Raw genomic sequence first — 1013449 nt, 5'->3', positions numbered from 1 at the left:
CCCTAACCCTAACCCTAACCCTAACCCTAACCCTAACCCTAACCCTAACCCTAACCCTAACCCTAACCCTAACCCTAACCCTAACCCTAACCCTAACCCTAACCCTAACCCTAACCCTAACCCTAACCCTAACCCTAACCCTAACCCTAACCCTAACCCTAACCCTAACCCTAACCTAACCCTAACCCTAACCCTAACCCTAACCCTAACCCTAACCCTAACCCTAACCCTAACCCTAACCCTAACCCTAACCCTAACCCTAACCCTAACCCTAACCCTAACCCTAACCCTAACCCTAACCCTAACCCTAACCCTAACCCTAACCCTAACCCTAACCCTAACCCTAACCCTAACCCTAACCCTAACCCTAACCCTAACCCTAACCCTAACCCTAACCCTAACCCTAACCCTAACCCTAACCCTAACCCTAACCCTAACCCTAACCCTAACCCTAACCCTAACCCTAACCCTAACCCTAACCCTAACCCTAACCCTAACCCTAACCCTAACCCTAACCCTAACCCTAACCCTAACCCTAACCCTAACCCTAACCCTAACCCTAACCCTAACCCTAACCCTAACCCTAACCCTAACCCTAACCCTAACCCTAACCCTAACCCTAACCCTAACCCTAACCCTAACCCTAACCCTAACCCTAACCCTAACCCTAACCCTAACCCTAACCCTAACCCTAACCCTAACCCTAACCCTAACCCTAACCCTAACCCTAACCCTAACCCTAACCCTAACCCTAACCCTAACCCTAACCCTAACCCTAACCCTAACCCTAACCCTAACCCTAACCCTAACCCTAACCCTAACCCTAACCCTAACCCTAACCCTAACCCTAACCCTAACCCTAACCCTAACCCTAACCCTAACCCTAACCCTAACCCTAACCCTAACCCTAACCCTAACCCTAACCCTAACCCTAACCCTAACCCTAACCCTAACCCTAACCCTAACCCTAACCCTAACCCTAACCCTAACCCTAACCCTAACCCTAACCCTAACCCTAACCCTAACCCTAACCCTAACCCTAACCCTAACCCTAACCCTAACCCTAACCCTAACCCTAACCCTAACCCTAACCCTAACCCTAACCCTAACCCTAACCCTAACCCTAACCCTAACCCTAACCCTAACCCTAACCCTAACCCTAACCCTAACCCTAACCCTAACCCTAACCCTAACCCTAACCCTAACCCTAACCCTAACCCTAACCCTAACCCTAACCCTAACCCTAACCCTAACCCTAACCCTAACCCTAACCCTAACCCTAACCCTAACCCTAACCCTAACCCTAACCCTAACCCCTAACCCTAACCCTAACCCCTAACCCCTAACCCCTAAACCTAACCCTAACTCTAATCCTAATTCCTAATCCTTATCCCCTACCCATACCCCTAACCATAAACGTAACCCCTAACCCTAACCCAAACCCCAACCCCTATTCCCTAACCCCTGACCCTACCATAACCTCTAACCTTAACCCCTAACTCCTAACCCTATACCCCCTAACCCCTAACCCTAACCATAAACCCTAACTCAACTCCCTAACCCTAACTCTTAATCCCTAACCCTAACCATAACTCCTAACCCCATACCCCCTAACCCCTTACCTCTTTGCCCTAAACCTAACCCTCACCACCGCCTTCCTGTGGTAGGGCTCGCCTGTCCTGGTGGTGAGCCACTGCCCTCGAGGTGCACCCTTTCCCCTTGACCCCTGGCTCCCTGCTCACCCTCGCTCCTCGGGGGCTCCCACCTGCAGCAGCCCGGGAGCTGAGCCCAGTGCCGACCGCACCCCACCCGAGCCCACCCCACCCGAGCCCAGCCCACCTCCCGCTCCAGGTCCTCCCCGCCTCTGCGCTGTCCCATCTGAGTCTTGGCCCCGTGGCCCCTGGGCCCGAGGCTCGTTCAGCCGGGGTCCACGTGTACTGACCCCGCTCCAGCAGAGCAGGCGGGCGCCACGGGTGTGGACTCGGGTCATCCTCAGGTGGGATCCCCCAGCAAGCTGGAAACCGGCTCCCGTCCTGCAGACGGGTTAAGGAGCCTGAGCCCTATAAGGGGAGAGCGGGTTCCCGTGGCTGCCGTGACAGGTTACCCCAACCGGCGGGCGGGGGGGTGACTCAAAACACCACGAGTCCATCCTCTCAGGGTCAGGCCCGGAATCCCAGGCTCTGCGTGAGCAGGGCTGGCTTCCTCGTCCTTCCCCTGCAATGTGGACATGAAATCTCCACATGACTTTTGTCTGAGGCCCCCTCCCTAGTCCTCTCCCTGGGACATCTCCGGGGACAAGCTCTGCGCCAGGCAGGACATTCGGGCATGGGGACAGCTGCGGGGGGTGGTGGCAGCAACACCGCGCAAGGCGGGGCAAGGGGAGCGTGTGCTGCCCAGGGCAGCACCACGGAGACCCGTCCCCGCATACCCCTGATGGAGATTTCAGGGGAGGAATTGGGCTTTAGGAACAAGTTTGGGGGAGAGTAACTAGATTTAAACAGAAACTTAGGTCAAACTAGGGCCTCTAGGCGGGGAAGTCAGGAAGCCCCAGGCTTGCAGGACAGGGGCATGTGGCCAGGGTCGGGGGGCCAGCAGGTGTGCAGGGGTGACCCCACAGGAACGGGGGAGCACAGCCTCAGTGGGACAGAGCATCCAAGTGCCAACACGGCCCAGGGACCGGGAGCCCTGGTCTCACACTGGATGGAAAATAAGAAGATCCTCACGTGGACACGCAAGCCTCTACACCCGAGAGCGAGGCTTCCGGCCCCACTCTGAGTTCTACGCACACACGCATGCCCAGGCGGAGGGCGGCCTGCACTCAGCTGTGCCGCCAGCCTGACTCCCCGGACCTCACCAGGCTCCCCCGGCCGCCGGGAGGATGGGACCGGGCCAGGGGCAGGGGAGTATTGCCGCAGGCCTGGGGCGCACCCCCGCAGGGGACCCCGCAGCTCAGAGGACTTGGGACACCGCAGAGGGAGGGGCCGTGCCAGTGCCAGCCGGAGAAGTGGAAGAGGGGCTCCCTCGGCACCCAGCGGGCACTGCACACCCTTGCCTCGCGGCCTGGAAAATCCCAAGCCCCCAGGAAACGTCTGCTGACAGGTGCTCCTGGTCAGGAAGCCGGGAATGAGGCTCACGGCCCTCAGCGCCCCCGAAGCTGCGCCCCTCTGGCCCAGGCCCAGCGCCCCGAGGTCCCCGCGGAGCCCGACAGGTGCGAGGTCCCCGCGGAGCCCGACAGGTGCGGGAACCCCGGGGGTGCCCAGCGGCCACACTCTGTGTGAAAAATCGAGACGCCTCTCCTGGACATCCCAGACTCGGGGCTTCCCGGAGCAACAGCCAGCTGGGCTCACGCCGGACCCTGGGCCAGGTGGGGGGAGGCCCCCTCCCGCTGCTCCGCCCTGTCCCCGCCCTGGCACCGGGGCCACCTCCCTGAGATCATTTGGGACCAAGACCATGCAGCCTGGATACCACCCTGGGGAAGCCCGCAGGCAAACCCGGGCGGTGCATTCCAGGGGGAAAGCGGGGGTCCGGGGGACACAGTGCACAAAAGGCCACACACCTGCCCAGGGCTGGACATCCCGAGCACGGGCACGGCATGTCGTCCCGGAGAAAGCACAGCCTTGGTCCGTGCTCGGCCGCAGCGAGGGTCGGGCCCACGCCACGCGGGGCTCAGGTCTGCTGCTGCCCACCTGCTGCCGAGGCTCCTCTTGCGGTGGTGCCCGGGGACACCAGGTGGCCTCGCCTGACCTCCCGCCACAGGGGAGGGAGGGCTCCCCACCTGTGCATGGTGAGCAGGCCCTGACCCTGACCTGCGCCCGCCCTGGAGCCTGGAGGGGGCCGTGAACCTCGCAGAAGCCGCAGCCCGGACCCCTGCGGAGGCGGCGCCACCTCCCCAAGCCTGGTGGCCACCGGCGTCCCCGGACCTCCCCCCACGCGGGGCGACTAACGGCACCAGCACCAGCACCGGCACCAGGATGAGCGGAGGGGCCGGGATTCCAGAAGCAGAGCTGCCGTACCATGCGCCCTCCAACCACAGATCCGCAAGGACATCTGCTCTGGCGGCCTCGTCCTGAACAAAGCCCTGTGTGGCCGTGGCTCCCTAATGCGTCACGGTGTCTCCCAGCTTGACAAGGACACTGGCCCGCTCCTCCCTGCTGCCCCGGGCCGCGCCCGCTGGTCCGGCGCCAGGGCCCTGCCCCCCGTGGCACGTGTGCCACCCCCTTGCTGTCCTGTGACCCCCCTGTCCCTTCTTTTCTCCGTTTTCAAGTGGATTTTGCCTTATTTCCCGTAAAAGCTTTTTGCATATGGTAGACCTCTGTCACTTCCCTGGCAGTCCCTGGACGCTTCTTCCAAATTCGTGTCTGGCCCACCACCTCTGCTCGCTGGCTGCCCCCCTGCCGCCGAAGACCTGCATCTAGTTTTACCTCGACCACCTCATCTGATTTGGGGTTTTGGCGGGAAAAGTCTCTTCGGAATGTCACCGATGTGACCTCTGGGTCACCCTGAGCCGTCCACTGGACCTGGGAAGGCCGGGCAGGAAGCAGGGAGGCCAAAACCTCTGCGGCGCAGACTGCAGGCTCCCGACTACCGTGGTCGGGTTTCCACACTACGGACACTTCACCCCCAACACCATCACGAACACGAACACCTCACAGCGTGGGAGACAGGACACCTGACGGCCTCGCTGCCTCGGGGTCGCGTGCCTCCCGGAGATCCCGCTGCAAACCCCGCATGAAGGTGACGGGCTCACACGCTGCTGGCTGTGGTCGGGATGGAGCCGGCTGGGGGGCGGCCGCCCCTGCCCCTCCAGGGCTCCGCCCCTGCCCCCAGGGTCCCGCTCCTCCAGCCCCGCCCCTGACCCCAGGGCCCCGCCCCCAGGCCCCGCCCCTGACCCCAGGGTCCCGCCCCTCCAGCCCCGCCCCTGACCCCAGGGCCCCGCCCCTCCAGCCCCGCCCCTGACCCCAGGGCCCCGCCCCCAGGCCCCGCCCCTGACCCCAGGGTCCCGCCCCTCCAGCCCCGCCCCTGACCCCAGGGCCCCGCCCCTCCAGCCCCGCCCCTGACCCCAGGGCCCCGCCCCTCCAGCCCCGCCCCCAGGCCCCGCCCCTGATCCCAGGGTCCCGCCCCTCAAGGCCCCGCCCCTCCGGGCCCCGCCCCGCCCCTCAGGCCCCGCCCCTGCTCCCGGGGTCCCGCCCCCTCGAAGGCCCCGCCCCTCCAGGCCCCGCCCCTTTCCAGGCCCCGCTCCTGCCCGCTCCAGGCCCCGCCCCCTCAGGCCCCGCCCCTCTCCAGTCCAGCTCCTGCCCGCTCCAGGCCCCGCCCTGCCCTCAGGCCCCGCCCCTCAGGCCCCGCCCCTGCCTCTCCAGGCCCCGCCCCATCCAGGCCCCGCCCCTGCCCCCCTTCAGCGCTCGGTGCCAGGCAGGCAGAGCGGGTGCCATGGCGGGGTCTCGCCGCTGTTTTAGGGCCGGCTTGCAGGGTTAGCCTTCCCGAGACGCGGGCCTGCGGCGCAGCGCGGTGTCCGGCAGCTGGGGCGGTGACGGGCTCCGGGGGCTGGATGGGCGCCCGGGGACCCGCGTCCGCCAGTGGCCGCTGCCGGAGCCGAATACGCTCCAGGGTCTGCGCCGGGCGGAAGGCGGCTCTGCTTCCCCAGCCGCGCCGGCGAGGACGCCCTCGGAGGCCCCGGGAGTGAGCTCCGTCCCGCTTGCCGGCGACCTGGGGCGCGGGGTCGGGCGGGGGGGGGGCGGACGGGAGCAGCGCCGGGGGCAGGGCGCACGCGACGGCTGGGCTCTCGCAGGCCGGGGCGCGGCCACCCCCGTGCGCCCCAGGGCTCCCGGGGCCCCGTGGGCGGCGGGGTCCCTTGCCTGCGGCCTGAGGTCGCTGACCCGTCGGGAAGGCCTTCGCTGGCCGCCTGGAGCCCCGTGGCCACAGCCGCTTCTGTGCAAATGCCCGGGGGCCCCAGGCACCGCAGCCTCACCCGGACTCAGGAGCCGGAGCCCGAGGGGTGGTCACTCCCCCTGACCCGGAGCACTCCCCAGCACCCCTGCCCCCTGCTCCCAGCACCCCGCCCCTCCCAGAGACCCCGTCTCCTGAAGCTGGCCCTCACCCTCTCTGGAGGCCTGGGGGCAGCACCAGGTCACCCCCAGAGCCCAGGGGCCCTTCCCTTGGGTCCCATACCTCCTATTTTCAAGACATGGAAGTGTCTGCTTCTAATTTTTTTAAGCTTATTTATTTATTCATGAGAGACACAGAGAGAGAGAAGCAGAGACACGGGCAGGGGGAGAAGCAGGCTCCCAGCCATGCCACACCCTCCAAACCCGGCCACACACCAAGGCCTGAAGGTGCTGCTCCTGGAGGTTCGGGGCTGGGGGCACTGGCCCCTCTGGCCGGGCCGTCCCACCTGGCTCTCCCTTGCGTGTCGTGCTCCCAGGCAGGCAGGCTGGGCGGGTGGGCAAGCACAGGGAAGGAGAGAACGTCCTGACAGAGGCCAGTGTGAGGGCCCTGGGGAGGGGGCCCAGCGGCCATGGGGACTGTCCAGTCCTCATGAACACGTGCTCCCCCACAATGCACCAGGCCCAGGACAGAGCTCGGTCTCTCAGCCTCAGAAGGTTCCAGAAGCTGCTTCCTGGCCAGAGTGCTTTCCCCATCTGGAAAACGTTGGGCCATGGCCCCCAGCCAGGACTGGCCAAGTCGCCAAGGCAGGGCTCTCTGGGCCCCACAAGGTCACAGCCACTGGCCGCCCGGGAGGGAGTGGCGGTGCTAAAACACGTGCTGAGCTGCCAACAGAGGCCTGGCTGCCACCCGGGCCCGAAAAGTTGACTCACAGGCTGAAGCTATCACCGTCCCAGGCTCCACGGCAAGTGGGCTCGGATGCTGGAGGGGAGGACCAAGGGGCTACAGGGTCCCCCCGAGGCGGCCACCCAGCCATCCCCGCACTCATGGGATGCCACAGCAGCCTGAGCCTGCCGTCCTGTGGTCATCCTGCCCCGGGGCCGCGACACCCCAGAGGAGGCGCAGATGCTGCAGCATGACTGCCGGGACCAGAGGCTCTCAGGGCAGCGGGCCCATCGTGGTTTTGCTTCCCTAGCACAGCACATGCCCAATAAAACCTAAGATAATTGGATTACACATTTCCTGCAGAATTGTCCTCGTATCTTCAAGTTTTGCACATGAAAGCGTAGGGTGATGGCACTAACCTGCCACCAGCCACGGCAGGATGCCGGAGCTCGAGGGGCCCCGTCTGTACTCCCGTCCACTCCGACCCGCACACGGAGGCACGCTGTCCCCAGGACAGGAGGGTGCATGTCGGGAGTCTCCACCCCAGGAAGCCGCCTGCGGGGGGACCCATGTAAACCCTGGTGCACATCCAGGTCCCTGGTTCATGACCCAGAACCTATCAGGAAGCCACACGTGCCCGTTTCCATAATAGGAGGAGCTCGGACCACGGAGACCGCGTGGGGTCCTGGCCATGGCTGTGACTACACCAGAGGCCCCGAGGGCCTGGGTCACGTCAACCCATGGGACCCAGACTGCAGCTGCCCTGTCCCGACCCGCGAACCCAAGCCCACCGCCCCTGCTCCTCAGCCGCCCACTGTCACCACCGCGTTCCATCCTTTGTGACACAGGACCCTCCTTGGGGGACCGTCTGGCCTGGGTCGTGTCTCTTTACTGGGTTTGCTTTTTGTTTGGTCGCAACGCTCTGACTGAGTCAGGAAGGGGAGGGGATGAGTGCACTGTCCGGTCGTAGGACCCCCCCCCACCAGGGAACTACGACCCCCCTACCAGGGAAAACGGCCTAGTGATGTTGGGAGCCGAGCAAACTCCTCGCAGGGCGTTTGCAGAGCTGACCGCCCGCACCTGACGCGGAGCTTGGACGCCCGGCCACCTGAGAGAGCAAGCGGCCCTCACGACACCACCCGTTGTCACAAGTGACTCGGGAGAGTCCAGTGATGAACAGGCTGCAGAATGTGACCATCGTCACCCTGAAATAGCTCAGAACCGGGCACCCCTCTAGGCGCCAGGCCCCAGCCTTCCCCTCCCTCGGCCGCAGACCATCCTGTGGTCGACATGGATCCCAACTGTGCTGATGGGCCCTCTCACCAAGGACTGACCTCCTTCCTCCTCCCTCCCTCTCCCCCCTCACCAGGGCCTGACCTCCCCCCACCCGTTCCCCCCTCCCCTCATCAGTGGCTGACCTCCCCCCTCCCCCCTCCCCCTTCCCACTCACCAGGACCTGACCTCCCCTCCTCACCCCTTCCCCCTCATCTGGGACTGACCTCCTCCCTCACTCCTTCCTCATCAGGGGCTCACCTCCCCACTCTCCCCCTCATGGGCAGCACCCCTACCTGAGGCTGGGCCCTCCTCACCGGGAGCCCCTCGGTTCTAGGAACGCAGGGCCATCCCAAACCTTCCCTGTGCCCACTGATCCTCAAAACAGGCTGCTGGTTTCATCAGCCCAGCCCAGGGTCTCCCAGCCTTCCCCAGGCAGGAATCTGTCACAGGTTCAGGTTCCAGGGATGAGTGGCCACAGGCCCACTAGGAGTATCCGTCTCTGATGCTCAGATGTCAGATTTGGCCTGTGGGACTGTTTCAAACTGGCTTCTGGTCTTTGGACGGAGTTTTGTGACCCTTGAAAGCTCCTTCCTTCCAGGCTCCTCGTCCACCTTCACTGTCCAGGAACGTAAAACACACAAATGGTGCGGTGACCAGTCATGAGCGGTAACAGCAGCTGCCACGGCAGGGGTGCCCTTGTGCGTGGAGGGAAGAAGGGGCGCACCCACCCTGCCTGCTTCCAGCCGTGCACAGAGGGGTAGGGTGTGGGGGACCCGGTGCTCTGCCTCTGGTCCCGCGGGGAGGTCACCCGGCCTTCACATCGTCCGAGCGCACTGAGCTGAGCTCCTGGGTTCAGGACAGGTTCTCACACGGAAGTTACGTCCCAACAGGGAAGGTCTTTAAACTGAAATGCAGCGTCAGGGGCTGCCTAGCTGACCCTCACCGCCACCACGGTTGGGCCCTCGCCCTGGCTCCCACACCTGCTGGGTTGACGGCAGGTCCCTCTGCAAGGATGGCTGAGCAGGCCCCTGGGCTTCTCTGCTGGGGCTGGAGGAGGGCAGGGGGTCCTCACCGCTTCTCACTGGGGCATCCTCTCTGTGAGTATCTCTGTCCCCACACCAGCCACAGTCCTACCGTCCCTATGCTCCTTCCCCCACCCCTACTCTGCTGCCCGCCAGCCTAGGGGAGCAGTGCCAGGGTGGCCTTGCCCTGCAATAGAAACGCCCACCAGGGAGGGTCCTCGTGACCAGCAGGCAGTGGAGTCCCGGGGCCAGACGGGAGCCGCATCGGAGCTCTGTGCCCAGTGCGAGTCTGCCGGAGACCCTTGCCCCTCCCCACTGAGCACGCTCTCTAGAATAAATAAATCTCTTAAAAAAGAAGAAAGTAAAAAAAAAAATCCATGAGGACACAGCAAGGTTAAATGTTTGAAGGACCGACAAGGGACACGTGCACAGACCAGCATGAGAGCTGCTGTGGGTACCTCGGGGCCCAGCGGCACTACCAGGGCAGGAGGGGGGTCGCACCTGACTCGAGGCCTGTCCCACAGCCACAGCGCAGCCACCGTCCAGCCTCTGCCCCCACCAGACGGGGCCGCAGGAGGCACGCCTCCCCCCCAGCCCTTCCGGGGCTCAGGCAAGGCCCCCGTAAGGGACTGGCCGCCTTCCTGGGGTTGGTCATGGACTAGGGCCCACGTCAGCACTACGTGGCCACGCATCCTTGCCTGCCTGTGACACCGACAGAGCTGTGGCTCATCACTGGGCGGGTCCTGGTGGTGCCCGGCTCCAGCCGCCTGCCCTGCAGCCTCTCCCACAGGCGGCTTCTCGGGGGTCATCCCCCAGGCCCCGAGTGGGGCAGCAGCCTGCTGGGCTCCCCAGTGGACCCTGCTGTCTGGCCAGGCTCCAGGCAGCCCCTCCTTGCGGGGGGGAAGCCAACTCTGGGGATCCTGGCCAAGGGCAGCACCCACTCCCCGCGCAAGCCCAGGAGGGGAATGGGCCCCACTCACAGGGGCCATGTCACAAGGGCCGCCCCCACCGCTGCTACCCCGGCGCCCCGCAGCCCTGGCCAACAGTCTCAGCATCCCCAGTGGGCTCCTGGAGGGCGCTGGGGGGTGGCCACCCCAGAAGACGCGGAGCAGGAGACGTGCAGCCACCGCGCTCCACAGACAGTGGCTGCTCTGATCCCCTCCAGCCCCTCTGCTTGCCTCCGTCTCTGCAGCAAGCAGCATCCCTCCCCGCTGTTCTTGGCTTCAAGAGAAGCGCGTCGGCACGTCCTCGAACCTCCCCTGGGTCCCCGGGAAATGCAACAATCCCACTCAGGCTCAAGCGGCAACCGGGCACAGGTCGCAGCAGCGCTGGCACAGGACGGGCTCCGCTGCTCGCCAACCGTGTTAAGTAAAGAATTATTCTGACTTTTAAAGACAAGACCCCTCGAAATCCCATTTTGTCGTGGTCTCAGGATGATGATCCTGCAGGACAGCGTGGAGCGGAAGCGTGAAGGAGGTGAACAGCAGGGCCTGGTGCCACCCGGCCGCAGAAGGCAGTGCCCCCGCCGCCTCTGGGAGTTCCCATTGCTGACATCACTCTCCTGATGAGGCACAGAGGCCGCCTGCTGCCTGGACGCCTGCCGCCCTCACCAGGGACCACTAAGATCTGCCCAGGTGCCGACCCCCCACTCACCCAGCCCTGGTGGGATTACAGTGGCAGAGTTTTAGAATTTTCTGGAAAGCCGATGAGAGCAGCTGTACTACATGATAGGTGTGCTTTCTAATCAAAGGCCACAAATTGTCTCTGACCTTTCAGCTCAGAGAAAAGATGATGGAAAAGCATTTCAGGAGGGACGGCTCAAAGCCAGGAGCCCCGCTGGTGCAGTTGGACCGAGTGGGATTTCGGCTGCCCGCCAATGGCCTCAGGAGGGCTCCGGGTCCCTGCAGGTGCCAGCCATGTGCCAGGCAGGTGCCGTGATGACGGCGCGTGGCCGCCCTCCGGCAGAGGCTCGGGGAGGCTCCACACCCGGCCCGTGTCCCGCGTCGGTGCAGGTCTTGGACTGTTCCGAGTCCCAGCTGGTGGGGGCCAGTCTGCTGGAGCCCCTCCCCCTGCCCCGCAGGTGGTGTCCTTGGAGGCCTCCCTCCACCCTCAGGGCCCTGCTCGTCCCCACACCAGCCTGAAGCTCCTGCCACCCGGCCCACTCCCTGGGGCCAGGAAGTGTGATTCATTCCTTCAAAAACCAGGAACTTGTTTGCCTTTTGAGGCCCCCAGCATTGGCAGAACGACCAGTAGCTGCAGCATTAAGATGTGTCCGCCTCTGGTTCTCTTGGAGACGTTTAGACATTCCGTGTCTCTGTCATCGACTGTGCTCCCAAACACAGTCATGGCTGCATCAGAGCGAGTTAGGCCCAACCTGGTCGTTCAGGCTGTACAAGAGACACATGTGGAATCTGGTACAGGCTCAGGTGTGGGCTCAGGTGCAGGTTCAGGTGTGTGAGTTTGGGTGTGAGCTCAGGAGTGGGCTCAGGTGTGGGCTCAGGTGTGGGCTACACGACCCAGGCTTGCCATTGGCATTTTAACTGGTGCCTGTGAGCCTGAAGTGTCCCATGACTACAAAGGTAAGCATGGTGCTCAGAACACCTGAAATACTTGTGTGAGTCTCTGCCACAGAGCAGACTGGGGACCCCGGGACCAAAAGTCCGCGCTTAACTCCCTCAGCTGCCCAGGTGCCCCTGATGAAACTTAATCCTCAATGAAGTAACTATTAATGATTTAATGAACTTTAGCTACTCATAAACACTAATGTTAATGATGGTGATGATGGGTGGGGTTTGTTGGGTTTTAACAAAACCATCTGATTAAACAGAAACAGTTAAAACAGCTGCAACGCGTCCCCCCATCACAGGGCTGTACACCGCCAGCTGCCACACGGGGGCGCCCCAGGACAGCAGCTGGAGCAGGCGCCGGCTGGAGGAGAGGCCCGGGTCTCCAGGAGGGCGCAGGGGGCGCGAGGGGACCAAGGTCTGCAGCAGGGGGCAGGGGCATTAGGCGGGGGCCCAGGAGCCAGAAGAGGGGGCGGGGATGGACAGGGCCCATGGGACCCCGCGACCCCGGTGCCCTTACTCCCGGTCGGCGGGCATGGACCCCTCAATCAGGACAGACGCAGGCTGCAGACCCTCTCCCTGGGCAGACCCTAGTGGGCAGCGTCCCTGAGCTGACAGAGGTGCCTGGACGGGTCCCCGGGGAGGGACGGGTGCCTGTAAGCATCCTGGCCCACAGCTGGCCCCACAGGATGGGGTCAGCTACCCTGGGACCCCCGCAACTGCAATGTCCCTGGAGAGTCAGGCTGCCGTTCCCTGTCCCTGCCACCCCCTGCCGTTCCCCCGGGGAAGCCCCAGAGCCGCAGGGCCCTCTGTTCAGGCCTGCTCCTGGTCAGACCCACCCCCAGCCAGCCACCCGGTGACGGCTTCACACCCAGTGTACACAGGACACCCGGGGGGGACAGTGCTCCCTGCCCCAGGACAGAGGGCTCTCACCGGTGTAGACAGGACCCGGAGGGTGGGCAGCGGGTCCCAGCCCGTGCAGATGGGGTCCTGCAGAGTCCAGCTTCAGGTGTCTCCTGGTGTTAGAAGAGCTCCTGTCCACACGGGCTGGGCCCCCAGTGCCGGGGGAGCCTTCTGGCTTCTTCTGCTGGGCTTCTGTGAGCAAGTGAGGAGGAGGCGGAGGGAGAGGGGCAGGGACAAGAGGTCCCAGTGCAATGTCCTCACCTGCGCCCCCTGACCCAGCCGGTGGTGCTGTTGCAGGAGCGGGCCGCCCATGCCTCTGCCAACAGGAGGACCCAGGTCAGGCCTGAGGGCAGCGGAGAGCCCTGGACAGGTTCCCAGACCTCACCCCTCCCCGGGGCCAGGCTTCCCCAGACCTGAGCCCTCCAGGCAAATCCCCGCCTCCCTGGGGCCCTGCCCAGAAGAAGAGGGTGTGGGGACCCGCTGCCACCCCACCCTGCTGGCACCACGCAGCCCCACACCCCCGCCCCTTAGAAGTGGGCCCCCTGATCTTACCAGACGGAGAGGCAGAGTGAGACCGGCAGGCAGGAGGGTTCTGACGCGCATGGACGGCAGGTCTCAAACCACATCCCTGCTGCAGACGTCCAGGCCCCAGGGCCAGGGACCCATCTGCAGGTGCTCGGCCCCCCTCGGGTGGGTGTGCCCTCTCTGCGGGAGTCAGAGGGACATCAGATGGGTGTGGGGGGGGGTGGAGGGGCACCAACCAGGGCTGGGGGGGCTTTAGTCTTTTCCCACAGTCGTGGGGAGTGCACCTGCCACCCGCTCCAGGAAAGCCCCGGGGGTCCACATGGGAATGTGGCTGGTGCCCTCCAGGCAGCGGGTGCTGAGAAGCCAGAGTGGTTCAGGGGCGTCCTGTCAGTCACACCAGGCCTGGAACCCAGCGGCCCCCAGGGGAAGACGTGTGTGCAACCCGCCCCACGGGGACCGATGGGGACAGTGACCCGCCCTCCACTCCCTCCCACCTCTGAACCTTCTCCAGGGTGCTGGCGTCCACACAGCCCAAACACACTGTGATTTGTTTTCCTTTGAACTTTTATTTTATTGGATTGTAACACTCATACAGACCGGCACCGGGCACACGGGCGGGCAGCTTGGCGGATAATCACGGAGTGAACATCCAAGACGCCACAACTCACACCAAGAGACAACACACACAGAAGCAGGAGATGGAGGGGAAGGCTGAGGCCCACCCTCGGGCGGGCAGGGGTGCCGGGGGTCCCGGGGTGCGGGCAGGGGTGGGGGGGTCCACTCTCCGCGGCCTGGGCAGCCCTGCTGGAGGGGTGCAGCAGGGACCCGCAGGGGGCGTCAGGCTTCGCGCGGGCTGTCAAGGGCTGAACTTGTACAGGTACATGATCCAGAGGATGCACACGGTCATGGACACCCAGATCCACACCTCCTCATAGGGGTCGAAGCGCGGCGCGCAGCAGCCGTCGTCGCAGCACAAGTCCTCCTCCCAGCTGGGCTGGGAGCCAGACCTGCTGAGCCGGGCCCTCGGCGTCCTCCTCTTCTTGTAGCCATGGGGGGCCAGGCCGCTGCTCTGGCGGCCGCTGGCAACCGAGCCGGAGCCCTTGCATCTGATGATGTCGAAGACCGAGAAGGGGATGGTGACAGGAGCCCTCGCTGATGGTGACGGGCCTACGGGTGCGGGTCCCCGGAAGGGGTTGCCCGCCAGCCGCAGCAGGGCCATTGCCGCCACCCTCTTTCTCTAGGTCTTGGGTGCTTTTGTCTTCACCAGTGAAGATGAAGGGGAAGGTGACGGAGCCGTTGATGTCGGGGAAGTCCTTGTCTCGGATCATGTCGGCCAGAGACGAGGGGAAGGTGACAGAGCCCTCTCCGTCATCCGTGAGCCCGATGATATAGGACACAGGCTGCGGGTTGCTGTCGGCGCTCTCAGAGGCGGTGTCCTCGTCACTGTCGGAGGGGCTGGTGATGGAGCCTTGGCCCTTGAAGATGAAGCCCTTGAGCTGGAAGGGCTTGATGCTGCTGATGAGCAGCCCTCTGCCGTGGAAGATGGGGCACCGGATGTTTACCAGGAGGCCTCTGGCCTTGGACGCAGCTGAGGAACTGGCCGGCAAGGACATGCAGCCCTTGGCGATGACCAGCGACTCACAGGGGTCCACTGCGGGGCGAGAGCCCTGCCCCGGAGTCACCCGGCCCTTGTCCCTTCCCACGTGCACAAGGGAGAAGGGGACGGTGACGATCTCATCATCTTGCCTGAAGAAGTTGCTGCTCTCAGAAATCGGGTTCCTGATGAAGTCGGACACGGAGAGGGGGATGGTGATGGAGTTGGGGGTGTAGCCCCGGGAGCGGTCAACCACGGGCCCGCTGCCCAAGGTGAGCAGCTGCTTGCCGGCCTCCAAGGCATCGGCGCTGCCGCCCCCGTACAAGGTGTACCGGCCCTTAATGGTAGTGGGGCTCTTGACCTCGGGCCCCCAGGCCGGGTCTGGGGGCTTCTGGAAGAAGCAGACCCCCAGGTCGCAGGCCTCGCAGCGCTCGCCGAAGCAGATCTCAGGGCACTGGTCTGCGCTGAGGCTCTCCCCGTAGCACTTCTGCAGGATGAACAGGACCAGCTTGTTGAGGAAGAGCCGGATATTCAGGAGGCTCACCTGGCAGTCGGCCCGGATGCCCGGCGGGCACAGGCGGCACCGCTGGCCCCAGATGCGCATCTTCACCAGCCCCAGCCGGCTGTCCTCGTCCAGGCACATGTGGAAGAGGATGTGCACAGTGTGCCGAGGACCAGCCCCACTGGCAGCGGCCACACTGCAGCCTGCGGGCAAGAAGGGCGGCAGTGAGTGGAGGGTGGCGGCGGCCCCCCGCTCAGCCGGCCCCTCGGGGGCTCCGAACCCTGACACCCCTGCCCGCCGCACATCATCTGAAAGGCTGAAAAGCAAATTCCTTTTTGTCCGATTGGCACCCAAACCCCACGCAAGGGCCCAGCCCGGCCTGACACCTGTGGGGGGGGGGGGGCGTCGCTGCACCTGCTGCTTATCAGCTCTGTGACCCAGGCTTCACTGCCCTGCGGACACGTCACCAAGACTCAAAGGCAGCCGGTGGGGGGGGCAGGGTCCACATGGCTAAGCTGTGCGGACTCACGGGGCGGGGGAGGTCCCGGGAGGAAGAGCTCCATCCCCAGGGAGAGAAGCTGACGTAAAGGGGGCAGGGGGCTCTCAGGAGAGCTGGGGTGGGCTGGGACCGGTGAGCTCCTTTGACGGGGCGGCCCCAGCTGCAAACGTGGGAGCGGGAGAGCCGCTCACCCCAGGCCGTGTGCCCCAGGGCCGGGCAGGTGGGCCCGTCTCCAAGCCCCCAAGGTCAGGGCCCGGCGACCACACTCCGGGCGTCCCCCAGCGGCGCCCTCCCCTGGAGCTTTCTGCGGTGGTGAGGGTGGCAACGTCGGGCAGGCCCCGCCTCTGCGGCAGCCACAGGTGCCCGGGAGCTGACCTGTCAACCGCATTTCGATGTGATCAGGCTCCCGGAGGCCCCGTGGCTGTTGTGCCTTGTGCCCCCCTCCACCGTGTCCAGCTGCAGGACAGCAGAGAGCCCTGCCCCGGCCACTGAAGGCGGTGTTCTCTCCTGCTGGGCGGTGGGAGCCATCCCGTGATTTGGGGCGCTTCCACACACACCCCGGGCTGCTCACTCACCCACCCCCCGCCACGGGGAGCTGAGGGGCCCATGTCACAGGGTGGCTGCCGGAGAGTCCCCGCGCTGACCTGCCGGTGGGCCACCTCCCCCACTGACCCCCTCCCAGCTGGCCCCCGGAGGGTGGGGGAACGCCTGGTGGGGTGGGGCCCCCGCGGGTCTGGCCCATCCCCGCCACTGTCATCATGACAATGAGGAGCGGGGCCCCTGCTGGCCCCCACCCAGGTCATACAGAGCCTCTCCACCCCGGGCCTGTGCCCCTTGGGCCCCTCTGCAGGGAGGGGTGTGAGCCCGGCAGCCGCCCCTCCCCTGCTCTGGCCGGCAGTGCTACCATGGAAACCAGGAGATGCTGCAGTGAGCGAACAGGCCCTTCACTTCACGTGTGGGTGGCATCGTCGCCCCCCAGCCTCTGCTCCCCTCCGCAGGACCCCGACTGCAGTGGCCAGCACCAGGGGACTGCACAGAGGTTGTCCCGGGGCCCCCACCTCCTGGAGAGGAGGGAACACCCGGCCCGGCTCCCTGCTGGGGTAGGGGGGGGGGACCCCTCTTCCCAGCCCACAGGGCCCTACCACACCAGCCCGGCTTGGGGACCAAGCAGCTCAGCCCTCCCCCAGCCCCCCCAGGAGCCCCCCACCCCAGCGCACCTGGAGAGCCCCCTCAGCCGATACTGAAAATCGCCACTCTCCATGACCCCGGAGGCCAGGTTCTCCTCAGGGACCAGCTCCCAGGTGTCCTGGGGCTTCCTCTTGGCCATGAGCTGGGCCAGGGTGCTGGCCCACGCGTCCACCCCGTCCATGCTGGCACTTGGCTCCGCACTGCGGTCTGACAGCTGCGCCGGCTCCGCTCCGAGGGAGCCCTGGGATCCCACATCCTGCATCCTCCCCAGCCAATCGCTGCCTTGACAACCGCCCAGTCTCCATGGCAACCGGGTTCGTCCCCCAGAAATGAGAACTGGGCCTTGTTCCCCGTCCCCTTGAATATTTCTTATTACGCAGGAGATATATTTTCATTTTAGAAAAAACCAGAAACAGATAAACACAAAGGAGAAACTGATACAGAAAAAAGTCATACATGATCCTCCCGGTGGCGCTGCGACTGCGCGTCTCCCCAGACACGCGTGTGTGAATTTTCACAAACAGGAAATCACAGCGAGCGTGTTTTCGGACAGCCTGGCCTCACTGGCCCACACGTCGCAGGCAGCGTTGCGCACCGGTTGGCGCCTGAGCGCGGCATCTTGCGGCCCAGCCTGCGGCCCTGCCTGCACCCCACGCGCCCCGCGCTCCTTCTTTGCCGTCAGGGACGACGCCAGGAGCGACGTTATTGAACACAAATTGTTGCAGATTTTCCCACGGTGGTTTTTTCTCCCAAACCATATGTTGGCTGGAGCCGCCAGACATGTGCGTGGACGTGGCTAAAGCGCGAGGCGCAGCCTCACGGGTGCAGTTAGGACCTGGCCCAGCCGCTGGGGAAGGGCCTCCCGGGCTGTGCGCCCTGCCTCGATGCGCCCCCGCCACGGGAGGTGCCTCCCCCTGCTGCTGCCTTGGGCTTTGTGTCAAGGACCCTGCGTCGTGTGTGTGGGGCGCACGGCAGGGTCCGCCCTCCCTGGACGCATCCCCGCAGCAGCCGCCCCCTGCGCGCCCACGCCACTCTGTCCCCCACGTGGGGGTCCCTGCGCCCCCCATGCCGTCCTCAGGTCCAGGTCTCGGTGCGCCACCCCCCCACACACTGCGACTGCCAGCCTCCCCAGCCCCACCCCTGCCTCATGAGGGCCCCTCCCTCGCCCTCCTGCCTCACCCCTCTGGGGGTCCGGGCGCCCTGCTCCACCCCTGCTGCAGGAAGTGAGCCAGGGAGCCCAGGGCCCTGCCCAGCACCGCCTTGCCCTGGCGCCCCAGCCCCCCAGCCTACCCCCTGAGCCGCCACGGCCCCTCTGTCCCGCCCCGGGGACACGCTCCTCACTCCTCCACGGCGGCAGATTCTCTGCCCATGTCCGTCCAGCCTGCTGATGGGCTGATGTTCTTTTCCTGTTTTGCGTTTCTGAGACACCTGTCTGCCTCGAAGCGAGGAGCGATCGTGGGATAGGGGAGGAAATTGTGGGGCTGTGCTCCTGGGAAGGCTCCTTCCTGCGGGGCCAGCGAGCTGGGGAGGACCACGGCCCCCGCGCTGTCCTCTACATCTGGGCATTGATGCAGATGTGACAACTGGCACTCCCGCAGCCCCCTTACACCACAAGGCGAACCAGCAGATGGAAGCCATGTGCGCAGGAAGAAGGCAAGCCTGGACCCTGGATGACTCGGAGTCACTGTACCACCTCGGACACCTACCTCTGGATGTATTGTTCCCGAGAGAAGCGAGCCTCCAGCAGCCACTGTTAGCAAAGACCCTGTACTCTGGTTCATCGGCCATTCTGACCGCCATGCTGGGGCTGTGCCCGCGGCCCCGGGTCGTGCCGGTTGGTCTGGGGCCACAGCGTGGAGGCGGGCATGCGTGCGGTCCTGCTCACGTGCCCGCACAGGGCTTCAAGGGGACGCCCTGGCCTGCTGTGCGGAGCACCCACCGAGCCCTTCCCCTCCACGTGGCCTCCCTGGGCCCAGCGCCCTGACGCCCTCCTCACACTTTTGGGTGTGGGAGCCGTGCTCTGCCCGGGGCCGTGCCACAGCCCATCCACCTGCCCTACTGGGCAGCCCCCTGTGCTCGGAGACCCCAGCCTGCCTCTGAGTTCAGGGAAGAGTCTTGGTATGTGACTGGCCTCCACCACCCAAAAATGATCTTTGTGGTTAAGAAACTTGCTCACAGGGACACCTGGGTGGCTCAGGGGTCTAGCGTCTGCCTTTGGCTCAGGTCATGATCCCGGAGTCCCGGGATCGAGTCCCACATCAGGCTCCCCACAGGGAGCTTGCTTCTCCCTCTGCCTGTGTCTCTGCCTCTCTCTCTGTGTCTCTCATGAATAAATAAATAAAACCCTTTAAAAAAAGAAAGACAGAAACTTGCTCACAGCTCTCCCAGAAGACTGCCCGAGGGGCCCAGGGGCAGACCCCAGCTCCCCCACACCTCCTTTGTGTGCCTGCCCGTCTGCCCCCAACCGGCACCTCGAGCTCTTTGCCAACAAGCCACTGGGCCATCCGCGTGCCCCTTCTTTACCAGAGGGTGACGGATGAGGCCGAGCCTGCGCGGCGCCTCCCGAGTCCTGGGTCTCCTGGACCCTGAAGCTGGTGGGCTGTATGTGGTCCACCTGCCCGGACGGGCGCCCTCCGAGGACAGACTCAGGGAATGAGTGTTGCTAGCGTCCCGTCAGCCCCACTCCGCCCTCCGCCCAGCTCTCTGTGACCAGCTCCGAGGCACAGATGACCGCAGGCTGGCGTGGATGGACAGGCTGTCAGGCGCAGCCAGGTCCTGTTTCAATGCTACTGCCCCCACTGACGAAAGCGGTGCTCCCCGGTCCCCCGGGGACTCTCCTTTAGGTTGCCTGCCTGTCACTCAGGCTCTTGAGTTCAGCTTTTGGAGCCGGTGGCTGGAAGGCAGGGGTCACAGCCCCCTCCACCGGGTGGCCTCCAGGATGAGCATCTGGAAGCAGCCTCCCTGGCAGCCCAGATGTGCCACGAGGACAGTCTCCTGTCCCCCTCTTGGCCTAGGGATGGTCTGCGGAGGTTCCCCCAAAGCCACTCCATGCGATGCTGGACCAGAGCAGTGCCAGCTGTGGGACGACAGCACAGAGAAAGCAGAGAACCCCAGGGTCCAGCTCAAGGCCAACCGGCTGACGGGGCGGCTTGGCTCCATCAACAGGACCCCAACTTGTGTGTCTGAAGGAGACAAGGTGAGAGACAGACAAGGAGAGATAATCGGGTGGAAACAGTGGTGTGGGTTCACTCCTGCCTGCCTCCAAACCTCAGCTCGAGGGAGACGGGGGCCCCAGGCCCCACACAGCCAGGGAGTCCTTCCCACCCCCGCAGCTCCTGGCCCCGGTGCACACCCCGCGGCTGCCTGGCCAGGGCCAAGTCATGTAGGCGTAGCCCTGCAGCGGCAGGGCGGGGGGGGGGGGGGGTCACCCTGGAAGGAGCAGCGCAGCCACAGGGAGCTGCACCAGGCTGGGAAGGGACGGCCCAGGGCCCTTGGGCCGCCGAGGCAGGGCACGGGCAGCCGCAGACACTTGGCTGGAAGCACGCGTGCCGCGTGACTGACCGGCCTTGTGGCAGTTCTGTGAAGGATAAACGAGTAACTGGCTAATGCTTGACCTTAGGACCGTGTGACCATCCTATCGCCTCACAGTTTGGTTTCGTTTCTCCACTGAAGGAAGTGTGCGCAGAGCTGTGTGCGCGGAGCCGGGCAGGGTCCAGTCCCCTGGCGCGGGGCGGCTCCCAGATCGCAGGGGGCCACCTGCTGAGGCCTGGGGGGGGCTGCCCGGGCCCCCAGGTGACCAGCCCCCACGGGGCCTGAGCGGTGGTGGCCGGGCCGAGAGGTCAGGGACGTGCGATCACGCGCACGCACCACCCACAAAACACATGCCCGTGAACACACGCGGAAATGAAGAACGCAAGCTCACATCCAACAGCAGCCTTCTAGAAAGTGGGAAGAAGGGGAGTCGGAAAGCTCCCGTGGCGCCTCTACCTTGCAAAGGACGCAGCCTTCCTTGCTCTAGCGAATAACCACCGGTGCCATATTTTGTGCAAATTTTTAAAATCAGTTTCTTCAGTTGGGCAGATGGACTGGGTGTTCTTTTTAACTTCTGGGAAACGCTTCAAAAACAGGATAGAACAAAAAGTTTTTATTTGCAAACACTATTAACCATTTCCTGTTCCAACCTCAGAAATAGCTGTGAACCTGCTGCCGCCTCCCGGGGCCAAGGCGGGCACGGTCCCGGCTGGGTGACATCACCTCCCGGTGCTCAGAGCAGCTTCACAGTTTCGGGATGATCCTTCTGCTTCCTGTGTTTTACCATAAATGGAAACTTCCCTGTGAGTCGGCCGCTGCCTCGGGAAAGCGCGGGGGGATCCCCGTACCCCCACTTTCCATCGTGCTGGCTCATGTTCCGGCTCCCCCGCCCGCCCGCACACCCCTGCTTGGCGTCACCGCTGGGCCGGCACCTTGGAAACCAAAGCTCACGCCGGGGAGGGCGAAGGGCCCAGCAGGAAGCCTGGCGAGCAGCAGACCCTGCTGGGGGCACAGGGCGCAGCACCCACGGGCGCCCGTGCAGCCTCGCGGCTGTCACCCACCGGGTGCCTCGGCCCCAGAGAGGCCTGGCGGGACAGTGGCAAAGGGGACCCCACAGGAGACGCGCTCCTGGCTGCGGGTGGGCAGGATGCGGCTGCATGAATCCCACGCCCACGGCTACGTGGGGATCCTCCCGAGGCTGGGCCGGGCCGCGTGGACAGGACGGAGGCGGCTGTGACACCGTGTGATGGGGCGTCGGGGCGCCTGGAGCACAGGACGCATGGGCCATCCCACAGCTGACGCAGTGCAGCGCTGACCACACGACACACACAGGAACTCCAAGTGCACCCAGGGGATGCCACCCGTGGCAACAGCACAGCTGTGATATCCCTGGTGGTCGTGCAAAATGTCACCGACAAACCCAAGCCACGTGTGAAGCTCCCGCCCTTTCCCCCCGCCCAGAGAGAAGCTGCGGTTGCTGCAGGGACCCCACAGGGCATCCTTCTCCCCGGGGACCCCACTGGGCCTCCCCGACCTGAGGCGGTGACACCTGGACACAGGGCAGGGAGGGGAGGGCCAGCCAGCAGGGGACACAGGCAGGGGATGGATGGGGTCCCTGACCTTCCCCTTCCCTCCAGCCAGGGAGCTTGTCGTGCCCCTAAAGACAGATAGTGAGGGAAAGGGACAGTGAGTGTGACAGGGATGGTGAGTGTGATGGGGACGGGGAGTGTGACAGGGACAGTGAGGTGTGACAGGGACAGTGAGTGTGACAGCGATGGTGTGATGGGGACGGTGAGAGTGACAGGGACAGTGAGTGTGATGGGGACAGTGAGTGGGATGGAGCAGTGAATGTGACAGAGACGGTGAGTGTGACGGGGATGGTGTGACAGGGACGGTGAGTGTGATGGGGACAGTGAGTGTGACAGGGACGGTGAGTGTGATAAGGATACTGAGTATGTTAGGGAGAGCGAGTGTGAGGGGGTTAGTAGTTTTAGGGGGACACGTGTGTTCTGCAGCAATAGTGAGTGTGACGGGGACAGTGAGTGTGAGGAGCAGTGGGGAGCTCCCGGTGAGGGAGGCCCCCCCACAGTCCCCAGGCTCCTGCCCACCGGCCGCAGAGTGTGGGGCCCCTGGGGACTGTGACCCTCCGGGTGCCCCATCCACCCTGCAGACCCCACCGTCCAGGGGCCACTGCCCACCCCAAGGTGCCGGCAGGGGGGCGGGGGAGGGGGGGAGGAGGCCACACGGGCCGAGCTCCTGCAGGGGCAGAGGGGCGGGCAGGTCTCAGTACCCCCCCCCCCCCCGCGCCCCCGCCGCCGCCTGCAGACACCGTCTTTGATGCTCTTTTTCCACCGTTTTGGGTTCTTTAATGTTCCCGCGGCAGCCACGACCTGCCCTCCGCTCCCCAGCGGGACCCACGCGCCTCCGCCGCCGTCAGCACTTTCCTGTCCCGCTTTCCGCGCGCAGCACCCGGGCCTGCAAACCGCCCGCTGCCCGCCCCTGGGGACCCCAGGCCGCCCCCCTCTCCCGCCCCGGCCCCCCGCCGGAGCCAGCGCTGGGGGAGGGGCCCGGAGCTGCGGGGGAGAGGGAGGGGAGGGGAGGGGGGAGGGGAGCGGAGGGTTAGCGGAGGGGGAGGGGAGGGGAGGGGGGAGAGGAGGGGGGAGGGGCGCGGAGGGTTAGGGGAGGGGGAGAAGAGCGGAGGGGGAGCGAGGGGAGAGGAGGGGATGGGAGCGCAGGAGGAGGGGAGGGCAGGGGGAGGGGGAATGGAGGGGAGAGGAGGGGAGGGGCGGGGAGGGGACGGAGGGGGGCCTGGCCCCCGCCCCCAGGCCTGGACCGTCCAAGGGCGCCCAGGACCGAAGCGGCCGGGACTCGGGCGACCCTGGCGGCCGGTGTCCTGACCTCGCAGCCTGGGGCAGGGAGTGGGGGTCCCACCCGTCCAGGGGCACGGGGGGGGCGAGGGCAGGACAGCAGGCCTCCCGGAGGCCCCGGCGCCCCTCCCTGAGGGTCCTCTGCGCCCCGCCCCCCGCACCTGTGCCCGCGGCTCCGCTCCGCTCCCCCCCAATCCCCACCCACGTGGAGGAGGAGGAAGAGGGGGCGGGGCTGGGGCGGCTCCGGGCAGACTCCGCGGCTTCCTTTCCGCTCACACCTCTGCGGGAGCCGCCGGGGGAGGCGAGCAGGCGGGCTGGCGCTCCGGGCATGGGGAGCCGGCGGGGGCCCTGGCCGCTCGTCTGGGCCGTGCTGCAGCTGGGCTGGTGGCCAGGATGGCTCCTAGGTACCGTTGGGGCTGGGGATGTGGGGTCAGGGCTGGGGATGTGGGGTTAGGGCTGAGGGGTACAGGGTCAGGGCTGGGGGCTTGGAGTCAGGGTTGGGGGGTACAGGGACAGGGCTAGGGAGTATGGGGTCAGGGCTGGGGGATATGAGGTCAGGGCTGAGGGGTCCGGGGCCAAGGCTGGGGATATGGGGTCAGGGCTGAGGGCTTGGAGTCAGGGTTGGATGGTACAGGGCCAGGGCTGAGGGGTACGGGGCCAAGGTTTGGGGCTTGGGGTCAGAGCTGAGGGGTACGGTGTCAGGGTTGGGGGCTCGAGGTCAGGGGAGACCTATGTACCTGGTACCCAGGGAGGAAGCTGTGTGGGGCCGGGCCCTGAGGCCCAGCACGGCCCCTGGCCGCTCGCTGTGTGGCTCTGGGCCGGTGAAGTGCCGTCTCTGGACTCCAGCTTCTTGCCTCCTGCCCTCACCTGATGGTGAGCCTGGCCGTGGTCTGTGGGCAGGCGGGAATGTCCCAGCTGTTCCTCCTGGTGGCGGGGACAGGCTTGCTCCCCATAGGATGGCAGGGCCCAGCCCGCATGCCTCACGTTTTCCCAGGGATGGGACCAGCCTCCCAGGGGACTGACGGGCTGCTCCCCAGGCTGGAGGGCCAAGCGACGTTTCCAGTGATATCAGCAGGGGAACCATTGGTGTCAAGTCCGTTCGCCTGTACCCACCCCACCTGCTGGGGTCTGGGGCTGCTCAACGAGAGTCGTGGGTGTATGTGCAGGGTGCTGAGGGTGGGTTCCCGCAGGGGGTGTGGCCCCGAGCCCCCCTGCCCGGGGCTCTACCCTGGTCCGAGTCCGTGCCCAGGTAGAGGGGCCCACTGCACGCTTGGGTGCGCTGGTGAAGGTGCATCCCTGGGATCCAGCTCTTTCCTCTGGACCTGGCTGGGCCGGGAGGTGACAGGCCCAGGAAGGAGCACGACCAGGTCCCCGCTGGGGCTGCCCATCCCAGAGTCGTGGTGCTACACTCGGGCCCGCTCGGCAGTGGTGGGTGCACCAGGCCCCCTGCATTTCCTCCCAGCCCAGCTGAGGTCCACAGTCCAAGGGCCTGTACCCAAAGGTGCCCCATGGGGGAGACTGGCAGGGAGCCCGGGCACAGAGGCAGAAGGGGAATGTGACCCCCGGATAGGGAGCTGAGGCATGGGGGGGCCCGGACTCACCCCGGTGGCCCACGACCCACCGGGACCCCTTCCCAAAGCGGGGGAAGATTAGAACGAGATTCTCCAGGTGCTCTCCAGAGTCAGCAGAGCCCACTGGTGGCTCAGCCTGCCTCAGTTTCCCCACCTCAGCCCTGAGCCCTCTACATTGCCTACTCGGTTCCCCCGGGTGCAACCCTTGATTCCGCCCCTTCCCTTTCCCTTCCTAGTGTATTCAGTACTTACTATTCGGGTCACCCTCAGGGATGTCCCCCCACACACACACACCTGTTTTTCTTGCATTTTATGAAATGTCCCCAACCCGGTCGTTGGCCGCCCCCTATGCTGGGGCACAAGCGTGAGGAAGCGGGCAGGCTCGGACACAGTCAAATGAGCGCATGGGGCTGAGGCCTCCGGCAAGTCCCCTAACCTCAGTGAGCAGCCGGGGTCCGGCCGGCGGCCAGGGACACGGGGACACTCCTGCCCCCCTCGCACTGGGAATTAGATCAGATAAATTACAAAAACCGTCCGCACAGCCTATGGTATGTGTTTTGAAACCAGATTTGTTTTGTTTTAGTTATTTCTTTAACTTATAGTCTTTTTTTTTAAGATTTTATTTATTTATTCATGAAAGACACAGAGAGGCAGAGACACAACACAGGCAGAGGGAGAAGCAGGCTCCATGCAGGGAATTCGACGTAGGATTCGATCCCAGGTCTCCAGGATCACGCCCTGGGCCAAAGGCAGGTGCCAAACCGCTGAGCCACCCAGGCTGCCCCATCTTTAACTTATAGTCTTGAAAAATGTCTGAAACGTACGGGAAAGTCACAGTGACCACCCTTTACCCAGAGTCCCCGGTTGACGGTATTGGCACATTTGCTTTGTCTGGGGCTCCCGGGGGGCTTCAGCACATTGGGTCGCCGTCTGGCAGTTGTGGAGGTGGGAGGTCGGAGACCAGGTGAGCGCGAGGCTGGCTCCATCTGAGGCCAGGAGGAGGGTCCCTCCCAGTCAGGCTCTCCCCGCGTCAACCCTTGGGCTTCTTAGCTTGTGGACGGGTCACCCCATCTCTGCTCCAGAGTCGCTCTGCTCCTGCATCTGTGTCTGAAAGTCCCACCTTCTTGTAAGGACACCAGTCATGTGGGATTAGGGACCCCTGGGCTCCAGTTTATCTTGAGTAATTTCATCTGCAATGACCGAATTTCCTTTTTTATTTTTTTTAAGTAGGCTCCTAACCCAGTGTGGGCCTCAAACTCACGACCCTGCCATGCAGAGTCACAAGCTCTCCCAGCTGAGTCAGGCCACATAGGGCAGTGCTGGGGATGGGGGCTCCAGCACGTGGCCTGGGGAGCACGGTCCTGCTTGCCGCCCTTGCTCAGAGGTCAGGCTCCTCTGCGGACCCTCCAGTGGCTCCCCCGCCTCCTCCCGGGACGGTAACTTTGACCCAGTCCCTTCATCCAGATGCTCCCGAGCACCTCGGTCCAGCCGCCCTTCCTGATGGGAGCCCAGGGGATGTCACTGCCTCAGCGTCTCCAGGCGCAGGGGGACCCCAGCTCTCCTGTCACCAGGCCTGGCACTCTGGAGTTTTTTTCTTCTTTTTTTTTTTTAAGATTTTATTTATTTATTCATGAGAGACACCGAGAGAGAGAGGCAGAGACACAGGCAGAGGGAGAAGCAGGCTCCCTGCAGGGACCCAGACGTGGGACTCGATCCGGGGACCCCGAGGTCACGACCTGGGCCAAAGGCAGATGCTCAACTGCTGAGCCACCCAGGCGTCCCTGGGTATTTTTCTTCTTTAAATCAAATCTCAATTTTACTTTAGATACAGAAAGCTCAGAATCAGGAATGTCTTCGCGGAGTCCAATTAGCAGCCCTGTATTCGTTTAGGGAACATCGTGAGACGACTCACGGTTTCTGTGTCTTGCCGGATGACCCCCCGGTAAGTCCGGTGGGCACATAGTCCCCACACAGTCACATAGTCTTTTCTCTTATAATGAGAACTTGGGACGCGCTCTCCTTGGCCGCCTGCAGATAGGGGATAGCACAGGATCCACTACAGTCGCCCTGCTGGGCGTCACGGCCCCGTGGCTTACTCGTTTCATAACTGGAGGCTTGTGCCTCTGAACCCGTCCTGCGTCTGCCGACACCCGCTCCCCACCTCCGGCCGCGGATCCGTTCCCTGATATCCAACTTATAACTTAGAGTTTTTGTTCTTTTCTGGTTCTTGGTTTCTGCCTCCGCAGGTTCATGAGATCACAAGGTGTTTGACTTATCTGTTAGCGTGGTGGCCTCCGGACCCACCCATGTCATCCTAAATGGCAGGGGGTCATGTCATCCCCTTTAGGGCTGAGTGACGTCCCCCTGTGTGTGCTCACGTGTGGACGGAGCGAGGGCTGCTTGCGGATCTTGGCTCAGGCGGCGAGGGCCGCAGTGAACACGGGGGCACAGATGCTGTTTCTGTTCTTTTTGGATTCACGCACAGAAGTGGACTTGCCAGGCCGTGGGGCAGCTGTGTTTCCGGCCCCTCGAGGCCCCTCTGTCCTGCAGCCTGGCGTGGCCGCACCTGCTGGCGCTCCCACCGGCGGCGCGCCGGCCCCTCGCCAATCTTGCCATTTCCTGTCTGTGCTTCCAGCCGATCTGACAGGTGTGAGGCGGCGTCTGGTTGTGGTTTTGAGCTGCGTTTCCCGACGATGAGTGACGTGGGCCATCTGGACGTCGTCTTTGGAGAAATGTCGTCCAGGTCCCTGCCCAGTATGGTTTGGGGGTTTTGCTGCCAAGTTTCGGGAGAGTCCGCGCGCCCGGAGACTCAGCCTTCATCAGATAAATGGCTTACCAATACGCCCCCCCACTCCGTAGGCTGCGTTTCCAACGTGCTGACGGCGCTCTCTGCTGAGCAGGAGCTTCCGAGCTTGGTGCGGTCGCACTTGCCTGTTTTTATGTTGGGGGCCCCCAGGCGTGCGCGCACATGCCTACGGGGCTGTGACCTTTGGGGGCGGTTACAGACCCGGAGCAAGGAGGTGAGGGCACCCTGCCCACCTCCCAACGAGCAAGCGACTTGTGGGGTGTCAGATCCCGACAGTGCGGCGGGTGACACTTTCGGCCCCACAGACGGGATTTGCCCGGACCGGGTGCCGGCGGGTGGACGTGGTACGTGTGGTGTCCGTGGGAGCCAGGCTCCCGCCGCCCTCCATCCACCCCCCAAACCAGAAAGAAGCCCTGGGGGCCCCTTGCCAACATTTTATTATCAAGTACAAGGTGTTTGGTGCGCTTTACATTCGAGCGTTTGGGCCCCAGCAACCTGAGACCCAGTGCACGGAGGGTGCCACTGTCCCAGCCGCTGTTCTCAGAAGCCAGCTCCCCCGCAGCGCTTCTCTGGGAGGCAGTGGGGTGACGTGAGGCACGCAGCGTCCAGGCTGCTCCAGGAGCAGAGCCCAGGGCCCAGCTGGGGAGGGGTCGGGCCCAGGCTCCGGCCCCCCATCCCCTGGACAGTTACCCAGTCCCGGCCCTCGACAGCCCCGCACCCCGTGATGGCAGGGAGCAGGCAGTGCAGCAGCTGCGGGATGAAGGGCAGGCTGCATGCGAGCCAGGGGTGCGAGCCAGGGGTGCGAGCCAGGCTGCCCCGTGCTGCGAGGGGGGGCCGGGGGGGTGGGAGGCTCCGAGGAGATGCAGGTGGGGCCGGGAGTCCACAGGGCACCAGCGGGGCCAGGAGGCTGCCATGGGGGACCAGGCAGAGACGCGGGGCCGGGTGACAGGGCTCCAGGCAGCACCAGGAGGCCTCCTCGCCAACCTCAGATGCCCGAGGGCCAGCAAGCGGGTGACCCAGGGGTCGCCAAGTCAGGCTGGAGCGGGGCAGTTGAGGGCCTGAACCAAAGCCACTCCGGAGCCCTGGGGAGGCCTGCGGGGCGGTGGGGGGACTCCATGCCCCACGTGGACCCCCGGGGGCCAGCTCTCGGGCGCCCTTGTCCCAGGAGGGCAGGGGTCTGTCCACAGGCCTCGGTGGCGGGGGTGTGGGCCTGGGGGTGGTGCCTTGGAGGGGGCTCCTGGTGGGCGTCTGTGATAGGCCAGAGGCAGGCACTTCAGGTGGGGGCCCAGGGGGAGGGCGGCCTGGGCATCCAGATCTGTGCCTTCCTTGCACTGTTACTCACGTGACACTTCCTATGGCCACCACGTGCGCTTCTTGCATAAACATATGAAGATGTGCGTTAGAACCGCGAGGAGTCCTGCCGGGGCGGGCTGCTCGTGTGTGGTCGGGATACGCCATCACAGACACCAAAGAGGCCGCCCTGGGCCCCCCACTGTGTCATCCCTGGGACAGCAAGGGCCAAGGCTGCACCAGCCACCCCCCAGCCCGGGCCTGGCCCCCTCCTGCCCCTCCTGGCCAGAGGCACGCGGCCTCTGCAGAGCTGCGGAGATGCAGGGACGGCTGCCACCCTCCCTGCACGTGGCCACCCTGTCCACCGGGGTCAGCTGCACACGGGGGGCGCCCACGTCCAGTTACTGGATGGGCTTGTCGAGGCAGGGCCTCAGCTACAGGGCTGGGCATGTGACTGCCCTGTTCCTCCATCAGTGGCCAAGAGAGGCACCGGGAGGGAGGCCGCAGGGGTTCCAGGCTGGCCAGGTTGGCTGGGACGTAGGCCTTGGGGGGGAGCGGTAGACACCACCCTGGGCGGTCCCCCAAGCAGGGCCGTAGACACCTAAGGATGCAGGGGGCACTTGCGGCTCCCCCTGACCCCCCCACCTGCCCAGTGGGGATGTGTGGGAGGAGTTTGGGTCACCTGGACCTGGCAGGGCTTGTGAGGGTGGGCGCTGGCCCCGGACCCATCCCCATCTTCCGGAGCCAGAGTCACTGAACGAGCAGAACGTTGTGTCCACAGAGGCAGAAGGACCCTAGCTGAGGGCCGGTGTCCCCACGTGTGAGGATCCCCGCCCAGCACGCGTGGCCGTGGGAGTTGGAGGCTTGCATGGCCAGAAAGAGCCCAGGGACACGGCTCGGGCAGGTGGACACACAGCCCCGTCCCCGCACTGGCTTCTCTGGTCATCACGGTGTCTGGGGAGCTGCGGGGTGTGGGACATGTGGGTGGGCCAGGAAATGACCTCATGGGGCAGTGTCTCAAGTCTGGGGGCTCCGTCCGCAGTGAGGGGGCCCGCACCTGGAGCAGGTGTGGCAGGGGCCCAGGAGAGGGGCAGGGGCAGGCCCTCAGGGAGGGGGCTGGGAGCCCTGAGGATGTTCCCAGGCCAGGCCCTAGCAGGTGACGGGTCCTGGCGAGGGTGGGCCACAGCCCTGGGGCGGCCTCCATTTCTGTCCACGTGGGGGTGATGGCCCAACTGGCCTGTGAGCTCGGGTCTCAGTCCGCTGAGGGCACAGAGGGCCCCGCCCTGACCCAGCCCAGCCCGAGCTTGTCCTGAGAGGGGCCCAAGGCTGCTCCCTGAGCTTTCGTGGGAGGCCCCCCCGCCCAGCACCCGGGTGCCCACCCCCTCCATGCTCACGGGCCAGGCCCCCGATGAGCCCGGGATTGGGGAGCTAGGAACCTGGTGGCTGGGCCTGCCGGGATTCGCATCCTGGAGACGACACGAAGAGGGGGACGGCCCTAACCACTGTCGGGGTGGACTTCGGGGTGAAACGGGGGGCCTGGGGGTCAGAGCTGGAATACAGCCCAGGCCTCGGGTCTCAGGGCAAAGGATGGAGTCCCGCGGTGGAGTGGCCTGCTGAGAAATGAGCGCCTCGTCCCCGGGGGTGTGCAAGAGAGGTTGCCAGGCTCTGAGGCGGGGTCCCGGCGGGGGCTGGGGTGCAGGGCGCAGGGGAGGAGGGTGAGGGCCAGCGTCCCCACGGCCCTGTCTCACTGGCTGCCGGCTCTTTCCCCCGTCAGACTCCCCTGACAGGCCCTGGAGCCCGCTCACCTTCTCCCCGGCGCAGCTCACGGTGCAGGAGGGAGAGAACGCCACGTTCACCTGCAGCCTGGCCGACATCCCCGACAGCTTCGTGCTCAACTGGTACCGCCTGAGCCCCCGCAACCAGACGGACAAGCTGGCCGCCTTCCAGGAGGACCGCATCGAGCCGGGCCGGGACAGGCGCTTCCGCGTCACGCGGCTGCCCAACGGGCGGGACTTCCACATGAGCATCGTCGCTGCGCGCCTCAACGACAGCGGCATCTACCTGTGCGGGGCCATCTACCTGCCCCCCAACACACAGATCAACGAGAGTCCCCGCGCAGAGCTCTCCGTGACGGGTGCGGCCCCGCTCCAGCTCTGTCCACCCCCAGCCCGTGGTGGCTGGTGCCCAACTGTCGTGGTGGGCGGCACCCAACCCCCTGGTCCTGCCAGGAAGGTGCAGCCTGCGGGAGGGTGTCAGGGGCAGGCGCCTCTCAGGATACGGCTGAGCAGGGGTGCGGCCTGGGCAAGGTTGCTGAGTGCAGGACAGACCAGGCACCTCAGGACTTGGGGGGCTGTGTCCCCCCGAGACCCCTCCCCGTGTCCCCCCATATCCTAAGTCCCCTCCCCAAGTCCCCTCCCTGTGTCTCCCCTATGGCCCCCCAATGTTCCCTCCCTGAGTCCCTGTGTCCCCCCGTGTCCCCCCATGTCCCCTCCCCCTGTCCCCCCAGGTGTACCCCCATGTTCCCTCCCTGAGTCCCTGTGTCCCCCCGTGTCCCCCCCATGTCCCACCTGTCCTCTCCCCATGTCCCCTCCCCCTGGCCCTCCCAGGTGCACCCCCATGGTCCCCCCATGTCCCCTCCCTCAGTCCCCGTGTCCCTCTATGTCCCACCTGTCCTCTCCCCATGTCCCCTCCCTCTGTCTCCCCCAGGTGCACACTCATGGTCCCCTCATGTCCCCTCTCTGAGTACCCATGTGCTCCCCATGTCCCCCCATGTCTCACCTGTCCCCTCCCCATGTCTCCCCCAGGTGCACCCTCATGGTCCCCCCCATTCCCCTCCCTCAGTCCCCGTGTCCCTCTATGTCCCACCTGTCCTCTCCCCATGTCCCCTCCCTCTGTCTCCCCCAGGTGCACACTCATGGTCCCCTCATGTCCCCTCTCTGAGTACCCATGTGCTCCCCATGTCCCCCCATGTCTCACCTGTCCCCTCCCCATGTCTCCCCCAGGTGCACCCTCATGGTCCCCCCCATTCCCCTCCCTGAGACTCTATCCCCCTCCCCCTCCAGAGAGAACCCTGGAGCCCCCCACACAGAGCCCCAGCCCCCCACCCAGACTCAGCGGCCAGTTGCAGGGGCTGGTCATCGGCGTCACGAGCGTGCTGGTGGGTGTCCTGCTACTGCTGCTGCTGACCTGGGTCCTGGCCGCTGTCTTCCCCAGGGCCACCCGAGGTGAGGCCCTAAACCGACGGCGGTCTGTCACCGGCCGAGCCCGAGGCCCCACCCCAGCCTCAGTCCATCTCCCTGTCCTCCCCATCCTCCCCGCCCTCCTCTTCCTCCCCATCCGGTCTCCCCACACACACCCACCTCGTCCACTGTGAGGGCCCCTCAGGGCAGGGCTGGGGCTGGAGCTGTCCTCGCAGGTTCAGGGCCCCCGCCCGGCACCTGCTCTGAGGCGGGTCTGAGGGCAGAGGTTGTGGCCCAGGCGCAGCAGAAAGGCAGACGCTGCCCCCACAGGCTGAGCCCAAACCTCAGGCCACAGCTCAGCCCACAGGACACTGTGAGGCAGCTTCTGGCAGCCATGGGGCTCTGTCGGGACAACCACAGCCCCCAGGGTGACCCCGTCACACACCCCCCCCCCCCCCGCCACACACCCCGACTGTTCTCCATCCCTCTGACAACAGGGGGCGGCCAGGGGCCAGGAGAAGCAGCCCTGAGGGGCCAGGCAGCCAGGGGACACAGGGCCAGAGAATGGGAAGCCCCACAGGATCCTGGCCCAGCCCCCCACTGCTGGCCCCGGACCCCCCACAAGCACGCCAGGCCCCGCGGGCTTCACTGCTCCAGGGACTTTCCCCCTTCAGATATTTTTGAGGCTGTGTCAGCCGCAGGTGGCGGGTCCCGGGCACGGCCGCGGGGCATCGGGCAGAGCCGCTTGTTGCCGGTCACTGATGGTGCGCCCGCCGAGCGCTGGGCGACAGGGGCACTCGGGGTGGCACGGGGATGGCACGGGCGGTGCAGCCAGAGGGGGCGCCCGTGGCGGGAGCGCCCGAGCCCGGACCCTCAGGGTCCTTGGGGGGTAGTGGGTTAGCCTGAGCATCGGTGGGCGAGAGGACACTGGGTACCCCGATGGCAGCTGTGGGACCCCGTGGGCGGCGTCACTGCTGGTGCCCTCCCCTGCAGGTGCCTGTGTGTGCGGGAGCGAGGACGAGCCTCTGGTGAGTTGCCGGTCCCCGCGGCGCCCGGGGCACTGGAGGGAGGGGTCGGGAGCGGCGTGCAGCTGAGCCTGCGCACCGGGCGGAGGCCCCGGGAAGGTCCGGGGTGCAGGGCCCTGCCGCAGCGCGGCCCTGACCCCACCTCCTCTCTAAAGAAGGAGGGCCCCGATGCAGCGCCCGTCTTCACCCTGGACTACGGGGAGCTGGACTTCCAGTGGCGAGAGAAGACGCCGGAGCCCCCGGCGCCCTGTGCCCCGGAGCAGACCGAGTATGCCACCATCGTCTTCCCGGGCAGGCCGGCGTCCCCGGGCCGCAGGGCCTCGGCCAGCAGCCTGCAGGGAGCCCAGCCTCCGAGCCCCGAGGACGGACCCGGCCTGTGGCCCCTCTGACCGGCCGCCTCCGCTGGCCCATGTCCTGCAGACTGTCCACCAGGAGCCCAGCGGGCACCTCCCCTGAAGCAGCGAGTAGTGGGGGGCCGGGGGGCTGCTCCGGGGCTGAGCCCGTGACCCCCGCTGCCTGTGGCAGCCCTCATGGCTCTCCTCTCTCGACTCACGACCTGGGGGCAGCGGGTGCCCCTGTCCCTGCCCCTGTCCCTCTCCGGGGCTGTGCCTGGGGAAAGGAGGCTCGCCCAGGACCGCAGGCCCGGCCCCCTGAGCCAGATGGGCCCCCCCGCCCCGATTGCTGCCCCGTGCTCCCACACGTGCCTCCCTGGGGAAGGGGTCCAGTGCCGCGGCCCCCCGGCTGCCTGCATGTGGGGACACAGGGACACTGGCCAGAGACCCCGCCGGGGACGGCCTGCTGAGGTCCCCTCTAGCCCAGAAACCCAGCCCAGCCCGGGGGTCCCACCCTGGGGCCGGGGCCCCGGAGCTCCTCTTGTGGGGAGGCCTGGGGAATCGCTCCTGGCAGGGCAGAGGCAGGGCACCCAGGGGCCACCTAGCAGCCCGGACACGGGGTGCAGGGGCGATAGCAATGAGGGGAACAGGCAAAGCTGGAGTGACCCCGGCTGAGGCCGAGCTGGGGACACCCAGGAGCACCTGCCCCTGGCGCCCACGCATGGTGCTATTTAAAGGGGCCTCGCTGGGCATGGCGCAGGTCTGCTGCCCGGGCAGGGAGGCCAGTGGCTACCAGCTGTCAGGGACTCAGGAGCGCACATCCTGTCTTGGGTTCCACGAACACTCAGAAGCCCCTTACCGTGTTCTATTATATTATAATTAAATAATGACAAAAGCTCTAAGGAAAGCCTGGTTCTCTCCTGCTCTTGTGACTGTGGGGGGCAGGGAGGAGGTCCTGCCTGAAGGGGAGTAGGAAGGACGCGCCAGGCCTCCCCAGGCCCAGTGCTCACCCTCCGGGCCTCACCCACGCCGTCCCCGAAACACGCAGACCCTCCAAGGCGCCTCCTCCCCATTACCCCCCACATGCATGGGGTGCCCGCCCCCGTCCCCAGCCCCCCCGCACACCTAACAGCCCCTCCCAGAGCATCAGAGCCCCGGGCCCGGCAGGCTGCACAGGCTGTGGGTGCCAAGGTAGGAATGGTCCCTCCCACATGCGAGGGGGCGTCTGCTCCGGCGAGAGGGGGTCTCAGTTCCCGTCCCCTTGCCCCTTCCCAGGGCGCCTTGTGCAAACCCCGGCACCCCCCAGCCCTCTACGTGCACCCACTGGTGCCCGCCACACTGGGATCCTGTCCTGGCTGGCGTGGGAGGTAGGATCGCAGGCCCAGGACAAGGCGCGGATGTGCCGCTTTGCTCCAGACGTGCCAGGCCAGGCCTCATGGCAGGGGAACGCCGCCGGGGAGGTTTGCAGGTGTCACAGGCTGGTGTGCCTGGAAAACCCAACAGCCTCCGTGGAGTCACCAGAAAAGGGAGTCGAGCAGCGCGTATAACAGTAACACCCAGAAATAAATAGCTTTCATATATCCAGACAGTAGCCAGTCGGAAGAAAAATTGGCAGAGGATCTTCTACCCGCAACAGCAACAGAAGAGCTAAAATGCCCGAGAAATGTGCGAACCCACGGGGAGCTGGGCCCGAGCACGGAAAACCCTCGACACCATCCAGAGGCCCGTTGTCCCCACGTTCACCTGTAGACATGACACGATCCCAATAAAAACCCACATCTGTGCAACTGAGCAGCTCAGACGGAGAAATCGCAAGCCGGCAGGAGCCAAAGAAACCAAGAAAAGAAAGTGAAAGAGGAGCAGCTTTCTCAGATGAACCACTCGTGATGGAGACGGATGGAGGCGCCCGCGCGCCCGAGGACGTGGGGACACGCTGACGTGGTCAGAAAGGGCGTTCACGGCCACCCATACAGGTACGAGGCCAACTTGGTGCAGTTTCTGGATGTAAAGGGGGTCTGTGGGGTCCGGGGCTGACGGCCGAGATGCCTTGTGGGCAGAATGGGGGTTTTCTCAAAGCCGGGGCGGGGATCGGGGGCACAGAGAGCCGGCCCCGCTGCCCCTGCCCGGGGCTTGTCAGGGGCACGTGCTCCCCTGCCTCGGCGGCTAGCGTCGGCCCCGGCCCTGGGTGGTCTAGTGAGTCGGGGCTCCCTGCAGAAAGGATCCCCTCCACCTCCCCAGGCATCCATCACCGGGCTGTGGGGACATCGCAGGGACGTCTACTGCATCTCCGCGTCCTGCTGCCTGTTGCCCACATCACTCACTTCTCACGCCGTGGACCCCGCACAGATCCCAAATAGAACTATAAATGAGAAACCCTGCAAGACGCAGAGGGCAGGGGCGAGTTCCTTCACGGAGGAGCAGGAAAACCTTCCTAATGCTGCCTCGAAATCAGCAGCATAAAGAGAAGGTCGAGACAAATTGGAAAACACTTTAATGTGGCAAAAAAAAAAAAGTGTCAAAGCGAGCTAAGGGAAAGTATTTGTAATGCTACATAAAAGGTCAGGGCTGCGATTATGTAAAGATGTAAAATACGGAAAGGGCAAGGGCACAGGCACAGTGGGAAAGTGAACAGAAGATATGATGAGGCAGTGCTCACCTACACACACAGACACATGCACGTGCACGCGGACACGTGTGCACACACGGACACCAGCATGTGCACACGCGTGCACGTGGACACGTGTATGCACATGCACACAGACACATGTATGTGTGCACATCACACATGTGCTCATCCACACGTGTAGGCACACCACGTACACAAGGACACACACATGTGCGCATGCAGCACACACCATACACACATACATGTTTTCCATGTATGTATATATATTCTCTTAAGCAGCAAAAGGATGTTCATTGTTACTCATAAGAAAAATGCAGATTACAACCACCGGAACCATGAGGATGCACCCTAGAGGGGGGTGGGGAGTCGGGGAAGCGGCCCTGCAGGCATGACTGGAGAATTGTGTGTTTTTTTTTTTTTTTGGAAGATTTTATTTATTTATTCACGAGAGACACAGAGAGAGGCAGAGACACAGGCAGAGGGAGAAGCAGCTCCCAGCGGGGAGCCCGATGTGGGACTCAATCCCAGGACCCCAGGATCACGCCCTGAGCCCATGGCAGACGCTCACCAACTGAGCCCCCCAGGTGCCCGAGAATTGTGCTTTATCCGGCAGTCAGCCAAGCGTCTGTCCCTTGACCCAGGAATCCACATGGAGAAGCATCTGCCAGGAGAGGCCCCGGGAGTGGGGGGAAGCAGAGCAGGAAGGCCTGACCCAGGCTCTGAGTGAAGCGGGGGCTGCAGTGCTGCTCAGTGTGGGGTGCGGGCCCCAAGGAGGGTGGCAGCTCGCTGCCCCTCAAAGGAACTGAGTTCACCTCCTATCAAAAGATAAGGGAGCCCTGGGACATCCGGGGGGCTCAGCAGTTAAACGTCTGCCTTTGGCTCAGGGCGTGATCTCAGGGTCCCGGGATCGAGTCCCACATCAGGCTCCCCGCAGGGAGCTGCTTCTCTGTCTGCCTGTGTCTCTGCCTCTCTCCCTCTGTGTCTTTTATGAATAAATAAATAAAATCTTAAACAAAAATAATAGATAAGGGAGCCCTGTGAGCCTAAAAAAATACCAAAATTACAAGTAAAAATCTAATTGATTAACACATTTTGGGTATGCTTTTTAAAAAAGAAGTTCATATTCTGAAAAAAAAAAAGGACAAAAACGCACAAAGCAGAGAGGGCAGGAAGCGGTGGCCTCACCCAGCCACCGGCCGGGCCACCCGCTGGCAGCACGGTGGCTCAGATAAGAAGCGAGGGCGCAGGGCGCAGTCAGCACTTTGCTGCTCATCTTCCCGGAACCGGCCCCTGCCCCCGCCCCCACTGTTTCCATCACCCCCCCCCTGCCAGGCCCAAGGCCTCGCTGGGGCAGCTCGCCCACGCCCACCCTGCAGGTCCCTCCTACCTCACCCAGGGTGGCAGGTGGCGGGGGGGGGGGGGGGGGGCTGCAGGAGGACCTGGTACCAGCCTGGGCTTTGCAAATGAGGCTTGAGGCGGTGGTAGAGAGCTCCCAGCCTAAGTAAGGCCTGTGGCCACCCCAACAGCGGGGCCAGGGGAGCCCTACGCAGGGAGTGCCTCTGCCCAGGTGCAGATCCCTCCTACCACCTGAGCTCACCCCTTCCCTGTACAGAGCTGGGGACAAGAGCTGGCCACCTCAATACAGGAGTCCCGGGTCACGCAGGACAGGAAGGGCAGGTGTCCCAGCCCTACCTGGAAATCCAAGGTGGGGGCCCTCGAGGACCGGGGTGGGGGGCATGGGCAAAGGTCTCCCGGCAGGACAGACGTACCGACCCCGAGGGGGACCTGCCCTACGACTGGGAAGGCAAGGCTGGTGGCCCGGGCCCCGGGGTTTTGGCCCCGACAGGTGGGTAGCAGGTCTGGACAGATGCCCCTCCGTGCGTGGGTGAGGCTCCTGCGTTCTTGGGGAATTGGGTGCAGATTGGGGGCAGCCTAGCCAGCACCACGTTGACCCCCACTGCTGGAGCCTGTCAATGGCTGCTCCACCGTGGCCTCCGGGGTGTCCCGTGTCCTCAGACCCCAGTCCCACGGTCCCACCCACCTGTGGGGCCCATGCGCAGGGCTCCAGAGCCACTGCCTCAAGGTGACAACATCCAATGACATTTCCGCGAGTCCGCGGCCCGAGCACCCGCCCAGTCTGCAGCCCTAGCCGCGCACCCTCTCCGCTCACTCTAAGGCCCGCGCTGCTTTAAGGGACCAGACGTGCTTTAAAGCAGTTTAGGCTCACGGAGCAATGGAGCAGTAGTTCGCAGCCTCCAGCACTGCCCCCCCGCTCCCCCAGCCTCCCCGGGTCAACGGGCCCCTTAGACGTGCGACCGTTAGTGCTGAGCTGACGGTGGCCCGGAATCCGTGACACGCTGGGCCTTACTCTCGGTGCTGTGTACCCCATGTCCCCGCCAGCCGGGGCCACACGGCGCAGCCTCCCTGCCGTAGGACCCCCAAGGCTCCACCCGCTCATCCCTCGCTCCCACCACCTCCAGCGACCACCGGCCTTGCCCCCACGTCACAGGCCTGCCCTTCCGCGTCACCGGCATCACACGGTGGTAACCGCCCGCACTGGCCTGACTTAGTGACGCGCATCTCGGCTCCCCCATGCCTCCTCTGGATGCACATCCACGTACTCAAGGGCCCCCTGCTTCCCTGCAAGCTTTGGCAACCGTGAACAACGCCGCCGTGAGCACTCACGCGTGGGATCCCATGTGGACGTGAGGAGCACAGTGCCGGATCCCACGCTGCGACGTTGCTTAGTTTTATAAGAAATGGCCGAGCTGTCTCGCGGCTGGTGCCCCGTCCTGTGCTCCCACCAGCCTGAGGGGCAAGTCCCAGCGGCTCTCATCCACCCTCGGGGCCCATGGCGCTGCGGGCGGTCCAGGTGCCCGCGTCCTGACCCGACCCCGTGGGGTCTTGTTTGTGGGCTCCTTCCCGATGACATATGCTGTGCAGCATCTTTCCATATGCTCGGTTGCCAAAATATACAAACAACTCTTAAAATTCACCAATAAAACAAAAAAAGAGGCAAAAGCTCGAAATAGACACTCACCAAAGAAGGTGCACAGATGGCACAGCCGCTTTGGGAGGCAGGCTGGGCAGCTTCCTGCGATGCGGAAGCACCGGATAAACCAGCGCGAATCACCCCGAAATGCTCGACGGAAGCCACATCCCCTGGGGTTCTCCTGGTGTGTGGGTTTTGAATTATGGATTCAGATTCTTTACTAGGATTCTTCAGATTTCCTATCTCCTCTTTAATAAGTTGTATTTTTCCAGGAATTGTGCATTTAGTCTACATTTTCAAGTTTATTTGCATAAAACAGCTCCGAACACCTTGAGATCTTTGAACATCTACAGGAGCCCGGCGGGCCCGCTCTCACTCCTGATCCTGGTTCTGTGCGCTCTCTCTCTCTCTCTCTCTAAATCATCAGCCTCATCAGGGGTTTATCAGTTTTATTAGTTTTTTAAAAACCGGATTCTGGCCCTATTTGTTCCTTCCACTGCATTATTTTTCCTGCCCCGTCTGGTTTTGTTCCTGACTCTCCTCTTCCTTCTGCTTCCCCTGGACTCGTTTGTTGCCCCTTCCTCAGGTGGGGGCATCCGCGGGCCCCCCCCCCCATGTTCATCTCCCAGACCGTGTGTAGCGTTCGCATAATTTCAAAATCTTTTCTCATTTTCATTTTCTCATTTTCAGAAGCCATGCGGCTTCTTCTTTGAACAAGGAGTGACTCGGAATCATGTTTCTTAATCTTCAGACACAAGGAAGGTTTTTAATTTCCTTTCGTTTTTATTTCACTGTAATTTTCAATCCTCTGAAGTCTTGCAGAGACTCGGTTGCGTGATCCCACGTAGCATCAATTTCTACTCCTGTGTGCGTGTGAACATGCGGTTCCTTCTGCAGTTGCTGGGCGCACGCGTGTCTGTTAAGTCAAGTCTGTTAGTCAAGTGGCCAAGTCCGTGTCCTCACTGACTGTCCGTCTGCCCCGTCAGGTTCCGAGACGTGTGTCTACAATCTTCTACTACAACTAGGGATCTGTCTTCTCCTACACGTCTGCCCGCTCTCCTTCCGCGCTGTGGAGCGCACCGTCAGGTGCCCACCGCGGGTATGGCCCGAGCGCCTGTCAGGAAGGCTGGCAGCGCTCCAGGGGCTTGTCCCCGGGGGGGCGCGGCTCGGGGCCCCCGCGCACGTTCTGCAGGACCTCAGCGAGGGAGAACATGCAGAAGGAGATCTCCTCGTAGGAGACCCTGGCCCCACTCTCATACAGACAAGCAAAGGTCAGGGCTCCCTTGGGGGTGCGCCCGACGGACGCCAGGTCAGAGTAGCCACTGGGGCCCTCGTAGATCACCCAGGGCTCCGTCCAGCTGTGGGGGTCCAGGGGGGAGCGGCTCAGGCGGATTCCCATGTGGAGCCGAGCCCTGCGCCCCGCCGGGTGGGAATACAACAGCCAGGTGGGGCTCTGAGACAGGGTGGCTGGGGGCCCTGGGAGCTTCGGGGTCTGGGCCTTCCTGGGGTTCCTGAGCCCAGGCCCTGGGCCAGGCTCCTCAGGGCCGTCCCTGCACCCCTCCATCCTGCTGAGCCCCAGGTCCCCTTGGGGGTCTGTGGTGCCCTCCTTTGACGGCTGCTGGACTCCGGGACAGAGGCGTGGGGCCTGGGGGTGGTTTCTGGCACCCGCTGACCGTCCCTCACCCCTTGGCCCGCTGGAGAGAGGGGCAGGAAAGCCCAGGACGCTGCCCTGGCAGCCCCGGGCGGTCTCAGCCAGGGCGGGCACAAGCTCCCCGGGCAGGAAGGAGGTGCCCCCGTCTGCACTGAGCGCCTGCACGCGGCTGCCCAGGGGGCTCCGGGCGTTGCAGTAGAGGATGCTGCCGGCCTGCCCGCCATCCACCACGGCCAGCTGGCACTCGCCCGAGCGGAGGTTGGGCACGAGGCCTCCGCGGTGCCAGGTGCGACCGTGGTCGTCGCTATAGAAGGTGAAGGCGTGGGGGCTGGTCCTGCAGATCCTGCCGAAGCACTCCCGCCGGTCCACGCGGTACGTGTAGGCTGGCACCAGCAGGCGGCCCGAGGGCAGCTGGATGCCGTGGCCCGGGCCCACAGCGAACGTGGCCCAGTCTGCAGGCAGAGGGGCGGCTGGTTATCCCAGCAAGGGGACAGCTGCGGCCGCAGCCACGTACGGTCACCCTGGGGGTTGGGGAGGATCCAGAGCCAGGGCCTCGGATTAGGGGACAGCTCCTGAGGAAGCCACTACTGACCGGGCCCCCTCATCCACTCTGCTGCCCAGTCTGCACCCCCCAGGGCTGGACAAGCCTCTCTCCACCATTAGCAGGAGCAGGGAGCCCGGGAAGGCCACTCGACCAGGTTCTCAGCTGGGAGCAGACAGCCAGTACCTGAGCGGGGACACACAGGCTCAGTCCCGACAGAAGGGCGGCAGAAGGCAGAGGGTGTATGAGCACCGTGGTGGGGCCTGAGCCCCAGAGGAGTAGGCGGTCGCTGTGTCCTGTCCAGGCCTCAGAGCCCACCACACCCTTGGGCTCAGATCCTACCTACAGGGCCAGTGACCCCTCAGAGCGCCCTGGGTGGTCAGGCCCGAGGGGAGGGCGCAGCAGGAGAGCAGGGAAAGCTTTAGGGCCAGGCCGTGTGTCCAGTCCTGCACCCCCGCTGCGGTTCGCAGGCAGAGGGACAGTGTGAAGGAGGGACCTGGCCGCGGGGTTTGGGTGCTGAGAGCGAGGGACCTCGGCGCTCAGGCTCGCGAGATGGCCTGGTCCGCCCCGGCCCAGGGGGTCACCCACGGTCACCCCGTTACAGGCCCCGCGGTCCCGCGCAGAAACGCAGTGGGGGGCCCTGGGGCTTGGGGCCCAGGAGGCAGGACGTGTGGTGCCCTCCCCGGCCCCTGCACCTCACACGCCCCACCCCTGCTCGGGCCCGCCCCCCGCCCCCCACCTCACAGCCCCACCTACCCTGCTCGGCCCCGCCGCGCCCCCCTCGCGCACCTCACCCCCCATGTCAGCCCCAGCCCCCGCCTCCGTGCCCCTCACTCCCCCACTTACCCTGCTCAGCCCCGCCCCGCCCCGCCCCCCGCTCCCTACACCTCATACCCCCACCTACCTGCTCGGCCCCGCCCCTCCCCGCCCCTCCCTGCACCTCACACGCCCCTCCCCTGCTCGGCCCCGCCCTTCCTCGTCCCCCCCCCGCGCACCTCACACCCCCCCTCAGCCCCGCACCCCTGCCCCCCCCCGCCCCTCACACCCCCACCTACCCTGCTCGGCGCCGCCCACCGCCTCCTCCGTGAGGTCCCTGGCGGCGCCCCAGCTGCGCCCCGCGTCCCGGCTGGTCACGCAGCAGAGGCGAGCGGCGTTCCTGCCCGCGGCGATCTGCGCGGCCTCGGGCGTGCGGCCCCGCACCGCGATGAAGAAGAGGAAGACGGTGGCGGTGCGGGCGTCGTGCACCGGGCAGGGGTTCATGGAGCGGTGCTCCTCCAGGGCCGCCGTCGCCAGCACGCGCGCGGCGCCCCACTGCGCGGACACGGGGGGGGGGCGGCAGGGCGCGCGGCCTCAGTTTACCTGCGCGCGGCGGTGCCCCGTCCAGGCCCCGCCCCCGTGCGCCCGCCCCGCCCCCGGCCCCGCCCACGCCCCGCCCCCCCCCCCGTGCGCCCCCGGCTCACCCGCACGGAGCCCCCGACCAGCGTCCCGCTCCGCTGCACCAGGCGGTGGGCGTGGGCGTCGTCGGGGCTGAGCCGCTGCTCCGCGAAGGCCAGCAGGGCGGGCGCGGGGGGCACGGGCAGCAGCGCGGGCACCCGGTAGGTCAGGCCGCTCCTCTCGCGCCGGAACAGCACGGTCCGCTCGGGGACGCGCGGGGCCCCCATGCTCTGCGCGCCCCGAGCCCCGGGGTCAGCGGGGGCGCCCCCGCCCGCCTACGCCCACCCGAGACTGCCCTGCAGGTGCACCCCCCCAGCCTCCATGGGCCCGCCCCCCAAAGCCCGGCCCCCCCCCTGCGCCCCTGAGGCCCGCAGGCACCCTGCCTCCTCTCCGCCCGTCCTGGGAGTAGAGCCCGGCCCGGGCCCCTGACTCTGCGCACCCTCCACCCTGGGCCCGGGACGCCCGCCCAGCAGGGGGCTGGCCACGTGGACGGTCGGGGCCCACACCGGTCGGGTTTCCCCAAAGAGCCCCCAGACCACAGGGTGCAAGGGCAGGGAGACCCGACCCGCTGGGCGCCCGGCTCACTCTGTCCGACAGGCGCTTCTGGGAGATGCCCTCCCGCCCCCCCCCCCCCACCCCTCCCCTCCCCTCCCCTCCCGCCCCCCCCACCCCTCCCCTCCCCTCCCCTCCCAGATCCGGGAATGTGGGGTTCTCAGGAGTGGCCAGGAGAGATGGGGAGGAGCCTTGCTGAAGCCAAGAGAGGGGAGCCGTGGGTCTCCTGCAGAGAAGGGGCCTGAAGTCCAGGTCCTAGCAGGACATCCGCGGCGGTAGGGGACCGGCCACCCTGCCCCTTGGGCTTCTGAGCAAAGCAGGGATGTGGGGGGCGAAGGGTGAGGTCCAGCAGAACAACCCCACCCACGGGGTGCCCCAGGTGCCTCCCACATGGGCCTCGAGGGAGCTAGAGGCAGCACAGGCTAGAGGAGCAGTGAGAGTGACCCCAAGGAGGCCTTGGACTTCACCACCCTGCTGTCCTGCCCCGTCCTGGGGAAGGGGGGCCAGGCCAGCTCTAGTCTGGGCGCTGGGGGTTCCACTGGGAAAGAGCTGCTCCCACACTATAGGAGGAGGAGACGCAGCCCACAGCGGAGGCTGCAGCCAAGACCCCTCAGTGTCTGACACCTCTGTGTCTGAGCCCCCCAGCTGTGAGCTCCCCAGCCTCTGAGCCCCCCAGCATCCAAACCCCCCAACGTCTGAGCCCCCTGTGTCTGAGCCCCTCAGGGCTGAATCCTGCAGCCGAGCCCGCAGCTGGGCACAGAGACAGGAAGCCAGACTGGGGGAGGCGGGCTGAGCCTGGGGGTTCCCGCAGTGCAGGCTAACCTGGGGGTAGGCAGAGAGGAGCCAACCCTCTAGGCATTGGGGGGGGAGAGGAGCCAACCCTCTAGGCATTGGGGGGGGGTCGCCCCAGCTGGAAGCCACCAGGACGTTAGCATGGCCCCACAAGGCCCTCCTTGCCGCTGTCCAGGCCTCTCTTCCACAGCCCAGCACCCTGAACCCTGGCTGGGCTCCTGCTCCCCCTAACCACCTGTCAGGGCTCCCGTCCTTCAGAGGTCGGGAGGTTGCCTTGCTGCTGCTGGGAGTGTGCTCCCAGGGAACCCCACGAAGGGGCACACGGGGCAGGGGTGTGCACCTGGGGTCTGCAGTCCCCGCTGGGGCCCTTCCTCCCATGTGCACAGCAGCTGTGGGCTGGCCCTGGCCCCGGAGGGACGTGAGTGAAGGCGCGTGATGAGGGAGCCCCGCACAGTCGGGGACTGCAGACGGCAGAAGGTGAGGGCTCCCGGGCGGGACTCGGGGCAGCCAGGGCCACTGCCACTGGAAGGGACCTGGGACTTAGCACCGAGTCAGATGGCAAGACACCCCACATCACACTCGGGAGCATGGCTCTCAGGACCGGACGGTGCACGTGCAGGAGGCAGCGGGATGAACAGGGGACGGCTGGGGACGGAATGAACCCCCCTATACAGCAGTGGCCATGCTGGGACCCACGGGAGGCCACACTGGCTGGCTCAGCCTCCACCCCCGAGGTCCCCCCCACAGGCCCGCACCTCAGGCCACCTGTTTCCAAGGCCACCTGCTCCTGAAGGCCCCCAGTGGGCAGCGCACACTGAGTCCAGCAGACACCCTGCCAACCTCAGCTCTGCCCCCCGCAGCCTCTGGGGCCGTGAGAGCCGCTCCTGTGTCCTGCAAGCCCTGGGCCACCCCCCGGCCTCCAAAGGGTAACTGTGCCCAAGTGCAAAGCAGGTGCAGCTGCCGCGTGTCCCTCCAGGCTGAACAGACATAAGGGGACATTGTCTCCACTTGGCTTACTCCACAGGCCCTGAGACCCCCTGGACTCCAGGGCCCCCCCCAGCCCCCCTGGGGAGCCAAGCAGGAGAGATGGAGGCCGCACAGACCAGCTGCTCACACTGCCGCCTGCACAGAGCAGGACAGGGCACCCCGGGCCATCCTATGTGGGCCCGGGTCTCTGCAGAGCCCCAAAGTCCCAGGGCGACCCCCTCAACCTAGGAGGAAGAGTTCTCTTCCTCAGGGGCAGCTGGCCAGGTCTGGCCACATCAGTAGGTTCCAAGGCTTGGTGTGAGCAGGGTAGGATGGCTGTGCCCAACATCCCACCCTCCAGACAGCTGTCCCCCGACCCCCACCCTCCTATCAGCAGGTCTCCGCCGCCGCCCAGGTCAGGACCCCAGCCGGCTGCGGGTCACTTAAAGTCACTTAAATGCGTGCCTATCAACAGCAAAGGGTTTTGCATACGTGTTTGGCCTTTTGGCGGAGGGGCCTCCTGGCCCTGTCACTTCCGGAAGGGTCTCCAGTCTGGGTGAATGTCCTGGGCCGTGCCGGGGGCCAGGACTCAGTTACAAACCACTGGCCTGGGGGAGCCGGGCCCCACACTCCTGCAGGCTGGCCCGCCCCCACTTTGACCCGCAGCCCCCCAGCCAGGTCACCGGCTCTCCGCGGCTACCCCGGGGCCCTGCAGGGCACCTGCCGCTCTGACCAGGAAACTGTCCCACGGGGACACCGTGTGGAGCATATGGCCGGGCGGCCCTCAGCCCGCGAGTGTGCCCCGCCCTTGCCCAAGGGCAGCCTGGGGGGACAGAGGAGCCTTGAGGGGCCGGGGGCAGGCGAGCAGGGAGGGGACTCACCGGGTGTCGCAGGAAGGTCGTGGAGCTGGCTGCGGGGCAGCTGCAGTTGCTTCTGCTTCTCCAACCCAGTGAGCGCAGCAGGGACAAGGGCTGGCTGTGCGGGGCGGGAGCCTGGACTGGCGGGGTCCCAGGGCTGCGTCCTGCCAGCTGTGTGGCCCCCAGAGAGGGCGGTGCAGATGGGCACGGCGGGAGGGGGGGAAGCCCTCTCTGCCCTGCGGTGCCTGGAACTAGGGGCTCACCTCCAACAAGGCTGGGCTGGGACCGCGGGTGCCAAGGGCCGCAGCTGACCGCTGACCCCTGGATCTCTGCTGCCTCCAAGCCTCCTCCAGAGACCTGCCCCTGGAAACCCAAGTGAGCACTCGTGACCCTCCCAGCACGGCTCGGACACCCAGAACGCAGGCCCCTTGGGCTCTCACTGGGCTTCAGCCCCGTGTCCATGTGAGGTGGCCGGCTCAGACTTGGAGGGGACAGCCCCCACCCTAGCACCCATGGCCTGGTCAGGACTCCCACCCGTGGCCTGGTCAGGACTCCCACCAGCTGGGCCCTTTCACCAGTGACCGTGTCCAGGTGACCGCCGCCCGGGGGCGTCAGGGGGGCCCTCAGCAGCCCAGGTGTGGGTGAAAGGGCTCTCTGGAGGGCCGTCCTGCTCAGGCTCCCTGCGCCCCACCTGTACCCCCTTGACCTGCCCTCTGACAGCAGGACCACGGGACAGACCCCAGCACCTGACCTGGACTGCCCACCCGCGTGCACCCGCTGACCTCCCTCCCACATTCTTCCTGAAGCTCTTCTTTCCGGCTGGTCTCTTAACTCGGGAAAGACCCGGCAGGTGCCGCATCCTGGGATGGACACTGAAACTGGCCCCCCTACCCCCCGCAATAACCTCGGCCCGGAGGAAGAGCTCTGGGGGCCCGACCATCCGAACTGTGGGAGCCGCACCCCCGACTCACTGTGCAGATGGACCACGGGGCACGGGCGACCGCACAGTCGCCCTGACCTCATATAACACTAAGACCCCTGCCCTGGGAGGACACGAGCTGCACAGACATCACACACGACGACTACGTTTCGGCAGGTTTCCTTAAGGCACACGCGTGACTTTACGCCTCTACAGACAATGACAAGGCTCCCCTTCCCGAATAGTCCTCCTGACCCTACATAAAAGGAAGCCATCCACCCTGGCTCGGGAGTTGGGACAAGGTATTCCCCTCGATCCCCTTACTGCCTACAACCCAAGCTTCCTTTGGAGACCGCCTACCCACCCACCTGCTCAGGTCCTCGGGAGACCTGGGGAGAGGAGCAAGGAGACCCCCAGGTCAGTACCCTGGGCCACCCGTGCCCAGATGCAAGCCCAGGCTGTGCTGTGGACGGGAAGGGGGAGACGAGGATGTGAGACAGTGCATGTCCTCACTCCGGGCAGCCCACTGAGGCCCTGGAGGAGGGCACAGTGACCCTCCTCTGGGGGTTCGGCGGCCTCCATGGGGACACCTTGCCAAGGGCAGCGGGCAACCGTAGCCTGACCCCCCAGGACCTGCGAGTCCACCTGAACCCGTAGAAACTCCTTAGGAAACTGGCTTTCTCTCCCCGCAACACATGTGGGTGCTCCTCCCCTGGCACACAACCCCCAGTGTCCATCTGGAGGGGCTCAGGACCCGGGTTCCGGTAGCCGGTGCTAAATGACCCTCTCCTAACCACAGATGGCCCCCTGGCTCCCAAAGTCACTTGGCGACTGGGCTCTCCCTCGCCCCCTCCCACCTCGGGCTGGGACAGCTCTTCCCACGCCCGCGTCCTGCCCCTGGGCTTTCACCTCTGCACGCCGACCACGTCTCTTGGTCGTTCGATCTGGACCCCAGCGTCTCCACATCAGACACGACCCCCCACTTCCCAGGGCCTCACCCAAACCGTCTCCCTTCCTCTGTGCCCAGCGTTCGGGCCTCCCGCTGCGCCCCCAAGCTGCCGCACGGCCCGTGCAGGGGGGCCCTCCGGGACCGCGGGAGGAGGCGGCCCACACACCGGCCTCATTCCCTCTGCTCGGGGACTTGGGGTTTGGCTTTGCTTGTTTTACGTTGTTAACACCGAGGAATGCTTGAACGACAAACACTTCACCGTTTGAAAAGCTTTTATTCATAGACGCTCCCAAAAATACTCAAAAAAAATTTAAGTATGCTCGTAATGATCTTTCCTGTCCACTCATGGAGGGGAGCGAACGGCTCCTCCTAGGCCCCCATCCCCTCTCCTCTACAGACACACGAGAGAGCTGGGCGCTCTGTTTTGGTTTTTTTGCTTGTGACAAACGATATTCTATTAGTTTGAGGCTGTATCGTCTGTGCTGAGGGGACAGGAGCACGCGGCCACCCCACCGTGTGTCCGCAGACAACACAGCTGCGCCCCTCTACGCGGAGCCCTCAGCTGGCCCGAAGCTGGAAGCTTGGAGCTCTATCCCCTCCACCTGCTCACCCCCTCGCGCCCCCACCACCACCCTGATAAATGTTTGCATGAGACACCAGCCGTTTTAAATGTGGAGATTTCACAGGAAAACCTGTATTTCCAGCTTCTCTTGACAAATCAGAAGGTCCGCCTCCTGGGCTTCCTCCGTGGCAGGGGCCCCTGCCCCCCGCGGCCACCTGTCGTTGCCAAGGCCTGGGTGTCCTCTCCGTCCGGCTGCTGAAGGGAGTCTGTGCCGGAATCCTGTGCCCCGGGGCTTCCCTAGGCGCAGAGACTCGGGTGTTTGCATGGTTTTCCCGGCTGTTTGCCGACACGCCTCCCTCCAACCGTGTGCCCTTTACAGTGTAACAGTATCCCGAATTTCCTTCTGCGGAGACAAAACCAGTTTACATTCCTGCCAACCAGAGGCAAAAGCAAATACCCTCGATTCCAACCAGCACCTCCGAGTTCCTGCCCCACATGCAGCTGGGAGCCGAGCCACGTCTGTGCCGCGGGGAGGGGGCAGTGTGTGCCCTGGGCTGGCGGCTGGTGGCAGCGGGCACGTGGGCGCCCCTTTCCCGGAACCCGTGGAGCCCGCCCAATGCTCCAGGCGCTGAGTGTGACTGGGGTCTCTCTGTGGTTTCTTCCCCGTAAAGCCTCACTGCCTTTCAGGGACGTGGCGGCCTCCGGTTTCCCTGCTGTGCTGACCCTCGGGGTCGTGGACGAGCGATCCTAGGGTTCCGTGGCTCCCCGTCCCTGTGCGGGGCTGGGGAAGTGGTGTTCGGTGTCCAGTGTCCTCTTACTCGCAACATCTCAGCAGTGTGTCCTCTAATCGCACTGAAAACTCATTCCTCCTACATCTCCCTCCATGAACCTGGGAGCTGCTGCCTGTTCTGACCACTGGGCTGGCCCTGAGGGGTGCGGCCAGGGCCCCACACAGAGCCCCTCCCCAGGTCCCTGGCCGGGCTCCTGGGGTCTTCAGGGCCAAGGACCCTCCCGTGGGAGGAAAGGGACCCCGGGCGCCCAGCAGATGGGCCGGGCTGAGCCTCTGTTTCTTGGGCACTGCAGGCACCCAGCATCTCTCGGGACCCAGGATCTACAGCCCCCGTGGGCACCCCTGCCGGCTCTCACCCGTGGGCTGCCAGGCAGCTGGGACCGCGTCCCGCTGGGCAGGAGCCCCCCAGTCCCTCCCCACCATTGACAAACAGGGACGGCCTCCAGTGTGTCTCCGGGACGACGGCGGGTGTGAGCCACGGGCGAAGGTCCCGCAGGTCAGACGTTTCCTCCTGCGCCGGTCATCCCGGGGGGCCATCCCAACAGGGAGCTGGGCTCTGACCAGAAGCGGTTTTCACATTTCTCAACCGAAACCCAATCTTCAGTCGCAAAGAAGCCGCCGACAGCCAGAGATGGGAAGCTGGACGTTCCGGATCCCTACGGCCTCCTGCCAGCTTCGAGGCGCTGCCCGCGGGCGGGGACTGCCCGGCATCTGCGACCAGCGCCACGGCCCACGGCCCGCAGACCCCGGGAGCTGCCGTGGACTCCTCGGAGGCCCCCCGACCCTGCTGTCCAAGCCCTCTGGATTCCCTGGGTGGGGTCCCTCTGATGGCCAAGGAGCCCGTGTATGTTCTTCCATCAACATGTGATTAAGTACCACTCCCTTTCCCACCTGCTGAGACCACCCCACCTGACGCACCAGGTCATCCCCACAGGCTGGGCGTGCCCACCACCCTGGACCAGGCTCCCACGGCAGAGGCGCCTCCAAGGAGGTGGATCACGGGTGGGTGCCTCCATGGGGGTCTCCGCCTGGCCAGCCACTGCCCCGGCAGCCCCCCACCGCGAGCCGGTGTCTCGGCGACGACGGGAGCGATGCCGGGACGGGGGCCTGTCCCTGGCGCTGTCCCTCTACTGGGGGAAGGGGATCTTCTTGAGGGGCTTGTTGGGGAACTGCAGGGCGTACAGGTGGGCCATGTACTGGAGCTCAGGCATGACCATCCTGCGACACACCTGCTGCGTCTGGTTGTCCAGGTCCGGCCGGAGGTTGTAGCCCAGGATGCTGGCGTCACCCGACTGGTAGGGGTGCAGCCGGGGGTCGGTGATCTGCGTCTTGTTCTTGGCCACGCCGTCCTGCAGGCACTGCGTCATGAGCTCCTGCCGCCGCGCCCGCAGCCGGGCCACTTCGGAGCGCAGGCGCCGGGGCCCCAGCTCGGCCTGCACGCGTGCCCAGAATGTGCGGTTGAAGTGCTGGTACAGGCGCCAGTCCAGGGCGCACCAGCGCTTGGCGCGCTCCTGGGCCTCGGGCGTCAGGCGGGTCACACTGAGCTGGCTGCGCGAGTTGAGGCGGAAGGCCACCACGTCGTCCAGCTGCCAGCGCAGCAGGTGCCGCAGCAGCACCATGGACTCGTCAAAGTGCTCGGCGATGAGCACCAGCTGGAAGCGCTTCTCCACGTCGGCCAGGCGTGCGCGCACGTAGCCCTCCTCTGCCGGCGCATTGTTGTCGAAGCCCAGGTCGAACCACATGTTGTTCCTGGCGTGGGCGTTGTGCAGGCCCCCTTTCTGGTTGTAGTAGGTCCGCGGCGAGGCCAGGAAGGCGTCCAGGGTCCGCACGTTCCTGAACGCGGGGACGTAGCCCCTGTAGTAGATGAAGGAGGACTCCAGCTGGAACACGGGGTTTCTGAGGATGGAGAAGTAGAACGTGTCGTTGGGCATGATTTTCTGCACCTGTTTGGAGACACGATGGGAAGGGCTGGTGGCTGGCGGGTCCCTCGGGCACCCAGGCGGGAGCTGCTCTCCTCTCCCCGCGTGGCCGCCAGTGTCCAGAAGGTCCCAAAACACTTGAAGTGAGCCCCACCTGCCTTCTCCCCACCCAGCCTTGGGGTGGCAAGTCAGGGACACCTTCCCCGGGAAGTGACCTCTACCCTGAGACCCCAGTGACCCAGAGGAGGAGCTGTGAGGGGTGTGCCCTCAAGGGGGACCATGTGCAAAGGTCCTGAGGAGGAAGAGGTGGGGGGGCAGTTGGGGAAGCAGGCGTCCAGGGACGCAGATAGAGAGAGCGCAGGCCACCAGGGTGCCCCCTGCACTTCCAGGAGCAAATTGGGGCAGCTGTCGGGGGAGGGAGCAGGGTGTGCAGCTCCCCCTGTGCCCACGGGAGGCTCTGGCAGGGTCTGCACGACAGTGTCTAGACCACGACCACCCCCCTACGGTCACTCCTCAGAGGCACAAAGTGCCCCCTCCTCCGCTCCCCCCCTTTCCCAGCCCCACGGCCCCGCAGTTCCCCGCACCTCGGGCAGGTTGAACCTCAGGTGGTTGCACATGATGTTAAAACGCAGCTGCAGGCCGGGCTTCGAGCCCTCCCAGCCCTCCACGTAGCGCGCCAGGAAGAGCCAGGGGTACCCCAGGTGGAAGCTCTTGCCTGCGGGCAGCGCCACCGACAGGTTGTGCGTCTCCGCGAAGCGGAAGAGGATGTTGAGCACCGTGCTGCTGGCCGTCTTGTGCGTCTTGAGGAACATGACATTGATGATGGGCGGCCCCTCGGCCCGGCCCCCAAGCAAGCTGGGAGGGGAGGACAGCATGGCCACGGTCAACCAGGGAGGGTCCGTGGACGACCCAGCCATGGGGACCACAAGCCACCTTCCGTCACCACCCCTTCCCTAATCTGAGATCCTCTAATCCACACTTTTTCTACCAGTGACTCCCAAACTCCGCACCCCAGCCTCAGGCCATCGTTGTGCTTCCATCCACCAGGAGGCCCCGAGCCATGTGGCCCCCCAGGTCCCACTGGCACAGACCTGGTGGCTCCCTGAGTGGCTGCAGCATCCATCCCCCCTCATGCCACAGGTTGGGCCCCTGGGTCCCTGTAGCCCCTCTGGCCCCCAACCTCCTGTCTGGTCCCCAGGGTGCCCAGCACGGCTCTGGTCCTGTGGCCTGGACAGCACATCCAGCGCTTCTGGCCTGACCTACAAGCCTGTACTGGCCAACCTGACACCAGGGCCAGTGGGGACGCTGGTGCCCACTCTCGTGACCCCAGGATGGCACCCACCTTGCTATGACTCCCGCCTGAGCAGCAGGCCCCCTTCATGCCCCAGTGCCAGTCCAGTAAGGATCCAGAGGCCTGTGCCAGCCTGGGCAAGAAGGGGGACCAGCAGAGGGACCCAGGGACCTGTGGTACCCTGGGAGATCCAACCCGAGAGGTGGAGGGGCGGGGGGAAGAACCCTGGAGCCACAAGACCTCCTGGCGGCCGAGCCAAAGCACAGGGCCTAGGGGGCCATCCGTGGACCCTGGGCCTCACATAGGATGAACCTCACATAAGATGAACCACCGGCAGGCAGGGAGCAGGGCTCCGGACCTTCCCAGACCTGCCATGGACCCCAGCCCTGCCTCCTGGCACCTGCTCACCCTCTGCACACAGCAGCTCTGCCCGAGACACGCCAGCCCGGGGCCCACCTCCACCCCCGGAGCCCTCCCAGAAGGAAGCCACAGGAAGCCTCCAGAAGGCTATGGGATCCCCAGAAGGAAGGGCCCAGCCCTCCTCCTACAGGGAGGATGAACTGTCAGGACAGCCAGCCAGGGCTGGCTGCCACCCAGAAGGGGCCACGGGGGTGCCGTGCCCAAACCAGGGGGCACCCGGGGTAGCACTCACGGTGTGAACAGCCCGGTGTTCATGTACAGGATGCTGGCCAGCAGGAGCAAGATCAGGGCCAGGAGAAGGGCCTGGAGGCACCTGTGGGGCAGAGGGAGCCCTCAGCACCCCACCAGGGGCACGGGAGGGGCCGGCGCCTCCCCCCACCCCATCTGTCATTGCATGTCAGTCCGTACTGAAGTATAGACCCGCACTCACCCGTGGGGGCCCTGGGCGGGGACCTGAGACCCAGGAAGGGCCTGCATCAGCTGATGGGTCTCAGGCCGGGTCCCCGGAGAGAGGCCCCCAAGCTCGCACCCCCAGGGGCACCTCAGGGGAGGTACCCCACAAGGGGACCTTTAGAGGGCCTGCTTGGGTGGGGTGCAGGCATTGGTCCCCCCAATCCCCATCGCCCAAGGAGGATACTATGACCAGATCAGGGAACAGACAGGGCTGGGACACGGAGTACCCTGTGGCACCGGGGGGACCCCGTCCTGCCATCCCCTGACATGGAGCAGCAGCAGCAGGGCCACCATTCCAGCATCCCCTGCCCCTTCCCTCCACCAGCCAGGTGCCCATGTTAGGGCAGGGCACCCTAGAAAACACCATGACAAGGGGCCCCTGCCCCACTGGGGCCACCTGGGAGTTCAGGAGGGGCCTGGGAGAGGGGAAAGTGCCTGCGGTCTCCTCTATAAATCCTACTGCTGTACAAGCCACCCCAAATTCACACCTGAGGCCTGAGCCAGCCCCCAACCTCCAATGGGGTGTCTAAGGCATCAGGTCCCAATGTGCCCCCCAAGCCCCTTCCCCTGCTGGACGGGGCTCTCTTCTGCCTGGTCTGGGCCATCTGTCCCACCTTGTCTGGAGCCCCATCTGCTCACCTCCTCCTGAAAGCCTCCTGGGATGGTGGCAGCCTGCTGCCCTGCTGGTTGGCTCCTGTCCTTGCCCGGTGGCCCCGCTACCTCAGCAGCCCAAGTGACTTGGATTAGAAGGCCCAGCGTGCTCAAACCCACACCCTTAGTTTAAAAGGCAACGCTTGGGGCCCCTGGGTGGCTCAGTGCTTGGGCGTCTGCCTCGGGCTCTGGGCGTGACCCCGGGGTCCTGGGATCAAGTCCTGCATCAGGCTCCCTGCATGGAGCTGCTTCTCCCTCTGCCTGTCTCTCTCTCTCTCTGTGTCTCTCAGGGATAAATACATAAAATCTTTTAAAATAAATAAATAAATATAATCCAAAAAAAAAAAACCCACTTGCTCTTGAAGTTTAATTTAAAAAATGGGGTGCCTGGCTGACTCAGTTGGTAAAGCATATGTGACTCTTGATCTCAGGGTTGTGAGCTCAAGACTCACACTGGGTGTGGAGCCTACGTTAAAAAATAAATAAATATAATACAAAGCCTCTGGAAGTTTAACACAATTCCCAGAAGAGAATGTTTAACTAGCAAGTCAGTTTTAAAGTTCAAATGGAAGTAAATCATACAGTAGGGGCCAGGAAAATTCTTTTTTTTTTTTTTTTTTTTTATCACTGTATTTCATTCCTGGCCTCTGGTGCCCCTGGCACATCCCGGCCATCGGGGGGACCTCCTGGCCCGGGCCTGGAGCTGGCCGCACCTCCCAGCAGCCCTGGGTCCTACTGCGGGAATGGTCTTTAGAGACCACAGTCTGGGGCCTGAGGTGCTCACTTCTCGGGAAGGCAGTGGCTTTGGGGCCCAGTCAGGTGACAGAGCAGGACGCTGCTCACATGAGGGCAGAGTCCCAGGGTCCCTCGTGAGCTCTCACTGCTACGTCGAACTGCCTCTCAGCTACAAGCCCAGGGCTGCGGCTTCCTGCAGGAACCCCTGCCCACCCCCCCGCCACCCGTCGTCCCCCGTCCTGCACGGCGGGCTGCTCTGAGGAACGGGAGGTGGGGAGCTGCAACGGCCCATCATGCCTCATCTGCTCCATCCACACTGCATACACTGACAGCAACGCTAAGCCATTTCTCGGCAGTCTGCCCCTTTTTAAAAAAAGATTGTATTTATTTATCCATGGGAGACACAGAGAGAGGCAGAGACCCAGGCAGAGGGAGAAGCAGGCTCCCTGTGGGGAGCCCGATGCGGGACTTGATCCCAGGACCCCGGGGTCACGCCCGGAGCCCGAGGCAGACGCTCCACCACTGAGCCCCCCAGGGTGTTCCTATCCTGCCCCTTCTCCACGAAGGCAGGAGACCACCAGCCAGCACAGCATCAGGCTCCCAGCTGGAGGTGCCGGGTTCCCAGAGGGCCCGGTCATCTGCGTCCAGTGAGAAGCAACAAGATCTCCCAAACCCCAAAGGGATACCCTCTGGAAGGCCACACTGTGGTCACGGGTCACAGGGTTCTTGAACCAGTCAAACCATTTCTTTTAAAGATTTTTCTATTTATTTGAGAGAAAGAGAAAGAGTGTGTGTGTGTGTGTGCGCGCGCGCGCGCACGCAGGGGGCAGAGGCAGAGGGAGAAGCAGACTGTCCGTGGAACAGGAAGGCCGATGCAGGACTCGATCCCAGGGCGCTGAGGTGGTGACCTGAGGCGCAGGCCGACCCCCATCAGACTGAGCCCCAGGCGGCCCTTGGAGCTGCTTCTCCTGAGGCCTTGAGACCCTTCCAGGCAAGACGGGTTGCTGCCCCTTTGGACCTGGTGCCTGTGAAGCCACAGTAGTTTTATGGCCCCACATATGATTATTTTAACTCCTGGGCCCTTATAGCCCTTATAGAACCATTTGAATGCCTGTTGGATAAGGACCCTGTGAAACATTAACCAGGCCAGCCTGTAGGCCCGTGCTCTTCCTCAGACGGCGTCGTGCCGTGAGACTCCCTTCTGCACAACACGGCGTGTTTGCTGGCGCCTTGCCGGGGACCTTAATAAAAGTCCAGCACACACCGACCATCTGTTTGAAATTTCACCTCTAACATTTACAGTCGCCCCTGGCCCGGGGCGTTCGTCTCGGTCCTTCACAGCTGCACAAGCAGAACAAACAGTCCCCGGAGGAATCGGTTGGTTTCTATCAAGAGAGGCTCCTCCTTTGCCAAAAGATCCTCTGGTCCAAACAGCCCCAGGGTCTGCGGTGTCCCAGGCTGCAGAGGCGCCAGCGCGCCAGGTGGCCAAGCCTCAGGGCCGCGGCCAGGAGCCACTGCAGGTGGGCAGCGTGCTCGCCAGGCGGCCAGATTGGGGGGGTGCGGGACGCCGCTTTGGCCTGCATGTGCCTCACACCCGGGAGCTGCTCACAGACAGGCGTTCTTAGCAGAGGCCAAGGGACACGCAATTCTAAATGACTGGGTTGTTTGGTACATGAATTAAATGTCAATAAAACTGTTTAGAACGATAAAAAATAAAAAAAAAATTCTTAAAGAGCTCAGCTGCCATGGAAATTGGAAGCCAATAACTGTGGGAATAAATAAACACAGCTGGAGAGGGGGTCCGGGCTGACGACATTGCTTCTGAGGGGCCTGGGCGGACGGGCTTCCTTCCTGCCCTCCCGGGGTGCTCGCCGTGCCAGCACAAGGGTCCCTCCAGAGCAGCCTTTCCATCACAGGGGGGGCCTGGGTTGCTCAGTGGACAGATTTTAAAGAGTCTCAAACATCCCGCATCTGCAGTCACTGGGGGATGGGGGTGCTCCGGGCCCAGTGTCCGGGTGGCGGGCCTGCTGCCTGCCTCAGGAACGTCTGCGAGGCTGGTGGCCGGCAGTGGCAGGGGAGCCAGCAGGCTCCCGCCCAGGCCTCGCCAGAGGGGCCGCAGAGTCCCCGCGAGTGACACCAGCAGCCCTGCCAGCGGGGGCCTGAGAGCCGACGCCACCTGCCCGGCGGGGCTGGTCCAGTCCTGCTGGGCCCCAGGGGGAGTTCAAGGTCCATGAGCCCCAGGTGAGCGCCCCAGGTCCTCGGGGAGAACCCCCGGGCACCTGGGTAGGAGCCCTAAGACCTCTGGGATCGTGGATCACTCGTCCATCCTCAGCTCCGGGAGCTTCTGGCTCTGCGGAGCTTCTCTGCTAATGAGGGAGGGAGACTCACGAGGGTCTTTGTGGAAATGGGTTTTTACCGCATCGCGCACACACAGCCCTGCAGCTCCACCTGAGCAGCCCCTACAGACGGACATCCGCCTCAGTGGCATTCTAGAAGGACACAAAACCAATGTCTGACGGTCGTTTGGTGGCCAGACAATTTCAGCCAAAATCTAGAAAAACAACACTGAGCCTAACCTCAGGAGCTGACAAGTCAGGCAGGCAGAAGCCCCAGAAGGCCCTGGGCTGCACCCAGCCCCCTGCCACCCACCCCAATCCCGCTCCACGGTCCCGCGGCCTGGGCAGAGCAGAAGCACCAGGAAGGAGCCAGCCCGCCTCACACATGTGTAGGCTCAGTGGTCGAGGGCTGCGGAGCTGTGTGTCCACCCGCCCTCTGGACCCGGCCAGGGGCCTGCTGGGAACCCACTCTCCTCGGTGCATCCAGGGCCCCAACCGGAGCTCACGCAAGGGATTCAGAGTTGTCCGATACCCCCTCCCCGCACCCCCCCGCCCCTGGTCATCCATGCATGTCAACCTTGCCTGGGCCTCACCAGGCCCCAGGTGCACTGCAGGGCACAAGGGCAAGCCGAGGGTACGGGGGACAACGAGGGGACTGGTCATCCCTCAGGTCTCCCCCCGACAGCCAGAGGCCCAGCCTCGGGAAAGCAGGGCCCCGGGCTCAGCGGCCCAGGACGCACAGTGAGGGGCTGGCCTCCCGAGCCCCAGGGAGCGGGATCCAGGTGGGGCCGGGCGCAGCGCTGCCCGAGGTCTCCCCAAGGCCAGGGACAGCTCCCAGTGCTGGGGACTCTGTCCCCCGGGCGTGGGGCGGGGGGAGCAGGGCAGTGCCCCGGTGGCTACTCGGCTAGGCAGGGACCCCTGATCTCAGCCCAGGTCCTGATGTCACGCCCTGAGCCGAAGGCCGATGCTCCGCCCAGGAGCCAGCACCGCACTCCGACGTGTCGGGAGTGAACGGCAGCCTCGGACGCAGGAGGGACCCGTCACCCCTCTCAGCAGGGACTTTAAACTCCTGATGGCGAATGCCCCCCCTCCCCGGTCCCCCCGAGGCGTGTGTACGAGTCCATCTCTGAACCTCGTCCTGCTGGTTGCCTGAGTCAGGACGGGCGTACTCTGCCCCGAGGCGGGTCGCGGTGCCAGGTGAGCCCCGGGCGATGGCTTGACTCCCGGGCGTTCCACACCCTGTCCCTTTCCCTCCAAGAAGGACGCCACACCTGTGGCCACGGCCCGGCCACCCAGACAAACAGTGGGTCCACCCGGCCCACCTTGGCCTGAGCCTCCCGCGAGCTGAGCAGCTCCCCAAACCCCGAGCCCCAGGCCTCCGGGAGGGCACTCCCTCTGGGACACAGCCTCCCCCCGTGGCCAGCACATGCCCCCCTCATTGGCAGCCCAGTCCCCCCTTCGCTGACCCCCCGCCTCGGGCCCGAGGCCCACACGCCGTCCGCATCCCCAGGGGCGGGTGCAGGGGCCCCCTCCTTGGCCCCGTGGGACCCGGCCCCAGAGACCCACTGCCGGAGGGGCCCAGGGATGGGTCCTTGACCCCAGCACAGACCTGGGGCCTCCAGAGGGGCGGCGGGATCCTGTCAGGGTCTGAGGGGGTGGAGGCGGCCTCCGGGGGGGAAGCATCAGGGCAGTCAGCAGGCCCCACAGCCCGCCCCCTTGCCCACGCCCGCCGCAGCCCCGCCTCAGGCCCCCGCGGCGCGGCCACCAGGCGCGGTCCCAGACGGCAGGGTCCTGGGTGGCTCCAGCAGGCGGGTGACCGCGCGGCTGGGCAAAGGCGAGCAGAGCACTTGCAACCGCCCTCCCAGAAGCTCCAGGACGGGTTGCCGGCACCCCCGACACCCAGCCCACTGGCCACACACGGGTGCAGCACCCTGGCAGCCAGCCATCAACCCCCGGCTGGCTCCCGCTTGGCCCCCGGCCCTTGGCCCACGGGATCTCCGCCCAGCCCACCCGTGGCCAGCACTGCTGGGCAACAGACGCTTCCCAGGTCCCCCGGAGCCCCCACGGCTCTCGGGACTGGCCCTCGGCCCACAGCCACAGCCATCGGGTCACACACCTTCCAGGGGCTCACACTCACTGCGGGGTCCCTTGTGGGGTCCTCAGGGCCCCGCCCTCTAGGGGATATTCGTTCCCAGAAACAGAGCCAAGCCTCAAACCAGAAACACAGGTTTTCAGGAGGCCCCTCGAGTGACGAGTGACGTCCTCAGGGCCCCAAGCTGGGACATTCAGGTTTCCAGTCCAACCACCGAGACTCACCCCCCGGGGCTGCTTCCCCAGCGACAACGGGAGCCCTGCTGGGGATGCCGTTCAAGTCGGGGGTAAGGATATCGGTGCCTTAACAATCACCATCCAGGGGCCTGACGACACCACAAGCCCCCCTGGCGGGGAAGGTCCTGTCCTCGCCCCCAGCAGCTCCCCTGACTGCCCCCCACCCCCGGCCACGCCAGCCTGGGACTGTCCCCCTGTCCTAGGGCCACGGCTCAGTCTCCCTGTCAACGGGCCAAGCACGCTCGGCTAAGCGGGAAGAGCCTCCAAACATTTGCACAATTCAAGGAAAATAAACATAAGGTTCTGGATGTTCGGGGCCTTTTGAGGCTGCGGGGATGGTGAGTGGGACTGAGCGACCCAGGGAGCCCTGGCTCCACGGGCTGTGACCTGGACCAGTGAGCCCGGGGCACACCGAGCGGCTGTAGCTCCAAGCCGTGGCAGGACAGCCGTCCCCGTAGGTCTGGAACTCACTGTACCGCTGCCCCATGGGCAGGCCGCCTCCTAGGACTCCCTGGGCCCCTCCTCTGCCTCCAGCTAATGGAGTGACCCCCCCCAAGCCTTTATGCCTCTTCCTCGCCGAAGGGTGACCACCCAGCTTCCAGAGGGGGGACACCTGACTGCCCCCCCGCTGGCTCCCAGGGGACCCCTGGCCTCACCCAAGGGAGGGAGTCACATCTTCAAACAGGCTGGTCATGCCTGGGGCCCGCGGGGAGGGCACATGTGAGGATGAGGCAGAGAAGGAAAATGCAAAGCATTTCCAGACACACCCTCCTTCCCCTAAACCGAGTGTCCAAACACCCACATCCCTCTGGGTGTACTCTGGGCACAGAGCCACAGGGCCGGGCACCAGGACCCCGCGGGGGGGCTCACCCTAAGTCCCTCGGACTCCCCCATGGGCACCCCAAGGTGCACACGTGGGTACATGGCCCCGAAGTATTGGGGCCCGGCTGGGAGCCCCACCGAAGCCAGGGAGCAGCCACAGCAAACGGGGGTCCCGGGATGACAGCCAGGGGACAACGCCGGGGCCCTGGACACCCAGCAGCCGCCCACCCGGGCCTGAAGCCCATGCAGCAAACTGTCATCCCCTTGGCCCTGAGCCTGTGTCCCCCGAGAGGCCTGGGGGGACAAGCCGGGGTCACTCGGGGTCTGAAAGGAAGCCCCAGCGTGCTGAGTTCGGGGCAGGACTGCCAATCGGGTGACTTCCTTTAGTTTTATTCTAAGATCTTATCTCTCGGAGAGAAGCGCGCGCGAGCAGGAGCAGAGGGAGCCGGGCCACTGGGCAGGGAGCCCCCAAGCGTCCCGATCCTGGGCCCCAAGGCCATGAACGGCGCCGTCCGGCGCCCTGGTGACTTCCCTTTAAAGAGATGCCGAGCGGCTCGTTTCTGCCAGGTCAGGACGGCCCGGGAAGCCAAGAGGTGCGCTGAGCGAGCACGGGCCCCGGCCCCTTACCTGCGGTTGCCCCCCGGTGCGGCGGGCATGCTGGTGGGCCTGGGGCGAGCGCGGGGTGCGGGCTGGGCAGACGCAGGCGGCCGGCTGGGGCTCACGAGGGTGGGTGCGGCGCCCACACCGTGTGAACGTTAGTCCTGGGAGCTGACCTGCGCTCCGGTGCCAGGCCACACCCTCCGCCGCCCAGCTCGAGCTCCGGCTCAGGAAGAACCAGACCTGGCCTGGCCGGGTGTCTCCCGGTTCACCTGCAGGGCACCCACCTACTGCCAGGGGCCCCTCTGCCGGCGGGGGTGGTGGTGGCTGGGGACCCTCCAGGACCCCCAGACCCCGATGGCACATTCACGTGTGAGCTGAAGGCCGCCGGTCGGTCGACCCCTCGGAGGGTGAACGAGGGAAACACCGGATCAAATTCGAGACTGTTTGCTTCTCCTTCCCCAAAGCTGGCTTTATGTTAGGGGAGTTTCATTATTTTATTACATCTCGCGTGAAAAAAGAACTTTAGAAAAAGGACACGGTAATGCAAGACAGAAATACGAGATTTTTTTTTTTTTTTTTAGATTTTATTTATTCATGAGAGACACAGAGACACAGGCAGAGGGAGAAGCAGGGTCCCCGCGGGGAGCCCAATGCGGGACTCGATCCTGGGACCCCGGGGTCCTGCCCTGAGCCCAAGGCATCTGCCTTCACCACGAGGTCTCCGGGGGCCCCAGAAATAAGAGTCAGCTTCACTGCAGGCAGGTCCATTTCCCTCAGGAAACAGGTGAATGGACGTTGAAGTCATCGACCGGGGGGGGGATGGGCATGCCAGCAGCTCTCCACGGGTGCGGAGTCCCACAGAAAAGGGCAAAACCCAAGCTTTGGGGGGTGGCACCGGGCGGAGGCCCTCAGCACACCTGCCACCCGCCCACCGCCCCACACGTGCCTTAGAAGCAAGGTGGGTGTGCCGGGGGCTCGGGGAGGGGCCGCTGTGGGTGAGGCCAGGCTGGGGTCCCCCCGTCCCCCGGTGCCAGGACTCGCAACCCCAGGGGGCCGGCAGGAGGCAGCGTGTTGCTGCTGTGCATGCAGCATCGCATGGAGCTCCTGGCTCCCGCTCCGGGGACACGGGGTCTGCACCTAGGACGACCCTCGACCCACTGGGTGGGGGGTGAGGCCCGTGTCCTCCCCCGGGGGCCTCCAGGAAGGATGTTGGGGAGGCAGCACGTAGGTCACTTCCACGATGGGGGGACCCTGCCCAGGAGAGCATGTGACACCCAGACGCTTGCTGACGCGTGATAAACGCCCCCAGGATGCAGAAGCTGCCAGCAAGCGCCCGTCTCGTGCTGGTGGCTCGCCCGCCGTCCCGCTCAGGGCTGGAGTCTGTTCTGCGCCCGAGCAGCCACAGCTGCGGCTCCCCGCGAGGAGGGTCACGGCACACCTCATGCCCCGTCTCCCCGACCAGCAAAAGTACACGGCCAAGCCCCAGGCCGGGGGAAGGCAGTGGGGCCTCCACGAAGCTGCGGCCCATGCAGGGTAGGGAGCCGCTCCCCCACGGGGCCCCTGGGGCTGGGGGGTCATCCGTGGGACACCCCGTGCAGCGCCCCAGCCCCAAGCCAGGTGACAGGTCACTGGATGGAGAGCAGGCGGCCCCGGGGATGCTCACAGAGGGAGGCGCATGGCCCTGGCCCGAATTGGACCCTCCCCTGCATCCTGAGGTCCCCACCCCGGCCCCTCCTGGGGGCTCCTCTGCTTCCCCGGGGCCGTGGTGAGGCCGAGGTGCAGACAGCTGTCACCGCAGCCTCGAAGTGTCCCTCATCCCGGTCACCAGGGCCCAGGCACCGCGACAAGCACCCAGCTATGGGCTGAGCGGTGGGAGAAACCAGAGCTGCCTGCGTTGAAGGCCTGGCCTGGCCGTAACCCGGGCAGCAACCTCGGCCGTGACGGGGGCGGGGCTCGGGCACAGGACCGGGGACGCCGGCTGCAGGGGCAATGCCCGGTGTCTGAAGCCACGAGCCCCGGCCACTGGGGGCTGGGGGGCCCGCGGGGTGGGAAGGGGTGAAGGACGGGGAGCTGGCCGCAGGGGCGGCTGAGGGTGCGGAGGGCCAGGGTGAGGACCGGCCACGGGGTCGGGGAGAGGAGATGCCACGCAAGCCACGCTACACAGGGCGGCCTGGGGACGAGGAGCGGACGAGACACACGGCCAGGGTGTGGGCCCCCGCCCCTCTGCTGCTGCGTCACGAGGCTCTGAACCCTCCTCTGATCCTCCAAGGCCTGGGGACGGATGAGGTGGATGAGGGGCCTAGGGCAGACATCAAGGTGGCGGGCTTCCTGTCCGGCCCCCAGAGGTCCCCATGGGGGGCCGGGTACCCCACAGGCAGGACGGGGGCCGCCCAGCAGCCAGGGCAGGAACGGCGCGTCTCAGAAGGCATCCTGCTGGTCCTCACCCGCGGTGCACCCCGTTCCCCGGCCGGACGGGCACCGTGCCGCCCACCGCAGGGGGTTCAGGGGACGCCCGGAAGGCAGCATGGACGTGGGCCGGGCCTCACGGGCACCAGAGCCCCTGGTTGGACCCCAGACGCCCCGCGGCCTCCCTGCCCTGCTCACCTGTGCCTGCGACCCAGTCACGATTCTGGTGGCGGCAGGTGCACAGCTCTGCACCTGCAGGGGAAGCGGAGTCCTGGGTCCCGCAGTCACCCTTCTGCTCCTCGTGTTGACCAACGGTGGGGCCCAAGGCACCCGATCTGGACAGGGACCGTGGGCTGAGGCCGGGGGTGGCGGCGGTCAGGCCAGGGGCTGCGTCCATGTGAGCACTGTCACTGGCCAGCGGGATTGAGGTCAGAGATCAGGCACATCACACTACGGCCCGGCCCCTCCTCCTCTCCACAGGGTCAGCACCTGGACGGGGACCCCGCAGGACCCCGCGACCCCCAAACTCTTCACCTGAGCCCTCAGAGTCCACAGCCCCGAGCTTACAGCGGGTCAGCGCTGCCCAGGACTCTGCTCCCTGCCGGCCACACCTCCGGCTCCTCAGGGCCCCCCCAGCCGCGCCCTGGGCAGGGAACCCCCGGGTCCCCCCCATCCAGCAGCTCGGGCCCCCAGCTGGGGCTTCCTCCTGGCTCCTCCTGGGGCCCCTCCAATGGGGGCCAGCTCTGGGTGATGAGGCTCCGGCCCTACAGGGGCTCTTCTCCGGTCGCAGCGGCTTAGAGGGTTAAGCGGAAATCCTAAACTCTTCCTACCAGCCCTCGGGCTCCGAGCACATTCGGCGGCGACCTTGGCAGAGCCGCACCTGGCCCAGCTGGTCCCAGGAGGAGCCGGTTCGGGGCTGGAGACGGGCTCGTGTCGCCGCCATTCCTGACCGCCCGGCCCCGGCCCTGCTCGGGTAACGTCTGGTGTGGCCACGTGGCCACGAGGGGCAGGGTGGACATCGTGGTGCTCGGACGCGCCCGTGTGCTGGTGACGGCAGCATGAGGGTCGTGGCGCTGTCCCCTCGAGTCTGCATCCACCCACAGGCCCAGACACACGTCGCTCCCCCAGACTCTCCCACTGGCTCCTCCCACGTGCTTCCCAGGTGTGAAGATTCCAGACCGCGAGGCCAGGCACACGTTTGCCGCAGCCAGCCCTCGTCCCTGGGCCGCACCGCCAGGCAAAACTCCACGGACTGGGAGGCGGCCCACAGGAACGCCGGAGGGGCCCAAAGGACAGGCTGTGGGATCCGCAAGTGGCGCACGCAGCAGGGAGCACCCGGTGCAGTCCCGGCCCTGCTGCTGGGAGCCCTGGGAGCTCACGCCCACGGCTGGCGGGGCACGTCCACCCTCCCGGGGTCACACCGGCAGGAAGTGCTAGACGCATACCTCTCTCCACCCGGCAGGGAGGCCCCGGCCTCCAGCCCAAAAACCTGTAGAAAAAGGCCAACTGTAAACCTGGCTTCAGAGGGTGGAGGCCAAGCGCCAGGAGCCACCTGCTGACCTGGAAGGAAGGGGGACGGAGCGGAGAGTGACCACGGCCTCAGGCAGCCCCGCCATGCCGTCAGGCACCCTGGGGTCGTCCTGGGTGCTGGGTGCCTCGGGCTGCCCGTGGGCTCCCGGTCAGGGGAGAGCGGCCACGGTCACAGCGAGCCAGGCTCCAGAACCCAGGCCAGCCCACGGGCAGGGAAGGGAACCCATTTTAAACCCCAGCAGAGAGCAGGAGAGCTGGGGACGGCGAGGAGGGAGGCCGCCCGCCCCGCGTGTGCTTGGGCACATACGTGTGCTGTACGTGTACACATGTACGCATGTGCCCCGTGTGCACACGTGGGGCAGGGGAATCTGCAGAGCGAGCCCCACGACTGAACCACAAGCCACTTCACATCCAGACGTCTGGGACCCGGGGTTCCCCCTACCACTTGCTCCCTGAGCCCCACCCGTTCTCTAGCAAAAATCACCTAAAGCCTTAGGTCTTTTAATACCTTGCACCTTGTTTTAACTCTGCACCATAACCCCTTAGTGACACGACCCCCGCTAACAGTCATCCTGCGGCTGCGGCCCCCAGGCCTCCACGCTGCATGTCACCAACACGAACTGCCTGCCTCCCACGTGCAGCCCCAGGAAACCACAGGAGACCAGGCCCACAGGTCTGTCGGGGGTGTGCAGGGGAAGGGGTGAGGCCAGGTCACGGTGTGGGCCCTGGCGTCCTAGTGCTCAGGGGCAAGGCACACAGGCACCTCGCCGCAGACCTCACGAGACCCTCCTGGTAACAGAAGCAGGGAGTGTTGTGACTCGTTCCCATCTTTACTAGAAGTTCAGGGTGGCCAGAAACACAAATGCAACCTGCAGACCTGCCGGGGGCCCCAGGAGCCGCCCCACGACCCAGGGCAACAGGGCTGAGGGGGTCAGGGTGTCGCACGGGCGCCCAGTCCGTAGCCTTATCAACACAAGCTTGTGCACACCGGGGCTTCCCACCCCAGCCTTGCTGATGTTCGACTGCAGCAGAACGACAGATGCGTCTCCGTGGACGGATTGCCACAAACCACCCAGTGAGATATTGCCAACATCTGACAACTGTCTTGGCAACGGATGAGCCTTCCAGAAATCGGGAGAATGATGCCTTCCAGGGCAGAGACCACGCCCGTGACTCACACATGGCCCTGGTCATGCACAAAGCCCCCAGTGACCCAGGCTGCAGGTCAGAGCTGCAGGAGGGCCCCCACGCTGTCCCACGGAGCTCATCACCTCTGTGGAGGACTCGCAGCGTGAGGGACCCTGTGACAGGACCACCCGTCACCCCATCTACAGCAGTAGCCACAGGCAGCGGGAATGCAGCCTGGTCTCCTGAGTGGGCGGAACTGCCTGTCTGGCCCGGCCCAGTCAGGGTGTGCGCGGGAGGCAATCTCCCGGCCTGCAGAGGGGAGGGGAGGGGAGTGGGCCCCTGGACGGAGCCCCACGGAGCCCAGGCCCGTCTGTAGGCCCCGTCAGGCCTGGGCAGGCAGCGTCTTGTAGGGGTTCAGGATGCCCTTGGGGTCCAGGAGGGCCTTGAGCTGCTGCATGAGCCTCAGGGCCGCGGGCGGCTTGCTGTAGTGGAGAGCGTCCTTCTTCTTGAAGCCCAGGCCGTGCTCTGCGCTGACGCTGCCCCGCTGCCCAGCCGTCCACTCGTACACGTAGGGCTCCAGGGCGTCCAGCAGCGACCGGCTGAAGTCCTCAGATGTCACGTTGAGGTGCAGATTCCCGTCTCCTGCAGGGACAGGACCCCGGGTCAGGCTGGGCAGGCTGCGCCCCCTCCTTGAGACCCGGTCCTGCCCCTGCCCTCAGCGGCTTCCCCTGCTCACAGCCCGGGTCCCTGCCGCCGTGGTAAGAGCGACCTGCTGGCGACCGCCGCTCCCCTCCGGGAGGCCTCCCCAGCGCCCCCCTCTACCGCTGGGCCCCTCTGAGGGCGCCCAGCCGACAGTGCGGGCCTTTGCCCGGCCAGACGGAGCCCTGGGGCCGGGCCGCATCTCCCAGCGGTGCCCCGCCCCCGCCCCAGGTCTGCCCGACGCTCTGCGCTCTGGCCTCCCAGGGACACCCCGACGCGCCCTGGCTCCAGCCCTGGCTGCGGGGCCAGGCTGGCTCACGACCCACACGCGCGGGGATCAAGGCGGGCCGGGCAGGGCAGCGGGGCAGCGGACGGACGGCAGGAGGCGGCAGGACTCCGGGAGGCACAGCCGCCGGGGTTCGCGGCCAGGAGGAGCCCGCCCGCAGACGCAGGGCCGCGAGGACGGCGGCGGGGTCCGGGGACAGCCGCCGCCCACCGAGGGGCAGGGGGCTCGGAGAGGCTGGAGCACGGGGAGCAACGGGGGACAGGCCTGGGGCCTCCGCCGGGCCCGGGCTCCTCCTGCCGCCTCCCCCGCGGCTGGGACGCAGGGAGCACGGCGGGCCCCTCCCCCGCTGCACGGAGGGCAGGGCCACCCACGCCCGCGGAGGGGCCTGAGCAGGCCCGAGAAGCGCCGCTGCCCCGCCGAGCACACGAGGGGCAGGTGCAGGGGGCTCCGCCGCTCCTCCCCCCGCCCCGCAGGCCGCGCCAGCCGACCTGGCCGGGAAAGGTCCGCGGCGTCCGGAGCCTCCGCGCAGACGCCCGAGCGCTCGCAGGGCCGGGAGCCCAGAACGTGAAGCACCGGCCCGGCGACGTCCTGCGCCTCTCGACCGGCCCCGCGGACGGGTTCCGAGGCGCATCGCCGCTGGCGAGCCAAGGAGAGGTCACGCCGGTCGGGGCGGGGGTCACGGCGGGGGGACGGCGGGGGACGGCGGGGGCGGCCGGTCGCAGGAACCCCGAGGACCGAGCCAAGCGGAAGGACACGTGCCTGCGACGCGGCGGCAGACGGCGGGCCGCCGGCCCCGCGCACCGAGAGCCCCGATCGCGACCGCCGCGCGCAGGAGATCCGCGACCCTCGCCGCAGGGCCCGCAAGGCTGCCACGGGGACCGAGCCCCACGCACAGCCACGTGGGCACCGCCGCACGGAGCCGGAGACTCGCCGCAGACCCGCGCCGGGATGCGCGCCACCGCGGGGCCTCCTTCCGGGGAGGGCTGCACCCCGGGGCCTGGCTCGTCCAGAGGCGGGGGGCAGCGGGGGGCTGAGGCCAGGGGAGAGCCCACGGTGTGCGGGCAGGACGCCCCTCCCCCCGGGACCGCGGTCCCCTCCGTCCCCCGGCGGACTCGACGGGGCCCACCCACGCGGCAGAGCGCGACCGCTGACCCAAGACTTCCCAGCGACACGGAGGCGGCGCGGGCGCAGCCTGGCCAGGGCGACCCGGGGTCAGCCGCCTACGCTGTCCAGGAGGATCGCGCTCCCGACGGCTTCCAGCTGGGGACCTGAGGCGCGCGGGGCGACCCAGGGCCCCACAGGGAAGCAGACGCGCGTGCGCACCGCCCTAAGCCGCAGGGCTGTGACTCCATCCACGAGCGAGCCTAAGGGAAAGGAGCCGGTAGGTTAGGGAAGCACCGGGGTGGCGGGCGGCGAGGGTCTGCGGCGTGCGTGCGTGACGGGCGGGCCCCGCGGCGTGCGTGCGTGACGGGCGGGCCCCGCGGCGTGCGTGCGTGACGGGCGGGCCCCGCGGCGTGCGTGCGTGACGGGCGGGTCCGCGGCGTGCGTGCGTGACGGGCGGGCCCCGCGGCGTGCGTGCGTGACGGGCGGGCCCCGCGGCGTGCGTGCGTGAAGGACGGGGCCCCGCGGCGTGCGTGCGTGACGGGCGGGTCCGCGGCGTGCGTGCGTGGCGGGTCGCGGAGGGGCCGCCGCACGCTGAAGGAAATAAACGGGGACGGACGGGGGGAACCGCCCTCCGCCCTCCCGTGCCTCAAAGCAGGACGCGGGCGCGCGGCGGCAGTGGCCCGGATGGAGGTGCCCCGCGGGGGCTGCGGGCCCCGCCGCGATCCGCGAGCCCGGCTTCCCCGCACACACGCCGTCCTCGTGGGCGCCGCACGAGCCCGGGCCGGACCCGCGTCAGCCTCCCGCGGGCTCCAGCGTCGGGGGCCGGAGCCGACGGCGGGGCAGGGACGGGGAACGTGCCCCAGGGCGCCGACGCGGGCGCTGGGATCGAGCCCCGCGGGGCCCCTGCGCGGCCCGGCTTCCGTGTCCCCTCCCCGTCTCCGTCTCCGACAAAAGGTTTAAAAGCAGACGAGAGGCGACCCGCGGCTGGACGGAGCGCACCGGGGGGAACGGGAGGCACGAGGACGCCGGGGCGGCGCCGAGGACAGCGATCCTGCGCCCAGAGCGTCGGAAAGGGCCGGGTGCCGCGGCGGGGGGACGGGGCGGGGACTCGGGCGGCGGGGGCGCGGGGCTCCTGGCTGCCCCCCCCCCCCCCCCCCCCCGCGAGCACCGCGGGTCACGCGCTGCCACCGAGGCGGGGCCGCCGGCTGCGGACCGCGGGCCGGGAGCGACTCAGCCGTCCTTGTACAGACCCTTGGGCAACTCTGACCGCCTCGGGCCCCAGACGACGGCCCGGACTGAGCGCCTGCGGGAGCCGGGCGGGGCGGCCTCAGCTCCCGAGGCCGGGAAACGGGGAGCGGAGCGGGCACCGCGGTCAGTGGCCCACACGCCAGCGCCAGACGACGCTGCCCGGTGCGCCCCCAGCCGAGCGCACGGACGCCAGGGCGGCGTGAGCAGGGGCCGTGCTGGCCCGCGGGCCCCGAGCCCCCACGGGTCTGACGAGGACACGGACCCGCGACGTCACGACAGCCGCCCTGGGATCCGCGAGAAGGCGGACTCCTAGGATGAGAAGAGCGGCTGGACGTCAGGGCCCGAGGACCCCGGGCTGAGGACGGCCGAGGGGACCCCAGCGGAGAGCGAGCCCACGTTCCCGGCCAGACTGCGCGACTCAAGCTGCGACCAGGGCGGACGAGAAAAGGCAGGAGGGACAAACCCCAGTGGGATGGAAACGGGGCGCCCACAGGTGCTGACCCAGCGCAGGAGCCAGGGCGCCACAGATGTCGGCGCGCACGTTGGAGGTTTTAGAAGCAATGGACAAACTCCCAGAAAACAAAATGACGGACGGCTCAGAAGCAGGGGAGCGAGGGCAGCCCTGCGCGGGAGAAGACAGTGGCCTGCGGTCAGCCCCCCCCACGACACAAACCCCCAGCCCAGAACCTTCACCGCAGTCCTGCCAGACCACCGAGGCGGCCCTGAGGCCCACCCCTCAGACTCCACCGGCCCAGAGGGAGAGACCACCCCACGCTGCCGGGGGAGTTCACAGTGTCCAGCGTGGACGCAGGGCAGAGACACAGGACGGTGCGGCCTGGGACACAGGCAGCCGCAGGGGCCGGAGGGCGCGCTGGGCTTACCCCAGAACCACAGCCCCCGCAGCAGGGGCCCAGAGGGAACGGCCTTGCTGACATGGGGAGACCAGCCTGGACGCCCACACCCACCCCGCCCCCCCAGACCGAAGAAGCTCTGGCTACACCTCAGGCCACAAGCCTTCCCCATGGGGACGGAGGCTGCCTCAGGGCCCCACCAGGAGGAAGACGGCCGAGGCCCCCAGCTCCCCATCCACAGCCGGCAGCCTTGCCACCTCCACGCCCGCTCAGGTGCCACCTCCCAGAGGTGGCATCTGCCCTGGGCCTCCTCTCCAGCGCCGGGTTGGCAAGCCCCGCGTCCCTGTCCCTGCATTCCCGGGAAGACCAGTCCGACAGCCTGAATGGAGGCCTAACTTGGCAAGCTCCTCCTGCAGGTCCCACTGCCCATGCCGGGGACAGGTGCTGCCCTGCTCCAGGTCAGGCATGCTCTCCCGTCCCCGTCTAAAACTCAAACATCGTCCTCCGTGGGTGAGAAGTATGTGCACGTGGACACGCAGGGTGTGGCGAAGGACTTCGGTGCAGATACTGGGCACCTGGAACCCCCACCATGCTCTGCGTCCAGGGTGCTGGGCAACCCCCTGCTCCCACCCACTCTGGGGGGCACCGTCTGTCACACATCAAGCATCTCAATGCGTCGTGTGCTGACTGGCTCTCAGGAAAGGCACGGCACCAGCTGAGAAAACTATCCTGATGACAAGTCCTGCCACACCAGGTGCTCCGGGGCCCCGGGTGAGCCCCGCCCAGGTAATGCCCCTGTTCCTGCCTACCAAGCCCTCACCCCTTCTCCAGGTCCTTCCCTGCAGACAGGCCAGTGGAGGCTGCGACCACGTGGCTCTGCACCCCCCGGTACACGGGGCTTTCAGATGTCCATTTCCAGGGCACCAAGAATTGGGAGGAACGAAACATCTCCTCCTAGGAATTAATCCCTTAAGACGTAAAGGGGGAACAGGAAGGGGCTCGTGCATACCAGGCCTGGGAAGGGCGCCAGGGCGGTGGCCAAAACACAAACAGGTGCTTTCAGAATACCCCCAGAACCCTGAGGACGACTCGGGGCTCCAGACAACTGGGGTCCCCCGTCACCACCTGACCCAGGGAGGCTCACCCAGGTGGCCGTAGCCCACCACGCGCTTGGCTTGGGAGCCGAGGCGGGCACGCAGGTCGGTCACAAGGTCGTACAGTGTGTCGGTGGGCAGGGAGAGGTCGTATTTGTACACGTAGCCATCCCGGCTCAGCGCCTCCGAGATCCTTTCTCTCAGGGCCCACAGCGCCTAGGGGGTCAGAAAACACGGCAGAGTCAGAGGGGAGGCTGCCACGGGGTCTGCGCCAATGGCCCTTAGGACGTGGCTAGCCTGAGGTGACCGGGAAGGTCACAGGAACTCTGTGGGTAACACAAATGTTCCGTGTTGTGACAGGCATGGGGCTCTGATCCCAGAGTCCGTCCTGGACGAGGCCCCAGAATGTGGCCCCAGCTCGTCCCAGGACACACCGAGGCCCCCTCTCCACGAGGCCAGGGGACACTCTGGGGGACGCGGTGGGAGAGCCCGGTCGGGTTGCTGGCCGGTGAGGGAATCTGACGATGGTAGGGTCGGGGCAGGACGACCCTGCAGGGGGGACGGGGACAGGGCCGCAGAGCTGCGAGGACTGGGGTGCTGGCAGCTGGAGCAGGCTGGTGAGAGGCTGGGGTGGGGGGCCCATCACATCGCTGCCCTTCCAGCAGTGAGGTCACCTGGCAGGGACAATGGTACGGTGGGGACCCAGACCCCAGAAGGATGAGAGTGCAGGCGTGAGGCCCTGCATCCGGAGATGGGGTTGGACTCCCTACGCTTAATATTCACTAAACACACAAGATAACCATGAAAGAGATTTAACGATAAGGTAGAAAAGGAACCCAAAGAGGCCCCTTCTGAGACCCGATCCCCACTCTCCCCAGGAGCGCCCGGAGGCACACAGCCTCTACCACCCCCTGCTGCCCAGCCCCACGCCCTCCCTCAACCCTGCCCTGGCCAGCCGCTCTCTACACTGCAGCCCAAGGACGCCGGCGCACAAACAGGACAGGGGCTCCCGCCACCCCAGGACCCCCACGACAGTGACAGCGGCTCCCACAGGGCGACTCGGTTGGTTAAGCACCGGACTTCTGGTTCTGGCTCAGGTCATGATCTCAGGCTTGTGAGGCTGAGGCCCGTGCTAGGCTCCATACGCAGTGGGGAGCCTGATGTTCTCTGTCTCCTGCTCCCTCTGTGCCTCCCCTCACTCACACACAGCATTCTCTCTTGCAAATAACTTTATAAAAAAGCAAATTAATTAAAATAAGTTAAAACAAAGTTTAATTTAATTTAAAAAATGCCACTGATATTTTGGAGACTCAAAGTATGTTTCCCAAGAGGCAGGGACAACTGCTCACGTTCAGACACACGGCAGCACGTAGACGTCCTGGACAGCTGAGCGTAAGGGAGGCAAGGAGGCGCCAGCAGCACCCACGCACCTTGAGTTTCATCTGGTCCGTGGCAACGGTCCCATCGGTCACCAGGCCGGAGCGCAGGGCCTGCTCCAGGAAGTCATTCAGCTTCTCAGCATCGTGCTCTGCTCTGGAGCCTGAGGTCTCAATGAGAACATAAAACGGACTTTCTGGAAGGCACAAAAAGGAGGATGAGCCGGGCAAGGTGGTCAGACGGAGGGTAGGACGGGTCTGGGTCCGCCTGGCCGAGCATCTCTGATGGCCCCTGTGTGGCTGACAGGGCCCAAGGCCCAGAAAGCAGGAAGATTCTGCTCAGGCTATATTTCCAATGGCTTGAAACACATCTTTCATGGGTGCCTGGCTGGCTCCTCCTGGTTGGAGGAGTGTGTGACTTGAGCTCAGGGCTGTGAGGCCAACCCCCACACTGGGTATGGAGATTACTAAAACAAATAAGCTAAAATAAATAATGATAAATAAAAATAGGTCTTTCACTGGAACAGAAACCATGCTCCCCAGAAACAGGGACAACCCTGAGTGGCACCGTGAGGGCCTCGCCACTGGCACCTGGATGGGGCTGTGGGCAAGGAGCCCCTCTTACCAACTGCAGGTGTCCCCAAGACCACAGGCTAAGGAGAGGCCACCGTGCCTGCGATGGCCCAGGATGCCCACGATGCAGAGCGCCACGTGCAAAAACTACATGCTTTTTACCCAAGATGCCTCTTTTTTAAAGTTTAAAAATAGGGATCCCTGGGTGGTGCAGCGGTTTGGCGCCTGCCTTTGGCCCAGGGCGCCGATCCTGGAGACCCGGGATCGAATCCCACATCAGGCTCCCAGTGCGTGGAGCCTGCTTCTCCCTCTGCCTATGTCTCTGCCTTTCTCTCTCTCTCTCTGTGACTATCATAAATAAATAAAAATTTAAAAATTTAAAATAAAAATTAAAATAATTAAATAATTAAAATAAATAATTATTTAAATAATTAAAAAAATAAAAATTAAAAAAAATTAAATTAAATAAAGTTTATAAAAGTTTATAAAAATAAAATAAAATAAAGTTTAAAAATATTTGCATTAGTAACTGTAAGAAAATTTTAAGCTTGTCCTTTTCTTTAAGGCTACAGTGAATTTATTTGAATTTACTGAAATCAATAAATTCATTCTTCCTTTAAGCACTACAGTAAAAGTGGCTGCCAAAAAAGTACTACGAGTACAGCAAGTCTTTTCCAGATGTTGGCATTTTTCCATGCTGAAATGCAAATTCTGCTCTTTACCATACATCATAGAAAACACCGGGAGCATTTTAATTTCTATGGGCTCCTTTTCCAATTACGAAAGTAAAACATGCTCACATAAGAGGATTTGGCAAACAAAGACAAGTAGAAACAAAAAAACACGTCCCAGCTTGCCAGATTACAGTGGCTGAGCATGTTTGACAGCGCTCCTTCCTGCCTTCCAACCAGTAGAGGAGCTCTGCAGGCTGAACCCTACCCAGGACGGCAGGGGGCCTGGCCTTTGCCCTGAACGTGACCTTAGGAGCAGCTTTCTCACCCGCATGCCCAACGGCCATACAGCACTCCTCCATCCGCCCCCAGAGGCCCTCCCATCCACCCCCGGGGACACCCCATCTTTCCAGTGGTTGTATCAGCTTATTTCTTTACTACTGGACATTTAGATGGTTTCCTAAAAGTAGAACCTACTACAAGGAGGATCTCATTAAAAATTTAAAGCATAAAGATCTTTCCATATTCATGCTTCCTAGGGACAAAGTTGAGATCGCCCCAAATTCCCACAGGGAAGCCACAGCCAACGTTACTGTATTTAGAGACGGGGTCTTCAGGCAGGTGATTACGGTTACTTTAGCTCATAAGGATGGGGCCCTGATCCCACAGGACCGGTGCCCTCCTAGAAAGAGCGAGAGGCACCAGAGATCTCCCCTGCACACAGAGAAGAGGCCACGTGAGCAGACGGCCAGAGGGGTGCCGTCGGCGAGCCAGGACGACAGCCTCGGCAGAAACCGGCCCTGCTGGCCCCTCAGTCTGACACTTCCAGCCTCCAGGTTGTGAGAAGCAAGCGTCCTGTTTACACCCGGAGCCAGGGCAGCCTGCGCTAACCCCCCACTGTTGCTGTAGGGTAGGTCTCTGGTGAAAGTACCAAGATCCACAGCGCAACGTTTCTCGTCTCGAGGTGCCAAATTGCTTTCTGAAACGTTGAGTCGATGCTCCTGTTTGCTGATTTGGAAAGAACTCCCTGGGATCCTTCACGGACCGATGGCTTCTCTCCACTGAAGAGAAGCGGGTCTGGCCAGTGCACTGGGGCTTTTCAGAGACCCTGGAGCTCTGGCACAAACGGCGGCATTGCCTAAACCAGCTCTGGGGGCACATTTATGACAAGCATCTGGCTCTGGTGACGCCAGAGCTGCAGAGATTCTGGCAACCTCCCTGCCGCTCCCCACTCTGTGCACAGAACAGCCTGTGAGCATCCCTACGGCCCAGGGCACCCAGGCAGGGGCGGGTGCTGCCCGCCAGTGGGGTCACTACCTTGCACTGGGCTGGTGAGGTGCAGGTGGTGCCTGACCAGCCACATGCACTCGGCGTCCATGAACTCGTACGCGGACAGGATCTCACCCAGCAGCCCCTTGCAGGTGCTAAAGGTCTGCAGAACCTCGGCGAAGCCTGGACAACCTGCAGAGGCGACAGGACTCAGGCACGGGCGCCAGAACCCCAGCCAGACGCACCCAAGCCCCCCGTGCTGCCGCTGTGCTGGCGAGCTGGGCAGCAGAGCCCTGCCCCGGGGGGCACCCGGCGCCGGTCACCAACAAGCACACGATGGCTGTGACCATCAAGGCAGGAAATGCTCGTCTGAGAACCCACGGGGCTCAGGAAGGTGGGGGGACCAGGGGAGCCGCGGGGCACGTGCAGGCCAGAAACGGGCTCGCTCCTCCCATCAGGGTGAGCACGCAGGCGTCCGGCAGCCCGGCGTAACTCCTTCAGCTTCCCGACGACGAGATGCCGGGGAACCGGCCGTTGAGCGGCCGAGGAGACCTGACCCCGTGCTGGGGAGGGTGTCTCGGGGCCGAGAGGGGGGGGAGGCATGGAGACGCCCTGCTGGCGCCGGGGAGCGTGTCCGCAGAGGGCAAGGCGCCTGCTCTGCTCGCCCAGGAACAGGCAGAGGTCTCACAGCTGGACGCGGGGCTGGATGCGGCAGCCTGGGCCACACGGACCACAGCTGAAGGGAACATGGGTGAACGGAGCCAGAGCGGAAGAAACCTCCCAGAGCGCGACAGGGGTGGAGAAGGTGGAGAGACCGAGAGCACGGACTGCAGGGCTGTGGGCACAGCAGACGGGCAGCTTCTACAACGGACAGGATACCCAGCCACAGGCTCAGGAAGTTCGAAGACCCGAGATAAAAACGTGCATGTCGGCAACATACCCCAAATCAGAAACACCCAGAGAGGAGAAAACCTTTAAAGTGACCAAAGAACAAAACGCCAGAACCCCTGGTGGCAGCAGCAGGCCTCCCAATGACCAGCCGTGTGAGCCGCAGGTCAAGGAAGCCACCTGCAGCCTCCCTTGTGCACTAGTGACAGTGTCCTCTGGGGGAGCTGAAGGTGGGCAGATGGGCCCGGGGTGGGACGACCCCAGCGCCAAGCAGTGGAAACGGCACATTTCATTTGTTTGATGCTAACTGGTCACAGCCAGAGCTCAGAGACGGAGGACCCTGCATCCTGCTGCGGCTCCAGGCACCGCTGACCAGGGAGGCAGCCGCCGTGGTGACCTCGAGAAGACTGGACGCCTCCCCAGCTTCTGCGCTAGTGGAGGACAGGCCCTAACGCTGCCCACCAAGTGGAGGCGAGGCTGGAGGGACTCGGGGGACAATGGAGACACAAGGTCCGTTCAGGGTCTGCTGGCAGCAGGGACCCGGGGGCCAACAGGGAGCCCCGTGGGGTGGAGAGGGCTCCCACACCGCAGCATCACAGGATGCATGGCACGCACTGGTGGGGGCAGCGGGGGCAGGGCAGAGACGGGCAGCGGACGGGCTGGGCAGTGTGTTCCCATGGGTGTGACTGGTCACCCCACGGGGACGAACACACCGAAGTGCCTCCACTTCCCTCAGAATCAGCGAACAAGATGGCGCGGCCGCGCTGAGCAGAGCCCCCGTCCTGTCCCAGACTCCAGGGCACCCCGCCCCAAGATGGGAGAGGCTCTGCTCTGGACTCCGCAAGCACCAAGCCCTGGAAACAGCGAAGCCACGACCGACGGCGAGCCTCCCTCGCGCCCACGGCAGCGCAGCTGGTGCACCCCGACAGCCGGCCTACCGAGGAACGCCACGTTGACCGCCTGGGGCTTGGGAGGACACTGGATGGACACGGCCGTGATGACTCCCAGCGTGCCCTCCGACCCGATGAAGAGCTGCTTCAGGTCATAGCCCGTGTTATCCTTGCGCAGGGTGCTCAAGCAGTTCAGGACGGTGCCATCAGCCAGCACCTAGTGGAGGGGGACAGGAGCCGAGTCCCAGGCACCCTCAGAGGGTGAGCCAGGCCTGAGCCCCCAACCACCCCAGTTGGGTTGAGGGGTGCTGGGGCACCCGGTGACGCCAGGCCCAAAGGTGTCCAATCAGCCGGAGAGGAGGACCCTCACGCCCCCACCCCCAGGGAGCTCAGGGACACAGCAGGGCGGCCCTTGGGGCGGCGGGGGAGAGTCACGGTGTGCCCCACTCACCCCGTGGACTCCGCACCCCCAAGGCGTCCTGATGTCACCCTGTACCACCCCGGCCGTCCCTGAGACCTGGGGACAATGCCCGAGGACACACGGCGTGTGCCAAGACAGGACAAGGCCCTTTGGCAGACCTCACAGCCAAGTGCACTGGCCCCTGCGAAGAGGCTGGGGGACAGAGAGGAAAGGGGGCCAGAGGCCCCAGCTCACCACTTCCAGGCCCAGGACAGTCCCATGAAGCGAGCCGTAGCGCAGGAACCTTAGGCCACCTGCGTTGGTCGCCACGTTTCCCCCGATGTGGCAGCTGCCCTTCGCCCCCAGGTCCAGGGGCATGACGAAGCCCCTCGCCTCCACGTACTGGCTGAGCTCCTCCAGGATGCAGCCCGCCTGGCACACCAGGGTCCCTGCCGAGCAGAGGAGCTGCCGTGGGTGCTCTCAGCTCAGGACAAGCTGGGAGCCTCACCGCGGGGGCTCTGTGGGGGTTAGCCGCCGGGGGGGCATCCCCCTCGGAACCTGGACCCAGGAAAAGGAGCGTGTCCCCCAGAAGGTACCTTTAGGATTTACCACGAAGAAGAAGAAAAACACATACAGCCAAGGTAGAAAAGAATCCTCACGTGCACACACTCTCGCTTGGGGAAACCAGGGAAAGCATGGCTGCATGGCTGGGGCCCCTTGAGCAGGGGTGATGTCACTACCAGGGCACATGTGACAAGCCTGAAGACGCTTCTCCTGTGGGACGCTGCTGGCCTGGAGCTTTGGGGCCAGGGCCCCCAGCATGGAGAATGACCTGCCCCAGGTGCCCAGCTGGGAGGCAGTGCTTCGGGGTCCACCAGGCGGGCAGCGCGCCCACACTTCCCTGCACCCCACCCTTTATGTCCCACTTACGAGGGACAAGGGCCGTCCAAGCCGAGTCAGAGGGGCTGCAGCAACGGCCCCGCCCCCACCTCAAGCCCACGGCACAAGTCACCCAGTGACCCTCTCAACTGCATCCAGGGCAGACGCAGGCAGCAGGCCTGGCACAGAGCAGGGCCTCTCCCTCCCGGGCGTGGTCCCCCAGCTGCGTGGCTGCAGCACTGGCTTACCAGACACGCTGTGGAAGCTGATGACCTGGTTCATCAGGGCAGTGGACAAGATGATCTCATCGAAGACGGGCACGCTGCCCCCCACCATGCCTGTGTTGCCCCCCTGTGGGTTCACGGCCAGGTTCCTCTCGTGACAGTACCTGGGTGAGCACGGGACGGGCATCAGGGCGTTCCTCCCTACACCTGCACGGGCATCCCCGCAGGGCGAGCCCACCCAACCCCGAGTCCTCTTTCCCACGCCCATAGCCTCGATGGGGGGGCCCCCCAGGCGGCAATGGCTACCACAAAACTGTGCTCAGCGATGAGGCTGGCACTTTCCCAGACCCTGGATGGGGTGGCACACAAGGCCCTAACATCCTAGGAGGCCACTCTCTAGGTGCCAAGACCCCAACGGAGGGCCCGGGTGGGTAAGGATTTGGAGAAACGCTGTGCCTGCTCCTGGGAAGAAGGCTGTGCGGGCACATCCCATGAACCCCGTGAGCCGGCAAGCCTCCGGCCGTGGCCCCTACAGGAAGTGCGTGTGCCCCGTGTTCCTGGGCTGGGGCTGTTCCACGTTCATGTAAAACTGGACGGCACCTGCGCATGGTCTCTGGTACACTGCAGAGCGCTGGTGGGGTGGACCCTTCCACGCGTTAGACACGGTGTGGAAGAGATGACATGGGTGCACCCAGAGCGTACGACGGCTCAGTGGGTCAGACAGGCGGGCACCATGTGATCCCTACGTGGAACTCAGGCGAACAAAACAGACCCGGAGCACCAGAGGCCGCTGGCGGGGCGCGGCACCGAGGACGCAGACTTCAGCTGTAAGCAAGTCCCAGCCACAGGGCACGGCACCCGACGGGGACAGGGACGCCGAGGTCACCAGCGGCACAGGATCAGGGGCTCATGCGTCGGAGGACAGACCACGACAGCAGCCACCAGGCCCATGGGAACTGTGGCACGAAGGCCGAGGCCCTAGGAGCGGGCGCAATACGGCCGAGCGGGAAAGAAAGCGCTCCCAGCACAGACACCACGTTATGGCTTACTGGCCGCGCACACTAGCGGAGGGGACACTGGTGGGGGCTGCCTTTGGAGGGAACACAGCACTTGGTCATTTTTCCCTTTACGGCTCTCTGTTTCCCAACTTTTCTAGAATAGACCTGACGGTGGATTGTTGGCAAGGAGAGGCCGACCCCCCTCCCTGACGGGCGCCCCCAGCAGCCACCAACCACCTCCCGTACCTGAGGATGTGAGCCACCTCCTCCGACGTCCGGGGCCGCAGCAGCACTCTGCTACAACCTGCAACACCGAGGAGCACGTCACACATGGCAGCTGCGTGGGTCTCCGCTCCGGAGAGAGGACTCCCTGGCCTCCGTGAGGCGACCTGCTCGGCCAGGTTACCAGCCAGCCCGCAGACCCCAGCAACCCGGGCAAGACCTCCAAAGTGGGCCTGGCCACGGACGGCAGGGAGGCCATGGCAGGGACGTTGAGGCCCGTGCCCAGAGCAGGGGCACCGCCTGGCTGCCTGCTGGGAGCAGCTGCTGCCCCTGGAGCTGCATGTCTGTCACGGGGAGCCACTTGAGCCTGGGCGAGCATCCTGTCGAGGTTCATGCTGGCACCCAGCACAGCAACCGATGACCAGCTGTGCCCCCAGAGGCCCAGGGTGGTTGCCCAACGGCCACGTCCCAAATCCATGCCTCCACCCATGGTTAGCGGACCTCCCACCACGTCTCATCAGAGCAGTGTACTTGTGACTGACGGGATGCCGGACGGGGCCAGCGGGGGCCCTGGACGCCCCCCGGGACAGGCGGGCTCGCTCTGCCCTGACTTCGTTGCACGTACAGAGGCGGGTGTGGGGCCTCCAGGAAGGCGCGAGCACAGGCCCCCACGGCAGCCACTTCTGCCTCGGCTCTGAGGTCTGGTGCGGTTCTTACCTCGTGCTTGTTGTAGGAACAGGTAAGTTCCAAGTAGTTATGATCCTTGTTTTAAATACGATTTAATCACCTCTTTAAATAACTTTCAACAACGGCTGTTTCACAACTGGCCCGACACAGGATTCTCACAATTCTCAGGAACGAGCTACCCTGAGCCGGGGCCGGCCAGCTCCAGCTCACGCCCGCCCCGAGCCTCCGGGAGGCCTCGGGATCGTGTCCACCTCAGGACACGGGCCCCAGGGAGGCAGCCACGGATGTGCTGCTGCTCCACGATGGCGCGGCCGATTGGGACGTGTGGCAGGAGGTAGGGAGGGAGCATCCAGGCAGCTGGCCCCGGGGCTCACTGAAGTCCACGTGCGCCCGGTCTCCCCCTCCTCGTGCTCGTGGAGCCTCGGAGGTTGACGGATGGACTTCGGGAACAGAAGGGGAAAGGCCTCGGTGCAGGAGAAGCAGAGCCAGGGCTCGGGAGGGGCAGGGGCTCTGCTTCCCCGGCCTCTGCTCTCCTCCCGCCGGAAGGCAGACGGAGCAGAGTGGGGGAGGCCTTCCAGGGCTGTGGCCAGCACAGCAGGAGGTGGCTGGGTGCCGCTCCCGCCTTGCCCCTCCTGGGAGTTGGGGACTCCCCTCCAGGGGAGAGGAGTGTCCTGAGCGGGGGGGTGGGCAGTCGGGGTAACAAATACAGGAGGGTGATGGAGAACACCCTGGGTCAGCAGGTCGTGCAAACAGGACATCCAGCAGGCCAGGACGGAGGGCGTTTCCCTGCACGGGTCCCGGGACGGCTCCGACAGCGCCCCCCGTGCCAGCAGCACCTCCCGGACGTTGTCCTCAGCCTCCTTCACTGCCCCACTCCCGGCGGATGCTTCTATCCCGGATCTTAAATGTTCTCCTCTGCTACCCTCTGTCCCTCTGGCAGCTGGCTGTGAGTCACGTCCTCGCACAAATGAACATTCTTCCCACAACGTCTGTCGCATGTGTGAGTCTCACCCACGGGGGTCACGACCTCAGGATCTGGAAGATGTGCACCTGCCTCACGCTCTGACACTCGGCCTGTGCGTCTGCCAAGGACTTCAGCTTGGAGCTCAGCGAAGACCTCCTTCCCCGCCAGACCCACGGGGCCGCCACCTTGGCTTGCTGTGCGCCTACCTGAAGTCCGTGATTCTCCTGAAAGCCATTTCTCACTCGATTTCCATCAGACGAACCAGGTTTGCCCTTGGGCCCCGGTCCTGTAGGACAGCACAGTCCCGCGAGGCTCGCTCGGGGTGCCACAGGGCTTGGGCTACGAGGGCACGCTCCCGCGGCACGGTCTGTCACCTGCCACAGCAGGCAAGGCCCCCCTGCCGTCCTCCGGCAACCACAGCACCCACGGCCGGGGCCGGGTTCGTAAGCAGAGCGTGTGGAAACCGTTTGATACCGTTCGTTTGCTGTGGCTGCTTTCAGACAACTGGACTGTGGCAGAGACCGAGTGGCTGCAAGCCTCCAACCTTCCCCGTCCGAACCTCCGCAGGACACGCTGACCCCGGCACGTAAGACTCTCACCTGCCTCTTCTCTCCCAGCGGCCTGCCCTCACCGCATGCCAGCTGCTCAGGCCCAGGGGCACGACATGCCACCCAGGGGATCCCACACTGCATCTGGCTCCCCAGGCGCGGGGAGTGACTTTCCAGCCCACTCGCCCCAGCCCTGCGCACCCATCTCTCACACGTCTCCCCCGTCCCATGGACCCCAGCTCCCACCTGCCACCCCTCCATGCACACACCTGGGCAGCGCCCACCTACTTCTGCACATGCCCCTGAGACCGTGGCCCTTCCCTGGGCCCTCCACGCCCACACCCTTTTCCACCATCCCCCATTTCTCACCATGCTACCAGTTGTCCCCTCACGCAGATCATTCCCATCATCCGACAAACCTGCTGCACTGGCAGGCTCATCCGAAACCAACACCAAAAAGGAAATAACCTCTCCTCTTGACCCCATCCCCACCTCCCACCTCTCTGTCGCCCCTTGACGGCACCATGCATCCACCAGATGGGGGGTCACGTCCACCACCCAAGACCCCACAAGCGGCTCCAGTGGCACAGGTGTCCCTTTCACGTTATGGACAATCTCCTGCTACGGTCTCCCACACAGCAGCTGCACCTGACCTGGTGCCCACTGGTTCCCCCTCCCTTCACACGGCTCTAGCACATACTGCCCCTGGTCCTCCTGGGCCCCGGCCACACCTGCTCGGTCCCCCTGGCTGGTGCCTGCCAGCGCCCGCTGACCACAGCAGTCACCAGCCTCCTCAGGACACCCGGTCACTGTGTGGACCCTGCCCTGGACCAGCAGGCTTCACAGCCCAACGGCCCCCGGCCCATGTCCATCTGGACTGCTCCAGACTTTGGTTTCCCCAACAGACCCGCTCTTCCTGCCATTTTGCTCAGCAGACGGAAGGCCAGCTCAGGCCCAGGGTCCCTGCACCCTTGCTCCTCTGACACCCCATTACCCATCAGCAAATCGTAGATTCTTCCTTCTGCACACAGAACCCCATATCTTCCCCGAACACCCCCTCGAAGATTCAGGCTCTCCTCCTTGCTTCCACAACTGGGCCATGAGTGCCTGTCCCCGACATGGCAGGCACAGTCAGGCCACGGGCCCGCTGCCCAACAGCTTGGGGGAAATGCCAGGACTCACAAGACCCCGACTCTCTGACCTCCCCCTCATGCATCTACTCCAGCTGCACGTGGGTCTCTGGGCTCCTCGAACACACCAAGCACGGCCTTGCTCAGAGGCTTCACACACCCTTCCAGGTGGCTTCCCCAGGCTCCAAGGACACAGCCTGCGCTGGGGACTCTCCTGGGCCCCCGTGCCGCGCTCATGCTGCTGCCCTCGGGTGAGCCTCCTGCGCATCTTCATGTTTGGGACCCCAACTCTGCACTCAGTGCAGACACTAAAGTTTAGGGAGTCCACCCCTGAGCAAATGATCGGTTGGACAAGATTTTTTTTTCTTTTTGGACAAGATATTTAGTAACTGTTTCCATTTAAAATGAAATCCATTTTTAAGAAAACTGTGAAGTCTTTTACTAGCTGTTTTTTCTATAGAACTCCAAAATCAAAATGTTAAATGATCGTAATCTTAGGCATCTTTCTCCCCAAAAGAAAGCCACATAAAGGGTTATTTTGACAAAAGTTCAACAAACTACTCCAACAGACGCCCCTTGGGACGATGCTCTGCAGTGAGTCCTGTGCATTCAGAGAAAAGCAAGCCCCGTGCGGCCCTCCTGAGCTCAGGGTGAGGGAGCCAGGAGGGGCCGTCCACGCAAGCACACACAAGGACAGACCGTCTAGCCTGAGGCTTCCAGGAAGAGCCCTCAGGAGACAGCGACCCCCTGCCCAGCGTCCCCATCCCAGGGACAGCTCCCACCTGCTTCAGAAGCTCCATCCCAGTTTGTGGGACTGGCACTCAGGCAGCAGTGCAGAGCCACGATGGGGCCTGCTGTGGCTGGAGGCGGTGTGGTCCCATATGACAGCAGCACCGAGCATGACACACAGCCCTCAGAGGGCCCGGGCTATGTTATCTGTCAATCTGCAGATCTCCCGCACTACTACTAAACTTATCTAAACGTTGTTCTCAGAACACGTTAAAGCCACGATGCAGCTTTTCTTCAGCCTAAGGAGGTGCCTGCGCCAGTGACCCCACGCTCCTGTGCCCAACGCTCCCGCATGCCCACCCTCCTGAAGCACAAGTGTGAACAGACCCTCCCTCACCTCGGACTGTCCTCAGCCAGTCCACATTCGAAGCTGCCAGCACCTCTGTGTCTGTGACGACTCTGCCAGGGATGATGCGTTCAAAGGCGGCCAGGTCGGCCTCAGACGGCGTGGAGAAGGGCAGCCGCTTCACGGGGTAGCGCTCCTGCGTCAGCGCCACCTCGGGGCCGCTGGCGGGTGTGGAGGAGCTGCGTCTGCAGACTGGGGGGCTGTTGCCCACGGCCCCCCAAGGGCCGAGCGGTCTGGGGATCGTGGATGCCCATGTTCTGCGCTGCACAGAGGCTCCCCGAGCGCACGCCGCCTGCCATTGGAAGAGCCGCAGAGGCTGCCGGGGCACCAGACGGCGCAGCATCGCTCTTGCCCTAAAAAGCAAGTAATAGGACCTGTAACTCTGGCGGACTAAGACCTAGGCGGAGCTAAGCACTTGTGCAGAGAGGGAGCCCAGTGCGGCCCAGGGGCAGGTGGGGTCCAGGAACAGGGGCGTCTTCCAGGGTGAGGCTGCAGGCGACAGAGGCGCTGGGTGGGCTGCCCTTGAGCCTGACCCGCAGGGTTGTCCTCCTGGGAACTCCCTGAACTGCCATCACTGCTTGGGGGCTGGCTGGGGACGGGGCTGGGGGGCCTGGCTGGGGACAGGCTGGGGGCCGGCTGGGGGGCTTGGCTGGGGCCGGCTGGGGGGCCTACCTGGGGGCAGACTGGGGGCATGGCTGGGGGAAGGCTGGGGGGCCCTACCTTGGGGGCAGGCTGGGGCACCTCCCAGTTCTAACCTTTGTGGTAACATAGCTCCTTTAGCGCCTTCTGCTTTGGGGCAAAACCAGGGTATAAGGCACTGAAAGGGCCGGATGCCACTGAGTTATACAACTTAAAGTGGTAGAAATGGTAAATTCTAGGTTTTACGTACGTGTTGTCACACGTTTAAAAAGTACAGAAGTGAAACAGGGTGAGGAGCTCCCCTGGCTGCAGGCGGGCACCGCCCCGTACCAGCTGCCCCTACGGCCCACCCTCTGCGGGCACCCGCCGGGCCGAGCCGGCACCTGGGGCAGCGCGGCCGCCAAGTGAGCGGCCTCCGTGGGGGACGCGGCCGTCGGGGCAGCCGGGGCGAGAGCCGGACCCACCCCCGCGCCGGGCAAGGGACGCGGGAAGGGACGCGGGCCCCGGGCTCGCGCTCAAGGACGGGCCGCTTGGCCGCCCCCCGCCGCCCCGGATCTCGCGCTCGCCCCCGCCGCCCCCGCCGCCCCCGCCGCCCCCCGCCGCCCCCCGCCGCCCCCCGCCGCCCCGATCCCCCGTCACCGCCCAGAGCCCCGGCGGCCGCGCGCGCGCACTCACGTCCGCGCCCCCGGCGTCGCAGGCCCGAGCCAGGGCCGACTGAGCCTGCGCACCGGCGCCGCTCCCGCCCCGCCCCGCCCCCGCGACCCCGCCCCGCCCCCGCCCCGCCCCCCAGCCGGCCCCCCGCGCCCGCTCTCCCGCGCCCCCAAGGGCCGGCCGTGCCGTGGCCGCTCTGACTGCCCCTTTCCTCGCCTGCTCCAGGGCTTATCCCCGGAACTCGGCTCCCCAGGGGCCTCTGGCTCCTCCCCGCCCAAGGCCCCCCCCTGCCCTGCCCTGCCCTGCCCTGCCCTGCCCTGCCCTGCCCTGCCCCTGCCCCACCACAGGGCAGACAGCCCGGCGGGGAGCGCACGCAGCACAGGCTGGGCCGCAGACCCGCGAGGTCAGCCGCCGCCTGAGCTAAGGTCCAGGCCCGGGACCCCACTCCCAGGCGGGAGGCAGAGGCGTGCCCTTTGACCTGTGGTCTGTGGGGCCTGCAGGGCCCAGGGCCCTGAGGAAGACAAAGGCAGGACCCGATGGGTGTTCCTGGAGCATCACCCCAGGAATGGCTCCCAGCCTCATCACATGCCCTCGGGGGAGCCGCCGCAGGACGGCCTGGAGGTCCCGGCGGGGTGGGTCCCAGCTCCACAGGACCCCCCCCTTCCCTGAGCTCGGCAACACCTGCTCCCCACCTTGCGGGGCTTCCTGCGACCATCACCACCTCAGAGCCCCCGCCTTTCCAGCCAGCGCTCTCCCTTAAGCTGTTACCCTAACTAACCCAGTTTCTGCTTTCCTGGTGCAGCACCTGGCTCATCTCGGCCCCCCGGCTCCCAGCCGTGCTGCTGAGGCATCTCTGGAGCCTGCGAGGCAGCCGGGGAGGCCGCTCTGGGGGTGAGATAGCGAAGACGCCTGGGCCAGGGGCGGAGGCCGACCGCGGAGGCGCCCTGCGGACTTTGCCAAACAGAACAAACAGATCCTAGCAGTCTTGCAGATTGGCAGAGAGAACCACCACTTGCCACGTCAGTGACTGCCTGCCGTGTGCCAAGGTGTGCGCATTGCTCTTGCAGGTGTGTCACCGGGGTCATCACGCTACACCCTCACAACCTGCCCCCCTCCTGTTCACGTGTGCTAAGTACTTCACCACTGTATCTTCCCATCGGGGATGCACTTTGCCTTTGGATTGCCATCCTGGCAAGGGAGAGGATGTTCCAGACTCCTACCTGGCCCTCCTACCTTATCAGCCCCTGCCCCACAGGTCAGCGTGGAGTCCATGTGGGCATCCTGCCAGTTGTCATGCCTGTTTCAATGGCACATTCAGACGGGGGACCTGTGGCCGCACACTGACAAGCATTACCTGGCACTTGATCATGGTCGGCCCTCCTGGACGAGTAGTCCAGGGGCACCGCGGACCTCTGGGACTTGGTAAGCCCTCAGAACCAGTGAAGATTACACCGGTGGTGTTTCCTGGGCAGTCACCCCAACAAACGGCTGCAGGTACCCCTGGAGTGCCAAGGTTGGGACTCCGTGGATGTGCAGGCCCTCCCTCCAGCGAGGATGCTGGGTCTGTGAATTGGTTTTCAACTGGAAAACAGGTGAGATGCTGGGCCCCTCGATTGTGGTGACCACGTTGGGCTTTAGGACCCTGACCGTTAGCACTCCTCAAGGAAAAATGTCCTAAGGACTATTTGGCTCCAAAGGTCTGATGCCTAGTCAGACCCCGGAGGGCACACCTTCTGTTCCAGGGAAGGCACCTAATGTCTATAAAACAACCCCAAGTGCTCTCCCCTGACATTTCCTGTGAGCTCCTGACGCCACGGTGCAGCTCAGGCCACCGGGGGCCCCAAGCTCGCAGAGGCCAGGGTCCTGCCCAGGCCGCCCTGCTCTCACTTGCTGCACGCCCGCGCAGGCGGTACTTAACGCCTCTGGCCACAGCGCTGACGTTTTATCGTGTCCCAGAACATTTCATTCTCAAACGTTTGTTCCAAAAAATACTTTATTTATTAAACAATATATCCATAATCTATAAGGTGATCCAAAAATACAGATATACATCTTTACATTATTTAATAAAAAGATTTACAATAGTATCTTTCCTTTACAAAGGGAACATAGATAATTCCTTGAAAATAAAATGTAACATTCGTGTTAAAGCTGCATTATCTTTTTGGATGAAATGTGGTAAAAATGAACACCACAAAATACATTTGTAGAAAGAAAGAAACTTCATAGAACTCTCTCCTAATGAGAACATTTTTCTTAGACTTCCTGTTTCTGAAACTCCTCTTAGCACAGGGAACAAGGACCAGTCACGGCTCACTAACAATTGAGGAAAACCTTCCATGTCCAAGGCGCACGGTAAGGGTCCAAACTGTGGCTGTGGCCACACGAGGAAGGTGCTCTTCGGACAGCGCTCTGGCTCGAAGCCGTCCCTGCCAAGGGCCCCCAGCTCCAGAACAGGAGGCAGAGGGCCACGTGGCCCCTGCGATGGGCCCGGAGTGTACCTGGCCATCGTCCCCACGCACGCCAGCAAACCCCTCCATTACTGCGCGCACGGCTGTGTCTCGCGCGGCTGCTGCCCTGCGCGGACCAGAAGCCACCAGGTTCCTGTGGTCACGGCCAGTCTCCTCTCACGCCCGCCTGCCCGGGGACCCCAGGCTGCACCGTGAGGACAGTCTCATGGGCCTTGGCTCAGGGTCTGCACCCCACCAGCAGCTCCACCAGCACAGCCAGGGACGTGGGGGCTCAGTTGAACTACTTTTCTAAGTGCAGCATGTGTTCTCCTACAGGAAGCGAGAGGCTCTCCGTCAAACCGCCGACCGCTACCCTAGCACGGAGAACAGGAACACGCCGAGCCCCCTGCGCAAGGCGCTCCTTCCCTACAGGTAAACCCAGCAGCCAACGAGGGCCCACACCCTCGGCTCAGCTATGGCTGCAAGGGGGACCTCTGGGGCCAGCCCGGACCCCCCTCTACCCAAGGAACAGGGCTCTGCAGCCGCCTGGGGCACACCTGGTGCCTGGCAGGCAGACGGGGGCGGGTGGGAATCACCCCCGGACGCAGGCGGCCGGGTCTCAGGGAGCACCCCGTGCGTGGCGCCAGCCATCCCTGCGGGGCTAGAGCTAGGCCGGGGGCAGGACATCTTTCCCAAGCAAGCAGCCGTCCCCGCGTGTCGCTCTGACTTGCAGACAGCATCCACAGGCAGGGAGGGCAGCTGGTCGGCGCCGCAGCCCAAATGGCCTCACAGGGAAAGGATCTTCCTACTCGGCCCGCGCCGTGCCCTCTCCAAAGCACGACTTTACCGACAAAGTAAACGCTAGAAACAGGTAGGCACAGAAACCTGAAAAGGAAAGGTGGGCCCCTGGGCTGTTACACGGTCACGGAAGAACACAGGCTCCGCGGGGATGCCGCCCGTCCCTCCTGCCAAGGAGCGAGGCCTGGAAGCCAGGTGCTGCCCGAGCCCGCCCATGCCCCGCACCTCCTCAGTCACCAGCTGTGCTGCGACCGTGCGCTGGGAGGTGTTGAAGATGCAGGGCAGCATCAAGCGGGCCTCCCAAGAAGCATCGCAAACCGTGTATTGCTGTGCTCTCCACAAAAACTGGTAAGAGAGTGAAGAAAACACTTTTCCTCAATTTATTCCCCACAATCTTTAAACACCTGTGTTAACAAAGAGCTAAGTTACTAAGTACAAACGAGCCTGGTTTTCAGTGGCAGTGAGACCGAGGTGCTGGTGGCGGCCGGCGCTCCTCCGGGCCCCCGGCCCTTCTCTCTGCATGGCAGGAAGGCGTCAGGCCCGCGACAGAAAGGGCTGCCCTCTCCGAACCGACTCCCCTGCCGCCACCTGGAGGCAAGGCCTGCTCCTGGCGCGCTCGGGAAGGACAGCAGGACGGCACAGCTGCTGGCGCAGGCTGACCCGCCAACAAACAGGCGCAGGCACCAGCCGGGCCCCCGCCGCCCTCTGCCGCCCCAGGTAATGTCCCAGCTGTCCTTGACCGACAGGAGCTGGTCGGCGAGGGGCGGCCCATCCAGGATGCAGCCCCCAGGCGCCCCTGTGCCCGGAGAAACATCAGAGAACAGGAGAAGCGTGCGGGGAAGCAGACCACTGGAGGCACGTTCCAGAGGCCTCCTCAGAAAGGGACCAGGTTCCTCTTCATTGGGAAATTCTGCATCGCCACCCTACCTCCTGGACTTCTCTTCCTGGCTTGAGGACAGAAACAGGTTTCCCTCGTTCCTCGGGACTCCCTGGACTCCTCTACATGTAGGCTGAGGGTCTGAGAGTCCGGAACGCTCCCAGGAGTCCCGCTACGCATCATCACAAATGGATCTCAACACACCAAATGTATGCGATGTCCCCCAACTATTACCTAAAACACGGTTCAAAATTGATTCAGTGAATGCATATTAAACAAAACACACTGTGGTTTCCTAGCTTCATTCCAGAACTGCCGTGGCACGAGAAATTCACAAATCGCATCACATAATTGTCGTCCCCGTGGACACAAGCTGCTGAGCGGTGTGTGACAGGACAGGTTTAAAATCAGCTCTTACTGGACTGGACGCACTTCACGTACACACAGACCCACTATCTTCATGCTATTACGATAATTTCATCTTCACAGTAAAAACGTGGGGAATTCCCAGAGAAACGGAGCATCAGCCGGCTGTCACACGGCTCCTGCGGGCGGGTCACGGCAATGACCGCCCGGGGGGGCTAATGAAGAGCCGTTTACTCCAGAAGGTAAAACCCTCACGGAGGGAACTGGGAGTCCGGACGGAAAAGGCAGTGCACAGTGGAGCGGAGCCCCCTCCCCCAGGGAGCGCCCGTCCTCCCGGGCAGGCCGCAGGCTCCGGCGGGCGCAGAGCTCGGACGCAGAAGATGCCCTCCAGCAAGGCCTCGCGGGGACAGATGTGCGCATGGGGGAGCCGGGGGGGCAGCCCCAGGACGCCCTCGCCCCGGCTGCGGAGGGGCAGCTCGGCGTGCCTGCCACGCTCGGCGAGGGGCCTGTACAAAGTCTGAAGGGTGAAGTCACTGCGGCAAGTCCCCGGGAGATCGCTCCTCGTGCAAACAGGGCTCAGACGATTCTTGTTTGTTTTAGGAAGCATCCAGAATTACAACTGGCCACTGAGTTTTTAAATATTGTTTGAAACAAGGTAGTTTTAAAACGAAGAGAAAATATTGCAACACGAAGACGGAATACGTTAACTCGCTCTTCTGCTCTGAGCACCAGCCTTATTTCTTCTTCCTCCTCTCCTGAACGCAGCGTGGACAGAACCTGGGGAGAGAGGAACAGTGAGCAGCCGTGTGTGCGCAGACGCCCCGGCCCACCTGCCCGGGCGCCCTGGGGGGCCCGTGACCGTGCCAGGGGACAGCGCGCACTGCACACGGCCCTCCCGTTGGGAGCCCCCAGGGGAACCCCCAGCAAGTCCCCCTCACCAGCACATGTTCTGAGCTGACCATCAATGAGCGACACTGTTCCTATGCATGAACGCTCCTCGCGATCAAGTTACTTGGTCCCCTGTGTGCTCACGCGGTCGCCAGCGATGGAAGTGGAGGCCAGGCCGCACCCACAGTGGCGCCGGCAGACCAGAGGTGCTGGCGCCCGAGCCCGGCCAGCAGGAGCCCCGGAGACCGCACGGTCGGCAAGTGCTCCCTGGTGGCCCGGGGCAAGCGGGGTCAGCGTCTCAGACACGGGGCGGGGCGGCCCTCGGTCACTCCCGGACCCTGGCAGCTGGCAGTGACCCTAGGGTACGTTCCAGCTGCCCTCCAGCTCCGCCCTCCTAGCTCCCGATGCAGGAGGCCCGGAGGCAGCTGATGCGCACGTGACGGCGCCCACCCAGGCCCCGGCCGCCGCTCCGCGTCTGGTCCGTGCCAGTGAGCGAGCACTGAGCGCGCCGCCGCTGCCCGGAGGAAGCAAAGCTCCCCCAGCGCACATGCTCACATGCAGGCTCATGCCGCAAGAACATGTCAGAGCTGGAATCTTACTTAACAGGGAAGAAGCCTGACACACTGTGTTTCTAGAAAGACCCCAGAGAAACACGGAGTTAGATAGCAGGGGTGGGGCCTCCCTGGCCTCCCCGGCCCTGCTGGTCCTGCCCTGCTCCTGGCCCACGGTGGGTGGACCCCATCTACACGGCCCTCCCAAGAACAAAATGACTTTCTGTCGCCTACCGACTCTTCCGCCCAGGAGTTCCACAAACAGCCCAAACCCATGTCCAAACTCAAGTCAAATCTCCCCGCCTTGTGCCCCACCACAAGCCACACCTGCCCCCGGCTGGGCCAGCAGCCCCCAGCTCAGGTGCCCGGACCCAGCTGCAGGGCACTGTCAGGGGCGCGTCCCATCACTGCCCGGACTCCCAGAGGTGACCCAGTGTCAGGACCACATGTGGCTGCCGGACCCGTGAGCGCCCCCTCTGCCGTCACCCACGGACTGTCCTCCAGGGGTTTCTCATCTCCTCCGTCCACACGCACATGCAAACACGGAAAACCAAATTCCCGAGATTTCATTTCAGGACGTATGTCCATCTTAACCACAGGAAAATAAAACCTGGTTTTTATTTAAACAAAATCTCAAGAAAACACAAAACCTGCTACTGCCACTGAATCCAAGGCTCAGGAACAGAAGGTGCTCAAGTGCTCTGCACACCAACTACGCAGAAGCCCCGCAGCAGGTCCCCGGCCTGTGCCCAGGTGTGGACTTGTCCTAATGCTCATGCTCTTCACCTTTTCCCAAAATTTCTCCAGAGAAAAGAGCTCCTCATCTCACGCTTCTATTTAAGAGTATCGCTGCCTCAATCGGAGGAGTCAGAACAGCGGTTCTCTAGAAGAATAAGGCTAGCATCATAAGAGGCTGCGCGCAGGTGAGGTGGGCAGCAGATGCCCCTCCACGGGCTCAGCCCCAGGAACCAGGAGTGCTGCACCCGCAGTGCCCGAGGCCGCAGCCCAGGCCTGAAGGGACCAGCGCGCAGGACACCCCGCAGGCAGGAAGCGCAGCGCCCCATACTCACCATTTTCCTTTGGGTTTTGTGGTCAGATCCACACAGGCGAAGTGAAACCACTCAATAGGACACTGCAGGGCAGAGGGGAGAGCCGCAGTGAGGACAGACGTGGACGGCAACACACCCCACCCCGTCCCCGCGGGGGCAGTGCCTCAACCCAGGCCTGTGCCCAGCGCCCACACTCACGTCCGGGTTGTCACAGCCTATCATCTCCCCGTAGGACACCTGGTGGCAGAGGCAGTAGGTGGGCTCATTTGGGTCCACAGGCATGTCCAGCACATCAGAGGGATGTACAGACAGGATGGTGTCGGTGAACTCTGACCTGCAGGGAAACCACAGCTGTGAGCAGCAGGGGGTGGGGGGGGTACAACAAGATGCGGCGCAGAGGCACCCCAGAGGCACCCCAGAGGGTGGATGGGAAGCACTCACCACGCGGCACTGGGGTTTGGTCCCACTCTGGGGACAGGAACCCATTCCCATCTCGTCCCTCCCTCTGGACAGGACCTACTCCCGCGGCTCCACGCCCACTCCCCCAGGCCCGCCCCCCCAGCGTCTCAGGGGCCCTGTCCCCCGGGGCAGCCACAGACCCCTCACCAGCTGCCAGGGGACGACACTTGAGAACCCTGGACCCCAACCCAAGCTGGTCTGGTCGCATACCCAGTATACGTGCTCACGCACCTGCACCCCAAGACCTGGAAGCCACCAGATACCTGCCCCATTCCTGGAGCTGTTCGTCCTGGAAGCCCCCTCCCACCCCCCAGCCGCCCACCTGCCAGTGGGCCACTTCTGACCACATGCCGTCACCCCGCCCTCCCCGTGACGCGGGCCTGTTGCTGTCCCCTCCCCACAGACCCCTAGGTCACTAACCCGTGGCCCAGCCCATGCCTCCCTCCATGTGGGCTGCCCCCAGCCCTGCAGCCAAGCAGGTGGGAGGGCGCACGGTGTTCACCGTGTCACAGCGGGCAGGGCTGTGGCGTCACTCTTCCATGATTCAGGAGCCAGCTGCAGGGGAACGTCGACACTGTGCTCCAATCAGCCAAGAAAGGAAACCCTCCCTACCTCACCCTCCAGAACCAAGAGCACACGTGTAATTCCAAACACAACTGTGGGGAAACACACCGGGTTCACGCCGAGAACTTGGAGGGGAGGCTAAGAAACCCAGCAGGCCGCAACCATCACGCCGGTGACAGCCGCAACCATCACGCCGGTGACAAGCCTGCTTCTCCCATGCGGCCCGTCTAGAAACACTGTCTCCCCGCCATCAGACGCCCAGGCTCAGCCACACGCCACCAGGCCGCCGGCCCCGTGGGGCACCCCTCCACTCCACACTGCCCCCCAGGGTACCCCCCAGCTGTCCTCTGTGGGAGCACCCTCTGCCCGGGGTGAGTGTTGCCCACTGGACTAAGCAATGCCCCTGAAGGCCCCAGATTCTGGGGGAGCCTCTTGCCTCTACAGGCGAGCTGCTCTCGTCTCTGGGAACACACAGGACTTGCTCTTTTTATCTGAAATCTGCCCGCATCACAGACGTACGCTGCTCCATCCGCACACTCGCAGGCCGCGGGCTCCCCTCCGGCCTACGACGGGGTTTGCTCCGTTTTCTGCCAAACCTACGGAGAGTGCATCTCGCCCCCGCTGGCCCGCATCCTGCCCATCGGGGGCTCTCCTCCCTGGGACTCACCTGGACGATCAACCAACCTGCCGCGGGGTCCCCCACAGATGCACGCAGGTGCGCACCCTCCGGGTGCCGACCACGCTTCAGCCGCTCTGCGGGCTCCGCTCGCGAAGCTTCACACAATGTTCACACCGCGAGCTGACACCTGACCTGAGCGCCCGTCCCCGGGCTCAAGGCACCAGCCCACCGCAGGGAGGCCTCAGGGTGGCCCTCGGGCACTTCTCCAGTCTCCCCTGGGGCGCTCTGGGGCAGAGTGTGGAAGGGGGCCCAGGAGGTCCCAGGAAGGCCTTCCCCGCTTGCCTGGCAGGCTGCAGCCCCCACGTCCACTGCCCTGGCCACCACGCTCCGGCCCTACGGGGCGCAGGCCGAGTTCCCCGGACACCGGGCATCCCTCACCCTGAGCAGTGCCAGGGGCCACCAGTGCCTCAAACTCCCGATGTGATTCCCAAGCACAAGCTGGAACCGGACGTCCGGGCAGGCCCCGCGCCTTCACGCTCCCCTCACATCAGCGAGCCCGTCTGGCCTGTGCCAGCATCCGTACGACAGGCAGTGACAGCACTGCCGCTCGGGGGCACCGCGCAGAAGGGCCAGGTCCGGCCCGACCTGCCGAGGTGCTCTGCAAACATCCCCCCCGACATCCCCCCTTCTCAGCCGCGGCCAGCCCGACAGGAAGGCTGGGGAAGCAGCGGCCGAGCCATCCACCTCCTCAGGGCCGTCAGACAGCGCTCAGCGACGCGCACCCCGGCCCGGCTGCGTCCGGGAGAGCCGCGTGCCCGGCCGCCTCAGCGTGGGCACGTAGCCGGCGACAAGCCGTGCGGGTCACTGGGCAGCCTGAGGCACGGCCTGGGGCACGCGCCTCCGGGAGGCTCCAACCCCACCGAGAGCCGGGCCGCCTTCCCTGCAGGCGAAGCCCTGCTGACGAGGCCAATGAGGCCGCCTGCTGTCTCCAGAAACTACCGGGCCTTTGGGGTCTCATCAGCGAGGGGCGGGCCGACTAGAACCTCCTGCGCCAAGTCAGGAACACAAGCCCCGTCAGCTGTTAAGACCACATTTTAAAGACACTGGAGAGCTGTGGACGACAAGGGCCAGATGTGCGACTGCCGAGGGGGGCCCGTAGCCACGCCTGGGCTTAGCCGAGGGCCAGCGGCCCTCTCGGGGCCACCCCGAGCCAGCATGGCCACAGACACCAGGGCAGCAGCGACCCCACAGCCCATCCACTGAACCCGGGGGCTGTTTGGAGGCTGCAGAGGCTGAGCACGGGTCCTTGCCGTGTTCTCGGGGAGGCGGCCTGCCTCCGGCCTAGCCAGCCTCCTCCTCCTGACCTGCGCCAACCGAGAAACTGTGCAGGCAGGACACGAGAAAGGAAAGCCAAGCGCCACCAGAGCACTGACCAGCCACACAGGCCGCCTTCCGGGAAGAAAAAGAAACCGTGCGTTCTCATCAGGAACTGGGGAGGGCCTTTGACGCAGAAGGGACTGGGCCCGGGAACAGGGCCCCCAGCCTCCCTGCTGCAGTTTGCCTGGACCAAAAGCAAAATAAATGCCTCCTGGGCAGGGAGCTCACCCCGTGTGTTCCTCTTACCTCCAAACTGAGATGCTAAAAGCTATAGGACGAGAAAGGAGCAGGAAAACCTGGCTAAAACCCCGAGAGGCTGGCTAGCAGGAGCAGAGGCAGCAATGACCTGCAGTGAAAATCCGCAGACGCGAGCTTTAAGTAGCTGTTGCAGGAAAAATACGAGTAAGATGAATGCAAATATAGGCCCTTTTCAGAAAGGAACTAAAATCTACAAAAAAAGGAATCCAGTGGATAATCTAGAACAGAAAACGACAACATACGAAGCACCACACCATCGGTCTCCTCCCTGTGTAACTGCTCCCAGTGGCCACCACGGCACGGGCCCAGCAGCCCTGTGCACAGCAGGTCCCGCGGCCCCGCGGCCAACACCTCGCCAACCAGCTCTAGCAGGTGCACCCACGGGACCAGGTGTCTCCAGTCAGAGATCAAGCAAATCCCCCGAGGAAACAAGGAAGCGCGCCACGCACGTGTTTAGTAAAGATGTACTCGCCAGGTTTCCCATCTCGTCAACAAAATCAAAAGTCTGGGGGGATCCCTGGGTGGCGCAGTGGTTTGGTGCCTGCCTTTGGCCCAGGGCGCGATCCTGGAGACCCGGGATCGAATCCCACGTCAGGCTCCCGGTGCATGGAGCCTGCTTCTCCCTCTGCCTGTGTCTCTGCCTCTCTCTCTCTCTCTCTCTGTGACTATCATAAATAAATTAAAAAAAAAAAAAAAAAAGAATTTAAAAAAAAAAAAGTCTGGGAAACGCTAGGAGACAAAACAGTCCAGGTTCTTCAAAAGGAAAGTTGTGGAAAAAGAAAGGGATGGAGAAAAACTCACACATGAAGGATTTATGGAGCTTATCTAAAAGAGAAAAGAAAAAAATACTCACTTCTGACCACACAGCACAACAGGCACGACTGGCCCTCCCGCTGTGAACCAACCAGAAAACGACACAGCACGTGGCGCAGCTGTTCCCAGACGTTGGAAGAGGCGGCAGGCGGCAGGACTGCCACCCTCAGAGAAGGTAAACAAAGTGGGCCCTGCCATCACCTCAGCTTCCCACGCTCCAGGTCACCAGCAGGAACACCAGACACACCACGGGTGTCCAGAAATGAGGGAAAGGCCTCAAGTTCCAGGAGAGAGAGGCTTCTGGAATCTGGTGGCAAGGTGCCAGAAAGGAAGAAGGTAAAGTGGATGTGCTCCAAAAATCTGCAAAGGCATCCCTTTGAGGTTTTCACAAAAACTAAGCTGTGCACAGGGTGAGAACCCATGAGTCCAGGCAGAGAATGCAGGGGAGCTAGGAGCGAACTGCCACAGCTCACATGCACATGCCATAACATTTCCGCTCCACCTGGCCAGCATGGCGAGGCCTCAATCAGTTCAAAAGGTGTCCCGAGGAGAACCCAGAAGGGTTACACCGTGGGTAACACCGTAACAGTACAACTTAACTAACCTTAGAGAAAGGCTACCCTAACCTAGGGGTTGGCACGATACAGCCTGCAGTTAACTGGATGTTTTTTTTTTTTAAAAAAAAACAAAAAAAAAAAACTTTTATTCATTTGAGAGAGGGAGAGAGAACACAAGCGAGGAGGAGGGGCAAAGGAAGAGGGAGAAGCAGACTTCCCACTGAGCCGGGAACCTGACATGGGGCTGGATACCAGGACCCTGAGATCATGACCTGAGCCAAAGGCAGACACTTAACCAACTCAACCACTCAGGGCCCCTAACTGGATGTTTCTGTAAATAAAGTTTTTTTTTTTAATTTTTCTTTTAAATTTATTTATGATAGTCACAGAGAGAGAGAGAGAGAGAGAGAGAGAGGCAGAGAGATAGGCAGAGGGAGAAGCAGGCTCCATGCACCGGGAGCCCGACGTGGGATTCAATCCCGGGTCTCCAGGATCGCGCCCTGGGCCAAAGGCAGGCGCTAAACCGCTGCGCCACCCAGGGATCCCTGTAAATGAAGTTTTATTGAAACAGCCACATCATACATCACACAGCTACATATTTTCTGTGGATGTTTTTGATTTAAAAAAAAAAAAAAAAAAAGAATTGAGTGGTCACAACAAAGACATTATGGCCTCTTCCAAGCCAAAAATATTCACTATCACGCCCTCTTAGAAAAAACTTTTTTTTTACAAAGGTTAAAAACAAGCCTGCGAGGACACCTGAGTGGCTCAGTCAGTTAAGCGACTGCCTTCGGCTCAGATCACGATCTCAGGGTCTTAGGATCCAGTCCCGCATCACATCAGGGTCCCTGCTCAGCAGGGGGTCTGCTTCTCCCTTTCCCTCTGCTCTTCCTCCCTGCTTGTGTTCCCTCTCTCTCAAATAAAAAATCCTAAAAGGTGTGTGGGGGAGTGTCCCTGGGTGGCTCAGCAGTTGGGCGCCTACCTTTGGCCCAGGACGTGATCCTGGTGTCCTGGGATCGAGTCCCACATCGGGCTCCCTGCATGGAGCCTGCTTCTCCCTCTGCCTGTGTCTCTGCCTGTGTGTATGTGTGTCTCTCTCATGAATAAATAAATAAAATATTTTTTTTAAAAAAAGGTAGGGGGGACCTCCAAAATATCAAATTGATCCACGGATAACTAAAGTACTGAACAAAAATTAGAAAATAAAAAAAGTTCGGATGCCTGGGTGGCTCAGCAGTTAAGCATCTGCCTTTGGCTCAGGGTGTGATCCTGGAATCCTGGGATCAAGTCCTGCACTGGGCTCCCTGCATGGAGCCTGCTTTTCCCTCTGCCTATGTCTCTGCCTCTCTTGCTGTGTCTCTCATGAATAAATAAATAAAAATCTTAAAAAAAAAAAATCAACATCCGTTAAATGAAGACAACAAATCCAGATAGTCAACAATATAACATTCATAATGACTAACATCCAAAAAAAATTACTAGATATGTGAAGAAGCAAGAAAATATGACTTAAACCATGAGAAAAATCAGCCAGTAGAAACAGACCCGCCAAACTATTCAAACTGTGTATGTTAAATATGTAAAGCTTTTTCCATGTCAACCATACCTTAATAAATGGTTTTTTTAAGAAAGAAAGACACATACTTGGAAATAAATAGATTCAGAAAAGATGATCTTTCAAAAGCTACTATAAACATTTATGTTCAAAGACATAAAAAAAATAAAAATGTGGGCTCTGGGTGGCTCAGGGGTTGAGTGTCTGCCTTTGGCTCAGATAGTAATCCTGGGGTCCTGGGATCAAGTCCCATATCAGGATCCCCTGCTTCTCCCTCTGCCTCTCTGGGTCTCTCATGAATAAATAAAATATTTCAAAAAATATATATATAAATGTAATATAAGTAGAAAGTAAAATTAGATAGATAGATAGATAGATAGAACTTCCTTACAAGAGAATCTCTTATGTGGAATATTCACTAAAGAAAACTACAAAGAAAAAAAGACTTGGAAATAAAGTAATAGAAACTATCCAAACAGAAACACAGAAAGAAAACCACTGACCAAAAAAATGAGCACAGCCTCAGTGAACTTTGGGAAAATAGCAAGCTAACATACATGTAATTGGAGTCCCAGGGATGCCTGGGTGGCTCAGCAGTTGAGCACCTGCCTTTAGCTCAGGGCGTGATCCTGGGGTCCTGGGATCAAGTACCACATCGGGCTCTCTGCATGGAGCCTGCTTCTCCTGTCTCTGACTATGTCTCTGTATCTCCTGTGAATGAATAAATAAAATCTTAAAAAAAAAAAAAAAAAAAAAACTGGACCCCCATAAAAAAGATAAAAAAGAGAGCAAAATAAAAACTATTTGAAAAATGTCTGAAAATGTTCCTTTTTTTTTTTTTTTTTTTTTTTAAATCACAAGAGATACAGAGAGAGAGGCAGAGACACAGGCAGAGGGAGAAGCAGGCTCCCTGTGGGGAGCCCGGTGGAGGACTCGATCCCAGGACCCTGGGGTCATGACCCAAGTCAAAGGCAGACGCTCAACCACTGAGCCACCCAGGTGCCCGGAAAATTCTCCAAGTTTGATACAAACAACAAACTAACACTCCAAAAGGCTTAATGAGCTCCAAGCAAAATACACACAAAAAATACACACCAGGACAAATTACAATTAAGTTGTTAAAAGTCAAATTGCTGAATGGAAATCTCAGAAGCAACAAAAATAAATAAAGCCACTTATATAGAAAAAAATCAAAGGTAAGTTCTTATCACTAATTTCTCATCAGAATCAATTCAAGATGGAAGACAACACGACAACATTTTTAGTGCTGGGAGAAAAAAGTCAACCTAAAATTCTATATCCAACAAAAATACCCTTCAAGGGATCCCTGGGTGGCTCAGTGGTTTAGTGCCTGCCTTCGGCCCAGATCGTGATCGTGGTGTCCTGGGATCGAGTCCCACATTGGGCTCTTTGTGTGGAGTCTGCTTCTCCTTCTGTCTATGTCTCTGTCTCTCTCTCTGTGTCTCTTGTGAATAAATAAATAAAATCTTAAAAGAAAAAAAATACCCTTCAAAAAAGGAGATAAAATGGACATTTTCAGAGAATAAGTTTTGAGAAAATTCATCACCATGAGGAGATGTGCAATGTAAAACAATTTTAAAGGAAGTTCTTTAGGCAGGAGAGAAATGGCACCGGATGGAAATCTGCATCTACATAAAGAAATAAAAGCAGTGGAAATGGTACGTATGTGGAGTGACAATAAAACTCCTCATGTTTGAAAATCTGTTTAATATAATAAATGATTTAGACTTAAAATAATTACAATATGTTGTGAGGCTTATATTATGTGTAGAATTAAGACTTCTGACAAGAGCACCAAAGGACAAGAAGAAAAATACTTGTGGGGCAGCCCGGGTGGCTCAGCGGTTTAGCACCACCTTCAGCCCAGGGTGTGATCCTGGAGGCCTGGGATCGAGTCCCACGTCGGGCTCCCTGGCATGGAGCCTGCTTCTCCCTCTGCCTGTGTCTCTGCCTCTCTCTCTCTCTCTCTGTGTGTGTGTCTCTCATGAACAAATAAATAAAAATCTTAAAAAAAAAAAATACTTGTGGCCGGTTCTTACATTAAACATAAAGTAACATAATATTATTTGAAGTCCACTGTGTTAAGTTAATGAACAGTCTTTAAAAATGGAATATAAAAAAAAAAAAATTCCAAAAAATACTTGATTAATCTAAAAGAAGACACTAAGAGATGACACGATGACACAGGCAACTCACAGCAAGAGGATAAATTCAAATCCAATCATATTCAGTAATTATGCTATATCTGAGTACTCTAAATATTGCAGTGAAAGGGCAGAGATTGTCAGATTAGATAAAAAAGCAAGACTCAATTTTGCTGACCTCAAGAAACCCACTCTAAATACAAACACATAAATATGTTGAAAGTAGAAGAATGAAACAGGAAAAAGATACACATGCAAAAACTCACAAGACAACTGGAGTGACTATCGTATATCAGACCAAGTAGACTTCCAAACAAAGACCATTATAAGGAATAAATAAAAGAAAAAATTTCGTAACAATGAAGGTGTCAAGGTATTTTTAGAAAACCCTAAATGTGTATGTATCAACAAATAACAGAGCTTTTAAATGCGTAAAGCAAAAACTGACAGAAAGGAAAAATAGACAAATCCATAGTTAGAGTTGGAGATTTCAACACTCTTCCCTTAGTAATTTATGAATCAAGTAAACAGAATACAAGTAAGGACACAGAAGATCAACAAAACTACCAACCAAGCTGTCTGACTGACACCTGCAGAACACTCCACCAAAAGCAGCAAAACATGACATTCTTTTCAAGGGTATAGAGAACATACAAAAAGACAGGACCATAAACCATAACACATGTCTATTCAATTTCAGAGAATATTTATTACATGATGTTCTCTGATCATAGCAGAATTAATTTAAAAATTGAAATCTGAAAAGTTATCTGGAAAATCCCAAATTATCCAGAAGCTGAGAACATACATCTATATAAGCTATGAGTCCAAGAAAATCACCAAGGAAATTTTAAAAGATTTTGAATGGAACAAAAATAAAAATACCGCATATCCAAATTTGTGGGATATGCTAAAATAGTAATTAGATTCAACATTAGAAGAAAATTTATAGCTTTAAATACTTATACCAAAAAAAAAAGTAAAGTATGAAAATCATCGATCTAAGCTACTTCCCTAAAAGGCAGAAAAAGAAAAGCAAAATAAATTCAAGCAGTGGGAAGGAAAAAATAAAATGAGCAGTAATAGGGGCGCCTGGGTGGTTTAGTCAGTTAAGCATCTGACACTTGATTTCAGCTCACATCACAATCTCAGAGTCACAAGATTGAGCCCGGTGTTGGGCTCTGCACTGGGCGTGGAGCCTGCTTAAGATTCTCTCTCCAGGGATCCCTGGGTGGCTCAGGGGTTGAGCATCGCCTTCAGCTCAGGAGATGATCCTGGAGACCCGGGATCGAGTCCCACATCAGGCTCCCTGCATGGAGCCTGCTTCTCCCTCTGCCTGTGTCTCTGCCTCTCTCTCTCTCTGTTTTTCTCATGAATAAGTAAAATCTGTAAAAAAAATTTAAAAAAAAAAAGATTCTCTCTCCCTTGCCCTCTGTCCCTCCCCCCTAAAAATAAATGAGCAGAAATCAGTGAAAGAGAAAAACATAAGAGAAAAAATATAAAAACCAATAAAACCAAACTCTAATTCTCTGTAAAGATCAAGATGAGAGAAGACAAATTATCAACATCAGGTCTAAAAAGAGGAATCATCAGTACAGATCCTTCAACAGAAAGACAATCACGTAATATCATGAAGAACTTGATATCAATAAATCTGACTTATATAAAACTACCAATTCCTTGAAAGACACAGATTACCAAAACTGACTCAAGAAGAAACAGAAAGGCTGAATAGTCCTATAACTTAAAAAAAAAAAAAAAACTGAATACAGCATTAAACCATAAACTTAAAATAAGATTTTATGGTATGTGAATTATTCCTTAATAAAGTTAAATTTAAAGATAAAAAGAGAAAGAGCAAGATTCAACTACAGTGTCAAGACATGCACATGTTGGGGACTAAACGTCAAAGAATGGAAATAGGACATAGTCTGGGTCATGTTTACTTGGGGCAGAGGAAGGAGGTTGTGATTCCAACAGGGCACATGAAGTGCTTCTGGCTGCAGTCAATGACAGACGAGGATGTGCCGCAGAGCAATTCATTAAACTACAAGTCTGTTCTGCATTTGTACACTGCAAGCTGGCATTTGGGGTTTCTCTTAAAAGTTTAAACACCAGGCTTAAGAACCAAAACTCCCCTTTTTTGTCAAGAACTGACTGTGAGACGCCTAGGGGGCTCAGCAGTTGAGTGTCTGCCTTTGGCTCAGGGCATGACCCTGGGGTCCTGGGATGGAGCCTGCTTTTCCTTCTGCCTGTGTCTCTGCCCCTCTCTCTCGCGCGCGCTCTCTCTCTCTCTCTCTCTCCCATGAACAAACAAAACTAAAATAAAGTATAAATAAAATAATAAAATTAAAACAAAACAAAATAAAATAAACTGACTCTCAGATCTCCCCGTCAAAACCACCTTCCACAGAAGCCACCGGGTGCTTACTGTTTTCTCTGTACTCTAAAAATCACTTCTGAAAAAAATAAAAATTACTTCCATGAAGAGACACAAGAGTTTGGGGGTGGGGGTAGCAGGTAGGAGAAAGCTTTAAATGAAATATTCTGAAGTTCAAGGTAAATGACACAAATATTTAATAAATGCAGTCATGCAACTTGGTAACAAATATATCCAAAATATATATTTATACATAAAACAATGAATAGCTATCTATTTAGCTACTAAAGCATGGCTTAGCCTGAACTGTCAATAAATACAGTGTCGCTTAAAAGGCAGGACACACAGTGGCTAAGGCGTGGATTGTGGAATCAGACCGCCCAGGGCAAAGCCAGCTCCTCCGCACCTGGGGCGGGTCCCTCTCCCTGGGAGCCCTGGGGAGCTGGAACCGGCACTGGGAAAGCACGCAGAACTACACCCACCGCAGGCATGCAGGAGCCACTTCCTCGCTGTTAGCTGCCACTGGTGTTTCTAGATGCTACGGAAATACTAATGCTAAGTGATCTTTGGGGAGAAAGAGACAAAGAAAAGAGCCTCTCACCCTCCTTTATGCTTCTTTTTCTTTGGAGTATCTTCCTCTGAGGTCCTCCTGCCACGACCCCGAGAGCCCCTTTTTTCTTTCTGAGCTCGACCTTCTGAAAGACAACAAACATCCCAATTCTCTTCACCCCAATTCTCTTCACATTCTAATGCAGGATGAAAGTCACTCAAATATATTTACCGAATATTCCTAACATATTCATCACCAAAATTCTTCAAAACTCCATAGATGACAGTATCAAAATAAAGAAAAATTAACAGATTTACTTTTTAAACCTCGTCCTCCAGAGCTTTCAAAGTCACTGCCCTCCATCTTGTCCTTCAGATCCGCTTCGAAGCGTGCCAGGTCTGCATCCAGCCTTCGAATGTGTTTATCCACCTGTGCAAAAGGATGCTCACAAGTCTTACTTAAAAATGAGAGCAAGACACCTCAAGAATCACAAACACACTGGAAATCAACCAGGAAGCCCTTTCTTGCCCTTTAACTGGGTTTTTAATTAAGAAAACTCCTAAAAGGGATGCCTGGGTGGTTCAGCAGTTGAGCATCTGTCTTCAGCTCAGGGCATGATCCTGGGGTCCTGGGATGAAACATCGGGCTCCCCAGAGGGAGCCTGACTCTCTCTGTGTGTCTCTCATGAATAAATAAATAAAGTTTAAAATTATATAAGACACCCCAATGCCTGCTTCCTCCAGAAGCATCCCTCTATCAAAGCCTAACCCCCTCCACTTCAAATACACCATTTCTGAGCAGCTGGTCCCTTCCCGCGTGACAGGGAGGAGCCCGGGCCCTCAGCTGTCCCCCGGCCCCCCAGCCCCCTACCTCCTCACCATCTCATAGGTCTGCATGGCCAGCTGCACCTTATCATCACTGTACTCCTTACACTTGCTGTAGGCACTCTGGATCTTCTGCAGGTGCTCCACGCGCTGGTCTGGAGAAAGCGTCTTCACAGTAGATATATACTCTGCAGCGAGGATGTCGATCTCTGCCTTCTTATCTGATAGAGAAATGAGGGAAAAGCTAATCCCTGTAAGAGATTCCACGATAACAAGTGAAGCTCAACAATGCCAAGTTGCAGCAAAGAAGGGGCTGACTGAACTCTGAAACACCACTGGTGGGAGCATGGTGGCACAGCCATCGCACAACCCAGGATGTTGCGGAGTATAACTGCAGTCCAGAGAGTAAGCATTGTGACCTCTCCAACTCCCAATGGTCCCTGTTTGAATAACAAATTTCATGCTCACCTTAGCTACAACAACCCGGCTTTTAAGTACACACCCTAGATTTAGGATACATATGGAAACACGTTCATAAGTGCAGAGACCATGAAATGAGCCAAATGAGCAATCTACCGTAAAACACACCAAGAAGCTGTGGTCCATTCACACAGCAAAACACTACCCAGCACCAAGCAACACAACTACTATTATACATAGCAATGTGGATTAATCCCATAAAAGGTGGCACTGAGACAGAAAAGCAAGACACAAAGGACAACATGCTCTGAGATTCCATTGATACTAAGGGCGGACACATACAACTGTGAACTCTCTGGTTTAGGGAGGTGAGAACATGTGTTGCAGGTGGAAACTCAGGGTGGAAGTGCCCGGGGGAGGGTCACAGAGGGCCCCAGGCACCACAGGCTCCATCCTCCGTCTAGGGAGAAGTTTGCAAAGTCAGATTTTTTTTTTTTTTTTAATTTTTATTTATTTATGATAGTCACACAGAGAGAGAGAGAGAGGCAGAGACACAGGCAGAGGGAGAAGCAGGCTCCATGCACCGGGAGCCCGACGTGGGACTCAATTCCCGGTCTCCAGGATCATGCCCTGGGCCAAAGGCAGGCGCTAAACCGCTGCGCCACCCAGGGATCCCCCAAAGTCAGATTTTTGTTAGGCAATTTATAAACATACATGCTTACTCCTGAACGGAAACACGGAAACACTGTATTGCATAACAAAAGAATTCTCTGTGTTTGCTACTCAGAAACCACAGCTATTCTGATCTTACAAAACATGTGCCAGGCACAATGACTGGAAAATCACTCATAACCAAGCACATCACCATGATACATGAAGCCACGGGGACAAAGAGCAGCCCAGAAGCTGCTAAACAGGAGAGAAAGATCTCCCATATATAAAGGATGAGAAATCCAAACACCATCTGATTTCTCCCGGGCATCACAGAATCTGGCAGTGCCTTCCACATGTGGAGGAAGATGACGGTCAATCTGGAATTCTTTTTTTTTTTTTTTTTTTTTTTTTTTTTTTCAATCTGGAATTCTATACCCAGCTAAACTGTTCATCCAGGAGGAGACCAGGACAAGCATGTTTTCACACGTACAGGATCTTAAGAAAGCTACTTTCCCATGTACCCTTTTTTCAGGAAACTACTGGAAAAAAGGATCCAATAAGACAAGGGAGCACATCAAGAGAAAGGATGTTTACAACACAGGAATCGGGGTCCTGCACCAAAGATGAGCAGAGGCAGGGCCTGTGCCACAGCCTGAGAAACAACCAGCTCAGACAAGACCCACAAGACTGGAGTCTCCAGGAGAAAGGTCTGAGTGTAGAGAGCAAACCTGGAACGGGCAGATAACCTGTGCAGCAGACACAATGAAAATGTGGAACGTGTACAGAATGTGGAAAACAAAGCGATTATGAACTCCGAGAAAAATACAGGTATTCAAGAGAGGTCACATCAGCATAGCCCGTGATGCGTCCCAGCTGCAAACCACATCCACGGAGTCCTGAAGGAAACTCCATCCCTGGGATGCCCGGGTGGCTCAGCAGTGAGCCTCTGCCTTTGGCCTAGGGCATGACCCCGGGGTCCTGGGATCGAGTCCCACATTGGGCTCCCCACAGGGAGCCTGCTTCTCCCTCTGCCTGTTGTCTCTGCCTCTCTCTCTCTATCATGAATAAATAAAATTAAAAAAAAAAAAAAATAACAAAGGAAACACCATCCCTGATCTACCGCAGATTCAGATTCTAAGCCACAATACCAGGAGGGGCGGGAGGAGGCGGGAAGCAAACCTTCATGTTCCACGATAACAGAAAAAAGCCCAAAGCAAAAGGGAAACAAAGTAAGAAACAGCAGCAAAAATAGGATGTTTAGGGATCCCTGGGTGGCGCAGCGGTTTGGCGCCTGCCTTTGGCCCAGGGTGTGATCCTGGAGACCCGGGATCGAATCCCACATCGGGCTCCCGGTGCATGGAGCCTGCTTCTCCCTCTGCCTGTGTCTCTGCCCCCTCTCTCTCTCTCTCTCTCTCTCTGTGACTATCATAAATAAATAAAAAATAAAAAAAAAAATAGGATGTTTAGAAACCGAGAGCTAAATACCAGGAGGTCGCAAAGTGCTCTCTGTTTAAACTATCTGTATGTAGTTCCAAACCAGAAAACCTTTTAAAAGGAAGGGAAAGGGGGATCCCTAGGTGGCTCAGCAGTTTAGCGCCTGCCTTTGGCCCAGGGCGCGATCCTGGAGTCCCGGGATCGAGTCCCGCATCAGGCTCCTTGCATGGAGCCTGCTTCTCCCTCCTCCTGTGTCTCTGCCTCTCTCTATGTCTATCATAAACAAATAAATAACTCTTTAAAAGTAAATAAATAAATAAAAATAAAAGGAAGAGAAAGTAATGAGGAACGGATGATGGTCGTAAAGATGCTACAGGGAGATGTGCTAAAACCTAAGAAATGAAGTCTAATTTTAAAGTGTCAGCACTCCCCATTAGACGCTACACAATGCCCAATGCCGAAGGCCAGGCTCCAGCCCCACTGCCCTGGAAGACCAGGGCCACCCCCAATATCCTGGTGCCAACTCTCCCCAGCTGTCAGAGCCTACCAGGGGCTGCGCTACAAGGCCTGCACCTACCTTCTGTCCTCTGGTCCAGCTCTCGCATAAGCTGGAAGTTCCTCTGAAGTTCACACGGAAGGTTCTCAATGCCTGAAACAAAGAGACGTGTACTTGTCAGTAGCGGGACAAAAGCCGCCTTGCAGACTTTACATATAAAGTCAACAAATAATAATCTGACTTCATTTTCTGTTTCTGCTAGGATTCAGGGAACAGAAGGATTAACGTATATTTTGTGGATGATGAGTACGATACTGGTGAGACCGACAGGCTTGAGGGGCTGTCAGAGCTGGAAACGTGAGAGGACTTACCCGAGAGCTGCAAGCAGAAGCAGGGAAGGTGACCCATGTGACTCTTCCACCCCACACTCCCAGCCAGTCCTCCCCTCTCGATACCCCAGCAAAATCCTGGGGTCTGTTGGGTCTTTGCCCCGCTTGAGCCTGACACCCGCTGCATGGGGTGGCACAGGCAGTGCCGTGTGGCAGACTCCATGCCTGGTCGGACATGGTCTCTCTAAGCTACGCAACACAGTGGGCGGTGGCCACGCAGCAGCTGGGCACTGCAGTGGGGCTGCTCTGCTCCAGGCACTGAACTTCTCATTTGCTCAAGGTTAATTAATTTCCAGTGAAACAGACCAGGCTGGACCGCACCCTGGAGGACCTCTCCCTGCCCTGTTTTGCCCACTGCACTGCCCTTCTCCTGCTCCAGGCCAACCTCCCAGCCCGCCTGCGTAGCCTTGATGGGCGCGACCTGGGCTCCTGTGCGCGGGGCCAACCCCCTCTACTGTCCCCAGTTGCCATCAATCATTATAGAGCAAAATCTAGTTTTCCAAGGCTACCGCTTAAAGGTGCCCAGCTCACCGGGAGAACGGCACAAAGTCCCTCCACGAGGCGCCTCCAGGCTGGGCGCAGACCTCCCTGTTCTGTCCTACCCTGGGCTCTGTGGGACAGTGCCACCTCGGCTCTCTCACAACCTGCTGGGCTCCTTCATGGAGCTTAATCTGCTGTGATTAAAAAAATCAGTTTGCCTCCTTTGAAAGTTAAGTTCCAGGAAAATGAGGCTCGAGGCTACTTTCACGGCACACAGCAGGCGCTCAAAGATCAAGCCGCACCTCCAGTCTGAGCCTCGGCACAGGTGCCCCGTGCAGGATGGAATCACCTGGGGGGCAGGTACCGACAGGGCCGGGCAAGCCCCAGTGCTCCCCGCAGACAGCTCAGCGCAGCGCTTCTGTCGCGGTGACACGGGCGCGTCCCCTCCGGGCTCGGGTTGGGCTGGGCGACCACCCTGGGGGCAGGGGCTCCCTCCCTGTCCTGTCCGCGGCTGCAGGAGCGGGTCCCGAGCGGCCGGTACCGATGACCGACGGCCCTGTCTGTACTCCACGTCCTCCCCGAGCAGTACAGCGCTGCAGCGCACCCGGCCCGCCCCACCCCGGGGCCGACCCCAGCCAGGGCCGGGCCGGCAGGGACCAGGGCGTGACCCGACGGGCTCCTTGGCCGCTGCGGCCTGCACCGCCCTCGCGAGGCCAGGGAGGAACCCATCCGCGCAGGAGCTGTCCGGCGGCTCCAGGCCGAGCTGCACGACTGCGGCGGGCGCAGGACGCCCGCAGGGACCCCCAGGTCCGCCCGCGCTGAGCCTCCCCGCCCGGTGACACCCGGCCCAGCCCCGCAAGCGCCCTCCCCACGCCGCGCGGCACAGGCGCACCCCGGGGGCTTCCGCGCACCACGGTCGCCCCCAAGTCCCCGGGCCGGAGTCCCCGACCCCGACCCGAGCCCCAGGCCCGGCCCCGCGTCCGAGGGGGGCGGGGCTCGACCACCTGCCCCGGACCGCGCCGCGGGGGCGGGGCCGGGCCAGCGGAGGAGGCCGGGAAGGGCGGGGCGGGGCCGGGAGCCGGGCGGGGCCGGGACGGCGGAGGGCGGAGAGGGCGGGGCGGCCGCTGCGGCCGGGGCGGGCGGGGCGGGGCCTGGGCCGGGGCGGGGGCGGGGCCTGGTCACGCGAGCCCCGCCCCGCGCCCGCCGGCCCCGCCCCTCCGTGACGCACCTGGAATTGGCGCGGCCGTGACGGTGGGACCCCGCGCCGCGCCCCCCGCGCGCACCTCCTCGCGGCCCCGCCCCGCCCGCGCGCGCCCCCGCCGCCCTCGCCGCCGCCGGCCCGCCCCTGCCCCCCCGCGCGCCCTCGGGGTCCGCGCGCGGCGCCTGGTGCCCGCGGGGCGCGGCTGGCGGGGGGGCTCGGGGCGCGGGCGCCGGGCCCGAGGGCCGCGAGGGGCGCTTACTGTCCAGGTAGTGCTCCAAGTACATGGCGGTCGCCATCTTCGTCCGCGGCCGCGCTCCGGGTCTGCGCGGGCGGGCGGCGCCGCGAGGGGCGGAGGCGGGGCCGGCGCGCTCACTATTAATGAAGCTCGGGCGCTGATTGGCCCTCTGGCGGGGCGGGCCGCCGTCGGGACACGCCCCCGGACTTCCGGCCGCCGGGCTGCGCGCGATGTCGCGCGGGCGCGGGGCGCGGGGCCTGCGGGTCGGCGGGGCGCCCTCGGCCCCTCGCCGCGCGGCCTCCGGCCCTGCCCGCGGGCCCCGGAGCCCCGCCCCGCCCCGCTCCCCCGGCAGCTGCTCCGGCGGCGAGCGCGGTCCCGGGCGGCCGGCGGGCGGCGCACGTGCGGGCGCAGGTGCAGGTGCCGGCGCAGGTGCAGGCGGCCCGGGGCGCGGGGCCGGGGCCTCCCGGGCGCCTCCCCCGCCCGGCGCGCCCCGGCCGTGCCGTCGCCGCTTCCTCGGTGCAGACGCGTGTGTAGACGGGGAGCCCGTTCGTGAGCTCCCCCAAGCCCGCCAAATACCAACACATGGAGACCCCGCTTTGCCGACATTGCGGTCCCTGAAAACCCCAGTCTCCTTGGGAGCCGGCGATGCCCGACCCCGGACCCAGGCCCGTCGACTCGGCGTCCGCCCGGGTCCCGGGGCTCGGGCAGGTGCACAGGTGCCCACGGCGCGCCCCGCCCTCGGCCCAAGCCTGCTGTTTTCCTTGGCTCCATAGACTTTAGAAATAGAGCAGTTCCAGGTTCACAGGGAAATCGAGAAACGGGGATCCGAATACCCCAGACACGCGCGCGGGCCCATGACAAGCACGTGCACTGTGGCACGTTCATTATAACTGATGCGGTAACACGGATACATTATTATCACATGAGCCCCATAGATCGGGTCGGGGCCCCCTGTGCGCCCCCTGGGCCCCACCAGCGTCTGACCACCCGGATCGCCCTACAGGATCGCCCTACAGCCAACGGGACTGTCGCCGCGCCCCGCCTTCCCCGCAGCCCCGCAAGCGCTCCCCTCTCTCTGCGCTTTTCCCTTTTCCTGCATCTCGTGGAGTTGGGGGCGCACAGTGTGCAGACTTCAGGTTGGCTTCCACGGAGTAAAAGGCATTAGGTCTCCTCCACGCTCTTCTGTGGCTTCACGGCTCGTCTCTTCTTAATGCTGCGTAACACTTGATCGTCTGGATGGGCCACGGTTTACCCGTTCACCTACGGAGGGACACCTTGGTTGTCTCCAAGTTTGGGCGATTACGAGTAAAGCTACTATAATCACTGTTGTGCAGGTTTTTGTGTGCAAATTCCTTTGGTTGAATACGAAGAAGCGTAAGACTGTCTAGGTTTGTGGGAAACCACCAAACTGTCTTCCAAAGTGGCCCCATCCCCTTTCATCACCACCAGCGAAGAATAAGAGTTCCCATTGCTCACGTCCTCACTAACATTTGCTGCCAGTGTCCCTGATTTTGACCGTTCTGTTCTGATAGGTGTGGAGAGATGGCTCATCATTCTATTTGCAGTTCCCTAATGAGCATCTTCTCACACGTGTACTTGTCATCTATTATCTTCTTTGGTGAGCTGTCCATAACGTTTGCCCATGTCTTATATTTTTTAAAAAAAAGGTGTATTTACTTTAGAGACAGAGTTGGGGGGGGTGGGCAGAGGGGATGCAGACTCCCCACTGAGCATGGAGAGAGGCAAGATGCAGGGCCAGATCCTGTGACCCTGAGATCACAACCTGAGTTGAAACCAAGAGTCAGATGCTAAACCAACGGAGCCACCCGGGCACCCCATAACTTTTGCTCATTTTTTAAATTGGGCTTTTGGTTATCTCACTGATGAATCATATTATCCATTTTTCTACTATGTGCTTTTTTTTTCTTAGATTTTATTCATTTATTCATGAAAGACACAGAGAGAGGCAGAGGGAGAAGAAGGCTCCCTGTAGGGAGCCCAATGTGGGACCCGATCCCAGGACCCCGGATCATGACCTGAGCCAAAGGCAACCACCCAACCGCTAGGCCACCCAGGCGCTCCCTACTATTTACCTTTTTTTTTTTTTTTTAAGGTTTTATTTATCCATTCATAGAGACACACAGAGAGAGGCAGAGACACAGGCAGAGGGAGAAGCAGGCTCCAGGCAGGAAGCCTGATGCGGGACTCAATCCCGGGTCTCCAGGATCACGCCCCAGGGTGAAGGTGGCGCTAAACCGCTGAGCCACCCAGGCTGCCCACTATTTACCTTTTTAATTTAATACTCTTCACAAACATCTGGCCATGTTTTATTCAATTCTACTTTATTATATTTACTATATTTCATTGCCTTGGTGTGCCATATTTTAACAATAGATGTACATTAATTTTTGTTTCCAATTTTCATTAGCATAAAAACGCCCTGGTGAACATTTATGCATATGGCTGTATGTTCCAATTATTTATTGCTGCAAACTAAGCTACCTGAAAACAATGGTTTAAAAGAACGATTATCACAATTTTTGAGTCACATTTCTGCAAGGCTCAGCCAGGTGATTCTTTTGTTCTAACATTTTAGACCTCACTGGGGTGGCTAGAAGGGGTCACTCGGTTGGCATTATGGCCCAGCGTGCCTACATAGGACCTCTCCAGCGCCACAGTCCCCAGGTAGCGGTACTCGGTTTATTGCCGTGCAGGGCTTCCAGAGTTCCAGGACGCCTCAGTAGAAGCTGCAATATTTGTGAACTCTACTCAGTAGTCCTGACATCTCATATTTTATTGGTAAAGCAAACCGTTGGGGCTAACCCAGATCTGAAGGGAAGGGAACGAGACACGCCTCTCAATGGGAGGAGTAGCAAGGGTTGAGTCCATCTCTAATTTACACCTTGTCCTATTAGTTCTTTGGGATAAGTTCTTAGGAACAGAATTGCTAGGGGTGTCTGGGTGGTTCATGTCGGTTAAGCTTTGGACTCTTGACTTCGGCTCAGATCATGATCTCAGGGTCCTGAGATCGAGCCCCACATGGGGCTCAGGCTGCCTGTGAAGCCTGCTTACTATTCTCCCTCTCCCTCCTCTCTCAGAAAAAGAAAGGAAGAAAAAAGAAATGCAATTGCCAGCTCTAAAAGTATTGCATGTTCTAAGTGCTGACACTTCTAAACGAATTGCACAAGGGAAAAGTTATACCGACACTCCATTATGAAGGATGTTTTACACTTTTGTCAACCCTAGATTTTGTCAGGCTTTTTTAGTAACTGGATAGGAAAAAAATAACCAAAAAGCCAACACGTGTTTTAATTTGTATTTCGTTGATTTTACGTGAGGCTAAACGTACTTTTCCATATCCACTGGCTATTTGCACTTCTATCATTTTATGTCCTCTACGATCTACGAGGAAACTGATTTTCATGCCTTCATCTAGAAAAATAAGGCTAATGGCCTTTCATGTATCCGATATTGAGAATAACTTCTTCCAGATAGCAGTTCGTCTTCTTTCATCCACTTAAGAAAACTGATGAATCCTCTTACAAAGAGGTCTAGAAGCAACCAGAGAGAGGACTCCTTTTATTGTGATGTACTTAAAAGCAGGGTTTCTCAACCTCAGCAGTGTTGATATTGTGGGCCCGTAACTCTGTGCTGGGGTGAGGGTCGGGGGTGCTTATTGGGTGCTTTAGAGCATCCGTGGCTTCTACTCACTAGATACAGGTAGCACCCCACCACATTGTGACAATCAACATGTCACCCATCAAGAAACAGTGCTTTAGAGGAAGGCTAGGCCAGTCTAACAGAGTAACCCAATCAAAATCCAGTGGCTTAGAAAAGACAGAATTTTATTTATTGTGCAGAAGCCCCAATGTGAAGAGCCCAGGGGGCAGCAGCCACGTCCCTGGGGCCACTCAGGGGCCCAGATTCCTTCCAGCATGGGGTCTGCCCCCAGGGAGCTTTGTCGTCGTCAGTGGCTGAGGCTGAAATGCAAGGAGGGGGAGCAGTGGGCAGAGGGAGAGTTTTCTGTCTAAAGCAGCACACCCCACATCTGCTCATACGTACTTGGTGTTCAGCCACACGGCCACACAAGTGGGACGGGGAGACGTAGTAGGGCGCCCGTGCCCAGCAGACCCTTCTGGAGGTGGGTGAGGGCTGTGGACTGAATACCCCCCCAAATTCATAGGTTGAACCTGGACCCCCAACGTGACTGCATTTGCATAGGTTAACGGAGAGGAAGAGACACCAGACCTGTCCCCATCCTGCAGGGTGGGAAGACTGCAGCTGCTGGGAGCCCCTGGGCCGTGCTGTCTTGGTAGGGCGGCCGGCTAACCCAGTGAGGACTTTGATGACAGTCCTGTGAGGCGGAAGGGATGACACACGAGGAACAGGGAACAAAGGGCTCTAGTGTCTTTTTTTTTTAAATGGACAATCTCAAACGTGTAAGAGTAGGGGGCCCCTAATGGGCCCTGGGTGCCCAGCAGCCAGCTTCAACTATCAGCACCTTACAACCCTTTCTGGGTCCCCCGTCTCCAAGCACAGACACCAGAACACTGCAATTTCCTCCACCAACAGGACGTCCTTGTGCCCACCTAGGAGGCCTCCGTGGGGCTGTGCAGAGCCTACCTGCACGGCTCCAGGTGGACTGTGCTGAACACCGGGCCTGACCTGTAACCGCCCATGCAGCAGAGCAGAAAGGGGACTGCCGGCCAGATGCAAGGGTGCTCCTGGGTCAGTGGCAGGGCCACGAGACCCGCACTGGATGGGCGTGGATGCTGGAGTCACCGGTGACCGGGAGGGACAAGCTGGAGCAGCTCAAGGGTCTACGTGAGCTTGGACATCAGCAACCAGCAGAAGTGGTTCGTGGCTGCCTGACTCTGGCCTTGGAGCCACGGGTGGAGAGGGAAGCCGGTCAGGCTGGTGCTGCGGCACCGGGGTTGGCACTGATGTAGGAGGCACGATCTGCCGGCTGGGCCTGCAGCACCTGGATACCCGGGCTCGCTGGGGCTTCGGCAGTCGGGTGCACCTGCAGCACCACCTGCGGCACCACCTGCAGCACCGCCTGCAGCACCGCCTGCACCCCCCGTCCACGAGGCTCCTCCGCGCGCAGGGGCGGCCAGGCCAGCTCGGGGCCCCCCTGCGGCCGTGGTGCGAGGCTCCGCGCGCACGCTGACCCCGGGAGGCCGGGGGACGGGCATCCTGGCCGGGCGCTGCTCCCGGGGCGGCGGGCTGCATCCGGGGGGGGGGGTTGCTGTCCGGGGCTCCCGCGGCCCAGACGGCGGGGGCGGCAGGTGCAGCGCGGGCGGCGGCCGCCTCGGGACCCGGGGAGGCTCCAGCCGAAGCTGCGTCCTCGGGGAGCCGCGGGTTCGGGTCCCGCCCCCGCCCCCGGCCCCGGCCGACGGCCCGCCCCTCCGCGCCCCGGGTCTCCGCCGGGCGGGCTCCCGGCTCCCACGGCCCCGCAGCCCCGGGTTCCGGCCGCCCGCCCGCCTAGCCCGCCGCGCCCGGAAGGCCGGTCCCTGCCCGGCCGATGCCAGCCAATCCGGGCAAGGCTGGGGACCGGCAGCCAATCCCGGCGTGCGAGGCCGAGGGGGTCACTCCCGGAGCGCGCCACAGCCGTTTCCGGCCCTCGCCGCGCGCGCCGTGCCGCCCCCGCTTCAGCCAATCGGAGCGCGCGCCGCGGACGCCCGCCAATCGGAGCTCCGGGCGGCGCGGGGTCGCGGGGTCACGGCGGGCGCGGGCGGACGGGCGCGAGGATGGCGGGCGGGCGCGGGGCCCTCATCGTGCTGGAGGGCGTGGACCGCGCGGGGAAGAGCACGCAGAGCCGCCGGCTGGTGGCCGCCCTGTGCGCCGCGGGCCACCGCGCAGAGCTGCTCCGCTTCCCGGGTGGGCGCGCGCGGCGGGCGGGCGGGCGGGCGGGGTCCCGGGGCGGGCCTGGCTCCCGGGGCGTGTGCGGCCGCGTCGCAGCCCTCGGCGCTCACCCGCGTGCCCGTTCCCTCTTTGCAGAGAGATCAACGGAAATCGGGCAACTCCTGAGCTCCTACTTGGAGAAGAAGAGCGACGTGGAGGACCACTCGGTGCACCTGCTCTTCTCCGCCAACCGCTGGGAGCAAGTGTAAAGGCCGCCCCCGCCCCCCGCGCCCCGCGCCCCGCGCTGCCCCCGCCCCGCCCCCGGCCCCCTCCCCCCTCCCCCTTCCCCCCCGCGCTGCCCCCGCCCCCCGCCCCCGCCGCCGGCTCCTCGCAGGCCTCACCTCGCAGGGTAGCGTCAGGTTCCAGGGGGGCCCGCGGCCCAGGGCGTGACCCGGGAGCCCGGATCCAGGCCCGCGTCGGGCTTCCCGCATGGAGCCTGCTGCTCCCTCTGCCGGGGTCGCTGCCTCTCTCTCTGTGTCTCTCATGGATAAATAAAATCTTAAAAAAAAAAATCTGGTGAGGACTGTAGAGGTCCCCCCGCTCCGCGCCCCCAAATCTGATGTTGTCTTAGATTAGGGAGTTATATTTGTTTCCGTGGATAAACTGATGTGGGCACATTTTTTTTTTTTTAAGATTTTGTTTATTTGAGAGGAAAGAGGAGAGGTGCGAGCAGGGGGCGGGACAGGGATGAGCTGACAGTGCTGAGCACCAGGGAGCCCGAGGGCTCAATCCCGTGACCTGAGCCACCAGGCGCCCCGTGTTGACAGCCTGTTAACCGAAGCTCACAATCCACCTTAACACGCCCCTTCTGTTCTACGTCTTCTTACTGCTGCTGCTTCCCTTGACGTTTAACTTGATCAAGTGCCTGTGCTGTTTGCCTCTAGATGCTTTTGTTTCCGTTTATATACACACGACAGTGGAGTGTTTTTTGTTTTTTTTTTGTAGCATAAATAAATGGGGTCGTACTTACAAAGCATGTAGGAACTGGCTGTTTCTGCCTTGCGGAGCCCTGACTCCTAGCCTGGGGTGCTTTCCAGAAAGGCTGTTGCGCAGATGCCCCCTCGTGGTTCTGCACAGTTGCAAGCAAGCCTGCACCGCTTTCCTCCAGGCCTGCACCACTTTCTTCCGGCTAAGTGTGTCTTGTTTGGAAAGGCCTTCCCACTCCCAAGTATTAGAAGAAAATGAGATCGTCTGTCTTTATGCTCTTTAGTACATCTGGAAGTTATCTACCTCATTGTTCCAATTTTGCTTTTTGAGGCTTTGTAGAAAAATAATGTAGGTGTACATAAAAATGAAAAGTAAAAGTAATGCTGACTCCACTTCTAGGGATCCTGTGCTTGCCACACAGGCCTGTGTGCTTGCCGTCCACTCCCGCTGTGACCCCTTTGGTCATTCTAGCCACTGCCATTCGGTCCGTCAGATTTGAAAGTCCTTGGGTGACAGGCCAGATGCTAGGTTCACACGTGGCACCACGACCACCAGGCACACCTGGGAACCAGTGCTCAGTAAACCTGCACTGTTGGGAAGCACCTTGTGACGAAACTGGCATTTCCTCCAGCCCTTTCGTTGTCCACCTTTTTGCTCTGCTTTATCTTAACTGTGTTGGTTGCTGGTTCCTGAAGATACTTGTCCTTTGGCATCTTTACAGTCCGGGCGCCCAGAATGTGTGGTACTCCCGTCACAGAATGGGGCCACATCCTCCTTCTCCTCCCCTATCTCTGTTGACCAAAACCCAGCGCTCTCCCAGGAGCATCTTAAACACTACTCTATGCAGGAATTTGTTCCTAGAAATGAGTGATTTCTTTACTTCTGTTAGCAATCTAGCATTTCTCCTCTACTTTTGTTTGTTTTTAAAGATTTTATTTATTCATCAGAGACAGGCAGAAGGAGAAGCAGGCTCCATGCAGAGAGCCGGAGGCGGGACTCGATCCCGGGACCCCAGGGTCACCACCTAGACCTAAGGGGGCGCTAAACCGCTGAGCCACCCAGGCTGCCCACGTCTACCTATTTTTTTTTTTTAATTTTTATTTATGATAGTCACACACACAGAGAGAGAGAGAGAGGCAGAGACACAGGCAGAGGGAGAAGCAGGCTCCATGCACCGGGAGCCCGACGTGGGATTCGATCCCGGGTCTCCAGGATCGCGCCCTGGGCCAAAGGCAGGCGCCAAACCGCTGCGCCACCCAGGGATCCCACGTCTACCTATTTTTAAGTTTTTACTTTGGAATAATTTCAGTCAACTGGAAGGAAGAGTTGCAAGAACAGTGCCGAGAATTCCTGTATGCCCCTCCAAACTTCATCTGTTACTAATACTTTGCCACATTTGTGTTATCACTTGCTTCCTAATTTAAAATTGCAGGTCATTTATTTTATAAAATTCACAGTTTATCTGATATTTCCTCACGAGTACCTCTGCGTTTGTATTTTTGGAGAAACATCATGGAAGTGACATTGGGTTGGTCCTCTTTGGGACGTTGAGCCAGGAGGGATATGATGTGGTTTGGCCATCACTGGGTTGCTGGTGAAGGGTATGCTGGCCAAGTGACTTTATGAGTAGTCAAAAGGGGAAATACTACAAAACTACATAAAATACCCACTTTCTTATTAACCCTTGATTTTTCTATTTTTATCGTTTATTAATAATCCCACCCAAAGTCTGTTGTGATTCCAAATGGTGATCTTCCTAATTCATCACTTCTACATTGTTATTAGTTGGCTTCCTATGTAAGGAAGAGCTTTCCTGCACATCCCCCCCCCCCCCCCCCCGCCCCCAGTAGTCATCCATGCGTCTGCCATCAGTAGGGACGCGGACTCACAAGTCGTTTTTTACTAGGTGGGTCATACTGTCAGTTGTTTTGATGTTTATTTTTTTAAAAGATTTTATTTAAGAGAGAGAATGAGCCGGGGGCAGATGGAAAGGGAGGATCAGACTCCCCACTGAATGTGGACCTCGATGCAGGACTTGATCCCAGGGCCCTGGGGTCATCACCTGAGCTGAATTCAGGCAGACGCTTAACAGACTCAGGACCCAGGCGCCCCACGTGTTGGCGTTTAGATCGCAGATTTGGCCTCTGGAAATCTCTTCATGTTGGTTCCTGTGTCCATTTGCTGTGTTTCCAGGCCTCATATTTTGAGAACTTTTTGATAGAATAAGATGTTAGGTTTCTCTTGTGTTTTCTCCTGCTCCCGCCCAAGAACCAGCTGCACTTTTCTGTTTAGTGGAGTATGGGGTTTAGAAACCAACGTCAGGGTACTGGGTGCTTGCCTCTAGTTGGCGTCCCTGCTCCTGGGCTCCTGCATATACGTCTGTCTTTGTGTCTATTTGTATTTGTGATAAAACTCATGCGTTCCCCCTGGTACCTGCTGATCCAAGCTGGCCCCAGTGCTCTTCCTGACGCTCGGTGCCGTCAGCTCACGCACTTCTGTAGAAGCCTGCACAGAGGTCAGTGCTGGTTGGCAGCTCTATCCTCAGACCAAGGAAGGGCACAGTGGGTGCTGTGTTCAAGGTCTCCTGGAGCAGAATTTTCCCCTGCTCGCTGTGTGTTCATTTGGGATACTGGTTCATTTGTGTATGGTTTTAGGGTTTTTTCCCGTCTGGATTTAATTTTAGTTTTCAAACACATAAAACATTAAGTGCTTCTAAGGGTCAAAGTCCTACAAAAAGGTAACTGCCTTACGGCTCCCCCCCCCCCCCCCCCGCCTCTGCCCTTCCTCTGTGGGTAACATATTCCTAGTTTTCCTCCCCAGAATTTTTTTTTTTTTTTTTTTACATAGAAGCAGAGACACATGTGATGTCCCCATTCACCAGTTTGCCGCCTTCCGCAGAGCACAGCCTGCCGCGTGTACTGGTTTGTGCTCTGCTCTCCGGACACGAGGAGATGGTTGGCCGGCTGCTAGACACCCCTCAGGCCGCACACGGCTGTGCACATGCTCTGTGTACCTGTGCCACCGATTCTCTCTCTGTGAGCTTAGGTAGTCTTCATAGCGTGGGCTGCGGGTAGTGCCGTGATGGAAGCTGCGTGTGGCTGCCGGAGCTGTGCCTCCTCCCTCCCTGCCGGTCTGGGAGCCTTTCAAGGGCACGCATAACCAACATCTTTGTCCACAGAGCACTAGTGCCACTTCCTGCTGATGTCCAGCCCTTTGTGCACATGTTCCTAAGATCTTGGGGTGGTGGCGGTTGAGCTGCCGTCACCTGGTCGAGGACATCCTTGGCCAGCCTGCCCATCCTTGTCCTTGCCCTTTGGGGTCTAGGCCGCGAGCCTCCTGCTGTCCGGCTGCACCTGCTCCTGGGTGCTCCTTCCCAGGGTAGCCTGGCCCCTCTGCACCCCTGCGCAGACACCACAGGCCCTCCTCTGTTCGTCCATCTTCACGTGATCGTGTGTGTTATGCTTCCATGGATGCGTCGTCTTCACACCCCGGTGGCATCTGCTAAAGAGAAGCTCCAGAGCTTTTCTGAACAAAAACAAGGTCATGGACTGCTGTGCTGCAATCCCTCGGCTGTGCTGCTGTGTCGTGAGTTGTGCTCCGGGCCTGCGAGGCCAGGACCGCGGCTCAGAAGTGCTCTCTGTTTTCTAGGCCGTTAATTAAGAAGAAGTTGAGCCAGGGCATCACCCTCATTGTTGACAGATACGCGTTTTCTGGTGTCGCCTTCACCAGTGCCAAGGAGGTGAGTGCGCCTGGTCCCCGGTGGGATGGCGCCCGGTGGACTCGGTGCCTTCACACGCTGCCCCTGGGAGGGTGGGGAGCCCCCTCTTTGCTTGCACGTTGGCTCTTCGTTGCTAGGAGGAGCGGGCGTTCCTGGAGCTGCGGCTTCAGAACTGTTCCCCGGCCGCTGTTAGTCACCACCCTCCGTGGGCGGGAGGGTCGCTCAGCAGGCCCCCTCCGCTCTGGTGTGGTGCTGTCTTCCTGGCCTCGCTGTTCTGTGGGTGTAATGGCGGTGGCCGCACCGCCACTTGGTTCCGCTGCTTAGACCTTGTCACGTGTAAGCCAGCAGGGAGAAGGATTGGCCCCAAGCGTGTCCCCTGCCTCCGAGCCTTTTGGTGTCCCTGCTGAGCCTCCGGATACAGCAGCAGCCCCTTCGTGAACATTTCAGTTCACGTCCCCGAAACAACTTCTTATAAACATGGTCTCGCCTCAAACCTCAGGCATTTGGCGCTGCTGTCCCTTGGTCCGCGTGCAGAGTGGCCAGTGCTGTCGCCAACCGTCTGATTTGTCTTGTGTTTTTACAGTTAGACGGAATCAGGATCCTTTAGGGGCCTATTTGACGTGTCTCTTTAAGCTCTTAAAATACAGGCTCCCACATCTCCTTTTCTCTTGTATTAAAATTTTTAAGAATCTTACTCTGGGCAGCTACTTGAGGCAGCATTGGGCTCCCATCCCGAGACACAGGGTGTCGGGCTGCCTCGTTTGGGGCAATAGCCCTTGGTGGTTCCTGCACGAGGGGTCGCAAACCGATGACCGTTCAAGTCTGCCTGTCCTCCCCCCTCTGCTGGCTGGAAGTCCTTTTTTCATTTTATTTTATTTTATTTATTTAAAAATTTTTTTTATTCACGAGAGACCCACAGAGAGGGAGAGACACAGGTAGAGGGAGAAGCGGTCTCCATGCAGGGAGCCCCACATGGGACTCGATCCTGGTATCCCGGGGTCACCCCCTGAGCTGAAGGCAGGTGCTCACCCACCGAACCCCTGGGCGTCCCACCCTTTTTTAAAAGATTTTATGGGACACTTGGTGGCTCAGGGCATGACCCTGGGGTCCCAGGAGTGAGTCCCATGTCGGGCCCCCCACAGGGAGCTGCTTCTCCCTTTGCCTGCGTCTCTGCCTCCCTCTCTGGGCCTCATGAATAAGTAAATAAATCGTGAGAGACACAGAGAGAGGCAGAGACAGCGGCAGAGGTGGGACTCGATCCCAGGACCCCGGGATCATGACCTGAGCGGAGGGCAGATGCCCAGCCACGGAGCCCCCAGGCGCCCTGGAATCCCTGAACCACACTTGCCTGGAAGCGTTGCTCACTGAGGTCCCATCTGTAAGAGGAGGACAGGACGGAGGACCGTCGTGCCGCGGCCTGGCTCCCTCATGTCCCGACGTGCTGCCGCGTGGCTGGGGGCCGTGGGCCTCGCTCCTCAGCTGCGTCTCTTCCTGGGGCCTGTGGCTCCAAGCGTATAGCTGGGTTCTAACTCTGTCGTCCGAGCAATGTGGCCCTGAGACGGGGCCTTGCTGGCCATGACCTTTGCCTCCAGAAATGACACTATTTTGAAGTTCATGGAGGTGAACTGGGCAGAAGCGTGCAGGACTGGCGCACGGCGAGCGCTCACAGTGCGTCTCCAGCGTCCCTGGCAGGGGGCTGCCCACAGGTGTGGGTTCGGGGCTGGAGCCGGGGTCCGAGCCCTGGGCCCCCGGGGCTGCACGGCACCTGGTCTTTGAATGTTTATTCCCAAAGTCCAAGCAAACCCTCTGAGGTCTCAGAAGGAAGCGCCAGCGTCTCGGACAAACGGTAGATCATTTGTTCCCTTCGTCAGGAACCGTGAAACTGAACGTCAGGCCCGTCCCACCTTCTTACTCTAACCGCTGGGCTCTCTGCCGCAGGACTTTTCCCTGGACTGGTGCAAGCAGCCGGACGTGGGCCTCCCGAAGCCGGACCTGGTGGTGTTCCTGCAGCTGCGCCTGGCGGAGGCGGCCACCCGGGGAGAGTTTGGCCGCGAGCGCTACGAGGACGGGAAGTTCCAGGAGCGGGCCCTGCGTCGCTTCCACCAGCTGATGGCAGATCAGACCGTGAACTGGAAGGTGAGGGGTCTTCCAGGGTCGCCGCCGGGGCGTCTCCTGCAGCAGATTCTGTTCCTCTGTGAGCTGTGCCCAAACCGAGCAGTTTGGTGGCCAGTGGGCGAGTTGGGGAGACTGGCCAGCTGGCCCGCACGCAGCAGCCCCCCCACGCCATCCTCACCGGGCCCGGCTGTGCTGGTCGTGGGACCCGTGACTCCCTCCTCACTTGGCCTTTGGGCTCCTCGGGGCTCTGGACCCCCACCCCCTCCATAACCTCCTCAAAAGTTGGGTTGGCTGCTTCGGGGCTCAGCCCCACCCCGGGGAGTCATTGGCCGCCTGCCTCTCCGCCCTGTCTGGCCGCATCCGGCCGCTGGGCCCGTCCTCGTTCCCCTGCGTGGGGATGAGCTCCCGTCTCCACTCCATCTCCCAGGCCCGGGCCTCACGGCCGCCACCACACCCTGCCATCTCCCTGCACTCGGCGCCCCTCAGCCCTGCTGCCTCCACCACAGGACACTTCCCAGAGGGCACCCCCAGGACCGCCCCGTGGGGCCACACCCTGGTTGCCAGGGCCCCCCTTCCGTGTGGGCAACGACAAAGGTGATTTGGTGGACGGCTGATAAGTTCCACTGCAGAGAGGGGCTACAGCCCTGCCGCCCTGTGGAGGTTTGGGGTGTCAGCTGCTGCCTGCCCCCCACCGTCCACGCTGTATCCTGGCCGCTTGCTCCCCGGGGTGGCGCTCTGGGGGCTCCGTGTTTTTAAAGTCGGGTTTCACCCGCTATCAAGCTAGAGTTCCCAGGAAACTTACCGTAAGCAAAGGGGCATAAAGCAAAGACGCAACTACCATTAAATCACATGGAAACATTTTGGAATGTTCCCAGACCCAAAAAATCACCTTTCCTAGAGTTTTGTGACATGTCTTGCTCAGAGATGCACAGAATCGATGGACACGCCGTCCACGCCGTCCTGGACGTGGCTCAGGGCTCCGGCGGCCAGACGCAGGGGAGGCGGGGGGGAGCTTGGGGTGCGCGGCCCTTCCCTGCGCTGCTCACGTCAGCGCGGAGCGCGCGTGGCTCGTCTGACACCCTGAGAAGGCATTTCTTTGCCCAGGCGGAACCGTCAGTCCGGGTTTTGTACTGATAGGTCGCATCCTACACAGAATTGCAAAGTTCCGTCCCCTTCTTGTTTTTGTCAACCCGTTCTACACGGTTTAAGCTATTTATCCTTCATTCCTAACACATTTCAAACCTCGTGAGGAACAAGTCAAGGAGGAAGGAGCGGGAGCGGGGAGGGAACAGGAAGCCAGCTCCTGCTGCTGGGGCTCGCGCCGGCCGCCCCACTCCCATTTCCATCCTGTGTTGCTCCCTTTAGCTTAAGAACATCTTTTAACCTTTCCTGTAGGGCAGGTCTCCTGGTCTAGAACTCTCAGCGTTTATTTGTCAAAAAATGAAGTTTAGGATTCTTTGAAAAAAATGTTAAGCAATTATAAAAAAAAAAAAAAGAAAAGTTACAACTCGCTAGTACAGAAAACCCTCCCCAGAGACCTTTTGAGAACGAATTAGTGCCTGACGCCCCCTCCCTGCCGTGTGCTGTCAGACGTGGGACACGAGCACGAGCCCCTCGCTACCCTCAGGTCCCCGAGCCCCGTTTGGGTTCCCCCGTGGGTCCACTGCTGTCCTTTAACGGATGACCCCGTGTACAGCCCCCTCTTGTCTCCAGCCTGTGACCTTCACGACACTGACGCTTCCGAAGGTCACAGCAGTTGGATTCTAGATGAATCCCAGGTGGACCTTGCTGGTCGCCCATGACTGGGTCCAGGCCATGCGTCTTCGGCAGGAGGCTGGGGCAGGGGTGCCAGGTTCTCACCGCATCCTGCGAGTGTAGGATTTCACTTGGCTCTACTTCAGGTGACAGTCGCTTATCTGGGCGCTGCTGATCTTGGTGTTGGGGGTTTCAGTGAGCAGACTGCCCGGCCCGGCGCCGAGGTCCCTGCACACCGGGGCGCTCACTGGCATCCGCTCCGCAGCACTTAGTGGTCTCTGGGTTCGTCCTGGACTTGCCAGCCCATCTGGCATCACCTGTCTGGGCCTCCTCGTTGCAGAGGAAGGTCTTCTCGGTCTGTGCCCAGGGCCCAGGTGCTGCTTCGTGCGGCGCCGTCGTGGCTCCCAGGCCCTCAGAGGACCAGAGACATAGTTTATGAGTGATATGCCCACGGGACAGTGGAGACCTGTGAGCGCGTGCAGTAGGCCTGTGTGCGAGGCTGCACCCGGTTCACGGAGTGCAGCAGGCGGTCCCGGAAGCCGTCGGGGGTGTCACTGCGTGGGGCCCGCGGCTGTGCAGGAGGCCATCCTGAGCCATGCTGTCCGACCTCATGCAACGGTCGTACACGCCTCTGAGGGAGTCTACACCCCAGCAGCCTCTTCCCGGTGTCCCCGGGGACTCATTGTGCCGTGCGCCCGGCCTCGGCCATGAAGCAGGGCAGCCCGAGCCCACGGAAGCTCCTGGCCTGCCCCGTCCTTGCTTTGAGCAGAGAGCCGTTTCTCAGGCAGCCGGTCCCCTTCCCCTTGGGGACCAGGGGTCCTCACGCTTCCCACGTGACGGCTCGGCACCGATCGCACCGGGGCTGGGGGGCAGCCTGCTGGGTCAGGACGAAGCGACCTTCCCAGGGAGGACAGGATTCAGACCCGGCTTGGCTTCCGGGCAGAAGCTCCGGGAGCTCCCAGCAGCATCGGGCGAGGCCTCGGGGCGGGGGCAGGCTGTCCGCACGCTGCGCGGGATCAGAGCCCTGCAGGCTGGGGCGGGAGGGTCTGATCAGGAGCGAGACTGGGTGCTTCTCCTGTGTTGGGGCAGCTCCTGTGTCGGGGCTGCAGCGGGAGCTGGACCCAGGCCAAGGGCAAAGGTCAGCAAGGTCGGGCGAAGGACCCCAAAGGTGTGCTGTGCCCTTCGGAGCCCAGCCCCGTCTGCAGCCACCGCACACATGGAGAATCGGGAAAAGCACTAACCGTCCTTTTTCTTCTGCCTCCCGGTGGGGACGGACAGATGGTCGACGCTTCCAAAAGCATCGAAGCCGTCCACAAGGAAATCCACGCCCTCTCTGTGGACACCATGCAGGCCGCTGCGCAGAGGCCACTGGGGGAGCTGTGGAAGTAGCGGGAGGCGGACGTCCAGGCGACGTGCTCGCGGCACACGCGCCGAGACCACCAGCGGCAGGTCAGGGAGCTGGGAGCCAGCGGGTGCGCTGGGGACGCCGTGCAGGCAGCGCTTCGCAGCGGTGTCCCCCCGTCCTGTCTCAGCCTGGAGACCCAATGAATCACGGCCTTCGGGGAGTTTAATGACCACCTCTAGGCAGCTTCACGGAGATGGCGATCGGTCATCATTTTCCTGAATTTCTTACAGGGGCGAATAAAAATTAATTTAAAAAGGTGCTCGAGGGGATCCCTGGGTGGCCCAGCGGTTTAGCGCCTGCCTTTGTTTTTTTTTTTTTTTTTTTTTTTTTTTTTTTAGTGCCTGCCTTTGGCCCAGGGCGTGATCCTGGAGTCCCGGGATCGAATCCCACATCGGGCTCCTGGCTTGGAGCCTGCTTCTCCCTCCTCCTGTGTCTCTGCCTCTCTCTCTCTCTCTCTCTCTGATAAATAAATAAACCTTAAAAGAAATAAAAAGGTGCTCAAGGGGGCTTGCCTCCCTCCGTCCCCACCCGCATCGGGGCTCCCGGCCGCTGCCCAGCGTCGCAGTGGCGTGCCGGCCCGTCCTGTCTCGGCACCACTGTGGTGCCGGTGGGCGCGGTTTGCCGTGTGTCCTGCCGTGACCCGCTCTGGGCCACCTGCCGACTCGTGAGGGAAGGTGCGGAGTGCTGAGGGGCGGGCGCGGGGCACCCGAGGGCAGCGGCCTCCCCGTCTGCGGCTGGGCGGGGACCTGTGAGCCCAAGGGCGGCGAGCAGGCGCCTCTGCGTGGGGCCTGGGGCAGAGCCTGTGGCGGCCACGACGTCCCGCACGGCGGGGTCCGAGCGCGTCCTCTGGTGCCCGGCCCTCAGTCCCTGTCCTTGGGTGGCCCCGCGGAAGCGTGGCCAGGGGCAGGGCTGTTCTGAGGGGCCCTCGGTCCACAGGGCACTCGGGCGGCTCCGAAGGCTCTGCTCTTCTGCACCCGGACCACGCGGCACCCCGGGCACAGACGCTATGGGGGACCGTGCACAGGGTCACCCCCCGCCCCCCTGGGACGTGCCAAGGCCGTCCTTGACCACCCTTGTGCTTTCACACGACGGAGGCCACACACCCCATGACTCCCATGACCCTGGCAGCCTCTGCGTCCTGCAGCTTCGTCAGGGCCCTGGCCGCGTGGGGAGTGGGAGGTGCTCCGAGCGAGCTGTGGGGTTGTGGGGGCAGAGTGGGTCCCGTGGGGGCTGGCGGCGGAAACGGTCTGACAGACTTCAATACCTGGCCAGGGGGGCGGGGGCGGCCCGGCCAACGGGCACCGTGTGTGGGACCCATGCAGACCCCGTCTTGGCTCATTGCGCTGGGGGCGGGCAGGACGGCCTGAAGCCAGGCTGCGAGGAGACGCCGCGCTCCCTGCCCGGGAGGCCCAGGCCGCGCCCCAGGACCCGACCTGCAGAGACCTCGACTCCCACCCCTGCCCTGAGAGGAAGGCAGTGGCTCGATGCTGCCCGGCTCCATGTGGAGAATGGTTCCAGCACAAGAGGTTCCTTCCGGCGGCTTCTAGAGACCACGACATGGGGACCTTCCCTCAGCCCCTCACAGCGACACCGGGGGGCGGGGGGTCGCCTCCTGACGGGCCCTCCAGGGCCTCGGGGCGGGGCGGCCGGCCAAGGCAGCAAGGGGCCTCCCAACCCTCCCGAGGGGCCGCTCTGTGCTCTCCTAAAAGCAAGTTCCCTGGAGTTTTCCCCTTTGGGGACTGTGTGTCTGGGGAGGTGGCCCCTCTCTCCGTCCCTCCGTCCGTGGAATCTTCCTGGCGCATTGCGAGCCCAGGCGACGCCCCCCCTGTTCTTACCACGTCCACCTGCAACTCAAGGAAAATCAACACACAGACAACAAAGTGTTTTCTACGGAAACTGTTATTTGCCGTTAAGAACTGCCAACTACACTGGGGAGGTGAACATTCTCCGTAAGCCGCCTCAGAACGGCTCCCCGTGGGTCGGGCCGAGGCCCGTGTCCCCCACGTACAACAGCGTGGGCTGCAGCATCAGCCCCGGCCGCCCCCCGGCTGCACCGCTCAGTCGGAGCAACGCGGCTGCCTTTCCTGCTGCCCGGCTCTACCCCACGGTCGCCACCGAGGACACAGGCGGGAAATGGGAGGAAGTCCCCTCTGTGGGCCGGCAGGACGTGCAGGCACAGGGCAGTGCGCCCACCTGCCCGGGAGGACGCAGAGGCGGCTGTGGTGCAGGCGCCCCCCAAGCCCCTGCTGTGCTTCCGGGTGGGACGCAGGCCAGTCTTCAGGACGGACGGCAAACCCAAGCGGGAGGGGTGCAGTCTGGGCCTGGCCGCAGGCTGAGGGCACGGGAGCTGACGTCCGTGCTCAGGAAGGTCCGGAAACCTCCCTGGTTCGTGAGGAACCGTGGGGCTGTGGGCTCTACCCTCGAGCCTGGGCCTGGAGGGAGGCCCTGGAGGGCAGCGTGTCCCCATCCCACCGCCCCCGTCCTGGCCCGGGGCAGCAGGTGCAGCAAGGACGGCGGCACGGGGGCGTCTGGAATGCTGGGACCGGCACAGGAGGTGTGGAAAGGCGCGCCCCACTCAGGCTTTACCTGCGGCTCTGGGAGAGCAGACACGTCCCCATCCTGGTGAGTCCCTCGCACGGGGACCTCCCTGAATCCCACCACGCCCCACCACCTTGCTACTTCGCTCCCCGGGGCGAGGAGAAGCCTTCTTCCAACCCGATCCCCCACTGAAGTAGCCCCCGAGGAGCACGCCAGGCGGGGGGGCGGGGGGGCCAGGGGGCTGGCCGAGTCCGCGGGCGCCCCTCCGCCCTGCAGGTCTTCGGAGACTGACTTGGGACACGCCCGACAGAAATTCATGTCCTTGTAACTTCAAACAGGACTTTAATTCCAAAGCAAACCCAGAACCGAGCGCCCAGGAGGAAGCAGGGCAGAGGCGGCGCGCTAATGCGGGGCTGGCAGTGTGGCAGGGCGAGCGCTCGCGGGTGTGAAGGCTCCGCTCTCAGCAGCTCCCGGCCTGGCTGCACGGGGCGTCCTGCGGCGGCTCCTCGGCGGCGCCCCGGCCGGGCCCTCTGGGCCTGCGCAGTCCCGGGGCTGGCGGCAGGGCCCCCGGAACAGGGCAGTCCTCCGTCCCAGGGCGGAGGCGGCACGGGGCACGGGCGTTCAGCGGACGGGCAGGCTGGATGGATGAAATGCAGCGGCGCCAAGCGCCCCGAGGCAGGGCCGGGCTCTCGACGGCCCCCAGGGAGGGCCAGGGGACACCGTCCCCCAACTGCAGGGTTTTCAAAGAGACAAGATTTCAAAGTCTTCATCTTCTGAATCAAAAAATCTTTCCAGTCGCTCTACGTCAGAAGAATCTAGAAGAAACGAGACGACACGTCATCAGATGCCCAGCGTGGGGTGTCCGGGGTGTGTGCAGCGCCCACCACACCCTGCATCTGGCCCGCTCGCCCTCAGTGCGGCAGGAGGCAAGAGGACCCAGAGCTGCCGAGCGGAGGCCTCGGCCCCCAGGGCTGCGGGTCCCAGCAGGCGGGCGCTTCGGCTGGCGAGGGGAGGGCAGGAGGAGGAGGGGGCGTCCCTGGGGCTGGTCTGAAAAGAGAACACGCTTCTTGCCAGAGCCCGAGAGAAGGGGCGGGGCTGGGAGGGCAGGGCTTCCCGTCCCGAGAGGCGGTGGGCACCCCCGGTACCGTCTGGGGACTGGTGGGACGTGTGTCCCGAGTCTCCAGTGCGGCACCCTGGCTCCCTTCTGGGCCGTGGACGGCGGGCTCAGTCACCATCCTCCATGATCTTCTCAGAGGGGCAGGGACACAGGCCCCGTCCGCGTCAGAGCTGGACGGCTGCATGAACTGGATGTGCTCACGGCCTTCCTGCCGAGTCCCGGTTGTCTGTGTGCCACAAGTGGATTCACTTCAGGGAAACTGAGGGCCTGGGCAGGGAGGCGGCCCTGGGCCTAGAGCCAGTGGGCAGCAGGACACGGAGCCCACCTGTGGCCCACACTCCAGGGCTGGCTCCCAAGCCGGACCTCGCAGAGACACTGCGCCGTCGCGGAGAGCCTCGCTCGCCCTGGCTCGCCCAGACCCGGGGCCGCGTGAGGTGCGCGCCCGCTCCACGCCCGGGGGCCAGGCTATCGTGCTCACGTGAGGCTGAGGACAGGCACGGATCGTGCTGCTGCCCTCCCGGGCAAGGGCCAGGCTATCGGGCAGCAGCCGGTCCCACACACACACACCAAGTGGTCACATCGTGGCCTCATACAACTACTAAAGGTCAAAAGCAACAGGAACAAGACCTGGGGGAAGCAGCGACACAGGACAGGACAGCGCACGGCCCGCAGACCGCCGCAACGGCCGTGGCCCCGCAGGCTCCGACTCACCTAGGGACAGGTTCAGGACGTCGGGGCAGGCCAGGTGGGAAGGCTGCTGCTCCACCAGCTCGAACATGGGCAGGGCGCCTCCGAGGAGCGACAGCTGTCAGCAGACACAGCCGTCAGGCGCAGCGCGGGGTGCAGCCCCCGCAAACCAGCAGCCGCAGGGGGCAAGCTCCACAACGCTGACACCCGAAGCCGTCTCCGAAGGCCCACAGCAAGGTCTGTGCCACAAGCGACACTGCGGGCTGTGTGCCAGGTGCCCAGGCAGGCGCGACCCCCGACGGGACACCCCGAGATGGCCTTCCCCCAGCCCCCACCACGCGCGGGACCCACCACCCACCTGCCTGACTTGTTGGCACCAGTCATCGAAGTCGCCCTCGGTCTTACAGAAGAACCCCTGGAACAGAGGTGACGGCGGCATGTGGCACGCGCCCAAACAGGCCGCAGCAGGTGCAGCGTGGAGCCCGAGGGGGCCTGAAGAGGCCAGGGGACTGGCCACCGAGGACCCTCCGCCCTGACTCACCAGGCCACCTGGACCCACAGTGCGCGGCACAACTCACCAAGAGGGCCTCCCACCCAGCAGCACCTAGACCCGGGGAGCCCGGGGTCCCAACGAGGACTGTGGGTGGGGGTGGCACTCAGAGCCGCTACACACAAAGCCCCGAGCCCGGGACGCGTCACTAGGACTCTGGGCGCTGCCAGGGCTACAATACAATCGCGGGAATAGGAGCCCGGGGCAGGAGCTGCTCAGACGGGCGCCCTCCCGCCCCGAAGGCCACCCGGCCCGGCCCGGGCTTGGCGGGGGCACCCGGGCAGCGCTCCACGGGAAGACGAGTGCACCTGCAGCCCTCTTCCCACCAGGCGGGGTCGGGGGTCACTCTGTGCCCACTGCCGACGGCACTACCGGCCCAGGCTGCTGCATCACCTGAGCCCCCGCCGCGGTCAGCTATGGGGACGTGCTTGCTGCCTCGAGCCAGCCGGACAGGAACGCCACCCTGCAAGCTCCAGCCCCTCGCCCTCAGGCCTGCCCCCCGGGGCCACGGACCCACAGGCCGCACGTCCAGAGACGCCAGCTTCAAATCTGCCTTGTCTGTGACTCAGTTCGTCTCTCCCTGGGGACACCTTTACTTCCAGCTGTTTCTGGCCTCCTTCCCCATCAAGTGCATTTTGAGAGCACACAGGTTTGCATAAACCGTCCCAAATTCCTGCCTTGTGATCGGAGCCGGGAAGCTCATTCTGGGAATCATCTCTTGGATACGTTAGGTCTAACAACTTAAAAGTCAAACCAAAGACCCCCAAGAGACGGCAGAGAGCAGGGGGTGGGAGGCTGCGGCTGTTAAAGGGGCTCACACCCCGACCCTACCAAGGGGGAAGGCCACGAGCGTGGGCGTAACTAAGACACTGAAAGCAAAACCCTAAGATCGGAGGCCCTTCCCTTCCGTTGTGAACAGAACTGAGCCCCGAGTGCTCAGGACACCTGCCCACAAGTCACGTGGTCAGAGGGGAGGGAGGGCAGGACGGACAGGGGGACGCACCACGGCAATGGACGGGTCGAGCTCCCCGATGCTCATCCTGCTGGGCGGGTGCTGGCAGTGGAAGCTCTCGTCGGGGATGAAGCAGCTGTCGGTAAACTCCACCGCCGGCTGCGTCGTGTGGGGATCCAGGTAGATGAGCTCTTCACCTGGGGCAGGTGGGGGGAAGTCAGCAGGCGGCAGCACACCGGGGTCCCTTCAGCCCTGCGCGTGGAAACCCCAGGGCTGGACGGCAGGCAGAAGTGGGAGGAGGGGCGCATGGAGGCCAGCAGCAGCCAGCTGGGGACACCGCCCTCCCGGGAGCTGCTGCCGGACTGGCCACCGCGAGTCAAGCCAACACCCTAGGGACGGCTGGGCTGTCCTGCAGACGAGTCCCTGCTGCTCCGCCCCTGGCGGCTGGGGTGCGCCCGCGGAACCACCGCTCACCAACGTAGCCGATGAAGTAGTGGGCACTGTTGGGCTTCCCTCCGATCACTCCCAGGGACTGGGGCATCATGAAGCAGCGCTGCAGGACACAGGGCAGGGCGGCCGGCTCAGCACGCCAGGGGGCGCACGTCCCCTCCCGGCCAGCCCCGGGGCCTGGTGCAGGGACGGGGGAGGGGAGTGGGAAGACGGGCCCCAGAGAGCCGAGTCCGGAAGTAACGCGCAGTTGTGACCAGGAAAGCGGCGCACACGCAGTGGGCCTGGGGGGGAGGGGGGGTGCGGAGGAGGGGCGGGCAGGGATCCCCACCGCTGTCGGGGCTGCCCGGGTGGAGCCCAGGAGGCGCCGCATCGAGCAGCAGTGTTGCAGTCCCCCCGCGGGCAGGGAAGACGCACCTTCAGGGTCTCCACGTAGGCCTCATTGATGTCTGTGAGCCCCAGGCGCAGGGGGATGAGCAGCACCAGGGGTCTCCACGGGGCCAGCCTGTTGGTGACCTCGGCCCCAGCAGGGAACCCGTTACAGTGGCGGCTGGAATCCGCAGGAAGCGCGGCGGCCCCCGCACACGGAAGGCTGCCCCTGCACAACCTTCCTGAAAAACAGAGAAGTGCTTTCAAGGGCTGAACAGAGCCCGACGGAAGCTCACCCCAGAGGAACACACACATAATTAGTCTCCGAAACAGGTAAAAAAAGTCAAGTGCTTATTAACACAACACGAACCTAGGAAAGAAGTCTAAGGTTAATCCCGCCGCCCCCGGAGAGAAAAAAGAGCCAAACGTTTTCTGTGCACGTTCAGGTCAAAACTGTTACCATGAAATAATGTCTCAAGTGCAACAAACACCGCCGTGTCCCGGGCAGCAACAAGGAGCACGCCACGGAGCCACCACGCAGGCGGCGGGCGGCACTGGCACAGACACCATCGGGGACCAGCCCTCCCCCTCGTGAGCGCGGAGGACGACTCCTTCCTTCGAAGCACACCTGTAATCCCTCGGGGTGGTACCCAGGGCTGGTGGTGGGGACGGGGACGCTCCAGGGGCCCCCAAACAGCATGTGCCCAGGCCGCGGGCACAGGGAGCGGAGACTGCGGGGAGCTCAGCAGAACCAGGGCTCCTCAGGGAACCCGCTGGCCCCGGGCCCGCGGCAAAGGACACGGTGAGCCAGCCACCCTACCAGCCGGTGAGCTGGACGCGAAGATGCTTACAGAAGCACCATGCAGGCAAAACTCCACGCCACGTCCCCCTCGGCACCCCAGTCATCACAGGGAGGCGGAGGCACGGCCCACACGAGTGACCTGAGGACGCGACCAGAGGGCGGCGGCCTTGTGCCGTGGTGCTGAGGACAGCCACCGAGTATCGTTCTCAGGCAAAATGTTTACTCGGATCTAATCCTGACGCAGCGAATGCGTCGGTTGTGCGGCCCTGCAGCAAGCCGGCCCAGGTTCCGCAGAATGGCCGGGCTATGCAAAAGCAGGAAAATAACCCGGGATGGGTTTTCCGGATCAGAGGCGGCCGCACAGGTGTGGGGACCACACACAACCCCGGCCCCTCGCCCATGGCCTGCCAGGGAGACCCTGGGGGGCGCAGCAGGAAGGCGGGTGTGTGGCCCCCAACACTGCAAACGGCGGGATCTCCCGTGTACCAGTCACCCACCGGGGTCTCGCTCCTCTCCCAACACCCCGAGCCCACCAGCCGCCGCCTCAAGATGCCGACCCCGCCCGCCAGCACGTGCAGACAGCCAGGCCCGCGGGACCGCCTGGCTTCAAAGGCGGCTATGGCTGTCGCCATCCCCCGGACACTGGCGAAAGCGTCTGCCTCTGCAGTGGGGACGCATCTCCAGAACACACGCCCTCGAAAAACGCCTGGTTAAGAGCCTGGGAGCTGTTCAGCTGTGAAAACGCCCGCTCCTGCTCCTCTGCGCTCCCGGCCCCCGCCCCCTGGGAGCCCCACCAGTCACCTCTGCTCTACTTCCGCCGCCAGGCTCTTGGCCCCACACGTGGTCTCCGCGTGCCTGTGCGCCCGCAGCACGTCATCTCCAACCTGTAACTCCTCCCCAGAGTCCGAGCATCCCCTGGGTCTGCTGCCCTCACCGAAGTCTAAACCCATCCAGGGCAGGTGCTGGCGAAGGCTGCTTTGCGGTCCTGCGTGGCCCCCCAAGGAGGGCGGGCACATCTCAACCAGCAAGGCTCCCCCTGCCCTGTGCCGTCCCCTTGGAACGGACAGGGGAGGCGAAAAGCCAGCACTTTCTCTGGGAGGGGCTCCGGGGGCTCCTGAGCACCCTGGACGCCAGGACGGTCCTGGCTTGGCCAGGATGGGTTACCCAGCATCCGCTTTGCTGAATCAGAGCTCTCGCTCCCACACCGGAGACCTCAGGCAGCCTCCTGCGAGCCTGCCTTTGCTGGGGCCCTCGGTAACACCTACCCCCGGGGGCTCCTGAAGCCAAAAGCAATTAGCACGGCCATTCAGCATCCCCTTGCCTCACTGAACTGTGCCCAGGACCCCAGGTCCCAGGGTCTTCCCAAATCAAACCCAAAACGAGGACGCACCACTTGTGACTCAGGAGGGGAGGACTCTAGGGCCCCTGCCCACAGCTGGGAGACCAGACCCGCACCCCAACCAGAACAGACCCACATGCCCCTCAGACAGCCCTGGCTCTGCGCCTCGTCTCCTGCTCGATGACCTGAGACCCTGAGAGCCAGGAGCCAGGTCCGGGCCCCAGCTGACTCCTCCAGGCCCGAACCTGCACCTCCCCTCTGCCCAGAACGCAGGTTCTGGAAATCAGCCCGTCCCTCACCCCTTCCTGGCACCGTACTGGGGAGGCCTGGCTGGCGGGTGACCGGGTCGGCCCGGAGGTTAAGTGGTTCCCCAACACGAGAGGCAAGAGAAACGCCGCCTACTGGGAACAAGCAGCCCGACAGCAAAGGGCTGCAACGTCCCACCAGGGAGGATGCTCGGCTACCGAGCAAGGGCTGCTCTGAACCACAAAGCCAACACTGGGAAGACCGGGGTCTCACCATCAGTAGGCGCGGCTTCCGTGGTTTTCTCTATTCTCTATACATTTCCAGTTTCCAACGTTTCACAAAAATTTCAAGAAATAAAATGTGAGAAGGGAAAAACATCCTTCCTTGAGTTCAGACCCCTAGTTTGTCAGCTCTCAGGGGCACAGGGTCAGTGGGCGGGGAGGGCTGGCAGGGCAGAGTGCGGCTGTGCGCTGGGAGCCCGTCCACCCGTCCTCTGTGGGGCGCACATGCACACGCCAGCAGTCACGGCGCGAGGCCGGCCTCCACCCGACCAGCCAGTCCACAGGTAAGCACGCTCAAAGGGCTCCGTCTTGGGTAAAATTCAAAGCAACGTCTTTGGGGAAACGTGTTCCTAAGTAAAAACGAAGACGTTAGAGTTTTGTCTGCTTGGTTGTGTAACAGGACGTGACTCCAAGCTCCACACTGTCTCGCGAGAGGCCACGTGCCAAACGGAGCCATCACGTTCCTCTTGGACTAAAGTCTGGCATGCCCGGACTCCTTGAGGTCCCCAGAGCCCTGCTCCCCTTTCCTTAGGCCTGGGCTGCAGACGGTGCGGCTGCCAGCTGTCCTTGCCTCTCCCTGTGGAGCAGCGATGCCCATCAAGGCCTCAACCAGGTGTCTGCCATGAGGACACAGCTGGGGTACTAAGTAACGCAGCTCTGCAGGGTCCAGGCCCTTCCCCTAGGCCTGTGTCTGGGCCCCGCCCCATGGCCCAGGAGCCGCTGCCCGAGCCCCGCACCCCGTCTACTTACTAATGTCCTCCATCACCACCGTGTTGTCCATGGCTATGTGGACCGCCAGGGCGCTCCAGGTGTCGAAGACAGCCAGTTTCCTAACAGAAGGGGAGGACACAGCAGTAAGCCTTCACAGTTCAGACCTTTCACCTCCGTGAGGTAAGCACAGCAGAGATGAAAGTCCCAGCGGACTGGGAGTGAAGCTGAGGCTGCAGCCTGCTTCCCCCCACCTGGCCCAGGGCGCCTTCCCTCACCCCAGCTGCCGCCTGGGGACAGAGCCCTGCTGCGGGGCATCGTTTCCTGATGTAGCTGCATGAGGAGACAGGAAATGAAACACAAACCCTGTCCCAGACCCCGCAGGTTTCAGCAACTCAGGCAGGCCCAGCTCCACCTCACCCCAGAAGAGATGGACTGACCAGGGCAAGGGCGACCACACGAAGCCCCTCCTGGTGGGAAGGCCACAGTGGAGGCCAGGGGAGCAGGTGAGAAACTCCACTGGCCGCTGCCCCGCGGGCCACATACAGGGCTGAAACCCACTGACATGCCAGAGACAACGCAGGCTCCCTGGTGCTGCCGTTCCAGACAAGAGGAGGGTGAAAATAAGTAACTGTGTGGGCAGTGAGCACCACGGAGAACAGAGCAGTAGCCGGGGGCAAGACCGAGGCAGGGCAGGGAGGCCTTGATGCGAAGGCCGACCCCGAGATGCCGGGGAGCAGGTGCAGAGGCCCGGGGTGGGTGTGCTGGGAGCAAGCACAGGGCAAGCGGGGGAGGCAGGGCACGCCCACTACACCTGCAGTCAACTATGGACGTCCTCAGCAGAGAAGGGGCACAAGGCCGACTTATGTTTTATGAAGATCACACCTACCGGTATTCTAATTTTATAAGATTTATTGATTTAGGGGCACCTGGGTGGCTCAGTGGGTTGAGAGTCTGACTTCGGCTCAGGTCTCAGGGTCCGGGATGGAGCCCCACACCAGTGGGGAGCCTGCTCCTCTCTCTCCTTCTGCCCCTTCCCCTCCCTCCCTCACCCCCGGCTTGTGCACGCTACACTCGCTCTTCCTCAAATAAATAATCTTTAAAAAACATTCATTAATTTACTTTAGAGAGAACATGTGAATACTAGGGAAAGGCAGAGGGAAAGGGAGAGAGAAGGGAGACTCTCGGGCAGACTGCTCACTGAGCATAGAGCACGGAGCCGACAGAGTTGGGGGTGGGGGCTTGATCCCATGACCCTGAGGTCAGGACCTGAGTCCGAATCAATAGCCAGATGCTTCACTGAGCCACCCAGGCGCCCCAACACTTTACTGGTATTTTAAAAGAGACTCGAGAACGTCAAAGAGAAAAGACCAACGAGGAGGCGGAAGAAGGAGCTTGGAAAGGGTGAGGACAGGGAGGCCACGAAGGCTAGGTGCAGCCTAGACACGTCTGGATGGGATGTTGAGAAAAAGAACCTAGCACAATCACAATCCCAGTTTTTGGCCTATGGTCCTGGAAAGACCGCACTGCCTTCCCTGTAGAATGAAGAGGCCGGGGACAGGGAGGAGGGTCAGCTGTGGGTTTTGGCTGTTAGGCTGATGTGCCCCATGGAAATCCAAGGGCTGCTGCTGAGCAAGTATCTGGACCTCAGTCTGGGGTCTGGGCACAAGTCAGCACTGGACGTGTGACCCTGGGAGTTGTGCCTGTGCAAACAACAGCGAACACTGTGCAGACACAAGACAGAAGTGGCCAAAGGCCCACACCAGCCCTGCAGTGCTCACGGGCAGGTGGAGGGGCCAGAATGGAGCCATCAACCATCAACGGGGACCCAAGAGGGCGGCTGTACAGCCCAGGGTTCTGTGAGGACACCTGCTGAACCTGAGTAAACAGAGGGCCCACACCTGGCCCTTGGATGAGACCACGTGGACACCAGCCTGGAAGGAGCTGCTCCAGGGCAGCAGTGGGGGCAAAGGGAGCCCACCCGTAGACCACGCAGACACCCCTGGGTGCAGGCACACACAGAGCTACACGCGCAGACTTCTACAGCATGTGGACCACGCAACAGAGCACACGTGCAAACCACCCCCGCTGAGCACACACAGGCCACGCAGGGACTCTGCTTCCGAGCCATGCAGGCTGGACCCAGGGCTCTTAGGGGCGTGCGGCAGGGGCTGAGTGAACAGTGGAGGCTGGGTAAGGGGACAGAGAGACAGTGGGCAGGCTTGGGGATCAGCTAGGAGCTGGGTGTGCGAGCGAAGGGAGCGCCCCGGAGGAACCTAAAGAACCTGACAAGAGCAGCCAGCTGGAGGACAAGGCCCTTTGCTGCAACGAGGGCGAGAGGGCTGGGGGACGAGGGAGGGGAAGGGCCAGTTCAGATGCCACATGAGGAGCGCGGGGAGCAGGGGGCGGGCGGCAGATGCACGGGTCAGGATGCGGAGCTGTGGACACGGTCCGAGGTGGTGAGGGTGGGGTCAGCACAGGGGCAGGGCCCACGGCACCCACCCTGCACTGTTGCTCCAGGCCAGCTTCAGCCTCCCTGACCACCAGAGAGCACCTGAGTGCATGCGTCCGTCTGATGGACACACGGAAACCCCACCCAGCGAGTGCCATCGGGATGAAGACGCTCATCTGCCAGGAACGTTCCCCACGGGAGACCACCTGGCGCGCCACCTGAGGACTCCCAGGAGGACCGCCAGGGAAGGGAAAAACAACCCTCGTTTCCTTCAACAATGAGGATTCAGGAGAGTTCATGCTCCCGCTACCCCCGAGGAACCTGCAGGGACAGGGCTTGACACATACTTGAGCACCTGGGCGACGGTGTTGGGCCCGTACCACTGGCCGATGGACTTGCCCTCGCCAACTCCCATTTGCGCTGCGGGAAACACACGGGATTAGGCGTGCGCCCCAGCCGCCCGCCCCCGCCCGCCGGAAGAGGCCAGTCCTGGCCTCACGCAGCAGCGGAAACACTCCACAGGAAGCCTGGACAGGTGCACCCACCCCCGCCCCCCGCAGGAGCTCCTCCAGGGAGGACGGAGGCCACCTCAGGCCGTCCCACACGACAAGTCAGGATGCCAGCCCTCCAATACGGAACAGCCTGGAGGAAACTAAATGAGTCAAAGCTATAGCTTGACTTCCTTCTGTAAGTGAGAGCGTGACGCTCCACAAAGAGGCGCGCAAACAGCCCCACCCCAGGGCAAGGCCGGCCTGGCCCCAGCAGCAGCCCCTGGTGGCTACAGGCCGGGGCACCCACACCCTCTCGCCTCGACACCTGACAGCAGAGAAGCTGTCAGGGGACCCCACCACTCGGCCTGGTCTAGGCGGCAGACGTGGGCACACTCTGCAGCCTCCCACCTATCTGGTGAATGGAGTAGTAACTGTCCTTTCTGTCGATAAACGCGTTGAGGACGTTGAAGTAGCTATCCGGCTGCCTCTTCCGCTGTGTCCACCTCCAATCTGTCGGAGAGACACAGAAGTTGTTTTACCCAAACAGGAGAAAGAAGCTTTACGTTTATAAAACACTCAAGCCACAGGTGACAATACCCTCTTTTGGAACCTAAAGTTAAAAGCTAAATTCTCCAGGATTCCAAACCATCAAAAACAAGTCCATACAGAAAGAAAAAAAAGGTTTCAGTGACACGATTTCTAAAAGACAAACGTTCACCAGAACTCCTTAAACTCACTTTTTTATTTTTATTTTATTAAAAGTATTTTATTTATCCATGAGAGAGAGAGAGAGAGAGAGGCAGAGACACAGGCAGAGGGAGAAGCAGACTCCATGCAGGGAGCGTGACGTGGGACTCGATCCCAGGACCCCGGGATCACGCCCTGGGCTAAAGGCAGCGCTAAACCGCTGAGCCACTCGGGCTGCCCTAAACTCACTTTTTTAAACCAACGAAAACTAGTGGGTCACCGCTCAAGAAAACCCAGAATCGGGGTCTGTGTTGCGGTGGGGACCAGCTTTGGTTAAGCTAAGCCCACAGCCCTGTTGGCTCCGAGAGAGCTGGCACCCCGGGGCCGAAACTCACCGCGGCCTAAGTGGCGGCACACCAGGGCCTGGGCGAAGATCATCTGTCCGCACCGCAGCATGCAGCCCCAGCCCGTGTCCGAGGTGGGGCCGGTTCCCCCTGTAGCGGGGGACAAAGGAGAGGCCCCGCCGTCAGATGGCCTAGCGGGTCAGGGCTCCGCTCCACCTCAGGGGACAGGCCCTATAGGTCCTGCTCACGCTGGGGGCACACGTACTGGGCAGACCCGTCCTGCCAACCCCTCCAACTGGGCAAAATACAGGAACAAGTCAGTCACAGAGGACTGAGAATGTGTGGAAAACACATGGAAAGACCCTACGCCTCAGGTGTAACCGGGAAAGCTCCAAGCGTGGTCAGGAGGCCGTGCCCACCGGCACCGGAAGGGCACCAGGCGGCTGCTGGGAGAGCGGGCCCCAGACGCAGGAGGGCAGAACCGTAACCCGGGCTGCTCGGTGCCCCGGGGCCTGTCCCCGTCACGCCCACGGCCCGGGCCCCACAGGGACAGGGGACACCCGACATCCCAGCCAGCAGCACCTGGAGCCGAGGGCAGCCCCTCCCACACGTGGGTGGACGAGGTGTCAAGGGCAGAGTGGCAGCGGGCAGAGGAAGCACAGCGCTCTGGGCCTGCCGCGCCAGCTCCTGTACGCACCGGCCGCCTGCGGCAGGCACCCTTGCTCTCAAGGGCTCCACCAAACACAAGGCTCCCCTCGGCCCGACCTCACTGTGAGTCCCGATGGCAGACCTGCGGGACAGCAGGGTCCCTCCCAGGCCTGCACAGGCCCCGGCCCGGCGCCTCCACCCCTGCCTCCAGGGCGGAGCAGAGCAGCCGCAGAGCAGGTGTGTGAATCTGTGGCATGAACGACCCCCGGAGCGCACCTGCCGAATGCCATCATCTAGTGGCCTGTGTTGGCACCGGCCTCGTCTCCCCACACTGCAGCGCTCCGGAACATCGAGCACTGCGGCTACACCGCATCTGTCTCCCTTCCGAGAACCCAGGAGATCAGATCCCGGTGAGGGGCCAGAGACCAGCCGCCAAGGAGCTGGAGCCCCCCCAGTGCCGAACCTCTGGTGGCGGCTTCTCCCATCAGCAGAGGCAAGGCCAAGACTGGGGCCCCTCCTCTGTCCAGCTCCAGGGCCACGACAACGTACGTCCAGGGACGTACGTTACTGCCATGTGAAGACGTGGCACATCAGCCTCACCCTTCAGCTCTCCCACAACCAGGCATGGAACACGGGGAAAGGCGATGGACATGGAGCAAAGGCCTCCAAACATCCTGGACCTCCTGTTACAGCCGTGACCCAGGACACAGTTCAGACGCACAAACCGAAGCTGCCTGACTTCGTAACACACGATTCCATGGTCCGTTCGGCTCTACGTGCCTGAACGCCGCTTGTGAAACATCATCCTGATCTGAGGTCCCAGAAAGAAACCACGACTAGCATCGGAAAATCCTTGCCCTGGGGAGAATCCGGAGGATCGGACCCTGCCTCCGCCACACCAGGGGCCAGACCTCAGCCAGCGTATCTCGCCAGGGTCGCTGTGAGGCTCAGGATGAAGCGACAAGTATCCCACGCCCAAGTCAACCCTATAAACCTAAGTTTCCCTCCCTGTAAATCGTGTACATCACGGGTTGTGAGAGACGGCATACTTACCGATGGCTGGGAAGTTTTTCCTGTATGTAAACCAAAGCCTGGACGCCACGTCGGACAAGATCTCATCCTTTTCTAGGGATTGTTTAAAAGAAGAAAACACACAAAGCCTTAACTTCATAGATCACGTGTCATAAAACGTTAACAGATAACTATTATGACCACGAAATGCTTTTTGTAGATTGAGCCTGAGAGCACAGCAGGCTCCAATGTGGCCAATACCTGTGAAAATGCTGTATTTTCTACCCAGTATCCACACAGGCTCTGAGGTCTCCGGGAAATCTTCAAATTCAGCAAATCGAAGAGTGTCGTAGGTCAGAGTAGCTATTGAAACCAAACACACATTGATCCCACTTTTATAACGTCATGAAACAGCAGCGGAGATCCTTCCCAGCACTTCTGTGTCAAGAGCCCCGTGTAATTCTGTGTCCTGGTAGGGCCGGGACAACCACCAAGGACAGGGCAAGCCACGGGGCAGCACCTCCGGCCGCCCCACCCGAGCCCGGCCTTTCCGCGGAGGCCCCACGGAGGGAAGTACCTGATGTAAGTACTCGCTTTAAACTTAAACCTACAGGACAAAAGAAATCCTTGCGTCGCAGCGTGCAAGCGAGGCCACACCACATAACAGGTGGGGTTGGTGTCCCCTAGGAGCAGGTGTCCAGAGGCCGTGGGGAAGGGGGAGCTTCAGGGGCAAGAAACACAAGCTGGGGACGATGATGACAAGCAGCTGTGGAGGGGCAGGTACTACTCCTGGGTGGGACACAAACCCCCAGAAACAAACAGACCTTTCGGCAAAGTCCTTGAGCCTCTCCCAGCTGTTTTCACTCAAGATGCTCCTGGAAGAGCACGGCCACCAGCTCCCACCTGCTAAGAAGGTCGCTGTGTGTGGAGCTCACAAGACCTAAGCACCGTTTTGTTCTGTTGCCTCAATTAAGCTAGAGACGCCCCGTGTCCCTCTCTGTCCTTGGGAGCCGGCTGAGGAAACACCCTGCTCACGGTCCCCAGACTCCGCAGAGCCCAGACCAACACCCGTGAGGCCAGGGGCACGGAGCGTCCTGGGTCCCCAACTTTCCGGCTGCCCCTCACGGAAGCCCAAGCACACAGAGCTTTCACCTGCTGCCTCTCAAGCCTCAGTGGGACCCAGTCCCTCATACCTTCACCTGCAACTTCCCAAATAACTCTGGAAAATCAGTTAGTTATAATAGTTTCTCTCACAACTGAATTTAATTTTTAATAGCCCCACTTATTATATATGTTCTATAACAATAACATTCATTTTTAAAAACTCAAAGACCACAAAAACATTATTAAAAACTCATCTGCAAAACAAAAAACCATCTGCAGCTTCGCAGGTAGCTGGGAGTCTCCTTCCAGAAGTCTCTGCGTAGATCCACAAAGGAAACCAAACGACACCTGTGATTTCCTCCTCTATCCTAAATGACACAGTCACTCCGCGTAGACGCACGGCAGCAGCACACGGCGGCCAGCCTCACAGCACCGTGCTGCACAGAGGTCCACGCACCCTGTCAGGTGCCCCTCACGTGCCCGATGCGAGCACCCCCGGTGTCCTCCGGCACCGGGCACAACCCCTTGGGGATGCTGGGGTGCAGGGCGGGCTCTGGCGCCTGGCAGCAGAGACTCAGATCCCAGCTCAGGCACTCACAGGTTGTACGTTCTTTGGGGCCCTTGACCTCTCAATGTAGAGATTTCCTTACTCATAAAATGGGGGGAAAAAATAACAGGACACCCTCACAGTGCAGCTGCAACGTGTCCATGAACCTTCCCACAAGGTGCTCACATAGAAGCCGGCAGACACAAGGGTTCCAAGGTCAGCTACTGTCATTAATATTGAGGACGCAGAACTGCAGCCTCAGAGGCACGCAATCTTACGACACTCAAAAGGCTAAGCTGGATGCGCAGCTAATTCCCAGTCACAGGGCTGGGAAAGCAACGCTCCTGAACAAAGAAATACACGGCAACAGGAGACCATCTGCTGCTTCAAGCACTCTCCAGTTCTCAGCTCTGCCTTCCCTTCTTTCCATCTGAAACCTGACAGCGTCAGGGCAGTCCTGTGCTTCTGGAACAGGCCGCGCTGCCCGGGACGCGAGCGTGATGGCAGGCGCCGGGGGCCCCCACTGGCCGGGTCCTCGCAGGGGCTCCACTCAACGTGTCTGACTGCTGGTGCTTCGACGGAGCCAACCGAGCTGTCTACGCTTAGGAACCATTAAGCCTGGGTTTCTCTGGCCCTCCTTTCTTACATAAGATTACGTGTTTCTGGGGCAGCCCCGGGGGCTCAGTGGTTTAGCGCCGCCTTCAGCCCAAGGCGTAGTCCTGGAGTCCTGGGATCGAGTCCCACGTCGGGCTCCCTGCATGGAGCCTGCTTCTCCCTCTGCCTGTGTCTCTGCCCCTGTCTCTACCTCTCTCTCTCTGAGTCTCTCATAAATAAATAAAGTCTTAAAAAGAAAAAAAGATTACATGTTTCTGCACGTCATTATGAATGCTACGTTGGAGTGAAAATGCGTTCTATCTTCTTGAGGAGCTGCAAACATCACGGTGTTTCTGTTACTTCTCTATTGTCAGGACCTCCAGCCTTTAACCAACACGTAGATTCAAACCCAAAAGTTTACTCTCCACGAAGGAGGACGCAAACAACTTGTCTAATACCGAGTGATAACACAGCAGGACCCTAGCTCTCATCCTGCCCTACTGGAGCCTTGACCCTTCAAAGGCTGCAGCCGTGAACTAAAGATGCAGAGACGGCTTGCGACCCGGAGGCTACCGAGTGCTGTGGGCAAGCATCTCTCCGGTGCGCTCTGCAGGAGGGGCGCCGCATATGTCAAAGGACCACAACCTGGTATCTAAGGTGGGGCACCTTTGAAGTTGAAAGGTTTTCATCACGGAGGTGGCAAATGCAAAACAGGCGTATTTCTTAGGTTTACTAGCAAACTTTATAGGCAACCACGCTAACTTCAGACGGAAAGAAGAAGAGGTGTTCTATTAAGTTAACACTTCATCACCAAATTTCCTACTATAGCCAACTGAATTATGGGTTGTGTGGCCTCAGATTCTTTACTGCATTGGCCAAAAGCAAATAAGGCGCCAGACGCACTCAAAGGGAATGAACTCCTGGGAAGTGACCCCGGCTCTTGCCAGATTAGCAGGAGCCTCAAAGTGAGGGTACACATCCATCATCTGCAGGGTCCCTCAAGAGTGCTCACATGCCCATGTTCCCCCTCACCTGTCGCATCGCTGCTTTTCCTGCCTCTGCCCCCCCCCCCCCCCCAATCCCACCTCTGTTGGGTGCAAGTCACACGTGCCTCTGGAATTGCTGCAGACACACTCCCTCCATGGCACTGCAGCGTCCTTGGACTGGGACCGTGTCCCCCTGTCGGTCCCAGGGGACACTGTACAGGGAGTGTGTGTCCATCACGCCTGTTGAACACAGTCCCCGCTGGGGGCAGCACAAAGTCTGACCCTCATTCAGTGGAGGCCTTACTGTGCTCATCCCTCAAGGATGGTGTGAGGAGGAAACAGGAAAAGCTTTGCCCCATGCTGGGTGACAGTAGGCACATTTTGGGGTGGGTCCCCCAGAAGTCACCAGAACGAGTAAGTTGGGGGCGCCACCGTGCGGAATGAAGACCAGCCTCCACATTCTGTGACAGGTGTGCCACCCGGTGCAACATACACAGGACACTGACCCAAACAGGTAATTACCTCGGAACGCTGAATCTAAGCAACGAGCATCCTCCCAAGACTGGGTCTCGGGGGCAGAAGCCAGCCATCTGACACAGGCTGGCTCAACGTCCTTAGGCTTCCACCCTGGAAAACGAGCACGGAGTCCCACGGACCTCCAGCAGTTCCGACCAGGAAAGCAAGTGAAGGACGTCTCGTCACCGTGCAGCCGTCACAGTCTTGACCGGCCGTTGGTGGCTCTGCACTGTCCCACCTGCAGCAGAGGACACTGACACCTGACCGAATGCCGTGGCCTGGGCGCCCTCATGGCTCCTCACGGCTCCCTCGGGTGGAGGCACTGCTCACTCAGCACCAGCCGCCATGCCTGGACCAGGCCACCACACTCCTGAACCTTCCAGACCTTACCCTCTGAGGCAGAAAGAGGTTTTTCTAAATACCATCCACGCCTGATGCTCAATTTTCTAATCTCTATGAAGATTTGTTTGTGGAGACAAAAGAGCCCACTTGCTCGCTGTAGGATGCACGGCCCTGGTCCCCTGGCCACAAAGTGGGGCATGGCTGCTGGCTCTGCAGTGAGGTGGGAACGCAAGGCTAGTGCCAGGTCCCAGCAACAGTTTCCAGCGCCTCCTCCTCCTCCTTTTTTTGGTATTATTTCAAGCCTCATAATCTGTAAGATCAAACGAAATCTCCCTTGCCCCTTACAAAACGCCACTTTTATCATCGGCAGTCATTTACACAAAACACATATTAGCGCTTCTGCAGAATGAAAACCGTTACAGAACACCACTTCAGAAAACAGTTCAATCAAAAAACTAGTACTTTTCTATTTTTTTTAAAAAGATTTTATATATTTACTTTGGAGAGCATGAACAAAGGGAGGAACAGAGGAAGAAGGAGAAGCAGACACCCCGCGGGGAAGGGAGCGCAACACGGGGCTGGGTACCAGAATCCTGACCTGAGTCGAAGGCGGACACTTAACCACCTGAGCCACCCAGGGGCCCCCTAACTTTAGTTTTAAAACAGAAAAGTTTGGGGCACCTGGGTGGCTCAGGTAGTTAAGTGTCTGCCTTTGGCTCAGGTCAGGATTCTGGGATCAAGCCCTATGTCAGGCTCCCTGCTTCTCCTTCTGCCTCTGCCTGCCACTCCCCCTGCTTGTGCATACATATGTGTGTTCATTCGCTCTGTCAAATAAATATGTAAAATCTCTAATATATATATATATAAAACCTAAAGGGGTACCTGGGGGGCTCAGTGGTTGAGCATCTGCTTTGGGCTCAGGCCATGACCCCGGGGTCCAGGGATCGAGTCCTACGTCGGGCTCCCTGCATGGAGCCTGCCTCTCCCTCTGCCTGTATCTCTGCCTCTCTCTGTGTGTGTCTCTCATGAAAAAATAAAATCTTAAAAAACAAACAAGAAAACTAGAGTTCACAATCAGTAACATCTGCACAGGTTGGCCAATATCAGGAGGCCACTGCTTTCTCAACTCTGCTCAGATGGACCAGCTTCACGAAGGCTTGAGGCCAGGAGCCCCTGCATCCTTCCCAAAGAGAGCTGCCCCAAATTAATTAGGCCTCAAAATAATCTCATCACCACCACACATGGTATCGTATCATATATGAAACAGTTCACATGCCTCCTGAGTGAAAAGCAGTCAAATCTTGAAAAGAATCCCAGTCTCCAGACTCCCAGGAAATGGTTTTAACTTCCACTAAGATGACACTCAGGGCAAGCAATATTGACACGTGTCACCCACCTTAAGAATGAGGCTGTTTCAGAGGCACTTTCCCTCACTTGGTCACTTGGGTCCCAGACACTTGATTTTCTAGATTTTCCTCCAAGATGTCCGTGAGCACACCCGGAAGAGGAAGCAGAAAGCTTCACTACTACAGTAATTCCATTAGAAACAAACGTTTTAATATTATTTATCTGGCAGAAAAATGGAGAATTGTGCTCAATGGCGGTAACCAATTTGTCTCCACTTAGTACCAACCACACTGTAGTCACCAGGGAGAAGCACAAAACACACACCACTGCATTTCCGTTAGAGCTTACTGTATAATATCACTTTTCAAAGATATTTCCCCAAAACACCAATAGCTTCTAAGAGATTATGCTTTATAAATAAAACCAAAGGATTCTATCGTTTCTTTAGAAAACGTTTACATTTAAAAACTAGGTTTACTAAACAAACAACAAATAAAACAGGTTTACTAAGTAGTTACTTTCCATTTATTTTTAAAGATTGTATTTATTTATTCATGAAGAGACCCAGAGAGAGAGGCAGAGACACAGGCAGAGGGAGAGGCAGGCTCCCTGCAAGGAACCTGATGCCAGACTCGATCCCAGGACCCGGGGGGTCACGACCTGAGCCGAAGGCAGACGCTTAACTGCTGAGCCACTAGGGCATCCCAAGTAGTTACTGTTTAAAATCTCAGTTTCCCTGAAGATGCTGGCAGTTCAGTTCTGGATGAAAAAGAAGGAAAAGAAAAGCACCCGGAACATCAGCTATGCCAGAGTCCAGGAGATCTCACGCCCACGGGCACGCTGGACAGCACGCCACGCTGGGCCCGGCTGCCCGCAGGTGAGCAGCCCCTCTCCCCACTGAGACCTTATTAGCTAACAGACTACATTTACCCAACAGACTCTCTAAACTGAAGCTCTCACGGCGCAGAACCCGTAAGCATTACCTCGATTACCAAGCACATGCCAGACACAGCGTGAAGCCCTCGAGACGCTGGCTCTGTCCTCAAGGGACGGACAGCACAGCTATGTGACTGCTGGCACGCACAGGTTCCTTGAGCCCAGAGCGTGCCTGGACACAGTGCCGGGGCTCCGTGAAGAACACCACCAGCCTGCAGTTGGCCTGCCACTTCTGGACCTCCCCACGCCAGCCAGCAGCCCTTCTGTTTCCTCCTCCTCTCAGACCCTCCGCATCTCATCCAAAGTGGCTTCCCATACACTTCGACCTCAGCTCCAGGCCCCTGGACATCACCACGTAGATGTCTAACAACAGTCAACACGTACAGTCCAACAGCTCCCCCACCAAGCAAGACCCCCAAAGTCTTCGCCATCAGTTTCTCAGTTCAGCCCATGAACCTCAGCACTACCTTCCACTCCTCACCCCTGCATGCCCCCTCCCACCCCATCGCTTCCAGTGTCTACACAGTCCTGTTGTCTCAACCCTCAAATATGTCCACAACTCAACTTCCTCTTCCCACCCTGAGGAAGCTTCCAGAGCCTCCCACTTGGCTAACCCAAACAGACTCCTAGCTGGTCTCCTTGCTTCTGCCCGGGGCCCTCGGCAGGACACGCAGTGTGTTCTGGACACAGCAGCCAGAGCGAGTCCACTAGACATACGTCCAGTCACATTTCTCCCCCACTCAAAACCTTCCAAAGACTCACCAGCTCGCTTAGGATAAACAAACACCCGAGTCCTCACTGTGACCCAACAAGGCCCCACGACTTGGCCAAATCTGTGTCTTTGCCTTCGGCTCCTACTTGTCTCACTCCCACCTGCCGCATCCTGGCCACACTGACCCACTCACCCTTCCCCCTGCGCTGCTCCTGGGTCTTGATCAAACGTACCCCCATCTGCCCGGAGACTGTTCCCGGCCATCCTGGCCACCATTCCAACCCCCTCTAGCTCGGCCCACATCATTCTCCCACAGGACCCATGTGGTTTCTGTCTCATCTATTCACTTCTCTAGCCCCGGGGTCTAGAACAATGCCCAATACAAACCTCCCATTCAATAATAAACGTACTTTACTGAACGAATCCCTACAAAAGCAACTGCGGACCTCGCAAGACTTGGTCAAGGAAGGACGAACCTGGGAGTCCAGAGGCTACAGGAGGCCGTACCATCAGTCAGCATGGTGTCGGAGAAAGCTCTCCACCACAGTCTCCAAATACCACATGTATTTTCATGAGCAACAACGACGACCTTCAAATGTGAATACTTTCTACTTTGAAATACCCCTCAGCGTCCCGTTAGGATATCCTCAGCACGTGGCCACTCCTAACTTCAACCTGAAGACTGCCATGTGCAGGGTAACGCGACCAACCCTGAGCTGTGCGGCCACCTTACCAGGTCGCTCGTGTTAACAGTCTAAGGCATCCGAGCAGTGACGACTTCAAAAAAAAAGGTGGATAAATAGTTCTCTTCCTTTCTCCACCTCCAGCAAACAATAAAACACTCTCTGATGGTTTCTTTTTTAACAATTTTTTTTAAAAAGTTTTATTTATTCCTGAGAGACACAAAGAGAGAGAGAGAGAGAGAGGGAAAGAGAGAGGCAGAGGCCCAGGCAGTGGGAGAAGCAGGCTGCGTGCAGGGAGCCCGATGCGGGACTCGATCCCGGGACCTGGGGTCACGCCCTGGGATGAAGGCAGACGCTCAACCGCGGAGCCACCCAGGCGTCCTGGTTTCTTTTTTTCCTTTTTTTTTTTTTTTTTTTTTTTAACAAACTTCCCAAAGATAATGTGGTTAACATGCTCCGCTGGAAGTCAGGGCCGCGGCTGCTCCGGCACCTAACACGCGGATGTGACACGATGCCACAGGCCACTGAAATACTGGCCACACGTGCCTGCATTCGTTTCCAAACCGAGATCTGGGTACCTTTACGTGGCCACTGGCAGGAGAGGAAGCCCAAGCAAACAAAGCCGTCCGGGGCGACAGGTGGACCTAAACCAGGTGGCGGCGGGGGAGGGGAGGTGCCCGACCCGGGCGGCGCGGCGGCCCGCGTGGCGAGGCTCGAGGCCACCGAACAAAGAGCGCCAGCCGAGGCCGAGGCGCCCGCGGGGTCCGGGCTGTGCCCCCGACGGCGGCGGGACGAGCAGGCCCGGCCCCGCACATGCGCACGGCCGCCCTTCCCCGGCGCGCTCCGCCGCGGGAGCCCGCGAAGCTGAGACGTGACAAGGTGAGCTCAGCTCCTGGGCGACACGGAGCGCAGCCTGCACCATCTCCTGGGCACCGAATTAAAGAACTAGACTTAAAAAATAAAATAAAAATAAAAAAGGAAGCGTGCGCTTGAGTGTCGGGAGTCCGCTCCTGGCCGCCAGCCTCCCGCGGGGCCGGGGTCGGGCAGCCCCGGCCTCCTCCGCCCGCCCCGCCCCCCCCGCCCCGGGCGCTGCGGGCCGCGCTGGCCCCGCGCCGACGGCCGACTGTCAGCCCCGCGCCGGCCGCCCACGGACCCCGGCCGCGCCCCGCCCCGCAGCCCCGCGCCCCGGCTGCCCCCGCCGCGTCGCGCCGCCCCCCCGCGGCCCCCGAGCCAGGACGCCGCCGCCCGCCGCCTCCCCGCGCCCGCTCGGGCCCTCACCTGCGTCCATCTTCCCTCTCCGGCCGCCGACTGAGAGCCGCGTCGCTCCGACGGTTCCGCAGCGCGACGCGACGGGCCGCCGCCGGGGCCAATCCGGGCCCAGCGAGCGCGGGCGGGGCCGGAAGTGCGGGAGGAAGTGCGCGTCCGCCATCTTGGCGTACGGCGGGGCGCGACGCCGAGGGCCGGGCCCGCGCGCTCGGCAACTCGGCGGCCCGCGGCGTCCGCCCCGGGGACCCGACGGCGACGCGTCGGGCTGGCGGAAGCAGACGTGGGCGGGCGGCTGGGCCCCGGGGAGGGCGCGCTAACCCGCCGCGCGCCCGGGCCGTCGGCGCGGCCATCTTGCCGTACGGACGGCCCGGCGCGCCATGCCTCCGTACGGGGCCGCCGGCCCGGGGCGCTCCCGCCCTCCCCCGACGCCGCGAGCCGCGGGCCGCGCCCCGCCGGGTGCAGGGGAGCCCGGGCCGGCCGAGCCGCTGCCGGGCGGCGGGGCGGCGGGGCGGCGGGGCGCGCGCCGCCATCTTGCCGTACGGGAGCCGCGGGGGCCGGCTCCCACGTCCCGCAGCCGTGTCGCCGCGCGCCCTCCCCTCGGGGCGGTCCCGCTCGCGGCGCGGCGCGGCGAGGGCCGGAGCCTGGCGGCGGCGCGGCGGCCTGAGGCCCGAGATGGTGATCTGCTGCGCGGCCGCGAACTGCTCCAACCGGCAGGGCAAGGGGGAGAAGCGCGCCGTGTCCTTCCACAGGTAACGCGCCCCGCCGCCGCCGCCGCCGCCGCCCCGGCCGGCCACGCCCCCGCCCGGCCCCGCGGGGAAACTGAGGCCGCGCGGCCCGCGGCGGGAGGCCCCCGGAGCGCCGGGCCTCGGCCGGTCCCGCCCGTGAGTCAGCGCCGGCGCTGTGTGACCTTGGCGCGGGCCGCCGTCTCTGGGCCCCGCGGCCCCCGGCGCCCCCTCCGCCCAGCCCCCTCCCGCCGCGCGCTCGGCTCAGCTGTCCGCGAGCGTCGCCCCCGATGGCGAGGCCCTGCCCTCCCCGGGCCGTCCCCCCCTCCCCTCCCCTCCCCTCCCCTCCCCGGGCCGCCCGCGCCGTGGCCGCGCCGCGCGAGCTCTACCTGGCGGCCCGCGGCCGGGAGGGGGGAGGCGGGACGGGCTGCCCCCCCCCCGGGGGGCGTCCTGCAGCATCTGCGCTGGAGCGGGCGAGGCCGGCCTTCCCCGCGCCCCCCTGCCCTGCGCCCCTGCCCCGCACCACCTGCCCTGCGCCCCCCCACGCTGCTCCCCTGCCCTGCGCCCCCCCACCCTGCGCCCCTGCCCTGCGCCCCCCACCCTGCTCCCCTGCCCTGCGCCCCCCACCCTGCGCCCCTGCCCTGCGCCCGCCGCCCTGGCCACTTCTGGGCTGCACCTGGGGCAGGAGACGGCTCTGCCCTCTGGGCTGGACAGCGGGGAGACGGCTGTGCCTCCTGGGCTGGCCCGGCTCCCTTCCGGAGGTTTCCTGGACTCCAGCCTGATCCAGCGAGTCCTCCTCCGTCCTCCGTCCGCTCGCTCCCTGGAAAGCCTCCTGGCAGATACTTCTGTTTTGTGTTACGGGGAGTGAAGTTTTAAGGGCTCCAGTGGCCTGCTACCTACAGTCCGTCCCTCCCTGCGTGTTCTCTTAAGCTGCTACAATGTATCCGAAGAACTGGCCGCGGCGGGTCAGAGGTCAGAGGCCATGCCGTCTTGAGAGCTCTCTTCAGGGCCTGTGTCCCCAAGGCCTCGACAGGCTTTCGAAAACCAGGCAGAGCACTGCGGAGAAGGGCGCCCTTGGCGCTCGCAGTGCTCTCTGGTGCGGGGCAAAGGACGTGGGAACCGGGTCTTCGGGAAGTGGGGTCACAGGATCAAGGAAGTGTAGGAGGTCGTGTTGTCCAGAACTTCCTGGGGGGATAGTATCCGCCTTGGTCCTGGTTCTGGTCCACAGTGGCCTCAGGTGGGATAGATGACCTCAGGTGGGGCACGTAGCCCTCGGAATAATCACCCAGCCCTGGGTAGAAGTTGCTCCCGGGTCTCTGAAGACAGGTCTTGTCTAAATGAGAAGAAATGATTACTAAGTATCTCGGCATTGGGTGTTTTCCAGTTGCTGGTTGCTTTTTAAAAAACACTGTTGCTCCTGGCAGCCGGACTGTAGCAAGAACAGGGGACTGTTGCTGTTGAGTCTGACCTCTCCTTAGGGTCGCCTCGCATCCTGGACTGCTTGAGTCACAGCCCAGGCTGGGCCCACGCAGCATCTGGGACCCTCTCCCGGCCTCTCGCTCGCATCTCTGCTGGCCACAGCAGACCCGGCTTCCAACAGGGGGACCCGCCATCCCGGATTTAGCACCCAGCCTGCATCAGAGGCACACCAGGAGGGTGGTTTAGCTGTGTGTTTCTAGCAACTATTTCCAGGGCTTCCTGAAGCCTTTCCTGTTGTCAGATGTCATCCTGTGCGACCTCTCCTGTGGGACATTCACCACAGCTTGGGAGGAGTTCCCTTCATTCTTTCTGTGCTCTCAACTGTAAGCTCCTTAAGGGTAGGCAATGAGCCCAGCATCTTCTATCTCATGATGACTTCCAGGTAGAGGGTGCTTAAGTTTTTAGTAAGTTTTTAAACGGGTAAGGTCAATACAGGACTAGGTATTTGCAGAAACACTTGTTTTGCTTTAATAGTTGATAAATTTGGGAGGAGACATTTAGTGATTTCTTTCTAATTCCGTTGTCATGTTTCCTGCAGGTTCCCCCTAAAGGACTCAAAACGTCTAATCCAGTGGTTAAAAGCTGTTCAGAGGGATAACTGGACCCCCACAAAGTATTCTTTCCTCTGTAGTGAACATTTCACCAAAGACAGCTTCTCCAAAAGGCTGGAGGATCAGCATCGCCTACTCAAGCCTACAGCAGTGCCCTCCATCTTCCACCTGCCTGAGAAGAAGAGGGGCCCTGGAGGTCATGGCCGCACGAGGAGAAGGGTCACCAGAAAGGCCTCTGGGGGCCTGAGGGGACACGCGAGTGGGGCGGACGGGAAGGGAGCTGCAGGTTCCTCGTCGTCCTTGGGTGAAAGCCCGATGGCCAAGCCGGGGTCCCGAAAGGGGAAACAGGCTACACTGCAGGGTGAAACTACACCCAAAGCCTCCCAGGAGGCCATTGGTCAGGAGCGCACGCGGCAGGCCCTGGAAGGGACTCCAGGCGATGGTCCAGCCCCTGCGGCAGGCGGTCAAGGAGAAGCAGATGCATCTGCTATGGATGCTGGTGGTGACAGTGCCGCCGCCGCCGCCCCCCCGGACGGAGGCCTGGTAGATAAGAGTGGCATCTCCAAGGATGACTTTACGCCACCGGGGTCCGGGGCTTGCAAGTTTATTGGCTCGCTGCATTCTTACAGTTTTTCCTCCAAGCACGCTCGGGAGAGGGCCTCTGTCCCCCGAGAGCCCGTTGACCGAAAGAGGCCGAAGAGAGACGTGGAGCCCAGCTGCAGTGGGACCGGCCCGGGGCCCGACAAGGGCTTGGCCCAGAGTCCCCCGAGCTCATCACTCACAGCGACGCCTCAGAAGCCCTCCCAGAGTCCCTCTGCCCCTCCGACAGACGTCACCCCGAAGCCAGCAGCGGAAGCTGTGCAGAGCGAGCACAGCGATGCCAGCCCCATGTCCATCAACGAGGTCATCCTGTCTGCGTCGGGGGCCTGCAAACTCATCGACTCGCTGCACTCCTACTGCTTCTCCTCCCGGCAGAACAAGAGCCAGGTGTGCTGCCTGCGGGAGCAGGTGGAGAAGAAGAACGGTGAGCTGAAGACCTTGCGGCAGAGGGTCAGCCGCTCCGACAGCCAGGTGCGCAAGCTGCAGGAGAAGCTGGACGAGCTGAGGAGAGTGAGCTTCCCCTACCTGAGCAGCCTGCTGCCCTTCAGCCGCGGTCAGTACCGGAGCCTTGAGGCTCCCACCCTGCCCGGTCGTTGTGAGACCTTTCTGGCTGTGGCTGGCGGGCCCGGTCACCTTTGTGTGTTGCGAGCGCCCTGCTGTCTCGGGAGGAGGCTCTGCTAGCAGCTGTACGTCGTAGACAGGGAGTCCCGCTCGGGAGCTCACGCGGCTCCAGGGCCTGGAGGGGCATCGCAGCTAGCAGGGGCCAGTGGGTGACAGGGGAGGGGTGTCACGTCCACCGGGAGAGCCCGCAGTGCTCGCTGCAGGGTCCCCCGGCCTATCCGGGGGCAGTCCGCCTCTCCTGCACACCTCACTCAACCCTCGGTGCCGACTGCGCTAGCGTCTCGTTGCAGAACAACGCGGACATAGTGAGGTAGTAGAGAAACGGGAGGAGGCCCTTAAACCACGGAGAGTGTCTTGCGCTTTGTGTTTTAATGAATATCCTTGAAGGTAAATCATTTTGAATGTTAATAACTAACAAGATTTTAAGCCTCTCTTTGAGTAGGATATATTTGTTTTGTAAAAATTAGAATGCTACAGGAATACGTGGGCTAGGGAGTGGTGAAGGTTCCCGTTTCTCGCCTCCCAACTTGGAGTCCTTGCGGCCAGCAGCTTGTGTGATCTTTTGGACTATCTTCTACACTTTTACATACTTGTCTCTGTACCTGTACTGATGGGTTGGATATGTTTTATAGATTTATTGGCTACGTGTCTGCTTTTCATCTTATTTGGCACTTGTTAAAATTGCTCTCTAGATATTCTATGCATTTTGAGTATAGTTATCTTTTACCTGCCGTGTATCCATGGAAAATGTTTTCCTAGTTATTGTTCATTTAATTTGGATCGATATTTGTCTTCCTGGGTGTAATGAACCCTTCGGGATGGGGGAAGGCTCGCCGGGTGGCAGGCTGTTCAGGACCTTCTGGACCCCGGGGCAGTAACCATCAGCACAGCCAAAACAAAAGCAAAAAACCAGACCCACTGTGTGCATTTCCACCTTCACACCAGGGGAAGATTGGCTCCAGTGGAGGACCAGCGATGGACTGGCCTCCTCTCATCTCAGGCTGTTTCTGCAGTTTCTCCTAGCCCGCACGACCCTGCTACCTTTCTTTTCTCGTCAGGCTTCTCCAGCTGCCACGATTACAGGTCTTTCCAAACTAGCCCCTCGCCCATCGAGCAAGGCTGCATAGCTGTTTACAGTCCGTGAATCCTCGCTTCTTCGTTTCCTCGGTTTTATTTTGCCGTTCTGGCTACTGGAGGGAAGTTTGTATTTCCTGATACCTGCACTTTGCAGCTGCGTCTCTTCTTCTGTCCCGTGGGTCCCCATGAGGGTCTGTTTCGTGCTGCTCATTGTTGTTCACATCGGGATACTTGGTCCCTTGTCTTCACTCCCTCTTTAACTGAGTGATTTAGACGGGCATCAGCAGTTTTTCCAGTTGGTACATTAGGGGAGGGAGCTAATTTTTTGTGATTTTTTTTTTTTGACAGTTTCAAATATTGCATTCATTTATTTAAAAAATTTTTTTAAGTTCCAGTCTATTTAACATGCAGTGCTGGGTTAGTTTTAGGTGTTAGTGCTCATCAAGATAAGTGTGCTCTGATCCGCTTCACCTGTTTCATCCATGCCTCCCCTTTCTGTGATTATTCTTTTTTTTTTTTTAAGATTTTATTTATTCATGAGAGACACAGAGAGAGAGAGAGAGAGATGCAGAGACACAGGCAGAGAGAGAAGCAGGCTCCATGCAGGGAGCCCGATGCGGGACTCGATCCCGGGTCTCCAGGATCAGGCCCTGGGCTGAAGGCGGTGCTCAACCGCCGAGCCACCCCAGCTGCCCTGTGATTATTTTAAACTTTATTGCTTTAAGGTCCAGTGATATGGTCTCATAAAGATAGCTACTTTTTGGGCTCTTTCTTGGGATTTCATTGTGGCTTTTGTGAATATTTCATTGTGGTCGAGAAGAATGTATGGGCTGCAGCAGTTGGTTACATCTTCTGTGTCTCAGCCTGGGTCTAGCCGGTTAGCAGAGCTGAGGTGCCGGTTCTGCCGGGTGTGTCAGCACCCTGTGGTAGACGCTCGGGTGTTCCTGACAGTTACTGGCACAGTGCGCCCCTTTTTGTTCCAATTTAAGGGTTACTTCATTTTCTAATTTTTTAAACTTACATCTTTTTTTTTTTTAGCTATATTGTAACTCAGTCTTCAAGTTTTTTTTTTTTTGTAGAGCAATTTAATCCATTTACCATTGTGATTATTGGTTAAGTTGGAATCTGCGTGATGTTTTATTTTTTTAATTTGTTAGGTTTTCTTGTTCCCCTTTCTGCCCTTCTGGTGGATGTCCTTCAGCTTTTTTTTTTTTTTTTTTTTAGATTTTTAAAAATTTATTCATGAGAGAGAGAGAGAAAGAGAGGCAAAGACAGAAGCAGAGGGAGAAGCAGGCTCCCCACAGGGAGCCCGCTGTGGGACTTGATCCCAGGACCCCGGGGTTATATCCTGGGCTGAAGGCAAGCTCTAAACCTCTGAGCTACCCAGGCGTCTCTGTCCATCAGCTTTTAACAACAATACCTGATGAAGCCCATCTCTATAACCCTCAGAGCTGACCCGCTGCCCTGCACCAGCCCGCCAGCTCCTCCCTTCCGCTACCCTGACCAGGACCGTCTGTGATCCTGGGTCCCTCTTGGCTTTCCCATCAGGCAGGCATAATTAGATTCAAGCACACATCTGATCTGTTACTTTCGTCACCACCATTTATTGTATCCAAATGTTTCTTCTTTTGGGGGAATATTTAATGATATTTTTGGAACCCACCGCACAGTAGAATTTTGAGAGAAATTGAGTTTGAGATGCTCCTTAGGTGCCGATGCCCGGGAAGCAGCACCTGTCCTCTTGAAGTTTCCATGTTTGCTGTGTCAGGATGAGATCAGAGGCATGTAAAGCCGTGGGATTGAATAAGGTTTCCAGGAGAAGTTGTAGTTGGGGAAGGGGCCCAGGCCCAGCCCAGGAGCAGGCCATGTTTGTGGAGGTACAGTGGGAAGGGCCAAGGGGAGGAGTGGGAGCAAGGGTGTGTGGGGCGGCAACCTGGAGGGAAAACCAGGGGTGCTCAGCCAGGTTGGATCCAGCTCTGATCAGAATGAAGAAAAGATGGCTGGATTCAGCCACACGGGGTCACTGGTGATCACGTTCTCCTTGGAGCAGTGGGAACGCTGCTGGGTCTCTGGGGTGAAGGCGAGGTGGGGATGAGGCAGTATGTTGAGCCATGAAGGAGTAGATGGTAACCAAGGGGATCGTGGCTCCAGGGGAGACTTCGTTTGTAAAGTGGAGACAAGCAAGCAGGTGTCTGTGCTGCTGGGGGCGCGGGGGATGGGGAGGAGGAGTCGTGAGGGCCAGGAAGGAGGTGCCTGGAAGGGGGCTGTGGACAGGGTGTACCTGCACCTCTGCCCCTGTGCTCCCCAGAGGATGGGTCTGGCCACTGGCTGGGAGTGGAGGGGAGGACTGGCAGTGGAAGAGGAGGGCAGGGGGCGGGAGAGCGGGCTCCCTGGCTTGGTCTCCAAGAGCTGCTTGAAGCCGTCAACTCAAAACGTCTTCTGTCTTAATGGTTCCCAGCGCCATCATGAATTTGTTGGCCATCAAAGGAAACTTTGTAGGGGTTTTATGTCGAAGGGGCTATCCACGTGTTTCTTTGGTCCATTGTCTGTAGCCAGTCCTTTACCTGTGGACAGATTCCCCACAGTGAAGCAGCTGGGCCAGGAGCTTGGCCTTCCTGCAGGGCCCTCCCAGGCAGGAGTCTGTGGCTTACGTGAATGTCCAGTTGCTCTAGCACCATTTGTCCAGGAGGCTGTCTTTTCTCCATCAAGTTGCCTTTGCTCCTCTCTCTGGACTCTCTGTTGTGTTGTGTGGATCTGTGCATCCCCTGGCTCGTCAGTACCATGCTATTGGTTATTGTAGCTTTTAGTAAGTCTTGAAATATAGAGGACTATTCTTTTCCATGAATATTGTGTTGGCTATTCTGGGACTGGTGCCTCTCCATATGAACTTTAGAATCAGCTGGTTGATTTCCAGGAAATGGCTTGCTGGGATTTTGACATTGGGATTGTGTTGAATCTATAGATCAATTTGAGAAGAATTGACATCTTCACAGCATTGAGTTTTTGGTGTATCAACATGAATACCCATCCATTTATTTAGATCTTTTATTTCCATTGGAGTTTCATATTCCAATTGTTTCTTCTGGTATATAAGAGAATAATTGACCCTTTTTTGTTAACCTTGTGTTCTGCAACCTTGCTGTCATTGCTTAATAATTCCAGGAGTTTTTTGTCAATTCTCTGGAATTTTCTACATGGATAGTCATGTCATCTCCAAACAAAGGTGGTTTTTTTTAATTAATTAATTAATTTATTTATTTAATATTTTATTTATTTATTCATAGAGACAGAGAGAGAGAGAGGCAGAGACACAGGCAGAGGGAGAAGCAGGCACCATACAGAGAGCCTGACGTGGGACTCGATCCAGGGTCTCCAGGATCGCACCCTGGGGCTGCCCAACAAAGGTGGTTTTATTTTTTCTGTCCCAATCTGTATCCTTTTATTTCTTCTTCTTCTTCTTTTTTTTTTTTTTTAATTACATCAAGTAGGATTTCCAGGACTTTGTTGACTATGAGTAGTACCGATCTTAGTACGAGAGCTTCTGAGTTTCTCGCCATTATAAGTATGTGTTAGCTGTAAGGTTTTGTCAGGGATGTTCTTTATTAAGTTAGGAAATTCCCCTTTATTCCTAGTTTATCAAGAGTTTTTATGAGGAATGGGTGTTGGATTTTTGCCAAACACTCTGAGCATTGATTGAGATTATTGCGTGGTGGTTTATCTTCCAGCCTTTTGGTGTGGTGAGTTATATTAATGGATTGTAGACTGCTGAACCAGCCTTGCATACATGGGCGGAATGCACGGTCATGGTGTATAATTCATTCCTTCATTTTTTTTTTAAAAGATTTTATTTATTTATTCATGAGAGACCGAGAGAGAGAGAGGCAGACACACAGGCAGAGGGAGAAGCAGGCTCCATGCAGGGAGCCTGACGTGGGACTCGATCCCGGATCTCCAGGATCATGCCCTGAGCTGCAGGCGGCGCTAAACTGCTGCGCCACCGGGGCTGCCCCATTCCTTCATTTTTGGATTCAATTTACTAAATGCTTGTTAAGGATTTTTGTATCTATGTTCATGAGAGATATCTGTACTTTCCTTTCTTGTAACGTCTTTGTCTGGTTTTGGTGATTGGGTAATGCTCATCTCATAGAATGAGTTTGGAAGTATTACCTCTGCTTCTACCTTTTACGAGAGATTGTAAAGAATTGGTATAACTTTGTTCTTCTTTGGTATAGTTCATCGATAAACCCATCTAGGCCTGGTGTTTTTTCTTTTGGAAGGTGATTAATTTTTTTTTTAAGATTTTTATTCATGAGAGACACCGAGAGAGAGGCAGAGACACAGGGAGAGGGAGAAGCAGGCTCCCTGCAGGGAGCCTGATTGTGGGACTCGATCCCAGGACCCCGGGGTCACACCCTGGGCCAAAGGCAGACGCTCAACCGCTGAGCCACCTGAGCATCCCTTTTCTTTTCTAATATACTCATTTAGTGCTATAAAATTTCCTCTAACCATTGTTTTTACTGCATCCTACAAAATTTGGTAAGGTGTATTTTTCTATTTAGTTCAGATATTTTTTTTTGTTTCTCTTGAGGCATCCATCTTGTCCCACTTGTTAATTAGAAGTATTTCATTTAATCTACAAATATTTGGGAATTTTCAACTAATTTGCTATTACTGACTTACAGTTCAATTCTCTTGTGGTCTCAGGGCATACTTTGTATGATTTCTAGTGCGTTAAATTTGTGAAAATATGTTTTCATATTCTTGCTCAATGTCCCATGTGAGCTTGAGAAGCATGTGTGTTCTGCTGTTGGATGAAGTAGTGAGGATTCTCCAGGGAAGCAGGATCAGTAGGATGTGTATATACACAGATATAACAGGAGGTTTGCTATAGGAATTGGCTCCCAGGGTTATGAATGGCAAGGTGGAGAACTGGGAAAGCTGGTGGCATAATTTAGTTCCTGTCCAAAGGCCTGAGAGTTGTCAGGAGTGCGAGGGGATGGGGTGTAAGTCCCAGTCTGAGTCTGACAGAGCCTGAGGATGGGAGAGCTGATGGCCCAGGACGGGTGGATGCCCCGGCTCAACCAGAGAGCACGTTCATCCTCTCTCTGCCCTTTGTCCTCTGCAGGCCTTCCGTGCCCACCGCACAGGGGAGGGCCTCCACTCTGCTCTGTCACCAGTTCACATGCCTCTGTGAGGGGGTTTCCAGGAGTCTTGTTTCACTAGCTCTGTGCACATCTCGTACCCTGTCAAATTCCCTGACACCGTAGCTCACAGAGTTAGTGACATCCTGGTGACTGATGACGCAGTTCATCCAAGTCCTTACTGGTTTTCTGTTGCTGGATCCATCCATTCCTGACAGGGGAGTGCTGAAGTCTCCACCTGTGACTGGATTTGTCTGTTTCTTGTTACAGTTCTACCAGTCTTTGCCTCACCTGTTTTAGTGTTTGGTTAAGTGTGTAGACAGCAGCAGTTCTGGTGTCTTCTTGAAGTATTGACACTTTTGTCTCTATGTAACGGTCCTCTTTATCACTGATAATTGTTTTTGTCCTAACATCTGCTTGTCTGAAGTTAATATAGCTCTGCAAGCTTTCTCCCGGCGTGTATGAGCATGATGGATCTCTCTGTGTCTTTATTTTTAACGTGGGTATCTGAGAGATGACATATAGTTGGGTTTTCTTTTTTTTTTTCCAGACTGTCTACTCTGACAGGCTCTGTGTTTTCACTGGTATACGTAGACCGTTCACGTTTAAAGTGGGTATTGAGGGCAACCCCGGTGGCCCAGCGGTTTAGCGCCATCTTCGGCCCGGAGTGTGATCCTGGTGACCCGGGATCGAGTCCCACATCGGGCTCCCTGCATGGAGCCTGCTTCTCCCTCTGCCTGTGTCTCTGAGCCGCCCCCCCCCCCCGTCATGAATAATAAATAAATAAAATCTTTAAAAAATAAAAAAATAAAGTGGGTATTGCTCCAGCTGGACGAATATCCTTTGTGTCTGCAGCTGCTCTCCTTTGGCTTCTTCTGTGCTGTTCCTCTCCTTTTCTGACTTCTCTGGTTTTTTTTTTTTTTTTTTAATTTTTTTTTTTTTTATTTATGATAGTCACACAGAGAGAGAGAGAGAGAGAGAGGCAGAGACATAGGCAGAGGGAGACGCAGGCTCCATTCCCTGGGAGCCCGACATGGGATTCGATCCTGGGTCTCCAGGATCACGCCCTGGGCCAAAGGCAGGCACTAAACCACTGCGCCACCCAGGGTTCCCTGACTTCTCTGGTTTTGATTGAGCATTTTGTGTGATTTCATTTTCCCCCTTAGCAGATCAATTTTACTTCTTGCGGAAACTGGGCTTGGGTGCCCTGGAGTCTTCACGTTTACAACTCCTCTGCGTCCACTTTCAGATGCCGCTGCTTTCCTTGTAGTGCGGGCTCCTTAGAGCCGGGCAGCCCAGTGTCCCCCCTCATCCCTTGCAGCGTTGTCGTCCCTCGTTCCGTTTGTATGTGTGCTGGAATCACGCTGTCGTTAATCTGAGCAAATCCGATGGTCGATTAAAAATGAGAAAGGGGGCTCCTGGCTGGCGCAGTCGGTTGGGCGTCCGACTTCACCTTGGGTCGTGGGGTCAGGCTGTGCTCAGTGCGGAGTCTGCTTCAGACCCTCTGTCTATGCTCCTCCCCCCACACTCCCTCCTCTCTCTCTCTCTCTCTCTCTCTCTAATAAATAAATCTCTAAAAAAAAAAAAAAAAAAGATTTTACTTTACCTTCATGTGTTCCTGCTCCAGCACTCTTCTCTGTCTATGGATTCAGGTTTCTGACCTATATCATCCTCCTCCTCCCTGAAGAATTTTATTATTTCTTACAGGGCATGTAATTCCCTCTATTTTTGTTTGAAAAAGCCTTTGGTTCTTTTATACTTTTGGAGGACAGTATTTTTTTTAAGTTTTCATTTGAATTTTTGTTTCATTTTTTATTTTAGGTTTCATTTTAGTTCCAGTCAGGTAACATACTCTGTTGTATTTGAAGGGCGGCCTCGCTGGATATAGAATTCTACTCTTGTGCTCACTTTGGCTGCACATACACTAAAATAGAATTTTACTCTTTTTTTCTTTTTTTTCTTTTTTTAAGATTTTATTTATTTGGGCAGCCCGGGTGGCTCAGCGGTTTAGCGCCACCTTTGGCCTGAGGCCTGGTCCTGGAGACCCAGGATCGAGTCCCACGTCGGGCTCCCTGCATGGAGCCTGCTTCTCCCTCTGCCTGGGTCTCTCTCTCTCTCTCTCTCTCTCTGTGTGTGTGTGTGTGTCTCATGAATAAAAAATAAAATCTTTTTTTTTAAAGAAATTCTTTTCTTTTTTTTTTTTTAAGATTTTATTTATTTATTCATGAGAGACACAGAGAGAGGCAGAGACCCAGGCAGAGGGAGAAGCAGGCTCCATGCAGGGAGCCCGACGTGGGACTCGATCCCAGGACCCCGGGATCACGCCCCGGGGGGAAGGCAACGCTAAACCGCTGAGCCACCCGGGTGTCCCATAGAATTCTACTCTTGTTTGCTTACGTGAGCCGCCCACTGTGATTCTTACCCATTTCGTTGTATAGGTTAGAATTTTTTTCCTCCAACTTCTTTCAAGACTCTCCATCTTTGGTGCTGTACAGTTTCAATATGAAATGCTTAGATGTAGTTTTTTATTATTTATTGTGCTTGGTGTCCTCTGAGCTTCTTGGATCTGTGGTTTGCTGTCTGACATTAATTTTGAAACTTCTCAGCTGTTACTTCATATTTCTTCTTTCTCTCCCCACTCCTTCTGTCGTGTCCGTCGTGCGTACATACCCCTAGTCCTCCAATATTCTGTGTGTGCTGCTCTCCGCATCTCAGAATATCCTTGGTTGATTGGCTCTCTCCTCGACCTCATGTGCCACGGGCTTCACTTCTGTTGCAGCGGCTTTGATGTGCAGCCTTTCCTTTGGGTTCTTCATCAGCGTCCTCTCCTCCTGTAGGGCTCCTTTGTTCAGGCACATTGTCTGCTTCTCCCACTAGAATCTTTAGATTAATCATAGTTACTTTATTTTTTTTTTTAAGATTTATTTATTCATGAGAGAGAGAGAGAGAGACAGAGACACAGGCAGAGGGAGAAGCAGGCTCCATGTGGGGAGCCCGACGTGGGACTCGATCTCAGGTCTCCAGGATCATGCCCTGGGCTGAAGGCAGCACTAAACCACTGAGCCACCCGGGCTGCCCAATCGTAGTTATTTTAAATTCCAAGTCTGAGGATTCCAGAACCTATGTGACACCTGTGTCAGGTTCTGATGTTGTTTCTTGAGATTGAGTTTTTTCCTTGCCTGTCAGCATGGCTTGTAATTTTTTTGAAAGGTGCACGTGGTATAACAGGTAACAGAAGCTGAGCTAAGCAAGCCTTTAGCTTGAGGTATCAGTTGGCCTGCCTGGCAGTTGGGTCGTGTCCAATCTCTAGTGCCTTTGTGGTGGCTTCAGATTCCTCTGAAGTCTTTACCGTGTGCCTCAGGACTCCCAGCATAGGTACCTGGGACTCTTTCTGCTCTGATCCTCTTACCTGCGAGAGCCCTGCAGAGTGGTTTGGGGGACGGGGTGCTCTGCAATGTCAGGTTTGAGGTTCAGCCTCGTGTGGCCTGTGTTTCTGGGCTCTGACCTTCTCAAGTCCTGGAGTGAGAAGGGAAGGCTGGAGGGGCTTGTGGGGAAAGCCCTGCCCCCCGCTGAAGTAAAGCTCAGGTAAGATCTTCCCTAAAAGCCTTCCTTCATTCTGGAGAGTGCTCTGAGCTTAGTTCAGATCTGTTCCTTTGTATCCCACTGCAGAGACACACAGGATTGGTTCTTGGCCTTTCATGGTGATAACCTGTTGTGTTCCTGGGAGTCAGACCCGTGCAAGTGTCAGGCCCCCGGGATACTGTGTATCACACTCGTCTGTGCTCAGCTCCAGCCTCCTGCCCAGTTACCACCCAGCGTTCCTGTCTGCTCACGTCCACTCCCAGTGAGCCCGTCTCCACACCCTGGGAGGCCTGGGACCTCACTTCTGTGATGGGTCAAGGCGAACTCACTGGTTCTCAATTTGTTCCATGTTTTTCTTGTAAGTTTGGGAGTTAGGGCTTCCATCCTCTTTATAGGTCAGAGTTGACCCTCAAAGCCTCCGCCCTTGTTATTAATGTAGTTATTGTTAATATGCCAGAAAGCTCCAATTTTAATAGCTAAGCAGCCTATCAAAATTACTTATTCTAATAGTTTTTCAGTGGAGACTTTTGAGTTAATAGGTAATCAGCCATAATACTTGCAAATTAAAATTATTTGGTCTTCTTTTACGTCTTTTATATTTTACAGAAACATGTGCTCTACTTCCTGTCATTTGTTTTTTTTTCCCCTGTGTGCACATGCACCTTCCCATCTCATGGGTAATAAAGTGAGGGTCTTGCTATCCTTTTAAAACAACAGGGGATCCCTGGGTGGCTCAGCGGTTTAGTGCCTGCCTTTGGCACAGGGCGCGATCCTGGGGTCCCGGGATTGAGTCCCACGTCAGGCTCCCAGCATGGAGCCTGCTTCTCCCTCCTCCTGTGTCTCTGCCTCTCTCTCTCTCTCTCTCTCTCCCTCATAAATAAATAATTCTTTAGAAAAAACAACAACAACAACAACAACAGCTTCCTCTGGTGTGCCAGGCACATGGAATACAAACTGATCAACCATGCCAGGACAGCCTGGGTGCCCTCCCTGGTGCTTTGCAGCCAGTGTGCAACACTGTTGTCACTAACACTCAGCAGTGTGAGGGTGGGAGGCACCAGGAAGGAGTCCCAGTGAGGGTGTCTGCTCCCTTCCTGTCCTGGGCCCGTCTCCTGACACCTCTGCCAGGAGGCAGAGCAGGCTGCAAGCATCACCCGTTCAAAGCCAAGACAAGTGGGCCGCCAGCCCTCTAGGAGACAGATATCAAGGGACACGTCAGGAGTTCCCAGAGTGACTCTTCTAGAAGTGGCTTTTGCTCTGTGCCTGACTCCGCCCGTTTCCCTGTTACACAGGCCACTTCCCTCCGTGGTCACTGGTGGGAGCAGCAGCAGGCGGAAGCCCCACTCCTCACTCCCTGGCCTGTCCCACCTTCGTAAAATTCAGACTTGATCTCCTCCCAGATCCAAGGTTCGGTCACCTCTGGGTCTGTCTCCCCGAGGGTTTCTGGGGCACCACCTCCTAGGGTGGAACTACAGCTCCCAGAATGCCATCCTCAGCTTGCCATTCACTTCCTGCCAAGCTGCTGACAGCCAGGTGCAAGCGTTTTCCGTCAATTGGCAGAAAACAACCTTGAAGAACCTTGACCGCGTCTGGAGTTCAGAAAACTTACCATCACTGATGGGTAAGCCCACTTTCACTGTCTTGGACCAAAAACTGAAAATTTACTTTTCTTGGAGAAAATTTAAATTTTTGTTTTTGCATTTTGGTTGAGATTTTAATAAACGAAAAAAGAAATCAGAAAAATGCATATAAAAGCCTGTCCAGTTTAAAGAGGTTAAAAGTGGCAAATAGCCTTAACTCCCTTATTTTTTAGTTTTTTTTTAAATTTGTTTGACTTTTAGGTTCGTTTCACTTTTATTTTTTTTAAGTATTTTTTTAAGTATGACTTCTGTGGAGTAAATATACACAAATCCTAAAGATTTCGTTAGATGAATTGCAACATACATATGTAGGCTCTTGTGAGCTGACCTTGGGACTTAGGCTTACCCTCACCTTGCTGGTTCTCCCATGCAGCACCTCACTGGCAAAGAGGGACAGTGGCGGAGGAGCTGGCGGCGGGTGGGGGCAGTGGGGCCGGCCCGCAGGCCCAGCTGGCTTGGCGCAGTGCCTCCCGGCACCCAGGGGCGCTGCAGGGGCGGACCTGGAAGGAGGCGAGCTCCCTGCCTGCCCCGGGCCTCGCTGCCTGCCCCTCACTCCGTTACAATTCATTACAGTTGGAGAGCAAATACCCGCCAGCCGCCGAACACCCCCCCGCCCGCCCAGCCGCCTGTCCCCAGCCACGTCACCTCTCCAGCCCCTCTTCTGCGTTCTGGCTCTGGCAACCCCGTCCTCTGGGCTTCCAGCCCTGGTGCCCTTGGCCACTGCCCCAGCCCCCACCCCGAGCAGACAGTCCTCTGTCCCCTGCCTGAGCCCCCCTGGCACAGCACCTGCATTCAGACGTTGTCCCAAGGAGAGAGCGGGCAGGCTCGACCTGCGCTGGCGGAGCGCCGCGGCCCTGCCGTCTTGTCCCACAGCCCTGCGTCAGCCTCGGGGCTCGGTACAGGGGGGCAGGCTGGGCTCTGCGTCTGTCTGCGTTGTTAGCCGGGTGGTTGAGCACAGTCCCCTGCTCCCTGTCCCTTCATAGGACCCTCCCTGGAGCCCCTGTTCCTGACCCCTCTCTCCTGCTGGTGTCCCTTTGATTTGATGCCTGCGAGCAAACAAGGACTGAGGCGGAGGATCACCTTCAGGGCCTGGGCCCCTGGAGGGGTGTTGGGAGGACATCCACAGGTCCAGGCTCTGGCCTGGGACCGCTGTGCGCGTCCTCCCCTCCGGCCCCCTGAACCACGCCTCACACTGCAACCTATTGTTGCCATAATTCAGACACCTCTTTAGAAATTGGATATTTTAGCCCTAAATAGTTCTGGGTTTTCTTAAAATACCAGACAATCTGCAGCAGAAGGCCCTCTGCCTGTGGGCAGCAGTTGGCCAGCACAGACCAGAGGCCCTGGGAGGCTGGTGTCACCTCACCGCTCATCAGCCTGTGCTGTAGTGACATAGTAAACAGGTCCTGGGAAGGCGTTTTGGCCTCTGATTTTTTTTTCTTAAGTTTGTTTGTTTTGTGGAAGTTTTGCCTCTGAATGTTTTCATTGCAGTACAATTTACGTAAGTGAAACAGCCCTCAGGTGCTCCCCTCCATGACTTTGGATGGGTGCAGACACCTGTGTGACCGCGACCCCACCCAGAATCCCCGGGTTCTCTGGTGCCCACCCGCCCCGGCCCCCACCCGACAGCCTCATCGTAGCTCCATTTACCTCTTCTAGAATTTCATGCAGATGAAATCACAGAATAAGTACATGTTTGTGTCTGGCCTTTCTTTTGTGGCAAGGCGGTTTGGGCGGTTGGGAGGGAAATCTGATAGTGTTTCCTTGCTGCCTTGTGATCAATGTGGTGAGAACTCTGTACTTTTTGTAACTTACAGGTTTTCTCTGACCGTTTGTAAGGTCTGTTTTCATGAATATTCCAGAGGAACTTGAAGGAGTACTCCCTAGTTTTCAGTTCAGAGTGCCATGCCCCTGGTTGTGTAAGGCGTGCTGCTCACTTGGACACAGAGTAGGCCGGGATCCCCTTTCGTTGCTCTCCGCCAGCACCCGCGTGTCTGCCGCGGCTGCGTTTTGGATGCTGCTGCATTTGCTGCTGCGATGTCTCCGTGGTGACTTGCACCCTCAGTGTCCCAGAGAGCCGTTCTTCGTCTGGCTTAACGCATTTCGGCTTGAAGTTCATCGTCCCCCATAGTGGGATCGTGATGCTTGCTTTCGTGGTGCCTGCTTTTTCCCGGCTCCAAAACGCCTTTCTGAACCGCTTGGTTCCTGGTGCATCGTGCATAGCGAGAGTTGAAGGTCTTGCTTTGTGATACAGTCTGAAAAGCTTTTTCCTTTTTATGTGAGTTCAGGTGTGTTTGGCCTTAGTTCTGCCTTATTTTATTTTATTTTATTTTATTTTATTTATTTTTTAAGATTTTACCTATTCATGAGAGAGAGAGGCAGAGACACAGGCAGAGGGAGAAGTAGGCTCCACGCAGGGAGCCCAATGCAGGACTCGATCCCGGGACCCCAGGACCACCCCGAGCCGAAGGCAGACGCTCAACCGCTGAGCCACCCGGGCGTCCTTAGAGTAAAAACATTCCCCACTTGGCCTGTGCCTTGGTTTGCCCACCTGGGGGACGTTGCTGCTCAGGGGTGGACTGTGGGCCTGCTCGTAGCCCCTGCCCCAGCTCCCATCTTCCAGCAGCTTCTATGTGTACACGGTCAGGACGTCAACCGCCTGGGACTAGTCCCTGTTCTCCCGGCGAACACATCCAGGACTTACTGGGAATCCCTTTGCCGTCCCTTCCCCGTAGCCTCCGGGCAAAGCCTGCCCCGTGGCCGTGTCCTCAGAGGATTCGCAGGAGCAGACTTCCCAGCATGTTAGTGTTGAGACTGCCCGATGTGGCGCCGTCTGGCAGGAGCACAGCGTGAGCTCACATGCACATGAAATTGTCCAGTAGCAACACTGAAAAGGTAAAGAGAGGTGTGGAGAGAGAGAGAGAAAGAGAAGAAAAGAAAAGAAAAAAGAAAAGGAAGGGAAGGGAGAGAGAAGGGAAGGGAAGGGAGAGAGAAAGAGAGAAAAAGAAAAAAAAGAAAAGAAAAGAAAAGAAAAGAAGGAAGGAAGGAAGGAAGGAAGGAAGGAAGGAAGGAAGGAAGGAAGGAAGGAAGGAAGGAAGAGGGATCCCTGGGTGGCGCAGCGGTTTGGCGCCCGCCTTTGGCCCAGGGCGCGATCCTGGAGACCCGGGATCGAATCCCACATCGGGCTCCCGGTGCATGGAGCCTGCTTCTCCCTCTGCCTGTGTCTCTGCCTCTCTCTTCTCTCTGTGACTATCATAAATAAATAAATACCTTAAAAAATTTAAAAAAAGAAAAAGAAAGAAAGAAAGAAGAAAGAAAGAAAGAAAGAAAGAAAGAAAGAAAGAAAGAAAGAAAAAGAAAGAAAGAAAAAGATGAAATTAACTTTAATAATATATTCTGTTTAACTCGGGGCCCCTGACTGGCTCAGTCAGAGGATCGTGCGACTCTTGATCTTGGGTCGTGAGTTCAAGCCTTGTGGTGCGTATGGAGGTTACTAAAAACTACATAAATAAAAACTTTAGGGGCACCTGGGCGGCTCAGGTGGTTAGGCATCTGTCAGGTCATAGTCCTGAGGTCCTGGGATCGAGCCTTACGCTGGGCTCTCTCCCTCTCTGCCCCCTGCCCCCAGCTCATGCTTTCTATCTCGAATGAAAATGAAGTCTTTAAAAAAAAAAAAAAAAACTTAAAAAAATTTTTATTTAGCCCCATAGGGTCTGAAAAACATGATCGTTTCAACATATAATCACCAAAACCAAAAAGTTACTGGGATGTTTGACATTCTCCTTTATTCCTTGAGTTTTTGAAATCCAGTGCATCTTCCCCTTGAAGCACATCTGTGTGGACCAGCGACATCAGGTGTCAGGTGTGCACGTGTGGCCGCGAGCGGCCGTGTCAGCACAGGTCTGTAGCCCGTGTGTCGCACAGAGTTGTGGCAGCTACAAAGGCCTTGGTGCTCGTGCTCTGTGCATGTTGTGAGTGTGGCTGTGGCATCTTCTGCTGGACGCTGTCAGGAGCCTGGTGTGCTCTCCGCCCTGCGGACTTCCTTGCCTGTTCACACAGTCATATACATGGCATCGAGCGTGTGGCCAGAGTGTCTGGCTTTTTTCCCTTGGTTCCCCCACATGTGGCACGTGTCAGGGCTTCACTCCTTTTTATGGCTAGTGCTGTTCGCCGTCTGGCTGGGCCACACGCTGTCATCCACCCGTCAGCTGTGAGCAGCAGCCCGGCCCCTGGGGATGTGTGCCCTGCCGTCAGGGGGACACCTAGCAGCGGCCCTGGAGCGGCCCGACCCTCGCGGGGGCCCGTGGCACATGCCCGCAGCACAAGGGGCTCTCGGCCTCCTTGACTCTGTCTTCGTGTCACTCTTCTCAGGCCGTGTGTGGCTGGCTCGGCCCTGAGCCCCACACCGTCCATGGGGCTGCTTCCTGAGCTGCCTCCACGTCAGCTTCCTCGGGCTGCTCTGCGCTGTGTCTCCCCCAGTTCTTAGGGCTCCTGCTTTCTTGACACTGCTCTCCTTCGTTCTTTTTTTAAAAGGAAACATTACAGGGATGCCTGGTGGGGGGGGGGGGGCCTCAGTGGTTGAGCATCTGATAACTTGAGCTCCTAGATTCACTTGTGCCTGAGCAACCCCTGGACTCTTCATAGGGACCATATATAAAATTCTCCTCTACATCGAGTTGGATCTCTGATATTCGCCGCTAAAATGGCCCCAAGTATGGGCCCCTGGGGGGCTCTGCGGTTGAGCGTCTGCCTTCGGCCCAGGGTGTGACCCCGGCGTCCCGGGATCGAGCCTGCTTCTCCCTCCGCCTGTGTCTCTGCCTCTCTCTGTGTCTCAGGAATAAATAAATAAAATCTTAAAAATAAATAAAATAAACATTACTGTATATATTTTATTTGTTTTAAAGATTTATTTCAAAAACAGAGGAATTGGGGATAGGACAGGGGCAGAGGCAGAGGGAGAGAAGCAGCCTCCACTGAGTGCCCGAGGCCGCGGTCCTGAGGTCATGACCTGAGCTGAGATCCAGAGTCAGGGCTCCTCGGCCTGCGCCGCCGGCGCCCTCAGCTCCCTGGTTCTTCATCTCCCACCAGGGCTCTTCCTCCCCAGTGGCTTCGCCCGGTGCCAAGTCCCCGGTGCTGAGCCGGTGCTCGCGGCCTCCCCGGGCGGGGACCGTGGCAGGTGGCAGCCCCCGCGCTCTGCGCTCCTCCCGGCGTCCACTCTGAGGCCAACTCCCACGGCTCAGCTCCCACAGCCAGCGTGAGGGAGACGCGGAGCGGGCCCCATGTCCGGCGGCTGCTCCTGGCCTCGAGACGGCAGGCCCTCCCGCCATGCCCTCCGCGCCGTCCTGTCTTCCCCAGGGGGAGGCGGGCAGGGACGGGAGGGGTAGCTCCCTGTGGAGATGGTAACGACCGGCCTGCGACCTCAGAGCCCCGGGAACCTTGGGGGGGATTCGGGGGAACCCGGCGCGCTCCCACTCCGGGAGGCCCCCCGGCAGCCCGGCCCGGAGGACGCCGTCGGGGAGACGGGACCGGCCGTCGGGGAGCCAGGCGGGCCAGGACGGCCTTCCCTCCGTGCCGCCAGACCGAGTGCCTCAGAGGCCGCGGCCGGCTGAGAAAACAGAATTTCTCTTTATTGTGGAAACCTCGGATCCCGTTGTCCTTCACGCCCAGACCCTCCTCTCTTTTCTGCGTAGGAGCCGCGGACATGTGCTCATCACTTGGCCTTTTTCTCGCCCTCTCGACAGGTGGCCAGTGGCATGTTCGTGCTCACGTAGGGTTTGCTGTAATGGTGAGGGCGTGCTTCCACACGCGGTGTGCACATCCACACAAAGCAGGGCGTACGTAGGAGTCCACTGGATGCGGAGCCCACTGACCGCCTCTTCCTTTTGTCCTCAGAGCCCCCCACGATGAACCCCGTGGTGGAACCGCTGTCCTGGATGCTGGGGACCTGGCTGTCAGACCCGCCGGGAGCCGGGACCTTCCCGACACTGCAGCCCTTCCAGTACCTGGAGGAGGTGTGCATCTCCCACGTGGGCCAGCCTGTGCTGAACTTCTCGTAAGTGCCCCCACCCCGACTGCCTGTGAGCAGCACCAGGCTGAGACACGCAGGCGCCAGGCGGGTTGTGTTTCAGAGAGGCACCCTCTCCCTGCCCTGACTCTGGTCACACTTGGGTAATGGCACTTTCTGGGTCTCTCATGTATCTGAAGGTGTGAGGCTGAGCACAAAACCTCATCAGGCTTGTTTGTGCAAACGCAAAAGTAAGTGCTTGTGCTCAGATCCCTCGTTCCACGCAGTACCTGATGTGAAGTCACCCCCATGTTACTGAAAACAGAATGGCCTGGCTTTCTTTTAGAATCCCTCCTGCCCCTGAGCTACTTGAGGTCTCAGGGAAGCTGTCAGTATATGTAAGTCATCCCTATACCCAGCGCAGGGCTTGAACTTACAGCCTTGGGATCAAGACCTAAACTGAGATCAAGGGTCGGACACCTAACCTCCTAAGCCGCCCAGGCGCCAGACAGCTACGTTGTTTTATATTTGGAGGGTGGGGATGCTTTATAAAGTGAGAAGAGCGTCCGATACCTGGGGCTTCACCTTTCCTGCTGTCCACAGGTTCAACGCCTTCCATCCGGACACACGCAAACCCATGCACAGGGAGTGTGGCTTCATCCGCCTCAAGCCCGATACCAACAAGGTGGCCTTTGTCAGCGCCCAGAACACAGGTACGCCTCCCTTGGTGGCTGTCCCTGGCCTGCCCCCTGCCCGCACGCCCTGCATGCCAGCAGCGGGGTGGCCACGGGGGGAGGCAGCATCTGCCTCCTGCTTTCCAAGTGACCTCCGGGTGTGTCCGTGCTCATGGTCATGTTTGTGGGGGACGACTGAGCGCTTGTCCATGTGGGAAGCGTCAGGCGTTTGGACAGGCTCAGTGGGGCTGCGGGAGGGCGCTGGTGAGAGGAGGCTGATTCCCTTTTCTCCTGAGTTCCTCAGCAGCAGCCCACGACAGAGCCTGTGTCTGCCGCAGCTCACAGATGTTTCCTGTGTGAGTGAGAACGGGGGGCTCGCTGTGCAGCCAGACGTCCTCTGTCTGGAACTCTGCTCTGCCCCAGTGTGAGGTCACCCTAAGGTAGTTAACCCGGTTCGTGAGTTAGAAATTACTCAAGAACACCTGCCTGACCTTTACCTCGTTCATAGGCTCCAGTGAGTCTCACTTCCTAAAAGCTGGTGGACGATCAGAGCTAGCCTGTCCCCGCAGAGTGGGCCTGCCCAAGGCCTTGGCGAGCTAGAAATCGGGGGGACTTCGGCCCCTGGGGAGGGGGGGTCCTTGTCCTATTTGATGGGGCAGGGCCGGGGTCAGGGCAGTGACCCCCCCAGAGTGACCCCTCCACAGACCCCCTGCCCTGGCTGTGAGAGTCTTTCCCCCTTGATGCCCAGGAGGCTCAGTGCTGGAAGGGGACAGGTTGTTGCCTCACTGGCTTCAGAGTTCAGACCTGTTGAAGCCTTGGGTGCAAAAGGTGGTGGTAGGGGCAGTGGTACCAGGAAGCCATGGGCAGGCTGTTGAGGACTCCCGGCCCCCGCAGGCATCGTGGAGGTGGAAGAGGGCGAGGTGAACGGGCAGGAGCTGTGCATCACGTCCCACTCCATCGCCAGGATCTCATTCGCCAAGGAGCCCCACGTGGAGCAGGTGAGCCTTCCCTCTCAGATGCCATGTGCTCAGTAATAAGGGGGTCATGAGTCCCCCCAGCCGCAGGCAGCCTTTCCCCTGGATCTCGGAGGCCTGCGTGTGCCGTCATCTTGTTGCTCCCCCCACATGCCGAGGTGGAGGTGTGCGCGGCGGAATCGTCTGGTCCCCGGCAGCTGGGCCCCTAGGGGTCATCAGGTCGGCTGTGGTTCTTCTGTCACAAACATCATATTACATTTGTGGTGTTCTCTTTGGTAAATAAATCCACATCCATTGGGAGAGTTCAGAGGACAAGGACCTTTGGGATATCGACGCAGATCATTAAATTGCTTTCCTTGGTGGCCGCGTTCCCGCCAGTGCTGCAGGAGCACACCTGGTACCCTGCGCCTGTGTCCCCACGGCCTGGCTGCAGACTTGCTGGGGACGGTATCTTGTTTTACCTTAAGGTCGCCAGGGAGCATTGTCCGTGCTTGTTGGCCGTTTGTGCTTCTTGCCCCGTACGGCAGACGCTCGAAGTCCTTGCCTGTGTTTCAGTGGCTCTCATTTTCTTTCTGATTTAAGGGAGCTTTCTGTGTCCCGTGGCTGGTACTCTCTGCCCTTTACGTGGCAAATGTTTCCGCATTTGGTGGCTTTTGTGAGTTTGGTTGGGGTGCGCTCTACTCACAGGTTGTGAGCTTTCCTGTAGTTCTCTCCGGGGGTCTTCCCCTTCATGGGGTCTGGGTTTGGGTTTCTTTTTTTAAAAAAAAAAAAAATAGATTTTATTTATTTATTCATGACAGACACAGAGAGAGAGAGAGAGAGGCAGAGACACAGGCAGAGGGAGAAGCAGGCTCCATGCAGGGATTCCGACGTGGGACTCCATCCCGGGTCTCCAGGATCACACCCTGGGCTGAAGGCGGTGCTAAACCGCAGGGCTTCCGGGGCTGCCCTGGGCTTGGGTTTCTACTCAGATGATGACATCAACTCTTCTGCACCTTTGTAGCGTCCCTTTCACACCTCGACCTTAGTCCCTCCCAGATGTGTGTTCACATGATGCGTGCACAGACGGGTGACCAGCAGCCCCCCAGATGTGGAATGTCTTGCCTCTCGGGCCCGTCTCCATAGATGGGGGAGAAGGGTCCTGTTGTCTACTTTTTCTCTGATAGTGATTCAAAGTCGTGTAGTAAGTTGGGTTACCGTAGTCCTGTGTCCCATTTACTATCCGGGGCGGGTTGGTATTCTTTCCTCGACATTTTCTTGGTTAAGTGTTCTGTGTTCCCTCCTCTGGACGGACCGTCACGCGGGTCTGTCCAGGTCTGCACCCTTCACACCAGGATCACGTAAACACGTGAGTTAACCTGAGGTCAAGGGGAGTTCTGGTCAGTAGCCGTGTGAGTGGTGTGGTGCTGCGTCGTGCTGTCTCGGGTGTAGTTTGGGTGCCAAGTTACTTTTTGACTTTAATCATGCAGGTCTTGGGTAGTTCACGGCAGGGTATTGCTGTAGCACTTTCTAGTTAGTTTTCGTGGCGCTGGCTTCCGCTAGCATGTGGCTTCCACTCCATCTTCTGATTGTGTTGATGGTGGGGAGGCCTCTGGTTTGTGCGCGCCTCTGCTGGCCAGGACTGTCCGTCCTGACGGCTGGTCCGCAGGCACAGCCCTGACGGAGCCGGGGGGAGTCCAGGCTGGTGCTCACCCCGCGAGGTGCTTGCCCCGGGCCACACGGTGGCGGGCAGCCTGGGCTGGGTCAGGAGCCCCTGTGTCTGTACGGGGACAGTGATACTCAGGAATGGCCTTTAACTTTCATCAAATGCTTTTGCTGCCTCTTTTGGGAGGATTCTGTGTTTTTCCACTTGAAGCTGTTGATGCAGTGAATTGTATTAATAACTTCTGAGTGTTGAGGTGTGTCTGCTTTTTGAAGAGAACGCCCACTTGTCCTGATTCTGGTATCACAGTTACTCGTAGAGGCCGCTGGGAGCCTTTTCACTGTTTCTGTTCCCTGACAAGGAATAGAAGCCCTTGGAGATGGCCTGTTCCTTGTAGATGTCCTCGGGGTCCTCAGGACGCATCTGGGCGCCGCAGGCGGTGGGGGTTACCCGGCCTTCCTACCCCCTGCGACTGCAAGGCCAAGGCTCCCAGGACCAGGGCTCTTCCATCTAGATTTTCAGGGTTTGAGAAAGAAGGAACGCTTACTGCTTTCTCTGTCTGCATTCTGCGTCCCCTTTGTATTTCTGATCTTTTCTGTCTTTGTTTTTTCTTTTTCTTGCTCATACTTGCCAGAGTTTACTTTATCATGGTTTATTTTTTTGAGGGTGTTGATTTTCTTTTATATTACTGGAGAACTAACTTGGAGTGTTATGAATTAAACACAGGAATCCCTCTCTGTAAAAGGAGGGGAAGGAGACGTGAAGCCTATGGGTGGGGAGCATGGTGAGGGCAGGACCCCCGCGGGGGAGCACAGTGAGGGCAGGACACCTCTGGGTGGGAGCACGATGAGGGAAAGAGCCCCTGGGGGGGAGCACAGTGAGGGAAGGACCCCCTGGGAGGAGCACAGTGAGGGAAGGACCCCCTGGGGGGGAGCACGGTGAGGGAAGGACCCCTCCGGGAGGGGACCAGAGGAGGGCTCAGCTCTGCAGTGACATGGCTGACCATCGACCGGCTGGGTGTGCCTCGGTGGGCCTCCCTGCTGGGTCAGTGTGGACAGACCTGGAAGGGAGGGAGCCGGGGAAGAAGGCCTCTGTCCTCCAGAGGCTGGTGGCCAGAGTCCTGGGAGCAGCAGGTGTCGGGACAGGTCCCATTGTGTGCCGTTGGAGCCTGACCTCATCGCTTCTGTTACCTGCTCTGTGTGCTCGGCCACTCGAGACCCCACACGGCGCCCACGGCAGCCCTGAGACGCAGCGGGGCCACGCAGCACCAGAGAGGCCCCTGCCTTCCAGAGACTCCACCTGTACTCCGGTACCCTGAGGTGCTGCCCCTGCGGCCGGACTGCTCTGCTGGCCTCAAGGAGGCTCCCCTCCCCTCCCCTCCCCTCCCCTCCCTTCCTGGCAAGTCCCGTCCAGGTCCTCTGAGTGGCTCCCACTGCGCGTCCCCTTCCTGACACTTGCTCTTCCGTCACTTGGACGTGAGCCCCTCCTCAGTACCCTTCCAGTCTGTATCTCTTCATCTGTTTCTGTTGCTGAGAAACAAGAGTGCTTAATTTTAGGTGGTTCAGTTTCCTGGGCTCTCCTTTCTGAATTGTTTTTCTGTTTCTTGGTTAGGTAGGCTTCCTGAAAACAGGTCAAAAAATATATATATTCTCTCTTTTGTTTTCCTGGAAGCATCAGCTTGGCCTAAAACCTCCCCTTCAGGTCATTCATTCACCTAGAACGGAGTTTTGTGCAGATGAACATCTGGCCGTCCCAGGTGCCCTGCTTGCCTGCCCCCACCCCCACCCCCCTGCCAGTTCACGCTCACTTGCATGAATTACTAGAACTTTCGTCTTTTACTTAACACCCCCACCCCGTGGAGGTATAATTGGCGGCCAGTTAGTGTGCGCACAGCAGGTGTCCACCCTCGGAGCTACCTCAAGAGCCTGTGCCCCCTGGCCGGCCCCCAGGTTTCTGTCCCTACAGACCGGATTGGCGTCTTCTAGGACTCATTGCACACAGAGCCTTACGGTATTTGCTCCTTCGCTCAAGTTCATCCTGTCGCTTTCAGTGGTACTTTGGGTACGTTTGATTCTGAGTCGTGTGCTGCTGGGGCGAACGTTCCAGCTTTGTCTCCTCTGTTGGCAGACACCGATGGCCTCGTGCCTGGGCCCTTAGGAGGAAAGCTGCTGTGAGCATGTGTGCGCGTCTTGGTGTGCACGTGTGAGTACCTCGGGCTGCGGCTGCTGGGCCACGTGGGGGCACCAGGCAGGTGAGCAGGAGCCGCTCCACTGCTGCCCCCCCGCTCCCCCGCCCCGCTGCCCTGCTGGCCCCTGAGTGTTGGCTGTCCTGGTGGCAGCAAAGGGGCGTCTTGCGTGGTCACCTACGGTTCCGGGTGACTGATGTAGCTCATCCTCCCCTGGTGCATATTTGCCGCTTCCCTGTTGTGTGGAGGGTGCCGAGATCCTGGGCCCCCTTTTCCGGCGGCTTGCGGTTCTTACTACTGGGCTCTGAGTACGTGTCCGGGGGCAGGTTCGCGTCAGGTGCGTGTGTCCCCGGCTTATGACTTGCCCTCTCATTTCTTTTACGAAGTGTTTTACTTCTCATTTTCCACTATCAGCTGTTTTTTATACTCTGTGCTTTTTGTGCCCTGCCTTTACTTCTTTGGCTTAACCCAGGCAGCAGAGATTTTTAACCCTTGTTTTCTCCCAAGAATTTTTATGGTCTTTAGTTTTGGAATTTGTGTTTTTGAACGGTATGAAGTAGGGGTCAAGATTCTCTGACTTTCTTTCCCCCATAGCTGTTGTCCCAGTTTGTTGAAAAGTCTGCCCTCATCGCCGCCACCACAGGAAGGTGCCTTGCCCGGGCCCGGGTCTGCACGGTGCTGGACCCAGGTGATCCCTGAGGTCTGTGCCCTGAGACCACGTGGCCTGGGTTACTGTCGCTTCATAGGAATGTTTGCGATCAGATCGTATCATTGCCCAACTTTTTTTTCCTTTTCTGCAAAATTGTTTTGGCTACTCAAGGACCCTTTGCATTTCCGTATGAATTTTGGAATGAGTTTGCCAACGTCTAGCATTCTTTAGAATTAATTGAGTTTCTGGATTAATTTGGGAAGTACCATCTTCAGAAAACTGACTGTCCTAGTCCAGTACACGGGTGAACCTCTCCACGCGTGCAGGCATCTGTCGCCGTGAGTTGTTTGTAGTTCTAAGGGTGCAATTAGGTTTATGCCTGGGTATTTGTGGGTTTGGGATGCTATTATAAATGATTTTTAAATTTTCCCGATTATTGCTGCTAGCTCATAGAAATACATTTGACTTTTACACATTGGTTTTATGTCCTGTAAGCTTCTCAAGTTCACTGTTTTATTTTACTTATTTTTGTAATAGATTCTTTGGGGTTGTCTACACACTCAGTCCTGCCGTCTGCTATTATAGACGCTGTCACTTCTTTCTTTCCAGTCTCGATGCCACTTGCTTTTCTCCTGCACTAGGACGTAGGAAAGGATGGCCTACAGATGGTTTAGTCCAGGCGGGAGTAGACGCCAGGCCCTGTGCTCTGTTCACGGGAGCCGCTCCGTCTGTCACCACTGGCTGTGATGGTCACTGTCGGGTTCTGACTGATGCCTTTTACCATATTATGTTTTCTTATATTCATAGTCTGCCGGCTTTTGAAAATTGTAAATGAGTGTTGAATTCTGACAAGTGCTTCTGCTGTAACTATCGAGGTGCTTGTGTGATTTTTTTTCTCCTTTATTCTCTTAATGTGGTGAGTTATGGGAACAGGATTTCAGATATTGACGTTCTTTGGATAAACCCCACCTGACCGTGACGATTTATCGTTTTTATCTATTGCTAGATTTATATATTACTAAAATACATCATGTTGAAGGATTTTTGCGTCATAGTGTTTCTTTTATTCTAGTTGTCCTGAGTTTAATTTCCTCTCTTTTGAGCTCTTAAACAGGAAACTTACCTCATTGATATTTAGCCCATTTTTTGTGGTCCAGACCCCGGGATCACACCCCGAGCCAAAGGCAGACGCTCAACCGCTGAGCCACCCAGGCATCCCCATTTTTGGTTTATAATGCACTTTTGGAAACTATGAATTTTCTGCTAAGCTTTGCCTCAGCTGCGTCTGCTGGTATTACCTCCTAGCTCAAAATACCTTCCTGGTGACTTTCTTCTTTGAACTGGGTCACCTAGAAGTATGTTACTTACTTGCCAAATATTTGAGGATTTTCTGCATATTCTGTTGCTAACGATCTCTAATTTAATTCTGTAGAGCCCAGAGAACGTGCTCTCAGAGTGACTCTGTGCCACCACAGTACATGATACAACTTGGGGGGGCACCTCATGTGCGCTCCAAATAAATAGGTTTTTGAGAGTTGTTGGGTCTAGTGGACTGAAATGCCAGTTAGGTCAAGTCGATGGATGACATCACTAAGATTTCCTTCACACGACTGATTGTTTTTGGCGGAGGGGGTTCTGGTTCTGATTACCGAGAGGTGCTAAAATCTCCACCGATGATCTAGGTTATTTCTGTTCCTTTTTTTGGTGCTGTTTTTGCTTCATGACTTTGAAGCTCTGTCCTTAGATGCATACATATGATATGTAAATATACGCATTATATTTATAAAACGTTCCTCTTGGTAGCTTGTCCTGTTCCTGAGGTCTGTTGGTAACAGAACCACACCTGCTGTCCAATATTTGTTGTTTATACGGTGCATCTGTTTTCCTACCTTTTACTTATGTCTCTATATTTCATGGGGTCTTGCTTTTTTTGTCTAGTCAAAAATCTCCACATTTTAATTGGAGTTAGTCCATTTACATGTAACAGATATATTACTGATAGGGTAAGTTGTAAGACCACCATCCTGATTTGTTGTTTTTTCTTTCTTGTTTTTTTCCTTTACCATGTTCTCTTGGGTTAATTAAGTATTTTTAGCATTGTTTTATTTTTTCTTTTAACTCTTTTTCTATTAAAGTATAGTTGACATGCAATGTTACGGTGGTCTCAGGTGTACCATTTAGTGATTGGACAACTCTGTAAGCTCTTTATTACGCTGTGCTGCCCACACGTGCAGCTCCCACCTGTCCCCACGCGACCCCATCACCGGCTCGCCAACTGCTGTCCCCGTGCGGCGCGTCTCGACCCTGGGACGTGTGCTCAGTACCTGGAGGCTATAATTCCTGCTCCCCTTCACCCCTGTTGTCCATCCCCTTCCCTCTGCAACCACCAGCATGTCCTCTGTATTTATGGGTCTGATTCTTTTGTTCATCTGTTTTGTTTTTTTAGGTTCCACACACAAGTGAAATCCTGTGGTATTTGTCTTTCTCTACTTTCCTTAACATAATGTCTCTAGGTCCATCCATGTTGTTGCAAATGGCAAGATCTCCTTTTTTATGGCTGAGTGATATTTCTTCTGTTAGCTTCTTAGCTGTGTCTTTCTCATTTTTTTTTTTATTGGTTTCTTTGAAGCCAACAGTGTACACCCTAAACTTAACCAAAGTCTATTTATAATCTGTATGGCACCATCGCATCTCCCACTTCATGTTGATTTTGGATAATCTCCCTTACTTTACAGCTGACACTTTCCTGTTCCTGCTTCTCATATGTCGTGGCTTTCAGCTCTGTAACCCTGCAACCGTTTTTTCTCTGTATGTCACACCTGTAACATGTATATGTAAATACGTGTTTAAAGCATATACACACATACCATAAATCTTCACAGTATTGTAAGTTTTGTTTTATTTCTTAAGATTTTATTTATTTATTTATTTATTTATTTATTTATTTATTTATGAGAAATAGAAAGCAAGCACCAGTACAGAGGAGCAGAGGGAGAGGGAGAAAGACCGACGCTGACTCTCCACTGAATGCAGAGCCTGACACGGGGTCAGTCCACAACCATGAAATCACAACCTGAGCAGAAACCAAGAGTCAGACTCTTAACCAACTGAGCCACCCAGGCAGCCCATTACTTTTGCTTTAAATAATCCTCTCATGTTCAGAGAAATTACAGAGAGGGGGAGAGTAATCACTTCTCCTAACCCACTTATTTTCTGTCTTGTGTTCTTTTCACTTTCCTGTAGACGAGGGTCTACATAATATCCCTTCATCCTGAAGCCCTGTGTTCACACCTTCTTTGCAGTATAGGTCTGCTGTCTGCAGTTCTCTTGGGATTATATCACTTTATGACTTTTTTTTAACTGTGGAGTAAAATACATATGACAGACTTCAACATCCTAACCGTTTTTAAGGGTACAGAGTAGGGGTATTAAGTATTTTTGTACAGTGTGCAGCCGGCACCACCATCCATCACCAGAACACTTGCATCCTATAAAACTAAAAGCTCCATGCCCATTAAGTAGCAATTCCCCACTCTCTCTTCCCGCGCCCCGGAACCCTCCCTTCCTACTTTGTGTCCACTGGATCTGTCTACAGACCGTAAGTGGAATCACACACTACTTGCCTTTTAGTGACTGGTTTATTTCACGCAGTATAATGTCCTCGGGATTCATCCATGTTGTAGAACATTGTGGAATTTCCATCGTTTTTAGGCATGAGAGTAGTCTGTATAGTGTATGTATGTATTATGTTTTGATTATCCATCCATCCATCAGTAGACACAGTCGCCTCCATGTTTTGTCTCCCGTGAATAATGCCACCATTAACTTGGGTGGACAAATATATCTTCAAGACCCTGCTTTTCGGCATACCTGGGTGGCTCAGTGGTTTGGCGCCTGCCTTCGGCCCAGGGCATGATCCTGGGGTCCTGGGATCGAGTCTCACATCGGGCTCCCTGTATGGAGCCAGCTTCTCCCTCTGCCTGTGTCTCTGCCTCTCTCTGTGTCTCTCAGGAATAAATAAATAAAACCTTTAAAAAAAAAAAAAAAAAAAGACCCTTCCGGTTCTTGTGTGTACCTGCAGATGGACTTTCTACACCGTAGAGTAGTTTGTTGTTAATTTTTAGGGGCACTGCCATACTCTTTCCCCCAGCGGCTGTGCCAGTGCATTCCTGCCGGCTGTGCAGGAGGGCTCCGGTTCCTCCGTGTCGTCACCACACCAGCTGTTTTCTGGGTGTGGTACAGCAGCCAGAGTTCTGTTATCTTGGACTCCCTTATCAGATACATGACTCCCAAATATTTTCTTTCTTTTTGTGAGCTGCTTTTTTACTGTTTACAGTATCTTTTGATGCATCAGAGTTTTTTGTTTTTTTTTTTTAAGATTTTATTTATTTATTCATGAGAGACACAGAGAGACACAGGCAGAAGGAGAAGGAGGCTCCCTGCAGGGAGCCCGACGTGGGACTTGATCCCGGGTCTCCAGGATCACGCCCTGAGCCGAAGGCAGACACTCAACCACTCAGCCACCCAGGCGTCCTGATACATCAAAGTTTTAATTTTCATGAATTACAATTTGGTTTTTTTTCTGTTGTTGGCTGTATATTTGGCGTCACGTCCAAGAAACCTTTGCCAACTTGAGCATTGTGAAGTGTTTGCACTATTCTCTTCAAAGAGTTCTGTGGTTTTAGCTCTCACATTTAAGTCTCTGACTCATGGGAGTTACTTTTGGTGTGTGGTGATAGCATCCACCTTCGTCCTTTTGCATGCAGATGTCCAGTTTTCCCAGTGCCATTTGTTGAAAAGATTCTCCTCTCTCCACTGAATGGTCTTGGCAGCTTTGTTGAAAATCACTTGGGCAACCCAGGGGACTCAGCGGTTTAGCACCGCCTTCAGCCCAGGGCGTGATCCTGGAGTCCGAGGATCGAGTCCCACGTCGGGCTCCCTGCGTGGAGCCTGCTTCTCCCTCTGCCTGTGTCTCTGCCTCTCTCTCTCTCTCTCTCTCTCTCTCTCTCTGTGTGTGTGTCTCGTGAATATATAAATAAAAATCTTAAAAAAAAAAAAAAGAAAGAAAGAAAATCACTTAACTACATATGTGAGAGTTGATTTCTGGGTTCTCTACTCTGTTCCATCAGCCTATATGTCTGTCTTTATGCCAGGGCCATACAGCTGTGAAATCAAGAAGTGTGTGTCCTTCAGCTTTGTTCTTTTTCATTTGTTTGTTTTGGGGGGGCAGTTCTCTCTCAGTCTCTCTCTCTTTTTTTGGGGGGGGTCTCTTGAGATTCCATGTGAATCTTGGCATGGTATTTTCTGTTTCTACAAAACATACAGGGATTTTGATAGGGATGTCATTAATTCTGTACATGTTTGGGCAGTATTGATATCTTACTGATCTTAAGTTTTCTAATCCATGAGCGTTGGATGTGTTTCCATTTATTTGTGCTTTGTGGTTGTTGTTGTTTGGTTGTTGTGGGCTGTCCCTGTGCCCAGAAGCCACCTGAGATGTAAACAGATCTTCTTGGGTGTTTTTCTGACCCTCTCCCTGGGCATGTGCACTCCCTTTCTAATTTCCCCATGTTGTTTGTCCTAGTGTCTGATGTCTGGTTCCTCAAAGAGAGAAGAGTTAAAATGAAGTGGGGTGAGGGGATGCGGCCCTTCAGATCTCCTGTGAGTCCCTTGAGCTGGAGGGACAGGGTCCTTGCTGCCCCCTCTGGCCCCACAGGCTGCTCCAGAAATACCTACACAGCTGCCTGCCTCCCGGCTACTGGACAGGCCAGGGCAGGTGCGCCCCAGCAGGGAGACCAATTCTGGGGGCTTCCTACTCGACCATCTTCACCGAGTCCTCCATCACTCCCAGCTTTGAAGGATATTTTTACCATAAGTAAAATTCTGGGTCAACAGGTATTAGTTTTTAAAGTAATTTCTTTATCTTGTTAAATTGTCTTCTGACTTCGTTGAATTGAAAAGTCAACTAGAATTCTTCATGCCCTGTACATTATTTGTCTTTTTTTCCTAGTGGGTTTTTTTTTTTTTTTTTTAATCTTTGAGAGAAAGAGAGAGCATAAGTGGAGGGTGGGGCAGAGGGAGCAGCAAGACACCCTGCTGAGCGGGGAGCCCGACTGGACACGGGGCTCGACCCCAGGACCCCGGGATCACGACCTGAGCCAAGGGCAGACGCTGCACCGATGGAGCCACCAGCTGCCCTTTCTCTAGTCATTTTTGAGATTTCTTTTTCTTTATCTTCCTGGGTGTGGGGTCCTTGTGTTTGTCCTGTGTGAGTCTCCTGAAATTCTTGGATCTGGGGTGGTGGTGGTGTCATATTTGGGGATTTTCTGCCACAGTTTCTCCAACTCTTTTTCTGCTCCGTTCTTACTCTTCCCGTCAGAACTGCTACTAAACAGATGGTAAGCTGTTTAATGCCGTCCCGTGTGTCCCCAAGACTCTGTTCATTTTTCTTCAGTCTCTTTTGTCTACATTAGTCAAATTAGGTATTTTAAAGATTTTTGTTTTTAATCTCTGTGCCCATGACAGGGCTCAGACTCACAGCCCTGAGATTAAGAGTCACACGCTCCACCAACTGAACCAGGCGCCCCCAATTTGGATATTTTTTTGACCTGTTTTCAAATTCACAGAGCCTTTCTTCTGTCTCCAGTTTGCTGTTAACCTATTGAGTGAATATTTCTTCTTTCTATTGTGCCTTTTCTCAAAATGATCCTTCGTCCGAGTTTCCTCTCAGTGCCTCCTCTCCTCCCACACCGGCAGCCACCTGTCCTTGTCACCCGGAGGAGTAGGGCGGGGGTTTGGTTGCCGGCGTGGCACAGGTGTGTGTCCGAAGCTGTGGGGCAGCCTCTGGCCCTGGACCCCGTGGGTGACCCCTTCGCCCGTTCAGGGATGCGGACATGGAAGCAGCCTGCGTGCGCCCTGACGGATGAGTGGACAGAGCAAGTGTGTGTGTGTGCGTGCATGCGTCTATGCACATGCTCACGGAATATTATTCAGCCATTAAAAAAAAAAGAATTAAACCCTGCGGGGATTATACTAGGTGAAGTAAGTCAGAGAGAGAGAAGTACTTCATGGTTTCATTTATAGGTGGAACTTTTTTTTTTTTTTTTTTAATTTTTATTTACGATAGGCACGCAGTGAGAGAGAGAGAGAGAGGCAGAGACACAGGCAGAGGGAGAAGCAGGCTCCATGCACCGGGAGCCTGATGTGGGATTCGATCCCGGGTCTCCAGGATCGCGCCCAGGGCCAAAGGCAGGCGCCAAACCGCTGCGCCACCCAGGGATCCCGGAACTTTTTTTAAAACACAGAGTAGGGGGCAGCCCCGGTGGCACAGTGGTTTAGCGCCGCCTGCAGCCCAGGGCGCGATCCTGGAGACCCGGGATTGAGACCCACATCGGGCTCCCTGCGTGGAGCCTGCTTCTCCCTCTGCCTGTGTCTCTGCCTCTCTCTCTCTCTCTCTCTCTCTCTCTCTCTCTGTGTGTCTCTATGAATAAATAAATAAAATCTTTTAAAAAATTAATAAATAAATAAACACAGAGTAAGTAGGATGGTGTTGCCTGGGGCAGGGGGATGGCAGGTCGTAGGGCAGAGGGCACAGATGTCTGGGTGTAGGGGGAGCCTGTCGTGGGGGCGGAAGGGACAGTGTGCTGTCTGCAGTTAACGCCGTGTCGTGTACTTAAAATCAGCTAAGAGAGGAGAGGCGGTCAGGCCCCGCTCACGGGAGGGAACGGCGGTGGCGGGGCCAGCTAGTGGGCACGCGAGCGCCAGCCTGTACACGCATGGGTGCCGTGTCGGCCCTCGGGAAGGCGGTGCGCACCCAGCCCGGTCCTGGTTGCGGTGCCTGGCGGCGAGCCACCACCCGTGACGACGGGCCCAGAGGCCACTGGCACGCTGGGAGCCCAGGGCCACCGGGCTCAGCCGTCCGCCCCCCGCGGGGCGCGCTGGCCACTCTGGCCCTTCGTCTCTGTTTAGGGCCTGAAACCCTTTGTTTCGTGGTCAGAGCATCTTCCCCCCAGATTTCCTTTTCCATCGTTTCTCTACTGAATGAAACAAGATAAAAAAGTACTTCGAGTCCGCTCCACAGTCTGCTGCCGTGGGGCCGGCGTGGGCGGAGAATGCGTCTGTCTGGCGGGACCTTCCCTGCCCGCGGGTGCGCGTGGCCTTGCCTGCCACTCCTGGCCCCCCGGAAGCTCGGAGGCTGGCAGGGCCTCAGCCCCACGTCCCTGAGGGCCCGCGGGCTGCCAGGAGCAGACTCGCCCAAGGCGCCAGGCGGCCGGCACCCACTGGGAAGCTCGCTCGTGCCTCCCACTGGAGGACACGGCGCGTGACACCCCGAGGGACGGCAACCGAGGGGCCCGCCGGGTGACAGGAGGGCGGGGTGGCCGCGGCTGCCCGGTGTCCCTGCGGCGGGGTGGGTGCTCCCGGCTCCCCGTCCTTCCCAGGCCCCGGTGGCCTCGGGGCGCACCCAGCCCACGTCCCGCCTCTTGCTCGCCCCTCGTTCCTGGGCCCTGAGCCGGGGGCTGGGGGGCCGGCGAGCCCTGCCCTGCAGGAGCAGCGTGCCTGTCGCCGGGGCCCCGCACCACCTCGTGGCCCCTGGAAAGTGACCCAAACGTAAAAGCCTTTGTTTGTAGGTGAAATTCCAGAAAAAAATAATGTAGTTGAAAGATGCTCCCGTGGCGTGAGGGTGCTTCCCTGGCACAGGAAGTGTCCCCGAGCGTCCATGTGTCTGTCTTGGCCCCGGGCCCTCTGCTGTCCCCTCGCTGCCCCGTGCTCTCCTGGCTTCCCGCCCAGCGGCTCGTCGGCGTGCCGCCCACTGTCCCTTACTCACCGCGGCGTGCGGGCCGCGTCCTCGGGCAGTGGTAACCGGGTGTCCTGACTGTGGGACCTCCGGGACCTCAGGCGGCCCTGCCTCTGCGCCAGGGTATGCGGTCCCCGCGCTGCGCCCGGGCCAGAGGCGCCCCAGGACTCCGTGTCTGCCCCCTGCCCTGAGGCCACATGGTTTTGTGGTGTGGGGGGGGAGGTGTTTATCAGTTTTATTATTTTCATTTTGCTTTTTTGTCTTACATGACTCTGTTTTCAACGATGAGAAAACAAAACACTTTGCTTCTTACAAGTAAATACACGTGTTTTATGTCGTTTTCTTCGCATGAGTCAGATTTCTCACCAACAACACTTGGAAATCTTCCCTCACACTGAACACATCAGTAAACGCCTTTTCTAGAAAAGCAGGAGTGTCTGTCTTTAGGAGGCTCCCTTTGCCTAAGCAGGAGCCCGAGAGCCTTGTCAAAACCTAGACCCACGCAGCTCCTGTCACGGATTTTCAATCAAAATCAAAGAACTGAGATTCTGCAGGTCACGGGAGGGTGAGTGCACAGTGTGTGCAAACCAGTGTTGGACTTTGAACGTGGGGGACATATTTTCTTAAGATTTTATTTATTTATTCATGAGAGACACACAGAGAGAGGCAGAGACACGGGAGAAGCAGGCTCCCTGCAGGAGCCCGACGCGGGACTCGATCCCGGGACCCCGGGTCATGCCCTGGGCTGAAGGCAGATGCTCCACCGCTGAGCCCCCCGGGTGTCTTAGGGGAGATATTTTCAAAAACATGATTATGACTTCGGGCCCTTCCATGAGCTGGATGGGAGTCAGCTCTTTTTACACACGGGCCGCTGTTGGCAGAAGGAGAACGTGCTGCTGCCTCAGTTTCCCAACTGGAGCGCTTCGGCGGCAGGCACTGGGGCCCAGCCAGGTGCTTCATGGTCCCCAACTCTCCATCCATCCCCCCTTCCCTGCCGTGGGGTCCCTGCCCTGAGAACCTGCAGGAGGTCCTCTGGTATTTTCTCTAAGGGGAGGGGAGTCCTGCTGCTGCTAAATCATCTGCACAGTGTTTTTAGTCTAAAGAGGTCTTTCTGGGATGCCTGGATGGCTCAGTGGTTGAACATCTGCCTTTGGCTCAGGACGTGATCCTGGGGTCCCGGGATCGAGTCCCACATCGGGTTCCCTGCATGGAGCCTGCTTCTCCCTCTGCCTGTGTCTCTGCTTCTCTCTGTGTGTCTCTCATGAATAAATAAATAAAAATCTTTAAAAAAAATAAAGAGGTCTATTGTTTTTTAAAGATTTTTTTTATTCACAAGAGACACACAGAGAGAGGCAGAGACACAGGCAGAGGGAGAAGCAGGCTCCCCGCGGGGAACCCGATGCAGGACTCGATCCCGGGACCCCGGGGTCACGCCCGGAGCCCAAGGCAGATGCTCACCTGCTGAGCCCCCGGGCACCCCTTGCCTTTGGTTTTGAAGAGTATTTCACCGCAGCGCGAGTCCTTGGGGTGACAGTCCCGTCAGTGACTGAGGTGCCGCCCTTCTGTGGGGAAGCCCGTGTGGCTGGCGGGTCCCTGCCCTCCCCGGCGCCCAGGCGTCCGTGTGGCGTGTCCGGGGCAAGCAGCCAGCGTCGCTCGGATAGAACGTGGGCTGCTGCTCCGTCCTCGCCATGTCCCGGGATCTGCGGGGCGCGTCGCCTCCGGGGCCCTGCGCCCCCAGCCGCGTCTGGCCTGGGAGTCTTCCTTCCCGGCACGGAATTCCCGTTGGAGCGTCTCCGGCCGCCGCAGTCCTCGCCGGAGCCCTCCGTCCCGCGCCGGGGCCTGTGGCGTCGGCGCACCCACCGCAGGCGCCCTCCCCGGCACCTGTGCGCCTTGCTCTCGCCTCCTGGCCTCAGTTGGGGTTTTTCTGTCTGTTTTTCTCGGATCCTCGACGCCATGTGTGAAGAGCGTGGACGACGGCGCGGCCGTCGCTCGGGCAGAGCCTGTCTGCAGGCTGAGCTGCCCTGAAGCTGGCCGTCGCTGCCTGGCTGCCCGTCATGGTCCCGGGGGGACGTCGGGGCTGTTCCCTGGCCTCCCAGCCTCTTGGCCCCACTGCTGTCCCCTTGCTGTCCAGGCGGCCGCTCGTGGCCACACGTGCCTCCTTGTCCCCGGGACCTCTGTCCTGGCTGCGGGGCTGGTTCCTTGGGCCTTTAAATGGACGTTGTGAGATGTGGCCCCCCTGGTTTTCTGCGCCAGACGGCCAGTAGCCGGGTGCTTGGCTGTGGCCTGGAGGAGGACGGCCTCATCCGCCCTGGACCCCAGCGCGTCCCGCACACTGGCCCCTTGGTGGCCGGTGGCTTGTGTCCCGGCTGCCTCGGCCTCTGTGGCCGGCGCTCCAGGAGGACGGGACTTCCCACCGGCCACCGTGCTCCTTCTGACACGTCGGTGCTTCCGGAGGGGCTCACGCCGAGTCCCCAAGGACATGGGCGACGTCCGGTCAGGCTGTCAGCGCGTGAGGGCGAGGGCGAGGGGGCCGAGCGCGGGAGGTCAGCTTCCGCCTGAAAGGAAGTGGCCGGCTTGTCAGTGAGTCGAGACGAGCCCGAGGCCGGGGCGCCTGCTGGACGCCTGCGGATGGCGGCCGTGGGCTCAGCGTCCGCCGCCCCGGCGGGGCCACCGCACGGCCACAGGCCTCAGCGTCCGCCGCCCCGGCGGGGCCACCGCACGGCCACAGGCCACAGGCCTCTGACAACGGATGCGGCAGGTCGCAGCCTGTACCGAACCCTCGGTCCGGGGCGGGGCCGCCCTCGGAAGATAAAACTAAGGCGTTTGTTTGTTTTGTTCCGCTCAGATCACCCGAAAATTCAGGCTGAATTCCGAAGGCAAACTTGAACAGACCGTCTCCATGGCGACCACCACCCAGCCCATGACTCAGCATCTCCACATCACCTACAAGAGGGTGACCCCGTGACCCCGAGTGTGTCGTGACCCTTCGGCTTTGTAGACGCCCGCCGCAGGTGCGGGCGGGCCGCGGGCTCGTGGGTCCCAGAGTCGCCATGGGTCCCTGTAACGGCGTAGGAAAACCAAATAAAAGGCCTTTATTTTTATGACTGAGCATTTCGAATATTATCACTTGTGTAGACTGCGTTTCTTTCATCTGCCGGTGAGTACCCGTTTTCCAGCCTTTTCTGTAAAAAAATTAAGGAGTGACTCTCCTTTTTCTGCTGGCAGCTTTCACAAGATCTAAAGTATTTATGAGCCTCCCTGGAGGAGCCAGCCATAAGCTGCCGACGAACGTGGGACAGAAAGGGTCACGCTCGCTTCACAGTTTGTGAAGCTGACGGTCTCGGGCCGTGTCCACACGGATGAAGGGCGTCCCCAAGGCCAGAGGCGGTGTGAGCGGGTCCTCGCCCACGCCCCGCAGCCCACGGCCCTGCAGCAGAACGCGGCCCGTCTCCCAGAGGCGCACGAACCCTCCTGCCGTCACCACCCCCCTGGTTTCCCTCTAGCAGCTCCTCCTCGTCTGTTCTCCCTTCTATTTGCTGCCATATTTTTAAACAAATCCCAAGCATTTATCCCCAACGGCTTGTAAAAACAAAGCCGCTTTCTTCTTCCCAACACAGCAGCAGGTCCGGAGCCACACGGGGAACGTGGACGCTGCAGCGGGGTGAAGCCGCGGGGCAGCTGCAGCCACCCCCGCCCACCCGGGGCTTGGGGACCCACAGCATTACAGGGCTGGGGTCGCCAGGGCCAAGTCCCCTGCAGCTGGGATCCCCAGGGAACACCATGGTGGGCGGATGCTCCTGGGCAGCCCCGCCTGCGGGCGGCAAGCACGGCTCTGGCTCCCTGTCTGCACCCCGGACCCCACGGCCTCCCGGACGCCGTCCCGCGGGGCAGCGCAGTTCTCTGGGGCTGCGGCCCGGGTCCGCTCAGGAGAGGCGAGGGGTGCAGGCCGCTGCCAGGTCGAGGCCGAGCCTCGGGGCCACTTCGCCCTCGGGCTGGAGGCAGCAGAGCCCCCGCGGCTAGGATTTCCGCAGGTGGGCCTGGGGGGAAACGGGCCTCTGCGCTCGCAGCCCAGGGGTCCGGGAGGGCAGCACCCAGAGCCCGGGGCAGGCAGCAGATGCCCGGCGCGACCACCTGGCCGCCGCCTCCCGGGAGGCTCGTGGGGAAGCGGTCCCGTCCCGGCTGGGTGCTGGGGGGTCCGTCCTGGCGCTGTCCCGTCTGCTCCCTGCGGATGCTCTTCTGGGGGCCTCCCCAGCGCCTGTTGCGCCCCAGGAGCCTCGCGGGTCCGCCGGCCGCCCTTCACTGTTGCTAAAATGAAGGGGCCCCGCGGCGGGAACGTGGTTTCCTCAGCACCCACAGGGACGGTGCCTCCACGTTGTCCCCTCCCCACGGCTGAGGGCTGGTCCGTGCCACAGCCCGGGGCCCGTCTGAGCAGGGGGTGGCGCCCCAGGTGCGGGGACGGGCAGCGGAGAGCCATGAATTTCCTACAGCAGGTGCGTCAGGAAGGGGGTGGGGAGCGCCCCTCATACTGTGCGCGCCCGGCTCGTTCAGCCGCTGCAGTGTGGCCCCGGGGTAGGGCGGGTGTGGCCCCCAGACTACGGCCCCGCGCTCTCGGGGAGCCAGGTGACCCGGTCACCTGGCTGCATGGACCGACATTCTCGTCCTGTGGCCGGGGGGGGGGCGCTCATCAGAGACAGGGGGGCCTACAGAGGCCCCCAGAGACCCCCACGGAGACCCTGCACAGCCAAGGGCCGGGCCTCCTCTCACGGTGCTTAAAGCCAGGCCCCGAGATCAGGAGTGATGTGCTGTACCGGCAAAGCCAGCCGGGCGCCCCCGACCCTGGTCACATCAGCATTTGGGGACAAGTGCCCACAGGAGTCCCCGTCATGTGCAGCCGTGGGCCCTGGAACCACTTCCAGCAGGAAGCTGGCAGGAAAGAGCCGGCCTTCAATCGTCCGCAGTCTGCGCCCTGCTGTCCCCGGACACGCCACTAGGCCAGGGCGGCGGCCCTCCTGGGTGGGTGGCCCCCGCGTGCGGCCCGACCGGGAACGGCTCCACACCTACCGTGGCTGTGCCACCCGGCCGTGGCCCTTCCCTCACCGCGTAGCCTGGGAGCCCCTTCTGTGCTCAGACACAAGACACGATGCATCCGTGCCATTTCCAGCTCACATCTTGGGATCACAGAAGGTTTGACTTAAATTCTTTGATTTTAACTCTTCTGAGATGATAAGCCTTGGTTCTTCGCAAGACTAATGTCATTTGCTTTATCCTACAGATACCTGCAGTGTTTGCAGGATGATCAGACTGGGGTTAACAGCAGGACCACGCCTGAAGTTTGCAGTTTTTTCCTCTTTTTTTTGCACCTTTCCCAGCAAAGAGATAAGTCAAAATATAATGTAATGGGGGCAGCCCCCGTGGTGCAGCGGTTTAGCACCACCTTCAGCCCTGGGCATGACCCTGGGGTCCCAGGATCGAGTCACACGTCGGGCTCCCTGCATGGAGCCTGCTTCTCCCTCTGCCTGTTTCTGCCTCTCTCTGTCTCTCATGAATAAATAAAATCTAAAAAAAAGTTTAAAAAAATAGATTCTGTAGGCTTAAAGATTTCAATGTAAACTTAAAAATTGTAAAAATAAAAATATATATATATATAGTATAACGGGAATAATTCGTTTTCCCGGGTGCTCATCTCACCGACCTGACCTACATGCTCGTTTCTTTACTTAAACTCCCACAAATCAAGGGTTCTCGTGTTGGCTTTGCTTATGTGAAACCTCCCATGTGACTCCGTCAAAACTGTAAAATCAGGCCGACTTTGCTGGGCCGCGGGGGGGTGGGGGGCGCAGATGGTGCACTGGGCAGGTCCCCTCGTGCCGCACACCTGGCGCTTCCGGTCCCCGGCTGCTCAGATGATGTCACGATGACCCACCTGGCGTCCGGGGCTCTGCCGGCGGGGGCGGGGCAGGGGCCCGTCCTCACCGACCGGCCGCTGTGGTCAGCGCTGGGGCCTGCCAGCCTCCCGGGCGGGGAGACAGAACTGCCGCGTTGGGGTTTGCATTCCTCTTTTTTTCTTTTTCTCGTGGATTTTTGTAGCTGATGAGCTCTTTTGAATTAGGAACGTTAATCCTGATATTCTTAATGTTCAGTTACAGCTTTTTTATTGAGGTACAATGCACTGTTACGACATAAAGTTCACCATTTTCACCATCGTAAAGTGTGTAAGAGCTAGTGTACAGTCCAGTGGCTTTCGGTATGTTCACAGTGTTGTGCGACCGTCACCTGTGTCCCCCCCCAAACGCTGTCGCCCAGGAGACCCGTGACCCGCGAGGCTCAGCCAGGCCCAGCCTGGCGACCGCGCCTGTTCTGTCTCAAGTCAAAACATTTTCGAAAAATGTTGAATGTGATAAACATTTCGATCCAGTACGTGTTCTGTCTTTTATTGTGGCTGAACGATGAATCCTCCGCAGGAGTCCGGCCCACTCCCCGGCTACGGAGGACGGCCCCCACCGCGGGCGCGCCGCGGGGATCGCCCGGCCCGCGTCCGTGAGCGCAGTGACCGGCCGTCTGCCTGTACGTGTCAGCAGGCCGCCGCCGCGTCTGGCCGGGGCTCGCGTGGCCCAGCGCCCGGGCCCCCCTCACCTCCCCTTTCCAGGTTCTTCCTGGCTATTCTTTGCTTTTTTAAAAGAATCTCCTTCCATGAACTTTTATGATCAGTTTGTTTAGATCCAGAAAAACCCCACTGCGCTGAGTTTACAGGGAGGGCACTAAGTTTATAAACGGACTCAGGGAGAGTTGTCTTCGGGTTTCGGCTCCGGACCGTGGCGGTTCTGGCTTGTGCTCACGGCCCCGGGGCAGAAGGCGCCGAGTGTGTTGTCACCCAGGCTTGCACTCGTGCGGGTGGTGCACCGACCCATGTCGTCCCTGCTGGTGAGGGCACGGGGTGGCGGGGGGCCAGGAGCTGATGACAGCCTGGTGGTCGGGGTCCCTGCTGGGCTGTGAGGCTGGGTGCGAGGGCAGGACCCCGATGCGTCACCCGGGAAGGGGCACGGCCCCGCACCCGACCCACCACGCCCCCGGCCTGAGCAGGGCAGCCCAGGAAGGGAGTGGGAACTGCGGTCGGCACAGAACCTGCCTCCCGCCCTGCAGGCTCGAGCGTGACGTGCGTGTGGCCGTGAGGCAGCAGGCCCTGGGGGGACGCCGGGCCACGTCTGTGCTTGTGCTCGTCCTGGGGGATGGTGTGCCGTCCCGGCCCTGGCAGTGCCCAGGACAGGCCCAGGCAGCGGACATGACCCTAGCGGGACCCGCACACACCAACCTGGTTCGGGTGCGTGCGTTGCCGGCCTGTCCCTGCCACACAGGGACCCGCCGGGAGGGGACACGTTGCCCCGCCAGAGCGGATTAAGCAGCTGGTGTGTGGGCCCGCTGAGATCCCACAGCTCCTGCCGCCCGGGCCAGGCCAGCGTCCCCTTCTGCCCCGCGAGGCCCGAGCCCACTCCGCCCTGCCGTGGGCGCTTCCCGGAGGGGCCCCGGGCATGCGGGGGTGGGGAGGATGCCTGGTGTTCCCCACGCCCTGCCCTTTGGACCCGGGAGCAACCTTGACTTCTGGCTCCAGGAACGGGACAAGCGGTTCCGAAGGCCGGGGCCTGGGGACGTGGGCTCAGGGCAGGGCCTCCAGCCCCGAGGTGGGGCCCCGACGGCCGGCGCACTCCCAGGCCGGGCGAGGAGGCCGAGGCCGTGCGCGGGGCCCCGGGCTCGGGGGGCCTGGCTTCAGCCGGAGCGCACTCCGGCCGCTCATCTCTCTGGCAGCAGCACGAGGAAGGCGGCCTTCAGGAAGCGGCCGAAGCTGCAGAGCGCGGCCACCAGCCAGTGCGAGCGGAAGCCGGGCTCCGTGCTCACCACACACTTGAGGACGTCGGTCTGGAGGGGAGAGGGCGGGTTAGAGACGAGTGGGGGCCGCCGAGGCCTTAGGGGAGGTCCCCGTGGGGCAGCCCAACCCGGGAGGACAGGGAGGACGGGGAGCCCGAGGCGGCCGCGGGCCCGGCAGGAGAGAAGCCCGCTGTGCCCGTGTCCCCGCAGCCACCTGCTCCTGCCCCCGGGGCTGCAGACGCCCCCGCAGCCCCCGCCTGGGGAGCACCATGGCGCACTGCCCCCCAGAACGGGTGGGACCGGCTCCCCACAAGCCCGAGCAGCAGGCCCAGTTCTTTCTCCTGCTGGGAATGAAATCTGCCCTGCGCTCTGGACCTCGACCGCGGAGCCCACTGGCGTCCATAGCAGAGGCCGCGCGGCAGGCAGGAGGCAGCGGCGTCGGGTCTGTGCTGAGGACTGGCCGCAGCCCGGGTCCCGGGGGCAGCCCCGGCCCGAGCTCCAGCGCCCTCGGCCGCCACCCATAGGGGTGAGCTCTCCTGTGGGGGCTGCGCCCGAGGCCCGGCCGGGGTGGGCGGGCGGCTGCGGGCTCGGAGGCCGTGGTGGGGGCGCCCGGCGCGGGGCCTGGGCAGTGACGGGCGATCCCTCCCGGGCAGCTCCTGCCCCGCGGGGCCTGGGCTCGGGGGAGCGGAGGGCAGGTCGGCAGGGAGCCGGGCAGTGTGAGCAGCCGAGCCCCAGCACCCCCCCGCAGCAGCGCACCCCCCGGCACCCCTCACCCATCCTCCGCGCCTCCGCAGCCAGGGCGCCAGGGTCTTGCGCACGAACTCCCCGAGGCAGTCGACGAGCGCGTGGACCAGGGCGGGCTGGGCCTGCCGCACACAGTCCACCGCCAGCCCTGCGGCCACGGAGTACAGCGACACCACCTTGCCCCATGTGATGCCTGCGGGGAGACAGACGGACGCTGGTCAGCGGGGCCACAGCAAGGGCCTGGGGCCTGGCCACCTCCCCCTGCGCCCACTCCGCCTCCCCTCGGCCCCCCTGCCCCCCACCCCCGGTGGTTCTCAGCGGCGATCTCCAAGCCCCCGACACACAGCCGCGCGCCCGGCCAGCCCTGCCCTGCCCGGCGGCCACTGGAGGACGCGAGGGGACAGCGAGAACCCTCAGCAGGAAGGGGGCTGAGGCCGGGGCTGCGGGGACCCATAGGACGCCGCACGCACGCACAGGAGGGGCCCCACAGAGCGCCCGCCCCTGGCCCGGCCCTTCTCCTCGAGCCCAGACCCGGGTGCAGCCCCTGGGGGGAGGGTGCGGGCGCGGGGACCCATCACACGCCAGCGAGAACAGAAACCGTCCAGAAGTGTGCAGGGGGTGTCCGCGCACCCAGGGGAGAGGATGCAGGGGCAGCACCGCAGGAAGGGATGGGACACCTGCCACCGCGCGGGGAGCACGGAGCCTGGGCCACGGTGCTCAACAGGCCACGTGGGCGCATGGGCCCAGAACAGGAACCCAGGGTGACACGGGGGGCAGGGGTCGCGGGGGCTGGGTGAGGGGGTGTCCTTCCAGGGTGAGGAGACCGGGGTCGGTGGCCCAGGGGCCGCTGAACGGCGCGTTTCACGGTGCTTCACCGCGATGAAAGTTTCATCCCAATAAAAGAAAGACTGTAGAAGCCCCGGACCGCGTCCCTCCTGCGCCGGCCACTTCCCGACTCTTCCAAAATAAACCCAAGTTCTGGGGCACCCGCTGGCTCCGCCGGGGCGGCCCGTGACCCTCTCCACGCGCCACGCTGGGGCCGCAGCCTCCTTAGAGAGTGAAACCCCACCGGAGCCCCGGGCGCCTCGGGCCTGTCCACCACCTGGGTCCCCGAGCCCTCCAGGTGCCGTCCTGGTGGCCTGTCCCGGCCCCGCGCCAGGGGGCAGGTGAGCCCCAGGGGGCCGGGGCCCCGCGCTCTGCTCGCGTTGGGCAGGCGGCGGGTGGTTCGGCCTCCGTGGCCGCCCGGGGGGCGCTGCCCGCGGCTGCGCCGTCCTTGTGCGGGGTCACCCCGGTGGCTGAGGCTCGACGGCATCCCAGGCGGCGCCTGGCCAGACGCTCGTCCTCCCCGGAGAACCGTCTCTTCTGATCCTTTGCTCATTTTTGGTATTGGTTTCTGAGACTTGTTTATCTTTTGTATTTTCTGATCTTTCTGCGGTAAAATATTTTGCTCTTGTAATAAAAAACAAAACAAAAAAGCCTCCTGCCAGCTTCCACTCAGGGAGGGGAAAATCCCTTCGTCCCCGAAGGGGGCTGAGCAGCCACAGGGTCACAGCTGCCACGAGCGGCACCGGCGGCGTCTCCCCCACGGGCACGGCCACTCGGAGATGCCCCCAGACCCGGCCCGCGGCCCCCAAGACGCCCCGTCACCGCCAGAGCCGGACTCAGGCCCGGCCTGCACCTCGGGGTGGGGAGCTGCCAGGAGGACGAGCGCGGGGCACCGCGTGGGGGTCGCCGTGTGCTCGGCCACCCGGGGGCCGCGGGGACGGGACCAAGGTCGGCAGATGCCACGTGGCTGGGCCGACGTGGGGCGGACGCGGGGCGCGGGGAGGCCTGGCAGCCGGGGGGGGGGGGGGGGGGGGAGTGGCTGGAGGCACTGCGCACGGAGGGGACGTTCTCTCCCGCCTGGATGAAGACCCCGACTTTAACCGAAGCCCCCAAGTGGACAGAGCAGCAGCAGCCTGTGCCCGCCCTGCCCTAGCCCTCCCCTATCTTCCCCTCCCCTTCCCCCTGCCCAGGCCCTCCCCCATTCCCTCCCCCATCTGTCCCCTCCGCCCTCCCCCTGCGCCCTCCCCCTCCCCCACCATCCCCCCCCCCCCCCAGCGCCTCTCTGAACCTCTCAGGCCTGTACCGCCCTGAGCAAGGCCAGGCAGCTGGGGGGTGCTGCATCGGTCCCCTCGGTGTGGGGTCCTGTCCCGTGCCCCGCCCGTCCCACCCCCCCAGGGGGCCTCCCCCGCCCAGCAGGCCGCCGCGTTCTCACAGATAAGCCTTCCTTTTAAAGGCAGACCTCAGCTCCGGAGACAGACACAGGGCGGCCACCCACGCGCCAGCAGCGGCGGGGACAACGAGCCCCGGAGGCCTGAGGGTGGTCCTGGCCCACATGCCCTGCACCCCACCTGCTGCCCCCTCCCCTAGGCGCCGTCCCAGGTCACCCTCGCAGGGTCGCCTGGGACCCGGGTCACCACCCAGGACACGCTGGAGGAAACCGGGCCCCCCCACTGCCCACCAGGCACCCCCGTCACGGGGTCCTAGCCTTGCTGGCCTCTGCTAGGAGGTCAGTGCTGACCTGGCCGCGGCCTGGAGACGGCCGGAGGCTACAGCTGGCAGCCCCATGTCCCTGGCCGTCCCGTGTCCCCAGCACACTGGCCACAGCTGAGGGAAGCCGGTCCCGTCAAGCGCGGCTCTGACCCTGCTTGTCCTCCCACCCAGGGGTCAGTGGAGCTTCCATGGGAAGGTGCTGGAGGTCAACACGGGCCCCCCCCGGGGGCTGGGGTCTGCCTCCGATGGGCTGAGGCAGCTCCTCTAGTCCATCTCCTCTCCCGGGGGGGTCTGGGGGGGCCTCCGGCAGACTACAGGCTCCCTGCAGGGGTGGGGACTGTGGCTCCCACCCGGCCCGCACCCTCACGCCCTGCCCTGCTGCTGCCCTGGTCTCCTAGGGACAAGGACACCAAGGCCCAAGTCGGGCTGGCCGGCCACAGGCCCAGAGCTGCCTCCCGGAGGAGGGGGTGTGAGGCCTCCCTGCCCCCCCGGGGCCCTTCCAGGAAGCCCCAGCAGGAGGCTGGCCCGACGCCCATCGGGAACACTCCAGCTCTGCGGCCCTCAAGCTCTCCACCCCTGAGGGCTGGGACTGGCCGTCCCCTCATCACAGGGTCCCCTGGCTCAGAGCAGCGCCGAGAGGCACGATCACGGGCGGGGGGCGGGGCCAGCACCTGTTATACACGGGGATACAGGACGTGCGTGTGCCAGGATGGGACACGAGGCCGCGGGTGGGGCGGTACGGTCTGTGGACCACAGAGAGGGGACAAGGAGTGGAACACGGGGACAGGACAAGGTTCAGGGGGATGAGTCAGCCTGGGGGCGGGTGTACACACGGGAGGAGCAGGAGCAGACGTCACCTGCTCCGAGGACACAGACGGGCCACCAGGGGGTTCCCAGGTGAGTGTGGGCCAGCCAGGGGGACAGGTGAGGCAGTCCTCCCCGGACGCTCCCCAGCAAGCCACTGCACCCGGGCTCCTGCCCTCAACGTCCTGCCCTGACGCGAGGTCCCCCCGAGATGAGCCTCTGACCCAACAGAATGGGGCCGAGCAAGTGACGCTGTAACGTCTGAGGTGACATCACAAGAGCCTAGCGGTGGCCACCCAGGCTGGGACACTGCTGCCCGGGACCTGCTGCCAGGTTCCCCCGGGGCCAGGACGTGCGGGACCCACTCAGGACAGCCTGGCCCCGCAGCCACCAGGCAGCAGCACCAATGGGCTACGTGGCACGTGCAGCCCAGCTCCGCCCAGTCCCCGCGCAAGAGGCTGGCCGGGTCCCCCCAGTCCGCAGAACCCGGGGTGCCGCACGTCACGGTCCGAGTCAGCCCAGGCTGCTCTGTGCTGGTGGCTCTGGGGCCGGAGGCGCAGGGCCAGGCCTACCTCCAGAGAAGATCTGAGATGCCACCGCCAGGAAGGCGTCAGTCACCACGCTCTCGGACTGCAGGGAGATGTTCAGCTGGCGCGCCACGTTGCGGTAGACGCTGGGCCGGATCAGCTCCAGCTCATCCCCTGGGCAGGCGCACGGTGGGGTCAGGGAGGCCCGGGCCTGCGTGACCCCAGCCCCGCCCCCCCGCCCCAGGCCTGGGGCCACCCACTGCTCAGGGCCCCGGCAGCACCCGGCACCGACTGGCCTGACCCCTGACCCCTGACCCCGCTCAGCCTGTTGGATGCCCACCCCTGCTTGACCCCACCGTGGCCCGGGGACAAGAGCGAGTGGGCACAGCGGGCACCCCCGACCTGCCCCGCGGCCCGCCCCCCCCCCAATAAGCCAGCCCCCCGCCCCCACCCAGAGCCAAGCCAGCCGGGCCGGTGGGGCGGGATCCCTGGGACAAGCCGGGCCGTGCCTGACGGTGACTCACAGCCGCTGAGCGCTCGGGGCAGGCGGGCGGGGCAGCAGCCAGGGCCACGCGGGCAGGGGCCGTGCCAGCGCCCCCACGCAGGTGGGGCTGCCTTGGGGGGCGTCCTTGCTGGGCGCGGGCACCGCTGCGACCCAGGAGTGAAGGCCTCGCCCGGGGCCCCAGGCGCCGCCCAGACCCGGGCTCCCCGAGCCGCGTGGGCGTGTGTCGCGGCCCTGCCCGCTGCCCACTCGCCAAGGAATTCCACGCGCCCGGGCGCCGCCGCTGGTGCAGCCAAGCAAACGGAAGCGCCGTGGACCGGCGGGGCCGATGAGGGCGTCTGTGCCATCACGGGCCGGGCCGCATGCCACGCAGGCAGCCCGGGGTGGATGCGGAGCAGACCGGCCAGGCCGCGGGCGCAGGGGGGCATGGGAATTCCCAGGGCGGCTGTTCCCACGCAGACCTCGGGCCCGGGTGCCGGGGCACGCTGGGGGCACGGGGGCTCACGTGGAGGGCCAAGAGCAGAGTGCAGCAGGTGGGCATGTGCAGGAGGACTTGGGGGCCCGGGGGTCCCCCTCCTTGGCCACTGGCAGGGCTGAGTGCCAGCGACCGCAGAGCCAGGGCCGCCCCTGCTCCCCACGACCAGGCCCTAGGTGTCGGGGTGCCCGAGCAGGGCTCTCCAGACAAGTTTCAACAACAGGGACTCTGGCCTGGAGCAGAGGCAGCGCCGGCTGCTGCTCGCAGACTAGGACGCCGGGCGGCTGGGCCGGGGCAGGACGTCCCGCTGGTCCCCGGGCGCCAGCGGCTCTTGGGACGCCATCCTCTCCAGGGCCCAGAAGGTCCCCCAGCATCACGCCCACAGCCCAGCCGAGCACACGGCCGTCGGTGGCCGACCTCAGGGGAGTCCAGGCCCTCCGACCCCCGGGGGTCCCCAGGCCCACCGGCCATCCGCACCTAGGAGCCTCTCCCCTCCCGAGGCCCTGGGGGTGAGCACCCCTCCCGGCGGGCTTCTGACGGCCCCCCCTGCCCTCCACCCCCTCCTGGGCAGCTGGGTCTACGCAGCCCTGCTCTCAGGGTCCACGCGAAACAGGAACACAGTCAGCCTGAGAGGCAGGGTGTCCCCCTTCACGGAGCCCCCCTCCAACCCTGCCCACACGCCATCGGGGCTCGTGTTTGCTCCCCACTGCCCACTCTGAACAACCTCAGCCCTGGGCCGGCGGGGGGTCACCTACTCTGCGGGGCTGGCCCCACCCCTCTGAGGTCCAGACCCCCCAGAACGTGATAATGGTTACTGTGCTACGCGTGACCTCACTGCAACCAAGTACCCCCAGGCGTCCACACAGGCCAGCTGGGGTTCCGGCTGCCGCGACCGACCCTCGGCGAGCCCGTTTCCAACGCTAGCAGCCTCCAAGCAAGAAGCAGGCAGCGGGATTTCAGGCAGGAGACAGACTTTCCAAAACAAACATGGGGACACGTGGTCCCACAAAGGGTTCCTGTGCCCAGCTCAGTACAAGGGTCACTCGGGAGTCTAGCCTTCCGCCTGGAATCTGGGCCCCGCAGGCATCGCGGGGGCTGGGCCCGCGGGCAGGGGCCTGGGGGCAGGGAGGGGCGGGGGGTGCCCTGCAGGCTGACCCCAGCCCCGGCCCTCGCCCTCGCCCTCGCCCTCGCCCTCTCCCTCTCGGGGCCTCCCCGCACTCACCCAGGCGCAGCAGCACCGCGCACACCTCGGCCAGGCGGCCCCCGGGGGCGGGAGCGGCGCGCTCGGGCGCGGTCCAGGCCAGGCCGGCGCGCAGCAGCCGCGCGTGCACGAACTCCCGGCCCAGCGCCTTGGCCTGGGCCACCAGCTCCTTGTCGCTGGGCGAGCGGTCAAAGGCGTCCATGATCTCCGCGGCGAGGACCGAGGAGCGCCGCAGCACCTCCATGGCGGGGACGCGGGCCAGGGGCGCGGCACCTGCGGGCGGACAGGCTCAGCGGCCCGGCCCGGCTGGCGCTGGGGAGCCCGCCCCGGCAGGAGGGCGCCCCGGGGCGCGGGGAGGGGGCGCGGGGAGGGGGGAGCAGGGCGCGCGGGGAGGGGGCCCTGGGGCGCGGGGAGGCGCGCGGGGAGGGGGGCGCAGGGCGCGCGGGGAGGGCGCGGGGCGCGGGGAGGGCGCGGGGGGAGAGGGACGCAGGGCGCGCGGGGAGAGGGGCGCAGGGCGCGCGGGGAGGAGGCCCCGGGGCGCGGGGAGGGCGCGGGGGGAGAGGGACGCAGGGCGCGCGGGGAGAGGGGCGCAGGGCGCGCGGGGAGGAGGCCCCGGGGCGCGGGGAGGGCGCGGGGCGGGGGGCGCAGGGCGCGGGGAGGGGGGCGCGGGGAGGGAGGAGCAGGGCGCGGGGCGGAAGGACCCTTGCCTTGGGGACCCCGGATCTTTAAAAATATGGTGTCACATCCGTTCGGGTCCCGAGTTAAATCGCAAAGCTCCCCGCGGCCGGGATCGGAGGGACCGCGGGGAGAGGGCGCGGGCTCTGGGGCCGCGTGCCCGCGCTCGAAGACGAGTGCGCGGCGGCGGAGGCGCGGGCGGGGGCCGGGCGAGGCCGGGGCCGGGGCCGGGGCCGGGGCCGGGGCCGGGGGCGGCCGGCCTTGCGCCCCAGGACGGGCCCGGTTCCCGCGCGGCGGCCCTGCTCACCTCTGCCGCGGCATGTCGCGGGCGCGGGGCCGGGAGGGGCGCTGGCCTCGGGTGTCCGGCCCGAGCGATGAGGACGCGCCCGCCCGTCGCCAGCCCGTGCGCCCGGGGCCCCGCGGAGTGCGCCGGCCTGTGCGCCCTGGGGCGGCGGCGAGGGGCGCGGGGCGCGGGGCGCGGGCTCCGCGGGCGGGAGGCGAGGCTTGGGGCTTCGCCTTCTAAGGAAAAGGCAGCCCCCGGGGCGGAGCCGCGGCCGAGCTTCCCGCCGCCTCCCCGCCCCGCTTAAGGAGGCCCGAGCGAGTTCCCGGCGCAGCTCCGGAGGCCACCGGCCGCCGCCGTCCCCGCGACCCCGGGCGTTGCCGCCTGGCGCCGGCCCGCAGCTCGCTGCGCTCATTGTTTCCTAGAGGTTCTTTACATAGTGTGGATGCGCGCCCGGGCCTGCCGCGGGCCTCCGAGGGGGGCCCCGACCCGGTCCTCCTGCAGGCGCTGCACAGAGCTCCTTGCAGTGGGGGGCGATCCTGAGTAAAGTCCAATTTATTTGTCGTTTCTCTTATGATTAGTGATTTTTCAGTAGGATAGTCTCCGTTTTCTTTTAGAAGCTTAAATGTTGGGGATCCCTGGGGGGCTCAGCGGTTGAGCATCTGCCTTCAGCCCAGGGCGTGATCCGAGGTCCTGGGATCGAGTCCCGCATCGGGCTCCCCGCAGGGAGCTGCTTCTCCTTCTGCCTGGGTCTCTGCCTCTGTGTGTGTGTTTCTCTCTCATGAATAAATAAATAAAAATCTTTTAAAAAAATAAAAGCTTAAATGTTTTCCCACTGACATTTAAATCTATGATGGGTCACCGTTCTTCTGAATAGTATCTAAGGCTCTCTCTCTCTCTCTGTAAAATATGTATTTTAATATGAATATCCAGTTGACCCCACATCATTTATTGTAAAAGACCATCATTTCCCCCCTCCAACCGGGAAAGAGCCTCCATCATAAAAAGTAACTGTATATGTGACCTGCTCTGGACTCTTCCATCTCAGTGGCCAATCCCTCTTTCCATGAACCAGCACACGGTTAACCAGCTGCTCTGATTCACATTCATGCAGGTTCTTCCCATGGGCACATAGAATGTTAATCAAAATAGGGGCGCCTGGGGGCGCCTGGGTGGCTCAGTCCCTTAAGCATCTGCCTCGGGCTCCAGTCATGAGGCCACAGTCCTGGGATCCACCTGCATGCGGCCCCCTGCTCCTGGCTCAGCCCACAGTCTGCTTCTCTCTCTCCATCTCCTCCTCCCCCGCTTCTCATGCTCACGCTCAAATAAATAAATAAATCTTGGGGTTTTTTTAAATATTTATTTATTTATTTATTCAGAGAGGCAGAGACACAGGCAGAGGGAGAAGCAGGCTCCATGCAGGAACCCCAATGCAGGACTCGATCCCAGGTCCCCAGGATCACACCCCGGGCTGCAGGTGGCGCTAAACTGCTGCACCACCAGGGCTGCCCTAAATAAATAAATCTTAAAGGTGGGGCAACTGGCTGGTTCCACTGATAGAGCATCTGACCCTTGATCTCAGGCGTGAGTATGAGCCCCATGTTGGGGCTTTTTTTTTTTTTAACTTAACAATAAAATCTTTTTAAAAATGTTATTCAGGGCAGCCCCAGTGGCTCAGCAGTTTAGCACCGCCTTTGGCCCAGGGTGTGATCCTGGAGACCTGGGATCGAGTCCCACATTGGGCTCCCTGCACAGAGCCTGCTTCTCCCTCTGCCTGTGTCTCTGCTTCTCTCTCTCTGTGTCTCTCATGAATAAATAAAATCTTTTTAAAAATGTTATTCAGGGGATCCCTGGGTGGCTCGGCGGTTTAGCGCCTGCCTTTGGCCCAGGGTGCAGTCCTGGAGTCCTGGGATCGAGCCCCACGTTGGGCTTGCTGCATGGAGCCTGCTGCTCCCTCTGCCTGTGTCTCTGCCTCTCTCTCTAGGTCTATCATGAATAAATAAATAAAAATATTTTTTTAAATGTTATTCATTTTTTAAAAGATTTTATTCATTTAGGAGAGAGAGAAAGCAAGAAAGCACAAGCAGGGGGGAGGGGCAAAGGGAGAGAGAGAAGCAGGCTTCTCTCCCCGCCCCCCACCATTGATCAGGAAGCCCCATGTGGGGCTCAATACCAGGACTTCTGAGCTCACAACCTGAGCTGAAGGCAGACACTCAACTGACTAAGCCATCCAGGCACCCCCCCAAAAAATGTTATTCAAAATAGACCATATCCTGAGCCATAAAATCTCAACAAATTTCAAAGGATGAAATCATACAAGTGTGTCTTCTCTGAATTAATTAAAGTTTAATGTCAAAAAAACTATTAGAAAGCCTCCAAGTGCTTGGAATTTAAACATCACACTTCTAAATACTTAAGAGTCCAATAGTAAACCACAAGGGAAATTGTAAAATATTTTGCAGTGAACAATAGTGAAAATATGACATCAAACACTGTGGGATGCAGAGAAAGCTATGCTTAGAGGGAACTTTATAGCTTTAGAAGAAAGGCTGATGATTAATGTTCTATGTTCCAATTCAAGCACTAGAAAAAGAACAAATTTAACCCAACAGTGAAAGGAAATAATGAAAACAAGAGCAAAAATTACAGAAAATCAACAAAGCCAAAAGTTGGTTCTTTGAATAGATTAAGAGGATTCATCAACTCCTGGAAACATCGATTAAGAAAAAGAAAACGGGGGATCCCTGGGTGGCTCAGCGGTTTGGTGCCTACCTTTGGCCCAGGGCGCAATCCTGGAGTCCCGGAATCGAGTCCCACGTCGGACTCCCAGCATGGAGCCTGCTTCTCCCTCCTCCTGTGTCTCTGCCTCTCTCTCTCTCTCTCTCTCTCTGTCTCTTTCTCTCTCTATGTATATCATAAATAAATAAATAAATAAATCATTCAAAAAAAAAAGAAAAAGAAAACGTATCAGGAATAAAAAAGAGGACATCAACAGATACTACAAACATTAAAAGGGTAATAAGGGGCATCTGACTGGCTCAGTCGGTGCAGCATGGGACTCTTGATCTTGGGGTTTGAGCCCCACACTGGGCATAGAGATTACTTAAAAATTAATGGGATCCCTGGGTGGCGCAGCGGTTTAGCGCCTGTCTTTGGCCCAGGGCACGATCCTGGAGACTTGGGATCGAATCCCACATCGGGCTCCCGGTGCATGGAGCCTGCTTCTCCCTCTGCCTGTGTCTCTGCCTCTCTCTCTCTCTCTCTCTCTCTCTCTCTGTGACTATCATAAATAAATAAATAAATAATTTTAAAAAATTAAAATTCAAAGGGGCACCTGGGTGTCTCAGTTAAGCATCTGACTCTTGATCTCAGCCCAGGTCTTGATCTCAGATCTGTGAGTTCAAGCTCTGCATTGGACTCCATGCTGGGTGTGGAGGCTACATAAAATCAATTAGTTAATTAATTAAAAATTTCAAAGAGGATAATGAGAGTATAATATGAACAACTATGACAGTAAATGTGAAATTTAAATGAAACATAATTTACCAAAATTGACATTAGAAGAAATAGAATATCTGGGTAGTCCTATACCAATTAAGTAAAATTAATCCATAATTTAAAATCTTCCCACATGTGCTCGCTTCGGCAGCACATATACTAAAATCTTCCCACGGCGTGCGCACCCCACAGCCGTGTGCTGCGGGCCCGGCTCTGGGCCGGCGGCTCCTTCCGGGTCTGCGGCTCCTCCCGGGCGGCAGCTGCCCTGGAGCTGGCAGGGCGCGCTGCCGGCCGGGTTTCCTTAGGAGGCACGTGCAGAGCAAAGGCAGTCCTGGCTGCAGAGGCGGAAAGCATTACTTCTTGAAAGCGTATTTGCAAAGATTTTATTTTGAAAATCAAAATACGCAAGAGTGGGCAGTATGATGACCCCTCCATACCATGGTTAGTACACCATTAGGATTTCTTGGTTTTGAATCAATATTGTGCCTTTTAATAATCAAAAAATGCCCCTTTAAGGGACGCCCGGGGGCTCAGCAGTGGAGCGTCTGCCTTGGGCTCAGGTCATGACCCCAGGATCCTGGGATGGAGTCCCACGTCGGGCTCCCTGCAGGGAGCCTGCTTCTCCTTCTGCCTGTGTCTCTGCCTCTCTCTCTCTGTGTCTCTCATGAATAAATAAATAAAATCTTAAAAAAAAAAAAAGGAAGATCACCAACCATACACAACAAACGTGCCCAGAGACTAAGAAGGGAGCAGATGTTCACCACTTTATTTTGCGAGGCCAACAAAGCACTGGAGGCCAAACCTACCAAGAACATGAATAGAATCTAGGAAAGCTGTTCAACCTCTGGCTGCCTTGGCTTCTCCGTCCGTAGATACAGAAAAGAGCAATACCTGCCTTCTACGGTTGAGGAGAGGACTGAACCGGTGAATCCATGTGAAAATGTGCTTGTCACCTAGTGGGGCTCAGGAACTGATAGCTGTTTAGGCAGAAAAGCTTCTAGGCCTGCAAAGTGTGAGTGTGCGTGTGAACGTACTCTTCAGCTCAGGAGCCAGAGCATCAGGACAGAGTCTGCCTCTGGCACGTCTTTCTTTCTTAGATTTTATTTATTTATTTATTTATTTATTTATTTATTTATTTATTTACTTACTTACTTACCTACTTACTTACTTATTTACTTATTTTAGAGAGAAGGTAGGGGGAGGAGCAGAGGGAAAGGGACAAGCGGACTCTGCAGCAAGCCTGCCCTGGCGCTCACCCGCAGGGCTCAAGCCCACCACCAGAGATCATGACCTGAGCCAAAATGACAAGTTGGATGCTGGGACGCCTGGGTGGCTCGGCCTTTGAACCTTTGAGCACCTGCCTTCCGCTCAGGGAGTGACCCCGGGGTCCCAGCATCGAGTCCCACGTCGGGCTCCCTGCATGGAGCCTGCTTCTCCCTCTGCCTGTGTGTGTGTCTCTCTGTCTCTCTCTCGATCTCGTTCTCTCTCTCGCTCTCTCTCTGTCTCATAAATAAATAAAATCTTAAAAAAACAATAGCAGTCAATGCTTAGTGAACGGAGGCTCCCAGGCGCCCCGCCTCTGGCTCTGCTGCAGAGCACTCAGCTTGGGCTTCTCTGTACTTTACAGACGGAAGTAAGGGACTTGCCCAAGGCCTTGCTGTAGAACCAGGCACACACTGTGTACTTTGGAGCCTGACCCTGGGGTCCCTGTACTTCTGGCAAAGAAATTAAAAAAAAAAAACCAAAAAACAAAAAACAAAAAAACGATGTTTGCGGACAGGAGACGGGGCAGGGCGGGGCGGGGTGGGGGGGCTCCCTCCTGCTGCCTTCCCAGCATGTGGCCTCAGGCGACATCCTGCCCCACTCAGCCTCCTACACACAGCGGGACCCCGTCCGGCTGCCGCCTCTCCTGGGCCGTGTGGGTGGGTGCAGAGCGGCTCTGGCCTGGCTCCAGGCCCGAAGCCAGGGGACTTCTCCCAGGACAGGTCAGACCAAAGCCACGTCTGAGAATGTTCAAAACCAACGAGGGCACAGGAGCTGGAAATGCCCACGTGTTTACCAGGAGAGGAGGTTATGCCAATCATGAGTGGTTCGAGCGCAGACCCGCATCCCGACCTTAGAAAGGCTGCGTCACGCTGGAAATAGCTGAGGTCTTCCAGTCCCTCGAGGCACGGAGGAAGCTGGCCTGTCCCTGGGGTGGGCCTGATGCTGCACAGAGACGCTGCTGAGCTCCTCTGTGCGCGGGCCGGGGGCGTGGTGCCCGTGGGCCAGAGACCCAGGACCCAGGGGTGGGGTGGGTCTCCCCGCCCTCCTTGTTCTCCTTTCAAAATGCCTCCTAACAGAACATGAAAGACTCCTAACTGTGGGAAACGAACTAGGGGTGGTGGAAGGGGAGGATGGCGGGGGGTGGGGGTGAATGGGTGACGGGCACTGAGGGGGGCACTTGACAGGATGAGCACTGGGTGTTATTCTGTATGTTGACAAATTGAACACCAATAAAAATAAATTTATTTAAAAATGCGTCCTAAGAGCTACTTCTGCCCCTTTGCTGCTGCCCCCCCATGCAGGCCAGCACCCCTCCTCCGGGTGGCCTCTCGGCTCCGCGCTGCGCGGGGGGACACCGTCCCTTTCCAGAACCAGCCGATTGCATTGCTGCCCAGCTCCCCAGCACCTGGCTTCACCCTCCTCAACCTCCCCGCTTCCTGTGCCCCCTCCTGCCTCGTTCTCAAGGCTCCGCCACCCAGTCCTTGCAGATCATCAATGCGCCCCACACACGTGAGTCTCAGGGCCACTGTGCCTTCCTCCCTGTCACCCTCGCAGCTGTGCTCACGCATCGTTCCGCGAGAGATTTCCCTCTCCTGCCTCCCGCCTCGCCCCCGGCCCCTGTGAAAGTCTTTTGCACGCCCACATCCTCTGTGCAACCCGGGGCCCAACCGGCGTGGCCAAGGCTAGAGTGGGCCCGGAGTCCCCAAGAGTGTGACAGAGCCTGCCACTCACACAGCAGGTCTGTCCTCGGGACAGTCCACGCTGCCACTGAGGCACACACCACGATCTAGCCTCACTTTGTGTGGGTTCCCCTGCACAGCTCACGCTTCCTCCCCGGGGCCTCAGGGCCCCCCCCCCCGGCCCCGCTCCTGCCTTGCCCAGGTGCTCCGCTGCTCCTCCTGGACCCCGGGCACTGGGCCCAGACTGGGGCTGCTGGGACGGTGGCCCTCTCCCTTTCGGTGTGTTCGCTGGGTCATCCGTTTTTAGGGGTTCATGTCCAACCCCACGGCCTTCTAGCCCCTCTTCTCGTGAGGTCCAGGACAGGCCCCTGGCCTGGGGTCCTTGCCGTGGTGATGGGGTGCCCCCGAGCTTCTCTGACAGGAGAGGAATTTATGTGCTGACCATCTGGAAGGCGGGCAGGAGCCTCCAGGAAAGACAGAGGAGGGGAAGGAGCCCCCCAGACCCCGGCCTCTCTGGGGGTCCTGCACAGGGCCCACCTCACCCTGTGAGGCTGCCGGGAACTGGAGCAGAAAGGACACAGGATCCCGACCAGAAATCCATGGCACCCTTGAACCCTGGAGCCATGTGAAGAGTCTGGAAGCAGAAGCTGTCAAGTGGACAAGTGGGCATCAACCTGCGAGGCCTCGGCGTGGCCCGGGCACCGTCCCCAGGAGGGCCCTGGGAGGCGGGTGCGCGGTCGGCCATGGGCACCCCCAGCGCCCCGGGAGCACGGTGGGCAGGTGGGTGCACGACCATGAGGGGCTGGGCAACCCTCACTGGCGGCCGAGGCCCCGCTGCAGCTGGCCGGTCCTGCAGCGCTCAGGGTGGCACCTGGGGCTCGGCTCACAGGGGCGGCCCGAAGCCCGGGGCTGAGGTCTGGGGGCACTGGGGGCCCCTCCCAGCCTGCGGCCTAAACACGCGGGGGCTCCACTCCGCCTTCTGCTGTGGCATTTAGGATCCATTTTTGTGGATGTTAGGAAGAAAGATGGTGATTTTCTTTTTTTCTTCTCTAAACTGGGTTGCCAGTTTGTCCAGCACAGTCTGGTGCTTTTCCAGGACTTTTAAACTCCACGCTGAGTCCAAGTCCATAAGGCCTCCACGCAGGCCTGCCTGGGGTCCTCCTCCTTCAGGGGGGCGGCCAGGATGGGCCCGGGGGCGTACCTGTCCCCAAGAGCCGGTGTCGTATGGAAGTGATGCATCTGCCACACCGTACGCCTAAACCTAATATTACACCGTGTGTTAACTAAAATTTAAATTGCTTTTTAAAGATTTTATTTATTTATTCATGAGAGACACAGAGAGAGGCAGAGACACAGGCAGAGCAAGAAGCAGGCTCCCTGTGGGGAGCCCGATGTGGGACTCGATCCCAGGACCCCGGGGTTATGCCCCGAGCTGAAGGGCCCCCGAGGCATTCCCCCTAACTAGAACTTAAATTTAAATAAAACCGAAACATTAAAAAAATTAATTAGGCCTTTTTAATTTTGTAAATTTTCTTTATAGATTTTATTTTTATTTTATTTTATTTTATTTTATTTTATTTTATTTTATTTTTTTCTTTATAGATTTTAGCATAGAAGTCTTCCAGATCTTTGGTTAGTTTACCCTTCACATTTTTATGTTTAAGGTAAAAAATGCTGTTTTTTTCTCTATGTGGAGTTTTTCTTTTCATATTTTGATGAATATTTATGGATGCAGAATTGACTTTTTTTTTTACACCAAGTGAAGTGGATAGCACACTTACGAACTCAATAATTAACTTACTAAATAAACAGTCTGTAAATTCTGCTGGACCTTTTATGGGCATAATGATGCCATCCACCGGGACTGGCAATCTTCTTTCCCCCTTTCCAACACTCTATTCATTGGCGCACTCCTCTTCCTCTGTGGCTTTCTTGCACTGAGTAGGATCCCCTTGTAATGCTCAGCAGAAGTGGTGGTTTGGGGCCGTGTTTCTTATCCCTCATCTCTTTTCATCTTAAGATGAAAGCAATTTCTTTTCCCCTGCGTGTGTGATGACTTACAATGTTTAGCTTTTCCGATGTTAACATCAACTTACATTCCCATAATAAAAATAACTTATTCGAAGCTCCTGGGTGGCTCGTCAGATAAGCATCTGCTCAGGTCATGATCCCAGGGTCCTGCTCCTGTTCTCTCTCTCTCTCTCAAATAAATAAATAAATAAATAAATAAATAAATAAATAAATAAATAAATAAAGTCTTTAAAAAATTTTATTCACAACATATTAAATAAAATTGGATCCAATTGCAACAAAAAATTCCTCCTATTTCTAATTATATTTCTAATTCTGCGACGCTTGGCGCAGTGCATTCCACATTTTGGGGGCATTGATTGTGCACTTTAATTATGTACGTCCGTGGGCAGCCCGGGTGGCTCAGTGGTTTAATGCCACCTTCAGCCCAGGGTATGATCCTGGAGACCTGGGATCGAGACCCACATCGGGCTCCCTGCATGGAGCCTGCTTCTCCCTCTGCCTGTGTCTCTGCCTCTCTCTCTCTGTGTATCTCTTGTGAATAAATAGATTAAATCTTAAAAAAAAAAAAGCACTTCCGTGATTTAAAGAGTTGAGCAGCCCTACGAGGTCAGATGAAGGGCAGCCGCCCGGGGCCTCCCCAGAAGCACCATCTCGGTCCTGGGTGAGCCCGGCGGGGGGCTGCCATGCAGGCTGAGACCCCGCACCCGCCTCCCGGCTGCTCGGCCCTCCTGCTCCAGTGTCCTGGCCCTTCCTTCCCCTGGACCGCTCCCTCCTGCCTCCATCCCCGATCCGGTCACAGCCCCGACCGTGGCCCATCCGCCCAGGGGGTTCACCCCCGATGGGGCCTAGGCTGCCTCCACCCTCCGAGTGCCGAGTGCTAGGTCGGCAGACACCGTGCGGCCCGTCACCATCACGGGTCACTGTCCCAGCTGTGTCAGCGGCTGTCCTCCCCTGGAGGCCTCCCTCTCGTCATCTTGTCTCTGTGCGTGGGGCTCACCCTGAGTGCAGGTGGTGCCAATGGCCTGGGGTCTGTGCCAGCTTCCGGGGTGCCTCCCCCTCCCCCCACTGGTCCATACTGGTATTTGGCTCTGGTTTCTGGGAGAGTTCCTTACTTTTTTTTTTTTACTTATTTTTTAAAAATTTTTATTTATTCATGAGAGACACAGACAGAGAGAGAGAGAGAGAGGCAGAGACACAGGCAGAGGGAGAAGCAGGCTCCATGCTGGGAGCCTGACGTGGGACTCAATCCCAGGACCCGGGGTCACACCCTGGGCCGACGGCAGGCGCTCCACCGCTGAGCCCCCGGGCGCCCCAAATACGCGTTGTTTTAAGCCGTTCAGTGTGCGGCACCTTGTTTGGGCAGCCACGGGAAAGGCGTGAGCTCGGCACCCTTGGGTGCCGAGCTCACCTGTGTGTAGGCTCCGTCAGAGGCTGCTCGGGGAGTGCGGGGCCAGTTGGGGAGCTGACCTCCCCCCACCCCAGGGGGGATCATAGTCGAAGACTAACAGCTCGGCATCGTCAGAGGCCGGAAAGTATTGAAAACAAGTACAAGGATTTGCACGAGAGATTCATAATCCGGCTCCCAGGCCACGCTGCGGAACGTTCCGTACATTTCTCTCCGGCCTCAGGGGAGGACAGGGAAGGAGAGAGGCGCAGAGGGTGGAGTGGGGGCGGTCGCGAGAGCAGAGTGTAGACATTCTCCTGCGCTCCCTCTCCCCGAGTCGGGGCGCGTGTCACCCGCCGCAGCTGGACGACTCTGCCTCTGCCCAGGTTCCCGGGCTTCCGGGGCTACGAACTGCTACTACCGCTGGGTGTGTGCGGTGCTTGCGCTTGTACCTCTAGTGAGCAAAATCGCACCCACTGTCCTTAGCGCTCACGCCTGGAAGCGGTTGCTGGCTCAGCAGCGGGGGTGGGGGGGCATGGGGGACACCGCTGTCCCCACGGAACCCCACTACCAGGGCCCGGACACAAAACAGGGCCAGGGCTCTGAGCTCGTCAGTGCGCACCGGGCAGAGCGGGCGTTTGGTCTGGAGCCCGATGCCGCCTCGTCTCTGTCCGGGGGGCCGCCGGGAAGCCGCTCGGGGGGCGGAGGCCGGGCCCCTTGGGAAGCTCCTGAAGGCGCCAGCCTCACCAAACTGGGGTTGAGTGTTTCCCCAACTTACATTCAGTCTTAGAAGGTGGAGACGTAGCGTCTGTGGGGCCACAGAGGACCTGACCCAGGCCTGGCCTCGAGGGCACCTCCAGGGGATCCCCCCGAGGCTGCAGGGGTGGGGGGCGGCCGGGACCCCCGCAGCCCAGGTGGGACGGGAGCGGGCGCCAGCTGCCCCAGCTGTGCTCCGGGCAGGACGGGGACCTGGGCTCCGGGGTCCTTCTCCTGCCGCGCACTGTTTCTTTCTCCTACCTTCTCAGCACCTCCTGAGGCCCGAGGCCCACCTTCCTCCTGCCTATGTTGTTTTGAAGCAACCCTCGTTGTTCTGAGGTTTCAAAGTCATGGCAGCAGCCACAGGCCAGCTGTTTTTCTGAGTACAGAGTGAGACCTGGTCACTGAAGTACACTTGGAAGACCAGAAAAGCAAATAAAAATAAAATTGAAGATCCACGTCGCCGTGTATGGTCCCCAAAGTCCTCTCAGGTCAAAACACTCTGCACACGCGTACAAAATTGGGATGTGGTTCTACAACCTGGTCTTTCACTCACTGGCAAGCCTCCCTCCCTTCAGGGAAGGCCTGTGCCGGTCCCCGCCTGCCCCCCCCCCCCCGCAGACAGCTGCCTGGGGAAGTCCCGTCCTCCTCAGTTGCTGGCCTGGCTTGGGAGCGGGCTGCCTCAGCTCGAGCTGGACCCTGAGGCCTCCCTGGGGTTGCACACAGGCTCCCTCTGCTCAGGAGACAGGCCTGGCGCCCCACTGAGCCTCCCAGTCCTGGGGACCCCCGGGGACAATTAGAGCGCAGCTGGGGTTTTAGTCACAACCCGCAGAGGGCCCCGGTCTCCCCAGGATGGAGGAGACGCTGAGGCCCAGGAGGGCCGTGCCTGTCCTGCACAAAGCTAGAGTGGAGAGCGGGATCGAAGGTCAGGGACCTTAGGCAGAGACCCCGGGGAGCCCAGGGGGGGTGAGCGGGGTGCTCACCTCCCAGGTCCGTCCCACACCTGAGCCCAGCGGCCTCGAGACCTCCTCGCGCAGGATTCCCTCCCTGCGGTCTCTCAGTTGCCCGGACGTCCCAGGGCGCCCCTTGAGGCCCTGTGACACCTGCTGTCTGAGGGCTGCCTCCACCCACGGTCACCGGTGGTCAGTATCGTCCTGAGCTGCCAGCGCCCTCCCCTCCTCCATTCTCTTCAATGCTGGGTTTCAGGGTCCAGGCTGATGGGCACCCACCGTGTGACAAGGGGGCCCCTAGGGGCAGGTTCGGCCACCTGCACCCCTCCCTCCGGTGCAGCCTGTGTCCCAGGGAGGGGGAGCAGCGCTGTCCCCTGCTGTCCGCCCTCAGTGGCCGCCGCACGCTCATATCCCTGCCTGGTTTAAGGTCTGACAGGCCTGGGGACACCCCCTGGGACCTGCTCCAGGGGGCAAGGTGGATCCAAACACTGCTCACCCCCAGGGAGGCGGTTCCAGCTCCCCTCCCGGCCCCGGCCCCACAGCCCCCCGAGCTCCCGTGGCCCCCCGAGCTCCTGTGGCCCCCCAAGCTCCCGTGGCCCCCCGAGATGAGTCGGCCTGCGGAGCCCGCGGCTCAGGGCAGAGGCTTCCGGCTCACCTCCCCCAGCCCCGGGGCCCTGACGGAGGGGGCCCCCAAATTCTGGCCCCGCACCTGCCCCCCTGGGCCAGTGGGGTGGGCCGAGGCCCCGGAGGGCACATCGGGGCCTGGAAGTGCCCGAGAGCGTGTGCCCGAGGCGCTCGCGTCCCCATCTTTCTGTGAGGCTGACTCTCCAGTTCTCCGGGATGAACACCCGGGATTGGGGGGCCGGGCCATAGGCCGGGCGCACGGGCCACGGAAGCGGCCAGGTGTCTGGCGCCGTGTCCGGCGCGGCTGCAGCATTTTCAGACCGTGGCGACCTGTGAGGCTTCCAGGTTCTGCACCCTTGCCCCGAGGGAACAGCCTTTCTCCGCCGCCCAGGGCCACGGGGTGTCGGGGACGCAGGACTCGGCGCTAGAACTGCAGCTCCCGGGAGAGCTGGGGTGCTGGCCACCGTCGCGACTCTTTATTTCAGCCATTGTCACATGCAGGTAGGTAGTACCTCGCTGTGGTTTTATTTATTTATTTAAATATTTAAATATTTAATTTATTCATTCATAGAGACACAGAGAGAGAGGGGCAGAGACACGGGCAGAGGGAGAAGCAGGCTCCGTGCAGGGAGCCGGACGCGGGACTCGATCCCGGGACCCCAGGACCACGCCCTGGGGTGAAGGCGGCGCTAAACCGCTGAGCCACGCGGCTGCCCACTCACTGTGGTTTTAATTTGCATTTCCCAGAGAGTTCCCTGACGGCCAGCACCTGTTCATGGGCTGTCTGGCATTGATTTATCCTCCTCAGCGAAGCGTCTATTCAAGTCTGGTCTCATTTTGTTTCTTTAATTGGGTTGTTTTCTGTTAAGTTTGGCGAGCTCTAGACACACACATGTATATATAGTTGGATGTGTGATCCGCGGTATTTTTTTCTCCCAGGCTGGTAGCATGTCTTTTCATTTTCTTAGCAATGTCTTTCTGAAAGCAAAATTTAAAAATTTGTTGAAGTCCACTTTATCACTGCTTTTTTGGATTTGTGGTAAAATGCATGTAACAGGGTTGCCTGGGCGGCTCAGTCAGTCAAGCGTCTGCCTTCGGTTCAGGATGTGATCCCTGGGGCCTGGGATCGAGCCCTATAGGGCTCCCTGCTCTGCGGGGAGCCTGCTTGTCCCTCTCCCTCTGCTGCTCCCCCTGCTTCTCTCTCTCAAAAATAAATATTTTCAAAAAAATATTTTATTTATTCATAAGACAGAGAGAGAGGCAGAGACACAGGCAGAGGGAGAAGCAGGCTCCATGCAGGGAGCCCGACAGGGGACTTGATCCCAGACTCTGGGATCAGGCCCTGAGTCAAAGGCAGACACTAAACCGTTGAGCCACCCAGACATCCCACAAATAAACAAAATCTCTTTTTTAAAATAAATAAAATCTTTAAAAAATACACATAACATAAAATATGGAGTGTACAGTTCAGTGACATTAAGTAAATATGATGTTTTACGATCATCACTACTTTTCTTTTATCACCCCAAACAGAAACTCTGTCTCAATAACTAATAATTCCTCATTCCCTTCCCCAACCCGTGGAAACCTCTATTCTTTCTGTGTTTTGAATTGGCCTGTTTTGGATGCCTCATACATGTGCAACCATATAGCATTTGCCTCTTTGTGAATGGTGTATGTCCCCTGGCATGATTTTTTTAAAAGATTTATTGGGATCCCTGGGTGGCGCAGCGGTTTGGCGCCTGCCTTTGGCCCAGGGCGCGATCCTGGAGACCCGGGATCGAATCCCACGTCGGGCTCCCGGTGCATGGAGCCTGCTTCTCCCTCTGCCTGTGTCTCTGCCTCTCTCTCTCACTGTGTGCCTATCATAAATAAATAATAAAAAACAATTAAAAAAAAAGATTTATTCATTTACGAGAGAGAGAGAGAGAGAGAGAGAGAGAGAGAGAGAGAGAGAATGGGGGGAGGAGAGGAGGGAGAGAATCCCCGACCATGAGATCATTACTGGAGCTGAAACCAAGAGTCAGATGCTTAATGGGTGGAGCCACCCAGGTGCCCCAGGCATAGTGGGATTAAAAAAAAATTATTCACTTAAAACTTAGAGAAAAAAAGATGTATTTATTTGAGGGAGAGGGAGGGAGGGAGAGCGTGAGCTCTGCACAGGCGTTGCGGGAGGGGCAGAGTCTCCATCCAGCAGGCTCCCTGCTGAGCGCGGCTCCATCCCGCTGACACCAAGGCCTGAGCTGGGGCCAACAGTCGGTCGCTCAACCCACGGAGGCCCCAGGTGCCCCAGCATAGAGTTTTTGTTTTTTATTCTTATTTTTTAAAGAGTTTATTTATTCGTGAGAGAGAGAGGGGGAGAGGCAGGCCCCGTGCAGGGAGCCCGACGTGGGGCTCGATCCGGTCTCCGGGTCACACCGGGGCTGAAGGCGGCGCTGAACGCTGGGCCCCCCGGGCTGCATGGTTTTGAAGGCTCGTGTTGTAACGCGTGTCAGAACTCAGTTCCTTTTCTGTTTCATCGCATTTCGCGTAACTTACAACACGCAAACGATTACCCGCGTCAGCAGTTCTGAGGACTGAGCGCCCGGCGTCCAGGGCCCTCGCCTCGCGGAGAAGCCGCGGCGCCGATCGCTGACCCCCAGGCCCGGTGCCCGCCCCCGCCCCGGTCCCGGCTCCCTGCAAAGCCGACCCCGCGGGGCTTCCCCACCTGCGCCGTGGCGTCGCCCGCCCTGTCCGCTGGTCTCCCCCAGCCCGTCCCCAGGCCGTCCCGCGGCTCCAGGCCACAGGGTCCCTCCTTCCCCAGGCTGGTGCTCCCCGGCCTGCGCGCAGCACCGCTCGCTCCTCGCTCCTCCATCAGCCGCCGCGGAGATGCCCGGGCCGCGCGGCCGGGCAGGGCCTGGGAACAGGCGGCACCTCCCAAGGCGGCGGAGGGGACGGAAGGGAGGAGGGGGGTCGGGTGGGGGTCGCGGGGCGGGGGGAGGGGAGGGGCCGCGGGAGGACGCTCGGCCGGGGGCCGCCCCAACCCCGGGCTGCACGCCCCGCCCCGGCCCCGCCCCCCCGGCCCCGCCCCGCCCCGCGGCCTGCTGGGAGACGTGGTCCGCGGCCGCTCAGGAAGCCCGACTCCGAGTCCCGGCGAGCCCCGCGACACCGCCCTGCCGCGAGGCTTACCGGGACTTGTAGTCCAGCGCCCGCGGGCACCGGGACGCGCGGCGAGCGGCGGAACTCGGTGTCCCAGAGACCCCCGCGCTGGGCCACGACGTCGCGCGCCCTCTCGCCGTCGCCGCCGCTGGGCTTTCTCCGGCCGCCGCCGTCACTGCCGCTGCTCCGGGGCTGGAGGGCCCGGGCGTCCCCGGGCGCGAGGAGGCTGCGGGTGGGAGCCTTCGCGGGCGCTGAGGAGCGGGCCGGGGGAGGCCGGGATGGAGCCCCCCGGAGGTGGGCGCGCTGCCGGGTGGGCCCGCGCCTGGGGCGGTTGGGCGGGGGCCGGGCGGTGGTCGGCGGCGGGGCGGGCGGCGGGGGCCGGGGGCGAGCGGGGGGCGCCGGGGCCGGGGCGGGGCTCGCGGGGGGCGGGGCCGGGGTCGGGGCGGGGGGCGGGGCCTGCCGGGGGCTCGCGGGGGGCGGCGGGGTCGGGGCGGGGTCGGGGCCGGGGTCGGGTCGGGGCGGGGCGTGGGCGTGGGCGTGAGCGCGCGGTCCTTGCAGCGGCCTAGGCGGGCGGCCGGGCTCCGGAGCGGCGGGCGGGGTCTCGGGCCGCCGGAGGCCGCGGACGGTCGGAGGGCGTCGCGGACATGGCTCACCTGCGGGGATTCGCCAACCAGGTAGGAGGCCGGGCCGGGCCGGGCGGGGCGGGCGGGGCGGGCGGGGCCGGGCGCGCCCCGGAGGACGGCGGCTCGCGGGGCCGGGCGAGGCGGGTCCTGCCTGTGCCCGAGCCGCCCCCCGGCCTGGAGCCGCGCCTCCACCTGCTCCCGGTGCCGGTGCCGCGAGCTGCGACGCCCCGGGAAGGACACCCGCCGCCCGCGCCGCCGGCCCCGAGCAGACGCGCCCGTTTGGAAAAGAATCCTCGGGTTGAAGGAGACGAGCTCGCTTCCGTGGCGGCCGCTCCCCGCCTGGGCCGCGGCGACCCGCTGCCCTGCCCCGTGACCAGAAGCGCGGCCGGCCCTGCCCGCAGCCCGGGGCCGCCCGGAACCAAGCACCGCGTCTTCCCGAAGCGGACAAGCTCTCCTAGCCCGAGAGGAAAGAGGGCCGCTGGCGGAGGCGCTCCCGGGCCCCAGAAGCAGCCGTCGGGGCGAGGGGTCTCTGTGCCCGGGCTGACCGCGGTGGGCGGCCGGGCCACCCCTGCTGCGGGGCGCAGGGCTGGGGGCGCGGGGCAGGGCCCCAAGGGGGAAGCCGTCGTCCTTTAGAGGCCAGCACACGTGGCCTTTGTCCGGGGGCGGGAAGCCTGATTTTCTCAAGACACTTGTGCTGTGACCCCGTGGGGCGCCCCTGCCTAGCCCGAGGGTCCCCGCCAGCTGGTTCCCGCCCTGCCTGCTGCCTGGTGGTGGGAGTGGCCTCGCTCCCTTCATCTTGTGGGGCCACAGACCTGGCTGCTGCAGGGCTGGGGGACGAGGGTCTCAAGTCTCAGGTCACTCAAGCCTTGAGGGATCGTCCAGACCGTGTGCTGTGCGTGGCCTAGAAAAGCAGCCGAGACGCAGGAGCTACGCACCTTCAGCCAGGGGGCTGGAGCGGGTGGTCCCTGTGATGTGCTTGTGCTATCGGGCCTCGGGGCGAGGGTTGGGGTCGAGGCCTGGAGCTGCGGCTCAGGGCTCCGCGTGTGCTCCCCCGGGCCAGGGGGGTCCAAGCGCCCCGTGTGGGGTCTCCCTGGTTGGGCTGTCGTGGTGAACCGACCCAGCTCTGGGCCCTCCTGGACAGTGACATAGTGTCCTCAGCAGGGCTGACGGGAGCAGAGGCACGGGACGCGTCGCCCACGGAGGCCTGAGGGTGCAGAGGGGACCCCAAGGCACAGCGGTGCTGACTGGTGCTGCCAGGTTTTCTTAGGACAGAGAACACAGCGCCACGGCACCAGCTGGACCACAATCCCTGGGCAGCCCCCACGCCCACGCCTGGGGCGCTGAACACATGGGCCCAGGTGGCCAGGTCCCCTGTGACGTCCAGGACTGAGCAGGGGATCGCGAGCTTCCCCCCAGAGGCGGAGGGCGCTCTCCCGGCAGACGGCCTTTTCCTGCTGCCCAGGAGTTGCTGGCAGACCCCAGCCAGGCCTCTGAGGTCGGGGTGGGTGCTAATCGTGGGATCCACGTCCCCGTCCGCACACTGCAGACAGCCAAGCAGCTGTGACTCACGGCCACGTGCCTAAGTGGCCTTGGGTTTCTCCAGAGCGTGTGCAGCAGGAACAGGTGCGTGGTGGGTGGTCCCCACACCCGCTCCGGGCTGGTCTCGGCTCTGCTGAGGACGGAAGACAGCGCCTCACCGGCCCGGCGGGAGGCCCGCACGTCCATCGGCCCTGCCCCGAAGGCTGTGCTGCAGCACAGCCCACGGCCCGTGACCCGGAGTCCCAGCCGGGAGTCCCCGCCCCCGGCTCCCTCAGGTGCCCGGCACGGGCGGCCCTCAGTCCTCTGCCTGGAGCTCAGCCGCAGTGGGGAAGGGGCCGTGCGTGCCGCGTGGGCCTGCGCACCGTGGGCGAGGCCGCTGGAGTCCCCGAGCTCTGGCTGGCGGGGAGCCGAGGGGGCTCGTGTGCGTGGAGGACCCTCCTCGGCGCTGTGGGCACCCAGCAACCCCGGGCGGGCCTTCCCTCACAGGGCCCACGGCAGTCGGGGCCGATGGGGCTCGGGGAGCTGGATTTGATTCCTTTTCACGCGTGGCTGCTTTAGACGCCCTCCTGTGACAGGCGCATGGGCTGTGGGAGCAGGGCCTTCTGGCGGAGGCGCCTCCTGCGGGATGGGAGTCGCGGAGCCTCAGGAAGGCCCTTCTGCCCCCGTCTGGGCAGGACGCCAGGCCCCAGCCTCGGCTCCCACACTCGGCCCCGGGCCTCGGCCCTGCGGGGCTGGGGGCTCCCGGGGACCCCGTGGGTTGCCTCAGGGCCAGTAGTGGCCTGCGCCCTGGAGCCCGGGGCGTCAGCGCCCCTCTCGGAGACCCCGTGGAGCTCTGTTCCCCGTGTCCCGGTGCCCAGGCCGCAGGGTGCTCGCTGGGCCTCAGTTTCCATCTGAGGCCCGAGTGCGGTAGTCTCCCGAGATCCAGGGTTAAGCACCCGGAAAGCCTTGGTTTGCAGCTCGTGGCCCAGGGGTCTGAGGGCCGCAAAGGGAAGCCCCTCCTGGGCCGTGGCCTCCTGGCACCACCACGCGGGCCGGCTTCATATTCTGATTGATACTTTGCTGTTTAAGGGTTCTCCCGGGGTTCGGGAAGGCGGGCGCCGGTCCGCCCCTCGGCCCTGGGCTCCCCCTGCCGCTAGCATCCTGAGTCCTGCTTCGTGCCGTGTGTGGGTTCCAGGCGGGTGGCAGCGTGGGGTGTTCTCAGCCGCCGGACCCGTGGTCCACGAGGGGCTCTGGGTGCCGTCCCGCTGTCACGGGGTGGCCTCGCGGCCCCAAGTGCCCACTCCCTGCCCGCTCCCCCGTCATGTGGTCAGTGAGCGGCACCTGGTCCTCTCCACGGTGGGCTGTGGGTGGGGAAGCCGTCCTGTCTGCCTGGGCCTGCGTGTCTCGGAGGCTCTTTTCTCTGGGCGGAGGATACGTTTAGTTTTTCTGAACAAAAGGTGAAAAAAGAAGAAAGGAGAAGAGAACGTGGTGAGCTCCCCGGCTCCTCGTTTGGGATCGCCACCTCCCAGCCGCAGGGTCCCCGCAGCCTGTGCTGCCGCTCTGCTGACGGCCCGCCCCCGTGTCCCCGCAGCACCCACGCGTGGACCCTGAGGAGCTCTTCACCAAGCTGGACCGCATCGGCAAGGGCTCCTTTGGGGAGGTTTACAAGGGCATCGACAACCGTACCAAGGAGGTGGTGGCCATCAAGATCATCGACCTGGAGGAGGCCGAGGACGAGATCGAGGACATTCAGCAGGAAATCACCGTGCTGAGCCAGTGCGACAGCCCCTACATCACCCGCTACTTCGGCTCCTACCTGAAGGTGCCCGCAGGGAGGGGGCTTGCTCTGTGCTGGGCTGCGCTTGGGTACGTGCCGCGCCCCGCCGTGCCTGGCCCCCCCCCCCCGCCTCCTGAGAGGACAGTGCTGATGCCTAGTGTTCCGCAGGGTCAGAAAATCCTGCTCAGAGCCTGGGCTGGCGACCCCCCGGGGGCCAGTGGGGAGCAGAGGTCTGGTCTGAGGGGCGGGAGGCCTAGGCAGTTGAGCGCAGACCCAGCTTCACAGCTGCCCCCAGAAAACAGCCCTGAGGCCCAGGTGGGCGTGTGGGTCAGGAGTGGGGTCTAATTGCTCTGAAGTGGCCAGTGACCCATTGCTGGCTGGCGGCATCTCTCCCGGAGCTGGGGCAGCCCCCGTGGGGCAGGCGCTGGGGAGCCGTGCCAGGGCCACTCTGGGACCCCTGCAGCCGGAGCCTGAGGCCAGCTCCTGGGGGGCTGCCCAGGGGAAGGGGGCTGCCTGGGGTGCAGGTCCACAGAAGCCGAGGGCCACCTGGGCCTCCCATCTTCCCGGTCTGGTTTTTGATGGGGTCTCGGCACAGTGGACCCGGCCCCTGGACCATCTGCAAAGTGGCTGCGTGGGGGTGTGATGGGAGGGGGCTGGATGAGGCTGCTGGGCCCTTGCATGGGGGTCCCTGAGGGGCCAGGGGCCCGAGTCCGCCCTGCTGGGGAGAGTGTGCCCTGGGGGCCCGGCCGTGCCCCTTTGCTCTCCGCCACGTGCTGATAGGTGTTTTTCTGGTCCTAGAGCACGAAGCTGTGGATCATCATGGAGTACCTGGGCGGCGGCTCCGCGCTGGACCTGGTGAGGTGTAGGCCGCAGCGGGGGGCAGCTTGCCGTGGGCAGGAGCGGACCGAAGGAGGTTGCTGTGGGCGCTGTGCCGCGGCAGCCCTGGACCCGAGGACCCCTGGGTGCCTCTCCTCTGCTGTCTTGGCGTATCACGTATTAGTTAGGAGCCATCTAAGCCAGACGATGTGTGTTTGTGGTCCTGGGCCCACGGGCTGGTTGGCGCCCCCAGGCAAACAGGCCGGGTGCTGCGGCTGGGACCCCGCTTTGCAATGAAGAAGCAAGCCGCGTACGCGCTCCCCGCTCAGTGTGCGAAGCTCCATTTATTTCAGGAGTTGAGGGAACAGGAGGCCCCTGCACGCGGCAGGGCCCCTGCCCCTGGTAGAGCGGGGTCAGGTCAGGGCCCGGGCGAGGAACGTGGAACAGCGCAGGAGAAGGGCCGGGGTGTGTCGGTGGGGGTGCTGAGCCTGCCCCCCGCTCTGCCCGCAGCTTAAACCTGGCCCCCTGGAGGAGACCTACATCGCCACCATCCTGCGGGAGATCTTGAAGGGTCTGGACTACTTGCACTCAGAGCGCAAGATCCACCGAGACATCAAAGGTCCCTGTGCCCCCCATCCTGCCCCTAGAGTGTCACGGCGTGAGGTGGCAGGGAGGGGGGGTGCTGGGCGCTGAGGGCCTCCTGTCCCCGTGCGATGAGAACACTAGCCTTGCACCTTGTGGGAGAGGGGACCTCTTTAAACCGGAAGTGTGGACCTGGGGAGGCGTGGGGGGGCGTGAGGGCAGGGGTCACGGTCCCCTCTGCTGGCCATGCTGTGGCTCTGCTCTTGGGTTTGTCATAGAAGGCAAACGCCGGGAAGGCCCTGGAACCCTGCCGGGGGTGCCCACGGGGGCTCCTCGCACTGGCGGCTGCCCGCCTGCAGCGCCTGTGGCCCCGGGTCTCTGGCCCGTCGGCTGGAGAGGAAAGCCAAGGTCCCGGGAAGAGACGGCCACGCTTCCTCAGGCAGCCGTGTGCGGGCCGGGGCCTGCGTGGTCCTGAGGGTGACATGTGCTGTCCTGTGTTGAGCAGCTGCCAACGTGCTGCTCTCGGAGCAGGGGGACGTGAAGCTTGCAGACTTCGGGGTGGCGGGGCAGCTCACGGACACGCAGATCAAGAGGAACACGTTTGTGGGCACGCCTTTCTGGATGGCACCCGAGGTCATCAAGCAGTCGGCCTATGACTTCAAGGTGGGTGTGGTGGCGGGTGGGAGGGTGGCCGCGGCACGGCTCGGGGAGCTCCGGGTAGCAACGGTGCCGCATGGCTCTCTGTCCAGGCCGACATCTGGTCGCTGGGGATCACAGCCATCGAGCTGGCCAAGGGCGAGCCTCCGAACTCGGACCTGCACCCCATGCGCGTCCTGTTCCTCATCCCCAAGAACAGCCCGCCCACCCTGGAGGGCCACCACAGCAAGCCCTTCAAGGAGTTCGTGGAAGCCTGTCTCAACAAAGACCCTCGATTCGTAAGCCCTGCTCCCCGGGCCGGCTGGGAGGCGGCTCTGCGGCGGGGCTCCAGGGGACAGCCCCACGGGGTTCCCCGAGCCCCGCCTCACAGGGCGTGGGGCCTGCACGTGGAGCACGGTCGCGGGGGAAGGGCCCCGGGAGCAGCGGGTGCGGCCGTCCCTGGCGCCTGGTGACCGCATCCTCTCCCCGGCAGCGGCCCACCGCCAAGGAGCTCCTGAAGCACAAGTTCATCACGCGCTACACCAGGAAGACCTCCTTCCTCACCGAGCTCATCGACCGCTACAAGCGCTGGAAGTCGGAGGGGCACGGCGAGGAGTCGAGCTCCGAGGACTCTGACATGTAGGGGCCCCTACGGCGGGCGCGCCCCCGCAGCCCTGGGTGTTGTGCCGTGGGCACCAGGCGGGCCTCCTTGGCTGAGGGCCGTGAGGTTGCCTCCGAGACGCAGGCTGAGCGGGTGTGGGCCTCGGGCTCCCCCGGTCCCAGCCCCGTGGCCCTCACGGCCCTTCACCTTCCACCGTAGTGATGCAGATGCCGAGGACGGGGAGCAAGGTCCCATCTGGACGTTCCCCCCCACCATCCGGCCAAGCCCCCACAGCAAGCTGCACAAGGGGACGGCCCTGCACGGCCCCCAGAAGGTCTGACCTGGCGCGGGGAGGTGGGGGGGCTGCGTTCGGGGGGTGGCAGGCACCCTGGCGTGTGTGCTTCCACAGGGGGCACAGGTGGGGAGGGAGCACGCCTGCCGCCTGGGCGCGCTCTGCCCTCTCCCCTGCCCACCCTGCCGTGGCTTTGACTTCACAGTCCGCGGAGCCTGTCAAGAGGCAGCCGAGGTCCCAGTGCCTGTCCACGCTGGTCCGGCCTGTCTTCGGAGAGGTGAGGGCCGGCGTGGGGGTCGCCGGGGCAGAGGGCAGTGGTGCTTCTCTGCAGGTACTCCCCTCGGTGTCCCCTCAAGGGTCACGGTGACGTGCGCCGGCCAGCACCCCTCGGGGCCCACGGTGGTCAGGCCGGGATCTGGGGGCCAGGCCTTCTGAGCAAGGGAGCAGAAGGGGTTGCGACCACCCCGAGTGCTCAGCCTCCTGGGGGCCGGTGGGGGTCTCAGGATGACTGAACAAAAACTGTGTTTTGTGACCTTTTATTTTGAATTGCAGACACACGGGATGGTCCTGTTTAGGGAGCCTGGGAGGTTGAGTTCTTGGAGTTGGGTATCAGGCCCAGGGCGGGGAGGCCCCGAGGGTGACTCCCCTACGTGCCCCCTGCTGATGGGTGCTTGCTGACGCCCCAGGAATACAATGTAGCCAGGTGCCCGCACTCCCCACCCCAGGTGATGGCAGCCCCTGGAGCCCCAGGAGGGAAGATGGGACACTGAGTGCCTTTCCGAGACACGGGGTGGGGGGATCTGGGTTCAGGCAGGAGAGCTCCCACCTCTGGGGGCCTGTGGGGCGAGGGAGGAGGTCAGAGGGGAGCAGGTGACGAGCTGGACTGTCAGGGGGCTCAGCTGTGTGCTTCAATGGCCTGGGGCAGGTGCCCACGCCAGGATGCTCTGGGACAGGTGGGGGGATGGCTTCATCCCGCTTGTCGGGTGCACCCGCTGTGGCCTCTGTGGGCTGGGCCTGCAGTTGAGGCTGCTGGGGGGCGTCCTAGGGGCCTCCTGGAGATGCACAGGCTCTTTCCCCTTTTGTTTCTGGAGTGTGACACGGGCTTGACCTGACTGCTACCTGTCAGGTCAGCTGGAGGGCGTGGACCCTCCGTGGGCTTCTCGAGGCCCGGGTGGTGGGGAGGCCGAGCCTGACCTGGCTGTGGGGACCTCAGGGCTTCTGGGAGGGTTTCTCGAGCAGCGGACCTCCGCCGTGGCCTCTGCGGCCCGCAGTTGGGAGGAAGCCTGGGTGGCCCGGCCCGCCACTAACAGGCCGCCCTGCCATGGGGACAGGTGGGACTCGGCCAGCCCAGCTTTGTGGTGGGAGGGCTGTTAGGGCCCCTGGCGCCTGGGCTCCTGCACATGCAGCACATGCACGTGGCGGCGAGGGCCCGTGGGCGGAGCTCACGGGAGGCGGGTGCTGTCTTTGCAGCTCAAGGAGAAGCACAAGCAGAGCGGCGGGGGCGTGGGGGCACTGGAAGAGCTGGAGAATGCCTTCAGCCTGGCGGAGGAGTCCTGTCCTGGCATCTCGGACAAGCTGATGGCGCACCTGGTGGAGCGCGTGCAGAGGTGAGGCCTGGGGCGGCCGTGGGGGTCCGTCCCCAGAGGCCGGGCTCAGGGAGTGGCGCCCGGACCCCCACGCCGGCTGCCTCCCACCCGGCCAACTCTCCAGGCCTCCGTCCTCTCCGCAGGTTTTCCCACAACAGAAACCACCTGACGTCAACCCGCTGAGGCCTGCCGCTGCCTGAGGAGAGCCGGGAGGAGGGGCTGGCGTGGAGCTCCGCGGTCCGGCTGCCTCGGCCCCAGTCCCCGCTCCTGCGCTCGGCCACCCCTGCCTCCTGCAGCACAGCGTCGGGGGAGCCACCGCCGGACGGAGCAGCGGAGGCTGTCGGGCCCATCTGTCCCCCGGGCCCGCGGCGGCCGTGCTGGCCGTAGGTTTGCCTTGTGTCAATCAGGTACCGTGTCTCCTCCTAAGTACTCGGATCAGCCAGGACTTTTTTTTTTTTTTTTTTTTAAAGAAAACGGACTTCTCGCTTCCCCGACGTTCTGAGGTTGAGGTGTTTTCATAGAACATGGAGAGGCTCCTGCCACCTTCAATAAAGACCTGAATCGGAGCGATGCTGGCGGCGGGTGGGGCCCAGTTCCTGGCTTGAGTCCTCGTCGTGGCCCGCAGCGACCGCGTGGCCCGCGGGCAGGAGGGCGGGGAGGAGCCCTGTCTCGGGCTGCACAGCCGGCCGTTAGCAAACAAATAACAGTGTGTGTGTCCGTTTACGTCAGTTTATTAGGAAACCCTGGGGAGCCAGAACTGAGAGGCCCGCGGGGTGCGGCCGGCACCGCATGGCTCCTGTTGTCTGTCCTCCGCGGGCGCCGCCCCGGGAGAGGGGAGGGCGTGGCTCGGACACTCCCTGGCCGGTGCCTCCGTGGCCCTTAGGACACGCAGTCAGGGACGCGCTGACCCCGCTCTGCTTGCTCGTCTGGGTCCTCGTCGGGCAGGACGGGCTTCATGCTGCTGCCTCGGAAGGCCCGGCCCGCGCAGGCGAGCTACTGGCGCGCTCGATCACCTCCATCCACCTGGGGAAGGGGTCGGACGTCAGAGCTCCCGAGGCGCTCACGTGGAGTCGGGGACGCGCTGGGCGGCCAGTGGCCAGCTGCCAGTTTCTTCCCAAGGACACCCCCAAACATGGGGAGAACCCTGGAAGCAGCGCCGTCCTCCCGCGCCCTCGGCAGCAGACCCCGCCGCCGGCCCAGGCTTACCTCTCAAACGTGTACTTGCTCTCAGCCCGGAAGAAGTAGACGTGGGACTTGAACTGGAGCTTGAAGACGTGCTCCTTGTGGACGCCGTCGGCCTCCTCAGGGACGCTGACGCTGTAGCCCAGCAGCGGGAGGCTGGCCAGGGGGTGGTCGTCCTGCGAGGTGGCATGGGGCTGTGCAGCTGCTCCCCCGCCCCCAGCCCGGCCCGGGGAGCCCGCGGAGCACCCCTACCTGATGAGTCTTGTAGAAGAACAAACAGAAGTTGGTAAAGACCACCCAGAGCTTCTGCCAGCCGCTACTGTTCTTGAATTTTCTCAGCAGATAGCCCGAAAGCTGATTCTACAGGGAAAGAAAAAGCCGCTGACTCAGGTGCCACAGCCGCTCTGCTCCCAGGATGCGCAGCGGCCGCCAGACGCTGGCACTGAAGGCCAGGCTCTAAGTACGAGGAGCTACGTTTGTTTTCTGGATTTATACACAATCGGCCACGACTATGGCAGACCGCGTGGGGCCGAGCGAACGCAGCTCTGTCGACCACCCCCCTCCCATGCAGACAGGGTCAGCGGTGTGGGGCCCGCTCTCCTTGGGACCCTCCCTGGGACCAGGCTCATGGGCCCGTGTCCGTGCTGATGCCCACGAGTGGCCTGGTGAGCCCGCGGCTCTGACGGCCTCCTCCCCTGGCTCTGTGGCTTCATTCCGGGCCATCGCCGGCGCGCAGACACCACGCAGTGGCAGCAGCCCGAGGGCCAAAGGCCCGGAGCCCAAAGTGGCTCCTTCAGGTGATAGAGGAGTGGACTCCCAGGGTCCCGGCACCTCTGCACATGCTTCAGGGCTCCTGGCGGCCCCTGGGCTGCGCTGCTCGAGGGGACTTGCCTGACTGGTGTCCCCCACCCCCCGCCCGCCCAGAGACCCTCAGGAGGGCGTGCATGGCGGCCGTACCTCGACAGCCGCGCTGTGGTCGGCTCTGGAGACGCTGGTGTTGCGGTACCAGCACACGTGGACCGTGGTGTTGGCCCGGCGCTGGCCCTGCCCCTCCAGAGAGCCGTGGGGGCCGCCAGCCTCTTCTGCCTCTTGCTCCAGAGAGGCCTCCTCCGAGGACCCTGGGAGGAGTGAGGCCTCTGCTCAGAGGTGGCGGCGCCCTGGGCACCAGGTCAGCGGATAGCAAACCCCCCGCTGCGGCTGCAGAGGAGGGCGCAGGCCCTCCCGCCCCCCAGGGCCCAGGACGTTCCTTGTGTTGGGGACCACGCGGCCGGAGGCAGCCTGGGACCCAGGACACGGGTTTGTGGGGGTGCCCGGTGGCTCAGGCCCTGGTCTCAGGCTGTGCTCCCTGAGGAGTCGGGGATTCCTGAATTCGCCCCCTGCCCCTCCCCACTCGCTCCCCCCCAAAAACAGGATTGGTAGAGAAGCTTGCTTAGGTGCAGTCGGGGTGCCCTCGGGGGTGCCTTGGCCAGAACTCACTGTAGGGGGGCGCGCACAGCACGCTGCCCGGCAGCACCAGGGAGAGGTCACTCCCGCGCTTGGCCATGTCGATGGCGTCGTTCAGGTCACGCATCCACTTCTCCTTTTCCAGGCGGGTGCTGGGGGGAGGGCCGAGGCTCAGAGGCGGCTCCGCGGGGCCCGGGCCCCCAGGGGCTCCTTGCTGTGCCCGCGCCCGGTCGGAGTGCCTGGTCCAGCCCCCAAGGCCCCTCCGCCGGAACGGGACGTCTGTGAGGGTGGCTGACGCCGAGCGAGGACTTAAGGGGCAGGGCTGAGATGCAGGGCTGGTTCCTGTCTGTCCTGCTGCCCCGGGGCGCTCGTGTCCGCATGCTCTGCCCTCAGCTGGGACGCGGCAGGATGGGAGGCGAGGGCCAGACGCCCACCCAGGAGGCCCCCAGCTCCCACGGGAGAGCCGTGGAGCCGCGGCGCACCCTGGAGCTCAGGCCCCTTTCCCACCTGCTGTGACCTGGGGAAAGTGGTTGCTGCGCAGTTACAGCCCCGCTGGGGGGCAGGGTGCCGGGGGGCAGCGGCGGCACCCTGGCTGCGCCTGGGGACGTTCTCAACGGTCACAAGCCACCCACCAAAGGAGAAGCTGCTCCCGCGGTCCCGCCGCTGAAGCCCGGGGCTGGCACGCCCGGGGCCGGGGCGGACGGGGAAGGCTCTTACCTGGCTGCCACCACGATTGTTTTCTGAGCCGCACAGATGGTGAAACAGTGTGGAACAGAGCGTTCACGCTCGCCTTCTTCTACCTGTGGTGAGAAGAGGCGAGCGTCGGGGCGAGGGCGAGGGCGGGGCCAGCGCGACCGCCGCTGGCAGCACGACACGGGTCCCTGGGAGCCCTGTGCAGGTCTACGCTGACTACGAGGGGCTACCAGAGGCACGGGGACCCCCACGCCGTGGCACCTGCCACCCGGGGGGGTGAGCCCTGGGCCTCAGGGCACCCCACTACTCACCGGTGGGTCCAGCACTATTAGCTGAAAGTCAAGCACAGGAAAAAATATTGAGCATTTTCATTATTGAAAAGAGAACTGGACAATTCACTTTATAAACCTGTACTGGAACTTCCGAGCCAAAAACACCCTACGCGATGGATCGAGGTGAACTGAGGGGACTCCCAGGAAAACGCTGCCTAAGCAAGCCCGCAGCCAGCCGAGGGGGGCCTAGGACCACGGCCCCGCCTGCCCCTGGCCTTGGGTGAGCGCGGCGTCTCCACGTGCGGCCGCGCCTTCCCGCAACACTGGGGACGTCTGCCCGCAGCTCCAGGGGGGGCCGGAGGCGCGGCGGGCGTGCTGCTGCCCTGCGGAGTTCGGGGCGAGGCCAACGGACGCCCCCGCGGAGGGTCGGCCTGCGCGGAGCCTCACGGACACAGAAGACCGGAGATGAGCGGGAGCGTGGGCGGTGAGACCAGGTCGTGCAGACATTCCCCTTCGTCACCCCAAGGTAGCACGTGACCCCAACGTGACCGCAGGAGTCCAGGCGGGTTTGAGGGGATCTGTCCCAGTGATGCCTGAGTTTATATGGAAGAACTAAACGCTAGAGCGTAGCAAGGGGCCTTCTACGGAGGACGACGGCTCAGGGACGTGCCGCAGCAGCCACACGGCGACTCGACAGGAGACACGGCCCCGGGCGGCTGCTGCTGCTGCCTGGTGCAGGGGAATGGAACGGGAGGCCAGAAGGGGCCCCACGCGTCGGCAGGAGTCCAGCCACCCCCACGGGGCCTCGTGGAGGCGGCTCGTGAATTGGAAAGTGGAACCGGGGCCAACGCGACGGTGCGCTGGCAGGGAGACCCATACTCAGGACGGGCACCCCGGGCAGCAGCACATGCTGAATTCACCCCGTCCCCAGGCGCCAGCCCAGGGGCACCTGTCCGGTGCCGTGTCAATCCCACAAGGTAAAACTGAACTGCGGGAGAAGTAAAAAGGAATCGCTAACCGGGGAACGTACCCGTGGCCCCGAGCGCGGCTGGCACCTACAAACGGGCATCGGTAGAGGCCAGGCGACAGGCACACTTGTGCCATCGCAGGGGCGGCCCCGTCAGCCTCCCGGACGTCCCTGGCTGTGCCCCTCATGGGGCCACGGGGGGGAGGTGGGTAGAGGCTCCACTGGGCGTGTGCCCTACCCAGAGCCCTAGAGGCACGTGTGCCCGGCCCCTGGGCGCTGTGCTGGGTGCAGGGAGGAGTGTAGGACGAGGTCCCGTGGGGATGCTCCTGACTCTGAAAAACGAAATGGAGCCAAAGTGTCCGGTGCAGGGAAACTGAGGAAAGCTGGTGTGTGCCCTGCCTGCCCACCGTGCGTCTCTGTGTCGCAAGGGGTGGCGGGGATTGGGGGCCGACCTGAGCAGCAGCAGCAGCAGCGCAGTGAACGGGAGGCCCGAGGAGTCCCGCCCCCAGTCTAATATCTGGGAGGCCAGAAGGGCGCGGTGCGAAGTGCCCACAGCATGTGTTACTGGGGGCGACAGTCATGGATGACTTTTATTTTATGTTTTCAGTGTTTTCTACAATGAAAATACAGTTTGTAAAAGTATTTCAAACCAGCGGGGTGTGCTTCCGGTGTGGCAGGTGCGGTCACGCAAACAGGCCCCTTTGTGCCGATGGCTCAGGTGCCCAGTGGAAGGTGGGATGGCCCCGAGAACGTAGCAGGGGGCGAGAATGGAAGGGGTGGAAATTGAGGAAGACTGGCCTGGCCAAGTGTGACAGCAGAGTGGGGTCCGACCCCCTGACACCCGGACAGGAGGCTGTCCCGACACGTCCTGGACCCACAGCACGTTCCTGTGGCAAAAACCTGGCCGCCTGTCTTTGCTGCTGTGGCAGGTGGGCCCAGGCCGAGCGCGGGCTTACAGTCGAGGGCACACGCAGGGTGAGTCAGTGTGTGGAGCAGGGTCCACGACCTCCAGCGGGGTCTGCGGGGCCGTGCAAACTGGCCGCAGGGGTGAGGCTGGAGGGACTGAGGCTGTGATGGGGGCTGTGAGCGTGCTGACAGCATGTGGTGTGGACAGAGGGCGCGCCGAGCGACAGGGCCGCGGAGGGCCCGGGCCTGCTACGGTGACGGTGGTGCCGACGCAAGGTGACCCTCCCGCAGCCAGCTCACAGCACAGGGGAGGCCCCGAGCCTGGCTCTGGACCGTAACCAGCGGCTCGTCAGTGGTGGCGCCGTCCTACCGTTGGAAGGTGTGCGTGTGTGTGCATGTGCAACGGCGGGGAGGCTGATGTGAGGGGAACATGACTGCGGGGATGAGTCAGGTACGAGCCCAGGAACAGAAAGGCTCTGCAGTCTTTAGTGGTTCGGGTTTCACTTTCAAGAGCTGTGTCCGCTCCCTCCCGCAGGCGCCCAGCTGGGGTCTTTACACGCAGGGTGGGTCGGGCCTGACGCCTGAGAGGGCGCCACCCGCTGCAGGCGGGGTGTGGACACCAAGAACGGTGACCGCGACGGCGCCCAAGCACTCACCAGCATGCCGCGGAGTGGGAGGCGGCCCCGGATCCGGAAGCGGCTGGTGCCTGTGACTCCTCTGCTCGTGTACAGCAGCACGTCTGAGAACTAGACGGGAGGCCTGATCACACACAGTTCACAAACAGGTGACACGTGTCCGTGTCCAACGGTCGTTGGTTTCAGCTCAGGTCATGATCTCAGGGGCGTGAGACTGAGTCCCATGTGGCTCAGCACGGAGCGCTTAGGTTTGTCTCTCCGTCTCCCTCTGTCCCTCCGCTCCATGCTCTCCCCCTCTGCCTCTCAAATAAATACATACATCTTTTTTAAAAATTTAAGGTATCCCTGGGAGGGCTCAGTGGTTTAGCGCCACCTTTAGCCCAGGGCATGACCCAGGGTCCTGGGATCGAGTCCCATGTTGGGGCCCCTGCAGGGAGCCTGCTTCTCCAGCTCTGCCTGTGTCTCTGCTTCTCTCTCTCTTTCTCTGTGTGTCTCATGAGTAAATAAATAAAATCTTAAAAAAAGAAAAAAAAAGCAAAAAAAAATTTTGATGGCAGGGAGCTAGTAACCCAGGAGCGGCTGGTCTCCAGGGCCAGTGCCCAGCGCCCACCAGGGCGAGGCGGTGGGGCATCGTGGCTGACGGCTCAGGCACGAGGAAGGGAACTGATGCCGGGAGGGCCTCCGCGCTCCACGGCACAGCCAGTGCCCAGCACTGACGTTCCTGCAGCGGCAGGGACTCAGGCTCTCTTGTCTCCTGGCTGACGGTTCTGCAGACCGTGCCCGGGATGCCGAGGCAGGGGGTGCCTCACCCAACTGCTTTCTGGGGTCCCCTCGGGCTCCTCTCTGATGTGGGGCTGCTCGCTGGACCCCAGCACCGGCTCCCCCAACAGAGCCACACCCGCACCACATACCAGAAAGAACATCCTCTGCTGCAGGCCCTTCTTGGTGAGCTTGTGAAGGCACCCCTCGCGGATGAACTCCTGCAACAGAGCGACGAGGCCCTTTGGTGCCAGTCCAAGGCCGCGTCCACGGGTGGCGTGCGGGCGGGGCTGAGGGCCAGGCTCACGTCACCATTTCTGCTTCTCTGAGCCCCTCAGACGAACCCCTCGCAGGCCCCATGCAACCCTCCGACGGCCCCCCCCGCCCAGAACGCTCCATGCCCTGCCAGCCTCTTCCCTCCTGCTGGCTCCCGAGTCCGTCCACAGTCGCTCCATGTCGCTGTAGGCCTGCTGAGAACCTTCTGGTGAAGCAGCCCTGAGGTTCGGGCACGGGGATCTCTGAGCTCAGCTTTGAGAAAACCTGGGCAAGAGCAGCTGGAGAACGGCAGGGAGAAGGGTGCACGGGTCCTCATAATCCCTGACGGCAGTTCGCGTGGGCCGCGCCCCTGGCGCTGGCACGCAGTCCCTCCCGGAGCCAGAGGCTTCGCAGCCCTGCGATGACGTGGGGGCGGGGCTCCAGGAGGCGCAGGAGCTTCATACCCTGAGGACTCGCCAGAGGACACCCCCCCTCAAGTGGACCGAGTGAAGGCATCTAAAGGAGAACTTCACAGAAGCCTGCGGGCAAGGCGGAGATGGGGGCGCGCTCCAGCACGAGGCACCGAGGTCGCCCCCTGATGGGCCGGGCCCGCACTAGCTCGTGGTGTCTGTGGCTTCGGTGCCAGACCCTGCTCTTTGGCCGAGGGTGAGTGGGTAACCCGGGCCCTTCCCGCGGCCGCAAATCTTATTTGTGGGGGTTCCTGCCCTTGCAGAGCCAGCTCCACCCACCCCCCAGACCCGAGGACCGGGGTCAGCAGCCCTGTCTCCAGGGGAGCATGTCCCGGGCCTGTGGGTGCCCCCTGCCCCCTGCCATGCCGTGGGCCCCCCTTGGCAGCACCTGCACTGTGCCCCAGCTGTTTCCTGGTTCTTATGCTTTGGTACCTCATCATCAGCTTCCTTCCTAGTTAGCAGCCCTCGTTCTTAAATTCCTCTGCTCCCGTAACTAGCGTGGTTCCTATCTCGGCCTGACGCACGTATTTAACAGGGAGCCCGGGGGCCCTGGGTTATAAAGATGGGACTTTAGAGAGTTCAGCTAAAAACAACGAAGGCAGCAAGTGTCATACCAGCTACTTCATGCAAGCACTGGGCCAGGCCGCTGACGCCAGTCCTCTTGTTGCCCCAAGACCATCTATGTCACGGAGGTGGAGCCACCTGCCCGGGCCACACGGAGAGCCCACTGAACCCTGCTCTGTGGCTACTCTCCTTGTCCCCTTTGTGACAATTCCCTGGGGCCGCCATCTACAACACGGGGTGGGACGCTAGGAGAAGCCTCCTGCACGAGAGCCCTGCCGATCTCCGGGGGCTCCCGGCCAGCAGCTCCACTCCGAGCCCCATGGTCAAGGAGGGGAATGAAATGGAGCTATCCTGGCACCCAACTAAAGCCCTAACTCCGGGAGGTCAGAACCTTCCTGTACATCTCAGTGGAGCTCACTTCTTTGAGCTCATGACCCTCACTCTGTAACAAGGCTAACGTGGAAACACGACTTACACAGCCATGTTCTAATACATGTATGTTTGTGTTGAAACAGGAAACATCCCCATGCAACCCTTAAAATGGTTTCCTAATGTTGACAGTACTGAGTTCAAAGCAAAAGGCATTAGTGACAAAGTAAGCAGCGTAGACGTGTAGATCCGTGGAATAGGATTGAGAGTCGAAAACCTTGCACATCTGTGTCTGTGACAGTTCAACAAATGGTGCTGGGAACACAGGATATCACGTGGGACAAAATGAAGTGGAAGCCCTACCTCACTCCACACAAGAATGAACTACAAAGGGACCAAATCTAAACATGAGAGCTGAAACATACGAAGTTTCTAGAAGAAAACACAGACGTAAATTGTCATTCCATGGACCAGGCAGTGGCATGTCAGCTGTGACACCTAAAGCACAAGCAACCCAAGAGAAAATAGGTAAATTTGACTTCATAAAAAAAAAAAAACAAAAAAACCCACAAACTTGTGTTGTCAATGATACCATTGAGAAAATGAAAAAACAAGAAACTAAAAACAAAAATGAAGGGAGATGCCTGGGTGGCTCAGTGGTTGAGCATCTGCTTTTGGGCTCAGGGTGTGATCCTGGGATCCAGGATCGAGTCCCACATCAGGCTCCCTGCATGGAGGCTGCTCCCTCTGCCTATGTCTCTGCCTCTCTCTCTGTGTCTCTCATGAATAAATAAAATCTTAAAAGAAAAAGAATGGAAAAAAAAGTGAAAAAATGACTCACAAAATGGGAGGACCTATTTACGAATCCTGTTCTGGTAAGTGGTGTCCAGGAAAGAAAGAATCTCACAACAGCAAAAAAGGCAACAATTAAAAGGTGGGCAAAGGATCTAAATAGGCAATTCTCCAAAGAAGGCTCCAAGTGGCTGATAAACACACGACAAAAAACATGCCGTTGGCCATCTGAGAAGTGCAAATCACGGCCACACTGAGATACCACTGACCACCACCGCCACGATGGCTCAAAGGGATAAGATATGGAGGAACCAGAATCCCAACGCGCTCCTGGTGGGAATGTACAATTACCTAGTAACTTTGGAAAACTGGCAGTTTCTCAAAATGTCAAACTTCATTACCCTGTGACCCAGCAGTTCCAGTCCATCTACCAGGAGACCTGAAAGCACACATTCACTTAAGGACCCGTGGACAGATGCGCACAGCAGCACTGCGCACAATCACATCAAAGGGGAGCAGCCCCAGCGTACGTTCGCCAGCAGATGGCCGGATACACAGAGTCTGGTGTATGTATCTAAGCACGAGAGCTGAACATAGAAAGTTCCTGGAAGAAAACAGCACAGAGGTAAATCGTCCTACTGTGGACCAGGCAGTGGCGTGTCAGCTGTGACACCTACAGCACCAGCGACCCAAGAGAAAATAGATACATGTGACTTCATAAAAATAAAACTTCTATGTTGTCAACGATACCACCAAGAGAGTGAAAAAACCCACAACATGGGAGGACGTATTGGCAAATCCTGTTCTGAGAAGTGAATAGGATGGAACAGATTCAGCCACAAAAAGGAGGTGCTGACCTATACAGCATGGATCTGGAAAGCGATGCTCAGCGAAAGAAGCCAGACACGAAAGGCCACATCGTGATTCCGCTTACAGGAAAGGCCCAGAGGAGGCAAATCCGCCGGCAGTGGACTAGTAGCTGCCATAGACCGGGGAGGGGGACGGGGAGCGGTTTAAGAGAGAAAGGGGGGATCCCTGGGTGGTGCAGCGGTTTAGCGCCTGCCTTTGGCCCAGGGTGCGATCCTGGAGACCCGGGATCGATTCCCACGTCGGGCTCCCGGTGCATGGAGCCTGCTTCTCCCTCTGCCTGTGTCTCTGCCTCTCTCTCTCTCACTGTGTGCCTATCATAAATTAAAAAAATAAAATAAAAAAAAATAGAGAGAGAGAAAGGGTTTCTTTCTGGGGGACTGAAAACCCCCGTCATTACTGGTGATGATGGCACAGCCTTGTGGATGCACTGGAGACCACCAACGGCGCCGTGAATCCTGTGCTAGGTCACTAAGGTCTCAGTTACAAGCAATGACACGAACGAGAACAAGGCCGGAGGCAGCACGACCCCAGGTTGCGAGCTACACCGCAGCGCCGCGGTGATCAGTGTGGCCCGGCCGCGGAGATGGCCACAGACAGCAACGGAGCACAACCGAAAACCCAGAAATAATCCCACAGTTGTATGGTCAACTACTCTTTGACAACAGAAGCAAGAATGTGCGATGCGATGAAGAGTCTCTTCAACAAATGTGCTGGGAACCTGGACGGCCACGTGCAGGAGAATGGACCGGGGCGGGGCCACTTTCTTACACAAACAGAAAAATAAATTCAAAGTGTATTAAAGACCTACATGTGAGACCCGAGCCATAAAAATCCTAGAAGAGAACGCAGGCTGCATCCTCTCTGACGTCAGCCTTAGCAGCATCTTTCTAGATGGCTCTCTTGAGGCGAGGGAGACAGAAGCAAAAAGAAACTTCTGGGACTTCATCAGCACAGGCTTCCACACAGGGAAGGGAACGGCCGGGGGGCAGGGGAGGGGGTAGCAAGTGACCCGTCTGATAAAGGGTCGGCATCCAGGTGCACAAAGAACTTCTGCAACCCCACACCGAAAAACCCAATAATCCGATTAAAGATGGCCAAAAGACAGAAGAGACGTTTCTCCGAAGAAGACCTCCAGAAGGCCAACAGACGCCCGAGAAGATGCTCAGCATCGCTCAGCATCAGGGACGCAGACCGAGACCATATGAGCCATCGCTCCGCACCTGTCAGGACGGCTAAAGTCCCAACACGAGAGGCGACAGGTGCCGGCGAGGATGTGGAGAAGGGGAGCCCTCGGGCGTGTTGGGGGTACGCAGCCTGGTGCAGCCTCCTGGAGAAAGGGTGGGTGTTCCTCAAAAAGTTCAAAATAGAAGGACTGCGTGATCCGGTGATCACCCTGCCAGTATTTCCCCCCCAACCTTGAAAAAACCACTGATTTGAAAAGGCCCCTGCACCCCTACGTTTACGGCCGCGTTACCCCCAGCAGCCGGGCGTCCGGCGGGAGGAGGGGAGGAAGGTGTGCAGTGTGCCCGGTGGAACACTGTTCAGCCGTTAGACGGCGCCTCGCCACCTGCATCACCACCGACGGATCCGGAGGGCGACGCCAAGGGACATAAGCCAGTCAGAGAAAGACACGTGCCATGTGACCTCACTCACGTGTGGACTTGAGAAATGAAACAAACGAACCAAGGAAGAAAAGAGGCCAAGAAACAGACGCTAAACTCTGGAGGACACACTGAGGTCACGGGGTTGGGTGGGGTGGGGTGACACAGGTGGTGGGATTAGATGGCGCAGGGTCACGTACAGGTGCTGAGCCGCGACCCCGGACACCAGAAACCGACAGCACACCTCGTCCACACCAGCACCAAGCGATGAAGCGACCGTCTCACAAAACTCTCTTCAAGTCACTCACCCTGCCCGGGGTGACGAGGTTGTCTACACCGACCAAGTCCCGCTGCAGCTCCGTCAGCTTCTGGAGGTTCTCCAGCCGGGCGAGGCTGTGCTGGAGTGCGGACGTCACCTCTGTGATGGCCTGGAGGGCGTCTGTGGGGAGAGGCCCCTCAGCACAGGCGCGGGCAGGTGGGCACGGGCAACCCCACCCACGCCTCTGTGACAGGAACTGTCCTCTTACTTATTCAAAGGTTTTATCTGAGAGAGCGAGTGAACCTGGGCAGGGGTGAGGGAGAAAGTCACCCCCACCGAGCCGGGAGCCCAACACGGGGCTCGACCCCAGGACCCGGAGACTGTAACCTAAGCCGAAGGCAGATGCTCCACCACGGAGCCAGCCAGCTGCCTTGGGAACCGGCGTTTTAAAAGGCAGTTTTAGGGATCCCTGGGTGGCGCAGCGGTTTGGCGCCTGCCTTTGGCCCAGGGCGCGATCCTGGAGACCCAGGATCGAATCCCACATCGGGCTCCTGGTGCATGGAGCCTGCTTCTCTCTCTGCCTGTGTCTCTGCCTCTCTCTCTCTGTCTGTGACTTAAATAAATAATAAAAAAATAAATAAATAAATAAAAGGCAGTTTTAATTCAAGGAACGTGGGACACCGGGTGGCCCAGTGGTTGAACGTCTGTCTTTGGCTCAAGGCATGACCCCGGGGTCCCGGGATCAAGTCCCACGTCGGGCTCCCTGCACGGAGCCTGCTTCTCCCTCTGCCTGTGTCTCTGTATCTCTCATGAATAAATAAAATCTTTAAAAAAAAATTCAAAGAACATTCTAGGGACGCCTGGGTGGCCCAGTGGTCGAGCATCTGCCTTCCGCTCAGATCATGGATCGAGGCCTGCGTCGGGCTCCCCACAGGGAGCCTGCTTCTCCCTCCGTGTCTCTCATGAATAAATAAAATCTTTGAAAAAAAAAAAAAATTCCAGGCCCGTTCTCAGCCTGGCTCCCCCGGGACGGCCATCTCCGGTTTGCTGCTGCCGCTGCAGCAAGTGCTCCCTGCAGGTGACCTGAACCCCGGGCTTGCTCGGCGCATGCTGCGGTCACTCGTGGACGCTCACAGCTGCTAGAGCGGGGGACGGTCTCTGGGTAGCTCCGGGCCGGGCTGCAGCCCCGTTGGTTCTGTGGGAGGAACCACCTACTGCCTGTGAAGGGCCCAGCCAGCCGCGTCTCGGGACATCTGTCCTTCCCGCCGAGTGGAGGGGCGGGTGCTGACCTGGCGGGCCCGGGGTGCCCGTGAAGGTTCACCCCGGGAAGGGGGATGCGCCGCGACGGGCCACCCGGGCAGCTGCTGACCGGCGTGCTCTGAGCGCACCTTGTCTCCTTGCTAGAACACTCAAAATCTGCGCTCCTCCTGCCAGGACCCATGGACGCCCCGGACCCTGGGGCTCGCAGGAGGCGCAGCGGGGAAGCCCGCCCCCTCGGCTCTGCCCCCGCGGCTGGTTGCTCCCGGCAGGGCGAGGACGCCTGCCTCCTCTCAGCCTCGGGAGGACAGTCAGATAGGAAAGCACGTGCTTTGACGAGTCATTCCCCTGTAGATGACGTGTGGCACGGTGGCCACCATCGGGGCCACAGGGCTGCCCCCACACGACTGGCGCCCACGCGCTGCCCTTGGGAAGCCTACCAGAGGACAAGACCCCTTCTCTGGGCCCCAACTCGAGGTGCGGCCTCCTGCCCGGAGCTTCCAGCTCCAGCCCCCAAGGCCCCGGGTTGCGGAGCGGGAGGCCCCCGAGCCCCCTGGGCCCTCCCGGCGCTCTGCGGACGCCGGCTCGGACGCGAACCCCTCTGGGCCACGGGGCCGAACGAGGTTGAGTGAACGATGTCCCCGGCACATTGAGGAACCACCTTGCGGGGGCTTAGGGCTGCGGAACCCAGGCGAGCGCCACGCCCAGCCTTCTGCCCCCGCTGCGCCCTCCCGCCGCCAGCCGGAGCCTGGGGAGCCCGGGGACCGGGCAGGGGTCTCTGACAAGCCCGTCCTCCTCCAGCAACCAGAAAACACCCGCGTCTAGAGCGAGGAGGAGGACGGAGGAGGACGTCACCGCGAGACGGCCCGCCACGAACCCCGCTGCTCCCTTCCGGGCCTGGGGGACCAGCTGGGGGGGGGGCTCAGCAGGAGCCTCCGGCACCAGGCGGACGCAGCCAGGCCCCATCTGTCCCTTCACCGCAGGTGACGACCGAGGCCATCAGTGTGACGATGGCCCGACAGGCCGTCCCGGCCCGAGGGTTTGTTTTAGAGGCGAGGCTCTGAGGACAGAAATGTCTGCGGCAGCAGGTCGCTCTGAGCCACTGCCCTCGCCCGGTGCGGGGGGGCAGCGGGAGGACACTCCCGGGACCTCCCAGGGCGGCACACGCGGCCCGGCCGGGAGTGCCGGAGCGAAGGACAGACCGACCGGCCCCGCGCCGGCCCGAGCACGGCCGCGCTGGGGCCCAGCCTCGCACCCCTGCTCCCCGCGCCGGGCGCCTCCTGACCCAGGGCCCCGGGCGCCCACGCTCACCCCGGCAGTCCGCGGAGTCGGGGTGCGCGGGCGCGTACAGTCCGCACAGCCGGCTGAGCAGCAGGCGGTAGTGCAGCAGGCGCTGGACGGGCTTCAGCAGGAAGGCGTTCAGGGGCAGGTAGCAGACCCTCTGGAGCTCGAAGGCCCTGCACGCGGCCGCCAGCTTCCCGCCGCGCCGGGCCGCCTTCTCCAGCTCGCTCAGGACCTCGTCGTGCCTCTGGAAGCAGCTGGTGAAGTCCTGCGGGCGCACACGGGGCCTCAGCAGCGTCCCCGCGGGGATGTCACGCGCCAGCCCGAGAGCCCAAGGGGCACAGCACCCGGGCTGGAGCGGCCCTCGTGAGGCGGAGGCGGGACCGCGGCGCCCTCCCCCCCGCCCCCCCCCGCGTTCCTGTGGCCCGGCTCGGGGCGCACGACTCCGCACACCCCACGGACGCCGAGCGCCCAGCCCCTCCCCACCTCCCGGGGCTTTCGACGTGAAGTCCTTTGTTTTACAAACATCACGCACGACATCTGGGGACGACAATCGCCAACACTTGGGTGGATTTTGATTTTAAATCGCGCAGCCGTCGTGGAGGTAGAACGGCTGACCTGCCACCTGGCTGAGAAGGCCGAGGAGCCTGGGCTCCGGCTCGCGCTTCTGGGGGCGGGGCCTGCACCCGCGGGAGGTGGCACAGGCCCGGCGGGGGCGCGAGGCCTTGGGAAGCCAGAGTCCGCGCGGGGCCGGCGGGGCTGCCCGGGACGCCCAGCCACAGCCAGCCCCCTCGTTGGCGACCCCCGTGACGCCCGGTCCTAACGAGAGGCCAGCCTGCTTCCGCCGCGCTGCCGACTCGGCTCCCACGGCCCCTCTCCCTGAGGAGCCCGCAGGGGTGCGGACACAAACCCCAACACCAGCTCAGGCTCTGCGCATCCCGCGCGGCTGCTGAGCCCGGCAAGGGCGGCAGCAACTGCACGCGGAGTGGGCGGCGCAGGCTGACGTCCCACCGCGGCTCCCGGAGGAGCAGGCGTCGGGAGTGTGAGCCCGCAACATGCTACCTCCTCTCACGCTGTCCTGAGGGGGAGGCTCCGCCGAGGGGAACCCTGTCTTGACGGTTTACAGTCTAGTTGGAACGCAGTCCTCAGGGAAAAGCTGTCCCCTTAGGAGCGGTGACCTGCGGGGAACCCTGAGCTGAGGAGAAGCGAACCCTACGCTGTACGTTGTTCCTAGGAGAACACTGTCCCGGAGGAAAGGCCACTGTCCTGAGCAGAATGCTGCTCTGAGGGGAACACCGCTGTGAGGGTAAGACTGTCTTTGGGGGAATGCTCTTGGGAGGAGGACCCTGTCCTTTGGAGAAAAACTGCTCTGGGGGAGCACTGCTGTCCTGCAGGTAACACTATCCTGAGGGAGACCCTGACCTGAGGGGGGATGCTGTCCTGAGGGGAATGCTGTGCTGAGGAGAAAAATGCTCCGGGGGAGCAGTGCTAACCTGAGGGGGACACTGTCCTGATGGGGATGTTGCTCAGGGAATGCTGTCCTGAAGAGAAAACTGCTCTGATGGAAACGCTATCCTGAGGGGAATGTTGTCCTAGGGGGGACACCGTCCTGAGGGTAGTGCTGTCCTGAGGTGAAAAATTGCTCTGGGGGAGCAACGGGGTCCTGAGGGGAACACTGTCCTGAGGAGAAAACTGTTCTGGGGGAGTAACGCTGTCTGAGGGGGACACGGTTCTGAGGGGGATGCTGTCCTGAGGAGAAAACTGCTCTGGGGGAGCAACGCTAATCCTGGGGGGAACACTGTCCTGAGGGGTATTGCTGTCCTGAGAGGAATGCTGTCCTGAGGAGAAAACTACTCTGGGAGATCAATGCTGTCTGAGGGGGATATTGTCCTGAGGGGGACATTTCTTGGGGGATGCTGTCCTGAGGAGGATGTTGTCCCAAGGAGGACACCATCCTGAGGAGAAAACTGTTCTGGGGGAGCAACGCTATCCTGAAGGGAACACTGTCCTGAGGGGGATGCTGTCCTGAAGAGAAAACTGCTCTGAACATCACACTGTCCTGAGGGGGACACTCCTCCTGAAGAGAAAACTGCTCTGATGGAAATGCTACCCTGAGGGGAATGTTGTCCCTGGGGGGAACACTGTCCTGAGGGAAAAAAAATGCTCTGGTGGAGCAATGCTGTCCTGCAGGTAAGGCTGTCCTGAGGGAGGTGCTGACCTGATGGGGCACATTGTCCTGAGGAGAAAACTGCTCTGGAGAGCAATGCTATCCTGAGGGGGACGCTGTCCTGAGGGGAGACACCGTCCTGAGGAGAAAACTGCTCTGGGGACAACGCTATCCTGAGGGGGACACTGTCCTGGGGTGGGATGCTGTCCTGAGCATCAGTGCTCTGAGGGGGACAGTGTCCTGAGGGGGAACACTGTCCTAACGAGAAAAAATGCTCTGGGGGAGCAACGCTGTCCTGAGGGTAACGCTATCCTGACGGGGGCCGCTGTCCTGAGGGGAATGCTGAGGTTGCACTGTCAGCTGTGGAGTCATCGCACCAACCCACACTACCTTTAACTGATGCATGTTCCTGAGCAGGATGTCCCCGATTCGTTGGTGACCGGCTGTGGCATGGGTGTTGGAAGACCCTTCCCTGGAGCAGAAAGGGAGACTACGGTCAAAACCTTATGTAAGCGCGTGCGCCGTGCTCTGAGGGATGCTCACGTGCCTGGCTGCCCTAGCCACGGCCACAGAGGCAGGACATGGTTGAGGGGCAGGGCCCGCATCTGACAGGAACAGTGGTAACACCCGGACCACCTGACAGATGGCAGAGGCGACAGCGACAGCAAAAAGAGGGGTCCCCTGCTTTAACTTACTTCTCTCTCCCGGGATAGGATGAACTAAGCGCTCTTACAGGCTTACTCCTCCCACAAGATTAAAAAATAGACCTGAGTGGAACAATGGTGCTTGCGAATTAGTTTCTGGAGCTGGAAGTTCCTGGGGACGGGGACAGCGGCCGGGCGTGACGGGGCGGAGCTCCTGGGGCCCGGGGCGGGGTGTTACCAGAGCGCCAGCCTCTGCTCCACCTCGCGCAGGAAGCGTCTGTGGAACTCGTAGATGGGGTCTATGTTGGAGAAGAGCAGGGTCATCAGGTCCGCGGGCATGGCGTCCTCCCTGACCACAGCGCTGCGGAACCACTGCGGGGAGAGCGGACGGTGACCGGGGCCCGGTCCCTGCGGGCCTGCGCCACACTGTGCCCCCGCAGGACCACAAATGCTCTTGTCACAACGGAGGAAGCAATCCGGCGCGGAGGCTTCCCACGGACGCTCGTGGCGACCGCAGCGCCCCGGCCTTGGCCACGCGGTGAGGAGGCCAGAGAGGCGCCTGGGCTGCTCGGGAGGGGCCTGTGGCTGCCGCGGAGATCCCCGAGCGTGGGGCCGCATCAAGGGCTGAGCTTTCATACCACGGTGAGAACTTCCAAGTCCTTCAGGTACGTCCGTTCTGTGGCGAGCATCTCCTTCGCTATGAAGTAGGCCTCATCGGCTGCCGGGCCCTGCAAGAAGCACAGACGTGAGCGCCCGCGGGCGCCGCCGACCTCCCCGCGCTCTCCCCGAGGGGTTTCCTTCCGAGTAAAACCAGAAACCCGGTCGGAGCCGCCTCACGAGGGTTTCTCATGTTATTTTTTTATTTTTTTAAGAAAGATTTTACGTGCGGCTTGTGAGGTGGGCTGTGCGAGCGCATCCGCGGGCCGGGCCGGGGCCACCGCGGGACTCAGCCCTGGACGCCGGGCCCCTGAGCCCGAGGCAGCCGCTCCGCCACCGGAGTCCCCAGGCGCCCTACGTTCCTCTTTGTGAAGGAATCGTCCTGCGAACGTCAGCCTGTGCTGCAGCTCTTGGGCTTTCGCAGCGCCCCCGCCGTCGCCGCAGCTCGCCCGCCCCGTCTGCGCCCTCGGCTCCCCTCGTGGGCGGCCCCTTCAGGAGACCCACACAGGCCAACGTGTTCCCCCATCTGCCAGTGGCCCTGCTCGCTGCTCGGGGACCCCCGTCCACGCAGGGGGACCGCCGCCGCCGGGTCACCGCAGCCCGCAGCCCGTTATTCCAACCACGCTGGTCCCCAGGCGTCGGGGAGCCTGCCCCTTGGTCCTACCTGGGGAGCGGAGGTGGCCGCGTGATGGGCGCCATCCTCCCCGCCAGCCTCCGTGCTGCCGTCGCTCCCGACCCTGAGCGCGTGGAGGAGCCTGCGGGCCTCGCCTCCCCTCTCCCCCTAGACACACACGCCTCACTCGTCCCCTTCCCCCTACGACAGCCCCAGCACGGACCCCGGCCCACCCGAACCTCCTTCCAGACCCACTCAGCCGTGAGCCCCCAGATGGGGGCCCTGGGCACCCCCCTCAGCACCCAGGCCTCCCCCCAACGAGGGGGGGAGGGAGGGAGGGCGGAGGCCGAGGACGCTCCAAGGCCCACGTGCCCGCTTGAAACCCCAGGTGCCAGGAGCCGCCGCTATGTGAACCAGGAAGCCCACCCTTGCGCCAAGGCAGCGGGGAGTCCCAGGTGGCGGTGGCTCTGCGGGCAGATCCCACTGGGGGCCAGCGCCACCCGCGCACACGAGGCCCTGCCCGCTCAGGCTCCCCTGCAGACCAGGCCCACCAGCAGCAAGCCGCCTGCTGGGGCGGTGCCCACCTTGTGTCTCGGCTCCTCCTCGCCGTCCGTCCTGACTCCACCGGCGTCGCTAAGGGCAGGGCTCAGGAGGGGGGACGAGCCCTGCCCGGTCAGGCCCAGAGTCACCCGAGACGCGGGGCTCAGGCTCGGTGGGCTCTTCCGGGTGGAGGGAGAAGGCTGAGGACTCTCCGCGGAAAGGCCTGGAATCAAACAGGGCAGGGGATGGAGCAAGAAATGAGAAAGGGCCGCCACGCTGGCCAGAGACCAGTGCTCATGGCGCCCTACTATCAGCTGACTGCCTGCCGGGAGGCGTGGTGGCAAAGCCTTGGTCACGCCAAGTCTCAGTGCGACACGCAGTGAGATGGACAGGCTGGCGGCTGGCCAGTCGGCTCCCGGGTCCCACCAGGGCGGTCGGACACCCGGGCTCCGTGTCTAAGGGTTCTCCTCTGTCCACGGAAGATGCGACTGTGACAGACACGAGCGGCACGAGGCCCGTGAGGCAGAGGGCACGGTCACAGGGTGCTTCCCGCACCGTCACGGAGCAGTGGAGCGTGGGGGGGGACGTGGGGCGGGATGCGGGGTGACACCCCCGGAACACAGGAGAGCACTTAGCACACTCGCTCCTCGTCTGCTGAAAAAGACTCCCTCATGTGAACTCACCATACTGTTTTCTACTTCTCTCAGTTTTTTTTTCAATTTTTTATTAATGAGAGTTTTGTATTCGTTTTCTAGAATTATGTCGCGTAACAAATACTTTTTTTTTCTTCTTAAAACAATGTTGGGTTTTGACCAGTCAGAAGCCAGAACTCGGGCTGGTTCTAAGGCGGCTGCTGCGGAGGCCAAGTCCGTCACACGTTTCCCAGCAGAGGGATTCTCTCATCAAGAGTTAAGTCTTAAAGGGTCACTTCTTACGCGTTTCTTTGGGGCATCGGTCACCCATATGGCAAGTTTTAAAGATATCTTTGTAGCAGAGTTTGGAACAAGAAATTTAACTGGCTTAGAAGCTACCTGTGATGGAAGTCCACGCCAGGTTTACCACCATGTAGCGTCACGATGCCCACTGCCATGACCTGTGACCGCGGCTGAGGGAGCTCACACACGGCTGGCACAGCAGTAACTGGACCGGAGCCCCTGGCGCCTCCCCACGACCTGCCGCCGGCTTCCGCACGATCCCCTGACACTGTGGTGGAACTTGGGTGCAGTTGCCCACGGTGACAGTTTATGGAACCAACATTTGGCTTATTTGACCTAAAACGTGTACGCGTGGGGGCTGGCAGGTCAGTGCTGAGGAGCTCCTCGAGGGACACCGCCATGCCAGGCAGCGGCTCAGCAGGCGGGCACAAGCGCTGGTGCCAAGCAGCCCGCAGCACGGTCAGGGGGCCACACGGAGGGTCCTTATTTTCACATTGACAAACCGGGAGCTCCGGGGGCTGCTGGGAGCCGTCGGCGGTCCCGCCCGGACGGCAGAGCTTCCCCGTGGGATTGCTCACCACACAGGCTGGAACACAGGCGAACACTCGCCGACAGTGATAACCTGGACAAGGTCGAGTATGGAATTATTAACAACCAGTTTATTAGAATTTGCTTTTATTACATGTTTATTTAAAATATGCTAAGCAACCTTAGCATCACGAGGCACTCATCTCCCCGGCCCCACACGGCATGCAGGGGCCCGGTCACTCCGGACGGGATCAACTGGGGGACGGCTCCGCTGGTCCCCGCAGCAGGGAGGACGCCCTGCGCGGGGCTCGGGTGGGTTTCCAAAGATGAGCTACGTAGGATTCATACTCCAAACCCCCTTTTGCCCAGAATAGGCCCAGAATTGTGTAACGAGGTATTTTCTCACACAGAGAGAATTCAGAAAAAAGTCTAGAGGCTACTTTAGCGACAGCTCTCGTGTTTCCAGTGTACCGCTCGGAGCGAGACCCGACGTGTCACGCGGAACTAAGTTCGCCGTTCCAGCCTGTCCCCAGCGCCCCATGCAGTGCCTCCTTGAAGACGGGCAGCCCCCCGGCCGCGGCTGCGAGGCCGACTATGTCTACGGAGCAGAAGGGAGGGCTCGAGGCGGCGGTCCCCGCAGAGGTGTCGCGGCCAGGCTCCACGGGCCGACGGGCCGGTGCACGCTCATCGGGCCATCGAACTAGAGAACACGGCTCCCGACAACGGCCCTCGGTGATGAGCCTGTGAAGGGGGCTGCGCCGGGGCAGAGGCGGCTCATTTGGAATGAACTACTGCGGGTCCTGGAGCTCGAGTCACCTTTGGTATTTTCACTGCAGACACTTCACAAAAATCATCAACTCACAACTTCGTGAATAGACGAGAAAGTACCACAAACTACCATTGAACATTTGCTTTTATTAAATCCATCAGCTACGGTAAAAGTAAAACATCGTAAACAGACCGACCGCACGTCAGGTTCGCTCAAGTCCTACCACAGCAAACCCACGGGGAGGGGTTTCCGGGCAAGCGGCGTGGCGTGGACCTGTCTACGCTGGAGGCCGTGCGGAAGCACCACGGGCTGCGGCCTGTCCCACGCGGGCCTGCACACCGTGCGAGAGGTCAGCTGCGCACGCTCACGCGGCGAGCTCAGGCAGGGGGCACTGACCCGTCTTCAGGGCTTTTAAAATGCTAACATCTGGGGACGCCTGGGGGGCTCAGTGCCTGCCTTCAGATCAAGGCGTGACCCCGGGGTCCCAGGATCGAGTCCCATGTCGGGCTCCCCGCATGGGGCCTGCTTCTCCGTCCGCCTGTGTCTCTGCCTCTCTCTCTGTGTCTCTCGTGAATAATTAAAATATTAAAAAAAAAAAACATAAAATGCTAACATTGTTTTGGAGACCACAGAAGACACGAAGCCTTAACTGTTGCAGAAAGAATCTTAAACGTTTGTAAAAACAGACTCCTGCGCCCTAGGTCCTCCACTGAAAACCTGCAAGAATATTTTCCTGAGGGCAGCCCGGGTGGCTCAGCAGTTTAGCGCCAGCCTTTGGCCCAGGGCGTGACCCTGGAGACCCGGGATCGAGTCCCACGTCAGGCTCCCTGCATGGAGCCTGCTTCTCCCTCTGCCTGGGTCTCTGTCCCTCTCTCTCTCTGGGTCTCATGGATAAATAAATAAAATCTTAAAAAAAAAAGGAATATTTTCCTGAGTCACGAGAGTCCCTTCCATCAAATCCACTTAGACACGGAGGTGGGACTCTACTGACCCCGCAGATCAAGAATGACCCATTCCTGTACCCGTGGACAAGGGATTTTGGGAAATTATTTGGTTTCTAGCATCAAATTCTTTGAAACAGACAAACACGCACGGCAGTTCTGTACTCCTGTCTCCACACTGGCACGGGGGCAAGTCCGCACCGTCCAACCCGTGGTCCGAGCCAGGCTCTGCGCGCAGAGGGGCAGGTCAGAGGCTGGTCATCTTCAAGAACCACACTCACAACACTGCAAGCTGCCAACAGTAAGCAACTCGACAGGTGACCTTATTTCCAAAAATTTCTAAATATTTGTCTTATAATTTTTGAAATATTTTAAAGAGCACAGGATCATCCATCCGTGGTCACCTTCGGTTATTCACCTAATGAGGTAATGAAGATCAATATCAATATCACAGAGCAAAATTTAAGCTTATTCTCATTTCATTCCTTTAAATTCGTTTTCAAAACCCTGTAAAATAAACAATCTTGAAGATTTTGCCTAAGGTGGAAGAAGAACCAGCTTCGGTTTGGAAAATTCAAGGCCAAGTTTGAAGGTTAACACGATAGCAGGAGATTAAGATCTAGAAATTCCCTATTTGGCTTGAATAATGGATTAATTCCTAAAAGAAAAAACCTAAGCTGTACAAAGAATACAGGTAAATCTCCCATTTGGGGCGAGGACATCACGAGTCCCTTTTACTCAAAAATACCAGCGGGAGGAGACAGATGGCCGGTAGGCAGGGAACGGGCATTAGTGCATCCCTGCCTTCTCGGGGCGCCCTCCCCGCGGCCACACCCCAAGGCGGAGGGCAGGGGTCTGGATCGCGGGGGCCTGGGGTGAGTGTGCTGCCATCGACACCACGGAGCCCCCGAGAAGCGTTTTCAGAGCCTGGTTCTGTTCTTAACAAACAGGACTCTTCCGTGGTAAGGAAAACCTGTGGCCCAGCCCCCGCCCAGCCCCGGGGCCGCCTGCCCCCTCCCCGCATGTGGTTCTGCTAGACGATGCGTCCTGTCCACGGTCTCCTGAGCTAGCGGAGCGCCAGGGGTGAGGGACCCAAAACAGACCGCCCCGAGCCCCACAGAGCCTGCAGGGGATGCTCATCAGGAAAAAAACGTGGTCGGCATCAGCATAATCCAAAAATAAAGGCCACACAGTTTACACCTTCGTAAGCAGACACGGGATGGAAGAGACGCTTCTGGGCAGTTCCTTGGAATCTGGGTTTGTCGATGAAATCCTCCTGTTCACCCCGAGCGGGGGCCCTGGGGGGCGGGCGCGGACAGGCTGCCGCCCAGCTCCAGGAGCCCCCTGCGGTGGCTACCACCCAGGCCCCGGGCCCCGAGGGGTCTGGAGGCAGCCAGAGCTCGTGCTGGCCACGTGGAACCTCAAGTGAAGACTGGGTCAGGATCTGAGCAGGCGGCTCGCTGTGGCCGGGGGCCTACGGGGAAGATTCCAGGGCGGCTGGGGAGGAAGGGCTACGCGTTCTCACCTTCGGAGTCAGGACGCCCACCGCAGGGGTTCTGCGCACTACGACCTTACGGACCCCGTGTTCGTCCCCGATGCTGCAAACAGCGCGGCCCCGAGTCCAGGTCCGCAGGCCGGCTGCAGCCTGTCTGGCCCGAGCGAAGGCCCGAGAGCGCCGCCGCCACGCCGCACGGCCGCCCCCTTCGGTCACCTGCACTCCTGAGGACGGGCCGCAGGGCCTCATGGTGCCCGCCTGCTGCTCGGAAGCCCAGGAGGTGAAGGGGTCAGTGAAGAGGTAAAAACAAAACGTAGCTGTTTCAGGGATTCATTTAATACGTGAGACAATCTTTAACATGCGTCGATCAGAACTATGAACGCGGAGAGGAAAAGGAAGCTAAAAGGCCCATTTAAAAGTTCATAGTAAATATTTCCTTATTTTATTGAATAAACAATTAAGTTCTGAATTAGTACATATCTGCAGACTTATATGGCCATTTCAGTGAAAACAAATTTTGTAAGTACCACAACCAGGCAACACGGTGTTCTGTGGAGAATGAATAAATTAAGTGCATAAGGAAGTGCGAGTTGCTTTTCCCACATTTCCGAGGGGAGGGCGGATGCCTGCAGGTAGGAGGCGCACCCGGCACCCGCACACCAGCTGCGACAAGCCCTGTGACTCTGAAACCCCGGGGGGGGGGGGGGCCACAGCCTGGAGAGCACCGACTCGTCTCAACCGCAAGTGCCCAAAGGACGTTCACATTTTCATCTGTGCAGGGACTGTTCTAGAACCGGATTTTGTTTTTGAGGCTCCATGAGGCGGGAGGGAATACGCGGACCAGAGACACGGGCCCTGGGATCCAAGGTGGCGCGTGTGGCACACACGCACACACGCGCCCGGCGCACCAGGACTGCGCTGCAGCAGAGGCCGGAGGAGCTGCTACTGAAAATCAGAGGGCGACCACAGGACGCGCAACTCAAACAGGACTCTGTGAGCGACCGACGGGATCGGCTTAGCCACAGACCTACACTGAGGGTTTCCCATAACTGTCCAAAGTCTTGCGTTTAGTGTCCGTCCATCTGCATCGTTACTGCTTTTAAAATGGGCGCTGTCACAGGGAAGCAGGGGGCGGCGTGGGGAGCACCGTCAATGGCCTGGGGACGAGGCCGCGTGGGGTCACAGCACCTGCCAACCAGACCTGCTGCAGTGCTGTGGGGCGGCCAACGCCACGGGGATACCGTGCGCGGATCCTCCAATCACGCTGTGCGAGACCGAGGGGGCGCCACCCTGACTCCATCCTCGAGAGCTCCCCTGCCACACGGAGGAGGCGCAGAGCCACAGCCACAGCCACTGACTGGAGGGCACGCGGTACCGTCACCTGGCAGAGCGCAGCCGACCTCACTCACCTGAGACCCACCCTACTGCTGTTAGACTTCAATATTCGTACGTCGGCGTGCGTGACCTACCTGGACTTTGGAGACTTAGATACAAAAACAGACTCGATAACTAATAAAAATAGTGGGCCTGGCGCAGGTGTACGGGAGGCGGACTTGTCAGGGGGCAGTGGGCATGTGTGTGGCAGGGTGCCGTCGGGCGGGCGTCCTCCTGGCGGAGGTAGGGCTGCGTCTGGCCAAAGAGAACTGTCAACACTCTGCAGGCGCTTTTCAATTACACACTCTGCAAACTGGTCCTGCTCTAAGAAGCGCGGCCTCCCCCTCCGCGCGTCTCACTCAGATGCAAACACTCACCCCATAATCCAGGGGCGCGGGGCCACCCTTGCAGGGTGGCATCCCTGCCCAGCACGGGGCTTCCGCAGAAAAGGCAACGTCATCGACAGCCGTGAGTGAACGGAAGACAGACTTGACGCTGCTTCGGGGGTACGGAGCCTCCATCCATCAGAACTGTTCCAGATACTCCGCTGTTTCTGATAAAGCCGCTCTCGCTAGGGCAAGACAGGAGGCCCAGGTCGCTGCCTGAGCTGCCCGCGACACGCAGAGTGACCGTCTGCAGCAGGCCGTGTCCTCTGGGCTCTCCCCCCAGGTCTCTAAAGAATTCCCTCAGGGCGGGGGTTTACAACTCACCCGGACACGGGGGGGGTGGGGGGGCGCCTCCAAGCAGGGCTTCCCGACAAATGGAAATCTGCCAACTCAACCACATCAGGAACACCCCGCGAGAGAAGCTCCCACAAATGTCTCCAGATCTTGCTAAAAAGCTCAACTTGAATCTCAACAGCCCACCCGCGGCGATGCCCACAGAGCGCCTGGGCCCCGCGCCGCCTCGTCATGCGTGTAGCGGTGGCTGGTGTGGGGGGGCGGCGTGCGCCTCCGGGGGAGCAGGGGAGGGGCGGGCGGGCGACGGCACAGGCGGGGACACGTCCCACGAGTCACTGGCACCAAGCGGGGGTCTTGTCAGCGAGGAGGGGGAGGCAGTCCCGGCCACGTGCGGCGAGCTGACTGCGTGTGGGGCCCAGGCTGAGCAACCCGGGTGTCAGCAGGCACTTCCGGCGTCAGAGGACAGCAAGGGGCCACCGATCCCGTGACCGATCGTGGTGCCACGCGAGGACGGGTCCTCCGGCCGCCCAGGTGCAGGCGGAGGTGTGGGGGCGCTGCCCTGCACGTCAGGGCCCGGAAGCACCGACGGGCGGCGGGTGCTTACTCCCCTGCCTGCTTTGGTCTATTCTGAAAACTTTCTAAATAAAAAGCTAAAAACTCAGCTCCAGAAGATGAAGTTTCATTGAGGAAACCACGCGCCTCTCCAGGAAGGCCCACGAGCAGCTGCCGAGAGCGGCACGTACCCACAGGTGTGTCGAGGCGCCGCCGCCGCCGCCGTGCAGGAGGGGGGCTCTAACCCGCCCCGGAGGGGCCCGCGGCCACACGCCCGCACCGGGACAGCGCGGCTGGCTGAGCGCACGGTCGTCAGAGGGGAGGCCGTCGGGACGAGCTCTAGGAAGAGCACTTTCCGTGGGACCGACGGCATGTCTGCGCCACAGGTCCAAGGCTGGCCTTCTGAGTGACGCAGGGCGAGCGCAGAGTCCGGGACACGCTCTTCCACCCCGCGGTTCCCATGGCTGCCGCCCTCCCGCCCAGGTCGGGGTGTCTCTTCGCAGCCCCGCAGCTGGTGTGAAGCGGCCGCAGGCCCTCGGCGTGCGGGGGGATGGGGGGCAGGCCTCGGCTCTAAGGGGCGTCACAAGCGAGGAGGATGCGCCCAGCGCTGGTCTCTGCACGGCGGCGAGACACAGCGGAGGTCAAGGCAGCTGCAGAAACGGGGAATCTATACACGTTTAGCAAAACGCCCCTGCCAGGCTTCGGTCAATGCTGATGACCAAAGGCCATCCCCCGGCCCCAGACAGTTGGCTACTCGGTGCGCACAGGCCCCCGGGAGCAGGGACAGATGGGAAGCCTGCAGTTGGCACGGGACATTTAGGAAACTTCGCCCTGAACGTGGCATCGCTCTACTGGCCGAGACCAGAAGGAAGAACTACAGAAACCCAAAGAACAAAACCCAACCTGCAGACCCACCTACAAAGGCAACTGTCCTTCCAGATGGCCACGGTCTGCGCCGTGGGCAGCGGCCCTGACCTCACAGACGCACAGGCCACGGCACTCGCGGCTGCGCCCACCCGGTGGGCACGGCCACCTCAGCCTGCCTGCTCACGTGATCTCTCCCGCAGCCTTGGAGACGGACACCGTCCAGGACGCGGCCTGTTAGGGGCAGCCGGCGACGGCGTGTCATAGGCCACCTGACCTGAAGGAAACGCCCGGGCCACAGGCAGAGTGAGCATCTGAGCCCCCGGGGTGCGGACAGCGAGCCACCCAGCCCGTGGGTCTGAGGGAGACAGCTCTGCTGAGAGCCTGCACACCCCCCTCAGGCGCACGGGTACGTCGGTTCTGCTTTTTCTGCACCAAGTACCTGATATTCCAATTAAGCTCGATAGGAGAAAACAGTTCAAACTTACGTTGCGTTTTAAACCCAAGCTCCCACGAGCGCACTATCTACACACGGCGCTGTTTCTGGTCTGAGTCAGTGGGCGAAGCCTTTGGCCAGGGGCGCCCCGGGCAGTGCCAGGGACCCCGCCACGTGCAGCCGGAGCACCTCACTGCCCTTCCCAGGATCTGGGCTCTGCAGGGCTCGCTCGGGCTCCCGTGCGGTGGCAGGACGCACCAAGCCACACCTCCGTCCTAAGGACGCCGGAGCAGCGTCCTTCATCTTAAAAAGCAGCCAAAGGCATGAAACACAGATTCCGTTAAAGATCAGTGTGAAGCAGGACCGTGTGACACCCAAAGTGTAGAGCAGCAGGTTGTAGGCGAACCCAAGCCTCTGCCAGGAAAACCACGCTGTAAAGACTAACCCATCAGCCCCTAGCCGGAAACACGTCTCTATCTTAAGCCTTTTCCCATCATTCTAAGCAAAGTTGTATCCTTTGCTATTCAAACACAGAACCGTCAATCAGAGAATTAGGAAGAAGTGGAACATCTAGCCGTGAACACAGAATCACCTCCTACGTCTAAAAGCCAACAATCTGCACTCTCCCTGCACCTGAGTGGGCAGGTGGGTCGTCCTGGACGGAGCCCGGGGCCCGTCAGGCTGGGCTTTTATCTACCCGCTCTCCTGGAGTCAAATTCTTTATACTCTGCAAATCGAAAATGACTCTCTCTCCGCCTGTCTGTGCAAAAGGGTTGCTGAAGAAAAGGCTCATGTCTAGGGGGGCCCCAGCCTCGGCGCCCCAGGAATCTGTGTCTGTGCTGCTGGAGTCCTCGGCCGCCGTGGGAGGGTAGCTGAGCTGCTCTAACTGGTCGATGATGTCACAGAGCTGGAAGGCCGAGCTGGCCTCGGAGCGCACCGAGCAGGCTGGGAAGTTGGCCATGGAGCTGGCCTCGGACTGATTGGCAGAGCTGGGCGTGCGCACAGACAGGCCGCCGGGCAGGGGCACGTTGCTGAGGGAGCTGTTCTCAGACTGGTTGTTCCTCAGCGAGCTGGTCTCTGAGGCGCTCAGCAGGCTCTGCATCAGGCTGGCTTGTGCCTTCACCTCAAACAGCTCAGAGGTGTCTGAGGGGTGCACGTCGCCGCCAAAGCCGCCCTCCCCCTCAAACTCAAAACTGTGCTCTACGTGCACGTGCATGGCCTCAGTGGGGGACCTGTGTGGGCTGGACGGGGCGGAGCCTGGTTGACCACAGGACGGGGCCTGAGGGGCTAAGGCACAGTAAGGGAAGGAAAAGGCCTCCGAGCCTCCAGCAAAGAAAGAGATGTCTGCTGGGTCATCATCTATGAACTCCTCAGACACCTGCAGCCGGGTGTTTGTCAATGTGAAAACAGGCCCCCCCGCGCCGCCCTGCCGGCCCTGCAGGTGCTCCCCCTCGGGGGGCGGCACGGCCCCGGTCAAGCCACCGCTACCCCCACGGTCGCCTTTCCCAGCGGCTCTGCGCTCTCTGCCAGTACCCCCTGCTTCTAGGTCTACGGTGCTGTCGTGACTCTGCCCCACAGGACGACTGGGGCTGCCACTCCTGACAACACGACAAAACCCAACACCTTGGCAAGGCTGCGGTGCAGGGGGTCCAGGGGACTGGGCCCGTCTGGCGTCGCCGTCGGCTGCTGCTCCGCCGCTCCTCTCTGCAGCTGGCCTCTTGGCGTCGGGAGCCTGGGGCTCTGTGAGGGAGCCACTGCTGTCTTTGAAATCACACGGGCCTCGGGGGGCCAGCGGGGAGGTAGGAACTGAATAGAAGGAGGCGTTTGTTGAAGCTGGGGACGCGGAAGTCCTCATGCCCTCGGTGAATGAGATGCTCTGGGGATCACAAGCGAAGAAGAAAAAAGGAACACATAAAATTACAAATTAGCATTAGCAGGCCGCAGAGCTACCTGGAGCCGGCCCAGTACGTCCACACATTTCTATCCCAGCCTTTGCAAAGAAGGGCAATTGACCAGACTGCCCTGAATGAAGATTTGCAAATGCAGACAGGATTCCAAAAGGACCCAGGTCGCCTGTTTTAAATCCCTTATAATTTCATTTTTTTCTCCAATGCTACTGATGTCTACAAGGAAGAAAATCTCCATCATGAAGGCCTAGCCACGTGCACTCACGTCTCCTGGGTGTCCCTGTCACCCTGAAGTTGCATGAGGACGTGTTCTGAGGGCAAATGACAGTGAGACGGTGTGAGCTACACCTGTCAGCTAACAAGACCCCACGTGACACACACATCTAACTGCTGCACTTGGCGCTCACTGCCCAGCGGGTCACTGCCAGCGCCAGCGGCACAGGAGCCCGGCGCATCTCAGAAGTGCTGGCGTAGCCCCCAGCCTGAGTGAGAAGAGGCTCATGGGCAGGGGAGCCTGGTCCTCACTCAGGTCCCTCACAGGAGGACGCGGGCCGACCCCTCGCTACATGTTGTGTCACTTCTCACGCGTCACAAGACAGAGTTGTGCCTCCAGGAGGCTCCAGATGACACACACACACACGCAACACTATCGAGACGGTGTTGAGACCAAAATATCACCAAGCAGTCCTGAGTAACCGCGTGTGCGAGGAGCAGTGTGCCGTGCAGGCAAATGCCAAGGTGGAAGCCACAGTGGAAACCCAGCAAGAAACAAAACGGTAGCTCTCAGGCCACAGGTTAATCTGCTCAGATGCTCACCACATCACCTTTCCGTCATCCTTCAACCACACTCAGCCTTCTCTTGTGGTTGTTAAAAGAGAATATCAAAACTGAAAGTCTAAATGCAATTTTTACACTATTTATGCTATTTATTTTCTGAATAGGCTCCATACCCAACGGGGCTCGAACTCACGAGCTCCAGATCAAGAGATGCACGGCCCTCCCAGCTGAGCCGGCCAGGTGCCCCCATGTGTACTCTTTTAGACTATTCACAAAGCTGAACTTTGTTAGAAAAACAAAAGTTAATTCTTTTAGTTTCAACTGATTTAGAAAAAAGACTCCTAAATATCAAACATACTGAGAGAAGCTAATGAATGTTTTTATTTAAAAGACAGAGTTAATGGACGCCTGGGTGGCTCAGCGGTTGAGCGCCTGCCTTCAGCTCAGGGTGAGATCCCAGGTCCCGGGATCAAGTCCCACATCGGGTTCCCCGCATGGAGCCTGCTTCTCCCTCTGCCTTTGTCTCTCTTTCTCTCTGTCATGAATAAATAAATAAAATCTTTAAAAATAAAATAAAATAAAATAAATTTGTTTTCTGCTTTTCACCCTCATCCTATCAGCAAAAAATTTCACTCTGTGAATATAGTTTAATTAAGTAAACTAGTTCCCAAAGCTGGCATCCTCCACCGTTTCAAGCTTTTATAAAGGTAATAGTCATTCAGTTGTTTTTCTGAATTCTGAAGGCAGAGGGAGCCCAATGCAGAAAACTAAAAGTACAAAGAGAAGATAAACTTGCCCGGAGCCCTGTCACTCAGAGGTCACGGCACACGGAGGCCTCTGCCTCCAGCCCGGCGCTCTGAGAACCTTTCTACCCCGGGCCACTTGGCCACCTGCTAGCGTCCCCTGCTAACCTATTCTGTGCGCGCCCCTCGCACCCACTGCTCTCCTCAAACAAGCACCCCTCCTCGAGTGGGCGCAGCCGAGACGGCGCTAGGGAGTCGTCCTGCACAGGTGGGGGCTCCGGATTCCTGGCGTCACACACACCATAACGCGCGGCCCAACGCACAACGCCTTCTCCTGACTTCGGCCTCCTCTTCTGCAAACAGCCCCAGGACTGGAGCGTCCCCGTGAACAGCAGGGCTGATTCTACGACGCCCGTTGTGGCAATGCCAGCTTATCTTCCCAAAGAGCAGGTGATTAATGTCATGTGTGTTTCGACCGGAAGCACTAACCTGCCTTGGCAAGTCTGCAGTCAGAGCACGAAGAGACGCCCGCGTCTTGCTGTGTCTTCTGCAAACAGAGAACAAAGTGTGAACCACCACGCCGACGTGCCGGCTCCCGGGGCCTGCGGGGCAGGGCAATGTTCTCAGAACACGCCTCAGGCTGTCCGGCCGGAAACAGGCAGGGACTCAAACAGAAAATGGATGTCGCAGAAGAAGTACAACTGCCCCCCACACCGAAGAGAAATCTCACCCGCAAAGGAACAACATGAATTTCCAGAGTGAAAACCAACCACAATGAGCAAAGGCTCGCATGCGAGAGGACCCGTGCCCGCACGCACTACCAGGATGTTCATCCGTGATTGTTGGAAGAGAAGAGAAACAGGACTCAAGTGTCAAAATACATGTCTTTGTGTGTGAGATGATTTCTGTTCAAATAAAGGCTAAAGTATATAAAATACTGATTTTTAAAGCATATGTCTTGCAGCATGAAGACCACGGGGCTTACCTTTCATATGGAACTCTCTTCACCCCACTGTCCCTGACGTAATCCACCAGCTGTTTCTGAGTTCTTCCACTGTGAATAAAGGTTCGGATTTTAGAGAAAAGAACCAATTGAGATTCACAGCATTAATCTTCCACAAAGACAAGGTAACACTTGCCGACCCTCAAAGTTCACACATACGTTTTATTTATTTTTTTAAAAAGATTTTTAAAATTTATTCATGAGAGACAGAGAGAGAGAGAGAGAGAGAGAGGCCGAGGCACAGGCAGAGGGAGAAGCAGGCTCCACGCAGGGAGCCCGACGTGGGACTCGATCCCGGCGCCCCCGGGTCACGCCCTGGGCTGCAGGCGGCGCTAACCTGCTGGGCCCCCCCCGGGCTGCCCACACGCACATACGTTTTAAAGTTACACTTTGTAGTAAGCGTAACTGAATCTCTTCAGTTTTTAATCAAAGCCATTTCCCCACGGATTCACTTGATGTGCTTCCGCCAGTCCTGCTAGCTGCCTTCTGCGTGCAATTCTCGGACACATTTCACAGCCCTGTTTCCTGACAAGAACGCTACAGCGTCAGTCCCACAAAGCCCCCAGCGCCCCGCCCGGCGTGCAGGGCTGCCCCACCTGTATCTGAAGGACGAGCCCCTGCTGAAGAAGACGGCTTTAGCTTTGGCCTTAGGTTGATCGAAGAGCCTAAAGAAGGTGTGGTACTCCACACAGATCTTCCAGAAGTTCTTACATTCATCTCTACTGCCCAACAAGAACTCCAGCGTGTCCTGGTAAGGTCCCTAGAAACAAAACACAAAGATTCAAGGAACTAATTCAAGAAGAAAATTAAGGAAGCATTCAGCATTTTACTTCTGAAACTTATCCATAAAGACTTCTGGCACCATTTACATTCAAGAGAAGGAAAACGATATGTACACATTCACTGCAGAAATTACCAGAAAAACACAGTCAGCCACGATCACACAACTGCTGACATTTCCAAGTGTATCCTTGTGACACACTCTACCCTGCAAACCAGGGCATCGTCTCTGCCGGGGAATATCTGCTGCTGCTCAATCATCTCCCTGTGGGGTCCCGGGGGTGTTCTGGTGTCCAGGACACACAGTTTCAAAGGCTCACACGCGTCCTCTTGAAGACACAATGGCGTTCTCTCTCACAGTTATTGCTCAGGATAAATTCTTAGAAATGCTATACTGACCCTAAATTATGAACATTAAAAAAAAAATTTAAGTAATCTCTACCCCCAACATGGGGCTCGAACTCATGACCCCAGGATCAAGAGTCGCACACTTTTCCGACAGAGCCAGCCAGGTGCCCCAATAATGCACATTTTTGAGCCTTGTGACATATTTCCGAATTACCTTCCAGAGACACTATACTACCTGGACTCCTATACTCAGTCTTTGAAATCTAAGTGCCGCGGGATATAAGCTGCAGCTCTGCACGGGCAGGTGTGGTGGCCCCTTGGAGCCCCGAGCACCACGCTGCTCCGGCACGCTGCGCACGGAGTCCTCTCCATCCCGAGCTTGTAGGAACAGCCCCGGAAACAGTGCTCACACTCAGCAAAAAGCAGCCCTTTGCCCGCATTCTGTGTATGTTTTTAGCATTCCTTAGACTTTCCTTCCACCCCTACAACAGATGCTTGAGTAAGAGGCAAGCCACCCTTTCACGCTTCTACAGACAGTAGACGCACACGCAGCCCATGCACCTGCTGCGAGGCTCAGGTGGAGCCGCTCTGCCCACCGCTCACCGTCTGCGCTCAGACAGCCCCTCAGCCTCCTCCCCCAGCCGTGCGGCTAATCCACTCGCAGTTCCTGACCTCCTCTGTGCACTGGAAATTGTACACCTTCGAATCGCTTCAAGTACTGGATTTTTCCTATCAGACTGCATAGATATTTACGTTTTTCCACCTTTACCCATTTTCAGTAAATTCACATATAATGATGATTTTATTGATTGACAATCTCAAAAGGAAGGAGTATTTATTTTCTGAGAATCAAGGCTTCTCCAATCGGAGCCAGCGTAAGGTCAGTTTCTGAATGCACGAGAATACTGGGAACGTCCCTTACTCTGGACAGAAGCTCTGACGCTAATCTGCTGTAGGGCTTCGGATCACAGTGAAATACCTCGTGTCTCAGCCTCCTCACCTAGACGACCAAGAGGCTGCAATCGGCAGATTGTTCTAGCAGCCCCTGCAAGCTTCTCTCTCTCAGCCCAGACCTGCTGAACCTGAAAGCTGGCCCGGCCAAGAGTGGTGTGTGCAGCCCCACCCTCAGGAGCAAGGCCTGCTGGCAGGTTACCCGAGGCCCTTCCACAGCCCAATTCCAAACCCATCCTTAAATTCTTGTGGGCATGACGCTGAAGTGATTCATAAAATAATTAACGAGTCATTATCTAGCAGAAGAAATTCTCCTGGAATTCAGAAAGTCCTCAAAATCATACTTACACGGACCTCTGGGTGCAGTTTGATGAGAAACCTTTTCCTTTTGAAGCTGAGTTTTCGGACCCTGGACCAGTTGAAAGTGTTAATTTTGGTGGTGCCCTGAAATTCAAGAGATGGACACTCAGACACATTTGTAATCCAGACACACACCCATATACTTTTCATACAAGAGACAACGTTTAAATTACAGCCTTGCCAGATGGCACAGCAATGCCCCCGACGTTCTATGATTGTATCTGGAATGACTCTGAATTAGAGATGTCAATACTAAGCATAGGAATTTACTTGTTTTAGAAGGGTGACTTGATGTCTTTGGCTTTCTTACAAATTATTTTTTATCCGTGCAATAGTAGACACTAGTAAACACTTCTCGAACCCCATTTCTGCAGAGGTGGTCAGGAAAGAGCGATGGTGCTGGCCAGGCAGTGGCGGGAGCAGAGCCAGATTCTCACTGCCGGGAGGGAGATGCCGGGCTGGGCCGTGCTGTGCCGTCCCGAGGGAGCTGACGGCGGGAACTCCTGACACGCCAAGAAGCAATGGGCACACTGAGTGTACCGGGTCTTGGCTTTTAATTACGACGTTCCAATGGAAAGACCAGGGCTCTTTGGTCTTTGGGGTGAAGTGGGCAAGGCACAAACCGTTCCTGGAATGTCTTGCTAAGATAGTAAATAAGTGCTCTAGGGAAGGGATGTGCCAACCGGACACGAGAGCCTGCGCGGAGGGACGTCCGAGGGCCAACGTGGGGCAACTCACAATCAAGACAAAGACAGCAGCACATTATCAAGTGTCGGATGATAACCCGAACTGTGTAATTCAAATTCTGATGCGACTAGAATTCAAATCCACGAGTCCACGGTGATATGAAGTAAGCAAACGCAGAGAAAACCCTTCCAGAAGCACAAAAGATGGAATTTATGAAAACCATCATTTGGCAGCCATCAGAGTAATCCAACCAGGCGGGTGGGTGAGGTACAGACCTCTACAGGGCCCCAAACTCTCTCCACAAAAGGCTTATTAATCACAAAAGAGAACAAGTAACTTTAGTAGAGCAGCTTGTCAAATGCCATTCAGTGCTGACACTGCCAGCAACGGGACAGACGGCACCATGGGCCACCTCGCAGGCCGTACCAGGATCGTCGTCACTCCTGTGATTGGGCCAAGAAGCTCAGCCTAGGGTCCGATCATCAGCAAGTACTTGATGAGCCCATATTATGGTCATCACAGACTGGCCGGCCTGTAATCATGAGAATCAGGGAAAAAAGGAAGAATGTTCCAGACTGGAGAGAGCAGATGATCGGGCATGGTGCTTCATCTTAGATCAGATCTCTTGCAATAAACAAGATTAGGACAACTGGCGAAATCTGGATGGAGGGCTCGGGTGAAGGAGTTCTTTGTACTGTACTTTCCTGTACGCTGTGGGTTGTTTCAGAACAAAAACTCAGTGTCTTGAGACCCCCTTCCTGGTATTTTCCCCCTTCTCTTGACCACCATGATCGCTTACTCTTCTCTGCAAACTTGAGATAGAGCAGCAAGGTAGGGATTGAAGTTTCCCCTCAGAAAATCCAAAAACCCTTCAACCTTAGAAGGGGATAGGACGTGATACGTGTCAGCACGTGGACCGGTTCTGCAGACGCGGGAAGAGGCCCGGCGTGAGGACCTGGTTTAGGTGCGGTGCGCGGCAGGAGAGCCCGACGCAGGGTGGGCAGTGGGAGGTTAAAATCACTCTGGGTTACGCAGGCTGATGGCTGCGTGATTCCATAAACACGCTAAGAAAGGCGAACGCATCCTGGAAAGTGGTGAACTTTATCGCCTGCGAATCACATCTCCGTGAAAACAGTTCCCGCAAGCCCGGATAGCGATGTTTGGGTCTATGTGAGGACGGAAGCACCCAGATTTCCAAATATTGTGCGAACATCTTACTCTCATTTTTGCTCAAATTAAAATACTGGCAAATTTTCAACTATATTCTCAAAAAAAAGCAAGCAAAACGAAAAAAACCCAAACACCTAACAACAAGGGAACAGAAGCCTCTGTCCCTCCCCACCACTGTCTTTAACTCCAGACATGGTTTAGGTGCCTGGGCAGGGGCTGCGCGCGAGGCAGACACCATGCGTCCCCCCAAGACAGACGCGGGGCAGCTGACAGGTCTCACGTGCTGGTTCCACCGGTCCGCTACCTTTCCGCTTTCTCTTCCGGTCAAAATAAAAAAATGTTATATTCCAGAGTTTTAAGTATTGTCATAAGTCAAAAGAAAAACCCGATGGCGACTGCTGGAGCGATCCTGGGCTGTACCACCTTGACAGACTGCGGCTTTTCAACTTTTAAAACTGAACGGCTGGCTGTAAACACTCAGAGCTACCGCTTTCATCTTAACTTTTATCCAGTAATCCATGGCGTAATTATACACGTCAAGGAGGGCTTGAGACAAAACCCAGCCATTCGGGCCCTCCTGCCGCAACTCCCATCAGCAGCCCTGGCCCTGCTGGAACTCGGCCTCCTGAGCCCTCCTACACCCCCTCTGCAGTAGCTGAATTTTGAATTTTTTTTTTAAAGATTTATTTATTTACTTATTTATGATAGACATAGAGAGAAAGAGAGAGGCAGAGACACAGGAGGAGGGAGAAGCAGGCTCCATGCCGGGAGCCCGACGTGGGACTCAATCCCGGGACTCCAGGATCGCGCCCTGGGCCAAAGGCAGGTGTCAAACCGCTGCGCCACCCAGGGGTCCCCATTGAATTTGGCTTTTACATAATTGATCATTCGAGTACTTCTCACAGGTTGAGCCATGGTGAATCATAAGTCTATTTTGCTTCTTTATTGTCAACCCTCCCTGAGACACTAAGCACCTCTTCCATTTACTTAATTTTCCGTGTTCCTATCACTAATTCAGCCCGAACTCCCCCTGCAGAATTTTTATTTTTGAGAGCGAGAGAGAGAGAGAAAGAGAGAGAGAGGGAGAGAGGGAGGGAACACACACACACACACACACACACACACACACACACACACAAATGGGAGGGGCGGAAGGAGAGGGAGCGAGAACCCCAAGCAGACTCTGCACTGAGCACAGAGCTCCTGACCTTCCAAGATCAAGACCCGAGCTGAGACCTAGAGTCGGACGCTCAACCAGCTGGGCCTCGCGGGCGCCCTGTCCCTACAGGGTTTAAAACTCTTCAGTGGCTGTGACCCAGGAAGCCCTTCTCCCCATGCTGCTCGCATGCTGACGGGGGCTCCCTGCCCGCCGCTCCTGGTCTGCTCTTTCCTCTGCGCGTGTGCTTTTCAGGGTGCTCAGGAGTCAAACCTTTGAAAAATTGTGTATCTGGAGGATTATTTTCTTTTCTCTGCACAGAAGTCACATTGGGTGGGGCAAAGGGCCCCGGGTGGGAAGGATTTCCTTTCTCGTCTGCACCACTGCACGCCTCATCGTCTCATAGCTGCCGGTGTTGGCCCTGACGAGCCCGGTACCGTTTCCTTCGCTCTCGCCCTGGGAGCTCTCTGGGCCTCTCCCCATCCTGACATTTCCTGCTGGTGTGTCCCGCGGGGATCTCTGCTCGTCGGCTGTACTAGGAATGTGGACACACTTCCCATATGGACACTCGTGCCTTAAGTTCCGTACACGCTCCTCATGTGATTTCTGTAACGGTCTCCTCGCTGCTCTGGGCTGTGGCCTCTGGGCCTCCCGCAACGTGAATCCTCGATCTGGAGGGTTTCCTCCACTTCACCTTCCAGACAGCCTCCCCCGCCAGCGTGGTCCTCTCTGCGACCACGTTTCTAGATCTGCAAGCACCCCTGTCCTCCCTGTGTCTCCTGTTTCACAGATGCAGGTTTTCTCTTCTGTGAGGCTTTCCGGAAAATGTAAGGCAGTAATACGTCGGCGAGGTTCAAAGGCGCAGGATGCCAGGGTGAGCCAGCAGGGAAAAGCCCCCTCTCGCCCGCTGCCAAAGCCTGCAGCTGCCTCCCCAGTGGCTCCAAGCGCCACCTGTTTACTTTGTACAGGCTTAGGTAGTGTGTGATCCTCCCTCTTGCCCCACGAGCAGCAGCAGACGGAGCGCTCCACACGCCACGGCCCAGGAAGCCTCCCCAGTCTCTGCACAGTTGCCTGATGTTCCAGAATATGGACGAGCCAGCCTCCTGGTGGTCAATTACCAATAGTTTACTACTACAAATAGGGCTAAAATCTAAAATTATAAGACCAAAAAATCTTACACTTCTGATCCCTACACCTCACGAGCATGACACGGTGTAAAAGCACTTTTCTGGGTCTTGCCCGTCGGACAGATAAAAGACGGAATCCCCTGTGGATCCTATACGGTTTGTTTCTGCATTCCTTCCATTCCTGGCACAGGCTGTTTCTTCTGAGCACTACTTTGGTATCTGTCCTTGAAGAGATAGATTTCCTCAAATTTCTGGTGATCCTTGGTTATCGGCCTGAGTTTGAAAGTGAGGCCCCAGGACTGCACGAGTCTGGGGCCATCTGGTGCAGAGGGTGTGAAATCTAGGGGCAGCCTGGTGAGAGGATAACTGTAAGGTCTCAAGGTGTCTCTCACCAACTGCTTACCGACTGAAAGAGAAAAACCAGTAACCATAATAAATAAGAATAGTAACTAAGACTAGTAAGAACTAGAAAGCTGGAATCAAGAATTCACACCGCCAGTGAGGCTGGATGGTGTCCCCATCGTGACCCCGCAAGGACGTGACACCACCTGGGTGGCAGTCCAGCTGGGAGTGTGTCCTCTGAACCTAATCCCAGGAAAACTGCCGACAAACCACACATGGAGAACATCCTATTAAAAATAAAAAGGACTGTGCTCTTCAACACTGTCAATGCCATAAAAGATGAGGAAAAACGAAATGCTCCAGCTCCAAGGACCCAACAGGCGAGACAGCTAAATGCCGTGTCCGGTCCTAGACTGGGACAACAGCAAGGAGGACATCGCCTGGCTGGCTGACAGGACCAGAGTACGACCAAGCACCAGCTGCCTCCGTGATAAGGGTAAGGAGTATTCCAGTCTTAGCAATACATGCCTTCAGGGTCAAGGGCTCTGAAGTCTGCAACTCACCCTCAGATGCTTCAGAAGGCCTGCGTGCACCTGCGTGTTCACGTGTGCTTGTGCGTGCACACGGAGCGGGGGTGAGGAAGCAGGCCAGAGGGAAACACCAACCACAAAGCGCGTGTGTGAAATGCTGTAACGGGTGCAATCTAGTTAGGGCACACGGGGGTAGGGGGGGTCTAGGTGCTGTTCTCAGTCCTACAGCTTTGCTGTGAGTTTGAAAGTGTTTCTGAAAGGAAGTCTGGAGAAGGCTCTGAAATGCTGGCTGGAGGCCCCATGTGGGCTGGGGGGAGCCACCACGTCCACACCTGCCGGGCTCCCGTAAGGCCAGGTGGACTTCTGGACAGTCTCCTGTCTCCACGAGGTCAGCCTGGCCACCTCTCCAGGGGAGCAGAGACAGGCAGGGCCCGTGGCAACACGGAGGTTAGAGGCTTTCCCTCGCCCTCCGCGTTGAGCGGGGCACTTCATCGCTCATCCGAGCAGCCCCAGGACAGGGAGTCCCGTACCTGCCCCTCCGGGACGCAGTCAGGCTGTTTCCAGCCCCAGTTGCCATCAGGGCTGCCCCACATTCCCATCTGGGGACACAGCAGCCTGCCCCCCGCTCCCTTTCCAGCAGGCCCTGGGGTTTCAGCCTTCCCCACTCATCTGCCCGTTTTCCAACTCCTGAAACGTAGCTGACACTTGCCTTCTGTGGTTTCCTTCTCCAGTCTTTGCTCTTACTAGTTTAAACTTAAAAAAAAAAAAAAAAAAATTCCTTCATTGTCCTACTGGTGGGGGTTTGAAGGAGCAAAAATGAATACCATCTACTGTGTTTAATCTGAAGTCTCCAATCCCTGCTTTTAACCTCTTCCAGTTATAAGTATTTATCCTTTTCTGGAAAAATCACCCAGCTGATTGGGACGGATGTGTGATTTTTATCTCTGCACGATACAGGAGTGGTCATGGGAGTGAGCAGGTGTGGGAGGCCCTGGCTCCATGAGCTCACTGGGTGCTCCTGACGTGGTCTCCCCCCCCAGTAGAGGAGAACGCAAACAACATCCTGTTTACAGAATTAGATTCCTTCTTTCCCAATAGGCAATTGAAATCCGATGCCCGGGTTAAAAAAAGGAAAAGACAAAGAGGACACGTGTGGCTTGACTATGGGGGCCTGGATCAGCGAGCCATCTCAGGCGACCCCAGGTTAAGGGCAGCCCACAGCAGAAGGAGCCGCTAACGCAGCCCCCGACTCCCAGACACCCCGCCCGCGGCGGTCAGCGCGGAGCAGGCCTTTGCAGGGCGTCTACAAGCAACTGGGGCCCGACAGCTTCGCAAGGGCCAGCCCGGGGGGCTCCCAGGAGGGGCAACTGCAGCAGCAAGGGGGCCCCTGGGCCCGGGCAAGAGGGCGAGGCGAGCCCTTCCAGCATCTCTAGGGTGCGGAGGGCCTGCGCTCTGGCAGCTGCCTTCAGTCCTTCCACGCCACACGCACGCTTCCCTGCAGGCAGGACACAGTGGCCCCTTCTGGAACCATCTGCCCCTCCATACACAACTAACGCAGATTCCCGAAGACCATTCTGACGGTCATCACGCGCCTCAGCCTCAGAGTTGCCAGTCGGCCCTATTTCGTGTGCTGACACGACGACCGCAGACTCCTCGCGGCACAGCACGTCCAGGGCTGCCACGCGGAGACGGCAGGTGACCAGGTGCCCGGGGGCGGGGGGCAGGGGCCCTGCAGCAGTGGGGCGGGGGAGAGGAAGCAACCGCTCAGCTCCACGGGGTGAGGCGAGATCAGACGATACGCAGAGTTCCTCCTCCAAGTCCAAGACCTCACGCGTCAGGACCGAAGCTCAGCCTGCGTGTAAGGTCGCGGCGCGCCGCCCTCCCTACCTGGAACACGAGGACGCCCATGTGCGAGACAGCCAGGTTAATCCTGGCCCCCTCCCTGTCCGAGGCTGGGTGAAATCTGATGCCGTACATTTCCAACTTCCGGGCAATTTCAAGCACCTGGAAATCTGACTCGGCAGGCGTCTGGCCCCTGTAAGAAAGGACGGCATGGTCACAGCACCGAAAGCAACTTCGGGTCTTAAAAAGCCAAAACAGAGCAAAATTATCAGGACTGCTCGCTGTGGGCTTCTCCACCCACGAGAAGCGCAGCGTACCCGCGCCCCGCACGTTTCCTCCGGTCCTGCTGGTCCTGCGCTGCATTTCCTGACGGGGAGGGTGGTTTGTGTGCATTCGCGGGATGCTCAGCCGAGCACCTCATCCTAAATACTGACACGGTCGCAAACATCACATGCAGGAAGCCCCACAGAAAACGCTAGCATCTCATTCAACCCATTTCCATACTTTAATAAAAAAAATTTCATAATGTACAATTCCTACCGCTAGAACATACTTTTATAAGGATAAAATCATGAAACTGAATAAGCATGTTTCTCAAGTCCACAGTCCAGCCCCGCTCCCAGGGAGGAGCCCGTGACCTGTGTCACACGGACCAGCGTCCAGGAGGGCGCTGCTCAGACAGGGCACGGACGCCCCGAGGGGAGAGGGCTCTGGTCAGGGCCCCCACCCCCACCCGCACCCAAGGCCTGAGCCTGGCCCCTGGGGTTCTCCAGCAGCAGCAGCCCTTCTCCTGCTTCCGGATACCTCAGCTTCTGGATCTTTTTTTTTTTCTTTTTTCTTTTTTTTAAGATTGACTGACTTGGGTGGGGGCAGCACACCGTGGGGGGTGGAGGGTGCCTGAGATCATGACCTGAGCCGGTACCAAGCGTCCAAGGCTTATCCGGCCGTGCCACCCAGGGGGGCTCCCGGTGTTTGGATCTGTAAGGAACGTGGCTGTCTGGGTCGTGCCATTTCCATGGTTTCTATTCTTGGCCTAAAATCTCCATACTTTAAGTTTGAAAGGGACACCCGACATCAGCTTCCATTTTATAAATCAAGAGGGAATACCAGGGACGCCCAGGGGCTCCGTGGGTGAGCGTCTGCCTTGGGCTCAGGCCGTGACCCCGAGGGCCTGGGATCGAGTCCCACGTCGGGCTCCCTGCAGGGAGCCTGCTCCTCCCTCGGCCTATGTCTCTGCCTCTCTCTCTCTCTCTCTCTCTGTCTCTCATGAATAAATACAAGAATCTTTAAAAGAAGGGATGCCCAGTGTGTGCAATGGTGTCCTAATGGGGAAGATTTGCTTATTCCTTTTATTTTTTAAAATTCTTGGTAGGCTCCGTGCCCTCTGTGGGGCTTGAACTCCCGACCCTGAGATAGGAGTCGCGTGGGCTACTGACCGAGGCGGCCAGGTTCCCCAAGACCTGCTCGCGCCTAACACCTCCACTGCGGCAGCTTCGGAGGAGGGCGCCAGGCAGAGGCTGGGCGAGTTCTGAGGTGAAGCTAAGGGGAGTCGCGGAGGCCTGGGAAGAAAGAGAGCAGAGGGGAAGCCTTTCTTCTCAGGGAAGCCCCAGACCCTCGTGAACAGAACGTGGAGACGCGAGGAGGGTAGAGGCCGTTCTGGCGAGATCTCAGACGGAAGTGAGGAAAGTGAGATGGGCTGATCCTTCTTACGAAGCGGCACATCGGGCTGCCTTGTGTTTCTGTCCGTGTCTTGGGGGGGGCAGAACTTGCCGACAAGGGGACTGGACGTGTAGCGGAATGATCCCTAAGCCAAGTCCAGAAGGTGCGGCTGGGCTCCTCCAACTCTGGCGGTAAAGCGCCCGAGAGAAGCAAGTGTGAAGCAGAGAGGAAGCGGAATTTCAGATCAGAAAAACGCTCAGGCACATGTACCGCCGAGAACGAGGCCACGAAGGGTGCGGGCGGCCAAGTGGCTGAGATATGGGGGGGGGCAGCCGCTGGGTCAGGGCCGCCCCGCCCACCACGGGCCGCAGGGCAGAGGGCGGGGGCCCACGGCCTCCATCAGGCTTCCACGGAGCCAAAGAGGATTACTCCCGAGCCTTAAGGCCTAAGGCCACTTGCCCCGGTGGCTGTGGGCTGGCCCTGCACCTGTCACCCTCCTTCTTCCAGTTTCTCCCTTCGAAGGGGAGAGCCGAGCCCAGGCTGCCGCCCAGTGGGATGCCCTGATTCCATGGGTTCGCGGCCGCAGGACGGGCCACAGCCGGAGCCCCAGCCAGACCTCATCGGGCAGACAGGCTGCGGGCTCGGGAGGGCCTGGACGTCGGAGCTGCTGGCGTGTGTCGTGCATGTGAGGACGACGTGAACTGTGTGGCGGATGTTACAGGCTCAACGTGTGTCCTCCCAACTTCCCAGGCGCAGCCTGACCCCCAGGGTGACGGTTGGGGGAGGAGGGTGTGGGAAGGGGGCTGCGCAGAGCCCTGGCAGAGGCTCCTGGGAGCTCCCCGACGCTCCTGCCCTGTGAGGACAGAGGGAGAGATGCCACCCGTGAGGCAGGAAGCAGGCCTCCGGGGCGGGCGTCCCCCCTCCAGGGCCGTGAGAAACCAAGGTCGTGGGCGACAAGCCACCTGCCGGGGTGCTCGGAGACAGCGGCCCCGAAGAACTGAGACGCCAGCTTTCAAATTTTTTTCTTCAATCTCAAAGATCCAAAAGAACTGTGATAAAAGTAAAAAAACCTATTTCTTCAATATCTGATTCAGTGACTACAAGTGTGATCACTTCCAGGGGCCCAAGGAAGGTGTCACACACTATGTAAGAAAGTTCTCTTGGTTAAAATGAAGCTACCACGTTCTCTTTAATAATCCACCAGTTCACATTCCCACCAACAGTGCAAGAGGGTTCCCTTTTCTCCGCATCCTCTCCAACATCTGTTGTTTCCTGCCTTGTTAATTTTCCCCATTCTCACTGGTGTGAGGTGGGATCTCATTGTGGTTTTGATCTGTATTTCCCTGATGGCAAGTGATGCGGAGCATTTTCTCATATGCATGTTGGCCATGTCTATGTCTTCCTCTGTGAGATTTCTCTTCATGTCTCCTGCACGTTTTATGATTGGATTGTTTGTTTCTTTGCTGTTGAGTTTAATAAGTTCTTTATAGATCTTGGAAACTAGCCCTTTATCTGATACTTCATTTGCAAATCTCTTCTCCCATTCTGTAGGTTGTCTTTTAATTCTGTTGACTGTATCCTTTGCTGTGCAAAAGCTTCTTATCTTGATGAAGTCACAACAGTTCATTTTTGCTTTTGTTTCTTTTGCCTTCGTGGATGAATTTGCAAGAAGTTACTGTGGCCAAATTCAAAAAGGGTGTTGCCTGTGTTCTCCTCCAGGATTTTGATGGAATCTTGTCTCACATTTAGCGCTTTCATCCATTTTGAGTTTACCTTTGTGTCTGGTGCAAGGGAGTGGTCTAGTTTCATTCTTCTGCATGTGGATGTCCAATTTTCCCAGATCCATTTATTGAAGAGACTGTCTTTCTTCCAGTGGATAGTATTTCCTCCTTTATCGAATATTAGTTGACCATACAATGGAATATTCCTCAGCCATTAGAAACGACAAATACCCACCGTTTGCTTCAACGTGGATGGACCTGGAGGGTATTATGCTGAGTGAAATGAGTCAACCGGAGGACAAACATTATATCTTCTCATTCATTTGGGGAATATAAAAAATAGTGAAAGGGAATAGAAGGGAAGGGAGAGGAAATGGGTAGGAAATATCAGAAAGGGAGACAACATGAAAGACTCCTAACTCTGGGAAACGAACTAGGGGTGGTGGAAGGGGAGGAGGGCAGGGGGTGGGGGTGACTGGGTGACAGGCACTGAGGGGGGCACTTGAGGGGACGAGCACTGGGTGTTATTCTGTATGTTGGCAAACTGAACACCAATAAAAAATAAGTTTATTATTAGAAAAAAAAAATAATCCACCACTAAGGGCAGCCCGGGTGGCTCAGTGGTTTAGCGCCGCCTACAGCCAGAGCGTGACCCCAGGGTCCCGGGATCAAGTCCCGCATCGGGCTCCCTGCATGGAGCCTGCTTCTCCCTCTGCCTCTCTCTCTCTCTCTCCTCTGTGTATTCTCAGGAATAAATAAGTAAAATCTTAAAAAAAAAAAAAAATCCACCACAAAGAACAATTAAAAGAACTAAAGTAAGTGCAATAATCATCTAATGACCGTGGAAGACAGAGTCAGCACCGTGAGGGGGGCCGGCGGGCTCCGTCGCTGGGGGCGCGGCTCCTGATCTCAGGGTTGGGTCTCACCCGGTTTCTCCTCTAACGGCCACCACCCGCCCACACACCTAACACGCGCGCACACGCCCCGCCCAGGGCCCCGGAGCCCCTCGGCCCGCTCTCGCGCCTGCAGCATTCGCTCCTCGCGGTCGCCAGGCCCGGCGGCGAGCCTCGACCCAAGGGGCCGTGCCCCGTCCGGACACACGCCCTCGGCACGGGCCTGGCCCCGCTCTCTTCCCGCCGGCTCTGCCCTGTCCTCCGACGGGACGCGCAGCCTGCTGGCCTCCAGCCGCATCCCGACCCTCGTGCCCGTCGGCACCACGGCCGCGGGGGACGGTGACAGGGCGGTGCCCCGGCCCAGCTGCAGCGCTGCTCCCGCGGGCGGCCGTCGCCTCTGGGCGGGCCGGTGACTCAGGCCGCGCTGGGAGACGGCCTGCTCCCTCGGCCTGGCGTGCTCGGACACCAAGAGTGGCCCGAAGCGGGACGCGGAGGTCAGGCAGGCCTGCGCGCCCGAGAGTGCGGGGACCCGCGGCCTCCTGTCCCAGCAGCACTGTCCCCCGCCCCGCCCCCCGGCCGCCGCCTCCGCCAGGGACCCCCCGCAGCAACCGTCTGAGGCTAATTCCTCAAAGCCACCCACTGTCCTCTCGTCTGTCCTGTGGCGCACACGGCGCAGCACACGCCCCCTTGTCAGGCCAGCGCCTGCCCTCCCCCCCCCAACCCCCCCGCGCCAGGCACAGCACAGGGACTCCCTGGGACCTGGGGGTGGCCAAAGGCAGGAGAAGCCCACGGCCGCACAGGGGTGACGTCCTCCCGTGGGAGCTTGGCCCGTGTTGTTCAACCTGCCCGTCCCCCGGTGCGCACAGCAGTGGCTGACTCCCAGGTGGCACCCAAACCTTAGATGAAGACAGGGGAGGGCCCCCGGGGAGCTTCCCCACAGGGCTATCCGACCACAGCAACCCCCACGTCAGCAGGCCCCTTCTCCAGGCTGGGCCAAGCCGTCCCACCCCCTCCCGCCCGCCTCCCCTTGCTGGGTTCCAGATCGCGACTCAGGCCCCTGGCCCCGGCCCTCCCTCCACCTCTCTTCACCCCAAAAGAGCATTCGGTGTCCAGTCTTGGAGAAGCCCGAGCGAGCGGGGACAGAGCAGGGAGCCGGGCCTGCTACCCTGGCACCCACCAGCCGCAGCCCACCTCGCAGCAGGGCGCCGGGGCCCAGCACACGGCTTGGCTAAGAACGCTCCCGCACGGCTCCCTGATGCCCTGCCCCCGGGTCACTCCTGTCAGGGCGCCACGTCCTGTCTCGCCTCCCGCCGCGTGGCACTGTGCCCCCAGGAGCCGGGGTAGGGACCCCGCTCAGGCGTGCTGGAGCCTCGGCGGCGGCGGCTCCCACAGAAGCCCGCTCGTTCATCGTACGGTGTGGCGACGGGGGCCGGCGGCGGCCTCTGACACTCACGTGTGCTTCCGGTGGAATTCTAGAATCTTCTCAAGAAAGCGCTCCTGACTGGGCAGGTACTCATTGGCTTTGAGGTGCTCTCGGTCCAGGGTTTCATCATAATCTCCTATTTCCGCTGAAACGAGACCGTACCAGCCCGTGACTCTAACTGGCAAATGAAAGCACAAGCATTCGTACGTACAGATACGTGAACAGAGGCAGAGGAAATCCCAATCTGTAGTAGAAGAACACAGCCCTCAAGCGAGATCTTGCTCCTCACGTTTCCACATACCTTAAGCTATTAAAAGGCAAACCTAAAGGCAGGTAAAGAAGTTTTTTCCTGAGTTTTGAAGAACAAGGACGCTGGTGAAGGACCCCAGGGCGGCCAACGCGGAGCCACCAGCTTATCCTGAGGGATTTGTTGGGTCTTAGACCACTTTACCCGTCTGCGGCCTCAGGGCTGTGGTGACCTGTGGTGACAGGTAGCCTATTTTGTTTCAGGATAATGTGTTTTAAATCATTTTTTTCCCCTCAGGGCCCCTCAAATTCTTGAGGAACAATGTCTCTAATTTCCTGAACCTTGAGGCCACTGATGTTTCAAGAGTCAGAGTTACGGCCCAATAATCCTAAACAGCACACTGCTTTTTTGTTTTGCGACCACCTCCAATTCACAGGAGAGCTGCCCGCAGGCTGCCAGAGCCAAGGGCGAGTTGCGCACCGACCAGGACTGTCCCGCCCCCAGCGCAGCACGGCCCCGCAGCAGGACGGCTCGGCTCGGCTCGGCTCGGCTCGGCGGTGTCTGAGCCTCACGCCCTCTGCGCTTCACCAGCCGCCCCGTGCTGCCTTCCACCGGCAGACGACCCGGCACAGAGTCACAGCTGGCGGCCCTGTCGCTGCGGGTCCCTGCAGTGGGAACGCGACAGTCCCACGGGTTATCATAACTACCCTGCACAGCCGTGGAGCGGGCGGCACTGCCAAACACGCGCTGGCCCTGGAAACTCCCGTCCGAGAAGACGTCAGACCCAACAAAAAAACGTCACTTTGGGCAGCCCCGGTGGCGCAGCGGTTTAGCGCCGCCTGCAGCCCAGGGCGTGATCTGGAGACCCGGGATCAAGTCCCATGTCAGGCTCCCTGCATGGATCCTGCTTCTCACTCTGCCTTTCTCTGTGTCTGTATGAATAAATAAATAAAATCTTAAAAAAGTCACTTTGAGATCTTACGTTAACAAGAGGCGACACGGCCCCTCGTGCGGGATGGCAAATCTGTGATCACACTTGCTACCTACAGAGGTGTGTGGGGACCAAGTGAATCACAAATTAACCACATACTTATTAGCTGCTACGACTCCCCAAACTTTCTACATCCTGTGCTCAAAATTTCAGAAACTTTAGTTCTGCGCAGGGGCACTGTTTCCACCTCCTCCGTCAGCTGGGGCTCCGGAAAGCCCCGGCAGGCCGCCACCCGCGCTAGGACCTCCTGCACCGTGTTCCTTCCCGCTCTTCTGAGCCATCCCTTGCTGCGTGGGACATACTGAGGCAGGTGTTCTCTCTCCCCAGGGTCTGATGCCTAACTCATCGCCAGACGACGGCCTTCACCCCAGGGAGGTCTCTCTCCAGGGGTGCCGAGGGTCGGCTCCCGGACTGAAGGCACGTAGGGGAGCTCGGGGACAGGCACAGCGGAGACGTTCCCAAAGAAGGCGGTGGCTGCACATCTCGGCCTTCAGCCTTTCTTTCCTGGGCGGAGACCGTCTGCCTCAAGGACTCCCACCTTGTAGACGTTGATCTTCAGAGAAAACGGGCAAACCGGAGGCCCGACCTCCCACCACACGCACCAACCGTGAGGGCGCATCAGGTGCCGGAGGTCAGGGGCGTGGGCCCCTGCGGAATCGTACGTGCCTCGGCGGGGCAGGGAGATACTAACACTGCAGAAGGTGGGATGCCAGCAGCGCCGCCGTGGTGTCCGCGCAGGGCAGACGCTCCTCCAGGAGGTCTCTCTTAAGTTGCAAGGCAAACAAGTATCTAGAAGGGAGTTGAAAACACCACAGGCGTCAACTCCAAAGGCTCTAGAGCACACCCCCATGCCTCCCTCGCAGGAGAGCACAGAGCCCCAGGAAAGAGCAGAGGCAAAGCAGCAGGAGGCCCGCGGCAGGCAGCTCAGTGGGCGGGGTCACGCACAGCAGAGGCACACGCCTCCCAGACACACCACGCCTTCGGGGGGAGCTCACAAATTCACGTTACTTCTGTCATACACACAAAACTGCACGCTGCGATTGCGCTGCGAAAGAGCAGAAATATCCAATTACGATATAATTTAAAACGCAGCTATGACAGTTTTAGACCGACCGAGGATTTTGGTCTCGGCTAGGACCTGAGGGACGGGCACCCCTGGAGGGAAGACCGTACCCAGAGAAGGTAACCTGAATGGAGTCGCACATTCGCTCCACCGACAAGGAACCACTGAGCACGCACTACATCCCAGGTACGACCCCGGGGCTGGGGTATGAAGCGACACTAACTCCCCGCTGGCATCCACGCTCTAGAGGCAGCGAGCTGTGTATTCTCCTACAGTGTAAATGTGCTTACCCTCAAACTCAGTGATTTCATGTTTATGAAACTTTTCTGGAGAAATATTTTCCAGAGCTTACAGAGATATGTGGGCGAGGCTGTTTACTGGCAGCGACACCGTAGAGAAACCCTGGAAATAATTTAAGTATGCGCGGAGTTCAATGAGGGAGATGACAGCCACAAACTGCCGAGGAAAGACATCCGGGCCACGCTCTGGACATGCGGGCACAAAACAAAACAAGAAAGAACCGACCTACAGTTCTGTCTGATTGGTGGGCCTGCTTTGTGAAGTCATCTCTCTGGAGACCTGGCCCACTGGTATGTTGCTATGAATTCATCTGGAAGACACACTTCTGGGGACAGTGCGGCGGGCAGGGAGCGAAGGGGTACATTCGCTTTTTACATAGCTTTATGTTGAAGTTTCTCTTATCATAAACAGTGTATTTCTTATAAATTAAAAAAAAAAAAAGGAAGTTCTGCAGACACATGATGTGCAGCCAGGACCCAGAATTAGCTAAAAGCCTCCTATTTCATGTTATTTTCCAGGTATATTTATTTAAGAGTTATTCCTTCAAAGAGGACTTTTTGCTAAATCAGGGGCTTGATACACAATGACGATGAGTTCTGTGTTCACTCTTAAAAAACACTTTTTGCTGTCCTTGGGGTTCAGTCTCCTTACCCACAAAATGGGGGCCGGGCTAATGGGATCCCAACATCTCAGGGCAGCTGACAGCCTGTGATTCTGTGATGTTATACTGCTCTACAGAAACCTTCCAAAAAGAGGTTTGTGACATGCCTGTGATTCAGGGATGGATCCATCTGCAGCTGGAAGGGCTGTTACTACTACAGCGATATCACAGTTCTCTTTCATCTTACATCTGACCTTGGGTTTTGAGTCAGTTCATAAAACACACAGAAGAAAACTTCCATAATCTTTTGTCCAGATGAAACAACTGTAATTGTTTCTGCCACAAAAGAAATCACCTAAAATATTTCTGCTCCATATATTCACAAAGACACTTCTCCCAGCTGGGTGTATTCTGTGCATTTATGATGGGTGAGTCCTGAGAACTTCATGCACTTGCATGACCCTGTGCTCAGCTGGAGACTATAGTTCATCAGTAAACAGCACACCAACACATACCCCATCTCTGTCCCCGGATGTGCACCATATACCCTCTTCCAAGCTCTACTGGTATTTGTGTTTGTGCAGGAGTCAACTGCTCTTTTAATATGTGATCACACCTTCCATGTGTGTCACAGCATCATTCGTTCTTAGACCACACATACCTGAGGCCCTGAAGAGCCAGGTAATGTGGGAGGCACAGGTGAGTTCCAGGCCCGGCTGATGGCAGCTTCAGGTTCAGGAGGGCTGCGTTTTTTTTTTTTTTAAAGATTTCATGTATTTGACAGAAAGAGAGAAAAGACAGAAGACAAAAAGAGAGAGAGAAAGACAGCGTGCACACGCAGGGGGAACAGCAGAGGGACAGGGAGCAGCAGACTCTGGCAGTGAGCAGGGAGCCGGATGTGGGGCTTGATCCCAGGACCCTGAGACCACGGCCTGAGCCGAAGGGCCCAGACTGAGCCACCCGGGGGCCCCAGGAAGGGCTCTTTACCTTGTAAATTCTTCCTGCAACTGACCCGGATCAGGAGGGAAAAATTTCACTGCTAGACGAAGCAATGTGTTCTTTGGCCCTATGAAAAGAAACATTTTCAACTTCAAGTGTAAGGTCAATTCCACCGTTTTTTGAGATCTTTATATACTTGAGTGGAAGAAAAACGTCATCACTCACTATATTGAACCAGAACCTGATTCCTGTAAAGAAAAAGCACAAGATGCTGGCTCATCTGAGCATCTCAGTTTACTGGAATTTGGTAACAGCAGAGCTATGTAATTTTCACCATGCAGAAAAGAGGTGGTGGTGTGCTATGGAGCCACAAAGACCTAAACGGCCCTAGGTCACCAGTGACTAATGAAGCTACTGGCACCCATCCTTCTCTCCTCTAGGGGACCAAACAGATTGCAGGTGAATCTGGACCCCTGGGCACAGCCAGTAGAGTATGCGCTCCAATTTTAAAAATTTAATGGAGACTAACAAAAATAATTATGCTTATAATTACAAAACAGTATTAACTATTTTATTAAATAATGTCATTAAATTGTGTGTCAACTATACTCAAAAAATAACACTACAAAAAATAAAGTTTTCAAAATTGTTAAAAAAAATTAAGGAGCTAATTAAAGGAAGCACCTCAATGCCTTTTTATTTCAGGGGAGATGCTTAGTTTTGCATATTGACCAAAAGTTACAGTGACCCATCCAAGAGCATATCCTGTTACCGCGCAGCCGGCAGTCACTGCACTGCTCCCCAGAACGGGGACAACAAAGCTCTGAACAGAGCCGCAGTTTGAACAGTCAAGAAAAAGCAGCATAAATGAACAGAATTGTAAGAGTTAAAAAAAGGACTTACTTCGTACTTGCCTAATGATGGGCTTCATAGGTTCCAGCCAAATCTGGAGAGGATTTAAGAAAAGAGATCAAATCCATTCAATGATTTCTCTATTTAATAACTACATTACAAAACACAGAACTGTTTATAAGCAGGAGAGAGAGTTGAGGCGGGCCTGTTTGCCCTCGGCTCACACCCCGTCAAATCCTGACAGACACCTGGGAGAGGAAGAGGAGTGCCCGCCCCGGGAAGCGTGGGGGGTGGTAGGATGCCACGTAGGACAGGAGCCCTCCGCTGCTCACACGCTGGTGGTGCAGCACGGGTGCCAATAAGTACTTCGGGGCATCTGTTAAGGCCAAACAAATCTTTGGTACTCGCTGCACTTGTACACAACCACCAGACGGGAGTGCCGCTGCACGGAGGGGTGGACGGAGCCCTGCAGCGCTGACACGTCCACTCAGTCGGCTGATTCTGGGTTCTTTCTTTAAGTGGATTCCACACCAGTGTAGAGCCCAATGTGGGGCCTGAACTCACAACTGTGAGCTCAAGACGTGAGCTGGAATCAGGAGTCAGACTGCACTGATGGAGCCGCCCAGGCGCCCCTGATTCTGGTTTCTTTAAAACAGTTCTACGTGTAAATATTAAAGCTCCACGCTTTTTAAGGCTGATTTCGTCTGCCAAGTAGCACGAGGGATAACCAATTAATTTAGTAAAATGGTTTGCTCAAAATAATTTTCATGCAGACGTACTAGAGGTTGTTTCTGGGGTTCCCTGGCACGTGCTGGTGGGGAGAACAAATATAGGGAGGATGGGAACTCAGCTCAGCTCAGCTCAAAGGCAAACACAGTCCCCGTCTCCGCAGTCGAGCTCTGATACACGTGACAGGGTGTCGTGCCTGCACGCGCGGCAGGTTCTCGAGGGCTCTCCGTGGCCGTGCGCGCTGTCCGCACCCAGGGCGCACCTGGAGCCCGCTTGCAAGATAAGGCAAGGACACGTACCCAGTAGGACCGGGGGTGCTGCAACTCCAGCCCGAAGTAGTCACACTCCGTCAGGTTCAAGTGCCGCCACACCTGCGTCAGCAACGCCTGGCCATCGCGCTTAGGCTGTGGGGCGGGGGGGGGGGGGGGGGGGGGCACAGGAGGGTCAGGTGCTTTCCCACCACGAGGGTTTGTGAAACACTGTGTGTGCCCCGCCTCCCGCGGGGAAAGGCCCACCCTGCTGGACCCCACCTCCCTCGGCCCTCTCTACGGCTTATGGCCATCACCAAGGAACCAGAGAGCCTAAGGCTCTTCGAGCTCGGAACCTGGCACCCCGCGAGGCCAGACACCCCCTCAGTCACGTGCCCAGCCGTGTCCTGAGCCCTTTCCCGTGTAACCCGAAGCACTCTCAGGACGCGGAACCCATTTTCGGCCTCGGTAAACAGTTTATCAAACAATTTGATATTTACTAAAACGGTGGGGCTCGTGCTCCACCCGCGCCTGAGACCGCAGCGAATCCTTTATTATCCGGTAAGACGTCAGCGAGAACACGCGGGCTGTTCAAGCAGGAGGGGCAAGCGGCTCTCTAGAAGGAAATGCGGTTAGACCCCTGGTCTGCTGCTCACGAGAACGAATTCCAGTGGACAAAGGATAGAACAAAGCAGAGGAGAGCATTTCTCCCACCTGGGGTAAGTCAAGTCTCCCTAGTAGCATAAAGAGGGATTTGATTGAACAAAGAGAAGAATCTTCTGAGTAGAGAAACGGTGAACAACGTTACAGTGATGCTCTCTCTCTTGAATTAGATAAAGAAATACAGGGGCAGCCTGGGGGGCGCAGCGGCTTAGCGCCGCCTTCGGCCCAGGGCGTGACGTGACCCTCGGGTCCCGGATCGAGTCCCACGTCGGGCTCCCTGCACGGAGCCTGCTTCTCCCTCTGCCTGTGTCTCTGCCTCTCTCTGTGTCTCTCATGAATAAATAAATAAAATCTTAAAAAAAATACATTTAATTACACGTTTCTGTATGAACACACACACAGACACGCACCTACGGATACGCGTACATCCGCACACACACATACAGATACGAGACCCCCCTCCACCCCTACAGATACACCTACACTCCTGCAGATACGTGCACACCCATACACACATACACTCAGCTACAGATACACGCAAACCCACATACACACACCCACACCCCTGCAGATACACATACACTCGCACACACATATACACATGTATGTATGCATGTGTTTAACTCCTAAATGGGAGGACATTTTACTAAAGTAAAAAAGCTTTCTCGACTCAGTTATCCTATGTTCAGGCAACAAAAAGGAACTCTGTATTCCCCACGTCACCAGAAATACATACTGAACTTCTACAAAACTCAGCAGAATCAGGTGTTTTCACAAACCATCTAGGGACACAGATTTCCAGACCAGCTATTTATTTATTATTTAAAAAAATTTATTTATTTATTCATGAGACTGAGAGAGAGAGAGAGAGAGAGGCAGAAACCCAGGCAGAGGGAGAAGCAGGCTCCATGCAGGGAGCCCGACGTGGGACTCGATCCCAGAGCCCGGGGTCACGCCCTGGGCCAAAGGCAGACGGTCACCCACGGAGCCACCCAGGCATCCCTCCAGAACTATTTAAATTGGTCCAAAGCGTGGTGGGTGCTACTAGTGGTCTCTTCTAAATCTGCTTCACACAAACACATTTCAGAGAGAAAAATCCCAAGTTATAGGTATCAGTGAAAATATCCTGAGAAAGGGGCGCTGGGGCCTCAGTGTTGAGTGTCCGACTCTTGGTTCTAGCTCAGGTCATGAGCTCAGAGCCCTGGGATCGAGCCCCATGTCAGGCTCTGTGCTGGGTGTGGAGCCTGCTGGAGATTCTCTCTGCTTTTCCCTCTGCACCCTCCCACCCCTCTCAAAAAAAAAAAAAAAAAAATCCTGAGTAAAATATTAGCAAACATAATCCAGCCACAGCTAAGACTAATATTAACCAAGTAAAATTAATAAAAAAACAGGATAATTCAATATAGTATCAGCACATTTATTAATATATCAACAGATCTCTCAGAAAAAAAATCCTAGGATTATTCTCAGAATCAAAAACCTGAGAAGATACCTGATAAAATTCAATTTCTACTCTTCATATAAATTCTCTTTCTTTTTTAAAGATTTACTTACTTGAGAGAATGAGCAACTGAAAGAAAGCACAAGTTGAGGGGAGAGGGAGAGGGAGAAGCAGACTTCTTGCTGTGCAGGGGGCCCGATGTGAGGCTCCATCCCAGGACTCTGGTTTCCTGACCTGAGCCGGAGGCAGATGCTTCACCAACAGAGCCACCCAGGTGTGCACCCCCCTCCTTTTTTTTTTTTTTTAAAGATCTACTGATATAAATTTTTTTTTAATATTTATTTATTCATGAGAGACACAGAGAGAGAGAGAGGCAGAAACACAGGCAGAGGGAGAAGCAGGCTCCACAGGGAGCCTGATGTGGGACTCGATCCCAGGACCCCAGGATCACACCCCGGGCCGAAGGCGGATGCTCAACTGCTGAGCTACCCAGGGATCCCTAAATTCTTAATAAAAGAGGAAGTAAATGTGATTCTTTAACATTTCACAAGATGAGGAGGCCACTCCCAACAATACATTCAATCACTACTATGTGACACCAACATGAAAATGAGAGGTAAAAAAAAAACCAGAAAGAAAATAAAACTGTCATCTGTAGATAGGATAATTTACTTTGAAAACATAAGAACATCAACTAGAAAACCATAATGACTACACATACATCAAAACAGCCTTCATCTACACAGAATTCCCACCATTTTCAGGACAGAAAGGAAGACAGTCACATTTGTAGCTGCCACAAAAGAGTTGAAATATCTTGGAATCAACTTAACACAAGAAAGCTTCATGGGGAAAATTTTAAAAACACTACGATGATAGAAAAAGGGGAGCAGAGAAGGGGCGTGCAGAGGCGTCGGTCACACCATTTCCCTGCACACAAACACCTTCACAGAAGTGCCAGTGCTCCTTGAATTCAGCCAGATTCCACGTTGTCCTCATAAAAGGATTAAAAGGATTCTCGGAGGAACCTGATAGGCTAACTCTATGGTTGGTGTTTTTTTAATGCAAGCATGCCAAAGAAAAAGAAAATAGGAGAGGTCTATTCAACCTGCTGAAAAATCACAGTAATTGAAACGATCGGTACGGGTGCCTGTCCATAGAGACAAACCAGAACAGATGAGGCGGCGAAGAGATATAGCCAAATATGGAAAGTACTAGAGCGTCTGATAAACATGATGTTTCAGGTCAATCAGTGGAAGGAATGTACATTATCCAATACATACCACTTGGTGTCCCTCTGGATAGAACAAGCCTGTACCCTAACCTCACACAGTAATTTTAAGACGAGTAAGACCTCTAAACACAAAAACATCCACTCATCAAAGTTCTGCAATGAGACCGTTTTGTTTCATGCTCTGGGGAGAGTTCAGGACACACCACAAGCTCAGAGCCCTAACAGGAGGCTCGTGAAACAGGGGACACCAAATAAATGTCTGCACAAGCAGCAGCTGTTGTGGGCGCCCGGCTGGCTCGGGCTGTGAGTTAGAGCCCCACACCGGGTGGCTCAGTCGGTTGAGCGGCCAGCCGACTCTCGATTTCGGCTCAGGTCATGGTCTCAGGGTCATGGGACTGAGCCCTGCGTCAGACTGCACGCTCAGTAGGGAGTCTCTTTGAGGATTCTCTCTCCTCCCTCTGCCCCTCACAACTCTTTCTCTCAAATAAATAAATCTTAACAACAAACCAATCTTAAAAAAAAAAAGAAAAAAAACCTGTCCAGTCAAAGGCACAGAGGGAGGAAATGGCTCACGTTATATAGCAAAGTGTGAATTTCTTTAAAACACATCAGACTGGGCAGCCCCACTGGCGCAGCGGTTTAGTGCCGCCTGCAGCCCAGGGCGTGATCCTGGAGACCCTGGATCGAGTCCCACGTCGGGCTCTCTGCATGGAGCCTGCTTCTCCCTCTGCCTGTGTCTCTGCCTCTCTCTCTGCATCTCTATGAATAAATAAATACATAAAAAGTCTTAAAACACATCAGACTGCAAGGGCGTCTGGGAAGCTCAGTCAGTGAGGCAGCTGCTTTTGGCTCAGGTCATGATCCCAGGGTCCTGAGATCGAGCCCTGCGTTGTGCTTCCTCCTCAGTGGGGAACCTGCTTCTCCCTCTGCCTCTGCCCATCCCCACCCTGCTTGCTCTTTCTCAAGTAAAAAATAAAATCTTAAAACACACACACACACCAGACTGCAAACATCAGTAAGTAAAAAAGATTACGAGCTGAGGAGAACAATGGGCAAGAGGACAGGCTGTTCACCAGCACATGAGCCTGAGTGATGCTCACACACACAGACAGGCTCGCTGCAACTCATGACCAGAGATGCGTGGGTCAGAGTAAGGCTCCATCGAGCTGAGAGTCTGACATACCGTGTGGGCAAGCGTGGGCCAGGTGCTCCCACATGGGGCTGTGGGCAAACTGGCGCCAGCGCTGTGCAAGCCAGGTTGGAGTTACCTACCAAAATCTAAACGTCCACACCATTCTCTGAAAAATCTCACCCTAAGAAGGATTTCACAGGTGCAAACTCGTGTGCATAAAACAGTATTCGTTAAAATAATGCTTCTAATAGCAAATGATAAAACTACCTTAAATCTACCCGGACAGGACAGGTTAATAAACCGTGGCACATCCAGGGTTGCACTGAAATGGAAAGACCTCCAAGACACATTGTTGAGAGAACACAGAAAGGTGCAAGGCGATGTGTATGCCGCCATCCATGCGGGGCATGCACACAAAGATGTAAACACACACACACACACACACACACACACACACACACACACGGTAAATGCCCTGGAAGGAGCACAGTAACTAGGAATGGTGGTTGATTCCAGAGAACTAACCTGTGTGATTGCATATCCTTCCATGTATTTTAAAATTTGTATCATGAGCATTTACTAACCTATTTTTTAAAAAGTCTATGTGATTTTTTAAAAAATAAAAACATGGGCTCAACATGGGTTAGGGAGGTGGGCTGTTTGTACACAAGGGCCAAGTGCAGGATACGGAAGTGGAGGTGGGGTGAGCGGTCGCCCCTTAGTGAGGTGGAGGCAGTAAGAGCTGCACAAGACAGCAGCCCAGGGTAGGACGGGGAGCAGCAACAGGGACTACTTCTCCGTGGGAGGGCGGGCTGGCACGGAGAGCCCCAGCCCCTGGCTCTGCCCACTGACAGGTCCTGGAGGAGCAAGACTCGGAAGGTCAGGAGCACACTCCAACACAAGTCTCCCTTGGAGAACGGGCTGATGCTGGGTCTGCGGCAGCGAGAGCAGGATGAGTCCAGAGTGAACAATGCCAGAAACCAGATGAACTGCAACCGCACAGCACGCAGGCGAATGCAGTGAGGGCCCAGCACCCCATCCGAGCTTCCCTTGTATCTTAGTCATCCAGGCTGCGATGCCACAGACTGAGTGGCCCAAACAACAGACACTAATTTCTCAAGTTCTGGAGGCTGGAGTCCAAGATCACCACTGGCAGATTAGGTGTCGGGGGCAGACCCGCTTTTGGCTTCATAGATGGCTGTCTTTCAGCTGTGTCCTCATGTGATGGAAGGGGCTGGGCACCAATCCCGTTTGTGAGGGCTCCACCTTCATGATCTAATTCCCTCCCGAAGACCCTGCCTCCAAATAACCATCACAGTGGGGGTTAGGTTTCAACATATGAATTTTGACACAAACATTCAGTAGGTAACACCCTGCCAAAGACACACGACCCAAAGCCAGTACATGGGCTACCAGCAAGGTCCATCTGAGACTAATCTACAAACCAACTACTGTGATCTTTTGTCGTGAAGGTCACAGGCTGGAGACCAGAGACGGGACTGGACACTGGGTCATTTGTTGAAAAGGACAGTAGTGGGATCCACAGGGGAACCTAAACGGGGCCTGGGGACCTGAGGGTAGTGAGGGATCCGTATTAATGTCCTGAACGGTAATGATGAAGAACCTTCTTGTTTGTAGGAAATACATTTGAAGTGCACGAGAGTGTTGGGGCATGATGTTGGCAACTTGCTCTCAGATAATTCAGAAAAGAAAAAAATCTTTGTACTATTTTTTTGCATCTTTTGTTTGAGACTGCTTAAGTTTGAGACTGCTTCAAAATAAAAGCCTAAGAGAAATTTAAAATCCAGAAATTTAGTTAGCAGCTGAAAACAAAAGAACCTATATTATTACACTATTAGAATTAATAAAAGAACTTAGCAAGGCTCACAGAATGTAAAGTCAATGCACAAAAAGCAATTCTATTTCTGTAAACTGATAATAAACAGCCAGAAAGTGAAATCTAAGACATGCCATTTATGGTGGAAAGACACAGAAGTCTGCTCTACCAAAAATTTTAAAACAAAAGCTAAAGTCCATCTACGAATGTGCACATTGCTCCACATAAGACATCAGTGCTCCCCATGTAATCCATACATTCAATGCCATTCCAGAGAAAATCCCAGCAGCTTGCGTTCATAGAAACTAACAAGTAGATTAATATATATATATAAATACCAAAGCCTGGTAAGTAAAGACAACCTGAAAGAAGAGCAAAGTTGTAGGGCTCACACTGTCAGATATCAAGACTTACTCTAAAGCTGTAGTAATTAAGACAATATGGTATTGGTGCAGAAACCGACCTATGGAGCACAGGAGAGCCCAGAAACAGACCCCTGTGTGCACAGTCATTCGACTTACAGCAAAGTCACTAGTGTAATTCGGTGCAGGAGCTGAGGGAAGTGAATAACCAAATGGGGGAAAAAAATGAACAATGACCCCTACCTCACACCATACACAAATATTAATTTAACATGAATTATGGAGAGGCAAACCTTAATAAAGCTTGAGGTAAGCATGTTCTGCTCCTAAGGTCCGGCAGTGCACCACCACGTGGACTGGAGGACCCATACCCACTGCATATCCCCAGAGTAGTACAGGAAAGGAGACTCTCTCTGAACTCTACTGGAAAGGCCTTACAGACAGTGAAAGCACCGGCATCATCAACAGATACAACGGAAGAAAAACTTCCTTCACGACCCATTTCCCACTGAGATACACAGCCACCCAAATCAGAACTGTATTTCAACACTAGGCTGGAGGAGAAATGTCATTAAAAACATAATAGACAAAATACAGATTAAAAACCAGAATGTTTTCTTCAGTGTTCTCATTTTCCAGTTGGCCACAGTGTTATAGTTCTTCTCCCAGTTTAGACATAAAGCATATTGTTAAACATTTACATAGACAAAAGTACCATTAAAGATTTTGTCTGGATGGAAATGGGCTACAAAATCTCAGCTAACAAAGTACTTCTTTATTCTTTGTCTTAAGCACTGTGGGAAAATTCTGGAAAAAGCCTGATTTAGTCCTTCGACTTGTTTCATATGCCCATTTACAGCCCATTTGCCAAATTATAACTCCTTCAACTACCCAGATGCCTACTCCTATTATGTAATTCATATGTCTACCATTTCATTACTTAAATTTTTTGCCTAATAATTAGATCAACGTCAAATTTTCTTTTATAATATTATGTTGTATAATGAAAATAATCTTGAGAGCTCACAGGAAACTGTAGCTACATTCATTCTAGATTCTTTGAAAGGTCACCAACATTTTTGATAGGAATTTCAATCCCACTCTGGCACACTTTCAAATCTTAGGCTCTCACATATCCCTAAAATGCTGTGCACCAGAGATACTCAAACTGCACTGAAAGCCATAAGGACTTGCATTGAATTTGAGAGCCTGAAGATACAACTGCCACTTCTGCTTATCAGAGAGGGGACTCTATATCCTGAAAGGAGAAATGTATCCCTATGCATCCGGTGTTCCTAGATCAAAGAGATGATCTTGCACACAAATTATCTCTACCATAGGACACGGGCATAGCATGAGAGCTTATTTATCAACAGATCCACTGGTACCCAACTCTTTCTACAACAGTTTCTCTAAAAGTACTAGGAAACAGGACAATTTAAAATTCCCAAACTTGAACCTGCTAATACGGGTGAGCTAGGTATCTAATTAATGCTTCTCTGCTCCAGATCTACTCTTCTTTGCCTTGCTTTGCGACACTGGGGCAGGCCTCTGTAGACATCTCTCTTTTATAAGCTGCCCTGTCAGGAAAGGGAGTTGGGGAATACAAGAAGAAGGAGCTTCTCTCCCTGATTCTGGGGCTCTGGGCTTCCTTGCTGCTCGGGCCAGGAGGCAGCTTCCTTGCTAGCTGCGCGCAGGAGACTCCATGGCTGCACCTTCCTGGGACTTCCTCTTCTACTCCAGTCCTGTCAGGGGGCAGTTTCCTGCCTGCCACCCCGTTCCCGTGGCACCTTTGCCAATACCTCCACCATCTGGTAGGTCTGAACCTTGACCTTGGGGGAGGAGACCTCTTCCAAGCTTGTGTTGGTAGCTGTTCACTGCATCTCCTATTCTGTTTTCTTCAGGATTCTCTCTTCCCCAGTAGTTAATCCCTGTTACTAGTTAATAATCACTTTTATCACATTCCCCAGTTCAAATTACTGGTATATTTTGCCTCCTGACTAGACCCTGAGTAATTCAGCAGGGAGACCCTGGAAAATGCCCATGGTTGGCACAGCTTTAACATTTTTAGCCTGGAAAGAAGAGTTCTAAAATTGGGGAGAAAAAAGTCAGATCTACAGTGGCCCTGCTGTACTTTGTCCAAGCTCGAGTCGTAGTTAGCACACGTGCTGCACGATCATGGTAGCAGAAGCTCAGTAGGACCAGGTGAGACTTCCTAGCACCAGAGTAATAGTTAAACTGGGGTTTACTTAGGTACCTGTTCTGCTTGTTCTCCACTTAAATCCCCAAATTCATCGGGAAAAGAAAAAATCTGTGCCTTCAAGCGGCTCTCATAAATGGGGGAAGGTAGGTTTCAGTCTGAGAACAGAGAATCAGTAATAAGCTTAACAGAGGAACAGGTAGGAGTGCACAAAGGGGACCGACACAGGAGCCAGAAGGGGATGAATGTGAAAGACTCTCCCGTTTCAGGGAAGGACTGTTAAAGTCTCTTCACAGCAAAGCCAGGGCACCTCAAAAAGGATACACGCCGAGTGAATGAGGCCCAGTTGTGTGACATTCACTGTTTCCCCGCCGCATTTGCACCCAGTATACGTTATATACCAGTAGCCAAAGAAGGAAAGTGCTATTTCTGATAATCTTTAGAAATTGGGTCAACTCATTATTTATTTATTTTTTTAACTATTTGTCTTTAACTTAGCATCAGGGAAAAAAACAAAATGAAGGAAGGGTATCTCAGGTTGGCAGTAAATCTCTTAGAGCACTCAGCCTCTTGGGTAATTCCTTTCTTTTTTTCCTCATCAACAGAAGGGTTCTGGGTGGCTTGCCTGCCCTTACTTGTGTGTACTTGTAAAAGCTCATACACAAAAAGGAAACCTGTCTGTCAGCGTGTCCTACCCACTCACCCAGCCAGGAACTTGGTCACTCCCATGGCCCTGCAGCCAGGCAACTCTCATTTTCAGAAAGGAAGCCTGTCTGGGAAAATCAACCTGTGGCCATTGCAAAGGTCAATGAAAACAATACCGGTAAGTCTGGAACCTCACATGGACAACCAAAAAGGAGCAGACCCTGGGAACCAAACTCCTGAAACAGAGATATTAACATGAAAAGCCAAGAAACTGACCCCAATGAACAGAGTGGAGTATATGAAAGAAAATGCAGTAAGAAAAATTAAGGTCCTCAAAAAGGTCAATGTAATAGGCCACAGCATTCGTGAAATGAGACTTTGGGGAAAAGAGAAGCAACTCATGAATTCAAAGGAGACATACAAAGATAACTACAGAGATGAAACCCCAGCAGCAGGCCTGAAAAACAAAATGAATAAAGTGTGAATCTGAACCAGAAGCATGAAAAACAGAGGCAAATTTCTGGAGATATAAGTAATGAGAGAACAGTTCAAATTCAGAAATCTGTCTGAGAGGAATTGCAGGATGGAGATGATAAAGAGACTAGGGGTGTGGCGGGTGCTGCAACAATCCAGAAAACACGTGAGTGGCTTGTCTTTTGAAGATGGTACTGTAAGTTGTCATTTCCTCAATCTCTTGCTAGAATCATTCAAAATAAAAAAATAACAAAAATGTAAACCCTATTTCAGCAAAAGTAGGAAAACCGCTACATCCCGAATCAAAAAACTTGGCGGGAGGAATGTCACTAGCCAGAGCCAGAGGATGTTTGTTGGTATATATGGGAAGGCACAAACAAGGGATGAAATTTGCCAAGAAGCAAATTTCAGCAGAAGTCTCAAAGAGCACTGATCAACAGTGAAAGGTGGAACCTGCGGAATAAAACCTAAACCCTTTGTTTGCAAAAAGAGGGGTAAGAGACATTGGTAGCACAGTCCAATCTTGGGCTTGTCTGACTTGGAGAAGCACAGGAGACAGAACCAAATAAAAAACCAGAAGTAATCTCTAAGAGTGAGACGTAGTGTGAAAGATGGCTCTGTGAAACACCCCACTGCCAGCTACTATCACTGGCTAAGATGAAGTAAAGGTTTGTGCAAGTAGCCCATGCACAAACCTCAGGTCACTGGATAAACTTCAAATTTCAAGTAGGCTATAACCAGCCACCCACAGAAGACCTCCTGAAAACAGTCATCCAGAAACAACTTATCTTCCCCAATCACGGGTAGTCAAATTAGAACCAACCATCACTGCAAATATTCAAAAAAGGAAGAAACAAAATATGAAACAAGTGTAAGATGAATGCTCAATAGACAAATGTTGCCTCTTAGCAGATGAAGTTGTGACCAAAATTTTATCATGACATTTAAAGACGTTAATAAAGCAGCTGCCTCTGTAAATCAAGAGCACAAAGCAGAGATAAAAGAGCTCTAGAGAAGATAGTATCTATCAGAAATAAAAGGATCACTTAGGTGACAGTTCCTCTGCACCTGTTTTCTACTTGTGTGACCTTGGGCAATATTTTAACTTGGGTCATTTGTCTTTTTTTTTTTTTAATTTATTTATTCATGAGAAACACAGAGAGGCAGAGAGATAGGCAGAGGGAAAAGTAGTGTCCCTGTGGGGAGCCCTGATGCAGGACTTGATCCCAGGACCCCAGGATCATGACCCAAGCCAAAGGCAGATGCTCAACCACTGAGCCACCTACATACCCTGGGTCATTTGTCTTTATTATTGAGTTGTAAGTTATTATAAATTCCTTCTCAGATACAAAATTTGCAAATATTTTCTCTATTCTTTTTACCTTCTCAATAGTACTATTTCTAGCACAATTTTAAACATTTATTTTAATGAAGTCCAATCAATCCTTTTTTTTCTTTGTCATCTCTGATTTTGGTATCATACCTAAGTAACCACTGTCTTGTCTGGGGTCATGAAAATTTACTCCTACGTTTTCCTCTGAGAGTTTTAAAAGTTTTAGCTCAACATTTAGGACACTGATTCACTTTGAGCTAGTTTTTGTGTGTGGCGTTAGGCAGCGTTCAGCTTCATTCTCATTTCTGTGGAACTAGCTTAGCACTCTTTTTATGGCACTTTCTTGAACTGACCATAAATGTAAGGACTTATTTCTGGACTTTCAGTTCTATTCTATTGATATCTACATTTATATTTATGTCAGTACCACTATGAATTGACTACTGTAGCATTATAGTAAGTTTTAAGTATGAGTCCTTCAATTTTCTTTTTCAAAATTATTTTAGGCTATTCTGGATCTGCTGCATTTCCATATAAATTTTAAAATCAGCTTATTAATTTCTGCAAAAAAGCCAGCTGGGATTTTGATGGGGATCACATTAAATCTATAGATTCAATATCCATTGAGGAGTACTCAATCCATTGAGGAGTGCTGCCATGTTAACAAGGCTTCTCATCCACAAACATGGGATGTCTTTCCACTTACTTAGATCTTTAATTTCTCGCAACAGTTTAAATTATAAAACATAATTTATAGTTATCAGTGTACAATTTTTATAAAAGCTGACAGTTTCATGGGAGCTCACAGTATTTCTTTTTGGAATTCTGTTGGTTTCTCATGATCATTGGAATCTGGGCTGTCCTAAATAGGGTATGAGGAAGTGGAGTGATAAAATGCAAAGCATAACTCCTGGACCTTTACAGCTGTGCTTTAGGTTTAATTTTTATTGCCTTTTGCTAGAAGCACCAGAAGTAGCTGCAAATAAGCATTTATTATATTTTGGTAAATAATCATCCTAAAATAGGAACTAATAATATATGTTCTCTGAGCCAAATCTTTGCCTTTAATCTTTAGTATTTATTGAAGAAAAAAAAATCTCAGTGTCTTCTGACGTTTGGTTCTGGTGTTTAAAATTTCTCTTTAAAGATCATGTTTTTTTTCTCGAAAGTTATGAGGATGTATCCACAAGCACTGCCTCTGGGGAATGAAGCAGAAGTCACCATGAGACATACCAGCTCCTTTCATTGTACTTTCCTAGAACATTTGAGTGGTTTTGTAAGGCTTCTGTACTTCTTCCAAAATAAACAAACTTGTTACACTTAAAAAAAAAATAAAGATCATGTTTTTCATAAATACAGAGTTATTGAGATTATTTTTAGTAGCATGTAGGTTTTTTTTTTTTTTTTTTTTTTTTTTTTTTTATTCCCTAAGTAATGGATCTTTTCAGAGAACACAAAATTGGGTTCTATATCAGTACTTCTACTAGACAGGCCAAATGTAAATGCAGAATCAAACAGAGATTCAATTATTTTAGGACTTTACATATATTACTGTGTTTAGTTTTTAGGAAAACAATACTGAAAAAGGTTTGAAAGAATTAAATGGGTAAGATGATCAAAATGTCAAACAGGTTATTTCTGGGTGTAAGAGAATAAGAAATTAAATATTTTTCTCTGTAGTCTTTTTTTTTTTTTTTTTAAGATTTTATTTATTTATTCATGAGAGACAGAGACAGAGAGAGAGACCCAGAGAGAGAGAGAGGCAGAGACACAGGCAGAGGGAGAAGCAGGCTCCATGTAGGGAGCCCGATGTGGGGCTTGATCCCAGGACCCCAGGATCAGGCCCTGGGCCGAAGGTGGTGCTAACACGCTGAGCCACCCAGGGATCCCTCTATAGTCTGCTTTTTAAAAAAGATTTATTTATTTGAGAGAGAGAGAGTATGTGCACAAGTGGGAGGAGGAGGGAGAGGGAGAGAAACTCCAGCAGACTCTGCAATGAGCGCAGATACTGACACAGGGCTCGATCTCATTACCCTGAAATCATTACTGTGGCAGAAACCGAGCGTCGGATGCCTCGCTGACTGACTGCACCATCCAGGTGCCTCGCCTCTGTACTTTTATATTGACTGAATTTTTTTACTGTGAGAATATATTAATTTTATTATTAAAAAATATTAAAAACTTCCTAGGGCAGAAAATACAAAAGACCACAAAAACAACATAACATAAAACACTATTTTATGAATCAAATTGTATAATTAAAAGTGGCATTTATTTCTAAACTGCAAAAATTTACAGCAAAAAAAATTTTTGTTTTTCCAGAGCTTTATGGAAACAATTTTCCAAAACAAGTTTGCCCTCTTCTAGTGCTCTCAGGTCTCTCTACATTTGATTCCACTGAATGAGAAAAAAAAAAAATGGACCCATGGTAAAGCCTGTGTTCTTCGTAATTGTCTGTCAGTCTTGCAAGACGTAATATACTAACAAGTTTAATTTTATATGAGGTTACTACTTCTATATAATATATAATTTCATTTCATAACACAATTTGGATTCATTTAGGTCATGTTTTTATTATTTTGCATGATTTTAAAGATGTAAGATTGGTGTAAATTAAAGCCAGAAACACTCTCTGTGACTAACATAAATAAATAAAAATTAAAAAAAAAAACTTAAAAAAAAAAAAAAAAGCCAGAAACAAGCAACTGGAGAGCTGAATGGTCTTCATTTAATAGAAGTTTGATTTAAAAGAGCTCACTGTGTATTTTCAACATGTATGTTCCAACACATTTTTCCAGGGGGATAGCACTATCTAGAGCCTTAAAGTCATACTGAGGTGTCTTAACAAAAATTGCTTTAGTAGGAAAAAACTGGTTTTTATTCTGCTATAAAAATTTGACTTCACCAGTTTCAAGTACCAACTCATGCCAAAAAAAAAAAAAAAAAAAGAAAAGCAAGAAAGAAGGAAGGAAGGAAAGAAAGAACAAGCAAATGAACGAACATACTATCACATATAAGGACCAAACAAATCCAAAAAGTAAAATCATGAAGATATTAAGAAATATCATGAATATTTTAATACAGAATGTTAAAAAAGTATTTTTCATAATTAGGAACATGTGATTTATTTTATAAAACATATTTTTGAGTCATCAAATGAACTTATTTTTTAGAAGGCTAAATGGAAGCTTTTGAGAAGGTTATTAGTTCCAGGCAGGTGTTTAAGATTGTGGATTGAAGAAGAAAATAAAATATTTCTCTTTTTTTCAGTGTCATCAGAAAAAGCCCTTAAGTACAGGCTGGGATCCTCTCTGCCACTGTGGCAAAATGAAGCTGTGTTATATAAACTATAAAATTATACACATAAAAGCATAAGATGTGTGCACAAGAAAATTCCAGAACATTCCAATAACAGCGGTTTGGAAGCACTAACAGATGTTTTCATGTTTTTCTTTAACGACTAGTCAAAGTCTCTAAAAATAAAAGTCCACAATTACTGCCACCCAGGCACCAAGGACGGAGGATGATGCAAAGGGCTGCCTCCCTGGCCAGCGCGTCACACTTGGACACTCGCGCTTCGCCGTGCGCCAGGACGGCCAGAATCGGGGCAGCGGAGGCGCAGCGCCAGCGCCGTGGAGGGCCGCGGCCACCGGCCCGGGCAGGGGAGGCGGCCCGTCCGCTCGCACGTGCTCAGGCCCCCGCCCGCCCCGCGCCCCGCCTCGGCCCGGCGCGGCGCCCGGCTCTCCGGTTCCCAGAGCACGCCTTTTGCGCACGGCCAACCCAGGCCAACCCACCGGCTCCAGCTTCGGAAGCCTCGGGCCCAGCCGGGCGGTGAGCCCCTCCCGCCGCCCCTGCGGCCTCGCTCTGCGCTGCCCCGAGCGGCCTGGGGACCTTGCCTCCTGCCGGGCGCCCACGGGAGGACGGGGAGGACGGGAGGACGGGGAGGACGGGGAGGACGGGCACGGCCCTGCCCCGCTCGCCTGCGCTCGCAGCTCCCAGAGGGCAGCCTCCGGGGCACCCGACCCGGCCAGCGCACGGCCCCAGCCACGGCCCAGCCCGCCCCCTGGGCTGCACGTCCTACGCGCCGCTTCCGTAACCTTCCTGCCCTTTTCCTCACCGGGACTGCGACCTTCTGTGGGGCCCCAGCACTCCCTCTCATTTCCCTCTTGCTTTTTTCACTTCAAACACGACGGCGCATATTCGTGGACCCTACACCTGGTCGGGCAAATACCCAGAGCCTATGGGGAACCCTGGAAACTCAGCAGCAAAACCCCAAACCACCCAATTTAAAAGTGGGCCAAGGACCTGAACAGACGTTTCCGCACACAAGATCACAAGTGGCCCAGACACGCAGACGCCGGGCAGCACGGATCGCGAGAACCTCACGGCCATCGGCGCGGCGGCCGTCACGAACGGACAAGTCGCGTCGGGAGAGGCTGCGGAAGACCGGAGCCCTCGGCACTCGTGGTAGGAACGCGGTGTCGGCCACGCACGGGGGAAATCGGCCCGGGGAAGCCGCAAAAATTAACAGTAGAACTGCCACGCGACCCAGCAGGGCCACCCGGGAGACACCCCGGGCAAGCGGAGGCGGCGTCCCCACGACTCACTCGCCCCGTGGTCAGGGCGCCGTCACCCCCACGGCTCACGGGCGGGAGCACCCCGAGCTCGCCGCAGACGAACGGGCCGCGGTCGGGCCACGGCGTGGACCTGGCTCGGCCTCGCAGAGGAAGTCAAGAGGGACCCCTGCCGCGAGCCCCGTGGCCGCGACACGCCGTGAGGGACCCAGGCCCCGGGCACGACCGCGGAGGGTCCCGCTGACACGGGGCCGGGCTGTGGTCCGCGGTGCGGGCAGGCCAGCAGGCGGTGGGCGCCGGGGGCTGGGGCCTCCACGTGTCACGGGGCCGAGCTTCAGTCCGACGGGACGAAGGGAGCCATGGAGGAGGCGACGCGCGAGCCTATTTCCACGCCTGAGCCACGTGGTGAAGGCGGCGAAGAGGCTGCACTTCCTGTCGGGTTTTCTCACCACAAGAAAGAAACAAAACATGCTGGGGATCAAACACCAGAAAAAACCTCCCTAAACCCACAAAACAAAGAGCAACAAGTCTAATAAAACTGTAAAAAGCCGAAGCTCTTGCCTACGAAAGTGGAGATTTCATTAACAACTATTACGTGAAGAACCGACGAAGGGGGAGCAACGCGCCACGGCATGCTCGGGTGACAGAGCGGGTGTGCCCGGGTGTGCCCAGGTCTGCAGGAGCGACTCCTCCACACTAGTCACAGGCCTCAAAGGCCACACATCACCCTCGGACGCGGCATTGCCGCTTGTACGTATTTATCTGAAGGACACAATCAAGAATGTGTATAAAGATTACAGAGAAATTCAAAATACAAAACTGTGCAGCCATTAAAAACTTTAAAAAAGGAATTACAGGGGGGTCCCTGGGGGGCTCAGCAGTTTAGCACCTGCCTTTGGCCCAGGGTGTGATCCCGGGGTCCCAGGATCGAGTCCCACGTCGGGCTCCCTGCATGGAGCCTGCTTCTCCCTCCTCCTGTGTCTCTGCCTCTCTCTCTCTCTCTCTCTAGGTCTATCATAAATAAATAAATCTTTTAAAAAATAAATAAAAATAAAAATAAAAAAGGAATTACATAGAAAAATATTCATAATGTGTTAAGTTTAAAAATAAATTTTAACTATGCATGTAAGTCTGGTTCCAATTTTACTTAGCATACGTGGTAGATAAAAGGCAAAAGCAGGGTATGCAGAAAAATGTGAATGGCTGTTCCCTCTGGGAAGTTATCCTGTCATGGGCCATGTAAGTTTTTCTATTTTTCTGCAACAAGTAAACCCTATTTTTTTTTTTAAACCCTATTTGTATAATGGGAATTCAATCACCTCGCAGCTCAGCAACGCCCAGTGAGAGCGCGGCGAGCAGCAGAGCGGACCGTGGTCCGCGGAGGGACCTGAGGAGGGCGCAGCTTCACCGCGGGCGCCGACGTGCTGCCCACCAGGTGCTGCCCTGTGAACGCGTCGCTGTGAGGACAACAGGACAGCTACGCACACTCTACGGAGGTGAAAACGCAGGGGCACCCGGCTGGCTCCATCGGAAGTGTGTGGCTCTTGAACTTGGGGTCCTGAGTTTAAGCCCCGCGTTGGGCACAGAGATTAGTAAAAGAAAGAAATAAACTAAAACAAACAAACAAAAAACCCTGAAAAAGCCGAATACTCTCTTTGAAAAAAAAAGAGAGAATTCTAGTTCTACAATTACTTTCCTGGAGGACTGGTTGCTTTCTATGACTGAGAGGGATCTGTTTCCTAGAATCCCGTTCTTCACACTGCTAACGTGGGGCTGCTGTGACCTAGAAACGCTCCAGAAAAATGAAGCTCAGACGGGGCTCTGACGACGGGGGGTCATCTGTCTTGTCCAAGGAGATGAACTAACGAATGAACGGAAGAGCAGGCCCAGGAAAACAGTGTCCACAAAGGCGCTGACGGGAGTGGCGGTGGGCGGGGTAGATTCCAGGATGCACCAGCTCTTCTCCGAGCCACAGGCCGTGGTCCTGCCTGCATCTCCAAGGACCTGCTCGAGGACACAGCACGCCTGGCAGGCGCCCTGGGGCCCGAGTCTGCAGCCGGGCGTGGAAGGCCCCAGAGGCTGGAGCAGCAGCAGAAGGGAGGACTGTGATGGCCCAGCTGGTGGCGGCAGTCGGCCAGGCCCCATGACAGGCCCCGCACAGGCAGCAGCGCCTGTACAAGGGCGAGGTGAGGAGACGGCAGAAAGGCCAAAGGCTGCAGAAGCCCAGGGGATGGCTGGACAGGAGGACAGGATGGCTGGACAGGCAAACGCTCCGGGGAGGGCACCGCGCGGAAGGAGGGAACATACGACGGTATGGCCAGCTGGGAGGGCACTCCTGCGCGATCCGGGCTGGGCTACGATGGGTGCATCTCACGCCCACAGGGTCCACGCCAGGAACACCCCGGAGAAACCCACACGTGTGCCCACGACACATACAGCAGCCTCGGCATTCACCAATGGACTGAGAGCGGATTCTAGTACATTCAGAAAGCACTGGAATGAGCCAGGGCCACGAGGACCAGGGTGTGTGCCGGGCAGCTGAGGAAAGGCCCACAGAGGACGCCTGGCTTCACCTGCCACCCACAGGTGCGTCGTCCCACAGTCCCGATGGGGCACCTGACCAAAGCCGTTCCCAGACCCCACGGCACTTCACATGCCATCAAGCAGCTAAGGGCTGAGATTTAAAACTTGGTCCTAACTGGCCCCACGTGGTGATTCTTTTTTTTTTTTCCCACGTGGTGATTCTTTAGGGGCAGAGAGACGGGGCCGCTGTGGAAAGAAGAGCGAGCATGCGGGGCTTGGGGCCCCAAAGACAAGCTCCGCAGGCAAGCAGCACCCCCGAGGGGGCCAGCCGCTGTGGGAGCCGGGGTCACGGGCCAAGTCGGTAAATCAGGTCTAAGCTCAGCGCCCTGGCCCCCTGGGAACAAAGCCCACCAGGACCCAGCTCCTCCAGGTGAGGCACGGGAGCATCCGCGGGGTGAGAAGAGGGGGCGGCTCACGGCGCACCCGGGGCTCGCGCCATCCCTGCATCCCCACTCCCTGCCGGGGTCCACGATCACAGGAGAGCAAGCCAAGAGCCGCCACGCGGGGCCCTCAAAGCGGCACCCCACGTCCGGCTGGCCCATGTCCGCGGCCGCCCCGAGAACCCCGGTGGCTCTCGGGTACGGCGGTCAGGAGGACCTCGGCAGAGGCCGGGCTCGCTGCCGGCGTGCTGCGCGTGCTGGGCTGCCTGGGGAAGCCTGCGCCGGGGCTCTGAGCCGCACCCCTGCCCGGTACCACCTGCCACACGCCTGCGCACCGGGGGCAAAGCAGCGCGCCAGCTTTCTCGGACGAAATGACAGGCCCCGCGGGCGCGGACAGCCGCGTAATGGCTGCGTACACTAGACATACGGGAGAGCTTCTGTATAAAGCCTGTATTATCCTCAAATTCAGATGCCGAATTACTAACTTTTCTTCTGAGATCAGACCAAAATAAGTCCTGAGGCGGTTTATTTGCCATATTTAGGATGTTCATGTGGGAGCAATGACAAACATCTGGCTATGATACTTTCTGGAATTTTGACTATTTCTTCCTGGCCAGAAGGAAAACATTAAGTTTTTACTAGAATAGCAACTATCATGGAACTTCACGACTGAGATTTTGTCCTCCCACTTGTCACATATTTAACTAAAGCTTTTCCAATTCTTAAAAACAAGAAACAAGCCCACTCCCCAAATCCTAAGTACGATAAAAAGGGGAATGTGAGCAAACAGCTGGATAATCAAGAAAAACTTCACCCCCCACTTGCCAGCAAAGGCACAGGGTGTCCACTTCCATGGGTGAGGGCTCGCACACCCAGCCTACATCCCAGACTGCTCTGTTAATCACTAAATATCATCTCTTCCACATTATTAGCTTCCAGATAATAGAAAAGCTAGTTCACATTAGTTCTTAAACCTGGTGGTGAACCATCAATTACTACGGGTCTCTCTGTTCCAGAAATCGAGCAGACCTCACTGCACCAGGGATAACGTGCACACGCTTTCTGCGCTTACCACGGCGCGGAGCCGAAGGCATTTCCACTCCGTGACTTTGCACACAGGACAAGACAAGCTGACACATGGCTTCCAGATGGTTTCTTTTATGGTTCAGAAAAAAAAAAAAAAAAGACTTTCTAGAGCTGAGGCCAGATTTCTATTTTCAAGACCACAGAATTCATTCAATCAATTGAAAACAAATCAAGACTTTACTAGATCAGAAAACCGGCCACTGGCCTATGGGCAGCTAAAACTCCCATCGGTAAATGTAAAATGTCACTTAAAATGAGATGCTACTGAAGCCGCGGCAGCAGCCCCCCATCCTCCACCACGCGGGCCTCTCTCCCTTCCTCGCACCATTAGATAAATGCTCTTCTACACAAAAAGTATCTCAATTTCGTTAGTCGTCAATACAGAGAACCCCAAGGTGTAGGTTACCTCACTATCTTACGAAGTCCTGCTAAGTGTAAGGTGGTGGCAGCGCACGATTCATATGCACGAGAGTAATCGAAGGTACTGGGAGCGGTTTCTTACAAAGGAGAGAAATAACTGATTTAAAACTGGTGTCGGGGCACCTGGGGCTCAGTCAGTGAAGCGTCTGCCTTCAGCTCAGGTCATGATCCCAGGGTCCTGGGACTGAGCCCCGCGTCAGGCCCCATCCCCTTAGCAGGGAGCTTACTTCTCCCTCTGTCTGCCGCTCCCCCTACCTGTGCTCCGTCTCTTAAATAGATAAATAAAATCTTTAAAAAAATTGCAATGTCAATAAAAGTTCCTAGTTCAATAAATTTACGTGGAGACTCCAGGAAACGTTGAGCTTCTGCTCTGGGCCAGCGTCATGCCGTCAGGTGCACTGTGGCCGGTCCTCGGCTGTGCTTCCTCCGTGGTCCCCGCGACCCCGGGACGCAGAGAGGTTCGTCCCGTAGGTGTACTGGGCTGTGCGACGGGGCTACTTCGTACCTACTCACAACCTACCCGAGGAACCGCCCTAGATGACCGCTTACTGCTCCAATTCTGATTGGCTCAAAATGGTTCTCTAGCCACTAAACAGAACTCAGAATCTCACCTCAAGCCATAATGAGCTACCGCCTCATGCCCACCAGGCCGAGGAGAATTAGAAAGCAGGTAATACAAACGTAGGTGAGAACGTGGGCAGAACGGAGCCCTCAGGCACAGAGGTGGGATCCACAGCCCGCTGCTTTGGAAAAACTGTCTGGCGGGTCCCCCCAAAATTGAGCATAGTGACCACATGGCCCAGCGATTCCACTCCTAGGTTTACACTCGAGAGCCACCGACACACGTCCATACAGACCCTTGCATGTGAAGGCTCACAGCCGTGTTATTCCTAACAGCCAAGAGGTGCAGAGCCCACCAGCTAGTGATCGGATAAACTTGCGGCTCATCCACACACCCGAGTGCTACTGAGGCACAAAAAAGAAGGCAGCCCTGATGCACTCCGCAACAGGGATCAACCTCTGAATTGTGATGCTCGGGGAAAGAAGCCGGTCATGCAAGACCACATACACCCCCCCCATGAGAAATGTCCAGAGCGGCGTGACCTGCGGAGGCAGAGTACACTGCTGCTGCTTACTGCTGAGAGGGACGGGACGGGGCAGGGCGGGGCAGCTGAAGGCTAAGAGGTTTCCTTTTTTTTCTTTCTCGGAGAGGAAGGGGGAGGCTTGCTGGGGGCTAAGCAGAGGGAGAGGGCCCAGCGGGGAGCCCGACGCAGGGCTCGATCACATGACCCTGAAATCAAGAGTGGCCTCCTTGGGGTGCCTGCGTGGCTCAGCCGGTCAAGCGTCCGACTCTTGACATGCACGCATGCACGTGCGCACACACGCACACACAACGGGGCAGGGGCACTGGAAGAGAATCCTGAAGCAGGGTCCCTGCCCACACGGGGCTCAGCTCCATCCCAGGACCCTGACATCATGGCCTGAGCCAAAACCAAGAGTTGGACACCTAACTGATGGAGCCACCCAGGCACCCAGCATCCATCCGACTCTTGCTTTTGACTCACCACGATATTGGGTCACGGGATGGAGCCCTGCTTTGGGCTCCACGCTCAGTGGGGAGTCTGCTTAAGACTCTCCCTCTCCCCCTCCCCCCCGTGTGTGCTTACACACACTCGCACGCGTGCTCCCTCTTGAGTAAATAAATCTTAAAAAAAAGAGTTGCACACTCTACCAACGGAGCCAGCTAGGCGCCCCATGTTTCTTTTCAAGGCAACGAAGATGGGTTCAAACTGCTGTCCGTGCACAAATGAAAACTCGCAGAGGTGTACACTTCAGATGGGTGAATTGGACGGTATGCGGACTTTATCTTGAGATTGAATTTTTATCTCAAACACCCTCGAGAAGACTGCTAAAAAGTTTCAGCTCAACTTTATTAACACTTTAAACACTATTAAATTTTGTTTGGAAAAGAGCAGACCCCTGCTTCTGGCTTTAAGCTCTCCTGACTCATGGGCAGCAAGAATGAGACAAGGTCCTGTGATCCAGCCTTAGAAGGCAGGAGCTGAAACGAAATCCTCCCACATCCAGGGGACCCCCTGCCCCCCCAGCTCCTGTTTGGCAGTTTTAGCACAGTTTTAGCACTGGAAATACTGCCATTATCGTGGCGGTCTCACCGATGTCAGACTCTGGGAGACGGGCTACAGAAATAAAACTGCGGACTTGCAGCTCACCGATCTGAGGAAAATCTAATGAGGATGGCCAAGGCTGTCTTACTTGTTGAAGACCAACACGAAACAACACGCTGCACGGAAAGAGGCGTGGGCACCAGCAGGGAGGTCTTCAGGCTGAGCTGCTCTGTATTTTCACTGAAGCAAAATATAAGCATTTCAAAAATAACTAAATGTCCTATTCTTCCCTAGGTTAAGAAGGTCCCTCAGTACCAACCAGGGATTCTACACGACAGTGACCTGAACTCTGTGTACGCAGACGCCAGTGTTTTGCCAGGCTGGATGAGTGCGTCAACCCTGCAAGGTCACGGACACGACTGCCCAGGACTTCAGTAAAAAAACAGCCAAGTAAGCAGACCGTCAGATCCGTGTAACGCCCAAGCCCCCACACAGACCAAGCCACACACTCCCATCTGAGATCAGGAAACTCTGAGACGAGGGACAAATTCAAAACAGTCTTAAAGAAGGGTGTTACCCCAATCCACCTTTTGCTTTCCTTCATTTGACACATATTTACCGAGCAAGGAGCTGTTCCAAACACCGATGAGTCAGCGGTGCATCCAACAAAGCCTCGTCTCCTGGAACTTGCCTTCTAGGAGAGAGACCACGGGCAAGCTCTGGGACGGGAGGGTCTTCATCAAGACTCGCCTTCTGTGCTGCCCACAGAGACCCAGGCAGCGGCCTCGGAGCTCTGCACGCCCACCACCCCACACCACGAGCGTGCACCATCCCACATCAGCCAACACCACCAGACCACGGCCTGCGCCTCTTAGTTCAAATATAAAGGCCAGAGGGTGGCAGAGCCAGTGTCACCAGGTAGACCCCAGCACCTGACCTGGACCGCCCACCAGCGTGCACCCGCTGACCTCCCTCCCACATTCTTCCTGAAGCTCTTCTTTCCGGCTGGTCTCTTAACTCGGGCAAAGACCCGGCAGGTGCCGCATCCCGGGACGGACACTGAACTGGCCCCCCTGCCCCCCGCAATAACCTCGGCCCGGAGTAAGGGCTCTGGGGGCCCGACCGCCCGGACCTGCGGGAGCCGCACCCCCGACTCACTGTGCAGATGGACCACGGGGCACGGGCGACCACACAGTCGCCCTGACCTCGTATAACACTAAGACCCCTGCCCTGGGAGGACACGAGCCGCACGGACATCACACACGACGACTACGTTTCGGCAGGTTTCCTTAAGACACACACGTGACTTTACGCCTCTACAGACAATGACAAGGCTCCCCTTCCTGAATGGTCCTCCTGACCCTACATAAAAGGAAGCCATCCACCCTGGCTCGGGAGTTGGGACAAGGTATTCCCCTCGATCCCCTTACTGGCTGCAACCCAAGCTTCCTTTGTGTGACAGCTCACCTGGTGCTGCTTCTGTGTGGGACTCACCGAGGAGGGAGCTCACGGCAGCTCAGTTACCAGAGGTCAGGGGACAAGTGGTGGTGGATCAGTGGGGGGCCCCAGGGGCACGAGGCTCCATCTCCAGATCCTTTAAATCTTTGGAGCCATGGCTCACGGGAGACAGTGGGGAGAAAGAAGCAGAGCAAACCCACCTTCTTAGGCCAGCCTCTTGGAGGGCTATGGGGCAAGCACGTCCCCGCAGAGAAGGCCAGGTGGCTTGCTCTGGGACAGGCCTCACATAGCAGGTCGCCCGACAAAGGAGACCAGCCCACTGACAGGAGATACCAGAGCTTCAGAGACAGTCTCTTCCCAGAGACTACGTTCCCGATCCACTGGCAACAGCCGTTGCGTAGACTAAAAAAGGGCCACAAGTTGCTTGGCACCCACCATCAAGATAGCTTTGCTGCTCCCCACTCCTGAATCTGGGTTTGCCTGCAGCTCGGCTGGCTTTGACCCGTTAAGGTGGGAGCTACGATGCTTGAATCCCAAGCCTCCAGGCACCGCACAGCCTTCACTCCTGAGAAAGTTTTCCTTACCGTGCAGATAAGGCCGAGCTAGCTCCCTGGAAGGGTGACACTCCACACAGAAAGAGGTGCCAGCCGGGGTACCAGGCACGGAAGACAAGCCATCCTAGACCACCAAGCCCCTTCAGGCCGGCCCACACCAGAAGACCCTCCCAGGCCAACACCCCAACACGCATTCAACATTTGTTGTTCTAAGCTACAAGGTTTTAGTGGTTACTTAGCAAAACCAACTGATATGATTGTAGAGAACAGGGTGCTTGGAAGACGAACACAACTAACTTACAAAAATATACTGAATTTTAACTCTTCCTAAAAGGTATGCATCGGGGGTAACACAAGTCAAAAAGCAGCCCACCCAACTCAGGCATGTGGTCACAACGCGCTTTCATCTCTGGCGACCTGCGAGGCCTACCGAAACAGCACAGCCGCATGGAAAGGAACGTGGTGGTTACCTGTGATTAACGGAAGCCACACAGAGGCCAAGACCAGCCACCCCAGGTGGGCCACTGGGGCATGAACTCATTTTGAGTTAACAGCAATCAAAACCCAGCAGATTCAGGAAATGCTCTTTACTGCCCCATGACCTGCCTGCCCACCCGGGAGGGAGCTATGAACAGACGCTTCCCTTCACACAGGCAGCCCCTGTTCCCAGGCCTGTCCTCCCCCTGCAGCTAGTGGTCTGTCTCCCCTTCGTGTCCCAGACTCAAACCCTCTCCTGAGCTCAGACGAGCCTCCTGTTGCCCGACCACGTTTGGAGTTTCCTTGTCGGTGGATTCCCCGTAGGTACGCCACCAGGTTTGATTCTCTCCTGCAAATCTGTCTCATGTCAGTTCGATTCCTAGTCCGGCCGGAAGGACCTGGAAGGGCCAAGGAGATTCCTCCTCCCTGACACACGTCTCTACTTACTGCAATTCTGAGAATCTCTAAATAGGTTAAAACCTTTACAAAATGCTACTTCTGAGTTCCTGATGTATGATGCGACCCAGACACTTAGTAATGGTGTGTATGTGGGAGGCGGCTTACGTCTTATTTATGACTCGACAATGAATGCAAGCTTTCTTCTTTCTCGGTCCCAGGGTTAGCTCATAAAGACTAGTAAGCAGGATAAAGAAAAAGATGCTTTGAAAGCAAGCTCTCAGTAGTTCGGTTTTTCCCGTTCTTTTCTCCCCGCCCACTCCTCCTTCTCTTTCTTTCTTTTGAGAACTCTGAACCTGTTGCAAGCCTAGACCGTAGTGGGTGTGTTTATCAAAGGATGGCTCCATGGTGGAAAGTCTCATGAGCGTTTGGCTGGAAGAGATTTGGGAGCCCAGCTCACCTCCCAGACCTTTCACCCGTTTCCTGCAGGCGACTCACCACCGAGCGCCGAGCAGAGCTGGGAGCTGCTGCCACCGTGAGCCAACAGCCGACTGCCGGCTCTCTCGGGGGCAGAGGCTGTCTGTTCTGTTCTACCTTCCTGCCAAGGGCTGCCTCTGGCACCACAGGAATGACTTGGGAAGTTGGGAGAGACAGGTCCTACCAGTTTTGATTACTACTGCCCTGATGAGATGGTATTTGATTTCCTCTTCAAATAAGACGTAAAAGAAGCATTCAGGGTCCCCGGAGTTCAGATACGATGAATTTATGCACTAGTACTTAGCATCCAACGTTCACTCGAGCAAGAGAGGCGAGAGAGGACAGTGTGCCTGGAGCCCCAGGCAAGGCCTGGAGGGCAGCCCTGACCTCCAGCCCCCTCACCCCTGCACCCCCTTCCCTTCTCCCACGCACTGCATTTGCCATTAGGCCCCCTGGAGCCCAGAGGAGGCTTCCTATAGGCTCCTCTCAGCCTGGCCCCCAGCTCAACCATCTCATTTTCTGTGTAGCATCCTGACTTGACAGGTAACTCTAAGCACACATAAACGTAATGTCCTGCTAAAGTTTAATTCATTCTCTTGTCCTTTTTATGACATTAAGAACAGAAAAAAACCTTTAAAAATATTACTTTCAACCACTATGAAAATATTAGAGAAAAGAGAACATATCTATGAATTACATATAAAATAAATAATTTTTAAAAAATCACACTCATTCTAATACTATTTAGAAAAATCAGTGTTTTCTAAAGTACTATGTAGGTCTAAAAAGCATTACTTTTATATATATACACTTATATACTGTTACACTTTTTTGCTATATTTAACTGTTTTTGCCAACATTATCAGTGCGATCTATTAGGGAATTTTCAATATAAATATGTCAATACTGCTGATACAGAAAAACAAATCCTACACTAATACCGTGCAACACTGCTTGTATATGCGCCGGGCCCCCTGCATGGTGAGGACCGCGGCCACCCTGAGAAGGGAGGACTATATTCGCCCCGACGCTTCAGATGAGGAGCTAACACACAGAGGCTAACTGCCCCCCCGGCATCCAGGTACAATGGGGCAGAGGCCGTGTGGGCCCAGTCTGTGCTCTATAGCATTCAGCCAACCTCTCAGAAAAAGAATGGAAAGACCATGTTATATCAGAATTTTATTCTAAATTTTAAAAAAGATTATTTTTTTTAAAAGATTTTATTCATTTATCCATGAGAGACACCGAGAGATGCAGAGAGAGAGGCAGAGACACAGGCAGAGGGAGAAGCAGGCTGCGTGCAGGGAGCCCGACGTGGGACTCGATCCCGGGTCTCCAGGATCAGGCCCTGAGCCCAAGGCAGGCGCTAAACCGCTGAGCCACCCGGGCTGCCCAAAAAAGATTATTTTTTTTAGAAGATTTATTTTATTTGAGAGAGAGAGACAGAGAGAGAGCACACAGGTACATGCGCACATGTGCGGGGCCTGGGGTGTGGGGGACAGACAGAGGGAGAGAAGCAGATTCCCCGCTGAACGCAGAGCTGACTCGGGGCTCAATCCCACAACCCTGAGATCATGACCTGAGCTGAAATCAAGAGTCGAACACTGAACTGACAGAGCCACCCAGGTGCCCCCGTATCAGAATTTTACGAGAGAAACAGGAGAATACCACTTTCCAAAAAAAAGGAGAAACGCAGACTCACTGTTTCCAAGGGTCTGAGGGTTACCAAAGCCACCCTCGGTCAGCTTGATAAATAGGCAAAGTCTGATCAGCAGCATGGAACGTGGTGCGTTATACTGGACTTTTAGAAAGTAGAAGGAAATATTCTTTCGAACATTACACTTCTTACCTCGACGTCAAAGATTTCCACAGTGTTGTCCAGCAGCTTCACCCGGATGTGAAGGTGCTTCTCCTGCATCTTGGCTGACGCCCGTGTCGCTGCTCCCGACAGAGTCTGCCCAGGCTCGAGGGTGCTCACCCCCGCCAGGGTCTGGGCGCCCAAGCGTGTCCCTGGAGTCTGCAGGACTCTGTACGTTCCTTCTATCTCCCCCATTCTTCACCAGCTAACAAGGAAGAGTCCTTTAAAACAAAACAAAAAAACCCCAGAGACATCAATAGTTATTTAGATATCTAAACAATGTAAAAGAATGATCAGACTCACAGAAATTCTCTATTTCTGCAACCTCTACGAATCTTAGAGGTTATATCAAAACAAAGAGTTAAGGAAGATTACCTTCTACTCATACACAGATTGGCGGGGCATAAAATAACAAGCACCGTTCCCAAAGACCGTATATCCTGGTGCTTCTGCGAGCCAGCAGTGCGTCACCTCACCGAACTCACAAAACCGGATCCAACAGCGGCCTGTCCCTTTGTCCGGCTGCCTAGAGTCCCCTGCACAGCCTCCCTCCACCAGCCCAGAGAGTCACTGCGCTGACAACACGCGGTTATGTGCCACATGGAACATTTCAGCAAAGAGGAGCAGGTGCCACACACACCAGGCAGCGCCCAGCAGCCCACTCCCCTGTGCCGGGGGGTGGTGGTAAGTGCCGAGAACAGTAGGTGAGGACAGCCAGGCTGCTCTTGGCCGGCTTCGCACTCCCTGGATTTTTCAGTGGTGTCTTACCAGGTTGGACAGGCGCCATCAGTGACATGAGGCCTGCACACCTGGTGTGAAGGGCACTTGCCCCAGCATCACTTACCTGTCCTCACCATGTCCTTGTTCCCCTCACCACCCACTGCCCTCTGGATGCATGACAACACCAACGGCCCAGCGAGGCATCAGGCCCTTTTCACTCCTTATGCTGGGGTCACAGGAAAGGTCTCTAGTTTTAAGCCACTAAGCTCAACAGGGCTAATCTCGTCACTGTTTTTAACAAAGAAAGATGAGGGTAAGTATCAGCTAAAATCCAGTAATACTGGCTCGCTTTTCTTTGTATTAATATAGTTATCTTCTATTTATGGCAAATTTCCTTCTTAAATGTGTGTATTTTTTTTTTTAACGATTTTATTTATTTATTCATGAGAGAGACAGAGAGAGAGGCAGAGACACGGGCAGAGCGCAAAGCAGTTCCCTGCACGGAGCCCGACATGGGACTCGATCCTGGGATGGCTTGTCCTTGCTGGGCAGGCTCTTAAGTACGCAGCACAGGTTGTGTGGTGGTGACTGAGCAGCTTTTAAACTTAATTCAAGAGACAGAAGGTTCGGGGCTCCTGGGTGGCTCAGTTGGTCAAGTGTCTGCCTTAGGCTCGGGTCATGGCCTCAGGGTCCTGGGATCGAGCCCTGCATCGGGCTCCCTGCTCAGCTGGGGGTGTGCTGTTCCCTCAGTTCTCTCTCAGTCTCTAATAAATAAAATCTTTTTTTTTTTAATTTTTTTTTAAGATTTTATATATTTATTCATGAGAGTCACAGAGAGAGAGAGAGAGAGAGAGAGAGAGAGAGGGGCAGAGACACAGGCAGAGGGAGAAGCAGGCTCCATGCAGGGAGCCCGATGTGGGACTTGATCCCAGGACCCCAGGATCACACCCTGGGCCAAAGACAGGCACTAAACCACTGAGCCACCCAGGGATTCCCAATAAATAAAATCTTTAAAAAAAAGAGACAAAGTTCACAAGATGGTTCTTCTTGGTATCAAAATAAGCATGAAAAAAAAAAAAAAATGAAAGGGCCAGAAGACCCAGCAGTTATGCTGGCACACAAGGGACTGGATTGGAAATTAGTGAGATTAATTCTTTATGAAATTTACTACAAATTAGTAGAAGGTTTACCAAAGGCAGATAGATAAAATAGTTTTTGTTCCATTCTTTCTTGAATAAAAATCTGACATTTGTTTTTTTGACACACTGTGTTTTACTGCTACATTTTCCTTAGGGATGCCTGGGTGGCTCAGTGGTTGAGCATCGCCTTCAGCTCAGGGCGTGATCCTAGAGTCCCAGGATCGAGTCCCACGTCAGGCTCCCCGCAGTGAGCTGCTTCTCCCTCTGCCTGTATCTCTGCCTCTCTCTCTCTCTCTCATGGATACATAAACACAAAACAAAACGGAACAACTAAAAGTTCGTTAATATTCATACCACTAATATTAAACTTGGGACATATGAGGTTCTGAGAAGGAGAAGTATGAGACTTTTCATTTCCATTTCACAAATGTGAATAGTTAATGCAAAAGTGAAGGGATGTGAGTGAAGACCACCCACATGTAAGGTGTCTCCAACGTGCAGATGAGCGTGAGTCCTTGGTCTGCTCACAGCGTTTACCCAAGACTGAGGCACCAGGAGCAAGTCCTTCTGAACCAACTACGGGACGTCTTACCCTGGGCACCAAAGTGATCCTTCCCCTTTAAGTAAAGCTACAATTCTGAAAATATATACACACAACCAAAACCTCTTTTAAGAAGTCACTTCTCTTATTTACTCCACTGTATTTTCTTATTCAGACTTTTTCTTAATAATTTTGGATGGAAAAAATTTCTTCAGGTTCTTCCTCTTCTACTCATTATAAGAAAGTCCTAAGCACATACTTCTAAAACAAAATGGGCAAAACTCACCCGTAGCGCCCAGAGGCCACAGGTGGGTGTGCATGCTCTAAGAGCACGCAAGGAGACTCCGACTAGAAAACTCAGGGGAGTGGTCCCCCTGGGTGGGAGGGGTTCTGTCTCTGAGATGGGGTACTGGGAAGGGCCCTCTGGCGTGGCTGGCATGGTTTTATCAATTGACCAGACTGTGTTCACTTTATAATCCATTAAGCTGTATATATGGTTTGTGCAGTTTTTCTAAATCTGTGTTTATTTGATAATAAACATATTTAAAACCACGTACTTTTAACGTATGTTTCTCTCCTAAGAATAAGAGAAATACTAGACAAATGAAAACCGCCTCTTGGTCCGCGAGAGGCGTGCCTTCTCAGCAGCAAATGGACCTCCTGGCGACTGTCATCAGGTCCAGCGACCTCACGGTGGCTGAAGCCGACTCAGGGCTGTGAGACACCCTGACTCTGGAGGCTCATCGAGGAACTGACCCCATGGCCCCTACTGCTGATGTTCCAAAGAAAAGCCACTTGCTATTGCATAATGGTGACGTGGCATCCGTCACACATTTAATAAGTACTTGGCTTTAAGTTTAAGAAATCTAGGTAAGTAAGGAACTTGATAGAAAACTGTCACGGAACCCCAATGCCAACAGAGTTAGCCCTGCTCTCAGCGTCTATCAATCTGCTTTACAACAAGCAGCAGAGCTGGGCTCTTCGGGAGAAACAGGAGGCCACTCACTCAGCAGTCATTCGTGGCAGCCTGGCTGCTTATTCCAGCTGGCCATGGGACAAAATTAAAGGAAAAACGTATGCACCGAATGAATCTGTTTTACGTAAATTATGACCTAACAGAAATTAGTTTTGCCTCGTGTGCTCACACATAAATATTATAAGTCCAAGAGTATGCAAGACAGACTAGAAACATGGCAAAGCCACTAAGAGCCCTCGACACAGGAGCTGTTCTGTGGTCCCGGGAGCCCTACGTGTAGATGCTAGGCCCTGCTCACTCCTCCTGCCGCCAGAGAACCTCTCCAGAAATCCAGGGGGGAGCAGTGCCGTGAAGAATCAGGGCCCTACAGGGGACTCCAGCTTGTTTTCCCATCTTCCCTCTGTGTGAATGAAGTGCTTTGCTCTGCACTCTTCATTCCTAAAAATATTTCTGTAGCTGGATACAATTCCACTACTGACATTTAGTGCTACCTACTACAAACTCAGTTCCTAAACTAATTGAATGAAAAAAATTTAAAACTGCCTGGTCCCATATTTCCATCTTGAAGTCGGAAAAAAATTCAGCTCAAAAGCCAGTGAAGGCTTTGGGGGATGATAGGTCAATGTAGGTTGTAACAAAGGTGCTACTCTGGGGGGGAGGGGGGATGTTGGCAGTGGGAGAGACTGTATACAAGAGGGACGGGGGCATCTGGACATCTCTGTACCTGCACCTCGACTTTGCTGTAAACTCCACACTGCTCTAAAAAATAAAGGCAACTAAAAAAAATAAAAAAAAGTCTGCCACGGAACACATAACTCAGAAGTGACAGAGCCAGGACTCCAGTCCAGCCTGGACTTGGCCACGAAGCCTCCTCCCTCTCCACTGGAAAATCTGGCTCCCCAGACAAAAGCACAGTGCTCAGTCTGCAGTAAAGGGAGTGGGCTAAAGATGCTGTTGTGCAAAAAAACTCCCACCTTCCCTGAAATATTTTCAGTTGCCTCTTTCAGGAGGAATATAAACATGTTTATACCGACCGACTAAGGAAGCAGAACACAATGCTTATTTTCACTGCATTTTTCTAATGTACCTACAACGCACAGCAGCTTCGGCAATGAGGGTCAGATGGAGTTGTCACCCGGCTCCTGGCCCTGGGCTGCCTCTCCTCTTCACATTGCACGGCAAGAGATAGGTCCTTTTATTCTCTAACTAGCATGACTGGTAGTTTTTGGAACAAGCAACGAAGTATTCAATCAACATAAGAAATTAAAGACAAAAACGTCAGAACTGGTGCCATAAGGCAGTGCCTCCAAGAGCTGACAAGGAAGAGCGGGCCCGATGGAGGGCAGGCAGGGCATCCATAGCCATGCGCACACGTGCTGGCCGCACAAACACACCTCTCCCCCAGGACACAGCTCTGCTGGAAGGCGCCACGGCCGGAGCACCACAGAAATCGCGTTGGGCACTGGAAGCCTGGGGAGGAGGGTGCTGTAGAGCTCACTTGCACTCGCTGCTCCAGCAGGTGCTCTGGGATGCGGCATCACCTGTGGGAAGCCCAAGGACCGATGAGGACCTCCCTCAAACCTGAGGAAGGGCGGTCACCCACCTCGAGGAGCTCTGGTGTTGGAAGGGCAGCCCACACTGGCAGCAAAGTGTCCCCCGAACTGGGATACACTGTAGGCCCTGTGGGAAACCAGGAAGCGTGCAACCGCAGCCTGGGGGCAGAAGCTGGAAGGCAGCACAGCTGGGATCTAGCTCCAACTCTCACTTCCCCACTCCTGGCCCAGCGTGTATTCTGCAAAATGACAGGAGAAGAGTACGGTCAGATTCTCTTCACTCTAGGAATCTGTGAATCTGGGAAAGACAGCTCCAGGTGAAAGCAGAAGGGAAGGAGATATGCTCTTGACTCCAACGAATTAATTTTATTTGGTGGCCCAAAGCTAAGTACCTCCTAAAATCCTGTTATCCCATCTTTCCCAGCTAACCACGTGAAATAGACGCCACGTGTATGCAAGGAACGTCATTTTCAGACAAATTCAACACAGTATAAACATAGATTATTGGTTTAGAGATGACTCTGGACAGAACCAATATTTACAAACGTTTCCATTTTACTTTTACTCCCTAAGTTTTTAAAGGAATTGCCTTAACAATAAACAGATGTCAATAATTCAGACCATCAGTCTTCTGACTTGGTTGTTGTTGTTTTTTAAAAAAGGTTTTATTTATTCATGAGACACAGAGAGAGAGAGAGGCAGAGAGAGAAGCAGGCTCCTCACAGGGAGCCCGATGTGGGACTTGATCCCTGGAAAGGGATCACGCCCTGAGCTGAAGGCAGGCACTCAACTGCTGAGCTACCCAGGCGTTTTTTTTTTTATGACTATTTTTTAGGTTTTAGTATTTTTTTTTAAAGATTTTAAAATTTATTCACGAGAGATACAGAGAGAGAGAGAGAGAGAGAGGCAGAGACACAGGCAGAGGGAGAAGCAGGCTCCATGCAGGGAGCCCGACGCGGGACTCGATCCCAGGACCCCGGGATCACGCCCTGAGCCTAAGGCAGACATTCAACCACTGAGCCACCCCAGCGTCCCTGACTTGGTGTTAAACAAAAATCTATTGGCTGAAAAATAAAGTGGTTTTTTTTTGTTTGGTTTTGTTTGTTTTAAATAGGCTCCATGCCCAGAGTTGAGCCCAACTGGGGGCTTGAACTCACCGTCCTGAGATCAAGACCTGAGCTGAGGTCAAGAATTGTATGCTCAACCAACTGAGCCACCCAGGTGCCCTTCAAAAATAAGTTTTAAGAGCTGAAACGAATCTGGACTGATTCTCAACACTTTTTTCCTTTGGTATGAAGCTGCCTAACTGAACACCAAAATCTTCACAGACAAAAAGCAAGATTTCTATGCTGCTGCTTTTTTTTTTTTTTTTTTAAGATTTTATGTTTTTATTTATTAGGGGGAGAGACTGCACGCGGGAGGAGGAAGGGGGGAGGGCATAAGGGGAGAGGAGAGGCAGAGGCAGACTCAGTACTGAGCTGGGGGCTCTATCCCAGGGCCCTGGGATCATGACCCGAGCTGCAGGCAGATGCTTGATGGACTGAGCCACCCAGGTGCCCTGATCTCTACGCATCTTTAGTGTGAAGGGAATGAAAGAGCTGGAGTAGAAACACATGCATGTGCTTATGTTCCAACAATGGAGGATAAACCAAGCCTACAGACGGCGGCTGGAGGGAAGGCGCTGGGGACAGAGCACCGGAGACCCCTTCTTCCAGGGTGCAGGGCTTCCTTGGGTTGACCTGGGAACCTCTTGGATGTTTTCCATGATTAGAGAGCAACATGACATCAATGTCTTAGAAAACTCAAACTAAATGAAACATATGATCCTACTGTACATTAAGACAACAGCTAAGCGACAACGGGAATTACTTCAACTGACTTTCAAACTCAGAACCTCACTACCCATCACTAGTGAAATACATCCTCAGGATTAAAAAAACTGTAATACCACAATATAACATATTCTATAAGAAAAAAGATCTCATTTTAATAAATGGCACACATACAAAAAAAAAAGAAAAGAAAAGGGGGGGTGATAAAAACTGGTAAAAGATGTTGTCTGCCACCAACGCCCTGTGGACCTTGTTTGAACCCTGAATCAAGTATCCGTGGGACAATCAGGGAAATGTGGGCACTTCCTGGACATCGGGTGATTTAACAAGTACTGCTAATTTCCTATGTTTTAATGGTATCGTGTGTAGACGAAGGGGGAAAGTGTCTCTTAGAGACATTCGCTAAAGTACTTACAGATGAAGTAGAATAATGCCTAGGTCTACTTTAAGATAATCCACGGAGGTGGCGATCGCTAAAGGGGATAATAGGTCCCCCCCCCCCAAAAACCAATTGCCCATATGTTGACTAACGGAGTTGGTTTTGATATACGAACTTCTGTGAACGTTCGGAGTTTTCCGTGAGGCAAGAAAGAAATAAACAATTTTCAGAGTAGGTAAGGACCCAGAAAACCCTGGGGACAGTTGACAGGTGAGAGGAGCAGCGTGTCCACCGTGAAGGCCACAGATCCAACCCATGGAGACAGGCCGAGCACCCAGTGGCAGATTCTTTACAATTAAAAGACAAAACAGTTTGACACTAAAACAAACTGCACATCTCCGCATGAGCTCACTCTGTCCTATGTCACCTCCACTTTGTTATTGTATTTTTCAGTTCAGTTCTAAAATTCCTACAGGTTTCTTCTTACATCTTTTTTTTTTTTTTTTTTTTTTTTTTGCTATCTTTCCATTTGTTTCAAGAGTACCCTTACTTCTCAGGACATTTTAATAACCGTTGTTTTAGTTTTCATTGCAGCCTTTAACAACTTAGCAGCTTAAGGAAAAGCCTCGCATCCTCTCAGCGTCTGAGGGGCAGAAGTCCGGGTCAGTGTAAACCAGCAGAACACTCGACCTCGGGGCTCACGAGGCCTGCCCAACGGGACAGCTGGATGCTCAGCTGTCTGGGTGTAGGACTGAGGCCCCCGTCCCTGCTGGCCCAGCTGCTCTAACATCCCCTGTTCCTAGAAGCAGCACCTGGGGGTGAAGGTCACAGGAGCCAAGATTCTGCTACCCCAAGTCTGTCAGAGACCGCAACCTCTGCACCACCTTGGGCTTAGCCTGTCTTCTGAGCCGTGCTGTCCTGGTTCCGTGGGACAGCTTAATGCTGTGTTAGGGGACGCTGGGCCTTGTTTAAATCCCATGGCGAATGCTGCTGTGCCTGCTTCAGCAGCCGGGGGCCGGCCTGGGATCCGCCGCAGGCCGTGCACTCAAGCGTCAGCCCAACGCCCAGAGGCTCCTGCCTGTGCGCCATCACCTCGGGGCCAGTCTCTGGCTAGCGTTCAGGGTCAGAGCCACACTGTGCACGGCCCAGTGCTGAGGTCACTTTCTTGAGCAATTCTTCTCCCCAGTCTCTGCCTGGAGCACCCGTCTCTCAGTCCTCCAGCCGGAGACCTAGGGCTTTACCGGCTCTGCTCTGCCAGGCCTGTGCCTGCACCCTTGCCTGGGACCGGGGCCCAGGAAAAGAAAAAAAAAGCAACAGGGTTTCCTGACTCGCTCTGGGTTTTAGGTGCCTGACCCGAGGAAGGAAGAGGAAGGGGAGAGGAGAACAGCGGCCTTCTCCCGGTCTCTACTACAGCCCAGAGTAGAGGCTTCTCCGCAGCACCGTCTGCTTGCACCTGTGGCCCCCTCCGGCTCCCAGATGCCTCAGACCAGCCTAGGGGAACCCCGGAGGGAAGCCAGGAGACTCCTCGCTGGTGCAGTGGCCTTTGTCCCCAAGCCCCCGTCACTACTTGTCAGAGTTTTCCAATCCGGGCTGCATGCAGCCGTGCAGGCTTTACAGCTGTGCTCAGTGGGGGAGACAGTGTGGACTGGGCTTATTCCAGCTTCCAGGAACCAAACTTGACATTCATGCATTTTAAAACGTGTTTATAGTGGTTATTTTTGGGAGAGAGAATAGGGCTGATTTTTTTCTTTCTTTTTCCAATGTCCTGTATTTTTCAAATTGCCTTTAGTAACGAGTATGCATTACTTCTGAAATCAGATGGCTTCTCTGCAGACTCCTGCAGGAGTACCACCTGCTTTAGAAGCCGTAACTGGCAGGGTCACCCATGGTACATCACTGCTCCCCGCCCACGAGAAAGCGGCAACGACTACGGTCTCTCCTCTAGGAGCTGGGCTTGTCTTTCTAAAACAGTTCGGTAAAATAAAAACGGTTTTAAGCACTTGCTGGAATCGGTATCTTGTTAAGTTATTGGGACTTGTTTCCCCAACACACACCTTATTAACTACTACTGGGACTTTAATTATGGAAGCGACAAGACAACTTGTAAAATTCCGTAGTGTTGCTTCTTCCTTCCCAGACACACTCGCCGTCGGTGCCTGGAGATGCCGGGAGCGCCTCACCCCGTCTCTGCTGTGTTACCTGGCATCCAGCAACGGGCCAGAACTGCCCCTGCAGAAGCCTCATGATGCTGAAGCTGTTCTGCTTTTGGCTTCCGGGCCCCCGACGCACACTGGGCCCTTCCATGGGCCTCGGAAAGGCCCCAAGAAAGTGTGCCTGGGGCTGTAGCCTTAGAATTTACGGAACACACTCTAGTTGCCATCAACTAGGGCTGCCACCTCTTTCCACAATGTTCTTCCCTTTAGGTCAGGCAGGTGAGGAGGGCCTTCAGCATTTTGGGGATGCAGCTAAGGGCACAGTGAGCTGGAGATACGTTCAGTCGGATGCATTATGTTTGCAATTACTTCTTGTACACTTATCCCCAGCACCTCAGGGCAGGGAGGGCTTCTAGAACACTGGTGTCACCCACCCTGCCTGCCCACGGCTGTACGAAACGACGGTGCAGGCCTGGGGTTCTGCGACAACCTTACAGATCCAGCGGCGCCGAGCATGGGGAGCGTGGGGGCTATGGGAGAGAAATAAGGTCTGAAATGTGGGGAGCCAGATGCTCCTCTGTGGGAAAATGATCATCAGATGTGTTACACTGTTAAGTGGCCAAAATTGCAGTTCTTGTCAGAAGAATAACTTATTGTACTAGTATTTTTTTAACTTTTTTGAATGGAATTGTACAAAATAGAATTTACCAGAACCTGTGCTTCTCTGACACACGAACCTGTAGCTGCATTAGAAACAGAAATGTACATTATGTATACGTGGAATCGCGTTCTATGCATCCTAACTATCAAAAAATATTTGGTCAACTATGCTAGAGGGATCACTGAACTCTTTCTCTTCTCTCTCACATGAAGAGGCGATCTGAAAATACACAAGCCGCTGATGAACAAACAGGCTATTTAGTGATGTTTTCATTATTAGCTTTTTCAAATGTAGCACTTTTCCGCATTCTAAATACTTTCCAATTATTATAACATTGTATTCTTTTTTTAAAAAAAGACTTATTTAGGGGATCCATGGGTGGCTTGGCAGTTTAGCTCCTGCCTTCCGCCCAGGTCATGATCCCGAGGTCCTGGGATCAAGTCCCACAGCAGGCTCCATGCCTAAGTTTCTCTATGTCTCATGAATAAATAGAGTCCTTAAAAAAATTATTTATTTAAGAGACAGAGAGCATGTGAGGGAGCAGGGGGCAGGGGAGAGTCAGAGCCCAACTCAGGGGTCGACCTCCTGACCCTGAGATCACAACCTGGGCCGAACGCCCAAGCCATATTCTTTTTCTTAACGAGACTTCCCCCCCCCCCCCCAGCTGCATAAGCTTCAGGTGCTATAAAAGCTGGCACCTGCCCTTGCTTCAAATGAAATCTGACTAATTTACAAACATTTCTTGAGCACCTACTCAGTATCAAAAAAGTCTAAGTATGTAAGAACATGGGAGTTTACAGGCAAGAAGCCTCCTAGTCACAGTGGGAGAAGACAGAAGTGTGTTCAATGGCGGCTAGCACCACTGAGAAAGGACAGTGGGGCTGGCAGACAGGAATCTGGGGGTGGCAGGGAGGGAGAAGGCCTCCACAGCAGGGCACCTGGGTCAGGCCTCAAGACGGTCCTGCTGCGCCCCGCAACAGCCACAGGGTCGCACAGGTCGCGCTGCTAGGAGGCCACGCCACGCCCACATCGTCTCATTTGACCCTCAGGACCCCCGTCGCGTATATCCAGGAACTCAGGCTCAGAAGGGTTAGTGACTTGCTGATGCGCACGCAGCTCTGCAAGGGGCCTCAACCCGACCCGAGTCCGCGGTGTGCGGTCTCCTCCCGCCGTAGGGCACCCTGCAAGCCAACCGGGGAGCTCTGCATCTGTCTACCTGGAGTGAACGAACCCATTACAATCCGCGGATGCTCTGGACACACAGACCTCAGAGCACGACCCAAGTGACCTCGGCTGCACAAACTTCATAGCAGGGTTTTCCGGCATGTTCACCGCCACCTCTGCGTGCGCGATGCTCACGACCCTCTGAGTGAAAGGGGCAGCTGGTCAGCTGACAAGAAAGTGGGTAAAGGAACAACAGGGACAAACTGGAAAGGCAAGGAGCAGAAAGAGAACTGTTACCGTCTGACTACCGAGGGGGGAGTGGTGACCAGAAGCCACGACGTGTGGACAGAAGGGACGATGCCCGCCTCAGTCTTCACTTTGTCAATCAGGTCCTATCCTTCCCAAAGCAGCAGGACCCTCTTACGTCCTGCTGCTCCGCTCCACTGTCCACTCAGGTTATCCTTCGGCCTGAGGACACACCGGCTAACGGTAGGTAAGCACCTGCTGTGGACCAGAGTCTGAGGAGCAGCTCACCACAGACACGGAGCCCTCGCAACAACCATGCGCCGGAGCTGAATTTTAACCCCATTTTATTGATAAGGAAGAGAGATGACTGAACGTATCGCACACACTTCCTTTTTTGGGAAACAAATTAGGACAGAAGGACGCTGAAGCCCACTCTGAAAGGACGGTCACATGCACCAACGCGCCTGCAAACTTGCGCAGTTTGGAACCTGCACGTCTGCATCCAGTCCGGAGGCCGAGTGCAAACCGCGCAGTGGGAATCTGCAATAAGGCGCGGCGGCAGCGGCACGGCAGCGGCACGGCAGCGGCACGGCCAGGGCGCGATCCTAAACGGGTCTCTCCACCTCCTCTGCTCCCGCGCGGGGCTAAGCGACCGGCCAGGTCTCCCTCTAGACTGTCAGGGAGAGGGCCAATGGCATAAGCAGCGTGAAGCGCTTCACAACCCTTCGCACACAGTTCTCTCTCGTGCAGGAACTCACACGAATTTCAAAAAACAGCAGATGCAGAAAATTAAAATCCCATTTGGTCTACAAGTAAAGGTCAGTCCACGCCGCCTACCTCGAACGTCCTGCCCCGTCTCTCTGGCAGAGAGAAAATCTGTGTTGTCCGCCCTGACGCAGTCGGCCCAAAACCAGTGCTCTACCCCGATGCCCCTGATGGTACCAAACGTCTCCACGTGGTCCAGCAGAAGCGCCCGTGGAAAGAGAAACGAAGAGAGCAAAACCAGCCTTTAAAGATTCAGCCCTGGGTTTTAAATCTTCCATCCTCTTCTCACCCTGGGTGCTGACACTATTTCCTTCAACGCATGATTAAATGTCTGTTTTCCCAGCCGTTACTGCCCAGCACGCCGGGGAGCCGCGGGGACCCATGACCTGGGGAGACCAGGGGACGTGCACTCCCTGGGCCATGCTCTGGACGCCTCCCCCAGGCCTTAGCCCCATTCCGAGACCTCAGTGCCCTAAAAACACTGACACCTAACGTCTAGTTCCCACCTGTAAGACACGCCGTGAGGCTGGGGCCACAGCCAGCCCCAGCTTCCACCTGTGGCTCTGCCAGGGCTGACCCTCCTCTCCCCCCCCCTTACTCCAGACGCCCCAACGGACCCTCCCCTGCACCCCGGCCCCTCGCCACCCCTGCCCCGGCTGCCCCCCCACCTCAGGGCCGACTCTCCCCTGCACCCTGCCCCCCTCCCCGGATGCCACCCCCACTCTCCCTGGCCACCTCAAGGGCCCACCCTCTCCCACTCCCCCTCCCCCACCCTCCCCCACTCCCCCCTCCCGTGCTGACCCTCCCTGCTCCCCCTTACCCCCTCCCCCACCCTCCCCTACTCCCTCCTCCCCTCCCCTGCTCCCCCCTCGCTGACCCTCCCCTACTCCCCATCCCCCCCGCCGACCCTCCAAGGCCTCCGCGCAGGATCCCGCCCGCCCCGGGCCTCCACGCGGCCGCCGGCTCCGCAGCCCCGGGCCCTCCTCGCACGGGGCCCGCCGACCGCAAGGCCTCCGGAGCCGGGCCCGGAATCCGCCGGGGTCCGCGTCCCGAGCCCCCGCCCCGCCGCCCCGCCGCCCCGCCCGCGCCCGCGCCCGCGTCCTCACCCGCCGGCCCGGCCCTCGCCGTCGCGCCGCGGCCTCCGGGTCCCGCCCGCTCCGCCGCTCCCCGCCGCGCCCGACTGCCCGCGGCCGCCTCCGCGCCTGGCCCCGCCCCGCGCCGCGCGCCCCGCCTGGCCCCGCCCCCGCCCCCGCGGACGCGCCTCCGATTGGCCGGCGGACCTCCGGGCGGGGCCGCCACGGCACGCGGGGCTCTGATTGGCCGGCGGACGGCGCGGGGCGGGGCGAGGGGCCTCGGCGGAGTCGAATGCAAACCGGCCAGGCTCGCCTCGCGGGGCGGAGCCCAGTCCTGGGGGCGGGGCCTCGGCTCCTCCCTCCGCCTCCGCCCAGCCCCCTCCCCCGAGCGCTCCCCGGGCCGCCCGGCGCGGCCTCGGCCACCGACGCCCCAACCAGGCCCCGCGGAGGCCCCGGGGAGGCCCGGAGGAGGCGGTGCCGCGGTGGAGGGTGGAGACCGGCCCCTGGGGGGGTCGCCCTTTAGCTCTCGACTCCTGGGCCCCCAGGCCCGCGACCACCGGGAGCACACACCCCTTCCTCCAAGGACTCAGCGAACTCCTACACATCCTTCAAGACCCTTCTCAACTTGCCCTCAGGGCCAGATCTGGAGGTCGGAGAACTGGCGGTCCCCAGGCACAAGGGGACCGGGGCTCAGCTCCACCTCCAGTCCCCTTGTCCCCCACCACTCCCTTGAGACCCTTCCTCTGACTGGCCCCCAGCCCCATGAGCCCACAGGGCTGTCCTGCTGCCCCCAGGGGGGCACACACACGTCTCCGGGCTGGACCCCGCCCCCCAAAGGTGTGCAGGGCTGCTGGGGGCGAGGAGAGCCCCATCAGCGGGGAGGGACTCCCTGGAGGCTGCAGGGCCCCCACTGGCACCGAACAGGAGAGTACAGGCTGGGAGGCCAGAGAGGGTGGTTCAGGAAGCACGGCAGGGGCAGCCAAAGGGCCACCCAGCCACGGAGACCAGGCTAGCGGTCCAAGCGTTCAGCATGTCCCCTCCTAAGTCCTAGAGCGCTCACATCCCTCTCTTCTTAGAAGTGATGTCCTAGATCTTTTCCAGGCAATAGGTGCAGCTATTCCTACATCTATTCCAGTCGTTTATGCTTCTAGGTGTTGAGTAGTTACTGCTACGGTGAACAAGATCCCTCTTCCCGCTCCATTCTCTAATTTGTGAGTAGACATCACTGAACTCTGACTAGTGCTAATTTTTAGCACACGTCTCACTTTAAGTAGACGGTCAGATCCCCGCATCTCTCCCTAGGCTTTATGGCTCTCTTCTGAGCTGGGATCGCCAATGCAAAGTTGGGTACTGAGGTTATTGGTGCAAATAATTCTTCCTGATTTCATGCACAGTTGTTCTGCAGGGCTTTGAACCTTTCCCAGAAGATTTCACACCCTCATAAAGAACCACCAACTATCCACTTAATAGCCAAACAATAGTGCTTTATTGATAAAAGGTTAGTTTCAGTGAATACAAAATCGTCGTGTAAAGTAAGTTTTCAAAATACATTTCTATAAGTAAAGATGATCTCTTAGTAAAAGCAATTATCAGTAAAAGTATTTATTTAGATTTGGGCAGCAAAACAAAGGGGGATTTAGAAGTGAGACAGTGTGGGTCCACCCACCCCTGCACTACACTTACCAGGTGGCAGCTGGCCTTAGTAGTTTTACTCAAACACACACAGGGCCTTTTACGAGTGTACTTAAAGGCAAAATAACCCAACAACTGGCTTTGTACGGAGGTGCCCTAACGTCAGCGAACACTTCCTCCTGTTAGAACTTTGTACACCTGTGCCTAAGCCTAAGGCTGGTGCAACAGTGAGAAGACGAAGTTCCTGGGACACCTGATTGCTGTCTGTAGCCCACCTCCGTGACAAACGTTTCGACCATGTCACTTTATTTTGTCTGACTCAAACAAAAACCCTTCCCATCCTCGGGGGGAGACAGGGTGTTTTCTGCATCTCTATTCCTCCTGTTAGAGCAAACTGAAAACACCGCCAGCACCTGCTCCCTTCAGCTCTCCTTTCACCCATCACTTTCTGGGGACCAGTTTCCCATTGTCAGTATAAATGCTGAAAATAACAAGCCCTGGGGCCTCAGTGCCCCTTGGACGGAAGGGGAGGGCCAAGGGCACAGAGCACAGAAGACAGGTCTGATGGGTGGCGTCTAAGCAGTTGGACCATGGGGCAGATTTGAAAGGTCTCTTAGTTTCACCTGGCAGATGGGCAGGTTTGTAGGACATATAGGGAAGGACACGACAATGGCTAAAAACGGACAACAGTTTCCATATAAAATGATCGCTATTTGCCTCCTTTCAGAAAACTATTAAAAATTTTAAAGAACCAGTTAAAGGAAAGCCAAATCAGGAAAACCTGGTTGGCATTCAGGCATCATGGGGCCATGAGCCTCAGGCCAGGTCTGGGTTCAGAGGGCTTTCCACCAAGGACCCCGACGCTCACGGCTCAGGAAGATCTCGTACACCTGTAGTTACAGAAAGCACATCAGAGTGCTGTAAAAAAGCATAAAAAAGCTGGTTTCTAAATTTTCCTTAAAAAAGTAATTTTTCATGTTAGTTGAGTAAAAATCATCTATTGGCGCTCTCTGTATGGGTAAGAACGTTGTAACATGAAAACTGGAGTTCACAGACTCTTGCTGTCCACGGCGGAGTATAACCAGCATCAGTGGGGAACGCGACAAAACGTGGTTTGTGGCAGGTTCTCTGCAGAGCAGTTTAAAAAATGACCTAGCATCAGAATCCAGAGACCTCTTAAATTTTGAAGCAAACCGCCTGTTTTTAAAAGAGCTATTTTAGTATACACATATTAGATAATTCTGTTGTTTTACTTGGTAAAAAAAGTAAGTGTGCAGGAGTTAACAGTATTGGATTATAGCAGCAAAACTGGTTTCAGATGTTGTGCTCAAAGCAAAGCAAAGCAAGAGAGAATCTCCATGTTGGTGACCTGGTAAGTAAATGCCCTGCAGATGCCAGCTCACCTCTCTCTATCACTGGGGCCACATCACTAGCACCCAGGCACATGCTGGCTAAATCTGAATGTTCTAGAAATGAAATCAAGAGTGCTCCTCGACAATTATTCAGTTAGGCCAGCCAAATCAAAGAAATTCAATGTTAATTATACATACGGACTGATCCTGGAAATCAGTTCCAACATCAGTGGTTAGTTAAGGTGGAAGAAAAATGAAAATGGAAGGTTCACCTCACAAAATATAAAGTATAACAAAGCAATGAAATAGAAATGTTAAAAGTACTTCATACAAAACACATAGAAAGTTTAAAAAAAACTAAATTCTCAGGCACAGGTACTGTAAAATGTGGATGGGCACCCCCCCTCCAATGATCGCTCGGAAACACGCAGTCGTGATACTCATGCGGAATGTTCTCTGTATCTTCTGTATCTTGCAAAGCGTCTTCTGGAAAAGCAAAACACAACATAGTTCAATGGAAGTGGTGCAACAATGCTCACTGCTAAGACCATTAACATCAGTGTTCTCTGTATTAACGAAGGGCAAACACAGAGCAGAGGGTTGGCTCCTGTGACCAGAATTATTAAAATCTAAAAGTCATTTATGAGGCTCTTGGGAACCAGAGTACCAGCAAATTGCAGAGTATGCAAAAAAATAACTTCATTGTATCTACCTAAAGTGGAATCTTCATAATTTCAGGGTTGAAGTTTTCAAAAGAGAAGCAGTGAGATCAGAGAAAATGAGCAAACATCTGTCACTCCCTCCTGCCTCAAAGGAGCCCCACTGCTCAGGAGTCCCTGTCTCTTTCTAATTCACCAGCCTTTCCCTGCCAGGCGCCTAATCTGCTCCTGCAGAATCAGCCTCATGGGCAGGATCAGCCTCATGGGGTCAGGAGGTACTGACATTTCACCAGTTATACGAGTACAGGCAAATAATTTCACACCCTGACACACCATAGCGTCATTAGTGCTGTGTGGACTCAGCACACAATCATCAGGACTGCTCTAAGGTGTTCACATGATGCTGAAAGTAAACCATGAACACTAGCCTGGGTAGGAGGTTATGTGGACACTTCCGTTCCAGTAACTACTGGTGACACGGAACGTATGTATTTGAAACCTTTCCCCATAAGCCACAAGGGCAGGGGCTTTGTTTGGGCGGCCAACGCTCCCAGCACAGCCCTGCAGATCCTTCCTCTACCCTCGTGTGTCTGTATGGTGCACTCCTGACAGATGCTCCAGCCTCCTTACCCTCTGTCTCCTCGATCCTGCCCTGTGGCAGCTAAGCCCCAGCTCACTCATGTCCCCATGCCACCTTCCTCCTTTTACAAACATTCTCCTGCCTTTAGGACCAGGCCCCCGCCTGTAGTGGGCTCTGCACCTGCACCCCCAGCTCCCCGGCCCCAGATCTGTGCCTGTGGCCAGTACCGCCTTGGTCTGCCTAGCCCCAAGCGACTCTCTTCCACACAGAGCCATGGGCCTCTGCCCCAGCCCCATGTAGCTGCTTCCTCTTCTGGGAGATGGTGACAGCAGTCACCTAGGGGGCTCTGAATGCACACCTGTCCACAGGACAGAGGGAAGTAGACATTGCTCTTTTCCTGGTCCCAGGTCTCTGGTGTCTGCAGATTCCCTTCAAACAAGAGGGCCTGTGCACACCAGGCCAGACATCTCCATGATCCACTGACTGTGGAGGGGACAAGCACAGCTGTGGCGAACTGGTGGGAAGTCAGCAGTCCCCTTGAGGTCCCTGGCCCATCTTTGGTCTGCATAACCCGTTTTAAATAACACTTGCAAAATTCTCTCAATTGCATGACTAATAAATTTAATTTGTCTTCATTAATCGTACTTGTAAGCTCAGGGAAAAAAAGAAAGTCTTTACTAGACAGGCAGAGCTGAGAAGCTTCAATTTTATAAATGCCCAGTCTCCTTAAATGCTAGTGATAGATAGTGATAGAGTTAAAGAGCTTCAAAATGTAAGATGTTAGACTGAAGGAAGTGCCTGTCGTGACGTTACGCTGGGGCGTCTATGAGCACCCTGCCTCCTAGGCCTTACCGTTATCTTACACGTGGTGCCCGTGGACCCCACCGTCAGCATCCCCACCCTGCATCTGCAGCTGCATCTGAGCCTGCATCCTTGCGATCATCTCTTGCATGCGGCGGAGCTGTGGGCACAGGACACAGGGACACGTTACTGGGTCTCTTTCTGGGTGTTCTTTGAGTCCCAAAACTTCCATACTTTCCCAAAACATGACAAAGAGTTAACACACAAAGAACTCCTACGAATCAGTAAAAGAACAAATAGAAAAACTAAGCAAATGATAAAATACAATTCAAATAAGAAACAGAAATTACCAACAAACAGAAGAATTAGGAAAGAGAATAGGAGATGCTGTTTAGCCTAAAAGGTGGGAAAGAGGCTGCCACTCCCTGGTGGGGAGGGGGCCTGGGGCTTCTCCACGAGGCAGCAAGGCCCCCGCTGTTCCACATGGTGGATGCACCTCCTCTGCTACCCTCTTCAGTTTTCATCACTACAGTTTCCACTCGTTTGGAACAGCCTCCAGGCACACGTTATAAAAAATACTGACCTCAATTTTCTTCAAATAACTTTGTGGTCATGCTTTTTTAACATTTAAGTACTTTAATCCATATTGAATTAATTTGTCCGAAGAAGTGAGTTTTATTTTTGTTTCTAAAAGACTGGCCTATTTGAGGATTTCCCAGATATGCTTGGATTCCTCAGCTCTAACAGACCCCAATGCCACCTCTACCAGATGCTTTTCCATATTTCGGACCCACTTTTGGACGTGGATTTTATCAGCCCGTCATGCTTGTGCCACACTCTGGATTTCTTTTTTTAAAGATTTTATTTATTTATTCATGAGAAACATAGAGAGAGAGGCAGAAGCAGGCCCCTCGCAGGGAGATCAATGCGGGACTCGATCCCAGGACCCAGGACCATGCCCTGAGCCAGATCTCAACCACTGAGCCACCCAGGCGCCCCACACCCTCTGGATTTCTATGAGCTAACCCTCACTCTCCCCTAGAAGAACTTTGCAAACCAGACCACTGTGCAGGAATGGAATTCAGTTCAGAGGGAACTGTGAGCTCTGCAATTAAATTCTTGCCTACAGTCATGTGTCCATTTGCATTTTGAAAATTGTTTTCAGTAGGGTTTTCTAGTTTCTTCTCCATATAAGTCCCACACATTTCTTAAATTTTTATTAATGAATGTAAATGGCAGTTTCTTCGTTTATATTTTCCAATTCATGATTGTCTATGTATGGGAAAACGACCGTATTTTGAATACTTTACTAAATTAGTAAATTCACTAGACTTCTAGGACTAACATCACTAAATGTGCACTAGCCCAAGTTCTTCCCACTAAATGGCTGGACAGCAAATGGTAATACATGGAAAGCAATATCCATACTATACACAGTATATACAAAATAAAATAGATTCTGAGTAATATATTTCTTAAAAATATAAGAAAGGAAAACTGTAATGCTCTGTGCACGTACACCACCAATATGCCTCTCTACCTACCTCTGCTTCCTTCTCCAGCAGGATCTGATCTTTATTCATGTCCTCATTTTCTACTTTTCTAGAAGTTAAAAGGAATTACAATTACAATATTGTAACAAATTTAGGTGGTTATTTCTGATGACAAATATCCAAAGTAAAACTGGACTTCACATTTCTGAGAAAAATATTTAAAATTACATATCTATCACTTTTCGGATTAACATGAATAAATAAGAAAGAAAGATGAAAAAAAGCACATCACAAGATGGTGAATTTGAGAAACTTCTCTAACTCCAAACGGGGACTGACACTCTCGTCTTCACTTACTGGAGGAGTAGCAGCTGCCATCAGGAAAACACTGTTTTAATTTAAGTCCTTCTTAATGGACACAGGCTGTGACGAGCACACTTGAACAAGGAGCAGGGCCTGAGCGTCCAGGCTGAGGAGGCCGCTGAGCAGTGAGGACACAGCTCTTCATGAGCGCATGCTTTGCTTCCTCATCGGCCTCTAAAACCTTACTTAATATCTGGTCCCCAAGTAAACAACACAATAAAGCAAGCCTTAACGTTCCCCCGTATATATACACAAATCCACCAGACTTCAAAAATGTGAGTATTGTAACACACTGTAGTACAGCCAGGCCCCTTGTGTGTGGTTTCAGGGACCTGTGCTCGGCCGTGGTCCGAAGGCACATGATCCTCCTGAAGTGCCGCCAGAAGGTCAGCAGGAACCGCGCTCTGCATCACAGTGCCTACGTCACTGCCCTCACTTCACCTCACCATGTGGGCATTCTAACATCTCACATCATCACAGGAAGAGGGGTGAATGCAGGGCAAGAAGAGATTTTGAGAGAGACAGACCACAATCACGTGACTCTGATTATACTCTATCGCTGTAACTGTTTCCTTTTATTATTGCTGTTAACCCCTTACCTGTTCCTGATTTATAAATGCAACTTTATTGGAGACATGTATATACAGGAAATGGGTGTGTGTGTGTGTGTGTATAAAGTTGGACACCCTCGCCTCTTCCAAGCCACCCACTGAGGGTCACTCCTCGGAGCACTCCTGTGGATCAGGTGTGTGGAATCAACTGCTGTACAGAAAATTCTTGCTATAAATGATGCAGGAGGTCACTTATCTGATCCCTAAGCTAAGCAGAGATGTGGTGTGATCAGACATAAATCAGGTCACAAAACACAGATCTCAAATAAAACCTGTAAGATGGTGACGGAGGAAAGGCAAGGGCAGCAGGGTGCATCCGTGCTGACCAGAGAGCTGCATTTCTTTCTTCTTTCTTTTTTTCTTTCTTTTTCTTTCCTTCCTTCCTCTCTCTCTCTCTCTTTTCTTCTTTCTTTCTTTTTCTTTCTTCTTTCTTTCTCTCTCTCTCTCTCTTTCTTCTTCTTTCCTCCCTTCCTCCCTTCCCTTCCCCTTCCTTCCTTCCTTTTCTTTTCTTTCTCTCTTTCTTTCTTTCTCTTTTTTTTTTTTTTGAGACCTGCATTTCTTAATGCCAGGTAAGTCTGTCCTCATTTAGACAGAGCGATGCGCTTGAGACCAGTCTCTGGTCTTTACACCTAGGGCTGTTCTCTGCATGCAGATGGTCAAAGCTACGTTCAACAGGTTAAAAAAAGCACGACACAATTACATTAGCAGCAAGTACCTGGTAACAGCTTCTGAGTAGGAAACCAAATCATGTGGCTTACAGTCAAGAAGGGCCAGTAGGACAGGAAGAAGGAGGGACAGTGTGGCTCTGTGACACAACACGGACAGAGGGGGACTGCACGAGGTGGGGGCAACAACCTGCCGCCTCTCTTGAGCCTCTCAGAACGGAAGTTTTCGTAGTGAAGGTCCTGGGTCACCTCCTGGAGATCCTGCATGTGGGTGCTGAAAGACAGAAGGGCACGGCAAGGCCAGCTGTGTGTGGGAGCCTCTGCAGGGAGAAGCACCAGTACCCCCAACCCTACCCGAGACCTGCGCAATTGTCCACAAAGTTGCTGGAGTTTCAGCTACAGGGCTGAAGCTGTGCAGCCGTCTGTCTCCTCCCTCCCACAGCCAACAAGCAGAAGCCCAGCCCACAGCACCAGGCACTGCCAAGCTCCGCATGAGGCCGTCACCAGTGCACAGAGGTACAGATTTCAGCGGGTCCTTTTAGGTAAACAATGTCTGTTTTAGGTAAACGAGAACATACTTTTCTCAGAGAGCTTATGAAAAACATGCAATTTAAATACTCTTGACTTCTCAAGATGAAAGAATTGAGTAGTTTAAGCCATGGAAAAGACCATCAAAGTATTAATATTTTGGATAAACTAGAAATAGCACTTTGAATCTTCTAATCATATCAGAAAACATTCCTAATTTTCTTGGCTCAGCTTTTTCAAATACTTAAATAGCCAAGAATGAGTACAGATAACACATTCCTGTTTGCTCAGAATGTAGGGAAATGGAGTGATGGCTGAGGGCTGGTGTGCTGTCCCCCACCCTAAGAAACACCACGCACAGGAGGGGCTCCATCTGTACCTCCGAGACAGCAGCGGGACCATAAGGACCCATCCCTAGGCTCCTGTGAGGTGAAGGAATTCTATTTGATAAAGCTTAGTTAATTGTAGCTCCTGTGCTTTCTGTTCACTAAAAATTGCTAAACTAAGACATACACTTCAATTAGCTTATACATCAACTTTTAGTTACTCAAAATTTACCTAGATTGTCCATTCTTTGATGGATTAAAGGGCTTTTAGGTTTTAGCAATACCCTTTCTTCTAGCCTCCTGATTAAAGAATAACAGCAACTGCACTTATGTCACTAAATATGAACTTTACTTTTTAGAGGAAAACGTGGGTTTCTGCAGTGAGGTCTGTTGCAGGTGCTAAGAATGCACTGAAGAACGTCAGCGCAGCCCAGGGCAGACCTGGAGCGGTAGCGTGTTTCAGCCGGGAGTGCAGAAGCTGCCCTGCAGCCAGCCTGAACACCTGCCCCCAGAGCAGGAGGCGTCCCATGTTTGGTGCGGCCGTTCCACAGTTTAGACCCGGTCTATGTTCAGTGTCAAGAGAGCTGGGAGACTGGGGAGGAGGGTGTGCTAACCTCGTGAGGGACAGGCGGATTCAGCAATGTAAGTCACCGAGAGCCCCCGGGAGGGTCCCCGCGGGGAGGGCCCGCCTCAACGGGCTGCAGCAGCCCTGCTATGCAAGTACCACGGCACTGGCAGCTGTCCTGAGGCTGGGCACACCCTGCTGTCCGAAAGCTCTGCTCTTGGCGCCAGGCTCCCCGACAGGAATGCACGGGGGTCTTACATGAGCATTGTCCGCAGCTTCAGGAAGTCGTTGTGCTCCGGGTTCTCCACCTCCACAACACCCCACGGGTACAGGCGGCCTCTGACCTTCTTGCCCTTGGCTTCAATCAGCTGATTGGATCCAACCACAGAGAACGGTATACTGGCCTAGAAAGAGACACACAAGGTAGAGAGGCTCCACACAAGGAACTCGACTTTCGCTGTGAACACGAGAACCCAGGCACAGACTGTGTGCACTGCTGCGTACTACGTGCCTCCCTGGAAAGCTAACGGTATCGAACATTTTATTAAGAAGTAACAGGTATTTTTTGCATGGAAACAAGGATATGAAAGCAAATTAAACATGTAATACGATTTCTAAACCTTAGGGGACAGCTATGTCCAAATATATTTTTAGCAAAAATACGATTGTAACTGAACCTACCAGATGATCTCTCAAAGGCCAGCCTTCCAAGATGGGACCTTTGCCAACTCTTTCTACGGTGCTGATGACAGCAACAGGTGACTGGTGCTGGGTACCCGGCGACTGCTCTTACCTTGAGAAGTCTGGTTTGCTCTTTAAAGTCCTCATCTTCATCTGATTCTGCATCAGGTAAGTGGTAGATTTTGATGTTATGTTCTTCAATTTCATCCAGAATCTGAAAGAATGACAAACCAGGAGCAACCTTACCAAACCACATGATATTTCAATCAAACCCAACTATTAAAAATATATCAGAATTATCCAAATGTCAATACAGAATGAAATTGATTACTGATTTTCAAATAATTTTAGAAACTATTAGAGAAGTATTTATGCTTGCATCGAGGGGTCCACTGTCCAGAGTAAACAGCAGTGCACCACCTTTCACGTATAACGTGGCAGATGAACAACTCCAGGAGCGCCACTGAGAAAGCACACCACAAGCAGCCTCGGAACACCACATGCCAGATGCTGCAGGCGCCAGGAGAGCCACAAGCATCACCCGAGGAGTCAGGCATCTTCCAAGGACTGAGGAGGGAGAGGTACTTGGGGACCAATGCTGTTGAGGCTCAGAGGAGAGGACACCCAGAGTATGTTTCAGGAATAAGAAATAAAGGATGGCTAGAAAGTGAGCCTTCCAGCTGGGTAAGACGGAGGGACACCTGGAGTTACCAAGGGGAGCGTTCTCTGAACGCCAGGCTGGGCTCTGGGTTTTATTCAATAGGCAAAAGGTGTCAGCAGTAGAGCCACACGCTCCAACTAACCAGGTACGAGAGTAACCCAAAATCTGGGCTCAAACTGAAGGAAGCAGTGGTGCAGCAGCTGTGCCCAGCCCCCAAGCACCCTCCGCACTGGGCACTCCAGCAGGTACAGGCAGGCTGGGGCTCCACGTCCTCTGCGGGGTCCTGGACCCCAAGGACATACCCCACGTCAGCACAAATATCCCTGCTTTAAACCCTCATCTGGCAATGGTTCTTCCTAATGGGAACTCTCAGGCCTTCATGATCAAGGATGTCAGACTTAACATGCTGTGGGCACTAATCCGGGATTCATGAAGAGGTCCTTCTCCCTCTTCCTAATATCCCTTACCTTCCAACCTGACCATGTCCTCTCAACATTCCCATTCACAGCGGAGGCTAGGAGCCATCTCACCCGTGGGGAAGTTAGGCAGTAAAGCAGGAACCTGCTGCATCTCTTTCCCTTTCCGGCCCGTTACCCATCCCTGCTAGCCACATTTCCTCCACTCTGGCCCCATGTGCAGGGCTTACATTGAGGATGAGAATCGAGCTGAGAATGAGTCATATATAGGCTACTTTGAATTGGAAAAGAAGAAAAACAAAGTGATGAATCAAAACAACCACACATTTCTTTGGGCGACGGCACCAAAGATGGGCCCAGGTAAGGAGCCAGAGAAGCTGGGAGACAAGCTCAGGAGTGGGGAAGAGGAGACACTTGTTTACACACAGAATTCACATGCAAAAGAAGATTATCAGAGGGATAGAAGAAGCCACAGGAGTTGATATGATCAAAACAAGAACAAGTATGCTGACATTCAGGGGCTAGGCAGACAAGTGATACAACAGGCAGAAAGACAAGTCTTCCAAAAGTACAGCAAACCCCACTGCTGACGCCTGAGGTTGGTGGAGGGCCTGCTGCCTAAGCCCCAGAGAGGACAGCTGCTGCTGGACAAGGAGTCAGAGATGAAGGAGAGGGCAGGAAATGACGCCAGGAAGCATAGGACCAAAGCGGATCTGCCAGAGGTTCAGATTAGGGAGTGGGGGTATACAGGAGGCACAGGGGAGAAACCAGATAACGAGACGGGAGGAAGAGGAAAGAGGCCCAAGATGAACGTGGCAAGGGCAACACAGTTCAACTCAATTCATCTCAGACTGTGAGTTCCAGACACAGGATTAGAGATGAGCGTACAAAACCTTCTGGCTCTGACCCCAGCTCCCCTGCCTTTCTGAAACCCAGCGTAGAGTTCCCGTAAGTGGGCTTTACTAAAATACGTCCTGTCAAGCACAAACATGTCCAAGCTTTCGGGGGCTCTCCCAAAGGCCTGGGTATCTCCTAAAAGGCTGGCAGGCACTGAGACAACAGGGGAAAAGGCTGAGAAACATGCATGCATAGAACTGAAGAACTCGGGATCCCTGGGTGGCGCAGCGGTTTGGCGCCTGCCTTTGGCCCAGGGCGCGATCCTGGAGACCCGGGATCGAGTCCCACGTCGGGCTCCCGGTGCATGGAGCCTGCTTCTCCCTCTGCCTGTGTCTCTGCCTCTCTCTCTCTCTCTACTATCATAAATAAATATTAAAAAAAAAAAAAAAAAAAGAACTGAAGAACTCTACCAGGACAGGAGACATCAAGGACAATGTGGAAACGTGAAAATCAAAACTAGGTCTAAAAACATAATGCCCGGGCAGCCCCGGTGGCTCAGCGGTTTAGCACCGCCTTCAGCCCAGGGCGTGATCCTGGAGACCCGGGATCGAGTCCCACATTGGGCTCCCTGCAAGGAGCCTGCTTCTCCCTCTGCCTATGTCTTTACCCCTGCCCCCCCACCCCGTCTCTCATGGGTGAATAAATAAAATCTTAAAAAAACAAAACAAAAAAACATAATGCCCATAAGTCAATAAAAAAGCAACAAATGCAATAGCACAGGCTCAGAAACCTCAGAGAACACACTAACGGGGACCAAGCACCAGGCCACCTCTGCACTCACATCAGCAACCGGGAAACACAAACAGAAACCAGACACCACGTCCCACTTCTAGATGAGAGATGCTCCAGAAACCGGGTGACACACCCAGGTTGGTTCCAGGGGGCACAGCACGGAAGCTCACAACACTGCTTTGAGAATGTAAGTCACAAACTTGTCTTGAGAGAAATTCCAACTTTAAATGCCCACCTTTCAACACTTAAGATGCCCATCAATTTCCTTTCTAGGAACCTGTCTGACTTAAACAACAATGAGAAGACAGACAGGTGCCTACTCTGCGCCAGGTAGTGTTCTAAACTCTTGGAACATACAAGTGAGCTAAGCAAAGATCCTGATGCCAGGAATTGAGGGGCGGGGGTGGGAGGACCAACAGACACACTGAAGAAACATTCTGTGTGTGCTGGGAGTGCTCCTAGCTGAGAGTATGTGTGTGTGTTGCTCTGAGCTGAGTAAGTGTGTGGGGGTGTTTTCTGTGTGGCTGGGAATTCTTAGAAAGTCAAATGGCAGAGTAAGATGTATGCTATGGTCCCATTCTATAAAAACAACATAAACAGACTCTGCTCTAGAAGGGTAAGTACATAACTTTTAATAACTACTGCTTTTACGGATAATGAAAAGAACTTTTGGGGTGCCTGGGTGGGTTAGACAGTTCAGGGTTGGATTCTTGATTTCAGCTCAGGTTGTGATCCTTCAGGGTTGTAGGATCGAGCCGTGTTGGGCTCCACGCTGGGCATGGGGTCTGCCTGGGATTCTGGGTCTACCTGCTGCCCCTGTTCATGCTCTCTCTCAGAAACATAAACAACTTTTATTTGTAGTATTTAGCACATGAGCTTGGACTTTCTTAATAAGCATACAAATAAAAACAGGCAAATAATTAAAAAAAAAATATGTAACAAAGAGCCCACAAAGAAGCTTTATAGGATAGCAGAGAAAAAAAGCACCGGAGACCAACAGCAGCATATGGCTGCTGGGAGGTGGGGGCACTCAGGCTGGCGGATGGACGAGGGAACCTCTGAATGGTCAAAACACAGGCCCTTTATAGGAGGAGTACAACTAAAACATATTCCTAAATGGATTGTTTGTAGTAACATGTTTTGATAAACAGAACTTCACCGAGACGATCACACTCTCCCACACTCACGTTATTCACCTAGCACGTGCGGTCCCCTCTCCTCATTGAGGGTGTTCTTGGGGAGGGAGAATTACTAAGAGTAAGACCTCGATACCTTTGTACAGGGAGCAGATCAACAACCTACAAGCATTAGGTGTTCTTGAGAAACCATCAAGACTCGCCGCCTGCTCCCCCACATCTCAGACACACGTGTCCTCTTGCCGGCGCCCGGCCCTCTGCTGCCCCGAGTAGAAAGCACGTACTCTTTTCTTCAAGCGCTCCCGCTCCTTCAGGGTGAGGGTGTCAGCTTTGGCAATGACGGGCACGATGTTCACCTTATTGTGTATTGCTTTCATGAATGCGACGTCTAAGGGCTTAAGTCTGAAAGGAATGAGACAATGCCAGGAATTCAGGGGAAGAACGGGGAAATCACACATTTCTGTTCTCTCAAAATTACCTCGCTTCTTACGTTAAAATATGCAATCTGGGGGAAGCAATCAACCCATCAAGTAAAAAGGAAATTCTAAGTATGTGTGGGTTTCCATGGCGAGCGGTCCACACTTACCCATGTCCGAAGGGTGAGATGAAGTAAAAGCAGCAGTGCACCCTGTTATCGATGATGTGCCGCCGGTTCAAACCACTCTCGTCATGCAGGTACCGTTCAAACTGCTCGTCGATGTAGGAGATGATTGTCTTGAAACTGTGAGAAACATAAACACTGCTAACGATGGAACACAAAAGGCCGATAGCGCATAGCTTCAAAGACCAGCGTTTCTTCTGTTCCCTGCCTCCTTACCAAATATAATCTGATAACTCATTTATAAGATGGGCTGGAAAACGGACTCCTACGCTTGGGAAGATGGAGGTTTCTGGAAGGGTGCCAAGCATCACTTCCCCCACAAGGCGGGGGGAGTGTGTCAAAGGCCTGAACGGAACCGTTCAAAGCACCTGAGGTGACTGAGCGGACAGAGGGCCGCCAGCTCACACAAGGACCGTGACTGACTGCACAGAGGACGGGGTGGCAGGAGAGCACTGGGCGGGGAAGGAAGGAGACGGGAGGCCTTCCCCAGCCTCCCCTTTCTTCCTCACGTGCTGGCAAGCTGGTGCTCTCCGCTGAGGTAAGAGCCCACAGTGCCTCCATGACCGAGGTCCTCTCTGCGGTACAGGGGGCACAGTGCTCTTCTACCTGTAGGTCCCCTTACTTGGGCTAATGATGTCAAGGACCAAGTCTCTAAGAGAAAGGACTACGTCATAATCCTCTCCATTGGCCACGGTTCTTTCAGATCAAAGTGTTTCACTTATACCAGCAGTTGAAGGATAGTTGGTTCTAAACAGAAAAAATACCCGTTCTGTGTGAGACTCCTCACTGAAGATGTTATAGTTTCACTGCCTTATTACACAGCTGCCTCAGACCCACTCATCACCCGTAACGCTGTGGATCGTGAATGCGTCAGAACGACCACCAGCACTTGCGGGGCTGCATGTCCCCGGAGGCCATACCAGTCCCTGCAGTTGATGGCATCCCCGTAGCCGGGCGTGTCCACCACTGTCAAGCGCAGCTTGACCCCTCGCTCCTCGATCTCCACAGTCGAAGCCTCAATCTGGACAGTTCTTTCAATTTTCTCTAAAAAAGAAACAAACTTCATAAGAAAATATACCTAGTAATTAACCCAGTTTTCAAAGACGAGAGATGACCTGTTACTTTCTTACTCAGAAACAAATGACTGAGAACTTCATGACCTTCTTGGAGGATGGTTCTCAGAGGTTCACACAAGGACTGTGTACAAACGATCCCCGACCTGGCAAGGAAACCTGGCAGCTAAGATTAAATGCTGGCTTGGGAGGGCTAAAATGCCAATATTGAAAATTATGACCTCCGTTGCTAAGATAAAGAGCAATTTATGAATTTATTTAAAAACTGAATTCAAAGTTCCTGTGAGCGGGCTCCACATGCCAGCTGTGGCGGCCCAGGGCCTGGGCTCCGACCACGTGTGCTAACCCATGCACCCCAGGAACGTCCCTGGATGCACCGCAGCGCTCCCACCACAGGCGAGGAGGGCACACACCTGCTCCCACAGCAATCAGCTACGTAGACAACTCTTTTCAGGAGAAAACATTTTGCCTTGATCCTCCCATCAAACATAATACAGGCAGAAACTACTTCTATTACTTGATAGCAAAAGGAAACCAGCTCGGAGAGGATGGCCCTGCGGATTCATGCTCAGGGTCCACAAGCAGGATCCTAGGGCTGCAGGTGCAACCCCTTTCCCGACCAGAAGAACGCTGTGCTTGTGTTTACAGCAGAACAGAAGCACAAGGCTGAGGCTGAGGCAAAAACATCAATGCTGTGTTCTCAGCAGCGGTCCCGCAGAGAACTACGCGTACAGCACGATAGGGCTCTTGTACCTGCGGCTCCAGGTATGATTCTTTCTGGGTAGAGATCAGTCAGGAATAGGCTGTTTATGAGAGTTGATTTTCCTAGACCCGATTCACCTTTAAATGAAAATGAAAACATTGTCACAACATGACCCATAGGACATGGTAACCTACTGATTCACGGGAGGCCTAGCTCGGGGCTAAGTGCCTCACACACGTCATCGTCTACACTCCACACGACCCCTACCACTTTGGTATGACTCTCCTCACTTCATCAATGGGGAAATGGGTGTTCCAAGGTTAGCAACTTGCCTTTGCTCAGAGAGCTATCCAGAGCACGGCCTTGATTTGAACCCAGGCCTATCAGTCTCCAGAATTCCCACACAGTAAGACCAGAAACGCCCTCTTAGTTCTTCACGAAGGCGTGGAATGGACTTTAGCAGTGGGTCTTTATTTTTTGATGAATAGAATACAAAGTTTTCAGTGATGATTTTTGCTAACCGTGAAAGTAAGCACATTTTCAGAAAACTGAACACATCAAACCATGTCAACAGCACTCTGACTTGCCAAACCGTGGGAAGTGGAAACGGAACAGATGCCCAACATTGCCCTCTAGTCTGCAGCCTCCCTCCTGTCACTGAGGCGAAGCAGGCCACCTCTCCCCCTCTCCTGCTCGCACACACACGACCCGCCACTGCTGTCTCATGTCAGACAACCTGCCCGCTCAACACTGTTGAGTGTGTAGGACCAATTAAGAAAACACATACTCATTGCAGAATGTGATGAGTTAAGAATTCTTCAACTACTGGGGCACCCGGGTGGCTCAGTGATTGAGCGCCTGCCTTCAGCTCAGGGTGGGACCCCAGGGGCCCGGGGTCAAGTCTTGCGTGGGGTTCCCCGCGGGGAGCCTGCTTCTCCCTCTGCCTGCGTCTCTGCCTCTCCCCAGGTCTTATACATTCTAGGAAGCATGCACAGATTCCACCGTTTCACTGCAGGCCATTTACTAAGGCCAAGTTCTGCAAGGAGAAGTGCTTCTGCACTTAGTGCCTGACTGTCCCCTGGTCCCCTCGGTTTTAATCTCCCTCTGCCCAGTCCTGCACCGCATGTGGAAGGGACACACATCTGTTTTAAATATCATTATTTCTGGGAAAATGAAGAACAAGAGTGAATTCGAAATGTGTAGACATACAGAATAAGGACTCTGCTTTAATTAGATCGTAACTTTCCTATGTGGAAAGGAGTATCAAAAGGACAAAACCAGAATTACACGTTGAACATGTCCAAATAGGAGGACACCAAATTATCCTTTTAATAAACTGCCTAGCAACGTCCCCTTACGTTTTTATCACACAATGAGGAGATTTTAACAAATAAGTGCTCAGTCCTTTTGTGTGCCTGGCCCAGGTCCAGGCTCTAGGACATGAGAAAGACCAGAGTAGCTAAATCCCTGCTCCCGTGCAGCCTGTGGGTCCAGTGGGAGAGGACAAGTAAGCAAAATCACTCTGTCAAGGACAAGGTGGTGACAGATGTGGGTGATGAAGCTGAAAGGGACCAGGGCACAGAAGACACCTCAACAGAGGTATATGAGTTTCTTTTTAAAAAGTAGGGATACTCCAGTGATTGATTCTAAATTATAAATCTTCATTTAAAAGGTGGAAGTATCTTCACTTGGAATGACTTTCAGACATCTATAAGTAATAAACTCATTAACTCAGAACGTGCTGCTATACTTGGGCTGAATCTGTGGGCGGCTGGCTTTGTGACTGCACGTTACCAGTACCTCCGTCCCACGGGAGTGTCTCAGGTGCCTTTACATGGGGGACACAGGACTCAAGAGATCTGGAGCGTCAGGCCCACGGCACGGGACACACCAGGCTCAGCACCCTTCCGCAGCAGTCCCGCGGAGGTGGTGACAGCGAAGGCTGACTGGCCTGGGAGGGATCCGGGTTTACAAAATGGCTCGTGTTTCCACCAACCAGGGAGAAAAGACCAGGCATCAAGCACAAGGTGGCGCCACCATATGAAAAACACGTGCAGGTGACAAAGGTGAGCTTCATTTTACAACTGTATTCTCAAATCCTATTAGGCAAAAGGTCCCAGAAGCTTCCAATTAAAACAGGCTAAACTCCCCTCGCTCCCCGCCCCAAACGTAGGCCTTACCAAAACAAAACAAAACCCACGACTCTCTAACACGGGGCCCTTCACATCTTTACTTCTGAATTTTATCCAATACAACAACGTGCTCTCTCACACACGGTGCAGCCAGAGCCATTTGGGGGGGGAGGGGGCCCAGGGGGTAGCATCCGACGCGGTCCGCAGAGCCGGGCGCCGCTGAGGAGGTGCCACTTCATGGGAAAAGGACGCTCAGGCAGGCCCTGCGCAGCTCACAGTGCCCGTCCCAGGTGCAGGCGCCCTCAGGAAGCGGTGCCCAGAACGCGACTGCGCAGTTTCAGAGCACGTGAACCTGTGATGACATGGGCATATTTTTGCTGGAAGGAAGGTCAGTTTTCATTTTCTTAGCTTAGTTCCCAAGTTCTCAGTGTTCACTCCGTAGGCCCTTGTGAATTTGGCCACCCTAACCGACCTATGGACTTTCTACGAGGGCATGTATTTCCACGATACATTTTCTAATTTTAACCTTGCTTTTCTTGTGAATAGAGCCATCACCCCACATAATGGTGGGAGACTGGAAACCTGTTATAAACCACCACCAACTACGACCATTTGACCAGACTTCAGCAGCATCATGTTCCCTCACAAGTAACCCACCACCTGACCTCTGTCCTTGAAGTCTTTTTCTTTCTTTTTTTTCTTTAAGATTTTATTTATTTATTCATGAGAGACTCGGAGACACAGGCAGAGGGAGAAGCAGGCTCCATACAGGGAGCCCGACGTGGGACTGGATCCCGGGACTCCAGGATCACACCCTGGGCCGAAGGCAGGCGCTAAACCGCTGAGCTACCTGGGGATCCGCCCTTGAGGTCTAAAGAACGTATTTATGATTCTAAAATTCTTGCAAACTGTTGCCCAAACACTTAAAAGTTTTTGTTTTTAAAAAGATTTTACTTGAGACAGCAAGAGCACACATGTACAAGTGCGGGGAGGGGCAGAGGCAGAGACTGAAGCAGACTCCATACTGAGCACGGAGTGAGCCCAGGGCCCTGGAGCTCCATCTCAGGACCTGAGCTGAAACCGAGAGTCAGACACTTAATGCACTACTCAGGCTCCCCAATACTTGTCGTTTTTCATTTGCATATGATTGTTTTGTAAAATTTATTTCCTTAGAAGCATGCCACAGTTTTAAAAACAATGCCTTTTCTCTTCAATAGTCTCTGACTTACAAGTTAGGTGCACTGGCCCTTTCCCGATATAGATTTTCCCTCTACCCAAAAGTAGAGTGTTCCCAAGCATAAATGGTGGACAGCAAAAAAGCAAATACCACTAACTGGTATGGAAGCATTTTTTGACATTCTTAGATTACCCCCTCCCCCCCCCCCAAAAAAATCACATCTCAGGCTTTTCTTTTTCTGATACCTTAGAATATATCTTAACAGAGATGCAAAATTAATCGAGGTGAACCCCAGATGCCTGCAGACACAGTTCAGAACTCTGGCCGCGGATGCAGAGATGCTGAGAGTGGGAAGGAGCTCTGGGGGTGTGCTATCTCTAACTGCTCATGGCAAAACCCACGCCGAGCTCTTTTGCTTGTCTTTCGGTTAGTGAAAATGGGCACTATTGTTAGGTCTTCCATAAAAGGCATAATGTGAACTTTCAGAAAGCAGGGGATACCTGTATACCATTTTTCTTAAGCTGCTAATAGTTACAATTTGCAAGTTGAGGGTTCGTGTGGTTAAGTTACTAGTTGTTTTTATTATTATTATTTTTTTAAATTTTTATTTATTTATGATAGGCACACAGTGAGAGAGAGAGGCAGAGACACAGGCAGAGGGAGAAGCAGGCTTCATGCACCGGGAGCCTGACGTGGGATTTGATCCTGGGTCTCCAGGATCACGCCCTGGGCCAAAGGCAGGTGCTAAACCGCTGCGCCACCCAGGGATCCCTGTTTTTATTATTTTTTAAAGATTTTATTTATTTATTCACGAGAGACACACACACAGAGGGGGCAGAAACACAGGCAGAGGGAGAAGCAGGCTCCCTGCGAGGAGCCCGACGTGGGATTCGATCCCAGGACCCTGGGGTCACACCCTGGGCTGAAGGCAGACGCTCAACCACTGAGCCCCCTGGGTGTCCCAAGTTACTGTTAGTCACTATCCAGCTCACCCTTAATCCCCTATCTGCTTTACTTCCATCCCACATTACTGAGGTGTAACTTACACACACCTCAGCTCAAGGGTTACTTGGACTCATGCGAACTGTACTGATGGGTTAGTTTGCCAAAGTACCACTCAGGTAAACTCCACCCAAGACAAAGACCTCTGTGCCACCAGAGCGCCTCTGCAGAAGTCCGTCAGCTTTACCCCTCTGGCATCACGTACCAACCTTTCTGTCCCTACAGATTGGTTTTGATTATCCTAGAACTTCATATACACAGGATCACGCAGCATGCCTTCTTGTGTCTGGCTGCTTCTGCTCAGCCAATTAGCTCTGGAGATTCATCCACGCTGCTGCACCTAGCAGCAGCCCGGTTTCTTTGGATGCCTAGCACTTTTCCCTGATACAGACACACCACAATGTGCTGATCCACCTCCTGCTGGACACCTGCGTTAAGTCCAACTGGAGCTACTGCAGGAAGAGTGGCGATGAACATCCATCAACAGTCTCTTGGACATGCTATCATTTCTCCTGGGTGACCACGTAGAATGGGAACTGTCAAGTTACACGGGAATTGACAAGAAAGCACCAAACTGGTTTCCAAAGTGGCTGCATCACTTTATATCCTCACCAACCAGCAGGAGAGTTGTTGCCCATAACCTTGCTACCACGTGGGCTGCCAGACTCTGAGTGTGTGAGGGCATCTCGTGGGGCAGTGTACATTTTCCCTGATGACTGAGGATGCCGTGTGTGTCCTGGCCACTCAGCATCTCCTTGTGGCCCTTTTCTGTCACTGGGGAGTTGCCTATCTGACTAAACTTCCTCCTAGAATTCGGACAGCTCTAGTTAGGCCAACAACCCACCTAGAGGGAACTGTGGTGGAGAGGGTGAAGGAGGGCTTCATGGTCACCATCTGCCACATGACCATCTCCGTTACAGTGCTAGCTGCAAAACGACCCAGCTTTCCCCCTCTGCATCACCTTGGCACCTCTGCCAACTCAGCTGACCGTGTGCACGTGGGTCTACTTTGGGCTGTTGTTCTCGTCAGTGGATTTCGATGTCTACCCTTACCACACCGAGGTTCCTGCTGGTATGTCTTGAAATCAGACAGCAACAGTCCTCTACGTGGTTTTGTCTATTCCAGGCCCTCTGCACTCACTGCTTACACTTCAGAATCAGATTGTCCATCTCCATTTTTAAAAAGCCTGGTGTGGGGTGTCTGGATGGATCAGTTGCTGAAGTGTCTGCCTTCAGCACAGGTCATGATCTCGGGGTCCTGGGATCCAGCCCACATCAGACTCCCTGCTCTGCCTCTGCCTCCTGCTTGTACTTGCTCTCTCTCTCAAATAAATATTAAAAAATAAAACAAATCAATTAAAAAAAACCCATGTGACGTTGGCTGGCATTGTGTTGACTCTACCATCGCTCTCAGGGCACAAGGACACCATCATGGGCACTCCCGGCACACTGGCAGCTCTCACGGCTTACATGACCTTGTTTCTCTCAGCCATGTTGTCCTGCTGTCAGTGAAGGTCACACACACATTTTGCTACCTTACCCTCAGCAGTGCACACTTCTTATGTTACGATAAATGGTACTGTTTTTTACAGTGTTTTTATTACTATTGTTTTTGATAGTCTTGTCAAGGTCATTTAAAAATAACCTGTTGGTAATAAATAGAAATCAACCTTATTTTTGTGTACTGATCAGAACCTATAATCTTGATAAAATTCACTTTATTAGACCTAGTAGTTTGGGAATTCCTTAGAAGTAACATACACAAGTCATTACACTTGTAATTAAGAATGTTCTACTTTCTTTTTTCATGTGAAAGAGTAACATTAACTATAGGTTTTTAGAATATACTCAATCAAGTTGAGAAAACTTCCTTTTATTTGTAGATTACTAATTTTTAGAATCTTTAATGGGTTATGAATTGTTACAACTGTATGTTTTAGATGACCGCATGAATTTCCCCTTTAGAACCATGGGAACTGGGGTGCCTGAGTGGCTCAGTTAGTTATGCGTCTGCCTTTGGCTCAGGTCATGGTCCCAGGGTCCTGGGATCGAATCCCACATTGGGTTCTCTGCTCCGTGGGGAGCCTGCTTCTCCCTCACCCTCCTCTCCCTGCCCCCTGCTCATGCTGTCTCTCTCTCCAAAAAAAAAAAAAAAAAAAAGCACCATTGAAATTGGAGATTCCAATGTTAAACCACACGCTCTTGAGATAAACCCCACTTGTTAGGACATATAGTCAGCTTTATCCCAAACATGTGCCTCGAAGGTGAGAATTTGTCCCAACACAACTGATATGTTAAGAGAACAATTTCAACATAAGAGTAACGTTGCATCTCCCTATGTGTGATCTCGCTCATGACCAAACAGGTGAACACGAAGACCAGACCCAGCAGAACCAAGCCATGGAAGCATACTCCCGTAGGTGCACCCCTTGGCTCCCAGCAACCTCAGTTAAGCGGGTACCATGGGCCACACCCACTCACCTCTCCCGACACAGCTTCCCATCCGACACAGCTTCCCATCCGTCTGCACCCAGCCCTCCTTCCACCATTTCCTGCACTCACCCACTCTGACAAACTTTAGGGACTAGTCAACCCACAATGCTTCTACTTGGCATAGTATATGGTATTTTAACCAATTAACACGTTAGAATCATTTTTATTCCGTTCCTCTCTCCCTTCCAAATGTGCCACTGAAGCAGCTTTAGAGTCTTGTGCCCCCATTTTCTTCAGAAGCCAGTGGTTTCAACTGCATTGTTGCATAATGTTTTTAAGGAACATATGTACATTGTATGATAGCAGAACTGACTGTATTAAGCATTTTTATATATTGCTGGCCTTGCCAAAATTTTATTGAGATGTCTGTGTCTATGCTCATTAAGATTTAGCCTGTATTTTTCTCATTACTGAGTCCAGGATAATGCTGGCCTATAAAACACTCTCTCCATGAAGAGTAGCTTTGGTGAATGTTCCACATGCACTTGAAAAGAATGTGTTATCTTGCAGTTTCTCAGCCTAGTGCTCTCAATGCCAATTAGGTCATACTGGTTGATAGTGTTACTTTAACACTCTGCAACGTTACTGATTTTGTTTCATAAATTACTATGCAGAATGTTAAAAACCCATTCTTAGAGATTGATCTTTCTCCTTTCTGATTGTGCACTGTGCATTGTGGAGCTCTGTGATTAAGTATGTGCACATACAGCTGCGATGAGGTCATCCTGAACTGATTCCTACATCTTTCCGATACATACTTTTTCACTTTGGGAGTACCCAGGTAGTAGACCACAAGTCCACTTCATCTGGTATGAATACAACCACTTCAGGTTCTCATGGGGGGCTTTGCTTGAGGATTTTCCACCCTGGTGTCCAGGCTCACAACTGCCTGCCTGACTGTCACGGTCACGGCTGTGTCCCTTCTGCCAGGGTGCTGCCTCATCTCTTCTTTCTCTTTCTGCCTTCTTTTGGATTAAACAGAGGTTTTTGTGTTCTTGTTTATCAAACCTACTTGCTTTCAGCCAAACCCTTGCTTTACTTTTCTAGTGTCTGCTCCAGAGGTGCAAACAGGCAATGTTAACCTCCCCTATGGAATATCCCACCAGGTCAACCATCACAGCAGCTCCTCTACGCACCTTCCTATCTATGCTATCCTGGCTCACCGTACTCCAACATCATATGGTGTCAGCTTCGTTTAAAAGGCAATTATCATTAAAAGAAATGAAAAACCAAGAAAAGTGTTTATATTTACTGACACACTTGCCATTTCCAGGGTTCTATCCCTTCTGTCAATCTAAGAAACCTTGTTTAATAATCTTTCTTTTGGGGCACCTGGGGGGGGGCTCAGTGGTTGAGGTCCTGCCTTTGGTTCAGGTCATGACTCCGAGGTCCCAGGATACAGTCCCCCACTGGGCTCCCTGTGGGGAGCCTCTTTCTCTCTCATGAATAAATAATTAAAAAAAAAAAAAAAACACAACTTTCTTCTGGTGCAGATCTGACAGTGATAAATTCTCTCGGCTTTTATCTAAAAATGCTTGTATTTCATTTTTTTAAGTATCCATTTTTCAAGGTTATTTTTGATGAATTCAGAATTCTAAGCTGATGGTTTTATTCTTTTAGTACTTTGAACTGTCATTTCACATGGCTTATATGATTCCTGGTAAGTTGGTGGTTCTTTTCACCTTCAAACCTCTGTATGCAATGTGCTTGTTTCCCACCACCCACAGCCTTACTTGTAAGACTTTTCTGTTTATCAGTGCTTTTCACCAACTGGTTATTGTGTGCCATGGAGTGTTCTTCATATTTATTCTACTTGGTATCTGGATTATTTATTTATTTATTTATGATACTTTCTATTGAACTTTTCTCTTCTGCAGTGCAAAATTTGCTGTTAGGTCAGAAAAATTTCCATCTCAGTTGTTGTAATTTCTATTTTTTTTAACCTCTAGTTCTTTCTGTTAAGTCTTTTCTGGTTATCTTGTACTTCCTTATTGTATTGCTATTCTCCTTTACGAACCAAGAGTGTATTTAATTAAAATAGTAAATATTCTCTTTTACCAATTCTATCACCTGTCACTTCTGGACCTATTTCTATTGCCTGATTTCTCTCCTGGTTATGTGCTACATTGTTTTGTTTCTTTGCATAAACAGTACTTTATTACTGGATGCTAGCAAGTATCAATGTTACACTGTAAACTAGATTTTCTTTTTTTTTTTTTAAAGATTTTTTTTTTTTACTTATTCAAGAGAGACACACAGAGGGGCAGAGACATAGGCAGAAGGAGAAACAGGCTTCCTGCTGGGAGCCCAATGCAGGACTCGATCCCAGAACGCCAGCATCATGACCTGAGTCAAAGGCAGACACTCAATCACTGAGCCATCCAGGCATCCCATGTAAACTGGATTTTGACAACCTTTATAAACGAATGATGACTTTTACCCTGAAAAGTAATTTGTCAATCAGCTTGATTCTTCAAGACTTGTTTATAACTTTGTTAAGTGAAGGTCTAGAACAGCTTCCACACAGCTACTGGCAGGTCTCAGCTCCCTGCCTTGTGGAACTTTTATATAAAGCTGCTGGAGGGTCCTCACAACCCAGCAGATGGCATCCCCAATAGTGATTTGAGAGAAGACAGGGGCATGCCACCATCTCTTTTATGACCTAGTCTCAAAGTCACACACCTTCATTTCTGCTGTGTCCTACTGACTACATGTATAAGTGCTACTCAGTGAGGAGGGGATACAAAGTATCACAAATACCAGGAGGCAAGAATCAGTGAGGCCATTTTGGAGGCTCACTGGCACAAGGAGTGAAATCTTGCACACATACAAACAAGGAAGCCACAAAAATATGAGATTTTATTCATCAGCAAAATTTTCTAAAGATTTTTTTCCCCCAAATTCCCAGTTACTTGAATCTGACAATAAAGGAATTTTCCCACTGACTTCATACTATTACACCCTAAAGGTTGGGAAGGAGAAATAGGCACATATTTAATAAGCCTGAAGGTGTAAGTTAATTTCTTACCGACCACCATTAGTGTGAACTCAAAACCTTTTTTCACTGATTTTCGGTGAACTTGATTGGGAAGATTCGCAAATCCGACATAGCCAGGAGTTTCTGGATTTATAAACTGAGTTGGTTGTTGCTAAAATAAGAACAAATAAATACCCTGTTAGTTGCTATTAAGATATAATCAAACCTGTGACAAAGGTGTCATTAGTTCTCACACACACACACACGCAAAATACATATATCCACTATTCAAAAAGGCATCTCTATCAGAAAACTAATGGTATTCACTTAAGAACATTTTTTTTCAAAGAAAAACTAATTCAGTATCATTCCACGCCTAAGTGCTAATCTAAAATTACATCTTTGTTAAGGAATTAAGCAACACATAAGACAAAATCATCTTTGTACAATTCAAATTTCGACTTCGGAAATTATCTATAGAGTTCCAGGAAAATCAGTCAAAATTTACAAAGTAATGCCGCAATCGAAAGTGGTTTCACTGAACAAATTTAGCAGAATGGCTTCCAAAAGTAAATCCTTCTAGGTATCAGATATGATGCATTTGTGAAACATATCCAGGAACAAGCCATAAGCTATGTCTCTTATTTATTTCTAGCTTTATGGGACAGTGCCACCAAGGGTGAAGCAGGCAACTTAGGGGTGGGATGTGAACATCTAGCTTCAGACCAAAGAGTAGACGGGAATGAGAAACGGAACATAGCTGATGACCGTACAGGGAAGCATCAATATTCCTCAACAGGTGGAAGGACCGATGGAGACGCAATAAAGCAAGTACAAGTACAGTAAAGCTGTAGAATCTAGGTAGTAGCACACTAAAAATGTGAGGAAATCAAAGATACACCAACTGATTTATTAATTTAGAAATAATATTTCATTCAGGATTACCTTTTAGAAATGCATATTCAAATACACAGATGTAAAAAGAATATTCACAAAATGTTGCTAGTGGTTATTTCCAAGTGATAGAATTACAATTAATATTTGCTTTTTTGCTCATCAGTGTTCCACATTAATACTTGCATAAAAGTTAAAACTAGTATAAATGATTATGTATAACACCCAAACACTCAAAAATAAAAGCAAAGTAATAATCTTGCAATCATAAAACAAGTTCTGCTTTTCTCAGCATGTCTTTTAGAGGTAATTTATTTTCAGGGCTCTGGGCTAATTTGCAAGCTGATATAAGCCAATTTATCAAATATAAGAGCCCTATAGATTTCATGATGATAAATTATTAGAATTTGAAATTATTACTTGATTGGTCTCCTGGGAATGATGTAAAGGAGCTTAAACGGATTGTTACTGATTTATTTAGAAACAAGAAATTGGAAATCTGAAAAAGGAAAGCTCAAAGTTTTTAGAATGTCAAATTAGAACTGTCTCAATGAATCAAATATATCAGTTGTATTAAAAATGAGTCACATAAGTCTTGAGTATAAGCAGCTTGAAAACATAAAGCAGTTTCTCTTTATGCATGAGAAGTGAGATCTCTTACCTTAGACATCTTCAGTGAAGATTTCTCAATCTGTTAAAAAAGAAATACATACACATATATCCATGTATGCATGCACACACATTAGATTTAGCATGAACTGACACGTAAAGACTTACACATAAAGCATAAACAGCTTCTGTTTCACTTACCTTGTCAATTGCGTCAAATTACAGAAATGAAGAGATTATCTCATTTTAAATTAGGTATTAAAAAAGTAGGTCAATTCAATCACCCATAAATACATACATATATATATATATATAGACATTCTGAAATTCCAATAACATGCAAACTTTCTTTAGTACTGATGATATGCTAAGCACCAGGGACACAACAGGAGAAAAAGACATTCTCATGACCCCTGGAATTTCGATTTCCTTCCTCTCTCTGAAACCTGTCCAGAGGAAAGGGTGCTTGTAGAGCACTATGTGCTATTGGAGGTTCTTTGAGATCCTGAGAACTGGTTTTCGACAATGGGGCACACAGAGCAACATTTATAAGTAAAAGAAAAAGGACCTGAACACCCTGGAGTGCTGGAGGAGTGTGACAATAGCTTCAGAGACATTTGGAATTTTAATATGAATTTTAGAAAACTTGGAACATGGAGGGAACATGGAGTCTATTGGCTAACCTTTGGTAACAAAGTCAAAAGATATGAATGCAGTCAGATTTGATTCCCTTTAGAGCTTAGAAACCTATTAGGAAGTTTCATGTTCTTGCCTTCTCAGCCCCCAAACCTTAACATTCCTCAGAACTGTATACTCTCTTCCCCTCCTGAATGGAAATGTTCCCAACCACCTCTGAAGACAGGAGGCTCCTGCACCTCACGCACGGTATGGTTAGCTAAGGCTGACCGCAGTAGGGTTTATAGAATTCCACCAAAAACAAGCATCAGAGAGAGCCTTGGTTCTCCTTCTAGCGGCTCCCTGGAAGTCTTACTGGCATCTACCTGGCAGGAGAAGGGAGGCAGAAGAGAGCAGAGGACTCAGTGCAATCTGCAAACTGCTCACTGCTACCACCTGGGCTGAGAATGGAGCATGCTGGAAGGCTGGGCCACGGGGAAGAGCCACCAACTGAGGAGGTGTGGGAAGCTCCAAGCCCAGGTGGTGGAATGAAGGCAATCTGAGAGGAAAGAAGGAATGTTAGGCAACAACAGAGGCAGGAGATGAATTCTGAAGAACCTTTTGGCAAGGAAAGGAATCCAGAGGATGCTGGAAAAGCCTGGAGAACAGAGGTCTGGAGCGTGAGTACTCCAGGAGTAAGATGACAGTCTTACTCTCTTATATCTCCCTGCCTCCAACAAGAGCTCAACAGGCAAGCACCAGGAAGAGGAAGGCCATAATTTGAAGCAAAAAAACAATATCACTGAGAAGAAGATGGAAGTGCACTATTTAAAAGAAACAAAACTGGGGGCACCTGGGCGGCTCCACGGTTGAGCATCTTCCTTCTGCTCAGGTCACGATCCCAGGGTCCTGGATGGACCCCGCATTGCACTCCCTGCTCAGCAAGGAGTCTGCTTCGCCCTCTGCCTCTGTCCCCCACCCTGCTCTTGCTCTTTTTCTCTCTAATAAATAAAATCAAATAAATAAAATCTTAATTTAAAAAAATAAAATGAAAGAAATAAGACTTATTGGACCCTAAAAACCATGATTTTCAAACTTAAAGTCTGGTAACTCGAATTGAACAAATGGTCACAGTTAAGACTCGAACTGTGACTCGGAAGACCAAATACAAAAAATCTTAATGCACAGGCAGTAATACAGAGAAGGAAATCATGGGTAAAAGATAGTCTTGGAAGAACAATCCAGGCCACCTACCATGTTAACAATAAGAGTTCTCATTAAGTGAACGGACAGAGGGAGGAAAAGAATAGCAACAGAAGAACAGAGTCCACACATTACCCGACTATCTGGAGTGAATGAAGGTCTCTTGAATAGAAAGGACACCCTAGGAAAGTTCTATGAATAATACAGGATCAGTATTAAACTACCTCTGTGAAACCTAAGAGTTGAGGACAAGAGTGAGAGCGCAAAAGTAAAACACTCCAAAGGGTGAGGTGAGGGTCAGATGGAACACAGATGGTTCTGACAGAAGGAAGAGCAAACGACCTTTTTTAAATAGAGATTCAGTGTGACTATAAAAGAAAAGGTAACCATTAAAAAAAAAAAAAAGGACAGCGGAACTTCCAAATTAAGAGAAAGATACAGAATAGCAACTTGATGAACTCAGCAAAATCATGGAAACAAGAGAAAAAATAATAAAATCAATCATTAAGTGCAAGGATATACTTAAAACAAAGTAACAAAAGTTTTGAAAACAAAGGGACAGCCTAAAAGACACCAGGCTGGCCAAACACAAAGAAAGTAGGACGGAAAATAACATCAGCCCAGGTGAGATTTAAGGTAAAAATGTGATCCTGATAAAAAGAACGATTTATAGGGAAGATACAACATTCCCAAATTTGCACATACAAATCATTACAGCAGATAAATAACATAAAGCAAAGACTAGAAAAAATGCCAGGTGAACTTGATAAAAATACAAGTATAAGACTTTACTAGCATCCCTCAGAATTACAAATTCAGTAAACAGAATATGAGCAAGCAGAGGATTGAGTAATACAACCAATAAATTAGAATCTACAGACACAGAGAATCTTGAGTTAATAGCATAAAGAGAAGCAGTTAAAGAAAAAAAATCATGTAATTACTATAAAAACTTTAAGTGAATCTTAAAATATATTTTTACAATTGATGTTTTCAACTTGTGATCTGTTAAAACTAGGAGAAAAAAAAATACAACTCCCAATTATTTGGAACACTCTTGGATATCCCTTGGAGCAATGAGAGTAACAACAAAAGCAAAACCCACAAGCTATCTAGAAAGTGATGGAACACAGTAAAAGCTTCATAGACTGATAAGAATTTGAGTTTTAATTATTTTCATTAAAGAATACTGAAAATAAAGAAATTTGGTTCTCAAATTGACAAAGTTAACTCAATAGAAGGATAAATGGATTTAAAAACTACTTCTCTGAAATAAATTCCTCACAAATCCCACTAAGGGAAAAAAAAAAAAAGCAACTATAGAAAAGAAGGTATAATCACAGACTCAGGAGACTCCACATATCAAGATGGCCAGAGATTTGAAAATCTGGAAGAAATGGATGATTTCCCAGACACTGTAAATTACCAAAATGGAACAAGAACTGAAAACATTGACCAGAACAAATACTACCGAACAGCTGAATAAAATCTACCAATGAAGACGGGACCAAGACCGGACGGAATTAGAGCTGTGTTCCATCCAACCCAGAACGAATAACACTTAAACCAATTCTATGAGGACACTACAACTTTAACAACAAACCCAGACAGAAACCTAAGAAAGCTGGTTAGGTAGCGCTATGTCAAATCTCACTCATGAATATAAATGCAAACATTCTCAATGAAATATTTTCAGCTATTAGGTTCCATAAATATACTAAAAGCATCCATCCACCTATATGAAGCCATTACAAAAAAATTAAAAGAGATAATCCTATACGAATTGATGCTGAAGAACCTATGATAAAATTTAGCAACCACCTCTAATGAAAACACTAAGGAAACTGCTTAAATCAAATGGACACCGAACACCAATGACAAATGTTATTTTCTCAACAATGGAATACTAAATCTATTTAAATTCTAATCATTAATTAGGCATGTATGTCCATTACCACTGTAATTATTTTATTTTTTTTTAAAGTTTTTTATTTATTTATTTATTTATTTATTTATGATAGTCACACAGAGAGAGAGAGAGGCAGAGACATAGGCAGAGGGAGAAGCAGGCTCCACGCACCGGGAGCCTGACGTGGGATTCGATCCCAGGTCTTCAGGATCGCGCCCTGGGCCAAAGGCAGGCGCTAAACCGCTGCGCCACCCAGGGATCCCTGTAATTATTTTAAAACACTTATTCTGGGGGCGCCTGGGCGGCTCAGCGGGTTAAGTGTCTGGCTTCAACACAGGTCATGATCCCAGGGTCCTGGGATGGAGCCCCTGCTTCTCCCTCTTCCTCTGCTGTTCCCTGCTTATGTGCCACATTCATGCCCTGTCTCAAATAAATAAAATCTCTAAAAAAAAAAAACAAACAAAAAACACTTATTCTTGGATGGTCTCATTTTTTGGGTTGTTCATTTGAATAAAGAACCAAACAAGATCTTCATACTGCAACCTCACTATTGAAATTCATTGATAAGACTGAATACACAGAAAACACAAATAGTTCAGTTAAAAAGAATTCTAGGGGTGCCTGGGTGGCTAAGTCAGTTGAATATCCAATTCTTGATTTTGGCTCAGGTCATGGATCTTGGGGTCCTAGGAATGAGCCCCAAGTCTGGCTCTGTGCTCAGTGGGGAGTCTGCTCAAGATTCTCTCTCTCTGCCCCTCCCCACCCCCACTCAAATAAATAAATAAATAAATCTTTTTAAAAATTCTAGAATAAGGTAGTTTAGTAAGATGGCTGGATAAAAGCCAGATGCAAAATAATTCCCTTCTGTACTAGTAATATAAAGGAACAGAAATAAGGATAAAATGCGTTCTACAACAGAATTAAAACAAAAAACAACCAAACACGTAAGAACAATTCAGAAGAAAGCAGAGCCTGGTTGAACCAAATCATTTTTATTTCTCCCAAATAAGTATATAATGTGGTCCAACCCCAGGTGGAATCCTAATACGAGTTTTTTCTAAAAGGACTGGATAAAGTGACCTTCAAGTTTACGTGAAGAATAAATGCCTAAGGATAGAAAAAGAGTGGGAATGAATAAATAAATGAATGACTGAATGAACGAACGAATGAAAAAGAGTGGGCACTTGCCTTACAAGCTATCACACCTATCTTATTTCAAACAAACCCAAGAGGACTCAGGACTAACTTGGAGGTCTCTCCTGAATTCCAGACTTGCTTCTCCTCACTGAACCCTGGGCCTCTGCCTAGGTTCTGATCAACTTCTTTTGAGCACCCTGAGAACGCTATACCTGGAGCCCACCTGTGTTCACCTCATCCTGTTCAGCAGGACTGGGTTGTTTTTCAGGAGAGAAAGGGAACTTTCACTGCTCCCTATCAGTTTCCCGCTGAAAGGAAAGCAGGAAGACCTACTGGATACACACGTAGGGGAAAATGGAGAATACCATTACTGGAACAGGCTATGAATTATTTTAATTTAGCAAGCTTTTCTTGCCATATCCTATTTCTTTCACATTCAGGTTTTTTCCTGAAATATAATTTGGATCCACTATGACTTTCTAACAACATAAGCTACTAGCTAATTAATGTAAAATGAAGCTGAAAGAGGACCAAACCACGGAACTTTTGAAGCACCTGGTTTTCACTAAGAAAGCCTGCAACACGGGATGCCAAGCTCTGTGATTTACACCATGACTGCAGACCATTTGGATCCCCCACACTCAATGTGGTCAAACAAAAACTTCATTCTTTCATTTCAGGTTGTGCTCATTCTAGACGCTGGCAATTTAGACGTCTGTCTTTTCCTGAGCATGGCTTCCTTCTTCCACAGGGCAACACTCCCATCCCAATTCACACAGAACAAGGCAACTTTTCCAAAACAAAAGATGAAAAACAGATGGATAAAACTAGATTCTTGGCAATACGTATAAATGTATTTCGCTAGTGGTATTTCTACCAGCGGATTGCCCTAACTACCCATCACGGTCGTGTTATTCCTGCATTTACACACACGGCCCCAACCCACACAGCGACGCTGAAGAGGACCCCGAGAGTCCGTTATCCCTAATCCAAAGCTCTTGAGACACTCGACCTTCAGATTCTCTGGATCTGAGGGAGGCACGACTCCTACACAGCGTGAGCTCAGCGGCTACCGGGGCAGCGCGTCACAGACACCGACACGTGTGACCACCAGCACGACGTGGTGTAAACACAGAAGGTAAAAGGCCTTCGGCCCAATGCTGCAGCAGGTTCTGGTGCGCCCTTCTCTTAGCTTACGCCTTCGGAGTCGGTCTAGAAAGGAGCCTGAAGCGCACTCATGAGCGAGGACGAGGGCAGCCGCGCCCCCCGCTTCCCTGGGTCGCCCTGCCAGCTCCAAAGCAGTCCGTGCACATCTGACCTGACCCGGCAGCCCCGGTCGTCACCCGGGCTGCAGTGCCAGGGGGCAGGTCAGGATGCAAAAGGGGAAAAGCATGAGGATCCCCTGGGCGGCCGAGTGCTCCCGGCCAGCGTCCGGGCCGAGCCGGGCCCCGGGAGCGACAGGCGGCCTGCGGGGAGCGGACACACACGGCCCGCCCGGGCCGCAGCCGCACCTCCCGGGGACCCCGCACGGCCGCGTCGGAGCAGCTCGTCCCGGCGCGGGGCACGTGCCCGGTGCGCCCAGGGCAGGGCCGGACCCCAGCCCCAGAGCAGCGCGGGGCGGGGCGCGCGGGGCGAGGCCGCAACCGGGACGAGACCCCGCGCCGGAGCACTCGCCGGACCCCGCAGGCCCCGCCCGGTTCCCCTCCCCCGCCGCCCAGGCCTGCCGCGCCGGGTTCTTCCGGCCACGTCCCGCCGCGAGCGACGAGGACCCCGGGGCGGAGGAGGGGGAGGGGCAGGGGCAGGGACGGACCAGGATCCCGGGGAGGAGGGGCCCCCGGGGAGGAGGGGCCCCCGGGTGGAGGAGGGCCCCCGGGGCGGAGGAGGACCCCCGGGGCGGAGGAGGACCCCGGGGCGGAGGAGGGGCCAGCGGAGGACGAGGACCTCCGGACGGAGGAGACGACCTCCGGGGCGGAGGAGGGGCCTGCAGCGAACCAGGATCCCGGGCGGACCAGGGACCCCCGGGGCGGAGGAGGGGCCCGAGGCGCAGGAGAGCCCTCGGGGCGGAGGAGGGGCCCCGGGGCGGAGGAGGGACCCCGAGGCGCAGGAGAGCCCCCGAGGCGGAGGAGGGGCCCCGGGGCGGAGCACGGACCCGGGGGCAGAGGAGAGCCCGGGCCTGCGCCCCTCCCCCACACCCAGCGGGCCGCCGCCCGCGCCCCCTCCGCCCGCCGCCCTCCGCCTGCCGCCCTCCGCCGCCGGCCTCCGCCGCGCCCGCCTACAGCCCGCACCCCCCCACCCCGCGACGGCGGGGCCCCGGCGAGCCACTCACCGCCGACCAGACGAGCGGAGAAGCAGGCGCCCACCGACCGCGCCGCGGACCGCCCAGAGCCCGCCGCCCACCCCGCCCCGCGCGCGTGGCGTCATCACGTCGGCCCGCCCCGCCCCGCGCGCGTGGCGTCACCACGTCGGCCCGCCCCCTCGCCCGCGCTCCCTGCCCCGGCGCGACCCGGCCTCCTCCCCGCCCCCGCCCCCGCCCGCCGCGTCCGAGAGCGCAGGCCCGTCCGCGCTGGCCGCCTCTGCGCAGGCGCCGCGCCCCTCCCACGGCGGTTGGCCATATAGAGGCTGGGGGCGGGGGGAGGTCAAGCGGAGCCTCTTCTCCTTTACCAAGATGGCGGCTCGTCCCTGCTCCGCCACGGCGCCCACCTTATGAGCTCGGCTTCCTGGCGCCGACCAGAGCGGAACAGGTAGCGCGGGTCCTTGCCTCGCGGGTGCGCGGCGTGGGAGGGAGGGCGTTTGCTTAGCGCGAGCCGGGGGGCCGCCGAGGGGAAGACGGGCGGCCGGGGTGCGGCGCGGCCGCGGCCGGGAGCCTCCGCCTCCGCCTCCGCGCTCTCCTCCGGGAAGATGGCGGCAGCGCCGAGCGGGCAGCGCCGGAGCGGGGCCGGGGGCTGCGGCGGGCGGCCGGGCGGGCCGCTCTAGCCCCGGGCCGCCCGCGTCTCGCTGGTGCGGGGGCTTCGGCCCCATTGGCCGCCGCGGGTCACGTGGGCCGGGGCCTGTGCGCGAACCGGAGAGCGCGGCGGCCGTCCCCGGGGACTCGGGCTCCGGCCTGGGCCGGCGGGGGGCGGGGGGCGGGGCGGGCCCGGGGTGCGCCGCCCGGGCGCCCCTTCCCCGCCCCGGGACCTCGGCGCGCTCGCACCCGCAGGTCGTGGCCGGGAGCGCGGCCCCTCGCCCTTGTGCGCCCGCGTCCTTGGCCCCCGCTGGACCCCGAGCCCCGCGACCCCGGCCGCCCCGACCTGGCGGGGAAGCCTGCGGCCGCGCTCGGCCCCGGGGCGCAGAGGGCAGAGGACGCGCGCTGGTTTTTCTCTTCCCGAAGCAGCTCGTGGCCTGGCACGGGGGATTCGCCCGCGGGGATGCGCGGGCTGCAGTGTTTTGAGGGCAGCAGCGCACACACGGCCCCAGGTACGGAGATAGGAAGGAGGCGGCGCTGCGGTTCCACCCGGCCGTGGTTCTCGGTTCTCGGACTGGATTCGGAGGAGGAGTCTCGCCAGAACCGGGGGTTGTGATCGGGAAGACGAGCTTCTGCCAAGGGGACGCGACGGGCGGGAGGTCGAGCGGCTGGCCCGGCCCTGACTGTCCCGCCGCTCCCGTCCTGCAGGCCTTCGCGCCCTCTCTGTCCTCCAGGACGGCCCGGTTAGGGCAGGCTCTCCCGGGATTGCAGCGTCCCCCTGGGTGACTTACCCGCGTGACTCGCGACTGGATGCCATAGGTTCTGCACTCATGCTTCCCAAACAAAACTTGCGCATTTGCCAGGGTGGTGTGAGCAGAGAACACACTCCTCGGAGTCCCGAAGGGTGCTTCTGTTGGGTGCGGTCCATTGAGCCTACATCCACCCCCCACCTCCCCCCCGCCAGGGCCCGCGCTCAGAGGAAGCTTTGCCCTTTCTCATTAGGAAGAAATAACTAAGCTCCTGGAAGAAACAGCGCACAACTGAGTTTAGTTGCCAAGCTGCTGGCAAGAGGTCCAGCTCCTCGCATATTGAAAAGCTTTTGACCAAGTGGAAACCCAGAGAGCATCAGCGTGTCACAGTGCCTTTTCCTTTTAGTTATAAAAGCACCACAAGGTTCGACATTTGAAGACCAAGAAAATCAAACGGTCTTCATCTCTATGACCTTTTAGAAATTGAGTACACGAGTTATTTTGTGCCTAAGTTCTTTTTGTGTGTGTGTGTGTGTTTCTAAAATCAGACATTTTACAAGTGACAATCCCTAGTGGGCTGTTTGACCAGGCAAGCTAATGTTCCTTAAGTACTGCTAGAGACGAGCCAGGCGTGTTGTTCCAGACGTGTCATCTTGATGGCTGCAATTAATTTCATAACAGTACATTGACCATGTGTGCTCTTCCTTAATACATTTTATTGGCATTCATGTGGATTTTAAAATTAAGACCTAATTTTATTTCAAATCAAGGTTGTATCTTCAAGTAGTTTTTTAAAGGAATACTAAATGTAGGAAGGCTTTCAAGGAGACCCTGAATTGCCTTCCCCAGTCCTGTCAATTCTCCTGCAGAGCAGACACGTCCCCCTCTTGGTGGGCTCCTTTGGTCTCTGCCTCCAACTCTGAGCGGCACTTGCGCTCGCCTGCTGGTTCATGGCTTTCCTCTTGTTGCACGCCTTGTCTCCTCACTTAACCCTGAGAAGGAATGTGATGTCTGTAGCTTCCTTTTACCTTCCCTGCGTGCACACACGGCCGCCTGAAGCCCGTGCACCTTTACCTTGCTTAGTCCAGGTTTGAGTGTTCATGTTCTGACTCCATGGGGCCATTCACAGCTAGGCAGATGGTGTGCTGCGATTACTTTACCTTTTCCACGTCATCAGATTTTGTTTCTCCTGGTGTTCTTGTGAGTCTTGTTTTTTGTTTGCTTTTTCTGTGTATTTATCATTACGGTCCCAAATTGACCAGTTGTCTAAATCAGCTTTCAAGAAACAGTCCTTTTTTTTGTCTGATGAAATTCAGTATTTTATTAATCTCTTCTTGGATATACATCCTCCAGGCTCCCACCTGCTGTATTCTTCTTGCAGGTCCCCAACCCCGACCCCTTCATAGGGTCCTTGGTTTCCAGGACACACCAGTGTCCCTTTCTCTGGACTTGGCTACCCTCATTGTGGTGGAACGCTTCCTTAAGGCGTTGCCCGGGGGCAGATGAAGGGGAGATAAAGTTTCGAGAACAAGAATGTCGAAAATGCTGTTTCTCCCCGTGTGTCTGGGTGAGAGACACCATTTTGCTCTGACTTCTGTCTTGAGGGTTATTGTTGAAGGCTTCTGACATTTTGATTTTTCGGCCTCTATACGTGGATATTTCTGTTCTGAAGCTTAAAGGATTTTCCTCCCTGAAATGCACAACACGCAGCGCAGTGATGTCCCTCGGAGTCTGTTTCCATGTAGTGTCCTGCCTACTTTTTAGGCCCCTCTTACGTGGAAAGTCCCGTTCTTCAACACTAGACATTTTTAATTTATTGCTTTGATCTCTTCCCATTCACCTTCTTTTTGTGGAATTCAACTGTTGGGCCTTCTGGATGGACACTGATTTTGCTTGGGTTGTCCACTTTCTGGAAGGCGTTCTCAACTTTATGTGGGCCGTATTGTTGAGCTGTGCTCCATGCATGTCCCTGAGACTGTCCTCCTGCCCCCTCTGTTCCAGCCTTCTCACATCCTGGTTTGGTTTTGGTTCGTAGCTTGTTGTTGTACCTCCCCTTATCTCTGAGGACGTTCCTAAGTTTGGGGGGTTTTCTTTCTTTGAAGTCACAGTTTGCTTCAGGCTACTTTATGTTGGTTTGGGATTTTTGGCTTTCGTTTCAGGGCTTTTCTGTACTATCTGGTGATATTTTCCCATCTGTTCAAATGTCAGTAGTTGGGACTTGTCAGCTGTGGTGTTCACTGCAGAGATACCTGCTTGGGCCATTTCCTAAGACACCCTGTCACCGTCTTCCTGTCTCTTGAGCTTCTGCACAAAAATATCTTCCTGCCTCTTGCCTTTGTCCAGCGGGCTAAGTGAAGGAGAAGACTATAATCTTAGCAGTTACCATGGACGGACTTCCTCCTCTTTCTCCAGAATGATATCTCACCCTGCACTGTAATGAGTGTCCCCAGTCCAAAGATTCTGTTTCCCTTTCCAGCGGCAAAAAACACAGCCTTTGACCCGGCCTGTGAAAGGGACAAAACAAAACAAAACGTCCTTTTTAATAGTATTTTCTCCTCACTTTTCTGAGTGCCCACTGGGTGTGTTATTTTTAGCTTGCAACATGAATTTCACTTAAATTTGTGATTCTTTTATTCTTTGCTAGTCCTGTGTAGCCCAGCTGTCGATTTTGTTTTTGTCCTACACATGTGCTGAAACACCCTAGTAAAAAAGAGATGAACAGGTCAGTCTTCGTGGTCAAGAAATTCGAATGGCCAAGAAGCAAAGCAAGATTTCAGTTTTGCTGATGATCAGAGAATTGACATTGAAATCCTGTTTCCCCTACAAACTGGAAGAAACTAACACGACTATTTTAGTTACCAAAGGTGAGGGGGACACGTACAGTCAGATGTTGCGGGGTGTAAGTAGTTGAGCTCATTGGGAGGGTAATTATGCCTCTGCAGTGACTATCCCTACACCCTGTCTAATCATATAATTGTATTTCTAGGAACCCTTCCTGTAAGAGCTACTGGTTCTAGTGAGGAGAGGTTATTTTTTTCAACAGTGTTTGTAAAATCACACACACAAGAAGCATATGACCTCTGTAGAGAAGTTACTAACTTATGTTTATTTGATTCACCACGCACTGTTAATAAATGAGGTAAAATTGCAAGTGAACCATAGACGGCCATGATGCATTTTAAATGGAATTACGTGCAGCAAGTGGTGAAGCAATGCCAACAACATGATCTTATTCTTTCTTATTTATGCCAAGGACTAATACATCCAAGGAAAACCTTGGATAAAACAATTTTAGAGATACTTCCTGAGGAAGAATCATGAGGGATTTACTGATTTTTACATTGTTTTGTTGTGTTTTATAGTATTTTTATGCTGGAAGTCCTATTCCTTGGACTATAGCAGACTTGCTATAGTGTTAATAAAGCCAGTATTAATGCAGCCTTCACAGCCCCTGCCCATTCCATCCCAGGCTTTGTCATGGGGGCGGGGAGGGTCTTCCCAGAGGCTGAGCTGTGCCCCGAGGCCCCACCCCAGGGACTGCAGGCCTCACCCAGAGTAATAATGAGAGGCGGGAGCCAGTGTTTAGTTAGCAGGGGCCATTGAGCAATCAGTATGAATGTTTTCCAAATAAGCATTATGAAGTGGTACCTTTAGACATTCCTGAAGGTGGATCTTGTGAGGCATGCAGCCGTGCCTGTCCCTCAGTGTAGACCGCCAGGCATTGGTTCATTCTGCCAGACTTGACAAAGGGTCACGATGCCTGTGCAGGTGAGGAAGGCGGTCCTCGCCGTGGCCAGGAGTCAGGAAACCTGGACTTCACTTTGGGGCCTGTGCTTAATCGGGGTGATTCAGGGTGTTTCTTGACCTGTAGGACTTTAGCTCCTTCCTTTTAAAGATAAGAAAGCCGAATCTCTGAGATTTGGCTCTTCTTTTTATTCCTCTGGTAGCACAGAACACTTGGTCACCTCAGTTTATCGGAAATTGAGTTTTCAAGTTTGGAAGGATGGCACTTGGAGCTGATAATCACTCATGTAGCATCCCATTTTGTGATCCATTTCAAGGATGTGCAAGTGATGCGAAACACTTTGCGTAGTAAAGCTTTAATTTGTTGATTCTTGCATAACAGGCACCATGCCCTTTATTTCCAGCAATGGTTCAACCAGGCCATCTTGCCCCCCAGAGAACATCTGGCGGTGTCTGGAGACCTCTTTGGTTGTCGTGACTCAGGGGTGCTGCTGGCATCTAGTGGTTAGAGGCCAGAGGTGCTCCTCATCCTCTGGTGCCCAGTTCAGCTCATGACAAAGAATTGTCAAAAGGTCAGCAGCGCTGAAGGTTAGAAGCCCTGGGTGGCGCAGCGGTTTAGCGCCTGCCTTTGGCCCAGGGCGCGATCCTGGAGACCCAGGATCGAATCCCACGTCGGGCTCCTGGTGCATGGAGCCTGCTTCTCCCTCTGCCTATGTCTCTGCCTCTCTCTCTTTCTCTGTGACTTTCATAAATAAATAAAAATTTAAAAAAAAAAAAAAGAAGAAGCCCTTGGGGAGCCCGGGTGGCTCAGCGGTTTAGCGCCGCCTTCAGCCCAGGGCATCATCCTGGAGACCCGGGATCGAGTCCCACGTCAGGCTCCCTGCATGGAGCCTGCTTCTCCCTCTGCCTGTGTCTCTGCCCCTCTTCTCTCTCTGTGTATTTCCTGAATAAATAAATAAAATCTTTTTTTTTTTTTTTTTTTTTTTTTTTTAAAGAAGAAGCCTTACTTGGCAGGGTCAGTCCTTAAAAGGGCCCTGGAGTGTGGCTGTCACAGGCCTCATTTTTCAGTTGAGGATAGTAGAGACTGGCTGGGCAAAGCTCCTTGCAGGACTGTTGCCTGCAGTATTGGTCTTCCCTGAGCTGTTTCTGTGCCGTCTCTTGTGAAGCACCGCACGTGAGCTCACTTGGTCCTCACAGTGATACCACAGTGGATTTCAATTCCTTCTTACGGGCAGGAGACGGAGCACAGTCAAGATCTATTAACGATTTCATTCTTATCCTTGTTTTCAGTTTTAGAAGTTTCGTATGTTGACACACTGACGTAGTGTTTCCTCGCTGTCTCAGGGCTGCTCTAAAGCTTGGGGTCAAGAAGCCGATATCCTGTCCATGCAGCCTTTCCTGAGTCTTTTCCAAGAGTGGAGCCAACCAAACTTTTGGAGCAAGATATTCTGCTCTGAGATACATACTGAAACTATCCTGCATCCTTTAGAATTTTGAATCTTTTTCCTTTATTCAGTCATTAAGCATTCATTTCTCACCAAGTACATATCCATCAGTACATTTTGGGTAAGGAAGTGAACTAATGAAACCCCAAAAAAAGGGCAGGCCCAAAGTCAACAAGCACGCAGGGCCCATGTATGGGGTGACTTGCGGACAGCTGCTGTCAGCTGTCATCCATCTGGGGCTGCCCCAAGGGATCAGCTTTCTTCTCAGGACTCTTGCTGGACTGGTGTTTCCATCACCCCATCAGAGCACCCAGCACCAGCATCTCCCTGGCGACATCTTACCGGCATGCCTGTCTCTCTCCGTGTCCCTGGCCCCTGGCTCCATGTGGGTTTCAGGAGGAGCCCTTGGTGGGTGTCTGCTTGTTTGGGGGCCCTGTAGTACAGCAGCTATTCTGAACACTTGTCTTTTACTGACTTTTGGCGAGTTATAATGGGCTGCTGAATCCAGGACAGCTTTCTAGACTCAGCGACTTGCTGGACATAGTGATAAGTCAGTCCGATGGTCAGGTCTCCACACGTTGCTCTTGTGTTCTTCCACCACTGTTGAATTTGTGGCCTCAACCAACCAAGGAGCAACTTTTTCCTGAGCTTTGGACGTGCTTGGATCAACAAAGTGTTGTGATCTCCAAGAGCATCCTTTGCATGTGCCTTATGCAGTGGCGAGGCACAGCGTTTAGGGGCCGCTGCTGCTTGGCCCGGTGTTCTGGCATAAAGCCACCTGCTATGCTTGTCTTGAATGCTGTTCCCCTTTATCAGCATCAATCACACACCCCCTTTGTGTGATCTTCAAGTATCCCACCTTAGGTGTGCGGGTTGAGCTGGGGACCACATTCGTGAAGCAGAGCGGTAATTCTTGGCATTGCAGTGCTGGGTCAGAGGGCACCCTATGGATGCTACTGGGCTCTCACCTGAGAACTCCCGAGCAGGACACACTGTATCCCAGCCGTAAGCTTCATGATGTTGGTGCTTGAAGCTTCTAGGTAGAGTGCAGGCTGGACCAGGGCTACTTCTGGTTTCTTTCTGGAGAGGGAAGATAACTTCAGCACGTGTTCCCACCTCTGCCGCAGAAACTGTCGTGCCGTCGGAGGGAAGTTCTGTGCTGTGAACTTGGTGGTGGTACAGCGAGTTAGGTCTGCACGTTACTGGGCCTGGGCGCTGCCATTAAGTCAAAGGGGCTGGGAGGGAGGGCACTGCTGTGAGGGAGAGCCAAGAATCTTTTTGACTCTTCCCAGGGTCGGGCACAGGAGGGCGTGATGGCTGAATTTCCCTGGTTACTGGTTCTGCGGCATTCTGCAAAGCTCTGGGTGTGTGTGTTTCCTGGGGGAGGGAAAACAGTCTTCTCCGCAGGTGCTTTGATGGCTGCTATCTGCATGGCAACCGCTCCCAGCCTCCAGGAGGTTACATCTGGAGGCTCTGGAGAGAGCCTGACTCCTAAAGAGGTTGCCACAACAGACGACCTCAGGAGAGATGGCGAGGCTAGAGAGAACGCCCTTATCCCGGAAAAGACCAGAGCCTTTGGTCTGGTCTTCAAGTGAAGGTACGAGAGAGAAGGGAAACAACAGAATTGTGGAATTAGAAGGAATACTTTTGGAAAGGAGGTCATGTATCTGGCTTTGTTTTGCTGTTTTTAAAATTTGGTTAAGGTGAGTGACTTGTTGAGAAGTGTTTCTGCTTCTCAGGGCTCCCCCAATACAAAACGTGCGGTCTCTGACTCCTCGTTACATAGAGTCGAGAACTTTTGGTCCTCTCTTTAACTCTTTCTTTGGAAATTAAATTTAGAAAAATGAAAATAAGGGGAAAGGATGGCCCTTTTCTTTTGCACCGTTCTGACAGTCGTGAACTGTGTTACTCGACGGTGTCCCGTAACTGACAGAAGGCCCTGGAGTGTGTCTGAGTGGGGCTCGCCGTGTGTCCTTCCTGGTGGCGATAGCACACTGACTCCCGGACGTCGTGTGTGGACAAGTAGGGGCATTTGCCAGCTCTTGTGGACGAAATCAGATGTGTAGTGTTGCTCTTCATTTTACTTTTATGTGATATGCTTTCTGATTTTATTAATACTTGGCTCACTTGGAAATATCTTTCAAGTGGAATTTCTGAATTATGTGTACTGTTTTGACTTTTTCTGACAAGTGGAAGATCAGCTAGGTGGTCCTGTAGTAGTGGCTTAAAGCAGTGTGTGTGAGATCAATTTGAAGAATATTTTTTTTCTTTTGAAACAAGGCTTCTATTTTGATACATTTGCTTATGCTCAGAGCTGACTCGCCAGCCCATGAGACCAAAGTTGTGTGTCGCCTTTGTCGCCCGCCAGTGAGCTCAGCAGTGCTGCCAGGCTGCCTGTGCACAGAGCCCCTTGGCTCCCAGTGCTCAGCGTGGTGGTGTCTGGGATGTGCAGACGAGAGCCAGCTGCAGCCAGGGTGACCCGTCGGACTTGGTGGTGTCAGGGTCCATCGTTAGTTTATGCAGATGCTGGAGATGATCACCGTGTCCCCTTGAGATTTGTAAGTGCAATTCTTCTCTGAAAGATTGGGCAAACAGAAAAAGACGGTGTTACTTGGGGAGCATCAGCAGTCGATCTGTAAATCGTGGGTAGGCTCACCATTGGCTTTCCTTACGTTGTCTCCCCCAACTCTCACCATGTTGTCCTTGGTTGGCTGGGGCTTCGGGTTCCCTCCAGTCCTGAGGGTGCTGCTGAGCCGGAGACAGTGGGTGTACCTCTAGCCCGTCCATTTTTTTCCAACACGGACTTGATGGTTTCAGGTTCTACCATTAGTTTTAGGACTAAATCTTCCAGGAGGAAATGGCCTGCGAAGCACACAGTGGTGACGGGTGGGTCTTTCTCTTCCATCGGATCTCGTGGCATTTGACTTGAAATTCGGCGTCGGCTGTCAGTCTGGCATACGGCTTTATGGAAGGCTGTTTTCAATTTAGTCTATTTAGTACTGATTTCGTGTGCACTAAGAGGCTTCTTAGAGGAATATTTTAATTCCGGAATGTACTTTTTGTCTGTCTTCTCTCTTCACCCCATCCTGAAGTGGTGGTGGGGGCTGCTTTCCTTTCTCTTAAACCTGGTGCTGATTGACGTGGTCGCCGTCCTCCCCCCACCTAGATACTGCTCCCCTCGTCGTGGGCGGTGCTCCTCTCACCATGTCTCATGACATGGCTTGCCCCATCTGCCAGTGTCTCTGGGTCTTGCTCAGAGAACGGTCTGATTGGGCTTTACATTGTTTTTCCCTTGTGGGTGTGGTGTCTAAAAAAGCCGAGGAGCATTGAGGGGCCCTCCCAGGGGGAGTTGGTGGGGGTCCGTGCTGACACTGCTGCTGTTTCGGGTGAGCAGCTGGGCAGGTCTTAGTGCTGCCAGTGACTTCCTTGACACTTTCTCATGGTTTGAAAATCTGCTTTTATGAACTCTGAGAAGATGATTATAACAGACTTTAGTGATTAAAATTTTATTATGCTACATGGAAAGTGAGTGAAATATGCATTGATCTAAATAGATTAAATATATAATCACGTGTGTTTTGACTTTGAAGGATCACTGCCATTTGCCACCCCCTCTGCTATATTATATCAATATATTCATTTCCAATAGAAGGCATTTATTTATTTGTGTTATAATTTGTTTCTCAGACAGAATGAGTGAGACCATGTGCACAAGCAGGTGAGGGTGGGAGGGACAGAGGGAGAGGGAGAGAATCCTAAGCAGGATCTGCACTCAGCACGGAGCCCGACGGCAGGCTCGATCTCTCAGGACCCTGAGATCATGACCTGAATCAAAATCAAGAGTCAGACCCACAACCCAATGAGCCACGCAGGTGCTCAGGGATTCGTTCATTCGTTATTTTACTAACTAAAAAGTAGTACTATTCTCCATTTAATTTTATTAGGTGTCTTACCGAGGAGTTACAAGTATGGTACAAAGCATCTTTTCTGAACCATTTGAGAATAAGCTGGGCATATGAAACTTTATCATCCTTAGATATTTTTATGTATTTCCTACAAACAAGACTCTCCCCTCCTTAACCACAATACAGCCATCAAAATCAGGAAGTTAAGGAGGATGCTCTTTGCTACCTTGAGGCCCATTCACATTTCACCAGAAGGATCCAGTTCCGAATCACATGGTAACATTTCATTGCCAGGTCTCTGTAGTTGTCTTCAAGCTGCAGTGTTTACGCCTCTTACCTTGGCTTTCTTGATCTTGACTCTCGAAATGATTATAGGTGCTTACTTTGTAAAATGTCTGTCGGTGTGGGTTTTGTTTGGTGTTTCCTTTCTATTAGATTCAGCCTTTGCATCTGTGGCCGGAACGGCACAGAAGGAATGCCAGGTTTTCTCTGCGTTCCGTGGGGTGGCTCACAAATTCAGTGTGTCCCGTTACTGGTGATGTTCACTTTGGTCGTGGATTACTGTGGTGTCTGCCAAACTTCTCTCCTGTGGAGTCTCTGTCATTTTAAGTGTGTGTGGGGGGCGGGTGGGGGGTAACTTGTGAAACTAAATATTTGTCAGACTTTCATTTTTGTCACATTCCTGTATCAGCCTAGGCTCACTGCTTCCCGTTGTATTTGATGCACCCTCCCTCGTTATCTGTTGTAATGTTCATAGCCCTTAAAGCTGGCTCCCAGGTCCTTCTGATGCATCCCCCTTTTTCATTTAGAACATCTTGCTTTTTTTAGTACAGCAAGACACTCTGGGCTTTTCGTGTGCTTCCCCTGTCCCAGACGGGGAATCAGCCTTTTCTTCAAAGATGCCTGCTTCCTTTTGATGGCAGGTGGTGCTCAGAGAAGCAGACTCTGGACACCAGGTAGGCGGTTGTTGATGTGTTACTGACCCGGGCCCTCTCAGTGGATAGAGCCGCAGAGTATGTGTGTGTGTGTACATCTGTGCATGTACACACTCACAGGTGCACACATGCACACACGTGTATGTTTATAAAAACACAGTCGTGTGTATTCTCTCTCTCTGTTGGAAAACAAGGGTTCATTCCAGGACTTCTGATTCCAGTCAGATACCCCGGTGTGCATTCCAGTTTTTTCCTTTTAAATTGGTAGCAGTCTTTCCGACAGAGCTAGTAGTCCCTAATGTATTTGCTTGTTTGAGGAGCCAGCGCTGTGTTACGAGTCTCCCCTGCCCACTTCACCTGGGTGCTGATAACACCAGAGAGGTGGGCATCCTCTTACATGGAAGCCCACATCCCAATTTTAAATATTTTTTTTAAATTTTTTATTTATTTATGATAGTCACACAGAGAGAGAGAGAGAGAGAGAGAGAGAGAGAGGCAGAGACACAGGCAGAGGGAGAAGCACGCTCCATGCACCGGGAGCCCGACGTGGGATTCGATCCCGGATCTCCAGGATCGCGCCCTGAGCCAAAGGCAGGCGCCAAACCCCTGCGCCACCCAGGGATCCCACATCCCAATTTTAAAAAAGTTCTATCCTCGGTCTTTCCACTCCAGGCCATTACCTGAACCATCGCTTCACTGTTTGTGACAGCACACCTATTGTGGTTGGACGTGGCGCTATATAGTTAACCGCTTGTTCGCTGATGCTCACTCGTGTTCTTTCTAATTCCTTGCCTGCGAGCCTTCTTAGAGGAGTTGCACCTCTGCGTTCTGGGTTCTTCTTCGGCACTTCTGGGAAGGAGCTTCTTTGAAATGTGGTCGCTGAATTGGCGTGTGTCTGCTGTTGGTGAGGTGTTCTAGTTTTACACGTCTCAGTAGTGCCTTGCCGGTTTCTCCCGACCATTTCAAACATTGCATCACTTCTGTACATCTTTGTTGATCTCCTAAAGGAAGGGGTGACTGAAATTGAATGTCTGTTCATGTCTGTTTGCAGTTTGTGTGAATTTTCTGTGAACTGTGTGACCACAGGTCCTAGCCTATTGAGATATCTGCCAAACAGAAAAATTATTTGTATCCTAACTTCTCTATTAGATAGTCTATGCTGAGATTCTTAACCTCTTACAGGGTCAGATGAGTCAATACTTGCTGTGACGGTGTCTACAGCCTATATCCTCAGTAGGTCTTTGCACCCCCAAATCACAGGTTTTTCTCCTCAATATTCTAGCTCCTTAAGGCTTGATTATTTTTTTTTTTTTTTTTTTTTTAACTGTCAGATCTTCAAGCCAGCTAGAATTTATTTTGGAGTGTGGTGTGAGGCAGGAATCCATTTTTATACTTTTTTCAAAATGGAAATTTGTTATTGGCCCGCTTCTGTTTGTTGCTATCCTTCCTTACTAATTTGAAAGGGACTTGTATCAAATGATAAACTCCTGGATACTCACACATCAGTCTGTTTTGTTCGTACTTTTTCCTCTTATTTGGTGAGTACCGAGTCTAGTTACTATTGGCTTTGTAGTGCGTTTTGTTAATTTTAGGTGAATACTAACTTTTTGGGCCAATAATTTAGGCAGACTTTATTTTCAGGTGAATCTGGGAAATTTTTTTGTAGTTACAAAAGAAAAAATCCAACTGGGATGTTGGGTTAGTCTCTTAGGGCTGCAGTAATAAATCACCGCAAACTTAGTACCTTCAGACAACAGAAATTTATTCTCAGTTCTGGAGCCTCGAAATCTGAAATCTGGCAGGGCCACACACTCCCTCTGCAGCACTGAGCGAGAAACCGTTCTTTGTCTCTTCTGGTTTTTGATGGCTGCACCCGCACTCCTTGGCTCGTGACCACATCACTCCAACCTCACTCCTTGGCTTGTGGCCACATCACTCCAACCTCAGCTTTTGTCTTCATATAGCTTTCTCCTCTGTGATGTCTCCGCTGCCTGTGCACACTGTGTATTGCTGACATGCTGAACTTTCCTTCAGTTTTCTTAGCTTTTTGTTATTTTGGAGAGGATTTCTAGACAGACAGTCATCTGCAAATAGTGACATTTGTGTCTTTGCTTAGTTATATCTTAAGTTGCATGTTTGACAATCTGTGGCAATAGTAGACATCCGTGCCATTTTGTTCTGTATTTTAATAGGATACTTTCAGTTTTATGCTAATTATATTTTACTTCTGGGAAATACCCTTCATGTAACCATTTCCTTCTACTGGTATTAAATTCCATAGGAGGGATCCCTGGGTGGCGCAGCGGTTTGGCGCCTGCCTTTGGCCCAGGGCGCGATCCTGGAGACCCGGGATCGAATCCCACGTCGGGCTCCCGGTGCATGGAGCCTGCTTCTCCCTCTGCCTGTGTCTCTGCCTCTCTCTCTCTCTCTGTGTGACTATCATTAAAAAAAAAAAAAAAAAAAAAAAATTAAATTCCATAGGAAACAAGGAATGCATATTGACTTTCTTCATTCTTTTGGGCATTTTTTTAAAATTTTTTTATTTATTTATGATAGAGAGGGGGGGGCAGAGACATAGGCAGAGGGAGAAGCAGGCTCCATGCACCGGGAGCCCGACGTGGGATTCGATCTCGGGTCTCCAGGATCGCGCCCCGGGCCAAAGGCAGGCGCCAAACCGCTGCGCCACCCAGGGATCCCCGGGCATTTTTAAAGGGCCAACTATCAGTCATTTGTTATCTATCCTCTGAGCTACAAATTTGAAATGCATACATTTCCTAATATTGAATCCTTACTGTATCCCTAGAACAGAGCCTATACCTATTCATGGTATCTTATTCTATAAGTTAAATGCTGATGGGTGCCTGGGTGGTTCAGTCTGTGAAGCGTCTGCCTCCGGCTCAGGTCATGATCCCAGAGTACTGGGATCAAGTCCCGCATCAGGCTTCCTGCTCAGCGGGGAGCCTTTCTCTCTCTCTCTCTCTGCCTCTCATGAATAAATAAATCTCTTTTTTTAAAATGCTGGATTTATTGGTTAGGTGTTTTGTTTGAAACTTTCCATGTTTGGGACGCCTGGGTGGCTCAGTGGCTCAGTGGTTTAGCGCCGCCTTCGGCCCAGGGCGTGATCCTGGAGACCCTGGATTGAGTCCCACGTCGGGCTCCCTGCATGGAGCCTGCTTCTCCGTCTGCCTGTGTCTCTGCCCCTCTCTCTCTCTCTCTCTCTCTCTGTGTCTCTCATGAATACATAAATAAAATATTAAAAAAAAAAAACTTTCCATGTTTGGGGCACCTGGGTGGCTCGGTCGGTTAAGCATCCGACTCTTGATTTTTGCTCAGGTCATGATCTTGGGAGTCCTGAGACTGACCCTGCTGGAGATTCTCCCTCTGCCTCTCCCCACCCCACTCATACACTCATATTCTCTGTCTCTTAAAACAAACTCCGAACTTTCCATGTTTGTAAAGTAGTTTGCCGTGAAGAATCTCTTCTCTGCAGCACCCACTCATTGTTTGGGGAAGCAAACAGTGCCTTGATTTGCCTCTGGGGGCCACCCTTTCCACCAGGTACAAACTGTGTGTTTTGGATGAAACAGCCCAGCTGCATGGATGGATTCTGATTGGCTATGGCTATTAGATATATCCCATCTCCTTGGTCCCTTGACTATAGTTACCGGTCCCCTGGTAGGCTTAGAACCCAATTAATGCCAGTGAGATACAAAAATAATTTGTGAGGGCCCCATGGGGCAAAGAAGCTCATATTTCTTTGGAGCCACCTGAAGATATAATTACTGCCATTTGTGGTAGTTTTTATTTCAAAACCAAGCAAGGATAGTATTGTATCATTGAGCTTGTATTCTCTGTGTTTCTTTCCTTGGTCAGACTAGAAGGAGTTAATTGCTCTTTGTTATTTTCAGAGAAAATGATTTTGGTTTTGATTGATTGAGTCAGCTATTTTTGTTTTTATTTTCTATCCAATTTTTATTTTATTTTTATTTTTAAGTAGGCTGCCTTCGGGGCGTGAAGCGCAACATGAGGCTTGAACTCAAGACCCTGAGATCAAGACCTGAGCTGAGGTTAAGAGTCGGACACTTGGGCAGCTCCTGTGGCTCAGCAGTTTAGGGCCGCCTGCAGCCCAAGGTGTGATCCTGGAGACCCGGGATCGAGTCCCACGTCGGGCTCCCTGCATGGAAGCCTGCTTCTCCCTCTGCCTGTGTCTCTGCATCTCTCTCTCTCTCTCTCTCTCTCTCTCTCTCTGTGTCTCTCATGAATAAATAAATAAAATCTTTAACAACAACAACAAAAAAGAGTTGGACACCTAATGAACTGAGCTACCCAGGCGCCCCTTACCAATTCTTTTATTATTTCTGCTTTGATTTTTCTATTTGACATGAATGTTTAGCTCATTTATCTTCACTCTTTATGATAAAAGTTAAAAGTGTGATTCACCCTCTGAGCGTAGCTTTGCCAGCATCCTTATAGGTTTTGATAAGTATTTCTCTTTGATTCTATTTTTAAAGGCTTTTATTAGGAAAATGTTCAAACCTACCCCTAGACAGAAGAGAGTACTGATGACTCACATACCCGTAAACCAGTTTTAACAGTTCCTACGTTTTGCCATTTTGGTTTTGTCTTCTTCTGCACTCCCCAAACTTTGTTAGTTTTGAGTATTTTATTTTAAGCAGGTTTCAGATTTTGTGTCACTTGTAAATACTTTAGCATATATCTTTAACAGAGGAGGGCTTAAAGAAAACCATCCCTATGGGATCCCTGGGTGGCGCAGCGGTTTGGCGCCTGCCTTTGGCCCAGGGCGCGATCCTGGAGACCCGGAATTGAATCCCACATCAGGCTCCTGGTGCATGGAGCCTGCTTCTCCCTCTGCCTGTGTCTCTGCCTCTCTCTCTCTCTCTCTCTCTCTGTGACTATCATAAAAAATAAATAAATAAATATTAAAAAAAAAAAAGAAAACCATCCCTGACAAAATTAACTGTACATTGTTAATATCCAATATCTATCCTGTGTTCAGTTTTCTCCAAAGGTCACATAAGGTTTGTTTGAATCAAAACCCAAAGAAGGTCTCTCCACACTGCATTTGGTTGATGCCTCTTTTAAAATTTTTTTTTTTTTTTTTTTTTTTATGATAGTCACAGAGAGAGAGAGAGGGGCAGAGATACAGGCAGAGGGAGAAGCAGGCTCCATGCACCGGGAGCCTGATGTGGGATTCGATCCCGGGTCTCCAGGATCGTGCCCTGGGCCAAAGGCAGGCGCCAAACCACTGCGCCACCCAGGGATCCCCGGTTGATGCCTCTTTTGTCTCTTCTTTTCCTTTTCCCTTTTTCCAGAGGGAGAGTGCGTGTGCACACGCAAGCAGGACAGGGAAGGGCAGAGGGAGGGGAGAGGGAGAATGTTAAGCAAACTCTCACTGAGCACAGAGCCCTACATGACCCTGGCATGGCAACATGCCTCGTGACTTTGATCTCACAACCCTAACATCATGACCTGAGCCAAAAATCAAAAGTTGGACATAACCCTCTGAGCCACGTAGGCGCCCCTCTTTTGTCTCTTTTCAAGTCTTTTTTTGTTTTTGTTTTTAAGATTTAATTTATCCATGAGAGACACAGAGAGAGAGGCAGAGACACAGGCAGAAGGAGAAGCAGGCTCCATGCAGGGAGCCCGATTGGGACTCAGTCCCAGGGCCCCGGGGTCACGCCCTGAGCCCAAGGCAGACACTCAACCGCTGAGCCACCCAGGCATCCCATCTTTTCAAATCTATAACAGTTTTTTTCTTTTTTTGCTTTTATTGTCATTTATGAAAGCTGCAGGGCTGTTGGTGCTGTGGAATTCCACACGTGGTGGATTGGGTTGATTGTATTGGGGTAGGTAGTGCATTTTTATGATCCTCATAGTTCCTGTAAACTGGTAGCTGTGTTTAGATGCTTAATTTGTTTCAGGTTTGATTCCCTCCCCCCACCCCACCCTGAGGTATGTGGGGTGGGAAGTAGGGGCGGTGCCAAGAATATATCCTGGATTTTGCTGTGTACCCTATTGCAGTATACCAGGAGGCATGATATGTAGCTGTCATTTTGTGATGTTAACATCTGATCAAGGGTATGGTGTCAGCAAGGCCACCACTGTCCCCTATAGAGCTTTCTATCAACCAGTCCTCTGCTTGGCTTTGGGTTATGAAACCCGTGGCCATTTTGCTTGTGTCCGTTATTTCATCCGTGTGTTAGTGTACTTTTGCTGCTATACTAGATTACCGCAGATTTGGCTGAAGTGAGTCTCACTGGGTAAGGCATGGTGTCGGCAGGGTCTACTTCAGAAGCTCCAGGAGAGAATCCATATCTTGCCTTTGCCAGCTTCTTGAGGCTGCCTGCATTCCTTGTGGACCCTCTCTCATTAAAGTACACAATTTTAAGAATACTTGTGATTCCATTTAGGTCTCACCTGTATAATCCAAGATAATCTCCCCATCTCAGTAATCTCTTTAAAAAAAAAAAAAGATTTTATTTATTTATTCATGAGAGACACAGGCAGAGGGAGAAGCAAGCTCCATGCAGGGAGCCCGAGGCGGGACCCGAAACGGGGTCTCCAGGATCAGGCCCTCGGCTCCAGGTGGCGCTAAACCGCTGAGCCACCTGGGCTGCCCTCCCCATCTCAGTATTCTTAATTCCTCTGTAACATTCACAGGCTCCAGGAATAATGACCTGGATATCTTTGGGGACAGTGAGTTAGCATCCAGTTGGCAATTTGCAAAATGAAGAACTGTTTCTTTTTTTTTTTTTTTTTAAGATTTTATTTATTAGAGAGCAAACACGTGCATAAGCAGAGAGGGGCGGGGAGAAGAGAGACTCTGAAGCAGACTGTAATGTAAAGCCCAACTGTGGGATCATGACCTGAGCTGAAACCAAAAGTCCGACGCTTAACCAACTGCGCCACCCAGGCGCCCGAGATTTTTCTTTCTGTCTAGGTTTTTTAGTTGGCATTGTCCTATAAAGAATGTTTCTCTTCTCATTCTGATTACCCTGAAGTGGGGCTCCTCATCTCCTTTATTGGTGTCCAGAATGCACTGGGACTAGCAACTTCCTAAGTGAAAATGCATTTTTGTAGCTTTTTTTCTCCTAGTATCATCAACTCATGGGTATATATATAATTGTGTTTCAACCCACTTAAGACATTTTTTGAAGGTCCTGTTATTTCCCGAAGTTGGCTTCTGTGTCCTCTGGATGTGATCCCCATTAGTCTGTGACTCCTTCCTTTCTGTCACAGCTAGGTGCCCCACCTTGTCCCTATTGTGTTCAGCATCTGAGATCAGCCATTTTTCTGAGGAGCCCCTGGGTCCTTTTAGTGGGGAATGGTGTTTGGATGCCACAGTCCTTGTGCTAGGTAGGGATGCTCACTGCCACTGTGTTGTGTTAACCATAGAAATAAAGCAGTTATTCTACCAAGAAAAATGGATTTATTCAAGAATAACAGAATTGCATGCAATTCCATACATGCAGGATATGTATGGCCAAGTGGTAGGCAAGTCCAACAGAGAAGAGGAACGTTATTTTCTAGAGAAGGAGGAAGATGTTGGGAGAGGTTATTTTGAAGCAATGTCACTGGGGAGGATTAGGATGTCAGTTCCTCACTGGCTTCGTTGCCGAGGTTGCTGGTTTCTTACTGGAGCCAGAGCACATGTCTTTCCCTGTTGGGGCCTGTAAAAGACGATTCTTCCTGTGATTGACCTTGAGTGGTTAAAGTGGCTCCCCTTTATCGTCCCTACTCCAGTTTACTGGGGTTTCCCTTTATTGATTTTCACAGTTGTTTCTCATAGTAGATTTAGGAAATAATCAGGAGTATGATCATTTCTGGTTCAAATGAATATTTATATGATTTTTACTTCAGTGTGTATCTTACACCAAAAATCTTCATTCTTAAGGTTGTTAACCTGATAACTGGACCTTAAAACACATAACATACTTAGAATAACAATGCTAACATTATCAGGATATATCACTTGGAATATGCTGTCAAATTACGGCACATTAGTTACTTTCCTCTGATGTTTATGCCACCAATGTGACATTGTTAGATTTGTTTCCGTATTTTTTTTATTTTTTTCTTCAATTATAATAAACATAGAGAACTATGCAAATCTTTAGTGTTGTGGCTCAGTGGATTATCAGTAACTGAACCCATCCATAGAACCAGCATCAAGATAAGGAAATAGGGCATATTTTATTTATTTCTAGGGTTTGTACTTCTCTGATTTATGGTACTAAAAAAAATGGTGAATCATGGTATATTCAGATGAATGTGGCTTCCATCCCTTCTCTCTCCTTTATACGTTGTTTTCTTCTATCATTTCTTTTCCAGAAGGCAAACAGATATGTATGTTATCTACACCTATAGGTGTATACTCACTGGGCGTGTGTGTAGACCTACCACATTTCTGATTCTTTCTTAGGGGAAGGTAGCATACCCTGCACCTTCTGTCCTGCTCCCTGGAGACCACACGTACTAGTGTGTGGAGGTCTCTCCTGTGCCTTGTAGGCCACATGTTGCTTTAGTTGCATGGATATGGCATGATTTGTTCAATCTGCCGCCGCCTCAATAAAGTTGTGGTTGTTTCCAGACTTTACCTTTTTATTGCTTACAGTTTCTGCTGCTCCCCTACTGTGTTCCCAATCCCCTCCTTCGCACAGTAGGTGGAGTCCGTTCCAAGTGGCTGCTTAATGTCTGCTTGGAGTTGGCCTCAGCCCCTGAGTGTGGGGCTTCCATGCTGCTGCTGTTGGACCCTGCCGCCCTCCTGCTTCTCTTGGCTCCCTGTGGAGCCATAAACAGCTGGTCTTTGCCACATATCCCTCTTTGCTTGGCGCTGATTTTCTAACAGTGGGGTCAACAGTTTGTTCTTGCCCTGCCCACCCTTCACTGCAGGCAGGCCAAGTGCCTCAGCGGCCGCTCCCCAGATGCGCTTACAGCTTGCTGGCTTGCTCTGAGTCCACGATGGAGAGTAAAAAATACATGTCCAACAGAAAGGTGCACTTTATGCACCTTTATGTTGAATTAGTTTGTTCTTTGAGGGGACAACTATACCAGAAATTCTTGAAATCTAGAGGTGAGGTTCACTCCCTAGAGCAGACTCAGAAAGTACTGGAAGAGATGACGGAGTCCCACCTGCTGATTTGGCAAATGAGAAGACGGGCCAGGGGAAGAGATGTGACATGTCCAGTGTCACCTGCTTGGTGTCTACCTGGGCTTAATAACCCGGGCAGGAGAGAATCTGAAGACTTGATTTTTCTGATGTTTGTGTCTTTGTGAGAGAAGCATTACGTTTCTGTTTGGATAGGACTGATGCCAGTTCCCAGGTATTTCTACCCATGGCTTCAGCTAACTTTGTGTCTCTAGCATAATGATTTTGTTTGTTTTTAAACGTTTACTTTATTTATTCGTGAGAGACACACAGAGAGAGAGGCAGAGACACAGGCAGAAGGAGAAGCAGGCTCCAAGCTAGGAGCCCGACATGGGACTCGATCCCGGGACCCCAGGATCGCGCCCTGGGCCAAAGGCAGGCGCCAAACAGCTGAGCCACCCAGGGATCCCCTGTTTGTTTGTTTTTTTAAAGATTTTCTTTATTTATTCATGAGAGACACATAGAGACACGGGCCGAGGGAGAAGCAGGCTCCCCACGGGGAGCCTGATACGGGCCTCGATCCCAGGACCCTGGGATCAGCCCTGAGCTGAAGGCAGATGCTCAACCGCTGAGCCACCCAGGTGTCCCTCTAGCATAATGTTTTATAAACGAGCTAAGTTCAGTCCAGCTCATAGACTTCCCTATGTACTTGTAGGAAGAACATTTTTTAAGTATAAGTTGTTGCCCTAAGAATTCTTTTGTTTCTTAGAGTTTAAATGGAATTTACAGTCAGAAGATCAAAAGTATTTTTTTGATTGTGGAACTTGGTGGGGGTGGGGTGGAGGTACTGCCCAAGGCGTCCTATGCTGGTGTCTCGTCTCCGGCCAGGCCCTTGCTGTCCTCTTCTCACGCCACCATTGCCTTGAGGTGGGACTTGCTGTGGCCCCCAGTCTGTTACTGCTCTGAAACCTGTTCCCATGGCATTCAGAGACACAGATGGCCCAAGGGTCACAAGATCCATTTCACCTGGAAGCAGTGAGTGGTTGGCTCTTGTAAGGAAACAAACCATTTTATGTGTGGAGGAGACCACGGCCGCGCTGCAAGCGTGTGGTGGCCGTGCGCGGGGGTGCCGGGGGAGAGCCGCTCGGCCCGGCTTGCTCAGTGCAATCCTGGGGGCTTGCTTACTACGCTCACGGGCGTTTTTCTTTATGCTGAGGCGAGACAAACCCCTTCTGTACCGCCCTGCAGGTACATAAAGACAGTCTTGGGTGTCTTCCAATTCCCAGGGGCTTTCAGGGTGCGTGCAACCTCTGTAATCAGCAGTCCCTCCCAAGGAAATGAACAACACAGAAGTCTTACTTCAGACGTCTTGCTTGTACCATGGTCTAATAAACCAGTGAAGAAAATAATTCTTGTGACCCTGCCTTTTGCTGATCTGTGGTAGCAAATGCTGTTTAATAGTACGTCTTTGTTTCCCTCTCCAAACAGAAGGATCCATGGACAAAGTAAGAGCGCCCTATAAAACAGAGCTATCCTTCTGCAGCGGACTCTCAGGAGCGCTTAGCCTAGCTCTATCAGTAATTTCTAAACCTGTTAACACACACCTTTTTTTGGGTAAGTGGTATAAGACATATATGCTATTTTTACATGTGCTCACCTCTCAATACAGTTGCTGCTTTTTCCAGTCCGTCCTCCCTTACCAGCCCCCACGCGCTGCTCCCCAGTGCCTGGTTCTGTGCTCCCTCTTGGAGTCTCAGCAGCTTAGACGGCCTACAAGTAAGGCATAGGCGTTTTATGCACACGCAAACACGTTTCCTCGCAGAGCTGCCCGTCTCTCGTGAGTTGACCTGGACCCTGGCTGTATGGTTGAGGGAGGGACACTCGTTCACTCCCCCACCATCTGTACAGGGCTGAGACCTTGTATCTGAGGGGCTGCTGACTGGATTCTAATAATCTCTTCTTACAGAAACCAAACTCCCACTGTGTTATCTAGGGCATTCAGCATCAATTTCTTTTAAGTGGATCAAGAACTTAAGACAAAGCAATTAGAATGTCAGATTCCTTGAGGTTTTTAAGAATTTTTCACCTAAGTGACACAATTTTTTTTTAAAGCAATCTGTCCTCACTGAGAATTTCCGTGTGATAAGTTTAATATTCTAGGAACATTTCACTCTTCTTTCCTTATTTTGCATCATTTTTAAGTTGTGTAGTTACATTAACAAGTGAGCCCGGCATAAAGAGGTTTGGGAGCAAGTGCAGCGTCGCAGGTGGGCACTGCAGTTGGGGCACACGGAGGCGGTCTGTGAGTGGAGGGTGGCCTGCCTTCTCGGTTTGCCGGTGGGAGGAGACTTGCTCGCTCAGTAGGTTCGGTAGGAGACTTTGTGTCCCGCCATCATTGGTTTACCCAGCACCCTGCTAGAAACAACACAAGCATCCAGTCTTTTGCTCCTGTGAAAAAGCCACAGTACGTTTGTTTCTCGGCACCTACGTGAGCACACATGGGAGAGGCTCTAGGAATTACCGGGTCAAAGCACATTTGTGCTTTTTTAAGTTGCAGTGTGTAATCAGATTGCTCTCCAAAGAGGTCACGTCAGCTATTCCTCCAGCCACACCAGTTTTCCTGTACCTTCTCTGATGCTCATCAGACCTCATACTTACCGAACTGAGAAGTGTGATGTAGGATCTCTCCCACTTTCAAAGTGCATTTTCTTTTGTACAAGTCAAATGTTTTCTTCATTTCTATAAAAGATGTTTTTATTTTTTGCTTCTGTTTGGGTTGTTAATGGATTTTTTGGAGTCCCTGGAAGGAATGAAAGCTGTCCACTAAACTTGGTCACTTCTTCCCGGAAGCCTTTGAGACAGCTCTCTGTGCCACACGCTCCTGGGCGTCTGTGGCAGAGGAGACACTCAGGACGGACACAGTACCCGTTTTGTATTCCTTCTCGTCCTCTAAATTTATTTTAAACAAGAAATTCATAGTAAATTGATTTGGGTCTTGTAAAAAGAGTTATATAAAGTTTATTAATAAGAAAAACCTTTTTGTCAAATTCCATTTCTGCTTTGGTTTGGAAAACCCAACTCTAGCAAATAAGAGTTTCCTATAGAATTTCAAAATTTTTACTATCTACCTTAAAAATTTAAAAAGGAACAAATGACATTAAGTTCAATAATATAATTTTGTTTACTCCTGTCTAGAGCATTGTTTCATCGTGAATTCAGTACAAAGTCATCAGCAAGGTGTTTTTTTGCATGAAGTCTTCAAAATCCAGTGTGCCAGTGTGTTCTTTAGACTCAGAGCATGCATCGGGTGGAACTAGCCGTGTCTCAAGTATCGGTAGCCACATGTCACCAGTATATGCTGGCCAGCATGGCTCAGGAGCAGTTTTCCTTTCATTTCTATGGAAACCCATTAACTTACATTTTTGAACCTAACCTTGTGCCATTTGCTTTTTAAAAAGAGTTTTACAAGGTCTGGGGTGCCTGGATCGCTCAGTTGGTTGAACATCCTGCTCTTGGTTTCTGCTTGGATTGTGATCTCGGGGTCATGAGATCAAGCCCCACATCAGGCTCTGCACTTAGCGGGGCGTCTGTTTGGGGTTCTCTCTCTCTCCCCCTCTCCCCTCTCCCCCTCCCCGCTCATGTGTGCTCTCTTGCACGCTCTTTCTGTCGAATAATAAATCTTTTAAAAATTTACTTTTAAAAAAGTTACAAGGTGTGTTTATCTGACACATGTTCTTGAATTTGGCTCTAAATAAATGCTATTCTTTCCTCATCTGTATAAAGATACGTTAATTCAGTATTCATGAAATTAGTGGAGTACTACATTAAATGTATTCATTTAGTGGAATTAAATGTTAATATTCCCATATAGTGATATGGCTACTGTAGGGCAGTTTACCGTCTTTGATTTTTAACAATTTCCAAAGGCCCCAAGGGTTTACAAATGGGCAACTTTTAAAAGTTGAGAGCTTAAACAACTCACCCGGGTGACCCAAAGAGGATCTGAGCAAGACACTGAACTTCCTTGTGCTGACCACAGGTGTGGTGTTCTTCATTCGGTCTGTCTGTCCTCACTGTAGATGCCTGTGATGACTTAGCTGACACTTAGGTGAAAGAAATACACGACGACATCTGGGAGCAGGGTCACCGAAGAACGCTTGGTCCCCTTTTCTGTCTGTCGCTTCCTCAAGAGAAATGAACATGGATGCAGTGCAGACCGACCCACCGCCGTCTGGTTCCCTCCCGTCTGGACCGGGACGGCTGTCCTCTAGGGACCACGGTGCCAAGCTGGATGTCCCACGGTAATATAATTTCTGAGCCAAAGAAAAGGAACCCAGTTTTAATGTGTTCAGTATTAGAATATGCTCCCAGCCAGCCTGCCGCCACAGGTTACAGCTGGCCAGGCATAAATAAGCTGAATCATAAAGGAGTTCGTAGTATATTTTTCAGCTATCAGGAGAGATGGAAACACACTCCTAGCCCCGACCCGACCACCACACAGTGTGGGAGAGCAAACCCTGGGGACGCTCCTGCCCCTCGTCGCCTGCTGCTCCCAGGATGGCAGGGCAGGGCCTCTGAGCCGCCGTCAGACCTGGGCGGCTCCGTGGTGATCCGCCGACGGGGAGTTGGCCGTTGCCCGCACCGCGCTGGGAGGACACCATCCTCGCACACCGCTTCCCTGGACTCCGCGGGAGAGTAGACTCGAAAAGTGAGCCTGTCCCGGCGCCCGGCTGGCCCAGTCCTTAGAGCCTGCGACTCTTGATCTCAGGGTTGCAGTTGGAGCCCCGTGTTAGATGTAGAGATTACTTCAAAATAAAACCTTCAGAAAACGTTTCAAGTGGGATCGCGGTCTCGCGGTAGTTGTACCTTTAGCCTGACTAGGCTTTGTGAGTGGTGCAAAGGAAGGCCCTAGGCTTTCGCCTCCCTGAGATAACCAGTTTCCACACAGGCCTCAATTGTACCGCATCTAGAGGTTCACCTCGGGAAGCGTGACGGCTGTGTGAGGGAGGACGTGGGTGTTGGGCGCCTCTCGCCTGCCCCGTGGCTCTCCGTGCCTGTCCCTCTCCAGCACCACATGTCTGAATTACTGAGCCTGTAAAATCTTGGTATTGGGAAGGGCAAGTTCTCCCGACTTTGTTTTCCTCAGAGCTGTAATTGGCTATTCATGGCCTTTGATCTTTTGTATAAGATTTGTCGAATAAATATAATTATATACGTAAATATTCTAAACATTGTACATGGAAATATTATCTAAAAATTGCATAAAATCTGGTTGCAAGATTCCATACGCACACGCACACACACCTGCAGACTGCTTTCGAGGTTTAAGCTGCGTTTGCATGGATTTCGAGTCTGGTTAGGGAAGATGTATATAGTCTTTATGCCTAAGTCTTCCTAGATAGGTGAACATGTCATTTATTTTTTTAGATCTCTTCTGTATTTTGACAAAAGTTTTTAGAATGTTCTCTATAAACCTATTATTTTCTTATTAGATTGATTCCTGACATTTGTTGCTGGTGTTTTGGAACATGATTGTGTGTACTCATTTGGTTCTAAAAAATACTTGGCGTTCTAATGGTGTATCCATGGCTCCTCCTAGATCTCTTGTACGTGGACAGTTGTACTGCTTGGGAGCACCCCGATTTACCACTTCCAGTTCTCATACTTCTTGCCTTCCTGCCTAGGCTGGCATCTCGGGTATACCTAAGAATAGAGAAAGCGCTCAGTTGCAGCCTGTTGTCTTCATGATCCTAAAGTGAATGCTTCTAATGAGGGCCTCTGGTAGGCACCTGACATCTAGTTAGGGAAATGTCCTTGTAATTGTCCTTTTTTGGAGAATGGGCAGGTTATATCACATTCTTTATTTGAATATTGTTAGGTGATAACATCATTCTTGCCCTGGTGTAAAAATGTAGTGAATTACTTTTTCTGTCCTCCTTTTCGTTCTTTTTTAATTTTTAAGTGAGGCCAAAACTCACAAGCCTCCAGTGTGAGGCTTGAACTCACACACAACCCTGAGATCAAGACCTGAGCTGAGGTCAGTAGTTGGACGCTTAACCGACTGAGCCACCCAGGCGCCCCTACCTACTAGTCTTTCTAATATCGCATCACCTTGTGTTATTGGAATAGAATGGACATCATCATTATATATTGTTTTGACTTTCTAGATCAGTTTCCTAGATTATTAAGTATCTAGATGAAATTCATACATTGCTTTCTCCTGTTATCCTTGTCTGGGAAATACTAAAGTCTCCTAGCTTTGTAAGTTGGGAAGATAATTTCTCAGGGCTTCCTTACAAAAGCATCTCGGTCTCTCGGTTGAGATCTTTATATTTGTTTCTTTGAAAATTGGGGAGGATTGGTTACATAAACTTTCCATTTCTAACAGACGCTGTTTAGGTGACTTGTTTTTCTGAAGTTGCCGGTTTCCTCTGTCTTCAGGCTGTGTCTGTGTGTGTGTGTGTGTGTGTGTGTGTGTGTGTGTGTGGTGGTGGTGGTGGTGGTGGTCAAGTTTTTGATAATACTTGTCTCAGTAGAGTTCTTATGTGATTTTTCAGAATCTCTACTCTGGCTGTAGTTTTGATACTCTTGAAGTCTCAGTATTGCCTGTTTATATCTGTTCTTATTTTTTTCCATTGGTCATTTTTTTGCCAGAGATCTAACTGGTCTTTTAAAAGACTCAGCTGTAAGTTATATTTATTCTCTCTAGTAGGTATATTTTCACTTCATTAATTTCTTATCTGTGTTTCTTTTAACTTTTTTAAGATTTATTCTGTCCTTCTAATTTCAGGAATGAATGATTAAATTTTTACTTTTTCCTTTTCACTAATATGATGATGGCCTAAGGGTATAAAGTTGTCTCCAAGCAACACTCTGGCTTGATCTCACAAGTTTGGATATCTGACTGCTTATTGTGCTAATTATTTTCAGATTTCTTCTTTGACCCATGAGTTATCTAGAAGCAAGTTTTTATATTTCCAGGCTTCTTAAAATTCTAAGTTGGCTCCTAATTGATTGTGTTGTTTTTAGAGAATGTTACACTATTAGTTCTTCGCAATTGATTGTGTTGTTTTTAGAGAATGTTACACTATTAGTTCTTCGCCATTTGTTTCTGTTTTGCCCTAGCTGCTAGCCAGTGTCTATAAAAATTCCATTATGATTGAATGTGTCATTTCTAATAATTGGGTGAAGGATTACATAAATCCAATAAAGTTTTATTAACTACATTGTTTTAATATTCTGTACAGTTTTAATCTTCACAATCTGTGTTCCCAAAAAAGCTGAATCTGTCTTCATTTGTAATCCCAGATACGTCAACTTCTCATAACCTTCCTGTTTTTACTTTATGTATTTTATAGCCAGGTTATGAGAGATGTATATGATCAGAGTTGATTGGGGCTTTTTATTCTTGACAGTCTGTGTGAAATCAATATGGCTAGCTCAGCTTTCACCGGTTCGGATTTGCCTGAACTGATCTTCCATCTCCTTACTTTCAGCGTCTCTGTCCCCGCCGTTTAGGTGGCTGAATTAGCTCAGAGCTGGATTTTGTATTTACATTAGGTTATCACCACATTTGGATTCATTTTTTCCATCATATTTTGTGCTTCATTTGCCTTGCTTTTCCATCACTTGTCTTTTCCTCCTTCTGCTTCCTGTTGTTTTCTTTTTCCTCAATTTTCCTTAGTAATTACTAACACAAGGCAACGTAACTGATAAAGTAATCGTGTGTACTGTAATGAATACTTCTGAACCTACCACCGAATCCAAGATTTTAGAGTATTGCCAATAACTTGTTTGAATGGGAGTTTGGTTTTTTGGTTTGAAAGTTACAAATTGTGCTTTAACTATCACTAGATCATCTTTTTAAGTTTGTATCATTAATTCAACAAGGGCTGATACTAGTATTTCCAGCCTTCCCTCAAATAATGATCTGAAATATTGCAACTTCAGTTTCTTCCTTCCACCTTACATTTATTGCTGCTTACAATTTTAATTATATTTTAATTTCCTCCAGATTGTATTGTTAGTATGTGGTCAGTGCTTGTCTCACTTAATCTGGGTTACTGGTTTCTTTGTCAGTATTCCTTCTGGCAGCGCTCTGGCTCTCATTTTCTGGCTGGAGTGTGCCCTTCAGTGGTCATTTTAGCAGCCATCCATCAGTAGTAATAGCTTTCTCTCCATCTAAATGTCTCTCTTGCTCTTGTCCTTAATGAGAGAATTCTGAGTTGACAGGTACTTCCTTCAACATAGGTTACAGGTGTTAGTTCATTGTCCCCTGGTAGGCATTGTGACGTCTCTGTAGCTAACCTGTCTCTCCTGTAGTCGCTTTTAGGTTCTACTCTTGTCTTTGGCATTCTGCGGTTTCACTACAGGGTGTTTTGGGGTGGTGGATTAGTTGAAACGATGCTGCTAGGTTCTGTCTCTTGATGTGGGGAGAGGGTATCTTTACATTCTAGGATTTTCTCTGTTATTTTTACAATACTGCTTCTCTGTTCCTTGTAATTGCTTCGTTAAGAACTTCTATTAGACATATGTTGGACTTCCTCATTCTCTTTTCTGTAGTTCTTTTTTAAAAATTTTTTTAGAGATTTTATTTATTTGAGAGACAGCAAGCACATGCAAGGGGGTGGAGTGCAGAGAGAGAGGGAGGGAGAATCTCAAGCTGACTGCCTGCTGAGCGTGGATCCTGGTACTGGGCTTGATCCCATGGCTCTGAGATATGGCCTGAGCCAAATGATTTTGTCAGACGCATAACAGAATGAGCCACCCCGGTGTTCCTCTTACCATGTGGTTGGTTGGTTAGTTGGTTTTGGAGAGAAAGGGAGAGAGACTGCCAGAGAGGGAGCCTGCTGAGCTGAGAGCCTGACTGAGCCACCCAGGTGCTCCTTATCTCTAGTTCTTAACCCATTTGTTCCGTCAATTGAATTTTTTTAAGGCCACTTTCTTATGCCTGACATCTCTAATCACTTCAGGAATTTTTTACATTTTCAGTCTGATAGTTCTGTCATCTAAAGTTCTTGAGTCAAATCCAATTTCAGTCTTCTTTTTTGAATTTTGGACTTCAGCCTCCCTACAGTGTGGGTAGATTTGTGGATATCATTTGTAGCCTGGTGTGACGACGTTTGTTTTCTGCTGAGTGGGGTTTATCTCTGTTTTGGTAATTTGTAGATTCGGGCTAGGGCATCTTGGGAAAATGGGGTTGTAAGGATTGAGCCCTGAACCTTTATTGAGTGTTTGTTCATGGTTGCTAGTGCTCAAGAAGAGTTCTCACCACCTAGTACAAGCTGATTGGAAAGTCTCTAGGCTGGTGGGCTTGTTGTCCCCCCCCTCCCGTCAATGAAATAGCCTACCTTCTATTGAGAGTTAGTCCTATTGAGGGTCATGGTTCTAAGGGGCCGGGGGATTCTGTTCTAACCTGCGCAGGCCCACATCTTCTCCCCTGTCCACTCGAGGGCTGAAAACCCAAATGTCACAGACTGATGTTCACTTTTTGAGGTAGCCATAGGGGGTTCACACATTATCTGTTGTGACTGTTGCTGCTGGACTTAGGCCTCTGAAAATCTGCCTCTACAAACTAGTAGTTTCAATGCACTGAAGCTTGTTGGGATGAAACACAGAGAAGCATCCTGGGATGGTTTGTAGCACAAACTCAGCATCTGATTTTACAATATCTTTTGTTAACTGTATGTCTTTTACCGTCTTTTAAGGCCTTCTGTGCGAGCCTCTGACTGGGGTGACTTCCAAGCTCTATTGGAAGTTCCTCGACAGTCAACCCGCCAACTGTTGGAGAATCCCTCCCTTCTTCCTCGCTCTTTACCCCCCCACCCCCAGCCACACACATGGTACTGAGACTTCAAAAACAAAACACTCGTCTGAGTTGCTGGTTACTTAGTCCCCACGGATGGACGGAGTAACTACAAATACTAATAACCTAGTAGGGGAGGCTAGAGAGCTTGGTGCTTCCAAGTCTAAGGATATGCTACCTGTCGGGGTCCCATCCTAGGGAAATAATGGCACTGCTTCAACAATGATGTCCTTGGCTGGAAGGGATGGATTTTTGACTGCTTTCCATGGATTTCTCTCCCCCAGTGATCTCCTGAGGGTTTCCTGTGGGCTGAGCTGAGCTTCTCCCCTGGCCTTCAGCTCGCATATAGAGTTGCCTTCTTGACACCCGCACTTGGCCATCCCATGGGCATCTCTTGTCACACTCTGTGCCCTTTCCTGCAGGTCATCTTCAGACTCCCAATCTTGGTGTGGGCAGCCAAGAACCTCCCTGCCATTCTTAGCTCTTGTCATGCTCTGCCTCCACTTATGGGGACCTCTTGGTGCTACTTCCAAATCTGGCCACCTGGTTGATCGCCAGCCCCACCGGAAAGCTGGCGTCCTCTTCAGACTGAATGGTTGCAGCGGCCCAACCTCTTCCCCTCCCCCACATACTTTGTGTTCCCCTGAGGAAAGTACATCTGGTCCTGCCTTCTGCCCCTTCAAACTCCCCATCATCCTCCCATCCCAAGTACCACTGTAGGACTACAGGTGGTGCTGACAAGGCTCAGGCCTTCCTGCCTGCTGTTGCCATGGTCCCTGCCGCTTACCCTCTGTGGCCCAGGCTGTGCACCACCCTCACTCATGCAGGATCCTGTGGGGGCTCTGGACCCTTGGTTTATTTTTTAAGATTTATTTATTTATGATAGAGAGAGAGGCAGAGACACAGGAGGAGGGAGAAGCAGGCTCCATGCCAGAAACCCGATGTGGGCCTGGATTCCAGGACCCCAGGATCATGCCCTGGGCCAAAGGCAGGCGCCAAACCGCTGAGCCACTCAGGGATCCCCCGACCCTTGATTTAAAAATGAAACAGGGCAGCGATCGATTATGCAGGGATGCACACCTGGTGAGCCACTGTCCTGCTCTAGGGCCCGAGCCCCCGAGGGCAGGGCTTCCCTCTCCTGCTGGCTCTATGGTGGGACACGCAGTAGGCGCCCCTGCTCTTCCCTTCCTGCGGAAGTCATGCCCTCTTGACGGGCAAGGGTGGCCCCTTTTTGAAGGGGAGTCACCTGGACGCCAGGGAGCGGAGGAGGGCCCCAAGGCTGGGAACCACAGGGGAGGAGGGGGAGGAAGGTGCTCTGAACTTCGGGCCCTGGGTCAGGCTGCAGCCAGCCCGCGGCGTCCTGGGGAGCTGTGCGTGGGGAGGGGGCCGCGGGGCGCCTTGGTGTCGTCCTCCGCGGTCTCGGTCCCTCAGGGGTGGGCTGTCCGGCCCGGGGTGCGCTGGGGGTGCGGTGGGGGTGCGCGTCCCCTGCCCCCTCCCCCGCCCGGGGCTCTGGGGCTCTCCCGGCCCGGGGTGCGGGCCCTGCGCGGCGAGTGGGGACCCCGCGGGGGGCGGGGCGGGGCCGCGGGGGCGGGGCCTCGGCGCGGGGCGGGGCCTCGGCGCGGGGCGGGGCGGCCGCCGCCTGACGTGTCTCGGCGGGATTGGAGCCGCCGCCCTATATAGCCGCGGGGGCCCGGGCGCCGGCCTCGGAGCGCGGCCCGGCTTCTCCCGGCGGCCGGCGAGCGGGCGGAGACCCCCGACCCCGGCGAGTGAGCGCGGGAGTGAGCGGGGAGTGAGCGGGGCCGCGGGGCGGGGGCGGGGGTTGGGGCGCGGGCGGGGCGGGGCTGCCGACGTGGAGCCCGGCGGGGGAGGGGACGTGGCCGCTGCCCCCTCCCCTTCCTCCCTCCTCCTCCTCCTCCCCCTCCCTCCCCTCCCCCACGCGGCCCCCTCCCCTCCCCCTCCCGAGCGCCCCCTCCCCTCCCCTCCCCTCCCCTCTCCACCCCCACCCGCCCGGCCCGGACCCGGACCCGGCCCGGGCTACGTGTCCCAGTGCGCATGGGCCGCGGCGCCGGCCGGGAGAGTGAGAAACTTTCCCGAGTCCGCGGCTCCGGGCGCCCTCCCCGCCGCCCCCCTCCGCCCCGCGGCGCCCCCCGAGCCCCAGCCCCCGCTCCCCAGCCCAGCCCCCGCTCCCCAGCCCCAGGCCCCGCTCCCCGCTCCCCCAGCCCCCGGCTGCCCCGGCCCGGCGGCGCGCGCGGGGGAGGGGCGGCCGACCTGGGGCTCGGCTCGGGCGCTGACGTGGGCGTCCGGCGGGGAGAGCGGGCGGGGGGCGGGCGGGGGCGGGCAGGGCCGGGCGGGTCGGGTCGGGCCGGGGCGCGGGCCCGCCGCACCTCCACCTGCTGCCCCTGCCCGCCGCCCGGCCCGGGGCGCCTGCTGTGCCGGGGGCCGCGGCCGACTTGGACGCACCCCAGGTCCGCGCACGACAAACACATTACGGAAAAATACCGAATTTGGACGAACGGCGGGGAGGCCGCGCGCCGCTGCCCCTTTAAGCCTGTCCCCGCCCGCGGGCTCCGTGGCCTGTGGGAGGGCCTGCTGAGGTGGCATCTGCGGGAGCGCCTGCCGCCTGCGGGCCGGGGCCGGGGCCGGGGACGGGGCCGGGGCCGGGGACGGGAAGGGGACGGGGACGACGGGGACGGGACCGGGACCGGAGGGGGCACCTGGCTCACCCCGCGGCCCGGGCTGCCTGCTGAGGTGGCATCTGCGGGAGCTCCTCCTGGCCGGGCCGGGCCGGGGCGGGGCGGGGCGGGGGCGGCCGCCAGCACAGGCTCACCTGGCCCCGGGGCCTGGCTCACACGGCCGCGGCGCGAACTCGGGCTCCCGATCACGCGTGGGTCTTGGCAGGGATGTGGGGGAAAGTTCTGCAGGACGACTGTAGGGGTGAAAGCAAGTAGCTGTAGTTTGCAGACAAAAGAGAAGTGCTGGTCTCCACTGGAGGCGCCGGGTACCCTGTTGCTCAGTCCTGCCCAGGGCCCAGGGCCCAGATAAAGTTCTCCCGGCACTGTTAACTGCTTGCAGAGACTTTTCCTTTTTGCAGAGAAGTTAAAATTCTTCGTGTACGGGTTTCCCTGTGGTTTGTGTGGGGACCAGGTTTCTGTCGTGGTCCACAGTCGCTGGGACGTGACATTTCTCCCAGTGGTGGTCAGGCATGCTAGATGGTTCCCCGGGGTGGGAGAGGGCAGTCTCTGGTCCTGTCCATCCTCTTTCCTTTGGGTCTAGTTCTGTTCTGAGATGTTGCCCCCCCCCCCCCCACACACACACACACCTGGACTTTCACACTCTGCAAACTAACGGCAAAGTCTAGCGTGAGAGGATTGTGAGATTGGTGTTGAGCAAGTGGATCCAAATGCTTCCTGCACAAACTGGTTGAGAGCAAGCCACACAAAGGCAGAACTGGAGCGGTCCTGGGAAGAGCTGGAGGAGAAAGGGCTCCACGTGTCTGAGGTGGTCTCGTAGAAAAAAATGGACTTGTTCTCCACGGCAACAGCGAGGAGAAGTTGCAGGTCTTGGCACTGCAGGAGGCAGACCGCTGTGACAGCTGTGTATGTAGAAGCGGAGCAGGGCGCCCCTGGAAGACCACGCAGCTCTGGTCTGCTGGTGCTCACAGACTGCAGTAGAGCCTTGCCTCGGGTCCCTTTCAAGCCCGATTTGAGCGGCGTTATTAGATTCAGGGAGGGGCTGTGATAGCCTGTGTTTGGCCTCTATTCCTTGATAATGGGGCCTGTGTAAGGTGTCCTCAGAACTTTAGATAGCAGTGATCACTGGCGAGGTCGCCCAAGGCCTCAGTGAAGTGGGAGTCGTCTTGCTGGGTGTTGTCTGGGAGGGTGGAGTGCTGGTGGGGAGCACGTTTGGGTGGGCAGAGAGCTGTGGGTTCGGTTTCTTAGTGCTGCTTTGTTGAGGTTGAGGCAGGTAGACAGTCATGCTGAGCATGTTAGGAGGACCAAGATTGGCCTTTTATAAAATCTCACCCCGGAGCCTCACGTGGAGGGAGGTCTGTATTTACATATGGATCATAAGGTCTGTGCTTAAAGCGAGTTCTAAAAAAAAATGGGCTTTTTTGAGAAGTTTATAAGAAAAAAAGAAACCTTGTTTGATGATATCAGAGCCCCAGATGTTAACTCTGCTGCTCCTTGCAATCTATTCATTTACTGCCGCTGGAAATCTGAGGACTAGAGACCCAGTGTATCCTGTCAAACAAGTCTCGATTTTTTTTTTTTTTTTTTTTTTTTTTTGGAGATCCACTCTGTCCTCTTGCTGCCCAAGGGTCTGTGCACACGTGGGGGTGTTAGAGATTCTGGGACAGACTCTCTCCAACACATTGGTAGGTTCAGCTGGGTCGGTGATCCTTCCTTGAGCAGCTTGAGATCAAGCTGGAATTGACTTCTGAAAGGTGCATGAGCTACCTCAGACCTTCAGGAATTTGTCCCATCTCGTGTGACAGTAGGTGCACAGTGGGAATTGCTCGTCACAGACCTCTAGCTGGAGGGACGCAGACAGTGATCACACTTGGCCACGTTTATTGAATGGCTGTCACTGGGCACTGAAGATATGTCCTGTCTAGGAAGGCAGGAGGGCTGGTCCGTGGGAGCCCAGAGAAGAGGGTGTGAACATAGTCCTCGTGGGGAACCTGGGTTATTAGGGGGGTGGATGTCTGTGGGTTTTAGGAGGTGACGTGGCATGACCTGGAGTGGGAGGCTGTGGAAATGCAAGGTCGGTAGGTAAAAGAGCAGGTGCAGCCCAAGTAGGAGTTCTGAGTGAGGAGGGCAGGGTAGACGCTTGGATCCTGGCTTCACTGTTGGCACTTTGACCTAGAACACCTCCATCTCATGCCTAGGCTGGCCAAGTGTGCACTAGTCAGACCCTCGGAATTCCAGGGAGTTCTCACCTTTTACACCCGGTCAGAATCTACGTGTGGATGTGCTACTTTGATAATGTGATTTAATGGAAAAGTCTTAATCTTTAGATCTTGTGGGTTACAAGTTATTGAAGACAGATTCTCAAAACTATCTGGGTCAGTTTGCTTCCACTTTTCTCCCTCTGTCTTGCTACATACGAGTGTCTGGTGGGACTTGGAGCCCCAGACAGGCTCTGGCCCATGTGGCTGAAACCCTGCATTTAGAGAGTTTTTTTTTTTTTTAAGTCCTAAAATGTTGCTGGACAATGAGACCCTTTTACATCTGGAGTCTGCTGGTACATCCCTGACGACCATGAACTGTCCTCCTAGCTCCTGAAATAGTCGTATTATGGGCAAGGATTTGGGATGTTACTCTCCATTTAGGTGGGAGATAGGATTACTGTTGAGTCCCCAACATGACACCTACCTCATTGCACTTGACTGAGTGTGTGTGGTGTTCTGTGTAAAGTGGCAGGTCACCGACCTGGAAGCCTCACTATCCCAGAGTCCCCAAGGCAAGATGACCTACACCCTCTTACTTCACAGAGAACTTCTTGGTCTTCCTCAGCAGGCCTTTGAAGGTTCCTTCCAACCCTGCTATTTTATGGCCTGGTTTCTAAATCCCGGTGAATTAGAAGGGACCGAAGGCCTTTTACAGGATGACAGTGAGAACAAAGTAACTACAAAACACACAGCGAGCTCATAAAGATGGTGGATCTCCGTCACCATCAAGAGCTCAGGACCCCAAAGGTCCACGTACTGTTCTGTGTCATAGCACAAGGTCACAGGGTCTGCTGCTTCTGGCTCAGCAGTCAGAGATTAAGAGGAGTGCAGGAGAAATTACTCAACCATGCAGGAAAGCAAGCCACCAGTTTTATAAGGATTTTACTTCAGAATGGTTAAATTGAAAAGTTTTGGCATTACGATGTCACTCCCTCGAGTCCAGGGGAAAGTTGCCCTCTAAAAGTTGTGGAAGCTTTAGATTTTACTGTATATACTAGGTTTTGTTTGACGCTAATAGCCCAGGGGCAGAGCTTCCCTTTTTTTCCCAAGGAACTTGTCTAAATGTTAGTGTTGGTAAGCAAAGCAGTAGATGATGTTTTGCCCTCTTCTGGTTGGGATGTGAAAGAAAGGGTCTGGGTTCCAGAATGCAGATAAGTAACTTTGGTCTCCTTGTCTTCTTGCCGCCCCCTTCCTGTCCCACACCAGCACAACCTGGCAGGCTGGCACTCACCGCCTGAGGACGGACTCTCTGGCTACTGACCGTTTTGCTGGTAAGTGTGACTGCTCCTTCGGAAGGCTTCCCATCCCTGGGCCGCATGTGTGCCTTCTTTCCTTATGGTTTTTTTTTTCTTTCTTTCTTTCTTTCTTTCTTTCCTTATGTTTTATTAAGTTTCTAGTGGCTCAGAAAGACTTGCTGTAACTACACCTCCCAAGAGAAGCCCTTCACATGTGTCCTCTGGTTTCTACCTATTTTTAAACCTTTTCTTTCTTTTTTTTCTTTTTTTAAGATTTTAATTATTTGTTTACTTATTTATGAGAGAGAGAGAGAGAGACAGCACAATTTGGGGTGGGGAGAGGGAGAAGCAGACTGCTCGCTGAGCAGGGAGCCCAACCCTTGGCTCAATCCCAAGACCCCGAGATCATGCCCTGAGCCGAAGGCGATGCTTAACGGACTGAGCCACCCAGGCGCCCCCAAGCCTTTTTTTTTTTTTTCCTGAAATGTGAATAATGTTTGTTCATGATTATTTGAATTTGGATCCTCCTTCTCTTGAGGAATGCAGAGCTTAATTTTCTTGAACTTGGGAAGAAGTCTCCCAGAGCTGTGAAAATTATGCAAAAACTCCCCTTTATTCCATCACTTGGCTCTCTTAATACTTTTTTGCCATGGTGGTAGAAAAAGACACTTTGGTGCAGAATGGTGTGGAAAGAGTGGGTTCTTGTCATCACAGTCGCATGGAGCTCACCTAAAGGAAGGTGAAGGGAGGAAGCGAACACCCCTGCCTCAAAGCTGAATGAGCCCCTTTTTCAGATAAGGGGCTGTGGCTTTCAGAGCCCACAGTCCCCCCTGAGTACCTGGCACCCAGGAGTGGGATCTGGAGGCACACACTGCTTGGTTCCTTCCCTGAACTGAGGAACTCTGCCCTTGGGTTGGTTCCAGCTGCCCTGAGTCCCCTCTGGCCCCTGAGAGCTAGGACATCAGAGAATAACCAGCCAGCACAAGTCAGAGGCACTTAACCACCCTGCTTCTTGCCGTTACATTGTTGCCACGGAGCACCGAAGGAAGGATCTCACCAGCAGCAGCATCGCCAGGCCGGCTGCGGTGTGCTGGGCCTGGCTGACCGTGGCCACGGTGCCCGCCGTCCTTGCAGGGGCCATCTGATGGCTCCTTGTAGCAACTGTCACGTGATGGATTTTATAAGCATCAGGAGGCATGTGGATGAACAAATTAACAAAATAACTGAGATAGCTGTTAGGAGAACCATCCAGATGTTGATCTGCAGGCCGTCTCTGCAGCCCCTGGACATCGTGGGACTGGAGTTCTCAGCTGGAGCCTCTGGCTCCTCACTTAGAGGATAACTTTTGAGGGGAACTTCACTTGAATTTTCCTTCCTTTCATCATTTGGTGAAAGTTAGGGTGCTATTTTACATCAGGGGTTGTAAGGAAAATGATGTGGTTTGCTGATGAAACTGAATTAAAACCTTGGCTAAAATCCTAAGCCTAACAGTTTGGCTGTACCTTGACTGTCTTCTCTCTGACTCACTCCCTCCTGCTTCAGTGGCTCACCCGGATTGTGTGTAGGCGCGAGATCCACCATGAGCTCCGTTGCAGTTTTGACCCAAGAGAGCTTTGCTGAACACCGAAGTGGGCTGGTTCCGCAACAGATCAAAGGTGACCGCCCTTTTGTGCTCGTCTTCTCACTTTGAGACACTACTCTTTCCAAATCTTTGTCAAACCTTATGGCCTCTTAGAAGTGCCTTCTGGGACTGTAGCCGTGGGGTAGAGCCTAGGCTCCTGCTTCTTACCTGCTCTGTGTTGCACTGCCAGCCCGGCACTGCCCCTGCGTGCAGGGTGGAATTGGGCAGGAGCGACAGATATTTCTGGACACAGAAAGATTGGATGTGTGGACTACTTTCTGGAAAGCCAGTGATTTTGATCCTTGGTAATCAAAATGAGATTCTTTTGCAAAATTGCTGTTCCCCAGTGGTGTTGAATCCTTCAAAATCTGGTATGTATTTACAAAAACAGGATAACTTGATTCGAATGCTCAATTCTTATCTGTAATCATTCAACTGTGTGTAGATGATGAAATTTTCAGGAGGAAGAGTAGATTAACTGAGTCGACTATCAGTTCTTAAGTTTAATTAAAACTAAAAATTCACTCTGACACCATTGACACTGGCTGTGTGCTTTAAGTGCTTGTTTCTAGGGACAGTGGAGACCCAAACAGTGCAGTGCCTGCCGGGCTGAATCCTTGTACTTAATCCAAGACCCTGTAGGGTCTGCATTTCAGATGAGGGAAGCAAGGCATTGACAGGTTCCAGCTGCCTGTCCGCGCCATGTCTTGATTGGTGTCCCGGGATAGCACAGCCATGTGGCCAGAAGTGGTGAACCCAGACTTGGACGTAGGCCTGTCTGATTCCAAAGGTCATCTCCCTGCACTGTGGGCACATCCATTCAGAATGGTTTTGATTGGGCCCTGCCATTGCCAGGGCATTTGGGGTGATCCAAAACAGTCACGCTCCTGTTTTCACGGAGCTGTGGTTAATGGGACAAGAACGTGAATGATTAGGGCGCTGTGGGGAATGGAAGCAATTAATGCTCTGGGGGCCTGGTTTCCACAAGGCTTGTTGCTCCTGAGGATTGGAGCGAGGTGGCTAGGGATGGCAGCTCCCAAAAGGGTGATTTCCAGTGCTGTATACTACAGTGGGAAACGGCTGGAGTCGGGCTCAGAGGCAGTTCTGACAGGCAGTGCTGAGCAACAACATTATTTTATTCTGCAAATTTAAGGGCTGGTTATGTGCCAAACATTGTCATAGCTGTGATTTTTTTTTTTTTTTTAAGCACAGGATCAGAAGACTCGGGCTTAAATTCTTTGTGGCAAGGCCTGTTTTCAAGGGGCTCACCCCATTCAGGGGGGAGCAGGGCACCCGGTGTCTGAGCTGACCACTCAGCAGAGGCTACATGCAAGGGCAGGGTACTTGCCAGTAGGTCAGAGGCTGCCTCTCAGGCCATATGCGGCACCCGAGGGTGCTGGGCCTGGTGACCTCCTGGGGCTCTTGCCCATCACTTCAAGGAAGAGATTGGGTAGGCGGGGGTGGTGGGGTGCTCAAACAGTTGTCACTCAAACAGTTAACGTTGTTTTGACGTTAAAACTTACCAAATCTTTTTTTGGTCTAATGTTGAAAGCACTGTGCTTCCTTTTAATCTATGTTGGCCGGTCCAGTTGCTACTTTAAATTCGGAAGAGGAGAGCGACCCTCCAACCTACAAAGATGCCTTTCCTCCGCTCCCAGAGAAATCAGCTTGCTTGGAGAACGCCCAGGAGCCTGCTGGCGCCTGGAGTAACAAGATCCGGCCCATCAAAGCTTCCGTCATCACTCAGGTAGAAACTCCATTCTTTACCTGTTTCTCCCAAGTAGGAAGTGGTAGCACCTGAGAGAATGGTTTTTGAATGCACCACCGTGAGCGTGCTTTGGGCGTGTAAGGGGAAGAGGCTGTCAGAGTGAATCAGCCCCCCTGCTTCCCCCCAGCCCCGTTCCTGGGGAGCCTGTCGTCATGCCCACCTGTGTAGCCCCAGCACTCAGAAGGTTCTTCAGCCTGCTGCAAGCGGCCTGCCACCTCACCAGCCCCACAAGAACTTGTCTTCTCTGCCTTCTGTCCCACCGTGTCAAAGCGAGTTATCTTTTCTTGGCTTCTTTCCTCTCACAAGTCTATCCCTGTGCTGCCTTAATGTGGGGTATCGGCAGACATAGCACTTCTCTCTGACCTCGTGTTGGGTCGTGGGTGCTAATTACCCACCACCCATGTGCTGAGGAGTCCCCTTCCCTGAGCCCCCGCAACCAGTTGCATTCTGGAACTTGGCACCTTTCAGGCTCTCTGAGATGGGACTGATGTCTCCCCAGTCTTCCTCTCTGTTAACTGCACTATGTTCTACTGAGGGGTTCAGGCCCAAGGCCAGGATCATTTTGGTTCCTCCTGCATCTGCCTCCCTTGAGGAGCAGCTAGGGCAAAGCTGAGTCATCAGTCAGCCTGTACCCTTCGGCTTGAGCCCTTTGTCACCTTCTCCGCTTGGATTGCACCCCACCATGCTCACGCTGCTCCCCTGCCTACCCTTTTCCATTGCCCTCACCATTTTGCTCTTCTCGGTGGTCTTGGGTCTCCCGTCTCCCAGCTGTTTTCCCCACCCCCTGAGGGTGTCCTCTGCCGCTCTTCCTCACTGTCCATTGTGTCCATTTGTGAGAGTACTTCTCTTCCCTGCAGTGCCAGCTCCCTTACCCTCAGGCACTCTCTGCGTGGGCCTCCACCCCTGCTGCTCTGGCCTTGGAGTGTGGACGGGGAGGAGGTGGAGATACTTGGGAGTGAATGAAATGCCTAAACATTTACACGCCCTCCCAGCTCTTGATCTCTTTACCTTCCCTTTCTGACCTTTCCTGAGTAGGTGTTCCATGTACCCCTGGAAGAGAGAAAATACAAGGACATGAACCAATTTGGAGAAGGTGAGCAAGCAAAAATCTGCCTAGAGATCATGCAGAGGACCGGTGCCCATCTGGAGCTGTCTCTCGCCAAAGACCAGGGCCTCTCTATCATGGTGTCAGGGAAGCTGGACGCTGTCATGAAAGCCCGGAAGGACATTGTCGCTAGGCTGCAGACTCAGGTGGGTATCCCCAGCCTCATCCCCCTGAGCGGATGTGCTCCAGCCCCTGTACCACGGGCTGCAGCAGGTACGGTCGGGCTTTGTCACAAGCTGTGGCAGAAAGTCCAGAGTTCAGAGGTAGGCCAGCAACATTTGGAGTCTCGTAGCATTTTTAGTTGGAAAGCCCCAAAATCAGTGACAGAAGGAGGACACCTACTGATTTTGCTGTTTGAGTGAATGTACAGGAAGATTAAGGCTTGTCCCAGAGGTTGGGACACTCCGAGAAGCCAGGCTTGCTGGATGGTATAGTGAAGATGCCACCGTGGGTCACTCATTCCCAGGGCGCGGCTCAGGACTCAGCATATTGCTGTGTTACGTACACATTTCCAGGTCCTGTGTTGGGAGAGTGCGAGTTCAGGTGTGTATTTTAAGCCAATTCCCATAGTCCTTAGCAGTTTGATAGCATTACTCGGAATTTATTGGGGGAACTGTTGTAATAAATAAGTAAACCTATGATGTATTTCTCCATACATGGCATCACTTGAAGATCAGGGTAAACACAGAATCTTAATAAAGCGTCTTAGGACGGGTGCCTGGGTGGCGCAGTTAGTTGAGCATCCAACTCTTGGTTTCAGCTCATGTCTTGATCTCAGGGTCCTAAGATCAAGCCCCACATTGGGTTCTGTGCTGGGTTGCAGAGCCTGCTTGGAATCCTCTCTGCCCGTCCCCCCGGTGTGTGCTTGCCTATGTGTGCTCTCTCTAAAATAAGTAAATTTTTAAAAAAGTCTTGTGACAGGTACAACTTTAGATGGGTTTACTTAGAAATATGGAGGCCCATGGATTCCTGGCTGGCTCAGTCAGTAGAGTGTAAGTCTCGATCTTGCTTGTAAGTTTGAGCCCAATGTTGGGTATAGAGACTACTTAAAACTATAATCTTTTATAAAATGAGAGAAGAAATAGGGGTCCTCTCCACCTGACCCTGATGGTCTGTGAGCTCATCGGGGAGCTGGCTCCAGAATGTGGTGGCTAGAAGATGATGTGCCGTGGGGCAGGGGCCGGGGACTCGGCACAGAGGAGGGGATTGGCCCTGTGCTGCCCAGCCTCTCTCACTTGGACGTGCTGGGCCCTGGAACAGTCAGTCCCTAACCCCCACTAGCTTCAGGAATGAACTCATTAAGTGTAGGCAATTGAAAATGTGTGTCGATTGCTTCACTTTGTGGCTGGTGTGTAGTAAGCTCTCAGACTTGGGCTGTTTACTGGTTGGTGAATATTTGAGTATTTAGTGATTGAGCACTGAGCCCGGAGATCTGAACCAGTGCCCCCGCCCCCATTACTTTAAAGCAAGTCCCAGATACATTATTTGCTTATAAATAACTCAGTGTGCCCCCCTCTTAATGTAATCTACTAGGCTATTAACTTATTAAAACTAATAGTAATTTCTGAATATGTCCATTCACCCGTGTCTATTTAATGGGCTTCTCTCATTATCTGCAGGTGTCTTTCTGAGTTGACTTGTTGAAACCGGCACCTGAACCAGGCCTGCCTGCCATGCTCGTTCATTCCTCAGTACGGCCCTCTTCTCCTGTTCTTGATGCCTTTGATTTTTCAGGATAAGCAAGTGTTTGCTTTGTCCCACTCTCCATCACTGTTTCCTGTAAACTGGTGGTTAGATGCAGGGGCTTGGTTTCCTTCACGTTCAGCTTACTTATGTGGCAAGAAAACTTGTGGGTGGTCCTGTGTAGCTGCTGTTGATTCCAAGATGGATCACTAGACTTGGGAGTCTTCAGCAAATCCATCCATTAATAAAGTTCCCATTCGTTCTTTGGCATAGCAGTTGTATCCTGTCCCGCTGATGACAGCCTAAATTCATCACCGTGTGGATGTGGCTTGCTACCCCCGCTCTCCACCTGCGTTAGTTGGTGTCCTTGGGAAGAACTTCCCTCTGCCAGCTGCTTAGTCAGTGTTCAAGCTGCATTGGCGCTCTGGCATGTCCAGTAGGGATCCGGGAATCTTCTCCTTGTCGTTATGAACTTTGGATGTGTTTATTAGTCGTTAAGGTGAAATTGCATCATCTTTGGACAGTGGGACACCTTCAGGTTGGTACCCTGCGGCTTTATGGGGTGACCGTTCACGTCCACCATTTCCTACTCTCTAACCTGGAGACGAGCGGCCCAGCTGCGGCCACAGATCTGATGGCAGCTGTTCATCCAGGAACTCCACGCCTTTTTAGTAGGAAGTTGCAGGAGTTCATCCTGGTAGTTCTAATGAAGATGAAAGATGAGAGGGCTTTAAAATCGCTTGAAGGAATTTGTGCTCTCATCTTGAGCTGTAGTCAAGGTTGGTACACAGAGTAGTATAATAAGGTTCAGTCAGACACAGCCTCTGCACCCTGTCCCTCCCTCCCTCCCTTGCTGACTGGCTGTTCTTAGTCTTTGATGGACCCCTTCCCTCCTTCAGATTTGAAAATAGAAGTACAAGACGACTTGTCATAGTAAACCCTCTTCTGCACCTTGTCTTTTCCCGCATATTTTCTGGAGGTGTCTACATATCAGCAAATAGTGGCTCTGCTCCTTTCTTTGTACAGCTGCGAGATGCTCTGTGGGTGTGTTGTAATTTATTCAGGCATTCCTGTTGATGGGCATTTGGGTGTCTTCCCAACTTTCCTGTTACAAACTGTGTCTCAATAAAAACCTTGTGCATATGGGATTTCCTGTTTCACGAAGTGTGTCTCAAGATCCATTTCCTAGCAGTGAGGTGGCTGGGCCAGAGGACAAGCGCGTATTGTTATTCTGTAGGAGCTGCGAGCCCTGTCCCTCAGGTGCTGGGCATTGTTTGTGTTCCCGAGAGCCTCCCCCAGAGCCCTGCTGCACCCAGCAGAGGCTTGGGCTTTTTTGTCACTCTGAAAAGTAGCAGAGTATACTTTTAATTTGTTTTTTTCAGATGAGCAGAATTCAGTGTATCTTTTTTTATTTATTTATTCCTGAGAGACACAGAGAGAGATGCAGAGACACAGGCAGAGGGAGACGCAGGCCCCCTGCGGGGAGCCCGATGCGGGACTGGATTCGGGGACCCTGGGATCCTGCCCTGAGCTGAAGGCAGCTGCTCAACCACTGAGCCCCCCAGGCGTCCTTCAGTGTGTCTTTATTAATACCTGAGGGCTGTGTGCGTGTTGTCTCTGCAGTGTCTTGTCTTTGCCCTCATCTATCAACTTTAGAGTTGTCCACCTTGCTTGGTGTAGTCGAGCCTTCAAACCCTACATGCCTTACAAACCACCTTTCCCACTTCACCATTTGTTTTTTGATTTGGGTATGTTTTGCTATTTGGCTTTTTATTCTAGTGCAGTTACGTGTCCTTACGCTTTTGTTCTTTTGAGCTATTGTTAGGAAAGTTTGTTTCACTTCCGAGTTGTAAGAAACCTAGTCTTTTCTCTGGTGCATGGAAGGGCAGGGGGTTGAGTTTCGGATTTCTTGTGAGCAGTGCAACATGCAGACCAACTTTCATCTTCTCCAGATGTCTGTTAGGTAGCCAACACCAGTTATAAAAGTTTTCCCCCAGTGATTTGAGTGTGGTTTTTTGAAGTCCTAAATTTTCGTATTAACTTGGTTGTGTGTGTGGATTTTCAGTCCCAGCCCGGGGGCCTTCCCCTCTGTACTCGTGTTCTGTCCTCATGGTCATGGTCTTGGATTTCTATCTAGTACAGTTATCACCACCCCTCGTCGACAGTCCAGGGTTTTCCTGCCCTGCTCTTTTTCATTGTGCCACACAAGCTTGATAATCTACATTTTGCTCAGAATGGCATTAGATCTTTTAAGGAGTGTTTTGTAGTTTCTAATGCACATATCCCACCCTTTCTGTTGGGTCGTGTCCAGTCGCTTTGTCTCTCCCCCACTCCGCATCCGTGGGCACGGCCATCCTTCCCCGTTGCGTCTGCTAACTGGTTATAGTTAATAGGAGTTAAACCTGTTGATGCTGGGTTCTGATTTCCTTCTCCCCATTACAGACATCAAAAATTCTAGAAAGTTGTCGGTTTCTGGGGGTGCAGGCCCGTGCTCTCTTCCTTATCCGGTAATACTTGGGCCTCCTCTGCTTCCTCAGCTCGGCTCCCGTGGGGGTCGGGCCTCAGCAGGTGCTCCACTTGAGCACAGCTCTGAGTACAGGCTGCGCTGGGTGCATGTTGTGTCACATTAAGTAAATAACATTTGTATTTTCTTGCACGTTTTTAATCGTGAATGGATTTAAATTTTGTGAAGGTGGTCGCTTGGTTTTTTTTCTCACATGTCACAATATGAATTATGTAAATTGATTTCTGAATACTGAACCATTTTTGAAGTAAACATTTGATCAGTATGTTTGAGTTGGTGGCCTGTTTTCCTACACTAGTTGGGAAGTGAGAACCTTCTATATCGCTTCCATGACACAATTTAACGTTTTCGTTTTGAATGTTAAGTAGGCGGCTATAAGCTTGTATTCCTGGCTGGTCTGCGAGTCTCTGCTCTACCGGTGTTGGGAGTGCTAACACTTTGCCTTTTTTTTTTTTTTTTTTTAAGTCTTCTTGGCAGCTGTTTTCTGCACAGTCAAGAAGACTAGGAGTCTCTGTGACTTTGGGAAGTTACTTGATTTCTAGCAATTGGACTGTCATTGGATTAAGGGTTTGGATTCTTTCTATTGTATCTCCTCAGATAAGTTGTCTATTTTAACTGGTTGTGAAAGAGATAGGAAGAAGAGTTTATTACAGGATGTCGGGCTTCCCTCTGGGAAAAAAAAAATAGCCTATGCCTCGAAAAACAAATTAGTATGTACCTGCTTTCCTGCCATGTCCTAGGATGTGTTAGCAATCATCATAGTGGAAAACAAGACCGCATTCTTGAATATTCCTGTTCTCATGATGGCTTACTGGGCTGAGAAGATGTTGAACAAATAATCACCACTAAATCCTTACGACAAGCTCAGGGTGGTCGCATGGGGCCATCTGAATGTATCGCGCTTGAACTTTTCTAGCCTGGGGGTCAAGGTACGCTTCCCCAAGAACATGATGTTTAACTTGAGACTGTTCTGAGGGATGGATTGAGGTTGGCTAGGCAAGAACAGCCTTTCAGCCAGAGACAATGTCGTGGAGAAATACATGTTTTCAGAACCTACAAAGACAGCTACCATCTTTGGTTCTTTACCTGTTTTAGGCCTCAGCGACTGTTGCCATTCCCAAAGAGCACCACCGCTTTGTTATTGGCAAAAATGGAGAGAAGCTGCAAGACCTGGAGCTGAAAACTGCAACCAAAATCCAGATCCCGCGCCCAGATGACGCCAGCAATCAGATCCGGATCACCGGCACCAAAGAAGGCATCGAGAAAGCTCGCCACGAGGTCCTGCTCATCTCTGCTGAGCAGGTGGGGCCAGCTGAGGGCTTGGTGTGTGTGTGTGCCGGCCTCAGCCCCACAGCCGTGCCCTCATGCTTGTGGCCTGTCCTTTCCAGGACAAACGTGCTGTCGAGAGGCTGGAGGTGGAGAAGGCATTCCACCCTTTCATCGCCGGGCCTTATAACCGACTGGTTGGCGAGATCATGCAGGAGACAGGGACGCGCATCAACATCCCCCCGCCCAGCGTCAACCGGACAGAAATCGTCTTCACTGGAGAGAAGGAGCAGTTGGCTCAGGCTGTGGCTCGCATCAAGAAGATTTATGAGGAGAAGGTAACGATGGGGAAGAGAGCATAGCTCACTCTGGCGGGCTGTGGGGTCTGAACCTCATTCTTTGAGGTATGGAGGGGACTCAGGGGTCTTCACCTCTTGGAAGCTGCCATCTTCATCTGGGCATGACTAAATTCTGAGGTGATTCTTAGGAGGAGAAACCCAGTCCTTCTTGATCAGAGGAGTTTCTGCACATGAGCTCTTCCCCTTCTTCACTTTGTGGGGCTCAGAGGTGCGGTCGAGGGCTCTGCATCCTGTTCCCTCCCCTTTTGGTCCTCATGGGCCCTTCCCTCTAATGCCCTTATCGTGCTCTTACTTAGAAAAAGAAGACCACCACCATCGCTGTGGAGGTGAAGAAATCCCAGCACAAGTATGTCATCGGGCCCAAAGGCAATTCGTTACAGGAGATCCTGGAAAGAACAGGAGTTTCGGTGGAGATCCCACCCTCAGATAGCATCTCGGAGACTGTGATACTGCGAGGCGAGCCTGAAAAGCTAGGGCAGGCCCTGACTGAAGTCTATGCCAAGGTAACTGCTCCAGGAGTGGGTCCCAGCTCTGCGTGAAGGGCCGGACTCCTTACTTGCCCTTCTGGGAGCGCTCACGCACCTCGGGGTCCTAGCGGGCGGCCCAGCTCTGGGGGACACACGCACACAACCGCGACCGCACAGCCCCACCTTCTGCTTCCTCGTTTCCTAGGCCAACAGTTTTACAGTGTCCTCCGTCTCTGCTCCTTCCTGGCTTCACCGATTCATCATTGGCAAGAAAGGGCAGAACCTGGCCAAAATCACTCAGCAGATGCCCAAGGTGAGGAGGCATCGGGAATTAGTTGCTGAGTCCTTCTTGCTTTTGTCATCACGTTTCTGAGGTTTCTGTTCTGGGCGTGGCCTGGGCGTGGCACGTTGTGTGTGTGTGTCACGGTTTCCACAGTGGGCTGAGGAAGATGAAGATGAATTCCTAAAACTACCTCTGCCGTTCTTTCAACCTTTTTAACCAGAGATTGTGTGTGTTGTTGGGTTTCGTGACTACCCTAGCACTCGTCCCCATTGTCTGTTAGGGCAGGGTAACTTCCTGCTAGTTACGGGTGCGCAGCTCGTGTGAAGCTTGGAGTTACGGCCTCTTGATGCTTTCCACCTCCGTCCTTGATGCCCTCCCAGTTTTCCAGCAACCACTGCAGCTCCCAGTGAACATGTGTGGGATGGCTGGCCAGAGGACACGTCCGCTGGACTGTCCTCCTACTCACACTTGGTTTCCAAGTGACTTCTTAGTCCTTCCGCTTTCCTGGGCTCCGAGCCCTGGTGCTCGCACATGCAGTGGCTTCATGGGGCCACTCTCCCTACCACCCTTGTCCCATGTCACTGTCTTGCCTGGTGTGTTATAAATGAGGACAGGGCCCATGGACCACCTTTGGGCAGCTAGCTGTACGCAGATTAAAATTCCATCCCTGATCCTTGTCTCATTTGTTTTGCAAGCAAAGAAGAGTGGCCCCAGGGGGCCCCTGAGTGGTTCATGAACCACTTGTTGATTGCCGGTCAGACCTTTGATTTCAGCTCAGGTCTCAGGGTCATGGGATCGAGCCCCGCTTCAGACTGTACCCAGGGTGGGGTCTTCTCCCTCCCCCTCTGCCCATCCCCCTAATGGGGTGCATGTGCTTGCACACTCTTTCTCTCTCTCTCTCTCTTAAAAAAAAAAAAAAAAAAAAAAGGCCCCATAATAGTGGAAGTGGTACAGGGAATGGGGATGACAGTTGGTGTTGATGCGGTTTTATTCTGTGGCACATCATGGAGGATTTCACAGTTCCCATAGCTAGTGAACAGAAGAAGATTAGACCGTAATATTTAGTACCCGAATAACAGGTGTCCCCCCCCAGCTGCCCTCTTCAGCTTTCTGCGGGTCTGTGGACATGCATTTGTATGAAGCAGTGGGGATTGGCCGCTGCCTCAGCAAAGCACGCATGGTTCTTGGAGGGCACTGCCCCGTGCCATGCTGTCTTGACTGTCTCTTCCCTTATTTTGGTGTGGTAGGTTCACATTGAGTTCACAGAGGGTGAGGACAAGATCACCCTGGAAGGTCCCACAGAGGATGTAAACGTGGCTCAGGAACAGATCGAAGCCATGGTCAAAGACTTGGTAAGGTGCCCCTTTGCACGTCCTGGGTGCTGGTGCAGTAGGGACATATCCAGGTTGTCATTGCTTGGCCTGTGAGATGTCACATGGGTGGGCCAGCCTGGGGACGACCCCCGCCCCCCCAGGAGTGAATCATGAGTTGTGAAACCGTTCAAGTGGGCAAAGTCTGAAGAGTCATAGGTATAGGAGGTTTTGTTTTAGAGAAGGATCTTCCAGTGGGGCCAGAATGATTGTCTTGGAACAGAGACTGCCAGTTAAGTGACAAAAGGGGCAACAGCTGCCAGGTTGCAGGCTTTGGTGTGGCCTCAAGAGCTTGTCTGTGGACACATTGTGTTCTCTCCTTGCAGATCAACCGGATGGACTATGTAGAGATCAACGTGGACCACAAGTTCCACAGACACCTCATCGGGAAGAGCGGGGCCAACAGTGAGTGAGGGTGACCGTGGTGGGAGAAAGGCTCATGGTTTCTGACTGGGTGTCCTCATCTGCCCCTCGGGCTCTGTTTGGTCTGGAGGCAACCTTGACCGGCCTGGTCAGAGGCCACAGTGAAGGCGCCCCTGAGCCTGGTGGGGCGACATCCCTAGTTTTGCTGTCCTTCTGGAATCGCTGTTGAACGCCCCCCTGGCGGGGCTCCCCCAGGAGGAGGAAAGGTCCAGGCTCACAGGCGTGTCTCTCGGTGCACAGGAGGGTTCCTTGGGGGCACTTGGGAACACTGCGTCCCCGGTGAGCCCTGTCAGACCAGGAGTGTGAGAGTGGTTTGCTGGAAGCGTGCTGAGTGAGTGCTCTGCCCAGGTTGAGAGCATTATCTGAGACACACCCAGGGCCCTGCTTGCCTGTGAGGCCAGCCTGCACGCCACAGGTGCACTCCCTGTCCGCTGTCTCAGCTGCAGCGGGAGGTAGGTGAGAGGATAGCACACCTCCCAGCCTGCATCCGTCCAGGGGGCAGGGAACCCAGCTGTCTACACAGAATGCCCTGTGACTGGGCCCTCTTTGGTTTTTGCCTTAGTCCTGTGATTGTTCGTAGTAAGCGTAAGCTTGTCAGCTCTGCTGTATTTGGTGTCAGTCTTGAGTTCCTGGCTGCTTTACCCTATGGTAGTGAGAGTCCACAGAAGCTGCTGGGTGCTTCCTTGCACGCACTGTAGCTTGCTTTTGTTTTTGTCTTAATTAACTGGACGGTGTCTTCCTAAAAGACCATAAGGAAGTGTGGTTCTGAAGTTCATTTCTGGTGTCTGCTCCCTAGGAGTGTGGGGGTTTAGAATAGATCTGTTTTCTGGTTCCACCCCCCTTTCCTTCATGATCTGAAGTCTCCTGCTCGCTTCTGACTCCTTGGCTTTGGCTGTCTCTGCATGTGCTCATGACTCTCCTCGGCGACCCCGGCAGATCTTGGGCAGAGTGCTTCCCTTATTTCCTGGGATGAGGCCTCTCCAGGGAGTGGGGAATGGTTCTCTAACCACAGACCCTGGGCTCTGTCCAAAAGTGGCAGAAAAGGGGTTTCTCATTCCTCTTGTTTTGCAAAGACAGTGAAGTACTTGATTTGGATCTGGGCTGATAGTGGACTTTCTCTAGGCAGCAGTATGGTCTCCGTGGAGTTAAGTAAATGTAAAGTTAATGTAAAGCCTTGTGATTTTCACTGGTTTTACTTTTGGTTTTTGAGAGTAGTTTTGTGACTTGGGAATAGTGGTTCGGTTCCCAAACTTTTTGCCACATTAGAAACACCTGGGATCTTTATCAGTGGAACAGAATAGAGAACCCAGAAATAGGCCCTCAACTCTATTGTCAACTCGACAGGAAAGAACATCTAGTGGAAAAAAAACGGTCTCTTCAACAAATGGTGTTGGGAGAATTCAGTCACATGCAGAAGAATGACACTTTCTGACGCATACACAACAGGAAACCATCAAAATCCTAGAGGAAAACATAGGCAGGCACCTCTCTGACCTCAGCCACAGCAACTTCTTGCTAGACATGTCTCCAAAGACAAGGGAAACAAAGGCAAAAATGAACTATTGGGACTTCATTAAGGCAAAAAGCTTCTGCAGCAACGGAAACTGTGGACAAAACCCAGAGGCAGCCTGCGGAACAGAAGATATTTGCAAATGACACATCTTTGATAAAGGGCTGGTATCCAAGATCTTCACAGAACTGACCAAACTCAACACCCAAAAACCAAACAATCCAGTCAAGAAATGGGCAGAAGACATGAACAGACATTTCTCCAAAGCAGACCTGCACATGGCCAACAGACACACGAAACAATGCTCCACATCACTGGGCATCAGGGAAATACACATCAGAACCACCGTGAAATACCACCTCACACGAGTGAGAATGGCTAAAACTAAGACGGGAAACAAGTGTTAGGGAGGCTGCAGAGAAAGGGGATCCTCCTTATACTGTGGGTGGGAACGCAAGCTGGTGCAACCATTCTGGAGAACAGTGTGCAGAAGTTCCTCAAAGAGTTGAAAATAGAGCTACGCTATGACCCAATTGCACTGCTGGGGATTTACCCCAAAGATACAGATGCAGTGAAACGCCGGGACACCTGCACCCCCATGTTCATAGCAGCAATGTCCAGAATAGCCACACAGTGGAAGGAGCCACGATGTCCCTCAGCAGTTGAAGGGATAAAGGAGATGTGGTTTATATATGATGGAATATCACTGAGCCATTAGAAAGGATGAATACCCACCATTTGGTTCAACGTGGATGGAACTGCTGGAGGGCATCATGCTGAGTGACATACGTCAGAGAAAGTTACATGATCTCACTCCTATTTGGAATTTAGGAAGCCAAACAGGAGCATAGAGGAAGGGAGGAAAAATAAAGACGAAATCAGAGACAGGCAAACCATGGGAGACCCTTACATAGGAAACATACTGACGGTCACTGGAGGGAGGGGGTGGGGGGACACGGTCACTGGGGGATGGGCATTAGGAGGGCATGTGATGGGATGAGCACTTGGGTGTCATATAAGACCGATGAATCACTGACCTCTAGCTCTGAAATTAATGTACTGTATGTTAATTAATTGAATTCAAATTTTAAAAAGCTTTCTAATACTTTCCCTACTGATGAAAAAGGTAGTATCAGTGAATAATTCTTTGAAATGTGTCAACTACACGTTGTGTTATTTCCCAGGTGATCAGTACATGAGTAAAAGTTCCAAAGTAAAAAAAAAAAAAAAGAAAGAAATACTTGTGATCTTTTAAGTATTTTAAAGCCCCCACCATACCCCAGACTAGCTAAGCCCCCCACACTGAGGGGTCCTCACCATCCGCCGCAGGATAATGTCAGGGTGACACTGGTGTGGTTGATCCAGGTGGAGACCATAAGCAGCTCATTTGAGAGAATCAAAAGTCTTGCTGTGGAGGCCTAATCACCCTCTGCTTGTGGGGTGACTGGTAGGGTTGTTTGGGGTTCGGCCCTGTTCTGCTAGGTTGTTAGTCAGTGGTGGAACACAGTAGAAACTGAGTCCAAAATGTGTTTCTTTTTATATTCTTCAGTAAACAGAATCAAAGACCAGTACAAGGTGTCGGTGCGCATCCCTCCTGACAGTGAGAAGAGCAACCTGATTCGCATCGAGGGGGACCCACAGGGTGTGCAGCAGGCCAAGCGAGAGCTGCTGGAGCTCGCCTCTCGAATGGTAAGACGTGTGGCCGGGTCCTGCCGGGAAGGAGCGTGCGTACCTCTCTCTGTTGGGTGCATCTGTGGAGTAGCATTATTTTCACCCCCGGTTCTCAAGAATGGGTCTCACTCGGGAGCGTCTCTAACTCGCTGGGGCCTAGGTGCTATACGGAGGGAGGGTGGGGGGTGTTCAGCCTTGGCCCAACCCGAGTCTGTGATGCCAATTGAAATGCCAATTCTTAAAAGTACCCAGGAGACTCCCATGTGCAGCTAAGGTTAAAAATCCCGGCTGTGTGGTTGTCTGCAGCTCTGGGGGTGGAGATGGGTGGGCCTTGCCCCCGCTGCCAGACTGAAGCACTCCACTCCCCTGGGCTAAGCTGCCCACACTGCTGTGCCTTTCGTGATTGTGTGACTCAGGCGCAGATCACGAGCAGTGACTCTCTACTTGGGCTGCATGTAAGGGTCTCAGGGGCGCCTTTCAGAATCCAGAGGAGTTACATGCTGCCCGAGTGACTGTAGCTTAGTGTAGACTTGTGCAGAGTATCAGGAAAGCCTCAGGCAGGGCAGGGCAAAGCACGTGCTTCTTGGGGCAAGGAGCGAGGCCCTTGTGTCTGCTGCCACCTTTTCACCACCTGGCACAGGTGCCCAAGCCTGGAGCCGCTCCTCAAGGCCCCCTTCTTGTTTGTTTGTTTTTTAATTTTATTTATTTCTCCATGAGAGGCCGAGAGAGACACACACACAGGCAGAGGGAGAAGCAGGCTCCCTGCAGGGAACCCAATGTGGGACTCGATCCAGGCATTCCAGGATCACACCCTGAGCCGAAGCCCAACCGCTGAGCCACCCAGGCGTCCCAAGGCCCCCTTTTGACAGTAGGCTTTTCCCTGTGCTCCGCTGCAGGCCAGCGCAGGTGGCCGGCCTCCATTGTCTGGCCAGAGCCCCTTGGTCTGGAGTGTCCTGCACCTATGTTGAATTACTGAGCCCTTATTGCTCTGTCAGCCTGGTGCCAGTCTTTTTTTTTTTTTCTTTGCCTGGTGCCAGTCTAATCCAGGATCTCCTGAATCCTTTCACATGGTTGGCTTGTAGTGTTTTTTCCTTTATGCCAGGTCTGTTTATTCCTTTGTAGGTCTTGTGACATTTTAGTGAGACCTGGAGGAGGGTGAGAACCATGCAAGTTTAGTGCCCGGTGTTCAATTAGTCTTTCTTAAGTATCCATACAGAGCAGTGGTCTGAACCACGCTGTGTGGAGCAAGGATCACTGCCTGTTCTGTGAGTGTTAGGTCTCAAGGTCTCTTGTTCTTGTCAACACAGAAGCACTAGGTGAGCTGCTGGGGTGATGAAGGCTACTTGCTGTAGCACTTTCAGTTGAAGAGTCGGTCCTATGCTTGTTGAATTGCACCTCATTCAGGAGAATAACGCTCAGCCTGTGTTGTTGGGGAAACAGGTGTCCTCTAGTGGGTGCTCTCCACTAGCCGGTGACTCCTGGGAACGCTTCAGAGCAGTGCTGTGCTGCCCGGGCTCCCCGGGCTCCTGGGAGCCCCTCGCTCTAATGTCGTATACTTGAATTTTGTTTTTAGGAAAACGAGCGCACCAAGGACCTGATCATTGAGCAGAGATTCCATCGCACAATCATTGGGCAGAAGGGTGAACGGATCCGTGAAATTCGTGACAAATTCCCAGAGGTAAAGATCTCCCGGTGGAATTCTTCAGGCCCTCTAGAGGGGATTAATTGGCACTTGGAGAGATTCAGGATTTTGGAATCTAGTCGTTACCAGTAACCGAAGTTGAATTTGTGATGTTTTTTTGCAGGTTATCATCAACTTTCCAGACCCAGCACAAAAAAGTGATATTGTTCAACTCAGAGGGCCCAAGAATGAGGTGGAAAAATGCACAAAATACATGCAGAAGATGGTGGCAGATCTGGTAGGGGGATGTTTTCCATCCTCTGTTGTGATGGCGTTACCGGTGGCAGAGAGGCATGGGGCTCCTGTCCCATCAGAACCCCTGCTGCAGGGAGCACCCTGGGGCACTGCAGTGGTCTGCCGTCGACGTAGTGGTGCCATCCCTCTTTACCCCAGGTGTTTAGACTGGCAGAAACTGTTAGGACTTGAGTGTGCCGTGGAATTAAAGCGGGGTGCCAGGTTCCTTGTTTCCTCGAGGGCTCTTCAGCCATCTGGATAAATTGTCCCATCCCGTCAGGAGGGGGATTTGCATAGGCAGTGTGGAGAGCCATTCGTTGATTTGTTACCTTCTTAAGAAGCTGGGATGGGAACAAGCAGTTTGGAAAGTGCTGAGGGTGGTTATGGATGAGAAGGCTGCAGATGGGCTCATGCTTCTGTGGTTTCTTGTGGGGCTCGGGCCGAGCTCACAACTGCCCCAGAGCGGCGGGGTCTGTGTGCCACCTCGATGCGTGTAGTGGGCTCACTTGTCTCAGCATGGTGGCCAGGACTCCCTCCTACCCAGATGTCAGGTGGGCACTGGCACGTTCTAACCCACTGCTTCTGGGTTACGGAGCTTGCGTTGAGCCGGTGGCAAGTTCCATTGGGAGCCACTTTTTATAAAGGTGGCTTTGCGTCAGTCGACAGCAGCCCACCAGGTTAGCTAGTTGTCGGGTAAGCTGTCCTCCCGTGGGAAGGTCAGAGGTCCTAGTGGGAGACAAGCGTGTGTGTTGTAATAGCGAGTCCTGTCATACTCCCTTCCGGATGAAGGGACACTTTGCTGACCAGCATGATGGCTAATTGTGTCACCTCTTTTGTTTTTAAGGTGGAAAATAGCTATTCAATTTCTGTTCCAATCTTCAAACAATTTCACAAGAACATCATTGGGAAAGGAGGCGCAAACATTAAGAAGGTGACCCCTGAATCCTGGCTCCCCTCGCCCTGTGCCATTCTGGCTCAGCATCGCAGGAGGGGAGCCTTACTTTCCAGCCCTGGGCTCCCAAGTGTCTCAGCTGGGAAGCCGCTTCTCATGTTTCTCCGTCTCCTTGTAGATTCGGGAAGAAAGCAACACTAAGATTGACCTTCCAGCTGAGAACAGCAATTCAGAGACCATTATCATCACAGGCAAGCGGGCCAACTGTGAGGCCGCCCGGAGCCGCATCCTGTCCATCCAAAAAGACCTGGTAATGGGGTGTTGGGTGACCGGGCACGCACCGGGCTCCCCAGCCCCCGAGGTTGATAGCCTGGGGTTCGGGCAAGCGGGGTGGGGGAGGCCAGCTCTCCCCACGGCAGTGCCAGGCCCGTGGCGGTGCTCACTACCAGGCCTGACCAGTAGCACTGCACATGGGTGCTTGGAAGTCATCTGCTCCGCGAGGCAGAACAGTAAATTTCTTTTCAATTTTTGAAAAATTAATGTGCAAGGAACTGCTTGTTTACTAACGTGTACAGCTGGACGAGTTTTGACAGATGTTGTACCTCCATGGGCTCTCCGTAGTCCAGCTAGTGAGCACATCCCCCACCCGGAGATGGCCTCCTGCCCCTTCGGTACCTCCCTCTGTCCTGCCCGCCTCTGGCCCCCCTCTGCCTGTCCAGTCCTTCGTACTGCTTTCTGCCACGGGGAATTAGGTCCAGCTGCCTACATCGTTGTACAGAAGAAATCGTGGTGTTTGCTCTCAGAGCTCTAGGTGCTTTCACCTGGAGAAGTGTTGGGATGCGTCTGTGTTGTCTTGTGTGTCTGTACTGTTTTGTTTCGTCGCTGGGTGATAGGTCCCTATGTGGACATATCACGTTGCTTTTCGCCTAAGACTTACAGGTTTTCTTTCAAGAGATTTTTATTTACGATGTCAAGGTTTTTAGCATAGAATTTTTCATAATACTCCCCAGATTGTGCTTTCACTGTGGTGAGGTCTTTCATGTTCCTGATATAGAGAACTTACGTCATTATAAAATTAACCTTTTTCTACTTCTGGTAGTGGTCTTTGTTCTGAGATACACTTCTTTTCATTAAAGTAGGTTTCTTTTAGGCATCTTGCTTTTTTTATTCAATCTGATAATTTCTGCTTTTTAAAGACCTTATTTATTAGCGGGAGGAGGAGCAGTGAGAAAGGGACAAGCCGACTCTGCTGAACACAATGCCCCACGCAGGGCTTGATCTCATGACCCTAAGATCATGACCTGAGCCAAAATCAACACTGAGACCTTAACCTACTGAGCTACCCAGGTGCCCCAGTCTCTGCCTTTTAAATAGAGGCGTTTGCATTTAATTACATTAGTAATTCTTCGTATCATGTGTTATGCGGTACATGTTTCGCTACATATATGTAGTAAGTGTGGTTAGATGTCAGTTTTTAGCTTTTAGAACTGTGGAAAATGTAACAAAATTTACCACCTTAGTGTACACCGAGGGGCATCAAATGCGTTCACTGTTGTGTGACTGTCACCGTCATCTCCAGCACGTTCTCATCTCCTCAAACAGAAAACGTACATGTAAACACCTCCCCGACCCACTGGTCACCTTGACGTGGTAGTTTTACGGAGCTGGGTTTTGGTGCACCGTCTTGCATTTGTTTTCTATTTGTTCCATCTACTTTGCTCTCTTTTTCTGCCTGCTTTAGGATTTAAAACGATAATCTTATTCCTTTTATCTCCTTTTGTGGCTTATTGGACGTGGCTTTTATTGTAGTGATCGTATTAGGGTTTCTAGTGTCTATCCTCCCCCTAGACCCTGTCTCCAAGTGACTGTGCTGGTTGCAGGGCAGCCTGAGAGGCTGCAAGACCTGTGCCCTCACCCCCGCACGTCCCCTTCATCACCCAAGTCTCTCTGTCTGCATCCCCAGCCTCCAGGCCCCACAGCGTGTCGCTGCTTCACACTGGCTGCTTGCACTCAGTATAAAGTAGTAAGTGGGGTCATGCAGTCGCAGTGTGTTTAGCTTTGTAACGAAGTGCTAGACCGTCTTCCAGTGAGACTGTGCCTTTGAGATACTTTGCTCCTTTTCGGGCTCGCTCTTAAGACACGTGAGGTGTGGGGGTCACAGCAGTGCCTGGTTTTGAGCATCCCTGCCCACCCCCAAGCTGAGGCCCTCCTGCTCCCAGTGGCTCAGTGTTGATGGTGCTGTGCCCTGCGGTCCCTTCTCACGTGACGCCGGGCTCTTCCCATCCCACGCACAGGTCAGCCTGGGAGCAGTCTTCCACTCCCGGGGCTTCTGCCAGCCTGGTCTCGCCAGGCCGTCGGGTCCCCTTGCTTGCTTCCTGTCACCGGTGTCAACACCCCTGGTTCTTGTGGAGGGTAAATTTGCTCCCTGTTGTTTCACCTTAATGGAGGCAGGGTTTTAATAGGAGAGGCTCACGATCCGTGGGCATCTGGGTGGTGTCTCCTTGGGCACTGAGAGGACTAAAAAAGTGAAGCTGCTCCCTGGTGGGACCTGGAGACTTTCCTTGTATGCGGTGTGAACCGCTTGTGCCCCCAGCCCACGTCCACCCACACACGTGCCCACAAGGGCTCCAGGCCCCTCTGCATGGGCGTGCCATCCCGTGTCCCACACCTCACAGACTGTGTCCTTTCAGGCCAACATAGCTGAGCTGGAGGTCTCGATTCCTGCCAAGCTGCATAACTCCCTCATCGGCACGAAGGGCCGCTTGATCCGCTCCATCATGGAGGAGTGCGGCGGGGTGCACATTCACTTCCCTGTGGAGGGCTCGGGAAGTGACACAGTTGTCATCAGGGGCCCCGCCTCGGACGTGGAGAAGGCCAAGAAGCAGCTCCTGCACCTGGCCGAGGAAAAGGTGAGCCTCACGCCTGGGGGCGGTGACGCTGTGTCTGTCCCTTGTTAGAAATCCTTGCCTTGTCCTGGTGGCAGGTCAGGAAATTGCTTCAGATACCTTTGTGTGTCTTTGATTTTGCTGCTGCAGAACAGAGGGCCTTGGCAGGTCTAATGCCTACCTCATGTGATAGGGAAAACTGGTTTGGCTTACGGGGTTTTGTTTTGTTAACGTATATGAGAGCGAGCGAGAGCTCACAAGCAAGGGGAGAGGGAGGGGCAGGCTCAGTCTCCCCCCACCAGAGCAGGGAGTCCAGTGTGGGACTCGATCCCAGGCCCCAGAGATAATGGCCTGAGCTGAAGACAGACGCTTAAACAATTGAGCCACCTAGGCGCCCTTGTTTTTTTTTAAAGTATGGTTTATAGACGCTAAAACCTCCCTTTCCTTGGCATATACACCTGACGTTGGTAAGCATACACAAACTCACGTGACCATCCCTGCAGTGGCAGTGTTTTGGCCATCACCCCCTAAAATTCTGCATGGAATCACCTTTGCCTCCTTGTCAGGACCCACGTGTGGGTCTGTTTCTGGACTCTGCTGTGTCCCCGAAACGGCACAGGGAGGGGATGGCTGGCAGAGCCCTTCAGCTTCGTGCTCTGGCTCTTGTACATCTTTGCCTTTCTGTGCGGATTGGGAGCCAGCTTCACGGTTTCCGGGGGCGGGGGTGGTGGTGGTCCTGCTTGATTTCGGCTGGGACTGTGTTGCATCTAAAGATCAGACTGGGGAGAGTCGACAGCTCAAGAATTCAAGGTTTTCCAGTCTGCGTTCTTCAAGTTTAAGTCTTTGATTTTTCATAGGGGTTTTGTAGTTTTCTAGCATGAGGGTCTCATTCATATTTTGTTTGATTTAAATCCTCAGTTTTGCATTCCATCGCTGTCCTGAATGGTACTTTGTCATTCACTTTAATTTCCGGTTTCTATAGCATGTAGAAACACGTTCGACTTTTTTATATTGGCCTTGTCTTACGCATCTGGGTTAAAGTTCAGTAACCCAGTCACTTTTCAGTTCCAGTAACTTTTTTTGGTAGATTCTTGTGAGTTTTCTGAGTAAAATATATCTTCTCTGATTAGACAGCTGATGTTTCTCTTGCTGACCCGTATGCCTGCAGGTGTGGCCTTACTGTGTTGCCTGGGCCTCTGGCACGGTGGAGTAGCAGCAGGGAGAGGGGACAGCCGTGCCTCGTTGGTGAACTTGGGGGAAAGTGCTCAGTCCCTCACTTGAGTGGGAAGTGAGCTGTGGGTCTCCGTCAGGTTGAGGAAGTTTCCTCTTCTGCCACAAGTTTGCTGAGAGCTCCTGTGGGAACGGGGGTGGGACTTTGTAGGAGCTTCTCTGTATCTGTCCACACGATAACCTGGTTTCCGTTTTTTTAAGCATATGTATTAGATTTTTTTTTAAGTGTTTTTTGTTTGTTTAACACTTAAGCAAACTTGCGTTTCTGGGATGACCCCACTTGGTTTAGGTGTGCTGTCCTTCATCATGTTGCTGGGCTGGGCTGACCTAGCTCGTTAACTTTTTATTTATTTTTTAAATTTTCTTTAGATTTTTATTTATTCATGAGAGACACACAGAAGGATAGAGGCAGAGACACAGGCAGAGGGAGAAGCAGGCTCCATGCAGGGACCTCCAGGATCAGGCCCTTGGGCTGAAGGCGGCGCTAAACCGCTGAGCCACCCGGGCTGCCCCGTTCATTAACTTTTTAACACGCTGCTGTTTGCCAGTGTCTGTGTCTGAAGATGAGTCGATTTTCTCGAGGGTGTTTGGAAAAGCGGCATTTGAAAGATAACAAATTCATTTGTTCATTACTGTTGAGCATGCTGCAGACCCTCTTTTCTTTTCCTTTGTGTTTCCTCATGCCGTGGGCCAGGTTGCAGGACACAAGGAAGGAGAGGAAAGGGTGTCGTGTGGGTCTGAGTCCGCCTGGAGGCGCATGTGCTCTTCCTGCTGAATCTGCCGGAGGAGCTGGCGTCCTCAAAGGGTGTCCTGTCGGGGCCTTTGCTGAGCCTTGGCCTTTTGGTGTCAGATGAGGGCCTTGGCTGCCTTGCGTCTCTGCACGGCTGGCCTTGGGCTGCGCTGCAGCACGAGCAGTGGAAGGGCTGGACTCGGGGAGGAGCCAGAGTGCCGTGGGCTTAGCCACTGTGCAGATGCGCCCCCTCTCCCCAGCACCCCGAGGCTGCACTCACCGGTCCTCCCTGTGGACGGGAGTGGCCTGTGAGGGCTGGACCGCTGCGGGTGGTGGCCGGCCTGGGCTCTGCGTGCACAAGCTCTGAGCCATCTCGGTGTCTCTGGACGGCAGAGGGGGCTTTACTTCCCGTCTGGGTTTCGGTGAGGCCGTTGTTGTCTGGGCCTCCGTATTCACCTGCTCAGTGTACCAGGCAGGTAGCATCAGGCCAGTGTACCCGGGGTTGGTCTCCACAGCAAACCAAGAGCTTCACCGTTGACATCCGCGCGAAGCCAGAATACCACAAGTTCCTCATTGGCAAAGGGGGTGGCAAGATCCGCAAGGTACGTGACAACACTGGAGCCCGCATCATATTCCCGACGGCCGAGGACAAGGACCAGGACCTCATCACCATCATAGGGAAGGAGGACGCTGTCAGGGAGGCCCAGAAGGAGCTGGAGGCCCTCATTCAGAACCTGGTAAGGCCCGTGGAGCCGTGCCGTGGCGGTCCTCAGGCAGGGTCGGCGGGTCCCTTACTCTCCCTGCCCTCGATGCCATAGGACAACGTGGTGGAAGACTGCATGCTAGTGGACCCCAAGCACCACCGCCATTTCGTCATCCGGAGAGGCCAGGTCTTGCGGGAGATCGCCGAAGAGTATGGTGGGGTGATGGTGAGCTTCCCGCGCTCTGGCACACAGAGCGATAAAGTCACCCTCAAGGGTGCCAAGGACTGTGTGGAGGCGGCCAAGAAGCGCATCCAGGAGATCATCGAGGACCTGGTAGGTGTCTGGGAGGGTGGCGGGGCTCTCGGCCTCAACACCCAGGGGCAAACAGAGGGAGTGGCTGGGGCTCTTCGGTTCTCAGCCTCTGGCCTCCGTCTACTGCCCCAAACAGCAGCTTTTTAAAACACATGATGGAATCCAATCTGCACGAGGAACCAGTCTCTCCCTGCAAGGGAAGAAGGGAGATGGAGGGGGCGGGCCTGTCAGTGAACCCACCTGTTTGGGGTTTTCTACATCAGCCCTGAGGGAGCTTCCCTCTCCTGGCGCCCCCTTGCTGTGGCCTTAGACCTACTTTCCCGACCGTCAGGCCCAGCGCCTCCTCGTGGAGTCACAGCCACAGCAGTCAGGTCACTGGCCCACGTAGGCCACCCTTGAGGGGCGGCACCCAACGGTGATGTGTGCCGGGGGGCTCTGTGTCCAGAGACAGGAAAGGGCTGTACTCGCACTCTGGGTGGCGGCCAGCCTTGCTGCCATTTGCCGACAGTTGTCAGTACTTCCTTAGTCTCTGAGCAACATGGCACCAGGAGGCCTCCCCGTTGGGTCCTGCCCCGCACCCCTCCTCGGTCCACCCTGTCGTTCTGGAGCACTGGAGGTGTCTGTAGAGGACTGAGTGGGTGCAGATGTGACTGGCCCTCAGCCATTAACCTTTGCCTTTATTTTTTCCTTTCTTGCTGTGCCCACCCCACCCCACTCCACCCCACCCCCAGGAAGCCCAGGTGACCATAGAATGTGCCATACCCCAGAAGTTTCATCGCTCTGTCATGGGCCCCAAAGGTTCCAGAATCCAGCAGATTACTCGGGACTATAATGTTCAGATTAAGTTCCCAGACAGAGAGGAGAACCCAGGTGGGTCCCAGCGGTGAGCTCTGTGCTGAGTGGGGAAGCAGGTGTGTGCCTGAGCCCTGCCTGGGGCTGCGTCCTGCCCTGTGCTGCAGTGCGGTGGGCTGCGCGGAACTTGTTCCACAGGTTCTCTAAGGGGTGGGCTCTATCAGCTCCTGCAGGGCGATGGGTGCCCTTCCGGTGTCCACAGGCTCGCAGCTAGTGACCAGGCAAAAGGAGGGCAAAGCACCTGTGGCCCCAGAGACAGCGAACCCGCCCCCCACCCCCGACCCCCCACTCAGCCACGCCTTGAGTTTGGTTCTCAGTTTTCCCACAGGTCCCGAGTAACGTGTGTGATGTGCTGCTTCTGCTGCAGCTGCCTGTCCCCTGCATCCCTCCTTGGCAGGCCTCGTGCCTTGTGAGGCAGGCAGCCCCATCGGCCCCAGCGTTGGCTTGGTTCTGTGTGCCCCAGAGACGGGGTGGGGTGGTAGGCAGTCCCGAGGCGACGTTCTGAGAGCCGTCTCCCACTTTGTTGGCCGGTCACTGTTGACGTGTGCAGTCCAGTTGGTGACCATGCGGCCTCCTGGGTCCACTCCACGTGCTCCGTCCTCTCCGGAGCTTGTCGTGGCCATAGAAGCTCCTCTGTTCCCCTGAGTACAGATGCTTTTGGGTAGGTATGAAGGATATCGCATAGGGTAGAGATCTCAGTATCCAGACTGTGTTCTCTCCCCGTACACCCTTCACACGGTCACTCGCTCTGAGTCATTTGCGTGTACTTTTTTTTTTTTTTTAAGTTTTTTTATTTATTCACGAGAGACACAGAGAGAGGCAGAGACACACACAGGCAGAGGGAGAAGCAGGCTCCATGCAGGGAGCCCGACGAGGGACTCGATCCCGGGTCTCCAGGATCACGCCCTGGGCCGAAGGTGGTGCCAAAGCCACCCGGGCTGCCCCATTTGCGTGTACTTTTAACCCTTGTTTGGGAGAACTGGCACGCGCCTCAGAATCCGATCTGACCGCATGTGATCCTGTTCGCGAATTCTGTTGGTGTTGAAATTCTGTCTGGAATGTGTCTGCAGAGCCCGACCCTCCCCCAGCCGCGTGCAGGACCGATGGCTTAGGCCATCCTCTCTTGCTTGCTCGCTCTTGTTCCTGAACCTTGCTTTTGTGTTCAGGTGCACACTGGTCCCCACCAGCCGGCCGCGGCGGCCCATTTCATGTTCCTTCTCTCTCGAGGCTTGCTCTCTCGCTTCCTGGCACCAGAGGCTCCCCTCTTCCCTCCCAGCCTGTGTCACAGGCCCCTCTGTGCAGCCGTGTCCCAACCCTGGGGCTTGGTCTGTAGTCTCTGTGCCCTGCAGACACACTGACCACCATGCAGCACACTTCCCCTGTGCCAGCCTCCCAGGTAGCCTGGGCATTCGGGTCTTCCCTCCCCCACCTGCCAGCACGTGGCGGGTGCTCCACAGGTGTTGGCATTGAGCGTGCCGAGTCAGCACCTTGAGCTGGCCCCCTCCCCCCGTCTCCCCAGTTCACAGCGTCGAGCCGCCAGTCCAGGAGAACGGTGACGATGCCGGAGACGGGAGGGATGCCAAAGAGGCCGACCCCGGCTCCCCTAGGAGGTGTGACATCATCATCATCTCTGGCCGGAAAGAAAAGTGTGAGGCCGCCAAGGAAGCCCTTGAGGTGGGTGCGGCCTGCTGCCCTCGTGGAGGCATGGGCCTGGACCTTGTGCGCTGATGCTGCCCTGAGAGCACCTGGGCTCGCACTCTGGGGGGCATAGCGCCCGCCACCCACCCCGGGGGGTGTGGACTGGCACGGAACTGACAGGTTTCGGTGACAGCAGGGGGGAGTGTGGTCTCCAGCCTCGGTTCCCTTTTCCATAGCGTTGTGACCCCAATCTGGCTCAGGCTTGTGAGAATGAGCAAGTGCTTACCTGAGTGCCACTTACCTGTTGGACACTGTTTTAAGTGTTACAGGACCTCGGTGTGGAAGATCGTGCTTATGTGGGGTGGACGGAGGAGCAAAATAATCTCGGGTGTCAAGTGATGGTTAAACGGGACTGTGGAAGTGAAGGGTGGGTGGGGGGCGGGAAGCAGTGGGGCCGGAGCGGAGGCAGAACAGGGGAGCCGGTGTCCCCTGCTGTCGTCCCTGCAGCCCACCTGGCTTGGCCACAGGCTGTCCTTGCCGTCAGTGAGGCCGGGAGTCAGGGCCAGCTTCAGTGTGTGAGCCCCCTGTTCCCACCCTGGGCCTCGGGGTGCTCTGTGCTTCTTGGGTTTGGTTTGTTCTGTTTCTGGCTATGGCCTGCCACGTTTAAGAGCAGAGGCTTGGGGCGATGGTCTGAAAGTTTGCTCTGTTGGCATTAATCTTACATAATGGATTCCATGGGGTTTTTCATTTGAGAGAGAGCTTGTCTAGGATCGGGGGTGGGGGAGGCAGAGGGGGAGAGAGAACCCCAAGCCGACCCCGCAAGTGTGGAGCCTGCTGCGGGACTCGATCCCAGGACCGAGATCGAGACCTGAGCCGAAATAGAGTCCGATGTTAACCAAGTGAGCCACCCAGGGAGCCCCGCGTTCCATGCTCTTTTCTTCTGTTTTCCTTGAGTTAAAACCTGGGGGGCGTCCTGAGCCTAGGTGAGCAGCAGGGAAGGTTCCAGGAAGCTCTCTAATTCTCACGGGGTCGCTGTGCTCCGAGCTTGCTTTCAGGCCTGCCCCTGACCGTCTTCCCTGCAGGCGCTGGTTCCTGTCACCATCGAAGTGGAGGTGCCCTTTGATCTTCACCGGTACATCATTGGGCAGAAGGGGAGCGGGATCCGAAAGATGATGGACGAGTTCGAGGTACAGCAGTTTGCGGCTCTTCCTTGGAGCCCCGCTGGCAGCTGGCGCCCTTGGCCGTGTGCCCTGTTCCTGCTCTTAGCGCCGCAGCACGGTGCCCCCCTTTCTTCTCGCGGGACCCTGTCTGCATCAGGTCTGCCCCTGTCTCCGTGTAGGTGAACATCCACGTGCCGGCGCCGGAACTGCAGTCCGACATCATCGCCATCACCGGCCTCGCCGCCAATTTGGACCGGGCCAAGGCTGGGTTGCTGGAGCGCGTGAAGGAGCTGCAGGCCGAGCAGGAAGACCGGGTGGGTGTCCGTCGGCCGCGGGGGCGTCCTCCAGAGCCGTGGCCCTCAGCCCGAGCCCCACCAGCACCCTGGTCACGCTGCAGCCGGGTGGCAGGAGGCACACCTGGCCAGCCTGCCACGGTTTGCGTCCAGAGGCCTTGCTGTCAGGGGAGCTTTTCTTCAGACGCAGTGTTACGGGCGTGGCACTTTCCTCTTCCGTGTAACCGCAGCAGAGTTAGATTTCCTCTTAATTAGCGCTTTTTTTCCCAAAGTAAACGTGCCATGTTGTGGTGCCTCCAACCGCACAGGAAAGGTAAGGTTGGAGAGGCCCGGGAGCCGTTGCTGCGAAAGACCCCAAACGTGAGTGGTGTGGTCCAGGGCAGGGCGTCAGCGGGCCCACGTGGACCTTCCCACTGCACGGTTTCCCTGCCCTGAGGAGGGTTTGAGACCCACCTCCCCCCTGTAGGGCTGGTGTTTGAAGGGTTTCCTGCGTGGTGCACGGTGAGGCTGGGTGTCGTGACCGCCTGAAGCCCTGTCACAGGCGATGCGGGTGACGGGCTCCTGCAGGGCAGACTCCCTGGAGTCGTGAAGGGATGGGGCCCGCACAGCTGCGTGTGTTTCCCGGTCTCAGCCTCTGGCCTGCTCTTGTACCCCAGCCTTGAAAGACGCCCCGGAACACGCTCCTACTTACTCATCAGATCCCTGCTAAACCAGCCCGAAAGTTGAGCTTAGAGCTCGCCATGTGCCGGCCTTGTCCGTGCCCAGGGGTCCTTTTCCGAAGGGTCTGCGTACTTGGTCACAGTGGGTCCTTGAACTGGGGGTACAGGGTGGCCCAGTGGCCAACAGGAAAGCTGTGTCTTTTGTTCTGTCACTGAGGATACCTGGGTGGTCCAGGACCAAGCGGAGGGGGCGGTGGCCTGTGGCTGCGCGTGCCGGTGAAGGTCATCCTTCGGGGGTAGTTGGACAACTCTGCTCTTGTCTCGTCTGTAGGCTTTAAGGAGCTTTAAACTGAGCGTCACGGTGGACCCCAAATACCATCCCAAAATTATTGGGAGAAAAGGGGCGGTGATTACGCAGATCCGCTTGGAGCATGACGTGAACATCCAGTTTCCCGATAAGGACGATGGGAGCCAGGTGAGGATGACTGCTTGGGGCAGAAGGACTCTTGGAGCCTCCTCCTGACCCGGGAGCAGGGAGCGGGCAGCGGAGGGTGTGCCCAGGTGCGTGGGGAGTAGCAGGTCTCTGAGGAGCTGGTTTTGGCTCAGGCCTTGGGCCGCGTCTTGGGCCGCGTCAGCTGGGTGAGGTGTCCCTGTCCCACACCCCCTGGTCATTCCTGGTGGCAGGTGGGGCTCCAGCTGGGGCCTTCCCTCACAGTTGTCCTCACAGGTGGAGTCCCTCGGGGAGCACCACAGCCCCCGCCTCTCCACTCTGCCCTCTGCCCCCGGCCTGGCCCTGACCGTGCCCGCGGGCGTCCTTCTGTCTGCCTCTGCATCTCACCAACGTGTTTCCCCTGCTGCTGTTTTTTATTCCTTACTCTGGGCGTGAGCGAGCTGTACGCCCCACGCGGGGCTCGAACCATGACCCTGAGGTTGAGTGGCCTGCTCTGCCGCCTGAGCCAGCCAGGCGCCCTCTGACTTTAATTTTTAATGTTTTTAATTCTGAGGATTTAGCTCTTCCAGCCTCTCGCCTTTGCTGTGTCTCTTTCTTTCAACTTTTCTACTTAAGTAGCACGTTTTTAGTTGTTATTTGGTGCTCAGGCCCCTGCGGTTGATGTTCCGCGAGCCAGAGAGGGTCAGGCGGCCTCGTTTTCTTCATACGCTCTTCTCTATGAAGATGACTTTGTTGGCAAAGGGTCGTGGTCGGTGTCTGGGGAGGTGCCCGTGGGGAGACCGGCTGCTGCTCCGTCTCCTGGAGTCTTCGCTGCCTGTTCTGGGCAGGTCTCGAGGCTTCTGCTCTTCTGTTTTGTTCTCTGGTCCTTTGGCCCCACTGTCCTGCAGGTGCACTGGTCTCCTGCCTTAAAGAATGTGGCTGACGGGCGTGATTCTGTTCTCACGTTTTCTTTATGCCTCGAGTCGCATCTGTGCTCACACTGTGCACGCGTCTGTGGGAGGGAGGCCGTGGGCTGGGCGCGCTGGGGCTGTGGGGCGCCGGCCACGGGGCCTGGGACCCTGTGTCCAGGGAGGCGCCTCCAGGTGCAGGGCCTGGGGTCCCCTCCTGTGCCTCGTGTCGGCCCCGGCGCTCTGCCCCCACCCGCAGCTTTCGTTTCCTGTGCGCGTCCTTAGTAGGGGCGGGGCGGGGCGGGAACCGACGGGCTCCGTGGGCCCGGCACTCTTTGCGCCTGCCTCGCGCGGCCAGTGGCGCCTCTCGTCACCTCGCAGAGCTGCGTCTGCGGTGGTGGGGCTCCCAGCCTGGGATCCCTAGGAGCGTCCCCTCTCCTGACGGGTTTTTCCTTTCTCAGCCCCAGGACCAAATTACGATCACAGGGTATGAAAAGAACACGGAAGCGGCCCGGGACGCCATTTTGAAAATTGTGGGTGAACTTGAACAGATGGTTTCTGAGGACGTCCCGCTGGACCACCGCGTTCACGCCCGCATCATCGGCGCCCGCGGCAAAGCCATCCGCAAAATCATGGATGAGTTCAAGGTGGGTCCCGGCCAAACGTGAAGGGCGTCCTCGAGTCCTGGAAGCCTGGTGGGTGGACGGTGCGTGCTTCCCGCTTCCCGCTCTGCCAGGTTCTTCCTTCCACGTGACGGTTGCCGGGTCCCCGGGGACTGCCGGGCTGCAGGCGCCCGGCTCTAGGTAGGCGAGGCGGCGTCCTGCACAGGCCTGCAGGGTGCACGCCCCCGCGTGGATCGGCGGCGGCTGTAGCTGGCCTGGTGTGTGCAGCTCTGACTCATGACCTTTGTCTCCTGAGAAAACAAGGCTAACTTGGGAAAACTTACTAAAGATCCATTTCCAGCCACACATAACCCTGAGTCTTTGGTCCAGAGACCCCAGACGGAGTGCTCAGAGCCACCTCAGCGGCTGTGTGTGCTCCTTCCAGGTGGACATTCGCTTCCCGCAGACTGGAGCCCCAGACCCCAACTGTGTCACCGTGACGGGGCTCCCAGAGAACGTGGAAGAAGCCATCGACCACATCCTCAACCTAGAGGAGGAATATGTGAGTTGTCGCTGGGCCACAGGCCTGTTCGCGGGACGCCCTGCCTCTCACTGGCCTGGGCCGGCTGGCAGAGGCCATGTGCGTCTGCTCCCAGAGGCAGGCCAGGCGCGGGGGATCCCCCGAGCAAGCCCTCGTGCTCAGGGCTTGCTCAGGGGACCCCCGAGTATGTGAGCCTAAGCGAGCATGGCCGCGTGCGCCCGTGCAGACTGACGCCCCCTCCCCACCTGTGCCCACAGCTGGCCGACGTGGTGGACAGCGAGTCACTGCAGGTGTACATGAAGCCACCGGCCCACGAGGAGTCCAAGGCACCATCCAAGGGCTTTGTGGTGCGGGACGCTCCCTGGACCGCTAACAGCAGCGAGAAGGTCAGCCGTGCCCTGCGTGGTGGGAGCGCCTGTGGGCGGTGCTTGGCCCTCCGCTGGGGAAGCTGCTCGGGCAGGAGTCCTTACTAAAGCTGTGCCCTCCTTCCCCTGCAGGCTCCGGATATGAGCAGCTCTGAAGAGTTTCCTAGCTTTGGGGCTCAGGTGGCCCCCAAGACCCTCCCATGGGGCCCCAAACGATAATGATCAAAAAGCAGAAAGCTCTCCAGCCTGCTGACCCAAACCCCACCACACATGGTTTGTTTCGATCTGACCCAGCGGCTGGACCCTCCATACATTGACGCTTCCCCCTCCCCGAGGTCTCGCAGTGAAGCCGGGCGCGCCAGCACCGCGCGTGCGCTCAGGATCTGCTCCCTGACACCTTTGCTCTGGGACGGCTCGCCACTGTTGTGAACACTAACGAGGTAATTGGACATTTCCCGATAAGCGTCCTGGCTCATCCAGCATGTCAGTAAGGCTCGGGCCTCCGCGATGAGAGCTGCACAGCTGTGGCTGAGTCTACTTCCTGTGTCATGACCTCAGGAAATAAATTTCCTTGACTTTATAAAAGCCAAAATGTTTGCCCTCTTCCTTTCCCGCTGCCTTTCCTCCCTCTGCCTGCCGTCCAGACCCTCCTTGTTGAATGCAGTCCACCTTCCAGCTGCCAAAAAGCCCTCTTAGCGCAGACGCAGGGTGGGGAGGAGGACCAGTGTGCACGCTGGGAGCGCCCACACCCAAAGGAGAGCCGCAGAGGGTGACCCAGGTTCTCGGGCGGTCGTGGCTTTACACGCGTTGGGGCCTGAAAGCACCAAGTGTCTCCACTGCTGCACCACACGGCACTGGAGACCCCAAGCCTGGTGAGCGACGCCTGGAGGCTGGTCTGCCGTGGCTGCCACGGTGGCCCCGTTGGCCCGAGAGACATGACACGGCGGGGTGGCCCCCAGGGCAGAGGCGCAGCCCCCGCTGCTCCCCCGGGCCCACCCGCACACATGCCAGGGGGCAGTCCCCTCCCTCCTACCTCAGCCCGCGCGGCGTGGTCCCTGGCGCTCAGCCTCTCGGCTTAGCGGTTCCTGCTGGCGGCACGTCGGCTGCGCACTGGGGCCCCCGGGCTGCCCTCGGACTCGCGCCCCGTGCCGTGAGCGGCTCCCGGGACGTGGCTCGGAGAGGCAGGCTGCGTGGCCCCGGGGCAGAGAGGGGCCCCGTCGGCGGGGCCGGAGGAGCGGGTGCGGATCTGGGAGGCTCTGCCCTTCGGGGCTGCGCGGCGGGCGACGTTGGGGTCAGACCCGTGCCCCGAGGCCGCTGTGTCCGCTCGGAGAGGAGAGGCCCGGGCGGCGCCGAGGCACTCGTGTGCCCTGTCGTGTGGGAAGGACGACGGGCCGTCTGCCCGGGCCGCATCGCGTTGTCCCCCCCGTGGTGCTGGTGTTCCCGGCACACAGGCTGCGCCGCAGCCACGCCCCGACCCTGACGTGGAGCAGACGGACCGCTGCTTGACAGGTGTCCCTCGAGCGTGTCTGCGCGGCCCGCCGGCCTGCAGAGCGCGTCTCTGGAGCGGCAGCCCCGGGGTTGGGGGGGGGGCGTGGAGGGGGGAGCAGGGTGGGCGCTGCGGGCTCTTCCCCGGAGCACGCCTCCGGCTCGCAGGAGCCTGCTGGGGAAAGGGCACCGCCTCCGCCTGCGCGGGGTTCACAGCCTCCCCGGGGGCCGTCCTGCTCCCCTCCGCCGGCCCCCCGCTCCCCCGGCGTCTACCCAGACCCCTCTTTTCTACGGCGGCCTTCCGCGGCCCCCACCCCCACCCTTCCCCAAAGGTAAATTTTACATTTTCACAACAGGTTTTTGCACATCTGCATTTATTGCTAAATGTCCGTAGATGCGAACCACGCCCCTTCCGCGAACTGTATTTGGGATCTTGTGTGCTCTGTCTTCGGGGGTTGTTACTAAAGGCCGCTTGGTGACCCTGTGCCGGCCTGGCCTCCCGCAGCCGCTCCTGCTGCTGGTGGGCCCCGGGCAGGGTGGGCCCTGCGTGTGTCCATTTCCTTTGTCGAATGTCTTCCGTACCACGTGTGTCCATAGCTATGATCCGTCCCTTGGCCTTAACTTTGGAATCTGGAGATTATATGCAAACGTGTGTAAAGGCTTATGAATATGGATGACACTGGAATTTTATAAATTCTAAAATAAAACCCGGAATCGGATATAGCGTGCTAGAACTCATTTTATCGCGCGACACGTCTTGTCTTGGTCCTGTGGAACCAGGGCGTCCTCAACATGCTCTGGGGGGGTAACTGGGGATCCACAGATAGTTCCCATCTCATGTGATTCTCCAGTTGCATGTGGGAGACGGATCAGTGCCCTGGGAGCAAGAGGCAAGGGGCTGGGAGGGAGGCGGCAGGGGCAGCTCCGGCGTTGGCGCAGCCGGCTGGCCTGGGGAGGCAGGTGCGTGAGCAGAGGCCCAGGGTCACCGAGGGCGCAGCGCTCTGGGCTGAGAAGGGCCAGTGAGCCTCCGAGGTCTTTGGGGCCTTGGAGTCCCTGCTCCAGGTGGGACTGCCAAATTGAGGTGACCCGGTGACCTCAGAGGGAAGGGGCTGGGGGGGCCGGGCCGACTCCTGGCGCTGGGGGCTGCGGGCCCAGACTGCTCTCCGAGCCCGGGAAGTAGCCGTCCTTCGCTCCGTCTGCTCCAGAGAGAGCCTGTCTCCGGGGAGGGGTGCGGGGGGAGTCACGGGCCGAGGCAGAGCGCCGGACCCGACGCGAGCCACTGCTGGGCGAGGGAAGATGGGGGCGGGGGCTCACCCCATTCTCAGCCAGCGCCTGCTTGGCCAGGTAGTACTCCCGCTTCACTTTGACCTCCACGGACTCGGGGATGTCGGGGACCAGGAGGTCGAGGAGCCGGCCGATGGAGAACACCACGTGCTGGGAGCAGGACACGGAGCGTGGGAGGGCGCCCACCCCTCGTCAGACCTGGGCCCGAGGGCCAGGGCTGGGGGAGCAGCAGGGGAAACGGTGGGAGGGCGGAAGCCACGGCTCAGACCCCCGCCCCAGGCTCTGCGGCCCCGTCGTGCCCCGGGACACCAGCGCCCGGGGCAGGTCGCAGGGACCGGCGGGGGGTGGCGCCGTGGGTGAGGAGGGCATCCCGGGGCGGGAGGCAGCGGCGAAGCCCACTGGGGGGACCGGGAGCTTGGCCAACCTCAAACACGATGACAAAGGCCAGGCGGATGGCCAGAAGATTCCAGTAGGTCGGGGAATACTGTCCATCATCTTCCCTGAATGCCTGGTACCTGCAGGAGACCAGGAGCAGTGAGGCCAGCGAGGGGGACGGTGGGCTGGACTGTCCCACCGCCTAAGCCTCAACTGTGCCCGCGGCCGCAACCATCCTGTCAGCCGGCGGGTGTGACGATGCAGCAGGTGCTGCTGCGGGTGATGCCGCCCACAGAACACCCAGGGGTCGAGCCGCCTGCCCAGCGTGGCTCCCCCCCGGCCGGATAGAGGCAGACCCAGTTTTGCTCCTTAGTTCCGACTTGTCCTCTCGCCATCCTCTGACAGCTTCTCGTGTTTCGGAGAAGTTGCAACACTGTTTTGTGACATAAACTTAACCTGCTGTGCGCCCCGTGGAGCGCAGGGCCAGGCCCAGCTTTGTCAGAAAATCTTGAATATTAAACTGACTGAGGAAAAACCCGCCCGTGACTGTCACAGAGTGACAGTGGCTAAACCAGACACAACAGAAGAGAGACTGCGGGAACCCAGAGGACCCTGAGAAACCACGCCGAGTGCGCGACAGAGCCAGGAGATGTACTAACAGGGCCCTCGAGAGCCACGGAGGGAAAACAGGTGCTCCGAGGTCGCAGGGCTCGCAGCAGAACAAAGGGTAGAGAACTCTGCTCCGTCCGAAAAAAATGGAGAGGTTTTCAGAATGGGAGAAAGACCTCACCCTCTGAGGTAAAAGGCCTATACTGGGTCAGTGAGAAACTTTTTTTTTTTTTTAGTGAGAAGCTTTTAAATAGACTTTACCATGACACACCCGTGTTAGTAACGGAAGTCAGGCAAAGGGAGGAAGGAACTTTTCCGTGCTACCAGTGCTTCCTGCAGGAAAAGTCAGGTCACGGGACAGTAGCAGTCCCAAAGGGCTGAGGGAAAACAACCCAGCCCCAGCCTAGGATTGTGCACCTGCTCTCTGAGGGACAAAGACTTGCCGACATAAAACCCAGCAGAGCTCAGGGGTTGCCGCCCACACACCGTGCCTGCAGGTGCTATTCAGGGATACGCTTCAGCCAGAGTGGAAATGAGCTCAGATGGGAGGCAGTGCCGCAGAGGCCACTGGAACCTGCCAAGTCGACGTGACCAACAAATGACTAAAATTGTTTTCATGTTTTAATAGCGAAACTAAGACATCGTGTAACTATAGTAAGATGGAGTGATGGGTGCTCGGCGGGCAGCAGCGTGTGGACGTCCTCGCGACGCAGGGAAGGGAGACGATGGATTCCTACGGTCTTTGCAAGGGAAGTTTGCTTAGGAGCGAAGGCTGGAACTGTCCGGGCACCTCAGCTCCAAAGGCGCGTAAAGACGGAAGAGAACGCTTCCGCGCGTCCACCAGAAAGCAGGCGAGGAATAAAAGGAGAATCAAATGAGGGGGAAGAGGAAGCATCCACTAGCAGGGGAGCACGAGTGACCTTATTTGCAACGAAGAACCTCAGGATCCGTAAAGCAAGAGGCGACAAGTACCCGAAGAAACCGGGAACCCCGGTCCTGGGAAGATTCTCGCTTCCCCTCTGTCTCGGAAAGGAAGGGGGGAAAGTCGGACAAAGATTAGGAGGCTTCACCTCCTCAGCACAGAGAGCCTGGCCTCGAACCCCAGGCCCGAGGTCACGTGCAACAGCAAAAATCCACTGGGCAGGTGGTGGGAAGACTCGACAAACGCGAGATGTGCATCCCAGGGGCTTTTCGGGTTCTCTACCTCGGGGGGAGGAGGGGGCGAAGGGGGGTACGGAGCTGGGGAGACGGGGGACGGGGGGGGGTTGGCTGGGCTCCAGGCCAGGAACAGCAGGTGCACCACCCGCCGGCCCCGCCTCCGCACCCCACCCGACCTGGAGCTCCCCGCCCCTCTGACACCCGCGTACCCCCACCCCCCAACTACCCAGCTACCCCCCCAGCCCCACCTGCACGTGCGGTTGTGCGCCGCGGCAAAGGCGGGCGGGGCATGCGCGAGCGTGAAGTTGAGGAAGCCGCGCAGGTCGTGGGCGTGGGTCCAGCGGTAGTAGGTGCGCGGCAGGAAGTCGGAGGTGAAGGCCAGCAGGAAGGCCTGCGCGGCGGGCGGCGTCAGCGTGGGCACCCCCGGCCCTGCCCCCTGCCCCCCCACCGGCCCCGGCCGCGCACTCACGTTGCTGACCACCGCCAGGTGCGCGATGACCGCCAGGATGTGCGCCCAGATGCCGATGTCCTGCGCGCGCTGGGCCACCGGGCGCCGCTGCTGGCACACGAGCTTGCGCGCGTCCAGGCGGACCTCCACCCAGTTGTTGAGCAGCGCGAAGAGCGGCGCCAGCGGGCACGCGGCCACGAAGATGGTGACGAAGCCGAACTGCAGCACTGGGGGGGCGGGGTGGTCACCCGCAGGCCCCCGCCCCGCGCCCCCAGGCTCCCCGCCGCCCGGGCTGGCCCGTCCCCTCCTGTGGGAGCCGCACCCAACGTGGGGCAGGAACTCACAGCCCGACATCAAGGGCCCCAGCCCACCCGTGGAGCCGCAGGGACCCAACCGGCCGAGGTGCTTGCCCCGCGTGGCATGGGTGCCCCCCAACGGGGCGCGGGCTCCACGGGGCGCGGGCAGCGAGCCGACCCGGGAGACCACCCCCCATGAGCGGCCGTGGGCTCTGTGGGTGTCCCCACTGCTGCCCCTGCCCGGCCCCCCTTTCCCAGGCGCCCCAGGGAGGCGGTGGGGGCCCAGGCCGAGGTCACCCGGGGCCCCTACCCGTTTCCAGGTACTCCTGGAACAGGTCCCCACAGGGCAGCAGCTCGTAGTCGGCCTCCCAGGGGGCCCGGTCCGCGGCAGGCCCGGGCCTCCTCCTCCCGCGGCGCAGCCGGGCCGTGTGCCACCAGGCCTGCAGCTGCCTGGGACACGGACAGGGCCTTGGCCACAGGGGAACGGCGGGGGGAGGGGGGACGGGGGCGTCGCATGACTCCAGGGCAGCAGGCGGAGGCCCTGGGGCCGCGAGGAGGTGGGGCAGCACCCCGGAAATCGGCCTTGCTCACGGAGGCTTTGGGGGCAATGGCCAAGCAGGTGCGGGGAGCCGAGCGGGCGGAGCGGGCTGCACGCCGGGCGGGACACGGGGGGGGGGGGTGCGGGGGGGCGACTCACGGGACGAGGACCTCCTGCACGTTGTTGACGACCTGCTTGCCCACCATGATGACCAGGAGCTCCTGCGCCAGCTCCACGAGGCAGCCCCCGGCCGCGCACTGCGCAGCGGGCCGCGGTGAGCTCGGGGGCACGGGCCTCCCAGTGTCCGCCCCGCGCCGCGACGGTGGCCCCCGCCATGCTGCCAGCCGCTGCCAGACACGACTGCCGACACCCTCCCTTCCTCTCCGCGACGTCCCCGGCCCCCGGGCCGTGCGTAGGGATGACGGGGTGCCGCCCACGCCACCCAGACGTCCTCTAGGGACTGCACGGGGCTATGCGGGGCTGACCCCAGCCGGTGGCTCCAAGGGGCACAGAGGCCCCAGGAATCGGTGACCTGAGCTGGGAGCTCTGGGGCCACCCGCCTCGCACAGGGGCATTGAGCCGGGGGTGGGGGCCAGGTGGGGGCCGGCCTGAGCACGGCCAGGGCACCTGGAGCCAGCCGCACCTGAGCCCACAGGGCCCGGACGGTTTCAGTACGAGGCCCGGTGACGCCCCCTCTGGTGCTGAAGCCAGTTTGAGGCCGCTGAATGCCGCTCCCCGGTACAGCTCGTCACGCACGCTCACGGCCCTGGCCACGGCCCCGACCTGAGGAGCCCCTCCCGTCTCGTGGGAAACAGGACAGTGTCCCCCCGAGGGGCCCCTTAGGCCAGCCGTTGCGTGGGGTCACAGCCCAGACCCGAGGAAGGAGGGAGGCCATCTCCCCAGGAGGGACGAGTGAGGACCCTGGGGAGGCCCCACCTATGATCCCAGGCCCGCGTGGCAGCTCTTGGGGACGGTTCCGGGCCCCCAGCATGCTGGACTTTCATCCCCGGGACCCAGACGCACGAGGTCCAGGGGGCACAAGGCAGTGACTGGTGTCCCCTCCCCGCCGCTGCACGCTTCCTGGGGACGCCCGGGACAGGACCTGGCACCCCAGTGTTTCTCTGGGATCGGCTGGGGGACCCACACCGTGGGAGACTCGGGGCCCACGGTGGGGTTCACGGTTGGTTCTAGGGGCAGCGTGTGCTCACGGGGGGCGGCCCCGGGGGGAGCCGGGGCAGGAGCCACGCGGACATGGGTGTCGCAGGACACCCGCTCGTGACCCAGGCAGGACGGCTCGGCAGGCGCCCCCGGGGTCCCCCCTCCGCCGGCGGCCACCGGCCTCCCCACGCGCTCACCTCCTCGTTGCGGACCCCAAACAAGGTGTGGTAGTTGCCGGGGTAGCCCACGAACCTGGGGGAGACGCCGCCGCGGCTCAGGAGGCGCCACTGCGGGAGGCTGTGCCCGCGGCCCCCGCCGGCATCCGGTGCCCCCACGGGGCGCGCAGCCCGGGGGAGCCCGCCCACCTGCCCTTGAAGAAGGCCACGTAGATGGGCGACGAGTAGAAGTTGACGAACTGGAAGATGAACACCTTGAGGGTGAAGGCGTCCTCGAACTTGGTCTGGGTGCGGTGCATTTCTGCGGCACAGGGCGCGGCCTCAGGGTCCCCGCCGCCCGCCAGGACCGCGCGCAGGGGCCCGGAGAGCAGGGCACGCGGCGGCGGGGGCGGGCGGCCCCAGGCGCGGGGGCCCGGGTGGGAGACGCGGCCGCTCACCCCATCGCGTCAGGACGCGGGCCAGGGCCACGTAGATCTTGGAGAGGACGAGGATGAAGACCAGGTTCACCAGCGACCCGGTGAAGCTGGCGATGCGCGAGGCCTGGGGGGTCGGCGGGTCAGAGCGCGGCGGGGCGCGGAGGGCAGGGCCACCCCCGGCGCCGGGGCGGGGCGCTCACCCAGCTGGCGACGGGGGCGCTGCTCGACCTGGACACGAGGGCGGCCAGGATGCCGCGGCACAGGATGACGGACACCAGGCACATGACGACCACGGCCACCTGGGGCGGCACGCGCTGAGCCGGGCCCGCTCCGCCGCGTGCCCGCGGTCTCTCCCGGGGCCGCCACCCGGGGTCCCAGCCCCGGCCGCACCCCGGGAGCCCTCCCGGCGCCCCACAGCCCGGGCCCGGGGAGCAGGCGGCCGCAGGGGCGCCGCGCGGCCAGGACGAGGGGCCCCTCACCAGCATCACCACCAGCACGGAGCCGGCCAGCACCCGGCGCACGCGGAGCCGCCGCGGGAAGTAGGGCTCGTCCTCACCCGTGACCGGGTTCGGGGCCGTCGTGGGCGCTGAGGCGGCGAACTGAGGCCGAGGCCTCTCCTGCAAGGGGCGGCGTTGAGCGGCCTGCGCGGCGGCCCGCGGCCCGGGCGGGGCGGCCGCCGGGACCCACCTCGAGGTCCTCGTAGTGGGAGCAGCCCCAGCGGTGCGCCAGCGCGGCGCTCGAGCGCCTCCAGTGCGCCAGCAGCAGCGCGGCCCAGAGCGCCACGAACGCGCTGAAGAACACGGTGCCGCCGTGGTCGAAGAGGCGGCCGGCCTGCGGGGGCGCGGGGCTCAGGCGGGCGCTCGGGCGGCGGGCGGGGCGGGCGGGCGGGCGGGCGGGCGGGGCGGACCTGGGCCAGGGCGCAGGCGCTGGACAGCGGCCAGAAGGGGCAGTCGGCGCACCGCGGGCACATCTGCAGGTCCTCCGCGCTCCCGCACAGCTCCTGCCTTCGGGGCGCAGGGCGGCTTGCGGGGGCCGGGGCCGGGGGGCATCGGTCTGCCCTCGCCCTCGCCCCCGCCCTCCCACCACGGCCTTTGCCAGGCTCAGCATTTCTTTAACAAGTAGTATTAAAACATATACAACTGGGGCGCCCGGGGGCTCAGCGGGTGAGCGCCTGCCTTCGCCTCCGGGCGTGACCCCGGGTCCCGGGATCGAGTCCCGCGTCGGGCTCCCCGCAGGGAGCTGCTTCTCCCTCTGCCCGCGTCTCTGCCTCTCTGTGTCTCTCATGAATAAGTAAATAAAGTATTTAAATATATATAATAATATAATAATTATGATTATATTAATAGTAATTTGTGAGTTAACTTCTTGAAGTGAACCCAAGGCCGTCTGCTTTTGAGAAACGCGTACAACGACGAGGAGCAAGGGCGCGTGCCCGCAAGAGGAGCCCAGCAGCCCCGCCCACCCGTCGCCCTCTGGCCGCGTCTGCAGGGGGGCAGGCATGTCCCCGGTGCTCACGTGCGTCCCCAGCTCTGCGCAGCTGGCCAAGGGGCCCCCCACCCGCACGGCCACCTCAGGAGACTCGGGGCGAGTCCGGGAGCCGAGGGGACACTCACGTGGGTGTGTCCGAGGACACCATGCAGCAGCCCACCAGGAACACCAGCGTGCCCACGGCGGCCGCCGGCAGGAGCCAGGCCGTGTAGAAGCCTGCAGGGGCGACACGAGCTTGGCCGTCAGGGACCAGCCACCCTGGGGGCCCGTGTACCCTGCGCAGGGCGAAGCACCGGGTGGGGCTGCACAACCACGCCGGGCCCGGGCACCCACGGGGCACAGACCCCTGCCCCCACCTCCGGGACCGCCTGCCCCAGGTCCCTCCGCCTCCAGCGGCCTTGCCGGGAAGGGTCCCGTCCCCGGGGGCACAGCCTGCTGCGACCTCGGACACAGACAGGCGATCCGTGCCGGATGCTTCCCTGGCCAGGGCCCCTGGGTACCCCAGTCCCTCAGGCCGGCCCCCCACTGCCTCCGGGGGCAGCCCCGACGCCGGCCCGCTGCGCCACCTCTGGCCTCCCCGCAGCTGCCAGTGACCTGCGTTACAGGTGCCCCTGCCCCGTGCCCTCTGCGACCCCTGGCCCACCTTGGCCGTCCGGGCCCTGCTGCTGCCCGGGAGGAGCCCGGGGCCCTCACTCCGCTCTGCCTCGGCCCGTGGGCCCAGGCCACGCACCTCCTGCCCCCCGCACGTCACCCCAGCCCTGTCCCGGCTCGCGGTGGCCGTGGCCGCCTCTCCTCGCGCGTCACCCTGGCTGCCGTGCTCCATGAAGGAGCCGAGGGCACACGTGCCGCATCTGGGGAGGGGAAAGGACTGGGGCGCAGGAGGGGGTGGGGGGCGCTGGCCTGTGCGGGGAGCGGAAGGTCCGCGAGGCTGCCTGTGGGGCGGCAGGTGGCTGGCCTGGGCCCGGCGGCTTCGTGCAGCGGCTCGGGCCCCGTGGGCCGTGTCTGCTGGGCCGCGGACGCCGGGGGCTGCAGCGGGGGTCCCCAGAAGACCCCGGGTAGGGCCGGGGGCTGGCAGGGGCTGCAGGGGCAGGCCGGGGAGCCGGGAGCACTTTCCCAGGGTGTCAGCGGGCTGCGTGGCCGGGAGCCCGAGGTGGGGTGCGGGGCCCGGGCGGCGGGGCAGGCTCACCGAGCCAGGCGAAGTACAGGGCCACCTTCTCCCCGAAGTACCCGCGCACGTGCTCCAGGGGCTGGTACTTGCTCCACTTGCACCAGCGAGCCCAGTACTGGAACAGGAGCTGCCTGCGCCCGAGGCCCGCAGCCTGCGGGGACCCCGGGGGCAGCCTGAACGGGCCCTGCGGGCGGGAGGCGGCCTGGGCACGGGGCCTGGGCAGGGGGCCCGCACCCTCCCCGACCGGGCCGGAGCCCCCGCCCCACAGCCAACGCCCCGCGCTCACGTCGTGCAGGGGGAAGGCGGCGCTGAAGACCCCGTCCGCCAGCAGCTGGTCGATCCCGATCACGCCTTTCTTCTCGTGGCCATACGGGGTCTTGGCCAGGATGGCGAACAGCTGGGGTGGGAACGGCCTGGTTACCTGCCCCGTGAGGCCTGTGGCCGCCGCCTGCGGGCCCAGGTCCCCCGTCCCCCGGCCTACGCGCACCACGGCCCCGCGGTCCCACTCTATAGCTGCGGACACCGTGGCCAGAGTCCCTGGATTCGCGGGGTCAGGCGTGGGTCTGACCAGGCCCTGGCCGTGCGCGGGGGGAGCCGGCCCCTCGTGGGCACCGTGTCAGGGTGGACCTTGCCCGGCAGCCCCCGAGGCCCCGTGCCCGTCGGCGATCAGCAGGGGACCCTGGGCGGGCCTGTCCTCGGGGGGCCCTGCAGCAGCGGCCTGGGGCCCTGGGGGTCCTGGGGGACGCTGGGCCGGGCCCTATGCCGCAGTGAGCTGGGGGGCACCTCCCGGCCCCGGCCGCAGGCCCTTGGCACCCGGACCCCACTCACGATCTGGTGCCTGTCGGTGCTGCTGAAGAAGGTGTCTGGGTTGTCGCTCCCGAGGTACCTGCGGGTGTGGAAGGTGCGGAGCTCAGGCCGGCGCAGGAGCACAGGGGTGCACACGGCCCATCCCGTGCACGGACGCCCCGTCCTGGCTGCGAGGGGTTCTGGGGCTGGAGGTCACAGCGGCTTGTCCAGCCGGCGTGACACCCCCACCCCAGGGCTGGCGAGGGCAGGGCGGTGGGGGCAGCGCTGTCTGAGGCTCCGAGCGCGGGATCCGTGGCCGTCAGTCGTGTCTGCTGTGGCCGTGGGGTCGGCCGACCCAGGGGCCTCCCGGGGGCCCGGAGCCTTGGGAAGTCCACGGTGGGGGCGGGTGTCATCCGTGTAGCGGCGAGGGGGCCCCCAGCGCTGGCCGCTGCCACTGTTCCCCCCGCTGGCCTTGTCCACAGGCTGGGAGTGGCTGAGTCGCCTCCGGGAGCCCGTGTGCCCCCCGTTTCCACGTCAGGAGTGGGGTGCCGGGGCCCGAGGGCTGTGACAAGCAGGGCCCTGCCACCCACCGCCGACCCGGAGCCGAGCGGGGACAGGCTGGTGTCCCCCCGTGTGGGGGATGTGCATGTGCCCAGGGGACGCTCTGGGGCGGGGGAGCCAGGCCCCCACGCTTTCCCTCGTCTGGTCCTCAAGCTGCTCGTGCCCACATTCAGCCGCCCTGTCCCGAGGGGCTCCCAGGCCGCGCTCACCTGGACAGCTTGCTGACCTTGAACTCGCAGGTGTAGTACTCGGGCGGCACGTCGGGCACGTCCTCCTGCAGGACGTTGGGGATGCCCAGCCTCGCCAGCAGCCTCGCTGACCAGTGGGAGGCCTGGTTGGGCAGCTCCTGCAAGGCCCGGGCACGGCTCCCACTCTGCGGGGCCCTGAGCCGGGGAGCCCCGCCCCCCGGCCCGCAGGCCCCCACCAGGCCCGGCCTGCCCCTCTCTGGGGCCTGGGATGTGCTCCCCGCGTGTCCCCCAGGCTCGGGCTGCTCCTCCATTGGCCCAACAAGGCTTCCTGGGGCACCGGCGGGCGGGGGAGGCCCCGAGGACACAGCGTGGGAGCCCCAGGGCGTGGGCGGCCGGAACGGGGACGTGCCCGAACGCAAGTGGCCTGGGCCGTGGGCCCCACTCCGCCCCGAGCCCCCGGCACCTGCAGGGGCAGCTTGAGGCGCAGGTCCTCCGCGTGGTAGCAGAGCACGGCCCAGGGCGCGCTGAGCAGGACGTAGTGCACGGCGCTCGAGGCGTTGCGGACGTGGCGCTGCGGGGACGGGGTCCGTGAGGCCAGGCGGGGGGCCCCTCACTCCCGGGAAGGCACCTGCCTCTGCGGCCACGGGGGCGGCTCCGAAGGCCGCTCAGTGCTCGGCCCGACAGGGGACGCCGGGGTTGCGGCAGCCGCGCCCTGCGGGACCCGTGTGACCCCAAAGGCCGCAGCTGGAGCCCGGCCGCCCCGCCGCACTCTCCCGCCTGAAGCGGGCGGTCAGGCCGCCGTGTGGTCTGTGGACGGAACACGACGGTGTGGCCGCCAACCCGCCCCGGGGACCAGGTGACGTGAGGGCGGCGGGGTCCCGTCGTGTCCCCGGGTGGCCAGGCCTCCCCTGCCGCGGCGGGGCGTGCGCTCAGTGGGTTCGCTGTCCCCAAGCCCACAGGCCGGAGCCACACGAGGCCCACGCGTAGCTGCACCTACGCAGACGGGAGGGTCCTCGGAGTTTTCAGGTGGGTCTGAGGGCTCTGGCTCCGGGCCAGCTGGGGGTCGGGGCCCAGCCTGGGGTCAGCGGGCCTGCGGCCTCGGGGAGCCCACCATGCGGCGGGGCGCCCAGCAGAACGTTGGCGCCCAACGTTGGCCTCGGCGAGAAGCTCACGGGTCCCTGAGCGAGTACCTGGTCCACGTGTAGCCCGGCTGCGCGGAGGTTCTCCAGGAAGGTGTCCCTCCAGGCCGCGTGCGTGGCCGCCTTGTCCCGGGGCGCGCTGTCCGGCGGCCGGCCCAGCCTCAGGTCTTCCTCCCAAACGAGGACGAAGTCTGCGGGGAACCAGCGGCGACAGGTCAGGGCGGGTGTCCCGGCGGGAACCTGGAGCCTCCGTGGGAAGGAGGGGCCGAGCCCTCGGACCCGGGACCGCTCCTCCGTGCTCCCGACCGCGGCCCCTGTTCCGTGCTGCTTAGGGCTGGGAGGCCTCAGGGGCACAGGCTGCAGGAGGTCAGTCCCGAGCCCACGGGGGCTCCAAGGACCATGCTGCACGCCGCAGGAAGCCCCCGCTCTTCAGGTGGGTGACAGCTCTCCCCGGGGGCGGGTGTTCTAAGGGGGGGCCGGGAGGCATCGCTGGGGGGAGCGGAGGTGAGAATGGGGCTCCTGGGCCTCGGGGGCATTGCATGCAGAGGACAGAGCCGTGGCCTGTGGGCAAGGACCTGGGTCTTTGTGGCTCCCAAGCGGCTGTCGCACGGCGATGCCAGAGCAGGCAGGTGCCGGAGCCCCGGCAGGCAGACAAGGGGACAGCTGGCCGCGGCCCGGGCTTTCCCGCTGAGCCTCAGGTCACCCCCGGGAGGAGGGAAGGCACCTGCTCTGACACCCGCAACCAAGCAGCGGCAGGTCCATACAGCAGGACACAGCCCCGTACAGAGTTGACAACATCCGCAGAAACAGGCTCGGAGGTGACCCGTATGGAGGCGCTCTCAGAACGTAAGAACCGTGGGCAGGTTAGGAAAAGGAGTCAAGGGTGGGCAAATGGTTAACAGAATACTTGGAGCGAGAATTAGAATGTCTGAGAAGGAACCAAATGGACGCACGAAGGCAGCGAAACAGCACCTGGGCTCCCGACCTCCTCGGACAGGTGGACACAGCACTGCCAGACTTAAGGACAGGCCTGGGGGAAACATCCAGACTCAAGAGCGAGGAGGAAGGAAGCAATCTTTGAAGAAATATGGTCAAGAACTTCCAAATCTGGGACACCCGGGGGGCTCAGCAGTTGAGCGTCTGCCTTTGGCCCAGGTCGTGACCCTGAGTCCTGGGATGGAGTCCCGCGTCGGGCTCCCTGCAGGGAGCTGCTTCTCCCTCTGCCTGGGGCTCTGCCTCTCTCTCTCTCTCTCAGGAATAAATAAATAAAATCTTAAAAAAAAAAAAAAAAAGAAAAGAACTTCAAAATCTGATCAAAGGAATCACTCCAAAGGTTCAAGGAGCTCAGGGACCTCCAAACAGGGTAAAGCAACAGCACCGGGAGTCAAGATGCAGCCCGTCTCTGCTGTAAACTAAAGATCAATCCTTAAGAGCAGGAAAGGAAAAGGGAACACATCGTGGTTCAGGGGAACGACAGTGATTCATCCACTGGATTTCTCAGCAGAAACCACGGGAGCCAGAAAGACGATGGGACGGCATCGTTACAGAGCCGAGGGAGAAACGCCGCCAGGTAGAATTCCCTTTCCCGTGGAAATGCTCTTTGGAAACGGAGGCAAATGAAGGCATTCTGGAACAATCAGAGTCGGAGAGATCAGTCCCAGGACACCTGCTCTGCTCGTTGGTCTGCAGAAGGTTGGCCAGACGGACGGGCAAGAAGTGAACACACCTCCAAATAAATGGGTAAATATAAAAGTGAGGCTATTTCTAGTTACAGATGAAACGATCTTGTATCTAGAAAACCCAAAGGAATTCACTACAAAACTATGAGAAGTAGTAACAGGTTTGGCGAAGTTGCCGGATACAAGATCAACCTACGGAAATCCATCGGGTTTCTATTACGGTATCGAGGCACGAGCTTGACAGGAAAGGAGGAAAACCACTTCTGTGTATAACAGCGGCACAGAGGAACTATTTACAAGCAGATTTAACAGGGCAGCCCGGGGGCTCAGCGGTTGGGCGTCTGCCTTGGGCTCAGGGCGTGACCCCGGGGTCCCGGGACCGAGTCCCGCGTCGGGCTCCCCGCAGGGAGCCTGCTTCTCCCTCTGCCTGTGTCTCTGCCCCTCTCTCTGTGCCTGTCTCTCATGAATAAATAAATAAAATCTTTTCTAAAAAAGCAGATTTAACAAAAACTGTGCAAGATGTATACTTTGAAAACCACCAAACACTGTGAGAATAAGTCGAGGAGCTAAATAAATGCAAAGATATCCCATGTGCATGAATCAGAAGATTAATATTATGACAGCATTGCTCCCCAGATCACTCTACAGATTCAATATAATCTCTGTCAAAATCCCAGCTGGCTTGCTTTTTCTTTTTTCTTTTTTTTTTTCCTCCCCAGGAAACGACAAGTCTAAAATTCATCCGGGAATACAGGAGACCCAGAACGAATAAAAACACTGTTGGAAAAAGGAACAAACTTCCAGGACACACACTTGTTGACTTTGGAACTTACTATGGAGCTAGAACCACCAGGACAGTGTGGCGCTGCTGGAAGGACAGACACACAGACCGATGAGATGTATTTGAGATTCTGAAAATAAACCCGTATGTTTAGGGCTAACCTTATATTTATTTATTTATTTTTACCAAGGGGCCGCCGCGATTCAATAGGAGAAAAGCAGTGTTCTCAGCCAACGGCGCTGGAACAAGTGGGTACCCAGATTGCAGAGAATAGACTTGGACCCCTGCCTCACACCACACACCAAAACTAACGCAAAGTGGAGCTATGATCCTGAGATGAAGATCATAGACCCGAGAACCAGAATGATGAAGCTCTTAGGAGGAAATCGTTGTACGTCCTCAAGACCTGGTTTAGGCGACGGGGCCTTAGACATGACGCGGAGGCCTAGCAGGAAGGGAGAAGACGGAGGGGCCTCATCAGAATCCCAAACCTACGTGCTTCTAAAGCGCCACCAAGAGAGTGGAAAGTAACCCAGAGGGTGGGAGGGGATAGCAGCAGACCGAGCGTCTAACAAGGAACCTTCTCCAACAGACGGAAAGAACTTTTTCAGCTCCGCGTTAGGGAGACGGTGGCCCACTGTAAAACGCGGGCAAGGCTGGCGAGTAGAGCTTTTTCTCCGGAAGACGGACAAGTGGCCGACATGCCCGGGAAAGGACGCCGGCTCTCAGCCGCCCTGGGGGATGCCAGCAAACAGGGCGAGCTGCCGCCGCGTCCCCACAGCGTCACCTGGACGCCAGGCAGTGGGAGCGCTGGGGGCCGCCCAGACGTCGCCGGGCCCTATGACCTGGTCCAGGCACCCCGGGAAACAGTCTGGCGGCACCTCAAGTGTCCCACACCGAGTTGCCATGGACCTGCCGTCCCATAGTCCACGGGCCCGAGGACACACGCGGCCCCACGAGCTCGGGCGTGAACACTCCTGCTGCCGCATTATTCCCAGGAGCCTGGACGGGAGCGGCCACGGCAGCCGGCGCGCCCAGGGACACGGCGACAGGGGCGGGGGGGGGGGGGGTGTGTGTTCCAGTTTCCTCAGTTCTTGGGCGACACTTGCTACGTTTTATTTTATTATTTTGAACGGTAGCTGTCCTGACGGCCGCGAGGCGAGGGGCTCTGCTCGGGGGGCGCTGGGCTCCGGGCGGTCCTCAGACAGGCGGGGGCCCCGCCCCCGCCCCGCCTGGCCGCGCCCGGCACAGCTGGCGGCCGTGCGGGCTCCCACCCGTGTCCCCACCCCCCGGGGCTGCCAGGCGCGGGCGGGGCTCACCGATCTGGGGCTCGGAAGGACTCCCCACCCGGCTGGCCGCCTCCTGGCCTCCACTGCGCTGGAAGGAAAGGAAGAGGAAGGTGGCCTCCTGCCCCGGCGGCCCCGCTCGGCCCCCACCCCGGACCCGGACACGGGAGGGCGAGCGGAGAGCACAGCCTCAGGGTGCGGGCGCCGCCAGGCCGGTCCCCCCCTCCAGCCTCCAGCCACGCCCACCGTGGGCAGGGGCGGGGGCGCCCAGCGCTGAGGGCCTGGCGGAGGGAGCCAGGCGCCCCAAGGGGCTCTCTGCGTGGCCCGAGGCAGTGCCGGCGCCTGGGGGGATCTTTTCACGTTTCTAGAAGGTCCAGGAGACCAGAGACCTCAAGGAAAGGCTTCCAGCCTCAGTGGCCCCAGGGAGCGCCTGCCCCCCGACCCTGACCCGCCCGGCCTGACCCTCCAGGCACCCTGGCTCCTCTGGGGTCACTGCCGAGCCCAAGCACCTGGTAACCCCTGTTCTCGGGTAACCCCGTGGACGTGGCCGACGTCCCCATCCCTCCTCTGGGGTGGGGCCGTCGGGCGTTGCCCCCCCCACTTCCACGCGTCAGGACAGACAGGGGAGGCTCCGTGCATCGCAGGGACATGTCTGTTTGTCCACTTCAGGACACCATATGCGTCCCTGTAGCTTCCCTGCGCCCGGCCCCTCCGAGCCCGTCCCTGGGGCTGTCTGCACGTCCCCAGGGCCGGCGAGCTGGGGGGACCCTGGAGCCTCCCCCTTCCTGTCACTGGGGCAGCTGGAGGGCGCAGGAGGCCGGACACCGTGGCCAGGGGCTGGGAGTCCACAGTCTGGGGGCCCGTCCGGGCCTTTGCCTTGGCGTCCTTGAGTGTAATCGGGGGGCAGGGGCTGGGGCTCAGGCCCCCCCAGGTGGAGAGCGTCCTGTGGCCTGGGTCCCGGGGCGGGGCGTGAGGGGCTGAGCTTTACCTCTGAGGTGCGGGCTGTGCTCCCGTACGAGTCCCCATTCTCGGCCCCGGGGGCCACGTCGATCAGGATGGTACTGTCCTCCTCCGGGACCTGCCTCCGCAGCATCCCGCTCCTGCACGGCACCGTGGGGAGACCGTGGGGCACGGTGGGCTCGCGAGATGGGGTCCCCGCCTTGGGAGGGCGCGGGCTGGAGCAGCAGCCGGGCCTGTGCCGGGCTGAGCTGCCCCCTGGTCGTCCAGGAGGGTCCCCGGGTGGGCCTCCAGCTCCAGGAGCAGACCAATGACAGGGCGGCCTGCGAGGCTCGCTGCTATGTGTCCACCTGTCTAGGGTGGGCCTGTCTCCCTCTCAGCCCTGTGGGGCTCAGAGACCCCTCCTCCCTGCTCCCCTCCCATCGGGGAGGCCGGCCAGCCCGGCCCCGCGTCCCCCCACCTGGCCTCTGGGTCCCCTGTGTGGACAGGTGGGCAGAGTGGGGAGAGCGAGGGGAGCCCTGTGGCCCAGCGGGGCCACCTGGGGGGGCGGCCATCTGCCACAGCACGGCCAACGGGGCGCGGGCGGCGTCCCCGGGAGGTGCCACAGCGGGGTGCGGGGACAGCCCAGGCGGGCCCAGCGAGCTGAGGCTCAGGTTCGGGGCGGTCCAGAGCCAGGGCTTCCTGAGCGGCTCCGGCGCCTCCCTGGGGACGCGGCTCAGGAGTCTGGAGGCCTCGCAGGCGACCTGCCCCGCGGGGCCCACTGCACGGGCAGGGAAAGCCGACGCTCCCTGGGATCCGGGGTGCCCCCCGAGCCACACCAGCCCCCAGCCTCCCCCCGCTGACCACCACGGCCAGGCCCCTGGGTGAACCTGGAGCCTCCACCCACAGCGGAGGGCATCTGGAGGCCTGGGTGCTCCCCGGCCGCCCCCGCCCCGCCCCGCTGCGGCCCTTGCTGTGGACCAGGTTCCCACCTGGCGCGGCGGCTTCTGGAAGGGGCCTCTGAGGTCATGGGCGTCCTTCCAGGACGAGGCTGCTGTGGGCGGCGGGTCGGGGCCAGACCCGCAGGCAGAGACCTGGAGGCCAACGGGCAGGAGGGGCCCTGCAGAGCTGGCTGCCCGGCCCGGGGCTCCCCAGCTCCGGGAGCAGGACCTGCCTTTGTTTGAGAAGAGGGTGTGGGGCTGCATGTGCAAACGGGTGGCCTACGCGGCCCTCCCCAGGCAGGACGCCCGCACCTCGCCCCGCGTTGGCCCGGACGTCAGGGCCCCGTCGGCCGGCAGGTCTACCTCGGGGGGGTCCGTGCCCTCCCGGGCCTGGGCCTGTGCTCTTGTGCTTGTGGAAACTCGCAGTCGCACCCCTCCCAGGAACGTGCGCCTTTGGCTCAGGTCAAGACCTTGGGGTCCCGGGATCGAGTCCCGCGTCGGGCTCCCTACATGGAGCCTGCTTCTCCCTCTGCCTGTGTCTCTGCCTCTCTCTGTGTCTCTCATGAATAAATAAATAAAATCTTAAAAAAAAAAAAATACACGGTGGAAGTGGGAAAAAAACCAAGCTTCCAACTGTGGCTTAACAAAAAAGATCTTCATCCCACCACAGGGACTGGCCCCGCAGGCTGAGCCGCCAGCGCCAGGACTCGGCCCCGTGGCAGCTGCGCCCGCCGCCCCCTCGGGACAGCAGGTGCCGTGGCCGAGCAGGAGGCCCGGGCCGCCCCGGGCGTGAGGCACGCGGAAAGGGAGCGGATGGCAGGGTCGGGCAGGGCCGCTCCCTGGGGAGGGCACACGCTGCCTCAACCGGGTCTCCGCAGTGAGCGGCCCCTGAGCAGCCAGCAGGCGCCCAGCCTGCCCTGACCGGCACCCAGCCTAGGGGTGGGCAGGCTCCCCGCTCCCGCCTGCTAGCCACCCGCTGCCCCGACCCCAGGTCCCTGCCCCGATTCCGGCTCTCTCCCCCACACCCCCCTGCACAGGGCAAGCGGCCTCCTCTGCGGCGGGACACCACCTGGGGTGGGCGTGTGCCCCCCTTCCCTCTGCCCCGTGCTCCCCACCGGCAGCCTGGTCCACGCAGGCCCCTCCCGCCAAGTGCCCGAGCCCGCAGGTTGGGGTTCCCAGGCCTCCCTCGCCCGCCCCCCTTCTGGGGTGGTCCCTGCCCCTCTGCCCCGTCGGCCCCCGTGGGTGGGTCGCCCAGTTCTGCCCTCCGCGCGGCACCCAGCCCGGCCCACAGCCACCCTCTAAGATAGGACGGCCCAGGGTTGGGGCCCCTCTACGCCCTCTCAGGGCAGGGGGTCTTCTAAATCTGGAAAAAGTAAAAAAAAAATTAAAAGGCTTATTTTGTTGACTGAAGTATCGCAAGTGCGTCAGAGAGGGAGCGGCAGCGACAGGGCTCTCCCCTGCAGCCCCACTGCCTCGGCCTCGGTCCTTTGCAGGGCCGGGGGGGGAGGGGGGGACACAACCCCCTACCCCCCTCCCCCTCCCCCTTTGCCTCCTCTGCGGTGTCTCTGTCAGAGGGAGGCTGCTCCCCGCGCTCCCCGTCCCTGGCCCATCTTGGTGTCCCTGGAGCCCTCCCACCCCTGCGGACCCCCCGCCCGTGCACACCCCCGAGGAGCCCCCCTGCCCCTCGGACCCGCGCGTTCCATGGCCGTGGCCTCCTGGGCTTCCGTGTGGGTGTCTGGCTGCTTCCGAAGAACCGGTTCGGGCCCGGGGCTGGGAGGGGCGGCGGAGGCTCCAGGTGCCCCCAGGTCCCTGCGCGGCGCCCTCCGAACAGCCCGCACCTGGAGCTTCCTGCCTGGTGGATTTGGGGCAGGTGCACAGCGGGGCCGCCCCGACCAGGTGTGTGCTGCTCGGCAGCGGGGTGGGGGGGCTGACCCTCTGGCCCTCTGATCTCCCTGAACCCTCTCCTCTGGCCTTGGGCCGTCTCCACCGCGTTCCTCAGGCCTCTGCCGGTGTAACCGCCGTGCGCATCCCTCCGCTGGCCTCGCTGCTCCGGCTGCGCCGGGTCCTACCCGCATCCCATTTGCGCGCACGGACCACGGGGAGCCCCCCGGTTGTGCTTTGGGGAGCAGCCCCCCGAGGCCAGAGCCAAGTGTTCCCGCAGCCCCGTGTCCCGCCCACGCCGGGGTTCTGACCCCGCCCGGCCCTGCGGTCCTGTGTGCAGCCCCACGGGGCGGCCGCCTCCGGATCTCCAGGCCCTTGTCGGAGCCTCCGGGTTCAGCGGGGCCTCTGCGGCCACGGAGCTTCCCCGATGCGCCGCCGGCTCCTGCCCAGGACGGCGCTGGCTTCCGCACAACCCAGTGCCCCCAAGTTTCCGGCGTTGGCCATGGAGGCTCCAACAGGGTCCCCGTCCCGTCGCCACGAGGACGGGCCTGCTGAGGCCTCTGCCCTACTGTCCCGTGCGGGTTGGCTCGAGGCTCTTTGGGCTTCATTTCCTACCCGTGAGGCAACGGCCGTGCACAAGCGCCTGCACCGGGTCTGCTGCCACCTGCCGCGCTCTGCCCCCCAGGTTCCGCGGCGAGGCCCTCGTGGCTGCCTGCCATCACGGCCTCTCTCGGGGCGCGTCGGTGCCCCTGAGCGTGGGACGGGGGCTCCGGGAAGGCCGATCCCAGATCCCCAGATCTGCCCTTCCTGCCCCTGTAGGGCCATCCTCCCGAGGCCGCCCGGGCCCTTCCCTCCCCACTGGCTTTCCTGGGCGGACGCTCCGGCTTGAGGCCACAGGACTCGCCCCGGCGGGCGTCAGACCCGGGGACTGGGCGTGAGCTTCAACTGCAGGCCAACTGCTGCCACGGCGCCGGGGCCTCGCACCTGCGTGGGCTGCAAGGGGATGGAGGGAGTCGGGCTGCCCCCGGCGACATGCGCCTACCCAGCGCCTGGAACGTGGCAAGTGCAACCGAGGAAGTGCTTTATTTCATTTTATTGTAACAAATTTTAATCTGAAGCAGCCCCACGTGGCGTAAGTGGCCCGCACTGGGCGGCGCAGCTCTAGGATCGCGAAGGGACCCCGGCGGCACTCGAGTCCGTCCTCCTGCCGAGGGAAGTGGGGGACTGGACGGGGTAGGTCCTGCAGCACTGAGCGCAGACCCTGGTGCCTGTCGGTGTAAATCTCGTGAGCGACCAGCAGGCCCAACGACGGGTGAGAGGAGGCGACCTGGACCGCCGGCGGCACCGTGCAGCCGGGAGCCCGGGAAGCGTCTCCTCTCGGCCCGGCAGCCCCATCCTGGGCCGCTGAGGGTGGCGGGGTGGCCGGGGGTCTGGCGCATGCCCACGGCTCTCACAGCACGCGCGACCCGGCCGTCCTGTCCTGCGCCCACGGTTTGGTTCTGAAACACGTGTAATTAGAAAAACCCTGGCGTCAACTGGTCTGTAAGACCGAGCGGCTGTGGGCTGCCAGGCGGCCCTGGGGCCCCCACCCCGGGCAGCGCCCTCGCACCCACCTGGCCCGCCCTTCTCAGGAGGACAGACGCGGCGGGAGCGGCCCGGGCGCGACCACTAACTAGGAAGACCCGGCGGCGTGGGCGTCACACACGGCAGTCATCACTCAGTGCCTTTTTATTGCCATTGGGTTTGTGACTGCTGAGAGAGCGACGGCTCGAGGAGCGAGTGGATAAAAACCGTGGCTGGGACGTTCTTGTCGAGAGGGACCGGGCGAGGAGCCAGCCGGACTCAGAACCTGACAAAGGTGGCGTCGATCTGCCGCACGGTGGGCAGGGCCAGCATGATCTTCCGCCTGTACTGGGGGTCCTTCTGCAGGGGGTTCCGCTCCAGGTACACCGTCTCCAGGCTCTTGGCTGCTTTCAGCTCGTCCAGGTCGCTCCAGCTCTCCAGGAGATTGTCGTTCATCTGGGGGACACACACGCAGGTTAGGGAAGTGGCTAGCGCAGAACAGCCCCGGCCTCCTGCCCCACCGACTCAGGGCACCGCGCGGCCTTCCCAGGCCCCATGGAACCTTCTAGCACCTCCTGGGCCACCTTGCAGCGGCTCCCCTGGGGAACGGGTCCGGGTCACACGCAGCCCTCGGCCCCACCACCACGGGGCTGCCCATGTTAGCACGCGGCACGGCTCACGACCCCGCGCTCTGTAGGCTCCCCGCAGGTCCCAGCGTCCTTCCTCCAGACCCCCAGTGGTCCCCGAGGCCCGACTGTGTGCTCTGACCGTTACACGGCCCTCAGGGCAGTGTCCATGCCAACTAAATGTCCGTCTGTCCCATGAGCTGCCCCTGGCCTGTCCCACTGGGATCCCTGCTGCTGGCCTCGGAGGGAAATGCCGCGCCACGCGGATCACACCCGGCCCACACGACCCTTGTCCCCAGGGTGTGAGGCCGGAGGAGGGCCTGGGGGTCTGCGCGGCTCCAGGCAGCTCAGGGCCTCCCCCCGGCCCCCAGGGCCCACCTGGAGGGCACCCGCCAGAGCCAGGAAGAGTTCTGGACCTTATCATCCGCCGTCGGGACGCGGGCGCGGCGGGCACGGGGTTCACACCCGTCCTGTGGAGGCTCGAGGCTCCTCTGGGGGCAGGTGGGACTCAGGGAGGGGCCAGGCCGGGTCCCCGGGCCCCAGGGAACAGCATGGACGGACAGTGCAAAGGGCGGCAGAGGAGCCTGGGAGTGCGGGACGGGCACCCTGAGGCCCCGGGCATGCCCACGCAGCAGCCAGCTCCCAGAAAACTCCAGAAGCCCCGACGAGCGCGGTCTGCAGATTTCTGTGGTGTAATGAGGCCTCCTGCACGCCCCAGACCGCGGCACTCTGACACGGGCGCGGGTGGGCTGCCGGGAGCGCTATGCCCTCCGAGCCCCCGGTCCGGTCACGCCTGTTCCAGAGGCCACACTTGGAGCGACGCGGCCCCGGGGCCTCTGCACGCAGAGACAGAGGGCAGGGGCGCGCGGGCACGGGGACGGGGACAGGGAGCAGACCTGTCGGGTGAGAGCCTATAGAGCTGCCACGCGCGCCGTGGGAAGGACGTGGAGCCACTGCAGGAAGGCCAGCGCGGGGGCAGGCGCCTCCCCAGGCCTCCCTGAGGTGCTCCAGGTCACACTGGTCGGCTCGGAGTTCTGTGCCGCTGCCTCGTGTTCGGGTCTGGGACACAGGGTGACGGCCGTGGGGACCCACCACTGTCCAGGCTGGGCTCCAGGAGCTGGGGATCTGCGGCCAGTGACACGGGGTGACGTGGCAGGCTGGGGGCCGTGGGAGCGGCCGGGCGGGAGGACAGTGTCTCGGGCCACAGGGGAGCCGCGGACAGCAGAGGCCGGGTGCTGGGTGAAGCGGGAGGGCAGATGCGGGTCTGCACGGGACGAGCAAGGGAGGCGGAGAAAGAAGGACGATCCCGAGAGCCTGGCCTGACGCCCATGTGCCCGATGTTGAGCCTGGGGACGGGCCCAGCCAACATCGCCCCGCGCCGGGGGTGCCCCGGGGGTGCAGTTGTTGCTGTGGCCCCGGGGCTGGGGCAGGCCCTGGCGGGAATACGACGTGCGCGCTGGGGGCGCCCCGGGGGCCCGTGTGGACCAGGGAGGCTCCCTGGGGGAAGGCGCAAGACGGGGCCCCGCACTGCCGTGAGCCGCGGGAGGAAACCAAGGAGAACGCAGCAGGACGACCGACGCGTGACCGGGGACCGCGGGGCTAAGACCCAGAGGTCCCGGGAGCGGCGTGAGGAGGAAGCGCGGCTGCGGGTGCAAGGACGGTGGCTGGGGTGGAGGACGCTGACCCCAGGGACCCGGAGACGCCGGCGGAGCTGGGCCCGCAGGCAGGAGGGCACGGGGGCGGAGCACGTATGATGGGCTCACCTGGGGCCGAGGAGGCGGGGAAGCAAAGTCCCCGGGGAACCCCCAGGACAGGGCGACACGGAAACAAGGGTGCTGAAGGGCAGGCGTGCAGCGAGCACCCTGCAGCGGGCTGAGGTCTTGGGGAGGAGGAGGAGGAGGAGGAGGAGGAGGAGGAGGAGGAGGAGGAGGAGGAGGAGGAGGAGGAGGAGGAGGAGGGTCTGGAGGTGGGAAGGAGCAGGACCCACACGACCCGCCCCTGCCCCAGGCCACTGAATGCTGGGGGTTGGGTTCTCATCACTGATGTTCGTGAGCACAGGTCACAGTTCCCTATTGGCTCATCTGGTGACTTCGGATCCCACACTAGACCCTGGACCACACGCCCCCGAGGTGGATTCCTGGATGAAGGCGGCTGACTGTGCAACAAGCGCCTCGAGTCCTGGCTGGTCGCCTCCCAGCTGCGGCCTTGGCGTCCCGCTCGCTGGGCCCCTTGCACGGGGGGACCGGCTCCGAGCCGGGTGGAGCTGCAGGCCTGGGCGCTGGCGAGCTCTGCTGGGCAGGGCCGGGCCGTCGGCAGCCCCACGGCTGCCACGGGGTGAGCCTGCCGAGGGCGGCCTGGGCCCCGGCTGCTGGGCCGCGTCCTGCCGTAGACGCTGACCGGTGCTTCCTCAGCTCCGCGGAGCAGCGCAGGCCCCCCCCCCCCCCCGGCCCTGGCCACAGCCCGACGGCCGCCCAGCCGTGGTCTCGGACGCACATGCTCTGGACTCACCTGTTCCGGTGAGGGCTCCCCGTGGGCCTCGTGGGCCTCGTGCTCCGGCAAAGCCGGTTTGCACCCCCAGGCGTCGGCCCTGGCGGACGGAGGGCCCGGACAGCGAGGAGATGCTCTGCCGCCGCGCGGGCAGACGCTCCCTGGAAGGGACGCTCGGGAGGCGCCTCCAGGACAAACCCAAGCGTCGACCTACTCAGCACGAGTCCATCGGCTCGGCCAGCGCTCACACGGCCGCGCCTCTCCCCGGGGCTGCGGCTGCCCGGCAGCTACGGGCCAGGGCCGCGGAGGCGGGGAGCCCGACGGGGCGCCTGCACCGGCTACGCTTGCGCCGCCGACCTGCAGAAAGGACTGTCCTTTAACAAAAACTGAGGTGTGACGCTGTCCGCAGCACAGTCTGCTTAAGAGCGTCTTGGTGACGTCACGGTGGCCGTGGGTTGTGGGTTGGGCTCTGGCCAGGCCCGGAGCGCCGGCGCCTTGCTCCGCTCGCACCGGAGGTCGCCCCTGTCCCGCGGCCCGTCCCAGCCTGGGGGCCTGGTGAGTGCGGGGGGGGCCTGGCTCACCGGTGGGACGCCGGAACCGCGTCTGAGGCAGAGAGCCGGGAGCCTGCCCCTCGTACGTGTGTCACCGCGGGCACGTCACGGGGCGGGGCCGGGGCCCTTCCTGGCGTATCTCCCCAGAAGCTGAAATTTTTAGTTTCTTTTAATCTAGAACATTTCCCACTTCTACTCATTTTTTTTCCTGTTAAACGAAGCTTTTTCAAGAACCCCAGTTTAGTGCCACGTAGAGCATCCTCGTTCTGGACTCTTCCACTTGTCTCCTTCTTCCTCCAGCCCCCGTACTTCCCGTCGGTAGCTCTAAGGGCCTGGTGAGCACAGACGACTCTCCTGGGGGGTGTGCTCTATAGAGGAATCACGTCGGGCGACGCACGGCTCAGGCTGTCCCTCGGCCAGGGTTGGAGGCTTGATCACGTGGGTGACTTGGGGCCGCGTCTCCCCTCGCAGTTGGTGAATTCCACGCGGGGTGACACAGGGCGGACGCCCAGCCCCTCGTGGTCGTGGCGTCCAGTGACGGGCGCTGCCTGAATCCACTGCTGGGATTGTGCTGCACAGCGTGTCCTGTGCGAGGCTCTCCCGGTACCTGCTCAGGGTTTTCAGGACCCAAACCTCACACCTCGCCTCAGGACGGTTTTCCGGCTGATATTTATAAAGAAAACACACACTTAACTTCCCCCAAACTCAGTAGCATCTTCAAGACAGGGATGTGGGGGAAATCTCAAGATACGTCTCACATACAACCGGTAGATTATGAAAATCACCTATTTTTTGAACATCTGTGGGGCATTTCAACAAAGCGGACGCGCGCCCTGTATGTTGCCGGGGTCCAAAGGGGCGTCTGTTACTCCAAATCACGGTAGGGACTCGAGCGAGCCAGAAGGAGCCCAGGGTGGAAGCCAGCCTCCCCCAACCCGACCGCGGGGGCAGGCCCTGTTGCTACTGCTCTATGCTGCTTGCTAGGCATGAGTCAGCGCGGCCCACGTGTGTGCGCGGGCAGGGGCCCCACGTGGGCGCGGGTGCTGGGACCCGGGTGAGGGGGGACGTTTCCGATCGCCTCCTGTGGCTTCTAAGGAGCCATTTTTCTCCTCGTCACGGGTCGCACTGTCCTGCGGATGCGACATTACTTAGAGCCTGAGTCGTCTTGTCCTCCAGCGGCCGCCTGGCGAGCTTCCTGGTCCTGTGGCAGCTTGGTCACGGGCCCGGACAGTGCTTCACCTGCCCGATGGTGGCCGTGCCGGGGTGTCGACGGAGTTTCTGGGTGTCTGGCACTGTCCCTCCACTCTGGCAGGTCAGAATGCCAGCGCCTCTGCGTGCTGGGTGGCGCCTGGAACCGGCACCGGGCTCACGTCCCCCCACGGCTGTCGGCTGCCAGGACACGCGGGTAGCCGACTCGTCTAAGGAAGCCCCAAGCTGACCGCCAGGGCTTTGTCCTGTGCGGCCATCTCCCCGCTGCACCCCCGCCCAGAAAATGTTAGCCCCGGGAGCCCCAGCTCCGATTTCTGCCTCCTTCGTCCAGGGAAACAGTGGCTCCTTGTCTTTGCCCACTTGTCTGTGGGCCGCGGGGCCCCCACGCTCCTGCCAGCACGGAGCGACGTCGGCAGCCACCCAGCTTGCCGCTGAAATACACCCGCTCCTCCTTTTCTTCCTGGGGATCAAAGTGCTCATTGCCCCAAAGTGGGAGATACAGCAAGACAGAGATAGCTTCGTCTTAGGGACGACGGCAAGAGAGAAAGACGGGAGGCCGTGTCGGCCTCTGCTCGTCCTCCAGCCTGCTCCGTGAGCCTGACTACCTCTGCAGGAGGTGCGGCTCCAAGTCTTGCCCCTGGTTCTCCTAGAATATACTTTTCTGCACATTTGTTTTTCACTTATGAAGGAAACATGCTTGTTACAGAGAACTTGGAGGAACTGGGGAGTATAAAAAGTGAAGCCAGCTCTCCATTTGCAATCCAGAGGTGAGGGCTTCTCGATTCTCCACATGCACTTCTAGACCTTTCTCTGTGTGTCCAGGGCACTGATTTATCAACAGCTGCACCTCCTCCTTTTTCATCAACACTATCTCATGAGCACTTTCCTGTAATTAAATTCCTTTTACAAACTTCGTTGGAAGGCTTTCATAGTAGCATATTTCATCATATGGATAAGTCATCATTTATTCACTATTCCCTAAGTTGGAGAAATTGTATGAATAATACAAACCTAAAGCTTCAGAAGAAAGTCTGGGTAATTGTTTTTATAAGCTTTGGGTTTATGATCTCTCCTAAACTGGACACTACACACCAAAAAGCAAGGAAAAGGCAGACGTGTCTTCTTTGTAATCTGGTCTTTTGCTTTTTTTACAATGAACAGACAGACTTTATCATGAGAAAATACAACAAAGCTATTTCCACCGGAAAAAAACGAGTCCTGATATTTACGTATTTTTGTACATAAATCTTTGAATTTCTCATCATTTTGTTAGGGTGTTAGATGTGAAAGCATCTCGGCCCTGAAGACGCCACAGGACACATGCTGACGAGTCCCGCCAGCGTCCATGGGAGCGCTCGGTGCAGCACAGACTCCATTCTAGCAAAGGCTCTGCCTACCTGACGGCCACAACACATCTCACTGTTTTAGTGTATTTTAAAAGTTAATGAAATAGAAGACATTTTATGTATTTACAAGCAACTGTTACTTCTTATTCTGTGATGTGCCTGTTCATGCTCTGCCTCATTTATTTATTTTTTTTAGGATTTTATTTATATATTTTAGAGAGAGAGACTGAGCAAGTGAGCACAAGCAGGGGGAGTGGACAGGGGGAGTGAATCCCAAGCAGACTCCCTGCTGAGCGTGGACACCCCCCCCCCCCCCCCAATGCAGGGCTCAATCTCATGACCCTGAGATCATGAGCTGAGCCAAAGTCATGAGTTGGGACACTTACCCGACTGAGCCACCAGGCACCCTCCTACCCTCCTGCAGAGATGGCACCTCTGTAGGAGCCGTGTTTCATATATGGACATTAACCATATATCGTGTGTGCCAGCACGATTCTAGGGGCCAGTGAGGTAAGAGTGAGCAAACACAGAGACAGATCCCTCTGCCCTCATGAGGCTTACGCCCTGCAGTAGGTGAGTGACACAGAAAAATGAGATTAAATAAAGAAATAGGGCTTCCACTTCATGTGATGGGGCACTGGAGCTGGACCTGCCTTTGGTCATAAGCTAGAAAACAGGACAGACGACATGAAACCACTGCACACACCAGACAACAGGCAACACAGGGCAGTGACTCCTGAGAGCAGGAGAACGGGGAGGGGACCTGTGTGCTCATCCAGCCTTCTGCCTGGAGGCGCTTTGTGGACCCCGGGGGACCCAAGCTGAGACTGTGAGTGGTTCAGGGAGGCAGAGGTAGCTGGAATCCTCGGAGGGAGTGAGCTACGTAGGGAAAATAGATCCAGAAGAGCACCCGGGGTCCCCTGGAACCCTGGACTGAAAAGTGAGTGTGGACTGGCCCCGGAGCTCTGAGCTGGGTGAGGTCAGGATTCACGCAGGGAAAGGACATGTCTGTGCTCCCACCAACCCGAGGATGGGACCTCAGTTAAATGTACCAGAGGATTCACAGCCTAGAAACAGCCTTAGGAGGAGCCTTAGATGAAGCCTTAGGCTTAGGAGCCTTAGATGAAGCCTTAGGCTTAGACGAAGCCTTAAGCTTCTTAGATACGCACTGATAAAGCTGTAAACAAGCCTCAAAGGGATCAAGCAGTGACTGAACCCATACACTTTAAAGGAAAACAACAAAAATCCAAACAGTCAATAACTTAACATCTCTCTTTTCCACAGATTTTATTTTTATGTAACCTCTACGCTCAATGTGGGGCTGGAACTCACAACCCCGAGACCAAGAGTCACATGCTCTACTGACAGCCACCAGATGCCCCAACAACTTAACATCCTAATGGCCAGCATCTTATATAAAAATGACCAGCCAAGTGAGAAAGGAAGGCTTTCAGGAAAACATACATGTAAGGAGAGAAATAAAATCTACAGAAAGAGAAGCAAATTTTTTTTTAGAGTTGAAAAATATGACATCTGAGATACAAAAATTGACTACGTGAGCTTAACACATGAACTTTGCAGAAGAAAAGATCAAGATGTGGCAGAAACAGGAAAAGAAATTGTACAAATGGAGCACACAACATAAAAAAGCCAATGGCCCAGCTGCCGGGCGCCAGACAACATTATGTATCCATAACTGGGGGTTTGGGGAAGAAACTGGGGGAAGGAGGGGCGGAAAAATGTTTTGAGGAAATTATTTTCAAAAGTTTTCTGCATTTGATTTTGAAAACTGTACATTCATAGATCCTAAAAGCTCAATAGCACATGACATGCAAGTGACAAGAAAGGAAAGTGGTAACAAGAACATAAATAGCAGCTGGAGGGAGAAAGACACACTGCACACAGGTGAACGAGGTCATAGGAGCCGAGCGAGCCGGAGCAGGTGGGGACGCGGACAGGTGCCCAAGGCACTCCTCCAACCGTCAAACCAGGATCCTGTCCCTGTGATACTGCCCTTCAAGAACGAAAGTAAAATAAAGGGGCTTTTCCAGACCAAGCTGAAAGAACTGGTTCACAGCAGGCCTGCACAGTAAGAAATGTTAAAATTCTTCAGGTGGAAGGGAAATGCTGCAATGCAAACTACACACAAGAATAACACATGCCAGAAATGGTAAAACAAGTAGGTTTTCTTGTTATTCAATGTCCGTTGGGGCGCCTGGTGGCTCAGTCGGTTGGGCGTCTGACTCTTGATTTTGGCTCAGGTCATGATCTCAGGGTCGTGAGATCCAGCCCCGTGTCAGGCTCTGCACTGAGCGTGGAGCCTGTTTGGGATTCTCTCCCCTCTCTCTGCCCCTCCCCCCCACTCACTCTTTCTCTCTAAAAAAAAAAAAAAAAAAAAAAATTAATTTCCTTAACAGGTAACAGTGACATACCATGGAGTTTATAACCTATTAAAAGTAAAATTCAGAACAATGTTAGCTGCTGGGGGGACCTGAAGCGTACGGGTCCTACATTCTACGGGATGTGGTAATAATATTACTCGAAGGCAGACTGTGAAAAATTGAAAATATGCTTCGTGTATTTGTCACCAAAGATAAAACACAGATATAAACAAATATGTTGACAATGGAAATAAAATAGACTATCCACAAAATAATACTGTTTTTCCCAATCCAAAAGGAAGGCAGGAAAGAGAGAAAAAAGAACAAATAAAAAACAAACAGCAAGATGGTAGACCTGACCCCAACCATCACACAAGATGCAAGTAAATGTAATCGTATTAAATGTATGTGGGGTAAACACCTCGCTTGAAAGGCAGAGATGGTCAGACTGGATAAAACCCATGTGTCGTCTACGAGAGGTACAGTTTATTGATTATGAAAACACAGGCTGAGTAGATGGAGGGGGAAAGATACCCATGGGAACGGTAACAGAATCACACGGAGGCAGACCCCAGGACGGGAACAGAGGGCGGTGCGGAAAGGGACATTCCGCACGGTAAGAGACAACGCTTCAGGAAGACACTACAATCCTACCCGTATATGTAATGAAAAAAAAAAGCCCTTCAAGATACAAGCAGCAAAAGCTGACGGAGCGGACCGGACAAAGCAAATCCACAACCACGGCTGGGGTATTGCAACGTCCTTTTCTAATTGGCAGAACAAAGGGAACGTGAATAAACGCAGAATTTGGGTGATTGAGCCTTTATTGAGACTGGCTTCCTATTTCTTCGGAGCACTGCAAGCTCCGCCTCACTCGGCTGTCTGCGTGGTGGTCTAAGCAGCAGCTCCTCTGTGCGTTAAGGGCTCCGGGGCCATCCTCCCCCATGGCTGGGGCACCCAGCCGGCCCTAGCTGTGGTCTCAGCACCCCAGGTCCCCTGCCCTTATCCCCTGGCAGGCACGGAGAAGGAATCCGGTTTCAGAAACACTGCTTCAGGACCAGCTGGTGCCCCAAACCTACTCCTGAAACTTCCGGCCAGGCTCCCCTTCCCTGTCACCCAGGCCCTCTGCCACCGGGATCTGCATTTTTGCCTGTGGGCTGCTGTGTGTTGTTCCCCGGCCTCTCCAGAGCCAAAGGCCTTTGCTCTGGTCCAGCCAGCCTGTCCCCAGCCGTGCCCGCGGGGCTGGGCTGTGTACTACACCCGGTGGGCTCCATGGGGCCCGCTGGGGCCCCCAGAGTTGCTCTGGCTCCACACCCTGACACTTCCTAAGACCCAGTGATAGTAATAAGGGCCCAGGGGCGTTTTCACAGCAGGCTACCTGTGCTCCAGGGAGACCTGGATGATCTTTTAAGATGAGGAAAGAAAAGTGAATGGGCAGCGTGGCTAGACGAGGAAGGATCGTGCCTCAGACTCCGCACAGAGCCCGGTCAGACTGAGCACCTCCAGGAGCTCGCTCGCCCCGCAGCATCACAGGGTGAGGTGTGTGCAGTGATCCCTGAGGGGCCACCAGCCTGGGCACGGGCCCCCCACACGCCTGTGCGATCCTGACGCGGAGGACCGCAGCTCGGGGACCATTCTGCAACACCTTTAGACGAGTCAAGAAACTATGACTTCCTACAACCTGTTTCTCCCTGGTTCTGCGACTCCCAGGACCACAGGTGTAACCATCAGAACGCGCGGCAGGGTCCAGGACGATGGGCCGCACAAACCCGGCCACCTCTCCTCTGGTGCTGGGGCACGTCCGCACTGAACGCACGGCTCCGGTGCCGCATTTGCCCCTTCCAGGGTCTCCCCATCTGGGGTAACGTGGGGTCTGAGATTCTGCTCCCTGGTGACGTGGACCCACAGACAAAGCCAACACCACGCTCGTGACGGTGCCCGCCCGCCTCGCTCTCCTGGAAGCCCCGGGGCTGCGCTCCTGCCCTCGCTCACGGCACCCCACCTGGAGGCAGCACATCTGCAGAAGCAACGTCAATCCCGTGTGCATTCCACTTACCCAGAATTCCTGTAGCTCTGTTAGATGGCTGACGTTTTCAATCTTTTTGATTCTATTTGATGCAATGTCCAACATCGTGAGTTTGTTCTAAAATAAGGAGATAAGATTTTTCCTGGATTATCTCAGTTCAACAATGACTGTGAGATCACGCACAGGGCGTCAGGTGCCGAGCTTAGAGCTGCGGGGCGGGCCACCCAGTCTGCCCTCCTGGCACAGGAGCATGCCAACAGGGTGGTGACTCCTCCCCGCTTCCTGCAGCCCCGTGTCCTTCGCATACGGAACCCTCACAACCCCCGCATCGAGCGCGCACCATCCTTGGCACCTGACGCTCCCAGCCCTGGACTGCGGTGCACAAGGGTCCCTGTCCTGCTGAGATGAGTGGTCCCGGAAGAGCAGAGTGACACGGCCCTGGAAGTGGGGTGGGCCTGGGGCTCGGGGTGGGGAGGTCAGGGTGGTCTCTGAGGAAGGGGTGACATTTAGAGCAACGTCTACTCAGTTTATCTTGAGGACGTGCACCATACCTCAAAAATAATCCTTAAAATATTATTTTAAGTCAGGGATGAGGAGCCTGGGGCTCGCCACAGGGAGGACACTGCTCAGGTCCAAGCAGAGGTGGCACACTGGCCCCGGCCCATGCTCCCGGAGGACCGGGAGGAAGGGGCAGAGAGGGAAGCCCCTTGCGGGGGTGCTGAGGGCGAGTGGGTCTGGCGCCAGTCTGGGATTTACAGCTGACAGGACAGCGTCTGGAGCGACTGAGCACCGTCTGCAGGCCAGACGTTGCGCCTCCATGCAGAGACACACCATCCCCCTCTGAGGAATGCCGGCAGCCGCCGTCTCCCTGATACACATCAGCTAAGCCTCGGGAATACTTCTTAAGCTATAGTTTCAAGGTTCAACAGAATCCAAAAACATTGCAGCGGAAATGGAGTCTGTTAAAGCCTGCATTGCTTCCTGAACTACGGTTAATCCAACCAACTGGCACATTTTTCTAAAATCAAAAGGGAAACATTTAGAAATCGGTTGACAGCCACTCATAAAAGTTCATCCCCCCGCCCCCCCCCAAAAAAAAGTTCATTCCCTTCTCGTCTTACCCATTTCTGACTGTGGATCCCTTCTTACATTTTCTACTGCATTCCTGGGATTCTGTTTCCCAACCCTCCCAAGTTTTAAAGGAAAGTTAAAAATTGTCTTAATATAATAAAAACAAATCCACGCACACACACACATAAGCCCGCAGCCAGCAGCTGTGCCGGTTCAGCAGCTCTGGCCCCGGCCTCTGGCTCTGAGGGTCCACCCGCAAGGTCACCCAGCAAGAGCGCTGGTCCCTCTCTGGGGAGCCACGCGGTCCGCACCGCGTCAGGTGCAGGCTGGGCATTGGCATGCCGAGGAGGAGCTCCTTCGAGGAGCTCGTGTTGGGCCCATCGTGTGTGCTGTTTGCTGCGTGAGTGCAGGGTGCCAGGAGGCTCCTGCCCGGGGCCTGGGACGTCTGCAGCAAACAGGGACTTAGAGGTCACAGAAGAGGGCAGGCAGCAGGCGGGGACAGGCTGGGTCGCCACCGTGCCATCTCCAGCCCTCTGACCCCGTCCTGCGGTGCTTGGTGTCATCGGCCGTGCGAGTGGAAACACGCAGGCTCTGACCGCGGGGTGGGTCCTGTGGCTGACGGGACGGGCCCGAGCCTCTGAGCACAGGGGCCCAGTGATGTGCTTGACGCAGTCTTGTTTCTTCTGGGGAGCTGGACAGTGTTTTGAAAGCTCATCCAAAAGCAAACCAGTGAGAATTGCTTACAAAAAAGCGAGGAACCGGGTGAGGTAGGGAGCAAGCATGGCAGACAGGGCTGTCCACGGCGCCACAGAGACGGCATGAGGAGTGTGCGGGGAGCCGGCCCTGGCCGTGGGGGATGCCCTGCACGCTGCGAGGTGTCGTCTGTGGTGCTGGGCCGGGGGTTTGCCATTTGGGAAGGACAGGCACCTACTTCCTTACCTCCCAGAACAAAAATACATTCCAGAACCATTAAGACAGAAAACTTAAACGGACATTTGATCTGCAGTTAAACGAAGCCCTGAGGAGACTGTCACATCGGACCCTGATAAATGTTCTCATCACATAATAACCTTCAGGGCCACAACTGCTTTCTCTTAACGCTGTGGAGTCGAACCCAGACCCCAGCGTAGCAGCCTACTGGGAAAACCTACACTCTTGCTTCTTTCCCATCTGCTGGGGACCTGTGCTCAGGGGACCGTGCTGCAGACACAACCCTCCTCCCAGCCTGCGGGACACAGGGTGGGGAGACCCAGGGCCCCCCGGGGGGTGTGGGCCCCTCAGGCCGGACACCCCGTGTGCACACCCCGGCTGCCGTGCGCTCATGGCCCCCATACAGTCGGGCCTCTTACAGCTCTGCCTCCACCGACCCCTGCACTGCCTGAGCGTACTGCCCAGCACATGCTCCTAAGCTGTCGACTTGACTGCAGGGGGTAAGGAAGGCGACTACACTTATCACAGGTCACGTCTAACTCCTCGCAAATTCTAGGTAGTGGTAAAATGAAATTCAGAACGTGGTTTTTCCTCGAAAACATTACTAATGGTGACAACGATGACTAGACCGAGGGGCTGAGGCGCAGAGCCACAGGAGCCTGTACTAAGAAGTGCTAGGTGTACAACATGAGTGACCACGCTGTTACCTTTGCTGGCAATAAACAAAACAGGAAAAAAATACCCAGTAAAATATAATGAGAAAAATATTTTATTTGTCTTGAACTGCATGCAGTGAGGAAAAGCAGGCTCGCCCACAGGCAGCCGAGAAGGGCAGCGGCCAGTGCTGCCCCGCCCTCCCCGCTCAGCACACCTAAGGCCACTGGGCAAGAGCCGGGCTGTCCGCAGCAGGTGGACAGGCCCTCCTCATCCCTGCCAGGGCGGGAGAAAAGAGGAGGAAGAACACGCATGGCCCGTGGGCCGGAAAGCCATGGGCCAGGAAGTGCAGTGGTCAGGAGGGGAGGGAAGAAGCTGCCGACACCTGCCAGCCCTCTGCAGTACGGGGCACCTGGGAACAGGCAGGGCTTGTGTTCTCAAACTCTTCCCAAATGTCTGCGGCGCTGCTGGTGGCCGCACAGTGCACCCTGCCCTGGACGGGAGGTTGGGAGGTCGGTGCGGGCGCTGGCCGCAGTGGGGAGCACCGGCCCAACGCTCGTCCGAGGGGCGTGGGGAGACTGTATGTGGGTCACGCGCATCCCAGCGTGGGGACCGCTCTGTTTCCAGAGCGGGAAGGTCTCTACCATAAACCCCTAGAGGCCACGAGTCTCCTTCAGACCAGGCCTACCCCGTACCTGCCCCGGACAGACGAGCGGACGTCTTACATTGTTCTCCAGGCCCTCGATGACCTCGATGCCGTTGTGGCTCAGGTACAGCTCTCGAAGGTTCACCAGGCTCTGCAGACCCTCCATCTTGGTCAGCCGGTTGCTCTGCGGGAGGGAGGGCCAACAGCCATCAGAACAGCGTGGAGGATACAAGACAGTATGTTTCTCAGGGAAGGAGACCTCTCGTCTTGAAGCGTCCTGGCAACAGTGCGCTGCCTTTCGAGTGTGCCAGCTTGGAACTTACTCAGAGAAGGAGGTCAAAATTTCAAGTTTGTTGTGCTAAAACGTTAGCACGTGTGAGCGTTAGAGGCTTTTAGGTGAGGAACTCCCTTTTTAGATGTGCCTGGGGAAGGTCTACCCCCATAAGTTGGTAATTCAAGAATGTCAAATACACTATTTTAAAATAAATGACTTCTCATTTCAGTATATACGGTAACTCAAGGTACGGGGCTTCTCTTACAAGAGTTTGCGGACTCTGCTTTATGAGGCGCGAGCGGTTCCGGGAGACCCTCCACACCCCGAACACCCTCCCACACCTCCCCTCCAGAGTCTGACTCTACTCGTTTGCTTCAGGTAGGAAAGGCAGCAGGAGCCTAGGCAACGCCGGGTGCTTGCCAACTGCCAAACACAGGGCTCTGCTCTCTGTGCGGGCGTGGGACTGCGTCGCTCCCACCATCAGGCCGCATGCTTCAGGAGGCTCTAGCACCAGCGCTACCTTCTCAAGACGACCCTCGGGCTGGAAACCTCCCAGGGAAGGAAGTTTTATGTGTACGTACGTGTGTCTCTGAAACCTAACATTGCAATTGCTCCCTGGCAGTAGGAGCGTGGACTCTGACACAGTCAAAGACAAACGGGACAGGGGGTCCGGCGCTTCTGCTGCCGGCAGGGTGCAGCCCGTGAGAGCAAAGGTGGATCAGTACCTGCATACTGAGGACCGTCAGGTTGGTAAGTGCATCTAGGTTCTGAAGCTTAGTGATCTTGTTTTTCCCCAAAAACAAACTCTCCAGACTGGTTAACGTGTCAATATTTTCAATTGCCTGTGAAGAAGAGTAGCAGTTAGCACCGTGTGGCCAACCAGCTGGACCAGGGTAGGAAAGGTGCCTGGGGAGGGGACGCAGCTGCCTGGAACTGTGCCCTGAGCTGTGGGCAAGCTACCTTTCCACTCTGGAAATTCTCCAATGAAACTTCACTTAAGGTGGACAGTCCAAGGCCTTGTCTCCTGGGCTCACCCCAAACCCTCAGAGAGCTCGAGGTCAAGGGACACTCCCAGATGAGCAGTTGCGCCCCAAAGTGCTAAAGCGCTGCGCTGACAGGTTATCACGCAGTCATTCCATGAAGGGTTCATTAAAATGCATTCCAAGAGCCTAGGTCTTCTCCAGAGCAGCTCTGACCTTGGATGCCACCCAGGCTTCCTGGTAGCAGGCCCCGCCATTCCCTGGCTCTGTCCCCGCCTCGGGACCCACAACCCGCCCTCCTCTCTGGGATCCTGTATTCAACTGTCAGGTCCGGTGCCGTGTGGAGTGGGCAGTCCAGGACGCGCTGTGCTCACTGCTCTCCTCCCCAAGGTCCTAACTACCAGCTTCTCCAGCACACGCTAACAGCAGCAGCAGGTGCAGGAGGTAGGAGCACCTCCCCGTACGTCACAGCAGGACGTGAGGATGCAGATTCAGGGGGAGGGCGCCCCTCAATGCTATCGTCTACACTGATCTGTGACTAGAGACACCACCATATAGACAGACACTTGATAAAATGTTGACATCTGGGTCGCTCTTTACTTTTTAAAAAATATTTATTTATTTATTTACGATAGACATAGAGACAGAGAGAGGCAGAGACACAGGCAGAGGGAGAAGCAGGCTCCATGCAGGAAGCCTGACGCTGGGACTCGATCCCGGGACTCCAGGATCATGCCCTGGGCCAAAGGCAGGTGCTAAACCGCTGAGCCACCCAGGTGTCCACCACCCCCCTTTTTTTTTAACTCTTTACTTTTCAACGTGCGCCTCTGATATGTGGGCCACGTGACTGCTCACAGCTGTCACCAGAGGCCCTTCTGGGTTTGCATCCTGCCCAGCTCTCAAGGGCCAAGCTGGACTGATCACAGTGTGCTGCGAATGTCCAGAGCCAGGCGGAGGGCTATTTCCCACACAGGGGCCAGGGAAGCACCAGGCTTGGTGGCACGGCTTCCCAGGGACACCGGGTGGCCATCGAGTGGTGTTCTGGCTAGCAGATACCCTCATCACCGTCCTGGTGCCCCTTCCTCCTCCAAGGCCAACCGCCCTCCTCCTCCCCGTGCCAGTCCGTGTTTCCCACCATAGCTTCTGCCCAGCAGCTCTAAGTCAGATGGGTCGAGCAGACGCCCACGGACGCCAGACCTCTTTCCCAAAGCCTCTTGTCTACTCTGCCCAACGCTCTCAGAGGTCGGACAGCATGGCAGGATGCAAGGCTGCCAGGGGCACGTCCCGGTCATATGCAGCTGTTCAGGGAGGATGGGCCAACCAAGCAGGGAGCCGCAACGTGCTTCCTACGGCCCCCGTGTGGAGGTCAGATGGCTGCAAGCCACAACTCTGCTGTGTCTGGGACACTGTCCTCTCAGAGACTTGCCAAAGATCACAGCCCTCAGGACATTCAAAACCAAAGTGCTTCACCTCGGGCAGAACCGTAACTGGGGCGCTTTGCTGAGGTTCAGGTGGGATCTGCATGATGAGTGGAATTTACGTGCAAAGAAAGAGCTCAGGGCAGCCCAGGTGGCTCAGCGGTTTAGCGCCGCCTCCAGCCCAGGGCCTGATCCTGGAGTTCCAGGATCGAGTCCCACATCGGGCTCCCTGCATGGAGCCTGCTTCTCCCTCTCCCTCTGCCTCTCTCTCTCTCTCTCCCTCTGCCTCTCTCTCTCTTTCTCTCTGAGTCTCTCACAAATAAATAAAATCTTTAAGAAAAAAAAAAAAGAGCTCGACCACAGAGTCGTAGCCCGTGATATTAATACTGACCCGCAGTTAGCATTCTTTTCCTGGAAAATAAAATCACACCATAAGAAACACTCTGCCCAGCACACACCTCACACATACCACCGCCAGGCCCAGGGGCCAGGCCCTGGCCATGCACCTGTACCTACCCGGATGCGATTGGACCCCAGCTCCAGCATCTGCAGCTGGTGTAAGTTGCTTATGTTCTCAATTTTACTGATTTTATTGTTAACCAAGAAGAGCTTCCTCAGTCGCGTCAGCTTGTCAACTCCTTCAATGTTTCTCAGCAGATTGAAAGAAATATCTAGAATCCTGAGAACAAGCAAAAAGTTAGCTTTTTAACGAGCACAGGTGCCATGGAGCTCAGAACTCCACTAACCTGGAGGCAGGGCCCCCCCAGGTGGGCGAGCCCCCCGCCCCCACCCCAGCTGTCCGCCTGAGCTCTCGGGCCTGCGCCAAGGACAGAATTAGTGCTGTCCCCAGACGGGACCAGCCAGGAGCCTGCGATCGAAGGTCTGACTTGCAGGCTGGGACTGCGGTCAAGTCAACGCCACCTGTGGAGCCAGGCGCTGGGCAGGACCCTGTGGCAGAGGTGACCTTCCAGGGCAGAGAGCCAGGGCCCAGGGTTGGTTCTGGGGAGACTGAACAGGCAACTCAGGTGTACCCCGGAATCACGACTCACTCCAAATGCGTTAGCGCCTCCAGATTCTCAATCTTCTTGATTTGGTTGTCATAAAGATCCAGCTCTCGCAGACTCTGTAACTCCCCCAGATTTTCAATGCATTTAATTAAATTTTGACGGAGGCAGAGAGTCTGAGGGATGAAAAAGGACAGTTGACATAGGTAACAGAGAGGCCACCAGAAAAAGCCAGCGGTCACAGGACTCAGGACCAGCCTTCCAGGGCAGGGGGTGTGGTTTTCATTCTCCCACTGTTTTCTAGAAATGTGCCAACCTTGGATAGGATGGGCAGTCGCCCACAGGAGGCTGGAGGCAGGCCTTGCACTGGGCAGACCTCCTTGGTGAGGGAGGCATTAGTCAGGGTTGGGGGTGTGTGTTGTTTCCCAGCAAAGCAAGCTGCCAGTGGAATCAGCTTTGAACAAATTTAACTGAGGCGAGTTAAGGACAATACAGTCCAGGATGTGTTAGCTGCAGGCAGGCTCTGCACTGGGTCAGAGCCTGGCCTCGCCCAGCAGCCTCTGGGACGACTTTGCAAACCCCACCATGTTTAGGGTAAAAGGTGCTGATGGCAGTTCCGGACACAGGCCAGCAGCGTCTGCAGAAAGGACGCTCAGTTACGGATGTGTCTGTGGCCCTCAGGGGACACGGGCCCCGGGTATCAGCACCCCCTCAAGAGGGAAGACAGAGTCGCTCTCACCTTCACTTTCTTGAGCACCTCAAAGCCCTCAATTTTCCCAATACGGTAGTGATTCAGATCAATATCCTGAAATGAAAAAACGTCGCTGCAGAGAAGCTCCTGAAGACCTGCCTCCTGGAGCAGGAGCCAATGGGGGCCAGCGAGTGGGGGCGGGGGCAGGTGAGGCAACAGTGACACACAGTGACACGGAGGGCAGTTTGATGTAAAAATGCACATAAAGCCTCTAGCCCCGCGGTCCCCTGAGCACAAACACAGGCCTAGGTGCCCGCTGGCAGCCCGCTGCGGGCTCGGGAGGGGTGAGGGGGCCTGGGTGCTGCTCCTGGGTGGCCTCCCGCCTGCCCAGAGCTGCCGGTGCCCAGTGTGCTTCACATGTTGGGGAGGTCGAGGTCCTGCCACAGACAATGTGATCACCTGACCCGCTCCTGTCACTTAGGCGACCGAAAAGGGCGGTTCACGGGCTGGCTGCCCAACCCTCTGGTTACACAGAGCTGGGGTTTCAGTCCAGTCTTAGAAACAACAAGGACACAAGGAATCTGCCTCGGAAATCACTTGCTAATCTGCCAGCACCATGAACGATACCCTGACGGCCACAGCGGTCTGTCACCGTGCCCCCTGCGGCTGCGTCCAGCGGCGCATTACCTCTGCATCTCTGTCCAGGCTAATGGTTTCCATATCCACAGGCAGCTCTTGTCCTTCTGAAAAAAGGAGAAGAAATAAGCCCATTCAGAGCCCTAGTGTCCATGGTGCTGGGACTCGGGCTGCCCGGCTCACGGAGCTCAGTCACGCACAGGAGAAACCATGGGCGGTACGTGGAGGCCCCAGCTGGCGTGGTTAATGCCCTGTTCCAGGCACGGTCACCTTTCAGGCGTTCTGATGTTCCTGAACTCGGCTACTGGCAAAGGTCTCCAAACTTCCATCTGTGCCACTGAACTTGCCAGAAGGAAATGTAGCCTGAAGCCATTTGCAGGAAGGCGGGGAGGCCTCCGGAGCCTCTGGGGAGCCCCGTCAGTGGTAGGGGAGCCGCCCACCTTGCGGTGCCGCCCAGAGCTGCACAGCTGGCAGCAGCCTGCCCTCTCTGGGCCTTTCCTTTCTCGTCTGTGGCAATAAATCAGGCCATTTGAATATAGCTCATGCTGGGCATGTCAGATGTTCTAGGATGTGCCTTTTATTGTTCTGGAAAGTGGCCTGGTAGCTATAAACACTTATCTCTGCAAAGAGGAAAACAAAACAGCACAGCTCGACAGAGGGACTGGAGAGCCCTGACCAATTTGAACACACTCCTCCCCTGGGGGCGTGGCGCTGATCCCCGCAGAGGCCCCCTACCCAGCCCTGCCCCAGTGCTGGGGAGAGCTGTGAGCCTCGCTCAACCTGCGAGCTCACAGCCTGGAATCGGCTGTTTCCCGGTCCTCATTTCCCCCGAACTGAATGCTGTGTGCGTGTCTAAACAGGGCTCAACGCTTTAAAAAAGTAGTGGTGATTCTTGGATTTCATCAACTGACGATTTCTACCCCCATGTCTGCTTGTACTAGGATCCGAACAAGGTCCTATATTGCGACTGGATGACATTTCTCTGATGTCCCCTTTGGCTCCTGCAATTTTTGGTTGAGGAAACTAGGCCGCCTGGCCTGCCACGCTTCTGCCTGGCTCCTACCGCTCCCTCTCCCCTGCAGCAAAACTGCCCTTGCTTCCGCGGCGGAACGGGCTTGCTGCCCCTCATGCTCACGGCGCCTGCCGAGGACCGGGCTTTGTCCGAGGGTAGCCTGGCCCCTCGGCTGGAGGCAGCAGAGGCGCACCTAACATCGGACCCAGCAGCTTAACAAAGCAGCACTGCTCATACTGGCTGAAGTAGGTCTTCTCACTGTGCCTTTTCGAGAACAATCAACAATGACTAGTCAAAAAAATACGTCATTTACTGTAGTTTATCATTTACTAGAGTCACTTGCTACAACTGTACAAGATACTAACTAACCTAGGAATAAGATAAAAGGAGTTGGGCAAAACCACAAGATATACCCAAATTACCCCTCACCCCAAGACAGCACAAATCCAATGTCCACAAACCCTGGAAGTTGCAATGAGGGAGGCAGCACAATGAGGGCAGGTGTCCAGGCCATCAAGCGTCTACAGCAGGACACCTGAGAGCGCAGGGCAGCACTGCAATCGAGCAGGGCCAGTGGGTAGAAACTGGGCCTGGGCTCCTCAGGACAGGTGCCACACAGCTTAAAGTGGTTCTGTTTGTAACGACCCAGAGCTCAGGGCAGGCCCCTCAAAACAACAGCTTCACTGCTGAAACAGTTGCCAGCCCAGAATATTTTCCCAAATGTATCATGTATTGATCTTTTTTTAAAAAATAAGTTACAGGGACGCCTGGGTGGCACAGCGGTTGAGCGTCTGCCTTCGGCTCAGGGTGTAATCCCGGGGTTCTGGAATCGAGTCCCACATCGGGCTCCCTATTAGGAGCCTGCTTCTCCCTCTGCCTGTGTCTCTGCCTCTCTCTCTGCTTCCCTCATGAATAAGTAAATAAAATCTTAAAAAAAAAAAAAGTTGCAGAGAATAAGTAAAAGCTAACGGCTGATACGTTTGAATTTGTTTTATTTGAACTTAGGACAGGACTTAAATAAATACAGGTGTGAGTGAGTCCTGGTCTCCTAAGGACTTATAAAACTGCTAGTAGTCTGGAGGAAAGAAAGCTGGATTTGGACAAGCCAGGTTCTAGTCCCATTGTTCTACTTTGTGACTGTGAGCCCCTGGGTGAGCCAAGGGAGCCCGCGCTCACCACCCAGGGAGAGAAATCCTCAGCACAGGGCCCCACCAACTCTCCAGTCCTCTGTGAGCGCGGAGTGTTCAGCTGTGACAGCAGGTGATGCCCCCACTCGCTTGGTCTTTCTGTGACTCAGTAACGAGTGCTTTCCTCCATCACTCCCATGCATTTATTCCACCCACATCACCTCCAGAATATCGACTCTGGAACTCCAAAGTAAATGTGGCTGATACTTTTGTGGTAATCTCCCTTTGCCTTAAAATTAGGTTGCCATAGTTACCAATCATCTTCACTGGCACAGAGCACAATGTTATTTTAAAAATTAGTTTTGTTTTTTAGAAATTTGTGGGAAGTTTTATTACCATAACGGGAGTGCATGACTAGTACCACCTTGAAAGTCCGTACATTGTATATAAATTTAGAAAATGCAGAAGGTATGAGACCCTCTCAAAAGTGTTCTTCAGAGACCCTCAACTGCAGTTTGATGGGTTTTCTCTTTTAAGTATGTTGAAACTTACATGTTATTAATAATTTTAACAGACGGCCTTTAACATGCATAGTGTTTGGAAATTTGCAGCTCTCACCTAATAACGCGTCCTGGATACCTTTCTGTCTGTTCAGGTGCTCTCTCGTTCTTTTCAATGTAAACTGATTTTCCCTTTTCTTTGTTTTTAAAGATTTTATTTATTTATTCATGGGAGACACAGAGAGAGAGGCAGAGACACAGGCAGAGGGAGAAGCAGGCTCCATGCAGGAAGCCGGACGTGGGACTCGATCCTGGGTCTCCAGGATCATGCCCAGGGCTGCAGGTGGCGCTAAACCGCTGAACCACCTGGGCTGCCCTAAACTGATTTTTCTAACCAAACAAAGATCATGGTTGTGGAGGGTGAAAAACCACCATTATGGAATGAGAATTTACTTTTCTCATCTCTAAGTTAATTTTGTTATTGTTTTTAAACACTAAAATGCTAGGAGGCTACTGAGATATTTTCTGCATGAGACAATTTTCCTAACATCTAAGCAAGTTAGCAGCCAATCCTCAGGCCTCTAAGGATGGTGAAGCAGGACTTAGAAGTGACTTCTCTAAAGTGCTATTCTGAAATTACATTACTACAGTAGGAAACAAAAGCATCAGTGAAAATGTTTTTTTCAAATCTCACTTTCTGAACATATGGTTAATAAAACAACCCTGATTCCGTCCAGGATCACACACTAGTACCACTGTTATTAGTAGTAGCATTCGCCTTCAGGGGAACTCAAAACAAATGCATCCTGCCTGCAAGTGCCACAGATGAGTCAGCTCAGTTAGGAGCGCCTCAGGGGGCGCGCTGCTCGGAGCACCGGCCGCCAGCCCCCAGTGGGCCTCTAGTGCTGCATCAGCAGACCCAGAGCCAGCCAAAGGAATGCCCCTCTCGCACAGCAGTCGTCCCACTGCCCAGAGCAGCCCCCACTGCCCTGGCCTGCCCACCACCCAAGGCGGTGGGGTGGGGCAGAGCAGATCATGCGCCACACGGCTGCACCCTCCCCCCTTAGAGAGTTGAAGGCTCTTAACTGGGCCTGGTACCTTCTGGGTCCTCTTCTCCCCTGCTCCTCTCCATCCTTCAGGCTCTGCTCACTGAGGTCGGCCACTATACCGCTGCTCTGCTTCTTCCCTTCCTCATCGCCAGATTCTTCAGACTCGACCCGCCTGTCAACTGAGCCCACACACATCCGTAAGAATTCACAGCCACTTTACGTGACTCCCCGAGGAACATTTAACAGACGGACATCCAGCTGTAAGTCAAAAAGACTTCATTGAAAAACATCGGTTGAAGTCAGCTCGACAAACATTTGAGTGTCTTCCGCGTCTTGGGCGCCACCTGAGGTGCACGGTGCTGGGGACAATTTGTGTGTGGGAGGGCAGAGCGGGAAGGACACGCGGGTACTGAGATGAGCAGCTACTATTCCTGCCCTCGAGGACACTGTGAAGCATTACCAGGTGTTCTGAAAGCCCTGGGTCATTTGTGACCAGGTACTAATGGGTGACACACAGTGAAGCGCCTCCTGTGCGGCTTGCTTTTGGCCTGGATGTCCACGTAGAGGGGACCAGTGTGACCCTTCCACCACATACCTTCATCCACGCTCCACTATCCATTTGGCCAAGAAAACCAGCCCAGTTCACAGGCCCACGTTCTGAAAGAAATCAAGACTAACTCAAATCAGACTGTGGGCAGAGGGGGGGGCTGTAATGAAAAAGGCGAAGACAGCCAGTAGCGCCAAACGCCCCACATAAAGGTCACCGATGCCAAACATCAGCACACAGTGATACCAGCTAACTGCTTTGAAAGGCTGGTAAATAAGTACTTTCTGAATTGATAGATAAGGCAATGACTAAACGTGGCAGACTGGCAAAATTTCTTTGCTAAGACCGTCAAATAATCTTCCCTTCTCCAGACTTTTTTCATCGTCTCCGTTGGCGGTCTGTCTCAAAGAGCTGAAACAGGAATAAATCCCTGGGAGTCCTCAATCATCCTCGCTACGCCTCGTCCACAAAGGGGTGCACTCTTTGGGGGAAAAGTAGTTTTACTTCTTCTCTGTACCTCCTCCTGGGCCGAGAAAAGCGCGCCTGGGAAGCGACTGCTGGATAAAACCAAGTCCTTATGAACTCCGCCTCCCAAACCGCCAAATCCATTGCTTCTGCCCCCCTCTGGCGACTGCCTGGGCTCCCTCCTGGCCTCCTAACTGGTCTCTCTGTGGCTTTTTTTGGGCTTTGTCTCATCTATTCTGCATTCCCAGAGCATCTGATGCGATTCTAACATCCGAATCTGAGCTCTGACTCTACAGGTTTCTGGAATGCCGGGGGCTCCTGCTGAAGATTTCACGTTGCCCTTAGAGACCCGGTGCCAACAGGCTGTTGGCTTTCCCAAGCCTCGCTCTCTGCATCTGTAACCAGGGGGCTGGGACAGGCCCCACAGACCAGAGGTGCTGTCCGGACTAACGCAGAAAAGCCTCCGGGGCAGTCGGCATGTGCATGACCCGCACTAAACACTCGGCAGTTAGCTGCTACCACGCACGGGGCACTCTGTGGCCGAGGCTAAGGGAGGGCGCCTTCCACTGGGCATAGTGTGGCTGTGCCCAGGGCGGCAGGGACTCTGCCTGACGACGGGAGGCCAAAGTGCAACGCGGGACCACCCTGCAGGCAGCAGACGGTCGCAGCTGGGGCAGCGGATCCAATTATGGTGCAGTTTCGGGATCCGGGAGCAAGGGGCTGGCCCACAGCATGGGCAGTGGGAACGGAGGAGGCACTGAAGACCTGGAGATGCCAGGACGTGCTAGGGAGCTTGCTGGGTAACGGGATGGGTGGGGACGGCCGGGCCGGGCCGGGGACGGAATCACTTGGCTTTTGCACGTGCCATTCACCCAGACTCCGAAAGGGCGACGTGCGGCGGACGGAGCGAGGGCTGTCTCCTGGCTGCCAAACACCCAGCCCCTCGCGGGGCCGCCCCGGCCTTCCCCTGCCGCCCTCCTCCGACCGGGCGGTCACTCTTGGCCGCTTCCCTCCACGGTCCTTGCCTCCGTCCTCCCCCGGCCCCGTGTGCAGGTGCCCGGGCCCCCCCTTCCTCCCGGCACTTGGCGCCCGGGTGAGGGGCTGCCCCGACCGGGACCCCCGCCCAGGCCGCCGACGCGGGCACCACGTGCGGATCATTAATATTTTTTTCCAACGGAGCTAAAGAGTCGGATTTAGCGTCTTGGGGCCAGAGGGCCCGGGCCGCTCCGCTCCCGCCCAGCCCTTCCCTCCGCGCCGCCGCGCGCCTCAGTTTCCCCAGGAGCTGCCGGGCTCGGAGGTTCGGGGCGCGGCGCCCGCCAGCAGCACGCCCGGCGTACCCGGCCCCGCCGCCCGTCCGCGCCCCGCCGCCCGCGCCCTCCCGGCCGCTGCAGCCTCTGCCGGGTCCCCGGGGCCGGGGCCGCCCTGCCCTGCCCCTGCCCCTGCCCCTGCCCCGAGCCGGCGGCAGCTGTCAGCGCGCGCGGCGGGGCCCGAGCCGGAGCGGCAGCCGCAGCCCGGACGGCCCGCTTCTCTCAGGCGAGGCCGCTGCGGGCCGCCGCCCCCCGCCCGCCGGCCCTCGGGCCGCCGCCCCGCGGAGCCGCTCACCCTCCATCATCTCCTGCGACTGTTGCTGGCCCGCGCCGCGTTCCGCCGCCATGTTGGCTGCTCTTCCCCTTTCCGGAATCTGTGGCCTCAGGCCCCTCGGCCAATCAGGGCTCCCGGCTCGGCGCCAGCTCAGCCAATGGGCTCCCACGCCAGGCTTGAACCCCGACGCGCTTGCGCGGCCCCAGTGTCTCATGGGAATTGTAGTTCACGGGGCAGGCCATGAGGGCCCCCGCCGCGGGAGCAGCCCGCCTCACCTCCCCGGGACAGGTAGTCTGAGCGCGCACCGCAGGCGTCCGGAGGCGAGCAGCGGGGAGGAGCAAGACGCACGGGACCGTGGCTGCAGGCAAGCGGAGGGAAGCACCTGGGAGATGCTGGGGACGCGCGGGCTCGTGCAGGGTCTCCGCGTGGGGCTGCACCGTGCGGGCCCCCCGAGTGCGTGCCGGCCCCTCCGGGCTCCGCCGCTGCGTCTGCACCGCGGCTGACTTCGTCCCGACGTCGCTGCGCGGACTCAGCCCGTGAGCGGCGGCTGCCTCCGGTTAACGCTCCGCGCAGGGCGCCCGCGCTGGAGCCGGGGTCGGAGCCGGGGCCGCCCGCCGGCGGGGGGGCGCCCGTCGGGGTCCGGGACGTCGCCCATCGTTGCGGGCCGCAGCCTCCGCCGGCCCCGCCGCTGAGGGAGCCTCCCCGCGCCCCCCGCCTCCCGGGCTGCAGACGGGGAGCCCCGCGCCGCTCACCCTTCCGGATTCGGAGACCAGAGCTGCCGAGTTGGTCAGACCCGGTGGGCGGGGGCGCCGTCTCTTTTGGCTCCTCCGGGGCGCCGTAAGGGGAGACCGGTGCGTCCCTAGCAACCGTTAGCGCGGGCTTCTGGGCGCCGGCTCGCGGAGTCCCGCCCACAGGCGCTACTGGTTGGCTCGCGGCGCCTGTCCATCGACGCGAGTCGTTCTGCGATTGGCCGGTGCGGCCGATCAGCCCCTCCCCGCGCGGCGAGGCGAATTTGGCGGCTTGGCCCAGGCGGGCCGCAGGTGAGATGGATGCCTGCCCCGGGGGAGGCGGCCGGCGGACGAGCCCGGGAGCCTCAGCGCCCCCCGCGTCCCCTCCGTGCGGCTCCGCCCGGGGGGGCCCGCTGCCACCTTGCGGCCGTCTGCGGTGCCCTGGCCCGGGACCCGGGGCGACCCGCGTGTGTGGGGGAGGCCGGGGTGTGTGTGTGTGGGGGGGGAGGGGGGCCCGGGGAGACCCGCGTGTGTGTGTGTGTGTGGGGGGGGGCCCGGGGAGAGCGAGGGTGTGTGTAGGGGTGCCCGGGGCCCGGCCGCGCCCGCGCACAGTCCGCCCGGAGCTGGCAGCCTGCGTTCTCTAGGCGTCCTTGCCCCGTCTCCTGCGGGAAGGCGCGTCCCGTGGCAGGCCCCCCCGCCCCGCGGCTCCCCCGCCTCTGGCTCCCCCTCCCGCTCCCCCCAACGCGCTCTCCCGCTGCCCCCCCCCGCTCTCCACCACCCCCAGCTCTCCCCCCCCACTCTCCCTCCCTCTCCCACCCTCCGCCACCCCCAGCTCCCCCCAGCTCTCCACCCCCCCTGCTCTCCACCACCTCCAGTTCTCCCCCCTCCACCCCCTTCCATCCTCCCAGCTCTCCCCCACTCTCCACCACCCCCCCTCTCCACCCCCTCCACCACCCCCAGCTCCCCCCCTCCACCACCCTCTGCTCTCCCCCCCACTCTCCACCCCAGCCATCCCCCCAGCTTCCCTCCCTCTCCCACCCTCCACCACCCCAGCTCCCCCCCAGCTCTCCACCCCCCCTGCTCTCCACCACCTCCAGTTCTCCCCCCTCCACCCCCTTCCATCCTCCCAGCTCTCCCCCCTCCACCACCCCCAGCTCCCCCCTCCACCACCCCTGCTCTCCCCCCCACTCTCCACCCCCAGCCATCCCCCCAGCTTTCCCTCCCTCTCCCACCCTCCACCACCCCCAGCTCCCCCCCAGCTCTCCACCCTCCCTGCTCTCCACCACCTCCAGTTCTCCCCCCTCCACCCCCTTCCATCCTCCCAGCTCTCCCCCGCTCTCCACCACCCCCCTCCACCCCCTCCACCACCCTCTGCTCTCCCCCCCACTCTCCACCCCCAGACATCCCCCCAGCTCTCCTTCCCTCTCCCCCCTCCACCACCCCCAGCTCTCCACCCACCTCCCCCAGCTCTCCCCCCTCCACCATCCCCAGCTCCCCCCCTCCACCACCCCAGCTCTCCCCCCCAGCTCTCCACCCCCCCTCCACCTCCCCCAGCTCTCCCCCCTTTCCACCCCATCCATCCCCCCCAGCTCCCCCCCACCCCGCTCTCCACCCCCCCAGCTCTCCCCCCTCCACCCCCTATCCATCCCCCCCAGCTCCCCCCTTCCACCACCCCCAGCTCTCCACCCCCTCCACCACCCCCAGCTCTCCCTCCCTCCACGACCCCCAGCTCTCCCCCCTCCACCACCCCCAGCTCTCCCCCCTCCCCCGCAGCTCTCCACCACCCCAAGCTCTCCCCCCCACTCCACCACCCCCAGATCTCTGCCCCCTCCCCCCAGCTCTCTACACCCCCCTCCACCCTCCCCTCCACCCCCTGCTCTCCCCCCCACACCCCCGTGCACAGATCTGTGTGTGCACCCACTGCTGAGCAGTCACCTCCACCGGGGTGCCCCAGACAAACCTGGCTTTATGCTCAATCGTCTCTTCTTTTCCCAGATGAAGGCTGCGGCCTGAGCGTGACACTCGGATGCGGTCTTGACACCCTTCATTCCCTTGCTTTCTGCACCTCATCACCCAGTAAATCTAGGTCAGTGCTGTGCCACGTTTGGTCTACGGGTTCCCCTCTCCATCTTTCCACCCCTGTTTCCTGCTTGTATCGGTGTAGCCCCCACCCTCACCCCCACCCTGGAGCGCTCCTTGGACACCACATGTGTGGTCGTGTTGCTCCCAGCCACAGAGCCCTGTAAAGTCAGTATTTGGGAAAAAGTCCCAGCTGCCTGCCTGGGCAGGCATATGAGGCCCCAAGAGCAGGTACAAAAAAACCTCAAACCCAGAAAAACTTAATAAAAACTTAAGGCTGGACTGGCAGGTGTTTCTGGTTCACATTGGAATTAAACCCACACAAAGCAGAGCGATGTAAGGCCGCGTGAAGCTGGCCTGTGCCTGTGGAGCTGGAGGCCCCGGGTGGCTCTGCACAGGCCCCGGTCCCCCGTGGTGGGGATGTGGGGTGCAGTGTGGCCCTGGCTCAGGGCACAGAAGACACAAAGGGGAAAAGGATTCACCTTTCTTACGTCCACTCCTTGATTTGTCAGCTTTAGACACCGCTTGTCCCTGGCTTCCCAGGAAAGACCAACTTGGCCTTAACTCCTCTCCCTGTTACTTTTACAAAGTAAACTTTTATAGTATTTACAATGTACTTATTAGTAAACTTACAATGTAGTCTGAAGAGTCATGTTTTTGTTTTTTTTACAAATTAAAGCTCTGTAATGTCCACAGTGTAGTCTGAGGCTATAGTCAAGTCTCTGTGCTTTGTTGATAGGTTGGTTGTAGAAGTAGAAATGAAACTATGATCGTGTTGTTACTTATTTTAAAAATAATTTGTGGGGCAGCCCCGGTGGCGCAGCGGTTTGGCACTGCCTGCAGCCCAGGGTGTGATCCTGGGGTCCCGGGATCGAGTCCCATGTCGGGCTCCCTGCGTGGAGCCTGCTTCTCCCTCTGCCTGTGTCTCTGCCTCTCTCTCTCTCTGTGTCTCTATGAATAAATAAACAAATTAAATCTTAAAAAAAATAAAAATAATAAAAATAATTTGTCTATTTCGATGCTGAGAGAAAGAAAGCAACACATTCTAGTAGTTATTCAGTTTCTCTTTTGCTTCCTACCCTTTTGGTTCACAATCAGCTGTTGCTCTTCCAGCCATCCCACCCTGGATAGATACATGTCTGTACATCTCCTAACCTTTTAGTATATGCTGATTGATTCACTCAAAAGGATAGATGCGACATCAGTCATGAATCATAACAGTGAAGTGAACACATTTAAGCCCACTGCCCACATTAGGAACGGAAAGACCCCGGGCCGTCCTGCCGTCCTGCATCCCAGCTTGCCTCTGGGCCCTCAGAGGGAACCTGCCCAAGGTTTGTGTGTCCCCTCAACAATGTATTTACGTGGGGCGGTGTAAAAAGGGAATTTTGTGACTTGATTTTTTTCACTTATTATATTGCTAAGATTTGTCCTCATGTGTATAGCATTTGTTTTCATTGTTATAACTCGTAACATGAATACACCAGAATTTTGAAACTGTTTACTTGTTGATGACTGTTCTCTTTTCTTCCTTTTTTCTTTTGCCATTGTGAGCCAGGCTGCCCTGAACATTGCTGTATATGTGCAAGGATCTTATAGACTATAAACCGAAGAGTAGAATATACTGTCCTAGTAGGTTAGTATATGACCAGAATTATTTTCTGAAGACATTATATTAATTTGTTAGAGTTCCTTTTTTTTTTTTCTTAAGATTTTATTTATTTATTCATGAGAGACAGAGGCGGAGACACAGGCAGAGGGAGAAGCAGGCTCCATGCGGGGAGCCCAATGCCGGACTCGATCCCAGGACCCCGCGGTCATGCCCTGAGCCGAAGGCAGCCGCTCCACCGCTGAGCCCCTAGGTGCTCCTCTCTTCTCTTTTATTAGTATAGATTTTTAAAAATTATTTATTTATTTATGATAGTCAGAGAGAGAGAAAGAGAGAGAGAGAGGCAGAGACATAGGCAGAGGGAGAAGCAGGCTCCATGCAGGGAGCCCGATGTGGGACACCATCCCAGGACCCCGGGGTCACGCCCTGGGCCGAAGGCAGATGCTCACTGCTGAGCCACCCAGGTGTCCCTGTTAGAGTTCCTATTGATCTACATTTGTGTTGATATTTTATATTGTTAGAATCATTAGGTTTTGCTGATTTAGTAGGTGTGACATTGTCATGATTATGCTGATAAAGCAAAGCCTCTTCCTCATCTGTGAAATTTTTGTTTCCATTTTTCCATGGAACTGTGTGTATCTATATTATTATTATTTTTTTTAATTTTAGGTTATTGACCTTTTAAAGTATCCTGAGTATTAATTTCCTGGTTGTATATGTGGCAGATACCTTCTCCCAGTTTGGGGTTTAATATCGTTTTGTTTGTGATATTTTTAACAAACAAGCATTCTCAGCTTTAATGTTAAATTTATCACCCTCTGCTACAGCTAGAGGTTTTTGTGTCTCACTGAAGAAAACCTTCCTTGCCCGAAGTCTTAGAGAAAGTCTAATTTTCTTCTGGAAGTTTACTGTTTTGAGCTTCACAGGTGAAGTCCCTGATGTCCCAGATGTTGCTTTGTGCGTGGGGCGTGTGCTCGCTGTGCTCGCTGTGCTTCGGTGGTTTCTTGGCTGCCTGTGGCGCTGGCCAGGCATCCCCGCTCGGCGCCTGCGGGGTGTCCCGGGGAGGCACTGTCCCCGCAGCCCGGGGTCGGTGCTGGTAGCTGCGCAGGCCCTGGCGGGCCGTGTCTGTTCCCTTGGTTGCTTTGGTTATTCCAGCCCAGACGCGCGCACACACGCACATGTACACGCACACGCACACGCAGCTCACCACGGCTTCCTGTCGGGCTCTCACATCTGTGAGGCTGAGTTGCCCCCTCAGGGGCCTGGATCTGTGGATTCCCTGAGTGTGGAGGGTTGCTCGCTCTCGCTCCTCCTCTCCTCTCTCCCCACGTAGGTGTTCGGTTCTCTCTTTATCTCTTCTCTCTCGTTTTATATTCTGGTTTCCCTGCGTGGCGTTCTGGGTCATGTGTTCAGGTAGATCTCCCGATCCTCTAGTGTTCTCTTCAGCAATGCCTGCCTGCTCGTCCTACTCAGTCATCGGCATTAAAATTCAACTTTATTGAGACGATGTAGGCAATGAAACGTGCCGATGTTAAGTGCCCAGTTCAGGGAGCGTCAGGTGCTGAGCGCACACCTGCGGCCGCAGGTGAGTGGGGAGCCATCCACGGCCTCCCGCCCTGGGGGGGTGGGGGGGGTCAGGGGCCGCGATCTGCCCCTAGGGTCTGCCCCTGATGGGGCCTGCCTGCCCGCGCTCCCGCAGGACGTGTTCTCTGGCAGCCTCGGCTCTGGGACCCACGCGAGCCGTCACTGCCTCCCGAGCGTGCGTTCCTGCTGCCGAGTAGGGCTCCCTGCGTGGCTGTGCTTTGACTGGCTTATCTCTTCGCCTGTGGGGGGACATTTGGCTTGTTTCCTGTTGGGGGCTGTTCTGAATAAAGTCCACGTTTCCGTGGAAGCCCCCACGGTCGTGCGCTTTCCTCTCCTGGGTGGGAACTGGTGCGATCACCCTGTCCCGGGGGGACGGGCAGGCGGCCGCCCAGCGCGGTGTGTCCCTCCCCACGGGTTCCCGCTCCTGGCCCGCAGCCTGTGCCTCCCCTCTTGGCAGCCGCGGCCCCCTCGAGCGGGTGTAGGCAGCTCCTGTCGGTGTGACCGCGTTTCCCGGGCTGGTGGCGCTGAACATTTCCCAGGCGCTTCCTTGTGGTCCTCAGCCTTCCTCCGCAGCGTCTGTTTAAAGCCTTTATCCTCCACGCCCCAGAGAAGGGTTGTCGTCTCCTTAGGAAAACCCTAGCCCTTGCTCCGTGTCTGACCCCGTCGCCTGTGCATGAGACAACCTTGTGCCGCGGTTTCCAGCGCACGTGCCTTTTATTTCCTCTTGTCTCTGTGTGCGGGCTCTGCCCCCAGGACGGTGCCCGGTGCCCGGTGCCTGGTGCCCGGAGAAGAGGCCAGATGGGCTTCCCCGCTCGCTCCTGACCCTGGAAGGCGCATGTCCCTCACTGGCGCTTCCTGGATGCTCCAGGGCACCGGGGGCACTGGAGGATGTTCTCTCCTCCTAACTGTTGAGTGTTTTTTCCCACGAAGGAAGAGGGTGTTGGATTTTGCCAAATGCTTTTTCACATCAATTCACATGCTATGATTGTGGGATTTTTCCTTTTTTCTTCTTCTTCTTTAGCCTGTTGATACGGTGAATTGTGTTGACTGATTTCCAAAGGTTAAACCTTTTATTGCTGCGATAAACCCCACTTGGTTGTAGTGAAATCTTTTTTTTTTTTTAATTTTTATTTATTTATGATAGTCACACAGAGAGAGAGAGAGAGGCAGAGACATAGGCAGAGGGAGAAGCAGGCTCCATGCACCGGGAGCCCGATGTGAGATTCGATCCCGGGTCTCCAGGATCGCGCCCTGGGCCAAAGGCAGGCGCCAAACCGCTGCGCCACCCAGGGATCCCTCATTTTTTTTTTAATGCTGAAATTTAAAGAAGTTAATTTTAAGAAGCTGGTTTGGTTCTTTCAATATGAAGTTATTTTTGGGAAACCCTTGTCCTGCTCACTTTTGTGACTCCCATCTTTCACATTTTTTTTTTTCATCTTTCACATTTTAAACACGTGACAGGTATTTCTGATATCTGATGTTCTCACGTGTCTGAACCTGTTTTATTTTTCTGTAGACTCCCTGAAGGTAGCTTGTTTCCTTGTCTGCACCCCTGGAGGGGAGCGTATGTGGTCGGTCTTGCTCTTGGAAACCTGTATTGAGGTTGCTTTGCCTTTGGGAAGATTGCTTTAGCAAGGGCCCTGCTGCTGCCCGGAGGCCACACTTCCCCTCCTCGCCCCGCTTCTCTGAGGGGAGCCCCCGCCCCTGAGGGTGACTCTCACGCTTCCAGCTCCAGCTCGTGTGCACCTTTAGCTTCCCAAGTGTGTGTCTCACTCTCAGCAGCTCCGAGATGCCACGGACCGATATTCTCCGTGAGCCCTAGCCGCTCTGAAGGGCGGGGGCCACTCCAAAGTTATCCAGACCATCATAGTCTTCATTTTATTTTATTTTTTCCAGAACTTTCATCTTTTGTTTTTAGATCCACTTGGAACTAATTTTCGTGCACGGTGACTCACAGGGATGCAACTTTACCCCGGTGTGATGACGCTCATCCTTTTTAAAATCGGCAGCTCACAGCTATTTGGCATTTACCGTTTGTAGGCCCAGCTTAGCCCGTGGGTCCTCGCGCGAGCGCTGTGAGGTGTGCGTTGTCCTTATTCACATTTTGTAGAAAAGGGAGCTGGAGCTGGAAGGCCACGGCTGCCTGGCCCTCGTGTGCTGGGGAACACTGCTCGTTTCCCATTGATATTCACGGTGTGCCGGGCTCAACAGACCTTGGTCCGTTTCTCAAGTGGATGATGTCCTGTTGTCTGTTTTGTTTCCCTGCTGTACTGATCTCCATTTGCGTAGCTCTTTGGCGTGTTTTAAGCGTCCTTCCGTGCTAGTGATAGCAGGGCCTCCAGTTACTGTCTGCCGTGGGGAGCCCGGCTCCCCCACGCTCGGGAGCTGGCGGCTGAGGGGAGCGTCGGCCGGGCCCTCCCAGCTGAGGGGCCTGGGGCGTGAGCCTCCTTGAGGCCCCATGCCGTCATCACCAGTCATCACCGTATGCACAATTATGAATTGGCTCACAGACTGTTAACGGTCAAAGTCCCTGCCCTCCTGTCCTGGTGGTGAATCTTCACAATGACCTAAAGCCAGGAGAGAACTAACTGGTGGTCTGGGCCTCCTCAGTGCTCCTTTTTTCAGTGTGGTGGTTGGGGAGAGCCAGCACCCCCCTTTTCTGTAGCAGGTCCATCCTGTGGGGTGCCCCCGTCTGCTAAGCGAAGCTTGGTCTTCCCTGCAAAGGCAGCTCCCCAGCTGGGCCTGTGTGTGCCCGTGATGGAGCCCTGATGGGGGAAGAGGCCCGTGCGGGTCTCAAAACTGGGTTCCAAGTACTAGGAAGGTGATGGTGGGGAGGGCTCCCAGGTGCGGGGTGGGTGCCTTGCCCTGACACCTCGGACTCCCGACCTCATCAAGGCCCATGGCTGGGCCTCTAGATGGTGATTATGCAAGATGTCACTGCTGGAGGAAACTGAAGGACACCTGAGATTTTTCTGTATTTTTTTCCTTAACTGCTGGCAAATCTTTTTTTTTTTTTTTTTTTTTTTTACTGCTGGCAAATCTACTAGTACTTAGAAAATAAAAAGTTAGGGCACCCGGGTGGCTCCGTGGTTGAGCATTTGCTTTCGGCCCAGGGCGTGACCCCAGAGTCCCAGGATCGAGTCCTGCATCTGGTTCCTTGCATGGAGCCTGGTTCTCCCTCTGCCTGGGTCTTTGTGTCTCTCGTGAATAAATAAATAAAATCTTAAAAAAAAAAAAAAAGAAAGAAAGAAAATAAAAAGTTAAAAACCCCAATCTCTGGTGCCAGGCCCACCTCCAGACTCTCTACCTTGGCTTTGCCTTGCTGTTTCTGGATGCAGCTGGTCAGAGCCAACCACCGGATTTGGTGCAGGCTGGGGCCATGCAGAGCCTCACCGGCCGGCAGGTGCTGGGGGCAGTGGGAAGGTTCTTGGCCGGGGAGTTACTTCGGTTTGTGCGGAGCTGCAGCCTTGGCCTTCCGTCACGGCCCCTTCATACCCTGTTCTGTTCTTTCCCTGTTCCCTTCTCTTTCCCATCTCTTCCTCTGCATTTCTCTGGGAGAGCTCCTTCTAGCAGGACTGAGGTCCACTGGCCGTGCACCGTAGGTCCTGGCCCGCGTGGCTTTTGGGTGTGTGGGAGCCTTTTGGGGCTGAGCTGCACCCAACCTGGAGAGGGGCTCGTTGGTGAAACCACTGTCCTGTTGCCAATGCTGATCGGGTTCACTTTGTCTTCCAGTTGACGGTTGATCCCCTGGCCTGGTGGCTCCCGATGGAGGACGGAGGCCCCCCTGAGAGCCTGGCTGCACAGACCACCTGTGAGCCCAGCGAGTCCCTGTCCTCGGCCCACAGACACCTGAGCAGAAGGAATGGGCTTTCGAAGCTCTGCCAGAGCAGGACGGCCCTCTCTGGTAACCCCCCCACCCCGGGCACTGTGGGCATCAGTGTCGAAAGTGGAAGTGACGAGCCGCTGGAGGCTCTGGTCAGGTTTTCTGTTGTCGGGGAGGAGGTGGCCCATGTGCGCTGGTAAAGATGCTGGTGGGACCCTGTCGGGCTGCATTTGTGCTGCTGTGATTCTTAGGCCTGAGCCTCTCCTTGCTGCAGAGCTTGTGGAGCACAGTCCTGGGTGCGGCTGCTGTGCAAGTGAGATACAGTTTTGGTGATTTAGTTCAGTAATTTTTTACAGACTGCATTGCAGGCTCGTGCTTTCCTCCCGGATGCAGACGAGTCCCGCAGGTTTGAGGGCCGCCTGCTTCCTGGGGCTGCCTGAGATGTTGAGGCACCTGCTGGCCACTCACTCGCTTGTTTCTCCAGGTCATTCAGTGTCTCCAGAGCTCAGGGCTCGTCTGAGGGGTGCTTTAGGAGACAGCAGGTGTAGGCCTGCAGCTGGGTGGACCTAGGATATGGGAAGTGTGTTAGGACCACAAGGAGGCCCAGAGCCAGGGGAAAGTGGCTGCCGAGGAGGGAGGAGGAGAGAAGGAAGAGGAGGGCTGGAGCCCAGCTCCCACGCCAACCTGGGAGCACAGGGTGGGAGTGTTCAGAGGGAAGAAGATGCCGGGTCCTCCTGGCGAGGGCCAGAGGTTCCACGGGGCAGGTCTCTGAGGCAGCCAGGCACCTGCCCTCAGGAGCGTGGGCTTCCCGCTCTCTGCGTGGGGAGCAGGGGCAGAGCCGGGGTCGCAGTGCCTGTCCTTGCCACGAGGAGGGTCAAGCTGAGCTTGGGCAGCCTGGCAGGAGGAGGGCTGAGCAGATGGCCATGCAGTTTCCAGGCTCGGAGAATGGTCCAGGGTGGGCCTGTGAACTGAGAAGGGGAAAGGAGGGAACAGTTGTTCTTGTCTGGGTTTTGAGCTGCTGGAAGGATGGAGTTGCCAGTTACTGAGATGGGAGGGCGCAGAGGCAGGGTAGGGCTGTGAGTGTGGGGTGAGCAGCGCATTCCTGTTCAGAGTGTGTTCGCAGCCACCGAGGGGTGGGCGGGGTGGAGGGGAGGCCGTGAGCCCGAGCCTGGGGTCTTCCGGTGGTGAGAGGTCAGGCAGGTGCGGGGGACAGGGAGCCCGGCCAAGGGCAGGTGGTCTGGGAGGTGGGAGCAGCCCCCCTCCCAGCACTGCTGAGGGCTGGGGCCGGGTGAGTGCTGAGAATCGGCCACGGGGCTGAGCATCTCGGGACCCAGTGGACGTGTCGCCGAGAGCAGACTTTCTGGAGGGGTGCGTGCTGAGCCTGGTCCACGAATGAGGGAGGGGCCGGGACCGCAGGCAGCTCCTGGGTTGGGAGACTTTCCAGGAACGAGTGCAGGGTGGTAGCTGGAGGGGCTGTGGGTCTGTAAGGACACAGGAGAACAGCCCTCGGGGTGGGTGGGACCTCGGAGTGTCCACACGGGAACACCGCGCGTGGGCCGTGCGTCTGCTGTGGGCCGGGAGTCCGTGTGGCTGGACGGGCCGGGGGTGCTGGACGCACGCCGAGCGCGCCCTGCCGGCTGACGTGAGCCTGGGACCCTGTGCAGGCGTTGAGAGCAGGGCTGCGTGTGTGTGAGACGCGAGCTCTCGGCAGCCTTGTGGGGCCCAGAGCCGCGGCTTTTCTTCCCAGAGGACAGATGGAGCGCCTACTGCCTGTCGTCCCTGGCCGCCCAGAACATCTGCACGAGCAAACTACACTGCCTGGTGGCGCCCGAGCAGACGGAAGCGGCCGGGTCCCTGGGCAGCATGTCCTGCTGCTCGCTGCTGCGGGGCTTGTCCTCGGGGTGGTCCACGCCCCTGCTCCCTGCCCTTGTGTGCAACCCGAACAAGGCCGTTTTCACCGTGGACGCCAAGACCACAGAGGTATTTGCTTGGGGTCGTGACCCTGCCGTGAGCCCGTAACCTCAGACGGGAGAGTTTGTGGGCAGTGTGGTGCGGTCAGAGAAGCATCTGGTTCCCCCCGCATAGTAGCAAAGAGGCCTGCGTCCGAATCTCGCAGAACACATGGGCTCCTGGCATCAAGGCAGAGGATCGGGACAGGGATACGGTCACTCCCCTGTGCTTGCCGGGGCCTCGGCTCCACCGGGAGGGCCGGGTACTCACGGCCGAGGGCTGATGGGCAGGATGGGCGTTGACGTGCGCGGGGCCACGCAGGGCCGCGTGGCCAGGTGGCCGGGTGCTGTCCATCCCCGTGGCTTCCGTGTCCTGACGTCGTGGGGCTCGTCTCGGCGGCCAAAGGACAGGCCGGTTCAGTTGCGGTGCAGGCATTTCTCCTTCCCGGGGGTTAGGACCCGCCAACCGCAGGCCGCGGAGGAGGGGGCTCTGGGCCGTGCCCTCCTCACTGCTGGTGATGCTCCGTCCTCTCCTCTCTGCGCCCCAGATCCTGGTTGCCAACGACAAGGCGTGCCAGCTCCTGGGGCACAGCAGCCACGCCCTGATCGGCCAGCGGCTCACGCGGTTCTTCCTGAAGCCGGACTCCGACGTGGCGAAGGCCCTCAGCGAGGAGCACGTGGAGGCCGACGGCCACGCCGCAGTCGTGTTCGGCACCGTGGTGAGCGCCGGGCTCTCGGGCTGCCCCGGGGCCTCCCTCCGTGCGGGCGTGGGAGGAGGAGCGCGGCCGTGGGCGGGTGCTGGCCGGGCGCGGGGTGCTGCGGGTCTGCTCTGGTCTTACGCTTGGCACCCCTGAATCTCCTGTGTTCGGCGTTCCCCCCGCGGGCTGGCAGGGCTGGCAGGGCTGGCAGGGTCTCCCGGGGCGGTGGTCTTCCCTGTGGTCCTCCCTGTGTGACCAGCCAGCTGGGATGTTGGCGGATTGAGCTGCGTGTTAGATGCCGAGCCCTCAGCCCAGGCACCGAAGGGGGTTCGATGTGCCTGCTGCTTCCGAAAGCCACCTGTCCGAGGGACTGGCGATAGTGAGGACGAAAATGCAGGATTCATCCCAGTTTTGTGTCTGTTTCCTGAAGAAATGACACGTGCCCCCCCACCCTCCCCCCTCCCTGAGGAAGCTGATGAAAACGCCCTCTCTTCTGAGGAACGTCCACTCAGAGACTGGAGGTCCCACGCGGAGTGGGTGGCCTGGGCTCCGCGGAGGGCCGGGTGCGAGGCTGTGCGTTCCCGCAGGTGGACGTCGTGAGCCGTGGCGGGGAGAAGATCCCGGTGTCCGTGTGGATGAAGAAGGTGAAGCAGGAGCGCGGCCCGTGCTGCGTGGTCGTGCTGGAGCCTGTGGAGCGGGTGTCGACCTGGGTCACCTTCCAAAGCGACGTGAGTGCCTCTGGTGTCCAGCCGCAGGGAGCTGACCGTGTGTCGCCTCTCCCAGCGCCCCTCGCCCGCCTCTTGCCTTCGGGGCTGTCAGAGGCCCCCCCCGGTGTACCCCCTCCCCATGTGTGCAGCTGGGCGAGGACTGCAGTCTCCCATCGAAAGCTGGGATGTGACCGAGCTGCTCCTAGGATTGTTTTAGGGCGTCAGCAGAGTAGCACGTGTAGAGCCATCGGAGCGGGGGCTGCCGGGCTTCGCAGGAGGCTTTGAGAAATCGATAATCTGGGTGCCTCCGGCCGCAGGAGGTGATGACCTCAGGAGCGTGCCCGCCACTTGCACTTCTGCCCGAGGAGCGCTGCTGACGGCCTTGCTTGCGGCCTGAAGGCTTGGCGTTCAATGATGTTTGCAGCAGAAGTGACAGAGGTTTTTATCGCGATGCTTAAAAATGCTGGGTTTTTCTCCCAGGGAACCATCACGTCGTGTGACAGCCCCTTTGCTCTCCTGCATGGGTTCGTGTCCAGCGAGGAGGTGCTTGGGCAGCGCGTCACAGACCTGATCCCTTCTGTGCAGCTGCCCCCGCCCGGCGAGCCCGTCCCACAGGTAGGCCCCCGAGGACCCCTGACCACCACACCTCGCCGCTGTGCCTAGGGCCCCGTGGCCACTGATGTCTGCTCATTCGGTGCCCGCTGGGTTCTTAGGCCGGTGATCCTGGCGGCAGGAGCTGTGCGTGCACAGTGGACCCGGTCCACTCACTGCTGTCTGGGCTCCGAAGCCTTGACCTTGGGTCGGAGCCTGTGCGGCTCTCCACCCGGCCACCCCGTCTGCTCGCTCCTCCCCCTGGAGCCTGGAGCGGGCGTTGCCTGCGGGATGTCTCTTTACTGAGAGGTCTGGGGTCTTGAGGGGCAGGAGGACAGCTGAGGGCAGGTGCCCCCTGCAGGCAGGGTGACAGGCAGCTGGCGGAGGGCTGGCAGCGCTGGGGGCCTGGGGGCTTGAGGTTGGTGGGCGGAGGTTCCCAGCCTCCTGGTGCCCCATTGCCTACTAGTGTGCAGCCTTCACATGCGTGGCCCACTTGCAGTGAATCCAGCTGATGTCACACCCCGGTGACCCTGCAAAATCAGACTAGACGGTTGATTTTTGCCCAAATCATCTGCTGAGAGGGCATTCGAGATTCTTTTGGGATGTCCAGAGACGCTCCCTGGTTCTCTGGCTGGGCTGAGGCCAAGCCCGTCCTCTGAGCTGCTCATCTGCCACTTTTAAGCATTGTAGCTCACCTGGAGCCCCCGAGGCCCCCGAGCTCATTGTCTCTATGTCCTTTTCTCTGTCCCCAAGCTGGTGGGAGCATCCGTTGGCACAACCGCTCTGGGAGCCTGTGCTGGCAGCGTCTGCTCCCTCTGAACGTAGGCAAACCTCAGACCCACCCTAGGGTCTCTTCTTCCAAGGGAGGTGTGTGCCAGGAGGCACATGTGAGTGTGTTCTCAGCAGCACATTTGTGATGGCCCCGAACGGGGGCTCCGGACACCCCAGCAGCAAGCGGAGACAGACTCTGCACCCTCTTCCTCGTAGGACCCCTGGGACTTGGTGTGGGGAGCCTGGTGTCTTTGAGTCCCGGCCTGTATCCGGGGCGCGGTGCTGGTGGAGTGCAAGCTCCCCTGCCTTCAGGGCCACCCCCTGCCCAGGGGCCCCTTCTGATCTCCTGTCCCCCAGGGTAGACCCTAAAAGGGGCAGATGGGATTGGGGGAGGGGGTTGACACACAACCCTGGGCTGGCGTGCCATCTCAACGCCTTTGGTTAGGATGCTGCCTTGGTCACGACTTACTCGGAATCAGATCCAATCCAGGTATTTAAGGCAGGGAAATAGGGCAAGGATGTGGTTTTTTGGGTGATGGAGGTGCTGAGGAGGCAGATGGGGCATGGCCAGGCCACCCAGAGGTCGGCAACAGCAGGAAGCCACTGGCCCGCAGGCTGGGGGCTGGGGACCTCCGTGGAGGTGGGGCCCAAGGCAGAGGTGGGGGAGAAACATGCTGGCCCTCCCTCCCTGCAGGGTGGGCACACACACCTTGCACATTTCTTGGTTGCCCTGGTGTGTGCGGCCCTCAGGCCCTTGTGGAGTGGGGAGCAGCTCCTAGGCTGGCTCCCCCCGGACACAGCTCCTCTCCAGGGCTCTGCTTTCCCTGGGGCACAGGTGGGGTGCAGGGAGATTGGTGCAGGAGGAGCCGTGTGGGGAGTGAGGGGGTCCGGGCACGCTCCCCGGGACGCGTGGGTGGGCTCAAGTCTAAAGCTACAAAGATTCAGGGCTTGGGCCGCGTGAGATGCTGCCGTCGGCTCAGTAGCGTGTGTTTCTTCCAGAATCTCAAGATCCAGAGGTCTGTCGGGAGAGCCAAAGATGGCACCACCTTCCCGCTGAGCTTAAAACTGAAATCTGAGTGTGGCGGTGAGGCGGTGGGAGGCAGCAGGGCAGTCCCCGAGTGCAGTTACTCGGCATCCGTCTGGGTGTTCTCCACCATCAGCGGCCTCATCACCCTCCTGCCCGACGGCACCATCTACGGCATCAACCACAGCTTTGCACTGATGCTGTTTGGTTACGGGAGGACGGAGCTCCTGGGCAAGGTGGGTCCTCCCTGGGCGGCCGGACTGCGCTCCCCTGCGGGGTCCGGTCCATTTTCGCAGTGAGGCACGTGTGCCTGTCGCAGGCCTGGTACCTCCCTGTCTCCTGGTCTGGCCCGCTGGCTTTCCCCAGGGGGATGCTGGGTGCCATTCTCACTACGGGCTCTCGCTTCTCAGGACCCCCCACTGAGCACTCAGTGACCCCCCCAACCCCACCCCCCACCCCTACCCTGGGACTGTCTCCAGAGCCTCGTCTGTGTGCTGTCCCAGGAGGGGCCTGGGGCCTGGAAACCTGTTCTGAACAAGGTCTGGTCTTAGGTGTCGGATGAGTGTGTACGTCACAACCGTGCAGATTTGTTCTGCACCCAGAGGTGGGGGCTTGTCCACACCTCTGCGCTAGGGGCCATCATGGGAGGGCCTGAGGTGTGGTCGGGGTCCGGGGGGTGTTTGTATAAACTTCTTCCTTGGCGTGAGCTTTCTCTGAACTTCTTGAATATGGGGGGTGGGTGGGTGGGTGGGGTCTTCACAGCAGGAGGCAGGCCCGTCCGGGGCGTCGATTGCCCTGTTTGTATCTGAGACTGCCGAGCCAGAGCTGTCGGTATCTTGCTGCAAAGCACCATAGGCCTGGTGCCTGAGACAGAACAATCTTGTATTTAGGTCACAGATGGACCCTTTGGGCTGAGTGTAGCAGGATGGCTCATTGGGCTCCGTGTGGTGTCCTCCAGGGCTGGCGTCCTCCCGGGCCGCGTCCGCTCACATGTCTGGCTGGCCGGGAGTGTGGCTGGGGCTGGTGTCGGGAGCCCCTGTGTGTCACTTGAGGGCCAAGCTCCAAGGGCAGCCGTGGTGTGCCCCTCCTGGGATGGTCCCAGGGTCCTCCTGGGTCCTGGGAGGGGCACACGGGGGAAGGAGAGGCCGCTGCGTGCTGCGTCGACGTTGACGCCCAGCGACCCCTGTGCCCGTGCGCCCGGCCGGCTTGACTCTTCAGTGCCTGCAGCCTTTCACTGGGCGCCCTGTTCCCCATGGGCTGCTGCACGTGGAGGGAGAGTCCCCTCTTGTCATTCTCAGTGGGGCTGACCCCAGACCTAGTGACAACCTCCTTTTTTTTTTTTTTTTTTTTAAAGATTATATTTATTTATTATTGAGAGTCGGAGAGAGAGAGAGAGGCAGAGACACAGGCAGAGGGAGAAGCAGGCTCCATGCAGGGAGCCCGTCGCAGGACTCGATCCTGTGACCCGGGGTCACGCCCTGGGCGGAAGGCGGCGCTAAACCGGGCTGCCCGACATTTAACCTCTTTTGAGGCTCCAAAAACAAGTCTCTCTCTGAAATAGTAATGAGCAGATACGCTAAGATTTAGTTAAATGAAGGCAAGCTCTGATTGAAGTTAATGAAAACGCCCTTAGTGTGATTTGTGGACAAGTGATTCCTGCAGGAATGTTGGGGGCACGGGCCCTTTTAGAGAGTCTGTGGGGTGGAGGCGCCCTGCCTCCGACGTTGGACTGTGTTCTGGATTCACACGGCTGCGGGCACCGTCCGGGAGAAGGGCTCGCACGTGGGTTCAGAGAAAGCGCGAGTCCTTGCGGCTGTGGGCCTGGGACCCTCGTGCTGAGGCGCCTGCTGGGCCCCAGGGGCCGATTTCATGTGCCGAGGACCTCTTGCCCCTGCACTGGGCACCTGTCACTGCCTGTGAGCCGTGGAAGGTGAGGTTTGCAAACGTGGCTTTCAGGCCTAAGGGCAACATGGGGCCAAGGCCAGACATCTGCTTGGAAGACACGGAGGTGTTGGTATAAATAGCATCAGGGTCGTTAATTTTGTTTCTTTCATAAGAAAATGGAAAAAATCATGAATTCCACATTGAGTGTCAGAGGGGCTTTGTGGCTCAGTGGAAAGGAGTAAGAGCTGGAGTCTTTGCTAACCTCGTGCAGATACTTGCTCACGTTGTTTTCATCGTCTCCCCAGATCAGATGGGGGGACGGCCCTGTGGGTCAGCGTGCACCCTCTCCACTGTCTGCTTTCTAGAACATCACTTTCCTGATCCCCGGCTTCTACCACTACATGGACCTTGTGTGTGACGGTTCCTTACCACTGCCAGACCTGGCCGAACGCTTGGATATCGGCACTCAGAGCGGGCCCGGGGAGACAAGTGCGGGCCCCTGGCAGGGCCAGAACCTGGCTGGCACGGCCTCAGGTAAGCCCCGCCTCCTCTCCCAGGTGCACCGCACAGGCAGCCCCCTGCCTCGGGGCGAGGGGATGGGACGCCTGGGAGCACAGAGAGGCTCCCGGGGGCTTTCTTGTCACCAGGTGCCTGTATCAAAGACACAAGTCACTTGTTGGCCAGTCGATGTGTGTGGCCTTATGTAGCCTATCCCAGTAACCCCTAAGTTAAACCGTCCTAGCGATACGTGCTCATCATGTTTTTCCACCTTTTAACTTAGCATTTAATAGTATTCCATGTCCCCAGCACGTGAGCGTCCCAGGTGCCAGGTGTGTGAAGACTGTGGGCGCACAGCTCCTGCCCTCAAGGGTCCCGCGGTGGCTTCGGAGCCCCGGGCCACAGGGCCGCAGGGCTGGTGGCTGTGCTCCTGGGAAGACACTGGGGCCGCCTGGCCCCCCCTTGCTGCTCGCCTTTCTGTGGACAAGGAGCGAGGAGGAGCTGCTCCCGGTTCTGCCTCGGGAGTGCTCCCCGCTCGCCCCCCCACCCGTAGTCCTCGCCCAGCGGGGCTGATGCTGACCGTGCGGCCCTTGCGGCCCGGTCTCTGCTCTCCTGTGGGAGGGGCAGCTGGGGAGCGGCAAGCATCAGCCATCGCGTGTCTCGGGGGCTGTCCCGGCCCTGTGCGGTCACCGAAAGGCGGACTTGCTGTTTGCACACCTCCCTGGGTTTGACAGTCATTGACGGGAAGAGGGCGGCGCTCAACTTCCCGGGCTCTGCGGGAGATTTCCTCCCCCCAGCGGGTCGCAGTGGGGGCCTTAGAGGTCGGGCTGTGGCGTTCTGTTTTAAAGGGTGCCTCGCGGGGCTCTGATGCGCTTCGGCGACCGGCGTTCTCGGCGGAGCTTCCTGCGCCCGGTCTGGGTGACTCTCCCTTTTCCTGGCTCTTTCTCCAGCACTAGGTCACATTCCCCTTCCTCTTTACCCAGGATTCCAGGTTCTTCCGTCCGTGTGCGTGTTTAATGCATGTTCTTTGTAGGAAACGGCAGGGGAGGGGGCAGCGATGAGAGTTGTGTCCCCTCAGGGTGAATCCTTGGCAGTGGGTTCGTGGGGATGAGTGCTTGTTTGCGGTGGTGCAAATGCCCGTTGGAAAGGTGGGCACCTGCCCCCGGCCAGGGCGGGGGTTCTTTCTGAGGGCCCTGAAGGGGCAGGCTCCCGGCTCCCACGCGGTCACCCTGCTGAGTGCCCGCCCCAGAGCCAGTAGGGGGGGCGGTGACACGCGAGCATAGGTGCGGAGAAGCAAAGTGGGGGGACGTGGGGTGTCAGGGCCCGCCGGCCGGGGAGGGCCCCTTGGGGAGGTGGCTCTCTGTGAAGCACCGAGGAGGCAGGAGCGGCGTTCCGGGCACAGGGAGGAGTTCCAGGTGTGGCCGTGGCCTCTCCCCAGGGGCCCCGGCGAGGGTGTCAGGAGTTGGGCCGCGGGGCTGTGGGAGTCACGGCGGGGACTTTGGTTTTTACCCAGAGTGGGAGCAGAGCCCTGGGGAGGCACTTGCGCTGGCGCCTGTGTTCGTGGGCCCCTGCGGCTGTGGCTGGAGCCAGGGCCGGGACGCAGCAGGGGCGGGCGGGGGCTGCGGGGTGGCGGGGGGTGGGTGGCCCTGGGCCCCGTGGACAGCGGCTGGCGGGGTTTCTGGGATGGGGTCCCAGGAGGGGAGGAGGCCCGCTGGGCGGTGTGCCGCGGTCGGGACCCACCTCTCCTGCTGTCCCGGCCAGGTCCAAGGGCTGGCGGCACGCTCGCCGGAGACCGCGCTCAGCCGCAGGGTGAGGCCCCGGAGCGAGGGGGGGCCCTGGAAGCCGTCGTGGGCACCCAGGCCGCCGCGGATCCTGGAGACCGCCTCCCCCCTTCCCTCCCGCGTCTGCCGACTCCGACTCTGGGGTAAGTCGTGGAGGGAGGCGCGGTGGGCCCCTGAGCACCTGCGAGTCCCGGTGCCGAAGCTGGGGCGCTGCCGTCCGGCCATTGGGCCCCTGCGGGGCGCCTCGCCTCCCACGTGCCCTGCCCTGGTGCCCGTCCTGTGGGCCAGGAAACGGGGGCTCCAGGGAACTGCTGGAAGCCCAACCTTCCCGCGTTAAAAATCATTTGTATTCGTTTCCTTTGTGCATTTTTGAATGACAAAGTATTGTCTTGAGAGTAGAGCAGGTTCACACTGGAAAACGTGGAAATGGCAGGGGAGCCGAGAGGAGGCTCCTCGCTCACCCCTGGTTGGGTCGCATGGTCCCCGCGGGCCCGCCGAGCCTCGGGTGTGCGTGCAGCCCGTGGTCCTTGTCGCCCGTGCCCTCCGGGCCCCAGGGCAGCACGGGGGTCAGGGGGGCCTGTCCTTGAACTTGACTTGGGCGGTCCCTTATGTCTGGCTCCTTTTGCTCATCAGTTTGTGAGATTTCTCCATGTTGTTATGTTCTTCAGTTTTCTTGAAATTATTTAAAAAATATACCTGAATATGTGCATTTTTCTTCCCCAAGTGCAGCAGCGTAACAGTAAAAAATGACAGTCCCGGTGCCTCCCTGGAGGGAGCCCTGCGAGGCTCGGGGCTGGGGGTCCCGGCCGGGCTCCTGGCGGCTCTCAGATGGGATGTGGTGCGTTCGAGTTCTAGCGCCAGCCCAGCGCCCCGGTCAGGAGCCGTGACTGTGCTGCTTCACTTCGCTCACTTCCGCACACGCTCATTCACTCCCTCACTCATGCAGGCACACACTCATTCCTGTATTCACTCCCTCATTGACTCATTCACTCCCTCTCTCATTCACCCCTTCCCCCCTTTTTTTTTCTTTTTAAAGATTTCATTTATTTATTCCTGAGAGAGAGAGAGAGAGAGAGAGAGAGAGAGGCAGAGACACAGGCAGAGGGAGAAGCAGGCCCCCCTGCAAGGAGCCCAATGTGGGACTCGATCCCGGGACCCCGGAGGCTGAAGGCAGGCGCCAAACCACTGAGCCACCCGGGGATCCCCCTCACCCCTCGCTTATATGCTCACTCATACACTCATTCATTCACTCCTTCACTTACTCCCTCCTTCATTCACTCACTCGGCACTCGCTCGTTTACTTACTGACTCATTCATTCTCTCGTTAGTCGCTCATCCCCTTGCTTTCCCGCTCATCACTCACTCAACAAACATTGCAAAGACTTGAGGGCTCATCCCTAAGAAATACCCTTTAGCAGAAAATGAGCTGACTCAGTGAGACGGGGAGGTGGGAAGGCATGACGGAGGGAGTGTCCTGTGTCTGGGGGCCTGGGGTGGTGCTGGCTCCTGATCCTCCCACTTGTCCCAGGAGCCCTGGGAGCTCAGCCTTACTCGGGCTTATGGCCAGTTGATAATGAAGCCAAGTGGGTCGTTAGACTGTAGATCAGGTGTTGTGACCTTGAGTGAAGCACCCCTGAGCCAAGCTGGTGGGCGTCTCTGGTTCCCATGGCTCCCCTGCTGGGGGCCTGCCGGGTGCCAGCTTGGGCAGTTGAGAGGAGGGCAGGAGGGAGGAGAGGAGCCTCCCCTGTACTTAAACGCTCTCTCAGAAGCCTACTTACCACTTCCTCACTTTACCGTGGCCAGAATTTAGTGACCCTGCGACACCTGGCTGCTGGGGACATGAGGGATGGGATGCGGGTGCAGTGCTGCCCTGGCCCGACCCCACACGCCCACATTGGAAGATTGCCTTACCCTGGCCCTGGGCCTGACCCCGAGTGCCCACCCTGGAGGAGTTGCCTGCACTCCCCTGGGGCCTGACCCTGTTTGCCCACCTTGGAGGGGTTGGCCACACTGCTTAGAAAGGGGATTGAGACCTTTCTGTTCCCTGGGGGCTGGCACAGGGCTGGTCTCTTGGCTTGGGGTGGATGGATAGAGATCCATGTAGTGAGACGTAGATGACCTTGGCCTTTACACACCCTTGTCCCGCCCTGCAGTGTCCCCAGGGAACTGCTGCTGTTCCTCAGAGCCCCACTCACAGCTCCCTCTGTGGAACCTGTCCTTGTGCTGGGTCCTCCCTTGTGCCTCCTTACAGACCTCTGGTATAATGTTAGCAGATCACCGGCACGTCCGCCCCCAGCGAGGCAGGGCACAGCTACGTTCTGTTGGTCTTGGTGCTGGCGTCAGGCCTGGGGCTGCCCCCAGGCTGGAGCTCAGCAGCAATGTCTGGTGGGGCCACAGTGACCCACCAGCTGCAGGGGTGGGGTCTCCACCCAGGGCCCTTGGCTCTGCCGTCGCCCTTGGGCTCTGAGGTCGCCTCTTCCTCAGTGGCCTCCATGCTCATCATGCTTGTGGGATCACATCGGCTCTTAGGAACCAGTTAGCACCCCCTCCCCTCCGTGGCCGCCTCCCTGTGCCAGCTTCTGTTTCCTGTCGGCTGTGACTCCCGATGGCATCTGTAGCCAGTCGCAGGTCAACATTGCCCGGTGCACAGAACGCTCAAATCTCTCTCCTTTGTTCCCACACCTCCCCAGGGCACCTTGTGAGTGGGTCGAGGCTGGCTGCACGCTGTCAGGAAGCCCCACTCGCTGTGAAATGAGACTGATCAGAGCCCTGAGCGTATGGTCCTGGGCGCTCAGCGTCATCTTTGCTAAATCATTGGTAAATGAGGATTCATCTGTGAGGTGGTCACAGTTTATGGTGTTAAATGCTTTGTACTCACCTCTAATAGAGGGGTATCCATGTGATCTCTCCTTTTATTCTTCCGTGGTCCATAAGTAACTACGTTATCCATTTTGCAATCCTCAGAGTGGAAAACATCCCAAAAGGAAGCTCATCAGCCCATAGACAACAGTCGTCGCCCAAGGACCAGCAAGACATCCCAGGAGGAAGCCCACCAGCCCATAGACCACAGTCGTCACCTGAGGACCAGCGAGACATCCCAGATGGAAGCCCACCAGCCCAGAGACAACAGTCGTCGCCCAAGGACCAGCAGGACATCCCAGATGGAAGCCCACCAGCCCAGAGACAACAGTCGTCGCCCAAGGACCAGCAGGACATCCCAGATGGAAGCCCACCAGCCCAGAGACAACAGTCGTCACCCCGGGGACCAGCGAGACATCCCAGGAGGAAGCCCACCAGCTCAGGGATGGTCATCACCTGAGGACCAGCGAGACATCCCAGGAAGAAGCCCACCAGCCCATAACCAGCAGTCATCGCCCAAGGACCAGTGGAACACTCTCTTGGGGCAAGAGGAACCTGCAGCTCCAGAGAGCCTCAGACAGGACCTTGTGGGAAGAAGCAGGTGTGACCCAGTGGTCACATGGATGTTTGCTTCCCAGGGAGGACCTGAGACCCCAGCTCTAGCTGAGGGCAGGAGTAGAAACGCTGAACTGTGTGGCCTCTATCAGGAGGCTCAGCTAGAGTGGACAGGGTTGAGCAGTGCCAGCAGTTCCAACCGTCGGGCTGATTCTGTCATGCCCAAGCCCCGTGCCGCGGGCCAGCTGGCAGCGGAGGGGCTCCCGATGCCCTACCCTGGGTATGGGGGCGAGCAGAGCACGCAGCCAGGAAGCCCGCCTGGGACAGCGCGACTCCTGTTCTCAACGCCGACGCTGGATGAGCCCTGGGTGGCTGTGGAGAATGACCGAGAGGAGATACAGACGTGCTTGCTTAAGGAGCAGCTGCCCAGACTGAGCTTTGTGGGGCCCCTGGGTGTCTCTTACAGCGAGCTGGCCTCAGCAGAGCACCCCCCGCTCCCACCCCCCGTGTCGTTGTGTGACCCGGGAGGCAGGGACTTCTGCAGCCGCGTGGGCAGCTCCTCCGCCTACTATGCCCTGGCTACAGACCTCCCCGGGGTCCTGGACGCAGTGCAGGCCCAGGAGGCCGATGGGAATTCCTTCTCCTGGAACCTCAAGGAACTGCGTTTCAGTGAGTGGGCAGATGGAACTTCGTCCACCTGTTCCTGCGCTGCGTCTGAGCTTGTAGGCACGCCCTCCCCCTCGCCGGCGGGCTCCGATGTGGACGTGAGTGGTCTGCACGGACGGAGGCCGGATGTTCTGGATGATAGGGAGCTGTTGCTCCTGACCGGCACGTGCTTGCATCTCGGGGAGGCTCGGCAGTTTCACGAGAGCCGTCTGGGGCCCGATCGAGTGGAGCTCTCGGAGACCTGTCTGGAGTCCTCTGAGCGCGGGGGAGGGCGCAGCAGAGAGAGCCCACCGTGCGTGCTTCCCGCGCCGGAGGCTGGCCCCGTGGACGTGTGCCCGTCAGAGGAGCCCAGGCTGAGTTTCCAGGTCACCTCCACGCCTGTGAGAGACGACAGCCTGGTGGCACCCGGGGACATGTGCACGCAGCATGGGATCCAGGAGGGGACCTACGCCGGCAGCTGCTACCACCGGGACGGAGCGCAGCTGAGTACGTGCCGGGCGGCGGTGCCCTGTTGCGCCCACGGGTGGCTGGGCTGGAGCGCAGCGTGGCCGGGTGCAGGGCCTCCCGGTCCTGGGGTCTGACGGGGCTGTACCCTCCCCACCCCCCACGAATGGTTTTGGCAGAAGTGTTAAGGGAGCTGTAGTGATAAGTCCTCTCTTGAAAGTCAGGGTTGTGAGTGCCGGTGCCTGGGGAGGGTGGACTGAGGTCCCGGCTGCCTTGCGTCCCTCCCTGGAAGCCGCTGTGTGCATCCCGGGACGGAATCCCCCGCCCAGGCCTCCGTGGACACCCCGCATGGGCTGCTGGGGCTCAGGCTGCTGGTGGCGGCTCCGCTCTAGGACGGCGTCAGGGGCCCCTTGGGGGCTGATTATCTTTGTCGTCCTTTCCTATTTTCCTGACGTCTTAGCGGGTCCGAGTCACGTTGGCCAGCTGTTTCCTTGCTGCTGATTCATAGTGTTGACGACTAAGGCTTTTTCCTCAGCTTTGGAAAGCGATGCCCGTACTCGGTGTTGTCTGTAGAAACAGCAGAAGTGCCAACACAGGGACCTCAGGTCACCTGTACTCGCCCTCTAAGGATAACCCCACTTGCTTCGGCGTCCTGCCCCAGAGGCCGTGTAGACACACGTACGCACGTGCGTCCTTGAGCATGGTTGTGCCCGAGCCGCGCACACTCCTGGCAGCCGGCGCCGAGGCGGCGGGGTGGGCGGGTGGGCGGGGGTTGAGGCGGGCTTCCAGGCCTTTCCCCCTCCCGCCCCACGCGGGGAGTGTGCGTCCTTCCCTGGGAAGCGTCGTGCCGACCTCCCCTCCCTCCCGCCCCTCCCAGGTGTGCAGTTTGAGGTGAAGCGCGTGGAGCTCCAGGGCGCGGCGACCCTGTTCTGCTGCTGGCTCGTCAAAGACCTGCTGCACGGCCCCCGGGACTCGGCCACGCGCGCCCGCCTGCTGCTGGCCAGCCTGCCCGGCTCCAGCCACTCCGTGTGCGAGGCCTCCGGCTCCAGCGTCGGGGAGGTGGGTGCCTGCCGGCTGCCGCCCTGCACCCTCCTCTGTGCTGCCTCTGGGCTGGGCCTTCTGCTGCGACGGCCTCACGTGCGGGCGGGGTGTCGGCGGGTGGGCCACTTGGGCCCACGTGGAGCGCAGCGGGGCGCAGGGGGCGCGGGGGACCCGGTGACACGAGTCTGCCTGCGGCTGCCTCCTTTCCTTTGGTCACGCGTGGTCCCTCAGGCCCCTCCGTCCCCGTCCCCAGGGTCTGAGAAGCAAGCCCTGGTTCGACGACGCCCCCAGGGCCGTGGAGCTGGAGGGGCAGGCGGCCTGCGAGGGCGCGTACTCCCACAAGTACCTCACGCTGAGCCCGCTGGGCAGCGGGGCCTTCGGCTTCGTCTGGACGGCGGTAGATAAGGAGGCCAACAAGGAGGTACGTTGGCTCCGGGCCGCGGCCCTGACACAGCCGTGGCATCAGTGCCTTTGCGTGGGAGCTCTGCGGGCGCCGCGGGACAGGGGGGTCCCAGGAAGCACCATGGGGTCCTGCCCGGGTCGGGTGCACCGCCTGGGTCCCGGGCTCGTGGCCACCCTGATGCAGCCCTAGAGTCTGCTGCCCCCCGCCCCCCGGGTCCTGCTGGGGCTGCGCTCGTCACCGAGCGTTCTGTGACCGAGGAATTGACATGGTGACGGTCCCTGCGTGGCCCTGCGCAGGCCTTCGACGCCTCCGGCTTCCCCGTGCTCCCCACGGCTCTCGCAGCTGCACCCCATTCCTGTGTCGGGTCGGGGCCACCGCCGTCCCGGCCCGCAGGGTTCCCGGGGGCTTGGTGGCCGCTGTCCTGCAGGGAACCGGCTGGGCCCCTGCGCAGAAGGAGCTGGCACGCTCCGGCCCCCCTGGCTCCCGCCCCGGCTCCTGCGCTCTGCTCCGGGTGGAGACCCGCAGCGGCGCCGCTGTGTCCTTGGCTCCCGGAGGCGTCCGTGGAAGCACAGTGTTGACTCCGCCGGATGCCTGTGCGGCACCTGTTGAGACGATCGTGCCCTCGTTCCCTTTGCTGATGGAGGGAACAGCATGACGTCTGCCCACAGAACCACTCCTGGGTCACGTCATGGTGTTCCTCCGACGCACGGCTGAGTTTGGTTTGCTGGTATTTTTACTTGGGATCTCTTTTTTCACTTACATTTCGTGACATCTGTTTTTTGGTTTTCTGGTTTTTGGGGGTGTTTTGGCCGGTGTTTCAGGGGTTCACGGTGCCTGCAGAGTTAGCAGCGTTTCTGCGCATCAGCACGTGTGACGATATGTCCGCAGTTGTCCCTGTTTCCCGGCCGCCCCGACTCTAGGGTACCCTGTGTTGTCGTCGCTCGACTTGTCGAAGAATCGTGTTTTATTAATCACGTTTGTTTTGTTTCCTTGCATCTTCTGCGGGTTCATCTTGCTGCGTTTGCGTTGGGCCATTACCAGGTACCGGCACCTCGAGGCGCGGCTTCTGCGCCGCTGTGGCCGCCTCCCGGAGGCCGTGGCTCTGCTGCTCTTGCTGGGTTCACAGGGGCTTAGTTCTCGGGGCTCCGCTGCTGCCTCCGCGTCTGTGAGGTGGATCGGGAACCCGCTAGACGCAAAGGGAGGTAGCAAGGAGGCCCGGAGCTCTCTCTCCTCCGGGTTTGAAAAGCAGCACAGCCTCCTTGCGCCTTCAGCACGGCCTGGCCAGCGACCCCAGAGCGGCCCTGCAGGACCCGGGCCCAGGGAGGGGGCGGCCGCGGGGGCAGTCGGCACGGCCACCGTCACAGAGCAGTTCTGGTGACGCACGACCTGGGCGTCCTTCCCGGCGCGACGCCTTCACGTCTCCCTCGGCGTGTTGTGTGGCTCTCGGGGAGCGAGTCTCGTTCGCCGTCTCTGGGATCGGCATGGCTTCCGTGTCCGGTTTTCGTGGGCTGCACTCTGGTTACCGACCCCAGGAAGGAGGTGCGGGTGTCACGCGCCGGTCCTCCCACGTGTTCCGACGGGTGGCCGTGCCCGCGGGCCGTGGCCGTCCGCGCCGCTTCTCCCGAGCGCCTGGGCCCCGGCTCTGCCGTCCTCTACGTGCTTTTGAAGAGCAACCTGATGTCTTCCTCTTTCTGGGTTTTTCCCTTGTCATCTTTGGACTTCAGGAGCGTCCCCAGGACGTGTCCCCGTGTGTTCTGCACCCTCGCTTGACGCTTGCTAGGACTCTGACCTCAGTGTGGACGTTTTCTTTACCCGAAGAGAGTTTATTCTTTGTTAACCCGTTTCCTTCCCTCTCGCTCTTACCTTCCCCGAGGCCCGCGGTCGGCAGCAGCTCTGTCTCCTCCCCGCAGTGGGACGGGCGGCAGGCCCCCTGCCTCTGGCCGCAGCCTCCGTGTCCCCCACCTGGCCGTGGGGACGGGCGCCAGGACCTCGGCCTTGGTGCCCTCGGCCTCTTGCCTCCTCTCACGTGTCTCCGGCCTGTGGAAGCACGGGGCCCTCTGTTGTACGATGTCACCACTGATGGCTGGCGCGAAGCCTGTGCCCCTCCACCCTCCGTCGGGCTCCTCCCTGCCCTCCCTTCACAGGGAGCCCCCCACCCCTCCGCCCTGCCCTCCTGACCCACGGGGCAGGCTGTGTGCCGTCCCCCTGCAGATGACATGCTCACCAGGCAGGGCTCGCGGGTCGCCCGGTCGGGTCTCCCGCTGAAGCGTGGGGTGGGCCTGGCCTGCGTCCCGGCTCAGCGTGTGCCCCTCGGCCACGTGTGCCCCCGACGTAGCAAGCGCTCGCCTCCCTGAGCACGGCGTATCCCCTGTGACACTCCCGGTCGTCCCGTGGGGTGACGGGGCCTCTGTTTGTGTCCATGGGGCACGGCCTTGTGTGTCTTCCAGTCCTCGGGCCTCCTCTTAGATGTCCTCTGTGGGGCACCAGCCCTTGCGGTGAAAGGGGGTGACGGGGTTTTGCGGCCCCTCAGCTCCAGTCTTCTCCGCCACGCCCTGCCGCCCGCTTGCTGGCCTCTCCGTCCCTGGTGCGCGTGTGGACGGGGCCCCCTGGGTTTCCTCTCCCCCGCCGCGGGCTCAGGGGTGGTCTGCGGGGAGGCTGTGTCTGCGGCGCGAGGCAGCAGTGGGCGCCACCTTGCAAGGGACGCCGGAGGCTCGCTGGCAGTGACTTGTCTCCTCTGCCTTCCTCGTAGGTGGTGGTGAAGTTCATTAAGAAGGAGAAGGTTCTGGAGGATTGTTGGATCGAGGATCCCAAACTTGGAAAAGTCACCTTAGAGATTGCCATTCTGTCCAGGGTGGAGCACGCCAACATCATCAAGGTGGAGTGCCGTTCCTCGTTGACGGGTGCCCCGACCGCGCACGGGACGTTGTTGAGCACGTGGTCCTGAAGGCACCTCCGCAGGCCCAGACCCCACTCTGTCCTTTTCCAGGTGTTGGACGTATTTGAGAACCAAGGGTTCTTTCAGCTGGTGATGGAGAAGCACGGCTCCGGCCTGGACCTCTTCGCGTTCATTGACCGTCACCCCAGTCTGGACGAACCCCTGGCGAGTTACATCTTCCGGCAGGTGAGCAGCCCAGAGAGCCGCGCCGGGGAGACCGGGGGCTCGGGTACGGGGTCCCGAGGCTGCAAAGCTCTGCCTGCGAGTTACGGTCTCGCCTTCCAGACTTGGGATTTTACAGAGTAAGCTGTATGTTAAGATACGCATGGGAGGCCAGACGCCGTCCTGGCCTGACCGGGGAAGTCTGGTTAATGATGAAAGCGTGTTCATATTCCTACAATGTCCACGCAAGGTGCAAACCTCAGCCACCACGGGCATCGGGGCGGCTTTGAGGCTGCGCGCTGCCGTCTCTCAGCGGGAAGGCGCTGCTAGTCTGTGAGCAGGGATCATGGTGGGGTGACGAGGGCAGGGGCTGGGGTGAAGTCCGGGAGGGCCTCGCAGCAGCGTGTGCGGCCCAGTGACCGGCCCACGGTGAGTGCTGTCCGGCTAACTAACGTATCAGGATGCACGGTATTTGTCTTGGTCTCTTGCAGTGTCTGTGTGTGTGTTGATCTCGTCCACCTGTCATTTCGTTGGAATGAGAGTGTGATCAGCAAACAGAAAGGCGCCCTGGGAGACAGAGGCTGGAGGGGTGGAGGGGACACAGTCACTCCTGTTTTGAGTTTGAAGGAGAAGGTGCTGGTTTCATCCTACGCTCTTCCTCGCTCCCTGGAAACCGTGGAGAACTCCCTGGGAAGGGGGTCTGAGCTATTCCCAGATTTGCTCTCCGACTGCTTCCTGGCGAGGACGCCATTCCTAATGCCAGCCCCCATACGTGGACGTTTCGTACTCAGAGCTGTAAACTCCAGGAGCTGTTGGGTTCCTGAAATTCAGCGGCTCAGGCACCGGCCTGTAGGCGTCAGGCGTCGCGGTTCTGCTCAGAGGCCGTCCCCTCTGCCCTCTTGCTGTGGTGCGAGGTCCCATCCCGTCTGCTGGAACGCGCGGCAGACGTTTGTTTCTGGAATCTCCATGGCAAGCAGACCGTACGGCACGACGATGAGAGTCCCTTGCTAAAAGCTGCTGCCTTTCAGTTGTTCATTCTGGGGCCGTCGATCTGGTAACCAGCGTGTCCCGTGCTGCGTAGTTTCGTATCCATAGCCCCTTCTGTGAATTTACAGACGGACGTGCCATTGCGTGTAGGAATGGGTCAGTGCGTACGTACAGTGCGCTCATCAGCGACCTGCCTCCCGGCGCCCGGTCGCCAGGGCCCGCTCAGGCGGCGAGGGCAGGGAGGGACCTGCGGACACCGGCTTCTCCCTTGTAGGTAACCCCTTGCTCCTAAGTAATAAGCCTCAATGAAACGTCCCAAGTTCAGATTAACCCACGGCTTCTGTTCCCAGCTGGGCCCTGGCACGAATGTGCGCGTGTACGGTGGGCGTATACGCGTGTGTGCACATGCATGTGAGCGCGAGTGCACCCGTGTGCACCTGCGCCTGCCTGGCTGTGTATGTGAGTGCGCAGATACGTGTGTGTTTGCAGGTGTGTGTGCATAAATACGCCTTTGTTTACTCGTCGTAAGTTGATGAACTGGGCACAGTTGCCGGCCGTTAACGAAAGCCTGATGCAGGGTGTTCGTTTGTGGGCATCGAACTGTCCGGTCCGGTGACTGTGTCCACGAAGGCACCGTCGACTGGTAGGTATGACTGGCGACGCGGGATGCAGTCAGAAACTCTGCCGATCTTACTTAAGCTTGACCGGAGGCCCCCCTTTGTTCGTCTCGGCCACCCGACGTGTGGCGTGGGCCTGTGGGGCTCTGGGCGGACCGCGGTGCACCGTAGTAGCCCCTGCCCTGCAGAGTGGGGGCCGTTGCCCGGGGCTGCCCCTGAGAAGCCGCCTGGAGCCCCAAGGCGGGGTTTGGGGACCTGGCTTCTGCCCTCAGCTCTGCCCCTAACCGCGGCGTGAACTCTGGCCGAGGCGCTTTCCTCCCGTGAGCCCAGGGTGTCCCGCTCGGGCCTTCTCTGGGGCCGCCCCCCATTTCACGCCCAGGCCACACTCACGAACGCACCCAGCACGTGTCTCTGGAGCCTCTGCTCGTGGCCGGGCTGCCCTTCCTCCCGAGAGTGTCACGCCGTGCGTTGGGGGGTGAGTGACGCACAGGCAGTGCTCGTGCTGGGGGCACGGGGGTGTCTGCGAGCGGCCACGGCGGTCAGCCCCACGAGACAAAGTCTGGTCCCAGCTAACGGTGCACTGGGCGTCCTTATCGCCAACAGTGACAATAGCGACATTTGAAAGGAGAATCCCTGCGGTGCTGCCACCGGCCTCGCCAGCCTCCCGCCCCCGCGGCCTTTCCGGCCCCTGGGTCAGGAGGGTTCGACAAGGGGGTTCTCCTTTGTGTTGTCTCGTTTTCTAGCTAGTCCTCGTTTTAAACGTGGGTTTTACTTGAATTGCTTTCTTAAAAAATGCCTGTGGGCCCTGCTTGCAGCTGGTGGCGGCGGTGGGCTACCTGCGCTCCAAGAGCATCATTCACCGCGACATCAAGGACGAGAACATCGTCATCGCCGAGGACTTCACCATCAAGCTCATCGACTTCGGCTCCGCCGCCTACTTGGAGAAGGGCAGGCTGTTTCACACGTTCTGTGGGACCATCGAGTACTGCGCACCCGAGGTCCTCATGGGAAACCCGTACGTACTGCACGTCGTCGCGAGCCCGGGCCCCTTGGAGGTTGGGTGGGAAAGTGGCTTCGGTGCCTCTTGGTGACAGGCTGTTGAGGGCTCACCTACGTCGTGGTCCTCGGTGGGCAGGGTGGGCGGTGGCCATGTGCTCGGTGCGGGTCTGGACTGTTATGTGACTGAAAGTGGAGAATGAGGCGAAAGACCAAGATGGGGGTCCCAGACGTGCGGGCTTCCAGCAGGTGGAGAGGGCGTCCTTGTGCTGAGGACAGGGTGGTGGCCAGCACCAGATGCTGTGACGTCAGCGTCAGGGGCACTGGTGCGGAGGACGGTGTGTCCCTGCCCCGGAGCCTGCGGGCCGTGGGGGGCCTGGGTCGTGCTCAGGAGGCTCCTCTCCCATCACTCAGTGCACCCCGGGGTCCCCAAAGGAGGAGCAGCTGAAAGGGGGAGGACAGTCCAGGAAGGACCTTGGAGATCACATCACCCCACTGCCCCCCGCGTGCTCTTGGCCACCAGAGGTGGAGGGGTGCCTGTCCTGTCCAGGACTGTGACACGTGTTCTCTGGCTTGTCTCCCCCACCCCACGCCCTGCACGCAGGCTGGGAGCCTCCTGCAGGGGAGCAGGGAGCAGGGGAGCGCAGGACGGTGGTGGCCTCCCCGGGGCGTTGCCCTCCCTCCTCTGTGGCCTGCAGGCGCCTCCTGGGGCCCCTTGGTCCTCTGGCCACGTCCTTCTCCCTGCGCCGGTGGTTTTCGGGTCTGATTCTGGATTCCCTCCTCAGGAGCTCTGCTTCCTCCCCCACGGTTTGTGTGTCCTCCAGTCCAGGCGACCTGCACGCTCCGGCCCTGAGCAGCCCCGGCCCGCTGCTGGATTTTATAGTTTTACTGGAGCACAGCCGTGTTGGTGGCCTCTGGCTGCTGCAGCGCGGCCACCAGCCTCAGATGCTCCCGTCGGGCTGTTCCCCGTTGCAGCCCGTCGGGCTTTTCTCCCTATTCTCCGGTGTTCCTGAAGTCTCTTTCTAAATCAGCACAAGACAGTGTTGAGCGGGGTTTTCCCGGCCCAGCTCGTGCGGTCTCGTCCCTCCCAGCGCCCCGAGCCCCCTGAGCGGGGCCGCGGCCTCCCGGCGTCCTGCGCGCTCTCGCGGGGCCCCGTGTCTGCCAGCGCCTTGAGCTGCTGCCGCCCGTCGGGCTCCCTGGACCCCGCCTCAGTGGCCAGCGGCTCCCCGGGGCCCGCCCTCCCCCTCTAGGTGCTGCCGATGCCTTGGCCCGCTTGCGCTTCACGGGCTGGAGCCTCCACTCTGTCCGGCACCTTCTCCACCTGCAGGAAGCCCCCGCCAGGAGGTGCTCTGCTCTCACCTGCCGCGCACCCTCGCGCACCCTCGCTTGGCCGGGGGCCTTCCTCAGCTGCCCGAGCACAAAGTTTGGCTTTTCTTTTCCCTCCCCAGCATGTGGCTGGAGCATGGCTGGCTGGGGCAGATGTGTCGCGATGGGGGCGTAGTCACGGAGGGCTGCGGGACACCCCGGGGGCCGCTCTCGGGGGTGCACGTGGGGAGCGCCTGGAGCTCCGGCCCAGCCCGGCGTGCCCCCAACGCCACCTCCCCCCTTACAGGTACAAGGGGCCGGAGCTGGAGATGTGGTCGCTGGGGGTCACGCTGTACACGCTGATCTTTGAGGAGAACCCCTTCTGCGAGCTGGAGGAGACCGTGGAGGCCGTGATCCACCCCCCATACCTGGTGTCAGAAGGTGAGCCTGGGCTGCAGGTGCGAGCAGAGGGCGGCCTGGTCCCCCGCCGCGCACGCAGCGATTCTTCGGTCGTACCGACAGCCTCACGGCTTTCTTTCCGTTGTCTGACCCTGATTCCTACAGGAGGGTAACTTGAATTTGACTAAACCCTCATGATAATTTTTTTTAAGATTGTATTATTTGAAAGTGTGTGAGTGCAGATGAGTGGGGAGTAAGGCAGAGGGAGAGGGAGAAGCAGACTCCTCGCTGGGCAGGGAGCCCGACGTGGGACTCGATCCCAGGGCCCTGGGACCATGACCTGAGCCGGGGCGGACAGTTAGGCATCTGAGCCCCTCAGGCGCCCCCGTCTCTCTTCTTACAAGGGCACTAATTCCATCCTGGGGCCCTACCTTCATGATCTCTTGTGACCCTGCTTACCTCCCAGGGGCCACCGGGGGTTAGGGCTCCACTCTATGGAGGCAGTTCAGTCCGTGGCAGCCTAGAAGAGGATCCTTCGGGCTTTGCCAAGGTCCTGGGCTCCTGGGGAGCACGCCCTCTGCAGCATGCTGCACCCCCCACAGAGCCACCCCACGTGTTCCCTCGTGGTTCCCAGGGCTCCCCTCAGGGATGCTGAGGCTCAGAGCAGCCCTGGTTGGAGATGCCCGCACCGTCACAGGAAGTGGGACCCAAATCTAGACCCGGGGCTGGGGCTGTGCTTCCTTCTGGGGGGACGATGAAGGCTTTGCCTGCGGCTGTCTCCTGCCCTTCATGTTGTACAAACCCAGGGTCATTTGAGGCTCTGCGTGTCCAGAGCCCTGAGAACAGGCTGAGCGAGGTGGGGTCCTGAACCCCACGCTTTCAGAGGGGACGAGCATCTCGGGGCACGGCCAGGCCCATATGCCCGAGCCCCTAGGTCTCATCAGGTGTGGAGGTTCCAGGCCACTGGCCGCCCAGTCCGGTGCTCATGGTACGCAGAGCCAGGACCTGAAGTTTTGAGACCTGGTCCGCTTGAGCCCAGCCCGGACCCACTGTCAGTCTTCTGGCCACATGCCCAGGGGGGTCTTTGTGTCTCCAGCTCTCATGCACCTCATATCTGGGCTGCTGCAGCCTGTCCCTGAGCAGCGCACCACCTTGGAGAAGCTGGTGACAGACCCCTGGGTGATCCAGCCCGTGAACCTTGCTGACTACACCTGGGATGAGGTGTGTCGAGTGAACAAGCCAGGTGAGGCACGGACTGTGTGCCCAGAAAGCGGCCTTCCTGGGTCTGGGGAGGACCAGGCCCCCTCCTCCATGCTGTCCTGGGCACAAATGTCGGGACCTCTAGCCGATCAGAACCAGCGTTCAGAGGCCCCCGGACACCACTGGGGCCAGGGCCTTAGAAGGTGGGTGGGCACCCAGGGGAGCCCCTGACAAGGAGGCACTGCAGAGGGGTAGGGGTGGAGGGTCTGAGAGCAGCTGGCCTGGCCTGAGCCAGCTGAAGGGGAGGGTGGGGCTGCAGACGGTGAGTGGGATGGAGGGGGCCCAGGGCCTTAGTGCTTCTGTGAGGCCCCTGGCTGCAGCCCCGTGTGTCTGCTCGGCACCGTGGGCAGCGTTGGTGCCTCAGTGGGCCCGGGGACGTGAGCAGCGCGGGTGGGTTCTGAGGGCTCCCGCTGGTGGGTCTCGCTCCTGGGAATCCCACCAGAGAGAGGCCAGGGTCTTGGCATCTCATGTGGACGCGTGACACAGGGTCGTCTTCTTCCTCCAGAAAGCGGAGCCCTGTCCACCGTGAGTCTGGAGCTGGAGGGCAGGTGCGCCGGGGAGCTGGCGTGGGCTGCGGGGCCGGGCGGGCCCCTGTGTCCCCGGGGAGGCCCCTGACGCCCCAGAGTCGCTGCCTTGCTCCTCGGCGGCGCCCAGGGCTTGGGTTTCCAGGCCGCACCGGTCGGAGGAAGTGAATCCCGCGGCCCGGGTCAGCAGCCTGGGTCAGCAGCCTGGGTCAGCAGCCCGGGTCAGCAGCCCGGGTCACCGCCCAAGTCTGATAAGTGCTGGGAGGCAGGTGCTGCCCGACGCAGGTCTGTGAGGAGGCGGGAGTCACTGCTCGCGCGGCGGGAGGGGCTCCGGGCTCTTACCTGTGAACCTCGGGAAGGCGTCAGGGGTCGTTCATCTTTCTGGTTTTGGACGTGCGTGTGTGTTCTTGTTTCCTGACTTTTACAAACATTTTTTGTTGGTTTCCTGTGACTTGACGTGCGCTCACCGGGGGTGCGGTTCCTAGACCTGCTTACCCGAGCCACCGGGCTGCGTCGTTACCTTGTGTTTTGAATATTTTCCAAATTAAAGCAGTTTTGTAGTGAACCACCGCCCTGACTCGGACTGAGCTCCTGCGCCGCGCGGGGCGGGGGGCGGGGGGCGGGGGGGGAGGGGGGGAGGGGGAGGGGAGGGGAGCCTCCCGGGCCGCTGGGGCCCTCCACCCCCTCCCCCTCCCCGCCGGGGCGTCCGCAGGTCCCCCAGGCCCCGCCCTCCCTCCCAGGCCCCGCCCCCTCCCAGGCCCCGCCCCACTCCCGGCCCCGCCCCCATCTCCCAGGCCCCGCCCTCCCCTCCCAGGCCCCGCCCCCCGCCCCGGGTCCTCGACGTCCCGAGGGCTCCTCCGTGGGAAGCGGAGTCCGGGGCCCCGCGAGCACCTGCGAGGCCTCCTTTCTCTGCTTGGAGCCGGCGCCGCCGGGGGGGGGGGGGGCACCGGGCCTCCTCTCCCCGCCCCCAGACCTCCCCGCTGCTCGCGGGCCCACGGCTCCTGCTGCGTAGACCCGCGGAAGCCGCCCGGGGCCGCAGCTCGGCGCCCACCCCCTGCTGTTCACCTGGGCGCGCGGCGGGCGCCCGCGGACCGGGGGGGCGGGGGGCGGGGCGGGGCGGGGCCGGCCGCGCCCCCCGCACCCGGGAACGCCCGCGGCGGAACGCACCTCCCGCGCACTCGCGCTTCCCGGGGGGGGGGGGGGGGCGGAAGTGCGGGCCACGGGAGGGCGGAAGTGCGGGCCGGCGGGGCGGAAGCGCTCGTCAGGCCCCAGCCATGGCGGCGCTCGGCGGGCAGGTGAGGGGGCGCGGGCAGTCCCGCGGGCGGGGTCGGGAGGTGCGGGGCGGCGGGAGGCCGCGGCTCGGGGACGCCGGTCGGTGAAGCCGCTCCGCGGGCCGCGGCGCCAGGATGTGGCTTCGGGCCCGGAAGGGACGGACAGGCCGGGCGGCTGCGGACGCGAGCCCACCTCCCGACGAGCGCCCCCCGCCCCCGCCCCCGCCGCGTAGACCCCGACCCTTGAGGCGCGGCCACGCGGACGCGACACGCCGTGGTTTTCCCTCCCTGCGCCGCGGTCCGCGCGTCTCCCGCCCCCGCCCTCCCGACCCCTGACCCCCGCCCCGCGGCCTCCCCGCCCCCCGCCCTGACCCCTGACCCCCGCCCCGCGGAGCTGCGCACGGTCGCCCGGTGCCCTCTATAGCGCGGGGCGGGAGCCGACCCCTGTCTCGGTCTCTCCCAGGTCCTCGGCGGGGCCCGCACCTGGGCCCGCACCTGGGCCCGCACCTGGGCCGGCCTGGCCGCGCAGCCCCGCGGAGGGCAGAGAAGGACCGCAGCGTCCCGCGGAGGGGGCCGCGGGGCTCGGGGCCCGGGCGCGCGGGGGGAGGTCGCGGGCGCCCTCCTGGCCATGGGCTTCAGCGACGCGCACGTCCGGGGGCTGCTCAGCGTGTGGCGGGGCGCGCGGCCTCGGCGGGTGCTGGACGTCGTTTCGGAGCTGATCCTCCTGGGCCTGAGCCCCGAGCACGTGTGCCTGGCGCTGAGGAGCAGCCCGCGCCTGCTGGACCTGCCCGCGGCGCACGCGCAGAGGCGCTCCGGCTACCTGCGGAGGCTCGGCCTCGGAGAAGGTACAGGAGGCCGGTACAGGAGGCCGGGAGGCGCGGGGCGGCGGGTGGGCGGCGGGTGGGCGGCGGGTGGGCCGGGCGGCGCCTGCGGTAGCTCGGGCTGCAGGACGGAAGCGGAGGCCCGATGGGGGTGCAGGTGCGGGCCCGGTGACCGCCTCCGCGTACTGCGGATCCCCAGATGGCCGGACTCGGGGATCAGAGAGCCTGGCTTCCCCCACCGGGATTCACACCTCGGGGAGCCTGCGGCCTTCGGGGCAGCGGGGCTAGGAGCCCGTCAGGGCCTCGGGGATCCCTACACACTGTAACACAGGAGGGTCACTGGGCTTTTTTTTTTTTTTTTTTTTTTTCCTTCATTTTTTTAAAAAGATTTTATTTATTTGAGAGCGAGAGAAAACAAGTGGTAGGGGAGGGGGCAGGCAGAGGGAGAAGCAGGCTCCCCCCTGAGCAGGGAGTGGCGCGGGGTTTCCATCCCAGGACCCCGGGATGACAGCCTGAGCCGAAGGCAGACACTTAACCGACAGTCACGGAGGCGCCCCAGTGGGGTTCTTTTTCTTCTTCTTTTTACTGACTCCTACTGGGAAGATATTGTTGGGGGAAGATACTGTTGTTTGGGAACCGGTCTCAGAGGATCTCCGTTGGCCCCTTCACCAGAAGATAAGGAAGAGAGCGCCTTCTGTGTCCCCCCTGGCAGATCACCTGTTGCGGCATAATCTAAAAGGCTGAGTGAGCCCAATACTTTATATACTGTGATTATGAATTAGAAAGCTCAGCGAGGCCTTCTGCTTCAGAGGGAAACTCTAAACTCCTAGAAGTCATCCTAGGCACGTTTCAGCGAGACAGCGAGTAGCTGACCTGTTAGAAAGATTGTAAATACTTTTTTAAATAAGTGATTTGAGGTTTCCGGGTACTGGATTTTGCCCACATCCCTGGGAAGACCACGGGCCCAGTTTGCCTGGGCGGCCTCAGTTACCAGTTGCCTCATGCGTTTGTTCAAGGGGCCTCTTTTGCTCGGTGTTGTGCGAGTGTGGATAAGAGATCTGAGGAATGCCGGTGGTGGGTGCTTCAGCGACTGCTGAAGCTGCTGGGAGCATCAGAAGCTGTCGCTCGTGGAGGAGAGCCTCCTTGTTCAGTTTTAAATGCTGGCGTGGGCGTGGCAAGCCCCTTGGTTTTCCGGAGTGCCCTGAAATCATGTACTTGCCCTTTCCTGTGTCTTGCAGGGAAACTGAAGACGCTGCTTCTCTGTTGCCCTGAAGTCTTCACCATGCACCAGAGGGACATTGAGAACATCGTGGGGGTTCTCAAGGACAAATGCCTTTTCACGGGACAACAGGTGACCAGGATTTTGCACAGATGCCCCTATGTTCTTCGGGAGGACCCTGGTGACCTCGAATACAAATTCCAGGTGAGGATGACTGGTGACTGGTAGGGGTTCGGGAAGTAAAAACGCATTGTTTGAATGTAGCGAGGGTGAGCTCCGTGGATGAGAAGCCTCAGGCACCCCGAGGGCGGTGGACGAGGTGGAAGGGTTAGAGCCCCTGCACACACCCTCCAGAGGGAATCCAGCTCTGGTCTTTCACTTCCTTACGGAAAACCTCTCCTACAGCGTTTCTGCCATTAATAATGAACGACCTGGTCCCTCTCCTGGGGTCCAAATGGGGCCTCTCCTTGAAATAGGTGGTTTTAAAAGAACTAAAGACTCTTTTTTTTGAACCTATTTTGCGTATTGATTTTAGTAGCATAATTGTGACAGTTGTCTTGTCTTTTGGTTAACAATTTTGACAGGAAAAAAAAAAAAAAAAAACAATTTTGACAGGTTGGGTTAGATTGCTAGATGTTTCTGGATATTTTGCCCATTCTTTCCATGCTCACAGTTTTTTTTTCCTGAGGAAAAAGAATTGAATTCATCCCACTTAACACTTCATTTTCTACTAAATTTTTTCAATATGAATTTGGAAATGCTTCGAAAACTCAGCCGTCACACCAGTGCTGGGCATCGTAGAGTGTCCTGGCACTGCTAGTTGGGCAGCTCTTTGTGAGTGCTTGAGTTGATTGTGGACGGTGGCAGGACAGACCGTAGGTAACTGTGTCTGTGTCTTCAGTATGCCTACTTTAGGATGGGGGTTAAACATGCGGACGTGGTGCGGACCGACTTCCTGCAGCACTCCATAACCAAGATCAAGCAGAGACATGTGTTCCTCGAGCGCCTAGGGCGGTACCAGACCCCTGATAAGAAGGGCCAGACACAGATCCCCAATCCTTTACTCAAGGACATTCTGAGAGTCTCAGAAGCTGAGTTTCTGGCCAGGACAGCCCATTCTTCTGCTGAGGAGTTTGAAGTTTTTAAGAAGCTCTTTGCTCGGGAGGAGGAAGAGGAGTCTGAGAGGCAGATGCCTGACATGCAGAGCTTAAGTCTAGACGAGGAGGATGAGGAGGAGGAAGAAGAGGAGGATGAGGAGGAGGAAGAAGAGGAGGATGAGGACGAGGAGGAGTGGCAGTAGGACTGGAATGAAGAGCCCACAGATAACAAAGAACATTACAAATTTTTAAAGCTTCTGAGAGCTTCACTTGGATCATCTCAGGTTATTTTTCCTTCTAAAACTGCCGTTCTGATGAAAACATTGTTATAAATCTCCTGAGACTGGATAGGAGCTGCATTAGGTTGATGTGTTGTCAGGTCTCTGTGGGGAGGGCCCTCTTCCCTCCTGCATGGGAGGCGGACTCTGAGCGGGCGAGCCCGGGGACTCGATACCTCAGCATGTGGTTTTGGTTTGTGGGGAATGGGGTTCCTCCGTCTGGTTCAGGAGTCGTCGTACGTTTTCTCTTAGGGACAAAGGTGAAATAGGAGCAGGCAGTGAGGTTTTAGTACATCATAGCACTTCATCCTATGAAAACAAGTAGCAGGTTTCCCACAAAAACACTCGTGTCTTTAATTCTCAAATGCTGCTTCATAGGCGCGTCCAGTGTGCAGCATCGTAAAGGAACGTGGTTAGTGACGTACGGTCTCGTTTTGCACGGCTTCCTAATGGCAGCCAAGTGTTGGAGTACTTCTCTCTCTCCTTGAAGAATAGGTCCTGGCTCTGACCTTGCAGGGAAGTTGGCCTTCACACCAGCTCGTGGCCAGTGGGCTGCGTGCACACATGCACATGAGTGTGCCGTCCAGTCCCCTCCCCACTGCCCATCACACAGATGCGGCTTCTGACACCAGAGGAGACAAGAGTCTTTGAGCGGGACGGGCCTGGTTTCGTGCACCGTGGTGGTGGTGGGCGTCCCCTCGGGGAACCCGGTGGGCCTGAGGGGTGATTCGGGTGAGGGGGTGAATTTGACATTAGTCATCTCTGAGGTAGAGGCCCAGCCCTGACAGCGTGGGCTCTGTGAGGAGGACTGGCGCACCCAGAAGGTCCCCAGCGGGGGGTGGCTGGCACATGGTTGACCGTGCAGGAAACATTTTTGGTGATTGTCCAAAATCCAGGTCTTGGCAGCATTTTAACAACATGGTAAAATTCCTGGTCCTTGGCCTTACTTTTCCCACAGAGACCGTGTAAGAATCCTGTCAGGTAGCAGTTCCCACCTGGAGCGATCGTGACCCAGGGAACATCCAGCAACATCTGAGGACGTTTTTGGTTGTTAGGACTTAAGGGGGGTGCTGTTGGGACCCGGAGGCTGGAGGCTGGGCTGCCGCAAAACATTGTGCGGTGCACTGGACGGCCTTGAAACAACGGTCCAGCCAGAGATGCCAGCCGGAAGTGGCCCGAGGCCTGGTCCAGTAGAATGCAATTGTATGGATTCATGAGAACATCAGATTTGAAGCAGCCTTGCATTTATTTTGTTTCTTTAATTGAAAAGAAAGTACATAGCTGAGTTTTAAGTTCGTTTTCCACGTGCACTAGAACGCCTGCTGGTAGGTTTGGGGCCTCAGCACTGAGGGGCAGATGCTCTGTTTTCTCGGGGCTCTTGTTCGAGCACGACGGCAAAGAGAAAGACATTTTCTGCCAAAGAAAAGTAGCTCAGTAAATCCCTGCGCATTGGAGTGAGATGTCGAGGCAGGAGGAGTCCTGGCCAACGGAGGTGCTGGAGGCGGCTGGCCCTGCCGGGTGGGTTTGCTGGCAGGACAGCGGTGGGATAGGCGCAGGTCTCCTCATCCGCTTCCGTGGCAGCCCACACGCTGTGGGAAGGAAGGCTGTGTCTTTGCTGGTTTTCTTGGCCACAGGCAAGGTGACATGAAAATGAAGGCATTTTGCTCTGCCAGTGTTTTAACTTCTCTTCCATTTTGTGGCATCCCAAGTGACCGGCACTTTCCCTGGAACCTAGGATGGGTGCTTGTGCCCAGTCGGGGACTAAGTAGAATTATAAACGTGCGTGATCAGAACGGCTAACTTAGCATCATGAGTGCTCCTTTCATTTTGATACGGAAATAAATTTCTGTGCACCTGAGAATTTTCTGATTGCATTATTATTAATTTCCCCGGGTGGAGTTTGAGTATATGTTTGAGGAAGATGCCAGAGTTTTACAAAGGAACCGTGTGAAGAAAGCAGTGTCTCCTTTCAAATGTTTTCCAGGATGAATTGTAATTCCTTTAGCGTCAGGAAGTCTTTCACTAGATACCAAACTTGTGAGACAGCAAGGTGGGTTAATTGTAAGACAACAGCACCAAGCTCAGGATTCAGTAGACTGTTTTTTGTAGAAACACGTTTCTAAGTTAAAAACTGGAACACACTAGAGTCCACCTCATGACTGAGGGGCGTGAGGTTATTAACATCGTAGTAGAGAGTTTATCTACTTTTCCAGTGATATCACTTGACCTTGCCGCTTGCTAGTGATGCTGTAGCTTATACAGGTGCACGGTGACGGGTCCCGGCGACACAGCAGGCGTCAGCAGGACGTGTGCCCGGGCCTGGCTTTCTCTGGGCTCACCCAGGGTGGGAGCCCCAGACGCAGCCCGGCTGTCTTCTCCCAGTGGGCCTGGGGCACCGGTGCGTTCTGGAGTACAGTAGAGACTTCTGGAAATGACAGTTCCTCCTCCGGAAAATAACAGATTGTCTAATACACAGACATATGCACGCAAAACTTTAATAAAAATAAAAAGCCTATAATATACTCTAACTCTTCAGAAAATGTTTTTATAAAAGATGGAGGGAGCCCTCTCTGGCTGTGGTGCTGACTCGGGGCAGAGGCCGTGGCAGATGCAGGGGCCTGAGTTCCAGTCTGGGTCAGCTACGAAGGTGCTGCAAGTGACACGAGGCGGGCTTGGCACACTTGGTCTTAGCCTCTGCGCGGGGAGGAGGCAGGGCTCAGAGAGGCGTGCTGCAGGCACCGGCGGCAAGGCAGGGCAGCGTTCTGCTGGTAAAGCGGGAAATGTGTGAAAAACTGTGCGAGCCGCCAGCCTGGAACCGTGTTGACCGCGTCGTGGACAGCAAGGGATCTGCAGTAGGGTGGGCTCTGGCCTGCCCGGGGGCTGGTGTTCAGGCCCCGCGCGTGGGGGTGCCGCCTTGGCTTCCGGGCGGCTCAGGGCTCCAGTTCCTTGTCATCTGGGGGTGGCTCTCTCTGCACAAGGCTTGGGTGACCCGAACAGACCGGGGCTTGGCCACGTATGGGCCATGGGACCTGGGCCCCCAGTTTGTAAATACTGCTTTCCTGGAACACGGCCACACCCTCAGGTCAGGGCCTGGCCGCGGGGTCGTGCTGCCAACGCCGAGCTGACTGGTTGCCACAGAGACCGCTAGGTCCACAAAGCCAAAAATAGTCACTTTGAGAAAAAGTCGCAGGCGAAAAGTGTCTAGACTCCATCTTAGTATTAATTAACATTTTCTGTTCCGCAGTCTGGCCTGTGTGATGGGGCGCCAGCCTGCAGCGTATCAGCGCAAAGACTTTGCAGGAGGAGCCGGGCGGGGCGCCCAGAACTCAGCTTTCCCTGCCGTCTGGCCTCGCCGCCCGCCCTCGCTGGCACCGCTGGCTGGGCCGTGGAAGCCAGACAGCAGGTCGTCCTCAGTTTGATTGTTAGGTCTCCGGGGGGCGAATGGCCCTCCGACTTTGGGATCTGAGAACTGGTTCCCGGTGTTGCAGGAGCCTTGCCGGCTGGCAGCCTCGCTCATCCAGGGCCCGTGCATGCGCTGTGGTTGCTCCCTGGCCGCAGCGCGCTATCCCCGTGGGAGACGGCAGCCAGGGCCACGGCAGCCGGGGTACGGAGCAGGCTGCTGCCAGCACCGCAGGACTTGGAGGTGATTTGGCCCAGAGGGTCTCCCCGGCGCGGCCAGGAAGGGAGGTGGGCTGGAGCCGGCTCTGCTTGGCCGTCTGTCTTCTAGATGCCAGAGGAGGGAAGCCGCAGAGGGGGCGGATGCGAGCCAGGACCTGTTCTTTCAGGGTGTCCTTTCAATCCAATTTTACAGCCCGTCTTCCTGGGCTTTGGGAGCTCGTGAGGTTGATGAAGTGTAACAAGAACATCCTGAATCCCTTGAAGAGAAAGAGAATGGGGCATGAGGCGACTGACACCTGCTCCTCTTTATAATGCAGCTTCCCCGTTCTCTTAGCAGCCCTTGGCCCCTGCACCTGCCCAGAGGACCCGCGGCCCCCCCGCCGCCCCCGCCTCAAGGGGGCGAGCTTCCCTCTCTACTGTGGCCGTGGACCGGAGGGAGGGAGGGAGGGAGGCGCGCTAGAAGCGCCATCTACATGGCCCAGGCGGGGGCGGGGGCGGTGGGGGAATGTTTGGGCAGGGATGCGGCTGTTAGAGCCAAGAGCTGCTGGCTACTTCCCCTTCCCCTCCGTTTGGTGATGCCCTGGGATCCTTCCTCTGAAGGCCGGGCTGCCCCCTGTTACTCTGGACTGAAATGAATTCCCGATCAAGAACGGATATCCTCAAAGCTACTGTTTGGTAGTTGATAATGATTTGTTTTTATGGAGCTGGAATTGCTGAGTTTAAGAAGACTCGGGTGACTTGCTGTGATACCAGTATTTCCAACCCAAATTATGTTTGTGTCTTCTTACTCCCAGTGGTGAGTTGTTTACCAGCTGTGGAGCATGTTTTGGATTTGTGTGTCCTGGGAGTATGAGTGGAGAGCGGAAGAGACAGGAGCTGGATGCAGGGGCTTCTGGAGAAGTCTGACCGGGATGGCTGCCGAGGCCACGATGGGCCGCAGATCCCAGCAGATCCCAGCAGATCCCAGCAGCCGGTCTTCCTGCTGGCTGGGCCGTGCAAACACTCCCCCCGGTGCTGTCAGCCTACACCCAGGAAGCCCTTGTTGGTAAAGGCTCTTGGTAATGTTTCTCCTCCATCTCCTCAGCCCCGTAAGACAGCGTAGCCCTGTTCCTGACTCTGCCAGCTCCCCGGGTGCCTCGCTGTCCTCTCAACACCAGGGAAGTGGACTTTGAGGCTCACGTATGGAATGAGAGGAGTAAGCTGCCCTAGGGCCACGTTCCTCCAACGTTCAGGTGACCTCACTGTCAATAAGAAACTGCTCAGCGGGAGGCTGATTGTGGGCTGTAGGTGGGTCGCAGCGGTTCAGCCCAGTATTTCCCGTAATGAAGACACTGAAGAGTTGTGGGTGTGAAGTAAGGCCTGGATGGTGTTGAGTTGCCAGAAGACTTTGGGAAATCCCAGATTGAATGGGGATAGGGTTAGAGAGTTTCTTTGATTCCAGGATTCCAAGCGCTTAGGATTCCTGCATCCATTGGGAATTCCCCAGTGGGACAGTCTTCAGGATTTCCCCAAAGTTATGTGATCGAGGCCCCACACCACATTTTTTCTTTTGAGAGATTGCCGTTCTCAGGGTTTGGGAAACCCTCTCTTGAGCGCCTGCACTCCCATGTCTGTGCTTGGGGGGCCCCTCTTGCCGTCCTCCCCTGCCCGCTCTTCCCCCGCTGCCCCCTCCAGCAGCCCCCTTGAGGGGCCAGGTGGTCATCCCCCTCTCTGGGTGCTCACCCCCGTCGCCACCTGCTGCTGCTGATGGGAAAGGGGTTCTCCCTTTGCTTGAGGTGAGTGAGATTTTCCCGCATGCCCAGACAGCCTCCTTTCCACCTGGAGGTGCATCTGTACCAGGTTTACGGCTATCCTGAGGCTTTAGATATTTTCTTTCCCTCCCGTTTTAACCCCTCGGGGAGTTCTGGAACTCCTGGTCTGGGAGTTCATAATAAAGAAGGCACAGCGGAGCTCCCCGAAGAGACAGCGCCTCTGGCTTCCAGCTCTGCCACGTGGTGGGGAACGTACCTGTGCCCTAAGATTTCTTCAGTGTTGGACTGTTACTGTGTTTCCTGAAATAGAGAAAGGTGGTTTATGAAAAAGAAAGTACCTGGAACCCACACTGCCTGCCGGTGTCTTGTCTGTGGCTCACATATATTCCATTTTGGGGAACACTGTTAGTGAGACACCGATGCAGAGATTAGCATTTTGGTCTGTGTGCATCCCCTTGGCCGGCAGTGAGTCACGGGGAGGGGAAGAGGGTGTAGAAGGAAAGTGGAAGAGATAGGTACTGCTGGGTCAAGCAGGTGTTGAATTGCATTCCCAGACACTTAGTAACCCAAGATCTAAGGGGTGTGGCCACCGATTGGCCTATGACTGGGGTGAGGGCTCTGCTGTTGGCAAGGCACCTAACGCACCCAGGCAGCATGTTAGGTAATCATTCCTGTGACTCTCTTGAGCCCTTTGGGGAAAGAACTGGCTGTGAGTGAATAAAAACTAGAGATTTACTGTATTTGTAGTCACATTCTTGCATCTGTCAATAATGTTCCATACTTCCCAATTCTAGTACCAGAGTGACCCCCAGTACCGACCATGTGACCCCCCCAGCACCCACTATGTGATTTCCCCAGCAGCACTGTGTGACCCCCACACCCACCATGTGACTTACCAGCACCCACTGTGTGACCTCTGCAGCACCCACCATGTGACCCCCCCAGCACCTACCATGTGACCCAGCCTCCAAGACCTACTGTGTGACACCCCCAGCACCCACTGTGTGATCTTCTCCCGCTCTCCCGATGTGACCCCCCCAGCACCCACCACGTGACTCCCCCAGCACCCACCAGGAGAGCCCCCCAGCACCTACTGTGTGACCTCCCCCCCGCTATGTGACCCCCCAGCACCCATTATGTGATCTCCCCCTGCCTCCCCCTATATGACCCTCCCAGCAGCCACCATGTGACTTTCCAGCCCCCACTGTGTGACCCCACGGCTCCCACCATGCCCAGCTCTACCAGTCTGTATGTGTTCAGGTGTACATGTATGTGCAGTTTCTAAGCAGAACACGGCTGTGCAGGACTACATGTGTGGACACACAGACAAGACAGCCTGGCTCAGCCCGCAGGACTGTGGCACCCCACAGCGCTCAGTCCCCAGGGCCACCCTTGCCCCATTACCCTGTGAACTATAAGCAGGACACAGTGTGGGCCTCCTCCCTGGGATGGCACCTGTTTGGGGTCTTCTTGACGCTTGTGCTTTCACAGCTCTCTTTGAAGCAGATGTCCTGGTGCACTTTGTAGACTCTTTTATACCTGTGTCACAAGAAAGTTCTGTAAAGCCAGAAACTAGAGCAGAATGTTGCCCAGCTGCTTTGGCTCAGCTGCGCGCACCCACAGGTCCCCGTGCAGGTGTTTGAAAAGCCATTACTTTCTTAATAAAACTTGACCTCATGGGGATGTATTAAAAGGTCCAACATTGGGATCCCTGGGTGGCGTAGCGGTTTGGCGCCTGCCTTCGGCCCAGGGCGTGATCCTGGAGACCCGGGATCGAATCCCACATCGGGCTCCCGGTGCATGGAGCCTGCTTCTCCCTCTGCCTGTGAATCTGCCTCTCTCTCTCTCTCTGACTATCATAAATAAATAAAAGAAAAAAAAATATTTTAAAAAAAAAAAAGGTCCAACATTAAAGTCCTCTAATCTTAAAAAAAAAATTAACTTGACTGAGGTATCATTTACTTAAGATACATCCACGTTAAGTGTACATTTTGTGGAGTGTGGGCAAAATATTGTAATATTAAGAGATAAAATAAGAAATTTCAAGGACGTGTTGTGCTTGGGGCAGTCTGCTCAGTGCTGAAGCCTTGAGATCGTTCAAGCTCACTCTTCAGTCCTCTGGGTAGCTCTTGGGAGGGCTGAGAGCTTTGGAGGTGCAGGTGTTGGATGTGGGCAGTGTAGGCTTCTAGCCCTGCCTCCCATTTATTAACTAATGAGTCTACTCCGAGCATGTCTCTGGAACTGGGACTTCAGTTTTATGTGGAATGGGTATTATTCATACTACTTGCCTCATGAATTTGTAGATGGTAACGAATAGGAACGTGTTTTTATTCTTGTTAAAGCTCTCAAGCGTCAGAGCTGTTGAAAAGAGAGATCTAGGGAGTTTGATGGGCAAAGATCCAACTCAGTCTGGGAGAGCCCTTGAGATTTGACTTTGGTAAGACTTCCACTGTTGGCCATCAGGGAGTAACAGGGTCAGGAATTAATCCCCCAATATGAACAACCAGAGAATTGGACAAAATATGAGAAGCAGTTCTTTTCAGATGTTGGAAAGCCGTGCAAGACTGATTCTTGAGGGAGGAGAAACAAATGAAGTGAGCCCTGTGATCACCCTAGAATTCGGCTCAGAGGCCCTACATTACAGGGTGGTGGTAGGGGGAGGGTGTGGGATGGACACCAAGCTGGGGTCACACTGAGTTGAAGAGGCAGAGGCAGCTGGAGTCTGTAGGGCAGAGCACTGGGCAGGGGAGGAGCTACTGAGGCCTGGACGGGGCTCCCCGGGATGACTAAGCTGTGCACACAGAGGGTCGAACCCCATGAGGCTGCACGAGAACTACTGAGAAGCTGAGCAACTGAGACTAGAAGCTCCAGACAGGCCACAGCTTAGTAGTGGGGCAAAATTAACCCAGAATAAAGGTGAAACCACCCTAAAACAGGCTTCCAAAGGATCAAACTAAAAAGAGCCTCCTTGTGGGATGAAACTAAACATTCTGGGAAATACATACAGATAAAACTTAGCAGTCGGGACCGTAAAGTTTACAATGTGTCCAGCATCTAACCAAAATGATGAGAAAGCATCAAGAAAACGACCCAGAAACAGCAACAGTAATTGAATAGAAAGACACCCGGATGGGGATCCCTGGGTGGCGCAGTGGTTTGGCGCCTGCCTTTGGCCCAGGGCGCAATCCTGGAGACCCGGGATCGAATCCCACGTCAGGCTCCCGGTGCATGGAGCCTGCTTCTCCCTCTGCCTGTGTCTCTGCCTCTCTCTCTCTCTCTGTGACTATCATAAATAAATAAAATAAAATAAAAATTTTAAGACACCCGGAGGTGAGAGCAGAGGCGGGCACAGCAGACCAGGGCCTCAAAATACGTGTTATAGGTTTGTTCCTGCGCGTTTGGCGGTCTGAAGGAAGATAGAGATGATGAGAAGAGAAACGGAGGATCCAGGGCGGGACTCCGTGGGATCAGTGGCAGGTTAGACCATGCAGAGGACAGACCACAGGACTCAGGCTGTGGAATCAAGGCACAAAAAGGAGAGAGAAGGAAGTCTGGGAGAGAGGAGAGGCACCCCAGGACCCGTAGGTCGCGCCAGTCTGACACCTGAGTGGGCAGGGCTGCAGGAGAGAAGCAGAGGGACCTGAAGAACTAATGGCCCAGTTTCCAGATCTGATGAAAGCCAAGACCCCAGAGATAGAAGCTTCACAAACTCTTGTGAAGAGCAAAAACACTCACAACCCCGTCAAAGCACATGACAGTTCCCCAACAACAATGGTAAAGAAGAGACATCGGAGCAGCCACGGGGCTGGGCACTCGCACTCAGGGGTCAGAATGGGTGCAGCCACGCAAGTCAGGAGACAGGGAATGGCTGCTCTTGAGCGCCGAGAGAAAAACACCGACATCCGCCAGCAGTTCTATATTTGGCGAATATTTCCTCCAAAAATGGTGAAGCAGAACCCTTTTCAGACAGACAAGAGCAGAGAGGATTCATCGCCGGCCGAGTGTGCGAAATGTCACCGTGCGTTCTTGAGGCCAAGGCAAATGGTACCTGATGGTCTGGCCAGAGGAATGCCAGGTGCTGGGAATGGTAAACGGGAAGGAAGAACAAAAGACTTTTTACTCTCAACAGTTTTTAAGGAAGAAGATGCGCAGAAATGGCACCTCGTAAGGGGAAGGAAAAGAAGGAAGAACAGGTCGTCAGCCTTGGACCTCAAGTTGCTGAAGGAGAAAATGTGTTTGGTGTCTGCCACACATTTGCATCCTTCAATGACACTTTTGTCCATGTCACTGATCTTTCTGGCAAGGAAACCATCTGTCGCGTAACTGGTGGGATGAAGGTGAAGGCTGACCGAGGTGAGTCCTCTCCCTACGCTGCCATGTCGGCTGCCCAGGATGTAGCCCAGAGGTGCAAGGAGCTGGGCATCACTGCTCTCCACATCAAACTCCAAGCCACAGGAGGAAATAGAACCAAGACCCCTGGACCTGGGGCCCAGTCAGCCCTCAGAGCCCTTGCCCGCTCAGGAATGAAGATCGGGCAGATTGAGGATGGCACCCCCATCCCCTCCAATAGCACCCGCAGGAAGGGGGGTCGCCGTGGTCACCGTCTGTGAACAGGATTCTTCAAACTATTTTCTGTTAATAAATGCCTTTGTGTAAGCTAAAAACAAAACAAAACAAACAGTTTTTAAGAAGGTAATTGTCTTTTGAGAGCAAACATACCGTATTGTGTGGCTCACAGACTGTGAGCAAGTGGAGCGTCTGGCTGTGAGCTCTGAGAGCGCAAGGGCAAGGGCAGCTTGCTGCTGCAGGAGCCCTCGGACGCTGAGCTTGCAGACCAGCAGTGAAGGGAGACTATGGGAGGCTGCAAAGGCGTATTGTCAACCCGCCAGCAGCCACTAAAGAGTTAAACCAGACACGTATGAGCAGTGAACCAACCGTGGCGCCAACTGGAAGCCTAAGAAAGAATTAACCTAAAGTAGGCGGGAGGAGAGAGAAAGGAAGCATGACGGGACTGGACACGTAGGAAGCACACGGCAGCAGGGCCGAATCAAACCCAACCGCGTCCGTCGTTATGGGAACATGTGAATGGTGTGTGCGGCCAATAAACCAGAGATGTCACACGGGGTGTAAAGCAACACCCCGCCACGTGCCAAGTACCAGGTGACTTTTGGACGCATCTGGATTAAGGGGAAAGTACGGAAAGCTGTTGACAGGCCCAGGTCTCCTGTCGTCAGGTACGTGGTCCTAGCAGACCCCTGGCAGGCACTGGGGTCACTGGCACAGCTGGAGCATGGGGGACCCTGCAGCTGGGGCTGCCATCCCCACAGAACCCAGGTTCAGATGGGCTGTGCCCTCAGAGCCGTGCTCCGCTCTCTGCTGCTGCACATTCAGCCTGGCTTCGTGTCCAGGTTCAGATCAAGCGTCCTACCTGGCCTTCCCGTGCCCCTCCACAGCGACCTTCAGGCATGTAACCGAACGTCTCACCCCCCCGCTCAGCATCCTCAGGAGCTCCCCATTGCAAGACAGCACATGCCAGAGTCCTTCCAGGGGCCCCCAAAGCCCTGCGGGGACCCTCTTCCCTGCACAAACACCGCTCCCCCTGGCTGCCCTCCAGTCCCCCAGGGCCTCCTCGCTGCTCCTCAGGCAGACGTGCCTGAATTACACGGCCTTGGCAACTGATATTTTGAGTTTCTGGAAAGTTCTTCCCTTGGCTGTCCCTCACCCCCTTCCATCCCCCCAGCCCTGGCTCTCCCGGGCCCCTGCTCATCTCTTCCTTTTCCCTAGCCCTGACCATCTCCTAGAACACTACGTAACATACTTCTTCTTCTAGTCCTGCCTCCCTCGTCTAGGATGTGAGGATCCCAAGGGCAGGACTTGGACCAGTTCTGTTCACTGGCACATGCTGAGGGTCTAGAACTGTGCCTGGCACACAGTAGGTGCTGGTAAGTATTTGTTGGCTAAATAGATGATACGTATGAACTCCAGAGTCAGCGTAAGCAGGAAAGGTCCTACGAGGTGAGCCAGGCAAACTCTCCCTCTACAGCCCATTTTATAGGTAGGGAAACTGAGGCATGAGTGTCATGACTTAGTGGCAGGATGGAGACTCGAATTGTCCTGTGCTGTTGCAGGTCTTCCCAGGGGCTCGGAGGCAGAGAGGAGAGGAACGTCCTTTCCTGGCATCGATGTCCGTGTGGCCCTGCCATCCAGTGAAGAGGGACCGATGCCCCTCGAGGGCACGGGAAGGGAAGGCACCGGGGCTCAGGAGCCGGGGGGCTGGCGCTCCAACAACTTATTCAGCTTCCCACCGTGTCACTTGGAGGGAATGGGTGCAAGCCCCGCGTGACCCTGACCCCTAGTGCTCCGCGGGCCGTGTGTGTGGGGGGTGAGCTGGACTCTGTGAAGTGCTTCTGACGTCAGGAACTTCCCACACGTGCGGAAAGCGGGAAGGAACTTACATGTGGTGACAGGCGCCTCCTTCCCAGACCGGCACGGCCTTGGTCTCTGAGAAGAGCCGGGTGCAGGGCCGGGGCACCTTCGTACATGCTGCCGGGACAAAGGCAGAGGGGTCACGGGGCGCCACGCTGAGCGGGGCTCATCCTGCACCTGCGGGAGCCCCCCGGGTGGCTCTCCCCTGGGGCTGGCTGTGGCCTCACCGGCCTGGGGTTGGTGCAGCTGCCGCAGGGGCGTCTGTCCGCCCGCGCCCCAGCTGCAGTCCTCTCCCGGGGAGGGAGGCCTGCACTCTTCCCCTCCTACCACCGTGTCTGGCCCCTGCACCCACCTCTGGCTGTGGGGTGTTCCACGTCTCTTGCTTTCTGGCTGCCCCCAGGCCCTCCGGTTTTCTGGGCAGCACCTTTCACCCTGGCATTGGGTGGTCACTGCCCTCAGTATCCCTCCCCAGGCGCTTGGAAGTCTGGGGCACCGAGGCTGGGCTCCTGTCCTGGCACCTCGAGGTTTGAGGTCCTCGGGCAAACCCGCCCTGGGCCTAGTGCGCCCATCACAGTCTGCTGTGACAGGTGCCTTGAGGCCCCGGTGGTCCCCACAGGAGGGAGCGGCCCCTGACTTACCGAGCTCACAGCGTCTGCCTTTGAACCCTGGGCTGCAGTCACAGCTGTGGGTGTCCACACCTGGCACGCAGGTGCCTCCATTCTGACAGGGGTTTTCTGAGCAGTTCCCAGGGGTGTCTGTGAACAGGCCACGAGCCGTTAGTTGCCGAGACCCCAGAAGAAGGCCTGTCAGCACTGCCATGTGGCTGCCTCCTGCCGTCCCCACACCGCTGGGCCCTAGGGGTGGTCCTGTCTCAGGTGGTCCGAGGGAGCAGAGGCAGGCAGGCTGGCCTCCGTAGGCTTGGTCCTGACCCCATTACCTCCAGGGAGGAGGAGCGACTCTGTGGGGACCCTCCGTCCTGAGCCACCACGTGCAGAAGAGACAGCCCTCAGCTTTGGTTGTGGTGGGCTCCCGCCGTCATCCAGAGAGGCTCCCAGCCCCAGCGGCCCCTGCTGCTGCCACCTGCGTGGGGTTCTTGCACTTGGGGCCAAGGCCTCTTGCTGACAGCCTGCTGGGAGCCCCCTCCTCGTCCCCAGTGCCTGTCCCACGTCCCCAGCCCCAGGCAGCCCTGTGCAGGACTCTGTGCTGGGGTCTGAGCCTGCGTCCTCACCGCGCTGCTGGCCACAAGAGGCAGGCCTGGCCTTCTCCCTTGGGGCTCACTCTGGCCTGTTTTCCCCTTAGCTTTGTCAAGCTATCTGTCGTTTTCGTATTTAACTTAAAAAACTGAGAAACACAAAAGAGTGAGATTTGTACACACCCACCATTTCCAGGACCAGAAGGCCCATCCCCTCCACGTCATCCCACGCCTCCTTCTTGAAACCTCCTCACGGATGGGTGCTCTCAGACCCTACGCCCCTCTGTCCCCTTCCTGGGCCTTTGGGGGTTCCCTCTGTTGGCTGGTTCTCCTCTATCCGCTCCATTCTCCCCCCACTCTCCCCTGACTGTACCCCGGGACTTGCCTTGTCTTTCCGTCTTTCCTGATGTGCTAAAGGTGAGTTGTCAGCTTTTAAAGAAATGTGTATTGTGAAAAATTTCAGACCTACAAAGTGTAGAGTATGGGGGTCCCATGTCCTGTCACTCTGCCTCACTGAGTATTGACATTTTGCCAATCTCCTTTAATTCATTCCCATTTCTCCGCGCCCTGTTCTCTCTTGTTCCAGAATTTCAAAGCAGGTCACAGAAATCGTTTGACCTGTAAATACAGCTGGTGTCTGATACGTACAGACTGTAAACTTTTACACAAGCACAATGCTATTATTTCAAAGTCAGCGGTAGCTCCTTGGTGCCATAAGAAATTGCAATCCTTGTCCAGGTTTCCCCGGTCATCTTAAAAACATCACTTCCAGTTGGTCTGATCTAATCGGGATTCATAAGGACACAGTGCCTTGGTTTGAAACGTCTCTCTTTTAATCTATAAATTTTATCTTCTTCCCCTCTGCATTTATTTTTTTCCCCTTCTGCATTTATTAAATAAACCAGGTCATTTGTCCTGTAGAATCCCTGCCTGCATTTTATTTATTACTTTGTTGTGGCATTAACTCATCCCCCATCCCCACATTTCTGTACCGGCATTGTACCAGCATTTTCTGTGGATAGAGAGAGGGATTTCATAGGATTTGGGCTCAAGCAGTGTTTGTAGGACTGCTTCACCCTTCAGCCACTCCGGGAGGCATGTGAGGTCTCCACTGACGTGAGGGCTGCTCAGCGGTTTCGGTGTTGGCAAATTAATCCAGGAGAAATTTCTGATCGGCTCTGCTCCTGGCGTGAGCGGCCAGGTGATCTTGAGTCTGGACCCCAGATCCATCGTCTCACAAGGGCCGCACCTCACCTCGCCTGTCACTCCTCCACCTCCAGCCAGAAGGTCCTCAGTGAAGACCTGTTTTCCCCCCTTGCCCACCCCCTGGTCACCTTGAATTACAGTCCACCCAGGCAAGGCCAGACAAGTGTTTCCTTCCTGCCCTCTGTACACTTGCAAAGGAAGCGTTGGTCCCGGGCCAGCTCTAAAGGGACCAGCACGTTGTTCTCTCAGCTTCATCATAAACTCATAGATTCTTACGTATTTGGTGGATGGTGTGTGTGTGTCAGTCTGCTCCTGTCATTAGTCTTTTCCACGCTCCAGTTATCCAACTTCAGCCTGTGACAGCCTTTCAGGTTGCCCCCTGCGCCCTTTAGACACAATCTCAGTTGTTTTTGAAAGCTTGCTTGTTTTACACGTACATCCTGGGCACATTTTGTCCATATTCTGCTTCAGTCTTGGAATCAGCCACTTGTCAACGACCCCTGGTTCGTTTTATTGGGCATTTAGAACCCACAATCTGGGTGGCCAGGGTGCTCACTGCTCCTGGGGTCAGTGCTTGAGGCCTTTTCAGTAGACACACCAGGAACTTGGATTAAAAAATAAAAATAAACAAATTGTGAGTCTCTATCAACAGTTAAGGGAAACACAGGGGTGGGTTTTAATTCCTTGATTTTTAGAAAAATTTTAATTTTTAAAAGATTTCATTTATTTGAGAGAGAGAGAGAATGAGCACAGGGGGTGGGTAGAGGGGGACAGAGAAAGAAGCAGACCCAGGATCCTGAGGATCATGACCTGAGCCAAAGTCAGATGCTCAACTGACTGAGCCACCGAGGCGCCCCTTCCTGGATTTTATATTGTATCTCTTTACACTGAGAACCTTGGTGCCATTGATATAATTAGTTTCATTATCCTACAATGTACATATAACAGTTCTAAAAAAAATAATAGTATTACTACTGACATTAAGAGCTTTGAGTGCAGCTTTAAATTTCTTGCAATTCTTGTAATAAGAATTCTTCTTTTCAGAATATATCCCTCTGGGAATGAATAGTTGGAAGGCAATTTTAAAAGATGACTTGAAATACCTTTTTCCTATGTAGTTACACCATCAACATGATAAACGTATTTCAGTTTGTTTTCAGTTTTTAGGTTTTGCTTTTTATGTAGGTCATGAAAAAATGTTTTTTCTTGATTCTAAAATCAAAACTGTGGAGATACATTCAGAGAAGTCTAGCATCCACCTCCATCCTTTTACTTCCTTGTTCTCATTCTTTCCTTTCTCAGTTAACCTTTTTATTAGTTTTATTTCTTTTTAAATATAAGAAAATAGGTATATTCATATTTCCCTTCCCCATGTTACTACACAAAAGAGGTACCTTAAACACTATTCTGCACATTCCATTTTAAAAACCGCTTTATTGAGATATGACTTATATACTATATAATTCACCAATTTTAGGTTCTTAGCATATTCAAAGATATGTGTATCCATCACAGTAGTCAATTTTAGAACGTTTTTATCATTTTGGAAACTCCATGCCCTTTAGCTGTCACCCCTCCCCCCATACCTCCACTCCCACCCCCAGTGCCAAGCAACCACTGACTTACTTTCTGTCACTGTAGACTTTCTGGACTTTCATATGAATGTAGTCCTTTGTGCTAGCTTCTTTTACTTAGTATGATGTTTTCAAGGATTATCTCGTGTTGTAGCATGTGTCAGTACATCATATGATTGGATTATGTTCCATTGTGTGGATAGATCACATTTAAAAAAAGGTTTTATTTATTTGAGAGCGAGAGAGAGAGAGAGAGAGCGAGAGCGAGCGAGCACAAGCAGGGTGAGGGGCAAAGGGAAAACAGACTCGCCACTGAGCACAGAGACTGAAGTGGGGCTCCATCCCAGGACTCCAGGATCACGACCTGAGCCAAAGGCAGATGTTTCACTGACTGAGCCACCCAGGCACCCTAGACCACATTTTGTTTATCCATTCAACAGTTTGTGGATACTTTGGTTGTTTCCATCTTTTGGCAACGGCGTATACTGTTATTACGAACATTCATGTACAAGGCCCTCTGTGGGCATCTGTTTTCATTTCTCTTGGGTACATGCCTAGGAGTGGGATTTTCTGGGTTATAGGATAACTCTGTGTTTCACTCTTTGAGGAGCTACCAGCCGTTTTTAACCCCAAAGCACCTGTACCACTCTGCATTCCCACCAGCAGTGTTTGAGGTTCCAGCTTCTCCACATCCTCACCGTGCAAGGATGCTTGTTGCATCTTTTCATTCCAGCCATCCTCGTGGCTGTGAAGTGGCATCTCATTATGGTTTTCATAAGCATTTCCCTGAAGACTGATGATGTCAAACACCCTTTTCATGGACTTGTTGGCCATTTGTGTAGCATCCTTCGAGAAATAAGTATTCAGATTTTTTGCCTGTTTCTTTTTTTTTCTTTGCCTATTTCTTAATTTGGTTCTCTTTCTTTTATTCAGTTATATGAGTTCCTTATATATTTTAGATACAAATGCCTTTCAGGTATATGATTTGCAAATATTTTTCTCATTCTGTGGGTTGCCTTCTCACTCCTTAATGGCATTTATTTATTTATTTATTTATTTATTTATTTATTTAATGGCATCCTTTGAAGCACAAAAAGCTTCACATTTTGAGGAAGTCTATTCTGTCTTTTTTTCTCATTTGTTGCTCATGGTTTTGGTGTCATATCTAAAATCTTTTGCCAATCCAAGGTCATGAAGTCTTACTCCTGTTTTTTTTCTAAGAGTTTTATAGTTTTAGTTCTTAGATTTAGGTATTTGATCTATTTTGAGTTAATTTTGTATATGGTGTGAGGTAGGGGTCTGACTTCATCCTTTTGCATGTGGTTATCCAGTGTTCCCAGCACCATTTGTTAAAGACTGTTCTTTCTCCATTGAATGGTCTTGGCCCCTTGTTGAAATCAGTTGACCAGAGATGTGTGGGTTTATTTCTTGACTCTCAGTTCTATTTGATCATAAGTCTTTCCTTGTGCCAGTATTTCACTGACCTGATTACTGCTGCTTTGTAGTAAGTTTTGAAAATGCAGTGTCAAATAGGACATGAGATCTACACACTATAAACAATTGTCCAGAGATATTTTAGGACAACCTTACAGAACATGGCAGTGTGCAGGGGTATTTAGGACCTGTGAGCCCATGCCAGCAGTCCTCACTCTTTGTACCTGGGACAGTAGGCTGCAGAGCCTGACTAATAATTCATTCCATTCTTGGGCACCTGAAGCCTTACGCCTGCAGTTTGTGCAGCAGTGGGGTTTTTACCAGGGCACTGCCTACTGAATCCTGAGCTTATCGTGATACACATACACATTAAATAAAGATAGAGAAATGGCTGTTGTGAACAGGATGGGGAACAGAAATATGGCTGCAGTCTGGGGTGGTGGCAGTGGGTGCTCCTATGTGACAGTAAGTTGCAGAGTAAAGAAGTTTAAGTTCTGCCCTTGCCTGCTACCGCCCAGAGATAGAAACTGCCTGCTTCTCTCTCTGGTGTCCAGGGGATAAAACCAGGAGAGTTCCAAAGCCCTGCTGGCATGAGAATTTGAAGAAAACAGGAAGATTAGACTAGCCTCAGCGTCCACTCCAGATCCCCATGGTGGCAGGTTACAATCTTAGGGACCCTCCTCTTCTCCATGAGCTTCCCCTTGGAGCTCAAATGTGTGGCCCTAACCCGGAGAGATGCTTGATGAGGAAATGCCAATCAAGAGTGTTAATTGTGCTCTGTGGGTATCTAGGGCTCTCTGGGGATCCTACTTTCCATGAAAAAGAAGAGTGTAACAGCTTCCAGGGAAAATGAGCAGACACACTACAAGGAGACAAGAACAAGACTGACACCCACTGTCAGCAGTACTGCTCAGAAGAGGACAGGGCACTAATGTTTGAATAGCTGAAGGTAGAGGACCTTTGAGCCACTCAGTTTACCCTTCAAGTGTGAGTGCTATACTAAGAGTATTTCCAGGCAGATGGGGCCTCAGAAATTTGGCCAGGTAAAGTACCAACAAGAACTCTGATGGGATAAGCTGATTATAAACTTTTCTAGAAATGTACAGGACCAAGGGCAGGTGGGCACTGCGGGACAGCGAGCCTTACCAAAGATAGGGCCGCTGAAATCCCTAGTGTTGGCTCCACGGAGTCCAAACATTGCAACAGAGCAGTGGACCCAGAGTCCACTTTGAATGAATGAACGAAAAGTGCTTGACCGTATCAGTATTCAAGAGATGGAAGTCCAGATCCCAAGGGGTGCACTTCACACCCATGCTGCTGGCACGACCTGGAACCCCAGCAAGGTAGGTTCTGGAGAGACTGGGTTCACCACGTGTCTTGATTGCAGATGGAAGGAGTGTAAACTGATGTCCTCACTTAGAAAACAACTTAGTGTTCTCTTGTGATTCGGGCTTCCACACATCCCAAGCCCCAGCGTTTGTACTCTCGCACATGTGCCAGAAGACGTGTGTAAGAACAGCATAGTGGCGCTTGCTGATAACAGCCAGACACAGGCGCTGTGTGAGCGGAGTGGACGAGGCCATGGTGAAGTCACCCACAGGCCAGATGCTCAGTGGGGAGAGTGAGCTGCGGCCACTCAACAGCACTGACCAGCCTCACTGCAGACGCGGGGTGAGCACACAAGTCGGGGCGGCTGTGCACAGCAGGTCAGTCAGCTTACAACAAAAAACCTGCAGCTGCTCAGACCCACGTGGATATGCGCTGAGATCCCTCCCCACCGCCCACCCTGCAGCAGAGCGAAGGGACTGTGAGTACAGAATCCAGGCTCCAGGCTAACTGGGGGGACCACAGCAAGATACAGGTTACGGGCTGGGTTCCAGATCTAAGGCCATCCTCGCAGCAGAAGCTAACTTACTAAATAGAAGGGGCTTGTCATGCACCCGTTACAGATGTAACAGGAACAAAAAACCATGATTCACTTTGTGCACCCAGGGGACCATTAATGATTTTTTTCCCTCTTTATCACCTAAAATCACTTCTGCCCTACCCCGGCCAGCCTGCATACCTCAGGGTAGCAAACACTGCAGACTGCAGTGACATCTGGGGCCAGTCTGGTGCCACCTTGACTCTTTCCTTCAGAAGGGAGCCAGGGCAGGTAATCACATCCACTAGTTCCTGAGCTTAGGAAATGAAACGTCTGATACTGGAAAGGGCTAACGTAACACGGAGCCTCTGAGGAAATGGGTGCTTTTCTCACTGAGGAAGCAACAGCAACATGTGTGTCCTCACTCTGAACCCCACCTTCACTAGCAGAATCACTGCCTGGCTACATCCGACTCAGTGCTCCCCAGAGCTGGCGGCAGCCCTGGGCCTCACCCCTGGACGGGAGCCTGCTCAACTGGGGCCGTAGTCGGGCCACCATGTCACCATGTGCCAACAGGCCCTCTGGCGTAGGCATTCGTGCAGGTGTCCTTGGGCAGCCTGGGGCAGGTCTGCAGGTGAGATGTGCCCTCGGGGGCATCCTGGGCACTTGGCTTACCCTTCACGAGTCCCTGCCTTCCTTGGGGTCTGACTGGCGGGTGAGCACAGTCTGAACCCCTGGGTCCCTGGGGAGGGACAGAGCCCCGGGGGTCAGAATGAGGAGGGAAGGCAGGGCCAGGGCCTGAGCGGTGTAAGGAACACGTGCCTGCTGGGGCTGCCCAGGGGGCAATGCCCTGTAAGAACGTCCTGCAGGAGCGCCCCGCACCCTGCAGGGCCGGGCCTCACCAGACAGGCCCATGCCCTGTGTCATCAGCAAGGCCTTGCTGGGTGGGCCTGCCCGGCGATACTCCATCTGGAGCACGCTCAGCGGCGCCGCTCCATGACTGCCACATCCTGCTGGATGTGCTCCTCTGTGGAGAGGCAGGGGGTGACCCAGCTCTATGTGGAGGGAAGGAGGGGCCATCTCCACAATGGAGGCCCAGTCCCTCCCGGGCAGACCTGGGTAGTTTGGATGGGTGGGCTCCCCAGGCTGGTTCCCCGTGGCTCACCCCAGCCTGTCCAGGGTGGCGCACCTGGCTGTCCCTCGGGCAGCTCTATACCTCCCACGTCTTCATGACGGGTGCCTTCCCCTACCTGCTGGCCCTTCAGGCTCCCCCTGCCCCCCGGGTGCTTAGCTCTGAAAGTCCGCTCCTGCTGACTTACTTGCCACGTCCTTGTCGCTGCCATGTTCGGGCAGCTGGAGGGCCAGGCTGACCTGCTCAGGCACCTGCTTGGGGGCCTCCTCCGTGTTCTCAAGCTGCACCACAGCCGTGGGTTCTAGGAGAAATCAGAACGGCCCAGCGTGCTGACCCCACAGCCTGCTGCCTCGGGCCCAGGATTGTTCTTGGGCCACCTTCTCGAGCTGCGTCTCTCCCTGGGGGTATAGGGATTGTCATGCCGAGGGCTCGGTGTGGTGAGACCATGGTGCCCACTCACCTGCTGGCCGTCCCCACCCCGGGGGCACCGAGTCCCACGGGCCCAGCGCTGCTTCCAGTGGGACAGCTTTTCTCCAGGTAGGGACCAGCCCTGACCCTCCGCTGAACCTGAGCTGCTTTGGTGAAGGTCACCAGGGGCTGGGTTGAATGTCCTATCTGAGCCAGTGGCCCTGTCCCTCTGGGTGGCTGATGCTGGATTGTCCTTAGGGCCAAATTCCACTGTCCACTCTCCCACCCCCCACCCCTGCTTCCCAGGGGCTGTGTCACCGCCTCTCCCTGCATCTCCCCTCAGGCAGACCTTGCACTTGGCCAACCCTATATGCAAATCAGCTTCACTGCGGTGTCTCTGCCTGTGTGCCTGGGCTTCTACATCCGCTCCTGTGGCTTTAGGAGGGTGTCTGGTCACAGCCCAGCTTCCCAGACACCTGCCTGCTCCCCGTGTCCAGTGAGCCCCTCTGTTGCTCCTCTGTGGGTCTCTCGAACTGCAACGTCCCCACCCGCTCATCATCGACCCTTTACTTGCCTGGCCTGTGAATGCTGGTGTTGGTTGAAAAATCTCACTACGCTGGTGATTAAGGTCTGTTCCAGGGAATCATGAGAACAGGACCTGGTTTACAGGTGAGGACGAGGCCCAGGCTGCCCTGCCTCGGGTCCCGAGAGCCTTCAGGGCGGGGGCAGCCAGTGGGCATGTAGCTCCTGGCCTGCTGGGCCACAGTCTTGGGGGAGACGTGCCGCAGACAGATTCCTGGCCTACCCCTCCTGCTACACCACGCTGCCCGCTGGTCTGTCACAGGTGGTCCCCTTAGTCCAGGCCGAGCAGGATCTGAACCCGGGATCTCTTACTGTGACAGGAGGAGGTGTGGTCCTGGCTCCCTCTGGGTGGGGTCCTGCGCTTCTAGAAGCCCCCGGGCGAGGCTGGTGGTGCTGGTCCAAGGACCTCGCGTCCAGCAGCAGGGACTTAGGTGGTGCCGTGCTCTCCCGCTCCCTGCTCCCTAATCTGCACTGGGCCTCCTCGGACCTCCTTCTGACCCCGCACCCCAGAGCAGCCCGTGCTTCACCCCATTCCGCTGTGTGGGGAAGGCGCGTGAGCCCGTGAAGGTGTGAGGGCCTTGAGCTGCGCCGCGTCCCTGGTGGGGGCGGTGGGAGGGGCCTCGTCCCTCATTGCACTGGGGACGGGGGCAGAAGACGGGGCAGCGAGGCCCCTGGGGCTGGCCGGGGCACTCACGCGATCTCACGGTGACCGATTTGCCAGGCGAGCCCCCAAACTTGGCACTCACTCGCCCTCTGCCGTCCACCAGCTCCGAGAACCTGCCGAGGGAGTCAGCACGGGTCACCGGGCGAGCGGGGGCCCGGACGGCGCGCTCCGGGGGATGGCCCAGGCCGCACCTGGGGGCCGGGGTCTGGGTTTCAGGCGCGTCGCGGTCACTGAGCAGGCGCAGCTCCGGCAGGCGCGCGGGCGGCGGTCTGTTCCGGAGCACCCGGGGATGCAGCCCCTCCCTGTGCCAGCGTCTGTCGGCGCCGTCCCTCGCGGCTGCAGGGGGTGGGAGGAGCGGCTGGCTGCCCGAGGCTGCGCCCGCCCGGTCCCTGGGACGGAGCCCTGCAGGCGGTGAGCGCAGCCCCAAGGCCCACGGCAGGCCCCGCTCCCTGCCCACCCCCTGCAGGCACGGCCTGGACCCGACAGGGCCTCGGAGAGGCTCCCAGGCCCCCGTGCCCGGGCGTCCCCGGCCCTAACTGTGCCTCCTGCGAGGGCCCGTGTGTCTGCCCTCGGGGGCCCTGTTCTGCCCCAGCCGCTGTCCACCTCCCTGCTCGCTCTTTTCACTTGTCACCCTCCCTGCAGCATCCGCGCCGGGGGAGCACCGTCTTCCACAGCACCTCGTCTGCAGGGTCGTGCGGGCCTCCCGCGCACTGGGGAGCAGACCACGTCCTCGGGGTGGCCCGGGGCTCCGCGCTCCTGAGCTGTTGGTCCCTGCCTCTCCCAGGCCTCCCCTCCCGGCCATCCTGGGCCTCTGAGACTGCACTGAGCCTGCACTGAGGCAACACTAACCGGCCTTGAGTCCTTCTTTCCCACCGATTTCCACACCCCACATTCTCCTGTGTTAGCACAGTCCTGCTTTGAGGCTGTCTGATGTCCCTGGGACAGTGTCGCCTGTGCCGGGTGCGGGTCCACACCCCAAGGAGGGCAGCCCAGGCTGCTGTCCTCCTGGGGGCCCGCAGTGAGCACCCGGGGATGGGCCGCCCTCACGGCCCCGACAGTCCTGGCCAGACCCCAGGCCTGGCCACGTGGCCGTCCCCTCCCCGCGGTCCCTGCAGCACTGTACGTACAGGTGATGATGTAGAGGTGGGCAGGGTCGCTGTGCAGCTGGTCGCCCTCTGCGCTCTGCACGGCGGTCACCGACAGCTGGTACCGCCGTCCTGGCATCAGGTCCCGCACTGTGTAGGATGTCAGCCTCCCGTTGGGGACATAGCGGCTCTTGGTGCTCTGGCTGGTGGTCACGTTGATGACGTACGCCTCCAGCAAGGTGTTTGGAGTGGGGGTGTCCCAGACCACATGGGCAGAGGTGGCTGTGACTCTGGCAGCCGTCAGGTTTGCTGGTGGCAGGGGCCCTGATAGGCACGGAGCGGGGGAGGGAGGTGAAAGGGGCCAGAGGGGTCTTGTGCTACCACCAGGTTTAAAGATCTGTTGAAGTCTCACGTGAAGCCCAGTTTGGTCATTATGGACAACCCTATAGTCCTAGAGGATGGCGTGGAGGGGCGTGGCAGCGGCTTGGGGGCAGCAGCACATCCTCTGGCCCACAGGCACCCCAGAATGCTGCCTGGGAGCGCCCAGGGGCCCCTGCCTGCGCAGTCTGTCAGCGGGGTCACCTTTGGATTCCCTAAGCCTGGCCCTGTGCACCCTGCCCCGGGACAGAGAGGGAATGGCCAGGGTCCTAGCACCGGGCGTGAGGGCCAGGACTTGAGCCTGCCCTTGCCCCCCACCCCCCGGGGCTGTCCGCAGTTGTGTGTGTGGACAGCACGCGCTCTGGGCCACTGTGCGTTGGGCTGGGAGGGGTGGTGAGGGCCAGGTCTCCTCCCCACGAGATACCATGAGGATCAGAGGGTGGACAGTGTGGGCAGTTGCCCACGTCCCCCTGGCCTCTGGCTTCTGAGCCGTGACGTCTGGGTGCTGTGTGAACACCCAAGCAGGGGGCTTCCTGGGCAGCCTGCTCCCCCTGCCGCCCGAGGGGGAGACACTTGGTAGGAGTGGGGCGGGGGGAGGTGAGAGCTCCCACAGGTCCCACGACCCGAGCTCACGCCGTTGTACTCACGGGTCCACACGTGCAGCGGGGCCGAGGCCAGGCTCTCGGTGGGAGGCTCGTGTCCCCCAAGCCCGCTGAGGGCAATCGCCCGGATGGCGTATCTCCTTCCTGGCAGCAGGGCCCTGCGGGACGGAGGCCACTGTGACTCCTTCCACGCAGGCGGGACATGGTGTGAGGCCCTGAGGGGGCCTCGCTGGCCTCCAGAAGGACCTGGGCTGGGGCTCCTCAGGGGCGAGCTCCTCCCTGCCCTGTCTAGCACAGGGCAAGCGGCAAGGACGGCCCACACCGGCCTGGGACGGCTCTGGTGCAGGGGCTGCTCCTCAGGCAGGAGAGCCCAGAGGAGGGCACTGGAAGTCACAGGGCAGAAGGGGGTCCACCCGCAGGCCCCCCCGCCCCGGCTGGCCCCCGGGAGGGCTCCCAGCACCCTCAGGGGTCAGAGGGCCCCGCCGCTGCCATCGCCCAAGCAGCGTGGTTCAGGCTGAGCACCCGAGTCTCCAGCGGGCAGAGGGACCCTGTGCACCGACCCTGGCGGGTACCCTGGGCGTCGCGGCTCCACAGACTCCCCCGCACCGTGGCCTGTGTGAGCCCACGGGGAGGGCCCGGGAGCTCCCCCCTGCTCCCTGCTCCCCCCTCCCCTGGGCTGCACCAACCCCAGCAGGGGCACGGCCTCTACGGAGTCTGGGGGGCCCTCAAGGTCCCCGAGCTGGGTGGGCCCGGGGACCCTGCCTCCATCACCAAGTGCCCACCTAGGGCCTCAGGTGTTTTGTCACACTGCTCTTTGGCAGTAGGCAGGATGCTGACCAAGAAAGATCCCAGCAGGGGTGCCTGCCTGGGGGGCTCAGTGGTTGAGCGTCCACCTTGGGCTCAGGTCACGATCCTGGGGTCCTGGGATCGAGTCCTGTGCTGGGCTCCCGCTCAGGGACAGCCTGCTTCTCCCTCTGCCTCTGTCTCTCCCTCTGCCGCTCCCCCCGCTTGGGCTCTCTGGCTCTCTCTGTGTCAAATAAATAAAACCTTAAAAAAAAAAAAGAAAAAGGGATCTCTGGGTGGCTCAGCGGTTTAGCGCCTGCCTTTAGCCCAGGGCGTGATCCTGGAGTCCCAGGATCAAGTCCCACATCGGGCTCCTGGCATGGAGCCTGCTTCTCCCTTCTCCTGTGTCTCTGCCTCCCTCTCTCTCTCTCTCTCTATGTCTACCATAAATAAATAAATAAATAAATAAATAAATAAATAAATAAATAAATAAATCTATCTTAAAAAAAAAAAAAAAAAAGAAGTCACAGCAACCCTTAAAAGACAAAGCAAAGTCTCGCTTCCACCCAACAGGCATGCAAAACATGGTCTGGAAACATGCGGCTGTGGGGCGGCTCCAGTGCGGGGGGTGGAGGCCCTGCCCCTGCGGTACCAGCCTGGCAGACGCCTCCCCGACGCTGCGGCCTGTGCTGCTCTGGGCAGGACGTGGCCGGCCTCTCCCCCCGCCCCCCGCCGCACCCCGTCTGCTGTCAGAGGCACCGGTGACCCCTCAGCTGGAGCTGCTTGTCTGCAGGCACCGGGCCCCTCACGGTGCTCCTCCTCGTCCCCCGTCTGCCAGCACCAACCCGAGTGGGTGGAGGCCGTGGAGGCCGAGCCTCCCCTGGAGGCCGTTCCAGCGTGGACTTCCATCCTCAGCCCCACCAATGACAGGTGGTCGTGTGAGTTGTATGTCCCTTGTAGTTTTGTTTGTATTTGATTTGTAATACTCAAGCGTAAGATGTTTTATGCCTCATTTAAGGTTTTGACATACGATTTAAACGACATAGATCTTTAAGGGGAGTGTAGGGGTGCCCGTGTCTCCCTTTCATAGGGGCCCCTGTGTGGCTCACCGGTGGCTTGGTCTGCCTGTCTGTGCAGGAGCCGCGACCCCCCTGCTTTGTGAGGGCCCTTTCCAACACCTGTCTGCAGCCCTGTGACAGGGCGGGATGGGCCTGGGCCCGGGCAGGGCGCTCTGCTTGTCAGGGCGGGGCAGGTGCTCGGGCAGCTGCACCCCTGCTTCCCCAGGCAGGCTGGGCGGGCGGGAGTGGCAGGGGTGGGGCACAGGGTGAGGGAAGCCCCGGAGCCCCGAGGGAAGGGAAGGCCAGCCCTGTGCTCCTACCCGAACGTGAACTTGTCCACACTCTTGTCCAGGTCGGTGGACTGGTCCTCCTGGGCCTCAGGGTGCCGGATGGACAGGCGGACGCTGCTGACGGTAGCGTGACGGATCCTGTGCAGAGCCCACCGCACTGAGATGGCGCTGGCTGTCACATTGGTGACCTCGAGGCCCTCAACAGGGCGGGGTCCTGGGGGGCAACGGGCCCCTCAGCTGATGCTGGCACCTCCTCATCTCCAGGGGAGGGCAGGGGCTTGAGACGAGGAGACAGGGCTCAGGAAGGGTGCTGGGGGGTCTCCGAGAGGGGGGCCCTAGCGAGGCACCGGCCCACCTGGGCTTGCTGGCGGCAGCCTCCAGCCGCAGCAGACTACTCAATGGGACGGACTCTTGCCGGGGATGAGGGGTGCCGCGGGCTCCCCAGAGGCCTGCGGTCCCTGTTTGGCCAGGCAGTGGGGCCAGGCCCTTGGGACACACATGGGCCCTGAGACCTCCTCCTTTCCCCTGGCTGTTTTGGGTGCGTTGACAGTGAACACGTGGGCGACGCTGGGGCCTACGGAGGACAGAGGCTGGGACAGTCCTGGGCTACATGGGGAAGGGTCTGGGTAGGCCACGGGAGCCGGGAGGGGAGCCCGGGCCGTAGGGCGGCGGTCCGCCTCCCACCCTGGTTTCCTGGGGAGACCACGCTCTGACGGCGGAGGGGGAGGGACGCCACTTCTTCCTAAAGCCAAGCTCAGGCGGAGCGCAGTGTGTCCCACGGGCCTGCTCAGCTCGTCCTGCTGGCCCAGGGGCATTCTCAGGGCCTCTTGGCCGTCCTTCCCCACCACACACCTGTCCTGAGCTTCTTACCTCCCCTCTCACTGGGCGCTCAGGGTCCCTGGGTCAGCGTCTGGCTCTGGCCAGCAGGCGACACTAGGCGCCATCCTTCCTCCCCCACTGAGCTCCTCTCCGTGCCTCCCTCCTTACGCAGCCTGAGTCCCCGCTGGTGGGTCAGCTGACTGGCTGCACGGTGCCCCGTGGCTGGCCCTGCCTGCCTGCTCTGACCTGTGCCCGCAGCCGGTGTGGCGGGAGCGGGACCCCGTGTGCTGGCCACACTCTGACCCCCGACTGGCTGCCCTCCCGGGCCCTCAGTGCTGCCCCGGGGACCACTGCCCCGTCCGTGTGCCTTCCTCCAGCCTCCAGCACCCCTGTCACAGTCTCCCAGGGTCCCTGGCCTCTGCCCACCACTGGCTTCTCCCTCTGGAGGACCGGGCCCTCCCCCGTAGGTCCCAGAGCAGACAAGCCCGTGAAGGCCCCAGGGGCTCCCTAGGACCATGCGTCCACCTCCTGTGCAGCAGCACCGCCAGGACCCCGTCCCCCCACCCCTCAGAGTCGTTGCCTTCCCCTCAGCGTGTTGAGGTGACCCCTGGGCCCCTTGCCTGTCCCTTCAGCAGCGCCCGACGTGGGCCGGCCCTTGCAGGTGCCTCCCAGGGAGCTCGCTCCACCCCCCACCTCACTCCTGAGCCGCGGTGCCTCTCCAGGAGGCAGCAGCACACCCAGGTGGGCACTCACGTGTGCGGGTGAGCAGCAGCACCGGCCTGCTGATGTCGTTCTTGTTGTTGGCATTGCGTTTGACCGAGAACACGGAGATGTTGTAGGCTCTGCCGGCCGCCAGGGCCCGCAGCTGGTGCGAGGAGCGGCTCCGGTCCACAAAGTCTGTGCGGCGGTAGGCACCGTCCGAGGAAGTATAGGTGACCGCGTAGCCGTCCAGCATCTGCCTGGCGGCCTGGCCTTCAGGTGGACGCCAGGAGATGGAGACCCCACTCTCTTCCACTCGCTCCACCTTGAGGGCCGTTGGTGGGAAGAGCTCTTCAGGGTTTCAGTCGAGAACAAGGGAAGGGGGTGGTCAGCTGTCAGCCGTGGAAGCCTGGCCCACGTCAGACGTCTCACCTGGTGGTTCTCGGGCCTGCAGCCCCGGGGCAGAGGGGAGCAACTGCTGGTGGGGAGCCTGCTCCTGTTGCCCACAAAGCACCTCTTCACTTGGTCTCTGGCCAGAGCCTCCTGGGGGGTCTCAGGTGTGTGGGGACAGGTGACCGCCTTTACCGTCCTGGGGGGTCTCAGGTGTGTGGGGACAGGTGACCGCCTTTACCGTCCTGGGGGTGGGGTGTCTCAGGTGTGTGCACACAGGTAACTATGCTTCCTGGGGGGCTATATGCCCCTCCCTGCTTCTTAGGGAGAGCCTGGGTAGGCGGCTACCTGGGCGCCCTGCCCTCGGGGGTGGTCAGCACTTCGGCCTGTCCCCTGGGGTTCTGTGCACCCTCGGGGATAAGGGGAGGCCCTGCCCCGACGTTGGCACCTTTGCCACCTCACCTTTGGCGCAGTCCTTGCCCGTGTAGCCCACTTTGCAGGTGCAGCTGTGGGACCCGTTGCTGGCCAAGCAGTAGCCGCGGCCCCCACAGGGGCTGGAGAAGCAGGGGTCACTCACTGGGGAAGAAGAGGGTATTAGTGAACACTGGGCCCAGCGGGACCCTTGCTCTCAGGAGCAACACGCCCTTCCTGTGTGGGTGTGTCTGGGGTGGATGTGGGTGGCACCATCACAGGCAGCGATCTGGGGGTGATGGAGGGGCCGCCCTCTGAGGGGCGATGTGGGGCTTGCCAGAGGCCCACCCCGAGGCTGGGCAGGTGTGCCTTTCTGTGTGAGCCAGGCATCCCACCGCTCCAAGGTAGCCTGGCCGGCGGTGACTCACGGGTGGGGGCAGGATGAGCACAGTGCTGGCCCCTCCTGGGGGGCAGCAGGCAGCCAGGCGGCCAAGGGCACCAGCCTTCCGCAGGCTCCCCTGCATGGGGGCTCTGGCACCGAGGGGACCTGAACTCCCCTGTGGAGCTGCGGGAAGCCCTGGCGAACAGTCACCGCCGCAGCCACTGACCTTGGTCCTCGGGGTGTGCCCGCACCCACCCCGAGCTGCGCAGTGAGACTCCGTGGCTGCACACCGTCCCCACCGTCCCCACCGTGCTCTGCCCTGGCTCCCAGGCCCTGCAGTCCCTGGGCCGAGGCCTCACCCCCAGCGCAGCCTTCACGGCCCCGCAGCGGAGTGCCGCACGCCCAGCCCATGTTGGGGCTAGAACAGGACGTGCCCCCAGGACACCCGTCCTAGGAGGAGGGCTGAGACCAGCAGATGGAAGAGTGGCAGGTCCTGCGAAGGAGGAAGGGGGTGGGGGAGTTCCCAGGTGTAAGGAGAGGGGGCGCCGGGATGGGAGGGGGCTGCAGTGAGCTTGGCTTGGCTTGGCCGGGCGCCCGCCTGCCGCTCCTGGGTGAGGTGAGGCCACTGGAGGGGCGAGTGCGGGCGTGGGCAGCTGGCATCAGGGGACCCAGCAGAAGCCAGGGGCCCCCGGAGCTGGAGCCAGGCTTGCCACCTGCCTCCCTACCTGTCTCGCAGTGGTAGCCGAAGAAGCCCTCCGGGCAGACGCACAGGTAGGCCCCGCCACCGTTCTCGCACCGGCCTCCGTGCTGGCAGGGGCTGGAGTGGCACGCATCCACCTCTGGAGAACACCCAGAGAGTCGGCCAGAGCCGCAAGGGGGTGTCTGGGGGAGGGAGGAGAGGACAGCGGGAAGAAGGGAAGGGGATCGAGGAGAGATGCAGGGGGCGGGGCGGGGGTGCCGGGGAAATGCCCCTCCGCCTCTGAGCTCCCCCCACCCCGCTCCCTCCCTCTGGGCGGCTTGTCCAGCTGGGCCAGGGGTGCAGCCTCTTCCCTCTGCGTCTCAGTGGCCCAGGGTCTATGCTTGTTGAAAACAGGTATGTCCAGGGCATCAGGAGCGTGGGTGAGGGCCCAGCCACTCGGGGACCCACCCAAGCGCAGCCCTACCTGTCTCGCAGTGGACTCCAGTGAAGCCCGCAGGGCACTGGCACACAAAGGCCCCCGGGAGGTCCCTGCAGGAGCCTCCGTTTCTGCAGGGCTGCGCTTGGCACTCGTCTGTCTCTGCAGAGACAGGGGCACTTGTTCGCCTCTGCAGAGACAGGACAGGAGGCTGCACGGCCCTGCGTGGGCCCTGCGTGGGCTCTGCGAGGACCTCTGAGGCCTCCATAGCCCCCGGGATTTCACTTGTGCCCTGAGGCTTCAGCCTGACCCCTACCCTCCCCACCCTCCCCATCGTCTGCCCGACAAAGGCCCCACCTCCAGATCACCCCAGCATTTCACTGCCCAGGTTTCTGGCGGCCTGGCCCTCCCCGGGGCATCATCGCTGTCTCCAGGTGTAGAGCCCTACCCAGGTGAGTGGGGTCACTGGCTTGTCCACCAGCGTGCCCCGCAGGCCTCCCCTCCCTCTGGTGGCTTGGAGCATAGGGCCAGGAGTCCGGGCTGTGACTGCCTCCACCCCAACTTGTCTGCCCCTAGGCAGAGGCTGCAGAAGGCAGGAGGAGGTCAGTGTCTCTGGGGAGGTGGAGCCTGAGATGTCCCTAATCAGGGCAGGCTCAGCACCGCCTGGGGTGGGGTGGGGGCGACTGGAGCTGCGCCCTGCAGTCTTGCCCAGCGCACAGGGGGCTCAGGCACGGCTGGGATAGGCAGTCATCACCTTCCAGTGGGGAGCCCAGATGCGCAGTCACCAGGAGAGACCCCAGGAACACAGCGGAGGCAGGGGCGGGGGCCCAGTGAGCGGCTTCAAGCCAAATAAGATGGACACAAGCTAGGTTTGTTCTGGGGAGCCGGACACAATCCTGCAGCACCCCTCGGAGCTTGGAGTGGCCGAGATAGGGCGGGGCACCCTGGAGAGGAAGCGGTGGGAGGGCCCAGCACCGGGGCTGCTCATCATGACCCTGAGGGCCCCAGAGGCCGAGCAGGACCAACTCCAGGGGTGTCGCAGCCACTGCTCCTACACAGCAACCACCAAGGAAACCAGTGCCTTTCCCCTGGGGTCCGAGCCCTTCATTCTAGAGTATTTGCCACGGGCTCATTTTCCGCTTTAAACTGGGAGTTGTGCTCTGGAATTCAGTACGTTCAATTTAGAAAAGTTTAATTTTAAAGCTTAAAGGTAACTGAGTAAATGAATGGTGGTGAGTAATGACCCCCAGGAGCCAGAATGCTCACTGGCTCATCTGGTCACGGGCACTTTCCCAGCCCCTGTGATGGGGATTTCCGGGGTTATGATCTCTTTGCCTCCTTGGTATTTTGATTGTTATGAATTACCTAAACAATGTATGGTTTTGTTTTTGCTATTTATGAATTTTAGTAATAGGATATTATGATCTATGTCCCCGTCTCTCAAAGTCGTGTTGATGGGGTTTCTCCATGGTGCGTGGGTCTCTGCGGGTCACTGCTGTGAACATGACAGTAGTAGAATCCACAGTGTGACTGGACCATCTTCTATCCGTTCTTGGCTTTGGTGGGCATTTGGGTTGGTCTTAGACTTTCTTGTTACTATTTTCAAAAAGACTTCTATTTCCTTTCATAGCTCCTGGTATAAATGGGCACATTTTCTTAGATTTGAACCTAGAAGGGGAATCTCTGGGACACAGTGCATGGTCAACTGGACACAGTGCAGATTACCAAACCCTTTTCAAAGCATCTGTATCAAGTTACACTCCGGCTAGCAATTTGTAAGAAACCCCGTTGATCCCCATTACCACCAGTAGATGGCTTTTTAGACTTCTGCAGTTTTGTCGGCTGAATGTACCTCACTGTTCTTTTGATTTGCATTTCACTGATTACTAATATTTCTCTTTATTTTTGTTGGCTTTATTATCTCCTCTTCTGTGAAAGGCCTACTCATGTGTTTTGCCAATTTTCCTATTGGAGTGATGATTCTTTTCTTATTGATTCATGGAGTTCTTTATACTCAAAACCAGTCACATATATATGAATATATACATATATATGTATATATGACTGGTTATATGAATATATGTATATATATTTTCCTAGTTTGTACCTTATATCCCACTTTCTTCCTTAGGGCTGATGATTTTAAGTTTCTAATTCTTATATAGTCAAATTTGTACATTTCTTTCTTTGATAGTTAGTGATTTTTTTTTTTTTTGTGGCTTAAAAAATCTTTCCTTATCTCAAGGCCAAAAAGATACCTATATTTTCCATATAAAATGTTATAGTTTTATTTTTTATTTTTTTTGTTTTTTAATTTTATAGTTTTAGAAAAACATTTAAGTTCTTAATCTGGAACGAATTCTTATGTGTAGTCAAAAGTACAGAACAAGGTAATATTTTTCTGGATGCATAACCATTTTATTCCAGCTGTCGTAAAGACGGTCTCATATGTTCTTTTAGAAGTTTATAGTTTTAGCTTTTACATTTATATGTATGATTTGTTTCACACATATAAACATCTATATTTTTGATTCTATTATACATAATATTGTTCATTTTATTTTATTTTCCAGGTGTTTACTGCTAGACTATGAAAATATTAAGGTTCTATATATTGTCCCTGTCCTGGGACTCACTTAAATTTGCTTAAGTTTTTTTTGTAGAATCTCTTAGGTTTTCCGATGTGCATGACCATGTAATCTTCCTTCCAGTAGATGTGACTTTTGTTTCCTTTTATTGTCTGTGGCCCTGTCTGGGACGTCCAGGACAATGCAGGAAGGAACCAGTGAAATGGACACATTGCCTTATTACCAATTATAGCAGTACGTTACATGAAGTATTTTGTTGGCTGCTGTTTCATGGATACTCTTCATCAGGTTAAAGACCTTCCCTTCTATCTACTCTTAGTTTATTATGAGTTTTAAATAGTAGTTGAATATTTTCAAATGATTTTTTTGCATCTGTTGAAATGATCGTATGGTTTTCTCCTTTATATCCTTATAATTACTGATTTTCAAGTGTTAAACCAACCTGTATTCTTGAGATAAATCCCAGTTGGTCATGATACGTTATCCATTTTATGTAATAATGGGTTTGACTTAGTAATACTTTGTTAGGATTCTTATGTCTATGTTCGTGAGGAATATTAGTCTATAATTTCATTTTTCCTTTCTTTCTTTTTTTAAGTAGGCTCTGCACCCAGTGTGGAGCCCAATGTGGGTTGGACTCCTGACCCTGAGATCAAGACGTGAGCTGAGATCAAGAGTTGGTGCTTAGGGATCCCTGGGTGGCGCAGCGGTTTGGCGCCTGCCTTTGGCCTAGGGCGCGATCCTGGAGACCCGGGATCGATTCCCACATCGGGCTCCCGGTGCATGGAGCCTGCTTCTCTCTGCCTGTGTCTCTGCCTCTCTTTCTCTCTCTGTGACTATCATAAATAAATTAAAAAAAAAAAAAAAAAAAAAAAGAGTTGGTGCTTAACCAACTGAACCACCCTAATTTCATTAGAAAAAAAATAACATCTCTGTCTTGTTTTGGTATCAAAGCAATACTAGTCTCAAAATGAATCGATAAGCGCTCTTCCTCCTTTATTTTCGGAAGAAGCTTGTATAAGGTTAGTTTCTTTTCTTCAGTGTTTGATAGAATTCATCAGTGAAGTAATCCTGTCTTGCCATTTTCTTTCAGAAGGTTTTTATTTAGAAATTAAAATTCTTTAATAGATATGGGGCTATTCATATTTTCTGTTTTTTCTTCTGTATATTTCTGGTAATTTGTGTCTTGCAAGGTATTTATCCCTTTTCTTTAAGTTGCTAGATACATTGGCCTCAAGTTGTTCATGGTGTCTCTTCCTTGTCCTTTAAATGGTGGCAGGATCCTTAGTGATGTCTTCTCTTTCATTCTGATATGGCTAATTTCTCTTTTTTAAAATTTCTTGTTAGTCTAACTAGAAGTTTATCAATTTTTTTGAACTTTTCAAGGAACCAGCTTTAGCTTTTGGTTTCATTGATTTTCACTGAATATGTCTTTTATAATTACATGTTCTAATTGTTGATATATTAAAATGCAATTTTGTTATAATAACCTGTATCCACTAAACATTACATTTCCTATCATTTTCAGTAATTTGCTTCTAGATTAAAGACAACCATATCAGCTACAAATACTGACCTTCTTATTTCTACTTTCATAGTTTCATGATTTTAATTTCTTTTTCTTACTTTACTGCATTGGCTAGTACTTCCAATGTAATATTGATGAGTTTTAGTGACAGTGGGCATCCTTGTCCCCATTGCTTGTAAGAGAGAGAGAGGTGGGTAGGGTTTAGAGGAAGAGTGAGAGAGAGGGAATCTTAAGTGGGCTTCATGCCCCAGTGTGGAGCCCAACATGGGGCTTGATCTCACAACCCTGAGGTCGTGACCTGATCTAAAATCAAGAATTGGGCTCTTAACCAGCTGAGCCACTCAGGCTCTCCTGCTTGTCCCCAGTTTTAAGAGGAATGTCTTTCTGTTTAGGATAATATTTATTTGAAGTTTGAGTAGAGGGGCACAGTAAAACTGCCTCAGAGGCTGATTTCCTTCCCACTGTTGGTAGCTCAGCATGACTGAGTCAGATCCACAGAAGCACAGGCATTGAATTCCAGATCCTGTTTCTGTATTACAAGGATCAGGAGACTCATTGTTCCACAGCTCTCTTGATGTAGCCTGTACTTTCTCTATAAATGTGTGAAGTGTTATTGCTTGGCTACACAAAGTGTGACTAGTCTGGCGCTGCCTGGCCTAAAGCACACCTCTCTGTGGGATGATGCATCCTTCAGGGATTATGTGGGCTCTGCTGGTTCTCCTTTTTAAATTTTTCCTCCAATAAATCCTATATATTTTATACCACATGGTACTAGATATGTGTATGTGCATGTGTATGTATGTGTGATGTTATTTTTATCCGGTAAGGAAGTACGTTTTCATTCCTTATTTGGTGAGAATTTATTTCACAAAGGGTATAAATTTTGTCAAATGCTTATTCATTTATTGAGATACTTATATGCGTTTTCTCCTTCAATTGGTTAATATAGCAGGTTTTCCTAATATCAAACTATTCTTGCAACAATTTAGCTTGATATTGGTATATATAGTCTTTACAGACCATTGAATTTCTGCATCTATACTCATGTTTAACACATCCGTAATTTTACTTTCTCCAACTGTCCATATCTGGTGTTGGTATCAAGGTTATACCAGCCTCACAGAATAGTTTGGCACATATTCTTTATTTTCTATTCTTTGGAAGAGCCTGTATAATGCTACAATGATCTGTTTCTTGGCAATGGTAGAATTTACCTGTAACATTGGTCCTGGAGTTTCTTTGTGGGGAAAAGTGCTTTAACTACTGCTTCAATTCCTTTAGACATTTATAGGATTATGTAGACTTTCTAAATTTCCTTGAGTCATTTTTAGTAAGTTATATTTTTCTGCGAGTATTATGTCCATTTCTCCTAAGGTTTCGAATTTACTTGTATAGACTAGTTGATAGTATTCTCATTATCTTTTTAATCTCTGCTATATCTGCTATATCTATGTCACCTTTTTAATTTATAAGGCTTTTTATTTGTGCCCTTTATTTTTCTTGATCAGTTGATATATGTTTGTCGCTTTCCATAGGCTTTTCAAAGAACTAATTTTGGTGTTCTCTGTACTTTTAATGTATGTTTTGTTAATTATGGCTCTTATTTGTGTTGCCTTTTTCTTTCTACTTTCTTTGTATTGGTAGTTTTTCTTTTCCTAGCATCTGAACTCAGACATTTAATTCATTAATTTTTGAATTTTTCCAACTATGCACTTAAAGTTCCCATGAAGCACTGCTTTTGCTATATCACACAAGTTTTTATATGGAAAATAATCATTAACATTCATTTAAAAATTTGTCACTGTTCATATTTCTTCTTTGATCCATAAGCTATTTCAAAGTATCTTTAAAAATAACTAAACATGAAGATTTAAAATTTATCTTCCTGTTAATAACTTTGGTTTTTTCTGTGTGTTCAGAGAATAAATTAGTTTAAATTGTTAGTTGCATTTTTCAAATCTTTTTGTGATTTTTTTTTTTTCTTCTTAACCTGAATTGAGAGGTGGCTCATGTCGGGCTCCCTGCATGGAGCCTGCTTCTCCCTCTGCCTGTGTCTGTGCCTCTCTCTCTCTCTCTCTCTCTCTCTCTATCTCTTATGAGTGAATAAATAAAATCTTTTTTTTTTAATAAAATCTTTTCTTAAAAAAAGAGAGAGGTGGCTCAGAATTTCCTAGTATAATGGCAAATCTGTTAGTTTCTTCCTGTAGTCTGTTAATTTTTGTTTTATATATATTTACATTTTTGTATTAGATGCTTGAATGTTTATAATGATCTTCTTGGTGAATTGAATCAATTATCATTGAAAGAGACCCTCTCATCCTTAATGATGTGTTCCATCGTACAGTCTGTTTTGGCTGATAATAGTGCAACTAAACCAGCTTTATTTTGATCTGTATTCACCTGATATTTTTTCCATAGTTTTACTTTGTCTTATGTTCTTATCATTTAGGAATATTTCTTTTAAGAGAGGATAGCTTGTTTTTTTTTAAAGACTTATTTATTTATTTTAAGGAGAGGGAGGGAGCGGGGCAGAGGGATTTGGAGAGATAGAATCTCAAGCAGACTCCCCCATGAGTGTGGAGCCTGATGTGGGGCTTACTCTCACAACCCTGAGATCACAACCAGAGCCAAAACCAAGAGTTGGATGCTTAACCAACTGAGCCACCCAGGTGTCCCTAGCTTGTTTTGTTTTGTAATAAATCTGGCAATCTGTCTTTTACTTGGAGAATTTAGCTCATTTATATTTGTCTGCATTTTTCTATCATAATCTTAACTGCCACATTTTTTTTCTGTGGTTTTTTTCTCTCCTTTTAGAGAGTTACAAACTTTCCTACAATATTTAATAATTCTCCCTTCTCTTATTGCTTATGGAATATTCTAGGTTTTTAAAAAAGATTTTATTTATTCATGAGAGACACAGAGAAAGAGGCAGAGACACAGGCAGAGGGAGAAGCAGGCTCCATGCAGGGAGCCCAATGCGGGACTCGATCCTGGAAATCCAGGATCATGCCCTGAGCCGAAGGCAGACGCTCAACCACTGAGCTACCCGGGAACCCCAGGAATGTTCTAGTTTTATGTTACTATTCAAATATTATCTCCAAAAAAAGACCATTTTTTGATAAATCTCTGAAGCTGTGTTTGCAAAAGTGTATTTTTTATTAGGTCTCACATTTGAATAATTGGACTGGTTAAAAATTTTTAGGTCTTAAGTTTATTTACTTCAATATTGATCTGGCTTGGTATTTACTGAGCTTCTTGGATTTGTGGGTTGATTTATTTCTTCATTTTTAGAAAATAATCATTATCTCTTCAAATGTTTCTTTTGCCTATTGTGCCCTCTCTTTCTGGGACTCCAATTATGTGCTTGTTTGTTTGATATTTTCCACAGATTTCTTTTGCTCCATTGTTTTAAAAAATTCATTCATAAATAATTTGTCATCCATTTCTTCTTTCTGATCTTTGAGTAATTTTGTTGAGTTGTCCTTGAGTTCTGTGACATTTTCTTCTGTTGTATCCCATTTTATTGACAAGCCTATCCAATTTACTCTTCATTTTAGATGTCGTTTTTCTATTTTGTTATTTTAAAAAATCTTCTTTCCTCTGCTCAAATTTTCTATTCTCTCATTCATTTTGCTTCTCTTTAACATATATATAATGGCTATTTTAAAGTCCTTATCAGCTAATCCAAACAGGCAGGTCATCTGTAGGTCTGTTTCTATTGACTGTTTCTTCTTGAGATTATATGTTATAATTTCTTGCTCCTTGGGACACACTGTATACAAGAACAGAGACCAAAGTAGAACATACCTACCCCTCGGATGGGCATGCTCTACTCTGTGTCAAGCAACTAACCTGAGCAGCTGTTCTCTGATATCATCTGGAGGTGAGCTGGGCTGGGCCTGGTGTGCAGTGCTCATTAATGCTAATTCGTGATTGGTTTTAGATGCTTGATGGTTGGAACAGACCTCTCCCCTGGGCGGACTGGGGAATCTCAGCCTTGTGAGGATATGAAATCTCTTTGCTTTCCAGTCCAGCCCCTGGCTTCCCCTGCACTTAGTAAAAATCCTGTGGGGGAGAATTGGTGGGTGCTGAGCTCTTGCTCCACACTCCAGCCCATCACGCTTGCTCACATAATCATCAAAAGCTTAGCTGGATTTCTGGAGGTACTCAAAGTGCTCTGTCCACAGTGGATTTGCTCTTGGGTTGACAGCAGCCATCGGTTTTTCTCACCTAGGAAGGGCACACTCAGCAATCTGATAGGTTAAATGATATGATTTTCCTTGATGTTACGGTGAAAGTGATGGTGTTCTGTGACTGTCTGCATTCTCACTGAATGGGTCTCCTCAGTATTTAACATCTGTCATTTCACTACCTTACATCTGATGTCCCTGTTGAGAAGTCTGGTGCCAATGGGATTCTTTTTCCTTTGAAGATTCTTGTTCCTTTTTTCCCTAGACAGTTTAAGAATTTCTTTGTTTGTCTCCGATAGCCTTAAATTTTGCTATAATGTGCTAATGTTCCTCTTTTCTCGTTTGATGTTCTGGGACCCTTTCAGCCTATGGTGCTTTATCTGTCCTGGGAACTGAGCTCCACAGTGCCTCAGACATTTCATTCTGTTTTTATTTTTCTCTCATCTCGGACTCCTGTTACCCCAGTGTTGGCATTCCTACTTCTGTCCTGCACTGTGCCTACGTTTCATTCACACACACCTCTCTGCTTCTTTGTGGGAAGATTCTTCAAACTGGTCTTTAGCTCATTAACTTAGCCTTCACCTATATCCATTTATAAATTGTGTCTGTTATTTTAACTGTTCTAGTTTTTCAGTCCTCTTTTCCTCTCTCTTCTGTTAAAAATGATTTACTGACCCTGTTTTTTTATGACCAGTGCCATGTTTCCTTCCATCTATCTGTCATGCTTATTTATATGCTCACCCTCCTTCTATACTTCCGTTCCCAATAGTATATATTGTTTGGATGTTATTATTACTATCCTTGGAGAGGGGTGGGCTTGGGTAGGTTGGAGGGCACGAAAGACACCGGGGCTGGGCAGCCCCCACCTGTCTTCCAGAATCAGAATTCCTCACCTGTGTAGGGCCGCACAGCTTGGGCTTTGCTGGGTATGGGACAGAGCAGCATTATGTGCCCCACCCATTTCTGGGTGCTTTCAGGGTCCCTGAGCTACTTGGTTTAAAAATCCTTGTTTTGTGAAAAATGTGTTAACATCACACAGATTTTCCGGTGAACAGACTTATGGATGCTTAGGCTTCTTGCAGTATGTCTGCAGTTGTGTCAGTGGCCCTGCGTCTACAGGGGCATCAGTCAGAGGGGGCCCTGCCTCAGGCCACGCACCTGGCACACATGGGAGCCTGAGGCGATGCTCCCTGAAGCAGCATCCTCAAAGGGCTACGGGGCTTCTGGGGGCCTTGTGCAAATCGAGAGTCTGCTTCCCTGGGTGTGGGTAGGACTGGGGGCCAGGGACAGGCCCTGCATCCTGCTCTGCCTCTTGAGGACCGTGCCCTTGGGCTGCCTCCTGGCCTCTGATGCTTCATCTGCAGGGTGGGCATGTGGGCTGGATGCCCCACTCTGAGGACAGTCCAGAACGGAGCTGGCACTAGCCCTCACCACCTTCATCACAGAGTCATGGCCTCACTTTGCGGGGGACCGGGGGAGGGCCAGGGTCAGAACTGCAGCCCCGGTGCTCCTCTGAGTGGCCCTAGTGAGGACGGTGTGCACCCCACCGGCTCTGCCCTCCTGCCCACCCGCCCTGTCCCAGAGGGCCTGCAGATCACCGTGGCACTGTGGAGGTTCACTCCAGACGCCCTGTGGCTGGCAGATGCGGACGGGGTTGGGAGAGCTCAGGCTGTAGCCTTGGTCACACTTGTACAGGGCCACCGAGCCCAGCCGAGTGCCGTTGAAGCGCAGCGTGGCATGTTTCACCTCCGCTGGGGGGCCACAGTCCACCTCTGCAAGGACACAGAAGCCCTGTCCAGCGCTGAGAGGCGCCTGCCTGGGGCCCCTCCCTCGGGGCTGCCCTCTGCCCCACCAGGCTGCAGGGCCTGCGACCCCTGCTCCCTGCACAGCCCTCCCAGAGTGAAAGTGCCCTGACTTCCAGGCCTGGCTGCGCATCGGTTTTCTCCTCCTTTCCCCTCCCTCCGTTCAGCTCCCTGTCTGGCCCCGCTCTGCCCTCCTGGGATTAGGAAGAAGTGCCCTCCACCCCAGCGCCCAGCCCTCTCACCTGCCTGGCACCGGCGTCCTGTGTACCCTGCTCGGCAGCGGCAGGAGAAATCCGTGCCCAGGTCCTCACAGGTGCCCCCATTCATGCAGGGGCTCCGGAAGCAGGGGGAGGGGGCTGTAGGACACAAGGGATCACCGTGGCTGTGTCCTCCCTGAAGACCTGCAGGCTTCGTGGGAACTCTGCCTTCCACTCTTCCGAAGCAGGGCCACCCCTGCCCACCTGGTCCAGCCCACCGGCCCCAGCCCACCTTACCTATCTCGCAGTGCCGCCCAGAGAAGCCTGGGGGACAGTCACACTTGTATTTGCCAATGTAGTGGAAGCAGGTGCCGCCGTTGTGACAGGGGCCCGAGGCACAGGAGTCTGGCTTCCCTGGAAACAAAAGGCCCCCGTGGAAGTCAGGTGTCACGCACGCACCCACCACCCAGGGCTCCTCCCCTGATCCTCCTACGTCCCGCAGCTGGTGCGCCCTCTGGGGGTGCTGGAGACAAGCAGACGCCGGCGGCGGGGGGCCGCACCGATCTCGCAGTGCCTCCCGGTGAAGCGGTAGGGGCAGCTGCAGTGGTACTCGCTGCCCGCCTCCCTGCACGTGCCCCCGTTCCGGCAGGGTCCCGAGCTGCACAGGCGTGGCCGGGCTGTGGGAACAAGGACAGGGGGAGACAGGAGCGGGTGAACAGGGCCTGCCTCCCGGCCCTGGGTCACCCGTGACGCCCTACTCCCGTCTTCTCAGCCCGCGGGGCCCTCTGGCCACTCATCCCTGTCTGCCCCAGGCCCTGGGGACCCGGGAGCCCTTCCGGGTGCAGCAGACAGCGCAGCCCTCCTTCCTGCATGGCAGGGAGCCCCTTCGAGGTTTCTGTGCCCCTGTGGCATCGGTGCATCTTCCCAGGGCCCTGGGGGTCACGTGCCCGCGCTTGAGGAGTCTACACATTTAAAGGCCAGTGTGGGGCGGCTGGTGTACCCCTCCACGCTGAGGACTGGCGCCTTCACAGGCCCACGGGGGGCTTCGGCCCCTCAGCCTCCTGGACATCTCTGAGCAGGAGGGCGCCTCCCCACGCCCCCACCCTACAGGGCCTCGCAGGCTGCAGGTCCAAGTTCCAGCCCCCACCACCCGGAGCAGCCCCCCCGGGTCCCCGCTTTGGGGGCCTTTGTTGAAGACGCAGGACCTCGGCCGCAGGCGCAGGGAACCAAGCAGCAGGGCTTCTCTTTGGAAACCCTCTCCTCCTCCTGCGGGGTGGAGGTGGGGGGGCGGGGGGTTCCGGGGAACAGGGCAGCAGGGACCTGCCCTTGGGGCCCCTTCCAGGTTCCCAGACGAGCGCGGGGTCCAGGGGCCGTGGGCGGCCAGGGGCTGAGCTCCAGGCCAGGCCCTGCGGGAGGGGTGCCGCTGCCCACCCTGAGCCCCGCGGCGGAGCGTGGGAGCCGCGTTCCCGGGGCGAAAGTCCGCGAGGGTGTGTGCGTGACATGCTGACTTTCGCCAAGTTCAGTTACATCTGATGAGGTACTAACGACTATTTTGAAGATCAAGGACTCAATAAAATCCATTTGGGAAAACGCTGGGCGGGAAATGAAGCCTGTTCTGAGGAAAACCGAGTGGTGCCCCGGAGGCCACGGAGCAGCAGCACTAGCAAGACAAGCAGCTCCACGCTGGCACCACACGCAGAAGCTGGGCGGCCAGCCGTCAGGGTGAGCGGGCCCTCTCTGCCCTGCCCCGCCCCGCCCTCCCCTGCCCTGCCACCCACCTTTCTCGCAGTGCCTGCCATGGAACCCTCGGGGGCACTCGCAAGTGTAGGTGTCCTCATGGGCGTCACAGGAGCCTCCGTTGAAGCAGGGATCTGAGTCGCAGGGTGACGGCAGTGCTGCGGGGGCAGAGGGTGGTCACCCTGACATCTCAGCGGGAACCAAGGCCACTTAAAATATACTCTGGGGGGGGGAGGTCTTGATTCTTCACACCAGGCTCTAAGGCCCTTCCTGGAAATTCTTTTATTCTCAATTTTTCCAGACTTCATCCTGCCTCTCCTATGAGCTAGGACTGAGCCGTAGTGCCCGGGGGTCTTGGTACCAGCACCTCCATCATCAGTGTATTATACATAATGTAATGCACACTCACAAATACACAGTCGTAAGTATTTAATCACGCAGACTTAGACATGTGTGAAGCTAGGGGCTTAGGGGAGAGCTTGAACACGTCCAGAGGTGCTTTCCCAGCTGTGAGCTCCTGCGGCGGAGGGGTGGACAGCCCACATTACAGAGGACGACCCCAGGACAGGTGCACCACCCACGGGGGCTCTTGAGGGCCCGTGGGGCAGCCCACACCTCTGCGTGCTTTGCCCCTGTGTTCTCCTAACGCCCTCCCTGGCTTCTGCGCAGGCCTGTGTCCACAGCGTCCCCGCCCCCACACTCACGGTGGCTGGCGTTGTGGTCAGTGTGGCAGACGCAGAGGTAGCTCCCACCGTACTCCATGCAGTAGCCCCCATCGGGGCACTGGGTGTTCATGTTGCAAGGCGTGGCTGTGACTTCTGCAGGGAAGGAAGAGGCCCGTTCGTCTTCCTGGGGACTTCTCATCCTTGAGAAGCATCAGGCAGCCCCGCCAGGGTGGCCAGGTTCAGGCACTCTTGTGGCCGGCCCCCTCCTGGGGTGGGAGTGGGGGATCACGGGACCGCTGGTTAAGGGTCTGGATCTATGGTTTGGGCCCAGACCCCAGCCACCACCTCTCCTCTGGTCTGGGGATTTTCAGGGGCAGGGCAGGAAGCGTGCCCCACTGCAGCCCTGGGCACTTACCAAATTCACAGAGGAGCCCAAAGAAGCCTGGGGGGCACTGGCAGAGGGTAGTGTTGGCACCCAGGCATCTGCCACCGTTACGGCACTCACAGTGGTCAGGAGTTCCTGCCGTAGACCGAGGGGGGAAGCTCCGATGTGGGGTGTGGAGCTTCAGGGCCCTCCTGCTGCTGACCCTGCCCTGCTCCCGGCTACCATCACATGAACACGGCTGTGCACACACGCTCTCTCTCTTCCCCCCACCACACACCCCCAGCAGCCTTCTGTACGCACCACCCGCCGGAGGGCCCTGCCCGGGACCACTGCTCTGGCAGCCCCGGCCCAGACTCACTCTCCCTGCAGTCGGGGCCGGTGAAGCCCTGGGGGCACTCGCACACGTAGCCCTCATCTGCGTCCACGCAGGTGCCCCCATTCTGGCACGGGGCTGAGAGGCAGGCCTCTGGCACTGGGTGGCTTCCTGCAAGAAACACAGAAGTCACCAGAGGCTGCTCCAGAGAGCATGGGGCTCCTCGCCCAGGCCCCACAGCACTCAGTTCTGCATGTTAGTGCGATGTAAGCCCAAGGCCCACTATCTAGAAACTGATTTCTAGCTGCCCCTCACCATCTGAACCCCTTCTGTGGAGCAGAAGGCAAAGCAAAAGGATGGAGACCCCACGGTGTGCACCAGAGGGCCCAGCTAAGACCAGGGGCCTCCAAGCAAGTGCTTCTAATCCAGCATCTATGTTGGTACCATGGTTGGGGTTTTCCAGATACAGTTTTTGTGGATTTCCAGGTTAACTACTATAATCAGGGGATACAGTCCCTTCAACCGATTGAGCTTTATTTTATGTCCTACAGGATGGTCTGTCATGGTGAGTGCTCCATGCGACCTTGGAAAGGATGTGGCTGTCACTTAGGTCAGGTGGGCTGACGGTGCTGCTTGCGTCTTGGAGGTCCCTACTGATCCCCGTGATGAGAGCGGTGGGTTGGAACCACCGCCTGCAGCCACAGATCTATTTCTGCCTGCTTTCCCTGCATGCATTTTGATGCATGTTCATAGGTGCACGTACATCAGAACTGCTGTGCCTGTTTGGTGACTTCACCTTCGTCATAAAAGACCCCTCTGTTCCTGGCAGTATTCCTTATTCTAGAGTTTAATCAGTTTGCTGTGAATATAACCGCTCTGACTTCTCTTGGTCGATGTTTGTCAACCTATTCCATTTCATTGTTTAGGTGTTCGATTTCTTCATGTGGTTCAGGATTTATCTTTTAAATAATACATGGCAAAATCGACTTTTGCTCGCTGTCCACTTCTGTGAATTTTAACATAGACTAGATTTGTGCTGCCCCCACCAGTCAGGACACAGAACATTCCATTACCGCAAATACTCCCCTGTATCTTTTCACGGCCACAGGCTCCCTCCCCTCCTGAACCCCGGGCAACTACTGACCCCTTCATCACTGCAGCTTTGTTGCTTTAAGAACACCAGAAGTGGGAGATTACACACGAAGGGCATGTGATCCTTGAGGCTGGTTCGGTCACTCAGCAGAAGGCCTCCAGGGTCCGTCTAAGTTGTGTGATTGGCAGTCACGCGTCCCACCAACAGGGAAGGACGCTTGCGTTCTTAGGTTTGGTGGCTGTGCACAGGCGTGCTGCATACACTTGTGCATTTCGTGTGAATAGAAGTTGTCATTTCTGTAGGGTTAATAGCTAGGAATGGGATTGCTGGACCATATCAGAAGTGTATGTTCAACTTTATGCAAAGCTGCCAAGCTGTTTTCACAGTGGCTAAACCATTTGGCATCACCACCAAAAATATGTGAGTGTTCCCACGGCTCTGTGTCCTCACCAGTCAGCACTTTTTATTTTAGCCACTCTGGTAGGTATGTGGTGCTTTCTCATCGTGGCTTTAATTTGCAACTCACCAGTGGCTAACGATAATGACAAATGACTGCATTTGTTCATCTGCTTCTTTGCCTCCCAGATAGCCTTTCTGGTTATGTGTCTGTTTAGATCTTTTGTCTGTGCTTTGGTTGGTTGGTTTCTGACAGTTGAGCGTGGAGAGTTCTTTATGTGTTCCAGAGGCCAGCCCTTTGTCAGACGGGAGTGCTTGCAGGACCTCTGGAAGCACGCAGCCTGTCTTCGCGTCCTCCTGACCGTGTCTTTCCCAGAGCTGCGTGTGTCCTTCTGATGAGGCCCACTTCTTCTGTTTTCGTTTGCTGGAGAGTGCTTTCATGTCTTATCTAAGCACTGTTCCTGTGGCCGCAGGTCACACAGGTTTTTCTCCCATGTTTTCTTCCAAGAATGCTGTGGTTTTATGTTTTCCATTCAGGTCTCTGGTTCGTTCTGACCTAACCTTGTTCAGGGTGTGAGGCTGAAGTTGAAGCTCAGTCTGTACATGAGAATGTCTGACGGTCCCAATACCATTTGTTGAAAAGATCATCCTTTCTCCACTGAATTGCTTTCACACCTTAAAAAAAAAAAAAAACCTGGCTGTATTGGTGTGGGTCTAATTCTGGATCCTCTCTGCTGTTCCACGTATGTATGCACCCGTCCCTTTGCCAATCCCACAGGGGCTTGATCACTGTGGCTGTATAGTAAGTCTTAACACTAAGTAGTGTAATTCCTCAAAAGTTAATTTTTTTAAATTGTTTTGGCTATCTCAATTCCTTTGCCTTTGCATATAAATTTTAGAACCAGCTTGTCCAAAGCTACAGAAAACTCTGTTGAAACTTTGATTGGAATTGTATTAAATCGACTGATCAATCTGGGGAGAGCTGACATATTTACTATGTTGAGTCTTCCAGTCCATGAACGTGGGATGTCCTTCCGTTTACTCAGATCAGCAGACAAGTCCTGTACATGTTTTGTTAGATTTATACCTAAGTCTTTCAGTTTGGGGGAAAGCTATTATAAGTGGTATTGTTTTTACTATTTTGGATCAGATTACAATGCCCAATGTAGGGAACTCAGGAGATCACAGATGATTGTAGGGTTGTGGCCCTGAGATCCCCCTCTCTGCCACCTCCCCATGGTTTCCAGTGCTCTGGGCTGGCCTTTTCAGTCCTCTGGCAAGAGAGCTGGGGCTTTTATTGCCTCACACTACTAGTTTGTTCCTGTGAGTGCACTCATGTCTGGGCCAGGTAGTGGATGGACAGAGAGGAGGAGAAACAATGGGAGTTGCCCAGCTCTGTGGAGCCATAGGACCTCCAACTGGAGAGGAAGCTTCCTCTGGTCAGTTTGGGCCCCTCAGGGACCTCCACCCCCCCACCTTTGCTGCTACTGTTGGTCCTGCTTCTTGAGACCGACTAGTGGCTGCTTTTGGAGCTCTTTCCATCCATCTGATGCTCACTTCTGATCTGGGAGCTGCTTTGAGTCCAGGCAGGGGGGACACTGGAGGAAGAAAATGGTGAACTCACCACTGGTTCTGTGGTGCTTTGAAGCTTGGTCATCTTCCCCAATCCACCTACTATTTATTTTTCAGAGTCCTCAGATAGCTACTCCATGCCTTCTGTCCAGGATTTATGGCTGCATTCAGTGGGAAACACAAGGTAGGGACGGTATGCTTACTCTATCTTACCCAAAACCAGAAACCCATTCCAATTTTCAAATTATTTTCAACTTATCTGTGTCTTTATGTTTAGAGTAGGTTTCTTGTAGACAATTTATAGTTGGGTCTTGCTTTTCAATTCAGTTATACAATATCTGCCTTTTAATTGGTATGTTCAACTATTTCACATGTTAATGTAACTATCAGGATAATTAAACCTACCATGTTGCTCTTGGTTATCATTTGTCCCAATTATTCTTTATTCCTTTTTTCTTCTTTTTCCTGCCTTCTGGATGGAGTGTTTTCAGGATTCCATTTTATTTCCATCTCTGGTTTATTGGCTATGACTCTTCATTATTATTTTTACTTGTTCCTCTGGGTTCATAATGTGTATCTTTAACTTATTGTAGTCTACCTTCAAACGATATTATACCATTTCATATATAATGTAAGGACATTACTATATTATTCCCATCTCTCTCTTCCTATCCTTTATGCTAGACATTGATAAACTATGGCTTGCAGACCAAACCTTGCCTGCCACACGCATTTTAAAAAATAAAGTTTCATTGGAGCACAGCTATACCCAATCTATGGCTGGCTGCTTTGGCATTGCACTGGCAGAGGTGAATGTCTGTAATCACACGGCTCATAAACCCAAAAATATTGAGACGCCTGGGGGGCTCAGCAGTTGAGCATCTGCCTTCAGCTCAGGGCGTGATCCCGGGCGGGGTCTGGGGATCAAGTCCCACATCGAGCTCCCCACAGGGAGCCTGCTTCTCCCTCTGCCTGTGTCTCTGCCTCTCTCTGTGTCTCTCATGAATAAATAAAATCTTGAAAAAAAGCCAAAAATATTAATATCTAGCCCTTTGCAGAAAAAGCTTGCACATTCTGCTTTAAGCTATTGAGGTCATACATTTTATTTCTATAAATGTTATAAACCCCATAACATATTGTTATTTTTTGTGTTAAAATTATCTTTAAAGAGATTAAAAAGTAAGAAGAAAAGCATTTTACAGGCATACCTTGGAGATATTGTGGGTTTGGTTCCAGACCACTGTAATACAGCGGATACGGCAATAAAATGAGTCAAATGAATTTTCTGGTTTCCCAGTGCCTATAAAAGTTATGTTAACACTACACTGGAGTCTATTAAGTGTGTAATAGCATCATGTCTAAGAAAATGTGTACACCTTAATTAAAAAACACTTTGCTAAAAATTGGTAATCATCATCTGAGATTTAGTGAGTTGTAATCACTGACCACAGATCACCATAACAAATAGAACCATAATTTAAAACTTTGAAATAGGGATGCTTGGGTGGCTCAGCAGTTGAGCGTCTTCCTTCAGCTCAGGGCGTGACCCTGGGGCTCAGGATTGAGTCCCACATGGGGTTCCCCGCAGGGAGCCTGCTTCTCCCTCTGCCTCTCTCTTTCTGTGTCTCTCACGAATAAATAAATAAAATCTAAAAAAAATTTTTTTAAATATTGCAGAATTACCAAAAAGTGATACAGAGATACAAAGTGAACAAATGCTATTAGAAAAAATGGCCCCACTGGTCTCACTTGATGCAGGGGTGCCACAAAGCTTCAATTTGTAAAGAACACAGTATCAGTCAAGTGCAATAAATGAGGTCTGCCTGTACATTTACCCAGGTATTTACCATGCAGAGCTCTTCATTCATTTGTATAGTTCTGGATTTTCATCTGGTGCCATTTTTCTTCAGTCTGAGGAATTTCCTTTAATGTTTTTTTTAAATAAGATATGCTGGTGATGAATAATTGTGTTTTCACTGTTTGAAAAATATCTTAATTTCACCTTAATTTTTGAAAGCTAATTTTCCTGTGTATATGCTACAAGGTTGATAGTGCACTGTCTTTGGGCTTGCATTGTTTCTGATGAGAAGTCTGTTATCATTCTCCTCTCCTGTATATATTGTGTCTTGTTTTCTCCCTCTGGCTGCTTTTCGGATTTTTTTGTTGTTATTGTTACTGGGTTTTCAATACTTTGATTATGATGTGCTTCATGTGATTTTCTTCATGCTTTTCTTGGATATGTGGATTTTAATTTTCATCAAATTTAGAAAACATTTGGCTATTATTTCCTCATTCTTTTTCTGTGCCCCTCTGGCCCCCTCTCTCCCTCTGGAACTCTACAGGTACACACACCAGGCAGACTATGTCCCACAGGTCACTGAAGAGATGGTCTTGGTTGCAGTCTCTCTACCTCCTTTGCTGCTTGTTGGGTTGTTTCTGACTTCAAGTTCACTGATCTTTCCTTCTACAGTGTCTAACCTGTTGTTAGTCTACCCAGTGTATTTTTTAAATTGACATTTTATGTTTTTTAATCTCTCGAAGTTTCTTTTCTTCTCTCTTCTACTTCTCACTGTGTCCTTTTTCCTCAACAGTCTTGAGCACATGGAGCATGTTCACGGTAGATGATTAAACATGCAGATCTGCTAATTTCATCATCTCTGCCATCTGTGTCTATTGATCTATTTTTCTCCTGGATGTGGGTCATATATTCTTGATTCTTAGTACATCTGATAATTTTTGGTTGGGTATTTTGAAGCCCTGGATTCTGTTTTATACCTTTAAATAGTACAGATTTGGTTCTGGTATATGGTTAAATTACTTGGGATTGTTTTGATCCTTTCAGACTTTCCTTTATATTTGTTAGGACAGGTCAGATTAGCCTTTGGTCCAGCATTTATTTATCCATATCAGCAAGATGGTATCCTTGTACCCCAGTACAAGGTGGTACTGAGGACTCTACTCTGCCTTAGCCGTTGGTGTGAGGAGCTCTGCGTGTACTCTGGCTGTAGAGAAGAGAATTATTCCCAGCCTTGTTTGAGTTCCAGGGATTGTGTGACTCAGCACTTCCAGTGGTTCTTTCCTCAGCCTCCTGGATTTCACCCCAACTGTGCTGACTGAAGAGGCCAGGGGTGCCTCTGCAGGTCTTCAGAGCTCCTTGCACTCTGCCCAGTCCTTTTTAGTAACTCCATCCTTTCTGGAATTCTCCCCACGAATGGCAGCTACCAAACTAGACTCTCTGTCTCTGTGACCCAGAGACTCAGAGGAACTGCTGGAGTCTGGACCCCCTTGCTGCACGGTGACCTGGGAACTTCCTACAGGCAGACTTGGGGGCAGTGGTAGAGAGCACTTCATTTCGGTCCCTCCTCCCAGGGGTAGCAGTTCTGTGATGCCTGTTGTCCAGTGGCTGAAAACAGCTGTTTCATATATTTTATCTGGTTTCTTAGTTGTTGATGGTGAGGGAAATTCCCAGAACAGTCAGTCTTTCTTGGCCAGAAGCAGAAGAATGGATACTATTTTTAGAAATTATCTCCAAATTTTGGCCAACTTCCTGTTGAATCTGGTTAGAATGTCAAAACTGGCACCTTGTAATATGAATAATAAGCTTATATTGGGGATGGAAGCGTCAGTTCTGTTGTTTCTTGTTGTTTACTTTCATTTGCCTTCTTCTTCCTGTACAAGATGTGGTTTCTTTGCAAAATCTTTTGAAAACACTAATCTATTTTCTAACATGAGTTTAGTTAAATATACAGATATTTAGATAACAATCTGGGCGAGGTGAACTGTGACCCGTTACAGTGATTTTAAGCAACCAAACAGGTGAGGGTGCTGCTCTCCCCTCCTCCCCTCTGCACTACAGAGCCCACCCTCTCCTTAGGACATGGCCTGGCCTCTGTGTGGCCCTCTGACCAAAGACTAATGGAGGGCACAGCACCCATCTATATCTTACTTATGGGTAAAATTTAATTTCCTTCTTAACTTTTTAAAGTGAAACTAAATCTGACAGCTTGTGTTGAGCATCTCCCTGGGGAGCAGCTGCCCATGCCCTGGACTTTGTTTGCTATCTTGGGCACAGGGGCTGAGCGGTCATGGCAATGTCAGATGTTAACAACCTCAATTTATTCTGTAGGTTATAAAATCTAGTTGGTCTTTTAATTGATCTACCAAGTCATCGCCAACATTTAAAATATGAAATAGAAACTAGCAGAATTCATCACATGTAACAAAAGTCAGTTTTCTTGCCAACTCATGGGCTCGTTCCCTTCCACGGCGAGGGGTCTGCTGTAGGAAAGAGGATGTTAAAAGGCCCAGAATGTCCTGAGCAGGAAGAAGGGCCTTGAGAGTGTGGCCATCTTGCCCGCATCCTATAGATGGAGACAGTAGGAGGCACGCACGGGCGGCAGCTCAGGGGACAGGGCAGCACAGGCAGGGCTGGGGAGACGACCCCCGGGACAGGAGTGGGGCTGAGCTGCTCAGCGAGGGCCAGGGGCCGGGTGACTGCGCCGTCACTGGGGGCTGCGGGCAAGGGCCGGTACCTGTCTCGCAGCGAGCTCCCTCGAAGGGCTCTGTGCACAGGCAGGTGAAGTTCCCCACGAGGTCAACACACGAGCCCCCGTTGAGGCATGGGCCGGAGGCACATTCGTCCACATCTGGGGGCAGCGGAGGCGGGAGCTTGGCTTGAGCCAGCCTCTGACTCCCGGGCACCTTCCCGCCCCCCGGGGCCGGCCCCTCACCCGTCTCGCAGGCCTCGCCCGTGTAGCCAGCCTGGCACAGGCACACTGCCAAGCCCTGCTCTGCCTGGCACCGGCCGCCGTTCTCGCACGCCTTGGCATCGCATGGAGACAGTGCTGTGAGGACAGAGGCGTGGAAGGTGTCGGACCTCCGGCTGGGCCCCTGGGGTCTCCTGCTGATCCCCGCTCGGGAGGGTGTCAGGCTCCGCGGGGCCTGGCCGGCCGCCCCCACCCAGCAGCCCGCGCCCGGCCGCACAGGGTCTGTTTCAGCAGATCCAGGCCGGAAGGGGGCTGTGTGCGCTGGCTGGGGGCGCCGGGGTGAGGGGGATCTTGCTCTCAGCTCCCAGCACAGAGTGCGATTCTGGAGCACTGGCTGCAGGGATTGCTCCCGGCCCAGCAGAGGGATACAGCCTGCGATGGGTCTTGAAGGGGGTGTGGTGTGCAGAGGTGCCGGAGGGCCTGGATGGCCCTGAGGTGACACCGTTGTGGGGGAGGTGACCTGTCTTGCTGCAGGGCTAGGTGAGGTGCAAAGGTACTCAGTCCCCATCAGGTGGGAGTGAGCTGAGGTGGAGCGTGCCTCTGGCCACTTTCACCCAGGATGCTGGCCGCTAGACTCCCTGGTGGCTGCTGGCCCGTGAGCCCCCAGGGGGGTGGGGGGACAGCACATTCCCCAAAACAACTCTCAGTATAGGAGCCGAAGGGATCCTCAGAGCATGTGGCCCTCCCTGGACTCATGGGGGTCAGTGGGAGGAAGGAGAGAGGACGTGTGGAGGTGCTCTGGTGGCCACAGCACCAGGTGACCCCCCTCTCCTGGATCCTGACTCCACCAAAGAGCAGGGTTGGGCACCTGTGGGGAGGAGGTGCTCAAGGTGAGCAGCACACATGTCCCTGCCTGGATGCTGCTGGGTGTCCCTGCTGTTGTGTGGCCTGGGGGCTGAGGTGGTCCTGAGACCAGCGAGCATCGGTGGGGACCTGGGACCTGTCGGTGTCATCATAGTGGCCATGAGGAGCCCAAGGCGCAAGGCTACTGGCTCCAGGCCCAGGTCCTCCTAGGAGCTTCACCGGGCCCAGATGTGTGCAGATACAGTGGAGGCACAACTTTAAAACATTTTTTTGTGGCTAGAAGTCGCTCTTGGAAATGGTTCTTCTAGATTGAGAGACTCCTGTAGGACTGTTATTCTACACACTTGATGGAACGATGTCTCATACATGTTTCTCAACAATGGTTACACATCAGCCAGTGTACCTCGGGGAATGGGCGGGTGTGCGGGGCTCTCTTTGTTGGGCTCCCCTAGCAGCTTCCCACAGTGAGACCGGGCGCAGCGGTGGGGGCCCACCTTTCTCCAGCCAGGGCGAGGAGGCCCAGAGATGTGCTGGCTGAGGGGCAGGTACAGGAGGCTGGGAATCTGCCAGCACTGCTTCCAAAGAGCCATGCTCAGAAGGGGGTACAGAGCGGGGTGCAACTGGAGGGTCTCAGGAAGGACCCCAACCCGTGCCGAGGCTGAGACCCCGGGGGCTGGAGAGAAGCAGCCTCCACTCCTGTTGGGAGCTACTGGGGCTTGGGGTTCAGGCGGCACAGACAGGGTGGGGTGGGGACTGTGCTCTTCGGCACCCTGGAAGCCCCCACATTCCCATCAAGCCAGTCCAGAGCTGAGGGGGCAGTGACGGCCCCAATCGCATGGGGGTGGCTCTCACCCACGTCCCGTGGCCAGGCTGGAACCGGGCACTGGCCTGTTCTAAGGCACCACCCCTGGTCTGAACACCAGGGCCCAGGAGGCCTGAGTGCTGTGGTCAGGGCTCCTGCCACACGCATGAGATGGGCTTTCCTCTAGAGTCTGGGCTCCTGCCCCCATGGGCCTCTCCAGGCTCCCAAGCCTACTGCCAGGCCCTCTGGATGCGGACCCAGCGTTCCCATGAGGCTGACCACACTCCCCGGTCGGCCGGGACCATTTCGATCTGCCGCCAGTGGGGCCATAGGGCCCGGGCACGTCCTCTTACCTGTCTCACAGGTGGGTCCCCCGAAGCTGGCCGGGCACTGGCAGCTGAAGCTGTTGACGCCATGTGTGCAGGTCCCGCCATTCTGACATGGGTGGGAAGCACATTCGTTCACGTCTGGAAAACAGGGCAGGCTGGGGCCTCAGTGGAGGAAGCCTGGTCGGGCAGGATCTGCCTGGACCCCTTGCTTCCAAGGTGGTCGGCCCAGAAGGGGCAGCTGTAGCACCCGCCCCCGTGCTCACCATCGGGGAGCCACCCGCACCATGGGGACAGAGACCCTTGACCTTGGGCCCTCGGGGCCACCGGCTGTGCCTGCAGTGTAAACTCACCTAGGTGACATCTCCTCCCCGTGAAGCCTGAGAGGCAGGAGCAGGTGTAGGAGGGGTTGCCTGTGACGCAGTCATCAATGCACTTGCCGCCGTTGAGGCAGGGGCGCAGGGCCAGGCACACGGATGCTGTGGGCAGAGGAAGGAGCGCGCCGTCCCTTCCCTCCCCTGACCCCAAGGGCCCGTCTCTGAGGACTGCCGTGCGGTCTGCTGGCAGCCCCGCATCCGTGGCCAGCTTCCCATGTCTCCTCGGGTGCCCAGTGTCCCTGCATGTCCTGCGACATTTAGATTCCCGAGCGGTGACTCCGGCTTCCCAAGGAGGGCAGGCTTCCCTAGTGCCCGTCATACCCACAGCACCTTCCTATCCCTTTCATCCGTCAACTTCCACATTTGTCTGAGGAAATAAGACACAGACCCAAGGGTGCCCAGCGCCACAGAAGATGTGGGTGCGCCTCATGGGCAGGACGCCCGCAGACATGGAAGAGGGGGGCCCCGTGGGAACCAGGGGTGGTGGGCGGCGGTCTCTCGGACCCTCTTGGGGAGATGCAGTCTGGTCTCAGCGCTGCCACCACCGCTTACGGACACGCACGCCCAGCCGCCCCTCCGGGTGTCCCCGCGTGTAAACCAGGGGCTGGCCTCGGAGCCGTGGGAGTCAGGGTTTCTCACATCCTGGCCTCCTGGCCAGGCAGGGCATCCAGCAGTGCCCGAGGGCCCCCCAGTGTCCTGCCTGGGCCCTCCAGGACGGGCAGCCCAAGAGCTCAGGCCAGGGTGCCCTGCCCCTCCGGAGAAGTGAGGCCCCTGAAATTTGCAATTAAGCAGCATCAATTGGCAGGTGACTAGAGCACCCCAAGGCCTCGGGTCTCCTGGTACCGGGAGGGCCCCGGGAGATCTGGCGTGGCCTCAGGGGGCAGGGGCCCTCCGGGAAGGACCCTGTGGCCCAGAGCGCCATCAGGGCAGAGGCGCCCTGCTGCATAGCCTTCCACTGACTTGGCCACACGGTCACTCAGCCGGCCGGCGCCTGGCTACACCCTGCAGCGTGAGCCGTTTCTGGACCCGCCTTTCTCAGAAGCTGGGTTTCCAGATGTGGACGCACTGCCTCTGAGGGGCAAACCTACCCTCCCTCCCTGGCATAGCCACTATGGGGGCCCCATCTCCTGGGCCTGCGGTGTGGGGAAGCCGTGGGCCTCCTGGGGGCGTTGTGTGCACCAGTTTGAAGGCCCAGCAGTGCCTCTCCTCCACCCACTCCCCCCAGAAGCCTGGGATAGCGGGAGAAGCACGTCCGCGTGGGAAGGGATCCGCAGGGGACTGGCCAGACCCCCTCCCGGGGATCCTGTGTCCCAGGGGCTCCCAGCCTGCAGCCTTGGTAGGGGGCACGGGCCTGCCCACAGCTACACCCACACCTGCAGCCGCCTGCTCAGACGTGCATGCACACCGCACAGGTGTCTGCTCACAGCAGCCCGCGTCTGCACTCCTGCCTTGATCCTCAACCACAACCAAGTCCCTGGCTGCAGGGACATGACCAGCAACCAGACCTGTCTGCCCGCACAGACGCAATGGTGTCCCCCCCGCCCCCGCACCACCGCCGCCCAGAGTCCAGGTGGGCAGAGCCTGGCCTGGGGCTGCTGGGGGACTTGCATTCTTGGCTGTCCTGCCTGCCACCTTGGGGGAGGCGCAAGTGACTGGCTCCCTGGCTCCCCGGCCGTGGGTCCCGCATTCCCAGAGTGCAGAGTCCATGAGTGGGTGGGCTGGGGTTCCCGGGCACCTCTCACGGAGGCATCACCCCTAGTCCTTGGTGAGCCTTTCCGCCCAGGGAGGGGTGCACGCCTGCCCTCCCTGGCCATCTGGATAGGCTCCGCCCGCTGGCTTGGCTCTCAGGGATTTGGTGAGCCGAGCAGTGGACAAGAGGGCCCTCCCGTGGCCCCGGTCTCCTCGTGGGTGGGAGTGGAGTCCGCAGGACGGTCCCCACACCGTCCTCACTGTGGCCCTTGTGGGGCTGTGGTTAACTCTGCAGAGGGCTAAATCACGCATTTGACCCCCCCCTGCGTTTGCAAGCATGAGGTTTCAGGAGGGTCTGGCTTCCCGCAGGGCCGCACGGCCGGAGGGGCCGGGACCACCCTCCGCCCCATGGACCCGCCCGCCGTGCGCTGCGCCTTCCGAGCCTTCCGCTCCCTCTAGGCGGGTAGATGCCCCGGCTAGACCAGCTAGGAGACAAGCGCCAAATCCCACGGAGCAGCACCACTTGGCAAATGGGGGGAAAGGGTGAAAAGGGCTCCTGCCTTCCAGGTGGTCCCGGGGACACTGGACACTGGACGGCGGCCCCGCCCCAGCCCCCCGCCCCGATGCAGGTGGGAGAGAATGAGCGGAGGGCGTCCACGCCTGGCCCCGAGGAGGGGCGCCCCGGCTCTTCCGCCTTGCGCCCCGAACCTCGGTCTCCCGCAGATTCCTCAACAGAGCTGGGGCCCCAAAGCCTCCCCGGGAAGAGGCGGGGCTGGGGGCGAGCCGGTATCTGGCCAGGTTCATGGCTGGGGGAGAGGGGTCGGGAGGCCTTGCCCTCCTGGCCAGCAGCCTGCCCGCTCCCAGCGTCCCTGCAGCCCCAGCAGTGCCCAGCCCCGGGCTCCCGCCCCCAGGGTCCGCCCCCTCTCGTCATGCCACCCCAGCCCCCACAGCGCTGAGCCGCTGGCTCCATCCTCTTACTTGTATGGCTGCAGCCCCCCACGCGCACCTGGGCATCATCGATTCTGAACGCCCAGCGCCCGGGCACGCCCACGTTGGTGGTGGTTTCCACATCGGCCATGTCCGCCGTGCGGGAGCCGGGGATGCTGAAGTAGCGCCTCCCGTCACCCGCATTGAAGCCGGCCTGGGGGTGGGGAGAGTGGGGGCAGGTCGGGCTGGTTTGCAGGTCTCGCTAAATTTCCGGAGACCTGCCTCCCCCGCGGTGGCCAGGTGGAAGAGGTCATGTGGATGTCAGCCTTGTAACCCCGGAGCTTCACAGGTTTGGGGGCATCTGTACCACCCTCCCCGTTGGCCCTGACCTGATCAGCAACCTCCCAGCCAGGACCTGACCCCAGCCAGCCATTCCTCCAGCCACCCACCTTGTTGGACCCTGGCATGCTCCCCTCACACACACCTGCAGGGGCTCACCCCCCAATCTCTTGGCTCCCAGGGGGACCAGGGGCAGGTGTGTGAGCTCAGAAGAAAGTGGACGGCTAGGAAGGAGACGGGGGCATTCCCATCACGAGGGAGCACTCGCTGGCCACGGTCCCATGGGCCACAGGCCAGGCCAGACCCCAGGATGGTTAGCACGCACAGAGCCAGGGGCCCTTCTGGCTCGGCTGCAGCTGGCCCCGGGAGGACAGGGCAGTGTGGGTCAGGACAAAGGTGCCTCTGACCTGAGGATGTTTCTGTGAGTCTGGCCTGGGACTGGCATCAGAACACTTCACACTGGCCTCTGCAGAGTCGGGGGGGGGGTCTCCCTGCCTGATGAGCTCATGACAGTTGTGGCAGTGGGGAGCCGGGCCCCTACCTGGGCTGCGATGCCCCCCAGGCCAGTGGAGTCGCCCCCACTGCTGGCGTGTGTGCCCGTGGTCCACGTGATGGACTCATAGTTGAAGATGGTGAAGGAGAACTTGCCGTCCGTGATAAGCACGGTCTGGAACGTGTTGACCTGCCAAGGAGGGAGGCCTGAACAGGGTTCTGCGCTCGCTCGTCCGTGCTGCAAGGGCCTGCCCCCTTCAGCATGGTCCACATCCCCTGGCCCCTCCTCTGTCTTCCCAACTGGATGGCCAGCCATCTGCCACTGAGCCGATGGCCTTGACCTCATGCCCCACTGTCCCTAGTGCCTGAGGCCCCGGCACAGGCCAGGACCCCTGACAGCTGTCACCTGGTGAGATATGCTGAAGGGCCCTGAGGACCCACGGACGCCAGGGACACAGGGCTTAGTGCTTACTGGGTCAGATCCACAAAACTGTCCCGTGTGAAACAAAAAATGTAAAGAGGGAAAGATAAAACGAGGAAACAAGGAAAAGCAGTTTTAGTGAATTTTGTTTTTCATGTTGTCATCTTCCATGAAGATGTTATTGAGTAGTGTACGTATGAGACGTCATTTCAGATTGAGCAAAGGGTGGGATCGTTTAAGAAGTGATCTCGGGACAAACAGGAAACTGAAAAATAATAAAATTAGAGCGTTCCATCCCTCGTGAAAAGAAATCCCGCATCAAGTAAGTTTGTGAATGGAACCATCAGAGCCATAGAGGAAGAAGACCTAAGGGGGCTGTAGAGATGCTTCGATCGAGGAAGGGCTTTAAGTGTGACATTTGTTAACTGCAAAAGCCAGAAGGAGATTTATATACTTGACTTCAGAAACTTCTGCACGTAAAAAAGTGCCGTGAGGTCAAACTGCACGGCCAACAGCAAAGTGGAGACGGTACTTATGACCCAGGCGGCAGTTGGAGCTGTTGGTATCCTTAATTCAAGCGGAACTTCTACAGGTCGGCAGGAGCAAGACGGAAGAGATGACGGGGGTTGGCCGAGGTGATGGGAACAGACGCATCACAGCAGGGTGCAGCCGGCGACCACAGAGGACAGCAGCGCTGGCCACCAAGGAGGCGGAAGGACGGAGAGGAGCCTCCCTGTGTGCGCAGCGGCGGCAGGGGAGGAGCACGCGGTAGGGCCAAGCCAGAGCCCTGCGGGCAGCGGCCTCACCCCGGAGCCCCGGCCCGGGCACGGCCCCCAGCTGGCGAGGCCCCGCAGTGCCCACCCCTGGGCGCCCTGCCGTGGGTGCCGCCCACCCCTGGGCTGGCCTGCAGGTGTTCACGGTGGGACACCATTGGCTCTGCCCTTTACTTATTTAGCAGTGAACCACAGGGAGACTGAGGGCGCCCCTTGGGGGGCAAACCTGGAGCTCCCGGTCTGGAGACAGCCGGACGCCGGGGCCCTGAGGCGGGCTGATGGGACCGCCGAGCGGCGGGGAGGTGCGCTGGTGGGGGTCCAGCGTGCGGGGAGGAGCTTCACCCTCCCTCCCCGGGGGGCCTGCTCCGAGGCACTGTGGGGAGGAGGCCCTTCCCGGCCTCCCCTCCCACCGTACGGACCAGCTTCCAGCCCAGACTCACGAGTGGGTCCCCGTCCGGGGGTTCCCATGTCGCCCGGATAAGCATTTTGCAGCCCACATCTCGGGGCCTGCGGACAGGCGTTAGGGTTTCCTCCGTGGGCGGAGGGGAAGGAAATACCCAGGTGGCCGCAGAGGCCAGAGTGGCTTCTAGGGTGATGAACAAGAAGGCAGAAGACGAGGGAGGTGCTTCACGGCAGCGATCTGTCGGCAGCCGCCTTACCCAGTCTCTCTCTCTGTTACCAGCATGTTTTTCTTACAACTTGACGATAAGAAAAACAAAACTGACAAACTATCTGTGGGCTACGCACGAATAGTTCACCAGCGGAAACATGCATTCGTCGCAGTGTTTACAGAAGAAGCCCGTCTTTCCCTGTTCTTTCCCTAGCCACCGCCTTCCTCCTTTTAAGAACTTCCACAGTGCACGCCCGGCCGGCCGGAGGGCTGCCTCGCTGGCTGGCGCTGTCCCTCTCATCTAGGCTGCTGGAGGACCCAGGCTTGGCGAGCCACCCGCACCGATTTCCTCGGCCGTCACTGCCGGGGACCCCGGCCGCACCTGCGATGACCGCGGGGCGCTCGCACCCCTACCCCTGCATCAAGGCCTCACCTGCCCCACCCGCTGCCCAGCCCTGTGCATGGCCGGGAACGCAGGCCCTGCCCTCGGCCGCTCTGCCTCTCCCCTGTGACCCCGAGGGCACACTTGACACACCTGTCCCTCAGGGCTGCTCTGAGCCACCACAGTCCTCCAGCTCCAGGGCCCCATGTGGCTGAACTGCCACCCTCTGGCTGGCACAGCAGCCTCAGGGAGAGTTCCTCCCCCTGCTTCTTCTGTGTATGGAGAGTGTGCCCCAAGGGAGAGATGTGTCCCCAGTGCCTTTGTTGTTTGGTGTTATCGCAGAATGAAGGATAAAGCAAATGGTTTCCAGGAGGGCTGGGGAAGGTCAAGGCTCTGTCGTCCTCCAACCTGCCTCCGTGACCCTGGGAGAGTGACCCCCATCCCTGAGCAGTTTTTCCTCTCAGGCATGGACCAGTGGTTACGTCTGACCCCCCTCAGCAAGGTGGGGCCACTTTGGGAAGACTCTGGGCCCAGGTGGACACCCTCCCTGCCCCAGGACGAAAAACTCACAGGGGAAGAGGCGCTGCCTCCAAAGAAGGTCACGCGGTACCAGGTGGCTATGAAAACCCAGGTAGCAGAGAAGTCCGGGAGCTCAGGGAAGTATCGCCTGACATCCTCTGTGGCTCTGCGCAGCGTAGCCGGGTCAGTGGCCTCCCGGTAGTACACGTCACCCGCACGTCGATTGTCCACATCTGCCCAGAAGGCTGCCACCACGCAGCGGTCCTTGGCGATGGGAAAGGCCACTGGGGTAAACTGAGAGACCTCCTTCAGGAAGGAGATGATCCCGTTATTGTTCACCTGTCAGAAAGTCAGAGAGGGGACCTCTGGGCACCTAGGGGTGGCAGGTGGGCCCGGTAGGCCTCCCCTGCCTGACCCACCAGGCACCCCCTCCAAGGGGAGCTGGACTTGAGCGGGGCATCCCCAGGATGGCCGGACAGTTCCTGGCCCTTGATATAGGACGCCTGGGCCTGCTCCATCCCCTTGAAGACAGGCTGTGTGCCCAGGGGACAGGCTCTGACCTGTTTGCTGCACCTGATGCCCTGCAGAGTGCCCAGACCTGGGGTCGGGCACGTGGGGTACTCAGGGCCTGGGTCCCACTTTAATCAGGGACCTTGGGAGAGCACAGCGGAGTCCTAGCCTCCGAGCCAGCTCTGGACAGGTGAGTAGGCAGCATGTGAGGAGGTAGTGCCCAAAAAGCAGAGCTGGGGATGGGCAGGAGCCAGTGTGGCCAGAAGAGGCTGGAAGGGCCTTGGTGGCTGGGCTGGGGGGCCGGTGCTCAGGACTCCAGACAGTGAGGAGCCCCAGCAGGCTCCTGAGCAGAAGAAGGGGAGCAGCATCTCTGTGGTAAGACGGAACTGATCCCAGTGCTGATTCCTGCCACCCAGTTAGCTGTGCAACCATGAGGCAGGTTAGCCTTGCCTCTCTGTGCTCTGGATTTTTACCTATGAGATGGTGATAACACAAGTTCTGGACTAGGTTTAAGGTGGCTCCCAATGGGTAGTTTTCCAAGGTTCCAGGCAGAAGCAAAGAAAACCCTCTCTGGTGGAAGATGGCATCATCTTAGGCCTCAAGCCATTTGTATAAATAATTTTTCAAATACAAAACCCAAGACACAGTCAAATCAGGCACACAAGGAAGCAAGATGCCACCAAGAATAAGCAATGAGAGAAACACCAGATATCAGAATTATCAGACAAAGACTATAAAATAGCCAAGTTTACCGTGTTCCAAGAAAATGCAAGCTTTAAATTTTGTCAGAATAGTCAAAATAATGTTGGAAAAGAGGAACAGAAGTGGAAGACTTATACTTCCTGTTTCAAAACTTAGCACAAAGCTATAGTAGTCAAAACAGTGCGGCACTGGCATAGATAGAAAGATAGAATAGGATGCCTAGAAGTAAACCATCACAAATATGGTCAAATGATTGTTATCAAGAGTGTCAAGACCAATAGAGATAAGACAGTCTTTTCAACACATGGTGCTGGGAAAAACGGATATCTACATGTAAAAGATGAAGTTGGACTTTTACCTAACAGCATATACAAAAATTAAATATAAAAGGGTTGAAGGCCTAAACATGAAAACATAGGCTAAAAGCTTCATGACATTGGCTTTGGCAGTAATTTCTTGGATACAACACCAATGGTGCAGACAACAACAACAAAAAACCCAGGAAAACTGGAGTTCATAAAAATTAAAAAGTATTTTTTGCATCAAAAGACACTATCAGCAGAATAAAAGGCACCCCACAGAGTGGGAGAAAATATTTGCAAATCATTAGGCTAATAAGGGATTAATATCCTAAATATATAGAGAACTCCCACAACTCAACAACAACAAGGACCTGATTTAAAATGGGTAAAAGTCTTCAATAAACGTTTTCCAGAGAAGATATACCAATGGCCAATAAGCCCGTGAAAAGATGCTCAACATAACTAATCACTAGGGAAATGCAAACCCAAGCCACAGTGAGCTCCACTTCACACCCATCAGGAGATGGCTACTATCAAAAAACAGAAAAGAACAAGTGTAGGCAAGGATATGGAAAAACTGGAACCTTCGTGCACTGCTGATAGAAGTGCAGAATGGGACAGTCATTGAGAACAGTTGGCAGTTTCTCAAAAGATTGCAAAGAGAATTACCATATGATCCAGAAATTCTACTTCTGGGTATATGTCTGTATTCGTCTGCTAGGACTGCCTTAACAAAATATCAGGCTGAGTGGCTTAAACAACAAATTTGTGTTCTTGTAGTTCTAGAGCTAGACATCCAAGATGAAGGGGCCATCAGAGTTGGTTTCTAGTGAGGCCTCTCTTGGCTTGTAGATGGCTTCCTCCTTGCTGTGTCTCCACGTGGCCTTTCCTCTGTGCACACATGAAGAGGGAGAGAGCTCCCTGGTGTTTCTGTCTCTTATTATCAGATTAAGGCCCCACCACTATAACCTCATATAATTTAATTACCTCCATAAAGACTCTATCTCCAAATACAATCACAGTGTGTGGGGGGGTAGGAATTCAAAAGATGAATTTTGGGTGGCAACACAGTTCATCCACAGCAATATCCAAAAGTAATTGAAGGCAGGGTCTTCAACAGATATTTGTACACCCATATTCATAGCAGCATTATGCATGACAGCCCAAAGGTAGAAGCAACCCAAGTTCCACTAGTATATGAATGAGTAAGCAAATGTGGTCTCTCTACAATGGAGTATGATTCAGCCTTAAAAAAAGAAATTCTGACATGTACTACAACATGGATGAACCCTGAGAACATTATGCTCAGTGAAATAAGCCAGTCACAAAGAGACTAATGCTGTGATTTCACTTATATGAGGGACCTAGAGTAGTCATATTCACAGAGAGTAGAATGGGAGTGGCCAGAGGCTGGGGGCAGAGAACGCGGGGCATCTGATGGGGATAGAATTTCAGTTTTACCAGATAAAAGGAGTCTGGAGGTGGACGATGGTGATGACTGCACAACATGAATGTCCTTAATACCACTGAACTGTACATTTAAAAATGGTTAAGGAGGTAATTTTTATATTATGTGTATTGTTCATTAAAAAAGTGATTTAAAAAAGGGCTGGGGGCTTCTGCCTGGCTGGCTCAGTTAGTAGAGCATGCAACTCTTGATCTCGGGGTCATGAGTTCGAGCCCCATGTTGGGTGTGGAGGTTACTTTAAATAAGTATTTTTTACAAAAGGGCTGGGATAAAAAAATCACCAGGGATGAAAATTATCTTTTAAAAAAAACATTTTAAAGAACTAGATAGAAATTCTAGCACTTAAACTAACAGCAAATTAAGAACTAAATAGGGATCCCCAGGTGACTCAGTGGTTTAGCGCCTGCCTTTGGCCCAGGGCATGATCCTGGAGTCCCGGGATCATGTCCCACGTCGAGCTCCCTGCATGGAGCCTGCTTCTCCCTCTGCCTGTGTCTCTCCTCTCTCTCTCTGTGTCTCTCATGAATAAATAAATAAATAAATCTTTAGAAAAAAAAAAAAGGGGATCCCTGGGTGGCGCAGCGGTTTGGCTCCTGCCTTTGGCCTGGGGCGTGATCCTGGAGACCCGGGATCGAATCCCACATCGGGCTCCCGGTGCATGGAGCCTGCTTCTCCCTCTGCCTGTGTATCTGCCTCTCTGTCTCTCTCTGTGTGACTATCATGAATAAATAAATAAAATCTTAAAAAAAAAAAAAGAAAAAAGAAAAAAAAAGAACTAAGTAGATTTAAGAGCAGATTTGAAGCAATTGAAGAAAGAATTAGTGAACTGGAAGAGAGGTCAGAAGAAACTGTCTGGAATTTAGAGCAGAGGCAGAAAGTTGGAGAGTAGAGAAGAAAAAATAAGACTTATGTGAAGCAGTAGGATGGTCAAATAAATGTATGGTTTGGCTTACCAGAGGGTAAGGAGCTACAAAGGCAATGACTGAGAATTTCTAGAACTGATGAAAGACACTAGGCTACATGTTCAACAGTCCCAGTGATTCCCTAGCTGGAAAAATAAAACAACAAATGACTGTTGGAAATAAAAACAAAAACAAAAACAAAAAAACAAAACAAAAAAAAAACAATGACAAGGAGACAATTGTAAAAGGAGAAAACATATAAATTACCATCAGGGGCTTTACAAGTGAAGTGACAGTGGATTTTTCACGAGCAGTGATGGGAACTAGTAAACAGTGGGGTCATCTCTTTAATATGCTGATCTTAAGAAAATAATTGCTAACACAATCTTATACCGAGATAAAGTATCTTTTATTACTGGAGGCAAAATAAAGATAATTCAGATAAATAATAAGTAAATAGTAACTAAATAGCAGACACATATGAAAGAAATTCAAGTCAAAGGGAAACTTAAAGTCAGAGATGCAAGAAGGAAAACGGGGCAAGGAAGGTGATATTGACTCAATGTCTGTGTCTCCCCAAAATTCTTATGTTGAAATCTGACCTCCACTGTGATGTCATTAGGAAGTGGGACCTGTGGGAGGAGATTAGGTCATGAGGGTGGAGCCCCCATGGAGGAGATTACAAAAGAGAGCCCAGAGAGCTCTCTCTGTCCTTCTGATGTGTGAGGACACAGCATAGAGATGGCTATTAACCAGGAAGTGGTTCTTCACCAGACACTAAATCTGCCAGCCCCTTGATCTTGGATTTCCCAGCCTTCAGAACTGTGAGAAATAAATGTTTGTTGTTTAAACCACCCAGTCGATGGCAGATTAAAACAGAAGTTATGAGAATAAATCTAAATGAACATTGACTCTATAAGGGAATAATATAAATAAAACTTTGTGTAATTGTATAAAAAAATCTCTGGAATTAAAATTCCTGATAATAGCCTATAAATTGGGAGAGTATTAAAGTGTTTCAAACTCACTGTAGTTTCCAGGAAAAGGATGAAGGCATTAGTTAACTTATTAGTGAATATTGTACTACCTAGGATAGTCACCAAAAGAATAGAAACAGTGTATATAGTTCTAACTGATAGAGAGGATGTGAGTGGATGAATAGAATACTTGACATATAAGATGTCAAAAAAGGGGAGAGAAGGAAATATAAAGCACGTGGAACAAATAGCAGGGAAGGTGGTAGATTGAAACAAACTCCATCAGTAATGGATTAACTGAAAATGAATTAGGTGTTCCAGTTGAAATATATACTATCCAAATACCAACCAAAGGAAGCCTATAGTTTATAGTCGTATTATTATCAAGCAAAATAGATCATAAGCCAAAAAGTATAGCTAGAGACAAAGAGGACCACTTCATAACTGTTTAATAATAAATAATAAACAATTTTGCATTTTTATATATCTATTAAGGTTTCAACATATATAAGTGAAACACTGACAAAAGGAAATAGGTCAATTCATAATCATAATGGAACATTTTAACATACCTTTTCTAGTAAAATAGATTAGGCAGACAAAATAATCTGTCAGAATACAGAAAAGTTGAGCAATGCAACTAATGAGTGACCTAATAACACAAATAGAATATTATTTTAAAAATTTACCATATGCTGACCACATAGCAAGTGTCAACAAATTTCAAATGATTGCAAAAAATACAGAGTTTGTTCTCTGGCCACAGTGCAATTATACTAAACATGTTTACCCTCAAAAGGTAGGAGATTTCTATGTTTATAGAAATTAAGAAATGTAAGTAACTTTGGACTGAAAGACAAGTGCTATTTAGCAAACACTTGTGAGGGTATGGTACAAGCAGAACTTAAATGGGAATTTGTAAACTTTGTGTGCTTGTCTTAGGATGTATACTTAGTGAATAAACCCAAAATTTAGTAAATAATCCACATACAGTAAATAAACTGAAAAGGAAAAAAAAGAACAGGGGAAGAGAAAAATAAAAAATTAAGAGCACAAGTTAATGAACTAGAAAACAAACACTGAAAAAGACAAACTAAACCCAAAACTTGGCTTGTTTAACCTGCTAGTAAAATAGAAAAATTTCTGGTGGAATTGGTTAAGTAAGTAAGAGAAGGTATCAGTTGCTACCATCAGGACTGAGAAAGAATATATAACTTCATACTCTGACACTGTCAAAAAAGAGAAGAGGATATTATAAGTGCCTTTATAATAACCGTAAATTCAAAATTTTATTTATTTTTATTTTTTTAAAGATTTTATTTATTTATTCATAGAGACAGAGAGAGAGAGAGGCAGAGGGAGAAGCGGGCATCATACAGAGAGCCCCACAAGGGACCCGATCCAGGGTCTCCAGGATCACATTCTGGGCTGCAGGCGGCGCTAAACCGCTGCGCCACTGGGGCTGCCCCATAAATTCAAAATTTTAGACGAAATGGAAAAATTTATAGAAAAATGCAGCTTACCAAAAATAAAGGAGGAAGGGATATTAGCCTAGCAGAGTAATGATGTTCTGGAAGAGGAAGGACAAGGGTTTCCATGGACTGGGTCGGAGGAAACTGAGAAGACTCCCCAGGATCCTGGCAGATGATGTCCTCCACAAGTGGGGTGTTGGGTGAGTAGGGGGTGGGAAGTGAAGGTGCCCACTGTTTTACTATTAATAGAAGATGAACAGTGAGACGTAGGCTTGAAACAAACCATCTGATCATAGCTGTGGTTGTTGTTAGCATGACTATGGGCAGCAGCCCTCTAGGGCCCCGGTGAAAAAGCAGAAGGGCCCTGATGCCTGAGTCAAAAGATTCCCAAAGCTGAAATAAATCAATGATTCCAGCAATGAAAATTCAGAGGTTTTTTTTTGGGGGGGGGGTGTTTTTTTTTTTTGTTTTTTTTTTTAGGATTTAGTTTTGAGGGGACCAGAAACACTGAAAGTCCATTTGGTTGAGCTGGGTGAGTGGCAAATGCAAAGCCTTGCTTATTGGTGCAGTCACTTCTGCTGTGTCCTTGTATCCTTGCTTCCTCTTCCATCCTGACTTCAGCTGCTTTAAGAAAAAAGCCAAGTGTGGCAGGGGACTTGAGAGAGGGGAAGGACTCAAACTTTTACAGCCCTGTTGGTTACAGGTCCCCGGTTCTTTAGGGGAAGGTGGTGCCAGGTGCAGAGGTGGCTGAAGGCTCAGAGGGCCGTGGGGCGAAACCTTGGTGACGTTTACGCAACAGAAAGAAAGGGGTCCCAGGAAAATGAAACGACATCCATTCTGGAAAGGAAGCGAAGCTGCCTCTGTTTCAGATGATATGACCTATTAAATAGAAAATACCAAGGAATCCACCAAAAGAACTATTTGAATCGATCAGTGATTTCAGCAGGTTACAGAACACAAGATAAATATAGAAGTATTAATTGTATTTCTATACGGTACCATGAATGACCCAAAATGAAATTGAGAAAACGATTCCATTTGTAGTGGCATCCGAAGTGAATAAAATACTTATGCATTAATTTAACCAAGGAGGCACAAGACTTGTACACTAAAAACTACAAAATAGGGCTGTTGGGGTGGCTCAGCCAGTTACGTGTCTGCCTTCAGGTCAGGTCATGATGATGAAGTGCTGCATTAGGTTCAGCTCAGCCGGGAGCCTGCTTCTCCCTCTTCCCTATGCTTGTGCTCTCTCTCTCTCTTTCAAGTAAGTAAATAAATAAAATCTTAAAAAACAACAACAACAAAAAAAAAACTACAAAATATTGTTGAAAGAAATTAAGACCTAAATAAATGGAAAAATAGCTCATACTCACGAACCAGATACCATAACACTGGTAATGTTGTTAAGGTGGCATTATTCTCAACTGACTCATAAAAATCAATGTCTTACATAGGAGCAGCAAACAAGGGGCATTTGAAATCAAAAACAAATCTGTTGATGGTAGTACTCCCCAAAGTGAAATACTTAGCTACACTTAATGGAATCTGTACAAAAATCTATACAAAACTCCGATGAAAAAGACCTGAGAAAAACTAAATAATGGAGAGCTATTTCATGGCTGTGGATAAGAAGACTCGATGTGTCCAAATGTCAGTTCTACTTGGTCTATTTATTCAGCGCAATCTCAATCAAAATACCCGCAAAGGTCTTGTGGAGATCAACCAAATGATTCTGAAGTTTACCTGGAGAGGCAAAAGGCCCAGAAGAGCCAACACGATATCGAAGGAGAACAACATTAGAGGACTTACACTACCTGACTTCAGGACTCAGTATAAAGCTACAGTAATCAAGACAGTGTGGCACTGGTGATCGAAGAGACGAATAGGCCAATGGAACGGAACAGGGAGCCCAGGAGTGGACCCCCATCAATATAGTCAACCGGGGACACCTGGGGGCTCACCGGTTGAGCATGTGCCTTTTGCTCAGGTCGTGACCCCGGGATCCTGGGATCGAGTCCCGCATCGGGCTCCCTGGATGGAGCCTGCTTCTCCCTCTGCCTGTGTCTGCCTCTCTCTCAGTCTCTCATGGATAAATAAGATCTTAAAAAAAAATACAGTCAACTGGTCTTTGACAAAGGAACAAAGGCAGTACAATGGAGCAAAGCAAATCTTCTCAACAAATGATACTGCCACAACTGGGCATCTACACACACACACACACACACACACACACAGTGGATCACAGACCTTACTCTCCTCACAAAATTTAACTCAAAATAGATCATAGGCCCAAATGCAAAGCACAAAGCCTTAAAACTCTCACAGGTTTACATAAGAGAAATCTAAATGACCTTGAGTTTGGTGAAGACTTTTTATTTTTTATTTTTTTAAAGATTTTATTCATTTATTCATGATAGAGAGAGAGAGAGAGAGAGGCAGAGACACAGGCAGAGGGAGAAGCAGGCTCCATGCCAGGGAGCCTGACGCGGGACTCGATCCCAGGACTCCAGGATTGCGCCCTGGGCCAAAGGCAGGCGCCAAACCGCTGAGCCACCCAGGGATCCCCCGGTGAAGACTTTTTAGATATAACACCACAGGCATGATCCATGAAAGAAATAGCTGATTAACTGGGCTTTGCCGAAATTAAAAACTTCTGCTCTGTGAAAGATAGTATCTAAGAGATTGAGAAGACAAATCACAAAATGGACTTACGGGGTGAGAAAATATCTGCAAAGGGCATATCTGATAAAGATTATTGTCCCAAAATATGCAAAGAACTCTTAAAACTCAATGATAACAACAAAACAACCTGATCAAAATATGGGCCAAAGACCTTAGCAGAAGCCTCACCCAAGAATATATACAGATGTCAAATAAGCACATGAAGAGATGCTCCACATCATAGGTTACCAGGGAAATTCAAATTTATTTTATATATATATTTTAAATATTTTATTTACTTACTCATGAGAGACACACAGAGGGAGGCAGAGACACAGGCAGAAGGAGAAGCAGGCTCCCTGCAGAGAGCCCGATGTGGGGCTTGATCCCAGGACCCTGGGATCATGACCTGAGCCAGAGGCAGACACTCAACCAGTGAGCCATCCAACCGCCCCAGGAAATTCAAATTTTAAAAATGAGATACCACTATACCTCTATTAGAATGGCCAAAATCCAGAACACTGACACTATCAAATGTGGCTGAGGATGCGGAACAACAGGAACTCTCATTCATGGCTGGTGAGAATGCAAAATGGCACAGCCACCTTGGAAGACAGTTTGACAGTTTCTCAGAAAATAAAACATACTCTTCTAGGATCCAGCAATTGCACTTCTTAGTATTTAACTAAAGGAGTTGAAAACATGTCCATAGAGAAGCGTGCCACACTGATGCTTATAGCAACGTCATTCACGATTGCCCAAACTTGGAGATAAGCAAGGTGTCCTTCAGTGGGTGAATGGGTAAACTGTGGTCCTTCCAGACGGTGGAATATTAGTCAGTGTTAAAACGAAATGAGCTTTCAAGTCGTGAAAAGAAATGGAAAAACTGGAAGCCAATCTGAAAGGTCTATACATTGTGTGATGCCAACTCTATGATGTTCTGGAAAAGGCAACACTATGGAGACAGTGAAAAGATCAGTGGTTGCCAGGAGTGAGGCGGGGGTGGGGGGTGGGAGGGATGAAGAGGTGAAGCACAGAGGATGTTTAGGGCAGTGAAAATCTCCGTATGATACCATATGGACGGGTCCAAGTCATTGCACACCTGTCCACACCCATAGAGGGCACACCACTGAGAGTGAGCCCTAATGTGAACCATGGGTTTTGGGTGATGATGATATGTTAATATAGACTCGTTGATTGTGACAAAGGTACCACCGTGGTGGGGAAGGTTGATAATAGGGAGGCTGTGCATGTGGCGGCACAGAAGATATATGGGGAATCTCTGTATTTTCCTATCGATTTTGCTGTGAACTTAAAACTCTTCTGGAAAAAAAAATGAAGTCTAAAAAAAAAAAAAAAAGACAACCCAATAGGAAATGGGCAAAGGCCTTGAATAGTGAATAGGCTTTTTTTCAAAGAAGATACACAAATGACATGCAAAGATGCTCAGCCTCATTAACCATCAGGGCAATGCAGATCAAAGCCGCAGCCGGACACTGTGTCACACCCATAGGATGGCTGGCGTGAAAACAGGTAGCCAGTCACAGGTGTTGGAGAGGATGTAAAGAAACCAGAGCCCTTGGGGACTGTCGGTGGGATGCAACATAGTGCAGCCACTTTGGAAAAGTCTGGCAGTTCCTCAGATGGTTAAACAGCATAACTGTGCATCAGCCATTCCGTGCCAGGGGTATACCCACGTCTACCCAAGAGAACTGAAAACACGTCTGTGCAGAAATGTGCACAGCGTTACAGTAGCCCAAGAGTGGAGCCAACCCGTGTGTCTACCTACCAATGCACGGATAAACGGAATATTGTTCTGCCATAAAAAGGAACGGAGGGACGCCTGGGTGGCTCCGCGTTGCACTTCTCCCTTCAGCTCAGGGCATGACCCGGGTCCCGGGATCGAGTCCCACATCGGGCTCCCCGCAGGGAGCCTGCTTCTCCCTCTGCCTGTGTCTCTGCCTCTCTCTGTGTCTCTCATGAATAAGTGAATCTATTTATAAAACCAAAAAGGAATGGAATTCGGATCCGGGCCACAATGTGAATGAGCTTTGAAAACATTTCCTCAGGCCAAAGCAGCCCGACGGCCGCCCGAGCGGCTGCACTTGTGGGCCACAATCGCCGCGGGGAGTCCCAGAAAGCAGCGGGCCGGTGGCCGCCTCGGTCAGGCCAGGGCCAGGGCGGACGGTGACCCGGGCAGGAGACGGGCCGAGTGCACGACGCCGAGGGTGTGAGAAGCCTTCGAGTCGTAAGAGCGAAGCGTGAGCTGTGAGCGGCGGCCGCGGAGCGCGGGGAGGCAGGCCCCGGACCTCGGGGGTGCGCAGGGGTCTCCCCGAGGAGGGCAGGGGCCCGCCTCACGCGCGGGGCTCCCACGGGCCGCTGGGGGTCGGGGCTGCAGGGACCCAGCATGGGGGGGTCCGCGTCCTTTCAGGGCCCCGCGACCCCGCCCCTGCTCTCGTGGGGACCACCGGAGGCCCGGAGCCGCCGCGCAGCCACGGCACACATTTGGGGTGGCAGGGGGCGCAGATGCTAGGGCGTCGGGGGAAGGCGGTCAGCGCCTGGGGACGCTCTGCGGAGGGGCCGGGGGACCACCCGCCTGTCTCGGTCATGCACGCCGCTCCTTTGTTTCGTTTCCACAGCCCTTTAAACACCCAAGCCACATGCCAAGCTCGCAGGCCAGCCGCAGACCCTGGGCCAGGGTCCCAGGTCCCGTGCCCACTGCGGCCCAGCCGGGTTGGAGCCGGGCTCTGGGGGAGCAGGGGAGCTGGGCGCCCCGGGGACCCCCGCCTACCGCCGCCCACGCTTGGGGCCGGCCACCGTGGACACACACCGCCAGGGTACAGTCTGGGTCACTTGGGGGCCACAGGGGCGGGCCTTCCTGATGGGACGCACGGGGACAGGCCACCGCCAGGACCCGGCGAAAGGACAGGCCTCGCTGTGGTGGCGCTGGAAGCCCCAGGCTGCCCGGTTGGTCTCCCATGGAAGCCGCTCGCTCTCCGCCTTGCTGGGAAGGACCGCTGACCCCTCCCTGGCCCCGCGGGGGGGTCTCATGACCCGCCTTGACCACCTGCTCGGGCCCTAGCACTACAGGGACTTCCCTGACAGGGACGCGCCCTCTGTGTCGCAGGCTACCGCGCAGCGCAAGTGCCCAGCGGCCGTCCCACGCTCCCCGCCACCCAGGGGCAGCTGGCATCACCTTGGGGCAGCTTCCCCAGACTCCACCCCAGAGACCGCGGCCTCTGCCGCCCGGTGGCCCTGGCCTGCGCACCTCCTGCGCACCTGGGCCAGTCCGTGTGCTCACTGAATCCCCGGCCGGGCCCCGCCTCCCCTCGGCTGCCCTGGGGGACGGCCAGGATGGAAGGCGGGGACTGAGAAGGGCTCGTGTAGGCCTGTTTCCCCGCTCGTGGGCACGCTGGTGCGCCTCCGTCTCCCCTGACCCCACATAGGCCAGCCCCGGTGTGTGCGTCTAGCAGGTGCAGCCCGACCGAAGGGGCCTCGGGGCTCGAGCTAAACTCCGGCTCAGCCACCTGGATTTTCTTGTTGGACCAACATGCTCCTAAGTCATGGGGACACAGGTCGGTTGGTTGAGGGTGCTGCTCACCGTCCTCTCCGGTGGTGCACGGGGCCCCAGGGGGGCGTAATGGGTGCGTATAATTCTACTCAAGTGTCTCTGCTGCTTTTGCTCCTGAACCCTGCCAGTGGATGTCTGTGTGTGGGCAGGGCAAGGGGGTGAGTGGTAGGGATGGGCACACCGTGGAGGGGGACACTCCCTGGTGCCGGGCAGGGACCACCTGGGGGTCTGGGCGTCGGGAAGCGTGATGGTGCTTCACCCCCAGATCAGCGCCTGGCAGGGCCCCTGTAGGCTCCCTGCGTCAGGCAGCACCTGTGCCTGCGAACCGGCCCTGCGCTGGGCTTGCGTCCCTGTCGGGCACTAGAAAATGAAAAAGCTCCTGGGACGTGGCCTGTCACGAGCGACTCTGCTGTGCCTGACACAAAACGTGGACCCCTGCCCGTCACGTCTAAACACACGGATGGCACAGCCTCGTTTCAGATGCAGGTTCACGCTTGGCCCTGGGGTATGTTCCGGGGGGGGGGGGGGAGCACGGCTGCAGACGCTCCGGGGCTCGGCCCACAGACCTCAACCAGACCCATGCGGCAGAGATCCAAGTCCAGTTAGCGCCAGATCTCAAGTGGCCTGTGCCCCTTGGGTCGTATGTCTGCACGGGGGTGGGGGCTGAGCCTCGACTGTCCACGGGGGTGAGGGCGGGGGGGGTCTACCGGAGGGCGAGGGGGCTGAGAGCCGGAAGCTTCCTGGTGAAACCCTAATGGGAGTCACCGTTTGGCCCATTTGCTGCCTCTGTAACTGTCCGTAGTGGCGTCAGGGATTAGCAGGGCAGTCTGGCCGCCTTGTGTGGGTCACGATGGACAATAGCCTGGCCTTCGGCGGCGTCCTGCTGAAGTAGTCCCCCCGGCCTCCCTGGAACCAGTGCACAGCGGGCTGCGCCTGCAGCTTGGGGGCAAGGCCGAGGTCTACACCGCAGGACCTCACGTTGCTGCTGGGAGCCTTAGTCAGGTGCGCCGGGAGGCGAATGGCACGGATGGTCCTGGCCTCCGTGGTCCCACTAGTCGAGTGATCTGCCTCGGGTCCTGAGGGCCCTGTGTGTTCGCGGGCCGTGCCAAGAAGGCGGGCCTCTGTCTGCTTTCCTGGGCCGCATCTCGGGGCGGAGTTTGCAGAGATCAGCCTGGGGAGATGCAGTGCTGTGTCCCTGGGACAGAGGGCAGGCTTCCCCACGCTCCGTGTTTCTTGGCCATGACACAAGCCCATGCGGGGGGTGGGTGCCCTCTGCTGCCCTGGGGGACGTGGGGAGTGAGGGGCGCCCGTGCAGATGGCTGGGGTCTCCGGCCAGCACCCCCAAATCCGTAACAGGCTAACATGAGCCAGTGACGAGGGTACAGCCAATCCCCGACTTCCACAGTTTCATGGTAACAACCTTGAAATTGTACATAAAATGGAAATTTTCCTAGAAAAACACAATTTGCCAAATGTGAGGAGAGTTAGAGAATCTATTTTTTACATAATTATCAAGGACACTGAACCGGCACCAACTCCCCCAGGGACACTCTAGCTCCAGATGGCACTTCCAGTGAGTTCCAGCAAACATGCGAGGAACAACTCCAGAAATACTTCAGCCCTTCTGGCTGCAAGAGTCCATTTCATGAGACTGGCACCATCGCGGTTCCCAAGTCAACAAGGCCCGTACGTGCACCAACAGCAGGCCAGTCTCACTGACGCAGCAAGTTGCCAAAATCTTCAATAAATTGGCAAACTGAACCCAGCAATACATAAATAAGCTAAACAGTTCATTACTACCAAGCTGCATTTTTTGAAGATTTATTTACTTATTTTAGAGACAGAATGAGAGAGAGAGAGAGCACGCGCGCACGAATGGGGGGAGGGGCAGAGCACCACGCTGAGGGTGGACCCCACCGTGGGACTCAATCTCCTGACCCTGAGACCAAGACCTACTGAAGCTAAGAGTTGGGTGCTTAACCGACTGAGCCAACTAAGCACCCCCACGTTGCATTTTTGTTAGGCATACCAGCTAGGCTTTACATTAGAAAACCAAGTAATGTAATTAATTTAAACAATCAATTTAACAGATTAAGGGAGAAAGATCACACGGTCATCTTCCTAGGTGCAGACACGGCATTTAATACAAGTCAGCATCCACTTGTGATAAAAACTCTCAGAATGCTGGGAATCTAACGGAACACCCTGGATCTGATAAAGGGTGTCCTCACCAGAAACGAGAACAAACACTGTGTTCGATGGTGAAATAGGGAGATTTCTTTTTGAGATTGGGAATAGGATAAGGATCCTGCCAACACCATTTCCACTGGACAATGCAGCGGAGACCTGAGCCAACACAGCAAGGCAAAGAGAAAAAAAAATGAATCAAGAAGTAAAAAGATTAGGCAGGGAGGAAGAGGAACACAGCTGCTGTGAGTTGTGTACAATATGAACATGGATGTAGAAAATCGGAAAGAATCCCCAGATAATTTAGTAAAACTAATAAGAGGCTCCGTTCGGTTGTTACGTATAAAATCAGAAACTGTAAAAAATCAACCGTGATTCTGTATGCCGGCAATAAGCAGAAATAAAGACACCATTTACAACAGTACAAAAAAATCAAGTCCTTAGGAACAAATTTAACAAAGATGCACAAGTCTTCTCTGTAATCAATTCTAAAGATTTAAATTTTTTAAAATTTACTTCAGAGAGAGAAGAGCTAGAGAGAGAGAGCACAAGAGGGGGGAGCAGCAGAGGCAGAGGGAGAAGCAGGCTCCCCGCTGGGCCGGGAGCCCAGGTCCCCGGGATCATGATTGGAGCCAAAGGCAGACGCTCAGCCCCCGAGCCCCCCGGGCGCCCTCTAGTCAATTCTAAACCTTGACTGAAAACACTAAAGACATAAAAAAATACAAGAAAGAAAGAAAACACTAAGGACAACCTGAACAAATACAGAAGCACATGTTCCTGGATTGTGGGACTCGGTGTTGCAAAGATGCCCGCTCCCCCCCTTGCATCCGTATACTCAACGCAGCCTCAAAAAAAAAAAAAAAAAATCCCAACTGGTACGTGTGTGTCTGTGACTTGATAAACCGATTCCAAATCTTACATGAAAACGCAACACCAGGAATGTCGGAGACCCTCTCTCGAAGAGCAAGACAGATGGAAGTGCTGTGACAGACACGGGAGCTCCCAGGGCACCGAGGTCACAGAGCTGGCAGCACCCCCCACCCCCCGCCCCCCGCCCCCCACCACGTAGGACACTCGTTAGGCGGCAGGGGTGCTGTGGAGCCTGCGCTCTCGCTTCCTAGGATGGGTCCTGGGCCTTCCACCTGCGCCCCACGCAGGGCCCAGCTCCAGGCGTATTCCACACTCGTGAGTGAGGAAACTACTCAGCAATAACACTGTTGGAGGAAATAGTCCTGACTTTCAGGGAGTGACTTTTTTTTTAAAGATTTTATTTATTTATTCATGGGAGCCATAGAGAGCGAGGCAGAGACGCAGGGAGAGGAAGAAGCAGCTCCCTGCGCGGAGCCCGATGCAGGATTTGATCCCAGGACCCCGGGGTCACGGCCTGAGCCGAAGGCAGACGCTCAACCGCTGAGCCACCGGAGCGAACCTTGGGGGGTGGTTTTTAAAATAAGCCTAACCATAAAAAACAGGGACCGCACACACACTCTGTTACACTGAAATCGGGAACGTGTGTTGGCCCAAAGGTGCCGGTCAGGAGGGTGCAGGAAGGCACAGAACGGGGACGGAAATTTACAGGGCTTGTGACCTGGGTGTGCCACACTGCTCCCACAGACCCCCAGGAAGAGGGTCAGTGTAGACAAGAGGGGAATCCAGTGCAGGGCCAACGCGAGCTGTGTTCGGCCTCGTTGATAAAGGAGGAGGTTAGAACCACGGTAGCACGCCCTGGAGGCCGCCACCAGGACAGGTGCAGCCCACGGCCAACGGTCTCGCTCCGTGCGAACGTGCACTCGCGCGTGCCCAGGTCCATGTTCCAGAATTTTCATAAGCAGCATCGTTAAGATTAGCCTTAAACTAGGAACTCCAGATGCCCGCCACAGCCAAGCGGATGCGCGACTGTGGCCTCCTCACATAGTCACACAGCGAGGACGACCCGAGGCGCTGCGGCAGACGCGGGTGGGCGGCCCCAGCACGGTTTGGTGCCAGGGGACGAACCCTGTGTGCTGCCATCCGACGGAGTTTGCAAACGACCGTCCTCGGGGTGCACGCTGAGGGGCGGCGCAGGCGGGCGAGGGTGTCAGCACGAGGGCTCGGGGGCGCCGGGGCTGGTGTAACCCGGGGGCCACCGAGGCTTGCACTGCATTTGTCCCTTTGCCTTGGGTGGGCTGGGCCGAGGCCGGGCGGGGGCACCTGCGGGTGGGAGCGGCCTGCCCTGCCCTCCCTGCACCCCTGAGCTGCACCCCCCCCACCCCGCGCCTGCACACAGACCACTGAGTCCGCCTCCTGCTTTGAAGTCCGGCCCAGGTAGGCGGCGTGTGCAGAGGCCTCCGGCCTGCCCCGCCGGCTGCTGCTGCCCTGCCCGCCCCGGCCGCGGGCCTGGAGCCCAGGGGTCCAGGAAGGAGGCAGAACAAGCCGGCCTTGTTTCGCTGCCAGGGCGGGGCAGGCCCGGAGCACGGCCCAGGAGGCGGCGGCCCGGGCGGACCAGGCGGGCCTGGCAGGCGCTCTCACCTGGCCGGGCCGCTGGGCTTCCTTCAGCCGGATGCGAGCATCTGCACGTCCCGTGGGGCTCGGGGGGGTGGGGCAGTAGGCTGGCCCGAGGGCTGGGCGGCCCGACCCAGAGCGGAGCTGGGGCCCGGGGATCCTCGGGGCGGCCCTGTGCTCCCCGCACCAGGGTCCCTCTCCTCCTTCGGGCCGGGACAAGCGCCACTTCCTGCGAGATACCTCTTTCACTGTTCATTTTCCTACGTGCGGCAAGTAGCACTTTATAAAACGTGTGACGCGGACGTGGGAATGAGGAGGAAGGATGAGACCCGGAGTCCCTGTCAGAGGCCCCCCCGTGACCAGCGTGTCCTAGCTGAGCGACGGAGGTTTAATCCCCAACCGGGACTAACACAAGTGGGGCCCCACCTGCGCGCTGTTGGCCCCGACCTCCCCGCCCTTGGCCTGGGTGTTTGCTGGGCTCGGAGCAGCCCCCTGTGCCCGCCAGCTGGCCCTGGGGACCTGAGGCCAGCGTGGGGGACCCGCCAGGGAGAGCCCAGCGCAGGGAGGAAGGAGGGGCAGCTTGTGCCGATTCGCAGGCCTGTGGCCGGGCCCCTCCCCGCGGGCTCCCCAGCCGGGCCTGGGGGTCCGTCGGCCCCTCCCACACAGGTGCTGCCTCTCCGTGTCCAGGCACCCGCCGGACAAGGCTGCCCCCGGTGTCCCCGCCCCGGGTGGGACTGGCTCACAGGCCGCCTCGTGAGGCCCGTGTGCTGGACAGAACCGGCTGCAGGGGTGGGTGGCCGGCAGCTGCGGCCTCCACGCCCTGCCTGCACCCCCACTCCCGGTGGGCGCCGGAGGCCTGCGGTCAGTCGGCGGAGGGCGTGCTCAGTGCTGAGCGGCCTGATGGTCCTCGGGGAGGCCCCGAAGCCACACGCAGCAGGAGCTGCGGTGACCCTGGGAACTGCGGGGTGGCCCTGGGGTGCAGGGAGAGGGGCACAGGCCCGTGTGCGTGTGTGCTCGTGTGGGAGTGTATGTGTGTGAGGGTGTGCGTGTATGCTTGTTCAAGTATGTGTGCATCAGTGTGGGGCACAAGTGTATGTATGGCGTGTATATGATGAGTGCGTGTGTAAGATGGGTGTGCATGAGCGTGCATGAAGGTGTGTGTGTGTGTAAGTGTGTGCATGGGTATGAGGGTGTGTAAGTGATGAGTGTGTATGATGGTGCCTGTATGTATGTGTGTGAGCGTGTGTGAAGGTGTGCATGTGTATGAGTGTGTGAGTGTGTGATGCTGTCTGAAGGACTGTGGGTACGGACGCGCGTGTGCGGGCGGTGTGCGGGCTGGCCAGAGGGTGCCCCGTTTTCCTGCGCGGCCAGGCGGCCCCCACGGGCCAGGAGCAGCACGGAGGGATGGCGGAGGGACGGCGCTGGTGGCATTTCCGACTTGGAGAAAACCAGGAAAGAGCAGAAATGTCCCGGAGGGTCTGTCGGGGGCAGTGTCCGGCGGCAGCGCATGACATGTGTCTGCGGGTCCCCGAGCTGGGCGCCCGAGGGCGTGCCCTGCCACCCTGGCCGGTGGAGGTGGGGGGGCGGGCGGGCCTGGGGGGACCCCGCGGCCACGGCACCCCAGCTCTGCAAACAGCACATCCGAGCGGGCGGGGCCTCGGTTCCTGCTTTGACTCCTCTGCCAAGAATAAAACAATAAAGCCCCTGAGGCCTTTTATAAGCTTGTTTTGAAAAATGTAGGCATGTTTTTTATTTCCTGGCAGCTTTCTGGGTAATTAGGATTCCTCCCACGGCCCGGTGGGGGGCTGGAGTGGGCGGCGGGGCTCCCGGGCCAGGTCGGCCAGCCCTGGGGAGCTAGGAAGGGGGGAGGCTGGCTCTGGGCTGAGCGCGGGGAGGGAGCCGGTGGGGCAGGCCTCAGGAAGCGGCCTGGGGCGGGAGGACAGGAGGGAGGACGGGAGGGAGGACGGAGGACAGGACGGAGCACAGCAGATGGGGGCAGGGAGCCGCCGCAGGGCCATCCTGGGGGCGCAGAGGGGGCTCAGCCCCCTGGGCTGCGGGCGGGAAGGCGGGCTAGTGCTGGCTGAGCCCCCAGGCCCTCTGGGCCACGAGCCCCAGGCTGGCGCCCCCGGTGCCCCCTCAGCCCTGCTCCCCGCGGCCACCCCTGGGCTCCACCCCCCCGCCCCCCCCCACTGCTGCCTCCGGGTCTGGCACCTGTGCCTACGTGCTCTGTCCCTCCTGCTGTCCCCTCCGCCCTCCCCGTGTGCACGGGGGCCCCTGCCTCCCCTCCCCAGCTCCCTGCAGGCCCCGGCCCTGCCTCCCTGTGGGACACAGCCCCCCACCCCAGCCCAGTCCCCCGCCCCTCAGACAGAGGCGCCTCTCAGCCTCGCCGCATCCCTGCAGCCACCGTGGGGTCCGCTGCCACCCACAGCGGGAGAGGCCCCCGCATGCGAGCCCACCCGCCACGACGCCCAGACCCTCCCTTCCAGGGGCCGCAGTGGCTCCTCTGGGACCCCAGCCCCTACCCCAGGGCCCGTCCCCAGCACGCCTGCCCGCTGCCTGTGCCCAGGCCTCCAAGGCCCTGAGGGCGCCCCCGGCTCCCGCGTAGCCCCGACCCGCTCACGGGCGGCGTGGCCCTGGGCTGCCCCTCGGCGCGGAGGGCCTGGGCTCAGGGGCCCAAGTGGGGCCGGTGCCGCTCTCGCTCCTCCCGCCCGCGCAGCCTGCACCGACTCTGGGACCTGCTGACCCCGGGGCTGGGGACCCCCGACCGCGCTCCCAGCTCCGCGGCCCCCTGTCCTGCCCCCGCCCCACCCCCATCAGCCCTCAGACCACAGGGACGCCTCATGTGGCCCGGAAGCCAGGAGCACCTGTGTCTGGGGCCCCGCTGGGGTGGCTGGTCCTGGCCAGCCCAGTACCCGTAAATGGGGGGCAGGGTCAGGAAGGGCTGGGCCACCCATGGGCGGGAGGGCAGGTCAGTGGGTGCCCACAGGAGGAACAGCACTGCCCAGGTGGAGCCCTGGACAGGTACCAGCGGCACCTGGTGAAAATGCTGATTCCGGGGCCTGTGCAGGCCTTTGGCCTCAGATCCCCTGGGAGGGCCCAGGGATCTACATCTCTCCCATGCCCCCAGGGGACCCGGCAGCAGCCCTGGGGGCCCCCGGTTCTGGACGGCTGCTGGGGGATCTTCACCCAGGTGCCAGTGATGATGCCCTTTGGGGTGGCAGGGGGCAGTGGGGGGGTGGGGGACAGCAGGGGGTAGTAGGGGGCAGTGGGGGGCAGTGAGGGGCAACAAGGGGCAGTGAGGTGCAGCAGGGGTCAGCGAGGGGCAGCAGGGGGCGAGGAGCAGGGGGCAGCGGGGGTCAGTGAGGGGCAGCGGGGGGGCAGCGAGGGGCAGCGGGGGGCAATGACGAGCAGCGGAGGGCAGAGGGGGCAGCGAGGGGCAGCAGGAGGCGATGGGCAGCAGGGTTCAGCGAGGGGCAGCAGGGGTCAGCGAGGGGCAGCGGGGGCAGCAGGGGGCAGTGATGGGCAGTGGGGGGCACGTCCCTTCAGAGCGAGTCAGGCCACCTGGAGGAATGTATCGTGGGGAAGGGACAGGATGGGGGACCGCGTGGAGGTGCGGCCGGGGCGCCCCTGTGCCAGAGCCCCAGTGATTCATGGGAGGCGCTGAAGCCACCCGCTCCGTGGACACCGACGGAGTGACCGCTCTGAATGACGACGCGGCCGCGGGACGGGATCCTGTCCCTCAGGGCAGTGACTACGGACGGAATCGGGCCTTGCTTGGTGGCAGCCCCAGGTGGTGGCAGGAGCATGCTGGGCCTGCGTGACGCAAGCCGTCAGGAGGGGCTGGAGGTGCCCGTGTCCTGCGGTGGGGTCGGGGACGCGTCACCACAGTGAGCGGGACCGGACAAGGGTGCAGCACCGGGGAGCGGAGGCCCCCGGGAGGCTGGGGGCCCGGGGACTAAACAGCCATGATTCATGTTGGGGGGCGGGGATCTCACGTAGCGTCTGCACCGGGCGGGCAGCCGGCGGGTGGTGCCCCCCGTGACCTGGGCCTACACCAGGGGTCGGCGCCCTCCCCGCCCCCCCCCCCCGCGATGATTCACCGGCGCGGTCCACACACGGCTGCGCGGGGGGCCGGGCTGGGGGGGCCGCTCACCGCTGCCCCGACCTGCTACGGAGGGGCCGGGGAGGTTCCCAGGTGGCCTCCGGGGGCCAGGTGCCGTCCCACCAGGAGGACATTCGGGCAGTGGCTCTGCTGCGACAGACGCCGCCCGGGCGGAGGGCCAGAGCGCAGCCGGCCGCGTCCTCCTGCCCCAGCCTGTCGCACCCCTGCGCGGATCTGCCCGGGGCGCGCCCTCCCCTCTGGCGGACTGGCGGCCTCCGCAGTGTCTCCCGAGCCGGCGGACGGCGAGGGGCAGACCGGAACCCCCCCCCCCCCCCCCGCAAGGACACGCTGTTGGAGGCGCACAGGGCCCAGGTGACGGCACGAGGCTGGCGTGGTGCTCGCTGCTCCCCGCGCCCCTCTGTAGCACGGGCTCGCTGCCGACTTCCCCCAGGGCCTCCCCCCCCTCCACTTCCCCCTTTATCTGATGGAGTAAAACCTATTACTAGTAACCATTCTTCTAACGCTGGGATTGTCCCACTGTGGCCAGAGGGCCCCGCTGGTGGCCTCGGCGGCCTCCGGGCACGTCTGACTCGGGCATGTGGTTGATGTCCGGGCTCTGTTTGCACTTTTCCCACCAGGGTTCATGTCATCCCGAAGAGCCCTCGTCCCTTCCAGGGAGACGTCTGGCAACCAGGTCTGAGCACTCGGGGTGCTCGGTGCCACAGGGCCTCCCAGCCAGGTAGCACGTACGCTGTGCGCACGCGCACACACGCACAGGTGCCATGTCACAAGACACAGATGCGTATACACGCACCGTGAGTTCACACTGACGCGTCCACAGGCGGGAGGCGGACACCGAACAAGGAAACAACCAGGTGGGGTAGAGGCGGCACAGGGGAGAGTTGGGGGAACGCCTCGTCGGGGGCTGCCCAGGAGACCTGCATGTGTGGGGAACACCCCTGGGAGCAGGAACAGCAAGTGCCACCACCGAGCGTGGCCCGTGTGCGTGGCGGGGGCAGAGCCACCCACCTCAGGGCGGGGGGCCCGCAGGGGCTGAGGGAGACGTGAGTCTCCTTCACGCTTGGCAGGGCTCCGTCTGCCGCCCTACGGACAGGCTCGAGGGGAGGGCCAGACGAAGGCCAGAGAGGGGGCACCCACAGGCATCCAGGCGTGTGGGGACGGTGGCCTGCACCCAGGGCTGTGGCCGTGCCAGGCTGGGAAGTGGGAGGTGTTGCCCAGGCCCCGACAATGAGGGGACGGTGGGTCCAGGGAGGCAGCAGGCCTTGGGTTTGAGATGCGACAGTTAGGAGGCAGCTGCACACGGTGGCCTAAAGGCCCTGAATCTGCATTCCGAGGCTCAGTTTCCCCATCGGCCCTCTGGTAGTCCAGGTGCAGGCCCCGGGTGGGCACGGGAGGCCCTGGCCAGGCCACGCGCCTTGGGACAAACAGCGTCCTTCTGTGCCCGGCTGTAATCATCACCCGGCCCCTCCGAGGTGTCCGGCCCTGCCCCCGGAGCCCCACTGTCTCGCCCTCAGGGAGAAGGCGCAGCAGCGCGCCCGCCGCGTCCACACGGCAAGTGTTTTTCCAACGTTCTCTTTGTTTCAGGAAAAAGCTCTTAGGGAGATATATGTTTTGTTAGCGGCCGTCATGTTCGTTTCTGATGAAACTATTTGTTTTCCTAGCAGATCTTTCCACGTTAGAGCCGTCTCTCCCAGTGGTTTTGGCAACAGTAGACGTTTGCGGTCAGGCCATTAAAGAGGGTCAACCATTTTAATAATATTTTCACCTGTGACTTTGATGGGAAGGCTGAGCCTGGCCCAGATGCCTACGGAACATTGTGACGGCGTTCCGTTACAATCGGTGCCAACCCGGGCTGTGCCATTTCTAGGACACGTGGGCCTGCTGTGGCCTCCGCGGACCCCGCGCGCAGCTCTGGGCTGTCCCCCACGTGCTGCGGGAAGCCGGTCCCGCCCGGCCCAGGGGCCCTTCGGCAGGGCGCTGGCATCCGCCCAGCACTGCCCGGACCCGATGCTGCTGCCAAGGTGCGGGAGCCGTTCCGCACAGGCGTGGGGACAGGTAGCTACCGGGCTGTGCCGCGGCCCTGGTGGAGGGAGCACACGGTGCCGGCGGAGGCCACTCGGTGCTGAGGGAGGGCGTCCAGCGCCCGCGGCGGTGCCGGTGGCCTTGGAGGTGGGGGGGGCGCACACTGGTGGTGGCAGGAGGGAGCTGAGGGAGCAGGTGCAGTGTGGGGGGAGGCAGGGGCACATGTAGGAGTGGCCGGGAGGTGTTGAGGGCGGCAGAGGTCGTGGTTGGGGCAGGAACCGGAGGCACCATGGGATGGAGCTGGCCCACCCCGGCTCCAGCCTGCGTGCGGGGGACAGCGGGTGCCGTGCCCGGTGGCCCTCCCGGGAGGGTGCAGGGCAGTGAGGGCACCTTCCCACTGGCTCACTCCCTCTGTGGCCCGGTCGCCCGGTGGTGGCCGCGCACAGACCCGGGGCCCAGCGGCTCCTGCGGTCCGAGGCCCTGGCTCCGGGCCTGAGTGACCCGCTGCTGGCCTGGGGGAGGGGCCGGGGAGGGAAGAGGGGACGCCGCCCGCTGTCCCACCCCCAGGGGTGGTCTGCGGCGACGCAGCAGGGCCTCGGGCCCGCCCCACTGGGGAAACTGAGGCGGGCGGGGGGGGCCCGAGCCCAGGCGGAAGCGCTGTCCTCGGTCCACCCCTGGGCGCCCGGCGCCAAGTCGCAGCGCCCCCCCGCGCCCCGCGCCCCGCGGCTACTCACGTAGAGGCCCGAGTGCTCGGCGCCGAAGAAGGGGAAGGGCAGGGAGAGCGGCCGCAGCCCCGAGCCGCCGTCGTCCTGCTTCGGGGTGACCGCGTCGCCGCGCTCCGCGCCGAAGCCGTAGAAGTCGGCCAGGGCCACCGCGCCCCGCGCCCCGCGCGCCCCGAGCCCCAGGGCCGCGGCCACCAGCAGCGTCCAGGCGGCGCCGCGCAGCATCGCAGGGGCGGCGGGGAGGGCGCGGGCGGCGGGGAGGGCGCGGGGCCGGGAGCGCGGCGGGCGCGGGGAGGGCGCGGGGAGGGCGCGGGAGGGCGCGGGGAGGGCGCGGGGAGGGCGCGGGGGCCGCGGCTCGGCCGAGGAGGGCGCCGGGCGGGACCGCGCTCAGGCCAGCCCCGCCCCGGGGCCCGCGGCTTAAATACGCAGCCGGGCGGGGGCGGGGCCGGGCGGGGCGGGGCCATGCAAATGAGCCGCCCTTAAAGCGCCAGGCCCCGCGGGAGGGCCCCGGCGAGGCGAGCGCAGCGCGCGGGGCGTCCTGCGGGGGGGGGCCGTGCTCCTCCCCCCGGGGTCCCCGGTCGCGGGGCTGGGCGGCCGCGCAGGAGGCGCCGCGACAGACCCCGAGGACGCCTGACACGTGGGGCCTGGGGCCCGCCGGGGCCCCTGCGCTTAGCAGTGCCCGACACCCCCGCTCCGCAGGTGCCCAGAGGCCACCCCCGCCGCCCCGAGCCCCGAGCCTCTGCACACCTGCCCCCGGCCCTGGGGCGAGGCTCCCATCTCGTGGCCCCCCCGCCCGGGGAGGGGGTCAGGACACCACACGGGGGAGCCCCTGGGGAGCTTTCCGGGTGGGTTCCGGGTCCCAAGGGAACCTCATGGCCGGGGAATGTCCTGGGGGAACACAGGTCCACGTGGGCCCGGGGCGAGTGGATGGGCGCTCCTGGGCCCCGCGGATGGCAGGAGCCCCCCCGGAGCCCGCGCTCCAGATGCCGAGTCCCCAGCTCGTGGCCATCCCAGCTCTTCCCCTGCCTCTGGGTCCTCGGACCTCACACCCTGTTCTGAGGGTCTCCCCTCGGGCTCAGGGCAGGGTCCTCAGCCAACCTCCCCGTGCTCCAGTCTCCAGAGCTGCTGTCGGGGGACGCATGACCACAAGCCAAGCCTGGAGCCCCTGACGACCGAGAGCCAGCACTACCACCGGGGCTCTGGGTGCGGCTGGCTCTGGGTGTCCTACGATGTCCTCGGTGAGCCGTTAGCCAGGAGCATTAAGTGTGATTTTGAAGAAATAATGGAAAGGCCGTTTGACTTTGTGTGTTACACGCTTACACAGGTTCCTTTAGGCTAGTGTCAGGGCAGAGCCAGAGCTTAAGGAGGCAGCCGCTGCTGGGGCCGACCTCACGCTCCACCTCCCCCAGAGCAAGCTCCCCCTGAACTTGCTCGGCTGCGACGGGGCCAGCCCGGGGCCAGGTTCCTGCCTCGGGGACCCTCCAGGACAGCAGGACAACCGCGCCAAGGTTCCACTGAAGGACGAGAAAGGTCAAAGCCTCCCACCTGTGGAGGAAAGAAGTCAGAGAGGACATCTAATTGCCGAGGTCGTGCTGGGAGCAGAATCCCAGCCTGACGGGCTCCCGGGGCTCTCGGCAGGAAGCTGGGGAGGAAGGGCACGTTCCCACTTGCTCACATTCACACATGCATGCACACTCTCACATTTCCACATGCATATTACACGTGGATACAGCACGTGCTCACTCACGTGTGCAGCTCACACACACATGCTCCCAGACACAACACACGCAGACATTGCCACATGCACCTCTTCGGCTCCTTCTCCTGAGCACGTGCGTCAGGGGATCCCAGTAAAGGTCTGGGTCTGGGCTGGGCTTTGGGTCCACCCAGGGGCTCGTCGGGAGCAGGGCTGCCCCAGAGCCCAGCATGCTCATGGGCACACAGTGGTGCCCAGTATGTGCACCCACGGAGGGCCTGGTTCTCCAGACATGCTGGGACTGGTTGGCCTACACGGCAGGACCCAACCAGGCCACCCAAGGGAATCCCCTGGGCGGCTTTGTCACAGGCTCAGGCCCGGGCCTGGCCCAGAGAGCAGGTGCTCATGGGGTTAGGCTGGAGCCAGCCGCGGGCAGACGCTTGGGTCGCGGCCCCCAGCGGGGCCGAGCTTACCTGGGGCGGCGCCTGGCTGCCTGCTTGCAGCCTCCACCCCGGGCCGGTTAGGACCTGGTCTGGGAGACGGGGGGTTAACGTGAGGCCCCACCACCGTGGGCATTACATTTCAAAAAAAAAAAAAAAAACCCAAAACAAAACAAACCCCCCCCTCCAACTCCACAGGCAAAAAAGAGGGAGAAAAAAATTTTTTTTTTCAGGTGCTAAAAATATTATCAGGAAATACTTTTCAGCAATGTGCCGTTTTAGGTTCCCCTCTGGACTCAAGGGCGCCTTTGTCTCTGCCACAGAAAGTCCACATTTATCAAAACCAAAATCGTTTTATCAAGCAGGCTCATGTTCTGCGGCCGGGAAATCTGAGCCTCCCCAACAGGCCTGTGACATTTTAGTTTAGGGCCTGAGTACGTGTGCAGTTTAGGTGGGGGAGCCCCGGGGCCGACCCCGGGATATCCCGGGACGTGGGGCTCCATCCAGGGCAAGGGGGGAGTGCTGTCCCCCCACAACACACCTGGCCTGGCGGGCTTGTCCCTGAGGGCTCCGAGTGGGGCTGCTCGCGGCTGGCCGTCCCTCCGCAACCTTCTCCAGAGGCAGCTGGATGAGCATAGCCCCCACCCTCCCAGCAGCTGGTTCTTCCACGGATGTGGACCCGGAAGCCCCTGCCCCAGGTAACCCGCCCCCCACCGCTGCGGGCGAGGTAGGAGGTTATGGGGCCCGGAGGGGCAGGTTGGGCGCAGCTCTTGCAGAAGCCCACCCTGCCTGGTTATTACCAGGTGGGGCTGCGTGGGGTCCTGGCACAGCTGGTCCCCTGGGCAGGGACGGGAACCCCCCGGCTCAGGGCACACTCCTAGGGAATGGACAGTCCGTGGGTGCTGGGCCCACTCGGCCTCTCCCCGTGCCTGCGGCCCCCGCGGCCCCCGCACCCGGACCCCGGACCCCCGTGAGGGCACCTCTCTTGGTCTTAGGGAGACGGTGGGATTGGGGCTCAACGTTTGCTCCCCTGGGATGTTCGCTGCTGCTTTAGTTCTTAAAAAACAGGAATTAGAGAAACGCTTTGAGCTGGGGAATCGGCCGGGACAGGCCAAAACTGGTCACAGGTTTGGGGCTGTCTCCCTCCCACGGCCCTCGGGCAACCCCACATGTACCCCCCACCCCCACCGCGCCCGGGGCAAAGACTCCCGCTTCCCGACGCTTCCACGCGCCCCCCACGGCCTCTCAGAGGGGCGCCTCGGTGGCCCAGGGCCTGTCCGTGTGCTGGGAGGCTCGGCAGCTGATGAAGTCACACTTCTGTGGCATTTGTAATGACGTGGGGCAAACCTAACGGGAAAACGTCGACGGAGAGAGTCTTTAAAGCGAGTGTTCAACGTAGGCCAGACGCCGGCGTCCCCCCACCAGGGGCCGGCACGTGCGGGAAGGAGGTGCTCAGGTCTACGCTGGGATCTGCAGTGCTTTGCTTTTTGTACGTGTTCGCTGTCGTTAAACTTTTTATTTGCAGGGATTTGAAAAACGTTAATGTGTTAGAAGCCCCGGTTCCAGCAGCCCCCTCGGTCCTGCGGCCCTGGGAGGCCAGGGTGCTGCGGGGGCGGGGCCTGGCCCTCTGGGCCGCCTTCCCCCCCGCACTGCCTGGTGTGCAGCGTGGGCACCGCCGCCCTCCCTGGGCTCTGGGGGGCCCCCTGCTCCCCCGCGTGCGCCCCACCTGCGCGTGGACACCACAGCGGCCAGGCCCTGGGATGAGCGCTGGTGACGGCGGTCCGACGGGCAGTACCCGCAGTGGACTCTCCGTGCCCCTCCGGGGTGGGGTGGCCCATGGTGCAGGAAACCGGGGCTAGGGGCCTGTCCAGGGTTGCAGGGACTGCGGGGGGCGGGGCTAGGGTCCTCCAAGGCCGTGCACCCCGACGGCTGCTGGGCCAGGCTGGGCCTTGGGCGGGGTGGCCGGGGAGATGCCCTGAGGCTCCGGGGACCAATGCACGGCCTGGCCACCCGCGGGCTGTCCTCCCCGGCCCTCACCCCGGACGCTGGGGGGTGCTGTGCGTGGGGACAGGAGATGCCCAGCAGGGCTCCAGCCCCCAGGCACCAGCCCATCTCTGTGCTCCGGTCACCGGGACGCCGCTGGCCACCTGGGCGTGGGGCCTCTGGGCTTGCCTCGGACCTCTCGCTGACGGCCCTGCGGCCTTGGTCCAGAAGCAGGACCTCGGGAGGCCCCGTCGCCCCCTCACCTGCCACAGGTGCCCCGGGAGCTGTTGGCAGAACAGCCAGGCCCCACCCGGTGCCCAGGGACGGTCGGTGCCCTGCAGGAGGTGCTTAAGGAAACACCAATTTATTTCCTTTAGGAAGATCTTCTTTCCTGAGAACATGACTTTATGCTGAATAAGTAAAGACAGCGTCTCCGACGTGGGTTGAACTATTTATTAAAACGCACAGACCCGGAGGTCTGAGGCATGCACGTGGGGCGGGGACACCCCCACCGCCCGGGAGTGTGTGGCTCAGGCTCTGGGGCCTTTCATTCTAACACCTGACGAGCCGGACCCCTTTCAGCCACGAGCACTTATCAGGTGGCTCCTCGGGCTGGGAGCTCCGGGCCCAGAGATGTGACAGGTGAGGCAGCAGCGGGTGCCGTGGGCACGCGGAGGGGAGGGCGCCCACACGGACCCCCGCCTCCGGCTCCCGTCCCTTCCCGCGCCGCCGCCGCCCCAGGGCCTTCTGCTGGGGGGGGGGGGTGAGTGCTCCCGGGTGCCCTGCTGTCCCCACTGACAGGTGCACGCCCTGAGGCAGACGCCACCGACACCCCCTTGGCCGCAGCAGCCACTGTTAGTGGGTCACCTGCTCCTCCCCTTGGAGCCCGAGCTGGACTCAGAATCCTCAACCCAGCCGCCAGTGGTGGGCAGAGCTGAGAGGCACAAGGAAGCCTGTGGCCGCCTCCTTGGGGCGCCGCGACCCTCCACTCGCAGCCCGCGGCCCCTCGGTCGCTGCATTGGAGCAGAAAGCAGCTCCGACGGCCTGGGTGCGTCCGGGGGCAGGGGACGGCGATGGCACGGTCGGGCCTGCTCCCAGCTGGGCTCCGGGGGCTTCGGGGGCTCCCAGGGCAGCCAGCCCCACGCACACGGGAAGCCACGGGCCGCCCGGCGCCCCACGGACCCTAAACGTGCCACTTGCAAAACAAGAGAGGCCATTTGGGGCGGAAACAAGTCACCGCGCCCCGTGCTGATGGGGAAGGAGGGACACCACGGCAGGTGATGCCCGCACAGGGGCCAAGAGGGCTGCCCGGGCTCCACGGCCACCAGGACTTTCCCAGAGTTCGAGGCTGGAAACGTGGGAGTTCGGTAGCAGCTCGGGTTCGCAGGCGGCGCTTCCCGTGGCCAGTGAGTCACGGAGACTCGCTTCTGAGTCATTTCCAGCCACCTGCCGCCGGGACGGGCCTGCAGTTCCTGGATACGAGGGTCCGCGGCCTCTGGGCGCAGGGGAGCGGCGGCTGCGCCTCGCAGGACATTGTGTTTTTGGCTCCAGTTGGTGGAAATACTTTCCACGTGCTTCCCCAGTGTTTATAGAGCTGAGGGCATGGAATGCAGCCCGTGGCCACGGAAGCCGGCCTGCTGGGGCCTGGCCACCGGCTCTGGGGCGCCGCACGCCAGTGTCCCCAGCAGCCGGGCCAGGGCGAGGTGTCCGGGCCCCCAGCAGCCCCCGTGGAACCGCAGGGCACCGTGGACACGGGGCCCCTGGGGGGGAGCCGGACGCCCTGGCTGGGGACGCTGGGTGGGCAGGCCGCCCGGGGCGGGGCGCGGGGTGGCTGCAGCGGGGCTCACTTTTTGGCCCGGGAGGCCTGGCTGGGCTGAGCCTGCGGCCGCCGAGGCACCTCCTGGTCCAGCTGCTTCTTCAGACCGGCCACCTGGGGACAGAGCAGGGGCTCAGGGGGCGGCAGGCCCGGCGGTCACCCCCCAGGCACGTGGCTGTGCGGCCCCTGTGGCCCCCGAGGACGGGTGGCCTGTGAAGGACAGAAACACGAGGCGGGCGACGGGCTCCGCAGCTGCGGCAGGATGGGCAGGGTGGGCAGGGTGGGCAGGGCGCCGCTCCCCGCGGGGACACCGCCGCGCACGCGGGCCCCAGGCACGGCCTTCCACGCAGGCTCGCGTGTGCTCCACAAGCTAGGAAAACACGTGCTCATAGGCTGGGCAGACGCGGCTTGGTGGGTGAGGGACACTGACGAGGGGGTGACGTGACACTGGGTGGCCCTTGACCTCTCCGGGTCCCACTTGCCGCCACTGTAGAACGAGGGTTTCGGCCAGGTGGCCCCAGGTCTCTGAGGGGCCGGAGCCCGGGGCTCAGCCCAGCAGGTGCGTGGGGGGGGTGCGGGGCAGGGGGCAGGGCAGGTGCACGCCACGGCCACATCCGCCACCCCAAGGGCAGCGCAGGGACAGTGCTCCCACTGCCTTGTGACACTGCAGTGACCGCTGCTCTCTGCCCAGGACCAGTCCCCACTGCTAAGCCCCCATCCCAGAACCCTCGCCGCGCCCCTCAGTGAGCACTGGGGCCCACGGGGCGGCCGCGCTGGGATCCCACTGCTGGAGGCTGCTGCTCCCCTCGCCCCACCCCTCCGTCTGCTGGGACACTGAGGGCCGGGCCCCCTTTGCTCCTCCAGGCCCTTCACCCGCCACTGGTGATGCTGCTTGGGCTCCGGGGCCGGTCCCGTGGGGCGGGGCAGTCGAGCTCGCAGAGCCCCCCTGTGCCGGCTGCACCGGGACCTGGGCACCCACTGCTGCCGCCTGCCCGCCTGCCGCTCGGAGTCCCGGGGCCGGAGTCCAGCCCTCCCCCCGGGGCCACCTGTCCGTCCTCCAGCTCCCCGCCTGCCCCAGTGCCCGCTGAGCCCACCCGGGGGGGGCGTTGCTCACACTTCAGCGCCGGGGCCTCGTCGGGCCTGGACTCCCCCCTTGGGGCCTGAGAGCCCCTTTACTCCTAGCTCCTGCTCGGCTGCCCGGGGCTGCCGGCCCCCCGGCGCCTCTCGCCCTCTGCTCTTCCTGGCGTCTCCAAGTGTGCGGGGTCTGGCTGCCCACAGAGGGGGCACAGGGCAGCCCCCAGAGCGGCCCGCAGGCCTGCCTGGCCCCAGGTGCCTTGGAGGGAAGGCCAGGAGGGCCGCGTAGGGCCCTGGGTCCCGGGGCGGTGAGAGCCCGGCAGGCCCGTCATCGGGGCTGTCTCCTCCTCTGTCCAGCCCGTCCCTGCCGTCTGCACGTGCACGTTCGTGGGGGGGTGTGCGGGAGCCTTCGGGGACCCACCTGGGGCCCGGAAGCACGAAGCTCCACCGCCCGGGGGGCCTGCAGCTGTGGTCCTGCCGCAGGGCCCTGTCCACGTCCCAGCCCCTGTCCTGGCCCTGGCCCCGTCCTTCCCCAGCTTCTCCTGCTCCGTCTGCGAGAGCCCAGATGGCAGGGGCTCCTTTTGTCCCTCGTGGGGGTCCCTTCTGGAGGGAGGACCTGACGCCCCAGGTCATGCCTGCGGGTGCCTGACATGCACGGTGCCCTCCGGGGAGTCCCTGGTCCCGCTCGGGGCCTTGTCCCTGGACAAGACTTGAGGGCATCGAGCCCCCTGGAGCGCCCCCCAGCCGCCCTCCCGCCTGCTGCCCTGGCTCTCGCCCCCGGGGCTGGACCCGGCAAGGCCTCCGTCCTGTCACTGGCGGTGGCGTGCTCAGTGACAGCAGGCTAGCGTGACAAAAACAAGGACTCCTTCTTCAGTGTGAGAAAAAGAGAGTCCACGTCCCCTGAAAAAGGAAGTCCTGTTTCTTTAAAACTCCAGCTACGCTCCTGGAAGTGCACGTTAAACAGAGAAGAGAAAAGTGAAATCCAAAATAAATAAACGGCCACATCCGGGTTTCCCCTCCTGAGACACCAATAAAGGGTTTATGGGTTTGGGGGCCCCTCGCAGCTGACCTCCTGGAACTCATTAGCTGCTCCCCCCCCGCCCCCGACCTGGGCCGCAGGGGCCCGCAGCTGGCGCGGCTGCCCCGGGCAGTGCCACTGAGGCCCGGCCAGCGCCCCCCGGAGCCGCCACGGACGCCTGGGCCCCTGTCAGCGTGGTCGGCCTTCGGGGGAAGCAGGATTCCTGTGACCCCGGGGGTCGGCGACCCTCCTCCCTGGGAGGGCAGGTGGCCCTGCAGGGACAAGCTGGCCACTGGCTTTCAGGGACCGTCCTGACCTGCTGGCCTCTGTGCCTGCACCCTGACCCCGACCCCAACCTGTTCCTAGGGTCTCTGCCCCCACTGCACCCCCCTGCTGACCTGGCCACTCCCCTCCGGAGAACCCACTTGTCCCCGAGTCCACGTCAGCTGGACGGTGTGTGTCTGGTGGCCCGGGCCTGCCCCAGGACAGATGTTGACGTGCGCTTGGGGACACAGAGGGGCAGACACTCTCCCGGAGGCTCCAGGCTCAGCAGTGCCCTTGCCTGGTGGGGCCTCACCACTCTCCTGGGGGTGCGTTGGTCAGTCCTTGTCGGCGAGGGGCAGAGGCTGGGGCGGAGGCTGGAGCCCGGGGCAGAGGCCGGCTTGGGCTCGGGGAGACCTGGGGAGGCTCGGCTACTCTCAGGGGGACCTGGCTGCCCCTGGTTGTGCGTCTTGCTCTGGACACGGCACCGCCCGTCCCGCCTGCTCTGCCCTCCCCGCTGCTGACCGCGGGCTGCGCCGGCGCCTCCGTCCTCCCAAGTGTGAGCTCTGGGCACCCGCCACCCGCCGCTCACCCCCGGCGACGATGGGGCGCTGAGGCCAAGCCTGGCCCGCGTGGCGCCCTGACCCTCGCCCGCAAGCCAGCCCCGCCTAAGGCGCTCTGGGCAGGTGTCGGTGAGCAGGGGGAGTGGAGGCGAGCTGGGGGGGCCTGGGTCTGCGGCGCCCCGAGAGGCCCTGGCCGGACACTGCTGCCCCGACGGCCGCGAGCGACCAACGCCCTCCGTTCCGGGGCTGCTCCCTTCAGGCGGGGGGGGGCGTGTTGGCACACCTCGCACACCTCGTGCACTGCCGCACATCTGCACGCCTGCACACCCTGCACACCCCGCATACCCACACACCCCGCACACCCGCACACCTCTGCACACCTCGTACACCCTGCACACCTCGCACACCTCCACACCCGCACACCTCTGCACACCCTGCACACCCCACACAGCTCACACACCTCTGCACACCTCGTACACCCTGCACAGCCCGCACAGCTCACACAACTCTGCACACCTCCACCCACCTCTTACACCGCGCACACCTTGCACACCTCTGCCCACCTCGCACACCTCTGCCCACTTCACACTTCTATACATCTCGCCCACCTCCACCCACCCTACACACCCCTCACACCCTGCACCGATGCACACCCAGCACATCTCCACAAACCCCTGCACACCTCCCCCCCGCGCACATCTCCACCCACCTCACACACTGTGCACACCTTGCACACCTCCGCAGGCCTGCGCTGCGGTGGGAGGGGCTGCAGCCCTGTGCAGACACCTGTGCTGACCGGCAGGTCTGGTCCCTGGGCCCCTCCATGTCTGTGCCCGCACACGGCGTCAGCCCTGCTCTAGGGGACAGGCAGCGAGGATCTTCGCCCAGACGGGGCACAGACGTGCTCACTGAGGTTCCTGGTCACGGCGGCCAGGCGCCAGGGCGGCAGGACACACCCATCTCCTCGTCCTAGTGAAGCCTGGGAAGGCCACCCTACTCTGGGGACCGCGGCTGAGACCTCAGCAACCGGGACTCCTGCTTGCCCACTTTGTAAGGGGGTCACTGAGCTGGAAGGGTCAGGTGCCTCGGACGCTGGGTCACGAGCCCAGCAAAGGCTGCCCCCAAACTGCCCTGTTGCCCGATTCCCCCATATTCCCTGCTTGAGTCTGCGTCTCGCCGGAACCGCGTGCCCACAGCCTGGCTGGCACCTGCCACACACCCAGTCCCCTCCCCGTTCCTGCAGGGCCCAGGCGGCACATCCGGGACCAAGGAGCGGCCTGTGGGGCCATGTGCGGGGAGGCCCTGCTGCCTGCAGACTCCCGCTGCTGGGCCCACAGAGCCCTAAGTGGGCGTGGGGCTTGTTCCAGGGGCCCGTTCCAGGGGCCCTTTTCCCTTCTCTGGGCCCCAGAAGATGCTCTGGCCGCCCCACCCCCAGTTCAACCCGGGCAGCTTCACTTTGGCGTGTTTCCTCTGCGGAGACTGCATCCACTCACACTTGGGGAGTGTGCCCCGCGAGTCACTGGCCGGTGGGCGCCTGGGCTGGGCCCTGCCCCTGGGCCTTGCGCCTTTCCCCGTGTGTCCGGGCGGCTCACTGTCCTGTCCTGGCCCCCGGTCGCTGCCGGCCTCCGGGTCTCGCTCCTGCCCGCTGTGGAGACCTCTGGGGTGGAAGCCCGGCTCCCCCTTGGCGACTGTGCGCCCCTGAGCTACCCTGTCGCCCGGTCCAGTGTAGGGGGCACTTCCTGAGCCGCGGGCATCTCCAGCCAGAGGATCCGGGGCTCCAGGGGTAGGCGGGTGCCAGGCCACCCAGCCCCCAGGGGCTGTGGCTCACACACTGGGGACAGAGCTGGGCCTTTGCTGTGACCCGTGGTGCCCCCCAAGGACAGCAAAGGGAGCGCGTGTCTGTAGGGTCCCCCACCTGCGGCGGCCCTGGGCTTGGAGAGGGCAGCGCAGGTGCAGAGCTCCCCCCCCTCCCCCCCCCCCCCCCCCCCCCCCCCCGCCGCCCGCAGCTCGCAGGTCCACCCCCATGGGATGCGGCCGGCCCGGCCCCGCCCGCCCCCTTCAGCCGCGGCCCCGCCCGCCCCCTTCAGCCGCGGCCCCGCCCCTGCAACAGGGGCCCCGCCCTTCCCGCCCCTGCAACAGAGGCCCCGCCCCTGTAGCCGTGACCACGCCCCTTACCCCCATGCAGCCTAGGCCCCGCCCCTCCCCCGCCTCTGCAGCCGCGGCCCCGCCCCCTGTAGCCACCGCCCCGCCCCCGCCCTGTAGCCGTGACCACGCCCCTCACCCCGCCCCTGCAGCCGCGGCCCCGCCCCTGTAGCCGTGACCACGCCCTTTACCCCGCCCACACCGCCTAGGCCCCGCCCCTGTAGCCGCGGCCACCCCCTCTCTAGCCCCCGCCCCGCCCCCCGCGCGTGCAGCCCCCTGAGCTCCCCCTGCAGGCCGGCCCGTCCGCTCGGCGCCTGCTCCCCTGCCCACGCGCTCACCGCCCTGCCGAGGGGAGGCGGCTGCCGGGGCCTCCAGGCTCTCCCCGCTGAGCTGCGTGTCCACAGCCGACCCCGCGTCTAGGGTGTCCCTCCCGCCTCAGTTTCCCCGTCGGTCCGCTGGCGGTCGGATGGCGTCTGGGAGGCTCCAGATGCGAACACCTGCCCGCGGCTGCCGGGGGCGCCCCTCCCCCCCTCACCTGCCGCGAAGGCTCCGGCGCGCCCTCCAGCCGGGCCACCTGCTCCTGCGGCCCCTTCCCGCGCCGGGCCCGGCCCTGGCTGTGCCTCCGGCTCTCACCCAGCGCCCTGTGCAGCGCGTCCAGTTGCTCCTAGGGAGGAAGACATGGGGTCTCCTGGGAACACGGCTTGGGGGTGCTAGGGGCAGGGCCTGCAGGTGCTGGTCAGGCGGCTTAGGGTGTGGCCGCGGTGGGCAGGGGCCTGGGGTGCAGGACCCCGAGAGGCTCCGCCTGGGCGCTCTGTGCTGGCCGGGCTGGCCTCAGGACGCAGCTGGCCTCCGTCCCCCTGGGATGAGCCGGGGCGTCCCCCAAGCGCTCAGAGCCTGTAGAGCTCAGGCCCGGGCCCGCTCTCCCCAGCTGCCGCCTCTGAGGTCCACCACCTGTGCCCCTGCCCGGCACGTCCCACCACCGTGGGCCCAGCAGCCTGCGTCCCAGGACACTGCTCCCTGCCCCACGGGCACCCGACACCCCAGGCTCAAACAGCGCGGGCCCTCCTCCCCCCGCACCCACTCACCCACCCCTGACCGTCCTTGGCCCTGTTGCTTCAGCCTGCCCCAGCCGTGGTCAATGACTCGGGCACCCGTGGCCCTCCCTTTCCTGTCCCCAGGCGTGCTCCACGGGGTGGCCCGACCGCACGCCCCAGTCTGCGTGTCGAATTGTGCCGTTTCATCGTCCTGAGGCTGCAGCGGCTCTCGGCCGCCACCTCCTCTGAGCCCCTGCCCTGCTCACTCTCCAGCCTCTAGCGGCTCCTTGCTCGGGGCGCTGCCCCCTGTCCTCTCGGCCCTGGGGCCATCCTCCCTGTCACCCCGGGCTCTGACCCCGCCCCCAGGACGACGGCGCCTGCTGGGTCCCCTGGGTCCTGGAGCACACACCGTGGGCCTGGGGAAGTCTGATGAGCAAACACGCACACACAAGCCCGCACGAGTCCACCTAGGAACACACAGCCCTGCCCCTGAGTGTTTGGTGGGAAGTGGCCAGTGTCTTCCTGGAAAACCAGGGATCACACCTGCTGGTGCTTCGATGGCTGAGCAGGAAGGCGGAGCTGGGGTGCTGGGGGGGTCCTGGGGTGTCCACCCTGGAGCCCGTGGTAGCTCAGGCTCAAGCGGGCAAAGCGGAAGAACACGAGTGGGAATTTGGAGACAGCCTGGGGGGCCGTGTGGGGGCTGGGGAGCTGGTGGTGGCCTCTCCGCTGGGTGGTCCAGGACCCGCTGACCGAGACGGGAGGGTGGGCAGGGGGTTGCAGGCCCAGAGTTCAGCCTTGAGGGGCTGGATGTGGGGGACAGTGTCACAGAGCCTCCGATGGCCGGGGCGGAGGGAGAGACAGGTCCCAGCCCAGTGGATGCTACAGCAGAGGGCGGAGGACGAGGCGGCTGCCCAGGAGGACCGAAGGCTGGCCGAGGGCTGACCCCTCCGTGCAGTGCCCCAAGAGGCCGGCACACCCAGACCCCAAAGGGATCCTCTGGATGTGACAAGTGCTGCTGATGAAGTTTGCACATCTGTGGGGGGGGAGGGCGCTCTTCCCAGGAGCAGGGCTGGGGGAGGGGTGGGGAGGGTGCAAGAGGGAGGCCCGAAGCTATGGGTTCCCCCGATGACCACACGGGTTCCAGCCCTCGGGGGCCCATCCGGACCACAAGCACAGCATTCGCAGCAGTTGCGTCCCGTCCGTCTGTCACTCGGCCATGACAAATGCTGGGGTGCACGGGGCCCGCCAATGGGGGATGCCACTTCGGAGCAGGGAGAGGACTGAGCCCCTGGCGAGGGGCCGGTGGGCAGAGCCGGGACGGGCTTCCTCGTCTGGTGCTCTCGGACTTTAGAAGCGGACAGTGGGGACAAAAGCCGCAAGGTTTCGCCCTTCCCTGCAAGTTCGGAAACCACCATTTTCTGTTTGTGCACATTTCCAGGAGAAAAGCAGAGGTTTCCTTCAAATATGGCTTAAATATTTCATGGTATTTTAAAGAGGCCCAGGCCACTTATGTGAAGCATCAGGCTCCTCTCGTAATGACTCAGCTTTTACGGAATTCACATTAACCGGCATCATCGGACGGCGTGCCCTCTGCCAGCGTCACCCGGTGCGCCTCCGAGTTAGTGTCCTTCCTTGCGTCGCCACGGTTCGGAGCCCACAGGCCGTGCGAGGCGTGGGCTGGGCCAGTCGGCCTCGCACACCCGGTTCGCCTGCGGGTCCACGTGGCGGCGGGAAGGCGCCAACTCCAGCCCCGCACGGGGCCTGCGCTCCAGGGGCCTCGGGCTGGTCCTGGGAGAGACCCCAGCGGGCAGCGCTCAGACGTCGGGGACCCGGAGCTCGGCCGGGAGCCCGGGGTCGGGGCTCACCCAGACCCTCGCACGCCACTCGCGTCCACTCGCCCCAGCGCCCCCTTCGGCCGTGCTCGCCTTATCATCAGCCTCGCTGCTGCTTTTCAAAATTTCCATTAAAAGCCTCAAACATCTCTCCTTCTCTGTAGACTCGGCAACCAGCTTGCCCGTTTCCCTCCACACAGTCCATTAAAGATAGACGAAACCCAAACGGGAGAGCCCAGCAACCAACAACCAACCTGCGAGGAGCCAGGAGCATAGACACATCCCCCCGGAAGCTGCTCGGAAGGTCCTGACTGTCCCCGAGCCTCACCCCGTCCCCACTAAGACTGGACGCAGCAACCGGAGAGGCACAAACCCGTCGCCGATCTTCTCAGTAACCCTCGCGTTAGGAAATAAAAACCGAAAGTCCTCGAAAACTGGTAAAAAAAAAAAAATTCACGTCGGAAATCCGTGGTGCACACACCGAACCCCCAGTAGGGAAAATGGGGTCACACCGAGCCCTCTATTGAGAGAGGACGCCCGGACGTAAATCCATGGCTTGTTCGGTTTAAGAAACGAGGGCGGGAGCCTGGTGGCTGAGTCGGGGAGGCGTCCGCCTGGGGCTCAGGCCGTGACCGCGGGGGGCCTGCTTCTCCCTCTGCCTCTGCCCCCGCCCCGCTCATGCCCACTCGCTCTGACGAATGAATAAAAAGAATCTTTTTTTTTTTTTTTAAAGGAATGAGGAAAATCACAACAACAACAACAAAGGAGGATATTAATATAACCCTAAAGGAGTCATCGTGGGCGAAGACGACGGGAGAGATAAAGCTGGTTCTTTGAAGAGACCAATAAACCAGGCGAACTGTTGGCAGGTCGGGCTCAGAGAAAGCGACAGATCTGCAGCGCCGAGACCAGGTAGGGCCCCGGGTGGGAAGAAGAGAGGGTCTCAGGAAGAAAACGGTTCCAACCGCAGGTGGGACGACAGGACGTGAGGGAAACGCGCGGCGGGGCGGCCCCGGCGATGCCTCTAACCGTGCAGGACGGAGGGCCCAGCTGCCGGCTGCCCACGGGGGGAGGCAAGCCCGGCGCCCAGCGGGAGGCGGTGTCCACGGGCGGGCCCCTCTCGCCCGGGGCCGTGGCCTGGCCCTGACCGCCTGCCGCCCCTCCCCCTCCGGCTGTGGGCCCGCGCCCCCTCGCTCCGGGCCGCCCACTGCCCGCTGCCCGCAGGACCCCGAGCGGCGTGGGGCGCGTGTCCTGACGTCCGGGCCCCTTCCGCGTTGTTGATCCTCCGGATTCCCAGGGGGCCCTGGAAACAGGGAGGGATTTGCTCTCGAACAAGAATCTCACTGTTTGCATAGCACAGCCTACCATTTAATTAGAAAAACATGTTTTTAATTAAGTTTCTCTTGACAAACGCATTCAACGGTTCACGTGAAACGGGGGGAGAACCCGGCGCACGAAAGTGAAAGCGCTCGTGTCCCCGCAGACCCGGCTCGGCCTGCGCGGGGGGCCCGGCACCTGACCTGGGCGCGGGGAGGCTGGCCCTGGGCCCTCGGGGCCTGCCGTGCATCGGGGTGCCCCTCCCAGGCGCCCACCTCCATGCCCCGGGCACAGAAATTGGGAAAACCGTCCTCGGGCTGGAGACCAGAGACTCGGGGGGTTCGCGCGACACGGAGGCAGACAGACCCACGGCCGCAGGACGGAAGTACCAGAATTCTCGCCGCGGCTAAACGCGCTGCCCATGGATCTGAGCACCCGCGCTTGCCCACTGGCGGCCGATTCCGAGTCCCGGGAATGTGGGCCCAGCACGGGTGGCGAGGTGTGACCAGCGTCCCCAGGTGTGGGGCCACAGGGGCGCTGACTCAGCCGGGGCTGCAGGAGGCAAGGGACGCCGGCATCTCACGGAGCCCCAGCCGCCCCGCGGGCAGGTGCCACACACAAGGAGGGGGCGCCACGCAGCTCAGCTGGCCCGAGGACGGAGCCTGCACCCTCCCCGCGGAGGACAGGAGACCTCGGGTCGCTCCCTGCCGCCTCTGTTGCCCTGCGGGGCCCCCACGTCCCGCACGACCCCCATGACCCCCATGACCCCCAGGGTCCCCATGGCCCTCAGGGTCCCCACAGCCCCCAGGATCCCTACGGCCCCTATGGCCCCCATGACCCCCAGGGTCCCTATAGCCCCCACGGTCCCCACGGTCCCCACAGTCCCCACGGCCCCCAGGGCTCCCCTTTCTGTCTTTCAGTTCCAGCTGGAAGCATCTGGACAGGGACACGTGAAGCCCCAGGGGGTCCTCTCCACTCCCGGCTCCGAGCAAGACCAGACCCCCTTCTTTGAGGCCGAGCAGAGGAGAGAGATCCCGACAGTCACAGCCAGTGGTGGCGAAAGAGACAGTCGACCCAGGATCAGATCTGAGGGTCTCGAATGGGAAGAGAACAGAGTGGCTGCACGACGTGGGAACAGGTGTCAGAAGCTGCTCGCGCCCGCTCAGGAAGGGGCCCCGGGGCGGGGAGCCGGAGCGGGAACAACCGAGACTGGGGATGTGAGGACCGACCCGGCGTGGAGATGGGGATTCGATGACGCGCGGCCCTGGACGGAGGCCCAAGCTCCCGGGCCGCGGAGCCGGCGAGAAGGCGGGAGACCGCGGGGCAAGGAGGACGGGCGACCGGAGGGCAGGGCTGGGCTGCCCGAATTTCAGGACAAAAGGATGGGAAGTGCGCGGAGAAGGGGCGTTTTTACGTGGAAATGACCAGCATCGGCTCAAGACAGATTCGGTTCCGCGAGCAGACGGGGCTGCAGGCACAGGTACAGTCGCAGAGGGGACACCCGTCTGGCCTCCCCCGTGGGGGAACAACTCAACCCACAACCCCCTCGCCTTCCCTGAGCCCGTCTGAGGATGAGGTCATGGGGCCACCACCAGGGGAATCTAGGTAGACACAGGCCCTCCAGAGGGTGGGGGCCCGGGGGCAGGCGGCCCCAGGACTGCCCGAGACACCCGGGCACCTCGCAGGTGTAATTAGGGCCACCGCCCGAGGTTATCCAGGTGGGCCGGATGAACCCCCGGAGGCCCCCGGGCTGCTGGCACGGGGACAGCGGTGCGTGAGGGTCCGCGTGAGGGTCCTGCTGCCGCGGCAGCCTGGTGAGAGCCGACGAGAAGCCCAGGCAGGGGTGGGAGACGCGGAACCCACTGCCCCCCGGACCCCGTGGGGCTGCTGCCTGCAGGGCTGGGGCTCACTGACGGGGAGCGCCATCAGTGCGTGCAGTATAAAGCCCCGGGGTGTGCCCACGGGGGGCGGGGTTCAAAATCGGGGGCAGGCCCTGCAGGGACCCCCACCGGGGCACTTAGGAGAAAGGTGCAGGCGGGGCAGCCTGGACGGGGCAGGGCGGAGGGGACATGGGCGCGGGGGGAGGGCTGCGAGAAGGGGTCCCCTGAGCACGGCGCAGCCCCACGCTCGCGGTCACACGTGCTGCCCACCCCCGTGGAGGGGGACGGAGAGCAAACGACCCTAAAATAGAGGGACAGAATGGAAGCCACGAGGAAGCCTCAAGCCTCCAGTCAGCAATCGGAGCAAACCAGAGCCCGGAGGTGACCGCACAGCTCGTAAGGGGGATAAATTCCCTTGGAAAAGGCAGAGACTCGAGGTGGGATGGGGATGGAACGGGGAGGGGGGGGGGGAGGGGCGGCTGCGCTTGGGGACACGCGGTGGCAGCTGCGGAACGTCGCAGGGCCCGAGAAACTTCAGATTCTGAAGGACACGCCATGGAAACGCGAGGACCCGGGACGCTTGGAGACGGCAGCACGTGCGGCCCCGAATCCTCACGCAAATCCAGCGTCACTCTAGGGATGCCGAGCTCGGGGGACGACCCAGCGCGGGGCGACTGCGTAGACGTCGGGGTCACTCCGCCACCTGCCCGGCTTCTCGGAGCCACATCTGCTGGGCCCCGCGCTGGGTCGTCCGGCCTTCCAGCCCGGGCCCAGGCGTCCCCCGCGTCTCCCGGCGGCCCAGCTCCCGGGGCTTCCCTGGCCCGGTCCCACCCCTGCAGTGCCAGGCCACTCAGCCCCCTGCTCCGCTGCTCCCACCATCTTTCCGGGGTGGGGCCGGGGACCCCGATTCTCCAACACGCCCCTGGGGGGCCTGTGCTCCCCCCTGGCCTGCTGATCCCCATGCCTCCGGGGCCTCCAAGAACTTTCTGGAAATGGCAGCCTGGCAGCTTCAGCTGCCCAGACCCGGCTGCTCCCCATCCCAGCCCACCCCGGGGCTGCTGGGCGCCCCGTCCAGGCGGCCACCTCCACCGGCCCAGCCTCCTCACTTGAAAGGGACCAGAGGCCACCATCACAGCACAGGCGCATATGTGGGGACATTTACCCAAATTGGTCCTGTGTAACCTCCGTCCGTGTCTGGGTGACACAGTAAACTTGTCCTGCTCACCGTCGACATGACCCCACGGGGGCTCCGGGGCTGGGCCCGTGTCACCAAGGCCCGCATGTGGCCACAGAAGGGTGGACGGCCGGGGAGGCCAGAGGTCACCCTGCCTGAGGCCCTCGCTGCCCTGGACCCAGTGCCCAGCCTGCAGACCAGTGGGGAGCACCCCCGGACAGCCCTCCAGGGGAGCACCCCGGGACAGCCCTACCCGGACACCCCTATGCGCCCTGTGGGCACCCTGTCCCTGGAGGCCATGTCACCCGCTCTGCCTCCACAGTGGTCCTCCTCGTTCCCCGCCCTGTCCCCAGGTCCTCACCCCGCAAGCCCCACCTGGAACCTCCGCCTCTCCCGGCCTGCCGCCCGCCTGCTCGCCAGGTGCTCCGCGTCCAGCCTGTGCAGCGCCTCCTCCTGCAGGGCGCGGGCCGCCTGGGCAGTGCGCGTCTCACCCTCCGCCTGGCGCCAGGCTGCGGACAAACGGGCTTGCGTGGCTCCCGAGCTCAGGCCGGGGAACAGGCTCGCTGTCGACACCTAGACGCTGGGGCTGCAGAGGCCCCCCGAAAATCCCTGCCCCTCCCACTTGAACCTCAAGGATCCCTGGGGCTGGGGCTGGGGTCCCGGCTCCCTCCGCCTGCTTCTCCTTCTCTCCCACCTTGTTTCCTTCCACAGACATTCCTCCTTCGAGACTGTGCGCGGCCCCAGACCCACCCTCTGGGGCAGACGGGCCAACGTGGGGAGGGGGACAGGAATGCCGTGGGGGTGGCCCGCAGGGTAGGGGCGCTCTGTGAGGTGACAGGGGCCACCGGCCTCATGACTGTCTGTGGAGGAGGGTCCCAGGAGGCCCGCACAGCCAGCGCAAAGGCCCCGAGGGAGGAAGTGAGGGCGGCCCGGGGGGCAGCAGGGCCTGGGGCCCCGCAGGGTCCCTGGGCTTCACGCCCTTGTGATGCGGAAGCCACTGCTCGGGAAGCTCCCAGCCAGCCGCCGCCCCCGCCAGAGCCTGAGCAGCTCCCAGGACCCCGCACTCGCGGCAGCCAGGGGTGAGGCCCTCGGGGGCCCTGGGGAGGTGGCCGAGCGCCCCCCACCGCGACCCTCGGGGGCGGGAGGGACGGGAGGTCACCTTCCTCCGCTTCTGCCAGCGCCGTCTGCAGCTGCCCCGCGTGGCTCTGGGCCTGGGCACGCGCACTCTCGGCCTCTCTCAGCTGGCGGCTCAGGCTCAGCACCTGGAGGTGCCAGTCGTCCTGGGCGGAAGGACCCAGGTCAGGGGGCAGCCTGGCGGGGGTGGAGGGCCGGGGCGTCGGGCTGGAGGCTTGGGGGGCTCGGGTGCGCTGACCTGGGCCCCAGGGGGTGTCCGACGGCGCCTGGCGCCAGGGGCTCTGCCGCCCCCTCGGAGGAAGAGAGGCCCCTGGGCCCCCTGGGCTTCGGGTCCAGTTTGGAGGGACGGTGGGGTTCGCTGCTATGTGTCATGCCACCCAAAGGCCAGTCTGACACCTAGGTGCCCGTGACCCGCAGGCCCTGCCAGGGTCTCAGCACGCCTGGGATGGCCGGCCGACGGGAGCCCCCCGCGTGACCTGTCCACTCCCTTACCCGCTCCCTCTGGGCATCCCGCAGCCTCTGCACAAAGTCCCTCAGGGCGTCTCGCACAGAGGCCACGTCCACCGCCGAGCTGTGGTCCCCGGGTGCAGGCGAGGGCCCTCGGGGAGGTGAGCCGGCCCGGCTGGGGGAGCTGGCCCTGTGCCGCGGGGAGCGGCCCGGGCTGCTGTCTGAGCCTGCGGGACAGTGACGGCGGGGGGACGTGGCGGGGACTTGGTGACACACGCAGGTGTCCCGGCCCCCGGCTCTCTGCTTGTCCCCACCCGCGGGGAGCCCGGGGGAGCCCGGGGGACCAGCCCCCTCGCCGTGTGCCCCAGGTGGGCCGCGGAGCCTGGACAGGAGCCCCTGCACCACCGAGGACACTGACCTTTCCCCGGGAGGCCGGGCGGCTTGGGGGAGCCTGGGGGGCCGTGTCCCTGGAGCCCCAGGCCGCAGCGGAGCGTGGACCAGAGCCGGCGCAGCTGGCCCTCCGAGTCGCGCCGGGCAGCCTCCGCCCGGGCCAGCTCCTGCTCCAGGCCGCACAGCCGGCCGCAGGCCTCGTCCAGGCGAGCCTGCAGACCCTCCGCCGCGCCGCTGGCCTGCCGCAGCCTCCCGGACACCGAGCGCAGCTCAGCCCGCAGGCTCCGCTCGGCCCCGCGGCTCTGGCGCAGACGCTCCTCCAGCTGCTGCTTCTGGGCCTCGGCGCCGGCCTCCACCTCCGCCAGCTCCTGCCGCAGCCTCAGGACCTGCGGGGCACGGGAAGCCCCCCTCAGCCACCCGCCTCAGCCCTGCACCCGGCCCCGCGCCCCGTCCAGGCCGAGGGAGCCCCGCGCCCCGTCCTCGGCACGTCTCGGCCCGGGGGACCTCGGAGCCGCCTCCCAGTCCGTGTTCGGCCGCGGGGACCCCTGAGCCCAGGTGGGCAAGGACCCCACGGGCCCCGGAGCACATCCTGGCGGGCAGCGGAGGCGCGAGGGAGCCCGGAGCCGGGTGGAGCCGTGACCCTAGGCTGTCCCTGCTGGGGCCCTCCAGGGTCCTCTCTGGCCAGCCCCGTCCTGGGGCCTGCGGTAGCAAGGGCAGGGCCGGCGTCACCCTGAGCCTGGGGCCGGGAGCCTCGGGGTGCCCCACACACCACCACAGGCTTCTGCGGCCGGCGCGGTGGGTGATCGCCGCTGGCTGCCCCGTGGCCTCCCTGCACACGCGGGGCCCCGGGTGGCCGCTCCCCTGCCTCGCCGGGCCCGGGCCGTTCTCCCTCCTGCTTCACTGCAGCCACCCCCCCCACATGGTCCTCCCCTCCCCTCCCCTCCCCTCCCCTCCCCTCCCCTCCCCTGAGGCGCTGAGGGCCCTCCCTGACCCCGCCGTCTGTCCACAGCAGCCCATCCTGTCCTTCCCCTCAGGCCGCCCCGTCTGCCGTGCACCCCTGGTCCCGGCCTCGCCTGGGACCGACACCCCTCTGGCAGGCTGGGGCCTCCTCTGGGCCGCTCCGCCTCCCACCTCCCCCCCCGGGGCGCCCTCGTGGGTCGCCTGGGCCTCGGCGCCAGCCTCTGCCACTGCTGTACCTCCCGCTGGCTCTGCTGCTGCCGCTCGGCGTCCTGGGCGCCCCGGGCCTGCAGCTGGCTCACCTCTTGGCTCTTCCTCCGGTTCTCAGCCTCCAGCATGTTGACCTGTGACGGTGGGCGGCACGGATGGGGTGGCCGGGGGCCCCGCTGGACCCCAGCCTCGGCTCACGTGTCCCAGGGAGGGAGCCCTCCGAGTGGGCAGCGGCTGCACGCAGGGCGCGGGAGGTGGGGGTGCCCTGAGACCACCCCCGGAGCTGACTGCTCGAGGGCCAGCAGCGGGCTGGGGCAGCGGGGCGCTGCTCTGGGCTCCCGGGGGCTCTGGCTCACGGGGACCTGGTCCCCCGCACGGCTCTGTGCCTCCGTGGCCTCCTCTGAGAGGGACGGTGCTCGAACCTTCCTCACGGGAGGCCGTGGGGGAGGAGGGAGGTGCAGGGGACGGCGGCTCCGGGGCGCACAGGACAACGGGAGCCTCCACAGGGCGTCCATGAGCCCTGGACACGGCTGTGGACGCCTGGAAAGGCCCCCCAGAGTCCAGGGGCGTCAGGGCCCCGCCTCTGAACGGGGTCTGCACCCCGGGGACCTCAGGGACCTCAGCACGCAGCCCGAGTGGCAGGCAGACTGGCAAGCGGTGCCGCCGTCCTCGGGCCCCGGGGTGGCCGTGCGGGGACAGTGTTCCAGGGGCACAGCAGCACGGCCTTGTCCCGAGCCCCTCGCTGCGGCCCGGGGGCCCCGGGGTGGGGGCGACGTCCCGCGGGCCGGGCCCGGTGGCTGCCCTCACCTGCCTGCCCAGCTCCTGGAGCCCCCGGCGGGCGTCGGCCTCGGCCCGCTCCACCTCCCTCAGACTGGCCCGCAGCTCCCAGGCCTCCTTCTGCGCCGCGGCCCGGGCCTCCTCCAGCACCAGCAGCTTCTGCTCCCCTTCTTCCTTGGCCCTCTGGAAGCTGAGCAGAGCGTCCCGGTGGGCCCAGCCCGCGCCGCCCGCCGCCCGCCGCCCGGGGTCTGTCTCCCGAGGCCCGGAGCCCAGCTGGCCGTGCCCCTCGGGGCCCTCCCCCTGCCTTTGTCTCTGCAGCCACACACCCGGAGACGCACATCCAGCGCGGCCTAGCACCTGTGCCCCCCACCCCGTGAGGGCGGCCTTTCTCGCCTCGCCGCCCCCCCATGGGGCCCCCCGGCCCTGGACCAGGCCCCGCCTCCTCTGCTCCCCGGCCCTCGGCCGTGCCCTGCTGGCCACTCGGGACCGTCAGGCCTGCGAGATGGGCAGTCGCTGAGGGCGGGGCTGCCCCTGTTGGGATCCCGGCCTTCCCGCCCGTGTGGGCGCCCGCCGGGCAGCTGAGCCCGCCCCACCATCCGGCCCTCGTCGAGGATCCGCCGCGTCCGCGGGCTTCGCCCCTGGGCTGCGCCCCTGCGCTGGGCCGTTACCTGGCCCGGTCCTGCTCAGCCCTGCGGATGGCGGCCCGCAGCTCAGCGTTGGAGCGCCGCAGCACGTCCTTCTCACGGGCCTCGTCCCCCAGCGCCCGCCGGGCCTCCAGGGCCTCCCTTCGGAGCCCCTCGCCGCTCTCCTCGCGGCCCTGCAGCTCCTGGCGCAGCACGGCCAGCGCCTCCCGGGCCTCGTCCAGCTGGGCCTGCAGCCGCTCGGCCTGGGGGAGGAGCATGTGGCTGTGCGGCCGCTGGGGCCAGGGTCAGGGGCGTGGGCGGGGGTCGGGGCGTGGAGCTGCCCGGCTCTGGTCCGCAGCACCGATGTAGCCCCTCGCCCTGTGTCCCCAAGTGCTTGGAGGAGCAGCAGCTAACCTGGACGTGCCCACCTGGGGGTCACCTCTCCTCATGCCACTGAGGCTTCATGGGGGCTGGTCCCGGGGCCCAGGGAGGAGACACTCGGACCCTCCTGGCCCCTGGTGTGGCCTGGCTCCCCCGGGCCCTGCTCACTGGTCAGCGGGGACCACATGGGTCATGGCTCTGCCCGCACATGTGCACTGTCCCCACCCAGGTCCTGACGGCCTGCCCTGCTGCTGTCCCCTGGTGCCCGCCCTCTGCGTCCATGATGATGCGGCACTGGGGCCGCTGCCCACCCTGGCGGTACCAGTGGCCTGGGCTCCCGACCCCTGCGTGGTGGTGGGTACACCCAGTCGCGTGGGCCCCGGTTCCCATCGTACGGGAGGTGGCGGGGAGCGGGGGCCTCTGGCGACGGCCCTCAGAAGGCCCAGTGTGGACCAGGCCGTGCAACTGCTCGGGCAGCAGGTTCCCACTGTCTCCTGAGTGCCTCGGGGTCCAGTGCTCCTGACCCAAGGGGGGGGCAGCAGAGGCCCCCGGGGCACGGTGGGCAGGCTCCACATCCACCCTGGTCTCAAGGCTCGGCCCCGCAGGCCGGGCCAGGGGTGGGGGCCGTGGGTGTGAGTCGCGGCCCCTGTCCCCGTCGGACCCGTTCCAGGCCCCGAATGGGACGCATCCGACTCGGGTTCGGAGGAGCACAGGCGCGGGGCCGGGGACCCCACCCCGTCCCCGCCCCGGGGGCGCCCGCCCCCGCCTGCCTCTGGAGGGCCCTCCGTGGGGCTGCCGCCCGCCCCGGGGGAGAGGGCCTTGCCGGGAGGGGAAGCCACAGGAATTCCGAGCAGTGTCAGGCGCTGGTCTGCCAAGAGCCAACCCCACGCTGCTGGCCGTTCCAGCGGCAGCGTCCAGGCCCCCGGCCAGCCCGGCTGCCGCGTCCCCCCGCGGCTCTTGTTGTTCTGTTTGGGAAGGGCCCGAGCCCCTCCTCGCCCCCCCGCCCCCCGCATGTGGGAGCCACGACCGTGGGGAGCAGTTTCCGCAGAGCTCAGCAAAAATCCGCGCGGGGTCAAGGAGCAGCGCGAGGCCCTCCCCGCAGAAAGGAGGCTCTTTCCACTTCCCAGGGCGGAGATGAAAACAAGCACAACAAAGCCCGAGCCCCCCCGGCCCCGCGCCCCGGGAGAACAGCCATCCTCTTTACAGGAATTTTACAGCCAAATCACTTAATGTGATTATAATAATTATTTCTTTACTAGAAATTGTATAAACAGGGTCTTTTGAAATCTCCTGCAGGGAGGCGGCTCCAGGGCTCCGCACAGCCGAGGGGAGCCGGGGACGGGCGGTTCCGGGCTCTGGCCTGGGCGCCAGTGCGAGTGCGCACGTGTGTGCTTGGTGTGCGGGCGTGCACGCAGTGAGCGTGTGCATCTGCGCGTGTGTGCGGGCGTGCACGCCGCGCGTGTGTGCACAGGCATGCCCTGCGTGCGCGTGAGCGCGTGGGGTTGCGTGTGCGACTTGCCGCACACGGCGTGCGCCCCGCAGCACCCAGGTGAGCCCCCCTGCGGGTGTTGCATCCACGCATAAGTGCACGCGTGTGCATCCCGCGCACACGGTCAGGGACGTGCACGTGTGTGAACCGTGGGGTGTGCTCATGTGCCTGCGTGCACACGCGTGTGGACCTCAGGCGGGGCTGTGAGAAGCCTGGACCTTCCTCCAGTTTAAAGGCTGTGAAAACGGTGCGGTTTCCATGGTAACTGGGCCAGCCTGGCGCCTGGGAGGCTCTTCAGCGCTGCTGCTCCCTGGCTTCCTCCTGCCTCCTCGCTCAGCCCCCTGATCCCCCACTCCCTTCCTGGGGCCCCTCCTTTCTGGGGGTTCCCTCCTTCCAGGGGCCCCCTCCTTTCTGGGGGTTCCCCGCCTTTCTAGGGGTTCCCTCCTTTCTGAGGCTCCCCTCCTTTCTGAGACCCCCCTTTCTGAGGTTCCCTCCTTTCTGGGGGTTCCCCTCCTTCCAGGGGCCCCCTCTCTGGGAACCTGACCTTCTCGGGGGCCCGCACTTTCTTCCTTCACCTCGCCAGAGCAAACGTGCCCCTCCCCCCCACCCCGTCTCCTGGCGCCCCCGCTGCAGCCCCTAGTTTTAAATCTCATTTTGCTTCCCCGTGTGGTCGCTGACCGGCCTGACTTTGAAATCTGTTGAAAGGAGACCTTTCTCTTTGGGGGCCAAAGTAAACAGCCTGTCATGTTGAATCACGCTCTGTGCCCCCCTACCCCCGCCGGGGCTGCCCCGGGGGCCCCCCTCCCCGCTCTCCCCTGGGCTCCCGCAGCGCTCGCCTTGGCTCCGGGCCCGGGCGGCCTGGGGGCCGGGTCCTCACGCCCCACCTGGGCGCCGCCGCCCCTCCCCCCGCCTCCCCCCCCCCCCCCCCCCCGGGCTCCCCAGGCCCTGTCACAGCCCCTCACAAACACCTCCCCGTCGCCTGCCTGCTGCGCGGCCTGGCCCTCCTGCCCCCACCCCTGCGGGACACTGTCACGTGGCTCCTGGGGACCCCGTGTCCACCTCGGGGCCTTGGCCGAGTCCACGCTTGGCCGCCCCTGGAAACCCCACGGGACCCCCACACTTCGGCCCCTCCACCCCAGCACCCCGTCCCAGGGGCCCGCACCTCACGCTGCGCAGGCCCAGCCTGGCCAGCACCACTGCCCCGGGGCTCCTCCCGGTGGGGGGGGTCTGGATGGTGGGGGGCAGCAGGATGGGTGGGCCTCCCTCCTCTCCCCCAGCACCCTCACTTCTCTCTGGGGACCCCCTCTTCCCCCGGCACCCCCTCTTCTCCCTGGCATTCCTCTTACCCAGCACCACTTACTTCTCTCTGGGCACCCTCTCTTCCCCCCTGCACCCTCTCTTCCCCCCTGCACCCCTCTTCCCCTGACACCCCCTCTTCCCCCAACACCCCCCCTTCCCCTGGCACCCCCTTTCCCCTAGCACCCCCTCACTTCTCTCCTGGTGTCACTTCGCTCTGCAGCCACCTCCCGGAGACTGTCGCTCAGAGCCGCGGCCTCCCTCTGGTGCGCGGCGACCGCGTCCTCAAACTGGGCCTGCAGGGCTTTCAGCTCCGCGTCCGTGGCGCCCATGGCGGCCTGGAGGGAGCGGCAGGCGGTGGCCTCGGGGGGCTGCTGGGGTGCATGGGGGGGCAAGACAGGCGGACCCCGGCCCCAAGCCGCGGCGGTGGGGGGCGAGCAGGGAGCTAGGGCCACAGCCAGGCCCGTGCCCACGTCCCGGTGCACACAGGGGCCCCGTGGAGGCCCCGCCACCACACTCAGGCGGCCACACGGTCCCCCGGACTCGAGTCTGCTCTGCGGGGCCTTAGCCTTCGGGGGGACCCCGTCCAGCAGGCCCGGGGGTGCTGGTGGGAGGTGGGGTCCCCTGCGCCCCGGGCTGGGCAGCCGTGCTGGCGGCTCTCCTTGTCTGCAAGGCAGCACCTGAGGCCCCCCGCTTCCTCACCAGGACACCCGCCCCCGGCTCTGGCCCTGTGCGGGGTCCCTCGGGCACCCACCAGCCCCACTGCCTGGATCCTACGGGCACCTCCCCGCCCTGTGCACGGCCGTCGCCGGCAGCCAGCTGGGTGGGGCCCCCGGGGAGCCCCTGTGGGGGCGGTGGGGCCCTCCACCTGCCAGGCCGCTTTCTGTGTCACCCACAGGCCTTCCTGGGTGGGCCTCTCCCTGCGCCCCCCAGGGCTTGTCACCTGCACCCTCACGCCAAGGTGGCTGAGGGAGCGCCCGGCTGGCAGGCCACCCCGTCCGGCGGGGACTCCGAGCCAGCGCCAGGGCAAGCTGGGCGTCAGCTCCCCGGGTGGCGGGGGCTGCTGGGGGGCAGCTCGGTGAGGATGGGAGGAGGGAGGGCACCCCCACGGCCCCGCTGCCCCCGGCCTGGGGTGGGACAGAGCAGCGTGGGTGCCTGGACCCTGTGGGCAGCTCGGCTCAGAGTGACCACGTCAGGCAGCCCTGGGGGTGCGGAGGCCCCCTGGCAGCCGAGGCCTGACGGCAACCCCGTGTCCTGCCGCGCGGGGCCCCAGGGATGGGCCTCGGCCCCCTCCCGGGGCCGCCCTCCTCGAGGCCCAGCGTCCTGTGTCCTGTCCACACGCTCAATCGCTGGCTCACTGGGCCACTTCAGCACCGGTGGAGAAGTGAAGCCTGTGACCTCGGGGCTGGGGACGCACCAGGGAGCAGGTGGGGACAGGTCCCCTGGACCCAGCGCAGGGGTAATGGAGTAGGAAGGACGCAGGCGGCGCAGGAGGACGGGTGCTGGCCTGGCTTGGCCGCGGCCCCCTGGAACCTGGGGTGTGCGAAGTGCCAGCCCCCCGGGGTGCTGCTCCCCCGCAGACCACTCCCTGTGCCCTCCTCGCACCTCGCTCCAGCCACCGCACCTGGGGGGCTTGTTCCCCGTCGGCCACATGGGGGGCACCAGATGGAGCAGCGGGTGCAGCCACGGGGAGGAGGCCCAGTGCCCCCAGGGTCACTGCCCTCACCGGCGCCCTGGCAGCCGCTGCCCGTCCCCCTGGTCGTCCCAGGCAGCCTCACCCCACCCTCAAGGCTGGGGAAGCCTGTGTCCTGGCTCGGCCGGGACCCCCGGGACCGCCTGCCTCGGCACAGCACGGGCCTCCCGGCCTGGGTTTCTCCTCTGGCGGCCACGAGCGGCCCCCAGGCGCCTCCCGCACATTCGGGGGCGTCCTCCTCCCGGGGCCGCGCTGGTGTCTTGGGACCCCGGCCCGGGTGCTGCTCGGCTCTGCTGCAGGTCACCTGCGGCCCAGGGCCCTCCTGGCTCCGGCCTCGCTCTGGCCGGGCCTGCTGCTGGGGAGCAGGGCCTGGCTCTCGCACCCCCACCCGGCTTGGCTCACTGGGCCTCTCCTTCCCATTAAGACGGTGTCTCCTCCCAGCAGGAGCCCCGGCCGGTCCCTGGGGGAGTCCAGGCTCGGGGGGCAGGACAGGGGGCTGTGTCCCTGGGACTGGGCAGGAAGGGGGTGCTGGGCAGTGCAGGTGCCAGGCCGGGTGCTCCGTGCCTGGCCTGGGCACCAGGGCTCACCTCGGCTCGCTCGTGCTGGCTCTGGGCCTCCTGCCGAACCTGTTCCAGCTCCTGCAAGGCCCGGGAGAGCTCCTCCTCCAGCAGCCTCCTCTCTGCTTCTTTCAGCGACAGGGCCTGGCAGCAGGGGGTGGGGGTGCTTGTGACGGACCGGGGGCCTCTTGAAGGAGAGGCTGCCGCAGAGCCGGGTGCTAAAGCCCCCGCCAGGACGTGCTGTGTCCCTGATCCCACATCAGCCAGAGGCAGCCCTTGTCCCGAGTGGGGTCCGTGGGCCTTCTCACTGCCATGGCCCAAATTCCGTGCCTCCACTCAGCCAGGTCTCCACACACCGGCTGGCTGGTCAGGGGGATGGGTGGTCAGACACAGGGACGGATGGTGGATATGGAGGGACAGCTGAGGGTGTGGGAAGGATGTTGAAGTGAGAGGATAAACAGATGGTCAAGGGACTGGCTGCAGACACGGACGGTCCTATGACTGGATGATGGTTGGGTGTGTGGATGGTTGGATGATGTTTAAGCAAATTGATGGATAGGTGTATGGTCAGGTATGTGAATGGAAAATGAGGTATGTGGCTAGATGGCCACGTATGTGGGAGGACGGCTGGGTGTGGAGATAGAAGGATGGATATTCAGGCGAAGGGATGGATGGTGGACAAATGAGTGGAGGGACAGTCAAGTACATGGATGGATTGGTGGGTGGAGAGATGGATGGATGGATGGATGGATGGATCGATGGATCGATGGATGGATGGGTTGATGGATGGATGGATGATGGATGGATGGATGGATGGATGGGTTGATGGATGGGTGGATGAGTGGGTTGCTGGATGGATGAGTAGGCGGGTGGATCTCTGTCCACCAGAACTGCTGAGGAAGACCAGAGCTGCAATAGCAGTGACCCAGAAAGGTTGCCCTCATAGGCCTCTTGCTGGGTGGGAGAAGGATTGACGTGAGGAGTGGATGTGTGGGTTCCCTCTGCCTCACAGCCCCCATCACCTGCTGCATCTCGTGTTCCAGCTGGAGGAGACTCTCATCCCTCTCATGCTTCAGGGTCTGAATTTCCTCCTTCAGAGCCTCCCTCTTGGCTGCATTCTTTGCTACCAGCTTCTTCTCCTCTTCCAACCGGCGAGCTGCCACTTCCTTCTCCTCTGTCAGAGACAGACTCAGCGTCTCCTGGGCCGATGCAAAGGGACAGGCAGTGAAGGCTGCGTGGTCAGGACATACGAGGCCAGTGGGTCCCAAGTGAGACCTGGTTCACAGGACAGCAGGGCAGGACGGGTCCCCGGGGTTGTCCACTCCAGTCAGCTACGTACCAAAGCAAGAGCTGGGTGCCCCCCCGCACGTAGTGGTTCCCAAACCTCCCCCGAGCTCCACACTCACAACATGTGTGATGTGTCAAACAAGAGTGGGGGGGCCTGTGGCCAGCGGGATAGCTCCGGCGGGGGTGCTCCCGGCCCGCAGACTGCAGCAGGTCAGCCAACCCCAGGCCTGGCCTCTGCTGCGGGGGTCTGAGTGGACCCAGGCGGCACCCATGCCCCAGGCCCTGGGCTGCTCACGCGACCCCTGGGGAGGCCTCCCCTGGCCCCGGCCCTGGCACGGCGGGGGCGCCTCTCTCTCCTGGTCTCTCCCAGGCCCCCCACCACAAGGTCTGCTGTTTCACGGGACACGGTGGGCTCCTGGGAGGTGCCCAGGCAGCCGGGGGCCCAACGGAAGCAGACCTTGTCCCTCTGGAGCCGCGCCAGGTCCTCGTGGTGGGCCAGCGCCTGGCTCTCCAGCGCCAGCTGCGCCTCCCGCTCCTGCTGGGCCACTAGCCGCTGAAGCCGCCCCACGTCCCACTGGAGCTTCGTCTCCTGGACCTCCCAGGCACTTTTCAGCTGCTGCATTTCCACTGCAGAGTGACAGGCGCATCAGGGACTGGCCGCACAGCGCCGCGGTGGGAACCCCTCGTGGCCCTCATGAGCTCCCTGCGGAGGGCCGGCGCGCTGGAGGGACACCTGCTCGAGGACGCTGCCAGAGCCGGCGGCGACAAGCGCCCTGGGCCCGTTGCAATGTCCCGAGTTGTCACCTTGTACTGCCCGTGGTCAGGCCCACCCACGGCCGGCTGGGCTGGACAGGGAGCACGGGGGCTGGGCAGGGGGCCACCACGCTCAGCCTGCGGCCACTGCCCAGCTTTGCGCCCGGGCCCAGCACCGGGAGCCTCCCTCCTTCGGGGGCTGAGCTCCACGGGGCGGGGGGGGGGACGTGCAGCCCCCCGAGGGCACCTTGCAGCGTCTGCCGAGCCAGCCGCAGGCTCTGGGTCTCGCCCTCCAGCTGCTCGCGCTCCGCCTGGAGCTGCCCCGACAGCCGCTGGGTGTCAAGCAGGGTGCTCTCCAGAGAGTCCCTCTCGGCCCTGCAGGGAGTCAGCAGACAGCGGCCGTCAGCCGGGCAGGCCTTCGGGGGGGACGGTGCGGGGCCCGTCGCTAGACGTGGGGCGCGGCCCGGCTCGCAAACCGGGAGATAAACGGAACATCTCATTCATTTTTTGATCTCAAAACCAAATCAGGCTCAGCACAAAATGACCTTTCGGGTGGATTAAGTTAAACGAATCAAACAACAGATAAACAACTCAGAACTATAAGAACAGTCGAGGGGCGCCTGGGCGGCTCCGTCGGTTAAGTGTCTGACTCTTGACTTTAGCTCAGGTCATGATCTCAGGGTCGTGAGACGGAGCCCCAGGGTCGGGCCCATGCTGGGCGTGGAGCCTGCTTGAGACTCTCTCTCTCCCTCTGCCCCTCTCCCTCCCCCGCGCTCATGCACGCGAGCTCTCTCTCTTTCTCAAAAAAAAAAAAATAGTCGGAAGAAAACACAAAGGGTATTATATGATCTTCTTAAGCAAGACACAAAAGCCAAAAGCCAAAAATAGAGGCCAGCAATGTAAACACACTTAAAGACGAGGTGATGGTTGTGCAGGAAAGCTTGCATAAACCAACTGAAAAGACAAGGGACAGACTGGAAGAAAAAAATCTGCACTAGACGGACAAAGAGTTAATATCCACCATATGCAAAGAGCTCCTACCAATCAATGACAGAAAGTCAGCTGATCCTACAGAAAAACGAGAAAAATGACGGTTATTCACAAAGAGAACTGCAAAGGGACAATGAACATCCAGAGCTTGCCCAACCTGACTAGTGCCCTAGGACAGTCGATCACCACCACGAGCTCGAGGGACCCGGCATCAGAGCGACAGAACTTTACGTAATGGTCACATTCAACGTCGGCAAGGATGTGAGGACGATTTTCCTTGTGGAGCGGAGGCTGGGAAATTTCAAAATTTAAAGAGTGCTTATCTTAGAACGAGCCATTCCACTCCCAGACGCCGGTTCCTTAGAAATACACGTGCCCCGTGAGGCGTGTGCGAGGACGCCCACTGCAGCTCTTGGCAGCGCGTGCGCCGGGCTCGGCCTCGGGGCTGCTGAAGCGCAGAATGCTGGCAAGGGCGGCCCAGCCAGTGGGTTGTCACTGAGGACGAGGAAGCTCTCTTCTCTCTCCTCTTGCCTCCGAGAAGCAAGGTGCCGGAGCCGCCCGCGCGCGGCGTGATCCCGGGCAGTGCAAACGCCCCTGCCTGCCTGTGCACGCGCACAGACGTGTGTGCACGGGGAGTCCTGGGTCGGCGCAGCTCCCGCAGCTCCCGGCGGCCACTCCTCTCTGGAGGGGACGGAGGGGCTTGAAGCAGTCGTGCGAGGCCAGGCAAGCGGCTGCCAGTCACCAGGCGGCCGAGGGGCCTGTTCCAAGTGTTCGTGGGCCGGGCCCTGTGCTGGGTGATGCGGGAGGAAGGGGACAACGCGGGGCATACCCCACAAACACTTGCGTGCGCTCGGGGGGCACACACAGGGCCCCACCCACGTGGACGGGCCAGGGAGGGCCTGGGCCATGGGGACCCCACAGCCCCCTGCCCCCCGCTGCCACCTTGTCGGGGGGTACGGCACACGGACACCCTCTAGGGCTCCCTGATGCCCGCAGAGCCCGGAAACCTCAACGCCTGGCATCTCCTCCCCGTCCTCGCCAGCACCCCACGTCCCCCCCACCCCCCATCTGCGTGACCCCCTCCCTGCTGCGGGGAACGGTCCCTCGAGTGCCTTGAACCCACCTCCTCCCAGATCCCGACCCGGTGCCCCTGGAGAAGCAGGGAGCTGCAGCAGGACTTCCTGCACCTGGCACTTGTCAGCACGCCCCGGGAGCTCGTTAGAGCTGGAGAGACACACACATGTGTGCGAGGGGCCGTGTGCGCCAGGCGTGCGTGCGTTCAGGGCAGGCCCCGAGCAGTCTTGTGGCCAGAAGCTCAGGCTGGTGATCGTGAAGGGCTGTTTCAGGAGCACGTGGCTCTGTGTGGGCCACAGGCCTGCCGTGCGCAGAGGCCCCGGGCCCAGCCGTCAGGGCTGCGGCTGGAGGGAGGATCCTGGGCTGCGGAGGCCCCGGCCGGGAGGGGGCGGCAGGCAGGGACCCCCTGCTCCAATCTCTCCGCCAGCTTTCATTTGCAAAAGAGGTTTGTCTGCGAGGATGTTTAAGGACCTGGGACTCGAAGGGTTCTCGTGACCCCAGATTCCGGAATTCCAGGAGGAAATCTTTTCTACAAAAATACTTGGGTGTTCCCAAGGGAGCCCGCAAGTTTGGTGGCAGGAAGGTACGGAGGCCACGGGACGAGCTCAGCTCACCGGGCAACGGCCACAGGCGCCCCCTGTTCTCGCCCACAAGTGCCTATTTCGTGTCCTCCGGAAGTGGCGCCTAACGGTCTTTGAAGCTCATCCTGCCCCTGCCCTCGACCTCCCGGTTCCCTGGGGCTGGCACCACCCCTGGCTTCGGGGATGGACCTGACCCAGCCTGCCAACCTGAGCCTAGCAACTCCCAGGATTGGTTCAGGGACATCAAGTGGCTCAGTTTGGGGGCTTTGTGGGGAGAAGGGCTGTCTGCTGAAGGAGGGAGCCTGGAGTGGGCACCACCCCTCTCGCCGTGAGCCTGCCTGGGAACAGAACCCCCTGAGTTAAGCAGCACTGAGCAGGGACAGGCAGGATTCTCACAGCACTGTGGGAGCCCCTGGATCCAGCCTGGCCTGAAGCCATGTGTACCCTGAACTTCTTAGATCCATGAGCAAGGACATTCCAGGTCTTCCTTCTGCTGGTCCGAACTGGGTTTCTGATTCCCTGCTGTCTGGCCAGCGTGGCCACCTTGCTCAGGAGGCCCATCCCCGGGCTCTCACCAGATTCACTCCTAGATGCTCCTCCTACCCGGGCTCTGTGTTTGCCCCTCACTCCCAGCCTCTCTCCCACTGTGGACAGAATTGCTCAGCTATTGCTGAGTGAGTGCCCGCCCCCTGCCGCACTCCAGGCTCTTCAGGGCAGGAGGCCACGTGGACACGACCTGCTGGTGGGGCCCTGGGTACCTGAGGTCAGCTGCCTCCGCAGCTGTGAGCTGGACCTGCCTCTCCAGGGCCGCCTGTTTGGCCAGCAGCTGGGTCCGCTCCTCAGACAAAGCCTCCTTCTCCTGCAGGGCCCTCTGCAGAGTGTCCATCTGGGCCTCCTGGTCCCGCAGGCTCTGGGCCAGCTGCTCCTCCAGTGCCTGTTTCTTGCCTGTGACCTACGGGAGGGGGATGGGACAGTCTGGCAGAGAGTGGGAAGGTGAGGGGCGTTCAAGAGAAAAGAAGCAACTTTGTGCAGAGGGCGTGGGGGACGAGACGGGGAGGAGAGTGGGTGGGAGACCGCTGGGGCCTCAGAGGTGCACGTGGGTGTTTTCACAGCAGAGGGGCCCCCGCTCCCGTAGCCGCGATGGAGAAGCTGAAGATTCCCAGGGAAGAGCCCGCTGCTGACCCAGATGGTGACCTGGGCTGGGCCACGGGCATCCAGGGGACAGGAAACATCACCCAGCGATGGCAGGAGGGGGCAGAGGACCAGGCGCCGCAAACACTTCCATCAAGAGCACCACACGAGTGTGGCCAGAACCTAGCACAGGGATCTGTACGAGGCCTCAGGGAGCTGCCAAGGCGGGGGGACTAGGGAGCCGAGACCTTAGAGGCACCACCTGGCATCTCTTCTCTCCTCAGAATTTGCTGATTTAGACATTTTGGCTGAGAAATTGAGAAGCCCAGGAGAGTTTCCGACAGTGCTATGGCCTCAGGGGAGCAAAAACTCAAGTTCAGAGCCATCATGGCAGAGGGGCCCTAAAGAGCATCCTGGCTTTAGTGGCAATCCCCGCAGGGCTTCACCCAGTAGTGGCGCCGACCTGGGAATAGATCATCCCTCAGGAAAGCTGAAGCTCGGGCTTCAATCACTCCAACCAGGGACTACGGGGTCGTTTCCCTTCACTGCCTGCCAGAACCAAAGGTGAATCTTCTCTGGAAGAAGAATAGCGTCATCAAGATCCTCACGTCGTTTCTACAACTTTTTACCTATATTTGGCATTTAGTCAACATCACCAGGTGTATCAGGAGATAGGATCATATGGCAAAAACAAAACAAAACAAAACCCCACAGGTAAGAACATAAAACAAAAACCGATGCCTCTCTGCCCTCTTGAATACTCAGATATCGGAGTTCGCAGAGTTTAAAGTAGCTGTGATAAAAAAATAAATAAAGTAGCTGTGATTCAGTGTTCAAGAAGGTGGATGGCAAGATACAGAATTTCACAAGAGAACTAGAAACTAGATATAAACAGTATAATTTTAAAATACAATAACCAAAAAAGGTTCAATGCCAGCTTAGACAGAAGAGAGAGGACTACCAGTCTGGAAGTTCGGCAAAAGAACGTATCCAGACTGAATCATGAAGAGAAAAAAAGGATGAAAAACACTGAAGAGAGTGTAACACACGGGACAAGGCAAACAGGTCCAAGACGTGTACAATGGAAGTTGCAGGAGGAGAGGAGAGGGAATACTTGAACGGATACTGCACAAGAATGCCCCCAGTCCAGTAAAATCCATCGAGCCACAGATTTAAAAGGAGCCATAATCATGCAGGGGGATAAACATGAAGAAAGCATCACGGACACAGAGCACAGTAATGTTTCTGAATACCGGAGATAGAGAAATACAAATTTTAAAATCAGAAAAACACACGTTAGCTTAAAATGAGCAACGATAGGAATGACATTTGATTTCCAAACAGCAACAAGGAAAGTCAGAAGATGGTGGGATGGATTCATCAAAATGCTGATGGCAAATGCTGTCCATCCTAGTCTCCTATAACGTATAAAAGTATCTTCAAACATAGAGACCAGTACTTTCTGCTTCTGATAATGGTGAAAGTTTGTTGGAGACCAACCCTCCCACCTGGAGCAGCTAGAAAATCTATGCAGCACACCTGCAACATCACAATCGTATGAGGGCCTAGGAGGTGCCACGTGGCCAAGACCCAAGGAGACGTGGACCTAGTTGAGCCCGACACCTGGCCATGGGCTTTCCTTGCAGTATCTACCAGCCCCGAAGTAGCACAAGGCCCAGAGCCTTTGCAGCCAAGGATAAGGCCTGGGAACTTGACTTGTGAGACTAGGGAGGCTTAACCTGGAGTTCAAAGCCACCAAAGCAGCTGGTGTTTGAGAGGTGAGACATCAGAGAGGAGGGGAGACTCAGATTCTGTATTGTTTTTAAGTACTTGCTTTAGAAAAAAATAATTCCCAAGCAGTAGAGGGCTGAGGGACTCTGAATCTGAATGAGAAGTGGCAGCTGAGAGAATTGAGAAAACAAAACCTGGTGGTGGAGCTTGCCGGAAGGTAGAGGCCCTGGTCTACACCCGACTCATCCAAGTGAGGGGCCCGGGAGAGCGGTGTTGCACCCCGGGGCACACCAGAAATAGGCCGCTCTTCATGAGGGATTGAAACCCACTTACAAACCAGTGTGAGCCCAGACTGGATACAGGCGCTCTGCCCCTGCTCTGATTTCCCCAAATCTAAAGCCAATTCCCTCTGGAAAAAGTTGATCTCATTCAGAGGCTCAAATGATCTCTACAAAAACATAAAGTCTTATTCAACAAAATTATTACCCATATCAAGAGGCAAGCCCAATGACTGAAAACCAAGATATAAAAGACAATAGAAAGGGACCTGTTAGAGGCTGCAGATGTTGGGAGTTATTGGACAAAGACTTGAAAAAGATTACGATTAACATACGGTGAAGATAAAGAATTTCACCAGATAACTGAAGTGTGTGTGTGTGTGTGTGTGTGTGTGCATAGTTAAAGTGACCATTTAAAACAAAAATATTAATAACATATTGTAGGGTTTATTTATTTATTAAAGATTTTATTCATTTATTCCTGAGAGACACACAGAGAGAGGCAGAGACCCAGGCAGAGGGAGAAGCAGGCTCCATGCAGGGAGCCCGACGTGGGACTCAATCCCGGGACCCCGGGATCACGCCCTGGACTGAAGGCGGTGCTAAACCACTGAGCCACCCAGGCTGCCCCTATTGTAGGGTTTATAACAGCACATGTAGAAGTAAAATATATAGCAACAAGAGCACAAAGGATGGGAGAGATAAATGTAACATATTATTGTGAAGGTCTTAAATTGTTTTTGAAGTAACATGATATTATTCGAATATAAACTATGCATATAATAATTTCAGAATAATTACTAAAACAATAAGCAAAATAAGTACAGCTTAGAAATGCCATTAGAAAACATAAAATAGCAAAAAAGAAAAAAGAAAAAAAAAGGAAACATAAAATGGAATACTACATAAATATGAAAATAACCCAAAATAAGTCCAGAAATGAGGAAGGTAAAAATGTGTTTTTAATGAGACAAATAGAAAACAATTACCGAGATAGTAGAATAAAACCAAGCATATCAATGGTTACACTAAATGTAAATGGCACAAACTGTCCAGAGTGAATATAAAAGCAAGACCCAGGGCACCTGGGTAGCTCAGCGGTTGAGCATCTCCCTTTGGCCCAAGGCGTGACCCTGGGGGTCCTGCGATCGAGTCCCGCATTGGGCTCCTGCAGGGAGCCTGCTTCTCTCTCTGCCTGTGCCTCTGCCTCTCTCTCTCTGGGTCTTTCATGAGTAAATAAATAAATTCTTAAAAAAAAGCAAGACCCAAGCATATGCTTTTTATGAGAAACACACTTTAAATATACAGACAGAGATGAATCAGAAGTAAATTTCTTGAGGGGTATACAAAGAAAACAGCATGAGAAAGTTGGTGTGGCTCTATCAACTCCACAAAAAGTAGAAATCAAGGAAAAGAGTGTCAGCGGAGATAAGAGGGGACATTTCATAGTGATGGAGAAAGTCAGCGCATCATGAAGACATAAAATACTAAACGTGTATGCGCCTAATAACGGGAATTCAAACTATGAGGCAAAAATAAACAGGACTACAATTTGAAATGGATAATTCTGCAATCACAGATAGAGAGTTTAATGCCCTTCCAGCATGAATTGTTAGAGCAAGTAGACAAAACCAGCCAAGTAAAACAAATAAGATGAACTAACAAACAAAAAACAGTGAGGACATGGAATATTCGAACAATATTTGACGTGATTGATATTTATCGACCCTGCATCCACCAGTATCACTGTGCTCGCTCTTCTCACACGAGCATGGGATGCTCAGCAAGACTGGCTGGGCCGAAAACATGCCTCAGTACCTTTAGAGCCATTCAAGTAGCATGGAGCATGTTTTTTTTTCTTTTTTCTTCTTTTATTCTTATTTTAAAGATTTTATTTATTTATTTCAGAGAGAAAGTGATAGCCAGAGAGAGAGAGAGAGAGAGTACAAGCAGGGAGGAGAGGAGGAAGTAGGCTACCTGCTGAGCAGGAGCTCCATGTGGGGCTCAATCCCAGGACCCCAAGATCGTGATCTGAGCTGAAGGCAGATGCTTAACCGACTGAGCCCCCCGGATGCCCCTACAGTATGTTTTCTGACCTCAATGGAATTATATAAGAAATGGGTGACAAGTAGGTACTTGGAAAATCCGTGTGTGGGATCCCTGGGTGGCTCAGCGGTTTAGCGCCTGCCTCTGGCCCAGGGTGTGATAATCAAGTATGAGCAAGACAGCTACACGGAGAACAAACCACAGCTGAGAGAAGTGAGTAAAGAAGAGAAACGCCACATCCTCACGGGCGGACACCTCAAGGCGCCCAGGCCTCTGGATTCCACCTACAACGTCAACACGATCCCAACTGAGTAGGTTCTGACAGCTTTTCGGGGAGGACAGAAACTCATGAGCTGATCCCGCAGGGTACACGGAAATGTGCGACATTTCCAACTGTCAAAACCATTCTGAAAAAGAAGAATAAGGTCGGAGAACTCGTGCTCCTTAATTTCAAGGCTGAGCAAGAAAGCCCGGTAACCAAGACAGTGTGGTTTGGGGGAAAGAATGAGCAGATGGATTTGCACAGACCGACAATCTGACCCGTGCTCATCTCTGCGCGTGTATGTTCAATTCGCTTTCAACGAGTCGCTGAGTTGACTCAAGGGAGAACGGACAGTCTTTAAAAATCGGTGCGGGGAGGGATGCCCGCGTGGCTCAGCGGGTGAGCATATGCCTGCGGCCCAGACCGTGACCCTGGAGACCCGGGATTGAGTCCCACATCGGGCTCCCCGCAGGGAGCCTGCTTCCCCCTCTGCCTGCGTCTCTGCCTCTCTCTGTGTCTCTCATGAATAAATGAATAAATACTCTTTAAAAAAGCAGAGAACGTAGAGGCAAGTCACCAACGTGAATAAACCATTCCAAGTACATCCGCCTGACGAAGCACTTGTGGTCAAGGTGTGTGCAGAATTCCTACACGCCCACGACCAAACCACAAAATAAAAAAAAAAAACAACAATAAAAATGGGCAAAAGATTTGAACACTTGACAAGAAAAGAAGGTCCACAAATTTCCGGTGCGCTCAAGATCGTTTGTGATCCAGGAAAGGCGGAGGAAAACCACAGCGGGATGTGACCGCACACACAGAGCAGCTAAAAAGCAAAAGTGGATGATGTCGAGTGTTGACAAGGCCGAGGAGCAGCTGCAAGGCCCCGTCCGGGCGCTGCCGGTGGGATAAATAGCACAATCTCTCCGGAAAATCGCTGGGCGGTTTCTTACTAAGCTCCACGGCCACCTCCCAAACGGCCGCCTCCCTGTACATTCGTGCGCCTTGGTCACCGATGTCTGTGGCCGTCTGGCGCATCACAACCCAAAGTGGACGGAACCCAAACGTGCAGCAGCAGGGACATGGGGGAGCCAGTGTGGTTTATCCGGATGCGGACCGTTACTAGGCCGTCAAGCCCCAGCTCTTGCCGCCTGCCCGCCCCGACTCCCACCCACGATGCCGAGACTCCAACTCCACGGCTCCGTCCACCAGGAGCTCTGCCCCGGGGGAGCCAGCGTGTGGCCCAGGGGACCGGCCCTGTCTCCTCCGCGCTGGCCGCGCCGTGCACGCGATGGTCACTGCTCACGGAAACGCGCGCTGGCTCCCGAGTGCGAATCACCTTGCGGTGAAAGGAGGAGGAAGACGACGGCCGGGACGGATGGGCCAGCGCGGGAGAGAGTGGAGGGCGCCACGCGGAGTCCCAAGGCGCACAGGGCCCGTGGGCCGCGAATGGAGGCAGGCAGAGCGCTGCAGTGCCCGCCCCGCAGAGTCACCCCCTGGAAGGCCCCCCCCAGATGGAGCAGGCAGGGAGGAGGGAGCCCCGCGGCGGAGGAGGCAGTGAAGCCCCCGACCCCGAGTGTGTGCCAGTCACGGGCGGGGCCTTGGGTCCCCTGGGGGCGCTGGGGACAGCCCCAGGGACCCTGCCTATCCCCCCAGTCCTACCCTCCCTTCGCCGGCGGGACCTCCAACGGTGACCCGCACCCACAGAGGCGGGGCAGCCCCGCGGGGGCAGCGGGAGCCCTCCACGCCTCACCTGGCCCACCTGCTGCTCCAGCTGGGCCCTCTGCTGCTGGAGGCGGGCCGCCTGCCCCTGCACCTGCTCCAGCTGCTGCTCTGCCCGCGCCAGCCGCTCCCGCGCGCCCGCCTGCTCCTGCTCCAGCGCCTTCTGCTGCTCCCGCAGCTGGTCCCGCTCCTGCTCCAGCTGCCGGGGGTGGGGGGGGGTGGGGTCTGCACCTAGGCTCCCCCCCACCCCGCCCCGTCCCGCGGGCTGACCCCCTGCCCGGCCTCCTCCTGCCACACCTGCTCTCCGTGCAGGATTGGAGGAGATGGAGAGGTGGGAGGTGAGGGGCCCAGCCTCACCTGCAGGACCAGGTGGCTCAGGTGGCTTCTGTCCTCAGCCAGCCCCTCCGTCAGCGCAGCCATCCTGGCCAGGGTAGTCCCTCTGCTCCACTCCCTCTGACTTCAGCCGGGTCACAAGCAGTTCCAGGTCAGTGTTGCTGGACTCGGCCTAGGGCGGGGAGGCAGGGCGGCCGTCACCCCCACGGGCGACGCCAGGGGGACGCCGGGGGATACTCGGATTCCTGCAGGCCAGAGCTGTGGGTGTCAGGGAGGGAGTGAGCCCCACGTCGTGGAGGTGTGCAAGCTGACGCTCTGGGCGGGGCAGGGTGGAGAGGCCTCTGAGGGGGACGGCGGCCCCCTGGGCATCCAGGCTGCGGCCCGGAGGGGTGACAGGGTACCAAGGGAGCCGGCGTGGAGAAGCAGGGGTGGCTGGCGGCCGGGACGGTGGGGGACGGGCCAGGGCCCGCAGCTGGGGCCCCAGGAGGCCGCTGGTGGTGCTGGGAAATCTGGATGGACCGAGGGCCCCCGGGGCGAGGAGACAGGCAAGCGGGGACGGGGGTGCAGCGGGCGTGGAGCAGTACCCGGGCCAGGGCCCTGCGCAGACCCTCCCTCTCGCTCTCCACAACGTCCCTCTGCAGCTGGGCCAAGTGCAGCGCCTCCTGGGCGGACACCAGCTCCCTCCTGAGCCCCGAGATCTTCTCCTCCAGCTGCTCCAGGCGCCCCCGACTGAGGTGCAGAAACCAGAGGGGAGGGGGTGCGGTCAGCTCGGGGCAAGCCGGGGGCCGCGGGGCGGGGGGCCGGGGAGCCCGGGGAGCCCAGGGGAGTGTGGGTGGCCCTGCAGGGAGGTTCCCGTGTCCACCTCTGCCCCTGTGGGGGGCAGGCCGTGGGCGGGGTGACGGGGACCCTGTGCTGCCCTCAGGAGCCCGGCGACCAGCCCCGCACCTGGCCTGCAGCCCTCCCCTCTGCTGCGCCCACAGCAGGCCGCCCCCCTGCAGCTCCGCATTCTCTGCCTGGACGGGGCCTCCTTCCTCCTCATCTCCTCCACCGCCGGCTCCAGGGCCCTTTTCTCTCTCTGGGAGCAGGGGAGGCGGAGGTTGGGGAGCCCCGGGACCGGGTCACGCCCCGGATGGGCTTGCACCTCGGCCTGGGCGGGAGCACGGAAGGGCAGGGAGGGCACGGGCCAGGCGGCCGTGGGGGTGCACCCGGGGAGGCACCCAGCCTCCGGGCCCAGGCGCGCTCCTCTCGAGGCTTCCTCGAGCCCCCAGGGCACTCAGGGTCGGGCTCCCCGCTGCTCCCTCTGCTCGGCCCTCTGCCCGCTGCCGGCCAAGCGCGCGGTCCCCGCAGGACAGCCTGATGGGCGGACCCTCCTCCCCGGCACCTGTCCCCACCTCCGCGTCTGCCTGTCCCACCGGCCTGGTCCCGACGGGGGGCGCGGGCCCTCGAAAGCCGCCGGCCGCCCCAGCTGGGAATCCGAGCCTCAGGCCCCTGAAGCACCGAGTCCTGGAGCCTCCATCTCCCAAACGCTCCTGGGTCCCCCACCCCCCCCCCCCCGTGAGGGTCCCACCCAGGCCTGCCCACCTGTCCCCGGAGCCACGGCTTGCCCCCAGCAGCCACACCGGCCCCCCAACCAGGGCTGCCCCTGCTAGGAGCCCTGGCCGCAACCCACACCAGCCTGAGCCCTGCTCCCGTCCCTCCCTGGGTGCCCCTCGGGGCGGGCGTGGGGTTCATGTCTCCCCAGACATCCTGTCTCTGCACCGAGGGCGCCGTCAGGTCACCCCGAGAAGGCACCTCCCCAAGGGAGCCACAGTCCCCACCCCCGGGGTGATGAGGGGAAGCGGCCTCCTGGCCGTCTCCTGGCCCCTCGCTCAGCACTGAGCAGGGGAGCTTCTGGTCCCACCGCCACCGGCCCTGGGGCAGCAGCATGTGCAGGAAGCATCCAGAAAGCCTCCTGGCCGCTTGCCACGGGATCCGTAGCCCCGGGAGGGCTCTCAGGCCGCCCCGTGGATGTGGCCAGAAGGGTGTTTGGGGGACTTCGGGGCCGTTCCTGAAGGATGGTGGGAGCCCTGGGAGGAGTCCCGGGAGTCGGGGGCCGGGGGCAGGGCACATGCTCAGCCAGGGCTTTGGGGGGCTGCGTCCTGGGCGGCGGCAGCCAGGTGGGCCCAGGGGGGCAGGGCCTCGGAGCAGGCGGGTCAACGTGGGGCTGGGGGCAGGGGGCCGGGGCACATGGCCTCGCCAGAAGCTGCTCTGTCCTCTGCCCTGCGCGCCCCCGGTCACCTCCGCAGGAGCTCGCCGCACGCGGGGTGCTGCTGTGCCTCCCGGGCCTGCGCCTGCAGCTCGTGCAGGAGCCTCCGCGCCGCCTGCAGCTCCTGCCGGTCCCCGGACTGCTGCTCCCGGAGCCGGGCGGCCCGCGCCTCCGCCGACTCCAGCTGCAGGCGCAGCTCCTGGGGGGGGGAGCGGCGAGGGGGGCAGGCGGCGTGAGCCCCTCCGGCCTGGGCGGGCCTTGGACGGGACCCCACTCCTCCCGCAGCCCCGGGACCCGCCAGCTTTGCCTCCCGTCCTGGGCCGTGGCCGCCCACCTGCTCCCGCCGCCGCCGCCGCTCGATGGCCGCCTGCACGGCTTGCAGGGCCACCTCCGGGGTGTCCGGGGTGTCTGGGGAGCGCGCCGGGGGTGGGGACGCAGAGCACGCGGGCCTCCTCAGCTGGCCCCTGGCCTCCTCGGCCTCGGCGCTGCCGCTCGTCGCCAGCAGCGGGCCCTCCGCGTCTGCCTGGGCCACCTACGGGGTGCAGAGAGGACGGGGTGGAGGGGCGCGAGCTCGGGACCTTCCAGATCCTGGCAGGTGCCTGCGGTCCCACAGGAAGCCCCAGGCGGCCGCACCTCTGCGATTCTCCTCAACACGCGCCGCAGGGACGCAGCTTCCTCCTCCAGGACGCCCGCCGCCCTCTGGTCTCCACCGCGCGGGGACTCCTGTGGCCACAGCAGGGCCTCAGTGGGCAGGGCAGGTGGCCGCCCCCCACCCCGCGCCCGCCCCGTGCCCGCCCCTCACCCGGGCCTGGAGGTCCGCCCTGAGGGAAGCGATGGTGCTCTCGTGCTTGGAGCTCTGCTCCGTGAGCTTCTCCACCAGCAGCGTCTGCTCCGAGAGCCTGGAGGGCGGTCGGGGCGTCAGAGCAGAGAACAGCCCAGCGCTGCCCGCTCCCGGCCCCCCGCGGCGTGGCTCAGTGGACAGCCCCGTCCGGCCAGACGCCTCTCTCCCGCTCTAGGACCTTCGGTGGCCCCCATGGCCTCAGGAGCAGAGTCCAGCGCCCCGGGCCCACCCCGACCCCAACCCCGCTCTCCAGCGTCATGGCCTGCGGCTCCCGGAGGCTCCGCGCCCGTCCTCCGGGCCCTCAGCCCAGCTGCGTCCTCCGCCGGGACCACCTCCGCCACCAAGTGATGTCATCGTCCCTCTCCTTCTCAAAGACCCCGGGGCACCTGGGTCTCCCGTGCTGTGGTTCCAGCACCTTCCGCACAGGCCCGGGGAACTGCCCCTGCATCTGGCACCCCTGGGCCCGCCTGCCTCGCCCCTTTGGGGCTGTGTTGGGGTCTGTTTGACTCAAGTGGCCCCCCAGGGCAGCGCGGCCTTCTTCCCCGCAGCCTGGCAGGTGCCTGTGGCCAGGCGATCCTCGCCCCTGTGGAGCTGCGCCCGGGGGCAGCAGGCTCGGCCTTCCCTGGGGAGCTGTCTCCCCCTGCCCACGAAGCTGCCCTCACGTCTGAGCCACGGACACGTCCTCTGCGTCCAGGACCTCGCGCGCTCGCTCCGAGGCTCGCAGACCCCAGGAGGGCCCCGGTCTCAGCTGCACCCGGCGTAGACCTGGGCCCCCCACCTGCCTCAGCCTCTCAAGTGGGTCAGCCTCCGAGCGGGCGCCCACCGCGGCAGGGACGTGCCGCGAGGCCGGGAATTCAGCTTCTGGGACCGGCCACGAGGACACGGGCCACGCCTGCCCGCCGCAGCTGAGACCCTCAAGGTTTGGGCGCCCTAGCCTGGCCTCCGGGGTTGGTTCGGGCCGCGTGAGCCCGCCACGTTGGGGACCGTCCTGTGCCGCCAGGGGCACCATCAAGAGCATGGGCAGCAGCACGGAGGCCTCCGGTACAGCTGTACGCAGGGCCCGTGCGTGTCTGGGAACCGCGGCCGCTGGGAGCTGGGAGGGGCTGGGAGGCGCCCGGCCCTCGGCCTCGTCCTCCCTCCCGCCCCCGCCGGCCGCCGCACCCACCTGGCCCGGAGCGCCACCTTCTCGGCGTCCCAGCGGCCCTGCAGCTGGAGCATCTCCCGCACCTTGTCCCGGAGCTGCCGCTCCAGCCGCGAAGCCTGCAGGGCCTGCTGCTCCGGGGCGCCGGGCTCGCCGCGGGCCGACAGCCGCAGGTGGCAGTCGAGGCTGAGGCAGGCTGTGCGCAGGCGCCGGGCCGTCCTGGCCGCCTCCGCTCGCATGTCCGCGAGCCCCCTGGGAGGCGAGTCAGCACCGCCGCTGAGCCTCAGGCCCCGTCCAGGCGCCCGTCTCCCCCACGCGGGTCCCCGGCCGTCACCTGTCCGTGGCTGCGCGCAGTTCGGCCAGCTGTGCCCGGAGCGCAGTCGCCCGTCTCCACAGAAGGAGGAGGTCCTGGGCCCCCCCGTCGCGGGGACGCTGGCTCTGAAAGCGAGAGGGCGAGTCTGCCTCGGGCCAGGGAGGCGGCTGGAGCCCTGGGACCCCCGCACCCACCCCTCAACGCCCTCTTCCAGGTGGGCGCCCCCCGCGGGGAGCAGACCCAGCACCCCGGGGGCCCTGCTTCCTGGGGGCAGCGCCCCCCGCCCCCGACGACCTGGGGAGGCGACCGCATCCAGCTCCTGCCCGGAACCAGGACTCACCCGCCTGGTCTCCCTGCTGGGGCGGGAGGCACCTGTGCGGCCCTCTGCAACCGCCTCCCCCCACCCCCCTGCAGCACAGGGGACAGGCTTCGCGCCCTCCCAGCTCTTCCTCTGGGGGAGCCCCTGGCGTGTCCGGTGGGGCCGGGTCCTCGCAGGTGCCAGGGACCCGGCCTGTAGCCCTTGGAGCGCATGGAGGGGAAGGTGGGGAAGCCGCCCTCCGAGACAGGCGACAGGCGGGGCGTGGAGGGCGGGCGGGAAGGGCTGGCACTGGCCGCCGTTCAGGGACCGGGCTGAAGCCCAGGGCTCCCGGGTCTCTACCCCTGTCCTGGGCCCTGCACTGGCTGTGTCCCGAGTGCGGATCTCCCTGCCCCCCAGGGGCTCAGCGCGGGCCCCGGGCCGCCCCGTAGCTACCCCTCTGCCCTCCCGGCCCGCTCTGGGCGCCTCTCTGATGCCGCTGCCGACGGAGGCCCTCACGTCCCCCTGCTCCTCCTCCTCCACGAAGCCTTTGCCGAGCCCCTGGGTCCTGACCCGCATCTGAGGTCCCCGCACTGAGCCCACGTGTGTAGGCGACGCCCCTCTGTCGGGCCTCACTGTGCCCCGGCCCCCAGGGTGATCCTCCAGGAGCAGGGATTAGACCTGCACACGCCTGGGCCGCCCTGCCCGACAACCGCCATGAACTGCGGAAGATTCCAGACCAGACGACTTCTGGGACGCGAGGCTGATGCGCCGGGGGGCACTCCGGCCCGGACGCTGGGGTCAGGGACTCCGGAGGGACGCAGGCAGCCTGTTGCCAAACCGAGCAACGGGAACATGGTCTCCTGGACCGCGGGGGTCAGGGGACAGCGAGGAAAGCCTGGGGCCCGTCCAGACGGCGCGTCTGCCCACACTCGCGAGCCAGATCTCGAAGCTGCCGTCCAAGGGGGGCCGTCCAGGTGAGTGAGCGGACACGCGCCCACATGAGCACGCGCACACGCACACGCGCAGCCCTGCCTGCAGGGCAGTGTAAGGAGGAACCTCCGAGGTGGCCCCTTGGGTTCAACGGTGAAACCTAATCCCTGCTGGACGGGGTGTGGAGGTGGGTGTCAGGCTCCACCCTGGTGATGGGCTTAGCGCCCTTATGAGGGTGCCCGCGAGCCCCCTCGCCCGTCCGCCGCCTGCGGCTGTAGTTCCAAGATGCTGTCCGGGCCGGGAAGCCGCCCTGGCCCGTGGTGAGTGGTCGCACGCCTTGATCCTGCGATTCCCGCCTCCAGAACCGTGAGCAGCTAATGTTAGCGGAACACAAAGCCCCGTCTGCGGGGTTCTGACAGCAGCCTCCTCCCTGGGGGCGTAGGGCCACAAGGCCGCCTGTACACAGTTTTCAGCCTGAATTCACATCACCTGGGTGGCTTGAAAAAAAAATGCTCAGGCTGGAAACGTACTCCAATGTGGCCCCAAAGACGGTCAGAGCCGCCCCCGCGCACCTGCCAAAGCAAAGGAAAATCCTTTCTGGAAGAGACCGCATCCCTTCCGGGTTTCAAAGAACGAGCACCAAGTTGCAAGAAAAATAAGCCGCTCTTGGTTTAAAATTCAAGGCAAATCACTGACGACACAAGGGAACAGGGCACCGCGGTCAAGAGCCTGCACAAACAGCACGATCGGACCTCAGACAACGCGAGACGTCGCGACATCCGGCGCAGCGGGGGACGTGGCCGTTTCTAAGATGCGTCAGCAAGCAACGAGACGCGTGCACGTCCAGGGTAAGAGCCGGATATTCGGGGAAGCCTCAGCCACAGTCCTTAAACACGAGAGACCCGACACTTGGGATCTTAGCCAAAGCGGGTGGGTTTAACCACGCGGACTCCAGAGGCGGACGTGCTGACCAGGCAGGTGCGCTGGGAGCCGAGCTCTAGAATACGGGCCGGGTGACAAAGGGAGGACGGACGTGCCGGCGCAGAAGCCCGAGGGCGTCCTCAGAGCAGCTGGCCTGCGCGGGGTCGGAGAGCTCGGGGACATGAGGCCTACCCTCGAAGGTCGCCAAGGCACAGCGTCCTGCTGAATCCGAAGCAGGATAAAGAGAAGGAAATCTGCACAGAGACGCGTCCCAGGGGAACTGCGGGACCGCGAGGCGGGAGCCGGGATCCTGAAGCCACCGGGTGGGAGGCCGGACTACCTCAGAGGCCCGGGGCGCCCGCTTCTCGCAGCGGTGGGGGGGCCAGAGCGCAGGGAGAGTCTCTCAGGGACCGAGAGGGAGCACCTGCCGACCAGTGAGACCTCCTTTCAAGGCCAAGGGGGAAACAGAGACCCTGGACGAACCACCGCCGGGCTGAACTCGGGACCTGCCCCCCAGGGCGTCCGGGTCCCCCCAGGTCACAGAGGCGGGGGTGGCAGGGATGCGGGGCTGCCTCTAACCTGCCCCTGCCTGGCCACCACCTGCGATGATGACCACAGGCCTCTGCGGGACGTGGGTAAGGGCAGGACCCTCCATCTGGAGGCCACGCAGCAGGAGGCCCCCAGCCTCCTATGGAACCGCAGCCGCAGGGGCCTGGGCACAGGGGTCAAGACCTCCCGTGCGGCGGCTGCGCCCCAGGCCCGTGGGGGCCCAGCCAGCTGGCCTGACGCTGGGTGGGAGGTGCCGCGGTGGCCCCGTGAGGCGGGCTCGCCTGGGGGGGGGGGTCCGCCTGAGGCCCGGGCACGCTGGCCCACCGCAGCCCCGCTTTCACCCGAAGCGCCGTTCTCAGGCGGTGTCGGGGCGCATCCCGCCAGGGGCACCTGCAGAGGACCGTGGGGAGGCAGCGACACCTGCCCCGCGAGGGCCGCTGCAGCCGCGGAGGCCGGCCCTGCCTCAGGTCGCCGCCCTTCCAGGGCCCCCGTCCAAGGACGGGTCGGAGCAGACGGGGACGCCTCGCTCACTCAGTGGCCACGAGCGTGGCGGCGGGACGACCCGGAGCAGGCGGGGCAGGGAGCGGGGCGTCGTCCGGCTCAAGCATCCCCCCAGCTCACAGCAGGTCTTGTCCCCAGTGACCCCCCCGAGGCCGAGGCCTGGGATCAGAACACTGACCAGGGAAGCCGGGGGTGGGGGGGCCTGGAGCAACGTGTGCCCCCGGGGTCTGACCAGGGCCCGGCCTCCAGGGGCCTGCTGCTGTCTGAGGCGCGGGGCCCTGCGCGGGTCTGGTCCCGCCTGCCGTTCCTCGAGGGAGGGTCTCCCTCCCCGGCGTCCCCCGCCCCCGCAGGCTGCTGGGCCCAGCCGATGGGGAGCCCGGCGTGGCAGGAGGTCAGCGGCCTTGCCCCCCAGCAGGGACCGCCGCGGAGCCACTTGAGCCTCCCGGCCCCCCGGCCGACCCCCCGCCACGAGCCGCCGCGGGCCAACGCGGGCAAGCACCTGTGTCCCGGTCCCGCGCTGCGCCTCCCTCAGCTCCAGCTGGCTCCGGAGGTGGAGCACGCCGTCGGCCGTCCTGGCCAGCTCCTCGGCCAGCCCGTCGTTGGCCCTCCTCAGGTGCTCCAGCTGTTGCCGCAGCAGGCTGTTCACCTGCGCCAGTCCAGAGCTCCTGGGCGGCACACGGCACCGCGGCCTGGCCTGGGGGCTTCTCCCTGGACGCCCCTCGGAGCCGAGCCCGGAGCCCGGAGCTTCCCCGGCCCAGCCGGCCCCGCTCAGCCGTGAGGGCCCCAAGCTGGCCCCAGGGGGCACTGACCGCCTGCAACGGGCCCCCCACGGCTCCCCAAACTGGGCCCGGTACCCGAGGAGCCCCGGCACCCTGCTCCTCCCATGCTGAGCCTTCCTGGCCGTGCCCCTCACGCGTGACCGGCTCCGGCCCAGGCGCCAGGTGGGGGGCCGGACGGGCAGCGCTGGGAGCTGAGGGGCGCCTGCGGAGGGAGTGCCCGCGGCGGAGGGGGTCGGGCGTGCCCTCGAGCAGGCAGCCCCCTGCGACCGCGGGGTCCTCTCCCCAGGGAGCCTCCCTCCGAGAGCCGGCCCTCCCTCCCAGCAGGGACCTGCTCCGCTCCTCTTTGCAACCTGGGCATCGCCTCCTCTTGGGTTACGACCCCCCCCCCCCCCCGGCTGTTTGTGAAAACCGGTTTTCCGAATGCTCGTCAGCACTTTGCTTCTTTTCCGGAGTCCCCGAGGATGAAGCAAGTAACGGGAAGCGTTCCGCCAACGCACCAACCTCCCCCAGGTCTGGACGCAGCCGAGCTCAGGGGCTCAGCGCCTCCTGGCTGCCCTCCCTGCAGTGTGGACGCGTGCCCTTCCCTCCCAGGGATGGCGCCCGGAGCCCGGGGCCCAGGGGCTCCTTCTGGAGAGCCGGGGGCACCACTGGGCGTGCTCGGGCGTGACCCACGCCTGCCAGTGGTGGCAGACGAGCCCCTGACCGGGAAATCAGAGCGGCCTGAAGCCAGAGGAGGCGGGGCCAGCGCGTGAATGAGTGGGGTCGAGGGCAGCACCCGTGGGCACCCCAGGACTGGCTGCGCTCCCGAGGCCCACGGTCAGCCCAGGGGACCCGCCTGCAGCACCGGCCAGGGCACCCGCAGGCGTCGGGGTGGAGGGCAGGGTGGGTGAGACCCTCAGACCCGTGGGACCTGCAGCCCCCTCAGGCCCACCCCGGTGGTCCCCGTCCCCGCCCTGCTCTGCCCACTTCTTCCCCTGCCTCTGAAGCCCGCGGCCAACCCAGCCTTACAGGCAAGTTGGGAGGAGGCCCCGGGGCGAGGGCATCTGCTGCCTCTGAGGGTGCGGCCGAGCTCCCTGCAGCCGCCCACACTCACCTCTGCTCGGCGGCCTCCAAACGGCCCAGGGCCTCCTCCAGGTCCACGCTGTGCTCCAGCTCCGACCTCCGCAACCGGGCCTCGGTGGTCTCCAGACGGGCCTGCAGCTGGAGAGGACGGTGGCCCACTAGCCAGCCGTCCCAGGGCCCACCAGGGCCCCCGCACACCAAGGGGCAGCGGCCAGGCCTTCACGCGCTGACCCCGCGCCCCGTGCCTGGCTGGCTGCGGAGGGGCCCCCGGGCCGGTTCACCAGGACTGAGCAGGCCTGGGGTCGCCCTGCCCGAGTGAGAGTGAGCATGGGGTCCCACTCCTCCCGCTGCCCCCCAGTTCCCGTCCGGCAGGTGGGCTTCCGCCCGGGGCAGGCCTGGGGGCGGGGGGGGGTGTCATGGAGCTGCACCAGGCCTGCCTCAGGGCCGCGTCCTTCCTCCCCGCCTCCCTGCTGGAGCCTGAGAGGTGGGCAGCCTGGAGCTCCAGGAGGACGGGAGGTGCTGGGCGGCCCCCAGACCTGCACCCCGGAGCACCTGGGGTGTCTGGGGAGGGGAACTCGGGCCCAACTGGCGGGTGGGGGGGGGCTGGGACGCGGGAAGTCAGGAGAGCCTGCGGGCCCCAGGATGGAGACAGCCGAGGCCAGGGCAGGGGCCGGGGTGCCCACCCAGTGGACGTGCCGCACAGAGGTCACCCCCTCCCGGCCATCTGCTCGGGGGTCACGGGGGGAGGCCTTGCCCCTTCTGGCGCCTGCACAGGGTGGGGGGTGGGGGACGCCCTCGGGAGCCGGACATGTGCGCCGGGCTGCGGGGTCTGGGAGTTCAGTTCTGACTCATGAGGCTTACTAATGTGTCCGCAGGATTTCTGGCTTCTATTCCCGCCACGGATTCCCAACATCTCCCCACCCTGTGCTAGGAAGGCCCCCCACCCCCACGACTGGGCCGAGGCCGCAGACAGCCCGGGCTGGCGGGCGGGTGCCCCCTGGGCTCCTGGCCCTGATGGGGCCGAGGACGCCCCTCGTCGTGGTGTTGCCCCGAGGGGCTCGCCGGGGTGGGGGCAGCAGGGAGAGCGGGCGTTGGGTCTGGGGGCCGCTGGTGCCACCTCTCCCGGAAGCCCCGGACATCCCGGGGAACAGGGGGCAGCCTGGGGCAGCTCAGCCCCGGGCCAGCGTGTCCTCATCTGGCGTGGGGGCAGCGGCTCTGCCTCGGAGGGCACGGAGGGCTCTGGGGACAGCGGGGCCAGGTGGGCCAGACGCCGCAGGGGCGCGGGCACCCCACCCTGGGGCCGGGCATGCCGGGCTCTGGTCTGGCAGGTGTCCTCGCCTTTCTGCCTCGGTGTCCCCGTCTCCACACTTCATAGCCACATGGTCTCTTGCTGTGGCTGGAGGCGTTGGGGGTGCCCAGGGGACCAAGGATTGAGGACCCGGGGTCACAGCTGTCCTCTGAAGTCACAGCCGGCCTGGCTGTCAGGGAAAGGTGGAGGCAGGGGCGGAGCCGAGGGCGCAGGCCGGTTCCTGGGCAGACCCCAAAGGTGGGGCGCTGGGGCCGAGGGCTCGGGGCTCACCAGCTGCCCCAGCAAGCCCCCGGCAGCCAGGACACAAGGCAGTGCTCCGGCTGGGCTGGGAGACCGGGGCCTTCGTCGTGGGGGGGCCTGGGCACCCGTCCTGCGCGCACCCTCCCGCCTCCAGCCTGGCTGGGGATTCAGCTGTGCGGAGGCTGAGGGGACCGTCAGGCTGCGTCCTCAGTGCCACCGTCTGACCCCCGGCCTCCCGGACCGCCCTTCTGCTGGCCCCGCGCCCCGGGCACCGCTTACCCGCTCGCTGGCCGTGTGGCACCTGCTGGCCAGCTCGTCGTGCTCAGCGCCCGCCTGGGCCAGCAGGCTCTCCAGCCGGCACAGCTCCTGCTGCAGGAGCTCGTTCTCCTCCTGCAGGCGGGCCGAGGCGCCCAGCGGCTCCCGCACCCCTGCAGGGGGAGCACCAGGGTCAGCCCGCACCGCCTGGGCCACCGCGCCGTCCCCACGTCCCCACGGTGGGATGCGGGCGGGTCCCTGGGCTCCCTCCGCGGTCGGCCCCGACCTTCCGGGAGCATCCCCGACCTGACCCAGGAGACCCTGGCGTGGGGTCCTGGACGTCTCGCTCCAGGCCTCCCTCCCGCTCCTGGGGCCCTACGTCTCAAGCATCCTTGACCCCAACACGGCCCCAAAGCAGTTAGAGCAGAGGGCGGGGGAGAGGCCTGGACACGGGTGCCCCCGGCCCCCACTAGGCACCAAGACCTGCTGATGCAGGGTAACCGGTCTCATCTGAGCTGCTTTCCTTTTTTTTTTTTTTTTTTTTTTTTAAAGATTTTGTTTATTTATTCATGATAGTCACAGAGAGAGAGAGAGAGAGAGGCAGAGACACAGGCAGAGGGAGAAGCAGGCTCCATGCAGGGAGCCCAACGTGGGACTCGATCCTGGGTCTCCAGGATCACGCCCTGGGCCAAAGGCAGGCGCCAAACCGCTGAGCCACCCAGGGATCCCCCTGAGCTGCTTTCCTGAGCGCACGGCGGGCTTTCCTCCCCCTTCACACGCGCCCGGAGAGCGATGGGTCCCTCGGGAGGCCACAGACCCTTACTCTGCACGGGGGCCTCGGGACCCACACAGTCACAGGCACAGCGGGGGCCTCGTGGCCGAGCGGCCGGGTGGCCCTGCTGCAGGGACCCAGGGGGCCTGCGTGCTGTGGTCAGAGGCCGGGAGGGGTGGGGGGCCCGCTCAGGGTCTGCGCTTCCTCAGCGTCGCCCTTCGGGATTTTCACTCCTCTAACGGAAAATAAATACGTTGGAAGTCGAGACGGTCACCAATGTGTCCCACACACGAATGCCGCGCTGGACAGTCCTTGCGGCCTAGTGGGAAGCGTGCTGCGGGGATGGATGTGTGACCCCCGTGGGGACCCCGTGGGAGGGCGTGGTTCTCGGCCCGTCACCCTGCAAGATGACAGCCCAGGAGGGGCCAGCCGCCCGAGGGGGACGCTGCAGGGGTGGGGGGTGGAGAGCACTGAGGCTCGACTGCAGCTGCTGGCTCTGCGGTTCCCCTGTTGCCCACCCCCCCCATCGTCACCCCGCCACCTCCCGTCACCTTGGTGTGGCTCGTCCCCCAGGCTGCCGGCCACGATCTCGCGGATTCGGGCGGGCACAGGAGTAGGCGAAGCCCGGCAGCCTTCCCCGCGAACGGTCAGCGCCCGATCCTCCCTGCTGGCCATGGGGCTCAAGACGGTGTCCTCCAGCCTCTGCAAAACAGCCATCCAGAGACACTGGGGGGTGGCAGCCGCCCCGAGCTCATGGGCTTAGTGGGGGCTGCACACCCCCGCCGCAGCCAAGGGCCCTGAGAGGACTGCCCGAGGGTGTCGCCCGACGCTGCCTGGGGTCTGTGCCTGTAGAGTGGGATGACACCCTGGGAGCTCTGCGGGGGCCGGGCCGGTGTTCACGGGGGGCCTGTCCAGGGGCACCGGGGGGCGGTGCCCTTGCTCTGCTCCACGGGACCACCCGCAGCACAGTCTCCCCACTCTCCCGGTGGGGCTGCTGGGGGGGACTGGCAACTTGCAGGGACCTAGGACCTCCCTTTAGGACGTGGCCGGGTGCTGGGGCCTTCGTCCTGCCCAGCAGCAAGGGCACGAGAGGACAGGGCAGGACCCAAGGGAGGGGCTGTGGGAGGATGGCGAGGGCAGCCCTCCCTCCTGGCTGGGCCAGAGCAGGGCCTGGCAGCGGCCGGGAAGCCCCAGGGGCCCAATTCCCGGACACCGGTGTTGGGAGGCCCTGGGGATTCGGTGCGCCATGAGGCGGGCAGAGCTGGGGGAGGGCGGGGGCGCCCTCCAGACCCCGGCCCGGGCAGGGCCCTTCTGCTGGGTGTAATTGTGGTGCCGGCTAGGGCAAGGACCCTCGGGGCCTGTGGAGCATCTGGGCGTGAGAGGGCTTGGGGTGACAGGGTCACCGATGCTTCCCTGGGGTCCTGGAGACAGATGTCTGCCCCCGGGGGCTCTCCGGGGCTGCAAACCGGGTTCTCCTATCATGGTCCCCCAATCTCAAACTTCTGAAATCCATCACCGTGTGGTCAGACTCCCCCTGCCTGTGGAGGGTCTACCCCCCGGGGCCCCCCAAGCCCCCTCCCAGCCCAGGATCCTGCCGAGTGACCCCTGAGTGGCCTCCTGTCGCCTCCCTCCTCTGATTTCCTCTCAGCTCTCCCTGGAGGGCCCTGCACCCGGCTGTGGCCCTCGGCCCTGGCCTCCTGGGTGTGCCCCTGCTGTGCCCACCCCACTGCCGGCGCCCTCTCTGTTCCCTCTTCCCGAGACCCCAGCCTGGCGTCCCCTGCACACGCTGTCCCCAATTCTCCCTGGGCACAAGGCATGCTCCACGCGGACCAGACAGCCGGGGGTCACCCCGAGACCTGGGCTCCGCGTGGCACCCAGTAAGGCCGCACTCGGACGGATCCCGGCAGCAGCCCAGTTGCCGGACCGCCGCTGAGCAGACGCCTGGGCTGACTTCCGCTGCCCCCTGGTGTGGAACCTGGTCCTGGCCGGCCCGGACCGGCCCTTCACAGGCTGGAGCCCGACTTGGCACGGGGATGTTTCAATTTGAGAAAGTGGGGGGCCTCCGGGAGGAGCCTTCACCCAGCACCCCCAGGTGACCCCTGGGGTTACTGGGGTGGGAGCAGCCTGCCTGGGGGGAGGGGAGCCGGTGCCCCCTATGCTCTCTGGGCCGAGCGAGCCGGATGCCAAGACCATCAGCCTCCTCTCCTGTCCCCCCCCAGGAAGGGCAGCCCGAGGGGGGCGGGGGCCATGTTCACCTCCACCCAGATTCGCACGTGGGGAAACTGAGGCTCAGCCGGGTAGGCCAGGCCCGCGCAGGAGCAATGAACTCCCTGGGCCTGGCCGCACCGACTCTGCCCTGCGCGCTCCCCCACCCTCCGCGCTCCCTCGGGCATCCCAGGCGCCACCCGCTGACGGGAAGGGCAGCAGCGGCATAAACTTGACTCATTCCTAACATTTACAGAGGGTCACTTATTAGCCGAGACGTCCCAGGAGGCGCTGGGGGCGTAATGGGTTCCAGCTGTGGCCGGTGCCTGCGATGGGCCGCGGCCCAGCTGGAGCCGAGGGGCGCGGCGGGGGGCACGGGGGGGGGGGGGAGGGACGGGGCGGTGTCGAGGGCGGGGAAGGGGCAGGGGCGGGAGGGGAAGGGGGAGAGGCCTGGGGCAGGGGCAGGGGCAGGGCAGGGTGGGGAGGGAGGGGCAGGCCCTGGAGGGGAGGGGCAGGGGCCGGGAGGAGAGGGGGCGAGGCCTGGGGCAGGGGCGGGACGGGGAGGGCGGGGTCAGGAGGGGAAGGCCCGGGAGGGGGAGGGCCGGGAGGGGGAGCGGGAGGGGGAGAGGCCTGGGGCAGGGGCAGGGGCAGGGTGGGGAGGGAGGGGCAGGCCCCGGAGGGGAGGGGCAGGGCCCGGGAGGGGAGGCGGAGAGGCCTGGGGCAGGGGCGGGACGGGGAGGACGGGGAGGACGGGGTCAGGAGGGGAGGGAGGGGCAGGAGGGGCAGGCCCGGGAGGGGAGGGGCGGGGCCTGGAGGGGAGGGCCGAGCCGAGAGGGGGCGGGGCCTGGATGGGCGGGGCCTGGAGGGCGGGGCCGAGCCGAGAGGGGGCGGGGCCTGGAGGGCGGGGCCGAGCCGAGAGGGGGCGGGGCCTGGAGGGCGGGGCCTGGAGGGCGGGGCCGAGCCGAGAGGGGGCGGGGCCTGGAGGGCGGGGCCTGGAGGGCGGGGCCGAGCCGAGAGGGGGCGGGGCCTGGAGGGCGGGGCCTGGAGGGCGGGGCCGAGCCGAGAGGGGGCGGGGCCTGGATGGGCGGGGCCTGGATGGGCGGGGCCTGGATGGGCGGGGCCGAGCCTGGGGGCGGGGCCTGGAGGGCGGGGCCGAGCCGAGAGGGGGCGGGGCCTGGATGGGCGGGGCCTGGAGGGGCGGGGCCGAGCCTGGGGGCGGGGCCGAGCCGAGAGGGGCGGGGCCTGGAGGGGCGGGGCCGAGCCTGGGGGCGGGGCCGAGCCAGGAGGGGCGGGGCCAGGAGCGGCGGGTGCGGGTCGGGGCGCACCCCGGGGAGCCTGGGCGCGCAGGCGGGTCCGGAGGAGGCTCGGGCTGGGCCCCGTCCTGCCACGACCTGGGCGCCGCCCGACCCGGGGCCTCCTGTGAGACGGGAGGGGGCATCCCAGAGCCCCGGCCACGGCCTTGCGGGTCCGAGCCCACTCACGCGGGGCGACCTCCCAACCTGCCCTTGCGGCGACCCCGAGTGGCTCCCCAGGCCGTGCGGGCGGCCCGGGCCGGGGCTGGGGGACAGCCCGCGACGGGCGCAGAGGATGGGCCTAGGGGAGCCTGGCGCCTTCGGGGGCGGGGAGGACGCGGCTGCCCGCACCCTTGGGTGGCCCCGACCCCTGAGCCCAGTGGCAGCCCCGAGCCAAGCTCCCACAGTGCCGCCGTGTGGCTGCCGGTGGCCCCGCAGGGCACGCGCCCTGGGGATCGCTTAGCACACTTGTTGCACACTTGTCCCGAGAGGGCGGGTTTCCCCTGCACCCCATGGGTGACGAGGCTCACCCCGGCTCGGGCGCTCACGAGAGGCACGACCCACCCGCCCGTGGGCCCCGCGCCTCCCCAGGGCACGCTGGCCTCAGGTGCCCTCCCGGGTGAGGCTGGCACTTCCCGGAGCCCAGGCTGGTGGCAGGGGACAGAGAGCCCAGCCCCTGCCTCCGGCCTCTGTGCCCGGCCTCCTGCCTCCTCCTTGGAGGCCGGCCGCCGCCAGGAGTGGGCACAGCTCGGAGAACACATCCGAGGCCTGGGCCGCAGCCAAGTCCGGCTACCAGACGTCCACTGGCCACTTTTCCGTGGCGTGACCCGCCGCACAGAGGACGCAGGCCGGGTGGGGGGTGCCTGCCAGGCTCCGCGTCCTCAGGAAAGAGCTTCTCTGTGTCGGGGTAACACCTGGCCCTACGTGCTGTGCCTGGGCGCTGCCCGGTGTAGGTTTCTGTGCGTTTGTGAGCCTCGGGGGCCCTGGGAGTCCCCCCACCCCGGGAGCAGGGTCATGCTTCCTACGGGTGTCAGTGTGGTCCTCACCTCATAATGGGTGGGAGATCCGGGCCAGGCACTGAACGGGCGTTTGGGAGCGAGGGGCACACGTGGTCACTTGTCTCTGTGCCCCTGCCCGAGCCCCCAGCATGGTCAGTGCTTGGCGCAGGTCACTATGGGAACGACGGGAAACCTAGCCTAACGCGGAAATCACCGGGGGGCCTGTTGACCATGCTTGCTCCTGTGTCCCCAGGGCCGCACAGACTTCCCAGAGCCAGGCCAGGCCAGGTGGCCTCGAAGGATGAGGAGTCCCACAGCCAGAGGAGGCACAGGTCAGGTGTTCAGGCGGGGGCAACAGCGGCAGCGGGGTGGGTCGTCAGTCTGTGTGGGGCCGGGGGACGAGGCCACAGGGAAGGTGGGGAGCAAGGCAGGAGAGGACAGGGCGAGGGCCTTGATCGCCTGCCCCCTTGACGGCTGTGCAGCCACGGTCCCCTCGGACCCCGGGGTGGCAGCGGGGCGAGCGAGGTTCTGAATGAGGAGGGGGTGGGGGCCACCTGATTAGCGCGGCTGCTCCGTCTGACCAGGTGTGATGTGACCTTGGCCGCAGCAAGGCCCGCGGGGGGGGGAAGGTTCGGAGATGGGCTGGCGCCGCTGTCCCTGGCTTGCATGGGAACGGCACGGGGCTCGGCCCTCGGCAAGTGACCGCGGCGTGACGATGCCCTCAGACCACCCCAGCTCCTGTCCCGTGGGGGGACCCTGCAGGTTCTGGCCCCGGGGACCCGTCTCACGCCCTGATACAGATGAGGATACTGAGGCACAGTCGGTGACAGAGCCGGGTCCGGAACTGGGGCACCTCGCTGCCCTCCCTGCTGCTCGGGGTCTGTGCCCACACCCTGCCCTCCTCCCCCGGGACCTCCCCTGTCCCCCCCTCCACTCTCAGGGGCCCCCACTCTGGCAAGGTGTTTAATCTCTTTGGTGACAGAGATTCCAGCACGAGGCCTTCCCTTCTCCTGGGGGACCTCCCGGGGCACGCGCAAAGGCAGCGATGCGGGATTGGCCCTCCAGGAGGGGCCCCCGGAGGAGGAGCTGGTGGTGGCCGTGGGCCGGCGGGCCAGCTCCCCGCGGCTACCATTTACAGAGCGACAGCAGCGGCTCACGTCAGGTGTCCAGGAGCAAGTGTAATAACTGAGCACGTGCAAGACCTGTTCATTGACAACCACGCGGAGCAAAATCTAAAAACACAGAACAAGCGCTTCATCAAACAAGACGTTGCTCGTGTCCACGAAGTAGAAGAGACCCCACGTCCCGGAGATGGCCGATCTCCTCGCCTTAGCTACATCCCATGAAATCCCAGTCCAACCCAATCTGGCGGAGTTTTCCTTTTGTAGAAATTGAAAACTGATTCTAAAATCCATTTGTAAATGAAGAGTCAGAAGGATGAAGGTGACCATGAAGAATAAAGCTGGAGGGCGGGCGTAGGCTCGCGGGGGGCCGCGTCCCGGGCCTGCAGCAGCTCAGCCAGCCAGGTGCTGGGGTACGGGCCCGGGACCAGCGGGGGGGTGTACCTGTGACCCCGCACATGCAGGCACCGTGCACAGGCGTGCACACACGCTGCTGCGTGACAAAGGTGACACGGGTGGTCAGGGCTTTTCAATGCGGGAGTGGGGGGAGGGCCACTGGGTATTCAGATCAAGAAACAAGAAAGCTTTTAGTTTCAAATATTTTCTGAATATTGATTGATTGATTAATTGATTGGTTTTAGGGGGTGAGGGGCAGGGGGCTAAGGAGAGGGAGTCCCAAGTGGACTCCGCTGAGCACCCAACAGGGAGCTCCACGTGGGTCTCGATCCCACGACCCTGAGATCACGACCTGGGCTGAAACCAAGAGTTGGGCGCTTCCCTGACCGCCCGGCGCCCCCAGGCGCCCCAAACAAGAAGGCCTTTAAAATAAATGTAGAGGAACGTGTTCGTGACTCTGGAGTGGGCTAAGCGTGTTTCTCAGCACGCCAGGATCGCTGACGTAAGAGAGAAAAGAATCGATCAGTTGTGCTTTAGGAGAATCATGAGCTTCTGTGCGTCAAGAGATGCCACTGCAGGAGCGGGAGGGCCGCTCGCGGCAGATACGGGGTGGGGGGGTTCACCCAGTAAGGCACTCGCTTCCGGTGACCCAAGTTCCTATTAATACTTCGATAACAGAAAATGGACATTTGAGAGCAGACGCTTCACAGAGAGGATAGATGTGAGGGCCCCATAAATACACTGCAATGTAGGGGCGCCTGCGCGGCTCAGTCGGGGGAGCGTCTGACTCCCGGTGTCAGCTCAGGTCGTGGCCTCGGGGCCGAGGGATCGGGCTCTGCATCGGGCTCTGTGCACAGCGCGGAGTCCGCTTGAGATTCTCTCTCCCTCTCCGCCGCCCGCCCCTCGCCCGTGCACGAGTGCACGCTCTCCCTCAGGTGAGTGAGTCAGATCTTTAAAAAAATGCCGGAATGCCACATGGTCACCAGGTAAATAAGTGGCGGATCCCGACGCAGCCCCGCGGTGCGCCCGCCGTCAGGGCAGGATGCAGTCGCCGAGGGGCTGCGGGGCCGGCAGGGCTACACAGGCGCCCGCGTCCCCGGGGTCGCGCCCTTCGGGAGCCGCTCAGCGGCATCGGCCAGGCCCGGCACACGGAACCCGCGGCCCGGCCTTTCCACGTGGGCGCAGGCCCCCGACAAAGGGGATTTATGGGGCCCCCGCGGATCCGGGCCGAGTGCTCGTGGGCGGCGTCACACGGGGCCGCGGGGGAGACTCCGCAAATGGCTGTTTGTACAACAGATAGAGAGCGAGGGATGTGCACACGGTGCACCCCTGCGCCGCGGCGGAGCGAGCAAGAGGCCACCGCGGGCTGCCTTCCGGGGGCATTGCACGGGCGGAGCCATGCTCAGGGAGTGGTGCACACGGGCACACGCTGTACACACACACGGGCACACGCTGTACACGCGCCCACACGAATGTATCTTTAGGAACAGGCAAGACCAGCCTATGTCGGGGGGCGGCTTCTGGATTCTGAGACGTGGCGCCAGCCGCTCGGTTACGCTGCACACTTAGGGTGTTCTGCGTGTTTCTGGACGCCTGCAATAGCACTTCAACCCAAAGGGGAAAATAAATCACTGATTCTTTTTTTTTTCTCTCAGAGGCCAGTTCTTTGACTATGGGATCGACTCCTTCCCCCACCCTTGTGGGCAATGTCTTTCCATCCGCTCTCCGATCTACCGCAGCCCCACCCGGGGCTGCCCCCGCCCCCAGGGAGCCCCTCCACCCACCAACCTGCATATCCCTTTATTCATCCATCCTCGGATCTACACTTCGGCGAACTGCAGCTTGTTCCAGCGTGCCGCGTGTTCGTAAATAAGGTTTTGTTGGAGAATAGTTATACCCATTTGTTTCCGTATTGTCCATGGCTGCCTTCGTGCTGCAGCAACAGAGTGGAGTGGTTGCTACAGAGACTTCACGGTTTGCAGAGCCCGGAATATTAATTATTGGCCCTTTCCAGAAAAAGTTCGCCAACCTTCACTGTCTTCCATCTGTCCACTCGTCCCATTGTATCATACCCTGTGCCGTGCCACATCAAGACATCCCATCCATCCCATCCCATCCCATTCCATCCTTCCCATCTGATCCAACCCAACCCAACCCAACCCAACCCACCTCATCCTCTGTCACGTGCCTCACACATTCCTCCAGCAAGCCTTCCCTCTTCCTTACGTATCAGTGATTTTTCTCTCTTTTGGACCATTCTTAGTGGACCAAACTGTTTAAATTTATATCCCTCTTTAAAGAAAAAAGGCGTTGCTCCTTCCTGCGCCTTGAGGTATCCTTGGAGTCAAGGTCACCCACGACCTCCATGTTGCCAAGCCCAGTGGTCCAGGGTCTCCCTCTTCCTGGATGTGTTGGCAGCATTTGGGTCACCATCTCCTCCTGAAACACTCGCGTCCTGATGCCACCTGCCTCAGCTGTTCTCACCTCACTGGCCACCCGTCTTGGTCTCCTTGGCTGGTTCCCTCTTGCGTCTCCCATCTCGAAGTGTGGGCGTGCTCCATCTCCTCTTTCTGTGCACACTCACCCGGTTACCCACACGCCCACACTCCAAATGTCTATTTCCAGCGTGGAGCTCCCCGCCCCCCGAGGCCAGGCCACATGCCCACTCACCTCCCTGCCTCCCTGTGGGTGCTAATGGGCTTTTCTGCTCTAAGACATTCCAAACAAAACCTCTGAGCCCAATATTGGCAAACGAGGCGTAGAAAAACGATTTACAGGGCAGCCCGGGGGGCTCAGCGGTTTAGCGCCGCCTGCAGCCCAGGGCATGATCCTGGAGGCCCGGGATCAAGTCCCTGCAAGGAGCCTGCTTCTCCCTCTGCCTGTGTCTCCGCCTCTCTCTGTGTCTCTCATGAATAAATAAATAAAATAAAAATCTTAAAAAAAAAAAAGAAAAGAAAAACGATTTACAAATCTCTGTATGTTTGGAAATTAGGCTATTTATACCTCTGGATAGCCCATGGATAAAATCACAAGGGAAATTTGGACACAGTTTGAACTGGACACTAATGAAAATTATTATCTCAAAATTTTTGTATTTGAGAGACGGTGGGGGGCGGGTAAGCGTGCACGGGGGTGTGCCGAGGGAGAGACGGGAAGATGGAGAGAGAATCTGAGGCAGACTCTGCACCGAGCCCGACCTGATCCCACGACGGCAAGATCACATCCTGAGCTGAAACCAGGAGTCGGACACTCAACCGACGGAGACACCCAGGTGTCCCGTTAAAATAAAAAAAAAAAATTTTTTTTTGTAAAGAAAATCTGTAAATGAATGAGCTAAGCACACATCTTGAAAGATTAGATGAGCAACAACCCCAAAGAACTGAGAAGCAAAGGAATAATAAATATATACGTTAAGGAAACAGAAGATAAAAACACCGTAAAGAGGATCAACAAGGGCCGAAATCAAAGAAACAGGGGCACGGCTTCGGGGTGACCCGCACCTCTCCATGTGCCCGGATGCCCCCGAGTGGCACACCGACGCCCCGGGTGTCCCGCTCCCCAACCCCAGGGCCGGCGGCCACCCTGCTTCGGATCCTCAGCCGAACGGCAGCAAGAGGATATCAGGAACAACTTTTGCACGGAAATTTGAAAATTTAGATATTGCGGACAAATTCCTGGGAAATCATTAATCGAAACCTACCCCCGAAACATCCTGGCACGTCCGGTAGCTCTTATCTTAAGGAGCCGAGACCCGGATCGGCTCCCTGCCGACTGGCCCCTGAGCCAGGGCAGTCCCGCGGGGGCGCGTCTGCCGCTGTCGGCTCGGGGTGCCCCACCCTCCGAGATCCCGGATCGGAGCGGACGGCCGGGGCCAGGCGCCCTAGGGTGCCGTGCAGGCGCTGCCGGGGGCCCCCCCAGGCGTGGGGAGTGTGTGCAGGCCGGGTCACACGCAGGCCACGACCTCCAGCCACACCCTGCCGGGCCCTCGGTCTGCGGCGCCTCCAGCCCTCGGGCCCTGCCTCCCCGTCTGGACAGGCCTATCTGGGCGTCTCGGCGCCGGCCTGCTGCGCCCTGGGGGGTGGCACCCAGATCCCCATCGCCACACGCAAATAACAGGTGTCGGCTGGACGGGCAGAGGGCCCTCGGCCGGGCTCCCTGTGGCTTTCAGGGGACAGTTCCCCGCAGGCAGTGGGGGCGGGGGGCGGCTGCGTCTGCCAAGCACCTGTGCCCACTGCCAGACAAGGGCCCCAGGAACCGCCGGTAACCATAGCGACGTGGCTGGGGGGGGGGCAGCCTCTCTTCTGGAATCCAGAGTGGGTGATGGGGCCCCGTGTGGCTGACGGGAGTCGACGGCTGCGGCCAGCTCTCGAGGCGGGAGCGTGGGGATGGACGCCCCGTGGGAGCCGGACTCGGTCACCCGCCCGGGGCCTTGTTTTGTCCTGTCGCATCACCCGGTTCAGGGGTCCCGTCCCACCGCGTTCTATCCCGTGTGGACATCCGTGTGCGTGCGCCCGAGCACGTGGAAGGCGACCCGGTGTTACTGCATCGCACGGCACCAGCTGTGGGCCGTTACTGTCCTCTGGCGACCTGGGCTGTTTACCTGGGGCCGCGTCAGCCCGGCAGCCAAGTCTGAGGTCTAGGACGCGGGTTTGTTAACCACTGAGTCAGCCGGGGCGGCAGGGTTCACTGGGATCCCGGGGGCCGTCGGGTGGGGCGGCCTGGAGCGGTGGGCGCTGTGGGGGGCTGGCGGGGCCGAGCAGAGCGCCCGCTCGGGGAGCCAGGGCCTGAGGCCAGGAGGGGCGGGGGGTGGGTGCCCGTCCCCGCTGCTGCTGCGCTGCGGTGGCTGCTCGGAGGGCCGCGCACGGAGAAGGCGGAAGTCACGGAGCAGATCCTGGGGTGACCGCACCCACCCAGCGGGGCGGCCCCCACCTCTGCCACAAGGGAAGCGTGAGTGAGATCCCGGAGCGGGGTCCCAGCGGGGCAGGGTCCCTGTGCGCACCCCCTGCCGCCCCACGGTGTGCGGGCCGGGAGCCGAGGCCCAGAGGAGGGGCGGCCGGCCTGAGCCACGCCGCGGACGGGGAGGCCGGGTGCTGGGTCCAGTCCCTCCCGGGCCTCTCTCCGGAGCCGAGGCTGCGCTTGCGTGTGTATGAGTGTGCGCGTGCCCACGCTGACCATGTGAGCGCCACGTGCCCCTTGGAGCCGGGGAGGTGTGGCCCCTCTGGGCACCCTCCCAAGGTGCCCTCGGAGCCTACGCCCAGGAGGGTGCTGGAGGGCGGGCGCCCCACTGACCTGGATCACGGCGTCCAGCCCGGGTGGGGACTGCGGCGCAGCGGCCTCCCCATCGCCGGGCTCGCTGGAGGCGGAGCTCATCTGGGTCGGATGCTCGGGGGCCGGGGTGGGGGGCCGGGGCTGGGGGGCACAGGGCTCGGGGGGCCGGGGCTGGGCCGCCCGGTGAGTCTCCTCCTGGAGCCCTGGCCGGGCCGGACCTGCTTCAGGGCAGCAGCTGCACACCTGCGGCACCTGGCTCCTCCGTCAGGGCGCCCAGCTGCCCCCTCTGGGTTGGCGACCTGAGTGGCCAGCTAAGGGCGGAGGCGTTGCCGTGGCAACCACGACGCAGGGATTGAGTTTCCCTGGAAACAGGAGTGCCGCCCTGTTGCCGTGGGGACCGCAGAGTGCTGTTGTCTGGAAGCCGTTTCCTGGAGACCTGGAGGCGCCCTGGTGGCGCTGTGCACCGGAGCCACCGCGCGGGGCAGGGGGCTGGCCTCCCCCAGCCTTGGGCCGCACCCGCCCGGCCTTCCAGGGGCTTCTCCCTGGACCAACTGTGCTCGGGGGTGGACTCCCGAGGGAGGATCGTACACTGTGGCGTTTTCCCCAACACCTGGCAAAGAACTTAGGGGTCATTGGTGGGGTGGTGTCCCCAGAGGGCCGGACGAGGCCCCCGGGTAGGAGAAAGCACCGCCCAGGGACGGAGGGAAGCCCCGTCGTCCTAACCCTGCTTGTGGACTCGCCCTCCGGGCTTGGCTTCCCTCTGGAGCCCCCACCCCCACCCCGGGACCACCTGCTCTGGGGGGCATTTGTGTCTAATTGGGGGGGCGGGACCCAGTCCCGGGGGGCGAGGCAAGGGGAGGGACGGGCACAGACCTGCACCCGGTCCCCGGGGTCTCCCAGGGCCTCCTGAGCCAGCGGCCCCCCGCCCCCTGCCCGGCTGCACCCCTCCCAGCAGAGACCGTCTTGAGCGGGGGCGACCCCCGTGACCCCCAGAGTGCGCGCTCCTCGGAGGCTGCCCGCCCGGGCAGGGCCAGAGGGACCCGTCCTGAGGAACACGGCGCGGTGCTGCCATCCGCAAGGCCTCTGCCCACTGCCCCCGGGGCGACAGCCACACGAGTGGCCGTGCGGGGACGGGCGGGCCCTCGGGTGGACGGAGCCCCATGGGCGTGCGGGGCTGGCCGTAGCCTCCGGCTTCCCCCGGGCTGTGGCTGGGGCACCTCCCGCACCCAAGGCTGTCTATGGCACCCCCACCGCCGCGAGGTGGGCCGGGGGCTCGGGGGCTCGGGGGCTCGGGGGCTCCGGGGCACAGCCACCTCCGCGGTGTGGGGCAGCGTGTAATGGGGGCGCGTGTCCCCGCGGGCATCCTGGCCTGCCCCGCCCCCACGCACCCCAGCGTTCCCCTCGGCCCGGGCCCCCCAGCCCTCCCGCCAGCCTCCGCCCCTGCACCCTGTCCAGGCCCTTATAGGATCTGGACGTCCATTCCAAGCTTCCTGGCCTGGGGTCCCTGCTCGTGGCTCCCGGTCCCCGGCTGTCACTGGACAAGAAGGAGAGCCTCTGACAGGGCAGCCCTGGGCCTGGGCCCAGCCCCGCGGAATGTTCCGGAACGGAGGCAGGCAGCGCCCCCGTGGGGTGGGCAGGGCCGGGCTCAGGAGGACCGTGTCCGCCCTGCCCAGGGCCACCAGCAGCCGCCCCACCGGATTCAGACCCTCCTGGGCGTCCCGGCTTCCCGGTGCGAGGGCCACCCCGTGCCCTTGGCGGCATCTCTTGTGCTCGCCCCGACACACGGGCCGCGGGCGGGTGCAGCAGGGCCTGCGGGGACGGGACACGCGGCCCCGACACGCCCCGGGAGGACGGGTCACTCGCAGGGCAACCCCAGAGGAGGCGGGAGGCTTCCAGGGAGCGCTGCCCCCCCCCCCAGCCCCCGCCCAGCCCCGGGGCCTCCCGGCCCGCCCTCCGCTCCCCTGCCAGCTGCCAGCCAGTCTGCGCCTGGGGACTCCTCCCCAGGAGCTGCCCCCCCGCACGGCCAGCCGTCGGCCAAGTGTCCATGGACGAAGGGCGGATCAAGGGAGGTGCCACTCGGGAGGGGACCGGGACACGGCCGCCAGGACCAGGGACTGCCCGGCCCCCGCGGGCGTTGGGCTCCGTGGAGCGAGCGTCGCCACAGCACTGACCCACGGCCACGAGGTCCTTAGACGGGACGGCGGGCGTCCGTGGCTCCGGATCCTGGGGCCGTGACCTCCGGCCCCGCATCGGGTGCAGAGACCTCTTAAAAATAAAATCCTAAAATAAAAAAATCATGGAGACAGAACGAGGGTGGCGGTGGGTGCGGTGGGTGCAGTGGGTGCCGGGTGGGGTCAGGGGAACGGGGAGGGGGTTTTGGCGGCGGCAGGCGGGGGGAGGGGGAGTTATTCTTCCACGAGGAGGACGGAGTTTCAGTTTGGGGCGGGGTCCTAGAGGCGGGCGGAGAGCTGGAGGCGCCCGGTGTGAAGGTCCCTCCTGTCACGGGGCTTGACATTTGAAAATGGTTAAGATGGTACATTTTATGTTTATTCATCATCGTAAAAAACACAAAACCAGACCAAACTCAGGCCTGCCTACAGCACCTGGGGGCGCCGCGCTCCGTGGCTCCCCGACGGTCTGCGCCTGAGCTGCCGGGCGGACCCAGGCTCTAGCGGGCGGCGGGGAAGTCGGTCTGGCCCCCGCTGGCCCCCGGGCCCCGGACGGACAGACCTGGGTCGCTCCCAACCGCGCGTCGGTGCCCCTGCCTCTCTGCCCGGGGCCTCCTTCTCGGGCCCCCTTCCCCGGGGAGCCCCCAGGACTCCGTCTGGGGTGGTGGCCGCCCCCGGCCCCCTTCTCGCCTCCGGAAGCTTCACGGCCCCGCGTCCGCCCCGTTGCTCGTGCCGCTGGCTGGGGTGGCCACGTCCGGGAGACCGTGCTGGCCGGCCGCGCCCCTGCTTCTCCTGGGGCGACCCTGAGCGCCCGCAGACACCCGGACGGCCACCCCTCTGCCGCCCCCAGCCACAGGGGCCCCCGGCTTCCTGCCCCGCAGCCCTCAGTGCCCTCCATCCGCCACCTCCGGGTGCAGCCCCACGTGCGCCCTGCTTGATGGCAGGGGTGGGGGGTGCCGGCCTTTATGCCAGAGCAGTCTCTGCGAGGGAAGGCAGCGAACTCCCACCCCGCCCCCCTGCACCACCCCCTGACCCACCCCTTGACCCGACCCGCCCCCTGCACCCCTGCACCCTCTGACCTGCCCTGCCCTCCACCTGCACCCCGACCCTCCTCGCCCTCCCCCTGCACCCCCTGACCCGCCCCCCCTCCCTGCGCTTCCTGGGGGCCTTCTGCCTCAGGCCCTCGCCCCTTCCACAGACCAGGAGGCTGCGGGCCGGCAGCCCTGCACCGGACGCTGGAGGCAGCTGGGAAACGGAGCGGGGCCTTCTGAGGGGGCTCTGGGGCTGGGGAAGTGGGTGGCGCCTCACCTCCCTGCAGCGGCCTCACCCTTCCCGGGGCCACCGGGGGGCATGTGTGGCCGACGCCCCCGGGGCCTGGCAGGCAGGAACACGCCGCAGGAGCAACGAAGGCGCACTCACAGCCCCGTCCTCGGCCACCGGGCACGCGTGTCAGACCGCGTCCACCTTGACTGCGCGTCGTGGGGCCACACACGGGAGTTCGGCCGTGCTGCGCCCGTGACGGTGGGGCTGCGGGCACCCTGGCCGCCGCTGGGGGTTGCTGCCCAGGAAGGCACCGCGCACGAGGGGTGGCCGGTCTCCCGCCAGCTGGTGGCCAAGGCGCTGTCATCACCGCCGGAGCGGGAGGCGTCTCGGGAGCCCCTTGAGGCCCGACGGCTCTGTATGTCCTGAGCGTGAGCAGCTTCTGGGCCCTTCGGCTGCACGAGCCCCTGACCCTGGGGGAGAGGCCTCCCGGGCACAACGGAGGGACCCACAGGCCCCGGGAGCCAGGGCCAGGGCAGGGCTGTGGGACCAGCTCCTCTGCAGCAACGCCCCTGCCTACCGGTCGGGTCCCTGGAGACCGAAGGACCTGTGCAAGGGGGTGGGGGGGAGGCAGGCCGGGGCGTCCGGTCCTTGAGCTGAGTGGCCGCCCTAGGACAGGGACGGACGTGCTCTGGGCAAGGCCACAGGACAGCACTGGGCCCGCTCTGAGGACGGAGAGCGTCTCTTGGTTGGCCGTGCTGTGGCTGCCCTGAGAGGTGGTGAGCTCCCCGTCCCGGGAGGTGTGGAGACGGAGGCCCAGGCCCGGGGCCTCCAAGCACCAGCACCAGGAAGTGCACGCCTTGGATGGAGGCTCTGCCCGTGGCGCCTGAGGCCCCTGCGTGGGTGGGGGTGGGGGTGGGGGCTCCCCAGGGCAGAGGGCGGGCGGCAGGCAGCGTCTCCAGGATCCCTTGTTAGGGGCTACTTCCAGGCTCGCTGTTTGCACACCCTCCAGCGGGGCACCCGGCGTCCAGGGGCCAAGGGTCGGCGGGGGTGGCTCCCCGGCTGGTCGGGACCTGCCCGCCTGAGCCTGAGCTGAGCGGGAGACAGGCTGGGCTGGGCGGGCTCCCAGCAGGGCGCTGGGGGGGCGAGGCCTTCACCCAGCGAGGCGGGGCCGGGGAGACTTCCCCCGAACCGGGGCGGCAACGGGCCTCCAGCTGCAGCCCGGGGTGGGTGCGGGCTCCCCGCAGCCTTGGGGGTTGGAAGGGAGGCCCCAGGGGGGCAGGATTCACACCCGGGCCCCCCCGAGGCGCCCCCTCTCAGCTCTCGGTCGGACACAGGTGCCTGAGTGGGTGTTGAGGCTGCCGGGCAAGTGCAGCTGCCCAGGGGCTCCTCCCACGGGGGCTCAGGGGGCCGCCACCCGGCCTGGCCTCTGTCATCGCAGCAGTGGGGCCGCCGTGGGTCCCTGCCCCCGTGGCTGCGGCGAGGGGACCGGACACTAGGCCCCCACCCCAGGACGGCGCGGGGGAGGTGGCCGGGCCCCGGGAGGGGCGGAGTCGGGGTGACAGGAGGGAGGAGCCCCACCCCGCCCCGGGCTCCCAGTGACATTCCTGGCTGCTGGCGACTGACTCGGCCCCACCTGAGAGGCCAGGGCCGGGCCTGGCTATTTAACCGGGTGGCGGTGGCGGTGGCGGTGGCGCTGTGCTCGGGGATCCTGCTCCGCAGAGCTGGGCCCCACCTGGAGGGCAGGTGTGTCCCCCCGGCCCGCCGGCCTCAGTGTGGCCCTCTCGGGCTGCCCTGCCCCGGGCCCAGCCATGGCGGTGCAGGTGCCCCTGTGGCACCACTACCTGCGGGCCATCCGCTCCAGGGGGGCGCCGCGGGCGCGGGACTACCAGCGTGCCGAGGACGTGCTGCTCACCGTCCTGGAGCGCGTGCACGACCTGGACCCGCGCTTCCTCGTGGACTACTCCCGTGACCTGGAGGCCTTCCAGTTCGCCCTGCGCTCCTCCGAGGACCCCCTGGACATGGAGGTGCCCCTGTGCGTGGACGCCGAGGCCCTCCTGGTGGAAGAGGTGGGGGCCGCCGAGGCAAGGGACGGCCCCGCGTCCTGCCGCCTGGGGGTGTCCCGGGAAGGGCCCCGGCCCGAGCAGTGGACGGCCGACGACGTCTTCAACGTCTCCTCGGACGGGAGCGCCAAGTGCTGCGGCCACATCGTGCCCAGCAAGGTCCTGCGCGTCCTCAAGGACCTTCTGGTGGCGGCCATCGTGCACTGCAGGCACCAGAGCCTCATCGCGCCAGGTAGCCGCCGAGTGACTGGGCACAGGTGTGAGGGCAGCGCGAGCGCGTGAGTGCGTGTGCAGGCGTAAGTGTGCACACGTGGGGGCGTGTGGGTGCACGTGTGCACAGACTGCGGTCTCTCAGCACCTGCGTGTCGGGGTCCGAGGTCCCTTCCAGCCCCAAACACCGCTCAGAGGACAGGTCCTGCGCTTCTGGCTCTGGCATGAGGACCCGGAGGTCACGCTGCAGCGGCCGGGACTCGTTAGGCCGCTGACCCGCCGGCAGAGGGTCCCTGCCTTCCTGGGTGCTTCTGCGAGCAGCTCCAGGCCAGGGCGACGGTCGTACGGGTGCCACACGGCACGGGTGGGAAGCCTGGGTATGTGCACGCGTGTGTGTACGGGGTCATGATCACATGTGCGTGTGCGCCTGTGCGTGTGCAGGTGTAAGTGTGCACGCATGAGCGTGTGTAGGGGCTGTGTTCGCGTGCACATGTGTGCACAGATCTGTTTTGATTTATGGTCTGGTTGCCCCTTGGTGACCTGGGCCCTGAGCAGGCCGTGCAGGGCAGGCGGGCCTCAGTCTCCCCTCCGGCCTCGCTGGTGTGATCTGGGTGGTGAGCCCCAGGGTCGGACCGGGGTCCTGGCGCCGCGTGGACTGAAAGCCCGGGACGGGAGGGTGTCCCCTGGGGCCGGAGCAAAGGCCTCGGGTTGTCCTGAAGGCGCCGGGACTGGAGCAGAGGGTCCGGCTTCCCCTGGGGGGGACGGGGGGGGGCGGCGGCTGCCCCCGAGCGCTCACCTGGTCCCCACGTCCGCCGTGATGTCAGACGACGGGGCCGGTCAGCCCATCTCAGGGACTGCGACCTGCCCCGGCTGCTCCGAGTGCTCTTCCAACACCAAGGGGAGGGGCGACTTCCAACCCTGGCCGTCCCCAGACCTGCCTGGTGGCCCGGGCGGGTGGCCGCCCTCGCAGGGCAGCTGGGGCCCGTCATTGGGCGCGCCGAGTGCCCCCGGCCCCTTCCGCATCTTCTCTGGCCATCTTCTGAACCTTCCAATTACTGGGGCCACTTCTGTCTTCTCGGGTGACTAACGTGGCCATTCCCACCTGGCCCTGTCCCCCGCCGGCCTGCGCCCCTCCCGCTGGGGTGCGCCCTGCCCTGGGCCGCAGCCACGCTCCGAGGTCCCCGCCCTCCCGGGCTTGCAGGCTGAGGCGGCTGGGCCCCCGCCCAGGGGCCCGGGGCGTTGGGTGTGCAGGGAAATTCCAGGCATTACTTCCTGACACTTAACCTTAAAAGGTAAGCACAGCGGCTCCAGGTGACAAGGTTCAGGCTGCTCCCACCCAGGGACGGAACCCGTGAGACCGGGCTGGGGGCTGCGGTGGGCGCGGTCGTGACAGGGCGGGTGTGGCTGGCCGCCTCCCAAGCCGTCGCCTCCGTGGCCAAAATGTGTGCCCCATGGTAGCTGAGGACACGAAGCCGCCGACGGAAGCTCTGGGGGGACGCGCCTCAAGCCTGAAGCGGGGGGAGCCAGGGATCCCTGGACGCCTTCCTTCCTTTACAACTGATGGGGAAACTGAGGCTCGTTGGGGGGGCCCAGGTGGCAGGGCCATGACCTGGTCTGGACTGGGTCCCAGGAAGAGGCTCAAGAACTACCCTATAGGAGACTGGGGGAGGGTCTGCATGGGAGGGAAGGGGTCTGCGTGGGGGATGGGCCTGCATGGGGGGGAAGGGACCTGCATGGGGAGGGGCCTGCATGGGGGAGGGGTCTGCATGGGGAGTAAAGGGTCCGCGTGGGGAATGGGCCTGCATGGGGTGGAAGGGGCCTGCATGGGGGAAGGGGCCTGCATGGGGAGAGAGGGGGTGTGCAGGAGGTGCAGGCTCCTTCCTACAGGACCCCCAGGGCTGTGTGTGGGGTGGGACAAGGGGAAGGCGGCTCCCTCTGCTCTGTCCCTGGGGACCTTTGTCCAAGGCACGTACTGGGGACTCCCCAGGGGGCTCGGCTCCCGGGCGAGGGCCTCGCAGCCTGGCTGGGCTGGGGGAGGGAAGGGGAGACCACTCTGAACCCAGGGCTGGCCGGGGGGATAGGAGTGCCCCCCACACCACAGCTCCTCTTCCTCTCTGTGTGGTGTTGATATGTTTTGGGGGAAATGACGACTGAAGTAGAAGGCCCGGGTCTTACCAGGGCAGCCGTACACCCAGCCCCCAGCCCCATCACCCTGGGGATGTCCCCTGCTGGGTGGGTGGGGGTTCGGGGTCGGGGGGCGGGCTCGGGGCTGCGTCTGAGTAGCGAGGGGGGCGGGCAGCACTTTCCCTGGTGTGCCGGCCGGGCTGAGGTTCTGGGGGCCCCGGGGCGGCGTGGAACCCGGGAGGGCAGGCTCCCGCACCGTCAGCCGTGGGGGTCCAGGCCGTGCAGGGCGCCGGGCACCACGCGGGCCCCTCCCGACACCGGCCTCCCGAGAGGTGGGGGGGCAGTGGAGACGGCGGTTCCAGGGCCCGGCGCGTTGTTGCAGGTTCCCTGAACGCGGACAGCCTGAGGGAGGAGGAGCTGCACCTGTCCCTGCTGGTGTCCAGCGGCTGGAGGACGGTCCGCTTCCACGTCGTGCCTGTGGTTCGCAGAAAGCACCGGGTGCCCGCCCTGGAGGGGGCCCAGCTGATGCGTGCGTTTCCTGGGGGCAGCTTGAGAAGGATCATCGGCCAGGAGGTGGCCCTGGTGCCGGCCGGCGCCCAGCTCTGGAGGTAGGACGCGCCTCCTGCGCCCGTGGGTCCCGGGGAGCCTGCAGGACGGGCCTGCTGACCACCGAGCCCCCGGGCCCGAGCAGGAGGCCTGCGGGGATGAGGTGCGGAGAAACTGGGAAACGTAGGGGCCGCCCTGGACGGGACCCCTGCGACCCAGCCGACACCTTTGTCTCGGGCGGGAAAGTCTCCAAGAGGACAGCGACCGGTCCGGGGCCCTCAGGTGCCCAGAGCGCTCAGGAGGGGCCCCACACGGGGAGGGTGACCAGACGATCCGGAGCATCCCCCAGCGTGGGGCTGGTGCAGGTCCCCCTCGCCCACCGGCCCCGGAGCCCCGGCCACCCCCAGGGCCCCGCGGCTGCCCCCAGTCCGCGAGCTCGGTGAGGCCCTTCCTCTCTCACGTCGGCGAGAGGACATCCCGAGGTGGTGTCTGTGGGACGTAGGAGGGGGGCAGGAAGGGGAGGGTGGGCTAAGCCGTCCCGCGTGCAGGGAAGCAGGGCCGTCCATCCGGACGTCAGTGTGCAGCGCGTCGGTCCTGAGCCTCCACGAAGAGTGGGGCCCCCGGGGCCCTGGCCGCCACGGCCCAGCAAGCATGTGGGGAGCGCCCGGGTGCACAGACCCCGAGGGCCGGCCCTGCTGCTGGGGGCGGCTTCCAAGCCCCTCATGGCTTGCGGGGCTGCCCGGTGAAGGCCGCACCTCTCCAGTGGGGCCCGGACTGGACACGTCAGCCGAGCGCCAGGAGGCTCCCCGTACCCCTCCGTGTTCTGGGGCCCGGCGTCTCCATGAAAGCCCACTCTTCACATCCGACTGCCCGGCCGGGGCGGTTCCTGGGACGGGGCGGGGAGGTGGGGCACCGGGTGCCAGCCTGGACCACCCTGCGTGCACGGGCTTCTGATCCGGGGAGGCCGCAGAAGCCAGCGCTTTCCCTCCTGGGGACAAGCCGCGGCTGCAGGGGGCCCTGTGCCCCTGGCCGAGGCCCCGAGGCCGACACTGCGGTACCTGTCCTGGCCCCCAGGGTCTCCACCGACCACCTGCTCACCCGGCTGCTCGGTGCACTGGGCTCCTTCCGGGGCCACCGCCTGGACAGCCTCTCCATCCTGGACCGGGTCAACCACGAGAGCTGGCGTGACAGCGGCCAGAGCCCCGGCCTGACCTACGGCCACCTGAAGGTATGCATCGTCGGGGGGCGCGGGCGCGGGGGTCCCTGGTGGCCGCGAAGCTTACCCCCGGGGGTCCTCCCCGGACAGGAAGCGGCCTGTCCTGCAGCTGGGCCCCTCGCTGGGCTGCTGCGACGTGGCGGGAGCCGTGTCCTCCTCGGCCTTCGTGACCATCGGGTGCCGAGAAGAGTGAGGGAGCAGGGTTGGGGCGCCAGGCAGCGAAGGCGGGCAGACGGGGTCTCTGCCCGGAGCGAGCCTGGGGGGGCAGTGCTGCTCCGTGAGGGGATGGGGGCTGGCAGGGCGGCCTGACCCGGCACAGGAGAGTCCCTCTGAGCCACTCCCTGCCCCCTGCAGGCCTCCGTCCCAGCCCTGAGGGTTGCCAGCTTCCCGGGGGGCCCTCGGGGTTTGCACGCTGCGGCTGCTCTTGGGGTCGGGCTGCGGGCACGTTCGGTGGGAGGGGACAGGGCATGAGGCAGAGGCCGGAGAAGGCGAGAAGCCTCGGAATCTCCCGAGAGGGGTCCTGGGCTGGGGGCTGCGGCCCCTGTGAGCCTGGACTCAGTGGCAGCGCCCTGGGGAGTCGGGGAGCTGCCAGGATGGAGGCCGCAGGCCGGGAGGAGCTGAGACTCACCCTGGGGCATCCGGGGGGCGTGAAGTGGGGGGTGGGGGGCTGGTGGGCCGGGCCCGGGGGCCGGGGGCAGGCTGCGGTGGGCTGGGCCGCACTGGACCAGGCCGGGGCCGCCAGCGGGCGCCTGACCCCCCGACCTGCTGCAGACCGTGCTGCTGTGGGCCTCGGTGCTCTTCCCCGCGCCCGAGGACTGGGCGGAGCTGCAGGGCGCCGTGTACCGGCTGCTGGTGGTGCTGCTCTGCTGTCTGGCCACCAGGAACCTGCCGCACTTCCTCTACCCCGGCTGCAACCTGCTGCGGGACACCGGCCTGGACCTCAACGCCCTGTACCAGCGGGTGGAGCACTTCGCCAGCCAACCTGAGGCGTCCCTGCGTATCCACGTCACCCACCTGGGCCGCAGCCCCCCACCGCGCATCGGCAACGGGGTCAAGGCGCTCCTGCAGCTGCCCGCCAGCAACCCTGCCTACTGGGCCACCGCCTACTTCGACGTCCTGCTGGACAAGGTGGGCAGGGCCGGCCGAGGGCGTCCCAGGCAGGCCCAGGGCAGCATGCAGGTGGGGACAGAGCCCTCATCCACACCCCCAGGGTCAGGTCTGTCCTCTGGACAGCAAGAGAGCGTCAGGGAAGGTGTGGCCTCTGGAGGTCAGACAGGCCGTGGGTGCCCCCTGCCCGTTAGTGCCCGGGAAGCAGGGCACGCGTCCGAGCCAGAACCACCCCCAAGCACACCCCTGACCAATGCTCCGTTCCTCACGGAGTCTGCTGGCCTCACGGGCTGTCCCCGCAGGTGCAGTTCCTGCTCACGCTTGGACCCAGGAGCCCCATGCTGTGTCCTTGGGACTTGGCATCCTGTGGCCTGATGTTCGGGGGTCGCCTGGCCACTCTGCTAAGCCCTCCCTCCCCTACTCCCACAGAGCCCACTCCTGCTCCTTTCCCTCGGGCCGACCTGCACCCTCACCCCAAAGGGCCAGCACCGTCTCCCTCCAGAGCACAGGGGGCTGGTGGGATGAGAGCAGGGGGGTTATGGGTGCTCAGCCCACCACAAGCACCTGCGGGGTCAGGCCCATCTGGGGGGACACCCACGTGCGAGGAAGAGCCCCTGGAGGAGAGGCCCTGGGTGGCTCCACATCTGAGGAGGCCTTGCAGGCAGACCCAGAGGCAGGAGGTCCTGGCAGCTGGGGAGCACGTGCCCCTGCGAGGGGCTCTCATGACTCTGTGACCCCTCTGCCCCCCGCCCCATCTGCAGTTCCAGGTCTTCAACATCCAGGATAAAGAACGGATCTCCGCCATGCAGAGCATCTTCCAGAAGACCAAGACCCTGGACAGCGAGGAGTGCTGAGCTGGCTTCCCCCGACTCAGTCTTTACCGCCCACGGCCTGGCTGCCCTGCCCCACAGAGGATCCCAGGACACTTGGGGGAGAGTGGGCTTCTCCTGAGGGGGGCGGTGGGTGGTAGGGACGTCCGCAGGGCCACCGCAGACTGTCAGGATGGCCTCGTGGGAGCCTGAGCGTGCCGGGCAGCAGGCCTCTGGGAGCAGCTGCCCAAACGCCGGGCCTGGGATGAGGTGCCTTGGGTTTCACAAGATGCGTGTTGACCCATTCTGTGTGATGTCATCAGACTCTCAAAACCAAGCGTCTGCATGACACCTGGAGCCCCAGCGCTTGTCCCCACCTGCGTCACGAGCCACTCTGTGGTGACAAATACTGTCTATCTGTTCTCGAATAAACTCGCGCACTGGATATACACAGGGGGACGGGGCCTTCCACTTTCCGTGTATCTACGTGGAGAAGATTTCCCCCGGGGAAGCCTAGATGTACAAGAAGCTGGTGTGCACACAGACAATCCCCAAATTTCTCCAATCCCTGTAAATGACCAGCCTCTTTCCCGGTGTCCCCTCCTTCTAGTTCGTAGAGGAAACTGAAGCCCACACCCGCAGCTCTGCCTGCCAACCCGGTGTCCGTCCTGTCACGGTGGAGGTGCCCCCTTTTCCTGTGTAAGGTGGCGTCTCCCCGCCTCTGACACCACCCCCTGCATCTGTTCTCCCTGCTCCATCCCCCCACTCCGCATGCTCTCATCAGCCCATGACAGCCAGCCTGCAGCCCCTTCCCCACTGCGTTCTCATGTGAGAGTCCCAGAGACCTCCGTGTGCCCCAGCCTAACAGACATTTTCTCCTTTCCACCCTCTTCACCTCTCGGTGACATTCGTTCCTCAGCTTCCAAGCTGCAGCCCACACCCTGGCTCCAGGAAAGGGGCCTGCAACCCCACGGCAAGTGCATGTGGCAGCAACTTCCCCAGGATCCTCCACAATTTCCATGACCATGTGCCAGAATAGCCACCCATGCATGGAGCAGAGGAAATGCAGGACCCTTGAAGGCTATGGGGTGCGGGGCCTCAGCTGAGACTAATACAGGGGGATGCAAAATGCCATTAGAGTGGGGGCTTTAAGAACACAGAACCTTGGCCCAACCTATTCAGGGAGGGTACAAAGTGCCCGGGCCCACCCTGTGAGCATTTCCTCAGCGTCTGAGTGTGTAACAGGATGTGCGTTCTCAGCAGGAGCAAGAGCCTTAATGGTAGGAGAGGCCAAGGGGAAGACCAAAAGCACTTGTTTTCTCATGGCCAAAATAGTCTGGCAAAACAACCTTAGCATCACCCTGAAACACCCTGATTCACCAGTATAACCCTGGCAAAAGTCAGGAGAGTAAAAAAAAAAGAGATACTTGGGTATAAATCCGACAAAATATGTAAAATATCTCTATGAAGAAAGCTATAAAACTCTGACGAACAAAATCAAAGAAGAGGGATCCCTGGGTGGTGCAGCGGTTTGGCGCCTACCTTTGGCCCAGGGCGCCATCCTGGAGACCCGGGATCGAATCCCACGTCGGGCTCCCGGTGCATGGAGCCTGCTTCTCCCTCTGCCTGTGTCTCTGCCTCTCTCTCTCTCTCTCTCTGTGACTATCATAAATAAATAAATTTAAGAAAATAAAATTATAAAACATTTAAAAAAAATCAAAGAAGAGGTGAGAATGTGGACATACCATGCTCATGGATAGGAAGGCCCCACATTGTCAAGATGTCGGTTCTCCCCAGCCTGACCTGTACGCTCAGTGCAATCCCAAGCCCAGCAAGTCATTTCGTGGATATTGACAAACTGATTCTAACGTCATAGACTCATGACCCAGAATAGCCACCATGATACGGGAAGAGGAGAACAAATTTGGAGGACCAACAGTACCTGACCTCAAGACTTCCCATAAGGCTATAGTCCTCGTGACAGTGTCATATCAGTCAGACAACAGACAAATAGGTCAGTGGAATGGAATATAGAGCCAGAAATAGACTCACAGAAATAGAGCCAACTGATCTTTGACAAAGCAGCGAAGGCAATGCAACGGCGCAAAGATAGGCTCTGCAACAAATGGCGTTAGGACAACTGGATGTGCACATGCAAAACGATGAAGCTAGACACAGACCTTACACCCTTCTCAAAAATTAGCTGAAAATGGGTCATAGACATCAATGTAAAGCAAAAAAACAAAAACAAAAACAAAAACCAAAAAACAAAAAACCTATAAAACTCCTGGAAGATAACATAGGAGGACACCTAGATGACCTTGGGCGTGGTGATGACGTTTTAGCTACAGCACCAAAAGCACGATCCATGAGAGAAAGAATCAGTCGACTGAACGTCACTGAAATTAAAATCTCCTGCTCTCTGAAAGATGATGTCGAGAGAGTAAGACAAGCCACAGACTGGGAGAAAATATTTGTAAAAGACACATCTGACAAATTATTGTTATCCAGAGTATATATTAAAAAAAAAAAAACCCCACCTCTTCAAACACAACAAGAAAGCCAACAACCTGAGTAAAAAATGGCTCAATGGTTGAGTGTCTGCCTTTGGCCCAGGGCATGACCCCGGGGTCCTGGGATCGAGTCCCACGTTGGGCTCCCTGCATGGGGCCTGCTTCTCCCTCTGCCTGTGTCTCTGCCTCTCTCTCTCTCTCTCATGAATAAATAAAAATCTTAAAAAAAAAAATTAAACGCACTTTTACCATACACCATCCAGCCATGGCATTCCTTGGTATTTACCCAAAGGAGCTGAAAACTCATGTTTGCACAAAACCCTGCACATGAATATTTACAGCCGCCGTAAACCTGGAAGCAGCAAGATGCCCTTCAGTAGGTGACTGGATAAATAACCTGGTCCATCCAGACAACGGGATATTACTCGGTGCTAGAAAGAAATGTGCTGTCAACCCAGGAAAAGACGGGAGGTACTTAAATGCTTGTGACGAAGTGAAAGAAGTCGTTTTGAGAGGCTGCATCCTGTAGGATTCCAAGTCTGACATTCTGGAAAAGGCAACACCACGGAGACAGTGAAAAGATCAGCGGTTGCCATGGGTGAGCAGGGAGGAGGGGGTGGGAGGGATGAAGAGGTGAAGCACGGAGGATTTCAGGGCGGTGAAAATCTCCGTATGATACCATATGGACGGGTCCAAGTCATTGCACACCTGTCCAGACCCGTAGAGGGGACACCACCGAGAGTGAGCCGTAATGTGCACGACGGGCTTTGGGCGATGATGGTGATGAAGTGTCTGTGTGGGTTCATCCGTAATAACCCACGTACCGTCGGGTGAGGGGTGTCGGTGCCTGTGTAACGAGGGGCAGCAGGTTATGGGAAACCGCTATACCCTCCTCTCCATTTTGTCATGTATCTGAAATTGTCCCCCAAAGGAAAGTCTTTAAAAAATAAAATAAATGTGGGGATCCCTGGGTGGTTCAGCGGTTTAGCACCTGCCTTTGGCCCAGGGCGTGATCCTGGAGACCCAGGATCGAGCCCCGTGTCGGGCTCCCGGCATGGAGCCTTCTCCCTCCTCCTGTGTCTCTGCCTCTCTCTCTCTATGTCTATCATAAATAAGTAAATAAATAAATCTTTAAAAAAATAAACAAAATAAATGTGAAATGTCTAAAATCACCTGCATCATGGTGAATGACACCATGATGAGCCAAGCGGCTCCGCTGGGAGCTACAGACTCAGAACCAGGGCAGCACGGCGGAAGGCCCTGCGTGGCAGCTGACCGCGCACGGCTCCCTTCCAAGCCCCGCTGGAGAGGACGTTACAAACGACTCGAGTTCGCCTGGAAGAGGCCTCAATGTCCGCTCAAGGTTGCCCCAGGCGGGGGTTGACCCCCCCTGCTCAGTGTCACGACATAGGCCTCCTGGACCCTCGTCACCTGGCCTGGTCCCGTACAGCATCTCGCTCACGATACCAACCACATCATGCTAATAAGACCTGAGGAGCGTTGACCGGCCAGCGCTTCGGATGCCTCATAAGACGGTTTTATCCCGGAGGGTGGGCGATGAACGCTAGTCTCAGGGTCTGTGTCACAGCTGAAGTTTCGAGAGGCTCGGTGGCCTGGGCACGCCAAGCCGAGACATGGCTTCTAAGGAACAGCCGAAGCGTTTACCCCTTGCCGCCCCGGCCGTGATGAGCCGGGCAGTGCTGGCCGGACCTCCTTGGATTTGCAGATGGCGTGCACCTCGCTTGGCGTGTCCGCCTGTCGGGGCCTCAGAGGCTGTCAGTTCGGAGTGCGGCCAGAGCGCGGCAGGTTCATGCAAGGGTGCCCCCGGGGGAACGGGGCGCTGCAGGGCATCCCTGGGAACCGTGGCCTGCAAGCTGCAGCTCTGGGGCAAGCCTGGGCCCTCTGGAGCGGAGAACCACCCTCCGTTCCGAGCGCAGCGTCTGTCGTCAGTCTGGGCCCCGGTGGAGAACGAGCCCCTGGCACGAGACCCTAGAGGGCTACACGAGCCAAGTGTTATGGGGCGGGGGGCGGGGGTAGGTCTCACCTGTGCGGCGAGGCAGGAAAAACAAGTAAAAGGCATGAATATTGCAAAGGAAGCAAGACTGTCATGTTCATAGACCAATTGCTCTCCTAACAGAAAATCGTGAAGGAATCCGCCAAGAAACTACTGAACTTTGTGAATTTGGCGAGGTTGGAGGACGGGTTATCGGGGGAATGTCAGGTGTCCTTGTATACACGTTAAGAATGAACTATTGGAAATAAAGATTTTAAAATACCATTTACAGGAGCGTCAAAAGTGCAAAAAAAAAAAAAAAAACCACTCAGGAAATAGGTAACGAGAGGTACGGACGTCCTCCGCACTGGAAACACCGCTGGATAGGGTTTAAAATTCCCCAGGCCACGCTCAGGAGGAGGAAGTTGCATTTTGACGATTTCCATTAACCTTGATGCTTAGATTTGCTGCAATTCCTATCAAATTTCTAAAGAGATAGAAAAGGTGATTCTAAACTTAACATGGGAACTCGAGGGACCCAGGGTAGGAAAAACAGTCTTTACAAAGGGAGGGCGGGGGGCACGGGCACGTCTGCTTCACAAACTGGGACCCTGGGGATGAGCGCGAACCTGGCTCCTCCTGCACCCCACGCGCAAGACGCACGCAGCGCACACCCCGGACCCCAACGCAACAGCCGACTCCGTGGAGGCCCCAGACGAAGACGCAGGGAGATACCCTCAGGACCCGGACGTCATCGTCATCGAAGGTGTCCTGAGAGGTGACCGACGGCGCAGATCACGAGAGCAGACACGTGGGTGGATCGGAGCTCGCGAAGGGAAGGGAACCGCTCTTTGGAAACCGGGATGGCGGAGATGAAGAGGGGACCCGGGAGCAGGGGAGAGGCCGTCGCTCACCCGCAGTCCCCGGAATGTGAAGTAACGGCCGTAAATTCACAATAAAAACATGAAAATCACACAAGAGGAGCAAGACACGGGAGCCGACAAGTCCCGAAAGCCGCGGGCACCCGAGGAGGCTCTGTAGGATTCGCCATCGGGGAAGCGGAAGGTAAAGCCGAGTCGGGGACGATTCCACGCCCACCGGAAGAGAAGACCCCTGGGTGCGGGTGTGGATGGGGCCGACGGGCTCGCGCGTCTGGCGAGGGTGTGGGGGTTACAGGCGCTTCGCGGTCCCCACCACCCCACGCCTCCCCTGGCGGGGGCCTCCCCGAGCAGCCGTCGCAACCCTCATCACAGCCCCCACTTGCAAATACCCCGGAGGTGACGAACGGATGCCAGGACGGCGGCCCGGCTGGCGTGTCCCAGTGCCCCGCGAGAGCAGCGACCACTCGGGAACGTGCCCATGTGCGACCCCTCCGCAAGGCCCACGAGCACCTGCAAGACCGGCCTGCGGGGACCGGATCGGACACAAGGGACCGGCCCCAGGGCACCTGCACTTGGGCTCCGGTCGCCGAGTCTGCTCCGGGGACGCCAGCCGGGACGGCGCTGCTCTCAGGAAGAGCCTCCCTCGGCCCGTCCCCTCCTGGACCCGGGGCCTCTCCCCCGTGGCCGAGAGCACAGGCGGGGGACGGGTGGGCGTCGGAGAGCACGGAGCCCTGGCCGACACGGGGGGGTGACGCTGGCCCCGCACGAGGACTCGGGCCGCGCTGGGCCGCTGTGTCCCCCTGGGCGTCGTGGGCCCTTAGGACCCGTGAGGACCTGGCGGCTGCGCTGTGGTCGAGGGATCCGATGTGAGAGCCCCACAGGCGACAAGCAGGGGGAGCCTGGCATGGGCAGAAAGCCCAAGTGGGGGGGCGCCCAGGGGACGGCGGGTCCGAGGGGGCCAAGCTGAGAAGCAGGAGGGCCCGGCGCCCAGGGGGGCCCTCGTCGGACACCTGGGGCCCCCAGACCTCCGGCGCTGCGCCGGCCTGTGCGCCTGTGTGTGGCCGCGAGCTCCCGGGCCGCAGTCCGGGCGGTGCGCCGTGGGCACGTTGGCGCCTGCGTGTCTGCGACTCAAGTCACGAGGGGGCCCCGCAGGCGTGTGAGGCTGCTCCTTGCAGGCCGGGGTCAGCGACCGGGCCCCACACACCCGGCCTGCAGCCCCGGGGAGGCCCAGGCACGGGTCGGCCCAGAGCAACCCCCGACAAAGGTGCCGCCAGGGGGCAGGGGCGCCCCCCCACGCACAAGGAGGACGGGTGACCGAGGAATCTTTATTGAGGATTCGCGGCAGGGGGGCCGTGCGGGGCTGCGGCTCGCGTGGGTCCTGAGCCCACAGGGTCCATTTCCAGGAGGTGCTGCGGCCGTCCCGCCCTCCCGCTAGCCTGGCCCGCCCGGGGCAGCGGCTGTCCTGCCCCCCCGCCCCCCGCTGGCAGGGTCCTTTGCTCCCGGCCCCTCCAGGTCGGGGAGCAGCAGGCGGCCAGGTCACAGCTTGTGCCGGGGGCAGTGCCGCAGGGCCTCCTGCAGGGCGTGGGTCACGCGGTCCACGTTCTCTCGGGTGGCGTTACAGCCCAGCAGGCCGATCCGAAGCACCTGCGGAGGCGGGGGGTCAACCCGGCCCTGGACGCGCCCCCGCCCCCACCCCCAGGGAGCCCCCCAGACCCGGGCGGGTGGGAGGAGCTTCCCGGTGGCTGTGGCCGGCGCCCGGCCCGGCCTCAGGGCGCCGCGTCCCCTCACCTTCCCCACGGAGGGCCCAAGGCCGCCCGTGATCTCGATGTCGAAGTGGTCCATGACGTAGTTGACAATGTCTCTCCAGTCGTAGCCGGCGGGCGCGGCCACGGTGGTGACGGTGGGCAGCCGGGCGGCCTGCGGGACACGCGACGGCTCGGGGCCAGCACTAGAAGGGGCCCGGGGAGTGCAGCCACCAGCTCCCCGCGCCCGTGCGTCTGTCCCCTCGGGCCAGTCACAGCCCCCAGGCTCAGGGAAACAGGGGAGCCTCCGCCCCCCACCCCTGGACTGCAGGCCCTGGAGGCCGACGGGCATCCTGGGCTCAGAGATCACCCGGAAAGACTCCAGGCGGGAGCTGTGACCGTGACAGTGACCGCCCGGCGACCACAGGACTGGGTCCGTTCAGAGGGGGCTGCGCAGCGGCTCCCCCTGCCCCACGTGCTCTCCCTGCCCCTGCCCCCGCCCTGCGTCCTGCCCCTGTCCTCTCTGGTCCCCGCCCCCTCCCCCGCCCCTTGCCCTCCTCCCCCACCCCGTCTCCTTCACCCCTGCTCCCCACCCTCCATGCCCTGTCCCCTACCCCTGCCCTCTGTCCCCCCACCCCCTCCCCGCCCCTTGCCTTCATCCTCCACCCCCTGACTTCTGGCCCCCGCCCCCTGCTCCCCGCCCTCCACGCCCTGTCCCCCGCCCCTTGCCCCCTGCCCCCGTCCCCCACCCCTGCCCTCTGCCTCCCCGCCCTCCACCCTGCTGCCCTCCTTACGGGATCCTTCACGAAGAGCTGCAGACCCAGCCCCTGCAGGCGCTCATGCAGATATGCCGTGGCCTCCCGGTGCTGCCGCCAGCTGTTCTCCAGACCCTGGGTGGGCAGAGGGCACCAGTGGGCGGGCCGGGGAGGGCGGGAGGGGGGAGGCGGGGTGGGGTGCCTCCCTCCGTGGTGGGGGGGGGAAGCTGGTTCTCTTGCTGGGGGGGCAGCTTGAGACCACAGAGCGCCCCTGGGCTCCCCTCCCGGCCTGGCCTCTGACGCCCCTGGGAGCCCCTGAGCCCCCAGCGACCGGACCTCGAGCCGCCTCAGGGCAGTGGAAATAGTCTAGGTCTGAGGGGGCCGGTGGGGACCCAGGCGGCAGATGGGGCCCGTGGCCTCTGGTGATGGGCAGGTGGGAGCATCTCCCTGCAGGTGGGGAGGTGGCCACGGGAGAGGAGGGGGCTTCGGAGCGACACAGGGACCCGTCTTCCCAGGACCTGCTCCGTGGGCCGCCCCCTCTCGGCCCCACCCCGCTGCACTTGGCTCTGCCGCACGTACCCTCAGCGCTTCTGGTCCGCAGCCCAGGCCCGCCCGGCCCCCCAAGCAGCCCTGAGAGTCCCCTGAGGGGCTGCAGGGAGTCAGGAGCAGGGGCCCCAGAGGCCACCAGCCCCCGCCCAGGGGCTCCCGGGAGCTCGTGGCGCCCGCCCCGGGGTCCTGCACCTGCCAGGCCCTGCTGCCCGCTGCTCCTGCCCGTGCTCACCTGTTCCGCTATGAGGGCCAGGCTCTCCCTCAGGCTGTACAGGCTGATGACCGGGGTGGTGTGATGATACCTGGAAGGCGGGGCGGGGGGCAGCGTCACCGGGCGGGGGGGGGGCCGGGCTCTCTGGCAACGGGTCCAGCCCACTGCCGGGCGCCGCTGTCCAGTTGGGGAATCAGATTCGGGGCGAGAGGAGCAGCTCGGTCCAGCGCGGCAGCCCCCCACCCGGCCTCGGTTCGCCCCAGCAGCCCCGAGAGGCCACGGGGCCCGCCCAGGAGAGCGCACCTCCTGGAGCCCCCGGCCCCGCGTGCGCCGTAAGGGGCCTTGGCCTGAAGCTGAACCACCCCCCCCTCTAAGGAGCCCCTGCTCAGCCCCTCTCTTTGGGGGGCGGGTAAACTGAGACTCCGCAGGGGGAACATGTGGCAGGGCCGGGTCCCCCCGAGAGGACAGGGCCGGGGAGGGTGATGGGGCTGTGCTGCTGGGGAGGGCCCCGGGGGGCGTGGGGAACCGAGTGGGGACATCGCTGGCCGACGCCGCTGAGTCCTCGGGCTCTGGCCGGGCTCCGGGCTTGGACTGCAGCCTGGAAGTGGGGGGCAGCCATCCCAGGCCCCCACCAGCCGCGGCCCGGCCCCAGCCCCGCGCTCCTCACACCCTGGGCTGGTCGTCGCAGCCCCAGATGTTGGCCAGCCACTTCATGTCCAGGTAGAAGGAGACGGGCTTCGTCTTCCGAGCGTAGATCTTACTCCTGCGAGGGAAGGAGCAGCCTGAGCGCCGCCGTCTGTCCGGCTGGAGCGCCTGGGGCAGGCTCGGGAGGCTGCCTGTTCCGCGGAAGTGAGCCGGCGAGGAGGGGTGAGGCCCCCGGGACCCCGGCCCTGCGCCCCGGGGGCCCGTCTGCTCTCAGGCCGCGGGGAACGCAGCCGTCCTGGAGCTCCGTACACCTGCTCTGCAGACGGCTGCGAACAGACGGGGCCGCTGCCCACGCGAGCTCGGCTCGGGCTCAGCACAGCCCCTCCCACCACGCCCCCCACAAGCCCTGACCCCTCGAGGACTGTCTCTGAGCCGGTGAACGGCCAAGGGCAGCTGACGGCAGTCATCTGCTGGGGCCCGTGCCCCATCCCAGCCTGGCCCGGCGTGGGGTCTGGACGCCAGGGACGTGGGGGCCCCCGGGGGCTGCCGGACAGAGCTGGCCCACGTCCACCCCCTGGAGCGGCTTGTGCATCGGCTCCAGGACGCTGAGCCGGGGGTGGAGGCCTGGGGGACGGGCACTGGACCCCGTCCTCGCTTGAGGCTGGGAAGCTTCCCTAATGCCAGGCCCTGCATCCCCACCCCAAGCCCGGGCTCCGGGAGGAGCCTCATGGAGCTGGCCTCACACCCCCGACCCTCACGGCGCCCTGGCTGCCACCGGCCTGTGGCCTCGGAGCTCCGGCGCACCTGTCCGGGGTGTCCCGGGTGGGCCATGAGCAGTCCGGTGCCTGAGCACCGCCCAAGGAGCCCTCGGTCCCTTGCCCTTCCCTCCTCGGGGGCCACCCGGCCTCACTGCTCATCCAGCCCCAGGCGGGGGCCCCGGGGTCACTCACTTGGCCTTGTCACTGAAGGAGATGAGGGACGTCCCTGGAGGCGAGTTCAGGACCTTCTGGGAGCCCGAGTACAAGACGTCAATGCCTGTGGAGAGGCGGGGCGTGTGCTCCTGGGGGCCGCTCCCCGCGGGTGGGACCGTGGGGCGGGGGTGCCCAACCGGCAGGTCCAAAGCAGAGAGCTGTCCGAAGCAGGGTGGACGCTCCTGTTGGATTCAACGCTCTACCTACGCGACCTGATGCCATCTCGGGGGGATTGGGTTAAGCCACAGGCCCCCCACGTGCGGTCTGCTTGGTGCGGAGAAACCCCGCACGTGGTGTGAGGGTTGCGCGGGCCCGTGGCGGCCACCGAATGTGCACCCGAGGTCACCCGGCCCGGAACGCTCTGTAGGCCTAACTCCTGAGAGCGCGAGCCCGGCGAGAACCGAGGGGCCACCGCCAGGAGAGAGGCGAACCGTGGCTGGTCACGTAGTCGGGACCCTGCTGGCCGGGCGCCTCCACGCACGTGGCCGACGCTCCCCGACCTTACGTTGGGGTCTACGGACTCCGATACAGAGCGCAAAGGTGCGAAGGGCGCCCTGGGCCCCACGTCGGCTTCTCCGGGCTGCACTGTCTCCCGGGAGGTGGGCCGGAGCCTCGTCGCCCGGGGGCGCGGTGTGGGCATCCTGGGGACGGCCTCGCCACCCGGCAATGCGTCCCCAGGGCCCCCCCCCCAAGCCTGTCCCTTCATGGTGGGCCCTGCACGGAGCTCCCGGGTGGAGCGGGTTCTGGGGAGCGCCCTGCTGAGCAGCTGGGGATTCGGACTTCCCGCTGCGGGGAGATGCTGAGCCCACGGGGCCAACCCTGCACACAGGACTCACGGCGTGTGACCGGCCGACGGGGACACTGTGGCCCAGCCTGGCACGTCCCCCGCCCACTCCTGGGGGCCCGCGCCTCTCCAGGTGCTGGAGGAGCTTCTCCCTCCTGCCTGCCGCCCACATCGGGGGCTGACGGCCCCCACAGAGGCTGGGTGTCGATTAGCTGGTGGGTCCCGTCCCGCCCGGAGCCCACAGTGGGCCGATGGCGGGCTTGCGGGCGCTGCCGACGGAGCCTTTCCCTCCAGGGCCGCAGTGGCCGGGGTGACGGGGCCGGGCCTTACCTTGCTGGTCCATGTAGATGGGGACCCCGCCCAGGGCTGCCACGGTGTCCACCAGGAGCAGGCACTTGTACCTGGGGGTGCAGGGCAGTGGAGGGGAGCAGGGAGGCGTCTGACTCTGGGCTCCCGGGGGCCCCTGGGAACTTCCAGAAGGCCAGCGCGGAAGCCTGGGAGGCTCCTCCCGGACCACCCCACCCCCGGACCCCAGACCCAGCTCCGTGTGGGAAGCGGCTGCGCGGGGGCGGAGCAGGTGTCAACGCGGGGACCTTGGGGCGTGTGAGGGCCCGGTGTGCCGACCGTGCAGGCAGAGCCCAGGGGCACAGAGTCCAGCCCCGGTCCGGAGCTCTGACTCTCCTCCATCTCCACATTTTCTTAGAAATTTAGAAAAAAAAAAAAAAATGGCCTGGGGCCACCTGGCTGGTTCAGTAGGTGGAGTGTGGGACTCGATGGCAGGATGGCAGGGCTGTGGGTTTGAGCCCCACGCTGGGCACAGAGATTACCTAAAAAAAATTCTTTTCACAGGCATAAAGCATATCCCACGGTGGGCACAGAGGGGAGGGGGACGGCCCGGGGGTCGCAGCCCAGGCTCGGTCTAGCAGACGACGCCCGGGGACAGTGCCCGGCGCTGAGTGACGCGGCGGGAGGCCAGAGGCCGGGGGAGGGGGCTGTCCTCACCTGTGGCAGAGGTCCCCGTAGCCGTCCAGGGGCTGCAGCACGCCGCACGATGACTCCCCCTGCGTCAGGAACAGCAGCGCCGGCTTGTGCTGGGCCAGGCCCTGAGGGGACAGAGGGGGGCACAGACGGGACGGCTGCGGGCGGTGGCAGCGCGTGGGCCCTGGGCAGGGCCAGCTCCGCCCCCACACCCCCGCCCCCCGCGCGGCAGACAGACCCGGGGGTGGCAGCTGGACGTGCCTGGTCCCCGTCCCAGGAGCGCTGGGCCGGCACCTGGCCTGGGGCGGGGGCTCCCTTCCGGGGACCTTGCCCGGTTGGCACAGGGTCCAGGCTGCCTGGGGCGCACCTTTCCTGACGGGGAGGGACTGGCCTCGGCATGTCCCACCCCCCACATCCCCCACGCGACTGGGCTGCTGACTCAGTTTCCCTGCCACACAGAACCCTCCCTATCAGGCTTTCCACCGGCTCCCAGGTCTGGGATGTCCCCTGCGCCCCGTCACCTGGTGCTGGGAGGGGCTGAGGGCCAGCGACCAGCCCCCGTCTGCTGGTCCCTCCCCAGGACGGACGAGCCCCCCACCTCTTCCACGTCCTGCAGCGTGTAGTAGTCTCCAGGGTCCTTGACCATCGAGTGCACCCGGGCTCCTAGGGAGGGGCACAGAGTGGTGAGCCTGTGGGAGCCTGTGGGAGCCTGTGGGAGCCTGTGGGAGCCTGTGGGGGCGGGTTCCCCCCCACCCTGGCCCGAAGCCGGAGAGGAGAGGAAGGTGAGGGGTGCTCAGCGAGGCTGCTGTCTGTGAGCCGAGGTTTCCGGGGTGCAGGGGGGAGAGTGCTCAGGCTCAGCTGCACCACCCCTGCCCCGGCCTAGCCTCCCGGAGCCCAGCCAGGCCCCCCACCCGCGAAGCCAGCCAGCCTTTGCACACAGCCAGGTGGACTGTGCCGTCGAGCACCGTTCGGTGGCCGAGTGGAGGAGAACAGGTGAGTGGGGGCTCAGGACGCAGGCCCTGGGCCGCCCCCTCTGGGACCCCCGTGCACCCCCCGCGGCCCCCTGCCTTCTGGAGGAGGGAGGAGCCCCAGGACCACTCGAGCCCCGGGGGGAGCCCAAGGCCAGGTGCAGGCTGGGGCAGAGCCTCTGGAGGGCGGGAGCCTGAGGTCACCCGGGCCCCACCTGTGCCCCAGGACGCCTCCCTCTGCAAACCAGTGTGTGGACTCGAGGGGACCAGGTGAGGGGGGGGACCCCTTAGGCCCCTGGGGGCTGTCCATTAACCAGGACAGAGTGCGGCCATGTGTGGAGCTGACGGTGCAGGAGCTGCGGGCTGTTGCCAAAGGCCGAGGTCAATCATTAAACCCCTGCACGCTCCTGCTCCTCAAAAGCTTTCCTCCGGAGGTGCCGACCTCCTCTGCGCCCCTGCACTCTGCGATGCTGGGAGGGGCTTTCGGCCTCTGAAACCCTGTCCTGTCCCAGAGCAGGGGCAACGCCTCAGCCCAGGAGAGCCGCGGGGCCTGTCGGGTTTGTGCCGGGAGCTGGGGCTCCCCGCGGCGCTGCCTCCCCACGTGCTCCGGGGACGCCTGTCCTTGCACGCTGGGAGCCTGGAAGGTACGGGGGTCTCTCGAGCACCCCAATGCCCACTTGGAGAAGCCAGCAGCCAGCCTGGCGGGGAGGTGGAGGCACGAGGCGGGGGAGAGCCCTCGCGGGGAGCGCGGACGGGTCAGCCCAGGAGGCTCGGGGAAGGTCAGGAGCCCGCAGCCCACCCCCGGCCCATCCGGTACCGATGCGCTCCCCGATGTCCGCGGCCCGCTGCCCCCAGATGCCGTTGGCCCCGACCAGGAAGGAGTCGCCCGGCTCCAGGAGGTTGAACAGGGCGGCCTCCAGGGCGCAGTGTCCCGAGCCGCTGACGGCCAGGGTCAGGGGGTTCTTGGTCTGGAACACGTACTGGATGCCTTCCTTGATCTCATCCATGATCTGCGGGCAGGGGCGTGCAGGTCAGCCGTGTGCCCCTTGCCCTCGCCCACGGAGGAGGCCGGGGCGCCCGCTGCGCCCCCCTGGACGTCCTACCTGGAACATCTCCTTGTGCATGTGCCCGATCATCTGCAGCCCTCCGGCCGCCAGGATGCGCGGGGCCAGGTTGGAAGGGCCGGGCCCCAGCAGAAGCCGGTTCGGGATGGACAGGGGCTTGAGCAGGGCCTTCGGGGGGGCCACCAGCAGCTGCTGGGAGGCCATGGTCCGCACCCAACCTGCCGCCTGTGGCCCCAGGGCCACACTGGCCCTGGCCAGCGCTCGGAACATTTCCCAGAGGGCCTTGTGGGGCGTCCAAAGGCAAGGCGGTCGATGGGCTCCCGCTACGCCCTCTGCCTTGCATTGTTTGCCGCCGGTACCTGACCCTTTATTGACGCTTCTCCCGGACGGACGTCAGGGCCTGACAGCCGGGGTGTTGAACCCTTGCTGCGGGGAGGAGCCTCCAGAGTCCAGTGAATGAAAAACAGAGCTTGGCAAGTTGTCCTCTGCCCTCGAGCTCCTCCCGGCTCCTCTAGGCTGTCAGGTGCCCGGCCCCAGCCAAGGGGGTCCTGCGGGGCTCAGGGGGGCTCAAAGTTTTTCTTAAAGGATCAGAGAGCAAATATTTCCGGCTTGGCAGGCCCTACAGGCTGTATGGAGGCTTCAGGCCTGCTGTGATGGTGCAAGAGCGGCTGTGGTGGGGTTGCTGGGTGCCAATAAAACTTTATTTGTAAAAATAAGCGGTGGGCCCGATTCGGCTTAGGGGCCACAGTCTGCTGAGCTAAGGGAAAGGCTCAATTTAGGAGACACGTCTGCCCCATGTGTGTAGACGCATGAGTGTGCATGCGCACGCTCACACGGAGGACATGTCCCTCCTGGTCCTTCCCTGTGCCTCTCGTTCCCAAGGGCCCTGAGGTTTGGTGTTCTCTCGTGTAACCAAGGCCATGTTTGCCTGCGGAGCCTTCTCTGCCCGCTGAGTGGGTAGAATAAATGTAAGTCAAGAAGCAGGAAGAGGGGCCAGGGCCAGCTGAGGCAGGGACACCTGTGCTGTGGGGACACCTGCGAAGTGGAGACACCTGTACAGCGGACACACCTGTGCTACAAGGACACCTGCACGCGGAGACACCTGTGCAGCGGAGCCACTAGTGTCCCAGGGAGTCAGAAAAGCCTCTGCTGCCAGGAACCGGGGGAGGGGGCGCCCGCTGGCCGTTCCCTGAGCAGCACCAATACTGCTCGTCGCTCCCAAGGGGGCCTGGTTGGGGCGAGTGCGTCCTCCCGCTCTGTGCTCGGGGCTCTGGCACCGCGGGCCTTAGTGACCAGGGGAACCTCAGGGCTTCCTGCAGGAGGCTTCACGGTGATGGAGGACGCAGGACCGTCCCCTGGGGCCTGGCACGTGCCCCTCCCCGGTGACGATTGGATCCCCAGCTCAGCCAAATCCCTTCATCCAGCTCTTGGTGCCGGCTCTGGGCTTGTCGGGCATCCCAGGGCTGCGGGGACCCAGGAGCCTTGGCCATGGTCTGGCCCCCGGGGACTTGCACGGCCTTGCCGGAGACGTGGTGCTCTGTCGTCTGATGGGCAAAGAAGCGGGCAGAGGGCCCGGGCCCCACACGCCAGCCAGGCAGCCCAGGGCGGCCCAGGAAGGTGAGGCCCCAGCTGGCCTCGGGCACATGTGCCGTGGGAGGCTGGGCCCCCCCAGCACAGGAAGGCTGCGTAGGAGCCCCCTCCTGCCCCCCCCCCGGCCCTCCCTGCCCCCAGCACTACTCCCTCTGGACCAGGCCCAGCCTGGCTGCTCCATCTGGTGCAGTGTCGGCAAGAAGAGCAGGGCCCTCACCGGGCGGGGGGAGGGTGGGCCAGGGGAGTCCCGGGGTCTGCACAGGCCCAGGGAGCTGAGAGCCTCGTAGAGATGGGGGGGGGCGGGGAGGAGAACCCCAGGGGCTGCCAGGGAAAGGTCAAGGGGGAGTGGGAGAACTGGGAGGACGCAGAGGAAACTAGGGAGCCCAGAACAACGCGGGGAGGCCCCCACAGCTAGAGGCCCCCCGATGCAGCCGGCCGTCTCGGGTCCTGCCCCGCTGTGGCGTCTGGGACATCCGTGCAGCCCTGGGCTCTGGAGTCACGGTGTGGAGCCAGCTCCACCCGAGCTGACCACCACGGGCATGTCCTGTCTGCCAGGACAGGGGCCGCTCCCCTCGGCTCAGCCGCTGCCCCCGCTCCTTGCCCACAGCCCCCTGGGCCGGGCTCATCCCCTCGGTGACCACACCCCTTCCCCTGGGTCCATCCTCCCTCCCAGCCAAGGGGCTGCACCCCCCCAGGCACAGCCCCCATCACTCCAGGCTAACAAGTGCATCTGTGGCCTTTGCAGGGACCGTTCCCTCTGCCGGGAACGCTTGTCCCCGTTTGTCCAGCCTTGCTGGCCCTTCCTTCGGGGCTGTGGCCCAGCCTCCCGTCCAGGGAGTCATCTCCCCCGCGTGGAGTCCCCTGCCGGCCCTTCCACCACAAGCCTCATGCCACATGCGTCACGCGGTTTGCAGCCTGCCCGCCCCGCCCCGGGCAGGACCCCACGTTGGACAGCACCGCGTGTGGGCACGGCACGTGGGGGGGCAGCCCGGGCCCAGTCCTGGCAGGCGGGTGGGTGGGTGCAGCCCAGGGAAACCAGGAGGGGGTGTGCCTTGTTCCCAAACAGGAAGATGCGCGGAGTTGGCGTCACCGGGAGGGGACTGTTGCAATCCCGAGAGGCGTTTCCTCAGGCCGCGAGGCGATTGGGAGCCCAGGAAGCCCGCGAGGACAGCCAGCGGCCGGGCAGGTGAGCGACCTCTGTGTCTGCAGGCTGGAGATAAAGGCCCCCTGGCCAGGTGCAGGCGGTGTCAGCCCCACCCCGGAGGGCGGCCGTGCTTGCCCGATGCCGGGCCCTGGGGGCGGGGGCAGGGTGCGTGCCCCCTGTCCCCTCGGGGCTCCAGGTGGGCGGCGACCTCGGCTGTGATAACTGCCCGCTCCGGCCGGGCACCTGAGGACGCTCCGTTCTACGCCCGCAGCCAGGGGCAGCCTGCCGAGCGGTGGCGGGCAGCAAGGGCCAGTGGGGGCCCCGGGCTCAGCGTCCCAGCCCGCCGGGTCCCAGCTGGGGAGGGACGGTCAGCCTGGGCGGCAGGAGCAGGTCCCCGCGGGGAGCGTCGTGAGAGCCTGTGCTTAGCTGGGGGTGACGGGTGTCGCGGGCCCTGACACACCGATCGGCACCACCCCTGCTCCCCGCCGAGCTGCGCCCCTGCGGCACCCGGCACCCTGGGGTGCAGGACACAGGGCCCAGCGTGAAATGCCTGCCCCCAGGGAAGGCCCGGGAGCCTGGGCCGGGCAGCAGCAGCGGGGCGTCGAGGGCGACGGGGAGTCCCGCGTGCAGGGGAGCGGGCACGGGGTGGGGGGGACACGGGACTAGGCCCCGCCCACGCAACGTGACCCAGAGCTGCTCACACACATGTGCAAGGGGCGGAGCAGCTCCAGCAGCCGTGACTGAGCATCCCTGGGGCTCCCCAGGTGCCGGCTCCGTGCATCTCGGGGCCTCCTGGGGGTGGGGCCACCTGGGGGCTCTGGGCTGCTGTTGGGTTCATAATGCGACAGTAGTGGCGCCCCCTGAGCCCCCCGGGGTCCCCATGCCCCCCCGCAGTCCCCACGCCCCCCACGCCCCCCCGCACCCCCCGTGCCTCCCGCGCCCCCATACCCCCTGGGGTCCCCTGCCCCCCACACGCCCCATGCCCTCCGTGGCCCCCAAACCCCGGCGCCCCTCCCCGCGGGGCGGCTGTGCCAGCTCGACCGGATTTGCCGTCGAGACACATTTGAGTCGGTTCCTAGGTCACGCTTGAGCGGGCTTCTTCAGTGACATTCGGCCTTGGGTGCTGCCCTGAGCCCAGCAGCAGCCAGGGCCGCCCAGGCCCCCACCCGGGAGGCGGCTCAGCGTCCGGGCAGGAATCAGAGGGCGGCGCGGGTGCCGTCCACGCCGGGAGCCACAGGCGCAGGTGTGGCCGGGCCGCCGGGCGGCGTCACCACGAGCCTTAACGCCACCGAAATTCAGCACGAGGGCTGTGGAACCCGGGCAGCACATCCTCCGGAAGAGTTCTCAGGAGCTCCGGCGGCCTCGAGGCCCGGGCGCCCCCACCCCCAGGACCCGCCTGCCCACCGGGGCCCCTCGACCTCCTGCACCCCAACCGGTGCTGGCGTGAGAGGCGCCCCTCAGGGCCTTCCTCGCGGGCTTCCTGGGGCCCCGGGGTCCTCCTGGGAGGCGGGCCTGGCTCCCCTCCCCCCGCCCTGCGCCCCGGGGTGTTTCTCCCACGGTGGGTCCTCCGGAGGCGCTGAGCTCGGGCCCCAGGGAGGGGCCCACGGCGAGACCCGCGGCACCAGTGGCACCAGCCCCCACCCCGGCCGCCCTCCTAACCCCAGCCTGCGTGTCTGAGCGCGGCCCTCCTGGGTCACCCCATGCGCGTCTCTCTGGAGCTCCGGGGACCAAGATGCTTTGCCCACCGAGGCCAGGGAGCAAAGGGATGTCTAGGACCCCAGACCCTTCCCCGGAGCACTGCCCGCCCCCCATCCCTCCCCCCGTCAGCCTGAGGCACCCCTTCCAGGTGGGGAGGGAGACGCCTGGGGGTACCTGGAGGTGGCCTCCTCGGAGTCTGGGCACGGCCCCTAAACTGCGGAAGGGCTCAGGAGCTACGTCAGGGATTCACCTGCGGTGACCTCTAGCACTCCGTCCGCCGCACGAGCCAGGTGAGCTCTCCTTAGGGTTCCGAGGGTTGAGGCTGGGGAAGCAGGGGTGGGGCCCGCGGAATCCACTCTCGGTCCTCAGGAGAGAGAAGCCCTCGACCCCGTCCTCGGGACTCCCGGGAGCCCCCACCACAGGCCCGTGGGCAGGCTCGGCATGGGGCGCAGAGAGCAGGGGCGCAGCCTCTCCCGGGAGGTGGTGGGGTCGGGGGTGGGTACCTAGAGGCCCCCCAGGGCGCAGCCTGAGCAGCTGCTTGCCCCTTCTGCGCCCAGTGTCCTCATCCAAAATCAGGGCCACGGTGACCGGGGAGCCCAGGGCTGCCAGGGACACAGGGGCCTCCTCTGCAGTGTCTCTGGCCCCTGTCATGCTCCTCGGGCCCCCAGGACTCAGACTTCCAGGGATGTGAGGCCCCACAAGCCTGAGCGAGATGCCCAGGCCAGGACGACTCAGCTCCGCCTTCTCTGAGACGACCCACATCCAAGCCAGGTCGGGCTGGCCAAGAGGACGCTGCTCAGGGCGGGTGGGGACGTGCGGGTCCGCTGGGGCTGGGCGGCCGCCACGTGCCTGCACCCAAGCCGCCGCACCCACTGCTGCAAATTCCTGCCATGCTCACATCTCCAGGGCTTCCAGGTCCCATCGGGTGGATGGTGTCCTCCCCAAATAGATGTTCTAGTCCCGGCGAATGTGACCGCTGTCCGGGACTGGTGTCCTCACAAGGGGAGGGAGTTTGGGCACAGGCCGGCTCTCGCGGGAAAAGGCCCAGATCCCCCGGCGGCTGCACAGACTGGCCCCCGCCCCGCAGACGCCCGACCTGTCCCACGGCCCTTCCACGGCTGACCGTCGCTGAGGGCTTCGTGGGCATCTGTTCCCCTAAAGGCGGCCACTTTCTAGAGGGGGGCTGGGTGTGGATGCCGCAGAGGAGCTGAATGGGTAGATTCTTCTGGGCCCGGGCCCAGATCCAGGCCGCACGCCCCCCACGGGCTCTGTCTGGGGCCGGGCTGTGGGTGCCCGCCCTCGCCTGCATCTCTGCCAGCGACGGCCACCAGCCCCCGCACCCTGGTGCTTTCCAACACCCAGTGGGCTCTGCTCTTCCGGGGCCTTCTCCCGGGAAAATGAATGCAGTGCCTCCCTGGATGCACTTTCACAGCAGAGGTTAAGGCAAAGGTGTTCAGGCCCCCCCCTCCCGGGAGCTCTGTGGGTGGGCGTCTGCCTTCGGCTCAGGGTGTGACCCCGGCGTCCCGGGATCGAGTCCCGCATCCCTGCAGGGAGCCTGCTTCTCCCTCCGCCTGTGTCTCTACCTCTCTCTGTGTCTCTCATGAATAAATAAATAAAATCTTAAAAAAAAAAAAGATAAAGGTATTTATGCACGCACTGTAAATAATTTTGAAAAAGAACGAAACAAATTCAAAACAGATGAAACGCCTAGAAGCCCCGTATTTCCACCAAGCCGCTTTCAGAATGGGAGGCTGTCACTTTCTCACGCTCACGTTGCCAGATGTTCGCCTGCGTCCCCGCAGTCGTTGGCAGTAGGCTGGCATCTGGGTGGAGTCGGCGCCAGAACACTCTCGGGTCCCCGGCAGCAGGACACAGCAGAGCAGGGCCACACGCGATCACGGGCTCCTCCTGAGTGCTCCTGGACACTCGGGCTTTGTCGGTCTCTTCCATTCCAATTTTTTAAAAAATATTTTAATTTTCAAAAAAGGATTTATTTATTTATTTACTCACGAGAGACACACAGAGAGAGAGAGAGAGGCCGAGACACAGGTAGAGGGAGAAGCAGGCTCCATGCAGGGACCCGATGCAGGACTCGATCCCGGGTCTCCAGGATCACACCTTGGGCTGCAGGCGGCACTAAACGGCTGAGCCACCCAGGAATCCCAGATTTTAATTTTTTTAAAGTCATCTCTACGTCCACCGTGGGGCTCGAACTCACAACCTTGAGATTAAGAGTCGAGCACTCTACCGACGGGGCCAGCTGGGTGCCCCTCAATTTATTCATTTATTTATTTTTTAATGAGCGAACGAAGAAACGATTTCTTAAGCCACGTGACGGATGGTACGGCCGCAGCAGCCGCTGTCCGCCTCCGCGGGCTGGGCAGGGAGCAGGCGCGTTCGGGTCACCTGCAGCTGGTACCGACACTGTCCACGGTGCTTCTAGAGCAGATTTATTTTCATGGGCTCAGGCCTGACATGCAGGGAGCTGTTGCTCACCTGCTGTGCAGAAGGGGGTCCACCCGCAGGCCCCCGGGAGGGCTCCCAGCACCCTCAGGGGTCAAAGGGCCCCGCCGCTGCCATCGCCCGAGCAGCGTGGTTCAGGCTGAGCACCCGAGTCTCCAGCGGGCAGAGGGACCCCATGCCCCGCCCCCGGCAGGTACCCTGGGCGCCGCGGCTCCACAGACTCCCCTGCAGACGGCACCTCCCGTGTCGTCACACCCGGTGGTGGCCTGTGTGAGCCCATGGGGAGGGCCCGGGAGCTCCCCCCCTGCTCCCTGCTCCCCCCTCCCCTGGGCTGCACCAACCCCAGCAGGGGCGCGGCCTCTGCAGAGTCCGGGGGGCCCTCGAGGTCCCCGAGCCGGGTGGGCCCGGGGTCCCTGACAATATGCATCCGTGGCTTTTTAGAACTGAGGAGGTTGCCTGATTTCCCCTGGGCCGGACGAGCCCGTGAGCCGCCCCCCATTTCTGTCCTCCGAGCGACAGGACAGGTTCCGACGTTCGCCTCATTAATTCATGCTTCTGAGTAAGAGTCTCCTCCGTGTCCACCGTGTGAGAAAGAACAGTCGTGAACGGGACGACGGGGGGAGGACGCTCGGCCTCGCTGCTCCAGCCTGCGGCTGGGAGGGGACCCGGAGGGGGGCCGGGAGGGGGCTGCATCCCCGTCACCGCCAGAAGCTGTGGCCTCAGGGAAGGACATGCAAGGCGGGAGCGGCGGGGCCTCCTGGCAGAAGCACGCGTGAGCCAAGATGTGACGGGGAGAGGCCAGCCGGGCCAAGGCGGGCTGCAGGAGGGCCTGGGGGGACCCGTGTGGCTTTGTCCCCACAGCCCCGGGCGCTGCGGGCCTTCCCTGCAGCCACAGATCACAGCAGGACAGAGCCCCGAGAGTCACAGGAGAGGGGAGGTGGCTCTCCCTGCGTGGCCCTGTGCCGGGGACCAGAGGCTCCCAGACAAGAGAACCAGAGTCCGCCGGCTTTCTGACGCAGGGACACGGGGGTGGCCTGAGGATCCCCATCTCTGGCGGGGTGCCCAGGAGGCCCGGCCCCCCTCCAAGGCAGACCCCCGACCGGGAAGGTTCGGAGCAGGTACGCCTGGGGTCGGAGGTCACCCAGCTCCAATCGCGGGTGCTGGACCCCACCTTGCCCGAGCCTGGCCTGGGTGGGATGGAGAAGCAGGGGCGGCCCCGCGGGAAACAGTGACACCTGGTGGCCAGGCCGGGGCCCGCGGGAGCAGCAAGGCCCCCTCCCTGTTCTGCGGGCAGCGGGGAGCTGGGCAGGAGTCAGGGCAGGTGCCCAGAGGTCCCGGGGGGTGGGGGGGTCCAAGCGGGCTGGCTCGGGGCGTGAGCAGGGGGGCAAGGGGCGCATGGGGACCCGCGGAGGCGGCGACAGTGATGCGGGGAAGGACCCGGCGGCCGTACCCTCATTACCTGCAGCGGGGGTCACCGCCGCCCCCCTCCCACCCCCGTGGCCTTGACTGGTCCCGGCCCCGCTCCCGTGGTCTCATCTCGCCGCAGATTTGAGAGCTGATCCTACGGGTTGCGTCGCTTCAGCCCGACCTTCCCGGGTGCGTCTCAACAGACGGATGTTTTCTCCCGGAGCCCCGGGGCCACTGTCGTCTTTCACAAAACCGACACCCCCTCCGTCGCGTCCCGTATCCCGTCCGAAGACAGATTTGCCCAAGGTGTCCAAACCGTCAGGCCCAAGGTGTCCAAACCGTCTCTTCGAAGAGGGCTTGTCCGGGCTGGGGTTCCTGCGAGGCCGTGGCGCCCCCCGTGTTACTGCCCGACCCCGGGGTCCCGGGATCGAGTCCCACGTCGGGGTCCCTGCAGGGAGCCTGCTTCTCCCTCTGCCTTTCCCCCTGCTCACGTGCTCACTTTCTCTCTCTCTCTCTTAAATAAATAAATAAAATTAAAAAGGGAAAAAAAAGAACCTAGGCCTTGGCCCGTGAAGGCTGTACCGCCAGGGCTCAGCGTGCGCCCTCCGTGGGCTTCCCCACGTGTATTCCTCTGTCCCCACGGCCCGAAGCTCCAGCCCACACGGGCCGCCTTCCTGCCCTCCCAGTTCTGTTTTTGTCTTTTATACGTTTCGCCCCAGAACCTGGAGCAGGTGGGGCCGGGTGCTTCCTGCCGCGGGGCACTGGGCGTGCAGGTCAGGCTGCGCCTCCGTGCGTGATGCTGAGCGGAGGCGGTTGTCGTGACGGCCGGTCACCCCTTCTTTCCCTCCGCGTCGTAGAGGGCAGGAGGGGAGCCCTGGACAGGTGAATGGAACGGCTGTTGATGTCATTTGAACCAGGGCATGTGCTGCATAAAGGGTCCCGGGTCTTCTGGCCCAAAGCGGGGAAGGGAGCCCCACGGGGAGAGGCGACTACCCAGGGCCCCCGAGTGAGGGGCAGCTGCAGGACGGAGGCCAGCTCTCCACTGGCCTTAGCGGGTGGCCCCCTGCCCCGGCCACCTGGCCGGCCTCTGCTCCCTGAATCTCTCTCTCCTGCAACCCTGGCCCCGACTTCCTGTCCCTGTGCCTCTGGGCGGAGGGGATGGGGCACGAGGGCACAGGGCAGAGACCAAAAGCCCAGGTGGGAAGTGGGGTCCTGGGCATTCTAGAGCCCGGGGTAGCGAGCGGGCCCTCGGTGTGCCCCGTCCCCGTCCTTCACAGCCCTTAACTGAGCCGGTCTCTGACTCCCCTGGAGGACAGTCTGCTGTTACTCTCTGTTTACAGATGAGGGAACTGAGGCACGGAGCGGGTCACCCGCCTGGACCCACCTACGGGGCCACTGGGCCACTGTGTGCCCTGCCCTCGGCCCCAGGTGGGCGCGCAGAGGAAGAAAGCTTCTGGCCTCCCTGAGGTAGGTGGGCTGCCCGGCCCCAGCTGGGATCGCCCAGGGGGTGGGCAGGTCCTGGGCGCCCGACGCGGGGGGGAGGGGGAGCTGAGCCAGGCAGAGCCACCCCTGGGGCAGGTGGGGCCTGCTGTGGCTTGTGGCTCACGCTCAGCGCTGCCCTGTCACTCCTGGGTGCGTTCTGGGTCCCACCTCTTTTTCTCCTTGTTCCCAGAATGTGGCTCAGACCCCGAGGTCGCTAGGGTCCCCTTCTGGGCTGACCTGGCCGAGGGCCTTGCTCCCTCAGGGCCCGGGAGGCCCCGCGTCCCCCCAGCCCTTGCACCTGGGGCAGGGTGCCTGCAGGGCCCCCAGGAGGCCTGAGTCCTTGGGGAAACCGAGGCTCAGGGCGGTCACCTCCCTCTGGCTCCTGGTGAAGTTTGGCCCCGTCCCCGTCCCCGTCCGCGTCCCCGGCACTTGCGCTGGCCTCCTGGCTCCCTCACGCATCCTCTCGAATAACCAATGAGAGAGAAACTGATCCCCAAACTCCTTCCTCCAAGGTCAGTCCCTCTTCTGCCAAGATCTAAGAAAAGATTTAATCGCAGCCACTTCCGCCGCCAGCTGCAGTCTTGCGGTGTCACCTCCTGCCCTCCGCGTGCCGCCTTTCCCGGGCTGGGGCCGATCACTCTGTATGAGCCCATACACCCGCGGGGTAGGAAACGGGCAGGAGGTTTGTTCACACCTGAGCGGAATAGAAGCCAGACCCCTGTGCAAACGCAGCCGCCTGAGCAGGACGCGGAGGGGGGGTGGGGGGTAGGGGTGGGGGAGGGGGGCTGGCGCACACAGAAATCACCCTGGGGGGGACAGGCGCCTCCATCGCCGTTGGGATTCAAGGCCCTCCTGGGAGGCCCGGGCTGGGAGTTTCTCAGAGCTCCCCAGGGGGCCCTAAATGCAGTCATGAGCTCGGCCCCCCCCAGGGCTGCCCCCCCCCCCCAGGGATCACGGCAGTCAGGGCTCAGGGGACAATCAGCTCGGCTGGTCTGGGCAGATAGGGGTTGCAGCGGGGTACCCGTGGCCACTCGGGGTCCTCGGGAGCGCAGGAAGCTTCCTCAGGCTCCGAGGAGCGTGTGGAGCCCGCTGGCCTGGGCCGCCCCCGACGGCCACCAACCACAGCACCGTGAGTTCTCAGGGTTCACAGCGAGGGTGGCTGGGGTGTCTGCGAAGTCACACAGGCTTCCGCGCACCCGCCTCTGTCCCAGGTGCTGAGGGCTACGCCGGCGGAGGCAAGTGTTCGCGGGCGTGGCCGGGTCAAGGCCACTGAGGGTCACGGCTCCTCGTGGGAGGGAGGCCCCGGGGAAGCAGACGCACACGGAGGAGGGGCAGACGACGCTGTGGCCCTGTCGCCTCGCGGGGGCCTTCACGACGGAGGCGGGCGGCCAGCAGCTGGTGTAGTTCCAGACCCGAGAGGCAAGGGCCCCCCGGGGCCTCTGGAGGGACCCTGCCGCCCCCCGATGTCTGCGTCTGAAGCCACCGGCCGGGGCTAGCTGTGTTGCCACCCCAGGAGGCAGCCCCCTGACTCGGGCGTGGCCGCCCTCGGCGCTCAGAGCCCTCACGGTGCCGTTTACGGCCTCCTCCTTCTCTGGCGGTTTTCAAGATTTAGTTATTTATTTTCCAAAACCTCTCAAAGCTCGGGCCTTCTCTCCAATAAACAGCCAGACACGCGGTCGCGTCGGCTGAGCACAGGCGGATACTGCGATGCTGTGGATGCGGGTCCCTGATCTTTCAGCAACGTCAGAAATGCTTCCTCCTGCTGGTTTTTTTTTTTTTAAGATGTTATTTATTTATTCATGAGAGACACAGAGAGGCAGGGACACAGGCAGAGGGAGAAGCAGGCTCCCTGCAGGGAGCCCGATGCGGGACTCGATTCCAGGACCCCAGGGTCACACCCTGAGCCAGAGGCAGATGCTCAACTGCTGAGCCACCCGGGGATCCCTTTTTTTTTGCTTTTTGACCTTTAACTCTGCTGCTGGTTGATGTTGTCACATTCAAGTTCCAGATTTTTTTATACGATATTCATTCATTCATTCATTCATTCATTCATTCATTCATTCACGGGAGACACAGAGAGAGGCAGGGACACAGGCAGAGGGAGAAGCAGGCTCCCTTCAGGGAGCCCGATGTGGGACTTGATCCCGGGACCCCAGGGTCACGCCCCGGGCCAATGTCAGGCACTAAACCCCTGAGCCACCCGGGGATCCCCTGAGTTCCAGGTTTTGACGTGGCACCTCTGCTGGGCTTGTCCTTCACGGCTTCTGGATTCTTCGTGCTCCAGAAAAATTTTCCACCCTCACCACCTGGTCACTGGCCCAGAGCCCTGCTTCCTAACACCGTCCTGCTTGGGGATTCAGATTTCGGGAGGACAGTAACATGCAGTCCGGGAGCACCGGGTGAGAAAATCTTGGTGATTAACATTCTCTTGGAAAATTACCCACTTTTTTTAGATTGTCACGTTTTATATAAATATTCAAAGTATTTGTTTCTGTAGCTCTATCTTCTCGTCTTCAAATAACAAATCCTTTTTTTCTTCTAAGTCTAAATTGTGCTTATCATTTTTTTATTTTTTTAATTTTTTTTGTTTTTTTTTTTTTGCTTATCATTTTTTAAAAAAGATTTTTATTTATTTATCTGAGAGAGGGAGAGCACAGAGGGTGAGAGCACAGACTCCCCGCTGAGCAGCGAGCCCGACGCGGGACTGGATCCCAGGACCCCGAGATCATGACCTGAGCTGAAGGCAGATACCCCCCCACCCCCTGCCTTATTTCTTAAACTGTAAGTGATGGATTTATGTTGGGGCATTCTCTCTCAGTAGAGCGTTTGCTGTGACCCCATTTTCCCTACTGGGGGTTCGGTCATGAGGCCTCTGCACCCCCCTGGTGGTGATAGAGACCGTCTCCTTCATCTCCAACTAGAGTGCGGCTTCACCTTTACTTCCTCCTTTAACCAAATACATTTTTAATTTCCAAGGTGCTGAGCATTTTGTCCTTGGGGCGACGCTCTGCTTTCTGTTACCTTGGACTCCGAAGATGATCTGTGGGATTTCTTTTTTGAATAATTTACTGATATTGGGGGGGTAGGGCTCAAGGCCTGATAACGATTATGTCAATGTTCCCGGGCTTTGGTGAGGGTCCGGCACGTATGGGAGGTCCCCCCAGGAACCTCGCTGGCACACCAAGGTGGGTAGCACAGAGCCCACGCCGCGCATCCACTTCAGGTGGGCAGGGCCAAGGGCCACGGTTGGAGGGCGAACCCTCAGCTGCTCAAGGATGCTCGTGGTCCTGGAGGCTGTAGGGTGGGGGCCATACTGGAGCCTGGAGTCCTCCATGGAGCGACCAAAGCCGTCCGCAGCCATGGCAATCCACGAGGGGTGCTCTGAAGGGGGGCGCCAGGGAAACCCACCTGCACCTGCACCTGCACCCTGCACCCCGCCCTCTCCTCCCACCTTCCGATCTCCCGCTGGACCCTCCCATGGGTGGGAACCAACCCACAACCCAGAGAGGTCAGAGGCTGACCAGGGAAGAGGGGCCAGGCCCTCAGGGAGTCCACCCTGCAGACCCCGGGCCCTGCTAGAGGGGGGATGTCTACGCCCCCCGCGCCCGCCTTCACCGTAAGTCCTTGAGGAAGCACGTGTCTTCAGGTGTCAGCCCTGGGCTGCGTCTAGCCACCTGCTGCACATCCTCCGCACGTGGAACCCCCAGGCCGCCTCTAGTCCCCAGCCTGTTCCCCCAGACTCATGTGCAGGCGGACAGCAGACTCCATCCCGCTGTTACTGCGGATGAACGCTCAGTCTGCTCCTGCCCATCCTAACCCGGCTTAGGGTGGGCAGTGGGAGCGACCCTAACAAACAGCACCCCAAGGATACAGAGAGGGACAGCCCTTCCCACACCCAGACCCAGCTCAGAACTTGTGGGGTGGCTGTGAATGCACAGAGGAGGGAAAACCATGGAGCGGGGGGTCCGGAGGGGACTCTGGTTGACCTTGAAGGACCCAGCGACTTCCTTCTGGTCTGGTCCCAGAGAGAGCCCCCGGGAGCCGCTGCTCGGTGGACACGGCCCCCCACATGGGCTCTGGCCGCAGCCCAGCCTCCCAGCTGCCAGCGGCTGCCAGCCAGACACTGAGTCAGCACCTGGCGGGCGGGCAGAGCCAGCAGAGCCGTCCACACGCAGTGCAGATCCCCGCTGGGCCCCCCGGCCAGAAGCTCAGAGGCCCAATTCCGTTGGGGCCTTGCCACTTCCCCACCGCACCCTGCTCTGTCCCACCCGCGGTTCCAGGTTCCCGCGCCTGAGACCCAGTGATGCCTCTGTCCTGAGGTCACATCGATCCTTCATCAGGTGGCATGCGACGTCGGTCCTACCTCCTGGGTGATTCAGCAGCGAAGCGGGACTAGGCATTGCTACGGCGCAGGCGTGTCCTTACAAATACAGATCCCTGGGCCTCATCCCAGGCCTCGGGCCCTCCGGGGGTGGGTGGGGGGGCTGGGTGCTGCTAACCAGAGCTTCCACGCAGTAAAGCCTGGACTGGGCGCCAGAACCTGCTTCCCACCCTCCCCCAGGGGCTGCCTCACGGCCGTGGCTCTGGCCCCTGAGAAGTTCCTGGAATCCTGGAGAGAGTTTCAGCCAAGGGGCCTACTGGGACCCTGGACCCCCGGGGCATTTGCAAGTCTCCTCACCTCGGTTTCCTCGTGGGCAAAATGGGGTTGATAATTGTGCTTCCCTGTGCAAGGGAGCATGAGCGAACCGAGCTCAGATATTTAAAAGTAAGCAGCGTGCGAATGCTGCACCCTGATGCAGGGGCTGGGAGCGCCTGGGTTCCTGGTGCGGGCCCGAGCTCTGCGCCTGCCGCCCCGCTGTGTTCCCACACGCCAGCCTCGGCTGCCCGCCCGTCCCCCGGGTGGACAGTCCCAGGCCCCAGGACTCGGTCTGTGGTCACTGCACACGCTGGGCCAGGGCCGGCCCTCGTGGGCCTCCTTCCACTGCACCCAGGCCAGCGGCTGCTGCTCAGTCACCACCGCATCTCCGCCCGCAGGGTGGCCCAGGTTCCCGAATGCGCTGCACGCGGCCGGCCTGCCAGCCTGGGGGGTCTGCGCCCAGACAGCCTGCTGCTCGCTGCTGTTGGCTCCCTGTGTCGCTTGTCCCCAAACGCAAACGAGGGCATTGTCCCCACTTTAAACACGAGGACCTGAGACTCGTAGGGGATGGGATAGATGAGAAGTCAGGCCCCAGTGTTCCATCCGGTGGTGAAGGCAGGAAGGCTGCACGGAGGAGGCGGCGTCCTAGGGCTTTGGAGGGCTTTGGAGGGCTTTGGAGGGAGGGCGGGCGCCCTGGGCTGTAAGGAAAGGCTACAGGAGCTCAGGAGAAGGTGCGGCCGGCAGAGTGGGCAAGGCCGGCAGGGGCGCGGCTGGGCAGGCGCCCGGAGGGAACAGCCGAGGCCCAGGGGGCAGGGGAGCCCGGGGCCACGGGCCGCAGGTGCAGGTCGGGGAATCTGAGGCCACCCCGGGCCGGACCCGCAGGAGCCAGCGAGCGAAGCTGGGCGGGGAAGGGTCCTGCCGGGCCGGCGGGCTCCCGCGCTGCCTCGGAGCAAGGCCTCTTTCCCAGCCTGGCCTCAGTTTCCCTCCCGCGCCCCCGCGCCCGGGAGCCCCGCCCAGCGCAGCCCAGCCCAGCGGCCCGGGCATGCGCACACGGGTCCGCCGCTGCGCCGCCTCGGAGGCCACGCCCCGCGTTGCCATGGCAGCCGCGTCCCCCCGCGGCGCGCGGAGCGGCCTCGCGGCGGGGGTTGCCGGGGCAACGGGGGCGGGGCCTCAGGGGCGGGGCTTGTGTCCCCGCCCCGGGCTGGCGGCGGACCGCGGGGGGTCTGGGGGCGCGGGCCCGGGGTTCGAGGCCTGCAGCATCTCCCGACCTGCGCCTTCCCCCCAGACGCCACCCCCGAGCCCGGGGCTCCCATGTGGGCGGTGGCAGCTGCCCCAGCACTGCCCGGTTGTCACTTCTTTTCAGGAAACCTGTCCTGTCCCTTTGCCTATTTTTTATTATTATTACTATTATTATTATTCTCTGGTGTTCTGCGAGTTTGGTTTTATTTTTCCTATTGGGGATCATGTTGATTTCTCACTGAGCGTTTCTATCTGCAGTTCTGGAATATTCTTTTTTTTTTTTTTTAGTTCTGGAAAATTCTAAGCCAATATTTATTCAAATACTGTTTCAATGTCCATCCCTCCTCCCGGAATTTCACGCGTCTTTCCCAAGCACAGGCCACAGGCTTCCCCCTGGCTTCCCGCCTCCCCCCGGGACCCCACCGCCCCTCCTGGGCTTTTCTGCTGTATGCTGACCTCACCTAGACCTCCCTCCCGAACCCCAGCCGGGAGCCTTGTGGCTTGCTTTCTTTTTTTCCATCTCTGCTCAGACCCGGGGACACGGCAGGTGTCATCCTGGTGCTCCCAGAGCTCTCCCAACTGACCGGAACCTCCTTCTCCACTTTATTCTCCAGGTCCCCTCTGCACCTGCCAAACTGCTGTCCAGACATCACAATCCCTGCTCATCCCAAGTGGCTTGACTTGGCTGCAGCCAACACCACCGTTTTGAATTTCCTCCTGGCTGGTGGCACTTAGCTGGTGTATCTTTTTTGTTTGCAAGCTTGATTTTGTGGATTTTGAATTTTGTGATATATTTTTCCACAATTTATTTTTATTAAGTTAAACCATTTGAAATTACCATTTTTTGTAGGTCAAAAATAGTTGAACGTTGGCAATTTCATGACTTAACCTAACATTTGGAGTGGCTGGGGGAGAAGGGGCTCTTCCCAGATTCTTTAGCCGTACAAAAGTCTACAGCTCTGATAGGATTTAAAATTTTTAAATTTTTATTAAAACAGTTTTTTCAAAGATTTTATTTATTTATTCATGAGAGACACATAGAGAGAGGCAGAGACACAGGCAGAGGGAGAAGCAGGCTCCATGCAGGGAGCCCGACGTGGGACTCAATCCCAGGTCTCCAGGATCACACCCCGGGCCCAAGGAGGCGTTAAACCACTGAGCCACCTGGGCTGCCCAAAATTTTTAAATTTTTAATGTAGTATTTACCATGTTGTAAATTCAGAATGGTACAAAAAGAAAGCATAAAAATGAAAATGGGTCTTAATTTCTGCTCTTAGAGCCATTGAAACAAAAACATATACCTATATAGGATTAGAAAATTCAAACTGTACATAAAGAAAGACTATATATGTATTTTTTTTAATAGTGAAGGCATCCCCAGTCTTGGCAAACATGGTGTCCATTTATTCTGTGCTTCCTTTCAGGAAAACAAAGGCAGGGGTAGCTATTATGCACACTCCTCTGTGCCTCTTTTAAATAATTTAACAAACATCCTGGTGATCTTTGCACATCAGCACATAACTTTTGAGACTCATTGATTTTAGCAGCTTCAGAAAAATGCCCCCCTGGGGACGCCTGGGTGGCTCAGTCAGTGAAGCGTCTGCCTTCAGCTCAGGTCACGATCCGGGGTCCTGGGATGAGTCCCGAACCTGGCTCTCAGCTCAGCTGGGAGCCTGCTTCTCCTTCTCCCTCTGCCTGCCGCTTTGCTTACTTGTGCTCTCTCTGTCAAATAAGTAAATAAAACCTTAAAAAGAAAAGGGAAATCTCTCCCGTATATACCCCCAGTTCATCCAACCAGTGCTCATGGGGGAACACCTGGATGATCTCCAGGTTTTGGGCCAAAGTTTTGTGTGTAGAAACCACAAGCAAACGGGTAGCCAGCGGGCTTCCTGGATCAAGGAGGGGAGCACTCTGGGGGCACGTGGCTGCCTCAGTTGGTAGAGCACGCAACTCTTGGTCTCAGGGGGTGAACTTGGGCCCCGCATTAAAGACAATAGAAGCGGGGATCCCCGGGTGGCTCAGCGGTTTAACACCTGCCTTCAGCTCAGGCCGTGATCCCGTGATCCTGGGGTCCTGGGATCGAGTCCCACGTTGGGCTCCCGGCATGGACCCTGCTTCTCCCTCTGCCTGTGTCTCTGCCTCTCTCTCTCTCTCTCTCTGTGTCTCATGAATAAATAAGTCTTTAAACAAACAAACAAAAACAAACGATAGAAGCACTTTAAATGTGGAAACATTTTGACAAACCGCCCTGCAGAAAAGGAGTGCTTCTTGTCCTGGCCATTGCCACATCCTTTCCCCACAGCCCCGTCTCACTGGATATCACCACACACTCACATTTTTGACAATCTGATAAGTCAAAAAACAAACAAACAAAAAAAACAACCCTCACTATTTCACTCTGCATTCTTTTAACTGTGATGACCTTTGCTCATTGACCCATTGTCCTTCTGTAAATTGTCCCTACATAGTATCTGGCCACTTCTCTGGTGGTCACTTGTATTTTTTGCTATTAGTTCACAAAGGCTTTTTTAGTTTTAGGAAATTCCCTTCATCTTCATATGTTCTGAAATATGTGTTAGCATGGAGTCTTTCAATTTCATTTATAATGTTGAGGCCACAAAGATGTTTGGTTTTCATATGGCCTATTGGGCTTCTTTGGTGCTTTCAGGCTGCGTGTCCTGATTTCTCCACCCCAAGATACTATGTCCAATCACACTTCATTTTACTTTCCTAAAGTTTCTTTCTTACTTTTTTTTTAATTTGTTTTTTACAATTAAATGTTAACTCCAACAGAAATTTCTCTTGATAATGTGTCCAGTGATAGCCAACTCTATGGATCTCCCATGGTGGCCTATGCCAGTTACGAAGTCATGTATTTTCCCCAAATTATTTGAAATGATACCATAAACATTGGATCTATTTCTTTTAAGACTTAGAATTTTAGAATTTCATAACATGTTTTAACATCTAATAGGGCAGACCTCCCCATACGTCTCCTTTTAAACAAATTTCCTGATTAGTCTTACATGTTTGTTTTTCCTTTTTTTTTTTTTTAAGATTTTATTTATTTATTCACAAGAGACAGAGAGAGAGAGAGGCAGAGACACAGGCAGAGGGAGAAGCAGGCTCATGCAGGGAGCCCAACGTGGGACTCGATCCCGGGACCCTGGGATCACGCCCTGGGCTGAGGGCAGGCGCTCAACCACTGAGTCGCCCAAGGATCCCCGCATGTTTGTTTTTCCATGTGAACTTTTACTGCTATTTTAATTAAGACTACATCAAATGTATACTTTTAATTTAGTGAAAACTGTACTTTTTACAATATCGCCTTTGTATTAACTTACCTTTTTTCAGTGGATTTTTAGTTTTTCTATAGAATTTCCTTACACATGAGAAATTTGCACATTTCTTATTGTTTCTGGGTGTTTATGTTTCTTAGTGCTATTGTGCTCAGACTCCTGCATTATAGGCTCCAACTCTTCCCTCTGCTTTACAGAAACTGCTGTCCTCTCAGTGATGGTGCTTCCTGCACACCCCTAACCCACTGCTTCCTGTGGCTCTTCACTCATCCCCCAGGTTTCCTAGGTAGACAATGACCTTATCCGCAAACAATGCTCATTTTGTTTCCTCCTTTCCAATATCTTTACCTTTCTTTCTCTCATTTGTCATTACTTCTGCATGGAACGGAGGTGACTGTGCATATCGCTCGTTGTCACGGGAGTCCTCTTGTGGTTCCTCCATGTGGCACATGGTCCACACAGGGCTCAGCGCGCGCCCAGCCCTGCTCTCCGCATGTCACCTGTGAGGTCCGTACTGCTCTTATCTCACCTGAGGACCTGCGACAGACATAGGGAGTGAATGAACTTGCCGGGAGTCGCACAGCCGATGGAGAGCAAAGCCCACAAGAATCAGAGTGTGGGTTGGAAGAAAATAGGGTGCAGGTGCAGGGCTACAACGTGAAGGATCTGGTTGTTGGCCCAGTCTCCTTGCTGGGGGGAGGGGCTGAATTCCACCTCATCATGGGAATGGGGAGTCAGGGAGTACACAACCAGAAAGGGTCGCAGAGGACAGAAGGACAAGCGTGCAGCTGCTAGGCATCCCAAAGTCAGAAAAATCTTAAGACTGAGAGGAGAAAATATTTGAAAAGCAATGGAGGTTAATTTTCCAAAATGAAAAAAAATAAACAACCTCAGAATGTAAGGCTCACAGGAAAATTCACCCCTTTAGAAAGTTCTAGAAGCATCTTTAAAGAAAGGACATGGAACGAGATCACAGTGGACATGGGAGTTCTCAACAGCATACAAGACCGTGAAGTAAGTGTTTTTTTAAAAAATTGAAAGAAACAAACATTGCATCTAGGATTTTATATCCAGCCAAGTGGAAAATATAGTAAAAGTAATCTCAGGAATCTAAGAGAGCTCAGAATGTTTTTCACCCCAAAATCCACATTAAAAATTCTTTGTATTTCATAAACAACAGAAATGCAGGCGCAGCTTCAAGAAGCATGGAAAACAAGGATGATCAAGGTCCTTGGAATGAGTATTAATAATTTTAAACAAAAACAAGGACCAAAGAAAAGAAAAAGTATATCCACAATAACTCAGAACTATAATCCTAGACAACATCAGTGCCTGGGAGTAAAGAATACGTGGCCAGGCTGGAGAACTCGAATGTTAGGGAGGATGCATAATTACAGAGGGTACATAGGTTACGTGAAAACAGTTTTAAATTCAAGGCAATTGGGGATCCCTGGGTGGCGCAGCGGTTTGGCGCCTGCCTTTGGCCCAGGGCGCGATCCTGGAGACCCGGGATCGAATCCCACATCAGGCTCCCGGTGCATGGAGCCTGCTTCTCCCTCTGCCTATGTCTCTGCCTCTCTCTCTCTCTCTGTGACTATCATAAATAAATAAAAATTTAAAAAAAAATTAAAAAAAAATAAATTCAAGGCAATTGCCATAAGAATAAAAATATGAATGAGGATAAACCAGCAGAAGAAGATTCACTATACTCAGTGCGAAATAGAAAAAAGTAAATACAGTAAATAAAATTTTGAATACGATGGCAAAACTCAGTCTCAACTTAACAGTAATTACTATAAATGTAAGTGGATTAAATTCCAATTAAAAGGAAGAAACCGGGCAGCCTGGGTAGCTCAGCAGTTGAGCACCTGCCTTCGGCCCAGGGCCTGATCCTAGAGACCCGGGATCGAGTCCCAGATCGGGCTCCCTGCATGGAGCCTGCTTGTGTCTCTGCCTCTCTGTCTCTCTGTTTCTCATGAATAAATAAATAAAATCTTAAAAAACAAAAAAGAGGTACAAACTGATTAGATTTAAAAATTCTAACAATGGGTAGCTTAAAAGAGAAACACTTAAAAAAAGATACGGAAAGTTTAGAATAAAAAGTTGGCAAAAGACATACCAGGCAAATATGAACTAAAGAAAACTGGATTGACATCTTAATATGTGACTCTCAGATTTAATACAAAAAAACCCCAAAAAACAAAAACAAAAACAAAAACAAGAAGAGAGGACATCCCATGCATACTGGTGAAATGGGCCACGGAATGATAATGCACACCCATCAGAATTATTGAATACCTAAGAATTTGCCTTAATGCCCGTCATGCAGCATCTGCCAGATTTCAACAATTGTAACAGGAGATTTTAATTTTAAAAATAATAACTTAATAGCTCAAGCGGACAAAAGCCTAGCAGAAATCTCCAAATCCGGATCAACGTAATTAATAATCTTGAACTATTAAATGTACACAGAACTCTATACCCGTCAAGCAGAGAAATGCAGCCTCTTTGAGCGCATGTGGAGTATTCACAGATAGAGACCATGTGTTAGGACCTAAAGAAGCCTTAATAAATTTCTGAGGCGAATTCCCTGCCCTCTGGGCTGCTATGTTGGGTTTGTGCTTCCAGGTCCCCTTTACCCCATGTGTGAAGAGAGCACCCTAAATGGACCTGTCAGTGGGTGCCCCTCCACCCAGCTGCCTCTTGGGCCCAGCCAGAGGGAGCACTCCCAGATCCAGTGAGGCGGGAGCGTGAGGTCTGATCCCTCCGGTGGGTGCTGGGGCTGGCTGCATCCTCCCTGAGGCCTCTGCCCCTACCCGCAGCCGCTCCCTCTCCCCCCCACCTCCCTGCATCAGGCGACAATGTCAGCGCAGTGTCCCTCGGTCCTGTGGTTTTCCCCGCTCCTACCTACACGTTTGTAAACAGCCTCTTTATCAAACACTCCTCAAATTACCCGGTTGGAGTGTGCCATCCACTTCCTGCCAGGATCCTGACTCGACACAGACTTTGTTCTCAGACAATAATGCAATTAAATTGGAAAGTGGTAACAAAAATTGATAATAAAGAAAAATACTGAAGCAGGCAAGCAAGCAAGCAGGAAACACTATTGGAGAGTAAATAACGTTACGAAGTAAGGCAGGGGTTTGTAACCTATGAGGTTAAAAGGAGATCATCAGGGACGATAAGAAATATTTAGATCTGAATGATAATGAAAACATCCTCTGTCCCAATTTGTGAGGCCCAGTAAGGCAGTGCTGGAGAGGGAATTTTGCAGTTTAAATATATCCACCAGAAAATTAAATAGTTCAAAAATAAATGAGCCTAAGCACTTAGCTCAAAGCGGAGCAGCATATCAGATTCCAAGAATCAGGAAGGAAAGAAATAATAGACAAGTGCAGGGATAAGGGAAATAGAGGGAAAGATGAGACGACGAACAAAACTAAAAGTTGGTCCTTTGGAAATATCTAAAAAACATTAAAACAGAGAAAAATGCAAATAAACAAAGTACGGAATAAAAAGGAGCAATAACTAGAGACGCGATTGATAAAGAAATGAATACACGCTGGTGATTTTGAAAGCTGGATGACATGGATTCCTAGAAACATGTAAAATTTGGCTCAAGAACTAGAGAACTCGACTAGATCAATAAATACGATGAAAATGGAAATGATGAAGCCCCCCCCCCTCCTTAGTTTTATTGTTTCTACCCAAAGTTTGGAAAAGCAATAATTTCTCTTTTACGCAGGTGGTTGCAGGAAATAGAAAAAGGGAAATTGTCCGGCGGGGCCGGGGGTGGGGGTGGGGGTGGGAGGGCTTGGGGGACAAGGGTGGGAGGGTGTGTCCTGCGCAGGGTGCATGTGTGTCTGCGTCCTTGTCGCCTTGGGGGCACATGCCCCAGGGATGCTGCACATGGAGGTGAAGCCCCCTCCCTCCTCGTCGTGTGAGGATTAGGCCAGTGACTAAATAAGGCCCCAGGGGCAGCGCCCGGCACCTGCTGGGCGCTGGGGGAGGCGGAGCCGCGGACGCGCAGAGGACAGGGGCTGGGCTGGAACCGGACCTGGGCGCCCCGCTTTCTCGGTGGCATGACGTCACCGCACCCACCGCAGTTCGGGTGGGTGAGCCGGCCGGGGGCTTCCTCGACGTCCCCCGGGGCGGACGGAGCTCCCTGGCAACGGAGATGCCAGTCGGCCCGGGGGCCCGGACAGCCTCTGCGGAGGCCGAGAAGGCGGGTTTGCCCGCGCGGGCCGGGGGCAGCGTGTCTCCGGGGACCAGGCTGCGGGCGGGCAGGACCCGGGGCCGCCGGGGGCGCGGGGGGGTCTCCGCCCAGGGCATGCCGGGAGCAGAGGCGGAGGCCGCGCGGGTTGCATCATCCCTGCGGGAGGAGCTGGGGATGCTCCGGTCCCTCTAGCGCTCGGACCCAGACTCTCCGCGCGCCGTTGAAAATTCACCTGTTACACCCAGATCGGGGGCCCCCGCCCCCCCGCCCCCCGCTGCGGGAGCCCGCGGGCTTTGTCCCCCGCGCCCGGGCGCTTGTGCCGCGGGCCTCCCGGGGCTTGTGTGCGGGGGGCGGGGGGCAGGTGGGGGGCCCCGCCAGAGGGGTCGGGGGAGGCCGGCGCGGGATCCCCGCGGGCGCGGGTGGGCGGGGGTCCGGGCCCCCCAGGGCGCGCGGGGCTGCGCGTGGACGGGCCCGCGTGCGCGCCGAGGTCAGCTCCCCGGCCCCGGCGCCCCGGCTCGCCGGCCGCGGCGTCGGCGGTGATGTCACGGCTCAGCCCCGGCCCCCCGCCCCCTCCCCGTCCCCGAGGCGGCCGCGCGCCCGTCCCTCTCCCCGCGCGACGAACCAGCTGGCGGCTGGGGCTCGGGCGCCGCTTGCAGCCAACCAGCGCGGCGGGAGGGGCGCGGGGCGGGCCGGGCCGGGGGCGCGCAGCCCGTCACGCGGTGCCGCCGTCACAGCGCCCAGCGAGCCCCGGAGCCGCCGCCGCCGCAGCTCCGCGCTCGGGGACCCGCGCCCCGGCCAGTGCCCATGCGGGGCCGCCGCCAGTGACGCCGGAGAGGTAAGGGCCGCCCGCGCCGCGCCGCGCCCGCGCCCGCCCCCGCGCCCGCACCGGCCCCCGCGCCCGCGCCCGCACCTGCAGCGGCTCCGCGGCGGCCCCCGGTGCGGAGCTCCCGGCCGGAGCGCGTCCTTGTCGCCGCCGAGGTGCGGGCGCCGCGCGCGCGGCCCTTTCCCCCCTTTCCTCCCCGCTTCCTCCCCGCTTCCTCCCCGTTTCCTCCCTCGTTCCTCCCCCGTCCCCGAGGAGAACAATGGGGCAAATTCAGGGGTGTCCCCTGCGCCCCCGGCCCCGCGGGCCCCCGGGAAGGGCCGCGTCGCTGCGGCGCCGGCTCCCAGGGTCGCCGCCGGGGGCCTCTCCGGAGCCCCCTCCCCGGCTGCCGCGCCGCGGTCCTTCCCGGGGTCGGGGGGGCGGGCTAGGGCGCGGGGGGAGGGCGGTGCTGGGCCCGGGCGGCGCGGGCGGGGCGCGCGGGGGCTGCGGCGCGAGGCCGGCGGGGTGCGCACCGCGGGGACGGCCCTGCGGCGTCCCCCCGCGTCCCCGTGCGCGGGCTCAGGGCGGGCTGTCGGCGGCCGGGCCCGCGTCTACGCAGCCAGCGCCCGTAGCAGGTGCGGCCCGCGGCGGCGCGGAGACCCCGCCTCGCCCTGGAGGCTGCGGCTCGCGGGTCCCCCCGAGGGCGGCGGCGGGTCCGCGGGGCGGGGGCGGGGAGGGGCGGGGAGGGCGCGCGGGGAGGGCGCGGGGAGGGCGCGCGGGGAATGCCAAGTCATGGGGCCTGCCGGGCGCGGGCCCGAGGCGCGCCCGCGGCCGCACAGCCCGGACCTTCCCCGACGGGCGGCGCTGCAGGCTGGAGGCCGGGCCGGGGCTGCGCTGCGGGTGCGAGGCCGCCGCCCGAGGTCGCGCCCGAGGCCGCCGGGACGGCGCGCACAGCCCCGCGCGGCACCGCTCCAGCCGCCCGCCGGCGGGGTCCGCGGGCCGGGGTGCACCTGCGGCGGCCATCTTGCAGGTGTGGTTGGCCGCGCGGCCCCGCGGGACAGGTGCGCAGCAGGTGCGGCGGCCGCGGCCGGGCGAGGGATGCTCCGCGGGCGGGGCTGCGGCGGACGCGGAGGGGGGCGGGGCGGGCGGGTCCGCAGAGGGCGCCGCGGGGCGCAGCCCGGCCCGCCCCGCGCCAGGCCCCCTGCAGGCGGCGGCCCCCCAGCCCGAGCCTCGGCGGGTGCGGAGGGAGGGCCCGCTGGACGCCCGCACACCGCCCTGCGCGGGCAGCCCCGAGGGCAGAGCCACCCTCCCCCTGCCTGTCCCCCTCCGGGGCTCCCCGGGGCGGCCTCCGCGGACCCGGCCGCCGAGTCCCGTGAAGCAGAGCAAGGGAGGCCTCCGTGGGTCCCGTGGGGGTGAGATGGGAGGGGGACGGGGCTGGGGGACAGAGATGGGGGCGGCGTGGCTTTGGGGGGCCGGGGAGGCGGCCCAGCGTGCACAGGCCGGGCGGGAGAGCTGGGCGTGGCCGGGAGAGGGGGTGCTCGGAGGGTCCTGGCGCCCCGGTTGGGGGCTGGGGGCCCACCAGCTTCGGGATCCACGCCCTGGCCCTTGGGAATCAGGACGCCGCCCTTCTCGCCGCAGACCCCATACCTCTAAGAGCGGGGGGCGCACGGAGCAGCCACCCCTCGGCGGAGGGGGCGGGCGGGGGCGCTCAGCGCCTGGCTGCCCCCCTGCCCAGTCCCGAGGGCTCCCAGAGGACTGGGCCCCACCCGCGGTCACCCCACCGGGCGAGCATCTCAGGGCTCAGATGCTCGCTTGGGGCTGGACCACACCCGCCCCGCCCCGCCCCTGCAGCTTGGCTGGGGTGCCCAGCGCGGGTCTGCCCGTGAGCCGAGGGGCCCCCCACAGCAGGGCCGGGGCAGCGGGCAGGGCAAGGGGCGGGCGTGTAGGCGAGTGATCCGTCCCGCCTGGACCGTGAGGGGCCCGGCTCTGGGCGCCCCAGCCCCAGGCCTCGGACTCCGTGTGGGGCGCCCGAGGGGTGCAGGCCCTACTGAGCCCCAGCCTCCCCCGAAGCCCTCGGCCCCTCCGCAGCCCTTCCGGGGGCCTCTGTGGCCATGCCCACCCCCGGCCAGCTTCCCCCCTGCTTCCGGAACGTGAGCCCCTCAGGAGCCGGAGGCCTCCCTGGGGTGGATGGGGATTGACCTGCACCCGGGACTTAATCCCCTAATCCCGGCCTGCAGGCCCCGCCCACCCTCCCCCAGAAGCCAGAAGCCGAGGGGGGAAGCGCCCGCTGCTAGGTCTTGGGCTCCCGGGGCAGGGGGGGACTAGCCAGGACACCCCAACCCCCTGCCAGGCCTCCCGCCTCCTACACGGTCACACGCGCACCCGTACACGCTTACACTCCCAGGCTCACACGCTCGTCTGCGCATTCACACGTGTGCACTCACACCCACTCACACGCACACCCAGCCTCACCCTCTCACACGTTCGCACTGTTCCACAAGCAGCCTCACACCCCCACACTCGTAGAATCTCCCCCCCACAGCCCTCCCCACATACCCTCGTGGCTTCACGTACTCACACACTCACGTACTGCCTCTCACACACACACACACACACACACACACACACGCAGCCCTCACTCTCTGGAACATTCCGCCCAACCTCCACAGGCGGTCCCGGGACCCCCTCAGACGCCACCACCTTGAAGCCTGCTGCAAGCCCCCACTGTAGGTGGTGGGTCGGGGAAGGAAGTGAACATTACCGGGTGCAGACTTGGGAGGCCTCCTGGGGCGCCCGCAAGACCCCAGCCAGCAGGTGGTGCCCCGCATCTCAGCCCTGGAGGCGAAGGCTCCCTAGACCCCAGAGAGGGGTACCCTTCGTGCTTTCTGCCCACCTCTCTGGCACCACCCACCCCCACCCTGCTCCTTACCCCACCTCACTCCCCCACCCACCCCTCTACCCATCCTCAGCCACCCCCAACCTGCCCCCCACCCCACCTACCTGCACCCTACTCCTCCCCAGCCTCTCTCCCCCACCCTACCCCTCTGCCCATCCTCAGCCACCTCCAACCTGCCCCCCACCCCACCTACCTGCACCCTACTCCTCCCTAGCCTCTCTCCCCCACCCTACCCCTCTGCCCATCCTCAGCCACCCCCAAACTGCCCCCACCCCACCTACCTGCACCCTACTCCTCCCCAGCCTCTCTCCCCCACCCTACCCCTCTACCCATCCTCAGCCACCCCCAACCTGTCCCCCCACCCCACCTACCTGCACCCTACTCCTCCCCAGCCTCTCTCCCCCACCCCACCCCTCTACCCATCCTCAGCCACCCCCAACTTGCCCCCCCTCTACCCCACCTACCTACACCCTACTCCTCCCCAACTTCTCTCCCTCACCCCACCCCTCTACCTATCCTCATCCTGCCCCCCACGCCTCTACCCCCATCCCCACTCCTCACCTCGTCACCCCTCCAGCCCTGACCTACTCCCCCCCACCTCGCAGCTGCTCCCTACCTTACTCCTCTACCCCACATCCCCCCACCCCCACTTCCTCACCCTCACTCTTCCATCTCCCCTACCCAATCCTCTACCCTCACCGCCCCACCCACCGCCCCTACCTGCCCCTTCAGACCCCCACCCCGATCCTCATCCTCACCCACCCTAGTCAACACAGGGCCGCACACACCGTAGGTGCCCAGTAAATGCTATTTTCTTGTTGAGCCAGTTGCTGTGGTGCAAGTGGGCCGTTTCCCGTGGACCATTTCCCGCGGGGCGGAGAAGCAGCCACGCTGGCAGGATCAGGCCGTGTCTTCCTGTCTCCCGGTTAGGGCCCAGCGGTTCCGAGGCAGATGCCCCCTCGCTCTGGGCCTCCTATGCGGCTCCTGGAATGCAGCGCTAGGGAAGGGAAGGGGGCGGCCCAGCTGCTCCTGCGACCCCCCTCCCTTGGGTCCGCCCTCAGAGTGGGGCTGGTGGTTCCCAGGAGTGCCTTCAGGGGTGTCAGGAGTCCCGTCCCCGCTCTCCTGTCTCGGCCCTGCAAGTAGAGCTCAGTTTCCTTCCCCAGCTGCCATCAGCTCGGCCAGGATGGTGAAGGGCAGGGCAGGGCATCGGTGCCCGAGGCCTGTGGGTCATGGGGACCCGGCTTCTGGGGGCCGTTGTGGGGCTGGGGCAGCGGGGGGACTCAGCTGCTCTGTGTCATCTGGTCCCCGTTCTTCACCTGCCTCTGAGGCCGGGGCCACAGCATGGCCGTGGGTCCCCGGTGCCCGGCAGGTGCGGGGTGAGCAGGGGTGCGGTCGCCGGGTCCAGACGGGAGGAGGACACTCAGGCAGGACATTCCTCAGTAGCCTTCCATTTCCCCGGCTCTCAACCATACTCTCTTTTCTGCCGAGTCCCGTCCTTCCTGGTGACTTGTCGAGCCCACCTCCCTCCCGCCTGCCCGCCGCTCCCCCATCCCCTGCCTGGGGACTCTGTGTGTTGAACCCCGGAGCTGCTCCTTCCTTGGCTCCTGTCTTGTGTGACTTCCTGAGAAGGGTGACGAGCCCTTGCTGTGGTTGTGTCTGCTCTGTCCTCGTGCCGGCTGCAGGGTGTCCCGGCGGCTCCCCATCCCCATGAACACTCCCCTCTGAGCACGAGGCACCAGCATCACGACCTGCTGCGTCCACCTGCTTATGAGCGACGTCCCCCCCTTTTGCTTTTCTGTTTCCTTCCCAGACTTGCTGCATTGGTCGTCTTGCCTTGTTCTTGTTTCTTTCTCTCCTGTGTTGTGTCCTATTTTCCGGGCGACTTGGGGCTTCATTTTCGAGTTCCTTTTGGGATCGTGTATTTCAGCACTTGTGTTTCCACGTCTGACAGCTCCTTCTTCCTCGTCTCTAACGGTTCCCATTTCACAGCATCCTGTTCTTGTTTCAGGGATGTATTGCCTTCTCGAAACATTCTGAGTCTACTCGTGGACGGTTTTTTGCTTGTTCGCTTGTTTTTGCTTCCTCCTGGTTTAGTCTGGTCTTGAGTGTTGAAGCAGCTTTATCCTCCTCTGGTGTGTGCGGAAGGCCTTGGGGCCTGTTCACGTTGGGGAGGCCCACGGGGCAGTAGAGGCGCTGCTGCCGGATTCCGACCGGAGCCCGGGATGGGGGGTGCGGGCGTCCATCGGCAGGCAGGCCTGGCTTCCGGTCTGGGAGCTGGGCGCGCGAGGCCCCGTCCCCCTCGGCAGCATGCGGGGTGCCAGCGCCCGTACCGAAGCACTCACTCCTGCCAGGCTGTGGAGAGGAAGCTTCCGCTGCTCGCCTGGGGGTGTTGGCAGCCACCGCTCTGTGGGCTGGCACGGGGTGCAGGCCCCACTGCTCCTCGCGGCCGTTCTGCGGACAGACTGACCCCGCGACCTCCCCAGCCTCGCGTCCTGCCGCTGCGCCCCGCTGGCTCCGCGAGCCCCTGAGTCCGGACGCCCCGAGCTTCCTGCGGTTGTGGGGGCCCCCTCTGGCGTCCGCTGCCCCTGCCCTCCAGGAAGGTCACTCGGGCCTGAGGCCCTGGGGACGCCTTGGCCCCGCCCTGCACACTGAGGTGACTCCCGGCGCACTGTGGACCCTGGCAGCACCTGGCCGTCCCCCCGCCATCCCCCCGCCGTCCCCCCGCCCACGGGCCTCCCGCCTTCTGAGGGGCCCCGGCACGGCCGGCTCGGACTCTGATCCCGTGAGCCTGACACTAGGAAAGACGGGCTGGGTTTCCTCAGACTTCGGGGAAGGCCGCCGTCCGGGGCCGCGGCGCCCGTGGGGCAGGGCTGGCCCTGGGGCTGGGCTCGGCCCGTCGCAGGCCGCCCTCCCCACCGTCTGTCCACGGGCTCGTCCTCGTGCTCCCCGCCCACGCTCCGGGCTCCGCGACGTGGGAGCTACGCCAGGCGCCCGCGGTCCCTGAGGGCTGGGCCCACCCGTGTCTGCGCTGCCCGGCCCTCGCGGGGCCGCAGCCCGTCTTCCCCGAGTGGCCGGGCCCGGCCCGTGGCTCCGTGGTCCTTGCCACCGGTCACGTCCTCGCCGCGCACGGCCCTGGCGCCCGGCCCCTCACCCTCTGCCCCTGTGGGGGACGCGGCCCGGGGACGGCGCCCGCGGAGGGTCGGCAGGACAGGCCTCCGGCTCAGGGCCTCCCGGGCAGCTCCGCAGGCGCTCCTCGGGCCCGGCGGCCTCCCTGCCTCTGTCCTCCTCCTCGCCTGGCCTCGAGGCTGGCCATCGGGCCTCGCCAGGCCCTGCCCGGCGGTGGCAGCCTCGGCGGCACCTGCGGCCTGAGACTCCGCCCCCGAAGGACCACGTCTCACTTTCCCGTGTCCCCAAACTTCTCCCCCAGCTCTGTGGAGGGGGGCTGGCCCTCCTGCCGCTCTCCAGCACGCGGCGTGGCCGAGCAGCGAGCCCCAGCCAGTGACCCCTGCGCCCCCTGCCACAGGCAGGCCTGGCTCCCTCCCCTGCCAGGTCACTCATCACTCTGATGCTTGCTCTCCTTCGTGGCAAGACTTCTTGAAATAAGTCAAATCTTTGAAAAATGCTATCATGTGACAGGACCCTCGGAAAAGCATCCAGAGTATAAAAGGCCTCCCCAAGTGGCCTTGTTTCAGAGATAAAGTGTTTTCCAACATGCACCCGGGACGTTGGCGCTTAGGGCGACCGCTCCCCTAACCCTCACGGGGGGAGGAGGGGCTGTGTCGTGACCCCACCTCGCAGGCTTGGTGGGGGCCCACGTCGGGGCCGCGGACCGCCAGCGCCTCAGAGACCTGAGCTGACCCGGAGGCGCCCGCCACCCGGACTCCGGCATCCAGCGTGCTCAGGATGCCATCCCTGACCCCGAGGCTCCGGGCAGCTCCCTCGTGAGCGTGAGGCCCTGTGTGGGCCGCAGCCCCCGCATGCATCCGCCTGCTTCTTGCTGGACGGTCCAAGTGACCTTTGCTGTCGTCAGATTCCCAGGAGCTGTGGCTCTGCCTTGCTCGCTGCCACTTCGGGACAGCCACCGTGTGACGAGGCCGCAGTTGTCCCTCTCCGGACAGCGGACAGTCGGCTCTCCATCTCCTCCCACCTCCCTGCCTTTTCTCTTTTCTGCGGCAGGTACTGCAGTGTCTGGGGACGTTTCTCCTGTGATCCCGGGTGGGTCTAGTTGAACCCCTGGTGGTCTCAGAGTCTGCAGCTTTTCTGGGCAGCTCCGGATTGTTTCCACGGCGCCCGTGCTAGTGAGCTGCTCCCAAGTGGACCGTGCTGTTCCCGCTGCTCTATCCTTACGACATTCCCTGTTGCCACATGTTTTCATGTTGTGACCTGATGAAAATGTTTCTTTTTTTTAAAAGATTTTATTTATTCACGAGAGACACAGAGAGAGGCAGAGACACAGGTAGAGGGAGAAGCAGCTCCCTGCGGGGAGCCCGATGCAGGACTCGATCCCAGGACCCCCGGGGTCATGCCCTGAGCCACCCGGGTGTTCCTGGATATGGTTTTTTTTTTTTTTTTAAAGATTTTATTTATTTATTAGAGAGAGAGAGAGACAGAGAGAGAATGAGCCCTTGCACACAAGCAGGGGAGACGCAGAGGGAGAGAGACAAGCAGCATCCCTGCTGAGCGCAGAGCCTGACCTGTGGCCTGATCCCACGACCCTGAGATGACCTGAGCCAAAGTCAGACTCCTAACTGATTGAGCCACCCAGGCGCCCCTAATGGACATGGTTTTGAGCCGCACTTTCTTGATTACCATTGTGGTTGACTGTCTTGTCGTATAAATTGCCTGTTTATACTTTTTGCCATTTTTTTTTGCATTCTTTTTGTTTGATTTATGTGTGTTCTTCACGTGTCCTGCGCGGGAACCTTTGTCAGCAGATGTGCTGCAAAGCTCTCCAGGTGGGTGAGCTTCTCTTCACCCACTAGCGGTGCCTTGATGTCTGGCCTTCCCTTTTGGTGCCTTCTGGGGCCTGAATCCTCGAAGGAGAACATGGAGGTACCACTTTTCTTCATTTTCTTCCAAACCTGAGGTTCACGTTTGGGTCTTGAGTCTGCACGGCATTTGGTTTGGTGCAGAAAGGAATCTAATTTTGTATTTTTCCACGTGGCTAGCCAGTTGTCTTTGTCTGGTCTGCTGTAGCAGAATAGCACGGATTGGGGGCTTGTAAACAACAGACACTGGTTTCTCACAGTTCTGAGGCTGGGAGTCCAGGATCGGGGTGCCGGCAGGGCCAGGTTCTGGTGAGAGCCCACTTCTAGGTTGCAGGTGGCCCACTCCTCATCGTAGAGAGGAAGCAAGGTCTCTTGGGATCTTTGTAAGGGCACGAATGCGATTCATGAGATCATCTAAGCCTAACCATGTCCCACTGCCCCCCCTTCCTAATCCCAGCCCGTTGGGGGGTTGGGTTAGGAATGTGGGGACCAGACATTCAGTCCCTAACCAGTTTTCTCAGCAGCACAACTTCAGTGTTCCTTCTCCTTCCCACTGACCTGCAAAGCCCCCCTTGTCTTCTCTCAGAAGGGCTGTGTTTGTGCAAGTCTGTTTCTGGGTCCCTCCTGTTACACTGGTGGTGACTTACCTTGTCCCGGGCACCCCATCTTAATTACAGAACTTTACATTGTCTTTTATTTTTTTATTTTTTTTACATTAAGTCTTTTAAAAATTTTTTATTTAAATGCAAAGAATTAACATATGACAATGCATTATTGGTTTCAGAGGCAGAGGTCAGTGATCCATTGGTCTTATATCACACCCAGTGCTCATCCCATCACGTGTGCTCCTAATGCCCAGTGACCCAGTCCCCCCACCCACCCAGTGACCCTGTCCCCCCCACTTCCCCTCCAGTGACCCTGTCCCCCCCCACCCGGTGACCCTGTCCCCCCCCACCTCCCCTCCAGTGATCCTCAGTTCATTTCCTATGATTAAGGGTCTCTTAGGGTTTGTCTCCCTCTCTGATTTCGTCATGTTTTATTTTTTCCTCTCTCTCCCTATGATCCTCTGTTTTGTTTCTTAAATTCCACAAATGAGTGAGATCATATGATAATTATCTTGATTCCAGGAGGACATGTTGTCTTCTACCCTCCTGTGCTTCTTTAAGTGGGTCACTGGTATTCATAGCATCTCTTCCAAAAAAATTTTTAGCAGCCATTTGTCCACTTTCACAAAAAATCTGGTTGAGATTTCACTTCAAATTACATTGAATTTTTGACTCATATGAGTGAAAATAAACATTTTTAAGATGTTGAAATTTTTCCATGAATAGGTTACAGTTCATTTATTTAGGTTTTCTATAATATTTTTGTGAAGGCTAAAAATTTCCTAATAAAAGTTATATGCATCTTCATCTTTTGTGACATTTATTACTGTAAAGATTACTACATACTTTGGATTATTTTTTATTTTTATTTATTTATTTAAAGAATTTTATTCATTTGGGGGAGAGAGAGGGAGTGCACATGAGTGGTGGAGGAGAGGCAGGGGGAGAGAGAGAAGCAGACTCCTCGCTGAGCAGTGAGCCTAGTCGGGGCTGAAGGCAGATGCTTAACCATCTGAGCCACCCAGGCACCTCTTTGGATTATTATTTTTTTTAAAAATATACTGTAAAAATATATATTTTAACTATTTATCTCTAGTGCATTCCAACTTTGTGGTACCTTCCCACTAATTCAAATAATTTGTCTGTGGATGCTCTTGATTTCTGTGTAGATAAGCAGATAGTCTGCAAATGATGACATTTTGGGTTTCTTCATTTCCAATCCATATTTTGTCATAGTTGTTTCTTTTTCCTGCCTTATCACTCTGGCTAGCACCACCACTCCAATGTGAAGTGGTGACAGGCAACCTAAACCTGTTTCTGAATTTAAAGGAAATGTTCCTAATATTTTACGGTCAAAAGTGTGATATTTGGGTAGGTTTTTAGTAGGCGGCTATTATGAGATTAAAGAAGATTTCTTATATTTCTCATATTACTAGGAGTTTTATCATAAACACATTTTGAAAATTATTAAATGCTTTTTTAGCACCTCTCGAGGACCTCGGTGGCTTTTTCTCTTTAATCTGGTATGTGGTGAATTATATTAATATATGTCCTTATATTAAACAATATATATATACTATCATATCAGTATTCTTGGAATAAGCCTAGTGCATTATCCTTTTTATTTGCTCTTGGGCCTTCCTGCTAATGTTTTGAACTTTTATATCTATATTCATCAGTGAGATCAGTCTCTGATCCTCATTTCTCAATTTTTTTTGTCTAATTTGATGCCACGGTCATAACCTTTTCTCCTGTCTCCCTCTTTTTCTTGTTCTCTTAAAAAGAGTTTTTATACGATTGCAATTATCGAGGTTTTTTTTTAATGTATGTTAGGGCTCACTTGTAAAAAGTGTCTGAGTCTGCTGATTGTTTTTGGTAAGTAGAATTTATACTATTGAATCAACTTATTTAATTGTAAGAAAATTCAGGTTCTCACTGACTAATTTTTCTCCTGGTTATAGGTCATCTTTTCCTGCTTCTTCGCATGCGTAGTAATTTTTTAAAAAAAGGTTATTTATTTATTTGGGAGAGGGAGAGAGAGAGAGAATGCAAGGAGAGGCAAGGAAAAGGGAGAGGGAGAAGCAGGCTCCCTGCTGAACACAGAGCCCGATGCGGGGCTCGATCCCAGGACCCTGAGATCATGACCTGAGCCGAAGGCAGATGCTCAACCAACTGAGCCACTCAGATGCCCCAGTTTTATTGTTGCTGTTGTGTTCTAGACATTTCTACATTGTGGAGTGTCTGAATTATACTTCCATCCTAGAAAGCATGTTGGGCTTTGTTTTGTCAGGTAGTAAATTACTTGAGATAACTCGAGCCTTGGAGACCTGATTTTAAGCTTTCCTAGAGTTACTCTAGAGTAGATGTCACAGGGATAGTTAAGCCCATTACCCAACTATAATTTCTTTGGGGTATCTACTGGATGTCTGGAGCAGAGGGGTCAAGGGGACTATTATGACTGATTAATGTGCAGATAACCTTCTTATTTTATGTGAGCTTTGGGAATCCCTGTGTTTTCTTTGCCTGGACTAGATGGGGATGTACTAGTCCTCTACAAAGACTCAAGGGAATCCCTATCTTGACCTCTGCTACCTGATGGCTCTTTCCAGAACTCTGACTCACAATTTCCATCTGTCTCAAACTATCCTAACCCTGGCCTCTATCTCCCCAACTCATCAAAGCTGCTGAGCTGTTGGGGTCCTACCTCCCCAAACCTGAGGTCTAGAAATGGCCTCTGGGCAGATTTGGAGTGACCGTTGGGTTCCCCTTGTATGTTCCCTTCTCTCAGTGATCACAGTCCTGCACTGCCTACTGTACAATGTCTAAAAACAGGTATTTTCATACATTTTGTCTGGTTTACAGTTGTTTACAGGATGGTCCTTGTAACTCCCATTGTTGCTGACTGTGAGAGTGCTGTAAATTTTGCTAGTAGTATTTTCATTATCATTCCCTACTAGGTTATTTATACCTCCATCACGATTTCTTTTTTTGTGTATTAATTACTTAGAAGTTTATTTTTAAATTTTTTTCTTGGCTATAATATCTGTTTCTTTCCCCAGTTTAGGGAAGTTCTCAGCTATGGTTTGTTCAGATATTTTTAGATTTTCTAAACATAGGTTTTTAAATGGTCTTCTCTCGATTTTTGATTGTCTTCAGATTACAAGATGCATTTGGTACAGTCTTTGACATTTAGTCAAAGGAGTTGCTTTGTGACCTCCTACATGGTAAAATGTTGTAAATGTTCCATGTGCGTTGGAAAAGAATGTGTTTCTCTAATTTGCAAGAAAAAGAGAGCACATGTGTTCATTAGTTCATGATTATCATGTTCAGACTGTCTACATCCTTGTTAATTATGTCTGCTTGGTCTGTCAATTAGGGAGCAATGCGTTAAAATTCTTGCTATGACGAATTAGTGAATTCTTTCGTGTTGTGTGACTTTTAATCTTGGCTTTATGTTTTCATCATGTTGTCTCTCTGGGACCATTCTGAGTAATTTTTTCTGATATGTTTTCCAGTTCATTAATTCTCTGCTCAGCTTCATTTAGTTTGCTGATTATCATGTCTGCTAAGTTTTGAAGTTTGAAAGGTTATATTTTTATTTCTATAAGCTCTGCATGATCCCTTTCCTGTTTATTTCTCTCAACATTTTAGGCAGACATATCTTGTGATCTGTATCTGACAGTTTCAGTATCTGAAAACCTTGATAGTCCAGGATGAGGGTCTAATTCTGGTTCTCTTTTCCTTTTTCTTAACTCTTGCTCATAGTGAATTGCTTCTCTGGTGTTTGGTTAATATTTAATTGTGAGCTCACATTTGACTGGTCTTCATCTGTGGGGACCTGAGAAGAGGAAGCTTTTTCTAGGATTTGTATTTGCGTTTGTGATGTGCTATAGTTGCGAACAGCCGAGACCTACTCCGAGCGGACTTCTCAAACTTGGGTTTCACTGATCACGTAGGTCTTGCAAATTTGAAACGCACGCTTGCATGAAGACAGGTCTGTGGCCTCAAATTCTCAGAAATACTGGCTTTTTCAGCACATGGAGCTGAGAGTCATTCAGAGTAACTTCCCTGTGTTCCTTTAATGACAGACGGCCTTTCCCCAGCCTTCCACGTCACTGGGGTTGTAGCTTTAGAGGATCCAACTCTTCATGGTGATTTGGTTCCAGCTCCAGCTTTGTGTGTGTTTGGGGCCATGCCTCCCATCTCTATTCAGCGGCTGAAATCCAGGTCCTCCCATTTCTAGTGTCAGCGTGTGCCTGCAGCTTTCTCCCTGGTGGGCTTGCCTCTTTGATTCAGCTCTTCCTGCTGCCTTTTCTCCCCTTCCTCAGACATTCTCTTATGTTTGTTATATATCTTAAGTTTCTAGGTCATTCCTAATGGGAGGGAGTCTTGTCCGCCATGTTGTCAGCAGTGGAGGTTTCTCGTTCACCTGTTGGCTTGAGAAATGCTAATTTTTAAAAAAATTTTATTTATTTATTAGAGACAGAGACAGAGAGAGAGAGAGAGAGAAAGAGAGAGAGAGAGAGGCAGAGACACAGGCAGAGGGAGAAGCAGGCTCCATACAGGGAGCCCGACATGGGACTCGATCCCGGGTCTCCAGGATCAGGCCCTGGGCTGAAGGCGCACTAAACTGCTGAGCCACTCAGGCTGCCCAAGAGAAATACTAATTTTAATGAGCTAGCCATTTTTGTATTCTTGTGCTGGTGTTTGTCAACCAAAATGAGGTCTTTTTACTTGTTTACTTATTTACCTGAACCATTTGGCAATTTTTTTTCAAGATTCTTTATTTGTTTGAGAGAGAGTTTGAGCAGGGGGCAGAGGGAGAGGGATAAGCAGGCTCCCCGCTGAGCAGGGAGCCCAACATGGGGCTTGATCCCAGGACCCCAGGATTGTGACCTGAGCCGAAGGCAGATGCTTCACCAACTGAGCCACCCAGGCCCCCCACCGTTTGGTAATTTTTAAAAAATCTTTAAATATGAACACAGTTTAGAAGAGTCAGATCGATCTGCAGAACTTATTTAGGAAATCAGCAGACTTTCCTCTCCATCCTCAATCTCTTGCAGCTCTCTTAGTGGTGGTGCTTGTTGATGCTATTCAGCTCTATCTTGCTAAATAATGGGCTTCTCCTGCTATTTTTTGGCCTGTTTTACAAGTTGCATAAGTAGCATTATGAAGAGTATGCCCCTCTGTCCTCGGGTCATCTTTTCCCACGTCGTTTGTGAGGTTCATCCATCTCTCTTCTCTCCCTCCCGAAATGCCACTAAAATAACAGTAAAGGTAAAGACGAGAAAGACCCAAAGGCTCCTGGAAGGGAAGAGGAACAGAGAAGGCACCGCGACCCGTTCGGGCAAGTGAAGAGCTGACCCCTCAGCAGCGGATCCCGGGAGCTGAGGGGCCGAGGCCGAGGCGGCTGGGAGGCGACCTGCGGTGTCCCCGGGCTTGGGACTGGGTCCCCGGAGGGGGCGGGATTCTCCAGGCCGGGCCGGGTCCGCAGGCGCAGCACCTAGCACCCCGGCTTGGCCGTCAGCTGTGAAGGCCTCCGCGCCCAGTGCTCATGGGGACCCACCTGTCGCCCTGCCTGACCCGCCCAGGTGCGCTCGTCCAGCGCCTCCCTGAGTGCTCCCCGGGCCTCGCCCTGAGGGTCCCCCCTGAGCCCCCCCAGGGACGCGGGGGCCAGCGTCTACCTGGGAGCCGCGTGCAGGCTGCCAGGCCCAGGCTTGCGAGTCCAACTTGAGCTGCATCCCGCAGTTCTAATGTGTTCTGTCTGCATCATCGTTCAGGTCAGAATCTTTCCTAATATCCAATGAGGTTTTTTTTTCTTTGTCCCATGGGTTATTTAGAATCATAGTTGCTTAATGTCCAAGCAATTGGGGGATTTTGTAGCTTTTTTTTGTTTTGTTTTTTTGGTTTTGATGTATAGCCCGATTGTACTGTGGCCGGAGAACATACACCTTATGATCTCAATTTTAAATCAAAATCTGTTAGAGTTTGATTTAGGACTAGCCTATGGCTAGTTTTAGTACATGTTTTAGGCGCACTTTATTTACTTATTTGTTTGCTTGTTTGGCTCCACTTCCCGCATGGATCCCAACATGGAGCTTGAACTCAAGACCTGGAGATCAAGACTCGAGCTGAGATCAGGAGTCAGACGCTTAACGGCCTGAGCCACCCAGGCGCCCCTTGATGTGCGCTTGAAGAGAATGCGTGTGGCATGTATTTTTCCTTCTCAGGAGCTGGTAGAAGAAGCAAGCCAAAAATTTTTATCCTCTATTTTCAACCTTTCTGTCTTTTTATTTAAAGGTGTTTCTTGAGGGCGCCCAGGTGGCTCAGTCGGTTGAGCATCCGACTCTGGATTTCAGCTCAGGTCATGATCTCAGGGTCATGAGATCAAGCTCCAGGTGCAGCTCCGTGGCCCGCGGGGAGCGTGCTTCAGATTCTCTCTCCCTCTGCCCCTCTCCTCTGCTCGCACTCTCTCTCTAAAATAAATACATAACATCTTTAAAAAAAGATACCTCTTGGCAACAGAATAGAATTCTTTAAAAATCTGTTTCCACAGTTATAATGTTTTACCAGGAGTGTTTCATGCATACTGATTGGGCTTTTATCTGCAGTTTTAAGTCTTCGTCTTCCATTTGATGTAGCTTTTCTTGTAGTTCTGTTCTTCCTCCTTTGTTTCCTTCTATTAGATGAATAAAAAAGATTCAAGTTTTTCTCCTGTTTCTCTTGCTACTAACTTATTACACATTCTTTTTCTGCTCTTTTAATGACCTTAGCAGTTGAAACATGTATCCTCGAAAGTCTGATATAAAGTGCTCCTTTCCCCTGGTAACGCTGAGACCTGACCTTGTCTTGCGGCTTCCATCGTTGCTGCCCAGGGGTCAGCTGTCAGTCTCATTTTTTTTCCTTTAAAGGTTATTATGCGTCCCTTTTTTTCTGGCTGCTTTTAGGACCCTTCATCTTCGGTGTGCGGCAGTCTTACTATAAGGTGCCTTCATGTAGTTTTCTTCATGTTTATCCTACTTTGGTGTTTGCAGAGCTTCTTGGATCTATGGGTTGAGGTGCTTCAGCAATTTTAGACAATTAAAAGTCATTATCTTCTCTTCTGTTCTGTTTCTTCTCCTTTTAGATTCCAGTTATACGCATGTGAGACCATTTCAGTGTGTCCTAGGTTACTCTGACTCTACATCCTGTATTTTCTATTCATTTTTTCTCTGTTCTGTAATTTCTCCAGCTCATGAACCCTGCTTTCAGCTGTGTCTAATCTCTTTCATTCTTAATGTCCGTTATTGTGTTTTCCATTCTAGTATTACCGTCAGAAAATCTTTTTTTTTTTTTACATTTTTAAATCTTCTTGCAGAATCCTCCATTTTTCCATTTATTTTCTCTCTTTATTTTCCATTTCTTTTCTCTTTATCTTGAATATATGTCATGGTTATTTGAAAGTCCTTGTTTGATAACTCCTAGATCTGGATCACATGTAAATATATTTCTTTTCATGGTTTTTTATCTACCCCCCCCAACTTGTTGTGAAACCTATAGTCCTTTCTTTTTATATGCTCTGTGACTTTGATTTAATGTCATATCTTACCTATTGAGACACATTTGAGTGGCTCAGTCAGTGACGTGCCTGCCTTCGGCTCAGGTCATGATCCCCAGTGTCATCGGATTGAGCCCCGCATCGGGCTCCCTGCTTAATAGGAGGTCTGCTTCTCCCTCTCTATTCTCCTGCTCCCCCTGCTTGTGCTCTCTTTCTCTCAAGTAAATAAATCTTAAAAAAAAAAAAAAAAGAAAAAAAGAAAGAAAGAAAAGAAACACAGTAGAGGCTCTGGATGGTTCGCCGTTTTCTTTCCAAGCAGATAGAGTGGAGGTCATCCCTAATTCAGGCAGAAACTAAGCTGAGTCAGGGAAGCATTGCGGTTTTGATAGGATTTATCCTCCCAGTGGTTCTGCCCTGGTTTTAGACTCTGTGCCTCCCGGGGCGTTTTTGTTTTTGTTTTTGTTTTTGTTTTTTTTCCCTCCCAGGGCTTTCAAGCCCGTAGGCCCTGGTACGATTACTGGAGCCCTTCCTCCCAGTGGATCCTGAATGCTGACCCTTGTCTCCCCAGCACCCGAGCGAGAATGCAGAAGGCTCCTCTGATTTGCAGAGGCTTTCTGCTTGGGTCTGTAAGCTCCTGCCCCTCAGCCTTCTGGGTTTAGCACATATCTGAAGGGGAGAACTGGCCGAGGGAAGCTCCCTACTTCCTTCTCCTGGGCTTTTGGCCTGTCAAGTTTGCTTTTCCTGACCAAGAGCTCAGTGGGTTTCTCCATCCCTCAGCAACAGCTCCCTGCCTGGGAAGATTCCAGATTCCCAGCCTCTTTGCCCCATGCCCAGAATGCAAATGCCTTTGGGGAGAAAGTGCTGTGGAGTGTTGGAATGTTGTCTCCTGTCCGGGCAGCCCCCCATCTCTGGAATCTTGGCCTGCTGCTCCGCGTGGCTTCAGTAGCTCTTTGATTCTTTCCAACCAATTGTAAGATTTTACCCAGCTTCTCTAGCTGGGCCTGGTGGGAGGGACCTTGCTTGATGCCAGCCATTCTACTGGCCTGTCCTTTGCCTTCCAGGCTTCGTGCCAACGCCTGGTCTCTACCCCGGAGCCACAGCATCATCTCCATGTGTAAGACTTTCAAAGGTGAAATCCTCGCTCTATTTTTTAACACGAGAGAATCCGTGGTTCCAATACCAATCTCACCGAGTTACCTGAAATGCTGCCTGCCATCCATTGGGTGTGTGTGTGTGTGTGTGTGCACATGTCTATCCGTGGTCACGCTTTGACTTTTCTGCTGATCTCTCTATTCGTGTGTCATTAGTGGACTTTGGAAGTCATTAGAGCAAGTCTGATAGCTGGTAGGGTACGTTCTTTGCTTTTATTTTTCACAGCTCTCTTTGGAACTTTTGCAAAATTCCACTGAAGAGCCTGTTGGAATATTTTGCTTATTGGAATCGCACTGAATTAACATGGCTAAATTTGGGGAGAACTAAAAATTGTGCAATATTGAATCGAACATCTGCTTTCATAAATATTTTCTTTATTCCTAATTATTTTCTATTTCAGTACTGAGCATCGCTTACTCAACAGATAGAGCCTCTTTTTTTTTTTTTAAGGCACAAGGCATGCTGCTAAATGCTCGAAATCACATTCCAGTTGACATCCTCACCAGGACTTCACAACCTTGCTCTTGCTCTTCCCACCCCAGCTGGGACATCTTAATAGTTTTCTCCATTTCCAGAGTGTGGAAATTTTCCAGCATAAGGAAACACAGATTCTCAGTGAGGCACATGCCTCCAGTCCCCTCCTGGGTGGTCATTTTTGGGTGTGAGAAGGGGAAACTGGGATCCCTGGGTGGCGCAGCGGTTTGGCGCCTGCCTTTGGCCCAGGGCGCGATCCTGGAGACCCGGGATCGAATCCCACGTCGGGCTCCTGGCGCATGGAGCCTGCTTCTCCCTCTGCCTGTGTCTCTGCCTCTCTCTCTCTCTCTGTGACTATCATAAATAAATAAAAATTAAAAAAAAAAAAAAAAAGAGAGAAGGGGAAACTGTTGAAAAAACACCTGCGGTGTGTGGATATGGGTGCGTGCGGTGGCTGAGGGCTCGGGGGTGTCGCTGGGTGTGATGCCAGGCCCAGTTCTGCTCCCCGCCCGCCTGGGCTTTGGCTCATGCCCTGCACTTGTTGACTCCTGGTCGTCGCTGCTCTGGTGCTTCCTCTCCCCCTGCAGACTTTGGCCCGCAAGGAGGGTTCTGCTCCGTGTCCAGCCTTCCCTGGGGAATGTTGAGGAGTCAAACACCAGACCCTGGGCAGGGCTGGGAGTTTATAGCCCAAGACCTGCATTGATCCTGCTGCGGGGTGGGGGGGGGCCCTCCCTCTGCAAAGAGAGACGGCTCCCAGGCCCCTCCTCAGGCCCCTTGTGCTCTTGATCCCGGGGTCCCCAGGAGCTCCCCTGGGTGGGCGGTTGGGACAGTGCTGGAAAGGGGTCTTTGGGCAGATTCTCCTGAGGGTGGCAGTACAAGTGGGAGAGTCTCAAGACCTGTCCCCCAAGCCTTTGCTGTCCTTGGATGCCTCTGGCGATGGGGGTTCACAGCCAAGTGGGCATCTGAGTTCATTTTACGCGGCAGTTGGTGGAAGCCCCGACTTTGTCTTCACATCAGGCTGAGTTCTGTTTTCTGGGGCTCCGGGCCATTCCTGCAACCGCAGCTCCCTGTCCTGAGCTTGCCCTCCCCGCGTTCTCAGGCCCCCGCCCCCCTGGGTAGCCAGCTGCAGCATCAGGCCACCAGCCCCCTCAGTGGCCTGTGGGAAGGACCTTTCCAAGTCGCCGGAGCCGCACCGTAATTTTTTTTTTCAGTCAAAAATATTTTATTTATTTTTACATTTTTTTTTAATTTTTATTTATTTATGATAGTCAACACAGAGAGAGAGAGAGAGGCAGAGACATAGGCAGAGGGAGAAGCAGGCTCCATGCACCGGGAGCCCAACGTGGGACTTAATCCCGGGTCTCCAGGATTGCGCTTGGGCCAAAGGCAGGCGCTAAACCGCTGCGCCACCCAGGGATCCCTATTTTTACATTTTTTAAATTTAAATTCAATTTGCCAACATACAGTATAACACCCGGTGCTCATCCCATCAAGCTGCACCGTAATTTTGCAGGGAGTTTGTGCTAGCTTTCCTCCGGGTCCCTGGACCTGGGGGGTGGAATCACTTTGGGGTCATCCGCCTCAACCCTGTCATTTCACAGATGGGTAAACCGAGGCCAAGGGTCCCACCACATGGCTGAGATGAAGGCAGGGCCTGGGCTGGGTCCTGCGTCCCCGGCCCGCACCTGCTTCTCTGTGACGCAGTTTGCTCCTCCTGGCGTGACTTCGATGTGGCCCCAGGACTGCCCGGCACCAGCTGCAGGACATCTGGGCCGGGTCGCAGCCTGGTCCCGTCGCTCACGGCTGCCCGCCCCGTCGGTGGGATCTGCTGAGCGAACCATTCCCTCTCCTGCCCACCCGGCCGCCGTGCGCTTGCTGGCTCCGGCCGCCCCCAGAGCCCGGGAGGACATTCTGGATCCCCTCGCCTGCTGCTTTCTGTCCTCCCACGTGCCTCACATGTCCTGGCCAGCTAGCGGACGTGCTGCGGATGTGGCCGGGGCGCCGGGCCGGAGGCTCCGGGAGGGGCCGGTCCTGCTCGGTGGCGTCGCTCCAGCAGGGACCACCCCCCCCCCCCCCCCCCCCCCCCCGCCGTGGCGTGGGCCCTGCTGTCCCTGGGGAGCTGCTTTGTGTTTGCAGCCGTAGGGCCAGCAAGTTCCCCTCCTGCTGCCTCGCACGTGCCTCTGCTGCTTTCTTTCCGAGCCCTCAGGCAGGCCCCGGCCTCGGGCCCAGCTCCCCTCCTGCCGTCCCCATGTCACCTGCCCATCAAGGTCGCCCTCTGGGGCCCAGCGCCGTCCTCCAGGCCTGGACCCACGTCTCGCTCCCTCCCGCACGCACCGTGTGCTCCCTCGCTGGTCCTCGGAGCATCTTCTAGCCTCTCCCGGGGTCTCCCCGCTCCTCACTCCCCTCTCGCTCCCTGGGGGTCCAGTGGGCCCTGGGCTCCAGGCCGAGCCCCACTGCCCTCAGCGGTTTGGAGGCGCTTCTCGAGTCACCTGGCGTGTGTGCGGGATGCCCAGGCCCCGCCGACTCTCCAGGCTGGGTCTGTCGTGCTCCGGAGGCTCCCGGACTCTTCCGTGGGTGCTGACACCGCACAGTCTGCTTGGGGTGTGACTTTCTAGGGCCGCCAGGCTGGGCGGGGGCCTCTGAGTCTGGAGACTCGTGACAGGCGGTCCTGGGGGGTTTGCTCCAGTTCGCTCTTTAGCGGCTCCTTTTCAGGGATCCTCACATTCTTTTCTCTCTCCTTTCACGGAAAATTACTAAATTCCAACCCTTTGGTTTACTTTTAAAGTTGGTGTTTTCGTATTTTTAATTCCCAAGAACTCTCTTATTCATTAAATGGTCCTTTTAAAAATAGCATCGTCCGCCCGTTCGTGGGCGAAGTAGCTTTTCTTTCTGAGGATATTCATTATGAGGAATTTAAAAATCATTACCTTCTCTTCCCCGCGCTGTTTCGTGCTGCCGTGTTTGTTTCCGGGTGGTTTTAGCCTCTTTCTTGCTGGACGGCGAGGTCCCGCAGGTGTCCCAGGCCAGGCCCCCCGCATGGGCACCTCGGGTGCACCTCAGGCCCCGTCTCTCGAGCAGGTGCCCCACACCTGCCCTTGTCTGGGCCGCGGGCCCCCGGCTGGGCAGGCCTCCAAGGGGGGGGCGTCTGGCCCCCTGCCCAGCGGAGGGGGGTCAGGCCTGGGTGTCTGCGGGGGGCGGGGGGGGTCCAGGGGTCCTCACGGGTGTGGCGGGGTGCCGTAACACGGTCCCGCAGACCAGTGGCTTCCAGAACAGACGTACGTACCCTCTGGAGGCCGAGGGCCGGGGTCGGGGGCACAGGGCGGGCTCCTTCAGAGGCCACGCGGGAGCCTCCACTCCGGGCCTCCCAGCTCGGCGGCCGCGGCCCACCCTTGCCTCCTTCAGGCACGCTCTCCTGTGTGGCCCTGTCCCCTTGTCCTCTTGCTGTAGCGACACCGTGTTGAGTTAGGGGCGCGCGGCTCCGGCGTGACCTCGTTGTCACCAGTCACGTCTGCAAGGACCCCGTCTCCAAATAAGGTCCCATTCTGAGCTCCTGGAGCTTATTAGCATTTCGAGGGGACGTAATTCGACCCGTGGCGGGGTTCATGCGGGCTTTCCACAAACATGGTTTAATCCTGCCTGGATGCTGCTTCCGAGCTGCCCAGAGCCTTTCTGGGTCCCCGGGCGGACGGGCTGTTCCTCGCGGGCTGCTGTTCCTGCCTCTGCAGCTGCCCTGCTGGCCCCTGGTCCTTGGGGACGCCCGGCTCGCAGGCGGCATGTGCTGGGATTTGGGGAGGGGGAGGCCCAGTCGCCGCCCCGACGTACCTGTTCCGCCTTTCTGGGTGTTGTTTCTAATTCCCGTCTCCCTTTCCCTCAAGGTGTCTCCGCGCCCACTCGGGCTCCCGACGCCGCTGAGGGTGACCCACCAAGGCCGGAGCGATGGCCGGGGCCTCGGTGAAGGTGGCGGTGCGCGTCCGCCCCTTCAATTCCCGAGAGATGAGCCGAGACTCCAAGTGCATCATCCAGATGTCCGGGAGCACCACCAGTGAGTATCGGTTCGTCGGGGCGGCGTGGGCTGCCCGTCGCTCGGGGCCGAGCGTCCTGGGTCCCCCAGCCACACCCAGCGGCCGGCCTGGCCCCCAGCTCCCCGTCGCCCGCATGGCTTGTGGGTTCTCTGGGCCGGCAGCAGCAAATGACCACCCATGCGGGGGCGACGAAGGTCTGAAGGCCGGTGTGTGAAGGCCCCGGCAGGGTCGTGCCGCCCCGGAGGTTCTAGAGGAGGCTCTTTCCCGCCTCTTGCGGCTTCTGCTGGTCCAGCCACCTTGGCCTGCGGCCCGCCCCATCATGTGGCCTTGCCGGGAGGACCCTGGCCACCTGGCAGGTGGGCGGGCGAGGGGCTGGGTGGGTGTTGGACGCTAAGGAGGGCCCCTGGCTAGTGAGCTCTGGTGGCGTCCGTAGTGATGATCGCCGACACCTACGAGGCTGGCTGTTAACAACTTAGCGCTTAAATAGACTCGAAACACATAAGAGAAGGGAATAGTGGTCGCTGCCCTCAGGACCCCCCGGCCCAGCGTGACCTCCCTGTACCGTGTGCAGCTACTCACATCTTGAGAGACCCCGCTTCCGGATCAGTCACCTTCCGAGGCTCAGGATGGGGCATTTGGGGGGCACGCTTTCCGACCCGGTGCGCGAGGTCTCTCACCTGGTTTCAGCTGCCCTACGCTCCTCCGTGGTTTTATCCTTGTCTTTCTGTCTTGCGATCCTAAGTCATCCCCAAATCCCTGAGCGGTCGGAGGCCTCGGTCAGCGGGAGAGGGCAGCCGCCCGGGGCTTCTGGAGCACACGCGCGGCTGGGGCGGGGAGAGCCCTCGCTCTGAGCCAGACCTTGGCTCCTTTGGTTTGAACTCTTGTATGAGTTGCACCTGCGTGTAGACGGGCGGTTAGAGCACAGCGTGTGGCTCAGCGTCCTCACCGTCTGAGCAGCACCCGGACCAAGAAGCAGAGCGGTGCCAGCCCCCGGAGACCCTCCCGCCCCGCCCGCCCCCCCCAGAGGCTGGCGGGGCTTGTTTCGGGCCCCGAGGAAACCGAGCCAGTGTTTGGGTTACATCTCCAGCTGATTGACAGCCTGCACCCTCACGTGGCGACTTAGAACAAACTCGGGGCTCAGCCAGGCGGTTTGCCCCTGGGGTCCCTTGGGCGGTGGCCGCACTGTCACCCGCAGGCTCAGCTGTGCCCGGCGCCAGGGGCTCTTGTGCGCTTCACCCACAGGCTGCAGGATGGGGCCCGCCTTGCCCACTCCCGGTGCTCTGCGCCCCGTGTAACCCCACCCTGCGTGCGATCCAGGTTCGGAGGAGGGGCTGGCCGAGGAGGGCGCTTGGGGGGCGGGCAGCTGCCTCCCAAAGCCTGTGGAGGGGCTGAGGATTCAGGCGCCCCTGGAATGTTCTGGGCACCCGCGGGCTCTGTGGGACTGGGTGGGAGCTGGGAGGTGGTCCCTTCAGAAGCCCATGGGGCTCTGTGGCCCTTCACCCCATGCGGGCAGGTGGTGGAGGCCCCGCTCAGAGCGTGCTCAGGGGCTGCTGGCTTGGTGTCCCCATGCACATCTGAGGTCTTATCATGGCTCGTAGGAGCACTGTTGTCCCCACTTGGTCCCTGGAAGCTGACCATGACGTGAGGATTGGGGCGCCAAGTGTTTATGGAGGACGTGGTCCCGGGATACTTCGGGGGAAGGACCTGGAAGCTGTGGAGGGCGCTGATGCACGGGTGGCCGTCACAGGCAGGGGGGCTCCCCTCGCTGGGACCCTCGCACATAGAGAATGCACCTCTGAGTCGTCCTCCCCAGGGCCCAGCTGCGGCCAGCATCTCCCCCAACGGGGGCCGAGGGTCCCGGGGCCCGGTTTCCTTGTGACCACAGAAGGTGCTCAGGGGGTGTGACTCACGGCCGAGGGTGGGAAGCCATGGGCTGCACAGGACTGTGACCCCTGGTGGGAACCATGGCGTCTCGGGTGAGAACGGTGACCCGTGGATGCAAACCATGACCCAGGGTTTGAACTGTGACCCCTGGTGGCAACTGTGACCCCTGGATGCAAACCATGACCCAGGGTTTGAACTGTGACCCCTGGTGGCAACTGTGACCCCTGGATGCAAACCATGACCCAGGGTTTGAACTGTGACCCCTGGTGGCAACTGTGACATCTGGTGGCAACTGTGACCCCTGGATGCAAACCATGACCCAGGGGGGAAACTGACCTCTGGTGGCAACTGTGACCCCTGGTGGGAGCCGTGATACCTGGTAGGAACTGTGACCCCTGGTGGGAGCCGTGACCCCTGGTGGGAGCCGTGACCCCTGTTGGGAATCGTGACCCCTGGTGGGAACTGTGACTCCTGTGTGCAAACCGTGACCCAGGGTTGGAACTGTGATCCCTGGTGGGAACTAAGACCCCTGGTGGGAACCGTGACCCCTGGTGGGAGCTGTGACCTCTGGTGAGAATTGTGACCCCTCATGGATACTGTGACCTTTGATGGGAACCATGACCTCTTGTGAGAATCTATGATCTTTGGTGAGAATTTTGACCCCTGGTGGGAGCATGACCTCTGGTGGGAACCATGACCCTTGGGGGGACCTCTGTGACCTCTGGTGAGAACTCTGACCCCTGGTAGGAACCATGACCTTTGATAGGAACTATGACCTTTGGTGATAACTATGACCTTCGGTGGGAATTGTGACTCCTTGTGGGAGCCGTGACCCCTGGTGGGAGCCGTGACCCCTGGTGAGTAGTGACCCCCGGTGGGAATCATACCCTCTGCTGGGAGCTGTGACCTTGGGTGGTCAGAGGACACCTGCCCAAGGAGCTGACAGGGTCTGCTCTGTCACTGTTGGGTGACCCAGGACATCAGGAATGACTGGGGGTCCCCTGTTCCTTCGGGTCCAGGCCCTGGCAGTGCAGCCATCACCTTAGACGGCCGCTGACGGTCCTGGCGGGAGGGGGTCACAGGCGACCAAACCTCTAGGAGCCTCCAGAGTACATAGGACAGCACTGGGGAGTGGTCTCGGGCAGGGTGGGAGGGCGTCAGGAAGCAGACAGCTGGAGGAGGTGACGGCTGCAGGGGCTGAAAGCTCTGGCCCGCCTCTGGCTGAGAGACGCGCTCGGGGACACAGGGAGGGAGAGAAGGGTCAGAGGATGGAGACTCGGGACACTCACTTGGGAAGCTGCGTTCATCGTGGAGGAAACAAAGCAGTGATGGTACTGGTAGAAAGTGCCAGAAGCCAGGTCAGGAGCGTGGGTGAAGGCTGAGGGAACCCAGAGGAGAGTAGGAAAGGCTTGTCTGAGGGACGAGGCCAGCGGGCGGGAGGGCGTCCTTCCTGACGACCCTGGGGCGCGGGGCAGGCGGGGGCCCCGAGGTGGACACGCGCGGAGGCAACCACGTTGTCAGTGTCCGTGGGGCCGGGGAGCAGGCGGGGACGGTGCTGCCCGGGCGGGCTGTGCCAGGCGTCAGGGGCCGGCCCGAGGGCTCGGGGGGGGTGGGGGAGCCGCTTGCCCGGGGTACGGCCGGGAGGCTGCGGTCGCTGAACCGCGTGGCTGCCCGGGCCGCGCACCTGCTCATCGGCGCCCAGCGCCAGGCCCGAGGCGGGGCGGGGGGGCCTGGCCCTGCTCCAGTCGCAAAAGTAGGTGCACGCGGGAGATATGCCGGGTCCCCGATGCGCCTCTCGAAGCTCCGTCGTGACACACACATTAGAAGCGTTTACAGGTGACCGTGACCTGCCATCCCGTATTCTTCGCCTGAACAGAACCCTGCACTCGAACATTCTGGATCTCGCAATTTCGCGAGGCAGCCAAATTGTGCACCGCGTCTGCTTCCGTCCGTCTGTCCGTGGGGGGCTAGTGGGTTACTCAGGGGGGCAGAGGTCCCGCATGTAGCCCCCGCCCCCGCTTGACGAGAGAGCAGACCTGGAACTTCTGGAAGGGTTTCCTGTCTCCTTTCTGGGTCCCTCTGGCCCCGCAGAGAGGAAGCCTCAGGATGGGGCCTTCCCGCCCCCGCCCCGCCCAGCGGGCCCCAGAGGCGAGGCCGGGCCTGGGTCTCCGCCCCTCGCGCCCATGGCGGGCCAGGCCTCACCCCGGGGCCCCCCGCGCCGACGGCCGCAGATCACCGCAGGTCATTGTCGCAGAGGCCAGCAGCGTGCCGTCGAGGTGTCCATGGGGCGGGCCCCTCCTGGCCTGGCCTGCCTGCGGTGGCTGCCACGGGCCTGCGCTTGGCTCTGTCCTCACCTGGGCCTTCCCCTGTGAGTGTCTGTCTGTCCGCCTCGGGGGGACGCTGCATTTACGGCCCCCCAGCCTGCACGAGCTCGTCCTCACTAATTACGTCCGCCAAGAGAGTATTTCCAAAGGTCACGTGCTGAGGTTCCAGGAGGATGTGGATCTGGGGAGGACCCTGCTTGTCCAGGACGGTGCCTCCAGAGCCGGGGGGCTGGACCAAGGCCGCGGGGCCCATGCGCCCAGGGCCTGCCCCCAGCCCCCCTCCTGGACCTGGCCAGCTGGGCCCAGGGTGCTTTCAGGCAGCAGACCACTATTCGGATGGTTCCCTGGAACATTCCAGACCCTTCTCTTCCGCTCATAGTGGTCTTTCTCCTAAAGGCCCTTGTCACCCAGCAGCCCTGTGCACAGACCCCGGTGTTGTAAACGCCTGACTTACGTAAGCCCCCATCTGCCATTGCTGTTCTAGAATGTTCCAGGCTCCTAATAGAGTGAGCCTGGGAACAGAAGGCCACAGAAGGGAGCTCGGCTGTGCCTGCAGAGGTGGTGGTGCTGCTGCCGTCCTGCTCATGGTATCAGCAGAGGAGCCCTGGAGGCCACCCAGGGAGCGGGTGCCCCTTGTCACCGGCCAGCTCCCCTGCCGACCCCATCCAGGGACAGCGGCGGGGCCTGGGGCCACCTTCTCCCCCAGAAGCCCACCACCCATTAGAGTCCCAATGTGGGTGTTGTGCTTGAGGAGTCGCCGCATGGCCTCCGTTGCCGTCCCCGTAGTCCCACGGGGATGAGGAGGGTTCCCGAGGCACAGCCGGGACACTGAGGCTCTGTGACGTGTGTCATCATGTGGCCGCGTGGAAAGAGGGTGGTGGACATGGGGCCCCTTCAGTCGTCAGCAAGCATTTGCTGAGTGTGAGCCTTTATGGGGCTGCACTCTGGGGCCCCAGGGGAGCGGGAGGCTCTTGCTGCTGTCAGGGGTGACGCTCCAGCGGGGAGGCGGGTGTCTCACATGCCAGCACCAGGGGCAGCTGGACCAGCGGGGACGAGGGCAGGGCCCTGCGGATTCCAGAAGGGGCGCGGGGAGGGGGAGCCACGTCCCCGGTCGGTCGGGAGGAGGTGAGGAGGTGCGCGCTCCCCCGTGGAGGAAGGCCACGCCCGGGTGTCCGAGTGACCGGGAGGCTGTGGCCCCGCTGCGGGCGGGCCCCTCCAGGTCCTGCAAGGGGCTGCGGCCTGCTGGGGAGCAGCTCACCTGTGCACACGCCGCTCGCACAAGTGTGCACCCACACGCACACGCGCGGCATAAATGCTCTCCCCGGGGCCGGTTTCAAGCTACCAACCGCTTAACAACGGGCTCGGGGCATTCCTCAGCACGTAGCCGCTGGCCTGCGGACAGAGAAAATCGCTCCGTTCAGCCCCGTCCCCCGGGGCCCACTGCACCCCCTGCCCCCCGGACCCCCTGCCCTATTCAAGCTGGGGTCTTTGTCCTGGGCAGGCGCCCAGGCCTTGCGCACCCTGGGAAGTTTGCAGGGGCCCCAGCTGCCCCCACCGCGGCCTGGTGGGGGCGGGGGGGAGTGTTCCCGTTGCCCACCCGGCAAGCCCCACGAGGACCCCTCCTCGCCTCCGTCTCATACAGGAGAAGCTCCAGACCCTGGCAAGGAAGCCCTTGCTCTTGCAGACCCTGGCTCCGTCCCCTCACCCACGGGTCGACTGCGGGGGGGGGGGGTGGCGTGAACCAGTCTGCCCGGGAGACGCTCTGGGGTCGGCCGGGAGCCAGGCCCCGTGGACCCCGGTTCCGGTCGGACTGTGTCCAGAGCTGTAATGGCAGAGCAGTTGTCGAGACCCCGGGGGACCCCGAGGGGGCCTGGGGATGGGGGGAGCGGGTCTCGAGCACGGAGCCCCTCTGGCCGCCGTCCCTGCCCGCTCGGGTGCCGGAGCCCTGCCTCGGGGGGCGCACAGCCCGAGGCCCCTGGCACGCACCCTGGCATCGGGACGCCGGGAGGCAAGGCCAGCGCCTGGGACCGGGCAGGTGCCAGGCTAGACCAAGAGGGGCGGCCGGGAGGGGCGGGGGCCCAGGCCTAGCTAGGGTGGGGCAGGGGGGCCTGGCCTGGTGCCGCAAGGGCGCCGCTCGGGAGGCGCTGGGATTGTCGTTTCCCTTGCGCCGGCATGATCCGCGCTGGGGGTTCCGGACGCCGCCGCCCCGACCCGCGAGCCGCTCCGGGCCCCGAGCACAGCACTCGGGTGTTCATCCCCTGGGCCTCCCCAGGCTGCCGGGCCGTCTCCCGGGACTCCCCACACCGGGGGGCTGGGTCCCAAAGCCAAGTTGTGCGAGCGGTGCCTCAGGCCGGTGCAGGGCTGCTGGCGGGGGGCGGAGGGGGGTGTGCACAGGGCAGTGCCACGGGGCCCACGACAGCAAACCTGGAGGCAAGGTGCCCGCGGGCGGGAAGAGCGAGCTGGATGCCGCGTGGTGGACGCCCCTGGGGGACAGCCGGCGCCGCCCGCTGCACACGGGGTCCACCCGGAAAGGTGGGGGCATCACCGTGTGGGGACGCCCCAGCCTCCTGGGTGCCCTGGGAGAGCGTGTGCAGAACAGACGGGGGAAGGCCCGGCGGCGCGGTGGACGGGCTGCGGGTCTCCGGCGGACCCCGTGTCTGCAGGGAGGAAGCGCTGTGGGTGCCCTCGGGGTGGCTGTGGGCGGCAGGGTCGCCGGACAGAGGCGTGGGAGCCCTGGTCCCGTCCACCGGGGGGTGGCTGGCCTGGGCCCCCTGCCTCCCTTCTCGGGTACCCCGGGGGCGTGTACCGCCTGCTGCCGCCTCTCCCCCCAGCAGAGCGCTCACTGCCACGCGTGTCCCCTCCGCAGCCATCGTTAACCCCAAACAGCCCAAAGAGACACCCAAGAGCTTCAGCTTCGACTACTCCTACTGGTCACACACCTCGGTGAGTGCAGGGCCGGGGCTCGGGGGCGGGGGTCCGGGGCGGTGGGTGCTCGCTGGGTGGCCCCCCACCTGTCCCTTACCTCTCTGAGCTGCGTGTGTCTCTCTAAGCAGGGCTGCTGCTTGGGCAGGGGAGGGGGCGGGTGCGAGGCTGTTCCCCGTGTCCTCCCGGGTCACCCTGAGCGGGGACGGGCGTCGTCGGGGAAACGCCTGGGGCCCAAAGTAACCCTGTGCTCGGAGGTCACCCGGGGCTCCCGGCGCCTCCAGCCCCGCCCGCTGGCCCGCGCTCCGGGGCTGCCCCCCACCTCCGACACCGTGGCTGGAGCGCGGGGTCTCACGCTGCCGCCTCTGCGCCCCGGCACGTGCGGTCCCCGTGCTGACTTGCCCCGTGCCCCCGAGCCGGCGGGGCTGGGACCCCCTGCGGGGAGCGTGCGCGTGCCCGGCCCGGGCGCGCCCAGCCTCCTGCAGCCGCATCGTCTTCCAGCCCGAGGACATCAACTACGCGTCGCAGAAGCAGGTGTACCGCGACATCGGCGAGGAGATGCTGCAGCACGCCTTCGAGGGCTACAACGTGTGCATCTTCGCCTACGGGCAGACCGGGGCCGGCAAGTCCTACACCATGATGGGCAAGCAGGAGAAGGACCAGCAGGGCATCATCCCGCAGGCACGGCCGGCGCCCGGGGCGGGACCCCCGGGGGGGCAGGAGCCCTGCGGGGGGTTCCTGGGCAGGGAGAGATGCCCGCCGTCCGTTCACCGCGGGTGGAGACACGTGCCTGGGATGCTGCTGGGACCCCCCACCCAGCCTGACACCCCCCCCCACCTCGCACACAAGGGCGGCCCAGAGCAGGGAGGGAAGGACCAGCTGTCATCCTGGGGGGGGGGGGGGGACTCCGTGACTTGACAGCAGACAGCTGCTCTTTGGCTGCAGGCCTTCTCAGTGCCTTTGAGAGGGACTGTTGGGGAGCCACAGGGGCCCGGGGAGGGTGTCCAGCCCCAGCTCAGGTCGCCCGCAGCACCCCGGGAGCAGGGCCCCAGGAGCAGCCCCGTTGTCCAACGCGGTGTCCTTGGCCCTGCAGCTCTGCGAGGACCTGTTTTCCCGTATCAATGACACGACCAACGACAACATGTCCTACTCTGTAGAGGTAGGTGGGGCCCCGGAAGGCAAGGGGAGGTGGGGGAGGTGGGGGAGGTGGGGGGAGTGGGGGGGCCCACCCAGACGTGGACAGCGATGCTTGTGGGCAGAGGGGGCCCCGGGGCGTGCACATGGTACTGGGCTGGGCTGGCTGTGCAGGGGGCAGGGCCGGCAGGACGTGGGCTGGCACCCACCTCGCACAATCACACAGGCTGGGGGGTTCCTGCACGCCTTCCCCAGCCTCGCCCCTGCCCCAGGTCCCCGCTGTCGGCCTGTCCCCCCTGACGGTGGCCCCTTGCCCCACCCCAGGTCCCCACTGTCGGCCCCGTCCCCCGCCCGATGGTGGCCCCGCACCCCTGCCACAAGTCCCCACTGGCAGCCCCATCCCCCCCAACGGCGGCCCCTCGCCCCTGCCCCAGGTCCCCGCTGTCGGCCGTGCCCCCCGATGGTGGCCCCGCACCCCTGCCGCAGGTCCCCCTGACTGCCCCATCCCCCCCCGATGGCAGCCCCTCACCCCACCTCAGGTCCCTGATGGTGCCTCTGCCCTGCAGGTGAGCTACATGGAGATTTACTGTGAGCGAGTCCGTGACCTCCTGAACCCCAAGAACAAGGGGAATCTGCGCGTGCGAGAGCACCCGCTGCTGGGGCCCTACGTGGAGGACCTCTCCAAGCTGGCCGTCACCTCCTACAATGACATCCAGGACCTCATGGACTCAGGGAACAAGGCCAGGTGCGTGCCCGCTGGCTCGGTGGCCTCCCGGTACCCCTGGGGCTCTGTGAGATCCCGACCTGGGGAGGTGCCAGCCTGGGAGGGGCCTCGAGCGCCCCGCCCTGTCCAGCGGAGCACTGTCGCTTAGGTGGGGGCGGCTCCTCTAGGGGTCGTTGTGCCCTGGGGGTACCGGGGGCGTCCCTGGCGGCTCCCGGGGACCTTCCCTGTGGGCTCAGAGGTCAGAGGTCGGGAGGCCCAGCCGTGCCGCCTCCGAGGACAAGCAGCCCTGCGGACAGGCCCGGGCAGGGCACCTGGGGAGGGTCAGCCGTGGGGGTGGGCCCTGGGGTCACGGCAGCCACCCCCCTCCCCGCTACCCAGGGTCCCGGGAGGGTGAGGGCCCTGCACGTGCTGCCGCAGGTGCAGGGTCACCACGTGGTAGACAGCTGGGGCACCGACGCCCGCGACCTGGGCCGGCACCGTCAGCCGTCCTCACGCTCGCCGCAGAGTGACGGTGACCCCATGTGCCTTGTCCCCCCAGGACCGTGGCCGCCACGAACATGAATGAAACCAGTAGCCGCTCCCACGCCGTCTTCAACATCATCTTCACCCAGAAGCGCCACGACGCGGAGACCAACATCACCACGGAGAAGGTGGGTGTGGCCTCGGCACAGGGGCCACCTGGGTGGGATCAGGGGTCAGGGGTCAGGCCCACCCAGGGAGCGAGGAGGCCCAGGCGGCCGCCAGCCCGCCAGGCATGCACCGTGCCCTCAGCCCGGGTGCCGGCACCTACCGCCCCGCCCGGCGTGGGCCTTCACGGGGCGTTTGGCCCCCACCCCTGGGTGCAGGAGGGGCTGGGAGTGGGGGGCGCCGCAGACCTGGCGTTTGCCCCCGTTGGCCTCCTGCCAGGTAGTTCTGGTGGAGTCGGGGCCGAGGAGGCTGGGGCCTGAGGAGGCTGGGACCTGAGGAGGCGGGGGCCGAGGGCTGTGCCACCCCAGGGGTGGCCGCGGCCGTGGCCGGCTGGCAGGAGGGCCCCCGGCCTCCACGAGCACGAAGCCGGGGCTGTGCCACCCGCCGCACCCCAGCCCGGGTGCCTTTCCCACGTGCCTCAGCGGCCTCAGTGGCGCGGGGGTGGCCGTGTCCAGTGACGCAGCACGGGCACTCCTGGAGGGCGGCGGGGCAGGCTCAGGGCCTCGTGTGTCACCAGTGCCTCTGGCCATCAGTGTCCGGGTGTCTCTGTGTCATGCCCCTGATGCGCCGGCCGGGCCTCGTCCTGGGGGCTGCAGAGCGTGTGGGGAGGTCACCCACCCTGAGACCCGGGACGCACGGTCGGCTTGGCCTGGGACTGTCCTCCCAGATCACGGGGCCCAGGGGCTCCAGGGGGACCAAGCGGGGCCTCCTGCCGCGACTGTCTCCCTGCCCTGGGCCCCGGGCAACGTCCTGCGTGCAGTGGCCATGGTGCGGGAGGGCACGCAGCCACCCCCAGGCCCCGGTGGCGTTGGGGGCCCCGTCCAGTCGCCGGGTCCCCGTGGGGCAGCTGAGCCGTGGCCGGCACGCAGGAACCGGGTTCACGACACCGGCCGTTTTAGGGGCGCGGGGGGTGCGGCCTGGGGTGGGGGGCTTGAACCTCAGGCAGTGGTGGACCAGCCGCGAGGGGAGGGAGGCCGGGGGTCCGAGGCCCTCAGGCCCGGGGAGGGCGCGGCGCCTCAGGGGAGCGCCCCAGGGCGAGCTCGGGGGAGGGGGGAGCCCCACGGTGGCCCGCGGCCCGTCGCGCGTGTGACACGCCTGCCGTTTCAGGTGAGCAAGATCAGCCTGGTGGACCTGGCGGGCAGCGAGCGGGCCGACTCCACGGGCGCCAAGGGCACGCGTCTCAAGGTGGGCCCCCGACGGGCACGTGGCGGGCCCCCCTCGGCGCCCACGGTCGCCTCCGGGTGGTGGCTGCAGGGCGGGCGGAGGAGGCTGCGCCCCGGCACCAGGGGCCTAGGACGGGCGGAGGGGGGGGTTGGGGAGTGTGGCCGCCGGGCGGGTCATGGGGACACAGGCGGTGAGTCACATGGGGCGCGGTATGAGGACCGAGCACCTGTGCCCCGCTCCCCGCAGTGCCCACGCGGGCGGCGGGCACGGTGGCACCGGGGCTCCCGGGAGCACGTGGGGGCGAGGAGGGCGGCCCGGGCGGGGGCCTGACCGCCTTCTCCGCACAGGAGGGCGCCAACATCAACAAGTCCTTGACCACGCTGGGGAAGGTCATCTCCGCTCTGGCCGAGATGGTGAGAAGCGGGTTCTGGAACCGGGCGCGGGGCCGCGGGGCGCCTGCCTGCCGAGGGGCCGGGGCTCCGGGGGGCTCCGGGACAGGGGGCGCGGGCGCGGGGCGGCAGTGGGGCGGCGGGCCCTGTGACTCCGCGTCCGTGCGCCGCACCCAGGCCTCTGTGCCGAGAGGGCGAGCCCGGGGAGGGAAGAGCCGCAGGGCGCCCGGCCCCCCCGCCCCCCCCGCCCCCCCCCCCCCCCCCCCCCCGGCTCCTCACACGCCGTCTGCTCTCTTGCAGGACTCCGGGCCCAACAAGGTAAGCGGCTCTTCGGCTCCGGGCGAGGAGCGGGCGCGAGCGCCGAGCGCCTTTAACTCCAGTCGTTCCGCGAAGGCCTCGGCAGCGAGACTCGCCTGGGCCCGTGCACCTCGCGGCCCTCGCTGAGCCCTGGGCTGTGCTCGAACAACGCAGGCTCCCGGGCCGCGGCGCTCGGGGGACGTAGCGGACGCAGAAGCAGCACCAGCGTCCGCTCTGAGCCGGTATAAATCCCCTAAAGGAAAAAAATGGGCTGAGCGCGAGCCCCACGCGGGAAAGCTCTAGTCGCCCGGCCGGGGAAGCCTGCGAGGGCAGGTCGCTGCAGGGCTGAGACCCGAGGGCCGGCCGGGCAGGCGGGAAGCCCAGGCTGAGGTGCTCGAGTGGCAAAGCGTTGGTTTACGTGAGGGAGCGTGGAGGAGGAAACGCGAGGAACGTGCGATCGACTATGGGGCAGCCGTGTGGGGAAATGTGTTAGGAACCGCGAGGAGACGCGGGAGGAACGAAGCAGGGGTCTGAGAGCCGCTGCCTGTGGGGACAGCGTGGATATCTGTGAGGGGCTACGTGAATGCTTTTGTGAGGAACTGGATGGGAAGTGCGTGTGGAACTGCGAACAGTGTGAGGCATCGTGGAAGAACCTGAACACCGAGGAACTGCGCCAGGAAGTACCTGGAACGCTGTGCGGCAAGTGTGGGAATCCGGCGAGGGAGTTGTGAGGAACCGTGTGGGCCGCTGTGAAATCCTGTGCGTAGAACTTCGGGAGGAGGTGTGAGAATCGGGGAAAACGCACAAGTGACTAAGGGACTGTAACGCGGACCGTAGAAAATTGAAATCACGTACGGCACGTGAGGATTTGTCTGTGACGAAACGTGTGTGCAACCGTATGACGAGTTATGAGTAAACGTGCGCTGTGGGAAGGACTGGAGAATGGCGTGGGGAGCTAAATGGGTAACTGTGCGAGGAAATCGAGGAACTATGCAGAAAGTGAAGCGGAACCATGTGAAGACTGAGGAAATGTGAGAGAAAGTGTATGAAATGGTGTGGGGACGGTGCGTGGGACCCGTGGAGCTGTGCGGCGAGCTAGGCAGGAACTGTGTGAAGAACTGTGAGGAACTGCGACAGTGTGGGCGATAGGGGAATGGTGTGGGAAATACGTGGGAATTGTGTGCATGGGGAACCTGGAGGAACCGTGTGCGGACCTGGGAAAAACTGGGAGTCGCTCTATGAGGAACCGTGCGGGGGACTGTTTAGGGCAAGCACGACGGACTAGTACGGGGAAACGCGCAGGAAGTCTGGAATTGTGTTAAGTGTTGTGAGGAACTGTGTGGAACGTGTGAGGAACCACACTGAAACGGAGAGGAAGTCTGTGAAACGGTGTGGGGCCCTGCATGGGAACTTGGAGGAGCTCTGTGTGGGACTGTGAAAAGCTGGCGACTGGACGGATGAGAGGAATCGTGAGCGATTATGTGGGGACGTATGTGAGAGAGCACCGTGTGGACTCACCTGAGGAACTCTGCGAGGAACCTGTGGGGACTGTGAGGAACTATGAGAAAAACTGTGACAAACTGAGGAGCTGAGACACTGTGTGAAGAAATGTGTCAAGAACTATGAGAAGGGATCCCTGGGTGGCGCAGCGGTGTGGCGCCTGCCTTTGGCCCAGGGCGCGATCCTGGAGACCCGGGATCGAATCCCACGTCGGGCTCCCTGCATGGAGCCTGCTTCTCCCTCTGCCTGTGTCTCTGCCTCTCTCTCTCTCTCTCTCTCTGTGTGACTATCATAAATTTAAAAAAAAAAATTAAAAAAAAAGAATTATGAGAAAATGTGAGGAACTCTTCCGGGACCTGTAAAGGAACTGCTTGGGAACACTGTGAAGCAACTATCTGTGAAGTGTGTTATGAAGTGTGCAGGGAACCGTGTGAGAGATTGTGTGGAACCACGAGAGCACGCGTGTGGAACTACGTGAGGGAACTGTGGTGAACTATATGTGACTGTGAGGAACTGGGTGGGAAACTGTAGGAAGTGTGGGTTTCTATATGGGGAACTGGGGGAAGCGTGGGACTGTGAGGAACCGCGTGAGAACTCTGTGGGGCTGTGAGAAGCCTTGTTCATGACTGTGGACTCCGAAGAACTATTGAAATGTAGGAGAAAATCTGTGGACTAGAGTATAGAACTGCGTAAGGGATTGTGAAAGGAACTTTGTGAGGAACTTAGGAACTATGATGGAATTTTGAGAAACTGAAGGAATTATGAGATACCATTGGGAAACTGTGAGAACTGTGAGTTGTGAGGATCCGTGTGTGCTTTGTGGAATTGTGAGAGGAAGTAGGTGAATGGTTGGGACACAGTTGTGTGAGGAACTGTGAGAAGCAATTTGAGAAAGTACATGAGGAACTACATGATTCTGAGGATTTCCGTGAAGAATTGTGAGGAACGGTGTGAGGAACCGTAAGTGAAGAATCACGAGGCACTTGGCATAACTATAAGAAATGTGTGAAACGGTGTGGAGGACTGTGTGGGGATTGTGTGAGTGACTTTTAAGGGAGTTTTTGGGGAGCTATGAGGAACTCTGGAATGATTAGGGGGCTACATGGAGAACTCTGGTAAACTTTGTGGGAAAGTTTGAAGAACTGAGTAGAACTGTGAGGATGTGAGAGAAACTATGACAAATTATGTGGAGAATTATGAGGAAATATACATGAACTCTATGAGAAACTGTGTGGAACTGTGAGAGGAAGCGTGTGTGGGAAAGTACAGGGGCTGTGAGGGAACCAACCATATGGGAACCATGTGAGGGACAGTCCACAGTCCCTCCCACAATTCTCCTCAGTTACTTACCGAGTTCCCCACACAGTCTCAGTGCAGTTCTTCACACTGTTCCCGACAGTTCTACGCGCACAGTTCCCACCTAGTGGGAAAAGGAATGTGTTTAAGGAACTGTGAGAAATTTTTTTGGGGGAAATGCATGCAGAACTGTGTAACAGACTATGTCAGGGATTTGTGTGGAGAATTGTAAGAAACTCCGAGGGAATGTGTGTGGAAGCGTGTGGAAAATTGTGTAGGATCTGTGTGAGAGTGTGTGTGTGTGTGTGTGTGTGTGTGTGTGGACTGTTGGGAACTGAGGAATGGTGTGAACTACGAAACCATGTGGAACTGTGAGAAGCTGTGAAGAATTGGGAGGAACTACATGTGGATTTTGTGGGACTGTGGGAGGAAGTGTGAAAAATTGTGCGGGGAGCTGTGTGAGGAACTATGAGAGGATGTGAGATGGAAACTACGTAAGGCGCCACATGAATTCTGTGGAGAACTGTGAGCAACTGTAAGGAAGCAGATGTAGGCCGTAGGAATTGTGAGGAGCTCTGTGCGCACTGTGTAAGGACACACGTGGAATGGGTTCGGGGAACTAAGTGCATAACCATGTGAAGAAACCGAGGAACTGGGAAGAATTAAGAATTGTGTGAGGAGCTGTTTACGGAACCACAGAGAGAAGCATGCATGGAACTGTTAGGGGTGGTGTGACGACGGACTATGCCAGGAACTGAGAAGAATGGTGTGAGGACCTGAAAGGAACTTTGTGAGAAACCATGTCAGGGACTGTGAGAAGAGCTGTTTGGCAAGCTGTACGTGGAGCTGTGTATAGAGTTGTGCGGTACCGTGTGTGGAATTGTGTGAAGAGTCACGAGGAACTGTGTGATGAGGAATTGTGTAAGGATCTGTGTGAGGAGATGCGGGGGGAGTGCCAGGAACTAGGTGAGAAACCGAGGAACCGCTGGGGAGGAACGGCGTGAACTGTGAGAAACTGTGGAACTGTGAACGTAAGTTTGCAACGCGGTGTGGGGACCGTGTGAAAGCGCTGAGGACGTCTTTGGGAACTGCAGGACTGTGTGGGATTATGGGTGGGGTGTGAGGAGCTGCAGTGGGACTGTGTGGGGAACTGTAAGAGACAGAATTGTGGGAGGGGTCGTGGGGTGGGGAACTAGGTTGGAGCTGTGAGAAGCTCTTTGGGGAAATGCGTGAAGAACTGTGAAGGGCTGTGTCAGGGGCTCTGAAGGATTGTGCGGAACTGTGTGAGGAGTTCCGGAGAGATCTGTGTGGGGATCTAGGTGCGACTGTGGGAAGAACTAAATAAGGCACCATGAGAGGGAACTGTGTCCTGAAGTGTGGGTGGGACGCAGCGTGTGACGGGTCGTGCAGAATTGTGTGAGGGCCCGGAACTGTGCGGGGAGCTGCGGGGAGCTGCGTGAGGGAGTGAGGAAGGGACTGAGGTGATGTGTGAGGCACCGCGGGAGCTGTGTCGAGTGCCGTGGGGCAGGTTGCGATAGAAACTTTTTTGGAAAAAAAAAAACAACACTTTTTCGGGAACGGAAAGTGAGTGAGAAAGTGTTTGAGGACCAGGGCCTGGAGCAGGGGCCTGGGGGCGCATAGCCGAGGAGGCGGGAGCCGGCGGGGCCTGGTCGAGGTCTTCAGTCTCCTGTCAGGCGGTGGCCGATTGTGGCCGAGCGGGGCGCGGCGCTGGGTTTCACCTGTTGCTCAGGCCGCTGCACCCAGAGCAGATGGGAGCGGGGTGGCCTGTGGCAGGCGGAGAGTGGAAGTCAGCGCTGGGAGGCCCCGGCGTGAGGCGACGGGGGCTGCAGCACGAGCGCGGGGCTGCCGGCGTGGAAAGAGCGGCGGCCCCGCGGGTGACTGGCCTGGTCCTCGCGGAAGGGGCCGCGTGATCGCGGGGCTTTACCGTGGAAACGCGGCGTGTGACGAGGGCGGCGCACGAGTCGGCCTCGGGAATTAAACAGACAAGGTAGAACCGCAGTTTGCGCGCGCCAAGTGCCGGGAGGACGAAGGCGTCAGCCCCGGGAGCTGCGGGGAGGCCCGCGAGGCCGGCGGCTCCTGAGCTCCCCTCAGAACTGAGGCGGACGATCAAGGATGAGCTGATGAGCTCGTGCGGGGGTTGGGGGGTGCCCGGGGGCCGGGGCCGCGCGTGTCCGCAGGGGCTCTGGGGCAGCGGCACCGAGGCAGGAGGCGCTGGAGACTAGGGCACGGCCAGGGGCCTCGGTGCGCCCGAGTCGAGCCTCCGAAGCCGTAGCTCGCGCAGCCCGTGGCTCCCCTGAGCCGCCTTTGCCCCGGTGGAGGAACCCGCCGCGGGGGGCCGGGGCTGTGGAGGACGCCTCGTCCCCAGGGTCCGCGGCCCGTGACCTCCGTGCGCAGGGAGAGAGGCCGGGCCCTGCCGAGGGCGCTGGCGCCTTTCCCGACGGTTCTGCGTGAGGGGCGGGGGGCTCAGGTCGGTCCTTCTGGGGGAGCGGAGGGAGGCCATCGGCTGCGGCCGGCGTGTGGCCCAGGGGCTCGGCGGGAGGACCGGGGAGGCGCCTGAGGGCAGTGACAGAAGCGGGCTTCCGGCGCCCTGGGGTTTGGGGGGGAGGCCTGAGGCCCGGCCCCTGCCTGCAGCAGCGCTTGACTCTGGGGACCCTGTGCTTTGCCTCCCCCTCCACTGCCCCCTCCGGTGGGCTCAGGGTTGACCTGGAATGTTCTTCCCCACAGAACAAGAAGAAGAAGAAGACCGATTTCATTCCCTACAGAGACTCCGTGCTGACCTGGCTCCTCCGGGAAAATCTGGGTGAGGGCTCTGGGCCCCCGCGATCCCCGGGGTTCCGACTTCCGCCCCGGGCCCACAGCCTGCCTCCTCCTGGGAAGGGGCCTTCTGCCGCCAGGGGGCCCCTCACCGTCCTGGGCCGAGCCTGATGCAAACCTGGGGATCCTTCCAGAAGGCCTGGGCAGGCGGCCGGCGAAGGGCTAAGGGGAGCAACTGCGGGGAAGGAGGATGCCCCCTGACACCTCTGTGGGTGCCCCCGCTTCACGCCCCTGACGCCCAGAGCAAGTGCGCACCCCTCGCTGGGACCCCGTGGTTCGGGGAGCGCTGCCTGCTTGCGGGTGTTTTGGGAGACGCCATATGTCACCCCTTCTCCCTGACACGGGGTGATGGAGACTCAAGCGTCCCAATCCTGATCCCCTTTCCTCCCAAAAATAGCCTTGGGGGTCTTCCCTGGCCGAGTCCACAGCTTGGGAGGCTGATGCCCAGGAAGGTAAACTGAGTCTTGGGCTGACCCGGTGAATGTAGGCAGCTGGGCCCTACACAGCCGTCCTCGGCCTCGTGGCTACGGCCTGGGAGCCCCGCTGGCCAAGCCGGCGCCCCGGAACCATGGCCGCGGGACACACGTCCCTGAGTCAAGGAGAGGCCGGCGGGCCACCCCTGAGCACCGCCAGGCCGCTGACTGTTCTGAGCCCTCGAGTGATCCGGCGGCATCAGAGCCGAAGCCGGACGTCCACTGCCTCGCGCAGGGCAGGGCACCACCCGACACCGCGCTCCGCGCTGCCCTGGGCCAGGACACGGATGCGAAATATTCAGAAAAATGTTCTAAATGAGAAAGATGAAAACGAAAGAAATCGTTGCATCCTGCGTCGGCCTGGATGCTGAAGCTCTAAAGCAAGTAGCAGACGCCTGAGCTTCGCCGCGGCTCCCCTCTTCCTGGTGGGGCGGCCTGGCTGGTGGAGAAGAGCCCCACGCGAGAAAAGCACGCTGCCCAAGGAGAATAACCGAGGCGCCCGCTGCGGTGGGGAAGGCCAGAACCCCGTGCACACGTTGGCCCGTGACTCGGTTTACCTGTCTGGGCCTCGGCCTCCCCAGCTCATGGGCAGGAGGGGACAGGGGAGAGAGGAGCCCGGATGACGCGGCCTTCTTCCCACAGGCGGGAACTCGAGGACGGCGATGGTGGCGGCCCTGAGCCCCGCGGACATCAACTACGACGAGACGCTGAGCACGCTGAGGTGAGGCCTGGCTCCAGGAGGGCGTGGACCCCTCTCTGCCCGTGTCAGGAGCGCCGCTTGGGGGTTGGGGTGCGGCCACCTCAGCTGGGCAGCTCCTCGAGGCTCCAGGGGGCTCCTTCACAGCCCCGTCCATTCCCGGCACCCAAGGGACCCCAGCGGCCCCGGACGCCTGCGGTCGCAAACCAGATCCTTCCCGAGCAAAGGGCAGGGGGCGTCCCGACCGTCCCCGTGGCTGCGGGGTGGGCGGCCGGGCCGGGGAGCCTGGAGCTGGCCCTGCAGGAGGCCGTATGTTGCCCCAGGTCACACGCCACCAGTGGAAAAGGAGTGGGGTCCCCATGCGGGTCCCCGTGCACACATGCACACCAACCCATGACACTTAGGAGTGCAGGCTACACTTGCCACTGTCACCCTGGGTCCCCCTGCGGTCACACTTGCTCCCCCCACCCCGGACCACAGGTCCAGGTGCAAAGGCCCCCCCCAGGGGGAGAGGTGCCACCCCATCCCTGCTCCTCCTGGGGACTCGGTTCCCCCAAGCGGGAGGGCAGCCCTGGCTGACCCACCTGTAGGTCTCTGGCCGTTGGCCTCCTGACTCCAAGTGGGGCGACCTGTCCCCCCACTGTGCCGCACGCCAGGGTCCCCCCTCTCCACCGCGGCTCTGCCCCGGGCCCCTTTGGGCCTGCCGGGCACGGGCACAGCCCACGCTCCCTTGGCCGCCAGGTACGCCGACCGGGCCAAGCAGATCCGCTGTAACGCCGTCATCAACGAGGACCCCAACAACAAGCTGATCCGTGAGCTCAAGGACGAGGTGACCCGGCTGCGGGACCTGCTGTACGCCCAGGGTCTCGGGGACATCACCGACAGTGAGTGTCTGTGCCCGCCTGTCCCGGGTCCTGGGCAGGCAGCTCCTCGGGGCCCAGGTCGGGCCGCCCCATGGCCGTGCCGCCCGCGCCCTAGCCCTGCTCCAAGTCCCCGGGCGAGCCACCTCGGGTGGGAGGCTGGGGTTTCCGGCCTCGGCCTGGGTGGACTGCATGGTGTGGGATTGGCGCTGGCCCAGGCAGGCCGCGACGGTTCCCTGGAGGCCACACCGGCGTGCCGTGGGTGCTGGGGTTGCGGCGGTCCCTGAGCGGCCGCCCAAGCCCCCCGCCCCCAGCCTGGTGGCCGCCTGCAGCGGGGTGCCTCGGACCCTCTGGAGACAAACCTGTTCTTCTGTTTCTCTGTCTCTCCTCCTCCCCCACGCCTCCCCTCCCCGTAGCCAACACTGTGCCCGGAGGACCCAAATGTGTGTATCCCCCTTGCTCTCCGCTTCCCGCTTCTGTCCCTGCTCCGCGGGGTGTAGGGCAGCACGGCGGGAGGGGCCTGCCCAGCCCCCCTCTGCCGTCCCCCCTTCCGGGGGCTGGGGCTACAGCTCTCTTGCTCAGGCACCTGATGTGCAGGCGTCGCGCCCCGCGCCCCCGGTTCGGCCCCGTCCGTGTGGCCATCAGGCCAGGGGGCCCTCGCGGGCTGGGAGTGGCTGAGCTCAGCCCATCGAGCGCCCTGTGCCCCCAGAGGCCGGGGCAGCTCAGGAGGGCGCAGGGGCGCAAGGAGGGCCGGGTCTGCCCCTCCGGCTCCCGGCCCCACACCCCGAAGCCCCCGGCCCCGGAAAGGCCGCCAGAGCCCCAGCCCGCATCTCCCTCTGGCCTTGGTCCGCGGGGTGGCGCCCCCCTGAGCCCGGGGCCGCGGGGTGCCCCGTTCTGTCCTGTTCTGCCCCGGCACCCCGTGCTGTCCTGTTTGCCGCTGCTCTGCTGTGTGTCTGCTTCTGCCAGGGGGTCTGGGCACCTTCCGCTAACCAGAGGGTGTCCTCGCCCCAAATCCCAGCCTTAGTGGGGGCACGGAGCCCCGGGGTGGCCCAGAGCAGGCTCTTTGGGGTGGGGGCTCCCTCAGGGGTCCCCTGTTCTCCTGTCCACCAGGGTGTTCTTGGGGCCCATTCTGCGCCCGGTGGGGCCGGACAGCTGGTGCGGCGCGGTCCCCGCACCTTGGGGGCACAGGGCGGGCGCAGAGAGGATGATGGGTGCCAGGGCCCTGGGTGCAGGAAGGCCACCGGGCGGTGACAGCAAAGGCGAGGGGCGGGGTGGGGGCACAGGGAGGCCACTCCCGGGCACGGGGGGCAGGGGGCCGCAGGCCCGGGCGGGGCGGGGGGGTAGAGAGGAGCTCGAGGGGTGCCCTGCTGCGCCGGGTGCTGGGGGCTCTGGGGCGGGGTCCCCCGGCCGGGAGGTGGCAGGCAGCCTTGCATGTGCTTGTCCACGCGGCCCCGCGCTGCACCTGCTGGGGCTCCTGCTTCCGCCTCTCTCCACCCACCTCTTGCTCTTTCCCAACTCGGTCTTTCTTTTCTCTCCCTCCCGTGTGTCTGCGCCCCCCCTTCCTCCCGTAGACGTGTCCGACCTTGAGAACAATAACCGTAACCGTGGCGGGGCGGAGCTGAGTCCAGCCCCTGACAATCTCTCCACAGTGACCAACGCCCTGGTGGGCATGAGCCCCTCGTCCTCGCTCTCGGCCCTGTCCAGCCGCGCCGCCTCCGTGTCCAGCCTGCACGAGCGCATCTTGTTTGCCCCGGGCAGCGAGGAGGCCATCGAAAGGCTGAAGGTGAAGGCGGGGACGCCACCTGTGGGGGGCCTGGACCGAGGGGCCGGCCGAGCCCCCTCCTCCCGGGACGGGCGCGGTGACAGCGTGGGGTGCACGCCGTGTGCACGGGCGCAGCGTCAGGGGTACCCCCGCCAGTGCCAGCGCCACGGAGCGGGCGGCCGGGGGGCCTGGGGCTTCTGTGCCCCCTCCCGGTGTTCTGGGCTCACCCCCGCCGGGTTCGTGGTGATGGGCTGACTGGGGGGCTGGGCTGTGCGGGGCGGGGGCGGCTGAGGGGGTGGGACAGGGGCCGGACCGAGGCCGGGGTGGGGTGCGGGGTGGGTGGGTGACCCTGGGGTGTGGGGCCGGGAAGGAAGCCAGGAGCTGGTGCTGACGTGGGCGGTGCTGGCCGTCTGCGTCCCAGGAATGGCCGGGGGACGTCTGTGCCTCAGAACCACTCTCGGTGTCCCCACGTGTCTCTTGGTGTCTCCATGTGCCCCTAGTGCCCTCGTGTGTCTCACAGCGTCCCTGTGTCTCTCAGTGTCCTGAGTGTCTCTCAGTGTCCCCGCATTTCTCAATGTCCTGCGTGTCCCTGGTGCCCATGCGTCTCTCAGTGTCCCACGGGTCTCTCAGCATCCCTGTGTCTCTCGGCATCCCTGCCTGTCGCTACGTGTCCTCATCTGTCTCTCTCTGTCCTCGTCTGTCTCTCCACGTCCCTGCGTGTCTCTCACTGTCCTGCATGTTTCTAGGCATCTCTGTGTGTTTCTCGGTGTCCCTGTGTCTCTCAGTGTCCCCGGGTGTCTCTCAGCATCCCTGTGTGCCTCTCATTGTCCCCACACGTCTCTCAGCATCCCTTTGTCTCCCAGCATCCCCACATGTCTCTTGGTGGTGTCCCTGCGTGTGTCTCTGTCTCTTGTGTCTCTCAGTGTCCCCATGTCTCTCACTGTCCTGTGTGTCTCTCCATGCCCCAGACATTTCTCGGTGTCCCCATGTGTCTCTCTGTGTCCCCATGCGTGTCTTGGTGTTCCCGTGTCTCTTGGTGTCCCCAAGTCTCTCGGCATCCCTGCATGTCTCTCTGTGTCCCTGTGTCTCTCAGCATCCCCATGTCTGTCTCTGTGTCTCTCAGCATCCCCATGTCTGTCTCTGTGTCTCTCAGTGTCCCCATGTCTCTCCATGTCCACACACATCTTTCCATGTTCCCATAAGTGTCTCGGTGTCCCCATGTCCCTCGGTGTCCCCGTGTCTCTCTGCATCCTCGTGTCTCTCCATGTCCCTGTGTCTCTTGGTGTCCCTGTGTCCTTCTGTGTCCCCGTGTCCCTCGGTGTCCCCATGTCCCTTGGTGTCCCCATGTCTCTCCGTTTCCCCATGTCTCTCGGCATCCCCATCTCTCTGTAACCCCCGCACGTCTCTCCATGTCCCCTTGTCTCTCCGTGTCCCCGTGTCCCTTGGTGTCCCCATGTCTCTCCATGTCCCCATGTCTCTCAGCATCCCCATCTCTCCGTGTCCCCATGTCTCTGTGTCCCTGCACGTCCCTCCATGTCCCCATGTGTCTCTCTGTGTCCCCGTGTCTCTCCGTGTCCCCGTGTCCCTCAGTGTCCCTGTGTCTCTTGGTGTCCCTGTGTCTCTCAGGGTCCCCGTGTCTGTGTCCCCATGTCTCTCAGCGTCCCTATGTCTCTCCATGTCCCCGCACATCCGTGTCCCCACACATCCCTTCGTGTCCTGTGCGCGTGCCTCTCTCCCTCCAGGTTTATTTTCCCTTCCGTCTGCCGTCTGGCTGTGTCCGCAGGAGAGACTTGTGTCCGTGGGCACGTCAACCCCTCAGCCCTGCACCTTGACCTTCCGGGCATCGTGCTGCCTGGGCCGACCCGGGAGCTGGGGCCTTGGCGCCTGCTGACCTGGCCGTGCGTCTGCCCCTTGCCTGGCGGCCGGGCCCGTGTCTGCTCACGCCCCAGGCCCCCAGCCTCACTCTGCTCTGTCCCCCTGTCCAGGAGACGGAGAAGATCATAGCCGAGCTCAACGAGACCTGGGAGGAGAAGCTGCGGCGGACGGAAGCCATCCGGATGGAGAGGTGGGTGGTGGGGAAACTGAGGACTCCGGGGCCCCCGCCTGGGGCTCTTGCTCCTGGGGGTGGCCAGGCCCTCCTGTGGGACAGGCTCATCCGCTCTCACCGGGGATTCCCACCCCCGTCACCCATGGCCCCGTTGACCCGATCCCTGATCAGGTGACTGGCCCTCCATCGATGGGGGGCCGCCCGGGGCTGCGTGACCGGAGCCCTCCTGCCTCCTGGTTGGCCAACTGGTTGGTGGGGACGAGGCTGGTCCCGCGGCCTCGGGGCTTGGGCTGACCTGGACGCTGTCCCCGCAGGGAGGCCCTGCTGGCCGAGATGGGCGTGGCCATGAGGGAGGATGGCGGCACGCTGGGGGTGTTTTCTCCCAAAAAGGTAGGTGCTGGTTCCAGTTCTGGGGCACGGCCTGACCCGGACACGGCCGGCGGCCCACCACCCTTTGTGGGGTGTCAGAGGGCTCCTCTGGGAGGAGAGGGGGCGGGTCCGGCACCGGGGGCCGCCAGACCTCCCCTGTGGGGGGACCTGGCCCAGCCTCCTCACAGCAGGATGTCCCCGGGGCCTTAGGACGTCCAGGTGGGTGTCTCTGCTGAGGAGTGGACGGGGGCCCTCGGGGCTGAGGCCAGACTGGGGCAGGGTCGGGCTGACAGGAGGCTGGGAGGCAGCCGCCCTCTCGGAGCTCAGCGGAAGCGGGTCTGGCTGACCCGGCCAGGCCTCGGCTTCTCCCTCCCAGGCCTGGTCTCCTGGCCCCGGCCCTGTCAGCCGCGGGCCTCAAGGGGAGCAGAGCACCACCCCCTTCAGTAGCTCAGGTGGGGTGTGATGTGAGCCCTGGGGAGAAGTCTGGTAATTCTAGGACCCCGGTCCCCCCTTCACCCCAAGAGGGCCCGACCCTTAGAGCTCCTAGGAGCCAAGTTCCAAGCTGGGAGGCCTCTAAGGAGGTGGTGACAGTCTGCTCTGACCACAGCTCGGGGCTCCCCCGGCCCTGCCTGTGACACGGGGTCAGTGAGGACGTGCCTGCCCCCTCCCTAGAGCAGCTTCACCCTGGCTGGCTTCTCACCCTGGCTTTGTTTGGGGTGAAGCGTTTCTGTGTTGCCTAAACCTGAAGCCAGAAGCATGTGTAGCGCCCACGGTGCGGCTGGGGACCCCACGGCAAGGGGGGTGGATGCTGCTGTGATGCATTCATCAGCCAGGTGGCCCTCCCTGGGGACAGGGCCATGCACTCCGGGCCGGGAGCCAAGGGGCAGGATGGGCCAGGGCCCGGAGGCGGGGGGAGGAGGGGTGCCTGGGAGGACCTGTGGGCAGGCTCTGTGCTGGGGAGCGGGTGCTACGCTGCTTCACGTCCCCCCCCACCCCCGTAGGCCTTTCGTTCTCATTTGGAATGGATTGTTTGTGGGCTGCCAGCCCCTGCCCCCTCCTGGGGGGGTACCCAGGACCACCGTGCAGAGCCGTGGGGTGGGGGAGGTGGCTGGGGCCGGTGGCAGAGGAACACTGGACGGCCCTGGTCCAGGCGCTGCCCTGGGAAGGCTGGCATCCCGGGGACTCTGGTGAAGCGCACGTGCCAGCTGGGTCCCTGCTCAGCCCGGCCGGCCAAGCTCGGCTCTCGTGCTCGGGAGAAGGGCTGGTTGGGGACAGTTGTCCCTGGTGTCCGACGACCAGGACTTCACAGTCCTGCACAGGGTGGGGGGCCTGTGGGACTTACCGTGGAGGCTGCTCGTTCTGAGGTACCCAGCGGGAAGCCGAGGATGCTATCCCCGCCTCCGCCAGCTTGCAGGACCCTGGCCTGGCACACCGTGCGGGGTGGCGCTCCCGAGCTCAGGAAGCGGGTCTAGGGCCCCAGTGGGCGAAGCCTGCGGGGGCTGCCCTGGGAGGCCCAGGCTACTGAGGGCAGTGCTCAGATAGGGTGGTCACCTTTCACACACTCGTGGATGAGAGGGGCCCGAGCCGGGCGGCCCAGCAGGGACTACTTTCACAGCGTCTGCTCCAAGCCCCAGGCCAGATCCCTGTCCAGTCAGCATCCTAATCCTTCTGGACTCACAGATCCACTGGTGCTTCAGTTGGAGCGGGGTCCTGGAGCCCCCTTTCGAGGCAGAGGAAGGGACCCAGAGCATGGTGCCCCGACCCTGCAGGACCCAGCCTGCACCCTGTATATCCAAGGGCCCACCCTAGCCCCAGCAGCACCCTGGGCTCCCAGCCCGTCTGAAAGCCCAGCACCCACTAGGTGCCTTCCACTGGCAGCTGCCTGCCCCCCTGGTTCTGAGCTCCTGGGCTCCTCAGAGAAGCCACCTGGGAGGACACAGTCCCCATGAGGCCAAGCCTGGGGCTGGTGGCAGTCTGGGTGTGAGGAGACAGGGGTCAGGTGGGTGGCCAGCACTGGGTGCCTGCGCCCCCCCGGGAGAGCTGAACCCCCCCTTTTTCCTCAGACACCACATCTTGTCAACCTGAATGAGGACCCCTTGATGTCCGAGTGTCTCCTGTACTACATCAAGGATGGCATCACCAGGTGGGGGTCTCGGGGGCTAGGCTCCCCCTGCAGAGGGGCTGCCGAGCCTGGCATCTGCTGGAACGTTGCTCTCCTCCCGTGCTTGTCGCTGGAGACAACGCCGACGGCTCCTCTGTGCCAAGTGGCTCCCCTGGGCCGGGCTGTGCGTGGGGCATCCCCCATCTGTGTGCACCCCGGGCGTTTCCCCAAGGAGCCCACTGGGTATCCCCACGAAGGGGCGGGGACAGGCCGGTGGGTGGCTTCGTGGGCACACTGGGTCCAGCCGGCGCTGACGGTCCCCCGCCTCTCCCCAGAGTGGGCCGGGAGGATGCGGAGCGGCGGCAGGACATCGTCCTGAGTGGGCACTTCATCAAGGAGGAGCACTGCGTCTTCCGGAGTGATTCCCGAGGGGGCAGTGAAGGTATCTCTGCCCCCCTGTGCCCCCTGTCCCCCCATTGCCCCTGGTGCTGCCGACCCTCAGGCCTGAGGGGGGCTTGCGGGCTCAGCCAGGCTCCCCGTCAGTCCCGGGGAAGCCCCTCCGTTGGAATGGGGTTCTGGGTGCTGGGCTCTGGACACGGGGCTCCCTCCCCGTGCCAGGAGTGGGCCGGGGTCTTCCTGGGCAGGAGGATAGTAAAGCCGTGAGGAATGAGCCCGGATGAGGGGTGGAGAGCTAATTTTGGACCACACTTTCCGGGGGGGCCTCGGGGTGGCCATCTGTCCATGACCCAGCCCGCCTGCCCGTCTCTCCCTGTTGCCCATCTTGGGTGTGGCCCTCTCAGGGAGGCAGCTGCTGTGTCCATGTGGCGTCACGGTGCCCATGGCCCCCAGCACCAGGCTTCTCCCTGGCAAGTGTCTGGCTGCAGCCCACTGTGACGGGGACATTTCAGGATGACGGCCTTAAACGGTGTTGGGGACGTCGGCACTCCCAGAATTCTGTCCCAGAGCCTGCCCTCCGCTGGGTGTGTGGGCACTAAGCTCCGGGGGGCTCTGGGACTCCAGCCACTATTTCCCGCCCATGCCTCCGTGGAGACCCTCGCGGCCGTCCTGGTTCTCTGACTCGGGCACGTGCGCCTCTCCCTGTGTGTCACGCTCCTCATCTGTTGTGTGAGGCTCAGCCCTCCGCGGGCTTCCTCGGGGCCCAAACGCGGTACTGTCTGCCGACAGTCAGGCTCTGCAGCCAGCAGGGAGGAGAGAGGCCTGCTGGGGGCCACCTGGGTGGCCAGGTGGGCCGAGCCCTGCCGGTGGCCAGAGGGCGTGACCACCCAGGATGACCGTCCCTCACAGTCCTCCTCTCCATCCTACAGCTGTGGTGACCCTGGAGCCCTGCGAGGGCGCAGACACCTATGTCAATGGCAAGAAAGTCACGGAGCCTAGCATCCTGCGGTCAGGTATGGCTGGGGCGTGCACACGCTGGGCCCTTCTCCCCTGCTGCTTCAGGACGGGGCCTGGGGTCCGTGCATGCGGGGTAGGGCCTGCGCCGGGAGGACAGGCCTCAGCTTGGTGTGTCCCTCCTGGCAGCTGGGCCTGGCTGTAATCAGGGCCCGAGGGCAGGGAGGGCAGAGCGGTGACCAGCTGAGGGTGGCCAGCCAAGGTGGCTGGGGAGGAGCGGAGGGAGGCCTTAGGGAGGACCCACCACACACAGACGGCCCCTGCCCTGCTCCAGCCCATGGGGAGGCCAATGGGCAGGGAAGGCCTGGAGCCCACGCTGTGGCCTACGGAGGAGCCGAGCACAGCCCCGGGGGTGGAGGAGCGTGCGGGGCCAGGGCACGGGGGGAGGCCAGCATGGCTGGGCACTGAGGGGCTGGGCTTGGGGGGACAGTGAGGTCCCGGCCATAGGGCAGGTGCTGGCTGGTGCAGAGCGGGGACCTGCGAGGACCAGCGGAGCCAGCGCCCGTGCTCCACCTTCCCCCTCTCCCTGCCCTCGTCCCCTTTGGCTACTCCAAGGCCACAGCCCCCCTCCATTGCCGGCCTCGCTCGTCCCCCAGGCAACCGCATCATCATGGGAAAGAGCCACGTGTTCCGGTTCAACCACCCCGAGCAGGCGAGGCAGGAGCGTGAGCGCACGCCCTGCGCAGAGACGCCCGCCGAGCCCGTGGACTGGGCCTTCGCCCAGCGTGAGCTGCTGGAGAAGCAGGGCATTGACATGAAGCAGGAGATGGAGCAGAGGTGAGGCCCGAGCTGGGGGTGGCCGCCCCACCCCGCGCGCTCTCCCCGCCGCGCCCTCACCCCTGCCCGCTCCCGCAGGCTCCAGGAGCTGGAGGACCAGTACCGCCGCGAGCGGGAGGAGGCCACGTACCTGCTGGAGCAGCAGAGGCTGGTGAGCGCGGCCCCGCCCGCCGGCCGGGGTTGGGGGCCGGGTCCCCGCGGCAGCAGGGCGGCCAGGGTCCTGGTCTCCGCGCGGGCCCTCAGTGCCGTTTCCGTGGCCAGGACTACGAGAGCAAGCTGGAGGCCCTGCAGAAGCAGATGGACTCCAGGTACTACCCTGAGGTGAACGAGGAGGAGGAAGAGCCGGAGGACGAAGGTGAGGGGCTCTCAGCTGGCAGCGCCCAGGCCTCAGGCTGGGGAAGGGTCCTGGACGGAGAGCCCCCGGGCCGCTCCTTTGCCCTGGGGTCCCGGGCCACCCCGCAGGAGAGGCCTCCTTGTCCCCCGGGGGGGCTCCCACGGTGCCGGGGCTCGGGGGAGGCTGTGCGGTGGTAGCTCATGCTCGCCGGTCCGGGTGGGAACCGCTTGGAAGCAGGGCAGCCAGGTGCTGCCTGACTCGCCGTCCCGCCTGCATGGGGCTGGTGCCCCTCCCAGCCTAGGTCACTGCTCCTCCCTCAGGATCCCTACTGAGCGCCCCCTTTGCCCTGCTGACCTCAGGCCTCCTTGGGCATGAAGGGGGCCACAGGCAGGGCAGACGGGGTGGAGTCAGGCCCCGGGTTCAGGTCCCGTATGGCCTCTGGTCGGCCTCTCAGGACTTTGTGCTCATGTGACCTTGGCCTCCCCTTGTGTGGCATCACCTACCCTGGGAGGCCCCTTCCCTCGGGGCAGGAGCGCTGGAGGAGGGCGGCCGGGCTCCCAGGCTCCCCTCCTGGGGCCCCTGCTTCCCTTCTCCTGGGGTGCCAGCGGGCAAAGGCGTGTGAGCCGGGTCGGGGTGTGGGGCTGAGCCCTGGGTGGCCCTCCTGGCCGCCCTCCTGTGGGCACAGGCCCCCCCCCGCGGCCCCCACGGGGCTCTCCCTGTGCAGTGGGCGGCCCTGTCTAGCTTACCAGGCGGGCCCTCCGGCTGCTCCAGGTCTGGTCCGCCTCTCGGGGGGCACACGGAGCCTTTCAGGCCTTTCTGCCAGTTCCCCTTCCTTCCGAGCGCCCAGAACGGTGCATGTGAGCCTGGGGTCCAAGCACAGAGCCCCGGGCCTGGGCAGAGGGGGGCGTCGTGGCCTTTCCGTGATGAGCACGGGCGCCTCTCCCCACAGTCCAGTGGACGGAGAGGGAGTGTGAGCTGGCGCTCTGGGCCTTCCGGAAGTGGAAGTGGTACCAGTTCACGTCGCTGCGGGACCTGCTGTGGGGCAACGCCATCTTCCTCAAGGAAGCCAACGCCATTAGCGTGGAGCTCAAGAAGAAGGTGGGCTCCTGCCCCGCTGCCCGCTGCCCCCCTCACGCGGCACTGCGTGCAGGGGACCCGGTGCCGGGCGTCCCTGCCCCCCCCCCCCCCGGGGAGCGCACAGCAGACCTGGCCCCCTTAGAGCGCTGGGCAGAGTGAGCGAGGCCCGGGGGGCGGCCCCGGGTGGGCGGGCGTCCCTCCCGCTCAGGGAGCAGCCGGTGAGCTGCATCCGACGGACGCACCCACCCAGGGCTGACGGCGATCGTCTCCCGCCCACCACAGGTCCAGTTCCAGTTTGTCCTCCTCACCGACACGCTCTACTCCCCGCTGCCGCCGGACCTGCTGCCCCCAGAGGCCGCCAAAGACCGGGAGACTCGCCCCTTCCCGCGCACCATCGTGGCCGTGGAGGTCCAAGACCAGAAGAACGGGGCCACCCACTACTGGACGCTGGAGAAGCTCAGGTGCGGGCTGGCGCGGGGCAGGCACGGGGTGGGCGCAGTCACGGCGCTCCGGTGTCCGTGTGCTCGTTTCTTCTGCCATAATTGCTTTAAATATCAAGAGGAAAAGCGTTATTATCGAGTCCATGTTCTCCTTCTACTGACGCAGGGGTAAAGCCTACTGTGCTTTCCTGGAGGAAGGGTTGGATGAGGCCGGGGGGCGGCGGGAGGGGGTACGGGGCCAGCAGAGCTTCGGGACAAGCCAGCCAGCCCCTAGGGGGTGCAGGTGAGGGGTCTTGGAGCGCACCGAGCGGGGCTGCGTCCTCAGAAGAGCTCAGCCTGGAGCCTCCCCACCCCAGGCCGTCGGGATCCCCGGGGGAGATGGCGGGGGCTGGATGGGGGGGGCGCAGCGTCCCTGTGAGAGACACAGGAAGGTCTAACGTGGCTTGAGGTGCCCTGGACGTGGGGCTGTGCACAGAGGCAGGGCCATGGCGCCGGGAGGGAGGCACATGGGCGCAGAGCCAGGCGAGTCCTCGGCCACCGCGGGCAGGGCCATCTGCTGAGACCGGCCTGGTTGAGTTATTCTGGAGACCTCAGGACACAGGGCAGCCCCGTGGCCCAATGCCTGACCCCAGGGTGATTCCGGGCAGAGAGTGCGGCTCAGTGACGGGGGCTCACCCGCAAGTCGGTCGCTGGCTGGCCCAGCCAGGGAGCCCCCAGGGATGTCTCGATGTTGTAAAACACAGGGAGCGGAAGGTGCCACTAGTGCACACTCGCAGTCCTACCCGGGCACACCCCTCCACGCATTCCTTCCCCGTGAGACTCGTGCGAGCAGAAGCCCAGGCTCACGGTCCCTCCCCACCCTCCCGCGGGCGAACAGGGCATGCCCGTCACTCCCCAGTCCCGGGGGGAAGGGACAGCACTTCCTTTCTCCTTCAGCATGTTGGTTTTTCTGGGGATGATCATTTTCCCGTGTCTGTATCCTATCGCACCGTTGAGCGCTAAGGGCTCCGCACAGGACGCCCCATCCCGAGCGTGACGACCGCGTTGGCCCCCGGATGACGCTGAGCGGTGGCCAGAGCCGTGCCGGACGCTCCGCCGAGGCCCACGGTGTTCCCTGTGCCCCTGCAGGCAGCGCCTGGACCTGATGCGGGAGATGTACGACCGGGCGGCAGAGGTGCCCTCCAGTGTCATCGAGGACTGTGACAACGTGGTGACGGGCGGAGACCCCTTCTACGACCGCTTTCCCTGGTTCCGGCTGGTGGGCAGGTGGGCGCCTCCTTCCCTCCCTGGGCCGAGAGAGAGAGAGTGAGAGAGAGAGAGAGAAGGTGGTGGGGGCAGGGACGGGGCCTCCTCCCGAGGCCGAGCCCCCCGGCTGGGGGACCCCAGCAAGAGGCCCTTCCCCCCTTGACTCCCCTGTCCTCGACCTTCCTGGGTCCGAGGCTCCCCACCCCCCAGCCACTCCTGTCCACAGACCAGTGGGCCCTGTAACCTGGGGGACCGGGGAGGGCACGGGGTCTCCGCATTGCCACCGACGCCTGCTGCGGGGCTGTGGCCGCCAGGTTGCACGTGTCCACGGGTGTGAATAGGTGGCTGGTCAGGCTTCCTGAGCCACCCGGTCCTCACACGACCTCAGCCACACCTGGCCAGGATCACGCCAGCCAGCGGGGGGCTTTCCAGAACTTTCCGTAGCCTTCCACGGGCCACACGTGCGGTTTCTTTCCAAGCCTGGGGACGGGGGTGCACTTTTGGTTCTCTTGTCTCTGAAAGCAGCATTCCTGATGGTCTGTGTGTTTGGTTTTGGTTTTAAACAGAAGCCCCCCGCCCCCACCCCTGTCCGTCCCTGCGAGTAGCTGGTGTTAACTTCTCTCTGTCTTGTCGTACTAACCTCAGTTCAGTCATCTCTGGCTGCAACAGCTACCCTCTTCTCAACACATGCATGAGCGAGCGCATGGCTGCTCTCACCCCCTCCCCCACCTTCTCGAGCCCCGACTCCGACGCCACCGAGCCTGCCGAGGAGCAGAGCGTGGGGGAGGAGGAGGAGGAGGAGGAGGAGGAGGAGGAGGACCTGGAGGACGACGTCTTTCCGGAGCACGCGCTGTGCGACGGCCGGGACCCGTTTTACGACCGGCCCCCCCTGTTCAGTTTAGTAGGAAGGTTGGTGAGGTCGAGGACGGCATGCTGGGAAGGAACCAGCTCTTTTGCGCAGGAGCACTGCTGCGGGCACAATTTGACCGCCGTCAGGGCGTGGCCCCCGGTATGCAGGGGCAGCTCCCCCAGACCCCCCAGGCCAAGGCAGGCCGAGGCAGGCCGAGGGGCTGGCCTCCCCGAGGAGAGGGCGTGAGGGAGCGAGAGGGCTCCTGACCATCCTGGAGTGTGCCCAGCAGGGAGAGTCGGGGTGCACCCGGAGCGCGGCCATCCGGCTCCGTGCGGGCGGAGCTCCTTCTGCAGACAGGCTCTAGAACCCTGGGAGGAGTCCTCGAGCAGGGCCCGCGGGGACATCTGGGCAAGTGGGGGTTTGCGTCTCGGCACCCACCACCAGCGGGGCCGGCTCCGCTTCCCTCTGTGCCTTCTCCTGCTATGGCCCGAGAGTCGGAGGCTGCTGGGTTGCTGTCCGTGCCGCTCCCTCCGGGAGAAGGAGCAGAAGGTAGAGGACGCGGTCCCAGAGGGCGGGAAGGGAGGCTGGCCTCAGGCAGGGCGGGGTCTGCCTCCAAAGCCTGGGGCCCCGGGGGCCCTGCCTCTCCCTGAGCCTTCGCTCCCCCGGCCTCCTGGCCGTCATGGCGGTAGACGGCACACGTGGCCCGTGCCCTCAGGGGACGTGCCCTTTGCAGAGCGGCCCCGCTTCACTTTCTGGACAGAAGCGGGAGCCCAAGGGCAGGAGGTGGGGCAGAGGCCCCGGGGCAGCCCAGACTTTGCCGGCAGGTTGGGCAGATACAGCTGCCATTCATGCTCTTATTGCCGTGGAATGGAAGCAAAACGGGCGAAGGAAAGATCTAGAACCCTAGCTGCAGTCGTGGAGCATCTGGCTCACGAAGCAGCTGCGTGTAGATGTCACGCATATAAGAGGGGTCAGACGGCTCCAACAGCGACCCTTGCTGAGTTGGACATCGCTTCCTTGGGCCAGGCCGCTGGGAGCGTTTGCAAGTCTTGACCTCGGAGCAACCAGTCCCGGAAGCTGGCCCCCAGAGAAGGGGGGTTCCCACGGGGAGCCCTTGGGTGCAGACCCTGGAGTGAAAGCCCCACCAACGTGTCCCGCGGGAGGAAGCAGCTTCCTGCGGGGGCATGTCACGCATTTATTCTGATTAGTTTTCCACGAGCGTGACATGCTGGCCTCCTGGATAAAAACGTGGGGCTCTGACCCCGCGAGGCGCCCCGGGTCTGGGCCTCCCGCTCTGCGGGGCCCGACAGGGCGTGCCGCCCCGGGGCCCAGCTCCATGCAGGCCTCTGGGAAGCCCCGGGGAGCCCCCGTGTCAGGTAGGCGTGGGCTCAGGGCGCAGGGGAGCGAGGGCACCGGGAGAAACGGGGTGTGGGCTCTGCAGTCTCAGCCAGAAAGAGCTGGGTCCTTCCAACACTCCCCCCCTCTGTGGATCTGAGATGTCACGAAACAACCCAACCAAAGTAAAGTCATCCGTGAGAGGCCAGCCCCCCATACGGCGGGCGGCCTGCAAAGGGCTTCACTTGGAAACGTCCCCATCTTTTTGGTTTGGCAAGAATTGGCTTCTCCCGCGCAGCAGCTGTGCAGGCCCAGGCCCTGAGAAGGACCCATCTTTGGTTTCCTTTCATCCTTCTGGTAGCTGCTGGCTCTCTCTCCAAAGCTTAAGCAGGATTGGGGCGCCCACTCTTGTCTCCCTTCGGAAAGGCTTCCCTGGCCCCAGCATGCGTCTCTGCACCTCACCAATCTCGTGGTTAGCCCTGCCTCCTCCCCTCCCGCCACACTCAGCCCTGGCTCTGCCGCTCTGCCGCCTTCTCTCTCTCTCTCGGGGCGGGTTTCAGCCTGCTTCAAGGTGTCCTCCCCCGCGTGGGCCCCCCCACATCTTGACCGTGGGCTCCTCACCCACGGCCGGGGTTAGCCCCCCAGTGGCCTCTCCCTCTGGTGGTCTGGGGTGCCAGGTGAAGTGGGGAGGTGGGCTGGGCCCGGGGGCTCTGGGTTCCCCGACCCCGATTCTCCTCCCTGCCGGGAGCACCGCTCGCAGAAGCTAGACGGGCCGGGAGCTGCAGGGAGGAGGGCGAGGGGCTGGCGGCGGGGGATGGAGGGTCCGGGGAAATGGGGCAGGGAAAGGGGGTGGGGGACCGCCCCACACACACCCAGGGACATGTTCCAGACTCTGCGTGGAAAAGTGCTGACTTGCTCTGTGTCGGCACCAGGGCCCCCGGGCGGGCACGGCCGGTCCCTCGGCTCCCAGCTGGGTCCCTCTGTGTGCCGGGCCGCTCAGCCCGAATCTTTGCCGGCGAGGCTATGAACCCGTCGGGGTGCAGTGGGTGCCCCGTGGCTGGCGGGGCCCCTGAGTGGCTGCTCCTGATGTCAGGCTGTTTCTGGCACTTACGGGGCATGAAGGGGAGGCCAGCGTCTGTGCCGCGGGTGCCCTCCCTGGTGTCCTGGCTTCAGTTGCTCGGGGTGAGGTCGGCCAGGGGTGCAGGGGTCGTCCAGCCTCGGCTCGCAGCCCTTGGAGGCTGCTGGGCCCCAGGGGTCCCCAGCAGTGCCCACCACCATCTCAAGGTTAGGTCTCAGGGATTAGGGGTGGCAAGGAGAGCGGACCCAGCATCTGGCACCGGATGCTCTATTACCTTGAGGGAGCGTCCCACCTGGGCGCCCGAGGGGAGCATGCGCGTGTGCGTTCACTCGCAGCTGGGTTACGGCAGGAGAGGAGGGGAAGGGACCCCAAGGGTCTTTTCATGGCATAACCCCCACCTCCAATCAGGGGGAGGCCCCCAGCCCTCGGAGGCCCTGCCTCTGGGAGCACAAATAGGATGCATCTTGTCTAAGGATCTGAACTCGGGCTTTGTGGTCCTCGATGCCACGGATACTCGCGTCTTCCTTCTCCTCTGGCAGAAGGAAATCCTAACGGATCAGGGAAGAGTTGATCTACTTAAGCAATCAGCTGTGTGAGTTGAGCAGGTGGGCGTTGAGCGTGGCGTCTGCATCCACCGGGGCTGGAGAGGAGCCAGCCTGTGGGTTTAAACCCCCGCCCCGGGCGCCTTCCTTTCTGTCCGTGAGCCTCGTGCGTTGATCCGCGAGGGGGTACCGACGCCCTGGCGCCCCGGCTGTGAGGTGCCATCTGAGATGCACCCCTAGGAGGGGAATACGACGTGCCGTAGGTCAGGGCAGCCCCGCTCCCACCGCCCAGACATGAGGGGTAGGATCTTGGGAACTGACCGGCTGTGGGCGCACCTGCTGCCCAGTGGCCGGCAGCACCGCCGTGTCGTCCGGGCCCCTAGTGAGCGCAGGGGTGTGGGCTCGTAGGACTGCGTCACGGCTCTGCACCCACGGGCCACCAGTGGGACGATGCGGGCCTTGGGGTCATGAGAGGCCCAGCCTCCAGCTGGTTTGCGGGAACCTCAGATCTGCGGAGCCACAGGGACCCGCGGGTGGGCAGCGTGGTGGAGAGCGTCCACTCGGGAAGAGCTTTTGTGAAGTGAGGCCCGGGGACAGGGCCTGCGTGCCACGGCCTGGCCTCCTGACCTGGACCGGCCCTGCCCTCCGCCTCAGTCTGTCTCTGGCCTGGCCTTTGTTAGGAACGGGGGAGGAGAGTCAGGACGTGGGTGGGCATGGACCCTGAGGGCTCGGAAAGGGGGAGGGGTCGTGCTCAGAGTCGTCCCTGCAGGAATCGCCCCCCTGAGCCGTCCAGGAAGGTAGCCCCGGGCCAGGGGATCCGAGGTGGCCTGACCCTGGCTCACCTCGCGGCTCGGTGGCTCTCCTCCCAGGGGTTCTACTGATTAAGGACCCTGGTGTGGGGTGTGGGGCCCAGGGCCTGGCCTACAGTGGCCCTGCTTCTGAGGTCGTCCTGTTGAGTATAGACGTTGCCCCTCCGTCTGTGCCCGGGGCCCCCGGGAGACCCCCCAGTGCCTCTCTGCCTCCCAACACGGGGCTTTCCGCAGTGGGCCCTGCCCCAGGAAAGACGCCTTTCCCTGGGAGGTGGGCTTGGGGCTGTCCCGCTCGGTCCCTTTAGCTCTCCGACGTGCTGGGATGGCCAGGTGGGGCCCAGCTAGGGGCCTGCAGCAGCCTGAGCCCTGGGCTCCCTCCACATCCCCTTCCGACCTCAAGGCCTTGCTCCTTTCGTGGCCGCCCTCCCCCCCCCATACACACACACACGCCCCCGATTTCAAGCAAAGGCCCTTCGCCAGGATTCCAGGGGCCCGGGGGGCGGGCAGGCCACCCCGACCCCTTCCCGGGTGGGTGCTGGGAGAGGCCCACCAACCAACCCTGGGCGGGACCTGTCCACGGGATGCCCTCTGCCGCTGCAGCAAGGGGGGTTCTGCTCTCTGAGCCCCGGTTCCTTTCGGCTTCTGCCAGCAGCCTCACCCCTGCCCCCGCCCCTGCCCGACTCCGGCAGAAATGCCCACACATCCATCCCCACGGCTGCCCTTCAGTGAGTTCCCCAAGAGGACAAGGAGTTCCCTCAGAACGGTCCTCCTCCGGGGTGTTGTCGGCACATTTGGCCAGGGTAGGGGGGCTTCCTCCGCCCCGGGGAGGGGGGCAGCCCAGGGTGACACTGAGCCCCCTGGGGCAGCACACCCTTCCCCTCTCGCTGGCACCTGTCTTGGTCTGGGAGGTGCCCAGGAAGCGAGAGACAGTTGGCAGAGACAGACCCACGGCCGAGTCAGATAACCAGGTGGCCGTGAGGAGTTCTGTGACGTGGGGGCTGGGAGCAGAGGTGGGAACGGGCCTCGCTGGGTGGCGGGAGGGGCAGAGCACCTGGGGTGTCCCGGGAGACGGGGTGGCTGGGTGGCGGGGCTCGGCCAGCACGCAGGGCGGGTGGGAGCCCGGTGGGAGCCTGGAGCCTCCTCTGGCTGCCGTGGGGGCCGCGGGGGAAGCAGAAAGGCGGCTGGTACTCCAGAGAGATGTTTGGGGAGAAGCAGTGCAGTTGAGAGAAGAGCCAGGAAGGTGCTCGGGTTTCTGACCCGTGGGCAGAGGGCCAGCGGGAGTGGGTGCACCTGAGGGGGGCGGGCACCAGGGCCTCGAATGGGGCCCTCGGGGAATGGCAGTTGTAGGGTGTCCTCTGGGAGCTCTGCTGGATGGTGTCTGACCTCTGAGCAAGCTGAGGGGGGCCGGGGCTGGGGTGACAGCTCTCCTCCTCCTCCCAGCTCCTCCCTGGGCCGTGCACCCCGGTGCCAGCCCCCACCTGGCCTGCAGAGTGTGCCCTCCCCTCCCCCACCTCCCCTTCGCCCCCACCCCCACCCCCACTGTTGCTCTTGCTTCCATAACCTCCTCTGTTCTCCCTGGCTGAGGCCCTGGGCCTCCCTCACCCCGCCTCTGCACCTGCTCCCCCACACGTCCGACCCTTCTGTGTCCAGACCCTGCCCACCTTTGCCCAAGCTGTACCCCTCCCCTGGAGCCCCCCAGCCGCCCCAGGACCCTCCTGGGAGCTCAGGGCTGCAGCAGGAGCTGCCCGTCCCCGGGGGCCTGCGGGGAGAGCAGGGTGGGGGCGGGTCCTGCGCTGAAGCTTGAAGAGCTGCAGGTTCTCACCGGGATTGGGCTCACGGGCCCGCCTGTCCGGGGCCAGGGGTCCCCTCGGGAAGGTGCCCTGAGCAGGGAGGAATTGTGCTCCCCATCCACCTGCACACCTGGCTGGATGGCCGGGCCTTCCAGGTCCCTTTAGTCCTCCCAGCTGCCCGTGTGACGTCTGCACCTTGGCTAGCTCAGGGAGTGTGGCAGACACCTGGGTGACGTGGCCACTGCCCAGCCTGTCCTGCCACTTGCTGGGGGCACAGCTTGGGATGGGAAGGGCTCTGGGCCCTCTGGGGGTGGCGGGCAGGCTCAGCAAGCACTGCCGTGCGGTCTGGGGGTGCCCGCAGGGCTCTGCTCAGCCAACTTCTCTGGCACGGAGCTGGGGGGGTGCCCGTCGGCGGGCACCGTGAGCTCCCACCCGCTGTGTTCCTGGAAGGGTCTGAGAAGGAACCAAGAGCCGTAATCCACCATAGGAGCCCTCCGTGGGGCCCTGAGGTCAGGGGTCACTGGGACGGGGCGGTGTGCCAGTGTGGGGGTCCGAGCTCGGCGTGGCCGGGTCCCCAGGTCCTCCTCCTCCTTGAAGCAGGCTGAAACCTCCCTCCTCAGCTCTCAGACAGCGGGTACGGCCCTGCGGGCTTTGCCCCGTGCCAGCCCCACTCCGCACTTGCTCTCTGCCCGCCCTGCGCACGCCCTCCTCCTCCTCTGTCCCTCTGCCGCCTCCTGTGTCCTCTGCAGCCCGCGGACCCCCCTCCCACCCCCACCCAGCACAGCCCCTGCCCATCCTGCCTGCTCGCCGCCCCGGCTGCTTTGCGCCTGGCTCTGCTTCGCAGTGTTGTGTCGTGAGCCCGGGCCCCGCTGCCGCCAGCGCCGCTCCCAGCGCGCGCCGGGAGGGCCCTGACCCTGGCCTCTGCTCCCCGCAGGGCCTTCGTCTACCTGAGCAACCTGCTGTACCCCGTCCCCCTGGTGCACCGCGTGGCCGTCGTCAGCGAGAAGGGAGAGGTGAAGGGCTTCCTCCGCGTGGCCGTGCAGGCCACCTCAGGTGCGTGTGGGCGGCCCGGTGGGAGGTCCCCGTGGGCACCCCGAGGTGGCCAGCATGCCACTGGCCTCCATTCAGCCCCCGCCCCTGTGGGCACACCGGCTGCCGGTGCATGGGAGGGCGCTCCAGGGGAAGCCCCCGCCACCCAGCTCTGGGCTCCTTCCTTCCAGACTCTCCTGGGTCGGGTCTTCGGGCCCCCCGACGCCCGACACTGTGTAGGCGGAGCCCATGGGAGCTGAGGGCCCCAGACCCCAGCCTGGTGCAGAGTGGTGCTCCCTCCCAGCTCCCCGCCGCCCCCAAGCCCCCCCCGCCCCCCGTGGGTGTGCAGACCCTGGGCCCCGGGAGAGCTCTCAGAGCCTCTCTCCAGCCTCCCCACTGGGCTCCCCTTCAGACCCCCGGCCTCTCTGGAGCTGGCCTCCCTCCCCAGGGCCCATGGGCCCTCCCTCCGCTGCGGGCCTGCAGGCCAAGCCCCCTGGCTGCAGAGGCAGACCCCCTCTGGCTGCCGAGCCCCCTGCCCCTGGCCGCGGCCCCAGGACAGGCAAGCCCCGGAAGGAATGCCTGAGGGCCTGGATTTGCCTCCTTATAAATGGCACCTGTTTGAAGTCTCCTACCCAGCGGAAGTGTCGAAAAATCAGTGCAGGACACAGATGCGAGCCTGCTTACCCGGGCAGGAGGCTGTCTTGTTTGCCCTTGGGCCCCCATCCCGTCCCCGGTGGCCTCGCTCTGTCCCCTCCCATGGCCTGGGTCCCCCAGGGGGTCATACTGCAGAGTGAGCCCCAGACAAGGTGGGGCTGGGCCGCTTCAGAGCATGAGCACCCCCACCGGGGAGGTCTCGGGTCATCGCACCCCACCCGGATGGCCCGGCCGCTTCAGGTGGCTCTGGCTGTACCTTTGGGGCCCTTTTGCCAGAGTCTCACTAGCCCATCATTTCCACGGGCTCTTTATAGCACCTCCCCGTCATGTCACGGTGGTGTCACGACCCCAGGACCCTGAACAGGGGTGTTAGGAACATCTGGTGCCACCCTCATTCCTCAGGGGGACCCCGTCCCTGTAGTCTTGGAGGGGCTCGGTCCCCCGGGGGTCTTGGCCCTTTGCAGCCAAGCTGAGCCCCGGGGGAGCCGGTCCCACTGAGTGGCCTGCCCTCTAGGCAGATGCTGTGGACACAGTTGACCCTCCCCGTCTAACCGCTGCGGTGGAGAAGCAGCAGCTTTAAAAAGCTCCAGTGGAAACAAACAAACAAAAAAAAAAAGCTCCAGTGGCCACAAAAGTCCCACCTGCCCTGCGAGTCCTGGGCCAGCCCCGGGCCCTCGGCAGCCGGGGTAGAGAGCACAGCAGGCTTTGTCCCCCTGGGGGCCCCAGAAGAGGAGCTTGGAGCCCTAGAGGGTGGTAGAGGCCCCCCAGGGTGCTGTCTAGGCTGCGTGGCTGGAGTCGGGGTTGGGGCGGTGACGGAAGCCGGGTCTGGGGGGACGGGACGGTGCCTCGGGCAGCAGGACAGGATGGGAAACCATGGGATACCCCAGGATGCTGTGAGGGGAGGGGAGTGCACGTGGGGCACGGAGTGAGGGGTGCTCGGGGGCCGTGGAGGGTCCAGGTGGATGATGGTGCGGGCCCGCGAGGGTGGCGGCAGGTGGGCAGTGTGATTCTGGGGGTGAAACCAGGAGGACCCTGTGCTGTGGCCTCTGCCCAGTGAGGCTCCGCGGGAGCGTCTGAGTGTGGGGTGGGTGGGGGTGGCCGGGACCCTGGGGCGGGGGTCGCAAGTGTGGGTTTGAAATGTGGGGTTTGTGGCCGTCAGAGCCAGCTGTCTCGGGGTGCGGCCCCTCCCGGGCCTGGAGCAGCACAGGCTGGGGCCGGTGCCTGGAGGGCAGCCAGTCGTTCTGGAGCTGCGGTTGGCGCCCCGTGGCCCCGTCTCGGGTCAGAGCCTGTTGGGCTGCTGTGCCTCGCCCTGCCTGGCGACTCAGCCAGGCTCTGCCAAAACCTCCTGTGGGACAGGCAGCGCCCTGACCCCCGGCTCCCTGCCTGTTTCAGCCGACGAAGAGGCCCCCGACTATGGCTCTGGCGTCCGACAGTCCGGCACAGCCAGAATCTCCTTTGACGACCAGCATTTTGAAAAGGTACCACGGCGGGGTTGGCCTGGCCATCCCACCCGGCCCGACGGCACGCGTCCAGCCCGGGCCCAGGCCAGCTGTGCAGGGGTCTCGGCATACGCGGAGCACTCAGCCCTCCCCGGGGCCCTGGGTCCCCCTGGGGTTCGCTCCCTGGGGCCCGTCCTGTCTCTCTCCGTCTGGTTGTCCTGACGCACTGGGTCTGCCCGTCCCCTCGCCCTGACCCCCCTGGGTCTGTACATGGTTCCTCACCTGGCCCTCGGCTGCAGGCTGGGCCACCGGATGCCAAGACACCTCAGGACCCCCCAAGTGCCCCTTCTCTTGGGCCCTGTGTTTCCACCAGCATCTTTGCCACCCCCGCTGCAACACGCCAGCCATTAGACGAGCCCTCACAATGTCAGCGTTAGGGCTGGGCTGGCCCTGCTCCGCTGCCAAGAAACAAGGAGCTGCCCCTGCCCACTCCTCACTCAGGGGAACCAGTGCTCTCCGCCTGCGCCCTCTGGCCAGGGTGGAGGTGGGGAGGGTCCTGCTCCGTGCCCCCAGGCTGGGCTGAGCTCACAGGAGGCCCTTCCCCTCACTTAAAGGCCCTTTCCTAACTGTCCCCACCTGGCCGCCATCCCCACCTGGCCACCATCCCCACCTGGCCGCTTGTTCCTACCTGACTGCCCATCCCCACCTGGCCACCCGTCCCCACCTGTCCCCACCTGGCCGCCTGTCCCCTCTCATCCACCCCCCGGCCACCCGTCCCCACCTGGCTGCCTGTCCCCACCCACCCCCATCTGTCCCCACCTGGCTACCCATCCCCATCTGTCCCCACCTGGCCACCCATCCCCACCTGGCTCCCGTCCCCACCTGGCTGCCCATCCCCACCTGTCCCCACCTGGCCGCCCATCCCCACTTGGCTGCCTATCCGCACCTGTCCCCACCTGACCACTCATCCCCACCCATCCCCACTTGGCCGCCTGTCCCCACCTGGCTGCCTACCCCCACCCGTCCCCACCTGGCTGCCCGTCCCCACCTGGCCACCATTCCCTGTCTGAACTGCTCCCCACCTTCCCCTCTGCAGCCAACACAGGCCACGGCAGCCTAGGAGGTTGAGGCGAGGGAGGTGGGTGCCCATCTAGGCGGGGGCGGGTCTAGAACGCACACAGAGGCCCTGGTGGGGCTCTGGGTCGTCCGTGGGTGGGAGCGGCCTCCCCACGAGCAGGCTCCCTCTGACCGGGGCCCCCACCCTCGCAGTTCCAGTCTGAGTCCTGCCCTGTGGTGGGGATGTCCCGCTCGGGGACCTCCCAGGAAGAGCTGCGCATCGTGGAGGGTCAGGGCCAGGGTGCAGACACCGGGCCCTCGGCCGACGAGGTCAACAACAACACCTGCTCAGGTAGGCTGCCCCGCCTGGCCCTGTGTCGCCTGGAGGTCCTGTCCCTCCTGGCCGGGCCCCGACGCCCGGGCTCCCCCAAGTGGGGCCCTCGGAGGTCCTGCCACGTTGCTCTGTCCTTGGCCCCTGGCAGCCGTGCCCCCGGAAGGCCTCCTCCTGGACAGCCCCGAGAAGGCCGCCACAGATGGGCCTCTGGACGCCGCCCTGGACCACCTGCGCCTGGGCAGCACCTTCACCTTCCGCGTGACTGTCCTGCAGGCGTCCAGCATCTCCGCCGAATACGCCGACATTTTCTGCCAGTTCAAGTGAGCCCCGGCGCCACGAGCTGGCTGAGGGACGCGGGCGGGTGGCTCTTGGCACCCCTGGGCGCCCCTGCCGGCCTGTGGTCCCCGCCCCGCGGCCCCGGCCCAGCCAACCTCTCCCCCCTTGCAGCTTCATCCACCGCCACGACGAGGCCTTCTCCACGGAGCCCCTCAAGAACACAGGGAGGGGCCCCCCGCTTGGCTTCTACCACGTCCAGAACGTACGTCCCAAGAGGCCCCTCCCCGCCCCCCGGGGCTTTGTGCGGCCGCCCTGAAGCTGAGCCAAGCTGTGGTCACCGGGCGTCCCAGCTCCTCCCTGCCCCAAGCCACGGCCGTGGGCTGGGCAGCGTCCGGGCATGCACGCGGACACGCAGATCCCCGGGTGTCAGGCGGGGGCTGGGCAGCAGGGGCCCCAGTGGGCTTCTGCCTGGGGCTGGGGGCACCACGGGCAGATGTGCACACGGGGGTCTGGGGTGCCCGGCGTGAAGCTCTCCAGGACGTGTGTCCAGCCAGGCCGTCAGAAGAGCAGGGCCTCGGGGGTGGAGTGGCTTCGAGAGGCGGGAGTGGGGCTGGCCGGCCAGCGGGGAAAGACGTGCCTCAGTGGCCGTGCTGAAAGGCACCAGGGGGGCAGGCCTGGAGTGCCTGCCGGGGCATGTGACACTGGCCCTGAGCACTGTGGCTGCTGGGTGTGGGGCCCGAGCAGGAGCGGCCGCGGAGCAGCCCATGTCGACCCCCCTCCTGCCACTTCTCAGCCGGGGCAGACGGCCAGGGAGGGAGACCCCGTGCCGGGCCTCTGCGTCCTGATTTGCCTTCTCCACGAGGACGCAGGCATACTGGACTAGGGCCACCCTGATGCCCTCGTTCTGACTCGGGGTTACCGCTACGAAGACCCAATCTACACATACGGGTCCCGGGCATTAGAAGTCTGACCTAGGAACCGGGGGCGGGGGACACAGCACAGCCCCTAGCTCTCGGGGTGTGGGCAACGGCCCAGCAAGGGTCACGCCCGGCGCTTTGTGCCGCCTGCAGCCCTGTGTCCTGAAAGGGCACTCTCGGGGTGGGGGGTAGTGGCCCCCGGCGCATATTGGGAGGGGAGGCTGGAAGGACCAGGCGAGGAGCATCCCCCCTTCATGGGCAGAGGTCGGGCCGGGCCGGGGCCTCCAATCCGGTTGTCTGTGGAGGCTGAGCACTGACCTCTGTGACCCTCCTTCCCCTTCCTGACTGTGGCGTGGCCTCGCCCTCCTCCGGCACCGCTCACCCACCAGATCGCAGTGGAGGTGACCAAGTCCTTCATCGAGTACATCAAGAGCCAGCCCATCGTGTTCGAGGTCTTCGGCCACTACCAGCAGCACCCGTTCCCGCCCCTCTGCAAGGATGTGCTCAGGTCAGCAGCCCTGGGGTGGGGTGCGGGGGCGGAGGGTCCTTCCATCTCTCACCCAGCCCCCTGCTGCCCTCCAGGGTGTGGGTCTCTCCACCTCCCACCCTGCCCCAGACAGGCCTGGTGTGGTGGCCGCGCAGCACATGCCTCCCACCTTCCCCACGACGGGGCGGCCGGTTACCCGAGGTCAGCCCAGCAGGACCCAGAGCAAGTCAGAGGCATCCCTTTAGGACCGAGCAGTGAATTTTTCGCTTTTGTTATTAAGATCTTATTTATTTATTTGAGACGGAGAAAGATTGAGATGGGGGGGGGTTGGACACAGCAAGGGCAGAGGGAGAGGGAGAAGCAGACTCCTCGCAGAGCTGGGCACCGGACGTGGGGCTGGACCCAGGACCCCGGGGTCACGACCTGAGCCAAAGGCAGACGCTCAACCACTGAGCCACCAGGGGCCCCTGAGCAGCGAGTCTCTTAAAGAGGATTGCCGTCTGGATCTCGACCTCGGTGGCCGTGGGCCGTGTCTTAGGGCCAGGGAAGCAGGCACTGGGTCGGAGACGGGGCAGACGACTCCTGCTGCCCCTGAGAACTCCTCTGTAGGGCCCAGCCATTCCGGTCTCCCCGAGGTCTCAGCCCCCAGACAGAGAGACGGCACATCCTTCCGTCTCCCTTGTTCCGTGGGTCCTCCCGGGGGCTCTGAGGGTGGGCTGGGGCATCCCTTGTGCACCCAGGTCGCGGGTAGAAACCACATGGGAGATGCGGGGAGACCTGCAGGTAGGCTTCTGGGGCAGTGGGAGCCTCTTGCTCCATCCGCCCACTCTCAGATGTCCTGTGGGACCCAGGGCTAAGCGGGGCATCCAGGGTGTTGGAGAAGGAAAAGGCCTCGAGGGGTGCTGGTTCCAGGGCGTTTGGGCCCACGAGCCTCGTCTGGCTTCGGGAGCACCAAGGGAGGCTCCATCCTGGAAGTCCCCGGACGGAGACCCGGAGCCAGACCCTGCCCAGTTCTCGTGGCTCGTGGGGTCGCCCTAGGTGGGTCTGGGGTCCGCAGGGGCCCTCCTCCCTGTCCAGGCCGGTGAGGGCCTGAGCCTGGGGCCTTTCCTGGGCCCTGGGAGGCAGGGAGGCCGGCAGGGGTGAGAGCAGGTCGCGCCTTGAGCTCCCCCTGCCAGCCCCTCCCCAGGCTCCAGCTTGGGGTCCCAGAGACAGACCCCCTGCAGCCCCCTCACCCCGGCGCCTGTCTCCCCACAGCCCCCTGAGGCCCTCGCGCCGCCACTTCCCGAGGGTCATGCCGCTGTCCAAGCCAGGTAAGCGGGGCTGTGCCGAGTCCACCCCCGGGGGAGCGAGGAGCCTGTGCTGTCCTGGACGTGTCCCCACCCCGGGCCTCGTCCCTGAGGGGCCCCCAGGACAGCGCGGGCCAGGTTTCCCACCAGCGGGTGCCTCTCCCCTGCCATCCCACAGTGCCTGCCACCAAGCTCAGCACGCTAGCGCGACCCTGCCCTGGGCCCTGCCACTGCAAGTACGACCTGCTGGTCTACTTTGAGATCTGTGAGCTGGAGGCCAACGGCGAGTGAGTCCCCGTGCTGCTGGGGTCAGGGGTCAGGGGACCCCGAGGGGGAGTGGGGGGTGGGGGTGGGGGCCCGGGGTGGCCCATGCATGTGCGTCTGCTGAGCTCCAGGGACTGGATGGCCTCCTCCCCGCCAGAGGGAGGGGCTGCTTTTCCTGCTGGGGTCCGAGGGTTCATCAGGGTGTGGGGGTGTGAGGGGCCCGGGTGGGCGGCCGCGGGGCCTTGCCTCACGCGTCCCTCTGTTCCAGTTACATTCCCGCAGTGGTGGACCACCGTGGCGGGATGCCGTGCATGGGGACCTTCCTGCTGCACCAGGTGCGAAGCCCCCCTGCCCCGCCCACCTCTGCCCCCCACTCTGTGGCCCCGAGGCCATCTGACCATGTCCCCTTCCTCCCGGTGCCCTGCAGGGCATCCAGAGACGGATCACCGTGACGCTGCTGCACGAGACGGGCAGCCACATCCGCTGGAAGGAAGTTCGAGAGCTGGTCGTGGGTGAGTGGGCTGGGCTGGGTGGGCGGGAAGCCCCGGCCCCCCAACTGCACCAACCCCCTGTGCAGGCCGATGCCTGAGTTCTAGCGGCAGCTCTGTCCCTGCTGCTGGGTGACTTTGGCTGAGTCGCTGAGCCGCTCTGTGCCGCAGCCCTGGGAGGGAAAGCTTGCGCCAGGGTGGCGATGCCCAGTTTCCAGTTGACGGCCGTGTTAGCTCGCTGCGAGAAAGCGGCCACGCTGGTGCACACAGCCCAGGTGGGCCCTGCCACAGACCTGCAGGCAGGAAGCTGAGGGCGCGCCCCTCCGCGGCCTGTAGGGGACTCCCCGGCGCTCTCCAGCTTGCAGACCCCTCACGCGGCCTCTTCTTGTGAGGACCTAGATCGGGGCCCCTACTCCAGCGTGGCCTCATCTCAGCCAGTTACACCCTGTGTCACCTTCTGAGGCGCTGGGAGTTAGGAACTCAGCACATCCTTTCTTGGCGGGGGAGGTGGCGGGGGCCAGAGTCCGGTCACCACGGATCTGACGTCTCTCCTCCCCAACGTCACGCTCTGAACCCTCTGGTCCACCAGAAACGCTCCTTTGGCTAAGCTGCAAAGAGCCGTCTCCCCAGGTTACAGGCAGGGGCGTGGACAACTGTCCGTCCCTCCCCTGCCCTGGAGCGGATGGATCCCTCCAGAAGCCCCCCCCCCCGGGCATTTCTGTGGCCAGGAGGGCAGCAGCTTGACGGTGCTGTCCCCGGGGCTCGGAGGAGGGGCCCTGGGGGTGCAGGGGCAGGGACGCGACCAGGAGACCCATCATGCTGCGCCCCGAAGTGCGGGGCTGTAGGCAGTGAGCCCCTGGGGGATCTCGGACACACGCTTCTATCTTACACGCCTTGCATCTATCTCCACAAAAATCCTAAAAGGCTGGAGCGAGCGAGCAAATCCTTATCCTACATGTCGTGTAGGGCAAGTGTGAACCGGACTTAGGAAAAGATTAAAGCACATCCCCAGCCAGCGCACGGGCCAAATGCGAACAGGAGTGCTTGTCCCGTGTTGGGCAGAGGAGGGGTGTTCCTGAAAGGACTCCAGGAGATGCCGGTGCGACCCCCAGGGCCCCGCTCTGGGCTTCCCAAACCAGACCTCCCAGGGGACGGTCTCTGCCTGACGGGGGCCTCCTGGGCGTCACGTTTGGAGCGGGTGGCGCGCCTGGCCGCATCCAACGGGCAGAGAGCCGCTGCTGACACACACGCCCCAGGGGCCGAGGAGGGGTGAGGCTGGCACCTAGGGAGCTCCCTTGCTACAGCTGAGCCCACGGGGCGCCCTACCTCCAGCCATGGGGACATACCCTGGGAGCACTCCCTGGGGAGCCCGCACTTGCCTTCTCCCAGAACCGAGGCGTGGGAAGAAGATTCCAGGAAGTGGGGGCAGGCAGCTCCAGTGAACGTGGACACGGAATCCTGCGGGCCCTGGGCTGTGCCTCACCTCTGTGCCTGGGGGACAGAAGGCCGGGGCTTCCTTATGGCTTCGTGGAGAAGCTTCCTTGGGGACACAGTTAACACTTCCCGGGAAAAAAAAAAAAAAACTTCTCGGGCAGGAGACGAGCAAATCCGCCAGCGGGAGCCAGCACCCGGGGTGGGCGTCACAGGGCTCTGCTGGGGTGTACCCCGCAGAGGCGCTTAGGGCACAGATGGTCCCTCCCTCCCTTACAGTATAAAGACGGAACATTTCTCCCGGGATTTCCTTTCCCAACAAGGGCCTTGTGCGTTCTGGGCTGAGCGGTTGGCGCCTCTTGGTGCAAGAGAGAGAGAGAGAGAGATTTGTGGCTGAGGCACTAAGGAGCTCAGGTTGCAGGAGGAGCGATGGCACAGTGGTCCTCTGAGTGCCGGGGCCCAGGTGGGCAGTGCCCCGCCACGGCCTCCCCGTCTGGTGCTCGCGTGGGCGCGTGCGGAGCCGCTTGCCTGACGTGGCCCCACGGTTCCGGAGCCCCGGCTCGGGCAGGGACTGGTGTCCCCATCCGTGCTCCTGGAGGTGACCGCACTGTGGCCTTTCCCGTAGGTCGGATCCGAAACACTCCCGAAACCGATGAGTCCCTGATCGACCCCAACATCTTGTCGCTCAACATCCTCTCCTCCGATTATATCCACCCGGCCCAGGACGACCGGTGAGTCCCCTGGGGCGGCGGTGGGTTCCGTGCCCAGCTCCCCGGAGGCAGGGTCGGGGTCGGGACCCGGGGTGTGTCCTCAGCCCGCCATGCCCACGGCTGACCTGGCTTTGTAAGGTCCAGGATGTGTCCAGCCCCCAGACCCGCGGGCCTTCCTATCTGACGCCTCGGGACCCGGTGCAGGTTGGGGAGGCTCGTGGCCCTGAATTCAGCCCCTTGGTGTGTTTGTCTGCACGTTGTCCCATCACCGGCTCACGCATTTGTCCAGCCTGTTCATCTGGTCACCTGGTGGAGGGGCCGTGGGAGTTGAGGATGGATGAGCTGGCTTCTGTCCTCAGGGGGTTCTGGGGGGCGGGCAGGGGCGTGGGGGCACCATGGGGTGGTGGGCGGACAAGCAGGCCTGGATTTCCCCGGCCACACTGCTGTGGGTGGTCTGGGCCCCTGGCAGGGGTCCTCGGGCTGGGAGTCCCAGGGGCGGCTCGGGGGTGCACGGGTCAGTGGTTCAGCTCTGGGTGGAGTGTGCCCTCCGGGCGCTGCTTGGCACACGTTCCTTGTCACTGGGCTGTTCCTTTCCAAGCTTGCGGTTAATGGCCGAGACCTGGCAGCCTGGGCGTCCCAGCTCCACCGCACCCGGGGCCGTGGACGGGGTGTGCAGGCCCCGACACACCGGCCTTGCTGGGGTTTGCCGGGGGTGGGGACGGGATGTGAGGGGTAGCATCTAGGGCCTGACGGGGGCTGGGGGCAGCTCGGAACTGCTGAGCACTGCCCCCTTGGTGGGGACACGGGCTTGGCTGTGTCTGAGATGCTGCTCTCTCGGGGCTTGGGGAAGCGATGAGGGTGTTCCAGGGTCCCGGACGGCTCTCCCAAGGCAGACCTGGCCTGGAGGGAGGAGCCGAGAGCCGGCCCTTGGAGTCTTCATGGATTCCTGTGGCCGCGTGCACAGGAAAAAAACATCTTTGAGGGCTGGGTGTGCTCGGAGGGGGCCGGGGGGCCCCACACTTGCAGGGAGAGCCGGCACCCATAAGGATAAAGGGTCCTGGGGCGTCCCGTCCCGTCCCGTCCTCCTGACCCCGGGGCCCAGATGGAGCCTGGGATGGTCGTGGACGCCCTGGGGAATGGGCTGTAGGGGAAGCATCCCCGGTGTGGGCGGCTGGGGGGCCAGCAGTCAGAGACCGGGGAAGGGGGGCAGCTGTGACTGGTTCCAGCCCTGCCCAGGAACCTTCCAGAAGAAAGTCCCCTGCACTTGAGTCCGGGGGGGGGGGGGGTGGCCGCAGGAGGGCCTGTGCCACTGAGGAGGGGTCTGCTGTTGAGTGACCTCAGCATCCCCCTGCCTCTGACCCTTCCTTTGCCCCAGGCATGATTCTTGGGGCCAAAAGGGAGTGGGCGGCAAAAACCCAGGGGGTGGGGGTGAGTGGTTTCCTTCGGGGTCCCCTGCCCTGCGTGCTCTCCCTACGCTGAAGACCATCTCCGAGGCGTCCCTTTGTCCCACCAGCCCTGCTGCTGGGGGAGCCCCCGGGGGCCTCGGCTCGGGGCTAAGTCCTGGGCAGCTTAGGAGGCTCCGGCTGGACCTGGGGTCAGCGGGGCTTCGGCTACACGGGCCTCCCCGCCTGGGGCCCCATGGCTGACGGACCTGTGGGATGTCAGGCTGGCCTCGGGCGGCTCCGGGTCGGCCTGTGTCTGAGGCCAGGACTGCCTCGTTCCTCCAGGGGTGGAGGAAGGCCCGTCCGTGGGGTGGGACCACAGAGCTTGCCCACAGCTGCTCTGGCCTCAAGCGTGGCTCCTGCCCATGCTGGGACAGCCCCAGGACAGCGCCGAGCCCCCAGCTTTGCCCCAGAAAAATCTGGGGGACCCTCCCCACCTGGTGACCCAGGCAGGTGCTGCTCTGAGGCTTGACTGGCCAAGCCAGCGGCCCCCCCGCCCCCCGAGGACCTGCCTCCCCCACCCGACCCCGGCTGATGTCCTCGGAGCCCGCCCCGCAACGGGCCGCTTGGGTGGGCCCCTCTCCCCCAGAGACGCTGAGGCTCAGAGCCCCCGGGCTTGGCTTGGGCCGAGGGGCGCGGGCTGTCCACGCGCTTCGCCACGGCCTCAGCTCCTCCTGCTCCGAGGCCCCGCGCTTCGCGGCCTCCCCAGCTCACAGTGGGCCTGCCGCCGCCGAGGACCGCTTCTCCTCGCGCTGCCCCTCCCCGCGCTGCCGCTGCCCCGCTGCCCCGCTGCCCCGCTGCCCTGCCCCGCTGCCCCGCCGCCCCGCCGCCCTCACTAACCTGTAATTGTTTGTGTTTTGCAGGCAGTTTCTTGATTCGGACATGCCTAGGTATCATTTGTGCCCTTGGTTTTATTTTGGCCTTTCTCCCCCAGCCCCACGGCCCTGACATTTAATTTCAGCTTTTTGGATTTCTTCTACTCTCGCTCCCCTTTCCCTCCTGTCTCTCCATCTCCTTTAGTTTTATTTCCTTGGAATACTTTTTTGATTTTCTTTGTTGCTTCCTCTGCCCACCCCGCCTTCCCTCCTGGCTGAGTCCCCTCTGCCCATACTCTTGATTTTGGCTGCTTTGGTAGTTTCCCGCCCCTCCTAGACGCTGGCTGGCCTCCCGCTCCTCCTGCCCCCGAGCCTGGCCGCGCCCCGCGCTGACCCCACCCCCGCCGGAGCGGGAGCAGGTGCCCACTGCATGCAGGCCGGCGGCCAGGCCCCGCTCCCTGCCAGGTGAAAGAGGAAAGAGGGGGCGGGGGGCCGTGGGGGGCCCAGGACGGGAAGGCAGACGGGAACCAGCCCAGCCAGGGACCTCCACGCTCTGCACCTTCCAACCCTGGGCTGGCGGTTCTGGCTGCGCTCCTGGCCTCGGCCGCCACACACCCTTTAGGGAAGTAGGGGGGCCGTTACGCTGTGAAGGGCCCGGTCGGTCTCTGGGCTCAGTCCGGTGGTCCCAGGCCCAGCGCCCCCCGGAGGCATGGCTTCCTGGGCAGGGGACCGCCTCCCCGCCTCAAGTGGGGCCCCTGCCCATGCCTGTGGGGTGTGGGGTGCAGGGGGCAGTGAGGCCCTGGGTGCGGACGGCCTCAGCGTCCCTAATGGAGACCGTCGTGAGACTCCAGTCTCTTCTGAGCAGAGGGTCGAGGTCATCTCCTTCGGGGTCGTGTGGATTGTGGTCAGAGCTCCGTGCCGGTGGTCCTGCAGGTCAGCCTTCAGTTTGGAAGGATGGAGTGAGCATTTGGAAGGTCCAGCAAGTGTCTGAGTCTTTAGGCTGCGTGGACAGGGACGAGGGTGGGGCTTGCTCCTGTGGAAGGAGCCCCAGCATGGGTGGGGGCACGACACGACCTCGGGGTCATGGCTGTGATGTCACCGTCACTGGGAGCGCACCGAGGTTCCTGCTGCTGTGACCCCAAGGGCATGCACGTACGTGCGCCTGTGTGTTGGATGCGGGTTTTCCCGAGGCTGCTGCCCACCCTCCCCGGGGGCCCTGCCCGGGGTAACGGGTGGACGGGGCAGCTCCCGCGCGGGGCACAGCCACGTGGGCACAGAGCAGGGAGCTGCCTCCAGGCAGTGGAGCGGGCTCACGGGGGAGGCCCGGTGGGGAGCTGGGCTGCCCGAGGCCGTCGTCCCCTTGCTCGGGTGCATCCGCCGGACGGGGCCCACGTCAAGGGCTGTTTCCTGGGCAGTGGACGCCTCCAGGTCCCTCCGTGTGATTGCTTGGGGTGTGGGCGTTCAGGTCTGCGTCTCCACAGCCAGCGCGGTAGCCTCGAGGGTGGCTCGCGGGTCCCTGCACCCCACCCCCGCACATGCCTCCAGGAGGCTTTGGGGCAAAGCGGGACGAGACCCCGTGGCCAGGAGGTGGCGCCAGGGAAGGAACGGGAACCGATTTTCCTCTTCAGCCCCCAACACCATGAGGCCCTCACCCCTGCACCCGGGCAGGGGCTTCCCCACGAGGGCTCGCTGGCCCCAGGGGGCTTGGCCTGTACGAGGAGGCCCAGGGCACTGAGGGGAAGGGGGCGGCGGCAGGGAGCCCCCATGGGGGCCAGCCTGGGCCCCAGAAGACGGTGGGCTGTGGCGCAGGGCGGGTCTGGTCCCAGGTGGGCGGAGTGGGGCGGGGACCCGGGTGGGCGGGACCGGGCGGCCCAGCTGTGCCCCGGGGTCAGTGCCCCAGGCTGGCCATGTGCGTGTGGACAGGTGGCAGGGGCTTCTGGAACCTCATTTTCCTTCCCCCTCGGAAAGGGGATAACCCAGCCCCTGCCCGAAGTTGCTGGGACACAAATGGGATGATTCGTGAAAAACGCTTGGCAGACCTGCTTGCACACAGTTGTATAAACGCGCTCATGTGGTCACTGACCCCTTATCCCTCACCCCTGCCACTTACCCTCACCTCCTCATCCCCTCACCCCCACTCCCTTACCCCCTTACCCCCTCGTCCCCTCACCCCTTCATCCCCAAATCTATCTCACCCCACATCCCTCCTCCCTTCGCTGCATCTCCTTTCCCCTTCACCCCTTCACCCCTCACCCCTCACTACTCTCCCTTCACTCCTGTATCCCCTCATCCCCTAACCCGCATCCCCACCCCTTTATCCTTTTACCCCCTCACCCCTTTACCCCTTATCCCCTCACCCCCTCACCCCCTCACACCTCACCCCTTCACCCTCCTCACCCCCTCGTCCCCTCACCCCTTCATCCCCAAATCTATCTCCTCACCCTACATCCCTCCTCCCTTCACTGCATCCCCTTACCCCTTCACCCCTCACCCCCTCACTACTCACCCTTCCTCCCGTATCCCCTCATCCCCTAACCCGCATCCCCACCCCTTCATCCCTTCATTCCCTCACCCCTTTACCCCTTGTCCCCTCACCCCTCACCCCCTCACCCCCTCATCCCCTCACTACTTACCCTTCACTCCCATATCCCCTCATCCCTTAACCCACATCCCCACCCCTTCATCCCTTCACCCCTTTACCCCTCCCCCCTTACCCCTCACCCCTTTACCTCACCCCTTATTCCCTCACCCCCTCACCCCTCACCCCCTCATCCCCTCACTACTCTCCCTTCACTCCCGTATCCCCTCATCCCCTAACCCGCATCCCCACCCCTTCATCCCTTCACCTCTTGTCCCCTCACCCCTCACCCCCTCACCCTTTCACCCCCTCACCCCCTCATCCCCTCACTACTTACCCTTCACTCCCATATCCCCTCATCCCTTAACCCACATCCCCACCCCTTCATCCCTTCACTCCTTTACCCCTCCCCCCTTTACCTCACCCCTTATCCCCTCACCCCCTCACCCCTCACCCCCTCAGTCCCGTAACCTCACTTCTCCATCCCTTCTGGTCTGAGGACTCTGTTGCTGTGCAGTGGGGGACGCCACAAAGCCGTGTACGTGTGGACATCGGTGCAGGATCATCCCCGAGGCCAGGGTGCGAGCCCATCCCCCTGCTCTTAGCTGTGGGGTCCTGCTGAGCACGAGGTTTAATTTTCAGATTCTAATGAATCCGTTTGCCTCAGGAGGCCCAGCCTGCCTTCCCCCGACACTTGTCACAAGGGCTGGGGACCAGTCACAGCACAGTTGCCTAAATGTGCGTTTTGAGGCCGTGTGCGGTCGGCGTGCCAGAGTCGCGTGTGGAACGACCGGGCGGTGCCCTCCACTCACCCCTGCCCTGGCCACCGGCTGAGACCAGCACCTGCCCCACCTGAGCTCTGCGGGGACACGCGCAGGTGCTCAGCCCGTTAGGTTAGGCCGGGCAGACGTGGTGGCTCCCGCGGAACAATGTGAGGGGACACGAACCCCTCCCTGTTCTGGCCGGTGGGGCCACTGAAGCTTTCTGAGCAAGAATCAGCATGGAAAAAACATTTACGGCCTATGATGTTTTTTTTCTTTGCCAACAAAACCTTTTAAGTGTGTTTTCGGTTTTTCCCACGTGGGTCCTCACTTGTCAGATCGAGCTCCGTGCCCCAGAGTGGAGTCGGGGTCCCGCTCCTGGGCCCCCGCTACCCGACCCTTGTGGCTGGAGGGGGAGTCAGCACAGAGGCCTCCCAGCGGTTCGGAGGCAAGATGTTGGAGGTGGCGCAGGGGAGGGCTGCCTGGGTCCCAGGCCCCGCAGTCGGCTGCGGGAGGAATCGTGCAGGAGGATGTTGTCCTTCCCGAGGGAGGGTCCGGCAGGAACCCCGAGGCCCTGCCGTGGGCACAGTCGTGCCCTGCCTGCCGCAGCCGGTCCCGGGGAAGGGCCGAGCACCGGGAGCTGTGCGCAGGGCATCGCTGGATGAGGGACACTCGGGGCCTGGCCTGACGGGGCCTGGACCTGAAGGGTCTGCGGGATGGGGGCGGCCCAGAGCATGGTGAGCGCCAGGGCGAGCTCAGGCCGTCCGCTCACCAGGTGGCCCCACCCCAGTGTCTACCCCAGTGCGTCTGGGGTGGGGCCTGAGGATCTGCTCTGTGAGCAACGCGGTGCTCCCGAGTGGCGCTGCTGCTTCGGGTCCAGGGACCCCATGCACGCCCCCCTAGAGTCGTATCTAAGGGATGGGCTGCGTGTCACGTGGGGCCGGAGGGGTTGCTGTGGGGAGTGGGGCTCCCTTCCCTGGAGATCTGGACAGTCCTGTCCCTGCTCACGCGTGGGCTTCCTGGCCCTGCACCCTGGCTCTGGCTCTGGGTGGCCATGGGGCAGCAAGCAGTGGTCCCTGCTATGTCCTGCGGGCTCAGCACTGCCCGTGGCTGCATAGGTCCTGCGTGGGGGGCCTGCCACTCGCCACCCCTCCCTACCCTAAGCACACCCGCTGTCGTCGGTGAGTCCTCTGTCTCTGCAGAGGCTTCAGGGGCTCAGGAGTGTTGTTGAGGGTGGGGCTCCCGGGCTGACCCCCGTGACCGTGTGTGCCGTGGCGGGCTGTAGGCCAAGGGCTGTTCTGTAGGAGCAGCACGGGGCTGGGGGCAGACCTGTGTTTGGCACAGCCTGTGGGCAGCATCGCGGCTGTGCCAGGTCAGACCCCGGCCCCCTCGGCACCCGGGGAACGGCGCAGTGAGAGGCGCCATCCTGGGCTGTGGACACGGGCCCGAGAGGGGCCCCACCCACCGCCCTACCCCACCTCACACGTGAGACCCACAGGTTCTGGTTGTCGGACAGATCCTGGGTCACTGGGGTCTCATCAGGGCAAAAGCCACGTCCCAGCTTGGCTGAGGGCCTCTTGGCTGAGAGCATCTCCAGAGGCCCTGGGGGAGTGAGCCTCGTGGGCAGGTGGGCCCCTTTCTCACGGCCCCCGCCAGTTCGGGCACAGCCCATCGGTCCTGGGCGAGGCCCCTGGCTGAGCCCTGGGTTTTGGGGTGGCCTGACTGGGCCGAGCACTGGGAGGACTCGTCCTTCCTGAAGGATGCAGAGTGCACGCTGATGTAGGGGAGCCCTGCTGGTCCCCTGTCATGGCGCCAAGGGGTGGGGGCGGCTGGCTCCACACACCCAGGATCCCTAGTGGCATCTGAGGCAGGAGAACAGAGGGGACAGGCTGGAGGGTTTGGGGCTGGCTGGCCCACTAGGCTAGGGCCCTCGGGCTAGCCTTCCCCCCGCGTGTCATCGGGGCCTCTCGGCGGCGAGCACCAGTCATGAGAATAGTGACCCTGGGCCCTGGCCTCAGCAGCTCTACTAGCCCCTTCATCTCGCAGGACACCTCCGAGAGGCAGGGACGGTGACTGCCAGTGGTTTGTCCAGGAGCAGGGTACAGAGATGTCTGGTGACAGCCCGAGTACACGCGGCTGCGCAGCGGCCCTCGTCCAGCCCAGGCGGCAGTGGGCCTCTGGCTGTGCCCGTGGGCCTGGCCCCAGGGCCTGGGGCACTTGGGAGCACCCGGGGACGGAGGGCGTCCCTCTAGGTCTCGGTCACGGGTCCGGGGGACCCGCCAGTCCTGCTGGAGATGGACCCAAAGCTCTGGCCGCAGACGCGGGGTTCGGGGGTCGGAGAGGGCCCCACGAGCCGTCCGGGCGGCCGGCGGGCACGGCGCGCACCCCCGCTCACTGTCGTTAGCTTGTTCCCGGCCGTGTGACGGTGCTCGTTCTGACATGTCCATCTCTTCTGTGTGTACGTGTGTGTCCTGGCTGCTTCCACCTTTAGCGTTTCATTCGGAAATGACACTAGGTACAGCTCACTTTTCTCTTCCGCACTTGCTTGGTCTGTCCTCTTCTGCTTTCCAACTTCCTTTCTCCCTCGCCGTCTCCCCACGCTCTCTGTTGGTTCTCCGGTCACCCCGCTGTCCTCACGGCCCTTCCTCCGGATCTCTGTCCTTGGTGACGTGTACGTGACCGCGGCCCCACCCCATCCCGCTGCTTCACCCCGCGCCCCTGCAGCGTGCCCTGGAGGGCCAGGAGGCCGGGTGCGCTCTGTGCCCCGGGGCGGCCCCGCTTCTCCTGGCCGCTCCCCACCCCCGGATGGGGCCTGGCCGTGCCGGGCCTGCGCCGCTGCCCGCAGTGTGTTCACGTGTTCCTCAGCCTCGTCCTTGAGGATGCTTGGATGGAAACGGGGCGCGGCTGGGTGCAGCGCGGTGCCGCCCGGGGCTCGCGGGGTGGCCACCCTCCGGAGGGAGGCAAATTCCCACCTCAGACAGGATCCTCACACATGCACCCAGGCCCAGCAAGAGTCTAGGGGCTCTGGCTTCGGGTGCTTGAACACAGGAAAGGTCCTGTGCTGCGAAACCTGCTCTGGAGCCGAGGCCACGGAAGCCCCTAGGATCCTGGGCTCCTAGGGACGGCCTCGGCCGCCTTTGGAGGGATTCTGGGCCCCTGGCTTCTGCTCTGCCCACTTTCTTCCCGAGCTAGACACGGGGACACGGTGACACGGGGACATGGAGAAGAGCCTGGCCGCAGTGGGCGGGGGCGAGGCCGTCTGCACGGGCCACCCCGGCTTCCACTCCAAGCATCCTCCCCCAGGGAGGAGATGGGCCACAGAGGCTTTTGGCAAACCAGGCGGGTTGGCCCCTCCTCGCTCGTGCAGGGCAGGAGGGGGCGGTCCCCGTTCCGCCCTCTCCCCATCTCTTACCCCTCCATCGGCCTCCACCTCCTCCACCCTCCCGCCTTGTCCTCCCCCTTGTTGCCACATCCCAGCCCGCTTGCCTCCCCCCCTTCCTCCCTCCCCGCCCCCCTCTGCCCCTGCCCCCCATTCCCGCCTCAGCGCCAGCGCTGTGGGCCGCCCCGCCCGTCCAGGCGCAGGGACCCCCCCACCCCACCCGATGAAGGACGAGCCCGGTCTCCTCCCCACCGCTGCCCGGGCAGCTCGCCCTTAGGTGGCCAGTCTGCATGTCCCCAGCCCACCAGCACGGCCTGCACGCTGCCATGTTTTACCTTCTCTCTGCTTCCTTCCAGGACCTTCTACCAATTCGAGGCTGCGTGGGACAGCTCCATGCACAACTCTCTCCTGCTCAACCGGGTCACCCCGTACCGAGAGAAGATCTACATGACTCTCTCAGCTTACATTGAGGTGAGAAATCCCCAAGGAGGCCGACCCCACGTCCACGACGCTTGCCAAGGGGCAGTGAGGACGCTCGGAGGCCCTGGACGGCCCCGGGGGACCCTACTGACTGCTCGCAGGACTGGTCGGGTCTTGTTGAACCTCCGTGCGCTCCGTGGCACGGCTCACAGTGATCCCCTCCCGCTACCTTCCGTGTGTGGCTTTGCCCTCGGGGTGGCAGGATGGCTGCAAGTCGCCCCCGGCGGCCTAAAAACAGAAACTCGCCAACCCCAGCCCCAGGGCCTTGGGCTGTGCCTTCCCTTTGGAGCACGGGGTTGGATGCGGGGAGGCCGGGGACACAGGGGTTGGCCGCTGCATGCAGTCCCGAGGGATTAGGAGGTTTAGGGTCAGCAGCCAGTGGCCTGGGGGAGGCGAAGGCACCCACCTTCTCTCCGAGCCTAAAACTCGAGCTATGATTCTGGGACCCCCTTGACCACCCCTCGGGATGGTGGTTTGCTGGGGAGACTCTGCCAGGGCCCTGCCTCAGGAAGGCCCCGGCACTGCTGAGCTTTAGGAAAACAAAAGCCCGGCTGTGGATGACAGCCCGTCGCTGCCCCAGGAGGTCACTGAGAGTAGAGCGTGGGTGTGGAGCCGGGTGCTTTGATCCTCATAGACGTTCCTGGGACGAGGCTGCTGGGACCTGTGTCTGGGACCCTCGGGGTCCCCGGCATCGACACCCGCCCTCTGTGGCCCAGGGAGGTGGGGCCCTGGCTCTCTCCCAGGAGTCGGATGGGCCCAGGAGGGCCTGGGGCTGCCTGCCGGTCAGTGGCTTGTGCATCCCCCAAAGATGGTTAGAAGGGGGTCTGGGGCCCGGGTGCTGGGGTGCTTCTGTGCCTGAGCCCGCCTGCCCCCCGCTGCAGATGGAGAACTGCACTCAGCCGGCCGTCATCACCAAGGACTTCTGCATGGTCTTCTACTCTCGGGACGCCAAGCTGCCCGCTTCCCGCTCCATCCGCAACCTGTTTGGCAGCGGGAGCCTCCGGGCCTCAGAGAGGTGAGCCTGCGGGTGGGGGCGGGGGTGCCGCCCGGGGCGCGGCTGGGGCGCCTCCAAGAGGTGAGCCTACCCGCGGTGGGGCGTGCCCAGGAGAGGCTCCTGTGACAGCCGCTGTAGGCCGGCCACCGTCCCAGCCATCCCCTGCACCCAGGTCCCTGTCGTTCACCCCGGATGCTGGGGTCAGTGGAGGCCGCGGGGCACGGGTGGCACGCTGAGGGGCGTGAGAGCGGCCGAGTCCGCCTGCAGCCACGGTGGACAAGGCCTGGGGCTCTCCTGTGGGTGGTCTTGGGGCCCCCACTCCGCCGCCATGCCCGGACACCGCCCCCCAGGGATCTCAGGGATCATGCCATCAGGACCGGGGGTGGGATGCGACGGCCAGCCCTTCTTGCCCTCCCACGGGTCCCTGCATTCCTCTGGGGGCGGGGGAGTGAGGAGGGGGCTTTGCGCAGGCGCAGAGACTGCCATGGGTGCCAGGCACCCACGCTGTCCCCGGGGGCTCAGAGAGCAGGACACTCGGGGTGCAGCCAGGAGGGCAGAGTATGGGGCTCAGACGTATGGCCTGGGGCTGGCTATAGCCAGGGCATCAGGGGCCTCCTGGTGAGCGGGGACACTGCCTGCCGGTGGGCCACCTCCACGGCGGAGGGTGGTGTGCCCTCGGTGGAAGGGGCCTAGAGAGGTCTGGGATGGGGACCGTCATTCGGGGCTGCAGCTCGGGCCCCCAGTGCCCCAGCCGCCCCGCGAGAGGCCACCCAGCACGGCCCTGCAGTGGGGCTTGTGTCTCATGTGCACCTGCCGGGCCCTTGTTGGGCGTGGGGTCAACCCTGCCCCCTCTGCTCCCCGCAGCAACCGCGTGACGGGCGTGTACGAGCTCAGCCTGTGCCATGTGGCCGACGCCGGCAGCCCAGGTAGGCCTCTGCCCGGCTCCCTCTGCTGCGGGGCGCGGGGGGCGGGGGCACCCCGTCAGGAGCAGGGAGCCAGGGTCCCCTGGGGTCACACGGGTCGCCTCAGCTCAGCTGCCGTTTCGGGGGCGCCTCCCTTCTGAGACTCAAGTGCTCGCCTTTGGACTTTGAGAGACTGGAAGACCATGAGGGGAGAGGCCACGCTGGGGGCGGCCACAGGGGCCGCGGTGCTGGTCACTCCCTGTGGGCGAGGTGCTCCCCGGGGGGCCGGCGTCCCTCGGGGCAAGTCCCCACCCGGATGGAGCCCAAGGCCCGGAGCCGGCGGGAATGTGGTCACACCAGGGCGCCCTTTCCAGGGATGCAGCGGCGGCGGCGGCGCGTGCTGGATACATCCGTGGCCTACGTGCGGGGCGAGGAGAACCTGGCGGGCTGGAGGCCGCGGAGTGACAGCCTCATCCTGGACCACCAGTGGGAGCTGGAGAAGCTGAGTCTCCTGCAGGAGGTGAGCGTGCGCAGCGGGCCGGACGCTCAGGCCGCGTGTCCCTCTGAGGGCCATGTCCCCCCTAGGCTCACCTCCAGTTCCTCTCCTCTTGCCCCATCCCTCCCTATGCTCACCCCAGGTCCTCTCCTCTCGCCCCACATCCCCCTCCGCTCAGTGCATCCCCCTCCGTTCCCACCCCCTACTGTCCCTCCATCCCCTGCACCCCGTCCCTCTACTGGCCGCCAGCACGGACCTTGGGGCCGCAGATGTGAGATCAAGAACAGCGCGCTCTGCCTTGAAGGGCAGCCGGGGTCGTCCCATCAGCACAGGGCCTGAGGGAACGGTGGGCTCTCCGGCCAGGCGCCCCCAGGGTGCAGCGGCCGAGCTGGGCTCTGGCTCTCGTGCAGGTTGAGAAGACCAGACACTACCTTCTGCTGCGGGAGAAGCTGGAGACCACCCAGCGGCCCGGCCCCGAGGCGCCGTCCCCCGCCTCCAGCGAGGACTTGGGGTCCCATGGCTCCTCCAGCCCCTCGTCCCCGCTCTCAGCTGAGGGCCGCCCGTCGCCTCTGGAGACTCCCAATGAGAGGCAGCGGGAGCTGGCTGTCAAGGTAGCTCAGCACCACCCCGACCCCGACCCCGACCCCGACCCCTCCAGGGCTCCGGGGACTTAGTCTTGTCCTATCAGAGCAGGAGCGGGGAGGATGAGGGGTCCCTAGAGGCCCCTGGGCAGCCTTTTACAGCTTCCTCCCCGGAGCAGGGACCTGCTACCTTGAATACCTGTACTGAGGGGGGAGCTCACCACCTCCATCCAGAGCTGGCTCTTTCTAAGTCTCAGGGGGCAACGCCACCCAGCCCCCCATCATTGCCCAAGGCCCAGGGCCCGCTCCCAGAGGCTCCCCTGGCTCACCCATCACCTTGGAGGATGGAGGAGCTGAGCTGCGGTGCCCAGGGCCTCCAGGGGCCGGGCCTGTGGCAGGTCCAGGCACCTCTTGACTGGGCATTTGCTCTCGTTGCAGTGCTTACGCCTCCTCACGCACACGTTCAACCGAGAGTACACCCACAGCCACGTCTGCATCAGTGCCAGCGAGAGCAAGGTGGGCGGAGAGGGGCTGCCTGCCGGGCTGTGGTCACCAAGGGAAATTCCACCACTATCCGGGGAAGGAAATAAGGATTTTCTTAGAAACATACTCTCGTGGCCTAAAGGGGCACTTCGTGTCCGAGGGCTGGTGTGTGTGTGGGGTCCGTGGGGCGCAGGCCCACTCGGTACCGTCCCTGCCCCCCCAGACCTACCCATACGCAGCTCCCTCTGTCCCCGGCTGCTCAGGCCCCATCCCCGTGGCCGTCCTTCTACGGGGGGGCTGGGCCTGGGCTGCCCCTGCCCGCCCGCCCCCGGCTCAGAGGCTGCACATTGGCAGAGCCTTCCCCGACCTCACTGGGGTCCTTGCTCGCTCTCGGGGGCCCAGTGGTCACGGATCCCTCCTGAGGGAGCACAGAGCCTGCAGACCAGGGGAGGGCAGGCCAGGGGGCGAGTAGGGGCTGGGCGAGGTTCGGGGGAGGCTGGGCAGAGGGTCTGGCCTGCTGTTGGGAGGGCAGGGGGCCCTGGTGGGGGTACAGTGTGAGCAGAGGTGCAAGAGGCAGCCGCCGCGGGGGCGTCCCCACCCCGTACGCCCCCCAAAGGCTCGCTCTCCTTCACAGCTCTCCGAGATGTCTGTCACCCTGCTTCGGGACCCATCCATGTCCCCGCTGGGGGCGGCCACCCTCACCCCCTCCTCCACCTGCCCCTCTCTGGTCGAAGGGCGGTACGGAGCCGCTGAGCTGAGGTGAGTGAGCGCCCGGCTGCCGGAGAAGTTTCCAGGGCCGCGAACTGCCAGACGACAGTGGCCGTGACTGAAGCGCAGAACACGGGGTGGGGCGGGAGGAGGCGCGGGTGAGCAGGGGAGGGGTCCACCCCACACCCTGCCCCCGGCTGGCATGGCGCCCGGCTGGCGTCCAGGAGGCTGAGTCTCCAGGGTGCTTGTTTTCTGCTGAAGCATTAACGTAAAGCGCTGTGAGGACTAGGACGAGGAATGGGTCAGAAGAGCACAAACCAAGCCGCCCTCGTCCCAGGGAGGTGCTCACCCCATACTCAGTAGGGGAGCGGCGACAGGTGGAGCCGAGAGACCCGCTGCTGTGCACAGGGACTGCCCTATTTATTCATGAGAGACAGAGAGAGAGGCAGAGACATAGGCAGAGGGAGAAGCAGGCTCCCTGTGGAGGACTCGATCCCAGGACCCCGGGGTCACACCCTGGGCCGAAGGCGGACGCTCCACCCCTGACCCACCTAGGCCTCCCTGATTCCTTAGATTTTAAATCTGCACGTGCCCATGTTTTGTTCATAAGACTAAAAAAAGGCATCAAGCCCTGTGGGCCTCACCTGAGACGGCCTCTCTGGCCGTCGTCACCCTGTTGGGGCTCAGCAGGCGCCAGGGCCAGCAGCGGCTCCGTGCAGGGAGATGTGTGACAGCCCCCGTGCAGCTGGGGGGCCCCTTTCCCAAGGGGGGCGTCTGGAGGCGCCGCAGGAGCCCCGTGGTGGATGTTGTGCAGCGGGCCCTGCGGCCAGTGCGGGACCCTCCCCAGGGTGTGGCCGGGCAGCCCCTGAGAGGTGCCCGCGGCCTCCCTGAGGGGGTGACGCTGGCGACAGGAGGGAGCCCCAGCCCAGACAGTCGCCGCTCCAGCCCCACCAGGAATCCCCTCGCCCGAACGCAGAAGCTCGGCTTTTCTTTCCAGGACCCCCCAGCCCTGCTCCCGGCCCGCCAGCCCAGAGCCTGAGCCTGTGCCAGAGGCAGATTCCAAGAAGCTTCCCTCCCCTGCTCGGGCTGCGGAGGCCGACAAGGAGCCCCAGCGCCTGCTGGTTCCCGACATCCAGGAGATCCGGGTCAGGTGTGTGGGGGCCCCGCCCCAAATGGGGGTGCTTCTGCAGCAGCACCCAGCCAGCTCTGTCCCCAACCCAGGGCTGGCCACCCCTGACCTAGGGCGTCGGGCGGGAGGCAGAGAACCAGCCGACGGCACAGGGGAGGGTGGGCCAGGGCCAGGCCCGGGGAGGGACCTAGTGGGTGCCTCTGCAGAAACATGCTTTTAATGCACCTGCTGGTATGGCCACTGCGCCAAAGGCCTGCCTGGCCCTCGCTGCCACGAGAAGGCCCCAGTCTGCAGGTTACAGTTGCATGACCCAGAGTGACAGCATTTTCTTAGTTTCTCCATTTTACAGCTGGGGAAACTGAGTCCCAGCAATGGCGGTTCTGGTCTCCAGCCTCCCAGGTTGGGGCTCTGTCCGGTACCTCGTAGCACCCAGGGCCTGGCTGCACTCAGAGGCCCGTTTTCTGACCTTCCTGCGGCGGGCACCGCCAGGGGCCCGGAGGGGGGCGGGGGGCCCATGTTGAGCACCTCCCCCTGGGCCCTGGCGCGGAGCGCGTGAGCCAGACGCTGTCCCCGCCCCGCAGCCCCATCGTGTCTAAGAAGGGCTACCTGCACTTCCTGGAGCCGCACACGGCCGGCTGGGCCAAGCGCTTCGTGGTGGTACGGCGGCCCTACGCCTACCTGTACAACAGCGACAAGGACTCCGTGGAGAGGTTCGTGCTCAACCTGTCCACCGCGCAGGTGGAGTACAGCGAGGACCAGCAGGCCATGCTCAAGGTACCGCCGGGCGGCCTGGGTGGAGGCGGGAGGCAGCGGGCCCCGTGTTCTCCGTGTCCCCCGGCTTGGCCCTGGCTCCCGGCGCTGGAGGCTGCAGTGCCCGCCAGCTGATGCTTGATGCCCTGCGGTGGGGGCTGGGGGCACGACCCGCCTGCCGCCCACACCTGCCCCAGCAAGGGCTCGGGCCTAGCGGGAGAGGCCGGGCAGGGTCGCGGGGGAAGGAACCTCGGCCACGAGGGGGAGATGCAACCCGGGGAGGGGGTGCAGAGCAGCAGCGAGGTAGCCCTGGGGCCTGAGGAGAGGCCGCGTGTCCCGGCCGCGTGTCCTGGCCTCATTTCTCAGTCAAGCGCCCACACGTGTGTGTCTCGGCGCCGTGCCCACTGCAGCGGGTGGCGTGGCCTGGCCCGCCGTCTCCGCGGGTCGTCTTTCCCCCTCCTCACCCCCCGAGCACGGGGAGGCCCTGCGCCGTCTCACATCCGCCGCCCCCGCAGACGCCCAACACGTTCGCCGTGTGCACGGAGCACCGCGGCATCCTGCTGCAAGCCAACAGCGACAAGGACATGCACGACTGGCTGTACGCCTTCAACCCGCTCCTGGCCGGGACCATACGGTACGCGGCTCCATCCGCACGGCCCGCCTTGCTCTGGTTGGGATGAAGGGGGACGTTCTGAGGACGTTAGGCTGCTTTTGGGGTTGCTGCTGCTGGTGACGTGTGTGAATCCCGGAGACGTTCAAGGCGTATGTCCTCTGGGAGGGGGGCGGTTATGCAGCTAAAAACACGACACGCGGTCAAACTTGGGGACGGCCGGCCCCGGAGGGTGGGAGCCCCGCCTGCCCCTGCGACCTCTGCAAGGGGAGTCACGCGGACAGGACCGGGTCTCCGTGATGAGGGCAGCGGAGACGGCGTCCGCGACCGCTGCTTGTCTCCCCACCCCTGCAGGTCCAAGCTCTCCAGAAGGCGGTCTGCCCAGATGAGGGTGTGAGCCGGAGCCCTCCCGCCACAGCCAGCAGGCCGGCCCCCCCCCAGCCCTCATCACCACCCGTCATGTCACGCGCCCAGCCTGCCCCCACCAGCCAGCCAGCGAGTCCCCTCTTGGGGGACAACGCGCCGGGCCCCGCGAGCGCCACCTCTGGCCCGGGGACCTGCGCCACACGACCTGTCCTGCTCCCAGCAGAGGCCGCGTCTGTTCTTTATTCTTTCCGAGCGAGCCCTGGGTGGGAAGAGCTGGGAGGTGCTGGAAAGGCCAGAGGGCACAAGTCACAGGGGCATCGCTGCCGTTCTAATATTTTTTTAAGCATAGACAGACTTATAATTAATATACATTAGTTCGTGACACTGGAACAGTCCACCCAGAAATTAACTCTAAGACTGTGTTCTATTTATAAGTATTTATTTCTAATGCCTTCACCTAGACCTGTAGGATTCGGATGGACCCTGTCCCTTGCTTGATCCCACTCACATCCCCCAAGGCTCGTAGGGACGACACGGCGAAGGCCGGGCACCTCCTGGTTGGCACCACGGGGGCTGCACGGGGACAGGCCCTCATCCCGGGGTGTGCGTGTGTGAGCGTCAGGGGACCCGGTGCCCGGAGTCCGAGCCGCACGCGTGCAATCTGCGAGCCCCCCCTCACGGCGGCCACTGAGCCGGGCAGTGCGGCAGCTTCTCCGTGGAAGCGTGTGCAGCCGGGGGAGGCCAGGCGGACGGGCTCCGGGGCCGGGGGGCTCTCCCGGCAGGGCCGGCAGGGTGCAGGCGGCTGGGGTTAGAGGTGGTCCAGGCGGCGAGGGCTTGTGGAGCGGCTTCTCCAGCTGCTGCGAGAAATGGGGTGAGCTCAGGGTGGTTGCTGGGGAGAAAGCGCGGGACTTCCCACCTCCGCCCCAAGAGAAGAGTTTCCGGGGGGCCCAGTGAGAAGATTCCAGGGGTCAGATGAGGGCAGCCGGCGGTGGGGTCGTGGTCGGCAGGGAGGCCTTCCCGTCCTGGCGAGGGTGTCGCCTTGTGCCGTTCCTTACAACGTCCATCCACTCTGTTCTCTCTGCAGACTCCAGGCCTAAGGGCCAGCCCAGGATCCACCCCAGGCCCGGGCCCGAGACCCGTCGGAGAAGCTACAGGGCCTGGGGGGGACCAGGGCCTGTTCCACACCCAGGGGCACACGTGGGCTCATTTCTCAGTCAAGGGTACACAGCAAGCAAACCCCAAACCCCTGCACCCCCCTCCCCGCCCCGGCCCACCGAGAGCGGATTTCAGAGTCCAAGTGTGCCGGGCCCAGGTTCCGGGGCCTTCCGTGGGCTTTGCCGGACCTGCAGGGCGCCATTCGCTGACCCTCACCTTCCCCTCGGTTTGGATTGCCCCGTCCCACCCCAGCCAATGGTCCCACCCCCCACCCCCAGCCCGAGCTGTCCCCCACGGCACCGACGCAACATGTGGACCTTGTCCCGATTCTACGCATGAGGCCAGAAGCGTGTGTTTCCTCCAGAGGCTGAGGGCTCGGCTCCCACACTGGGCGAGGAGGTTCCGGTTTGAGGCTGACCGTGGGGGGTGTCCTAGAGGCCCCTTTAGCTCTGCCTCGGACGTGGGACCAGGCAGATGGGCTCGCCGGTCCGAGCAGCCCCGGCAGCGGTGTCTGGGCCCACCAGCCGCACCAGCCCGGCGGGGCGCTAGACTGAGCGTGCCTTCCCCACACCTGGCCTTGGGCAGCGCGTCCGTGGCCACTAGAGCCCACCCTGCGCTCCCTGCCAGGGCTTGGAAGGCCCCGCGGGGGCAGTAGCTCCATCACTAAGAACCACGTCGTGGGAAGCCACATCCGCGAAGCGCAGGCCTCGGTGGCTTCCGTGGAGACCCTCACGTCCCGGGCTGACCCAGAAACCGGACGTCCCTAGGCCGAGACGCGGAGAGCAGGGGTGCGGCTCTGTCCACACCAAGCACTTACGCTGGTTTCCCTGATGGGCAGGAGGGCAGGGAGGAGGAGCAGGAGGGAGGGAGTGTGCCAAGATGATGTGGTTCCCAGGAGCCCCCGCCCGCCGCAGGGAGACCGGGGTGCGGGCCCACCCAGGCCGCAGCCCACTCAGGCCAGCCAGCCTGCAGCCGAGGCCTCGGAGGGTCTAGGCCCTCGCACCCGGGGCGCAGGTGTCTGAGGCCAGCCAACCTGCAGGGCACCTGCCTCGTGGGGCGGGCGAAGGAAGACGGCCCAGCGAGGGTTCCTGGGAATCACCCCGGCTTCGGGAGCCTCCACGGCCATGGAGGTGCGCCGACGACTGCGTCATCTTGGCCTGGGGCCGCTTGGCAGCTGACCAGGAGCCAGGTGTGGGCCACACGGACGCCCGGCCCCGTCGTCACCACCAGACCCTCGGAGCTCCTGGGGAGAGAACTCAGAGTCCGGAAACCTGGTCTCCTCACGTCCGCCCTGCCGGAAGCCACCCGCGTGTCACGTTAGTGGGGACAGGCGTTTAACAAACCGGGACGCGGTCACGTGTGTGACCCGGGGGCCCCCGAGGGGCTGCCCGTTGTGCGGTGCAGAGAGGAAAGTCGGACCTGGCTATTTCCCACTACCTTGGGGGGCGGGGGGGTCCAGAAAGCCACCTGGGGAAGGTTTTTTGTTTTAATGCCCGATGCCGCTCGTTTTGGTTTGAGGGACAGCCGTCCTCGCCCAGAGGGGGGTGAGCTGCTGCCGCGGGCCCAGGAAGGGGTGCGGGGCTCCGAGGCGCCCAGGCTGGTGCCTGGGGCGAGGGTTGAGGTGCCCCTACCTTCCAAGGCCGCCCCGTTCTGAGTCCACACCCACGGTGCCCATGTTTCCGTCGCACACACACGCACACGCACATACACACACACACCCCGGGGTGGCTGCGGCAAGGTGCCCTCCCCCTCAGTCTTGGTCCCGACCCCGTGCCTGTGGGCGGGGGTGGCGAAGCCCCCGGGGAGGGCCCCCGAATGTGGCAGGTGTACGGGTGCGAGCGGGGGCGGGTGCCGGCCCCCGTCAGCTCCCTCCAGTGTGGGACCCCGGAAGGCGCCCTCCTTTCCCCCGGGTCCAGGGCAAGCATTCCCCCGGGGATCAGCGGAGGCTGTGGCTTCTCCCAGGGCCTGTGCTTCGTGCAGCTAGCCGTCCCCGAGTTCCCCCGTGGCTTGTACATATGTGGTTGTGTGGCACCCCCGGCCCCTGCACCGTAACCGCCATCCCGACGTAACGACTCTAGTTCCCTGACGTCCTAAACCTGAGTGTTAGGCTCTAGGCTCCTGTACTATGTGTGCACTAAGATCCTGTCCAGTTAAGAAATAAATGTGGCTCCTTATGCAACACCAGACCTGCGGGCCTCCACTGTGGCTTTATTGACGTGCTAAGTCCGGGTGGCGCAGCCAGAGACGGGGCGGGGGGGGCGGCCAGGGGCGCGAGGGCGTGCACCCCGGGAGCGCCCACCTGCTTCCCTCGGGCTCGCCAGGCAGCCGCACGCTTTTCCGTAAGGTCACGTTTGCCTCTGGCCAAAACCACACGGAGATCCCAAGAGCAACTACAGCCCAGTGTCCTTCAACAACATGGAAGATGAATATTTTCAGTTCTGTTTTACCGGGACGCCTGGAGGGCTCGGGTGGAGCGTCGGCCTTCGGCCCAGGGCGTGACCCCGGGGTCCTGGGATCGAGTCCCGCATCGGGCTCCCCGCAGGGAGCCTGCTCCTCCCTCAGCCTGGGTCTCTGCCTCTCTCTGTGTCTCTCATGAATAAATAAATAAGATCTTAAGAATAAAATAAAACGTAGATACTGAAAATATAGAACATTGATGGGAGAAACCAGTCGTTGGACGTAGACGTTACGTAATGAATCAAGGGTGTTCGTTGTACCCTCGGGTTAGCAATGAAAGTCCATGAGGAATTGCCAATAAGCCAACAGAAAAGACCAACGGGGCAATAAAAACATACCAGATCAATCAAAAGACATGAAAATGAAAGGTAAGGGGGTAAAGAGCGGTGGGGCAAAGAAAGAAAGCAAATGCTAAGACGATAGGCGTCCGTGCAAATGGGCCCTTCGTGCCACCCGCTGGCAACAGGCGGGTCCTGCTTCGTGGGGGAGACGCCAGCGGCGCCGGCGAGCAGAGGCGGTGTGTGAGCGACGCTGGCTGGGAGCCCATCGCGGCCGCAACACGACCCCACGGCACGTGGTTATTTTCCACGAGAAAACAGAGGCAGGACGGGCTCCGCTTCTGGAGGAGGGGAGGGCGCCGGCGGCTGCAGCATCCCCCCCAGCAGGCGTGTGGGTTTGGGGTGACCCCAGGTCCACCTGTGCGTGACCTGAGCGACGTCGTCTTGCTCTCGGGGCGCGTGTGTTTAACTGAGAAGCTGTCGGGTGGTTTTTCCGGACATCTGTCGTCCGCAGTCGCAACCGTGGCCCCGGGCGTCAGCCCTGCGGGGCCAGGCGACTCCTGGCGGTGGTCAAAGTGGCCGACAGACACCGCGTCCCGCCACCACAGCCGCTCCGTCCCCAGCCCTCCCCGGCGGGCTCGGCAGCCACGGACCTGGGCTTCCGGCCCCGGGAATCCGCTCCCGCTGGCCAGGCCAGCGGTGCCTGGACCCGCTCCCGGCAAGGGACGCCTCCGCTCAGGTGGCCTAACGCTCCGTCCTCTGCCCTTGCCTGGAACAGTCGTGCGACCGACCGGCTGGAGAATGTCACCTATCGGTTCTTAAGAGACATCGTCCTGGAGCAGCCCGGGTGGCTCAGCAGTTTAGTGCCGCTTTCAGCCCAGGGCGTGATCCTGGAGACCCGGGATCGAGTCCCACGTCGGGCTCCCCGCATGGAGCCTGCTTCTCCCTCTGCCTGTGTCTCTGCCTCTCTCTCTCTCTCTGTTTCTCATGAACAAATAAATAAAATCTTTAAAAAGCAAAAAAAAAAAAGAGACATCGTCCTGCGTGCTCTTGGCTTGGGAACTGTTCCTACTATAGATGACAACTCCCCAATGGGCCTGTGTTAAATCAACTATTGGCAAAGATAAGTAGCAGTTCCTGAGCATGATTTGCCCCAAATAAAACATCCGGAAGGTGGCAAACTTTATGCAAAAAAACCTCAGTTCTTCAACAGATAAACCATTACGATGAGCGCGTGAAGCTCTCAACAGGCAGGACGTGTGCTGTTGGCGAAAGGGCCGGCGAATACCTCGGTGGAGCAGAACAGATCCGCGCAGAGTCCACGGATGTTGCCAAAGGAGCGACAGCAACTCGATAGGGAGAAAATAGTGTTTTGTTGTGTTTTACGATTTTTTTTACTCATTTGGCAGTGAGGTTAAGAGACAGAGAGAGCGCATGCGCACAAGCAGGGGTAGCACAGGGAGAAGGGGGAGCCGACTTCCCACCCAGCAGGGAGCTCGATCCCAGGACCCCGAGATCACGACCGGCGCCCAAGGCAGATGCTTCACGGCTGAGCCCCACAAGCGCCCCCGGGACGGTCTTTCCAACAACGGTGCCGGAGCCCGGGACGCCCGCGTGCAAGAAGCCAACAGGACACTGTACACCTTTCACAGACGTTAAGCCCTTAAGTTGAAATCAATTTTAGACCCAGATGTGAAGCACAAGACGGTAAGGCTTTTAGAAATACTTATCAAAAGACATCATTAAGGAAATGGAATCGGGTGAAAACATGTGAAACAATAAAAGGACCGGGGACTTGGCTCCAGGGCGCCCACGGAATCCGTGAAGAATCACTAGGACTGGACAAGCACATGCGGCCCAGTAAAATGCCGAGGGCCGAGCACAGTGCGCCACGAGCTCCTGCCCGGCCGTCTGTCGCCGGAGGACGCAGGGGCTGCCACACAGGATCAGTACCGGGTGCGCCTCGGGGACAGATGTGACCCGGCCTCATAAAGCTGAGCAGACCCCTGCCCTACGCCCCGCACATCTCAGCCTCTGTGCAGAGCCTCTGTCCTGTGCGCTCCGCTCAGGCAGCTTCCTGCGTGACAGCCCCACGCCCAGGACACCTGCGCTCACCCCTCGGGAGGGCGAAGGTACAGGCTCGGCTCCCCCACCAGCCGGCTGCTCAGTGGGTAGGACCATGGGCGCCCACAGCCCCACGCAAGGCCGCCCGGCTCAGCCGTGTGCAGACATCGGAGGCCTGGCACCTGTCACCCGGCAGGGTCTGCGGGAGGCCTGGCACCTGTGGCCGGTGGGGTCGAGGGGGGCCTGGTACCTGCTGCCGGTGGGGCCTGCAGGGGACCTGGCACCTGTCACTCGGAAGGGTCTGGGGGAGCCTGGCACCTGTCGCCGGCGGGGGACTTCGCTCCCAAGGCTGCCGGGCTTCCTTTTAGTTTCAGCTGAACGTTAAAAACTGTGTGTAAATGCAGTCAGTGCCCGCGGTCCTGGGCGCGAGGGGCGGGCCCACGGGGGGGGGGGGGGGGAGGCGGGGGTCTGTGCGGCCCCCAGGCGGGGAGGGTGGGGGCCTCGAGGAGGACGCGCGCCTGCCCCCCACGCCCACGCCTCGGCTCTCGGGGGCGGGACGGTGGTCCGCCTGGGGGGGCAGCAGGGCAGCGGGGGGCTCTCCCGGCGGGGTTCGGGGTTCACTCACCCCTGTGCCCCCGCCCGGCGCCTTCCCCGCCGCTGGGAAAGTGCCGGCCTCGCGTCGTCCACTGAGACAAGCGCAGGCGGCTGCTGTCCTGCGCCCCGACCCTCCCTCCGGGTCCCCTGTCCCCTGCGCCTCAGTCTCCCCAGCCGCGCAATGGGAGGTTGGCAGGGGGAGCCTTGGGGCTGGGACAGTGCAAAGGGACCCTGGGGAGCAGCGGCCAAGGGGACAGGCCCGCCCGCCCTCCGCGCCCCGCCCCGCCCCGGCCCTCCCCGCCCCTCCCCTCCCCTCCGCGCACCCCTCGGGAGGGCGGCTTCTCCTGGACCCTCGGGCGTCCCTCAGGCCTCCGGGGAACCGTGACCACGGGGCCTTCGGGGATCCCGCTGCAGGTGGCGGCCCTCGGGCGGGCCGGGGGGGCGGGGCGGGGGGGCTCTCGGGCGCCTCCTCCGCTGACGTCACGCCCAGCCCCCTCCCGCTTGGAGGGGAACAAAGGGTTTTGAAGGCCGGTCCCGCCTGCCCGCGGGGGCAGGGGCGCAGCAGCGGGGGAAGGGGTGCGGGGGCACGTCAGGGCAGCTGCGGCGGGCACGGGGGGGGGGGGGGGGCAGGGCTTATGCGGAGACCCGCCCCCGTGGCTCTGCCCCCCGCCGCCTACTGTGCCCCCGCCCCGGGGCCTCCCGCCCCCCTGCGTCCAGGAGGCCTCAGCCCCGCCTTCCCCAGCGGCCCCTGCCCTCCCCTCCTCCCCTCCTCCCCTCCTCTGCCTGGGGCGCCCCGCCCAGCCTCTCCCCGCCCCCCAGGCCCCGCCCCGCCTCTCCCCGCCCCCCCGAGGCCCCGCCCAGCCTCTCCCCGCCCCCCAGGCCCCGCCCAGCCTCTCCCCGCCCCCCAGGCCCCGCCCCCAGGCCCCGCCCCGCCTCTCCCCGCCCCCCAGGCCCCGCCCAGCCTCTCCCCGCCCCCAGGCCCCGCCCCGCCTCACCCCGCCCCCCAGGCCCCGCCCAGCCTCTCCCCGCCCCCAGGCCCCGCCCCGCCTCACCCCGCCCCCCAGGCCCCGCCCAGCCGGGCAGACCCCTCCCCCCTCCCCCAGCCCACGCCCGCCCCCAGCTGCAGTGGCCTCTGCTTGCTCCTCCGCGGTCCCCACCCCCACCCCCGCCCAGAATGACCCTCCAGCCCGACCGCAGAGTCCAGCCGCCCTAGGGGACCCAGTGCAGCGGCAGGACGTCCCCTGTCCCCTGAGGGGCGCTCCTCCTCCATGGCCTCCTGGGGGGACCGGGTGCGCCTCGACCTCCAGGCTTGTGTCCCTGCGACCTGGCCGGTGTCCGGACAGTGTCCCAATCTCCCCGGCGTGTCCGGACTCGGGAGCCCGCCCTGCAGGGGGGCGGGGGGGGGGCGGCTGGTCACAGGGACCCGGGCCCGCGGAGGGAGGAGGGCCGGGGGCTTCCCTTGCAAGGTCCTCGCGTCTGCGCGTCGGTACGGAGGCACCTGAACCCAGCCCGCTGGCTGTCCTTGGGCTGCGTTTTATTTGTCTACACTGCTAGGTGTGGCGGCCGGTTTCTGCAGGTGCAGGGTCTTGAGGCGCCCAGAGCAGTCAGGCTGGAGCACCCTCCCTCCCTCCCTCCCTCCTGCGGGAGGACCCGCCCCGGGGGACCTGGTGACGGGCGGGCCACAGCGCAGGTGCAGGCAGCCGCCCAGCTGGGCCCACAGAGCCAAGAGCACGGGGCGTGAGTCACCAGCTGCAGTGGAGGCTTTGAAGCCACGGGCGGCGTCTACACCCACGGCTGGCCGGGCGGGGCAGGGGCTGGCGTGTGTCACTGCGGGGAGGACGCCGGACCGCGGGCGGCAGCAGGTGGGGTGGAGGCGTTGGCAGGGGCGGCCGCCCAGGTGTGCGCTCCCACGGCTGGGCCTTGGGGTGGGGGCGGGCCGCGCCTCGTCAGCTCGGGTCCCCTGCTCCGCCCTGCTCCGCGCGGCCCGCAGACTGATGGCCGGCCTGAACGTGTCCCTGTCCTTCTTCTTCGCCACCTTCGCCCTGTGCCAGGTGGCCCGGAGGGCGTCCAAGGCCCTGCTCCCCGCGGGCGCCTACGCCAGCTTCGCGCGGGAGGCGGTGGGCGCGGCCCAGCTGGGGGCCTGCTGCCTGGAGCTGCGGATGCTGGCGGAGCTGGGCCCCTGGGCGGGGGGCTTCGGCCGCGACGTGCTGCTGACCCTCGTCTTCCTCCTCTTCCTGGCCCACGGGGCGACCTGCGACGGGGCCTGGGCCAACCCCACCGTGTCTCTGCAGGAGCTCCTCCTGGCCGAGGCCTCTCTGCCCGGCGCGCTGCTGCAGCTGGCGGCCCAGGGGCTGGGCGTGCAGGCGGCCTGCGCCCTCACGCGGCTCTGCTGGGCCTGGGAGCTCAGTGACCTGCACCTGCTCCAGAGCCTCATGGACGCCCACTGCAGCTCCGCCCTGCGCACCTCCGTGCCCCACGGCGCGCTGGTGGAAGCTGCCTGCGCCTTCGCCTTCCACCTGACCCTCCTCCGCTTCCGGAACAGTCTTCCTGTCTACAGGGTGCCCGCCGTGGCCCTGCTGGTCACTGTCATGGCCTACGCAGGTGAGACCTGTGTAGGTGCCCACGGGGCCGCCCTGCCCACCTGCACCCGTGGGACACGCAGGAGAGGCTGCCGGCCGAGGGGGCACCGCCAGTCCCCAGAGACCGCGGGTAGCCAGAAGGTGGCCAGGTGGCCTGGACACAACCCCCATTTCCCGTCATCCTCCTTCCATGTCCCACCCCCCATCCCCGACCCCACCCTCTCCTCCCCCACCCCTCATCCCCCATCTGTCATCCTCCCCCACCCCCATCCCCCATGCCCCATCCCCCATCCTCCATGCCTATGTCCTGGCCCCTGGGCCTCCAGACCGAGCTCCTGGGGTCCCTCAGCCCTGCGGAAGCTGCCCTCCCCACCTCGGGGGAGAAGCCGAGAGCCGAGGCCAGCGGCGGCCGCGCAGACTGCTGAGCTCCCCGGCAGCTGTCCCTGGCCGTGGGGACGGAGCCGGGCCACACCTCCGGGGTGCCAGGCTGGGGCTGCTGATAAACCCCCAGGGGCCCCACCATCCTTCTCTGTGGGACTGGCTCCCCTGGAGCGTTCTCCCGCCGTGGACGCCTGCCCCCCCCGCCCCGGGGCACTGTGTGCTGGCGGGACAGGGCTCTCCGGGCGGGATGGGGTGCAGGTCATGCCGCGGGCGCCTCACGCCTGCTCAGGGCACTAGGGCCACAACCACGACCAGCTCTCCGGGGCAGCGAGGCCCAGTAGGGACAGGACCAGACACTGCGTGCCCCGAGAGGCGCCACTAGAGCCCAAGTACAGGTGGGGAAGCTGAGGCACGGGTGAGCAGAGACTCGCCGGGAGAGGGCGCTGGGTCCAGAGCGCCCGGGCTGCGGCCCCGGGGACGGGGAGCTCCTGCTTCAGCCCCGCAGCGTCCAGGACGCAGGACGCGGAGAGCCTGGTCTCCCCCACAGCTTCGGCCCTAGACGGTGCCGCTGGGCGCTGCGGGCGCTGGCGCTCTCCCGGGTCTCTCCTGGCGCCCGGCCCCTCCCTCTCGTTTCTCACTGCGCTCAGCCCTCCCCGGCGCTCGTCTCTGCCTCTCTCCCCCTGTCCCCGTCTCTTCCTCCACATCTCTGTCTCTGTCTCCCCATCTCTGTCTCCTTCCCCATCTCACTGTCTCTCCCTCTGTCTCCCCATTTCTGTCTCCCGTCCCTGTCTCTGTCTCTGTCTCTGCCGCCCTTTCTCCCAAGGACAACCTCCCCCAGGGGGCCGTGGGGATCAGGGGTGGGGGACATAGGTCACCCGTCCAAGCGCCCGGGACGGCGGTTGAAGCTCCAGGAGAGACTCTGGTGGCGGCTGCTCCTAGGTGCGGGCGCTGGGCCTTGGCTGCGGGGCCTCCAGCCCGCGTCCCACGGGCCCCGGGGTCAGGGGGCAGGCCCCCCACAAGCACTGTGCGCTTCCTCCCACAGCTGGGCCTCTCACGTCCGCCTTCTTCAACCCCACACTGGCCACCTGGGTCACCTTCCGCTGCTCGGGCCACACGGTGCTGGAGTACGCGCAGGTGTACTGGCTGGGGCCTCTCGCAGGTGAGGCCGGAGGGCCCTTGGGGACCCAGCGCTGCTGGCGACAGGCCGGGTGTGGGGTCCCTGGGCTCCTCCCTCCGTGTCTGGGCAGCTGAGGGGGACGGGGCTGCCGCTAGGCCATCGGGGGCGGGGCTGCGGGGTGCCCACTGGCGGGGCCGTGGTCCCGGAGGGGCTGGCGCAGGGGGCGGGGGGCGGCCGGGATCGTGTCCTCACAGACCCTGAGCCGGGCGCCTGCGGCGGGGAGGACTGGAGCCTGGCCAGGCCCCTCGGGCCCGGGGTCTTCCGGCACCTGGCCTGGGCCCCACCTCACCCTCCGTGCCCTATCGGGCGGTACGTGGGGTCCGGGGAGCTCTGGAAGCTTCCTCCACGTGTCTGCAAGGAGCACGGCCCCAGCCTCCCCGGTGGCCCCCGCGGCCAGCGGCCCCCAGAACGAGAAGGCCCATGGTCGGGACCTTCCATCCCTTGGCCCCGTCCCTTGGCCCCGTCCCTCAGCCTCGTCCCAGGGGCGTAACAGTCCCGTCGCGGCCCACGTCCCGGAGGCGGCCAGCACTGCCTTGCACACCTGGCTTCTCTAAGGGGCTTGCAGAGCCGCTTGGCGGGTTAGAGGCCCTCGGTCTCCACCCTCCCCGCCTCCGCCCCGCACACCTCCTCGCCCTCCCTGTGGGCCCCATGGGTGAGAGCCCGGGGTGGGGGGGCTCCACGGGGCTCCGAGGTTACAGCTCTGCGGGCCTGGGCCGCCTTCTCGGGTCCCCGCTCCGTCCCGTGCCCCAGGTTGGCCCCGTCCCTCCTGCTCAGTGTTCCCGTGGGGTTCCAACCGTGGGGTCCGTGGCCCGAGGGGCGGAAGGGCTCAGGGATGCCCCCACCCCTGCTCCCTGCTGGGTTGCAGTCCCTCTGCCTGTCGGGGTTACCCTGCCTCTCGGGGAGGGTCCCAAGAAGGGCCCCGGCTGGGATATGAGATCTCAGTGTCGGAAATACGACGTCCTGGCTCCCACCTGCCAGGTGGCCTGTGGGGCCGTGAATTCATGTCTGGAGGGGAGGCCCGGTCCTGGGGAGAGGCCCCCCGGCCCCTGCACTGGTCTCCCAGGCTCCGTAGCCGCACCCACACCCCAGGGGCCTGCAGCCCTCGCACCTGGTGCAGGTGAGCACACTGGACTGCGGGTGTCAGGCCGCGCGCCCCCAGCCGGGTCCCCCCGACTTCCTGGCCTCTGGTGGAGGCTGTCGGGCCAGGCGTCCCTTGGCCTGTGGCCGCTCCTCTGCAGTCTCTGCCCGCCCTCCAGTGGCCTCTGCTGTGAGTCTGTCCCCTCTGCTCCTCCTCCTCGAGGGACGCCAGCCACCCTGGAGTTAGGCCCACCCTTCCCCACAGTGACCTCCTCAGCTTGACGACCTACGTACACAAAGATCTTATCTCAAATAAGGTCACGTTGTGGGATTCTGGGAAAGACGCGAGTGCGAGGGGTCACCACCATTCAACTCAGTACGGCCTCCGCCTCCGTAACTGCCGTTGTGGTGCCCAGAGCCACTAGGGTTCCCGTGGGGACTGGATGGGCAGGGAGGCTGGGGGGTCTGCACCCCGTGTGCACGGGCCCACTCTGCCCCTGTTCAGGGAGGGCCCCACCCCCTGGGTGCTCTTACGGCCCCAAGTCCACACGCCCTGTCTGTCTCCTGCCAGGGTCGGGGTGGGGACCGCCAGGCTGTTTCCATAGGACGGGGCACCCACAGAGCCGGGCACGCACAGGGATGGGGCTCCCACAGGGATGGGCACCCACAGGGACAAGCACCCACAGGACGGGCTCCCACAGGGCCGGGGCTTGGGACGCGCGGCTCCTTGCACCGACTGCCCAGCCTCCTGCGGGCCGGCACCGAGTGCTCCCACCTGGGGGACCTGGCCGCGCCCTGCCGAACCTCGAGGGGTCGCGTCCAAGGGAGCGGGCTCCGTCCAGCCTGGCCGTGCCGGCTGAGGCTCCTGCTCCCGGGTCCCGCTAGCTCCTCGGTGTCGTCTGCGGCAACGGTCTGTCCCCGCTGGTGGCCCGACCTTTGCCGGGTCTCCATCAGTTTAGTGCAGCTGGGCCGGCGGGGTCTGGAGGGAACCTGGGAACCAGGGCCCGGGGCCCGGCCTCGGCCCCCCGCTGTCTCCCCTTGGTCTCGAGTCCCTCACTCACACCCAACCCGGCCTGCGCAGGTGACAGGTCCCCGTCAGGAGGCAGCTGGGGAGGAAGAGCCGAGCAGGGACCCACGAGGCTGAGGGCGGGCCCGGGCCCCCAAGACAGCCGGCGGGGCACGGGGTTCCTGCCGATGGTCCCCGGCCCGAGGGGTTGACGCCTGGGAGGGACCAGGCAGGGCTCCCGGGGCCAGGCCTGCAGGGTCCCCGGGCCGCGTGGCCGGAGCCTGCTGGGCCCTGCCGTGTGACCTCGCTCCTCGCAGGCATGGTGCTGGCTGTCCTGCTGTACCACGGCCGCCTTCCTCGCCTCTTCCGGAGGAACCTGCTGTACAGCCAGAGGAGCAAGTACCGAACCCCGAGAAGGAAGCCGGCCCCGGGGCCGGGAGCCACCCAGACGCCTGCAGAGGGGCGCAGCAGCCGGGAGCCCGGAGCCGAGGGGGCCCAGACCCGCACCCCGCTCTCCCCCAAAACCAGTTGTCAATAAACCATATTCCTGAGACCCGCCTGTCTCCCTGGCCCGAGAGAGCTTTCCAGAAGGGTGGGCAGGGGTGAGCCCCGTGCAGTGGAGGCCCAGCGGAGGCTGCCCCGAGGCCCCTCCGTCTCCCCACGAGTGGGAGTTAGAATCAAAGGTAAGGCCCGGAGGAAAGGCAGGAGGTGCAGCGCCCGTCCCCGGGTGCTTGGAAGACCCGAGGGCACAGGTTTGCACGCTGGTGCCTGGCCGCCCGACACACCCCGGAACCCGCGGCCTCCTCACCCTGCCAGCTGCCGGAGCCGAGGCTGCACCCAGGGTCCCTGGCCCTCAGGGCGGCACCACCGCAGGTCCTTGGAGCCTGGCAAACCACCCCTGCCATCACTGGGGTGACAGCCGAAGCTGGGGCTCCCCGCCAGGCGGGGGAGAGCCATCTCCTCCCCCGAGGACCAGACCTAATCTGGGAACCTGCACCCCAAAGCAAAAGCCCTCCCCGGCTCGGGGTTCCAGAGCCCCGGCCTGCAAGTGAGACTGGCAGGGGCTCCAGCCCCAGGCTTCTCCCTGGCCTCTGGCCAAGGGGGGCAAGAGACAGAAGACGGGGATCCGGGTGACCCTTTTCCTCGCGTGGAGGCCATGTCGTCCCCCACAGCCTCCCAGGGGATGGGAGAAAGCAGGACCCCCCCGACCCACTTCCTACGGCTGCCCCTTCACCCCCTGGAAAGCTGCCCCCCCGACCCGGCAGTGAGCCTCCCCGTCCCTCCTTGGGGTGGCCGCCTGGCGGCTCCTGGACGGCCTGGCGGGGCTGCACGGAGGCTTCCAGAAGGAGGAGCCTGAGCACACGGGCGGCGCGGGGATGAGAGAGCAACCGGCTCCCTTCGAAGGGGACTGTGCGGGCGGGGGGACGAAGCAGAGGTCGTAGCCCCAGGAAGGAGGGGAGGCTCCGCGGGGCGACCCCGGGCCGCACGCCAGCTGGCACGGCTGTCCCCACCGAGCATCCTCGCCGCCTCTGCGCAAGCACTTCGGGCCGGAAGCTTCTGGCGCTCGCACAGTACACTGAACCCGTGAATTAGCATAAGACGAGCAACCGTGTGGACGTTGCACTAAAGCGGGTCAGCAAATTACCAGAATGTTCGGAGTTTGCGGTTTTCGTTTTGGAAAAGTTCGACACTGTAAGGCCATCGCCACGAGCTCAGAAGCAGACGTTCCACCTAAGGAGCACCTGGATTTGGTGGAAGAGGACGCGACTTTCATACGAAGCTGTGATGAACCGATTCCTAACAAGGAAGACGACTTAAAGAATGCTGGAAAGGCAGTTTACAATGGAGAATGCAAGAGCGGTTCAATAAATATATATGATTCACCTTATTAATCAAGAAGTAAACTCATACAGTCCACTCCACGGATGCTTAAAAAGGCATCTGAGAAAGTACAACATCCACCCCCAGCCCAAAAAGGAGCTGACGAAAAAAATACAAATAAAAAAAAAATAATAAATTAATTAATTAATAAAAAGGAGGCGACGTATTAGGGTCACTTCCCAGCCGAGCGCACACAGCCTGCACCTCCTTGGCGGGGACGGACTGCGGCGGAGACATCGGCTGCTGCAACTGGACGGGGTGGAACAAGCGGAAGAACAGCAGTTCCTACTTGCAGATCATGCGATGGTGATACAGGAAAAACACAGACGACGAAAAATCTGACACACGCTGTCCGAGGCTCAGGACGGTCGCCACGTAACCAGGCGAGACCCGGGGGGCTCCATGCAGCGGAGCGAGACCTAACAGTACTGGGTGTTATGCTGGGCATTGGCAAATCAAACTCCAATAAAAAAGTATACAAAAAAAGGGGATCCCTGGGTGGCTCAGCGGTTCAGCGCCTGCCTTCGGCCCAGGATGTGATCCTGGAGTCCCGGGATCGAGTTCCGCGTCGGGCTCCCTGCACGCAGCCTGCTTCTCCCTCTGCCCGGGGCTCTGCCTCTCTCCCTCTCTTTCTCTGTGTCTATCATGAATAAATAAATAAATAAATCTTAAATATATATATATATATACAAAAAAAAAGAAACACACTAAAAAAAATTAAAAAATTAAAAAAAAAAAGGAAACACACTTAAGAAGTGCACGAAGCCGGGTTCCAGTGAAATTCTTTTTTTTAATTTTTTTTATTTTAAAGATTTTATTTATTTATTCATGAGAATACACAGAGAGGAGAGAGAGAGAGAGAGAGAGAGGCAGAGACTCAGGCAGAGGGAGAAGCAGGCTCCATGCAGGGAGCCCAACGTGGGACTCTCCGGGGTCTCCAGGATCGCGCCCCGGGCTGTAGGCGGCGCTAAACCGCTGAGCCACCCGGGCTGCCCTCCAGTGAAGTTCTTAAAACTTCCCGAAAGACTTGAAAGTTTGGAAAGTCATCCTTTGCTCTTGACAGACAAACTTAGCATCCTAAAGATGTCAGATCTCCCTGAGTTAATATATAAATGTTAATAATGCGATAATAATGAGTGCTTATTAGCGTAAAATCATATAACAGAACTATAAATATATAATAAGAATAATAAAGCCAAAGTTTTTTGTTTAATGTCAAACGCCAGATTCTAAGATTAGGATGAAAAAAATAAGGAAGCCAGACGGGCTAAGAAAGCCCCGCCTGAGACACAAGCCCTCGGAGACGCACCTGTGAAAACCGGAAAATCGGGGTAACGCTCTTGCCAAACTGGGGAGAGGGAGCTCTTTGTAGCCACGATGGAGAATCCAGAAGCAACGGACGGCGTGGCTCCCAGAGCGACGCCCTAATAAACCCGAGGCTTGCAGGGTGGCCACGTCCTCACGGCCGACGACCACCGGCGAACCAGCAGAAAGCAGGCGGCAAGCTTTGTCCCGGACCAAAGGGAAAGACGAATGTACAAAGAACCATTTAAAACATATTATCAGAAACAGGAAAAAAAAAAAAAAAGCAAAACACGAACGGAGGGTTCACAGAGGAAGGCGCAGGAACGGACGTAGACGCGCAGCCACACGGGAAGCTGAGCGCAAACCGTTTCGGGCACCAACTCTCCGCCCCGGCGCTCAGAGATCCAGACCCCGAGGATGAAATCTTGCCCCCCCCCACCCCCCCCAGCCGGTCATCACTTAGGAGCTGCAGGACCCGCCCTGACCCACCCCTTCCTCAGTGCCCAGCCTGGGCGACCGTGTCCCCCATCCCACCCGCACCCCCAGAGCCGGCCCTCTCCCACCAGCCCTGCAGGGCCCCCAAGCTGCCGCGCTGCCCCCGCAGGGCACAGGGGACCCCGGGGGCTGCACAGGGGGACAGCCAGGCAGCAGCCCCTGCTCGGGAGTGAGGTCGAACCCGAGGGTCACGCTGGACGGCCTCCCCCAGCACGTGTGCTCAGGGCCTGCCGAGCCCCCCCCCAGGGACCTTTCCCCGTCCGTGGGTGGGACCCCTCACCCGGGCCTCGGGCCGCATGCGGTGCCAGGACCACTGTGGAGCTGGGCGGTGGCCGACCCAGGGCGCTACTGACCCGGCCTTTCCCTACATCCTCTCCACATCCTACAGCGGGAGGATGAGCCCCCCCCGCCAAGGGCTGCGACCCCCGGGGGGCTGAAGCTCCTGGCGCCAGGCCCGCCCCGAGGCCCAGCCCCTTCCACCTGCGCCCCGAGGGTATGGAGCCCCACCCACCTGCGCCCGGGGGTAAAGACCCCCCATCCACCTCCACCCCACGCCCTCCACCTCGCCCCGATGTAGGCCACCCCCACCCCGAGGGTAAATATCCAGACGTTTGTGCGGAGCCATTTCTTTACCAGCCCCTTTGTCCACTGTCCCCCTCCTGACCCCGTGGCCAGGCCCTGGGCCCCCGCCCCTAAGTGAGCAAAAACCCAGACACGGAGGCCAACGGCTTGCGGCTCCATCACCGGCTGCTTTGGTGTTTCCTCCTGTGGTCAGGGCGGTGGCCGAGGCGGCCCCCCGTTCCCCTCGGAACCGCCGTCCACGAACCAGGGAGCCCCTCGCTGGCCAAGAGCCGCGCGTGGGGGACCGAGCGTGTGGCGCAGAAGCTGGCACCCCCCCGGGGCCCCCCCACAGGTACTCACCCCTGGTGACATGCCGCCCGTGCGGATACAAACCTAAGGTCTCCTGGGCCCTGAGCTCCGCTGCAGTATTTGTCCGGCGTCACGCAGGACATTCGGGGCCTTTCGGGCTCGGGGTTATGCCCTTGGGCCCCACGCACCTCAGCCAAAACCCGACAGCTGCTGGCGCTCTCTCGGGTGGAAACGTGCTGGCCCGGCCTCCCAGAGTCACGCTGCGCGGCGCTCACCGGCCTCCACCTCCCCGGGCGCGTCCCCTGCTGCCCACGGGCCTGGGTCAGCTCCCCGGCCCCACGGAGCGCCCCCGTCCGCCTGCCCCCATAAAGGGGCAGCTCCCGGGGTCCCGCGGCCGCCTGCCCCGGCGTCGTTCTGGGCTGTTCTCAAATAAATCCACGTCTTGCCGGTGGCACAGCGGGTGGAACCCAGGGCAGGTGGTCCCGGGTGGGCGGGCTGTGACCGGGCGGACGGCGGGGACCAGGGCTTCAGCCTTGCTTCTGCCTGGGAGGGGCGGGGCGGGCACCTCGCTGTCCAGGGGCACCGTGCTGGGAGGGCTTGCGGCCCCCGAGGGGACCCCCACATTGTGATGCCCCCTGGGCGCCCGCCGAGTTCTCGGGGATCCACAGAAGCCATACACGGCCTCGGGGTGCCCCCTCCCCAGTTCCTACGCGGGCATCCGAGCCCCAGATGTGACGCCCTGAGGAGGTGCGGAGGTCACAGGGCGGGGCCCCTGGAGCGGCCGGGCCATCAGGGCGAGGGCGGTGGACAAGGAGGCTGTCCCCCCGCGCCCCCCGAAGCTCAGCCTCGCCAGACCCCGGCCCTGACGCCCCCGAGGCCTCCCTTCCAGCCTCGAACAAGCCGAGCTGTCCTGTGACCGCAGCGCGAGTCGCCTGGGGCAGGCCTGGAGCCGGGGTCACCCGGGAGGGCCTGGGGACCGCAGAAGCCCCCGCGCACCCCGCTTCCCTCCATCGGTGACCTACAACCTCCATCCAGGCGGGCGGGCTGGGTGCGGGAGGCAAGGGGGGCAAGGGGTCTCCCCAACCTGGGAAGGCAGTGCCTGGCTTTCACCCCCAAGTCAGCGCCAAGGGCCACCCGCCCCCCGTCCCTCCCGCCCCCCCCCCCCGCGCCCCACCCACCCGCTCTTTTTCAAGATCCAGAACAGTCTTTGGGGAGAGAAAGGTGTTGCTCCCGCTGACCCCGCAATGCGCGACCTTTGAGGTGGGCGTGTTAGGCCGCGACCCCCCCACCTGCCACGTGGAAGGGGGGAGGGCCCCATCCTCCCTCCATCACCTGAGGCTGTCAGAGCACCCACTTCTGCTTCCTCGGGCCCAGCAGGGGAGCCCAGGGCGTGCATGAGGCCCCCAGGGCTGGCTCCTGCTTCTCAGTGGGGGTGTCTGCGGGGACCCCGTGACCCCACGCCCAGCCAGGCCCTCGGGCCCAGCCGGGTGGACGTGTCCCGAGGCCCACGGCGTCATGGGGGAGCCCACAGAGGTGCCCGGCGGGGGGGACGCAGGCCGTGGCGAGGCTGCCAGGGGGGCTGGGAGGTGTGAAGTCTGGGGCAGAGCACGGGGCCCCGAGAAGCACCCGCAGGCGAGCGCTGGAGCTGCTCAGCACTTGGGGAGCGCACTGAGCACGGCTTTCACCTTCACGAGTGGCAGCTGTGCCCCCGGGAAGGTGTCTCGGCTGGAGCCCGGCGCCCCGAGCCCTGGGACCTGCGTGGGCTCCGTCCACGGGGGGTCACGGGCCTGAAGGGAGCGTTGGAGCTTCAGCGCGTCTTGCTCTCTAACCCTTAGAGGCGACGGGGAAACCTGTTGTCTAACAGTGTCCCCAGCCCCCGCCTTGGGGTGCTCCCCGGTGCTCCTCCCTCCCTGAGCCCCTGCAGGGGCGGAGGACGGAGGGCGGGAGGTCAGCTGGCACAGTCCGGGTCGGGGGCATCCTGGAGCTTGGGGGCAGGCGCAGGGCTGCGGAGGGGGCACATCCCGGGAAGGAGGCCGCGCCAGGGGAGCGGCGGAGCTGTGCGGAGAGGGGTCTGGTGACGATCTGCATCCTGCATCCTCCTCGCTGAGCCCCAGCCCGCAGCCCCAGGGCTCCCAAGTCCAAAGTCAGGGTGTGCGCAGCGAGGCCGCGGGGGAGGGAGGAGCCGCCGGGTCCAGGGCGCCCTGGGCCTCACCCCGCGGGCCGCGTGGGGCTCCTCCTGCCGTGGGCTCCTCAGCGGCCCCACCGGGAACACCCAAGGCAGGGGGACTAGGACAGGCGGCGGGGCCAGGCCCCCAGAAGGGCAGGCCTGTGAGGAGGGGCTGGGTTCAGGTGTGGGGTGCGCAGGACGAGGGCGGGGGCCCTGGATGGGGTGAGCGACACGGGGAGTCGTGGGGAGCTCGGGGAGAGGCTGGGCCGCTGGGCCCGGGAGGGAGGGAGGCGGCCACCAGGCAGGGCCTTCCAGCTTCCCCCAGGGCAGCACGAGGGCAGGGCGCCCCCTCGACAGAGCTGGGCCGCTTCCTCTGCACCCCCCGCCCCCCAACCCTGGTGCAGCCCTGCGGCCCTACACGGGTTGTGGGGTGACCCTTCCTCCCTCGGCAGGAGGAGAGCAGGCTGTGGGCCTTCAGCGCGGCTCCTCCAGGAGCTCAAATAGCGCCCAGACCTCCAGATGGCGGAGGGGGGTCATGGAGAGCCCCGGGGGAGAGCCCTGAGAGCCCTCCGACCGTGAGCGTGGGCAGCAGGTGCACACGCGCACACACACGCAGCCCCACGGGCCAGGCCCAGCCCCGGGGGGACACACAGCTTTATTCCAGGCGCAGCGGAGGGCTGGCCGCCGGGCCTCACGGCGCGCGGGTGCACAGCCCAGTGACCCGGGGTCACCGACTCACTCACAGCTCAGTGCCCCCGGACCCTGGTCCCGACCCTCCTGCATCCCGGGGGACGGGGTCACACGGTCATCTCCGCCCGCCCCCGGAGCGTGCCCAGCAGGCGGGGAGCCTGGGACCTGGTCCACGTGCCCGAGGCCTGTCTCCTAGGCGAGGGTGACGCTGAGAGAGTCCTGGGTCCTGTGGGCCTTGGCAACGGGCACCGAGGCCAACAAAGTAGCCTCCTGGAACTCCTTGGCCACGAAGTAGTAGCCGATGGCGTCCAGACAGCAGTTGGCATCCGAGAGCTTGCCCGTGACGTACAGGGCGTAGCAGAGGGCGGGCGTGGGCCGGCCGGCGGCCGCGTAGACGGTCAGCACCACGTGGAAGGGCAGGAAGCAGAGCACGAACACGGCCAGGTTCGCCCAGACCATGCGGGTGGCCCTCCGGGTGGCTTGCGCCTGGTGCGGCCCGGAGGCCGGGCGCTCGGCCAGCGCGGCGACCACCTGCAGCGAGCAGAAGCCCAGCACGGCCAGCGGCGGGTAGAAGCCCAGCAGCGAGAAGAGCGTGGTGCCGGCGCTCTGCCGGGCGGGGTTCCGGAAGCAGAAGCCGCCCTCCTGCACCCCCAGGGCCCAGCGAAGCACCAGCGAGCTGCCCACCAGCACCCAGAGCGCCGCGCACACGGCCGCGGCCTGGCGCGGGGAGCGGAGCCCTCGGGCGCACAGCGGGTGCCGCACGGCCACGTAGCGGTCCACGGCGATGGCGGTGATGAGGCCGATGCTCAGGTACCTGTTGGCCAGGTAGATGCCCTGGGACAGCTGGCAGGACACCGTGTCCGTGGTGTCCTTGAGGGAGTGCAGGAAGAAGGGCAGGGCGCACAGCAGGCACAGGTCGGCCGCCGCCAGGTTGACCATGTAGACGCGGGTCTCCGTCCAGGGCCGCATCCGGCAGCAGAGCACCCAGAGCGCCAGGCCGTTGAGCAGCAGCCCCAGCACCAGCAGCGCGCCCGTGTACGTCCTGTCCACGTTCTCCACCCAGGTCGGGTGCGGGCGGGCGCAGGTGCCGTTAGCGCTCATGGCCTCGGTGGCTGCGGACGAGAAGCGGGCGTGAGGGGGGCTGCGGGGCGGGGGGAGCAGGGGGGTGGGGTGGGGGGCGCCAAGGCCACACAGCAGCCAGCCCCCGGGGGAAGCAGAGCCCCTTCCCCAGAACTCAGGGCTCCTCCTCCCTCCCTCCCTCCCTCCCTCCCCATCCCTTCCGGAGGGCACAGTGGCCAGGATGCCCCGGGCGTCACCCTCCCTCCGGGTGCCCGCACCCCAGCCCTGCGCCGGGGGTCCCACCCGGCAGGGCCCCTTGGACCCTCCGTGGTCAGAGCCTTGCGGGCAGCCCCGCCCCTTCAGGCCCAGGTCTGAGGCTCCGAGCAGGCCCCGCGTGGCACCGAGCGTCCCCTGCCCCCACTGCCATCCAGGCCACCCGAGGCCTGAGCCTCCACCCCTGAGAGGCCCCCTCACTCCCCTGCACACGCTGCACAAGGGCTGCGACCAGCCCACCGGGGTCAGGGGGACCGGGGCGGGGCTGTGCCACCCAGGGTGTGGCCTGAGGTCTAGGGATTGGGCTCTGGGGTCCCCCCAGCTGGCCAAGCCTCGGGCTCCCCAGCATAAGGGGGCGTCGGTGTCATACACACGGGATCACGAGCACCTGCACGGCGGCCAGTGTGCCCAGCGTCTGGGGCGGCGGGGACTTGCCCACCAGGCCCCACCCTGGTTCCTCTGCCTGGGGGGGCCAGGGTGGGAGTGGCCTCCTCCCTGTCAGGCCCCGGGGCTCCCGCCCACCTTGGGAGCCGCTTGGAGGGGGGGTTGCGGGCGAGGCCTCCTCCCTGCCTCCTCCCCACACAGGAAAGGAAGAAGCATCTGGAAGCATCAGGTTCATGGGCGCGGGGGGCCCACTTCCTGGGCCAGTCCCCGGGGCTCTCCGGGCCGCAGTCCATTAGCGCAGCAGAGCAGGTTTCAGCCGGAAACAGCAATATTCCGCCCAATTATCCCATTTCAGCTCTTGGGAACCGAACGTGACCTCCCGCCGCCCCCGCTCCAGGCCGCTGAGGACGCCCCCTCCTGTTTTTTTTTTGTTTTGTTTTGTTTTTTAAGGATTCTGCTTCTCTATCTGTTGTGCGACACCCAGGTTCCGGGGCTCCACAGACCCCCCCAGAGCCCAGGGGGACCGACCCAGAGACCCTCCCGCCATGCCCGCCCCCCCCCACAGCCCCCCAGGGGCACGGCGGCCCTGCCGGGTGGGCGAGCTGCCCCCGGACGCTCGGGCCCTGCTGGGGATGTCCCGCGATCGCGCAGTCGCCGTGCCGGGCGCGGGGGGTCCTTCGGCCGCGGGCCCTGCTGCCCTCCCGAGCTGGGTCGGGGACGGGCCCCCGCACGAGGACCCGTGTCCAGGGCAGGTGCCCCTGCTGGGCTCCGGCTCAGACATGCGGGTCCCTCACCTCCCCCGGGCTGGGCGCCACGGCCCCACGGTGGGGGCCCGGAGTTTCCTGCTGGGGGGCTGGGGGGGCCGGCACCCCGAGCTTCCATTTCCTTCCTGATGGTGAGATCCGTCTGCTCCCCACCGAGTGGCAAGGCGCCCTCTTCCCGCCCTAGACCGAGTCCCTGGACAGTGACCCCAAAGGAGCCTGCGGTGGCATCTGGGCGGCTGGCACACGCCTCAGCCCCCCCGCCACCCCCTCCCCGGGGCCCGGAGCGCAGTGGGGTGTGCCCGGATGTCTGGGCGCTGCAGGGGCCCTGGGGCCGGGCACCCGCCCTGAAGTACCCAGGTGGCAGGAGGATGGCCGCGGGACACGCAAGCATCACATGACACACGGGCCTGTAGCTGTTTTCTACTTTCTCCAAACCTGGTCACAGCTCCCAGGGGGAGGCGGGAGTCCTGACCCCGGGGTACCCCGAGTTACCCTGCATTCGTTGCCCATGCGGATGCCCCCCTCATCAGGAGGGTCCCCTGAGGTTCCAAACCCGCTCACACTCACGCCCTCTGAGCCCCCCTCACCCCACCCCGAGCCCCCCTCACCCCCTCTGAGCCCCCCTCACCCCACCCCCTGAGCCCCCTGACCCTCACCCCCTCCGAGCCCCCCCCAGCACCCCCACCCCCGGCTCCAGGGTTGGTACCGACCAATAGTAGCCCCGGTTCTGCAGCTGAGCTCTCGCCCAGGGCAGCGCTGCTGTCTGGGGTGGGAACGTGGGGCGCCCTGCACGACTGCACCCCTGAGGCAGCAGGCCGGCTGACAAGAGCAGAGGGGGTGCTGGGGCTGCCGCCGGGGCAGCTCAGGGCTGCCTGGGGGAGCTTCTGAGAAAGGAAGTGGGGGCCAGCACGGCCTTCCTGCCCACAGAGCTGGCACGCTCGGTGAGACGGAGTCTTCTAGAAACAGCCCAGGGCAGCAAGGCCACAGCCCCAGACAGAGAGGGGCCTCCCCTCGGCTGGGCCCCCAGCAGCCATGAGGTGGTGTCCCCTGTGTCCGGGGCCAGCATCCGGCGGGAAGGCCACAGGCGCCGCTGACCGGTGACCGCGGGGCAGAGGCCGCAGAGGCCAGCCTCGCAGGGCCATGCAGGTGACTTCCGCCGCGCGCCGCCTCCCTCCCTGCCACAGGCTGCCCCTCCTCCTCGGAAGGGACCCCCCCCCCCGCCCCGGCTCCTCCAGGCCGCTGGCCCTGCTCCGGCTTAGCGCCCGCACCATGAGGACAGGGACCCCAAGTCCCGCGTGCACCCCGCAGGGCCCCCCAGCTTCTCTCCCTGCTCGAGCACACCCACCCCCTGCCGTTCACCGAGGCCCCGAGCAGGGTGGCCGGGTGGCGCCCAGAGGCCCGGCGGGGGGGGTCTGAAGGCCACCCCCCAGCGCCCCGTGCCCCCGCCCCCGCTGCCAGCAGCCCACGGTCTGGCTTTCTGGATGGATCTACCAGGCGTTGGGGCGGCTCTCGTGCCCTTGGTTCCTGCTCGGGGCTGGGACCCCTGCTCTCAGCCGCAGGGGGCTGGCGCAGAGCGGGGCCACGGACCAAGCTGGTTCCTGGCTCCCGGGGCTCCCCACGGCGGGGCGGCGTCGGCCGGGGCGCCCCCGGATCCCAGAGCGGCCGCTCTCCCCCGCCTGCACCCCACCCGCCCGCGCCGCCCCGGCTCCCGCCTGCTTCGCACCTGCAGAGCCCACGTGGCAGCCCGTGTGCGGAGGCCGCTCCGGCGCTGCTCCGGGTCCCGCCCTGCAGGCCGATGGGACACTCGCGGCATCCGTGGGGCTGCGCCTTCTAGGGAAGTGAGCGGGGGAGGCTGAGTCACCCGCAGGCCGGACCTGGATGGGGCCCAGGGGCGGGCCCAGGAAGCGCTGCAGACTCCGGGGGCCTCCCTGCCACCCCCCCGCAGGACCAGCCCCCCCCCCCGCCCCGCCCAAGGAGGAAGCCGAGTGCCCAGGAGGAGGGCGGGGGCCCTGGGGACGCGGGTCGGCACCCACCCACCACGGGCGACCCCGGCGGAGACCCGTCCGCTCTGAGCCCCCTCTACTCCCCGGCCTGCCTCCTCTCTGCAGCCGCCCGGGCCCCACGCCCCTCGCGGACGCTGCCAGCCCCCGAGGTGTCTCCTCAGAGGCGGGTCTCAGCTGCTCCCACGCGCCCCCAGGCCCCGCCAGCTGGGCCTGCCCCCCCAGCCCTGACCCCAGGCCCCCCGGCCCCCCCCAGGCCTGCTACCCCTCCCTGTCCCCTAGGCCCCCCAGCCCTACCCCCAGGCCCCCTCAGGCCCCCTCCAGCTCTGCCCCCCAGGTTCCCCCAGCTCTGCTACCCCTCCCCACCCCCCAGAACCCCCCAGCCCCGCCCCCAGGCCCCCCCAGCCCAGCCCCAGGACCCCGTGGACGGGACCAGCGAGGCCCCGGAACCCGGAACCCGTGGGTTGCAAGTCAGGGCCGCCTGCACCCTTGAGAAGGGAGGACCCGAGCCACCGCCACTGCCGCTGGGACACTTTCTGTTCCCCTTCCCAGAAACGGGGTGGGTGCAGGAGATTCCTCCCCTCAGGCGGAAGGGCTGGCCAAGAGCCAGGTGAGGGTGCCACTGCGGGGGCGGGGCTCCCACCGGCATCACCCCGCGCCCCCCCTGCCCGCTGCTGCCACACCAGCTGCCGCTCGCTCTCGCCCCATAGCCGCTCGGTGGCCCAGGAGAATGAGGCCCCCCACGTGGAAAGGCTCTGGAGCCCCGCTCCAAACCTGAGCCCCGCGGCCCGACCCTAGTCGCCCCGGCACTGCCCCGTCAGGAGGGCTGCTTCCGTCCCGCTGTCCCCGGGCCCTGGGGGCTCCCTCGGCGTTCAGCCCCAGCCTCCACTCCCCAGAGCGAGGGGACGGTGACACCTTCCTGGCCACACTGCCCCTTGGCCCTCTCCCGTCTGGCATCGACCCCGTATCCCGGGAAATGGTTGGGGTGCAGGGAAGGCCAAGGATGAACCTCCCCCAGCCCAAGCCCTCGGCCCGGCCCGTGGGGGGCAGCCCCTATGTGGCGCTGGATGATGCTGCCTGTTTCCAGAAGCTGGCTCAGAAACTGGTCTAGTGTGGCAGAAAGAGGCCGCGGTCCCCTGGTCAGACGGCCGGCACCCTGACATGCTGACACACCCTGGCCGGGGACCTCTCGTGCCATCTGCCGCCAGCCAGCCCATGCGAGGCCCGACGGGCAGAGGCCCCGTGTCGGGGACAAGCCCTCAGAGCCCTGCAGCCCTGCAGCCCCGGCCCGGCCCCCAGCGCCCCCGGTAAATCCTTCCCTGGCCCCGAGGAGGCTCTGCTGGGCTGCCCGGGACCCCGCGGCACCGAGGGGCTGCTCAGGCCAGGTGCTCAGGGAACACGTCCACGGTCCCTCCCGACCTGGCCCGAGCAAGGTGAGAAGGGAGGTTTGCCAGAGAGAGAAGCCCCCAGAGGACCAGTGACGCTGGGCCACTAGGGGACGTGAGGGCATCCTCAGGGGGTCCTGAGGGGTTCTGAGGGGTCCTGAGGTCTTGCTGACCTCGGTCGGGCTGCTGCCACTTGTGGCTCCCTAGGTCACATCACAGGGGTGGGCATCGTGGGAACAGGGAGCCCGAGGGTAGGTGGGGGGCTGCTGTCGGGTCCCCCCAGCCACACCCCTCCGCTGCGCAGCCACACGTGGGCTCCGCACCAGGCGCCCGGGCACCGTCCTGCCCTGCCCGTCGTCAGGCCTGCGCCGTCCCCTCCAGCAGCAGCGCCCGGCCTGCCACAGCCTCTGCCCTGGACGCTCAGGGCAGCTGTCCGCGTCCTCCTCCCACTCCTCTGCTTGTGCTCGGCCGGGCCTTTGGCTCCGGCTGGAAGATGCCTGGGGCATCCGGACCCGGGGGCGGAAGGCGTCCCCACCTGCGGGCTGCCCCGCCCCAGCACCCACGCTCACCTGGCGGGGTGGGCCACAGACCGCCAGGCCCCCCGCTGCCCCAGGAGGGGTCACTCACCCTGTCCCTGGGCTGGCTCCTCGAGGGGCTGCCGTCCAGCCTCCCCTGCGGCCCGGGCCCTCTGGGACACGCTGGGCAGGGGCGGTGGGGGCGCTGGGCCACTGCTCCGGCCACCACGGGTCACAGGTTCCTCCCAGGCACTTCCCACTCCTGCCGACCGCGCACTTGCTCCTTTGCCCACCAGGCGTCCTTCCCCTTTCTCCGCCTGAGGCTCGCTGCGGGCGGCTGGCCCCTCGCCAGGTCCCACGCTTGGTCTCACACCTCGGATGCTGACAGCGGGCGCCACCCAGCCTGGGTCCCTGGGCTCGCGGGGCAGGGAGGGCGGGCCTGGGCCAGCGTGGGGACCCGGCCCCTCCCCCTCCGGGGGCCGCTGCCCCACCTGCCGCCGGCGTCCCGGGGCTGAGGGCTGAGAATGTGCGGCCGAGAGCAGCAGCTCACCCGGTCTGCAAGTCACGGGGGAATGTCCGGCAGCCCTCGTTCGTGGAGCAGGACACGAAGGGGTAGAGACAGGAAAGGAGCCACGAGAGGCAGAGAGGCTGGAGGTCCGAGAGGATGCTGGGCGCCCAGGAAGGGAGAACCGCAGATTACAAGTGCACCGCAACACGGTTTGTCCCTGTCGGACGAGCTGCCTCCCCGCGTTTGACGGCCACCCCCCCCCCCCCCGTGGGGAAACGCCTGGACGTCATCCGTGGGTGTTCAACAAGGTACGAGCCCCAGTGGCGGGGCCCTGCCGTCCTGCAACGTCAGAGATGCCTCGCCCCCTGCCCCGGACTCCTGCTTCCGGGAGCCTGTGCCGGACAGACCAGCGAGCGGAGCCTGGAGAGGCCGTCCCTCGTCCCCGTCCCTCGTCCCTGTCCCTCGTCCCTCGCGGCGCGGGGCCAGCACAGCCCGGAACCCGCTCAGGGGGCGCCCGAGGGCCCTGCGTGCGAGATGCCTGCCGTCCACACCGCAGGGCACCAGGAAGTCGCACAAAGGAAGGCGGGATAAGCCCTGACGCTAAGGCTTTGCTCGGGCAGATGGTCACCCGACAGGGAGCGCGGGTGCCTCCAGGCTGCACGGCTCCCAGCAGCTGTTCTTCGCAAATGGAAGGAAGAGCGTTAAAGTGGCCTTAAGGTAAAGGATTAGCCACAGGGAGCAGGTGGGGGGCCTGCGGAGACTGGACTAGAGGTCGGACTTCTACATACAGGGATGAACCTTGCTTTGCAGATCGGGCTTTAGAGCCACATGAACACGTGGCTCGGGGGTGGCAGAGCGCTGTCCTGCGCGTGTGTTTGTTTTCTCAACCTTTATCTTTCATTCACGCTGACATTTTGATGATGACGTGATGTCTGGCACTTGCCCCGAGATATTCCAAGCTGGTAGAGGGAGCGCAGGGGAATCGGTGCCGGTCATCGTGGGCACGTGGGGGTCATCCCCGTCCTATTTCTGTTTGAAAATGCCCCAAATAAAAAGGGTTTAAAAAGGGATGGCCACACGCCCCATAAAAAGTAAGGAAAGGCCATCTGGGGCTTTTCTTTCAAGCCCACGGTAGTGGAGGAGCAGGGCTTCCTCGGGTCCTGGGGCAGGAGAAATCCCTGAGAGACGGGCGGGCGGCGGGGAAGCCCAGCAGGGGCCCCCAGGAGAGGCTCCCGATGGAGGGTGGCCCCGACACGCACACGTTCACGCACGATACCGCGGACCTGCATTAAGGACGGCCCTTTCAGAACGGGGCTGGCATCGGGCAGGGACCCCACGGCCGTAGGCAGACCCCACGGGCGGGGAGAAGGGTCCCGGCCCACAGCCCGGCAGCGAGAGGCGGCCCAGCCGTGGGTCGCGTTGGCGGTTTCCTTCTAGACGCGGACGTTCTTTTTTTTTTTTTTTTTTTTTTTTAATTTATGATAGTCACAGAGAGAGAGAGAGGCAGAGACACAGGCAGAGGGAGAAGCAGGCTCCATGCACCGGGAGCCTGACGTGGGATTCGATCCCGGGTCTCCAGGATCGCGCCCTGGGCCAAAGGCAGGCGCCAAACCGCTGCGCCACCCAGGGATCCCCTAGACGCGGACGTTCTTGTGGTTTGCACCACAGCTGGTCTGCGGCCCACGGCGCCCACGTTGTAGCCCTGCGTGTGGAGGGGGCGCCCGAGGGAAGACGCCCGGCCCGTGGGGTGCCCATCGGCGCCCCTACCCCTGCACCCCCGCCTGTGTGCCGGCCCGGAATCCTTTCAGCTTCCACAAGGTGTAAGACGCAGGACCGTGCATGCACTGGGCGTTCTCCTCCGTTTCCCGTCCTAACCTGGGCCCAACTAAAACTCTTCTAGAAGCTCCGAAGTTCATCTTGCATTTCCCCCCACGTGCTCCGCGGCCCTGCCCTCCTCTCCGAGCTCTGCAGCCTGTCTCTCCGCCACCCACACAGCCCGTGCCCCCCAGCCCCCCAGCCGTCCTGCGGGGGCGCCCCACTGCACCCCAACCCCGGCAGCCGGGCCGCACCGCGCCCCCGCCAGGCCCGGCCTCCTCTGGGGGTCAGGGCTGCACCTCACGGGGTCGCACTACAGGGTCGTGGAGACCCCCACGGCCTGGCAGCCAGAGGCACGGCCTGAGTGGGGGACGCCCCTCCCCCGTGGTCCCGGCCGTGTGTGGAGCCTGCTGGAGTCCGCGATGGCTCAGGCCTCAGATCCTCCTGAAGGAGGGGTCTTCGTGGAGTCCAGTTCCTCAAGCCCCCCTAGTGCTCAGCCACTGAGGGCTGGGTCCCCCCACGGTCAGACCACAGACCCCAGCAGGCACCAAACAGGCAGCATTTTACTGGACCCCCAGCGGCATTCGGGACAGTTCTTCATTTTTAAGTGTTTTAATAAAATATTAGATCAAAATGTACAGCCATGGACACATCCACAAGTAAGGAGTGGGGCTCCCAGTGGCCCCCACATCCGCCCAAGTTCTGAAACCCTCTCACAGCGACCTCCCGGTGCTGGCACCCAGCCACGGGCTTTTTGGGCTCCAAGGGGCACACTTGCCCCGTCCTCCATGGCCCCTCCCTCCACACCTGTTTCCTCCACTTGGGTCCCTAAATTGGGGTTTGTGGGACTTGGCTCTAGACCCTTTTCTTGCCCCAACACACACTCTCCATAAGCAGGTCCACCCACTCCTGCCTGTTCAACAATCGCCGTTATGCCCACGACCCCACCTGCCAGCTCCAGCCAGGCCTCCGGACCACGCGTGGCGCTGCCTCGGGGCATCCTCTCTTGGCGCCCTCCAAGAGCCCCAAGTGCCGCGCGTCCAAAGCTGACAACATCCCCCTTCGGCCAACACCCCGGTCTAACTCTACTCTTCCTCTGGAGTTCCCCATGTCAGGCAATCATCTTCCTTGCTCCCCGACCAGATACCTGGCTGCCGCTCCTGACGCTCAGTCTCTCCTCCCCTTCTTTCCCCCTCCCCCTTTCCAATCAGGCATCAGTAAGTTAGATACAAATATTGTAAACCCAATAGCAACCACTGGAAAAATGAAAGAGTCACAAAAAATAAGCCAATAGAAGAGACAAATGGAATACAGAACAAGACATGCAGTCCAAAAGAGGGAGAAAAGGGTACAAAGAATAGAGGAGATAAATAGAAGACAAATGCGAGATGGTAGGTTTAACCCAACCATACCCACACTTACATTAAATTGGTCTAATGCTCCTACTAAAAGGCAAAGATTTTTCAAACTGGTTCAAAGAAGCAAAAAGCAACGATCTATTGTCAAATGACACATACTTTAAATATAAAGGTAGGTTAAAAAAAGTAAACAAAATGAAAACATGGAAAAATAAAATGCAAACACTAATCTCAAGGAAGCTGGAATGAGTGCATTAATATCAAACTTTTTTTTTTAAGATTTTACTTATTTATTCATGAGAGAGAGGCAGAGACGCAGGCTCCCTGCAGGGAGCCCGATGTGGGACTCGATCCCTGGACCCGGGGTCACGCCCTGAGCCGAAGGCAGATGCTCAACCGCTGAGCCCCCCGGGTGTCCCCGGGTGTTAACTTCGATATAGGGAATATAAAGGAACATTTCATAACAATAAAAGGATCAAATTGTCAAGAGGGTCTAACAGTTCTAAATGTGTATTACCTCATAACAGAGATTCAAAATATGTGAAGTAAGTTCATAGAACTAGCAGGATAGGGAAACCCACAGCAACGATGGAAAAAAACAAAAAACAAAAAACAACGATGGGTTATTTTGACCATCTCTCAGTAACTACGAGAAAACCGATAAGGATAAAACTGACTTGAACATCAATCAACTTATCCAAGCTGATGCTTAGAGACCAGTTGCCCAACAACAGCAGAATACATATTTTTTTCAAGTACATGTGCAAACATTCTCCAAAATAGGCCATATGCTAGGCCACAAAATATGTCTCAAGACAATTAAAGGAATTAAATCATACGGAATATGTTTTCTAAATACAACACAATTAAATTAGAAATAACAAAAATATATCTAAAGAGTGCCCAAATATTTGGAACTTAAACAACATAATTATAATTAACTCAAGGGTCAAATACATAATCAAAGGGAAACTAGCAAATATTTTGAATTAAATGATAATGAGAGCACAACGTATCAATATTTGTGAGATTAAAGCTAATGGAATGTTTCATGGAAATTTTGTAGCTTTGAGTGTTTATATTGGACAGAAAAAAGGCCTAAAATCATTGATCTAAGATTCCACTTGGGGAACCTAGGAGAAAAACAACAACAAATTAAACCCAAGTAGGTAGAAGGAAGAAAATAAGGAAAAGTGGAAATTTAATATAATGCAAAAATAACATAGATAAAACCAATAAAATTAAAGTTCTTTTTTAAAAAAGATTTTATTTATTTATTCATGAGACACAGAGCGAGAGAGAGAGAGAGAGAGGCAGAGACACAGGCAGAGGGAGAAGCAGGCTCCACGCAGGGAGCCCGAAGCGGGACTCGATCCCAGGTCTCCAGGATCACGCCCTGGGCTGAAGGCTGCGCTAAACCGCTGGGCCACCCAGGCGTCCCCCAAATTTGTTGAATTCTTAATTTAAAACCTTTCCAGAAAGAAAATTTATGACCAGATGGTGTCACTGGTGAATCCTATCAAACATTTAAGAATAAAATAATATCAACCCTAAACACTCAGAAAATATAGAAGGAGAACGCTTCTCAACTCCTTTTCAAAGGCAAGCTTTACCTTCACTCCAAAACTAGACAGAGCTTTACAAGAAAGGAAAAATAAAGGTCAGTATGAACATAGATACAGAAATCCTTAATAGGATATTAACCAACAGAATCGAGCGATCTACAAAACAAATAATACATCACAAACAAGTAGCCCAAGAATGTAAGATTTTTAACATTAAAACGTCAGCCAATAGAACTGACTACCTTAATAAAACAAAGGGAGTCTTTATATAATCCTCTCAATAGATGCCAAAAAAAAAATTCATTGATAAAAATTCAGCATCTGTGTATGATAGAAACTCTCAGCAAACTAGGAATAGAAGGAAGTTGCCTCAGTCTGACAAAGGGCATCTACAGAAAAAGATCATACCTGATGGTGAAAGACTGAATGCTTTCCCGCTGTGATCGGGGACAAGGACAGTGGCTCTCACCACTTTTATTCAAAATGGTACTGGAGGTCCTAACCAGCAGAAATAAGGTGAGAAAAAAAATGCATTCTGATGAGGTAGAAACAGAACTTTCTATTTTCACGTATGACATAATTGTGTATGTAGAAAATCCTAAGGAATTTACCAAAAACCCAAACAAAAACAAAAACCCGATCCCAAAACTAATAAACTAATAAGTAGCAAGGTTATAGAACACAAAATTAATATACAAAAAAATGTGTTTCTATATACTGGCAACAAACTGGAAGAATGAAACAAAATATAGTATCATTTTCCAAGTGTCAACAACCAAAGTAGTTAAGAATAAGTGTAGGGGCCAGGTGGGGGGCTCAGCGGTTGAGCGCCTGCCTTTGGCCCAGGGCGTGATCCTGGAGACCTGGGATCGAGTCCTGCGACGGGCTCCCTGCGTGGAGCCTGCTTCTCCCTCTGCCTGTGTCTCTTGTGAATAAATAAATAAAATCTTAAAAAGAAAAAAAAAAGAATAAGTGCAAAATGTCTATGCTCAAAGCTACAAACTATTGCTGGGAGAAATTAAAGACCTCAAAAAAAAAAAAAAAAAAAAAAGAAAAGAAAAAGAAAAAAAGGACAGGAATACCACCCACGTTCATGGTTCATGGACTGGAGGGGATGGATTGTCCTGTGGATCTACCTGGTCGATCTGATGATGCGTCAAGCATCACGTTCTGCTCGTCGTGCCCGCCAACTATACCTCGACCCTGACCCCGTCTCTCCACCTCTACCACCTTCCGTCTGGCCGGGACGCCGTCATCTCTCCCTTGATGTCTGCATCCGCCTTCTGCGTGGTCCCCTCCCCAACCGGAGACTGACCAGAGAGAGAGGTCACATATGCACACATCGGACTGCTTAAAGCCGTGCCGGGGCTCCCTACCACCCGGCCCTAATACCCAAGCTCCTCAATGGACCTCAAGGCCCTCACCGACCTGCCCAGCCTCAGCTCCTGCCACACCTTCTGAGCCTACTCCTCACACTGTAGGCGCGGAGAGCTTCTTTCCATTCCCTGAGTGTGCGCGGCTCCTCTGCCAGCCCCTGCCCTGCGCTGCCGACCCCAGGCTGGTCAAGGACCACCCCCACGTGTCATCTATCCGTCACCATCGGGACTATCCAGGTGACCTGTGTGCAGACAGTCCTCCCTAATGGATCGTGTGTGCTTCGAGGGCAGGGGTGCCGGGCCTCTTGGCCACATCCATCGCACCCCACGCACACTCCCGGAGGAGCTTCAGAATGAACAGGGGGAGCAGGGCAGAGCGCGATGTGTCGATGCTGATGGGTCTTCACAATGGGGCGTGGTGGATGAGGGATGAGAGCACATCAATGGGATCGCAGACACACAGTCACAGCACCCCAACATCACATTTGTCCAGGCCCTAGGAACCCACTGGGGACCAGCGCTGACCCCTAATAGAACAGCCAGCCCAGCCAAAGCCAGGGCTGTCTCCTTGTCCGTCAGCCTCCCCTCCTGGGTGATTTGTGAGGGGACAGGCAGCTGAGGTCCTGTGGGGGGCGGGGAAGGAGAGCATGGGGTGAGGGGGGCTTTAGGTAACTGTGCACAGCGTGGTGACAAAACCTCCGTGCCCGGTGTTCCCAGGACCCTGGAGGAGCAGGCTCCCAGCCCAGACTCGACCACACCGTCTGCCGGGATCAGAGGGTCCCAGCGAGGACCCTGCATCTCAGGTCCCCTGGACCGGGACTGGGCCTCAGAGCTGCAGAGCCGAGTACTCCTGGGGGCTGGGACACCCAGCCTCATCCTCAAAACCAGCAAAGACCATCTCCTTGATGGAGGCACCATGTTCAAGGCCTTGCACTGGGGTCCCCCAAACCCCAAAGTGTCCCCAGGAAAAAAAGTGACTCCTGTATTCATTTCAAAAGGCGGCACATCTAGCTTCAATCTATCAAGTATCAGAGAAGAAAGAAACAAAAAAAAGGCTAGTCAAACCAAAGATGCAGCCATGGGGCGCTGGGCGAGCGATGATTAGCGGAGAGACAGAGAGGAAGCGGCCTGGAGCATCCAAGAACCCACTTGAGGCCCACTGGGCCCTGCCCCGGCCAGGCCCCCTCCCTACCGCGCTCAGGGCTCCAGGATCTTGATACTCACCCCGGAACCCCTGCCACCCCAAGGCTGACCCAGGCCCGGGGGAGGGGGCAGGCGAAGCTGAGAGCAGACCTGGGCCCAGGGCTGGGCAGGACGCGGCTCCCGAGGGGAGGGCACAGGCCACCTGCCTGAGCAGGAAGTGGTAATGAGAAGGAACCTGAACAGTGGCACAGGGCAAAGTCTGCCGGGAAGGCTGGAAAGGTGCTGCTCCCAGCGGCGCACACCCGAGCCTGCCCACGTGGGTCAGCCGGGGCCGGCCGGCACAGGACGGCGGCCCTTCGCCTACAGTCCCCGCCGGCAGGTGCACAGAGCCGGACGCCCCTGGTGTGGCCACCACTGCTGCGGGGGGCCCTGGAGCCTCCAGTCCGTGCGGGTCAGCAGGGGGGAGGGGGGAGGCTGCCGTGGGCCGGCCCAGAGCCCGTGGGCTCCGTGGTCTGCAGCCCCCACTGGGCCCGGCGGATCCTGCACGGGGCTGGGGGGCACCACGCCACACCTGAGAATAGGGGCGGCGGCTGGGGGCCTCTGAGGTGCAGGGGACCTGCCGCAGGTGGGAGGCGGCACAGGTCGGCTTCCCGTCGCTCCCCCTCCGCAGGGCGAGCCGGGCTGTGCCAGGCCAAGGACTCCAGGGCAGAGCCAGCGCCCGGACACTGAGGCCCAGGGAACACGAGCTGCCTGGAGGTTGCTGCGCCCCGAGGCGGTGCCGCCTGCGGGGGGTGGGGGTGGGGGTGGGGGTGGGGGTGGGGGTGGGGGGGCAGCCTGCTGCGCCTGAGCATGCCCGGGGCAGCATGTGCTTCAGCTGGGCCCCCTCCTGCCGGGGCCCCGGGGAACCTCGCCGCTGGGTAGTGGCATGGACCAGGGGGCTGCGGCCAGGAGGGTGCAGGCGGGGGCCACGGCCTGCGCCCCGCTGCCCCAGCCCAGTCCTGGAAGCCCCGCTGGTGGCCTGCTGCCTCCCCATCCCCGAGGCCCTCCCCCATCCTCCACTCCACCCCAGAGCAGTCACAGCCAGGCCACTCCTGCAGCAGCTCCAGCTTGTCCCCGCCCTTTGCCCCGGAGGCCACCCTGGCTTCTGGAGTTCCAGGGGAAGGGGGTGGGGCAGCGAGCCAGTGAGCGAGCAATCAGGGCAGTGGCCTGGTGACCCCGAGATGCGGAGGTGGCGGAGATGAGCGCCTAGTGCGTGCATCCAGCTGGTTGGGGGCCCAGAGGCCTGCAGGGATGCGTCCTCCCACGTTAGGAGCAAAGGACTGCACCTGGACCTCCAGGGGTCTCCCAGGCACCCAGGGGGGCGGGGCGCCAGTGTGGCCAGGGAGGGTCATGACCCGCGCCAGCTGGCCCGCCTGGGCCCTTCCTCCTGCTCCTGCACCGGGGCACGCGCCACCCCAAACCTCTCGGCCCCGCTGCCTCCTCCCCACACGGGTCCACCTACCTTGCAGGCCTGGTGGGCCCATCCCAGAGGCCACGGTCACCCTCTGTGCCCAAGCAGCCAGGCGGCCCCCGGGAGAGGCAGGCCCGGGCCTTCCCCTGCGGCTCCCCGCGAGTGGACTCGGCCACCAGCTTCCCGAGACGACACTCATCTGTAAACCTCTCAGTATTCAAGTTTATTTATAAAGTTACTTCCTAAAAACGTTGCACATAAATATCTAAACGAGGTTTGTCCTGCTACACGCTCGTCTGCCGCAGATCGCTCTCGGAGCAGGGGGCGGTGGGGCAGGCGCCCCGGAGGGTCCCAGCCGCGGAGAACACACCCTCCCGCGGCACCTGCTCCCCACGGCCACCTCCTGGCAGGACGGGGCTCTTGGCCTGGACTCGTGAACACGTGCAGCTGTCGCCACGCTGGGGCGGGTGGCACCTCGCAAGGGTGCCCCTGGAACCCCAAGTCGCCAGGGCTGATGCGGAGGCTCATCCAGTTAGGTTTTCATAACTGCCAGGAAGGAAGACTGCAGGAGGAAGGAGGGCGAGGCTGGGCAGCGGCCGTCCTGGGGTGGCAATGCCGGGCCCGCCAGCCCCCCCCGGCCTTCAGGGTGCCTGTGTCCCCGGGCACGGCCTGGCCCGCGGCAGCCATGGCCCTGGGAGGAGCGGGGGAGGCAGCCCCGGGGGAGCACTGGGCCCTCCCCGACCCAATCCCGCACTCACCTCCTGCAGCAGCTGCCCCAGCCTCTCCCGGCTGTGGATGGAGCGCCTGCAGGACAGAGGACACGGGAGGACACGGTAGGACACGGTAGCGGGGGCTCCCGGGGGGGCAGCGGGGGCCAGGAGGCGGCTCTCCCGGGTGCTCCTCTCCCACTGCTGCCCCGCCCGGGCAGGGGGACGGGGAGGGGGACACCAAGACCCTGTGGGCGCCCCCGGCCCGGGCCCCACCTGTCTATCCTGGTGGCGATGGTCACGGTGAAGGCCCCCTCTGTGTCTGGCAGGTAGGTGGAGGGCACAATCCTGTAGGTCCCCGCCGACAGGTGGCACAGCCGGCTCACTTCCTGGGCGTAGCAGTGCGGCACGCAGCTCAGCAGAGGCTCCTGGAGCAGCAGGCAGGGCGCGCCCGGGCCACCCCCGTCCACCGGAACCTGGGGGACACACGGGCTGACAGGGAGGCCTGTGCGGGGCTGCTGTGACCACCCGGACCGCTCTCCTCCTCGGTCGGGGGCTTCACTCCCCTCCTGAGGCTGGGATGTCGGGGTCGGGAGGAGCCGCGGCCGTCGGCCCAGATCTCCCAGGGCTCCATGCCCGGGCTGCCCTCGTCACACACCTGACCCTGACCTCCCCAGGGGGATACCTGCCACCCTGCCAAGCCAGGCTCACACGGCCTCCGACTCCTGTCAGGGGGGCAGGAGGCCCCAGAATCACCACTGCCCGGGGCTCCTTCCAGGAGTCCTGACTGGCTCCGGGCAGGTTTATCAAAGCTCCCAGACGCCCCCCAGACGCACGATGAGCCCTCCGCTCGCAGAGCACAGCAGGTCCCCCGCGGGTTCAGAAGCTTCTCGGGGACGTTCCTACCCTTCCCTCTGTCATCTGCACCCCAGCCCTCCTCAGGCGCCCACCAGGTCACGGAGCTCATTGCCCAGGGGCCCCGAGGAGGAGCACAGCGGGGCTGGAGCCACTTCCGTGCGTGCAATCTGGGCGCCTGACCTCTGCCCCCGGCACTGTGCCCGGCCCCCGCCCTGCCCCGGCTATGTGCGTCCTGCATCACCGCCGGGAGAGCAGCCGAGGCAGAGGAAGGCCTGGGGCGCCCGTGTGACGTACTGGCCGCACGTCAGCAGGGACGCACCTCCTCTCCACCCACGACAACTTTCGGTCTGAGGATCCTCGGGGCAGCTGCTCGCCGCTGTGTTGGCGGCTGGGCCCCTCCCCCTTCCTGCTCTTCCGGGGGAGCTGGTGCCGCCGCAGCCTGGTGCCCCCGCTGGTGCCCGCTGCCCGGAGGAGCAGCCCAGGGGTGGGGGGCACGGGGCACGCAGGGGGCACCTTCTGGGGGCAGAACTGACCTCGTGACACTTGTGGGCCGGGGGGGGGGGGGGTAGGCGGGGGACGTCGCTGACCTAGGACCCCAGCGAGTCACAGACTTCGTGAGACCAAGAACCGGATCCTGCAGGCGACCGGCCAGCCCGGCTGGGCCCCACGACCGAGTCCGCGCCTCTCTGGGGAGCCCGGGCGCCCGTGTGGACGCACCCCCACCGGGAGCGGGAGGAGCTTGCCTGGAAGACGTGGAAGCCGATGGGGCGGCACTGGCTGTCCTGGCAGTGCTGGCGCAGGGTGATCCGGACGCAGCGGGGGCCTGCGCCGTCAGGGACGGCGAGGGGGAAGCAGGGGTTGGTGGGGTAGGAGGCGAAGTTCCTGCTGCCCCCTGCTGTCCGGCCGATCCTCCAGGAGCCGCGCAGCTGCACAGTCTCCCACTCGCCCGCGGGCAGGGCCTCCCCAGGGCCCGGGCTCTTGGCCGCCGGCTTGATGGCGCTGCGGGAAGGACACAGCAGGGGCGCTGGCAGCGCGCTCCCCGCACCGGCCACGGACACACCCTGCCCTCCAGGAAGCCGCCCGGGCCGCGTGCCCCTTCGCTCGGCCTGGAGCCCGGCCCTGCCCCTCACCTGAGGGAGACTCTCCCACTGGAGAAGACCCGCAGCAGAAACTGCCCCGGCACGTCCTTCAGGAAGGTGCTGGGCACGGCCAGGTAGTAGCCGGGGCCGAGTTCGCAGCGGACGTGCACCTCCCGGTCGTAGGCGTGGCACACGGTGCCGGCCACGGGGGGCGTGGACAGGACCCGGGGCAGGCTGACCCGCCGCTTCTCCACCTGCACAGAGCAGCACCGTGTGCCGGGCCTCTCCGACGAGTTAACAGAGGCAAGCACCCAGACCTGGGGCCCCCGTGCGGCAGGGGCAGGGGCCGGCTCCGGCTCCAAGTGGCCACCAGCCCAGGGCTCTCCCCCCACCCTGGAGGCAGCGGCCGTCCCACACGTGCGCCCGCAAATCCTTCTGCTTTGGGAGAGACGAGACCCCCTAGATGGGGCCGTGTCCTGTGCCTCCGGCCAGTCGGCCAACGGCTGCCTTTGTCCCGTCTCCCTCTGCCCGACAGACCCGGCTGGGCCAGGCGGAGCTGGGTCTGTGGGAGCTGCAGTGGGTCTGTGACCCCAGAGCACCAGATGGGCCGGTGGGAGGCACACGAGGCTCCCGGGGGTCGCTGGTGTCTCAGCACCCAGACCCTGAGCAGGGAGCCGGGAGCCGGGGAGGGGTTACCTTCCAGATATGCAGGCCCACGGCCTGGTAGTCCTCGCCAAGGAGGCTGGCCGGGCTCCACACAGCACGCTCGTCCCCCGCCAGAGCCCGGGCCCGGCCTGCACCGGCTGCTGCGCGCACCCGGGGCCTCTGCAGGACAGCAGCAAACACCTCGCTGGGTTCCGACACCCGCAGCCAGAATTTGGGGTTGCTGGGAAAGCCGCTGTTGTTCCGACAGCCTCCTGCCGACTGCCCCCTGACCCAGGCCCCGGGCAGCTCCTGAGTGTGGCACAGCGCCTTGTCTAGGGGACCAGCGGGCATCAGCGTCAGGAAAGGGCCTTCCCGCCACGCTCACCTCCACCGGCCACGGCAGCCTATGGGGGCCACGGTCTCCCGCCACCTCCGGCTGCCTGGGACCGGAGTGCATGAAGCCACCTCTGCACGTACACAGAAGCCAGGGAGCCCAGGGCCTGGGGGTCGTGCCGGGAGCCCCAGCCCGTGCGGGGCCTCACCTGAGTAGAGACTCTGCAGGTGGCCGGCCTCCGTGATGGGGAAGCCAACGGTGACCTCGTCGAACTCCCGGAGGAACTCCTCCTCCTCCACCCAGAACTCTCCTTCCTGCAGCTGCGACAGCAACTCAGACCCGTCAGTGGGGTCCACCCGGCTCCAGCCTTCGCCCCTGGAAGGCAGCTCGGGTCAGCGGCGGCCCTCATCCCCGAGCGCGGACCGCGGGGCCCTTCCTCGGGGCGGTCACCCCTCCTTCCCCGAGGCTCCTGCCCGTGGACAGGTCTGCCCAGGCTGTGCCCGTCAGCGGGCCAACAGATGTGCCCGATCGTGTCAGACGGAGCTGCCGCCGGCCTCCCGGCTCAGGAGTGACAGTCGGATATGTGGACCTGCTGGGGTCAGCCAAGGGGCGCAGACCCCGTGCCCTCCTTTGAACCTGGTGCCCAGCGTCAGGAAGACCTGAAGGCAGAGCTGAGCACCGTAACCTGGGCACCGCTGGTCACTCGCAGGCTGACCGGGGAGCCACCATTCCGTGGCGCCCTCCAGACGGGAGCCCAGGGCCTGGGGCTCACCAGCAGGTGCCGGGGGCCTTGCGGAGACCAGCCACGCGCTGTCCTGCCAGCCGCAAACCTCCGCGGGCGCTGCAGCCCAGGCACACAGGCGGTTGGGACGGCTGTCCGCTGCACGCGGGCCCCACACCCCCCCTCCCCCACTCCCCGCCAGCAGCACAGCCCCGGGCCTCGCCCACACTCACCCCTCTCTCCAGGGCCCCTGCCAGCAGCGCCGGCCCCAGGGGTTCTGGATCCGCAGCAGCAGGATGCTCTGGCCGGCCCGCCCAGGCAGCTCCCGCACATCCGAGACCACGAAGGCGTGGAACTCCCCCAGCTCCCTGGCCCCTGGGTGAGGAACAGCGTGCTTGTCGGCAGGAGGGTCCCCGAAGCGAGCGCATGCGCAGCTGTGTCTCCTGCCCCGTGGGATGCACTAGCCCCCCGGCCTGGCCATGCCGGCGCCCAGTACCGACGGACCCCTGGGGCCCTCCTCCCGACAGCTGCGCTCAAGTGAGCTCAGAGCCACAGCACGGGACCTGGGTTGGGACCGTGGCTCAGCTGCCACAGGCCCGGTAGCTCATTCCCCAGTCAGGGCCTCGGTCCTCGCCCGGGCAGTGAGAGGCCGGCCGGTGGACCGACCAGGCGCCAGGGCCCCGGTGCAGGCCAGTTCTCAAACATGCGGCTACAAGCAGCGTCGCCAGCAGCTCCGTGACGGGCTGGCGACCACCGAGAGCATCTCCTGGCGAGGCCGGCCGGAGGGAAGGCTGGAGGCCCCAGAGGGGAATCAATTGCACCTGCCCAGGCCCTGGGACAAACCATGCGGAAGCGGAGGGGCCCCACCTGGGGGAGAGTGTGGTCTAGAAAGGAGAAGAACCCGAGGGACGCTGTAGCCACCACCCTGGGTGACTGCCCGGCTCCCCCGCCCCGGGACACCTCAGTGGGATCCAGCTGAGCGCCAGCAACCTCCTCTCGGCCTGGGCGTCTGCAAAGCCCGGGGTGCTGAGAATCAGCCCTGCCCATCCCAGGGGCCACGGACGCTGACCCTCAGGGGAAGCATCGATGCTGCGTCCGGCACGTCAGCACGGCCCTCTGCGGGCGGCCCTCGCCTCCCAAACGGGGTGGTGGACCCAAGCCGCACAGCCTTAGCTGCACACGTGTCCATTTATCTCCGTGTCTGTGTTCTTGGGCCCTAAGCTCTGTTACGAACGTCATTCTAAATGTGAGCTGTTACGCGTCAAGACGTTCAGTAACGTGAGGAACCGAAAAAACCTTAACTGTCGGGCGTTAAGGGAAAGAGCAAGAAAACACGGCAGCTCCACCAGGAACCAGGTGCCGACGGTGTACAGAGCACCTGACCAAGCGGCACGTCGTGCAAGAGGTGACATGCACACCTGTTCGTGGAAACCCAGAGGTCCACGGAAAGTCAAAACAGCTGTTTGTGTGGCGTTTTTCTTTCGACAAACTCCAACGAGCATGAACATCCCTGAACTGAAAACCTGAGCATTGACTTCGGCAGGTAACAGGTGGGGGAGAGGTGCAGCCACCCCATCTCCTAGAGTCCGTGGGGACGGCTGCTGTGGCACAGGCTCGGCCTCACCCTACTGGTGAGTTGGGGAGAAAGGACAAAAGGTCAAGGGAAAGAGGGAGCCTCCCTCTGGAGGAGGACGGGTGGCAGGGGAAGGTCGCACGCCAGACACCAGCTGCGCAGGACAAGCGTCTTGTTTCCCCCTGGCTATGGGGGGACCCAGAGAACAAGCCCGTGGCCCCGGCCCCCGCCTTACCTGCTCTGGGGCTGAGCACCGAGCAGCTTATCAGACAGCGGTCCTTGAGGCTGAGCAGCTGCCGGCAAGTCCTGTGCTCCGAGCCGCCAGGCCCAGCCTGTTGGCCACTGGTTCTCGCCAAGTCCTTCAGGTTCCACCTTTCCGCCAGGCCACCGGTGAGGTCCACCAGGGCATCCGCCACCTGCCCTGCCCACAGGTGCTCATAGGACCCATAGACCCTAGGAAGACAACCACAGGAGTGAGCCTCGGGCACTGGGGCACGGCGCCGCCTGTCTTCCAGCCCTGCGTCTGCAACACCCCAAATCAGCTCACCCCCTACTTGAGTCGCTCTTTACTCCTGCCTCGTCCTCACCAGGAAGGGACAACACCTGACCCTCAAAGGCCGTATGGCCCAGCGGCCCAGCAACGCCCTGCGGCCTCCAGCACAGACACAAGCGCGAGGCGGTGTGGGGCGCCGGGCTGTGAACACCCGCTCCTCCACCCTGGCCGTGGACGGAGGCGCACCAACGTCGCCGCAGCCCCGCCATCAGCGAGTGCGGTGCGGCCTCCTCGGGAAGGCTGCGCAATGCACTCGAGGAGGGAAGTGTTGCGATTCAGACCCAGGGTGAGGGTCTCGGTCTCAGGCAGGACAATAAACAAGCACTGAGACCCGCGTGGCTTCGCTCCTCCCACGGTTTGCAGTGGTGAGCGATGCACATCCTCTCTCTGGAGGTGACGGCTCCACGCCCAGCTGTGAAGCGAGGGCAGGGAAAGGGGGAGCGGGCGGGGGGAGACGCAACACGGGCCACGTCTCAGACTTCCTGCCTCGGGACCGGTAGCCCCACCCCAGGCCTGGCTGCCAGGTCCCTGGAACGGACGGGGGCGCCGCAGCCCAGGGAGATGGCAGACGTGCTCCCCAGGCCCCCGCCCCCCCAGCCTCCGGCACGCGTACTTGGCGTAGACCTTCTCCAGTAAGGGAAGCCAGAACACATCCTCTCTCTGGCACCGGGAGAAGCAGAGTCTCCCTGCAAGACAAGGCAGACGGTCATCTATGGTCACCTCCACCCAGCGTCCAAATTGCCAAACTCGACAGGTAAAGGAGCCGCGGTACGTTTGGTCACACCAGCTCGGCTGTCCTGGAGGAAAGACCTACCACGCACAGGGAGAGGCAAAAGGAGGGCATGAGAGACAACGCACGCGGTGCTTCCCAAGCATCGTCATCGGAGCCGCTGCGCGGTACCCGCTGTTCCACCGGGGGCCCTACTCTGATGGACACCCGGACGTCAGTGTCTGTGCGCAACCCAACTGTCACGCAGGAAACAGACTTTTCAATACAACACGTCGGGACCACGAGAGGGAGCCAAGTGTGTCCAAAAGCTTAAAGCCAACCATGATGTCCTACGGACCCAATAAGGTCTCGACCCGAATCTGAAACAAATGTGACTTCCATAGGCAGTTCTCCACGGGGCGGGCCACACGCGGCGGTCACAGCGCCCCCCAGCTGCAGGCCGGTGCCTCGGGGACTCTGCCAGCACCTGGGTCCCAGGTGGTCACTGCAGGCTCTGGTGTTCTGGCCCCACAGCAAGCAGCGCTGGCTTTGCACCCAGACAGACTATCTGGTCCCGGCCCTGCAGCTGACTAGCTAGGACCACGGTAACAAGGGCTTTAGGGCCCTCGTTTGTAAGCAAAGGGCAAGGCCAGCGAGGCCTGTGAGAGCGAAGGCCAACAACTGTGGTGCTGAGCAGGGCCTGGGGACTTGGGAGTAGCTGTCAACGCTGCCGCCCTCGTCTACCAAGTAGCAGCCAAATGCAAAGTTGTGACTGCTCCTGGGGAAGCGGCCTGAGCAGGCCTTTATACCTCTGCTGGCTGCCTGGCACCTAGCACGGTTTTAATCACCTTTTGCCAACTTAGACTCAAAACTCTTTAAAAAAAAAACCAACTAGCTAAGGAAACTTACTCCAACCCAGGGGCATTGGACTCCTCAGCCAACCCTGCCCTACTCTAGGCTGGCGTGCTCCTCTTTGCCTCCCAAATGCTCCACCTGCACCAGAACCCAGGGCTCAGGAGGGCAGAGCAGAGCAGAAAGCACGGGCACTGGAGCCCTGGGGACCCGCGGACAGCGTCTGCACCTCGGAGGCCCTGCGGCCCCGAGCAGAGCTCCCTCTTCCCAGCAGCCACGCCGGGCAACTGCAGCACAACCCACAGAGCAGGAGCTGCAGCTGCCCTGCCTCTTGCTTCCTTCCTGTGTGGTGCAGACAGGAAGGCCGCCCCGCCAGATACCTGGTCCAGGAGGTACTGGCTCTTCTGCAGGGCGGCGCAGGCACACAGGAGCCAGCAGTCTCCCAGCAGCCCTTGCTTCACCTGTCCCTCCTGCGGGTTATCTGCAAACAGCCGCGGCGTGGCACAAATCTCCTGAAACAAAGCACATCACCCAGTTACATCCCGTCTAAAAATAAGAACACAGGATCTAGGTGACAGGCACTGGGGATGAGCCTTTGTGGCCCACGTAGCCTGAGAGGGGAGGGGGAGCAGCTGGCCTCTGGCAGCCACGATGTCAGCCCTCCTGGGGCAAAAGCCCAGCTCTGGATGAATCCCACCACCCCTTTCTCGAAAGAGCTAGCCGTGGCCCTAGACAACAGTTTTGATTTAAATTCATAACACCAAAGCCCAGATGGGTCCTCTGGAGTGCTGGAGATCGGCTCACTCCCCCCACCCCCAGGGTACTTTGTACCTTCCCCTTTCTCCCTCTTCTGCTCACTTCCATGCCCCGCCCCTGCCTGGTCCACACCCCAGGAGCTAGGGACCTTGCTAAGGACCTTGCTGGAAGCTCGCTCAGAAGCGGCCCCACCTGACCCCCTCTCCTGCCTTCAGAGGTTCCCCGACCCCCTCTGTCTCCCACCCCTGCAGGGAGAATTGCATCAGCAGAAGACAGAGCCAGAGCCCCGCGCTCTGTAAGGGACTATCCCCTGCAGTACTTCCTCTGGAGGCTCCCTTTGCTGACAGACTTCTTGAAAGAACAGCCCTTCCTTCCTACCTCTGTCCTCCCTCCCTCCTGCTCACTCAGCACAGTCACCTGCCAGCATCAGAACAGTGGGTCCTGGTGCAGCCACTCTGGAAAAGTGTGGAGGTTCCTCAAAGAGTCAAAAATAGACCTGTCCTACGACCCAGCAATTGCACTGTTGGGGATTTACCCCAAAGATACAGATGCAGTGAAACGCCGGGACACCTGCACCCCGATGTTTCTAGCAGCAATGTCCACAAGAGCCAAACTGTGGAAGGAGCCTCGGTGTCCATCGACAGATGAATGGATAAAGATGATGTGGTTTATGTATACAACGGAATATTCCTCAGCCATTAGAAATGACAAATACCCACCATTTGCTTCGACGTGGATGGACCTGGAGGGTATTATGCTAAGTGAAGTAAGTCAATCGGAGAAGGACAAACATTATATGGTCTCATTCATTTGGGGAATATAAATAATAGCGAAAAGGAATAAAGCGGAAAGGAGAGAAAATGAGTGAGAAATATCAGAAAGGGAGACAGAACATCAAGACTCCTAACTCTGGGAAACGAACTAGGGGTGGTGGAAGGGGAGGTGGGCGGGGGGTGGGGGTGACTGGGTGATGGGCACTGAGGGGGGCACTTGCCGGGATGAGCACTGGGTGTTATGCTATATGTTGCCAAATTGAACTCCAATTAAAAAAAAATTAAAAATTAAAAAAAAAAAAAAAAAAAAAAGAACAGCGGGCGCCCGTGCACGCCCCACAGGCCGCGTCTTGGCTCCCATGGCTGCACGTGACCCGGGCTGTCCTTCCACCCCCCTGCCTGCGGCTTCTCGCCACCTGCCGGGGCCCCCCTTGAACCCGCTGGTCCCCTCAAGGCTTGCCTCCAGGCCGTCTCTTCTCCAGACCCACGTTCTCCCGGGATACTCGGGGCCCAGGCCCCAAGGCCCCGTTACGGTCCCGGTGCCCAGATGGAGCCTCCAGCCCTGGGCTTCCCGAGTGCCCGACCCTCCTGCCCACCTGTCTGCTGGCAGCTCTGCCTGCACCTGTGAGAGCAAACCCGAGACGACCACCCCCAGCGCCCCAGCGCCCCAGCGCCCGCCAGTGTCCCCCCAGCTCTTGCAGGCTCAGCTCTGGAACCGTCCCTGACCCTCGCATCATCCCCTCTGCTTGCAACCGGCCACTGAAGCTCGCCAGCTCCGCTCCAAACGGCTCCTGGAGCCCATCCGCGGCTCGGGGCCTGCGCCTTTCCCCGGGGTCAGCCGGGGTCAGCCCGCTCCCGGCCGGCAGGAACGACGAGCTCCGTGGCCGCAGGCCCGCGCACGCCTCCGCCGCTAAACCCTCCGACCGCCCCACACTGCGCCCCGAATGCACGTTCCACGCCCGCTGCACCGGCTCGGCCCCTGCGGGCCTTGCTCGGCGGAGAACGCGCTTCCGGAGACGCCCACGCGCCCCGGGCCGGGGGACCCCTGCGCCGCCGCCTCCCACGTTCACGCGTGAAAGCGCGGGCGCAGGTCCGCGGCAGCCGGGCCCTCCCGGGGCGGGCGGGGTCACGGGCGGCTCCCAGGGACCCCCCACCTGAGGCCGCCTCCACGTGATGTCCTCGCGGAACTGGGCCAGCGGCGTGGAGAAGCTGGACAAGAGCGAGGAGTCCGAGGCGGGGAAGTCGGCGTCCCGGAACAGCTCCCTGGCCGGCGCCCGCATCCCGCGCCCCGGCTCCCATGGGCGGCCCCGGGAGGAGCGCGCCCGCCCGGTCGCCGCGGTAACCGCCGGGCCACGTGACGCAGCGGCGCGCTCGCGCGAGAGCGGCGGAAACGCGAGCTCCCGGGGGGCGTGGCTCCCCAGCCCGGCTCTCGCGAGACCGCGCCGCCGTCGCCCCGGCTGCGCGAGAATGTCCCCGGGCGGCGTCCGGGAAGGGACCGCGGTCGCAGCTCAGCCCGCGCAGGCCGGCGGGACTCGCGTCCTCGTGTCCTCCAGTCCGGCGTCGGGCCGCCCGGACTGGCGGGCTCCCGGGGCTGAAGAGGCCTCCTGGGCCGAGGTCCGGGCGCGGACTACAGGTCCCAGCATGCCGCGCCGCCTCCCAGAATGCGCCGCTGCTTCCGGCGCGCGGCGGCCGCGCAGCCTGTCGGGGGAGGAGCCGGGGAGGCGGCGGCGGCGGGCGGGGCCGAGGGCTGGGCGGCCGGGGACGCTGTCCCGAGGCCGGCGGAGACCGGACGCACCGGACCCTGCGCGGGGCAGGGGGGAGGCTGCGGCGGACGGCGGGGCAGGCAGCGACGTGCTGGACGTGCTGCGGGGGCGACGGCGCGGCTCTGGCCGCCTGCCTGCGTGCTCCCGGGGCCGCCCGAGCCGCCGCTTCCTGCTTCCCGGGGTCGGACGGCGGCCAGCGGAGGCCGGGTGTCTGTCCGCCCCGCCCCCGCCGCAGCCACGCCCCCGCCGCAGCCACGCCCCCGCCGCAGCCACGCCCCCGCCGCAGCCACGCCCCCGCCGCAGCCACGCCCCCGCCGCAGCCACGCCCCCGCCGCAGCGGTCTGTCTGCACGGACACCCCTCCCCCTCCTCCCTCTCTCTTCCCCCCTCCCTCCTCTCCCTGCGTCCCCCTCCCCTTCCCCCTCCCTACTCCCTCCCTCACCTTCAGTCCTCCTCCTTCCTCCTTCTCCCCCTCCCCCCTCCCTCCTCCCTCCCACCTCCCCCTCCCCCTCCCTCCCTCCTCCCTCCCCCCTCCTCCTTCCCTCCTCCCTCCTGAGCGGGCCTGCAGCCGGAAGCTCCAGCTGGAGTCACAGGGTCACCCCCCAGCCGTTTGGGGAGCCTGAGGTTCTAGGAAGGGCCGCGTGGGTCAGCAGCGGTCTCTGGGAGGCCCGGCTCCGCGCCGCTCCACCTTCCGAGGCGGGGCTGCCCTGGGTGCTCGGCACTGCTGGGCCCGGGGGCTGCGCAGTGGCTACAGGGCGTCCGGAGAGGCCCGGGCCCTGCTGCAGGTCGGGGTCCTGAAGGCGAGCGCTGAGGTTCCTCCTGCCCCGGATGCCGGGCGGTCCCCTGCGCAACACGCCCGGGTGCTAGCCGCAGGTCGGGCCCAGCCCAGCCACCCCGGCTCTAGGGGCCCTCGCGGGGCCTGGCGGCGTCGGGGGCTGGCCGGGACCCAGGTGTCCCTTCTGCAGCCGCACATCTCTTCCCCGTTCAGCGGGCAGTAAGCAGGCACCGCCTTCTGGTGGGGACGCGGACACGAGACACTGGTGTCCTGCCCACACGTCCCCCAGGCCCCGGGGGGAGCTCAGGGCACCGGGGCTGCACCCGAGACTGCCCCCTCCACTAGGCCCCGCGCGCCCCTGACGCTGCCTGGCCAGCCGGAGCCCGACGCAGGTGAGCAGCAGAAGGCATCTGGGGAGCCAGGCCTCGCCCGCGCAGGGCCAGTGTCCACCAGGAGCGAGGGCCCCGTCCGAGCCGAGGGACGCAGGAACAGCCCTCCGGGGGGCCGTGGGACTTCCCCGCCGCCTGCCTGGGGCACGCCGGGCGCCAGCCCTTGGAGGCGGCCTTGGCTGCCAGCGCGTGGGGACGTGGTCGTAGGAACTGCTGTGGTCGGCTCATGACCACTGGGGAACATGCCGGAGGCCACGTACGGAGACCCCAGAGTGCAAAGACGAGGACCCCGATGACGTCCCGAGCCCCTGAGCCCGTCCCTCGGATCGTCCGCCTTGGGATTCTGGGTCCTAGGTCGCAAACACAGCCGTGCAGCCCGAGGAAACTTTGACTCCTTCGTGTAAGGATCGTGCGGAGCCCCGTAACTCCACACTGCCGCGTGTCAGGTTGCCCCAGGCCTGGGCCCTGATCACGTCGCGGTTCCCATGGGCCGGGGATGTGCCTGCAGCGCCCACGGAGGGTCTCGGGATGGCAAGGTGTCGGCCCGGACCCGCTGCAGGGGGGAGCTTTGTGGAGCTGCTTGGTGGCAGCTGGCGTCTCCCAGAGCGAGGGAGGGGAGTGGCAGCCGCCGTGGTTGGGGGTGCACCTGGGGTGTCCTGCTGTCGTTTCCTCGACGGCCCCTTCACTGGGAGGGAGCCCCGGCGCAGCCCCCCGCTCCCAGCAGAGAAGCTGCGAGCACACACTAAGGACCCTGGGGGGGGGGCATGTGCAGGGACTGGAGGAGCCGCTTGGGGGCCTGTGGAGGGTGGGGAGGGGGTGGTGGCCCGGGGCTCCCACTACCGGGGTCCCGTGCTGTGGGGTGGGCCGGGAGGAGGTCTTCGGGCCCACGGTGGGAGGGCGAACCAGAGACCCAGGTTTTGAACCAGCGAAGGACGAAGATTTAGAATCTTTGGAGGTGCTCGGGCACTGGTCACAGGGTCACGGGTCACAGGAGTCGGGGAGGGGGTGCCGCAGGACGGTGGTGCCAAGCGAGGCCGCCCGGGGGAGCTGCGGAACTGGGAGAAGGACTGGCTTAGGTCCCCGCGGTTTCGGGAGGTCACGGGACTCCCAGCAAGAGAACCGGCTTTGTTCAGGGACGTGCCGTGACTTGGGCTGGCGGTTCTCAGTTCCGCCGCGGGCCTCAGTCACAGGCCAGGTTGTGGCCCACGGAGCCGCGCCGGCCCCGGGTCCCCCCCAGCAGCCAGAGGGGGGCCCAGCGTCCTGGTCCCGCGGGCCGCGGGGCACCTGCTCCTGGGCGAGGCCGTGTCCGGGACTCTCCAGAAGTGGGAAGCTGTGGGGGGAGGTCCCGCGGCGGGCAGGACGGGCAGGAGCAGCCTCCCCCGGGGCCACCCCAGCGCTGACGCTGCCCGGGACTCGGAGGGACGGCGGACAGCCAGGCGGCCACCCAGCGGGTCCCTGAGCCCACAGCACTCTAAGGTCCCCTGAGCGAGGGTGCTCCCGGCTGCTCTTGGCCTCTGCATCAGCCGCCAAGCCCTGGAATAGGGGACCACGCAAAGTGCGTGGCCGGCCCCGCAGGGTGGGGGGGTGGTCGGTGAGGGCCTGGGCCGCGGGGGGCGGTCAGCAAGACACCGTCAGGGAGCACGGACTGCGTGGAGTGGGCGACGGTGGGAAGTTGGGTCTCCCGTTCCCCCGCTGGAAGGTTCCAGCTGAAGGACCTCCCGGCGGGGCTGGGACGGGGCCACGGTCGGTTCCCCTAGAGAAGCGGGTCGCGCTCCTCTGAGACACGGCGTGGAGTCTGCGTGGTCCTCGCACATCCCAGAGGCACGTGTCACTGTCCTGTGTTAGGACCAGGAGCCTGAGCTTCAAAGGGAGGAGGTGGAGGGCTGGGAGGGCCGCCCCGAGGTGGGGGTGGGGGGCACACGGGGGCGCCCCAGGCCCGGCAGGCCCGGGCACTCTGCTCACTGCAGCACAGGCTCGGATCCTTCCCCGGTGATGTAAATTGATTTTTTTTTTCAAATAAAGATAATACCAGCTCCTAATAGGAACGTGCCCCCCAAGTACTGCTCTGGAGCCTTCCTCGTGCCGCGTTCCAGCCCAGGAAGCTTCCCCGCACTGATCTCTCTCCTGAGTTTTCTTTCCTTTTTGAGGGGCAGGGGGTGCCTCTATCCTCGCGATGGCTCCCTAAAACCACTCCCGAGCCGCCGGGCGGTTCTCTCCCGTAGGCCCCGGCGTGCCGCAGGAGCGGGCCCGTTTCACGGCGGACGTCAGGCCCCGGCGGGGCTAAGATCCACGCTCCACGGGCTGTGACGTCCTCTCCGACCACTCGGCTTGTCCCCTCGGGTGCTGACCCTCCCGTCCCCGTGGTGGCCGGTCCAGCATCGTCGTTAGACCTGAGGTTCTGCCCCGAGCACCTGCCTTAGGAGAGGGACCTACCCCGGGGAGTCCCCGAGAGAGTGGGGAGCACCGGGGACAGGCTGGCCCGCCCAGGACACGGCCCGAGGTACCCGAGGACCTGGAGGGGCTCCCGGCAGCCTGGGGCACCGCACACAAGCCCACGGCCACCCTCCTGCTGTCCTCAAGTGTCCCCTCTCCTCACGGCCCCACCAGAGCCCATGCTCTAGGCCACTGCCGGCCCCTTTCTGGACATCACTCCACCTGCCCGACTGCTCCCTTCTCTGTCCCCCAAATGCTGCTGTGTTCCAGCGTCTGCCCTCAGCCCCGCGGTGGGTGCGACTGCCACTCGTCACTCCCTTGCGTGCACGTGGTGGGAGAGGCTGTGCGTCCCCAGCGCGTGTCCTTGGCCTGGCCGGCATGAGCCCCTCCACGGCTCTCGCTTATCTCTGGCCAAGTGCCTGGAATGTTCCAGATGTGCCCTCCTTCGTCAGCACGGGTGGGCCCTGAGGAGCCACGGTGACGGGATCCCCACCCCGCCGCCCGCCCGCAGCACGAATGAGAAACAGCCCTCGTTCAAAACGCGGATCTCACAGGGGTTGTGGCCGGACCGTGACTTAGCCCATGGCCCGGAAAGCCGCCCCGGGGAGGGTGCCGTGGCCTGGGGCTGGCGGGGCCGGGACCGGAAGCCGGGATGTGGCCACGGTGTCACGCGGTGGCGAGGCCCGGCGGGGGCGGTGACTCACAGGGCAGCTGGTGCGCGAGAGCCCGGGGCTGGCCGGCGCAGGCAGCGTCGAACAAGACGCGACAAGGGGGAGCCGGGTCGGGCGGGATCCCGGTGCCACGCTGTGGGGAACGGGGGTCCGAGGCCAGGGATGCGGGGGCTGCAGGACTGGGAGCGGGGCAGCGGGGGGCCAGGCCAGGCTGCCGCCGGGGCAGTGCTGGGGACGTGGCCGTCGCCCCCCTCATGGCAGGGGGTGCACCCAGAGGCCCCCCCCCGGGAGGCCCGTGGCCGCAGAGCTGCGGGCGAGTCTGAGACCAGGGCCCGGGGCCGGAGAGGCCAGGGCAGCTGGGCCCAGGGATGGCCTCCTGAGGCCCGGTGGACCCGCTCTCGCGGGGGCCGTGCAGGGCGCTAGGGCAGGACTGCGGGGCGCCCCGGGTGCCCCCCTCAGGGTTGCTGCTGCAGTGCCCGGGCCTGCTCCCTGCATGGCGGGGCGTGGCCTCCAGGTCACAAGATCCTGGGCTCCGCGGGCCCCGCTTAGCCCTGGCGCCAGCCCCGCCATCCCGGGGACCCTGGCGTCCTGACCGTGTGGGGCCGGGCCGTCTCCCAGGACGAGGGCTCTGGAGCACAGAGCAGCTGACGGGATGTGGGTTACCTGGCGGCGGGGCGTGGGGGCGGGTTCTCCCCCCACCCTCCCGCCCCGGGTACAGTGGGGCTCTGGGCCTGGGCCCAGCCGGCGGCTGAGCGGGCCTGTCCTCTCCTGGCCCCGCGTGAGGCCATGATCCGACCTGGGCGCTGCCCCGTCGGCTGGGTGGTGCGGGATCGTGAGCCTGGACCCAGCCTTGGTCTCAGAGGCTGCCTCACTCCCACCGCCCGCCACCCGTCACCCAGTCGTCCCCTGGGGACCTCCAAGTGGAGGCCCGGCCTCACTCCCTCCTCCGGGCCCCCCATGCCCGTCACCTCTGCTGCACCTGTTGCTAGTGGTTGTTCTCAGCCCCCTGCCCTTGGTCATCCCAAACTGGCCGCCACCACGCACCCCTGCCTTCACCCCAGCCTGGGATGGGGGCCGCTGCTGAGGAGGGCCCAGAGCGAGCATGGTGACAAGTGGCCTCCTCTGCTGTGGTGTTCGAGGGTCAGCGGGGAAGGAGCAGAGGGCCCAGGGCCCAGGGAGGGCGGGGCGGCTGCTGCAGGGAAGGACCTGGGGCCTCTGAGGGCAGAGCTGGGAGTGGCCAGAGCGCAGAGGGACGGCCTTCAGCCCCTCGGCACCGGTCGGAGGACAGGCCCTGCACGCTCCAGACCCCAGCGCCGGGGAGCCCAGTGCACGCGGAAGATGCGGGTGAACAGGCCGGGAGGCTGTTTGCAGAGTGGAGGTTTAATGGGACAATCGCGGTGACCCTATTGCAGCGGTCCCCCGGGGTAGCCCAGCTCGGGCTGCCGGGGCCCCCAGGCCTCTCCCCGCACGGTGGGCCTAAAAAGAGCACCAGCACCACCTGCTCTCTTCCCTTGGGGTGTTACAGCCACGAGGCAGACTGTCCTGTCCCACTTCCCCTGGGGCCCGGGACCCCGTGTTCCCTGAGGGGCTAAGGCTTTCCGGGGACCCCTCCCCAGGGAGGTCCGCCCTCTCCTCAGTGTCCCCTGACCCTACACTACGGGCGTGTCTGCGTCCTCGTCCTTCTGCCAGGGGCCAACTGAGGCTGCCGACCCCAGGGGCGGGGTGCGGGGCTCCGCGGGGTGGAGGCGCGCTGTGGGGACGGCGCAGCCTGGGCTTCCCGGCAGGCGTAAGGCACAGTGTGGCGGTCGCCGTGGGACTGCAGGGCTGTCATCCCAAGGGCAGTGCCCGGCGGTCAGTGTCGAGACAGGGAGGCATGGCGTGCGCCGGCCGCTCGGGGCCTGCAGTGCAAGAGAGCCGAGGGGACCAGGTCCACGGGCAGCGCCGGCCACGAGAAGGTCCCTGGAGAGCCCGCGGGAGGGTGCGTGGGCCCCGGCGGAGCTCAGGCCCAGGGCCGAGGCACAGTCACAGCGGGCCCGGGCCACAGAAGGCACAATCGTGGCGTCTGGGAGGTCAGGCCTAGGCCGACACGTTGACGTCCCTGAGAGAAATGGCGCTGCTGGGGGCCTCGTCCCCGAGCAGCAGGGCCGGCGCGTCCGCGTCCACCCCCGAGTCCGCTGCGGCACTGGCCTGCTCCGCGCTGGGCTCGGCGCCGGGACCCAGGCCCTGGGACAGGATCTGCTGGATGGTCCTGCGCAGGTTGGGGTGCAGCCGGCCCTGCGTCTGGTAAAACACCTCCAGGGCAAAGGACTTGAGCGCGCCGGTGCAGAGGTCCTCGTACAGCGGGATGGTGTACATGCGGGACATCTGGGGACGGGGGCACACTGAGGCCCGGCCCCCTCCCGCGCTGCCCCCAGCCCCACCCTAGGGGACTTCTGCAGGGGCGGAGGGGGCCCCAGACAGCCCCGGGCCAGGCCACACCGTGCTCCCAGCCCTCCCAGCCCTGCAAGGACGGGTGGGGTGCAGGCTCGTCAGTGCTGTGCGCCCCCAGGGGCAGCCCAGGCCCCGCCTCTCCCCCGCCCCGTTCTGCTGGATGCCCAGCCCGTGAGGTAGAAGCCCGGCGGCCGTACCTGGCTCTCGAGGAACCGCCGGACCCGGTGGAGGTCGGGGTAGTAGTCGTTGCGGACCACGATCTGCAGCCAGCGGATGCGGATCTCGGCGTTCATCGAGTCCAGCAGGGAGGAGTAGCACTTGGACAGGCTCATCACCACCTCTGCGGGGCCACGGGCAGGTCAGGGCCGGGCAGACACCCCCCCGCAGCCCCCCCGCCCCCAGCCTCGGGACCCACCCTGGGGCAGCGGGGACCCATCCAGGAGCCGGTCCAGGAAGAGCGCCGTCTGGAAGGTCCTCCACTTGGAGATGTCGATGGCACTGGCCGAGGCGGCCGCCTGGTCCAGAGGCTCCGCGGTCCAGAGCTGGAAGAGGGCCTCCACCGGCCGAGTCAGGCTGGATCCCTGAGACAGGTCCGGCTCGGCCAGCGGCGGGCCCGTGGCGTTGAGCCAGCGCTCGAACTCCAGCCCTGCGGGGGAGAGGCCACCTGCGGTGCCCACGCAAGCCGGCTTGCCCGGGAGCCCGCGGGCTGAGGGCGTCCCTGGGTGGGACCGTCCCAGGGCCGGGGAGCCCCAGGGCAGAGGCGGTCAGGGGAGGCCGGGGTCGGCTCCAGCACCTGCCACCTCGAGCCTCAGGAGCGGCTCCGTGGGAAGCCCGGGGACACACTGGTGACGGGGGTTCCCTGCCCGCCGCGCCTCTCGTGGGTACCCGACAGCCGGGCACTCTGAAGCCGACCCCGGCGCTGGGGTGTGGAGGGGGGCTAATGGAAGGAGGGGTGTGGGGGCTGGCCGGCGGCTCGCCGATGAACCCACAATCCTGCTCTAAAGCCCTGGGCCGCTCGGGGGCAGGCGCTGTCTGCTCCCCACCCCAAAAGCGTTTGGTGCATCTACCAAGCCTTCCAAGACAGTCACCCCGCCCAGACTGTCGCCCGCCCCGGCCCCAGCCACACCTCACTGCTCCCTAGCAGGTCTTGGCCTCTCCCCAGACATCAGACCCTTCCAGGCTCCCCTCTGGCCTCAAGCCCTTGGACCCCCCGAGGCGTCTTTACAGGCATCGCATGGTGGGGGGGCAGCCGGCCTCAGGCAGCTCTGAGGCACACCTCCCTCTGCCCAAGCCACCCTGCCCCAGGCCCTTCGCACGTCCCGCCTGGCTCAGCCTGTTCACCACCTGCCCCCTCCTCCGGGAAGCCTCCCGGGCCCCGTCAGGACGGGAAGCACCCTCTCCTCCCTGCGCCGTGGCGTCCCAGCCTGAGGCTCGCAGCATCCAGCTAGGGTTGGCTGGAGGACGGAGGGCTGAGCCAGGGGCCTTTCCCGGGGGCAGAAGCGGCCATAGAGCACCCCTCACCCCTACGCACAGCCGCGGCTCCCCCGGGGGCCGAGGGCCAGAGGTCACGGACACGCGGCCGGCGGCGGGCCTCACCTGCCCGGCAGTCCACGCTCTGCTCCTTCAGCTCTGGGAAGAAGCTCAGGAAGGAGTCCAACAGGTCCTGGGCGACCACGCTGGTGAACTTGTACTTCTCCACGTAGGCCTGCGCGGGTCGGGGCGTCAGCAGGCCCGGGGGCTGGGCACACCGCCCCCCACCAGAGCGGCACCCACGGGGCCACGTGGGCCTTGCCGGGCGGCTGAAACCCCGGGAGGGAGCTAGAGGGAGCAGGCGGTGCTGTGCACTGCTGCTCTCAGGGCGCCCGACTCCCCGCCACGCCACCTCCGGGGTGGGGGCGCTCGGGGTGGGCGGAGGGCAGGGCCTGCCCCGGGGAGAGGGGTGCTCACTCGGAGAAAGTCGTCAAAGCGCTGGGGGTCTCCGCAGAGCTGGGACAGGTAGTACACGAAGCAGTAGCCCTTCTCGTAAGTAAACAGGTTCATCAGGTGGCTGGGATTCACTCCTGCAAGGGGGACACGGCTCTGGGCGGCGCCCCTGCCCTCCCGGGCCCGGGGGCGGGGCCCCGCACATATCCCGGAGGCCCGGGGGTGCCCGCACATCGTGGTGGCCGGCGCTCAGAGCCCGTGGGAGGCAGGGGCAGGCTGGGGGAGCCTCAGGGAGGCCTTCCGAGGGCTGGGGGCACCCGGTGCTGCCGCGATCCAGCCAGGGGCAGCGAGGGGCGGAGGGGAGGTCCCGCGGGGCGACGTCTGCAGGGCCCAGGGCGGGGCCCGGCGGGAGTGGGTACCTGGCTCCAGCTTGACCTGCAGCTTGCTCACTGGGCTGTCCTCTCCGAGGAGCTTCATCTGCCTGTGTAGGGCATCCAGGCGGAAGGCCGTCTCCAGACAGGTGAAGGCAGCCCCTGGACAGGGGCGGGGCGACGGGGGCGGGAGGGGGCAGGGGCGGCCTGAGCGCCGGGCAGATTCGAGGCTGCCGGCCCGGCCGCCCCCTGCCTGAGCCCTGCGGCGCTGACCCAAGGCCATCCTGCTGGACACACGCGTGGCAGGGGCCCCACCCCGGGCACAGGCTGGGCTCTCGGCCCCTTGGTGGCGCCGCCCGCCCCGTCCGCCCCAGGCCGGCTGCGGGCAGTACCGTAGGTCTCGGTGGTAATACGGCGCTGGGCGTAGGTGGCCAGGCCCTCGCTCAACCACATCTCCTCCCACGTGGCGTTGGTGACGGCGTTGCCGAACCAGCTGTGGGCCACCTCGTGGATGACGTCGATGACCAGGAACTCATCGCTCTCCAGGATGGAGGAGATGATGAAGGTGAGGCAGGGGTTCTCCATGGCCACGATGGGGAAGGAGGGGGGCAGGAAGACGATGTCGTACCTGCCCGGGGCGCGAAGGCGGGCAGGTGACCGTGAGAGGCCACCCCAGGTCCTCGGGAGGCTGGGAGTTGCCCTCCGAGCCCCGTGCGGCCAGCCGGGCTCCCGGTGCCCCAGGACCTACCTGCCCCACATGTAGGGCCCGTACAGCCGCTCCGCCGCGCTCAGCCACTGCTCCACTGCGCCCGCCAGCTTGCTGGTAGCCGTGGGCAGGAGGCACGGCTCGGCCCACACGCGGCTCCTAGCACGGGCGGAGAGGGTGGGCAGAGGCCGACGGGCCCCCGCCCCGTGCACGGCGGGCCTCCCCTCCGCGTCTGCCCCCGACGCCGCCCGCACCTCAGGAAGCGCCCAGCCTGCCGCCCGCTGGCCCACCTCCCTCGAGCGCACACCCTTCCCACGGCCACAGCCAAGCCCCAGGCTGAGGGGTTCCTCCTGTCGCCAAGTTAAGAAAATGCACACGAGGGGATCCCTGGGTGGCGCAGCGGTTTGGCGCCTGCCTTTGGCCCAGGGCACGATCCTGGAGACCCGGGATCGAATCCCACATCAGGCTCCCGGTGCATGGAGCCTGCTTCTCACTCTGCCTGTGTCTCTGCCTCTCTCTCTCTCTCTCTGTGACTATCATAAATAAATAAAAAAATTAAAAAAAAAAAAAAAAAAAGAAAATGCACACGAGCCGGCGGGTGCCTGGGGCTGTGGCATGGCCCCCGCAGGAGGTCGAGGGCCCCAGCTTCTGGTCTGGGGGTGGGTGGGGTGCGAGGAGCCCGGCAGGGCCGGTCCCCGCAGTGTGGGGGTCCCCACAGGCCTCACGCCCAGCCCGTGGCGGGACTTCCCCAGGGCCGGGGCCGCGGGCAGCAGTGGCCACAGGGAGCGAGGGGCAGTGGCCCTACCTAGGCCCGATGTCTGCCGGCTGCAGGTCCCCAGCCACGAGGGCCACGAGGTAGGCGGGCACAGGGTGTTCCATGTGGAAGCGGTAGACGCCCTCCTCCTCCACGTAGCTGCTCTGCGTGGCGCTCATCAGCACCTGCACCCCCGACGGGGCCTGCGTGGCAGGAGGCCCACCCGTTAGGGCGGCCGTGTCCTTGATGGGGAACCCCACTCTCTGACCCCCACAGCTGGGGTCAGGGCACCTCACATCCCCCATCAGGGCACCCCACGTCCATGACGGGAAATCCCGGCCTGCTGTCGGGGCGACCCCTGTCTCCCGTGGCAACTCCACACGGCGGCTCCGCGGAAGGGAGCCCCACGACCTGGGCCCGGGAGCCACATCCCTGGCAGGCCGCCCCCCGCCCCTGCCCTGCACGGGGCTCCCTTCGGAGGAGGCAGGCCGGCCCGGCGCACGCTGACCTTGACGACGGCAGAGTAGGTGCACTTGACCGCGGGCGTGTCGAAGCAGGGGAAGAAGGAGCGGTTGCACACCGAGTGGCCCTGGGTGAAGACGAAGGGCTTGGCGTTGCCGTAGGTCAGCTCGGGGTCCAGCCACCAGATCTGCGGGGGCGGTGGGCAGGGCCGGTCAGCAGCCAGCGCTGGGGGTCGGGCCTGCCCATCCCCATCGCAGTGGGGCCGCGGCCCCTCTCTCCGGCGCGGCACAAAGAGCGGCACGTGGGGACGCCAGGACCCCCTGCCACCCATGCCTTGCTTCCGGGAAGCTGTGCAGGTCTCCTGGAGAGAGCAGGGCCTTAGCAGCGGCCCCAAACCTGTGGTCCCTGGAGCAAACTGGATTGTTCCTTGTCCACTTCAGCGACCCAGCACACAAGGGTCCTCCCAGGGCCGTGACGGAAGGACGCCCCCGCCCCGGCCAGCCTCCGCCAGGGACCGGTCCGTGGAGTCCACGGCTGCTGGCCACGGGCAGCGGCTCATGCCAAGATCACAGGCGTGGTGGGCGCCACACCCGGGGGGCTCCTTCCCCGCAGACCACAGGCCCCAGACCCCCGTGGATTCCCGGGCCTGGCAGGGCGACCCGTCCGGTTCCGGCCAGACTCCTGCCAGGGTTCACAGGCTTCTTTAAAACTTCCTTCTGGCTGCGAGGTCTCCGTCCCCTCACTATGGGAAGCCTGCAGGGGGATGGTCTTTCTCCGCTGACCTCCCGGCTGCCCCCGATGTGCAGAAGGCCCGCCTGGGGAGCCCGTTCAAAACTGCAGCCTCGTGGGCCCCACCCCAGAGCTTCCCGGGGCACGACCCAGGAGTCTGCATTAAGGAGCCTCTGCAGTGGGTCCTTGGTCCATACTGGGGACAGGCCCCCGCAGTCCCCAGACCCTGTCAACCTCACGTTCCCCTCTCACACCTGCTCCCCGACTCCTCCCTTCCCTGGGGCCCTCCCCAGGCTGCGCCCGGCTCAGGCCTCCTGTTCCCACCATCCTTGTCCACCTCTCAGCCCGGCCAGCACTGGTCTGTCTGCCCTTTGCCTAGCAGAGTCCAATGGGGTCCCCAGTCCTCCCTGGGGCACAGTAGCTGGGGGGCTAGTGGAGGATGCCATGGACTCCAGACGCCGCAGAAGAAATCTGTTCTTGCTGGGGTCGGGTTGGGGCGGGGGGGATTCAGGAATGGGATGCAAGAGACGTCCCAGAGTCTGCAGCACCCCAGACTGCCTGTGGAGGTGTGGGGACCCATGCCCAGGCAGCTGCACCCTCGCCTGGCACACGAGCAGGTTTAGGGATCTAGGCCTGAGTTCTAGACAAGCCAGGAAGAGGACAGGACTCCATGCACCAGCCCTGAGCTCTGTGGTGTTCATGCGTGATGGTGGGTGCTTGGGGTCAGACGCCAAACTGTCATCTGCAAGTGCTCCAGCTGCACCGTCTGTGGGGACCATGACACCCCTCCCTGCTCCAGCCACCCAGGTCATAGAAGGCCCAGGGACTGTGGCCGCTCTTGCTGGCCTCACCCTCTATTCCCAGCAGCCTGCGGGGGGGGGGGGGGTCCTGACCCCACCCACCATCCCGCCGGTCGTGGACTTGAGTGGACCAGACGCAAGGGCTCCAAGTTCACAGATCGAGGTCAGGGAGAAGCACATCTCTCTGTTCTCACAGCCGTGTTGGGAGGCATATATGCCACCTGTCAGAGCCCCAGGTGACCTGAGCAGGAGGCAGGGGCCAACCCAGCAGGCCGGCAGCCACCACACCCGTGGGAGCTCGGGCTAGGAAGTGAGGCGGCCGGGCCTGCCGAGGGTTCCTGGGGATCGGGCAGGAAGCACGGACATGGATGCGTGTCTGGTCTGGGCTCTTCCCACACAGATGTCACCTAGGTCGACGACCTGGCCCGATGCCACCTACACCCCCCTGTCCACGTGCATGCTCGGGGCAGTGACAGCTGGAACCTCCCAGGGCCTCCCAGGGCCTCCCAGGGCCTCCCAGAGCCTCCTAGAGCCGGGGAGAGTCGTGTCACTTGTGTGTGGTCCCCATGGGAACCCAGGGAAGCCCAGGCTGCAGAGATGAAAGGCCCTGCTGCATCCTCAAGGCCTCACGGCGGCGGACGGGGTGCTGCAGCCACGCTGCCTGACCTGAGCCACCTGGGCTTTCCGGGAGAGCCTGGGGGGCAGCGGGTGCGGGATTCGTGCTGGAATTCGGGGGCACCTGCCAGTCCTCACCCGGGGGGGCCCAAGGCACTGGAGCCAACCCGGCCCTCTCTGGCTCCGGCAGGCCCGAGTCCCCTGAAGAGCTGGGCCACGCGCAGGCCGTCCACACCGGGCACCACCCACCGGCCTGCCCCAGCGCCAGGTGCAGCCGCGCGTGCACCGTGCACCGGCCTGGCCGCGGGGAAGCCCTGAACGACTGGGGGAGGAGCCTCCGCCCCCCTGGGCCGGCACCAGGACGCGGGCGCGGAGGCTCCCGAGGCTCCCGAGGCTCCCCAGGCAGCGGCCGGGACTCCGGGGCGGGGGGGGGGCCTCTCCGCAGGTGCCCCCCCCGCGGCCCCGCGGACTCACGGCGGGGGCGTCGGTCGAGGTGTAGCGCAGGATGACCTGGAAGGGCTGGTGCGCCTGCAGCTCGGGCGGCAGCGTGACGGTGAGCGACGAGCCGTAGTCGGTGAACGGGTCCACGCGGAAGGCCAGCGGGCGGCAGGCGGGCTCGGCGCCCGGCGCCTCGGGGAAGGCGGGCAGCGGGGGCGGCGGCGCGGGCCCGGGCCCCGGCCCCGGCCCCGGCCCCGGCCCCGCGGCGGCGAAGGCGAAGGCGCAGGGCGGCTCGGCGGCGGCGGCGGGGGCGCGGCGGAAGGCGGCCGAGTGCAGGCGCAGGGCCGGGTGCGCGTCGAGCACGAGCGCGCGGGGCGCGGGCCGCAGCGCGCACAGCTCGAGCACCAGGCAGCCGGCGAGCTCGCGCGCCTCGGGCCGCAGCTCCAGGCCCAGCTGCAGGTGGCGGAGGCGGAAGAGCTGCGCGCTGGAGGCCGAGGCCACGTCCAGGGCGGGCGGCGGCTCGGGCGGCGGGCGGGCGGGCGCGGCCTCGGCCCCGGGCGCCTTGCAGCAGCAGCACTGCGCCGCCATGGCCCCGCGCTAGGTGAAATCCATGGGCGGCGGCCGCGCCGGGCCGCGGGGGGCGGGCGAGGGGCGCCGGGCGGCGGCGGCGGCGGCGGCGGGGCGCGGGCACAACAGGAAGTCGCGCCGGGAGCCGCCCGGCCCGGCCCCGAGCCGCGCACCGCCCCGCTCGGGCTCCGCTCGGCCGCCGCCGGGGGCGCTGTGCGCGGGGCCGGGCCGGGAGCCGGGACGCCGCGCGCTCGGGAGCGGGGCCGCGGGGCGCGGGGGCGGCGGCGAAGGAGCCGGGGCGGGGCTGCCGGGGTCCGGGCGCTCAGGACGCGCCGGGGGCCGAAGGAGCCGTGCGCGGGGCGCGGGGGGCCGGGGCGCGGGCGCTCCACGAGGGGCAGGAGGAGCTGTGCGCGCGGGAGCGGGGGCGCGGGGGGCGGGGGCGAGGGAGCCCGAGCCGGGCAGCCGAGGGTCCGGGCGCCCCACGGGAGGCCTGGGGTGGGGGGGCTGTGCGCACGGGAGCGGGAGGCGGGGGCCGAAGGAGCCGTGCGCGGGGCGCGGGGGGCCAGGGGCGCGGGGCGCTCCACGAGGGGCAGGAGGAGCTGTGCGCGAGGGAGCGGGGGCGCGGGGGGCGGGGGACGGTGGCGAAGGAGCCCGAGCCGGGCAGCCGAGGGGCCGGGCGCTCCACAAGGGGCCGGGGGCCTGGGGGCTGTGCGCACGGGGGCGCGGGGACGGGGGGCGAAGTAGCCGTGCGCGGGGGTCTGAGGGCGCGGGGCGCGGTGAGGAAGGAGCCCGAGCCGGGCAGCCAAAGTCCAGGCGCTCCACGAGGGACCGGGGGCCGGGGGGCTGTGCGCACGGGAGCGGGAGGCGGGGGGCGAAGGAACCGTGCGCGGGGGGCGGGGGGCGGTGGCGAAGGAGCCCCAGCCGGGCAGCCGAGGGTCCGGGCGCTCCACGAGGGGCCGGGGGCCTGGGGGCTGTGCGCACGGGAGCGGGTGCGCGAGGTGGCGAAGGAGCCATGCGCGGGGGGGGGGGGGGGGGGACCGGGGGCGCGGGGCGCTCCATGAGGAGCCGGGGGAGCTGTGCGCACGGGAGCTGGGCGCAGGGTGCGGGGGGCGGTGGCGAAGGAGCTGTGCGCAGGGGACCGGAGGTCCGGGGCGCTCCACGAGGGTGTGGGGAGCCCGGGACGCAGTGCGCACTGGACAGGGGGCCGGGGTGGGGATTGGCGAAGGAGCAGTGCCCGGGGGAGCCGAGGTCCGGGGCGCTCCACGAGGGGCCGTAGAGCGGGGGACGCAGTGCGCGTGTCCGGGGGCAATGCGAGGGGTGGTTAGGTGGGTTTCCGCGCAGGGGAGCTGTAGGCGGGGCGCCGGGTGCAGAGGGGGCACTGGGTTCTGGGGGCACCTGCAGGCCGAGCAGCCTCCCAAGCCCTGTGCTGTTCTCACCTGGCACCTTGGGGTACTGGGGGCTAGGTTCCTGGGCAGGATGCAGCCTTGGCTTCCCCAAAGCCATGAAGTGTATACACCTGCACCCCCCCCCCCCATGAGACCAGTGGTCTGTGTTGTGGGGGCGGGGCCCTTGGGGGCCTTGGAGCTGCCCTTAGGTGAGGGAGTGCTAGTCAGGTGCGGTTCTTTAGATTTCAGTGAAATACAGTTAGGAGTTTAGTTCCTCGCGGGCGTAGCCATATTCAAGGTCTCCCCGAGCGCGGGGTACTGTGTGCTTAGTGGCAACCGTATGGGACAGGGCGGCTGTTCCATCATCACAGAAAGGGCCGTTGGACAGTAGTGCCTTGAGGGCCGGCCGGGCCCTGGAGGCCACATTGTTCAGGGGGTAAGTGCTGGGACGCTTCCAGGGATCTGGCCTGCACCCATCCCACCTTGCAGGGGCCTGTCCAGAGGCCTGGGCCCATGGGACAGGGCTGCCCACCAGTGGGGATGCCTAGTGAGCAAGCATCAGGTGGATCTTGAAGTCATGGAACGAGAGGGGCCCCCAAGATGTTGCCGTTACCCTCGTGTAAGAATTCAGGTCTTTGGGGAGAAGGGGCTCTGGGCCGCGGAGAGCATCCGGGAAGCTCACCCGGCTGCGCTCTGCAGGTCATGGTGTGGGGCAGAAGCGGCTGTGGGGTGAGGCATCATCCCGAGTGGTGTTGAATCCTCCTGGACAGTGTCCCGGTCCGTAACCCATGCGGTGGGGCCCACCTTCCTGGACGGGGTGGGAAGGGTGGTTGGCTCCGAGGACCACGTGCACTGAAGCATTGTTTTAATTCTCCCAGGGGTCCTCTCAGCTGGGGTAATGCAGCCTCCCCGGGGGGGGCGGGCAGTGGGCCCAAACTCTCCAGGAACCCCAGGGTTCATGTAGGCACCTGGAGAAGGTCAGTCCTATGTCTAAGACTCAAGAGACGAGACTGGTCCTCGCTCAGGTCAGGGGGCCCGCCCAGGTGGCAGGGTCCCAGGGTGCCAAGGGCAGAGGGCTTTAGATTGTACTGCCCGGTTCAGGAGCTTCTCTGAGCGCCTCCCCCGAGGCGTGGTTGGGCTGGAAGAACAGGACTGCACATGCCCACACTCGCCCGCCCTAGTCCCCTGACGCAGGCCGACCAGCCACCGTGCCCTCTTGTCTTCCTGGTACCTGGACTTCGGGGGCAGGGGCTGCATCTCCTTCCCTGCTCTGCGGGAGGGCCCTGGGCATCTCCCTCAGGCCGGTTCTGCACGCAGGGGGGTGGAATGGGGCAGCCCCGCTGGCCGCCCGCTCTTACCACCTCTCTTCTCAGGCTGGGGTGCCTACTACCCCACATTTACGTAGGGAGCCAACACGAGCCAGTGTTCGAGCAAGCAGATCTGTTCTGTAGGACTAAAGCCAGCCCACCAGGGCGCCTCGAGAACTGAGGCCCACAGGTGCAGGGCTCTGGTTGTCCTCACCCCACCCCGTCTTGCCCCTCAGAGCCTGAGCCTGCTCCCTGCAGGCCGCCAGTGTCACCCCAGCCTTCCCGAAGGTGCCGCCAGGGGATGGAGGCTGGGGCAGCTGCAATGCACTTCGCCCCTCGCCCCGCCCCGCCCCAGGGGAGGAAGGTGGGAGGGGGCTGTCGGGCTGCGGCTTCTCCCACAGGAGTTTTCACACTCCAGCCTTCTGGTGATCAAACCCCAGCTGGCGTGGGTGGGCTGAGGCAGCCGCCACTGCCCACGCTGGGCCCTCCCCTAACGCTCATGGGCTGGCACCACCGTTTGACTGTGCTGTGCCAGAGACCGGAGCAGCTCCCTGGCCTCACCTGCTGCGGGGGGGGGGGGGGGGCAGGCAGAGGTCCTCAGAGAACCGGGCGTCCCGTGAGAGCCACGGTGGGTGGTTCTCAAACAGAGCCGGTGGGATAAAACACTGATGTGACCTCCGGGTGTCTCTGAACCTGGCCCAGCTGTCGCCCGTGCACCTGTTACCCAGAGCCAGGTCGGCCCGTGGGGGTGTCCCATCACAGCTGCTGTGGCGTGCTGCGCAAACGCGTGGACCCAGGGCCTGAAAATGGCTCAGCTCCAAGCCACCGCAGCCTCGCCTGCCGAGTGCAGACAGAGGCACAGCTTCCACACGGGAAGGGGGTGATGGCAAGGTGACTGAGCCCGAGGGGGGTGGAGAGAGCAGACGGCCCTGCACAAGCATGAAGGTTGGCTTGGCTGCAGCGAGCTGCAGGCGGGTCAGCCAGGGGCACGTGGGCCCGGGAGCTGCGGTCTGGTGACGCTGCGGGGGGCTGGGTGCCCACCTACAAGGTGTGGTACATGCTTGCAGCCAGGGGCAGCGGAGGGTGTCATGCCTGTCACAGAACCCAGGTGCAGGTGTAACGGGTGGGCAAGGGGCCCTTTCACAACCATCCTGGTGCCTCACTCACAAAGTGTGAGCTTCCCATCCCTACAACTTGGGCTCCACTGAATCAGAGTTTTGTTTTGTTTCAAAGGTTTTATTTATTTATTCATGAGAAGCATAGAGAGAGGCAGAGATCCAGGCAGAGGGAGAAGCAGGCCCCATGCAGGGAGCCCGAAGCGGGACTTGATCCCAGGCCCTGGGGTCACGCCCTGGGATGAGGGTGGATGCTCAACCGCTGAGCCACCCAGGGGCCACTGGATCAGAGGTTCGGTTCCCAAGTAAGATGCTTCTACCGGGGACACGCGTGTTCCCCTGGACGGCAGGCTGAGACACCCTGACCATGTTGGGCCCCTCGGGCCGCTAAGGCAACAGGCAAGTCGGGGCTGCTGTGCTGGGTGCAGTGAGTGATCCTGACTTTCAAGGAGCCCCGGGGCGTGGCTGCCGATCAGTGGGGCTGAGAGGAGGTGGAGGAGCTGGAGGCCACAGGGCTGCTCAGGGCCCTTCAGGAGGTGGCTCAGGTCACCTCACCAGGAAAGGCCAGGCTCAGCGAGGTGCTGGCTGGAAAGAACGGGAAATATTAAGCACTAATTATGATATTTTATTAATTGCCCTGTTATGTATAGAGTAGTACCTATTAACCAGGGGCTGTACTACCTGTAATTCACAGTATAACCCAGTTTCTCTTTTTTCCCCTTCTGCTACCTTGTTTAAGGGGTGTTGATGCTGATGAATCTAGTACAGTCTCTAGGCCGTAGGATGCAGGGGAGGGGTGTCTGGACCAGGAGAGGAATCAACACGCTCAGACATACAGGGGCCGGTGCATCTCTGACATGACCGGGGCTGCAGGATGCTAAGCCAGGGTGGGTGCTGTTGTTGAGACTGGGAGGGCAGCAAGGCACAGGCGTGGAGAGCCCCAAGGGCACCCATGCCAGGCTGGCATGAGGCAGCCTCACATCCTGGCCTGTGTGTTGCAGTAGTTACAAGTCTGGGTCCCAGGCCCGACTCTAGAAGGGACCACTGTGAGGTTTGGGGAAAGCCCGATGGCTGGAGCAGGAGGCAGGCAGCCAGGATGGGGTGGGGTGGGTCTCCAGGACATCCCCATCTCCTGGCTCCCTGGCCTTGCTCTCCGGATTGAATACTTTCCTGCCTAAAAGTCCTCAAGTGGTTTTGATTTTCCTGACCAAGGCCTGTCTGGTAAACCTGACCAGGGAAGGGATGCTTCCAGTGCCCTCGGGGGACACACTCCTGCAGTCCGTCCATGGAGACAGAAATACTCGAGCTGCATGTCCGGAAGAAGCAGAAAATGAAACTGTGCAACAGTAAAGAAGCAGAAAACCCCCTCCAGTCAGCGCTGCAACTACCTCCAGCTCCATGCGCCCTGCTCGGGTGGGGTCCTCCGTGAGGGGTGAAGGTCTAGGGCTCACTCTGGGGCTCATCTCCGGTTCGGGAGCCCTGTCCCGAGGGCTCCCCGGTCGGCGACGGCTGGGGCAGGGACTGCAGGGTCGCCTCGTACTGCTGCAGCTGAGACCAGAAACCCGGGTTGGGCTCGGCCACCGGACGGGCGCTCTTCACCGCCTGCGTACAGAGGCGGAGGCTGAACGCGGCGCCGCAGGGTGCTCCCTCCGCTCCGCTAACGGCAGCCCACCCGGGAGGCCTGGCCCTCACCCCCACCCTGACCCCGATCCCGCTCTGGAGGCCAGGCCCACCTGGGAGAACCTAACACCCGGAGGCGCCTCCACCCGGGGACCCACCCCTCCTGAGGAGCCCGTACCCCAGCCCTGGGAGGCCAGGCCTACCTGCAGATCCTGACACCTGGAGGCTCCTCCCACCCGGGGACCCGGCCCACCTGGGGAGCCCGTCCCCTGCCCCGCCCCCGGAGGCCAGGCCCACCTGCAGATCCCAACACCCGGAGGCCCCCCACCCGGGCACCCGGCGCACCTGGGGAGCCCGTCCCCTGCCCTGCCCTGGGAGGCCAGGCCCACCTGCAGATCCCAACACCCGGAGGCTCCCCCACCCGGGGACCCGGCCCTCCTGGGGAGCCCGTCCCCCTCCCCCTCCGGGAGGCCAGGCCCACCTGCAGCCCCTGACACTCGGAGGCCCCCCACCAGGGCACCCGGCGCACCTGGGGAGCCCGTCCCCTGCCCTGCCCTGGGAGGCCAGGCCCACCTGCAGATCCCAACACCCAGAGGCTCCCCCACCCGGGGACCCGGCGCACCTGCGGAGCCCCTCCCCGCTCCCCCCAGGTCAGGCCCGCCTGCAGCCCCCGACACACGGAGGCCCCCCGCCCGGGCACCCGGTGCACCTGGGGAGCCTGTCCCCCGACCCTGGAGGCCAGGCCCACCTGCAGCCCCTGACACCCGGAGGCCCCCCACCCCGGCACCCGGCGCACCTGCAGAGCCCCTCCCCACCCCCCCCAGGTCAGGCCCACCTGCAGATCCTGACACCCGGAGGCCTCCCACCCAGCACCCGGCGCACCTGCGGAGCCCCTCCCCGCCCCCCCCAGGTCAGGCCCACCTGCAGCCCCCGACGCCCGGAGGCCCCCCGCCCGGGCACCCGGCGCACCTGGGGAGCCTGTCCCCCCACCCCGGAGGCCAGGCCCACCTGCAGCCCCCGACACCCGGAGGCCCCCCGCCCGGGCACCGGCGCACCTGGAAGGCCCGCGCCAGGCTGAGGCCGCGGTGCCGCATGAGGTAGGCGGTGCAGACGGCGGCCGAGCGGCTGCGGCCGTTCTTGCAGTAGACCAGGCAGGCGCCGCCCGCGCGCACCGCGGCCTCCATGGCGGCGCAGGTGGGCTCCAGGTGCGCCAGCAGGTCCTCGGCCGGGTCGTCGAGCACGGGCACGCGCAGCTCGGCCACACCGGGCGCGGCCGGGCCGGGCTGCTGGCGCGAGACGTTGACGCACAGGGTGACCCCCGCGCGCGCCAGCAGGGCCGGGGAGGCGGCGGCGCGCGCGCTCCCCAGGAAGAGGGACGGGGCGACGCGCGCGAACGGCGGCGGCGCGGGCGAGGCGGCCCCGGGGAGGTCGCGGCCGGCGGGTCCCGGGCGCATGCTGGGCGGCCGGCCGGGCACCGGGTCCTAAGGGCCGAGGGGCCCTCCGATTGGCCGGGGCGGGCGGCGGCCCGGGGCACGCGGAGGTCGCGGAGCTGCCCGGGCGCGCGGGGGGGGCGGGGGGTGCTGCCGGCTGCGGTGCGCGGCCCTGCGCCTGCGTCTGCGCCTGCGCCCGAGGGCGGGAGGGGGCGCGCGGGGTGCCCCGCGGCACCTGCTTCCTAATACGCTGCCCCACAGTCCCCCCCCTTTTACTGCAAGACACGGTTCATATGAAATAAAGCCATTGGCTGTTGCGTTTTCATCATTTCCTCATAGGCCAGTATTTTTGTTATTCTTCTTAAGTTCTGGTTCATCACTGTAACTTACAAAAACTCACATCCTTTAGGGGTTCCCCGGGTGGCTCAGGTCATGGTCTGGGGTCCTGGGGTCAAGCCCCGAGTTGGAATCCGTGCTCAGCAGGGAGTCTGTTTCTCCCTCCCCTCCTCGCTGGTGCTTTCTTTCTCTCGAAGATAAAATCTTAAAAAACAACAACAACAACAACCCACAAAACACCATTATTATTTAATGTGCATATAGGTGCCACGTATGACTTTAGGAGGTTTTTCTGACGACCGGCGTCATTCAAGGATGTCTTTCCGGGATGCGTTTCGGTGAAAAGTAGCTATCTTGCAGTCCCCTCTACAATGATGCTGCAGTTTCAGTTTTCTTCTAATAATATTCTAATAAAACTTTTTTTTTTCTGATTCATCTATAACAAAGCATTACAAACTGGCTTAACACGACAGGGCTTTATTTTTCCCTGTGTGTTTGGGGTCTCCAAATCTCCCTCTTCTTATAAAGACACTAATCATTTAGTTTAAGGCACATCCTAATCCATGACCTCTTGATTATTTGCAAAGACTTTATTTCCATATAAGGTCATTCACAGGTACCAGGGATTAGGATTTAATGTTTTTGGAGGATGCCATTCAACCTACCACAGATGGTATGGTTTACTAAGTTTGTAGGACATTTTGAAGTTGACCATTTTACTTTCTCTTTTCATAGGAAAGGAATTCTATTTCTTTTTTTTTAAAGATTTATTTATTTATGATAGACATAAAGAGAGAGAGAGGCAGAGACACAGGAGGAGGGAGAAGCAGGCCTTATGCCGGGAGCCTGATGCAGGACTCGATCCCGGGACCCCAGGATCGCGCCCTGGGCCAAAGGTAGGCACCAAACCACTGAGCCACCCAGGGATCCCCGATTTTTAAAGATTTTATTTATTTGTTTTAGAGACAGAAGGGAGGGGCAGAGAGAGAAGGAGAAGCCGATGGTGCGCAGAGCCCCATGTAGGGCTGGATCCCATGATCCTGAGACCTTGACCTGAGCCTGAGCCCAAATCAAGACCCAGACCCTTCACCGGTTGAGCCACCCAGGCCCCCCTCAAAGGAATTTTAAAGACAATTTAGTATGTACTTCAGTTCCTAAGCTGCAGGGCAGAGAGATGGGACCTGAGCGGGAAGGTAAGAGGTCGAGAGAGAGGGGGGATCCAGGAACCAAGGTGGGAGTGAAGGGAGACGAGAGGTGAGCTGGGAGGTAGAGGGCTGGAGGGAGCACCCCAGAGCCCTAGCCACTGGGGAGGGGCCTGGGCCTGGTTGAGGGGCAGCCCGGGTTGAGAGGCCCGGGCCCTGCGCCTGCACAGAGCCCCCCTCTGCGTTGCAGAACCCGCCAGGCCCCCGCGCGTCCTCGTCCCCTCCCGGCCCCCGCGCTCCTGCTGGAGAGCTCCTGCGCATCCTGCGAAACCCCATCCTCAGGACTCCTCCGCCCAGGCTTCCGTAGCGACGCCTGGGTCCACACGGCCTCTGGGTCGCCTCCAGGAGCTCCCGTCCCGTGCCTCCCACGAACTGGAACGGACCCCGCACACCCCGGCTTTGGAGACCCGGCCGGGCTCGGGGATCTCGGTGGACACTTTGGCCCGCTGCGCCTCGGCGGCCCGGGGGCGGGGCCGGGCAGTGGGCGGGGCGAGGGTGGGCGGGGCGTGGCGGGGCCTTGTGGGCGGGGCGCCGGGAGTGGGCGGGCCGAGCAGTGGGCGGGGCGCGGGTGTGGGCGTGTCGGGGGGGCCTTGTGGGCGGGGCGCGGGTGTGGGCGTGTCGGGGCGGGGCCTTGTGGGCGGGGCGCCGGGAGTGGGCGGGGCCGGCGTGGGCGGGGCGTGAGCGGGGATTGGCGGAGGCCGAGAGCCGCAGCGGTCACGTGGGCGTGGGCCGGTCTCCAGGGAAACCCGACGCTCTGGGCCCCCGAGCTGCGCGGGGCTGCTCCGCGCTGGCTGCCGCCCGGGCCGACCGGGAGCGCTGGCTGCGAGCTCTCCGAGCGTCGGGGCGGCCCCGCGGCGGGGGTGCGGTGGGGACCCCGGCGGGAGCGCGGGGAGCCGGGCGGGGGCGTGCCCCGGTGGAGGGTCCTGACGCCCCCCCGGGCCGGGGCCAGGCAGGAAGTTTGGGGGCCGGCGGCTCGAGGTGGCGGCGGGGGGGCCGCGTGCACCCTGGCGCTGGCTTCAGAGCCCGGGGGCGGAGGGGGCGCCTGCAGCCTGGGGCCCTCCCCGCCGTCAGCAGGCCCGAGAGGCCCTGGGAGGGTGGCTCCAGCCCTACGGGGGGACCGGGACGCCCTCGGGGCGCTGGCGGAGGAGCTTCCAGCAGGAGGGGGCCGTGGGCAGGGTTGGGGGCGTGGGTTTCGGTTCTCTGGGGCGAAGGGGGCTGTGGTTCCCCCCCCCCCCGTGCCCGCCCGGAGCTCCCAGGGCGAATGTGGGTCCCTGGCTTTGCTTCCAGGTTCAAAGACGACAAGCATGGAAAATGGTAATTCTTCAGGCTTTTATTACGAAATCCCAAATGTGGGCATCTCCCAAAACCAGCCGGTGGCGAGCAGCTGCACCCCTGCTGCCAGCGAGGACTTGATCCTGGAGAGCTCCAGGACGATGGAGATGTTCTTCAGCAAGAGGTGCGGGCTGGGGGTGGGGGGCTCCCGCAGGGGCTCCCAGGCCCACCCTGGGACCACTCCGCTGCCATCCTGCATTGGGTCCTGGGTTTAAAAACCGCTCAGAGTTATTTTGTGCCTCGAAAACTCGTGTCTGGAGAGAGAGGAGGACTTCCCCTGAGGAACTTACAGCACCGGGGACTGGAGCCCCCCCAATCCTGCACACTCCCTTCAGCCACCCCAAGCTGCCTTTCTGGGTGGGGAACATTTGCTTTATACCGTGGGCTTCCCCGAGCTCCTTCACCCCGCGATGTTAATTGTCGGCAAGAACTGACACATGAGGCCTCCTCTGGGCCCGGGCTGCCCTCAGCGCCTTTTCTGGGCCTCTTGTGAACTCCACCCCATAACGCTATTGTCTGTGTCCCTGTTAGGGACTGAATTGTGTCCCCCCTGGTCTCTCCCACCCCCAGGATTCATGTGAAAGCCCTAACCCGCAACGTCATGGTGACTTGAGTTCTTTTGTCAGTGGAAGCTCAGCGTGGGCTTCAGCCCCAGCCACCCTGGCCTCTGTGCTGGTGGCAGTAGGTCTGGGGGCCCCTCTGAGCTCCGGCGCATTCCAGGTGGAGGACTGGGCTGGGGACCCCCACCTGCAGCTGCTCCTGGCCGGCTGCCCCCTGCCATCCCCCCACGCTGCGGCCCGAGCCCCTGGTTGGGAGGCTGCCCTGCTGTCCTCAGGCGAGCACAGCACTCCCGTGGCTCAGTCATCCTCCACGCACCCCCCGCTACACCCGGCCCTGGAGATGGGGCTTTTGGGGAGTACTTAGGTATAGATGAGGTTGTGGGGCCCCACAGTAAGATTAGTGCCCATATAAGAAGAGGAAGAAGCTAAAGCTTTCTCTGTCCACCACATGAAGACGCAGCGAGAAGGTGCCATCTGTGAACCGGGAAGGCGGCCGTCAGCAGGAACAGAGTCCGCAGGCCCCCTCATCTCAGGCTCGTCCAGGCTGGGAGAAATAAATGTGTGCAGTGTGTGGGGGCTCTGTCTGTAATAGTCTGAGAGCACCGACATAGTCCCCCCTTTCTAAAAAAAATTTTTTTTTAGGATTTTATTCAGTTATTCATGAGACACACACACACAGAGAGGCAGAGACACAGGCAGAGGGAGAAGCAGGCTCCATGCAGGGAGCCCGATGTGGGACTCGATCCCAGGACCTGGGGTCATGCCCTGAGCCAGAGGCAGGTGCTCAACTGCTGAGCCACCCAGGCGCCCCTAATCCCCCTTTACAGATGAGGAGAGCCACTGGGTCACAAGAAGATAAGGAACCTGTCTGGTGGCAGAACCAGGTGGCCAGGCCCTTGCTCACCTGGCCAGCTGGCCATTCCCACCCTGCCGTGGGCCTTTCAGCTGATTGGTTGTGTTCATGATTTTCTTGCTTGATCTTAGCATCATTTCCATTTATTTTTTAAAGGAAAGTCTCCATTTGTTCCTTTTTTTTTTTTTTTTTTTTTAAGATTAAGCAGGTAAGATCTTTGCCACGCAGCCAAGTGGGAAAATAGGCGGTGTACGAGTTTGTTGGGGCTGCGACAGGATAGCACAGGCTGAGTGGCCCGAGATGGACGTGTGTCGTCTGTCGGTCTGGAGGCTGCAAGTCGGGGGTGGTTTCTTGTGCGGGTGTGAGGGAGAATCTGCTCCAGGCCGCCCTCCCTGGCTTGTAAGGGGCCGTCTTCCCTCCCTGTGTCTGCGCGTCGCCTTCTCTTTGCGTGTTTCTCCGTGTCCAAGCTTCCCCTTGGCAGAAGGACAGCAGTCCCCTCAGAGCAGGCCCACCCTAATGACCTCCCCATAACTGGGTCTCCCGTGTGAAGATCTGTGTCCAAGTGCAGCCTCTCCGTGCGGCGCTGGTATTCAGGCTCCCGTACGGGGCCCTGTGTGTGTGTGTGTGTGTGTGCGCGCAGAGGTGGGGCGTGGGGACACAATCAGCCCGTAACCACAGGTGAGCCAAGAAAAAAAACGAACCTAATCGGAGCCCCCGGGTTTTTTATCCTCGTGTCTGCTTTTCCTGGCGTCTTTCTACAGACACATAACAGGGCAAATGGAGGTTCCTGTGTTCACAGATTTTGTGTCCCTCCTCCTCTGGGCGGTGCTTCGTGAGGCCTCGGTGGCTCAGGGCTGGCACCAGAGGGCTGGCTGGTGGAGGGGGCTCAAGGTCTGGGGTTTCCGTGCGTTGAGCGGCCAGCTGGGCCATCCGCCTACACTGACACCGGTCGGTAGACCATAGACGCCCCCGAGACGCAGCGGGACCAAGAGCGCTGAGGCCTCGAGAGGGGGCAGAGGGAGGGGTCGAGCGATGGGGAGTCAGAGTAGGTCCCCTCTTAGGTCAGGGTTTGTACGTTTAGATGGTGTGAGCAGCAGAGAAGCACACGGACCTTGGCGCACGTCCCCTGCCCCTCGCCGTGCACCCCCTGCAGCCTTCCGCCCACCCGCCCGCTCGGTGCGGCTCCGGGCCCAAGCTCCCTCCCCTTCTTTAGACCCGTCGCTGGTCCACGCGTGTCTGCCCCGTGTCCGCCTCCTGCCCAGCTGTGGGCCGGGCACTCTGGGCGCGTGGGGGACACAAAGCTCACCAGTCAACAGCTGGAGCGGGGCAGCCCTCCGCTTCCGGGCATTAGAGCTGGTGCTGCCTCCCGGGCACCGGCTGCCTCTCAGCCACGTCAGACAGACACGGGCTTGCCCGCCTCCTGTGCGACCTTGGGCCATCGCTGCACCCTTGTGCCTCAGTTTCTCTCTGCAGAATGGGGGTAGCAACACCCTCCAGCTCAGGGGCTTGCTGGGAGGAGGAACTGAGATGGCGTGTGGTTCCCTGCGCCGTCACCCCTCGGGCCTGTGCCGATGTTGGCCTTCTGTCTCCCGCTCTTCGCCCCTCTAGGGACGTCCCAGATTCCCCAGAGGAGGAGGAGGAGGAGTCCCAGGGTCCCCCCAGGGAGCAAGACCTGAAGGAGGCCTACATCCAGCTGGTGCAGGGCATGCAGGAGTGGCCGGACGGCTGTGTGTACCGAGGGGACTTCGGGCTGGACACAAAGCTGGGGCACGGAGAATTCTCTTGGCCCACGGGCGAGGTCAGTGGCTTCCAGGGCTCCCTCCCTCCTGTCTGGGCTCAGCCAGCGACGCTGGCTCTCTTCCTCCCGCTCCTCCTCCTCCTCTTTTAAGTGAGGGGGGATCGGTGCAGGGGCAGAGGGAGAGGGGGAGAGGGAATCTTAAGCAGACGCCGAGCCCGACTGGGGGCCGCACCTCGCGACCCCGAGATCCTGAGCCGAGCTGGGCGTCGGATGCATAACGGACGGAGCCCCCCAGGCGCCCCGGTCTCCCCCTTCTAAGAGGGCCCTGCGGCGGACTTGCAGGCCGCGGCAGGAGGGTGCTGGGCCAGGGCTTCCCGACCTGGGAAACGTCCGCGGAGAAGCATCCTCAGACTTCCAGGGCCCTGGCCGCGGTTGGCCGGGTGTCCAGGGGGAGGCCTGGGAGCTGTGACCGAAGATACACCCTCGTCCGGGTGACTGTTTTGAAATCTCGAATGACTGTGTCCAAGTTGTATTTCTGTGGGTGAGCGGGCCCTGGAGCCTCAGGGTAAACAGAAGGAAGGGATCTTTTTAGCAATCAAATGACAGCGGTTCTGGAGGCTGCGCAGGGGGCCGGTCCAGGACCCCGGGGGGACGCCGGGAGACGGGCTCTGCAAGCTGCTGCCTGCGGGGCTCCGGGCGGGTGGAGCAGCGGGGCCTGGGGCAGGACCGTGCCAGGCGCCCCGGGCTCCGGCTGCCTCCCCTTCCAGCCGGAGGTTTTCAGAGCGGCTCCTCCTCGCGTGAGGCGGGGCGAGGTCCCCTTAGGGGGCTTTCGCTCAGTAGCTGCAGGGGCAGTGGGCTGGGGGGCCCCGGCTCGGGCCCGTCCCCCGCCTGGAACGCACCCCGAGCTCAAGGAGCCCCCAGACCTCCCACGGCCGGGACGGGGCCAGGATGGCTGGGGCCGAGGCCGGGGCCGAGCTTCCGTCAGCAGGTGCACGTCGCCGTGGCGTTGACGGTCAAGCCCCAATCCCTGCGGGGTGTCTGCGGCTTTAGTCCTCCGCTACTTTCTCTCTCTTACCCAACACTGTGGTGTCCCGGGCCCGCTCAGCCCCTGTTCACGGCCTTGGGGTTCGGGTGTGCTGACCTGTCCGGCGGAGCCCCGGGAGGCCACGGCCAGCCTGGTCCCTGCCTGGCGGGGACCTCCAGGTCCACCGAGCAGGTGCTCGTCCAGCAGGACCTGGAGTGGCCGGGGGACCGGAGGGCGTGCCGCTGCGAGCAGTGGCCTTAAAGGCGTTAACTGTGTTCAGAGGACTGGACCGAGCACGTCAGCTCTGGGGGTCAGATGGGGCTCCCGGGCTGGGCGGAGGGCCAGGGAGAGATGCGGCAAGCAAGGGCCAAGTCCCCGTGGTGCTGCCTTATCCTGGGGACTGGACGGAAGGGTTAAATGTCCCCGCTGCAGTCCTACACAATCTGCAAGTTCAGATTTTTTTTTAAGAGGTGGGTGGACTCTGGTGTGCCCCGCAAACCACGCAGATTAGGTGGGTGTTGGCGGAAGGCGCAGAGTGTCCTGGGGCTGCACGGGCTCTTCAGAACCGGAACTGAGTCCGCACTCATCCCAGGTGGGACCCAGAAGGGCCTTTGCTGGCTCTTGTACCTGGAGAGTCCATCAGCAGGGGCCATGGGGCCCCAGGTGTGGCCAGGTCCAGGGGCTCCAGTGACCCTGCCGGGCACCTCCTCCCCATCTCCACGTGGGGGGTCGTGACTGACCCTCCACCATCTGGTGAGCCCACAGGAGCCGCATCACACCCGCCTGGAGGAGAGGAAAGGCCGTGGCATGCCCGGTCTGGCTTGGGCATGGGTCCTGTGGCCAAACCCAGGTCAGGGCCGGGGCCGGGGGTCGGGAGCCCTCGGGTTGGCCAGGCTTGGTCCCCTGTGGCTGGGCGCTGTGGTCAGTCCACCACCGACCCTGTGGGGAGTCCTGTCCGCTGCCAGAGGGCAGGGGGGTCGCCAAGCAGGCAGCGGCTGCCATCCCGGTCGTCCTGGGTGGCGTGTAGGCATTGCCCGGCCAGCCTGCTCCTGCCGTGGAAGGAGGCGTGAGCGGTGCCCGAGGCCAGCGCGGTGGTTGGGAAGGGCTCGGCGTGGGCAGCACACTCTTTCTCCGACGTGAGGCCCCAGTAGAGGGGCCAGGCTCAGACGGATGCGCCCCTCACATCCGTGGGCTTGGGAAAGGGCCCGCGGGCCCACATCCGTGGCTCAGTGTAGACGAGTTTTAAATCAAAGCCACGCCGGTGTTCCCAGCCAGGGCCATGGCCTGCTCCTGGGGCCCCACGGGGGGGCCCGAGCTGATGCTCCCCCCACCGCCCTGGCCAGCTTGCCCCCTGTGAGCCCGGGCAGGATGGGGGCTGAGCCTGGGCCAGAGTTCTGAGTGGGGTCGGCCCCCACCCAAACCTGAGCTGGGGGGGCGGGCGGGACGGATCTGGCCCCCGGGGGGCTGACCGCCTGGCACCTGCTCCTTGGGATGCACGTGACCATCTCTACAAACTCGGAGGGGGCCTGCGGCCAGGTACCCCGTGCTGCCCTCACTGCCTGCCTGGCGTGCTGCCCCCCCCCAGGGGAGGGGGTTCCCGGAGCCGCCTCCCCAGCACCGCCTGGCACCGGCTCTCTCTGCAGTCTTACCGGGGGCAGTTTTACCGGGACCACCGCCACGGGCTGGGCACGTACCTGTGGCCCGACGGCTCCAGTTTCACGGGCATGTTCTACCTGAGCTCCCGAGAAGGCTACGGCACCATGTACCTGAAGACGAGGCTCTTCCAGGTGAGGTGCGGGGCGCCCGCGTGTGGGTGTGCAGGGCTGGGCCGGGCGGACCCTGGGGTTCAGGCCACGGGAAAGACCCCATTTTCCCGAGCAGGGCCGGGGGTCAGCGCGCTGCGTGTCTTCAGGGCCAGCTGTAAACGCACAGAGATGTCGAGGTTTCAGTCCGTGGATCGCCCCACATGTATCACCTTGAAACCTGCCTTTTTCCCCCGGAGCTGGCACGCCCTTGTCCCTCGTCCGTCATCTCAGGCCACCCTGCAGCAGGGTTTCCTCTGGGGCAGGACACGGTTTTTGGAGACTCAGACATGCTCGCGGACGTCGGCAATCTGTCCCTTTTGCTGCGAAGCGGGATTCCATCGTGCGGACGGGATACGGTTTTTACCGGTTCCCCGAAGGCTGCACATTTGAGTTCTTTCAAGTTTCTGGTTCCTACGACCGAAGCTGCCCAGAGCGTTTGAGCGCTGGTCTTCGTGTGCCCGCGTGTCTGTCTTCTCCTTTGGATGAACACCTGGGCGCGGGGCTGCGGGCCATGGGGCGGGCATACGGTCAGTCTCACACGACGCCTCCGAGTGGCCTTCCCAGTGGCCCTGCCGTCCGCCGGGTCGGCCCGTCACATGGGAAGGTTCTCGCCGCTCCGTGTCTCCGTCAACATTTGCTGCTTTCATTCTAGTCACTCTGAGGCGGACCAATTTTTCTTTCCTAGTTCTTGCTTAAAAAAAAAATTATTTATTTGTTTATGAGTCAGAGAGAGAGAGAGGCAGAGACCCAGGCAGAGGGAGAAGCAGGCTCCATGCAGGGAGCCCGACGCGGGACTCGATCCCGGGACCCCGGGGTCACGCCCTGGGCCGAAGGCAGACGCTCAACCACTGAGCCCCCCGGGCGCCCCAGTTCTTGCCTGTTTATATCCCAGCTACAAAATCGTAGGTTAACCCGAGGCTACTGGGATTTTCGTCTTCGTTCTGTCCTCCGCGTTAGGGTTTTAGCTCTGACATCGGGGTCCGTGGCGGATTTCGCGTTAGCTTCGGGATTCCACGGGAAGCGAGGCCAGGCCTTCCCCCTCCGCCGCCCCCGCCGAGGCTGCCCAGGTGTTGCGTGCCCTTGGCTGAGGAGGCTCTTGCTTCTCCACGGCCGGGCTGCGCATCTCTGTCAGGAGCCACATCCGGAGACACATGTCCGGGGGTCTTTCTTCCTGCGGCGTCGGGATTGGTCCGTGGGGGCAGGGTCTGTCCCGATAGTGGTCTCGCCTCCGTTCCCGTGACCTTGGAGAAGATCGAGGACCGTTATTTCGTTAGAGGGCGCGAGACAGCGACTTTCTAAATCTACGACTCCTCCTTCATGTATTAACTTTCATCTACATCGTCCAACCGTCTGGTTACCTGGAGGGAGTTTTACGGGAAAGGCAGCGTGACCCTTGACGCTGCGCCAGTTGTCAGCCAGTGAGGTGACTGCCACTCACGTTCCTCGGGGCTCATCAGGGGGGCCTAGTGGGGTTCTTAAGGATCTTGATAAACTCATGGATTCTTCATATATTTGGCTTATCTCAGCACATCATTAAGCTTCTCGATGCCCAGTTGTCACTCTTCGGTCGGGGGAGCCTCTGTGGCTCGGGTCTCGCAGTTGACGCCACTCCAGGAGGCTTTGGTGGTTTTCTTGCCTTTTGCCGTGAGGAGGAGACGCCGGCTCGTCCATATGCTTCCTGCCCTGGCCCCAGAACTGGCCGCTTACCCGGCAGGCCTGGTTCCGACAGTGGGACGTGGTGTTTAGACACCACAGTTTGGGTGCTTATTACTACTGTGTTGATCTGGTTTTCATTTTTAGGTATTTTTCAGTAGCAGATCTAGAAATTCTTTTTTTTCCCCCTAAATGAGGAAAGACACCACCAGTTCATACAGACGTCTCCAAATCCAGTTTAGGAGCGTGCAGGGTTTTTACTCAGCAGCCGTGATGCTGTATTTGCATATCTTTTCTCTTGGTCCTAAAAATCATTTCTAAATATTAACAAAATTTCTTGTTTTATCTCATAAAAGAGTTTCAGAATAATAATACACCACGAGCACCGCTGTGGCTCCTTCCATCCCGGGCTTGCCCCGCGAGAATGTTGAATCCAATCACGGGACACAAGTCCTCTCTGTGCGTGACCTTCTACCTGAGGCTAGAGCCGCGCTCCCTTGTTTTGCTTTCGTTTTTTGGGATTTGATGTTTTAAATCTTGCTTTGATTTTGTTTTATGATTGTGTAAGCAGCTGATGTTTTTCTGAAGGCAAATCTAGCAACCAGGGTCAGCCCAGAGTCCGGCGTCCCTCCTTCCTCTCCTGTCACAGGCGATGGTTTCTGGGGCTTTGTCCTCGGGCCTGCACGCAGCAGGGTGTGCTCTCCGCGCCCCTCCATCGGTCGCCTGACGTCCAGACGTCTTGTGTCCTCGTGGCCGCCTGGGAAGGACTGACCACACGGGCTTTTCTCCGGTCTCTGTTGTGCCATCGGGCGCGGGGGTGACGGCCTGGCTCAGTAGTCACTCTGTGCTGTTGTGGGTGATCTCTGGGACTCGTTCCTAGGAGGGCGTTGTCTGGTCACAAAGTGAGTGTGCAGCGAAGACGATTTCTTGAGCCTGTGGCCTGTTGCACCCTGTTGCACGGCCTCCTTTATTTAGCCACTGTTAGGGTTGTCGTCTGTTAACAGTGTTGTAATAGTGTAACCACGGTATTCCTGGTAAACTGTTGTGAACGTGCGTGTGAGCGTAGCTTTGGTGACGTTGGGATCATCTCATTAGGAGAGATTCCTAGCAGGGGAGCTCCTAGGTCAGCTCCGGGGGCACGAGCACCCTTGGGCTCCTCATTGATCTGCAGCAGCTGCTTTTCCGACTGCCTGCCTCCCTGCGCCCCCTTTTCCTGCTGTGTCCCCAGCTCTCTTCCGGGCCCCTCCGCCTTGTAGTGAACACGGACCCCCGAGCAAGCCACTCTCGCAGACTGCGGTGGCACTTGGTGCCCCCTTGCCACTCGGAGATCCTTCCGGAAGCACCTCTGCCGCCCCCACCCCACTCCTGCACCACGGGGCCATCCTCCCGCGTTTGACTCACCCTTTTCATTCCTTTGGCTGCTCCAGCCGAGCCGCCTGTGGGCGGGCCGGGGTCGGGGCCTTCCCCCCCGAGGCGCCCAGCCAGGGCCTGCCCTCGAGCACCCCGCCCGGCCCACAGACGAGGGCGCAGCTGCACACAGTGTCCGTGCGTGTCAGCCCCCGCACCTTTGTCCGGGCTGTCCCCGGCCCTCCCGGGGACCCCCAGGTGGCTTCGTCGCCAGCGCAGGCAGCAGGGGGTTCTCCTGGGAAGCGGGGCCTCTCTCGGAGCTCCCTGTGCACATGCTTCTTTCCAAGTTTCCTGGGGGTGGGGGGCAGATTCGCCTTTCAGTCAAGGCTCTCGCCCTTTCCTCTCCACGCGTCCTCCACCCAGCAGACGCCGGCCCGCCCGGTGGGAGCACCCGGGGAGGCCCAGACATCCCTGCACTCTGCCGGGCTCGCTGCAAGCCAGGATTAGCTCCCCCTCCATCCCCCGCTCCTCCTGCCTTCTCAGTCTGCACCTGCTGGGGTCTCTGTGACCCGGGGCCCGGGTCTGCGAGTGCTGCGAGGGGTCCCCTGAAATGAGCCCACACGTGGTATCCCCGACACGCTTCCACTGGAGACCCTGGGGCATTCCCCACTTTCCCAGGGAGGCCAGCCCGACCACCCCGGGCCTTAAGTCCTGTCTCCGCCACCGTGTTCCCTCTTGACACGTTTGCTTTTGAGCCCCGTCCCTGGTGCGTCCTGAGCCTCCGTAAATATTTGCTAAGTGAGCAAATACATTTCTTAGGGATGTTTTCTTTTCTTGATTTCGAGAACCCGCTGCAGAGCACAGGGCCCTGCTGAACCGTCCCCTCTGCCCCCTGAACTCTGTCTCGCAGGGACTGTACAAAGCAGACCAGCGGTTTGGGCCGGGCGTCGAGACCTACCCCGACGGCAGCCAGGACGTCGGGCTGTGGTTTCGGGAGCACCTCATTAAGCTGTGCACGGAGGTCCCCGGTGGCTTCTCCATACACAGCTACCCAGAGTACTCGGCCTTCCTCACGCGCTCTCCCGCTAGCATCAGTCTCTCCGACGAGGAGCGCGTAGAGCGGGAGCCGCACGAGGGAGAGGACCCCTTTTACTACGACTACAAGCGCTTCCTCCTGGATGATGACCTAACTCTGCCTCCAGAAATGTACATTTACTCCACCGACAACAGCCACCTGCCTGTGACCTGCTCTTTCCGCAAAGAACTAGATGCCCGGGTCTTCCTTAACGACATCCCCCCGTTTGTTGAGGACGGAGAACCCTGGTTCATAAAAAATGAGACCCCTTTGATGGTCAGAATCCAGAAGCAAGCTTACAAGTACAGGTAAGGGTCCCGTCTTTCTTCCCACCTCCGCGTCTGGGAGCCCTGCCCCCCCCCCACCCCAGCACACGGGCTGCGCTGCTTGGCCCCGGCGGCCTCGGCACCGGCGGAGTCACCTGCAGGGCTGTCGGTCAGGTTAATGTAAATGTGCTTCTCCCGTTCGACTGAGGTGAGGCAGCCGCGCGGGGCCGTGAGCTGGGCCGTGCTCCCCACGTTGTGAGGACGGGGGTGGGGCAGGCAGGTACCGGGCCATCGGCGCCTGGAAGGAGTGGTCAGGGGGTGGCTTGGTGCGCGTGGGGCCAGGGCAGTCCCTGGAAGAGCCTAGAGCCTTGGAAGGGGACGTGGGGCAGGGCCAGCTCCTGAGTGGTGGCGCTGGGTTCAAATCCTGGCTCTGGGACCCCGTGTGTGTCTCCAGGTGGGAGCTCGGGCCCAGCCTCTGTAGGTCGTGTGTGTGACCAGGTGTTCGTGAGTCAGGCATCTGCACAAGGTCCGCGCAGAGAGGAGGGACTGTTATTACCAGACCCCACCCGAGAGCCAAGGGTGGGAGGCCCGGGTAGGCGTAGGCTGGGGGCTGGCTGGCTCCTCCGAAGTGCCTGGGAGACGTGGAGCTGCTCCGCGGGTCTCCGAAGACCGCCTGCCCCCACCCCAGCCCTGGAAAAGTTAGTAGCTACCTGAGGAAACCTGATTTTTTTTAAGTTAAAATTTTATTTTTTTTTAAATCTAAGATTTTATTTATTTATTCATAGAGACAGAGAGAGAGGCAGAGGGAGAAGCAGGCTCCATGCAGGGAGCCTGATGCGGGACTTGATCCCAGGTCCCCAGGATCACACCCCAGGCTACAGGCTGTGCCAAACCGCTGAGCCACCAGGGCTGCCCTAAAGTTAAAATTTTAAAAAAGATATTATTTATTTATTCATGAGAGACACACATGCACGCACAGAGGCAGAGGCAGAGACACAGGCCGAGGGAGAAGCAGGCTCCATGCGGGGAGCCCGACGTGGGACTCGATCCCGGGTCCCCAGGATCACGCCCCGGGCAGAAGGTGGCGCTGAGCCGCTGAGCCCCCGGGCTGCCCTGAATCCACGATTCTTGGCTGTGTAGGAGGTTATGTGGACACAAGAGGCCTCAGTGTGTGGCGGTGGAGGGGCCATGGGGCTTGCACGATCTCTCCTCAAATAGAAGAGCGAATGGGCAGAGGCGGGATGTGAGTGCTCGGTGCCGAGTGCCAGATCCGCGTGTGTGCCCGGCCGCCTGTGAGAGCCCCTCGCCCGGCCCGCACGGAGGGGCCGCTGAGTCAGGGGCGCGCAGGGTCCCCTCGCAGCCGTTCCTGCCCAGGGCACACGAGCAGCTTGAGCGTCTTCCCCCGTGGGCAGCGCATCGCACCACGGTGCTGCGTCCTCGCTACTGCGACCCGCCGGTGGGCGGCCCCGGGGCTCAGGGTGCCTGGAGAGTGGGCTGTAAGGGAGGAAGAGGCCGGGGCGGGCAGGGTGAGGAACGCAGAGGGGGTGCGGGGGGCCCCGAGTGGGGCCCGGAGCTGGCCCGGCCACCGAAGCCCCCGTTGCCAGGAACAAGAGGGCTCACGGCAGCTGGGGCATGGGCGCCGTGCTGGAAGGGGACCGGAGCGGCTTTGCGCGCTGCGGGCCCAAGGAGCGCTTGGCCGAGGACATGATCCTGAGGGCCCGGGAAGGGAGCTACGACTGGGTCTACGGGATCCTCCGGGACGGGCTCGCCAGCGCCGACGTGGCCGATGCCAAGGGCTACACCGCGCTTGCCGCGGCTGCCGTGAGTCCCCCACCGGGCGCCCCGGGAGGGCGGAGCGGGCCGGCCTGGGCTCCTCGGCGTCAGGGGCCGCGTCCTCCCAGCCCAGAAGCGGGGGGCGCGGGGTCAGGTGACAGCGAGCGGCCCGGGGCGCCTCCACCTTCCCACGCCGCGGCCTCGAGTCGGCGCCCGCGTGGGCCTTGCTCAGGCGCCTGCCGTCCTCACGAGGCCGGCCTCCCGCCTCCAGCTCCACTGTCACAACGACATTGTCAACCTTCTGCTGGACAACGGGGCCGACGTGAACAAGTTCACGGATGAGGGGCTCACGGTGCTCAGCATGTGCTTCCTTCTCTACTACCCATCCCGGTCCTTCAAACCCAACATCGCCGAGCGCACGGCGCCCAAGCCCCAGGTCAGCCCCGCAGCCCCGCAGCCCCGCAGCCCGGCCTGGCGTCTGCACCACCCTGTCCCCCGTCCCCCGCCCACCTACCCCACGTCCCCGTCCCTTGTCCCCCATCCCCTGTCCCCCGTGCCCATCCACCTGTCTGTCTCTTCTCACAACGCCCACCAGTCTCGCCCTGTGTGGATCAGCTTCAGGTGGGGCGAGGGGACATTAAGGCCTGCGGGGCGGGGAGCGGGAGGCAGGGCCGTTGCTGGCACACTCGCTCGGTGTCCCAAGCTCTTGCCTCAACGCCAAGGGGTACGTGTCCCAGAGGAGCCACGTGCGCAGTGGTGGGGGCCCCGAGACCCCTCCTGTGGGCCGCAGGGAAGGAGACAGGGAGGGAGGGCGGAGGGGGGCGGAGGGGGGAGGAGGGAGGGAGGAGGGGGGGAGGAGGGAGAGAGGAGGGGGGAGGAGGGAGGGCGGGCTGGCGTCCAGGAGGGAGGCCCACCTTTGCCCACTGTGAATAGTGCTGTCCGGACGGCGCTGGGCAAGCGTTGGCGTGCGCTCCTGCTTCCGCGTGTTTCCCGTGGGATCTGGGGGTCACACGGTGTCCTGTGGTTCATCCAGGCGCCTCTGAGCCCCTGGGCGCTGCAGGGGCACCGCCATCCGCTGGGTTCCTGTGCCCGGTGGGGCCGCCAGCCAGGCGGGCAGTGCCCGAGGTCCTGCTCCCCGCAGTCCAGGGCCGCCTCGGTGGCCTGTCCCCTGAGCACCGGCCGGGGGGGGCATGTCTATAGGGGCTGCTCCCATCCCTTGGGGACCCTGGCGCCTGTCAGGGCTGTGAGGCCACCCAGTCTGGGACTTGCGTCCACCCAGCAGGCCTTCGGGGTGGGGGGGCTGCCGCTTTCCCCGCAGTCGGGGCCTCTCCTGGGCCGCTGAGGGAATGGCGCACGGTGGGCCCCTTCTCTCACCTCATCCCTTCTCCTGAATTCCTTCCTTGAGGAGACCACCTTATGAGCCTCGGCCTGTGCCCCACGGCGGGCAGAGCGCCTGTTACCCCAACATGACCCCTCTGCGTCTCCAGCCCCCAGCTTCTGCCTTCAGTTCTCTGAGGTGGGAGCACACCAGCAACCGGGGACCTCAGGGTGGCAGGGCCCACGGGCCTCAGGGCCTGACCGCGTGGGGAGCAGGTGCACGCGGGGAGGAGGCCGGGCCCACAGGGTCCCGCTGCCCCGGGTGGGTGGGGGGAGCAGGTGCACGCGGGGAGGAGGCCTCCCAGGGAGGCAGGCGCTGAGCACCCCACAGGGAGACGGAGGTGGAGGGTTTGTGCGTCCGCGCTCCTTCTTGGCTGGAAGTTGTTCACGTACAGTAACGAAGTTCAAAGGTGATCGTGTGGACACGGTGGGGAGATCATTTCCACCCCTGTCGTCCCCCCTTCGTTGCGAGCTTCCAGGGGCAGGGCCTTCTCCGGGCCCGCGGCGTCCCCCTGGCCGTCGGGGAAGCCTCATCAACTATGGGTGAAGGCAGCCGGAGTCCCCGAGAGCATTTTCTTTGTATACTTAAGGTTCTGGTAAAAATCACTCCTCTACCTTTTAAATTTCTTATTCTGAAAAAACACTGCCCGTACACAAAATAAGAGGAGGCGGCGGCACGTGCAGGAGCACGCGTGGACCGTCGCGCAGACCGAGGCGTCGCCAGCTCGCGGCGCACCCGCCGCGTCCACTCGCCCGCCGGGCCCCAGCCGCGCTCACCTTCAGGCAAGTTCCACGTGTGCGCGCTCGGGCCGCGGGGCCGGCGGCGGAGGACCCGGTCGTCCCTCTGCCTCTCAGCACCCGCAGTGTTGCCAGCGCCCCGGGAGCCCGTGGGGGCAGGTTCCCTGGGTTCCCACGGCGGCACCTCTTTAGAACGGAGGCCCCGCGTCCAGCCGCAGCCGGGCTCACGCACCGCACCGGGAGCCTTCCTTCCCGGCGGCCTCCGCATGGGCGTGCCCCTGTGCCCCCTGCACCCCGCGGAGGCCCTGGGCCCGGGAAGCCTCCCCATCTACGGGGGGCACGGAGAGCTGGCTGCACCCCAGCATCTCTGCCTCAGGGGTCTGGGCTGGGGCCCAAGAGCCTGCCCTCCTGGCCACAGGGACGCTGCTGTCCCGGGACCACCCGGGGGGACAGAGCCTCTGAACGGGGCCCCGGGCGGCCTCCCATGGATGTGGCGCAGCCACGTGGCCATCCTGCCCTGTAAGTGTGTAGGGTTGGGGTGCGGGCGGGGTCCTGGATCGAGCCCCTGCTCATCGGGAGCCTGCCTCCCCCTCTGCCCTCCCCCCTGCTCACGCTCTCTCGCTTTCTCTCGAATACACTAAATCTTAAAAGTCTCTAGGAGCCACAGTAAAAAAAGTGGTAAATCAGGGGGAATTGATTCTGAGAAGGTATTTTGTTCAACCCGAGCGTATCCATGGGCGAGCGTCTGTGTGAGGAGCGCGAGGACCGAGGCCATCGGCTGTCTGGGCCCACGCTCGCCGGATGTGGCCGGGCTCGTGCCGCGTGGCTCAGGTTTCGGGGCGCTGCCCCGGAGACGTGCGCTTCCCTCCCCTGGTGTCCGCAAAGTGCTTCGGCGTCGTCGGCCCGGGAGCCCGGAGGCGCCGTGTGCGCCGTGCGCGCCGCTTCTTGCTAAAGAAGTTGGTTTAAGTTCTTTAGGTTCAGGGTTGGCGCTCTGACCTCTCGTTCCTTCTAATGGGACGCGTGCCTCCCCTCCTCCCCCAGGAAGCCCCGAGTGTGCCGGTGAACCCCAGCCGCTCCTCCTCACTCCCCGAAGCCGCCAAGGAGCCCAGTTTGGAGGAGTGGGTGCCCACGCCCGGCAGCCAGGAGCAGAGGTCCGTGGTGTCGGGCAGCGAGGAGGACGGCCTCTCCGCGGGCACGCAGCCGTCTCGAGAGTCCCCCGACCCGGGGGGCAACCCTCAGAAGTGGGAGCCTGTGTCGCCGCGGGGCAGCGTCAGCGACCTGGAGAAGGGGATGGTTGGCGTGGCGGGGAGTCCGGACAGGTGCACGCCGGGCAGCCAGGAGACGGACTTCGAGTCCGACGTCTGCGTGCACAACTACACCATCGAGCTGTCCCAGGACCTGCTGGAGAAGAGCGCCCAGGCCCACAGCACGCTGAAGAGCCAGTCCCTCGGCGCCACCGGCTCGGTGAAGGGCACCATGAGGAGGATGGCCCTGGCCATGATCGAGTAGGTCGCTGGAGCGTGAGCGCGGGGGCCAAGGGCCACGCTCGGGCCGGCGAGCCTGCAGGGACGCGGGGGGCCCGTGCCGGGCGCCGCCACCCGGGGTGTCAGGGTGGCCACTGCCTGTGTGGCCCAGGGCTGGGGGCCCAGCTACGACACCGGGGGACAGCGGCAGTGAGAATCCAGGAGCACCGGGGCCCCCGAGGGGGCACACACGCACGCCTACCCCACGTGCACCCAGAGCCCGCACACATTCGCTGGCTCGCCCTCCCTAGTCCTGCACATTCATACACGCGCTGGCACACGCTCATCTGCACACGCTCGCCCCCTCACCCCCACTCCCCACACGCTGCCCTGCACACGGTCCTACACACACGCTCACCCGCCCCCCGCTCCCCTGCAGACCCTCAGCCCCCCGCCTCTCCAAGCGCCCGCGGGGGTCCCAGACTGTCGGGGAGTCTAGGGGGGGAACGATCCTCCTAACGCTCCTCAGACGTCACCTGCCCTTTTGCCCTGTGACACCTGCCCCGCGTCTCCCATGTGTGGGAACGCACGCGATGCAGCAGTGGGGGCTTCTCAGCCATTAAACCTTGACCCCGAGGCCGGGCCTTTCCGCTGCTGTGCAACAAGCTGGGGGTCCCGAGGCTCGCCTGCTCCCACCCGGCGGGACGGTTCTCCCGAGGGAAGAGCGTCTCCAGCGCGGGCGTCGCGGGGGGCGCAGTCGCCGTCCCCCGAGGGACACCCCCTTACTTGCAAGAATGACCGACTGGCACGCAAGGGTCCCTCGTCCTTGTGCACACGCTGAGCCTCGGGCTCTAGGAGACCCCCGAAGGGTGTGTGGCCAGTGGTGACGTCTCGGCTCTCGAGAGGAGACTTGGATTTTGGACGCTGTGCACCTGTCACCGTGTGCACCCCCCGCAGCGTCCAGTGACACCTGTCAGCCTCGGGGAGAGCTCAGTTCTTTCCACACGACCAGGTCCTGATGTCACAGACTCACCCGGGCTTGGGACCCCTCGCAGTGCTGGATTCTGATCCAGCCAAGTGCACGTTTTTTATAAAAGCTTATTTATGGGTTTATAATTTTTTTTAAAGTGTATTAGTATTTAGGCATTTTTCTCATCTCACCTGTACTGCGGTAGACACGGGTGGGTGGAACCTGCACATACAAAGCTCTTTGGGGTCCTCGAGGGACCTTAGGAGTAGAGAGGGTCCCAAGGGCAGGGCGTTTGAGCGCCGCTGCTCTGGGCTGACCCGGCCTGCCCACCGCGCTCTTGCCTGCCCACCTGCGGCTGCGCTGGCGGCGGGGTCAGCGGGCCGGGCCGGACCCCCTCTGGTCCTGCTCCCCTCCCGCCGTACAGCCCGCTTGGCTGCTCAGCACGTGCTCCTCCGTCCCCAGTGGGGCTGTCGTCCCCGCCGGGTCTGGGCAAGGCTGCCCTGCTGCTGCTGGCCCCGCGCTGCTCGTAAGGGAGGTGCAGTGCACGGACGCACGTGTGTGTGGCGTGTGTAGGTGTAGGTGTGTGTGTTGTACACGCGTGTGTGGGACATCACGGTGTGCAGGCTGTGCTGTATATGCACATGCATGTGTGATGTGCACGTGTGTTTGTACCTGTCGTGTGTGTCCGTGTGTGCACGTGGTGTACGTGTGTGAGTGTAGGTATGTCCCATGTGTATGTGTGTGTGGTGTGTGGTGCGTGCATGTATGCACGTCTGGGTGCAGGGTCGTGCCCCACGTGTACTAGGTGCCCATGGCCCCCGGGGAGGGAGGGCTGGCCCCCAGCTTGTGCCCCATGTCACAGGTGACGGGAAGGCTGAGCGGCCACCCAGGGCTGACGCAGGCAGGGCCGCGGGGCCTGGAGCCTGGCGGGGGTGGCCAGCTCAGGGTGGCGACAGGGGGCCGCCCTAGGGCAGGGCAGGGGCCAGAGGTCTCGGGAAGGCGGGGCCGCGGGTGTCCTCGGGCCAGGCTGTGCCCGCCGGGGCTCCGAGCACCTCTCGTGACCCGGGCGGGGTGCTGTCCTGTGCCTGTCCTCCGGGCCGTGACCGTGTCACACCGATCCTTGCAGACGCCGAAGCCGGTGGCAGACCATCAAGCTCCTCCTGCGCCGGGGCGCGGACCCCAACCTGTGCTGCGTGCCCATGCACGTCCTGTTCCTCGCTGTGAAGGCCGGGGACGTGGCCGGGGTGAGGCTGCTGCTGGAGAACGGCGCCAGGACGGACATCCGGCTCCCTGCCGAGGTGGGACCCGCGGGGGGCTGGGGGGCCCGGGGGGAGCGGGGCAGGCTGACGGGGCCCCGGTGGAGAGCTCAGAGCCCTGGTTCTGCAGTGTCCTGGCGGAGCTGGGCTCGGGGGTGCGCTCGGGGGTGTGCTCGGGGGGCTGGCCGGGGGCTGCGGATGGCCCTGGGCTTCGGGGCGGTCGGCTGCGTGCACCTGGCCGGGCTCTCTCGCCTCCGTGTGGCCGGCACGTCCCGACAGCACCCGCAGGGGGCCAAGGGCTGCCGTGGGTGGTGCCGGGCCCGGGCGGGACTGCAGGGGCAGCCGGGTGGCCGTCCCTGCGGGGGCATCCGGAGTGGGGGCCGGGCAGGACGGCAGGGCGCCTCTCGGAGGGAGGCGGGGCCGCTGGCTAACGTGCAGACAGGCCCCGGGGCTGCGGGCCTGGAGGTGGGGGCCCGCAGGAGCCGACGCGGGAGCGCCTCGTTGTCCCACACGTCACAATGAGGCCGGGAGCACGTGGCCGTGGGGTGTCTGAGAGGTGGGGCCGGGGGCCGTGTCCTGGGAGCCGGCCTCACCCGTGCCCGTGTCGCCTCTGCAGCTGGGGGCCCTTACCCCGCTGCACATCGCAGCCGCCCTGCCGGGGGAGGAGGGCGTCAAGGTCACGGAGCTGCTGCTGCACGCTGTCACGGACGTGGACGCCAGGGCGGCCGACCAGGACGACGTGTACCAGCCGGGCAAGGTGCGCTGGCCTGGCTGCGGGGCGGGGGTGCTGCGGTCCCAGGGCCCTCCCGTCCGAAGTTCGGTCTCACGCCACTGTCCCCAACGAGCTTGACTAGTGCCCCGTGTGCCCCGCGCGGCCGGGGTCTTGTGCGCGGCTCCCGGGGCAGGAGCCCGGGTGGGCAGGGGACCGGCTCTGAGCCCCTCCGCGTTTCACTCCGGGGACCCGCAGCCGCCGTCTGGGGACGGAGGCCACTGGCTCGTGCTCCGCGCCGAGCTCGCACCTGCCGGCGTCTCCCAGGCCAGCCTTCCGCCGGGACGGGCGCGGGGCCAGCACGTGTCCCCTCTGCACGCAGCTAGACCTGCTGCCCTCGAGCCTGAAGCTCAGCAACGAGGCAGGCCCCGCCAGCGTCTACCACAGCCAGCGCGCCTCGGCGCCCGACGAGGGGGGCAGGACGGCTCTGCACGTGGCCTGTGAGCGCGAGGACAGCTACAAGGTGCGCGGGGCCCCTGCAGGCGGGCGGCGGGCGGCGGCGGGTGCCGGGTGGGGGCCCGTGCGCGCGTGCATGTGTGTTCCGCAGGCGCCTGCCTGTGAGCGTACGGGCACGTCTGTGTGCGCGCCTGTGGGTCGGCGTGGGGGCATCTGCGCGTCCTGCGTGTCCGTGCTCTGTGCGTGGGGTAGTCACTGCAGCCTCGCCGGTCGCCGTCACCGACCGTCCCAGGCCGGGACTCCCTGGGCCGTGGCCGGTGCCTCCTGTCGGCCTCGGGGATTTATTGTCAGCAAGCGGGTGCGGGGACCTGTTGGAGGAGGGCCGGGCGGTTGGGGAGGGTGTGGGGGTAACCGGGAACCAAATCTGGGCGTGGTGCGGCCAGCCAGCGCAGCGCGGGCCAGTAAGCCTGGGTGCACTCAGTAGACCGAGCCTCAGTTTACCCCAAATGAAAATGGTAGCCAGCCGCTCGGGTCTGGGGTGTGGGTGGTTTGCCCCCGCACAGGGTGATGATTGTGGGGGTGTGAGGGGGCTGCTTGGGCAGCCTGGAGGTGGCCCAAGCAGCCCCCTGGGTCTGCCCCTGCAGGGGGAGCGGCAGCCTGGAGGAGTCCTTGTGGCGGGGGACCCGCAGCACCCGCGGGAGAGGGGGAGGGAGAGAAGGGCAGGGACGGCAGGGACGGGCCCTTCCCACGGGGTGCACCCCCTTTGCTGGGGCCGGGCTGCTCCTGTGCTCGGTGCCCTACACGACCCCTGAGCCCCGGGGCGAGGCACGTTCCTCTGGCCGGATGGACCCGCGCCGGCCTTGCTTCCAGGGTCACGCGGTCCCGACAAGCTTTCCAGACGTTCGTGCGTCATGTGTCCCTTCCTGTCTTGTGCTGGAGACTCTGTATGTTTAGGAAACATCTTCCCAGTGTGAGGATCCGGGCAGCCTCGCACCCACCGGGCCGCGCGTCCATCCAAAATCCAGGGCGCTCCCTGTGCGCCGGGCAGGGGCCCGTCTGGAGGAAATGGCAATTAAGCGGCAAACTTGATCTTACGGCGTTTGAGTTAATGGTCAGCGTGAGGAGCCCCTGGGAGTCGGGGCCCCCTCTAACCTGTGGTCCTGCCTTTCTCCCCACCCAGTGTGCCAGGGACATAGTCCGACTCCTCCTCTCCCACAAAGCGAACCCCAACATGCTGTGGAGCGGCCACTCCCCACTCTCCCTGTCCATCGCCAGCGGGAATGACCTGGTGAGCACCTTGCACACCCCCTGATGGCGCTCGTGCAGTCTCTGCCTCACCGTGACCCCCTCCCTAGTCAGTCTTCGGGATTTGCTGCTGTTGGCGGCAGCGGGGCCGCGTGGATCCCTCCCCGGGGGATGGAGCGCCTCAGAGAGAGGAGGGTGTGGAGAGGGAGGGGGGCAGTGAGGATGAGGGTTCAGCTGGGGGACGCTCCTCAGGGTGGGTGGGTCACCCCGCCTACCCCAGGCATGGACCCCTCGGGGCCCTGGGAAAGGCACCCTGGCCAACGCCCACCTCTGCCGCTGGCAAGGATGTGTGTTCACCGTCCACCCGTCTGCCTGTCCGTCCACTCATCCACCCGCCCACCCGCATCCACCCACCCACTCACCTAGCCGTCCACTCACCTACCGACCCACACTCACCCCCCAGTGTGTCCTTCATCCCTCCCTCCATCCGTCCATCCGTCCATCCTCCGTCCATCTATCCACCATCCTTCCATCCATCCATCCTTCCATCCCTCCAATCATCTGTCCTTCTGTCCTCCATCCATCCATCCTTCCTTCCATCATGCCACCCGTTCATTCCTCATCCATCATCCATCGTTCTTTGTTCCTCCTTTCCTTTTTCCTGCCATCCATCCATCTGCGATACGTGCCCCCATTCATCCTTACATTTAACTGTTGTTTTGTGAGACCCACTGTGTGCCAGGGAGGCACCATTGCAGGCATTAGGTGCCAAATAAAGCAAGGTCCCTGCTCTCAAGGATCCTACATTCTTTTTTTAAAGATTTATTTATTTATTTATTTATGAGAGAAAGAGAGAGAGAGAGAGAGAGAGAGAGAGGCAGAGACACAGGGAGAGGGGGAAGCAGGCTCCATGCAGGGAGCCTGACGTGGGATTCGATCCCGGGTCTCCAGGATCACGCCCTGGGCCAAAGGCAGGTGCTAAACTGCTGCGCCACCCAGGGATCCCCGGATCCTACATTTCTAGTGTGGGGGACACACCATAATCCAGTGTGTCACAAAATTTCCGGCGGTGATAGGTGCTGTGAAGAAGTGACAGCTGGATAAGGAGTAGAGAATGACGGGGACGGGCTGTTTTAGCGGGTGGCCGGGGCTGCTCGGTGAGGTGACATATGGGCGGAGGTCTGAGGAAGATGAAGGCGTGGGGGCTCCTGTGGTCCTTCTGTCCCTCCTCCCTTCCTCTGTACCCAGAGTCATTCACTGAGCACGTCATAGGGGCACCTGCTCTGTGCCCGCTCGGGTGCGGGGGGGGCGAGGCAGGGTCGAGAGCTCCTCGGGGGGAAGGAAGCTCTTGAGAGCCACACGCCAGTGCGTCTCACGTCCAGCCAAGCGGCGGTCACTCCTGGCTTCCTGGTGGCACCGGGGCCAGTGGCTGGGGACACAGCAGGGAACAAGCGAGATGTGCCCCACTCGGCGTCCGGGCAGGTGGTCGCAGCGACTCAGGTGCCTAAGCGGCAAGGGCAGGCTGGTCCCAGGGAGGAGGGCTGAAGGGACCCACCAGGCCGTGTGCTGCCCCCGGGCTGGAAAGCACGACCCGAGCCAGGAGCTCTCTGCAGCCAGTGGACAGCGCGCAGAGGAAGCGCCAGACCTGGGCTGCCGGGGTGCGCGGACCCCGTGCCCCAGCATCGTCCTCTGGGCCGGGCGGCAGTGGCACCTGTGGGTGGCAGGCACGCGAGCCCCGGGTTTGGCGGTCACTGTGCTCGGTGCCGCACAGCCTTGGTCCGGGGGCTCCCTCCGCCGGCGAGGAGGGGGGACCTGGCGGGCGGTGACGAGCCCGTGTGTGTCCAGATTGTGAAGGAGCTGCTGTCCCACGGAGCCGACCCCAACCTGCTGCTGACCAAAGGCTTGGGCAGCGCCTTGTGTGTCGCCTGTGACCTCACCTATGAGCACCAGAGGAGCACGGACAGCAAGCTGGCCCTGGTGAGGGGTGAGGCTGGAGGGGGCGGGCGTGCAGGGCAGCGGGCCTGGCGTGTCGGGTCTCGGGGGGGAGCGTGTTGGACCCCCGGCTCCACCCTCACCCTGGCAGGTAGGGCTTCAAGTGACCTTGCTCCATGATGTTCAAACACCTGAGAAAGAACACCAAGTTCTGGCCCTCAGTATTACGTGGGCCTAAAACTGCGAAGTTCAAACCCATTCAGGGGGCGGAGGGGCCCATGCGCGGCGCGGGCGGTGCAGCCTGGGTTTCCCCTGCTGGGCCGGGGCTGCGCCGGGCCGGGGTCTGCGGTTGTGCGGAGGCTCCCAGCTAGCTGTGAGGCCGCGGAGCCCCCGGGGAGCCCGGCCTCCCTCCTTGGGGCGGAGGGCGCCTCCCTTGGGTGCCATTTGCCGCAGAATCCGTAATAAGCCACTCGTGCCACCTCTGAGCACACTCGTGTGTCATCGAGCCTCCGGGACGTGGTGGGGCTGTGGGGCCTGCGAGCGGCCCAGCCTCGACCTACCCCATGTCCACCTAACTTCTCCTCTGTGGGGTCAGCCCGTCTGTCCTGTCTGTCCGACCGCGGACTCCCCGGGTGGCCTCCCTGGGCTGGATGGGCGACTGTGGCCCTTGGGGGCAGTACCTGTCGTCCTGCTGGGCCGCTGTCCTTGGGCTGCCGTCCTGCCTCAGGTGACGTGGGGCACAGCTTCCGAGTCCTGCGTCCTGGCGGGGGGGCGTCCACGCGTGTGACACAGGCTCTGCTCTGCTCAGATCGACCAGCTGATTAAGTACGGGGCCGACATCCTGAGGCCGGTGAGGCTGACGCAGGGGGACAAGGTGGCTGTGGGCACGGCGGTCGACTACGGGTATTTCAAGTTCTATCAGGTACGGCTTTGTGCGTCCTGTGGGGGGCGGGCTCGAGGGCCGGGGCCTCGGGGTCTCTCGGCGAGGCTCGGCCACAGGCCCCCCCCGCCCCCGACCGAAGCCCCCCGCCCCCGGGCCTCCTGGGAGGGAAGGCCAGGCCACCCTCTGAGCGTCCTGCCTGCGTCCTGACTGCGGCTCCGCAGGGTCCGCCCCCCAGGGTCCCCCTACGGTGGTGGCCGGGCCCCGCGGTCCCTGGCGGTGACCGGTGCTGTGCTGCAGGACCGGAAGATCGCCCACTGCCCCTTCCACATGCTGACGCCGGCAGAGCGGGAGGTGTTCGTGGCGCGGAAGAGGCTCCTGGAATACATGGGCTTCCAGCTGCGCCGCGCCGTCTTCGCCAAGGAGAGCCAGTGGGACCCGAAGGTGCTGAACCTGAGCAAGAGAGGTGGGTGGCAGCGGGCTCGGGGGCACGTCGTGCGATCCCCGCCTCCTGGGGCAGCATGGGCGTCGGGGCTGTTTGCTGAGGCCGTGGGGGACGCGCCAGGGTGGGACCGGAGAGGCCAGCTGCGGCCCCCTCCCCGGAGGTCAGCAAGAGTCATGGAGGGAGGTGGGGACACGAGCTGGGAACAGAAGCCCAGGGCTCCCTCCCCAGGGGGCACGTTTGCCTGGTGCCAGGGGACACCCGCTCTGACTTGGCACCAACTACCTACCGCCTGTCCTGCTGCCACAGGTGGAGGGCATGACACCTGGGGGACAGGGTCCTGGCTGAGCTGCTCAGGCTGCCGTGGGGCCTCGTGTGGGAAGGAGCAGGGGTGCACGACAGCCCGGCAGCCCCAGGACTTGTGGGGGGCAGGCCCCGCTGCTCCGGAAGGCGGGCAGCTGAGTGTGACTTCAGGACACTCTGGGCCCGGTGGGCTGGTCAGCTCTGGGACCGGAGGAGCAGGGACCTGCCCCGCCCTTTCCTCAGGGAGCCACGTCCTGGGGGCTGGGATGGCGACCGTGCCCCTGCCTGGCGCTGCTGGCTTGGCTTAGGGGGCAGCCCTGGTCCTGAGGGCCCCACGCGGTCTGGCTGGAGGGAAGGGCTGCAGGGTCATTTGACTTGGGAGACAGGCTGACGGATGCGGAGAAGGATCTGGAAAGTACCCAAGTGCACACAGGGAGTGTGCTGCTTCCATGTGGCAGTGACGTGGCTCCTGCTCCCACAGAGCACTGCCCTGGCCACCGGGCCTCTGTGCCCCAACACACCTGGACCTCTGCACCTGGCTGCCCCACCCCTGCACCTGGCTGCCCGACCCCTGCACCCTGGCTGCCCGACCCCTGCACCTGGCTGCCCCACTTCTGCACCCTGGCTGCCCGACCCCTGCATCCTGGCTGCCTGCCCCCCACCCCAGCACCCTGGCTGCTGGCAGCCAGACCTTGGAATGAAAGAATGGTTTAACAATAACAACAAAGTCAACATAACACCATATTATTAGACTGAAGAAGAAAGATCACATAATCATTTCAATTGATGTAGAAAAAGCATTTGACAAAACCCAACAGCTTTCATGATAAAAGACATACAGCAAACAAGGAATGGAGGGGCCCTTGCCTACCCGATTAGGGGCACCTACGAAGGGGTCCAGCTGACTCAGACTCCACGGTGGCCGTTTGGGGCCCACCGTGTGCTGCTTTCTCCCTAAGTCAGGGAGACGACAGGAATGGGTTCTCTCTCCATTTGTTGGGCGTTGTGCTGGCGTTGCGTTGCTGGCCAGAGTAACTAGGCAAGAAAAAGAAAGTCATTCAGATTGGAAAGGAAAGACTTAAGCCATCTCTCTTTGCAGAAATTATCTTGCAGATTGAAAATCTGGAGAATCCACTTTTTAAACTGAGACTAATATTAAACTAAATATATAAATATTAAAATATCACTATAAATATAAAACAGGGATCCCTGGGTGGCGCAGCGGTTTGGCGCCTGCCTTTGGCTCAGGGCGCGATCCTGGAGACCCGGGATCGAGTCCCACATCGGGCTCCCGGTGCATGGAGCCTGCTTCTCCCTCTGCCTGTGTCTCTGCCTCTCTCTCTCTCTCTCTGTGACTATCATAAATAAATAAAAAAATAAATAAAAAATATAAAACAATTACGCTATTAAAACTAAGGAGTGCGTTTAGTAAGGTTGCAGAATATAAGATCAATATGCAAAGATCAACTGCATGACTATAGCATTGCAGCAAGCAAACCAAAAAAGGGATTCTAAAAAGTTTCGTTTACAGTAGCGTCAACAGAAATAACATACTGGTGAATATGTTGAACAAAAGCAGTTCAACTTACTCTCTAAAAACTACGACACAGTGCTGAAGTTAAAGGAGGCCTCAGTACATGGGAGGATATTTCCTTATCAGAATCCCACTGCCGCCTTTGTACAAATTGGGAAGCTGATTTTAAAATCCATATGGAGGGATCCCTGGGTGGCTCAGTGGTTGAGCGTCTGCCTTTGGCTCAGGGCGTGATCCCGGGGTCCCGGGATCTAGTCCCGCATCGGGCTCCCTGCATGGAGCCTGCTTCTCCCTCCTCCTGTGTCGCTGCCTCTCTCTCTCTGTGTCTCTCATGAATAAATAAATAAAATCTTAAAAAAAATAAAATCCATATGGAATCACAAAGGTCCCAGAGTGGCTAGCTATAGCAAGCTTGAAAGAAAAAAGCAAAGTGGAAGGACTTGTACTTCCTAAATTCAGACTCACTGCCAAGACAACAATAAAAACAGTGTGGCACTGGCGTGAAGACAGACACACAGGCCAGTGGAATAGAATACAGGTCCCAGAAACAAATACGTGTGGATGTCAGTTGATTTTCAACAAGCCAACGCTTTTTAACAAGGGTAAGAACAGGACTTCAACAAATGGTACTGGGACAAGTGATTATCCAGACACAGTAGAATGAGGTCTGACCCTACCTCACACCACATACATTTAATTCAATTTGGACTGAAGACCTAAATGCAAGAGCTTAAGATATAAATCTCTTCAAAGAAAATGTAGGCACAAATCCTCACAGTCTCATAGTTGGCAGTAAACTCCTAGATATGACACCAAAAGCATAAGCAATGAAAGAAAAAAATGGATAGATTGGCTTTCACCAAAATTAAAAATTTACATTCTCCAAAGGACACAATCAAGAAGATGGAAAGACAGGGCAGCCGCCTGGAGCCCAGGGCGTGATCCTGGAGACCCGGGATCCAGTCCCACGTCGGGCTCCCTGCATGGAGCCTGCTTCTCCCTCTGCCTGTGTCTCTGCCTCTCTCTCACTCTGTGTCTCTCATGAGTAAATAAAATTAAAAAAAATTCTTAAAAAAAAAAAAAGATAGACAACCCACAGTAGGGGAGATACATCGAAACTCATATATCTCCTAAGGGACTCGTATGTAGGATAGATTAAAAAATCATACAACTCCCTAATAAAGACGAATAACTGAATTTAAAAATGGGCAGAGAGCATGAATAGAAATTTCTCTGAAGAAAGACCTACAAGTGGCGAACAAGTGCATGCGAAGATGCTCCGTGTTGTTAGCTCCCAGTCATGCACAAAGCGAACTGCACCGAGATACCGCTTCACACCCCCCAGCGCGGCTGTCGTCAGGAAGTCGGTAACAAGTGTTACGGCGACGATGTGGGCAACGCAGAAGCCTCCGACACCGCTGCCGGGAAGGGGAAAGGTGCAGCGTCCTCAGAAGGCGGCCTGGCAGTTCCTTAAATGCTCCTCACAGACTTACACTATGGCCCAGCAATTCCGCTCCCACGTTTAGACCCGAGGGACGTGAGAGCACACGTCCACACAAACCCCGCGCTTGGATGTCTATAGCAGCAGCATTTACAAGAGCCACAGAATGGAAACAAGCCAAACGTCCGTGAGCTGACGAATGGAAAAGCAAATGGTGGCACAGCCACACGATGGGGTGTTACTGATCCACCAAAGGGAGTGGAATACCCGTGGGTGACCCTCAAAAACATTTTAAGCAAAAGAATCTAGGCACCGAGGGCCACACACACACTGACTCCACTCATAGGAAACATCCAGAATCAGCAAACACACGGAGATAGAAAGTGGGTCGTGGTTGCCCAGGACTGGAGCGACGGCGGCTACCAGCCTGGGTTCCGATTTGGACCCGCGAGCGTGTCGTGCAGTTGACACGGTGCGACTCGGCCGGACCCTGAACCGTACAGGTCCACAGAGGTGTCCGGGTCCTGCGCTCCCGCTAACGGTGCCCCCTGCCCTGCCCGGGGCGCGAGGCCGTGGCACCGCCACCTGCACCTCCAGTTCTGCCTCGCAGGAGCCTCGCCCAGAAGTTTGCCCTGGTGCCGCGTGGCCCTCACGACCGCGGCTTTGACTCCACGCACCGTGTCACAGAGCTGGCCTCCTGGGCCCACGCTCTAGCCGCTGGCGCCGCTGCGGTGCAGCCCTGGGTGCTGGTGGGTGCAGGGGGGGATGGAGAGGAACGAGGGGCCCCTGGCTTCTCTGCTCTTGTGGCCAGCAGGGCTTTGTGGGGTTCCTGCCGACTTAGAGGTTAGGTGGCCTTCCTGGGGAGGGTGGGCACTGATGTGCTATTTAAGGAGGGGAAGGGGGACAGTAATTGGAGGGGGCCTCACGCCCTTGGTCCCCAGCCCATGTGTACTCTGCTGCCGGCCCCCAAGAGCAGAGCCAGGAGGCTTCACTCTGGAGAGGACTGTGGGCCGGTCAAGGCCAAAGCCTAGTGGCCCTTTATCTGTGTGGTGACGGGTGCACTGAGCCACCCCAGACGGCAAAGACGCAGGGGGGCCAGGAGGTGCAGCTGCGCGGCCGAGGGTGCGGGGCAGAGGGAAGCCTTGGGGCCAAGCCCCGTCCCCAGAGGCTGTGGACTCCCCCGCGGCCCTGGCCCTGCTCAGACTTGCCAAGGGGCTGTGAAAGGCTTGGGGGACCCCCGCGTCCCCACAGTGCCGGGAACGGGCTCACCGCGGGACAGTGGTTGAGGTGGGCAGCTCGGGGCCCCTGTGCCCGCGGGCGTTGCGGCATGGCCAGGGGACCCACGGAGGCTGACATGCTTCTCTGCCGGCGCAGCGGAGCTGACCCCCTACCAAAGGATGAAGCGGAAAAGCACCAGCGTGTCCAAAGCCCTGCACTTGGAGGAGCAGGAGCTGTAAGTGGCCGACGGTGGCCGTGCCTGGGCCGCCATGGGGGGCAGAGGGGCACAGCTGCACCCGTGGAGTGGCCCAGTGGGCTTGAACCCAGGCTTGCTGTCCCAGGGGGTGTCCTGCCCTGGGCCCCTGCACCCCTACCGCCCCTCCAGCACCGGCCCCTCCCTGGGACCCTGGCTCTGCACCCACCCTGCTGTTCCAGACCTTGTAATCCCCGAGGGCATCCTGGGAGGTGCCCACGCCATAAACGCTGGAGGGTGGCAGGGGGTGATGAGCGGGCACAGGCCGGGGGTTGTGTCCGCCCTGGGGCCCACCCGCCCCTGAGACAGAATACGGTGTGCCAGGCTCACCCACAGCACCGCGGTGTGCCTGCTGGGCCTGCCCCCCCGATGCTGTGGCGCGGGAGGGTCCCGGATGCCCTGCGTGGTCACCCAGCCCCGGCGGCTTCCGGGCTCAGTGTTTCCTGTTCACGGCCTTGTGCCAGCCCCCTGGACAGGGACTTCGTGGGGCTGCCCCTCAGCACCCCCTCGGGGGACGGCGGGGCCCAGGTGGCCGGTACCCCCCGACTTCCCTGCTGCTCCCTGGCAGGGTCCCGTTCTTCAAGTTCTGCTACCAGTGTGGCCGCTCCATCGGGGTGCGCCTGGCGCCCTGCACCCGCTGCTACGGGATCCTGACCTGCAGCAAGTACTGCAAGACCAAAGCCTGGAGCGACTTCCACAAGAGGGACTGTGGCACCCTGTCGGCCATCGGTGAGTCCGGGCGTCAGGCGGGACCCCCGCCTTGGGGTGGCCGAGCGAGGTCTCCCTTGTTCCCCGAAGTCTCGCGGGCTCCGGCGACTCTGCAGACCTCCCAGGTGGGCCTGGGGTGCAGACAGGGAGGGCGCAGCGCCCACTGCTCCTCCCCTGGGCGTCCTGTGCCCGTGGCTCCTTGGAGGTGGGCGCGGCCTGGGCCCCACAGAACCGGGACACCCGACCTGGTGGCTCCCCCGGAGGCGTGGCGGCCCTGGGGAGGCGCTGCTTGCCCCGACCACAGGGTACTTGGCCTGGGCGCTGCATCTGGAAGCTTCCACCTAGCCCGCCCTCCCACCTCCCCTCTTTGGGATGACCTGGGAGGAGCTGTGGGCATGTGGGTGGTGACCCGGTCCCAGGGGAGCTAACGGTGAGCAAAGCTGTCCCCTGGGACTGGGCCAGGCGGGGGGAGGCGCAGGGGTTGCTTTGCGCTCTCCCAGAGCCTGTCCTTGGTGTGGACGGACAGACAGGCGGGGCTGACTGGGCCTGGCGCCCGGGCCCCCGAGGCCTTTCCCCTCCGGGCTCTGACTCTCCGTCCTCTCCACTCCCTTTCCGTAAAATGGGGCTTTAATAACAGGCTCCGCCTGCGGGGTGCACGTGGATCTGCACCAGGCTCCCTGGGCTTGGGGGTCCCAGGCTGGGAGTCCCCCTCTTTGGAGACACTGAGTCATTGCCATGTGCAAGCATGAAGCCAAGCAGGGCAGGGGTGGGGCCCTCGTCGCCGCACGTGCAGCGGGGAGCCCAGGGCTCGGAGAGCTGAGGGGGGTGCCAGGTGACGGCCCGAACGGCTGCAAGCTGCGGGGCCCGCAGGGAGTGCATGCCCGCCGGGGGCTGCGCCCCAGCCCCCCGGGGGCACGGCGCAGGCCCCTCACCTCCGTCCTCCCTGCCAGTTCCTTGTCCAGGGCCCCACCTGGAGGACTTGCCGTGGAGGGTGGAAGAGACTCAGTAAGGAGCCGCAGCCGGCGCCCACGGCGTGGGGAGGGCCCGGCGGCAGCCTGTGCCTCGCTGCCTCCCCACCGCGGGCACCCACAGCTCGGGTGCCTCCACGCCGCTGGCCCGGCGTCGTCTGCCTACTGGCCGGAGTGTGCCCCGCGGGGCTGTGTGGCACCGTCTCCCTCGGGACCTCACAATAAAGCGCCCTTGGGTGTGAACCCTCTCTGCCTTGCTCCAGCTCTGCCCCACGAGCCCGGGCTTCCCTGGCCACTGGCACCAGGCGTCCGTGGGCCGCGGGAGGGCAGGTGGATGCGGGTCAGCGCGCTCGGGAGCTCCTGCTGAGAGGCCACTCGCGCGCCCCGGGGGCCTGGGGGCTCTCCGTCTGCCTTCCTGCGGGTGCCCAGGGCGCCATCCCCTCCACGTGCACTTCCTGGGTGTCGGTGCAGGTCCGGCAGGCTCTGGGGCGGGCGGTGGGTGTGAGGGTCACCCGTGGTTGAGACCTGGGGTCTGGGCGGGACTGAGTCAGGAGCGCTGCACCGGGGTGATGGTGGGCCGCGGGTGGGCGGAAGGGGGCGGCGGGGACTGAGGCCTGAGGTGTGCGCGGGCCAGTCCTGGCCCCCAGGCTGCCCTCCCCTCTCCTGGGGGCCCTCCCGGGAGGCGGCGGCTCCCACCACACCTGCCAGGGAAGGAAGTGCTGCCAATGAGCACCCCTCAATTTTGAACCGATCCGTGTTGACGACGAGAACCTGGAGAGGACGCAGGTACACGCGCCAACGGTTGGTCGGCGATGATGCCGGACCCGGAAATGGCCACTGGCAGCACCTTGGCGTGTCCTTCCGATGGCGTGTGCCCGCGCTCACATTGCACGTACGTCACACGCGCCGCTCCTCGCATTTCCCACGCCGCCCGCCACGCCCGTCTGGACGCGGGAGCGTGATCCGTATGTTCTAAGCTCGACCTCGAATCTCTAGGCTGTTACATGTTTTTCTGCAACGTAAGGTCCCCCCAGGGAAAGTCGTATTTATTCCCATTACGCGTGCAACACAGTAAGGAAAAGGCAAACCGCGACAATCGTCCCGGTCTTGCCGCTCAGGACGGGTAAGCTGCACACGCTGGGTTCTAGGCTGTGCACGGGCGCGCACGCAGAGTGCACGCGCGTGTTGCATGCGTCCGACTGGTTTTTCACTAAGTGGCTCACTTTGTCACCCTCCCCGGCCTGCCCGAGGCGCTGGGTGCGTCCCACCACTGTCCTCAAGGCCCGCAGGCACCTGCCCCCCCCTTCCACCTGGTTTTCCTTCTAGAAGAATTCAGAGGTTGCACTTTCAGATTTCAGGAGCCTTCGCATCGTCACCCTGGGACGGGTGCTGCAAGCGTGTCTGCCCCGGGACACCTGGCCGGGGTCCTGAGCACTGCCTCAACCTCCCGCCTCCCGGGGATTCACGCGGGACATGAGCGTCCCCCCACGCACCCAGGCGGGGCCGCGGCGTTCAGGCTCCTCCTCGGCTCCGGCTCCCCTTACCATAGAGGCCCGCCGACCCCCGCCGACCCCCTCCGGCCTCCGAGCGAGCGCTCCCTCCCGACCCCACGCCCTCCCTGCTGCCTCTTGCGGCGGGTGGCGGGGACCCTCTCTCGGTTTGAACTTTGCTCCGTGGAGTTTCTCACTCTGTTGTCAGGTTCACGTGTCCTGTCCTGCAGGGCCCGGTTCGCTGGCCGATTAGTGCCCAGACCCAGGTCACACAAGGCTCGCCCACACTCAAGAACACTCCGCACGCACCTGCATTTTACTGATTTTATGATCGGCCGGAATTCCTGCGTAAGAGCGAGAGCCAGCCCGCGGGGACGGTCCCCCACGGCTCGCGGTGACGGAGTCCTCCGTCTGCCGGGCGCAGGGGCAGGTGTCGGGCGGTGCCCCCTCCCCGGACACCCCTGCCCACGCGCGCCCCCTCCCGCCGGCGTTGCCCGCGAGCTCAGATGAACCGCGGACTTGGCCAGCCCGGTTCAGGCGTGTGGTGGTGCAACCGTCCTGCTCGTCAGCGTGACCGGGAGGCGTCTGGCATCCTTGGTGGCTTCAGGCTTCCGGGCGAGGCTGTGCCGTCGGGGTCCAGGTGGACAGGTTCCCGAGCAGAGAGCCCCCCGAGGCGGCCCTCGGGGTCCCCGCTCACCCGAAGCCCTGCCTTCAGCGTCTGGCCCAACCAGGCACGTCCAGAACTCCTGCCACCGCTGCTGCCTCCTCTCCGTCCCTGCGGCCACGGGCACCTGCAGCGGAGGCCAGCCCCTGTTGCTCCTGCACCCACCTGCGTCCTGCCAAGTCCTTTGCGGCGCCGTCTCCCTGCACCCATTGCTCAAGGTCCCCTTCCGACGGCTCTAGACCCCCGTCGCTCCCACCGGGCCGTGCCCGCCTCCCACATGCCTGTGCCCCCTCCTGCTCCCAGGAGGCTGCTGCGGAGTCCTCTCCCGCTTCTGGGTCGTGTGCATCGAGCGCTCCCGGCCCAGCGCTGACCGCCGGGCTCTGGGCGCCTGCGCCCCGTCCACAAGATAACCAGCCCCTTCCCCGCTGGCTGTCCCCGGAGAGCCGCCCTGTGGGGAGATGCCCCCATTGCCAGGCTCCAGTGGTGCTGTTCCCGCCGCACCTCAGCCGCTGGGAGGACCCGGCTAGTGCAGGGCCCTTGGCTGGTCCCGGCAGGACCGTGCGACCCGCCTTCCTGCGCCTCTGGGGGGACAGGCCCCGCCTCCCCGTGCCCTGGGGCGGCTCCCTGATTCCCATAGGGCCTGGCACCGGGGCTCCCGTGCTGGTGGCCGGCGCTGCGGATGCCCACGGGGTGCAGTGAGCCAGAGGCCAGCCCCCCAGGTCCTGAGAGCCACGGGCAGCTGGACGGGTCTTCCGACTGTGGGGGCAGCGCGGGCCTCAGCTGTCCCTGCACTTGGTCCCCTCCGCAGACCAGGTGGTGGTTCCACTTGGCGAGTGGGCCGAGGGGCTCCTGCCTGGCACCTGCAGAGCACAGCCCCCTCCTCAGGAGGTTCGGTGATGCCGGGCCTCGGGGTGCTTCTGCTTCTGCTCTCGGGGTGTGGGGTTCCCGGCTGCTATGGGGGACCCGCCTCCCTTCTCCTTGGCTCCCTGTGAACCTGGGAGCCCTGGTCGCTTAGCCCCTGCTCCACAGTGGGGGTCCCAGCAGTGGGGGTCCCAGCAGGACGAGGAGGCTGTGCCCACCCAGGCCCCACGCCAAGCTGCCACCTGTGTCCCCGCTGGTCTGCGCCCCAGGAGCCTGCAGGCTGCTGCTGTGTGGGCTCCCCCGTCATCGGGTGTGGGAGCAAGGTGGTGGGGGTGTGTGGCCCGGGGCGGAGCGCAGACCCTGGGGGAGGGGAAGGGCCCGGCACAGAGGTGGGCAGGGGTGCGGGACGGAGGGGCGCTCGGGGGAGAGCCCGCTGCTGAGAATGCACTCGCGGCCCAAGGAGGACGGACGGAGCCCTGGGGTGGATGCATCCATCGGTGGGGAGGCCGCGCTGGCCGTGCCCTCCCGGTCGGTGGGTCTGTGCGTACGTGTGCGTACGTGCGTGTGCAGAGCGGTAGTTGGTGCGGAGCGGAGGGCTGGGTTGGGCAGGGAGGGGGCTTACCAGGCAGCCTGTGGGGGGCAGCTTGCTGAGGGGGGGCGGAGACCAGCCCACCCACCTCCCTCCCTGCCGCTGCCCCAGCCGCTGGCTCGTGAGCGTGCCCAGACCCTGCTCAGCGTCCCCTGGGCCTCTGGGCTCCGCTCGGCCACCTGCCTGGACTCGGGGTCCTCCTCTCTCGGGCTGGGAAGGGGAGGCTGCCTACCTCCCGATCGGAAAGCGGGGTGCCGCCGGGTGAGCGAGCTCCGACGTGCCACGGCCCTCGAGGGAGCTGCACTCCGGCAGAGTCCGGGTCAGATGAGGGGCAGCGTCAGGTGAGGGGGCCTGGGGACGAAGGAGCAGGCGGCGGGTGAGGGAGGGAGGCTGAGGCCGAGGAGCCAGGCGGCAGGACGGGCGAGGGGCGCTCGGGAGGAGGCCAGGTCTGGGGGTGGGGCGAGGGGAGCCGTCAGAGGGGCTGCCGGGCTTCCCTTAGGTCGGGGAGCCCCCTGGGCCGGCACCGCTGATGCCTTTGAGGGGAAGCCCCGTCCTCAGGGGCAGTGGGGCCGGGTCTCGGGGGACCAGGCTGGCTGCTGCTACCCCTCCCGGGCCCCGCACCTGGGCTCTCGGAGAGTGGGCAGCGGCCCGCGGGCTGGCCAGGGGAGCTCAGGGAGCCGGGGGGGGGGCAGATGCCCGGGGGTGGGGACAGGGCAGCCTCAGGGGCCCGAGGGGACCAGCCAGGTGAGCCGGGACGGAGAGGGGTTGTCAGTCTGGAACGCTGGTGACCACACAGAGGGCCTGGAACCCACGGTTGTCAGGGTTCCCCCGGAATCCAGCCTTCCGCGGCCTCTGGGGAGACGGGCCGTGGGGTGGCTGGGCGGTCCCGGGAAGGCCGCAGAAGGCACAGGCCTGGGGCTGCGGGTCCCCCATCCTGCCCTGTCTCCTTCCTCTGGCCACCGCCCTGCACCGACCACAGGCCAGGGCGTCCAGCTTGGCTTCGTTTGTGGTGTGCGCTCTTTTATTTTAAAGGACCGCCGCCCCCCCCCACCCCAGCCCCAGTTCCCTTTAGCAGCTTCAAGGCCCTCAACCCTGAACATTTAAAAAAGTGAACACGAGACAAGGAGCCCCTGAGGCAGCAGCACTCGGGGGACACGTGTCCTGCGAATCATGGGACGAGACGCCACGGCCTGTGCGCTTACCCCGCCCCCGGTCTCCCTTTCCGTTCCTGTGTCCCTAAGGGACGCGAGGGACTGTCCCACCGTGGCACCGCCCGCGGCCCCGTGCTTGGGAAAGCCCCTCTCCTCCTTCCCTGACGGCGAGATGAGCACGTTTCCATAAGTAACCAATAACCATCCGGTTTATTAGTTAAAGACCTGTTTATGTATTTGAGAGAGGGCGAGGGCGAGGGCGAGGGCGAGGGCGGCGCGTACCCAGGGGCTGGGGCAGAGGGCGAATCCCGCTGAGCGGAGCCCACTCGGGGCTGGAGCCCACGCCCCTGAGCCCAGGGCCTGAGCAGAAAGCAAGAGCGGACGTTCCCGACCGCGCCACGAGGTGCCCGCTCCTGGCGTTGTTCGCGGGGCACTTGGCCCGCGTGTCTGGGCCCGGCCGCCGCGGGGTGCGATCGCTGCCGTCCTCACCGCAGGAGCCTCCGCTGTGCCCGCCGCCCTGCGTCTGGCCCTTGTCGGGAGGACGCGTATCGGAGCCGGGCTCCGGCGAGCTGGCTGTGCCCTGGGTCCCGGGTCCCCGCGGCCTCCGGGTGGGGAGCGGGCGTGCACAGCTGGTTCTCACTCGTCCCCAGCGCACTAGCTGTTGCGAGGGTGCGGCGGCCGCAGGGCCCGGTTGACCCTCCTGCGCGGCTCGGCCAGGGCACAGCGGGTGATGCCGTGTGCTCCCCGGGTGGCTCCCCTCTGCGCCCTTCTCCAGAATGTCCTCCACACGGACTCAAAGGGCCTGGTCGTCTGCAGCCGGGGCCGCACTCAGGCTTTCTGGGGGGGGGGGGGGGGCTCCAGTCCACCTCCCAACTCCCGGCCGGACCTGCTTCCCCCGCCCACTGGCCTGGGGGCACCGACCTCCTGCCAACCTGCTTCCTGGGGGGTCCTCACCTCCTGTGGGGGATCCCCTCAATCCATGGGGTCCTTGCCTCCCGTGGGGGATCCCCTCCTCCCGGGAGGTCCTCACATCCTGTGGGTGATCCCCTCCTCCCAGGGGGTCCTTGCCTCCCGTGGGGGATCCCCTCTTCCTGGAGGTCCACCCCTCTGTGGGGGGATCTCCTCCTCCTGGGGGGTACCCTCCTCCTGGGGGTCCTCGCCTCCCGTGGGGGTCCCCTCCTCCCGGGGGGGCTCCTCGCCTCAGCTCCAGGTGGTACGGTCCCCAGCCTCCTGTTTTCTCCTAAGCAGCGGGCTTGTTCCAACCCGCGGCCCCCGTGTCCGACCCCACACCACACTCCGCGCTGTCTGCCCAGAGCCTGCGGGGCTCGGCCTCCGGGCAGGGGTGTCTTTGGCCAGTTGTAAGCTGTGAGCTCTCATCCGGGGGTGTCCCTCCCCGTCCCCAAAGGTGTCTCACCCTGGCTGCGGGGAGCCCCCCCGGTACCTGCTGGGGGCCACGGGAACCCCTGCTCCGGGAGCCGCTGTTTCTGGGCTGGGCCCTGGCAGCAAAGCTTTCCCCCCCCACCCCCCGCCGGCAGGGCGAGGTTCCCTTCCTCCCGGAGTCCACGCTGCCCTGGCAGCCCCCCACCCCGGCCTGCAGGGCCCCCCGCCCCGTCCGGTGCCCACAGGCGGCTACTGACTGTCCTGTGTGCGGCTGCGGTGTGGGGCCAATGTCCTCCACACCGGGCGCTGCCTGCGCTTTCCTCCCGCTGGGGGGAGGTGGCTGGACCCCGGGGGCTGCTGCCAACCCCCTTCCCTGCGCCCAGGTGGGGCCCCGGGCTGACCCAACGCCTCCTGCTGGTCTGTCCAGGCCGCGAAGGAGGGAGGGAAGTGTGGGGTGTGTGAGGTTGGCCCTCGCCGGGTCCCGTCACCTGCCCAGACGCCGCCCCTCGAGGCTCGACCCCCAACTTGCCCCCCGTCGTTCCCGGCCAGAGCGCCAGCCCCCGACCCGGGCTCCCCGTGTTCACTAGGGTTTCAGGGCAGGGGTCTGCTCCCCACCCTGAGCGGAGCTGGGGCTTCCATTACCAACGCGATCTCTGGGCAGAGGGTTTATCTCCAGGGAGAGCCCTCGGGGCCTGCCCGCGGCCCCCCGGATGCCCGAGGCCCGGATGGGAGGGAGAGCCAGGGAGGGGCCTCCCCACGACCAGCCCCGGGTCCGCCGTGGGCAGGGTGGGCCCGTCCCCGCCACCCCACCCCGTCCCGCGCTGGCCCACCTCACTGGGTGTCCTTCTCACCCGCAGGGAATATGAACTCGGCTCCGTTTACACAGAACTTCCAGAAGCCCTCCAGGCTCGTGGCCGAGAAGGTGGGCCAGAAGCCCAAGCCCCGGAAGCCGTCGAGCCGGTGAAGCTTCACGTACAACCACGAATGAGCGCCCAGCGCCCCACCTGTTCTGTGGACTACGAGCAGGGCCGCCCAGTGCCCCAGGGACGGAGGCCTTCACCCCCACCTGCCTCCCCGGGAGCAGCGGGGCCGCCCAGCCCACCCAGGACCCCCGGCAGGGGAGGCGGGGGAGCCCACAGCCGCCGCTCTTCGGGGGAGGCCACTGCTTGGGCCAGGCCAGGGGCCACCAAGGGGCTGCAGCCCCAGAGGAGCCGCGTCTTCCCTGCCAGGGCGGGCTGCCCGGACCCCTGTGCTGGCCGGGGGCGGGGGGCGTGGGGGGGCTCCTGGCCGCTGCCTCCGAGCACTCCAGGCCCAAGGGGACAGAGAGGCTTTGTCAAATGTCCGCCGGGCAGACCAGCGTGGCTGCAATTCCCAAATAAAGTGACCCTGCAGCAGCTCTTGCTTCCGGGCTGGCCTCTGGGCCCCACCCTGGGGATGTTGCTGAGGCCGGTGCCCTGGAGGGGCTGAAGGGCGCCCGCGGCGGGGGCGGGGGGGGAGAGGCTGGCAGCTTGCCCCAGTTATGATGCAGGACTCCAGGCGGCCGGGCAGCCGGTGGGGCACGAGGTGGCTGCCCTGGCGAGGCAGCAGGGCTCCATGGCCCATCGGGACGTCCAGCCGGGACAATGCCGGTCCCCAGGCGCTGGCCTCCTGGGCACCTGAGGCTGCTTGGCGGGAACCGGAACCTTCCAGGCCATGCATCGGGACGGGAGTGCAGAGCAGGGCAGTGGACAGCGGGCGGGCCTGGCCTTCTGCTTCCCCGGGCAGTGCGTGGGCCCAGGAGGGAAGTGGAGACGCCGACCACAGGTCCCCACCCACCTCCCCGCGAGCCGAGTCGCGTCCTCTGCGCACAGCCCACCGGCACGTGCTCACCCGAGCTGGGCAGGATGGGTCACGGCGGCCACACAAGCTCTCCAACCTTTTATTCGTACAAGGACTCAAGAGCAAATGACGCCAGTCGACACCGTGCAGCAGGACACAGCAGGCCTGGCTACCGCCCGGCCGGCGACTGTGCCGGGGCCGCCCCCTCAGGCAGGTACAGCGCGGGCCCCCGGGGGGAGGTCCACGTGCGGCCAAATGCTGGCGTCCGGGTGCACGGGCGGCCGCCCCCGAGCCCCTGAGAGTCCAGCGGGCCGTCACCTACGGGGAAGGAGGCCCCAGGCCCGGGCCCTGGTCTGGCACGAGCAGGGTTATGACGGGGTGGGGGTGCCCGTGGGGCTGCGCGGCCTGGTGGGGCACAGCGGGGGGCCCTGAGCAGCGTGAGAGGCAAGGCAAAGCAGTGCTAAGTGGCCTCGTCGGGCCCGGGTGCTGGTTAGGACTGCGTCTCTGGCCACGGGGGCTCAGCACCCCCCGGCCCTCGAGGGTCCCCTTGCCCGAGCCCCTCTCTGGCCGGGTCCAGCAGCAAGGGCCTGGGAGGGAGGGAGCTCCGGGGCCGGGGGGCTCGACAGCCTGAGTGAGCAGGGGCGCCCCAGGTGTGGGGAGCCCCAGCCTTCCCCAGCTCCGGGTGAACAAGTAGAACACGGGTGTGAACGTATGTACGTTTGGAAAAGCCCTTAACTGTCAAAGCGCCGCCCCCCCCCCCCCCCCCCCCCGCCCCACTGCAGCCGCCGGCCAGGAGGGACCCAGGCGGGCCTCTGGTCGGCAGGGCCAGGTGTCCCCTCCAGCCCCGCCCGCGTCAGCCCGGGCTGTGGGGACGAGAGGCAGCGGCGTGGGCGGGCGGCACCTGCGCACAGCGGCCGTCACCTAGGGTGCAGGCGTGGGGCCCGCGTTTGAAGGGGGTGCCCACAGCCACACGGGGCCGGCCTGCTCTCCTGGGACGGCCAGGGTGGGCACCCCCATCCTCACACGAAGGTCCGCCAAGTGCCCTGATGCGCCAGGGCGTGACCACCGCGGCCACCTGCGCGCCCCGGGGCCCTGGCGGCTGGTCCTGGGGAGGAACGAGGTCCACCCGCGCTGGTGGGCGAGGCTGCCTTCCTGTTGGCACTCGCCCAGCGCGGAGGCCTCTGGGGCGCGGCGTCGCGGGGCCCTGGTGAGTCTGGAGGCGTCATGCATAATCTCAAGGGCCCTGCTGCACCCCGGAGGCCAGAACCCCGAGGCCCCCCCGGGATGCCGAGGCGCCGAGGGGTGGGCCTCGGTTCCCGACCGTGGAGCCTGGCAGTTCCCGCGGGAGGAGGCAGGAGAGGAAGGCACAGGCTCGCGCTCTCCAGCGGGAGCTGGGGCAGGCGCAGGCGCAGGCGGGCAGGCGGGACGTGGCCCCCGGCAGCCCCCGGGTCCCTGAAATACATGGCTTTTGGGGACATTGTTCCTGGCTGACCTGAGGGCCTCATACAAAATTAAAAGCCAGGGTGGCGGGCGGAGCCAGGCCGGGGCGGGGGTGGGGGGAGCGGCACCCCCGCCCCACCCCCGCGCAGTCACGGGGCTGGGGGGCCCCCGCCCCGCCCCGTCCTGCCCCGGGGCCTCTAGGCCGAGGAGAATTAAATATCATCTGTTCTGCGTTTTGGCAAAGTCAGTTCTTGGCCTCGGTCCCTGGGGCCTGGGGCAGTTACCGCCACGTGGGCCTGGCGGCCGAGAGGACCAGGGACAGGAGCAGCAGCGGCAGGGACGCGCAGGGCTGGGGGCAGCTGGCGGCCGACGTCTTCTGGCCCTCCCGCTCCGACAGGCCGGGGAGGGCGTGCGTCAGGGTCGTCCGCGAGCTGGAGCTCTTCTTGCTGACCCTCCGGTCACAGAGGTCGTCCGGGCAGCTGTCCCCGCTGCCCGAGCCGCTGCTGTCGTCGCCTGGGGAGGAGAGGAGGCTCCAGCAGGCTGGCCCCGCTGTGGACCCCGCGCCCCGCCCCCCGCCCCGGGGGCCTCCCGTGCCAGGCGATGCCGGCCCCACCCCGAGCACAGCTGCCCGACCCGCCCGGGGCCTGCCAGGGCCGGATGCACACCCTGGGGACTGGGGTGCGTGTGGAGCGGGGTGCTCGGCGTCCACGCCTGGGCAGCGGCAGCAGCCCAGGACCGGGGAGGGTCCCTCCTCTGTGCCCGAGCCCGCCCGCCCCCACCTCCCGGTCCCGGGGGCCCTGCCCGCACTGGCGTCCTGGAAGTCCACGTCATTGCCGCTGTAGGCGCCGCGAAGCCGGTTGGTCATGACCTTCAGCTGCATGATCTGCTGGCGGACGGTCATGTCGGGCTTGGTGATGTCCACCTCCACCTCGGGGTTGTTGATCTGATTGGCCAGGCCGTCGCCCATCACCTCTGGGAGGTACCTGGGGGCCGAGGACAGGCCCTGGGTCACCGCCCGCTCCCTGCAGAGGGGCACTTCCCCGGCATGCCTGAGACCCCCGTGGCCTTTGGGGGCCTGCCAGGAGCCCAGAGTGGGGAGCGGATGCACTGAGCGTGGTGCTTGCTGCAGGGAGCTGGGTCCTGCTGCGTGTCCGGGGTCGGGCATGGCCCTGTGCATGCAGCACCTGGTGCCACGGGCCAGGCTGGGGACCCGGGTGAGGCCACAGGGCCGGCCAGCCTGCGGTCAGCCAGGCGGCACCCACCTGCCTTTGGCCATGCCGTTCCAGCAGCGGTCATCGCTGGCGCTGCTCATGGCCATCTTCTCGCTACACAGCATGCCGGGGAGGCTGATCCAGAAGTCCTGGGCGTCGCGGAGCTGCGTCTTGGCCTCCGAGACCTGCAGGGCAGCGGTCAGGCCATGGGGCGCCCCGCTCGGCCCGCCCGCCCCGTCCACCCAGGGCCCGGTGGCTGAGGGCCGCTCACCAGCTTCTCCAGCGTGCCCGTGGGAGGCTTCTCTTGTAGCACCAGCTTGCCCTGGCGCCGCTTCTCCTCGGGTCCGGAGCCCTGAGGGTTCACCTTGGGGTTCCCACAGCCCTGGATGACCTGGGGGCAGAGCACAGGGGTCCTGGAGCGGCACGAGGCCACACGTGGATGCCCCTCCACGCCCACGGTCCCCGCCTGCCCGCACCTTGGCGGTGAGGATGTCCCTGTTGTCCTGGAGGGCGTTGATGGCTTCGGCCAGCCACAAATGCACGCCGCCGATGACGCTCTCTGCTCCGGAAGGGCCCCAGAACTTGTCGGTGATGAGCACCATGGAGTCTGGCACAAATACGAACACGCGCACGCACATTTTGTGAACACACACATTAGCCACCCGCTGTCGACACGTGGGCTCAGGCGGGGGTTGACGTGCACACTCGCGGCCCGCCAGGGGTCCGGGCATGACGTGTCAGCTCCTACGTGCGTTGGCGTGTATCTATGTTGAACGCACGTGTACGGAAGCTTAGGCGCGTGCTGGCACGTACAGAGTTGGCCCACCGTGGGCGTGTGCGAGCTCACACGTGCTGGCTCGACTCCCATCGTGACGTGTCCACGTTACACGTATATTGATGTGGTCAGGGGCGGCCCACTACGTGCCAGCAGGCGTCCACGCCGGCGGCCCGCACAGGTGCTGCGTGTCCGCGCAGTGGGGCGCCTGCCCCGGGGGGGGGCCAGGAGCCACGACCCCACGGGGCTGCATACCAGGCTCTGCTCGCCGCAGCCTCCCCATCCCTCGACCCCGGGCCCACTCCCCTCCCGCGGTCCGGCCTGGCTCTGTCCCCTCCACCCCCCCGTGGGCCCCGGGCCGCTCAGGCGCAGCTCAGTGACGGCTCACCCAGAAGATTCCTCCACTCGGCGTCGAGGTCGGCCTGGTTGGCCAAGCAACCCTTGAGCACGTTGCGGCAGTAGTCGGGGCAGGGCCGGGCGCCGGGGACCCCCAGGCAGTGGGCGCAGTAGGCCAGCTTCATGACGGCCCTGGAGCACTCAGGGCCCAGGGGCACCTGGGGAGGGAGGCAGCCTGAGCCCCGCCTTGCGGGTGTGCGCGCCCCCCACGGAGCCCCGGGGTGGGAGGGGGCAGGGGCTCTGGGCAGAGGTCAGGAGGCCGCAGCTCCGCCCCAAGCACCGTGCGCCCTCCGCCGGGCCCCAGCCCTCCTCAGGGACCCTGTCTGTCCTCAGATGGTCACGCAGGCCTCCCAGTTGTGGGGTCACTCGTCCTCATCACTGCTGCCATCGCGGCACGTGATTCCCCAGGATACGGCTGTGACCGAGCCTCCGGGGTAACGGGAGTACCCCCCTGCCACGCAGATGGGGGGACTGTGGCGGCAGCCGGAGGGAGAGGTGGCTCCCGTGGGCCCCGGCGGGGAGGTCGCCTGCTGGTCCTCAAAGACGCGGGCCCCACCCAGCCTGCTCTGGCCTCTGAGCATGTCACCCTCGGCTCCAGTCCCCCCGCCCCTGCAGTCCTCTGGGCATCTCGCCCCCCGCCCGTCTCCCTCCCCGTCCTGCGTGGGCCCTGCCCGCCGAAGATGGGACGGACGGCTGCCCCCATCAGAGCTCAGCCCTGCGGCGTGCTGTCTGCACCCCGGGGCCGCGGCAGGTTGACGGCCAGAAGGCCCCAGGGCCCAGGGGGCGGCGGGGGCGGGGGCAAGGTCGCGGGGGCATCCCGGGAGCCCGGGCCGCTGCGCGCACCTGGGCCACCTTGCGGACCACGTCGCCGGCCACGCCCAGGCCCTGCACGAAGGCTCGCGCCGCCACGAAGGCGCGGGTGGCCCGCAGGCGCAGCTCCCGCGGAGCCTCCCCGAAGGGCCGCAGCGCGTCGGCCTGCTTGCCCAGGCAGTCCAGGTAGTCGTCGGGGAGCAGCAGCTGCGGGTGCAGCTGCCTGAAGAGGCGCTCCAGCAGGCGGGCCCAGAACTCGGCCAGCGTGTCCTCCAGGTGCAGGTTGGCGCCGCGGTAGTAGAGGCGCAGCTCGGCGTACAGGTCCCGGAAGGCCTTGGCGCCCTGCGTGTACAGCTCCCCGAAGGCGCCGGGGAAGGCGTCCTGCAGCGCCCGCTCCGACTCGTTCAGCAGCTGCTGGAAGTGATCTGGGGCCCGGGGAGGTGGGCGTGAGGCCTCGGGGCCTCCTGCCCCCCCGTGAGGCCACGAGGGGGACTCGGGGCTCTTCCTGGGACCCCTGCTGCTCCGGGAGATTCAGAGCCCAGGCTGCAGAGGCTGCGAGGGCCCCAGGCGCCCCCAGGGCGCTCGAGACCTCCCCCGCCCCCGAGGCCTAAGGTGCAAAAGCCCTCCTGGGTCTCAGGGCCTCCCGCTGACATTTCTGAGCTGGGGACGGACACAGGGCGTCAGTGACCTACTGGGATCACCTGGAAGGGGGCCAGGAGGATCCTCGGAGCCGGGGGGCAGGTGCGGAACCCACCGCCTTCCTGCTCTCTCCTCCTACCCCCGAGTGTCTGGCCCCGTCTGGCCCCCTCTCTCCGTCTTTCTCTTAGATGCTCTCCCTCTGGTTCCGGAAGCCTCAGCTCTCATTGTGTCCCCCAGAAGCTGGGCTGCCTGAGGGCCTGGGGAGGATCCCCTGAGTCTTTGGGATGTGCACAGGGACCACCGGGGCGTGAAGCCTTCCAGCAGGGCAGGAACAGGTGCAGCAGACCTCTGGGGCTTTGGGGACATGCCCCTGTACCCTCTGTGCCCAGCACGGGGCCCCCGAACAGTGCCCACCCCCTCTGGCAGCGAGACTGCAGTCTGTGGCCACACAGGCCCTCCACTCAGACCCGTCCCCAAGAGCTACGGCCACCCTCCCTGCGTAGGCCGCAGGACCCCGGTGGCCAGGGGGTGGGGGCTCCCCTCCATCTACCCCAGCCAAGGCCTGAGGCTGTCGCACTGGCTGGGAGCCCGGTCGTGCAACGGTGAGCCCGAGTCGGGGGCTGAGGTCACGGGCCTGTCGGCTGCAGACGCACCCTCTCCCTCCGGTTAGACTTCCGGCTCCGATCTCAGCTCAGAGGTCACTTCCCGGGGGCCCCACCCCAGCGCCCCCGCCATTCCCTGGACGTGACCGCGGTGGACGTGACTACGCCAACCCACTCTGTGCTGTCCAGGGCACTGGCTGTCTGCCTGGACCTGGTGCGAGACCGGGTGAGAGTCAGGCACTGAGGGGCGCCCCCGGCAGCTGCCCTGGAGACAGGACGGCCGCCCCCGGGGCCCCAGACTCCTGCTCCCACAGCCGGGCGGGCCCATCCTCAGGCCGCTGCCCCCATGGTGGCCAGGGCAGGGCCCGTCCCTGTCTGCCACTGACAAGGAGGCACCTCTAGAGCAAGAGGGTCCCCTCCGAGGGGCCGATGGAGGGATGGTCCTGATCTCCGCCTACGGGCCCAGCACGGGGGGACGAGGGTGCCCGCAGTCGGCTCCTGGCCCCGTGGGTCCCTACGTGGGCCTCGCCGCGGGCAGCCTCCTGCTCCTGCCTGGCCAGGGGAGGTGTCCCTGCCTGTGGTCCCCAAGCCCGGTGCCTGCTCACCATCGAAGCTCTGCAGCTGGGTGGCGAGGGTGGCCTGCAGGGCGTGGGCGCTGTCCAGGAGGGCCGTCTCCAGCTCGGCCCGGCTGCGGTTGGCCAGGTTCTCCTCCATCTCACTGGTACAGCAGGTATAGCCCTGGGGGCAGATCCGCAGGTGCTCTCCTGTGGGGAGGGGCTGTTGTGAGGAACGGGGGCGCCCCGGAGGCTGGTGGGGCCTGGGCAGGGTGGGGATGGACGGCGACGCTGGGAGGGGGCACGGCTCCGGCAGGGGGCGGGCCTGGGCAGGACACGGGGGTGGGCATAAGGCAGGGGTGTGGAGGGCTGAGCCCCAGCGCAGGGATGTTCCAGGTCAGCCCCCCTTGGCTCCTCCCAGCCCCCCCCCCCACCAGGCAGTGAGGAGGGCCATCGGGGGGCCCTGCCCAGCAGAACTGCCCCAGGGCCCCGGGTGTGCGCAGAGGGCGGCGCTGCCAGACTCTGGGCCCCTGGGGTAAGCTCCCCGGCCTGCAGGGCGCCCCTTGCCGGGGCCCAGGCTGAGAATGGGGAGGGAGGAAGGGCCCCCCGAGGGGCATGCCAGGACACCCAGAGCCTCCTTCCCTCCATGCCAGGCCAGAGCCGCAGCTCCCAGGGAGAACGGCTGGCCCGGGTGGGGCTACCGACGAGGTGCGCCCTGCATGTGGGGGGGCAGCCTAACCCGGTCAGGACGGGGCCTGGACGCACCTCCGCGCCCTAAAGCCCTCCCCAGCCCTCCTGCTGCAGCCCCGGGCACTGGCTCCCGGGCAGCACCGCTCACAGCACCGCACCACCCACGTTTCCACCCGGGGCTGCAGACAGGTGCTGAGGCCACACAGCCCAGCGGACTCGGGGCTGCCCGCGCAGGGGGGCGGGTGCGGGACGGGAGGGAGCTCCTCCAGGAACGCACAGGTGCTGCTTTCACAACTGCGGTTCTGAGGAGGATGCTGGGATCCATTCTACAGACCGGGAAACTGAGGCCCGCAGAGACTGGGTTCCCTGTCCGGCGCACAGGACGCAGGGAGGAGCCGAGCTGCTCCCTCAGGTCCCACACCCAAGGCGCCACCTGCACGGGGGGTGCTCCTCCCCCCTTCCCTGCCCCCGGGCCCCACCCCCGGCGACCCCAGTGGGAGTGGAGGCGGGTCTGCTGCGCACAGGGGCGGGTGGAGGGCTCACAGGGCCCAGCGGCCTGGGCGGAGCCCTGAGGCAGGGGAGGGTCAGAGCCTGGAGGGCACGGGCTGCCCGGGTAGACGCTGGGTGGGGGGCACGACAAAGGCCTAATTATCCTGAGGCTGAACTGGCCCAAAGGGCCCGTGGGAACCGGGGGTCAGACGGGGTGGGGTGTCTCTCCGGCCCCCGCAGGTGAGAGAGCGGAAGCCATGTGTGGGCTCCGTGCCCACCAGTGACCGGGAGGCGCGGGGCGGCCCGCAGGCCACTGCACCGGGTGGCATGTGGCGGGTGAGGGGAGGTGTGGGGGGCACGGGAGGGGGCAGAGGCAAGAAGACCAGCCTCTTCTTCCCCTTCCCAGATGTGCCTGAGGCTCCCCCAGGGCCCCAGGTGCCCGGGGCTCGGACACCTGCGCCCTGCACCTGGCCCGGGCACCACCACCGCTTCTCCCGGCGCCTGGAAGTGATGCTGGCGGGGCCGCCTGAGGGACGCTCTGATCCCCCCACTGTGGGACACGCCCGACCTCGGGGTAGACAGGCCACCGTGCCCATCTCCGGGAGGGCCTGAGGTCCGTGCGGGTGTGACAGCGGGGCTCTGAGACCTGCCCCCTGCGTGAATCGGGACTCCCAGGGCCTGCGGGGGTCGGCTGGGGTCAAGGGTCAGGGCCTGGCTCCCGGGGGCCTCATGCAGAGGAGGCACCTGCCAACATCGCTGTGCCCTTTCTCTTGGGTGGGGGCAGGTGCTTCCAGGCAGGAAGGGCTGGGCCTGAGGACACCTGCCATCCTTCTCTGCCAGGGGCCTCTGCCGACTGACGTGTGGCCCTGAACCAGCAGGAGGCAGGACACCCGCAGGATGAGGGTCCCCTCCACGGGGTCCCTGTGCACCCAACCAGGAGGAACCTGAGCTCCCTCCCCCAACACGGGCCGGGAGGGGAGAGCATCCTCTGCCTGCCGGGCTCCCAGGGGTGCTGGGGGGTGGGGTGGGAGGTGAACCGGGGGGTGTGGCCTGGGGCAGGGGGCAGGTGCCTGCCTGGAGCTTCTGCGGGGCACCCGGGGCTCTGCCGTGATGGGCACCGGGGCCAGGCTGGCCGGGCGGGCATGGGCTGCCAAAGCGTAGGTACTCGGAGGCCACGGGGGACAGCATCTGTGACCTGCTGCCCCCGAACCCTCGGGCCCGGGAGGGGAACACACCCCCGCCCCGAACCTGCCGCTCACGCAGACAGCAGACGGCCGAGCCGCGGAGGTGAGGACGAAACCCGGGGGGACACGGGGGCTCCCTGGCGCTGGCAGCAGGCCGCCACCCCCCAGCGGCCGCCCCGGGGCCCCCCGCCCCGCCCGGCCCCCTCGTCCAGCCGCCCGGAGGCCTGCGCTGTTCCGGCTGCCCCAGCACAGCCCCCGTCCCTCCCTCCCTCCTCGGACACACGGGAGTGAAGACACGGAGCCAGAGCCCGGGCGCCGGCCTGAGGCCCCGGGCGGGCTGGGCCGAGCGGCCCCCAAGGCGGCTGCGGGCAGACGCGGCGCCTCGTGCTCCCTTCCTGCCCGCCCCGGCCCGCTCGGCCTGGGTCCGCACGCCATCCGATGGCCGGGGGCGGGGGGCTGCGCGGGGCACCCCCTGCGCCCCCTGGCCGGAGCCAGCTGGGGTGGGGGCCGCCGGGCGCGACAGCGAGCTCCCAGCCCCCGGCAGCGTGGGATCCACCCCGACGGATCCCGGTACTGGCATCCCAGACCCCCCGGCCCCCAAACGCCCACCTCTCCCCTCTGCTCGGTGTCTGCAGGGGAGCGACGCCTTGCCAGGAGGGGGAATGCTCCCCCGGAACCCCGAGGCCTCCGCGGGTCCCCTCTTCCCACTGAGCCCCCCCCCCCCCCAAGCTGGCCAGCGACCACCCCTTCTTTCTCCCTGGTTTTGCCACAGCTGGCCACATCCACATCCTTCCAGAACTCTCCCTTCCTTAGCCGGTGGGACACTTCCTCCCACCGGCGATCCAGGTGTTTTGGGGGGGAAAAGGGAGGACGGCTCACTCCCACCCCAGTCCCTGCAACACCTCTCCCCCAGGCCCTGCGCCCAGAGTCCCAGATGCCCTCTGCCCCTGCTCCTCAGGTTAAATTCCCTGCCCCCACGTCCTAACCCCAGCAGCAGCTGCCTCTCCTCCTGGGCGGCAGACCACATGTCTGTCCTCTCCCCTGGGGTCACCTCAGATCCCCGACTTCTCTTCACCAGCCCCAACGGTCCGGGGCTTAACATCTTTGAGGTTCCCGCCCTCCTGACACCTGCTGAGCCTCTGCCCCCAGCTGTCCGGTCTTAGCAGCCTCCCGACAGCGTCCCCACCCAGCAGCCACCATCACCAGCACTGTCACCCCCGTGCTTTAGCCCAAGACCCCCGCCCCGGCAGTGGTCGCACCTCCAACGCTGGACACAGACCTCAAGTGTCCAGGCCCAGCCTGGCAGCCACCTGTGACTGGTGGCGCTGGAGCCCTCCCAAGGAGACTGCAGAGGGAAGATGGCGCCACGCCAAGCCCATCTCTCCAGAAGCTTCCAGGCTCACACCAGAGGATGCAGACCGTCGGCTCAACCCGTCTCCACAGCCACATCCCCGATGCTCTGCACCGACCGACCCAGCCACCCCCGAGCGCTAACTCGCTGTAGACAATCAGCCCGCGCTGGGCTGCGTGTACAGCTCCAGGCGCCAACGCCACCAGGTGAGAGGCCCAGGTCTGGAAGAGCAGGGGGGGCCGCTTGCCCACCTCCCCTGCCCTCGGTCCTGGACCTTCCGGGTCTTGCTGGTGGACTGGGGGTGGGCAGGCGCGGATGGCTGTCCCCAAGCAATCCTCTTCTCTGGACAACTGCCTCCTCCTGCCCCCGGATCCCGTGCAGCTGCAGTGGCCACAGGATCCCCCTGGCACGTCCAGCAGCTGCCCAGGGTGGGAGGCACGGAGCACAGGAAGGTCCTGGGGTGCTGTCCACACCCGCGCTCCACACCCTCCTGTCACCTCTCCCCACGGAGGCGTCTGCCCCCGACCGGCCCCGTCAGAGGATGGCCCAGGCTCCTTGCAGAGGGCTGGCCGCAGACCCACCTTGCAGAGGACGTTCCAGCCACCATCTCCTACCCGCTCCCTGCGGGCACGTCACCAGCACCCAAACCCCTCCTGCCTCCCACCCAGCCGGCCTCCCTGCCCGGGACCCGCCACCCAGAGCCCCCACCACCACTGCAGGCGAATGACGGTGTCACCAAGGAGCCCCCGCGCGCGCTGGGACCCAAAGCCGAGGGGCACCGCCGGGCGCCTCCTCCGCGGGTGGGTGCACGGGTGGGCCCGGGCCGCGAGGGGCTGCTGGCGGGCGGGGAACAAAGGCCGGGCGGGAGCGGAGCCGGAGCGGAGCCGGGGCCGGAGCTCGGTCGGTGCTGCAGGCGCGCGGGCCGGCGCTGGTGCAGTGGGCGCGGCGGGCGCCGGGGCGCGGGGGCGCGGGGGCGCGGGGGGGCGCGCGGGCGGGGCGCAGGGGAGGCGGGCGGCGATTGGCGGGGAAGGGGCTGCCGCAGTGGGCGCGGCAGCGCGGGGAGGGGAGGCGGCGGCGGGATCGCGGGGGCTGCGGCAGCCCGAGGGGAGGGGAGGGGAGGGGAGGGGAGGGGGGCTGCGGCGGGGCGGGGAGCGGCGGGCGGCCGCGGGGATGCGGGGATGCGGGGATGCGGGCGGCGCGCGGGGAAGGGCGCGGGCGTGGGCGGTGCGGGGCGCGCGGCGGGGATGGGGAGCGCACGGGCCTGGCGAGGGCGCAGCGGCCGGCGGGGGCTGGGGGCGCCCGGGGCGCGGAGGGCAGGGCCCGGGGGTGGGAGGGCTCGAGCGGAAGCCTGGCGGGAGCCGGGGCTGCGGAGGCGGAGGCGAGGCGGAGGCGGGGCGGAGGCGGGGGCGCTCCGGGCGGCGCGCACTCGGGCCGGGCGCTGCGGGGCGGGAGCCGGGGAGGAGCTGCGCTGGCGCGCACGGCGAGGGCGCGGCTCCCGGCGCCCGGCTCCGGCTCGCGGCTCTGCTCCTGCGCGCGGACGCGCCTCCCCGGCCCGGGAACCGCGCCCCCAGCCCGGCCCCTCCCGGAGCGGCTCCCCATCTGCGCCCGGGCCCTCCCAGGATGTTGACGGGGTCGGGGTGCGCAGGCCCAGGTTCCCCCCGGGGACCCCTGGACGCAGAGCCACCACCAGGGAGCCCACAGGCCCAAGCCCAGCCTCTGACCTCCGCGACCTGGGCCTCCCCCTGGGGCACAGCGAGCGACCTGACCCCTCAGGCCCTGCGCCCAGCCCGTTCCCCCCCCCCCACCGTCCCACACTGTGCCTCACCCTTCCCTCCCACGGCACCAATAGCCCCTACTCCCTGGAGCCCTGGGCCTGGCCTCGCCTCCAGCTGGCCGCCACCCCACGGGACACCACCACCCTCACCGCTCGGGCCACCCGCCCTCAGCCAGCCTGCACACGGAGAGCCTGGCCCGGCGGGCCGCTGTCCACCCAGACCCCAGAAGTGGCGGCTTCACAGCTAAGCCCTGGTTCCCGCTCGGAACCTCCCAGTGGGCGCCAGGCTTGGGGAGGGTTGGTGAGGCAGTGGGGCCCTCGCCCCGGCCTCCCCAGGGCTGCTTCAAGGTTCACAGCTCCTGCCATGGCCTCAGAATGAATCGGGACGAAGGGGTTTGTGCCACCTGTGACCTCAGGTCTTGGCTCTCCTGGGGCCCAGGGCCGAGTGCCCCCTGGAGCCTCACCCCTCCGGCCAAGGCTGGGCCTGAAACGCTGCCATGGGCACGTGCACACGCCAGTCCCCGCTGGGAGCTGGGCGGCGGTGGCTCCGCACAGCCCTGCTATCCCGCCGGAGTGCCCGCCCTCCCCTGGGGCCCGGGGCAGCCGGGGGCGCCCTGTGACAAGTCCGCAGGGAACGACACGGAACAGCAGAGGGGCGGCTGCAGCGCCGAGAGCCTCTCGGATGTGTCCCCCGTGGATACCCTGCAGACGCCTTGAATGCCCCACAGGCGGAGGTGGCACAGACTCCTCTGGGCGGGGACACCGAGCAGACCCTCCAGCGGACGGCCTGTGGGCACACGGCGACCTGGGCCTGCTCTCAGCTCAGGCCCCATAAATACGGGGGCTGCCAAGACGGCCGGGGAGGGGCAGGGGGCTTGGCCGATCCCCTCGGACCCAGCCACTGCCCACGAAGCCTGGTAGCCACGTCCACAGGCACGGCCAGCCTCGGCCTGGCATCCCAGCCCGTCGCTCCCGGGCACCTTGTGACCTGCCATTGCCCTAACTCTGGATGTCGGCTCCTCCCCCTGCCCGGCCCTCTCAATGCCCCCCTCAGCCTTCCCTCCAGGAAGCCTCCCCAGGTCCCTCGGGGCCACAGCACCTGCTCAGTACCGGGACCCCCCCCCCCTCCGCCGCCAGGGCCTTCCCCAAGTCCCAACTGGCCACCCTCCCTGGCAGCAGGAGGGCCACTCCACGTGCTGCTGGGAGCCCCCACCTCCCTTCTCTTGCCCCCCTGCCCAGCACCCAGGCCAGACCTGGGTCAATAAACAAATGCGTACGAAGAAACTGCACAGAGACTCTTTGTCCGTGGTGGCATCCAAGGCTGACCACGGCGGCCCCAGCGTGGCAGCTCCAGACCTCCGTGACCTGACCCCTCCCCAGAGGCAGCAGGAGGGCCAGTGGCACGCGGGTGCCACGGGGGGCGGTTCTCGGGGTGCGTTTGCTCCCCACAAGGGCTCCCTTGTTCGTCCGGAGAGCCCGGCACCTCGCAGGAGATGGAGGAGCCGCTGCGTGCTGTGCAGGGTGTCAGGATCAGCCCCCTCTTTCCCACCTGGGGCGATGCCCGGCCCTCGGGGGGGGGGGCCCCCCACCGTGCCGCTGAGCACTGTTGGCCTCCCCCAGCTCTCCAGCCGCAAGACCTCCCCTGATCCCAGGCCCAGGGGACTCCTCCCAGGCGGGCGGAGCTGAGGCAGGAGCGGGCTCGCTCTGCAGAACGGCCTGTGCCTGGGGGGTCCTGGGGGGTCCGGTCTCCTCCCTGTGACTGGGAGGCTGCCAGCACCTCCGCCCGCCCCTGCCCTCTCGCCACCCCAGCGAGGGGCTGCACGTACAGACACAGGTACATTTAGAATTTTAGATAAACTGCCTAATTTTTAAGTGTATAAGGATCTGGCCCCAAAGACCTGAACGCAGGGACTCGAACAGACCCTGCACAGTCCCGTTGAGAGCTGCGTCCCCACGACGGCCAAAGGGTAGAAAAACCCGAGTGTGCGTGTGTGGGGGGCCGGGTGGCGCTCACGACGTGGCGCGTCCATGAGACGGGACCCGGCGTGGCCCTCACGGCGCACACGAACCCCGACCTTGGAAGGTTACGCCGGTGACGGTGGCCGGACCCGGCACAGCAAACCCCGCTCGCCTCTGCTTATGTGGGGTCCCCACAGCGGGCAGGGACGGCAGCGGGGCAGGCGCAGGGGCGGGGGCACGGTTTCAGTTGGGGGACGTGGGACGGCTCCGCTCTGACGGCGCTGGTGGCCGTGGGGTGCACTGACGGCCCTCGGCCCGGAAGGAAGTGGCTAAGGTGAGGACTCTTCACGCATATTTTAGCACCAAAAAAGCAAGCACTCCGCCCCCCCCAAACCTGCAACACCCTCACACTCAATCCGGGGGACACACCTTCCCCAAGATTTATCATTTGCTTCAAATCATTCGGGACAGAACCGCACGGTAAGATCGTAAGTGACCCGGACGCCAGTGTAACCGGAGAACCCACAGTTCCACCTGCGGACCCCGGCAGGCCTTACACGGGGTGGGGCCTCCCTGCACGTCCCCCGCGGGGGTCCTCAGACCCACAACCCCAATGTCCTCAGAGAAGGCAGGACCTAGTATCTCCACCAACAAGAAGGAACGCTGGTCCCCATCTGCCGATGGGGAAACTGAGGCCGGGAGACGTTACGTGACATGCTCGACGTCTCGGACCTGCTGCCGGATGCCGCGGGCCCATGTGCCCCTTGCCCTCACGGAGGTGGAGGAAACGGCAGCTTGGGAGTCCCAGGTAGGTCAGGGGGCCTCTCCCGGGGCACTTGCCAGAGCCAGGCCGGGCCAGCGCTGCTGGGGGGGGGGGACGCCTGCGAGGACGCTCCTGCCAGGAGCACGAACCCACCACCGGAGACGCCCCATCAGCCCTGCTGAGCACACATGGGGCTCCCGGACCTGGGCCAGGCGGCCTCAGCGTTTGCCCGCCGGCTCGGCTCCCCAGAGGTGCAACCTCGACCTCGTGCGGGTCCTGGGAGCAGGGGGATGTTGGGGGGCGTCCTATGCCCCGGCTCCTCCAGCTCAGTTTCTCAGGGACGCTCCAGCTGCAGGCATCAGCGAAGGGCCAGGCCCCTCTAGACACGGGGACACCTGCTCCCCAGGTGCCCAGTGCCCCGGCCCCTGCCCCTGCCCCAGCCAGTGGGCGGATGGCACTGACCACAGCTCTGCACACGGGCGGGATGGCCCTGCCCAGGGAGTCCCGGAGCGGACGGCCGAGGGGACGGGCCAGCTCCACCTCAGAGGGGGGCCGCAGGGATGCTGGTAAGGGCCCCGCGCCCCCCGTGAGGAGAGGCCCCCCAGTGCAGGCCGCCAGACTGCAGGTGGACGGTGTGCGGGGTCCTGCCCCCACCATCTCCTACCCCCTGCAACCTCTACACGGGGTCCGTGCTGCCCTCTGCAGCCTCCCCACCCATGGGTCTCTGCACAAAACCAGCTGCCCCCTGCCGAGCCCCCCCAGTCACGGGCTGTCCTCCGGGATGACCCCTCACCGGCTCTCCCCGCAGGGCTCATTACCCACGAGCAGGGCAGGCCAGGCAGGGAGCTGAGCCCCCCTCCCCCCAGGGTGTGAAGGAAGCGGCAGTGGGTCCTGACCAAGGCCAGCGTCCTCCTCTCCGTCCCGGGTCCTCACTCCCCGCCGGGCCTCCTCCCCCATGGCCCCCTCCGGAAGCCTGGACTTGGCGACAGAAGGCCTGTCCCCGTGGTGGGCGCCCGCAGCACGGCCCGGGTGGGCACACGGGTGCACTGACCCCACCAGGCCCCTCGCAGCGGGCCCTGCCTCCAGCCCGTTACAGACAGCGCCCCACGGCGCAGAGGGTGACTCACCGGCTCGGGGTCCCCCCGTAAGTGACTGCGGAGCCGGCCCTCGATCCCCAGCGGGCCGGGTGTTGGGCTTTCCTAACGTGATGGCCACCGAGGATGGGCACTGGGTTCAAGGGACAGCGGCCCTGGGCCGGGGGAGGGGCCTTGCCTGTCAGGCCAGCAGGCCGCCCCTGCAGGGCCCGGGTCCCTGCGCCCCCCTCCTTCCGGCAGCCCCTCCCCTCGTGGCCTTCCTGCCGTCCTCCCCCCACCCCCCCAGGCCGCCAGCACCGAGTGTCCGGGACCTCTGCCGTCAAGTCTCAGTCCCAGAGAAAGTGGGGCCGGGGCACAGCCCGGGGCAGGGGTCCCGGGTACCCCACGCGGGGAGGGGTCTCGGCTCTGCAGCCCGGGCTCAGGGCCGCGACTGTGAACCTCATGCAGTGTCTGAACTCACACGCCGCCTGACTCCCGACTCACGAAACACCACGCGTGGGTGCGGCCCGCAAAGCCACAGCTCGCACGAGGCTGGGACCCTCGGCCCGCGCCAGCCGTCTCCCTGCAGGGACCCGGACCCTGGCGAGCAGCAGGGGCTCAGCTCCCCGGGCCGCGTGGACGGACCCAGGTCTGGGCATCCCCGTCGCCCGCAGCTGCCTGCCCCCCCGCACCTAGCCCCTGCAGGCCCTCCTGGGGCACACGCTGCCCATCCTCCTCCCGGCGCCCCGTGCCCGGGCACTGAGCCTGCCGGCCCCTCCTCGGGGTGTCTAGGGAGTCGAGGGTCACACAGAGGACCACGAAGGACGCCAGGTGAAGCGTGACGGTTCGCAGACAAGGAGAGAAATCTGCGGCGTGGGGACGTCCACCACCCCATTATCTCCAGGTTGCGATGCGCCCCACAGGTATTCGGAGCCGCACCTGCCGCAGGTAACGCGTCCCGGGCGCAGCAGCAGCTCCCACGGGCGCCCGCGTGCCGGACACTGGGAACCCATCGTGGCCGCGTTCGCAGCCCCAGAACATGCCACACGTTGGCAGGAGGTGGGCACGACCACAGGTGTCCTCTCCTCCTCGGCCGCGGTCGCCTTTCCCTGGGCCTCCCCGCACCCGTGGCCAACGCCAGCCGTGGGCGACCTGCCCTCCCGCCGGGGTCCGTGCACCACTAGGCGCTCCTTCCAGAGCCGCCCCCCGCCCCCCACAAGGCTGCGGGGCCGCAGAGCCGACGGTGCGCCCTCCCCTGTGCCCCGCAAGCCCCCCCTGCCTCGCCCAGAGCCCGGCATCAAGCGCTTCCCGAGAGGAGCTCCTGGCGTTCCCGGAAGCCGCCTCCTAGCTGCCCAGGGCGTCCCGCTCCTCACAGGGTCCCTGGCCACCCCAGCACGCCCCAGGGTAACTGCTCCTGGTTGGAACAGCCCCGATCTAGGCCCGCGGCTCTAGCTGCGCATGTCTGAGCTGCGGCGGCCCCCCCGGCCCCCCGGATGCACCGTGACAGCGAGGTGCCCGTCCCCGGGTCCCTCGTCTGCAGTGTCGGGAGTGTCGAGGCCCCACGTGGCCCCGCCTGGCGCCGGGCACTGAGGACACGCGCGGACGGCCACACGCAGGCTCAGGAGGCGGGTGCCCAGCACTGGGGACGTTGCCTACAGGTCGATGCTCAGGCCTCCGACCTGCGCCGATTCGGGTGCTGACGGGGAGGGAGCCCGGGGGGGCGCCCCGCGCAGGGCCCGGCTGCCCACAGGGAGGGAGTCACGCTGGCCCGTCCCCCCGGCGTTGGCAGCACCGCCGCCGTCCCAGGAGGAGCAGCCGGGGTGCAGACGAGGCTCAGTCTCGGCCAGTGGCCTGCCGGGTGTGGGACGGTCTGGAGGCCCCGAGCTTCTCACCAACCCCTGACCCTCTGGGAGGCTGAGCCCACGGCTCCTCCCCTCCGTGTTCCAGGGAGTGGGAGAGATGAGCACATGGTGGGGACGGATGGAAGGGGGAGGGCCTCGCCCCCCGGGACAGCCTTCTGCATCCCTCACAGGCTCGGCACCACCAGCGCTGACCTCGGGAGGCCCTGCTGCCGTCCGCGCTCACGAGGGCCGTCACGGGGCCTCACGTGGCCTGCGGGCTCCCCGGCCCCTGCCAGCTGGAACCCCTCAGCCTTGGGGCCTCGGCCCCCGGCTCTGTCCTCGGCTGAGCAGAGCCTTGCACCGCGTCCTACGGGACAGCGCCCGTGCCCCCCATCGAGGCAGGTGCGCATGGCCTGCCCCATCCCCGCTCCGCCCAGGGCACCCCTCTCAGGTACCCAGCACCCACGGCGGACAGCACTTGGGGGACAGGACTCGGGGACCCCTTTCTGGGGTGCAGTTTTCTCACCCACACACGAAGCCCTCCGGCCGCCCTGCAGACACCCCTGGAAGGACGGTGCGTCAGCAGGTGGGAAGGACGGCCCAGCAGGTGGGAAGGACGGCCCAGCCGGGCTCCAGCTCCAGCCCGCTTCCTCCGGCCTGGTCCTCAGGTCCACTGCGGGTGCCCGGGCGCACTCACAGCACCCCCAGGCCCCCCGGCCCTCGCCCTGCACCACTCCACGGTGCGAGTCTGGTTTGTCCTCCCACCCTCAGCCCCCACCCGGGGGTCCGCAACACCCTGGTGCCTCCTGCGAGATGCAGCGGGGAGGCGGGGTCTGGCAGGCTCTGGGCCCCTGGGGGCGCCGAGGTCGGGGCAGATGGCAAGGGAGCAGCATTGACGGAGCCCCACGGGGCCGCCCTGTCACCCGGCCAAGCCTCCGGAACCCAGGGAGCACCTCGCACAAATGAGCAGCGCCTCCTCAGTGGGGCCTCCGTGCCAGGAGCCAGCTGTGCGTCCTGGGCCTCCTCTCCAAGCCCAGTGCCGCTTCCGGGCTCCCCGACCCCTCCCTCCCCCCGAAATTCCACCCGGGGGCTCGGCGCCTGCCAGGGTGGGGCTTCCGCTTGCAGGGAACCCTGAGCCCGTCCACGGAACAGCGGCGTCGCTGAGTCACGACCACATCAGCCAGGCCCCCTGACCCCACGGGCCCTTCAGGCTGGCCCCCTCAGTGCCCACCGGGCCCCAGGTGCTGGCAGGTCAGCAGCGAGCAGGCGCTGGGCGCTGCAGCCCTGGCCTCCCACCCTGACCAGGAAAAGTCGAGGCTCATGGGGTCCGGAGACGAGAAAGACCCAGCGGCAGCCGGGCCCGGGCCTGCGGTCCCTAAGCCCACCCACACCAGGGATGAGCCCCGAGAAGCCTGCGGGGGGCGGGGCGAGGAGCGGGCCAGGCTGCGGGGCTGTCGTGGGCCGGCTCCCGCTCCTCCCTGCTGGGCCCCTGAGCCTGCGCCAGACGTCGGGGGGCGCCACGGTCACGGAACAGCCAGCGCCCAGGTCGCCGTCGCCAGACGGAGAGCGCCCAAGAGCCCGGAGCAGACGGGCCGGGCCACCTGCTGCCACGGGCCAGACGGCGGCCCTGACCCACGAGCCGCAGGCCTAACCCCCAGGGGACTCTGCGGACGGCACTGGGGAAGGCCGGGTCCCACGGAACTGGGTGGGCCCCTGACGAGGAGGAGAACCCACGCGAAGACGCAGAGACAGAGGACGCCCGGGGCGGGCAGCAGCCGGAGGCGTGGGGAGGCCCGGGGCACACTCTGCTCGGCCCACACCGGAACCCCGAGCTTCCAGACGAGAACCTTCTGGTGTATGCGCGGCCCGGGCCTGCCGTGGGGACCCTGGTGCCCTCCCGACCCCTGGCACCCGGCCAGGCCTGGCCTGCGGGAGGCGCCTGGAGTCACGTACCGCTGAGGCCTGCCCAGGCTTGGGGGGAGCCCCGGAGCGTGGGTGGCTGGGGGATGCCCGGGGACGCGGGGCGGCACGGCCACGGCCCCAGGGAGGCGGGTGACCCACCCCCATGCTGTGGGTGGGCATAGGGAGACCTACTTGGTGGGAGGGGGTGTGTGTGCCAGGAAGGCGAGCCAGCCAGGAGCTAGGGGGTGACCCCGAGGCCAGGGGCAGAGGAGGGGATGGGGCTGAGCTGGCCCCGCAGGGCTCCTAGACCCCCCCACGGGATTCCTGCGGGGAGAGCCCGCGTGCGCCCCACCGCAGCCTCCCCAGCACCACAGCCCAGGCCCTGCGCCCCCTTGCAGAGGACACAGGGGAGGCCGTGCCCGCCCTGGCTCACACCTGCCTGCCGCGGCTTCCCACCTGGGAAGGTGGTGGGGTACGGCCTGGGGTGGGAGGAAGCACCCCCCGCCCCCGCCCCCCGGAGACTTCCGGCAGCTCGGGGCCCCTGCCCAGGCCTGTTCACAAACTCGGCAGGAAAGGCCGCCAGCCGCCGCGGCAGCCAGGAGCGGCTTCTAGGGTGGGTGGCCTCGGGCTGCAGCCCTCCCGCCCTCAGCCTGGCTCTTCTCCCAAACGTGGGCACGGCCTGACCCCCCGGCTGTGCCGACGGCTGGGCGTGAGCCGGGGGGCGCCCGGCGAGGGGGGCTGGACGGGGCCGCGGGGTCCGGTGAAATCACGCAGCGCCGAGCCGGGCCCGGGAGAGGAGCCCGTCCTCCTGATGCCTGGGCATGTCCAGGCCCGGGGAAGGCGGAGGCTCGCCCCACGGCCCTCCCGGCTCGCGGCGGCCTGGGGGAGCCCCTCTCCTGGCCGCAGCCAGGCTCACACCCGTGCCTGTGGGCGTGGATGTCCTTGCACGAGCGTGGGCACCCACACCGCAACCGTGCTCTGCTGCTGGCTCTGAAGCCCAGCCCGCTGCCCGGCCCGTGTGTCCCAGGCCCCTCCCCGGAGGCCCGTGTGACCCCGAAGGCCTGTCAACCTCCGGCGTCCGCGGTTCCTTAACTGGCGCCAGCCCGGAGCCCGATGGACGTCCCCCGCCGCCCAGGCTCACTCGCCCCTGATTTGTCCGTGGGTCCCGGGGGACGGGGCCGGGGTGGCGCTGCCGCGGACCTGCTGGCCAGCGACGCACAGCCGGGCCGTCCCCGTACGCCCGGGGCCACCTGACCCAGGCCCCGAGGCCCGAGGAGCTGGCCTCCACCGACGGGAATCGGGACGAGGCGGAGGACGAGGCCCAGCTACCGGAGGGCTGATTCACCCAGAGCGCAGCCCCGATGGAGGCCGGGAGGCCGGATCAGAGGCCGCGGGGGGTGCCCGTCAGCACGTGTTCCGAGCGGGGCGCAGAGACGGAGCCGGGCCCCGAGAGGCAGCAGGAGGAGGCAGCGGGGGTCTCCCAGGGCCTGGGCCTCCAGGACACTCAAAGCCCAGGACTGGGCGGCGGCGAACGGCACAGGCTTTGGGGTCAACAGGGGGCTACGTGGCGTCCCGGGGCATCCTCCTCGTCAGTCAGGTCCACGAAGACCTTCTCTCGTCTGACCCCACAGGCAGATGTGCGGTGAGTGTGGGTCAGAACGAGGCCTGTCAAGAGCCGGACGCCACTGACCGACGGGTCTGCACGGCCTGCAAAGACCTCAGGGCAGGGCCAAGGGGGGTTACCCGTGGGGCCAGCCGCACAGTGCGTGGGGCCAGCGCCCCTCCTGGGGACCTTCGGGGGCTTGTGACTAGTCCCCTTGGGGCGTGCGAGGAAGCAGAGGCACAGAGAGGCCAAGTGCGGCGGGCGGCTTGCACAGCAGGACTGTCACGTGAACCAAGGCCCAGGGAGGAGGCCCCTCATCTCGCAGGAGCGTGGCAACGTGTCCAGCAAGGTGCTCAGACCGTTGCATCATGCAGGTGGCCCCGTCAAATCCTGGCTCCCCTGGGCTTCCCCCCGCCTCAAAGCCGGGGATGATGAAACCACAGGTCCTCGAGCGGCGGGGGGACAGAGCAGCGGTGCGGTTGGGGGCCGAGGACCGCCTGGGGACCCGAGCCGGGCACACGGGGTGCTTCCTGCTTCTGAACAGGACGGGGTACACAGAACTTCGTGGTCTGGGACCAGGCCACGTGCCCGGTGGCTTGTGAGAGCCCCGCAGACCACAGCCCCAGACAGAGTCCAGGTGGGTTCCTTTGGGTGAAGCCAGGATGGCCCTTTCTGGGACCCTCCCCCAGACCCCACCCCACCTGAGGTCAGAGCCAACGCACCCAGAGGTGGTCCTGCTGTGGGGTCCACGGGACCCTGGGACCCACTCTTGCTGGCAGGTAGGCCTCAGCCCCAGGGCAGAAGGGCAGCCAAGCGGTTCTCACGGCACCAAGCCCCGGGGCTGGACCTCTAGACCCCTCCTCTGTCCAGGCCTTCCTCCTCCCCCCATGCTGACCCTGCGTGGCCCGGCAGAGCGTGGTACCTGCGTGGGTCCCCAGCTGCTCACTGAGACCCTCCCTGGCGCCGGGCACTGCACCAGCCCCCGTGGCTACAGCAGAGAAGCCTGCGGCCAGGGGTGGTCCCCGTCCCCAGCGCCCCCGCGGAGGGTCAGAGCCGTATGAGGCCGGTCACTGAGTGTCGGGAGGCCGGGCTGGGGCTGAGGAGGCGTCTGGAAACCAGGAGCAAGCTGGCGGGCGGGGTGCCAGTGGGCGTGTGATTCAGCAGGGGCCCTGCGCTTGCCCGGCGCCCGGCAGAGGGACCCCGGCGACCCTCACTTTCTCTGAAGCACGGGCGCCCGAGGGAGGGAGCCCCCCGGCCTTTGGCTGCTGCCCCCCAGGCCTGCTTGCTGCTCCCTCACCTGTACAACGACAGCTGTCAGCACCAAGTGCCAGGCACGGCCGTCCAAGGAAACCACACGGGCTCTCGGACGGGAGCCCCAGGCACCCTGACGCCCCACTCACACGCCCACCGTCGCTTCTGGTCCCCGGACGGACACAGGCTGTAAGCACCGCCCGCAGAGCCAACGCCACCTCCTCGCCTCCCGGCGGCTCCTCGGGGCCTGGGCCAGCTGAGTCAGCGGGGGTTGGCACCAGGGGGGTGACCCCAGGCCCCGCGCGGGAGGAGTTGGGGGGGCAGGCCCCTGGGAGAGGAGACCCAGGCGGGGCTCCCCGGAGGCGCGTGCCGCACGGGGCCAGCAGAGGGCGCCTGGCCCACGGACGCGGGGCCCAGTTGCAACAGGAGGGGACTCGGGCTTGCTGCTGCCCCGCGAGGTCACCCTGTATCCTCTGCTCCACGTGGCGCTGGCACTCATCTCGGCGCCTGGGCCCCGGGGGGGCTCTGGAGCTCCAGGCCCACGGGGGCTCTGGCCACAGGAGTCGGGGAGAGTAGCTCCTGGGATGGAGGAGCCCTGGGGCTCGGGGAGAGGGGGCACAGGCAGGGAGGGCGGTAGCCCTGCGGGGGGCACAGTCCCTGGCCTTCCAGGCCCCGAGGAGGGCGGCAGCCGAGGCCCCGGCCAGTACGATGCTGGGACAGCTGCTGGGTGACCTACTCCCCCAGCTGCACACGCAGCACCCCATCTCTACCCGTCACACTCAGACCACCATGCACTCTGACGGGGCCCCTAATCCACTGCACCCCACCCCAGTGTGGACGAGACCCAGCTCCCAGCTCAGCCTCCCCCCGCGCCCTGTTTGCCCCACTCTCTCCCAGCCCTTGGCAGCTGCCCAGACGCTGCCACCCTGCTGCCACCCTGCTCTCGGCCTAGCCAGGACAGAGGCCTGTGGACTCGAGTAAGTTCAGGATGGTCGGTAAAGACCCAGCGGCCAAGTGGGAGTGGATACAAGAAGGAGACGCACGGGGGAAGGCTTCCACCCGAGATCCGGGGCTGGGCGGGGGGCAGCTGGGGCAGGGCCCAGCGAGAAGGCCAGGGACACCCAGGAGAAAGTTCCTGTGCCCGTGTGGGAGCGGAGCACACACCAAGCTGTGCACAAGGCCCCGTGCTGGCCCCGGCGCCCAGCATGCCCACCAGGCTGTCCCGGCAGAGAGGCGGTCCTACACAGGAACTCTCAGCGGAGCCAGACACAGAAGGACTGCTTGGGGTCCTCCGGAGGGGGCCTCTCCTGAACCCTGGGGGGGGCGGGTAGTTCAAAGATCTCTCAAGGCAGCCCTCAGGGTGCCCCACCTTCCGGAGCCTGGGCCAGGACCAGGCTGGCTTCCTCCCCCTCCCCAGCAAGGCGTGGTCAGCGACCCCACAGGGTCTGTAGCGGGGTCACCCCCGGCCCCCCTGCACCCCCTGCCCCCGGCCGCGCGGGTCTCCATCCCAGCAGAGCAGAGCAGAGCCCTTCCCTGCAGCTTCCCCCTACTTGGGGAGCCACCTCTCCCTGGAGGAATCTGGCTCTGCTCTTGTCCACCGCGCCCGGGCACCCGCGCCTTCCCACTGCGAGGAGCCCGGGGGTCTGGGTGGTCCCTGGGACGCTGCATCCACCCCCCACCCGCACACCCGCACACAGGCTGGCGGCAAAGCTCCTCGGAGGCCTGCAGGGAGGGGGCGGGCGGGCCCGCGGGCAGCTGCAGGGCTGAGGATGCCTGGGAGGGTCGACGCTCGTACAAAGAAAAGACGCGGCCCCTGGGCGGGATCCAAGGCGCGACCACCTGCAGCTCGACTCCCCGCCGGAGGCAGCGCGAGGGCCAGGCCGGCGGCGCGCACAAGTTCCGCGGGCAGGAGCGCGGGGCCGAGGTCGCGGCGCCCCCGCCCCCGCGCGCAGCTCGCGCCGCACCCCGCGGGGGCCCCGCGCCGCCCAGGACCCGGGGCGGGGGGGGGGCCCGGCTGCGCGCACGCGGGCTGCCGTCGCCGGGGCCCCGCGGGAAGCCTCGGGCCGGGCCGGGGCGGCTCCCCGAGAGGCCCGAGGGCCGCCTGGGGGGGTCGGGGGCGCCGCCTCCCTCCGGGTCCCCGCGGGGGCAGGGGCGGGGGGGCGCGGGGCGCGGGGGCGCGGGGTGCAGGGCGCGGGGCGCGGGTCCAGGGCGCAGGGGGCGCCGCGCCCTCACTCACCCGAGATCTCCGCCTGGGGCACGTCGCTCAGGCTGAAGCCCTTGGCGCCGTAGACCTGGCGGACTTCGCTGCAGCTGCGGCCCTTGCTGGCGGGGTCCCCGCGGGCGCAGGCGGCCAGCGCGGCGGCCGCGCACAGCAGCCACCAGCCTCGGGCCCGCGGCTCCATGGCGGGGCCGCCCGCCCGCCCGCCCGCCCGCGCGCCGCCCTCGGATCCCGCCCGGGGCCGCGCAGCCCCCGCCCGCGAAGGGCAGAGCCAAGGTCCCGGCGCGGCCCGCGGCCCAGGAGCCGCCACAACAAAAGCCGGCGGCGGCGCGGGGCGCGGGGCGCGGGGCGCGGGGCGCGGGGCGCGAGGTCCGGCCGCTCGGTCGGCGGCACACGGCGCGGCGGGGCGAGCGCGCAGTCCCGGCTCGGCGCCTCCCCTGCCGGGGCCCGGCCCCTCGCGGCCGGAGGGGGCGGGGCGGGGCGCGCAGGGGCGGGGCGGGGCGGGGCGGGGCGGGGCGCGCAGGGGCGGGGCGCGGCGGGCGAGCTGCAGCCGGGCCGGGCCGCCCGGGGAGGGGGGGGCGGGGCTGCGCGGAGGGGGCGGCGCGGGCCGGGCCGGGGTCCCCGGGGACGCGCCCCCCACGCCCGGGGCCCGGGGCGGCGGCTGCACCTGAGGGGGCGGGGCGGGGGCGGGGAGCCGAGGCAGGGCTTCCCCCGCCGGACGTGACGTCACGCGCGCCGCGCGCCTATCAGGGGCTCCCCCGGCCCGGCCCCGCCCCCGGCCCCGCCCCGGCCCCGCCCCGGCCCCGCCCCCGGCCTCCCCGCACCCTGGCAGCGCGCCCCGCCCGCCGCTCCCGCAGCGCCGCCTCCCCCGCGCCCCCTCCCCGCGCCCTGGGTGCGCCCCGGGCGCCCCTCCCGCGGCTCCGGCTCGCACCTGACACTCGCAGGCTCACTCTGACGCCGCAGCCGAGCGGGGACCCCGGGCCCCACCTTTCCCGCCCGGGACGAGGCCCCGACCACTTGGTGGTTGCCGCCGGCCAGCGGGCCCGGGTCCCCTCCGCGGGGAGACACAAGTGCGACCGACGTGGGCCGTGTCTGCCCGCTCGGGTCGCGGGGCGGGGCGGGCCGCCCTGGGAGGGGATGAGGCCGGGGCCAGCGACAGGTCAGGGAGCGGGGGAGGCCGGGTGCAGGCCCGAGGGCCGGGGGCCCCCGCGGAGGCAGGGGGCAGTGGGGACGCGGTCGGGGCGGGGGTGAGGAGCTGAGGCCGCGTCTTCTCTGCTCCTCTCCTCCCCAGCCTTCCCCAGCCGTGCACCCCCGCCCTGGCCTCCTGCCGCCCCCCCTGCCATGTGGGCTAAGGCCGCAGAGACCGCCAGGCCGCCAGGCCAGATGCCTCGCTGGCACAAATGGAGCAACGCAATAAGTGGGCACCCCCGGTGGAGGACCCAGAGATGCCCGCTGCGTGGCACGGGGCACCCGGCCTCACCTCCTGCCAGGAGCAGCCCCCCACCCCGGTGCTCCCCACACACATCAGCGGTGTGGGCCGCGTGCAGGGAGGGGGCTCCGGCCCTCCGCAGCCCCAGGAGGGGCCTGGGGTCTCCTGCCTGCCTCCCGCGCAGGCTGCTCCCTTCACCCAGAGACACTGAGTCATTGTATGGAGGCTGTGGGGACCCAACCCAGGGTACAGACCTCCTGCCCTCCCCACGCACCTGCTGCCTCATCGTGTCAGTGACTCACAGACCCCTGTAGAGCGCGTGCGTGTGCGAGCTTACACACACACACACACACACACACACACACACACGCGCACACGGGCCTGCTCCTTCTTGCCTAGGCCTGGCTCAGCCACCTGGACACCTCCCCCCTCCACACCACGTGCCTGCCTGGCTCGGGCCACCCGGGGAAGGGTAGGAACACTGGTCCAGGCCCTGTCCAGGGGCTCACCCCCCGCCACGTGCCTCCGGGTCCCGCGGGGGCCTGGACTGGGGCTTAACCCGCCGGAGGCGCTCTCTGTCCTGTTGTTATGGTGATCGCTGTTGCCACCGCTTAATCCAGCGAGCCTGGGAAATTCCTCAGGGCGGGGTCGGTGTCCAGCGCATTTCCGGGTCTTCAGACAGCAGCGTGGCCAGAGTGTCCACGGCCACGCTTACATGGCAGGTTGCCAGGACGGCCCCGCCAGGGCACCTCCTCGGTGTAGCGGGGCTCCATCCCCCGGAGAGATCCTCTCACTACCTGCAAGGTCTCCTCCGAGTCACTTCAGTGTGAGTCGGGGGCAAGGAGAGGAGCTGTGACCAGAGCCTCTCCGCGGGGCTGGTACATGGCCAGGGAGCGGGGGGCAGCCAGTGGGGGGATCCCCCAGCTCTGATGGGGCTGCACCTGGCAAAGAGCCTTGTTGACAAGCAGCAAGGAGGCCAAGTGCAGGGGGCAGCTGGCGAGACAGTGGCAGACTCGTGGCCGCTAGGCGGTCACTGCTGCAGGTGGCTCTGCTGAAGGCGGCCAGGTGTGGGGACCCCGCCGCGGGCACACGGGGAGGAAGTGTTGGGTGCAATGCAGAATCCGTGTCCATCCTTTTTGTCCGGTTGCCTGGCCCACAGAGCCTTCCTTGCTCCCCCACCCGAGGGGCGTTCTGCTTTACAGACATGAGCGGTGGTCCCCGAGCAGCTGCCCCAGGTGCCGCAGAGCCCTCCTGCTCCTGGCACCCCGACTCTGTCGGCGCCCTGCCTGCCCCCGCGGGCCTGGACGTTCAGGTTTCGTGCCCGTCTAGGATGGCCCTGGATGAGGGGTGCCTGGTGGCCAGGCCTGGACACAGTGTGGCCCAAGCGGCTGGGGCATCGGGAGCCGGGCTGGGTCACACTGGGGAGGTTAGTTCCCCAACCCCCCATGCTGTCACCCACGACCTCCATCAGCTGCGCAGGAGCAGCTGTGGGAGTGGGGTGGGTTCACCGTGGGGAGCCCTGGGGTGGGATGGGACCACCCCTGCCTGCTTTGGGGTGCCGGCCTGTCCACTGTGCGGACACAAACATATGACAGCTCAGACACAAGGCACGACGGAGCCGGTTGTTTGCACGCTCATAGGAAAGGGAAATTCTCTGGTCCCTGAGCAAGCGGCGTGTGACACACACTGGACTTGCCCTTCTGCTGACACCAAGGGAGAGCTGGGAAGAAAGGGGCCATTTAGAGTCACCGCGGAGGGGGGCGTGTGGGCTCCCCCACATTTCCTCCTCTGGAGGAGCGACCTGAGGGCCAGACGGCATGTGGTCCCGCTGCCCTCCCTTTCTGCCTCCGGCCAGGAGGAGTCCGGGGATGCGGGTCCCGCTGCTCAGGAGAGGGCGGATCTGGGGGCCTGTCCGCCTCCACTTGATCCGCAGAGATGGGAGGTGGGGCTACTGGGGAGCAGCAGCAGGGTTCTTTTCGTGTTGGGCCTCAGGGGGACGTGTGGCAGCCCCAAAAGCAAGTCTCCAAATAGATTGAACAGTTAAGTCACTTCCACCCACGTGTGGCTGCTCAGAGCGATGCTGCCGACTGTGTCCCCTGACATGGGCTGGGTCCTGCTGGCAATTAGATGCGCCCCGGGGCGCCACTGGGCGCGGCTGATGGACAGGGGGTCATGCTGGGCCTGGCGGAGGCCCACCAGGCAGGCCTCACGGCGGCACTCAGAGCCGCTCCTGGGCAGACGCTCAGGCTGGCGGCCTCTGGGTCGCTGGGCAGGGCCGTGGGGACAGAGGGCAGCCGCCCCTTGAGGGTGACCCTGCGGAGAAACGCATTCGGTCTCTCACATCAGCGCCATGAACTGCCCTCTTGTCCTTCCGAAGGCTCCGGGCCGAGGATCACCCCCGGGGGCCGCTCCTCGGTCTGGCTCTGCCGGACACTCGGTGGGACTCTGGAATCTCACCCCGTCTACACCGCCCACCCCGCTCGCCACAAGCCTAGGCCTGGTTCCCAATCCAGAGGAGCCTGGCTGAGTCTTCGCAGCACCGGGCCCTTGCTCCCGAGCTCGCCGGCTGCCCTGGGGGCAGGGGCCGGGTGGAGTTGGCAGGACGCAGAAAGTCTGGGTGCCGCTCCTCGGCAAAGCGGGTCCCGCCCGTACCCAAGCCCACCTCTCTCCCAGCCCCCCTGCAGGCAGCGGACCTCAAAGCGAGGCTCCTTGGCGGCGGGCTGGGCGCAGCAGGCCCTTTGATCAGCCGGGAGTCTGGGCATGCCTCTCTCATCCGCGGCCAGGGCGGGGGAGGCCGAGGCAGCGCGAGGCTGGGTCACCCACACGGGGCGGCCGGGCCGCACCCCGAGGCGGAGCTGCTGGGGGCGGTTGCCCGGGTCTGAGCGCAGAGCCAGCTGGAGGACGGAGCCCACACACTCAGCTCTGGCCTGGGGCCGGGTGCCGTCTTCCCCGGGCGCCTTCCGCTCCCTGGCTCCTTGGCCTGGCTCCTGGAGGCAGGGGGAGGCCCGGCCACGGGGCACCCAGGCACAGCCTGACGTGTCGGGACGAAGCGCCCATGTGCCCGGCCCCCTCGGGTACCCGCGCCCCGGAATCGAGCTGCTTTCCTGCTGGGCTGCTGCCTCTCCCTGCACGCGTGGCTGCCCCTCCCTGCGCCTCTGCCATCCGTCCGTCTGTCCGTCCGTCCACCCGGGGCCCCTGCAGCTTCTTGTCCGCACGGCCAGGCCGGTGCGCCCAAGCCGGCTTCAGTGGAAAGGCCGCCTGGACTCTGGCCGCGGGGCACAGCAGGAGCGCTCCCAGGGGCTGTGCGTCCGGCCCGCTCCCGGCCTCACGGCTGACCCGACTGGTCCGGGAAACCAAACCGGACGCTTCCCTGCTCCCCAGATGTCTCTGGTTTACTACCAGAACCTTCCCCTGCTCCTAGGGCAGGTTTGGAGCTGAGAGGCTTAGTGTCCAGGAGCTGTGGCTCCGGGGACCTGGCGGGGAAGTCACTCCTGCCCTGGGGGGCCTTCCACTGACCCTGCATCCCCCGCCCAGGGTCCGACAGGCCTGTCCTCAGGGCTTGCTCAGTCCCTAAGACAAAGAGCAGTTTCCAGGGCGCAGATGAGCTCAAGGTGTCCTCAGAGAGCCCGAGGGGGAACTGACCTTCCTCGAGCCGGCCGAGGACAGGTGTGGCGACCAGGGGAGGCCGGAGGAGAACCTGGCTTCCATTTGTCATTTTGAAAAAGGAACATCGGCATCTAAAACCAGCTGCCACCTTGCCGTTTGGAAGCCGTACTGTTGCTTAAAACTGCGTAGGCTGGTCTGCCCGGATGCCCCCCAGGTGCTGCGCTCGTGGCAGGTGTCTGCGGCAGCCATCCCTCCCTGCCTCTGGCCTGGGTCCCCTGGGAAACCCGCCCCCTTGGCATCTCTACCCCAGCTCTCTCCGCTGCATCCACAGACGTGACCTCACGCACTCACCCCCGTGTGCTTTGTGAGATCCCGCGGGGGTGGGACCTGCGCTCCCCTCGTGGGCCAAGATGCCGAAATACAGGACACTCGGCGACTCCCCCAGACCACACGGCCACGCCACGGAGCTGTCCTCAAGGAACAGACCTCCCTTCCCCACGTTGGCCCGGGAGGAGCCGAGAGCAGTGAGGCTCAGGCCCGTCCGCCCGTCCTGAGCAAGGGCCGGGGTCTGCCCACCTGGCTGAGGAGGACCCAGGCCCATCTCAGGCCCGCATGATGCTCAGACCAGCCTCCCTGCGGGAAGCTGGCCGGCGCAGGGCAGGGCCGGGTGAGGGGAGGAAACCTGGGGGCTCCCCGGGAAGGCCCACGTTCTGAGAGGGGCCCTTCCAGAGCCTGGGGCCAGGGTTTGCCCCCTTCGTGGGCTAAGTCCCACGGGGGCCTGTGGAGGGCCCTGACGGGTGAGGCTGAGACGGGTCAGCTGATGGAAAGAGCCGGGTCTGCCTGTGTGATTCTCAGGGCGGAGAGAAAATCCTGCTGGCTGGGAGGGGACATCTGAGGCTGACCCAGCGGCCCTCCCCAGGGAAACAGGGTCCTTTCGGGACAGGAGCAGGCTGCTGGTCCCGGAGGTGGGGAGGGGGCGGGGATGGTCGGGCCGCGTGGCTGCGAGCGGAGGCCAGGGAAGGTTCAGGCTCCCCGTGCGGGTCCCGGGCAGCTGCAGCCCCCAGAGCGCAGCAGGGACACGCCGGGGACGAAGGGGCCGCAGAGCCGGGACCCTGCCGCAGAGGCTGCTGAGCACAGCCCGCCGCTGTGGGGAGGCCCCTGGGTCAGCGCCGTGCGAGCAGGCGGGCCCACGCCGGCCACTGTCGGGACCCACCCGCAGAGAGCGTCCTGGGAGGTGAAGGGGACAGACGCGGCCTCGCGGACAGCCCCCCGCCAGGCTGAGCTGGGTTTGCTGGGGAGGAGGGGAAGTGGAGCGTGGAGCTGCGGGTGCTGCCTGTGCCCTCGGCCTTGGCCCGGGAGCTCCCAGGATGCTGGCCTTGCCGGGACACGGGGTGGCGGTCTGGCAGGTGCAGGGCTTCCAGAGCAGGCCCCGGGGGTGTCAGCCAGGTGGGGGTGGAGCCGGGGTGAGGCAGCGCCTCCAGGTGCTCCCGACCCCGCGGACGTGGTGCCCTCAGCCCCCCTGGGAGCCCAGTCCTGCCATGCCCCCCAGCACGCTGGACCCCGCTGAGCCTCCCTACAGCGCTCTGGCTCTGGCTGCAGCTGCCTCCATGTTCTGAGAGGAAGAATGGGCACAAGAAAGGCTGCTCCCTGATTCGCCAAATGGTCTTATAAAAACACCCAACAAGGGACGTCTGGGTCTCAATGGTTGAGCGGCTGCCTTTGGCCCAGAGCGTGATCCCGGGGTCCTGGGATCGAGTCCCACCTCGGGCTCCTTGCAGGGGGGCCTGCTTCTCCCTCTGCCTATGTCTCTGCCTCTTTCTCTGTGTCTCTCATGAATAAATAAATAAAATCTTAAAAAAAAAAAAAAGACACCCAACAAGGCCAAGGCGCTCACTCTTCCCCATTTGAAAGCTTCCTGTGGAACCACAAGACGAGCCCCAACAGCATGACACTGGCCCACAGGCAAACCTATAGACCAAGGGGGTAGAACGGGGAGTCGGAAATAAGCCCGGATACATTACGGCCAACTGATTTTTGACGAAGGAGAAGGAGCCACGGCCATTCGACAAAAGCAAGAGAAGAGTAGTCCTTCCAGCCGATGGCGCGGGGCCCTACCTCACACCACACACAAACGTGAACTCGAAACGGATGAAGACCTCAGCGGAAGAGCCCAGACTATAAAACTCGCCGAGGAAAGCCCTGGGCGGAATCTTCGCGGCCTTGGACTCGGCGGCGGGGTCCTACCTACGACACCAGAGCACAGACATCCCCCCAAAAAACCAAAAAACCCCCCCAAAATACCCAGATCAATTGGACCATGAACATTGAAAACTTCCGGGCGTGGAGAGAGAAGACAGCCCGCGCGGGAGGAAACGTCCGCAGGCCGCCTCCCCGGGAGGGACCTCGTATTCAGGATGCAGGATGGACTCAGGGCTCGGCCACGGAGGTCAAAGAGCCCTATGGAAAAATGGGCGGAGGACTTGAACAGACTTTTTTCTGAGAGTAAAGTGATTGTGGCCGGAAGCACATGGGAAGCGGCTCCTCCTCGTGCTGGAGCATCAGGGAAGCGCAGGCGAGGCCACCGCGGCTGGAATGCACCGCGACGGTGTGGGGCTCGGGGACAGAGGCCAGACCCGGGAGCCGCCTTGCGTGATTCCACTCACGGGGAGCGTCCGGCGCTGCGCGAGCCGCAAACATGGGGGCGCCGAGGGCGGCCCGGAGCCGGGCCACGCGGAAGCAAGGAGCGGCCGCTAACGGGTCGGGGCTGCTCTCGTGGAGGGTGAAAATGTTTCGCGGCCAGACGGAGGCGGAGATGGCACAGCACCGCGGAGGCGCCGGGTGCCCTGGCGCACGGTTCAGAGTCGTTAGTTGTACGATGCGTGGATTTTAGCTCAAAACCAAGCAAGATGCAACTGGGTTGTCCTGGGTGTGAACTGGATTGGTCCCCGAAGCCGGGCGGGGCGGGGCGGGAGGGGCCTGACATTCTTTCGAGGACACGAGCCCATATGGGTGCCTTCCGGAGGGCGGGCAGCCCGGGCCTGGGAGTTCCAGGGGAGAGAGTGAGGGGTCCTCGCTGTACTTTCAGGCCCCGGGCGGACGGCACTTGTCACTGTGAGGCTGGAGTTTGTCCCTGGGAAGCCTGGGGTCGCGGGCAGGGCCGCAGTGGGTGTGGCTGCACCCCGCCAAGCCCCTTCCCTGTCCCCACCTCTGGCTCCCGAGCCCAGGAACTCCCAGTGGGGGACGGACGGGTGGGGCGGAGGGGGAGTGGGCGACAGTCACCTTTGCCTGGGCTTGACTCAGCACCCGAGTGTCTGCGCCCGGACGTTGCCACCCGCCCTGGTCCAGGCGGACAGACGGGCCCCGGGGCTGGTTCCTACCACGAGGGCCGCTATCGACCTACCCCCAGAGCCCTCCTCTGTGGGTGAGGCGCACAGCCCGGGCTCAGAACGAGGCTCGAACGTGTGCAGCGTCCAGCAGACGGGCGGGTCACCAGCCAGCGCGCTTTCTGCTCCTCTCGTGGCCTCAGGAAGACCCCCAGCGCCCGGCCCCGCCTCCCCCAGCCTCCGGCTCCTTCCCAGCCCGCCTGCAGATTTTCCAGAAGGAGCTTTCCTCCACGAATGCCCAATTCGACAGCTGCACCTTCGAGCCATCTGGAACCGGGCGTTGAGATTTAGACTGTGGTGTGGAAAACACAGAGGCCTCGCCTGCTGGCCGTGACCCCGTCCAGGGCCCAGAAACATCCAGGGGGACGTGCGGTGGCTGCACTGTGCCGACACCCGGCGCCTTAGCAAGAGGGCCTGCAGCGCTGGGGCTCACGTGTCCACACACCGGATCGGAACCCGCGAAGGGCCACCCCATCAGGAGGGTCAGCTCGCAGGGCGATGGGGACGGGGAGCTCTGGCCGCCGCCCCCGTCGGAGAGGGCGCAGGTGCGGGGGGAGGGGGAGGCCACGGTGGCCCAACACGGTTGCTCTCGGCCACATCTGGTTTGTGTGTGACCAACAAACTAGAATTTAACGTTTTCTAAAAACCTTAAAAAAAAAACAAACCATAACAAAACCCCAAACTCTAGTAACGCACGTCTATGTGATCGTTAAAACAAAATTCCAGGGGATCCCCGGGTGGCTCAGCAGTATAGCACCTGCCTTCAGCCCAGGCCGTGATCCTGGGGTCCCAGGATCGAGCCCCGCATCGGGCTCCCTGCAGGGAGCCTGCTTCTTCTGCCTGTGTCTCTGCCTCTCTCTCTGCATCTCTCTGTGCCTCTCATGGATAAATGAATAAAATCTTAGAAAAAAAAAAAAAGAAAATTCCAAATTCCGAAGTATATGAATAATAAAAACAGAAAGTCCCCTCTCACCCTCTCAGATCACAGGCTCCATCCAGGGTGATTGAGGCAACACTGCGGGCATGCCCTTCCAGAACCTTCTCCCGGCTCTGACGTGGGTACATTTGTTCAGGTTGATCAGGTGTATTGTTGTGCAGCTTTTCTTGTTTTTTGTTTTTAACTAAGCCGAAAGTCCCAGCGGTCTTTCCGCATTTGTGTCTGCAGATATCCTTGGTATTGGCAGTGCGCTGCCCGCACTCTGCTACTCGGCTGCGTCTCCCCGCAGGGAACCCAGGCCTTGCCCCGGAGTGTCGTGATTTCAGGCAGGGTGACATTACGGGTGCACTTTGTGGGAGCACGGCCCCGTGTTTCTGTAGGAGGGTCGCCGAGCTCCGGGACGTGCATCTGGATGTTTTCAAGAGACGCGGCCCAGCGGTCCCCCAAGGGGCGGCACCTGTGCACGTGGGTGCTTGCTGGGTGCCACCCGCAGCCGAGAGGGCCCGTGTGGGGCGGTGCCTGCCCTGAGGGGGTCCGTGGGGCGCGTTTGCTCGAACTTGCGGCCTGTCGGCTCGGCCTGCCGTCCTCTCTCCTTCATCCTTGCTGCTCGTCGTCCTGATTTTATTTTATTTTATTTTTTTTATTTTTTATTTTTTTTAATTTTTATTTATTTATGATAGTCACACACAGAGAGAGAGAGAGACAGAGACAGAGACAGAGACACAGGCAGAGGGAGAAGCAGGCTCCATGCACCGGGAACCTGACGTGGGATTCGATCCCGGGTCTCCAGGATCGCGCCCTGGGCCAAAGGCAGGCGCCAAACCGCTGCGCCACCCAGGGATCCCCGTCGTCCTGATTTTAGAGGAGCCCTTTGTGGACTCGGGGTTGGGCCCTCGCCGGCACCCGCGCCACACACGTCCCTCTGCCCACCTGCCCGGCACTGAAGCCCTGGGCCCCCCGGGCTGCCCCCCAACTAGTTCCTTTATTTTTGTTCTAAATCGGCTCCGTGCCGACCGCGGGGCCCGAACTCGTGGCCCTGAGATCAGGAGGCCCAAGCCCCGCGGACTCAGCCAGCTGGGCGCCCCAATTATCTGGCGAGTTCCAACAGGATTTCGGGTGCCCGTCTCCTGATTTCTTGTAGCACCTACAATTAGCCAAATCGTTTCATTTCCAAATGTTTATGTCCTTTCTTCCTTTTTAAACATGTTATCATCTCGACTGGGATCTCCAGTAAAATATTGGTGGCTGATGAAACGTTTTAAAATATCAGCAATTGTCAAGAACGCTCGTTTTTTGTTTTTTTGTTTTTTTTGTTTGTTTGTTTTTCCCCCCTGCTGACTTCTTTTGAAAGTTTGACCACTCATCATGGTGTTGGCTGAAGGTTTCTAGAAGAAATCTTTATCAAGTTGGGGAAGTTTTCTCCTATTCTTTCCTTGCTGAGAGGTGGTATTTATTTATTTATTTGTTTGTTTGTTTATTTATTTATTTACTTATTTATTTATGTGTTTGTTTATGTGTTTATTTATTTATTGATGTTAATGTTGGTAGGGAGGGACATGGAGCTTTCCGGCATCTGTTTGGATGACCCTGTCGTTTCTCCTGTCTCTTCTCACCGCCGTGACCTCTCTCCCTAGTCACTCACGCTGAACCTTCCCTGCAGCCTCGGATTGAACCGATGTGAGACGGGAGCGTCTTCAACGCGGTCCAGGCTGCGTTGGCTCCGTCACCCCCAGCACTTCGGTTCTGACTCTGCGCGGGGAGGGGCTTCCCCCAGGCTGGGGCAGGTGCCCGTGGGTGACAGGGACCGGCAGGCATCACCGTCCCCGTCTCACTGCTGCTCAACCAGCGTGTGCCCCACGGCCTGTCGGCCTGGCCCCCGCGGCTGGCTTCTGCTGCCGTGGCCCGCAGGCGGGCAGGCTCTCCACGGATCCGTGACACATGGATGTGGGGCCCGTTGGCAGGTGGCGTGGGGCCCTGCAAGGCCCAGTCCCATCCTCCACGGAGGCCACAGGAAACACACCTGTGCAGGACGTGGGACCTCAGGGAGGAGCCTTGTGAGCTCCCGGCCAGGGGTCTGCATCTCGGGCACCCGCCTGCCCGTCCTGAGGGCCCAGCCAGAGCCCCGCCCCGTGCCTGGCACCTGCTCACGTGGGAGACTGTCCTCTGTCCTTCATCTGTCGCCCTATTTTCCAGGGAGCTCTCCCGAGGCAGGACTCAGGTCCAGCATTGGCCGTGACCTCCAGGCCTTCCTCATGCTCCATCCTCAGCCCCCACGGCAGTAGGACAGCCCCTCCCTACGTGTCTGAGAACCCCGAGTGGAGCCGGTCTGGGCCTTTCGGATGTGTGGGTGGTGCTTGCTGGTCCCCGTCCGTCCCGGCACACCAGGGGGCACACCAGGGGGTCAGGCGAGTGGCTGGGGGACCCCTGGGCTCTGCAGTGGATGGTGGGGTGGGGGGCAGGCCTCAGAGCCCAGGAGCCCTGCGCAGGCTGGGGTCGGGCCCGGCCTCTGGGTCACCAGCCCTAGGGAGGGGGTCTCGGCAAGCCCCACCTGGCCGCCTGCACCCTGGTCTGGCTCCTGACCCTCTGCAGGGGCAGCACCTCATTGACAGATGAAATCAGATAAAATAAAATAAAATAAAGTAAAGTAAAATAAAATAATGTGAAATAAAATAAAATAAAATAAATATAAATAAATAAAATAAAATAAAATAAAATAAAATAAAATAAAATAAAATAACGCAGGAAATCCCCTGGCTGGGGAGGAGTTTCCATGAGGCTGTGTGACACCGAGTAGCTTCTCCAAAGCATGAGTTTGAGGATGGTGGCAGGACCGGCGGCGTGCAGACCGAGCTTCCCTTGAAATGTACAGTGGTTTTGTTTTTTGTTTTTTTTCCTTCCTTAAATTATAGGAGGAAGGAGCGCTTGGCACAGTGCAGCTTGGGATTTGCCAAGCCCAAACTATTTGAAAAAAAAAAAAAAATCACAAGATTTTTTTGCCCAAACTCTAAAAAGCCCTTGATTCTGCTTGAAATCCAAGGTCTGTGTGGAGGGCCCTGAAGCCGAGCCGGCCACGGGGTGGAGGTGGAGCCGTGGGCCGGCCCCCGTGTGACCGCAGGGTGGCCCTGGGCGGTGGCCGCGGTAGGACCCCACCCCCCACCCCCGCCCCCCGACCGAGAACACCGTTGGAGGAGCCAGTGGATGATCCCAGCCCCCACATGTCTGGGGCTCTCCCGGGTGGGGCCCCGGGGACGGGCAAGGCCCAGCCTCACCTGACACGAGTTCGAGGGCACAGTGCACACGAGACGTGCTCGCTCCAACACCAGCGACCGGCGTTGGCCCCCAAGACCCCCTGCAAGGCCTCTGACTCGCAGGGAAGGCGCACAGGCCCACGGAGGCGGTGACGCCCTGGGTTACGGCGTCCCCAGGGCCACAGTGGCCGTGGGGGGTGCAGGGCAGGCCCAGGACACGCTCTGCCCTGGAGCTTCCCATCCCCTCCTGGGTCAGCCCTCCCGCGGCGACACGTGTACCCGGAGCACGGCCAGCAGGCAGCCCGGCCCTGTCCTCACGGGGCGCCAGCGCTCGGGCACAGGCACCAGGCGTCAGCTGACCCCAGGCTCCAGGCCTTCAGAGGTCGGCTGGTACCACGTGACCCGAAGCCCCCCCGCCCCCCCATAGGGCACTGCCCCTAACTGGTGTCCCCGAGGCCCCCAGGGGAACAAGGCGCCCCTACCAGGCTGGACGTTCTGAGGGTTCAGAGGGCACCTCCCAGAGGCTGGGGGCAGACCTCGGTTAGGGCAAGGTGTTCCCCGCTACGTAGGCCTGCCCTGGGGTGCCTGGGGGGGCTGGGGGAGACCTGCCTGCTCTGGGGCACCTGGTGGGGGGCTGGGGGAGACCTGCATGCTCTGGGGCGCCTGGGGGGGCTGGGGGAGACCCGCCTGCCCTGGGGGCACCTGTGGGGTGCTGGGGAAATGAGCTTGCCCTGGGGCGCCTGGTGGGGGGCTGGGGGAGACCAGCCCAGCTTCTTTGGCAGCCCCCAAGCTGCACAGTTCCTGGGCTCGCCCTGTGTCACCCAAGACAGGTCTGGGGGCCGCCGTGCACCGGATTCCCTGAAAACGAGGGCAGACCCCAGGGCGGCATGCTGGGGGCTCTGGGGGCCTGGGGTCTCAGGTGTGGGGTTGGCCTGACTTCCAGCGCTGCCCACAGAGTCCCCCGTTCTGCAGCACACCGGCCGCATCCCCCGGGTCACCCCAGGGTCACTGAGGGACCCGCATGCATGGCTGGGGGTGAGGCCCCTGCCTCAGGAGAATGACCTGGAGCTGAGCCCGAGTCACTGCAGGTCAGAGAAACGGGAGGCCACTGGCCCCCGGCGGCCCCCCGCCCCCACTTGGTGGCAAGGGAAGGGAACCGTGGAAGCCGACCATTCTGGAATCTTCCAGGGGCGAGGCTCCATCCAGCCTGCCTGATGGATGACAGCGCTGGGGCTGGCTGCCAGGCATGGATGCGGGGGGCTCCCTGCCAAGGCTGCGTCCCAGCCCTGCCCGCGGCGCCGGCAGCTCCACCCCACGTGGTCCACGGGACCGGGCCGGGCTGAGCCGCGTCCACACGGCGTGGAGGGCTGGAGCCCGGCGTCCCTCGGCCGCAGTGCCTCCTCCTGGGCGCTGATGGGGCCCGGCTCCTCCACCAGCGGTTTGCAAGCGTGATTTTTAGCAGGAAATCCCCCATTAAAGAATGGCTTACACAGACGCCACCCCGGGGTGGGCACTGGACGAGCCCGAGGCCGCGGCACCAGGAGGGTCATCTCGTAGGGCGTCTGCTGCCTCTGGGCGCCCACCCACCCGTAACAGGCCCCTCCAGCAGAGCGTCCTGAGTGGACACGTAACACTGACCGTTGTCCCGGGGACATACAGACTCCAGGACCCCGGGACCCCGGGACCCATCGGTAGGTGCCTCTGCCTCCCTGGACGTGCAGGGCTCGGCCCAGCTGTGGACCGGGACCCTCGCCCCACCCGGCGCTGGGAGCAGCTGCCCCGATGAGCACACGGGGATGGGGCTGAGCAGAGAGGGAGGGACAGGCGGGGTGGCCCAAGGCCCGGCACGTGTCCGCGGGACCCCTCCCTGGTGCAGGGGACCTGCCCGCTGGACGCCAGGGCCTGTGGCCGCAGCCGCTGTCCCGGGGTCGGGGGCGGGGGCGAGACAGGCTGCAGAGGCCTGGGGGCGCTCCCCCTCCGCGTGAGCACGTTCATTCATTCATTCATTCTGCATTAGTGACACCTGCTCTGCGCCACCTGCTGCCGAGCCGCCGCCGATTCCAGAAGGCTTACGGCTAGCTGAGGTTCCTGAGCCTGAAGCCCGTCCCCGCTCCGAGTCCAGAGCCGCTGAGGGCTGCTCGGAGAGCGCGGCCTCCTGCCCGGGCAGCCCCGGGGCTCGCAGGGAGGCAGGGCGGGCGTCGCAGGTGCAGAGCCCGGCGACGGACAGCGGCTCGCCCTGCGTACACGCGTGCGCCCGTCTCTCCTACCCCCTGCTCCACACTTAACGCACCCTGTGCTTTCCTCCCGCGCGGCGTGTCCACGTGCCCTACATCTCCCCGCGTGTCCACGTGCGCTCCGCTCGCCTTCTCGGGATCACGGGCACCCGCGGGTTTCCCAGGCTCGTCCTCTAGTCATTGCTCCGGCGCGGAGGCCGGCGGAAGGCTCCTTCCCGGCAAACACGGTGTAATTTTTGTCTAAGGGTTAAATTGTCCACCCCGGGAGGGGGGGGTTCAGCAACGGACACCCCCTCGCCAAGGCGGGCAGTCCCTGCCTCCCCGGATCCTCGCCTATGCGTTTCGTCCACAGGGCGGTTCACCGGGGTGGACGCGGGGCGGGCAGTTTCGTCCAGGGCCAGGGTGCTTCCCGTCGCGGGCGCCCCGGGGCCTCTCTGCGCGCAGGAGCTGCACCTGCTGGGTGCCTGCCCTCTGAGCTGAGATGCCCGCGCCCTCCGTGGTGACCAGTCCCTGCGTGTTCCTACTGCGGAGGTCAAGGCCAAGCGGCAGGGGACTGTGTGCGGGGCCACGTGCCGTCCCCTCCCCACGCGGGAAGATGGGCAAAGGAAACGGCTGCGTAAGCCGCTCCTCACCCCTGTTGGTTTTTAAAGACTCTTTATTTTCGAAAGACCTATAGACCTGCAGGAAGTTCCCACAGACCCTGGGTCCCCCTGCCTCGAGGTCCCCCTGCCCTGTAGCCATTGCCTTCACCCGGGTGCAGCCCTGTTCACTAAACCCCAGACACAAGACGGGCCATGCTGGGCCTCCTGCCGCCCCGGCCCAGGGTCCCCAGTGCCGGGCCTACATGCACCCCCTACTCCGCACATCCCAAATGCAGGGGGGTCCTTGTGGCCGCCACAGAGACACCTGCCTGGCATCACACAGAACCAGGGGTGTGGGGGTTTGTCCTGGTCGCCCACTCGCGCAGCCCCCAGCCTCTGCGTGCCCTGAGCTACCCGGAGGCTCCCCCGAGCCCCCTGCTTTGCCCCCGATGCAGCCAGGCCCGGGGCGAGCGGGGCCTCCAAGGACGTGCTCCCTGTGTCTGGTCCCCCAGGGCCCCCACACTGTCACGCCAGCCCCCTCCGGGCCCGAGGGACTTTGTAGAAACGTCAGTCGTCTCTGCGCCTGGCCTTGCTGCCTGTGGGGCCGTGGGGCTAGGGTGGGGGTTGCTCAGCTCACCTGCGTCCCCAGCTCAGGACCCAGAGGCTCCAAAATCACGATTTTGATGGCTTGTCTCGTGGGGGGCGGGCGCGGTGTCCCCTGGATCCTTCTTTCATCCCAGAGTCTGGAGTCTCCCAAACTACTTGACGTACCACGTTGTTCGCTCCCAATTTCAGGGCTTCCGGACGCGGTCACCTGCGCGAAGGCCGAGGCACAGGCGGGCGCCTCCCCCCGCGGGTTCTCCGATGCGTTCCCGGTTTCCTCGCTTCTGCTCATACTGTTGACTCTGGCGTCACAGGCGAGGTCCTCGAACCCTCCCCGCGGCCAGCTCTAGCTGTCCCAGCGTCACCGGCCGAGTCGCTGTCCCGGGTGGGGTCCCGGGTGGACCCGTTTGCCCATGGGACGGCGCCGCGCGGTTGTAACTATGATGCTTCGTAGTATGTTCTGATTTAATTGGATTTAGTTTTCTATTTAAAACGTCTTGGAGGAGGGTGGCTGGGTGGCTCAGTGGCTGAGCGTCCGCCTTGGGCTCAGAGTGTGACCCTGGGGTCCCGGGTTCGAGTCCCGCATCGGGCTCCCTGCACGGAGCCTGCTTCTCCCTCCGCCTGGGTCTCTGCCTCTCTCTGTGTCTCATGAATAAATGAATAAAATCTTTAAAAAAATAAAGTCTTCCAGGCGTTTTCATTGGAATCACATTAATGTTTCAGATGAGGCTGCAGGGAATTGACATCTCTGTGACGTTGGGTCTGTCCACCCAGATACATGCGGACCTTTTCGTTCGTTCAAAAGTCATCTGTGACTCAAAGATGCATTTAAAAAATGTTCATCACGTCGAATTTTTGTATGTCTTGTTAAGTCCATTCCTTGGGGTTTTGTCAGTTTTGTTACTATGTTAACTGAGATCCCCTCCGTCCTGTCCTCCTATGATTTATTAGGATTTATATTTATACGAGCTATAGGTTTCTACGCTATTTTATTTATTTATTTTTTAGGATTTTATTTATTTATTCATGAGAGACACAGAAAGAGGCAGAGACCCAGGCAGAGGGAGAAGCAGGCTCCAGGCAGGACCCATCATTTCGGGTCCACGCGGCTGGCGGGGGCCTGAGGGAGCGTGCCCTGGAAGGGTCCGGGCTCCGGGTGCCTGGAGAGGTCCCCCGGGGGCGCGGCTGGAGCCCTGAGCCTGGACAGGGGCTCCTCGCTGGGCAGAAAGGCTCCCGTGTCTTGAGGCCGGCTCCCCTGGGCCAGACGGCAGCGCCCTGAGCCCGGGAGGCTGGGGTCCAGCCCCCTGGACTCAGCCTGAGCAGGGGACAGGCAGGACCGTCCGGATGGACGCAGGGGGACACGCGGCTCAGACCGTCCCTGGGGCGGCGGGTGGAGGGAACGGGGCTGGCCCGCGGCTGGCAGGTGGGCACCGGCCTTATCCGGGACCCGGGAGGGGAGGGGCCTTATCCTCGGGGACTCCGTCCTCTCCAGCCTCGGCCTCCCTGCCCGGCCCTTGGGGGCTTCAGGGCCTGCCAGAGCCCTGGGCTCCTCTGAGGGGCCCCCACCCGCTACCGGCCATGGTTAAGTGCCTGGGCCGGGGGTGGCCTCTGGGAGGCAGCTGGGGACCCCGGCCGTCCCCGGGGAGCCGCGTGGAGCTGGTTGGTGCACACGCAGGGGGCGATCCCATGCCCGCCCTTGGGTCTCCCCGCTGCCTGCCGGTGCCCCAACTTCAAGCGGGTGGTCAGGAGCCCCGCTGCCCCCTCCGCGGCTTCCCGCCCACCGCCCTCTCTGGCCTCCCCGCATCTCCCTCGTTTTCACTACAGTGTGAACTGCAGCCGCAGAGGGGCAGGGGTGGCTTGTCCCACGGGGTGAGTCAGCACCCCTGAAACCTGCACCCAGAACACAACGGGGCCCCTTCCTGGGCTGTGGTGCCCGGCCCCGGAGAGGCGGGCGCCGGTGGGTGGTGCTCACCCGTGTCTCCTCCGCGGCACCCGGCGGGGGCTCCGTTGGGGCCGAGGGCGCCCGGGTAAGCCAGCCCCGAATCAATGGCTTATGCGGGTTCGTTCCCTTGACTCCGGAGGTCGGGCACCCCAGCGCCAGGGGTCAGCCGGGCGGGCTCCTTCCAGACGCTCCGAGGGGACCCCTCCCCCCGCCTCCCCACCCCTGGAGGCCCTGCGCCTCGTGGCCCTGCCCCCCTCTGCCTTGCCGGCCCCCCGGCCTCCCCCTTGTGACACGCGCCCCCAGGAAGCCCAGGGTGATTGCCCACCTTGGGATCCTCCACCTGCGTGAGGGGCTGTGTTGCAGGTTCTGGGGCTCACGGTGTGGGCGTGTCGGGGGCGTGATTCTGTGGCCAGGGGCTGTCACCAGTACCGCAGCTGAGGACACCCTCACCCCTGCAGGGGACACGTGTGCTGCTGTCTACTGGGGACGCTCTGGGCCAATGGCGGGTGTACGCTCGGCTGCCTGGCCGGAGCCTCTGGGGGGCTTGGGGCTGGGGCTTCGGGGCCAGGCTGCGTGCTGCCCCTCCAGTGTCTCCCCGACCCCGAGCCGCCAGGGGAGCCTCTGTCCTGCCTGCCAGGGGCGACACGGGACGTCCAGATTGCAGGGGATGGCCCTGGCCTGGGCAGAGTCAGCCAGAGGCCGAAGGACTCCCCGGCCCGGAGACCCGGCCCAGCGTCAGGTCCCGTCTCCACGGGGAGGGGCCGTGGGCAGGGCTCTCAGTCAGCCTCGGGGGCTGCAGTCTGTCCGTGTGTGTCACCCCAGCACGGCCAGGCCTGTGCTTTCACATCTGCACGCACCGGCCACCTCCGAAGCAGGTGCACGGTCCCCACCCCTGGCCACTCCCACAGCAGGTGCTTTTGGACTCGAGTGGGCTCCTGAGAGCGTGTCCAGGAGCCAGGCCGGCCACCCCCCCCCCGCCCCCAGGAGAGGGTCCGGGTGCCTCCTCTGGGCCCAGGCGAGGCTCTGCCCAGGGTGTGGAGCCGGGGAGGGGGGCTCTGGGGGGCAGGCCACCCCCTCTCAGGGCAGGCGCTGCAGCAGCAGGCACAGCTTCGGAAGGAGGGGGGAGGGGGAAGGAGGGGAAGGAGGGGGAAGGAGGGGGAAGGAGGGGGAAGGAGGGGGCCGCCCACTGCAGCCTGCCTGCCTCTGCCCGGGCCTGGCTCCTTTGATGTGCACATCCCGGTCCAGGCGCGGCCCTGTCTGGGCAGGCAGGACAGCCCCACCTGCTGGGCCGTGGAGCCCGAGGGCAGGGGCGTGGGTGCAGCAGCTGCAGGGAGCAGGGCAGGGCCTCCCACTGCCTCCCCGCCCCAGGCTCCCCCTCCAGTTCACACACTTCAGTTCTTTGATCTTGAACCCTCCGCGGCCGTCCTCAGAGGAGGGGCTGGGCCAGACGGGCAGGGGCCTGGTCCGGGGCTCGGGCTGCTGCCCTCCTGGCCTCGCCTGATGGGACCGACCCCCCGGGTGAGCCACCGCGCCCGGGGCCACACAGCCTGACTCGTACCTGGGGCCTGGGCGGGGAGGGTGCCCGGCCTTCCGCGGGGAAGGTGCTGCAGGTTCCTCATGAATTAGAGACGTCACGGATACTCCCAGCCGTACTGACGGTCATGTCTGCCTTTAGACTTCTTTTTTGCAGTTTCTAAATTTTCTTTTTTTTTAAAAAAAGGATGTATTTATTTATTTTAGAGAGAGAGAGAGAGAGAGAGCAGGGGGAGATGCAGAGGGAGAGGGAGAGGGAATCTCCAAGCAGACCCCCCTCACACCCCCCCCACCGCCCGCTGAGTGCGGAGCCTGACGCGGGACTCGATCTCACGACCCTGAGGTGAGGTCACGAGGTAAGCCGAAACCAAGAGTCGGACACTTAACCAACCGAGCCACCCAGGCACCCCTTCCGGTGTTTTATTTATAACCAGAAAAGGGAGGTGTGACCCGCACGTGGCGAGGCGTGTCCACCTGTCCCCCCCACGGGCTGAAGCCCCTCAAGGGCGGGCAAGCGCGTGGGGAGCACCGCGTGGATACCAGCTGCGCTCAGCGTGTGGACGGCGGTTTGGGAGCCGGGCCTCTGCAGCTGGGGTCCCGCGTCACAGGCCTCCAGCCCCCGCCCTGCCCGGCCCCGCCCTGCAGAGGCGAGCCCCCCCCCCCCCCGCCCCCGACCCGGCACCAGGCTGCACACGTGCCTCACGCTGGCTGTCGGGCGCAGCACCTTGATGCCTCTCACGCGTGGGGGCCCTCGGCCAGGGGGGAGCCTGGGGTCCTCGGACTGGGTTCACCCTGGCGCCCCTCCCGGCCGTGGCTCTCGGGCAGGTGGCTGACCCTCCTTGACCTCATTCTCCTCACTGGACAGAGGTTGGCGGGATCCACTTTCTAGGCTGCCTGTGGCACGTGGATGACAGACACGCACAAGTGGCAAGTGGGGGCGAGTGCCTGGCCTTGGGTCTGCGCTTCTCAGCAGATGCAGCCCCACCGGGACGGCCAGGGACCGAGCCCCGACTTGCTGGGCTTGAAAATATGCGGGGCTGGTTCCCTTCAGCAGAAGTTGGGGGCCGCGTGGCAGCTCCGAGGTCTCATCAGGGACCCGGGCTCCTCTTCTCTGCTCCTCCACGGTGCTCGGCACAGCATGCTCATGGCTGCCTCATGGTTAAAGACGGCTGCCGGGGCTCCCTCCTTCATGTCTGCATTCCAGGTTGGAGGAAGGGGACAGGCCCAGGGCGGTGGGGACGCTCTGAGCTGACCTGGCCTGCTCTCGGGAGCTGCCCTAAGCCCTAGAGCACGGCTTCTGCTTCCCTCCGGTGGGTCCCTGGAGCTGCAGGGAGGCTGGGGAAAGAGTGCGTTGGTGCAGCTGGCCCAGGAGGGGTGTGGGGGAGGCCCCGGTGGCTGGTGGGGGACGGGGCCTTTGCACGGATGGCCCCCCTGGGAGATCCTTCCTGAGGGCCAGCGGGCCTGGTCGGCTGCATCCACGGATGAGGTTCAGAGAGGTGGAGCGGCCGCCCCGCATGACTCAGTGGCTGCGCGACGAGCAGGGGTGACTGCAGCTGGCCCGCCGGCAGGCCCCACCCTTACACCCCTGCCTGCCCCCTCTGCCCACGGCTGACCGCCCGTCGGCCCAGCCCCCAGCCCCCAGCCCCCAGTCCCTGGGAGGGGCCGCTGGGCACAGCCGCATCCTGACCCAACCCCCCCACCCTCCAGCCAGGGCCCGGCCTCCTGTTGCCCCCCTTGTCCTGGGTGGGAATCGGGAAGGAGGCTGGTGCCAGGACCCGAGCGCTGACCCTGGCTTCTCCCCACAGTGCTTCCCGGAACCCCTTCCCTCTGGATCCCCAGGTGAGGGGGCGTTGGCAGGAGGAAGGGCCCCCGAGCCCTCTGGGGACTGGCGAAGACGTGAACTTCGGGGCAGGAGGCCCAGCAGGTGGACGCTAGGACACAGTGGAGGGGTGGTGGCTGCCGGCCTGCTTGTCCCAGGCCTCCCGGGGTGCCCCCCCAGGCCCCTAGCCCCCATTCTCCCGCCCCCCAATGCCAGGCATCGGCCCGCAGTGCCTACTGCCCCCGCGGCCCCGCAGGTGCCTCTGTTCACGTCTCTGTACTTGGGTCCCCTGTAAAGGGGACTCGGACGTGCTTCGGGACATTTGGAGCCGAGAGCAGGGGAAGGCTGCAGCCTGACGCAGGCGGGGCGGGGTTTGGGGTGCCCACTGCGGTTCGGCCTCTGTGGGTCACAGACGCGAGCTCCCTTCCAAGCCCGGGCCGCCCAGCGCCAAGGGCCCCGCATCCAGCCGGTCACACCCTATTTTTAGACGCTCCTCGGAGCTGGGGCTGAATGTAGGCCACCGGGCTGGACCCGCCCCAGGGCCTCGTGCTGTGCGGACGGGGACAGGGACGGGGAGGCCGCGGGGCCGCCTTTCCCGGGCTCGCTTTGAAGTGACAACAATGCCCAGGCCGTGGGCAGAGGGCCGGTGGGCCTTTCGGGCCACTGAGGACGGGCTGGCGGGGCCTGCGAGGAGCCCTCACCCAGGACGGCCGGGAGGGGGGGCCGCAGGGGGCACAGCTGGGGTCCTCTGGGCCTTCTGGGGGACCCCACTCTGGCTGCAGGGGGAGGCCACTCTCGGGGTCCCCCCGGGGCCTTCTGGCTGCGTCTCCCCAGGGACATCCCTTTCCCCAGATGTCCCTTTCCTGGCGACCCCGGGGCGAGGCGGGGAGGGCTTTGCTGGCCCTGGGACACTTGCTGGGGCCTCCGTTAAGGAACAGACCTTTCCAGAGCGGAGGTGGGGAGGGGCTGCCCCCAGTTCTCCCGCAGCTCAGCCACTGGCCTTGCCTGGCTCCGCAGGTCACCGAGGGTCACGGGAGGGGGGGCGGGGGGCACCCTCCAGGTAGGTAGGACCTCAGGGCTGGGAGGGCTGGGGAGTGGAGGGTGCTGGGGAGGGGGGCGGGGGAGGGGGCGCCCCAGGGCAGGGGGCGGGGCCCTTCCTCGCAGGCTGGGTCTGCGGGACCTCGGCCTGCCTGATTGGCCTCCCCGGCCCCGCCCCCCCGGCCCCGCCCCCGGCCCCGCCCCCGCCCCGCCCCGCCCCCGGAGCCGCTGGCAGTGGCAGGTGGCCGCGCAGGTGCGCAGGTGGGCAGGTGGGCAGGCGGGTAGGAGGGAGGACCCGGTGGAAGCTCTCAGCTCCCTGGGCGGGCGGGAGACGCAGCAGACGGAGAAACGACACAGAAAACCCACTTCTTCCCGAAATCTGCCCCCAGCGCAGGCCTGCGGCCCTGCCCCGACCTGCGGGAGTTCCAGGGGATGCCTCACCCCACCTCAGCGTTCCCTGGAGGGGCCCTTGGGGTGGGGGCACCTGCGGAGCGGGGGCACCCGTCCTGGAGGTTGGGGGCAGCCCTGGGGGGCAGGGGGCGCCCAGCCTGAGCCCCGGCCGACCGCCTCCCTCCGTGCTGGGCCCTGAGAGTGCTCATTCCTGGGGCAGCGCTGCCTCCAGAGCTGCAGGACTTGGGGCGGGGGGGTGGGGGGGCGCCTGCATGGCCCGGGGTGGGGGGCCTGGAGCCACACACGACTCTCCCCTGAGATCTTGGGAGGCTCTGGGCGACGAGGTCGAGCACGCCGTGTCCAAAGGCCAGAGAGGCCCCACCCTGCTCTTGGAGCCCCCGGGGAGGGCCCCACCATTCAGCTGGGTGGGGTGTGCTCCGCTCATTTCCTGGGGTGGGGCCGGGGCAGGGGTCCTGAGTCCTGGGGCCGGAGACAGCAAGTTCTAGGACCCCCAGAGCCCAGGCTGGCTGCGTGGGTGCTGACGCCCAGGGCAGGCGTGTTTGTGCGTCGTCTCCGACCAGTTTCCGTACCCCCGGCCTTGATCGTCGGACCCCACTGAGGACCCCCTCATGCCCCCTGTTGCTTCAGGATGAAATCAAACTCCCTGCATCGGTGAACTCGCCGCCAACCCACTGCCCGGAGTCTCGGCACATTTGGCCTCAGGCCTCGCGAGGGCAGTGGCACCCCCGCCTTGCCTGTGGGCGTGGGCCTGGGTGGCCCCCCCCCCCCCCCCGCCGTCCTGTACAGCCCTGTGTCTGCTGGGCTGGCCTCTGCATCGTCAGGACAAAGGATCTTGCTGGAATGACAGAAATCCAGCTCACAGATTGAGAATTCACTGTCACCGCCTGCTCCCCAGGCCCTGGTAGGTGTGTGACCTCAGGGCGGTGGGGGGCAGAGAGAAGGTCCCAGGGCCACTAGAGAGGGAGGCTGGGGGACCGCACCGTCCCTGGAACCCTGCTTCACGGGGAGGGGTGGCTCCCCGGGGGCACACTGCGTCCCAGGCCCCGGCCAGAATCCCGAGGTCAGCATCTGGGCGGCGGGAGCCCGGGGAGGCCTGCGGCAGGGGGAGCTGTGGGAGAGGCAGGGGCGTGGTGAGGGGCCGGGGCGCGGGGGTGGGGGGGAGAGCGGGCGTGGCGGCTGTGCAGCTGGGAAGGTTGGCCGGGACTGGCGTGGGAGGCAGATGAAAGGGCCTGAGCCGGGGTTGGGGGGGGAGCTCTGTGGGCGAGACCGATGGAGGTGTCGGGGCCCAGATCCCCTGGCGTCCGGTTCCTGCCGCCTGCAGGGTGCTGCGCCCACCTGCCCTGTGGCCGCACCTGCTGGTCCCTGGGGCCGGGGCTCCCCACCCTCGCCTGCCCCAGTCCCTGGGTTACGGCCTTCGAATGCTCCTTCCCCACAGGCAGCCCGGCCCCCGGCCCAGCTACTGGAGGGGGAGCCCCAGGGGAGCAGGTGCATTCTGCGTGCCCAGCCCTGGGACCCGGGCGCCTCGAGGTCCACACCCTCCCCTGGAATCCTGCTTTGGTGGGTGTGAGCCCCCCCCAGGAGCAGATGGGGTCGAGGTGCTGGAATCCAGGGCCTTGGCTGGAGGGAGATGGGAGGCGGCCTGGTGGGAGCGGAGGGGAGGGGAGGGGGCGTGGGGGAGGGCAGGGGAGGGGGCGCGGTGTGTGGGGGGCCGCCCGGGTCCTCTGCGGTTCCGTGGCCTCCAGGACAGGCGTGGGTGGGTGGGGACAGGGATGGGGCTGCGGGGAGCAGCTGTGCCTCTCCCAGGGACACCGACCTGCTGGGAAGGGCGACCTGCGGAACCCCCAGTGCCCTCTGTGGGGGCCCCGGGCCTGGGGCCTTCCCTTCCCCCTCGACACCCCTGCCGCCGCTGCTCCTGGAGGGGCCCGGGCAGCACATGCAGTGGCCCTGCCTTGGGGGCTCAGCGGCTCCGAACCCTGAGGTCTGTGCCGCCCTCACAGCCTGCCCACTGCCCGAGTCCCCAGGGGGACTGGATGGCATGATCACGCAGCGGGTCCCCACGGTGGTGCCGAGGCTCAGAAGGCCCCACACCGGGTGGGGGTCCCTCGGGGGGCAGATCCCAGTCTCCGTGGCTGCAGAAGCCGGTGTCTGGGGGAGAAGTGCAGCCCCAGCTCCGCAGCCCCTCGGTCCCGCTGTGGATTCTAGGGCCCGCCGGACACTCTGGAAGTCCCAGTGCCTGTCCCGGGTCCGGTGGGGGCCCCGTGCCACAGCCCCGGCCGCCGGGCCCCAGCTCCTGATGTCAAGGACAGCGGCCGTGCGACGGGACGTCGCCGTCTTGGCTCCTCCTGCGGCAGTTTCTAATCGTGCTGATGCCGCGCTGGGGGCCTCTGTCCTGATGCCCGGGTCCTGCGGCCCCTGATCCGGGGGGGCCATGAGCAAACACCTGGGCACTCTGTGCGCTCCCCGGGATGGCCGCGGGCGGACAGGAGGCTCCGGAGCGTCGCCCAGGGGCTCAGGCCCGTCCAGGACCCTGGGGTGGGCTTGCTTCGCCTTCCCCGACTTGTCTCCCGGAGCTCGATGTTCCTGGCCCGAGGGCTCCTTCCTCCTGTGTCCAGGCTCCGGGGACGTGGGGGCCGTTCGCTCCTCGAGGCCTGGGGGGGCTCCTCCCTGAGCATCCCGTCCAGCCACACTGAGGCCTCCCAGCCTCCTGCCCCCTGTCCTGGGCAGGCCCACCCCACCCCCGTGGCCTCCAGGGGGACCCCGTGTCCCTCCCGCCCACACATCTGTCTGGTGGCTTCTGGGGTCTCTGCCCAGATGCTGGTGCTGCGGGTCCCCGACCCAGTGGAGCCCTCCTCCCATCCGGACGCAGCTCCCACCCTCCGCAGGCCGCTGACCTCCGTCGCTGCCCGCCCCGGGCTCTCTCCGCACCGCAGCCAAACGCATCTCCCCGAGTGCAGCGGGCTGTCCCACCCCTGGTCTCCCGACAAGCCCCCCAACGGGGGCTCTGTGGGCCACTCGGGGCCCCAAGGGGCCTGCCTTGCCCCTGCCCAGGGCTTGATGAGCGCCCACATTGCTTGTTGGAGGCTCGGTCACTCCCACCCTTCTGGATGCCTCACTCGGGCTGAGCTGGCCTGCGGGACGCTTGCTTCCAAGTCCCAGCTCTGCGGTCCCCGCCAGCGCTCCCTCGGCCACCGCCCCTTCCCGTGTGCGTGCCCACCGGGCCGGGAGGGGTTGTCCCAGGCAGAGGGGCCGGGCCCCTGCGGTTGGGCTGGTGGGAGGCCTGCAGGTCTAGCCGCCACGGGGACCTGCTGGGGGCCGGGCGAGGGCGCGAAGGTGACGTTGGGCGGCTGGCAGGTGCCAGAAGCACTCGTGGGGGACGCCTGGGGGGCTCAGGGGTGGGGCATCTGCCTTCAGCCCAGGGCGTGACCCCGGGGTCCCGGGATCGAGTCCCACGTCAGGGTCCCCGCAGGGAGCCTGCTTCTCCCTCCGCCTGTGTCTCTGCTGCTCTCTGTGTGATTCTCATGAATAAATACATAAAATCTTAAAAAAAAAAAAACAGAAGCGCTCGTGGAAGGGGCCCACATCCCACTGATATGGGCACAGTGCCCAGGGCCCAGCGGCTGCAGAGGAGCCCGGCGACCACTTGTCAAGAGGTGGCCCTCAGGGCCCTCCTGGGAGGATGGACCGCAGCCAGCGGTGGGGGGCGGGGTGGGGGCGCGGGATGGGGTGGGGGGTCGCCCCAGGTCAGACTTCTCTGGACAGGCTTTCTCCAGCGGAGACTTCTGGGGCCCTTCCAACGCCGGGGCTCCGGGCTGGGGACGCCGTGACTCAGCAGCTGAAGATGACTCAGGGATTGTCAGGTTTATGGCTCGGCCTTGGGGAGCGCATGACTCGACTGTTTTCAAGTCCCTGTGATTCATGCACCTCAAAGCGCACAGGCTGGTGACTTTGGGATTGTGTCATTGCTCCGGGGGTGCCGTGGTGCTTCCCACAGGGTTGGAACGCCAGCTTACGTTTACCTGCGACTTGGGGTCCCTGGGGCTCTAAGGGAGGCGGAGGCGCACGGGAGCCCGAGGGCTTTGCTACGGACGCGCGGCCCCAACTCCCGACGGGCAGGGCTTTCTGCCCCGAGAACGCAGAGGAGGGAGGAGGTTGGGTGACGGGACGAGATGCCTCCCGGGGAGACGACCACGCGGCCACGATCCTGGTGTTTGCAGGCGTGGCTCTCCCAGTCTCCGCCAGGAGTGGCGGGTGGGCAGGGACCCTCGGGGGCAGCAGGGTGGGGGGGTCGGAGGCGCCGCCCGGGGCTGGCGTTAAGTCCCAGCGTGATGGGACAGGATTCACTCACGGCCAGTGTGCAGCCCGGCGGCTCTCAGGGCAGTCGTGGGACCTTCACCACTGCGTGATTCCAGAAGGCCTGCGTCACCCGGAGGAGCCGCCCCACTGACGGCAGCCACTCCTGCCCCCGCCCGGCGCCCCGGACACCAGTCCTCGGTCTGTCTCGACATTTGTCTGCCCTGGACGTTTCACATACACGCGATGCTCCCACACCGGCCTTGTGTGTGGCTTCTGGCCGTGAGCACGTGCAACGTGTGCTAGATTCTTCCAAGAGCCCCTCTGGTGCTTCTCCCATCAGACCTGGGCTCTGTCTCCTGCTCCCCTTGCCTCTGGGCTGCCCTTGTCTCCCACAGCACCCGAGGGAGCAACGTGGTGCCGCCCCGTCCTAGGCCCACTGCGGGTCCCCTGCAGCTGGGGCCTGCTGCTGCTGCGAGCACACGCGTGTGGGTGCTCACCGGGGCCCTGCCGTCCCCACGCTCTCCTCAGCCCCAAGGCCGTCTCTGTTTCAGTCCCATACCAGCCTCCAGAGCCAGAGCAAGGGAGGCCGTGGCACCCGAGTCTCCTCTGCGCCGGTCTGGGCCTTCACACTTACCAGCCCATAAGCTCAGCATCGGACCTAGCCCAGCTCAGCTCAGGGCCCAGCAAGGACCCAGCCCAGGCCCAGCCCAGGACACAGCCCAGCACCCAGCTCAGGGCCCAGCAAGGACCTAGGCCAGGCCCAGCCCAACACCCAGCCCAGGGCCCAGCTCAGGGCCTAGCCCAGCTCAGCTTAGGACCCAGCAAGGACCCAGCCCAGCACCCAGCCCAGGGCCCAGCCCAGCACCCAGCTCAGGACCCAGCCAAGGACCCAGCTCAGGGCCCAGCCCAGGACCCAGCTCAGGGCCCAGCCCAGCACCCAGCCCAGGACCCAGCTCAGGGCCCAGCCCAGCACCCAGCCCAGGACCCAGCTTAGGACCCAGCCCAGCACCCAGCCCTGGACCCAGGTTAGGGCCCAGCCCAGGACCCAGCTCAGGGCCCAGTCTAGCACCCAACTCAGGGCCCAACCCAGCTGAGGGCCCAGCTCAGGACACAGCTCAGGACACAGCCCAGCTCAGGACCCAGCACAGTTCAGCCTGGCCCAGGTCCTGGACGTCTCATAAAGCAGGGAGTGCTTGTGGGTTGGATCCTGTGGCACTTGGTGAAGCGCACATTGGAGGAGAGGCCAGGAGAGGACCTGAGCCATGCAGCTGTGGAAGGTAGGACCAGCCCCTCCCTGGGTGGAGCCAGCGGGTGGGTCAAGGCCAGGGGTGGGATGTGCCACAAGTCATACGTGGCTGGTCACAGTCCACTCAAATCAGCACGAGCTTCCAGCGCGTGGAGCCAGCCCACATCCGGGTACCTAAGGCGGGTAGTGGTCTGAAGTCAGCTGCGTTGGCGCCGTGGGAAGGAGCGAGCGCTACAGTTGGTCCTGGCCCTTCTGAGCATCGGTCGCTGAGCATTTCCCAGCGCACTGCCCCTTGCACGGATTTACTGCACCTTAGGGTAGATTCGGGGTGTCCCTGGAACAACGGCCACCTCACCCCTCCAGTGCTGCATGTCTTGCGGTGTGGACGGATGTCGCCCAGGGAAGAAGGGGCCTGGGCCTACGTGGGCTCCATGTGCAGTGAGCATTGGGAACCTTGATTAGGAGCAGCCCCGGATGGGAACCACCTGCTTCCAGCGGGGACTCGGCGCCCACACCCCGGACAGCTGGGCCCCACGCTGGGGCCAGAGCATTTGCAACAGGACCTGCCGGGGCGGGGCGGCCTGACCCGGTGCTGGCTCGTCCGGGGAGCTCTCCAGCCCCCTGGAGGACCCCTAGCACAGCCGGGTGTGATCACTGTGTCCCGTGAGCACGGGGTGGGGGGCTGGGTCCGGGGGTCCAGTGGTGACTGGACAGGCTCTGTCCTCAGGCAGCCGTAAGTAGCAGGGGAGGGAAAACACGAAAGGAAAAGGAACAAGAAGACAGCGTGTTTAGTGCAGCCCGCAGGGGCGGGAGCGGGAGCTCATCTGAATCTCCTGGGCCTTCTCTGGGACTACGGCTTCCCGCACCCTTGCCTCCAAGGCTCCTTGACTGACGCTTTCCCAGTGAGTCCCGTTCCCGGCCACCGAGGCCCTCCCAGACACCGGCTTGCCAGCCGGCCACATGGACAGGCTGCTTCGGGGCCCTGGGGACGGCCGGGGCTGGGGCCGGGGCCGGGGTCCCCCCGCTTAGCGGCCGCCCTTCTGCCCTGGGCCCAGCCCGTGGAAGGCTCCTCTGTGGGCATCTGGGCTGGTGGCAGGGCACGGAGACGGTGCCTGGGAGCGCGCTTCCCCTGCGGCGTGGGCAGTGCCACTGGAGGGCAAAGTTGGCTTCAGAATCAAACTGGATGGGGCATGTACACTGTGGATTTTATTGTTTTAAGATTTTATTTATTTATCCATCAGACATGGAGAGAGGCGGAGACCCAGGCAGAGGGAGAAGCAGCTCCCTGCGGGGAGCCCGACATGGGACTCAATCCCAGGACCCTGGGGTCACGCCCTGGGCGGAAGGCAGACGCTCACCCACAGAGCCCCCCAGGGACCCCAAACTGTGGATATTAAGAGCTCAGAGCAGCATGTGAGAAATCTTGCAAGGCTTTACCTGTCTTATCCGCAAGGACGGCCCAGGAAGCCGGCAAACACTGGAGCAGAGGCGAGCAGCGCCCGGGCAGGTGGAGAGCCCGTCCCTCCTGGCAGCAAATCACCTCCGCCGTGGGACACAGCGGGGCTGGCGGTGGCCACAGATCCCTCAGCCTCAGAGCTCGCATACACCTTTCCAGGGCATGTTTTTTTCCCCACCCTTTCTTTAGTAACCTTTCTGCCGAAGAATAACGTATGCAAGGAAAGAGCTCACAAATCGTAAATGCACAGCTTTGGTGCATTTAAAGGAGCGACCACACCCAGAATCCGCCATCCAGACCAAGACACGGACAGCTTACCGGGCCCCTCCCTGCCTCCTCTCAATGACCCTCGCATAGGGGGCCATGTCCCCGACCTCGACCAGCACCCGCAAGCTCTGTCCTGGGGTCGAGCCCGCATCGGGCTCCCTGCTCCGCGGGAAGCCTGTCTCTTCCTCTCCCTCTGCCCTTCTTCCTGCTAGTTCTCTCTCTCTCTCTCTCAAATAAATAAATAAAATCTTAAAAAATAAACCCACCCCACCTAGGTCGTCCCTGTGCACCGGTGTCCACAGCAGCTTCTCCTGCACTGCCCACACGGGGAAGCCGTCCACACAGCCTGCAGCAGGTGAACGGGTAAATGAGCCGCAGCTCATTGGGACTGTGGGATATCGCTCAGCACAAAAAAGAGGCCACAGAAAGACAGGGTGGGAGGAGGGGGATGTGTCTTACTCAGTGAAAGATGTAAACCTGAAAAGGTCACACACCATGAGATTCCAGCTCTGACCTCCTGGGAAGGGCGAGGTTACAGAGACCGTGGTTACTAGGGGCTGGGGAAGGAGGAGGGATGAGCCAGTGGAGCACCGAGGACTCCTGTAGGGCAGCAACACTCCTCCGCGTGATGCCCTCTGGATGGATCCACGCCGCCACACATTTGCGCGAACCCACGGAATGCACAACACCAGGAGTGAGCCGGCCGTGAATGGAGGGTGTGAGGTGGCTGTGAGGTGTTACCGTGGGTCTGAGTCCGGGGAATCGTGTCCCTCAGGAGTCGGGGGGTCGCAGCTGTGCGTGCGTGGGGGCGGGGGCGCCTGCAAAGTCTGCACGTTCGGTTCAATTTTGCAGCAAACCCGAGACTGCTCACAAAATGAAGTTTATGGATTAAAAATACGACCTTGAGAAAAGAAACAAGAAATGAAATACCATTCCGTATGATCTCATTTATATAAAAGTGACTTTATAGAATTTATCGAGATGTCTGTTTTAGCCTAATACACGGACATTTTCAAGCAGCGCGTGGGTGCTGGAAAAGAGGGTGCAGTCACCGCTTGTAGAGCGTGACGTGTATCACGCAGGTGAAAAAACATATGACATTGTAAAGGTTTATACGCTTGCATGCATATTTTCAATTATATCAAGTTTCATTAGTGAAATCTCTAATATTTTTGTGCGGCCAAAGGGTTTTTCTGGACAGAACTCAAGTGCAAAGGAATTGCTTTATTGAAATCCACGGTAGTTGCCGGTGGAGGTGTGCCTCTCCGCCATCCCCGCTGCCCTCCTGGCCGCCCCACTCGCCCGAGGTCCCGAGGGTCCCTGTTGGACAGGGTTCACCTCCCTGGGCGTTGCCGGGCCGCCTCCTCTCCCCCTGGCCGGCCGCACCCCTGCTCTCTGCTCCAGGGGCGCCGAGGGCCCGCGTGGGTCTCCTCGCCAACACGGAGGGCGGCGTTCACTCCGCGGGGTGCTCGGTGTCGTCGGTGCCGGGATGCCGATTTCCGTCTGCTGCTTTGGGCCGTTGTGACCTTGGGAGCAGGGGTGCGGCTTTACATCTGCCCTCGAATGTGTTCCCATCACTTTCTCCTCACCCTGGTTTTGAGAAGAGATGGTTTCCCCATGTCGGTGTTCACGCAAAGTCACCGGGGCCCGTGCTGCGTTCGGAGGCGTTTACACGGCCCCGGCCTGGCTGTTTTCCTGCCTTCTCTCCCTCAAACCCACCCTCCCCCTGCAGACCGGGCCCAGGGCCCTGGCTTTGGTCCTAGCCTGTGGGGACTGAGCTCCGGCGCCAGGACCGGGCGGGACCTGGGGTCAAAGGGTGGGTGCTTTTGGCAAAAGTCGAGCTCCCGAGAGCCCTGCCCGCAGCCTGCGGCCCGTCAGTGTCCCCACGCGGCCCAGGGCGGAAGGGCCGCCAGCGGGGCTGGAGGCACGGGGAGGGCTGCCCAGCGTGTGGGGCCCGGGCCGCGAGGGCGCAGGCGGACCGTGGCCTCTGGGAGCCATCTGCTCAGGCCCGGCCGGGTTCCAACCCCTGGTCTGTGCCCCAGAGCATCACCTCCCGGCCCCGGCCCCCTTGTCCACCTGTCCTCCTCCCGTCCTGGAGGACGGTGAGCACACGGCGGGTACGTGGGCCCCCAGCGCCTGGCAAGTGGGGGTGGCCCTCCCGTTAGGGGGAGCGGCCTGCATGCCCAGGGACCCTTCCCCTCCTGGGGGATGGGCTGACGCAGCACCAAGGCTGGGGCCCGGCTGTCCCCCCGACACTCCTGGTCTCTGGCCATCGCTGGCCGCAGCTGGGGGCAGCTCTGGGTGGGCAGCTGAGGCCTCGGCGTCCCGGTGCCGCTGCCCAGACTGAGCGCACGGGCCTGCGTCCGAGCTCCTGGTCGGGCCGGAGACACGAGTCCTCCTCCCTGGAGGCCGATGCCGGGTGGGGGCTGCTGGGCCTGACACGCCACGCACACGCTGTCACCACCCGCTCCCCGGCAAAAATCTGTGCTCCTCCTGCCTGATGCCCCCCCAACTCCCAGATGCCCCCCCCACGCCCTCCTCCTTCCTGACGCCCTCCCGTGTGCAGTCTTGCCCCTTGCTGAGGCTCCCCGGCCCCCCTCCCCGCACCTGGGTTGGCCCCCGGTGCCTCATCTGCACTTGGTAGACCCTGGGCTGGGGATGCCTGTCCCGCCCCAGGTGGCTCCCGGCCTGAGTGTCGGGTAGGGATTTGTTAAGTGAATCAGAGGCCGAGCCCCAGGTCCCAAAGGGGACAAGCCACAGGCTGGAAAGAGGTATTTGCAACAAGGGACAAAACCTACACCCAGGACAAGGAGCCCCCGCGAAGTGGTTACGGAATAGCGGCGAGCCCAGGAAAGTGGGCAGAACTCTGTCCCCGGGCGCACGAAGCCCGCGGACCGTGCCTGGCACCGTGGTGGTCGGGGCACACGCCGAGTCACAGTGAGTTTCGACGGCCGCCCGTGGGCACAGCTGCCGTGGGGACAGCACGAGGATGTGGCCGGAACTGGGGAAGCCGCTCGGGGAGCTGGTTTCACGCCATTACCCGGAATTGCAGACACTCGAGTTGGCGTCGTCTTTGCTCCCGGTACGATCCCTGGAGACATCGGCCATGGGTACGGCACCGGGACACACGGCCACGCAGTCCTCGCAGCTGGTGGCTCACAGCCGGCAACGGGGCGTGGAGGAGTGGGGAGCGGTCGGGGGTGAGGCAGGGGGCCCGGAGGGCAGGGCTCCCCCCACTTTCACGTCCTCCTCGCCCTGCTGCCTGCAAGACGAGCAGGGGAAACTGAGCCATGGGCCAGGGCAGCTGCGGGCACGGGCACAGCAGATTGGAGACCCCGTGAGGAGGGTGGGCGGCTGGGGCCCCGGGTGGCGGTGGTCCCCCCGGCGCTGGGAGCAGAGCTGCGCTGGGATTGCGGACTCCCGCTATCTCCGGGCACGATTCAATGTTACGGTGAAGCCGCCTGAAGCCAACCCGGAGCTGCGGGAATTGTCTTTTCCCCTTAAAGCTGTTCCCGGGGTCTCAGGGGCAGGGCTGGGCCCCTCGGGGTCCTCGGGACCCTGGGCCCGGGCGCTGAGACGGAGCACCCAGCTGCGGCCTCCCCGGACCCCGACCTGCCGCCTCCAGCAGAGCCCTGGGGGCCGCGTGTCTGGGACCCCGGCCCCTCCTGCGCCCCCGGAGCCGTGGGCCGGTGCAGGGCGGGCGGTGTCTGAGGCCCGATCTGCGCGTGAACGCCGCACCTGGGCCACAGGCCGCCTGCATCGCGGGCCCTTCTCCGCCCTGCTCTCCGGGCCGCCGGCCACCCCCCCACCCGGACCCCGGCCCGGGAGCGGTGCGCACCTGACCTCGCCGGGCCCACACGCCGGCCGCCGGTGCAGGGCGATGGCCTCGCGGTCACCTCCGCCGTTGCCGGAGCCTCGGGCCCGGGGGCACGTCCGTGACCGTGGGGAGGGCGGGGGCCGCTGGGGCCGGCTGCAGAGGCCGACGGGGCCCCGGGGTGAGGAGGGGCCTGCAGGCCTCCCCGGGGCCGGTGCGCTCGCAGCCTGGAGGCCTAGCGGGGCCGGTCTGAGCCCCCGGGGCCCCGCGGGCGGCGGGAACCGAGAAGGGAGCCTGGGGCCGGTCAGGGCCTTCCTGCCGCGGGTGCTGGGCTCCGGGCGCCTGGGCCACGAGGTCGGGGCGGGGGCCCCGCAGAGGCTCCCACAGGACGGCAGGACCGCGGGATGGGTGCTCCGGACGCCGCCCGCTGCTCCCACTGCCCCGGCGGAGTGCGTGTGAGTGCACGTGAGTGTGAGTGTGTGGGTGCGTGCGACTGCGTGTGAGTGTGCGGCCGCCGAGTGTCGTGGGGTGAGCGTAGGCGCCCTGGGCCACCGCCCCTCTCAGGGCGCCTGGGAGCTTCGCGGTTTCCCTCCGTCCTTCAGCTCAATCCTCCTGCCTTAAGATGGAGGTTATGGGATTTCTCAAGCCACGTGACGGCGTTGATGATTTTGTCCAAATGCGTGTGTCCTAGGAGCTCTTCTGCACACATGGGACGCTCGGGGCTCGGGGTGTGACCACGAGGACTAGATTGCCCTGGTGGCAACGGGACAGCGTCGGACGTCTCCAGCGGGCGCAGCACCTCGCAGCTCCCGGGTGGACGTGTGGGCCCCCCTCTCGGGTCGGCCGGATGTACCCTCAGGCCCCGTGCCCCTCTGGACTCCCTCCCGAGGCCTCTGTCCCTTGTGTCCCCTGCATAGTGAGACAGGAGACCCTGCCAGCCCAGGGCGGAGGGCGGACATGCAGGGGCTGGGGGCGGGGGTGAAAGGACCCCCCCGGAGGTCACGATGGAGGGACCTGCCAGGTCGCAGGCCCCGGATGCCCGTCCTGCGCGACGACCACCGTGACGTCTGCTGGGCTTGGTCCTCACGGGCCTGGGCACATGGCCGCTGGGGGCGGGGGGGGGGGGGCTTGGCTGAGGGAGCAGGGGAGCTGGAGAGAGCGCGAGAGAGCGAGAGAGCCTGTGGGTGCTGGGCGTGGACCCAGAGGCCTGGCTCCGAAGGCAAAGTGGGTGCAGACCCTGGGACGCAGTGGGCCGGACCCTGACGCTGGCCGTGAGGACCCGGTGGGAAGGGACGGGGGAGCCATCCGAGGGGAGGCCTCGGTGTTCCTGGGGGGAGTCCAGAGCAGGGTCCCCGGGGGCCGCACCTGCCATCCTGCTCCTCACGGCCCCCCTGAGCCCCCGGCCCCCTGCCTGCCGCCCCCGGGGGCCCCCCCACACCAGCGCCCAGGCCGGTCTCTGTGAGCCTGGCCTCCCCGGACGCCCGCAGGCTGCCCCTGGGCCGGCAGTCATGGGGCCGACAGGCGGAGGAGGGAGGCTCTTCTAATTCCTGCAAAGACAGCTGCCGCCACACCAGCTTCCAGAAGCTTCTGCAGAGACCACCTGCTAGAGCACCAGAGAAGCGGGGAAGCAGCTGACAGGCAGAGGCCAAGCCAGGCCAGTGTGGGGCCGAGGCCGGGCCTGCAGACACGAGTCGTCAGCACGGGTCCCCCCAGCCTGGGCTCGCCCTCACCCCTCCCCGCCCCCATCCAGTTTTGTAGGAAAACGTGTCCTGGGCCTGACTGCTTCTCAGCAGCTACCCCCAGCTGCTTCGCCATCAGAGAAGGAGGCAAAGTCCTCCCTCCGCCGCCCCACCGTGTCCCCCGCCCTCACGCTCCCTCCCGGCCCGGTTTCTGCACCTGTGGCCACCCTGACCTGCTGGCCATCCTTGGACGGTCTGGGCACAGGGCTGCCCCAGGGCCTTTGCACTGCCTCTTGGCTGTCAGGCATGGCTTCCCTGGCACACACGCCCCCTCAGGCAGAGGGAGAAGCAGGCTCCACGCGAGGAGCCCAGTGTGGGACCCGATGCCGGGACTCCAGGATCACGCCCTGGGCCAAAGGGACACGCTCCACTGCTGAGCCCCCCAGGGACCCCCATGCTTGCTTTTTAAGTTCAGGCTTAAAATTTCTGTCCTGAGCCCACAGAGACCCCACCTGCAAGAAAGCAGGGTGGCCCTCTGTCTTGGGGGCCGGGGCCACGCTCCCTCCTGCACGGGGGCCTCCTCGGGGCCACATCCTCCCCTCCTCGGCTTTGGGACCAGACGGGCGTGCAGACGGGCCACCCGGGCCCAGCGCTGGGCAACGCAGGGCAGGCGGGTGCAGTGCCCGTGGCCCCCCGGCCCCCGAGGGCCCCTCCCGGCCCCGAGCAGGGGTGAGGCTGTGGGCGGCGGCCTCCTGTGCCGTGGGCGGCCCCGCGGCGTCTCCCGAGGGCTGGAGCCCGCTCTGAGGCCCAGCAGGTGTGGCCGGGCAGACAGCCGGGCTGCCGGGGATGCCTGCGGAGTGAAGTCAGCTGCCAGCCCTGGCCGCGGGCCGCGCCCCGGGCTATTCTGGGAGCTCAGGGCCTGGCCTTGGTGCTCCTGCCCCCCGGATCCTGGAAGTCTGCTCAGGAGTGTGGGGGGCAGTCCTGCTGCCTCGCATCTGTCCCCCCCCATCCCCAGCGCAGCCGGCCCTGGCCCAGGTGGGGATGGCTGCCCGGCCCCGGGGGAGACTGGCCTCGTGCTGGGACCCCCGAGGGGACAGGCTGGCAGGGCGATCCGGCCCCGTCCCCGGCCAGCTGCTGCTGGGAGCCCTTCCCCCTCCCCCTCCCCCCGGATGCTCCAGGGCAAGGCCCCCGCCCCCGTGGCAGGGAGGGTTCTGGAAGGTTCTCCCACTCCCTGCCCGTCCCAGGGGAGGTGGTCAGGGTCGGAGAGGGCCTGCTGTCCCTTGCCCTGCTTGTAGGCACATGGGTCACTATCTGGAACAGAGAACAGCTCCTTGTACAGCGATCAGGCCCCGTGTCCACACCTTGTCAGGTGGAGGGACATACGGGGTAATGCTGAGTGAGGGCCCCGCCGGCCCCGGGCCGGGGTGACGATGGGACGCCTCAGGAGGGGCCGACGAGGAGCCAGTGGGCTTGGGCCCAGCCGGGCGTGTGGCCCTGGGGAGGACAGTGGGCGGTCCGGGTGCACCTGCCTCTTACCTGTGGGCGTCGCTGGGCCTACCCTGCTCCTTGGGGTTCCTGCCCCGGCAGCCGCCCCCGCCAGGTCGCAGGCAGGCAGGACCCTCCGGGAGGGCAGAGACCAGCCCCTGGGCTGCAGGGGGTGGGCAGTAGGAGTCTTCTGGGCATCTTCTGCGGTGATGAACGCCCCAGCGCCCTCGAGGGGGGCGGCCCTGCATCCAGGGAGGCATGGCTGAGGGGCTCTCAGATTCCCATTGGGGGTCAGCGAGGCTCCACGTGGAGTAGAGGACCTGGGGACAGACCCAGAGGACGGCCCTTCATCGAGGCCAGGGCTCACGTTGTCATGGCGTGGGACCGCCACGCCCCGGGGGCCCCAGGTACACTGAGAGCCTGACTCGGGCTGGGCGGGAACTGACGTGCCTGCGGGCCGCGCGCCTCCTCCTGGCTCACGATCCACAGCTCGGGCGTCTCTTGTGACTTGACACACGGATAATTTAACGTGCAGTCAGCGGTTCTGGAGGACTCACTGCTGTCCTTCCCCCTGCACTGCGGGGGCTGCTTCCCTGCTGCTTGGAGCATGTGTGCATGCGTGTGCATGTGTGTGCACATGGCACCTGTGTCCTACATGCATGCATATTCATGAATGCTTCTGTGTGCACACGAGTGTGTACCTGGGAGCACGCCCGTGTACACTGCATGGATGCACGTGTGTGCATGTGTGTGCATGCATGTACATAGGCTTCTGTGTCCTACACACGTGTACACACATGAATGCTTCTGCGTGCACACATGCATGTGTGCATGCAAGCACATATGGCGCTTGTGTCCTACACACATCTACACACGTGAATGCTTCTGTGTACACACACGTGTATGTGGCTGGGAACACACCCGTGTACACTGCATACATGCATGCACGTGCATGCGTGTCTGTGGATGCATGCATGTGGATGCATGTACATAGGAGCCTGTGTCCTACACGCGTGTATACTCATAAATGCTCCTGTGTGCACACACGTATGTGTGCATGCATGTGCATATGGCGCTTGTGTCCTCCACACATGTACACACGTGAATGCTTCTGTGTGCACACACGTGTGTGCCTGGGAGTACACCTGTGTATACTGCATGCACACGCGTGTGCATCCGAGTGCGTGTTTGGGTAGTTTCTGGCTCTGAGGCTCCCCTTCCCTCCTGGCCACCCGGGTATTGGGGCCTCCGCGGCGCCCACGCCCTTCATTCCCCCAGGGCCAGTCTCCACCCTCCCTTGGGGGGGGGAGCGGCTGCTCTCCCAGGGCTGCCCCCACCCCGCGGGCTCCCGCCCTCCTTCCTGGCGCCTCCTGCACCCCCGGGGGCTGTGTGAGCCCCGGGCGCCCCTGGCCACAGCCCCCCGCCCCGGCGAGAGAGGTCCGACTCGCAGGATGTCTGCTGTCCCCGGGCTGGGGGGGCCAGCGGGCCGAGGCTGCCCACGGAACAGCCGGGGTCGGGGAGGGTGCGCGGGGAGACCCCTCGCGCCGCCGCGGCCTTGGGGACGGAGCAGCCCCTCCTCCACAGAGGCTGCAGGAGGAGCCCGACTCTCCCCAAGGCCGGGCCGCCAGACCTCCCCCCGCTCCTAGGACGAGGGGGCCTGGAGGGGGAGGGGCCGCGTCGCGTTGGTTCCTGTCCATGAGCCCCGCAGTGGGGGCCGGAAGGGGGGCGTACAGTGCTGGGGGGTCCCGGCTCCGTGTGCGGCGGGAGTTCTGCTTTAGGAGGCCCCGCGTTTAAGCGGAAGGAGCCGGGGGTCCTCCCAGGACGTGGGCAGCCGAGGGGGCCGGGTTCGCCCGGGTGCCCGCTGGCCCCTGGGCGGCCTCCCTGGGGCGGGTGGTAGAGGCCCAGAGTGTGGCCGGGGGGCCGGCGCCCGGGGAGCAGGGCTCCCGGGTCCTGGGGGGCAGTGGGCGGTGCAGGGGCTGATGAGCTCAGATGGGGGGGGCAGTTCTCTGTCGGGGGGGTCCCAGGCCGCGGCTCTCAGGACCGCTGCGGTCAGAGCTCACGGCCGTGGCCCCGGGCCCGGGGTCGGCGCTGCTGGGTCCTGCGTATGGAGGCGGCGTCTTGCACGGGTGGGTCCTGGGTTCCCTGGGGGTCCTCGTTTCGCGTTTGCTTAGGGCCTCGGGAGGCCGAGGTAGCCCTGGAGCCCCGCGCGGCCCGCGGCCCCCACCCCCACGGCCCGAGGCCTGGCGTGGAGGGGGAGCCCCGTCAGGGCTGCGCGGTCCAAGCCACAGGGCGGGGAAGCCAGCAGAAGCCAGAGCACAGCCAAGAAAGTCTCCTTTATGCTCCGGCCAACCCGCATCCGCAGACTTGAAATAACACGGTGGCGCTGCGGCCTGCGACCCGAGCTGCAGGCGCGGCCCAGAGACGCCAGCGCCCCGGGGCTCCCGCAGCCGCTGCCCGGGCGTCCGCGCTGTCGCCGAGGCCCCTGTGTGTCCCCGCGGCCGCGTGGAGGCCGGAAACCCTGACGGGGGCCGCGGGACAGAACGAGGGGAACCCACGGCCCCCCGCATGGCCCTCCGCCCCGCGTGCAGCCCGACGAGGCAGGACGGCAACCGCGGGGGTCCGGGCTCCCTCTCCCCGATTCTCCGGACAGCCCTGCCCGGGCCCCAGGAGGGTGGGGCACCGCGGAGGGGCAGGTGGACGTGGGGACTTCGGGGGGTCGGCGCCAAGGAGGGACTGCGGTTTCCCTCGACCCTGCAAAGCCAAGCGGGCGGTGGGGCCACACCAGGCTCCCCTGCTGCTGGGGGCCCCGCGTGACGTCAGCCTCGCCGGGAGCCGTGTCCTGTCCACTGACGGGCTGACGAGCCTCGGAGCCTTGGAGGGCCCCCCGAGCCGCCCCGTCCCAGCCCCGGGCCAGCTCGCTGCAGACGGGGCTCTGCTCTGCGGGTTGGCGGGGGCGTCCCGGGGGCCTCGGGGCTGGCACGGGCCCGCTGGGGACGGGAGGTCAGCCCCGCTCCCTGGATTTGGCACCGTGTCCCCCGCCAGCCCCAGGGCGCACAGAGCACAGCAGAGGGGCCCCGTGCTCTTGGGGTGCCAGGGGGCCGGGGGGCTGGGCCGAGACCCCAGCCCAGCCAAGGTGAGCAGCAAGGCCTCTGGGGGCGGCCGCCCAGGGCAGGGGTGCTGCCCCCCTCCCCCAGCAGTGCCACCCTGGGGAGCTGCTCCGCCTCTTCAGTGAGCTCACTCCTCGGGGGGTGCCATGAGGGGCCGTGAGCGCCGGATGCACTGGGCAGGTCGCGCCCCCGGTGGCCCCTCTCAGCCGGGGGGGGGCGACACAGGCCAGGCACCTGGGGGCAGGTGCCTGGCTGGGAAAGCATCGCAGGTGGGCAGCAGGAGCACCTCCGGGGAGCACCGAGGGCTTGGGGGGCACAGGAGGAGGTGGTCCAGCCAGGAGACGGGCCACCGCACCATCAACGGCACCGGCAGCTCCGAGGGCCGCGGGCCTGTGTCCGCCCACCTGTCCCCGGGCCTGTACCTGAGTCACTAAACCAGACGTGCCGGTGTGGATGGCGCGGGGCTGCGTCTCAGCGTCCTGGCCCAGGGACCGCGGTCTGCCTGCCGAGAGCACACGGCGGGTGTCCCAGATGCGCGCTCACCAGGGCCGGGGCCTTGGCCAGCCCTTGGTCGGGGAGGGGGAGGGAGTGGGGTGGGGTGGGGGTGGTTTGCTGGGGAGACCCAGCCGCTCCCCGAGAACAGACATTTTCTAATCCAAGTGCCACAAAGTAAAAGAAAATCAATTTCTAATTACGTCTAAGTCCCAAGGTCGCACCAAGAGATAAGCTCCAAGAGCAGCGGCGGGAGCCGGAAGCAGGTCCCCCAGCGCCGCCCCTGCGCCCCCGCACCCCTGTGACCTTGGCCAGGGCACCCCTCCCCCGTGCCAGGGTGTCCGCTTCAGCTCGGTCGCCCCCGTCCCTTCGGCTCCCCCGCACCTGGACCCTGATGCTGCCTTAGCACGTGTGGACGTCCAGCCCGGGGGAGGGGCGAGGGGACAGGGGACCGAGGGGACCCCGCGGTGGCAGCTGTGTGTCCTGGACACAACCTGAGCTCAGAGGTGGCTGGCCTTGGGGGGCACACCCTCCCGTTTCCCGCAGGCATTTGGGGTGTCCTGGTCACACCAGCCTCCCGTGTGGTCCCGCTGGCCCCGCCCTCCCGGGGGCCACCTGCACCCCCAGCCTGCGCCCGCCTCCGCGGTGGGGCCCGCGCTCCTACTTGCCTCCCTGCTCTCCAAGCGCTGTAACAACACGACTTTTGCAATTTGCTGTGTGCCGTGGGCCGGGGCCTACGTGGACGCGCCCCCTCTGTCCCTCAGAGCAAAGGACCCTGAGGCCTTTCCAGCCTGACCCCAGGCAGCTGCCGCAGCCCCTGATGAGCAGAGCCGCACGGGCAGGTGGGCCCCGTGTGCCGTGGGGTGGGGGGCTTCCCGGCGGGCCGCGGACGGGGGCGCCCTGCACACACGCACGGACACCCCCGGGCCCCCTGAGGTGGGCGCTGTAATGTCTCATTTCCCAGAAGCGGCCAGAGGGTCCTGGGCCGGAGCTCCCCAGCTCACACCGGGGGGCCAGGCCCCCACCCCACCGCGGGGCCCTTTAGGCACATGTACCGATCGGCGTTTTAAAACAACGAGGTGCTTCGCTTGGAAGCCCCTGAAATGGCACACTCGTGGGTCCCCTGGGCTGCCCCCTGGACCCCGGCTGGCCACAGGCCCACCTTCCCGGCCGTCTCCCGGAGGGCCCCTGAGCCCCCGCCCTGATTCAGGGCATGCCCTTCGGGACCCGTCCACGCTCTCCGTGGGGACCCTGGGAGGGGCCGGGGTCTCAGGGGCGCCTCAGAGGGCTGGGCGGCCGGCGAGTCCCGTGCTCTGTGGCAGGGGTGCGGGGACCCCGCCTGGTGCCATCAGGGTCCGCCCCTGAATGCTGCGCCGGGGACTGGTGGAGGCCCCGGCCCTTGGGGGAGGGCAGGCCCCCCAGGGACAGTCCCAGGATAGCGAGGCCGAGAGGCAGCTGCTCTTGCCCTAGTGACTGGCCCAGGCCACTGGCCCCTCGGGGGGCCGGGCGTCGAGCCGGAGCCAGAGGCCTGAGCCCGCGGCCCCGTGGCCCTCTCAGGAGGCAGGAGGACGGGCCTTGGCGCTCATCCTCCCAGAGCGCAGGGAGCCGCTGTGCCGACACCTGACTCCCGCTCGAGCCTTCTCGTCGTTCACGGGCCCGAGCCGTGCCCCCGGCCCCCGTCCCCCGTGGGCCCGGCCACTGGGGAGTCACAGCGACTTCACACCACAAGGGCAGCGTCCACGCGGACGGGTGGGCAGCTCCCACGGGCGGGGAGGGCGCAGGCGCTGGCGGTGCAGCCCCCGACCTGGTCGGGCCCACGCTGCGCCGGGCTGGGTGTCCCTGGCTGCAACATGGGGCTGGGGCTTGGAGGGGCCCCAGGGGAGCCCGACTTGGGTGCATCTGCCCACCTGGTGGGGCCTCGGAGCCGTGGGCCTTGGGGCGTGGGGGTGGGGGGAACCTGTGCAGGGGCCGGTCCAGGCGGGCCCGGGAGGGGGATCCCCTGGTTCTGTCCTTCCTCCAGGCGACTCCCCAAGCCCAGCTTTGGGAGAAGGCCGCTTCACGGGCATTTGGGGTTGGGGTTTGGATGCAAATCTTTCACCCAGGAGGTGGGGGGCGGGGGGCTCCCCGAATCTTCATCTAACGAGCTGCCCCCCGGCCGTGAGGAAGCTGAACATCGGGGTTGTCTCTGGGTTTCCGCTCTTGGGACGCCGCGTGGTGCTCCTCCGCTCCGCTTCTGCCCTCGGGATGACGCTGGGGAGAGTCGGGGGGCCCCTCAGGGACCCCGCGCTGCTCTGTACTGTGCTCGCACATGAATCCCAGACCCGGGGCTTTGGGACGTGCTCCCTGCAACGTGGCTGGGCTCCGACGATGGCCCCCAGGAGGCCTCTGCAAATATGTTTTCAACAGGAAGGGCATTTCCCCCCAGTTCGAAAAGGAACACCTGCCGAAACCACCCAGGGAGGCGGGAGCCCACGGAGCCGCCGGCCTGCACTCACCGCCCCGGACCCCGAGCTCCTGCGGGTCGCGCTCCCCTTCCACGCTCACTGTGTCCAGGGAAGTGCGCGCGCAGGCGGGTGGCCACGTGGCGTCTGCGGGATGTCACCCTTTCCTGGGAGCTCCTGTCACCGCCGGGGGCGGAGGACACGCGTGGGCACCCCTCCGTGTCCTCTCCGTGGGTTATTTACTTAAAATAAACTCCTCACCCTGGAGTTTAGGGCCAGGACACTTCCCCTTTGACGACGAGCCTGACGCCTATTCCTTTCTTTGTATTTGATGCTCTTGCGTCCCTTCCCAACGTGAGCGCGCTCCTCCCCGGCTTGCCCGCGTCCTCCAAGGGCGAGGAAGTCGTCACCGCCGAGGTGTCGAGACAGGGGCGCCTTCCCGTCTCTCTGCCTCTGCGCCCTGCTCCCCTGCTCTGTGGGCGCTGAACCTCCTCGCTCCTGGGGTGCCCCGCCGTGTTAGGCCCCCCCTCCCCCCGTCCAGCCGGCTGGCAGCTCCAGTGAGCTCCCCACCAGCACACGCGGCTTCCAGTCCCTGCCCCGCACTCCAGCGTCCCTGCCCTGGGACGGGGCCGTTAAGGCTCCTCGCCATCCCCAGCCTGCCTGGTGGAGGTGATCCTGGGGTGGGCTTTCACGGGGCTTCATCCTGCCCCTACCCTGTGCATCTACACTCGCACGGCGTGGCCGTGGGCATGGCTGTGGGGTGGGCACCAGCACTGAGGCTGCAGATGAGCACCCGGGGCAGGGCTGCAGCCCGGCGGGACGCGTGCAGGGCTGGTGAGTAGCTGGCCGCGCCTGGCTGGGCCTCGCCCCTGGGCCTGGGCTGCCATGTCCCCAGGGCCCGCTGCCAGCGCCCCCCTCTCTGTCTGGCGGCCGGCAGGTGCTGTCCGACCCTAGGGCTCGGCACTTGAGGGCTCTGGGAGCATTTGACAGGCATGTGACAGGTTTGTGGAAAGGAGGCGGGGGGCTTTGACATCAGTGGGAAGCATTTGCCAGGCCCGTTGCAGGAGGGCCGAGGCCCAGGAGGGAGGCAGGGCATCTGCAGACCAGAGCACCCTTCTCTGGGGGGGCCCGACTATGATACCTGCTGCCTCCCCGGGGCTGGGCCAAGAACCGGGCCCTGGAGACGGGGGCAGGGCCTGCTCCCTCGGGTGGCCTTCGGGGACCAGGGAGGGCACGACAGCTAGGCCAGCCTGGACGCGGCCCCACTGGGGCTCTCAGACCTGCCCCCTGCGTATAGTGCTCCCCCCAAAAGTGAACCCACCACCCCGGGAGGGAAACCTTAGTAATGTTGTCACGTTTGCTGGATTCAGAAGATTTTTCTCAGCTGCAAGGCTCAGTGCCAAGAGCTCCCACGGAGCCACACGGGGACTCCAGTGACCTCAACCTGTGCCAAGGCCCCTCAGGCTCCCGGGAAGATGGGACTTGGGGGTGCCCTGGGCGGGGATGTGGGATCCCTGAGGGCGCCGTGCAGACCCAGTGGAGGCCGATCCTGGCCCCGGGCTGCTGGTGCCTGGGGGAGGTCGGGGGTCGGGGGTCAGCGGTGCCACCAGGCCAGCGGGTGGCCGTGGGGGAGGCTGGGACAGCTGGAACCCGGGGACGGGAGGAAGTGGTCACAATTGTTTCTTGTCGTAAAGCGAGGACACGTATTTGACTCAAAGGACAAACATTTACTGTTCTTGATGGTTTCCTAGGAGTCTCACGGGAAAGGAGAGATTCCGAGTTAAAATGACCCGGTTCACTAGCCGCACCGTCCGCTTGCGACCGGAGGCGGGATGGCAGTGTAGACACCGAAGGGCCCGTGCAGTCGGGTCTCTGCGGCCGGCCAGCTTCCGCAGCCCTGGCGATGCCTGAGGTCGTCGGCTCTGAGGAGGCTGCTGGCCCGTGCAGCCCCCGCAGCATCCGACGGGGCACCTGGCCTCGCTCACCCGCAGGCCTCCCTTGTCAGCAGGCTCCCTGCGTCACACAGGGCCCGTCCTGCTCCAGGTGGTGCTCCCGACGTGGGCCCTGAGGAGCCCAACCCTCAGTCACGCCTGAGCGCTGCGGCCTGTGCCGCGGGAGCCACCTGGTAACCAGCTTCTGGCCGAGCTTGCACGGCCTTCTTGGAGATGTGCAGGGGAGGAGAAACCCCCAAGAAATAGAAAGCATTGCCGTAAAGCGCGGGGAGCCACTGATGGGTAACCCCAAACTAGGCCTCTCCTCGGTGGCAGGGACTCGATTGGGCCGACACGAGCTGTGCGCTGGCTCCGGGCAGCAAGTGACATCCCCGTAGCGCCGTCTCTGCAGGCCTCGGAGGATCAGCGGGTCGCCTGCCAGCCCCGGCACCACCCGAGAGCCACAGGGGAGACTCGGGCGTCCGCGGAGGATGGCTCCCAGCCTCTGGCTTCCCGTCCTGGAGCGCTGCGCTCGCCAGCAGCTTGGCCATCCGCCGGCGTTCAGGCCGCAGAGGAGCAGCCTCGGCCGACGTGGGGCGGGAGGGACGGCTCAGCGCAGAAGGAGCAGATTTCAGCAGAGGCAGCAACTGACACGGAGCAGACGTGGCTTGTCCTCATCAAGGGCTTTGGGGAGAGAAACCCAGCCCGGGATCAGACTCTAACAAGATGCAAACAGTTCGCACACGACCATCGGGGAGAGGCGCTTGACATGACATCTTGCAAATGGTGGCTGGCGATGACAAGGCTTGTCTACAGAGCGGCTAACGGGAGCCGGGGGTGCGCAGGCGGCCTCCGTGAGCCATCCTCGTGCTGTTGCGATTCATTTTTTCCTTAGTAGCTGCATTGACTGAAATGATCTCAGTCGTAAGCTACTATTAACATGCCACAGCCCCCACATTCTTTTCACAAAAATAATTTAAAACAAATGTGTCAGCAGTGAGAGCCCATGAGAATGTTTGCACATTCTGGTGTGGAAGCATGTGGAAGGTTCTGGTGCCATCCAGCTCTGGTTGCCTTGTGCTTATGTGAAATGCAATCAGCAGGCAGTGTGCGGTTCCAACCCCAGCCGGCTCACCCAGACCGTCCCCTGCGTGCTTTCACCGGGGCCACCACCACAGCCCTTAGGTGTCCTGCATGCACGCCTACCACGTGTCAGTGTCCTGACAGATTGCTGAGAACGTGGTGGCTTGAAACAGCACATGTGGGTTATCTTACAGTTTTGGAAGTCAGGAGTTCCAAAATTAAGGTGTCCCCAGGGAGTCCAGAAAATCCCTTCTGGATTTTCTGAGGGTGAATCTGTTTGCTTGCCTTGGATTCCAGCTTCGGGAGGCTGCCCACGACCTTGGCTGGTGGCCCCTCCTCCATCTTCCAGTCTCTCTCCTTGTCACCTCCACTTTTATTTTCACTCCTCTTTCTCTGACCGTCCCACCTCCCCGCTTTCCCTTTTAAGGATCCATGTGATGACATTGGGCTCACCCAGATAATCTGAGATAATCTCCCCATCTCAAGATCCTTACCTTAATCACACCTACAAAGTCCTTTGCCATGTAAGGTCACATATTCATAGGTTCTGGAGACGAGGGCACGTATCTTTGTAGAAGCTGTTACTCTGCCGGCCATGATAGGTAATGGGCAATGGGTACATGGGTTCTCATCTTTGTAGCCACGGGGTTGCAAAACGCTATGAGCATCTTGGTGCTACGAGGTCTCTTGACCCTAAAATGCACCCATGTGTTGTGCGCTGACAATAGGAATGTAAATTGGTGCAGCCACTATGAAAAGCATATGTAGGTTCCTCAAAAAATTAAAAATAGAACTACTACATGATCCAGCAGACCCTCTTCTGGGTATATATCTGAAGGAAACAAAATCACTACTTGAAGGGTTATCTACACGCTCGTGTTCATTTCAGCATTGTTTACAATAGCCAAGGTGTGGAGCCTATCAATAGTCTATGTCCATCAATGTCCATTAATGTCTGTCAATAGATGAACAGAAAAAATGTCACACACACATACTGAAATATTTTTTTAAAGATTTAATTTTTTATTCATGATAGAGAGAGAGAGAGAGAGAGAGAGAGTGAGGCAGAGACACAGGCAGAGGGAGAAGCAGGCTCCCTGCTGGGAGCCCAACACAGGACTTGATCCGGGTCACCAAGATCACGCCCTGGGCCAAAGGCAGGTGCTAAACTGCTGAGCCACCCAGGGATCCCCTGAAATATTTTTTTAAATTTATTTACTTATTCATGAGAGATACAGAGAAAAACAGAGAGAGGCAGAGACACAGGCAGAGGGAGAAGCAGGCTCCATGCAGGGAGCCCGACATGGGACTTGATCCTGGGACCCCAGGATCATGCCCTGGGCCGAAGGTGGCACTAAACCGCTGAGCCACCCAGGCTGCCCCACATACTGAAATATTATTCAGCCATAAAAAGAAGAAAATCTTGCCATTTTCCAAAAACATGATCCAAAAACATGGATGGACCTTGAGGCTTGAGGGCATTATACTAAAGGAAGTAAGTCAGACAGGGACAGAGGAATACCATGTGATCTTGCTTACATGTAGGAGCTAAAAAACTGAATTCACAGAAACAGAGAACAGACTGGTGGTTGTCAGAGGCAGGAGGTGGGGCTGGGGGAAATGGGTGAAGGTGGTCAAAAAGTCCAAACTTCTGGTTATAATATAAATAAATCCTGGGGATACAATGTACAGCATGTTGACTGTACTTAACAGCACTGTATTGTATATTTGAAAGTTGTTAAGGAAATGGGTCTTAAAAGTTCTTATTATAAGAAAAATATTTGTAGCTGTGTGAGGTGAGGTATATTAACTAAATTCATTGTGACAATCACGCACACACACACACATATATATAGTCATTATATTGTACACCTAAATGAATATAATGTTAGATGTCAATTATATCTCAATAAAACTGAAAAAAAGAGAAAAATCTCAAATCCACGACCTCACTTTACAGTTTAAGACACTAGGAAAAGAAGAACAAAGTAAACCCAAAGCTAGTAGAAAGAGGGGATAATAAAGATCACAGCAGACATAAGTGAAATAGAGAACAGAAAAGTCATAGAGGAAATAAGTAACATCAAAAGTTAGGTTTTTGAAAAGATTTTAGAAACTAGCCTTGGGATGCCAGGGGGGCTCAGTCAGTGAAGCGTCGGCCTTCAGCTCAGGTCATGATCCTGGGGTCCTGCAACCGGCGCCCTGCTCAGCTGAGAACCTGCTTCTCCCTCTCTGTCTGCCTCTCGCCTGCTCATGTTTCTCTCTCTCTCTCTCTCTCTCTCTCTCTCAAATAAAGAAATAAAATATTTTTAAAAAAGAACTAGACTAGCCAGATAGACTACGAGGAAAGGACAGCTACTTGAATCAAAAATGAAAGTGGGGACACCACTACTGATGCTACAGAAATGAAAGGGCTGATGAAAGAGTGCGATGAACGACCCAACACCAGCTTATTAGATAACCAACATGAAGTGAAAACTTCCTAGAAACACAAAACCTACCGAGACTAAATCACCAAGAAACAGAAAATCTGCGTAGACCTGTAACTAGTGGGGAACTTGAATCAGTGATAAAAACTCTCCCGACATAGAAAAAAAGCCCTGGACCCGGAGACTTCCATGGTGAATCCTGCCAAACGTTCAGAGAAGAAATAAATCCAATATCTCTTGAGATTTTTCTCAAAAGTTGAAAAGAGGGGACTATATCCTCTTGGACATGAGGCCAGTGTTAGTTACCCTGATATGAAAGTCAGACAAGGAGACAGCACTAAGGGAAACCACAGGCCAATATCCCTGAAGGACATTGATGCAAAAATCCCTAACAAAATACTTGCAAATGGAATTCAGCAGCGCATTAGAAGGATTATCCACCAGGACCAAGCTGGTTTTGTTCCTGGAAGGCAAGGATGGTTCAGCATATAAAACTCAGTCAGTCAATACATCACATTAATGAGATGAAAAGTCACCTGCTCCTTTTAATTGATGTAGAAAAAGCATTTGACAAAATTTACACCCAGTCAACAAACTAGGAATAGGAGGGAACTCCCTCCACGTATCAGACCCACGTACGGGAAACCCCTCTCTGGACAGAGCTCAGTGGTGACAAACTGAAAACTTTCCCTTAATATCTGGAGCAATACAAGGACTTCATGTTTGCCACTTCTGATTGACAGAATATTGGAAGCTTCAGCCAAAGCAAGTGGGCAAGTCGAGAAATAAAAGACATCCGAATTGAAAAGGAAGAAGTAAAATGATCTCTTTTTTGCAGATTGTATGGTTTTAATATATTTTTAAAAGATTTTATTTATTTATTTGAAAGAGAGAGAGAATGAGAGCACAAGTGGGGTAGAGGGGGGCAGAGGGAGAGGGAGAAGCAGATCCCCGCTGAGCAAGGAGCCCCATGTGGGGCTCAATCCCAGGACCCCCAGGATCATGGCCTGAGCTGAAGGCAGACGCTTAGCTGACGGAGACACCCAGGCACCTGGTGATATGGTTCTATATGTAGAAAACCCAGAAAGTCCCACCAAAACCTGTCAGAGCTAATAAGAATTCAGCAGGGTGGCAGGGTAGAGAGTCAACACACAGGAATCATTTCTATATGCGTATAATGAACAATCTGAAAAGGAAATTACAAAAACAATCCGTTTTATAATAGCATCAAAAAGAATAGAACACATAGGAATTAACCAAGAGAGTGAAAGACTCGTGTAATAAAAACTGTAAAACATTTCAGAGAGAAATTTTAAAAAGACATAAATAAATGGAAACACATGCTACATCTATGTGCTGGAAGGCTTGAAATAGTTAGGGTGCCAGTGCTATCCAAAGGGAGGCACAGTTTTAATGCAATCTCTGTCAAAATCTCAATGACTTCTTTACAGAAATAGAAGAATTTATCCTGAAATTCGTATGGAATCTCAAGGGATGCAGAACAATCAATACAGTCTTGAAGTAGAAGAACAAAGCTAACAAAGCTGGAGGACTCACACTTATTTGTTTCAAAATAGTGTGGTATTGGGCACAAAGACTTAGTTGAACACAATGTGAGATCAGAAATAAAGTTTCTCCCACGTGGTCAAATGAGTGTTTTTTTTTTTTAGGATTTTATTTATTTATGAGAGAGAGAGAGAGAGAGAGAGAGAGGCAGAGGGAGAAGCAGGCTCCATGCAGGGAGCCCAATGTGGGACTCGATCCGGGGTCTCCAGGATCACGGCCTGGGCTGAAGGCGGCGCTAAACCGCTGGGCCACCCGGGCTGCCCTCAAATGAGTTTTGATAAGGCTCCGAGACCATTTCATGGAGAATGGCTTGTCTTCTCAACAAGTGGTGCCGGGAATACCGGCCATCTACAAAAGAGCGATGCTGGACCCTTACCTCACACCATATATAAAGATGAACTCAAAATAGATGCAAGACTCTGTATCTAAGACCTAAAACTATAGAACTCCTTGAAGATCACACAGGGCAGAAGCTTTATGACATAGGATTTGGAAGTGACTTCTCAGGTATGACCTCAAAGGCATAGGCAGTGAAACAAAAAAAGAGAAATTGGACTGTTTTTTTTTTTTTAAGTTTTATTTATTTATTTGAGAGAGAGAGAGAGCACACAAGGATGGGGTGGGGGTACGGTAGGGGGCAGAGGGAGAGGAAGAAGCAGAGTCCCCAGTGAGCAGGAAGCCCGACTCAGGCTCGATCCTAGGAACCTGGGATCGTGACCTGAGCCGAAGGCAGATGCTTAACCCAGGTTCTCTGCAACACTGGATTTTATGGCAAGTGAGAAATTTTGCGCATTGAAAGATAACATTGGTAGAGTAAAAACGTAACCCAAAGAAAGAAAAGATATTTGCAGCAAAAATTAACAGTAGAACTGCCATGCGACCCAGCAGGGCCACTCGGGGGACACCCTCTGGGGAGCGGAGGCGGCGTCCCCATGACTCACTCGCCCTGTGGTCAGGGCGCCTTCACCCCCACGGCTCATGGGTGGGAGCACCCCGAGCTCGCCGGCAGAGGAATGGGTGAGCCACAGCGTGGAGTCACCCCGAACCCGCCCCGCGCCCCACTGAGTAGCAGCCCCGCAGGCTGGCGGGGGTCCGGATCCAGCTCCAGGGCGGGCAGTGGAGGCCAGAGCCGGCCCCACGGGGAGGGGTACGGGGCGGAGCATTTGGTGCCCGTCCTGCGTGCTGTGCGTGGAAGAAGCCCTCCTTCTCCTGCTTCAGAGCAGCAGACGCGTGGTGCGAGCCGCGTGTGCGATTCAACATTCTCTGGAAGCCACGTTAAAACAAGTGAAAGGAAATAGATAAAATCATTAAAATCACTACTATTATTATTTTAAATTTGTTATATTATTATTATTTATACTCTTTTTATTTTAGGAATTATTGTTATTATTAAAATCATTATAATTTAACTCCATATGCCCAAACTAGTATGATTTCAGCAGGTCACTGATTAAGACATTCCTACTCAAGTATTTTACATTTTTTTCTATGTCTCCAACACCAGGTGTGTATTTTACTCTGACCACACCTCTCGGTTTCGACAAGCGCCGTCCACGCGTCCAGCAGTCACACGGGACCCAGGGCCGCCCCGTCGGACTCAGGGAGCCAGCCTGGGGGTGCGGCCGTCACGAGGAGGGAACGGGCCAGGGAGGGAGAGCCCTCTACCATCCACGCCCGAAGCTTAGTCTCCTCCTGGAAGTTTTGGCGAATTCCCAGCGGGGCTCTGGGTGTCCACCTCATTTCCGTCTGGTGCTGTGGGGGGGTCTCAAGGAAGGTCCTCTAGAAGGGCACCGGGGTCAGGGCCGGCTCGCTTTGGAGAGGCTTCGGGTGAAGTTCTGGGCTCCGTGCAAACGGGGACGGAAGGCTGAGCTGCAGGGGCCACCCCGCAGCCCGGCCTCGGGCTCTGGGTCTGCACCCTGCAGCCTGGCCTCGGGCTCTGGGACTGCACCCTGCAGCATGGCCTCGGGCTCTGGGTGTGCACCTTGCAGCATGGCCTTGGGCTCTGGGTCTGCACCCTGCAGCATGGCCTCGGGCTCTGGGTGTGCACCTTGCAGCGTGGCCTTGGGCTCTGGGTCTGCACCCTGCAGCATGGCCTCGGGCTCTGGGTGTGCACCTTGCAGCGTGGCCTCGGGCTCTGGGACTGCACCCTGCAGCATGGCCTCGGGCTCTGGGTGTGCACCTTGCAGCGTGGCCTTGGGCTCTGGGTCTGCACCCCGCAGCCCGGCCTCGGGCTCTGGGTTGGGGGAGAGACCTGCTGGGCTGGAGCCTGGAATGTCGGGGGCTGCTTTGCCCGTGTCCCTCCTCAGCACCGTTCCCGGCTCCCCGCTTGTGTGGTTGGGCCTCGACTTTCTACACGATGTGGACCAGCTTTCATCACTTTATTGTGCTTCTCCCGCGGGGACAGACTTCAGAATTGTCCCCCCTGTGAGCACCCAAGGCATCTGAAGGGAACAGCGGCGGCAGCAGGTCGAGTGTCCGAAGTCAGGGAGGGGCCGGTGTCCAGGGTTTGGCGGACAGTCATCCGAGGCTGGGACACGCTGGCCCTGCGGTCCGGGTCCCCCGTCAGGCCCCTCCCAGAGGAGACGAGGCGGGAGCTCTTGGAGGGGACGTGCAGGGCAGGACTGGGCAGGATTGAGTGTGTTGGGGCAGCCGCCCGTCTAGACAGACCCACGGCCCAAGGCGAGGGGTGCTGGTGTGGGGCGGGCGCCAGGACTGGGGTGAGCCAGCCCAGGGGGAAAGGAGACTCTGGGGCCGCCCCCTAGCAGGGGTGTGGGGGCCCCTGGCACCGAGGCCCAGTGGGTGCTCGGGTGCACTGGGTCCTGGGCTGTGGGGCCTCTCCTCTTGCACCCAGGTCTGGGGTGAAAGGCGGCTCCTGGCATCTGCTAGGCCGCCACCCCTGCCGTTCCCTCCAGAGCTGCGTCCTCCCTGGACTGGGCCCCCCACCCCTTTCCGCTGCGCTCACAGACGCTGGCCCCCTGCCCATCCTCCCTCTGCCGATGAGGACGCATGTGCCGGGGAGGCAGCAGTGGCCCTAGTTGGCTGGGGTCCGTGCACCCCTTGCCGGCCTGTGGGGTTGACCAGAAGGCAGGGGTGACAAGAAGTGCCCCTCAAGCTCCACCGTGACCTCTGGGTGGCACCCAAGGCATAGGGAGGGCCCACCTGCTTGAGGCCCGGTTTGCTCACTCCCACTGGCCCTTGGCTGAGGGACACCCGTCCCCCGGAAGTCTGGGGACCCTGACTCATGTGCTCCTGGTTGTCCCCATGCCCTGGGTGTCCTTGCACCACACTGACCCTTGACCCGCGTTCCAGGAACCAGGAGCTCAGTGCAGGATCTAGCCTACATGGGGCAGAGGGCCGGGGAGGGGCCTGGGGTCGGAGCCCTGCCAGCCTGGGCGCCCCTGTTCCCCCCGCCCGGCAGCTCTGGGGAGCGGAGAGCATCTGTGGATCCAGACCCCGGGGCGGTCCTGCTAGATCGGGGACCCTGCCGGTTCTCCCCAGGGCCCCCAGGGACGGGGCTGGAGCTCGGCCCCGGGGTCCCGGACAGGCCTATGCCCGGAGGGCTGTGGGGAAGAAGCTCCACGAGCATGACCGTGAATTGTATTTTATTATTATTTTTTAAAGATGTTATTTATTCATGAGAGACACACAGAGAGAGGCAGAGACGCAGGCAGAGGGAGAAGCAGGCTCCACGCAGGGAGCCCGATGGGGGACTCGATCCCGGGACCCCAGGGTCACGCCCTGGGCTGAAGGCGGCGCTAAACCGCTGAGCCCCCCGGGCTGCCCGACCGTGAATTTTAAAACCAGGGTCCAGAGTCATTTCGCTAAACACAACACGAAGGCTTTGCCGAGAGGGAGGTGGTGTGTCTGCGGGGCGTCGGCGGGCCCGGGGGGCTGTTGCCGGCCCTCACCCCGCGGCGCGGTCGCCTGGGCCGCAGGAGCTCGGCCTCCCGGACCCGGTGAGGGTCTCAGGACGTGGCTCGGGTCCCCGAATGCTGGCCCCTAATCCCCAGGCCAGACCGCCCGGGCCTCCGTCTGCACGTCCATCTAATGGAGGGTTGGCCCCCGGGCCCCTCCCCAGGCTCAGACGCCGTCCCGGGGCTGCTGCCCTGCTGCGCCAGTGCTGGGGCTTGTGGGAGGCTGGGTGGTGGCCGGGGTGGGGACCCGCGCTTGGCCTGGGCCCCCTCCCCCCAGGGCTCGCCTGTCCTCGACGGCCGCACCCGGAGTGGCCGTGAGGGCATCGCCTGAGGCCCTGCAGGCGGGCCCTCCCTCTGCGGCTGGAACACTGTCCCTCTGTCGCCCTGGCTCCGGCCTCGCCCCCGGGGAAAGGCTCCTCCGTCCGGGGAAAGGCTCCTCCGTCCGGGGGTCCGGCAGCTCCGAAAGGTCACGCTTCCCTTTGGGCGAGGCCCCCGCCCTGCACACACAGGGTCCATTCACCGTGTGCACGGCACCCACCTGGGGAAGGGCCGTGTCACCACCCCTGCCCGGGAGCGCCCACATCCCTCTGCCCAGACCGTACGGGGCTCAGGGAGCAGCAGAGGGCAGAGGGTGGGCAGCTGGGTCAGCCCTGGGGGCGGCACTCACCCCCTCCACCCTCCGAGGGGGCCTGGGGTCCCCGGGGGGCTCGGCCGTCCTCTCTGGCCCTGGTCACCCTGAAGGCCGGGTGACGCCTCAGACATCTTGACGGCCATCAGCTTGACTGTGACAGCGCTGGGGGCACCCGAGCCACCTGGCAAGCCCCTGGCCTGTCCCCCGCCTGCCCCCTCCCTGCGGGTCCGGGGCCGGGGCCATGCTGGCCTCTGATCCCCGTCAGGCCACAGACTCCGCCTGCCGCCTCCTTTAACCCTTACAGACTCCTGTCAAGCTGGGCTCTCCACTTTCTACGTGGCAGGTGGGGAAACTGAGGCTCCAGGAGGGGAGGGTTTGCTGGGAGGGGCAGGCGCACACCCACAGACCACGGCCCCGCTCCCGGGCGGCCTCCCAGCTGTGTTGGAGGTGGCGGCTGCTTCACGCCCGGTTGGAGCCAGGGAGCCCCCCACGCGCCGTCCCACAGCGCCCCCCACACCCCTGCGGCTCGAGCTTCGGGGCTGATGCTCCTTCCTGTCGCTTTCCTCGGCCCGCACCACGCATCTGCTCGTCTAGGCCAGCGATGTCCCGCTGCCTGCGTTTGGAATCCAGACGGAGCTGAGCGAGAAAGGCCCAACCCAGGGACGCCCGCGGCCGTCCTGCACGCGCCCTCCCCCCCGCCTCCTCTGCTCCCCACGTGGGCTCTGGGGCATTTCGATGCCGCCGGAGGGGCCGTTGGGAGGCCGGAGCCCCGTGCGTGGCTGGCGGGGGACAGCAGTCCTGCTGCCCCGTGACCCGGAGACGTGGCCCAGCGTGGCCCTCAGGGCCCTCAGCCGTCTGGGCTCAGCCGTGGGCCTTAGGAGACCGTGGGTCCCTGCTGCTGTCCCGGGGCGGCTGCAGGAGCAGGAGGGCTGAGCCACAGCGGCACCAGCGTCAGAGCCCTCGGGCTGTGGCCTCGGAGTTCCACGAACTGGGTGTCCAGCAGCCGGAGGTCCCCCGTCCCACATCTGGAGGCCGGGAGCCTGACATCGCCGTGTGGGCAGGGCTGTGCTCCCACCAGAGGCGCAGGGGGGCTCCCTCCTGCCTCATCCAGCCCCTGGGGGAGAACCCGCGGGCAGGACGGCTCCCTGAGCAGGCGCACGGCGCTTCGAGCTCTATCAGAAAACGAGAGAAGAGAGTGACTTCAACCAAAGGAGACCAATGTTCCCACGGGCCCTGAGAACGGGGCCGGGGCGTTCCCACGAGGCAGACGCAGACTGCAGCCTCCTGTTGAAGACGCAGTAAAGGATGCGAGGAGGACGACACAAAACATCCCCGGTGGACACGGGTCACAGCGGGGGACACAGGTCACAGTGGGCGCCCCAGCAGTCAGGTGACACAGTTGGAGAGAGAATCAGGAATAAGGGGAGAAACTGCTTCGGACGAGGAGGGAGTCCGGCTGCAGGGGAGAGGCCGCCCAGGGTGGGCTGCGCAATCGGGTGAGCGCGGCTGGACGGGGAGGGCGGGCAGGTGCACGGCGGGCCGGCTGGGTGCGGAGAAGGGGGCACCCGCACCCGCACCTGCTGTCGTCAGCCGCCCTCGCCCGCAGGGCCGGGGCTGCGTGTTGTGACCCCGAGATACTGTTTCCCACAGAGCGGATGCCACAGAGCGGATGAGCGAACGTTCGAGGAGTAGCTGGCTTGCTGGACTGGGTCCGAGCGCACAGGTGTAGGACGCAGGCCCGGGCACCCCATGTACAGGCGACAGCGCAGGAGCCATCAGGACCCCGGCCGGGTCAGGACGGCCAAGGGTGGAGCTATTCGAGCCTCAGGAGTACAAGAAACGCGGTAGATCGGAGTCCATAAAACACGCTCCAGTCCCTGGGTCCTTTGTGGTGGCGCATCGTTCCCTCCCGCCGCGGGACGGATCGCCCCAGAGCCCGGCAAGCCTCGGAGTCCACCCGTGGGAGCCAACGGCTCTTCTCCCACCTGACGACGGAGTGAGCCACCTGCCACCCGCCAGCGCAGGTGCGGGGGGGAGGGGCTCCTCCGAGCTCAGGGCCCCCGATGGCCCGCCTTCCTCTTACCTCCACCCCATCTGTCTGTCTGTCCTAAGAACCGTCTTCACAGCTCTCTCCAGACGTGGCCCCAGGGTCAGTGCTGGGCCCGCTGGGGCTCCAGTACGCAACCAGCCCGGGGTAGGACGCCCAGGAATCACATGACCCCTTCGGTATCTGTCTTAAGTCCCTCGGATTTACAACTGGTGGCCCGAACCAAGACACCCACCTGCGGGGTCTCGGAAACCACAGCAGCTCGCTGCCGGGCGGGCGGCCCCGAGTGGACGCGGCCTCTCCTCGGTGACCGGGATACGCGGGTTCCATCTCGTGGCTTTGCCAGCCTGGGTGCCCCCCCGCCCCCCGTGTGGTCCAAGGCAGCTCTTTCCTCCCCACATGAGGGCTATGTTGGCGCAGCCGCAGGAAGGAGGGGGGAACCGGGGGGACAGGAGGCCATGCCCTGTCTGGGACAGGGGGCTCCGGGCAGTTCACACCCACTTCTGCTCACCTCCCCGGGGACCGAATGGAGTCTCATGGCCACACGAGCAGCAGGGGAGCTGGGCGGCCTTGTATTTACTCTGCGTGGCCAAGTGCTCGTTGATGGCACCCGATAACCAAGGGAGAAGAGGACAACGCATGTGGGCACCCCCAGGGATCTGCTGCCCGCGGGCTGTGCACCCCCCGTGGGGGCAGACGGCGTGAGCACCGAGGACGGGATGGTCTTGTTGTCCATCCTTATGCACGTCCCTCCCTCCGGAAGGAGCACACACCCTGCTGGCCTGACGTCGAGTGTGCCCTGGGCCTACTTTGGTCGACAAAACGTGGGCGGAAGAAGGGTATTCGCTTCTGAGAGCTGTTTTTGAGCCAGAGCCCGGGGCCGCTGGGGCTCTTCCGTCTTGGACTCCGAGACCGGCCGTGTTTCTAGAGGAGGCAGCTTTCCCAAGCTGGTGCCCAGGTCGGTGATGCAGACCAGACCCTGTGCTGACCCACCGCGGACCCTGGCACGGGCGACGAAGGACTCCCGGCTGCGGCGAGCGGCTGGCTCCTGGAGGTCGTGTGCAATCGAGGCTTAACTCGGCCTCCCGGGGCTGCCCCACGTGACGCGGTTCTTCTGCGAGTGTCTGAGCGTGTGGTTCATGTGTTTACAGAGTTGAGAGCGTAAATTATAGACAGTTCAGAATTGTGCTCACTCCCTTCAGAGTTTTTCCCATTTCACTCAAGTTCCTGTACCCATGTCAGTGGCTGGAGGACACAGCGGTTCCTGCGTACGCCGTGTTCTAACCCACCCTGATGACGCGTATAGATCGTAGTCCAGTGTCTGTGGTTTTGCCCGGCGATGTGCAGATTATCTTTGTACAGACATCTTTGAATTCCGTATTATTTATTTAAATTAATTTTTGGAAATGGACTTTCCGGGAGAGAGTGTAATAAACCATTTAAGGCTCTTCAAGCACATTTGCCGACTTGCTTCCTAGAAATGCTATGTTGGTTTGTCCTCTCACTGGCACAATATTAGTTCGTGTCTTACCCCCGGGTCACCAGCACTATCATTTCTAAGAGTCTTGGCAAATTTGATACACAAAACATGCTATTTTTGCTCTTTTGTTTGTATTCAATTGACTGACACTGAATTTAAATCGGTTTTAGATCTAGGTCTAAAGAACATTTTCATGTCTTTTATCGTGAGTTTTTTTTTGTTTTCTTTGTCCATTTGTTTCCATTCAAGTCCTAGTGTTGTAAAAAAAAAAAAAAGGTAAGGAATTACTTGCTTCTCAAATCAATATATTGAAATGGTTGAGATGTATCGATGGGCAGAGTGAATCACCTGCTTGTCCACAAGGCCCTTGCCTTGCTGCTGAGATGACAGCTTTTTAGTTGTTTAATTTTTATTTTTTGCTTCATGTTTCTACTTAAGTTGCAGTTATTTTGCACAGAGTAGAACATTAGTCTCAGGAGTAGAATTCAGTGATTCAGCGAGATGACAGCTTTTACTCTCTGAACTCCTTCTCGTTCTTGCCTGTCTAGTGATTAGCTCGGGACTTGCCCACGACATCCTGGTGTCTGGAACGAGGTACTCACGCTGCTGTTTTATGTGCCATCTCCCGCTGTCCCCCTGTGACGGCAGCAGAGAATTCAGCCCCTCATGCCCTCTGATTGCAACGTCCTTATGTCCCGGTGCTCAGCTCTCTCATGGATCATCTCTCTAATCGTCACTGTCATTTCTCAAGTTCTCATTTTGTACAGTGATGATCTTAGCTCTCTGTCCCTGCTGTTCTGCTCTTTCCACTCCTTCCTACTCCCAGCCTCTGTCATCTGGCATTTGGCCTTCCCCCTGTCAAGGCGGATGGCATTTGCATTCTGCTCTGAAACCGTAACGAAGTCTTCTCTATTTTACCCACAAGCTTGAAATCTAAAATCTAAAAAACCAATATTGTGTATATTATTGTGATTAAGTAGATATTTATCTTAAAGCCAAAGAATTATTTATTTTAGAGAGAAGATCTCATTTCCTTTAATGGTCTAGCTATTTGGGATCCCTGGGTGGCGCAGCGGTTTGGCGCCTGCCTTTGGCCCAGGGCGCGATCCTGGAGACCCGGGATCGAATCCCACATCAGGCTCCCGGTGCATGGAGCCTGCTTCTCCCTCTGCCTGTGTCTCTGCCTCTCTCTCTCTCTCTCTGTGACTATCATAAATAAATAAAAATTTTAAAAAAATGGTCTAGCTATTTGGTTTTCCTAGAATTATTAGTTGCTTTTTTTTTCTCCTTTCGCACTGTCTTTACCACTCAGTGAGTTGTGTAAGAATCTCAAGGATGGTACCCAATCTTTGAAATACCCCCTTCTCTGTGACGTTTCCTCCTGGGAACTGTGTCTTCTCACTTCAGTCTTGGGGTGCTGCTTGCTAGAAGGCAACCCAGTTAGCTAGAGTCGTGGCTTCTTCACCTTTCCTTCCTGGGGGGCACCTGCTGTGTCATGAATCTTCTCTCTTGGCTGCACTTGACACCTTCATTGTTCAAGAACACATTCTTAGCACAAGAAAAGAAAAAAAAAAGACAAATTAGACTTCATCACGATTAAAAACTTACACGTGCCAAAGGACACTGAAAGTGAAAAGACAACCTACAGAGTGGGAGGAAATATTTGCAAATCACATATCTGATAAGGGCCTGGTATCTAGAATATACTAGGAACACTTACTGCTCAACAATTAAAAGGTAAGCAACACAATTGGAAACGGCAAATGATCTAAATAGACATTTCTCCAAGGAAGATGTATGGATGGGCCGTAAGTACCTAGAAAGATACTCAACATTGTCGGTCATTCGAGGAAAGCAAATTAAACCCACAGCGAGGTGCAACGTCATGTCTGCAGGATGGTTAGAATCGAAACGTCGCATACTAAGTGTTGTTGAGGACGTGGAGAAACTGGAGCCCTGGTGCATGCTGCTGGGATGCAAAATGGTGCAGTCACTTTGGAAGACAGTCTGGTAGCTCCTCAAAAACCTAAGCATGGCATTACCACGTGACCTAGAAATGTTATATTTAGGTGCATAGCTGGGGAAATCGGAAATACATACCCACACACAACGTGTACACGAATGTTCACAGCAGCGTAATATCCTAAAAACCCCAAAAAGGAAACAACTCCAGTGAACACCTACAGAGGAAGGGATAAATGAGATGCATACCCGTGCAATGGACTGTCATCCCGCCGCAGAAAGGAACGAAGTGCTGACGCGTGCTACGGCATGGAGGGACCTTGAAAACGTTATGATGAGGGAAAAAAAAAAATCTTACATATTGTAAGATTCCATTTATTTGAAACGTCTAGAACATGAAGAAATCCATAGAAAAGGAAAGCAGAGGAGCGGTTGTCAGGGGCTGGAGGACAGAAGCCCAGGGAGCGACTGCCGTGGGTGATGCGGTTTCTGTTTCGGGTGATGAAATGTTCTGGAGTCAGTGACGATGGTTGCGTAACCTTGAGATTCGTACACTTTACGATAGGGCCTTGTGGTATGTAAATTATCTTGATAATAATGCCACGCATCCTTGTGTGTGGAAATGTCTTTATTTATTTAAAAAAAATTTTTTTTTAATTTATTTATAATAGTCACAGAGAGAGGCAGAGACATAGGCAGAGGGAGAAGCAGGCTCCATGCACCAGGAGCCCGACGTGGGACTCGGTCCCGGGTCTCCAGGATCGCGCCCTGGGCCAAAGGCAGGCGCCAAACTGCTGCGCCACCCAGGGATCCCTGGAAATGTCTTTATTCTCCACTCGCTTTTGCTCATTGATTGGTTACCACCCAGGGCCTACCTCCCAGAGTCTCTCTCCGGGCAGCGCTTCGGGGGTTAGTACTGAGCAGTAGAACACACGCATCTTCCAAAACATGGTTTTCAGCCGATGCTTGTTTATACAGGAAGGGGTTGGGTTGCTGTCCTCGAAATGCCATATGATATCTTAAGCAAAATACGTGTGGAAAAGTCTCCAGTCCCACTGCCCACACCAGGTGGGGTGTTGAATGTCAGCACAGGGGTGGGAGAGATGTCTCTGGAGCTCGGGTGCGTCCGAGTTCGCTGGGGGGGGTGGGGGCGGAGAGCTCCTGGTGTGACGTGGTGCCTGACGTTTGATATGCAAACGTAATTTGTCACGAGCATAGGAGTTTTATCACATTTTGCTTCATTTTAGGAAATTAGTGGGGGTTTGGGTTGATACATAGTGCATGATCATTCTCTCTTCTAAGAGAATAGAAAATAGGCTCCCAGGTGGGGGAGAACAGGTGTTCTTGCAGAACAGGTGTTCTCGGGGTTGGATTATTCAAGCGAGCTGTGAGGTGTCGTGGCTGGGCTGGGCATAGAATTCCAGGTTCGAAGTGATTTTCCTCTGGCGCTTGGGAGGTGTCAGTCCATTGTCTTCTAGAATCCGGGGTGCTGACGACAAGCCGGATGCTGGTCTGACTACTTTTCTGGCTGAGGGACCCATTCTCCGAGCACTTCTGGAAGTTTCCTCGGCCTCGCCGTGTGGGTGTTTGCCTGGCCATCGACGAGCGTCACTCTGGGCAGGCTGCCCCACCTCCCCTGTGAGTGGCGGATGGGGACACCACACCCCCCAGGTGAGGACGGACCCAATGAGGTGCCCCAGGGTTGCCTGGCCGTGCCGTCTGGCCCGGTCACTGCTGGTGTCCTTGGGTGGCCCGGTCACTGCTGGCGTCCTTGGAGGGGACCCCACCTGGCCCCCTGGCTGTGGTCTGGGTGACCGGCCACTGCATCCCTCCGCAGAGCTCCTGACTTCCATAAAGCCCATCGCGGGTCCACGGCCAGGCTCTCGGGGTAAGGCCCGGGCCAGCTCTGTGCTCCCCGGAGCCGTGACCACAGGAGCCCCGACGGGTGGCACTCTCCAGTTTCACGTTCAGTCCTCCCGGCGTCCCGTCACGGCCGATTTGAACCTCGCTGGGAGGTCACTGAGTGCAGAGGCGGGCGGAGGTTCTCACAGTTGGGCCCCAACAGCTGGACCCAGCTGCTCCGGCCTCCCCTGCCCCGCCTTCCTCCCTGACCTCCGTGACCCCGAGCTGCTGCCACGCGAGAAGCCCCTCCCTGTCCGCACACAGGAGTGTGCAGGTGGGGGGACCCTCCCGCTACCCCTCCGCCTGGCCGCCTGCAGCTCGAGCTCCTGCAAGCCCCCTCGCCTGCTCCGGACCGTCGGGGCAGAGATGACGCCTGCTGCACCTCCCTGTCCCCAGGGCTGGCCACCGCTGAGGACCCTGTGAACGTGGTCACGCCGGGCTTCGGGCACACCCAGCTCCTGCTCCTTGTGCAGAAATGCTGCCCTGGTGCCCTCCGGGTGGTTGCCAGTGTGCTTGGCTTAAGGCAATATCTACCGAATCAGCCCAGGACTCGAGCCGGGGCTGGAGGCAGGCGGTGGGGTGCTGATCTCGGGCACGAAATTGACGGGGCGTCAAAAACCCCAGGATTCAAGGCAAATGCAGTTTTCACGCACTATTTCAGGAGACCAAATGCAAAGCATTCACGACAAACAGAATAGCAAAAATTTTAAAAAGACAGGATTAGGCAGAGATGTGCATGCCGAGGGTCACGGCGGCCCCGACACAAGAGGGCGAGCCAGGGCACAGAGCCTGCCTTGCTGTGGGGGTGGCCGCGAGGCGACGCGCCCCAGATGCCTCCGCAAGGGGAGCCTCCCGGTTCAGGACATGGGGCTGAGCCCCCGGAGCAGCTCCGGGACATGGGGGGCGCCCCTGCCAGGCCCAGGGCGCGTCTCCTCGGGTTTCATCCCTCACACACTTTTCCAGGGCAAGTGCTGGATTGTCAAAGGCTGGCGAGGCCGGGGAGCCCGCGTTTCCGCATCTCCAGCCTGGCCTTGGTCCTGCCTGTCGGGGCTACACGGGGGTTAGCGGGGAGGGGGCATCCGGAAGCCACAGGCGACAGGTGCGCTCCCCTGGGGGTGCCAAGACCCTCTGTGGGCGCTCAGCGTGCTCGGCGGAGTCCGCCCAGACACCCCCTGCACCCGGGGGACAGGAGGAAGGGTGGCGTCCCCGTTCCACGCGGGCGCACGTCCCCACACACCCGACCCGCAGAAAGCAACGCTCGGGCCAAATCAGACTCATGAGAGCCTCGGCTTCCGGCTCCTGCACTTTCCACCCCGGCGCGCAGGCCGCTCGTGGCCGTAGAACCAGGGACCCAGTCGGCAAAGACGCAGCATCTCATGGGGGGGGCGGCGCAGAGGGTGCAGGGCAAGGGAGACGGCGTGAGCCCCAGGGAACAGGAGCCCCGGCGCGGGGATGCCTGGGGTGAAGGGGTCCCGTGGAGCAGCGCTGGAGGGACTCGGGGAGCCCCTCCTGCCGTGGGAAAGCTTCCGTGTGGGAGAGGATGCATTGTGCGGCTGGCAGGCGCCCAGCGTGTGGCGGTCTGCGAGGGCTGCCCCAGGACACTGACACAGCTGAGAGGCCCACGCTCCCAAGACGGGGAGATGTCATAAAAATAGCAAGAAAGTGTTAAAAGAGGAGAGTCATCACTTTTCTTCCGATTGCTTACTTGAACCTGGGCGCTGCTGAGAAGTCCGTAGACCTGGTGGGGGGTGATTATGGCCCGGTTCCCCCCTCCATGCACCCCTTGCAGGCTTCCCTGACCCCCCGGCCCCGATGGGGAGCCCTGCACAGACTCCACTGACCCCCTGGCCTCGATGGGGAGCCCCGTGCACACCTACCCCAAGCCCCCAGCCCCGATGGGGCACCCAGAGCAGACTTCCTTGACCCCCCGGCCCCAATGGGGAGCCCCGTGCACACACCCCCGACCCCCACAGGCCCGATGGGGTGCCCTGCACAGACTTCCCCGACCCCGTGGCCCCGGCTGGCACCCACGCGTGCTGAGCAGCGTGTGTCTCTGACCGTGTGGAGATCCTCCTGGAAGCACCCCGCATCAAGGTGGAGACCGGGCCGGGCCGGCGGATGCACCTGCCAGAGGGCGGACGCGGTGCTTCGGCGCAGCCCTACTTTGTGACTTTCTGAGGTGAAGCACGGGGGATCTTTGCAGGGGAAATTTGCTGTTGCTTTAAAACGAAAAAAGCAAAATTTGAAAATGCCTGCCAGGGTGTCCACCCGCCAACCCCGCCGTGTTTCCGCGACCAAGGGACCGGGGAGGTCGGCTTGTGTTTTCTTCCCGGCGCCCAGACCCCCAGCTAAGCATTTTAACTGCAGCCCTCCCCGCAGCCTCACCCGGCCCGCCACCTCGCTGGCCTCGGTCGTGTTTAATTCATTCCGAACCTTCGCTCTCCTTTATGAACTGACGGAAGGGTCATTCCTGGGAGCGCCATCGGATAATGAAGACGTTGGAAGGTGACGGGCTCCCAGGGGCCCCGAGCCCCGTGCACACGGCACCTGCCCTGACGCTGGGGGGCTTCACCTGCTGAGCCCCACGGCGCAGAATGACGCGACCCCGCAGTCCTTGGGAGCCTTCCTTCCACGCTCCGGCAGCGAGCAACCATTCCCACGGGGACGGTGGTGCCTTGAGCGCCGTGGACACCTGCGCCACGTGTGGCAGGCGCCCGGCTCCCGTCGTGGCTGCAGTGACGGCCGCTGTGGGGGGAGCAGGGTGGGGTACAGCTGGTGTGCGACGGGGCGCCCCGAGGGCTCCATGAAGGCACCGCACCCGGGCGCTCCGCCTCGTGCGCCCCAGCGCTTGGGTTACCGGTCGTGCCTTCCTCTGTGCGCGCCAAGCTCTGCCTGCGCCCGCCGGGTTCCCCGCGGCCCCGGGAGCCTTGGCCGGGAGGACAGAGCCCTTGGCCGCGTGTGGGGCCGGTTGGCACGGGCCCAGTGGCTTCCAGGAGCAGGAGCCGGGCTTGAGGTGCTCACGGGGGACGTGTCCCGAGCGCCCAGCCTAGAGATGAAGACGGCACCTTCGCACAGTCGACGACAGGGACGCCCCTGCTGCGTCGGGGAGACCAGCTGCCCTGAGGTTGTGGCCGGTCCCCGCGCCAGAGGGAGACCCAGCGTGTTCCCGGCCGCTGCCCCCTCACGCTCCCCTCCTGGCACGGCCAGCGCGGCCCCTTCCCGGCTCCCGGGCCGGTTGCAGTCACTGCTCCCGCGGGACTAGCTGTGCCCACGTCCTTCCTCAGCCCGGAGTCTCGGTCGTTGGAGGCTCCGGCCACGGGTGGTCCTAACCGGGGAATAGGTGGAATTTATTTCGGGGAATTTGGGCAGCGTTAGTCGGAAGGGCCCGGGAGTGCAAAGTCCTCTGGGCTTTCCTGGACCCTAAACCTGTTGTGTCTTTCCCGTGACCCCGTTTTCCAGGCTGTCCCGGCCGCGGGGGCTTTGTCTGCGCCCCCAACTCGGAGCCCGGGGCCGGGGTCGGTGTGCGAGGCTCCCTGTGTCATGCGCGGGGCTCCTCTCCCCCGTTTTGGCGCAAGTCCTCGTGTAAGGTTTTAGGAAGGCCTGGGGGCCGTCAGCCCGGGTCCTGCCCTTCCGCGCCCCTGACGGGCCGTGTTGGCGGTCGGGTCTCTGGGCGTCGGGAGGTGTCCTCATGCTCCCGGCCCGAGCTGCCCCGGGGCTCTCCCCTGCGAGTGGCCAGGCTGGGGTGCCCTGCCCACGGCGCTGTCCGCCCATGGCCCCGAGATCTCAGGTCTGAAGGCGTCCTTGCTTCCTTCTCGGCCCTCGCCACTGCTTGGCCGTCTTCTCACCCAGTGTCGCCCAGGCTGCAGGTCCGCCCGCCCGGGCGTGTGGGGTTTCAGGGACGCAGGCCTGGCCCGCAGTGAGTGTCCGGGGGTCCCTGATGGCGATTTATGACGGATTTCACGGTGGCGTCAGCAAGGGGCTGCACCTGCGGCTGCCTATTTCAGGCGACACTGGCGGTGACCTTGCCACATGGCACACGCATGTGCTTCTCCCTGGCCTCACCCACATACTCATCATGCGGTGAGGTGCCCCCGGGGTCCTCCTGGTGGAGACCTACTGCGGGGCCCCCCGTACGGGGACACTGTCCACCCCCCGGCGTCTCGCTGTGCTCCCTACGGGTGTGCCCGTCCTCCGGGGCGGCCTCCAAGCAGGCGTGTGTGTGCCGGTGCGTTACGTGCACATCCTGGACGGGCCGCCGGCTTCTCTCACTTAGCGATGCCTTCGCAGGTTTTCCCGTGTAACTGATCCTCATCGGTGGGTGCTTGGGCTGCACCCATTTCTCGCGGTCACCGACCACGACCCGCGGGGCGTGCTTCCTTCGGCATCTGGGACGGTGTCTGCTGCGGGGAGTCTGAGATGTGGAATTTTTGGGCTAGACCCTCATACCTCCACCCAACTCCTCCTTCCCAGGGTAGGTATTGACCCCAATACTACACCTGCCACGTTAAGGATATCAGCGGCCAATGCCTGGCTTTAGGGGCCTGCATCACTGTTCCCCCGGATCCCACCCCCCCGGTGCTGTCTGACGGCACATCTGCACTGTGGGGTGGGGGCTGACGGCGGCAGGGGTCGCTGTGGCTTTGGGACGCTGTGTCCAGGAAAGGACTCCACTGAGTGGGGCTTCGTAAGGTCTCCTGCTCGTGGGATCCACCCCACGGAGACTCCCTCAGCAGCCCGCCACTGGGATAACTTGGATGTGCAGCTCCTGGGGCTGGGGAGCCGCAGCGGGGAGGGGGCGGGCACGTCCCCACGAGTCCAGACAGCCCAGCAGGCAGGAAAACCCTTACAGGGAAAGCCAGCGGGTCTGTGCAAGCCCGCACATCTTTCCTGAGCTGGAGGAAGCGCCTTCCATGTCCTCACTGAGTCCGACGGGGGTTCCCCGCAGACCTAGGGAACCAGGGGGCTGCCCCAGGCTGGAGCCCATCCTTGTGTTCCCCCCGCAAAGGTGAGGCCCACCTCCACCTGTCCTCCATGCCCCGCGGTGGGAGGGGGGTCCCGGGTCGCAGACTGAGCACCCGGAGCCACAGGGCAGGGCAGTCAGGGTCGCAGTGGAGAGAGTCCGCACTTGCGGTGAGCGGTCCCCCCCACATGCCAAACGGGGCTCAGATGCACAGGCAGCCTCCTCCCGCCCTCCCCGCCTGCCCCCGGCCCCGCACACTCCAGCCGCCCCGTGACTCCAGTGCCCGCCGCTGTGTCCTCAACTCCGGGGGGTTACCGGGTGCCTTGGGATCCCCCCGCCCTCCATTCAAGACAGCCCCACTCTGGCCTCCCCCAGGGCTCACTGGTGCTGCCAGGCTCTGAAAGCGGTTCTTCTGTACCTTACGTCCAGTGCGACAAATTTTTCTGAGTCATCCTACACCACCTACCATTTAAATGTTTTTTTCAAAGTATATTTAATACATGGTCACATTTGCGACCAGCGAGCATATTCACGACTCGGGTAATACACCGTTTTACAAAGGAGAAAAAAAAAAAACTCTCCCGTGTTAAAGCAGTTTTTAAAAAAACGTCTTTAACAATATCCTTTTGTTTAATTAACAGCCTATTGAGATATAATCTATGTCCATTGAAATGCCTCGTTTGGAAGTAGGGGACTCTCGGGTGTTGGGCGTCGTCGCAGGGTAGGGCAACCATCACCGTGGTGTCCTCAGTCCCAGAGAACCTCCTCCCCGCCATGAGGAGCCTTGTCCTTAGCGGTCACTTCTCCCCCCTCCCCCCTGCCCCCGCAGCTCGAAGTCACTCCCTTTCTCTGTAGATTTATTCATTCTGGATATTTCACACAAACGGAGGCAACAGCCTGTGGTCTTTTGTGTCTGGCCCCTTTCACTCACAGTGACGTCTTTGAGGTTTGTCCATGTGGTTTTGTGTATCAGAACTGGAGGCCCCGGGATCCAGTCCCGTATCGGGCTCCCCACAGAGAGCCTGTTTCTCCCTCTGCCTGTGTCTCTGTCTCTCTCTGTGTGTCTCTCATGAATAAATAAAATAAAAATCACACACACACAAAAAACCCAACTGAAGGGATCTCTGGGTGGCGCAGCGGTTTGGCGCCTGCCTTTGGCCCAGGGCGCGATCCTGGAGACCCGGGATCGAATCCCACATCAGGCTCCCGGTGCATGGAGCCTGCTTCTCCCTCTGCCTGTGTCTCTGCCTCTCTCTCTCTCTCTCTCTGTGACTATCATAAATAAGTAAAAATAAAAAAAAATTAAAAAAAAAACCAACTGAAATTTTGATAGAGATCAAGTTGAATCTGGGCATTATTTTGCAGAGTACCACTGTTTTAATAATCCATGAACATGGGATGTCTTTTCCATTATTTAGGTCTTCTCTGTTTTTCTTCAAAGATGTGGTTTTCGGAGCACAAGTCTTGCACTTCTTTTTTTTTTTTTTCCACTTCTTTTTTTTTTAAATAAATTTATTTTTTATTGGTGTTCAATTTGCCAACATATAGAATAACACCCAGTGCTCATCCCATTTGCACTTCTTTCGTTAAAATATATTCATAAATATGTAATTATTTCTGATGATATTACTAATGAAATTTTAAAAATTCACTTTGGACCGGTTATTGGTAGAATATGGAAACACAACTGAATTCTCATGTTGACTTTGTGTCCTGCAACCTGTTGAACTCGTTTGTTAGCACTTGGGGAATGCTGACGTGAATGGATGATGGGTTCTGACAAATGCTTTTCTGTGTTTATCTGGATGATCTTGATTTTCCTCTTTTATCTGTTAATTAGTACACACATGAGCATCTATATAATATCTATAAACAGTACACAATATGTGTATAAATATCTAAAAGACCCACACATACATGTATGTTCATATGCATTTTCTATGTCTTTTTAGGCAGTTTTATTAGACGTATACACATTTGAATTTCCTTTTTCTCCTTCCTTACTATCTCTTGGGTTAATTTTCTTTCCATTCTTCCCCCTCTTTTCACTTGTTCTACTTTTTCAAGACAATTTTTCCCAATGTTTATCCTAAGATTGATATTAAAATCTGATATAAACCAGTGGGTTTATTTATTTATTTATTTATTTATTTATTTATTATTTTATTTTATTTATTTATTTAAACCAGTGGGTTTTAGTCTAAGTCAATGTAAGGACTTTCAAAGTTTAATTCAACTTAATCTTATCTCAACTTGTTTGCTATTGTTCAGATATGTTTATGTATCTTCTTATATTTTCCATGATTACTATTTTTGTTTCATGAAGACGATTTTAATTTTGATTTATTTGCATATTTTATTTTCCATCGCAATTTCTTCCTTTCTGCACTTCTTAGCTTTCTTGTCTCTTAGAATTTCCTTCAGTCTACGACGAAGTGCTGAACTCTATCAGTTGTTTTCTGAGACATCTTTGCTCATTTTCATTCTCAGAGGATGTGTTTTGCTCTGTAGAATTACAGGTATGCAGCTTTGTGGTTTTGATTTTGTTTTCCTCCCCAGGGCACCACGTCTGTCTTCTGGCCCCCACTGGTCCTGCTGGTAAACCACGTCAGTCCTGCTGGTGGTCTGGAGGTAATCTCTATTTTCTGGCCAGTGGTTTTGGTGTGGTGTGTGCCTATGTGTGTTTTCCTTTGTGTCTATCATTCTTTTTAGTACTTCCGGGTTCTGTTGTTTAAATTCTTTCATCGATTTGAAAAATTCTTGGTCTTTCTCCTCAAACATTGCTTTCACATATTCTCCCCTTGTCCTTTTTCAGGGGTTCTAAATTCATGCCCATTAAGCCCTCCTCCATGCCCTCTATTTCTCTTATATTTCTCTTATATTTTTAAAAAAATGTCCCATCCTCCATCCAGGTATTTTCTGTCATCCCCTCCCCCAGCTCACTAACCCTCTTCGTGTCTCACTGCCTATTAAGCCCGTCTACTTATTCCTTTTCATTCACTGCAGATTTCAGTTCTACAATTTCCATTTGATTCTTTTAAAATACATCCCAGTTTTCTGGTGAACGTGCCCAACTTGTCATCAATTTTCTTGCATATGTTAATCACAGTTATTTTAAATTTTGTCAGATCCAGTATCTAGATTGTCTATCGTTCTCTTTGTACTGTTTGTATTTTTTGGTTGGTTTGCTGTCAAATGCTCTCGTCTTCCGATATGCCTGGTGATTTCAAATTAAATGCTGGACTCCGTGTTTTAAAAATGGATATGTTTAATTGAAGTTCTGGATGGTTTGAACTTTTTATAGACAGGATTGCTTTCACTGAAGCAAGCATGCCAGTTTACTTCTGGCAGGCTAGCCTCGTCTGGTCTGGATTGTTGACTGAGGTGGGCTTTCCTCTTTGAAAGAGCTGGTCTATTTATTTTTGGTGCTCATACTCATACTTCTGAAGGGTTCCTGCTGACACCCTGGGTTGCTTACATCTCTCTGCCCTGTCGTCCTCTTATGAGGATGGATAGCAGCTTTGATCCCTCTGGTCATGTCTACTTACTGGAAGCTCTGCTTAGATTCTCCGGCTCTGTGTGAGTGTTCTGAGGGATGGAGGCACTGAAACTTGGGGACATCTTTCTGAGCATCCCTTCCCTCTGGAATGTTGATCCCTGGCTCCTCGCTGGCCTGGTGATCCTCTCCAATTCCTTAACACCATTGATTTTTCTGCATATTGTCCAGATTTTCTAGTTGTTTTCAGCAGAATGATTAGTCTAAGAAAAATGACCTGCCCTCCCTGGAAGTGGAAAGTCAGTTCTTACTTGAATACAGTTGAGGGTAGTGATCGTTTCTTTTGTGGTTTGTGCTTTTCAGTTGTTTGGTTTTATCAGCAAAGTCTTCACTACCCCTAAATCATAAAAATATTCTCCAATTTGTTCTTCTTAAACGTTGTTTCTAAAAGCATGTATAGCTTTTCCTTTCGTATTTGTCTCTAGCTCATCTAAAATTGATTCTTAGTGTGGTGTTGGGAGGGGATTGCGGTGACTTGAAAGCATAAAGATTCAGGAGGAGAGACAGCTGCAGTCTCTCCTTTCTGCCTGTCCTTCTAGTCAGGCTGAGGCTCCTGCTGTTCCATAATTCTTTGTTTTAAAAACGCCAATTCTGTAGGCTACACTTACCTGGATGAGCACTGAGTAATGTAGAGAAGTATTGAATCACTAAACTGTGCACCCGAAACTAGCGTACCGCTGTATGTCAACTACACTGGAATCAAAATCACAAAAATCACAGTGAGGACCGACTGTTTTCATCGAATGTCCATGATACACCTTTTAGGCATTTTGCAAAGTACTAGTCTTAATACTTTAGGCAAGTGTCACCATGGAGTAGGTGCCCTTGTTAATTATTCAGGCATCTTACTTTGAGAGTGGTAATCTTCCTTAGGCTCAGACCACCTCCCCACCGTACATCCTCAAATGTGCCCAGCTTCCGGGAGCTAGCTAGAGGCTCTATAAATGAAAAACCTAAATGATGGCTTCTGATGAAGTTGCATTCAGATTTAAAACAAAAACACAGGGGATCCCTGGGTGGCTCAGCGTTTGGCACCTGCCTTCGGCCCAGGGCATGATCCCGGGGTCCTGGGATCAAGTCCCATGTCGGGCTCCTAGCTTGGAGCCTGCTTCTCCCTCTGCCTGTGTCTCTGCTTCTCTCTCTCTCTCTCTCTCTCTGTGTGTGTGTGTCTCATGAAAAATTAAATAAAATCTTGAAAAAAAAAATAAAACAAAAACACAAAGCTGACTCACTGACACATTCCTCTCTGGATTAAAATGGGGTTTTTCTTCCTGGCTCATGTGACAAGACAATCTTCAGAGCCCTTGTCACTCCTGCTGAGACCTGTCTCCCTCGAAGGTGTCTTTCAGTCCCCTGCCTGCCTGGCCGGTTTGTCACACCTTACCAGGAGGGAGGAGAGGCTCTTCCTGCAGCGGTGTGGGGGAGGAGCATGGAGCTCTGGGAGCCCTGGGCTGCGGTGGGGGCTCTGGGAGGCAGGCCTGGGTCCAGTAGGGTCAGCTATGGGGATGCCGGGAATGAGAAGGCTGTTTGCAGGCAGCTGCAGGAAGCAGACCCAGGCCCCCGGAAAGTGGGAGCCTGCTGAGCAGTCAGGACGCTGGGGCCTGAGCAAACCGGAGTGTCGTCCAGAAAGCCAAGGGTCTTTGCCATGCTGAGGAGGACGCTGGAGGCTTGGGAAGGGGCTCGCCCGCACCACCTTTGTTCTCCTGTGATCAATGCAGCCCCATGATTCTGGACCACTGCCAGGGAAAGGCTGGGCAGCAGACTGAGCCATTCCAGGTCCTAGGAGAGAACTGCCTGGGCGTACTGCAGGGACCCACCTCCAGGCAGAGAGCACCAGCTAGTCCAGAACTTTCCCATCACCCGAATGAAGGCTATTGAAATCTGACAACTGGGCTCCCCACAGTGGGCCACCCCCTGACCCCACGTGGGTATGAAGGTATGAACCCCATGGGAAGGGGGCCCATAGGCCGGGCAGGCCATCACAGCTAACGTGTCCATGCTCGACAAAGGATGTGGCCTAAGCCTATAACTAGAATCAGGCCTCCAACTCTTCCCTTCCACCTCCACCCCCAACTGCTAAAACGTTGTGGGCAGGACGGGGTTTTGGAGAGCAGGGAGCCCAAACCTGCTGCACAAACCCACCAGCATGGGAGCCACGTCTCACAGTCCCTACCCCGAGAGTCTGGAGCTCTAGGGCCTGAGAAAGAGCCTCCTTCCTGGAGCCACGCAGGTCCTGGTTCCTTCGTCCAGCGCCATCCAGCAGAGAAGTCCCTGCTCTGCCCTTAGGGAGTGGACAAGGGGCATGAGGGGTGGGGTGTGCAGGGCAGGGGCGGGGTGGGAAGGGCAGAGGCTCAACTCCTGATGCCACCAGCAGATCCAAGGTTGTAACAAAGGAGGCAGCTCAGGAGGGCAGAGCAATCCCTTCTTGTAGAGGGTTGGGCAGTGACCCCCAAATTCATGTCCACACAGAACCTCAGAATGTGACCTTATTTGAAAATAGGGTCTTGGCACAGATAATTAGTTCAGCTGGGATGAGGTCATGGGGGTGGGCCCTGAGCCAACCACTGGTGTCTTTACAAGAGAAGACAGAGGCAGACACACACAGGGAGAGCGCCGTGAGAGCGCCGTGTGAACACGGGGTGGAGATGGGGTGACGCAGCCGCAAGCCAAGGCACAGCAAGGGTTGTCAGTGGCCACCAGAAGCTGGGCGAGCATGAAGTGGGCCCTCCCTCCGGCCTCAGAGGGAAGCAGGCCTGCACACACCTGGTCCTGGGCCTCCCGCTGCTTGTTTACACCCCTCAGTGGCGGTGATTTGTTATGGAAGCCCCAAGAAACAATGACACCCCTATGGCGACCCTCACCCACCCCCCATGTGACCCCAGAGAGGGTCAGGGCCATCTGCAGCTCACCCAGAACTCCCCAGGTCAGCTGGGGGACGGTGGCCTTGGGCTTATCAATGGTCAGCAGGGCTGGGATGCCTTGAGGTGAGAGCATGGGGCCAGATGCATTCCACCTCTGTGCAGTGAGGTCAGGCCAGGGAGGGGGAGGTCGGGGAGGGTGAGGTCGGGGAGGGCGAGGTCAGGGAGGGGGTCAGGGAGGGTCCGGGTAGACAGGGCTGACCACATGCTGTAGGGCCGCCTTCTCAGCAAGCACACAGGCCAGTACCCTCCGAGGCATCCTGTAAATGAGGTCACCTGCAGGAACCTCCAGGGAGAAAGGTAGGTGTTGTTTGGGATGCTGGGGTCCCCGGGGCCTTTGACAGAGAAGGGAGGGAGAGGATGGGTGTGGGGCTCATCCGCGGAACCAGGTGACCCGAGGCCGTTCTGACCTCATCGGACCCGGTACTAACTGAGGGCTGGGTCATGCTAAAGAGCAACCACCCACAGACAAACTAAAACTGCCCAAATACAAGGTCGAGGGAACCCCCGAAACGGTCGTGGTGCCTCTGAGTAGTAGGATCTGACGTTTCCTGTGACCTTTGCATATTTTCACTAATGATGTGTCTCTTTGAAAATGAAAAAACACATTTTCTGTCCGAAAGGGTCTTGACCAGAGGGGACGAACACTGAGCCCGCAGGTCACATGGGCTGAGACTGTGACCTGGCTGCGCTCCAGGGCGGGGCCCGCTTCCCACCGGTCAGACGGGCCTGGGCCGCCCGTGGGCGAGAGCTCGGAGGTTGGGGACTCCTGGTTTCAGGTCAGCAGTTCCCGGAACAGCTCTCAGCTGACTTGGGGCCACGTCAGGCCTTTCACGTGCGCACGCTTTGTGGGTCATGTGGGCGGCGTTAGAAACGACCACCGAGGGGCCGTGTAAGTATCTATTTCTTAATTCATGAAAAATTAACCGTAACAAACCCATCACATGTCAGCCCAAGTAACACACTTTTGATAAAAAATAATTGTATTTTCAAAAAGAAAAAAAAAGACACGAGGCTTTAAATTTTCTCTGTTCTGCGGTGTCCTTACCACCTGGCGTTGCCAGAAGGCCTCGGGGCTGCTCCGGCAGCGGCTGCACGGAGGCCCGGGGAGAAAATCCGGTCTCGCACAGGCGTGTGGTTCGAAAGGACAAGAATGTTTTAATGGTGTTTGCAGGTGACGATGGGTATTGCTCTGGAGGTGGCGCTAACCGGACGGTGGATGCTTCCCGAAGTGTAGTCACCGCGCGGCTCCGGGAAGCCCCGAGCTTCCCCCTGCGAGCAGCTGTCGAGAGCCGGGGCCTGGCCGCCGAGGGGGCAGCTCCGCGGGCTCCATGCCCCCCCCCACCTGCCGCCCCGTGGCTTCCCCGCACCTGCCGTCTCCGTAGGCCCCTGGGGAGCGCGGCAACCTCCCCTGCAGGTGCTCGGCTGATCCGGGTGTCACCCGTCCCCGCTGCGAGGTCCACATCTGTCCTCCGTCCTTGACCAGGTGATTTACGCCATTCCTGACCCTGAGGGGGTCACTTGGCTTACAGTTATGGGGCACCCCTTGCCCCACGGGTCTTCGAGGGCAGGAGGGAGTGAGCCCCTTGACTGCCCATGCCAACCTCTGGTGAGCGCCTGGCTGCCTCCCCGTGGCTGGAGGGCCCGAGGGCAAGCCGGGAGAGGCAGCCCCACGTGCTCCACGTGTGTGCCAGAGGCCTCGGTGATGGGAAGGGACCCAGTTTACCTTCTGTCACCCTGGTGTCCTTCCATGACACATGTGTTTTGGGCGGATACCAGGAGAACAAGAGCTTCAGCAGGTCCTCCAAGTCCTGACAGAAACTGGTCAAATCTGTGTACCTGTGTCCTCAGCCAGTCCCGGGCCCACCCCGTTGCCGGGGTGGCAACAAGGCCCCAGTGCCGTCCCCACTGCTGGACTCCTCCGGGACTCAGGGTCGGCTCACGAGCTGTGGGCGATCTTCTCACGGAGCTTAGCCCTCCTGAGCAGGGCAAACGTACGTGGCGGCCACGTACTTGGCCATAAGGACTCTGAAGGCCTTTCTCTCCGATCCCTGCACCGATCGGCCTCTGAAGACTCTCGGGCTGTCGCAACAGGCACCTGTTCTCACGCTCACGGTTCTGCGGCTCGACTGGCGTTAAGCTGATGCAGGCTGGGCTTGGCCGCTGGCTCTGCTCTCCCCCCGAGGTGGCTGCATGTGGCTTCTCATCGAGGGACGGGATCTGTCTGTCCATGTGTGTCATTCTGGGGGCCGCAGAACATTGGTCTCAAGACGAATCACAGGTGAACAAGGTCTCTGCTAAACTAGGCGTCCACTGAAGCTCTTTGCTCATTCCAGTGTGCTAAGGTGTCACGGCCAAGACACCCCCCCCAGCCTCAAATCTGAGACAGGAAGGTGAGCTGTCCCTCCACGAGGGGAAGAAGGAGCAATTTTTCCTCAGTCATAGTTCTAACCGGTACACTCTACCCTCTTGTACCAGCCTTTGAAGAGGGTCTGGGTGAAAGAGCCCCGTGTCTGGGCTGGATCCTGAAAGTGTGCCTGTCTCTTCCGCTGGTCCGTGGCCCACCCTTGTTGCCCTGGTCATGGTTACCAGGAAGCAACTGGTCATTTCCAGCTGCCTCAGGCAACTGACTTGAACTCCTAACAAATGGAAGTTATAGGATTGGAACTGGACCCGAGCAGGTGGTAGGGAGATGAGAAGGAAGCCTTAGGCAAACAAGCCACTGTCCCCTCTAAGGGAAAAGACAAACCTAGCCTGGAGCTGGTCCATGGGATGCTGCACTCTGATGGTATAAGGATGCTGGAACTGGTCCATGAGAGGCTACACTCTGATGGATCAAGGACACTGGAGCTGGTCCATGGGATGCTGCCCTCAGAGGGATCAAGGACGCTGGAGCTGGTCCATGGGATGCTGCACTCCGATGGAACAAGGATAATGGAATTGGCCCATGGGATGCTGCACTCTGATGGAGCAAGGATGATGGAGCTGGTCCATGGGACGTTGCCCTCAGAGGGAACAAGGACACTGGAGCTGGTCCATGGGATGCTGCACTTGATGGAACAAGGAAGCTGGAGCTGGTCCGTGGGATGCTGCACTTGATGGAGCAAGAATGATGGAGCTGGTCCATGGGATGTTGCCCTCAGAGGGAACAAGGACGCTGGAGCTGGTCCATGGGATGCTGCCCTCAGAGGGAACAAGGACGCTGGAGCTGGTCCATGGGATGCTGCACTCTGATGGAGCAAGGATGATGGAACTAGTCCATTGGATGCTGCACTTGATGGAACAAGGATGCTGGAACTGGTCCATGAGAGGCTACACTCTGATGGGACAAGGACACTGGAGCTGGTCCATGGGATGCTGCCCTCAGAGGGATCAAGGACACTGGAGCTGGTCCATGGGATGCTGCACTCCGATGGCATAAGGATGATGGAACTAGTCCATGAGAGGCTACACTCTGATGGAACAAGGACACTGGAGCTGGTCCATGGGATGCTGCCCTCAGAGGGAACAAGGACGCTGGAGCTGGTCCATGGGATGCTGCCCTCAGAGGGATCAAGGACGCTGGAGCTGGTCCATGGGATGCTGTGCTTAATGGATCAAGGAGGTGGAAGTAACTGGTCATTTTCAACTGCCTCAGGCTCCTGACTCTACACCTAATGGGATTGCAGGGGAGCCTGGGGAAGAAAGGGCCCAATGACGGAGGGTCTGAGTCTTCTCAGCAACAGAGGGACAATGTGAAATTGTAGTTGCCACATCTGAAATTCTCCCTGTTTGGAAAGGAGGCTTAAAACCTGACTTGGAAGCCATGATGGCTGGCAGCACCAGGACCCAGGGGCAGTGTCGTGGCCAGAGCGTCCCCTACAAAGCCATCAGCATGCCCAGAGGAGCAGGGGTCTCTAGAGACTCAAGAGCGACCCATGGGTGGGAGCCCGTGAGGAATGGGTGCCCAGGCTCCATGTTGTTTGTGCCAGAGGACATGGACCCCTCCTGAGAGGAGGGGGAGTGCGGAGGAGCCCTAGCAGCTGGTGGGCTTCGTCCTGGGTCTCCCTCCTTTCCTGGTTGGGTTCCTGGTCCCTGAGGGCAGACACCCTGGGGTCCTGACCACAGCCTGGCCCAGAGGCCACCTCAGTGCCTGCTGACACTTCAGGCGCCCGGGCTCTGGGCGGGCTGGGGGAGGGCCAGGCCGGTCTCTCACTGCAGGACGAGCGCCTCTGAGCCAGGCCTGCAGGCCCCTCCCCAGGGGGTCCCCCGCTGGCTCAGCTTGGGTTCTTATTTAATAAAGGTGGGGTGCGCACATGGGGGGGAGGGGAAGGGAGGAGGGAGGGGCCTGAAAGCAGAGCCACGCACGCTCGCGGACCCCCGCAGCGCCCCTCGACCCGCCCCACCGGGCGTGTCCCCGAGCAGGTGGGTTCGGCACGCTTGCACGTCCTGACACGCCCGCACATCCAGAGCTGTGCGAGGCTGTCGTACGGGGTCTTACTGCGCACGCTCTGCAGAGGCCGGGGCTTGCACGCTCACACTCGCTGGTCTGCACACTTACGAACCAGACCCCCAGAGGCCACTCCCAGGACAGCATCCTCGTCGCAAAAACACCGCAGGGAAGGGTGGGATGCCAACCCTCCGCCCGCTTCGCCCGAGAGGCTTTGGTCGCCGTGGTTGTGGGGCAAGGGGCCCGTGCACTGGCGACTGGGGAGGTGGCCGTCACTGGGAGGGCCTCGCCCACGGGGCGCCTGCCGCGAAGGGCCGCTCTCGGGCTCGGGCTGCTGTCACCCGTTTGGGCCCCTTGGCCAAGCGCGCCAGCTGGTGCATTGCCGTCGGACTCCAGTATCCTGAATTCTGCGTGAGGCTGAACATTTTTTTTCATATTTACTGTCTCTGGGCTGAGTTTCAATTCTCATTTTTTTCTGGACCGAGAAAGCCTCCCTCTGGGGCAGGACAATTTAAGCAAGTTGATTCCAGGGCCGGGAGGAGACACAGACCGGATCAAGAACTGAGGGGCCTGTTTGCAGCGGGACCGACACCCCGCGGCTGGGCTCCTGAGCCTCCCGCGTGAGGCCTCAGCAGTTTGTCTGGAACGAAAGTCCTCGGGGTCAAGGGCCAGCGCCTGGGCCTCTGCTCGGACCCCATGGCCGCACCCCCTCCTCCGGGGAGCAGTCCAGCTCCACCTCCCCCAAGGGCGAGCCGGAGACCCTCCTCCATTCTGCGGGGCCCTCCACGCCTCCCCTGGGGCGCTGCCGTGAAGGGTCAGGGCCTGGTTGCCGAGGCTGGGGGCCACTCAGACCCCGGGAGCGCGCAGCACTGCCTCGGATGGGCCTCCCCGGCACCCCCTCCTCCCCCCGCCCCCCCCCCCCCCCGACCCGGGCCCCGCCTACCCGGACGGCTAGTGGAGAGATGCCCACCCGTCCTCGCCAGCCTGTCTGCTCGGGGCCCTACCCCGGTGGGCGGGCCCCACCTCTGTCCCTGGCACTGGCTGGTCCCCTGCGCAGACTCAGACCACGCGGCCGCCTTCCTTCTCCCGCCCCCATTGCCCTTCACCTGCGCCGTCCTCTCAGCAGCTCCGTGGCGGGTGGGCCCACTGACGGTGTCACCAGGCTCTGTCCCCCCACCTCCTCGTCCCGGGGCTTGGGGAGTGCCGGGGGAGCCCGGTCCGGGGTGAGGCCTACAGGCTGCAGGGGAAGCTGAGGTATCGGCCGCATGGATCCACGCGTGGGATCGGGGCAGCAGGCCTGTGGATGCACGCGGGGGTTGTCACCAGCTCAGGTGCCCTGGGTGCCCCCGCAGGGCGAGGGCCGAAGACCATGTGTGTGACCTCGTTTACAGGAGGGAGGACTTCGGCCTGGTCTGGGGAGGAGGAAACTGGCCCAGGAGAGACACAGCAACGGGGTGTCCCCCACCTCCAGCCCCCACGCCCCCAGGGCCCACAGATGGATTCCAGGAGCCCAGGGCTTTCTCAGTGGGCCCAGGCTCCCTGTGTCTGGATCCCGAGGGGACCCCTTCGGGCTGGCCTTCTGAGGAGGGGCGGGGTGGTGGTGGGAGGCGGGACACATGCAGTCAGCCCCCCAACTCCATGCCCCTGGGCTCCGTCCTCTGCAGTGGGCACCAGTGATGGTTCTGGAAGGCCAGGAATGCGCCGCACGGAGAGGCAGGGTGCCCAGCAGGAGGACCCTGCCCAGCCCGTGGGGGCACGTGGTCTCCACAGCAGCCCCCCCAATGGTGGGAGCCCACCCCGCCCCCGCCCTGGAGCCCAGCCGCCCCTTCATGAATATGCATCAGGAGCCACACTTCCCAGCCCTCCCCCTCCTGCCCCCTCCCCAGAGACAGCACTTATCTCTGCTGGTGAATAGGTTGCTATTGTGGGCAGGGCTGCAGAATTTTAATGACTTGCAAAATATAGTTAATTATGTAAAAAGACATCTTCTGCACATTTTCATGTAAATGAGACAAATTAATTGGCGTTGGTAGTTGTGAGAAGGCCCCGGTTCCAGGAGGGGCGGAGCAGGGGTCCCTGACGGTTCTGCGGTGGGTGCTTGCCAGAGAGCAAGGTACAGAGGGAAACGGGGGGGCAGTTCTGACCCATCCAATTAATCCCACCCCGGGGCCACGCGGACGGTCACCCAAACCGTGAGAAAGCGCTGCCTGCGGGTTCCCGCCACCGCCGGCGTCACTGAGAAGCCAGGGGACCTCGGGGCTGCCGGGAAAGTGCCTGGGGGGGTCCCCAGGGCCCCGGGGGGGTCAGAGCCTCACTCGCCCCACCGGTCACTAGCCACGTTCTAAACAGTGGTCCTAAGGGGCGGGACGGCCTCGCCCGGTGGGCAGGTGGGGGCAGCACCCACCAGGCTCCCAGCCGCGCAGAACCTCGCGCGGCAAATTAAAGGCCACTTTAAAGGACTGGAATAGACATTTGTCCAGAGAAGATACTCGAATGGCCGCCGGCACACCAAGAGTTCATGAAAAGATGCTCGACGTTGCTGACCCTCAGGGAGACGCCGGCCCCGACTGGGGGGACAGCGTGGCACCGAGGGATGGCGGGAGTCAAGCAAGCGGGCAGCTCGGCCTGCGAGCTCGCGGGGCCTGGAGACCTGCGTGTCCTGCTGGAAGGCTGGAGAGAGCAGTTCCGCAGGCTCTGCCCGGGGCCCCCCGCCCGACGGGAGGGCAGGCGGGGTCTCAAAGGGGTACCCACTTGTCCAAGCCCACGGCAGGCAACAGGTGGGGGCGGCCTGGTGTCCGCGGTGGATGAACAGACAAAGCTGTGATCCGTCCACACAGGGGGAGCTGTGATCCATCCACAAAGGGGGAGCCATGATCCGTCCACGCAGGGGGAGCCGTGATCCGTCCACGTGGGGGGAGCCGTGATCCGTCCACACGGGGAGACCCACAGTCCTTCCACGCGGGGGAGACAACCCAGCCATCACAACTGAGGAAACTTTGCACCTGCCACAGCACGATGGACCTTGACACATCGTGCTCAGTGACAGCCAGACCGAGGACAGGTCTTATGTGATTCCACTCAGGTGAGGTCCCCAGAGCGGCCAGACTCCTAGAGACGGAGGAAGGTTAGTTCCCGGGGTCGGGGGAGGGGAGCTCGAGGTCCAGGGGCACCCGGTGTCCATTGGGGATGGCGGAAGAGTTTGAGGTGTAGACAGCGGGGATGGCGGCACGACAGGGTGAAGGTGTTTCATGCCCCCGGCCCGGGCGCCGAGGACCTCGATAGCGTTCGTGTACATCGTCTGCTCTGCTCTCTTGGTCGGCGCCGACAGAGGCCGCTCGCCCAGGCCCGAGCCCATGTACGCAGGTAAGGGGCGGGCCGTCGTCCGATGTCCCGTGGGGGTCTCTGGGGCCTCTCGGGGCCTCCGTCCAGGGCAGCTGGGCTCAGCCCCCCCTCCTGGCTCTGCTCCAGAGGCCACCGAGGGTCACTTACCCACGTTCCCAGGCCTGAGTCAAACCTGATCTGCCCCACTGGGCTCATCTTTCTGAAGCCCCCGGGGCTCCCCCAGATGAACCGGGGAGCCTGGGCCCCCAGAGGCCTCTGCTCTCCCTGGGAGACGCCGTGGGACAGCCGCCAACAATGGGCTTCTATCTCCCGGGAGAAACCCAACCTGAGACTCGGCGTCCTCCGTCGCCCGCCGCCTTCTCTCCGCCCGGGCAGCCCAGCCCGCTCCCCGTGGGAGGAAACCTGACCCGCCGCAGCGCTGGCCCGGGGCTCCCTGGCTTCGTAAACCGAACGGCCAGCAGCGCCCACCCCGTCAGGGCCCGGCGGGCGGCATGGTCCCCTGGACCTTCTCAGGAAGCGTCCAGAAGCCTCTGGGGATGGTGCGGGGGCCCCGGGGACCTGTGTGGCGGGGCTTGGGGTGATGCTGCCCTGCCCCGGGCACGCCGCACCTGCTGCGGTCTCGGGTTTCCAGCCAGAGCTCTGGAGACTGTTCCCAAGCAGCAGGCCCTGCTGCCACCCAGACTCACGGAGCCAAGCCGTGGACAGAAAGGAGCCACAGCTGGCACCACGGCAGACAACGTGGGGGGAAGCCAAGGAGGCCCACCCCGCTCCCCGGAGCGCCTGCCACGTGCCCCCGCCCCACGTGAGGAGCGTTTCCCCAGCCAAGAGCCCGGCAGCCGGACACGGGGCCCTTCCTGGGGTGATGGGAGCTGCTTCCCTAGGACTGTCCTGGGTGCCTGGGTCCCCGCACCCAGCCCCAGACGCTGTGGCCAGACCCGCTGAGGACAGCCAGGCTCCATGCCCAAGGCGCAGGCCGCTGGAGGACTGACTGGGGCCTCCCTGGACATGACCCGGCCGCTCCAGGCCACCTGTGCGTGACTCGGGCTGTGCCAGCCCCTCTGGAGTCCCTGGGTGTGGTCCCTGCAGCCCTGGGCAGCTCCCAATGATGCTGAGAGACAGCTGGAGAGGCCACCCCTGGCCGCAGCTGGGTGGGCACTGCAGACACCACCGTCCCTCAGCACAGCCTGCCCAGGAGAGCCCGAAGGACAGACTGTGAGGAAGGGCACCTCCTCCTCTCTGCTTCCTCTCCAAGATCCCCAACCCATACCCCGACCTGCAGCGGCCGCCTGAGTTCTGCAGGCCCCAGGCCGCCGGGGTGAGTCGCCGGCCCAGCCCGAGGGCCCCTACCCCCCGCGATAGGCCGGCTCTACCCACGAGGAGGGGTTTGCCCGTCTAGACCGTCCTTAGCCATAATCGCGCTGATTTCCGTTTGCATCATGCTCCCGGGTGCGAAGTCACCAGATCCAGACGTCACAGAGAGACCGTAATAGGGACGTTTACACGGAGCCCGTGGTGCACGGAAACACGAGGCCGTGTCAATGTGCTCGGCGAGGACGCGGCACCGCCGCTGAGGCCCGTGAGCACCCCAGATGCTCACTGGCCTCTGGCCCTTTCTCACCTGTTAACTGTGGCCACAGATCCAGGGCGATGTGAATTTTGACCATTGTACAAAGTATCATTATTTGCTACAAATTAGATTATTCTGGTAGAAAACAGTTTCCACCGCCGCTGATTACCTTCTCAGTATTGGTTAAATGATATCTCCGGGTAGTCTTGGATTTTATTTTTTTTTAAGCATATTGAAAGTGGTGCTTGCCACAGAGCTGGAGCTCTGGCCTCTGCACTCCCAGCCTGCCCCCCTTGGGCACCCCTCCCTGGGTTAGGCCCCTGTGGTCCCCCCGACCCCCCAGAACCTTGACCTGGAGGCCGGGGTGAAGCCTTGCTCCTCCCTAGGCAGACCCACAGTGAGTGGGGGAGTTGCCGGCCTGTGTTCTGCACGGGCCTGGGGCCCTCTGAAGCCCACCCTGTGTCTGTTTATCTGGACGTCACGCCCTAGCCCCTGGGGAGCACCCCGGAAAAGGGAGGGGAAAGGGGAGCTGTCTGAGGACCACATCTGGAGTGGTGTTGGGCGCCCCTGGAACTCCCTGTGCTGCTCAGGCCGGGCCCCTCCTCCAGGAATGAGGGTGACCCTGGGCCGCCGGGGTGCCCGCCCCAGCCCTCCCTCCGGAGAGGGTAACGGGAGGAGGCCAGAGGGTGCGAATGGGCCCCTGCAGAGCACCTCCCCCACCCCAAGCTTTGTGGAAATGAGGCCTGCGAGTGAGCAGCCACGCTGACGGGGCCTGGTTCACCCCCTGGTTCACGGGGCGCGGCCCCCAGCTCCGGGGCCTGCGTGTGAGCCTGGAGTGGGTCGTGTTGTTCAGCAGGCCAGACGCCCTCCAGAGCCCGCTGAGGGCTCGCGGGGGTCGGCAACACCAGCTGAAATGGGAGGTGGGGTGCAGGCCTGTGTGATGTAAGGAGGAGCATCTCCCTCCTGAGTTTTGGGTCGCAGGACAGAAATACAAGTCTTGGGGGCTCAGGCCCAGCCCCCGACCAGCAACCTTTGGCCTGGAGGGCCTGACCTGCTCATCAGCCCAAGGCCACGGGGGCGCCCACAAGTGACGAGACCCCCCCGCAAAAGGGCAAGGCAGGGACTGGGAGGGGCACAGGGCTGCCCTGAGCCCCAGCCCCAGACACGCACCCTGCAGGATGTGCACTCGGGAGGCCATGGAGAGGCCTGGACGCTGCCCCGAGGCTGGGACGGGCAGGCCACAGATCCACCATCGGGTCAGAGACCAAGGCTCAGAGCCAGGCCCCAGGGCTCAGGGCCACCGCCCAAGAGGCCGCCCCGTAGGAGCGCGTGGGCTGAAACCCACCGAGGTCCCGGGGGCTCCCTCCCCGGGGGCTCCCTCCCTATGGGGCTCCCTCCCTGCTGTTCACTCCCTGTGGGCTCCGTCCCCTTGGGCTCCCTCCCTGGGGGCTCCCTCCCCGCGGTCAGGGACCCGGCCCTCCTGCCAGGGGAGGCTCCCCAGGCCTCGGGCTCCTCCTCTGCGGCGCATCTACACGTTCTGGGGTGTGCGCTCCTAAGTGTGATCTGAGTTTACACAAGCAGTCACAGGACGCAGACGGTGCTGGCTCTGTGTCACGGTGTGTCTGGGATCTGCCTTGTCAGAACACACCTACCTCGCCGGGGTTGGCCCCCACGGGCCATGGCACCCTGCACCCTAACTCCTTGCTGGGGTCTCTGTACCGTGGCCTCTGCGCCCACAGGCACCCTGGGCACCTGTTCCCAGTCCCTCCGGGGGACCAGCCTGGGAGGTGAGCTCAGCCGGTGGTGGCCAGCCCCAGCCCTGCGGGGTGTCTCTGCTGCCTCCCTGTCCCAGGCCCCCCCCCCTCCGCCGGGCTTGTTGTACACACGGCCAGCAGGGCTGGGGAAACGCAGACGTCTGCTCGGAAGCTCTGGGCTGAAGGGCAAGTTGGGGACACACTGGAGAGAAGCTGCCGTGTCCTGCTGTGTCCCCTCTTCCAGGCCAGGCGCCCTGCTCTGGGGGCCGTGAGCACCTGCCCTGCACCTTGGCCGTCAGCGGTCTGCAAGGGGGGTGGGGGGTGGGGGGTGGGGGGTAGGGGGTGGGGGCCGTGGGTGGCCATGGAGGGGGGTGGAAGAGGGGGCCTGGCTGCATCTCCTGGCTCCCTGTGAGGTTCTGCAGCTTTCCAGATGGTTTTGGGAGATTTTCTCCCCCTGTGAGCTGCAGCCTCACATTCTTTGCCACTTTTGTTGTTGTTGTTATTGAGATTTTTATTCATTTATTCATGAGAGACACAGAGAGAGGCAGAGACACAGGCAGAGGGAGAAACAGGCTCCAAGCAGGGAGCCCCATGGGGACTCGACCCCAGGACCCCGGGGTCACGCCCTGAGCCGAAGGCAGATGCTCGACCATGGAGCCACCCAGGTGCTCCTCTTTGCCACTTCTTTTTGTGCAATGTGTCTTTTTCTCAGTGATTGGAGGGAGCTGACGTCCTCTGGGTACAAATGTCCTGAGTGTTCCCCACCCACCACCTGAAGACACTCTTTTTCCCCCTGAAATACTCACACGTGGGGTCTGGTCCCCTCCTAGCAGCAGGATGCCTCCACTCAAGGTCACAGGGTGAGGTCTGGGAGGTCGCCTGTGCTCGCTGTGCCCTCTGCCCTCCTGGAAGGTTCTGGGCTTGGCCCCGGGGCACCCCCGGTCCTTGCCTCTCCTGTGCGGGAAGCAGCGGCGGAACCTGTGCATCCTCTCGGCCCCTCAGCTGCGTCCTCTGCCTCAGCGCACCTGCCCACGGTGAGCCCCCGGCACCGAGAGTCACCAGGAGCCCATGTCTTTTGAATTCACGGGGTCACCACCCTAGTCACCCACTTGGCAGTGCTGCAATCCCACCGGTGGCTCCAATCCTGGCCTTGGGCCTGATGCTTTGTCTGCAGGGGGAGGACCCAGGCCACACCCCAGGGCCAGGCTTGGAGGGGCCAACATGGTAAACTGAATTCCTAGAGCTGTTGTGGGACCTCGGAGGAGCCGGCGGTGGGCCCCAGACACCTGGGGCTGTGGGGGGCGTCAGGGATGAGGCTCCTTCTCCCAGCTTTGTGCACCTGCGGGATGCGAGGGGCCAGCGGGAGTCACGGGCCCTGGAGCCCTGGGCTGAGAGCTCACCCCCACCCCGGCTGGGTTCATGGAGAGGGAGGTGGGGTCCCCCTTGGCCCCAGGCCCAACCAGGGGGACACCAAGCCTACTGTGGCTCCTGCGGGCAGCCATTCTGGAGAGCTGGCTGGCAGGGTCACCCCAAAACACCCTCCAGCGCGGAGGTACCCTAGGGGCAGGGCTGAGTGCCCCAGGTCATGTGGGCCAGGCAGGGTCTGTGAGGCCCAGGGAGGGCCTGGGCACCTGCCTCAGACCAGAAGGGCTCGGGCAGGCATGGGGCTGGGGCCACCTGAGGTCCCAGCCCCCCTACACACCCCGTCACTCACCCCCACAGCCCAGGAGAGACAAGGGCCCCACCCCTGGGCTTGCGGCTGGTTCGTCCGCCTGGACCCCCCCACCCCTGCGAGGGTCCTCCTCCTGGCACGTGGGGCAGGGGCTGGTGGGTCCTTCGGGGAGCCTCAGCCCACCCAGTGAGCCGCTCCCCTGCCCCCGCCCCCCCACCCGCGCACCCACACCCAGTGCTGGAGCAGCGCCCGGCCTCGCCGGGATGGGGACGCGGCTTCCCGGCTCCCTCGCAGGACGCCTGCCACTGAACCACTCACAGAATTAAAATGAACTTTTATGGAAGATTAAAAACGCCGGCGGCCCAGGCCAGGGTGATCCATCACCTCAGACGAGGCCGCGGCGGCAGCGGGAGGAGGCTCGGCGGCAGACGTGGGCCTGTGCAACCCCGCGTGCACACGGGGTGGGGGCGACCCGGGTCTCCGGGAGGGCCCGACCAACGGCCTGCGCGGCCGGGCGGGCGGGGTCTCGAGCACCCCGTGGCAGTGAGCCCCAACTGGATCTCACCGAGGCTTTCCATAGGGCCGCTGCGCCTGCCAGCCCGCGCCCCCGAACGGCCCGCTCAAGCCCACTGAGCGGATGCCCGGAGGCCCAGAGCTGGCGCGGGATGCGGGGGCGGCCGCCTCCACCCTGGGCCCCACGCCTGCCCC

General features: G+C 60.4%; 33 protein-coding genes and 5 long non-coding RNA genes across 132 annotated transcripts; 17 read left to right on the top strand and 21 right to left on the bottom strand.

The window, feature by feature from the left end:
- Positions 1-13600: 13600 nt before the first annotated feature.
- Positions 13601-17110, bottom strand: RTP5 (receptor transporter protein 5 (putative)). The gene is given in 4 exon segments (XM_025463816.3): positions 13601-14195; positions 14197-15309; positions 15311-15353; positions 16867-17110. Coding segments are annotated over 4 exon segments (1674 nt in total). The 5' UTR covers positions 17100-17110; the 3' UTR covers positions 13601-13910.
- Positions 17111-23481: 6371 nt separating this feature from the next.
- Positions 23482-34345, top strand: PDCD1 (programmed cell death 1). 2 transcript variants are annotated; one of them, XM_025463794.3, is made up of 5 exons: positions 23482-23639; positions 30677-31036; positions 31965-32126; positions 33075-33109; positions 33265-34345. In XM_025463794.3, exons 1-5 carry the CDS (start codon positions 23564-23566, stop codon positions 33493-33495), a joined length of 864 nt encoding a protein of 287 aa, XP_025319579.1. In that variant the 5' UTR covers positions 23482-23563; the 3' UTR covers positions 33496-34345. The 2 variants fall into 2 exon arrangements, with proteins under 2 accessions (XP_025319579.1, XP_025319578.1); XM_025463793.3 differs by having other exon boundaries at positions 23483-23639; positions 33262-34345.
- A 5474-nt stretch (positions 34346-39819) lies between these two features.
- Positions 39820-47915, bottom strand: NEU4 (neuraminidase 4). 10 transcript variants are annotated; one of them, XM_049101229.1, is made up of 8 exons: positions 47767-47879; positions 47137-47231; positions 46113-46212; positions 45874-46020; positions 45485-45557; positions 42709-42912; positions 42304-42559; positions 39820-41159 (listed from the first exon to the last, which is right to left on the bottom strand). In XM_049101229.1, the coding sequence occupies exons 6-8, from the start codon at positions 42907-42909 to the stop codon at positions 40174-40176; spliced, it is 1443 nt and encodes a 480-aa protein (XP_048957186.1). In that variant the 5' UTR covers positions 42910-42912; positions 45485-45557; positions 45874-46020; positions 46113-46212; positions 47137-47231; positions 47767-47879; the 3' UTR covers positions 39820-40173. The 10 variants fall into 10 exon arrangements, with proteins under 10 accessions (XP_048957186.1, XP_048957187.1, XP_048957185.1 ...); XM_049101230.1 differs by lacking the exon at positions 47137-47231 and having other exon boundaries at positions 47678-47811; XM_049101228.1 differs by lacking the exon at positions 47137-47231 and having other exon boundaries at positions 47767-47797.
- Positions 47916-47971: 56 nt separating this feature from the next.
- On the bottom strand, positions 47972-60807 carry GAL3ST2 (galactose-3-O-sulfotransferase 2). Its single transcript, XM_025463792.3, has 4 exons — positions 60652-60807; positions 52932-53012; positions 51573-51843; positions 47972-51012 (listed from the first exon to the last, which is right to left on the bottom strand). Exons 1-4 carry the CDS (start codon positions 60678-60680, stop codon positions 50197-50199), a joined length of 1197 nt encoding a protein of 398 aa, XP_025319577.3. The 5' UTR covers positions 60681-60807; the 3' UTR covers positions 47972-50196.
- Positions 60808-61222: 415 nt separating this feature from the next.
- LOC112670047 (protein enabled homolog) lies at positions 61223-63427 on the bottom strand. The gene is made up of 2 exons (XM_025463787.3): positions 63229-63427; positions 61223-62895 (listed from the first exon to the last, which is right to left on the bottom strand). The coding sequence occupies exons 1-2, from the start codon at positions 63425-63427 to the stop codon at positions 62480-62482; spliced, it is 615 nt and encodes a 204-aa protein (XP_025319572.1). The 3' UTR covers positions 61223-62479.
- A 1944-nt stretch (positions 63428-65371) lies between these two features.
- Positions 65372-85208, bottom strand: D2HGDH (D-2-hydroxyglutarate dehydrogenase). 3 transcript variants are annotated; one of them, XM_035716850.2, is made up of 10 exons: positions 85139-85208; positions 83816-84177; positions 79385-79442; positions 78165-78304; positions 77293-77486; positions 76686-76854; positions 74908-75051; positions 72401-72543; positions 71021-71186; positions 65372-66330 (listed from the first exon to the last, which is right to left on the bottom strand). In XM_035716850.2, the coding sequence occupies exons 2-10, from the start codon at positions 84165-84167 to the stop codon at positions 66071-66073; spliced, it is 1626 nt and encodes a 541-aa protein (XP_035572743.2). In that variant the 5' UTR covers positions 84168-84177; positions 85139-85208; the 3' UTR covers positions 65372-66070. The 3 variants fall into 3 exon arrangements, with proteins under 3 accessions (XP_035572743.2, XP_035572745.2, XP_048956792.1); XM_035716852.2 differs by lacking the exon at positions 85139-85208 and adding an exon at positions 84714-84878; XM_049100835.1 differs by lacking the exon at positions 85139-85208 and adding an exon at positions 84580-84721.
- A 774-nt stretch (positions 85209-85982) lies between these two features.
- On the top strand, positions 85983-89569 carry LOC118354848 (uncharacterized). 2 transcript variants are annotated; one of them, XR_004816164.2, is made up of 5 exons: positions 85983-86160; positions 86370-86706; positions 87402-87469; positions 87901-87996; positions 88298-89569. It is a non-coding gene; the product is annotated as an uncharacterized LOC118354848 (long non-coding RNA). The 2 variants fall into 2 exon arrangements; XR_004816161.2 differs by having other exon boundaries at positions 85983-86181.
- ING5 (inhibitor of growth family member 5) lies at positions 87090-109669 on the bottom strand. Of its 3 annotated transcripts, none has more exons than XM_025463783.3 (8): positions 109548-109669; positions 107300-107371; positions 104269-104435; positions 103708-103819; positions 103442-103535; positions 92292-92427; positions 92115-92176; positions 87090-90382 (listed from the first exon to the last, which is right to left on the bottom strand). In XM_025463783.3, the coding sequence occupies exons 1-8, from the start codon at positions 109582-109584 to the stop codon at positions 90340-90342; spliced, it is 723 nt and encodes a 240-aa protein (XP_025319568.1). In that variant the 5' UTR covers positions 109585-109669; the 3' UTR covers positions 87090-90339. The 3 variants fall into 3 exon arrangements, with proteins under 3 accessions (XP_025319568.1, XP_025319570.1, XP_035572735.1); XM_025463785.3 differs by lacking the exon at positions 109548-109669 and adding an exon at positions 108139-108692; XM_035716842.2 differs by lacking the exon at positions 87090-90382 and adding an exon at positions 90467-91927.
- A 3677-nt stretch (positions 109670-113346) lies between these two features.
- LOC112670044 (uncharacterized) lies at positions 113347-115010 on the bottom strand. Its single transcript, XR_003142744.3, has 2 exons — positions 114147-115010; positions 113347-113877 (listed from the first exon to the last, which is right to left on the bottom strand). It is a non-coding gene; the product is annotated as an uncharacterized LOC112670044 (long non-coding RNA).
- Positions 115011-115233: 223 nt separating this feature from the next.
- DTYMK (deoxythymidylate kinase) lies at positions 115234-125840 on the top strand. The gene is made up of 5 exons (XM_025463782.3): positions 115234-115403; positions 115524-115632; positions 120003-120093; positions 122011-122208; positions 125221-125840. Exons 1-5 carry the CDS (start codon positions 115274-115276, stop codon positions 125329-125331), a joined length of 639 nt encoding a protein of 212 aa, XP_025319567.1. The 5' UTR covers positions 115234-115273; the 3' UTR covers positions 125332-125840.
- Positions 125841-127228: 1388 nt separating this feature from the next.
- On the bottom strand, positions 127229-151582 carry ATG4B (autophagy related 4B cysteine peptidase). 4 transcript variants are annotated; one of them, XM_025463776.3, is made up of 14 exons: positions 150062-150195; positions 141278-141379; positions 141059-141130; positions 139409-139507; positions 138735-138836; positions 138183-138255; positions 135426-135505; positions 132056-132249; positions 131666-131744; positions 131243-131388; positions 130048-130104; positions 129714-129807; positions 129031-129228; positions 127229-128700 (listed from the first exon to the last, which is right to left on the bottom strand). In XM_025463776.3, the coding sequence occupies exons 1-13, from the start codon at positions 150069-150071 to the stop codon at positions 129200-129202; spliced, it is 1137 nt and encodes a 378-aa protein (XP_025319561.2). In that variant the 5' UTR covers positions 150072-150195; the 3' UTR covers positions 127229-128700; positions 129031-129199. The 4 variants fall into 4 exon arrangements, with proteins under 4 accessions (XP_025319561.2, XP_048957401.1, XP_025319559.2 ...); XM_049101444.1 differs by lacking the exons at positions 129031-129228; positions 150062-150195 and adding an exon at positions 151448-151582; XM_025463774.3 differs by lacking the exon at positions 129031-129228.
- Positions 150641-189485, top strand: THAP4 (THAP domain containing 4). 4 transcript variants are annotated; one of them, XM_025463772.3, is made up of 6 exons: positions 150641-150798; positions 152789-153954; positions 171355-171514; positions 172070-172179; positions 173035-173138; positions 189230-189485. In XM_025463772.3, exons 1-6 carry the CDS (start codon positions 150722-150724, stop codon positions 189347-189349), a joined length of 1737 nt encoding a protein of 578 aa, XP_025319557.1. In that variant the 5' UTR covers positions 150641-150721; the 3' UTR covers positions 189350-189485. The 4 variants fall into 4 exon arrangements, with proteins under 4 accessions (XP_025319557.1, XP_048957400.1, XP_035572706.1 ...); XM_035716813.2 differs by lacking the exon at positions 150641-150798 and adding an exon at positions 151605-151743; XM_049101443.1 differs by lacking the exons at positions 173035-173138; positions 189230-189485 and adding an exon at positions 172445-172515.
- A 3025-nt stretch (positions 189486-192510) lies between these two features.
- BOK (BCL2 family apoptosis regulator BOK) lies at positions 192511-202196 on the bottom strand. Of its 2 annotated transcripts, none has more exons than XM_049101446.1 (5): positions 202015-202196; positions 201054-201305; positions 198900-199028; positions 195018-195181; positions 192511-194295 (listed from the first exon to the last, which is right to left on the bottom strand). In XM_049101446.1, the coding sequence occupies exons 2-5, from the start codon at positions 201274-201276 to the stop codon at positions 194170-194172; spliced, it is 642 nt and encodes a 213-aa protein (XP_048957403.1). In that variant the 5' UTR covers positions 201277-201305; positions 202015-202196; the 3' UTR covers positions 192511-194169. The 2 variants fall into 2 exon arrangements, with proteins under 2 accessions (XP_048957403.1, XP_025319566.1); XM_025463781.3 differs by lacking the exon at positions 202015-202196 and adding an exon at positions 201740-201918.
- Positions 202197-217468: 15272 nt separating this feature from the next.
- On the top strand, positions 217469-226313 carry STK25 (serine/threonine kinase 25). Of its 2 annotated transcripts, XM_035716822.2 has the most exons (12): positions 217469-217610; positions 217875-217990; positions 221049-221279; positions 222033-222089; positions 222561-222669; positions 223138-223295; positions 223382-223567; positions 223762-223907; positions 224089-224203; positions 224367-224438; positions 225632-225768; positions 225891-226313. In XM_035716822.2, the coding sequence occupies exons 2-12, from the start codon at positions 217961-217963 to the stop codon at positions 225928-225930; spliced, it is 1281 nt and encodes a 426-aa protein (XP_035572715.1). In that variant the 5' UTR covers positions 217469-217610; positions 217875-217960; the 3' UTR covers positions 225931-226313. The 2 variants fall into 2 exon arrangements, with proteins under 2 accessions (XP_035572715.1, XP_025319556.1); XM_025463771.3 differs by lacking the exons at positions 217469-217610; positions 217875-217990 and adding an exon at positions 218347-218488.
- Positions 226142-319948, bottom strand: FARP2 (FERM, ARH/RhoGEF and pleckstrin domain protein 2). Of its 9 annotated transcripts, none has more exons than XM_049101384.1 (28): positions 319852-319940; positions 311596-311784; positions 306608-306837; positions 278958-279062; positions 277981-278023; positions 277126-277204; positions 274866-274963; positions 272967-273081; positions 267286-267433; positions 260375-260470; positions 258544-258707; positions 257930-257998; positions 257434-257491; positions 255141-255393; positions 244988-245166; positions 243772-243861; positions 243372-243505; positions 242880-242961; positions 240353-240590; positions 237834-237964; positions 232757-232825; positions 231867-231956; positions 229090-229172; positions 228406-228524; positions 227887-228047; positions 227182-227289; positions 226954-227105; positions 226142-226770 (listed from the first exon to the last, which is right to left on the bottom strand). In XM_049101384.1, the coding sequence occupies exons 3-28, from the start codon at positions 306809-306811 to the stop codon at positions 226701-226703; spliced, it is 3138 nt and encodes a 1045-aa protein (XP_048957341.1). In that variant the 5' UTR covers positions 306812-306837; positions 311596-311784; positions 319852-319940; the 3' UTR covers positions 226142-226700. The 9 variants fall into 9 exon arrangements, with proteins under 9 accessions (XP_048957341.1, XP_048957345.1, XP_048957342.1 ...); XM_049101388.1 differs by having other exon boundaries at positions 260381-260470; XM_049101385.1 differs by lacking the exon at positions 319852-319940 and adding an exon at positions 318818-319305.
- A 1337-nt stretch (positions 319949-321285) lies between these two features.
- SEPTIN2 (septin 2) lies at positions 321286-355274 on the bottom strand. Of its 2 annotated transcripts, none has more exons than XM_025463759.3 (13): positions 355141-355274; positions 347629-347658; positions 346125-346245; positions 336344-336430; positions 335438-335561; positions 334503-334637; positions 334201-334318; positions 330187-330288; positions 329652-329797; positions 328165-328248; positions 326387-326444; positions 324894-325002; positions 321286-323288 (listed from the first exon to the last, which is right to left on the bottom strand). In XM_025463759.3, exons 2-12 carry the CDS (start codon positions 347635-347637, stop codon positions 324901-324903), a joined length of 1086 nt encoding a protein of 361 aa, XP_025319544.1. In that variant the 5' UTR covers positions 347638-347658; positions 355141-355274; the 3' UTR covers positions 321286-323288; positions 324894-324900. The 2 variants fall into 2 exon arrangements, with proteins under 2 accessions (XP_025319544.1, XP_025319545.1); XM_025463760.3 differs by lacking the exon at positions 355141-355274 and adding an exon at positions 354767-354869.
- On the top strand, positions 355039-424017 carry LOC112670035 (high density lipoprotein binding protein). 6 transcript variants are annotated; one of them, XM_025463754.3, is made up of 28 exons: positions 355105-355181; positions 391231-391295; positions 392802-392914; positions 394470-394627; positions 395684-395899; positions 401056-401262; positions 401349-401564; positions 401882-402088; positions 402258-402365; positions 403583-403687; positions 404032-404110; positions 407188-407327; positions 408883-408987; positions 409115-409228; positions 410069-410155; positions 410295-410426; positions 412807-413025; positions 415477-415698; positions 415780-415998; positions 416709-416847; positions 418349-418503; positions 419550-419654; positions 419807-419941; positions 420911-421054; positions 422379-422564; positions 422965-423081; positions 423318-423446; positions 423558-424017. In XM_025463754.3, exons 3-28 carry the CDS (start codon positions 392839-392841, stop codon positions 423642-423644), a joined length of 3807 nt encoding a protein of 1268 aa, XP_025319539.1. In that variant the 5' UTR covers positions 355105-355181; positions 391231-391295; positions 392802-392838; the 3' UTR covers positions 423645-424017. The 6 variants fall into 6 exon arrangements, with proteins under 6 accessions (XP_025319538.1, XP_025319539.1, XP_025319543.1 ...); XM_025463758.3 differs by lacking the exon at positions 355105-355181 and adding an exon at positions 355869-355893; XM_049100897.1 differs by lacking the exon at positions 355105-355181 and adding an exon at positions 358859-358994.
- A 1250-nt stretch (positions 424018-425267) lies between these two features.
- Positions 425268-442600, bottom strand: ANO7 (anoctamin 7). Of its 3 annotated transcripts, XM_035716743.2 has the most exons (24): positions 442373-442550; positions 441433-441544; positions 440478-440535; positions 436750-436889; positions 436023-436130; positions 435581-435717; positions 434853-434910; positions 434311-434421; positions 434043-434208; positions 432982-433072; positions 432276-432372; positions 432056-432199; positions 431848-431985; positions 431569-431667; positions 431390-431492; positions 431142-431253; positions 430974-431028; positions 429778-429875; positions 429391-429530; positions 428806-429011; positions 428585-428727; positions 426619-426709; positions 426225-426344; positions 425632-426122 (listed from the first exon to the last, which is right to left on the bottom strand). In XM_035716743.2, exons 1-24 carry the CDS (start codon positions 442408-442410, stop codon positions 426006-426008), a joined length of 2682 nt encoding a protein of 893 aa, XP_035572636.2. In that variant the 5' UTR covers positions 442411-442550; the 3' UTR covers positions 425632-426005. The 3 variants fall into 3 exon arrangements, with proteins under 3 accessions (XP_048956858.1, XP_035572636.2, XP_048956857.1); XM_049100901.1 differs by lacking the exons at positions 425632-426122; positions 440478-440535 and adding an exon at positions 425268-425540 and having other exon boundaries at positions 442373-442600; XM_049100900.1 differs by lacking the exon at positions 440478-440535 and having other exon boundaries at positions 442373-442600.
- Positions 442601-445912: 3312 nt separating this feature from the next.
- Positions 445913-471190, bottom strand: PPP1R7 (protein phosphatase 1 regulatory subunit 7). Its single transcript, XM_025463750.3, is given in 11 exon segments — positions 445913-446221; positions 456422-456508; positions 459772-459876; positions 460692-460808; positions 462881-463043; positions 463414-463544; positions 464108-464173; positions 464747-464802; positions 468433-468454; positions 468456-468562; positions 470998-471190. Coding segments are annotated over 11 exon segments (1224 nt in total). The 3' UTR covers positions 445913-446044.
- A 10-nt stretch (positions 471191-471200) lies between these two features.
- Positions 471201-506425, top strand: PASK (PAS domain containing serine/threonine kinase). 16 transcript variants are annotated; one of them, XM_049100889.1, is made up of 19 exons: positions 471872-472016; positions 473700-473790; positions 474977-475117; positions 475342-475419; positions 480709-480880; positions 482547-482779; positions 483297-483467; positions 484034-484174; positions 484634-484768; positions 486515-486775; positions 488789-488957; positions 493667-495268; positions 496104-496285; positions 496521-496688; positions 499420-499545; positions 499657-499791; positions 502187-502386; positions 503980-504113; positions 505168-505517. In XM_049100889.1, the coding sequence occupies exons 5-19, from the start codon at positions 480742-480744 to the stop codon at positions 505500-505502; spliced, it is 4131 nt and encodes a 1376-aa protein (XP_048956846.1). In that variant the 5' UTR covers positions 471872-472016; positions 473700-473790; positions 474977-475117; positions 475342-475419; positions 480709-480741; the 3' UTR covers positions 505503-505517. The 16 variants fall into 16 exon arrangements, 15 of the variants coding, with proteins under 15 accessions (XP_048956850.1, XP_048956852.1, XP_048956846.1 ...); XM_049100885.1 differs by having other exon boundaries at positions 474972-475117; XM_049100883.1 differs by having other exon boundaries at positions 474946-475117.
- Positions 506426-507061: 636 nt separating this feature from the next.
- On the top strand, positions 507062-524451 carry MTERF4 (mitochondrial transcription termination factor 4). 6 transcript variants are annotated; one of them, XM_049100878.1, is made up of 4 exons: positions 507062-507150; positions 507590-507971; positions 509186-509370; positions 522039-524451. In XM_049100878.1, the coding sequence occupies exons 1-4, from the start codon at positions 507130-507132 to the stop codon at positions 522264-522266; spliced, it is 816 nt and encodes a 271-aa protein (XP_048956835.1). In that variant the 5' UTR covers positions 507062-507129; the 3' UTR covers positions 522267-524451. The 6 variants fall into 6 exon arrangements, with proteins under 6 accessions (XP_048956835.1, XP_048956836.1, XP_048956837.1 ...); XM_049100879.1 differs by lacking the exon at positions 522039-524451 and adding an exon at positions 513786-514927 and having other exon boundaries at positions 507064-507150; XM_049100877.1 differs by lacking the exon at positions 522039-524451 and adding an exon at positions 510068-513063 and having other exon boundaries at positions 507113-507150.
- On the bottom strand, positions 509768-594422 carry SNED1 (sushi, nidogen and EGF like domains 1). Of its 4 annotated transcripts, none has more exons than XR_003142739.3 (31): positions 594210-594422; positions 570149-570436; positions 567442-567582; positions 566613-566775; positions 563922-564047; positions 563596-563709; positions 561601-561714; positions 561403-561516; positions 553855-553980; positions 553527-553631; positions 553151-553264; positions 552488-552604; positions 551270-551386; positions 551007-551123; positions 550755-550868; positions 550309-550482; positions 540453-540566; positions 540015-540128; positions 538959-539072; positions 538161-538457; positions 536619-536802; positions 534503-534615; positions 533520-533801; positions 532584-532728; positions 532423-532505; positions 530926-531039; positions 522975-523091; positions 522366-522453; positions 517315-517449; positions 516167-516210; positions 509768-514416 (listed from the first exon to the last, which is right to left on the bottom strand). XR_003142739.3 is itself a non-coding variant. In XM_035716671.2 (31 exons), the coding sequence occupies exons 1-30, from the start codon at positions 594420-594422 to the stop codon at positions 516174-516176; spliced, it is 4143 nt and encodes a 1380-aa protein (XP_035572564.2). In that variant the 3' UTR covers positions 509768-514416; positions 516167-516173. The 4 variants fall into 4 exon arrangements, 3 of the variants coding, with proteins under 3 accessions (XP_035572564.2, XP_035572566.2, XP_025319510.3); XM_035716671.2 differs by having other exon boundaries at positions 517366-517449; XM_035716673.2 differs by lacking the exons at positions 509768-514416; positions 516167-516210; positions 517315-517449; positions 522366-522453; positions 522975-523091 and adding an exon at positions 524438-525338.
- On the top strand, positions 519785-520554 carry LOC112670031 (40S ribosomal protein S14-like). The gene has a single exon (XM_035716681.2). It carries the CDS (start codon positions 520065-520067, stop codon positions 520518-520520), a length of 456 nt encoding a protein of 151 aa, XP_035572574.1. The 5' UTR covers positions 519785-520064; the 3' UTR covers positions 520521-520554.
- Positions 552102-560862, top strand: LOC112670032 (uncharacterized). The gene is made up of 4 exons (XR_004816052.2): positions 552102-552431; positions 552748-552867; positions 554361-556737; positions 556988-560862. It is a non-coding gene; the product is annotated as an uncharacterized LOC112670032 (long non-coding RNA).
- Positions 567570-574452, top strand: LOC125753595 (uncharacterized). The gene is made up of 2 exons (XR_007405742.1): positions 567570-568581; positions 569269-574452. It is a non-coding gene; the product is annotated as an uncharacterized LOC125753595 (long non-coding RNA).
- A 4326-nt stretch (positions 594423-598748) lies between the features above and the next one.
- CROCC2 (ciliary rootlet coiled-coil, rootletin family member 2) lies at positions 598749-648460 on the bottom strand. Its single transcript, XM_035716690.2, is given in 30 exon segments — positions 598749-600246; positions 605726-605854; positions 612803-612936; positions 613587-613707; positions 614054-614235; positions 614427-614784; positions 615530-615559; positions 615595-615699; positions 616373-616532; positions 617011-617228; positions 620326-620469; positions 622412-622525; positions 623404-623580; positions 624126-624295; positions 624669-624796; positions 627825-628018; positions 634268-634435; positions 634594-634668; positions 634670-634741; positions 635154-635298; positions 636847-637346; positions 637448-637537; positions 637617-637713; positions 638821-639048; positions 639131-639234; positions 642808-642973; positions 644181-644287; positions 645978-646126; positions 646437-646439; positions 647277-648460. Coding segments are annotated over 30 exon segments (4521 nt in total). The 5' UTR covers positions 647443-648460; the 3' UTR covers positions 598749-600159.
- A 14132-nt stretch (positions 648461-662592) lies between these two features.
- On the top strand, positions 662593-669957 carry MAB21L4 (mab-21 like 4). The gene is made up of 5 exons (XM_025463722.3): positions 662593-663728; positions 666213-666438; positions 667451-667604; positions 668364-668720; positions 669461-669957. Exons 1-5 carry the CDS (start codon positions 663245-663247, stop codon positions 669551-669553), a joined length of 1314 nt encoding a protein of 437 aa, XP_025319507.1. The 5' UTR covers positions 662593-663244; the 3' UTR covers positions 669554-669957.
- Positions 669958-676206: 6249 nt separating this feature from the next.
- On the bottom strand, positions 676207-683973 carry AGXT (alanine--glyoxylate and serine--pyruvate aminotransferase). Its single transcript, XM_025463719.3, has 11 exons — positions 683602-683973; positions 683316-683508; positions 682129-682193; positions 681555-681655; positions 680883-680953; positions 679748-679832; positions 678820-678915; positions 678174-678243; positions 677432-677527; positions 676684-676812; positions 676207-676539 (listed from the first exon to the last, which is right to left on the bottom strand). Exons 1-11 carry the CDS (start codon positions 683830-683832, stop codon positions 676432-676434), a joined length of 1245 nt encoding a protein of 414 aa, XP_025319504.1. The 5' UTR covers positions 683833-683973; the 3' UTR covers positions 676207-676431.
- Positions 683974-685991: 2018 nt separating this feature from the next.
- Positions 685992-689979, top strand: LOC112670026 (uncharacterized). The gene is made up of 3 exons (XR_003142734.3): positions 685992-686338; positions 687376-688284; positions 688552-689979. It is a non-coding gene; the product is annotated as an uncharacterized LOC112670026 (long non-coding RNA).
- A 9099-nt stretch (positions 689980-699078) lies between these two features.
- Positions 699079-713997, top strand: LOC112670075 (collagen alpha-1(I) chain-like). The gene is made up of 9 exons (XM_035719681.2): positions 699079-699295; positions 706627-706749; positions 706982-707571; positions 707812-708248; positions 708355-708947; positions 709624-709685; positions 712577-712837; positions 712893-713084; positions 713254-713997. Exons 1-9 carry the CDS (start codon positions 699079-699081, stop codon positions 713995-713997), a joined length of 3219 nt encoding a protein of 1072 aa, XP_035575574.2.
- On the top strand, positions 707458-796547 carry KIF1A (kinesin family member 1A). Of its 19 annotated transcripts, none has more exons than XM_035716567.2 (50): positions 707458-707571; positions 729063-729229; positions 736284-736360; positions 736841-737020; positions 737433-737498; positions 738040-738218; positions 738736-738847; positions 739992-740069; positions 740396-740461; positions 740738-740755; positions 746276-746351; positions 747481-747559; positions 748277-748419; positions 748812-748838; positions 750045-750178; positions 752143-752222; positions 752519-752594; positions 754637-754716; positions 755010-755116; positions 756000-756083; positions 756681-756861; positions 756940-757012; positions 757123-757216; positions 758145-758293; positions 758555-758733; positions 759841-759978; positions 760603-760866; positions 767296-767414; positions 769437-769522; positions 770753-770891; positions 771022-771193; positions 771321-771411; positions 772456-772574; positions 773808-773863; positions 774018-774126; positions 774372-774438; positions 774531-774615; positions 776648-776753; positions 779038-779064; positions 786064-786178; positions 787069-787202; positions 788046-788107; positions 788458-788603; positions 788990-789190; positions 789599-789676; positions 790278-790402; positions 791349-791501; positions 792062-792254; positions 792746-792864; positions 793195-796547. In XM_035716567.2, exons 2-50 carry the CDS (start codon positions 729124-729126, stop codon positions 793235-793237), a joined length of 5391 nt encoding a protein of 1796 aa, XP_035572460.1. In that variant the 5' UTR covers positions 707458-707571; positions 729063-729123; the 3' UTR covers positions 793238-796547. The 19 variants fall into 19 exon arrangements, with proteins under 19 accessions (XP_035572460.1, XP_035572453.1, XP_025319489.1 ...); XM_035716560.2 differs by having other exon boundaries at positions 749967-750178; positions 760627-760866; XM_025463704.3 differs by lacking the exon at positions 779038-779064 and adding an exon at positions 784820-784843 and having other exon boundaries at positions 749967-750178.
- A 4874-nt stretch (positions 796548-801421) lies between these two features.
- On the top strand, positions 801422-806525 carry LOC112670023 (aquaporin-12B). Its single transcript, XM_025463699.3, has 3 exons — positions 801422-802355; positions 803757-803873; positions 806292-806525. The coding sequence occupies exons 1-3, from the start codon at positions 801749-801751 to the stop codon at positions 806510-806512; spliced, it is 945 nt and encodes a 314-aa protein (XP_025319484.1). The 5' UTR covers positions 801422-801748; the 3' UTR covers positions 806513-806525.
- A 6803-nt stretch (positions 806526-813328) lies between these two features.
- On the bottom strand, positions 813329-828298 carry GPR35 (G protein-coupled receptor 35). 4 transcript variants are annotated; one of them, XM_035716543.2, is made up of 3 exons: positions 827609-828221; positions 817586-817692; positions 813329-814494 (listed from the first exon to the last, which is right to left on the bottom strand). In XM_035716543.2, the coding sequence occupies exon 3, from the start codon at positions 814481-814483 to the stop codon at positions 813575-813577; it is 909 nt and encodes a 302-aa protein (XP_035572436.1). In that variant the 5' UTR covers positions 814484-814494; positions 817586-817692; positions 827609-828221; the 3' UTR covers positions 813329-813574. The 4 variants fall into 4 exon arrangements, with proteins under 4 accessions (XP_035572436.1, XP_025319479.1, XP_025319481.1 ...); XM_025463694.3 differs by lacking the exon at positions 817586-817692 and having other exon boundaries at positions 827609-828298; XM_025463696.3 differs by lacking the exons at positions 817586-817692; positions 827609-828221 and adding an exon at positions 819875-822247.
- An 879-nt stretch (positions 828299-829177) lies between these two features.
- Positions 829178-839909, bottom strand: CAPN10 (calpain 10). Of its 4 annotated transcripts, XM_025463692.3 has the most exons (13): positions 838182-838204; positions 837389-837520; positions 836061-836133; positions 835442-835859; positions 835130-835347; positions 833555-833696; positions 832809-832975; positions 832318-832598; positions 831673-831875; positions 831286-831541; positions 829961-830160; positions 829736-829781; positions 829178-829539 (listed from the first exon to the last, which is right to left on the bottom strand). In XM_025463692.3, the coding sequence occupies exons 4-13, from the start codon at positions 835654-835656 to the stop codon at positions 829510-829512; spliced, it is 1758 nt and encodes a 585-aa protein (XP_025319477.1). In that variant the 5' UTR covers positions 835657-835859; positions 836061-836133; positions 837389-837520; positions 838182-838204; the 3' UTR covers positions 829178-829509. The 4 variants fall into 4 exon arrangements, with proteins under 4 accessions (XP_025319477.1, XP_025319475.1, XP_025319478.1 ...); XM_025463690.3 differs by lacking the exons at positions 835442-835859; positions 838182-838204 and adding an exon at positions 839692-839908 and having other exon boundaries at positions 836061-836257; XM_025463693.3 differs by lacking the exons at positions 832318-832598; positions 835442-835859; positions 838182-838204 and adding an exon at positions 839692-839909 and having other exon boundaries at positions 832809-832920; positions 836061-836257.
- Positions 839910-845929: 6020 nt separating this feature from the next.
- RNPEPL1 (arginyl aminopeptidase like 1) lies at positions 845930-854398 on the bottom strand. 2 transcript variants are annotated; one of them, XM_025463683.3, is made up of 11 exons: positions 853832-854398; positions 851260-851400; positions 850803-850954; positions 850040-850156; positions 849684-849919; positions 849340-849453; positions 848945-849057; positions 848594-848702; positions 847413-847643; positions 847195-847337; positions 845930-846931 (listed from the first exon to the last, which is right to left on the bottom strand). In XM_025463683.3, exons 1-11 carry the CDS (start codon positions 854381-854383, stop codon positions 846644-846646), a joined length of 2196 nt encoding a protein of 731 aa, XP_025319468.1. In that variant the 5' UTR covers positions 854384-854398; the 3' UTR covers positions 845930-846643. The 2 variants fall into 2 exon arrangements, with proteins under 2 accessions (XP_025319468.1, XP_048956826.1); XM_049100869.1 differs by having other exon boundaries at positions 853868-854398.
- Positions 853783-901623, top strand: ANKMY1 (ankyrin repeat and MYND domain containing 1). 5 transcript variants are annotated; one of them, XM_049100866.1, is made up of 18 exons: positions 853783-853910; positions 864045-864213; positions 867111-867300; positions 869908-870051; positions 873980-874452; positions 876015-876231; positions 876455-876619; positions 879340-879803; positions 881858-882029; positions 882604-882744; positions 883079-883219; positions 884333-884440; positions 886243-886374; positions 887138-887251; positions 887510-887675; positions 892304-892382; positions 892969-893129; positions 901069-901623. In XM_049100866.1, the coding sequence occupies exons 2-18, from the start codon at positions 864062-864064 to the stop codon at positions 901173-901175; spliced, it is 3126 nt and encodes a 1041-aa protein (XP_048956823.1). In that variant the 5' UTR covers positions 853783-853910; positions 864045-864061; the 3' UTR covers positions 901176-901623. The 5 variants fall into 5 exon arrangements, with proteins under 5 accessions (XP_048956823.1, XP_048956820.1, XP_048956821.1 ...); XM_049100863.1 differs by lacking the exon at positions 853783-853910 and adding an exon at positions 863482-863617; XM_049100864.1 differs by lacking the exons at positions 853783-853910; positions 901069-901623 and adding exons at positions 863482-863617; positions 894059-894319.
- DUSP28 (dual specificity phosphatase 28) lies at positions 858270-861333 on the bottom strand. 3 transcript variants are annotated; one of them, XR_007405741.1, is made up of 3 exons: positions 860845-861333; positions 859558-859717; positions 858270-858754 (listed from the first exon to the last, which is right to left on the bottom strand). XR_007405741.1 is itself a non-coding variant. In XM_025463688.3 (2 exons), the coding sequence occupies exons 1-2, from the start codon at positions 861241-861243 to the stop codon at positions 859610-859612; spliced, it is 561 nt and encodes a 186-aa protein (XP_025319473.1). In that variant the 5' UTR covers positions 861244-861314; the 3' UTR covers positions 858270-859609. The 3 variants fall into 3 exon arrangements, 1 of the variants encoding a protein (XP_025319473.1); XR_003142731.3 differs by having other exon boundaries at positions 859558-859771; positions 860845-861299; XM_025463688.3 differs by having other exon boundaries at positions 858270-859771; positions 860845-861314.
- A 490-nt stretch (positions 901624-902113) lies between the features above and the next one.
- Positions 902114-928385, bottom strand: GPC1 (glypican 1). Of its 2 annotated transcripts, none has more exons than XM_025463687.3 (9): positions 928258-928385; positions 908508-908666; positions 906695-907086; positions 905844-906009; positions 905157-905287; positions 904952-905071; positions 904732-904865; positions 904277-904452; positions 902114-903982 (listed from the first exon to the last, which is right to left on the bottom strand). In XM_025463687.3, the coding sequence occupies exons 2-9, from the start codon at positions 908614-908616 to the stop codon at positions 903750-903752; spliced, it is 1461 nt and encodes a 486-aa protein (XP_025319472.1). In that variant the 5' UTR covers positions 908617-908666; positions 928258-928385; the 3' UTR covers positions 902114-903749. The 2 variants fall into 2 exon arrangements, with proteins under 2 accessions (XP_025319472.1, XP_025319471.1); XM_025463686.3 differs by lacking the exon at positions 928258-928385 and adding an exon at positions 926573-926776.
- Between the last annotated feature and the right edge of the window lie 85064 nt (positions 928386-1013449).

The sequence above is a fragment of the Canis lupus genome, chromosome 25 (assembly GCF_003254725.2).
Source record: "Canis lupus dingo isolate Sandy chromosome 25, ASM325472v2, whole genome shotgun sequence".
Classification (NCBI taxonomy): Eukaryota; Metazoa; Chordata; class Mammalia; order Carnivora; family Canidae; genus Canis; species Canis lupus.
This window is presented reverse-complemented; position numbering and strand designations above follow the sequence as displayed.

Coding starts and splice junctions, on each gene's coding strand:
- PDCD1 (XM_025463793.3), top strand. CDS start 23,564: ATGGGGAGCCGGCGGGGGCCCTGGCCGCTCGTCTGGGCCGTGCTGCAG. Junction 23,640..30,676: donor GTGGCCAGGATGGCTCCTAG/GTACCGTTGGGG, acceptor TTCCCCCGTCAG/ACTCCCCTGACAGGCCCTGG. Junction 33,110..33,261: donor GGAGCGAGGACGAGCCTCTG/GTGAGTTGCCGG, acceptor TCCTCTCTAAAG/AAGGAGGGCCCCGATGCAGC.
- NEU4 (XM_049101226.1), bottom strand. CDS start 47,892: ATGAGGCCGGTGTGTGGGCCGCCTCCTCCCGCGGTCCCGGAGGGCCCC. Junction 42,913..45,873: donor CGACCTTCCTGCGACACCCG/GTGAGTCCCCTC, acceptor CGGGGCGCGCAG/AGCATGGGGGCCCCGCGCGT. Junction 42,560..42,708: donor TGGTCGGGGGCTCCGTGCGG/GTGAGCCGGGGG, acceptor GTGTCCGCGCAG/TGGGGCGCCGCGCGCGTGCT.
- GAL3ST2 (XM_025463792.3), bottom strand. CDS start 60,680: ATGCCCGCCGCACCGGGGGGCAACCGCAG. Junction 53,013..60,651: donor GCACCGGGGGGCAACCGCAG/GTAAGGGGCCGG, acceptor TCTGCCCCACAG/GTGCCTCCAGGCCCTTCTCC. Junction 51,844..52,931: donor AACACCGGGCTGTTCACACC/GTGAGTGCTACC, acceptor CTCCCCTCCCAG/CTTGCTTGGGGGCCGGGCCG.
- LOC112670047 (XM_025463787.3), bottom strand. CDS start 63,427: ATGGACGCAGCCCCTGGCCTGACCGCCGCCACCCCCGGCCTCAGCCCA. Junction 62,896..63,228: donor TGACTGGGTCGCAGGCACAG/GTGAGCAGGGCA, acceptor ATCCGTCCCCAG/GCCTTGGAGGATCAGAGGAG.
- D2HGDH (XM_049100835.1), bottom strand. Junction 77,487..78,164: donor CAGCTTCCACAGCGTGTCTG/GTAAGCCAGTGC, acceptor TCTGCTCGGCAG/GGACCCTGGTGTGCCAGGCG. Junction 66,331..71,020: donor GGTGGGCTACGGCCACCTGG/GTGAGCCTCCCT, acceptor CTGTCCCTGCAG/GAGACGGGAATCTGCACCTC.
- ING5 (XM_025463783.3), bottom strand. CDS start 109,584: ATGGCGACCGCCATGTACTTGGAGCACTACCTGGACA. Junction 107,372..109,547: donor CTTGGAGCACTACCTGGACA/GTAAGCGCCCCT, acceptor TCTTTGTTTCAG/GCATTGAGAACCTTCCGTGT. Junction 104,436..107,299: donor GCTGGACCAGAGGACAGAAG/GTAGGTGCAGGC, acceptor TTTCTCTATCAG/ATAAGAAGGCAGAGATCGAC.
- DTYMK (XM_025463782.3), top strand. CDS start 115,274: ATGGCGGGCGGGCGCGGGGCCCTCATCGTGCTGGAGGGCGTGGACCGC. Junction 115,404..115,523: donor AGAGCTGCTCCGCTTCCCGG/GTGGGCGCGCGC, acceptor CCCTCTTTGCAG/AGAGATCAACGGAAATCGGG. Junction 122,209..125,220: donor ATCAGACCGTGAACTGGAAG/GTGAGGGGTCTT, acceptor GGGGACGGACAG/ATGGTCGACGCTTCCAAAAG.
- ATG4B (XM_025463774.3), bottom strand. Junction 139,508..141,058: donor GAAAAACTTCCCAGCCATCG/GTAAGTATGCCG, acceptor CCCCCGCTACAG/GGGGAACCGGCCCCACCTCG. Junction 138,256..138,734: donor CTACTCCATTCACCAGATAG/GTGGGAGGCTGC, acceptor TGTTTCCCGCAG/CGCAAATGGGAGTTGGCGAG.
- THAP4 (XM_025463772.3), top strand. CDS start 150,722: ATGGTGATCTGCTGCGCGGCCGCGAACTGCTCCAACCGGCAGGGCAAG. Junction 153,955..171,354: donor CCTGCTGCCCTTCAGCCGCG/GTCAGTACCGGA, acceptor TTTTGTCCTCAG/AGCCCCCCACGATGAACCCC. Junction 172,180..173,034: donor TGTCAGCGCCCAGAACACAG/GTACGCCTCCCT, acceptor CGGCCCCCGCAG/GCATCGTGGAGGTGGAAGAG.
- BOK (XM_049101446.1), bottom strand. CDS start 201,276: ATGGAGGTGCTGCGGCGCTCCTCGGTCCTCGCCGCGGAGATCATGGAC. Junction 199,029..201,053: donor CGCGGTGCTGCTGCGCCTGG/GTGAGTGCGGGG, acceptor GCGCCTGCCCAG/GGGATGAGCTGGAGCTGATC. Junction 194,296..195,017: donor TGCGGAGGCGCGGAGGATGG/GTGAGGGGTGCC, acceptor TCTCCCCTCCAG/ACCGACGTCCTCAAGTGTGT.
- STK25 (XM_035716822.2), top strand. CDS start 217,961: ATGGCTCACCTGCGGGGATTCGCCAACCAG. Junction 221,280..222,032: donor ACTTCGGCTCCTACCTGAAG/GTGCCCGCAGGG, acceptor TTCTGGTCCTAG/AGCACGAAGCTGTGGATCAT. Junction 224,439..225,631: donor TCCGGCCTGTCTTCGGAGAG/GTGAGGGCCGGC, acceptor CTGTCTTTGCAG/CTCAAGGAGAAGCACAAGCA.
- FARP2 (XM_049101386.1), bottom strand. CDS start 306,811: ATGGGGGAGATAGAAGGAACGTACAGAGTCCTGCAGACTCCAGGGACA. Junction 277,205..277,980: donor CATCATTAGGCAAGTACGAA/GTAAGTCCTTTT, acceptor TTCTTTTCATAG/GGCCAAAGAACACATTGCTT. Junction 255,394..257,433: donor CTGCAGACTTGCCAAGGCAG/GTTAGTGCTTCC, acceptor TGTGATCCCCAG/AGCATCTCATTCACCGAGGG.
- SEPTIN2 (XM_025463759.3), bottom strand. Junction 336,431..346,124: donor GTTCACACTAATGGTGGTCG/GTAAGAAATTAA, acceptor TTTCATTTAAAG/GTGAATCGGGTCTAGGAAAA. Junction 334,319..334,502: donor ATCTCACCCTTCGGACATGG/GTAAGTGTGGAC, acceptor CATTCCTTTCAG/ACTTAAGCCCTTAGACGTCG.
- LOC112670035 (XM_025463753.3), top strand. CDS start 355,144: ATGAGCTCGGCTTCCTGGCGCCGACCAGAGCGGAACAG. Junction 408,988..409,114: donor TTCGTGACAAATTCCCAGAG/GTAAAGATCTCC, acceptor GTTTTTTTGCAG/GTTATCATCAACTTTCCAGA. Junction 415,999..416,708: donor AGGAGATCATCGAGGACCTG/GTAGGTGTCTGG, acceptor CCCCACCCCCAG/GAAGCCCAGGTGACCATAGA.
- ANO7 (XM_049100900.1), bottom strand. CDS start 442,585: ATGCAGCCCCACACCCTCTTCTCAAACAAAGGCAGGTCCTGCTCCCGG. Junction 431,493..431,568: donor GCGCCCCCGTCGCCAGCTGG/GTGAGCGCCCCG, acceptor CCGACCCCCCAG/GCCTCGCGCATCGCCAGCTT. Junction 426,710..428,584: donor GCGCACAACCGCACGTGCAG/GTGGGGCTGGGG, acceptor GGTCTCCTGCAG/GTACCAGGCATTCAGGGAAG.
- PASK (XM_049100893.1), top strand. CDS start 480,742: ATGGAGGACGGAGGCCCCCCTGAGAGCCTGGCTGCACAGACCACCTGT. Junction 486,776..488,788: donor GGACGGAGCTCCTGGGCAAG/GTGGGTCCTCCC, acceptor TCTGCTTTCTAG/AACATCACTTTCCTGATCCC. Junction 496,689..499,419: donor ATAAGGAGGCCAACAAGGAG/GTACGTTGGCTC, acceptor CCTTCCTCGTAG/GTGGTGGTGAAGTTCATTAA.
- MTERF4 (XM_049100877.1), top strand. CDS start 507,130: ATGGCGGCGCTCGGCGGGCAG. Junction 507,972..509,185: donor GAGGCTCGGCCTCGGAGAAG/GTACAGGAGGCC, acceptor TGTGTCTTGCAG/GGAAACTGAAGACGCTGCTT. Junction 509,371..510,067: donor ACCTCGAATACAAATTCCAG/GTGAGGATGACT, acceptor CTGTGTCTTCAG/TATGCCTACTTTAGGATGGG.
- LOC112670031 (XM_035716681.2), top strand. CDS start 520,065: ATGGCACCTCGTAAGGGGAAGGAAAAGAAGGAAGAACAGGTCGTCAGC.
- SNED1 (XM_035716671.2), bottom strand. CDS start 594,422: ATGCTGCGCGGCGCCGCCTGGACGCTGCTGGTGGCCGCGGCCCTGGGG. Junction 561,715..563,595: donor GGGACCCACCTGTGAGACAG/GTAAGAGGACGT, acceptor CTGTCCTCACAG/CACTGTCTCCATGCGATGCC. Junction 561,517..561,600: donor GGGCGAGGCCTGCGAGACGG/GTGAGGGGCCGG, acceptor CGCTGCCCCCAG/ATGTGGACGAATGTGCCTCC.
- MAB21L4 (XM_025463722.3), top strand. CDS start 663,245: ATGGCGGTGCAGGTGCCCCTGTGGCACCACTACCTGCGGGCCATCCGC. Junction 663,729..666,212: donor CCAGAGCCTCATCGCGCCAG/GTAGCCGCCGAG, acceptor GCGTTGTTGCAG/GTTCCCTGAACGCGGACAGC. Junction 666,439..667,450: donor GCCGGCGCCCAGCTCTGGAG/GTAGGACGCGCC, acceptor CCTGGCCCCCAG/GGTCTCCACCGACCACCTGC.
- AGXT (XM_025463719.3), bottom strand. CDS start 683,832: ATGTTCCGAGCGCTGGCCAGGGCCAGTGTGGCCCTGGGGCCACAGGCG. Junction 681,656..682,128: donor CGCTGCAGGACGTGGAAGAG/GTGGGGGGCTCG, acceptor CTGTCCCCTCAG/GGCCTGGCCCAGCACAAGCC. Junction 676,540..676,683: donor TTGGGCCCTCCGTGGGGAAG/GTGAGGGGACGC, acceptor CCGCCTCCGCAG/GTGCTTCGGATCGGCCTGCT.
- LOC112670075 (XM_035719681.2), top strand. CDS start 699,079: ATGGCAGCCGCGTCCCCCCGCGGCGCGCGGAGCGGCCTCGCGGCGGGG. Junction 707,572..707,811: donor CCGCCAGTGACGCCGGAGAG/GTAAGGGCCGCC, acceptor CCCGTCCCCGAG/GAGAACAATGGGGCAAATTC. Junction 713,085..713,253: donor GCCCCGCCCTGCACACTGAG/GTGACTCCCGGC, acceptor GGGTTTCCTCAG/ACTTCGGGGAAGGCCGCCGT.
- KIF1A (XM_025463701.3), top strand. CDS start 729,124: ATGGCCGGGGCCTCGGTGAAGGTGGCGGTGCGCGTCCGCCCCTTCAAT. Junction 757,013..757,122: donor TGCTGGAGCAGCAGAGGCTG/GTGAGCGCGGCC, acceptor TTCCGTGGCCAG/GACTACGAGAGCAAGCTGGA. Junction 772,575..773,807: donor CTCTGCAAGGATGTGCTCAG/GTCAGCAGCCCT, acceptor GTCTCCCCACAG/CCCCCTGAGGCCCTCGCGCC.
- LOC112670023 (XM_025463699.3), top strand. CDS start 801,749: ATGGCCGGCCTGAACGTGTCCCTGTCCTTCTTCTTCGCCACCTTCGCC. Junction 802,356..803,756: donor CACTGTCATGGCCTACGCAG/GTGAGACCTGTG, acceptor TTCCTCCCACAG/CTGGGCCTCTCACGTCCGCC. Junction 803,874..806,291: donor CTGGCTGGGGCCTCTCGCAG/GTGAGGCCGGAG, acceptor CGCTCCTCGCAG/GCATGGTGCTGGCTGTCCTG.
- GPR35 (XM_025463694.3), bottom strand. CDS start 814,483: ATGAGCGCTAACGGCACCTGCGCCCGCCCGCACCCGACCTGGGTGGAG.
- CAPN10 (XM_025463690.3), bottom strand. CDS start 839,817: ATGCGGGCGCCGGCCAGGGAGCTGTTCCGGGACGCCGACTTCCCCGCC. Junction 832,599..832,808: donor CCTGCAGAGTCTCTACTCAG/GTGAGGCCCCGC, acceptor CTGGTCCCCTAG/ACAAGGCGCTGTGCCACACT. Junction 831,876..832,317: donor TGGGCCTGCATATCTGGAAG/GTAACCCCTCCC, acceptor TGCTCTGTGCAG/GTGGAGAAGCGGCGGGTCAG.
- RNPEPL1 (XM_025463683.3), bottom strand. CDS start 854,383: ATGGCGGCGCAGTGCTGCTGCTGCAAGGCGCCCGGGGCCGAGGCCGCG. Junction 849,920..850,039: donor GGGCCCTACATGTGGGGCAG/GTAGGTCCTGGG, acceptor CGCCCCGGGCAG/GTACGACATCGTCTTCCTGC. Junction 847,338..847,412: donor TGGGTCCCCGCTGCCCCAGG/GTGGGTCCCGAG, acceptor GTGGCCCCGCAG/AGGTGGTGATGAGCCTGTCC.
- DUSP28 (XM_025463688.3), bottom strand. CDS start 861,243: ATGCGCCCGGGACCCGCCGGCCGCGACCTCCCCGGGGCCGCCTCGCCC. Junction 859,772..860,844: donor GCCTGGCGCGGGCCTTCCAG/GTGCGCCGGTGC, acceptor CTCTGTACGCAG/GCGGTGAAGAGCGCCCGTCC.
- ANKMY1 (XM_049100866.1), top strand. CDS start 864,062: ATGGAAAATGGTAATTCTTCAGGCTTTTATTACGAAATCCCAAATGTG. Junction 870,052..873,979: donor TGAAGACGAGGCTCTTCCAG/GTGAGGTGCGGG, acceptor TCTGTCTCGCAG/GGACTGTACAAAGCAGACCA. Junction 882,030..882,603: donor ACATCCGGCTCCCTGCCGAG/GTGGGACCCGCG, acceptor TCGCCTCTGCAG/CTGGGGGCCCTTACCCCGCT.
- GPC1 (XM_025463686.3), bottom strand. CDS start 926,738: ATGGAGCCGCGGGCCCGAGGCTGGTGGCTGCTGTGCGCGGCCGCCGCG. Junction 908,667..926,572: donor GCCCCAGGCGGAGATCTCGG/GTGAGTGAGGGC, acceptor CCCTCCCCACAG/GAGAGCACCTGCGGATCTGC. Junction 903,983..904,276: donor CGTGGACTTCCAGGACGCCA/GTGCGGGCAGGG, acceptor TCTCCTCCCCAG/GCGACGACAGCAGCGGCTCG.